A 1,153,433-nucleotide genomic window follows, 5' to 3' on the forward strand; every position below is an offset into this window, starting at 1 on the left:
CACGTCGGGACTGAAAACGTGCTATGGTGACCACAAAGTACACATTCTCCCATGAGTTTTGCTGTGTCTGGGCCTCCAGAGAAGTTTCTGAAGCATCAGGGCAGCTTCCTTATCCTCTGCATGATGCTGTTACGTCTGTGTCATAACCATTTGGGCGCATCTCCTCCTGGACACAAGAGCCCTGCAGGTGCCAGGCATTCAGTGAATATTTGCAGAATTAGGGAATCACTAATAGTTCCCAACATCTGTTTCCTAGATACCAGCCCTGAACTAAGCTTTAACTCTAAGAGGTTAACTCTTTTTTTTTGTTTGTTTGTTAACTATTGCTTGAATTGAATCTCAGGTTCCCCGACAACAACAAAAAGCCAGAGGAAAGAACTCTTGTAGCCAGGATGGAATATTCTAGAATTCTATTGTGCATTCTGACTCTGATTTCTTGATAACCCTGTGAGGTGGGTCCTACTATTATTCTTGGTTGAATAATAGGAAAACAGAGGCTCTGAAAAGTTAAGGACTTGTCTAGAGTCACAGAGTTTGTAAGTGGTGAAGCTCACACTTGAACCCAGGGAGCTGGATTCTACCCTCCGCAGGCCTACCCATCAGGCCGCACTGCCCAAGGCAAACTGACCCCTGCAGCCAGATTCCTACATCATTGAGTTGATTTCCTCCACTTCCAGATGAAGGGCAGAGAAGTAAAAGTGGCAGCACCAGGACCAGCGCTCCGCGCTCCCGGCTCCCAGCCCACAGACCCCTTCTCCTGTTTACCTCTCAAAATGAGGCCTCGCTGGGGACCTTGCGTGCCCTGCCTGGGCCTCTAGGTGCTATTTACTCAGCTAGGTGTGGACTCTGCCTGGATCCCAGTCTGCTGTTTGCACAGTAAATGTCACCTAGTCTATACCCCCAACGATGGAGGGGAACAGGGACCGAAAGGAATATTCTTTTGCTGGTTTCAGACACCTTGACTTGGGTTTTCAGTTTCTTAGATACAATGCAAATCACTGAAGGTAGGGGTTGCCTCAGAAGCATCTTGTCCTAAAAGCAATAGGCCAGGCCTGGGTTCTTTCCATGCCTGTGCAACCTCCAGGAAACCGGACAATCTCCGAAGTCACAGGGATCTAAGTTTGAATCCCAGTTCTACCACGTGACCTTGGGCTTAACTCCTTCCTCTTCTGAGAAAATGAGCCAAATCCTACCTTGCAGAAATTAAAGAGTAGATGCCAAGGGCTCTGCACAGTTCCTGGCTCACGTCCTGTACTCATTAGCTAATGTTCCTAATACTGACTTATTTCACACATCCTCATGTTGGTTCCTTTGAAAATAAAGGGAGTAAGGAGGCTACAAACAAGGCTTACTGTTCTTTATTTTCCCGATGTCCCATTACCTGGCTTCTTCCTGGAAAAGCGTTCCAAGAACTTTCAGAAGTAGAGAGTAAACAAACAAGGGAGGTTTTAATCTGTGAAAGAAACATGCAGATTCTGCCTTTCTCAGGAAGGCCACTGCCTGAAGCTTGAAGCAGATCCACTAATTCAGTAACTTTACTCCCTGATTGATTTCCAACCAGCGGTTCCGGCTTTTGAACCAGGATGTGCAAACAAGAACACTTACTCTAAGGGAGGTTTCGAGGCCTCTGGATTTCGTCAGCTGCCCACTCTCCCAGGAGAGCAGGTGGGACCAGTCAAGCCAGCGGCCAAGGCCAGAAAGTAAGCTGAACGTTTCAAGGTCTACGAGGCCTCTTCCTTTTGAGTTTTTAATTTCAGTGGGATACACGTAAGAAATGCCAAGGAGGAAACAGGTTGATTCATGGTTGCCAAACCAAGTGGGGTGCAGAGAAAAAAGAACAAGATGAAATGGAAAAGGTCAGCTACCTCATTGTACAAAGTGAGGAGAGCTGCAGGGGATGGGGGGCACAGCCTCTGGTCCTAGGACCCCGGGTTCCCACCGGGTTCCTGACCCCGAGAGATAACCCGTCCCTGGGGCTCGGGAGAGTGACAGCACTGCCTGAGCTCAGACACCCAGAAGTCCCTTCTGACTCCTTTAAGGAGAGAAGCACAGCAAGGAACCAGGGAGAGAGTGACTGGGCAGAATTTAAAGCCAAACAAGGGAAGGGTGGGGAGGATGGGAGGGAATCCTCTCTCTCTCTCTCTCTCTCTCACTCCTGCCTCCATTTTTAAAGAAAAGGTCTTGGTTAAAACAAAAATACCAAGGAAGTCTTGAAGGAGACTAAGGATGAGAGTAGGAAAGGGACAAAGGATGTCCCAGGAGAGTTGAAATAAGTATACAGAAATCCGGAAGGATCTTCTTATCCACTTAGTCTCAGGAATAGTAGCAGGTGTCAAAGGTTGAATACATGTATGTTGTGTTAGTTTCAGGTCTTTTTTAGCCCCTGGTGAACTATTACTGCTTTCTTGAGATTCTAGCTCAGGGTCCAGGTGGCATCTAGCTCTAGCAGAGAGAAGTGGCAAGGGAAAAAGTAAAGCTAAATCCTATGCAAACTCCTACTCATCCTTCAAGGCTCTCACGAATATTGCCTCCTCTATGAGGCCTTCCCGGATGGCCCTACAGAGTTAGGTCCTCGCTCCTCGGTACCACTCCTAAGGGCTGGTTACAGTTATACTACCTTAGAATTACTTATTATCTTTCTCCTCTTCTAGATTCTGCTCCCCGAGGGAAGATAAAGGTGGCACAGCTTTCGGGATGAATGAATGACCCCAAATCAAGGTTTTCTGGCTGTGGTTCTGATCATGACGTTGGAAATATCAGTTTATTGCACGTGGACACATAAATTTTAAAAAATCCTTGAATGCAAATGTTTGAGCACAGGCAAAGGGTGGAAATTTTCAGGAGAACCTCAAGTCAGTACAAACTGCTCTCTCTTGTCCTGGTTCCTGGAGGGGTGGGGGACATTTGCTGATCAAGTGTAGGGGAGTCCCTTTAGAAAACTGTTTTCAATTCCCCCCCACCAAATTTTTAAAGTGACACTTAGACAATCCATTTCCTGCAAGCCTGAACAAATTTGATTTTTCAAGACACTGATGAAACACCTCAATTGAGAAATGTTTATTCCCATTCAAAGCTGTACCCAGGGCCGCTATCTTCTCACCCCCTTTCTCTGTTCCAGAAGGTAAGAAAAAGTCAGACTCACAGGCCCTTTGCGTTATAAAGTCACCCGGTCACCTGGAAAGTGACTCTAGAGAACTCCTGTCCACCAGTATGTATCTTTGGGATGTCGGAGAATCTGTGTTCGTTCCTTCAGTGGATGCACCTGTCCCTGGACAGTGCTGCCCTGGATGGGAGTCTAAGGCTGGCGGGTGGGCACTCTGGTCACCTGCACTTTGTTCCTGGGCACCAAAGAGGCCATTTGTGGGCAGGGGGAGTTCAAACAGGGGGTTGTCTCTGCTGCTGTCATCCTCCTTCAGATACCAAGTCAGGGCCTCCCAAGTGAAGTGAAGAGGCTCAGGCTGGGATGGCTGCCTTTGTTCCAGGATGGGAGCCTGGAACTAAATGCAAGAAACTCCTTCCTGTGTTGCAGGCACTCTGCTAGGTTGCTTTCATGTACACTCCTGTCTTTTATAGTAAAACAAACAACAATGGGAAAAAAAAAAACAACTCTTTTTTTTTAACATCTTTATAGGAGTATAATTGCTTTACAATGTTGTGTTAGTTTCTGTTGTATAACAAAGTAAATCAGCTATATGTATACATATATCCCCATATCTCCTCTCCCTTGCGTCTCCCTCTCACCCTCCCTATCCTACCCCTCTAGGCAGTCACAAAGCACCGAGCTGATCTCCCTGTGCTATGCGGCTGCTTCCCATTAGCTAGCTATTTTACATTTGGTAGTGTATATATGTCCATGCCACTCTCTCACTTCGTCCCAGCTTACACTTCCCCCTCCCTGTGTCCTCAAGTCCATTCTTTACGTCTGCGTCTTTATTCCTGTCCTGCCCCTAGGCTCTTCAGAACCACTCAAAAAAAAAAAAACTCTTGAAGAGGTTCATGGTTTATTCCAGGTCACCCAGCAGAGTCAAGCACTAACCTCCACCGTCCTGTTCAAGTTTAGTGGTCGGTCCCCCACCTCTGGCACAGACCATGACAAAGGGCTTTTGGGAGCACGTTGTGGGTGCTAAGGACTATAATAAACTCTGTAATTCTGGAACTCTAGGCTGGAAATTACGACTCATTTCCAAACAGAAAATGATTGTGTTCAGTAGGAAACAACATTTCCTTTTTTAAATTGGAGATCCAACCTCTTCTTTCCCAGATCCTGCAGGCTGGCTCACCTGTTCTGTGAAGAGCAGCTCAAGTCCCCCACCCCCAGGGATGGCGTCATCCAGACCCTGCCCCGGAATCTCACCAGAGGTCAGGGGTCTGTGTACCCAGGAAATGTTTGCTGCCCTCTGCTGGGAATGGTGTCCTAGGTCACACTGACAGAGCCGGTCATCAGCAGCCCATGGCCAGGTCCAGTCCACCCAGGGATCAAGTGGGCATTTTGTTCTCTTGTTGGGGGAGGGAGCAGCTGGCGAAAACTCACCTGGTGTCCATTGCTATGACACATCTCCTGCTTCATGGACCCTGTCCCTGCTTGTGACCAGTGATCAAATTTTATACTCAGACATATTTTAAAGATTTGGACCCACCATTGTTCTACTTAAACTTCTGGGACCTGTCAAACTTCCTGGCTGCCAAATATCAAAAGACAGAAGAAAGGATGAGATTAATGGGAAACTAGGAAGATTGTGGGAATGGTACTCGGCATTAAGGTGGATGGCCCCCGGTAACAATAATTCTTAACATGCATGGTGTGCTTTCTCTGTGTCATGAACTGTGTTTAATATATTATCTTGGTCAACTCTTGATTTTCATTTTTCTGACAGGGAAACTGAGGCTCAGAGGGGTTAAGTAACTTATCCAAGGTTCCCTAACTAGTGCATGTTAGAGCCAAAAACCTGCCTGATGTCCATCCATCTGTGTCACAAGCCCAGGCTCCCAGCACCCAGGTTATAAGGACTGTTCTTATAGTGTCTGGAAATGGAAGATGGATGGTCTCTGTCCCAGTATTCTCAGAGGCAATCATAATTCTACTCCTCCGCTCCCAAAGCTTTTCTCTTCTCGTATCTCCTTTATTCAACACACCGGAGTTTCATCTATATTTTACCCAGCTGACTCTTGGAATCACATAAATCCTGGATGTTGTCATGAAAAAAAAAAAGTTTATGAGACAACAGAATATGTACAGCTTGCTGTCTTTCCCCACAGGAATATCAGATGTACAAAGTCAGTATAAATAAAAGAGAGGATTTTTTTTTTTTTTTTTAATGTTGAGAGACCCTGGGCCATTCTCAGGAAATCTAGTCTCCTACAAGCCAGGTCATGAAAAACCTCACAGCATCACCTAAAGGCAAGGCCACCTCACCAGTGGGGGAGGGATTCAGTTGCTGTTATTTTGGAATTAGAGCCTCAGGGTACGTATGTGTCTGGGAAGGTTGCACTTGAGTAAATCCAGCACTTCAAACAAATATCATTTACTGAAATTAGTCATGAAACATTTTGCAAAAATAGATGTTCCATACAGAAGCTAAGTAATCAAAACCAAGGCAGGATCCTGGAACAGAAAACAGACTTTAAGAGGGAAACTGTTGAAATCCAAATAAAGTCTAGAGTTTAGTTAATAGCACTGTGTCAGTGTTGGTTTCTGAGTTTTGACAAATGTACCGATGGTAGTGTAGGCTGATAACGTTAGGGGAAACTAGAACCAGGTTGGGGGTTGGTAGCATATGGGAATTCTCTGTACCGGCCTTGCAACTTTTCTGTCAATATAGAATTACACCAAAAAAAAAAAAAAGTTTATTAAAAAAAGTTCAAAGCCGGTGAACTGATGTTTATTCTCTTAGTACTAATGGGGCCTACAGCACTTAAACTTCTTTCAAGTAAGATAAAACTTGCTTCTCTTGCCACCTTTGAACCTTGGTGTCAATAAAGGTACCGACAATGGAGAGTTTGTGCTTTCTTTAAGGAGACAAAACCAAATGTTGAGCCATTTACTGCCCTGGGTCAATGCCAAGTGCAAAAGAGAGCGTGCAATATCTTTTCACTTTTCAAACGAACCTTTTCCTTTTGTTGTTGTGCCCTTTTAGGCTCTGTTTAATTTACCGAGCAAGTGAACTACAGCGTTTTGTGGAAGCCAAAGGAGTACTGAATTTCTTAGAACCCTAATACACACAAATGAACTATAAGAAGTGTTGCAACTCTTCTCCAGAAAGGGGTGGGCAGCCGCAGGATTGAAGGAAACATCCGCCAACACCACCAGGAGGATTTCCTGCCCACGCATTTGGCGTCTCAACGTTACTTAAACGGTTCAAAAACGTCCGCCTTTGAAAACAGTCATGAAATTAAAAGCACTAGAATCATTAGTCCTAGCAAACCAAAAGACTTCATCCATCTCTCGAGGGTACTGAATCCCTGTGCATCCAGGTCGGTTTCTTAGTTGTGACAAATGTACCATGGTCGTGTAAAAGGACAACATCAGGGGAAATCGGAACTGGGTGAGGGGTGTACGTAGCACTTTTTGCAAGATTCAGATGCAACTTTGATTCCATTAAGGAAACAAAAATAGTATATATAGACCTTTGCTCTTTCCCCTATCGTTTAAGGGTTTTTCATTTCTCCTTGTGAGAGTATGAAAAGTTGTCTTACAATTTTTAAAAAAAAAAAAAATTTATTTATTTATCTGTGATGGGTCTTCATTTCTGTGCGAGGGCTTTCTCTAGTTGCAGCGAGCGGGGGCCAATCTTCATCGCGGTGCGCGGGCCTCTCACTGTCACGGCCTCTCTTGTTGGAGAGCACAGGCTCCAGACGCACAGGCTCAGTAGCTGTGGCTCACGGGCCCAGTTGCTCCGCAGCATGTGGGATCTTCCCAGACCAGGGCTCGAACCTGGTCCCCTGCATTGGCAGATTCTCAACCACTGCGCCACCAGGGAAGCACCTGTCTTACAATTTTTGCTTTCCATTTCCATTTAACTTGTGTTTAGAACAATGAGCAACGTAGCGCTTTCCTGCTAGAATCTTGACTATAGCGTGGAAGCCTGTAAAATATGACACCAAGCAAAGGCGTGGGACACCGGAGTCTTTAAGAGTGAGTGTCAAAATCATGGCATCAAGGAGCCAGGATTCCTGAAATCTGTTCCCATTCTTCTCCTGGACCATTTAAAAATCTATTTAGTAGATGGGCAGGGGGATTACAAAGATGAGCCAGATGCAGTCCCTGCCTTCAGGGAGCTCACAGTCTAATGTGGAGATCAAGACAGGTGGATTGTACTGCCAAGTATCACAGGTGTGTTGCTGGAAGTCTGTGCAGGTGCACAGAAGGGTGATGTTTGACACAGTTTAGAGCAGTGGATCTCAGCTGGGGGAGGTCTTGGCTCTCAGGGATATTTGACAATGTCCAGAGACAGTTTTGGTTGTCATAACTGGGAAGAGTGGGTGGTGCTCCTGGCATCTTGTGAGTAGGACCTGGGGTGCTAGTAAAATTTACAATGCACAGGACAGCCCTCACCCCACAACAAAGAATTGTCCAGCCCCAAATGTCAGTAATGCTGAGGTTGAGAAACTATGGTGTAAACAGAGAGAGGAAAAGGGCATTCCAGGAAAACGGTAGGACTGAAGTATGGGACAGATAGATAAGCTGGAAAAGTAATCTACAGCCTTAAGATGATTATTTTGTTCCTTTGGACCTCAATTTTTCTGGCCACAAAATAGTGATGCTCATGCTAAGTGACTCATCTCTTTTCCTGGTGTCAGAAGAAAGTGCCACTGATAAAAATTATGTCCTTGGGATCCACCTACTTCCTGATGCCATACTTAAGCATACTAGTTCCTCAGCCATACTAGTAGCCTGTTCATGAGAAAAACAAAGATGGTATTTGGAGAATCTAACTTAGGGCAGTATGGTAAGTGCCTGTAAAAGTGAGGATTGTGTTGTATGGCATGTAATAGAAACCCAGCCACCATGATATTTCTAGTTGTCACGTAACTTGGGATCTGGAAGTGGGCAGTCTAGAGCTAGGTCAGAGCTAGATGGTCACTCCATGATGCCATCAGGAACCCAGACTCCTCTGTCTTTCCCCTCTGACATCCTTAGCTTGTGGCTTCCTTCCTCATGCTTGCAAGATGGCTGCTGAACTGTCTCAACCTTTTGAACTTTCATCAGCATTCCAGGCAAGAAGAAGCATTGCCTGGGGGAAAGGGGCAACAGGAAAAAGGTGAAAGGCATCCCAGTAGAGTCTTCTCCATTTAACAAGCTTTCCTGGAATTCTCTCTGCCTAGAACTTCCACTTATACATTGGCCTGAACTTTATTCCACAGCTACTCATAATTTCAAGGGAATCCGGAAGCTGAGTGTTTTCAGCTAGGCACCCTGAACAAACATTATTATTATTATTATTAATAAGAAAGTAGAATAGACACCATGTAAGTAACTAGAAATATTGCCTTAGTGCCTTAAAATGAGCACATTCCAGGCTTTAGTAATAAGTCCAAGATAGACCAACCTTGTGTTGAATTCTGCTTTCAAGAAAATGGTATTATGTAGCAGTCTGCCAGAGTAATTTAAAAGATGTTCTGTCTTTTAAAGCATATTGCAGACAACCTAACAGTTTAATAATTATTTAAAAATATATTTATTGAATGTCTAATGTGTACTCAGCACTATACTAAACACAAAGAAGTATAACGCATGCTTCTGTTTCTAATGAGCTTTTCAAAATCCAGTTGGAAAAAACCATAGCAACATAAACAAATGAAAAGTTGGGTAATAATGAAAGAGTTAAATAACAATCTGTTATAGTAGTCTAAGAATGCCTTGCGTTGCTGGTGGAAATGTCGAATGATAAAACCACTTTGGGAAGCTGGCAGTTTCTAAAAATGTTGAACATACACCTACCTCGTGATCCCGCAGTTTCCCCAATGGGTATAGAATATTTACCCAAGAGAAACGAAAATACAAAGATTTTTTTCACACAAAGATTTGTACACAAGTGCTCACAGCAGCTGTATTCATAAAAGCTAAAACTTGGAAACAATTCCATTTCTAAACCCTGAAGCACAAAGATCAATCTCACTCTGCAAGAGTAAAATGACATCAAATGTTGTACATGTTCCTGGTGGAGAGGAAAGTTCTCTGTGAGATCATATTTGTTAATTGTGCTATTCACATCTTTCCTGTCTGCTCTATTGGTTGATTCTGAGTGAGGTGTATTCGTCTCCCACTGTGACTGTGGATCTGTCAATTTCACTATTTATTTTCAGTTTTTGTTTTATACATTTCAAAATTATGCTACTATGTTTGTAAAATGCATGACTCATAACTTGTGCCTTTAATCAACATGAAACACCCTTCTTTGTGCTTTTTAAATGCTTTTGTTTTAAATTCTATTTTGTCTGATACAAATGTTGCTCCATATGCTTGTTTTCTATATACATTTGCCTGGTGAGCCATTTTCCATTCTTATGCTGTTTAGTTTTATGTGTATTTCCTATAAACAGCATATAGCTGGAATTTGGATTTTTCACTTAAACCAGAGTCTCCTTCTTTTACGAAGGGAATATAATCCATTCATATTTATTTTTGATTATTTATATATTTGGACGTATTCCTACCATGTTATTTCATGTTTTCTCCTTACCATGTTTCTTGTGTTTTCCTCTTTTCTTATATGTTTTGGAATGATTGTTGTTCTCTGTCTCTCACTGGCTCACTTTTGTCCTCTGTTTCTCTCTCCGAATGGTTTGGTTCTATTCTTCTGCTACAATGGTCTTAAAACTTTTTTGTTCACATGGTCCCTAAAATAATTTAGTAAAACTAGATACCACATTTTAAATACACCCCACATTTTAAACATCTAAAATTTCTCATGATAAGCTTAAATATTCGTTGCAATGGATGTCATTTCTAATGCAACTGGGAGTATTGACATTTTAAAGTAAAACTTTTGTATCACTCTATTAGCTGTGTTCAATGGAATCGAAATACCAGTTATTTGCCATCCATCATCACACATTTGGAAATATGAGTCAAGGATTTGGCCAAGAATAGCTGGCTGGGGTGAGGAGGTTTGCATATTCTGGGGCCAAGGATTCAACCAGCCATTGCCAATAGATTAATTACATACATTTGTATACATGAGAATTTAATAGGCATCTGTTTCCTTATTGTCAGAGAACAGAGTTAAAATCATGAAAAGAGGGAAGGCTAGAACAAACCCTTTGGTGTTGAATTAGAGCTGGAGTTATTGGTGTGCACTCATGAGTTTTTAATATATAAGATAGATCGATATAAAAATAGGTATAGACATACAAACATCTATATATTTCTATATCTTTTTATGTGGGTATGTATACACATATATATACAAATATTATTTCCTAGTTCTATCCACTGAGACAACCTAGAAGCAATGACACCCCAGTGTCAAAATAGGTATTATTAATAAGTACAAAAGCTACTAATTAACTTTAGGAGACAGCATCTTAACCAATTGGTAAAAGTTAATATCACTGGTTATGGGACAAATTGACATCTCCTGCCTCCTGATATGATGCACCGAGAAGAAAACAGCATCACTATGTGGTATTCCTGCCCAAAACACATAAATCATGAGGTCACATCAGACAAACCCACACTTAGGGTCATTCTACAAAATAATTGACCCATACATTTCAAAAATGTCAACATCAGAAAAGACATGAGGCAGGCTTCCCTGGTGGCGTAATGGTTAAGAATCCACCTGCCAATGCAGGGGACACATGTTCAAGCCCTGGTCCAGGAAGGTCCCACAGGCCACACAGCAACTAAGCCCGGACGCCACAACTACTGAGCCCACATGCCACGACTACTGAAGCCTGTGTGCCTAGAGCCCATGCTCTGCAACGAGAGAAGCCACCTCAATGAGAAGCCCACGCACTGCAATGATGAGTAGCCCCTGCTCACCGCAACTAGAGAAAGCCCACGTGCAGCAATGAAGACCCAACACAGCCAAAAAAAAAAAAAAAAAAAGTTTGGGTGAAGAGTCTGCCAGAACTCTTTGTACAATTCTTGCATCTTTTCTGTAAGTTTGAAATTATATCAAAATCAAAAGTTAAAAAAAATCAACAAGCTCTTTATTAAGAACCAGAAAACTTCCCTTATTTCTCTTTCTTAAGTTATATTTCCATTCTACTTTCCTTACAGACTTTTATCTCAATGTAATATAGTTTTATGTTTAAAAGTCTACTATTGATTACCCAATAGGCTACCTTGCATAAAAATATACACATTTAAATATTTTAAAGCTTTCTTCAAACCATAAAAAATTATTCTACATGGAGCTACCATAACAATTAAAATCAGTACAAATTTTATCAAAACAACAAATATTCCAAATTTTGATAATTATTAAACATAGAGAGTAAAATATTGGAAATGTATCTTTGCACCATGTATCAGTGGATTAACAATACTTATTGCTATAGTGAGGCAGGATTCAGCATTAATTTTATTCCTTTTTTTAATTAAAAAAAGTGCCCCAAAACATTGTTCGTATAGCTAAATGGATGGGGAAGGAAGGCATTTTGTTATAACGATGTCCTTCAATTGTTTGAACATCTTTTAAGTTAGAAGCCAAGTCACATAATGACCTATTATTAAAAATTACTGTATTCCAGTCCCAGCTGACAACTCAATCTTATCTTCCATCAATTTTGTTGAAAACAAGGAATTAGAACCAATGGAGTTGGAAAGGGATTGATACTCAGTGATGAGGGTCATTTCCTTTTTCAATCTCATCACCAATAGCTTGACTGGTCTATTTGTTCGAAGCCCCAGAGATTTTTCTATCTCAGGGCAGTGCACCTTGGGAAGATTAAGCATGAGTGATGTGAGTGAAGAGTGCTAGAATGGAGACTGTGAAAAAGACAGGTGGGAAAAAGAATCAATTGCCACCTGTGGTCAGTGGCTACCATATTAGAGATCAGTTCTTGAATTTTAGTTTCAGATTGCTACTGGGTTTGGTGTAGTTCTTTTACTTATTTAGACTTAATGTTTTACTGTTTCTTGCATTTCACAAAGACTAAGAACTTTGTATTTTATACATTTTATAGCTCTTATCACAAGTGCCTAGTAACTGTTTTAAAATATTACTGGCATCTGATGCAAGAATTATCAGAGTAGTGTTACAGAGAGGATATAAAACTGTTTAAAGGTTTGGACACGAGTGTTCACGATTCCACAGACAGCAATCTGCACTGGGTCCAATTACTGTTTTTGAGTATGATTTAACATGTTTATCAAAAAGATGAAAGCCTTGAAAACAAAGCTGGGGGAGTCGATTTCAACATTCCATTTCTACCCAATTAACCAAGACTAAAATGCAATCCACTGGCTTTTTCTCCTCTGCCCCAGCATCTTGTACCTTCTCCTTATGGTTACTCATTTACACCATGATGGACTAATAGAGGCCTCATGCATTTTCTTTTTATGTCTAAATGATTTAAATTTCTTCTAGTTTCCCTGAGATTTCTTACACAGTGCCAGACATTCTTTTGGCATTCACAAATATTAACTTAAAGACTGCATGACAATTACATGACTTTTCTCAGAACCTCTTACAGCTTTCCAAGGTCCTTTAACAGGAACGAGTAGGTCTCAACCAGAAGGTATTCTGAAGAATTCTCCCCAAAGGTCCCAGGGCCAGTAGTGAGTCTCCCACCCCTGCAGGCACTTTAGGACCCAGCTAGCTCAAGGCTGATGGGAGTTAAAAAGGAGGCAGGCTGTTTTGTCCTGGTCTCTGATTAGTCCCCATCTCTTTCCCAGTCCACAGAAGCAGCCTGTGTTCAGGATGGCCTGAGCTGGGCCAGCTCAGTTTAAACAAAGTCATTGATTTACTCTGCCAATTTGGAGAAGAAAATACTAGGAGGCTCACGGTCCAGTCCTGGGAATGACGGAAACTATGCCCTTGAAAGGGCCTATATATCGAAAGACTGAATTGCTTTCATTCATTCCTTCTTCCCATACTGTTTTTTTCCCACCAAAATATAACTGAAGAGCTAACCTGACTTAGTAACACCGAAGAATTACCTGGAAGGGTTCTATCTTTTCACTTTTTGCATATCTTCCAACCACCAGCTAGGAGATTTACTCATCTCTGCATCCCTAGAACCTAGAACAGTGCTGGGCATTGAGGAAGCAGTAACTACTTATTAAAGAACGTATTGCTTTGTAATTCTAGGGAACTTAACATTTTGTAATTTGCTTCAAAAAAGTGAAAATGCCCGTGTGGGGTGTTTCCTCGGGTTTCTCCATTTTAATATTCCTGTGTCTAAACTGGTCCCTAGCTACCGTTCGGAGGCCCCTCTTTCACAAGTCTCCCTCCCCCCCCCCCCGCCCCTTTGCGCCGCAACACGCGGGCAAGAGCCCTGAACCTCCCCTCATGTCTTATACATGCCATTTTTTCATTTCATAATAATAATAATGTACGCTCATAGCAGAAAGTTTAGAGATGCAAAGAAAAATGAAATTACACGTATTCCTGCCACTCTGAGAGAACACCACGTAAGGTTTATTAAGCCTTCACTATGAGTTAAACCTAGTTTTAAAACGCGCTATCTCATTCCCTAAAGACTTATTTCGCGGAATTTCTTTGCAGGCTTTTTTCTAACCCAAGCCCCGATTCGCGCTGGTCTTTCGATTTTCTGCTCAGCTCCGGGCCCTAAGTGGCGCACAAGATACAATTCTGTCAGGAGCGGGTAAAAATCTGTTAGTCTCCGTAAAAACTGGTCTGGAAATCTCTCGGTTTGGAATTAAACTCTGCGTCAGCCTAAAGGGGAAATTCCATTTATTGAGAAAACTCCGCCTGGCTCCGGACCCTTCCTCACAAGCACGGGGCTTCCCTAGACCCGGCCCTCCGGTGCCCCACACCCTCCCAGCGCCGAGTTACGCCTACCCGTCACCCCGGCGAAAAATGCCCGACACCGTGGCCGCCACGCTGGACGCCCTGGCCCCACCCCCTCCGGATTGGCCAGACCAATGGGAGCCAAGATAGGCCTGCGTCACTCGGCGCTGGCCAATCGCGGAGGGCCACGATCGTTGAAAGGCTGGGCGCGGTGGGACCGGCCAGCTGGGCGGCGGAGACGCGTACTCGCGTAGACACGCTCCGGCTATGGTGGTGGTGGCAGCCGCGCAGAGCCCGGCCGCCGGGGCACCCAAAGTTCTGCTTCTGTCCGGCCAGCCCGCCGCCGCCTCCGCCGCCGCCGGAGCCCCGGTCGGCCGGGCTCTGCCGGTCATGGTGCCGGGCCAGCGAGGGGCCAGCCCGGAGGCGGCGAGCGGGGGGCCGCCCCAGGCGCGCAAACGACAGCGCCTCACGCACCTGAGCCCCGAGGAGAAGGCGCTGCGGAGGTGGGCGAGGGTCGAGGCGCGGAGCCGGAGGGCGAGGGCCTGGGGTCTGGGACCGAATTCGAAGGCGAGACAGGGACCTGGGGCCGCGCTGACCGTTCGCAGCGCTCAGGCGTTGGTGGCCGGGCCATTCCGGTGCCAGCGTGACGCGGGGCGGGGCAGGAAGTCTGGACTAGCAGATCCACCGCGCTGGGTGGAGTCCAGAGCTGCGCAGGCCTTTTTTATTTACTTCTTTTCTATCTGATTAGAGGTAACCAGAGCTGGGTATCAGGGTACCTGGGTTCCAGGCCCTCTAGCTGTGACCACAAACCCGTGGTCAGCTTTTCTGAACTTGGGCTGTGACATGAAGCCAATTGGTTAACCTACTTTTTTTGGAGGCGCACGGAACTGAAATGTCAGCTGTTGAAGGGGGCTGGGAGCGCTGTAAGGCTCACTAGTCAAACTCAGCCTCTGCATCCTTAAAATGGTATCTACTTCAGGCTGCTGGGGAGATTGAGAAATGCCTAGTACTTAGTTCTCCGTAAATGTTAGTTCTCTTATGATCATTGTGCTTTGTGTGATTTATGAAGTGCCTCCTGGAGTAGACACGGGCCTAGGCTTTCAGCACCAGGGCGAAAGTCGCATCAGCCTCTCCCTCTTTTGAGTTGGGTTTAGGGAGGGAGGGTTTATGTTCTAGCGCGATTGCAGCCTTTACTAGATTTAATCAGTCCAGGTTGGATCCTGTTTGAGGGGATTGGAGTCAGGAAGCAACGGGGGAGTAGAAAGGGGAGGAGGAAATATCTTATGATGCAAGGTGAATAATATTTGTGTCCAGCCTTTGTGCTGTGGCCAGGGATGAGACGGAGGTGGATGACTCAGTATGGGGGAGAGTAAAGTAGGTCTTCAAGCTAGATCCACAGAAGGCTGATTTTTTTTTTTTTTTTTTGGTTTTGTTTTCTTGAGGGGAGGAGCCTGAAGTGTATTTTACCATTAGTCTACCTTATACTGTAAATTAAAATGAAAGCACCAGGTGGCCAAGTTTTCAAATAAAGATATAAATAAGGTTTGAGATGACTCAGTGTGGTATATCTCTTTCTGTTCTCAGGAAACTGAAAAACAGAGTAGCAGCTCAGACTGCCAGAGACCGAAAGAAAGCTCGAATGAGTGAGCTGGAGCAACAAGTGGTAGATTTGGAAGAAGAGGTAAAAATACTTAAGGCCTAACTCGTATCTTTTATCCATTGAATATCTTTCCCTTGGTTAATGGTTGCTTCATCTCCTTTAGAAGACAATTGGACATATAATTAAAAGTTAAACTTTTAGTTAATCTAAGTTAGGGTAGATAGGTAGTTGGTTAAGTGGTGAAGCTTGATGAGAGCAGAAATGATTGACCCTCTTGGCATTTGGTGCTAGCTCTATCTCAAAGCTGGTGAATTACAACATTACAACAATGTTTTATCAGTTAGTACTAAAAAATTAGTAAAAGCAGATAGGAAATCATTGCTTAAAGTTGAGACCTTTTCTGGCTTATCCAAAAGTCCACTAACGGTTCCCTTCCCCTTCTAGGGTCTACTTGTTACCTAAACTTAAATTGTTGCCAGTTACACATCTTGAATACATAAGCATATTTGTGGTGTTCTTTTTTTTTAACATGTTGATTTTACAGCCCACCACTACCACTTTTATTATTACCCACCAGTTCAAGATAGGATTTTTTTAAATGTCATATTTAAAATTAAAAGCCACAAGTCACTAAATTAAAGCCACAAGTCACTCTTTGTTGAAGTCTCTATTAGTAGTTGGGGGCATTGTGTTATATGTGACCCCGTGAGATGGCACTTCCTAAATAGCTTTTTTTTTGTAATTATAACCTTGCCTTCTAATACCCACTGTGAACAACTTCATAAGCATAGAGTTTTCCAAAAGACCCGGGAGAAGGAAAGGAAACCTACTGTAGTGAAACGCTGTCAGGTGGATTCTTAAGTGAAGGAATTAGATGTCTTAATAGCCTCTTCTGAACTTTCTTCCAGAACCAAAAACTTTTGCTAGAAAATCAGCTTTTACGAGAGAAAACTCATGGCCTCATAGTTGAGAACCAGGAATTGAGACAGCGCTTGGGGATGGATGCCCTAGTGACTGAAGAGGAGGCAGAGACCAAAGTAAGTCATGTCCTTTATTTGGTGCCGTATGTGAGAACTGGTTTTAAGTGACATGACCTCTTTCTTTAATGATACTTATTCATTTTTCAAGAGTGTAGCGAATAGTACTAAGTCCTAATAATTAAAATAAGTTACATGACTCTCCAAGAGCAAGTACTAACAAATGCCAGTAGTCGACAAGATATATCTACCATGCCAGCATTAAGGAGAACCAGGATAAGAGAGCCAGTCAAACCTGACTTTGAATGCTACTGAAATTATAGTGGTTCTTTGATGAATATGATTGAGAAGAGAAGGGATTCATTGTGATAGTGACACCTTTCTGATAGAAGAGTGATGTATGGGTTTTAATTTACGAATCATGGCAAGTTCAGTGATAATACTTAAGTGGTCTAAGGTTGACAGTAGGGCAGTTCTACTCAGAAGATAATGTTTAGGACAAACTTTTAAAAAAATTACTATCCAAAAAGATTCTGGGCTGAAATTCACTATAGAACTTTATTACTAGGAACGTTATTGAGAATATAAGTAAGATATTATTTAAGAATATTGGTCCTGCCTGAATCTTTGCTTGGGGAAGAAAAATGTTTCATTGTACAGAAAATCACAATGAAGTTAGTCTTACCTTCCTTTTCTTATCTCTTCTTGAGGAGGGCTCGAGAAAATGGAAATAACAAAGGTTTAAGGGAAAGGTTTCGGCTCTAAAGAATAGTTTTCTAGCTTTCTTGAAAGTCAAGAATCACAGCTTCCTGGCAAGTATTTCCCTCGGGACTCTCAGCTGTTGGAGCTGTTCATTCACTATGGTCTTTCCTCCCAGGGGAATGGAGCGAGGCCGGTGGCCGGGTCTGCTGAGTCCGCAGCACTCAGACTACGTGCACCTCTGCAGCAGGTGCAGGCCCAGTTGTCACCCCTCCAGAACATCTCCCCATGGATTCTGACGGTGTTGACTCTTCAGACTCTGAGGTAGGGCTTATTCAGGTTTACTAAAGAGGTGTATAACTATTTAATTCCATTTGTTTGATGCCTGACATCCCTAACCAGACATATGAGGGCAGAGAAGGTAGTTTCGGTTGAGTTGGAGGTGAACATTAACTACCTTCCTATTTCCAGGTGGTTTAGGACATGGAGTGGAATATAGATAAATGGGTCTGGTGGGTCCTGGAGGTCATCCTATAGCCTAATGATTAATTTACATTTTGGAACCTAGCACTAAGGTAGATTCTCAGTGCATTCTAATAGTTGAACTCCATTTAATTTTTCCTTTTACAGTCTGATATCCTGTTGGGCATTTTGTTCAACTTGGACCCAGTTATGTTCTTCAGATGTCCCTCTCCAGAGTCTACCAGCCTGGAGCAGCTCCCAGAAGTCGACCCAGAAGGACCCAGTTCCTTACCCATACCCCCCTCTCCATCCCTGGGGACGTCATCAGCCAAGCTGGAAGCCATTAATGAACTGATTCGTTTTGACCACATATATACAAAGCCCCTAGTCTTAGAGATACCCTCTGAGACAGAGAGCCAAGCTAATGTGGTAGTGAAAATTGAGGAAGCACCTTCCAGTCCCTCAGAGAAAGATCACCCTGAATTCACTGTCTCAGTGAAGGAAGAACTTGTAGAAGATGACTTCATTCCAGAGCTGGGTATCTCAGATCTGCTTTCAACCAGCCACTGCCTGAAGCCATCTTCCTACCTACTGGATGCTTATAGTGACTGTAGCTATGAGGGTTCCCCTTCTCCCTTGAGTGACATGTCCTCTCTGCTTGGTGTAGACCATTCCTGGGAGGACACTTTTGCCAGTGAACTCTTTCCCCAGCTGATTAGTGTCTAAGGAGTGATCCAATACTGATGCCCTTTTCTTGACTATTACACTGCTGGAGGATATAGCACAGAAGCCTGTGCTTCATTCAGAAAGCCAAAGTAGAGGGTGTATGGTCCTAGAGAATTCCTCTAAAGTATTTGTTCAAACCTCATAGGTCACCCCAAGTATTGTCTTTTGACATTCAGCAGTCCAGGGTACACAGATACATTACTATAATCCAGAATTAGAGATTCTGAGGTTGTACCTTTATCTTAAGGGCAGTCGTTTGCCCTAAAGTATTTACGTAAGCATCACTAGAAAAGTGTCTTAGACATGGAATTAACGAATGGCCCTTTATCATTTCTCTTTACCCATCTTGGCATCCCAGGCTTGCCTCTGATCTTAGGTCCTTTAGTTTGCTTCTGCAAGCAGAGAGGACACCTACCTGAGGGGGCTCCTTTTCCCTCATCATGTACAGTTCAAGTAAAGATCAAGAATCTTCTGTAAAATAGAAATTTACTATGTAAATGCTTGATGGAATCTTTCCCTGCTAGTGTAACTTTTGGAAGGTGCTTTCTCCATTTATTTAAAACTACCTGTTCAGTTAAAAAGTACAATGCAGTGTCTTTGTTCTTTGATTCCTTCTTGAACCTCAAGTCTTATTGTTGTTATTCTCTCTCGGTTTTCACTGTCTGCCATGGTAGTGATTTATCCCACTTCAGTGAGCGTGCCACTTTTTAAAGTGACTGAAGGCTTTCCCCCCTTAATACTGCCTGCTTCAATTCCTGGCTGCCTGAAGTAAACACTGAGCAGTTACTATATTTGAGACAGTTTCTTCAGCCTAATTGACCAGTATTACAGCTAGTAAATGGCAGAGCTAGAACACTTAACAACTTTTGCTATTAACATGTTAGACAAGGACATGCCATTAAATATCAATACTTTTGCTATTATTATAGAGATTAAGAGGATTTTCTAGACTCCAACTCCCTGGGTTCAACTCTGCCACCAGTTCAGCTGGGTAACCCTGGGCATAAATTACCACTTATTTCCTCATCTGTAAAGGGGTATAATAGTATCTCTAAAGGCTGCTAGAGGATTCAAAGAGACGATGCATTATAAACACTTAGTATATGCCAGGCACCGTCCCAAGCACTCAAAAGTTAACTGTTATCTCCTAATCCACTTTGGAAGGGTTTTAATCTCTTACAGAATTATATACACTCTAGGATATGTTTCACAAAAGAATGAACCTGTTACAACCCCCAAACTACAGACTTGATAACCTCATCATCCAAGGTGCATCTTTTCCTTGGGAATCCACTTACAAGATATTAAAGGAGTCCCCTAATTTATAGAAATTATTTTACCCATGCCAGCATTCTATGCCAGTGTTTACTGACTACCTCTGGGGAGGTCAGAGTGAGTGAGCAGACCAAACGAGATGGGATTCGAAGAATCCCCAGCAGCAAGGCAAAGCAGGCTATGGTTACAGCCAAGTACAAGGGAATGCCTTTGGTGTGATTGGGGGCGTGTCCACAAGCATACTAGTAGGCAAGAGAGCCTAAGGTCCCTGGTTGCTGAAACCAGAGCCCAATCCTAGTACTTGGCAATGCAAACTTGCTTAATCTCTGAGTTTCTGTTTTGTAAGTGTAAGAACAATCCACCAGCTGCCCCACAATTAAAAACCTGATCACCAGATTTTCTAGAACTGAAAACAAGCGCTGAGAATCTATTTAGGGATTGTGTAGGCAGATGTAATTACAGATACATTTTAGCTTTCAACATTATAGAACAAGCATCTGAAGACTGGGGCTCAACTAATTTACATTCAATGACATCACGTGAAAGAAACAGCTGTACAACAGGAATAACACACAGGACACAACCTGTGTAGATTGAGTTTTCATTTCCTGCACAGATGGGTGAAAATTACTAAACACTCAGGATATCCTATCTTCATACTGAAACACTAAATGGAATGGTTAGAAATAAAAACATCTTTCTCTGCAAAACCAAAGCAAGATTTCTGTTAAATGCAGAAGGTTGTCCATAACTCAAAGCAGCAGGTGACAGATACCTGTACACCATTTCCCTGGGCCTTGTAACACCAATGTGTGCTTCTCTGCTTTTCTGCTAGGTGTGTTACTGGAGCAGGCAAAGTAGGGACAGAACTGTAGGCAGAGGTAATTAATACCTCCTACTCCAAGAATATTTTATGGCATCAAATTCTAATCTTCTAAGATTAAATCTTTACCCTCTAACTAACTTCTAAAGTTAATTAGGGACAGGAAGACTGGCTTGTTTACCCACTAACCAGTCGCTGAAAGACAACATTCCTGTCTTGCTGGAGCTATATAGTCTAACACCACATAACTGCATGTAGCTCATCTCTCAAATGCCACTAGTAGAATATCTGAACCAAACTGATACATACAAAACTATATTCCCTCAAGGAGTTTAAAGTTACACTGCCTGAACCATACTTTATTGTAGATTATTTCAGTGAAACCTAAACATGTTAGGTATTGCTGTAAAAAGACCACTGGTCAAGTAGGAACCCTGGACCTGGTGAATTGGATTATTATACTAAATTGTCACTATCTACTTAGGCTTAGTTTACAAATCTATAAAAAGATAACTTTTAGCTATGATTTCCAAATTTTGGTAAAGAAAACAATATCCTGAGTTTTCTGTAGCCGCAACTCAAACTCTGCCTGCCCACAAATCAGGGATCCACATTTATCAACTAATGGTTGTAAATATGCACGCAATACCGCCACCCAGTGACCTGTCAACTCAAGAAAGGAATGACCATGTAACTGGACATCTAGAGGAACTTTCCTACTCCCTATTTTTAAAGGTCCCAAACTTGATTTCATTTACTTAAGTGCAGGAACACAATATCTCAGATAGTCCAAAACACTTAAGTTTTATTGAAAACAAAATACAAAAACACCAGATTCTCATTTTAAAGTAAAATTAACAGCATCTTCCACAACTTTCCAAGTACTCCACCATCCTTATCACTATTAAAAAACAAAACCAAGTTCCAGATACAAAATAATTAATGAACCCACTGGTGAACATTTTTCTCATGGTTCTAGTTTCCACTCATTTTTAAAATTTTACATTTGCACCTTTTCAAGAATGAGTAGCAATTTTTATTTGATTAATATCTGTGAGAACCGCACTTAACTTTCTTCATATGAAATAAAAAAAACAAAACCACACACACCCTAATCAAACTCAGAGAAAATACACATTTGTTCATTAAAGCTCACCTGCTTTAGATAATTTTTTCTCTTCACACATTAGCATAGTAAGCCAATGTTTGATCCATGCTGCAAAAGCTGTACAAAATGAAGACCTGTTAATTCCCTAGGGAAACCTTAAGGCAAAAGCAAAAGCCTTACTCTACAAAAGAAAAACAAAGCAGAGGCATGGGGACTGTGGAGACGGCTCAGATGAGTAAGCACCACATGGATGAAGACGACAATTTTTGTACAAACATATGCAGGATAAAGTTTAAAAAGGAGCATTGAACATCCATGTTTCCTGCAGAAATAATGATCATGTCAGGTAAAATGACTTCTGAAACAAGTTCTGCTTGGATCTTAACAGAATCTTATTAGTTCTCTCCTACATATACCCGTGGTATCTGAGCCTTGTTTCAGAGCTCTTCTTTCCTCCTGTTCACTGTACAGACCTGGATCCCAGGCCTGCCCAACAATCCCTATAGAAGACAGTGTTAGTGTGCTTGGGTCCTTCTTTGGAAAGCTGTCACCTCTCCTTCACCTGAACACTGGGACTAACTCCAAATTCCAGGCAGTCACTTCATGTTTTTGAGCTGTAGCAGAACAAATGCATGGAGGTTTAAGGCTACAAACTTTACAAGTTGGTCCCATTAACAATTACCTAGAGGCAGGAGTTTTTTAAACGGCATGAATCAAACACTTGCACGTTTCAACAGAATACAGTTTACATTCATCTCTAAATCTGAGATTAAGAAACTATTAGCTGGTTTCCAACTGTTTCAATACTGGTTTGAAGTTTGAATAATTTTATTGTGTAGACATTAAATATTTTGTTTAAATATTAAACATTAAATCTTTTCCTGACTATCCAGACAGAAATAGAGAAAGCAGGAACAACAGGCAGGAGAAGAAACAGTCCAGTTAACAGACTTGTGACTTCTATGCCATCTGTAAAAAGGGGAGGGACTTCGGCATGGGTTTCAAAATTGCCTGGGAGCTGCCTCCTAAAGTCACCTCTACTTGGCATAAACCATGTTTTCTACACAAGGTATCTGATTCCAACAAAGGCAAAAGAAACCCAGAAAACAAAACAGAAAGAACTGGGGTGGTCTCCCATTGTCTGATAAAAGAGCTAGTATTACACTCAATAAGTTATAGTGGATATTCTGTAGCACTAAAGAAATTGTCATTTTACTTCGTACTACTGAGTCCTTGCCACGCAGAAGAGCTCTTCCTGAGAAATAAAAAACTTCAAACCTGGTTACCCTCAGAGGACGCCTTGAGCCTGGTTAAGGTCCTCAAGATGAAGATTTCCTGCTAGCAGGAAGCTATTCTCTAACTTTTAGGCTTACTGCACCATAGTTGAAACAATAGGCAAACTGGCTATTTCAGTAAATCTCAATGTCACTTGCCCATATGTGCTCAGCTAATTATTCAGTCACTGTTTTCTAAATTAACATTAAAAAACTCAACTTGCTTATACAGGCACAACTTTTTTTTTAACTACAGAAGTTATATGCTGGGCTTAGCTGATACAGCACTACCCCAGTATTACCTGAGGGATGCTTCTCCCAGAGCCAATTCGCACATGGTTTACCTCACAACCTTTTAAACTATCACTCAAAGTTAATTAAGCTGTAAACATTACTGAATAGCTGGGCTTATCGATTATGCAAGGGAAACCAAGGAGCAACAGTAGCACAAGGCAAAAGAGCCTCAAAGGAAAAACCTTTTCTTTGTATTTTTCATTCCATTTTCAGAGGGAAAGAGGGGAGCCACAACGCTACTGGCTAATCAATATAGCTACAATGAATTGACAACTAATATACAGGTTTCAGAGCCTCTGTTAATTTCCCCAGCATAGGCTTAAGCTACTGCCTCCTTTCTCCTTCTCCCCAATCATATATAGTCACCACTGTAAACAGAGCTCATAACTACAGATGAAGTTGTGGCTCGACTGTGGAAGTACACATAGTAGGAGAGCATCCTACTTTCTTAATGCATCTTTTTCAACTCAAGTATCTGAATGATATAAACAATGTGACAGATGACTTAAAAGTCATGCTTACACATATAGCTTCTATACTTGACTTTGCAGAATGTACTCCTTATTCCTTTAATAAGACCCCTAGAAAACTGCTTTTCTCTTGAGACAAGTTTCCTTGGCAAAAGTTGAATTCAAGAAATGGCTACCCAAAATGAGAGTCCCACCCCAAATCACAGGTGGAGCTATTACACCCGTTTCAAAACTTTCAAGTCCCTATACTGTACAAGCAGGCTCATGACTGAACACATAAGCCTTCTAAAATTTGACAACTTTAGTATAGAAACTGGTGTCTAAAGTTCCATCTCTTCTTCTGTGCAAGCAGCTGTCTCCAAACTAGTGTAAACAGGCAACCCTGTTTGCCGAGGTTCCAAGAACAGTTCAGTTCTTTGAGGGTAGGCAGTGCCAGCAGCTGCATGCTTAGTTTGGCTCTCTCCTGTGTAGTTCTTAGCATTAGATGACAGCTTTGGCTTATCAGAAAGGAGTTCAGGGAGAGGTTTCCAGAGCACAAGCTCCATGGAAGGACGGCTCCTAAGACATAAAATACAGATTTTTATCAATAATTTTATAACATGAAAATAAAAGATATACATTGAAAAACTAATGTTTGCTACCTAACATCTAAAAACGGATGGGATTATATAGGAGATTTATGACAATCCAAATTGATCTTTACAAAGGCCACTCAAGTACATTAAATTTTACAGTTCTGCATGCATTTTTAAGCAAACCAACTGGTTGTACTGATGCTGTGATTAGAATATAAACATTCAACATGTAAAACAGAGGCCCTTGATTTATTATAGTGTTTTCTTAAACTGTGGTTAATATTAGCAGATGTGAGCTACTATCTTGTACTAAACCATTATAAATGAAAAAGAAACATTGGCCAAACACACTAAAAATATCTCAGTATGCCTTTTGCTTAGTACAGCTATGAAACATAATGCTTTTTGCAGTAAGCCACTGTTTGTGCCTACCCCACCCCCTCGCTGCCCTCTCCATCTAGTGATGGTTTGATGGTTTCTGGGACCCAAGGGCAAGTAAGGAAAAATAAAACACAAACAATGAAGAACACACCCCCCCCACACACACACACAAGGCTAGCTTCTGGAAAACTACCAAGAGCAGAAAGTGCTATGTTTTAGGCTGGAGGGCAATGTGACCTGCTTACTCTTGGCTAAACTATCTACCCACCCTAAGGGCTGGGTAGTCAGAATTATAAGATCAAGCTAGGAGGCTAATGCAAAACGCTTGTGTGCTAACATCGAGCAGCAGTGGAACCCACTGTGTCTAAAGACAATACTGCCTCATCTACCTGGCATCAGTGGGACTGTATCCTAAGAGAATTTTTCAGATATCTGACACTTACCCTCACTGAGTACCAAGTCTATCTGAAGTCTTTTCTAGGCAACATCTAAATGGCACTTTATAACTTGCCTACTACAGTTGGCCCTCTGTATCTGTGGGTTTTTGATTCAGACCATTTTATTTTTTTAATTAATTTATTTACTTATTCTTGGCTGTGTTGGGTCTTCATTGCTACGTGGTTTTCTCTAGTTGTGGCGAGTGGGGGCTACTCTTCGTTGCAGTGTGTGGGCTCCCCATTGTGGTGGCTTCTCTTGTTGCAGAGCACAGGCTCTAGGCGTGCGGGCCTCAGAAGCTATGGCACGCGGGCTCAGTAGTTGTGACTCATGGGCTCTAGCGCGCAGGCTCAGTAGTTGTGGCACAAGGGCTTAGTTGCTCCGTGGCATGTGGGATCTTCCCAGACCAGGGCTCGAACCTGTGTCCCCTGCATTGGCAGGTGGATTCCTAAACACTGCGCCACCAGGGAAGCCCTCAGACCATTTTATATAAGGGAACTGAGCATCCTTGGATTTTAGTATCCGCAGGGGGTCTTGGAACCAATCCCCCCCATGGATATTAAGAGACAACTGTACTTTACAGAGTCGGTAATGACCACTTGAAATCATCTAAGCTCAAGGACTACAAGAATTACAGGGCTATCATTAGTTCTTATGTAAATGGGCTCCAGGCTGCTTTGCTTTTCAGGTTCTTATGTTTGCTTTCCAGTTGCCTATCCTGTTCTCACACTGTACTGTCACTATTGACTACTATGAGTTTGTCTGTTCTGCTGTTTTTGTGTTTCTACTCTGATGACTGAGGAAACCAGATAACTGAGCTGATCAAACTGGGTCTAAACTAAGTGCAAAATGGCTCTTAGAGCTAAAGGCCTGAGGGGCTACACACTATGAGGTAAGAATATGAGCTGTGGATTGTGGCCTTTGTGATAACTTTTTTGACTGCTGGGAGACTTTTGTTTCCTAGGTCCTAATAGTGGTCCTAGATAACTGAGAGAGCCAGGTAAAAGGTACTTTTGAAATGTGGTTCCTACACCCTATCATAGGTATTTGAGAGAATGGGTTTTTTTTTTTTTTTTAACTTCTTTATTGGAGTATAATTGCTCTACAATGATGTGTTAGTTTCTGCTGTATAACAAAGTGAATCAGCTACACATATACATATGAGAATGGGTTCTTTCTTGCCAATCCTCCCATTTCCAAATATTAGACTATTAGTGCATTTTGGGACTTCAAAACAACCCAGGGTTGAGTACACAAGGCAGCCAACTCCTGCTTGCGTAGCGTTTTGCTCACCCCAATGAACTAAGAAAAGGTCTCCGACTTGGGCTAAATACAAACGTACTATGCTTTCACTTGGTTGGCGATCAGGAAATGTCTAGAGACTGTGTTTTCCCTCCAAGATCATAACTGAATGGAAACCAGAAACCAAAACTTACATGGACTCAATCATTTTCTTTGTAAAGACTTCATCAAATTCCCTCTTCAAACCTGTTTTCATGGTATCAGAAAGGACAAGGCTGGGAAGATGGTTAATATTTCTGTCAGCTTCAACTTCTTCATCTTCGTCAATTATTCTAAATAAAGACAGAAGCGAAGGAAGAAAGAAAAATTATTTAGTTAAGCTATTATACATTTATTAATTGGAAAAAATTTAAAAAATAAAAACAAGGATAAACGCAACAGGTGCTACAGCAAAATATCAAGTAAAATATGAGACTATACCTGAGAGAAAAAAGTATACACAAAAGAGCTGTTCAACATTTAACCAAAATGTTTTACATTAGAGGCAATCAAATTTGAAGAATGTGTCCCTAAAAACCCTCATACCAAAAAGTAATATTCAGAGATAGTAAGTGAAAATATTTAGTACAGTTCTATGAGAAGAACTTACTTTAACATTTAAAGTGTATACTTTGAGCTTTCTGATTTTTATAGTCTGATATATTGAGGATCAAGGAATCACCAAATGATGAATTAGACTAACTTGAAAGAGTAGAGATGTTACATAGGAACAATAATAAGCAGCTAGATATATGCTGCCCATTTACCTGTCCTCAATTTCCTGAAGCCTCCTTCGGGCAACTTCACATTGTGGTTCTCCTGTTGTCTGATCCATCTCTTCACAAATAACATCTAACATGCCAGGTGCAGAAAGGCCACTAGTGCACGGATTTACTCCATGACCCTCTATATCCTGATGTGCACAAAGAATCCAGTCATTAGGACCAGCACAGAGCCCTGCTTCAGTTAGCCTTTTCTTTCTTACTGGACAACTGAAAAAAAAAAAAAAATCAATGAAAATCCTGGCTAATATAAATGAAATGTGTATCATCCCCCATCTCTAATCAAATTCTTCTACGAAAAACCTCTAATTTTTGACAGTGTGTGATTGCAAGATGAAAAATCACACATTTTCTTTTCTGTCATTCTCACAGCCTCCCTGAGATGTTTCCCTTCCCGACATTTGTCAAATTAGGTTGCAACTGCAAGATTTTTGCTTTTCCAGATTAGAAGTGTTCGCTGTGGGAATTTAAAGTCGTTCTTACTTATTCAGCTCTGGAAAGGTCAAGTGGGAAGTAAAGAATACAAAAATCACAAAGTAGCAATTCAGTGCCAGCCATATTTTTTCAAATTGCTGCTGCTCCACTACACTGGGCATATGAGGAGGTAATCTGCAGGCATCCTATATTCCCTTAGGGCAAAAATATTCGCTTCATCAGGTCTGCAGCAAGTACTACAGATGCAAATGATATTGCTGATTTCTTGGTTCTCTCCAAAAATGGCAGAGGCTGTCATTTGCCCTATGGGTCCCTAATAATGGGGTGCACTTTTCTGCTGCCTTGCAACATAAACTATCCTCACTTCCTAGAAATTTTGTATTTCCTTGAGACCTTAGAGTTCATCAAATCCAATTTCTTTGTTTTGCACATGTGGAAACTAGGACCTCGAAAACTAAAGTGCTCCCTCCAAAGTGTCATGTAAGGTGAGTTGTATTGATATTTTGGGTACCAGACCCCAGAGACAGACCCTGAATCCTACCTCTTTGCCACTTTCACTAAAACCTCCTGCCTTGTTAGGGAAATTCAACTGTTCAAGCTCTTACCACGAACTAGTATCTGCAAGCACTATGACCTGCCTGGTGTTTAGCTGAGACCTGTCCTGAAGCAAGTTAAATAGACAACCTGCCCTGCTCTATTTGAGTATTTAGACCAAAAGTACATTATTGCCTGGGCATCACCAAGCACAATCTCAAGACCAGAACACAGCTCTGCAACCAAAAAATTCATTAATGGCTACCACAGCTTCTGATTCTAAACTAAGAGTCAAAGGAAGAAGCATGTATTTTAGAAAGAAATTTCTATTTCATGTCAAGACTATGAAAATCAACATTCAAGTCTCTGGCAATATAAAATCTGACAAATAATAATGCTCTCTTGAACCTAGATTTTTGACTGGAATCAATTATTAAATGAGATGTTTCGTGTATAATTATTTTTAATTCATAAAGTATTAAGAATGTCTATCCATAAATCAAACATTTCTGTAGTATTTGGATAAAGTATGTGACGTTTTCGAAAGCAGAAGAAAAAGTTATAGACGTAAGAAGTCATGTTGGACTTCCCTGGTGGCTCAGTGCTTAAGAATCCGCCTACCAATGCAGGGGACATGGGTTTGAGCCCGGTCCGGGAAGATCCCACATGTCGCAGAGCAACTAAGCCCGTGTGCCACAACTACTGAGCCTGTGCTCTAGAGCCCATGAGCCGCAACTACTGAGCCCGCGTGCCACAACTACTAAGCCCGCACGCCTAGAGCCTGTGCTCCACAACGAGAAGCCACTGCACCACAACAAAGAGTAGCCCCCACTCGCTGCAACCAGAGAAAGCCCGCGTGCAGCAACGAAGACTGAACACAGCCAAAAAAAAAAAAAAAAAGTCATGTAAGAAAAAGCAGAATTGGGCTTCCCTGGTGGCGCAGTGGTTGAGAGTCCGCCTGCTGATGCAGGGGACGAGGGTTCGTGCCCCCGTCCAGGAGGATCCTGCATGCCGCGGAGCAGCTGGGCCCCGTGAGCCATGGCCGCTGAGCCTGCACGTCCGGAGCCTGTGCTCTGCGATGGGGGAGGCCACAACAGTGAGAGGCCCGCGTACCGCAAAAAAAAAAAAAAAAAAGAAAGAAAAAGCAGAATGAATCTAGAATATCTAACAATTCAACTATTAAATACAGCTGAGGGACTTCCCTGCTGGCCCGGTGGGTAAGACTCCATGCTCCCAGTGCAGGGGACCTGGGTTCCATCCCTGGTGGGGGAACTAGATCCCGCATGCATGCCGCAACTAAGAGTTCAAATGCCGCAACTAAAAAATCCTGTATGCTGCAATGAAGGCCTGGAGCAGCCTAATAAATATATATATATATTTAAAAAGATCTTTAAATGCAACTGAGTATCAGAGCTGGGTTCTGATCTCTGATCTCCAACATAATTTGGGCTAAATTATTTCATGCCTCTAGGTCCACTTTGCAAATACTTAGAGATCAATGATGATTAAGTCCCAAAGAAAATGGGATATAAAAGACTTTAAAGTTCTGATAAGAGCTATGGAAGTGGCAGGCGGGCAGCACACTTCTAGGTATGTGACATCCAACTGTCCAGTCTCAGGGCCTCAATCTCTCCACGTGTATATCAAAGATGGTTAACTTTTTTTTTTAACATCTTTATTGGAGTATAATTGCTTTACAATGGTATGTTAGTTTCAGCTTCACAAAAAAATGAATCAGTTATATAAAAGATGGTTAACTTTTAAAGCCAACTGTTTGTACACTTCAAACTTTTTATTTATGACACTGGAACCCTTTATTCAATAATCTCCTATAAGGAACCCCAAAAGATAAAAGCAAAGAGGTCCCTGTGTATCTACAGTAATCCCAAGGCTATAAAGAACATAAATATTGTCTGGTCCAGAGGTTTTTTATTATTTATTAAAAAAAAAATTTTTGGCCATACGCCACAGCATTCAGGATTTTTAGTTCCCCAACCAGGGATCAAACCCATGCCCCCTGCATTGGAAGCGGAGAGTCTTAACCATTGGACTGCCAGGGAAGTCCCAGAAGTGGTTTTTTTTTTTTTTTTCCAGAAGTGTTTTTAAACTGAGACAACATTCAAATCTACTGTCTCATTAGTCTATGTATCAACCAGATGAGAAAATTCAAAGTTTCTGCTGGCAAAAAAAGAAAAAAAAAAGAACATACACAAAGTTGAAAGACAACAAATCTGGAGAAAACAAAACATATATAATATACTGGCTTCCTTAATAAAATTTCTTATAGATTAACAAGAAAAAGACCAATAAGCCAATAAAAAATTTGCAGAAACATGAACAATTCACACAAAATGAAACACAGATGGCTTAAAAGATGTTCAACACCGCCTATAATTTACAAAATACAAATTAAACAGTGATCTAATTTCTTTAATTATAAAATGCCTACACTTATAAAAGTACATACAATAATTATGAAACAAAAATCCAGGGGCTTCCCTGGTGGTACAGTGGTTGACAGTCCGCCTGCCGATGCAGGGGACATGGGTTCGTGCCCTGGTCCGTGTACCAGGGGAAAAAAAAAAAAAAAAATCCATGAAAATAATATACAAGGTATAGACTGCTGTCAGAATCCCAAAATGGTACTCTACTCCCTCCTCTCTGTAGGTAAATACTATTTTTATGGTAATCACTTCATTTTTTAAAAAATACATTATCAAGTATGTAGATATGCAATCTTCAAGGTTTTAGTTTTGCCTGGTTTTGAACCTTATATAGAAGGAATTATACTGTATACATATACATTCTTGTGATGTTTCTTTTGCTCATACTGTAAGACACATCTAGGTTGATAGATGTGGGGTTTTTTTGTTTTTTTTTTGCTGAATTGAACTCAGCAAAAAATTTACTTTATCCATTGTACTGTTCAGGGACATTCCAATTTTGAGCTATCATGAACAAGGATGCTATGAACTTTCTTGTACATGTCTCCTGATGAGCACATGTACATACTCAAGAGGAGAACTGCTGGGTAAATGGGTATGTGCATCTTCAACTCATGCGATAATGCAAAACTGTTTCCCAAAGTGTTGTAGCAATTTACATACTCATCCATAGTGTTTGAGAGTTCCTGGTGCTACAGAACCCTCCAGTATCTGGTGGTGGAGTATCTTATTGTGTCTTTAATATGCATTTCCCTAAAGACCAATGAGGTCAAACATCTTTTCATTTAATTGGTCATTTGGATATCCCCTTTGGGGAAATCTTTTACTCATTTTTTTTTTAAGACTGTCTGCCTATGAGATGTAATTTTTTACCTATCAGTTAAGTGGTGATCAAAAAATCTCCATCTGAGAAGACGGAGAAACAGGCATTCCCACTGTCAAAGGAGTATAAATTGGCAACAACTTTTTCCAAAATTCAAAATGTATATACTTTAAGATCCAGCAATTTCCCATCTAGGAATCCATTTACCTACTTGCAAATATATACAAAGAACTTAAAAAGAATGGTGGTCCAATGTTCACTGCAGCACTATTTACAATAGCCAGGACATGGAAGCAACCTAATTGTCCATCGACAGATAAATGAATAAAGATGTGGTACATATATACAATGGAATATTACTCAGCCACAGAAAGGAACAAAATTGAGTTATTTGTAGTGAGGTGGATGGACCTAGAATCTTTCATACAGAGTGAAGTAAGTCAGAAAGAGAAAAACAAATACCGTATGCTAACACATATATATGGAATCTAAAAAAAAAAAAAAGGTTCTGAAGAACCTAGGGACAGGACAGGAATAAAGATGCAGACGCAGACGTAGAGAATGGACTTGAGGAGGTGGGGAGGGGGAAGGGTAAGCTGGGATGAAGTGAGAGAGTGGCATGGCCATATATACACTACCAAATGTAAAATAGCTAGCTAGTGGGAAGCAGCTGCATAGCACAGGGAGATCAGCTCCATGCTTTGTGACCACCTAGAGGGGTGGGATAGGGAGGGTGGGAGGGAGACGCAAGAGGGAGGGGATATGGGGATATATGTATACATATAGCTGATTCACTTTGTTATACAGCAAAAACTAACACAATATTGTAAAGCAATTAGACTCAATTTCCATCCACCTCACTACAAATAACTCAATTTCGTTTCTTTTTATGACTGAGTAATACTCCATTGTGTATATGTGCCACATCTTCTTTATCCATTCATCTGTCGATGGACACTTAGGTTGCTTCCATGTCCAAGCTATACAATTGTTCACAGAGTGACAAGTTTCTCTCTGACCTGCCCAGCTCCGTTCTCTAAAACGTAACCCATGTTATCAGTTCCTTGGACCTCCTTTCAGACACCTGATGTTTCACACTTTCACTTAAAAACAAATAGTCATGGATATAAAATAGGTTAAATTAAGTGACCGTTAAGTGAATAAAAGGCACCTGAAACTTACTCATCCTCCTCCTCCTCTCGCTTGTGTTTCTTTCTATGGTGAACTGAAACACTGTTGAAACAAACCAGAAAATCAGTCAGTTGAGAAATTTATTGAGCGGGTGCGTTCAGCATCCACTTTCTGGCTCCGATAATCTTGCCCACCCCATTCCCACCAGCGGTCCCCTTCCTTGCCGAGTGGGATGGATATACAGGTCACAAGGTCAGTCAGGTATAGAGACTGAAATCTAAACTTCTCATTTGGTCAAGACCGGGGGAGATAAATTGAGGGGGACCACCGTAGGGAAAACGTATCGGGGCAGGCACCGGGCTAAGCACTTTATTTTACGATCCCACTAGGAGGACCCACTTCTGTCCCAAGTTGCGGATGAGAAAACTCAATGTCCGAGAGGCGCTGAAAGTTAACAGCAGCAGCGGCTCCGCCGCGGTCTGGAGGGAGCGAGGCGAGTGCGCGCCCACGGCAGCTCCAGGCCCGGCTCGACCCGGCTCCCTTCCTCGCACGCCCTGGGCGAGCTCGGACCGTTTCCTCACTTCCCGGGACGCAGGGGGGGCCAGGGTCCGAACCGGACCCCCGCGCTTTGCTACCTCAGGCGACTAACGGTAACCGACTGTGGGGCTCAGTATCCTCATCAGCAACCTGGGGCTGAGAAGCCCCCGCCGAAGGTCGCGGGGAGGGTCAAATAGCCCGCGCCCGCCCGCCCGCCGGCCGAGATCCTCACCGTCCGCGCGCCGCGCTCCCGCCCGGGCTGCTCGGGGCGGCGCGGGGTTCCCACCGCGGGGCCAGCTCGGTGCCGTCCGCCCCCGGCGGGAAGGCCCGGCCGGGGAAAGCCGGTGGCGGCTGTAGGAAGTCCGAGCCGCCTCTCAGCGGGAGGCCGCTGAAAGGCCGGCCAAGCGCGGCCATGGCCGGAGAGGTGAGGAGGCTGCGCCCGCGGCCCCGGCTGCCCGCGGCCCCAGACCCGGCAGCGGCTGCCACAGCGACTGCCAAGAGGCGCCCGCTTCTGAGCCCGCTCCCGACCCCACGTCACGCCTTCTAGAACCCTCCACCCCAAGCTGCCCGGGGCACGCCGGGATTTGTTGTGTGTGGAGAACTGCTGACGCAAGGTCTGCCGGGAGTTGAAGTCCTTGAGGACTACAAACAAGATGGCTGCGTGTCCGAGTCTCCGGGGCTGGAGGATGGCCCTGGCCAACCTAGAATATGATATAGGTTCGAATCCTCACTCAGCAAGTTCTGGAACCTCTGTACCTCAGTTTTCTCAGTAGTAAAACCTGAAAACAGTAGTACCTATGTTCATAAGACCGATGGGAGAATTAAATGGATTAAAACATCTAGAGCCCTTAGGACACTTCTTGGCACATAGTACACGTTAAAAATCAGCTAGTAATTCCTTCTGTGTTTTAATGTAAATGAAGTTGATGATGCCTTAGAGGGAACAGCATGGAGGATGAGGGAAAACCTTAGAGCTCTTGTGAGAGGGACTGGCAAGACTTCCAGGCTCTATCTGGGACATCCAGAGACAAAGTCTTGCTAAAGGGCTAGCAGAATTTGTCACCATAACCACTGATCACGATCATTTTCCCCATCTCAGGAAATGGCACCATCATCTAGTCTGAGTTACTTATACCAAAGTCAATGCCCTTCAGCCAAAGACCACCAAGAACACACCTGTAATTGACCAAAGATGGATTTATTGACTTACTGCAGTCAGGGAGTGTCTCAGTAAGAGGGTGTTAGAAAAGGCTTCCTATAGGATTTCTGTGTGTCACAGGGGGATTTGGGGGCAGGTCCAAGAATCAGGGCTTTGCTCTGGACTTAATACTGTCAGAAAGCAGAGATAATTCTATGGTTATCTTAGCTAATCTTTCCTAGAAGGTGGGGGGAATGAAGGGAGGCTAAACCTACAGTTGGTAAAGAAGCAACAGTCCTTGCATTGGCCAGGATGGGAGATGTTTGGTCATTTTGTGCTTTGGACAATGTTTAGGATTGGGTTACAGACAGGATTACCAAGGGGTCTTGCTTTTATCTTGATCCATAGAAGTCACATCTCTGTCCCTGTTTGATGTTGATGTTCTGTGAAATTGTTTAACAGGGAACACCAGGGTCCACCTGATAGTACCAGGCCAGTTTCAGCTGTTAGAAGATGCTTTTCTCTTTCTAACCAAAACCCTAAGCATCATCATTGATGCCTCTTTTTTGTTCACCAACCCCCCCCATATTTAATCAGTTAGCAAGTCCTATGGGCTCGTGAAAGGCCTCCAGATTTCTCTTCGTTTTTCTCCATTTCCATTGCCTTCATGGTAGTCTGGGAAAAAGTAAATGGACCCCTTTGTCTAATGTAATATGATTGATTCAGTTTAAGTTTTCTTACTGACATTTAAAATGCAGTTTTGCCTCCTTAAGGTAACACCCTACTTACCTCAACTGGATATAAAAGATATTCTCCTGGGTCACTTCTACAAATGGTCAACTCATTCCTCACCTGAAAAAAAAAATCCATCCAGATGATGTTATATACACATAGACATACAAATATACATTTATAAAAGGGAGTCCTACTTTATATATTATTCTGAAACTTCTTTTCCACCTAATTATATTTCTTAAATGTCTATCCAAATTCATTCTTTTATCCTTTAATTCACAATTCTATACTAAGTTGCATGCCCCTTATCAAGCAATGTATTAGAATTAATAATTTATTAGGTACTTCCTATTTGCAGGTGCTCTTTACCCAGATACAGTCAAATATTCCTCATAATAATGCTAAATTGGATGCTTTTATGCCCCCATTTTACAGATAAGGAAATTGAGGCAGGTTATGGTTCCCAATTCCCTCAGCTATAAGTGATGGAGCCAATGTTCAGCCCCAGGTCTGAGACCCTAGATCCTGCCTTAAACTTCTAGGCTTTGCTCCATCTCATTGAATTCCCTGGAAAAAGTGCTTTGGGGGAATCAGTGAAAGCCTCAGTATTATGTGTGTGAGAGAGACTACATGGAGCTTCGGACCCCTGGAAGAAAAAAACAGAATCATTGTGCACTGTCTCCCACACTAACTTGGGGAGAATGGCTATGGAACTCAACAGTGGCCACTGAGAGCATCTCTTCTTTTCCGTGACAATCCAGGCCTGCCTCCTAGAGGTGACTTCTGGCTCACCTCTCATAGGATTGGTGGGTCAGAGACATACAGACACTTAGACAATCCCTTCCTGACTCCTTTTTCCTGGTGGCTAATCTTATTTATCTTTTTATTAAAAAAAAAAGTTTTCTGGTTTTAAAACTAACACAGGGGCTTCCCTGGTGGCGCAGTGGTTGAGAGTCCGCCTGCCGATGCAGGGGATGAGGGTTCGTGCCCCGGTGCGGGAAGATCCCACATGCCGCGGAGAGGCTGGGCCCGTGAGCCAGGCCGCTGAGCCTGCGCATGCGGAAGAAAACACAGGTTCTTAGTAAAAAATTAGTTGAAGTGGTGATAAAAGGTTAGAGAAGCAAATAAAAATCACCTTAATAGCATCCCATTAGAAGCATGATTGTTATGAATATCCTTCCAGTCTTTTTTTCTTATTTGTGTGTATGTGCACACTCACGTACCTGTGTGCTAGTGTCCAATACACACATAAGAGCTGTGCACTATCGCAACTAGACCACAGATACTCATATGACTCTATATAAAGACAGCAAAACCAAACTTAGAGAGGGTGAGTAATTTGTCTACATAATTAATAGTCATTAGTTATTAGAGCTTAGCAAGAAACAACCTCGTCAGGATGTTAATACAAAAATATTAGGCTTCATCCCCTCTGAAAGAAAAGACACCAAACCAAAATGTTGATGGCAATACTAGAACTTACACTTTCTGGGTATAAGTTTTTATTCTTTTCCAATGAATATGTACTATTTATTAGGCCATAAAGGATAAATGTTTTTGAAATAAACAATTGATGAGGTACAATGGACTGAATGTTTGTGTCCCCCCAAATTCATGTGTTGAAATCCTGACCCCCAATATGATAGTATTAGGATAGTATTAGGCCTCTGGAAGGTGATTAGGTCATGAGGGTGGAACCCTCACAAATGCCCTTATAAAGACCCTACGAAGCTCCCCTGCCCCTTCTACCATGTGAGGACAGCAGAAAGATGGCCATCTATGAACTAGGAATGTGTTGTCACCAGACACTGAATCTGCTGGTGACTCCATCTCAGACTTCCCAGCCTCCAGAACTGTGAGCATAAATTTCTGTTGTTTATATAACACCCAGTCTATGATATTTGTTATATCAGCCCGGATGGACTAGGACATGAGGTTAAAAACAAGAGGCTGAAAGAAGCAAACACCACCAGCAGCATGCATTTATTGAACACTTACTATGTACCAGGCACTGTGCTGAGGGCACTATTTCATGTTGGCTCCACAACAACTCTGTACTACGGTGTTAATATCACCACTTTGCAGAATTAGAGGCTAAGATTCAGTGAGGTGAAGGACAAATCTCAAGGTCTCACAGTTAGTAATGATGGTTCTGGAAAGATTTGACTGATTCCAAAACCAGGAATATCATTACCGCTTTCCACAAGCAAATAGAAACTTTTTTTTTTTTTTTCCTGCTGAGGATCCTCAAATGCATATTCGAGGGAAGATCCTTGCATTAGTTAGGGTTCTGCAGAGAAACAGAAACTATAGGATATACAGGGATATATCCTGGGATATATATATATAAGAGGAGACCTATTACAGGAATTGACTTACTTGGTTATGGAAGCCAGGAAGTCCCACCATCTGCCATCTGCAACTAGAAAACCAGAAAGCCAGTGATGTAATTCAGCCTGAGTCTGAAGGCTTGCCAATCAGGGGGTTGATGGTGTAAGTCTCTGAGTGCGAAAGCCTGAGTATCAGGAGAACCGACATCCAAGGGCAGCAGATGGATGTCTCAGCTCAAGCAGAAAGAGAGAGCCAATTTGCCCTTCCTCCTCCTCTTTCTTCTATTAGAGCCCCCAGTGGATTGGTGGGTGCCCACCCACATCGAAGGGCCATCTGCAATACTCAGTTCCCCAATTCAAATTCTAATCTCTTCCAGAAACATCCTCAGAAGCACACCCAGAAATGATGTTTTACCAGCTATTGGGACATCCCTTAGGCTAATCAAGTTAATACATAAAATTAACCATCACAATCCCTAAGAAATTAATGCTCCTGCTTAAAAAAGGAGAACGAAAAAAAAAAAAACAAAAAAAAGGAGAACGACCTTGGCTGTCAAGGACAGAGTGAAACTTGTACATTCACGTGTTGCCAATGACATTCCAAATAGAGGAGCCCCTTCTCAAACGCAGCATTTGTTCTTGGATCATAAAAGAATTGGCGTATTATGGCTACAGGCCTGGAAAAAATGTGTGCGTATGAGGATAAAAAAGGATGTAATATGTAAATAGGAAATACTGTGTTAGGGCACGGGAATTTTTCATGATTATTTTAAAGCAAATCCCAGACTTGTATTTTATCTGTAAATGCTTTAACATTTATCTCTAACAAATATTTAAAACAAAACAAAACATAACCACAATGCTTTTATCACACCTAAACAGAATTAATAATTCTTTAAAATCATCTCATCTGTATTCACATTTTTCCAAGTGTCCCCACATCTTTTTTCTGTTGGTTTGATGGCATCACAGTTCAACCTCGTATTAGGTTTGCCTGTCTCTTTTTTCTTTTAATTCTTTTTTTCATTTCTAATATCCTACTGGTCTTTTTAAAAATTTATTTATTTATTTACTTAATTAATTTTTTTGGCTGTGTTGGGTCTTCATCGCTGTGCGTGGGCTTTCTCTAGTTGTGGCAAGCGGGGGCTATTCTTTGTTGCAGTGCGCAGGCTTCTCATTGCGGTGGCTTCTCAGTGCAGAGTGTGGGCTCTAGGCATGTGGGTTTCAGTAGTTGTGGCACACGGGCTCAGTAGTTGTGGCTCGCAGGCTCTAGAGCGCAGCCTCAGTAGTTGTGGCACACAGGTTATTTGCTCCGCGGCATGTGGGATCTTCCCGGACCAGGGCTTGAACCCGTGTCCCCTGCATTGGCAGGCGGATCCTTAACGACTGTGCCACCAGGGAAGCCCTTGCCTGTCTCTTGAGTCTCCGTTAGTCTAGACCTCCCGTCTGCTTTTTCCCTTGGTCATCATTTGTTGACTAATGGGTCATTTGGTTGTTGGCGTTGTCCTGGTGAGCACTGATGGCAGTGATGAGGTATCTTCACATGGCTTCTCGGGTTGACATCAACAAGGGAGCCTGGAGCAGAAGAGGAAGGAAATGGCAGATACTCCCACCTGCCGGGTAAGCACAGTCCCAGAGGGTGGCAGCTTCCTCGTGCAGGCAATTAGGATTTTGCAGAAGAACTGGGATATCGGTATCGCCATGACTCCAGAGGCTCTGTTATTTTTTTGTTTTTTTGGCGGTATGCGGGCTTCTCACTGTTGTGGCCTCTCCCATTGCGGAGCACAGGCTCCGGACGTGCAGGCTCAGTGGCCAATGGCTCACGGGCCCAGCTGCTCTGCGGCATGTGGGATATTCCCAGACCAGGGCATGAACCTGTGTGCCCTGCATCGGCAGGCGGACTCTCAACCACTGCGCCACCAGGGAATCCCCAGAAGCTCTGTTTTTCTCTTCCCTACTGGAGCCTCCTAGCTGGTCTCCCTGCTCCACTCTTGCCCTCCAGCCCGTGAGCCAGAGATATTTGTCCACCATGCAATCCTGATGTGCTCCTCCCCTCCTCTAAACCCTTCTATGACTCTCTATTACTCTTAAGAGGGCCCAACCTCCTTACTAGACTCCACATTCCTTCAGGTTCCCTACCCTTCCCACCTCCCAAGCTTTATCTCTATCCCCACCTGATGTCTGCATCCAGCAGTTTGGATTTTCTTCAATTTTCTATTGACTTCCTCTTGCTTCTTCTCTCTCACCTCCAGACTTTTGCATACATTTTTCCATCTCTCTGGTGACAACTTCCTTCTTTTGCATCCAAACCGACCTATCCAGCATATCAGATGTTTGTGATGCTTTTGGAGGCATAAGAGGGGAGGTACTATAGATTGCAGGGAATGACAAGTGGGCCTACTTGAAGCTCTTGGAGTACTCTGGAGAATGTATTCTGCCAGGGGTAGGCTTGAAAATAGGAAATGAAGGATTTTCACACGGCTCTTTGGGGTTAGCATCAATGAGAATGCCCAGGACCTTGGCTGGTTTCCTTGGTGCCCATGACTCAGGCAGAATAAATGGGCAATAGGTCTGGGCATTGAAGCAACAGCCTTGTTTCCACATTGTCCCGAGGAACAATGGAGGAGCTCCCATACTCATTATTAGCTATTCATTATGTGTTGTTCTCACAGCTCTGATATGTATTTAAAAAAATAAAACTGAGTTTATTTATAAAGTTTTATCTAGAGATATTTTCCCATGCATTACACTGTGATGTGACCTACAATTTTCTTTCTATTATTTCTCCACAGACTGTGTGATGGAATGTTTGTGTTGACATTGGTCCACCCCAAGGCGGGTGGACCTCCCTAACCACAATACACACTCCTGGGTGGCAAGGAGATTCAATTAAAGGCAACTCTTACAAGTGCTTCAGCTGTCTTTCCCTTTTCTGAACTCTAGAATTTCTGCTCATTAACATTATCAATGTTGAAATCAGTTTTTCATTGATAAGATGAGTGGTGTTTAAGACATGGACTAATTGGAATTACTTTGGGGGTGTCTTCATCCTGGCATTAATAAGGTATAAAAATCTAGTGAGCCCTTCACCCTCTTGTACTCAAGATAGCATTCTCGGTTTGATTCTTAACTAGTCCTGTGCTCCATACTGGTGGGGAGGGTTCTTGGTCATACCCTGCCACTGGAATACTTTTTCATTTGCCTCAGATAAACATTTTGTGTAATGAATTTTGGAGAAACAAAGAGGAACAGAGCTGGGACTTGGAGATTCTAGAATAAGTCGTATCACTATTTTGTGCCTGCTTGCTAAATGTCCTTACTGAAGGAAGAAGTTTTTGTGAAACTTGCTTTCATTAAAACCTAGTAGAGGGCTTCCCTGGTGGCGCAGTACGGGGAACAAGGGTTCAAGTCCTGGTCTGGGAAGATCCCACATGCCGTAGAGCAACTAAGCCCGTGTGCCACAACTACTGAGCTTGTGCTCTAGAGCCTGCGAGCCACAACTACTGAAGCCTTTGCACCACAACTACTGAAGCCTGCGTGCCCTAGAGCCTGTGCTCCGCAACAAGCGAAGCCCCACTCACTGCAACAAGAGAAGCCCCACTTGCTGCAACTAGAGAAAGCCCACACGTAGCAACGAAGACCCAACACAGCCAAAAATAATAAATAAAATAAATTTATTTTAAAAACCTAGTAGAAAAAGAAAACAAAACCCAAAACCCCTAGTAGAACCAAAGGGTGAAAAAGAAATCCAAGGGGAAACTGGGAAATGCTTTGAGATGAATGAAAACAAAAATACAATATACCAAGACTTATGGGATTCAGTAAAAGCAATGCCTAGAGGGAAATTTAGCTATAAACACTTCCACCTTAAGAAACTAGAAAAAGGAAGAGTAAACTAAATACAAAGCAAGCAGAAGGGAGGAAATAATAAAGATTAGAGCAGAAATAAATGAAATAAAGAGTAGAAAAAAATAGAGAGAAATCAAGGAAACTAAAAGTTGATTCTTTGAAAAGACTAACACAACTGACAAACTGACAAACCTTTAGCTAGATGGATCAAGACACAGAAAGCAAAGACTCAAATTAATAAAATTAGGAATGAAAGAGGGAATTATAAGGGAAAATCATAAACAAATGTATGCCAACAAATTAGATAATTTATATGAAATGGATAAATTCATAGAAAGACAAATTAAAACTGATTTGAGAAGAAATAGAAAATTTGAACAGACCTATAATAAGAGACTGAATTAGTAATTAACAATCTTCCTACAAAGAAAAGACCAGGTCCACATGGCTTCACCAGTGAAATCTACTGAATATTTAAAGAAAAATTAACAGCAATACTTTACAAACTCTTCCAGCAAATAGAAGAGGAGGGAAATTTTCCCAATCCATTATAAGAGGCCAGTGTTACCTTGATGCCTAAATCAAATACTAACTAAAGAATGTCACTCACCATCCGGCTTTATAAGGATTAGGTCATTAGCCACTGCAATAGCTGACTTTCAACACACTCTGAAGGGAGTTCAGGGCAGAGATCAGGAATGAGGCATTCTGCTCTGGGAAATCTGGCAGGTGTGCAGGTAGATAGTTTTTTTTTTTTTAATTTATTTTATTTTTGGCTGAGTTGGGTCTTCATTGCTGCATGCGGGCTTTTCTCCGGTTGCAGCGAGCGGGGGCTACTCTTTGTTGTGGTGCGCGGGATGCTTACTGCAGTGGCTTCTCTTGTTGCAGAGCACAGGCTCTAGGCACGCGGGCTCAGTAATTGTGGCTCTCGGGCTGTAGAGCACAGGCTCAATAGTTGTGGCAAACAGGCTTTGTTGGTCCACGGCATGTGGGATCTTCCCGGACCAGGGCTCGAACCCGTGTCCCCTGCAGTGGCAGGTGGATTTGTAACCACTGCGCCACCAGGGAAATCCCTGTTTGTAGATTTTTTGATGATGGCTATTCTGACCGGTGTGAGGTGATACCTCATTGTAGTTTTGATTTGCATTTCTCTAATAATTAGTGATGTTGAGCATCTTTTCATGTGCCTCTTGGCCATCTGTATGTCTTCTTTGGAGAAACGTTTATTTAGGTCTTCAGCATAGTTAATATTTTGATCTTGTCCCTTTCATTAATTTCTTAAGTGCAACCATCTTCACATAATTGAAATCATATTTTCTGCACAGGTTTGTATTTTGGTTTGTTTCTTTTTTTCTAAACTTATTTATTTATTTTTGGCTGTGTTGGATCTTCGTTGCTGTGCATGGGCTTTCTCTAGTTGTGGTGAGCAGGGGCTACTCTTCGTTGTGGTGCACAGGCTTCTCATTGCAGTCGCTTCTCTTGTTGCAGAGCTGGGCTCTAGGTGCGCGGGCTTCAGCAGTTGTGGTAAGCAGGCTCAGTAGTTGTGGTTCATGGGCTCTAGAATGCAGGCTCAGTAGTTGTGGCTCGTGGGCTCTAGAACACAGGCTCAGTAGTTGTGGTGCTCAGTAGTTGCTCCACGGCATGTGGGATCTTCCTGGACCAGGGCTCAAATCCGTGTCCCCTGTATTAGCAGGCAGATTTTATTTTTAATTAATTACTTAATTAATTTTTTTAATGGCTGCATTAGGTCTTTGTTGCTGCGTGGGCTTTCTCTAGTTGTGGCAAGCAGGGGCTTCTCATTGCATCATTGTGGTTCACGGGCTTATTGCAGTGGCTTCTCTTGTTGCGGAGCATGGGCTCTAGGCACGTGGGCTTCAGTAGCTGTGGCTCACGGGCTCTAAAGCACAGGCTCAGTACTTGTGGTGCATGGGCTTAGTTGCTCCATGGCATGTGGGATCTTCATGGACTAGGGATTGAACCCGTGTCCCCTGCCTTGGCAGGGGGATTCTTAACCACTGTGGCAGGCAGATTCTTAACCACTACGCCACCAGGGAAGTCCCTTTTGGTTTTTTTCTTAGTATAACTTTAAATTGCCAAGGAAAAGCCTGAGTACGTTTTTGCAATTATTCATTCATTCTCTCAATCAAAATATACATGTATAAATATGTATGTTTATAACTATATGTACATATGTGAACACACATACATATATAGTGATACATTTGTATTTAAGGTACTATGTTGGCTGCTTCTTGGAAAGTTTATTGTCTTTCACAGCACAAAAGTTAACTATAATATAAAGCAAGGCTTCCCTGGTGGCGCAATGGTTGGGAGTCCACCTGCTAATGCAGGGGACGTGGGTTCGTGCCCCGGTCTGGGAAGATCCCACATGCCACGGAGCGGCTGGGCCCGTGAGCCATGGCCGCTGAGCCTGTGCCTCCGGAGCCTGTGCTCCGCAATGGGAGAGGCCACAACAGTGAGGGGCCCGCGTACCCCCCCCCCCAAAAAAAAAATATATATATATATGAAGCAGACTATGAAGAATGTCCATGATCTCTTGTAATTCAGATAAGGAACCTCTCTGGATTATCTAAACTTTGTCTCACTAAGTTTCTTTGTTTGTAGATTCCTCTCTTTGGTGCTAAGACTATTGGCCGGAGAAGTCCTGATGTACTAGTGCTGAGCAAAGCTGAATTTGTTGAGAAAGTTCATCAGAGTAATCAGGCCTGTCATGATGGAGATTTCCACACAGCTGTTGTTCTGTACAATGAAGCCCTAGCTGTTGACCCTCAGAACTGCATCTTATACAGCAATAGATCTGCAGCCTATATGAAAATCCAGCAGTATGACAAGGCACTGGACGATGCAATCAAAGCCCGACTTCTCAATCCCAAATGGCCAAAGGTAGAAATTTCGTTTACTTTCACAGAATCTTTTGTGCTGATTTCTTATTTTAATGTAAACTTTATCGACTGAGTGCAGTTATTAATTTTTTAATAGTCTGTACTTCGGGGCTTCCCTGGTGGCGCAGTGGTTGGGGGTCCGCCTGCCAATGCAGGGGATGCAGGTTCGCGCCCCGGTTCGGGGGGATCCCGCGTGCCGCGGAGCGGCTGGGCCCCTAAGCCATGGCCCCTGAGCCATGGCCGCTGGGCCTGCGCGTCCGGAGCCTGTGCTCCGCAGCGGGAGAGGCCACAACAGTGAGAGGTCCGCGTACCGCAAAAAAAAAAAAAAAAAAAAAAAAAAAAAGTCTGTACTTCAGCAAGATGTGGAATGGCTTCACTGAGCTGGTACAGTAGTGAATAGCTTCTTTTTTTTATGCTTTGGAAATATGCTTTCCATGTCTAAGTTTAACTCTTTTCCTGTATGTTTGAGATATAATTTTTTTTTCACTCAGTTTATTGATAGGATGCGTTCTAGTTATTTCTATAGGTTTTGGACATCTCTTTTTTGCACAGATATTTTAGATGGAGTATTATGATCAGCCACATACAATTACTTAACATAGTTCCAACCCTGTTATAAATTTTGACTATTCAGATAATATAGAAAAATACTTAGGACTTCCCTGGTGGCGCAGTGGTTAAGAATCCGCCTGCCAGTGCAGGTGACATGGGTTTGAGCACTGGTCCAGGAAGATCTCACATGCTGCAGAGCAACTAAGCCCGTGCACCACAACTACTGAGCCTGCGCTCTAGAGCATGAAAGCCACAGCTATGGAGCCCGTGTGCCACAACGACTGAAGCCCACACACCTAGAGCCTGTGCTCCGCAACAGAGAAACCACCACAATGAGAAGCCTGCACACTGCAACGAAGAGTAGCCCCCACTCGCCGCAACTAGAGAAAGCCCATGTGCAGTAACAAAGACCCAACACAGCCAAAAGTAAATTAATTAATTAAAAAAAAGAATTTGGTCTTTGGTTCCTGGAGGGAGATTCTAAACCCTTGGAATTTCTTGAGTGATAGGTGTGTGTGTTATTCATGAGCTCCTCAGATCACTACTGAGTTTATGCTAATGAATGAGGTGACTCCAGATGGGGGCTGGTCACCAAACAGACTACCCACGTGATTAGAGGATTGTGGCTTTGAGCCAGCCCAGCCCCCAGGGAGAGGAGGGAGACTGAAGATTGAATCCAACCACACGGCCAATGATTCAATCAATAATATTTGCACAATAAAACCCCAATAAAAACTCTGGACACCAAAGCTCATTGGAGCTTTCTGATTGGTGAACACATTGATATACTGGGAGGGTGAAACACCCTGAATCCATGGGGAGAGGGCATGGAAACTCTGCACTCAGGACCCTACCATACCTTGTACTATGTGTCACTTCATTTGTATGCTTTACAATGCAACTGTCATCATAAACATAACTTTTTCCTCAGTTCTGTGAATCATTCTAGTGAATTATTGAACCTAAGAGGAACCTCCTGTCATATCCTCCTGTCACGGGAACCTCCTGGATTTGTAGCTGGTCTGTCATAAGTATAGGTGGCCTGAGGACCCCACGTGATGCTGGCATCTGAAATAAGGGAAATCTTGTTTGACCTAATCCTGTGCCCTTAAACTTGTGGAGTCTGATGCTAACTGTAGGTGGTTAGTGTCAGAATTACACTGCAGTATTGCACTGGTGTCAGAATAGCAAGGGACCCAGAAAGCCAAACGATCTTAAAAAAGAAGAACAAAGTTGGTGCATTCAACCTCTCTTCTGTGATGAGAAAAACACACAGAGTTCTGAGCTGCTGCCCAGGCATTTTACAATGTGATAACCTTGCTCACATCCAGAGTCTGAACATCTAGATAAGAACTTGAGTTTAGCATCCCCACTGTTAAGTTCCCACTTTGCTTTCCCCAGGGCACCTCTTAAAGTAACCACTTGAGAGTTAAGCCTGGAAAAAGTTAATCACCTCCGCCCCAACTACCTAATAAGTAATAGGTGCTTACTACCCTGCTCTCTATCTCCTGCTTACTTCTGACCTGGGATGGAGGACTGCCCTTCCCCCAGCTCATTGTAAACCAACTCCCTTTCTGGGATCTGTAAGTAAAAATTCTTGTGACTTTACTTCCTTTGTGTGGGTATATTGAAACTTTGCCTTTAATCAAAATCACCCCGTGGGTTTCACTTCCCCAAAGTGGGAGCTCGGATGCTGAGGGAACTACCTGGGGATCCCAAGTGGGTGGTTTGTGCCCCCTTATTCAGCAGGTCATAATCTGCATATATTTAATTCAATACACCGGCTCCAGCTTCTCAACACACTTTCCAATTTCAAAACAGTGGGGGACTGGTATAAGGATAGACATATGGATCTACAGAATAGAATTCAGAATGCAGAAATGTACTACATTTATGATCAGTTAATTTTAAACAAGGGTGCCAAGACAATTCAATGTGGGGGGGATGGACTGTTCAACAATGATTTGGGGACAATTGGATAGTCACTTGCAAGAGCGAGGTTGGACCCCTGCTTCACATCATACATAAAAATTAACTCAAAATGGAGGAGAATACTTAGAAGTAAATATTTGTGACCTTGGGTTAGGTAATGGCTTCTTAGATATGACACCAAAAGGATAAGAAAAGATTTATAAGTTGTGCTTCATCAAAATTAAAAAAAAATGTGGTTCAAAGGATATCATCAAGAAAGTGAAAAGATGGTTCACAAAATGGGAGAAAATATTTGCAAGTCATATATCCAATAAGGGACTTGTATCCAGAAAACATAAAAAAAATTCTTACAACTCAGCAATAAAAAGACAACCCAGGGACTTCCCTGATAGCCCAGCAGTTAAGAATCCACCTTAAAATGCAGGGGACGCCAGTTCGACCCCTAGTTGGGGAACTAACATGCCACGGGGCAACTAAGCCCGAGCACCACAATTAGAGAGAAGCCCGTGCACCACAATGAAGAGTCTGTGTGTCACAATTAAGACCTGATGCAGCCAATAAATAAATAAAAAGATAACCCAGTTTTAAAATGGGCAAAGGATGTGAATTGACATTTCTTCAAAAAAGATTTACAAATGGCTAGTAGGTACATGAAAATATGTTCAACAACATTAGTCAGGAATGCAAATCAAGACAACGAGATACCACTTTATACCTACCAGGATGGCTAAAATTAAAAAGACAATAACAAGAGTTTACAAGAGTGTGGAGAAATTGGAACCTTCATACACTGCTGGTGAGATTGTAAAGGGTACAACCACTTTGGAAAACAGTTTGGCAATTCCTCAACAGACTAAACACAGGGTTACCATATAAAATTCTACTCCTAGGCACATGCCCAAGAAAAATAAAATATATGCCCACAGAAAAACGTGTACATTTATGCTAAGTGAAAGAAGTCAGTCACAAATGACCATTTATCCATTATGTGAAATGTCCAGACTAGGCAAATCTACAGATTATTATTTGCCTAGGGCAGGCGGTGGGGAGGGGAAGGGGAGGTGGGTTGGAAAAGGTACAAATTCCTTTTTGAGATGACAAAAATGTTTCATAATTAGATCCTGGACTTCCCTGGTGGCACAGTGGTTAAGAATCTGCCTGCCAATGCAGGGGACATGGGTTCGAGCCCTGGTCTGGGGAGATCCAACATTCCGAGGAGCAACTAAGCCTGTGCACCACAACTACTGAGACCACATGCCACAACTACTGAAGCCCTCATACCTAGAGCCCGTGCTCCACAACAAGAGAAGCCACTGCAATGAGAAGCCAGCGCACCTCAGCGAAGAGTAACCCCCGCCTGCTGCAACTAGAGAAAGCCCACGCATAGCAACAAAGACCCAGTGTAGGCAAAAATAAATAAATAAATAAATAAATTAAAAAAAAGAAAATTAGATCCTGGTGATGGTTGCACAGCTCCATAGGCTAAAAACCATTGAATTTTACACTTTGCATGGGTGAGCTTCAGGGTATATATATCTAAATGCAACTTTTAAAAAAAACAAACCCAGTAGAAAGGTAGTGGGGGAATAGCCAACCTCACCTATCTCATAGTCTTGGTGGTTTCTGACACTTACTGAAAGGAACCCTATAGTTATGCATGACCGAGTTGGCTTAGGTCAGTGTGTGTTACAAACTACCTTGCTTGTTACTGGTATGTGCTATTTTTTTCTAATATATATATGTATACCTAATATATACCAAATTTCCTAGGGAATTTGGTAACTCTTGTGACTAAGAGATCCATAGGTATTATAGTGAGGTTTCCTCTCCTCTGAGAATTTGAAACTAAGGAAGCCAGACAAAATAGAAAATATTATCATAGGGATGAAAGCAAACATTATAAAAACAGCACAGAGGGAAATGATGGCTCCTCAGCCAACACTTGCAATATAATTGGTGGTCAGGACCACTTTTCCTTCTTTCTTTTTTTTTTTTTATTGTGGTAAAATATATAACATAAAATTTACCATTTTGACCCTTTTTAAGTGTACAATTTTAAGTGCACAATTCAGTGGCATTAAGCACATTCGTGTTGTGCAACCGTCACCACCATCCACCTTCAGAACTTTTTCATCTTCCCAAACCTACACTGTGTACCAGCTGCCCATTTTCTGAAGTTAGCAACCCGAGTTTGACTTTCCCCCAAACTATTACTATGTGAACTTGGAAGAGCTACTCTGCTCTTCAAAGCCTTAGTTTCTCCATCAATGAAATGGGGATGATAGTTCTTGCCTGAAAGGGCCCATTTGAGGATTCAGTGAGAAGCGCAGTGTAACGTGCTTATTAAATGCCCACCCACCAGATGTGTCTCCTGCCCAGACAGTCTTCCTCAGCTGTAAGCCATCCTCCAGGTGCCTATCGAACATCTATAGGAAGTTCCAAGGTCACAAATACAACCTGCCCAAGTGGAGCTCAGCGCCCCCCCACCGCAAGCTGCAGCCCCTCTTCCTGGGTCAAGGCCTCTCCATCCCCCCAGTGCTCACACCAGACACTTGAGTCCCCTTGACTCAGCCCTCATCAGAGCCCTATTAGCTGCCGAGTCCTAATGGTCCCATCTCCTAGAATGCTGTTGAATCTGTCCCCTTACTGTCCCCTTACCATAATGCTGCCTTCGTTAAGGAACCATCAGCTCTCAACTCTACCGAAGTCCCCAGATGGGTCTCCTTTACTCCAATGTCTGCACTGCTTCTCCTGATCTGGCTGCCTCCTTCTCAACAGCATCTCTACCCCTTCCCACTCCCACCCTCACCCTGTTGCAGTAAGATTCTTCTTTACTTGCATGCATGCCATTTCTCCTGCTAACCTACTTGAAAATGCAAATGCCTCTAATCCTTCAAGATTTAGCTCACTGGTCAAGGTTAGGGACCCCTCCTCTCTGCCCCCATCTCATTCTATGCTTCCCACTAATATTTGCTGAGTGTACTGCCAGGCCTTGTGCTGAGCACTTTGTGTGCATTATTTTATATTCTCTTCCCTCCTGATGTCAGATCTGTACTTCGTCATGATTGAGGTTGGTGCTATGGTTATCCTTGTCTTACAGATGAGAAAAATGAAACCTAGAGAACTTAACTGCTCAAGGTCATACAGTGAGTAAGAGGAACTACCAGATACAAAAACCAATTCTGTCTGATTCTCTGAAATCTGCAGTATCACAAATATAATTTGTAACCTAACTTCTTCCTTCCTTGGTTCACTGGGTGAACTGTCTCATTTTTTACCCTACTGCTCTCATATCACTTCCTCTGCAGCCCTTTCTCACCTCTCTCCTTTCCCCAGCTGACTTAGCTCTTTCTTGGTGTTTCCACAGGCAGCCCCAGGGAAATTTCCTGTTAAAATCCCAGTTCCAGCTTCTCTTGAAACAATCCAGAGATTGTCAACACCACGTCTGAATCTCGCCATGGCAGCAATTACCAGGGTTGAGTAGCATCTTCCGCCTCCTCCCCAGCTTTGAGATGGGGCGTGTGCTCGCAATTCTTTTTTTTTTTTTTTTGATGTTGGGGGTAGGAGTTTATTAATTAATTAATTAATTTTTGCTGTGTTGCGTCTTCGATTCTGTGCAAGGGCTTTCTCTAGTTGTGGCAGCTCGCAATTCTTCAAAGATCTCACCCCTCTCTGATAGCAGCCACTTCCGCCACCATCACCTGTGTGTGTTTCCTCCCTGGAGCCCTCACCCCTCTGAACTCTGCTGAGACTCTCTTGCCTCCCAACAGTGATACCTAGAAAGGAAAAGATGGTGTCTTCTCTTTATTTTTTCATCTGGCCACATCTGATATATCCAACATGTTATCAAAAGTGACAGGACCAAAGGAATTCTTTGTCAAAGCAAAGCTTTAGGTCTGGGTCTGCTGCAGCTATTTGTCAATTGCTGCTGAACACACTACGTGGCATGACTGCTTTGTCCACTCAGCAGCATCTTTCTCTTTGCCTGGTGGAGGCCACGGAGACAGGAAAAAGCCCTTTTGCAACGGAGGTGCTTTCCTCTGTGATTATAGATTCCTTGTTATATAATTCCCTCAACTGTGACAGGACCGCCCCTTGACTTCTGTGCAGAAAAGAGTAAACCCAGTACCCCCAAGATTGCACATCCTTATAAAGTCCTGCTTACAAGGTTGGCCCTTGGCTGGTGTCTGAGAACTTGGATTTGGGGAGGGTTTCCCTATTTCCAGAACTGATAAGAGTGGCTCACTCTGCCTAAATTGTACAAACAATGTAATTTATGCTGAATACCTGTTTTCTTTCTTGGAGTCTGGAATTTTGGCACATGCTAGACAAAGAGTGCTTATGTGACCAGCACCAAAGAAAAACTCTGGGTACTGAGTTTCTAACAAGCTTCCCTTGCAGACAGCATTTTCTCACGTGTTGTCACAACTTGTTGCCGGGGAATTAAGTGTGTTCTCTGTGATTCCACTAGGGAAAGGAGCCTTGGAAGCTTGTGCCTGGTTTCCGTCAGACTTCACCCCATGTGCCTTTTCTCTTGGTTGATTTAACTTTGTGTCCTTTTGTTGTAATAAATCATAGCCATGAGTAGGACTATGTACCCTGTCCTGTGGGCTCTCCCCTTGAGTCGTTGAAACTGGGGGTGGTCTTGGGGACACCTGACAGGCTCTCTCTGCTTGTCTGGATGCCACTTCCCCTCTTCCCTGAAGACTTCTTCCCCGGTTACCACATCTGGGAGTGATGTTTCCCTGTGCCCAGTGAAGCTGTATGTGCAAACTTTGGAAACAGAGACTTGGATCAAATCCTGCTTTGGCTTGGCATGGAGCAGGCCCTGGTAAATGGCCCCTCTTGTAAAGATTGTTTAGTCCCCTTGGCTGGTACTTAATCTTGGCCGGTTCAGCCTCCCTAAGAGCAGAGGCTTTGCAGACAAGGCCTGGGTTTGAATCCCTGCTCTTGACTCTCTTACCTTCTGGGAGCTTGCTTCTTCATCTGTAAAATGAAGAATTGGGTTTACTTTGGTGGAATTGGGTTTACTTTGATGGAATCATGCAAAGTACTGCCCATAGTGCCTGGCATACAGTTAGTGCACAGCAAATGGGAACTTTTATCATTGTTTTGGTTATTGGTGTAAAAGTCTTCTCCCCAAATAGACAGGAAGCATTTCACTGTTCTGTGTTACTCTCTCAGGTTAGAGCATTCTCTTACACAAAGTAGGTGCTTGAAACTTTGTTGAAAGGGGAATATTTACTCTGCAGTAAAAGGCATGACTTTGTTGCCAAAATAAAAACAAAAGTAGTCATTACCATTTAAAAAATCACATTTGAGTGCTTATGTGCCATGCACTGGGCTAAACAATTTGCATAATTTATTCCATTTAATCTTCACAATGACCCTGTGAGCGTGTTACTCTTATCACCATTTTAAAGATGAGGAAATGAAGCTTAGCACAATCATGGACTTATAGCAGATTAGTGGCAGAGCTGTAATTCAAAACCAGGTGTAGGGGCTTCCCTGGTGGCACAGTGGTTAAGAATCCGCCTGCCAACGCAGGGGACACAGGTTTGAGCCCTGGTCCATGAATATCCCACATGCCGCGGAGCAACTAAGCCCGTGTGCCACAACTATGGAGCCTGCATGCCACAACTACTGAAGCCCACACACCTAGAGCCCGTGCTCCGCAACAAGAGAAGCCATCACAATGAGAAGCCCGCGCACTGCAATGAGGAATAGCCCCCGCTCACTGCAACCAGAGAAAAGCCCGTGTGCAGCAATGAAGACCCAACGCAGTCAAAAATAAAATAAATAAAATAAACAAACAAATAAACAAAAAACTCCAGGTATAGTAGTCTGCTCAGGCTGCCGTAACAAAATACCACAGATTGGGTGGCTTAAACAACATAAATTAATTTTCTCACAGTCTGGAGGCTGGAAGTCCAAGATCAAGGTGCTGTCAGGGTCAGTTTCACTATCCGTTGAGGAGTCTCTTCCTGGTTTGTAGATGGTACGTGTCTCCCTGGCTTTCTCAAAGGGCCTTTCCCTGGTGCATGAGTGTGGGAAGACTGAGCAAGGGTGTCTTTTCTTATAAGGACACTAATCTATAATACCAGGGCTTCACGTTTACAACCTCATTTATCCTTAATTACTTCCCTAGAGGCACCATCTCCAAATACAGCCACACTGGAGGTTAGGGATTCAACATATGAATTTTGAGGGGGACACATTCAGTCCCTACACCAGGCCTATTTGACACTGGAGCAGTCACAAATTAGTCAAAACTTCCGACTTGTTCTGATGCCATATTAAGAACGATGTGGGGTTAGGAGGTAGGTGCTTAATTTCCTTAACTCAGTCAGAAACTTTAACCCAAATAGGGCTGCTAACCTTTCAGAGGTCTAGAAGCATCCCTCCCGTAGGGCTTTGTCAGGGAACACTTGAAAGGGCTCCTGGATTTAGAAGTCCAGCTAACCTTGGAGTTTAGACTAAAAGGGAAAGAATTTGGAAGAGAGGGGAAAAATAAGTAATTCCACTGACTCAGAAGCCATGTCTCAGAAATAAAGTCTTTTAAATTTATTCCCCCAATCAGAAATGTTTGCTCAGGACTTCCTTGGCGGTCCAGTGGTTAAGACTCCATGCTTCCAATGCAGGGGGCATGGGTTCGATCCCTGGTCTAGCAACTAAGATCCCACATGCCGCGCTGTGCGGCCAAAAAGAAAAAGAAAAATAAAAGAAATGGTTTGCTGGGAGGTCCAGTGGCCTTTCCAGCTGATGGCAACAGGTAAGGGAAAGTTTCTTTGAAGTTCCTCCAAAGATGTTGTTTGAAGCAAATTTGTTTATCTGATTTCTTTTTGTGGTCAGATTGTTTCGGTTTTGATCTTTGTTCCGAAGGATGGAAGAATGTCTACAGGCATATTTCAAACACTACTTTCATTTTCTCCTTCTTTTCAGAAGCACCCAAAGTAATCAGGACATTTGCTTGCTTTGTAATTATTTACTTAAAGGACTCCCTGTGTGTGTTCAGACAAGTAACTCGCTCTTCTTGTAAACTGTGAGGGGGCTGGAGATTGTACTGATATTCCCCAGTACCATTAAGCCAGACAGCTGCTGTGGTTCATCTGCCTTCAGAAGATCCATAAATCCTGAAATGTTAACTGAGTATAACTGGATCAGGATTCACAAGATATAAATTCTTAGACAATGACAAGGGACGATGCAAAGCTCTAGGAGTAGTATTTAAAGCTTGGTTCAGAACCCTGAATTTTTTCACTTATAAACAAGCAATTCTCTCTAAGAATTTGAATGCTGTTTCTCAGAATTTTTAATAGGAATTTTCTATTTTAATCTTCCTTGATCCAGAGACTTAAAAAAAATTTTTTTTTCTTCTGGAATTGAATCAAGAACTTCCAACTGAATTTCCAAAGATCCAAAAAGGGAAGGGAAGCTGCTTCCGGTGACAGGAGAGCAGTTGTTCAGAAATAAATTAAAAATGCTCCACTCCACCAAGGTGGAGCTGAACATGTGGTTAGTGTTTAATACCAGACTAATTCATTTTTTTTTAAAACAGTTACTAACTTTTTAAAACTAACTTTTATTTTTGGCTGTATTGGGTCTTAGTTACAGGCACACGGGATCTTTCGTTGTGGCATGCAGACTTAGTTGCCCCGCGGCTTGTGGGATCTTAGTTCCCCGATCAGGGATCGAACCCGTGTCCCCTGCATTGGTGGGTGGATTCTTAACCACTGGACCACCAGGGAAGTTCCCAGACTAATTCTTGATAATATTATCTATATTTCATGTAGATAAAATGCATTTATGTATTTAAGTGTAGACCAAAGAGACCCTCAGGCAGCTTTGCATGGTTGCCAAACAGAATTCCTTGAAGGACACACTAACAAGACTTTTATTTGTGAACGTCATGCCATTGGAAGGAAGATGTGGTTCTACAGCAGAGGGTGGCAAACCCATGTCAAATCTAGCCTACTGCCTGTTTAGTAAATAACGTGCTACAAGGGCAGAGTTTATTTGCAACAGAGGCGGTATGGCCCACAAAGCCTAAAATATTTACTACTGGCCCTTTGCAGAAAAACTCCCCTCCCCTCGAGGGCCTTGAGTTGGCCTTATTTCCACCTCCTTATCCACAGGCCTAGATGAGGAACATGGTATATCAAGTATCCCATGAAGAACCGATCACTCAAACCCTGGCTGGGCTGTGCTTCTGCTGACATGACAAGCTTTGCAGTCCACTAATGCTTGAGCCACAGGTTTAACTAATATGGTCAAAGCGGGCTTCCCTGGTGGCGCAGTGGTTAACAATCTGCCTGCCAATGCAAGGGACACGGGTTCAAGCCCTGGCCTGGGAAGATATCGCATGCCGCGGAGCAACTAAGCCTGTGTGCCACAACTACTGAGCCTGAGCTCTAGAGCCCGTAAGCCACAACTACTGAGCCAGTGTGCCTAGAGCCCGTGCTCAGCAACAAGAGAAGCCATGACAATGAGAAGCCCGCGCACCGCCAACGAAGAGTAGACCCTGCTCACTGCAACTAGAGAAAAGCCCGCGCACAGCAACGAAGACCCAACATAGCCAAAAAAAAAGAAAGAAAGAAAAGAAAGATGGTCAAAGCGGTTGAAACACCTCTACTCTGAATCAGCAGAGTCCAGAAAAGAAATAGATAAGAACTTTATTTTTAAAACTTTAAAATTAGCAACCATTAGAGGGGAATCTTCTTTAACTTAATCTTTTCTTCAATGTTTGAAAAGTATCTCATCTTTGTTAAAAGTTCCTTGGCTTTTTCAAAATCATCTGAAATAAAGAGAGACATTAATGCGAGGCTTCATTTCAAGCAAGAATAAAATCACTCTATTATCCAAGGCAGCTGGTTCAAAGCTGAGCCCTGGGCTCTGGAAGGCTGATCAATTACTCAGTAGATTTGAGAAAGAGAAAACATCTGGATTGTTCAGGGGATAAAGGGCTTAACCAAAGGGAGCAAAAGCATGCTTCTTCACAGGATTCAGACTTTAAATGAGAAGCTGCTCTTCTTCTTCAGGACAATACCCAATAACTAAGTTGTGTTTTAAGAGTTTTCCCCTATCATACACAGTGGTCTAACCCTGACGAGGATGTGGAAGCACCTGGTGCTTCCTCTGTGCCAGGTGCTGTGATACAGAGCTGCCCCCAGGAGGCTGGCAGGTTCTGGAAAGATGCCCTTAGACCCGTGGTTCTTGATTGTGGGTGATTTCTCGCCTGTGGGGATGTTTGGCAATGTCTGGAGACGTTTTTGGTTGTCACCCTGGGGAGGTGGCACTGACATCTAGTGGGCAGAGGCCAGAGGTGCTGCCAAACAGCCTACAGTGTACAGGACAGCCCCCCATGACAAAGAATTATCTGGCCCAAAATGTTGGTAGTACCAAGGTTGAGAAACCCTTAGATTTATGTGTAATAACATAATACACCGTTATATTCATATATGGTTAAAACTACCAAGAAAAGCAAGGGAATGGTTAGTACAAAAATTCAGGAGAATAGTTGCTACCAGGGAAGGGGAATGCAATTACAAAGGGCCTACCAGGGGCTTGAAGGCAGTGGTCGTTTTTTTTTTGTTTGTTTTTTGGCTGTATGTGGGCCTCTCACTATCGTGGCCTCTCCTGTTGCGGAGCACAGGCACCGGACGCGCAGGCTCAGCGGCCATGGCTCACGGGCCCAGCCGCTCCACAGCATGTGGGATCTTCCCGGACCGGGGCACGAACCCGTGTCCCCTGCAACGGCAGGCAGCCTCTCAACCACTGCGCCACCAGGGAAGCCCCAGCTCCTCGTTTTGAGTGGGGATTGACTCCCGGGCTGGACATTTTCTTTTTCCTGGCTCCTTGAGAGGCCTCTATGTTCTATTTGACCCTGCTCCTCCCATGGGAACTTGTCAGTCCTCCTCCTTCTTGAACTTCTACTGACTGCGTGTCACCATGGTGCTTGATCTACCTCTTTTCTTGCTGCTGTGACTTTATAGGCAGATCTTGTTTTATCACGCTTTGCAGATACTGCGTTTTTTACAAATTGAAGGTTTGTGGCAACCCTGCGTTGAGCAAGTCTATGTATAACATTTCCCCAACAGCATTTGCTCACTTCGTGTCCCTGTGTCAGACTTTGGTAATTCTCCCAATTTTTCAAACTTTCATTATTATTATATTTGTTCTGGTGATCTGTCATCAGTGATCTTTGATGTTGCTATGGTTAAAAGATTATGACTCACTGAGGGCTCAGAGCATGGTTAGCAATTTTTAGCAATAAAGTATTTTTTAATTAATTGGTTTTATTAGACATAATGCTACTGCACACTTAATAGACTACAATTAGTGTAAACAAACTTTGACATGCAGGGAAAAAAAAAATTCATGTGACTTGCTTTATTGCAATATTTACTTTCTTGTGGTGGTCTGGAACCAAACCCGCAGTACCTCTGTGGTCTACCTGTACATAGGAAAAATTGGAATTTCTCTGGCTTCTTTGAGAGACTTAAGATTCCCCACACTGGCTCCTTTAAGACCTCTCGCCTCCTCCTCCCTCCTCTCACCACCTTCCATATTCCCTTCTCTCGCATCCTTTGATATGCCCCCCTCAAGCCCCTACCTCCTCAGTCCCTCTGTCCATCCTACCAGACCTTTCCCTTCCCACTGCCGCCCCCCAACTCCCTACAAGCACTGGACTTTTGGGCCTCCTGTCCCCATCAGGGGCTTGCAGGGGACTCAGGTACCTCCAAAAGCAACCACCTGAAGCTGAAAAGAAAAAAAAAAGCTAACTGGAAACAGATATTTAGTCCACAGACTCCACTAAGATTATATATCAGGGCAAAAAAACCCCACCCCAAAACAAAAAAACAAACAACCAAACCAAAAAAACCTTTAAAAAACCTCTACAACTCACGTTGAGCAGGCAACTTTTAAAACTTGCTCCATCTGCCAGAAACTCAATTCAGATAAATATATAAAATAGAGCAAAAATGAGAACTACCCATATAAACTAGAGAGTTTAAATTTTTTTCTTTAATTTCCCAGTTTTACTGAGATATCATTGACATAAAGTCATATTAGTTTTAGGTGTATAACATGATTTGATATATGTACATATTGCAAAATGATTACCACAAAAAGTTTAGTTAACATCCATCACCTCACATAAAGTGAATTTTATATTATCTTATTTGTGCCTGACTCATGGCAGAATTTTTTAATGAAACCTGTAATCTATTTGCATCTGTCTGTATATTTATATATCTATACATATACATAAACATATATTTCCCTACCTTAAGATGGTATTATGAAATTAATTGATAAAATCCTCTGAAGGAACTGTATCCTAATTTGCTTAGAGAGAAATGAGTACTTACATAAATTAAATCTTCCTAAAACTTCCAGAAATATAAGAACCAACTCAAATGTTTTCAATTCCATGTAATTTGGGTAAATCTTTGGTAAATAAAACTAGTGTGATGTTCTTGGTTTAATAAAATGGATATGTCTTCAGAGTTGTTAACATTAAATATAACGCAAGCATACTTTTTTTTTTTTTTGCGGTACGCGGGCCTCTCACTGCTGTGGCCTCTCCCGTTGCGGAGCACAGGCTCCGAACGTGCAGGCTCAGCGGCCATGGCTCACGGGCCTAGCTGCTCTGCGGCGTGTGGGATCTTCCTGGACCGGGGCACAAACCCGTGTCCCCTGCATCGGCAGGCGGACTCTCAACCACTGCACTACCAGGGAAGCCCAATAAAGTCTTCTTGATTTTGAACTGACTTTGAAGTTTCTGAGAGGTCCCCTGGAAAACCTCAAAGGATTTGTTCTCTCACCTTGTAAAAAGAGAAATGTTAAACTGAGTAGGTTTATTTGATATATTAAATTACAATGGAAGCAGTGTCAAAGAAAAGATACTTAACCTTCCCTAGGTTATTTTTATATGGGTTAAATGTTATTATTTCAGAAATTGTACAAAGTTCTTAGAATTTGTCAATGCCCTCATTATCCATGATATATCCTGGTAAGATGTTATCGCCCAGGGCTTCCCTGGTGGCGCAGTGGTTGAGAGTCTGCCTGCTGATGCAGGGGACATGGGTTCGTGTCCCGGTCCGGGAAGATCCCACATGCCGCAGAGCGGCTGGGCCTGTGAGCCATGGCCGCCGAGCCTGCACATCCGGAGCCTGTGCTCCGCAACGGGAGAGGCCACAACAGTGAGAGGCCCGTGTACCGCAAAAAACAAAACAAAACAAAAAACTGGGGGCTTTTTCCTCTCTCTCTCTCTCCCCCTCTCTCTCTCTTTTTCTCTCTTACTCCTCTTCCTCTTTCTCTTTCTGTGCTATGTGAGGACACAACAAGAAAGCAACCATCTGCAAGCCAAGAAGAGAGCTCTCACCAGAGCCCAACCACGCTGGCACCTTGACCCCAGACTTCCAGCCTCTAGAACTGTAAGAAAATAAATTTCTTCTGTTTAAAAAAAAAAAGATGTTATCGCCCAGTTATTATTTTAAAATGTGATATGTCACAGAAACAACTAGATTTCCTTTTCAGTTGTGTTATTTTTATAATAACCTCTCATCAGATCTTTAACTATGGCCATTTTAAGTCTTTTGCTATCCATGGATGGTTGTTACCTTACTCTGATGCTTTCCTAAAAGCTCTTACAACCAGCTATAAGCCAGAGTACTTGTGATCAATAAACAGGTACTGTACCAGGTACTCTGTGGTACAGGCTTCTGATGGCATTGCTTACATTACTGAGTTCAAATCAGTCGACCAAGTCAGAATTTCCAAAATGCTAATGAAAAAGCTGATGGGTTCATGAAACTGCTAACCCAAGATCAAGCAGAACAAAATTAACTACATAGGATTGAGTAAACTGATAAGTTGATTATAATTTTTTATTCGAACTATTGCTGGCTTTTAAATGTTCTATTTTCTAATATGAGGAAATCCCCTTTCCTTTTCTCTTAAGCTATCTATGACTCATTAACAATCTAGTAAATTATAAACTTTTGTAAACAAAATTAAAACATCTTCTTCTCCCTGCCTGATCCCTCAAAAAGTTAGAAACTATTGTTGAGTATTCTTGTTTTCACGGCAATATAGTTATTTGCATAGCTTCAGTAAGAATCTGTCCTCTTTGTGATAGGACATAATTAAAAATAAGGCTTTGACGGGAATGTCATATTTGAAAATGATGCATAAAGTCATCAATTTTAAGGAAATAAGGTTGATTTTATAGAGATAATGCTTTCAAAGCCCTATTGCAAAAACTGGCCTGGTATCTGGTTTACAGGGTTCCCAGCCTTACAGGTGATTAAGGGCACTCGGCAGGCCCATGAATCTTAGAATATTTGGGGGACGTTGGGAAGACAGGAATTCACCTTAAACTATAGGTAATGCAGGTGAAGAATTCTGATGGAGAAATCTTGGCTTGACTTCCTAGCAGAGAGGTTTTTCAAGTCTAATCTGAGATTCCAGGCAGATTCTAATCTGAGATACAGGCAGACCTCAGAGATACTGGGGGCTGGGTTCCAGACCACTGCAACAAAGTGAATGTTGAAATAAAGCAAGTCACACAAATTTTTTGGTTTCCCAGTGCATGTAAGTATTGATACTGTACTATAGTCTATTAAGTGCACAATAGCATTATGTCTAAAGAAACAATGTACATACCTTAATTAAAAATATTTTATTGCAGAAAAATGCTAACCATCATCTGACACCACAGGAGTGCTACAAACCTTCAATTCGTAAAAAATGCAGTATCTGCAAAGTGCAATAAAACCAGTTACGCCTGTAAAAAGTTCCATTAGGAAAACTTAAAAAAGCCTTTATGGTCAGTTACCATTCTTGCTGCACTTAATAAATAATCAGGCCAAATTTCATGAAACTAAATTTATTTTGTAAACAAGAACAATGTTACTTTATCTTTGATTAAAAAGAGGGGGTGATTGTGGAGAGAAATTTTATGTTTCAGTGGAAAAGAATAACACAACCTTGCGAGTGATCAGAATCCTGTCCTGTTCATTGTCTTTGAGGTTTTATTATCTACTTGTAAACTGAACTGGATCCTTACACATTTTGTCGGCCCTCAGCAAATCCTCAATTCTTCTAGTTTCTTTCAACATCTGGCTACAACTTTCCAAACCAATGTTTCCAATGTTCCTCCCTCCCTCCTGACTTACTGTCACTAAGAACTAAAACCTGACTGCCCAGATCCTCAGTGGGACTCAGGTTGTCTTATAGCTGCCCCTTTCCTCCAGGATCTGGTAAAGTCCTGCAAGCTGAAGCTGGAGGACTTGATAGAAACTTCAAAGAACTCATCACAACGAATCACGGGCAACCTTTGTGCCTGGAGCTGCTGGTACACGGGCCACTCAGAAAGCGCACACCTTCCATACTGTGCTCTGGGGAATAACCATGACTGGGATGCTGATGTCTCTGCCATCACCACAAACATTCAAACTATAAGCCAGGAGATGCGTCAGACTGCCTCTGCTGTCCTCATGCCACCACCTAAAGACGCTTAAGCGGTCAGTGTCTTCTCAGGTGGCTGTCCTCTGGACTCAGAAACTGGGGTTATAGTCGGCTCCAGACATTGACCTTTGTTTTCCTTTTCGTTTCCATAGAGATGCTCCTCATTAAATGCACATTTGCTCATGTCATCCCCCAAATATCCTCTACTATCAGGCCTCAACAGATGGCTCAGCTAGTCCTTCATAAACAAAAGACTGAGTGAGAAATGGACTTATGTCGCTCAGAGGAAAGAAGGTCTCTTCTGTCTCTTTCTTGCTGTTTGTTCCAGTCAACACATGATGATAGGGCCCCTGTCTCCAGGCTCTGTGGGAGGGTGGGAGCCTAACTTCCATAAGGGCCAATTAACAAACCCAGATGGGTTTCATAGGACCAACTCCTTCTTCCCGCTTTTTGTAGTATTTCACTTCCCCAATTCTACTGAGCCCCTGTGCACCCCTGCCCTACTCCCTCATTCTCCCTTTAAAATGCCCAGTTATCTCTGTACAAATCGAAATTGAGTTCAGTTCACGCTGGACTCTTTTCCCTATCACCATAGTTATTACTGATTCAAATCTGTCCATACCACGTTAACTAGTATCTGGCTTTGTTTATCTGTGACAGTGCATCTCTCTGAGTTCCTGCTGTCAATTCTTTAGGTGTGCACCCAGAAGTGGAATTGCTGGATTGCACCGTAATTCTATTTTTAATTTTTTGAGGAACTGCCATACTGTTTTCCACAGTGGGTGCACTATTTTACATTCCCACCAGCAGTACACCAAGGTCCCAACTTCTCCACATCCTTGCCCACATTTGCTATTTTCTCTTTTTTTTTAATAGCATCCATCTTTATAGGTGTGAGGTGGTATCTCACTGTGGTTTTGATTTTCATTTCCCTAATGATTAGTGATGTTGAGCACCTTTTTTCTATTTCTTAATCTGGGTGGTGGGGACATGGGTGTTTCTTCTGTTGTTATTCTTCCATTGTACTTATGTACTATTCATTCTTTAAGAAATTGTATTTTATAATTAAAAAAATAAAAGCCCACAAAGGTATAACAGGAACTTGGTGGAACATAATCTGACCATCTTAACCAGTAGGCTGGGGACATGGATTTCAGGCAGATACATTGGGCCAGCTTCCTGTCATTTCTGCTATTAATCTATATTCCTACCCATCTTTTTAGAGACACCCCTCCCTCCCCGCCACCTTCTGCCTGCTTCTCAGAATAAACTCCTACAGTCCCTACAAAGTAGGCAGTACACTGTGCAAGCTTATCTCCTTGGCCCTCAGTGATCGGACTGGAGTGGACATCTGACTCAAACTGGGGCAATCAAATTCCCCCTCCCAGGAATCTAGATTGGATCTAGAAGACTCTAGTCAGATGGTAAAAGGCCTTGTTCTTATGAGGTAATAGACCAAGGGGGACTGAGGAGTCATCCAGGGCCAGTTTGGAGCACTGTACACCAATAAGGAAGCAGACGGAACTGGTGTATAGCGGTGGGGAGAAGGATGGAGTGGTCAGCTAGGCCACCAAGTTCAGGACCACAGTCTTGGTTCCAGACTGCTTTCTGGTTCCCAGGTCTTGTTCTAGAAAAGCTCTTATCACACAATATTATACTCATCTCAGGGACTTTGGATTCTGAGAGATAGACCTGATTCCTTAGAGTAACCTCCTTTTATCTGGGCTAGTATGAGTTGCGTTCTCCTTTCTGTAGTCAAACGATCCCTAAGCCAAAGGGCTATTAAGCTCTTATTTAAGGAGTGGCACAAGTCAGGATGGAGAGGAAGGCTGTTCTTGCTTAAAAATAGCTAGAAATAGATCTAGTCTCTTTAGCCTGAGAGCCAGGAGCAGTGGGGACAAGGATGAACACGCCCTATTTGCAATCTGGGCACTGCTCGGCCATGGGATTCTCCTCCTGGGCTTTGCAGAAGAAAGGGGTGTGCGGGCTTTGCCAAATGTTGACTGTGCAGCCTTGCCCTCAGAGCCTGCCTGTGTTGTCTTCAGCCCACATCCCTCACCTTATCTTCTCCTACTTGCTAAAGGGGAATGGGAGCACTTTCTCTCATCTAATCTTCAATGGGCGTATCACTGGTTTGGGCACACCCCTTGTTTCTCTAGCAAGACTGTGAATCCTTGAAGGCAGAAATGTAGACTCATCTATATTTTATAGCTCCCATGTACCTGTCATAGGATGGGCATATAATAGCTACTTATTGAATGGATGGTTATACCTCAGTGCTTACAATTTCTTTCCATATTTAAGAAAGTCAAGAAATGAAGGAAGTACCTCTTTCAAAAGCTCTGCTCACATTGTCAGTCAATTCTTTCTGTTTAGCTGAAAAAGAAAAACATTATCTTAATTTTTCTACTTAAATAGACTCATAATATGAAGACAACGCTTTGTCATCTTGTTGTTGTGAACACAACAGAGCAGGGAGTTTGGATTCAAGGGTAAGGCCTCATAACCTGTCTCTACAGTTCCACGATGGCAGCTCCTGTTTAGTGCAGCTCTGGCTGATCTTAGTTACACTGTTTTTCTATCCACAAAAGGTCTGAGGGGCAATCACCAAAGCTCATAAAATGGCTATAGAAGCATTAAAAAAAAAAAAAAAAAAGACAAAGAAGTGCCTTAGATTATCTCCACAAGGCACTCTGAGTCTTCCAGATTTCAGCTAGGAGAAAATTAACAAGCGGGACTTGCCTATCAGCAGGGCATTAGAGTGTGTCAGGCAACTACTAGCAAATTATACAGCCTCTCAGGAAAATGAAACATTTCGATCATATTGTACCTTAAGTGAGAAGATGCCAGATGAAGTAAAGGACAGCTACCTCACATTTTTATTGTCTCCTCATTGGAAAATTGTATGATAAGTGCCTTTTTCAGATACAAACAGTATCAATCATTTATATGGTGCCTGCTTTCAAAGCACTTTCAAATACATTATATCCCCATGGTAAGCAATGACAGGTACTGGGAGAACATATATGGTCACATGGTTGGTGAGTGGAGGAGCTAAGAGCAGACCCCAAGTCAACTGACTTCTGGTCCAGTGGTTGCAAACTCGCTTCTCAGGTAGCAACGTGGTGTTGACAAAAGAACACTGGATTAGGAGTCTGGAGGCTCTGAAGTCCTGACCCCAAAACTATCTAGCTCATGCGCTTGAACGTTCACATTACCTGGGCCTTAGCAGGTAAAAGGAAATTTAGGAATTACTCTAAATGAAGGTCAGTGACCTGCTCAAAACGAGATGTTAACTATAGAGCTAGAAATAACCCCCACCATTTATTGGGAACTTACCACGGGCCAGACACGGTGTCAAGTGTTTTACATGCTTTAACTTAATTGTTGCAACAACCAGTACTAATATTATCTCCATTTTACAGATGAGGAAACTGAAGCTCAGAGGAGTGAAGTCACTTCACTGAAGGTCACACAAAAAGTCAGTGGCAGTGTTGGGACTGAACCCAAGTCCACCTCACCCAGAGCTTCATGAACCTCTGCCTTCCAAAGCCGTGCAGCTGGGCCTTCTGACTAAAAATCCCGAGTTTCTCTTTCCCCAACACCACCCAGCCCTAATGTTGCTGGTACAACCCTAGCTGACAGCTCCCCCACCACAACTTCTATTTTACTACTTTTAACTTCTTTGTTTGTTATTTATTCACTCACTTGACAAATATTTACTGAGTCCCTATTATACTCCAAGTACTACTGCATGTGCTAAGGATGTGAGGGAAGCAAAAAGAAGACACAATTTCTGCCTCTGTAGAACTTCTGGTCTAGTAGAAGAGGCTGATATTGGTCCAGTAATCTCACATAGACCAGTGATTAATCCTACAAAGGAGGGGTACCCACGACCAAAAGGTATAGACAGAGAGGTCGTCTGCAGATTCTCTGAGGAAGTGAGGATTGCCCCCAGATCTGAAGGAGGAAGAGTTAAATAGATGGGGTAGAGGAGAAGAGGGTTTCGGGCAGAAGCAACAGCATGTGCAAATGCCCTGGGTAGGGAGGTACAAGGTACAGATGAAGAACTAGAAGCAATCTGTGTGGCTGGAGTGGAAGGAGCAAATGGGAGGAAGCAGAGGCCAAGCCATGCAGGTTTCTTTAACCTGAGGCAGGGGGCGGGGAGCCACTTAAAGTTTTTAAGCAAGGCCAAGGGTGATATGATTAGATTTGGGTTTCAAAAAGATCACACAAGTGACAGGGTAGGAATATATCAGATTGAAGGTAGAGACGGACCAGTGTGGAGTTACTCCAGTTGTCTGGGTGAGAGAGAATGGTAGCTTGGGACAGGGTGGTGGCAGTGAAAATGTATAGATGGATCTGAGACACATTTAGAAGGTCAGCTTTTCAAGACTCGGTGATGGACTGTCTATGGGGGTAAGGGAGAATAAGTTGTGAAGGACACCTCCTCGGTGTTTTGGACTTGTACAACCGCAGAGCGTCATTCACTTAGAAAGCAAACATCAGCAGAGGAGCAGAAGAGAGATGCTCATGACTTCCATTTGGGACACACTGAGTTGGAATATATAAACTCCAAGAAGGCCCAGGCCATGTCTTTCTTGTTCACTGCTGTATCCGCGGTGTCCTGCACAGTGCCTGATACAGTAGGCATGCCATAACATTTGTGAAAGTTCATATCTGCATAATTTGAATGAGAACCCTGGAGCCTTTTCTATATGGCATGGTTAATTTTATGTGCCAGCTTGTTTAGGCTGTGGTGCCCAATTGTTTGATCAAACACTAGTCTAGATGTTGCTGTGAAGGTATTCTGTAGATGTGATTAACATTTACCGTCAGTTGACTTTAAGGAGATTATCTTCCATAACATAGGTGGGCCTCATCCAATCAGTTGAAGGTAGTAAGCAAAAACTGAGGTTTCCCAAGGAAGGAATTCTGCCTCATGACTAACATAGAAGTCCTGCCTGAGCTTCCAGCCTGCTAGTCTATCTACATATTTTGAACTTGCTAGCTCTCATAATCACATGAGCCATTCCTTAAAATAAATTTCTCTCTCTCCACATACACATACACTACTGATTCTGTTTCTCTGGAGAACCCTGACTGATACACTATGGAATAAAGTGGAAAGTAAAGCAATATGGGATCATAAGATCAAGGTTTCAAACTTTGCTCTGCTATATCTGCTGTGTGACCTTGGGCATTCCCATGAACTTCTGAGGCCTATTTTTCTTGTCAGAGATATCCAAAGGATGTCATGGGTGGGAAGGAGCACAGCAATCTGCAAAATACTATTACATTCTTGGTTTAAGTCCGCCTTCCAGAGAATTAGGAATTTTGCAAGCCTAACCTCTAAACAAAATGGGTTTCAGCGTAATCAAGAAAAAAAAAATTCCCTGAATCATTATGAAGGCCAATATGTAGTCTTTATATCCATTTTTCACTTAACCCCTACATGTACTCAAAATAGCAATAAAATGCAGTCGGTGGTATTTTATCTTTTACCTCTGACAATAGATTCCATCTCTTTCATGGCAGTTTCACCTTGAGCTTCTGCAAGTTTTTCATTGATTTCCATTATTTCCATGAGGAATTGACTGTCCATTTCATAATCTGTCCCTTCGGGAATCTCTACTCCACAGAGCTTTAGCTATTGGGGCATAAAGCAGGGAAAATAAGTTTAATTCAAGAAACTATGGCCAGAGTCATAAATCCTCCTCACCATAAATCCTCCTCACCATTCAGAACAGAATGCCACTCACAGGGAAAACTTGAACTGTCTCAATAGTGAAAGTGTGAGGGTAGGGTACTGGAAAGTTAGACTGAGATAGGAGTGCTGGGATGGGATCACTCCCTGCTACCTGGCACTATGTGACCTTGGGGGAGTCATTCTTCCACTTGGGAAAAAAGTGGAAGGAGGTTGAATTAGATATTTGTAAAAATTCTATTAAATCCTAAAATTCTAAGGTGCTCACTTCTCCCCCACAAAAAAACAAAAATTACTCTTCCCTAAAAGCCAGCACTATCTAATCCTTGAAATTTATAGAAAATGGTAAAAAAAAAAAAAAAAAAAGGCAATTGGGCAAGTAAGATTTACAGACATACTCAGAGAAAACTATACTCATGTAATAGTATCTTTGAGGTTAATTATCATTGGGTCCCTAGATTAGCTCGGGTCTCAAGCACTCTTCTGTTGAACACAGGGGAGCAGCTGTCCTACAGAGCAATGGGACCAGGCTGTCATGATAGAAGGGTGGGAAAATCACCTTACAAGGTATAGTCCCCTGCTCAGGGGGGCCAGAAGAGTCTTATAGGCATCATTAACAAGGGTCGAATGCTTCTCTGAGAAATCCTTTTCAGTCTGTAAGTGGAAATGAAGATAGTCATATTACCATGCAAATAGGCCATCTTACATTCACAAACTGTTTCATAAAATACTGATGGGCAAGCACATAAGGAAGTGACCAAAGGAGAACCAGTATGGGATAAGCTGTTTTTATTTTCAGGTGATGGGTTCTAATTCTGCTGGGAAATCAGGTAAAAGCTCTGAGTGTAAGACAGGTCCAGCATCTGGATAGCTGGGGTCAGGCTACCTCAGGGCGAAGCTGGCTGTCCAGCTCTGTCCTTGATAACCATAAGGACACTGCCACCCACCCAGGGTACACACGTGTTTGGGTGTGATTATGGGTGGCCAATAGGCTACCTGAGACCTCTGGCTGAAGAAATCTGGGTGGATAAGACGCTGTAGTTGCTGGTACCTATGCTGGAGCTTTGCAGTGTCAACTCTGAAGGAGCGGTTGCTGGAAGGAAATCAGGAGATGAAATTCATGCATCAAATGTTTATAGATTTGTATAGTATGGGCCTGGTTCCTGTTCTCATGGGGGATGACGCAATAAACATATAGACAGAGCTATTTCAAAAAGTGGTAGGTACTGCAAAGGAAAACAGAATAGGATAAGAGAATGGTAGATGTGGTGGACAAAGAGATGACATTTGAGCTGAGACCTGAATGATGATGAGGAGTAACTGAAGATCACAGGAAAGAGTCATTCAGGCACAGGGAACATGCAAAGGCCTTGAAGTGGGAACAAGATTGGTATGATTGAACAACGTAAAGAGCAGTGTTACTGCAACCCTTCATAAATGCTCAGTGACTGGTGGGGCCAGAGCCCAGAGTTAAAGGGAAGAGGCATTCCTGAATCCCACTCTATTTTTCTAAGGCCCAGGTTCCTTCATCTCTACCTCTCACTTTATTTTAATCGAATCCTCTTCGCTTTCTATTCCCAGAGCGTGCCCTATCTCATTAGTTTAGCTTCGCCCCAACTTCACCACCTCTCCAAGCTCCTCAACCTTCGGAGGTAAACAGAAAAAACATCTATTTCTCAGACCTTCCAATTCTCACTTTTCCCTTAGACTCTGCCCATAGCATTAAGTTTTTCTTTGCTCTTACTCTCTCATTTTGGATAACACCTCATTATTTCTTTCTTAAAAGTCTCAACCCAACTTTAAACCTTCTGAACCTATTCCTCAAGACTCCATCCGCCAAGGGCCGCGCAAGCACCCTTCCCTCAGGCCCCACCTCTGAACTTCCTTCTCTCAGATCCCGCCCCTCAAGTCTCCCTCCACTGCAGGCTCCAAACCTCAATTTCGCCTAATCACACTCCTCGCCCCACCAGTCCGCGCTCCACTCTCGTCGTCATCCCACAAACCTTGGCCGCTCAGTCCGGCCCCTCGGTTTCCTCTCCCGACACATCCCACCCACCTTCTCCCAGGCCCCACCCCCGGCCCCTGTTCTCTAGGGCTCCGCCCACCCATGTAACTGGTCCCGCCTTCTCCTCCCTTCCTGACCAGCCCTCCATCTCGCACGCCCAGACGCATTTCCCGAAACCGCCTCCCTTACCAGTCCATGAGGCTGAAGTAGTCTCGCGTGGGGTCAGGTGGCTGCAGCGCGCGGCACTGAGGGCAGAAGAACCGGTCCCCCCGCAAGGGGCCCCCTAGGCCGCCGCAGTTCCAACACCGGGGGGAGTTGCTTCCCGCCAGTGACGCAGCACTGCAGTTTAGCGGTCTCCTCCCGAGCACCCCTGTCGGCCATAACCCCGACACCCGGAGCAAGGCCCTGGTTCTTCCGCACCACATCTGGCTGGCGGCCGGCCTCCCCGCGGTCACCTGTTGGGGAGAGAAAGTGGTCGACCAGACTGGTGCTGCTGATTGGCCGGGAAGCTGAGGGGGCGGGACTACCCGGGGGAAACCTGGATTTTGAGTCCCGCTCTGCGTTTTAAACTACAACTCCCAGAAAGCATTGAGGCTATGTGGGCCGCCACATCCGCTGTTTGTCATTGGTCCGGCGGGGGCGGAGGGGTGTTTTGATTGGCTGAGGGTGGAGTTTGTATCAGCGGGTTTAGCGCCACTCCGCTGGCTACGGCTGCTCAGAGTGTGCGGTGCTAGGTGGGCTCGCGGTGAGTCGTAGTGGGAACTTCTCTTGGGTACTGAGGGGTTCGAATCCTGTCCTCAGGGTCTTTTTGCGAGCTGAATTTCCTAAGCTTCCGTTTTGTACTGTGTTTGAGCTTGGGAAGGGGGAGAGGAATGCGTGGACGACTCTCTTCCTTCTTTGTAGATAAATTTCGAGGTGAAGGTCACTTCCCTTGTAACTTTAAAGCTGAAACTGGCCCAGACGTAAAGGATAAGAAAGAACAAAGTTGTCCCCTTCAAAATGAGAGCGAAGTTGCTCTGTAGAGAGTTTTATAGGTGTTAGTAATTATTTCCATATTTAGGTTCAATCTGGAAAATGCTTACTAAGAACCCATTCTTAGCTGCAAGGCGCTGCAGGAACTGGAAACACACCGACTTCTGTAGGAAGATGCTCTGCGAGTGTCCCTAAGGAAGTGTGGGGGATGGGGTGGCGAGGGTAGGGTAGGAGGGCACCAGTCTTCCTTGGGACTCAGTTTCTCTATTGGAAAAAAACAACTGTGTTGCACTTGTAAGGCCTTTTCCTGCTTTCAGATTCTTTGGGCCTGGAATTCCCAATTATCAAGCATTACCGAGGGGTGGGGGGAGGAACGTTGATGCATCATCTCATTTGATTCGCAAGCTCTATCTACTTTTCTGGGTTCAGAGAGGTTGCGATCTACGTAAAGGTCGTGCAAAGAGTTGACTTAGACATCTGACTCGACTCCAGATCTGTTTGCTTATAACCTCTCCACTATGCTTTTTCCTCATGGCAGAGGCCAATGTAGTCCTGGCCTGGTGGACCCTTCCTATCATGAACGATGATAGCAGCTACCTTTTGACACACTGTCTTTTGCCAGTTTTCAGGGCAGAGAAGTCTTGCTCAAGAAGCTGCAGGAGGACACAGCTCGGCTGAGGTGGTATTAGAGCAGCAGGTCCTGAAGTGGCGGACCTAGCTCTGGCAACACCTACCTCCCTGGTGTGCTTTCAGGAAAACTCATCAGGACCTTTGCATCTGGAAAGCTGTGTAAATGCAATAATCAGTGTGAGTCATGTTTACTATATTATCCTTGAGGGGTAGCCTGAGTGTGGGATTCAGGAGAGAAAGCACTTTTTTTTTTTTTTTAATCAGATTAGGGATTTAAAGTTAAGGATTGAAAGTTACTTTGACTTTACTGTAGGTTCTGTTATTGGAGTTTAACTGTCTATCAAATTAATTATAAAGCTGGGGTGGGAACCTCTGTTATGGTCTTCTGTGTCTCATCTTGGTTTTCTTCAGGCTTCTGTTGGGCTGGGAGGCCATTTAGGATGCTGAAAAGGTGAGCCCCATAGTTAATTAGCATCACAAAGGGCTAGGTGGAGTTGTTTAGAGCAGTCTTTGTGTTTCGCCTCTTTAAGTGGCCCAGCTCTTAGTTTGGAGTCAAAGGAATCTAGAATGAACTTGGGTCCTACCCTCCAGGAGCTGGTTTGGGGAAGAGGGGGCAACAGTGACATTTTATGTATAAAATAGCCACCCCTGGGGTGATGCAGCGAATTTCTGTAGAGTTTCTCTTAGTCTATGCCAAACCACCTGACTCTTCCCTTTCTTTCTTTTTCAAAAATACATATGAAGTTTAAGTGTAGTGTTGATTGTATTAACGAATACATTTTAGGTTCCATTTTTAATTTTAAAAAATTGGATGAGTGTAAGCTGTTATGAGTCTCTCGCCCTCCCCAATTCAGTTTCATTGCTTTTTACTTGTTTACAGCCTTCAAATAATTTGTTTTTGTCCTCTGTGGTTGTGGCTGTCACACAAAAACTTATCAGGTGAAAATGATGTGATGAAAAGCTCAGCCCAGAAGAATGATAGGTCTAAACTCTTAGAATTTTAATTTTTTTTTTTTGCGGTACGTGGGCCTCTCACTGTTATGGCCTCTCCCGCCGCGGAGCACAGGCTCCGGACGCGCAGGCTCAGCGGCCATGGCTCACAGGCCCAGCTGCTTCGCGGCATGTGGGATCCTCGCGGACCGGGGCACGAACCCGTGTCCCCTGCATCGGCAGGCGGACTCCTAACCACTGCGCCACCAGGGAAGCCCTAGAATTTTAATTTTTGCAGAGCATGCGTATCCTGGATCTTTTTTTTTTTTGGCTGTTGTAATATACCCATCCTTTACTCTTGACCTTTACGATGTCTTGTTCCTTGAAATTCACCTTACTGTTGGACACTTATTTTTGAGGTGGTGATGTCCCGGGAGACGGATGTGGAGTGTCATCAGCCCCATGGCAGTGCCTCCCCACAGTCCCAAGGTGGCTTCTCGCAGTCCCACGGTCCCTCCTCACAGCCACATGGCTCCTCTTCACAGTCCCAGGGCACGTCCAGCTCCTCCACCAGCACGGTGCCCACGTCCAGCCAGTCCTCTCACTCCAGCTCGGGTACGCTGAGCTCCTTAGACACAGTGTCTACGCAGGAACTCTATTCTATTCCCGAGGACCAAGAACCCGAGGAGCCTGTCCCTGCCCCTTGGGCTCGATTATGGGCCCTTCAGGATGGATTCTCTAATCTCGGTAAGACCCTTTGTAATATTTTGTTCAGAAAAACAGTTTTAGAAAGTTGTTGCAACAGACAGCTCAAGACACTCCTGGAATGATTCTGGAGTTTGAAGGTGATGAAAGATGGAACCAAGGAAGCAGTTTTGGGTTGTGCACGGGCTCTTACTTGCTGTAGAGCCCCTTCATTTGTACTTTCGACAAACATTAATTGGGCGTCTGCCATGTGTTGTCCATCTGAAGAGGGTTGTGGATCCTTTCCCTAGAAAAACGCTGATTCATGCAAGCTTGCAAACATTTGTCAGCTAATCACAGAAACTTCACCACTTAACTCCTGCTGGTGGTGCAGCAGTTTCAGAGAATCAGTTTTACAGTTTCAGAATGGGGAAGGTTACTTGTTGACTCCCTGTTACTTATTTTTATCTCAAAATAGCCAACCTTGCTGTTTAAATATACTCATCCTCTCTGACACCTGGTTCCAACAGTAAGGCTTTGCTCTCGGTATGTTTTAAGTAGCATTTTTCCTCTGTTTTGAATTAAAATGACCTCTTTATTACAAAAAAAAAAAAAAAAGAACTTGACATTAATGGAATAGAAAATAATAATGTAAAGAAATGAATGGCTAATGTACCATTTTGTATCTTGTCACCCTTCCCTTTTATGTCACGTGCAACTTTGATAACTTGGAAAAAACAGTAAAAAATGGAGAAATAATATAGCAATATTCATACATACAACTTTAAATTTAGAAGTAAGCATTTGAAGCTAATTTTTACTCATTTAAGCTATATATTTAAGCTAGGCTTAGGGCTGATGTATGGTGAGTGGGACACAGAAATGGTGAGTTAGGGTGAAGTTGGGTGTATCTCCTTTAAACTTAAGATTACATTCACAAAGAGCTTGTTAGGGAGACCAGCATAAAGTAATTGCTCAATAAAGAGAAGCTATAATATTTTATTGTTATTATTTGTTATTGATTCACACCTATCTTTTCTTCTAAATAATTTACAGTTTTAGCTCTTATCCCTTTTGAGTTGATTTTTGTACATGATATGAGGTATTGTCCAAATTCATCCTTTGGCATGGGAATGTACAGTTGTCCGAGCACTATTTCTTTCTTTTTTCTTTTTTATAAATTTATTTATTTTTGGCTGTGTTGGGTCTTTGTTGCTGCACGTGGGCTTTCTCTAGTTGTGGTGAGTGGTGGCTACTCCTCGTTGTGGTGCATGGGCTTCTCATCACCGTGGCTTCTCTTGTTGTGGAGCATGGGCTCTAGGCATGAGGGCTTCAGTAGTTGTAGCACGTGGGCTCTAGAGTGCGGGCTCAGTAGTTGTGGCTCGCAGGCTGTAGAGCGCAGGCTCAGTAGTTGTGGTGCACGGGCTTAGCTGCTCCGCGGCATATGGGATCTTCCCGGGCTATGGTTTGAACCCGTGTCCCCTGCATTGGCAGGTGGATTCTTAACCATTGCGCCACCAGGGAAGCCCCCCGAGCACTATTTCTTGAAGAGACTACTCTTTCCCCCTTGAATGGTCTTGACACCCTCATTAAAGATCATTTGACCATAAATGTGGGGTTTAATTCTGGATTTTCAGTTCTGTTCCATGGATCTATGTGTCTGTCCTTATGCTAGTACCACAAAATCTTGATTACTGTAGCTTTGTAGTAAATTTTGAAATCCAGAGTGAGTCCTGATTTGTTCTTTTTCAAGATTATTTTGACTACTATGGTTCTTTACTTTTCCATAGGAATTTTAAGATAAGCTTGTCACTTCCTGCAAAGAAGGCAGCTGGAATTAAATCTGTAGATCAATATGGGTAATATTCCCATCTTAACTGTATTAAGTCTTAACTGTATTAAGTCTTAACTGTATTAATCTGTGAACATGGGGTAGCTTTCATTTATTTAGGTCTTCTTTAATTTCTTTCAACAGTGTTTTGTAGTTTTCAGGGTACAAGTCTTGCACTTTAAAAACTTTATTCCTTAGTATTTTTTAATGTTTACTTCTTTTCATTGTGATAAAATATATATAACATAAAATTTTGTCATTTTAACCATTAAGTATGCAGTCCATTGGCATTAGTACTTTCACAATGTTGTGCAACCATCACCATTATCTATTTCCAAAATTTTTTCCTCTGGTAATTTCTTTTCCCCCCTAGCTTTATTGAGACATATATAAGTGACATATATAACATTGTGTAAGTTTAAGGTGTACAGTTTGATACACTTATATATTGCAAAATGATCTCCACCATAGCCTTAGCTAACACCTCCTTCACATCACATAATTACCATTTGCTTTCTTCTAGTTTTACGGTTTCACTTCTTCTGTTTTAAGTCCTTAATCGATTTCAAATTAATTTTTGTGAGTGATGTAAGATAGGGGTCCAATTTCATTCTTCTGCATGTGGTTATTCAGTTTTCCCAGTACCATTTATTGAAGAGATTATCCTTTCCCCATTGAGTTCTTTTGGTAATTTCTAACCTATTTTCTCTGTCTTTGAATTTACCTATTCTAGATATTTTGTTTAAGTGAAATCATAATATTTGTCCTTTTGTATCTGGCTTCTTTCATGTAGCATAATATTTTCAAAGTTCATTCATGTTGTATCATGTATCAGAACTTTGTTTCTTTTTATGTCTGAATAATATATCTGAATAATAATATTGTATAAATATATCACATTTTCTTTATCCCTTCTGTTGATGGACATTTGGACCTTTTGGCCATTTTGAAAAATGCTGCTATGAATATTTGTGACAAGTATCTGTTTGAGTCTCTGTTTTCAATTTTTTGGGGGGTATTTAGTGCCTAGGAGTGGAATTGCTGGATAACATGTTTAAGTTTTTAAGAAACCACCAAACTGTTTTCCACAGCAGCTGCACTATTCCATATTCCCACTACTAATGTATGAGGGTTCTAATTTCTCCACATTTCGCCACCACTTAATATCTGTCTTTTGATTTTCATCATCGTAGTAGGTGTGAAGTGGTATCTCATTGTGATTTTGTTTTACATTTCCCTGATGGCTCTAATGATGTTAAACATCTTTTCATGTGCTTATTGGTCATTTTTATGTATTTGGAGAAATGTCTGTTCATATCCTTTGCTCATTTTTATTTTACTTCTTTAAAAATCTTTATTGGAGTACAATTGCTTTACAGTGGTGTGTTAGTTTCTGCTTTATAACAAAGTGAATCAGCTATACATAAACATATATCCCCATCTTTGCTCATTTTAAAATTGGATTGTTTGTCTTATTATTGAGTTGTAAGTGTCCTTTTTTATATGGTAGATATAAATCCCTTACTAGATATGTGTTTTGCAAATATTTTCCCCCATTCACTTCTTTTCACTTTCTTGATGATGTTCTTTGATTCACACACATTTTAAATTTTAATTATGTCCAATTTTTATATTTTTTCTTTCGTTTCTTGTGCTTTGGGGTCATATCTAGACAGAATTGCTTAACCCAAGGTTACAAAGCCTTATCACCATTTTTTCTTCTTATAGTTTTAGTTCCTGCAATTAATCTTTGATTCTCTTTTAGTTGCTTTTTGCATATGGTGTGAGGTAAGTTCCAACTAGATTATTTTACATGTAGATATCCACTTGTCCTAGCACCATTTGAAAAGACTATTTTTTCCCCAATGAATTGTGTTGGCACCTTGTTGAAAATCAGTTGACTGTAAATGTGATTTATTTTCTGTCTCTTAATTTTTTTCCATTGATCTGTATGCCTAACCTTTCACTAGTACCACACTGTCTTTTTTTTTTAATCTTTTTTTTTTTTTAGATGTTGAGGGTAGGAGTTTATTAATTAATTAATTTATTTTTGCTGTGTTGGGTCTTCGTTTCTATGAGAGGGCTTTCTCTAGTTGTGGCAAGCGGGGTCCACTCTTCATTGCGGTGCGCAGGCCTCTCACTCTCGCAGCCTCTCTTGTTGCGGAGCACAAGCTCCAGACGCGCAGGCTCAGTAGTTGTGGCTCATGGGCCTAGTTGCTCCGCAGCATGTGGGATCCTCCCACACCAGGGCTCAAACCCGTGTCCCCTGCATTAGCAGGCAGATTCTCAACCACTGCGCCATCAGGGAAGCCCCCACACTGTCTTGATTATGATAGCTTTGTAGTAAGTTTTTAAATTTTTATTTATTTATTTAGTTTTGGCTGCATTGGGTCTTTGTTGCTGCGCGTGGGCTTTCTCTAGTTGCAGTGAGTGGGGGCTACTCTTCATTGCTACTCTTCATCGCGTGCTTCTCATTGTGGTAGCTTCTCTTGTTGCAGAGCACAGGCTCTAGGCACGTGGGCTTCAGTAACTGTGGCACACGGGCTCAGTAGTTGTGGCTCGTGGGCTCTAGAGTGCAGGCTCAGTAGTTGTGGCTCGTGGGCTCTAGAGTGCAGGCTCAGTAGTTGTGGCACATGGGCTTAGTGCTTCACAGCATGTGGGATCTTCCTGGATCAGGGCTTGAACCTGTGTCCACTGCATTGGCAGGTGGATTCTTGACCACTGTGCCACCAGGGAAGTCCTGTAGTAAGTTTTGAAACTGCAAAATATAAGTAAGCCCTTTGTACTTCATTTTCAAGATTGTTTTGCTATTCCGGGTCCTTGCTTTTTTATAGGAATTTTAGTTTGAGCTTGTTAATTTCTGCAAAGAAGGCAGCTGGGATTTTGATAGGAATTGTGTATAGTATGGGAGTTTTGCCATCTTAACAACATTAAGTCTTCCAATCCATGCACATTTACATAGGTCTTTCAAATTTTTTCCAACAATGTTTTGTAGCTTTTAGAGTATAAGATTCGCTCTTCTTTTGTTAAATTTATTCCCAAGTATTTTATTCTTTTTATGCTATTGTAAATGGAATTATTTTCTTAATTTCATTTTAGGTTGTCCATTGCTAGTGTGTAGAAATACAAGTGGTTTTTGAATATTGATCTTGTATCCTGTAATGTTGCTGAACTTGTTTATTTGGGCTAATCTTTTTTAGTGGGTTCCTTAGGATTTTCTACATATAAGATTATGTCGTTTGTGAATAGGATTAGATAGATTTGCTTCTTCCTTTCCAATATGGATGCCTTGGCTTTTCATCTCCCTCTCCCTCCCTCTGTTAACTGTCCTGGCTTGAATCTCTTACATGGAATAGAAGTGTTTTTTTTTTTTTTTTTGTGGTATGCGGGCCTCTCACTGTTGTGGCCTCTCCCGTTGCGGAGCACAGGCTCCGGACGCGCAGGCTCAGCGGCCATGGCTCACGGGCCCAGCCGCTCCGCGGCATGTGGGATCTTCCCAGACTGGGGCACGAACCCGTGTCCCCTGCATCGGCAGGCGGACTCTCAATCACTGCGCCACTAGGGAAGCCCCAGAATAGAAGTTTTAAGAGCAGACATCCTTGTCTTGTTTGTGATGTTCCTCTCTCCTGTCACCATCTCAACTGTGCCCCATTCTTCACTACTAGGAGAAGGGGCCCATCTTCCTGGGGTTCTTACTCCTAATTGCCTCACTGAGAGTTTTGGTCCCTTTGCCTCCTGCCTTGCTGTCCCTGCCCTCCTCCACACATCTTTCCTGAGGGCTCCTCTAATGAGCCAAGGTCAGAGCAGGCTCTTCCATGGGCAGCCTCCCCTTCCACTCTCTGTCCATCCTCCCTGGACTGTTGGTGTCCTGATAAAATCTCCATGCCTTTCCTTCTCAACTGTCCCAGAAGCTCCTGGTTTCTAGTAGAAATACCATGGTTCATTTATACCTTTCCCTGTTAATAGATGCTTAGGTTGTTGCCAGTGTTTATTCCTGCAAGCAAGACTGCAATGAATGTCCTTGTCTCCTTGGTCATTTGGACAAATGTCTCTCTAGGGTAGAGCCTGTGTTGAGTTGCTGGATCATAGAATGGGCATGGCTTTACCTTGTAATGGGTACTGCCATGTTGCCTTCCAAAGGGCTGTTCAATCTATCCTTCCTGTCTTGCCTCATGAAGCCTTTTTGATAGTCCCAGGCAGAGTTGCCACAGCCTTGCATCTGTGCTTTCCCTCGAGAGTCTACCTGCTGTATTGTTGTTGCTTCCCTGTTTGTCTCCCAACCAGACTGCAAACTCTTTAAGCGATTAATTTAACTTTTTGAAGAGGTTATATTTGCATTAGGTGCAAAATTGAAAACAGGTGCAAGGCCTTCATCCAATTTCTGTCTTTCCCCCAACTACCTCCCAGGATTGCTGATTTCTTATGTAGCCTTCCAGAAATATTTGGTGCACATATAAGCAACTAAGTATCTATGTGTTCTTTTTCCCCCCTTTATTATTTATACCAACTGTAATTTACCACACACTGGTTGTAACCTGTTGTTTATGTTTAACAATGTATCTTAGACATTCTTCTATCGGAATGTAAAGATCCCCATTTCTTTTGTAGATATATAAATTTATTGAACTAGCCCTTTACTAATGGACATTAAAGTTGTTGCTATAAGAGTAATGCTATAGGTCTCCCCTGGTGGCACAGTGGTTAAGAATCTGCCTGCCAATGCAGGGGACATGGGTTCAATCCCTGGTCCGGGAAGATCCCACATGCTGCGGAGCAACTAAGCCTGTGCTCTAGAGCCCAGGAGCCACAACTACTGAAGCCCGGATGCCTAGAGCCCATACTCCACAACAAGAGAAGCCACCACAGTGGGAAACCCACACACCGCAACGAAGAGTAGCCCCCCGCTCACCGCATCTAGAGAAAGCCCGTTCGCAGCAATGAAGACCCAATGCAGCCAAAAATAAATAAATAGATAAATAAATTTATAAAAAAAAGGAATAATGCTATAGTGAATAACCTTGTACATATGTCCTTATGTCCTTTCGTAGTACATATGATTCTGTCTGTAGGATAAATTCCTAGAAGTGGGATTTCTGGACCAATGGGTGTGTGCACATATAACTAAGGAATTGAGGTGAAATTCACATAACATAAAATTAACCATTTAAAAAACTTATTTATTTATTTATTTATGGCTGCATTGGGTCTTTGTTGCTGTGTGTGGGCTTTCTCTAGTTGCGACGAGTGGGGGCTACTTTTTGCTGCGGTGTGCGGGCTTCTCATTGCAGTGGCGTCTCTTGTTGCAGAGCACAGGCTCTAGGCGCGCAGGCCTCAGTAGTTGTGACACGCAGGCTCAGTAGTTGAGGCTTGTGGGCTCTAGAGCACAGGCTCAGTAGTTATGGTGCATGGGCTTGGTTGCTCCATGGCATGTGGGATCTTCCCAGACCAGGGATCGAACCCATGTCCCCTGCATTGGCGGGCAGATTCCTAACCATTGCACCACCAGGGAAGTCCCTAAAATTAACGATTTTAATGTGAACAGTTCAGTGACCTTTAGTACATTCACAACATTGTGCAACCACCACTTCTGTCCAGTTCTGAAATATTTCCTTTACTCCAAAATGAAACCCTATATCCATTAAGCAGTTACTCCCCATCCCTTCCTCCTCTGCCCCTGGCAACCACCAATCTGCATTTCATATCTATGGATTTAACTATTCTGGATATTTCATATAAATACAGTCATACAGTCTGTGGCATTTTGTGTCTGGCTTCTTTCACTTAGCATAATGTTTTCAAGGTTCGTCCATGTTGTAGATGTATGAGTTTTAGCTTTATTCCTTTTTATGGGTGAAAAATAGTCCATTGTATGTAAATATCACAATTTGTGATATCACAATTTGTTTATCCAGTCATCCATTGTAGGACATTTGGTTTGTTTCCATCAACTTTACAGATATTAGGGAAATAGTCCTTTGATTGTGGCATGAGTTGGTAATATTTTCCCTAGTCTGTCTTTCCGTGAACATTTTGCTTGCCTACCATATGCATTGTCCTAGGTGCTGGAGCTGTATTCGTAAACAAGAGACTCAAGGCTGCCCTTCTGGAATTTGTTCTAATAGGGGGATGCCAGGAGACAATATACAAATAATCAAGATAATTTTCAGTTATAGAGGGAAGCAGAACAGGCTCTTGTGATTATGGTGAGTGGGTGGTGAGCTGGGAGTGTGCTTATACAGAAAGCTGAGTGGAAGATGATAATTTGCAGACACAAAAGGCAAGATGGCCATTCAAATCACTGGGAATGAAGAACTCAAAGGCCACAAGGGAGGTTGAACCCAGCATATTTGGGGCAGTGGAAGGAGGCCAGTGGAGCTGAGTGTAGTGATCAAGGGGAGAGGTACAAGGTGAAGTTGGGAGGGGGGCAGGGGCCAGATCCTGAGCATCTAGCCTGCCATGTGGAGTGTAGATTTCATACTAAGTATGATGGGAAGCCTCAGGAGAGTAATAAGTAGGAAGTTATTATTATATCATAAGTATTTTTCCAAGTCATTAAAAATTATTTGAGAATTTTAATGACTGCTTACATTTCATGGCTATGTATAAACCATAATTTGTTAAACTCGTTGGAAATATTTGGTTTTTTTCTCCCCACTGATTTTGAATCTTATAAAATCTTGATGGACAAATCTATAATTTTGATTGCCTTCTTAGGCTATTTTCCTACAAGCAGATTTTATGAACAGTTTTTAAAGGTGTTTGATACATGAAATTTAACAGCCCTCTGGGGTGTGCTTTTGTGTTACAGAGTGTGTTAACGACAGCTACTGGTTTGGGAGAGATAGAAACTGTGAATACTGCTTTGATGAACCCCTGCTGAAAAGAACTGATAAATACCGGACTTACAGCAAGAAGCACTTTCGGATCTTCAGAGTAGGTGGCAAATATCCATACATTTGGGAGAACTGGTCATCTAGACATCACTCTTAGTTGTCTCCCCACTGAAACACTCCACCAGTAAAACTTTGAAATAAAATGTTTTCTGTTTTAGGAAATGGGTCCTAAAAACTCTTACATCGCCTACATAGAAGATCACAGTGGGAATGGAACCTTTGTAAATAAAGATCTTGTAGGGAAAGGAAGACGCCTTCCTTTGAATAACAATTCTGAAATTGCACTTTCAGTATGGAGTAATAAAGGTAATATTATTGTCTTCTGGTTACTGGAATTTTTTCTTCCTGTATAAAAGGAAAAATGACATTGTGTCCTTTTCAGAGTATGGTTAGGTACATAAAGTAAGTAGGTTAGTATTCAAGATTCACCTCAATCCTAGTTGCATTTTTTTTTTTTTTTTTTCCCAATACACGGGCTTCTCACTGCTGTGGCCTCTCCCGTTGCGGAGCACAGTCTCCAGATGTGCAGGCTCTGGACGCGCAGGCTCAGCAGCCATGGCTCACGGGCCCAGTCACTCCACGGCATGTGGGATCTTCCCGGACTGGGGCATGAACCCGTGTCCCCTGCATCGGCAGGCGGACTCTCAACCACTGTGCCACCAGGGAAGCCCCCTAGTTGCATTTTTTAACAATCAAAAGTTCTATCAAGACAGATTTTCTAAGGTTTAATTGGTTTGATTAGTTTTATTTAAAGCCATATGCTTTAAATTATCATTTTGCTTAGTTATCATTCATTAATTGATTCACTTTTATCACATCTGTCTTAGCTATCTATGAGTTGTTATTTTAGGCCATTAGTTCATCCCTTCCCCCTCTTTTTCTCTTCCTTCCTTATTCTTCCCTTTATTTATTCCTTTCGGTCATTAATTTCTGCATATATTTATTGAACTATTATATATAACCCGGCATTAGGCTATGGGTTTTTCTGTAACAATCTCAATTTAGACCTTCCACCTTCTTAAATATGACGTGGTTATCCTTTGAAAGTGGAGATGTTTATCATCATTATCAGGTAGTATTTTATAAGCATTTATTCCTAAAACTTCATGAATATCACATCTAAAATGAACAGTTGTCATTTGGTGTGAATAAAAACAACCTACAGAATTAAATATAGCTCACAGTGATTTTGAAATCTTGGACACGAGGAATACTCTCGTTTCTTTAATTTGAAAAAAAACTCACAACTTCCCAAAACTATCTGAGAGTTGAGCGGCTTGGAATGGTATGTGTTTGTGTGGATAACACCTTAAAAATATAGATTCCCAGAGGCACTGTCCCATAAATCCTGATCCACTAGTTCCAGGGATTTAAAAAATCCTGCCCAGGTGATTCTCATGCAACCAGTCTTCAGACTGGCATCTCAGAATTATGGCTATTCTGGACATCCTGTAGTACATTTTATGATTGCCTTAGTTTCTCCTGTTTTCTAACTTTTATTTCCTGTCTGATAATTATAGTCAGGACAGCTGCACAGGCTTTTGCTGTTTGTGAGCACCTGGTTGAGGTGGGCAACTGGTTGCTGAAATGTGGCCTGTCCTCTACTTGACAAGTGGTGTGCCATCTTTTTCTAATTGTTCTATCTGAAGGGCACCTTTTCTTATTTGAACAAAAGTGTTATGTGATCTGAAGCTGGCCGTGATGGAAATCGATCAAACTGGTACTCTGGGGCTTCCCTGGTGGCACAGTGGTTGAGAGTCCGCCTGCCGATGCAGGGGACATGGGTTCGTGCCCCAGTCCGGGAAGATCCCACATGCCGTGGAGCGGCTGGGCCCGTGAGCCATGGCCGCTGAGCCTGCGTGTCCGGAGCCTGTGCTCCACAATGGGAGAGGCCACAACAGTGAGAGGCCTGTGTACCACAAAAACAAAACAAAACAAAACAAAACTGGTACTCTGCAGACTGATTCAGCCTATTGACATTCTTTTAGGCCTTTGCTGATGTTTTGTGCTTTAATATGAAAATCCAGTTTTCTTTGAGAAGATGGAATATCTGGCCATACTTGAGCATATTATCCCTAATTTGAGGATTTGCAGGTGCTAAGTAGAGACTTCCTCCTTTAGATGGATGATGTTTTCCTGTTCAAGTCTCCACTGCTCCATATCTTACACTCACTCCAGCCTTACCTGTGTGTATGACCTTCCTGGCTTGTGTAGGCAACTGAGTTTACAGCCCCTGAAGTAGACCTCGACACTTGGGAAAATACATCTCCAGAGCCCCTCAAATTCCCTGATTCTCAAGTGTCACTGTAACATCTGGGTTCATCAGTATCAATAAGCAGGGAGGAACGGTTGTATCCTAGGTAGCCAGCAGGTCTCATTCATTAGGCAGCTGTCTGCCTTTGGGGACCAGCCTGGATTGAAGCATGCTGAGCTGGTTCAGATTTAAATGCCAGAGACTGGATCTCTAGGTTACTCCAGGGAGGTCAAGACCCATCACCTGAAATCTGAGAAACTCAAGGGTCTTAACAAATTTCACTCTTTCCAGATATTATAGGCAGTAGAAAATTTACCACTTTGTAGAACTGGAATGTTTGATAACTGATTGCAGGTTTGGCCCAATGGATGGTTAAATTATGAAATGAGCAGTTTTTTGGTTTTCTTTTTCTGAGTTACAGGCCGAATAATGAAGAAATAAAGGGGATTTTTTTGGAAAGTGTTTTTTAGTGAATTTTACAAGTAAGTTCAAGGTGGCTTGCACTATAAAATACCAGCTAGGTAAAGGTAGCAATGGTTGAGAGAAGATAATACTAGTATGTGACCTCTGGCTTGATTCTTTTGGGATATTTACTTGCCTAGAACATATTTTCTAGATTCAAACTAATTGCCTTTTGCTTCTGGGCCTGAGCAATTGATAACTGTTCTGAGGTCAAAGAATAAGAATAGCATTTATGTATGAGTTTCCTGCATTATAGTGAGAATGATGCTGTGTGTTTCCATTGTGGAATGAAGCTTGTCTGTCATCATTTTTCAAGGGTTTCACGACATGCATTAGCCTAGCTAAATGATTTCTTTGGTGTTAGATGTTAAATGGAATTAAGAACGATTGTCTTATATTCCATATGTTTACTAAGTTATAGGACCATTTATCTTTTCTTTATCAAATGGATTAATGAGACCTATTTCTGCCATTTTTTCCTTAGTTTTTGTATTTTTTGATCTGACTGTAGATGATCAGTCAGTTTATCCCAAGGAATTAAGAGACGAATACATCATGTCCAAAACTCTTGGAAGGTAATTTTTTTTTTCTTATGGAACTTGCACTTAATTTCTTTCTAAACTTTTGTCATTGGTTAGTTTTTTGTTCCTGGTTTTATGGCATTCATTATGTATTCATAACATTTGTAGGGTACTTATTTGTGATAGATATGTTATTGACTTATAATGATCAGTTGAGTAGTTTTTCTTTATAAATTTTATTGGTGATAACTTTTTAAAAGCAGTTTTATTGAGATATAACTTGCATACCATACAATTCACCCATTAAAAAATATACAGTTCAGTGGTTTTTAGTATATTCACAGAGCTGTGAAGCCTTTACCACAATCAATTTTAGAACATTTTCATTACCTTCCATAAAGAAACATTTACTGCATTTCTTTTTTTTTTTTTTTTAATTTTATCTTATCTTTGTCTGCGTTGGGTCTTTGTTGCTGCACACAGGCTTTCTCTAGTTGCGGCAAGGGGGTGCTGCTCTTCATTGCGGTGTGTGGGCTTCTCATTGAGGTGGCTTCTCTTATTGAGGAGCACGGGCTCTAGGTGTGAGGGCTTCAGTAGTTGTGGCATGTGGGCTCAGTAGTTGTGGCTCACGGGCTCTAGAACGCAGCCTCAGTAGTTGTGGCGCATGGGCTTAGTTGCTCTGCAGCATGTGGGATCTTCCCAGGCCAGGGCTCCAAACCATGTCCCCTGCATTGGCAGGCGGATTCTTAACCACTGCACCACCAGGGACGTCCCAGCAGTGGTTTCTTAAACGGCACCGAAAGCGCAAGCAACGAAAGAAAAAAATAGAAAAATTAGACTTCGTCAAATTTTAAAACTTTTGCCTCAAAAGACACTATCAAGAGAGTGAAACGCAAGCCATAAAATGAGAGAAAATACTGCAAATGATATATCTGATAAGAATCTAGTATTTAGAATAAAGAACTTTTACAACTCAACAACAAAAAGGTAACCCAATTTAAAAATGGGCAAAGGACATTTCTCCAAAGAAGATATAGAAATGGCCAAAAACCACTTGAGAAGATACTCAGCATCATTAGTCATTAGGGAAGTGCAAATCAAAACCACAATGAGATGCTGCTTCACACCCATTAGGATGGCCATAATAAAGAGATGGAAAGTGACATGTGTTTGTGAGGATGCGGAGAAATTGGCACCCTTATGCACTGCTGTTGGGAATGTAAAATGGTGCAGCCACTGTGGGAAATAGTTTGATGTTTTCTCAAAAAGTTAAACAATTACCATATGATGCAGTAATTCCCCTTGTTAGGTATATACCCCCCAGATTGAAAACAGATGTTCAACAAAAACTTGTGCACGGACAGTTCACTGCAGCTCTATTCACAGTAGCGAAAAGGTGGGAACAACCTAAGTGTCCATCAACAAAAGAATGGATACACAAAATGTGATATATCCATAAAATGGGCTATTATTTAGCTATAAAAAGGAATGGAATACTGATACATGCTACCGCATGGGTGAACCTTCAAAACATTCCAAGTGAAAGAAGTCAGACACAAAAGACCACATAGTGTATGATTCCACTGATGCGAGATATTCTGAGCAGGCAAATCCATAGAGAGAGAAAGCAGATTAGAGGTTGCCAGGGGCTGGGGGCAGGGAAAAAGGAGAGTGAACACTTAATGGGTTTGGGGTTTCCATTTGTGCTGATGAAAAATTTCCAGAACTGGATAGAGGTGGTGGCTGCACAACATTGTGGATGTACTTAATGCCACTGAATTGTACACTTTAAAATGATTATAATGGCATGTAAAGCAACTATACACCAATAAAAAAAAAAAAAGAATCTTTAAGATAAAGCAAAAAAAAAACCCCACAAAACAAAAACAAAAAAAAATAAAATGCGATTTTTGTTCATGTTAATAGGATTGACAAAAAAGAATGATCACAGTGGCAAATTTTGTTATGTATATACACAATACATAGTAAAAAAGATGTCTTGGCCACCCCCTCACCCCATCCCCCAACCCACAGTGGTTAGAAAAGTCTACTTGCGGCAGGTAATGGGTGACTGATGCTTGATTAACTGTACTGGGTGTCATCCTGGGTAGCAGTCCTCCATTTTAGCATCCCAATTAATTGCAAATCTTCAGGAGCTTGCTGCAAGCAGATTCATGGTGCACTTTTGGTTTCTTATGTATTGTGGTTTTATTTTGGGTGCAATTCATGGCATCAACTGCTTACGCACTTCCTTTGAAGACAGGATAAGAAAGAAGAGAAATGGATCAGTGAAAGTAATTCATTTGCAGTTGCTGTTTACTATTACTTGTTTCAGGCACTCATTTTTAACTTGGACTTGGTTGTATTTGGTCTTTCTCTGGCCCCTGGGATAAATCATTTCTCTCTGATTTGTTCTTAGTGTCTTTCTGAGAGTTTCACAGTCTGGGGTGACAGCAAGACCTAAGTCTATATGACTCAGCTCAAAAAGTGGCATTTGGAGCTGACTCAGTGTTGCTGGATGGTCCCTATTCACTTATGCCTTTGACATTTTACACTGGTGAGGTTTCTGAAAACAGAGACAATGAGCTGTCTTTAACTCGAAATGGTTGAGGCCAGTTCAGGAGTGGTGGGTCTCAGGATTAAAAACATTTTGACAGTCACGTCACTTGCTGTGTTTTTCCCTGTAGTGGCGCCTGTGGTGAGGTGAAGCTAGCTTTCGAGAGGAAGACGTGTAAGAAAGTAGCCATAAAGATCATCAGCAAAAGGAAGTTTGCTATTGGCTCCGAGAGAGAGGCAGTAAGTACCCTTGTTTGTGGCTGTTTGGTCATTCTTAACACTTCTTACCTTCCCCAAATAATTTTAGAGTGGTGATTTTCAATGTCAGGAAGGATTTATTGCTCAGAATTTTTATCAAAGAACATTGAAAATTTTTGAGTATATTCAACTAATCTAAACACTTACTTATGGATAATTTGGTTCCAAAAATATTTGGTTATACATTATAATACACATAGCAGGAACTTGTTTTTGCTTTTTTTTCCCCTTCCAAGTTGTTACAAAACTGTTTTTACAATAAATGAAAGGAAATTAGGAAAAAAAAAAAAATCCAGCCATATCCCCACCACTGTAACCCCACAGCTGTTTTCAGTTTTCTCCTTCCTTCTAGTCTTTGTTCCTATGAATTTCTATTTCTAGATGGTTGAGATCATATTGTGTATACAATTTTGCTTTTTCACATAAACATTAATATATATACTTTTCCCTAATATATCCTTTTTGATGATCGAGTCTCTGTTTCACCAATTTTATCATAATTTATTCAACCATTTCTCTGGTTGATCATTTAGATAAATTAGGTCATTTAGGTAATTTCTAATTCTTTGCTCTTCCTGATAACGTGGCAATGAATACCTTCATGTTTATAGATTTTTAAAAATCTTAATTAAATTATTTTAATAGTCTCTTTATATGGTAACCATTCATTTTATTACATTTTCTGTAATACACGCTTATGCGTTGCTGAAGTGGCCAAGTGTATTTGTCTTTCAACACATGACCCAACAAAGTAATGTAAAACATAGCCTCTAATCACGTTTTCCTTTGTGGCCAGCTGTTTCTGGCTATTATACTCTAACATTCTTTAAAGATCAATTTCTTTTTTTTTTTCTCCCTAGACAATGCCATTCTCACACAGCAAGAGGAATTTCCTTTCAGTGTTCACATTGTTATAGATCTTTCCCCTGTGATTCTGGATTTGTTTCCCATTTTGGGGGGAAGAAAATAACCTACCAGATTCTTAATGACTTGGAGCACAATTTTACTTCTTAATTTCATCTTTCAAATCCTATCAGACTCTTTAGACCTCTCCATCATCAGAGTACACCCGGATTTGGTAATAAGTTTACTGGCTTACAGGAAGAGGCAGGTTTTTAAAATTAAACATCTGGGTTTCTTCGCTGAAGTCCATTTTACATAAATATGTAATTCTATATCCTCTTTGCTTGTGGAGGGTGTAGCCCGTGAGGTTGAGTAACTCGAGTCATCCTTTTGGAATTGTAACAGAGAGCAACTTCGCTACCCTGAAGCCTCCTCTCCTTAGAGTCTCAGTAAATATCTCAGCTTGCACTTGAAATTGGAACCTGGGTCTGCTCTATTATTAGAACTGTGACTTGACGTTTTCTTTACACATTTTAATTGAATACCTTCTTGTCTATGGTTTTTGTTTGTTGTATCATTTTTATGAATGTAAGCAATTCCTCAGTTGATGAGACAAGAAGAGCTTACCAGGTCAGTGTGAGAACAGTGGAAACACACTTTGTTTCTGGTTGTGGGAACTGCAGCAAGTGGCTTCCTTTCTCTGAGCCTCAGTTGTTCCATCTGTGAAACTGGGATACCTTTAGAACCCAGTTCACTTGGATTATGAGGCTTACGTGAGATGACCCATTTAAATAAAGAGCTTGGCATAGAGCCTGGTCTTATTGAATGCTTACTATTTGCCAAGCATTTTGTAGGGTGATTTTAGGTGAGTTGTGTAATTCATCCACCTCTGTGCCTTGATTTCTCTGTATGAATAGTGGTGACTTTGGAACTCAGGCAGCCTTTTTTTTTTTTTTAAATCAATTAATTAATTAATTTAGTTTTGGCTACGTTGGGTCTTCGTTGCTGCGCGAGGGCTTTTTCTAGTTGTGGCGAGCAGGGGTTACTCTTAATTGTGGTGCGTGGGCTTCTCATTGCGGTGGCTTCTCCTGTTGAGGAGCATGGGCTCTAGGCAGGCGGGCTTCAGTAGTTGTGGCGTGAAGGCTCAGTAGTTGTGGCTCGCGGGCTCTAGAGCACAGGCTCAGTAGTTGTGGCGCACGGGCTTAGTTGCTCCGCGGCATGTGGGATCTTCCCGGACCAGGGCTCAAACCCATGTACCCCGCATTGGCAGGCAGATTCTTTTTTTTTTTGCGGTACACGGGCCTCTCACTGTTGTGGCCTCTCCCATTGCGGAGCACAGGCTCCGGACGCACAGGCTCAGCGGCCATGGTTCACGGGCCCAGCCGCTCTGCGGCATGTGGGATCTTCCTGGACCGGGGCACGAACCCGTGTCTCCTGCCTCGGCAGGCAGACTCTCAACCACTGCGCCACCAGGGAAGCCCTCTTTTTTTTTTTTTTTTAATAAATTTATTTATTTATTTGTTTTTATTTTTGGCTCTATTGGGTCTTTGTTGCTGTGCGCAGGCTTTCTCTAGTTGTGGTGAGTGGGGGCTATGTTCGTTGCGGTGCGCGGGCTTCTCATTGTGGTGGCTTCTCTTGTTGCAGAGCACGGGCTCTAGGCATGAGGGCTTCAGTAGTTGTGGCTCTCGGGCTCTAGGGCGCAGGTTCAGTAGTTGTGGCGCACAGGCTTAGTTGCTCCGCGGCATGTGAGATCTTCCTGGACCAGGGCTCGAAGCCGTGTCCCCTTCATTGGCAGGTGGATTCTTAACCACTGCGCCACCAGGGAAGCCCCGGCAGGCAGATTCTTAACCACTGCGCCACCAGGGAAGTCCAGGAAGCCTTTACTCAGCTAAATTGAACTGTAAATATTTTCTGAATATTGGTTATCATTATTACTAATAAACTCTAATGTTATTTTTTTTTCAAAGGATCCAGCACTCAATGTTGAAACAGAAATAGAAATTTTGAAAAAACTAAATCATGTAAGTACTGCCATAAAAAATGACCCATACTTAAATTCATTTATGTCAAAATATGGGGAGAGTGCAAAGCACTTCAGTATAATAAAGCTAGTATTAACCTGGGTTCCTTAATTGTGTGTGTGTACGTGTGTGTTTGTGTGTGTATGCATGCATGCGTTTAGCTATCATTTAGCTGGGAAGAGCTTTACCCTGAAATTTTGAAAGGACAATACTTTTTTTTTTTAACATCTTTATTAGAGTATAATTGTTTTCCAATGTTCTGTTAGTTTCTGCTGTATAACAAAGTGAATCAGCTATACATATACATATATCCCCATATCCCCTCCCTGTTGCGTCTCCCTCCCACCCTCCCTATCCCAGCCCTCTAGGTGGTCACAAAGCACTGAGCTGATCTCCCTGTGCTATGCGGCTGCTTCCCACTAGCTATCTGTTTTACATTTGGTAGTGTATATATTGTCTATGCCACTCTCTTACTTTGTCCCAGCTTACCCTTCCCCCTCCCCGTGAAAGGACAATACTTTATAAAGATTTTTATGATTAAACAATTATGTGATATTTCCACTGAGTTAGTTCTGGACCAAAAGACACAGTAAGTCTCCTAAATATAATGTCTTACGGGTGCTTGATCAACTGATTATGTTTGTGGAGACAATGCTCATTTGATACATTTTGTTTAATTATACCTGAAATTTTCACAACTCTAAATACCTCTTGATGGTGCCGATTTCCATTCACCTCAGTTGGAATAAATCAAATGAATCCAGGGATATCCAATAAGTACGACAACATCCTGGATGATTAAACGGTGCCTGTGGCCTCATTGAGTATAAATAGTTCTTGTCTTTTTTGTGCAGTGATGACCTTGTCTCAATGGAAAGAACCTAAAGATGTGAGAAGAGAAAGTTGTACTAGTGGGACTGATCCCATCTTCCTTTTTATTCTTTCTGTTTTGTCATTAATTCATGGGCCCCCATGCAGTCCTGAGCTAGGTAGGCACTGGAGTTAAACTTGAAATGAAACCTTCAGTCTGTCCAGCTAAGGATTGTCTGATTCTGGTTCTTAACCTCCAAACAACAAAAGGTTTCTTCTCCCTTCTCTGACCTGCTCAGACCGTCCTAACAGCAAATAGAAACTAAGAACAACATCACAGGGACACAGTAATTCAATAGCTTCCTTTAGAACTCGTGATGGATCCGAAAACCCATAAGAATGTGAGTGGCTGACCTTCCTGGTTGACTTTCTTCTAATGCCCTTGCAACTTCTTCCTCTTCCCTGCATTCACCTCCTTTTTCCATGGGATCTGGAATCTTGTTAAAGAGAGGAGCCCTCTAATTTTCTGGGGTGGTGTTGCTTCAAACATCCCCCAAAGGTAAACACTTAGAATCCTCAGAGAATTTTCTCTGATGTCAGAAGATCCCCAAACGTAACATTTATGCAAATCCAATGTCCGCTTCAGAGGAGAGGAATTTAAAACCCTAAAAGAGATCTTTGGAGGTATTTGTTGGCAATTTACAGGGGCACTTGAAAGCCCTTGGGAATTAAAGATGGGCTCATGAGTGCATTTTGATGTTTGGGGACATCTTTGGGGACAAAGATGGGCTCATGAGTATGTTTTGATGTTTGGGGACAATGAGTAGAGCCTAGCAGAGTCCAATAGACCCTGGCCTTTGGAGTCCGGTGTTGATTTATCAATTGTCAAATGTTTGTTGTGCCAGCCTGTTTTCTAGGCTCCGGGCAGTGAGCACAGATGGACTTGGTCATCCCTCCTCTTATGTGGCTTCAGTGTAGTGGGAAGACAGACCTGGGTTCCCATCCTTGCTCTAAGCATGTCATTTCACTTTGCAGAGCCTCTATTCCCTCATCTGTACAGTGGAGACAGTAGGATACTTACCTCAAAGGTCAGTGTGAGACTTGAATGAGATGTGTTCATAAAGGTTCAGCACAGGGAACACACTAGGGGAATGACAGTGATCAGTAATTCCCTACCCTTTGCCCTGTAGGACCTAAGTGGAGGGTCTGGGTTGGTGGCTTCTGGTTTCTGAGAGACACTTTCAGCTATGACAGCTGCAGCCCATGGCCCTGGAGATAGTGGGGACTGGAGACAGCCCATGATGGCTCCATCTAGTGGGGGCCTGTTCTTGCTCTGTCAGCTCCCAGCCCCACCCATTCCCAGAAGGGCACTGCCAGTGATGAAGCCAAGCAGACCAAGCAGTTTCCATTCCTTCCTCTCATCTCCTATTCCTTTTCCATGTGTGTGTCTTTTCTTCTGCTTTTCATTTTATCAAAATATCACATGCATCTCCCTCCCTGCATTTTAAAACTCTTGCAGCATTTTTTTTTTTTAGCGGTACGCGGGCCTGTCACTGTTATGGCCTCTCCCGTTGCGGAGCACAGACCCCAGACACGCAGGCTTAGCGGCCATGGCTCACGGACCCAGCTGCTCCGTGGCATGTGGGATCCTCCCAGACCGGGCCACGAACCTGTGTCCCCCGCATCGGCAGGCGGACTCTCAACCACTGAGCCACCAGGGAAGCCCTCAGCTTTTTTTTTTTTAAGAATTTTTTAAAAATTAATTTTTTTTGGAGTATAGTTGCTTTACAATGTTATGTTAGTTTCTGCTGTGCAGCAAAGTGAATCAGTTATACGTATATATATCCACTCTTTTTTAGATTTCCTTTCCGTTTAGGTCACCACAGAGCATTAAGTAGAGTTCCCTGTGCTCTACAGTAGGTTCTCATTAGTTATGTCATACATAATAGTGTATGTATGTCAGTCCCAATTCATCCCATCCTCCCCGTCCCGCCTTGCTAACCATAAGTTTGTTCTCTACATCTGTGAGTCTATTTCTGCTTTGCAAATAAGTTCACCTGTACCATTTCTCTAGATTTCACATATAAGCAATATTATACGATATTTATTTTTCTCTTTCTGACTTTCTTCACTCTGTATGACAGTCTCTAGGTCCATCCACATCTCTGCAAATGGCACTATTTCATTCCTTTTTATGGCTGGGTAATATTCCATTGTATATATATGTACCACATCTTCTTTATCCATTCCTCTGTTGGTGGACATTTAGGTTGCTTCCATGTCCTGGGTATTGTAAATAGTGCTGCATTGAACATCGGGGTGATTTTTAAATAATTTACCTCTGTATTTCTACATAATACACATAAACTGCTCTCTCTTGGTTTATTAATGATAATAGCTCATTGCCTTCCTGTTATATGAGAATTTCAGCTCTCCTTTCCTTTCTGTTCCTCTTAATGTAATACTACAGTGCATATTCAGTGTTTCCATTATTGTGACAATAACAAATGGTCATGCAGAGCCAAGTATACTATGATATGATCATAGGTAAGGAGAGGTGGAAATGGTTTGCTCTCAGCCTGACCCCATGGCTGTTTATTCCATGACCAAAACGTGGCTGGCAGGGCTCACGCTCAGTGGGTGGTGTGTCTGTTATTGATGTTGATGGTATTAATCTGGGCAGCATATGGGTGTCTCCTGTGTGCCAGCTGCTCTGCTGAGTGTTGGTCTCAGAAAGGTAAGTAAGACTTGACTCAGCCCATGCAGTGAAAGGAGACTTGTGGTGGGTGTCAGTTTCCTCGTGGGGCAACACGGATTAGAGCCACTGCAGGAAGTGTGGATCTCAATTCCAAGGGGGACATTTGAGATGGGGCTTGATGCCTGAGGCCAAGTGTTCCAGAAGGCTGGGTCACCAGGCCTAGAGGGTAGTGTGAGCAAAAGTGTGACACAGGGAGAGAATCTGAGGTGGGCCGGGAGTTTTGTGGCCTGGAAAGGAGGATTTCTGGGACAGGTCGCAGGAGATGAGGCTGGGGTGGTGGGTGGGGACAGGACGAGGCTGGGTCTTGAAGGGCTTGCTAATCCCTGCTGAGAAGTTGGAATTTAGCCTCTAGGCAGCAAGGTGCTAAAGGATTTCTTTTTTCTTGTCTTCCTCCCTTCCTTTCCTCCTCCTCACTCTTCTCTCTTTCTTCCTTTAAGTAAGTTAAAATTATATAATATTTGACATGTGTAAAATAAGTGTAAATTATAAAGCAAACCAATAAAGTGAACACCTTTGAACTCACCATTAATTTAACAACAAAAACTTTGCCCATACAATTAAATTTACCTCATACTCTTTGATGTCTGTCGAGACTTGCCTTTTCCACTCGGCATTGTATTTCCAAGATCCATTGTGCTGGGGAGGCTGTGGGGCATTCATTCACCACTGTCTAACAGTTCATCATGGGGAGATACCACTTGGAGGATTTTTTTCTTTAAGATTTATTTATTATTTATTTATTTAGTTTATGTTTGGCTGCATCAGGTCTTAGTTGTGGCACGTGGGATCTTTGCTGAGGTGTGCGGGATGTTTCATTCCGGCGCATGGGCTCTAGTTTGCGGCACACAGGCTCTCTCGTTGAGGTGCTTGAGCTCAGTAGTTGGGACGTGCGGGCTTAGTTGCCCCACAGTATGTGGGATCTTAGTTCCCCTACCAGGGATCGAACCTGTGTCCCCTGCCATTGTAAGGTAGATTCTTTACCACTGGACCACCAGGGAAGTCCCTACTTGGAGGATTTTAATCAGCGATGGAAGTGATGAAATTTGCTTTGTAGCAAGATCACTCTGGCAGGTTTTGCTATTCTTTTTAATCTAAAATCTAAAAATCTTATGGGACTTGCCTGGCGGTCCAGTGGTTAAGACTCTGTGCTGCCAATGCAGGGGGCACGGGTTTGATCCCTGGTTGGGGAACTAAGATCCCACATGCTGTAGGTTGTGACCAAAAATAAATAAATAAATAAGTAAAAATCTTACAGCTCTCTTCTCTTTAATTCTTTTTTTTTTTATAAATTTATTTATTTACTTTTGGCCATGTTGGGTCTTTGTTGCTGCGCGTGGGCTTTCTCTAGTTGTGGCGAGTGGGGGCTACTCTTTGTTGCGGTGCGCGGGCTTCTCATTGCGGTGGCTTCTTTTGTTGCGGAGCATGGGCTCTAGGCACATGGGCTTCAGGAGTCGTGGCACGTGGGCTCTAGAGCGCAGTCTCAGCAGTTGTGGCACACGGGCTTAGTTGCTCCACGGCATGTGGGATCTTCCCGGACCAGGGCTTGAATCCATGTCCCCTGCATGAGAAGGTGGATTCTTAACTATTGCGCCACCAGGGAAGCCCTTCCCTTTAATTCAGACATAACCACAACCCTCTTCTCTGCTGGGTGGGAGTGTATGTCCCTAATAGATACTCACCACATCATTTTTCTACCCCGACCACTAGCTTTACTGTCAGTCATTTGTACTATGAAAACAATAGGTGTGCTTTCCAAGTATAAAATCATTCTATTAAATATGCATTTTAAACTGTACAATACTAGTCTCTGTTGTTCTTCAGCAAATGCACCCAGCATTGATCAGAGGTCACAAACTATGAGCTAAAGATGTGTGTGTGTGTCTCTCTCCTCCACCCCACAGATGCGCTGTAGAGTTCGAATGAAACTGGAATTTCCCTCTTCTCTTGGAAAATGGAGGATCTTTTCACATGGGGTGCCCTGTGGTGCCAGTTGCTTGGAGCTGTATAGCCCTGCTGTCTGGCAGGATGGCTGGGCTCCCCACCTGGCCTGCTCCCTTTATTCATGCTACCTGCTAGGCTCCCAGGTTCCTTAGGTGTCCTCGAGTCCTTGTGCTTGGGGGTCAGTGAGGAGGAAGGCTGGGAGGAGACTGGCCTCCCTTCCTTGGCACCAGCCTTGTATACAAAGCGTGAACTGCTCTCTTACCAGCTTGGTGGGGTGGAGAGTTTCTTGTATTTTCTCACTCAGGAGCCAGCTGTGCTGTGTTCTGCCTTCCCCTGTGCGTGGAATTCAAAGTGTACCGAGGCAGGGGGCCAGAGGCCTGGTCTGGGCCTCCTTGACCCCTTGGGTGGATGTCCTGAGTTCTGCTCTTGGGGTTTTCCTCTTGGGGAGCTTCTCACTACTTTTCCTCTTTTTTCCCCTTTTAGCCTTGTATCATCAAGATTAAAGACTTTTTTGATGCCGAAGATTATTATATTGTTTTGGAATTGTGAGTAGTAAACTTTTTTTTGTTTCCATTTAAACGTTTATAAGCCACCAAAGAGCCTAATGGTGGCTTGCATTTATCCATCCTGGGGACCCTCAGTGTATGTATGTGGTGGGGGGTTAGTATCGATTCTGAAATCCCTCTAGTGTGTCCAAAGGCATGTGGATCTGAGGCTTGTGTTTGAATCTTACTCTGCTGGTGACTGATTGTCTACCCATGGGTTAGTTTACTTCACCTCTCTGAGTCTCATATTCCCTGTGTTAAATTGGGGTAATAATGATAACCCCAGGCACAGATGCATAAGGTTCAAATGCTGTGAGGGCTGGAAATCCCCCAGCAGAGCACCTGGCACACTAGGTGCTCGAACACAGGTACATATTATTACTCTGAAATAACTGGCCTGGGTGGCCCTTGCTGCTTGGGATCATAGTACCAGGTTGCATGGTGACACCTGAGTATCTTTCAGGTGCTGGTTTTCTTGCAGGTTTATTTGGTGTGATTAAAATAATTTCCTGTCTCATTCCTGGAGAGACCTGTTTTGATGTTCGTTCTGCATAAATGTGCAGTGTTTCTGGGAGTGGCTGTCATGGCAGAGAGACAAGGCTTTACTCCTGAGCGGGAAACAGTGGCTATGCTGGCTGACCATTAAGATTATAGAGTAAATAGCAGCCCCAGTCATAGCACTAGGACAGACTGGACAGCCCTTGTACTTAAGGGAATATCTGTTGCTATGAAATAGGAGATTGTTATTTGACTGGATCTAGTTAAAACATTTTAATAATAATAGTAATAGTAATACAATAACAGTAACTGATACTAATTAAGCACTTAATATGAGCCAAGTCCTGCTCTAAGCACGTCACAGGGATTGACTCATTTAACTTTCCTGTCATCCAGATTACTTACAAGTTATTGGTGAGTTACTGTTTTTGGGTCCACTTTACAGAAATGAGAACTGAATTGCAGAGGGATTGAATAATCTTGCCAAGCATCTCCACTGTGCCAGGTGCTTTACCTACATCAGTTATCTCTTAATTTTTACAACAGCCATCAAGGTAGGTGGGATTTTATCCCCATTTTTTGAGGAGATAGAAACAAGCTCAGAGAGGTTGTGTAACTTGCCCAAAGTCCCACAGCTGGGAAGTGGTAGAGCTGGGCTTCAGACCCCAGTTGATTGTAGGTTCCTGCTTTCTCCTCTACACCAATCTCAGAACCACCTGGGGTGCACAATAAAAATGCAGACTCCTGGGTCCCACCTCTGATCTACTGCATCAGATTTTTTAAAAGCTCCCCAAGCGTCTGCAATTCCCACCGTGGTCTTCCTCCATCTTTCCTTGTTCCTTAGTTTCCAATGGGCACATCTTTGTTGTGGACGAGGCTTATTACCTTACTGCTTTTACAAATGGGAGTCGAGTGAATGAACACTTTGCTTGTATTAATGAGTTTGCTTTGTTTGTGTTATTCTCTTCCTTCCAAGTGAGTTTCCCTCCAGGAATGAACCCCCTGCTTTGCCTGTGTGTTTCAGGATGGAAGGAGGAGAGCTGTTTGATAGGGTGGTGGGAAATAAGCGCCTGAAAGAAGCTACATGCAAACTCTATTTTTACCAGATGCTCCTGGCTGTGCAGGTAAGAGAAGCCCTTGCTGCTTTTGAGAGTGTACTTTCTTTTAAGTGTTACTCTCCCAGTTAGGCAGAAGATGCGGGACCAGGGATAAAAACCCAGAGAACAGAGTGTGTGTGTGGGTTGTTCCATTCTTGGCAAAAACATCCCACCCCTTTGACTCAGATGAGAAAGCTCTTGCTGTGAGGCTTAAGAGAGTAAAAAAAAAAACGAAGTTAAAGAAATAAACATATTCCCACATGGCCTCTCTTTAGCTTGGAGGTATTCCTGGAGGGGAAGGGATCTCTACTGCTGCCTGATCCCTGCAAAAATCCCCCTTACCTCAAGGGGGGAGCTGGGCAGGTATGAGGACAGATCACACCCCATGGCACAGTGCTAGGGGTTTCTTACACATGTAGTATCTTGTTAACTGTAGCAGGCACGCGGGCAGGGCATGCTCTGCCTTCTCTTCAATATTCGGGGCAAGTGTTGGGTGGAGGAACAGCTGATGGCACCCTGCATGCTTCAGAGAACATCACCCTTTCTCAACCCAGATTTGGTTGTGGCGATTCCCTGCCAAGGCCTCTTCCCTTGAGAACATACTGTATGCAAGAGATGCAGTGATTGGGAGCAGCTCTTGCATTGGGTGAGGATTGAGGGAGATTTTCCAGGGGCTGGTCTACCTGGGTGCCCACCCTGGGGGCTTCACCAGATGAGTGGAGGTGTCTTGGAGGATTTTTCCTCTAGGCCAGAGGGATATCCAGAGAAAATTGAAGCGCATAAATACCTAACCAGTGCTTTACTCTCTTAATGGTTTGTTCCCAACCTTATATTATACCAAGAATATTAAGATGAATTGAGTACAGATCAGTGGATGTGGGAAACTTGTTTTTCCTAAAGAAATATGACTTAGTATATACAAATGAATACACAAAGAAATATCACCATTCTATTTCAGCCATAGTTTTCAAAGACTAATCTTTGCATCAAGGAATATGTTAACTCTGGGTGTTCAAACAGATAATCTACACATGTGTACTTTACACAGTCCCTTTAAAAATATTCTCAGGGATGGAATAACCAAATGTACTATTTTGGTGGAATTTTTATAGTTTAAGATGGTCTCATAATATTTTATATCATCCATTTACATTTTTTATTGAAATTGACATCTTCTGTTTCTGCCAATATGAAGGGATAGTTATTATTTTGAAGAGTGAAGTAAAATGTCTACTGTCATAAGTTGCCTTTTTCATTTTTCTACTTTTTTTTTTTGCGGTACGCGGGCCTTTCACTGTTGTGGCCTCTCCCGTTGCGGAGCACAGGCTCCGGATGCGCAGGCTCAGCGGCCATGGCTCACGGGCCTAGCCGCTCTGCAGCATGTGGGATCTTCCCATACCGGGGCACGAACCCGCGCCCCCTGCATCTGCAGGCGGATTCTCAACCACTGCGCCACCAGGGAAGCCCCATTTTTCTACTTTTTTAAAGAGTTTCTTACAAACAAATTTGTAAACACTAATCCATTTATCCAGTGGTTTTCTATGATTTGGGGGAATATGGTTGTGAGTAACATGGCTTACAGTTTCATCCAGCTGTAAAGTGTGTGTGTGTGTGTGTCTCTCTCTCTCTCTCTCTCTACTCACATACTACTCGATATATCTAAGGGTCATGCCTGTCTTTCTATGCAGTACCTTCACGAAAATGGCATTATACATCGGGACTTAAAGCCAGAGAATGTTCTACTCTCATCTCAAAAAGAGGACTGCCTTATAAAGGTAAGAAATGTATGTTTTATATGTGGCCAGTAGATTTCTGTTCAGAAACTGTTTTTAAATTCATCAAGTAAAAAGTAGGACCATAAAAAGGTAGAGAACTTGACCTTCCCACTTTTAGCAATTCTTTTAGAGATCAGATGGTATTGCTCCAATCCAGATGTAATGAGCATTTATTGAGCTCCATTGTGTATAAGCCACTTTCATCTTCAGAGGGAGGAAGTAGGGGTCTAGATGGGAGAAACACATCCCCTGTCTTCCTCTGTTTAAAACAGCACTTCCCAATCCTGGCTTCATTTTAGATTCCTCTGTTGATTTAAAAAAAAAAACAAACAGGGCTTCCCTGGTGGCGCAGTGGTTGAGAGTCCGCCTGCCAATGCAGGGGACATGGGTTCGTGCCCCGGTCCAGGAAGATCCCACATGCCGCGGAGCGGCTGGGCCCGTGAGCCATGACCGCTGAGCCTGCGCGTCTGGAGCCTGTGCTCCGCAACGGGAGAGGCCACAACAGTGAGAGGCCCACGTACTGCAAAAAAAAAACCCAAAAAAACCACCCAAACAAACCGTGACACCAAGCCTACGCCTCAGAATCACTGTAGATGGCACCCAGGTGTAAATATTTTCCTCAGGCTCCTCGGGTATTCCAGTTTGCAGCCAAGGTTGAGAAACCGGGGTCTAAGGAGAACCAGGAATAACTAATTAGAATTCTAGAGTGTCTGTTTACGGTTATAAGCCTTTCGTAAGGTTACAGAAAACCCAGATCTAAGTTGAGAAAACCTGGGCCTTTAAGTTCCTTGGCTCAGGAATTTTCATTTAAGCAAAATTAAATAACTTGCAGAGTTTAAAATTACCTTACCAAAACATCAATGTGTAGATTCCAGATTAATGGCAGCATGAACCATAGGATAGGAACTGTTCTAATCTGCATGTCTTTTGGGACTGGCAGACTATGTTACTCTTTATTTTATGATGTCATTAAAAGTGATTCCCTTTTGTCCTTGCTTTAGATTACTGATTTTGGGCAGTCCAAGATTTTGGGGGAGACCTCTCTGATGAGAACCTTATGTGGTACCCCCACTTACCTGGCTCCTGAGGTTCTTAATTCTTTTGGGACTGCTGGATATAACCGTGCTGTGGACTGCTGGAGTTTAGGAGTTATTCTTTTCATTTGGTAAGAAAAAGTTTTCATCTCTTCAGACTCTGGTTGGAGGTATTTAGGTGAAATCAGCAATGTGTCCAGGTCGAGAGCTTGTGTTTAATTTAGGTCACTTATTTTGACCATCAATTTAAAGCAACACCTAATTTTTCATGATGCTGAAAAAGAAATCGATGTATCCATGAATGCCACTGAGAATGCCACTTGATTTCTTTTCCTTTCTCTCTCTACCAACATTAAGCCTTAGTGGGTATCCACCTTTCTCTGAGCATAAGACTCACGTGTCACTGAAGGATCAGATCACCAGTGGAAAATGCAACTTCATTCCTGAAGTCTGGTCAGAGGTCTCAGAGAAGGGTATGGATACGAAAGGGTTAAGAATTTGTGGTTTGCTAGAATGTGTGTGTGCCGTGGTGGGAATTTCTTTTCAAATTCTGTGATGTTTTCTCCTGTCAATCCTGTTCTTATTTTCTGTTGTTAGTTTTGCACCATTTGAGAGGCAAAGGAAATTATTAGGAACTTGGGCTCCAGAGCCAGGCTGATGTAGGCTCGTGTCCCGGGTCAGCTACTTCCTAGCTCTGTGACCTTAGGCAAGTTATTTAACATCTCTGGGTCTCCATTTCATTTATTTGTAAAAGGGGCACAATAAACCCCTACCTTAAGGGGTTTTGTGAGGGTTAAGTGTAATATGCTCACTGTGCCTGGTATCTATTTAAGTGTGCAAAATAATGGGTAACTTTTTAGTTACAAGGTCTCCTTTGAATTAGTAAGCACAGCAAGAGCTAAATGTAATTACTTTGTATTTTAGAATTTAAAAGGGTAACTTTGTAATTCTCAAAAGAAAAAGTAGAAAACTAAAACAATGTACCACAGATGATTGTGCTAAGTGTCACAGTGTCTAAGGAATAATATTGCAATATACAACCAGCCTCCACTTGTTGCTGGCCGTCAAGTTTTGTTTCTGCTCCTTTGTTTCAAGGAGCGAGCTCTCGCTGGCCGAGGAGCTCTCACCATCACTCTGTGGGTCTTGGAGAGAGTTGGCTGAACATCCTGAGTTTTAGAACTGGGGGAAGTTCATCTTTAATTAGTTTGAACTTGAGTCCAGCAAGGAGAGTAGGGATGGAGAGCTAAGAGGTTGTGATGTCTGAGCAGGGAGTGTTGGGGAGCATCATTGTCGTTCCTGGTGTTCTAGAGCACGTGGACAAATACAGAGTGGGGAGGATTAGGGGGCCATGCCTACTGATCACAATGACCTCAGCCCCTCTCTCCTCTTTCTGGATGTTGGCCTGTGATTCTGGCATACTCTAATTTTGTTGATTTAATGCCTTTATCCTTCTCACTGTGATTTGCCAAATTATCTTACTGCTTTAGCTCTGGACCTCGTCAAGAAGTTGTTGATAGTGGATCCAAAGGCACGTTTTACGACAGAAGAAGCTTTAAGACACCCGTGGCTTCAGGTGTGTATGGGGCAGTGCCTGCCAGCCTAAAATACCCGGGCAGCCCTGAACGGTGCCTGAGAGATGGGGAAGAGGATGAAAACATACGTTTGCTTTGTTGGGTCTGTTTAATGCAATTTTTAAAGACTGAGGTTTAGGTGTGTCGGTATGTGTATGTTTGTCTGTGGGTCTGAGCGTGGGTGTGTCTCGTGTTTGTGTGCAACCTTTACAACTTGACCTGGATAGACAAGCTCACTTTATGGCCTGTCCTGGTTCCACTTGGCTTCCCTGTGTCTGCGGTTCAGTTGTGTTCCATTGTGCTCCTTTGAGAGATTGTTCTAGCTCCAAATTTCCACCCTAGCTATGTCCTTCTCTTCTCTCAAACACCGTACCCCAGACGGGCGGGATGGGCTGCGTTCCAGCCATCTTCAACCTTAGATCAGGGAAGCAGGGGTGGCAGGAGGGGAGCAGCCTCGCTGGGGTAGAATCTGGCTATTTCTGAAGCCCAAGTGATTGGGCATGAGGGGTCCCACTTCTCGTTCATGGTGAGTCAGCATGCCGTTAGCAGATTGTCACCTGTGCCTTTCAAGTCTGCATTTCCTCTGTGTCCCTGCTGGGGGTTGTGGCTGCCATTAGATTATGTACTGATCTCATTCGAGCTGCCAGGGTTGGAAGTCCTTAGTGGCTTTGGTGGGCTAGTCTTTGGTGTTAGAATTCACTATGGCCTCGGGCAGGCTTTTTGATGGATGCCAGGTCTTCTGTTAAGTGGAGTTCCTTTCAGCACAGCCATATGCCTTTCTGTTAACTTTCATTTGGTCTCTGTTTCCTGTGGGGATGGGGGACTTAACCAGGTTGTTTGAGCTGGAGGCTCACATACTGTGGGAATTTCTAGTCCAGGAACTCCTTGGGCCATCTAGTCTCAGCACTGTGCTTCTGGAGCTCTGGGAAGAGTGTCCTCGTTCTTTCTCTCTTCCAGCCCTCCACACCGAACAGTTCTGCTCAGGCCAGCTCAGGTTGAGAACGAGAAATCCTTACAAGAAACAAAAAGTAGATATATGTGTTTGGGATGTTGCCCTGGAAACAGCAGTCCCTCCAGAAAAAAATCTGTCAGATGATTTAGCACTTAATAGACCACACAGATTTGAAACTGCAGGACCCTAGAGAAAAGGAATTTGGAAATAAAGGGTGCCTTTGCATGTGGGGACTTAATTTTGATGAAAAAGAAAACATTCCTCTTGGCTCTTTTCATGGGCCTTAATAGGGAAACTCTTGGGGGCCAGATATGGAGGTAGAGGAGCTGTGTTAATCTTGAAGAAAACAGAGCTTGCCAGTTAGGCCTGGGAACAGGGTTTACATCTGCCCAAAATGTACAAACAAGCATAGCCTATTTTTCTTGTACTTTTTGTCTCAAAATTGTTAACAACTAAGGAAAAGGTGAAATTCAACCCTGCCACAGGGGTCTCACTTGAATACTCTTTTGTCCACATTTTATTTTTGCAGCAGAAGGCGGAGTGAACATTCAGTGAGGACGAGGATGCCAAGTGCCCACAAAAATCACCTGCTGGTGACAGTTTAGGTTTCATTTTGGGAAAATTCAGTGTTTTTGAGGAAACTAAATGGTTTTACGGGTCTGGCACTGGACTGAGTGTTTGGAATGTGAATTCTGATCTCTTTTTTGTTATTAACAGTGTCCAATTTTGGGCGCATCCCTTATACCCACCTTTGACCTCATGTTCACTTCTTTTTTTTTTTTAAAATTAATTAATTTATTTATTTTTGGCTGCGTTGAGTCTTTGTTGCTGTGCGTGGGTTTTCTCTAGCTGCGGCGAGAGGGGGCTACTCTTCATTGCGGTGCGAGGGCTTCTCATTGCAGTGGCTTCTCTTGTTGCGGAGCCCGGGCTCTAGGCACGCGGGCTTCAGTAGTTGTGGCATGCGGGCTCAGTAGTTGTGGCTCGCGGGCTCTAGAGTGCAGGCTTAGTAGCTGTGGTGCACGGGCTTAGTTGCTCCGCGGCATGTGGGATCTTCCCGGACAAGGGCATGCACCCATGTCCCCTGCACTGGCAGGCGGATTCCTAACCACTCTGCCACCGTGGAAGTCCATGTTTACTTCTTGAAATAGAGGATTTTTTCCTGCTTAACTTGGAGGCATATTACAATGTCACATTTTTGAATAGATTGTAGACATCTCAAAGGAAGGGTATTTACAGATACACATTCTATCTGTGGTATGTAATGATCTCCTTTTTCAGATTACTGCTTACCGATGACTCTTTTTATTTTCATTTCTGGCTGTGCCATGGCTTGTGGGAACTTAGTTCTCCAACCAGGTACTGAATGCGGGCCCCAGCAGTGAAAGCACTGAGTCCTAACCACTTGACTGCCAGGGAATTCCCAACTGATGACTTCTTTTAAATACAGGCTTAAATAGGCTTGTGGTCATTTCTGTTTGGCTGCATGGTTTCATCTCTTCACGCATTCATTCATGCTTTCAGAGGACAGGTAAGGAGCTCATGTGTCAAGCACTGTTAGGCACTGTGGATACACAGTCCAGGTGGCGGCCAACCCTGACTACAGAGCAGTGAGCTACATGTGGTAATAGGGGTAGGCACAGAGTATGGAGGATCCCCAGGATGAGGACTGCCCACAGGGCTTCTGGTACCCACAAGTTCACACGGTGTGGAGACTGTCTAAGGGCAGGGTGGCCTGGGGATGACATAGCAGTATTACTTTGCTCAGGCTGCCATAACAGAGTACCACTGACTGGGTGGTTTAAACAATAGAAATTTATTTTCTCACAATTCTGGAGGCTGGAAGTCCAATTTCAAAGTGCCAGCAGGTTTGGTTTCTCCTGAGGCCTCTTTCATTGCCCTTCAGGTGGCTGCCTTCTCTGTGTGTCTTCACTTGGTCTTTTCTCTGTGTGCTTACATCCCTGGTGTCTTCTTCTTTTCTTATGAGAACATCAGCTATAATGGATTAAGGCCCCACCCTAAGAGCCCAATTTAAACAAAAAATTTATTATATTTAAGTATGGTTGCTTTACAATGTTGTGTTGGGCTTCCCTGGTGGCACAGTGGTTAAGAATCCACCTGCCAATGCAGGGGACATGGGTTTGAGCCCTGGTCCGGGAAGATCCCACATGCCACGGAGCAACTAAGCCTGTGCACCACAACTACTGAGCCTGCGCTCTAGAGCCTGTGAGCCACAACTACTGAGCCCGTGAGCCACAACTGCTGAAGCCCGTGCGCCTAGAGCCTGTGCTCCGTCAGAAGCCACCGCAATGAGAAGCCCACCCACCACAACGAAGAGTAGCTCCTGGTCGCTGCAACTAGAGAAAGCCCGTGCACAGCAACAAAGACCCAATGCAGCCAAAAGTAAATAAATAAATAAATTTATATTTTAAAAAAATGTGTTCATTTCTGCTGTACAGCAAAGTGATTCAGTTATATATATGTATACATTCTTTTTCATATTATTTTCCATTATGGTTTATCACAGGATATTGAGTATGGTTCCCTGTGCTATACAGTAGAACCTTGTTGTTTATCCATTCTCGATATAATAGTTTGCATCTGCTAATCCCAAATTCCCAGTCCATCCCTCTCCCACCCCTACTCCCCCTTGGCAACCACGAGTCTGTTCTTCATGTCTGTGAGTCTGTTTCTGTTTCATAGATAAGTTGATTTGTGTTATATTTTAGATTCCACATATAAGTGATATCATATTATAATCTCTAGGTCCATCCATGTTGCTGCAAATGGCATTATTTCATTCTTTTTTATGGCTGAGTAGTATTCCATTGTATGTATGCACCACATCTTTATCCATTCATCTGTCGATGGACATTTAGGTTGTTTGGCTATTGTAAATAGTGCTGCTATGAATATACGGGTGCATGTGTCTTTTTGAATTATAGTTTTTTTTTTTTTTTGCTGTACTTGGGCCTCTCACTGTTGTGGCCTCTCCCGTTGCGGAGCACAAGCTCCGGACGCGCAGGCTCAGCAGCCATGGCTCACGGGCCCAGCCGCTCCGCGGCATGTGGGACCTTCCTGGACCGGGGCACAAACCCATGTCCCCTGCATCGGCAGGCGGACTCTCAACCACTGCACCACCAGGGAAGCCCCTGAATTATAGTTTTGTCCAGATATATGCCCAGGAGTGGGATTGCTGGATCATATGGCAACTATTTTTAGTTTTTTGAGGAACCTGCATACTGTTTTTCCATAGTGGCTGCACCAATTTACATTCCTACCAACAGTGTAGGAGGGTTCCCTTTTCTCCAAATCCTCTCCAGCATTTTTAATTTGTAGACTTTTTAACGATGGCCATTTTGACCAGTGTGAAGTGGCACCTCATTGTAATTTTGATTTGCATCCCTCTAGTAATTAGCGATGTTGAGCATCTTTTCAGGTGCCTGTTGGCCATCTGTATGTCTTCTTTGGAGAAATGTCTGTTTAGGTCTTCTGCCCATTTTTTGATTGGGTTGTTTGATTTTTTTTGTTATTGAGCTGTATGAGCTGTTTATGTATTTTGGAAATTAAGCCCTTGTTGCTCGAATCATTTGCAAATATTTTCTCCCAATCTGTAGGCTGTCCTTTGGTTTTGTTTGTAACTACAAACAAAACCTTTGCTGTACAAAAGCTTGTAAGTTTGATAAGGTCCCATTTGTTTACTTTTGCTTTTATTTCTATTGCCTTGGGAGGCTGACCTAAGAAAACAATGGTACGATTTATGTCAGAATGTTTTGCCTATATTCTCTTCTAGGAGTTTTATGGTGTCATGTCTTATATTTAAGCTAAGAGCCTCATTTTAACTTAATTATCTGTTTGAAGGCCCTGTCTCCAAATACAGTCACAATTCTGGGGGTTGGGCTTCAACATATAAATGGGGTCTGGGGGGGGCACAATTCAGTCATAACTCACACAGTTCAGCCATGACAATCACAATTCAGTTGCCACAGCGACGGGGGAATAGCATTTTCAACATTGGTTGGGTCCCTCTGATATGGAGGCCCCTGTGCTTATTACAGTGCCTGGCATCTAAGCGGTCTCAACTGTTCACTGAATGAATGAGGGAGGTGGGTGGGCAGGGAGGCACAGAGGGCATTTCTGGCGGAGGCTGTAAGCAGGTGTAGGAGGAAATAAGGAATGGACCTTTGAGAGTGGCCTTGCTGAGAAGTGAGATCCTAGAGGACAGTGTGGAGTGGAATCCAGATGAACTTGGCACTTGGGCAGTGGGGAGCTACACTGAATGATGCAATAAACAGTGATGGAAGCAGGTGATTCTAGCTACTAGATGTAGAACAGGTGAATTCATCCTCGAGCACTAATTTTTCTATATCCATCAAATTGCTGAATATTGAAGGCCTTCACTCCTAGGTCCTTTCTCCGCACCCACCATGGTGCACTTGGCGTAGTGGGAGGAGTGGAGCGGGGGTTGGATGGAAAAGTACATGAGGATTTGGAAGTGGGCTGCTCTGGGTCTGTATTCTGCACATGCTACTTGTGAGTGGCTGAGCTCAGCTTTCAGCTGGCCCCAAAGCCCAAGTCCTAGTCCTGGGTGTTTCACCTTTCTGAAGGTAGGGAGGGCTGTCACCTCTCAGGGCTCCCAGATGCAGAAGTGAGTCCTGCAGAAGTGATTATTCATGGAGGTGGGCAGGAGTTTTCTGTGTACCCTGCCCCACCCCTCATTTCCCTCTCCAGCAGCAAGAAACACCTGTTCACTTTTTTTTCTCATTAGCTCTGGGATATTGTGGGCTTGAAGTCCTTCTGGCAACTTGTGCAGTGCTTGCTGCGTGAATTTTCCTCGGGTGCAGGGTTGCTTTGTTAGGGTGGCCCTGGTAACTGGTCTCATTGTTGGCAGTGGGAGGGGGGACCTCCTGGAAAGATCTGGGGAGCAGCATGGAGCCAACCCCAGCCTTTGACCTCCTGATCGCCATCTCTCAGGATCTGGGATGCTGGCTCTGAAAGATTGACTGCTAAGGTCTATGGTTCTCTCTGACCCACCTGGAGTTCTGTTTGTTTTGTTTTGTTTTTTGCAAAATAAAATTTATTTGCTAATGAAATTAAAATATAGTGAAAACCAAGAAAATGCTCTTTCAGAAGATTTTATCATATTTCAGCTATATTCTATTGATAATAATTACTTCTATTTTTATTATTTGTATATCACCTTTCGGTTTACCAAGTCCTTAATAATTCTCTCCTACCTTAACACTAGTCAAAACACTTGAAACCATTTGAAATAGTTTGATGGGGCTTTGCGACATAGTGTAATGCATTTTCTACCACAGATTTTCAAGGATCATATAATGAAAATAAATTTATATGACAGGTTTGGATAAGCAGCTATTTCTTTGCTCCCTTGTTTTCACAGATGAAATTATGTAATTCCGTAAGTATATTTTAGTCAACCAATCCTTTTGTTACATAGTTATATAATGGAAAGGTGACAGTTGCTCATTATGTTTTAGTCAGTCTACTAGTAGTAGACATTCACCCGGAGCTCTTAAGCGTATGGGTTTGGTTCAGCCAGTGTTGACTGAGCACCGACTGCTGATTAGACTTTTCCCTTTTCTCCACATTCATCTCCATCTTAGCCTACTTCCCTGGTTCCAGGGGCATCCTAGCCCTGCCTTTCAGGAGCTTTCTTTCCCTCATTCACAGCCTACTTATATTTTTCATTTCTTCACAGGATGAGGACATGAAGAGAAAATTTAAGAATTTGCTTTTTGAAGAAGAAAAGTCGATGACTCTGCCCCAGGTTCCCGCCCAGGTATTCTGGATCATGGTCATTAAATGTAGGCTAAGTTTGAAGAGTCAAATGAGTGGAGGATAAGGAGTTTGAATAGTCTCTTTAGCAGTGATTGCTTAACATTTTTTTGGTAAGGAATAATGTAGTAGATACTTTGTTTCAGCTTGATCTGCTCTGGCACCTTTAGAAGATTTAATAATGAAGACCATGTTTAATGCATTAGAGAAACACAGCTAGGGGTTATTTAGGAAGTCTCCTGTAAGGCAAGATTGGAAGACTTATTAGAGGCTCAGATTTAAATTTGCTGAAAAATTTAAAATTTGGGGGAGTGGTTGATGATTTCTGATTATAATCTTATTCCTCTAAAGTTCTTTGTAGGTATCAGTTAATATCTGTTCATTCCTGTCCTGCCTTCTTTTGGTAACACTCCTCTTCCTACTGCTCCCTTGCAATTTTATAAATGGGGAAACAAAGACACAAAAAAGATTGTCTTCCCACAAAAGAGCAAGACTTGAGGCTCCCTGGGAGAGGTATTGTGGTCCCTTTACATTTCCTAATTTAGAAGACAACCAAGAGGAGGCTGGTTATGCTTCTTACTTTGAATAGACATCATTGAGTGGTTGGAAGCCCCAAGGGAGAGAAATGTCAGTCCGATAAGGGTGTCTGAGTTTGGGAGGGGTGTGGTGGGGATTCAGAGTCAATGAGGACAACCAGTATTCTTGGTCCTAGGAGTTTCACATGAAAGGCTCCAAGTTTACTGGAAGTATATAGGGAAACTTTGGTAAATTGTAACCAAGCCAGAGGTTTTCTTTGAACATCTCTCTCTTTTCCTTTACTTTCAGCCTTCTACAAGTCAAAAGCGGCTTCTTGAAGGGGAAGCAGAGGATGCCGACCCCACAAAGCGCCTGGCTGTTTGTGCTGCTGTCTCGTGAACACCGGTTGACCATGAAAGAAATGTACTTTCTTGAACCCACCTGCCATGTTCTTTAAATCTGTATTGCATAGCTTGTATTTTCATTGTGGGAACAGTTGCTTTTCCACAATCATTGATACACAATTCAAAATGTAATGGAACCTGAGCTTTGTGCTTTTGCTTGTTGATCAGCTCTTAATTACACGCCTTTAGTGTGTGCATATTTGAAGTTGTGTGCCTTTCCTCTGGTGCCTCTTCCTTGGCTGTAACCAGGCAGGTTTCTTGGGATGTATCCCTGGGTGAGTGGCATACAAATTCTAAAGTTGCAGGGGATGGGGCACAGTGAGTCAGGGTGGGGTTTGTCGAGACTGGCCAGAGTCCTTACAAGACGGTCGGTACCTTGGTGCATCTACTATGGGCCAGTTTTTTTTTTTTTACTTTAATTTTTTAAAATTTTGTTTTTCATTTTTATTTTTTTGGCCATGCGGCTTTCGGGATCTCAGTTCCCTGACTAGGGATCGAACCCATACCCCCTGCAGTGGAAGTGTGGAGTCCTAACCACTGGACTGCAAGGGAATTCCCCCACGGGCCAGTTTAGAGTCCCATTCTCACCCTCATCATCCCTGAAACCACAGAGCCAGATAAGTTGTGAAATTCAAAAATTTCCTGATTTTAGGAAGAGGACCAGGCACATCAACTGTGTTTATATGTAATACCCCACTGAATCCTATAACCAAACACTTTAATATTTCTGCAGCAAATATTCACAGTAAGAGGAATAGAGAAAACTGTAAATAGCTTCATGTCACTTCAGGTCCATCTTTTCTGCCACGAGAGTTATGGAGGACTCCCCAGTTTCAGAGCTGTTTGGATTTTGGAAATGTGACTAAGGCATGTGGGCATGTCATGTTGACCCAATGATGACCAAGGAGACCCTGTGTAAAGCGCCTCCCTAGGTTGTTCTTGTCTGGTGATTCTATGGGCTAGGTCCTCTGATCACCTTTACGTTATAGGTGAGGAACCCAGGCTGAAGGAGTAAGGTGACTTACCCAGTGTCACACAGCTAGGAAGTGGCGGAGCTGGGACCCAACCCAGGGCTTTCTGACTCAAATTCATGTTCCTCATCTCCTCCGTCCCTTATTCATTCAGACTCAGGGATGTTGACTCACACTGACAAAACTCACATGAGACTGATTTCTAAATCTTGAATGCCAGTATGTTCAGTCATGATGAATGGGTACAACGCCATGATCTGTGGAAGCTGGGACATCTTGGTGACAAGGAACAGAGGCCCATTCAAATTACTTCATGGAAAAGGGGATCTGTTTCAACCTTACAGAGGGCTGGGCCTGGGAGCCATCAGGAGCCCAGGCAGTTCTAATGGCTGGCTCTTCTTGTCTCTTTCTGACCCACTGATTTTGCTTCTTTTGTAACTTTGGCTGACTGATGCTAGGCCACACTGTAGCTTGCTGACTATGCCATGAGTTGAGTGTCTTGGTTCAGATGCCACTGGTGAGCCAGCCAGGGGAGGGTGAGGGGCACACAGATGTTGCCTCAGGCAATGAGGGTGGTGGTTGGCAATGGAAATTAGAAGGGTGTGCAAGCATTCTGAGGCTTGGCTGGCCTGTTGCTGAGGGCTAGATGGGGATTTAGGTGGTTTGCCTATTTAAAGGAATGAGGCTGAGATTGCCAAGTTAGATGGGTTTTAGCTCATTTGAATATTTAATGTGAAGGCTGCGGTTTCTTAGGGCATCTTTCCCTCTTGGGGTAGCCAGCGAGCCCTTCTCTGTTTCCAGAGCACTTTGTATTAGCTCTCTGATTATACCTACCATGGTAGGATGAATGATGGCCTCCAAAGATGTTCTTATCCTAATCCCCAAAATTTATGAATACGTGACTTTACATAGCAAAAGAGACTTTGCAGGTGTGGTTAAGTGAAGGATCTTGAGATGGGAAGACCATCCTGTTTTATCAAGGTGGGCCCAGTGTTATCACAATGTTCCTTTTAAGAGGGACACAGGAAGAGTCAGAGTCAGAAGAGATGGAGTGGTGCTCTTTCAAAACAGAGGAAGAGGCCACAAGCCACTACAGGCAGCCACTAGAAGCTGACAGACAAAAAGCAAGGAAATGGATTCTTCCATCAGAGCCTCCTGAAGGAACCAGTCCTTTTACTTTACACCTTGACTTTAGCCAGGTGAAACTGATTTCAGACTTCTGCCCTACAAAAGTTAAGAGAATAAATGTGTGTTATTTTAAGCCACCCAATTTGTGGTAATTTGTTACAGCAGCCAGAGGAAGCTAATACACTCATTACTAATGGGGAGACATCAGCTGCCAATATGGGGACACCCAGCATCCACTTCCTCTTCTTAACCTTATACTCCGGTTTTCTTTTTGGGGAATTCTTTCTCCCTATCCCTTGAAGTCATAGAGGGAAGGGGAGATGGTACCTAGGTGTCTGCCTCCCCCCCACACCCCGCACGCTATAGAAGACAAAGGGGTCCCTAGAGGCTCCTCTGGTAGAGCTCCTCTCACTGCCCACCCAGCTGGAGGTGGGCACAGGATTTTGAAATGTGAGCAAATGGAGCTGGGATGGCAACATCATTAGTGGGAGCAATATTGTGCTAATCTGAGCTCTCTGAACTTCCTGACCTTTGGCTTTGGACAAGTTACTTCTAATTGCTGAGCTTTTATTTCCTTATCTGTAAACTGGGTACAATAAGAGGACCATCTTAATACGGCATTTCTGAGGATTCAGTGGTGGAAGTTTCATTTAAAGTGCCTGGTAGGGGATCTGTCAGCGTTGGCTTCTATCATTAAAGGTGGGAGGGTCACATACATAGCCAGAGGGAGCCATAGAAAGTTCTTGAGCAAGGAAGTAACATCACCTGTTTACCTTTTTTGGGTTCACACAAGATGGGTGGATAACTGAGATGCCTTTGACAAAACAGATTTGGGAAATGCCAGGTCTGGGGTGGGTGGTGGGAGCAGAGGTGGAGGGGTACCACCCAGTGACTGAAGTAACTGCCAGTCCCTTTTGAAGAACAGGCATGTTGCTTGGTGGTGGACCTCCGGTGCCTTGATGATGGTGCAGTAGACAGCTGTACTTTGTGTCTGTCCTGAACCTGATGCCCCTTATGGTAATTGCAACCCTATTTTTTCTGGGGGAGGGGAATCCCTCTTCCCACTTGCCCCAACCCCAGGTCCTTCTGGCAGGGTTAACCCCATCCCCTTCCTAGAGGGGCTCCATATAGTCAGATCTGGCCAATCTTGCTGTGATTGGCTCAGGCAGGTCACGTGACCCAAATGGGTCCAGTGAAAGAAAATCCAAGACTTTGGCTGGAACTACTGGGAAACAGCTCCTGCTATGAATATGTAAAGTTACATATTCATAAATTCTGGGGAATTAGGATGAGAACATCTTTGGAAGCCATTATTCACCCTACCATGATGGTAGGTGTGAGTTAGGAGCTGCCCAGGACACTATGTGGAGAGAACTGCATGAGAATGAAGTCATCACAGAGGGAAGCGGAGCTGAGAGATTGTAGAAACACTGAGGTTATCGTTTGAGCACCTGGATCCAGCTATGCCTTAAGTGAGGTACCACCCAAGACTTTTCAATTATTCCCTTAATTGTTTTACTCCAGGTTGAGTTTTTTAAATTAAAAAAAAATTTTTTTGTTTTAAAAATTTTTGGTCACTTGTGTCTGGAAAAGCCCAGACTAATAAATTCAACCACTTACAAACTCCAGGAGACCCTCAGGCACTCTTCCTTTTTTTTTTTTTACAAGTGAAAACATTCTCTGCTGTTGTTTTTGTGCCAACTTTAGGGTTTCCAGAGAGGTTTGGGGCAGAGAATGGAAAGTGAAGATGTGGGAACTAAGTCCCTCCAGCCCCAAGGTTGAGCGAACCCCCTCCCAGCTAATTATACCACAGGGTTTGGGATCAGAGCCCCCATCACTAAACTTTAGGAGTCCTGGAAGATAGAACTGGAATTATACCACTGAAACTTGGATAGCTTGGTGTGTGCCAGGCATTGTGCTCAGAAAGGTGTGTGCCTCATCGGAAAGCTCACCTCAACCCTGTGCTGCTCCTCCCTTTGCAGATTTAGAGATCAAGGCTCTCTGCAAGAACCGGAGGCAAGACTTGAACCGAAATTTCCCTTTTCAAGGGCCCTTGGTTCTTGACCATAAAACAAAATTACTTAAGAGGTCTTGTCACCGGATTACCATTTGGTGAGCACTAGGTGCGGTGTTGACATTTTATCTGGATTATTTCAAGTCCTCCTAACTTGCTGGACGTTCCCGATTAAGGAGAAACAGGCTCCTGGAGACCTGACCTTAATCAGGAAAAGGTGAGTGGAGATGCGGGACTCTAACTCGGATTCTCCATTGAGTCCGGCTTTCCAGGGACATGGACATCAACTGTGCTACTTAGGCTCGCTCACGTGCTCACACACCTTCGCGATGGGGCTCTCATCACCTTAGTGGCGTCTTCCCCCCGGACTTCTTGGGATAATTCCCTCTTGGCTTGGACCATCTCCTCAAGCCCAAGTAGGTGAAGCAAAAGGGGCAGTGCCGAAGGGTCTGGTCCGGCGTCGTCCGCAGTGCGGCAGGTGGCGGCGCCCAGCCCAGAACCGCGAGCTCTCTGGCCCGGCCGGACGGCTGCAGAGGGGGTGGGCGCAACGCTGGGAACAGCGGCCGGCTCCGGAGGGCGCGGGGAGGGGCGCGGCGAGTGCGCGCTTGCGCGGTCGGGGGGACCCGCGGAGGCGCGCGGGGAGCGTGCGCGGCGATGCGCGCGTGCGCGGTGTTGGGTGTGGGGGTGTGTGGGGGTCGCCGCGGAGGCGCGCGGCACGGCGGGAACATGGCGCGCGGGGCCGGCGCGCGCGCCTAGCTGGCGGGACCGTTAGCTCGAGGCGGACGCGGCCCGGGCCCCGCGGAGATGGAGCAGTCGCCGCCGCCGGCGCTCGAGCCCACCCCGGGGTCGACCCCGGCACGGAGCCGTAGGCGGCGGGAGCCCGAGTCACCGCCGGCGCCGCCTCCGGTGAGTGCGTGAGGGGCGCGGGCCGGGAGACTTTCTTTGTGAAACTCCGTCGGTGCGAGCCGGGCCGGGCCTCGGCGGCTGACGAGCGCCCGCGAGGCGGAACCCGCCCCGTCGTCCGGGTTCGAGCCCTGCCTCGCGCCACTCGGCAGCGGGACCCGGGCTGTTGCCTGCCCGCCTCAGTTTCCGCGGGAGTGTGTGTGCGCGCACGGGGGGCCGTATACAGTCGGCGCCTAATGCGCGCGGTGCCAATCCCTTGCCTCCGTCCCCGCTGGGCGGTGGCTGCCTGTGACCCGGGCCCACGGGAGAGGTAGACCGCAGCCGCTAGGAGACAGGTGTCGGCCAGCCTCGGGAGGCTCAGGTGCAGACAGCCCCAGGTGGAGTCTAAGGCAGTGAGCTGTCCGTTCCCGGAAGGAAGCAAGTCTGTCGGTGTCTCAGCACAGAGTGATTTTGGAATGCTTTACATCCATCTCAGCGTGGTGGTGTGTTTGGGGTATTTATCGGTCAGGGTGAAGGAAGTTGAGTGAAATGGACTTCGGAGGTGTGGCTCCGGCTGGATGGGATGGGATGCCCCCGAGCATTGGGCTCTCCAAACAGCCAGGGCATAGGAATAATCTGGAGCGCTTGATAAATATACAGGCGTCACAACTCACCCCAGGCCCAAGGACTCAGACTCTCCAAAGCAGAGGAGCAGATTTTGAATTTTTAACAAGCTCCTGAGTGATTATATCAGGCACATTTGACAAGCACTGTTTTAGTGTAAGCCTCCTGCGAGCAGGGACCTGATCTGTTCATTGCTCACCATGGCATCCTGGTATCAGGCGCAGTGCTTAGCACATGGTAGATGGTCAGTACATATTTGTAGAAAGACTAAATGACTTAGGGAGTTTCCAAAATAGGAGTTCTTGTACTTTCAGGAGCTTTTTGAAGTTATTATCTCTGTCACATTTACTGTATGATGTGATTTTTCTCAGTCCCAACTTAACTTTTGTAACTGTTTATAAATGCCTTCTTTTCAGTATATTTTAGGCAAAAGCAAGGTATACCTTGCTTAGTATAAACCATCAACTATGTATAATCCTAGCTAGGTTAAAATTAATTCTGAAACTAAATTCTGAATAAAAAAATTGCACTTTTCTTTCTTTTCATCATTTGGGAACACTAGACTTATAGGATTTTGTTCTTTTCAGTCAGGTGAATATTTACATTTTCATCAAAGCAAATCTGAATTACTGTTTATTCAGAAAAGTTGGCAATTTGCTTAAACCTCTGAGTATTTGTAATTTTTATGTGGTATTTTGAAATTGAGATTTATGTTTAGTTCAGAGTCAATGCTAAAGTAGAATTGTTTGAAAGTTATTTGATATTTCAGGAGCTGTTTTTTTCATGTTTTTTGAATTTCAGTACTTGATTTAATTTCAGTAGTTTGTTGTTCATGGACAAAATATGAATGTATAGGAAGACAAAATTTTAGGAATATGCATATGAAGAAGAAAAATTGAAAATTAGGTGCTTTTTTTCTCTCAGCGTTTCATTTTTGTAGTTCATGCACATGTCTTTTTAAAAATTCCTTATTTTAATTGAGGTATCAATATAATTGACATGTAACATATTAGTTTCAGGTGTACAACATAATGATTTGATATTTATATATATTGCAAAGTGATCATCACAGTAAGTCCAGTTAACATCCATTACCATACATAGTTACAGTTTTTTTTTCTTGTGATGAGAGCTTTTAAGTTCTACTCTTTTAGCAACAATCAAATATACCATACAGTGTTATAGTTCTATAGTCACCATGCTGTGCATCCCCATGACTTTTTTTTTTTAAAGTGTCTTAAAAAACCCCAGCTTTGTTGAGATATAATTAATCTTACAATATGTGGTCTTTTTGTGACTGGCTTCTTTCACTTATCACAGTGTTTTTGAGGTTTATCCATGTTTTACCTGTATCATTTATTTATTGCTGAATAATACTTAATTGAACAGATATACCACATTATATCTTTTCATGCATTGATAGACATAGGTTTTCCCCCCCACTTTTTGGTTATAATGAATGATGCTGCTATGAACATTTGTGTACAAGCTTTAGTGTGGACATATGTTTTCATTTCTCTTGGGCATATCCCAATTGCTGGGTTATATGGTAACTCTATTTTAACCTTTTGAAAAGTTGAAAAACTGTTTCCTAAGTCATTGCATAATTTTGCATTCCCACCAGCAGTGTATGAGAGTTTTACATTCTTGTCAGTACTTGTTATTGGTTTGTCTTTTTTTTTAAATTAATTTTATTTATTTTTGACTGTGTTGGGTCATCATTGTTGCCCACTAGCTTCCTCTAGTTGTGGCGAGCGGAGGCTACTCTTCGTTGTGGTGTGCAGGCTTCTCATTGCAGTGTCTTCTCTTGTTGTGGAGCACCGGCTCTAGGCGTACGGGCTTCAGTAGTCGTGGCACACGGGGTCAGTAGTTGTGGCTCGCAGGCTTAGTTGCTCTGTGGCATGTGGGATCTTCCTGGACTAGGAATCGAACCCATGTCCCCTGCACTGGCAGGCAGATTCTTAACCACTGCGCCACTAAGGAAGTCCCACGGTTTGTCTTTTTAACTTAGCCATCCTAGTAGGTGTTAAGTGGTATCTTATTGCAATTTTGATTTGCATTTCCTTGATGACTAATGATGTTGGGCATATTTTTTTGTGTGTGCTTATCGGCCATTTGTATATCTTTGGAGAAATTTCTGTTCAAATCCTTTGTCCATTTTGGGGGGGTCCAATTTTTAATTGGGTTATTTGTCTTTTTATTATTGAGTTGTAGGAGTTTTAAAAATATTTTGGATACTAAATTAGGTATATGATTTGCAAATGTTTTCTCCCATTCTGTAGGTTGTGTTTTAACTTCTTTGACAGTGTCCTTTGTTGCAAAAAACGTTTTAATTGTGATGAAGTTCTTTTGTTACTCATGCTTTTGGTGTCATATCTAAGAATCCATTGCCAAATTCAAGGTCATGAAGGTTTACCCCTATGATTTCTTCTAAGAATTTTATGTTTTTAGTCCTTATATTTAGGTCATCAATCCATTTTGAGTTAATTTTTGCATATGGTGTAAGGCAGTGGTCCAAATTCATTCTTTTGCATATTGTGATCCAGTTGTCCCAGCACTATATATTGAAAAGACTGTTCTTATCCCATTGGGTGGTGTTTGCACCCTTATTGAAAAATCAGCTGAATATGTGTTAGGTTTTTTTCTGGATTCTCAATCTTATTCTATTGCCTATCCTTATGCCAGTACAACACTAGTTGGTTACAGTAGCTTTGTAATAGGTTTTGAAATTAAGTGTAAGTCCTATAACTTTGTTCTTTTTCAAGACTGCTTTGACTTTTCTGGGTCCCTTACATATGGATTTTAGGATCAGCTTATCAATTTCTGCCCAAGAGTAGCTGGGATTTTTATAGAGATTGTGTTTAATCTGTCCTTTCAATGATGTTTTATAGTTTTCAGGCCCAAGTCTTACACTTCTTCCAAAAATTTATCTGTAAGTATTTATTTTATTCTATTAGATGCTGTTGTACATGGTACTGTTTTTAACATTTCATTTCACATCATTGTTCATCACTAGCTCATTGCTAGTGTATAGAAAAAATACAGTTGAGTTTTGGATATATCTTTTAGCTTCATCGTTTAGTGGTAGTCTGTTCCAATTTTCTGTTTCAGATCTTTCCTCGAAAATAGTGAGGAAGAATGGTCTTTGAAAACTCAAGCATGGATGCAAATCCAGGTTCATATCTCTAAGTTTTGGCTCTGCTACTTACTAGTTGAGTTTTTGACAAATCTTAATGTTATATATCCAGTGTTCTCATATGTATAATGGGACAGTAATATCCATCTCAAAGAATTAAGTAAAAGAGAATGTATGTAGGTAGATATTTAGAGCAATGCCTTGCGTGTGGTAGGGATTTGGTACTTTGTTGTTCTTTTGCTAATTAACTCTATTTAAAAGCAAGCCCCAAAGCAAACAAAACTGCCAAACCAAAAAAAAAACCCAAAAAACCCTCCCCCCCAAAAATAAACAAACCTAAAACCTCAGACCAAAAAAAAAAAAACAAACACCAAAAAAACCCCCCCACAAAACAAAATCCTCAAACCTCTTCCTGTCCCCGTCACTTTTCTGTGACCCAGGAAATCCCTGTGAGTGTTTGAGGAACAGTGAAGGAGTCTTTCACACCACACAGTTGTATTGTAAAAGGCTGCTAAATCTAGGCTGCTCTATATGATATTTGACAACGTATTTGTATGTATTATTAAAAATAATAAAAGTATAACTGAAAGCTGTTTGCTCTTACCCCATAGTTCTTATTAATGTCCTGTTCTTTTACTACTTATTTCTACTAAAAGCAGAAGCAGTATTTTTTCATTAAGTTTGTTGATTACAATTCTTATTTCTTTTGAATGATTGCTATTTTTTTTAACATCTTTATAGGAGTATAATTGCTTTACAATGTTGTGTTAGTTTCTGCTGTACAACAAAGTGAATCAGCTATATGTATACATATATCCCCATATCCCCTCCCTCTTGCATCTCCCTCCCACCCTCTCTATCCCACCCCTCTAGGTGGTCACACAGCACTGAGCTGATCTCCCTGTGTGATGAAGCTGCTTCCGACTAGCTATCTATTTTACATTTGGTAGTGTATGTATATCACTGTTACTCTCTTACTTCTTCCCAGCTTACCCTTCCCCCTCACCGTGTCCTCAAGTCCATTCTCTACATCTGCGTGTTTTTTTTTTTTTTTTGCGGTACGCGGGCCTCTCACTGTTGTGGCCTCTCCCATTGCGGAGCACAGGCTCCGGACGCGCAGGCTCAGCCGCCATGGCTCACGGGCCTAGCCGCTCCGCGGCATGTGGGATCTTCCCGGACCGGGGCACGAACCCGTGTCCCCTGCATCGGCAGGCGGACTCTCAACCACTGCGCCACCAGGGAAGCCCCTACATCTGCGTTTTTATTCCTGTACTGCCCCTAGGTTCCTCAGAACCATTTTTTTTTTAGATTCCATATATATGTGTTAGCATACAGTATTTGTTTTTCCCTTTCTGACTTACTTCACTCTGTATGACAGACTCTAGGTCCATCCACCTTCACTGCAGTACTATTTACAATAGCCAGGACATGGAAGCAACCTAAGTGTCCATCGACAGATGAATGGATAAAGAAGATGTGGCACATATATACAATGGAATATTATTCAGCCATAAAATGATTGCTGTTTTTAAAAAACTTAGAGACAAAGCCTGATGTTTGAATTGAAATTTAATAGTATTATTTTTATTTTGGTGCTTCTTCAGTAGCTGGAGTAGATTACTATTTTGTGCAGGAGGAAACCAGAGACAACAATATAATACAGATATGATGCTTGTAACATATGTTCATTGAATGTGTATTCACTACGAACCAAAGAAAATAATTGTTTATACTGTAAATATTATTTAAACAATATAAACTTACCTTCAGAATCACAATTATAATTAAATTTATAACCCACAGATCCACAGATTGATCTCACAGACATTTCTATAAGAATATTTTATTTATTTATTTATTTTCAAATTTATTTATTTATTTATGGCTGTGTTGGGTCTTCGTTGCTGCCCACAGGCTTTTTCTCTAGTTGTGGTGGGTGGGGGGCTACTCTTCGTTGTGGTGCGTGGGCTTCTCATTGCAGTGGCTTCTCTTGTTGTGGAGCACGGGCTTCTCATTGTGGTGGCTTCTCTTTGTGGTGGCTTCTCGTTGCGGATACGGGCTCTAGGTGCGTGGGCTTCAGTAGTGTGGCACGCGGGCTCAGTAGCTGGGGCTTGCAGGCTCTAGAGCGCAGGCTCAGTAGTTGTGGCGCACAGGCTTAGTTGCTCCGAGACGTGTGGGATCTTCCCGGACCAGGGCTCGAACCTGTGTCCCCTGCACTGGCAGGCGGATTCTTAACCGTTGTGTCACCAGTCAAGTCCCTGTAAGAAAATTTTATTTTATTTATTTATTTATTTATTTTTGCAGGACGCGGGCCTCTCACTGTTGAGACCTCTCCCGTTGCGGAGCACAGGCTCCGGACGCGCAGGCTCAGCAGCCATGGCTTACGGGCCTAGGCCGCTCCGCGGCACGTGGTATCTTTCCGGACCAGGGCACGAAGCTGCGTCCCCTGCATCGGCAGGCAGACTCTCAACCACTGTGCCACCAGGGAAGCCCAAGAAAATTTTAAATCAAAGTGTCTGTATTAAAAAAACCCAAAAAACCACAGCCTTTTATTATTAATCATTAGAGAAATGCAAATCAGAACTACAATGAGATCATCTCACACCAGTCAGAATGGCCATCATCAAAAAATCTAGAAACAATAAATGCTGGAGAGGGTGTGGAGAAAAGGGAACACTTTTGTACTGATGGTGGGAATGTGAATTGGTACAGCCACTATGGAGAACAGTATGGAGGTTCCTTAAGGAACTAAAAATAGAACTACCATATGACCCAGCAATCCCACTACTGGCCATATACCCTGAGAAAACCATAATTCAAAGAGTCATATACCAAAATGTTCATTGCAGCTCTATTTACAATAGCCAGGACATGGAAACAACCTAAGTGTCCATCATTGGATGAATGGATAAAGAAGATGTGGCAAATATATACAATGGAATATTAGTCAGCCATAAAACGAAACGAAATTGAGCTGTTTGTAATGAGGTGGATGGACCTAGAGTCTATCATACAGAGTGAAGTAAGTCAGAAAGAGAAAGACAAATACCGTATGCTAACACATATATATGGAATTTAAGAAAAAAAAATGTCATGAAGAACCTAGGGGTAAGATGGGAATAAAGACACAGACCTACTAGAGAATGGACCTGAGTATATGGGGAGGGGGAAGGGTAAGCTGTTACAAAGCGAGAGAGTGGTATGGACATGTATACACTACCAAACGTAAAATAGATAGCTAGTGGGAAGCAGCCGCATAGCACAGGGAGATAAGCTCGGTGCTTTGTGACCACCTAGTTGGGTGGGATAGGGAGGGTGGGAGGGAGGGAGATGCAAGAGGGAAGAGATATGGGAACATATGTATATGTATAACTGATTCACTTTGTTATAAAGCAGAAACTAACACACCATTGTAAAGCAATTATACTCCAATTAAGATTTAAAATAAATAAATTAAAATAAATAAATAAATAAAACAAACAAAAACACAGCCTTTTATTATTCCAAAAACTGCATGTGTGCATGGTATATAATTAGAAAACATAAGACGAGCAAAAATCCCCCCCCCCGGTAACATTACTAATATAGTGATTACTACTCTTAATACCTTAATACATGACTTTCTGGAACTTCTTCTGTACATCTTTCTATATAACAATATTTGCACACATACAGACAAATGTATATAGGTATTTTAAATAAGACTGTATAAAATATCTTTAATTATATTTAAAATCATCTTTATTTAGGTATAATTTATAAAAAAATAAAATTTATCAACTTAAAGTGTATAGTTGTATGAGTTCTGACAAATATGTATAGTTGTATAATCACCATTACAGTAAAAGTTGTAGAAGACTTTTCTTTTTTATTACTGAGTACTGCTCCAATGTATGTGTCCTGCAATTTGCTATCCAGTTACTAGTCAGTGAACATTTGGGTTTTTTTCTGGTTTTTAGTGATTGTGAATAGAGCTACTATGAACATTCACATACAAGTCTTTGTGTGTTTCATAAGACATACAGACAGACACATATATATATATATTTCGTAAGTGTTTAGGAGTGGGATTGCTGGATTGTATGGTGAACATTATATAGATACTGTTTTGAAACCTTTTTTTTCAGGCAGTGACCCCCCTCCCCACCAACTTTCCATTTAAATAAATTTTCCTCTTAATAAATTCTCAGACAGTATTAAAAATTTTGCCTATGGGGCTTCCCTGGTGGTGCAGTGCTTAAGAATCCGCCTGCCAGTACAGGGGACACGGCTTCGAGCCCTGGTCCAGGAAGATCCCACATGCCGCAGAGCAACTAAGCCTGTGTGCCACAACTACTGAGCCTGTGCTCTAGAGCCTGCATGCCACAGCTACTGAGCCCACGTGCCACAACTACTGCAGCCTGCGCGCCCAGAGCCTGTGCTCCACAACAAGAGAAGCCACCGCAATGAGCCGGTGCACCACAATGAAGAGTAGCCCTGGCTTGACGCAACTAAAGAAAGCCCGTGCTCAGCAATGAAGACCCAACACAGCCAAAAATAAATAAATTTATTTAAAAAAAAAATTTTAACTATCTAAGAATGTTCTTTGAAGCTGTTATGTCAAAATCAGTATCTAATCCAGGATCATGCCTTAATTAATGTCACTGAAGTTTCTTTTAATGTAGCATGGTCCCTTTTTTCATGACTCTGAGTCACTGGGAAGACCAAACCAGTTGTCGTGCAGTTATCTTCTGGATTTGTCTGGTAGCTTCCATGTGGTGCCATTTACCTTGTTTCTTTATTTCCTGTAAACTAGAAGCTGTATAAAAAGACTTGATGGATCCAAGTTAAATATTTTGGCTAGATTATACCACTGGTAATGTCTACTTATTGTTGCGATAAAAGGCTTGTTTTATCATTAATATTTTCTTGCTGTTGAGAAACAGAAAGCAGTTATAATATCCTTCTATTCTTTAACTAGAGATCAGAGACTAGTCCGTTTTACTAGAGATCAAAAGTAGTATTGGGAGATTGAACAAGCAGTAACAGTAACTAGAGAGTAGAACAGTAAAAGGGGGGAAGCAGGTGTCATAGTATGGCTCTAACTGCCCTTACTGTGACCACTACCAAAAAACCCCTTTTTATCTCATGGCTGTATTACCTCTAGGAGAGGAAATTTCAGTCTGGAGAACGTGCATTATTTAATAATTAATAGTGTAAAGTTAAATTGCAGTAATCTGAAATGTGAGTTGTTGAGATTCTAGCTGACAAATAACTGTAATGAGGATGTGGTACTATGTTGTGGATAAAGAACAGGTTGCTAAGAAATAGCACGTGGTCAAAGTAAAACAGCAAACCTGACTCTGTTGTAGCTTTGCAAGAGTGAAAAAAAAGTTTAGCTGTGACTGTTAAATATGGAAGGCATCTTATTGTATATGGTTTTCCTTTTCATGATTATATATCTGGCATTTCCAGGCTGTGACTGGCTAAGTTTGCCATAGTAGAAGTTCAAAAATTGCCATAGTAGTGTTTCAACATACTGTGGACTTAGTTCAGAAAATGGTAGGAAAATTTTCTTATCAGTATTCTCTGCACTTCCAGAATTGCATAAAGAACATCACTTTGATGAAGATGAAGCTTACTTTGATTATTATTTCCCTCTGTCAGTCATCATAAAAGGAAAGTCAAACCTTGATACTTACATTTTGCCAAATCATGCATATAGAAAGCCATCGGTGCCCATTTTTAGATTATAGATGCAAGAAAAAATAATTTTTGAAGATGAGGAGGGGAAAGTAAGAATAGGTTAAAAGAAAAGACATATTGGAAAAGAATCATCCAAATAAATAGAAAGTAGGAGCAAGTGGAGATGAGAGAAGAGGGTAATTATTAGATTTAAAGGACAAACATTCTAAAAATTATTATTGGGATCTCTTGTGTGACCTTTCTTTCTTTTGTGATTGAACTCTGCAGCATCAAGTAAAGCTGGAATGGATTCAGTTCTTTGGGGCTGAAGGTATTTTTCTTGGTTGTTTTATTTTAGCAGTTGGACTGGGCAGTTTAAGGAATGTAGTTTTAAAATAATAAGTCTAATCTTGACATCCTATGTTCATGGACCAGAAGACTTAACCGTGTTAATATCGCAGTACTCCCCCACATGATGTACAGGTTAAGTGAAATTCCTATCAAAATCCCATCTGCCTTTTTTGCAGAGATTGACAAGCTGATCCTAAAATCCACATGGAAAGGCAGGGTACCCAGAATAGCCAAGGCAATCTTGAAAAAGAACAAACTTGGAGGTCTCACACTTCCCAATTTCAAAATCTACTATAAAGCAACAGTAATCAAGACAGTGTGGTACTAGCTTAAGAATAACACAGGTCAATGAAATTGAGAGTCCAGAAATAAATCCTCACATTTACAGCCAACTGATTCTCAACAATGGTGTGAAGACAATTAAATGGGGGAAAGAATGGTCTTTTCAGTGAATGTTGCTGGACAACAAACAACTGGATATCCACCTGCAAAATGATGAATTTGGACCCTTACCTCACACCATACACAAAAATTAACTCAAAATAAATCGAAGACCTAAATGTAAGAGCAAAAACAATGAAAATCTTATCAGAAAACACAGGTCTGTAAGTGACAACATTTTTATAAATTTATTTATTTATTTTTGGCTGCGTTGGTTCTTCATTGCTGTGTGTGACTTTCTCTAGTTGCGGTGAGCGGGGGCCACTGTTCCCTGTGGTGCATGGGCCTCTCATCACGGTGGCCTCTCCCGTTGTAGAGCACGGGCTCCAGGCATGTGGGCCCCAGCAGTTGTGGTATGTGGGCTCAGCAGTTGTGGCTCGGTTCCAGAGTACAGGCTCAGTAGTTGTGGCGCACGGGCCCAGCTGCTCCGCGGCATGTGGCATCCTTCCGGACCAGGGCCTGAACCTGTGTCCCCCGCATTGGCAGGCGGATTCTCAACCACTGCGTCACCAGCTTCGCTGGTGACAACATTTTTAATGCAAGCATGTTAACCTCCAAGTGCTTATGAGATATTATGCCAAATTGTAGAGCAGAGGAAGTCATCAATTCCATAAGACTTAACCCTGTGACCGTCTTTTACTAAGAGCTTAGTTTCCTGAAATTTTGTTAGTACAGTTTGATACTGAAAAGTATATATTTAATAAGGGCAAACACTTAGGTTGAAACAGTACCTTTTATTTTGGAGTTAATTGGTCATTCCCATTTCCCTCTCAGGAGTTTGCATGCTACTAATATTATTTTGGAATTCAGGCACCTTTGTTGGACATTTGGTCCTGTGTATAGTTTCTTGTCCTTGGGAAAAGTATCTGACAGGGGATTGCACAATTTCCTGAGAGGATACTAAAAAAGTACTAAAAACACTGCCACAAATGCTTTTGTTCTGTATGTAATGTCTTTGTGTAGAGTGCTGTCTTGGATCCTTATGGTTTTAGCTTATGTAGAAACAGCATTTTTAAAAGTTGCTCCACTGTCAAATAATGCTCTTCTTAAATTCATTGCTTCTTTCTTTATTTTATTTTTGGCTGCTTTGGGTCTTTGTTGCTGCGCGCGGGCTCTCTCTAGTTGCGGAGAGCAGGGGCCACTCTGTTGCGGTGTGTGGGCCTCTCATTGTGGTGGCTTCTCTTGTTGCAGAGCACGGGCTCCAGGTGTGCGGGCCTCTGTTGTTGCAGCACGCAGGCTCAGTAGTTGTGGTGCATGGGCTTAGCTGCTCTGCCGGCTGTGGGATCTTCCCAGACCAGGGCTTGAACCCGTGTCGCCTACATTGGCAGACAGATTCTTAACCACTGTGCCACCAGGGAAGTCCCAAATTCATTGCTTCTTAATCTCCACAAAGATTTATGAAAACCATTTATAGAAGTTGTTCAGGAAATTGGTCATAAATTCCAAATATATTTCATAAAAAAATAAAATTTTTGTTAGGTATATTTGGAAGAACCATGTAAATTATAGAGTACTGTGTGTTCCTTCCATAAGTATAAGGTCTGTTGGTTTCAGATTATTATCACTAACATGTGCTTACTATGTGTTAAGCACTGTTCTAAGTCCTTTACATAAATTAACTCATTTAATCCTCACAACTATCTTATAAGGTAGTTATTATTGTTATCACTGTTTTACACATGAGGAAACTGAGATACAGCAAGGTTACTAAGTAGTAACTTACTCAAGCTCCACAGTTAGGAAGCTGAGTTGCCCTGGATTCTAATTTAGTAGTTTGGCTCTGGAGTCTACGTTCTTAACCACTGCCCTAGACTATCTTTGATTTGAACGATCATTAAGGAAATAGTCATCAATTAGAACTTTTGCTACTGAATGTTAGACTTGTTGCAGAATAGCAGTATAGGAATTCCCCTGGATATTTTGTTAAAATCTAGTTTTCATTGTGGGGTTTAAGGTTATGTTGGCACAGTATTCTGGAATTTGAGTCCCTATAATGATGATAGAGCCAAAGAATGAGTACTTGATACTAAGTTTATTCTTTCATTTTATTATCTTTCAACTTTTCATCAATCAAAAGATAAAATTAACTACAATGTAAGCAGTTTATTTTTAAGTATTTAAAGTTATAAAGCTGTTATTAAACTAATGCTTAATGGAGTACCTGACATAAAGGATTCTTGAATGAATAATGGGAATTAAACCAGATAATGAAGAAAAGTATTAAATGAAATGAGTCTATATAAAAATAATAGTTTTTAAGATAGTAAAGAAGTGATTCTAATTTCATATGCATCTCTGAAATAAAAGGAATTATAAAATAAAATCATAGCTTGTATCTTCCTTATTTATTGATGAAGGGAATCAGTCTTTATAATGCAAATTAAAAGTTGTTAACTAAAAACAAAGCAAAATTAATACTATAAGTTATTTATTGATTCAGAATTTTAGCCCAAGTTCAGGTTTGTGAAATTAACATATAATTTTAGTTTCCTGAAAGAAGTTTTTGATTGTTTAAAAAAAAAATGGATTCCAGAAATATATTCTTCATTTGAACTTCCTGAGAGAGTTAAATGTAAGTATTTACTTAATAAATATCAATTTTTGAGCTTTTCCTTATTCTTGAAGGAAAGAGTTGAAATAATTGAATGTCTAGAGACAGTTTTACACCGCTTTTTGTTTGTTTGTTTTTGCTGCACTGCACAGCTTGTGGGATCTCAGTTCCCCACCCAGGGATTGAACCTAGGTCCTGGCAGTGAAAGTGCTGCATCCTAACCACTGGACCACCAGGGAATTCCCTATACTGCTTTTTTTTTTTTTTGCGGTACGCGGGCCTCTCACTGTTGTGGCCTCTCCCGTTGCTGAGCACAGGCTCCGGACGCGCAGGCTCAGCGGCCATGGCTCACGGGCCCAGCCGCTCCGCGGCACGTGGGATCCTCCCGGACCGGGGCACGAACCCGCGTCCCCTGCATCGGCAGGCGGACTCTCAACCACTGCGCCACCAGGGAAGCCCCTGCTTTGTTTTAAGTCATGTCTATTTGTGAACTCAAAGCTATTTAGAGAAGGATTTAAAATTTTTATCCTTTGTGAGATGGGTTGTAAACAAATTGGCAGATATTAGAAATACAATTACTCTTCTACTTTAGAGTACATATTTCTAGTTGAAGTTGGAAGACAGAGAATTAGTCGATGTGTTTGCTAGTTAATTTTTTTTTCAAAATGTGGTTGGTTTCCCACCATTGTCATAGCATTTTGATTGATTTTATAGAGGGAGTTGTGAAAGTGAATTTGTGTCAATTTGGCTCAAATATTTTTAAAAAGTTTTGTTTCTTGTGTATTTTATCACTTTTTTTCATAATGAGTTTAGATACACCAGTATTTTAACATTGGCTTTTAAAAATCATGACACTGAAAACACATATTATGTTTAACAATACTGCAGAAAATAAAAGTTACTTTTATTAAATTTCCACTTATACAAAGTTTGTATGTAAGACATGTATTTACAATTAAGGATAACGAACTCTTAAATTTTATATTCTCAGCCCAAGATATTTTTGAGCTTCAGTAAATAGAAACCATAATTTATAAAATAGATTGTGTATACCTACCATGAATTACCTTACTTTTGATTTCTGAATGGGACAATAGTGAAGGTAGTAGTTTTATTTTGCAGTGTGGAAGATGATTTCATTGCCTGATTTTCTACCCATTTTGTCCTGTGTGTGTTGTCAGGTCAGATGTTCTCAACCAAGAGTCTTAAAAAATCACTCCATATGTGAGAAAATTATTTCCCTTATAGCTGCAAGTCCAGATATGAACTTTAAAAAGCATGTAAGCAAGTTGTGCTTAAGTGTTGCATTTCAAAGGCTGCCTTAAATTTAGAGGGTTGTGTATCATGGCATTGTAGCATATGTAGTGTCAAAAGCATGAGGTCTGTACCTTATTGTCCTATCCATAAAGTGAGAATGCTACCGTTGCTTATTTTACAGGGTTGTTGTCAGGATTAAATGAATTAATATGTATATGTTATTTAAAACACTTCCAGGCACATAGTAAGTGTTAAATAAATGCTAGGGGTGTGTGTGTGTGTGTGTGTGTGTGTTGTGTTTTGTTGTTGTTATTACTATTGTTGACCTAAAACAAATAGACTGCCAGATATTTCTCCAGCAAAGATGAGTTTATTTGGGATCAGTAGAGAATTGCAGTTTGGGGTGGGCATCCATGGTGAGCACGCATGGCAAGGAAAGGAGAACACTTCTATAGAGAGGAAGTTGGGAGGACAGTAGTAAAGGAGTCCATGGCTTTTCAGTGGTTGTGTCCTTGCCAGGAAAGAAGAGGAACCTTTCTTCTTCCTGTTGGGCTCTGCTATCGTTACAGGGTATGGGAGCTCCCCTTTCTGGTCTCCCAACTCCATTTAACTGAGGTTTCTTTCCTGGGTGTAGTATCTCATGTTGGAGGGAAAGTGCACATATTGGAAAGTTAATTATGTCGTATTTGAGTAACAAGGAGGGCTAGGAGGGAAAACTCTCAGGTACTTTTTATCTAAAATCCATATGTCGTAAAGATCACAGACACTGGAGATCATCTGAAGTGCTATGTTATCATCAAAGGTTTGGTGGCAAACTTTCAACAGGCTTGGTCCAGATATCTTGGGAAAGCTGTCTCATCAGATGTCATCTGCTTCAATTCCAGGAAATCTTTACTTTCAGATCACCAGATGATGGTGCAGGTCCATTCAGGGTTTGGTGCTTTCTTTAGGTGTGTCGCATGAATCCAAGAGTCTGTTCCTTGAAATTTGGTGATATAAGGGTTGGTTAGCAGTACCTGATAGGGGGCTCTGCAGTGAGGTTGAAGAGAGCTCTTCTGGAGGTGTCTTTTCCAGTAGATGAAATCTTCAGGTTTCAAGGTGTGGTGCTTAAGTATTTTGTCTCCGGAGAGTGCACTATGAAAAGATTGCTCTACCAAAGCACGGTTATTTTTATTTATTTACTTATTTATTTAATGACATGCTACTTTAAAAAAAATAAATTTATTATTTATTTATTTATTTTTGGCTGCATTGGATCTTCGTTGCTGCACATGGGCAGAAAGTTGCTGTGAGCGGGGGCTACTCTTCGTTGTGGTGCACGGGCTTCCCATTGCGGTGGCTTCTCTTGGTGCAGAGCATGGGCTCTAGGCACGTGGGCTTCAGTAGTTGTGGCACGCAGACTCAGTAATTGTGGCCTACGGGCTCTAGAGCGCAGGCTCTGTAGTTGTGGCGCATGGACTTAGTTGCTCCGTGGCATGTGGCATCTTCCTGGACCAGGGATCAAACCCATGTCCCCTGCATTGGCAGGTGGATTCTCAACCACTGCGCCACCAGGGAAGCCCAGAATGGTTATTTTTAATACAAGCGATTATACCTTTGCAATATTGGAGTATCTCTTCTTTTATCAGTTGTGCATCAAAAGAATCAGGAGCCAAGTGCATTAGGCATCCTGTGACTATCTCAAAGGTTAAGAGTTTATGAATTCCAAAAGGGGTGGATTCCAAAAGGGGTGGATCTAAGATTTAAAAGAACCAATGGCAATGCTTTTGACCAAGGTATTTGGAGAGCCTCTACAGATTTTTCCAGTTGAGTCTTAATAAAGCCCTTAGTGCATTTGACTAAAGCAGAGGATTGAGGGTGGTAAGCACAGTGGAAGTATTATACAACTGGCCAAACTGCACAAACTTGTCCAAGTACCTGGCCATTAAATGGGTTCCTGGATCACTATGAAGTTTGAGAGGCGTTCTCTAGGTAGGGATAATTTTTTCCAAAAGGACTTTTTAGCCATAAAGGAGGCAGTAGCCTGTCTGCCAGGGAAGCCTTCAGTCCAGTGTGATAACATACAGACCATAACTAAAACATATTTATATCCATGAGACAGAGGAAGTTGTATGAAATCCATTTGCCAGACCTCAAATGGTCCATTAGGCAGTTTAAAATGTCTGAGAGCAGTACGAACAGGCTTCCCTGGGTTGTACTTCAGATAAATGGGACAAGTGAGGTAGGCACTTTTGGTGGCCTTATTAATGATTTCTTACCAATATTGATTCACAAAGGCTATCATTTTGTCAGTAGACCAATGGTTTATTGCGTGTACAATGGTGAGGACTGGGAATTTTAGAGCCTCTGGTAGGACTTGGTTATTATTTGGTCCAAACCAGAGCTTTCTGTTTTTATCAAGTCAACAGTTGTTGAGTTTCCAGTCTTGTTTTTCTTTTTCTGAGGCCAATTGTTGGGCTTCTCTAGCCAGTTTTTCTAAGTTATCATTTGGAGAAATATCCCTTTCGACCATGACACAGGTTTGGCTATTGTTGGTTCCTTTAAAGGCAGCTTTCCTTGCGGAAATATCAGTAAGGTGATTTCCCTTAAATTTCAGAGAGTCAAGTTTAGAATGCCCTGGAATCTTAATAATAGCTAAAGTGGTAGGTAAAAGTATTGCATCCAGTAATTCCTGAACATAGGAGCCATTTTAAATTTTATTTCCACTGGAAGTAAGAAAGCCATGTTGCTTCCACTACATTTCAAAATCATGAGTTATTTAAGCACATCTACTCTTAATATAAACATTGGCAGTTTTGTCATTGGCTAAAGTATGGGCATACCTCATTTTACTGTGCTTCACTTTATTGCACTTTGCAGATATTGCATTTTTTACAAATTGAAGGTTTGTGGCGATTCTGCATTGAGCAAGTCTGCCGGCGACATTTTTTCCCAACAGCATTTGCTCACTTCATATCTCTGTGTCACATTTTGGCAACTCTCACAATATTTCAAAATTTTTCATTAATTTTATATTTGTTATGGTGATCTGTGATCTTTGATGTTAGTATTGTGATTGTTTGGGGGCACCACGAATTGCGCCCACATAGGATGTTGAACTTAATTGATAAATGTTGTGTGTATCCTGACTGCTCCACTCACTGGCCGTTCTTCTGTCTATCTCTGTCTCCTTGGGCCTCCCTATTTCCTGAGACACAATAGTATTGAAATTAGGCCAATGAATAAACCCTTCGTTTGCCTCTAAGTGGTCAAATCAAAGGAAGAGTTGCAAATCTTTCACTTTAAATCGAAAGCTAGAAATGATTAAGCTTAGTGAGGAAGGCATGTCTAAAGCTGAGATAGGCTAAAAACTAGGCCTCTTGTGCCAGTTACCCAAGTTGTGAATGCAAAGGAAAAGTTCTTGAAGGAAATTAAAAGTGCTGCTCCAGTGAATACACAAACGATAAGTAAGCGGAACAGCCTTATTGCTGTTATGAAGAAAGTTTTAATGGTCTGGATAGAAGATCAAGCTAGCCACAGCATTCCCTTAAGCCAAAGCCTAATCCAGAGCAAGGCCCTAACTCTCTTTGCTTCTGTGAAGGCTGAGAGAGGTGAGGAAGCTGCAGAAGAACAGTCTGAGCAAGTAGAGGTTGGCTCATGAGACTTAAGGAAAGAAGCTGTCTCCATAACATAAAAGTGCAAGGTGAAGCAGCAGGTGCTGATGTAGAAGCTTCAGCAAGTTATCCAGATCTAGCTAAGATAATTAATGAATGTGGCTACACTAAATAGTAGATTTTTGATGTAGATGAAACAGCCTTCTATTGGAAGAAGATGCCATCTAGGACTTTCATAGCTAGAGAGAAGTCAGTGCCTGACTTTAAAGCTTCAAAGGACAGGCTGACTCTTATTAGGGACTAATGCAGCTCGTGACTTTAAGTTGAAGCCAATGCTATTTACTATTCAAGAAATCCTAGGGCCCTTAGGAATTATGCTAAATCTACTCTGCCTGGATGACAGCACATCTGTTGACAACATGGTTTACTGAATATTTTAAGCCCACTGTTGAGACCTACTGCTCAGAAAAAAAGATTCCTTTCAAAATATTACTGCTCATTGACAATGCACCTGTTCACCCAAGCACCCTGATGGAGATATACAATGAGATTAGTGTTGTTTTCATGCCTGCTAACAAAACATCATTTTGCAGCCCATGGATCAAGGACTAATTTTGACTTTTAGGTCTTATTATTTAAGAAATACGTTTTGTAAGGCTGTAGTCACCATAGATGGTGATTCTAATGATGGATCTGGGCAAAGTAAATTGAAAAACATTCTGGAAAGGATTCACCATTCTGGATGCCATTAAGAACATTCATGATTCGTGGGAAGAGGTCAAAATATCAACATTAAAAGAAGTTTAGAAGAAGTTGCTTCCAACCCACATGGGTGACTTTGAGGGGTTCAAGACTTCAGTGGAGGAAGTAACTGCAGATGTGGTAGAAACAGCAAGAGAACTAGAATGAGAAGTAGACCCTGAAGATGTGACTGGATTGTAGCAATCTCATGATAAAACTTTAACAGATGAGGAGTGTTTCTTATAAATGAGTAAAGAAAGTGGTTTCTTGAGAATCTACTCCTGGTGAAGAAGCTGTGAAGGTTGTTGAAAGTGACAAAGGATTTAGAATATTACATGAACTTAGCTGATAGAGCAACAGCAGGAATTGAGAGTATTGACTCCAATTTTGACAGCTCTACTGTGGGTAAAACGCTATCAAACAGCACTGTGTGCTACAGAGAAATGGTTCGTGAAAGGAAGAGTCAATTGATGAGGCAACCTTCACTGTGGTCTTATTTTCAGAAACTGTCATGGCCACCCCAGCCTTCAGCAACCACCACCCTGATCAGTCAGTAGCCGTCAACACTGAGGCAAGACCCTCCACCAGCAAAAAGATTACCACTCACTGAAGGCTCAGACAATGGTTACCATTTTTAGCAATAAAGTATTTTTAAATTAAGGTATATATAGATATATTTTTGGACATAATCCTATTACACACTTTATAGACTACAGTTTAGTGTAAACATGACTTCTAAACGCACTAGGAAACCAGAAAATTCATGAAAAATGCACTAAACGCACTAGAAAACCAGAAAATTCATGTGACTCGCTTTGTTGTGATATTTGATTTATTGCAGGGGTTCTGGAACTGAACCGGCAATGTTACCAAAGTATGCTTGTATAAGCCCACCACATTTTGAAAGATGTCTGGCAAAAACAATAGAGTAGTTGCTATCAAGACATTATTTCTGATAACAGATAGCAGAATTGGTTAACCATAACCTTTTATTCTCTGTAGCAAGGAAACCTTGATCACTGCTTCCTACTGTTTTGTGGATTCTAAGGGAGGTCATGGTTCAATTCATATGTAGACCATCTGTAGACTGAGTAAATAAAATAACTTGTTTACCCATGCCTCTGTTTTTTTTCAAATATGTATAGATACTGTATTTTTTTTTACTTTTTAATTTAAAAATTTTATTTATTTTATTTAATTTTTTGCTGCATTGGGTCTTCGTTGCTGCGTGTGGACTTTCTCTAGTTGCGGTGAGCGGGAGCTACTCTTCTTTCTGGTGTGGTGGGCTTCTCATTGCGGTGGCTTCTCTTGTTGCGGAGCATAGGCTCTAGGTGTGCAGGCTTCAGCAGTTGTGGCACGCGGGCTCAGTAGTTGTGGCGTAAGGGCTCAGTTGCTCTGCGGCATGTGGCATCTTCCCGGACCAGGGCTCGAACCCGTGTTCCCTGCATTGGCAGGCAGATTCTTAACCACTGCGCCACCACGGAAGCCCCTTATTGCCATTAAATACATGTATATTTTGTGAATCAAAACAGTATCTAGGGCTTCCGTGGTGGCACAGTGGTTAAGAATCTGCCTGCCAATGCAGGGAACACGGGTTCGAGCCCTGGTCCGGGAAGATGCCACATGCCGCAGAGCAACTGAGCCCTTACGCCACAACTACTGAGCCTGCTCTCTGTAGACCGTGAGCCACAGCTACTGAAGCCTGTGCGTCTAGAGCCTGTGCTCCGCAACAAGAGAAGCCACTGCAATGGGGAGCCCGCACACCGCAAAGAAGAGTAGTCTCCGATCACCGCAACTAGAGAAAGCCCATGCACAGCAATGAAGACCCAATGCAGCCAAAAAATTTAAAAAATAAAATAAATAAAGGCAATAAGAGTAGCCTTTGCTATTTCTTTGTATTTTCTCAATTAGCTGTCTTAAAATGGACAGTTAAGAGATCAGAAAAAGGTTTTGATGCTTAAAGGGGGTCAAGAAAGTATTGTCGATGATTGATTTAGATCAGAGGTTGGCAAACTTTTCCTATAAAGCTCTAGGTAGTACATATTTCAGGCTTTATAGGCTACACAAGTCTCTGTTGCAACTACTAAACTGCCACTGTAGTATAAAAGCAGCCATAGACAATATATAAACAATAGGGTTTGGCTGTGTTCCAATAAAACTGTATTTCCAAAAATGGGTAGTGGGTTGATTTGGATCACATGCCGAAGTTTCCTAAGCCCTGATTTAGATCTTCTAAAAGTTCTTTCAAATTCTAAGAATTAACTTTAAAAAGAAGGAGGTGAGGGCTTCCCTGGTGGCACAGTGGTTGAGAGTCCGCCTGCCGATGCAGGGGACTCGGGTTCATGCCCCGGTCCGGGGGGATCCCACGTGCCGCGGAGCGGCTGGGCCCGTGGGCCATGGCCGCTGGGCCTGCGCGTCCGGAGCCTGTGCTCCGCAGCGGGAGAGCCCGCGGCAGTGAGAGGCCCGGGTACCGCAAAAAAAACAAAAAACAAAAACAAAAAAAGAAAAACTAGAAAAAAAAAAAAAGGAGGTGAGAGAAGGAGTCAGATTACAATCTTGTTTACACCTCAGAGAACACTTGTCAGTTGATAAGGATCATTCCTGCCAATCTCAACTCTTACACTAGATTACAGTGTAGGTTTTGTGAGTATTGGTGACTGTAAAGTTCAGAATCCTGTACTTCTGTACATTGACCTAGGTTTCACTCTCCCTTGAATGGTGCTGAGTACACAGAGAATTATATTTTCATTTTCATGCATTTCTAGGTTCCTGCTGGGTTGAGTGTGTTTATTTGTAGAACCTCTTCCTTCTAATTATTTCATGGCAGGCTGCTTTTGATCATATTTTGCATATATTTATAAAAGATAGTTCCTTTTCCCTGATTCTAGTGTACTTCACTTTGAGACTGTCAGGAAAAAATGGGAAAGGACTTGAAATGGACTTGGAAAAAGATCACTGCCTATCTTCAGTGGAAAACTAGGTTATTAGGAATGCAGTGTGCTCTTGTAGGTTGTCTGATTCTATGAAATTTGCACCTTTCATTGTCTTTGAACTGCTCTGTAGCTCTATACATTGTAGATAAGTGATAGCAATGCAAATTATTCTCTCCAGATGGAGGGATGATTGATTTCACTTTCCTCCTCCTTGAAGGGCAGTTTGCATTGTTGACGAAATAATTAATCAATAGTCTTAGAAAGAAATGGAAAATTTTATTGGAGCCAACCTGAGGATTATAACATGCAGACAGTCTTTCACAAAACAACTCTGAGGACTGTTTTGCCTGTTGGAGGTCAAAGCACAGTTATATAAGTTTTTGGGACAAAGGGTTATATGTCAAATGATGTATTAACAGTTCACACAGTCCAGATCTGCACTTACAAAGTAAATAGTGCGTTGTGGGTCACCCATGGCAGTCCCAAAGTGAAGTACACTAGAATCAGGGAAAGATAACTATTTTTTATTGAAATAAATATGATCAAAAGAAGCCTACCATGAAATAATTAGAAGGAAGGGGTGCTACAAATAAACAGACTCAAAGTGAGTAGTGGGTCATGGGTCATTGAGACTCCTTATAAGATTAAGAAGGAAGGTTATCTCCTAAGGAGGTCTGGGTAGTGCAGATGCACAATAACCACTAAAGGGGAGGGAGGAGGCCCAAAGAAGCAGAGAAAAATTTTACATTTAAACTTGTCTTGACTTGCCATAAAATATGAATTTTATTTAATCAACATCTATTTAGAAATTCAATTCAGCATTTCTAATTGCCTATACATTTAATTCAGTTTAATTGGTTGTAATGTTTTACTGGTTTACTCATTAGTTAATGAGTTAAATAAAGTCTTTGATGTGTGTCATTTTTTATTTGTATGAGAGTCATGATTTTACCTTTACAAAAATGGGTATTTTAACAGGAATAAGATCATTTAGTGGTTTCTATTCACTGGCTCACTTCTCACAAAATGCCGATCAATTATGGTCATAGAATTAATATTTTCATAACTTACCTGATTCTGCTAGAACCTTGGAACTTAAAGTGTGGTGAATAGGCTAGCAATGCCAGTATCATCAGGAGCTTGTTAGAAAGGCAAAATTTCAGGCCTCATTCTAAACCTAGTGGATCAGTATTTTAACAAGATGTTTTGGTTGATTTATATGTACATCAAGATTTGAGAAATGCTTTTTTAGAGAACTTTATTTATTTATTTATATTTTTAAAATTAATTTTTACCTTAGAGAATTTTAACTCCACTTATTATTTCCTATATCTTTATCTACACCTACATATATCTTTTATCTGTAGGTATATTTTGTGTTATATATATCTTTTTTTTTGGTATTAAATTTTTTTTTACTTAAAATGTAAATGCCAAAATAGGGCTGTACAGAAAAGAGTTAACATAGGAGGACTGACACTACTATTCCTAAAAGGTCTGCTTATAAGATTGGTTCTTTTTTTTTTAATTTTTAAATTTTATTTTATTTTTTTTATATAGCAGGTTCTTATTAGTCATCAGTTTTTTTGTTTCTTTGTTTTTTTTTTTTTTTTTTGTGGTACGCGGGCCTCTCACTGTTGTGGCCTCTCCCGTTGCGGAGCACAGGCTCCGGACATGCAGGCTCAGCGGCCATGGCTCACGGGGCCATCCGCTCCGCGGCATGTGGGATCTTCCCGGACCGGGGCACGAACCCGGGTCCCCTGCATCGGCAAGCGGACTCTCAACCACTGCGCCACCAAGGAAGCCCTAGTCATCAGTTTTATACACATCAGTGTATACATGTCAATCCCAATCACCCAATTCATCACCCTCCCCCCGCCCCCCTGTGGCTTCCCCCACTTGGTGTCCGAACGTTTGTTCTCTACATCTGTGTCTCAATATCTGCCCTGCAAACCAGTTCATCTGTATCATTTTTCTAGGTTCCACATGTATGCGTTAATATACGATATTTATTTTTCTCTTTCTGAACTACTTCACTCTGTATGACAGTCTCTAGATCCATCCACAACTCAACAAATGACCCAATTTCGTTCCTTTTTGTGGCTGAGTAATATTCCGTTGTATATAGGTACCACATCTTCTTTATCCATTCGTCTGTCGATGGGCAGTTAGGTTGCTTCCATGACCTGGCTATTGTAAATAGTGCTGCAGTGAACATTGGGGTGCATGTGTCTTTTTGAATTGTGGTTTTCTCTCGGTATATGCCCAGTAGTGGGATTACTGGATCACATGGTAATTCTGTTTTTAGTTTTTTAAGGAACCTCCATACTGTTCTCCATAGTGGCTGTATCGGTTTACATTCCTACCAACAGTGCAAGAGGGTTCCCTTTTCTCCACACCGTTTCCAGCATTTGTTCTTTGTAGATTTTCTGATGAAGCCCATTCTTACTGGTGTGAGGTGATACCTCATTGTAGTTTTGATTTGCATTTCTCTAATAATTAGTGATGTTGAGCAGCTTTTCATGCGCTTCTTGGCCATCTGTATGTCTTCTTAGGAGAAATGTCTATTTAGGTCTTTGGCCCATTTTTGGATTGGGTTTTTTTAATATTGAGCTGCATGAGCTGTTTATATATTTTGGAGGTTAATCCTTTGTCCGTTGATTTGTTTGCAATATTTTCTCCCATTGTGAGGGTTGTCTTTTCGTCTTGTTTATGGTTTCCTTTGCTGTGCAAAAGTTTTAGGTTTCATTGGGTCCAATTTGTTTATTTTTGTTTTTATTTGCATTACTCTAGGAGGTGGATTGAAAAAGATCTTGCTGTAATTTATGTCAAAGAGTGTTCTTCCTATGTTTTCCTCTAAGAGTTTTATAGTGTGCAGTCTTACATTTAGGTCTCTAATCCATTTTGAGTTTATTTTTGTGTATGGTGTTAGGGAGTGTTCTAATTTCAGTCTTTTACATGTAACTGTTCAGTTTTCCCAGCACCACTTGTTGCAGAGACTGTCTTTTCTCGATTGTATATCCTTGCTTCCTTCTTCATAGGTTAGTTGACCAGAGGTGCATGGGTTTACCTCTGGGCTTTCTATCTTGTTGCATTGATCTATCTTTCTGTTTTTGTGCCAGTACCATACTGTCTTGATTACTGTAGCTTTGTAGTATAGTCTGAAGTCAGGGAGCCTGATTTCTCCAGCTCCGTTTTTCGTTCTCAAGATTGCTTTGGCTATTCGGGGTCTTTTGTGTTTCCATACAAATTGTGAAAATTTTTGTTCTAGTTCTGTGAAAAATGCCAGTGGTAGTTTGATAGGGATTGCATTGAATCTGTAGATTGCTTTGGGTAGTAGAGTCATTTTCACAATGTTGATCCTTCCAATCCAAGAACATGGTATATCTCTCCATCTATTTGTGCCATCTTTAATTTCTTTCATCAGTGTCTTATAATTTTCTGCATACAGGTCTTTTGTCTCCTTAGGTAGGTTTATTCCTAGATATTTTATTCTTTTTGTTGCAGTGGTAAATGGGAGTATTTTCTTAATTTCACTTTCAGATTTTTCATCATTAGTGTATAGGAATGCCAGAGATTTCTGTGCATTAATTTTGTATCCTGCTACTTTACCAAATTCATTGATTGGTTTCAGTTTTTCACCATTGAGGACGATGTTGGCTGTGGGTTTGTCATATATGGCCCTTATTATGTTGAGGAAAGTTCCCTCTATGCCTACTTTCTGCAGGGTATTTATCATAAATGGGTGTTGAATTTTGTCAAAAGCTTTCTCTGCATCTATTGAGATGATCATATGGTTTTTCTCCTTCAGTTTGTTAATATGGTGTATCACGTTGATTGATTTGCATATATTGAAGAATCCTTGCATTCCTGGAATAAACCCCACTTCATCATGGTGTATGATCCTTTTAATGTGCTGTTGGATTCTGTTTGCTAGTATTTTGTTGAGGATTTTTGCATCTATGTTCATCAGTGATATTGGCCTGTATTCTTTCTTTGTGACATCCTTGTCTGGTTTTGGTATCAGGGTGAGGTGATGGTGGTCTCATAGAATGAGTTTGGGACTGTTCCTCCCTCTGCTGTAGTTTGGAAGAGTTTGAGAAGGATAGGTGTTAGCTCTTCTCTAAATGTTTGATAGAATTTGCCTGCGAAGCCATCTGGTCCTGGGCTTTTGTTTGTTGGAAGATTTTTAATCACAGTTTAAATTTCAGTGCTTGTGATTGGTCTGTTCATATTTTCTATTTCTTCCTGATACAGTCTTGGCAGGTTGTGCATTTCTAAGAATTTGTCCATTTCTTCCAGGTTGTCCATTTTATTGGCATAGAGTTGCTTGTAGTAATCTCTCATGATCTTTTGTATTTGTGCAGTGTCAGTTGTTACTTCTCCTTTTTCATTTCTAATTCTATTGATTTGAGTCTTCTCCCTTTTTTTCTTGTTGAGTCTGGCTAATGGTTTATCAATTTTGTTTATCTTCTCAAAGAACCAGCTTTTAGTTTTATTGATCTTTGCTATCATTTCCTTCATTTCTTTTTCATTTATTTCTGGTCTGATGTTTATCATTTCTTTCCTTCTGCTAACTTTGGGGTTTTTTTGTTCTTCTTTCTCGAATTGCTTTAGGTGCAAGGTTAGGTTGTTTATTCGAAATGTTTACTGTTTCTTAAGGTAGGATTGTATTGCTGTAAGCTTCTCTCTTCGAACTGCTTTTGCTGCATCCCATAGGTTTTGAGTCGTCGTGTCTCCATTGTCATTTGTTTCTAGGTATTTTTTGATTTCCTCTTTGATTTCTTCAGTGATCACTTCGTTATTAAGTAGTGTATTATTTAGCCTCCATGTGTTTGTATTTTTTTACAGATCTTTTCCTGTAATTGATATCTAGTCTCATAGCGTTGTGGTCGGAAAGGATACTTGATACAATTTCAGGTTTCTTAAATTTATCAAGGCTTGATTTGTGACCCAAGATACGATCTATCCTGGAGAATGTTCCATGAGCACTTGAGAAAAATGTGTATTCTGTTGTTTTTGGATGGAATGTCCTATAAATATCAATTAAGTGCATCTTGTTTAATATATCATTTAAAGCTTGTGTTTCCTTATTTATTTTCATTTTGGATGATCTGTCCATTGGTGAAAGTGGGGTGTTAAAGTCCCCTACTATGAATGTGTTACTGTCGATTTCCCCTTTTATGGCTGTTATTATTTGCCTTATGTATTGAGGTGCTCCTATGTTGGGTGCATAAATATTTACAATTATTATCTCTTCTTCTTGGATTGATCCCTTGATCATTATGTAGTGTCGTTCTTGTCTCTTGTAATAGTCTTTATTTTAAAGTCTATTTTGTCTGATATGAGTATTGTTACTCTAGCTTTCTTTTGATTTCCTCTTGCATTGAATATCTTTTTCCATCCCCTCACTTTCAGTCTGTAGGTGTCCCTAGATCTGAAATGGGTCTCTTGAAGACAGCATATATATGGGTCTTGTTTTTGTATTCATTCAGCAAGCCTGTGTCTTTTGGTTGGAGCATTTAATCCATTCATGTTTAAGGTAATTATTGATATGTATGTTCCTATGACCATTTTCTTTTTTTTTTTTTTTTGTGGTACGCGGACCTCTCACTGCTGTGGCCTCTCACATCATGGAGCACAGGCTCCAGATGCGCAGGTGCAGCTGCCATGGCTCACAGGCCCAGCCGCTCCACGGCATGTGGAATCCTCCCGGACCGGGGCACGAACCCGTGTCCCCTGCATCGGCAGGCGGACCCCCAAGCACTGCGCCACCAGGGAAGCCCTGACCATCTTCTCAATTGTTTTGGGTTTTTTTGGGGGGAGTTTGTTTTTGTAGGTCCTTTTCTTCTCTTGTGTTCCCTGCCTAGAGAAGTTCCTTTAGCCTTTGTTATAGAGCTGGTTTGGTGGTGCTGAATTCTCTTAGCTTTTGCTTGTCTGTAAAGCTTTTGATTTCTCCATCGAATCTCAGTGAGATCCTTGCTGGGTAGAGTAATCTTGGTTGTAGGTCATTCCCTTTCATCACTTTAAGTATTTATCATGCCACTCCCTTCTGAGTTGTAGAGTTTCTGCTGAGAAATCAACTGTTAACCTTATGAGAGTTCCCTTGTATGTTATTTGTCGTTTTTGTCTTGCTGCTTTCAACAATTTTTCTTTGTCTTTAATTTTCGCCTATTTGATTACTGTGTGTCTTGTTGTGTTTCTCCTTGGGTTTATTCTGTATGGGACCCACTGTGCTTCCTCGACTTGGGGGGCTATTTCCTTTCCCATGTTAGGGAAGTTTTCAACTATAATCTCTTGAAATATTTTCTCTGGTCCTTTCTCTCTCTCTCCTCCTTCTGGGACCCCTAAAATGCGAATGTTGTTGCATTTAATGTTGTCCCAGAGGTCTCTTAGGCTGTCTTCATTTCTTTTCATTCTTTTTTCTTTATTCTGTTTCCTGGCAATGAATTCCACCCTTCTGTCTTCCAGGTCACTTATCCATTCTTCTGCTTCAGTTATTCTGCTATTGATTCCTTCTAGTGTAGTTTTCATTTCAGTTATTGTATTGTTCATCTCTGTTTGTTTGTTCTTTAATTCGTCTAGGTCTTTGTTAAACATTTCTTGCATCTTCCCAATCTTTGCCTCCATTCTTTTTCTGAGGTCCTGGATCATCTTCACTATCATTATTCTGAATTCTTTTACTGGAAGGTTGCCTATCTCCACTTCATTTAGTTGTTTTTCTGGGGTTTTATCTTGTTCCTTCATCTGGTACATAGCCCTCTGCCTTTTCATCTTGTCTGTCTTTCTGTGAATGTGGTTTTTGTTCCACAGGCTGCAGGATTGTAGTTCTTCTTGCTTCTGTTGTCTGCCCTCTGGTGGATGAAGCTGTCTAAGAGGCTTGTGCAGGTTTCCTGATGGGAGGGACTGGTGGTGGGTCGAGCTGACTGTTGGTCTGGTGGGCAGAGCTCAGTAAAACTTTAATCCATTTGACTGCTGATGGGTGGGGCTGGGTTCCCTCCCTGTTGGTTGTTTGGCCTGAGGCAACCCAGCACTGGAGCCTACCTGGGCTCTTTGGTGGGGCTAATGGCAGACTCTGGGAGGGCTCACGCCAAGGAGTACTTCCCAGAACTTCGGCTGCCAGTGTCCTTGTCCCCATGGTGAGCCACAGCCACCCCCCACCTCTGCAGGAGATCCTCCAACACTAGCAGTAGGTCTGGTTCTGTCTCCCTTGGGGTGACTCCTCCTTTCCCTGGGTCCCACTGTGCACACTACTTTGTGTGTGTCCTCCAAGAGTGGAGTCTCTGTTTCCCCCAGTCCTGTCGAAGTCCTGCAGTCAAATCCCAGTAGCCTTCAAAGTCTGATTCTCTAGGAGTTCCTCCTCCCATTGCCAGACCCACAGGTTGGGAAGCCTGACATGGGGCTCAGAACCTTCACTCCAGTGGGTGGACTTCTGTGGTGTAAGTGTTCTCCAGTCTGTGAGTCACCCACCCAGCAGTTATGGGATTAGATTTTGCTGTGATTGCGCCTCTCCTACCGTCTCATTGTGGCTTCTCCTTTGTCTTTGGATGTGGGTTATCTTTTTTGGTGAGTTCCAGTGTCTTCCTGTCGATGATTGTCCAGCAGCTACTTGTGATTCTGGTGTTCTCACAAGAAGGAGTGAGAGCATGTCCTTCTACTCCGCCATCTTGGTTCAGGCTCTGTCTTATATATATCTTAAACTTCACATTACAGTTACTATTTTGTATAGCTGATGTTCATTTGTATTTACTCATATATTTGCCTTTACCAGTATTATTCCTTCTTTTCTACATTTCCATATTTCTCTCTAAGATCGTTTTCCTGCAGTATTTCTTTTAGTATTTCTTTTAGTGTGGGCCTGATGTTGATGAATTCCCTCAGTGTTTGTTTGTTTGAACAAGTATTTATTTTACATTTTAAAAATTAACACACCATAAAATTCACCATTTAAAATTGTACAATTTAGTGGATTTTAGTATGTTCACAACCATCACCACTGTCTAATCCGGAAAATTTCCTTCACCCCAAAAAGAATTCCAGTACTTGTTAGGTGTTACATTTCCCCCATCTCTGGCCCTTGACAACCACTAATTTGCTTTCTGCCTCTATGGATTTGCCTACTGTGGACATTTAATATAAATGGAGTCTTACAAATGTGGCCATTTGTTTCTGGCTTCTTTCACTTAACATAGTGTTTTAAAGGTTCATCCATATTCTCATGTGTATTAGTGTTTTGTTCCTTTTTTTGGTTCCATTGTGTGGCTATGCCACATTTTGTTTATTTACTCATCATTTGATGGATATTTGTGTTGTTATACTTTTTGGCCATTATGAATAATGCTGCTATGAACATTTGTGTACATGTTGTTGCGGGGATATACATTTTCAATTCGTTTGGGTAGATACCCAGGAGTGGAATTTCTGGGTCATATGGTAACTCTATGTTTAACTTTTTGAAGACCTGCCAACTGTTTTCCACAATGGCTGAACCATTTTAATTTCCACCAGTAATGTAGGATCAATCCTATTTCCACTTCATTTTTTTGTTTGTTTGTTTTTTGCTGTACACGGGCCTCTCACTGTTGTGGCCTCTCCCGTTGCAGAGCACAGGCTCCGGACGCTCAGGCTCAGCAGCCATGGCTCACGGGCCCAGCTGCTCGGCGGCATGCGGGATCCTCCTGGACCAGGGCACGAACCCGCGTCCCCTGCATCGGCAGGCGGACTCCCAACCACTGCGCCACCAGGGAAGCCCCCCACTTCATTTTTGAATAATATTTTCTCTGGGTGTAGAATTGTAGGCTAGCTGCTAGTTCAGCTTCCATCATTCCTGTTGAGTTCGCAGCTTGTAGGCCCTTTGAAGATAATGTGTCTTTTTTTCTCCTTTGTTTGCTTTAACATTTTCTTTGTTTTTGGTTTTTAGTGGTTTGCCTGTGATGTGTGTTGGTCTAGTTTTCTTTGTGATAGCTTGAGGTTGGATGAAGTTCAGTGGGTTCAGTATTCTGAGTTGATGTCTTTCATCAGTTTTAGAAAATTCTTGGTCATGACGTATTCAAATATTGCATCGAATCCCTTTTCTTTCCTTCTGTGATCCCAATTATATGTGTGTTAGACCTCTTTGGCGTGTTCCTCTTGTCTCTTATGCACCTATCATTTTTCCCTGTTTCCTTTTTCTATTTGAGTATATTTCATTTTGGGTATTTTCTATGGCCTTTTCTTTCAGCTTCTTCTGTCATTTGTGGGTCAAATCTTGCGAACCCATCCACAAAGTTCTTAACTTCATGTATTATATAGTTTATATATAATACATATATTATATATCATGTAATATATATTATATATTCTACATATATTTTGGAATGTACACTGAGTTCTTTTATTATATGGTCAATTCTCCAGTGAATTGTCTTATCATCTATTTAAAAAATACATAATTAATATATAGCAGCTTATCCATATTTGGCCTTTGTGTGAATTCAAGAAAGATCTTACTCCCTAGCCATAAGAATAGCTTGGTGAGTAGAGAGTGACTTTGTAAGAAAGTGCTACCTCCATTCTAGGCTTATGTAGCTCTGGGCCAGGGTGCAAAGGCTGGTTTTTAATTCCCTTTCATCTTAGCCAGATACCCTTAGAAAGTGAACATATTTTGCAACCATATATGGATACCTTGATATATAAAAGTAAGCTATGCTCTGTTTTCAGAATGATTTTTTTCATGTTTTAAAAAAGTAGGTAATATATGCATATAGTAAAATATCAGACAGTACAAAATTGAAAAGTTGGTCTCCCTACTACCTCTACTTTCCAGTCCTCAAACAACTCTCTTTTGAGACAGTTACTCTACTGGTTTTTATATTGTTTCTGGCATAATTAATCCATAATGTATTTAAGTATGCAAGTGTATGTATATGTATATGCATTATTCCTCCCACTTATTTCATAGAAGATAACATATCCTACCTCTCTGTTCTGCATCTTGATTTTTTCTAACTTTACATATCTGTATATAAAATCTACCTCATTCTTTTGGCTGGCTTTATAGTATCAATTATATGGATCTATTAAAACTAATTTATCTATTTTCCTGTTGTCCAACATTGTGGTTATTTCTAACCTCATGCTAATACCAATGATGCTGTTATGAATATCCTGGTGTATGTAACTTTGTTTACATAGGTTAATGTATCTGCAGGCTAATTTACCAGAAGTAGGAAAAATTTCTAGAATTCCAAGGGTATGTATCTTTTACATTTTTATAAATATTCCTAAATTGTTCTATAATTACCTCAGCTTACACTTCCACCAACAATGTATGGGTGGAACTTTTTCTTTGTTCCCTTATTAAAGTGTACTGATAATTTTTTTCCATTAGTATGAGAGATGAAATATGATATTTTGAGGTTTGATTTTCTTTTAAAATAAAAGAAACCACACATTAAAAAATATGATTAAAAGCCATATAGATTTCCTTTCTTATGATCTGTCTGTGCATATTTTTTGTTCATTTATTCCACTAGATTTTATTTTTAAAAATTTTATTTGTTTATTTATTTATTTATTTATGGCTGTGTTGGGTCTTTGTTGCTGCGCGCGGGGTTTCTCTAGTTGTGGTGAGTGGGGGCTACTCTTCGTCATGGTGCACAGGCTTCTCATTGCGGGGCTTCTCTTGTTGTGGAGCACAGGCTCTAGGTGTGTGGGCTTCAGTAGTTGTGGCATGCAGGCTCAGTAGTTGTGGCTCGCGGGCTCTAGAACTTAGGCTCAGTAGTTGTGGCACATGAGCTTAGTTGCTCCGTGGCATGTGGGATCTTCCCAGACCAGGGGTCCAACCAGCATCCTGTGCATTGGCAGGTGGATTCTTAACCACTGTGCCACCAGGGAAGTCCTCCACTAGATTTTTTTTCTGATTTATTTGTAGGAGATTTTTATATAGTAAGCAAATTAGCTTTTTATCATGTGTTACAAATAGTTTTTTTTATTACTGATTTGTGACTTATCTTTTTGCTTAATTAAAAATTATTTTTTCTATGCAGATATTTAAAACTTTTATGTTGTCAGATTTATCAGTGTTTTCTATTATGCTTTTAGGTTTTGTGTTGTACTTAGAAATGCCTTCCTCAGTTTACATGGTAAAAAATTCTGTGTTTCCTTTTAGTACTTTTATAATTTTATCTTATCTCAAACAGTTAATTCTTTGATTCCCCTATAGTTTTTTTTTTTTGTTTTTGTTTTTTTTTTTTTTTTGTGGTACGCGGGCCTCTCACTGTCGTGGTCTCTCCCGTTGCAGAGCACAGGCTCTGGACACGCAGGCTCAGTGGCCATGGCTCACGGGCCCAGCTGCTCCGTGGCATGTGGGATCTTTCCAGACCGGGGCCCAAACCCGCGTCCCCTGCATCGGTAGGCGGACTCTCAACCACTGCGCCACCAGGGAAGCCCCTATAGTTTTTTAATATAAAGGACGATAAGTATTTTTCTTTTTTAAAAATAATTTATTGTTTTAAATTTATTTATTTATTTTTGGCTGCATTGGGTCTTCGCTGCTGTGTGCGGGCTTTCTCTAGTTGTGGCGAGCAGAGGCTACTCTTCGTTGTGGTACGTGGGCTTCTCATTGCGATGGTTTCTCTTGTTGCGGAGCACGGGGTCTAGGCACGTGGGCTTCAGTAGTTCTGGTGTGCGGGCTTTAGTAGTTGTGGCTCACCGACTCTAGAGCGCAAGCTCAGTAGTTGTGGCGCATGGGCTTAGTTGCTCCACGGCATGTGGGATCTTCCCAGACCAGGGCTTGAACTCGTGTGCCCTGCATTGGCAGGTGGATTCTATTTTTTTTTTTTTTTTTGCGGTACGCAGGCCTCTCACCGCTGGGGCCTCTCCTGTTGCAGAGCACAGGCTCCGGACGCACAGGCCCAGCGGCCACGGCTCACGGGCCCAGCCGCTCCGCGTCATGTGGGATCCTTCCAGACCGGAGCACGAACCTGCGCCCCCTGCAACGGCAGGCGGATTCTCAACCACTGCGCTACCAGGGAAGCCCGGGAGGTGGATTCTTAACCACTGTGCCACCATGGAAGCCCTGGTCCATATGTTATTGACACTCCTTCTACTCTTTTAAGATGAGTTTTTCAGAAGGTCAGAAGAAAATATCAACAATGTTAATATATGTTGACATCCATAAACTATACCTATATGAAATATATGCGGAAAGGAAGAATATCAGAGGAATTAAATGAGTATTTCAGAATTTTATTTTTCTTTGTCTCCTTAAGTAGTACTGTATATTCACCCTAGTAGTCTATGAATTTAATATGGCTGCTTGTTCCAAGTACTATATATATATAATGTGAGAAATATATGCAAGTCTTTTTTTTAATCTCTCTGTATTGCCAAGTTTATCAATTGCCGAGATGATAGAGAAGGACTAGGCAAATTATATACCTTTTAAAAAACCATACACAAAAATGGCTATTTCTTAGCCTCCTAAGGACCACATTGTAACCCGCTGAGTAGATACAGGCATATTTTGACAAATTAGATACTTCTATGGACCCTTAACTAGAGTGCATTTTCTCTTAAATTTGTGAGTACTTGGTGCTGATGATGGTGTTGGAGTTCTTCTCTGGTATTTATAATCTTTCTGCACTAGCATTGACTTTTCCATGGCGTTTTTCTTTGCTCTCAGAGGCCTTATATTTAATAGTTTATATCAGTGTTTCAAGCATTTTCTGGTCCAGCTAGGTACTCCACCAAAAAGATACTTTGATCTTATAATGTATGGTATCTCTTCTCTCAGATTCACGGTGTGCAAAATAGAAGCTCTTAGAGGTCTTCCACTAAAGAAGAAACTTAATTTAACTTTGTTTATCCTAGTCTCCTGAGGACCTAGGGTTCCTTGGAACGTGTTTTGGAAAATGTTACTTTATGTTACTGTATATGGAGGTAATAGAATGCGGACTCTTTCTTAATTTGATTCTTATCTATTTTGGCATTGAACCAAATTACCCTGGGAAGCAGGGAATACTGTAATAGTAGGATCATGTCTTTTTCACTTTTAGGCTACGTGTGAACCTAACGATTTTACTTTTAAAGGCTGCTATTGCTATTTTTATGTTGTACCTCTGAATTTTCAAATGTAGAATTTGTTTCTATGACTTATGGCTAGTATTGCCTTTAAGTAGAGTCATGATGACTGTATTTTCCAAAATGAAATCAGTCTTATACATTGTCACTGTCTTACGTATTAATTTGATGATGCAGATGAAATAAATAAACATCAAGGTTGTTTAGGAAAATCCTGGTTGTTTGGTAAATGTTCCATAGTCCATTCACTTTCAAGCAATATGTTTCATGATCATAATGAAAAATAAAAAACAAAAAACAAAACCCTAACTAGAGTACATTATTGGTCACTTCTGATATGAGGTAGTTGAAGGATATAACTTGGGCACTGATATTTGAAACTTCTAGGATATTTTAAATTGTCCTGGAAATCTAGGATATGATATCCCTATAAGCAGAGGAAAAAATCTGGTTGCCTGTGTGAGAGATTAGCTCTGCCTTCTTCCTGCTCTCTGTGAAGTCTGCTCTTTTTAATGCAAATACCTCTGTGAGGGATATATTACTTTTGTGCCTGTTGATGTGTCACATATTAGATCTATCCACTTTTTGCAGTGGTTAAGAATCCGCCTGCCAATGCAGGAGACACGGGTTTGAGCCCTGGTCCGGGAAGATCCCACATGCCGCAGAGCAGCTAAGCCTGTGCACCACAACTACTGAGCCTGTGCTCTAGAGCCCACGAGCCATAACTACTGAGCCTGCGTGCCACAACTACTGAAGCCCGCACACCTAGAGCCCATGCTGCACAACAAGAGAAGCCACCGCAATGAGAAGCCTGTGCACCACAACAAAGAGTAGCCCCCGCTCACTGCACCTAGAAAAAGACCGAGCGCAGCAACAAAGACCCAATGCAGCCAAAAAAAAAAAAATAAAATAAAAAATAAAAATATTATGCACTTTTGAATAGAGGGACTGGACTGAGTCTTAAAGGAAGACACCGGGAAGGAAATCACACTTCTTGTTGTAATTTCACTTAGGGCAAACCTGCTTGAAATTGCAAGTTGTCTCTCTTGATACTGCTGTCTTAAGCTTCTATCCTCGGGACTCTAATGCAGTTTATAATTTTCCTGTTTTAAAAATGAATAATATTTGACTCATTCACTCCCTTTCATTTTAAAGTCACTGCTATAAAGTCATAGAAAACTTAGTGATTTGGAAAAATCAACGTCAAAGACAGGTCTTAAATTGCCAAGATACAGTTTATATCAGATTATTTTTTTCTTTTTGGTGATCTCCAAAAACTGATGTTTGTCTTTGAAATTCCATGGTAGTAGCAAAATTATAGTTACCAAATTTGCCAGTCTAAAAAGATTCATTGGTACATGAAAATTTATTTTTAAAAAGTTTTATTTTTTTAAAATTTAAAACTTATATATGCTTATTGCCCAACATTTGGGTAAGAGAAAATTTTAAGAAAATAACTCACAGTCTTATATCCAAAGATAACTTAGCATAGTTTATATATATATATATATATATATTTTAATTGGCATATATTTGTTTTACAGTGTTGTGTTAGTTTCTACTGTACAGCGAAGTGAATCAGCCATATGTATACATATATCCCCTCTTTTCTGGATTTCCTTCCCATTTAGGTCACCATAGAGCACTAAGCAGAGCTCCCTGTGCTATATAGCAGGTTCTCATTAATTATCTATTTTATACCTATTAGTGTATACATGTCAATCCCAATCTCCCAGTTCATCCCACCCCCCATTTCCCGCCTGGGTGTCCATATGTTTGTTCTCTATGTCTTTGTCTCTATTTCTGCCTTGCAAACAGGTTCATCTGTACCATTTTTCTAGATTCCACAAATATGCGTTAATATACGATATTTGTTTTTCTCTTTCTGAACTACTTCACTCTGTATGACAGTCTCTGGGTCCACGTCTCTACAAATGACCCAATTTCATTCCTTTTTATGCCTGAGTAATATTCCATTGTATATATGTACCACATCTTTTTTATCCATTCATCTGTCAATGGGCATTTAGGTTGCTTCCATGACCTGGCTATTGTAAATAGTGCTTCCGTGAAGATTGGGGTGTATGTGTCTTTTTGAATTATGGTTTTCTCTGGGTATATGCCCAGAAGCGGGATTGCTGGGTCATATGGTAATTCTATTTTTAGTTTTTTAAGGAACCTCCATACTGTTCTCCATAGTGGCTGTATCAATTTACATTCCCACCAACAGTGCAAGAGGGTTCCCTTTTCTCCACACCCTCTCCAGCATTTATTGTTTGTAGATTTTTAAAAAATCAACTAATTTATTTTACTTTTTTCTGCGTTGGGTCTTTGTTGCCGCGCACGGGCCTTCTCCAGTTGCGGCGAGCGGGGGCTACTCTTCGTTGTGGTGCGAGGGCTTCTCATTGCGGTGGCTTCTCTTGTTGCGGAGCGTGGGCTCTAGGCGCGTGGGCTTTACTGGTTGTGGCATGCGGGCTCAGTAGTTGTGGCTCATGGACTCTAGAGCACAGGCTCAGTACTTGTGGCACATGGGCTTAGTTGCTCCGTAGCATGTGGGATCTTCCCGGACCAGGGATTGAACCTGTGTCCCCTGCCTTGGTAGGGGGATTCTTAACCACTGTGGCAAGCAGATTCTTAACCACTATGCCACCAGGGAAGTCCCTTTTGTTTTTTTTCTTAGTATAACTTTAAATTGCCAAGGAAAAGCCTGAGTACGTTTTTGCATATTCATTCATTCTCTTAATCAAAAATATATACATGTATAAATATGTATGTTTATAACTATATGTATATATATGAACACACATACATATATAGTGATACGTTTGTATTTAAGGTACTATGTTGGCTGCTTCTTGGGAAGTTTATTGTCTTTCACGGTACAAAAGTTAACTATAATATAAAGCAGACTATGAAGAATGTCCATGTTCTCTTGAAATTCAGACAAGGAACCTCTCTGGATTATCTAAACTTTGTCTCACAAAGTTTCTTTGTTTGTAGATTCCTCTCTTTGGTGCTAAGACTATTGGCCGGAGAAGTCCTGATGGACCAGTGCTGAGCAAAGCTGAATTTGTTGAGAAAGTTCGTCAGAGTAATCAGGCCTGTCATGATGGAGATTTCCACACAGCTATTGTTCTGTACAATGAAGCCCTAGCTGTTGACCCTCAGAACTGCATCTTATACAGCAATAGATCTGCAGCCTATATGAAAATCCAGCAGTATGACAAGGCACTGGACGATGCAATCAAAGCCCGACTTCTCAATCCCAAATGGCCAAAGGTAGAAATTTCATTTACTTTCACAGAATCTTTTGTGCTGATTTCTTATTTTAATGTAACACTTTATTGACTGAGTGCAGTTATAAATTTTTTAAGAGTCTGTACTTCAGCAAGATATGGAATGGCTTCATTGAGCTGGTACACTAGTGAATAGCTTCCTTTTTTTATGCTTTGGAAGTACACTTTACATGTCTAAGTTTAATTCTTTTCCTGTATGTTTGAGATATAAATTTTTTTTTCACTCAGTTTCTTGAGAGGATGTGTTTAGTTATTTCTCTAGGTTTTGGACATCTCTTTTTTGCACAGATGTTTTAGATGGAGTATTATGATTGTGTTTCTTTCCTTCAATTTAAAATAATTTTATTCCCTGTCAATGACTGCTTATTTTCAGAATGTTATTTAATCAGAGAAACTTTTTTTCCTAATAAATCATTGTAATTATCTATATTCCCTTTAATAGTTTGTCTTGAGTTGTTATCTTTGTTTTGTATATACTTTATTTTCATTGTGCCTCTTCACCTCCTAACCCCCAGTTTATTTTAGAAATGATTTCTTAAGATGTGACTTGGAGTGTTGAGATTTTTTTTTATTGAACCACAAAACCATTTCGTCCTAATTTTGGCTTTCTGTTTGGTTAACAAAGGTTAATAGAAATTTCCTAGAAGTTTAAAAAAGATTCTTACTGTCTTAATAATATGTCATAGTCATAGCTTTCTACCTTAATTCTGGTAGGTATTGTTGGCCTCATTCAGTGGAATTTCTAGTATTGCTGCTACCTTATGAGTTGTTTAGTATTCTGTAATTCCCTAAAGGATTTCTTTTATAAGTATAATCATTGTAAATGAAACAAAATCTGTTTTAAAAAATTGTTGTATGCCAACATTTGGGGGTTAGATTGCTGTTTTCAAAGGACAGACCTAGGTTCAAATTCCTTCTCTTCTATTAATGACAATATGGTTTTGGATAAATCTCTTAACCTCTCTGGGGTTATGATAAATGGGATGATAATACCTATCTTGTAAGGTTATTTAAGGGTAGAGATAATATGTTACTTGTACATACTTGGTGTTTGGTGTATAATAGCTATGATTGTGCATTTTTATTAAATGTTCAAATTAGTAAATTATTCTAGCAAGGCTTGACCTGTGTCTTCTCTTCTTCTTTCTTTCTTTCTTTTTTTTTTTTTAAGACTGTGATTGATGTAATGAGCCTGATAAATATAGAGAAGTTAAATTTCAGATCACGTATCTTCATTCCTTTTTTATTGTGGTCCACTTAACTTGTGTCCTTCTTAATATTTGTGAATAGCTATAAACTTTTACCTTTTTCCTTTTTCTATGTCATTTCTACTTTCTCTTGTCAACCTCTTGTGATTTTTACACAGAAAATGGCTGAAAAGTTGCACTTTTATGACTATAGATGAAAAATCAACTTTTTTGGATAATGTCAAGTTTTAGTCTCTGATTTTTTCCCCTTATGATAAGTAAATTTATTGTATATTTATAATTTGCATTAATATTTCAACTCCATATTTGGCTTTAAGCAATCTAACTTAGGAACATTTAGAATTATATGAAATATAAATTAGGGTTTGTTATTGAAATCATGAAGGGTCTTTCTGTATAATGATTCATAATAAAATTAATTTATAAAGAAATTACTACTGCATAAAAAGTTGCATTTTATAAAAACTTGCTTTTATACTTACTTTTCTGGGAATATACTCATTATGTAAAAGAAAGTTCATTTATACTCTCTGTCATGAAGATATGCCTGGTAAATTTTTATCAATTCCTTTTTCTTTTAATTTTGACTTTTCTAACTGACTTTTTCATTATGATCCTTTCTGAAATCTTTCTCTGAAATGTCATTGTTGTCTAGTTTGATGTGGTAAAACATACCTTCCAATTTCTCTCTCTCTCTGTAAAAGTTAATTTTTTATATTAAGATGCAAGGACTTCAGAGGTTGGTTGGAGAGTTTTTTATTCACATTTATTTTATCTGAATGAAAGAATGATTTTGACGTTATATGGGCTGCAAAAGAAGTATGAGCAAAAGCACTATGAGAGCCCCCCGACCTGCAGAAAAGAATAAGCCCAGTCCCATTATGATACCTTATCTCCAACTGCCTCTTAGCTGTTGTCTGTATATGTTCATTCTTTCTGTGTCCTGTTTAAGAAATATTTGTCTCACTCAAAGTTATAAAGTTTTTCTTACCTTTTCTTCTAGGATTTTTATACTTTTTGCCTTTAAGTCTGTGATTCATTTCGAGTTAGTTTTGGGGTATTGTATGAAGTAAGGGTCAAGGTTTATTTATTTTCCATATAGATAACCATGTTCCAGCAACATTTGTTGAAAAGACTATCCTTTCCCCATTGAATTATCTTTGGTACCTTTGTCACAAATCATTTGATCATAAAAGTATTGGGGTATTTACTGGACTCTCTATTTTGTTCCTTTGATTTATTATCTATCTTTATCAAAACCATACTATTTTGATTACTGTAGTTTTAAGTTTCAGCATCAGATACTGTGAGTGTTCTAGCTTTATTCTTCTTTTTCTAGGTTGTTTTTGCTCTTCTGTCTTTGCATTTTTATATAAATGTAAAATCAACTTATCAATTTCTTCAAAAAACCTACTAGGAAACTAGTGGAATTGCATTGAATTTTTAATTTGGAGAGAATTGCTATCTCAACATTCCAGTCCATAAATATGGTATATCTCTCCATTTATTTAGTTTTTCTTTTATTTCCCTTTACAAATTTTTGTAGCTTTCAGGTCCTTACACATCTTTTATTAAATTTATTCCTAAGTATTTTGTTTTTTGATGCTATTATAAATGGATTTAAAATTTTTCATTTTCTAATTTTTAATTGCTAGTCTGTAGAAAAAATGTATTTTTTTACTTTGTGTCATGTGACCCTGTTGAGTTTTCTTTTAAGTTCTAGTAGGACTTTTTACAGATCCCTTAGGATCTTTTCTGTACATGATCATCTTTTCTGTACATGATCATGTCATCTGCATTTCTACTACTTCCTTTTTTTTTTTTTTTTTTTTGCATAAGCCTTTTATTTCTTTTTCTTGCTTCATTGTACTGGTTAGGATATCCATTACGATTATGCGTAGAAATGGTGAGAGCAAACTTCCTTTACTCATTCCTTATCTTAGTGCAAAAGTAGTGAGCTTTTTATTGTTGATGATGATGCCCTTAATCAGATGGAGGATATTCCCTTCAATTCCTATCACAATTGAGTGTTGAATTTTGTCAAAATTTTTCTTCATCTATTGAAATTATAATACATATTTTTTCTCATTTAGTGTGTTAATGTGGTAAATGAAATTGATTTTGTTTTGGGATGTTAAGTCAACCTTGCATTCATGGGATAGATACCACTTAGTCATTATGTATTATCACTTTTATATATTGTCAAATTTGATTTGCTATAATTTTGTTAAGAATTTTTGCATCTGTGTTTATGAGGGATATTGATCTATGTTTTCTTTTCTCATGATGTCTTTGCTGGTTTTGGTATCAAAGTAATACTGGCCTCATACAATGAGCTGTGAAGTGTTCCCTCTTCTTGTGTTTTCTGAAAAAAATTTATGTAGGATTGGCACTGTTTTGTCCTTAAGTATTTGATAGAATTGACCAGTCAAGTCATCTTTACTTGGACTTTTCTTTGTGGGAAGATTTTAATTATGAATTCAATTTCTTTGATTGATATGAGGCCATTCAAGTTTTCTAATTGTTAGATTAGTTTTGGTATTTTGTTTCAGTTAATTTTTACATTTAATCTAGGTTGCAAATTTATTGGCATGAAGTTGTTAATAACATTCCTTTATTATACTTTTCATTTCTGTAGGAACTATAATGATGTCCTTTCTTTCATTCTTGCTATTGTTAATTTGTATCTTCTCTCTTTTATCTCATTAGTCTGCCCAGATGTTTATCAATTTTATTTCTAGACAACCAGTTGTTGGGTTTTTTGATTTTCAGTGTTGTACATTTCCTCTTTAATCAATTTCTGCTCTTTATTATTTTCTTCTAATTATTTTACATTTAGTTTGCTCTCCTTTTCATTTCCTGAGATGGGAGGTTAGGCCATTGATTTTAAATATTTCTTCTTTTTTAATGTAATCATTTAAAGCTAAAATGTTCTCTCCAATCACTGCTTTTGCTGTATCCCACAAATTTTGACATGTTATGTTTTCACTATCATTCAGTTAAGAATATTTTCTAATTTTCCTTATGATTACTTCTTTCATCCATGAGTTATTAAAGTTCATTACTTAATTTCCTAATATTTGTTTTTTTTTAAAGTTATCTTATTATTGATCTCTAACCTAGTTCCATTGTGGTTAAAGAACATACTTGGTATGATGTTACTGCTTTTCAATTTACTGAGGCTTGTTTCATGGCCAGCATATGATTTATCTTGGTGAACCTACTATGAGCAATTGAAAAGAATGGGTATTTTGCAGTTGTGAGGTATAATTCTATGGATATCAACTTGGTCAAGGTGGTTGATAGTGTTGTTCATATCTTCTTTGACTTTGCTGACTTATATTTGTTTAGTTATTCCATCAGTTGCTGAAATAAAGATAGTTTCACTTTATTCATAAAATAGTTTCTTTCTTATTTTGTTGTAATAAGCTTTTATTGTAACAGTTTTCTCATCAAAAACTTTCTGTTGTTCCATATTGCCAATTGGCCTGATATTCAAGACTCTGCACAAGTGGCCACATTTCCCCGTTTTTTTCTTGCTACTCTGCTGATAAACCTGCTCTTGTTGGTCCAGTCTTTTCCTTTTTCTTCTTAATTCTTGTTTATGCCAAACTCTGTGCCTGGAGTTTTCTTCCCTGCTCCCAGTATTATTGGGCTTCATAGGATAGGTCCAGGTCAACTCTTACTTTTGTTTTTTTTTTTCTTTGAATTTAAGTATAGTTAATTTACAATGCTGTGTTAGTTTCAAGTGTACAGAAAAGTGATTCAGTTATATTTATATACACACATATGTATATGTAGATTTCATATATTCTTTTTCAGATTCTTTTCCATTATAGGTCACTACAAGATATTGAGTATAGTTCCCTGTGCTATACAGTAAATCCTTGTTGTTTACCTCTTTTATATATAGTAGTATGTATATGTTAATCCCAAACTCCTAATTTATCCCCCATTCCCCCTGCTGTCCCCTTTGGTAACCATTAGTTTGTTTTCCATGTCTGTGAGTCTGTTTCTGTTTTGTAAGTTCATTTATGTCATTTTTTTAGATTCCACATGTAAGTGATATATGATATTTGTCTTTCCTTGTCTGACTTACTTCACTTAACATGATAATCTCTAGGTCCAGCCTTGGTTGCTGTCATTCTTTTTTATGGCTGTCAACTCTTACTTTTTCCTGGAAGCTACATTGAGCTTCTGTGAATATCATTCATTGTCTGTTGCTAAGTTCACTTAATTAGTTATTTATATTGTTATATGAACATGTCACTTGAATGTCTGAGTCTTAAACTAGCTTGAGAATCCCTTGAAAGTTTGTTGTTTATTTATTTTATAGTCCTGATATTGCTGTGTACTTTTTTTTAAACCTCAGTATTTAAATCAATGAGAAAATCAGGAGACATAATTGTGCGTTTTTTTCTTGAAGACGTCTAAGGATGCAGATGTCACAGACCATAAACTTACCACCTTGATGTTTATTTATTTATTTTAAATTAATTAATTAATTAGTTTTTGGCGGTGTTGGGTTTTTGTTGCTGCAAGTGGGCTTTCTCTAGTTGCAGCAAGCGGGGGCTACTCTTCATGTGGTGCATGGGCTTCTCATTGTGGTGGCTTCTCTTGTTGTGGAGCACAGGCTCTAGGCACGCGGGCTTCAGTAGTTGTGGCACATGGGCTCATAGTTGTGGCACATGGGCTTAGTTGCTTCACAGCATGGGGGATCTTCCCGGACCAGGGATCGAACCCGTGTCCCCTGCATTGGCAGGCGGATTCTTAACCATTGTGCCACCAGGGAAGTCCCCACCTTGATGTTTAGAAGTTCTTTTTTATTGTTAGCTGAAGACCTCAATAGTTTTAGTCTACTTTTTAATCAGTTCTGGAAGCAATCTAACATTTCTTTCAAATCTCCCACATTGAAACCTTTTGTATGTTTAGCAAGATAGCATAGTATAATGGAAACAGCATATACAGGCACTCCTTGCTTTTCATGGTAGCACAGTACCACAGAAACAACTGTGCAAGCTAAAAAATCTTGTAGTGTGATCCTTGTAGTAATTTTGATTGTTCTGTGACCTTTACCGGGTTTTGTCAAAATATTAAAAACTTTCTTATTGTAGATTATAAGTGTATAAGGAATGGAAAATATTAAAATTGTATTTATTTTTTATTTTTCTATAAAAAGCTTATCCAGAGTTATTTGAACAGTGCTTACTACCTTCTTCTCATCATGTAATTCGCAATACAGAGTGAGCAAATGCCAATGACAATATGCCATGGCAAACTCTCATATGGCTTTCTAATTTGGATCAGCTTCTAATGTTTTAATCTTTGTACTTTCAGTTTTGTGAAATATCTCTGAGAATTCCTATAATTCCAGTAATTTTACCAGATCACTTTCTCTGGAACATTTTCAGCTTTTTTGTCAGAACTGCTTTCTTCATTTATGTCCTTAAGTTCACTGTCACTAAGTTCTTCTGACTGAATCCCTTGAACAGTGAGTGTGTCAGCATTCCCACAGTCAGCTCTTTCTCCTATAGCTCCCCTTATATTTGATTTGAATTTTACCTTCAGTGTTGTCACTTTTTATTTCTTTGCTACACTCATCTTTGTTGGTCAGTTCTCTCTTTCAAAAATTCATTTTTATAAAATGTCCACATGAGTTTATCACTGGGAGATAAGGAGGCAACACAACTACCTCTTTGCTGCTTGTGTATGGGCTGAATAACAGATGTACAGTGACCAATCGCTGACAGACTTTGAAACAAATGATGTTTGGTCACTAATCATGATGCACATACCCTCATGTACCCTCATTCCTAAAATATCGTATCACTTTTTAGTTGTATATACTTTAGTTTGATTTCTTACCCTTTATCTTTCTGTTTTGGAATTTTCTTGAATCACATTTTTTCAGACAAGTTAGTTGTGAAGTAGTTACTGTTATTTTAGTGTGAATTATGAGTTACAGAAACAGTTATATTCTTCAAAGTTACCATAGGAAGAGAAACTCAGAGGAATGATAGTCTTCATGTGGTATAACACTATATAAGGAAAAGTTTCACAGTGGGACTTACCCATTAATTTTAAAGCATACCGTAAATACCTCCTCGTTCTGTACAGCTCTTCTCATATTCTCATTCATTGATTATACCTGATGGCAGAATCCTATCAGGTATAATACTTGATGACAGAGTATTATACCTTATTTGTCAGGTATTATACCTGATGACAGAGTTATATGTAATAAAAAATATTAAGAAATATCATGGCCTCATGTTTCCTTTTAGTTTACCTAAATTATAATAGTAAAAAAATATAGCTCTTATCGAATGCTTATTTGCCAAAGTGTTGTCTGAATTCTTTTACTTGTGATATCAATTTTATACCACATTAAGCTCATGAAGTACATATTATTATCCTAACTTTGCAAAAGCAAATGTTTATACTCAGTGAGAGGTTAAATAACTTGTCCAGGACATCCAGTTAGTAACTAGAAGAGTTAGACTTTAACCCAGGTCTGTCTGATTCTAAAGAATTTTTCCTTAATCAGTATACTATACTACTTTCCTGGACAAAGGAGTTAATTAATTAAGGAATCTTAAGAGTTCAGAATTCTCTTTCAAGTTTTAACATGATATGTCCAAATAATGTTGAGCAGACTGTTCAATTTCAGATTCCTGTGGTATAAACCAGAGTCTGAGATTGCAATTTATTTGCCTTTTACTTGTCATTACAAGTAAAAGAAAGTGTTTTAAATGCCTTGGAGCTTAATAACAGAAATGCACAAAATAATGCTGCATTTTTATAGATGATAGTATGCATTTGTTATGCACTTTTGGGGTATGTGTCCTTTTTATAATTTCAGCAAGAAATAAAATTGTTTATTGAGCATTTCTATGTGCTAGGCACTATTCTAAACCTCAGTGATTCAGCCAAGAACAGGGCTGTTACAGCTAACATTCTAGTGGGGAGAAGAAGAAAATAGAGTAATAAATACATATGAAAATGATTGAAAGTGACAAGTGCTCAGAAGACTTAAAAAAGACTAGACTAAAGGGAAAGAGTACTGAGAAAAGAGAATGACAGAATTATGGGAGAGTTTATGGGAGGAGATGAGATTCAGATGAGACCTGAAAGAACTAAATGTGAAGATCTGGGCAAAGTGCATTCTGGGCAGAGTAAACAGCTAATTTGAACTTGGCTAATTGAAGAAAATAGCATGAAGATCAGTGGAGCACAATGAATGAGTGAGTGAAGAGGAGATAGTAGGAGATGAGGTTGTTGATGTGGCCAGGAGCAAGGTCACGTAGGGCCTTGGTCTTTTAAGCCATTTGTAGGGCTGTAATGTTTTATTCAAAGAATGATGGGATGTGATCAGAAGATTTTAACTAGATGGATAACATATTTAATTTATGGTCAGTGTAGTTAAAGGTTATGAGTGTCTTTAATTTCTACATATTTGTGACTTTCCAAAATTTCTTCTGTTATTTATTTCAAATTTCATCCCATTGTGGTTGGAGAACATACTTTGTGTCATATCAGTCATTTTAAATTTATTGAGGCTTGCTTTATGGCTTAGCATATCTTTCCTCAAGAATGTTCCATCTGCACTTGAGAAAAATGTGTATTCTGCTATGTTGAGTGGGGTGTTTTTTAGATGTGCATTAGGTCTAATTAGTTTATAGTGTTGTTCGAGTCTTCTTTTTTCTTGTTAATATGATGATGGTCCTATTCATTATTGGAAGTGGAATATGTATTGAAGTTGAATTGTTGAATTGTCTATTTCTCCCTTCACTTCTGTCAGTTCTTCGTCATGTATTTTGGGAGCTCTGTTGTTTGGTGCTAATATTTTTATGATTTTATGTCTTCCTGAAAGATTGTTCCTTTTATCATTACAAAATATTCTTTGTCTGTGGTGACAATTTTTGCCTTTAAAGCTATTTTGTCTGATATTAACATAGCCACACCATTTCTATTTTTGTTACTGCCTATATGGTATATCTTTTTTCTTACTTTTCCTTTCAACCTATTTGTGTTTTTGAAACTAAAGTGAGTGTCTTGTAGACAGCATATAGTTACATCATGGTTTTGTTTAAAAAAAAAAAAGTATTCTGCCAGTCCCTCTCCTTTGATTGTAGTGTCTAATCCATTTATATTTAATGTAACTGCTCATAAGGTAGGATTTACACCTGCCTCTTTGTTATACGTTTTCTATATGACTTTTTTGGTGTCTTTCATACGTTTTCTATATATCTTTTTCTCTCCCTGCACTACTTCCTTTTTTTTTATGTTAAATATTTTCTAGTATACCATTTACATTCCCCTGTTATTGTTGTTGTTGTTGTTTTTACTGTATATATTTTTAGTTATTTTCTTGGTTCCTAGGCATTATAATTAACATTTTTGTTTAAAATAATATAGTTTGAATTTATATCAACTTTAGTTTCAAAAGTATACAAAACTTTGCTGTGATATAGCTTCATTCCTTTCTCTTTCCTTTGTGCTATTATTGTCATACAAATTACATCTTTATACATTATAAGCCCTTCAGCATGATCTTATAATTATTGCTTTATGCCATTGTCTTTTTCTTTTTAATACATTTATTTATTTTTGTCTGCATTGGGTCTTCATTGCTGCTTGCGGGCTGTCTCTAGTTGCGGTGAGCGGGGGCCACTCCTTGCCATGGCGTGTGGGGCTTCTCACTGTGGCGGCCTCTCCCATTGTGGAGCATGGGCTCCAGGTGCGCGGGCCTCAGAAGTTGTGGTTCGTGGGCTCCAGGCACAGGCTCAGCAGTTGTGGTGCACGGGCCCAGCCGCTCCGCAGCATATGGGATCTTCCCGGACCAGGGATCAAACCTGTGTCCCCTGCATTGGCAGGCGGACTCTCAACCACTGCACCACCAAGGAAGCCCTATGCCATTTTCTTTTAAAACAAACAATTTCTACCTCTTTATTGATATTCTCTATTTGCTGAGACATTGTACTCAGGCTTTTTTTTTTTTTTTTTTTTTTAAATTCCTTAGACGTGGTTTTCTTTAGTACTTTGAACATGTTTATAATAGGTGACTTAAAATCTTTGTCTTCTAAGTCCAACATCTGGGTTTCCTCAGATTCTCTTGCCTGCTTTTTTTTGCAGTGTATGGGCCATACTTACCTGTTTCTTTGGGTATCTCATAATTTTTTGTTGAAAAATGGACATTTTAAGTAACATATTGTAGCAACTTTGAAAAAAATCAGTTCCCTTGTTGTCCCCCCTCCCTGGGTTTATTGTTGCTGTTTGTTGTTGTTCCTGCCTTTTGTGAATTAGTGGCTTTCCTGGACTAATTTTTTAAAGTCTATATTCTTTGTCATGTGTAGCCACTGAAGTTTCTGCTTGGTTAGCTTAGTGGTCAGCTGTTGATTGGACAGAGATTCCTTAAATGCCTTGAACCAGTAATTCTCCCAGGCTTTGTTGAAGAGTTCTCTGTGTTGGGGCATACTTTCAACATTCTGGCAACTTGCAACTGTGTCTTAGCCTTCACTTCCTGCTTGTGTAAAACCTCACATTCAGCCAGCGGTGAGAGATTAGTACATTCTTAGTTCTTTCTTGAGCATGCACAGAGCTGTGCACATTCCTAGATTCCCAAGAATATTTTGGAGTTTTTCAAAGCCTCCTATGAACATCTGATTCTCCAGATTTTTCTTCTAAGTTTTTTCTTTGGCCTCTTGTTTACCCAACTTGTATTGCAGCTTCAGGCAGCTGTGATGTTAAGCAATTGCCACTGCTTTTGTTTGACACATGCCCTGAGAGGAGGGCTGTTTGCACTGAGCCATCTCTGAGTCAGGTCAAATAAAGTCCTATGACTGGAGCTTTCTTAAGAAGCTGCCAGACAGGTCAGATAGTGGTGTTTTTCTGGGGATAGGGTGCTTTGGAAAGCTCCAAACCATTGGCTCCTAAGCTTCTGGTTTTCACAAGTATTTTGCTTGGGAGGCTGCTTGGTTTTCACATTTACCACAGAGCTGGAAGAAGGGGATAAAAATAGTATAGGGTAAAACCCCACAAACTTGTTGTTCTTTGAGATTCAGCTGTTTCTTTTGAAGAAACACTTCTTGGGCTGCTGCAAGTCATTGGTTAATTTCCAGAATTCTGAGAAAGTTGATTTTGAAAAGTTTTGCTAATGTTCTCACTGCTTTTATGGAAAAGCAGATTTTTGGAGGTCCTTACTCTGCTATTTTGGAAGTGCTTCTTCATAATTTTCTTTATGGAAAAATATAAAAAACCACTGTGAGAGAAATGGAAAGTAGAAGGGTGAAAGCAGAAGCAGGCAGACCAGTGATGATGCTAACTTGGACTAGAGTTCTGGTGGGGAATGGAAAGAAATTGAAGGACGTGGGATAAGCTTTGTAAAAACTCACTGAATGTCATAACTGTAAGGCTATCACTGATTCTCATAACAATCATCATAGGTGGCGCTGTCTTTATTTCATAGGTAAGGTGAGGTTCAGAGAGATTTAAGCAGTTTGTCCACAGTCAGAGAGTAAGAAAAAAAATCAGAATTAGAAACTCTATTTATCTAACTCCAGTTTTCTTAACATCTGTGCATTCTGTCTCATGACATTAAAATCAAAGTTACGAGTCAAATATTAAATTCACAATAAATATTTACAATAAAGTTGACCATCTTCCTTACATAATTTCCTTGCATAATTCTGGCTTTTAAGGAGGTGAGACTTTATTCAGAAGTTTTTGGTAGACAGTTGGAATGATAATCAGGAAATGGGATTTTTCATATGCAAGAATATAACACTTGCTTTAAATTTAAGTGGACTCTATATTTTACCATAAGTGAAATCCATCACAGTCAGCTGTTTCTTCTTTTAATGTTATTGATTACCAAAACAAATGTTATTACCAGTTTATCTTTGGGAATAAATGGTTTCTTGTTATTAATATAGGCCAGTATTTCATATGTCTTTTTTTTCTTCCTGTGTGCAAGATGTTTATTAAAGAGTGGCCCAGGAGAGACCCTATGGAAGGGAGGGGAGGAGGCAGGGTGGGCAGACAGAAGGTGAGCTGTGCTGCAGGCCTAAACTCGTATGTCTTAAAACACATGATTTTATGACAGGTTTATTATTTGTATGCATTTGAAGCTATGTTTCAGCTGTTTTGGATTAATCTATAAATTGTACATTCACACACACAATTTTTTTATAATTACAAAAGTAACTCAAAATTACTTTTGGAAAAATCTCAGACAATAAAAATTATATTCCTCTCATTCCATTCCTCATACCCCATTCCAGTCCTAGAGTTAACTGTTTTTATTCAATTTAAATATTTTTTGAGATATTTTGTGATATATGTACAACTCTACATGCACATACACATACATATGCTCACACACATATACCTACATACTTTTTAAATGTTAGATTTGTAATGTGTTTATTTTTCTCAATTTATACACCTAATTATTTTAACAGCTATATAATATTCCACATTACGAATATGCCAATTTAATATTTTTAATTTTTTATTTAAGAAGAAGATAAAAATCTGTAGTAAGAGATGAGGTAAAAGTGGTTGAGGGTTTCTTTATTTTCTTGGGTGCATCTAAGAGGGCACAATGTAGTCTTTGTTTCTTTGTTATTCCAGAAAAGACTACAAAGATGACGAACAAAAGTATATTTCCTAGTTGCCACCATTTGATTGGTAGCTTTTTATATTTGTTGATGAAGTGAGTTTTAAGCTCATTGGTCATTGTTTACTTATTTATACATTAAGTTTTAATTTTATATGAAAATCACAATGTTTAATGAGAGGAATTTTTCTCATAAATGTGAGCCTGAAGTAATGCAGAGTCCACAGCATCTCCTTGGAAACCAGCCTTTTGTGGGATAGAACCAAGTAATTTAAGATGGGTGCTTTATCCTTAGAAAATGATTCAGGAAGTGTGGCAAGAAGGGAAGTCTTGCTGTAAACGAAATTCAGGAAATAGGAGCTCAGTTATTAAAGTCTCAGGTTTGTTTGTCATAATTCATTTCAAGAATGTTCTAATGACCAAGGTATAAACACATGATAAGTAACAAGTTTCACTTCCAGCTCCCAGATGGTACGAATTTATCACTAAGGAATGTGAATGCATTGTTTTAAATGAAGTGAAAGCGTTGTCATTTATACTTGACAGTTGATTAAGCTGTAGTTGTATGCTTTGTGGGTGATATTGTTCAAAATGTATTAGGTCATTCAACTTCTAAAGATTTGTGTTTGTCCTGTTCTGTAATAAAATGATGGTAGCATTTTTTATGTTAATGAAAAGAGAAAACTCTCCTAGGGGTTTCCACAGTCATTTCATTAAAGTATTTTCCAATAGTCTCAAAGGAACGTTTCAGATTAGAAGTTATGAAAGCAACTCCAGAAACAATGGCAAAGAAGTGTTTTTCCAAAAAATTTTTTTAAATGATAAGATTGGTAGATGGCCAGTATGTGTAAAAAATGAATCTTTTTTTTTGGAAGTTGAAGTATTACTACTACCAGAATTGGAATTCTTTTTATATTTGTATTACTATAGCAACACTGGAAGTCATTGAGTAAAGCTAGTCATTGATTAAATTTAGTGATTTTTTTTCACTTATAGGAGATGAAACTGTTTCAGTTTTGAAGAAGGCTACTAAAAACATTATTTTTATATTTATTTACTTATTATATTTTAAAAGGTTAAAAAATATTTTACCTGCAGGTTGCTTTCTAGAATGTGTACATTATTACCTTCATTTGAATTCTCTGGAAGGAACACAGTCTCATTAATTTGAGGAAAATATTTTTTCATGTTAATTGAAGTCCAGTGAGGCTTTTAGGAATTGAGGTTAGAATTGCTCCATGTGTTTATCAGTGTAGATGCTTTTTGAGATGTAATATACTCTATTGTCAAAGCATTTCATTTCTTTTGTTTTTTTACTTTTTATTTAAAAATAATTTCATGAGTTTATTACTTCAGATTTTTTTTTTTTCCCCTTTGGCTGTTCCGTGTTCCATGTGGGATCCTAGTTTCCTGGTCAGGGATTGAACCTGTGTCCCCCGCACTGGAAGCACGGAGTCTTAACCACTGGACTGTCAGGGAAGTCGCCCAGATATTTCTTTCTTTCTTTTTTTTTTAACATCTTTATTGGAGTATAATTGCTTTACAATGGTGTGTTAGTTTCTGCTTTATAACAAAGTGAATCAGTTATACATATACATATGTTCCCATATCTCTTCCCTCTTGCATCTCCCTCCCTCCCACCCTCCCTATCCCACCCAACTAGGTGGTCACAAAGCACCGAGCTGATCTCCCTGTGCTATGCGGCTACTTCCAACTAGCTATCAATTTTACGTTTGGTAGTGTATATATGTCCATACCACTCTCTCGCTTTGTCACAGCTTACCCTTCCCCCTCCCCTTATCCTCAACTCCATTCTCTAGTAGGTCTGTGTCTTTATTCCCATCTTACCCCTAGGTTCTTCATGACATTTTTTTTTCTTAGATTCCATATATATGTGTTAGCATACGGTGTTTGTCTTTCTCTTTCTGACTTACTTCACTCTGTATGACAGACTCTAGATCCATCCACCTCACTACAAATAACTCAATTTTGTTTCGTTTTATGGCTGAGTAATATTGCATTGTATATATGTACCACATCTTCTTTATCCATTCATCCGATGATGGACACTTAGGTTGCTTCCATCTCCTGGCTATTGTAAATAGAGCCGCAATGAACATTTTGGTACATGACTCTCTTTGAATTATGGTTTTCTCAGGGTATATGGCCAGTAGTGGGATTGCTGGGTCATATGGTAGTTCTGTTTTTAGTTTTTTAAGGAACCTCCATACTTTTCTCCAAAGTGGCTGTAGCAATTCACATTCCCACCAGCAGTGCAAGAGTGTTCCCTTTTCTCCACACCCTCTACAGCATTTATTGTTTCTAGATTTTTTGATGATGGCCATTCTGACTGGTGTGAGATGATATCTCATTGTAGTTTTGATTTGCATTTCTCTAATGATTAATGATGTTGAGCATTCTTTCATGTGTTTTTGGCAATCTGTATATCATCTTTGGAGAAATGTCTATTTAGGTCTTCTGCCCATTTTTGGATTGGGTTGTTTGTTTTTTTGTTATTGAGCTGCATGAGCTGCTTGTAAAATTTGAAGATTAATCCTTTGTCAGTTGCTTCATTTTTAAATATTTTCTCCCATTCTGAGGGTTGTCTTTTGGTCTTGTTTATAGTTTCCTTTGCTGTGCAAAAGCTTTGAAGTTTTATTAGGTCCCATTTGTTTATTTTAGTTTTTATTTCCATTTCCCTAGGAGGTGGGTCAAAAAGAATCTTGCTGTGATTTATGTCATAGAGTGTTCTGCCTATGTTTTCCTCTAAGAGTTTGATAGTTTCTGGCCTTACATTTAGGTCTTCAATACATTTTGAGCTTATTTTTGTGTATGGTGTTAGGGAGTGTTCTAATCTCATACTTTTACATGTACCTGTCCAGTTTTCCCAGCACCACTTATTGAATAGGCTGTCCTTTCTCCACTGTACATTCCTGCCTCCTTTATCAAGATAAGGTGACCATATGTGTGTGGGTTTATCTGGGCTTTCTATCCTGTTCCATTGATCTATATTTCTGTTTTTGTGCCAGTACCATAATGTCTTGATTACTGTAGCTTTGTAGTATAGTCTGAAGTCAGGGAGCCTGATTCCTCCAGCTCCGTTTTTCTTTCTCAAGGTTGTTTTGGCTATTCGGGGTCTTTTGTGTTTCCATACAAATTGTGCATTTTTTTGTGCAAATTTCTTTTAAAATATGCTACATTCCATTATCAAAGCATCTATAAATTTTATTTACTTATATAGTTTCATATTTTTAATTTTGAAATAATGTGAAACATGCAGAAAAGTTGTGATATTAGTTCAAAGGGCTCCTATATGTCCTTCATCTAGATCCCCCAATTGTTAACATTTTACCATATTTGGCTTATAATTATTTCTTTATCTATAGTTATTATTGTATTTTCTGAACCATTTGAGAGTGAATCATGGACATGATGTCCCATTACCCCTAAATCCTTCAGTATGTATTGAGAACACCCTGCTATATAACCACAGTATAACACTTAAAATCAAGATATTAACATTGATGCAATACTGCTATCCAATCTACAGACTGTATTCAAATTTCAGTGAGGCTCCAGTAATATATATATATATTTTTTGCAGTACGCGGGCCTCTCACTGTTGTGGCCTCTCCCATTGTGGAGCACAGGCTCCGGACGCGCAGGCTCAGTGTCCCTGGCTCATGGGCCCAGCTGCTCCGCGGTATGTGCGATCTTCCCAGACCGGGGCATGAACCCAAGTCCCCTGCATCGGCAGGCGGACTCTCAACCACTGCGCCACCAGTGAAGCCCCAGTAATATTTTTTATAGATGCCCTTTCCTTTCTGGTCCAGGATCAAGTACCTGGCAAGAAGTATATTAAGAGTCTAGTTCAGATAGATAAACTGCAGTGTCAGGTCTGTACCACCTGCTTGGATTACAAGTAACTTATTTAATTGACTGGATTCTGACCAGTCTTAGGTTCCTGATTGTTATTTCCTTGATTTGTGCCCTGACTTTTGATCGCTGAAGTAATCCTTATCCTTTGTTCTGGATTGTCAGCCTTTGCCCATACTACCTAATGTGTATCTCACTGCTCCTGGTCTGGGCTTTTTGCCTGACTCTCTTGATCCTAGCAGCCAGTTCATCTCTCTTTTTTGTTTCCTTCACATAGTAATGTGTATGGGATAAGTAAATACTCAGCTGCGTCTTCTGTGTAGGACGTAGGCAACATACGAAACTACTGACATTCAGAATAATTTCATGTGTCACAGCCTGCATTAGGACTATATAAAGCTGAATAGAGTTACATACCTAGAACTGTATGTGTGTGTGTGTGTGTGTGTGTGTGTGTGTGTGTATAGAGTATATTCTGCTGTGAATCTTAGTGTAGGCTGAATGTGCTCTGCAGTTATTTTGGATTATGCTCCTGCCTATAGGCTCTGTAATCTTAGTCTGATTGCTTTACATACAGAAGCTTCTCAGATGGTAGCTTATTATTTTATGAGGGAGTGAACTAATGAAATCATAGTCTATTTGGGAGCGACTTGCAATGAATTTTGGAATGAATGTTATAGACAGAATATTAACTACTCGAGAATTAAATAGCTGGTATTAGTATGACATAAATTTGCATCAGTTTCCAAAAGTTGTAGGCCTGTTTCCTATAACTAAGTTTATTATGATTCTAATCATTAAATGGAGAGGCTTTAAGTTATTTGAAAATAGGCATTTTAAGAGTTGGCTAGCTTCTAAATAGTAGGGTTTCCAAGGAGAAGTTAGATTAAAAGGTGACATACACTTCTGATTAAAAGTCATACTTTTTCTTTTATTTATTTAAAATTTTTATTTATTTAAAAAATGTACTTAATTTTGGCTGCATTGGGTCTTCGTTGCTGCGCGCGGACTTTCTCTAGTTGCGGCGAGCAGGGGCTACTCTTTGTTGAGGTGCACGGGCTTCTCATTGCGGTGGCTTCTCTTGTTGCAGAGCATGGGCTCCAAGCATGTGGGCTTCAGTAGCTGGGGCACATGGGCTCAGTAGTTGTGGCTTGCGGGCTCTAGAGCGCAGCCTCAGTAGTTGTGGCACATGGGCTTAGTTGCTCTGCGGCATGTGGGATCTTCCCAGATCAGGGCTCGAACCCATGTACCCTGCCTTGGCAGGGGAATTCTTAACCACTGCGCCACCAGGGAAGTCCCTGGCAGGCAGTTGTTAACCACTGCACCACCAGAGAAGTCCCCATACTTTTTCTTAATGATAAAATACTAAAATGTAAGTTTAAAATCTATTTGGATAAGGAATTTGTGTTACAAAGAGAAGCAGTGATTTGATTTCTGGAGAGTATATTGAGAAAGGGAAATATTTTCATTGCAATTGGCCTCTAGTATGTACACGAAGACTCCTTTGTAAATCCATGTGCCTGTTTAGATGGTTGAGCAAATGTTACTTGCCTTTGGTTTTATGAATTTCCCAGACTTGTGCGCCCTCTTGTGTTTATTTATAGTTAAGACTGTTCTGACTTTCAGTAGTTTGATGGGTTGAGTTGGTATATGTGCATTTTTTGAAGAGATTAAAATTTTTCAAGTATAATGATAACTATTCAATGCATATTACCTAATCTCATTATTAGAAGAGGAAAGAATGTTAAGTGTCTCCCTGGTTCTGTTCCCTACGTTTACTTTCACATACTCCATGTCAAATTTTATTATATCTAGTTAATGCATTTATGAAGTATATGGTTCTGAACATAAATTATTTTTTAAAAGGCTAAGAAGGGGCTTTCTTGATGGTACAGTGGTTAAGAATCCGCCTCCCAATGCAGGGGACACGGGTCGAGCCCTGGTCTGGGAAGATCCCACATGCCACGGAGCAACTAAGCCTGTGAGCTACAACTACTGAGCCTGCGCTCTAGAGTCCGCGTGCCACAACTACTGGAGCCGGCACGCCTAGAGCTCGTGCTCTGCAACAAGAGAAGCCACTGCAATGAGAAGCCCACACACCACAACGAAGAGCAGCCCCTGCTCGCCGCAACTAGAGAAAGCCCGCGCCCAGCAACAAAGACCCAACTCAGACAAAAAAAGAAAAAAGGCTAAGAAGATTTAATTATACCATTATTTTTATATGAAGGTTCTATGGCTGTTGTAGGCTCTATTGGGTGATCAAGATAGTAAGTGCTTGGCACATTGTAGGCCTTCAATAAATATTTGTTGAAGAATGGAAGTATCATAACTGATGATACTTATTGACCAAAAGATTTGAAATTAGTTGGATAATTGCCACCTTGCTGTATTCTGAAGGACAGCTTGTTGCTCTGGTTCCAAAGGCACCTGGAGAATAAGTGACTTTTGATCTTTGGGTCAGTATTTAATTGAAGCAGGACCTTTATACCCCATGGTACTTATAATCATGTTAAAATCTCACACTATAGCCTTTTTCTAATTGACATGGAACCCGGCCTCCCCCCCCTCCCGCTTTATCTGGACTCGTCATGGACAGAATTACTGTGATTGATTTTGTTGATCCATTAGAATCAGATCAACTTCAGTGCAGGTTTATGAGCCACTGTGCCAACTGATTGTAGCTTAGCAAATAGTGTCATAAACAAAGCATTCCTTTCAAAAGGGGGAGGAATTTAAAAGGTGGTTGTAAAGGGTTCGCTACCAGAGGTTCAGAATTTGAGAATGCCTTTCCTGCCTACTAGATGATAATAAAACCCTCTTACATTTTATTTGTATAGGCAATTATAGGCTAACTCATACAATTCAGAGCTGGAAATAAATGACTTTATATGGCTTTCTTGATTATGTTCTCAAATTTAATACAAGTTACCTTTTAAGGAATGAGATATAGAATTCTTCATGTAAATTCCACATAGTTTTGTAACTATATAATGTCACAGAGAAGTATTTGTGTTCTTGATTTTAGTGTTAATTTGTCCTGTACAGAATCTTGCCTCCAGTTGTGCCTTTGTAATTTTCATCAAACAAGCATTCCACTGATAGTTGTTCAATTTACCAAATCACCAATTCATAACAAAAGTACTTTTGGAAAAAGTTACACATAGTATATTTTTCTAAAGGCTCACTGTTCTGTATCATGAATAACCACACCTATAATCCTGCCCCTTTTGTTCTTATTATATGCAGTCTCTAGATTTGTATTTTGATTTTCTTTTAACTTTGACCTCATCATTAGCAGATTTAAGGCAGTTCATTTTCTTTGCACCAAATGGATAGAGGAAATTTTGCTGTCTCTTCATATTCAGGACACTCTATAAATTATTTGACAAATATTTCGTAAATATTAATTGCATACATAGCACTGTGTTAACTATTTCTTGGTTACAAGTGATACATTTTTTGATTTATCTTTAGACAATTTATATATGTGAAGTGTTTACAACTTTCAAATTGTGTTTATATTTATTATTTCATTCTTTTCCTTGTTTCAACCTTATGAGGTCAGTATGGTAGGCATTTTTATCTCTTTTACAGAAGAAGAAAACATCTGGAGGGATTGTGACTTAACTAAATGAATTGTTGTATGTGGAAGTTGCTGATAAAATATAAAAATAAAAGAAAAGTTGTTTATTGTTTATTAGGCTATTCTCAAACTTAAGTCTTTTTATTTTAAGTCCAGTGTTCATTCTTCCTATGTACTATATGTATTTTTCCATATAAATACATTGTATAGTGGCCAGTAACCTTACTTCTCTATAATAATTTTGTTAATATTCATGGTGGATTGGAAATAGTGTAGTGTGTATTACAGTGTAATTCCTGGTCACTTCTGTGTTCTTGCCTACATATTGGAGGCAATTCTTAGCCCTCTACTATCCACATTTTGGTTTAGGAAACAGGGATGAAATTGTGTTTAAACAAAAGCAAACCAACTAAAATACCAACTCAAAAGCTTGTATACATAGTTGCTTTTGTAGGAGCTTGTGTAGTATTACAATGTAATATTATAAGTAAAAAACACCAGGAAGTGATATAGAAACACAGAGTTGAATGGTGGTTGCCAGGGGTTATGGGGAGGGGGAAACAGGCAGTTGTTCAGTGGGTATAGAATGTCAGTTTCGCAAAATGAAAAAGTTCTGGAGATCCGTTGTACAGCAATGTGAATATATTTAACAATACTGAACTGTACACTTAAAAATAGCTAAGATGGTAATTTTATGTTACATTTTTTTACCATAAAAATAAAAACACATTAAAAAGGTAGAAAATACATAAAGTATAATATATCAAATGTGCTGGAACCTGCTACCTAGAATGTGCAAATGATAATATTTTCTCTGCATTGACTATTTGTGAGGTTAAATTTAACTGAATCTTGGTGGTGTAGCTTGGAATTAGCCTTGAGGCTTCCACAGCACCTATATCATCTCAGGTGAAATTTAAACCTGCACTTAATTTTTAGGCTATTGCTGTATTTTGTTCAGTTAACATGGTGAGAAGTGTTCTCTCTTCTAAATGGATATTACTTTTTTCATTCTGGTTTCTCTGGTAAGAGGAAGAGATTTATTATGTTTAATGACACTTCCATACTTTCACTCCGAACCTCCTCTCCAGATGTCTGTCTGGCACTCATCATGAGCTATTTGGAGATCTTAGGCTTTGCAAAATTAATAAGTGATTAGCATAAGATCCTAGTATAGTCATCTATAATGTACAGTGGTTTATGCAGGAGCTCTTCAATTTCTTCCAATAATGATTGTCAAAATCTCATTATTCTAACTTCTATTAACATGTTAGTAGACACTGCTGTTTTATCCTTTAGTCTGAAGATTTAATTATAAAATAACTTTTCACTAAAAAGTAATTTATTAAAACAGAAAGACTCCCTAACCAATAGCATAGTAATTTTCCTTTCTCAGAACTACTTTTCCTTTAGTGCTACAACTACACAAATGCAACAATTCAAATTGGCAAATGCATATTATGGAGCCTTAAAGAATTTTCTGTTTCACTCAGAATAAAATTCTTATCATGGCCCAAGAAAGCCGTGATCTGGCCCCTGCCCACCTCTCTGATTTCATATTTTATCACTCACTCATTGGCCCACTGCTGTAACCATGATCTTTTTTTTTTTTCCTGTTCCTTGAATATTTCCATTTCTTGCCCACTTTGGCATTTGCCACCTGGAATTGTCTTTTCCTCATATAGTTATGGCTGGTTATTTTTTATATTCAGATACCAGCTTAAATATCACTGCCTAATCTATTGTAACTACATAGCCAACTGTAGTCACATTGCCCTATTTTTATTTTCTCTATAGCTCTTCTTACTACCTGATAGTTTTTTGTTTTTGTTTTTGTTTTTTTTGGTCATCTGCCTTTGCCTCCTAGAATGCATGTTCCATGAGAGTAGGGAGCTTGGCTTTCTTTTTCACTGCTGAATCCCCTGTGTCCAGAACAGCCCCTGACTTTAATATCTGGAAAATGCCAGAATGGTTCATTGCTGTGTCTTGCTATGTGCTAGACACTGTGCAAAGTCCTGTGGAGGTACGGAGTTTAGTTACAGAGACTGCCAATTCAATAACCATAATACAAAAGTGTTAAGTCTTATAATAGAGGGATCTATAAAATGTTATGGGGCCACAGTTAAAAGAGTAATTTCTCCTAGAGATAGGTCATGGGGTATTAGAGTTGAATTAATGTATTAATGCTTCATATTTTACATTAAACCATTCTGTGGCACTTTGCTGATTAGAGAACTGACTAGCTCTTCAATTTCTGATACTTCACTTAACCTTGTTGTTTACTTTTCTGTAAAAAGATGGTGGTGATATTGACCTCAAGAATGGTCTAAAGATTAATCATTTAATGTTGGCTAAGTGGTTTAAAAATGCAAAATGCTGTATAAGTCCTGATGTTCTTAATCATATCAACAACCACTTTCTATAATTAAGTTTTGTTAGGTACTTTGTTCCCAATTATTCAGATAGAAATAAATATGATAGTTAAAAATAGAGATTATTTAGGAAAGGCCTACTTGTTATTTGACATGAACCTTTTATATTATGTTTTTAGTAGAAAATAATATTTGTGTTTTCTGTTTATGCCAGTTTTCTCAGAAAAGTAGTAATATACTGTAACCCCCAGGAGGCAGTAGTATACCAAGAAGATTGTGTGCTTAGGCAAGCTAAATAGCAGTGTAAGTCTGTTAGTGATTAGTGACTTGATTTACCATGTAGAGACTTCCCTTCTTATTGATCAGATAGTGAAGGCTGCAACAAATATTTTGACTTTCATTTTCCCATAGTATTGTGTTATCTTGTGTTTAAGAGTTCTTCCTTCCTAAAGAGAGGATCCTATCTCTTTCAGTAGTTGAAGTGTAATGATATCTAGGGATTGTTATACACACAGGGGTACCTCACTTTATACTGTATTATACTGTCCTATGCTATATTATAGATTTTCTCTAAAAGTTATGAATCGATTGAAATTCTAAATTTAAATTGAATCTTACTTTAAATTTATTTAGGCAGTGAATTTCAACCTTTGTCTCTAGCCTAAAGTACTAAGGGATAAGATATATTTAAACCTCTAACAGTGGTTTGCTGCATCAGTGATTCTCAACTTATGGCAATTTTTTTTCCAGATCTTAGAGGGCTTCATGTTTCATTATATAATTAAAGAGTCCTACTTCAGAGAATTAGGGTCATTCATCTTCACAAAATAAGGGATGGCAGTCATCAAAAAGAATATTATTTTAAATGCTTTACCCCTACATCCCACTTATCCTTAAGGGTTTTTTATATTAAACACCAGCAACAGTGTTTTATAAGGTATGGAAAATTAAAAGATTCTTAACTGTGGAGCATTTGGGCATTTATAGATTCTTCTTGGGGGTCCCTATGTGTGTTCCCATAATACTCTATCCTTATCCCTACCCTAAGTATTGACTGATAACACTGTATTATAACGGACTGTTAGCCTTCTCTGTATCCCTAGACTGTGAATTTCTTGAGGGTGGGAACTTTGTCTTGTTCACGTATGTGTTCCAGGTCCATAGTGCCTGGTACGTAGTAAGTGCTCAACAAATGTTGTAAATGAATACTGGATTTGTGTAAACTTGAAATATTTTAAATAAAGATACTTTTACAGAAACAGAAAGATGCCATTTACAGAGGTCTTCTGCTGTAGAGGGTGTTTGGGAGTTGTTTTACACAATGCATTGTATCAGTGAAATTTTAGGAAATCCTGCTGGGAATACTAGTTTCAGAGCTCTCTGAAAGCACCAATGGACACTTAAAACTGGTTTTACTCCTCTGTGACAAAGATATGGGTGCTGAAAGGCTAGGTAATATTTTCTGAAGGTGGTTTGGCACATTGTTTCATTGATTATGAATTTTTGGAAATTACATGGAGTTGATGAGAAATAGCATTTAAAAAGAAATATTTATTTATTTATTTATTTTTGGCTGTGTTGGGTCTTCATTGCTGTATGCGGGCTTTCTCTAGTTGCGGTGAGTGGGGGCTACTCTTCGTTGTGGTGCACAGGCTTCTCATTGTGGTGACTTCTCTTGTTGTGGAACACAGGCTGTAGGCGCATGGGCTTCAGTAGCTGTGGCTCACGGGTTCTAGAGTGCGGGCTCAGTAGTTGTGGCACATGGGCTTAGTTGCTCTGTGGCATGTGGGATCTTCCCAGACCAAGGCTAGACCTGTGTCCCCTGCATTGGCAGGCAGATTCTTAGCCACTGCGCCACCAGGGAAGTCCCGCATTTTAACTTAATTTCAAAATAGGTATGAGGCTTTATTTTAATGTTTAGTATTAACTTTATTTATTTAATTAATTTATTTTTGGCTGCGTTGGGTCTTTGTTGCTGCATGCGGGCTTTCTCCAGTTGTGGCGAGTGGAGGCTACTCTTCGTTGTGGTGTGCGGGCTTCTCATTGCGGTGGCTTCTGTTGTTGCAGAGCACGGGCTCTAGGTGTACTGGCTTCAGTAGTTGTGGCACGCAGGCTCAGTAGTTGTGGCTGGTGGGCTCTAGAGAGCAGGGTCAGTAGCTGTGGCGCACGGGCTTAGTTGCTCCGCGGCATGTGGGATCTTCCCGGACCAAGGCTCGAACCCGTGGCCCCTGCATTGGCAGGTGGATTCTTAACCAACCACTGTGCCACCAGGGAAGCCCAGTATTAACTTTAAAATGTGGAATGCCTGTGTAAAAGGCATTCTACATTCTCTATGGAGATATGAAGTTGTGAAACCCCTACTCTTCCTCCTGTGGTAGTCTACCCTTACACCAATACATGTAGAGTCAGCACATGAATAGTTTAGGCCATGCTGTCAACTCGGGTAGCTTAAATAGATCAGTGATATAAGGTACTGTTCTGTTGTTTAGTTCTAGAAATACAGTCTTTGACTAAAGCTTGATTGTCTGAACTTTTATCTGCTTACAGTTATGATAATTACACCCTCATTACTATCATCTGTACTAAAAACTGCACAGCTTTATGTTGCTTAGGTTGCTTTTTGTTCTCTTCATTTTCTGAAATCCAGAACTTGAGAAAATCCTTTTAAAAATACTTGAAACTCTAGAATAAGAATTCTCTTTAGAATGATTAGTTGTTTGGGGCTCATTGACAGGTAAGTGTAAGGAACATTTTTCCCCCATTGTGATTTACAAGAATTGAAAAAGAAAACCCCTGTTCTCTTCTAAAAGCCACATAGAAACCCTGAATTCTCTGGGAGAGAGATACTACCAGTTGGTAATGACTTTGGTACTGGAAGTTAGGGAAAATATTCTAATGCTTCATCCTAGATTCCCCAGAATGTGTATTTTAGGTTAAAAGATCTAGTAAACTGTGGTAATTTATGTAATCCCTGATTAAAATCTTCACTTTATTGAAATTCCCAAATTATACTTCTGACTAGTCTGCTACTTTCAGGGTTTATTAAATGTTGGAATTATCTCACAATAAGGTCAAAAAAGGTATAATTTGGGACTTCCCTGGTGGTCCAGTGGTTACGAATCTGCCTTCCAGTGCAGGGGACATGAGTTCGATCCCTGGTCGGGGAACTAAGATCCCACATGCCGTGGGGCAACTAAGCCCACGCTGCAACTACTGAGCACATGAGCCACAACTCGAGAGAAGCCCCCAGGCTGCAATGAAGAACCTGCTCACCTCAGTGAAAGATCCTGCATGTTGCCACAAAGATCCTGTGTGCTGCAACTAAGACCCAACGCAGCCAAAAATAAAATAAATAAATAAATATTTTTTTAAAAAGCTATAATTCTCCTTGGGGATGAGAGATGAGATTAGCTATTAATAATTAAACAATAATGCTGGAGACTAAATGGTCTCTAAAACTCATATTGTCTTTAAAGTTTTAGGTACAGCGTAGATGTCTCTCATCACAATTTCCAGCACTTTATCTGTGCCTTAATTATAGCACTGGGGACTTCTTGTTTTTATCTTTGTATCTTTCAAGGGTGGTTGTTAAATATACCAGTGAATGAATGAGAAAATTTCTTGTTGTTTTATATCCTTCCCAGGTATTTCATAGATATATACATCTCTCCTTTTATATTTATATCTACATATAAATATACATGCAACAAAAAGTAAAATTTTATATATCTATATATCTATTTACACATAGATAGATATATAAATATATCTGTATATCTATACCTAATCTATTTCTTTATGGTTGTTAACAGTTTGGAATTGATAAGGCAAATATCTTAGGAATATTTAAGAGGTATTAATAATATTAAATAATAAATTATATAAATAATATTAAAGATATTTAATATCTTTAGGAAAATAAAGGTATTTATCTTAGGAATAAGAGTTTAAATCTGGGAATTAGGGCTTACATGAATATTGGAAGAGCTGAGGGCAGGGTTCTCAAAAGCTGATTAGGACATTGCTGCAATCATCAAGTATCTTTTTTTTTTCTCTCTCTTTTTTTTGCGGTACGCGGGCCTCTCACTGTCGTGGCCTCTCCCGTTGCGGAGCACAGGCTCCGGGCGTGCAGGCCTCCCAGACCTGGGCACGAACCCGTGTCCCCTGCATTGGCAGGCGGACTCTCAACCACTGCGCCACCAGGGGAGCCCATCAAGTATCTTTGAGAATGCTTCTGTCATGTGTCTTGGGCTGCAGCAATAAAGCAGGTGATTCTCAAGCACTTGCCTCAAAGCTACTATGAATCTAACATCTGCCTCCAGCCACTCCAAAAAGTAATGTAATGGCGTCTATTCTTTCCATATCTCACATGCATTCCTTTCACTAGTACAGTCTAACCCAGATCGATACAGGGAAGGGGTTTCTGAGAAATATAGAGGAGTCTTGGAAGAGTGGATGGTTTGTGCTAAGTTACCCAGACAATGGCCAATGAGATTTTTGACCTGCGAAAACTGCTGTGTCCCAGATGGGACTGTAATTCTGACTTGTACTCTACGAAAGGGGTCTGAGGTTTTTGATAAAAGGCAATAGATTAGAGACAACAAAAAAAGACAACAAAAAAGGAGAGTCAAGGGAGTGCAGTGTCCTAAAAGCCAATGATGGAGTAAGTTTCCATAAATTCTTATGTAAACAATACTGTCATGAGGATGATAAGGAGGAGGAAAAAGAAATCTACCAGGTTTGAAATTGAAGGATGGTCATTAGTGAGATTCAAGAGGAGTTTTTGTGGATTAGCCAGAGCAGAGATGTCTTTATAATTGGTCTATAGCATCATAATAACAAATCACATAAATGAAGAAAAGTTTATCAAATCAACTTTGCCCTCCTTTACCATTAATCATATCTTCAAATCCCTTTCTGTTGTAATGTTTATGTTATTAAGTATAAATACCCAAAATGGAATGTAATACTCCTATAATTATCAGAACAAAATAGTATATACCTAGGAATTACCTCTTAGCTTATTTATGTAAATTATTTTCATTTGAGTTAAAAAAAATCTTTGAATCATATCATTTGTGATCCATTATCATTCCCAAATACTATATTAAAAAGTACATTCATGGATTTGATATCATATAATACTTATATAAGATGTAACCATTGGAGGGAACCTGGTTAAGGGCTCATGAGTCCTCTGTACTATTTTTGCAACTTCCTGTGAATCTGTGATTATTTCAGAATTTAAAAAAAGATATATGGACCTGGAATTGAATCTAGGAATCTACTTATTAGCTAAGTCTCCTTGGGAAATTCTTTTCACTTCTGTTAGCTTCAGTTACCCATCAATGAAATGGGGTTGGTGATGATACATCTCTCAGGATCGATGTAAGGATCAAATAAGGTTTTTTTCTGAAAACAGTTTGTAGACAGTGGAGCTCTATGTGAATCTTACTTAAAATTGTATACTTTTTATTATTAAGAATATTTTTACCTGTTAAGGGTCATCTTGGTTTGTTGTTTGGTTGGTTTTTTGGCCACGCCACGTGGCTTGCGGAATCTTAGTTCCCCAACCAGGGATCGAACCTGGGCAGTGAGAGCGCTGAGTCCTAACCACTGGACTGCCAGGGAATTCCCTGTTTTTTGTTTTTGTTTGTTTGTTTTGTTTTTGTTTTTTTTATGGACCATTTCACAAATTCAAAGTCACTTTGAAGCTTTGAACTTTAATTCTATTTTCTAAAGTAGAATTAAATTTATAATTCTTCTAAACTTGGTTTTACCTGCAAACAATGAGTTTACTCTCAATACTACATATAGACCAAAAATCTGCAATGGGATAAGGTCCCTTTTGGATTAAATTCATGTTTTTATGGTCTTAGGAACAACGTGAAGCCATAATTTGCAAGACTTGTCATTATTTGCAGGGCCAGTAGGTTTATAATCTATTTGTTAGGCTAGATTGAACAGAAAGAATAGGGCCTCATGGCTCTTAGTAGCTGTGGTCTTTTATCATTCCTTAGTCACTAACAGGCCACTGGCTTATGAGTTTTGTTTCTTTCATTCAACAGATATTAATTGGGTATCTATTTTATGCTGGATAATGTTGTAGAAACTTGGGATACATCTGTGAACCAAGAGAAAAAATTGTCATCAACTGAGATGGAGATTTCTAATGGGACAGGAGAGAAATAAACAATAATAAAAGTCAATATATGGTACATTAGAAAGTAATAAGTTCTGTAGGGGAAAGAAAGCAAAGTAAAGGTAGTGCTGGTGAGAGGGTGAGAGTGAGTGTAGGTTTTATGCAAAACATAATATTTGAGCAAAGAGTTTAAAGGAAGTGAGGAAGTTAACCATGAAGTTATCTGGAGAAAGAGTACTCTAAGCAGAGGGAACATCTAAAGCAAAGCCCCTTAGGCAGGAGGTACCTGGTGCATTTAAAGAAGGAATTTCATATGGCTGGAGAGGAGCAAGCAGAGAGGAAATTAATGGGACATTAGGGGGACCAGATCATGTAGGTTATTGTAGGCTATTGTAAGAACTCTAGCTTTTCTAAACAAAATGTGAGCAGAGAAGTAATAATCTAACTTACTATTTAAGAGGATTACTCTGGCTACTGTGTTGAGACTGGACTGTGGGGTATAGGAATAAGAGACCTGTTAGGAAGCCATTGAAGCAATCTATGCGAGAAATAAGGGTGGAAGTGTGGAGGTAGTGAGAAGTAGTCAGATTCTGGATTTATTTTGAAGTAGTGCCAACAGTATTTTCTAACAATTTGGAGGAAGTCAAGGATGATTCCAAGGCATTTTGCCTGAGTAACCGGAAGGATAGATTTGCTATCACCTGAGATGCAGAAGGTTATGGTTGGAGTTGGATTGGGAAGATCAGGAGCTCAGTTTTGGACATGTTGAGTCTGAGATACCTGAAGGATATCCATGTGAAAAGTTGAGTAGGCAGTTAAATATATGAGCCTGGGATTTTAGAGAGAGATATGAACTGGAGATACAAATTTGTATTTAAATCCATGATACTGGATGGAATAACCGAGGGGAGATAGAAAAGAGATGTCTAAGACTGAGTCTGGAGGTATTCTACCATTTAGAGGTCAGGGAGAAGGCAAACAACAAGCAAAAAGGAGATTGAGGAGGAGTGATGAGCAATGAAGAAATAGACAAAAGAGTGTGGCATCTTGCAGGCGGTAATATAACTCATTATTGGGTCAACTGTCATTGAGCATGATCAAGATACAGGAAATGTATTCAATATATTATATCAGAAGATGCTTTGTGAATATCATTTCTGGAAGTAGTGGGCTTAGTTTAAGGGGGTGTGGAAGTTGCTGATAGCATTCTATAAATGTCCTTTAATTGAAAAATTAAAAAAAAAATCACAATTTCTATAATTGTTTTGCAAAGGTTCATCAATCCTGCTCATTCATTGCATAAGCAGATATTTTGCATCATTGTTGGAGATTTTGGTAGTTCTTGCAAATTTGTTCTAAATTTTCCATGGAGAAGATTACTGAGGCCTCCCAGAAGACTTAGAAATTGGATGATGCTCATGAAATCAAATAGGAAGTTATAGGAATCTTTTCAAGATCTTTGTTATTTTTGTAATTCAGATTGTGAGAATTGTGGGAAGTTACTGAAAGCCCCATAGATTTCATAAAACTGGATTTAAGTACAACAGTCCCTTTCAGGGAAAGTGTCACTAAGAATGTACAGCAAGGTTATTTAGATAAACTAGAGGATAAACTAGAGGATTTAGGAATGCCTGAGGTAAGAATTGGAGGGACTCATTTCAGAGTATCTCAGTGCCACTTTATTTTCCTAAAGTGGTAAAAGAGAAATGAGAGCTAAGAAGCCTTGAGCCTAGTATATATGGAAGTTAAGGGTGAAGCTCAGTGAAAGATGCATAGTTTTTTCTCTAGGATCTGAAAACATGAACTAGATTATATAAATATATCTCATAAATTATTTTTGAGATGTTACTTTAAAAAATCATTTATTTAGGGATTCTAGTCTTTGGAGGAGAATAACTAACCAAAAGGCAGTTTCAAAATATGAATGAACAGGTTTTCAAGAGCCCCACGAGCAGCATACATACCCTGGGTTTAGGCATTCCTAGTCAATTTGTAAAGGAGTAAAGGTACAAAAGTCCATCCAAAACGGAAGCTTTTTCTATAGCCCTGGTATAGAATGGAGTTTGATCTATAGTGCCTTGTCTGCTACTGGTGGTTGAGGGTCTTCAAGTTCAAGAAGGTATTTCATTTTTTTGTACTATTGTGCTAATGTCAGATCTGCTGGTATTTGTAATTGATGCTAGGGAAGCAAAGAGAAATGAACTTAGCTCTTTCCTTGAAGGAACTAAGAATCAAGTTGGGGAGATAGACATAAAGCTATGCCTTTTCCATTTCAACTATTGTCATTTTGAAAAAGGTCCCTTCCAGTAGTTAATCACAGTAGTTTTAAATTCCCTATGTGTTAGTTTAATATCTGGGTGGATTCTGTTGATTGCATTGTCTCTTGACAGTGTATTATCTTTTCTTGGTTCTCTGTGAGTCTTACATGTTTTGTTTGAAAGCAGACATGTTGTGTAGAACAGCAGACACTGGAGTCAATAGTATTTATGCCTGGAAAGGGTCATGCCTCTTCTTTTGCTTGGCCTTTGTTGTAGGAGTTGTGTCAGGTTAGTCAGAAGCTCAGCTGAGTTTTGGTTTTGTCGTTGCTGTTATTATCCTCAGTCTACCACAGGCTTCAAATTCCTTTAGTGTTACCTTGTGCTTAGCTGGGGGGCTGGTTTACCAGACTTTTTTCTCAAAGTCTGATCTACCCTCAGCTTCCCTTTGTACCTGCATGTCAGAGAGGGTCCTTTTCATGTTCTTGCCTTTCCCCCAGCAGTAGATCTGCCACTATTTGTTACTCAGTACCTCTTAACTTGGTATTGGGGGCCAGGGAAGGGGTGTTTTCTCCTGTCCTGGTTCAGCTTCAGCCTTTGGCAGTTACTGTGTTGGGGCCTTCTTGGTGTTCATGACGCAAGTCCCCTCAGAGGTGGGAAATGGTCTGGACCTAGAACATTTTGCTGTCTTTTCCCCACCTCACGTCTTCTGATTCCCTCTCCCAGCTTCAGTCACCTTATGGCTTTTGTTCTGTAGGGGAGAAGGATTTGGATGGGGCTTCATGCTTTTCTTGGAGCAGCTGCTGCTTCCCTCCCCTGGGCCTGCACCACAAGGGAGGCCTTCTCTGGTTTCTCACATTGTCCCTGCTCCCCATTTCTTCCCCAGCACCAGGTAAGGCCTCTAGAGAAGAACTTGTGAGTGAGTGCAAATTCTCCTTTTTCTGTGGCTCCCATGGGTTCTACACTCCTAGCCCACACACTGAGCTATTAGCAATTTTTAAACAATTTTAGCCGATTTTTTTCTACCAGGTGTGTAGTTACCTGATATCTGCTCCAGGTAAGCAAATTCTCACCTCCTATTTCTCCTTGGAGGCATCTGTCTTTCCTTAGATTTCAGGGTAGTTGGTTATCCTACAACCTTAGCTCTCTAACGGTTTCCAGAAAAGTTATATTTGTTTAGCTTATCCATTTTTTCCTTGTTGTAAGAGTGGGAGCAACTCTTCAGCATTCTACATCCTAAATGGAAGCCAGGAATTATTTATGATGTTTTAAAATTTTAAACTTTGTTTCTGTCATAGCCAAGCTTAAATTTTGGTTGTGCCGCGCAGCTTGTGGGATCTCAGTTCCCCAACCAGGGATTGAGCCGGGCCACGGCATTGAAATCTGCGAATCCTAGCCACTAGACTACCAGGGAACTCCCAAACTTAACTGACATTTAATGATAAATTAGTTCTAGTCATTAATGACAGAAAGTGTAATGCTTTATTATTGAAGTTTACAGCTTTATACGTACTTTAAATTATACTTTACTCTTAATAAATCATATAACATCATATACATATAAGTATATTTTTTCTACTTTAGGGAGAATCAGTCATAGTTAGAAATTTAAAAAGTATTTATCTTTAAATGTTTGTTTAAATTACGAGGATTCTTTTACAGTTCAGAATTTAAGATAAATGATCTGAAAGGTCTTTATAAAAAATTCAAATTATGGAGCAAATGCATGGTTTTAGCATTAATTGAAAAATTATCAAACACATTTAGTTTCCCCTAATTTGTGACAAGTTCAGTGAAAGGTGATGCCTCATACTTTTCTATTATTTTTGAAAAAATATAGCTATTTTAAATTTTATGTTAAATTATTTTACTACAATAAAAATTTGGAAAAAATATAGCTGAAAATTATGTGTCAAAAGAATTTTGATTGCACGTAAGAAAACATTAGTTCAAGAACTTTCTACATATGCTTTTAATGTGTCAGCTACCCAATATTAGCTAAACATCAAGATCAAAGGACTGATATGATATCACTTATGTATGGAATCTAAAAAAAAAAGCAAATGAACTTATGTATAAAAGAAACAGACTCACAGACATAGAAAACAAACTTATGTTTACCAAAGGGGAAAGAGGAGGGGGGAGGGATAAATTAAGAGTATGGGATTAACAGATACACACTACTATATATAAAATAAACAACAAGGATTTACAGCATAGGGAACTATATTCAATATCTTATAATAACCTATAATGGAAAAGAATCAGAAAAAAATATGTATAACTGAATCACTTTGATGTACACCTGAAACTAACACAATATTGTATATGAACTATACTTCAATAAAAAAAAAAAGATCAAAGGACTGATGATAAAAGAGAAGTACCTTTTCTGGTCTCACATCCATTCCTCTGTTTCTTCCCATCACGGCTAGATTAAACCATCATCTTTAAACTTTTATTCTCATCTCCTCACAGAAGGTCTTGCCTTCTGCTTCACAGGGAAAATAGAGATCATCAGGTTTTATTTTCATCTGTTTTTGTCATTCCTAAGCCCCTTGTACTATAAACATATACACATTCACACTCATTTGATTTCTATCTTTCCATCTCAGAGGAGGTGATTTTCCTCTTCTCATCCAAGGTTAATATCTCTTGCCTAGACTGAGTTCCATTTCTGCCTATCTCCTACAGAGCCTTGCTCCATCAATTACTCTATCACTCTCATCCTTAATGTTTCCACCGATCCTGCTTCAATCCTGCATTTCTCTTGTCAGTTCTGTATTGACCTTTAAGAGAATGAATTTTGGCCTGAAAAAGACCCTAGTTTTATAATCCTAGCCACACCAGTGTGTCCCTAGGCAAGATACTTAGCCCCTTTGAGGCTTTTTATAAATGGAGATGAGGTTTACTACAAATTTGTTTTGAGAATTAAGTAAAGTTAAATGGAGTAATCAATGTGAAGTTCCTTCTTTCAAATTCTAGCACATGATGGGTTCTTCATGATGTTTTTTCCCCACTTCCTTTCTTCTTTCAGAGCCAGATTTCTTGAAGAATGGTTTGTATTTGCAGGCTCTCTCTCCAGTGAGGTTTACAGCTCTGCTACTCTACCGTAACTTCTCAGTCTAAAATTAGCAGTGATCTCCTAGTTGCCAGATCGAATGAGCACCTTTCAGACCTTCAGCATTTACTTTCTGTTCTCAATCCCTAAAATCATACTCCCTTAAAGCAGCCAGAAAAAGCTTTCTAAAATGTAAATTCAGTCTTTTAATAGCTCTCCATCATTTGCATGGTAAAGTAAGTCATTTCTGGTAGGGAAAAAGGCACTCTTGTTCTAGATCTGTACTGTCTAATATGGTAGATTACTAGTCATATGTGACTATTTAAAATTAAAATCAATTTAATTAGGTCCGGATCAAGATAGCAGAGTAGGAGGATCCTGAGCTCACTTCGTCCCATGGATACCCCAAAACTACAACTACATATAGAACAACTGTTCCTGCAGAACAGATTTTCTACAACCAAATATATAAAGATATAAAGAAAAGGCCACGTTGAGATGGGTAAGAAGGGTAGAGACATGGTCTAGTCAGAACCCACACCACTGGTGTGGTGACCCATAAGCAGGAGAAATATCATAACCATGGAGGTGCCCTCTGTGGAGCAAGGGGTCTGAGCCCCATATCGGGCTCCCTAGCCTAGGGATCCTGCACTGGGAGGACAAGTCCCCATAACATCTGGCTTTGAAAACCAGTGGAGCTTTCATCCAAGAGAACTCTAAGGCTGTGGGAAACCGAGACTTCATTTTTGAAGGGCTTGCGGATAAACCCACTTGCTCTGAGTTCCAGCACAGAGGCAGCAGCTTGTAAAGTGCCTGGATCCTATGAGGAGACTCATTGACTAATTTAGAGTGTACGCTAGAGAGGCAGGAATCTGGTGGAACTTTCTCTGGGGATTGAAAATGATATGTTGATTACAACATAATTTATAATAACCAAGATACGGAAGCAACTCAGTGTCCATCGATTGATGAATGGTTAAAGAAGATGTGGTATATATATGCAATGGAATATTAGTCATAAAAGAATGAAATATTGCCATGTGGGACAACATGGATGGACCTTGAGAATATTATGCTAAGTGAAATAAGTTAGAGAAAGACAAATACTGTATAATTTCACTTAAATGTGGAATCTAAAAACCAAAACAAATGAACAAAGAAAACCAAACAGAAACAGGCTCACAGATACAGAGAACAAACTGGTGGTCACCAGAGGGGAGGGGCCTGTGGTGTTGGGCAAAAGGATCAAGAGGTACAAACTTCCAGTTATAAAATAAATGTCATGGGGGTGTAATGTACAACATAGGGAATATAGTCAGTAATATTGCAGTAACTTTGTGTGGTGACAGATGGTAACTAGACTTACTGTGGTGATCAATTTGTAATGTATATAAATGTCAAATCACTATGTTGTACACCTGAGACTAATATAATATTGTATGTCAGCTATACCTTGATAAAAAAATTCAAGTTAAATACAGTTGAATAAAATATAAAAAGTTAATTCCTCTGTTACACTAGCTACATTTCAAGTATTAAATAGCCACATGTGACTAATAGCTACCATATTACTGATACATTCTCATTATTGCATAAAGTTCTATTGGACAGTGCTGATCTAGATTCAAGACATTTTAAAAAAGGGAAACAGACTGGCATTGTACCAGACCTAGCTGGGTTGAGCAAAGGAAGCAGAGGTGATGATGCTAGAGAGCTCATATTGTTAAGTGGAAGAGTTAAGGCTCCTGGAGAGAAGCTGGAGCTGCCTTGAAATGAGGAATGCTTTATTTATTTAAATTTTTATTGAGGTATAGTTGATTTACAATGTTGTGTTAGTGTCAGGTGTACAGCAAAGTGAATCAGTTATACATATACATATATCCACTCTTTTTTTTTTAGATTCTTTTCCCATATAACCCATTGCAGAGTACTGAGTAGAGTTCCCTGTGCTATACAGCAGGTTCTTATTAGTTATCTATTTTATATATGGTAGTGTGTATATGTCAATCCCAATCTCCCAATTTATCCTTCCCCTCCAGCCCCTTATCCCCTGGTAACCATAAGTTTGTTTCTACATCCATGATGCTACTTGTGTTTTGTAAGTAAGTTCATTTGTACCCTTTTCCTAAAAAATAAATTTATTTGTTTATTTATTTTTGGCTGAGTTGGGTCCTTGTTGCTGTGTGCGGGTTTTCTGTAGTTGTGGCAAGTAGGGGCTACTCTTCATTGTGGTGCGTGGGCTTCTCGTTGTGGTGGCTTCTCTTGTTGAGGGGCACGGGCTCTAGGAGTGCCGGCTTCAATACTTGTGGCACACAGGCTGTAGAGCGCAGGCTCAGTAGTTGTGGTGCATGGGCTTAGTTGCTCCGTGGCATGTGGGATCTTCCTGGACCAGGGCTCGAACCCGTGTCCCCTGCATTGGGAGGTGGATTCTTAACCACTGCACCACCAGGGAAGCCCTGTACCCTTTTTTAAGATTCCATATATAAGTGATATCATATGATGTTTGTCTTTTCTGTGTCTGACTTACTTCACTTAGTATGACAATCTCTAGGTCCATCCATGTTGCTGCAAATGGCGTTATTTTGTTCTTTTTTATGGCTGAGAAATATTTCATTGTATATATGTACCGCATCTTCTTTATCCATTTCTCTATTGATGGACATTTAGGTTGCTTCCATGTCCTGGCTATTGTAAATAGTGCTGCAGTGAACATTGGGGTGCATGTATCTTTTCGAATTATGGTTTTCTCTGGGTATATGCCCAGTAGTGAGATTGCTGGGTCATATGATAGTTCTATTTTTAGTTTTTTAAGGAACCTCCATACTGTTCTCCATAGTAGCTGTATCAACTTACATTCCCACCAACAGTGTAGGAGGGTTCCTTTTCTCCACACCCTCTCCAGCATTTGTTTGTAAATTTTTTGATGATGGCCATTTTGACAGGTGTGAGATGATACCTCATTGTAGTTTTGATTTGCATTTGAACTGAGGAATACTTCGAAAGATCACCAGGAGTGATCACTAGGAAAGGTAGGAGCTACTTCTGTCATTATGTTGGACTATGGATGAGGAGTAAAAGCAATCTCATTGATTGAGAGAAAGAAATGGAATATTGCTGGAAATTATCCTTTTTGCATCATGTTAAGCATTTATCTCAGAAGAAAAAAGTGGTGTTTTCTTTTATTATTAAGAGAAAAGAATAAGTGATTGGGAAACGTTTTCTTGGGATTTTAACCTTTTGGTAAATACCTCAAACCTGCTATTAACCCATCTGCTTTTTTGGCTTAAACGAATTTCTCAAGTATAAATGAACTTGCCGAGTCAGAAGAGATATATTTATCCTTATATTCTGTAAATAGTTATCTCCAGTCTTTAGATTTATTTTCTGTTTGGCTATAGTCAAGGATGCTGTGACTGTTTTATTCCCATCTGAATAAGTTATTATTGCTGTGATTTTTAAACTTCTGGGTATTAATGTTTTAAGTTCCTGAACTTCCACGAGACAGGGTCCATACTGAAGGAGGCAGCTGTAAAATGCAGGTGCTGACAAGCAGAAAAACAAAGAGATTTTCACAGGGAATTGTGGGTATTTAATGTAACTCTTTAGTTCACAGTTCAATAAAACCGTGTTGTTTCCATATTACTACATTCTGCATTAACGTTCTGCTGTATTGCAAAGTTAATTTTGAGGAAAGATGTGTTACATTTGTTACTTGCTTCCTCTCCAGCATTTTAACTTTCAGTCCTCAGAAGACAGGAATTCTACTGTACCAGCACAATTTAATCTATTTAAAGTATTTTTGTACACATATTGATAAGGAAAGTTTAGTTTGTATTTTATCATGCTTGTGAAAGTGAAATATGCTAAGTGAAAGTGAAAATGAATCACAAATTATAAGTGAAACTGACTTTTTATTTATACTTGCTCTGTTTTCTCATTATGTCCTTTTAAATAATGATTTTGTAAAATGAGAATACTGAAATGCTATAGAGGAAGAAAGGGAGGAGGAGTGGTTGCATTGTGAGTGTGGATAAGGAAGCAGGCACTGAAATCACTAGGCAACAGGCTGTGAGAAATGTAGCATTTCTCATTTGTGTCGTCATGTAACTATGGGAGAACCACCAGAACCTAACCTGGTATTTCTTTTTAATCAAGTCCAGCTGTTGGTCATGTGAACACACTCTTTCCTCCAAGTATTAAGGGTGTGTTTTCTCCTTTCCTATGGTATCTTAAATGGCTACTTACATATCACCTAGAATGTACTCACATGCTCTAGGAGCCCCTGTTATACTGGTCATTTTTCTTTATGAATCACAAGTAGAATGCTCACCCCTAGTTGCATAAAAACTTTAGAACAAAGAATGTGACTTGACCACATAAGATTTTTTTTTCTAATTTTTTTTTTTTTTATGAATAGAGCTCTTGTTTTTAATTTGATGAGCAGGGAACTTTCCAACTGTAACCCTCCCTTTACAATCTGTCTTTAATTTGTGAAAAAGTTGCATTCCAATTTTTCAGACGTAAAACTTTTTAATGCATTTTTTTGGATTCACTGGTTCTCCAGTCATGATGGGTTATCCTGAAATTCGGCATATACCATTTCATGGGTTTCAATCTCCTTTTCTTATTTGCACATTTACATTTACTACTTTGATATTAAAAAGTGATTAGATGGCATCTCACCTTAGTCCTCCTTAAGTAATACACAGTTGCAGCTATTAGACTGTTTTTATAGTGTTGTTACCAACCTGGTCTTCCTTGAAAGAAGTATGAAAGCATTTTCAACATCTTGGATCATTTAGTTCAGTTTACTTATCCTCTGTGAGGCATAATCTATGTGAATTTTGAAGGCTGCTCTGTGCTTAAGCATGAAACTTTTAAATTCTACTGTATCTTCGTGGTAGCACTAAGAAACAGTTATTTTTTTCCTCTGTTTTCTGGGATCTTCGCATTGCCCCTTATTGTTGTAGCAAATATTTAAGGCATTTTAAGTCCCAACACTGGGACAGAGCTTGGTCAGGTAATCATCCTGATATATTCAGATAAAATAAATCTAAAAATCTGTATAGTAACCATCTATTCTTAGCTAAGAAAAATGGGTAGTAATTATAGATATGAACATTTGCTTTGTAGGCCACAAAATTATTTCAATAATATTGCTTTGTTTAAAAAAAAGACACCACTTAATACTGAATATTACTTTGAGATAAAAACATTGTGCTTGTCAAAGCATTCTAAATAATGCATCCTTTCAAAAATTTATAAAGCCCATAACTCTGTTTTAGGCCTTATATCAGTTACTTGAGATGCCACATACACCAGTGGGTTGTTTATGATGTACGGACTACTAATAAGATGATGGCAAGTAACATAGATACCTAGGAAGGTAGCCATGTGACAAAAGGAAGAATGTTCTTACAGTGATATTCGTAGATAAAAATCATATAATTTTATTTGTGAGTGGTATCCTGCTCCTGCCTGTTGAAATTACAGATTGTATGTATGTGTTTGATAATTGTTCATGGTTATTAGTTTCCTTAAATACTTTGAATAGTTATTAGACTTTTCTTCACTAAATCATAACATGTTATATATTTATTCCTTGGAGTTTACTGCTGTTTCTTAAGTCACTACCATAGTCCTATTTTGTGACATTCTAGGGTATGTTAGTTATCTCAAGGGATGATATAAATTCTTTAAAGTAAAATTTGTTTCATATAAATATAGTTTTCTTAATTATTTTTGAGGAAGAGCACTGTTGCAAAATCAGACAATGATAGAATGAGAAAATTTATTTGAAGAAATGCGAATTTTCATTTATTCCAAGAGAATATAGTTTGAAGCCTCTGGGACTTAAGACAATCTTTGCAGTGTTTTTAGAGTAAGTTAGATAACTGAAACCTAAAGACCCAAAATGTCATGTTTTATAAATTACTTTAGGAATGAATAGCAGATTTGTCAAAGAAGAGTAGTAGAGTCAGGTGAAAATAGTTACAATTCTATATTCAGTAGGAAGAATTTTTAATTCTAGATTTTATACAGTGTTCAGTACATTACTGGTATTTGGTAAATATTATTTTTATAATGTCTCTAGTAAATGCTTTATTAAACATAGCTATGTTTGAAATTTGTATAAAAATGGGGACTCCTGACAAAATAAATTGAATACAGTGTAAAGGAAATCTCTGTAGAGAGGTAAAGAGATAGTGCAAGATGACATGGTACCTTAAACAGAGAACAGATTGGTGGTTACCAGAGGTGAGGGTCTGGGGGTGGGTAAATGAGTGAAGGTGGTCAAAATGTACAGACTTCCAGTTGTAACATAAATAAGTTCTGCAAATTTAGTGAACAGCATGGTGACTATTGTTAACAGTACTGTATTGTATATTTGAAAGTTGTTAAGAGTAGATCTTCAAAGTTCTCATCACAAGAAAAAAAACTGTAGCTATGTGAGGTGATGGATGTCAACTAAACATATTGTGGTAATCATTTTGCAATATATACACATATAAAATCATTATGTTGTATACCTTAAACTTATACAATGTTGTATGTCAATTATATCTCAATAAAACTGGAAAAAAGTGAAAATATTCACTGAGGAAAAAATAAAAAGGTGGCGTGGTAGCTTAAGATTTGCAGAAGAATCATACTAAAAGTAACAGCACTGTAAGAAAAAAATAGGAAGGTGTGGTTATCCTTTCAGCCTATATCATTACTTATTATTTGGTAGAGAAGAAATAATAAGTCAAAAACTATCTCCAGTTTGGACAGAGTGCCCCTTCTCTGTGTTTCCTTGTTACTCTATATGTATCCTTATCACTGTCTTTATCACACAATACATTGAAATTATTTGCCTATTTATATATATGTTTTTTAAAAGAAAGAATATAAAGTACAGGCAAAGTTTTTTTTTCAAAAAAGATGTCTATCACAGCATTATTTAAAAATAATGAAAAACTAAAAACACCCAAAAGTCCTATATTAGGTAGGTGGTCTATAAATTTCAGTTCATCCACATGAGGGAATGTGCTGTGTTGCAAGTTGCCCACAACAGTTCCAGACAACAGCCTCCAGAGGGTGAAGAGGAACTCTCTTTTCCTATCACTCCTTTAGCAGTATGAAAATCTTTCCTGGAAGTTCCCAGCCTTATTTCTCACAGCCTAGAATTGGGTTTCAGGCCCAGGCATTGGCAAGGGTGATAAGGATCTATGATGAAAAGGATTCAATTACAGTGACTGCTACAACAGTATATACAAAATGTTAAGAGTGGTTACATTTTTGTAGTGGGAATAATAGATGTATTTTATTACCTCATTTTTACTTTCCTAGAGTTTAGAAGGTTTAAATACTGAGAATATGTTGCTTTAATCATCAGGGAAAAATAGATATTAATTAAAATATTTATCTGTTTGTATGTCTGTGTCCCCATGCCATTTGAGGGCAGTGCAGTGGACTGAGACTTCTCTGTTCTGGTACTGCCAGTGCTTAATCCATGCCTGGTGCGTAATAGGTTCTTAGTAGTTGTTGAACTGAATCAAGTATTTAAAGTTAAAAAGAAGTAATAGGGACTTCCCTCGTGGTGCAGTGGTTAAGAATCTGCCTGCCAATGTGGGGGACACGGGTTTGATCCTTAGTCCAGGAAGATCCCACATGCTGTGGAGCAACTAAGCCCCTGCGCCACAACTACTGAGCCGGCACTTTAGAGCCTGCGAGCCACAACTACTGAGCCCGTGTGCTGCAACTAGTGAAGCCCGCATGCTCTAGGGCCCGTGCTCTGCAACAAGAGTAGCCACCCCAATGAGAAGCCCGTGCACCACGACGAAGAGTAGCCCCCGCTTGCCATAACTAGAGAAAGCCCACGTGCAGCAAAGAAGACCCAATGCAGCAAAAAAAAAAAAAAAAAAAAAAGAAGTAATAAAGGAATGTAAACTTCTGTTACTTTTAGGTACAGTTCACATTATGAACCACACTGTTAAGTGCTAGTAGGTAAAATGAATTAATGAAAAAGTTATTTACAATAGGTTCACATTAATTGCAATACACTTAGCTCTTCCTGATGTTTTAATGTCTTTCTCTTTATAGAATTAATTTTTCTTTACTTTTTGTGAAATACTGTATAACTATACATAAAAATATATAACTTTACATAAAATATGTTTAACTTTAAAGATTAATTATAAAGTGAACAGTTCTCTAACCACCCCAAAAAGAAATAGAACATTACCAGTACTTTAGATGCCACGTGTGTGCTCTTCTCTGTACATCTCACTCTCCTAATAATATAAACACTTTTGGTTTTTATAATAAATCATTGTCTTACTTTTCTTTACAGTTTTGCCATCTATCTATATGTAGATTCCTAAACAATATATTACCTAGTTTTGCTTGTTTTTGAAATTTTCATATGTGGAGTGATCTTGTAATTATTCTTCTGTGACTTCCTTCTTTAGGTCAGTGTGATATTTTAATATTTATCCATTTTGATGAATGTAGCCATAGTTTGTTCATTTTCACTTCTTTATAAAATTCCATTACTACAAGCATACTACAATCTATTTATGTAATTTCTATATTTGTTTTTACAGGTTTTAACTATTATGAACAATGCTGCCATAAACATTCTGAATATTGCTGTGAACAATTCTTTATGAAAGAATTTCTGTTGGAGTTAAATTGCTGGTTGCAGAGGACATACGTCTTCACCATTACTATATAATGCAAAATTGCTTTTCAAAGTTTTGTTCCAATGTATCCTGCCACCAGCAGGATGAATTTTGATAGTACATTTTGCTCCACATTTTTGCCAATACTGGCTATCACAATCTAAATTATTTGCCATGGTTAAGTTGCAGTGCATTTTTAACTACTTAAACAACTATGGCTGAGTCTTGATTTGAAAACACAGGAAATTAATCCTTATTTTATTTTTTTTTGCAGTACGTGGGCCTCTCACTGTTGTGGCCTCTCCCATTGCGGAGCACAGGCTCCGGACATGCAGGCTCAGCGGCCATGGCTCACGGGCTCAGCTGCTCCGCGGCATGTGGGATCTTCCCGGACCGGGGCACGAACCCATGTCCCCTGCATCGGCAGGCGGACTCTCAACCACTGTGCCACCAGGGAAGCCCAATCCTTAATTTTTAAACATGTTTAAAAAGAATGTCTTTTCTGAATTATTATAAACTTTGATTTTGCGGTATCTAAATTGCTAAGGGAGAATTTACATAATTTCATGTTAAATTCACTTATCTAGATTGTTTCTCTCAATTAGAATAGATATCCAGGGCTTCAGTTATGATATAGAAATTTCAGATAGGTGGAAGAGATGGTGCTAGAGATTTACTCTGCACAATTTTATTTTGCTTAATTTGGCTACTGCCCCAAATTACATGTAGCCTCATGCAACTTTGCTTTGAGTAATAGGCATAAACATATTCTTGTGAGCATAGACCTATTCAGGACATATGCTTTCCTCACATGTTCACGCATATCATTTTGTATGTTGTACTTTAAGAGCAAATGAAAAGAGTAGTTTTGGACTTCCTGGTGGCGCAGTGGTTAAGAATCTGCCTGCCAATGCAGGGGACACGGGTTCGAGCCCTGGTCCGGGAAGATCCCACATGCCACGGAGCAACTAAGCCCGTGCGCCACAACTACTGAGCCTGCGCTCTAGAGCCCGCGAGCCACAGCTACTGAGCCCACGTGCCACAACTACTGAAGCCCGCACACCCAGAGCCCGTGCTCTGAAACAAAGAGAAACCACCACAGTGAGAAGCCTGCACACCACAACAAAGAGTAGCCCCTGCTCGTTGAAACTAGAGAAAGCCTGCGCGCAGCAACGAAGACCCAGTGCAGCCAAAAATAAATAAATAAATTTATTAAAAAAAAAAAAGAGTAGTCTAAATCTTATCCATACAGACAGAAAAAAATATGCATGCTTTAAAATTTTCTGATTACTTTTTAAAATTTAGCTTTCATTTTCATCACAGTTATCCATATAACTCTTTTAAAGACTCAAGGGATTCCTATACTCCCCTGCAGTGCCTTGCCTCTCCTTACCCTCCCTTAACCATCTAGCTTCCCATGCTCTTTTTTTTAAAAAAATAAATTTATTTATTTATTTTTGGCTGCAGTGGGTCTTCGTTGCTGCTCATGGGCTTCTTATCGTGGGGGCTTCTCTTGTTGCAGAGCATGAGCTCTAGGTGCACAGGCTTCAGTAGTTGTGGCTCACTGGCTTCAGTACTTGTGGCATGCAGGCTCTAGAGCTCAGGCTTGGTAGTTGTGGAGCGTGGCTTAGTTGCTTCGTGGCATGTGGGATCTTCCAGAGATTGAACCTGTGTCCCCTGCATTGGCAGGCGGATTCTTAACCACTGTGCCACCAGAGAAGCCCTTCTTGTGCTTTTAGAGGCAACAAAGTACTTCTCTTAGCAATTTGTTTTGTAATTTACTTCCCATATGCTTTTGTTTCTACCTTTTTTCCTTTTTATTGTGGTAAATATACATAACATAAAATTTACCATTTTAGCCAATTTTAAGGGTACAGTTCAGTGGCATTAAATACACTCACACTGTTGCACAACCATCACCACTTTTGCTGTTTCTTAATTTTAAAGTATTATCTATTGTCTTCCCGAAATGAAAGATGAGGATTTAACTCTTTTGTCCCTTTCTGGCACAAATGCACACTTCTTGTACTCCTATTCTCCCAATATAATTACATCATAAATTTGTGTAGGTTAGAGTTGATTATGTTAGTGTTACTCTGAAAAGGCCATTCACAGCTGAATCATTTGGTATACTGTGATTACATTTCCTTTCTTGTTTCCTTTCCATTCCCAAATAGCCCCTAGTTCTCTAAATCTCCTCTCATTGCACACTGAATGTTCAGTCACCTTCTTTTTTTTTCTTTTTAACATCTTTATTGGAGTATAATTGCTTTACAATGTTGTGTTAGTTTCTGCTTTATAACAAAGTGAATCAGCTATACATATATCCCCATATCTCCTCCCTCTTGCGTCTCCCTCTCACCCTCCCTATCCCACCCCTGTAGGTGATCACAAAGCATGGAGCTGATCTCCCTGTGCTATGTCAGTCACCTTCTTAATGACATTTGTTCATCTTCTGGAGGACATCTCTTCTGACTGGTTTCAGTTAGGACTTGTTGCTCTTCCCCCACGTACACAGTTGTCATCTGGAGTCTCACTTCCTCATCAGTCTGAAAATTCCCTTTGCCTGTAGCTTGTGTTGAATCCTGGTTCCCAGTCACAAGTATCTTCTTCATTCTGCATTTATTTCCTTGTTTTGGTTGTGTACTTTCTTTAGTAGCTTCCTAAGAAAGAGTGGATAGGAGGTAAATTATTTGAGACAGTGTAAGTCTGAAAAATACCTTTTTCTTCTGCCTTACACTTGATATTTTGACTGGTTGTAGAATACTACGTTAGAATAATTTTCTGTTAGATTTTGATGGTCTTCTGCCTGGATTGCCCTTCTATCAGGCTTTCTTAATCAGAAGACATTCTGAATCCTTATCCTTGTGTGAAACCTGTTTTTCCATATGGAAGTTTTAAAGCATTTTCTTTTTATTCATAGTTTTATGAAATTTCTTGGTGATGTATTTTAAGAATACTGTATTGGGTCTTTGATGATCTCTTTCAGTGTGGAAACTCATGTCATCAATTCTCTTTTCTTTATTGTTGATTTAGACCCATTTAATGTTTTAAAAAAATTCTCTTTCTGACACTTCTTTTTTACAGATATCAGATTTCCTAGATTGACTCTCTAGTTTTCTTGTCTTTTTTATTTCTATGATTTTGTCTTTTTGCTCTGCTTTGTAGGATATTTTCTGTTTTATCTTCCCGTCCTTTTATTGAGCCTTTTGTTTTTGCTAACCTATTTTTAAGTTCTGAGAACTTCCCTCCCTTTTTTTTAAACTACCCTGTCTTGTTTCATGGATGTAGTGTCTTACCTGAGGATATTTATGATAGAGTTTTGAATCTTGATTTGTTTTTATGAAATGGAAACAAAGGAAAATCAAATGAAAAAAAGAGAAAAAACTAAATTAATAAGCATTGTTAGTGTAGCTGGATTGAAAATATCTCATCCTACATTCAGATGCTCAAAGAAAATACAGCTTCTTTATTTTTTGTGATAGCTCTAATCTTTCTTATAAGCATCTTACCCAGTCAGGTAGTGATAGGCAAGGAGAGGGCAGAGTATTAGTTTAAACTTGACAGTTAACATCTGTTTCATTAGGTAATTCAGCTTCTCTTAGGTATATACTCAGTCTTTCAGATAGTCTCTCCCCCTATCCTTTTATGCTTGCTGTGCCTCAACATGCTGTTTAAGTGCTATGGGGTGTGGTCCTTAGTTGATTTTGTGATAGTGGTAGAGAATATCTTGGAATTCTGTACCAGTCTTCACTGGTATCTGCTGGGGGTAGTTTCTCCAGTCTTGTCCTGGACTAATTTGACTGCTGAGATGGTTTTTTTTTCCTTTGGGAGTGATGTTTCTAGAGCTTATGGAACTTCTGGATCCTCTCTCTATATGTAGGCCATGGGGAGTCAGGATTATTGCCTCAAGCTCCTTTACTTGCTACTTTCCTCTGTTAAGCCTCTGCTGTTCCTTCTACCAGACTGTATTGCCCCAGGACCATCCTGCATGATGGTCTTCTCTTAGGGTTTAATGTGGAGAGCTAGGCAAAAACCTCCCACTGCTTTTGATTTTTCTCTTGTTTACATACTAGGAGAGGAAGGGGTAGACTTTCTTTTTCTTCCTAATGTTTGGAAGAACATTATTTCATAGCCCTTTCTTTTCCAAAGTAGTATTTGTCCAACCCTCTTGACTGGAGCCATAATGGTGTACAGAGGGAGAAATTTACCATTAAGGGAAAATCCAAAAATATTATTGCAATTATATTAACTAATCATTTCATTATATAGCAGGAGAAATTTTGTCATCTTCTAAAATTATTTAAGCACTTCTGAATTTTTTCCATCTTTAATAGTAAATATACTTTTCCAACTCTGAATCAGTCGTTCTCAGTCATGATTTGTGAGATGTAATCTCAAAACAAAATTTGAAATTAGAAAGCAGTTAGTAAAGAGCGATTTTTATATTCTTATGGCATTTCCAGAAGTTGGCTGGGATGTGCAGATTCCATTATAGCTGCCTTTCATTTGGGAACTCTTGGATCAGATCCAGTTCTTTGAAAGATGGATTATGTGAATATTTAAGTATGTTTTAAGAGTGTATCAAATGTGTAATCAAAGAATCCCTTTTGATAGTGTTCAAGTACTTTTAGGACTTACTACTCCAAGCACACTATCTTATTAATTCTTTAATATTCCTGCCAGGTATCATAAAGTGCCTTCTTTGGTACATTTTGGAGACATTTAATTTTGTATGGAAACTTTGGTAGATTAAAATTGTTCTTAATTTTCTTTTGCTGGAGACAGAGCATAGCCAAGTATTACCCAGGTATATGATTTCTCTTGTCTTTCCAGCTGAAGTAATAGTTGTTCTCTGCTGTGGATTATTAAGTACTGTTCTGTATATGGATGAGCCTCATTGAATATAGCAAAGATCCTCATCTTTGATTGGGGGGGGTATATTCTTCTTTGAGAGTCTGATGAAGGCTATTTATCACTTCCCTCCTGGTACCTTCACCCCCAAATAGTACCTAAACACACTTGTTTCTACTTTAGTTTTTTGCATTGGAATATATATAATTTGTAGAGCAGTGGTTCTCAAGATTGGTAGCACAGTTGGGGCAAGGTGAGGTGTGTATGGGGAGAGAGGGATCAGAATGATATGGGATATTTTGAAATTTGTACATGTTCTCTTATTTGAGGTATTCTCATATTCCCTGTTAGGTAGATATGACTAGCTAGTTGAGAATCTCTGTTGCAGTGAATCACTATTCTTTATGCATTGTGTACTGTTATTCAGATGTTCAGAGTGTTGGGGTGGAAAAAGTGTGGAAAACTATCTCAGACAAGAATATAACAAGTGCCTATAAAGCATTATGTTAATGTCATTTGAATGTAAACACTAATAAATTAATCATTACTTCCTTTATTCAAGTAAAACCAAATTGTCAGATATAATGATTAAGTCTGAATAGACCATTAAATTTGTGGAGTACTCTTTGAATTGGCATTTTGTAGTTTCTTCGACATTAATTTGAGTTCAACCTTAGGTTGTTTTTTTTTTTTTTTTTTTTTTTTTTTTTTTTTTTTGCGGTACGTAGGCCTCTCACTGTTGTGGCCTCTTCCGTTGCGGAGCACAGGCTCTGGACGCGCAGGCTCAGTGGCCATGGCTCACGGGCCCAGCCGCTCCGCGGCATGTGGGATCTTCCCGGACCGGGGCATGAACCCGTGTCCCCTGCATCGGCAGGCGGACTCTCAACCACTGTGCCACCAGGGAAGCCCCAACCTTAGGTTTTGTTAAAAAATTGGGATAGGGAGGGTGGGAGGGAGGGTGACGCAAGCGGGAAGAGATATGGGAACATATGTATATATATAACTGATTCATTTTGTTGTGAAGCTGAAACTAACATACCATTGTAAAGCAATTATGCTCCAATAAAGATGTTTAAAAAAAAAATTATTTATTTCAAATATTTTGCACTTAAAGATGGAGGTGAAATTAACACTATATAAAATTAACAATTTTAAAGTGAACAGTTCAGTGGGATTTAGTGCATTTTAAATATTATGCAGCCATCACCTCTATCTTATTGTTCCAAGACATTTTCACCTCAAAAGAAAACCCTATACCTATTTGTAAAAAATTTTATTTATTTATTTATTTTTGGCTGCGTTGGGTCTTCATTGCTGCATGTGGGCTTTCTCTAGTTGTGGCGAGTGGGGGCTACTCTTCCTTGCGGTGCGCGGGCTTCTCATTGTGGTGGCTTCTCTTGTTCTGGAGCATGGGCTCTAGGCGCATGGGCTCAGTAGTTGTGGCTCCCAGGCTCTAGAGCACAGGCTCAGTAGTTGTGGTGCATGGGCTTAGTTGCTCCGCGACATGTGGGATCTTCCTGGACCAGGGATCAAACCCGTGTCCCCTGCATTGGCAGGTGGATTCTTAACCACTGAGCCACCAGGGAAGTCCCCCCCTCTCATTACTCCTTTTTTCAAATATCTTTCCAGTTTTACTTGCATGTTTGTGTTTTGTTAAAGATCAAGGTGTCTAATTTAAATTTTTTGTTGATAATTTTAGGGAATTACATTTATAAAACAATAAAATTGTATATCAAAGAATTGATGTCTTTATAGCATTGCCTTCCTATCCAAGATAGGATAGGTCATTACATTTAGTCAGTGTTTCTCAGTAGTTTTAAAGATTTTATCATGTAGCTTTTGTACTTTTGTTGATAACTTGATTATTAGGTCAGTCATCTTTTTTTTTTTTTTTGCGGTACGCGGGCCTCTCACTGTTGTGGCCTCTCCGGTTGCGGAGCACAGGCTCCGGATGCACGGGTTCAGCGACCATGGCTCACGGGCCTAGCCGCTCTGCGGCATGTGGGATCTTCCCAGACCGGGGCATGAACCCGTGTCCCCTGCATTGGCAGGCAGACTCTCAACCACTGCGCCACCAGGGAAGCCCAGTCATCTTTTTTTTGTTGTTCCTTTAAATGGAATAATTTCTTCCTTTATAAGAAATAGTTGTTGCTTTTTTATTTGAAGATCAGTTTTAATATTTTGTTGCCTTTAAAAAAGTTTTTCTAGGAATGCAACCATATTATTTGCAAATATAACTTTAACTTCCCAATTTTTAAAGTTTCATTCTCTTAGCTAACTACATGAAGTGTTTTAGAACAATGCTAAGTAATCATGGTGATAGTGAATATGTTTTTGGCTTTTTCCTGACTTTGGTGGGAATACTTCTAAAGTTTCCTCATTAAATATGATGCTGGTTTTTAGGTTGAGATCTCTATAAATACATATATCTATTTTATTATGTTAAGGAAATAGCTATGTTCTTTTAATTTACTGAGATTTAAAAAAAATTCAAGTTTCTACCATTTTGTGTTGATTTCATGTTCCTGGTATTTTTATTTATGTGTTTCCTTATTTATTTATTTCAGTTTAATTTCCATGCATACTTTAGACAAGTGTTCAAACTATTCTCTTTAAAGCAGTCTGTTTGAAAAATGAAAAAAAAATCAAAGCATGCTTGGTATTATAGAGATTGGAAAGCAAATTAAATTTATTTCCACTGGAAATAGACTGATAGATTTGCAAAATCACTGGTATAATGTGAATCAAAATATTTCTGCATCGTGTTAAATATTACAGAATTATGATATATCAACTTTAAATATTTCAGTTCCTTCATTGACTTTTTTAGCTAACTTCTTTGCAGTTTTTAATATGCTACTCTAGGAATTATAATATGCATCCTTGAGATCTACTGGTACCAATTCACGTAAAATATAAGAACCTTGCAACAGTGTAGTTCTGTTTATCACCTCCCTTTCCTTGGTGATATTGTTGTCATATATATAGAACCATACACTATCAACCCCGTAATACAGTGCTTTAATTTTTGCTTTAAACAGTCATGTACTGATTGGAGGAGATTAAGGAAGCATTACAATTATATGCAAATTAGAGTCCTATATTGAATCCTGGAACAGAAAATGGTCTATCATTTACTTAATAGTATTGCATGAATGATAATTTCCTGATTTTGATAATTATACTATAGTTATATAAAACGTTTTGGGGGGCCTGAATAGAGAATACACAGGAAATCTCAGTACTATTTTTGCAACATTTCTTTAAGTCTAAAATTATTTCAAAATAAAAATTTAAACATTAAAAAAAACAAAAGCTATTGTAAACAGTCATGTGTCCTTTAAGAAATTAAGAGAAGATTTTTTTTGCATTTACTCACAAATGTATCACTTCCTGTGCTTTTCATTCTTTCCCCAAAATGTGTTTCATCTGGTATTAATTCCCTTCAGTTTGAAAACCTCTTTTAGAATTTTCGGAGGGAAGGCTTGTAGATGATAAATTCTCTCAGTTTTAATTTTTCTGAAAATAAGTTCATCTTGTCTTAATTTTTGAAGAATGATTTCACTGGATATAGAATTCTAGATGTGTAGTTTTTTCTTTCAACATTTAAAGATATTCCATTGTCTTCTGGCCTCACTGTTTCTTACGTGAAACTTTCCTATTTCAAGTTTCAGTATCCCATTCTTAATCAGTGTCCTAAATTTCACTTGAGAAATTTGGTGAGACTATGAATTCAGTAAACCATACAATTATATTTTGTGTTTGATTTTTAGCAAGATCTTCCCTGTGTCTACATGGAATAAAAGATTCTTTTAGGGCTGTTATGGAAGCTCTGTGAATCTCAGACCATGACTTGGGCTGAGAGTCAACAGACTTGAATTTGTCCTTTTTCTCTTTGTTAGCACTGAAATGTAATCAAAAGAATTCATCCCATAATACAGTCCTTATAGTTGTCATTGTCATAATTTGTGAAGTACATCAGCCACTTGAGTTACCTAGGCACTTGCTTTATTTATTTTATTTATTTATTTATTTAATTAATTTTTTTAACATCTTTATTGGAATCTAATTGCTTTACAATGTTGTGTTAGTTTCTGCTGTATAACACAGTGAATCAGATATACATATACATATATTCCCATATCTCCTCCCTCTTGCATCTCCTACCCACCCTCCCTGTTCCATCTCTGTAGGTGGTCACAAAGCACCGAGCTGATCTCCCTGTGCTACGCAACTGCTTCCACTAGCTATCTATTTTACTTTTGGTAGTGTATATATGTCAATGCTACTCTCTCACTTCGTCCCAGTGTACCCTTCCCCCTCCCTGTGTCCTCAAGTCCATTCTCTACATCTGCATCTTTATTCCTGTCCTGGGTTCATCAGAACCATTTCTTTTTTTTTTTTAGATTCCATATATATGTGTTAGCATACAGTATTTGTTTTACTCTTTCTGACTTACTTCACTCTGTATGACAGATTCTAGGTCCATCGACTTGACTACAAATAACTCAATTTTGTTTCTTTTTATGGCTGAGTAATATTCCATTGTATATATGTGCCACAACTTCTTTATCCATTCATCTGTTGATGGACACTTAGGTTGCTTCCGTGTCCTGGCTATTGTAAATAGTGCTGTAATTAACATTGCGGTACATGTCTCTTTCGAATTATGGTTTTCTCAGGGTATATGCCCAGTAGTGGGATTGCTGGGTCATATGGTAGTTCTATTTTTAGTTTTTTGAGGAACCTCCATACTGTTCTCCATAGTGGCTGTATCAATTTACATTCCCACCAACAGTGCAAGAGGGTTCCCTTTTCTCCACACCCTCGCCAGCATTTATTGTTTGTAGATTTTTTGATGATGGCCATTCTGACTGGTGTGAGGTGATACCTCATTGTGGTTTTGATTTGCATTTCTCTAATGATTAGTGATTTTGAGCATCCTTTCATGTGTTTGCTGGCAATCTGTATATCTTCTTTGGAGAAATGTATAATTAGGTCTTCTACCCATTTTTGGATTGGGTTGTTTGTTTTTTTTGATATTAAGCTGCATGAGCAGCTTGTATATTTTGGAGATTAGTCCTTATCTCTTGATTCGCTTGCAAATATTTTCTCCCATTCTGAGGGTTGTCTTTTCATCTTGTTTATGGTTTCCTTTGCTGTGCAAAAGCTTTTAAGTTTCATTAGGCCCCACTTGTTTGTTTTTATTTCCATTTCTCTAGGAGGTGGGTCACAAAGGATCTTGCTGTGATTTGTGTCATAGAGTGTTCTGCCTGTGTTTTCCTTTAAGGGTTTTACAGTGTCTGGCCTTACATTTTGGTCTTTAATCCATTTTGAGTTTATTTTTGTGTATGGTGTTAGGGAGTGTTCTAGTTTCATTCTTTTACATGTAGCTGTCCAGTTTTCCCAGCACCACTTATTGAAGAGGCTGTCGTTTCTCCACTGTATATTCTTGCCTCCTTTATCAAACATAAGGTAACCGTATGTGCATGGGTTTCTCTCTGGGCTTCCTATCCTGTTCCTTTGATCTGTATTTCTGTTTTTGTGCCAGTACCATATTGCCTTGATTACTGTAGCTTTGTAGTATAGTCTGAAGTCAGGGAGACTGATTCCTCTAGCTCTGTTTTTCTTTCTCAAGATTGCTTTGGCTGTTAAGGTCTTTTGTGTTACCATATAAATTGTAAAATTTTTTGTTCTAGTTCTGTGAAAAATGCCATTGGTAGTTTGATAGGGATTGCACTGAATCTGTAGATTGCTTTGGGTAGTATAGTCATTTTCACAATGTGGATTTTTCCAATCCAAGAACATGGTATATCTCTACATCTGTTTGTATCATCTTTAATTTCTTTCATCAGTGTCTTATAGTTTTCTGAGTATAGGTCTTTTCTCTCCTTAGGTAGGTTTATTCCGAGCTATTATATTCTTTTTGTTGCAATGTTAGATGGGAGTGTTTCCTTAATTTCTCTTTCAGATTTTTTGTTGTTAGTGTACAGGAATGCAAGAGGTTTCTGTGCATTAATTTTGTATCCTGCTACTTTACCAAATTCTTTGTTTAGCTCTAGTAGTTTTCTGGTAGCGTCTTTAGGATTCTCTATTTATAGTATCATGTCATCTGCAAACAGTGACAGTTTTACTTCTTCTTTTCCAATTTGGATACCTTTTATTTCTTTTTCTCTGATTGCCGTGGCTAAAACTTCCAAAACTATGTTAAATAATAGTGGTGAGAGTGGGCAACCTTGTCTTGTTCCTGATCTTAGAGGAAATAGTTTCAGTTTCTCACCATTGAGAACGATGTTGGCTGTGGGTTTGTCATATATGGCCTTTATTATGTTGAGGTAGGTTCCCTCTATGCCTACTTTCTGGAGAGTTTTTTTAAATCATAAATAGGTGTTGAATTTTGTTGAAAGCTTTTCATGTATCTATTGAGATGATCATATGGTTTCTATCCTTCAATTTGTTAATATGGTGTATCACATTGATTGGTTTGCGTATATTGAAAATCCTTGCATTCCTGGGATAAACCCCACTTGATCATGGTATATGATCCTTTTAATGTGCTGTTGGATTCTGTTTGCAAGTATTTTGTTGAGGATTTTTGCATCTATGTTCATCAGTGCTATTGGCCTGCAGTTTTCTTTTCTTCTGTGATATCTTTGTCTGGTTTTGGTTGCAGGGTGATGGTGGTCTCGTAGAATGAGTTTGGGAGTATTCCTCCCTCTGCTATATTTTGGAAGAGTTTGAGAAGGATGGGTGTTAGCTCGTCTCTAAATGTTTGATAGAATTCACCTGTGAAGCCATCTAGTCCTGGGCTTTTGTTTGTTGGAAGATTTTTAATCACAGTTTCAATTTCAGTGCTTGTGGTTGGTCTGTTCATATTTTCTGTTTCTTCCTGGTTCAGTTTTGGGAGGTTGTACTTTTCTAAGAATTTGTCCATTTCTTCCAGGTTGTCCATTTTATTGGCATATAGTTGCTTGTAGTAATCTCTCATGATCATTTGTATTTCTGCAGTGTCAGTTTTTACTTCCCTTTTTTCATTTCTAATTCTGTTGATTTCATTCTTCTCCCTTTTTTTCTTGATGAGTCTGGCTAATGGTTTATCAATTTTGTTTATCTTCTCAAAGAACCAGCTTTTATTTTTATTGATCTTTGCTATTGTTTCCTTCATTTCTTTTTCATTTATTTCTGATCTGATCTTTATGATTTCTTTCCTTCTGCTAACTTTGGGGTTTTTTTTGTTCTTCCTTCTCTAATTGCTTTGGGTGTAAGGTTAGGTTGTTTATTTGAGATTTTTTGGTTTCTTGAGGTAGGATTGTATTGCTATAAACTTCCCTCTTAGAACTGCTTTTGCTGTATCCCATAGGTTTTGGATCATCGTGTTTTCATTGTCATTTGTTTCTAGGTATTTTTTTATTTCCTGTTTGATTTATTCTGCGATCTCTTGGTTATTTAGTAGCGTATTGTTTAGCCTCCATGTGTTTGTATTTTTTTACAGTTTTCTTCCTGTAATTGATATCTAGTCTCATAGCGTTGTGGTCGGAAAAGATACTTGGTACGTTTTCAATTTTCTTAAATTTACCGAAGCTTGATTTGTGACCCAAGATATGATTTTTCCTGGAAATGTGGAGAATGTTCCATGAGCACTTGAGAAGAAAGTGTAGTCTGTTGTTTTTGGATGGAATATCCTATAAATATCAATTAAGTCCATCTGGTCTGATGTGTCATTTAAAACTTCTGTTTCCTTATTTATTTTCATTTTGCATGATCTGTCCATTGGTGAAAGTGGGGTGTTAAAAGTCCCCTTCTATGAATGTGTTACTGTCGATTTCCCCTTTTTTGGCTGTTAGCATTTGCCTTATGTATTGAGGTGCTCCTATGTTGGGTGCATAAATATTTACAATTGTTATATCTTCTTCTTGGATTGATCCCTTGAGCATTATGTAGTGTCCTTCTTTGTCTCTTGTAATAGTCTTTATTTTAAAGTCTATTTTGTCTGATATGAGAATTGCTACTCCGGCTTTCTTTTGATTTCCATTTGCATGGAATATCTTTTTCTATCCCCTCCCTTTCAGTCTGTAAGTGTTCCTAGGTCTGAAATGGGTCTCTTGTAGACAGCATATATATGGGTCTTGTTTTTTTTGTATCCATTCAGCTAGTCTGTGTCTTTTGGTTGGAGCATTTAATCCATATACATTTAAGGTAATTATCGACATGTATGTTCCTGTTACCATTTTATTAATTGTTTTGGGTTTGTTTATGTGGATCTTTTCTGTCTCTTATGTTTCCTGCCTAGAGAAGTTCCTTTAGCATTTGTTGTAAAGCTGGTTTGGTGGTACTGAATTCTGTTAACTTTTCCTTGTCTGTAAAGGTTTTAATTTCTCCATCGAATTTGAATGAGATCCTTGCTGGGTAGAGTAATCTTGGTTGTAGGTTTTTCCCTTTCATCACTTTAAGTATGTCTTGCCACTCCCTTCTGGCTTGCAGAGTTTATGCTGAAAGATCAGCTGTTAACCTTATGGGGATTCCCTTGTATGTTATTTGTTGCTTTTCCTTTGCTGCTTTTAATATTTTTTCTTTGTATTTAATTTTTGATAGTTTGATTAATATGTGTCTTGGTGTGTTTCTCCTTGGATTTATCCTGTATGGGAGTCTCTGTGCTTCCTGGACTTGATTGACTATTTTCTTCCCCATGTTAGGGAAAGAAATCCTGTGTGGATTTCAACTATAGTATTATAGGATTCAGCTATAATCTCTTCACATATTTTCTCAGACCCTTTCTTTTTCTCTTTTTCTTCTGGGATCCCTGTTATTCAAATGTTGGTGCATTTAATGTTGTCCCAGAGGTCTCTGAGACTGTCCTCAATTCTTTTCATTCTTTTTTCTTTATTCTGCTCTGTGGCAGTTATTTCCACTATTTTATCTTCCAGGTCACTTATCTGTTCTTCTGCCTCAGTTATTCTGCTATTGATTCCTTCTGGAGAATATTTAATTTCATTTATTGTGTTGTTTATCATTGTTTGTTTGCTCTTTAGTTCTTCTAGGTCCTTGTTAAACGTTTCTTGTACTTTCTCCATTCTATTTCCAAGATTTTGCATCATCTTTACTATCATTACTCTGAATTCTTTTTTCAGGTAGACTGCCTATTTACTCTTCATTTGTTTGGTCTGGTGGGTTTTTGCCTTGCTCTTTCATCTGCTGCATATTTCTCTGTCTTCTCATTTTGTTTAACTTACTTTGTTTGGGTTCCCCTTTTCTCTGGCTGCAGGTTCGTAGTTCCCATTGTTTTTGGTGTCTGCCCCCAGTGGGTGAGGTTGGTTCAGTGGCTTGTGTAGGCTTCCTGATGGAGGGAACTGGTGCCTGTGTCTGGTGGGTGGGGCTCGATCTTGTCCTTCTGGTGGGCAGGGCTGTGTCCAGTGGTGTGTTTTGGGGTGTCTGTGAACTTAGTGTGACTTTAGGCAGCCTGTCTGCTAATGGGTGGGGTTGTGTTCCTGTCTTTCTAGTTGTTTGGCATTGGGTGTCCAGCACTGGAGCTTGCTGGCCATTGGGTGGAGCTGGGTCTTAGTGTTGAGACGGGGATCTCTGCGAGAGCTCTCGCTGATTGTTATTACGTGGGGCCAGGTGGTCTCTGGTGGTCCAATGTCCTGGACTCAGCTCTCCCACCTCGGAGGCTGAGGCCTGACACCTGGCCAGAGCACCAGGACCCTGCGAGCCACACAGCTCGGAAGAAAAAAAAGGATTAAAAAAAGAAAAAAGAACAGCTAGAACCCCAAACCAAATGGTAAAAGCAACCTAAACAGACAAAATCACACAAAGAAACATACACATGCACACTCAGAAAAAGAGAAAAAAGAAAAAATATATATTTATAAAAAAGGAAATAAATTAAAAAAAGAAAAAGACGAGAGCAACCCAACCAATAAACCAATCCTTCAATGATAACAAGCATTAAAAACTAAACTAAGATAAACATAAAAACCAGAAAGAAATCATATGCAGAAAGCAAAACCCAAGTCTCCAGTTTTTCCCAAAGTCCACTGCCTCAATTTTGGGACCATTTTTTGTCTGTTCCACAGATGCAGGGTTCATCAAGTTGATTGTGGGGATTTAATCCGGTGCTCCTGAGGTTGCATGGAGAAATTTCCCTTTCTTTGTTTGCACAGCTCCTGGGGTTCAAGCTTTGGTTTTGGCCCTGCCTCTGCGTGTAGGCTGCCCTCAGGCATCTGTTCCCCACCAGACAGGAGGGGGTTAAAGCAGCTGCTGATTAGGGTTCTCTTGCTCACTCAGGCTGGGGAGAAGGAGGGGTACAGTAGTCATCATTGGAATGTGGGCCGAGCCTGCAGCGGCAGAGGCCAGCGTGACATTGCAACAGCCTGAGGCGAGCCGTGTGTTCTCCCGGAGAAGTTGTCCCTGGATCCAGGGGCCCTGGCAGTGGCGTGCTGCACAGGTTCCCAGGAGGGTGTGGGTAGTGACCTGAGCTTGCACACAGGATTCTTGGTGGCACCGTTGGCAACGTTAGCGTTTCATACCCGTCTCTGGGGTCCGAGCTGACAGCCACAGATTGCGCCCATCTCTGGAGCTTGCTTAGGCGGTGCTCTGCCTTCTGTGGGCACTTGGAGCAGGAATCCCCTCTCATCACGCACCCTGATACAATGGTCTCTTGCCTCTTCAGCAGGTCCAGACTTTTTCCCTGACTCCCTCCTGGCCAGTTGTGGCTCACTAGCCCCCTTCAGGCTGTCTTCACGTGGCCAACTCCAGTCCTCTCCCTGGGGTCTGACCTCCGAAGCCCGAGCCTCTCAGCTCCTGGCCCCCACCTGTCCCAGCTGGTGAGCCGACAAGCGTCTCAGGCTGGTGAGTGCTTGTCTGCACCGATCCTCTGTGCGGGAATCTCTCTGCTTTGCCCTCTGCACTCCTGTTGCTGCACTCTCCTCTGTGGCTCCAAAGCTTGCCCCCAGCCCACCCCCTGTCTGTGCCAGTGAAGGGGCTTCCTAGTGTGTGGAAACTTTTCCTCCTTCACAGCTCCCTCCCAGAGGTGCAGGTACTGTCCCTATTCTTTTGTCTCTGTTTTTCTTTTTTCTTTTACCCTACCCAGGTACTTGGAGAATTTCTTGCCTTTCGGGAAGTCTGAGGTCTTCTGCCAGTGTTCAGTAGGTGTTCTGTAGGAGATGTTCCACATGTAGCTGTATTTTTGATGTATTTGTGGGGAAGAAGGTGATCTCCATGTCTTACTCTTCCGCCATCTTGAAGGTCTTGACACTTGCTTTAGTTGGCACTTTATTACAGACAACCACAGGTGATGTTTTGATTAGCTGTGACACCACTGTATACTCTGGGTTATTAACATCCCATTTTTCTATTGGCAAGGAGCTCATACTTCCCTCAAACCTGAGGGCCCAAACAGACCAATCCCAGAATCTCATCTTTAGGAGTCTATTTTCTGGGGCCACACCCTGTAATAATTCTGTATCATTCTGGTTCCAGTCAGGAGACAGTAATTTAAACAGGGAAGTTTAGTATAAAGAATTATTAAGCTATGATAAAAGTGTGTCTGTGAGATTTAAAAGGACTCTCTAGAGTATCCTAAAGTTTAGGGAGAATATCCAAGAAAGGACAAACTTGGAAGGGTGTCCCTTCCCCAAAGCTGGAGACCTTATTAGAGAAGGTGTAGCTATAGCCCATTGGATGGCAGCAGAGTTTCCAGTTTGCCTGGACCAGAACTGGTCTGTAGTTTCTAGGCAAGCAGGAAGCAACTCTTGGGCACAGGCAAGCCTTACACTGGTCACCTCACTCTGGTGACCAGTAGGATGGGAATCCAGAGGAAGTGGGGACACCAGTGCATGCAGGAGACCTAGAGTACGTGGTGTCTACATAGGTAGACATGTAGCATTGAGATGGTTGTAGGAAGCAAACCTCCAGGGGAAGGAGCAAGCAGAGGGAGTTGAGGCACCACTGTGGGCAGGAGACATGGGGCATGCTGTATGTGTGTTGAGAGGGCTGCAGGAAGGTAATCACCAGCCTGAGCTGAGGACTGTGAATTTGCTAAGGGACTGCACGTTCTTAGCACTTGGCTGGGGGCAGAATGCTGCCAGATGTCCTCATACTGACACCACTCTTCCCCTGTGCCCCAACCAGGAAAAAATCAGAGCTCCTTCCTCTTGTAGTGGTCCTCTAGTGCCCTCTACTGAGAAAGCTCTATATGTTGACTGTAAAGGAGGATTCCATTCATTATTGCGGAACAGGTATTGAAGGGTGAATTAGGAGCCGAGAGACAATTTCATCCTCTAACCCTTCGGGCCAGTAAGACTGACTTTCTCTTTGAGTTCTAGCTGCCCTGTGCTGTGTGGACTGGGCGTGCTCTCAGATGAAAAGCCATATATTAACAATTCTTTTCAGCTGCAGTTCTCTTACTTCAAGGGTTGACTCCTTTCCATCTTCTGTCTGATTTCAGTTGTTATCTTCCTTTTAATAGTTATTTTGTATAGTTTGTTCACAGTTTATGATGTTTATTTTGAGAGGGTCCATATAGGTTACTCTGCCATTACTGGAAGTAGAATCTGCATTTTTATTGTGGAAAGAAAAACTTAAAGCTCTGAAAGGTATTGTTAGAATAATTATATCTAACATACATTGAACATTTACCATATATCAAATGTAATGTGTTATTTTATTTCAACCTTAAAGCTAGGTAGTTATTATCTCTAGTAGTTTTTCATATCAAGGATATTGAATCTTAGGTTCTCATTTTACTGAGATCATATGGCAGAGCTAGTATTTGAATGCATGTGTTCCACTCCACAGTGCATGTCCCACACTTAAAGATGTAAGCATGAACACAACTTTGTTCATAGTGTTAGTATAGGAAGCCAAAAATATGTTCTATAATTAGTGTTTTGACTTGTCCATTGTAATTCTAGTCTCTTAAGTGCAAAAATGGTATGCTGTCTCATTTTTGTGATGAATTCTTATAGGACATGGAGCATAGTAGGTTGTCAGTAGGTTTTTAATAAATTGGATTTATTTCAATCTAAAAAGCTATACAAATATTTGTAAGTATTTTGTTATGAAATTATTAAATAAAAATACTTTTAGGTTTTTAATAGGTCAGTTTATTCTTCTTAAATATGTATTTTGTTGGTTTTCAGATTTATCTTCATGTTCCCTTGAGGCTTTAATAAATACTCAGGATACGAGAATGAATCCTTTGTTATATTCCTGGCACCTGCACAGATTCCATTTGTAGTATTTATGTCCTCTTTATTGGAAACCTCATGGAATATAGATAATCAGACTATTTAAACAAATAAAATTATTTATAAAAGAAAAAATGAATTCTCTTGTCTAAGCTTAAATATTTTTCCCCATTCCCCAGAGTGATCCTAATTTTAGTCATCCATTAAAAAAGATGTGAATGTGTTTCTGCCTGAAAAATCTGTACTAGAGAATAACTAATAAAAACAAAACTTCGGATTAAAAGATTTTTAAAAATACATCACATTTTAGTTGTAGATCATTTTAAAGATACATTACAAATAATTTAACCCCCAGGAGTAAGTCCAATAAACATTTTTTCCATCTGGTGTGTCCTGAGCACTTTTTCATGGCTATAGAAACTTTTGGAAAATGTGACTTAGAATAATTAAATACTGTTTCATTATATACAGATATTATAATTTTATTATGATTTATTTGGGGACATCAAGATTGTTTCCAATTTTTCCACATTAAAATAATACATGCATGAATCTTTGCCTATGATTATTCCTTAGTATAAATTCCCAGAATTAGAATTACACGGTTCAAGAGTGTTATGATTTTTGTGGCCAACAATATGTAATTCCAAATTGTCCTCCAAAAAAGGTTATACTAATTTATATTTTCATCAGCAGCATATGAGAGTGCTTATTTCACCATGCCTTTGCCAATGCTGGAGGTTATAATTAAAAAAAAAAAACTTCATATTTTTGTGAGGTAAAGAATGGTTTCTTTTCAATTTGCATTTCTTTGATTTCTAGTAAGGGTAACATTTTGCATATATTTACTGGCTACTATTAATTTTTTGAGGGTAAATTACTTACTCATGTTCATTCATCACCCTTGGAAAGTGATTTTAAAAATTCAATGAGATTCTATTAAAAATAATTTTAAATAAGGGTAAATATTGATGAAATTGTGAATTATTCAGAATCTGTTTTTTCATATTCTTCCTCCTTCCAGGTTTTCCTACTAAGTACTATTTTGCCTTTATGTAATATTTTAAGAAGGCAGAGGAAAAGGGAAAAAGAAGGAAAAGGAGGGACAACATAAGATAATGTAAAGTTGTTTGGAATTTATTAAGCACTTTACAAAAATCATTAGTATTGCCACTGCTATTATTGTTATTACCATAAAAACACTTGTTTTCTGTTGAATTTCTTTAGGTCCTACTTTTTAAGATTTTAGCTCTTTGGGTCCTAGAGTCAAGCAGATCTAGCTTCAGTTTGCTGCTTTACTATTTATAGATGTGACTTTGAACAAATAACCTAATCTCTCTGAGCCTCAGTTTTCACCTCTCTAAAATGGAAATAACGTTTATCTCATAGGTTTCTTATGAGGGTTAAATTTGAAAATAATATTTAGCTCAGTGCTAGCACATAGTAAGTGATCAATGTTTGTATTTGAAAAGTTATTCTTGATCTTTATAAGGTCTCACCAATTATATGTTTTCTTAGTAAAATGGTCTTTCTGAAAATCATGCTTGCATTAAGAAGTAACTTCACTGGTGGTGTGGGATTTCAGACAGTGTGGCAGGTGGTAGGGGAAAGCTTTTTGAGTAAAGGAGCATGTTTTGGTGGTGAGGAGGAAGCCTAAGGGAAGTAATTATATTTTTGAAAAGGAAGAAGAAAATTCACTAATACAGAGAAAAATTTTGTATGAAAGGTCAGCTATTCACAGGGAGATCAGCTCGATGCTTTGTGACAACCTAGAGGGGTGGGATAGGGAAGGTGGGAGGGAGACGCAAGAGGGAGGGGATATGGGGATATATGTATACATATAGCTGATTCACTTTGTTGTACAGCAGAAACTAACACAACATTATGAAGCAATTATACTCCAATAAAGATGTAAAAAAAAAAAGGTCAACTATTAAGCTTGAAGCTCTCACCTTCATAGCTGCCACTGTTGTGGTGCATTCTGAATGGTGAAAATGTGTGCTCAACAATGACTGCATAGATTGATAAGAGTGGACAAAAAACTATTAAATAATGGCATCATTAGCTTTTTACTTTCCTAAAGCAGATCCTTTAGGGAAGTGACTTACTAATGAAGCTAGAAAGGTTGATTTATCTTAATCTAGGTCTTGATATAATAAGTTATGATTAGTCTCCATAGTTCCCTGCCACATAGTATTGCAGGCTTAAAAGTTTTTATTGATAGTGGTTTACAAAAGGCACAGGGAGACTGCCATATAAATAATGTTTGGCTAGTTAGTTCTCTTTCTCCTGAAACTCAACAGACCTCGGGCTTTGGTAAATTATAAGGAACTGAAAAAAATGAAAAATGGAGGGGCAAGATCATCATTATCTCATTCCTTGTTAAATAATTATTAATATGATCTTCTATATAATTTGTGTTTAGTTGCATTCACTTAAAGGCAACTTGTCCAGTTCTTTGTGATTTTGTTTGGCTTAAAAACTTATACTTTTATCTTGTTCCTTAGATGTCTAATTTGCTCTGTTTATCAGCTAGCCTTTTAAATTTTCTTTTTTTTTTGATGAGAAAATAATAAAAAATTAAAAACCATAGTTCTTTTTCCCTCACTTTACCTAAATTGTCTTAAGGTAGGATAAATTGCCTAAATGCTTCTTAAATTTTTCTATGAAAGTATCCCTAAAGACAGAGTTTATTACTTCTTGGGAGGTTTGGTCAGAGCTGGCTGCTGTGACTGGGTGAATTCTTTTTTAAACCTAATGATTCATGTGAATTTTGTATTTTACTTCATAACATATTGGTATTTGTTTTAATAACAGACGATTCTGGTTACTATACAGTGAGCAAAATTGATACTACAGGAAGATGCACCATTTTTTTTTAATGGTTTGAGCTTCCTCGCCATCATTGCCTCTTTGCCAAGAAGTTTCCATATCAGTTTGGAAAGTACTGCCTTAGAGAGTGTTGTTTCTGCCTTTTGGATAAAGCCTAAATTAGATGGAGGGCCTGCTGGAAGTTTATAGATGATCCATTGCAAAGGCTTCATGCAGGACTTGCCTTGGATCATATTCAGGCTGGTTGCCCTTTTTTCTTGCTTCCTTTAGGTTTTCTGGAAAGAATGTGGTCATTTTAGCAATATGCTTGTCAACCTAAATGCCCATTGATAGACTAATGGATGAAGAAGATGTGGTACATATATACAATGGAATATTACTCAGCCATAAAAAGGAACGAAATTGGGTCATTTGTAGAGACATGGATGAATCTAGAGACTGTCATACAGAGTGAAGTAAGTCAGAAAGAGAAAAACAAATATCATATATTAACGCATATGTGTGGAACCTAGAAAAATGGTACAGATGAACCAGTTTGCAGGGCAGAAATTGAGACACAGATGTAGAGAACAGACGTATGGACACCAAGGGGTGAAAGTGGCGGAGGGTGGTGGTGGTGCTGTGATGAATTGGGAGATTGGGATTGACATATATACACTAATATGTATAAAATGGATAACTAATAAGAACCTGCTGTATAAAAAAATAAATAAAATTGAAAAAAACAAAACAAAACAATAGGCTTGGCATTGAACCGTGGCTCTACTATTTTCTCTGCTAGCTGTGTGACCATGAATATAGCCCCCAATCTTTCTGAGGGTCTGTGTCCTTGTTTATAAAATGGGTGTAATGATACAGCTGACTGATTGTGCCATTTCAAGGCTAAATGAGACAACATACGTGAAGTGCCGAGCACATAGAAGCCTCTCAGATACTGACTTTCCTTCCTCGTCCCCACCACCCCTGACTTCCCTTTGAGAGCCTGAGAGAGCAGAACTAGAGCAAGTTTGTCCTCACTGAGGTGCCCGAAGGGTAGATCCCTGTGACTGCCCAGGCTGAGCATTGGTGATTTCAGTACTACCTGGAAGAGTGTCCTCAGAGCTCAGGCCAATCCTGTCCCAGTGATGGTGGCAGCTGTTTCAGGCTCTGCAGGTTTTCTTTTTAAACAGGCTCACACCCTTTTTACTGAAAACTTTCTATTAGTAACAGTAAGCACACAGATAACTTAGCTTTTAATAGCATGGAGTTGGAAGGGAGCAAACACACCAAGCTTCAACAATGAGGTCTCCTGGCAAACAGAGTGGGAAGACCCCAGTGTTTCTGAATTTGGATTTTAGAATTGTCAATCCTCATTAGTGCTATAGTGAGAAAAGATCTGTGTAAATCAGCCATGAGCTTAAACCGAATTATTTATTTTAAAATTAATATACTAAATACCTGAGAACAGGGATCTTTGGGCCCCTTTTATTTATTCTTTTATTATTTAAAAATTTTAATAAAATATAGTTGATTTACAATGTGTTAGTTTCAGGTATAGAGCAAAGTGATTCAGTTATACATATACACATATATATATATATGCATACATATACATATATATATTCTTTTTTTACATTCTCTTCCATTATAGGTTTTTACAAGATATTGAGTATAGTTCCCTGTGCTCTGTAGTAGGTCTTTGTTGGTTATCTATTTTATATATAGTAGTGTGTATATTTTAATACCAAACTCCTAATTTATCCCTCCATCCCGCCCCCGTGGTAACCACAGGTTTGTTTTCTATGTCTGTGAGTCTATTTCTGTTTTGTAAATAAGTTCATTTGTATCTTTTTTTTATTTTTAGATTCCACATATAAGCGATATCATATGATATTTGTCTTTCTCTGGCTTATTTCACTTAGTATGATAATCTCTAGGTCTATCCATGTTGCTGCAAATGACATTATTTCATTCCTTTTATGGCTGAGTAATATTCCATTGTGTATATATACCATATCTTCTTTATCCATTCATCTGTCGATGGACACTTAGGTTGCTTCCATGCCTTGTGTATTTTAAATAGTGCTGCTATGAACATTGGGGTGCATGTATCTTTTCGAATTATGTTTTTCTCTGGATATATGCCCAGGAATGGGATTGCAGGATCATATGGTAGCTCTATTTTTAATTTTTTTGAGGCACCTCCATACTCTTCTCCATAGTGGCTGTACCAATTTACATTCCCATCAACAGTGTAGGAGGGTTCATTTTTCTTCACACCTTCTCCAGCATTTATTATTTGTAGACTTTTTGATGTTGGCCATTCTGACAGGTGTGAGGTAATACCTCATTGTAGTTTTGATTTGCATTTCTCTAGTAATTAGTGATGTTGAGCATCTTTTCATGTGCCTTTTGGCCATCTGTATATCTTTGGAGAAATGTCTTTTTAGATCTGCCCATTTTTTGATTGGGTTGTTTGTTTTTTTGATATTGAGCCATATGAACTGTTTGTATATTTTGGAGATTAATCCCTTGTCAGTTGCATCATTTGCAAATACTTACTCCCATTCTGTCTTTTTGTTGTGTTTATGGTTTCCTTTGCTGTGCAAAAGCTTTTAAGTTTAATTAGGTCCCATTTGTTTATTTTTGGTTTTGCTTCCATTACTCTAGGAGACAGATCCAAAAAGATGTTGCTGAGATTTATGTCTAAGAGTGTTCTGCCTATGTTTTCCTGCAGGAGTTTTATAGTATCTGGTATCGCATTTAGGTCTTTAATTCATTTTGAGTTTATTTTTGTGTATGGTGTTAGAGAATGTTCTGATTTCATTCTTTTACATGTAGCTGTCCAGTTTTCCCAGCACCACTTATTGAAGAGGCTCTCTTTGCTCCATTGTATATTTTTGCCTCCTTTGTTGACTAATTGACCGTATGTGTGTGGGTTTATTTCTGGGCTTTCTATCCTGTTCCATTGATCTATATTTCTGTTTTTGTACCAGTACCATACTGTTTTGAGTAATGTAGCTTTGTAGTATAGTCTGAAGTCAGGGAGCCTGATTCCTTCAGCTCTGTTTTTCTTTCTTAATATTGCTTTGGCTATTTGGGGTTTTTTGTGTTTCCATACAAATTAAAATTTTTTTTTGTTCTATTTCTGTGAAAAATGCCATTGTTAATTTGATAGGATTTGCACTGAGTCTGTAGATTGCCTTGGGTAGTATAGTCATTTTGACAATATTGAGTCTTCTGATCCAGGAACACAGTATATCTTTTCATTTGTTTGTGTCATCTTCGATTTCTTTCATCAGGGTCTTATAGTTTTTGGAGTACAGGTCTTTTGCCTCCTTTGGTAGGTTTATTCCTAGGTATTTTATTCTTTTTGATGCATTGGTAACTGGGATTGTGTCTTTGGGCCCGTTTTAATGGCACTTAGCAGCTTCACGTTGTACCTGCTTTATTTTTGACATTCTTTTATGCACTGGTGATGCAACAGTGAAAAAATAGGTACAGAATCTGTGATTACAGACTTTTCATATTTATGTACTAGTTGAGAAGATAGATAATAAATAAAATAAGTTGTGATAAATGCTAAGAGGTAAATACATGGAGTATTAGAGAAAAACAGGAGAGACCTAATATAGATAGGGCATTTAGGAAAGACATTTCTGAGAAGATGACTTTTAACATGAGGCCTGGAAGCTAAGAAGCATCCAGCTTTGTGAAGAACCTGGAGCACAAATGCTTTGAGGTAAGAAAAATTCTATTTGTTCTCTGCAGTAACAGAGGGACTCCATGATGCAGTGTAGCGCTTGGGGGCAGCATGGTAGGAGTTGAAATTGGGCAGGTAGGCAGGGTCAGACCATATAGAAGCTTTATTTTAAGAGCAGTAGGAAGCCATTTGATGGTTTTAATTAGGAAAGTGGCATTACCTGATTTGCATTTTTAAAAAGTCATTCTGGAAGCTGGGAGGAGAATAGCTTATAAAGGGGCCAGAATTGGAAATGAGGACATAAAAGACTACTGTGGTGTCTAAGTGAAATGTGATGATAGCTTGGACTTTGGTAGTATAGCATTGAAGATGGAAAGAAGTGTAGATGTAGGAGATAAATTTTGGAGGTGGCATTGACCTGACTTGCTAATGAAATGTGGTATAAAGAAAAGAAGGCAAAAATGTCTTTGAGGTTTCTGTCCTTGTTAACTGTTGGGAAGGAACAGACTCAGGAAGGAGAGGGATGAAATCAAGTGTTCTGTTTAGGACATGTTAAATTTGAGATATTTCTAATAAACTCAAGGGAAATATCAAATAGACAGTCAGATATGTGAATCTGGAGCTCAGAGAAGAGGTCAGGGCTGGAGATAGGAATCATATAAATTGTATTTAAAGCCATGGGATAGGATGAGACTATTATGGATTATGTGTAGTTTCAGTAGGAGAATAGGGCTTGGTACTGAATCCTGTATAACACCTGCATTTAAAGACTGAGCTGAAGAGCCAGCAAAGGAGACTGAGAGGAAGCTGCCAGTGCAATAGGAGCAAAAGCAGGAGAGTGTAGTGTCATCGGAACTGAGAAAGACCATCGTTTCAATGAAGGGTGACAGTCAGATGTGTCAAAGGCAAGTGAGAGGTTGAATAAGATGATTTCAGAGAAGTGACCATTGCATTTAGCAATAGAGAAATATTGTTGGCTTTGGTAAGTGGTTTCAGTGGAATGGTGCTGCTAGATACTATATTCACATGAGAGGAAGAGTGAAGGGGGAGAGAGGGTTTGAGAAAGTTGGGGGTTAACCAAGTTGGGGGGACAATATTTTGGGGGAAGTATAGCTTTGAAGGGAAGCAGAAAAATGAGGTGATACTTAGTATTTTACATGCCTAAGCATTGTACATGACTTTATCCCAAACCTGTGAAGGAGGCATTGAAGGTCACATTTTTTTAAAGCTGAACTTCAATCTAAAAGTCAACTATACATAGGACTTGTACTTCAGTTTTAGCCTTGTTGATCAGAATATGACAGGTAATACCTTCTGCTGCAATCTTTTCTGTTAAAATGATTACAATTTTATTATTAACCAAGGAGATGTTATACCAATTTGTTATAATAAACCTAGCTGGATATTCAGTTCCTCTGTGTTTTTGTAGATTTTCTGTCTGCTTGCTCTATCAGCCATTAAAAGAGGTGTATGGGGCTTCCCTGGTGGTGCATGGTTGAGAATCTGCCTGCTAATGCAGGGGACATGGTCTGGGAGGATCCCACATGCCGTGGAGCAACTAGGCCTGTGAGCCACAACTACTGAGCCTGCGCGTCTGGAGCCTGTGCTCCGCAACAAGAGAGGCCGTGACAGTGAGAGGCCCGCGCACCGCGATGAAGAGTGGCCCCCGCTTGCCACAACTAGAGAAAGCCCTCACAAGGAAACCAAGACCCAACACAGCAAAAATAAATAAATAACTTAATAAACTCCTACCCCCAACATCTAAAAAAAAAAAAAGGTGTATGAAGTTTTACACTGTAATTGTGGATTTGTCTGCTTTCCCCTTTTAGTTTTGTCAATTTTTTGCATTATATATTTTGATATAGTATTGTGTTATGTTAGTTGACTTTTGCTGCATAACAAACAACCTCAGGAATCTCTGTGGCATATAACAATAAACATCTATTTTTTGCTCATGGGTCTGTGTTTGACTGGGTAGTTTGTTTCAGGCTGCAGACTGAATTTATTTCTACTTCATGTGGCATTGTTTTGTAGCTCCTGCTAATGGGGTAAGGCTATCTGGGTCATTCTCTTCTTATAGTAGATCAGTGAGCACGAGACTCAGTCCAAATTGTGCAGATACATTTAAGGCCTCTGCTCATGTCATGCGCACTGATAGTCCATTGGCTGTTGCAAGTAACCTGGCCAAGCCTCACATTAAAGAGAGTGGAGAGACTACCTTCAGTGAGATGAAGAGGGATATATATATTTGCTGAATAATAACCCAGTTTATCATATGGATATATATAGATTTAGAATTGTGATATCTTCTTGATGGATTAACTTTTAAAATTATTACTATGGGGACTTCCCTGGTGGCGCAGTGGATAAGAATCTGCCTGCCAGTGCAGGGGACATGGGTTCAAGCCCTGCTCCAGGAAGATCCACGTGCTGCAGAGCAACTAAGCCCATGCACCACAACTACTGAGCCTGCGTGCCACAGCTACTGAGCTCACCTGCCGCAACTACTGAAGCCTATGCGCCTAGAGCCCGTGCTCTGCAACAAGAGAAGCCACCGCAATGAGAAGCCCATGCATGGCAACGAAGAGTAGCTCCCGCTTGCCACAACTAGAGAAAGCCCGCACACAGCAATAAAGACTCAACGTAGGCAAAAAAAAAAAAAAAATCTTAAAAAAAAATGATTACTATGAAATGTCTCTCTTTATCTTGAATGATATTACTTTTGTTAAAGTCTGATATTCAGGTAGTTATATCAGCCTTTTGGTTTGTGTTTACATGTTGCAATTTTTTTCTATCCTTGTACTCTTGATCTTTCTGTATTTTTTATTCAGAGTGTGTCCCTTGTAAGTCATATATTGAGCTTTGTTCCATTTTTTTCAATAACAGCTTTCTTGAGATATAATTCACATGCCATTATATCCTTTTTAAAATCAGTAATTTTTAGTATATTTGTATAGTTATGCATGGATCACCACTATCTAAATCCAGAACATTTTTATCATTCCAAAAAGAAATCCTATACCCACTAGCAGTCACTCTGTATTTTCCCTACCCGCCTCAACCTCCCAGGTTCTGGCAGCTACTCATCTACTTTCTGTCTCTGTGGTTTTGCCTATTCTGGACATTTCATGTAAATAGAATCATACAGTATCTGGTCTTTTGTGCCTGGCTTCTTTCTCTTAGATTGTTTTTTAGGCTCATCTGTATCATAGCATGTATTAGTACTTCATTCTTTATTTAGTATTTTTTTTTCTTGCTCTGTTTCAATTTCTTTTCTTTAAATTTAATTTTATTATTATTTGGCTGCATCGGGTCTTAGTTGCGGCACATGGGATCTTCGTTGGGCATGCGGGATCTTTTGTTGCAGTGCGTGGGCTTCTCTAGTTGCAGTGTGCGGGCTCTCTAAGTTATGGCGCACAGGTTTAGCTGCCCCGCGGCATGTGGGATCTTAGTTCCCCTACTAGAGATCGAACCCGTATCCCTTGCATTGGAAGGTGGATTCTTAAGCACTGGACCACCAGGGAAGTCCCTGTTTCAATTAATTTTCTGTTGGCTGGCTTTCTAGTTCATCAGTAATCTACTGTTAAACTCATCTATTAAATTCTAATTTTAGTAGTTTTTCAGTTCTACTCTTTCTGTTTTATATTTTTAATATTTTAAATCTCTGCTGAAATTCTCAATCTTTTTCTCAATATTTTCCATCTGTTTCTTCATTTTTTTAAACATGTTAATTATGGTACTTTAAAAATTCTTATTTTTTAACCCTATTTTCTCAGTTGCCTGTGATTCTCTTGGTTGTCTGCCTTTCTTGGCATATCTGGTAAATTTTGATAGAAAGGTGGCCATTGTATATAAAAATTGGTGAGTCTTCAGATAATGTTTTCTTTTGGAGAGGTTCTTTCTTTCCTCAGGTAGGCACATAAAGTGGGGCTGATCATCTTAATCCAATGAGATATTGAGTTGAGGCTCGCCTTCTACAACTTTCTGTGAGGAGCTCTGTGTGTTCATCAGGGCTTCTTTCCATGGGTTCTGAGCTCTAATTCTTGTCTCCTCAGCATTCTGAGACTGCTGAAAACTTTTTCCTGCTTTTTGAAGGCTCTCTGCTTAGGCTGTTGTCCTGCACTATTTAGCAGATGTCTTAAGGAGAAAGCTGGCTCTGTGTCAGGCTTAGTTCTCTACCTCCCTCTTCTCTCTCGGATCTTGGCCCCTCAAGTTTCTAATTTTGTTTTACTAGTCCAAGGAGACAAGCAAAAGCTCTGCATGTTTCTGTGTTTTCCAGAAGCAACCTTTCCTCTGGAGAGGAAAGCCTGGATGGATTCTCAGCCTCTTGACCTTTGTCCAGAATTAGCAATACCCGCAGGGAAAGAGAGGCAGCAGAATATCAGCTCACCTCAGTTCCTTTCTCCTCTCTGAAATCTTGGCTGCTCTAATGCTGGTTCCTTTATCAGCTCTCTCTGATGCCTTTAAACAGTTTAAAAATATATATTATTTAGATATTTTAGAGTATTTTTGATGGGAGAGTTGGTCTGCCACTCCATCATACCTTAAATCAGTAATTTGACCTAACTAGGTAATCTCTCTGCTTTTGTTTATGAGTGGGTCAAAGCAGTGTTGGTCAGAGAAACACTAATTCTTATTTTATTTTATACTGACTTTTATAGTTTATTCATATCTATGCAGTTGATCTCCAGTTATTCTCTGTAAGAAGGTAAAGTTTTGATGTGAATTACTCCAAACCTTGGAGATGGAGATTTGTAAGATGTGTATGTGAGACACTAGTTTGTGAAAGGCTTTTATGTAATTGTGAAACACTTTCAAAGATTTCAATTCATTTGATCCTTTCAATTTTGTGAGGATAAGTATTATTATTATCTTCTTCATTTTCCAATTAAGAGTTGAGCTTGAAAAGACTATGACTTGTCTTTTGTCTTTCATGTGCTGCTTTTGGGTAGAATTAGGTCTCAAACCCAGAATATATGACCCCAGATCTGGTGTTTTTTCTCACATACATCCGTTTGGAACTCTAGAAACTGGTTCTTGTGTAAATAAACATGTCTTATTGCCTAATAGGGTTATTATAACTGTAAAGTAGTGTCTAACTTACAGATATACTCAAAGGACACACTTTCTTTTTAATTTTTTCTAAGTAGAACATAAGCTCACAAGTAGTTTTGTGTCTTTAATTGTCAGCACTTGAAAGTGATAAATTTTATTTCTGTCTTGTCTGTTTTTCTTCATCATCTAGTTCAGTAAAATGACCAAAGCAAAATTGAAGTGCCATAATAGAAATAAGACCCTTGAATAGTCTATAGCTAGAACAGCTGTTTTCTTCTATTCCTAACAGACTCAGATTATTGTGAGGGTTCCTGGGTCTGATTGTTAAAATACTTCAGTCACCTCCTCCTTTGTCAGCTGCCAGTTATGCCATTATCAATGGTTTGCTTCTTGTTATACCTTCCTCTTCTCTCTGTAATTGACTATTTTTGATCTGCTATTGCTCAGAAAACTAGATAACCAAGGGTCTTGAAAATGTCTTTAAAAATAAGAATACCATCTTAGGACTTTAGAGGGTAGCTGAAGTAGCTTTTCTTTCTTTTTTTTTAAAAAAATTTTTATTTTTTTGCGGTATGCGGGCCTCTCACTGTTGTGGCCTCTCCTGTTGCGGAGCACAGGCTCCGGACGTGCAGGCTCAGCGGCCATGGCTCACGGGCCTAGCCGCTCCGCGGCATGTGGGATCTTCCCGGACCGGGGCACAAACCTGTGTCCCCTGCATCAGCAGGCGGACTCTCAACCACTGCGCCACCAGGGAAGCCTCTTTTCTTTATTTTATACATAATGAACTTGAGGTCCAGAGAAATTAAGTGCTTTGGCCCAGATGCACAGCCAGTTAGTTAACACAGTTAGGAAAAGAAGAACTAAATATTCTTTTCTATGGACTATAGTATGGTCTTCAATTTTTCCACCATTTTTATTTTTTAGGGCCTGAATGAGGGCCTAGAAGACTCTAATGGATAAAGCACATCATTCTTGAATATTTAGAGATCTTCCTTCCTTCCTAATTGATAGATGAATTCTGCCAGACACGCTGCTTCAACATGAGTTTGGTTTGTTTGTGTTTATACTTATTTAATCACATATACTAATTCTTAAAAACTGAACTTTGTCATCTGTGATCTTAGAACAGGTATCTGTTATTAAAAATAAACCAGTTAACATCTCAGTTTGCTGAAGCCCATGCAACTGAAACCCTATGGCAGTCTTCATTTTCATGAATCTGAAATCTCCATGCTGAAGCCAGAAAAAGCCAATGACAGAAATATTTGAAGATATCTTCTAAAAATTGCTGAGCATAATATATCTAATATTTGTAGTAGATATGTCATAGATTCTTAATAAATGTTTGAAAAAATGCTCTTTCCGAAGAACTTCAGAAAAGGGAAAAATTGCTCAACAGTCACTTTGTATGAATTCACATTTAATACATTAGTAAGCTTTGAAGCAACGTTGAGGAAGTAAAGAGTTGAAAGCAGTCCTAATTAGAATAGTCAGAATGTTGCTCTAATAAGTATTCAACAAGTATTTTTAAGAAATTTAAATGACCTTATGAAATGTTTCCAGTCAGGATGAATTGTGGGACTTTAGGTTAACCTGGCTGTTGGGAAGTCTGATGATTGAGACATTCTGTAGCTTAGGAGCTTAAAAGAGTTTCCTTACCACAAAGATAACCTTGCCATTGGCTTGTGTGCTGGACCCAGCTGGAAGTTCACTGGCTATGATTCTGTCTCCTCTAGGCTCTGCCTCGAGTTCTCTGTCTGTATTCCTTTTTGAGGTGGAGGGGAGGGGAGGTACTTGAGTATCTTTTGTGGAAATCTTCTTTTTCACTTTAGATTGCTAATTTTCTTGGGTGTACCACGTCTTTAATGATGCTCTGTTTTATGTTGGGCAAAAACTCATTGAAAGAAACTCTTTTAGCCACTTATTTACACTAGATTGTCTTAATATTTAGGACCCATCAATTTTTACTTTTGGGAAGGCGGTTTTATCTCTTGGTTTTAGGGGACTGTTTTCCTCAAACACTGGATAACAAATAGAATGGCAGAATTTTAGCAGTGGAATGTATCAAGGAGTCCAGTAAATATTGGGGGTTAGGGAGCAGTTTGCTTAGTGTTTTGAATTACATATATTTTAATCAAATAGTTAGAATGTGTCTTTGATCTTAGTTAATAGATTTATCATTACTTTTGGCTGTCAAAGAATGCTGGAAAATTCTGCTTTTATCCTGTTTACTTTCATATTATGGAAACTATAGTTCCAGTCCCAGTCTTCTCTGCTAACTAGTCCTTAGAGAATTTGAGCTTTATACTTTTATAGTAAGTCTCTTTAAATGTGGTCAGTTTCATATAGAGGAAAGCTGGGAAGCTTTAGAGTCAGTAACACTTGGTTTGAAAACCTAGCTCGGCTTCTTACTAACTCTGCAACCCTGGGCAAGATATTTATTGTCTCTGAGCCCAGGTTCCTCAACTATAAAATAGGTTGTAGTGAGTATTATCTACTTGATATTGAGTAGTGAGTTGTAGTAAGTGTTACTGATAACATATGAAACCTATTCTATTATCCTGGAGCATGGCATGGCGTGGATTTTACACTTTAATCATTGATTTTTCAGAATCATCTTTGGGTCATACATTTCTAAATAGATTTTGGTTTTGAAATGCTTACACAATTCTTAAGAAGTATCATAATATCTAGTAGGAATGCTCATGCCTCTGAAAATTCATAGCATCGCCATATTAGTTTATTATTTACATTAAAACAAATAATGTAAATAATTTGTTACATCTCTTTTGCAAATCACATGATTTCACTGAAATTTTTTGTAAATGGAAATGTAGCTATCCATTTTTATAAAAAGATATAATACGTTTGTTATGTAATACCTGGCTTATTTTGTAATTTATGATATTTCAGACCCCATGTATAGTGGTTAGCCTGTAACCCAGCCTTATGTGAGAAATGCTAGCTAAACAAAGAGATGCTGAGGCCTTTCAAAAAAGAGTGCTCTACTCGGTTGCATTGCCCAGAGATTAGGTTTCTTGACATTTGCCTTAAAACCCTGAACAGTTTGTGTTAAACTACCTCAGGTAACCAGCATGCTGTGAAGCAAGACCCCACCTGAAATCTTTCAGCAATATCTTTTTCACTTTAGTTTTCCTATACTGTACTTACATGTGGTTATGTCATAGACCACTGGAAAAAATTTTATGTGAGTAATGTTGCTTTTTCCTCTAATTTTTTCACTGGTTTGAAAAGTAATTAAGCAGGGCCTTTAATACCTCTTTGAAAAGTATTATTGAGGTTTTTAACTATGTTGAAAGATCATGAATCCATTATATAATCTTTAAAATTTTTTTTAAATGGGATGTTTAAATTAGAAAAGTCAATATTATTGAAAGCTTTTCTTTCATAAAAAAGCTGCTTTGATTTTTATTTCATAATCATTAATAAAAATATCAGTTACATGAATTATGATTTACAACTTGCATAGTAATTTTCATCTATCTTCATAATAAAAATTCACTCTGTAATCTCTTGCATAAAAAGACAGTAAACAACACCTGCCAGAGTACTGTAGCAGTAAGAGCCATCAAGTGTGTATTCACTATGCAAAACAACAGTGAAAGAGTTAATAAAAGATGAATACATTACAAGATTACAAAGGTTTTTATTTATTAGGGGATAGGGAGGGTATGGAATATATGGGATGAAACATTAATAACCTCTCCATTCTGCAGGACCGACCTGTTGCTTTGGAACTACTCGCTTAGCCCCACAGGGACTGTGAAGCTGTATTTTGGTGGTCTATAGGAGAGGTTCTACTTGGCAAATGTATTCGTGAATGATGTCATTGAATGCATACCATATGTATTGAGAGTCACTGAATACTATTCTCACTGCCGTGCACAGGCATATGTAAGTGTTGGAATGGAAAAATCATTTTTATGAAAATACAGAAAAGTAAAACAAGAATGTTCTGTCCCGAGCCTGATCAAATCACCAGTAGCTGCCAAGTACGAATACTCCCTATAAGGTTTTCTCTTCTTAATTCTCCAGCTTCCGGCCTTTTGTTGGCTCTCAAAACAGTCCATTCGGAAGGCTTTATTCAGCATGTTCTTTTTATTGATATGATATGAACACCAAATGAAAGTTCCATTTTCTCCATTAAGTAAAGCTGGGAGAGTATTTTAGTGTGCATGGTTTGTAGCAGATGGAAATGATTAATTGATTTAGCTAACTTGCCAAATTGTTCTCTTTTTCCCGGTAGAAGAGGGTTATCTGAGAGATTCGTACTGCTGATCATTGTTCCACTTATTAATATATCAGAAAGGATATATTTGTTGTGCTTTAATTATTCTCATTACTGTTATTTAAGACATTATGCTCTAACAGTATATGGATATGTCAGTAATGGATATGTCAAATAAATAAGGCAATTGATTTCTATTGGGAATTTACAACCTGTAAGATAGAAGAATACACGGAGATGCAAAAAATGTGAAGTACCCAGTTATTTTATTCAGAGTGTCCTTAGTAAAAGTCCAGTGTTGTTTTTCTTAAGCTTGAATATATGCTATCTTAAAATCTTAAAACTGTTTTGTATTATATACAAAGACCACCTCAAAAACGGTATGATTTTAAAATCATATAAAAATAAAAGAAGGGTGGAGGGTGTGGGGGAATTGGATGAAGGTAGTCAGAAGGTACAAACTTCCAGTTTTAAATAAGTACTAGGGATGTAATGTACAACATAATAAATACAGTTAACACTGCTGTATGTTCCATATGAAAGTTAAGAGAGTAAATCCTGAGTTCTCATTACAAGGAAAAAACATATTTTTTTCTGTTTCTTTAATTTTGTATCTATATGAGATGATGGATGTACACTAAACTTATTGTGGTAATCATTTCATGTTCTATATAAGTCAGATTGTTGCAGGAATGGAGACCCCTTCCAGGGCCCGAGAGTGGGCGCTTGTCTAACATTTGGAAATGTCCGAGGAGACACACATGCTGACAAAGCAAGAGACTTTATTGGGAAGGGGTACCCGGGAGAGCAGCAACATAAGGGAACCAGGAGAACTGCTCCGCCACTTGGCTTGCAGTCTTCGGTTTTATGGTGATGGGGTTAGTTTCCGGGTTGTTTCTGGCCAATCATTCTGACTCAAGGTCCTTCCTGGTGGCGCGTGCATCGCTCAGCCAAGATGGATTCCAGCGAGAAGGATTCTGGGAGGGTGGTAGGACATACGGACTGGCATCTCCTCTGTCCTTTTGACCTTTCCCGAATTCTTCCGGTTGGTGGTAGCTTGTTAGTTCCGCGTTCCATACGAGGGCGTCCTGTTGTAAACTAACTCATGCAAGTGGTTACTATCAGGCCTGGCCAGGGCAGGTGGTTTTGGTCAGTGGTTCCCCTAACAAAATCATTATGCTGTACACCTTAAACATATATAGTGCTGTATGTCAGTTACATCTCAATAAAACTGAAAGAAAAAAGCAATATTTGCCCATTATAGGGCATTAGAACATATAGTAAATAATAAAATAAAAACTATTATGTATATTTTATATATATAACAGAATTCTGTTAATATTTGATATATTTCTTTCTAGATTTTTTCCTGTGTATGTATACATACATAAATACATGAGCATATGTGTGTGTGTATATAGATATGGATGTATATTTTTATTTTTATAAAATTTGGTAACCCTTTGAAATTAACATTTTATTGACTATTTTTACTTTAATAGCATGAGATTTTCTCATGTCATTAAAATGTTTTTAGAAATCTCATTTTTAATGAGAATTGAGTTTTTGTTTTTAAAAGGAAATGCTTACTTTTGGAATAGAAAAAGTCAGTATACCATTTCAAATAATTTTTTTTTTTTTTTGGTGTTTTTTTTTTTCCAGAAAGCTTGTCCCAGCTTATCCGGGCTCTCTCTCAGCTCCTAAAATTTTAACCAAAGAAGCAGTGGGTAGGATTAAATAGTAAGGTAGCTGAAGCTATCACTTGACACATTAACTGTCATGTTGGGTCTTTTCATTCTGTATCAGCATGACTGCTGTAGGTAAAAAGTAAGAACTAATATCTTCCTGACTTTACATCAGAAATTCAAAGTGTGGGCTGGTTAATAACCACTACTTAACTGTGTTGTCCTGAGTATGATTATTAAAGAAAAAATTTTCAGGGGAAAATATTCAAAGAAGCATGATATGTAAAATTCATATGGAAAATTACTTTTTTTCAGTTAAAAAGGTTTCATAATGGAAATTTTCAAACATATACAAAAGTAGAGAGAATAGTATAATGAACCAATATCAAAAATTCATAAATTATCAGCTCATAGACAATTTTATTTCACCTTTATATCATGCTTCCCCCTTCCACTGGATTTTCTTGAAGGAAACAAGACATTGTATCGGGAAAGCATTTTTTATTAAGAGCATGTCTTCCTTCAGAGCTGGGAATGGACAACCCCCGAGGCTGACTGTGAATCAGGTGTCAGAAAAATATTATGATGGAGAGAAGGTGTAAAATCCATTTAGCAAACATTCACTGAATGTTTATTATGTTGAAACATTGTACTAGGTGCTGAGGATAATAGAGATTGAAAAGACATTGACCATGCCTTCAAAGAGGTCACTTTCTAGGAGAGGATACAGATAAATACTACATAATTATAATACAGTAGAGCAAGGGTTAACATTATATATATGTGTGTGTGTGTGTATTGTACTTTATAATGTATGTATGTTGATGTGAGGTGAATATACATACTTATATGTACACATATACACACATGTATACATATATATTTACACACACATATAGGATACTATAGGAATACCTAGGAGAAGCATATAACCCAAGATGTAAAATTACATATGATTAGTTTGTTTGTTTTGTTCGTTTGTTTTTTTGCGGTATATGGGCCTCTCACTGTTGTGGCCTCTCCCGTTGCAGAGCACAGGCTCCGGACGCGCAGGCTCAGCGGCCATGGCTCACGGGCCCAGCCGCTCTGCGGCATGTGGTATCTTCCCGGACCGGGGCCTGAACCCGTTTCCCCTGCATCGGCAGGCGGACTCTCAACCACTGCGCCACCAGGGAAGCCCTACATATGGTTAATAATTGCGCTTTGTGTATCTAGCTTTTAGTTGTTTACGTATATTTTTTAAAAGTCTTTTCATGAAGACAGTTACCAGAGATACCTGAAAGAGGTTAATGGACAATTTGATTTGTATTTATTACTCAAATGAGAGGGAAAATAGTTTTTTTCCCTTACCATATTCATTGTAGAACACAGGAAAAGAAATGTGTGTTGTTTTATTGCCAGGTTTATATTAAAGAGCAAGTCTGTAAATGTAGCAAAAATAACAAATTATTGATTTACATGAGTCTATTGACTCAAGCATAGTTGTGAGTGAATTGGAAAAGCTCATCTTTCCACTATTGATCCACACTTTAACTGGTGTATTTGTTCGTCTGAGGCTGACTCCATAGGAAATGCTTCTTTCTGAGGCATGAATTACAGTGGGCCTGCCAGCTTTCATGTGAGATGGAAAGTTATTATGAAACTGGCAATCGTTAGATCAGTGCTTGGAATCTGTCATAGGATGCTACTGACTGGAACTAATGACCACTTATTAATTTTTGTCAGTTCCATTATTTATTAGCATCTTGATAATCTGTACGATTTTTTGAAGACCTTAGCTTAGATTATTAAGATATAGCTAAAGACAACATTAGCTATAATATGATGTGGAATATCCTTGTTGAGAATAATAATAAATTAACATTTTTTTTTTTTTGCGGTACGCGGGCCTCTCACTGTTGTGACCTCTCCCGTTGCGGAGCACAGGCTCCGGATGTGCAGGCTCAGCGTCCATGGCTCACGGGCCCAGCCGCTCCGCGGCATGTGGGATCTTCCCGGACCGGGGCACGAACCCGTGTCCCCTGCATCGGCAGGCGAACTCTCAACCACTGCGCCACCAGGGAAGCCCTATACAACATTTTAAAGTTTAGAGTTCACCGTAAATCCCAACAACTCAGTAAGGTAGCCTTTTCATTATCATTGTTTCATAAATATAATAACTGAAGCTTAATGATATTGTGACCTTTTCAAATTTACCTAGTAAGTTGTACAGCTAGGATTCAAACTCGTTTATTTATCAACAAAAACTCATTTTGATTCTGCTTGTTAAAGGCCCTGGGGTTAAAGTTGTGAAAACTCATGGCACTTACATCTCCAGGGAGAGCCAGATATTAAACTAATCAATCACAGGATAATTATTTAATTACAATTGTGATTAATGGTGTGGAGTACAATGTAAAATGAGAGCAAACAACAGGAAGACCTGACCTAGTCCAGAATTCCCTGGAGACACTTCATCTGAATTCTGAAGAAAGCGGAGGAGGTGGGAGGAGCAGCAGAAGAATCCAAAATTATAGGTGTGTTTGGAGCACAAAGAATGTGTGAAAAAGAAGCCTGGTGAGGTAGTTAGGGGTCAGGGTCCAAATCTCATGCTTTTTAGCAGAAAAACTCAACAAACTGTTTAGTACCTACTACCTTCCATGAGGCAATGTGTGAAGCCATATGAAAAAATACAAGTGGCCAATCTAAATTAAAAAATGCAAAAATAAAAATGCTGCCCAAAGCTGGCCATGGACTTTTATGGGTATTGTGGTATTATGTGATCAATTTTTTTTAACAATATATATAACCCAAGCTAGGATATGCTTGCTTTTATTCTTGGTTTGAAGGATCAATCCCTTTTCTCTGACATTTATAAAAATTGGAGAAGATCTGCATTATCCAGGATTTCTGCATCAACAGCTTAATTGTCAGAATCTTGTGGAAAGCTCTGTAGAAGGACTTTTGGGTGCTACCTGTACATTTTCCTTTATGATTAGAAAGGGGTTTGCACAATTCTTAATGTGTTGCCAGTCACTGAGTGATATTTAGTGATATTGATGTCAGTAGATAAACATTTTCCAAGCTGCAACTCTCTCAGATGCAGGGATAACAGGGGTTTGGCCATATTAGACAGATATTGGTGCTCCAGTGTAGAAACAGCAATTATCTTTCTTTTTTTATTGGTGTATAGTTATTTTACAGTGTTGTGTTAGTTTCTACTGTACAGTGAAGTGGAGTTCCCTGTGCTATACAGCAGATTCTTATTAGTTGTCTATTTTATACATATTAGTGTTTATATGTCAATCCCAATCTCCCAATTCATCCCACCCCCCGCTTTCCACCCTTTGTGTCCATACATTTGTTCTCTACATCTGTGTCTCTATTTCTGCCTTGCAAACCAGTTCATGTGTACCATTTTTCTAGATTCCACAAATATGTGTTAATACACGATATTTGTTTTTCTCTTTTTGACTTACTTCACTCTGTATGACAGTCTCTAGGTCCATCTACATCTCTACAAGTGACCCAATTTCGTTCCTTTTTATGGCTGAGTAATATTCCATTGTATATATGTACCACATCTTCTTTATCCATTCGTCTGTTGATGGACATTTAAGTTGCTTCCATGACCTGGCTATTGTAAATAGTGCTGCAGTGAACCTTGGGGTGCATGTGTCTTTTTGAATTATAGTTTTCTCTGGGTATATATGCCCAGTAGTGGGATTGCTGGGTCATATGGTAATTCTATTTTTCGTTTTTTAAAATAGAAAAAGGAACCTCCATACTGTTCTCCACAGTGGCTGTATCAATTTACATTCCCACCAACAGTGCAAGAGTGTTCCCTTTTCTCCACACTCTCTCCAGCATTTATTGTTTGTAGATTTTCTGATGATGCCCATTCTAACCAGTGTGAGGTGATACCTCATTGTAGTTTTGATTTGCATTTCTCTAATAATTAGTGATGTTGGGCATCTTTTCATGTGCTTCTTGGCCATCTGTATGTCTTCTTTAGAGAAATGTCTATTTAGGTCTTCTGCCCATTTTTTGATTGAGTTGTTTGTGTTTTTTTGATGTTGAGCTGCATGAGCTGTTTATATATTTTGGAGATTAATCCTTTGTCTGTTGATTCATTTGCAAATATTTTCTCCCATTCTAGCAATTCTCTCTTAACTGGTTGTTATCAGATAATTTTCAAGGCTTCAGTTATAGACCATCACCAAAAATAGTAATGCTATTCTGTTCCATTTGGGAAACATGTATGAGAATACTGTATTAATTGTGTAAGTCTTAAAAGATTTGGTGAAAAAACATAATGCTTTTATAGATACTAGAGAATGCTTCTAGTACCAATCACCTCTTTAACTTAAAGCATCAGAACATACTGTAAAACCAAAAACTTAATGGCAGTTAAAAAATTCATTGCATCAAAAGAGAATAGTTATAAAAAAATGAATAGGTAAGTGATGATTTTTAAAAAGTATATTTTCCAACATTGCATAAATTATGTAAAAAAGCAAAAAGAGTAGCATAAAAAAAAGCCTCCTGGCTCATCTATTTGCATTATTGTGAAAATATGAAGTTTCAAAATTTACTTGGGAAAGAACTGCTCAGTAAGGTTCTAATTCATTTTTTAAAAATCTGGATCAACAAATAGGATTTCTTCAAATGTATGTAAAAGTTGTTCTTGGAGGAGATCTTGTTAAGATGTAGAATAGGAATAAATATCATATATTTCAAACTGACTTTTATCAGATCTGCAGTACAGACATTCTGAGATTCAAAATGTGAAGCTTCTTTCTACATAGGAGTGTGAAATATAAGCTATTTGTGTTTTGAAGTAATGTCTTGCTTCTATATTTATTTTGTATCCCTTATTACATCAGATACAGCATTTGCAAGTAAAAAAATTCCATCTTCTGCTGTCCATTCTCACCACCACTTCTCTTGTTCTGAACCACATTAACATGAAAAAACTCCATTTTGTTTCCATATAATATACATACAGAAAAGTGTAAAATCATGAGTGTGAATCAAGAGTGAACATACTCATATAACCACCACTCAGATTGAAGAAATGGAATATTACCAACATTTTAGAAGCACATCGTTTTGCTCTCCCAGTCCTTACCCACCTCATTCTTCTCTAAATGTAACCACTATTCTGATATCTAGCAGAATAGATATTGACCTTTCTTTAAATGGAATCCAACAATATGTATTGTTTCGTAGCTTTTGGTGTGTTTTGACTCTTTTAGCTTCACTGTATGTTTGCGAGATTGACTTATGTTACATGTAACAGTAGTTTGTTCACTTTTATTGCTGAATATACAGCAATTTACTTTTACACCCTGTTAGATATTTGGATTGTTTCTAGGTCTTAGTTATTATGAATAATGATACTATGATCATTCTTGGGTAATTCTTTCTTTTGTTCACATATGTGACACACTTCCTCCCATGCATACTATTAGGTTTTGTTTTTTTTGGCTGCTTTGGGTCTTCGTTGCTGAGCGTGGGCTTTCTCTAGTTGTGGTGAGTGGGGGCTACTCTTTGTTGCGGTGCGCGGGCTTTTCATTGCAGTGGCTTCTCTTGTTGCAGAGCACGGGCTCTAGGTGCGTGGGCTTCAGTAGTTGTGGTGTGTGAGCTTTGGTAGTTGTGGCTCGCAAGCTCTAGAGCGCAGGCTCAGTAGTTGTGGCACACGGACTTAGTTGCTCTGCAGCATGTGGGATCTCCCCGGACCAGGGCTCAAACCCGTGTCCCCTGCATTGCCAGGCAGATTCTTAACCACTGTGCCACCAGGGAAGCCCTTTAATCCATTCTGAGTTATTTTTGTATATGGTGTAAGATAAGTGTTCAGCTTCATTCTTTTGCATGTGGATATACAGTTTTTCCACCACCGTTTGTTGAAGAGACTGTCTTTTCCCACTTTTGTGGTCTTGACACCTCTGTCAAAGATCATTTGGTTATATTCATGAGGGTTTATTCCTGGTCTCTCTGTTTTGTTTCATTTGTCTATGTGTTTGTTTTTATGCTTTACTTCACTGTTTTGATTACTATAGCTTTGCAATATGTTTTGAAATCAGGAAATGTGGGGCCTCTTTTTTTTTTTTCAAGATTATTTTGGCAATTAGTAGCCCCTTAAGATTCTATTGGAATTTTAGGATTTTTTTTTTTCTATTTCTGCAAAGGATGCTATTGGGATTTTGATAGAAATTGCATGGAATCTGTAGATTCCTTTGGTAGTATGGACATTTAAACAATATTAGGTCTTCCAGTCCATGAACACAGGATGTCTCTCCATTTATTTGTGCCATGTTACATTCCTTTCAGCAATGTTTTGTAGTTTTCATTATATAGATCTTTTGCCTTCTTGGTTAAATTTACCTAGTTAAATGGGCTTGTTTTCTTAAGTTCATTTGCAGATTCTTCATTGTTAGTTGATTTTTATATGTTGATTTTGCATCCTGCAACTTTGCCGAATTCATCTATTAGTTCTAAAATTTGTTTGTTTATGGAATCTTTAGGGTTTTCTACGTGTAAGATTATATCATCTATGAACAGAGATAATTTTACTTCTTCCTTTCCAATTTGAATGCCTTTTATTTCTTTTTCTTGCCTCATTGCTCTGGCTAGGACCTAAAGTTCCATGTTGAATAGAAGTGGTAAGAGTGGGCGACCTTGCCTTGTTTTTGATCTTAAGGGAAAACTTTTAATTTTTCACCACTGAATATGATGTTAGTTGTGGGCTTTTCATATATAGACTTCATTATGTTGAGGTAGTTTCCTTCTGTTCCTAATTTGTTGAGTGTTTTTATCATGAAAAGGTGTTGAATTTTGTCAAATGCTTTTTCTGCATCACTTGAGATGATCATGTGGTTTTTGTCCTACATTCTGTTAATGTGTTTTATTACATTGAATAATTTTATATGATGAACCATGCTTGCATTCCAGGGTCATGGTGTATAATTCTTTTAATGTGCTGTTGAATTTAGTTTGCAAGTAATTTGTTGAGTATTTTTGCATCAGTTGGTGTGTAGTTTTATTTTCTTCTAGTATCTTTGTCTGGCTTTGGTATGGGGGTAATGCTGGCCTCATAAAATGAGTTTGGAAGTGTTCTCTTCAATTTTTGAGAAGAGTTGGAGGAGGACTGCTGTTAGATCTTATTTAAATGTTTGTTAGAATTCTTTAGTGAAGTTTTTGTTTGTTGGGAGGTTTTTGATTGCCAGTTCAATCTCCTTACTAGTTATAGTTCTGTTCAGATTTTTTATTTCTTTGTGATTCAGTATTAGTAGGTTGTATGTTTCTAGGAATGTATCCATTTTTCTAGGTTATCCAATTTGTTGACATATAACTGTTTGTAGTAGTCTCTTATAATCTTTTTATTTCTGTTGCATCAGGTGTAGTGTCTCCTGTTTCATTTCTGATTTTTGTTATTTGAGTCTTCTTTTTTTCTTAGTCTATGTAAAGGTTTTTCAGTTTTGTTGATATTTTCAAAAATCCAGCTCTTAGTTCTGTTGAATTTTTCTGTTGTTTTTCTTTTCTCTGTTTCATTTATTTCTGATCTAATCTTTATTATTTCCTTCCTTCTTTGGGTTTAATTTGTTCATCTTTTTCTAGTTCCTTGAGATGTAAATTAGGGGTTTTTTTGTGTGTGTGGTATGCGGACCTCTCACTGCTGTGGCCTCTCCCGTTGTGGAGCACAGGCTCCGGACGTGCAGGCTCAGTGGCCATGGCTCACGGGCCCAGCTGCTCTGCGGCATGTGGGATCTTCCCAGACCGGGGCACAAACCCATGTCCCCTGCATTGGCAGGCGGACTCTCAACCACTGAGCCACCAGGGAAGCCCTTAAATTAGGTTTTTATCTGAAATATTTCTTCTTTTTAAATTTATTTATTACTACAAACTTCCCTCTTAGCATTGCTTTCACTACATCCCATGAGTTTTGGTATGTTGTATTTTCATTTTTGTTTGTCTTAAGATATTTTCTAATCTTCCTTGTGATTTGTCCTTTGACCCATTGCCATTCTTTTTAATTGTATCTATTCTTTTGAATGTGTAATGGTATCTTATTGTGTTTTTTTGTTTGTTTGTTTGTTTTTTTGTGGTACGTGGGCCTCTCACTGTTGTGGCCTCTCCTGTTGCGGAGCACAGATTCCGGACGCGCAGGCTCAGCGGCCATGGCTCACGGGCCCAGCCGCTCCGCGGCATGTGGGATCTTCCCAGATTGGGGCACGAACCCGTGTCCCCTGCATCGGCAGGCGGACTCTCAACTACTGCGCCACCAGGGAAGCCCCTCTTACTGTGTTTTTAAACTTCCATTTCCCTGATGAATTTGTAGTGTTATATATCTTTTTCTGTGGTTATTGGCCATTAGTATATCTATTTTTGTAAAATATCTGTTCAGATTTTTTGCCCAATTTTTAATTGGGTTGCTTCCTTATTATTATTGAGATTTAAAAAATTCATGCTAGATACAAGTCCTTCATCAGGCATATGCATGAGAATGTTTTCTCCTAGTCTGTAGCTTGCCTTTTGATTTTTTGATGGCATCTTTCAAAGAACAAGTTTTAAATTTGGTAAAGTCAGGTTTATCATGTATTTCTTTTATGATTCATGCTTTTTGTGTTATGTCTAGGAAATCTTTGTGTACTCAAAGACTGTGAATATTTTCTGCTAGATGTTTTATAGTTCTAGATTTTACATCTGGTCCATGATCAACTTTGGGTTAACTTTTATGTATGGTGTGAGCTAAGGTTTAAGGTGCATTTTTTCCTTGTTTTTGGTATATCTAGTGCCTAATACAATGCTTGGCATGTAGTAGGTGCTGTACAAATATTTAGTGAGTTTTTGCAAAAGCTCTAGAAATAGATGGAAGAATATTTTCCAAAATGTTCAAATTTCATGCTAGTAAGAAATATTCCTCTGGCCTCTGAAATTTAGTCAAATAAGATACCCAATTTTTCATGTTGCAAGCAAATGAAAGGCAAGTATAACAGAGTATTATATGTCTTTTTTATTCCAACCACAGAGTGTAGTGCCTCAAGTGATCTGTTCTAGCCTCTCTTCCTCCTGTCTCATTTTGTGAAGTTGTTAACTAAATCTTTATTCTTCGTACAGCTTTATGAAACTCACGTTATCAGGAATAATGCAGAAGATTGTTAATGCTAACAAATAGACATTTTTACTGCTAATGAAAGTTATGGGATTACTGTGATAAGGAATTGTCTATTGTAAATGTTGAGGTTTCTGCATATTGTAGACTTTAATGTAATTAGCTGTGTCCTAGCAAGATTTTATATTATTCAAAAAGATAAAACTAATCTGAATATTAAGGATAAATTGGACCTACATTAGACTACTTCTGTTGTTACCATTTGGTAATTATTTTCTCTTTGTAATAATGGATCCTTCTATAAGAAAAATAGTTTTGAAAGGTTATTACATGTATCTGACATCACCTTTGAATTCTTCCTACTTTGTGAGCAAGCTTGATAAAGCCATATGGACATAATGATTAAAATAAATGACCTTAAACGCACTGACAGTGGAATTCTAACAGCAGAACATGTGAATGGATGATATTAGACACATGTTGTAGATGCCAGACAGCTCATGGCAGTCTTTTAGGTTTAGGTGGTGATGGTTCCTTCCTGGAGACTTCTCTCACTTTTGCAGGCTCTCCAAAGGGTTAGCACATCAATTGAACAAATATTTATTCAATACATCCTATTTGTATTGTTTGGAAAGGTGTTAGAAGTAAGATATATTATTATTTTTCAGCTTTATCAAGATACTGAAAAATAAATTTCTAAGATATTTAAAGTACATGGTGGTGATTTGACATATGTATACATTGTGAAAGGATTCTCCCCACCTAGTTAATTAACATATCCATCACCTCACATATTTATTTATTTAGTTTTGGTGAGAACACTTAAGTTCTACTCTCTTAGCAAATTTTAATTATATAATACAGTGTTATTGACTGTAGTCAGTATGTTTTACATGAGCTCCTCAGACCTTATTCATCTTATAGCTGAAAATTTGCATGCATTGCTGAAAATGTCTTTATTTTACTCTCACAGGAGATGAATAGTTTGACTGGTTATGGTATTCTAGGTTGGGAATTATTTTCCCCTCTGAATTTTGAAGAAATTGATTTAGCCATTGTCCTCTTCTCTTTCTGATGTTGAGAATCCTGATGCAATTTAAAACCTTTATCGTTTATATGGAAACTTTCTTAGGAAGTGTATAGAATCTTAATTGTTGTCTAGGAAGAATTGGTTTTCATCAACTGTGCAGGACACTTGATGGATAACTCCCAATCTAAAAACCCATGTACTTTAATTCCGGCAAATTTCCTTGAATGATTTTGTTAATGATTTCATTTTTATGGTTTTCTCTGTTTTCTTTTTTTAACTACTTTTATTCAGATATCAAATCTCATTAGCTAATCTTCTGATATTTGTCTCTCTCATTTTCCATCTCTCTTGTTCCTTAATCTGTTTTCTGCAGTATTTCTTCAATTTTATCATCCAACCCTTCTGTTTAGTTTTTTCATTTCTATCTTATTTTTTATAAGACCTTTGTTCTCTGGTTAGTCTCTCTTTTCTTTTTAGCATCCATTCTTGTTTTTTAAATGTAATATTTTCTCATCTCTCAAAGGGTAGTTTTGAAACTTTCTCCCTCAGTTTGTTTCTTCCAAGTCATCACCACAGATTGAGTGACTGGGCTGTTTCCCTGGGAGGAACTCATGATGTCAGTGTCTTTAGGTCTCTTATGTTGGGCTTGTGAGGTTCTATAGTGAAGACTATTTCAATTTCTGGCCCAAAGGGTATTTTTCTGCCTTCCAGTGCTTTTGAAGTCAAGTAGGAGAAGGAGGTTAGAGAAGAATCTCAACATTCACCAAGTAAACTTTCAAGTAATTCTTATTTCATGCAGTATCCTACACCTAACTGTTCCTGGTGTCCTTTATATCAGAGACCCAAGTGTTTTAACCTCTCCAGAGGATAAATCTGTGCTATCTTCTGCTGGTATAGGGGGAGGAGTTATGACATAGTTTGAAAATAGGTATCTGGGTAGGGGAGTATCTAACTGCTTTTTAAAGTTTTCACTGTGAATATTTCAAGCATATACAAGAAGAGAGAGAACAGTTTGCATGTATAGTTACTAACTCATGTCCAATCATTTTTTATCTGTTATTTTGAAGCAGTCCTAGACATCATTATTTAATTCATAAATATTTCTATATATATCTCTAAAGGAAAAAGGCATTTTTAAAAACAAGGAGCATAATTACAATATCATCATCACACATAAATAATAAACAGTCATTTCTCTTTACAGATAGTTTAATCAGTGTTCAGATTTCCCTCATTGTTTCAGTAATGGTCCTATTTCCACCGCATAGCATGTTTGTTTGACTCATGATGTAAATTAATATCCATATATTGCTCTTAAGTCTCTTAATTTCTCTCTCTCTCACTTTCACTCTCTCTTTTTCTCTTGTATGTGCCCTTGCTCTCAATCACTCTGGCTCTCTTGCTCTCTTGTTTTCCCTTCCCCTGGCAAATACTTGTTGAAGAAACAGAGTCAATTGTCATATAGTTTTTCATTCTGGACTTTGCTGATTGTATCCCTGTGGTTATGGTGTCTCTTCTGTCTCCTAAAAACTGAGAGTTGGGGCTTCCCTGGTGGCGCAGTGGTTGAGAGTCAGCCTGCCAATGCAGGGGATGTGGGTTCGTGCCCTGGTCCGGGAGGATCCCACATGCCGCGGAGCGGCTGGGCCCATGGGCCATGACCGCTTAGCCTGCGCGTCAGGAGCCTGTGCTCTGCAACGGGAGAGGCCACAGCAGTGAGAGGCCCGCCTACTGCAAACAACAACAACAACAACAACAAAAACAAAAAAAAACCCCTGAGAGTTGGATTTAGATGCTTTGTCAGACTCTTTATTGCAATTTGGGGGGTGGGGAGACTACCTCAGAAGTGTTGTTGCATAAGTCTATCATGAGGCACTAATGCCTTGTTTTCTCTTTTTGTGTTAGCAGCCACTGATGATCATTGCCTAGATCCTTAAATGAATTTGGGGTTGCAGAATGAAGATACTCTAAATAATTTTATTCCATCTGCGTTTATTAGCTAGAAAACTTCTATAAAGCAGTCTTCCACTTATCAGTTATTTGGTTACCTGTGATGTGGTTCCTATAGAAAAGCAGGATGAATGTTTCTTTCTCTTTTTTTCCTATTTTCACAGTTATGAATTGGTTCCTTCATGTCCTCCAAAGGAGACTAGTGAATTTTTTTTCTTTTTTCAAGTATTATCATGGACCCTTGTACTTAAGTGGACTCAATGTGTGTCAGTCTGTTACCATTATTATCCTTGTCAGTGACCAATCTTTGGGCCTTGAAGCCTCTTCAAGTTGGCTTCTGAGTCCTTTGACATGACTCCAATGATCTTTGAAAGCTATCTTGTATTTTGGAATGACAAGATGTTTTGGGCACATTTTGTACATTTTCTGTCTCAGACCTGGAATCAGCCATTTCGCTAGGGAATTCTGTTCCTTTTTGGGGACATGATATTTAGAGACCACAGTCTATATTCCAGAGCTTCTTACACAGATTTTCAGCCAGTCCTTCCTTTTCCTTTTTTTTTTTTTTCTTTTTTGGCCATGCTGCGCAGCTTGTGGGATCTTAGTTCCCCGGGCCCTTGGCAGTGAAAGCACGGAGTCCTAACCACTGGACCGCCAGGGAATTCCCCAGTCCTATTTTTAAACCAACTGCCACATCTTTTTTTTCAGAAGTACCTGGTGCTATTGCTTCCCAACCCTTTGGGAGATTCATTGTTGTAAATTGGTTATTTCTTAGCTTTCTCTACTGTTGGCTTAACTTTCTTGGATATGCTTAGTCTGTTACAACTAGTTCTTTGACTTTACAGCTTCCAAGTTATTGTTGCTCTGTTTTTCTTTCTGTTCCAGGTTGGTTCTTTTTTTTTTTTCCTTGTGGATTTATGACAAACTCTCTCATTTTAGTTTTACAGTCTTTTTTTTTTTGCACTGACTACTTATATTTAATCTGTTATCTTTAACTAGAAGCCACCCATTAACTTCACTTTTTTTTTACAGCTTTATTGGAGTATAATTGCTTTACAATGGTGTGTTAGTTTCTGCTTTATAACAAAGTGAATTCATATGGGAACATATGAATACATATACATATGTTCCCATATCTCTTCCCTCTTGTGTCTCCCTCCCTCCCACCCTCCCTATCCCACCCCTCTAGGTGGTCACAAAGCACCGAGCTGATCTCCCTGTGCTTTGCGGCTGCTTCCCACTAACTATCTGTTTTACGTTTGGTAGTGTATATATGTCCATGCCACTCTCTCTTTTTGTCACAGCTTACCCTTCCCCTTCCCCATGTCCTCAAGTCCATTCTCTAGTAGGTCTGTGTCTTTATTCCTGTCTTACCCCTAGGTTCTTCATGACATTTTTTCCCCTTATATTCCATATATATGTGTTAGCATACAGTATTTGTTTTTCTCTTTCTGACTTACTTCACTCTGTATGACAGACTTTAGATCCATCCACCTCATTACAAATAGCTCAATTTCGTTTCTTTTTATGGCTGAGTAATATTCCATTGTATATATGTGCCACATCTTCTTTATCCATTCATTCGATGATGGACACTTAGATTGTTTCCATCTCCTGGCTATTGTAAATTGAGCTTCAATGAACATTTTGGTACATGACTCTTTTTGAATTATGGTTTTCTCAGGGTATATGCCCAGTAGTGGGATTGCTGGGTCATATGGTAGTTCTATTTGTAGTTTTTTAAGGAACCTCCATACTGTTTTCCATAGTGGCTGTGTCAATTTACATTCCCACCAACAGTGCAAGAGTGTTCCCTTTTCTCCACACCCTCTACAGCATTTATTGTTTCTAGATTTTTTGATCATGGCCATTCTGACTGGTATGAGATGATATCTCATTGTCGTTTTGATTTGCATTTCTCTAACGATTAATGATGTTGAACATTCTTTCATGTGTTTGTTGGCAGTCTGTATATCTTCTTTGGAGAAATGTCTATTTAGGTCTTCTACCCAGTTTTGGATTGGGTTGTTTGTTTTTTTGTTATTGAGCTGCATGAGCTGCTTGTAAAATTTGGAGATTAATCATTTGTCAGTTGCTTCATTTTCAAATATTTTCTCCCATTCTGAGGGTTGTCTTTTGGTCTTGTTTATGGTTTCCTTTGCTGTGCAGAAGCTTTGAAGTTTCATTAGGTCCCATTTGTTTATTTTAGTTTTTATTTCCATTTCTCTAGGAGGTGGGTCAAAAAGAATCTTGCTGTGATTTATGTCATAGTGTGTTCTGCCTATGTTTTCCTCTAAGAGTTTGATAGTTTCTGGCCTTACATTTAGGTCTTTAATCCGTTTTGAGCTTATTTTTGTGTATGGTGTTAGGGAGTGTTCTAATCTCATACTTTTACATGTACCTGTCAGTCTTCCCAGCACCACTTATTGAAGAGGCTGTCCTTTCTCCACTGTACATTCCTACCTCCTTTATCAAAGATAAGGTGACCATATATGCGTGGGTTTATCTCTGGGCTTTCTATCCTGTTCCATTGATCTATATTTCTGTTTTTGCCAGTACCATACTGTCTTGATTACTGTAGCTTTGTAGTATAGTCTGAAGTCAGGGAGCCTGATTCCTCCAGCTCCGTTTTTCGTTCTCAAGATTGCTTTGGCTATTCGGGGTCTTTTGTGTTTCCATACAAATTGTGAAAATTTTTGTTCTAGTTCTGTGAAAAATGCCAGTGGTAGTTTGATAGGGATTGCATTGAATCTGTAGATTGCTTTGGGTAGTAGAGTCATTTTCACAATGTTGATTCTTCCAGTCCAAGAACATGGTATATCTCTGCATCTATTTGTACCATGTTTAATTTCTTTCATCAGTGTCTTATAATTTTCTGCATAGAGGTCTTTTGTCTCCTTAGGTAGGTTTATTCCTAGATATTTTATTCTTTTTGTTGCAGTGGTAAATGGGAGTGTTTTCTTCATTTCACTTTGAGATTTTTCATCATTAGTGTATAGGAATGCCAGAGATTTCTGTGCATTAATTTTGCATCCTGCTACTTAACCAAATTCATTGATTAGCTCTAGTAGTTATCTGGTAGCATCTTTAGGATTCTCTATGTGTATAGTATCATGTCATCTGCAGACAGTGACAGCTTTACTTCTTCTTTTCTGATTTGGATTCCTTTTATTTCCTTTTCTTCTCTGATTGCTGTGGCTAAAACTTCCAAAACTATGTTGAATAAGAGTGGTGAGAGTGGGCAACCTTGTCTTGTTCCTGATCGTAGTGGAAATGCTTTCAGTTTTTCACCTTTGAGGACGATGTTGGCTGTGGGTTTGTCATATATGGCCTTTATTATGTTGAGGAAAGTTCTCTCTATACCTACTTTCTGCAGGGTTTTTATCATAAATGGGTGTTGCATTTTGTCGAAAGCTTTCTCTGCATCTATTGAGATGACCATATGGTTTCTATCCTTCAATTTGTTAATATGGTGTATCACGTTGATTGATTTGCGTATATTGAAGAATCCTTGCATTCCAGGAATAAACCCCACTTGATCATTGTGTATGATCCTTTTAATGTGCTGTTGGATTCTGTTTGCTAGTATTTTGTTGAGGATTTTTGCATCTATGTTCATCAGTGATATTGGCCTGTAGTTTTCTTTCTTTGTGACATCCTTGTCTGGTTTTGGTATCAGGGTGATGGTGGTCTCGCAGAATGAGTTTGGGAGTGTTCCTCCGTCTGCTATATTCTGGAAGAGTTTGAGAAGGATAGGTGTTAGCTCTTCTCTAAATGTTTGATAGAATTCGCCTGTGAAGCCATCTGGTCCTGGGCTTTTGTTTGTTGGAAGATTTTTAATCACAGTTTCAATTTCAGTGCTTGTGATTGGTCTGTTCATATTTTCTATTTTTTCCTGATTCAGTCTTGGCAGGTTGTGCCTTTCTAAGAATTTGTCCATTTCTTCCAGGTTGTCCATTTTATTGGCATAGAGTTGCTTGTAGTAATCTCTCATGATCTTTTGTATTTCTGCAGTGTCAGTTGTTACTTCTCCTTTTTCACTTCTAATTCTATTGATTTGAGTCTTCTCCCTTTTTTTCTTGATGAGTCTGGCTAATGGTTTATCAATTTTGTTTATCTTCTCAAAGAACCAGCTTTTAGTTTTATTGATCTTTGCTATCGTTTCCTTCATTTCTTTTTCATTTATTTCTGATCTGATCTTTATGATTTCTTTCCTTCTGCTAACTTTGGGATTTTTTTGTTCTTCTTTCTTGAATTCCTTTAGGTACAAGGTTAGGTTGTTTATTCGAGATGTTTCCTGTTTCTTAAGGTAGGATTGTATTGCTATAAACTTCCCTCTTAGAACTGCTTTTGCTGCATCCCATAGGTTTTGGGTCGTCGTGTCTCCATTGTCATTTGTTTCTAGGTATTTTTTGATTTCCTCTTTGATTTCTTGAGTGATCACTTCGTTATTAAGTAGTGTATTGTTTAGCCTCCATGTGTTTGTATTTTTTACAGATCTTTTCCTGTAATTGATATCTAGTCTCATAGCGTTGTGGTCAGAAAAGATACTTGATACGATTTCAATTTTCTTAAATTTACCAAGGCTTGATTTGTGACCCAGGATATGATCTATCATGGAGAATGTTCCATGAGCACTTGAGAAAAATGTGTATTCTGTTGTTTTTGGATGGAATGTCCTAAAAATATCAATTAAGTCCATCTTGTTTAATGTATCATTTAAAGCTTGTGTTTCCTTATTTATTTTCATTTTGGATGATCTGTCCATTGGTGAAAGTGGGGTGTTAAAGTCCCCTACTATGAATGTGTTACTGTCAATTTCCCTTTTTATGGCTGTTAGTATTTGCCTTACGTATTGAGGTGCTCCTGTGTTGGGTGCATAAATATTTACAATTGTTATATCTTCTTCTTGGATCGATCTCTTGATCATTATGTAGTGTCCTTCTTTGTCTCTTCTAATAGTCTTTAAAGTCTATTTTGTCTGATATGAGAATTGCTACTCCAGCTTTCTTTTGGTTTCCATTTGCATGGAATATCTTTTTCCATCCCATTACTTTCAGTCTGTATGTGTCTCTAGGTCTGAAGTGGGTCTCTTGTAGACAGCATATATATGGGTCTTGTTTTTGTATCCATTCAGGCAGTCTATGTCTTTTGGTGGGAGCATTTAATCTATTTACATTTAAGGTAATTATCGATATGTATGTTCCTATTCCCATTTTCTTAATTGTTTTGGGTTTGTTATTGTAGGTCTTTTCCTTCTCTTGTGTTTCTTGCCTGGAGAAGATCCTTTAGCATTTGTTGTGAAGCTAGTTTGGTGGTGCTGAACTCTCTCAGCTTTTGCTTGTCTGTAAAGGTTTTAATTTCTCCATCAAATCTGAATGAGATCCTTGCTGGGTAGGGTAATCTTGGTTGTAAGTTTTTCTCCTTCATCACTTTAAATATGTCCTGCCAGTCCCTTCTGGCTTGCAGAGTTTCTGCTGAAAGATCAGCTGTTAACCTTATGGGGATTCCCTTGTGTGTTATTTGTTGTTTTTCCCTTGCTGCTTTTAATATGTTTTCTTTGTATTTAATTTTTGACAGTTTGATTAATATGTGTCTTGGCATATTTCTCCTTGGATTTATCCTGTATGGGACTCTCTGTGCTTCCTGGACTTGATTAACTATTTCCTTTCCCATATTAGGGAAGTTTTCAACTATAATCTCTTCAAATATTTTCTCAGCCCCTTTCTTTTTCTCTTCTTCTTCTGGAACCTATATAATTCGAATATTAGTGCATTTAATGTTGTCCCAGAGGTCTCTGAGACTGTCCTCAGTTCTTTTCATTCTTTTTTCTTTATTCTGCTCTGCAGTAGTTATTTCCACTATTTTATCTTCCAGGTCACTTATCCGTTCTTCTGCCTCAGTTATTCTGCTATTGATCCCATCTGGAGTATTTTTAATTTCATTTATTGTGTTGTTCATCATTGCTTGTTTCATCTTTAGTTATTCTAGGTCCTTGTTAAATGTTTCTTGCATTTTGTCTATTCTGTTTCCAAGATTTTGGATAATCTTTACTATCATTATTCTGAATTATTTTTCAGGTAGACTGCCTATTTCCTCTTCATTTGTTAGGTCTGGTGGTTTTTTATCTTGCTTCTTCATCTGCTGTGTGTTTTTCTGTCTTCTCATTTTGCTTATCTTACTGTGTTTGCGGTCTCCTTTTTGCAGCTTGCAGGTTCGTAGTTCCCGTTGTTTTTGGTGTTTGTCCCCAGTGGCTAAAGTTGGTTCAATGGGTTGTGTAGGCTTCCTGGTGGAGGGGACTAGTGCCTGTGTTCTGGTGGATGAGGCTGGATCTTGTCTTTCTGGTGGGCAGGTCCACGTCTGGTGGTGTGTTTTGGGGTGTCTGTGGACTTACTATTATTTTAGGCAGCCTCTCTGCTAATGGGTGTGGTTGTGTTCCTGTCTTGTTAGTTGTTTGGCATAGGGTGTCCAGCACTGTAGCTTGCTGGTCATTGAGTGAAGCTGGGTGGTGTTGTTGAGATGGAGATCTCTGGGAGATTTTCGCCATTTGATATTATGTGGAGCTGGGAGGTCTCTTGTGGACCAGTGTCCTGAAGTTGGCTCTCTCACCTCAGAGGCACAGCACTGACTCCTGGCTGCAGCACCAAGAGCCTTTCATCCACACGGCTCAGAATAAAAGGGAGATAAAGTAAAAAGCAAGAAAGAGGATAAAAGAAAATAAAATAAAGTAAGGTAAAATAAAATAAAGTTATTAAAGTAAAAAAAAATTAAGAAAAAAAATTTTTTTAATTAAAAATAAACAAAAACGGACGGATAGAACCCTAGGAGAAATGGTGAAAGCAAAGCTATACAGACAAAATCTCACACAGAAGCATACACATACACACTCACAAAAATAGGAAAAGGGGAAAAAATAATAAATCTTGCTCTCAAAGTCCACCTCCTCAATTTGGGATGATTCGTTGTCTATTCAGGTATTCCACAGATGCAGGGTTCATCAAGTTGATTGTGGAGATTTAATCCGATGCTCCTGAGGCTGCTGGGAGAGATTTCCCCTTCTCTTCTTTGTTCGCACAGCTCGTGGGGTTCAGCTTTGGATTTGGCCCCGCCGCTGCGTGTAGGTCGCTGGAGGGCGTCTGTTCTTTGCTCAGACAGGACGCGGTTAAAGGAGCCACGGATTTGGGGGCTCCGGCTCACTTAGGCTGGGGGGGAGGGAGGGGTACGGAGTGCAGGGCGAGCCTGCGGCGGCAGAGGCTGGCGTGACGTTGCACCAGCCTGAGGCGCGCAGTGCGTTCTCCCGGGGAAGTTGTCCCTGGATTCCGGGACCCTGGCAGTGGCGGGCTGCACAGGCTCCCCGGAAGAGAGGTGTGGAGAGTGTGACCTATGCTCCCACACAGGCTTCTTGGTGGCGGCAGCAGCAGCCTTAGCGTCTCATGCCCGTCTCTGGGGTCCGCGCTGTTAGCCGTGGCTCGCGCCCATCTGTGGAGCTCCTTTAAGCAGCGCTCTTAATCCCCTCTCCTAGAGTACCAGGAAACAAAGAGGGAAAAAAAAGTCTCTTGCCTCTTCGGCAGGTCCCGACTTTTTCCCGGACTCCCTCCTGGCTAGCCGTGGTGCACTAACTCCTTTAGGCTGTGTTCACACCGCCAGCCCTCTCCTTGCGCTCCAACCGAAGCCCAGGCCTCATCTCCCAGCCCCGCCCGCCCCGGCGGGTGAGCAGACAAGCCTCTCGGGCTGGTGAGTGCTGGTCAGCACCGATCCTCTGTGCGGGAATCTCTCCGCTTTGCCCCCGGCACCACTGTTGCTGTGCTCTCCTCCGCGGCTTCGAAGCTCCCCCTCTCCGCCACACGCAGTCTCCGCCCGCGAAGGGGCTTCTAGTGTGTGGAAAGTTTTCCTCCTTCACAGCTCCCTCCCAGACGTGCAGGTTCCGTCCCTATTCTTTTGTCTCTGTTTATTCTTTTGTCCTACCCAGGTACATGGGGAGTTTCTTGCCTTTTGGGAGGTCCGAGGTCTTCTGCCAGCGTTCAGTAGGTGTTCTGTAGGAGTTGTTCCACATGTAGATGTATTTCTGATGTATCTGTGGGGAGGAAGGTGATCTCCGTGTCTTACTTTTCCGCCATCTTCCCCTAGATCCCATTAACTTCTTATGAGCAACAGTTTGGCTATCTTGACTTTACCCTCTTCAAACCATCTACATATTAGGATATTTTCTTAAACCAAGACAGTGCTCTCCTTAAGAGAAACTCTTAAAAATATCTTTTATCATTTACCTTCAATGAGGAGAAAAAGAGAGACAAAGAGATAGGAGGGAAAGAAGCAAGGGGGCAGGAAGAAATGACAAGGCTGAGGATTTCAAAGATCATTCCTAAAGTTTAAAAACTTGACAGTTTTATTGCCCATGTCTTTAAAAAAACCTTCTAGACTAAAAGGGGCTTAAACTACTATATGATTGACTTTTATGTTTTAGGCAAAAAGGCATTGCTAGTGATATCAGAGGAATTTCTTTTAAGTACACAGTATATAATGGTGATTTTTATTTGACTTCTGTCTATTGTGGTATGTCAACCATTTTCTTCTCTGATTAGAGAAACATTAAGTAAGAAGGGTAAATTACTTGGAAGAGTAGAGCCCCGGATAACTGCTGCATTTACTCAATTGATAAGGGAGCCTAGTGTCTTGAAACAGTGAACGCCTGAGGCTGTTGTCAAGCCCACACTTCTCTGAGACCACCTTGTAGTTCTCCACGGAAACCTAGCAGTGGAATTATTACATAAACTTTCAACTGCATTCAGTTCAGCATTTCTTTGTTTATATTGCTAATGGAGGTGAGTTGAAATAACTGTATGTGGTGTCCCTTAGTGCTGTTCAGTATTTCTGGTTCTCCTCATTCTAGGCACGTGGTAGGCTACCCCTTGAATTTAGGCATGGTCATATGACTTGCTCTGACCAAGTAAATGTCAAGGGATAGGCTCACAATTTGCCATGTGCCATGTTCTCTTCTATCTTGTGATCTGTCTTGTTCTACACGACAGAAGCTCTTGCAGCCTGTATTCCTGTGTGAGGACTAAAGAGCAGAGCAGTGGACCTGCAGGGAGGGCAGGAAAAAAACCTTCTTACTTAAAGCCTCAGTGATTTGGAGGTTGTGTTGCTGTGGTGTAACTTAGCCTTTCTTTACTAACCATACTGTAACGTAGACTTAATTACTCAAAAAAAAAAAAAAAAAGGGCTATTGTTTCCCTTGATCCCTGCTTAGACAGTTAAGAACAAAAAGATAGAGATGAATGTTTTTGTTTGTTTGTTTGTTTTTAATTTCATGGCTATTTTAAAAATCAAGCTTCAATTTATGAAGGATGAAATTTCAGGGTGAGATTTCAGTGCTTTCAAGGTGAGATTTTGGAGGAATATGTTCTTCAGATCCTTGATAGTTATGGTTGTGTCATAGGACACAAATAAAACATTTGAATTCTGACCTTGTGGAAAGGTAAATATCTTTTAATGTAGTGATAAAATATAGCTTTCTTTTATAAAAAACAATAATACACTGAAAGTTTAAATCTGTCATATTGTTTTTACTCTCACTCATGGTGGCTTATTTCCTTGAGTGGTTTAGTGATTTTTAAAAACAAATTCTTAGTGCATATTTGAACTTAATCTGTGAGAATCCTTAGGGCCTAAATTGGGGATTGTTTATTTCAGGGAGAATTTGCATTTATTTCTGTCTGAAGCTAAGGATTCTATAGATCTGGGACCATATAGATCTTTAGCAGCATTCAAGAGTCTGGGCTGAATTTTGAGGCAGGAGATTCTCATTCTGTTCATCCAAGTTTAGTTCCTCTGTGCCCCCTATTCTATTTCAGCTCCTTCTTCCTTTCTCCCCCTTAGAACTTTCCCTTACTTGCTTGCAAACCCAGAAATATATTAAAATGTATTTTTTATAACATATCCTGATCTATTTTTAGAATAGAGGAAGAGTCTTGTTTGCCATGGAAAAAAAAAGTCCTAGAAAATTAATTCCTACAAATATCAAGAGACAGCATATATACTTGAAATGTTCTTTCAGAACCTACTATGTTCGACTGATAGTAATGATATGTTACATTCATATAATCCAGGTTTACCAAGAGTTTTCACCTCCCATTGCATTTAATCTCCATAGCAACAAAGTACAAAACCTTAAAAAATAAAGCTAGGTATGTTTGTTATTAAAACGATCATTTCCAAGAATGAGGAATTGGCTTTATAAATCACAATCAGGAAGGATACTTTGATATTAGTTCTTATGACAAAGTATCTCATTTGCTGTATTCTACTTAAGTTTTTTCATGTAGCAACATAGAACATGCTTACAATGGATAAAGAAAGAATATAAAATTGTGTCTTTTATGATTATAATTATGTCAGTTTCATATTTATATGGACAAGCATTAGAAATGGAAGTGGCAAAAATAGAAACATTTAAGGTGTTGGGATTGTGGAAGTTTTATTTATTTCAGTGTTTTTCTTATGATTTTGTACAGTTAATAAAAGACACCCAGGGAATTCCCTGGCAGTCCAGTGGTTAGGACTCCGAGCTTCCACTGCACGGGACCTGGGTTCCATCCCTGGTTGGGGAACTAAGATCTCACAAGCTGTGCAGTATGGCCAGAAAAAAAAAAAAAAAGACATCCAAAACCTATTCAAAGGGTATTACTGTCTTAGTTTTTATTAAAACCTATATATACATTTATACAGAGAAAGAAGTCTAAGATGGGGGTATGTGTGTATGTTTAGAAGTCATAATCTTAATCACTATTATCTCTAGGTGAAAGGATTTCAAATGATCTCAAAAATTTATTCTTTCTGATATTTTTGTAATATCCAGTTTTTAAAAATCAGGATAATTTAGTAATTTTATAATGATAAAAATGATAAAGCTATTTTCATTTTGGAAAAAATGCCCCGTGTACTGTTAAATCTAGGCTTTGATTTAAAACTTTATCTTTTAGTGGGGCTGAGGAAAAAAAAGTTATGTCTAAAGGAAAAAGAAATTTACAACAAATCTTTCCATAAGTTTATACCTCTGTATGAAAGTATCAATACATAAAAATTGAAGACTAAATTTCTCAACTAAATGTCGCGTGAAAGTCATTTGGCTTCAGAAGATCACACAGTATACTCAAAACTTTGATCATTTAAAAGTATATCCCAATGTTTAAATAAATATTTGCCTGACTTGTGTACTTTATTGGAGGAATTGACATTTACTAAGGAAAGAGCTAGGTACTTTATGTATATGATATTTAAATCACAGCCATCTTTAATCTCACAGCATTCCTGCAGAACTGATGTATCCTTCATTTTGTACATTTGTGGAAATTGAGACTTGAGAGATTAAACAAATGACATAGTCGTTTAATTAGGAAGTGGAAGAGTCAGAATTTAAACCCAGTTCTAAGGGATTTGAAAGGCTTTGCTCTGTCCAGTTTGGCCTCCCATGAAGAGTATACCCTTCCTGCTGTTTATCTTATTTGGTTTTGCTCTGTTTTTATACCATTTCCATTTGGTACATGGTTATTTCAACAAAGGAAGATACTGAAAATTACACGTAAAAAAGTTGATTAGTCGTAATTCTCATGAGATTTGAAGGATTCTCCCTACCCCACTTTGGCAGTCTTCAAATGGTTAAACTTGATGAAGAATTACAGAGTTATTTGTTTGACTTTGCCACTTGGGACACTTGGCAAAATGAGACAATTCATCTCAGTGTGCAGCTAGTCTCATTTCTTAAAGAAAATGAATTAATGCAGTTTGTCTTCCTCCCATATCTCTGATTATAGTCCTTTTATTACACCTTCACTTTCCTGCTTTACTTTTCTTCCCTGGAAATATCTGTTTTTCCAAGGCTTCCTTGTTTCTTTCAACCTGATAAGTAAAAGCAATTTTCCTCAGTATGAGAGTGTATTTGTAATTTTAGTACACTTTAGACAAGACAAAGACATTTGTACAATATCCCATAGGAAGAAAATTCCATACTAAAGAATTTTGAAAGCATCAACCCCTCTTTTAAAGTGATTTAATCAATTTTCTTTTATACTTGTTTTTATTACTCTGTGTCTTTTTTTGGCAAGATGGGTTAGTATTGTGTATATCTTACCACAGTTGTCTTCCAGCATAACAGCTCACTACTTAAATTTATTAATAACATGATTTTGCTCTTAAAACCTTTACATTTTAAAACTAATAATACTTATGATTTTGGAGCCATATTTTAGTGCTTTTTGAAGAACAGGGAGTTGTTTTCTATAATTTTGATAGTTATAATCACAAATGTAATTTCTTTGCAGGAAATGGCTAGAGCAGTTTGTTACTCAGTCTCTTTGTATTTTTCTTTATTTTCACAGTGTGGACTTCTCATTTTAAAGATAAATGACTACATGCTCATTTTCTTTCTCTTTTGATATTCATCTGAAAAAGTAGGATTTCAGAAAAACTAGCTTTTAAATCACTTTTAACATTTTTACCACCCCACAGACCCAGCAAGGAATCAGTCTGAAAAAAATAAGATTGTTATCAATCATTTCCCATACCAATGTTGTATAAAAAATTTTTAATCATGCTGGTGAGACATGGAGAATTGGCATGAGTATATTTAAAGCTAACCAAACGAGAAAAGATATGGGAAAGAATGGATGGAAATGAAGTTAATTAGGAATTAAGCAGATACGTCATGTTAAGATAGCAGTTTGTATTTTAATATTAAAATTAAATAAAGGCAATATAAAAGTCCCTTGTATAGATTATTTTGGTTTTCAGATTATTTTATAATATATGTAGTATATTGACTTCCATATAACTAAAAATGAAATATAACAAAATGGCTTGATTCAGTCATGATACGATACTAGTTTAACAATGGAAGGATTTTATTTTTCCTAAGATTTGGTAGTCTTTTCTAAATTTCTCATCAGACTGGGTTTTAGAATTGTTTGATCATTTCATTCACTCACAACCTTTAAAAAAATGTTGACTCTATGTAGATTACAGAAATACTACTCCATTATTTGCTCCTGTGATAGCTGATATCTGGCAGTTGAAGGAATGGTAACCTTTAAAATGAAATAACCCTGTCATAATATCATGGCAGAAAACTGACAGGGTAGTAAAAATATACTGGACTTTGAGGAGCATTCTAGGGGGAGCAGTTTACAGATATTTTTATTAAGGAGATTTACAGATGTGATGCTATTCGGTGTACTTAGTGTCAAGCTGAGGAGACAGATCAGACACATAAATCATGTTTGAGGATTCTGAGATAACCCAGAAGAGTATTCAGATTTCTGAGAATAGTTGTGAGGTTTATCTGCTATTCTTTTCTCTTTACCTTTTGCTTACTTACTCTTCTTACTATATACTTTCATTGAACTATTTCGGTACAAATCTATATAATTTTGTCATTCGAGGTTCTTTTGGGCTTAGACTTATGGAGGGTTTTCCTCTCTGGCCCCAGTCTATCATGAGTTTAATATCCATAGGGTAGATCTTTGGTAGAGGACCTGGGGAGCCGGGGAAGAGAATAATCGTAGAGTCAGACATGAGGCATGTGTATAGGGAACATTGCTGAGGTTGTCTACCCCTTAGGCTTCCAGGGAAGGATCGGAGGAGCTCCAGATATTAAAAATGACCAACTACGGGGTTTGCCTGTTTTTATGAAAAAGTTTGATATTCTCAAGTGCTAGAATCATAAAACTTTCAATAAAATTTTGGGGGTGATGCATAATGACTATAGCAGCTTTGGAAGAGCAAGGACAAAAGGATATTGCTTATCAGTCTTCACAAAGTTGAATTATATATTATGAAAAAACATAACCTTATACTAACTCATACTAACCTCATAACCTTCACAATTCCTGTTGTGAAGTAGTATATTTCATATCACTTTTTTATATTAGCCAAACATTTAAGAATTTTTTACACTTCTTCAGTACGCTGTTGAATTTCATACTGGATCATGTACTTAATAGTAAGCTATAAACCCAATTTCTTCCTCCAGTGATTATGAATTAAGTTTATGCTGTAGAGTTCTTTCATTGCTCAAAGATTCTTCTGGCATTGCTCTGGACCTCATAGCAGAGAAAACTATTCTGGAAGGTTACTCTGTTCTAATATCAAGTAATGATTATGTCACAACTATGACCTAAATAAACTTTTGGCTTACTTAAGTTTAGTAGAACCTCAAATTCTCTGAAGAGTCATGAGTTCAAACAGATAAAATGGCAAGCTTTTTCTGAGAATCCTCAATTAGCTGATACTAATATTTGTCTTGGGGAGGAATGTCTAGGTTCAGATTTCAGCTCTGCTACTTAGTAGTTGTGTCACATTGGGCAAGTTACTTAAGCTCTTTTTGTTTAGATCCTACATCTGTAAAATGTGAATAATGGTATTTCTTATCTCACAGAGTTGTTAGGCATATCAAATCAAATGTGAATAATGGTATTTCTTATCTCACAGAGTTGGTAGGCGTTCATAAATCATTTAGAACAAGGCCTGGTATGTACTAAATGCTCAATAAATATCAATATAAGTATATATAATTAAGTATGAGTATATAATTAAGTATATTTAAACACTTTAGAACAAAGTTTCCTTCATTAATTTTAATCTTTTTTTTGAGAACCTACAATAATACAAGGTGCTGTATAAGTTCTCTGGAAATGGAAAGATGAATTAGACATAGATTCTACCTTCAGGTTGATAGGGTAGTATAGCAATAATTTTGACTTGTAAAAAGTATTGATACTATGTCTGTTGTGTCAATATTGTTCATTTATTCATTTGTTTATTAAATATTTATCAAGTGCATGCTATGCAATAGGGATTTTTTGTTTTTGAGGTACTTGGGATACAACAATAAGCAGAACAAACCAGATTTCTGCTCTCAAAGAACTTACAATTTTGTGGGAGGAAGCTAGATAAATACACTAGAAAAATAATCCTAGATAGTGATAATGCTCTAAAGAAATAAATTATTTGATGAGGTAGTGATTTGGTCTCACTGTGGAGGTAACATTTAAACTGAGACCTGAATAACAAGATGGAGTTAGCTTCATAAAGATTTGGGGACAAAGTTTCCTGATAGGGGAAAACCACAAATACAAAGACCCTGAGACAGAAATGAACTTGGTGTACTGGAGGTACAGAAAGAGCAGCATGCTGGAGCACAGAGACTGAAGAGTTACGATGGGAAATGATGTAAGGGAGTGTGGTAAGAGACCAGGTCATGAGGTTTTGTAGTAGGACATGGCAAGACATTTGGGTTTTACTGAAGTGCAGTAGAAAGCCATTGAAGAGTTTTAAGCCTGGCAGTGCCATCATCTGATCAGTGATTTGGAAAGATCACTGTGGCTACTGTGCGGATTATAGGGGGTCAGAAAGGGAGAACAGGTAGGAGGTGATTCTTGTTGCATAGTTTGAGTGAGTGATGGTGGTGAGTGATGGTGGTGACTTGTTGCGTAGTTTGAGTGAGTGATGGTGGTGAGCAGTAGAGAAGAAGAGACAAGGACAGGTTCTACGGACTTCCCTGGTGGTCCAGTGGTTAAGATTCTGCGCTTCCACTGCAGGGGGCGTGGATTTGGTCCCTGGTCAGGGAACTAAGATCCCACATGACACGCAGTATGGCCAAAAAAAAAAATTAATAAAAAAGAGTGGATATATGTATATGTATAACAGATTCACTTCGCTATACACCTGAAATTAACACAACGTTGTAAATCATTTATACCCCAATAAAAATTTTTTTAAAAACCTTAAAAAGTGCTGATTAGTAAAAAAAAAAAAAAAAAAAAAATAGAGGACAGATTCTAAATATATTTTGGTGGTAGAGCTGATAGGGCTAGGTGATAGGATGGATATGGGGAGGAGGGAAAGTTAAGAATCAAGGATGAATCCTAAGTTTTAGCCTTGAGTGATCGGTTGGATAGAGGTGCTATTTATTGCAATAGGAAGATTAGAAAACGAACAGATATGGCAAGGAAAAGATAAAATTATGTCTTGTCTTTATTCAAGTTGAGATGCTCTGAAACATCTAACTGGAAACATTTTGGAGGCCATTGGATATGAGAGTCTGCACCTCAATGGAGAGGTTAAGGCTCAACATATAATTTGGGAGTCATAGCATGTAGATGATAGGACTGAATGAAATCACCTGGGGAGAGAGTGTAGGTAGAAAATATGTTATGGAGAATTTTGTTCTAAAAGATATGTTGTCTGTGAAAAAAAGAAAAGTCAATTAAGTAGTTGAAAGATAGTTTTGAATTTAGAATGTAGGAATAATGGAAGCAACTTTTAGATAAAGAAACTTAAGAAAGTTGATTTGATTTTAGCTAGGATTTTGGGTTTTGTTTACATCCTAGGTTTATTAATATAAATAAAATATTAAGAACTTAAGTGAAGAATGGTATCTTCAGTCATATTGTTAAGATCTTTCACTGTGATAGCGCACTTTGAGTCATTCAGTCCTGTCTGGATCAGAATCCCACTTTTTTTTTACTACGTCTGTCTGTGTGATCGTTAACATTTACTTGATCTAAGTCTTAGTTTCTCATGTGTAAAATGGGAGTGAGGATGCTTATGCATATTAGATATGTATTTCTATATATGTTCATATACATGTGTATGATGATATATATTATATATATTTTGCCTAACTATACCAGGCATGTACTAGGCATTCAGAAGACAGCTTTATGATAGTCTGTGCTGAATATAATTCTTTCTGTATAGTACTATACAGAAGCTTATAATTCTTTCTGTATATTACTTATAATTCTTTCTGTATATTACTACCCTTCAGTATATATTATGTTGATCCTAGAATTCCTTAGCAATTTGGACGGTGATCCTTGTTTTGGGCTGTAAACTTCTGATTTCTCAATTCATCTGTTTAAACTGGGGCTATTCTCTAGGTCCGATATGGATGGATAGCCATTTTTTCACTCAACTAAATTGACTAAAGACAGCCAAGGCACAGCTGTGTTTGCGATCCTTTAGCTCCCTCTTAGAGGCTTCCAGATATACTACTCAAATGTATTTCTTAAACTTTAGACTGGAAGGGACCTTAGACATCATCTCTTGTTCCCCCACTCCCACTGCACTTTTTGAAAATTGAGATACAGAGGAGGTAACTGACTTAGCCAAGGTAGTAAAGCAGGAAGTAGAACTGGGGTTCCTAACCCTTAGCGAAGTGTATTTTCCCCACATTTTGGATTTAGTACTTTATCTGAGTTATTCATAATTTGCTAGTTACATCCTTTTGGGAAATTAATGGTTTGAAATTACTATAGAGTTCTGACATTCCACAGCATTTTATTTGGTGATTACCTCTAACTGTGATGATATCAGAAATGTAGGTTTGTCACCGTAGGGCATACTGGTGATCAACAAAATTCACCAGGTGGGTTTTATTTTGTGTTGTACGAAATAAATAGCAAGAATCTTTACATAAATATACTAGTCTGAAGTAACATTCAGAAAAAATTCACAAAGGGAAGGAACGTTATTCAAGCCAAAAAGAGGAAAGTATTACTTTGGAAAAATGTAATATAAGAAATAATGTTTCTTAAAAAATAAATAATGTTTCACTGACTATTGAGATATTCTAAAAATGCTTAATGATCTCATTTCATGTTGTTTACATCAGAGAGGCTTTTCCTGACCATCCTATATAAAACAGTACCCTCCCACAACTCTCCGTACCCTACTCTGCTTAATTTTTTCATATCACTTACCACCATCTGACATGACACTTATATGTATATATATTTACCTATATAATAAAATTAGTGATTAACTTGTTTATTTATTTTTTTCTTACTAGAATGTAAACTTCATGAGATCAGGGACTTTAATGCACAGTTGGTGCTCAGAAATGCTTGCTTGGCTGTGGGAAACAGTTTGGCAGTTTTTCAAAAAGTTAAACATAGAATTACCGTATGATCTTGCAATTTAATTCCTAGGTATATACCCAAAAGAATTTAAAACAAGCACTCAAATAAATACAGGTACACACATATTCATAGCACTATTCATATTAGCCAATAGGTGGAAGTGTCTGTCAATGAGTGAATGGAGAAACACATTGTGGTATATATGTACAATAAAATATTATTCAATCATAAAAAGAAATGAATATGTGATACATACTGCAACATGGATGAACCTTAAAAGCATATGCTAAGTGAAAAAAGCTAGACACAAATGTCATATATTGCATGATTCCACTTAGTGAAACGTCCAGAACAGATAAATCCATAGAGACAGAATACAGATGGATGGTTTCCAGGGGCTGAAGGAGAGGGGGAAATAGGGAGAAACTGCTTAATGGGGATGGAGTTTTACTATGGAGTGATGGAAGTGTTTTGGAGCAGTGGTGGGGTTGCACAGCATTGTGAACGTACTAAATGCCACTGAATTATTCACTTTAAATGGTTAATTTTATGTTATGTGAATTTCACCTCAGTAGATTAATTTTAAAAATGCTTGCTTGCTTGCTGAATAATGAAAGTGGTCAGTTTGTTTTGAGTGCCTGCTGTGTAGGGTATTGTGAATAAGACTGCCAATCACTAGCCCTGTGACGTGAGCAAAATGGGAGAGTGGGAACAAGCAACGATTAGGCTAAAAATCTACAGAAGTTTTTGGTTCATATGGGAGAAGGCAAATCCTTGGTTGACATGGAGCACACCTAGAAATAGTTCCTAAAACCTGATGTAATATAAGGGACAGAGCAGAATACTATTGCTGGTGCATATAGAGTCTCTGTGACTGTGACGTTCACTTGTCAAGTTCAGAAATGCTAATTCTTTGGCTCTTTCCTTCCCATGAGACTGACTGCCTGTGTGAAAGAGCTCATTTTACCTACTCTTCCTTACTTTACCGTTGTTGTGGATCCTATATTACAGCTGAAATCTTTCCAGCTTGGAGGTGCAACCCAAACCCATTCTTTAATTGGCTGGAAGTATCACTGTTGAGTGACATGATCTTTCGTCCTAGGGGAATGAAGGAGAACAGCACCAAGAAATTAATCCAAATTCTGTCTCAACATTTGAATTCAGTCATTTTACCCCAGCAGTTAGAAAATCTTGCCCTTCTTCAAAATAGAACAAATTTCCTATTCACATCTTTTCACCTGGTTTCATTCTGTAGCTTTGTTGGGCTCCACAATGATTGTCACATGTACATGTCTGCATTTTGCTAATCAGAATCTAGATTAATTTGGATTATTGTAAATTATAACCAAGTGTCCAGACTTGGTGTTTTCCATACTAAAGTATAGCCTTTTATGTATGTTCTATAATCATAAAGTGCTGTTTTTTCTTAATTTACTTGTGTTCTCTTTTTTGTTTCGTATTTCCATGTTTAATTATTAGCAATAGTTTCTCTATTATAGGCATCTCTCAAAATGGGGGACTATCCTAGCAATAAGCCCAGGATTATTATTAAATGTAGATTATAACTGCATTTCTATGGAAATTAATAATGAACAACCAAAATTTCTGTGCATGTCACCTGTCATATAAGTGACAGAAATAAAATTAGAAACATTTCATTCTTGCAAAAGTACGTGTCTTGATATAGCTAGATTTTTATGTTGAGTAAATTTTACAGATGTAATGCAATATATAACAAAGAATAAAATAAGAGTAGCATAGTGGTTAAGGGTATAGGATTTTAGAATCAGACCTGAACGTGCATCCCTCCTCTGCTATTTGCTGACTGTGTGACCTTGGAGAAACCATTTAACCTTAATAATACTCATTTTATCCATTTATAGAATGAGGATGATCAACCTATCTCTTTGGTATGTAAATCCCTTAAAAAAATAGGATCTGACATGTGGTCAGGGGTGATTATTCTTTTAAATTAGTGATTTTGAAAATACAATAAGAAAATTTGCAAGGTAACTTCTCTTTTTTGCAGCTGTGAACACTTGACTGCACTTTCTTGTTCTTGGTTTGCTTTCTTACTGTTGTCTGATTCGATAGGAAACAGTCTTAAAAGCATAAAAAAGCATTAAAGGATGCTAATCTATAAATGAAATGCCCTTTCCTCATCTAGAACCTCAGCTTTTGACTTGGCTCTTACGTATGTATGCAAATGCAACACTGAAGAACTGTAGAAAGGACCTAAATAAAACATTGGTTTACCAATCATCAGATTGTTAGTATTGTAGAGAAATGTGCCAGACTGCTTTTGACAGAACCAGAATGAAAGGCTTTTTAAACGGCATGCCAAATACTAATTAATTTTCTGAACATATCAAGATTCCTACTGAGTGTATATTTCTGTCTTTCTGTAGAGTCTGTGACCTGATATTATTGCCAGAAAGTTGATGGTGAGGTCACAAGTGTAAAACTAGTTTTATGGCAAGATTGCTGGCATAAAACTTTAGGATCTATGTATAGTTTAGTTACAAGAGAGACAAGTATCTGAAAAACAAGAGAAAGAAAATTGTTGGATATGTTTGCAAAAATTTCCCCAACTCATTAAACAAATGCTTTTAGAATGAATGCTTATAGCAGCACTCTTGTTTCTCATATATAGCTTTTGTGAGATTGCTGTGGTAATCATTGTGACTGACAATTCACATCTGGAGACTTGTAAAATCTGCATATTGATAACCCCCATTTGGCTTTGCCTCATCTTCTGTAATGTGAGCTTGATGTTTGCCTTTTTCTCTCCCTCAGGAAGGAGATGCTCAGTCTGATAGGTAAAAATGATATCTTTTTATAGTTTTTTCATTTCTTATATATTATTTAATAAATATTTTAAAAATGTGAATGAATTCATTTTAATGGAAGCTTGGAGGGGAAGGGAAGAAAGAGGGGCTAAGAAAGGGATTGAAATGGGTGTGGAGGAAAAAAGAAAGGGAATGAAAGAGATAAATTGAGAATGGATGGCAGAATGGCAAAGATGAAGAGACTGGGGTGTTGGATGTAGGGGTGGGGAGAATGGGGAGAGAGAACAAAGATGATTATTTTGTGGTTGGTGTCTGAGAATTTACACACTTCTCATTTTAAGCTTTGAGGTTCTGATTATCATCTGTTACCTATTGTCCTTTGAAAATGTTTATTTAATTATGATTAATCAGCTCTAATACTTAAGTCATTAGAGGTTTTATTCCAAATGGGTAAATCAGAGCAGCCCACTAGAATAGAAATTGTCTTAGGTGCAACAGCAGTGACTAGTGTAAGATCATATTAAGGTCAGATTTTTCATTGTCTTGTGATTAGATAAGTCTTTATGGTCCCAAAGAAAAATACTTATTACCTTTTGAATGAGAATTTATTTTGAGGATATATGTGCATACCACTGAAAGTTACTGTAATGGGGTTGTACTCACACCTGATGCAAACAGTGGAAATGCAAGGGTTGTTATGGAGAAACCAGCCTGCTAGTAGTTAACAACCTAAGCCAAAGTGGCTCTCCTCATTCTGACTATACCGTTCGTGTATTTTCAGGACAGACAGTTTGATTGGGTCAGCTTGCCACTCTGCATTGAGTACCCCTTTTGGTTGTAGTTCTGTGAGGATATCTGAGAGGTGTTTCTTCTCCCTTGTACTTAGTCTATATTCATTGCCTTAACTTGTGCATTTGAAACTTGGTTCAGTCAGCTGTGGTTTGATTTCTTTCTTTAAGCACCTACAGTGAGCCAGCTGTGTTCTAGTGGCTGGGAAATCAGAACTGAGCAAGATAGGCCTTCCCATCCCACCTCACCTTCATATTATTTTGACATATTATTTTATCTAAGAATATTTCAGTGTGTGTATAAAATATAAGGACTCTTTTAAACAATATGGCCAGAATATTATTATCATAACTAGAAAAAAATTAACAGTGGTTCCTTAATATCATCAAATACCTAGTCAGTGTTGAACTTCCAGTTGTCTGAACATGCTTTATCAGTTTTCTCTTGTCACAATTATGCAGTATTCCAAACAACCACAAAACCTCAGAAGTTACAAGAGCAAACATGGAGTCTGTGGAACAGCTGGGTGTTTCTGTTGTGCTAAGCTGGGCGTGGAGGGACTCACTCATGTACCTGTGGTTAGCTGTGGGTGATGTAGTTGATTTTGTTGATCTTGGTTGGGCTTTTTCACATATTTAGGGCCTGGACTGGACCATCTTGATTCTGCTCCACATGTTTTTTCCTCCAGTAAGCAATCTTGGGCATGTTTTCATGGTGAAAGCAGAGAAGTAAGAGCAAACCCCAATTGTGCAAGAGAGCAGGTGAGAATGAGTGAGTGCTTTTCAAGCTTCTGCTTGCCTCACCTTTGCTACCATTCCATTGGTCAAAGCAAGTCAGAGTGGGAGGGGACTACAAAGATTCAGGACAAAGTGGAGTGAATTCAGGAAAGCCATTCATCGAGTTTATTGATGCAATCAATCTAACGCAAATGCTGTAAATGATTTTCTCTTGCATTTTGTTTGAATTAGAATCCAAATAAAGTTCACACATTATGATTATTACTGTTTCTAGATTCTTCTTCCTTTACTTTTTTACCTTGTATTTTATTTTTTTAAAGAAATTTGGGAATTTCTAATAAATATTGAGAAGGCCAATGTGACTGGAATGTAGTAATGAGGGATTGAATGATAGGCAAGGTTTGGAGGGTATAGGCTAATTCATTCAGTGTCTTGGGCAGCCATGTTGGGTTTGGAGCTGGGGAATGACATGATCGATTTATGTTTTATTTTGTTTTTGGTAAGTCCAAGGTACATTTACATGCAGTAAAATACACAGATGAGTTTTGAAAAATGTGTACACTCATATAACCACTACCCCAATCAAGGTATCAAACATTTCCATTACTGCAACAAGTGCCCTCTTGCAGCTTTGCTGTCGATCTCTTTTCCATTCTAGCGACCACTGATCTGATTTCTAGTATCATAGATTAGTTGTACCTGTTCCAGAACTTCGTATCAATGGAATCATACTAATATCATATCTGTATTTGTATCTGTCTCCTTTCAGTCAGCGTAATGTCTGTACTGTGCAATCATCTATGTTGTTTCAGGCATTAGCAAATTCATTTATTTTTATTGCTATGTGATATGTAATGGTTTGACTATACCACAGTTTATTTATTTACCAGTTGATGGACATTTGGGTTGTTTCCAGCTTTCTGATTATTATGAATAAAGTTGCTATGAACATTTGTATACGAACAAGTCTTTTTGTGAACATGTTTTCATTTTTCTTGAACAAATACTTAAAAGTGGAATTGCTGAATCATATGGTTTAGTATATTTCAATTTTAAAAGAAACTGTCAAACTGCTTTTCAACATTGTACCACCTCATTACAATCAAGGAAATGCAAATTAGGACCACAGTGAGATACTATGTTCACCTACTAGATTTATAGAAGTGCCATTTAACACAGTTTTGCAGGGGATGATTATCATGAGGAACTGTTATAACTTGCTAGTGGGAATATTAACTGGTATAACTGATTTTTAAAACCATTTGGCAATATTTTGAAAGTTTAAACTTTATACTCTACAGCTCCTAGGTAGAGAAACTCTTATACAAGTGTACTAGGAGCTGTGCATTAGAATTTTGTGAGTAACACTGTTTACAATAGCAGAGAGACAGGAAACTACCCAAGTGTCCATTGACAGGATAAAGGATAAATTGTGCATAGTCACACATTACAGTATTATACATTAGGGAAAATGAATGAACTACAATTATATGCATCATTGGTAAAGTTAATAAACAAGCAAAACTAAATAATATTTTGTTCAGGCATGATGTGATAAAACTGTGTCAAAAAAGGCAAGGAAATGATAAATACAGCAGTAAGATATTTCCTCAGGCAGGAGGGAGGTGGACGGAGGTAGATGGAATGGTGGAGGTAGGTGCAAATTATTGGCAATGTTCTGGTCTTGGATTGCTTTATAACTAAAATATAGCTCTTGGTATATCAAACATTTAAGTGATCATACAAATTAAACAAGTACTCTGGCTTTTGTGTAGAAGAATAGATTATAATGAGGCAAAGGAAGAACTGATTTCATTCAAATCAGAATTTGTTGCCAACTATTGCAGGAAAAAAACTAGTTCATACCTTTTACTTGGAAGGGGATACTGTATTTGACAGGAGTAGACAGGCTTGGCAACCAATCCTGAACACTATGGTTCTTGGGTTAGTGATTCCCCATTCATACTTCAGTGTGTAGGTCCAAATTTCCATTAAATCGGCATTTAGAAATGTGGAAACAGTTTATTTAAAATACATTTATAGCATTAATTCATAATTTATTAATTCATTTAGTGTCTGAGTGGCATCTCCTTAATTACAGCATTTATGTTATCACTTGGAATATAAATAAGAATAAACCTTTATTGATGGATTGATTAACTAAGCCTGATTCTACACATGTATAAGAGCTAACCCCCCAAAATAGTATTTTACTTTGCAATTTAAGCCCTTGTCTCCTGCTCTCTCCTCCCTTTCTTATTTTATCTCTGCTGCATAGCTGTTGTCAGAGGATTTCCGTTTATCATCATTTGGGGAATCTATTTGCTTCTTACCTTTTTGGATCTTCTTTTCCCTGGATCCCATCATCTTTTTTGGTTTATTCTCTCATTTTGGTAGAGAATGCTCTTCAGTACCTTCCTAAGAAAGAGAGCACAAGAGATATTTTACTCTCACAATTAATTTAGTTCTAGTTTAGAAATTATTTTCCCTCAGAATTCTTAAGGCATTGATTCTTTGCTATCTAGTTGTTGCAACTGCAAAGTCCAGTACTATTCTGATTGCTGATTCTTTGTTTGAAAGCTTTTTTTTTTTCCCCTCTCTCCTTAGAAGCTTGTAAGATCTTTTCTTTATCCCCAGCATTCTGCGATTTTACAACAAAATGCCTTAATGTGGATCTGTTTTCATTCTCTGTGTTCAGGTAAATTTTTACAGAACTTACAGACATATAGTTTGACAGTTTACCTCTTTCTAGTTTTTTCTATTCTCTCTTCCTAGAATTTCTGTTACTGGGATTTTGAAACCTCATGAGCCTGCCATTTAATTTTCTTACTTTTTTTTCCCTAGTAATTTCATTATTTTTTCATTTTGCTGTACTTTCTAGGACATCTCCTCTACCTTACCTTTCAAATCTTATATTGAGTATTTCATTTCTGTTATCATATTTTTAATTTCAAAAATTCGTTTTTAAAAAATTGAGATATAATTCACATACCATAAAATCCACCATTTAAAAAAATGTATAATGCAGTGGTTTTTAGTTTACTCACTAGGTTGTGCAACCATTGTCACTTTCTAATTTCAGAACATTTTCATTATTCCAAAAGAATCCCCTACCCATGAGTCAGTCTCTATTCCCCTTACTCCCCAGCCCCTGGCAACCACTAATCTGCTTTCTGCTTCTATGGATTTGCCTATTCTGGACATTATCATGTAAGTGGAATCATATAACATGTGAATTTTTATTTCCCGTATTTTTCACTTAGCATAATCTTTTCAGGGTCAGTTCATGTTGTAGTGGGTATATATGTCCTTTTTCTCCTGAATGTTCTTTTTTTAGTACATCCTATTCTTGTTTCATTCAAGCAATATTTTCTCTTATTATCTTTAAAGGTATTAATGGTAACTTTTTGGAAATTTTATCTATGTGCATATTCTTTAATTTCTCCAAGTTACTTTCTGTTTGTTTTGGTGTCTGCTTTTTATATGAGATGATTTTCTCAAAAATGTCTACCATCCTTATTTTTCTGCTTAGATTTAAGCCCGAGGTACAATAAAACTTAATGGAAGCTCTCAAAGCAAGGGTGAGACTGACTGTGCTTTTCATCACATGGTGATCTGACTAGATAGAATTCCTTTGGGTCTTTTTCCCCCTTCTTGCGTGTAGTCAGATTCTCCAGCACTGGCTCTTCCATTTTTCTGTCTGAGGATTTATGTTTGACTGCCTGTCAGTGTTCTGAGAGCCAAACATATAAGCCTATAATTCAGCCATATATTTTTAGTATGGAACCCTCCAACCATGCCTGTTATCTCTCAGCCCAGAGATCTCTGTTTTCCTTTATCCAGGCTTCTGCCAGAAGAGAGAGGAACAGTCATCTGGAAATGTAACTGCTTCTTAAATAGACTTTCAACCTATCTTTCACTTTCTAGCTTGTCTTCATCTCAGCTTCCAGAGGTACATGGTTCTGCTACTTCCTGAGCCTGATAGAGATTCTGCAGTATAAATTGGCTTTTCTCAGTGGCTTAAGTTTCGGTTCTCTCCAGTCAGTTACCACTTGTCCATCTGCTTTCTAGCTTTTAAAACTTTGCTGTTTTTGCCTCATCTTCTGATCTTTTATTTCCATTGTGAGTTTATGCCATTTATAAAATCCTTTTAATGTCATTTTAGTGGAATTTTAGGAGAGAGGAGACCTAAATGCTTATGTTTAATCCACCATGTTTAACTAGTAGTAATTATTTTAGCAGAGTATTAGGAGTATTAGCTAGCTAGGGCTGCCATAACAAAGTATCATAGACTGAATGGCTTAAACAACAGAAATTTATTTTCTCGCTGTTCTGGAGGTAGAAATCCAAGATCAAGGTGTCAGTAGGATTGATTTCTTCTGAGACCTCTCTCCTTGTCTTGTAAATGGCAGTCTTCTCCTTCTATCTTCACATGGCTTTTACTCTGTGGGTATCTGGTATCTGTGTTCTAATCTACTCTTATAAGAACACTAGTCATGGACTTCCCTGGTGTCAGTGGTTAAGAATCCACCTGCCAATGCAGGGGACGTGGGTTCGAGCCCTGGTCCGGGAAGATCCCACATGCCGTGGAGCAACTAAGCCTGTGTGCCACAACTACTGAGCCTGCGCTGTAGAGCCCGCAAGCCGCAACTACTGAATCCTGTGTGCCTAGAGCCCATGCTCTGCAACAGGAGAAGCCACTGCAGTGAAAACCTTGCGCACTGGTCACTGCAGCTAGGGAAAGCCCGCATGCAGCAATGCAGACCCAACGCAGGCAAAAAATAAATAAATAAATTAATTAAAAAAAAGAACACTAGTCATTGGATTAGGGCCTACCCATATGACCTCATTTTACCTTAATTACCTCTTTAAAGATTCTGTCTCCAAATACAGTCACATTCTGAAACGTTGGGAGTTAGGACTTCAATATATGAATTCAGTCCATAGTAAGAATATATATATATATATTTTTTAGTAAGAATATTTTTGACATTTATTAAGTGAATTGATTTTAGTACTTTCAGCCTGTATTCCTTTTCATTAAAAAAAATTTTTATTTATTTGTTTGGCTGTGCCGGGTCTTAGTTGCAGCATACGCCCTTAGTTGTGGCATGTGGGGTCTGGTTCCCTGATCAGGGATCGAACCTGGACCCCCTACATTGGGAGCACGGAGTCTTAGCCACTGGACCACCAGGGAAGTCCCACCTTTTCATTTTTATTTCATTATAATGTAAAGAAATGTTTTATGTTTATAGGAATAATTATGGGTCACTTTCTCTTTTTATTTTTTGATTATGCTTTCCCCAAGCACAATGAGATTAGTAATGTTTTAGCTAAGGCTCTTTTGCCATTCTTTTGCAGGGATTAGACACTCACTTAAGCTAGCTTAAATAGGGTGTTTCTGTTGAGAAGTCTAAAGCCATTCTGATTCTAAATCCTTTCTTCTTGACTCTTTAATATCTTCCTTTCTCTCAAAGCTTATAAGATATTGAGTGTTCTGAAATTTCTGATGTGATGCCTTGATGTGAGTGTATTTTCATCCATTGCATTGGGTATTTGGTGGGCTTTGACAATCTCCAAATGAATATCCTTTGTAATTTTCTTGAATCATTTCTTTGATGATTTCCTCCCCCTGTTTTCTTTACTCTCCTTTGCTGGAATGTTTGTTATGCAGATATTGGCACTTCTGGACTGGTAATTTTTTCCCTTATCTTTTCTCTCCTGCTTTCAAATTTTTTTCCTTTTCATTATACTTGTGGAGAGACTTTCCTAGGTTTTATCATATTACTGTCCTAGTGAGTCCTTAATTTTTATTATATATTTAATTTCTAAGAGTTCTTTTTGATCCTCTGTAGTGTGTGTGTGTCTTTTAAGTAACCTGTTCTTATTTCGTGGTTGCAGTTTCTCTTTTTATATATTTGGGGATACACACACACACATTTTCTTTTCGTTAAAATGTGGTAGTCTACAAACACAAAGTGTACAAAACAAGATGTATAATTTATCACCAAGCAAACACCTGTGAAACAACCACCCAAGATAAGTAATAGAATGCAGTTTTTCTATCCTCTTCTTTTGACCTCCTATCCCCTGTAAGAATTATTTCTTCACTGCTTGAGGCTCATAACCCCCACTGATAAAAGAATAAACTATACAAGTCAGTCTTTACCATTATTCTATATAAAGGGAATAGTAACCATTTAACCTAAGAAATGTCATTGCACTAAAAAAAAAAAAGAGTGATAGGGACATCAGGAAGGAAATAATCCAGGGTAGAGAATTGGAACATGAATTGTAGATATGATGTTGATATAAATTAATAAAGGAATGATAGATATAAATGTTTCTTAGTTCGTTAGAGTATGGTATTGTATTTGGGGCTTTAATTATGTATATAGGAAAAGCAGAATCTTTGAAGAAAGGTTTTAGATATTAACTTGTGTCATTCATTTATCAAACATATCAATTATTAAGCACTGAAGACTCAAAGATGCTTTGAGCACAGTCACTGCCCTCCAGAGGCTCAAAGAGGCTCTCTGACTTCAAATGGACCTTTCTTTAAAAGGTAGATCCTAATAGAAATCAGAACACGAAGCATTAAGTTTTTACCCTAGCAAAAGAGTTGTATCTGAGACTAGCCTGGCAAGAGATTGGAATATTATGTTAATGTTCCCGGTGTGCTTTCTCAGAACACAGAAATCACACTTCACTGATTTCTAAGGTTCAGTGGATTAGAGGAAAATCTTAAACCCAGGAAGATTAATTCAAATCCTGTATTAACCTATTTGATCATTTCACAGTATTACTAGGTAATTTGTAATTAGTGACAAGCATTTAGAGTTCATGAATAATCCTGTTTGGGTGATTGCTCCCCTGTTCTGACCTTCCATGCTCCCTGTTGTTTCCAAGAGATAAATGAGCACGTTAGTTATCTGTTGTTCAGGAATTCTGCTTTTTCTTCACTAAATGATACAATATCTTCCAAATTTATGTTAAGCATGTATTTTCTCCCCCAGGTCTTTTCTTTTGTCAGCGACTCCTTTCTAGGTAAGTATATCTTTATTTCCCATGATTTTTAGCTGTAGCATTTCAACCTAGATTAGGTTTCTGTTATGTTAGGATTTTGTTTTTATGCATCAGTAATCAAACAGTTTCTAATGACATCTTTCTTTTCATGTGAATTGAAGATTTAATACTAGGAATTTCAGCACTACAAAGACCTATCCCATAAAGGTACTGCAAGGAAAGATAACACTTTTAGGAGAAAGAGCTATTCACACATACCATTAAAAAGGTAAATAACAGACTGATAGACTAATAATTATTCACAGAAGTACAACTTTCCAAGCTTTGAAAAATGAAAGGATTGTTTCTCATTGTTGAAAATGGAAAACTGCTTCTCTCATTCTACTGAAATGTAGTGATTCATGTTGCGATAGTATAATTTCTGTACTGAGCTTTTAAAATAGGTTTCATTTTTGAAGCACATTTTGGTTTCTCTGTTGATCTTCTAAATCTGTAGGCCTTAGGCTGAAATGTGGGGAAAATCTGCTCATATCGTCTCCAGGCTTTGCGTCTAACCTTCTCTAGGTACCCACTTCTCTTACACTGTTCTCTACTTGCTAAAACCTTTGTCATTGCTAGTGTGTAAGTTTTTCCGACACCAACAACCAGTTCTCTGATTATCCAGACACCAACTGAGGCTCCAACAATTCATTTCATTTCTGAACTAACTGCCTGGAGTTAGTGTAGACCCCACAAGGTTAAGGGCTCAGTTTCACAAAAGTCACCTCAGACACCACTTGCAAGTCCTGGTTTGCCGCCTGTACTTCTGACCAACTGACTATAAATAAGGGATTCCATGACCCTTCCTCAAGTTTGATAATTTGCTATAAAGCTCACACAACTTGGGCAAGATATGGTGGGAGGGGCACAGTGCTTCCCAGGGGCACTCTCTGGGTGTGCCACCCTTACAGTACCTCAGTGTATTCACCAACCCAGAAGCTCTCAGAAGCTTACCATTTAGGGTTTTTATGGAGGTTTCATTATGTAGGCATGATTGATTAAATCATCTGCCCCTCGTGATTAACTCAACCTCCAGTGCTTTTCCCCTCCCTAGAGGTCAGAGGGTGGGGCTGAAAGTTCTAACCCTCTAATCACACCTTGGTCTTTCTGAAGACCAGGGCCCAGCGAACAGTCATCTCATTAGCATACAAAAGACACTCTTTGGGAGGCATTGCAGGTTCATTGGTAGAATTTTTGCCTCCCAAAGACACTCTCACCACTGCAGAGATACCAAGGGTTTTAGGCACTTTGTGCCAGGGACCAAAGACAAAGACCAAATAAATATTTCTTATTGTATCACAGCCACCTTACTAAATTTTGCCTTTTTAGATGCTGTTTTATTTTCCAGCCTCTTACAAGTTCCTTCTTGCAAACGTAACTTTTCTTTGTCCTATTTCTTTACGGCCAAATATAAACTTCGTTACATTATTTTGTTGACAGATCCATGTTGATGTGTTCCGTTGATGCAATTATATTGGGGAATTCCACTTTCAGGTAAAAAGAGAGTTTCATTTTAAAGCAAGGCCTTTTGGAGATAGAGCTACAAGAGTGACTACTGGGGTGGAGATTTGGGACACTGTTTTCCACCTTGTGGCAAATACATTTTTATCTGGAAACCATGCATTATGGTTCTTTTCAAATTATACTGCATAGCTCCTTATACTTTATTGGCCCTCTTTACATCTTAACTAAGCCTCTGGTTGGCTTTAGCAAAATGTTGTTTCATTGTAGTGAAACACTGGTTTCATTGTAGTGGAACACTGGTGTTTTGTGGAACCTAATGGCAAGATGTGCCAGCTAGGCCACTTGAAGGAATAAAATAGGAAGCAGTTAGAACTCAGGCATCCATTTTCCCAGACTCTCTGTCTAGGGCCACATGGTCTCTGTATTAATTTCCTGTGGCTGCTGTAACAAATTACCACACACTTAGTGGCTTAAGCAATAAATTTATTCTCTTAAGAGTGTGGGAGCTCAAAGGGAACCCTCTTGCACTGTTGGTGGGAATGTAAAATGATACAGCCACTATGGAGAAAAGTATGGAGGTTCCTTAAAAAACTAAAAATAGAACTACCATATGACCCAGCGATCCCACTACTGGGCAGATACCCAGAGAAAACCATAATTCAGAAAGATACATGCACCCCAGTGTTCATTGCAGCACTATTTACAATAACCAGGTCATGGAAGCAACCTAAATGCCCATCGACAGACGAATGGATAAAGAAGATGTGGTACATATATACAATGGAATATTACTCAGCCATAAAAAGGAACGAAATTGGGTCATTTGTAGAGACGTAGATGGACCTAGAGACTGTCATACAGAGTGAAGTAAGTCAGAAAGAGGAAAACAAATATCATATATTAACGCATATTTGTGGAATCTAGAAAAATGGTACAGATGAACCAGTTTGCAAGGAGAAATAGAGACACAGATGTAGAGAACAAACATATGGACAACAAGGGGGGAAAGAGGGGGTGGGATGAATTGGGAGATTGGGATTTACATATATACACTAATATGTATAAAATAGATAACTAATAAGAACCTGCTGTAGGGCTTCCCTGGTGGTGCAGTGGTTGAGAGTCCGCCTGCTGATGCAGGGGACACGGGTTCGTGCCCCAGTCTGGGAAGATCCCACATGCCGCGGAGAGGCTGGGCCCGTGAGCCATGGCCGCTGAGCTTGCGCATCCGGAGCCTGTGCTCCACAACAGTGAGAGGCCTGCCTACAGCAAAAAAAAAAAAAAAAAAAAAAAAAGAACCTGCTGTATAGCACAGGGAATGCTACTTCACTTCACTGTACAGTAGAAACTAACACAACATTGTAAACAACTATACCCAAACTAAAAAAAAAAAAAGTGTGGAGGCTCAGAAGTCCAAAAACACTTTCACTGGGCTCAAATCAAGGTGTTGTCAGGGCCGTGTTCCCTCTGGAGGCTTAGGGGAGAATCTGTTTCCTTGCCTTTTCCATCTTCTAGAGCTATATTCCTTTTTTTTTTTTTTTTTTTTTTTTTGCGGTGCGCGGGCCTCTCACTGTTGTGGCCTCTCCCGTTGCGGAGCACAGGCTCCAGAAGCGCAGGCCCAGCAGCCATGGCCCACGGGTGCAGCCGCTCCGCGGCATGTGGGATCCTCCCAGACTGCGGCACGAACCTGCGTCTCCTGCATCGGCAGGCGGACTCTCAACCACTGTGCCACCAGGGAAGCCCTAGAGCTATATTTCTTGTATTCCTGGCTCACATCCCTTTCCTCCATCTTCAAAACAGCATGACATCTTTCTTCAGTTGTCACATGGCCTTCTTCTTCTGTAGAAAAATCTCCCTCTGCCTCTGTCTTATAAGGGCACTTGTAATTATATTTAGGGCCTACCTGGATAAACCAGGGTACTCTCTCCCGCTCAAGATCCTTAACTTGATCACATCTGCAAAGTGCTTTTTGCCATATAACATAATTTTCACAAGTTCCATGGATTAGGCCCTGGATATCTTTGGGAGCTATTATTTAGTTTACCAGTCTCTAATCACTCCTGCTCTATCTGCAGCTGTTCATGCTGCTCTGTTTTTTCTGAAGACCACCTTTCTCTGTTTTGGCCTGCCAGATACCAAGCATATGTAACCCACAATGGCAGCCTTAGGTCCTGAGTTCACAGGAGAATCGTCCAGACTAATAGGATAGTAGGTAGTAGAATTGAGTATTGATTCCAGATTCCTACAAGGTAGTTTGAAGCCCTAACTTGGTGAGATGTCCAACACTGGTCCAGCTTCCTATGGCCAGAGGGTGCAGAACAAACACAGCTTCAGACTCTCAATCCTATTGATAAGGTGCAGTTCTCAGAGAAAGAAGGATAAGTAGGGTACCTAAACTGAGGTTGTTAATTTAGTTATAACTAAAGACAGAATAATTGCATGTTCTTGAAAATCATAATTGGAGGGCTTTGTACCAAGAAGGATGAATTCTAACAAGAAATAATAGATTTCTTAGTGAGTTTTATCCCTTTGCTCTCAAAACCAAATGAGAGACAATCCTGCAATTGTGACCCTCAACATAGCATGAGAGGTAAACTCTTATATGTATAAAAGAGGTAGAGGAAGAAAGAAATGATAATCCAAAGTTGGAGGAGAGATAGGACCCACAGACAGAGATTTAGATAGTTGTGTGTCTTTACTATTTATATTTCTGTGAGATTGCTGATTTCAAATAGCTTTTCCCATTACTCAAATAGGTAGATCCTGTGGGTCTTGAGATTGCACCCTGGGCCTCTCCTTGTTTCATTGTGAACCTGAAGATACTCCCCTTAACTGCTCCCACCATTTGTAGAGCAGCTGCAGATTTGCCATGGGGATTCAGCTTCTTCTCTGAGAGGATTATGTCTGTTGCCCCCCACCCTGCCCCACCCCCCGATCATACTCACATCTTTGAGGATATTTTCCTTTTGGACACACCATCATATTTTCCTAACATTCTTACTTTGTACCTTATTTCTTTAAAATAAACAGGTCTTTTCTGAGCTCTTTCAGATTTCTTTCATTTTGGGATATAACGAAAATTCTAAGCTTGTGAATGCTTAAGGCGCATCTTTATTTTATATCCGCTTGTCATGTATAGTTCCTAACAGGACAGTTCCATACTGAAAACTAATTGAGGATCCATTAATTGCTGGCACTTGAGGTATAAGAAAATGACCATATTCAACAGTATATTGTTAGTCTAGAAACAAATTGCTACCACAGCTGCCTTACTGAATAGGCTCACATGATGTGTCTGGTTGGAACTAGATGCCAACAGATCAATAAGTATAGAGTTATTATAATACTTGAAAATCAGTACTAGAATTTAACAAATAAAAGCCTTGGTTTTATCATTTTTATTGAATTTTTGACAATATCAGATATTAGTGTGGATTTTTCTTTAAAAGATGGAATAGGATTTATACTAGTAAAATATGTAACTCTCATTTTTGGTAGGGGGTGTTAATTTTTCAGAAACAGAATAAAATGCCCATTTTCAAAATTGTCTTCCTAATGTGTTCTAAGTTAAAGTAATAGTTGCCTCTTCACATCCTCCTAATATGTTACTTAGCAAGGTTACAGCAGATGTTGGCATAGGTGGACATTGGATGTGAGAATGCTGATTATGGGAAGTGGGGAAAAATAAGCATAAAGGGGTTATGCTAGGAAACTAATGAAGGGTGAGGGGTGGGTCCTGCCAAAGCCTGGGCACCTGTAAAGTACAGAAGATGTGGGTGCTGACCCACGAGTATATGCAGAGTGCTAGTCTCTAAAACCATCTGGCTTAATGCATTTATATGAGCAAATTAGAGATGTAAATGTGGCCATGCAGGATTAATCACACACTGTGCTGCTCTTTGCTAGTCTTAGTGCCAAATCACATTTCACATTCTTGGTACTCTGTATGATTTCTTTAGATTTTTTACTTTTGTTTGGTGTGCCATCTTTTATATACCATTGATGCTTTACAGTGGAATTTTTTGATGTCTGTACCTGCAACATGGCGGAAAGATCTCAAGGGGAAAGAAGAAACAGAGAGCATCAAATCAGCATTGTTTTATTTCCTTCCATTGCTCAAATGCTATTTAAAGTCCTTGGGAAATTTACTGCTGTGTCTAAGTTAAGAATCTCTTGGCATTCTCAATATAACCCTGTACATTCTGGTATTTTTATTTCTTTTTTCCCCCCAGCTTTATTGAGGTATAATTGACATATAACATTGTGTAAACACATATACTGCAAAATGATTACCACCATAGGTCACATGATTACCGTTCTTTTTTCTTGTGATGAGAACATTTAAGATTTACTCTCTTAGCAACCTTCAATTATATAATACAGTATTATTAACTATAATCACCATGATGTACATTAGATCCCAGAACTTACTCATATTATAACTGAAAGTTTGTATGCTTTATATTTTTCTAGTTGATATTCTTCATGCCAAGAGTTGGGAGACTTTTTTTTTTTTTTTTTTTTTTTTGTGGTACGCGGGCCTCTCACTGTTGTGGCCTCTCCCGCTGCGGAGCACATGCTCCGGACGCGCAGGCTCAGCGGCCATGGCTCACGGGCCCAGCCGCTCTGCGGCATGTGGGATCTTCCTGGACCAGGGCACGAACCCATGTCCCCTGCACTGGCAGGCGGACTCTCAACCACTGCGCCACCAGGGAAGCCCGTTGGGAGACTTTTGATTGAGAAAATGAAATTGACTTGCCTGAGGTCTTAAGTCCTGGTGCTCGGAAACAACAAAATGTGATCATCACTGAGGCAGAAATTGCTAGCTCTTCCCCAGTATTCACTTCCTTTTTTTTTTTTTTCCGTTATTAAATGGAATAAACTCTGCCGTTATTAACTGGACCTTTGGCCACCCAGAATAAAGACTACTCAACCTCATAGCTAGTGTGTATTCATGAAACTAAATTCTGGCCAGTGGGATGTAATCAGAAGTGTCTAGTACAATTGCTAGGAAATCTTTATAGGGAGACATGTGCTTTTCTTGCTTTCTCCTTCCTGATGGCTGGGATGTAGATATGATGGCTGGTGCTTAAGCAGCTATTTGAACTGTAGTGAAAGCCATGTATTAAAGATTGGGGGAGGCAATATAGGGGAATGGATTCTTGATGATAGTGGACATAATATATCAGCCTTGAACTTCTGATCTCTGGACTTTGTTTATATAGGAGAAGATTAAACTTCTCTCTTAGGTAAGCCACTGTTATTTTGAGTTATCTACTACCTGGAGCTAAATCTAACCCTGGCTAACATAATCATCCCAAGAGAACACTTATTTTGTGCCTATTATAAACTTGGATAATTGACCATTTCTAGAATTTAGATATATATTTTTGAAAATTAAAAGTTAGCTTCTGGTTTTCTTCTCATTATTTATCTCTGACCTGTTGTATTCCTGTAATTTTCCTACATGTAGAGTTCACCCTAATGATTGTGTTTCAGTAAGACAGCTGAAGAAAAATTTTTCTCCCAAATGAGAGAAACCAAAGTTTGTAAACCTAAGTGAGTAACCAGAAATGTAAATCTATGATGTTTTATGGTTCTGCTGATAATATATGATCATTGGACACAGAGGCACAGAGTAACAGTAAGAAATTTGGGGGAGTCTATAAAATGGAAAGCATCTGGTGTGAAGTCTATAAAATACTACAATATCAGGTCATTTCAAATTCTTTTGTGAGTTGAAATTTGGCTTAATATAAATGGCTTCCAAGTGGTATTGCTTCGTTCTGTTCTGGAAGAGGATATTAAAGCAGTGAAGAATGCTGTAGTTCAGTTACGTAGATGTAAAAATCCTGGGAGGGATCACCAGGTAAGTATCATCTCTTCCAGTGTTGAATATGAAGTGATAACAGGAGGAACTTAGAGATAGTAGAAAAAGTAGAGATAAAGAATAAGTCCTGATACTGAAAGAGAAAGAGGATGTTTCATCTTAAATTTTGTTCTAAGGAGTATACAAGCCTGAGGATTTTTTTCCCTTTTGAAGTGAGCAAATGAAGACCAATAAAATCTTATCATACACAAATTTAGTCTTTTTTCATAGATAGGAAAAATCTTTCCTAAAGAAAATTGAAAGGTAAGCATCATCAACAGATTATGAAAGATATGCACATAATCAGGAAAATAAAGGTGCTGATATGGTAAATTAGCATCTGGCTTATCGGGCTACAACCATGACATGGCTTTATTTTCCTATAATCACTTCCTTCATCCACGTCCTGTCAAATCCCCCTTTCTGGGCACATTCCCAGTTCCATAACTTTCTGTGTACTTTGGGGTATTTAAAAAATTTCAATTTAAAACTCCAGTAGTATTTCCAGTTTAAAGTTCTTCCCTTCCCCTTTCTCCAGAGCCAGTGGCCCATCATGAAATTTTTTTCCCCATCTCTTCTGGATATCTAGCTCTTCCAGTGTATTAGAAGGAAGGAAATGGAAAGAGTTTAATGTCTCTCACTTTACTGGTGCACTTGTAGCTCACTCACTGTTGATTGTTGCAGTTTCTCTGGTCACCATTGGCAGGTGTACAAATGCTAGTTCTCTTATGGAAGCACATGTATGAGTATTTTGAAGGACACTTTAGGAACTTCTCCATCGCAGTATCTTAATATGAGAGACTAAGTTCCAGTTCTGTCTCTTCCAACCTCTCTCAATGTCTATCTCTAGAGATATAATCTAAAGCCTCCTGCTACCGGAATCCCCTCGCCTCCAGGCAGTCCTCTTGGGTAGGGTATCCCAAGATACCTAGGATATCTTGGCAAGATATCCCAAGCCACCTTCTCTGATACCTAATTTTGGAAGTTCTTGCATCTTTGCCATGCCAAACAATGGAAGTTTAAGCTTTATATTTTTCTAGTTGATATTCTTCATGCCAAGAGTTGGGAGACTTTTTTTTTTTTTTTTTTTGTGGTACACGGGCCTCTCACTGTTGTGGCCTCTCCCGCTGCGGAGCACAGGCTCTGGACGCGCAGGCTCAGTGGCCATGGCTCACGGGCCCAGCCGCTCCGTGGCATGTGGGATCCTCCCGGACCGGGGCACGAACCCATGTCCCCTGCATCGGCAGGGGGACTCTCAACCACTGCGCCACCAGGGAAGCCCAGCCATTTTTCTTTGGATAAGTCAATGGTCATTCATTCATTCATTCAACAAAGTAAGTATTTAATATTACTGTGTACTAGGCACCATTACAGGTACTGGAGGTATAAAGTTGAAATGATAGAGATCCTATCTTTAACAAAGTTTTAGGCAGTTGGAAGGTAACTGTAGAAAATGAAATAATGACAATAGGCAAGGAGGCCACAATGAAGAACAAGCACGGTAGTGTGCCAGATACTCCTGGAAAGGCAGACCATAGATAAACATATCCTACCAATGGGTCAATTAAATTATTGTATTTTGAATATGATGTAGCCATTTTATTTTATTTATTTTTTTGGCCATGCCACATGGTATGTGGGATCTTAGTTCCCTGACCAGGGATTGAACCTGCACCCCCTGCACTGGAAGCACAGAGCCTTAACCACTGGACCGCCAGGGAAGTCCCTAATTGTAGCTATTTTAAATTAGTGGAGGTAGCTCATGAGATGTCATAGATATTCTTTTGGGTGGAAAAGCAAGCTGTAGGTCCATATGTAAAGTATTATCTCGTGTGAGTTGGAAAAAATGTTTGTATATGCATACAAGAGTTCAGGGATGGGGAGGACGAGTTAAAATTTTTATTTTATACTCTTCTATCTGTTCACATTTTACCATAATATATTTTAACTTTATAACTACAACTAGTTAAACAAAAAAGTATCTCACCATAATCAACCTTTACCCATGACTTTATCTCTGGACTCAAACATCCTAATCCTAAAACCTTCATGTTGGGCTTCCCTGGTGGCGCAGTGGTTGAGAGTCCGCCTGCCGATGCAGGGGACACGGGTTCGTGCCCCAGTCTGGGAGGATCCCACATGCCGCGGAGCGGCTGGGCCCTTGGGCCATGGCCGCTGAACCTGCGCAACGGGAGAGGCCACAACAGTGAGAGGCCCGCGTACCGCAAAAAAATAAATAAATAAAATAAAACCTTCATGTTAACATACTTCAGCTCTGACCTGGCTTCTTTCATTTATTCAACTTCTATCCTGATAATCCTAGTTGTATCTCCTTTTAGGGTCTCATCAAAGAGCTACTCTTTTCCTATATATTCTGAGGTTCACTTCTGTTATTTGTTTTGTTTTATTTTCGATTTTTTTTATTGTGGTAAAACATATGTAACATAAAATTTGTTGGTATTTAACCCTTTTTCTCAATGAACGTATTCTTCCACCTCCCTATACTTCCTCCACAGGACAAGAAACATTTCCTGAAAGGACAGCCTTGAAACTGATAGTTACAACCAAGTCTGGGCTATTTGAGAGCAGAGGACAATCCAAAATAGTAGATACATACAAAAGATCAGAGTCAGATAGTATATAAGTCAGGTATCAAGTTGTTCGTGAGGGCAAGAGCCAGGCTTTGGTTCAGGTTTCTGGGTATTTGGAGACAAGGAAGAAAAAACTTGGATAAGGAATAGGTACCAAGGCATCAGTTTAGGAGATTGAACACAAGATAATTGCCTCGTTAATATGGAACAACAGCAGTAACAAGAAAAAGAGCTTGCTAATATATACTTTTTTTGCAAAAAGCAGAAGCTGATCTTGGAGTATGGGTGGACCGACCTGACCTGGAAGAGGGAAGCAGGTGGCACTTTGAGAGAAAGGTTGGAGGGCAAGGCAGTTTGTGTCAGGTTCCACTCACCTTCTTTAGCATTTCTATTAGAAATAAAAGAATAAGGTCTTCCGAGTAGGAATATAAAAACTCCCAAGCCACTCCTAGCTCATGCGCGCACACACACACACACCACACACACACACACACACACACACACACAGACACACGCTTACAGGTAGGAGATCTTTTTTACTGGAATGCATGATATGCTAATGATCTGGTAAAACAAGACTACACTTATTATTAGGGTAAATATTTCAATACTACCTTTCAGAAACTGACTTTTAAAAAAAGATTAAGCCTCTTGTTTAGGAACATATCTTTTGAAGTTTCTGTCTTTACCAAATCCTGGTTTGTATTAGAACTTATATTTTTGGGGAGATTATTGAGAAAGTTATTGAAAACCAGGCTTAGACACATCTGGAATTTTTCAAATTGTCTCACCCATTTCAGAGTGGTTTTTAGATATAAGTTTGAATGAAGTCCATACTACCTTCAAACTAAACTCTACTAGGTTTTGTATTTCTTTCTGGATGAATTTGTTACCTTTCTTCCCTCCCTCCCTCCCTCTCTTCCTTCCTTTCATCCTTCCTCTCTCTTTCTGTGTCTCAATCCTCAGACCCAGGTTCTTTATCCATTTAAATGCATTTTATTATTATTTTGAGTTGTACTCTAAGCTTTTTGAGGTAAAACGTTTAAACAGGGTTTCATATAAAATTAAGACAAAAATACTTACAGGAAACATATTTTATACCTAGAAAGTCCAAATAAGTTGACTAAGATACAGAAAAAATGAGGGTTTAATAAAATAAATAGCATTACACTTAGCAGGTATGAAAATTGTGACTGTTACTTGTCATTACGATCTGACTGCTTCAGGAAGCAGAGGTTTTTGTTTTTGTTTTTTTTAAGATTTCTTTTTCTTAAGTTGGAACTGATTCTGACACAGAATAGTCACTGTGTTTTAGGATTGAAATTTAAAAATTTTATGTTTGAAATGGTGGTGCTAAAGTTGGTGAGAATTATAAGAAACAACCTTTCCACCTACTTTTTGGGGGCAGTTGAGAAAGGTTTGTGCAGTTTTTTTTTTCTTTTTTAAGAGTTTGTAGTCATAGATGAACCATATTAGGCTAGAATATGTTGTTATAAAGATACAGATTAGGGCTTTCCTGGTGGCGCAGTGGTTGAGAGTCCGCCTGCTGATGCAGGGGACATGGGTTTGTGCCCCGGTCCAGGAAGATCCCACATGCCGCAGAGCGGCTGGGCCCGTGAGCCATGGCCGCTGAACCTGCGCGTCCGGAGCCTGTGCTCTGCAGCGGGAGAGGCCACAACAGTGAGAGGCCCGCGTACCGCAAAAAAAAAAAAAAAAAAAGATACAGATTAGTTTCATCTTTATTTGGCCTTACTAGCTTTGTTCTGTTTCATTGGTTCTAATGTGTCTAAACCAGACACCATATAGAGCTATGGTGTTCTTAGTGGAATGCTATAAAATATTGACATTTTATTATATCTTTCAAATGCTCTATAGATGATAATTACAGAAAATGGTTTTGTGGTACATACTTAAAATAAATTAATATCATCAGCACATGTCCATGAATAAAATAACCCATTTAACCAAGAATGTTGTTGATCTGTTTTCTCAACTTTTCATACTGACATTAGTTTGCTAATTTTTAATTTTTGTTGTCTGGTGCTAGAAGGTGAGTGATAGCTCATGCCAAAGATTTAAAAATTTATGAGAGAAAAAGTTTTAAGTAGAGAGAATTATGTATTAACTTAATTTTTCTGTGAATTGGGGAAAGCTGATCACCTTTTAAAAAAATAACAGCTTTATTGTGATATTTTTCACATATAAAATTTACCCTGTTAAAGTGTCAATTCAGTGGTTTTTCATTTATTCACTAAATTGTGCAACCACTATCTAATTCCAAATCATTTTAATCTCTCGCCAAAGAAACCCTGTACCCATTAGCAGCCACTCTTCCTTTCTCCTACTGCCCAGACCCTGGCAACCACTCACTAATCGACTTTCTGTCTCTAATCGACTTTTTGCCGGTTCTGACATTTCATATAAATGGAATCATACAGTATGTGTCACTTTCTTTTTTAGCAGCAGAACATCTGAATCCAAGTCTGGAAACACCAGCATTCTTTTTTTTTTTAAACGTTATTTTATTTATTTATACAGCAGGTTCTTACTAGTTATCCATTTTATACATATTAGTGTATATATGTCAATCCCAATCTCCCAGTTCATCCCACCACCACTCCCCCCACTCCCCGCCACTTTGAAACACCAACATTCTTAACAAAGCAAATTTGAGCAAAACTTCAGTAATATTGCTAGACTGGATTCCTCATCCCAGCAGGTGGGATGATACACGAAAGTGTTGATTTGATGATAGATTCATCACCCCAGTAAACAGAACATTTCAAGGAGATGCTCTTTTGTTTAGAATTATTAGTGTTGCAAGAGGGAGGAATACCTAGTGGAAATGTGAACATGAAAATCCTTTAAGATACTAAATCAAAAAGGAAAATAATTTAAAATAGTATTTGTATATTTTGGTTAAAATAGTATTCGTATATTTTGGTAGTTATTTGCTATTCAACTTTTGTAATTTACAGTATATAGCTAACCCCAGCTACTAACATGGAAAGTCATCCTTTGCACCGTATTCTACGTGCAGAAGACTGCCAATAATTGTGTTAGATGGTATAATTTTTTTTTAAAAGTGTCCACTGAACTTCAGATTTATTGAGTGTGAAGGATTGGCAATGTATCATTTTTATTTATTTATTTATTTTTTTGCAATACGTGGGCCTCTCACAGCTGTGGCCTCTCCCATTGCGGAGCACAGGCTCCGGACGCGCAGGCTCAGCGGCCGTGGCTCACGGGCCCAGCCGCTCCGTGGCATGTGGGATCTTCCCAGACCGGGGCACGAACCCGTGTCCCCTGCATCGGCAGGCGGACTCTCAACCAGTGCGCCACCAGGGAAGCCCTAGATGGTATAATTGATAAAGAGTGTTTCTGTGGGGGTTGGATCTTCTGAATTACCTTCCATGCAAGTTAGTTTTTGTCTTATATGTGCATTCAGAATAAACAGAAAATTCTTTATGATCTTAATTGCTATTGCTTAATTTGTAATCAGAGTGTCCACTATATGACCCATTCATATACTTTTGAAATAGGAAGAAAAAGCCCTCTCTTGTTTTTATATGGATGGCCAGATAGACAGCACTTTAAAAATTAGCATATGAATGTTTTGACTATCTCACTTAAGACAGCCTGTCAGTTTGGCAGCTCTGAGCCTGTTATTTCTGTGTCTTCTCTTTTCTCATTTTCATGTTTTGACAAATGAGATTGTACTTTTGACAAGTGATTTGTACTTCATCTAAGGTTTTCAAAGTGTTTTTAATTTATTTATTAAACTATCTTAAAGATCATTTTATCTACCCATTTTTGGGTTAATGTAAGAGTCTCTTTAATACAAATGAAAATAGAAAGTGATAGCACTGGAGTTCTTAAATAAAAAACATTATTGGGCAATAATTATTTTTCAGAATAATTATTGCTTATTTTTCAGAAGGTTATATTTTTTTCTATTAAGCATGTTCAGACTTAGGCCAGGGTGTAATACTGATTTAACGGGAAAAGCCCCTTCTGGCGTTACCTGGGAGAGTGTATCTTTTAGAACTGAATGTATTTACAAGTATCCTTTGGTAAATGAATAAATACCATGCTGAAAATTTTATTGCAAAAGGAAATTCTATGTATTCTTATCATATAACCAACATTAATTTCACTGATTCATTGAATGAATATTTAATGAGTACTTAATATGTGCTGGGACCTGTTCTAAATACTGGACTTACAGTGGTGAACAATACAGATACCACTCCCTAGACCTTACATTCTGTTGGGTGACATAGTGATCAAATGAGTAAATAATGCAATTTCAAATTGTAATATGTGGCTTGAAGAAAACAAAGCGAAGTAAGAGAGATGTAGTCAATTTGGGGAGGGTAGTTGATTTTGTTCAGGAGGATTTCCCTGAGGACTTATTATTTGAAAAGAGACTTGAATACTGAGAAGGAATATCTATTCTGGAAGAATAGATTTCCAGGCAGACATAACTGCAACTACCAAGGTCATAAAGGAAACATAAGAAGGCAGGTCTAGCCACAGCACAGTTAAGGAAAAGTATTGGGGGGGGGGGTGGAAGGGGAAGCTGGGACAAAGTGAGAGAATAGCATTGACATGTATACACTACCAAATGTAAAACAGATAGCTAGTGGGAAGCAGCTGCATAGCACAGGGAGATCAGCTCAGTGCTTTGTGACCACCTAGCGGGGTGGAATAGGGAGGGTGGGAGGGAGGCTTAAGAGGGAGGGGATATGGGGATATATGTATACATATAGCTGCTTCACTTTGTTATACAGCAGAAATTAACACAACACAACATTGTAAAGCAATTATACTCCAATAAAGATGTAAAAAAAAAAAAGTATGGTAAGAGATGAGGGTGAAAGGTAGAGGCTAGATGATGTAGGGAGGGCCTTGTGGGACGTGGTAAAGGCTTTGTTTTTCTATTCTTTGTGCAAAGGGAAGCCTTAAGCAGGTTTCAGACAGGGAACTGCATGATCTGATTCCCATTATTGAAAGATCATCCTGGCTACACAGAGAGACTGGATCACAGGAAGCAAATTGAAGCTACTGTAGTAGTCCAGTTGATATTAATGACAACTGTGGCTAAAGAAGAAGGGGTAGAGGTGATGTGAAGTTGTAGGATATGAATTAGAATTTGTAGGTAGAGAGCTGAGGACTTGGTATTGGATTAGATGTTGAGGGCGAGGAAAGGAGCGGAATCAGAGGTAACTGTTTAAAGTTTTTGGCCTGAGCTGCTGGAGGAATAGAGATGCCATTAATTGAGATAAAATAAGACTGAAGAATGACCAGATTCTTGGGGGAAAATCAAGAATTTTGTTGAGATGTCTTAGTGAAGATGTTGAATAGGCAGTTATTTATACAAGTCTGGAGCTCAGAGAGGTAGGAATTTGAGGTATAAATATGGGTGTCATCAATTAAGAGATGGTATTTAGACGCTTGGGACTAGCTGAGATCTGAGGGAGTAATTATAGGCAGAAAAGAGAGCAGAAGACTGTGCCTTGGAGCTCTCCAGCGTACATACATATCTGTTCATGCGTATATATTCATGCAAGAAGAACTTGTGTCCCAATATAAACAAAATCAAATGTGTCTGTGTGAGTCAGCCACGGTTCTTAGTTGCAAGTAACAGAAAACAACTGTGACTTCTAATCAAAAGGTACCTGGATTTCAGCCATAATGGGCCCACAGTAACTGCTGTATCCTGGTTGCCAGAGCTGGAACCACCACTGCGGCTGGATGTTGTATATGGTGATGAGCTCCATGGCACTGATGACCGTAGCAACCGGATGTTTCTGTGGGTCCTGCTAGAGTAAATTCTCTCTGTCATTATTCTTTGAGTCACTTGCTTCACTTTCAAACTTCTGGCAAAAAACTTTGCCAGAGGTATTATGTTTTTATCCCAGCTATCGGGTGGTGGATATCAAGTAATTATCTGACCTCTTTGGTTACTGTCATGAGAGATATTTCCTACATTCCACCAAGACTCGGATAATGGGGAATTCCCCCAAAACAGAGGATGAGAGTTAAGATACCAGGCAGTTCAACAACCATAAACAGGTGTCTATTTGGTGAGTGTGATCCATTTGGTTGCTTATAAATTCATAGCAACAAGTCAGTATAGTGCCTCCAAATGGACCTCAAGAATAATATTTTTTTTCTACTGACTCTTTTCTCAACGCCTGTTTCCTGCCATAGGATTGAAAAGAGATCTACTTTCCCTGTGTTCCTTTTAAGCATAGCCAGAGAAATATAGCCTCTTTTGGTTAAAAACACACAAGTAAATAAGCCCCCAGTTCAACCATCTTTATTAAGTAAACCTTAATGTATTAAAACACACATGTAATTACTACCCTTGCACATTCAGGATTCCTTTAAGAAGGTTCATAAACCCAAAGCTGTATATTCTGCCCCAAATATCTGACCACTGAATTTACTCCAGATAAATTCTCTAAATTTTAACTAAAGATAACATATGCTGAAGTTTCTCCCAGATTGATAAATTATATAACAGAAAAATTACACATGCCCTATAGCTATGGCTACCTGGTAGAGAGAAGTAACAAGATTGTAGCCCAGAATATTATAGTCCATTGATCTGATCTATATGAGAAAATTGTAACACAGTCATAGTATTCTTAAGATGGAAGATTAGGACTTCCCTGGTGGTGCAGTGGTTAAGAATCTGCCTGCCAATGCAGGGGGCACGGGTTCGAGCCCTGGTCCGGGAAGATACCATATGCCACGGAGCAACTAAGCCTGTTTGCCACAACTACTGAGCCTGTGCTCTAGAGCCTGTGAGCCACAACTGCTGAGCCCATATGCTTAGAGCCTGAGCTCTGCAACAAGAGGAGCCACCGCAATGAGAAGCCTGCGCACTGCAACGAAGAGTAGCCCCTGCTCGCTGCAACTAGAGAAAGCCCACACGCAGCAATGAAGACGCAACACAGCCAAAATAAATAAATAAATACATAAAATAAAATTTAAGAAAAAAGATTAATTGCTTACCAAAGAGATAACAAAGTATTTCCAGGCTAGTGCCCATGTCCTTTAATAAGCTTCATTGGAAAATGACTGAATGCTGGACTTCTTCAATGAGTGCTAGATTTTGTTGTCTTCCTTCAAAGAGTATTGAACTTTGTTCTGCCAGATAGTTAAGTTACTTGTAGATTAAATGTGCTTTTTTCAAGATTTGTTTTTAAGCTTTGTTAGGGTGAGTTTACAGTATATTTTAGTTAACCTCTTCTGTTAAGAAATGACTTTTCTGAGGTCTCTACTGAATGTCCCAGGTATTCCCTCCACTCTGGCTATTGGAACTTGAAAGACTTGCAGCCCTAGAGAGTTCTGATAGTTGTTGTGCTTACAGCTTCCCTTCACTTAGCCTTGTGGAGTTTTGCCCTACATTGGGCAACGTTGTGTGCAACCAGAACTCAAGAAGCCCCTGTGTTGATCTCTGGAGCACCTGTCCACGTAGCCCCCTTAGAGTTCATTTTCTCTGTTTCTCTACCCGGAATGTTCCAGCTTCGTTGGCTTCCTCAAACTGAACTCTGTCTCCTCACGACCATTGTGCTCTGCTTGGGATCCCCTTCCTGCTCTGTGGTCCGGAAAGTGCCTCCAGGCAGAAATCCAGGGTGATCATAGGGGTTACCTCATTTGTTTTGCTTCTCTCAAGGTTCATAGTACTGTGTGCATGTTGTTGTCTGAAACAGTACGAAAACAGTGTTTTTCCTGTATTTTATCCAGTTTTCTAGTTACGCCAGGAGAGTAAGCCTGGTCCCAGTTGCTCTGTTATGAACAGAAATCCCATTAGAAAAATGATTTTACCACTGAAACACATAAAGATTAGTTCTGGCAGCTTGTGGCCCTTAATATATAATCAACACAAAATCCATGGTATGATGAAGAAAGAGAAAAATATTAGGGTTAGCCTAGTAAAACAACCACAATAACAACAATGCTAAACATATAGCATTATATACAGGTTATATTATATATGTGTATAATTACATATATAGTTTCATACTCCCAACAACCATACTTAGATAGTTGCTATTATTATCTCCATTTTACAGAGTTGGAAATTGAGGTACAGAAAAATGAATTAATCCAGGGTCACACAGCTAGTATATGGTGGATCTAAGGTTTGAACCAGGCATTATTAGCCAAATAAAAATTGCTGCCTCAGGAAACTGGGTAGGTCTCCCACCCATCCCAACTGAGCAGTGAATTATGTTGTATTTTTTTCTTTTTACACCAAAGCTTTATACATGTCACCATTATGTGAATGACCCACAAATCTCTTTATAGCTATAGCTGTAGACATAGATATATATCCTTACCTCCAGACAATCCTTCCACCTACCTACTTTACATTCCTGTGTATCTCTTACCACTACCTCGGACCTATAAGTCTCAAACTAAATTTAGTACCTACCTGTTCTTTCCGTGATCCATATTTTAGTTAGTAGGGTATCTCTTTTTCTAAAAGATGACGAAAAATTTGGGGATCATCTTTAAATACTTCCTTCTCTGTCTCTTTCACGTAACAAGTTCTTAGGACCTGTTCTACTTGTGAAATGTCTCTCAAGAAGGGCCTTTTTCCGCTTATGCTGCCCTAATTCAAGACCTCTTCATCCCTTATTGATCTTTTGTAATAGAAACTTATTTGGCCTTCCTGTCTTTATTGTTCTCATATTCTTCCTGTCCTTCACAGTACTTCCAGAGTTAGCATAAAACTCAAATAGATTTGCTAATGCCTTGATTAAAACCCTGTGCTGCTCATCATTGTATTCTAAGTCAGGGATTAATAACAAGGCTTTGGAGTTTGACTCCAATTTCCTTTCTTCTAGCCATGATTCTTTGGGAATTTACTTAACCCTTTAGCCTTAATTTCCTCTCCTGTAAAATGGGCATAATGATAGTTCCTCCTCATAAAGGTGTTAGGAAGAATCAATGAATAAAAAAAATATATAAAAGACTTCAATGCTTAGCACATACTCAACAGATGATAGTTATTATTATTATTGTTAAGGTAATAGCATTCACAGTCCTCTAACCTTAAGTCCACTATGCCTTCCTTGCCTTGTGTTATATGTGTCAGATCTGTGAGATGACTTGCTAATGTGGCCCATTTTTTCATACGTCCATGTTTTGGCTCATGCTCTTTTCCTTCAGTCTGGCACATTCCTCCCCAAACATTGTCTCAGCTTGTTGAAAGGATACTATGCCACCTCTTCTGTAAAACCTGTCTCTGTTACCACAGTCAGAATTAATTACTCTTTAGGGCTCCCATAGTCTTTTTTTTTTTTTTGCGGTACGCGGGCCTCTCACTGTTGTGGCCTCTCCTGTTGCGGAGCACAGGCTCCGGACGCGCAGGCTCAGCGGCCATGGCTCACGGGCCCAGCCGCTCCGCGGCATGTGAGATCTTCCCGGACCGGGGCTCAAACCCGTGTCCCTTGCATCGGCAGGCGGACTCTCAACCACTGCGCCACCAGGGAAGCCCAATTATTTCATTCTTTTAGCACTTAGCTTGTGCTAAGAACTTGGGTTCTCAAAGTCAGATGAATGGCAAGATCAGTAGGGTTAGCTGCTATTGTTATTGTTATTTTTATTAGTTGTGTACCTGTCTTCTCCTTCAACCTCACAAGACTGCTCTGTCCTTAAGGGCAAAAATCATCTGATTTATTTTTGTCTCCTTTCACAGTACCTAGTAGAGTCCCTTGTATAGAATGAGTACTCAGTCAATATGTGTTGAATTTACAGGATTGGGCTTCAGCCTGTCTGACACTGTCTGATAGAGTGGAGGGAAGTGAGGTGGATAAAGTTAGAGGTGATTTTTCCTGGATGTTTTAGAACAGTTTACTTCCCAAGGAATGGGAGCATGGTTCTACATCTACTTTGCTGTGTGGCAGAATTCTTATGCAACAGGTTATTTTAGTTTTCTTTTTTTAGCAAAGCAAGACCTTTAATATTCTGAAAGCACCCAGTTGTGTGAAATATCACTAATGAGGCCAAATTTTTTGGTCTCAAATATGCTTCCACTTTTGTCCCTTTATTTCCTAATATCTCTTTAAATACTTGAAAATAATTTAGAGGTCTTTGGGAAAATTAATGTATTTTCCAAATACTGTTTTACATTGAGTTTAATATTCTAAAACCCAATAAATGTAAATAACTATGAAACTAGCTTTTCTGGGCATTTACCCTGTGATCAATGTCAGACATATCACTCCTTAGGAAATCTTGAAGAAATTCACAACAATGAAAAAAGGTGTGTTTTCTCCATTCATTTCCTCTTTCTTGCTTTTGTTCAGATTTGAATAGACAAGAAGTTATTGAGGAAAATACTGCTTTAATAGACTGTTTTACAGTATCTCCCTTTAGGGAAGTGATTTGCAAAGTGCTATGTTTAAAAATGGAGTGGTACAAACGCCTTTTAGTAGCTGCATATCTGAGAAACTGTGTTCTTACTGTTGACATTGTATCTTTGAAACAATAAGCTAAATTACAGCATTTTGAGCTGTGTTAGCTTGGTGCCTCTATATAAATAATTTCTAAGGGAGAAAGTATACTGGTATAATAGTAATTCTATAAACATTTCAGATATAATTACCAAGTCAGTTTGGCATAAGCAAAATAAATAAACAAAGGCACAAAGAAAAAAGCAAGATGATTTAATATAGTATTCATATTTACAGGCTTCTAGGTAATGGTCTTCTTTCAAGTGGTACCTACTAAATGAAAGCTGAAACACTCACCAGTCAGCAGGGAAAGAAATGCCATATAAATAAGTGACCCAAAGGAAATATACCTAAAAAATTGAAAACCAGTTTAAAACTTCACTTTGAAGTCTTAGATTATGTCGAAACATAAATATATTTCCTCTGTTTCCTTTGTTACAGTCCACTGTTCTCAGAATCCCTCTCCCCCAATTTAAGTAACTTTGTCTTTTATTAAGTCCAACAACATCTGAGCATGGGAGGTTGCTCTTCAGTCCACAGACCATGCGTGGTATGCATATGGATTCACAGATGCCCTCAAAAAACCACCCCATAGATTAGGAACCATGTAGGTCTCTTAATTTACATATGGGAAAGTGAAGCCTTGAGTGGTTAAATCAACAGTCACAAATTATGACTTGCAGATGGAATTTAGACCTACAGGCATGTTTTGTTTGGCCTGTTAGGATGCTTTAAAACTTTTGAGCAAACAATTAAAATCAGGAAAATTTTAGCTTCTCATGAAAATTTAGAGGATCTGGCACCGTTGGACTGATATTCCTGTATGACATCAATTGACTAGCATTATGTAGCATGTAGCAATTCCCTCTTTTACATGATTTATCTTTCTCCAGATTTACAATCCTTACAATTCCCTTTTATCTTACACCTGACTCTGTTTCATTTATTCATGTCATCTGCCTTGCCCTTCTGATAATTTTTGTTGTATAGCAAGTTAGAGGCAGAGTAAAAAATAGAAACTTTTATCTTGACCTCTAAGCAATTGTAGGTTCCTGCCCCCATCACTCAGGCGTTGGTTTTTAAGCCTTGGGTTCTAGTCCTTCCATTACCATTGACTTGCTGGGTGGCATTGAAGGGGTCAGTTAACTCCTGTGAATTTCACTTTTGATATCTATCGTATCTGTCAAATTGTCATTATAAGCATTTTAATTATGCACATAATTTAAAAATCCAAAGGTTTATATACAAAACAGCCTCATAAAATCATGGTTAATATTTTGTTATATTAGATTGCTTAAAAATGCTGCTTCAGTCATGCCTCTTGACTACTCTTAGTACCTTTAATGCCCTGCATCCTACAGGATAAAGTCCAAATTTCTTTGCCTTACAGTGTTCCCTACCATTTGGTTCCAACATACCTTGCCAAAGTATCTTTTACTTTATATGGAATGGAATGGAATGGAATTTCCCTCATTCATCATTCAATCTCTACCCTCCCTTCATTCTTTTATCCCATAAATATTGAACACGTCTGCTGTGCCAGGCACTATGCTGGGCACTGAGGATTACAAAGCTGAACAAGACAGAGTTTCTGCCTCTAATGTTCTCATTCTTAAGCCTTATATTTTAGGCAGGTCAATATATTTTGTATCTTGAATACATCTTGTATGGGCTTGCCTCCTTTGCTCACACTATTCTCCCTTTTCTTTTTCTTTCATTATTTCACTCAACAAATATTTAATGATTGCTTATTGTATCAGGCACTGTTCACTGGGTGTTGATATTATACAGAGTAAAGTCCCTGCTCCCTTGGAATTTATATTCTTGGGGATATAAGACATTTAATAAATAAAATATATGTCATAAAGGCTATGAAGTAAATGTAGCAGGGTAAGGAAGATAGAAGGTAACAGTCATAGTGCTATTATTTTAGAAGGAATGATGAGAGACAGCCTTTCTAATATGATATTTGAACTGAAGGAACTAAGGGAGGGATCCAAGAGGGTATCTGGAGGAAGGGTGATTCAGGCAGAGGGTGCAACACATATATGCTTGATATATTTAAGGGACAGTGAGGTGGCCAGTATGGCAGGGGCTGAGAAAGGGAGTGGAAGAGGGGTAAGAGATGAGTTCTGAGAGGTAGACGGGTCCAGATCCTGAAGAACGTTACTGCCTGTGGTAAGGACCTTGGCTTTTGGCTCTAGAATGAGTTGTATCTCCTCTGTATAGCTCAGTGGTAGAGCATTTGACTGAATTTCTACTTCAGATTCCTTTGTGACACCTTCCTTGACCATCCCTGTTTACAATGGTTTCTCCTTCCATCTCCTGGAATGCTACTTACCACGTAATTCATTTGTTCAACTGACCAACGCAACGTCTGATTGTCCTCTTATAGGTCTTCAGCTCTGTCCTAACTTCTTTGTAACTTCCTCTAGCGTAGGGACTTAGTTTTATACCTTTCTATCCTACATGATGTTTTGCACCTAGTTGGGACTTAATATATGTTTGTTTTGTGAGGCTCCAGCCTCAGATAGCAGCAGTAAGAATTTGAAAGCAATGTTTAAGAAAGAAGTGAAAGGACTTCGTGATAGATTAGACATAGGAATGATGTTAATTAAGGTTTTAGTTTGTGATCCTGGAAGAATGACAGTGCTATGGACAGATATAGGAAAGCTGGGAAGAGAAACTGATTTGGGGGTAGATTGATGAATTTAGTTTGGAATTTATTGAACTTCCATGTTAGTAGGATATCCAAGTTAAGCTGTGCAGAATGATTTGGATATGTTAGGACATATACAGAGTATTGGTGTTATTTGTGACTGCTGCCTGCAGTATGTAATTTCAAGAGCAGGGATAGCCTCTTACTCATATTTCTAGCATCTGGAACAGGGGCTGGCAAATAATAGGTGCTTGAATCATAGGCACTTAATAGTTTTATTGAGCAGAGAGGTAAGGTTGGTGTGTAGCTATTATGCATATCATGGCTTAACTATATTTGTTAATATTATTATTTTTTAAAAGATAATGATTTCACCATTGAATTTCAGATTCTCAGTCTTAGAAAAAAGTCTCAAAAGTAATTTGTTTTAGTTAACTGTTTTGGGTATTTTAATGACATTTACAATATATCTGATATAGTTAGTGTCCAATCTGCTTATAATCATCCACATCAGCCAGTCCTGCCAATGCATTATAGAACTCTGACATTAATAAGTTAAATATTGTTGAAACAATGGAGTGATGGTACATCAGTTGCTATTATTATGTTCATCAGTTAGTATTCTAGTAGCTTACACTACCCATCAATTCCCAGCTATCAAAGTAGCCTCATGGTGAGAGAAGAATTACTAAACATGTTGGATGACAAATAATAGAATTACATTGTATTTGGAGATGTGTCTCCTTAAATAGGATGGAATCATTTTTATAGAAGCTGAATGAAATTCAATCTTGATAGCAATATTTTTATAATAATAAAATTAGTGCTAAATTTAGAGAAGCAGAGTCTATTCTTGATTAAAATTTTTATTTTGTCAGATATCTTAAATCTTTTTCCTTCAAGTCACACTTTTAGATTATATAGCTTTTTGTCTAGAAACCTTTTCTATTCCTTTTTTCTCTCGATATAACTCACAAATCTAGATCTTTTGGACTGGTTTCCTTATTCCGTAGGTCTATTCTGGCTCTGATTCCTTGGGAGCTGTTAGGTGCCTCTGAAACTGTGTGCTTACTTTTTGCTTTGGAACAGATGTCGTGGCACTAAGACCCAGAAACCATTTGCTCTGTGTGGCTGGAGCTGGGCAGGCTGTGCTCACACTGAAGGGAAGGAAGTCATTAGTGCAGACTGAGCTGTGGAGTTGGGTTCTTGCAGGATTTCCTTCCAGCCTTTCCCCACTAAGGTTCTTGGGAATTAAAAAAAAAAAAAAAAAAATCTAAACACACAAACCAAGTTTTCCTATTTACGGTGTTCAGGGAAGGTAGGCATTTCGGGAAGGGCAGATCCTTTCCCCAAGCTATCCAAGAAAGAAGAGAAAACAGCGTAAAGAAGCTCTGATTACAGATCTTTGGAATTTTCTTTGCTAAATTTTACAAACGAGAAATACACCCAGAATTTTGGGAATTGCTCCAGGCTGCGCGTGAGGGTTTGATTGCTTGTCTAATCTTTTTTTGAGAAGAGGAGAATTCGCCAAAAGGGGTTTGGATGGCAGGAGCCCGGCTGGGTTCGTGCAGCAGCTTGCGTTCTCCCTCTTTTCTCTGAGGGAGGGTCTTTGCAGCCGGCTTGGAGACCCCCTGCCGCAGGCTCTTTTTGCTGGCGCTGGCCTGAGGGGAAAATGCTCCGCTCTGGCAGGAGTACGCTGGTTGCTGCTGGGACTTCCTAGCCCCGTGGGAAGTGTGTTCGTGGTTTGGGGATACTTTTCATTGAACTGAAGGCGAAAAGACTGGACTCTCCTGGGCTCTTTCCCTTCGCAGTGAATATGGGAAAGAATTAGGGGGTGGGAGGGAGGCAGCATGACTTGCAGTCGCCGCTGCCCTGCATCTGTCCCCAGCCCCCAGCCAGCATCTTGATGTTCCACGTATCGGCTGTACAAATATGATGAAATGGCAGCCCCGGAAGAAGGTAAGTGTCCCGGAGTGGGGACGGGGCCCTGATGCCCGACCCAGGGAGGGGTGACAGGGGGCGGTTGCCCTCGGGTCCCTCCACTCCTTCCGTAGTTTGCTGGACGGGCAGGTCCAAGTAGCTCTGTCCCTGTAGGGACTTACACCAGTCCCTTAGGGACGGGTTACCAAGTCTGATCTGCGTCCATTGCCCTCTTAAGTTTTTCCTTCTTGGTATGCCCAGACTCTTCAGGGGTGACAGCTCAGAAACATCCCTTTGCCTTAGAAGCCCGGTGGAGCCAGCCACACGATTAGCTTTGCAGGAGCCAGCCAAGAGCTGCCAGGGTCTAAGGACTCGGTGGCGCCTCGTCTACGGGGAGCCATTTGGGGTTGTATTCCCGACACATTCCAGTGTCCCCGCAGGTGGGTGTTGTAGCACCTACTTCCCCAAGGGGTTAATAGGCTCTGAGCCGCTGGCAGCCGCTTCCCCAGGGCCCCGCTGGGGGGCGAGCATCCCTAGCACAACCGCCCAGCAGCTGGTTCCTGGGCAGCGGGGGCCGCGGGGCCTCCAGCCTGAGCTCCTGGGGCCGGGCCGGCCGGGCCTTCTGCCCGCGGGGCTCCCGGGCGGCTGCGTGGGCCCGCGCGAGTGCACGCGCCGGCCATTGTCACGGGTGTGTGTCTGTGCGTGGCAGCGTGCACGGGCGTGTGTGCATCGATCGTGGGGAAGAGGGGGAGGGGGCACTTTGCTTTTTGCGAGATTATTTCCTAATATGGCTCCTTTGTTGAGAACTCAAGAAAAAAAAAATCCAGTGGTTCTATCAAAATAAATTGCTATTGGTCCCAGAAATAACGTTTCTAAATGTGGGACTGGTCGCTACCCCAGGACGTTCAGGGAGAAAGACAGCTTTCTTCAAGTTGTTGGCGGCTGTAGCTTTGGCTAGGGCTCCCTTTTGCTAACTTGTCTGACTGGCGCTGTTAGGTGAACCCAGTGGTTCACTGCGTGGCAGGACTTTTCCCCCCACTTCAAATACCTCATTTGGCCGTGTTTTTTATTGACATTCTTTTGAAGGAAAACAGCGAACTGAACGTGCTGTGCCTCTCCCCAGCCATGACCTGTCTCTGTTAGCAGCTGCCTGGTGTTTTACTTGAACTAGCTAAACTGACTCTTTCTTTGTGGCATGATGTGTGATACCATGTTTTACATCAGAGCTGAAATAGAAATCATGTGTGAAATGCATGAGAAGATATTGTGCATTTGTTTTATTGCTAGAAAATCTAACAAACCCTGCTTCAGTACAGCCTGGTGAATTGAAAGGTTTTCTTTGATATCTAATTTGCTATTTGAAACGAAGTCATTTCTGCTGCATTCTGAAGTCAGAATCTCTCATATATTAGTTCTCATAGAGCTTCTTTCAGTGATATTGGTTTCATGTGTTTTAGTTAAGAGATCCATGCGTCTCTCCCTACCACCCATAAAAATCAGAGTTAGGATGAGGAAAACCCATAGAAGAAACCATATAATTAAGAAATTTAAACAGATTCTGTGTATTCCTAGAGCCCTCCCCCCAATTTCTTCTATATTTGTAAATTGCATATTTGTGAGTACTTTTAAGATGTCTGCAAACTATACATTCATAAATGTCTGTTTTTTCTATTTTACCCAATATGCAGTAACTCATGTGGTTATGTCTGTGGAAACCCCTCTGGGTACTGGTATTGCTTGAACCACGGAAGTATTATTCTTGGCAGTCAGGTGGATTTCTGGACTCTGGAAGATTCTATTTCAAGTGTTAGGATTCACTCTGCAGTATTTACTCACTCTGTGATGCTTAAATTGCTATACCAGAAGGTTGTGTTTATTCACTGCATTCATAATCCCAAATCATCATGTTATCAGATATAATTCTGCAAAGTTCATAGAAGATTAAAAATTAAGCTGAGCCATTAAGTACTGTGTGATTATTTGGTGGTGGCTTGAGAACAATTCTTCCTTCTACATTGGAAACGGAAGCTTCCTTGGAAGAATATTCAACTCCTGTAGGGCACCAATAAGTGTTTACAAAGATTAGGTTTATTTTTTTACTCTTGCAAGAATACTCACATGATCAGATCATTGCTGTGGTTTCTGGCTGGGTCTGCTAACACATTTGTAGTGGTATAGTCACATGCTATGTGTTTTGTCAAACTGTTTCATAAAAACCATTTATACCACAGATGAAAAGTGATACTACATTGATGTGATTTTAACAAAGCTAAGAAGATCATCCATAGAATGCTGCCCCAAGCAGCATTTGCTATAACTGGGCTTCATGGCTAGGATTGATGGTAACTTGCTATCATGGTGCCCTGTCAGCCACTACCAGTGCTGGCTTTTGTAAATTCTGGGCTCACTATGAGAGAATGACCATAGGTTCTAGGTTTCTTTGTTTCTAACTGAGCATGCAGCTGGGGTACATGATTGAAGGGGAGTCCTTTACTCTTCTTTCCTCTGCTTATTTGCTGGGTTTAACTAAATACTAAAATTCAAGATGTGGGCTCTGGAGTATTCAATTAGGGTCTGCTACCTTTTTCACAAAGAAACCACCAGAACACGATTAATCATGTTCCACTCTTAGGACCAGTGAGGAGCTTAGTTAGCCATAGCTTTGCTCCCTCATTTCTGGATACTACCACCAAGATGCTCTTCTTCTTTCCCCTTCCTGAAGAAACAGTGATTTTTATCTACCTCTGAATTCCTGGAGCATTTAGAATCTATGCCCTTTTAGGCTGATTGTCCTTTACTGATAGTAAACTCTTTTAATCTTAGCCTCTCAATTATTCTTCAAGCTCCTTAAGTTTAGGAACCACGTTTCACACCTCTTTTTTTGGTGGCAGGGATAATATAGTTACTCAGTAAATATTTATTTGATGTAAAAGTAAATAAGAACTATTGCTTTGTAAAACTTGTATTTATTTTTAGGGTGGTATGATCTTTAAATGTAAAAAGGTTCAGAATGTTTCAGTTGACTCATAGGTATTAGACTGTAGTGGATTATTAAAGAAAACCAGAATATTTTGGCACTCACTTCTAATCTTTTGTAGACAACTTCAGGGAGGGGACAGCTACACTTTCCACACAGGCTCCTGTGGCAGTCATTGTTAAGACACACTATCAGTCTCCGGATCCAGTATCATGATCCTTTTATTAACATAACCTTATTGGCCTGGCAAAATATACTTTCCCATGTTCTCACGTTAATAGGCTATCATGCAGCACGTTATTTTTATCTTGTATTTGCAGAAATGATAGTAATTAAAATGGTCATCTCATAGGAACATGTTTGTTTACAATTCTGAAGTGATTTTTGCTCTTTAAAATCCACGGATTAGTATCAGATAACACTGTGTAAATAAGACTGTAGTCAAAACCTTCAGGAAAACTGCTGCTGATTGGATTTTTTCATTCCTTATCTAATGTTATTTTACTGTTCACACATAATAAAAGATCATTAATAGGAATATGTCATATAAGCTACATTAATTATGTCATTTGAGAATCATACGATGTATTTATCTTGTTCTACTTGTCACATTAATATAATGTGAATCTGGCTTCTTAAATGACTTCTCTGATAGAGCTTCATTTATTTCAAAGCTCACTAATAAGGATTGTGTCCTGTAAATTTGTGTCTCAGAATAGCTTACTGCTTTTACAAAAGAGTGTATTCAAATCCTTGAACTTTTTCTATGATAAAGCATTTTGTTTCTGGATTAGAAAGCTAAGTCTCAAATTTTAATACAGCTATACCAAATTACTTAGTTACCTGCCTAAATGCTGTGCTAGTTGATATTATTATATTATTCATTTTGGACCACAGTTTGTTTATAGTATAAAATTAGACTTAAAAATAAGCATTGTGGACAAAAGAAGTTTTAAAGAGAAGTCTTAGAAATTTCATGATAAAGGTCTTTCTGCAGATCCGTCTATATACCATTCCCAGATCAGTGCAATCTAGAGACCCAGGTTTTGGTTCTGGCAGTTCCCATGACTTGTGTCCTTGGGCATGTCATTTAATCTTTCATATCTGACTCCCCACTGTTATAGTTTAGCGCCTCATTGTCATTTGCTGGATCTATTGCAAATGGCATCCTAATGATTTTTCTTTTTCTTGTCTCTTTTTTCCTCTAATTTTCCCTTCTTATTCCTTCTAGAGTAATTGTTTAAAGAAACACATGTATTTATTCACCTTCTTAAAACTCTGCCATGTCTCTCCATTGTCTAGTAGATGTCTCCAAAGTGGGGTGAACACACCTTGGGCTAGGGAGTGTGCAAGAAAATGACTGGGTTATGGGGAAATACGAGGACTTCTGTTTTTGTGGTTTTTTTTTTTTTTGCAGTACGCGAGCCTCTCAGTGTTGTGGCCTCTCCTGTTGCAGAGCACAGGCTCCGGACGCGCAGGCTTACGGGCCTAGCCGCTCCGTGGCATGTGGGATCTTCCCGGACCGGGGCACAAACCCATGTCCCCTGCATCGACAGGCGGACTCTCAACCACTGCGCCACCAGGGAAGCCCATATTTTTGTGTATTTTTTAATCTAAAAGAATAAGAAATAAATTAAGCTGTACTCTCAATACAGTTTGCCACTCTTCCCTTGTTTGTTTGGGAGCCACAAGGGGTTCTTAGTGGTGCCCTCTCATTGTTCATGCCAGTCATTCGTTCACCTTCAGTGTGCTGTGGTGTACTTAGTTTCTATCATAAAAGATCTTGCCTTAAGTGATTAATTTTATTAAAGAGGAGAAGAAAACAGAAGAATGTAGTGTAGGTTATATAGTATAGTGATGAAGAGGATGGGCTCTGAAGCTAGACTGCCTGGGTTTGAATTCCAGTACAGCCTCTTAGTAGCTGCATAGCCAAGTTATTTAGCCTCTCTGTACTTCAGATGTCTCATCTATTTAATACGAGTGGCCACCTAGCTCTTGGTGTGACTTTGAAGATATAATGTAAAATGCTTACAAGGAGTGTCTGGCACATAAAATGTGCTTACTACACTTTTCCTGTTAGTATGATGGTACCCTGTAATCTAGCTGGACACAGCTTACCGGGCTTCTGTGCATTTGTACATACTTCTTCCTTTGCATAGAATGTCTTCTTATACTCTTCTTAACTTGCTTCTTTTTGTCACTGGTCATACCTTAAGAACTAATTCAATCTTCTCCTCCTTAGTGAATCTTTCTACGTAATGGCTGGGTATAGTTGGCCACATCCTCCTTTGACCATACTTGTATGAGCCATAGTCATAGCTCTGTACTGTAACTGTCAGTATGTCTGCCTCTATCAGTGTAAGGTTGAGGGCACAGGCACAGAGTAGGAACTGAAAGAGTGAATATTTGAAAAAATGCAACATTTATGGAATATGATGGTCAGTGATCTTCAACCAGCTGGCAAGATTCTCTGACTTGCCAGTTATTGGAAATGCCTAACTTGCAAGTTTATCTCTTTTTCTTACCCTCTCAGAACACCATATTGACTATGAGTCAGGGTGATTCATTAAAGGGATAATCTTAACTCCTTACCTATTAAAAATAAAGTCCCAGTTATGAGGTGATGGCTGCACAACATTGTGTGTGTGCTGAATGCAACTGAATTGTACACTTCAAAATGGTTAATTTTATGTTGTATGAACTTTACCTCAAATGAAAAAAAGGGGGGAAAAGTTACAGTTATTTGTGATACATCTCAGAGCTGGATCACAAGATACAAGTGCAGCAATACCATGGTTGTAAACCACTGGAGTAAATCTTTATTCCCTTCAGCCCGAAATATTTTGGATCTTGTAAAACTGGTAGGGAATGGTCATCTATAGAAAACTACTTCCAGGGACATTTGAGAAGCTGGGAATAGTTGATAGACTTGATACGAAGTGAAAGAAGTCAATGATGAGGAAATCTGATTTGGCACGTTTACTGTTCAGGAGCTAGCCAGTAAACATTGCCATTGTGAGAGGCTACAGAGTTGAACTGGCCCAACTTCAAGAAAAGGCGCCAGCAGCCACCTTCATTTTGCTGGTCAGTCACAGTGGTGACATGCTGTGGAAAACACAGCGGAAGCAAGAGAAAACCTGAAATCCCAGCTGGCCTTGTCAGCTTTAACTTCCACAGCGAATTCATTATATCATTAATAACAATGTATGTCTCAGCTTTAAGACTTTGCTTTTTATTGATGTGCTAAAACCATGCAGTTTCATTGAAAGCTATAAAAATTATATCATTCAACTGACATTTTTAGGATATATATGACGCTTTTGTCCTGTACTTTCTTGTTAGTGCCCCCTTTTAGATTTTTGTAGCTAAGAGGCGTATTCTCACATGATTGAGCCCTTTAACTATATTCCTTTTTTCAGCACACTTTGTTATTTATTCTGTTAGAGCGTTTTGTCTTCGTTATTTTGAGTATTCTATTCTTTTACCATATATCGTAAGGAAAAACATAAAATTGTATCCTTTGGCTTACACCTTCTGTGTAATAAACTTAACATTTCTGGAAAAAGTACCTGAAATAAACTTGATGTCAGCTGTCAAAGCTGCACATAAGCTTTCTGCTGGTAGACGTCTCTCAGTTTGGACTATCAAAGGACTGAAATTTCTATAGCTTACGTCTGGTTATGTAAGCCAGTGTCCATTCATGAATGCACTTATATTTCCAGCATTATTTACTTTGTGGGAGGTAATATTTTGGATTTACATCAAGTTGGAAGACAGGCTCGTGGAAACACAGATTTTTGAGGTAGTTCTGAGTTAGAGAGCAGTTACCATTTGGAATAGGGACAAAGTGGAGTTGGGAGCCAGGAGCTTACTGCAGGAACTCATTGTGTTTGGATATATACTCTCCTAAACACACAATATTCGTAGACTTGAACCTAGAAAGATAATAGTGGGAGTAGAGAAGGAAGAAACCTTCAAGGAAACTTTGTTGTACATCCTGGGATAACTTACGTCCTATATTGACAAAACAACATTTATTATCAATAGATAAGAAATTGGGATTTTAAAATTGATAAATGATTCCTTATTTTGACATGTCCAATGTAGGCGTTCCTTGTTTTAAGGAAGATCAAAATACAATATTTGAATCTGAAAACAAACTGAATGCCAACTTGTTTTATATAACTAAAAACTTTGAATGTCCATTATATTTATCTGGTTCATTACGTAATTGCTCTGACAATTAATTGTTAAGCGTATTTTATATTTTAAATATTTATAAATGAACATAATGGAAATGCACACACTCATTTTCAGGATTATGTTAAATTGTGGTTATCTGTGAAAAGCTGAAATGCTTAAGCCCAGATCTGTCAGATATTTTTGGAAACGTGTTTGCAGAGTTGAGATTCTCAGGCATAAATAAATAAGATTATTATGTTTCTGAGAAGTAGAAAGAAAATGTCATAGTGAGTGATGGTGGACCCATGATCATTTTGGTGGACTTTGGGTCTTTATTACTTAATAATTAGTTTTTTCCAACAGAGGGTGGGCTAGAGAAATAAAAGATAAATGCAAACTACTTTATTGTTAATAATTTTGGTAAATATATTAGGTTGAACCATGTGAAACTGCTGATGTTTCACCATCTTTTACCTACAAAACTAGAAATTTACTTTGGTTCAATTAGTATTGGGGGGTTAGGAATGGTGGTGATAAATATTGAAATTAAGACTAAAATGTATTTGAGGGATTAGTTATGAATTTTAATATTCTGTAGTCACCATGGTTTTTATGGAAAATCACTATGCTAATATTTATCTGTGGTGTTCTTGTGAATTTCTTGTTAACTCAAACTTAATTCATTAACTGCCAGCCCTTGTTAAATTTCAACCATTTTTTAATGTGAAATTTTCTAAAATATATAACACATTTTCTATCTTCTTAAACAGAAGGCACTAAGCTTCTCCTGATTACTCAGGATTATTATCACAAACATGAATTACTCTACTTTGGCATAATGCAGCACTACTATAGGAGCTTTTAAGGAACGTAGAATTATTTGTTCCTATACTGACTGACCCCAGATTGTTCTTTTGTGTCTTTTAAAATATTTTTGGGACTTCCCTGGTGGTGCAGTGGTTAAGAATCCACCTGCCAGTGCAGGGGACATGGGTTTGATCCCTGGTCTGGGAAGATCCCACATGCCGCGGGGCAACTAAGCCCATGCGCCACAACTAAGCCCGTGCTCTAGAGCCTGCGAGCCACAACTACTGAGCCCGCACGCCTATTGGAGCCTGCGTGCCTAGGGCCCGTGCTCTGCAGTAAGAGAAGCCACCGCAATGAGAAGCCCGCACACTGCAATAAAGAGTAACCCCCGCTCACCGCAACTAGAGAAAGCCTGCGCACAGCAACAAAGAACCAATGCAGCCAAAAATAAATAAATAAATAATTTTATTTAAAAAGAAATACTTTTATGATGTCTTTGTGTGGTTTTTACCTTTCTTTCCATGTTGCCCAAAGTAATGCTGCTGTCATGTGCCTACTTCTTGCAATTCTGTTTTATGTATTTGTTTCCTATCTGTGGTGGGTGAGAAGTTCAGCTAACTGAGCCTTAGCTTGTGACTGAGATGAAAGTAAGTAGACTCTGAATGAATGAGGGTTTCTCTTATGAGTGTATGAACTTTAGAGTATGAACTGTGACTTTCTATTTTGACTACTTAAAGGGTTTTTTTTTTTTAATACTTTCTGGTTTTAGGCTATGTTTTAGATGTTTAAGATGGTTAATAAGTGACTTTAAAAAAATTATTTTGGAGGGCAGACAGCAGAAGCAAGAAGAACTACAATCCTGCAGCCTGTGGAACAAAAACCACATTCACAGGAAGACAAGACGAAAAGGCAGAGGGCTATGTACCAAATGAAGGAACAAGATAAAACCCCAGAAAAACAACTAAATGAAGTGGAATAGGCAACCTTCCAGAAAAAGAATTCAGAATAATGATAGTGAAGATGATCTGGGACCTCGGAGAAACAATGGAGGCAAAGATCGAGAAGATGAAAGAAATGTTTAACAAAGACCTAGAATAATTAAAGAACAAACAGCAATGAACAATACAATAACTGAAATGAAAACTACACTAGAAGGAATCAATAGCAGAATAACTGAGGCAGAAGAACGGATAAGTGACCTGGAAGACAGAGTGGTAGAATTCACTGCTGCAGAACAGAAAAAAGAAAAAAGAATGAAAAGAAATTAAGACAGCCTAAGAGACCTCTGGGACAACATTAAATGCAACAGCATTCGCATTGTAGGGGTCCCAGAAGGAGAGGAGAGAGAGAAAGGACCAGAGAAAATATTAGAAGAGATTATAGTCAAAAACTTCCCTAACATGGGAAAGGAAATAGCCACCCAGGTCCACGAAGCGCAGTGACTCCCATACAGGATAAACCCAAGGAGAAACACGCTGAGACACATAGTAATCAAATTGGCAAAAATTAAAGACAAAGAAAAATTATTGAAAGCAGCAAGGGAAAAACAACAAATAACATATAAGGGAACACCCATAAGGTTAACAGCTGATTTCTCAGCAGAAACTCTACAAGCCATAAGGGAGTGGCATGATATACTTAAAGTGATGAAAGGAAAGAACCTACAACCAAGATTACTCTACCCGGCAAGGATCTCATTCAGATTTGACAGAGAAATAAAAAGCTTTACAGACAAGCAAAAGGTAAGAGAATTTAGCACCACCAAACCAGCTCTACAACAAATGCTAAAGGAACTTCTCTAAGTGGGAAATGCAAGAGAAGAAAAGGACCTACAAAAACAAATGCAAAACAATTAAGAAAATGGTCATAGGAACATACATATCGATAATTACCTTAAACGTGAATGGATTAAATGCTCCAACGAAAAGACACAGGCTTGCTGAATGGATACAAAAACAAGACCCATGGGCTTCCCTGGTGGCACAGTGGTTGAGAGTCCGCCTGCTGATGCAGGGGACATGGGTTCGTGCCCCAGTCCGGGAAGATCTCACATGCTGCGGAGCGGCTGGGCCTGTGAGCCATGGCCGCTGAGCCTGAACGTCTGGAGCCTGTGCTTCGCAACGAGAGAAGCCACAACAGTAAGAGGCCTGCGTACTTCCAAAACAAAAAAAACAAAAATAAACCAAGACCCATATATATGCTGCCTACAAGAGACCTACTTCAGACCTAGGGACACATACAGACTGAAAGTGAGGGGATGGATAAAGATATTACATGCAAATGGAAATCAAAAGAAAGCTGGAGTAGCAATACTCATATCAGATAAAATAGACTTTAAAATAAAAATGTTACAAGAGATAAGGAAGGACACTACATAATGATCACGGGATCAATCCAAGAAGAAGATATAACAATTATAAATATATTTGCACCCAACATAGGAGCACCTGAATACATAAGGCAACTGCTAACAGCTATAAAAGAGGAAATTGACAGTAACACAATAATAGTGGGGGACTTTAACACCTCACTTACACCAATGGACAGATCATCCAAACAGAAAATTAGTAAGGAAACAGAAGCTTTAAATGACACAATAGACCAGATAGATTTAATTGATATTTGTAGGACATCCCATTCAAAAACAGCAGATAACACTTTCTTCTCAAGTGCGCATGGAACATTCTCCAGGATAGATCACATCTTGGGTCACAAATCAAGCCTCAGTAAATTTAAGAAAATTGAAATCATATCAAGCATCTTTTCTGACCACAATGCTATGAGATTAGAAATGAATTACAGGGAAAAGAACGTAAAAAACACAAACACATGAGGGCTAAGCAGTACGTTAGTAAATAACAAAGAGATCAGTGAAGAAATCAAAGAGGAAATCAAGAAACACCTAGAGGCAAATGACAACAAAAACACGAGAATCCAAAACCTATGGGATGCAGCAAAAGCAGTTGTAAGACGGAAGTTTATAGCTATACAAGCCAACCTTAAGAAACAAGAAAAATCTCAAATAAACAATCTAACCTTACACCTAAAGGAACTAGAGAAGGAAGAACACACAAAACCCAAAGTTAGCAGAAGGAAAGAAACCATAATGATCAGAGCAGAAATAAATGAAATAGAAACAAAGAAAACAACAGCAAAGAATAATAAAACTAACAGCTGGTTCTCGGAGAAGATAAACAAAATTGATAAACCATTAGCCAGACTCATCAAGAAAAAGAGGGAGAAGACTCAAATCAATAAAATTAGAAATGAAAAAGGAGAAGTTACAACAGACACCGCAGAAATATAAAGCATCCTAAGAGACTACTACCAGCAACTCTATGCCAATAAAGTGGACAACCTGGAAGAAACAGACAAATTCTTAGAAAGGTATAACCTTCCAAGACTGAACCAGGAAGAAATAGAAAATATGAACAGACCAGTCAGAAGTAATGAAATTGAAATTGTGATTAAAAATCCTCCAACAAACGAAAGTCCAGGACCAGATGGCTTCACAGGTGAATTCTATCAAACATTTAGAGAAGAACTAACACCCATCCTTTTCAAACTCTTCCAAAAAATTGCAGAGGAAGGAACACTCCCAAACTCATTTTATGAGGCCACCATCACCCTTATACCAAAACCAGACAAAGATACTACAAAAAAAGAAAATTACAGACCAATATCACTGATGAATATAGATGCAAAAATCCTCAACAAAATACTAGCAAACAGAATCCAACAACACATTAAAAGGATCATACACCATGATGAAGTGGGATTTATCCCAGGGATGCAAGGATTCTTCAATATACGCAAATCAATCAATGTGTTACACCATATTAACAAATTGAAAAAGAAAAACCATATGATCATCTCAATAGATGCAGAAAATGCTTTTGACAAAATTCAACACCCATTTATGATAAAAGCTCCGGAAATTGGGCATAGAGGGAACCTACCTCAACATAATAAAGGCCATTTACGAGAAACCCACAGCAAAGATCATTCTCAATGGTGAAAAACTGAACGCATTTCCTGTAAGATCAGGAACAAGACAAGAATGTCCACTCTCACCACTATTATTCAACATAGTTTTGGAAGTCCTAGCCACGGCAATCAGAGAAGAAAAAGAAATTAAAGGAATACAAATTGGAAAAGAAGAAGTAAAACTGTCACTGTTTGCAGATGACATGATACTATACATAGAGAATCCTAAAAATGCCACCAGAAAACTACTAGAGCTAATCAATGAATTTGGTAAAGTTGCAGGATACTAAATTAATGCACAGAAATCTCTTGCATTCCTATACACTAATGATGAAAAATCTGAAAGAGAAATTAAGGAAACACTCCCATTTACCATTGCAACAAAAAGAATAAAATACCTAGGAATAAACCTACCTAGGGAGACAAAAGACCTGTATGCAGAAAACTATAAGACACTGATGAAAGAAATTAAAGATGATACCAACAGATGGAGGGATATACCATGTTCTTGGATTGGAAGAATCAATACTGTGAAAATGACTATACTACCCAAAGCAATCTACAGATTGAATGCAATCCCTATCAAATTACCAATGGCATTTTTTACAGAACTAGAACAAAAAATCTTAAAATTTGTTTGGAGACACAAAAGACCCCGAATAGCCAAAGCAGTCTTGAGGGAAAAAAATGGAGCTGGAGGAATCAGACTCCCTGGCTTCAGACTATACTACAAAGCTATAGTAATGAAGACAATATGGTACTGGCACAAAAACAGAAACATAGATCAATGGAACAAGATAGAAAACTCAGAGATAAACCCACACACCTGTGGTCAACTAATCTATGACAAAGGAAGCAAGGATATACAATGGAGAAAAGACAGTCTCTTCAGTAAGTGGTGCTGGGAAAACTGGACAACGACATGTAAAAGAATGAAATTAGAACACTCCCTAACACCATACACAAAGATAAACTCAAAATAAATTAGAGACCTAAATGTAAGACCACACACTATAAAACTCTTAGAGGAAAACATAGGAAGAACACTCTTTGATATAAATCACAGCAAGATCTTTTTTGATCCACCTCCTAGAGTAATGGAAATAAATACAAAAATAAACAAATGGGACCTAATGAAACTTTAAAGCTTTTGCACAGCACAGGAAACCATAAACAAGACGAAAAGACAACCCTCAGAATGGGAGAAAATATTTGCAAACGAATCAACGGAGAAAGGATTAATCTCCAAAATATATAAACAGCTCATGCAGCTCAATATTAAAAAAGCAAACAACCCAATCCAAAAATGGGCCGAAGACCTAAATAGACATTTCTCCAAAGAAGACATACAGATGGCCAAGAAGCACATGAAAAGCTGCTCAACATCACTAATTATTAGAGAAATGCAGATCAAAACTACAATGAGGTATCACCTCACACCAGTCAGAATGGGCTTCATGAAAAAATCTACAAAGAACAAATGCTGGAGAGGGTGTGGAGAAAAGGGAACCCTCTTGCACTGTTGGTACGAATGTAAACCGATACAGCCACTATGGAGAACAGTATGGAGGTTCCTTAAAAAACTAAAAACAGAATTACCATGTGATCCAGTAATCCCACTACTGGGCATATACCGAGAGAAAACCACAATTCAAAAAGACACATGCACCCCAATGTTCATTGCAGCACTGTTTACAATAGCCAGGTCATGGAAGCAACCTAAATGCCCATCGACAGACGAATGGATAAAGAAGATGTGGTACATATATACAATGGAGTATTACTCAGCCATAAAAAGAATAAAATTGGGTCATTTGTTGGGCCGTGGATGGATCTAGAGACTGTCATACAGAGTGAAGTAGTTCAGAAAGAGAAAAACAAATATCGTATATTAACGCATACATGTGGAACGTAGAAAAATGGTACAGATGAACTGGTTTGCAGGGCAGAAATTGAGACACAGTTATAGAGAACAAATGTATGGACACCAAGGGGGGAAAGCAGCGGTGGGGTGGGGTGGTGGTGTGATGAATTGGGCGATTGGGATTGACATGTATACACTGATGTGTATAAAATTGATGACTAATAAGAACCTGCTGTATTAAAAAAATTATTTTATTTATTGATTTTTGGGTGCATTTGGTCTTCATTTCTGGGTGCAGGCTTTCTCTAGTTGTGGGGAGTGGGGGCTACTCTTCGTTGCAGTGCATGGGCTTCTAATTTCGGTGGCTTCTCTTTATGCAGAGTATGGGCTCTAGGCATGTGGGCTTCAGTAGTTGTGGCACCCGGGCTCAGTAGTTATGGCTAGTGGGTTCTAGAGTGCCGGCTCAGTAGTTGTGGCGCTTGGGCTCAGTTGCTCTGCGGCACGTGGGATCTTCCCGGACCAGGGCTTGAACGTGTGTCCCCTGCACTGGCAGGTGGATTCTTAAGCACTGCGCCACCAGAGAAGCCCAATAAATGACCTTTTGATAAGTGAGATATTTATTATGCTATTGATTACTGAATGTTAGTTACATTTGAGGGTGCTTGGTCACAGGGACTGAAAACGTTCTGAATGATTTGATAAATACCACTCCGGTTTTTCCTTTTCTGACTTTGCTTTAGTATGTGACTTGGCATTTTTTTTCAATAACTTGTTCAAATATATACACATAATAATCAACTATTGTAGAGGGAACTAGTATTAGTAGTTTATGTGAAGGGTAGATTTGTATATCTTAGGGATTATAGCTGATTGCCTATGAGAAGAAATGACCAAGGAATGTGGGGTTTATTTAAATATTAATTAGTTATATATTGATTAACTAAAACATTATCTCTTCAGCTACATAAATATTAATTTTAAACAACCCTTTTTGTTTTAGCATAGGCTCTTGCTAGTCAACATTTATAATACTGAGACTAAAACATTTTTTAGAAATGAGAGGAACTTTAAGGAGCATTTAATTTTACAGATTAGGAAGTGGAGTACCAGTAGGGTAAGCTGGCTCCCTCAGAATCATGTAGCTATTCAGAGGCTGGTGATAGACCTGGGTACTCTAAGGAGAGGGCCATATCCACTGGGCTGTACTGCTTCTATCTTTTCTCTAGGAATTCAGAATCTAGGGTGGGGCTTGTTTTGTAAAAAAAAAAAAAAAAAAAAAAAAAAAAGACAGTTATATAGATGATATATTCTGAAGACACAAGAAATCTATTTACTTTCAGACACCTTTTCTGTGACTTATTTTCCTAAAATTCTTTCGTGCCAATGCTTTAAAAATCTGTAGTAAAATGCAAATATGACAGTAGCATTTGTTTGCTGTCTGTTAGCTTTGCTGCTCTGTCACCCAGCAAGACATTCAGAAACAGGATCCTTATAACCTCCTGATATAGCTGGTAGGGAGGGATTCATGAAACATCAGGTCCCTGGTCACTGAGAGGCCTAGTTTGAAGTGGAGGATGGGGTCACTTTGATGGGGACCCTGAGTAGAAAAGAAGTAACATTAATGGGTAGCATTTGGGGGGACAGGAGAAAAAGATAGCTGAGAATAGAAATAGAGGACATTGACCACAAACTCCATGTACTTTGTAATTTTAAGGTAAGACCAGCTCTAGGTGGGAGTAGGTGACACAAAAGGACCAAGAGTAAGGGAAGAAAAATTAATGATCACTATCAATAAAGACAGAATAACTTATCTGAAAAGCAAACAGTTTACGTAGGTTAACACAAATTTGATAATAAATTCATCAGAATATACTTGTCACGGTTCTAATTATTTCTGATGATTGCTATGGTTCTCAGGAAATTTTAATGAACCATATAAATGCTATCCCATTTATAGTGTTCATGAAACAAACAATTTAGAAGAACTGGGCTATTATGGAACCAGTGTTTCTAGTATAACTATAACTGTGGGTAAATTGTATTAATTTGAACAGAACTCTCTGACTTAATTTTTAAAAGTGAATTCATAATATATTGTTGCCATCCATCATTCTGGATTAAGAATGAATGAGAATGTAAAATCCCTAAAGCTAATTTTTAAATTATTATAAGACTACAGAATATACTGCTGACATTTAGAAGTTGATTAAAATAGGATAAAATGTGGAGAAAGTGAGTTGATTTCTTTATCTTTTTGTTTAAAATTTAAATTAAAAATTCTAACTTTAAGAGATACCAGCTAAAGGAAGGATCTTAAATGATAAGTTATTGATAGGGGCAAGACGCAGACCTACTAGAGAATGGACTTGAGGATATGGGGAGGGGGAAGGGTAGGCTGGGACAAAGTGAGAGAGTGGCATGGACATATATACACTACCAAACGTAAAATAGATAGCTAGTGGGAAGCAGCTGCATAGCACAGGGAGATCAGCTCAGTGCTTTGTGACCACCTAGAGGGGTGGGATAGGGAGGGAGATGCAAGAGGGAAGAGATATGGGGACGTATGTATATGTATAATGGATTCACTTTGTTATAAAGCAGAAACTGACACACCATTGTAAAGCAATTATACTCTAATAAAGGTGTTAAAAAATTATAGGTTATTGACTATATGTAATTACATATGCAAATATAATTAACATTTATACTGACCAAATAAACTAGGGAAGATTCATAGGCACAGAGGTTATAATATCACCATGGATGAGTTTTAAACACTAATATAAAAATGTATGATTTTTTATTAAATAGAACCAGATATTCAGAGTTTAAAAAATATATGATTTCTTAATAGACACTGTGGCCCTTTTAGAGGCTATTTCAATAATAATATTAAAAATCAAATTTCTTTTAAATGATAAAATTAATAAGCATTTATTAAAGCTGTTGGAGATGTAAATATGAATAAAATACATTTCCTCTAGAAGGGAGGTTAAGACAAGTGCACAAATGTCTGAAATGTGAGGTGGCATATGTTAAGTATCACCAGAGAGAGTGACTAAAAGGAGAGGACACAGCTGAGTTGGTGGAAGAAAGGGAGGGTTTTGGGGTTTGGGGTAGGAATTAGTCGACCAAGAGAGTTTGCATGGTGGGGTGGCATTTCAGCTAGACTTGGTGGGCTTACTAGAGGGAGACGAGGAGACCATTCTAGGCAGTGAGAATAATGGAGGGAAAGGCAAGCTCTGAGCATGTTTTTACAACATGGTAAGGAATCCCAGTTTGGCTGGAGAATAAACTTCAAATGCCAGCTGAAATCCAGACAGTAATTGGCCCCAAAGATGGTGAATTAGGTTTTCACATGCTTATTCTGCCTCCTAATGCTTGGTGACTAACTGGTCTTTCTCACAATTTCTTATTAAAGAGAAGTGAAGAACTGAGTAGGTTGTAAATGATGGGATTTTATTTGGCTCTGCAAGGACTTTTATAAATACTACAGCAGCTGTTTACATGTTTTTCATGATTGCCCTATGCATATCAGAATGATTCTCCTCATTGTTTCATGCATAAGTCACATTTGACTCAAGTTTATATCTGAATGTTTGCCATTCTCATGTTTGTAATCCTTTGGGTAGTGTTAGTTACCTGATGATAGGAATATCATAAATTTGGAATTTCAAGCCTTTCCAACTACAGAATGTCATCTCTTTACTACACATATTATGTAGAACTGTTAAACAATCATTTTGAGGTCTGTAGCACAATTCACAATGCAACAATCTCTCCTGTATTTCCAAATAAAGTATTTGAAAGGAATGATATTTGCAGAATGTGCTATAGTGGTAAATTTAGAGAGTACAAGATAATTACTTGTAATTATGGCAATTTCTGTAAGGGAAATCATCTTAATTTGTTCCTACCAAGGAATAAAATTGCTCTACTCATAGCATTTGAATCTTTTTAGGAGATTAATGCTGTGTGCCTTCGTTACTTTGAATGGACATTACAGCTTTTCACTACATCTGAAATTACCCCTTTAATTCACATTTCTGTTTGAATTTCTGTTAAATGCAGTCTTTACTTTTAAAAAATCACATTCCAGAGCCCTTGTTGGAGAGAACTTATATGTCCATCCTAAGCAAGTTGTGAAAGAATAGTACATCTCTACTAGGAGAATAAACTTCCGAAGAAGTCATAGTCTGTATGGTGAAAAGAGTCTTTAACTCATCCTTGGAGCATTCTCCTGTCATGCTTCTCCCTGAAGATTTTAAAATTTAGATGGCCTTTAGGCTGATGGGTAATTGCTGTAGCTTAAAAGAAATGCTGTATCTTTGGACATTTTTGTGAAGACAGAATTCTGACTACTTTTTTATTTTTAAGTATTTAATTATACCATCTGGGAAAGATAACGTGTATGTAGTTAAGACAGGGAGAATATTGGAGTGGGAAGAATGGGTTTACACTAGAATATAATTAATTGGAAAGAATATTGAAAAAGAAGTGACGGACATATGTCTACATAGGTGACAAAGGTGCTAAGTATGGGAAATTAACTCATTGTTAGGCTGTGATTGTCCACAAAAAAAGTGATTTCGGTCTTCAGAGCTGTTGGGGTGGCTTTAAAAATTCTGAGTTTTTCAATTAGCACCTATTTCTTTACCTTGTATAGAAATTTCTTTTGGCTGCAGGGAGTTGAGAATGGTGCCTTAGTGCTGAAATTTCTCTCTCCTATTGCCAGGTGCAGTACTCAGCAGCAGTCAGAAGCCAGGCTTGAGTATAGCAGCTTTTAGGAAGGATCAGGTAGAGCTAGTTCTGAGATGCAAAACTCATGAGCGATTAAAGAGTTGTTCTTAGATTTTGAACTATCCTGCCCCTCTACTAAGACCTAAACTTGTGGTCAAACTTGGGTTAATTGATTGAATGATTATTTCAATATGCATTTATTAAGGGCCTACTATGTGCCAGATGCTGGCTATTTATATCATGAGGAGGAAAAATGAGTAATGCTTAATGGTGACTCCATTATACCAACATTTTGGATATTCAGTTAGTCCTTATGAATGTTTGCTAAGTAAGTTAGTAATTACTGAATTTGAGAGAACCAATTAAGTTACTAACTATGAGCACTCTAATAATTTATGAAGTGTTAGATTCAGGTATAATATCCCCATTCTCAAGGAGCTTACAGTCTAGACAGGAAGTCAGATGAGAAAATTATTTCAATACAATATGTTAACAGTAGTACCACTTATAGGGTGTTATGGCAACATTGAAAAGCAGGAGAAAGAAGGAAGGTGAGGTGATGTGAGCTAAGCATTGAACTATGTGTGGAAGTTGTCTAGGTTAATAACCACCATGTATTTTCTGTAGTATAGATTGTCTCACCACTTATCCTGTCATTTTTATTACACTGATTTTTAAAAGTAACTAAAGTAAACTAATTTTAAAGGAGTTCCGCATTCCTATTTCATTTATTACTTCCATGATGTAATATTGTTGTTCATAGCTTGATTTCCTCTTAAATACTTTTGGAAGATTGGGCTTCCCTGGTGGCGCAGTGGTTGAGAGTCCGCCTGCCAATGCAGGGGACGCGGGTTCGTGCCCCGGTCCGGGAAGATCCCACATGCCGCGGAGCGGCTGCGCCTGTGAGCCATGGCCGCTGAGCCTGCGCGTCCGGAGCCTGTGCTCCGCGACGGGAGAGGCCACAGAGGTGAGAGGCCCGCGTACCAAAAAAAAAAAAAAAAAAAACTTTTGGAAGATTAATGCATTTCCTACATATTCACCTGTAATCAGATTAGTTTTCACAGTTGGATCTTAATAAAATGAGTGCTACCTGTAGTCACCACCCCACCTTTTTTTATTGCCTTGTGGCATAATGTCCTCTTTTTTCCCCAAAACTTTAATATACACACCTTTTGAATGTATTATACCCATATTAAATTTTTTCCTTAATTTTTTTTTAATTTAGGAAAACTGTTCTTAAAGTACATTCTACTGGATTCACTGAGGATGAAAAAATTCTATGGTTAAATAAATTTAGAAGAGGTGTACATAGTATCTCCTTTGGTATATTGTGAGGGTTCTGAGTAGTCCTATAATTAAAAAAATAAGAATGGGGCTTCCCTGGTGGCGCAGTGGTTGAGAGTCTGCCTGCCGATGCAGGGGACACGGGTTCGTGCCCCGGTCTGGGAAGATCCCACATGCCACGGAGCGGCTGGGCCCGTGAGCCATGCCACTGACCCTGCGCGTCCGGAGCCTGTGCACCGCAACAGGAGAGGCCACAGCAGTGAGAGGCCCGCATACCGGAAAAAAAAAAAAAGAAAAGAATGGAGGGGAGAAGAGAGACTTCTTTACCTTTATTCAACCAAATATTTCCCAAATATGGCCTCTTTTTTAATAACATGAAAATATATGTGCTGGGAACTGCTTTCTTAACATATCTTTGTTTTGGATTAGGTATAAGAATTCATACACATAGTCAATATGGAAATATTCTTTTCTTCTTATGGCTGAAATTAATTAGAAGGAAATAGAAGAAAAGGCAAGAGAAGGAAATAAAATGAGACGACTATAGGGATAGAGATGTGAGAAAAATACTCGTAGCAGCAGGAAGGTAAAAAGAAAACTTATCTTGTAAAAGTTAGAAAGTGTCATTAAAATGTGTTGTAGTAAAATCCACTTATCAAGTTCTTGGATTTAACATTTCCCCAGAGATAATGAACATATTGCAAAGTGCCAAACTATTTTTCTTACATTTAATTTTTTACAGTGCTTAAAACATTTCCCTACTTTTTTCTTGAAAAACATTATGAGGGTTTCACTTTATTATTAAAGGACTAAAAATTTTAACAATATAAAGTTAGATAAGAGGGTGTAGTTCCCTTGGTGAATTTAACAACTGGGAAAAAACATTTTCCCTTCCTGACTTTTTAAGGGCCAATAAGTTTGAGGTGGTAGGAAAAGAATCTCTGTGATGCTGCCTGTGATAGTGTGAACTGTAGTAGACTGTCTTTAAGTCATGAATGAAGGTATGAATTGTTCAATTGTTTGGTTACTTTTTTTGATGGAGTGCTATCATTCTTTTGGAGCTCTAATGGGATGAAAGGCCATTCCTGAACTTGGTTAAGGGGAGGTCAGGGAGAGTCATTGAGTCTGTTCACCTTAGTCTTCCCAGATAGCTTAGATAAGAACAGGAGTCTAGTGGGAGGAGTGTGCCCTAAGCCTTGTCAAAATATTCCAGTTAGCTCCTGCATGGTGCATCACCAAGTGGTCCCTTTACATGAAAGCAACCTTAGGAAGTAGGAAGTAAGAAACTTAGAAAGTTGCAGGGAACCTTTGGGGTTAGAATGTAGCTATTTTAGGAGTTAGAATGACCTGATCCAACTCCTGGGGCAAACCACCTAACTATATGAAGATAGATTTGGAAAGCTGACTGTGTAAGTCAGACTTCTTATTTAATTGAATTAGTTAAATAATTAATTAATGATATTCTCTGCTTAGTTTTTTTAACCTTGGCATTTTGAGTCTTTTTGAAAATGTCATCAGCTGTAACTGAAGAGAATCAAAGGAAGGTTTTATTATTGTTTTTCTCTACTTCCACTAGTTGGGTCTTTCACTGAACAAATGTTTGCCAAGTGCCTGTTGAAGTTTGATGAGGGAAGCAACACATCTCTTGGTGTCAGTAAGATGGTGACAGCCACTATCAAAGTGAATGGACCCCAGGGGAAAGCGAGACGGAGATATTGTTAGGCTCTGTTGTTTTAGTGAGGAAGAGTTACCCTTACTCTGTCCCCAGAGTACCCCACCTCATCTCAACTTGCCCAAATGGAACTCATTCTTCAAAACCTAATTCAAGCCTTCCTCTCCATGAGGCTCTCTGAGACCCACTAAGTTGGAATTAGTCCCTTTTTCTTTTCTTTCTTTCTTTCTTTTTTTTTTTTTACTGTTTTACCCTTATTAGAGCAGTTATTCCAGTTTGATTGATTGATTAGTTTATTTGTTCAACATGTGTTTGTTGCACACCATATATCAGCCTTACAGCATATCAGGAAGGGACTGATGAGCTATCTTCAGTCATATCTTCAGTGAGCTAATTGTTCATTGCTATTAATAGCTTGTTTATATTGGTTTGTCCCACTAGATCATAAACCCCTAAAGAGCAGTGATGGCTCTTACTCATCCTCTCCCATGTGCCCAGCATAGTGCTTGACTATACAAGGTATTCAGCAAGTGCCTTTGAGTATATTGAATTTGTTTTTGTTTCTGACACAGAACTGAAGATTCATGGGTATTGCTTCGTTATAGATGAACTGTGTATAATAGACTTATATTGGAGGAAACCAGCATTCTGACAGCTTATTTTTTTATATAAATTTATTTTTATTTTTTAAATTATTTTTGGCTGTGTTGGGTCTTCATTGCTGCATGTGGGCTTTCTCTAGTTGCGGCGAGCGGGGGGCTACTCTTCGTTGTGGTGCGCCAGCTTCTCAATGCGGTGACTTCTCTTGTTGCGGATCATGGGCTCTAGGCGTTTGGGCTTCAGTAGTTGTGCTTCAGTAGTTCAGTAGTTGAGGCTCTAGAGCACAGGCTCAGTAGTTGTGGCGCATGGGCTTAGTTGCTCCGCAGCATGTGGGATCTTCCTTGGACCAGGGCTTGAACCCATGTCCCCTGCATGGGCAGGCGTATTCTTAAGCACTGCGCCACCAGGGAAGCCCTGACAGCTTAGATTATGACGCATCCAGCTGTATGTAGTCAGTCAGTAACACATGAATTCATATTCTGATACTTTTTATGTTAGTTTGCAAGCCACTGAACTATCGTGCCTTACTTTAGCTTATTTTAAATAAACCAAATAACTGAAGGAACTGTGTTTTAGAAATATAAATGGTAGTAGCAACAAAGGGTTGAATCTTTGTTTATATGCACAATGATTTAGTAAGCAATAGAGTCAGATGTCAAAAGGCTTTTAGGTCACTGGTTGAGTAGCATTGTGGTTTATTATTTACCTTTTGCCTACCACAAATGTTCTTCTAATCCAAGAACCCAGAGTAAATGTTTGCTAAGAGTCTTTGCAATGCCTAAACAATGAAATATTCACATGCTTTAGTGGTAGCAAAATTGAACGGCATACGGCTGCCAGCAGCCATTCCTTACTGATCTAATCCAGGAGGTTTGTGAAAGGGGAACATGTGGATAGGGGCTAACTGGAAATTAGCAAAGGTATAAATGTTTGACTAAATGTGGTTATAGTTTGGTATGGTAAAGGCCAGAGGTGAGAAATCACCTCCTATCAAAGCCAAGTGGTAAGAAAGAACTTTACTAGAAACAGCTAAGACACAAACACAGAATTGGGTATGAGATGCTTTTACCTCGGACTATAATAAAAGGAAATTGCTATCAGACTTATACTATGGCTTGGGTAAAGCAATTATACTTCAAAACAGCCTAAAAAAGGCATGATCCTTGCCAGGGTGTAGTTAATATTCAATTATAATACATTGTTCTGAGTATTGTAATGGAAGTATGTACTACGGATCATGAGTTCACTGAGAAAGGAGTGTGAGGGAAATAGAGAAGGTTCCCCACACTTGAGGGAGGTGAGAGGGTTTTGTTTCAGGCAGGCCATCACCACAGGCAAAGGCAGGAAGATGTTGAACAGTAGGACACGTTTATTTATTTACTTATTTGTTTATTGTGGGAATGTAAAGTGTGAGGTGCAAGTAATTACTTAGAGCCTAGTTTTCTTGTGAAAGGACAACCTTTCATTGCATCTTTTTATGTGCAGTTATTTTATTAGGTATTTTTTCAAGTTATTTCATAAGGTTAATTACACATAAGTATGCCAAAGCACCTGGCATTTCCAGATGTATTAAGATTTAAGATTTAAATTGTTCTAGTTATCCCAGAGTAGAAATTTGTGATCTTGATAAAGCACACAGTGGCCCACGTGCCACCTGTGAGTTGCTTAGCTAGTGAGTGAGCATAGCTGGCTACCCAGCAACCTTGTATTCAGGCACTTTATAAATATACCCACGTTTGGATTACTGCTAGTATAAACTGACTTCTCCCTGCTATACAGCATCCACTGCCATCCTTCTCTTTATCATGACGGCCTGTGTGCTATATAGTGGTACAGTAGCCATCATCAGCACTTGGAAGCACTACTCTGGTTTTGTACAGACAGGTAAGGTTAATGTAGCTACTGTAATGATGTAACTTAATGGACTTTAGTTTATTTGCATGGCAGAATTTATTTTAATGGTATCACAAATTACTTTAGTCCATTATTTATAGAACCATCAAGGGTCTGAAAAGGATCACCTAAAAATTTCAGTCATATTTTAGTGAATTTTGTGGGGGAAGGTATATGCTGTAGTATCTTTTGCAAATTTGGGGTGTTAGAATGATCCAGAGATCTTTAGGAATGTCAGGGACCTATAGTAGTTTTTAAGTTTTTGTGTGTGTGTGTGGTGCACGGGCCTCTCATTGTTGTGGCCTCTCCCGTTGCGGAGCACAGGCTCTGGACGCGCAGGCTCAGCATCCATGGCTCACGGGCCCAGCCGCTCTGCGGCACATGGGATCTTCCCGGACCGGGGCACGAACCCAAGTCCCCTGCATTAGCAGGCGGACTCTCAACCACTGCGCCACCAGGGAAGCCCAGTTTTTAAGTTCTTGACTATTAATCTGGAATCTTTTTCTTATCAGATACATGGTTTGTAATATCTGTATTTCTTCATGAAAAATACTGAACTATGCTTTCAGTATTTTGAGTGAAGAAGTAGGTGACTGGAAATAAGAAAATGGCAATTTGTATTCTCCATTGATAGGAATTGTTAATAATGTTATCAATACATTTAAAAAATATATAATTGATTTTTAAAATGAAAATTTGACTTTTAGTGTTTATGAAATAAGGGCTTTCTCTCTGACTTTTAAAATGCTTCTTACTGAGACCTGAATAAAATATAACTTATTTAATATTATTGAATAGCAAAAGGTGCAGACTACATAGAATTTAGGTATATTTAAGGTTTTAAATCACAAGTGAAAAGATGTGAGGATCAGTGGTTGTAGTGTGAGTTATGTGACTCCAAAAAAGGCTTTTGACCACTAACCTCTGAAACCCATCCATACGTTTGCCCTTTTATATATAGAACCCCTTATTGCTCATCAAAGTCATTTAGCAGGGACATCATTCAGGTATAAAGTGAGAGGTAGACAGCTTGCTCTTCATGTTTTTGAGCATTGCATTATTACTATTGCAGTGTTGAGTATAACATTTTCTGTTTTGCTCACTTAAGAGATACTTATATTCATTTACTCCCTTCCTCTTAAAAATAATCATTGGAATTTTTAAGGAGAAATACAACTGAAGACCATAAAATCCCCATCAAATCTGTTTAAAGCTTATATTAGACAACACTTCTTGCTCTTTTTTTCCTTGACTAGGCATTTATTATAAATCATCTTGATTTGAAATAGTAACTGTAGGCATTTTGATAAATGCGTTAAACTATTATATAGTTTCATCATTTCTTGTGTGTTATTTCTTCTTTAAGTAGATAATCAGCCATAAATTAATAATAATTGCTAATATAGATGGACAAAAACCATTCCTACCTCATTAGTCAATAGAGAAATATGATACAGGGTTATTATTATTTTTTTGCTCCTGTTTCTTTTGATGTTATGCTTATTTGTAATTTTCTTCAAAAAGTCAGTAAATTACCATGTAAAGTAGAATCAAAACAATTCTTTTTAAAGATCTCAGTCTACTACTTATATTTTCCTAGATTGAGACAAATTAGTTTTCTAGGGTTGAAGTTTTATTTGTTTAATTTTGAAAGACAATGTATGTTAAGCATGCTTTTGGATGTGTGCATATAAGGATGGAACAGGATAGGATATGCCAATTCCTTTTCTATAGTTAGTGGATATGGGACAAAAGGAAGGAAGAAAGTAAAAAGAAATACTTTGAAAATACATGGGAGCACAATTTGAGGCCATAGAACATCTTTATAGATTGCTTTGTCAGGTAAACCAGAAATGTTGTGGGTCTTTCTTGAACATCTGGTTATTGGTTAGCAAAGCACTAGCCTCTACAGGTAACGTGCATCTCAGTAGCAGAGTAAGGTCTCTGTACTTATACCATTTTAGTGGTAAAGAATTTTTTTATTAGGTCAGTCACAAATATGATACATAGTTTTTGGATAAAATGTGGCATTATAGATTTGAATATATATCAATTAATATAAAATATAGCAAAAAGAAGGAAGACATCTACTTTCTTTTCCAGGCGTATCTCAGCTAAAATTGTGTTTAAAATGTTGACTTTCTTGGTTTTGTGATTGTAGAAACAGAATTAAAGTTGCTTTCTTTCAGGTGCTTAGGGAGAAAAAAAGAAGTTCAGAGAGTTAAGGCATGTGCACGCTCTCCCTCTCAATCTTTCTATATTTTTACGTGTAATTTTGAGAATTATTGTAACTGCAGAGAAGAGAAACTACCAGGAAAGTACTTAACTTTCACCTGGTTGTTTCTATTTAGTAATTTCTAATTGGTATCAAAGTTAGAAGAAGAAACCTGTTTTTTCAAAGAGATACGCTTGAACTTTTATATCCTTGCTTTTTTTTTTTTTTTTTTTTTTTTTTACTGCAGCCCTACTGGATTAGTTAATAGTGAATTAAAAATAGATATTTAATATGGAGGGAGAGAAATAGGCAAGTTTATTACTCAAGATGAGCAGTTAGTCATCTGGCCAAAAGCTTTCATCTGTCTTCTTTTACAATTAAAACAAAATCTATTAGTCCTGTCAATCAGCAGTCATCTGGGGTGATGACAAGCGCTGTACAAACACCAGTAGCAGCTGCCAAAGAATCAAAGATGTAACTTTTTACAATCAAACTTGCCTAATACAAAATAAATCAGCCTTTCATGATAAGATTGGTAACTTGGTTACTTTACTTCTTATAAATCTTAAATTAATATCCTATAATTGGGATTTGGGGGTATTTCCTTTTACTTATAATCATCTGTAGCCCTTTTTTCTTGAAAATACACTGAGTCTTAGTCTCATTTAGAGCTGCAATTGGGAAAATAGCATTCTAAGCTGTCTGGATATTTCTAATACTTGAAAGAAGTGAAACAGAGAAAAGCTGTACAACCTTACATTTAGAGTATAACTTTGAGATTTTATTTAAAGTGAAATAAACAATTTCTTTGTCATGGTCAGTTTGCCTTTTAATTGAGTGCTCTGGTTTAACCAGAATGCTGACATACCATGCCTAGAAGGTGGTGGTTTTCTTATTTAGACTGTTGATTTGCTGTTTAACATCATGTTTTCAACAAGAGTCCTGAATCAGCAGTGTTTCTTAATAATGCCCCCAGACAGAAAGAAAAGACAAGTTCTCTTCTAGTTTATAAGTTTAGTTCAATTAAACAAATATGTATGGAACATGCACTGAGCAAGGAATTAGATGCTGGAATAGATACAGAGATTCAGTAGGTGAGGTTCCATCTGTTAAAGATATTAACTTCTTGTTAGGGTGACCAATGTAAGCAACATATTGTAATGCAGGCAGAATATAAGAAACATATTGTAGGACTTCCCTGGTGGCGCAGTGGTTAAGAATCCGCCTGCCAATGCACGGGACACAGGTTTGAGCCCTGGTCCAGGAAGATCCCACATGCCGTGGAGCAGCTAAGCCTGTGCGCCACAACTGCTGAGCCTGCGCTCTAGAGCCCGTGAGCCACAACTACTGAGCCCATGTGCCACAACTAATGAAGCCCGCACATCTGGAGTCCGTGCTCAGCAACAAGAGAAGCCACCGCAGTGAGAAGCCCGATGACCCTAATGAACAGTAGCACCTGCTTGCCGCAACTAGAGAAAGCCACGTGCAGCAACAAAGACCCAGTGCAGCCAAAAATAAATAAATAAATTTATATTAAAAAAGAAACATATTATAAAGTGCTGTGAAACACAGGGGAGGGAACAATTCCTGCTGAGGGATCAGAGAAGAGTTATTGGAAGAAATTGCATTTTAATTTGTCATGAATAATCTGTAGAATTTCAACAAGTAGGTATGGGAAAGTATTTTTAAAAAATATTTATTTTGTTTATTTAGGCTGCGCTGGGTCTTAGTTGTGGCGCATGGGATCTTTGTTGCAGCATGTGGAACCTTTTTTTCAGTTGTGGCATGCGGACTCTTAGTTGCGGCCTGCACACTCACTTGTGGCATGCACATTCTTAGTTGGAGCATGCAGACTCTTAGTTGTGGCATGCATGTGGGATCTAGTTCTCCAACCAGGGATCGAACCCGGGCCCCCTACATTGGGAGCATGGAGTCTTACCCACTGGACCTCCAGGGAAGTCCCAGGAAAGTATTTTATCTATCTATCTATCTATCTATCTATTTGTTTATTTATTTATTTATGGCCGCGTTGGGTCTTTGTTGCTGCATGCAGGCTTTCTCTAGTTGCTGCGAGCAGAGGCTACTCTTCGTTGTGGTGTGTGGGCTTCTTATTGTGCTGGCTTCCCTTGTTGCAGAGCACGGACTCCAGACATGTGGGCTTCAGTAGCTGTGGCATGTGCACTCACTAGTTGTGGCTCAAGGGCTAGAGCACAGGCTCAGTAGTTGTGGCGCACGGGCTTAGTTGCTCCGTGGCATGTGGGATCTTCCCGGACCAGGGCTCGAACCCGTGTCCCCTCCATTGGCAGGCGGATTTTTAACCACTGCACCAGCAGGGAAGTCCCCAGGAAAGTATTTTAAAACAGTGATATTCTTTTTTTGTCAAGTAGTGAGTTTGAAAGAAGGAGATGGTGATACAATGAGAAATTATGGCTTCAGATAGTTCTATAGGATTCTTGGCTAGGATTCGTGTTTAATAGGGGTTATTTAGATTCTTAAGAGAGACACAGTATTCACTGGTGATTTCTAAACCTGGCCAATCATCATAATTATCTAGGCCTAGGAGTCTTAAAAACTATATGTTTCTGGACTGTGCTTCTAGAGTCTGTCTCAGTAGATGTTGGGTAGGGTTCAAAATTCTGATTTTAAGTTCTCTGTGATTCTGCCCTGCCAGGTTTGGAAGATAAGCTTCTTTATGAGCTTTCATTGCTCACAGAACATACAGCCTTCCTCCTCTCATTCCTGTGTTCCCAAATCAAAATAAAATAAATGGGCATGTTTCAGTCTATGCTTAGTTATTTGATCCTTGAAATTTCAATGTTCAAGTGGAGTTGAAGTTTATTGTTAGCTATAGGCACTTTGGTGTTCAATAAATATTTGTTGAATATTTGTTGAATAGATGAATGTACTAAAAAATCTTAATGGAGAGTACTCCCAATAAATTCAAAAGACTCACCTTTTTTTTTTGGTCTGTTCTGTGTTTGACCACAGTGTATCATGCTCTTAGATTTTTGGAAAAGCCCTACAGGTTCCTTGTGGCCCATGTTTTGAGCACCACTGATAGCTGTGTTCCTGTAACATTATGAAGGACAGCTAGATAAAGTGAGTCATATTGCTGAGGATTTCTATAATTTTAAGCCTCTTTTGTAGCATGTATTTTTGCTTCTTAATCAAAAATCTGTTTTCTGGAGATTCTGAACAGGGAATGTATGCTGATGAGTATTTTGAAGTTCTAAGCAGTTCAACTGCTGTCATTGGGGGTTGAACTGTGCAGTATATTTGATTTGTTATAGCTTCTTTATTCTACTCGCTCAGCATTTTCCTGGCAGTTAATTACACAGTGGCTTTAGGGTGCATTCCATAAGATGCTGAAGACACAGCTTTGCTGAAGTCTGACACAGTTTCCTCCTTGGTTACATAGCTAATGGCCACTCTGGGATAATTAGTGAGAAGAGACTCCAATGGCCCAATTACTGTCTTCTCAAGGTTTTCCCTTTTAATTCTACTTTGCTCAAGTCTTGAGAGATTGCCTCCACTGTAGATTATGCTTGTGTGCTGTTTAAAACTGAGTTTTCTTAGTCACAGTCAGACAAAATGTCTGTGTAAAGATCTATCTGTATTTTAGTGTGTTGGGAGTACTGTAAGAAGTTGATCGTATTTTAGAGAAACCATGGCGTAGTACCACTCAGAGCAAGAGATAGCTAATATTTTCAAAGCCACAGTAATTCCTGGCTTAAGACTCATACCAACTGTCCACATCTATGTAGTGAGAGGGCTTGAGGTTTCAGGCTCAGAGCTACTAGGGTTTTCATAGCTTGGCCTGATATGTAGACTAGTAATCAAATGTAGTGCCATTTTTCTGTCAGGAAGCTTGACTTGGGGTATTGTAATTTACTAATGTAATGAAAATGCATGTGCATATGCCTCGGTAATAAAACTATGTGAACATGTCTACCACAGTGTTTGGTAGGTAGACAGAATCTACATCTTGTAAACTCCTGAGTCATCTAAGTCGGCCATATGTTGTCTGCCTTTTTAGAATTTCTTTCCAACATAGAACACAGTGATTTCATTCTTTTTCCTAAGGTCCATGTCAACATAAGGCAGTCCTTATTGGAACTGCACAAGTGTCTTTTTCTGAATTTTTTCCAAACTGGGGAAAAAAATGACTATGTTAAAAGAAACTCCTTTGAAAAGTTGCTTTATGGAAAGTTATTAATATTATGCCTGTGCTATGGATGTGCCATTTTCTATGAATGTGTTCTTTATATAGAGAGAAGGTACTCAGTGAATATTTGTTGATTGAATGAATGTAATGAAGTTTTATCATAGGAGTTCTAAATCTTTCCTTTCACTGCAGTCTTCCTGTTTGGTTGAAGTGTCCCCAGCTCCTTTGCAGAGCATGTTACTATCTCTTTTGTTTCAGTGTTGTGTGCTGTGCTTTCCCAAATGGCTCGTGAGCAATGGTAGGGGTAACTTAAAACCTTGGAGTGATGAAACTTGAGCCAAGCCATTCTGGAGCTCACCCTAACTTGTCATGTTTATTGAAGCAGTAAGATTGACGGACATAAGAAAAGAATATTCTAGGAATATTACAACAACAACAGCAACAAGTTCCTTTTTACAGCCTGACAAATCTTCCTCTGGTTTGTCTCCAGCAAAGTAAAAGTTCTTTGGGTGTGGAGGTTGGGGGGAATTGTATTCAGTATGTAATGAACACATGATGTTCAAGTAATTTCCATCACTTCAGATTGATACCTGGAGGGGCAGCGCCTGTGAGACTGTTCAGAATTCTATACGGAATTGTGACTGCACCAGTAGGATATTTTCCTCTAGTATCCTCTCAATAAATATTTTTGCTAAGAGGAAATCTTTCAAAGTGCAGAGAAAAAACAACTAATCAATCCATAGAATATTGTGATCTAATACACTGAAATCAATGGAACCAGAGATGGAGAATATATTCTCTATAACCATTGATATTGGCTTCTCCAGTGTATTTTTTTGAGTTCTGTATACTTGCATAAAGAAAAATCAGGCAATTTTTATAGTCTTCTTTCATAGATAGGTAGATATTTAGGAAAATTTAAATTTTAATCTTGAATGTTGGAACTCTTTAACATTCTTAAACTTTTTTGAAGGTTGCAAAATATAGAAAATATATGCATTTGGTGTTTAAATATTTTTTAAAAATTATTTTGGCCCTTTTAATAAGTTACATCATTATTTGGATTTTGCCCAGTTTAGAGGCTGAAGTGCCTGATAAAGCACTGAAGGAAGATTTACGACTATAGTAGCATAAGCTTTTCTTCCAGTGATGTGATCCCTTTCCTTTCATTGGAATAGAAGTCAGCAAATTGAGGTTTGCTGGCATTTCTTCTGTGTCCTAGCTGTATGATCATAGGCACATTTCATACCCATTCAGAGCCTCAGGCTGCTTATCTGTAAAATTGGATAAGGAACCTTGCCTGTCTCAGAGGGCTGTTATGAGGATCTCACAGCATAATATATGTGAAAGCATTTGGGAAACTGTAAAGCAATACATTATTATCATTTCTATAAAAGGGAGTTTCAAATCTTATTTACTTTTTGGTTGATATGGTCTATTATAAGAAAATCTTTATTTAAACTTCTTTTTATTAATTTCCAAATGTGATTTCACCATAGTTCTAGAGTCACATTGAACATATGTTTCAATTCTGATTCAGTAAAATGATAGATTTTTTCCCTTAATCTGTACCATATATTATTTTTTTCTAATAAAAATTATAATTGCTTATCTGCATGCCTCCAAAGAATAGCCTCCACTTTTCTGTAATTGTTTCTTCAATTAAAATTTCTCTTATTTACCTCAAGGGAATTTCATTTATCTGATATTATCTTATTTTTCTCTTGTCATTTAAGGAATGTGTTAATTAAACTCAGACCCAGTACTAACCCTGGCACATGCAGCAGACCCTCCTCCCATTTGACATATTTTCCTTTATCATTTTTCTCCATCTCACAGCCACTTTTCAATCCATCTGGTAGTGCTCATATTAGGCCAATTTTAATTAAGCTTGTGAATTAGACTCTGAGACCCTGTCTCCGATATTTTACTAGAATGCAGTTTTAGATCATTGGTTTTGCCATAATTCAACAAATTACGCAATTAAAATATTAAAAGTAAATTGGTCAAGTCTGTCCAACCTGATTACATGTTTTTTAAAAGTTGTAAGTATTGTATTGATTATTGCTTTTTACTCCATTTATTTCAAAGGAAAATGTTTCTTGAAGTTTCTATACAGAATTGGAAATTGAACTATACAGACTGTGAATTTACTGGACAATTAGCAGAATTTTGCTCCAGTTTTGGTGCTTAGATCATTGCATATTCACTTTCCCTCCCTCAGGGACTGACTTACATCCCCGTCCTGCCCATCCTTCTCTCTCTAATTCTTCCCCCTTCCCACCCACTAATATAAATATTTGGACAGACAATCTTCACTTTTGAGACACTTGTTCCTGTTCCATCCTGATTGTCTACATTGCCCTTGCATCTCTGAAGCACATGCCTCTGGGTGGTTTGTCTTCAGGGAGAATGCTTTTCCCACCATAGGCCAACTCTGCTGCAGTTTTCAACTCGGAACCGACTTCTCAATATCTTCAGATATCTTAGTCTGATAAGAGCCAGCTCCTAAGAACATAACGCATTGGGCTCTCCTCACATTCTCCATCACCTTACATTATTTTAGAGGGTTGCGCTTAGTATCCCAGATGTTTCAAATGTTCCTTCCTGCAGGCACTCCCCAGTGACAGTCTGATCAACTTCAGATTTACTGCTGCTCTCTAGAGAGCTATGCTGCATCTGTGCAGGGTGTTTGTTTCTGAAAGGTCATTTCCTGGTGTGAATTCTAACCACAGGAGATCAAGCCAGAGTACAGCCTTTTTTCTCTTGTGTACTTATTTTACGTGGAAGAGAAATTAAGGTTCCATTCAGATGTGCTGCACAGCAAACAAAATTAGAGGATGTGACATATTAATGATTGACAGACAGAAATAGGTAAAAATAAGAATATTTAAGATCATCTAAGCTTTGACATGTTTCTAGGTTTCATAGTGGGTTAGAGAATTGTTTCTGAGTTTGAATTAGTCAGCAGTTTATCTTTTTCCTCATTGTTTATAATATCCCCTTCAAAGCTTAAAGATAACATAGCTTTCCACCTCTCTGTTGGTTTTTATGTCATTTGGCTGTCATTGTACTTTGCTTTTGAACAACCCAAATCAAATAGTCCTCCTCCTTTTATTATGCTGTCAGTATTATCGTAAGAGATATAGACCACAGCTCATGGGAATGGTGGGGAGAAGTTGCCCAGTTTTTTTTGAACCCTCAATCTTAATTGAAAATTTCTAAAAACGTAGATTTGTTTCTTTAGGATTCTAAATAATTTTGACAAGGTATTTTGAAGTATAACGCACTCCTCCTGCCTTATCCATTTAAAATAAGTTTTCCTATAACAAAATTGATTCTTTTAACCCCTGTGGCTGCCTTCCAGCCTGCTTCTGGTATCAGTATAAGTACCAGAGTTCATTGTAGCATTTAAGCTTTTATCTTTCAGTATTTCATGAAAATAAAATCCAATTCACATTGTTTTTCAGTAATACATCAGATGCCTAGAAATAGTCTGATCTTAAAGGAGTTGTTAAGCATGTTGGTTCCCAAATTCTTTATAGAAACCTACCTGAATGTGCTCCCAGGCGTTAGTGATCTAAATAATGCAGCAAGTGAGATGATTTTTTTAAAAGCTGACAACCAAGGGTTTAGATAAATATTTTAAATGGAGAAAGTTTGCCTGCAACTATTTTGCATTCCTGTCTGCTTGCAGCCCACCTGCCCTATTCCCTGCCCATTCTGTCACCAAGCATCACCATTCCCAAATACAGAGAAAGTGTTATAGAGAAACACGGTACGTGCTAAAACTGAAATGAACAGAAGAGCAGTAGAGTAAGAAACTTTAACTCTGAGAGCAGAGTTGGCACTAAAAATGGAGTAAAATTTTGTCAGGTGGCAGAAGGATGGGGGAAGGGTATTCTGGCACAGAATTGTGAAAACACCTGGCAAACCTGGTAGGTGGAGAAGATCACTGTGGCTGGTTCTTCATGAGTTTGGTGGAAAGTTATAAGGAAGCAAGGCAGGAAAGAGAGACTGGGTCATATTGTAAAGGCTTTGTATGCCAAGATGAGGAGCTTTGGTTTTGTTTAGGAGCCAGTGAAAATACAAGAAATATTTTCCAAACTTTAGAGAACCATGATCACCTTTTCTCTCTCTGTCTCCTTATGGCTGCGTGGTAGAAGATGAACTGGAAAGAAGCAGCTGTGGAGAAGGGGTAGCAGGAAGACCTGCTAACTACTGAGGCACTAATATTTCTAATCAAGGGGTAACAAAGCTGGACTAAGATGTTGAATCTGACCATCTGGCACAGCCTTCATTCATCTTCTACGTGACAGATCTTCAGATGTCTGAAAGACAGATCTTGTGTCCTTTATCAAGGCATGTATTTGGGGAAACTTTTGAAGTCCTAGCTTCCCTCTCCAGCTCTCCAGCTGGAACAGGGTATAAGGGTCAGTGACTTGTCAACCTGCTTGTAGAACTTGGCTTTACTACCCTCTTCTCATAATTTGTGTGATTGTACTATTCTTATTGCTTTGAAATTACAGTGCTTCAAAATATTTGATTATTTTGAAATAACATTGATGTGGGGTCTTTATTTTAGGAAACTCCAGCAGGGTCTAGAACTTTTGGAGAGCAGAATTCTGGAGACTTGTGTGTTATGATTCTGTTTGCCAGATCTCAGACCGGAAACTTTGGTTTTGGTTGTTTCTCATATCTCTTGTGAGGAAAACAAATGATTCAGGTGTTACATGTGTTTCTACTTGTATACTGCTACCTAGCTCTAGTTGTAGTAGTTGTAGTTCCTACAGTGCTTAGAACTATTCCATTTTTAAAGCACTACTTTCACTGCCTTTGGAACTGAGGAGATCATCAGTAGTGAAGGCCATTAAACTGACATTGTAACTGTTCTTGTGAAAGTAGTATTTTCTTGCAGGCATCACTTAATCCTGTGCTTTTTGGAGAGGTTGTAGTTCTCATTTAGTTGTCAAGGTACATGGTGCTATCTTATAGCACTGCTTTCTGATGAACTCTTGCAGGAAGGACACTGTATTTATTTTTTTTGCAGAACCACTTAAATTTTTTTTAATAATATATTTTATTTAATATTATCAAATATTATCATTTTAATATGTAATCAGTACAAAATTTATTAACGTGATGTTTTTCCTTTTTTTTATATTGAGTTCAAAATCTGATGTGTATTTCACACTTAGAGCACATCTCAATTTCTGCCCCAGAACCACTTTTTGAGGTTCTCCAGATGGATAAGAATGATCTTTTGAACCAAAAATCTTTTCCAAGACTATGTTTTTGTAATGGACTCTTGGAAGAAGCTTGCTTTTAGATGACTAAATATGATAAACATGGCTGAAATGTGGTGGAGGTGCCTTCTGTTAAGAGTTGAATAACTCTGCAGTTGCTTTTCCTGGCTCCACATAGCTAGGATCTGCAAGTGTGGCTGTCATTGACCCTGCAGCTGGACTTGAGAGAAATTTTTAAGGGTGACAAAACATCATAAAAATATAATACTTTTATCTAAAATCAGCTAGAAGGGTTTGAGCTGGAGTTTTGCTGAATCTGTTAAAAAAAAAAACCCAATGTATTCTGAACAGGTTTTCATTAGAGTTTTAAAAAATTTACCTGTAGACAAGAGAATTTAGTTCATCACTTTTTAAAATAACAAACTTGAAAATAAAGGAATTGAGTAAAAATGAAGTCTTATCCATAGCATACCCAAATTACTGTTTTAGAAACAGTTGTTTGGGTTGTCTTTGTGTTTTCTTTTAATTCCATCCAAGGTAAGGAAAACTGTTAATGAAAAAGTTGTATATTGAAGTTACATCATTAAAAATAGAATTATTTTCTTTTGAAAAGACTGAAAAACAAAGAATTCTACCCTATATATTCACTTTATTTGCTAGTTCACTAAATTACCATTTTTCTCTCTTTCTAGGCATCTTATCTTTTTATCTTCACAAATGTATCCTAAACTCTTCAGTTATGCTTTCTTGTTTGTATCTCAGTAAATACCAGTTGTGTTATCCTCATTCTGCTTTAGCCTCTTGTGGGCTCCTCCCAACCTACTAGACTACTCTCTTTTTCAGTGAACTCTTTCTTTCTGGATCCCAGACCTCATCTATTACTTACTAAGGTCTGGGCTTAGAAGTCACAATTGCCTCTTCTCTCACAGCAATACAATCAATCCATGTTCCTTCTCACAATGTTTTCTAGAGTTCTGTAATTTATTTTTATTCATTATTTAGCGTGTTTATGATAAAGCAGATGTAATTTAAGATGAAGATAAACTGTAATATGCTCAGTTTAGCCACCACAGACGAGACTGGATGACATTGTGGCTTTTCAGCGATTTCAGATGAGGAATGGTAGAAGGAAATGGATATCTTTAGTAGTAGGAAGGGGCATATAATATTGTCCTCAAGTATTTGAAGGATTATCATGTGGAAGAGGAATTAGCCATGTTCCACATTAGCCATGTTCCACATTCTCAGCTCTTTAATAATATAGGAGTCAGTAGACAATAGGCATGATTATGAGAGTGACCTCTTCTTTAGTTTTAAGTTTAGAACCATATTTTCTAACAATTGTTATTTTTCTTCCCATGATTATCACCAATTTTTCACAGCAGGAGAAGGGTGGAGTGAAACTCCCACATCTTGAAGGCGGATATTGTATAACATTGCAAGGAGGACAAGGAAGCAAGGATAAGAGTCATAAATTGCAGCTGGAAGCTTGGAACTGATTCCTTTACCCTGCGGTAGCTCAGAAAGGATTCGGCTCCAAGTTTAATGAGTAATGAAACATTATCTGAAGAAATTCTATGCAAGAAATACTCTGTTGCTTGGTTCTTAAGTGACTAGTAACTGTATGTTCTGCTCTACATGAGCAGCAGTTCTCTTGTTCACCTTCTCTTTCAAGAGTTTGAGGTGATAGTTCAGGAGTCTCTTGCAAAGCTTATTTTAATTGCAGGTTAATTTCCAACACATGTTGGTGGCCTATGGTCATTGCCGGGCAGATGTAGAAAAGTACTGGCTTTAAAACTGAGCTTTTAAAATAAAAGTTGGGACTTTTTCCTCATAGTGTTTGATGATTGTATTCTGAAATGAAACATTATTTTGAGAGTCATGGAATCTTCTAGGTGGAAGGGACCTTAGAAGACACCTGATCCAATCTCCTTGTTCTTCCTGAGGAGCTAAAACAATTCAGTGGAACTGGAAAGTTGTGTGTTTGCCACATGCAATGGTGACATTTTAGAAACTTCCTTTATTTATTATTATTTTCTTCCATTCTTTCAACTTTTATTAAGTCTGCTTCCTAGTATCTTATTAAGTCTATCCTATAAAAATGTGTTTACAAAACAGGGAAAACAGAAACTATAGCTTAGTTTACAGTAATTCTTCCATAATGTAACCAAATTATAAGATAAATTATTAAAATATAAGTGAGATTACTAAGAATTCACAAACATCTTTTCTAGAATACTATTACTAAACAGAATCAGCTGTACCTCTACTTGTCATTTTAAGAGTTAATTGACACCCTATGGCCTTAACTTCTCTATCCAACTCACATCCCTTAGAGAGGATGTTGACTCTGTAGCATTCATTTCCTTGTGTACTTGGCAATGTGCCAGAGTCAAAAGACTGGCCCTTTGGTCATTAAGCACCAATGGAAGTGATTGGCTGTGTGAGAACTAGAAAAATAGAGGAGATAAGACATTTGTCACCAGGGTGATTCAGCCCTTGTATTCATTATATGTGCAAATCACAATGCATATTATACCACAAAAATACCTAGACTAAAAATGTTATTGTTCCTGGTAACAACTGTGAGTTTTTTCTTTCTTGTAAAATAAGATGAGAGCTCTGAAAAACTTAATCAGTGAAGCAGTTAAATGGATTATAAGCCACACCTACCTTGACCCTCAGCCTTATAATCAAAAGACCTTCTGTCTTGTCCAAATAGCAAAACCTTGTATAAAACACTGTGTGTGTGTGTGTGTGTGTGTGTGTGAGAGAGAGAGAGAGAGAGAGAGAGAGAGAACACACATAGCAATTCTTCCATATTCCCAGACCTTGTAGCCCAGGGAGCCTGGGCATGCCAGACAGAAAAACCTTCGTTCATCACACCCTTGGAGAAATACAAGGTACAGAGTACCATAAACCTTGGAAATAAGCATTATTATGCTTGTGTTTGCTTTCCTCCCTCTTGCTTTCTCCAGATGTATCTTTGTCCCAGGTCTAGAAAAAGACTAGACTGGCTGGAAGAGAACTCTATTACTTTTCTTCCTACTTAGACCAGAAAATAAGTTAAAGGAATTTAATATGCCATTTTTTGGTGTATTTGCTTTCAGTAGAAAGGCAGAGACTCGCCTATGAAGAACCACAAAGGATAGTACTTATCCAGCTGCTAAAGCATAAAATATATTCCTTTTTAGTTGTTGCTTTCTAACACATTTCCATCTTGCTTTAGGCAGGCCACATACATACCTCTTTAACATAGAATTTCTAGGGCATGTACCTCCTCAGAGGGCCCTGTATATATTTCTGTAAATTTTGCTAACAGCCTTTTCCAAGGTTTAAAGCATTTCCATGAATTAACAGTAAACTGAAAAGAACCTCATTTCCAACAGAATGTGAAGCATAGAATAGAACTCCATTACGAGTCCTGTTTCTTGTCTGAGGGAAGGGTCTAGTAGAGGTAGAGAGCACACTCATCCAGGTTAACCAGAAGGCTGGGCTTAGACCTTGGACTCCTGATGTTCTTATTAGGTGTTCTGAGACTGAAATTTAGAGACTTATTTCTGAGATGAAGCATTTCTTCATTATTAGACGTTTGCTAGTACCAGTTTTGAACTTTTAATGTAGCAGATGTTACCAAAGTTTCTGATTGTCTTTCTGCGTGTCTCTAGGCTTGTTTTGCTGAATCCCAGTGGAAAATGCATTTCTAGGCCCACAAGGATGTTCCTCTGCTACACAGCAGGGACAGGCTCTTCCCCATCTGTCTCAATCATAGATTTCCTCCTGAAATTCAGGAAAACGTTTGCCGTGTTAAGTCATTAACAACTGTTTCAAAACAGTCTGATTTATAACAGTTGGTGCATGTGGAGATAACTAATTAAAATAATTCCAGTGTCGTTAATAAGATAAGTGTGTTCTCTAGTTGCTATGGGATTATTGCTAACAAATACAAAGGGCATGAGGCTTAGCCGAGTGAATTGTGTTTGTATTCCAGTCCCTTTACCAGTTTCATTGTAATTTAAGAGTTTAAATCCTTATCTTTTTCTCTTATATTTTCATTTCAATGAATGGAAGAGGTGACTTGGAGAAATGTTATAGATAGGAATACTAACAACAGACGTAATACCAAATCTTGGAGATTTTGCTACCCAGAGAAGTTCACAGAAATTGACATGCTAATATATGGTGAAAGAGCCTCTGTCTGAACTGTCCCACTACGACTGTCTTTTCCATGAGTCCGTTAACTGAAATTGATCACTTCCTTCTCTGAACTCCCGGAGTGCTTTATCTATATTCTTATGGTACTCAACCACTGCACCACCAGGGAAGCCCGGGTGTTTTTATTTTTAAATCTCAAAAACACTAATCAAAATAATTAAGAGGGGCTTCCCTGGTGGCGCAGTGGTCCGCCTGCCGATGCAGGGGACACGGGTTCGTGCCCCGGTCCGGGAAGATCCCACATGCCGCGGAGCGGCTGGGCCTGTGAGCCATGGCCGCTGAGCCTGCGCGTCCAGAGCCTGTGCTCCGCAACGGGAGAGGCCACAGCAGTGAGAGGCCCGCGTACCGCAAAAAAACAAAAAACAAACAAACAAAAAAAGTCAAGGCACAGTCACATGAAGATGGAAGCTTATTACTTCAGGTTTTGGGGCAGATGCTTCTTTACTTAAAAAAAATTTGTCTATCTCCCCAGCTCTGGTGGACCTCCTCAGACTTACAGTGTGAATGGCTGCAGAAATGGTTTTCATGACAAAATGGGACCCATCACTCTTTTGAACCACACAAAGCTGTTTACCTCTGATGGCAAGAAGCCAGCCAAAACCTGTCTAAGGCTCTCCTATAGCCTCTCACAACCTTGTTATATGTGAAGCAGAAGAAATGGGGCCTTTGTGAGATAGGATGCTATTTAGAGTCAAGAGACAGCTTTGATGGGCTTTGATTTAATGCTTCTCCTGAAGCACTTGGGTATGGTAGCTGGAGGAAAGGCAAAATGGGCCTTCATGGAGCTTGCTGACTTGGGATAGTATCTGTACAAAGCGCCTAAAACAGGAGGTAACGTGAACAAATGTTAGTCAGGCTTTGACTTTAGACCCCAAGTCATATTTAACAGGGATCAGGGCAGTTGTCCACTTAATGAGTTGAATTGTGGAATCCATCTGCCCATTCACTTCCATGTCCCCTTTTAGACCTTAGTATCTCTAATATTATAGAGAGGTAACAGTTTTGTTCATAACCTAATAGCCTGTGGCTAAAACAAAATGTTTTGGGCCAGTTTTCTTCCATGTGTCAGCCTAGTAGTAGTCGTGTTGGGGATCTAATCCCAGTAGCAATCAATAGGTGACTGCCGGTAGCAAAGAGCAGTGATTGTATTTCCGTGTTGGGTTCCATAAGTTTGTCAAGAGCCTGTTGGTAAACTTCTGTGTATGTCTCTTGGTTTACTTAACGAACAGATTGATGTACAGTTAAAAGATATAAAAGCACAATATCTGTAACATTTGAGCTTGACTACTTCCATAGGTTAAATTGCCTTATGGAGACTGGGAGATTGTATAGATTATATAGACTCTTACTAGTCTGTGAACACAGAATAATTAGACTTACAGTAAAAAGAAAATCTGAAAATCTTGGTTGTAAGAGCATGATGGAGGTAAAACTTTTGAAATTCTTTTCCAGTTTCGCAGATGGAGGTAAAGCAGAGGCATAGACAAACAGAAGAAAAGTTGTCAACGCTAATGCTAATAATAGCTACTATTTACTTCGAGCCTCCTGTGTGTTCGGCACTGTGCTGACATCATTGCCTCCTTCACATCCTAGCAATACTGCAGGAGGGTTTTAGAATGACTGTTTTACAGGGAAGGAGACTGAGTCTAAAACTGGGTCAGTAATTTGCTGACGACCACGAAATTAGTAAGTAGTGATCTGGGATTTGAACCTGGATCTGTCTGACACAGGTGTGGTGCACAATTCCTGTAGTTGGGTGCTTTAAGATGAAAAAAAAATTACAGACAGGCCTATGAAGAAGTAGTGCCAAAACTTCTAAGGCATTGAAGCCCAGAAAGCAGAGCTTTCAACATGTTTTCAAAGATCACAAGCTAACAACATGTGATGATCAGAATGAATTAGAGAGTGAGTTACTTAACTAACACTCTGTGGTAATTTCAGGTAAAGGAAAGTATTAACAGCTCTTATTTTTGCATGTGCCACCACAGGATTTTTAAGGAACTGATTTTCTATGCTTTAAATATGACAATGTGGGGCTTCCCTGATGGAGCAGTGATTAGGAATCTGCCTGCCAATGCAGGGGACACAGGTTCTATCCCTGGTCTGGGAAGATCCCACATGCTGCAAAGTAACTAAGCCCGAGTGCCACAAGTACTGAGCCTGCGCTCTAGAGCCCGCAAGCCACAACTACTGAGCCTGTGTGCCACAACTACTGAAGCCCGCACGCCTAGAGCCCATGCTCTGTAACAAGAGAAGCCACCACAATGAGAGGCCCACACACTGCAACGAAGAGTAGCCCCCGCTCGCCACAACTAGAGAAAGCCTGAGCGCAGCCACAAAGACCCAATGCAGCCAAAAATTAAAAAAAAAAAAAAAAAAAAAAGACAATACTTGTGAGCCCTGTGTGTCCTGTCACTGCGTTAGGCATTATTCAATGCAGACACCAGGAACTTATTTTTCTCCTTCATCCGTCTACTGCTGCCACTGGAAACAGATGTTCCCCTAAGCCTGCCATGCCAGTGCTTCCTCTGACAAGCTTGCATAAAGTGGTGGTATTGTGTTTGCTGTTCTTACCATTTCAAGGGTTAGAAGACTTCAGTCTCCAGTGTACCAGCATTTATAGATAGATGTACTCTTTGGGAACCCATATATAAGTGTAATTAGTACTGAAATTAGACTTTAAATTTGGACTAAGGGTAGGGGAACTTAACCAGTAAGCAGATGGGTGGGAGATCCTGGCTTTTATCTAAAAAAAAGGGTCAATTAAAAAAATCCTGTGTCTGGAACATAGCAGCTGTGAGTTAAATGCACAGATCTTCTCCATCAAGTTGATATTTAGGTTTGGCATCATGGATCTCTAAATTAGTTGATTATGTCTATGTTCTGTTGTGAGTCTAATGGTTTAATTTGATAATGGATGACTTTGATCTTCATTAGGAGACTTTAGCCCATTGAGAATATTATTTGAGCTGGATAAAGTGATAAGTTGTTGTCGGTGGTGGTTTGTCATCCTCTTCTTCCTGTTCTTCCTTTTGCTCCTCTTCCTTCTCCCCATCCCTCCACTCTCTCCCCCTCCCCACTCCTTTTCTTGTTCTTCTTCCTCTTAAGTACATTTTACGATTTAAAAATCCTATTGATATGCTGGTATAGAGACAACATTAATTTGAGAATAATTATCTTGACATTAGGGATGTGTGACATGTGCATGCTTATTGCTCAGCATAGTGCTTTCAACAAACAGTTGGGAATGAATGAGGAGTACCCATGTATTTCTGAATCTGACTTCTCTGAATTTCTTTTAAGCACATTTAAAAGCTTTGGTTTTTATTTTTATTTTGGTCTTGGATAATCACTTAGTGAGCAGTAACCCTGTTACTGCTAAACTAAGGAGATACCTGTAATGGAAAGGCCAGTTCAGCCATTGTATATTTGCTTCTCTCTCATTGGTTCCCTGACTGGCTATAATATGCCTTTGAATTTTCCCTTTGTTTCCCTTTCTTTCTGGCCCTCTAGCAATGTTTCTTTCTGCTTCATTTTTAGACTGTAAAGTATCCTGTGTTATCTTCTTATCATACCTCCCTGATCCCCCCCTTTTCCTGCCCTTACTACTCCTATCTTCTTTCTCAACCCAAATATAAATGAGAATTAAAGAAGCTGAAACATTAATTTGAAATAAGAATTAAAACTTATGCCTTTTCAATGTTTGATGAGTATGTGTATTTTTAAAAATGTTTCAGAGTCTGAGTTGAAGAAACTAAATTGGATCTTGTTGGATTTCTTACGTACACATACTTGTTTAGAATATAGAAGGCTGAAAGAGTAATACTAGAAATATATTAATAAGTGGCCTGAGGAGTTGGCACTACTGCTGTTACCATCTGGTCTGTCCTAAGTATTTTAGCCAATATTTATGTATTAAGTCACAAATTCGTTTAGATCTTCTTGATCAGTCTGGGTAATATGGTCTCTAACTGGAAGGTTCTGTTTTTTCTAGGTTGAGGATGAGCTGCTTACTAACTCAAAAGTTTTGCTTTGCATTAAGCTTTTTATGTGTATGATAAGGAAATGTTTCCAGGTGAAAGGTGGTGATATTGTTTCTACTGCTGCTGCTGCTACTATTACTACTATATACAACTATACATGTAATGGGGCTTAGAGGAGGAGCACGTTTTGAGATATTGAACAGAAGGACTTGAGCTGTGCAGATTTGCAAAGGGAAGAAGGCAGGTCATACCAGGCTTGGAAGAGATAGCTTAGAGTAAAAATTTGTTGAAGATGATTCTAGATTTGATACTAATTGAGACAAACCAGCTGGGGTCATCTGGGATATTTGAATTTGGTTTGGATATTAGATAAGATGAAAACTTATTGAAATGGAAAGGCAAAGGCTTTAAAAAGCAGGATGCAGAAGAATGTGTAGAATATAATGTTATTTTGATGAAAACATATACGAATATGTGTGTATGGGGCAAGGGGAAAGACCTAACAGGGTTTAGCTCAAGATGTTAAAAGGGCTGATCTCTGAATGATGGAAATGTGAAATGTTTATTTAGAAAATTTTTGCTCATCTTTATTTTCTAATTTCTGCAATGCATGTGCTTCTACTGTTATAATAGAAGATTGTCTTCAAAAGTGGCTATTGATGAGGAATATCTTATAACATCTCATTTTGGTAGTGGATGAAGATGACTATTGGTGTGGGCCCAGGCAAGGCAAGGCAAGGGTTTAAATCTAGTGACTTTGATAATACAAAACATCAGAATAACAAACTTATCTTTTAACTGATAGTATTTAAGATAAATTTATCAACTTGTGCGATTATGAGAAATTTACCTTCCTCATTATGTTTCACAGTGATAATAAAATTAGTTTCTATTCTCAGATTGTACACAGATTGTAGTGGAAAGAGCTCAGAAATGAGCTGGGTGGCTGGGGAAGCCAGCCTGGGATTTAAATTTTACAGAGATAATGCAGAGTTCATGGTATTAAGAGTTTGGCAGAAATCCCCAGGAGTTAAGAAATTTCAAACAAAGACTGACAGGAAACAGTTGGCTGGAAAATGAAAAAGTCTGGTAGAGTTGAAGTGCATCATATATTAGGATCATCAGCAATGCAATGAATTTTCATTGCCAAATCACTAAACTTAGAAATAATAAAAACTCTTTTGTTTTCTTTAGTCCATATTTAAGCTTAAAAGAATCACATTCTATTTGAACCAGTTATTGTAGTTCTATTTTTCTAGTTTGGAGTAGGAAGAAGGATATAGAAATAATAAACTGGAAATTAGAAGAAGGAATAATGGCAAGAAGCTGGGGATACGCAGGGGTAGGGAAGTCATGTTTGCCCTGAGAAAAATATTATGAAGCTACCTACCTACACCTTACTTGGGCAGCAGGTTCCAAGGTCAGTACCTAAAGTGAAAAATGGAATAATCAAAATTACCTTGAAAAATCTCTTTAAAAATTCCATGTTAGAAATTAGTAAGTTTAATACAGCAGATTTTTCCTCCAGTGTTAGAACAAAGCAACATTTCTTTGGTTGAGCTCCAACTCAGCTTGCGTTTATGGGCCATGATGTTTAGGGAGAAGTAATGCTCTACACACTAGAACCACCCTCAGCGTGGCCAAGGGTTCACACTATGAGAGGCTGACTGAAGGGGGAGCACATTTGTAACGTCCATCCCACACTTAAAGTTCTTGTCACCACATTTTCCTTCCCCCTCCCCCATATTTTCTCTCTCTTTGCCTCCTCTCACCATCTCTTCTGAGCACTCATGTGGGGCCAGTGTAACCACTGAACTCCACAGTCCTCAGGGTGACCCTTTTAGGGACTTACCAGATCCTCTTTGGTTTGGAATGGGTTGGGGGCTATTGTTCTGGCCTGACAAGGTTTACACTGCACCTGACAATACCCATGTTTCTGGAACCATTTAGTCTTGGGGCAGCTGGGTCTAAACTGGGCTCTCAGGGTGTCCAGTCTGGTCTAGGTGCCTTTAAGATGTTAAGGCCTGATATATCTGGACAAACCTATAATTAAAAATGTTACATGCATCCCTATGTTCATAGCAACGCTATTCACAATAGCCAAGACAGGGAAACAACCTTAATGTCCATCGACAGATGAATGGATAAAGATGTGGTACATATATACAGTGGAATACTACTCAGCCATAAGAAAGAATGAAATAATGCCATTTGCAGCAACATGGATGCAACTAGAGATTATCATACTAAGTGAAACAAGTCAGAGAAGAACAAATACCATATGAGATCACTTATATATGGAATCTAAAATATGGCGCAAGTGAACCTATCTACAAAACAGAAACAGACTCATAGACATAGAGAACAGACTGGTGGTTGCCAGGGGGGAAGGGGAGGCGGGGAGGGATGGACTGGAAGTTTGGGGTTGGTAGATGCAAACTATTACATTTAGAGTAGATAAACAGCAAGCTTCTACTATATAGCACGGGGAACTATATCCAGTCTCCTGGGATAAACCATAATGGAAAAGAATATAAAAAAGCATGTATATATGTATAACTGAGTCACTTTGCTGTACAGCAGAAATTAACACAACATTGTAAATCAACTGTACTGCAATTTTAAAAAAGATGTTAAGGCCTGGTTTACAAATTCTGAGGATGTGTGGGATCCTAGAGGTGAATTGTGAGGCTGAGACTTGGGATGTATGCAGGGATCCTGGACTGAAAGCCTTCTGGATTATTAAAGGAGTCTTTTCCAAGGGGAAATTTGTGTGACCTGGACTTCCTTGGTACTGTCTGAAAATAGTGAAAAGAGCACTGAATGAGAGATCAAAAACTTGATGGTATAAAGTGTATAAACCACCACTTATCCCCTCTGTGTTCTTCGATCAATGTTCCTCAGCTTTTTAAATTTGTGCAACATTTTAAAAAAATTTATATATTTGTGGCATATTTTTAAATGGCATTTTGTGATATAATTGAAGGGAATAAAATCTCAAAACAGCACTAAACAAATCAGTAGCAGTTCAGTAGAGTTAGAATTAGAGTACCACGTGGTCCTGGCACCTGTAAAAGCATCCTTGGTTGGTATACTACTTACGTCATCACTCTTTCAGTGCTGTTTTGCTGTTGGAGCTGTTCACTGCCAGCTCTCTCATATAATCATGATGCAACAGTATTTGCGGTTTCATTAAATATACTTTCTTTGGCACTAGCCTTGTGGTGTGTTATTCCTCTTGCCTTTTATTCATAGCAATTTTGTACTCTGAATTTGTGCTTTCATCTGTTAAGAGGAGTAGTTAGGACAGTCTTACGTACCTCAGGACTGTTGTAGGGATCAGTGAGCTATAAAGGATGCAAAAGTTTTATACAAACTTTTGTAAAGTTATGAAGGGTTATAGAACTGTAAGGGATTTTTTTGTTAGATTTTTGTTTGCTCACTTGTCTCTTTGCCTTACTAGACAGTAAGATTATTGGAACCAGGGACGGGATATTTTTCCTTTACTTTGTTCCCAGCATATAACTCAATGTTTCGGATATTAAAGATAGTCAATAAATATTCATTAAACTGAAATTTAAAATTATTTTTATTCTTAATATTGGATTGGTTTGCTGCACAGCCAATATCCTTTGTGCAGAGTGGTATCAATAATGCAGAGACCCAGCTGCGTACTGGTAGATCTCATCCTGTGTACAGGAACAAGGTGAGTGTTTGGTGCTTCTGGTGGGTATGGATAGGGAGCAGGGACAAAAAGGCAATCAGATTTAGGTGCTTTCTTTTGAGAAGTATTCTACCTAAACATAGTCAGCTGGATTATCTCATGGCTGCTGTGTGCAAGTAGAATGCAGCATTTTTAGTCCGGTTTGAGATGTTCTAAGTGGTTTTTATTATGATAGTATGTCTATTGGAGGCTCTTCCACAGCCTTATAGATTTCATTTTCTTTAATTGGGATGGGGAGGGAGAGAGAGAACAGCATTTACTTGGCGTTCTTGCCTTTTAGAGCTGTGGGTTATTGATTCAGGGGCCTAGAATAGTAATGCTTGGAAGTAAAGTTTCCCTTGGGAGCACTGATGTTAAAGGGCAAAGGGAAAATGATTAGAATTTAAATCTCCAGACTCCACTGAATTTGTGGCTTCATTAAAAAAGGGGGGGAGGAGGAAATGATCTGGGCGGCTGCTGTAGGCTTTGTTTAACACTTGCATCCTCAAACTGATAACTCAGAATTACAGCCCTACAAGTTGAGCTACGTGGCCAAGTGGGAACAGCCAGACAGTGGACTGCTTTTACTGTCGGGCCTCAGTTTGGGCCATGTTCAGTTAGGGACAATCAATACTAGCAAAATATCTCTCATTTTCTAAGGGAGAATGTAACCTTTGGCTTTCTTTGAACTAGTGAAATCTCTTCTGCCTGTTTGTGGAACATGTAATCACCAAATTACACACATACTTTTTCTTTGATGTGTAACTCTTTAGAAATTCTACTTCCCCAAAGTCAGATTTTCCTTTTAGACTATTTATCTGATACCTAGTATTGCTACTTTAAATAGTACATTCTCTAGCTTGTGTATTAGCATAGGAGGGCAATGAGGAATAATATTAGACTGTAATGACAAATAGGTTCTACCACCAAACAGCTGTGTGACCTTAGACAAATCACTTAACCTCTCTGAGTATCAGTTTCTTTGTGTTTAAAGTGAAAGAAATTTTATCATTCTATGAAATAATACAGTCTAGTTAATCTTTCAACTTTCAGCTAATCAAAAAAAAAATCTGTTTTCTTTTGAAATGTATGATTTCCTTTTAGAGAGGCCCTGTAAGTATAGTGGTTAAGAGCATGGGCTCAGAAGCTAGAACATCTGTTCTGCAGTTTACTAGTTGATAGTCAATCCTGGCTATTTTATCTCTGTGCTTCAGTTTCTTCATCTATAAAATGGTGATATTAGTAATGCCCACCTCCTAGGGCCGGTAAGGCTAAATTAGGTAATAAATGTAAAGCACTTATTATAGTGCCTGACACTTAAGTGCTTACTAAGTGTTACTATTAATTTGTTGTTTTCCCAATGAATTTGCCTCACTAGTGATTCTACTTCAATAAATATTTAATGTAGCATATATTTTCTGAGCACATCCCAACAGATGGAAAAGGCTGCTAAAATTGTTTGAAGTTGCAGGGGAATGTCATATTGGTGCTAACAGATATGGAACAATTTATAAGAAGAAAATAGAGAGTTAACCAAGTACATTTGCTGAATTAGCATATATATTTCAGAAGCTTGCCAAAGGTTTCTATCAATAATATTTTACCAGTGCTTCAGTTTATTTCAAAATCTGTTTTAAAACCATTGTTTTCTGTGAGAAGAGGCATTATGGCACTCAAGAATCAGTGGACCTGGGATTCTAGCCTTTTGACTTTATACTGGTCACTTCCTCACTATGAGATTTAATTTTCTCACGTGAAAATGAAGTGGTTGGAATATCTGATCTTTAAAGTACCTTCAAGTTGATATTTTAGAATTCCAGGATTTAGGGCCTAAAAGCGTAACTTGAAAGTGGTTTCTTGTTTGTCTGTATTAGCCATAGTTGTGAATATTTTTCAGATTCTGAGAAATATGAAATTTATTAGTGCCTTTCCTGATTTTGCCTGCTTTGATGAAAGATAAGCCACAGTTCATATCCAAATGGTGGTTAGACCTTGGTTGCATGGTGTTTAAAAATGTTGCTTTTGTTTGAATATATTTTGTAATGTAAATAATATGGTTGAGCAGCATATGTCAGGGATGAAATAGCCCTACAAGGACATGGGGGTTGTTTACACAGTGTTTATATAAATACACAATAACAGTGAACATTGGGATTGTTGCTGTTTTATAAAGGAAAATGTTTTCTGGCACCACACCCGCCTCCCTCAAGAAGAAGAAGGAAAGGAGTGAAGGAAGGAAGGAAGGAAGGAGGGAAGATTGATTTCCTCTCTCTCGCTCTCTCTCTCTCTCTAAATTATGTATGGCAGATATTTGTGTGTGTTAAAAACAAATCATGTTACTGTATCCTTGAAGATATGCACATATATGTGCACATCTCTAAATTGGGTTAAAGGAGCGTCCTCAGGCCTGATTGGGAATATAGTACAATATACTTCTGATCTCCAAGTTTTTTAATTGAAACTCAAGTCTTAAAGATCAAAGTGTGGAGGCTTTCACTTAAAATGATATGTTGATTATTCATCTTGTTGACAATAAGTAGGTCATTTAAGCTGGTTCAGTAGGAGTCATAGTTACTGTTACAGCTCCAATGTGTTTCTGACTATTCTGAGGAGGAGAGAGACAAAAAAATCAAGCAAGTGGGGACAATATAATATCCTGAAGGCTGCACTATTGAAATGCTGTGTGTTCTACATGCTCTCAGTTTTATAAAAACAAAGCAAGAGACCACCCTCATTATGGAGATTGGACAGTAGCCCAAGCAGCTGTGAAAGTGAATAGAAAACTGAGCCTGTTTGTCTCCGCTTTTCCATTCATTGTGTCCAGAAGTTTAGCATCACCAAGCAGAGAGGTCACATTGCTTATTGGGGTTTGAGAGTCATACTGATGGTGTTACAGGTTAGATCTTTTTATAACAATAAGTTGAATCTTATATTAACAGAAGTGGTTTAATTTCAGTAGTGATTTTCGTGTGATGAATAGATACCTTAGCAGGGAAGGACTCCTTGTTGGGACTGGGGGTTTAGGAATCACAGAAAATGGATTTTAGATTTAAGATCATGTGAACAATGGCAAAATACAGTGTTTTTACTAGTTGTTTTCAGAATTAACTGCAATAACCTTTAAGTGTTATATTCAAGGTAATTGTGCTAATGACTTGGGATAATCATGCATTTTACTATAACATGATATATATGCAGTGTGTTTGTGTATATATATAAAAATAATAGGGATTATGAGAAAAATAGGGCTAGATGTAGACTACTCAAAATGTATGCAACTTTGAACCATGGAACCAAAAAAACAGTAGCTTGGACAGCCCAGGCAGGTAGCTCAGCATGGGTGGAAGTTGCCATAGATATTAAAAATGCACTAAAAAAATGCTGACTTCCAGAAATGTGAGATAATGCATTTCAAAGTGGAGCCTTGAGCCAATGGGGTTGCCATTAAGGAGCACAGAAGGAAGTAAGACTTGCCCTGAGATGAGAACCAGAAATTATGCCTCTCTTAGCCTGCATACAGGCATTCACTTTTCATTTTCCTTAAGTAGAGCAAAGGGCCTTGTCTGTGTAGCAGACTCTCTGAAGCCATTTTACTTTTCCTTCTGAAGGTTATAATTCTATTCTACTATTCCACCTCTTCTTGCCTAAGAAAAAAATCGCATATGAACCAATACGACTTCCATGCTCTATTGACATGAGCTAAGTGGTGTTGTGGAAATGTGTTGTAGCAGAACAGACTCTAAAAGTGCAAGATATGAACTTTACCTCCATGGAATTGATCATCTAGTTGAGAATATGAGAAATAAAGTTAAATGATGAAAGATTTAAAGATGGCTCAAGGAAATACTGCAATAGTAACAAAATGCAGGATATGATTATCAGATGATTAATGTGAATATAATTGCTCTAGGAACTTAGAGATGGGAAAAGAGCTCTTCAGAGAGAGATGTTAAGGGACAGTTTATGACAAATTGATTTTAGTTTCTTATTCTAACTAACTTTCTGGCTGAAGCTAAATAGAAGCATTTAACTTCATGCTACTGAGGAGTTATACAATTCTTAAGATTCTATAGCTCTTAGATATTTAGTGTTCTCCTTCCTCGTACTTCTTCCCTTCTTCCTTTTTATTCCAAGGCATTTTAAAAAAAAGTTCTCAAAGTAGAATACTTCATGGAGTCATAGTATAGAAAGAATACTTATACGTGACTCAGTACTCATTCAAAGATAAATATTCTAGGGATGGATCTTTAGTTTTCTCCTCTGATGTTGAGTAACTTGTGATTTTGTAGTCAATATGTTCAATTGAATTCAACAGAGTTTTTCTGAATGCCAAGTATTGCACAGCACTGTGCTAATTGCTGAATAAAATGTGGTCCCTGCTTATCAAGAGAGAGTAGGAAAAGAGGCCTAAACAAAATAACATGAAAGTATAGGAGAAAGAGAAATAAATGCCAACTGGTAAAACTGTGGATGTCTTCTTATAAAAAATGGGATTTGAGCTGAGCTTAGAAGGATCTCAGGTTTTGGCAGACATACTGGAGGAGAAAAAAGTATTTTTGGCAGAGATGGGGCAAAGAACAGATGTAGGAAAATGCTGAATGTGATCAGAAGTAGCGAGTAGAGTTGTGGGTGGAGTAAAATTTGCGTGGGGGGCTAGTGGATGGTGGTGTTTAGCAAAAGATAAAGCTGGAAAACTAGGTTGGAGCCAAGTTGTGGAAGTCTTTGGATACCAGACTGAAGAATTTGATTTATCTGTATATAGTGGTAAGCCAGTTAAAGTTTTGAGCCAGGGAATACATGATCAGAGTTTGGAAAGGAAAAAAAACCGTCGTAATAGTTGAGTGCCTGCTATGTACATTGCTGCTAACATTGCATGCTTTATATTCTTATTTTATTTACTCCTCATAATAGTTCTGAAAAGTAGGTATTATGTATGGAGGGAGTATGTGGGAACTCTCTGTACCTTCTGCTCAATGTTGGTGTGAACCTAGCATTGTTTAAAAAAATAAAGTCTGTAAAATTTTTTTAAAGTAGATTTTATTATCTCCATTTACAAATAAGCAAACTGAAACCCTGAAAATTTCAAATGTTTTGTTCAAGGCCACATTGCTGGTAATTGACTGCTCAAGGAAAGTCTATACCTGTCTAATTTTTAAAGTCCGTAATCTTTCCACTTATGAAGTGCATTAGACAAGAGATTGGATGCAGAAAGAGCACTGGTAAGCCTGTTGCAGAAGATAGATGAAGGGGGCTGAACTAGTGTTGGTAGTGGAAATGGAGGGATGTGAAGAAGTGTAATGGACACAGATTTGAAAGAACTTAAAGACTAATGGGATGAGGGTAATAAGGGAGAGAAAGTATTGAAGATACCCATTTAACTGAGAGAATATATTCATATGGTCACCAAATATTTAATGCACATCTACCATATGCCTGATACTGATTTAGGCAGTGGGGATTCAGTACTGAACAAAACAAAGACCCTGCTTTCACAGAGTTTATATTCTAGAGGGAAACAATGCATAAATACGTGGGGATGGGATGCAGTTTTATCTTGAGTGGAATAGAAAGGCATTTCTTAAGAAGTGATGTATGAGCAAAGACTTGGAAGAAGTAAGGGGAAAAGCCATGTGGTTTCTGGGAATAAAAAAAGAGTAGTCCAAGCAGGGGGACCATCAAGGGTAAAGACCCACAGTAGGAAATGTGCTTGCTGTACTCACAGAATGGGAAGGAGAACAATTTGGCTGGAGGGAATGAATAGCATAATGGTAGAAGATGAGGTCAAAGAGGTTGTTGAGGGGAAAGCAGATCATGTAAGATTTGAAGGCCATGGTAAGGAGTCAGGATTTTATTCTAATGGGAGGAAATCAGAGGGTTTTGAGCAAAGTAATGACATGTTCAGACTAATGCTCAAAAGGGTTTTCCTAGGTGCTATGTGGAGAATAGGCTATGTGGGCTTAAGGGCCATGAGACCAATTGCGAGGTCTGGCCCAAGGTGGTAGTGGTAGAGTGGTACATAGTGGTCAGGTTCTGGATCTGTTTTGAAAGTAGAACTAACTGGACTTCCTGAAGGATTGGATCAGGCGTATGAGAGAAAGAATGGAGCAAAGTTATTTGGCTAGAGCCATTTACTGAGAAAGGGGAAGAATATAGATAAAGGAGGTTTGAGGGGAAGGGAGGTTGGAATTAAGATTTCAGTTTTTGACTCCTATTAGACATCTAAGTGGAGATTTGAGTACACGTTTGGAATTCAGTACAGTTATAAATTTGAGAGTTGTAGGTTTTAACTATGGTCAGTTACCCTAAAATCACAAACTGTAAATGGAGGTAGGTAAGGGGATGTGGACAGTTTAGGATAAACACATCACCAATGTGGGCAAAGGAAAGTGTCTCAAACTCAACAATGTCATTTTCATCAAAGAAAGTGCGTAAGTAAAGCAATAGACATAATAGAGAAGGAGGCAAAACCAAGTGCATATTGGGGACTAGAATATTTAGAAAAGAAGATAGAGTCAGAAACCAGGAAAGGAAACCATGAAGAAGTGGCCAATGGATGAATGATTACAGCTGCTCTTTCTGCATCCAATCTCTTGTCTAATGCATTTCCTAACTGGAAAGATGGTAGATTTTAGAAGAATGGAGAGAGAATGGAGCCCTTGTGTTCAAAACAGAAAAATGTTTCAAGGGTGAGGAAGTGGTAGGTTAAGTAAGATAAAATGAGAATTGATCAATGGATTTGACAGCATGGAGATCACTGATCTTGCTTAGAGAAGTTTTGGTGGAGAGGATTCAAGAAAGTGGAAGATGAACTAGTGACAGAAAGAATAGATAGTTTCCTGTGTTTTGAAGTTCTGTTAATTAGGTGCATACACATTTATGATGATACAGTAATGTCTTTCTGCTGAATTTGCCCTTTTGTAATTATGAAATGTACTCTTTATCTCTTTGTTTTGAAGTCTGCTTTATCTGATATTAATGTAGCCATTTGCTATAGCCACTTGTATATCTATTTGGTGTTGTTTAATTCTCATATTACTTTGATTAAGGAATTAAGACTTTAAGTTGGAGGTATTTGCACAGTGATATGAGTTTGGTCTAATGTCATTTATTCTAGCTCTCCTGTTCATTTGCTCATTTACTTGTGTTGGATAGCTGATGAACTTAGGAACAGTTACCAAAGGTCAGGTCCATAGATAATCCTGTCAAAGAATCAAATCTACTCTGTTATCTATACTTTGAAGATGACACAAGGTGAATATCATTTGCTGCGCATCATTTATGTCAGAAACAGCCTTGGGGTTCAGGGAATGCTCAACTGATGATTAAAGCAGCTCAGAGCTCTTGCCAAGTCTAGTAGAGAGTAATAAAATGCCTTGGTGTAGTTGTCATAATTGCTACTCTGATACTGTGGATTAGGATATTCATATTTGTATCTTGAGGGAAATTGCAGAGAATTTACTTTAATCTGACATTTGGTTGATTTGGATGATGGTTTACTTTATTCCTTTTGATAGCTTGGATCGTACCAGCAATCATGTTGCTTCATGACTACTGTGCCCATCCCTTAATAAGGCTCATGTTGCTAGTTACAATAGAATAATTAAGTTCTTGTTGGGTCTGGGCTGCTTCTACAATGCTTACCTTTTGGCTGTAAATCTGAATGTCAGGCTGGCTATCTACTGGTGTCCATTTTATTCTTTAGCCAAATAACAAATAGACCCTTTCTCTTCCAGTGCCTCCTGCCAGTACATATCAAATATATCTTAGAGTAGCATGGAGATCGAAGGGATACTTAGTTTTTAATCTAATCTGTTAAGGTATCAGAGAGGTGTATGTTTTGAAATATAAATATAATTTTTTAAAGGGAAAAGTAGTCCTTAAATCTTGCAGTTTTCTTTGGCAGAAGAACAGTATTAACATCTGTTACCAAACTGTGGTACCCTTAAGAAAATTGGAGGTGGTCCAATTTCCAATAAAATATTGGATTAAGTGACTTCACTTGAGTTTTTATTATTTTTAAGTACATTTTTAAACCTCTGTTCTCTCTGTAATTTGCAGTTTGCATTTACTTGCAAGCAGTGATTTTAGTTTACATGATGAATCACACTCTATACCAACATTTGTAGGATACCACAAAAAAATATCATCACAGTGAAAATGCCAGGTTACTAAAATGCAGCAGACAGGAAGGCACCATCTACTAATAAGGCAGCTCCATCCTTGAATCCTTGTGTTGGAAGGGGGGGAACTGATATCATTGGGCACTGATCTTGTACCAGGAGCTTTACATATTTTATCTCTTTTAGGTTTACAATAAGCCTCTAAGGTAGGCTCATTTATTCCTCATAGCAATATGCTGAATCAGAAAGGTCAAATATTATAGTTTCTATTGCATTGGTTTGGAATCTTAGATAGAGAGAGGTTTGTGAGTTGCCTAAGACCACATAGCCAATCAGTGGTGGAGTTGGGACCAGATCCCAAATTCCTCATCCCGAGTCTATTCCTTCCTCGGATGCTTTTTCTTTGAAGAATGTGATGGCAGAGCTGTAGGAAACTCTAGTGGTTCATTTTTCTAGTTAGTTCAGTCTTCTCACCTAACATTCTTTCTTTCAGCAACTGCAAATCTTGTGCACGTATATGCCTAATACCAAGGTGAATACTGTCCCACCTTGTAGGAATTCAGAGTAGGAGAGGTAAGGCAGGCATGAAACAAATGCTAGCGGCGACATTTAACGGGTGTTGATCTCTGAGGGCCAAGAGAAGTTGTGATTCAAGGTAAACTTTCCCAGTGACATAGTAGAAAAGCCAGGGCTGGAGCACTTATCTGTAAAAATGGGGATAATAGTACATTTTTCTCAGGCTTGTTGTGAGGATTAAATGGCTTATCAGGTAATCCATGTGTGAAGTATTTAGAACAGTACCTGGTACAGAGTAGCTGATCAATAAATACTAGTTTCAGTTTCATGCTGTTTCTACTCCGTAAAACTGCCTCTCCAGATTGAAGTGGGTAAGAAGGTTGAGAATTGATACGTGGATCTCATGGACAGGAACAGTTGGGGGAAGACATCTGTCTTCTTATGGAAATTTAACCAATAAATTATTATTCTTTAGCATAAGGGATTGATTATAAGTGATTGGATTTCATACAGCACACAGAATTACGCAAACCAATCCTAAAAGCCTCTTCCTTTCTCTTGGCTCCTCCTACATTTCTTATGAACCTAGATCCCCACATTTGTTGGGTTAATTTTGGAATTTGTTTTACTGTCACAGGTATCACAACTTTGGTAAGGATGCATTTTTTATTGTTATATATAGACCATGATTTTTATGCTGTTCCAACAGTGTTCGTTGACCTTATTCTCCCCTATACTCCTGTTTAAAAATAAACAGACAAAACAAAATTGCCTGTCTCTCCTCTAAGTTGATCTAAAATGTGCTCACTTTGGACTTTATTCACCTATATTAACAGGGGAACTTTTAACTCTTGTTGAAGATGGTATGCTAAGCATGTTTTCTTCTTCTTTTTAAAAAGTTTTTTATTTTAAAATAATTTTAGACTTACAGAAAAGTTGCAAAAACAGAAGAGAGAGTTCCTATATATACCCTTCCCATAGCTTTCTTTAATGTTAACATTTTGAATAAGCATAGCATAATTATCAAAACTAATAAATTAACATCGGTACAATACTATTGACTAAACTACAGCCCATACAGATTTTACCAGTTTTTCCCTAATGCCCTTGTTCTGCTCTAGGATATTATCCAGGATCCCACATTGCACTTAACTGTCGTATCTCCGTTAAGTGGCCTCTGATATGTGACTTGTCTTCCTTGTCTTTATCAGTCTTTCCTTTAGCATTTTTTTTTTTTTTTTGGTAGTACAGGTCAGCTGCTGATGAATTTTTTCAGCTTAAAAAAACTTTTTATTTTATTATTTTTTATTGTGGTAAAAATACACATAACATAAAATTTACCATCTTAACCATTTTTAACTACAGTTCTGTAGTGTTAAGTGCATTCACATTGTCATGCAACCAATCACCAGCACTCTTTTCATCTTGCAAAAACTGAAACTCTATAGCCATTAAACAACTCTTCATTCCTGCTTTCCCCCCATTCCTTGCCAACTACTATCCTACTTTCTGTCTCTATAATTTGACTACTCTAGGTACCTCATATAAGTAGAATCATACTATATTTATCTTTTTGTGACAGGTTTATTTCACTTAGCAGAATGTCCTCAAGGTTTAACTTTTGTTGTAGCATGAACCTGTGTATTTGTGTATCAGAGTTTCTTCTTAAGGCAAATAATATTCCATTGTTTATATATATCATATTTTGTTTATCTATTCATCTCTTGGTAGAAACTTGGGTTGTTTATACCTTTTGACTATTGTGAATAATGCTGCTATGAACACTGATGTACAAATATCTATTTGAGTCCCTGTTTCAGTTTTTTTGGGTATATACCTAGAAGTGGAATTGCTAGATGCCATGGTAATTCTATTTTTAATTTTTTGAGGAACCACCATACTGTTTTCCATTTCAGCTTTTATATGTCTGAAAATGTTTGATTTTTGCTATGCTATTTGAAAGATATTTTTACTAAGTCTAGAGATTTCTTTCATAGATGTAAAGATGTTGCTTCACTTGTCTCTCCTGTACGATTTCCTGTGAGAAGTCCACTGTCATTCTTAGCTTTGTTCTTGTATAAAATCTTTATTTTCTCTGGATGCTTATAAGGTTTTTTTTCTTTATTAATATGCTTAAGAACATTGATTATGATGTGCCTTGTTGTAGTTTTTATTAAATAGTTTTTTTAAAAAAAATAATGGTTTTTAATTAAACCTGGACATATTTTAGTTCTTATTTCCTTAAATAAGGAGATTTTTTCCCTGCCCTTTCCTCTTTCTCTTCTCCTTTAGAGACTCCCATTACACATACATTAGGCTGCTTGAAGTTGTACACAGCTCACTTATGTTCTGTTGAAACACTGTTTCATTTTTAGTTATTTCAGTTGGTATATCTTCAAATTTACTAATCTTTTCTTTAATTTCTAATTTGATGTTAGTCACACTCTCTGCATTTTTAAGTTTGAAACACTATGGTCTTATCTCTATACCTCTGATACATATCTTAAAAAATATATCTTCCAGGTCTCTACTTAACATGACCATGTTTTCCTCTGTTTTCTTGAACATATAGAACATTGTTATAATAACTCTTTTAATATCCTTGTCTACTTATCTGTGTCATTTCTGGTTTGGTTTCTATTGAATTATTCTCCTCATTTTGGATTGTATTTTCCTGCTTATTTGTTTGCCTGATAATTTTTGATTGGATGTCAGACATGGTGAATTTTACTTTGTTGAATGCTAGGCACTCTTGTATTTACAGAATATTTTTGAACTTTGTTGTGGAGCTTTGTTGCTATCAAATTATTTTGGAAATGGTTTGATCTTTCTGAGGCTCTCTTTTAACATTTGTTAAGTGGGACAGAGCAGCCTTATCTAGGCAAATTTTGCCCCACTATTGAGGCAGTGCCCTTTAGAATACTTCATGTCCTGTGTATTGTGAAGCTTTTTCACTCTGGCTCATGAGAAGGCTATTCCTGGCCCTGTGTGAGTTCTAAGAGTGTTCTACCTGCTTCTTTTCTGGTGATTCTTCCCCCAGCCTTGGATAGTTTTCTCACATAGCTGCACTACCCAGTTCTCAGGTGAAGGCTTGGTGTGGGGGCCCCTCTTTTCTCTCTGTGTAGCTCTCTCCTCTCTAATATCCTGCCCTATGAATTCTACCCATCATAGCCTCCTTGAACTTCCCACTCTGTTGACTCAACTAAGGGAGACTTCTATGCTTTTCTTGGGTTCCCCTTCCCAGAGCTGCAGCTTAAAACTCTCCATGCAGTGAGCTTGGGCACTCATAGGGTTTACCTCTTTTTTAGACCTTTTTCAGGGATCATTGTCCTTTGCTGCCTCTTGTCCAATGTCTGAAAACTGTTATTTCTTGTATATTTCTCCCCAGTTTTTTAGTTGTTTAAGTAATTAGATAAATAAGTCTTGTCCCTGTTACTCCATCTTGCCTCGAGGCCAAGTTATTCAGTCTCCTTATGTTCTAGTTTACTCATCTATAAAATGTAGATAATATTTATAGATTTGTGTGGATTGAATAGATAATACACATAAAGCTCTTAGAACAGTTCCTGGCACATAGTAAATGCTCAGTAAATGTTAGTTGTTGTTATTATTGGCACCAAAAAAGGGAGAGAATGGCTTGTGCTAGTCTGGGAAACAAAGATTGCGAGCCAGTCCTTTTTATTCTGACTCACTTTCTCTGACATACAAGTCAGAGTGTTAAAAAGCAAAAGCTGGGACTTCCCTGGTGGCACAGTGGTTAAGAATCCACCTGCCACTACCATACTACCCAGCAATCCCAGTACTGGGCATATACCCTGAGAAAACCATAATTCAAAAAGAGTCATGTACCACAATGTTCATCACAGATCTATTTACAGTAGCCAGGACATGGAAGCAACCTAAGTGTCCATCGACAGATGAATGGATAAAGAAGATGTGGCACATATATACAATGGAATATTGCTCAGCCATAAAAAAAAACAAAATTGAGTTATTTGTAGTGAGGTGGATGGACCTAGAGTCTGTCATGCAGAGTGAAGTAAGTCAGAGAAAAACAAATACCAAATGCTAACACATACATATGGAATCTAAAAAAAAAAAAAAAAGGTTCTGAAGAACCTAAAGACAGGACAGGAATAAAGACACAGACGTAGAGACTGGACTTGAGGACACGGGGAGGGGGAAGGGTAAGCTGGGACTAAGTGAGAGAGTGGCATAGACTTATATATACTACCAAATGTAAAATAGATAGCTAGTGGGAAGCAGCCGCATAGCACAGAGAGATCAGCTCGGTGCTTTGTGACCACCTAGAGGGGTGGGGTAGGGAGGGTGGGAGGGAGACGCAAGAGGGAGGACATATGGGGATATACGTATAGCTGATTTACTTTGTTATGAAGCAGAAACTAACACACGATTGTAAAGCAATTATACTCCAATAAAGATGTTAAAAAAACAAAACAAAACAAAGAATCTGCCTGCAAATGCAGGGGACATGGGTTTGAGCCCTGGTCCCCGAAGATCCCACATGCTGCAGAGCAACTAAGCCCGTGAGCCACAACTACTGAGCCTGCGCTCTAGAGCCTGTGAGCCACAACTACTGAAGCCTGTGTGCCTAGAGCCCGTGCTCCACAGCAGGAGAAGCCACTGCAATGAGAAGCCCGTGCACTGCAACGAAGAGTAGCCCCTGCTCGCTGCAGCTAGAGAAAGCCTGTGTGCAGCAACGAAGACCCAACGCAGCCAAAAATAAATAAATAAATAAATAATGTTAAAGAAAAAAAGAAAGCAAGAGCTATAGTAAAAGTGGTTTTCTCCCTCCTCTTCCCCTGCCCTCCCCTCCTGTTCCCTCCTGTATTTATTTATTTTTACCAGGCCTAAAATATCATTCTTAATACTCTAATCATTATAGAAAGTAGTAACTTTCTCTGAAACCATTTTTTTTTTCAAAGTCAGAATAGTATAGTGATTAGGAGCATAGTCTATAGCGTCAGACTTGAATTGAAATCCTTGCTTCTCTTTTTACTAATCTGCAGCAAAGTTATTCTGCCTGCCTGATCCTCAGTTGCCTCATTTGTAAAATGGGGCAATATCACATATTTCATATGGTTATTGGAAGAATTAAATAAGTTAATGTATATAAAGCCCTTTAGCACAGTGCCTGTCACAGAGTTAGGACTTAATAAATGGTGACTATAAACTTTACTAGTAGTGAAGTTCACACCAAAGATCTAAAACTGAAAAAACCCACCTAACTCCAACTTTCTAGGCCATGATTTATTTTTAGTGGCCTACTCTTTTTAATATACAGCTTACTTAATAATATTTGTATATCACCTTATAGTTAATAGAATGTATTCATGTACATTATCTTATTTGATGCTTGAATCTTTGTCTCTGTTTTCCAAGGAAGAACCTGAGACTCAGAGAAGATAAGCAGTGAACTTAAGGCCAAACATCTAGTAAATTAGAGAACCACGACTATATCAGTGATGGGAGAACAACTGTTTAAGTATTTTTTGCACTATTCATGTCGCTTCCTAGGGAAACATTTTACTTGTGTCTAGATTTACATACTGTCTCATCAACAATGGAGTTTATATTCTTTCAGGGCAAGGATCCTGAGGAGTCTTACTCTTTTTATTTTGCTTAGTGACAGCTTTCAATCTATAGATATTATTTGCATGATATCTATGAAAAGGAAAACATAATTTTTTTACCCATTACTTCCTCAATATGAGAGTGACTATTGAGTAATTAATCCATATTTGTGACACTGTTAAATGGTAATTCTTTCTTTAAAATGTAGATGTGTAACTGTACTCTTGAAAGATTTTAATTTTGAAGGCAGATATCGTCTATGTAGGTAAATTTATTGCATTTTCTTTTCAGAATCACATCAAATGGAGCTGCTATTTGCCAATTTCATGGAAGTTATGATAATTCCTTTAGTAGATTCCATTTATAGATCAAATGTCTATGACTAAATATAATTACTTACAGCTAAATCTGATCAAAGCAATAAGCTCAAAATAACCTACATGGAATTTAAAACAAAGAATGGAGGCAGGATGTTTCAAATGATGGACATTTCCAAGTGTTTCTTTTGAAAAATAGTCCTTATTTTGAAAAATGTCTGTGTTCCTTCATGTTTGCTTTCAGAAACAAAACAAAACAAAACAAAAAGCACCTTTAACATTTATTTCATGGTTTTTGCCGATACTTTAGTATTCTTACAGGGAGACAGTTAAAATGACCTTGAATAAATAGAGTTAACTGTCGTAGCGCCTGAATTACCTGGGATAGTCTTAAAAATACAGATTCTGATTTAGTGGATCCTGGGACAAGACCTGAGTTCCTGCCTTCTAACCAATTCTCAGGCGGTGCTAAATCTTCTGTGCCAAGGACAGCATTGTCTAACAAGGGTTTATAGTGTGGCTTCATTTTCTCACTCTCCTCCTTTTCTCTGTCCTTCTTGATCTGCATGTCTCTGCATCTCTGTCTCTCTCTCTCTGCTTCTGTTTCTCACTGTTTCTGTTTTACCTTCTCTGTGTATCTCTGCCTTTCTGTCTCTTTCTCTGCTTCTCTCTGCTTTCTCCTCTGCTTTCCCCTTTTTTATCTCCTCTCTGTGATAGCCTGCTTCTCTGCTTATCTTCTCTTTTAACCTACCCTTTCTCTCACTCTCTTTCTATTTCTCTCTCTGTCACACACACACACACACACACACACACAGGCACACACACAGGCACACATACCACTCAGAGAGTTATAATTTAGGGAACAGAGATTCTCAGTGAAGAACGTTGACCAGTATTTAATGATGTTGATGATGTATTTCCCACTTTGAGTCTAGGCCAAACCTTTCTCCCTGTTCTCAGAGATAAGGAACAATGCCAAGGGTGCATGGGGAATCTGAATTTTTATTCAGCATCAAGACTCTGGACTCTGAGACATCCTTCTACGGGTGATCATCGTTCGCTTAAAAGTATTAGAAAATCACATAAATTCCCCAAGCTGGCTTGATCATTACAGAAAGCTTACACTGGTAATTCAGAATCCAGCAATCTTAGCTGATAAGCGGAATTTCTCCCCCTAATTTAAGCACTCCCCTTCAAGGAGTCATACTTCTTATAGCCATATATCTTCTTGCCCCCAAGTTCAAGTCCTGATAGGGTTCAGACCAACTAGTAATTTTGAACTAGTTACTTAAACCTTGGGCATTAAGTTCCTCATCTGTAAAATAAGAGTTTAACTGATGGTCTCCAGGCCTCCTTTTAGCTATTACATTCTGTGATTTTTAAAATCATTAGGTAAAGAACATTTCAAATATTGGCTGTTAGTTTGTTTAAATTCTTGATTGGATCACCTCCACATCATAATATAAATTTCTTTTTCTGTAGAATGGGGCTAGACTTGATATGTTCTGGGTTTAATTTGAAGATTAATCAATATATTGCATTCATCTCTCAATTATCTCTACTAATGTAGGTAAAGGGTAATATAAACCAAAAATCATTTTTATTTATTTTAGAACATATTATCTAATTACAATGGAAACCTACAAACAGTAGGTTTGCCTGGGCTAACATATTGGGTATAGTTTGTATTTTGGAGGTAGCTGGAGCTATCAGTATACAGATATAAAATTTAACACTAGTTAATCTAAAGCCAAAAAAGCCCAGCTGAATGCCTTTTACTTTTCAGTGCTCTGGATACTCTGTACTTATTGTCACTGGGCAGAAGTAGAATTAATAACTATCTTAGAAGATACCATGGATCTTGGAAAGACCCATTGTATTTTCTTTTGGTTTTGATGGAGAAGAAATGATGATGTAAAGTAGAATGAGTAGGTCCCTGAAAAGCTGAGTTCCTTATGTATCTGAGCTTTTCTTCTATAAACAGTCTGTATACTTATTAGACGCAGCACTCATATACTAGCACTAGTTTGAATATTCCTCGGATTCAACATCTTAAAGTTTCACAGATGATATGTTTTCTGTTAAATTATTTAATTACCAAGAAACCATAGATGATTATTTTCTGAGATAAGATATTTGATTTTTTCCCAGGAAACCTTTGGATAAATATATAATTATAAATGTGATAATGCAGACTGGTGTGTGCAGTCACTTGTATCACAATGAAGGTTCAGATAGGTGGGGAATATAAGATTGGCCAAGATGTAGCATAGTCTTTATGTAAAATGTTCATTTATCCCTCAAAACAGGACTGTCTTGCTTTAAAGACATGCAGTATGTAGAAAGTCAGGGGTTCACTGAAGAGAATTTAATGAGGACACTATTTACATAGGTTTGGGGAGGGTTAAGGAAACTGGCAAATGATAGTGAGATATCTGGGATTAGCACCCCTGGGAAGCTGTCACCACCTCCCCTAGTCCAGAAGTAGAAAAGGAAGGAACAGTGTTATTAAAGCCTGATGAGAGCTGCTATTGTTGAAGAAGAGCTATGAGGTAGAAGCTGTAGCTGCAGAGGGATGAAGCCACTGAAAACAACTGCACTGAGGCAGAGTGAGAAAGCTGAGGGGTTTGGGGAGAGGGGTCAGGAATAAATACTCTGATACCTCTCTTCTCTTGCGTTCTGATTTCTTGCCAGTGCCTCCCACTGGCTGAGCCCAACCCGAAGCCAAGGGGAGAGGGAGCCATAGTTTTCCGTAGAGGTTGGCCTCCTGGGGCAGAGGGACCAGACAAGGGCAGGTATGGTTAAGTGGTGGGGGTAGGAAGACAAACAGAATAATCAGCGCAGAAAGGATACATTTTGATTTACAGATAGAAGCGAGCTTTAATGTAAAATGAAGCACATCTATGACTTCTTTTCATGCTTACTGTATATTCCTGTTAATCTTAGGTATATATATATATATATATATATATATTAGCATCTATCCTTTAAACTTTTTACAAATAATAATTTTCACTATGCCTTATAAATACTTTAGGAAGAGGGAGTTCTATATAAATCCTAAAAGCCAAAATCAGCTTGTTCTGTAGATTTTGTTTATTTCCGCAAATCTTTATTACACTCAAGAAAAGGATATGTGCTAGTTGGTCAGGCTGACATTTTTTTTAAAGCTGATGAAAGATACTTTAAATTAAGCATGAATCTTTGAAGAGCCTGTATATGGACTGTATGAAGAAAGGATTCTATTTTAGTATTCAGTCTTTTGAGTGGTTTGTTGCTAATCTAATTATAGTACTTGTTACAACTGATCACACAGTGGATAACCTTTTTCACATATTTCTGTAGTTGACATACCTTCATGATACACCTTGGATCTTCCTATAACCTATCTTTCTAGAGGTTTACAAGCCCAGTTTTATTTGTGACCCGTCAGAGTCCCATACGGTGCTTTGAGACCTTATCCCTCGAATGAGACAGTTTTGTGGTAAAAACAAAACAACAACAACAAAATCCAACAACTGTTTAATACATTTATAAGCAAGAGCTTCAGTCTGCTGCCCTTATTTGTAGCCCTTTCGTGTTCACAATATGAGAGTTCCCTAGCCTGGTGAGTCTCTCTTGCACTGTCCACTCAGAGAAAGCTACCCCTGAGAACTAATACCCCGGCCCTGATAATGGGGCCGGATATCTTGCCAGTCACCTTGGTTCATTTCTAGTCCCTGATCATCACACTCTATTTAGAGTATAGTACTACTCTCTTATTAGCTTTTCATATCTAAACTTTTAAGAAAAGAGCTGATGTTTTTTGTTTTTGTTTGTCTCAAAAGTGGTTTAAGACAGACAAAAAGCAGTGGATACTCTAACTAGTGACTCTTTGAAAAGCCAGACATCCTTTTAAGTCCTTGATTCAGATCTAAAGTACATTGGCTTACCATACTATTGTAGTTTGAGAAAGTAACTTCAAGTGTATGTACCTTAGCCAGGATATGACCTCATTCTGGACTGCTAGATTTCTTTCCCTTCTAGAATTGTTTAATGGTTATCTTTTTAAGAACTTTTTTTTTTAGGGCACGTAGAGGAAAAAGCCAAAGTATTGAAGGGTATTTATTTTGTTGGTATATTTTTATAAACTCTTGAAATAGATTTTAAAAATGTTTGTCTTCCCATTTTTTAAAATGTTTTTGCACGTTCTTTCAGTACCTACCACTGTTTTATCAGTTTAAACACTCAACTTACTAGACAGAACATTTACATGTTTTAGTATACACATTCAAATGTGATTTCACAGTAATATTGAAGCCTCCTATTACCATGCCGGGTTGGAAACATTCTTTGTAGTTTTTCATCATTATAGTCAAAAAATTAAAAAATAAGACTATTGTGTATCACTAATTTTTTGCAGTCATGGGAAAAATAAGGAACTAAATAAATTGTTTGGGTAGTTTAAGGGACACAAAATAAGGAAAAGCAGCTACTTTATAGATACCAGACTTCTTATGGAGGTGCCTAAAAAGTTTGGTCTCTACCAACTTACGTATTCTATCCGTGTCTACTTTATTCACTTTATCATATGTAACTTTGTCACAAATATGGAAAACTACCAGAAAACGCAAACCTTAGGTAGTGCCTTTGTTGTACTGTCTCACATATTCAGTTCTCTTGCAAAGAAAGTATGAAAGCAGGGTAGAAATGAAATGATTGTTAATGTTTGAATATACTCAATACTTTTTAAAAACAGCTTTACTGAGATATTGACATTCAATAAACTACACATATATAAAGTGTACAATTTGATAGGGTTGACATGTGTATATGTCCATGAAACCATCATCACAATCAAGATAGTGAGCATATTCACCATGTTTGAAAGTTTCCTTCTGTGTGCCCTTTGTAGTTCCTCCTAGCAATGTCTTCCCCAGGCAACAACCAGTATCCTTTCTATAAATTACTTTTCATTTTCTAGATTTTTATATAAATGCAGTCATATAGTGTGTACTCTTTTGTGTCTAGCTTCTGTCACTCAGCATAAGTATTCATAATTATTTTGAATTTTATCCATGTTGTTGCTATATCAGTAGTTCATTACTTTTTATTGTGGAGTGGTATTCCATTGTACGGATATACCACAATGTATTTATTTATTCACATGTTAATGTGAATTTGGATTGTTTCCAGTTTCTGGCTGTTATACATAAGATTGCTATAAGAATTTGTATATAAATCTTTGTATGGATATATATTTTATTTCCTCTTGGGTAAATATCTAGGAGTGGAGTGGCTGAATCATATGGTAGGTGTATGTTTAACTTTTTAAGAAACTGGCAAACTGTTTTAAAAAATAGTTGTATCATTTTACATTCCCACTGTCAGTTTACGAGAATTCTAGTTTCTCCGCATCCTTGCCAATACTTGGTATGTATGGTCAATCTTTTTAATTTAGTCATTTTAATAGGTGTGTAGTGGTATCTCATTATGGTTTTAATGTGAATTTCTGTAATGACTAATGATATTGAACATCTTTTCATGTGCTTATTTGCCATTCATATATCTTCTTTGGTCCGGTGTCTAAATCTTTTAGCATTTTTTCCCCATTGGGTCGTTTGTTTTCTTATTGTTGAATTTTGAGAGCTCTTCTTGCCCTGAACATAAGTCCTTTATCACATATATGCTTTGCAAAGATTTCCTCTCAGTCTCTGACTTACCTTTTTACTCTCCTAATTGTCTTTTGAGGAGCAGCAGTTTTTAATTTTGATGAAGTGCACTTTTTTATTTCTTAAATTTTATTTTTTATTTTTGGTTGCATTGGGTCTTCGTTGCTGCACACGGGCTTTCTCTAGTTGTGGTGAGTGGGGGCTACTCTTTGTTGCAGTGCACAGGCTTCTCATTGTGGTGGCTTCTCTTGTGGAGCACGGGCTCTAGGCATGCAGGCTCAGCAGTTGTGGCACCCAGGCTTACTTAGTTGCTCCGCAGCATGTGGGATCTTCCCAGACCAGGCCTCGAACCCGTGTCTCCTGCATTGGCAGGTGGATTCTTAACCACTGCGCCACCAGGGAAGCCCTGAAATGCATTTTTAATTTTTTTTATTTTATAGATTATGTATTTGGTGTCATATATAAGAAATCTTTAGGAGTACCCAAGTCATAAAGATTTCTCCTATGTTTTCTTCTAGATGTTTTTTAGTTTTAGATGTTATATTTTGGGCTATGATTGATTTTTAATTGATTGTTGTATACAGTGTGAGGTATGGATCCACATTCTTTTTTTTTTGCACATGTATATACAGTTGTTCTAGCACCCTCTTTTCTCTACTGCATTGCTTTTGTGCCTTTGTCTAAATCAGTGGATTGTTCCCTTCCGCTTTTCTGCTGTGTTGTTTAGCGCTATGAAAACAAAAGAACAGATAAAGACAAAACTCTTTGGAAAATAAACGAGACTTTTAATAATCATGCCCAATTTATGCTTGTTCATCTCCTGCCATAACTGGTGTCTTCCCATCTACCCCTGTTTTACTGTGTGAAATTGCTCCTTGACTGTGTCATTGGCTTTCTGGTCTCTGTGCTTTTTCACAAGCTCTTCCCTCTGCCTGAGTTATCCTTTCTCTAGTGAAGTATCAACTCCTTTGTTAAATCCATCCAAATGCCACCTCTGAGAAACCTCTTATTTCCTAAGTTAACTGCTCCTTCCTTTGTATCACCAAAGCAATGTAGATAGAGACCTCTACTGAGCAGTTATTACTTTCTATTGTGATTGTCTGCATGCATTTGTCTCTCCTAACAGACTGTGAGCTCCTAAGGAGACAGGGACCAGGATCATGACTAATTCACCTTTGTATCCCAGTGGGTAGAACTCACAAAGTAAGAAAATGTTAAAAAAATGGGTGAGGGCTTCCCTGGTGGCGCAGTGATTGAGAGTCCGCCTGCCGATGCAGGGGACACGGGTTCGTGCCCCGGTCCGGGAGGATCCCACATGCCGCGGAGCGGCTGGGCCCGTGAGCCATGGCCGCTGAGCCTGCGCGTTCGGAGCCTGTGCTCCGCAACGGGAGAGGCCACAACCGTGAGAGGCCCGCATACCGAAAAGAAAAAAAAAAAGAATGGGTGATTGAGCAAGGAGAGAGGAAATTAGGAGTAAATATTTTAAGAGAAAAATTCATTGAGAAGAAAATACATAGTGTTTAGATTTCATTTGCCTTTGTGGGCAGAATGTCAGGTGGGCTATAGGAAATCTTAGAACTGCATATTTTTCATGGGTTTCTTTATTAACAGATAGTTTCTTTATAAAGTTAAACGCAGTTAGTAAGTGACAGAAGAAAATAACAGAAGATAAAAATCAGGAAAGGTATGTTGAGAATGGTATTTTCCACATATATATACATAAAGGGAGAGGAAAGAGTTGTTGAATCAGGAGCTCCTTGATTTGGGGCACATGCCTTTCCTTTTGGGTTCAGTTTTATATATTATTTAGCACTTAACCATGTGCAAATTGGTGTTTAATAAACATGATTGATATGTGCCGTGTTTTGTATTATTGCTTTACAGTCACTTGTGGTGAATGACTTTCAATACTACTACTTTTTACACAGTTTTTTAAAATTCTTAATCCTGATGAAAGGGATTTAATTAAAAATGTCCGTGGGATCTAATTTTGGTACTAATTTTACATTATATTACTCAGTAATGTTTGGCAGGATTTCTAATGACTAATAAATTCAAGTTAAAGGGAAAAATGATCAGAAGTAATACACAGACAAATATGCATGTGTACATATGTCAATTTCAACACATAGATTTCATTTTTTTCTTGTTTATGAGAATGGACTTCACCAGAGAGAACAAGATTTGTGTTCTAGCATCTGTAGAAAGAGCCTCTAAACAGAGGCCCTGAGCCCATTAGCACTAATGAAAAGTCACCCAAGGGAATAAGATGGATGTTTTGTGTTTGCACATGGTAATCTCATGTATGTCTTATGCTGAAGTTTCCCAAAGCTTGCTTCTGTGTTGTCAGGTTCATGTGCCTTTTCCCTGGTAGCTTTTAGGAATGACACTTATGTTTCATTACTGTCAATCATCTCATGTCTTTATTTCCTAATTTTAAATATCACCTAAGTAAATCTATCACATCAGATGGTTGTTCGTGTGTGCTGATGGTATTGAAAGAAAATTAATGTTTCTCAGTTTCAGATTTAATGTCGATGTCTTAAAAAAAAAAAAACCCAAACGCAAGAAAATAACTGCCACTCCAATGTATTTCAGTGTTTCAGAAAATATTAATTTTATGTAAAAATAACACAATCCTAATTAGTGTTTGAAACTAGCTTTATTGCAAGTTACTAAGGAAGAAGTTTGCCTGATCTCAGGCACATTATTCACAGGGTTCTGCCCAGGATCCCAGAGGAGGCTGCAGGCTCATTTAAGCAAGTAGGATTCTAGCACATACACTCTGTCTCCCTTCTCTGTCTGAATCTAACCAGGCCCTTTTTAATCTGTTTTGTACATTGGACTTCTGATTAAGATTTTGTTTGAAGATATTGGCTGCTTCAAGATGATGATGATAGGGAGAGGAAGGAGGAAGAGAGGAAAAGAGAGTGAGAGAGGGAGGAGGAGAAGGGGAGTGAGAGAGGGAGGAGGAGAAGGGAGGGAAGAAGAGAAAAGTTTTGGTCTAGGCATCAGATGTTTTAGAATCAGACCTTACTCTGTTATCTCTGTGTCATCTTGGGCAAATGACTTCTGGGCCTTACTTTTCATTTCTGTAAATGGAGGGAGAGAGGGTTTAAAATAGATGATCTCCAGGTATACCATATAATATTCTGTGTATTGCTCAGAATAGGGGCAGCCTGAGCACACACAGATCAGAGCTCTTTGCCCTGGCCTTGTCAGTCTCATACCCCCAGGCTAAATGATTTCATAAAGAGACATTGAAGCCTAACATTAGTAAGAGGGCACTCCAGTGTCTCAGAATTTCCCTCTGTGCTGAATGGTGCCCAGTAGGCTAGCCTATCCTGATCCATGAACAGAGCTTCTCTGATTACCAACGTGCATCTGCTTGACAGTTGGTAGGTGGCACATGGGCCTACCGTGAACCAGGTTCTGTTTCTTGGGATCTGCCCATACCTGTTACTTGACAGACAGGTGAATGCCACTGGGTCCAGAAAGGATTTCCCTCCCAAAAGTCTTAGCCACTACGAAAAACTGTAGCATACACAGAAGCACTTATTCTCTAACTCCAATAAAATGTGTCTCATATGAGGTAAAATGGATTATTGGATTTTGGCTGGGTAGCTCTTTTACTACACCCAATCACTAAACCAGATTTGCCTCATCAATTCAAAATCTGATTTGAGAGCTACACAAAAGTTGTTTATTTTATTTAAAATTATTTATTTATTTATTTTTAATTCTTATTTATTTTTTGGCTGCATTGTGTCGTCATTGCTGTACGCGGGCTTTCTCTAGTTGTGGCGAGCGGGGGCTACTCTTGCTTGCGGCGCATGGGCTTCTCATGGTGGTGGCTTCTTTTGTGGCTCACGGGCTCTAGGCGTGTGGGCTTCAGTAGTTGTGGCACACAGGCTTAGCGGCTCCGCAGGGCATGTGGGATCTTCCCAGACCAGGGCTTGAACCCGTGTCCCCTGCACTGACAGACAGATTCTTAACCACTATGCCACCAGGGAAGTCCATAAAGGTTGTTTAAATGGGTGAGGTACATGACTACAGTCAAACATTTTTTTTCCTGATATTATCCTGATATAACACCTAAGATAGCTACTAGGGATAATGGGAAAGATTTTAAGAAGTCTTTTAGATATATTTCCTTTACTTACTATTTAATTTTAGTCATTCCAATCCATGTTCTAGAATTCAGTCCATAGGCTCAAACCTATTAGTAGTTAAAATTATGCCAAAGTGTTTTTACCCTTGAAGCGGGGTGTTCTTATTTATGAAATAATCTGATTGTTAGAGTTATCATTATTCCTCTCTTTGGAATTGATTTTGTTATATAGTTCAGTAGTTTTTCTAAAAGTTTAGAGGAAACAGGGTAATTCTTGGGTAAGATCCCATCCCATTTTACTTAGAGAGCTGAAGACAGGAGATGTGAAGGCCACATAGAAAAGGGCACAGCAGAATAGTAAAAAGGAGGGAGTTAAGAATAAGAACCCACTGGGAACTGAAAAGAAGCCACAAGTGAGAGGAGGGTCAGGAATCACAGTGGTCCTTACTTCCTGCAGCTCCTCCATTATAGGCCCATGGGAACATGTGTACATCAGGCTGGAGGCAGACAATTACTTCAAGATAATAAGTTCCTTGGGATGAAATGTTTCATCTATTGAGTAGTAGAATGAATTTTGTGATACATGAGGATATTATTGGCTTAGGACAAGGCTTTCTTTCCTAATTGGAGGTGCTTTGTGGGCTCACTATTAGCATACCAGCTGATCCCTCTTGTGTTGCACTGCAGATTGCTGATTAACTGCTTTTATGTATGCAGAACTGACAAGTTGCCTCATTTAGAAACAAACAGTAGTGCTCTAAGGAACTAGTCAGAAGTTCAAACTGACATTTAGAAATTGTAAACCCACAGACTTCATGACAAGTAATGCTGTCAGTTTAAATTATAGCTTTTCTACCTAGAGATAGGATAAAAAGAGCTAGTAATATAGCCTGTGACCAGTGTATTAGAGAGAGATTCTGCTCTGGTGAGCTGAGAGATTGTGCTATTTGTATCTAACATTCAGTTGCACTTGTTTTTCCTTGGAGATTTTCTGGGTGATCAGCCAGTGTGAAGGGTCCGACAGTGCAAATGGTTGTAACAAGTGCATATTAGTTCAACCACAAAAAATGCTCTCTTCTTGTTTTCAGGGGAGAATTTTGAGTAACTGAATTAGGAAATTGAGAGTTCAAGTCTCAAAATAAAGTATTATCCTTTACATTAACATGAGGAAGTTTAGCAACAATTTCACTATCTGGAAAGATTGAATTATATAAAGTATGTGGAATGTGGGTAAGGAAGAGTCAGGTTGAAGAAACTAGCTCCCTCCTTGATATTGGTATCTCCTAGCTACATGCTTCCCCATTATCTCTGTTGTCACTGTCTGGCATTTTGATGAACTTTCTCCCAATGAAATCAAGGAATCAGCTCTCCTATAGTGAAAGTGTATTGTATCTCAGAGTGACGTGGTCTCAAGGTGCATATTGGATGGGGTACAAGCTAACTTTACACCTGTTGCTTTTACTTTTTTTTTTCTTTTTTAGACTAGATATTTATATAAAGCCATTGAACTCTATAGAGTAAAAGATCAAGTTTTTAAAAATCTGACTGGAATTGACAGAAGTTTGGCAGAAATACTTTCCACCTAATGACTAAACCAGTGGCTCATGCACAGAAATGGTCAGTGTTCTAGTCCCTTCCCATCTGCCCTTTGCTTAGGAAGCACGTTACACTAGAAAGAATCCTGGACTTGGAGTTAGGAGGCCGGTTTAACACCTGCTCTTCCGTGCCTTGGGCAGTGCATTTCACCTTTCTGAGTCATTTTTTCATCTGTCAAATGAGATACTTATCCATTTCTATTTATAGGTTTATTGTGGGGTTAAAATTAAATTGAAACTATTTGTGGACTATGATGTTTTATGCAGATGTAAGGTGGTATTATTATGATTATTATGTGGTGTAGCCAGGATCTGGGTTTGCAATCATTGTAGTTACCTAAAATATCATGTTCAGAAGGGGGTCCTGTGCTTGGAATTTAATGCTGTGTGGTCATCATATTGACATTCTGCCTAGCTGTATCTTTGAAACTGTATTTTGTGAGTGAAGTCAGATGGGACAATGGCACCTATGCTGGGGGCATGGAGCTTCTACAATCTAGCGTTTCGTACTTCTTAATCACTTCCCTACTTTCTAGCGTTTCGTACTTCTTAATCACTTCCCTGGGACGAATTCTCAGCTGCCCACTTCCCCTCCCCTGCCCAGAGACTGATGCCACTCTCCACCCTTGGCAGGGCCTTGGGTATGGGCATAGGAGGAGTGGGATTTGGTGTGTACCCTACACACCAAGTTGTGGGTGTTGCCTGGGTGCCTATGAGAATCTGCATTGTCGTACAAACATCCTCATGCCCTAGGGAATACACTATTAAGTAGCAAATAAACATCATAACTTGTATATACAGAGACCACAGGGGGGAAAAAAAGGAAAAAGCTCTTTTTCCTGCTTTTAAACAAGGGGTCCCGCATTTTCACTTTGTACTGGCCGCCACAAATTATGTAGCCTCCGTACAAAATGTGTAACCAGACCCAAGTATAGTAGTTTTCAAACTCTGCCCTTCAGAGTCCTTAGGGATTTCTCTGGGCACCTTCCAATCCCCATGGTGTAGGTAAGAGTGACTTTGACAGGAGCAGTTTAGTAGCTGTGGAGTAGGGAGTAGCCAGATAGGAGTGTATGGAGGAGTGAGTCAAAGGTGAGGGTGTTGATAGCAGTTGAAACAGAAACAAAGTTGTCCGAAAGACTGGCTTTGAAGAATAGGGAAGAGAGTGGTAGCTGAGGTGGGAGATAAAATAGAGGGAAGTGTTCTTTGTTTGTTTTCTGTTTTTTAAAGAGAACTGAGAATATTTAAGTGTTAATAAGATGAAATTAGTCCAGAGGGTAAAGTTAAATATAATCATTTCTAAAATATTTACTAAAAATTTATTGTATAGTTTTTGCTATATATATATATATATATATATATATATATTTTTTTTTTTTTTTTTTTTTTTTTTGCGGTACGCAGGCCTCTCACTGTTGTGGCCTCTCCCGTTGCAGAGCACAGGCTCCGGACGTGCAGGCTCAGTGGCCATGGCTCACAGGTCCAGCCGCTCTGCGGCATGTGGGATCCTCCTGGACTGGGGCATGAACCCGTGTCCCCTGCATCGGCAGGTGGACTCTCAACCACTGTGCCACCAGGGAAGCCCCTGCTATACATTTTTGACGTTCAAAACTTTTCATGTTCCAAAGCAACAGAAGGTGCCTTAGATTCTATTCTTTCTACCCAAGTAGGAGAGAGCAGTGTGAGCCCCCTTAATGTGGCTCAGCGTCATCCATATTTGGCTGTCTTTTCTGCTGTTGGGCTGGTGCTGGAGCACAAGGCCACACAATCCGTTTTTCTTGACTCAGTAGTACGATAGGGTGATCTTCTGCCCTTGCACACTGTGTTTGGGTGTGAGATCTGTTGGGCTTTTGAATACTCAGTCATGCAGCATGCTAGGGGCAGCTGTCATATTGGCTCCTTCAGGTATCTGGGATAGCTTTTGGCAGTGACCACTATTCTTTGACTTCCTAGGGAACTGGAATTAATTGGCTTCTACTTGAATAAAATATTTATCAGAATTTGAAAGTAGTGAATAGAAGTATTTTGGATTACTATATTTTTGTTTCCTTACCTGTAAAATGGGAATAATAATGCCTACATCACAAGTTGTTGAGAAGATTAAATGAGATAAGATATGCTTAGTACATTGTCTGGCACATGATTTGATGCTTGACAAATATTAGTTTCCTTCCTCATCCCTCTTCATCTCACTGGGACGAAGTGAGAGAGTGACATTGACATATATACACTACCAAATGTAAAATAGATAGCTAGTGGGAAGCAGCCACATAGCACAGGGAGATCAGCTCGGTGCTTTGTGACTGCCTAGAGGGGTAGGATAGGGAGGGTGAGAGGGAGACGCAAGGGAGAGGAGATATGGGGATATATGTATACATATAGCTGATTTACTTTGTTATACAACAGAAACTAACACAACATTGTAAAGCAATTATACTCCTATAAAGATGTTAAAAAATTATTGGTAAAATGTGCATTTTACCAATAATAAATAAATAAATAAAATATAGTAACACCTATATTTTAAAAGAAAATTTAAATAAGAAGAAAATTACTGGTTAAAAAAAGATAAGTGTTGTGTGGCTATACCTTTCTTGATGCAGTAGAGATGGTTGCATAAATTATGTGCAAAATAATTAAGAATTTTTAGTTAAGTTGGATGAAATTTATGTTAAAAGAAGGCTTTCAGTGATAATTCCTTTTCCAAAGAGGGGGAAGTACTTTTGTAAAGAAAATAACTCCAGTTTATTTTTGAAAATATTTTTCTGTGTAATGGCAAATAGATTTTAGCCTCTGTGGCTCCCCCTTTTCTTATCTGTAAAGTCAGAATAATAATATACAATGTGATATATTATATATGTTGTTATGAAGTTCTTGCAAGAATGGTGGCTAGCACATTGTAAGTGCTCAATAAATATGAGCAATAATTATTATTTTCTTCAACTGCATATTATTTTGAGATTTGGAGATCCAGTATTTTTAAATACTTATACCCATATTTGTGATAGTAAAGGAGTATTCTTTATTCTTAAAGATGTTTATGATATGTTAGTATATATCAGTAACATTAGGAGGAGGCATACTGTGAGTCACATGCCATTTCTCTTTATTTTTTTGTTGTGGTAAAATATACATGTCATAAAACTTATCATTTTGACCATTTTTAAGTATACAATTCAGTGGCATTAAGAACATTCACAGTTGTACAAACAGCACCACTCTCCAGTTCCAGAACTTTTCATCACCCCAAACAGAAACTTAGTACCTGACTTAGTATGAAATACTAACCCCCCCATTCCTCTTAGGTTACCCCAGTCCCCAGTAACCTCTATGCTATTTTCTGTCTTTATGAATTTGCCTATTCCAGGTACATAATATAAGTGAAGTAAGTAAATAAAGTAATAAATTATTCTTTTGCATCTGGCTTATTTCATTCAGCATATTTTCATGGTTCAGCTATGATGTAGCATATATCAGAATTTTGTTCCTCTATGTGACTGAATAATATTCCATTGTATGTATATGCCACATTTTGTTTCTCCATTCATCTGTCGATGGATACTTGGTTATTTCTACCTGTTGAATATTGTGAATAATGCTGTTATGAACATTGACATAAAAGTATCTGTCTGAGTCCCTGCTTTCCAGTTTTTTTGGGTATATACTTAGAAGTGGAATTGGTTGATCATATGGGAATTCTACATTTAACTTTTTGAGGAACTGTGAAACTTCTTTCCACAGTGGCTGCACCATTTTATATTCCCACTTGCAATGCACCAGAGTTCCAATTTCTCCACATCTTTGCCAACATCTATTTTTTTTCTTTCCATTTTTTTAAAATAGCCTTCCTAATGGATATGAAGTGATATCTCATTGAAGTTTTGAGATAGCTCATTGAAGCATCTTCCCACATGCTTGTCGGTCACGTACATATTTTCTTTGAGGAAATGTCTATTCAAGTCCTTGGCCCATTTTTAATATATATTTTTAAATATATTTGTTGTTGCTATATATATATATATATATATATATATTTGTTGTTGAATTATAGGACTTCTTTATATATTCTGGATATTAATCCCTTATCAGATATATGAATTGCAAATATTTTCTCCCATTCTGTGGGTTGTCTTTTCACTCTCTTGATAGTGTCCTTTGTTACATAAAAGTGTTTGGTTTCGATGAAGTCCCATTTGTCTATTTTTTTTCTTTTGTTGCCTGTGTTTTTAGTGTCATATCCAAGAAAACATTGTCAGATCCAGTGTCCTGAATCTCTTCCCTTACGTTTTCTTTTAAGAATTTTATACTTTAAAAAAACAATAAAGAAATTTATACTTTTAGCTCTTACGTTTAGGTCTTTGATCCTGTTTGAGTTAATTTTTGTATATTGTATAAGATAAGGATCCAGCTTCATTCTTTTGAATGTGGATATCCAGTTTTCCCAGCACAATTTGTTGAAAAGACTGTCCTTTTCTTATTGAATGATTTTGGCACCCTTGTTGAAAATTAATTGACCATGTATGTGAAGCTTTATTTCTGGGCTTTTGTATTGTATTCCACTGGTCTGTGTTTGTCTTTATGCCAGTATGACGCTGTTTTGATTACTGTAGCTTTGTAGTAAGTTTTGAAATCAGGTATGGGTCTTAGAACTTTGTTCTTTTTCAAAATTGTTTTGATTATTTGGGCTTCCTTGAGATTTTCTTATGAATTTTAGGATAGGTTTGTTTTTTAAAAATTAATAAAGTTATTTTAGTTTTGGCTGCATTGGGTCTTTGCTGTGCATGGGCTGTCTTTAGTTGCAGCGAGTGGGGGCTAATCTTCGTTGCGGTGCATGGGCTTCTCGTTGCCGTGGCTTCTCTTGTTGCAGAGCACAGGCTCTAGGTGCACAGGCTTCAGTAGTTGTGGTGTGCGGGCTTTGGTAGTTGTGGCACGCAGGCTCAGTGGCCGTGGCTCGCAGGCTCTAGAGCGCAAGCTCAGTAGTTGTGGTGCACAGGCTTAGTTGCTCTGCGGCATGTGGGATCTTCCTGGACTAGGGCTTGAACCCATGTACCCTGCCTTGGCAGGCGGATTCTTAACCACTGAGCCACCAGGGAAGCCCTAGGATAGGTTTTTGTTCTATCTGCTTTTAATATAGTCATTAATTTAAATGTTAAAAACTACAGATTGAAATAGTTTGTGAGTATTCCAAAAAATAAAATCCTTAAGGCTTCCCATAGTTGTCAACATATAAGGCAATACACAATATATTCAATTGATTCATAGTACAGTCGTCCCTTGGTATCTGGGGGGATTGGTTCTGGGACCCCTCACAGATTACCAGAATCTGAGGATGCTCAAGTCCTTTATATGAAATGGTATAGTATTTGCATATAACTTACACACATCCTCCCATATACTTTAAATCATCTCTAGATTACTTATAATCCTAAATACAATGGAAACGCTATATAAATAGTAGCCAGTGCATGACAAATTCAAATTTTGCTTTTTGGAACTTTCTGGAATTTAAAAAAATATATATTTTCCCCTTGTAGTTGGTTGAATTTGTAGATAACAAAACCCATGGATATACAGGGCTGATTTTTTAAAGATCATACTCCAAGGGTACAGTGAGACCATGATGTAATTAAATTGATATTTGAATGTAAATTTTAGGGATGCCTTATTATTTTAAAGCTATATCACTATAGAAGCATTGTTATATGGTGATTAAGAGTATGCCTTTTGGGTATATGCACCCCAGTGTTCATAACAGCACTATTTACAGTAGCCAAGACATGGAAGCAACCTAAATGTCCATCAACAGATGAATGGATAAAGAAGATGTGGTATCTATATACAATGGAATATTACTTAGCCATAAAAAAGAATGAAATAATGCCCTTTGCAGCAACATAGATGGACCTAGAGATTATATGTCAGACAGAGAAAGACAAATATCATATGATATCACTTATATGTGGAATCTAAAATATACAAACAGAAACAGACTCACAGACATAGAAAACAAATTTATGGTTACCAAAGGGGAAAGGGTGTGGGGGAGGGATAAATTAGGAGTTTGGGATTAGCAGATACAAAATACTATATATATAAAATAGATAAACAACAAGGTCCTACGGTATAGCACAGGGTGCTATATGTTCAATATCCTGTGATAAACCATAATGGAAAAGAATATGAAAAATAATTTATGTGTATATAAAAATATACACACACACACACACACACGCATACACACATATATGTAACTGAATCACTGCTCTGTATACCAGAAACTAACCAACATTATAAATCAACTATACTTCAATTTTTTAAAAAAGTATACTTTTTGGAATCAGACACGCATTTATTTGAATCCTGGGTCTGCCATTCACCACCTGTATGATTTGGGGCAAGTTACTCCTCTTTGAGCCTCAGTTTTCTTATCTGTAAAATGAAAATAATAATAGGGTTGTTTTGAAAAACAGTTGTAGTAACATAGAAGGATTTTAGCACTGTGATATGCTTAAATACTCAAATAGTTTAATAACTAAAAGAAATTTCAGGCTGATGTATTTTTTTTTAAATGGGGTTCTCTATTTAGAAAGATGTTTGATAACGAAAGAGTGATCAGCTAGTGATCTGTGGGCTGCCAGCTTTTCTTCTAACATGCTGTATGATTGAAGACAATTCTGGGCTGTGATTTTCTCATTGCAAAATAAGGTCTGTTCTAGATACTGTTTTTCAATTATGTCTTTCATTTTTCTCTCTATTCTCTTCTGGGTTCCTTCTTAGATGTATTTTGAACTATCTTATTCTATCTTCTTTGTCTCAACCTCTTTTTCCTGTATTTATCTCCTTGTCTGTCCTGAATTTTAGGTTATTTCCTTGAGTTAATATTCCTAGTCTCTAATTATCAGCTGTGTACTGTTCAGACCACCTGTTGAGGTCCTACACCCCCTAAATCAGGTCTACCTCCTCTTTTATTTCTAGAGTTTCTATTTGATTCTTTTTCAGATCTGCCTGATCATTTTCTATACTGTCCTTTTTTAAAAAAAAACAAAAACCTTATTACTTCTCTTCCTGTCTTTATCTCTTTTAACATTTTAAAAATAATTGTTTAAAAATTTTTTAGTCTGTTGAATTATGCCTAACTCTTGTGGTGCAGATGGTCCCATCTACATCACCATTCTGGGTGGTAGGTAGAGTTTTTTCCTAGTCTCTATTTCATGCATAGACCTTGGCGATTCTTGATTTTATTCAGGTAGTTCGTGTCCACCAAGCAGCATGCGTGAAGTTGCAGCCTGGGCACCTCTCACTGAGGTGGCATCAGGGTGCCCCTCCAGTGGCTGATTCTATTACTTTTCCTGGGAGCTTTATTGGCTTCACCTCCTGCTCATTATTCTGTCTTTATTTCCTCTTTTCTTCTAGCAGTTGAGGGATTTCCTTTCCTTGGATATGAGCTCAGGCATGTAGCCTAAAACTGTTTTAATATATTCTACCCATTGTGTGTTTTCAGATCAAGAGCTGTCTCTTTCTGCAGAGGCCTAGTACACCATTTTCACAATATTGACCGGAAGCCTCTGCAGATATCTAGACATGTACATGTATATTCCCCTGTTTAATAAATCTTTAGAATATTTGGTTAAACATCTCATCTTTTTTTAGTCCTGGCATAATACTTTGTACAGAGATAGTTCTCAGTAACTAGGTATTGAATGAGTGAATGAATGAAATCTAAGGCATTGGTTTCCAGTTTTGAAGTTTAATAGCCCATTGGTGAAACTTTAAACTTCCCTGTTGCTTAATTTTTCAATTTTCTTCTGCCTTATTCTCTTTTTAAAAAAAGTGAACAGAATTAGAGGTGAGCCATAGAGGGGAGAATACCCAGAAACTAAAACACAGTAGAGAGTTCAAAATTGCATCAAGAATTAGTGATCCAAAGAGGAAGGTAAATATCAATAAGCCACTAAAACAGAATCAGTGAAAAGTCCCCAGGGACCCTTTTGAAAGGAGAGAGCGGTGTTATCAGCTCCCCCTGTTTCAACCATTTGTGTTTTTTCATGAAATTCAGCTCCTTATCTTTCTAAGCAGACTTTGATAAAAGATTGCCAACTAAGTAGTGTGTTTTTTCTTGACTTCCAAAGCTGCTTTAATTTTCTCATAAATACCAAGATAATCTCACTTAAACTAAGTGCCTCCTTCCATCTCAGAGCCTGTTTTCCTGCTTTTTCAGCTTGAGGAGGGTTAATATTGGCTCTGAATGAACATCTGCTGGCCCCATATTGACACAGGAATAAATTATTCAGCATGTAGTATTTGGGAATTTAAAAGCTCCATGATGAATTCTACAAAACTATATTATGTCTCTGACGTTCTAGGGTTTCATTATTTTGTCTTCAATTATTCACAAAGGCTTTTCACCTCTCAAAGCATATATGGAATTCTTCAGATCAAGTGAGCCCAAGGCTGAAACGATGGAAGACTATATTAAGACATGATGTTCTCCTTTCTGTTTTGGTAGTATTTTTCTTTTTAAGTGGACTAAACAATCCTTTCTCTACACATATAAAATGGAATCTGTTTGTTGTGAGAGTGAGCTCTTTTGTTTGCAGAACACAGGTTGTTAGGAGACACTCTCTTTGTGCAGTGTTGCCAGTCCTTTCCTGACACTTCTGGAGAAATATTTCTTGAGGATTTTAACAGTAATTCTCAACCTTTATGGACTATACAGAATTATCCGTTTCCTATATGTGGATAGAGTGGTGCATTAAGATTTAAAATTGAGCAAGGGGGTCTCCTAAATACTCCTTGAATCATTTTCTGTTTCTCCACTATCAGTGCATTAACTCCAGCCCTCTTTGTTTCTGACAGCATTGCTTTGATGGCTTCCCCCTAACTCAGAGATGTGTGTGTGTGTGTGCGTGTGTGTGTGCTTTGATGGCTTCCCCCTAACTCAGAGATGTGTGTGTGTGTGTGTGTGTGTGTGTGTTGGATTGCCTTAGCATTCTGGTGGAGCCTGTGATAACAAGAAAGAATGATTGTAGAAATACAGTTCCATCCATGGAGTCCTGTACAGCTCAAAGTGTGAAGTATCTTCTAGTTTAACCTAATCCAGACCTCAAACAATATCCCATCAAAGCTAAAACTTTCCATTCTTGTGATTAACTCCAAAGAAAATTTTTGGAGAGTTTGAGCAAAACACATTAAGCATGGAAAAAAAAAACCTCTTTTTTTTGATGAACAGATAACTAAAAACTATTAGTACTTTAAAAAGACTAGAAACTGAAATAAAGATTTCCTTACCAGCATTAATCATACACACAATACATTTGAGTCCTAAAATTGCTAGTAAATCTGCTAGATACACAAAATGTATAATAGAAAAATAAGTTGATATAGTTTTGAGAAAATTGTACTTTATCTGGAATGCAGATAATGTTTAAACTTGCCACTTTAGTACTGCTCTTATAGTCTTCTTTAGTTGCTATTTTATATACAATGTGTGTAGGAAGGGACCAAGAAAGGTGAGAGATAATGGATCTGTTTTTCTCCAGTGCTTAATGTCAGTCTCTGCTAATGAATTAGATATGAAAAGCAATATATTTATTTACTCTTTCCCCTCCTAGGTACATACTAGACAGGTATGTCTGTGTTTTGTACATGAAGACTATTGTCCCATCTTCATTGTAACGTAATGTTGAGTTAATTTTTTTTAGAAGTGTTGAGCACTCTAAGGGGTTAATAGTAATGCACTGAGAATGTGTCATTCATCCACTTTTTTTTTTTTTTAAACCAACTGGTTAGTGGAAAGTTAATTCAGATCTTTTCTGGGCTACAGTAAGTAATGATTTGTTTTCATATTTTGCCCCAAATACATAATGGCATAAGTTATAATGATTGTTTACATTTGTATCTAACTGTTTACAGAACATTTTTACTTATTTGATCTTATTTTATCCTCACAGTAACTTGTGACGTGAGTATGTCAGGGATTATTTTTCTCTGTTTCACAGACAAGGAAACTGAGGCCCAGGGAGGTTGTGACTGTGGCAGAGCTGAGACTGAACTCGGGCCTCTTGGCTCCTTTCCAGCGCTCTTTTCTGTAACTCCAGTCAGAGAGGGTTTGTTCTTTGGTTTCTCTGTAGTATCTTTTTGTACTACTCAGGCAGATGGATGGGCTTTTGTTCAGTCATGGTAATGGACATGGCTTATGTCCCCACCTGCTTGGTATACAATCAGAGACTATATAGAGCAGTGTCCATTTAAAATATTAAATTGCATCAAAACTTATGACATTTAAAGTACATTTACAATTCAGTTAAGATAACAATTTCATCTGTTTCTATGTAATTACAGAGCTTTTCAGTCACTTTAATTTAGCAGGCTGGAAAAATATGACCTCTGGCTACATGGCCTTTTCATTTTATGTGCGCACACGTGCGTGTTTGTGTGTGTGTAACTGATGAACTTGGGGAGGTTTCATTACTTTCTGCTCTGCTTTTCCAAGGGCTCTAATTGTCTCTACTGCAATCCCCAAGCCTCCTCCTGTCTGCTGACAGCAGTCAGGATTTCCATGTGACATAGAGCAGCAGATTATTGATTTTGTTTTTTGTGTCAGTGCACTGTGTGTGTCACCTGAGGTGGTTGTGTGGGCATTTAGTTCATCAGTGATTATGCACAGGCCCCACTTTAGCTTGAGCGAGGAAGGAAATGTCAAACAGGAAAGGACTGGGACGATTCTTTTAAGAGTGAACACCAGGGAATTTATACTAGAAACACTGAGCTGTCACTTCTCCTTCAGCGTTTCACTTTGATTTCCAGTTGGCATGTTTAAAGAGGCTGACATTTCGTTTCTCCATGTTCACTTGAGCAGGGAGTATGGGATCAGAAGCCATTGATTGGTTAGAAGTAGTCTATAACTCTTAAGTAGCATTCGATCGTGAATGAAAGCTCCACATGTTTGGAAGTCAGCTCCCAAACAGCTGGGTATATCTACCGCCTGTGGAGGTCTGTCTGTTCTGATTCAAACATGGAGAAGTTGTTCTAGTTCTTCTAGGCTTCAGGGAAGGCTTACTTCCTCTCAGGTGAGAGCTAATTCCAAGGATTTTAGGAAATCTCTGTGCTCTATCTTGGGCTCAGGTAACCTCTGGAGGCCTGTGAGGCTAGGCCCACACCTGGTACCCTCTGGGAGCCCCAGGGAGTGCTGAATATCATCTCTTTCCCTTGACCCTTCAGCTAGATTCCACCTTTCAAGGACAAGAGGCAGATGGGAGGATTTGAGGCCACTGTGCATGTGGGGAAGCGCTAGAGTTTTATCTACTGGTTTCACATTTCTTTTGACAACCTGAGACCACATCTTTCTACAGTTGTTTCTAGTATCTAAGAGTGTAATGGTTATTTTCTTCTATAGATTTTACCCAAGGGTGAATCTTCTCCTATCACAGCCCTCAAGCACTAGGTGGACTGTCTGAAATCAAGGTACAGGTTCTATCTAGACTGACTTGGAATCGTGGAAAGGCATGTGTTTGGCTCTTTCCTGCTTGCTTCAGACTCAAGTGGCAAGCCTGCTTTTGGTTTTGATTGGTTGATGCCAATCTGATAGTTCTGAAGGGAGATGTCAAAACCCCATTGCTTTAAGTCTCTCTCTCTCACAATGTGTGAGATTGCATAGGTGCTGTTCTTCCCACTGCCCTTCCTAGTGGGCCTCACCTGCTCCAAAGAGGTTAGGAGTAAATTTGATGATCTGGGGCATTAGGTGTTCTATGCATGTATATTGTCGCTGAGTAATGTATTGATGATTGCTTCTCAAGCTGCCTGTGGTGAGACTCTATTACGAAACTCTAGGGATGAAATACGAAATCGAATGGAGTGCATGTAAATGAAGAAGAGTGGTAAGAAGAAGGAGCATGTACTGAGGAGAAAAGTGATTTTCAAGAGCTTTTCCTTTAAAATCTTTAGTTTGTTTCTACCCTGATCACGTCACTGAATGTTTTTTGAATTTTTTGCTTGCTTGTTTTTTGACTTTTAATTTTTTTGTTTTTATTTTTGTGTTTTTTTCCTTTTGATTTAAGTTGATTTCTTTCTTTCTGTGCTATGCAGTATGCTTGTCCAGTGCTCTCCCGCAGCTCCTACCCCATCCCCTGGAACAAGGGGATGGGCACTTATTTTTACCCTATTCTCTCCCTGCTCCCCTTCCTCTATATTATCTGCATTGTTTGTATGTAAAAAGTCCTGTATGTTACAGAGATTGTCGATCTGTGGAGTGTATACCAAGGATGGCTTTTAAGCAGTTTTCATGGATATTTATTTCAACGAGTCCCACTCCTTGTCACTCGCAAGGGCTACTGTCGGCCACCTGCCCTAGCAGGTGGTAGCTTTTGGATCTTTCCCCCATAGTCTGTGGCCCATTTTCAGCCAGCTTGGATCTCTTGTTCTCAAATTCTGTTGAGAGTTTGGAGTTGGTGTGGCCCTCCTGGCTTTTAGAAGTTTCCAATTATCATAAAGTGGACCCAGTGTTTCAAATAAGAGCTGTTGGCCAGCACATGTCTTCATCCCCAGCTATTCAAGTTGCTGTCCGTGATCCAGTCTGACACATTAGAGTGAAAGCAATGCACAACCACTTTGATGAGGTTGGTAATCTCTGGCATAAAGGATGATCAACTATGAACTGACAGGGGGATAGTTAGTTAGGCAAACCTGAGGTAATGTCCCAAATCTGCCACCTATTACCTTCTGGCCTTGGACATTTTATTTACCCTTCTGAACTTTAATATCTGCTAGTAAAATGAGCTAATAGTACCTATTTCACAGATTGTTGTGGAGATGAAATGATACCATATATGAAAGGTAGCCAGGGTAGTGCCTGACATTTAATGTTTGTTTTCCTTTCTTTCACACAAGCCATCCTTACCACCCACTCCCACCCCGAAGATTTAATAAGAACTCAGAAGTTTATAAGGGAAAATGAGTGTTTCACATTAGTTATATGAAATAATTTGCTTGTGAATGCTGACTTTTTTTCTGAGAGAAGGTTTTAACATTGAATAAATTCCCTGTTATTTAAAATGCTTCAATAAATTTTGTTTGAAGTAAAGATGATGGTCTGTGTAACTACTTAAGATCCCTTCAAGCCCTGTAATTTTATAATTCATTGTTATCTTTGAAAAACCAATATAATATGCCTTTCTGGGTTTTAAGTTCTAATATTTATGCAGTAAAAGTTTTTGAAAAAAAGAAGAGTGAGCTTCATAAGAAATTTTTCTTGTTTATGTACCTGGAGCATTAATGTTTTTGTGATGATGTTTTCTCTTAAAAATAAAAACAACTAAAATTTAGAGTTTCTTGCCTTGGGCTCTGTGAGCAAACTCAGGCAGGCAGATCCATAAAAGGTCATTGCAGGCACCTCAGCTAATTCAGTGACCGTAGCTCTCTGAGATGAGTGAGGCTGAGGGAAATGGGAGGGAAGGAGGGCTGGGAAAGGAGATGGTTCAGGACTTGAGGACTCAGTAGTCCCACGTGCTGTGTAAGGATCTTCAGAGGGTGATTATTAGCATTTTGGCAGCAGTTATTTTTTTTCCCTACCTGTGAGTTTTTTTTTTCAGGGGTCTAGCTTTGGAAGTTCTGTTAAACCAGCACTTTATTGGCTATAATATGACATATCCCTTTGTGGTTCCAAATATTTGTGGTTGTTGTGTTTGTTTGTTTTAATTTCTGTGATATTAAGACCAGCTGATTAAAGTTATTTATTTCAATAGAGAAAGGTATTATGACTAAACTGTGCTGAATAAAACTTCAGTCAGGGCAGCAGCATACTTCCATGGAAAGAGCAGGGCCTTTGAAGTTAGATCTGAGTTTGAATCCCAACTGAATTGCTTGAGTGCGTGTGACATGGGTAGCTGCTCAGCCTCTCAGAGGCTCCTCTCCCTCACTAGAAAAATGAATTGGTAATTCTTATGGGTTTAGGGTGGTTGAGAGCATTGATTTATGTCAAGTGTCCTATATGTAAGGGTATCCCCGTGTTCTTCTACTTCCCCTTCCACTCCTTATTCATAAAAGAATTCAACCTCTGGTTTCTCGTGGGGCCAGGGCCTTTCCAGCTCTTTTGGAGATGAAAGGAGAGAAAAAACCCTCCCTTTCTCCTCCTAATTAAGGTCAGAGAGACTCATTTTCTCACCCCTTTGGGAAACTTCCCTATCCCAATGGGCTATATCTTATTTCATGCAGATTATAGAATTAGGATGATTATAAAATAACTTTGAGAATAGGGCATAAGTGGAGTGCCTGTGTGGTTGTTAATTGTAATAATTCTCATCGCTAATAATACCAATCGGAAGAATGGATTTATTATTTTCAGTTATGTTTTCTTTAAACATTCCAAATCTTTAAACATGTTAGAGACTCAGTCCTACAATTTCCTTAATGCTTTCAGATTCTTTAGTTTGACAGGTGGTATCATGATTTAATACTAGCAACAAGGTATTTGTTGTATGTTAATTCTTAAGCCTATTTCAAAAAGACCTTAATATCTGATTATTTTAATCAGAAAGGAAAGCTGAAGAAATTTTGAGTTGAGATTATTTTAAAGGAAGCATGGTTGAATTTGCTGTTCTTTTCTTGGTAATGTTGCTTCAGGTAGTGAATGTTTCATTATTCTCTCTGGTCAGTGGCTGTTCTTTAAGACTCAGCTTGAAGGCACTTGTTTTAAATGTAGTCTAATTTCTGACTTGTGTTGCAAGACACCACACTAAATTTCTGGACCTGTGATGACAGGATTGGTGATGGTTAGCACACTTTTTCGTAGACATAGAGCAGAAGCCAAATGACTAGTAGAATGACTAAGGCTGTTTTAAAATAGTAAATGCTATTTGTTTGTATTGAATTTTATAATACTGCTAAAGGGTAATTGGGGATATATACATATGTGGTTATGTTCATGTATAAGCAATAGCATATACTTAATGTTGAAATAAAGAATTCTTTTCTTTGTCCTTTCTGTATGCTCCCAAGGAAATTAAAAATACCAGAACACTGGGTTAATCCACGTTCATGTTCTGTAATTACTGTTCATGTAATTTTTTAAATAGGTAGAAGCTAGTTTTATATCGGCATTTGAAAGCTATAGAGCAGCTGTACTGGTGTGCAGAATACATAACTCAGTGAAAATGTTGCTGCATACATACTCCAATAGATGTTTATAGATGGTTGCACATGTTCCAAATTAAATTATATTCATCTCCAGTGCCACGTTCTACAAGTCTCACAAAAAGGACTTACCTGTGCTCGATAAAAGTAATCCTTTGGAATTCTTGAATTAGGTTTAGGACAGTGTTACTCCTCTGTATCACAAACTTTTAAAGACGCATGTGACTTTCCCCATCCAGGATTTTCTGTCTAATCTCTATTGTATTTTAATCTATATTTAAACAACTTTGTGGATTATACATTTTGGAGATGGTTCTTACTATTAAGTAAATCTGTAATTTAATATGCATCATTCATAAGGTGTTGTACTTTTTCATTATGTTTACATGTGTATGTATGTTCCCTTTGCCACCAATTAGAAGTTGTCACAGTGAAAATATTTCTTTTGCTTAACTTTCTTTTTTTTGGTGAGAATTAGCCTGGTTCTCTAGTAGCAGAGGCTGATGTGAATTAAAAGGTTTTTGGAATTTCCTCTCATGGGTCTAATAAAATTTGTAGTTTAGGTCTGAGTTTGTATATGTTAATTTCTCACATTCATTTGAAAAATACTTTATACTTTAAGCTATTCTAGTTTCTCTTATCTGGCTAGTTTCCATTATATAGTTATAATACGATCAACAGTTTGTTCTACAAATTAGACATGCTGCATGGATACATTTATCTGATAAAACTGTGGTATGCCTTCAGCTCTGATATACAAATTTGATTGGATCTGTATGAAAGATATGTTTTTAACACATGCTTTTACACATATATGCATGTACATATAATTTTACACATACTTTTTTGCATGTGTCATACATATATAAAATCTAAGTGTCTTATAAATTAATTTCATCTTGCTTTGTCCGCTTTTATCTGTGACGTTTATATAACCAAATGACTATTTTAAATCAATTTAAACCAACATAAAAAATTAGAGAAATTCCAAATTTTGTAAAATAATATATGTTTGAATAGAAAAATATTGGCAGTATATAAGCTAAAATGAAAGTGATGATCTCTGGGTAATGAGATTAAAGGATGAGCTAAATTTTTGTTATGCTTTTTATTTTTCCTAAATTTTCTGGAATGAACATATATTCTTTAATTAGAATAATATAAATCATTTAAAAAATAATATTTATCTTTTTATTTTTGGCTGCATTGGGTCTTTGTAGCTGCACACGGGCTTTCTCTAGTTGTGGTAAGTGGGGACTACTCTGTTACGGTGGCTTCTCTTGTTGCGGAGCTCAGGCTCTGGGTGTGTGGGCTTCATTAGTTGTGGCACGTGGGCTCAGTAGTTGTGGCTCACGGACTCTAGAGCACAGGCTCAGTAGTTGTGGTACACAGGCTTAGTTGCTCCACGGCATGTGGGATCTTCACGGACCAGGGCTCGAACCCGTATCCCCTGCATTGGCAGGCGGATTCTTAACCACTGCGCCACCAGGGAAGTCCCTAAATCTTTAAAATAAGATAAATGTAGGGAATTCCCTGGCAGTCCAATGGTTAGGACTCTGCACATTCACTGCCAAGTGCGCAGGTTCAACCCCTGGTTGAGGAACTAAGATCCCACAAGCCCCCCGATAAGGCCAAAAAAACCAACCAAACAAACAAACAAATAAGATAAATGTAGTTTAAATTTTTTTGAAAGAAACATTTGAAATTTATTCTACCTTTTAGTTGAGAAATGTGTTTTTACTTGATTACTAATGTGATAAATATATTAGCATAAAAATTTTGAGTTTAAATTATGAAATTAACTGTAAAATAATATTTTAGTAATATTAAGTTTTTATTGCACCATCACATTAGCATGTTAATTATGCTCTGAGAACATAGTTCTCTAACCTAGTCCATATGTAGCAATTAGGGAATTTAACACAAGAAACAATTTTAACTTTTATAAAACAAAGATCAATAACTTTTTTTTTTTGGCTGCACCACGCGGCTTGCGGAATCTTAATTCCCCAACCAGGGATCGAACCCGTGTCCACTGCAGTGGAAGCACAGAGTCCTAACCACTGGACCACCAGGGAATTCCTCGGATCAGTAACTTTTTATTACAGAGTTTTGAAGTATGTTCAGAGTACAAATACATACCAAAATTGACTAACATTAAAACGAGTTTATGATATAATCTGAGCTAGTTCAAAATTGCAAACACCCCTAAGGAAAGAATTAGGAAGTCTGACAAATTCCAAAAGAAACATGAAATGTACTCATGTTGTTACGACTTTGCAATTAATTGAGCAGCTTTTTTTTCTTCCTCTATTGTTTTGATGTATTGGTCTCCAAATGCCCACAATTTTTGTTTGCATTTATCTTCAATTCATCTTAATTAGGGAGCTGAACAAAGGCAGTACTCTTTTGACCTTAGAGTTAGATGCTTCTTGGGATCCTCTGGGCATTAGTCATCATTAGGATTGTTTTAGCCTCTTGAAGATGCTACAGGTTGTACTCTTTGGAGATTTTAAAGTATTTTCTCTTCCTAGTCATCAGTTTAATTCAATATTTCAGGCTATATTTAACGCTGGGAAACGACATCTGGACAATAAAAAAAATGTGATATTTTCAGAGCATTCATTAAACCTGTAAAATGTTATTTTCTCTACTCTGGTCACTTTATAGAGGACCTTAATTGTAGACCCTATTTATTAGAGACTCTTGAATGCATAAATCAATTTTGTCATTTTCTTTGGTCTAATGATAATGTGACTTGTTAATAATTACTCTAATAACTTCCAATTAATGAGAATTGTGACTTCATATTAGATTCCTTCTAATTAGTACTTTGTCATTTTACATCATCAGAAAGCGGTGTTTACTGGTCTGGAAGTAAGGAAAGAGTTCCATTTGGCAGTAGGTGGTTCATTAACACATGGAAAGAAATAGACTGGCTCACACCCTTCTTGCCAATTGCAAGTGTTTTTGTTAAAAGGGAAAGCTTGCCCTGCCTTGGGGGAAGGATGGTGGTGGCAGATATCTTATCCAGGACTCTTATGTTAGGTTTTCTTTTTGGAAAAAAATGTTTGAAAAAGAGACATTGAAATGAAACCAAGTATGATAATCACAAGATTCCAAATGATAGTGAATGTGGAAGTATTAAGGAGAAATTTAGGACGCCTCAGCAGTTAACCACTCTATAAATAATTAAAGAAGAATACATTTCATAGAACAGGATTTTAGGATGTTACACAGTTCTAAAGACCCTTAAGAGATCATTTAACCCAACCCCTCACTTTAGAAATGATGGAATTGAGGCTGGGAGAGGGAAAGTAATTGAAATTCATATAACTGGTCATTTACAAGGCTAGTACCAGCCCAAGGTTTCTTTACTACCTGTCTAGTGTTCTAGTTCACTACCATATATTATCACTGTCTTAATTAGTGTGCGATCAGGAAGATTAGGCTAAATGTGATTATGATTGAACTAGAGGCTAGAAAATACAGTGATTTGTTTTCTTTAGGTTTGTCAGAAGTTTGGTATAAAATTAGGCCAAAGAACTTTAACTTCTTTCACCATAATTGACAAAGTAAGTGATGAATAAGTATAAGGATTTTTAAAAATTTGGCATGTAAATGCTTTTTAAGTTAAATGTCATAGGAATAAGGAGCCCAATTGTGTAATTTAAGAGATTTTCCTGTTAGGCATAAGTGTAGCTACTATAGAAGTGTGGATAGAGGCACAAAATGATCAGGTCAGAATTGAATGCTAGCAGAACAGTGAACATAACCTAGTTCATTTTCATATGGAAGACACCCCCTGGTATAGGACAGAGGGACATTCTTACTTCATCGCTTGAAATGCTTTCTCTGCTGTTGCAGTGTGAGACAAACAGCTGAAAAGATCAGGTTTTGAGTGGATACTAATGTCTCCAAACTATTTTATTTCAAGTATACTGATATCTGTATACTCTTATATCTATTTATGTTGAAATCTAGAAGCCTTCACTCTCAGGGGAGGATGAGTGAGACAGCAGGAAGAGATCAACTTTCTAAGCCTCCCTTTTTGTTTTTATTACAAGGTGTTTGTACAGTTGTTACTTTTGTCCAGTTTAAAAAAAATTATTCAGATTGTTTGAAATAAACAAAAGAAAATTTGAATGATTTTCAAATAGACTAAATTGACGTCTTGTAATTTAAAATCGTTTTATTTTTGTTTGCATTGGCTCTACTTATTGCACTTAAATATTTCTTCTGGAAGGACCTCTTCTGATCTGTGGTCTCACTGGCAAATGAAATCAGTGTAAGCACTTGAATTTCAAATGCATGTCTTTTACATTTAAATTGCTGTTCTCTGCTGTAGGAAGAGCTCATGAAAACCATCTATAGTTCATAAGACTGGACTCTTGCAGTGAAATTAGAGGCCATTAGAACTATTGGTCTTATTTCCGACTGAATTAGTTAACTGCCTGTTAAGGTTCAGAGCTTATTGACCAATAGGCATTTATTACCCTGGCCATAACAACACAATGATTTCTATTAAATTCCAGAGTTTATGGGAATAAAAAAGAGGTCTTGCAAAGAAAGTGGTTAGTGACTGCATTTAATTATTAGGATTAATTAGGCATTTAAATGTGGATATAAAGTATGTTTTAAAAACACGTATTTCTGTTTCATTGCTCTGAGCCAATTGCTGAAGGGAATGAAGATTTTGTTGTTCTTTCTTGAAAGTACTTCTGGTTCTCTTGTTTCACAGTGTATATACTGAAATTGCTGAGCCGTGTCATCAGAGAGAACTTATCAATAGTACAGGATATTTGGTAGTTTAACATTTGCCATTAATAATATTCAGGATAACTTTGAAAATAATCAACATGGTTGGTATAGGATATTAAGTGTACTCTCTGGGAGCTTAAGAAAATGATTTGTCTTTTTTTTCAAGGACTTTTAACATGAGAACTTCAGAACCTTTATTTCTATCACTTCTATATTTTTATTTAATTATAGTCACAATTGTATAATTAATAAGGATTCTTTACATAAGATACCAATTAAATTAGGGGCTTTGTACATCATTTTTGAACTTGTAGTGGTTAAAAATGTATCTTAGAAGCTAGTTAAAATAACTTCTTAAAAAATTAATGTATCCTGAAAGAAGGTAGAGAGAATGACAGATTATGAAGTGGAACCTAGTTTTTAAGCCTTTGGGATTCTATCCATTTCATTAAATGTTGATGTGGGATCTGAATATTCATCTCTAAGACTATATGAAATGAAAAGCTGAGGAATCAGAGTTACTTCTCTGTAGAAGACTCATTTGCAAGTGTCAGCCAAGATTCCTTTCAAACAACTTGAAATGGGTTTCTTAATTTGCTTAAGAAGTGTACTTTCAGGAACTTGATGCAACTAAGTTCATTTGCATTTCCTCTGGACAAAATAAATCCACTTCATTGATACTGGTTTGGGTAATTTCTCCCCAAGGGGCTGTGCATCTTTTTCAAACTCCGAGGTCCAAGAGCATTATGGGTAAAGCTTACTAGGTTAAATTTATATCTGTCCTGGCTAGGGAGCTTGCTGAGCCCGTAAGAGATGTAAATATAGATTTAGTCTTCTGGATTTCAATGTCTAAGGAAAGGAAGGAGGAGAGAACTGAGATTTTGAAAGACATTGAGTTCAAGGAATGAATTTGGAAGCAGTCAGGATTACAAATTTAGGAAAAGCAGAATGAGAGGTGTGCTAGCAGGATGGAATTCTTTACTAATATATTTATTGATGGGTAGATTATATGTCTATGGTAGGCTATATGTATTTAGATATGAATAAAAAAAAACCCTGCTTTTGAAGAACTCATTTTCTGTTAATTTGTTATTTGTTTGTTTGTTCACTCATTCATTCAGTAATCATTGGGTAACTACTCTGTGTGAAACACCACATTGGAGATACAAAGATGAAAAGTCATTGTTTCTGCATTTCAGGAGCTTTCGGGTTGTGAAATGTATTTCTGACATTCCCATTTGGAACACGGAAAAAGTGTTCCCTTATAAATGCTGTTTTAAAGGGAAGCTGCATGTTGTAGGAATGGAGTCCTGGCTTCAGAGCCAGGCAGTTCTGGGTTTGAATCTGTTCTGTCATTTACAAGCTCTTCCCTTGGGCAAGTTATTTAACCTTTATCAGCCTCAGGGTCCTTATCTTTAAAGGAAGACATAATAATCTACCTTGCAGGATTATTCAGACTAAATAGGATTACTTGTGTGGAAGTGCTTGTCACATACTAATGAATATCAGTTCCATTTCTTTTCCTTTCTGTAATATTGCTAGTCTTGTAATCCAGTGGCATTTTCTATGAAGTAGGTCATTGTGAACTGGCTGGATAATATAACTACCCTTTACAGGATAATTTTTTTTTAATGGAAAGATGCTTAAAACATTCTGAACAACTGACTTGAAAATGAACTTTTAGAAAACAATTCCTCTGTAAATTGGGGAGGATCCATATTCAATTTTATATGCACTTGTTCATATGTTACTTTGAAACAATTCTTTAATTATTTAATGTGCAGCTTTTACATATGTTCCCAAGTTGATTATATGCTTTCTGAAAGCTGAGATTAATTATCTCTTCTTATATATCTCTGTAGCACTGAATACGTGATACATGGTAGTTAGAGAATATGTTACTGATGAAAGGTTAAAGTTACAGAAAAATGCCAAAGATGAATTTAATTAAAAATATGAAATCATTTTGATTCTGCAGTTTAAAACTTGTCAACAAATAATACTAGAAAATAATGTTTCAATTTAAAAGTTTTATAGAAAGAGAGCTTAAAGGATAGAGGGTACGATGTTAGCAATTTGTGATCTTTGGAAGAGGTGCGAATCACACCATTGCTGCACCAAAGGTACCTGTCACATAGCACACCAGAATTATGTGCAAGAAGAATCTAACAGGTCAAAGAACAACATTAATCTGGAACTGTTTAGCCAGTCGAGGCATCAGTTGTCTGTGAATGTTATTCTTTGTGCATAATTACCAAGACATAGATTTATTAGTAGAGTTATGCAGTTGTATTCAGTTGTTGTGCTTGTTTTCACATGATTTTGTAAAATACAGATAATACCACTGAACAGGTAATTTTTTGCACATTGATACTACACCTCAATAAAATTTCTGAATATTTCTCAATCAAAATAATTTATTAAGTTTTCTAGTTATGTAAGAACTGCTGTGCTATTCTGATGGCTCTTTTGAAAGATAATTCATTAACCCTATTTCTGCTGTTTCTGGTTTGGAATTGCTGCCATAATTTTATAGGAATGCCTCACCAATAGGACTGTTACACAGATGAATGAAAGCATCCTGTGCTTGTTGGCAGGCACTAAGTAGGCTCTAAGCAAACTGAAATTCGTTGAATCTTAGCAGGGCTATTAAGAAAATAAGTACAAATTGTCAGGAGAAGAGAAATTTTTTCCTTAACATCATCACTTGACTCTTGGGTAAGAAATGTTAGGCAAGAAAGAGACTGTTTCAATTTGTCATCCTCCTGAGACCTCAAGATGTTATCTGCAGTGCTGAAATAAACCATTCCTTTCTATAAGCAGAGAAAATAGAAAATGGTTTATGCCCAGATTGGTCCATTTAGTTAGGAGGACAGTCACATAAATAACTACCTAAGAAAACAAAAACAAAGAAGGAAAATGGGAAACCTGAATCCCTGGCATAGACCCTTTCAGGATTAAATCTCTGTAAATACTATGTGCAAAACAGAACTGCCGGTTTAGGGTAACGGTGATGTGCTAAGAGGAAGACATTGTGAACTTTAACCTTTCTTTACCTTAGTTTTTCTATCTATAAAAATAAAAGCCATTTTCTTTTCATGTCTCATAGGGGAAAGCTGGATTAGTTCATGATTGAGAGAAAGCACTGGCATCAAGGGGTTACAGAGATGTAATGAGGATAATAACATAATTACTGAACATGTGTCAGCAGTAGGATGTGACTATTTAGAAGTGCATAAGGTCCCAGGATGTACACAGACAGAGAAAGAGCATATATCAACTGTACTTGTTGACATCAAGTCCTATTTATTACATTTCTGTGACTTAGTTATTTTTCTTTAAGGTATATAAATATATCTACCTTAGTGAGACAGGAGAATCTTTGGGGGTGAGTCATAGGATAGCAGGAAGAAAGTGGGAGGCAGCATGATGTAAGTGAAAGAGTATGGATTTTGGCATCAATCCATCCTGATTGAATTTTTGCCCACGAGCTGTGCAACTTGAGCAAGTTTCTTTACTTCTCTGAACTCTTCAAGTTTTTCATTTTAAAAATAGAGTTGATAATGCTTACTTTCCAAAGTCATTATGGGAACTAAATGAGTCATCTCATGCCATTCTTTCCCACTGAGGTGGGGTTCTTTGAATTCCATGAGCATACTACACTCTTTCTAGTCTCAGGCCTTTGCACCCCTTCCTGCAGTGCTCTTTCCTTGGTTGGCTTCTTACCATTCTTAACTCTCAGCTTAAATGGTACCTTTTATGGGTATGTTTTAAAATAACGTATGTCTCCCCCACCAGTTATTCTTTATTACTCTACATGTTTTGTTTCTTTATTGTACTTTCACAACTTATTTTATTTTTTCACTGTGTATTTGTTTCCTCTTGCACTAGATATGAGCTTTAGAAGTGCAGAGACACTGTCTATCTTCTCTCCTTTGGGTTTCATTGGCACAGGACGTGGCATGGAGCTAATCATGCAAATATTTGTTTAAAGAATGAGTGAATGAATGTAAAGCACCTGGAAGAGTGTTGGTAAATTAGGAGGCACTTAATGAGTAGTAGCTATTATGGTTATTGTTAGTAATTGTACCACTACGCATAGGTGTATAGGTATCCATTCTTTCTCTGCTTCCTGCCCTAGAGCTCCAGGAGAGAGCAGAAAACAGTAGAGCTCTTACACATTTGCCACTTCGCTGGGTGTCACAGCCAAGGGGAAAATGGTTTCCTTTCCTCGAATTAAAATTAACAATCAGTTCTGGTTATTCAAGGTGGTTATTATGTTCTGTTAGTTGAGCAAATACTGAGTGAGCAAATACTGAACCATTGCTCCTATGGGAAATACAGGGTTAGGTTCCTGCAAGTCTCTGGTCACAACATTTTTGTCAACTGATCAACATAAAACTTTGTTTTATGTGTGCTTCTGTTTAAATATACCTGAGTTAATATATATTGTTGATTCATTAACATTGAACTCATGGCCAGGAGCATTGTAAATCATTCCTGAGCAAAGCTTATCTAACACATGTGTTTTCTCTCTAAGGAACATAACAGGTTTGTACTTTGGAACACTCTAGCACTACACTTGGGGACCATTTAAAACTGAAAACACGGGCTTCTCTGGTGGCGCAGTGGTTGGGAGTCTGCCTGCCGATGCAGGGGACACGGGTTTGTGCCCCGGTCCGGGAGGATCCCACATGCCGCGGAGCGCCTGGGCCCGTGAGCCATGGCCGCTGAGCCTGCGCGTCCGGAGCCTGTGCTCCACAACGGGAGAGGCCACAACAGTGAGAGGCCCTCGTACCGCAAAAACAAAAAACAAAAACCAAAAACTGAAAACACCAGTGAAAAGGATACTTGTTTACTTATGACAGCTGAAGTAAGAAGACAAAGTGTCAGCTTGTTTTAGGAATATGTGGATTGGGTGACTCAGATTTTTTCTGCTCTGCACTTGTCCTTGAATGAACATGAAAGCACCAGGAGTATTGATTTTAGGGTTACAAATAAGTTTTAGTAAGTAGTTGAATTCACAAATATAGAATCTGTGAATAATGAGATTAACTATACATATTACTATCCATTTTTTATATTTAATCTCATAACTTCATATTTTCGGCTTTACTTTAAATAATAATTTATATAAATATAATGTTTATATAAATAACTCTACTTCCATGGTAGTTTTGTTGTTTGTTTTATACAAAGTGCATTTCATTTTTAAGTATTCTTTTTGTTTCATTATAGGATTTGCAATGTGTATTGTCTGTGTGTGTTTGTGCATGCTTCTCATTGAGATGCCCAAAGCATCATTTTACTTTTCAAAACACCTTTAAAATTTTTAAATCATTCACATGACTCACAACCCTGAATTGATCTTAATAGATTTATCCCTTGACTTTATTTGGGTTGTACTTTGACCCTGTCTGGAGTAGTTGGCAAATGGGCGAAATACTAGTAATAAAAATCAGACCTGAAAAATAAAAGAGTTATCTGTTCATCCGTTTGAAGGATATTTGGATTGTTCCCGGTTTGGGGAAATTATGAATAGAGCAGTGGTAAGCATTCATGTATAGGTTTTGTGTGAATGTCTGTTATTTCTCTAGGATAAACACCTAGAAGTATGATTGCTGGATTATATAGTAAATCTGTATTTTACTTTATAAGAAACCAAAAAACTATTTTCCAGACATTTGCATTATACCAACAGTGTATGAGAATTCTAGTTGCTCTGTATCTTCACCAGCACTTGGTATTGTCTTTATTTTGTTTGTCTGCTGTTCAAATAGGTATATAGTGGTTTACTTTGCATTTTCTTGACTAATGTTGGCTGATGGCTAATGATGTTGAACATCTTTTTCTTGTGCTTATTTGCTATCTGAATATCCTCTCTGCTGAAGTGTTTGTTCAAATCTGTTGCCCATTTTTTATTGGGTTCTTTGTTTTTTATTTTTAAAATTTATTTGTTTTATTTATTTTTGGCTGCATTGGATCTTCGTTACTGTGCACGGGCTTCTCATTGCAGTAGTTTGTCTTGTTGCAGAGCATTGGCTCTAGAACACGGGCTTCAGTGGTTGTGGCACGTGGGCTCAGCCTGGGCTCTATCAGCAGGCTCGGTAGTTGTGGTGCACGGGCTTAGTTGCTCCGCGGCATGTGGAATCTTCGTGGACCAGAGATTGAACCCGGGTCCCCTGCATTGGCAGGTGGATTCTTAACCACTGTGCCACCAGAGAAGCCCCTTTGTTTTTTAACTCTTAAGTTTTCATAGTTCTTTGTATTTCAGCATCATTCTTTTTTTTTTTTTTTTTTTGCGGTACGCAGGCCTCTCACTGCTGTGGCCTCTCCCGTTGCGGAGCACAGGCTCCGGACGCGCAGGCTCAGCGGCCACGGCTCACGGGCCCAGCCGCTCCGCAGCATGTGGGATCTTCCTGGACCGGGGCACGAACCCATGTCCCCTGCATCAGCAGGCAGACTCTCAACCACTGCGCCACCAGGGAAGCCCTCAGCATCATTCTTGAAGGATGTTTTCCTGAAGTATAGAATTCCAGGTTTACATTTCTTTTCTTTCAGCCCTTTAAAAAATGTCTTTCCGCTGCTGTTTCTGATGAGGAGTCTGCAGTCATTTGAAATGTTATTTCCCTGCAAATAATATGGTATTTTTCTCGGACTGCTTTCAAGATGTTTCTCTTTGTTTTTAGTTTTCAGTATTTTGATTATGATGCTTCTAGGCATGGATTTCTTTGGGTTAATCCTATTTGGGGTTTGCCGACTTTGAATCTGAAGGTTTGTGTCTCACATATTGTGGGAAATTTAAAATAATTTCTTCAAGTTTTTTTTTTTCCTGTTCCACATTTCTTATTGTCTCCTACTGGGATACCAATGACATGAATATTAAAGCTTTTGTTATTGCCCAACATATTCCTGAGGCTCTGAATATGTTTGGTTTTCAATTATTTTTCTCTCTGTTGTTCAGATTGGGTAATTTCTTTTGGTCTATCTTTAAATTCACTGATTCTTTTCTCTGTAATCAAAGTTGTGCTATTGAGCCCATTCCTAAATATTTCACTTTAGTTATTGTATTTTTACGTTTAAAAATTTTTATTTGGTTTTTCTTTATATCTTTTATTTCTTTGCTGGGAATGTCTGTCTTTCCATTTTTCACAAGACTACTTGCCCTTCTTGCAGCATGGATATAATAGTTGCCTGATTATTTTAATTTCTGTGTCATTTCAGAGTTGGCATCTGTTTATTGCCTTATTTCCTTGTGAGTAGAGATTTTTTTGGTTCTTCATAGACCAAGTAATTTTGCTTATATCCTGAATGCTTTGGTATTATTCATGGCATCTTGTTTATATTTTAAGAAGAATATAGTTTGTTTTAATAGACAATTTACCTGGTTAGGTTCAGGCTGTAAGTCTCAGCCCATATTTTGTGGACTTTGGTTCCAAAGTCTGTTAAGTTTTCAGAGTTTTTGTAGTTCTACTGGGACCTTTCTTTTGTATGCACCACCCAATGGCCAGTTTGAGAATCAGGTGGTAGTCTGTTCTGTAGTTTAGTTCTCAAAGCCTTGGTATGCTATTTAAGGTCAGATCCAAACACCTCTTTATGGGATCTCTCATAAGCTCCCTCCTATGTCTTTTCAAAAATTCCCCAACACTTTCCAGCTCTCTGGCTGCCCTCCTCCCTTCCCATCCTCTAGCCAAAACTAGGGGTTTAGTTTCCCTGCTCTGCCATGCATGTCCTATAACCATGTCTTTATGAGGCATCAAGTAGTGAGAGGGCAGAGAGAGAGAGAGAAAAAAAAGCATTAGGACTCATCCTGAGCTCTGGGGACCACAGCTCCTGTGATGAGGGTCCTCTTCCTCAGAATTTTATATGCCTGCCCAGCAGCCACTGCTGTTACTGTCCTTGGCACTGTTGGTTTGCCTGGGGTGTGGACTGGGAAAGAATGGAAAGAGGATTTTAAAAATGGGATTTCTCCACTCTTTCTGACCCTTGGGAGTTCTCTTTCTTGCTTCTCTGACCAGAAGAAGAGGACTTTACTTGGAGAGCTTTCTGTTTGCACCAATGAGTACTTCCTCATTTTAAGCTGCTTTTGAATCCAAGATGGGTGATACCAGATGGGAAGAATAAACAGACCAACAGAAAACCCATTGCTGATCTGGTACTGCTTTGAATTCTGGTCTCCTTCCTCAATTAATCTGCTGCCATTTACAGAGAACTCTTCCATGAAGTCTTTCCAGGATGTGGTTGTATTCAGTGGGAGAGATCGGATGCTTACTCTATCTTGCCTAGAAATGGAACCCCTTCTCTTTTGAAAAGATATAAAGTGTATTGTTATGTTTTTGTGCTGGTAGGTATTGAGGGGCAGACATTTTCCTTTTTCTTGTTTTTCATTTTGATGTGTGGCACCTTAACACATGTGCCAGTGTAGGAAGATTACCTAATATAGGACGGGGAAAGAGGTAGACTGTGAAGTTTATTGTTTAGAAAAGCATGTGTGAAATATTTGTGTAAGTTTTTTGGGGCATATATTCTTGCCTTTCAGCCCTGCTCTTACCACTTGCTCATGTCACCCTGTCATGTCCCTCTCCCCAATACATATTCTTTTCTGGAGACTCTTTGTGTGAGCTAGCAATTGACAAAGGTAAAGGCTATCAGTGGTTTAGGCAGCACTTCTGAAACTTTGCTTTCCCAAATACCTAAAAAGTCAGAAGAGAGGTACTATTCCAAGGATTGGGGCTATAGATGGAACGGAGATGGGTATTTATTTATGTTTTTAAAAATTATGTGAACTCTTTTATTTTCTTCTATAATTTTCATATAAAAATAATTCTCCATTGATTATAAGAAAGTACCACTGTGGTGCAGGAAGTTATGCATGTGTCAGAACAGTGGTTATATGGGAGTTCTCTGTACTTTTCACTCAGTTTTGTGGTGAATGTAGAACTGCTCTAAAAACAAAGTTTATTAATTAAAAAGATTCTCTCCCAGAAACTTCAAGTAGATTTGACGTTTCAGGAGATATGTTATGTTATTGTATGACTTTGACCTTCTGCATGGTTTGGGTAGAGTTACCTTATGGTAGGTGAGATACCAAGTGTTTTTTTCAATAGTTAGTGAATCCTTTAATTCCCACATTGTTGGCGTCAGTGTTTTTCGTAATTCTCTCTGCCCACCATTATTTTTTTTTCCATTTTGCTTCTGGTTTTAGCACTTTCCCCAGGACCAGTCTATATGTGTGAAGGCACACATGCTCTGTGTTCTGGGGTAGAGGAAGGGTTGGTAGGGCATGGGCACAGAACTCATACTGAAGCCAGGTGATTTCTTGGCGATTGTTCAGAAAATTCCCTGGTTTTCTTCTTGGCATGACTTTACACTCCTCCTATGCCACACCCATAGAGTGAAGGCACAAGATATGGGCAGTTCAGAACCATTACTCTAGGGGACTTCAAACTTCTTTCATTGTTTACTTTTAAAGTTTAAAAGGGAAACTCCAGATGATGGTAGACACATCTTATAATTTGACATAAACTTTAACACTGGGAATTCCTCCAGTGCTAGAAATTGACACCTACTTAGTTATTTAACTCCTGGTTGTCATTTCTTCTTTAACTGCTTATCAGATTTCTGGTTTCTTTTCAAAATATGATTTTCCCATAAACTTGTTACTTTAACACTTTTGATATAATTAGTTTAAAACGAATTTTGGAGAAAAAAAGTTGATATGATATGAAACAATTATGATTGAGAGCAGATTTCTTTTAGAAATTGATATTCAGTGTACCAAAGGCATGTTGAAGAGAAAAACAATTCACAGCTGCAGATTTGGTTAGAACATTACGTTTAGGCCATTTGAGCCTCTGACTCTGGGTTGCAAACTAAATAATGGTGTTTTCTAAAATAGCCTTCAATCTCTTGCATGTACTTTCAGCATACGATAAGACAGACTAGTAAAAAATAGAAGTATAGTTTTCTGGAGAGATAGGAAGGATTACTCCCAGCTGATCAGGTAAAACATTGCTACATGAAGAATGTGTTCTTTGCTGATTCTCAAGGTTTTATTTATTTTTATTTTTAATATAAAGTGTCAGCAAATAGAAGCAAAAGAAAATCCACTTGAAAATGTCAGAAAATAAAAGAAGCATAGCAAATTGTATTGCAGGTAAAAATCCATTTTAACCAGCAAACAAACAAGTGTTGGCTGAGAAGCTTGCTGATGGCTCCTTTTGTTTCTTTTTGATTTAAAGCCTCATGCTTGTAATCTAATTAACATCGAACTGAGTTGCAAGTACAGTGGTCTGTTTAGTTCAATAATAATACATTTATATGAAAGGTTAGAGAAATGAATTTTCCTTCCATTCAATTCATTAAAAATTGTTCTACAATCAACGGTTGCTAATGGAATAGAGATTAAATATTCATGTTCATAAATTTTCTGTGTCATTTCTGATTTTCCTTCATTTCTGCCTCCATAGGTTGGATTTTGCAAGTATAAGAATTCCCAAACAAAAAGCTTGATTTAGAGGTTAATTGCACACCATTAATTCTTTTATCAAAGAGGTAGTGTGGGATAGTGGAAAGAGTTTTTGGCAGCAGGGGCAAGTTTCATAACCACCTCTTTTGTGTAATAGTTGTCATAAGAACTTCTTGCAGAATATTGTGAGCGTTAGTGATAAACTATGGAAAACAGTTAGTGATAAACTATGGAAAACAGTGATAAACTATGGAAAACAGTGATAAACTATGGAAAACAGCTAACAGAGTAGAGGTTCAACAAATGATAGCTAGAAAGGGTTTTGGAAAATAAAACATCTGTGCACTAAAAGTTATGATAATTTATAGTGGCAAGACTGATATGATAAGACTGGGCTCTTGTTAATTCTAAAATAGGTGTCAGGCTTGGGCCTCAGAACACCTTGTAGTAATTCTAATAATCAGTGATCAGGGTAAAGTCGCTGAGAGGAAGGACTTTTTCATGTTTCTACAGATAGATTTTTGGGCATCTATTTTTGCCGCCTCTTTCTTCTTTTCCACCTAGGCCAAAGGACTTTATTTAACCTGCATATGATGTTTTTCCCAAATAACAAATTTACTAGATAATTGAAGCCTACCAATCAGCTGCCAAAAGTGTAAACATTTTTTTTAAAGATTTTTTTTGATGTGGACCATTATTTAAAGTCTTTATTGTATTTGTTACAATATTGCTTCTGTTTTATGTTTTGGTTTTGTTGGCCCTGAGGCATGTGGGATCTTAGCTCCATGACCAGGGATCGAACCCGCACCCCCTGCATTGGAAGGTGAAGTCTTAACCACTGGACTGCCAGGGAAGCCCTCAGAAGTGTAAACATTTTTAAAAGCAATTTTGATGTAAAATTTCCCTTAAACGTATTACCTACTTTATAGGCTTTTGAAGTGGAAGTTGCCAAACATAAGTTAACTATTTCCTTAATGACTGAAGGTTATCATTAAAATCATTAATTTTTGTTTTATACCTAATTTTTGTCAGCCCCTCACCCACTTTACCAAAAGTAATTTCTATTCTGCAAGCTGGTAAAGCAGATGAGCCACCTGATTAAATAGCAAATGCCAAACTGAGAGTGAATAGTGAGAAATTCACTTCAATTTTTAAAAATGTACCCACTCTTCATATATCATATGTGATATCAGTTAGCAATCATTGTTACAACCCTTTGAGGTCATCCTTATCATCCTCTCTGTAAGTGGAAATGGCACATGAATTTGGGTGAAGTTAAGTGCCTTGGCTAAAGGCACACAGCTAAAAAACAGCTGGGATAGGATTCTAATGTCAGCCTTATGAGTACTTTCTCTTCTGCAACAGCTGCCTTGGGAGTAAGTCACATAGCTTCAGTTCAAAGCTTTTGTAGTAGTTATTTTTATTTGTTTAGTGTATACCCTTTCACTTTGTGTTTGGAAGTTTGTTAAAGGAATACCAAACTCTAGAGCTGCACTGTCCAATACAGTAGCTACTAGCCAGTTTGGCTATTTAAATTTAATTAATTAAAATGAAAGGAAATTTAAAATTTAGTTTCTTAGTCACACTAGCCATATTTCAAGTGCTCAATGGCCACATGTGGCTGGCCAGAGGCTAATGTTATTAGTACAGAGAACAGCTCCATCATTGTAGAAAGTTCTATTAATTTCTCCCTTGTTCTAAATGAACATATATAACAAAATATATTGCAAAAATAATTTGTGCTTATGTATCCATATAGGTGCCTATTTCATGCGAAACAGTGGAAACCTACTGAGGACATGGGTTCTGTCCCTTCATTTTTATATGTCATATTTTAATGTGACATAATATATAATTTGTAATATGTTATAAATTTTATAGTGGGTAATATGTGTTTATTTACATTTTACTTGTACGATGGATATGTTTTAAGTAATACAAGCAGTCTTATTTTCCTGTATAATGCATTCCTGAAAAAGTATATGAAAGTCAAATATGTGGAATATCAAATATACAAATCTTAAACAAGAGATTGACATGTTCAGTGAGTGGGGAGCGTTAATTCCTAGAGAACTGAAAAATAAAATCTCAAATCATGTCTTTCCTTTTAAGAATCATTTTTTAATATATATGTTCTCTAATTTTATCTTTTCCATAAAAAATGAGCATAGTTAGCTGTTCTTTGTTCATCCAGTGATGTTAAAGCTTTTCTGCTTTTGGCACCTTGTAATCATTTTCATTTTTGACCCAGTTGTGGTTAAATTATAGATTAATGCTGCTGCTTTTTAAAAACTAGAATCAGCATTTCTATTTTCCCAATCTCTACTCATTTTTAAATAAAATAATAAAGGAAAAGTCAGTAAAATAGTTATGTAATTTACAAACATGGTTGACAAAGATGGTGATGATGTGGTAGCAGGTGGTATGATTGGATTGGCTAGCAGGTTATAGTTAGAGATATTTATTCTTCAGAAGATGTAAAAAATTTCAAATTCAAACAGTGAAAGACAGGTTAGGAACATTAAAGTATAACATTTAAAAGTACAGATTAAATCAAAGGCAGAATATTTGGGAGCACTTGAACTAAGTAATAGATTGTATTGTACATATAAGTAAACAATTTTTTGAAAAATTAATTAATTTATTTTTGGCTGCTTTGGGTCTTTGTTGCTGTGCATGAGCTTTCTCTAGTTGTGGCGAGCGGGGGCTACTCTTTGTTGGGGTGCGCAGGCTTCTCATTGCGGTGGCTTCTCTTGTTGCGGAGCACGGGCTCTAGGCATGCAGGCTTCAGTAGTTGTGGCACGCAGGCTCAGTAGTTGTGGCGCACAGGCTTAGTTGCTCCACGGCATGTGGGATCTTCCTGGACCAGGGCTGGAACCCGTGTCCCCTGCATTGACAGACGGATTCTTAACCTCTGTGCCACCAAGGAAGTCTTTAATTTTATATATCATTACATATTATATACATTTGTTCTATATTTTATGTTATAAACATACATGTGTACCTATGAGCATAGGAATTTACCTCATTACTCATTTGAGCCATGGGAGAGTAGGAAGTTTAGGTTATTATTGGGTTCAGTGATGATTTAGAATTGTGAACCCAGTAATAAAATGTTGAAAGAAAAGACTTAAAGGTCCTTCATTGCTTCCAGGGGTACTTGAAGGGTGGATGGCTTACTGTTTCCCATGTTTAGTCTTTGAGTGTTTTTACTTTAACCGTGTCGTAGTCTGTTTGGACTGCAATAACAAAATACCATAGACTGGGTGGCTTAAATAACATTTATTTTTCACAGTTCTGGAGGCTGGGAAGTCCAAGATCAAGGTGATGGCAGACTTGGTGTCTGGTGAGGGCCCATTTCCTGGTTAATAGATGGCTGTCTTCTTGCTGTGCCTGTTCTCATGTGGTAGAAGGGAAGAGGGAGCTCTCTGGGGTCACTTTTATAAGGGCACTAATCCCACTCATGAGGGCTCCACTCTCATTACCTAATCATTTCCCAAAAGCCCTACCTCCAAATACCATCACACTGGGAATTAGGTTTCAACATATTAATTTTGTAGGGACACAGACATTTAGACTATAGCAAACTCTCTGAGATGAGAAGAATGTCCACTTATTAAAGACGAAATACTAACAGTTTTAACAAAAGGGCATAAATACTTTGGTGATTAGTTACATTTTTATTCCTGCTAAAATGTTACAAACCCTATTAGTAAACAGTTACTGTAGGTAGCAGTCAAGACATTTATAGCTTTTTATATTCTTCCCCTCTAGACTGTGAGCACTTGAGGGTACAAGCCCTGTGGTACACATCACAGTGACAGGTGCTGTAGATTTTTAGAGAATGTTAATTGAAGGCAGGATGGAAGGAATGAAAACTTATACTTGTAACCTACTTGTATTTCTGTTATTTGTGAGATTAAGTAGCATGTGTAGAATAATCACTGGAAGTTCTTTGTGGTGAACAACAAAAAATATATGAATGATTCTGCAACACTTTAAAATCTAGGCATTCCCCCTTTAGTCCAGTGTATTAACTAGCTCCTCATAAGTCTTTTTTTTTCCTTTGGCTGCCCTGCATGGCATGTGGCATCTTAGTTGCGTGGCCTGTGGAATCTTAGTTCCCCAACCAGGGATCGAACCCGTGCCCCTTGCATTGGAAGCGCAGAGTCTTAACCCTAAGTCTTTCTTCTTGGCTAAAGCTTCAGGTTAAAACCATTGTTCTCAGGGTTTAGGTGCTCTCAATAGTCAGTCCATATTGCCTTCCCTTCTCCATCTGCTACATAACCAGTGACCAGAATGTGGGTATATGCGTGGGGAGTGCTGAGGCAGGGGGTATGTTATCTGAGGTTGGCTGGGCACCAAGTGTTCAACGTTTCTTCATAGGCCCCACTTTTCCTTGGTGTGCTGCACATATACTGCCTCTCCTCAGTCCTAAGTGACCCAAATTTGCCCCTTTCTCAGATGACGCTGCTTCCTATGAAACCTGTGATAGTAAGAGAAAAATTAGGTCACATCAATCTTCTTGAAGTTATAGTAAACAGCTGTGAAACTCAGCACTTCTTGACCTTTGCTTTGGAAGAGGCTGGTGGAGAATCCTCTGGGTGGCTGCTACATCTCCCACGACCTGTTAGTACCAATTTCTTTTAGTCAGGTGGTTCAGATTTTGTCTGGGAGCCTTACAGCTGTGAATTTCCCAGTTGCCAGCAGTCTTATATGGAGCAAGGGGGAGGAGTGAATAAAGCAGTGATAGGAATTGGATAATATTATATTGAATAATGAAATATTTTCAATATTTATTAGACTCTCCTTATATTCTCTTAGTCTATAATTATGTTTTCTTGTTATGATTATTTTCTCATTAACTAATAATCAAAATAGCTCACTTTATTAAGTATTTACTCTATGTCAGGCACTGTGCTGATTTATTCTATCACAGTAACCCATAATCTAGGTTTTATCATCATCAGCTTGAGCTCCATAGTGGCATATCTCTCACAGAAGTATAGATAACTAATTTTTATTCAACAGCTATTCATACATGCAATTAATATTGCATGAGAGTAAGTTGGGAGAGCCCCTCTTTGTAAATTAGGTACAGGGATATGTCAGAGCTTGACTCATTATGCTATCTTGACAAGAATGCAACTCTAAGCTTTTAACTGAGAAAATCTTATAAAGTTGGGCTGGGGATTCTGGAAGGACATAAGGGAGGATCAAGGGAGACCTTGGAGCCTTCTCACCTATATCTCTTTTCAAAATCTTCTGGAGAAAGGAAGCCGAGACTATGAGCAGCATGATCCAGTCATACCTTTTTTCATCTAATTTATGAGTGTCCTAAGAAAACAAAACCTGCATGCCCTTCTTTAACTCCTTTGTGTATTTGACACCATAACTTGCCATTAACGCTGAACTTTGCCTACCTACTAGGGAGTGGATACATGCATGGGGAGTGGATGTCATACTTTTCGGTGATTTCATTTGGCAGATAGGAAAATCAGTTATTTTCTCAGTGAGGTAATGAACAATAATGCTTTGCTTTAAACATGCAAGAAATTATCAAAATTCATTGAGACTAATGTAAATTTTTGTGTTTTTTCTAGTTTTATTGAGATTTAATTGACTTACAGCACTGTATTAGTTTCAGGTGTACAGCATAATGATTTGACTTACATACACTGTGAAATGATTAACACAGTAGATTTTTGTGTTTCTTAAAATATATACCTGAAATCATTACTACAGACACATTTTGTTCCTCTCCATAAATAATAGAGTTTACAGTTTACAGAGTATACACACACACACACACACACACATATATAAATACATTTTTTAAGTTTAGCTTTAATATAGAATTATGTAAACTATAGTTAATTTTAGTTGGAATGTGGTACATATTGCCTCTTGGATTATAGAAATCACCTAAAATGTGAAATGAAAAGGGTGGTAAAAAATGTGTATAAAGACATTAAAGATTAAAAAATGGCTGAGTCCAGTGAAAGGAAGTGATCTTATCAATTAGTAATGAAAGTGCATTTACAGGTTATTGTCTTACTGGAGTCTGAGTTTTAACAGCTGCTAGTAGTTTAAACTAATAGAAATCTGAATAGCTCATAATAATTTGAGTATTCATTCTGTTTATGGATTGTTTCTTAATAGAAGTACTGAATAGTATTGCCTATCTTACGTTACCTCAAAGTTTAGATACAAAAATGAAATAAGTAAATATGTTTTATAAACATAAAAGGTGCTCTCTTTCACTGTATGTGTGCGTAATATAAAATTATAAAATTATATATTAAATTAATTGAGTAGTTGTTTTAGGAGTTTTTTGAAACTTCATTTATATTCCATGAATACAATTTGTTAATTGCAAAGTATACTGGACTGAAAAAGTTACATTTGTGTTACAAACATAGAGTATTGTAAAAGTATTTAAGCTAAATAGGTGGCCAAGTATTTTAGAAGCAGGTGTTGTATAAGCATGAATGCATTAATAATATGTCAGTTTTATGTGTTATTTAATCGGGTACAAGGTCCTTTGCTGGTTAAATACTGGTAACACATTGATCATTTACTTGTTTTTACTCTGTGTTCAAAAACAAACTACACATTCTTAAGATCATTCTGAAGTTTAAATATTTTATTAATTTTCTGACCCTTTCTGCAATTAGCTGGAAGGAGGGTTGTTTCCTTATATTCACAGTTGATAATACTAGTTTTTTTAACCAATCCAATTAAACAATACAAAGGACAGCAATCTTATTCTGTTTCTAAGCAAAGCACATGTATTTTTAATAACAGTTTTAAAATATTATGTCTGAAACACCACATAAAATGTAACCATGTTGTGTTACTCATTACAGTTATCTTAATACTAATCACATATTGATTTATCCCTTTAATTAATGAGGAGAAGTATAAAATAAGTGGAATTTGAATATCTCTCATTTGTCTTGCGCTATACCAGATACTTTGGTGACATGTAAAGAAATCTCCAAACCCCTGTCCTTGAGGAGCTTATGCTATTAAAGTTGGGATAAAAGATTTTAAAGATCATCAAAAAAAAAAAAGTAAAAGTACTATGTGAATAAATACCAAAGAATGTGATAAAATCAATGTGTTCTAGAAGGGAAAAGAATGAAAGTTTTAAACGTAATTTGTCTGAAAGAAGTATGCTTACATTTTATGATGTTCAGAGAAGTCAGATTTGATTATAAACACTTCACTAGGTTTTTGAACCGGGACCACCTCAAGTTTAGTTCTGCCGACCTGTTGTTCTAATCAAGAATCCTCATCAGCCTTGGTGGAGCATTGTGTATAAGTAAAACATGCATTATCTTTTCTTTATTTCCAGGCATACTTCCGACAGGGTGTTGCCCTCCAGTACCTTGGACGTCATGCCGATGCCCTGGCAGCCTTTGCATCTGGGCTGGCTCAGGACCCCAAGAGTCTCCAGCTTCTGGTGGGGATGGTAGAAGCAGCCATGAAATCTCCCATGAGAGGTAAATATGATGAAAGTATTTGGTCCAACACTAATTTACATTAGAACATTTCTAGCCTTTGAAGACTTTAGACTCAGGCATTGAGAATGGATAGGTTATGAAATTAGCTAAGATTGGATATTTTAGACCAAGAAAGACAAGGAATCACTGTCAATAGGTGACATTAATGAAGAACAGTGGGATGGTGGTAAGGCCACTGGAAGTTTGTGGACCTAGATTATATTTTGAATTTTTTGTTAACTAACTGTATGACTGGGTAAATGAATCAAATTCTCTGGATTTTAGGGTTACATTAGGAATCCCTATGTTTTTTGTAGTTCTAAGATTTTGTACCTCTAAACCAAAACACCTCTACTAGTAAGTTGATCTGCTCAGTTGGACCAATATGCCATCTAGAAATAAACAGATAAGAGAAGACATTAAACATTTCATGAGAGGAAATATGGATCTAACTGTAGGCTATGTCTAACATTTTTCAGAGGAGCATTAAGAGATTATGTTGACTTGAAAGAGAGAGAAACATGGTAGATACATGGTTTTCTCCTATACTACTTCTGTAGTATACCAATTGGTATTCTGGGACAACAGTAGATTGAAAATAGTACTGTGGAGGTTGGAGGAGTTCTAAGGCTCAAATCAGATTGGCTTCCCTTTGAGAAACATTGATTTTTGAGGAAGGAGTTCTTGGGAAGATTGGGTTGAAAGTGTACACCAGTTGTCATCTTTGCAGAGTGATGGAGACACTAAGGCAGGTTGATGGCAAATAGTAGACAGCTAATGACATTCCACACTAATTAGGTACATCAAGCAGAACTCTATTTTTGTTTCTGAAATGGTACATTTTTGAATTAACCTAAAAATTTTGGTGGCAGTATCATTAGGTAATTTATTTAGTTTTGAAAATGTTTGCAGCATTAGATAATTTTAATATACAGGCTAGTATGGTACTTGGCTCAAAATATGTGCTAAGTAAAAGTTTGATTAACTAAATGGTACTCGTATGGCCTCTGAGCAATTCATAGCTATAAAAAAATACTTTCCTGGGCTTCCCTGGTGGCGCAGTGGTTAGGAGTCCGCCTGCTGATGCAGGGGACGCGGGTTCGTGCCCCGGTCCGGGAGGATCCCACATGCCGCGGAGCGGCTGGACCCGTGAGCAATGGCCGCTGGGCCTGCACGTCCGGAGCCTGTGCTCCGCAACGGGAGAGGCCACAACGGTGAGAGGCCTGCGTACCGAAAAAGAAAAAAAAAAAAAAGAAAAAAAACTTTCCTGAAGGCGAAGATTTCATGTTCTAGAAAAAATGTGGAAAGGAAGCCTCTCTTCATGCGATTTTATAACCCCATACAAAGCTGAGTCTTTGCTGCAGGAACCTAATGGCTTTTCCCACTGGGGGACCTGCTGTTAATAAACTCTGACTTAAAGCAGATGTACTTTGGAGCTCCATGACTTGGGGGTGGGGGGGGGGAATGGACAACAAAAAAGATCAATCTGTCTCTCCTTTCCATTTTTCTAGTATTTTCTCATTCTCTCCCTATATCCCTCTGCAAGTAATTTACATGGAACATTTTTTATTTAGTTCGTGAAGATATCCCTTCTTTATTCTGAGGTGTTTCTGCCGCTGCCTTAGTATACTGGAGTGAATGTGTTGAGATCAGCAGAATCATACTTACCGTTTTGCCTTTGAAGCAATTTGTTTAGATAAATATAAGAAAATCTTCTCTACACTGCAAGAAAAAGCTCAGTGCTTCTTTCAGCCTTAGGGTTTTCTGTGCCATGTTCTTTCCCATCTTATACTGAGTGACCTAAGGGCGACCCTGGAAAAAGCTGCATCTTACAGGTGCCTGGAGTGCTTTAATATTTTCTTCTCTTTCCTTAAAGCAATTTAACTTACTTATTTTTGGTATTGCCTTTACCACTGTAGCTATTCCAGGTGGGCTTTTCTCATCAACATTTTATAGAAAGACTGTTGCTTTGCACAGCGTTGTTCTGTGCATCATTTAACATCTTAATGACCTCTCTTTTTGTCATATGGTTATAATTCACAAAATCTGTCATCATTTGCTGCCCATTTTTTACCCACTGTTTATTTTAGCCTCCTGCAGCGTTCTCAGTTTCTGCCATTGTTGCGTAACTCTGCAGTCCAGGACACTTTACATGTAGGTCTGATCTGTTGTGTCAGTTGTTTTTGTTTTGCAATTCTGAGACGCAATAGGGAAGCTCCCTCGTGTAGTGCTTCTGTAAGCAAACAAAGCTCCCACGATGTGCACAGCGTTCCTGTGGTTTGGCCTTTTGGGGACGTTTCAAGATTTTTTTAAAGATAGGGCTAATCTATAGTAATATACTCTTGTTCCCAAATAAATATATTAATCCACTTTGGAACTTACTTGATTTTTAAAATTTTGTTGTTGCCTATATTGCTAACTGCATTAAGTCTTTTTTACTTTACTTTTGTGGTTTCATTCATGCTCAACAACCAGATATCAGATAATCTACTTTTCCTGTAGATATATTTACATCACTATATGTAATGTATTTCCCTTAAATCATTTATGTAAATGTCCAAATAAGTATTAATATAAAATGAGACTCTTTAATGACCCTCAAATTATCCTTTTACTATTTTCCATTTCTCCTTTTTAGATAGTCTTTCAGCAATTTCAGTTCATTGTATCTATAAATGTTTATGTAAATTTGGATGTTGTAGCATAGTACTACTGCCAACGGCAGATTTAATAATGTAATTACAAAGTGAGACTGTGTTTACCTTTATTTGTTCCTCTAAAGACGCTAGGGCTGCTTCTTGCTGAGGGTTCTCTTGTGTATATTTTCTATCCTCTTGTTAATTTGGTAATCTAAAGACTATTACATTTATAGGCTATCACCTGTCGTGGTGTTTCTACCAGCTTCAGAAGATCCAGGAAGCTGATTTTATGAAGTACTGGTAGAAAATGGCTCAAATATATAAGCTTTTCTCTCAGAGTCAAATTGGGGCTCACGTTTTATTTACCTGATAGTCCACCCTTGGTAACTCTTTCCCTCTGATTCTCTTTTAAGTGGCAGTCACTTTGCACAGAGGGCCTGTTTCTGAAATGTTATGTTAAAAAAAACCTGACTTTTCCCCCAAAGGTTGGGCTCTAATTCCAGTACTGCCATTTGCTATCCCCTTGACTGAGCAAGGTTGCTTCCTTTCTCTGCACCTCAGTTCTTACCTGTAAAAGGGGTGTGATAATAAGTACCTCCTAATATTGTTTTTTAAAAATATTTATTTATTTATTTGGCTGCATTGGGTCTTAGTTGTGGCACACGGGATATTCATTGTGGCATGCAGGCTCTTCATTGCAGCATGCAGGCTTCTCTAGTTGCGGCGCGTGGGATTCTCTCTAGTTGTGGTACACGGTCTCCAGAGTGCCCAGGCTCAGTAGTTGTGGCGCATGGGCTTAGTTGCCCTGTGGCATGCGGGGATCTTAGTTCTCCAACCAGGGATTGGACCTGCGTCCCCTGCATTGGAAGGCGGATTCTTAACCACTGGACCACCAGGGAAGTCCCCTAATAATTGTTTTGAGAATCAAGCCTTGGCATGTAAAGGCAGGCCCCTTTAGGACAGTTCCCCTGTGCAGTGTGATGCCCTTCTTCTCTCTGTGGAAAGAAGTAGCAGCAGTGGTAAGCTTGCTCTTGTATTTGTGTTGTGGGTGTGGAACAAACACTGCACAGCACACATGGTCCTTTTGCTGAGCACTTGGTGCCTGGAAAAACTGCGTTTCTCCTGAGCATTGGTGTATTTTTATCTAAAAGGTTTGGGAATTATCTGAAGTGATCCTTTATTTTGCTTTGTCCTCTGTGAAGCGTTAGAGCTTAGTGTCCTGTCCACCTTTAGGAAGTGTGCCAGGGCTTGTAGTCTCTAAGCTGAGTTTTCCTTACTTTATTTTCCACTCACTCTGACTTCTGTGTTTTCCACCTTATTTCTATAGAAGGCCTTTGAATCCTTTTGTAATGAAGTAGGATATAAATAAATTCACAAATGAACCCAGAAAAATATGAAGTGGCTTAGACAAAGAGCTAAACATGTCAGTTTTTATTTTCTTTTTTTGGGGGGAGGGTTAAGTTTTCCTTTTAGTGTGAACCAAAAGTTTTTTGTTTTTTTTTTCCAGTTAAGGTAAAATGTACATAACATTTTTAGTTATGCAATTCAGTGGTATTAAGTGTATTTACAGCGTTGTGCACCCATCACTGCCATCTGTCTCCAGAACTTTTTCATCTTCCCAAATTGACACTTTGTACACATGAAACAATAATTCCTCGTCTTCCCCTACCGCCCCAGCTCCTGGCAACTACCAGGGTACCTCATATAAGTGGAGTCATACAATATTTGTCCTTTTGTGACAAGCCCAGTGGTTTTTAATTTAGTTTCCCCTCTAAGGAATTAGCCTAAGAAAAGGTAAAAATTAAAAATAATTAGATATTACGAACCTTACCTCTAAATTTTGGTTTTTGGGCTATACTTTACTCTCATTATACTTTGGTTACCTTCTTACCTTGTCAGTGGTTGCTGTTCTCTCTTTGGATCCCTGTTTTGGAGATTCATTCCAGAATTGTTTCTTCCAGTCTTCTGAGTTTGCAGTACAGTATTATATTATATCCAGTAATAATTGGTAGTGGTATCACCAGGTTTTTAGGAAAGTTGAAGCTTTTTAGTCACGTATGCTAATTAAATATTATAAGGATAACTTGGAAGGCTGCAGAATGTCTTCATAGTACCTGAGACAGATTGAAGTCTGTAAAAAATTTAGTTACCTTGAAGGTGATTCATAGGAGACAGTCAGTAGAGTATCATTACTTTGGAATAAGGCATTGTGCCTGTTAATGCATTTATTCCTCAAATTCTGTAAATTTTAAAATTCTAAATATGTCTGAAATTTATCCCTTGCTGTCCATCTGTTTTGTCATTGCAAATACAGGACTTTTTCTCTAACTGGTTTTCCTGGCTATTATCTCTTCCAAACCAGTCCATGCTTTGCTTCCCTTCCAGAATGAACTTTCTAAAGTGTAAGTTTGATCTGTCATTCTCTTATTCATAATTCTGAATTTTCCCCATTGTCTACAAGATAAAGGCCAGCTACCTTAGTATAAAAGATCTTACTTCTCTTTTATTCTCATTACCAAGATATTCCCAGCTAAAACTACCTGCAGTTCCTGGAAAACACTAGTTTCTCATAGCTCCGATTTCTATTGAGATGTCATTACCTCTGGAAAGCATTCCTAGACCTACCTGAGTAGGGCTAGCACCTTTCTCCTCTGTGGTCCCATAGCACATCCTACCAATGCTGAGAAATCTGGATTGAAAGTTGTGTCATTATTTTATATATTACTAAGAAAAAATAAAATGCTGATAAGTAAATTTCTTTCTTATCACTTAACTTTTTATTTTATATAAACTGAAAGGATTCTTTTAGCCCCATTTAGACATAGAAATAACCAACCATTGTGAGGCACCATTGGGTTCATGGACATTAAATCTCAAATTCAGAAATGTTAAAATGTGAATGAATATGCAGAACTGATGAAATAAATATAGTATATCTTTTAGTTGAGTGTGATTATTTGTTTATTATTAGCTTCTACTACATTCTTACAAGGTTTTCAAGTGTCAGGAAATGTGACTTTGTTTATCTTAAATTCTTAAAGCCTTTACATTTTGAAAGCACATAACTGGTGTTCAATGATTGTTGCAAAGTGCCTTTACATTCTTATGAAGTTGTTTTGACATTGGATATTTTATATATTATGCATGATTTCTATAAAGGAAAACATCTTTACATCTACAGGCTGCCAAAACTCTGTTCCATCTAGCCTGAGAAAATCACACAATTAGTCCTTTTGCTAACAGCCTAAGTTTACTGTAGAATAGGAATTAGAATCATAGAATAGTATAGTTGGGAAGAATCTTATAGATCACCTAATCCAGCCTATACAGTTTTTTTTCTTTTTTTTTGAATTTTATTTTATTTATTTTTTATACAGCACAGTCTTATTAGTTATCCATTTTATACATATTAGTGTATACATGTCAATCCCAATCTCCCAATTCATCACACCACCACCACCCCGCCCCTGCCACTCTCCCTTCTCGGTGTCCGTACATTTGTGCTCAACATCTGTGTCTCTATTTCTGCCCTGCAAACTGGTTCATCTGTACCATTTTTCTAGGTTCCACATATATGCGTTAACATACGATATTTGTTTTTCTTTTTCTGACTTACTTCACTCTGCAGCCTATACAGTTTTTATACATTAAAAAAAAACTTATCTTACCACTTTTATTTATCAAATGAGTGTACAACTGCTAACCAGACCTTCTGATTAGTGAGTATGGACAAATGAGACGTAATTACAGCCCAAAGCAGAGAAGTTTGACATTAAAATTTTTTTAATTTACATCAAGTGAAATGGACTTTTTGTGTATATATCTTTACACATGCATAGATGCAAACATAGATACATTTACATGTATATACACATATGTATTTAATATTGACATATACTTATCTATAACGTGTATAGATTTATGTAACCATCACCACAATCATAATTGTGATACATTTGACAAAGTGAGGAAAGTAAGGTTATGTGGCTTTGAAATCCAGGTCTCTTTATCCTTAGCTCAGTATTTTCTGTGTTATTCCACATCAGCTTCCTTCCCCATAAATATTCTCTGGGCCATTCAAGCTGCCCTGTTCATCATTCCTTTTCATTCCATGTACCTATCTTTCATTCCATGCACCTTTGTTTAGGACAAACCTGCCTAAAATACCCTCTACTCACAGAAGAAAGTACAAAGACTTGTCTAAGTCCTACCCTTTCTTTAAGAAATCAGGTTCTGTTTTTATGAAGTTTTCTGATTACCCTTGATAATCATTCCCTTTTCCAAACTCTTATAACATATACTGTATTTGGGCTTGCATTATAATTTATCTTTTTATATATGTATAGTCTCTTTCCTATATACCACAAGTGGAAATTTGATCTTTTACCTCTTAATCCTTCCGTTTCATTTTTATTTAGTAAAAATTTGTACAAATGAAGATTTCCTTTTCTTTTGAAAATCTTCCAAGTATTTCCCTTGGTCCTCTAACTGTGGCAATGTTCTCTCTTCTTTCTACGATTGTGTAGTTTTAGAGGCTCTATTGGATGGCTCTTTTTTTGAACTTAGCCATGGTTGCAATGGTTAAAATAATCACCAGCTGAAAAGTAGAATCTTTGCTGGCCATCAGTCATTTCGTGCCATCTGTGTCTGAACACTCTTCCTGTGTTTTGGGAACTCCCTGTCTTTTACTTCTGCCTCCTTGCCTTCCACTATAAAAGTTGAAAACATCAGATCCTAATTTTCGCATCCTCCTTTGCACCTGGGACTCCACCTTTGAATTAGGAGCTAAAGGCTAAAAGAAGAAAGGATATACAGAATTTGTTCCAGTGGTGGCAGGTGGCAATAGTGACATCCGTTTTCCAAGGGCGGCATTTAGTAGTGGTGGAGGCAGAATTACAAGCTGCAATGTCCTGTGTTTACTTGCAGTGGTGATGTTGCCTTCACCAGGAACTTTTGTTCACAAAAGTTGACTGTGGGTCTGGAGGCCTGGTTTTCCACCCTTCCCAGTAGCCACTCAGTGCATTTCTTCCCTGCTTAAAATCAGCTGGAATTGACTTCTTGTGTGAACAAGAATTTTGCCCGGTATAGTATCAGAGAGCCTGGACTTAGAGCCCTGCAATAGGTTCTTGCCTTGGCTTTGTCCCAAGCTATCTGACCTTGCGTGAATACTCAATACTTAAATACTCAGATTCTTCATTTCTAAAATAATGGTGTTGGGCTTCCCTGGTGGCGCAGTGGTTAAGAATACGCCTGCCAATGCAGGGGACACGGGTTCGAACCCTGGTCCGGGAAGATCCCACATGCTGCGGAGCAACTAAGCCCATGCGCTACAACTACTGAGCCTGTGCTCTAGAGCCCGTGAGCCACAACTACTGAGCCCACGCACCACAACTACTGAAGCCTGCATGCCTAGAGCCTGTGCTCCGCAACAAGAGAAGCCACCACAGTGAGAAACCCTCACACCACAACAAAGAGTAGCCCCTACTCGCCACAACTAGAGAAAGCCCATGCACAGCAACGAAGACCCAACACAGCCAAAAAAATAAATAAAAATAAATTTAGGGCTTCCCTGGTGGCGCAGTGGTTGAGAGTCCGCCTGCCGATGCAGGGGACACGGGATCGTGCCCTGGTCTGGGAAGATCCCATATGCCGCGGAGCGGCTAGGCCCGTGAGCCATGGCCGCTGAGCCTACGCTCCGCAATGGGAGAGGCCACAACAGTGAGAGGCCCATGTACTGCAAAAATAAATAAATAAATAAATTTAATAAATAAAATAAGGGTGTTTTCAAGGTCTTTTCAGCTCTAAAATTCTGTTATTTTTGCTTCTGCTAATTGGCCATTGGGATGCTAATGTGTGATCATCACTGGCTGCCAAATCCATCAGTGGATACCACCAAAGTTCTGCTCACAGTTATTTCAGTGTGGCATTGTTCTTTTCCTGTTCTAGCAATTCCTGGGCTCTTGTGCCTGTATTTAACCCTATTGGTTAGCAAACGTTTACTGGTACTGTGTACTGCTTGCATCTTGATAGGTGTAAAAATGTTCTTTGTTCTCTGTTTAGTGATCTGATTGAAGGGAAAAATGCTTTAGGCACCAGTAGGTTTCGAGGTTTCCGTGGTAATGTTGATTCGGATGAGAGCTCCTTAGTGGCAAGTGGAGATTTGAAGTCATAAATTGTAAAAATTACATTTTAATGCAGTACTGTTGGCTGAGAGATTCACAGTTTAAAGAGACCAACCTTTCAATAGTTTTTTTTTTTTTTTTTTCACATAGGCACAGTGGAACAACTAATGTGAAACAGTTTTTCAGGAAAGCTAACAACAAAAGTGTTACAAGTGCTACCTCACTGTAAGGTTATAGTCATTAGCTCTGCAACAGTCTTTTTAAAAAAAAAATAGGGCTTCCCTGGTGGCGCAGTGGTTGAGAGTCCACCTGCCGATGCAGGGGACAAGGGTTCGTGCCCCGGTCCGGGAAGATCCCACATGCCACGGAGCGGCTGGGCCCGTGAGCCATGGCCGCTGAGCCTGCGCGTCCGGAGCCTGTGCTCCGCAACGGGAGAGGCCACAACAGTGAGAGGCCCGCGTACCACAAAAAAAAAAAAAAATAAAAAAATAAGAGGAGGAAGAAGGAGCTTAGAGGTCATCCACTTTGAAACCTAGCTTCAAATGGAAAGAATCTCCCTGTGGCTTCCTGACCCCTAATCTGTGTCCTTTCCACAACATGAAAATAAAATGAGATAAACATTAATTTTGTCTTTCATCTTACCTTAGTAAACTCAGACGATTTCTTTTTTCTTCTTGATATGCACAGAAACCAAAAATTTCATGTGATTTGCTTTATTGTGATATTTCCTCTGTTGCAGTGGTCTGGAAGTAGACCCACAGCATCTCTGAGGTCTGCCTGTATATAGTAGGGGTGGGACTTGAGTGATGTGCCTGTGATATTTTGAGAGGGCAGGAGGTCAGAGAAGGGAGAACCATTCAGGGAAAGTGGTGGGTCCTGATCAAAGAAAGACCGGAAGAGAGGACAAGTGTGGTGTATGCATGTGAAAGTGATGTAAGGAAATTACTGGAAAGACATTGGTGTTACCCAGTCGTATGAATGAGTGGACAGTAAGGGTGGTGCTAGATTGAAAGGTTGAAGAGTTTGTACCTGAAACAGGCCATAAAAAGGTATGATAAACATTTGTTTCTAGAGCGTATTGGAAAAGATTGTTTTGTGTATAAGCCTATATTCTCTTATTTTCTTTTGTTTTTCTTCAGACTCCCTCGAGCCCACTTATCAACAGCTTCAGAAAATGAAACTGGACAAGAGTCCCTTTGTGGTCGTGTCTGTGGTTGGGCAAGAACTCCTGACAGCTGGCCATCATGGGGCCTCTGTGGTTGTCTTAGAAGCCGCTCTGAAGATTGGCACCTGCAGCCTCAAACTGAGAGGTTCCGTTTTCTCTGCGCTGAGCAGTGCTTACTGGTCTCTCGGAAACACAGAGAAGAGCACTGGATACATGCAGCAGGACTTGGATGTAGCCAAGACCTTAGGTAGAGTTATGCTTTTCTCCTTTATTTCAGTACAGAAAGGAAATGAAGAAAGCTGATTAACCTGATGTGAATGGGAGTAGTATGTGCCATGAAAAGTGATTGTACCTCGGGAACATTCTCTGTTTTAGAGTACTTAGGTCTTTAGGGCTTTTCATTTAACAAGGTATCAAGCTCCCAAAAGGCCAAAAGATATGGATTAATATATTCATTGCCTCCTCAGAGATATGGGCTCACAGATTTAATATCTCAGATGATAGATTTGTGGGTGAATCTCTGACCTTAATTTTCATTTTTGCCTACAATAGAATGCACCATCATTTTGTTGGACGAAATAGTGCAGTGCAGTGGTTAAGACTGTGGACTATGGAGCCAGACTGCTGAGTTTAGAATCCTGGCTCTGCCACTTAACTAGCTGTGTGACCTTCGGCAAGTTGCCTAATCTCTGTGCTGCTGTTTCCTCATTTTAAAAAAAAATGTGGTTTATGATAATCATCACAGTGATTATTCAAGGACTTGGAGGATTGCAGTAAGAGAAGAGATATGGTGGGTCAGCATACTTGTAAAGAAGCATACTTGTAAAGAAGCAACATATTATGGTAGGTGTGGAGTAAAGTGACTGAACCAACAAGCTGATGGTTGTTCAGAAACAAAGCAATGACCTCTCATTTCCAGAACACTTATGTCCCTGACTGCAGTTGTATGTTATAACATCAATAACAGTTGTCCAGAGATTTAACTTCTAGGACCATAACTTCCTACATAGAGTCTTTTAGAAGAAGAAAAGAAGGCAAGTGAAATCTTAGCTAGTAAATCTGTGGCTGTTGTATTAGGATGGCCATTATATATTATAAATAATGCTGTAACTTAGATAAATTTTATCTTTTTTTTTTTTAAACCCAATTCAGGTGACCAGACAGGAGAATGCCGAGCTCATGGGAATCTGGGCTCTGCATTCTTCTCCAAAGGAAATTACCGGGAGGCTCTCACTAACCACAGGCATCAGTTGGTGCTTGCCATGAAACTCAAGGATCGAGAGGTAGGAAGTTTACCTGCAGACCAAAACCAGTTTTTTTGAAACATGGGGTCTTTTTTGGCTGCTCAAAATGTTTTAGGTATCTTAAAATATTACTTTCAGAAGTTGATAATCATTGCTTCTAACTTTCATCAACAACGAGGTGTTGAACATCTATCACATACAGGACTTGGGGATATAGAGGTAAATGAGACATGGTCTCTGACCTCAGGATCTAGCAGCTTGGTCAGATACATTGTTCTTATTCTCTTCAAATGTGCTATGGATATATGTAAAATTAGCAAAAAGCTATATCATTATGATATATTTATTAAATTAAATAAGCACACATTATGCTTTATCTGAGATGGAGTATTATTGCTGTGAATCCTTCACATTGTTTCTTTGGTGGATTTTTAACTCTGGTGGTAGAAACATGTTAAGTCTCACTGAGAGACCTGAATCGTAATGATAGAGAAATATCATCCTAGTCTTTTCTAGATAAATGAAATGAAATATCCTCAGAAACTTGATATCCAGTAGATGCAACATGATGGTGCCTGCAGAGTGGAAAGAGGGTGGGGTTTGGTAGGAGACAGACCCAGATTTGAATCCCTGCTTCAGTTATCCTGGCTCGGGGATCTTGGGGAAGTTATTATTTAACTTCTTTTTGCCTCTTATTTCTTATTCAGAAAATGATGATTCTGTTTATTCTATACACAGTTGTGATAGGATTATAAATAATACATGTAAAGTACCTAGCATGGTACCTGGAATTCCATAAATGGTAGTAATAATATAATATTATAAATAAGAATGAAGTTAATAGCAGAGGCAACAATAAATTTATGAATTAATCTATGTGTTGGGAAATATGTTTAGTTACATTTACATCTCAGAATGTCACTGTAGGACGTTATGGAGATTAACTATATTATTTAAATGACCCAGCATCTTCATGTCTCTAGAACACAGTCAGGCACTAGAAAGGAATTGGGAAAGAAAAAAACCTTTACTTCAGTGGCATGCTGGAATCTCCCCTTGGGAAAGCTGGACTCCTAGAAAGTCTCTCTCATCCATAGGTATCAGAAAAAAAGCCTTTGAAAGCTCCAAGGGCAGTGAATTTTTGGCAATTTTATTCTCAAGAGAGTTGCCTAAACACTTTTCTCTTTACCTATTTACTCTTAGTTTACAAACATTTCTTATAAGCCAGATTATCTGATTTCTTGATGTTAAGAGAATGAAAAGAAGTTCAGATTTCTAGAGGCAGATATACTGATGGCATTAATAAGTGAGAGCCAGGTTTAAGAACTAAAACAGCATCAGTATCTAGATAGAGCCATTTAGTGCAGGGACAGATAGCTGAATTTATACCCCATTTTCCTAACCTTTGAGGTGTATATATTAGCTCGATTACTGGATAAGCTAGAAAGACTTTTAATTAGGGACATAGGGTTGTGATAGGTATTAAAAAGGAGAACACTCAATTGCTGCCAAGATTCTGGAATTCCAGAGGAAACAGAGACTGATATAGACCTGAGGAAGTTTGTGAAACAGGTAGAAATCAAGCTGGCCCCCAAGTGAGATGTAGAAATTGCCATATGAGGTTCTAAAACCTGGTCAGCAGGTAAGTCACGTTTTGCTGAGTGATAAGATAGTTTATTCCTTTAGCAAAGAACAGATATTTTCCACCATCCTATTATATATATTATATATATAGTCACAGATTCTTGGTTTTTTTTTAAATTGAGTTTTGAACTTTATTTATTTATTTTTGCTGCATTGGGTCTTCGTTGCTGCACGCAGGCTTTCTGTAGCTGCGGCAAGTGGGAACTACTCTTCATTGCGGTGCTCAGGCTTCTCATTGCGGTGACTTCTCTTGTTGTGGAGCATGGGCTCTAGGAGCACAGGCTTCAGCATTTGTGGCACGTGGGCTCAGTAGTTGTGGTGCATGGGCCCAGTTGCCCTGCGGCATGTGGGATCTTCCGGGTCCAGGGCTCGAACCCGCGTCACCTGCATTGGCAGGCGGATTCTTAACCACTGCGCCACCAGGGAAGTCCCTATCGTTTTTTTAAAAGGTGATATTTATTAGTTTTATCTAATTACATAAGAAATACATGAAAATAACCAACTGTAAGCTTACCATCCTATTAATATTATTTTGGGTATAATCTTTTGATCATATATGCAGTTATAATTGTTCATATGTATTCACACAAGAATTGAAATCCTATTATATACTGTTTTAACTTGTTTTTTCATTAATATTTTCCACTTTTTTTTTAACATCTTTATTGGAGTATAATTGCTTTACAGTGTTGTGTTAGTTTCTGCTGTATAAGAAAGTGAATCAGCTATATGCATATGTATATCCCCATATCCCCTCCCTCTTGCATCTTCCTCCCACCCTCCTTATCCCACCCTTCTAGGTGGTCACAAAGCACCAAGCTGATCTCCCTGTGCCATGCAGCTGCTTCCCACTAGCTATCTATTTTACATTTGGTAGTGTATGTATGTCAGTGCTACTCTCTCACTTCGTCGCAGCTTACCCTTCCCCCTCCCCGTGTCCTCAAGTCCATTCTCTACGTCTGTGTCTTTATTCCTGTCCTGCCCCTAGGTTCACCTTTTTTTTTTTTTTTTTAGATTCCATATATATGTGTTAGCATATAGTATTTGTTTATCTCTTTCTGATTTACTTCACTCTGTATGACAGACTCTAGGTCCATCCACCGCACTAAAAATAACTCAATTTCGTTTCTTTTTATGGCTGAGTAATATTGCATTGTATATATGTGCCACATCTTCTTTATCCATTCATCTGTCGATGGACACTTAGGTTGCTTCCATGTCCTGGCTATTGTGAATAGTGTTGCAGTGAACATTGTGGGACATGACTCTTTTTGAATTATGGTTTTCTCAGGGCATATGCCCAGTAGTGGGATTGCTGGGTCATGTGGTAGTTCTATTTCTAGGTTTTTAAGGAACCTCCACACTATTCTCCATAGTGACTGTATCAATTTACATTCCCACCAACAGTGCAAGAGGGTTCCCTTTTCTCCACACCTTCTCCAGCATTTATTGTTTGTAGATTTTTTGATGATGGCCATTCTGACTGGTGTGAGATGATATCTCATTGTAGTTTTGATTTGTATTTCTCTAATGATTAATGATGTTGAGCATTCTTTCATGTGTTTGTTGGCAATCTGTATATCTTCTTTGGAGAAATGTCTATTTCGGTCATCTGCCCATTTTTGGACTGGGCTGTTTTTTTGATATTGAGCTGCATGAGTTGCTTGTATATTTGGAGATTAATCCTTTGTCAGTTGCTTCATTTGCAAATATTTTCTCCCATTCTGAGGGTTGTCTTTTGGTCTTCTTTATGGTTTCCTTTGCTGTACATAAGCTTTGAAGTTTCATTAGGTCCCATTTGTTTATTTTTGTTTTTGTTTCCATTTCTCTAGGAGGTGGGTCAAAAAGTATCTTGCTGTGATTTATGTCATAGAGTGTTCTGCCTATGTTTTCCTCTAAGAGTTTTATAGTGTATGGCCTTACATTTAGGTCTTTAATCCATTTTGAGTTTATTTTTGTGTATGGTGTTAGGGAGTGTTCTAATTTCATTCTTTTACATGTAGCTGTCCAGTTTTCCCAGCACCACTTATTGAAGAGGCTGTCTTTTCTCCATTGTATATTCTTGCCTCCTTTATCAAAGATAAGGTAACTATGTGTGCGTGGGTTTATCTCTGGGCTTTCTATCCTGTTCTCTTGATCTATATTTCTGTTTTTGTGCCAGTACCATACCATCTTGATTGTTGTAGCTTTGTAGTATAGTCTGAAGTCCGGGAGCCTGATTCCTCCAGCTCCATTTTTCTTTCTCAAGATTGTTTTCGCTATTCAGGGTCTCTTGTGTTTCCATACAAATTGTGCAATTTTTTGTTCTAGTTCTGTGAAAAATGCCAGTGGTAGTTTGATAGGGATTGCATTGAATCTGTAGATTGCTTTGGGTAGTATAGTCATTTTCACACTGTTGATTCTTGCAACCCAAGAACATAGTATATCTCTACATCTGTTTGTATCATCTTTAATTTCTTTCATCAGTGTCTTACACTTTTCTGCATACAGATCTTTTGTCTCCTTAGGTAGGTTTATTCCTAGATATTTTATTCATTTTGTTGCAGTGGTAAATGGGAGTGTTTCCTTAATTTCTCTTTCAGATTTTTCATCATTAGTGTATAGGAATGCAAGAGATTTCTCTGCTTTAATTTTATATCTTGCTACTTTACCAAATTCATTAATTAGCTCTAGTAGTTTCCTGGTAGTATCTTTAGCATTCTGTATGTATAGTATCATGTCATCTGTAACAGTGACAGTTTTACTCCTTTTCTGATTTGTATTCCTTTTATTTCTTTTTCTTCTCTGATTTCTGCGGCTAAAACTTCCAAAACTATGTTGAATAATAGTGGTGAGAGTGGGCAACCTTGTCTTGTTCCTGCTCTTAGAGGAAATGGTTTCAGTTTTTCACCATTGAGAATGATGTTGGCTGTGGGTTTGTCATATATGGCCTTTATTATGTTAAGGTAAGTTCCCTTTATGCCTACTTTATGGAGAGTTTTTATCATAAATGGGTGTTGAATTTTGTCGAAAGCTTTTTTTGCATCTATTGAGATTATCATATGGTTTTTATCTTTCACTTTGTTAATATGGTGTTTCATATTGATTGGTTTGCATATATTGAAGAATCCTTGCATTCCTGGGATAAATCCCACTTGATCATGGTGTATGATCTTTTTAATGTGCTGTTGGATTCTGTTTGCTAGTATTTTGTTGAGGATTTTTGCATCTATGTTCATCAGTGATATTGGCCTGTAGTTTTGTTTTTTTGTCACATCTTTATCTTCTTTTGGTATCAGAATGATGGTGGCCTTGTAGAATGATTTTGGGAGTGTTCCTCCCTCTGCTATAGTTTGGAAGAGTTTGAGAAGGATAGGTGTTAGCTCTTCTCTAAATGTTTGATAGAATTCGCCTGTGAAGCCATCTGGTCCTGGGCTTTTGTTTGTTGGAAGATTTTTAATCACAGTTTCAATTTCAGTGCTTGTAATTGGTCTGTTTATATTTTCTATTTCTTCCTGGTTCAGTGTTGGAAGGTTGTGCTTTTCTAAGAATTTGTCCATTTCTTCCAGATTGTCCATTTTATTGGCATGTATTTGCTTATAGTAATCTCTCATGATCCTTTGTATTGCTGCAGTGTCAGTTGTTACTTCTTTTTCATTTCTAATTCTATTGATTTGAATCTTCTCCCTTTTTTTCTTGACGTGTGGGGCTAATGGTCTGTCAATTTTGTTTATCTTCTCAAAGAACCAACTTTTAGTTTTATTGTTCTTTGCTATTGTTTCCTTCATTTCTTTTTCATTTATTTCTGATCTGATCTTTATGATTTCTTTCCTTCTGCTAACTTTGGGGTTTTTTTGTTCTTCTTTCTCTAATTGCTTTAGGTGTAAGGTTAGGTAGTTTATTTGAGATTTTTCTTGTTTCTTGAGGTAGGATTGTGTTGCTATAAACTTCCCTCTTAGAACTGCTTTTGCTGCATCCCATAGGTTTTGGGCCGTCATGTTTTCATTGTTGTTTGTTTCTAGGTATTTTTTGATTTCCTCAGTGATCTCTTCGTTATTTAGTAGTGTATTGTTTAGCGTCCATGTGTTTGTATTTTTTACAGATTTTTTCCTGTAATTGATATTTAGTCTGATAGCATTGTGGTCAGAAAAGATCCCTGATATGATTTCAGTTTTCTAAAATTCACTAAGGCTTGATTTGTGACCCAAGATATGATCTATCCTGGAGAACGTTCCATGAGTACTGGAGAAGAAAGTGTATTCTGTTGTTTTTGGATGGAATGTCCTATAAATATCAATTAAATCCATCTTGTGGGCTTCCCTGGTGGCGCAGTGGTTGGGAGTCCACCTGCCAATGCAGGGGACACGGGTTCGTGCCCTGGTCCGGGAGGATCCCACATGCCGCAGAGCGGCTGGGCCTGTGGGCCATGGCCGCTAGGCCTGCGCGTCGGGAGCCTGTGCTCCGCAAGTGGAGAGACCACGATGGTGAGAGGACCAAGTACTGAAAAAAAAAAATCCATCTTGTCTAATGTGTCATTTAAAGCTTGTGTTTCCTTATTTATTTTCATTTTGCATGATCTGTCCATTGGTGAAAGTGGGGTGTTAAAATCCCCTACTATTGTGTTACTGTCGATTTCCTCTTTTATGGCTGGTAGCATTTACCTTATGTATTGAGGTGCTCCTCTGTGGGGTGCATAAATATTTACAATTGTTTTATCTTCTTCTTGGATTGATCCCTTGATTATTATGTAGTATCCTTCTTTATCTCTTGTAATAGTCTTTATTTTAAAGTCTATTTTGTCTGATATGAGAATTGCTACTCCAGCTTTCTTCTGGTTTCCATTTGCATGGAATATCTTTTTCCATCCCCTCCCTTTCAGTCTGTATGTGCCCCTAGGTCTGAAGTGTGTCCCTTGTAAATAGCATATATATGAGTCTTGTTTTTGTATCCCTTCAGCCAGTTTGTGTCTTTTGGTTGGAGCATTTAATCCATTTACATTTAAGGTAATTATCGATATGTATGTTCCTATTACCATTTTCTTAATTGTTTTGGGTTTGTTTTTGTAGGTCTTTTCCTTCTGTTGTGTTTCCTGAGTAGAAAAGTTCTTTTAGCATTTGTTGTAAAGCTGGTTTGGTGGTGCTGAATTCTCTTAACTTTTGCTTATCTGTAAAAGTTTTAATTTCTCCATTGAATCTGAATGAGATCCTTGCTGGGTAGAGTAATCTTGCTTGTAGGTTTTTCCCTTTCATCACTTTAAATATGTCCTGCCACTCCCTTCTGGCTTGCAGAGTTTCTGCTGAAAGATCAGCTGTTAACCTTATGGGGATTCCATTGTATGCTATTTGTTGCTTTTCCCTTGCTGCTTTTAATATTTTTTCTTTGTATTTAATTTTTGATAGTTTGATTAATATGTGTCTTGGCATGTTTCTCCTTGTATTTATCCTGTATGGGACTCTCTGTGCTTTCTGGACTTGATTGACTAGTTCCTTTCCCATATTGGGGAAGTTTTCAACTATAGTTTCTTCAGATATTTTCTCAGTCCCTTTCTTTTTCTCTTCTTCTTCTGGGACCCCTATAATTCGAATGTTGGTGCGTTTAGTGTTGTCCCAGAGGTCTCTGAGAGTCTCCTCAATTCTTTTCATTCTTTTTTCTTTATGCTGCTCCCTGGCAGTTATTTCCACCATTTTGTCTTCCAGCTCGCTTATCTGTTCTTCTGCCTCAGTTATTCCATTATTGATTCCTTCTAGAGTATTTTTAGTTTCAGTAATTGTGTTGTTCATCACAGTTGGTTTGCTCTTTAGTTCCTCTAGATCCTTGTTAAATGTTTCTTATATTTTCTCCATTCTGTTCCCGAGATTTTGGATCGTCTTTACTGTAATTAGTCTGAATTCCTTTTCAGGTAGGTTGCCTATTTCATCTTCATTTATTTGATCTTGTAGGTTTTTACCTTGCTCCTTCTTCTGTAACATATTTTTTTGTCATTTCTTTTCTTTTCTTTTTGATGGGTGGTGCTGTATTCCTGTCTTACTGGTTGTTTGGCCTGAGACATCCATCACTGGAATTTGCAGGCAGTTGGATAGAGCTGGGTCTTGGTGCTGAGATGAGGACCTCCAAGAGGCCTCACTCTGATTGATACTCCCTGTGGTCTGAGGTTCTCTGTTAGTCCAGGGTTTTGGACTTGGAGCTCCCACTACAGGAGCTCAGGCCCGACCTCCAGCCTGGGAACCAAGATCCTGCAAGCTTTGTGGCACGGTAAAAAAAAAAAAAAAAAAAAAGGAAGAAAGAAAGAAAAAAGGAGCAGTACAATATCAAAGAATAGAAAACAAAATAAAATTAGAAAGATAAAAAATACGTTAGGTAAAATAAAACTATAATTGAAACAATTGCAACAAGGTAAAAGAAAACCACAACAAAAAAAAGAAAAAAGGGTAGGGGTGGGGGAAACAAGCCAGAAGGAGAGATCACTAACAAAGTATAAAGAATAAAATAAAATCAATCTAAAAGAGGAAAAAGAAAAAAATCTAAAAGAGGAAAAAAGAAAAAAAGCCTTGGCTATGGGGGTGGAGGTTAGGTGAGGGGTGGAACTTAGGCAGGGGTGGGGTTTAGGGTGGGACTGGGCCTAGGTGATGTTCAAGTGTGGGCAGGGCCTCTGCTTAGGACCTGCGCAGAAGGGGAGAGGCAGCATGTGGAAGGGAGGGCTTCTGGAGTGTGGAGTTCAGGAGTTTGGAAGTTGGTCCCTGAGTGAGGGTGTGTGGGTGGGATTTAGGCCCAGCTCATTGGAGGGCGTCTCCGAGTATGGAGGCGCGGGGACCTGGGTGGGGGTGTAGGTGCGGGGCTTGAGTTCTTTGAGGCAGGAGGGATGCTCCGAGGGCAGAGGATTAGGCCCAGGTGCTTCCCGGTGCCTAAGTGAACAGGGAAAGCACTGGCCCGTTCCCTTATGTTCTTTCTCACCCCTCCCTCACCGTCTCCCCCATCACCACTGAACCCCTAACCGTGGGTGGGTCCTGCTGGGTGTAGGGACTTCTTCCCTACCCCAGCCACCCCTCAGTCATGCCAGTCCTGGTCCAGCCTTTACTTTTGCTCCCCCTTCCCTCCTTCCCACTCCCTCAGGACACATGCGGGCTGGAGGGGGCCTCAGTGGGCAGAGGATCAGGCCCGGGAACTCAGCAGGTTCCTAGGGGTCTAAGTGGGCAGGGGAAACCTGGTCATGGCTCCCTGTTGATCCTCTGCCCTCCCAATGGTTCCCAGTTTCCCCCTTCGGGGGTGGGATCCCTTCCCCTCCCCCAGCTGCCCCTCAGGGGCGCCAGTCCCTTCCCCTCTCCACTTCTCCTCCCGATTCACTCCCCCCACACCCCATGTCCTACCCAGTTGCTGGGGATTCCTCCCATCCCCTTAGGTGTCCGTGGTCCCCCACCAGTGCCCTAGTTGTGAGGAGACGCGAATTCCACGTCTTGACAGTATGCCATCTTGGCCTGTCTTCCAGTTATTTTTAAACATTTCTTCATTTTATTAAATGTTCCACTGAAGGTCTTTTGGCTTTATCATAATTTATTTAATCTTTCCCCCTACTGTTATACATTTAGTTTGTTACAAAATTTTTGGTATTATAAAATCTGGAAAAACATCTTTATGGATAAATCTTTGAACATATCTCTCATCATTTCTTTTGGTTAATGTATTAGAAGTGGGCTTGCTTAGAAAAAAACACATTAAGGCTTCTGATATTTATTGCTAAATTGCTCTCAGAAGGGCTGTATCTGTTTTTAGTTCTACGAGCAGTGTGTAAAAGCTTTCATTTCCTTGCACTAGCTAACACTAGGCATTACTGTTAAAACTAAAAAGTCAGTTTGATATTTAAAAAAATGATATCTTGGGCTTCCCTGGTGGCGCAGTGGTTGAGAGTCCACCTGCCAATGCAGGGGATGCGGGTTCGTGCCCCGGTCTGGGAAGATCCCACATGCCACGGAGTGGCTGGGCCTGTGAGCCATGGCCGCTGAGCCTGCACGTCTGGAGCCTGTGCACCACAACGGGAGAGGCCACGATAGTGAGAGGCCCGTGTACAGCAAAAAAAATAAGAAAAAAAGATATCTTCTTGTTTTAATTTGCATTTCTTTGGTCACTACTGGGTTTACTATTTTTAAAAATTTCTTTTATAAAGATCTTGAATACTCAAAATATGTTTTTCTATTGCAATATTGGTTATTTTATATTGATCTGATTCTGGGCATTGCTGTATCATTCTACTGAGCAGTTGGGCAATTTGTGTTCTAATGCATAGTTTTAATTATTGTTGCTCTATAATATATTTTACATCTGCTACAAGTCCCATATCATTATTATTATTTTTAATGTCTAGGATATCCTTGTCTCTCTGTCCCCCATCAAATGAATTTTTAAATCATTTTGCCCAATTTTGGAGACTCTCCCGTTGTGGTATTTACTGGAAGTGTATTAAATTTACTTGTTAATTATGGATAAATTGATGTCGTTTCAATAGTTGATCTTCTATTTAAGAGGCTTGTCTGTTCTTTCATTTACTCTTTATTCCCCTCGCTGATCTACACTTTTGGGGAGGTTTTTCCCTAGATATTTAATATATATTGTTGGAAATGGGATATTTTTTCCATTGTGTCTTTTCTGAAAATTAGTTATTGATGCCAAAGAGGGAAGGTGTTTACTTTGCACGTTCTGTAATTGACTATGTGAAAATTGTCATTATAGCTCAGTATTTTTTATTGATTCCCTTGGATTTTCTTGTAATGCAGACTTTCTGCAAATAATGATAATTTTGTGCATTTCTTTCCTTATGTTATACCCCTACTTTTTTTCTCTTAATTATTGCACTGGTTAGAACTTTGAGAACTCTCCCCCAAAGCAATCATACCCTTTGAGTATAAAAAGTTCAGAGGATGTACTTTTTAATGATTATTCTACTCTTACATTGTATCTGTGACCTCAAATTTTATCTTGGTTTTCCTTTTGCATTATTTTGATATTGAAATAAAATATAGGAAGCTGCCTTTTGAAGCAAAAATTAACCACTATGAATGCTATGATTGGTGAGAAAACCAAGCTGCATCTTTCTGCCTCTTACATCTTTGCTATAATACATTTTAAGATTTTCCCAAGTAGCAAGATAGCAGCCTGAAACCACTTTGGCCACTTACCTTAAAAAGCAAAATGTTTTTCTTTTGTACGATTATTCTCAGATACTTAATAGCAGAGGTGATACCTTCGCCACAGGATTTTTCATTCTAACTAATCTTCTGTCTGCTTTAACAGTTTCAAAATTAATTTCAGATGGCCACAGAGACCTTCCTGTGAGCTAATATTAATTGTCAGAAGAATATACTAATTATATTGTTTTAGAGATTTTATTCTCTATTCAGGGAATCTGATATGCACATATGCTGATGAATCTGAAGGTTTTTTTATCAGTCTGATTTCTCTCCTGAGCTTCATATTTCTTTATCCAGATGCCTCCTGGGCACCCGTCTTCAATTTAGTATGCCTGACTTAGCCCTCAATCTCTGCCTACTTCTGCATTCACCATTTGTCCTGTTGCCCAAGCCACCTCACTAGCATGTTTGATTTGTTACTGGGTTCTCTTCTTTCTATAAAAGAAATCCCTTTTCTGCCTCCTTCCTTCTGCCATATCATCTTTTGTCTGGACTTTTGCAGTAGCCTCCTCTCAGAACTTTCTATACTTTTTAACACTCTCCTGGATCTATGAGCATAGCCTGAAGCCACTGCCATAGGAATATAAATAATTTCTTTCAGGTGTAGGGTAGTGGCTGAGAGTGTGAATTTAGATATTAGGCAGCCTTGGGCTTGCACTCTGGCTTGGCCATTTATTACTCTGACCCTGAAAATTACATAACTTTTCTAAGTGTGATGGATATGTGAGTTGTTTCTGATTTTTGGCTGTTATGAAAAAGCTGCTATAAACATATATATCTTTTGGTAAACATCAGCACTTATATCTGTTAAATGTTTGGTCATATATATGTTTAGATTCATTAGATTTTTACCAGTTTTCCAAAGTAGTTGTACCAAGTTTTATCATCAGCAATATTGTTAAGCCTTAATTAAAAAATAAATAAAAAGTAAAAAGGTATATAGAAATTCAAAATGTCTGAGTAAATAACTATATTGTAGTTAGATAGAAGTTACTCTAATAGTACCTTCTTGCTTATTGTTGTGAGAATTAAGTGAGTTAGTTTATATAAAGGGCTTGCTTTAAAGAATGCCTGAGACATAAAGATTCAAAAAAGCATTATTATTGGCATTATCATTGTCGTCATCATTTAAATGATGAATGTTGCATATGCCTGTATAACATCAGTGCTTATTGTAGTGTAAAATTGTTTTCCCCCAGATATTCAAGTAAACTGGATACGCTTTGAAAAAGAGCTGTTTGTTAGGAGCTTTGCATACCTCTTGTCACGCTGGAGTATGTAAATATTCTAATTTGTGAAATCTGTCTTAACTCTGCCCTGATTCTAGTTTCTTATGTATCCAGTCCGTCAACTACAGAGCTTTTTGAGTTACCCTTCTAAACTTTAGTCCTGATCGTGTAATTTTCCTGCTTAAAAGCCTTTGACAAATTTTTGTTTCCTTTAAGATAAAGTCCAAACCCCTTCATAACCTTTTCCTATTACTTTTCTTCAGCTGCTTTGCGTGTCAAACACCTTATAATCTGTTCATACAAGTCTACTTGCCATACTTTGTTAAACGTGCCGTATACTTTATCCTCTGTATCTTTATTTATTATGGTCCCTCTGCATAGAAGACCTTATCTTAGACTCCTCAGCAGTGTTTTTCTTATCCAGGTTTGTTTGAATTGTCTCTGCTCACTAAAGCTCTCTTTCTAACGGACTTGAGGACATGGGGAGGGGTAAGGGTAAGCTGGGACGAAGTGGCATGGACATATATACACTACCAAATGTAAAATAGATAGCTAGTGGGAAGCAGCCACATAGCACAGGGAGATCAGCTGGGTGCTTTGTGACCACCTAGACGGGTGGGGTAGGGAGGATGGGAGGGAGAAGCAAGTGGGAGGAGATTTAGGGATATATGTATATGTATAGCTGATTCACTTTGTTATAAAGCAGAAACTAACACACCATTGTAAGGCAATTATACTCCAATAAGGATGTTAAAAAAAAAAAAAAAGCTCTCTTTCTCAATTTCTATCTTTTCTACCCAATATCATACCAATGTTGGTGAAGGCCGGTTTACCATTCCTTTCTTTAATGGTTAGTGCCTTTCGTGTCCTGTTTAAGAAAATGTTTATGTATCCCAAGGTCATGAAGATATTTTCCTATGAGGCTCTATTGTTTACCTTTTGCATTTAACTCTGCTGCCACCTGGAATTTACTTTTGTGTTTGGTTTGGGGCAGGTATCAAAGTTCAGTTTTTCCCTCATGTGAATACCCTGTTGACCCAGCACCATATATTCACAAGATTGCACTGTGTGCCACTTTTGTCAGAAACAAGGTGATGTGTGCTGTTGATCTGTTTGTCTATCTTTATGACAATAGCATATTGCTTAATTACTGTAGCTTTTTAATGACTCTAGAAATTATTGTAGCTTTGTTCTTCTTCAAAATTGTTTTGGCTATTCCAGGTTCTTTACATTCATGTATATGCAAGTATATATTTATATAAATATATAAAACATATATTGTCTTAGAATTAGCTTATAGTCCCCCCTCCCTTCACTCAGACATCCTGCTGGAATTTTGATTGGGATAGCTTTGAATCTATAAATATATTTGAATTTCATAGTCCATGAACATGGTATATTTCTCCACTTATTAGGCCTTGTAAACTCTCTTCCAGCAATGTTTTATAGTTTTCAATGTAGAACTATTGCATATCTTCCTTTAGTTTTATCCTTAGGTTTTTTGTGTGTGTGTGTTTGTGTGTGTGTGTGTACATGTGTGCATGCGCACACATGGGTGTGTTATTGTGAATGATATTGTTAAATTTTATTTTTCCCTGGTCCCCCCTACTCTACCTAGATATTCAGTAACTCTTGGAATAGGTATATTTGCTCAGCCATCTATATTCCCATACTGCTTGGTTTTTTAGTGTTGTGTTTTTACCATTATGTAAGTAATACATGAGTTAGTTATTGATGTAAAAGATTAAACACAATCCTTTCCAGAAGTGACCACTGTTACCAGTTTGAAGTGTATCCTTCTAGACCTACACTGTCCACTTTGGTAGCCACTGCTACATGTGGCTGTTGAGCATTTAAAACGTGTGTAGTTTTAATTGAGATGTGCCATAAATGTAAAATCCACACTGGACTTTGAAGACTTAGAATGAAAAAAAGCATGTAAAGTATTTCATTACTTAGTTTGCATATTGATGACAACATAGTGATAATATTTTGGATACATTGAGTTAAATAAAATATGTTAATTTCACTTTTCTTTTACATTACTAGAAAGTTTAAATTATTATGTTTGTATTAGACAGCATGGCTCTAGCCCATTTTCTTTCTTTTTTTAAATAAATTTATTTATTTTATTTATTTATTATTTTTGGCTGTGTTGGGTCTTTGTTGCTGCACGTGGGCTTCCTCTAGTTGCGGCAAGTGGGGCCTACTCTTCCTTGTGGTGCATGGGCTTCTCACTGCAGTGGCTTCTCTTGTTGCGGAGCATGGGCTCTAGGCGCGTGGGCTTCAGTAGTTGTGGTGTGTGAGCTTCAGTAGTTGTGGCTTGCGTGCTCTTGAGCGCAGGCTCAGTAGTTGTGACGTGTGGGCTTGGTTGATCCACGGCATGTGGGATCTTCCCAGACCAATGCTTGAACCCGTGTCCCCTGCATTGGCAGGTGGATTCTTAACCACTGCACCACCAGGGAAGCCCCCAGCCCATTTTCTATTATGGTTTTGTTTTTCATAGGTGGGAATATGGTACGTTTACCAAATGTTTTTTCACTTAATAGTGTTGAACCTCTTTTCATGTTAGCACGTACAGATCAACCATGTTCTTTTGAACTTCTGTGTAGTGATATGCATTATGGATGTACCCTTTGTCTGCTGATGGAATGTTCAGGGAGGTTTTTTTTTTTTCCTTTTACAAACATGGTTGCAGGAAAAAAGACCTTTTACAAGTCTGTGTGTATACATTTAGGACGAGTGTAGTGTGTAACAAGTGGAATTGCTGGGTCAACAGGTGTTATACATGTTTTAAATTAAAAGTTTTTCCCAAATTGCTCACCACAAAGGCTGTTCTAAAGCCAGAAGCACTTCTTATTAATCTTTAGATTTTTTTCCAATTGTTTGGCAAATCACAGCCCTTAGGGATACCTCAGTTATGGTGCTTATTGATTATTTGTTTGTAATGGTGGTCTTCTCATTTTTAACTGGCAGCTTCTGGAGGGAAAGGAGAATAGCTTATTTATATTGATAATCTCATTCATTCATTCAACACATGCTTACTGGGCACTTACTTTGTGTCAGGTGCTATAATGCCTTTGGGTATACAGCTAAATATGCCATTGTTCATGCCCTCAAGGAGCTCAAATCTGGCAGGTCTCCTGCGGTGTGCCAGCCCAGTGTTGGTGAGTGCTTGTTGCCTGGAGGAAAAGCACTGAGGGTGTATAATAGGTAAAGAGTGATCTCTCCTTGGCTGTTGTGAAGGGTGGTCTTTGTTTTACTCAGATCTGGAGAGGAAGCGTTTTGAAGTCCAGTAGTAAATACCAACTAAGTTTACTCATTTTTTCTTTTCTTTGCTGTCAGTAACTAAAATCTGAAATTCACATTTAATAAGGATACTTTTTGTATTTTCATAATGCCTCCCACATTAAAGATCTTTTACAATGAAATTTCACTCTTTGTAATTTTGAAGATTTAAGGTAAATAATAATCATTATCAATTTACTACCTGTGGGTTCACAGGAACAGTTAGTGTCCCCCCAGAAAGACTACTCGACTGTGAGAAAATTGAGCCTTCTGGATTTCCTTCAGGATGTGGTACAGGAAATTGATTAGTTGACTTTTTATGACATCATCCTGACCACGGCACTTTCTCCAAAAACAATGCTGTTTATCTTGGACCTTTTTGCAGACGTTTTTCTACACCATGTATATTAGTATATTAGTAGTGCTAGTATGAAGTCAACACAAAGGTTTGTGGGGTGTGTGTGTGTGAAAGACAGAGACAGAGACAGAGAGAAAGAATGTAGTGAGGTAATTATTTTACTTCCAGTAGTATAGGAGAGTGGTTAAAAGGTAAAACGCATTCCATTTTAGCAGAGAGCCGTATCCTCATAGGGAGTATTAAGTTCAGGAGGGGAATGCTTGGCAACCTTTCCAGTGGTGTGTGTCTTACAGGCTTTTGAGAAACAAATAAGTGTTAAGCTGTAACTCTTCAAGTCACTGAAGACTGTAGGACTTGGAAAGTGGACACTTGGTGAACAATGGAGGTAGGACATCAACTTCTTGATTGTGCTCTTTGTACTTTGTATAAATTGAGTCAGACCTTTTGGGCCTGTAATGAGTTATAAATGGCTCTTTTTCTCCTACTAACAAAACAGTTATTACCTTAAAAGAAATGAGCACACCCAGTGAATATGTGTGTATGTATGTGTAATGTATGATATGTTTGCAAATCATTCTGCTCTCAGCTGTTCCATTTTTTCCAGCTATATTTTTTCAAAGTTCTAATTTATCATCACTCACCTATTATATTTTCGGTTGTCCTGTTCCAGCCATAGTATTTTGCATTCTCTTCCTCTACAGAGTAGCAGGAGCTTCAGACTAGGAATTGGGAGATCTAAATTGGAATCCTGGTTTTGCCACTAGCAGCCATGTATCATGGGCAGGCCACTTCTGGAAACTCTTAGTTGCTGTTTCATCATCTGTAAACAGAAAGATCACATCAGATGATCTTTAGAGTCATATTGCCCAATGCAGTAGCCATTAGCCTCATGTGGTTATTTTAAATTAATTAGAATTAAATAAAGTAAAAAAAAAATCAGTTCCCCAAACACAATAACCACATTTTAAGTGCCCAGTAGTCTGTGTGCCAAGTGGTTACCATATTGGATAACACAGAAAAAAATCTATTGTCTCAGTAAGTTCTACTGAATAGTGTTATTAGAGTCTCTTGTGGCTCCAGTCTTTAATCAGAAGACAAAAAGTACATCAGTGTGAATCATAGAACACCTTTTTTCCATAGTACTTGCTAATTATAGTAGAATCACCTGTATTCTTTGTAGATACACAGGGAAAGAAGGAAGTTTCAGTTTCTAATAATGGCAAAGTAGCTTATATCAGTTCAGCTACACATAACAATTATGAAGTCTAAGCAAACTGTAAAACAAACAATTATGTGAAGGTACTGGAGAGTGACCAAAAGTGGCAGAAATTGGAGAATATTAGAGATGACAGAGAAAGAGGCATGAGCTTGTAGACAGGTCAATAGAAATTATATAACCTGAAAATCAGAGAAAATAGGTTGAAAAGAATTAACTGAGCCTTAGTGTCTTGTGGGACATTATGTATAATTGTGTTGCAGAAAGACAAGATAAAGAAAATAATGGAAAAAAAGAATGTTTGTAGAAATAGTGGCTAAAATCTCCCTAAATTTAGTAAAAATAAATAAATAAATTTTCAGATTCTAAAAATCCAGCTAAGCTCAAGGAAATAAATACAAAGGAAACCATACCTATGCACTTTATAGTCAAACTGCTGTAAACCAATTATAAAGGGAAAATCTTGAAAGTAACTGGGATAACTGACATATTAGAAAGAGAAGGAGCAACAGTATAAATGATGGCTGATTTCTTATGAGAAGTAATGGAATGGAGAAGACAGTGGAACATAATTTTCAAAATGCTGAAAAAAAAAAAAACCTAAAACTGAAAACACTGTCTACCGGGGCTTCCCTGGTGGTGCAGTGGTTAAGAATCCGCCTGCCAATGCAGGGGACATGGGTTCGAGCCCTGGTCCGGGAAGATCCCACATGCCACGGAGCAAGTAAGCCTGTGCGTCCCAACTACTGAGCCTGCATTCTAGAGCCCACGAGCCACAACTACTGAGCCTGTGTGCTACAACTACTGAAGCCCATGCGCCTAGAGCCTGTGCTCCACAACAAGAGAAGCCCCCCGCAATGAGAAGCCCACGCACTGCAACGAAGAGTAGCGCCTGCTCACCTCAACTAGAGAAAGCCCGCGTGCAGCAACGAAGAGCCAGTGCAGCCAAAAATAAATAAATAAATAAAATTAAAAAAAAAAAAACACTATCTACCCAGAATTCCATAACCAGCAAAAATATGTTTTAAGAATGAAACTAAAATACATTTTCAGATAAGTGAAAACTGAGAAAATTATCAACAGATCTGTACTATAAGAAATCCTTTGGGAAGATTTTCAGGCTGATGGAAAAATGATATCCAGTGGGAACTCAGATCTTCAGGAAAAGAGGAACAGCACCAGAAATAATACGTATGTTGAGAAGTATAAAAGACTACTTTTAAGTTTTTTCCTCATATGGTTGGCCCTCCTTATCTGTGTGGGTTCTGCATCTGCAGGTTCAACCATCCTGGATTGATTTATGTTTTATATAAGGGACTTGAGCATTGCAGATTTTGGTATCCACAGGCATCCTGGAACCAATCCCTTGCAGATACCAAGGGATGACTCTATTTCTTTTCTATGTATATATCTATTTAAAGCAAAATTATAACGTTAAATTGTAGGATGCATGCATACATGGATGTATATGTTTGATTCTCACATGTTGTTGGAAGTGTGAAACAGTACAACCACTTTAGAAAAATGTCTTGCAGTTTCTTTAGAATGGAAACATACACTGGCCCTGTGGTCCAGCAAGTCCACTCCTAGGAATTTACCTCAGAGAATTGAAAACATAAGTCCACAAAATGATGTGTGTAAGCATGTTTATAGCAGTTTTATTCATAATAGAAAAATCTTGAGAATAGCCCAGGTGTTCTTTCAGTGGAAGAATGGATATATAAACTGCTGTATAGTTGTAAAATACATACAACAAAATGAACGAATCTCAAAAACATAAGATTGTGTGAAAAAAGTCAAACACAGAAGGTATTGATATTTTATGATTCCATTAGCAACAAGCTTTAGGACAGCAAAACTAATCTGTGGTGAAAACAGATCAATGGTTGCCTTTGGGAGGATTGACTGGAAAGGGCTATGAACGGACTTTCTAGGATGATGGGAATGTTTTCTCTCTTAATGTATGTTTGGGTTACCTAGATGTACGCATTTGTCAGACTCATCAGATGGTAACACTTAAAAATGATGCATTTCACTATGTGTAAATTTTTTTTTCTTTTTTTAAGAGTAGCTGACCGTTGAAATTGGAACTCTTTTTTAATTTTTATTTATTTATGGCTGTGTTGGGTCTTCTTTTTTGTGCGAGGGCTTTCTCTAGCTGTGGCAAGCGGGGGCCACTCTTCATCGCGGTGCACGGGCCTCTCACTATCGCGGCCTCTCTTGTTGCGGAGCACAGGCTCCAAATGCGCAGGCTCAGTAGTTGTGGCTCACGGGCCCAGTTGCTCCGCGGCATGTGGGATCTTCCCAGACCAGGGCTTGAACCTGTGTCCCCTGCATTAGCAGGCAGATTCTCAACCACTGCGCCACCAGGGAAGCCCACTATGTGTAAATTTTTAATAGAAAAGTAAATATTGAACTATAGTTAGTGACATACATGCTGTGGTATTGGGGGAAAGTATACTAATATTTGAAACTTACTTTAGATTGTATCCAAAAATGGATTGATGAAAAGATGTATAGATACGTGATAAAGCACATTTAGCAAAGTCATATTTAATAAAATATTAGTAATTGCAGAATCCTAATGTGAATATGTAGCTATTCATTGTGTAATTCTTTCAAGTTTTCTGTGTCTTTGTAATTTTTTACCATAAAAATGTTAGAAAAAACAGGGGATTTGGTGATGAAAGAGGGATGAGCAGTAATTCCAGTGATCAGACCTCTTGGTAGGAGTTGACCCATGTGGAATAAATTTCACTGGATGCCCCTGTCTCTACCCACCCTACCCCCAACGCCAAGAAAAAAAGAATCACACCACACCTCCCCTTTCCTTCCTGGCTATACATGCACAGTGTGTCCTGGAATACCATCACAGCAAAATATTCATATATGAGTGAAACCAGTTTCAACTAAATGTCAGAAACCAATGAATTGCACATTAGCCTTCTAGGGCACTTTGGATGGTCTAAGCGGAAGGAGGGAGTGGCAATCTCATCATCTCTGCCTCAGTGAAGGTGGGAGTGCTCACCTTGATTGCATGGCCAGTGGCCTTTTCTTATAACACTGTCTGTGAGGAGCCACCTCTTCCTTGCAAAAAGCTGATAGGTTGGGGCAGGGAGTAAGATGTAGGTCCCATGGAAAAAGTACTTTATGCAATTTAATAAAAATCACCGGATCTAGCCCTCTCTTTTTATCCTAAGGAATAAGAAGCTTATAGAAATGAAGTGACTTGCCCCAAGATCAACAGTGAGTTCCTTAAAGTTGTTATATTTAGGAATAGTTTTTTTTTCTTGTCATTATGTGGCACTTTATTTCTAAAGATCCTAAATTTGTCAAGTATCTTCTCTATAATGATGCAATTTGTAGAATGTTAACAGAGTCCTAGTCATTTGAAATCATGATTATCAGTGATAACTAATTAATTATTATATGTATGTGGTTAATGTTTACCATTTACAAATACATTTCTTATTTTCTTATACATTACTTCATTGTCACAAAACCCCAGAGCATTTTTTTGGATTTCAAGAATGGATTTTTGTATCGTTTGATATAATTCAGTAATTTCCCAGAGAGACAGGCTCCCTAGGCTATACAAAAAGCCTTTTGCTTGATTATGCATGTGCTCCCCATGTGAGGGACTGCGAACTGAACCAAGAGTTGAGAGATACGAGCATAAAGAGTCAAAATTAAAAGACTCAGAGACAGGTAGAATGTGACATGTTGGAGACTGCAGCATCATCCAAGGACGGAGAGGAGTGTGAGTGCTACTGTTCCTGAAGGTACTGATGACCATGTGTAAATGCTAAGACGCTGTCATTCCAGTATGATGGTGGTGAGCTGTCCTGACAGAATAGCTGCTGGATTATCTTGCACTTCCTTGATTTTTAACTTTGGATTTATCTATTCTAGGGACCATGGAAACTTCAGAAACTGAAGCAAATTAGTGATATTATTTCTGTTTTTTAGATGAGAAAATGAAGGCTTAAAGAGTATGGGTGCTTTTTCTTTAGGCCACACAGCTGGTAAGAGATAGAATCATGGCTTTGGAAGACAATATGAAATATGTTCTGCTAGCTATTTGGAATAAAATTTTGGTACAAATCATTAATCCTTGCTGAAATGAAATTTATCCTGTGTGTCCAGTTTTTAAAAAGATAATTTCCAAAACAAAAACAACAACAAAACCCATAATTTCCTACAGTCCATTTTAATTTTGTAAGGACATCAGTGAGATTTGTTTAATTTTATGTTATGGTGAGTTAGAACAATTAAAATCTGATGAAAGTAGATTGTAAGTACAATGCCCTTCCCATCCATTGCTACAGATGATCCAAATTAGGAATCCTTTCTTATTTTTCAATTTTAGTTCACTGTTGGGGAAAAAAAAAGTTGGTTTTCAAAGCAGTAATCAGAATCTTTTATTCCCCCTGAATAAAAGCACTTTTCTTTAATTACCATAAAACACATATGAATCTCAAAGTTCTCCTTTTCTACAGAGAAATCACATGCCAAAGAAATCACCGTTGAATTGCTTATTGCTTGTATTCCTCAATCCACATTTTTCTGCAGACTAGCCAGGTGTCCACTGGTTTCTGGAGGTGTGTTACAGCACATCTTTGGGCCTTTCCTGGAAGATAGAGGTTGAGAGTGCTAAGAATCCTTTAAATTTTTTACCATTTTAGTCTCTGATAACACTTCACTAATTAGTTAAACTGTTTCTATTTAGAATTTGTAATTGGTTAAGCCTAAATTTTTACTTTTAACTATCTTTTAAGAGGTTTTCTAGGCAAACCAAGAGGTTAAAATATTACAGGATGAATAAATCTTGAAGATCAATAAGCATTCCCAAATTATCCAGAAATGTTAGGCATATAAGGAATTGATTATGCTGATTGGAATTTATGAGCAGAATGTGATTAAGATCAAATAGACTTTGGTTGAGTTCTCACTGACACTTATCTGGTTATGTCACCTTGAGTAAGTAACTTACATTTCTTTAAGCCTCAATCTCCTCATCCCTAAAATAGGGATAATAGGCAATAAAATGTTTAGCACAGTGTTCAGCATAAAGTGTGTGGTCAATTGGTAAGCCGCAGGAGTCGCTGCAACCATCCTCATCATCTTCATCTTCCTCCTCTAGCCGTGAAAGCTATTAGAGAAGTTCTAGTTACTATGTATACTTGACAGTATCATAACTCTACCTATTTATCTAATCAAATCTTATAGCTGGGACTTCCCTGGTGGTGCAGTGGTTAAGAATCCATCTGCCAATCCAGGGGACGTGGATTCGAGCCCTGGTCTGGGAAGATCCCACATGCCACGGAGCAACAAAGCCCGTGCACCACAGCTACTGAGCCTGCAGTCTAGAGCCCCCGAGCCACAACTACTGAGCCCATGTGCCACAACTACTGAAGCCTGCGCGCTCTGGGGCCCATGTACTGGAGCTACTGAGCCTGCATGCTGCAACTACTGAAGCCTGTGCACCTAGAGCCCGTGCTCCGCAACAAGAGAAGCCACCGCAATGAGAAGCCCGCACACCGCAACGAAGAGCAGCCCCTGCTCACTGCAACTAGAGAAAGCCTGCGCGCAGCAACAAAGACCCAACACAGCCAAAGAAAAAAAAAAAGAACGACTTGGCCAGCATCTCTAAACCAAACCTACCAGCTCCCCGCTTATACTCCGTCTACTGATTTGATGTTTTCACCATCTCAGCATCATAAGAGAGTGGAGCGGTAGACAAGTTTGAAAAAAAATTTTTTTAAGCTTCCTCTTCTCCCACAATAGGTTAAAAACCTATTACTTTGCTCTACTGCAGAATACCTTTACTCCAGAAAAGCAGCTGGAGTGCTTTCTTTCATAAAAGAGAGGAAGAAAAGAGAATTTCCATGTAAGAACAATTACAAGGTCATGTATGAATATTTCTATCAGTGACCGTTTCCCAAGGTTTAGCAGAGTCTGATAAAGAGTTTCCTTTCTAAATTACTGGAGTGGAAGAATATTCAATACCTGTAAAAAAAAAAAAACCCCTGTACTGGGTTTCTGGTTCCTAACATTGTTCAGTTATAAAGCCACTTTTACTGCATATGAGATCCTGTAAGAAAATGACTAGAAAAAAAGAACTGCCAAATCAATAAGATTGCTTTATTAACAGTCTGTCTCACAAAACACATAATGATTTTATTGTTTTAGGCAAACTCATGGTGGTGGCAGGAATTTACTTTAAGGGCCCTCTCTTTGTTCCAAGTGAAATATGCATGAGGTGGGGAAGGGCTTTGCTAAAGCGTTTATACCAGATTGATGGATTTTCTGAAAGTTCCTCTAGAAATGTAGAATTTCTTATAAAACTTACGTAATGCAACCTAAATAGTCTATCCTGTTTTAAAGTTCTTGTTCTTCTAGTGATTGATAAATGTTCAAATCTATCACAAATGGACCCCTTACTGTGAAGTTTGTTTCTGTATTTATTTTATTGAACCACCTTATCATATTACTCATTTCCTAATGCTCCTTACTAGAATCTTTTCCTGCAATCCATTCCCTCTCTCTTTTTCTCTGTCTCTTTTGTTACTCTTAATAAACAATTCTTTTCCTCTTCTCTTAAATTCTTTTTGTTTGGCTTATCTTTAAAATTGGTTCCTCATAGAAACAGATGTCTTTTGCAATCAAGTTCCCAGCCTGGCCATTAATACCTTAATCAGTTCATAATCTCTAGATGGATTATAAGCTGAAGCTCCTATTTTTAAGACTGTCTCATTCCTGAACCCAAAGAATGGGGTAGTTTGAAGATACATTAAGCAGTGAGTAAAAAGGAGAAAAGGAGGAAAGAAGTTGTATATGAATCATTTGTGAAAAGAATTTGCAATTCAAGGACTGCTGTTATACATTAATGTGTGTATTGTTTAAATAAACTTGTATTGAAGTATAGCATGCACACAGAAAAGTACACAAATCATTTTTTAAATGAATTTTCACAAAGTGAACATACCTATCTAACCTCTACCCAGATGAGGAACTAGAATGTTACCAGCAACCCAGTAGTCTGGTTCTTGTCTCCCACTCCAAAGGATAAGCACTATTCTGACTTATAATAGTGTGGGTTAGTTTTTCTTGTTTTTGAACTTTATACAAATGGATTCATAAAATATATCCTTTGTACTTGGCTTCTGCTGCTGAATATAATGTTTGTTAGATTCATTATTGTTCATACCTGTAGCAGTACTATTATGTATTCTCATTTTTATAGAGTATTCTATTATATGAATATATACACTTCATTTTGGTTATTTCCATTTTTTGTATTGAAAAGTCTGTCTCAGCATTACTGTTGATCCTTTGAAGATGTCTATTTTTCTCCCTCTTCTTACTTTTTCTTTTTGTCTTTGGTTTGTATCACTTTTACTATGAAGTTGCCTAGATGTGGTTTGCTTTGTATTTATCCTGTATGAAGTTTGCAGACCTTCTTAAATTTGTGGCTTGTTGCTTTTATCAGTGTTGAATCATTCTCAGCTATCATCTCTTCAAGTATTGCTTCCACCCCATTTTTTTCTGTCCTCCTGCTAGGAGTCCAATTGCATGTAACTTATACCTTTTCATAATGTTCCATTTGTCTCTTATGCTTTATACTGTATTTTCCATCTTTGGGAAGTTTTTATCTCTGTGTGTTTCAGCCTAGATATTTTCTACTATGCTATATTCATAATATAGAGAAAATAAATATTTTCTCTTTAGCTATATCTGACTTGCTGTTAAGCCTGTATATTACATTTGTAATTTCAGTTATTTTTCTAGAATATCAATTTGATTATTTTTTATAGATTCCAGTTCTCTTGAAATTCTTCATCTTATCTTTTTCTTGAACATATAAAGCACAATCATTTTAAATTCCATGTCTAATCATTTGTGGGTTTGTTTCTCTTTTTCTGTTTTTTCTCTTGGTCCTATTTATACTGTGCCTGGCTCAGCTTTTTACTGACTGCTCACCATTGTGTATGAAAATATTGAGATCTCAATGTTGTTATGTTCCTCTAGGTAGAATTTTTCTTAATATCTTGTTGGCATCTAGAGCAGGAGTAGATCATTTTAATCTAGGCAAGAATGAGATATTTCCGAGCTGAGGTTTAATCAGATCAATTTCTGGTTCAATTTTCCTCCCAGGCTTTCGTCCTTCCACTGTCCCAACTTTCAGCCTGAGGTACTTACCAGGGCCCAGCTGTTGTGGGCTCCAAACTTCTATTTTTATCTTACCAGTACCATGGGAATGCCATTAACATGGTTTATTGCAATTACTTTTTACTTCTCTTGCTTTGGGGTGTGTGGTAGTTATAAAATAGTGACTATCTTAAGGATAAAGATGGCTCAGACTCTTGGGCTCGCTTTTCTGTAATATTGGCCATATCCTGACTTCCTTGGTAAGTCCTTAACTTTAGGTTTTATCTCCCTAGTCCCATGTGATTGCTGAAAGCTCTGCTACTTTTTTGTGCTTCATAGTGACCACTTTATGCTTGACCTCTCAACTTTCTGCCCATGACTCTTTCAAATTGGAAATTTTCTCCAGAGAATGTCATGTTCACTTCAGTGAGTCTCCTTTTGCCCTGGATTTTGGTCTCAAATCTTGAGTGCCTTGATACCACTCTAGTGCCCTTAAATGGATTTTTTTTTAAATCCATTTTTTTCCTAATTTTTCTGGGCAAAAGAATTCTTCTGCTACAAACTAGTCTGTCATGACTAGGAGTAGTTTATTATTTGCTTTTTACTAATGAATGTTTAGATTCCTGATGGTTATTTATTTAGAATCACAACTTTTGGATCAAACAAGAATCTTTTTTTTAAACATTTTTATTAGAGTATAATTGCTTTACAATGTGTGTTAGTTTCTGCTTTATAACAAAGTGAATCAGTTATACATATACATATATCCCCATATCTCTTCCCTCTTGCGTCTCCCTCCCTGCCACCCTCCCTATCCCACCCCTCTAGGTGGTCACAAAGCACCAAGCTAATCTCCCTGTGCTATGCGACTGCTTCCCACTAGCTATCATATGTCCATATATACACTACCACTCTCTCACTTTGTCCCAGCTTACCATTCCCCCTCCCCGTGTCCTCAAGTCCATTCTCTAGTAGGTCTGCATCTTTATTCCTATCTTGCCCCCAGGTTCTTCATGACCTTTTTTTTTTTTTTTAGATTCCATATATATGTGTTAGCATACGGTATTTGTTTTTCTCTTTCTGACTTACTTCACTCTGTATGACAGACTCTAGGTCCATCCACCTCACTACAGATAACGCGATTTCGCTTCTTTTTATGGCTGAGTAATATTCTATTGTATATATTTGCCACATCTTCTTTATCCATTCATCTGTCGATGGACACTTAGGTTGCTTCCATGTCCTGGCTATTGTAAATAGAGCTGCAGTGAACATTGTGGTACATGACTCTTTTGGAATTATGGTTTTCTCAGGGTGTATGCCCAGTAGTGGCATTGCTGAGTTGTATGGTAGTTCTATTTTTAGTTTCTTAAGGAACCTCCATACTGTTCTCCATAGTGGCTGTGTCAATTTACATTCCCACCAACAGTGTATGAGGGTTCCCTTTTCTCCACACCCTCTCCAGCATTTATTGTTTCTAGATTTTTTTGATGATGGCCATTCTGACTGGTGTGAGATGATATCTCATTGTAGTTTTGATTTGCATTTCTCTAATAATTAATGATGTTGAGCATTCTTTCATGTGTTTGTTGGCAATCTGTATATCTTCTTTGGAGAAATGTATATGTAGGTCTTCTGCCCATTTTTGGACAGGGTTGTTTGTTTTTTTGATATTGAGCTGTATGAGCTGCTTGTATATTTTGGAGATTAATCCTTTGTCAGTTGCTTCATTTGCAAATATTTTCTCCTATTCTGAGGGTTGTCTTTTTGTCTTGTTTATAGTTTCCCTTGCTGTGCAAAAGCTTTTAAGTTTCATTAGGTCTCATTTGTTTATTTTTGTTCTTATTTCCATTTCTCTAGGAGGTGGGTCACAAAGGATCTTGCTGTGATTTATGTCATAGAGTGTTCTGCCTATGTTTTCCTCTAAGAGTTTGATAGTTTCTGGCCTTACATTTAGGTCTTTAATCCATTTTGAGCTTATTTTTGTGTATGGTGTTAGGGAGTGTTCTAATTTCATTCTTTTACATGTAGCTGTCCAGTTTTCCCAGCATCAATTATTGAAGAGGCTGTCTTTTCTCCATTGTATATTCTTGCCTCCTTTATCAAAGATAAGGTGACTATGTGTGCGTGGGTTTATCGCTGGGCTTTCTATCCTGTTCCATTGATCTATCTTTCTGTTTTTGTGCCAGTACCATACTGTCTTGATTACTGTAGCTTTGTAGTATAGTCTGAAGTCCGGGAGGCTGATTCCTCCAGCTCCGTTTTTCTTTCTCAAGATTGTTTTGGCTTATCGGGGTCTTTTGTGTTTCCATACAAATTGTGCAATTTTTTGTTCTAGTTCTGTGAAAAATGCCATTGGTAGTTTGATAGGGATTGTACTGAATCTATAGATTGTTGAATAAGAGTGGTGAGAGTGGGCAGCCTTGTCTTGTTCCTGATCTTAGTGGAAATGGTTTCAGTTTTTCACCATTGAGGACAATGTTGGCTATGGGTTTGTCATATATGGCCTTTATTACGTTGAGGTAAGTTCCCTCTATGCCTACTTTCTGGAGGGTTTTTATCATAAATGGGTGTTGAATTTTGTCGAAAGCTTTCTCTGCATCTATTGAGATGATCCAAACAAGAATCTTAAAGAGTAACTTGTCCTCATTTTATAGCTGAGATGGTGAGGGCCCTGAGTCAGAGAGACCTAAGGACACACAGCCCATTAGTAGCTGTTCTCATTTCAAGGACTCCCAACTTCTAGTCCATTGAGTTTTACACTGCATCAGTGGTAATATAGTATTTGTGTCTTGTACTCACTTACTGAGGTCATAAACCATGTCTAACCAGCATTCTGTAAAATCAACTCAACCTTGATCTGGTTGAGTGATGATAGTGCTCTGATGGACTTCATATTATGAGAAAAGAGCTTACATTTTGAAGTTGTGATAACATTGTCAAACTGCAGGCACATCCATGAAGCCCATCTGGGCTATTTAATACACTCACATTTAAGACTCTAAAGTTGTCTTTTCCCCTTTTGTTAGACTCTACATGTAAAATGAATTGTTTTCCAATCTAGAATGGATAATTCATAAAGAACATTACCAGATTATGCCCATCTATCATGCTATAGAGGAGTATTTATTAACTACAGTAGCTCAGCTCAGAGGTTATGCCAGAGAAGAATAAGGTATATATGACTATGGAATCACATAGAGTCAAAGGGTGCTAAACCAAAGAATATTGTTTTGGACTTTTGCAGTTTGCTTTTAGAATGTTTGAATAATCTTAATCTTATTTATCAGTCAAGTTGCTAGCTTCTCTTACAAAGGATAAACTTGTAAGTTCGGAGGATACACTGTAGAATGAATGGAGTTGACTCTGGCTAGAGTTTGATCTAGTTTATGGATCCCACAGAGGAGCCATTGACAGTGGCTGTATGGCAACATAGCTTGATCACCCACTTTCTCATACTGTACAAGGATATATAAGGTAGCATCTGGGTTGCATATCTGTTTGCCTTTTAGTTTTTATGTTAGAGAAAGTGAAACACAGGTAATGGAAATAGGTAAATAGAAAAGGACATTATGGGGAATAAATTCTGCTTAGCGTTTGACCTCTGTACATATAAAAGCTACTTTAAAGTGTTTTGTTTTTAATGACAGAATGTAATCTGTACTTGATGACAGTCTGAAAAAGAATTCTAGTGTTGCTTTGGGCTTTAAGCTTCTCCATATAAAGTACATTTGTTAGGCAATGTCTGATCCAGAGATTATTACTATTTAATAATATTGCCAGAGCCATACTTCTGTGTGCTTATGAGTTTTCTCATCTCTCTTTATTTTGTTTTGGAATAAATGTAACCCTGAAGAGTAACATTTCTAATATTTGCTCTTTTTTTAATGTAGTTTTATGATTCAGATGCTTCCTTAATGTGTCTCTTTTTGTCTTTTGCCTCTTGGTTTTTTTCACAAGAATTAAAGGAATAATGAAGATAGTTCAGGTAAGCAACAGGAAGTAAACCAGTGATTCATTTGTATCTAGGCCTGGGAGGGACCTGTTAGAATTCTAGATACATGGAAATTTAGAGGTGGAAAGGACTTAGGGAGATAATCTGTAGCACTCTTCTCATTTTATAGATGAGAACCAAGGTGCATGGGTTGTCTATGGGTCTGATTAGAAGTAGATTTGGAACTAGTCTACAGCCCCTCTGACTCCCAACTCAGTGTTCTTATCATCGATCAGTCCCTGCTCTTCCACCTGTGTTTTCTTTCAACTGAAAGTCAGGGTGCTTTGGTATTTATAAACGTGCAGCTTGGGTTATATCTTGGGCTTTTTTTGATTAAAGAAATTGATTGGGATGATGCAGTTTGGGTTCAGGGCATTTGATAGTCAATTTCCTATGTGAGAGCTCTGCTTATCTCAGTTATTAAAAGTATGTCTCTAAGAAAAACACATGGTTCTCCCCCCACCACTGTTTCATAAATATCTTCCTTTTTCCCAGTAAACCATCCTTGAAAACCACTCTGCTTCTTCAAACTTTTTTTCTGATTAGCATAAATTCAGAGCCAGTCTTCCTGAAAGCTCGCATCCCAAAGTTACATGTAGAATGACATGAAGTAAATTTGGTATTTCTTCATGTAAGGTCTTGTTTACGTCATATGTTGTTTTGTTGTGTTACAGAAATCACTATTGGTACATTATGCAAAATGTCAAAAACTCATCCCTCAAGACACTGTTGTTAAAAGTAGCTAAATAGGTCTGGCTAGAATGAGCAATGTACAAAAATAACTTTAAAGAACAAAACTGGGAAGAGTGTTGAGAGACCACAAGGACTTGAAAGCAGAAATTAAAAGGAAAATGCAGAGAGCAAAGCAATGTGTTTCTCGTTGGGCAGAGTTCCCATGAGGGACCCTGTGTTCAAATACTCTTTGACATTGCATTTGAATCCTTAGCTTCCAAAGGCCACTGATACCACAGAGGCCTGTGTGTAATGGTTCCTTCATCTCTTGGGCCTCTAGCCGCCTCCTATTACAGCCCCACGTTTAAAAATAGCAGGGAAATGAGGGAAAATCATAAACTAGCTATAATAAAATTAGTGCTTGCGTGAAAGACTATTGCCAGAGAACAGCTTTTAGAAGGCCGAGCGCTGCCAGAAGGCTGCTGGGTGTTGGCAGTTTTCAAGCATTCACTGGCCAGCACGCTGAGACCTGTATTAGGCGTTTTATTAAAGATAGCGTGTCTTTTCTTCATGATCATAAGTGTAAAAGGTTTTTTTCTGTAAGTAATAGAAAATGGATCAGAAAAAAATAGATTGTCATAATAAATGTGTTACTCTTTTTTGCCAAAATAGAGAAGTAGAAATTAAATAACTTTGACTGAAGAAGTAATATTACTGCTTTTCTCAAAAAGACTGATTCAGTGAAGGGTATCTAAGAGCTAACATCTAAGAAACTAGATGTCTAGTTAAGGAACACCACCACCAACAACAAAAAACTAGCTCTTCATTAATTTGTAAAGGGGAAAAAAAGTAATCTGTAAAGGGGAATTAGACATAAAGGTATGGTGAGGATCATTGCATTTCCCATTAAATGCATATTTGTAGAAGATCTGGAATTCTCATTACCACTTGAAAGGAAAACTGAGTCTCTCTTAGAATCACATATTTTCAAACTAGTTATGTCACAGAGCCTGCTCTGGTTCAATGGTTCTTGCTACTAAATGTGCATTACCGTGGCAATTGGCTTTCGTTCCCACATATATCATTAACACAGATGAGTCTTGAAGTAAATTTGCCTTCAGAGATGTGTTTCAGTGACCTGGATGAAAAGATTTTCCCCTAACCTCATGAATCATTGTTTTAAAAGGATTTCTGTTGGCATATGCCCCACCCTGTCTCTGCTGTTGAACTTGTAGCACTCCTTTTCTGTACCCACTGCAGGCAGTAATCTGGGTCAGGTTTTTCTGCAATGTTCTTGTTTCTAGCAGCCTTGGAAAGAATAAGCTGGAGGATTTCAGTACTAATACTATTATGGGGGCCATTCGAGTGAGAACCTTTGTTAAATGTAAAAAGTTGGTTCTGCATCCAAAGCTTTCATCTTAAGTAAACTCTCCCCTAGGGCTGCAGGGACCAGACCATTAATCTGGTTCGTATACTCCATTTGCTTTTAAAGATTTTTTTCTTTTTTTATGTGGACCATTTTTTTTTAAGTCTTTATTAAATTTGTTACAGTGTTGCTTCTGTTTTATGTTTTGGTTTTTGGGCCTTGAGGCATGTGGGATCTTAGCTCCCTTACCAGGGATCGAACCCGTAGCCCCTGCATTGGAAGGCGAAGGCTTAACCACTGGACCTCCATGGAAGTCCCTCCATTTGCTTTTAATCTCTTGAGTGTATAGAGTATGCATCTCCAGTCTGAATGACCAAAAAAGAACCCGTTAGCTCATTCTTGATGGCACACTAGGCTTTGACATGCCCTTTAGGTTTAAATAGGATAAAATATCTGTTATTAAACTTTGAAAATGTCTGTAAAAGGATTTCACTGCAGCTGACCAGCTCTAGTCTCAAAGGACTTGATCTCTGTCCTGTACTATTACTTAGAAATGCGGGAAATGAATCATTTTAGAGAGATTCGAAAAACAGTTACTGAAATCTTGAGCAAAGACATTTGAATTTAGAAAAATTAATTCGTGTTATTGGTTTTATTATGTCAGAAGAATGCCCACTTCTGGTTAAGTTCTGCAGGTTTAACTCCTGTGTGGTCATCGAACAATAGGATTAATAGTACTAGGTTAATTACTATGATGATCTTCTCTGAAGAACTCAAAATATTTTATTTGTCTTAGCACATTCAGTATTATGACTCTCAGACATTCATGTTTTCTTCTTGTTCTACTTTATTTCTCTTGGTTACAGAAGGAATTGGACATAGGTGAAGGATCACAAGAAAGCAATGACTTGGGTCCTTCTCCTACCAAATTTTAGAAACAGATATTTTGGCTTGCTTTATTCCCGTTTACTAAGTGTGATTTGCCCTGGCACCTGGCTGTTTTAGTGTCCTGTGTGGCTATTAAAAGCAATGGATTTCCCAGCTTATAAAGTTTCTTCTAGATTGATATGCGAAGATAAGGCTCTTGAATACTGGAGGAGACTTTCCAGGAAATAGGAATAGAAATCCAGCTGCTTTTTCTTCCCACTAGCAACTAATGTTTCTGTATAGTTAGGCAACTGGGTTCTATCAAGGTATAAAATGAGAAATCACAGAAATTGGAAATAGGAAAGATACTGTAAGCATTTAGCCCAGGGTTTAGTACAGTAACCTGCTACTCCCCTACATGCACCTAGGAAGTCAACTATTAAACAAGATTTTTTCAAAAGGATATAATCTTAGCAACTCAGTATCATTGAAGCCTTCTGATTTTGAGTTTAAAAGTAGTATAATAGGAAAGGTCCCATGTTTGATGAAACTCTGTTAAAATCTAACGGTTTACAAACACCTGAAGAAAAGTGATTTCCCAGACCCTTGTTCAAACACACACAACACATGTCAGTTGAGATGCTGTTATGTAGTCATTCTGGTGGAGTCTGGGCTTTTATAGAGTTAGTGAGTAAACAATTTTCACATGATTAATAATCATGTATATCAGTTTTCTGTTGCTACAGAAATGCCTTATGACAAAACAACCACAAAACCTCAGTGGTTTAAAGCAATACACATTTATTTTTGCTTATATATCTCTGATCAGAGCTGGGCTCAGCAGGGCTAACTTATATGTCTGCAATCAGCTGAAATCAGCAGGACGCTGGCAGGCAGCTTACCTGACCTTGCCCTGCCTTTCTCACATATCTGAGACATCCCCTGGGACCACCATATAGGGCAGGCTCTGTTCCATGTGTCTCATTCTCCAGAGGGTCACCCTGGGCATGCTCTTATGATAAAGACAGAGCAGCAAGTTCTTGTCAAGCTTCTGCTTGAATAACATTTGCACATTTTATTGGCCTAAGCAAGCGAACTTGACTGAGCCTTGAGTGGTTACCACGACCTCAATGAGAGGAGTGAAGAATTGGGACTATCAGTGTAATCACTCTACCACAGTGTGGTGGCTTAATTATCTGAAAATGATATACCCAGGTTACAAATTCCTTAATATGTATTGTTTTCAATATGATTCCCGTTAACTTACTGTCCATGTCTTAAGAACAGGACAAAAGGTGAATAGAATCAGTTTATCCGGAACTTTCATATTTTTTTCCATTTAATCTGTACAAAAACCTACAAGAAGAACCCTTTTAATAACTCTAATAATTATTGCTATCCCTGAAATACTTGGGCTTTCTCACTCCTATCCGGGTGCTGTTGAAGGAGTGTTGATGAGATAACTTTTAAAGGCCGTTTTCTACTCTAAGATATTTATGATTCAGTGGTTACTGCATGGTTTTTCTGAGTCTTTGTGTCATTTACTATGTTATCTTGGCCAAATGACTTTCAATTTTTCAACATTACTCTCTCTAATATTTGTCTTGTCCCAAGAATTTTAAGTGTATAGGTAAGTTGGTATAGGTCACTCATCAGCAATCTGGCATAGGAGATGATTTTTGAGTAGTACTGCTGGTCATTTCGCAAATCTGTGACATAGTAACAACAGCTACCATTTACTAAGCCTTTCTTATGTCCCGTGGGCTACATGCAGTATCTCTTCTAATCCTTACAATAAGCCACAAAATTACAGAATATTATCTTTGCTTTACATATGTGGAAACTGAGGTGCCTTATTTGAGGAAATATTTCAGCAGGTGATCTGGTACCCACCTCTTCTCATTTCTTCCTTCCACAAAGACAGATTGGGAGGGAGTAAATTAGTGAGCACTGATAAGCCATTCGAAAGCTATGCATAGTTACTAGTTCTTCACATCAGCAGAAAAATCACAGGATGGATAACATGGTATGCATGACCCTACAAAACACATTTGCTTGAAATTACAGTTGAGCAATCCATCAGTCTTACAGTTCCATTAATTATGTTTTGTGCAAGTTGCTAATAATAATAATTTCTCAGAGTCACACTTAAACAAACAATGGGCACAGGATACATAGATGTATGTTAATTGCTTTATTTCTTCCAGACTATTTGTGAAACATCTATTACAGATTCTATTTTACAAATACTGTATATTCACATGTTGTCATATTTCCAAAGAGCTCATGGATGAAGTAGATTATCTTATTGAAATTGCCATTTTAGTAGATCAAAAAGAATACTGATAGTTTCATATGATTTAACCTAATATTCAGTACTGTCATCTGTGAAGGAAAATGAGGAATCACTCAGAAATCACTAGAATCACATCTTCATCCTAGACCTTGCTCTTAAGCTTCAAATCCATATTTCAGGCTTCATTCCATATAACTCTACCAGCGTGCGTTACAGACACCTTCAGCGCATCGGGTCTCAACCTAAGCTCTTCAGCTTCTCTCCCTCCCACGTGGTCTCTCTGATTCTCCTGGCTCCCCTGATGTCCAGTGCAGGAACCCGGCAGTCATACTAGCCTCTCATATTCTCCACAGCCAAGACAGTCCTCAGGCCCTGTCTAAGCTCACACACACATGCCTGTGCGCACGCACGCGCACACGTGTTCATATGTATCATATGTGATAAATGAGATATATATGTATCTCTTTTAAATATCTTTTCTTCTCCTTTCCAGGAAACCATCATGCAGACTCCCATTATCTTTCCCTTAATTTATGTTCCGTGTTGTTCCACAAATGATGGAAAGGACAACAATCTCTGAGTTGGTCTTTCTCTCTCCCTTCTCCCTCCTTTTGACCCATCCTCCCAAAGACTTCAGAGCAGAATTTCAAAGTGCAAATCTAAACATAGCATTTCCTTGTATCAAATCCACCAGTGACTCACCATAGGCCACAAATCAAAGTTTAAACTCCTTAACTCTGGCCCTTCCTGGTCCAGCTCCTACTTGCCTTTCCACTGTAATTTACTGCTACTCTGTGTGTAGCCTATCCTCTAGCCTGACTAGTCTCCTACTCTCTTTGTACTGGGATCAAGGCTCATCCTCTCTGGTTAGCCTTCCCTAAATGCTGCGTCAATGTCATCTCTTGCCAGATAGACTCTGAGGAAGGTTTCATGAAAGAACATTATGCATCCCAGCTTCACTGATCTGTCAACAACACCCCATTAAGAATACACAGCACTACATCCTTTTGTCTGTTTTGCTTCACATGTATATCCAAATTGACATAGGAACCTATTAAATAGTGTAGATATAGGAAAGTAGAATGATTATATGAAATAAAAGGCAGACAGCATCTGTATGTTGTGAAATTGTCCCAGTTCAGAACTGAATGTTTATTATTAAAGAAAAAATAATGTACATATTGCTGATTTTTTTGGTTGCTATTCATTTTTGTGTCACTAGGCATGACATCCTTATTTTGGACTATTGTATATAATGTAATTGCAAAGCACAAATGTAATAGAGTTTTATAATTTAAAAAAATTTTATTGAGGTATAATTGACATATTAGTTTCAGGTGTGCAACATGATGATTTGCTAATTCTGTATATTGAGAAATGATCACCACAATAAGTCTAGTCACCATACATAGTTACAAATTTTTTTCCTGTGATGATAACTTTTAAGACATTCTTTCAGCAATGTTCAAATATTCAATATGGTGTTATTAACTATAATTGCTATGCTGTGCATTACATCCCCATGACTTATTTATTGTATAACTGGAAGTTTGTACCATTTGCCCATCCGCCTGCCACCATCCCTGGCAACCACCAATCTGTTCTCTGTATCTATGAGCTTGGGTTTTTGTTTGTTTGTTTTGGTTTGGCTTTTATTTATTTATTTTTGGTTCCACATATAAGTGAGATAAAACGGTATATGCTTTTCGTTTTTCTGACTTATTTCACGTAGCATAATGCCCTCAAGGTCTATCCATGTTGCAAATAGCAAGATTTCATTCCTTTTTTTTTTAATCTTTATTGGAGTATAATTGCTTTACAATGGTGTGTTAGTTTCTGCTTTATAACAAAGTGAATCAGTTATACATATACATATGTTCCCATATCTCTTCCCTCTTGTGTCTCCCTCCCTCCCACCCTCCCTATCCCACCCCTCTAGGTGTTCACAAAGCACCGAGCTGATCTCCCTGTGCTATGCGGCTGCTTCCCACTAGCTATCTACCTTACGTTTGGTAGTGTATATATGTCCATGCCACTCTCTCGCTTTGTCACAGCTTACCATTCCCCCTCCCCATATCCTCAAGTCCATTCTCTAGTAGGTCTGTGTCTTTATTCCTGTCTTACCCCTAGGTTCTTCATGACATTTTTTTTTCTTAAATTCCATATATATGTGTTAGCATATGGTATTTGTCTTTCTCTTTCTGACTTACTTCACTCTGTATGACAGACTCTAGGTCCATCCACCTCACTTACAATAGCTCAATTTCGTTTCCTTTTATGGCTGAGTAATATTCCATTGTATATATGTGCCACATCTTCTTTATCCATTCATCTATCGATGGACACTTAGGTTGCTTCCATCTCCGGGCTGTTGTAAATAGAGCTGCAATGAACATTGTGGTACATGACTCTTTTTGAATTATGGTTTTCTCAGGGTATATGCCCAGTAGTGGGATTCTGGGTCATATGGTAGTTCTACTTGTAGTTTTTTAAGGAACCTCCATACTGTTCTCCATAGTGGTTGTACCACTTCACATTCCCACCAGCAGTGCAAGAGTGTTCCCTTTTCTCCACACCTCCTCCAGCATTTATTGTTTGTAGATTTTTTGATGATGGCCATTCTGACCGGTGTGAGATGATATCTCATTGTAGTTTTGATTTGCATTTCTCTAATGATTAATGATGTTGAGCATTCTTTCATGTGTTTGTTGGCAATCTGTATATCTTCTTTGGAGAAAGGTCTATTTAGGTCTTCTGCACATTTTTGGATTGGGTTGTTTGTTTTTTTGTTATTGAGCTGCATAAGCTGCTTATAACTTTTGGAGATTAATCCTTTGTCAGTTGCTTCATTTGCGAATATTTTCTCCCATTCTGAGGATTGTCTTTTGGTCTTGTTTATGGTTTCCTTTGCTGTGCAAAAGCTTTGAAGTTTCATTAGGTCCATTTGTTTATTTTTGTTTTTATTTCCATTTCTCTAGGAGGTGGGTCAAAAAGTATCTTGCTGTGATTTATGTCATAGAGTGTTCTGCCTATGTTTTCCTCTAAGAGTTTGATAGTTTCTGGTCTTACATTTAGGTCTTTAATCCATTTTGACCTTATTTTTGTGTATGGTGTTAGGGAGTGATCTAATCTCATACTTTTACATGTACCTGTCCAGTTTTCCCAGCACCACTTATTGAAGAGGCTGTCCTTTCTCCACTGTACATTCCTGCCTCCTTTATCAAAGATAAGGTGACCATATGTGCGTGGGTTTATCGCTGGGATTTCTCTCCTGTTCCATTGATCTATCTTTCTGTTTTTGTGCCAGTACCATACTGTCTTGATTACTGTAGCTTCGTAGTATAGTCTGAAGTCAGGGAGCCTGATTCCTCCAGCTCCGTTTTTCTTTCTCAAGATTGCTTTGGCTATTTGGGGTCTTTTGTATTTCCATATAAATTGTGAAATTTTTTGTTCTAGTTCTGTGAAAAATGCCAGTGGTAGTTTGATAGGGATTGCATTGAATCTGTAGATTGCTTTGGGTAGTAGAGTCATTTTCACAATGTTGATTCTTCCAATCCAAGAACATGGTATATCTCTCCATCTATTTGTACCATCTTTAATTTCTTTCATCAGTGTCTTATAATTTTCTGCATACAGGTGTTTTGTCTCCTTAGGTAGGTTTATTCCTAGATATTTTATTCTTTTTGTTGCAATGGTAAATGGGAGTGTTTTCTTGATTTCACTTTGAGATTTTTCATCGTTAGTGTATAGGAATGCCAGAGATTTCTGTGCATTAATTTTGTATCCTGCTACTTTACCAAATTCATTGATTTGCTCTAGTAGTTTTCCGGTAGCATCTTTAGGATTCTCTATGTATAGTATCATGTCATCTGCAAACAGTGACAGCTTTACTTCTTCTTTTCCGATTTGGATTCCTTTTCTTCTCTGATTGCTGTGGCTAAAACTTCCAAAACTATGTTGAATAAGAGTGGTGAGAGTGGGCAACCTTGTCTTGTTCCTGATCTTAGTGGAAATGGTTTCAGTTTTTCACCATTGAGGACGATGTTGGCTGTGGGTTTGTCATATATGGCCTTTATTATGTTGAGGAAAGTTCCCTCTATACCTACTTTCTGCAGGGTTTTTATCATAAATGGGTGTTGAATTTTGTCGAAAGCTTTCTCTGCATCTATTGAGATGATCATATGGTTTTCTCCTTCAATTTGTTAATATGGTGTATCACGTTGATTGATTTGTGTATATTGAAGAATCCTTACATTCCTGGAATAGCCCCACTTGATCATGGTGTATGATCCGTTTAATGTGCTGTTGGATTCTGTTTGCTAGTATTTTGTTGAGGATTTTTGCATCTGTGTTCATCAGTGATATTGGCCTGTAGTTTTCTTTCTTTGTGACATCCTTGTCTGGTTTTGGTATCAGGGTGATGGTTGCCTCGTAGAATGAGTTTGGGAGTATTCCTCCCTCTGCTATATTTTGGAGGAGTTTGGGAAGGATAGGTATTAGCTCTTCTCTAAATGTTTGATAGAATTCGCCTGTGAAGCCTTCTGGTCCTGGGCTTTTGTTTGTTGGAAGATTTTTAATCACAGTTTCAAATTCAGTGCTTGTGATTGGTCTGTTCATATTTTCTATTTCTTCCTGATTCAGTCTTGGCAGGTTGTGCATTTCTAAGAATTTGTCCATTTCTTTCAGGTTGTCCATTTTATTGGCATAGAGTTGCTTGTAGTAACCTCTCATGATCTTTTGTATTTCTGCAGTGTCAGTTGTTACTTCTCCTTTTTCATTTCTAATTCTATTGATTTGAGTCTTCTCCCTTTTTTTCTTGATGAGTCTGGCTAATGGTTTATCAATTTTGTTTATCTTCTCAAAGAACCAGCTTTTAGTTTTATTGATCTTTGCTATCGTTTCCTTCATTTCTTTTTCATTTATTTCTGATCTGATCTTTATGATTTCTTTCCTTCTGCTAACTTTGGGTTTTTTTTAATTCTTCTTTCTCGAATGCTTTAGGTGCAAGGTTAGGTTGTTTATTCGAGATGTTTCCTGTTTCTTAAGGTAGGATTGTATTGCTATAAACTTCCCTCTTAGAACTGCTTTTGCTGCATCCCGTAGGTTTTGGGTCGTCGTGTCTCCATTGTCATTTGTTTCTAGGTATTTTTTGATTTCCTCTTTGATTTCTTCAGTGATCACTTCATTATTAAGTAGTGTATTGTTTAGCCTCCATGTGTTTGTATTTTTTACAGATCTTTTCTTGTAATTGATATCTAGTCTCATAGCGTTGTGGTCGGAAAAGATACTTGATACAATTTCAATTTTCTTAAATTTACCAAGGCTTGATTTGTGACCCAAGATATGATCTATCCTGGAGAATATTCCATGAGCACTTGAGAAGAATGTGTATTCTGTTGTTTTTGCATGGAATATCCTATAAATATCAATTAAGTCCATCTTGTTTAATGTATCATTTAAAGCTTGTGTTTCCTTATTTATTTTCATTTTGGATGATCTGTCCATTGGTGAAAGTGGGGTGTTAAAGTCCCCTACTATGAATGTGTTACTGTCAATTTCCCCTTTTATGGCTGTTAGTATTTGCCTTATGTATTGAGGTGCTCCTATGTTGGGTGCATAAATATTTACAATTGTTATATCTTCTTCTTAGATCGATCCCTTGATCATTATGTAGTGTCCTTCTTTGTCTCTTCTAATAGTCTTTATTTTAAAGTCTATTTTGTCTGATATGAGAATTGCTACTCCAGCTTTCTTTTGGTTTCCATTTGCATGGAATATCTTTTTCCATCCCATTACTTTCAGTCTGTATGTGTCTCTAGGTCTGAAGTGGGTCTCTTGTAGACAGCATATATATGGGTCTTGTTTTTGTATCCATTCAGCCAATCTGTGTCTTTTGGTGGGAGCATTTAGTCCATTTATATTTAAGGTAATTATCGATATGTATGTTACTATTCCCATTTTCTTAATTGTTTTGGGTTCGTTATTGTAGGTCTTTTCCTTCTCTTGTGTTTCTTGCCTAGAGAAGTTCCTTTAGCATTTGTTGTAAAGCTGGTTTGGTGGTGCTGAACTCTCTCAGCTTTTGCTTGTCTGTAAAGGTTTTAATTTCTCCATCAAATCTGAATGAGATCCTTGCTGGGTAAAGTAATCTTGGTTGCAGGTTTTTCTCCTTCATCACTTTAAATATGTCCTGCCAGTCCCTTCTGGTTTGCAGAGTTTCTGCTGAAAGATCAGCTGTTAACCTTATGGGGATTCCCTTGTGTGTTATTTGTTGTTTTTCCCTTGCTGCTTTTAATATGTTTTCTTTGTATTTAATTTTTGACAGTTTGATTAATATGTGCCTTGGCGTATTTCTCCTTGGATTTATCCTGTATGGGACTCTCTGTGCTTCCTGGACTTGATTAACTATTTCCTTTCCCATATTAGGGAAGTTTTCAACTATAATCCCTTCAAATATTTTCTCAGTCCCTTTCTTTTTCTCTTCTTCTGGAACCCCTATAATTCGAATGTTAGTGCATTTAATGTTGTCCTAGAGGTCTCTGAGACTGTCCTCAGTTCTTTTCTCTTTATTTTATTCTGCTCTGCAGTAGTTATTTCCACTATTTTATCTTCCAGGTCACTTATCCGTTCTTCTGCCTCAGTTATTCTGCTATTGATCCCATCTAGAGTATTTTTAATTTCATTTATTGTGTTGTTCATCGTTGCTTGTTTCATCTTTAGTTCTTCTAGGTCCTTGTTAAATGTTTCTTGCATTTTGTCTATTCTGTTTCCAAGATTTTGGATAGTCTTTACTATCATTATTCTGAATTATTTTTCAGGTAGACTGCCTATTTCCTCTTCATTTGTTAGGTCTGGTGGGTTTTTATCTTGCTTCTTCATCTGCTGTGTGTTTTTCTGTCTTCTCATTTTGCTTATCTTACTTTGTTTGGGGTCTCCTTTTTGCAGCCTGCAGGTTCGTAGTTAGCGTCATTTTTGGTGTCTGTCTCCAGTGGCTAAAGTTGGTTCAGTGGGTTGTTTAGGCTTCCTGGTGGAGGGGACTAGTGCCTGTGTTCTGGTGGTTGAGGCTGGATCTTGTCTTTTTGGTGGGCAGGTCCACGTCTGGTGGTGTGTTTTGGGGTGTCTGTGGACCTATCATGATTTTAGGCAGCCTCTCTACTAGTGGGTGTGGTTGTGTTCCTGTTTTGCTAGTTGTTTGGCATAGGGTGTCCAGCACTGTAGCTTGCTGGTCATTGAGTGAAGCTGGGTGCTGGTGTTGAGATGGATATCTCTGGGAGATTTTCGCCTTTTGATATTATGTGGAGCTGGGAGGTCTCTTGTTGACCAGCATCCTGAAGTTGGCTCTCCCACCTCAGAGGCACAGCACTGACTCCTGGCTGCAGCACCAAGAGCCTTTCATCCACACGGCTCAGAATAAAAGGGAGATAAAGTAGAAAGAAAGAAAGAGGATAAAAGAAAAGAAAAGAAAGCAAGGTAAAATAAAATAAAGTTATTAAAATAAAAAAATAATTATTAAGAAAAAAAAATTTTTTTTAAGTAAAAATAAAACGGACCGATAGAACCCTAGAACAAATGGTGAAAGGAAAGCTATGCAGACAAAATCTCACACAGAAGCATACACATACACACTCACGAAAAGAGGAAAAGGAGAAAAAATAATAAATCTTGCTCTCAAAGTCCACCTCCTCAATTTGGGATGATTCGTTGTCTATTCAGGTATTCCACAGATGCAGGGTTCATCAAGTTGACTGTGGAGAGTTAATTCACTGCTCCTGAGGCTGCTGGGAGAGATTTCCCCTTCTCTTCTTTGTTCGCATAGCTCCTGGGGTTCAGCTTTGGATTTGGCCTCGCCGCTGCATGTAGGTCGCTGGAGGGCATCTGTTCTTCGCTCAGACAGGATGGGGTTAAAGGAGCCGCTGATTCGGGGGCTCCGGCTCACTCAGGCCGGGTGGAGGGAGGGGTTCGGAGTGCAGGGCGAGCCAGAGGCGGCAGAGGCTGGCGTGGCGTTGCACCAGCCTGAGGTGCGCTGTGCGTTCTCCCGGGGAAATTGTTCCTGGATCCCGCTACCCTGGCAGTGGCGGGCTGCACAGGCTCCCCGGAAGGGAGGTGTGGAGAGTGTGACCTATGCTCCCACACAGGCTTCTTGGTGGCGGCAGCAGCAGCCTTAGCATCTCATGCCCGTCTCTGGGGTCTGCGCTGTTAGCCACAGCTCGCGCCCATCTGTGGAGCTCCCTTATCAGCGCTCTTAATCCCCTCTCCTAGCGCACCAGGAAACAAAGAGGGAAGAAAAAGTCTCTTGCCTCTTTGGCAGGTCCAGACTTTTTCCTGGACTCCCTCCCGGCTAGCCGTGGTGCACTAACCCCTTGAGGCTGTGTTCACGCTGCCGCGAGTCTTGTCCCTGCGCTCCAACCGAAGCCTGAGCCTCAGCTCCCAGCGGGTAAGGAGACAAGCCTCTCGGGCTGGTGAGTGCCAGTTGGCATCGATGCTCTGTGCGGGAATCTCCCCGCTTTGCCCTCTGCACCCTGTGGCTGCGCTCTCCTCCACGGCTCCGAAGCTTCCCCACTCCGCCACCCGCAGTCTCCGCCTGCGAAGGGGCTTCCTAGTGTGTGGAAACCTTTCCTCCTTCACAGCTCCCTCCCACTGGTGCAGGTCCCGTCCCTATCCTTTTGTCTCTGTTTATTCTTTTTTCTTTTGCCCTACCCAGGTACGTGTGGACTTTCTTCCCTTTTAGGAGGTCTGAGGTCTTCTGCCAGCATTCAGTAGGTATTCTGTAGGAGTTGTTCCACGTGTAGATGTATTTCTGATGTATCTGTGGGGAGGAAGTTGATCTCCGTGTCTTACTCTTCTGCCATCTTCCTTAATTCCTTTTTAATGGCAGAATAATATTCTGGTGTGTGTGTGTATCACATATTCTTCATCCATTCATCTATTGATGACACTCAGGTTGCTTCCATGTCTTGACTATTGTAATTAATGCTGCAGTAAACATGAATTAGTGTTTTCATTTTCTTTGGATAAATATCCAGCAGTGGAATTGCTGGATCATAAGATCTATTTTTAATTTTTTGAGGAACTTCCATGCTGTTTTCCATAGTGACTGTACCAACTTACATTCCCACCAGTAGTGCACAAGGGTTCCCTTTTCTCCACATCCTCGCCAACACCTGTTGTTTCTTGTCTTTTAGATAACAGGTATTCTAACAGGTGTGAGGTGATATATCATTGAGGTTTCGACTTGTATTTACCTGATGATTAGAGACGTTGAGCATCTTTTCATGTACCTGTTGGCCATCTGTATGTCTTCTTTGGAAAAATGTCTATCTGCATAGACATTTCTGCACATTTTTGAATTAGATTGTTTGGTTTTCTTTGCTATTAAGTTGTATGAGTAGAGCCTTATTATCTTTAAAAAATTCGAGTTAGCTGCTCAACCACTCTCTAAACCTTTGTTTACTCATCTGTAGAATGGGGATAAAAACAGTAAATACTTCATGGGGCTATTAAAGAGATTAAATGCACATAACACATTAACGTCATGCATAGTACATAGTAAGGATGTAATAGATGTTAGCCATTATTATTGTTGTTTATCTCTTGATGCCAGAAACTGTCTGATTTATCTCTTATTCATCTTATTCAACACCCAACATAAAGCTTCGCCATGAAAACCTATCCTGCGGCTTCCTTAGAAACCACTTTGCATATCTTAACCCTTATTCTGGAATTCTTCCAGACCACCTTCTCTGCTTGTCTGCCCTCCTCTTCCTTGTCTTTGCCAGTCCTAATTCCTGACCCATCCTTGCCTCTCACTCCTTATTTAGGTTTTGTAACTTGGCTTGCATCCTGCATCTAATATGCTCACTTGTCAACCATATTGCACCTCTCTTGATCTCATGAGGGGCTGACTTCTGGTAGTCATTCTCAGGTCTTATGAACTACCCTTCACCATGAGAAAAGCCCTGGTTCTTCATTGCCACTGGGGCTTGTGGGATAACATACTTGTCATCTTTGCTTGCCCTTAGGAGAGAAAGGTTAGACCCCTTAGGCTAATATTTGGCTCTCTGCCTTAGAGCTTAACTGAGTTATCTGTGTATAATACGTTACTCCTTGGGATCCTTAGCAAGTAGAAGTCTTATGCCTAGATCTGTCAGTCTAGGTCCCTTCATTAAGACTGATTTTATATATATATAAAGCTCATAGTTAATTGTGTCAGATATGAAGCTATAGAGATAGGCTGTTAGTTTATATTAAGTTTTAGTGACTAAGTGATATTGTAGATATATGAGACGTTTGAGATACTATGATGTGAATAAGAGAAGATCAGAGAAATAAATTGCAAAATGAATGTATTGCTTTGAAAAATGTAACTTTAATTTAGCCTTGCTGCAGTGTGGAAAACTCTGTTTTTCTAGTTTAGTGGCTCAGAACTATTGTTTGCATAAAGTCTAATTTACAAAGTCAGTAGTTGAGATAAACATTTGTGTCAGATATAAATGGCTTCAGGGTTGTGTTAGTTGTTAATAGTTCAAGCTGTAAAACTACGCTTATGTGACAGACGAGAGCCACTGAGGGGGTCTCTGCTTGAACTGATGACTTTAACTTTGATTTTGCCTGGTATCACAGTATGTTGAGGGAGATTTTAGCCCTGATTTTGCTTCCGAGTATTCATGATTCCCTTCTCTTTGTTATTATTTCACTGTAGCAAGAGAGAGAGAAGAATAGACATCTAAAGCCCCAAGTTATTCCATCTGTTTTTCATAACCAATTTTCTTGACCCTGTGTAATATCAATTTAGTTCGGACACTTCTATTAAAATATTTCTGATTAAAAAATCTTAGAATATTAGATCTCAAAGGACCTTAAAGATGATCTACCCCAGTATTTCCTGTATTCTTCACTGTATTCTGTAAGATATTTGAATAATCAAAGAATTGTATGGGCATAGTAGGTGTGTGATATCCAAGGTTAAAAAGTAAGCTTAGTAGGAGTCTTTCTGTAGGAGCTCTCAGACCTTTAAATGTGCTAACGTACTTTGTTAATCATAAAGGGATTAATTAGAGAGGGTTTATTAAGGGAGCGTGACTCAAATTTATTTGAATTCTTTTTAGTGGAACACCTACTAACAGACAGAGTTTATCTCTTTGATGCTCAAAACCATTGAAATAGGTTCCCATCTCACATGGAATTAAAGCCAGGATTCTTAGAGTGGCCTCCAAGACTCTTCAAGGCCTGATCTTCTGTTATTCTCGAACCTCCTCTCTTGGCTCTCCCTGACCTGCTCCAGGCATGCTGAACCTCCTCAGGGAGGCCTGCTCAGGTCATCCGGTCCAACGCAGGTATTCCCTACCCACCCTTCCTTCTCTGTTTTTCTCCATAGCACATAATGTCTTCTACTATACTAACTACATCATTGCCTTATTTATTTTTTTATTATGTTTCCTTCTACTAGAACGTTGTTCTACAATGACAGAATTTTTTGTGTATTTTGTTCTCTGTGGTATCCCCAACATCTAAAATACTGCTTCACACAAGGTAGATACTCAATAATTATTTGTTGAATAATTATTTGTTGAAAAATAATTATTTGTTGAATGAGCTAATTGTCCTTGGAAGAAATTGAGCATCTAAATTAGGATGGTATTCCTGAGGCTAGGAAGAAATGTACAGATTTTTACCACCTCCATCCCAAGTGGGCTGAGCAGAGGCACAAGTGGAGCAGAAGGACCCCCTCTACAAAGTCCCTGTATAAGGAAATGAGTCATATTATGATGTTGTACCGTGAATGTGGTGACCATATCCTTCTCAGCACCAAGGATGAGAAGGGGAATAGGAGGAAATAGGAATGATGCTCCTGAAATAAGAGTGATGGTGCTCATCTTAGTATGCTAGGCTCTCCTGTAATTACAGCCAGTGTCACATGAAAGGACAGGCAGCCCTCTCGCGCAGCTTGACAGTGAGCCCTGAGTCTAGAGTGGTCCTGAGTCTGGAAAACACTGGCCTGTCATTCTTTTTTTTTTTTTTTTTTTTTTTGCGGTACACGGGCCTCTCACTGTTGTGGCCTCTCCCGTTGCGGAGCACAGGCTCCGGACGCGCAGGCTCAGCGGCCATGGCTCATGGGCCCAGCCGCTCCACGGCATGTGGGATCTTCCCAGACCGGGGCACGAACCCGCGTCCCCTGCATCGGCAGGCGGACTCTCAACCACTGCGCCACCAGGGAAGCCCTGGCCTGTCATTCTTTAAGTACATATTTACAGGATGCCAAATCATGCCAAACAAGTTATAGAAAGAACAGATTCATTTGGGGGATACTGTTTTTCCAGTGACTGATTTTGTTGTTGTTGTTTTTGCAAAGCTTGTTCATTTGGTTTCTGGATTTTGATAATTTCACCTTTTTTCCCCAAATTCATAATAAAAATGAATTCCTTTTTGGTCTTTCAAAAAATAATAGAAGGCTAAATTGGGGATTTAGGACTATAATCATAATTCTAGTTCTTGCCCCCAAGAAATAGAACTTTTATTTTTTAGCTGTTGGGATTCCTTTCTGCTATCATATATTTATCAAAGAGATACAAATGAAAAACTTTTAACCTCACTCTTTTCCAGATGGGTAAAATATACCACTTCTGTTTCATTAGCTAAAAAGAATGAATACAATAGTGTCCTCGGGAGTTAGTTTAAAATTTGTCCCCTTTAATGCAACATGTTGTAGTACAAAATCACAACTACTAGTTTTCCAGTTCTTCCACTCCTGCTTCATAAAAGGAGAATTATTTAGAAGTATGTTTATGTCTCATGAGATTATGCTTTGGGACATGTGATTGCCCTGAACAAAGCACAAGCTCTGCTAATTCCTAATAAATTATTACGTCTTCCACATCTGTTCCTGTCTTTTCTCTGAAGCATTCATCCAAGAGAACACAGCATTACCTGAAAATACCAGAATTGTGGGAAGACATTTTTCTAATAAATGCATTGACAGTTGATTTGTTGTGATTGGAAGAAAACCTCAGGAGTAGAGGGTTTGGGGCTGAAAACTGACTTTCTGCCTCTACTACCAGACAGTTGTCTCCTTGTGCCCTTTTCCCCTCTCCTCATGATTTCTTCTGAGAGAAATCATGTGACCCTGTCACCACAGTTTTTGATGCCAAATATCTAAATGTCTTTAAAATGCAGCATAACCCTTTTAAAGGCAAATAGTGAAGTAGTTTCATCTGACATTTCCATTATAGCTGCTCTTAGTAGATTCTAGACATCATACTTAAAGGTGGCTAGCTGATTCTTTTTTTAAAAAAATCATGATGCAAACCCATTGAGCTGTCTTTTTATATTTGATGCTCCATCCATTGAACATGCAACACATTTTTTCTTAGAAATATGACTTGATCTGAGGATATCTGAAACAGCCTGGACTAGATTTTTCTAGCATTTGTCTTATATCCTAGAGATAGGGCCATTTCTCATAGTTTTGTGACATACCTAAGTATTTTTGAACTAACATCAATTACTTTGTTATCTGTGGTACTCTGAGTCCAAACTGGAAAAAAAAAAAACAACCCCAAATGTTAAATCACCACCATTATTGCAGTTACTGTCACATTGTTGTTTTATGTAGAAGTGAAAATTGTATTCTGAGACATTGTATACACTGTTTGTTTTTGCATCTTAAAAGTTTTATTAAATCCATTTTTATTCATTCATTAAATATTTAATGAACACCTATTATAGGCTAGGAACAGTGTATGATGACTTCAATACAAAGATGAACAAAATTCAGTCCCTGCCTTTGAAGAGCTCATAGTCCAGAGAAAAAGACAGATAGCTAAACAGAAAAATTACAATTACAGCAGTAATAAATTGCTTCTAAAGAGCTATTGCCTATCTGTGATATGTGCACATCCACCACATTTTACCAATTGAGCCTCCCATAATGGACACCAGAATGTCTTCAGCTACCCACCACCACAGCAGTACTTTGAAGATCACCTTTGGATTTGTTCCCTTCTGGACCTGACGAGAATTTCTTTGGAATATATACTCAGTGGTGAAAGTGTGAGGTAGTAGAATATACATATACTAGATTTAACCAAAAACTGCCAGATTCTTCCCTGGAATGGCTGTATCAGTATTTATCTCCACATATGTATTCCTGTGTCCTACATCTCCATTAGCACTTGGCATTCTTCAACATTCTAATTTTTGTTGGTCTAAAAACTGTAACATGCTTCTTCATTGTTTTAATTTGCATTTCTTTCATTATTAGCCGATTTGAGCATCTGCTTACATTCTTGTTTGCCTTTAAGTTCCCTCTTCTGTAAGTTGTTAGACATTTTGCTGTCGACGGTGGCGGTGTTGGGGTTGCTGCCCTGCTGTGCTCTAGAGCTCAGGTCACTTGCCAGTTTTAGACATTGCAAATGCTTTCTCCTATTGCCATCTTTGTTGTGCATGAGTTCGTGTAATTATTTGTGTATTTTATTGCATATTGCCCTTATTTTATAAAAATTAGTGGGAAATTTAAATATAAAAGTGCTAATATTAACAAAAAGATATGTAGGTCTCATAAACTAATACAGTTGCGATAAAGATGGAAAACTATTGGCCCTGCTCAAAATAGTATATCTTTATCCTCAGTTTGACTTTCTTTGACGTGTCCTGGTAAAGGAAGGAAAAGATTAAGACTAAAGAACATATATAAAATGCTGAAAATATAACTGTGAAGATCCTATCTAATAGGTTGGGTGTAATCGTAGAACCAGAACTTCCCTTATAACATCAAATTCCATTGTTTGACCTGTGCACAGTAAACCTTTGTTCATATTTTCAGCCTTTGTTCACATTTGGTGCAAATTATGCACCAAAAGTCGTGAGTTCTGTCTGAGAGACCGGTTACAAGGGCATTGCTAAGTAAAGTCCACCGCTTTAGGGCACTGACTAATTCCAACTATAGTGTGTTAATTTATAGTATGTTGGTTTCTGCTAAAGAAGGTAGAAAATGGGAGGACTAAAATAAGAGTATAGAGGGCAATTATTTTATTCTATGGGGAAAATTTGGGGGCTGTCTTCTTCAAAGGAAGAAAAAGTATAAAGAAAGGATGTAGGATTTAATTAGTATAAAGAAAGGAAGTAGGATTTCTGTAAGGACAACGGTGGTAAAAATCAGCTAAGAGTTCCTGTAAGATTTGCTTAAAGAGCTTAGGTGAGGTGAATAAACGATATATAGTTCTTCCTTTCTGTCTTTATCCCTTTTGTTAACCTCTTTCTCTTCACCATTAGCCCTATGAATATCTTCAGGTCTCTCCTATCTTAGGAAAAAAATTCCCTTGACCTTGTGTTCTTTTTTAGCTACTATGCTATTTTTTTTACCACCAAGGTGAGCCACATTTCTCAAAAACATAATCTACACTTGGTACCAACGCTTCCTGACTTTAGTCATTCTTCCTTTTTTATGCAACCCTCTTTGATCATGTTAAATTATTTATTTTATTAGCTTTTCTAAATTATTTTCATTTCAGACAGTACAGGCTAGGTTATCCTACAATAACAACCAACCAAAAACTCTCAGTGGTTTACAACAACTCAGGTGCATGTTTTGTTTATGCTGTATGTTCTTTGCAGGTCATTAGAGAGTCTCTGTTCATTATAGTCACTCAGAGACCCAGACTGAGAGATCAGCCACCATCTTGAGCATCTCCAGTTGTCATATCAGAGTGGAAAGAGGGTCTCACACTGGAAGTGACACGTTACTTGCAGGTTGGCCAAGAGGTGCAATCTTATATGTCCTGGAGGCAAAGGGCTGGAAATATTTGGTATCAGCACTAATGACAACCACAGTTATGTTATGTCACTTTTCAGGGGTGCTAATTCTCAGTTTACTGTGTCTTGTGACTCCCTCTTGGTAAATGGCTTTCTTGTGTGATCCGTGCTTTTCTCAAATTGCAAGATCATCTTTATTGGGAGTGATTGCGGAAGTGTTCCTACAGATTGGCTTTACATTTGCTTCTGCTGAAGAAACTCTGGGGTTTCCCTGGTCTACGACTTGTTCTCAGTGTTGATTTCTTCTTTTGAGATTCTATACAATTTATGAGATTTAAATTCATACTCCACAGTTGTGTATACCATGGGTCTGGGGTTTTAATTTCTTAGGTTGATACAGTGTTTCTGTATAGAAGACAGATGACTAGGTTCCTTATGTCTTCCAAGGATAGTTTTTTAGTCCCCTTTTCATCGAAGGGAGAAGGCCTTTTCAGAGTCCTTGCTTTATACAAGAGTGTCAGTTCTGGTTCTCTGCCTTCTGTGAACCGAAGACCAGGTTTCTCCAGCCCATTCGGTATCATTCCTCATCAGGTGGACCCTGGGCCACCACTGTATTTGCTCCTATACTTGATATTTTGGTTTTGCATTTCCTCTGTTTCTTGCACCTGGGGGACTTTAACATGTTATTATATCTGACATTTCTATGTGCTCTAATGGAAGGAGGGCTACACTAGGCTTCAGTCACTCTTCAACTATTCCAGTACATCTTTTCTTTCCCTTATATACTCAACCTTTTTTCAGTGGCTACCGATTGACTTCCATTTTATCAAATCTCAGGTTACTTTTCAGCCTCTTGTCTTACCAGACTTTTTCTGCACATTCAGTATTCCTGAGTAAGCAGTCTTTTTGAAATGTTATTCTTCCTTGACTTTTCTGATTCTTTAAGTACTTGTTGGTATTTCTTCACTTTCCTGGGCTTTTCCCACTCACCAAATGTTGATGTTCTTCAAGTTTATTTTTCACTGTGTTCTTCTCCACATTCTCACTTTGTATGATCCCATATATCTTTATGATAATAACTATTACCAAACTATATTTCCAACCTTACCCTATCCTTCCGTTGTATATTTAGAGGCTCACTGACATGTATTTAGGTGCCCCAAACTAAGCTTATCTAAACCTGGACTCATTACTTACCTCGCAGAACTCATTTTCTCCATGAATTCCTGATGTCACTTACTGACGTCCCCTTTTTCCTGGTCATTCAAACAGGAAATCAGGCCTCCTCTCCTTCAACCACTGTCTAGTTAGATACTAGGAATTGCTCTTATTGTTCCTAAATATTTTAAAAATCAGTATTCTCTCTATCCCTACTACCATACGTGGTTAAGGTCCTCATTATTCATTCATTTGTTCATACAACAAGTATGTATTGGATACTTACTATGTGCCCAGTACTGTGTGCTACGTACTGAAGTCACACTTGTGACTAAGACAGCAAAGTCCTTGTCCCATGGAGTTTTTATTCACATGTGAGAGATAGTGGACAAATAAATATATAACATATAATATGATGTTAGAGAGCAATAAGTCGCTGCATTGCAATGACATTCTCTTGTTACTTATTGGTGATTTAGGTAATTTGCAGATTTAGTTTTTTGGAATGTGAATAAAATCTCTCTTGAAGATTCAATCCATAATGAAAATAAGTGCCAGAAAATGCCATACTCTAACTATTTCTCTGAGTTTTAGATATGCAAAACATATATTTACCTAAAATTGTTTGGAAGTCTAAACAGTTGTTTCCTTTACATCATTGAAATGTATTCCTTTAAATAATCATTTGATTATATAGGTATGTTATTTTATGTGGTGGCCTTTGCTTTATATTTAGAAAATTTCCCAGAAATATATACTCTCTCTCAAGAGTACTTATAATTTTCTTGTAGTATTTTGTTTTTCAGTCCATTTTCTGAAATATGTAAACTTTTTGTAGGTGTCTTTAAAGTGGTGTGACTTTTTCAGAAAACAACAAACTATAGCCGTTGAGTGAGTGAGCACTGGAGTACTCAAATCCTGTCTCAGCATTTAACAAGAAGGGTGTATATTTGGGTATCTTTATGCCCACATTATGCTGTTCTTTGGCTTGCTACAGCTGGTAATGAATCAGTCAACGTGTTTCTAAAACCAGTAGCTGAACCATGTAACTAATAACTCCTGTTGGGGTAGGAGCAGAGGGGCAGAACATTGATCTAGGCTTGCCGGGTGGGTTAACTACCGTCACACCTGTCCCCACAGTCAGTCAGGTTCTGCCAGAGGATGGTGCCAGGTATTTTGTGACCTTTGAACACAAACCTGAGTCTTTCCGCTAATGTCCACACCTTTAAAGACTTCAGCAGTGCCAATGACAATGAACCTGGCAGTTTGAAATGAGAAAAAAAAGATCTGAGCATCCAGCTTATTGCAAATGAATAGTTTCTCTCTGGTTTCAGTTGTTTCAATTAGATAAATGCTGCTAGGAAGATGAGACAACATCATTTGCATTTATGGGCTTAGTCATGGCAGTTAGAGCTTAACTATCTGGCTTCAGTTTTGTAGAAATATATACCATCATCTGCCTCCACCCCTCCTTTTTTTGATCTTGCAGCCATTCTCAACTCAGTACATTTCAATAGTTGAACTACAGAATAGCAGGTGTGGCAGGTTAAAAATGATGATTGGGAGTCTTCATTTCATTTTTCACAGTGAATTCTGCAGTTCTGTTTTTGTAGGGAGTTGTAGCTGATGTTAGCCAATGACTGTCACTACTCCTGGATAATGGGACAGGAGTTGTTGAAAATCTGTTGGAATTGCCTGTCAAATGAGTTGGAGCAAAATACAGAAATGAAATTACTCCATACTGGCCCAGGGCTGTTCTGGAAAGAGAGATGTAGCATGTTACCATGTAGCCCTCTCATGTGCACAAATTATGATACTGAATCATTCTGTGGCTATTTCGGAATTGTGTCCTCACTGCATATAATCCAATTTAATTTCCTCTTCTGAAAAAAGATTAGTAACTAGGTGAAGAACAGCTAGCTGACATGGCTAATAACCAGTTGTGTTGGGGGTCTAGGATAAATGCTCGTGGTCTTGGTGTGTGTTTGTTTTGCTTTTAATCACATGGAATATGGAATACTGAGAGAAAGAAAGAGGGGAGAAATTAATTGATTCAGACTCAGGATACTTTTTTTTCCATCTAAAAATTTATTTTAAAAACTTTCAATACTAAGGAAAATATACATTATTAAATACACAAAAAAGAAAAGTCAGTTGAACTCAGCTTTAAGTACTTTTCAAGAAGCTAAGCATTTCTTTTTTTTAATTTTATTTTTTCATTAATTTTTATTGGAGTATAGTTGCTTTACAATATTGTGTCAGTTTCTGCTGTACAGCAAAGTGAATCAGCTGTACATATACATATATCCCCTCTCAAGATACTTTTTTAATGGATAGTGGAATGGGACTACCCTATTTCATAGCCCTTTTAGTGTTTCAAAGTCTGTATTTTCTCATGTTTTCTTATCATGGATTAGAGTAAATATTACTATTCCTTACATTAGGCTATGAAACACAGCTAAAAACAGGTTAAATAAATTGGTTAAGACTGCTCAATTAATTACTAATTATATGCCACCATATATTTGTGAATCACTTACATTTTATTAGTAATTCATACATATTGTACTTTTGTTTCTCCCAACAGTGTCAGAATTAGGTATGGAGTCCAGCTCTCTCATTTCCAGTTCTGTGGCTATTCCTCTAAACCTGGTGTTGGCAAACTTTTTTGGTAAAGGGCCAAATGGTAAATACTTCAGTTTTTGTTTTGTTTTGTTTTTTTCTCTTGGCCAGACCATTGCAATGCTACTGTGGCATGAAGACAGCCATAGAGAGTAAATAAATGGGTATGGCTATGTTCTGGTAAAACTTTAGTTACAAAATTATGTGATGGGCAGGATTTTGCCAACCTTTTTTCTAAACCAGTAGCTGCCAAACTTCTCCTTACTAAAGGGTCTGATATGTTTTCCATCTGTGACTCCTTCTAGTCCCCCATATTTTATTTATTTATTTATTTTGCAGTACGCAGGCCTCTCACTGCTGTGGCCTCTCCCGTTGTGGAGCACAGGCTCCAGACGCGCAGGCCCAGCGGCCATGGCTCACGGGCCCAGCCGCTCCGCGGCACGTGGGATCTTCCCGGACCGGGGCACAAACCCGTGTCCCCTGCATCGGCAGGCGGACTCTCAACCACTGCGCCACCAGGGAAGCCCTAGTCCCCCATATTTTAAAAGTTGGACTTTCAAACAAACTCAATATTAAATAATAATGAGTTCACTCTCTCATTTTAAAATTAATGCCAATCAAAACCTGTCATGGCCATGTTTCTTAAAAGCTGTGACCATTGAGTCACATGTTGTCTTGTGATACCCAGAGTCCATTTTCCTGTCAAGGGCACAGCCACCTAGATGATGACTTGAAAATTAGATAATGATATAACTCAAGCCCTGAGCCCCCAGGGTAGATGACTGCCTCCCTCTTTAGCTTCTGTAACCTGTTATGTGCCAACTGCAAAAAGGGGCCCACCTTCCCATCAGGTTCTGAGAATAATTCCCTGATATCTGTGTCTGTAAACTTGCATCCCAGCCAGTCTCTCAGTTGCCATGCAGCCTTACCTAGCTAACTTAACACCTGAAATTGCTTCCAAAGATAACTCAATTTTGTTTGTGATGGCATAATCATTTCCTTAGGTGTAAGCATCTTTTCAGAATTATATATTGAAATATAGAGGTGATTCAAACCCAAGTATTAATATTTTTGTGTTAGGCAATATGTACTTTAAAGTTTAAGAGAATTTGGCCTATTAGATCAATGGGTGAGCCTTGTGTTCTTAATATATTTAAGTAATTGATTAGACTTATGATCTTGAGTTAGAACTCTGTTTATAAACTATATTGGAATATTTTAGAGAGCCCAAGAATTATCATATTTGAACATTTATTTATAAGAATTACCTATACTCTTTGAAAGGGCTTGTTTGTCAGTCAGGTAACTAGAGAACTTAAGAGAACTGAATACATTAAATTTATAAATGTAGTTTAATGCATTTAAGTGAGTATAAGCTAGCATTATAAAAGTCTCTCTTTAAAAGTGATGTTATAGAAAACAAAAAAAAATTTTTAAGTGTTGATATAGAGAGAATAATAAGAAAAGTAAACTTGAAATCTTAAGAGTGAAGTAGAGTTTTGAATTTTGAAATATAGCAAAAGGATAAATAAACCAAAGGATGCCTGGAAGTGGTTTTCTGTTTATGTCCTCTAGGGCATTAAAAGGAAAAACCTCACACTGAAGTGATCAGTATGAGTAATATTGTGACTATACCGATGGTATTCCAGGCACAGCGAGGAAACATGACATTTTAGATTACAGTTTACAGTTTCCTAGAGGCTTTTGAAATATTGAAAATGGTTTATGAATTTGCACAACTGTCTTCCAGGACCTCGATTTGTCAGTTACTTACATTAGACACCTCTCTTATGTGTAGAATTAACTTCTTAGTTGAGTATTAATTGAAATGTTATATTTAAGTGGCTGAGAGTCTTTATTTTAATCACAACAAGAGGAGTGAAACCTCAGAGATGCTGCTCGGAGGCACAGTGAATTGGTCTCAACATGAAATAGCAAGTGAGTGGCTGGTCTTCAGGCCTGACCTCTGAGGTAATGTCTCAGAACTGAGTTTTCAATAAAATAGATAAAGAATTTTTATTAAGTTTCCTGAGCTGGAAACACATCCATCCTCTCATTTTGCTGGACAATGTGTTTACCATTAAGGGCCTGCCCGTCTCAGTGAGAGCTCAAGGCGGCCATGGAGGGCATGTAGCCCTGCCACAGGGGACGTGAAGCTTGGCTGAGTCCCAGTGACATTACAAGTCCTGGTGGAGGTGCTGCCCTTTACCCTTGTCCTTGGGAAATTCGTCAGTTCCTAGAGCTACTAGAGATTGCAAGACATTATCTCATTCATCCCTCTGACTCCAAGTAGGAATTCACTTAAATTATCTCTGGCAAAGGAGAATGTCTTCATGTACTACTTACATAATTCAAAATTAATTTTAAAGCTGTACTTTAAAAAAAATTACCTGTGGGAGATTTTGTTCTACCTGCTCCTAAGATCTGCAGGGGTGCTGAGTCACCTTGCTACCCTTTGAGAAGTAACGATGATAAAGATAATTAGAGCTTACATACATTGAGCATTTTCTGTGTGCCAGATATTGAAGTAAAAACGTTCTATACATTCACTTATTTAATCCTCACAGCTACCCAGTGGGGCAGGTACTGTTCTTGTCCTCATTTTACAAATGAGAAAACTCAGGGTTAGAACTCCCAAGTGGCAGACTTGGGATTTGAAACCTGGGTTTGTCTCACTTCAAAAACTGTACTCTCAACCTCTGTGTTATTCTGCCTTCACCAGTTATGGTACTTAGTTTGTCTTCTTACTGTGGTTTTTTTTTCTGGGAATAAATTATCAGGCTATATAAAGAATTATGTAACAGTGCAAATTGATGAATTTGGGGGATTAAAGAATTAATGTTATTTCTATGAGTCCTACCTATTATTAATTAACATGTTCATTATGGTTGGAAGGACATATTTACTCACATGGTAAAGCTGGAATAAAAGGAAAAATTTTCGTAGTTCTGCATTTTCTCCCTTTGCTGAATGCCCCATACTGCTTTAAGTTTTAGTTTGTCTTATTATATGGAAAAGTTAGAAAAGCTAAACGAGTGAATAATTAAATTAAGCCCTCATGGAAACAGAAAACAAACCTGCAAGAAAATTTTGATTTGAAATCAGAGTGTGGACCTTTAATTCTTGGCGCCATGGAAGGCCCCTATAGGTTTATAGGGCACTTCAGGTAGCATCCTTTCAATCTTCCCAAGTAAACATCAGTGGAGAGCTAACTCTGGTGTGGCTTCAGTGGGTGTCTACTATGAAGGACAGAGCTGCAACCAGAAAAGTGGGATCATATTCCAAGTCTTTCCTCCTTTTTACTAACTATTGAACTAAAAACAACCCTCTTTATTTGGGTAGTGCATACAGTAGGGTATGTATTGGTTACCTTCACAATATTTTGATGGTTGAGTGTTGAGAACTGTGATCTGTCTTAAATTCTAATGTTCTCCTTAATTAAAGAGCACCTCTGGAATTAACTCTCATTTTTCCATGGCAAATAAGAACCTGAGAAAGTTGAAGAGATTAAAGTAAATTCCACCCCCAGCCTGGCCCCTGGTTTCCAGGCTGGCTACAATGAGAACTGTCAGGGAGATAGATGGGGGCTCTAAGGTTTCCTGGAGTTTTCAGCCATGTGTGGGCACCACATGTGGTGTGTTCAGTGAATACAAATACAAGAACACATGCTGTTTCCATTAGGGACACTTCAGACCCCTCTCTGTCCCCAGCCTTACTGCAGAGTTGAATGGGTCATTTATCATAGGCCACTTACTGATACTGACTGGCACTCAGGCCCTGCTACAAGTAAGCAACAAACAGTGTGACCTAGTTCTTTTAGAATGTTTATCATACAACGATATTATTTCTTAACAATTCACAGATTCATTTGTAAAGAAGCAGCGTTTTACTAGCTGCTTCTTGAGGAGAAGGTATTTAAAATACAAATCTGATTATGTGTCTACCTTGCTTAAATCTTCAGTGACTCATGATAGTCAAAGTCATTCAAGACTGGGCTCTGCCTTCTCTGCAGCCTCGTCCTCTTCCATTACCTCTAGGAGGCAGAATTCTGTTAGCTCTCCACATATATCATACAATTTTTGGCCTTCCCTTGACCTCTGCTTCTTTGTTCCTTTTGTTGAAAAAGTATTTCTCTGCCTTCTTTGTCAACATGAAGCATTCTCATTTTATAAGACTTAGGTCAGATATCACCTCCCCCAGCAAGCCTTCCCTATTTCTCTTCCCCCAGTCTGGGTTTGCACCTGCTCTGTGTGCTCAGAGAATGGTGAGATGCCATCTGTCATGGGTAGCTCTTATCTCACGGTATTGAAATAACGTTTTTGTCTCTGTCTCATGGTGTGGGCAGCCTGAAGTCTGGCTGGTGTTTGTTCTCTTGCCTGCCCGCAGGTGCCCAGTCTGGTGCCTTGAGCAGTGCAGAAGCAGCCACTAGTGATTCTTGAACTGACTTGAACTGCCTGGTAAGCGGCTCTGAGCTTCACTCAGGCAGTCACATATGATTCTCATTATGCTCCTTATCCCAGGGCCTTACACACCCACACGATGAGAAAGTTCACATTGAAGAACTGGCCGGCAGTGTGACTCCCTCAATTTTCCATGATTGAGGAGCCCAGATATACAAACGGTACAATCTTTTTCCTTCGTGGGTATTGTCACTAGAGACACTATTTACTGGGTGTTGTCTCTGGCGGTCCTAGCAGGCACCTAGCAGCCGCATCACCTTGTTTACACTTAGGAGGAAAGTAGTATCTTAAAAAGAGTGCCTGGTATCCTGATGCGCGTGTTTCCCCATCGTATTTGGCATGGCTGCCCAGGTTGGAACAGATCTTGTCCTCAGCCAGGGGTCTAGTCGCGTTTCTCACTGCTTCCGTGTGTGCTTGCATGCTGTTTACTTTCAAGAAGTGCATCTTCTTCCTAGCCAGGTGCTGGCAGGTATGCACAACAGTTTAAAAATGGTTTTCACTGAAGGATAGTGCATCCCCACCTTTATTTGTCTTATATTTTTACTAGTTTGCTATATTTGGTCTTCCTTCTACTTGTCATTTTTTCAAGAGGCCACATAGCACAATGGGAATAACAGGAGTTTCAAAGTCCAAGACCTGGGGTGAAAGCAGAACTCCACCACTTACTAGATTGTGATTGGCCTGTGGCTTAACTTTTGTGAGCCTTAGTTTTCTCATTTGAAAGTGGAGATAGTTCCTATGTCATCGGGTTAGTGTGAGGATTCAGTGAGATAATGTATACACATAAAACGCCAAGTACTCGTTCACTGTGATCATTACCATATGCAGCTATGCTAGGGTCTGTGTGGGATATGAAATACTGTCACATGAAACAAGTAGCAATATAATGTATTATATATGAAGAGTGGCAAGATTAGCTCCTCACAGAATATTAAAGACTGGAAGAGAGCCTTAGAGACTGTCTAGTCTAATTGCCCTCTAAAAACCAGAGTTTAAGTTTTGACTTTTTTACATTTATTAACTGTCACCTCAGATTCAGCTTCCTTATCTACAAAACAGGGAAAATCATTAATTGTACCCCTTTACTTAGCAAAAGTGGACTAAGGGTGAAATGGAGTCATTACCGTGTGCTAGCAAAAAATCGTATTGGTATTGCTGTTAATAATAGGAGCTACATAATCTTTCTACTGCATTTTGGTTTTGTATTAAATATAGCTGGAAGTCTATGATTTTTTTCCCATCATGAAGCATGGAAAACTGTTAAAATAGTTATTCAGTTCTCATGCTTCTGTTAAAGAAAATTTCTGCTTCTAAATGTTATCAAAACCCCCAAGGGAAGCTACTGTTCCCTGTCATTTGTGAATATAAGCATGACTTCTAAAAAACAGCTTTCCACAATATAAAAATGAAAGGTCTGGCTTGCCTCCTCTCTCTACGTTCTGTTCTAGTGAGCTCTAAGGGCATCTGAATGATAACTGCTTTCTCTCTTAATACATAATGTCTCCACTTGAACTTATCTTGCTTGTAGGCATGACACAAGCAACATCAAGGCTGGGTACTCTCAGTAGACCTCCTCCTAGGTGTATGTGGATGGCCAGCTAGATCACTTTCACTTCACTGAGCTGTGAAATTGACACCAAATTGTGCCATTAGCTTCTTTCTGAAGGGTATGTTGTGCTGGATGTTCTCTTCTTGCTTGCACGGTACATGAAAAAAGATGACAAGATAAAAATGTCCCATAAATGAACATGAGCGAGGAAATTTAGACATAATTTGTCATGAATTAAAAACATTGAATAATGTATCAAGAGCCCCTGGAAGCAGAGGTGTTGAGAATTCAGAGCATGTATTTAGTACTTGGGGAAAAGAAAATGTGGAGCTTTAGGTTTCTCTTTTGAAGCTTTCTCAGATTTTCATTTGCCTTCTTTATACCCTACTAGTAAGAGGACAATCTTGCAATCAGTTAAGTCATTCAGTAGCACTTATCTGTCTGTTCACTGATTTAGGTGTAGTGGTGTGTTTACATGAGCTTTATTCCTCTCTATAGCAAAATCATTCTTTGCCTACCTTTTGATTCGAAAATCAAGGTAAGCTGTTTCTCAGTAAAATCTTTCCCCAGTACTTGAAAGGAGGCAAAGGGTAACTGTAGACCCAGTGGTTGGAAGAGGTTTATTTGAGTGGAACCCACATGGTCCCTGTGAAAGCATTCTGCCTGGTAAAGCTGGTCTCCATCTCGCCTCTGTGCTTTCCCTTTGCTCTTCTCCCAGGTACCCACTTAGCTCGCTCTTTCACCTCCTCCAGGTTTTTACTCAAACCTATCCCAATCCTGCCTATCTACTTGCCCTGCTTTATTTTCCCCTCAGAACTTAGCGCTATCTAACTTATTGCCATGTTTATTGCTTATATATTATATTTCACACTTTAACATCTCTGAAATCTCACCTCTAGAATATAAGCTCCATGAGGGCAAAGATTTCTGTTTATGTTGTACATTCTATATCTCCAGCACCTCTAGAAGTGCTTGTCACGTAATAGGTGCTCAATAAATATTTGTTGAATGAATTGAATAGTTCAAGGGATTTTGGGGAAAAGCTATTCTGCATTTACTCCTCTATCCTTGTCTCACCACCCACCTCCTTACTCCTGTTCACCTTTATCTTAGCTTGCTTGTCTTTTCTGTGCCAGAGGACACTCATTTTATCTGGCCCCCTCCCACCCCACAGAGCTTGTGAAGTCACTAAAGCAGTGAGCTGGGTGTACAGTGGATATCTGTTCCCCATTCCCTGTAACTTAAGCCTGAAACTCTTAAGAATTTCCCTGCTGGCTCAGATCTTTCCTTATCTAGCTCTGTAGTCTGCAGTCATGATAGGAGCAAAAAAGCTTACACTGTATTAGGGCAGTACTTTTCAAACTCTCTGTGGGTAAGGATTAGTCTTAAATTTCTAACTTATCACAAATTGACACATTTGTAAAATACAACCCTCCTAAAAAAAAAAAACAGAAAAATATGAAATAAAATTTTTGTAAAAGATACAAGCCCCGATTTTTAAATTATTAGATTAAATAGGCATAATATTACTCTGTCAAACTGATAAAAATATTTCTAAATACTTACTCTCAATTTCTGTACATGTGTCAGTGCACACCAGTAACAAACAGTTTGCAGATCAGGACTGATGTATAAACCACAGTTTGAGAAGCACTGTGTTAGGGCATGGTTGCTCAATCTGATGTTCGTTCAATTTTAGCATGTTATCTAAAATGAATCTGCTTATTATTACTTCTACCTTTTACAGGCTATTTGTCATACATGGTAAATAAAGTTGAAACTTATTTAACTCAGTCAGTACCAGTAATTGATTGATTAATGTAAAAAGTCATTTAGAATAGAAATCATAACAAGGATACATATATATCCAGACATATTATTTCAACTAACAAACTTAAAAAGAAGTCTCAAAATAAATTGATCTGGGGCTTCCCTGGTGGCGCAGTGGTTGAGAGTCCGCCTGCTGGTGCAGGGGACGCAGGTTCGTGCCCCAGTCTGGGAAGATCCCACATGCCGCCGAGCGGCTGGGCCTGTGAGCCATGACCGCTGGGCCTGCGTGCCCAGAGCCTGTGCTCTGCAATGGGAGAGGCCACAACAGTGAGAGGCCCGCATACCGGGAAAAAAAAAAAAATTGATCTGCAAATAAGTGATGCAGATGATGGAATTAACAGACTTTAAAACAGGTGTTGTAAATATTTTCAAGGATTTAAAAGAAAACTTTTGATATAATGAAGAGAGAAATAAAGACATCAGAAAGAACCAAATGAAACTTCTAAATTGGAAAAATACAATACTGAGAATGAAGAATTACTGGATGGGCTTAATAACAGATTAGACACAGCTGAAGAAAAGATTAAAAAAAAAAACTCTAAAGATGGAGCAGTAGAATCCATCCAAACTGAAGAAAAGGAAAAAAGTCTAAGGAAAATGAATAGAGCCTCAGTGGTGTATTGGACATGTCAAGTGGTCTATCATATGTGTAATTGAATTCCCAGAATAAGGCATACAAATATTGAAGAAATAAAGACTAAGGAATTTCCTAATAGTGTGAAAATTATACCAAGAAGCTCAATGAATCCCATCCATACAGGCTAAACACAAAGTAAACCACACCAAGGCATACCATAATCAGACTGTTGAAAACAGATGATAAAGAGAGTGACTGAAGAGCAGCCAGAGAAAAAAGACATTACACACAGAGGAACAAAGATAAGAATGATTGCTGACTTTTCGTCAGAAACAATACAAGCCAAAAAAGCAATAGAATGACATCTCTGAAGTGTTAAAAGAAAAAAACAGTATGTAGCAATAATACACTTCAAAAATGAAGATGAAATAAAGACATCTTCAGACAAACAAAAGCTGAGAAAAATTGTTTCCAGTAGACTTGTACTAGAGGAGTGTTAAAGGAAGTTTTTCAGGTGGAAAGAAAATGATACCAGAGAGAAACTCAAATCTACACAAAGGAAAGAAGAGAGCTTAACATGCAAATATGCAGATAAATAGAAATGACTTTTCCCCATCATTTTTTCATTTACTTAAAAGATAATTGTGTAAAGCAGAAATAGTAGGAGTGTATTGTGGGGCTTATAACATGTTGAAGTAAAATGTATTATAATAATAGCTCAAAGGACAAGAAGGGGGAAATGAAAGTGTACTCTTGTAGAGTTCTCACATTATTCATGAAGCAGTGTAATATTTAAAGGTGGACCCTGATAAGTTAAAGATGTATAGTGTAGACCCAGCAGCCTTTCTCAACTGGAGTTCCTTGTCTCAACATCAGAACACAGAAAATTATTTGAGTGACTGTTACCTCAATTCTCCTAAGGATGAAATGTAGTTAGTACCATTCTACGATGCATAGGAGAAGAGTAAAATCATGACATACAGTGGATGCCTTAGGGCATCTGGGCTTAAATCTGCCGTAGAATCCCAGTCAAAGAGGGCTGTGAGAGCAGCCACTGAGAGAGAGAGAGAGAGAGAGAGACAGGGAGAAAGGTGGGCGGGGAAGGGAAGGGAAGGGAAGAGGAGAGGAGGGGAGAAGAGGAGAAGGGAGGAGGAAAAAAGAAAGAGAGAAAGTAATAAGCCAATAGAAGAGATTAAATAAAATTCTAAAAACTGCTCACTTGACCCAGAAGAAGGCAAGATAAAAAGGGAAAAAAGGAACAAATGAGAGATGAAAATTTCAGGATTTAGTCTCAATCACATCCAAATTGCTAGACCCACTCCCAGTTGCTTGAGCTCAGTGAACTTCCATGAATAAATTTGTCCTGCGTTATATTCCTTTCATCTTAACACCCTTAAGATCATTTCTTACATGTAGTCCTCAGGTTTCTGTTGATAGGAATTGTAAAATCGTATAATTCTACTGGTGTTTGCTACCTCCACATGTCACACTTTTGTACCTGACCCCCTGGAGCTGCCAGGACTTGAGACGAGTTATTGGCATAGAACAGTTGTTCTCAACTGGAAGCAGTTTTGGCCATGTCTGGAGACATTTTTGGTTGTCACAGCTGGGAGTGCGGGCTACTGGAATCTAGTGGATAGAAGCCAGGCATGCTGCTAAGCATCCCACAGTGCATAGGACATTCCTACCCAACAAATGTCAATAGTGCCACAACTGAGAAACCCTAGTCTAGAAGCAATGAGAGGTGATGGTGCTGGGGTCTGGTCTCAAGATTAGCATCTTCTTCAAGGCAATTGCTTCAGGGGAGGATGTTCACTATAGGTTATCAGGCAAAGGAAGACTAACCCTTGCAATTTGAGGTCCTCAGTTTCATCAGAATTTGCCTATATGTCTTCATTCTGTTTTTCAGGGTCGCATTCCTTCTCAGTCTATGTTGTAATTAGTTTTCAGCAATCTTAAACCTGGCTTTAGAAAATAAGGACTTCTTTCAGGACAGTCATAGAAGCTTTCTGGATCCTTCCCCTGACTTTGGGCTGGAAATTTAAAGTGCTGAGCTCATAATTTTCTTCCTTCAAGTTCTCTACCATCCTTAGGAGCAACCAAACCTACAGTCTTTATACTCTTATTTCCACTAATATCTACCATGGCAGCAGCTTCTTGGTCACCCAAAGTCTTCCCCTTTATCGGCACTTGACATCAGGTGATTCCAGGTAATACTTTTATAATCTATTTTGCCTCTATATGCCATACACTCAGTATCCCATTCAAAACTGGCAAAAAGGTCCCTAATGCCTTTGAGTATAGTTAGATCAGAGAACTAATTCTAGATTCCCTTTCATTCTATTACCTTGGAATTCTACTTCTAAGACTGGTAGTTATATCATGCAAGCAAATCCACAGTGAGTGTTAGGGGATAAGGGAGTTAATACAGGAATTAGAACTATACAAATGTGGGAGTAGCTAAGGAAATGAAGGTCAAGAAGGGGGTTTGGAGGTTGAGTGGAAAAGTCACACTCTGTCCTCCTGAAGCACTGGCACAGGTGGACTAGTTGGAGCTTGTGGAAGAATCTAAGAAGCTGAGCGTGTCTGGCTACTGACGTTGGACTGTGAAGGGGGAGTTCATGGAAGGGTCTGTGGGGAAGCTGTTGCCTCTGTCTACTGCCAGGCCTCTGGGGAAGGACCTGGGACTGCTGTTGGTCAGCAAGACCAGCAGTTAGGAAGAAAATCTGGGTATGGAGCAGAGGAGGAAGACAAGCTTGAACACACTAGGCGCCTCTCTGTTCACCGTCATGTCAGATCATGAAGACTCTCAGAGAGTAGTAGCTACTGCTCACTTTCACCCCCCCCCCAAATTTCCCATAAGTTCCTCTTTTGGCCTCCTCTAACCTGAAACCACATAAGGAACAGGAATCTAGGAAATGTAGTTCCAGACCTAACCAAGGTAACAACAGAACAATCACATGGTTGCAGTTTTTATATTATTTTTATCTATGATCCATTTTGAGTTTATTTTTGTCTGTGGTCAGAGGTATGGATCTCATTTTATCATTTTCCCAAGGCTATTCAGTTTTCCCCATCAACATTTATTAAAAGTCCATCTCTGTCTCACTGTCTTGAGATGCTACCATTATCCTGTTTCCTTATGTACTGCATTGGTTCTGGACTTTGTACTCTGTTCCATTGTTCATTCTGTTCGTTCAGGTACCAATACCACATTGTTTTATCCTAGAGACTTTTAGTATGTTTTCATATCTGATAGGGCTAGTCTTCCTTTATAAGTTTGAAAGCCCATATTTGAACACTACTCTTATCTTACTTTAGTTAAACTCTCACTTAGATCAGTGTTTCACCTTGAATATTAGGACTTGTTAATGGAAAGGAGAAATTTGAGATTTAGAGACTGATTAACTTTGCCAGTGATTACTGTGGAGTTTCAGCTGGGGTGAAGCTTCTTTCCTATTCGGAGTTGAGCGAAGACCAGACGTCAAATGCTAGGCCAAATGTTACTTCCTTCCCTGGTCTCTTGGTCTTGCCTATTTTAGAACAGGGAAAAAAACCCCACACAATCAAAAAACGAATGAGGATCTAATGAGAGTAACTGGAGAAGCAGTAAAGTCTGGATGAAGAGAAAGTAATATGGGGACTGGGAGTAGCTTTGACTCTGGGAAAGTTGTTTCATCTCTTTGGGCTTTGATTTCCCATCTGCTATATGAGTGGGCTAGATTAAACACTTCAAACAGTCTTTCCTTTTCTAATATTATATGACTAAACCTTATAATACTGTGTATCAAAAAAGCCTTAGAGAGGAAGCACTTGTAATACATAAGAGCACCTTCCTTGGAGATAATGTAAAAGATCACGACTCAAGTTGGGAGGTAATCATTGGCTGATTGTCTATCAGTGATTATATTTTAAGGACTTATTACCTGTAAGTTCACAACCCCACAGGAAAAATTCAGCATTGCAGTTCTAATTTAGAAGTAAATTATGTATTTTTGGTGTTTTCTTAGCATGTCTCTTAGAGTTCAAGGGTTTTATTCACCCCCTTGTTTCACTGTGTATGGATAGACACTTCAAGGGGTCTCAGCCTCTAATTCTATATAGTCTGTAGGTTAGAAGATGAGGCTAGCATAATAGAAAATGGAGTTTGAGATCCTAGTGAATTCCCTTTCCTTAACAATTTTAGCAAATTCTTCCATTGTCATTTAGCTAGTGATGTATGAGGCTGTAGAATGCACATTAGTTATGGCTCCTTGTGCTCTTGTAACAAATAACACACATGGCTTTGAGTGGTGTGATGTATTGCTGGTGAATTTTTAATGTCTGAAGGATACTTGGAATATATACGTTCAACAAGGGAATTAACCCCTGGGTTGTTTTTTGTTATTTTATTTTCCACTATTTTACTAGTTGTATAATGGACAAATATTCATGTATTAAATAATATGGTAATATTTTCGAAGAGTGTATAAATAATGCGTTAATAAAATGTGCATTTTGTGAGGTGTAGAGAAATCTTATAATGAAGGTAAATTAATTGAAATCTGAGCGTAACTATGTGATATATATGTTGTAATTTAAAAGTCATAAAGTATGAGAAAAATTGTCTAAAATTCAAATATAAATTGATGAGGAGCACTTGCAACTGTTCTTTCTACCAGTGTACTTAATTTTCTCCAAAATTATCACTGAAAAAATCCAGAATTTAAATGCTCAAATAATATTGTATTAAATAAATATAAAGCAATAAAAGGAAATACAAATCAAAATGGAAATTTTAAGAAACTAAACAATGTAATGTCATGAAAGGAACCCTAAGTAAAAGAAAGAAAAAACAGCCATAAATTTGCAAAAGATATTAGTCAAATTATTTTATCTGTTTATGCTACTTTTCTGTCCTGAGCCACATACAGGAATCAATCCTAGCTCTACCACTTAACCAATAATTTAATTACATTAAGTCTCAGTTTCTTCATTTGTAAAATGAAAACTGCACTCGGATTTTTTTTGTTTCAAGACGCAGAAATCTGTGAAAAAACACATTAAGTGAAAGGGGATTTATTATGAGGATATATTTACCCTGGAATGGACACTCCAGTTAGGACCACCAGCTTTCTCTATCTGATGGGTCAATTAATGTCTTCTGTGTTCTCTCTAGATCTTTGCTGCTCTTTGAGAATCTGTCATCATTTGGCCTTGCCATGAGCACCCATGCCCCCAAGGCTGCCTCATGAGGCTTCTCTTTTTATGCATTCTGTCAGTTTTAGTTTCACTTTTAACTGCCTAATTCTCTTAATATTTATTAGTTTAATTTCCTGAAAGTGGATTGATCTGATTGGTTGGTGCTCTTTTTTTCATTCCAGACCACAAAACAGGTCATTGGTCATCCAACTGATTGGCTGTCTTTCAGTCAGATTCCCACACCTGATTCAATCAGCTATGAGGAGTGGTTGAAATACTCTTGTACTCAACATGGCCAGCTATGGCTCTCAGCAGGGGCTGGGATGAAGAAGCAGTTTACCTTAGAAAGGACTTGTGGGCTGGCATGCCCGGTCATTGTCTTGTCTGATATAAAAAAACCAATATCTGACCTACATGGTTATAGGTTAATACTTTAAAAAATAATCCATGGCCCCTAATTCTCTGCTGGATACTTCCTCAGACATTATGCACCACAGTAGCCCCTAGGTGTGTAAGTCCGGAATAAGTATTTAAGCCTTATATCCAATCAGAAAGAAAATGTCCCTTAAGTTTTCAAGCCATTGATTGATACTTTAAGTTTCATATAAACAAACCATTTTCCATTGCCTCTTTGCTATTATCAAGGCTGGAATTAATGTATGATTAGAGGGGTAAATGACCTGATGTTTGACTTCTCTGAATCCTTGGAATAACAAATATCTTCCTTCCAGACATTTATTTTCATGGACTTTTCTCATGGCCAGGCCTGGTCTGTTAGAGCTGAGTTCCTGATGGCTCTTGCACAGCCTCTCCCCATCAGACATGTGTAAACTGCTAACATTCCATGACCCCCCATAGGACTTGTAAAACAAACAGAACCCGGAGCTCTTCCCAGCTGTGATCTGCAGACACCAGCCCCTCTTGTACTGGGTTTATCTTGTGATTCTAGGAGGAGTTAGAAGAGTTAGATACAAGCTGTGCATTTTGACTTCTGCAGGGATTTAGAATTAAAATTTAGAGATAGGACTCTAGGCTCATTCTCCTGTCTCCTGTTCAAAACCCAGGCTCAGGTGTTATGATCTTCTCTTTGAGTTTCCTTAGCTCCTGTATTAAAGTGCTTATCATATTATATAGCCATTTGTTTTATTGGGTTGGCCAAAAAGTTCATTTGGGTTTTCCATAAGATTTTAGGAAAACCCGAACAAACTTTTTGGCCAACCCAATATATATCTCCTTCTGTACTGTTGGTTCCTCAAGTGCAAAGACCAGGTTTAATTCATCTGCTCGTTCTCCTCCCTGCCCCTCACCCTCCTGCGTCTGTCTGTAGTGCAGTAATATATGTGCTAGGTCTGTAGACAGCATTTGTGGCATGAATAGGTTGTTGAAAGGAAAGCTAGAGATATTAACTTTAGAATATACCTAAATACATGCAAATAGAAGGATCACCAATGTTAATATTTATTATAATTCATACCTGTAAAATACTTGATACATTTGTACCAGTACACACTTCCCATGTAGGCACACATGTCTCTCTTACTTAAACATTTTTGCCTAAAACTCACACAAAGAATTGCATAATTCCACTTAGACTTCTCATTAGGTCATTCCTCTTGGCTAAGGAGGAGTAGAATCCTAGGATTGGAATGAATGAGAGCTCAGTAGTTTACAGTTATGGGAAGCTTCTCCTCCCATAAAGAAAAAAATTTTGTTCAACTCACACTTGACTTAATTTTCAGGCCCTTCCCAGCTGGCACACTATAGGGTATACTTCCAAGGGAGAATATCCTGTTTTCTCTGAACCCCTCCAAGCCTCTCTCTGTAATACAGTAAAAGCTTCCGGATGAATCTGTCATGGCATGTGAAGGAAATGCTGTGGAAGAATCTCCTTTGAAGAATCTCCTGTGGTGTCCAGGTATCACTTGAGAATAAGAGGGTTGTTTTCTTTTCTGGACAATGAAAAGACAAAAAACTTCCCCCTACTGTGAAGGTGCAGTCTTATGTTGCAGTCACCTGTGAATGGATAGTAATAAGTCTTGTCTGGATCTCTTGAGTTAGATTTAATAACCTGCAGAACACTTCAGCAGGATCAATAAGCCTTTTACAGCCAACAGAGCTCTATGAGTACTGCTGCCTATCCACATGAAATTTTGTCTCAGCTTAGCTAGAAGGGGCCTTTCCATGGCTACAGATACTTGCTTTCACTCTTTGACTCTTGTACATCATACTGCCACTTGGGCTGCTGTGGCCATTGCAAGCAGAAAAAGAGCCTGCGTTTTTCTTTGTCAAGTTCTTTTACCTTTCACAGTAGAAGTGATGCCAGTCAGAATCTGCTGTTGCAGGATGCAGGCTACTGCCACAATGGCTTTTTCCATTCTTTCCTTTCCAACTGGTGTCTGTCAGCTGGTGACCAGGCTGGAGAGCAGGTTCCCACTATTTGAATATTCCGTCTGGAGCCCAGACACATTGTATGTGTGCATCCTTTTTATTACCATATCATGAGGCAGTCATTAGGAATAGAATTTTTCCTTTAGATTTTTCTTCAAGAAGAATTTAAGCATTTCAAAATGTTTTATGGAACTGTAATTTTCAAAATCCTCTCATTGAGCAGGGAAAACACTGTCATCTATATCTGGTAGAAGAGGACATTTTTGAGATGTTATGCTGTGTCTAACCCAGAGAACTCAGAATGAGGCTTCAGAGTTATTTCTGTCCACCCTGGATGATCAGTCTTAACTCCTGATTCATATGGTTGTAGAATTGAAGGGATTGGTGGCGAATAAACTTTTATGACTAGCAGCCCTTAGGAACCTGCTTATTGCCTAACCACCCTGCTAACATATAACATTTTTCTGAGGACTGCTTGACTTTAATTATACAATCACAAATAAATGATTAGGGGAAAATGAAAATAGTGAAATTAGTTGAATCTGGAGTATTTAAATAAGCTAGTTGGTTCCATATTTTATATGTCTATATTAGAATAGGGCTACCAGGTTGAATTTAATAGTTTTGGAGTTGGCTTTTGCTGGGAACAGTTGATAGTAGTTCTTTATGATAGCTGTTAAAAGTTAATTATCTTCTTGATCCACATGGTCCCTCCTTTATTTTAGTTAGCCTGACTTAATTTTTTTGGTTTGTATTTTAAAGCCAAATGGAGAACTTATTTGTTCTTTGTGTGATTTTTAAAGGCAGTAGATATTCTATTCAAGAGATACAAGATTAGCTATCTTTTCCTTTGAAACTAACTTTATTATCTTATTGGGGGTTGTTTTTATTTTTAAACCATCTGGGAAATATTTATATTCCATTTATTGATTTAAATAAAAATTTTAAAATGTCTCCTACCAGTAGAGGGGATCTTCACTGTCTTAGAGTGACTCTCCTCAAATCTGGGGTGTAGTCTGAGCATGTGTACTTTTTAAAATTTATTTTTTATTGTGGTAAAGCATAACATAAAATTGACCAGTTTAACCATTTTTAAGTGTACAGTTCAGTGGCATTAAGTTTCTTCTCATTGTTGTGCAATGCAACCATCACCACCATCCATCTCCAGAACTTTTTCATCTTCTGAACTTAAACTCTGTGCCCTTAAAACACTAACTCCCCATTCCCTTCTCCATCACTCCTCCAGCCCCTGGTGACCATTATTATACTTTCTTTCTCTATGAATTTGGCTCCTCTAGATATCTATTTATAAGGGGATCGTATAATATGTGTCTTTTTGTGTCTAGCTTATTTCACACAGCATACTGTCATCAAGATTCATCCGTGTAGTAGCATGTATCAGAATTTCTGTCCTTTTTAAGTCTGAATAATTTTTCATTGTATGTGTATATATTACATTTTGTTTATCCATTCATCTGTGAGGAACACTTGGGTTGCTTCTGCCTTTTGGCTGTTGTAAATAATGCTGCTATGAACATGGCACAAATATCTGTTCAAGTCCCTGCTTTCAGTTCTTTTGGGTATATACCTAGAAGTGGAATTGCTGGATCATATGGTAATTCTGTGTTTACTTTTTGAAGAACTGCCAGACTGGTTTCCACAGCTGCTGCACTACTACATTCCCACCAGCAGTACACAAGGGTCCTAATTTCTTTACATCTTCACCAACACTTATTTCCTTCTCTCCTTCCTTCCTCCCTCCCTCCCTCCCTCCCTCCCTCCCTTTCTTACATGTAATAACATCCTAAAGAGTATGAAGTGGTATCTCATCATGATTTTGATTTGCACTTCCCTAATGGCTAGTGATGTTGAGCATCTTTCCACGTGCTTGTTGACCATTTGTATATTTTCTTTGAAGAAACGTCTGTTCAAGTCCTTTAGCTATTTTTGAATTGGGTTCTTTATTTTTTGTTGTTGAGTTAGTTATAGGAGTTCTTTATATCTTCTGATATCAATCCCTCATCAGGTATATGACTTGCAAATATTTTCTCCCATTCTGGGAATTGTCTTTTCACTCTCGTTTTTTTTTGCTGTACGCGGGCCTCTCACTGTTGTGGCCTCTCCCATTGTGGGGCACAGGCTCCGGACGTGCAGGCCTAGCGGCCATGGCTCACGAGCCTAGCCTCTCCGCGGCATGTGGGATCTTCCCGGACCGGGGCACGAACCCGTGTCCCCTGCATCGGCAGGCGGACCCTCAACCACTGCGCCACCAGGGAAGCCCTTTTCACTCTCTTGATAGTGTTCTTTGCACAAAAGTTTTAAATTTTGATGAAGTTCAGTTTCTCTATTTTTTTCTTTTATTGCTTGTGCTTTTGGTGTTATACTTAAGAAACAACCGCCAAATCCAGGGTCATGAAGATTTCCCCCTATGTTTTCTTCTAAGAATTTTATAGTTTTAGTTCTTACATTTAGGTCTTTGATCCGTTTTGAGTGAATTTTTATATATGGTGTAACGTAAGGGTCCAAGTCATTCTTTTGCATGTAGATATCCAGTTTCCCAGCACTATTTGTTGAAAAGACTGTCATTTCTCCCATTGAATGGCACTGTGATGGAAAATCAGTTGACCACATATGTGAGGATTTATTCTGGGGCTCTCTGTTGTATCCTATTGGTCTATATATCTGTCTTTATGCCAGCACCACAATATTTTGATTATTGTATCTTTCTAGTAAGTTTTGAAATTAGGAAGCGTTCATTCTCCAACTTTGTTTTTCTTTTCCAAGATTATTTGGCTATTTAGGGTCCCTTGAGATTCCATATGAATTCTAGGATGAATTTTTCCCTTTCTGCAAAAATGTGCCATTGACGTTTTGATAGGAATTGCATTGAATCTGCAGATCATTTTGGGTGGTATTATCATCTTAACAATATTATGTCTTCCAACCCATGAACATGGGATGTCATTCCATTTATTTATGTCTTCTTTAATTTCCTTCAGTAATATTTTAACGTTTTCAATGTTTGTGTCTTTTGTCTCTTGGTTAAATTTATTTATTCAATTTATATTTACTATTTTAAAAGTTATTTTTATTCTTTTGATGTTATTGTAAATGGAATTATTTTCTTGATTTCCTTTTTGTATTGTTCATTATTAATACATAGAAATGCAACTGGTTTGAGCATGTGTATTTTTGAAAAGCTTTAGGGAGTTCTAATGCATGTCTTTGGTTAGGTACCGTCCTCCTTGGCCTTTCCAAACTTCCCAGTAGTACTTGGGGCTAGAAAATGTTTAAATCTCACCTCCACCACTTATCCATTTACCAGTTTATGACCTGGGACATTTCTTCAGAATTAAGATTGAAATTCTACTATTGATCATGCAGGGTTGTTGTAAGGATTGAATATGTATATTATCTGGAATTTAGTACCCCTCAACAAATATTAGCATTCATTCTGTTTATTTGTTTATTTTTAAAATTTTTATTTCACTGTTATTCCTAGATAGGTAGTGATTGAAGTGAGTTTGGAAGCCGGTTAGAAATTAGGTAAAGGAAGAGTGTTACGGCAGAAATAGCCCACGTATGAAGATATGGAGGCATGAAAAGGTTTGCCATGTTGGGTAACTACATAGTGATTAAGGACATGGGCTTTGGAATTCGGTAGGTTTGGATTCAAATTCCAGCTGCTCTGCTTCTTCACTCCATGTCCCTGGGTCAGTCATTTATCCTTTCAGACACATGAATCATAAAAAAACCAAAAAGAATTCAAAATGGAAATTACCAAGCTTTTTGAACTGAATGAAAACACAACATATCAAAGTTTGTAGGATGCTACTAAAGCAGCACTTTTGCGGGACATTCATGACATTAGTGGCTATATTATTAAAAGGAGGGGGTCTCAAATCAATGACTTTAGCTTTCACCTTAAGAAACTAGAAAAAGAAGAGCAAATTAAACTGAAAGTAAGCAGAAGAAAGGAAATAATAAAGATCAGAAATCAATGAAATAGAAAAAAGAAAAAAACCCCAGAAAATCAATAAACCTCAAGGCTGGTACTTCGAGAAAATCAGTAAAATTGATACTCTAGCCAGACTAATTAGAGGGGAAAAAAGACACAAATAACTAGTATCAGAAATGAAAGAGTAGATATCACTACAAATATTAAAAAGTTAATAAGGGGATATTATGATTTATGCCAATTTATCCCAATAATTCTGACAACTTAGATGGAATGGACAAATTTCTTGAAAGATAAAGACTACCAAAGCTCACTTAATAAATAGATGACCTGGATAGCCCTGTATTTACTAAAGAAATAGAATCTATAAATTGGACTTCATCAAAATAAAAACTTCTGCTCTTTGAAAGACACTGTTGAGAGAATAAAAAGAAACAAACAGCAATTTAAAAATTGGCAAGAGTTGAACAGACACTTGATCAAATAATGGCAACAAATAGCAAAAACAACATAAAAAGATGTTCAACATTAGTAGTTTTTAGGGAAATGCACATTAAAACCCTCCATACCTATTAGAATGGCTAAAATTAAAAAGTCTGACTATGCCAAGTTTTGATGAGGATGTGGAAGAACTGGAACTTGTATATGCTGCTGCTGAGAATTTAAAATTGTACCACCTCTTTCAAAAGCAGTTTGGCAGTTTCCTAAAAAGTTAAACACATACCTACCATACGACCCAACCATATAACTCTGAGGTATTTCCTCTAGAGAAAAGAAAAGCACATGTTCACACAAAGTCTTATACATGAATATTCATAGCAGCTTTATCTGTAATAGCCAAAAGAACTGGAAACAACCAAGTGTCCATTAACACGTGAATGGATAAACAAATTGTGGTTATATCCAAACAATGGAATGCTTCTTGCTAATAAAAAGCATGCAATAAAAAGCAATGCAACAACATGGATGAGTCTCAATAAGTATGTTGAATGAAAGAACCTCCCCCTATATGATTTCACCTGTATAAAACTCTGGAAATCTTTAGGCATAGAAAACAAATCAGTAGTTGCCTAGGAATAGGGGCAAGTGCGGAGGGGCAAAAGAATAGGGATTACCAAGGGGCAGGAGGAGACTTTTGGGGATGATGGGATAAGTTCACTATATTGTCTGTGGTGATGGTTTCACAGGTGTTGATATCAAAGCTTATCAAGTTCTACTTCAAATATATGCTATTTATTTTGTCAATTACCTAAGTAAATAAATTGCATGTTATTTTGAATTATCTGTGCAATTCTACCCTTCCTCAGATCATTGTTATACTTTTCCTTCATATTCGTGTTATTGCCTGTCCATGGCAGAAAAGTTAGTTTATCTCAATTTGAAAAGTCAATTGGAGACATTCCTCCAGGTGGAAGCAAGAAGGAGTAACTTGGAATCATGGAATGAACATTTGAGTCACTCTTGTTTTGCTGTGAGATGTGGCATAGTTTCGCATTTTATTATGGGATCATTAAAGGGCAGACTGTGTAGTTTAAGGAGCTGGGGGTTTGGAGGCAAAGAACTTATGCTTTGCCATTTACTGGTTCTTACTAACACTGGGTAAGTTTGTTAACCTCTGAGCTATAGTTAACACTACAGCATTGAGGACAGTCATTGTGAACACACTTTAGTCAGGAATCAATTGTTTTAAGTGAAGACACCTCTTTAAATTAGTTTAAGCAAAAAAAAGGAATATAATCACAGGATGTAGAGGTATCTAATGAATTCTGGGACAGGAAGTTCAGCTGGAGCCTCAAGAGGGACTGGAACCAGGGTGAGGTCACTCATATTTGCCTCTCATCAGGCATTCCTTCACTGCCACCCTCCCTTCTTCTTCCTCTCCTGCCTTCCCTCCCGAGTTCAGAACCTTCTGTTTCTCTGTGCACATGGACCAGACACAAAGCCATCCTGAAAACTAGCTCTTCCTTAGTGTCTGGCTCCCAGAATTGATTGCTAGCTCCTAGCTTTCAGCAGAAACTCTCTAGAGTCCCCGAGGCCTGATAACAAATTCCTAGGTCATCTGATTGCTCAGCTGGGTTCTGGGGTCCATTGAGGTATAAGAACCACGGCTGGAAGGCTGGAGTCATGTAGCCCACTCACTATGGGCTTTGAGAGCAGGTTCTTGAGAGGGCTGCATAGGATAGGCACACTGAATGCTACATGTGATCGACAGAACCTTGATACTCCTTTGATCAGCCATCAGCATCACCTGGGAGCAGAGAGAAATGCAGAATCTCAGGGCCTGCTGTAGACACTGCATTTTGACATGACCTCAAGTGATACATGTGCACTTTAAAGCTCAGCACTGCTTAGAGCAGGATTTCTCCATCTCTGCATTGACATATGGGGCTGGACCATTATCTGCGGTGGGGGGCTTTCCTGTGCCTTGTAGGATGTTTATCAGCACCCTTGACCTCTGCCCACCCCTACTCCAGTTGTGACAACCAAACATGTTTCCAGACATTGCCAGATGTGCCCTGGGGTTGGGGGGAGCATCACCCTGGTTAAGAACCATTGCAATAGAGGCTTAAAAGAAATAACAGGTAAAGTGTTTTATAAACTATAAATATCTGCATAAACATTAGTTGGTCTGATGGGATTTGCCCTCCAAAAGCCAAAGGCCATGTAAAAGGGTAGGTTTAATATCAGGATTTGGGTGAATTTTTATTTCTTCATAATGTTAACCTTTGTGACATTCTTGTACACTTTACTGCATTAATTTAGAAAGCCATTTCTTTTCATTTTTCTGGTATAGTGGTAAAATGTTTATTCACTTAGATATCATGTGCACATAAAATCTTGAACTTAGCCACTTGTTTAATTGTATTTGTTTTCTGTAAAATACCTCTTGTCATTTAACAGTGAGATCTTTTCAGAGAAATCTCTTTGGGAAGTTCAAGCTCTAATCATTCCGGAAGTTCCACTGCTGTGGCCAACTGTGGAGATGTAAAAACAGATCAAATCCAGTTCAAATAATTAAGTTCTAATGCACAGATATTTGAAGCTCATGGAAATGGATTATAAAAGCCAGAATCATTTTAATAGCTTTCCTTAAACTTTTAACAATGAACAGTGGAAGTGAATATTTTTCCAATTTCGATTTCTTTTTTTGGAGAAGTAAGCCAAGTATGCTTTCCAAAGGGACTTTGTCACCTTCACCTTATGTGGTTTAAAACTTCCTTTATTACGTCTTTAATTTCTTACTTATGCTACTATATAAATTCTATTCTTGGAGGAAGGAATCTATCGTAGTAATAGCATTGAGTAAGCTTTCAATGAATATTTGTGGAATGGAAGGAAGGACTGAAGAGCAAGCAGACAAGCCACAGTGGTACATGAGATGCTGGCTCTAGCTGACACCCTGCATAGGATTCACCTACTGTGTTCAGTGTTATGCTGAGGGTATCTTGACAGAAGGGCCGTCCAGTTCCTGGACACATTCTCTCCACAAGGCCAACTCTAAGGACATATTAAGCAAATTAGTTCTTTTTTTCTCTGCATATCTAATGCTTGTCCCTCATTATGAATGAAGTTCTTTCATTGTCATAGGCCAAAGGGCCATTTTAAAACATGGATCTGTGCATATTTTAAAATAAAATGATCAGATGTGTGCATAATTTGTTCCCATTTCCAGGGTTTAATGTCTGTATTAAGAGGCCTAAAAGGCATCATGCAAATTAGCTGAGGCCTTGTTTCCAGCCACGCCCTGTTGGGGTCATCTTGAGCATTAACAATCAGATTTGAAAGATTCATTTCAACTTAAAATCTTTCAGCACAGAAAAGAATTGACTGATACTGTTCTGCATGTCTGATGATGATGAATAACCCTTTTCTCTGTTGCCTGGTAGAAGGCAGACAGCTTCTGAACATTATTTAGTGCCGAACTCAATAGCCAGCCTTAGAAATAGTCATGGCTCTGTCTGTGATCCAGCTTTGTGCTTGTACATTAGGTTTAGTCATTAAAGTCTCACATGCAAGGGCAGAAGGAAGCCATTCTCACATGCAGAATGAATTTTGAAGAGGAAATACTTTTACTGAGCTTCAGACACTAAAGATACCAAGTGCCAAGACTTATGTTTTTCTTGTCAGCAGAGGGAGAGGGACTTAGAATCACCTTCAGGTCATGTGGACTTTCTGGGTTGCCCACAGTGGCAGCCGTGAACTACACTTGGGATTTACTCTCTTTTGAAAACATGTGGGTGTTGTGTTCTGCTTTACCTCTCACATCTGGTGATCAGAGCTCAGGGTCAACAAGGGAAATGTCTGACTGTGCATGCAGATTTGCAGTTTGTCCATAAAAGATTTAGTGCTGTTTTTTCAGCCCTCTCTGTCAGGCTTCAACTGCATTAATGCTCATTAAAGAGCAGCAGTTATGTGAACCCAGACATACACAGAGCTCCCGTCAATACTGCAAGAAGTGGGTGTGTAGCAAAGGGATGAGAAGGGTGTCAATGAGGGTGGGGGAACAAAATTAGGCTCCTAAGGCAAGATCAATAAAGAGTGATTTAATTGCTTCCTGGATTTGTTGTTTCAATAATTTTTATTGAGTAACCATGCAAGCCCCACTACTATTCCAGGTGGGAAGGATACAAAGTTGAATGGTTAGATGTAACCTTTTCCCTCTCATACCCATAGCCTTGTAGGGTAAAGACACACTGAGTAAAGAATCAAACTGGGTAAGTGCTGCAAGAGTGGCCTGGACAGTGGTCACATTTTACAGAGAAAGTAACATTTGAACTAGGTCCTGAAAGGCAAGTAGGAATTTTCCAGATGGAGATGGAGGGGATAGGGCATTCCAGGCGGGGTAAACAGAGGATGAGTCTCAGAGGCATGCAGGTTCATGCCAGGTTCACAGCATGGCAGGCCAGTCCAGTAGTTTCAATCTAAGGAGTGTCAACATAGATGGGCAGACTGAGGCTGGATTATGGCGGTGTTCATACTATACTGTGGATTCAGACCCCACCCAGTGTCGTAAGTGATGGAGAACCATCAAAGCCAGTTCCTGTCTTCTCTTGCTAAGCTCCCAACACCAATACCTTAAACTTCAGCCTCCCTAGTCAGTCCCTAAGTCAGTCTCTGGAGCTAAGGTAGCTTTGGGTTATTAGCCAGTGGGATCTACAATTAGTCTTGCTTCCCTAAACTGTGGTGTGTCCAGATGCTCTCTAGCTCCCTAGCTCCCTGAGCTCTGTAACTGGAACCACACTGTATTCTTGTTCACCAGGTCCTTGTGACTGGGCTTTTGTTTGGTTTCTTACTCAGCTCTCTGACTCCCAGAGCTAGAGCTTGCTTCACAAGCCTTTGCCTCCTCAACTAGAGCCCAGACACTGCATCTGTCTTAGCAGTCATCCTTCTCAAGCCTAGATTCTTCTTTCCATATTCCCAGATTTCCAACTGACACTTTCCCAGAGCCACACCATTGTCACTTGCTTATTGTGAGCACCTGTTACTCTTACAGTGGTATCCAACTCACCAACTCAGACCTTCTTGTATATTAGTATTATCTCAGCTCTTGTCTGGATTTGTTGCGTCTCTATGGACATAAATTTATATTGGTAATAAGCCTGTACCCCTCCTTTTCCATAACTGTCAAGCTCGTTAAACTCATTGGTTCTTCTCACCCTAATCTTGGCTCTTCCCAACTTCTTATTCCCCTCTAGCCACATAGTATGCTGCAATATGTCTATGGTAAAAACATTCTTAAGGTGGTCCCCATGATCCCCCGACCCCTGCTTCCTGATATTCATGCCCTTGTAAGATCTCCACCCCTTGAATGTGGGCGGGGCCTGTGACTTCCTTCTAACCAATAGAATATTTCAACGGTGCCAGAATATACATGATCATGTGTACATGGTTATGTTATACAAGATTGTAGCATCTGTCATGCTGGAGTCTCTTCCTTGCTGGCTATGTGGAAGCAAATAGCCATGTTGGAGAACTCCATGTGGTAAAGAACTGCAGGTGGCTTGAGGAGCTGAAGGCAGTCTGCACTCCCTACAACCACATGAGGAGAGGGGAAGCAGATTCTTCCCTACCTGAGCCTCCAAATGAGAACCCAGGCCTGGTTGACACCCTTGCAGAAGACCCAGCTAAGCAGTGCCTGGGACTCCTGACTCAAAGAACCATGAAATAATAAATGTGTGTTATTTTTAAGCTACTAAGTCTGTGGTAATTTTGTTACACAGCAATAGATAACTAATACAATGTCTCAGTGGAGCAAAACAAGATACAGCCAATAGAATGTCTGTTCTAGTTAAATACTTGATATCTGGTAATTAGATGTGTAATTGTGCTTTATTAAACATTTTTCTCTCTCCTACTAACGTTCCTAAGGAAATGGGAAATTTTTATTTTCTGCAAGGAAATGGTTCATCACCTTAATTGTCTTATTCCTGAAGCAGGTGTCCTAGATAAAGGACACCAGATGGGATCCAGCAGCTGGGGTAGGAAAACTATAAAATCATGGAGATTATATTGAGTGTAACCTTGTGTGTAGCAGAGAACAAAGAAAAAACTGAATTCTTAAAAGATTTTCTTGAGAGTGTTGGGGAAGGTGTCAGTAGTGTCTGAAGCAGTAATAAGTGGTTCAGGGTGAGTACCGTCGCTTGAAATTGAGGCAGTTCACAAATGCTTACTAATAGAAAATATAAACATTTGTCCAAGGCATTTAAAAATCAGTTTCATAACAGTAATAGATTGATCTGTTATTTATGCATCATTCTCATAGTAATTTTTCCATTTATTTTAGTTCTTCTGATCTTCAATCATTTAACCTCCTGGCTTTTGAATATATTTGAAAATAGGCTAATCTCCATTTCATGTAGGGGAAAGAGAATTAAAAAAGAATATTTTGTAGACACCTACTGAGTACTTTGCTACTTGTTTCACATCTCATATGATCTTCACAGCAGGTCTATAAAATGAGGGTTTTTTTCTTTTTTCTTTTCAATCTTCATTTTGTTAAGTAAGCAAACTAAGGCCAGATACGTTATGTGCCCAAGAGCACACAGCTAATAAGTCTGAGAGACAGAACTTTAATCCTCGTGCCTTCAGAGCTGTCTTTCCTATACACCAGCAGTTTTCAAAGTTTGGTACATGGACTCCTGGGGTCCCTGAAATATTTTCAGGGACTTCATGAGGTCAAAATTAGTTTCATATTAATACTAAAATGTTATTTTTGAGTTGTTTTATTTTTAAACCATTCTGATGTTTTTTGCACCAGTGGTACAAAAGCAATGGTGGAAAAACTGCTGGCATCTTAGCATGAATCTGGGCAGTAGCACCAAACTACTAGATGTCATTATATTCTTCACTGCCATAAATTTGCAGTTAAAAGGAAAAAAAGCCAGTTTCACTTAAGAATATCCTCAGTGAAGCAATAAAAAACATTAATTTTATTGAGTCTCAACCCTTGAGTACATGTCTTTTTAATATTCTGTGTGACCAAATAGGTGGTATTTTTAAATCAACTCTGCTGCATACCAACCAAAATACTGTGGCTGTCTCAAAGAAAAGTACGTGTGCAGTTGTTTGATTTGTGGGCTGAGTGGCTGTTTGTTTTCATGGAGCACATTTTTTACTTAAAAGAATAAGTGACAAAAAAACTGTGGTCACCCAGACTTGAATATATGGAGAGGTTTTATCAAAAATGAATGAGTGGAAAAAAAAAAACTGAATGAGCCTATTGCCTCAAGGAAAACAGTATTTATTTTCAATTCAAGGCTTCAAGGAAAAGTTAGAATTTTGGAAAACTTATATTCACCACTGTAACTGTGAGCTTGACAATTTCCCAATACCTAAAGATTTTTCTGATGAGATTGGTGGTGAGTGTTCAATATTGTATAATGAAATGTGTCAACATTTGGAAGATCTGAAGACTGAATGAACAATATTTGCAAATAACCAATGCATGATGGTACAAAGTCATGAGTAGGTGAAAGGTCCATTCAAAGTGCAAGATACACCAATGTATTTTAACAGAACAGAGTACAAAAACTTTGTTGATATAGTCTCAGATTCCACATTGTAGCTAACGTTTAAAAAATATCACTTGTCAAGTTTTGGTACTTTGTCAAGTTTTGGTATTAAAGAGTAATATCTGCAATTATCCCTTTTCCAATTACATATGTGTGTGAGGCTGGATTTTATTCAAATATTTCAATCCAAACAACATATTGCCACAGATTAAATACAGAAACAAATATGAAAATCCAGCTGTCTTCCATTAAGCATGTATTAAAGATTTTTAAAAACATACAGTGATGCCACTCTTTTCATTATTTTGTTGTTGTTTTAGAGGATCTAGTTAGTTTTCATAAAAATGTGTTATTTATATTAAACCTGTAATGGGTTTATACTTACAGTTAGTAAATATTTAAAATTTTTCATAGTTTTAATTTCTCATATAATAAATATTGAAATGTTAAATCCACACACACAAAAGCTCTTTAGTGTTGTACTTGTCAAGAGTACAAAGGGGTCCTGAGACCAAAACGTGTGTTTTAGAACTGATGCTTTATACTCTGTTTCCTGTACCTACATGTCTATTCTGAAACTAAAGTGAAATGTTATAGGCACTTTAAAGATGCATAGTCTTGGGCTTCCCTGGTGGCGCAGTGGTTGAGAGTCCGCCTGCCGATGCAGGGGACACGGGTTCGTGCCCCGGTCCGGGAAGATCCCACATGCCGCGGAGCGGCTGTGCCCGTGAGCCATAGCCGCTGAGCCTGCGCGTCCAGAGCCTGTGCTCCGCAACGGGAGAGGCCACAACAGTGAGAGGCCCGTGTACTGGAAAAAAAACAACAAAAAAAAGGTGCATAATCCTGTCACTAATGATGTTGAACCTGTTTCACCTTTATTCAAACTATTCACCTTGATAGATTATATACAATTACCACTTTCCTCCATCACCACAATTCCTTTTAATTGAATGGAATTCATAAATTAGACATGACTTGGCTGAACTGATATAAATAGGTATGTGGTAAAACTCGTTTTATACTCGTGTGAATTTATTGTTAGGTCATTTGTAGATTTTTCTGGCAAGTTACACTCAATTTTAATGGTGCAAAACTGTAGACTGTTTTACTGACCAGTTTATGTAGTTGCATATCAAACTTGCCGTTGAAATAATTCCTTAGCCTTGCAATCTTGAAAGCAATATAAATTGGGGTTGTTAATTCCTCCCCTTCCATCTTTCCTGTATCGTAGAGTGATTCTTGGGACCACAGCTTCAGGATGATGTATATCTTGTGTAGTCATTAACATTCAGCTATTAGGAGCAATGAGTTCTCCTACCTGGACCATTTAATGACACCTAATGAATATGCTAGAACTGACTACAGCAAATCTCTTGCCTGTATCTGAGGGTATTTAATATTTTCTCCAAACTTGAGTTTTCATCACATGAAGTTTATTCTTGAAAATAATATTTGCTGTCATTAACATCTTTAGTGGACCTCAGGATCAGTAACAACTGTGGTCTTGCTGGACCTTGGTAGAAGCTGCCAATATCTTTTCTTCCTCGGTAACTACCTCTTGCCTTGTTTTTTTTAACTTGTAAACGAGACCATGTAAGGCATATAAATTTAGCACCGTAGGATTACACATAGCAAAGATGATATAAACACATCTATTCCTTACTGTACCCCACTTCACAACACACAACTTACGTGTTACCACATGTCTCACTCCAAACACCTTGTGGTTAAAGGACAGTTACACTTACGAGTGAGTTTGTACACTGAACGCTCAGTCCAAGCTCGCCTCCTCTCCTGAGGCTTTTCTGACTTTCTCTCTACCCCACCCCCACTCAGTGAACCCAGTCCAGCTTGACTGATCACTCCCGCCTTCATGCCCGGACGATGTGAACTTCTCTCTCATCAGCTATGATAATTACTGCTCTTGTTATGTGCCCGGTGTCCAGACTGCACTCTCATCTCTTCAGCAGCTCCTTCACTCTGCCAACGTCGAGTGCCTCTCTCTGTCTCCGTTGCTGTGCTGGGTGCTGAGGATGCAGCAGTGACCCATGCGTGTGGTTCTCAGCCCACAGGGTCTGCTGTATAGTAAGGGCTAAACAAAGATTGTCTATTATATGATGCTTTTCATTCACAGTGTTCTCTGGTATTTAACTTTGTAGCCAGTTACAATTTAACAAGCCTGTACTCTGTGCAAGTCTGGCTTTTTTCTCTCTGATTTCAAGGTACCTGTTGTGTGTAAGAGTAAGAAAAGTTGATAAAAACATGCCTCATGCTTGCACTATGCCTAACAAATCTTTTTCTGTACTTCTTTCATTTGATTCTTATAGTATCGCTAAGATAAGTGGAGAAGATGGTTTCATCCTCCTTTTGCACATGATCACTAGCGTCCTAGTCTTCTGACCCAACCCTAACATACCCACACCCACAGACCTATCCTCACACAGGTGTGCATGCTTCAAAATCACTTTAGAGATTTGTCAGCTTGAGATGGCCTTGCTTTTATTTCCTTAGAGGTAAATTCCAGAGTGAGGCCACTATTGTGGGGAAGAAAATTAACTGCCAAATTAGGAGACAAGGAACAAAAAGGGCAGGGGAGGCATTATTTTTCACAGTAAAGCCCAATTACTGTGATCCGTCACTGGACCCTCTACCTTCCTTTTGTAGTGTGGAAAATGGTAGCACAGCGGTGGCCCTCATGAGTGAACCAAGTACTGGATTGCAGTGTTAGAAGGCACCACATGACTATCTGATCCAGTCTCCTTTTTTATAGCTAAGACTGAAGTACAGAGAAGTCTCATCTCTAGATCACTTGGTGTGAAAATATGAAACTGTGAGAGCCGTGGTCTCTTGGTGTATATGCTAAGCCTGCTTTACAAGGCTGTGTGTCTGAGAAACCTTTTAATTCAACTGATCTGTTTTGAGTCAGTGGCTACAAAGCACGTAATTTTCCTTGGCAGGTCCCAGATGATTCTAATGAGCAATTGCTCTTCTGAATGATTGGAGATTGACCCTCTAGTATGTAGAGGATAAGTATCTTCAGTCTCAAATCTGAGCACACAATTTTCCAACAGACCTTTTCTCAGAGGCTGAAATTGCTTTCAGGTCTGTCAGTTCTTTGAGTTAGTTCCAGGTGTTGACTACAGCTTTTTTGCATCTTGCAAAGTTTGAAATGTATATATTTGGTTAGAGGTCAAAATACCATATTTTAGAAGACCATGGATTGTTGTAACTTGAATTCATAGGATATTAGTTTATGTAGAAAAAGACAAGTTACCTTTGTGTAAGTGTGGACAATAACTGTGCCTGGTAAACTAGGGGAGGTCATAAAGGTCATATGTGGGTGTGTGGCTATTTTTATTCATAGCTTTCCAGAATCTTTGAATTCCGTTTTTTCTGGCTGTGGCACAAAAGCGTTAGAAACTGTTCTGATTAAGCTGAGACTTGAAATTGGTTCTTCTGATTCCTCTAATGTGGTGCCCTTTTCACTGACCCACCCTGGAAGTGTATGGCAATTCCAGCATCTCTGCCATTTCTTTGTTTTAGTCACATTATTATGTGGATGAAGAACCAAATGTAGTATGGAGTTTTGTGGCCAGGGCTGGTGAAGGAGAATACTTCGAACCACAGAAAAGCACCATTAGGCTTGACTAATGCTAAGTTACTTGGCCTTCACTTACTAAGAAGTTAGGATTCGTGGATATCAGTGGGCGCTTCTTGGGAAGTCCATGTGTCCTTTATTTATTTAAGCACTTGCAGCATTTTAGGCAGGTTACAGAATGAAGGGAAGAGACTCCACATACACACAGCCACATACCTACTGCAAATTCTAGATTTATTGTGTCATGTGTATAGGACTCGTGGGAGCAAGTAGCTATGCAGAGTAGTCATAGGTGCATCGTAGGGTTCTTGTTGCCCATTGGTTGCCTACAGGGCATACAGCTTCCTAAGACAATCCCTGTGCAAGTCAAGTTCTGCCAGGTTGAGTACCTCCTACTCTACAATCTTTTTTTTTTTTTTTTTTTTGCGGTATGTGGGCCTCTCACTGTTGTGGCCTCACCCGTTGCGGAGCACAGGCTCCAGACGCGCAGGCCTGGCGGCCATGGCTCACGGGACCAGATGCTCCGTGCGGTATGTGGGATCTTCCCAGACCAGGGCACGAACCTGTGTCCCCTGCATCGGCAGGCGGACTCTCAACCACTGCGCCACCAGGGAAGCCCCTACAATCTTTTTTTTGAAATATCATATTTTATGTATTTATTTTAAACCACTTTATTAAGGCATGATTGACATACACAAAACTCTACATATTTAATGTATACAACTTGATGACTCACATCTTTTTATTTTGAGGGTTTCATCACTGTTCCAGAAGAGCTTACATGTAGAGTATATGTACTTTAAGTACATATTTACAGAGGTAGTGTTCTCCTGGATCCTCCATCAGGCTTAGTGTAAGCAAGGCCAACTCATTCTTGACGGAGAGAAAATAGAGAACATTCCTATGCGTCCCTGAATCATGTCTCTGCGTTCAGCTTTCCAGTGTCTCTGAAGCCCATACTTTGATGTCGATATTTATGGTTCTAATGCTGAGCTTAGAAAAATCTTTCTCTTCTGGACACCTACTGTGTTCTAGGTGCTCTGCTAGGAGTTTACATTGTCAAGAATCTACAAGGGCAGGTATTATTGACCTTATAGCCTGAATAAACTGAGATCCAGAGGTATAAATAATTTACTGAAGGTCATACATATAAGTAGTAGAGTCTAGATTCATTTCCACATCTCTCTGATTGCAAAGGTGTGGCCTTTTGCCCTTTTCAGTGTACCATGTAGTCAAGGATAGTGTTTCAGGGTCAGTGTTTTTGTGTTCCTCTAGTGGAATGCTACCGTGATTTTCAGGATGAATTAACCCATAGTGATTGTACTATGTCACAGCAGTAAACAGTTACTTATTGAAGGCCCATATACTGTGCCCCTTTTACAGCTACTTGGCCTCCACAAAATCAAGTGGCATCCTCTTCAAACGGCTTAGTGACTTGTTATTTGCACTCAGAATTTTCCTCCTAAGGGTACTATATTCAACTTGTAGATAACGTACAGTAATAGATAATCCCAACTCCCCGCCCCCCAGAGTGGAGACTTTCCCCCATTATCTGTAACAACGCGAGTCGGTTGCACTTAAATTACTTTTGAGTGCCTGTTTCTTGCAATAGTGCTGAGTAAAGTACTAATGAGGATGGCAACTAGAATGTAGTGTGGCTCCCAGGGTAGAAATGTGTCAGTTTTCTTTTTTCTGGCTTCCCTGTAGCCAGCATTCAATGATTTTTCAAACCCCTGGTAAGAGGACCCATCTCTTTTGTTTATGAAGCCCTAGTGCTATTTAAGGCAAAATGCAGCTCTCAGGTCTTAAATGATTTAACAGAGAAAATACTAATCAGAGCTTATCTACTGCAAGGGACATGTTAACCAGATTTGTGCTTCAGCAGAGTCGGCTAAATTTTCCCTTTTGGCCTAACCTCTGAGCAATGATAGAATAGGTTGTCTTTACTAGCTCTGGACACTTAACTGCTGCTTGGGCTAGCACAAACACTGTAATTAGCATCTAATGTTATTAACGTTGAAAGATGATTAGAAAATGGACACATTTTGTTAATTCTCCAAAGAATTAAACAACAAAAGATCTGGAGGTGCTGTATGACTATAACTTGAGTCAGAGCCCACAGTGAGCCAATATTTTATACAAAGAAACGCGAGGGGGCTAGAGCATTTATTAACCAAAATCTTCTTAGGTTTCTCCCATCTTTTGTAAATGCGTGCATTTACCGTCACTTACCAGTCCGTGATCATGGGCTTTTGTATTTTAATTAGCAGTTACTGCAGAGTATTCACAGCTGACCCAATGCATAATTAGAAAAATCGGGGGTAGATTTTGCAAGCTGGCTTCCAAGGGACTTAGGTGGAATTTTAAATGTTTTGCTTCAGATCCTTGGACTCTAACCTCTCCCTTTCCCAATTTCTAGTAATGTTCCCCTCTTTTTTGACATCCCATGGCTATTTAGAGGTTTGTGCAGACAGTCTATAGTAACCCTCTTCTACTCATCAGATACTTAAACCTCAGCATGCATCAGTGTGTTGTGGGGTGGGAGGTGGGGTGGAAATAAATCAGTGTTATTTCATGAAAATCAAGGTGCTCCTTCTTCCAAGGGGTTATGTCCATTTAAGCCTGATCTCTAATGGTGAAATAAATGATTTTGTGGCTTGTTAAAGGAATTCGTGCATGGGGAAAGGAAGAAGATTTGGGCTTATGTGGGCTCCTTCCCTGATATAGGAAATCATACCTTCATTTCAGATGTTCTCAAATGTTTAATTTGAATATATTTATCCCACCAAATGTTTTATTCTGTTAGTCATTTAACATCTTCATCATTGAAAATTCTCATTTAATTCATATCAGTCAAATAGGTGAATCATTCATCTGTCTGATATTTTCCTATGTTAATCTCATTTCCCTCAGTCCTTAGAAAACCACTAGATGGAAGTTTCATTTTATTAAAATTTAATATCAACTTGACCCTGAAGTGTGGGGCAGCTGGGCAGAATTATCATCAGGTGTAAATTCTAGTCTGGGTTTCAAGGTGCACATGATCTTTTTTGGTCTTGTCACATGTTTTAATTACTGTGCTATACCACCTTGAACAGAAGTTCTGAGAAAAAAATGAGTCTTGAAATTTGAGGATATTTATAAGGAAAAAATATCCAGATCTACCATGGAGAAATAAATTAGGTTGAATAGAGTCTTTTCTCTCTCTCTCTCTGTCTCTGTGTGTGTGTGTGGGGGGGGTGATTCTGGCATTAACGTAAAAAAGCATCTTTTCATCTTCACTGTATTCATATAAAAGGTTTAAGCCCTTCTTTTCCCTGTTTCAGTCTAAGAAGGAGCAAAGAAACATGAAAACACTGTAGGTAGTATTTTACAAGGACCCTTATGATGGAGATAAGGCTGATAGTTGGTGGTACGCTCTCCACTAAGATCGTATTTTACTGGAACACATTTTATTTTTTGGCCTTTCATCTGAAATCCAAGAGAATAAATAATATACAGTTTTAAGAGAAGGGTAGGGAAAATGCAAGTAATAAAGTAGTGTTTACTGCTACCAGGAGTCCTCATCATTTAGACACTTAATTTTCTTCAAATAAGAGTGACGATATATAGCAGTGTTTTTCTAGTGGTCCCTGTAGTGTCTAGCATTTATGACTATTTAATAATTTTTTATCATAATTAATATCTTGAATGGATATTGGGATTTTCTCTGGGGGATGGAAGGACCAGAGGCTTAGGAATCTTGGGAAAGATTGTGTTTTTTATGAATTACTGTTTGGCTGTGTCTGAGGGCTGACTTATTCATTGTGTTCCTTGCCTCAAGCTCAGTTACGTGTGGCAGGGTAGCCGGTTTGCAGAGCCATGAGAGTCAGACTAGTGTTTATAATGTTGGACACTCGAAGTGGGAAGAACATGGGCTTCAGAGTTAGACAGACCTGGATTTCAATTATAGTTCACTGCAGTCTGGAAAATGGGGACAATTCCACTTCTCTTACAGGATTAATATAAGAATAGAATTGATGGGCTTCCCTGGTGGCGCAGTGGTTGAGAGTCCGCCTGCTGATGCAGGGCACATGGGTTCGTGCCCCGGTCCGGGAAGATCCCACATGCCGCGGAGGGGCAGGGCCCGTGAGCCATGGCCGCTGAGCCTGCGCGTCCAGAGCCTGTGCTCCGCAACGGGAGAGGCCACAACAGTGAGAGGCCCGCGTACCGCAAAAAAAAAAAAAAAGAAGAATAGAATTGATGCATATAAAGGACCAGGCATGGCAGAGGTTCCTGATTTTAGCTATTACTAATAACCTTTAGGCAGAGAGATTGAATCCATGTGGACATCAGAATCAGCGGGTTGGCCTGCACTCAGTGGTGGTTATCGTTTGCATATTGGCTGCTGTCCCACCACAGTGTACCAAGTCCTAATAGTTATTGAGTTCCAGTCAGTACCTTCTTAACAAGCTCTTCTAACTCCTGTGAGAGAAGTAGGATGTCTTTCCCTGGAGAAGCTTGCAGTTTAATCAGTGCTGCATAGGGCTAAGTACGTGCTGAGCTCTGTGCAACAGGCGCAGGCTCTGGATTCAGAAGAGAGAGAGAGAGATTACCCCTTTGGGGCAGATGGGGAGTCAGGATGGATTTTGTGAAGGAGTTGGTAGTTGAGAGGAATCATGAAGAATGGGTGAAGTTTTGACCAGCAGAGATTAAGCATAAGTCAGACTGAGATATTAAAAATAAGGCAATGAATAAATGTATTTTTCTTTTTTCTTTAAAAATGGAGCAATAACATAATCAGAAGAGCTCTTGAAGGCACAATATCAATCTCCTTGTGACAGGTGAAGCCGAGATTATATAAGCACCACCATGCTTCTGCTGATGTCAGTTCTGAGCCCATGTTTAGCATCTTTATTGAAAACACAGATGAATGCTCATTAAATTTATGGATAACACAGAATTGTAGTGGGATGGGTTTGTCCACGGGAGAGGTGAAGGGGCTGGGGCTGGGGGGCAGGATTAGGCTTTAAAAGACTTTTGCAAGTTATACACAGTCATATGGAATGGCATTTGGTAGAGATCAAAGAATTAGCAGTTTAATTCTACCATTAAAATAAACAAGCCAAGCCCAGCTGGCTAGGGGACTATGTAAAAATTCACAGAGACTTGACCTGGAAATTATCACACCTCCTGTTACACGAGCACAGTCAGACACTGGGGACCTTGGGGCCATTCAAGACTTAGGATTCTCGAGCAAATATAGAGAACTTCTACAGGTTACAATAAAAATAGCTCCTATTTATTGAGTGTATACTATTTTATTGTGGCAAATAATGGCTAACATTTATTGAATATCTGCTTAGTGCCAGGCCTAAAGATAGGTATTATCTTATACCTCCCAATAGCCTTGCAAGGTAGCTCTTTATCTCTGTTTTACAAATCACGAAGCTGGAGCTCTGGAAGGTTCAGTAACTTCCCTGAGGGCTTAAGTGAAAAAGCCATAGTGTCTAGCTAGCTCTCCCAGAGTCCGTGCTTGCCTCACTTTACCATGTTGACTTCTACCAAAAAATACAAATAATGCAAATACATGTAGATAATAAAATCTACAGAATGATGTATGCAGTATGTTACCATTTCTATAAAATTTGAAAACATACAAAAATGCTAACAATTGTTGTGGATTCATAGTACACAGTAATAGTATCAAATATGCATGGGAGTGGTAAACACCAGACTCAGGATAATGGTTACTCTGGAAAGGGAAGAAAGGGGTAAACTGCATCTGTAATATTTATTTTCCATAAAAAAGAAAAGAAAAAAACCTGAGGCAAATATGGGAGACCATTAAGATTTATTAAAGTTGAATCATAGGTATTCATTATGTTACTTTTCTCTGTTTGAAAATTTCAAAAAACTAAAAACAGAAAGAAAACCAGTCCTAAATTACGACACAAAGCTTTGGTGGCCCTTGCATTGGAAGGACAGAAGAGCTAGACAATGCAGGCACCTTGGAAGCCCCTCTAGGACAGCTATAAAACTCTATAGTCCTCTGATGACAAAGGTCCCTGCTAGTTTGACATGTTTATAGCTTCATAAATCTAAGGTACAGAATGATGATGCAAAGAAATTTCTTTTTCCTATCCTTGTTTCTTTTGTTTTTAAACTATTGAATGAAAGCAGAAGTTTAAAGTTTCTGAATCTATTCAGATGCAGTATGGTATTTTGTAGAGCTGGGGCTTTATGAAGTCAGACTGACTAAGGTCTGAATCCCAGCCCTGCCACTTGTCAACCATGAGACTGAGGACAAGTTATGAAATCTGTCTGAGCCCCTGCCTCTTCTGTGAAGTGAGGAAAACACTACCTCATAGGATTGTCATGGGCTAGAGAGGACATGTTTGAAGAGTTGAGCACATAATGTGCACTCAGAGAAGGTTATTTCATTTGGCCTCTGAAGCTCTATACAAATACTAATTCCGTTAAGTTCTATGTTCTGAGTGTTCCTCATGTCTGCTCACTTCTCTAATCCCAGGGCCATCACCCCTGTTCTGACTACATTCATCTCTCATCTGGACTCTATGAACAGCCACTTAACTGATAATTCTATGCCCATGCTGGCTCCCTTCCAAGTTTTTGCTTCCTTATAGTCACATCTTTCAGAAACCCAAATTGGGCCTTGCTTACTTTAGCCTGTTGGGTGCTCCCGGCTGTCCCTGTCATCCTCTCTCATCTTCTTTCTCACAACTCTCAGTCGCACTGCATGACTCAACCATACTGAGTTTTCTTCAGTAACTTGAAAGCTTCATGCTCTCTTTTTGCCTCTTGCTTGTTGTCCTTCTCCCTCTGCACCTTGCCCCACCTCATCTTTCTAATTCTCACACGTCTTTCAGGCTTCTTTTTTTTCTTCCCTTTTAAAAATCAAGGTATAATTGACATATATAACAAATACATGAATTTCACGTGTACAACATGATGATTTGATATTTTTATACAGTGTGAAATGATCATCACAATAAGTCTAGTTCCGATCTGTCACCATACATAGAAAAATTTTTTTCTAGTGATGCGAACTTTTAAGATCAGTCTTAGCAAACTTCCAAATATGCAATACAGTATTATTAACTACAGTCACCATGCTGTACATTACATCCCTATGACTTATTCATATTATAACTAGAAGTTTGTACCTTTTGACCCCCCCCTTCACTGTTTTTGTCCCCATCCCTACGCCTACCCCTGCTTCTGGCAACTGCCAGTCTGTTCTCTGTATCTGTGAGCTTGGTTGTGTTTTGTTTTTGTTTTTGTTTTGTTTTAGATTCCATGTGTAACTGAGATCACTTATTTCACTTAGCATAATGCCCCTCAAGGTCCATCCATGTTGTTCCAGATGGCAAGGTTTCATTCTTGTTTATGGCTGAGATATATATGAGTATCTATGTCTATTTCTATATCTATTTCTATATCTATCTTCTTTATTCAGTCATCCATCAGTGGACACTTAGATTGCTTCCATGTCTTGGCCATGTGCTGCAGTGAACATGGCGGGTGTGTATCTTTTCGAGTTAGTGTTTTAATTTTCTTCAGATAAATACTCAGAAGTAGAATTGCTGGATCACATGGTAGTTCTCTTTTTAATTTTTTGAGAAATCTCTACATTGTTTTCCATAGTGGCTGCACCAAATTACATTTCTACCAACAATGCACCAGGTTTCCCTTTTCTCTACATCCTTGACAACACTTGTTGTTTCTTGTCATTTTGATAAAAGCCATTCTAGCAGGTGTGGGTGATATTTCACTGTGGTTTTGAATTATGTTTCCCTAATGATTAGTGATGTTGAGTACTTTTTCATATACCTGTTGGCCCAGGCTTCATTTTAAATCTGCTTCTCTGGGAGGCCTCCGCTGATCACTGCCCGAGGTTGAGTTCTGCTGTTTCACCTCATCTCCTACACTTCCCCAGTCTTCGTCAAACACTGTGTTGTAATTTCTTGTGTGAAGTCTGTGCTGTACACTAGCCTCGCACTCTTCATGAAAGCAGAGTTTATCACAGTCATTGTTGTATCCCCGGCCTAGCTAGCAGGTAATAGGTGCTCAAAAATATTGCTTTGGTTGTTTGAATGAATTAATTTTGAGATTGATCAAGTGCTGCTCCTGTACTTTACTCACTGTGTGTTCTTGGTTAAATGACCTGACTGATCCTAAATTTTCCAACCTTTGAAGTGAGATAACACCATCCAACCCTAGTGTGTTGAGTTTCAAGTAAGCCAACATGTGTCAGCTGCCTGGCACATAGTGGATGCTGAGTGAGTACCATTTTTTATTCATAAATAGATAAGCCAGAAGATAGAGATTTTCCAAGAAATATAATTGTGCTTTTTTAAAAATAAAAACAACCAAAAATTATTTGCATAGTAACATACAATATGACTTTATACTTGTAAATCAAGTAGAACAAGTCTCTGAGAACCTATTATCAGCCGCTTATCTCAGCAGAGTTTGCAGTCTTTTTCCTACCAGGCCATTTCCAGCCTTCTAACTAGTCTCTGTTTATATTGCTCCTTAGTTGCTAGCTGGAGATGGCATGTTCGAGACTGCATCACACCTGTTTGTTTGTTCCCCATTCAGGGCCCTAAATGCCTTCCCATTGTTCTTAAGCTCTCAGAGGAGCTATCTTCCCAGCCTTGCAGTTCTAAACCGAGTTCTAAACAGTTCTTTCCCAACCCTGGTGTCTGATCTTGGAGGCCAGGATTTTGAACTGCCTTGTAAAGAGGAGCCATATACCACACTATCTTTGACCCCATTTGGTCCTAATTTATTCTTTTGGTTTTTTTTTTTTTTTTTTTTTGCGGTACCCGGGCCTCTCACTGTTGTGGCCTCTCCCGTTGCGGAGCACAGGCTCTGGACATGCAGGCTCAGCGGCCATGGCTCACGGGCCCAGCCGCTCTGCGGCATATGGAATCTTTCCGGACCGGGGCACAAACCCGTGTCCCCTGCATCGGCAGGCGGACTCTCAACCACTGCGCCACCAGGGAAGCCCTAATTTATTCTTTTGGTACTGTTCTTTTTAACTCAGAGCTAATAAGACTAGGATTTTTATTTTATTTATTTATTTATTTTTTGACTCATTTCTTTATTAATGTAGAAAAGGAGCCCAAGGCAGCTGAACCAGTACTACAAAGAACCAGGAGTTAATACTATTCTGGTGAAACGGTTGGCTTTACAAAAGTGAAGGAGTAGGCAAGAGCTGCCCTGGTTCTGGGGCCAGGCCCAGCCTACTAAACAGAACCTCAGAGCGGCACTCTCTCCCCCTGGGAGAAAGTGACAGGTAGGGCAGGGACAGATGAGCTGGAGGTGGCAGGGATGGAGGTCCAGGCAGTGAGAACCATCCTGTGGCTGATGAGGACAGCGAACTGCTGGCTGGAGGCTCCCCTCTGGACCCTGGGCACAGAGGCTCACATGAGCCTCAGCTCAGGGGGCAGGTAGAAAAATTCTGCAGACGGTAGAGAGGATGGGGATCCAGATGTGGCTCGGGATTGAAGGGGCCTTTCCCTTCACTCCACCAGGGGCCATCTTTCTCAATATTATGGGTGGGGCTTCAGGGCCCAAGGAACAAAGGGAGGCCCAGAGGCCTCCCAGTGGGAGGAAGAGGGGAAAGGAAGGAAGCACTTGAGTGTCCCGGGCTTAGGCAGCCAGGATTGAGACACACGGCAGGAAAACAGCACCCCCATACAATGAGGCTGGAATATGGGGCTGGGTTGGGCTTATCCTCTGCCAGGACCAGCCCCATGGCAATGGGGACTGCCTCAAACCTTAGCAAACAGAGTCTGCCATGAGCACTGGCTCTCAGCAGACCTGGATGCTAGCCTTAGCTCTCCTGGAACAGAGCTAAGACTAGGATTTTTAAAAAGCAAAACTGTTTTGAATTGTAAATTAGTGCATGCTGTGGCAGAAAATTTAGAAAGCAGTGGTCAAAAAGGCAAACAAAAATGGCATGTCATCTCTTTTCCCATCTGAAAGCACTATTAACATTTTTATATCTTTTTCAGTCTTTGTTCTTTTCTTCAAAAATACGGTTAAGGTTATTTAAAAAATTTTTCAATCAGTATTTTTAGATAAATTATACAGAAACAACAAATGTCATCCAGTTTCATGACTCAAAGATAATTACTGTTAATATGTTTGTATATTTTATTTCTGAAATTAAAAAAAAAAGTATATAAATGTACATGGGTAAAAGACGCAGAATAGCAAAAGCAGTCTTGAGGGAAAAAAACGGAGCTGGAGGAATCAGACTCCCTGACTTCAGACTATACTACGAAGCTACAGTAATCAAGACAATATGGTACTGGCACAAAAACAGAAATATAGATCAATGGAACAAGATAGAAAGCCCAGATAAACCCACACACCTATGGTCAACTAATCTATGACAAAGGAGGCAAGGATATACAATGGAGAAAAGACAGTCTCTTCAATAAGTGGTGCTGGGAAAACTGGACAGCTGCATGTAAAAGAAAGAAATTAGAACACTCCCTAACACCATACACAAAAATAAGCTCAAAATGGATTAGAGACCTAAATGTAAGACCGCACACTATAAAACTCTTACAGGAAAACATAGGAGGAACACTCTTTGACATAAACCACAGCAAGATCTTTTTTGATCCACCTCCTAGAGTAATGGAAATAAAAACAAAAAAAACCAAATGGGACCTAATGAAACTTCAAAGCTTTTGCACAGCAGAGGAAGCCATAAACAAGACAAAAAGACAACCCTCAGAATGGGAGAAAATATTTGCAAACGAATCAATAGACAGAGGATTAATCTCCAAAATATATAAACAGCTCATGCAACTCAATATTAAAAAAACAAACAACCCAATCCAAAAATGGGCAGAAGACCTAGATAGACATTTCTTCAGAGAAGACACACAGGTGGCCAAGAAGCACATGAAAAGCTGCTCAGCATCCTAGTTATTAGAGAAATGCAAATCAAAACTACAATGAGGTATCACCTCACACCAGTTAGAATGGGCGTCATCAGAAAATCTACAAACAACAAATGCTGGAGAGGGTGTGGAGAAAAGGGAACCCTCTTGCACTGTTGGTGGGAATGTAAACTGATAACAGCCATTATGGAGAACAGTATGGAGGTTCCTTAAAAAACTAAAAATAGAATCACCATATGACCCAGCAATCCCACTACTGGGCATATATCCAGAGAAAACCGTAATTCAAAAAGACACATGCACCCCAATGTTCATTGCAGCACTATTTACAATAGCCAGGTCATGGAAGCAACCTAAATGCCCATCAACAGACGAATGGATAAAGAAGATGTGGTACATATATACAATGGAATATTACTCAGCCATAAAAAGGAACGAAATTCGGTCATTTGTAGAGATGTGGATGGATCTAGAGAATGTTATACAGAGTGAAGTTAAGTCAGAAAGAGAAAAACAAATATCATATATTAACACATATGTGTGGAACCTAGAAAAATGGTACAGATGAACTGGTTTGCAGGGCAGAAATTGAGACACAGGTGTAGAGAACAAACGTATGGACACCAAGCGGGGAAAGCGGCAGTGGGGGTAGTGGTGGTGGTGGTGTGATGAATTGGGCGATTGGGATTGACATGTATACACTGATGTGTATAAAATTGATGACTAATAAGAACCTGCTGTATAAAAAAATAAGAAAATTAAAAAATTTTAAAAAGCAAGTAGACACAAAAAATATACATGGGTAGATTCTCATAGTAAATTTAAAAAATATTACAGGTAAAATGAATGTACTTTTTATTCCTCCCCCTTTTTCTTCTAAAGTAATACTTTTGTCCAATTGCTGTGTATCCTTCCTAAAGAGTGGAGTGAGAGAGAGTTGTTACGAGTTATCTAACGGGTGGAGGTCCCGGATGCTGCTAAACATCCTCCAGTGCACAGGACAGACCCCCACAGCAAAGAATTATGCAGCCCCAAATATCAATAGTGCCAAAGTTGAAAATTCCTGGTCTTGAGTCTGGACGAAAAATTATTGTGTCAAAGAACATTTTTAGGGCTTTTGATTTGTTCTGTCAGGTTGCTTTTCAGAAAGGCTTCACCAGTTTATATTCCTACAACAGTGCCCTAAAGTACCCGCCTCACTCCATTTTCACCAATACAGTGAGTTTTTTTAAATTATGTTTTTAACTCTTTGCTTTTTGAAAATTGAATTTTTTCTTTTGTGTTCCCTTAATTACTAATGAAGATGAATTTTTCATGTTTGATTTTTTTTCCACATTCTTTTGGTAAATTGTATGTTCTTTCATCCCTTATTTGTGACATATTTTTTTTAGGATTTTTTTGCCATTTTATTTCCTTTATGATGTTTGTGACATAAATAAATTTTAAATTTTTATTCAGTCATATCTTTTGATTTTATTCTTTGGGATTTCTATTGTTTCTAGGCTTAAAAAGCCCTTCCCATTCAGAGATTAAGTAATCTCCTATATCTTCTAGTTTTTTGTGTTTTATTTTTTATGTTTAACCTTTTTTAATCTATCTGATTTTAAAAAATTGTATATTTTTAACCAATTGTTCCATCTCCATTTACTTGATAATCCTTTATTTCTCCATTGATCTTATAAACCAGGAGTTTTACAGAAGCCTCTAGCATAATTTGAAAAAATAAACTTGCACTTAAATATTTCTTATCATTAAAAATTTAACACAAATATGGACCATGGGCTAGAAGCAGGAAATGAGGTGGATGTTTAGAGAGCAACAAATATGCCAGGAGGTCTGGATTGTTAGGAGGGAGATAATAGTAAAAAAGAAGGTTGGCATCATAATTGTGAAAATCATTACTTGCCAACCCTAGGGGTTGGATTAGTAGGCATTGGGAAGTCATCAAAGGTTTTTAAGCAAAGGATGGCATAATCAGAGCTACACTTTAGGGAAATTAATGGAGTAGTAGATGGAGGGGGTAGAGGCTGGATGACCTGTAAAGAGGCTGTTAAAGCAATACAGGTGTGAGATAAAGAGGCCCAGGGTGCAAAAGGTCTGACGTAAGAACAGGGGTCTCAAAAGGCAGATGCCCAAGGGAGCCAGGCAGTACTGCAAATGAATGCAGTGTGTTTGATGTGGGGAGTGGTGGAATCTATGGAGAACTTGAAAACGCATCCATACAGTATTTGACAGGGACAGCCATTATTCAGTTAGGTGGTTTTTCCTGTGTGAGAGAGAATATGAGTTGGTGTCAGATCTGGGTTTGTTTTTTTTTTTCCCTAGGGAAGTTGAAAACCTGGATTTTTGTATGAGATTTCCTAATTAAAAGAGAAACAAAAAAACACTGCGTGAACCAAATAAAGCATGTTTGCTGGCCACCAGGCCACCATGTGCTGCATTAGACATACATACCTCAGTAAGATTTGCCCATCGTTGCCCATTTCTGGATCTAGGGAAAGAAGGAGATTTAGAGGAATCAAGGTAACTTCAGAGGTGATATGGTCCAATGGTACAGGAGGCAGCACCCTATAGTGCAGCTCATTCTTAATAAGCTGGAGTGACTGGGCTTGAATCCTAGCACTTACGAATTAGATGGCCTTTGGCAGATCACTTTATCTCTCACCTGTGAAATGGGGATGATACTAGTATCTATCTCATAAGATTGTTCTGAAGATTAAATGTGTTAACACATGTAAAATATTTAGCCCAGTGCCTGACACAGAGTACTCAGGAGGTGATAATTATTATATTAAGTAGTTATTAGAATGAAGCCTGCAGTTAATTATTATATTAAGTAGTTATTAGAATGAACCCTGCAGTTAAGAGACTAGATTGTGGGGGACAGCTGGCTTGGGTTTGAATCCTTTGACACTTTTCAGCTGGGTGACCATGGGTGCATTACTTCACCTCTCCAGGCCTTATTAGTAAAATGGGGAATAACAATACCTACCTAATCCTGTTGCTTATGAAGGGCCAGCACAGTGGTCTAGCAGTAGCTAGATTTGTTGAGTCCTCCTGAAACTACTTAGGCATCTTAATGAGAAAAGCAATGCTTAGTATTCCACCCAGTTAATTAACTGATTATGATGATGCTTCCTTTTTTTTTTTCCTTTTAAAATTCTCTTTTTGCCTTAGCTGTTCATCAGCAAGACTGTGTGGTTAAGGTTACAGATTGAACTTGCATCAGAAGTTACCCTCCTAGCTCTCCATTCCCTTAAATTGGCCTCACCTTTATCCCTACTACTGTTGCTCTGGTTCAAGCCCTGTAACTTCTTCCACACTTTGTCACTCAACTCCTAACCTATCTCCCCTGCCTCCAGTCCTGCCCCTGCCACAGTCCATTCTTCACACTGCCCAGTGATCTTTCCCTATTGCAAAATCAGAATTAATTACTACTTTAGTTTTTGTTGTTGCTGTGGTTTTGCTTGCTTTTCTGTGTGCCAGTCACTAACATAAGACTTTCCAACTAAACTAGAAAACGCCTTTCTAGAGTGCCAAACGTATCAGATAATCTAAACCTTTTATTTTTTCTGGAGAAATCCTTCTTGCAGGCCTTTCTGTACTGCTCCAAACTTAACCCGTTGCTCTGTAGGCCCCTGCACAGCTGCCCTCCCCTGTGATTCTGAGAATTCCCTTTTCCTCTTTCCTGTCTTGTAGCCTTTGTTTTCTAGATTGCATCTTCTTTTTCGGTTTATACCCATATGTTACCGGAGCACACCCTCATTAGTTCCCTGAGAAAAGATGCATGATAGGTAAAGTTTTTGAGAATTTAAATGTCTGAAAATTCTTTAATTCTGCTCTCAACCTTGACTGATAGTTTGGCTAGGAATAGAATTCTAGATTAGAATGATATTCTCCCAGAATTTTGACAGTATTTGATCCATTGTCTTTTAGCTTTTAATTGCTGTTGAGAAGCCCAGTGCTACTCTGATTCCTAATTATTTGTTTATTAGCAGATTTTTTTCTCTGGAATATTTCCTGTTCATAGTGGGCTTTTTTCTTTCCTTTTCATTGTCTAGGTCTCGTGTAAAATTTCTGGGAAATTTTCTTTCTTTCTTTCTTTTTTAATATTTATTTGTTTGGTTGCACTGGGTCTTAGTTGTGGCAGGAGGGCTCCTTAGTTGCGGCTCATGGGCTCCTTAGTTGCAGCATGCGTGTGGGGTCTAGTTCTTACCCACTGCACCACCAGGGAAGTCCCCTGGGAAATTTTCTTAAAAATTTTGTTTTGACTGTTTATTCCTGTCCTTTTTCTTTGTTCTCCATGGCTAGAGCTTTATTAGTCAGATGTTAGGCTTCTTGGGTTGATTCTCTAATTGGATTATCTCTCCTTCTCCCTCTTTTCTGTTTCTTTGTTATTGTTTCAAATTCTACTTCCTGTGATGTAATATTCTTCTGCAGTTTGTTCTAATTCATACACTTATTTTCTGCTGTCATTTAAAATTTTGAAGCCTTCTCTCTGAATGTTCCTCTGTGTGGTACTTCGTGTTCATGGCTGCAGTATGTTATGTCCCTGAAGATATTATTTTGAAAGGTTTTTTTTTTTTCATCCTCTAATTGTATCTCTTCACTCTTAATTTGTTTCTTTGTTTTGGTTGTTGTCTTTCATGTCAGAGATTTCCTCAAGTGTCTGGTAATCTTTGGCCAGCTGCGCACATTAGGAGTGAGGCACTAAGAACTGATGAGAGCCTCCGTATGGTTGGGTGGGTCTTCAATGCAAGTTGAAAAGACAGAGAATTTTTTTTTTTAATTTGGGGAATCCCCTCATGTTAGTATGTGCACATCTTTTCTTTGGACCAATTTCCCCAGAAACTTCTAGTCCGCTGCCAGAAGATATACATGTAGCTGCCAGCGTAGCAGAAACTGAGCAGAGCAAAGGGACTTGTAATGTGGAGAGGGGTGCTGGGTGAGGAGAATCTCTCCATTCAGAATGCAGATCTTTACTGATCTCCCCGTTTTTTTAGTATAGCGTTTCACTTCTATCTTCATCTCTAAACATCTGCAGAAAGTAGGCTTCCATCTTTTGCCAGATTGGGAGAGCAGATTTAGGCTCTCATTGCTTCTTATATAAATTTATATCCCATCCTCTGTTTCAACCCTGCATCCCTTCCCCTGAACTTCAGAAGCCTCTGTGTGCAACTCCTGCTTCTTTCCAGCCTTCTGCAGCTGGACTTGGCGCTCCTCCTTGTAGGCAGTTTAGTTTCCGTTTTCCCTGTCCTACTAAATCAGTTACCACTCATCCATCTGCTTTCCATCCTCCAGAATTTGGTGGATATCTGTCTTCTGCTGGCATCTTTCTCAATTTTTTTGTTTTTATGGGTTTGCAGGGTTTTTTATTCTTTCACTCTTGTTTTACTGAGATTTCTGACAGAAACTGAGAAACTTGGGGATTTCTATGTGTCCTAGTCACCCAGAGGTCTATTGCATCTACTTTTTCCAGTCTGTTTCCCAGACTGGGAGTGACTTTGCAGCAGATGCCTTGTCTCATTTGTCTTTATCTTTCCAGGGCCTAGGACATAGTAGACTCTCAAATGTTTGTTGAATGAATGAGTGAATAAATAAATTTTAACTCTTCTTTGTTAATTTTTCAAAACATTCATTTTTTTGATGTCTCTGGAAGCAAAGTGCCTACAATGCCATTCTAGATTCTGCCGTTGGATGAGGCCAGTCTCCTTTGAATGCAGCTGGTATTCACAGTATGCTCAAGTTACTTAGAATTCCTAGCAGGCATTGTTATATGGAGGATTTTATTAAGTATCTAATGATGAATATATCTCCCAGACTCTTATTACCAACCCCCTGAAGCACATCCTTGATGCCCCCAGCTGACTTAATCACCACATTGCTCTCAAGTACCCAACACATGTTTAAAGCACTATTCTGTTTTTTGCCTCTGATAGCACCCATGAGAAGTGTGAAGACCACTATTTATCTTGTTAGAAGATGTTAGAGGAAGCATCCCGGGGGAAATGTAACTCACTTGGGCACATCTGGATGCTGCTGTAAAAGACGGGTAAATCCCTGACTGGAGCCTAGAGTGGTTGTGGATAGTGGCCTTTGCCTTTTATCACCGGTTCAGCAAGTTTAATTTTGTTACACTAAAAATTAGGTTAAAAAAATCCAAGTTCTGTCTTTTTGACAACTCATTGAATGCAAATCAAGGCTTTGTGTTTCTTTTAAATTAAATTCAAGTTGTCGCACTTTCACATTTATGAAAAACTATTTCTGGTAGATTAATGTTTTAGTACTGGCATTTTCCCACTTCTTTCCAATCTTTATTTGCATCCCTTCTATGCACAAGAGGTTACTCTTAACCCTTACTCTCACTTAACGACTCCCTCTATTCCACATTTCTATCTAGTTTTCTTAGATTCCAGGCACATAAGTAAGCACGGAATGAAGTGACTACCAGTAGAGTAACCTTAGAACCTGGAAAGCAAAACTTTATTTATCCTCCTGTTTTCTCCTTCATTTCCTCTTCTTCTGAACTATAAAAATTAGGTAAAATAAGCTTTACGTGTAATAAAATATGATACAACATGTGCTTTATTTTGGGGAAAATGTGCTGCTACTTTCTTGGGCAGAAGCCAGAGCAGGAAAAGGCTGTATTCCACCCCCGTCTGGAAGGGGGCATCGACAGAAGTGTCATCACTCACCACTTCATCTTCTCCTTCCCACTGCTTTTTCTCTTTAACGGTGACCGAATCATCACCTCCCCTTTCACCATTTACTATGAGCAAGGTAAACCAATCCATTCTAATCCCAGATTTTTTCAGAAAGAGGCTTCTGAGGTTTCCATAAAACTATACAACTTACGGCGGTTTCTATTTAATACCATAATACTTTGAATGGAACCTTCTGGAAATAGACCCTGCCATTCGAAAAGTTGGGCTAATTCTTTTTTCCTGTTCTTTCTTTCTCCCAGCACACATACATTATTACTAAGGCACATTTAAACGGTCCTGCCTGAACTCATAGCCCAATATCACTGTTGAAAACCATCTCTGTCCCTAAATGGAATAAACTTAAACCTGAATCATAACACATCTTTCGAATGCCTGTAATTGCAGACATTTGGGAGCAGCTTTCTGGGATTTTTCAGGCATGCCAGACACATTAACCAGTCCTAGACTTGGCACATTCCTAAACTTTTCATTTCGTATCTCAGCATTTATATATAATCCTGAGGATAATATTAATCAAATAAAATACATCTCTTTTGAGACTCAAAGGTTGGTTGGCAAACTTGAAGCCATCCAGAGGTAGTTTTTATATCTAGGAGGTAGAGAGCAAAACATTATTTTACTCAGAAAACAACAATGTAGGGTAATTGTTGCAGGTTATTTTTTCCTTTGGTTCTGGAAAAATTCTGAGTCTGTATCCAGTTGTGATAGAATTTGACAATAGCCATTTTTATTAAATATTGCAAATTAGAAACACCTGCCTGCTAAGCTGTTCTAAGCACCTAATTGTGAACAGCAATAATAACTAGTCCCTTTCAGAACAAGTGCTCTTGCTGTTTTCCTCATTTATTGTCTGAGATTTCTGGAGGAGGAGGTGCCGTATGATGGAAATATTCAGATTTGCAGTCAGGTAGGCCTACGTTTAAAACCCAACCTTGTCATTTTATTAGTTACCTTGACTTTGGAGCAATTGCTTAATGTGGTCTGTTTCCTCATCTGCAAAATAAAGGTAAAAATTCCTACCTCTGAGAGGTCTTGTGGGGATTTGGGATGATGTAAATAAGGCACCTGATATATCATAATTTATTGACTCTGAAATACACATTTTTTCGTGTTTTAGTATCTCTGAAATCAGGATGATTTAAAAAAATTTTTCTTAAATTTTATTGTGGTATGGTTGATTTACGTTGTTAATTTCTGCTGTATAGCAAAGTGACTCAGTTATACGTATACATATTCTTTTTCGTATTCTTTTCCATTATGGTTTATCATAGGATATTGAATATAGTTCCCTGTGCTATACAGTAGGACCTTGTTGTTTATTCATCCTATATATAATAGTTTGCATCTGCTAATCCCAAACTCCCAATCCTTCCCTTCCCCACTCTCCTTGGCAACCACAAGTCTGTTCTCTATCTGTGAGTCTGTTTCTGTTCTGTAGATATGTTCATTTGTGTTGTATTTTAGATTCCATATATAAGTGATGTCATGTGGTATTTTTCTTTCTCTTTCTGACTTACTTCGCTTAGTATGATAATCTCTAGGATGATTTTACAATCAATAAGAAAGCGTTCTCTCATTGTTTAATTGTAACGTTTTGGTCCCTTTATTTGTGGTACATATTGTAAAGTGCTTCTTAAATTGATGGCAACTTTGATTTGATGAAATGTGGGATGGCTGGCTCTCAATGAATAATAATCATACTTATTATTGTGATATATTTTTTCTAAGAAATATTTCAATGGCTTCCAGATTAAATTCCTAGACTCCAATTGGGGGTACCATTATAATCATTCTTAGGAAAAATAGTATTATAATAAAAATAATAGTTGCTCCTGTTTAATCATTTCATGTCTCATGTGAACAATTTAAAGGTAAAAGGGAGAAGATTTCATAAGACTTAGCATGAATGTGACTGATTAGATGAGCAGCAGCAGGTAGAAGAACAAGGACAGAGATGAAGGACTGTGAGTTCTAGGTATACAGACACCAAAGTGGCAGCTGAGAAACACCTGTGTCTATGGACCTCCTATTCTTAGAGCTGTAGGAAAGTTTTAGTGCATCAGAATTTTGCTTAAATAGAACTAGAGGTTAAGGTATTGGTACCACACATTCATTCTGGCATTCTTACCTTGGAGGATGGAGTTTTCTTCTTTTATATCCTTGTGCATACTGAAAGTCCCATGACTATCAGTTTGGTTTGTTCTTCAAGTGTTTGCTGTGTGTCTGCTATGTGCCAGGCATTATGATAGACTCTGAAGTTTCAGAGATGAATAAGACAACTCCTGGCTTCAAGAAGGCCCAGTCTGACCTATTGCATGCTGTGTTCCTCTTCCCTTCACCCATATCCTGCATCTTTTCTTATTGCTTTAAATAGAAAATATATGAATCATGTCTTTTTGCTTTAGAACATAGTTCCTTTAACACTTTAGTACATTTTCTGATATTCACTTTTATCCAAACAAGCATACCACTGAAAAACAAATTTAATAACTAATAGGATGAAGAATTTGGTCACAGTTGTAATTAAAAATTTTATCTATCAGTGTAACCTGTATTTAATCCAAACCTATCAGTTTGGATATTTTTATAATAAGCTAATATTTTAAAATGTAATTTAGGATCTTAATTAAAATTTTAGTTTTTCTTCAGTGAACTTATTGTGTTCCTTTTTTAGATCTTGGTGTGATGTCTTCTTTCTTTGGGGATTCCCAAAAAGGAATGTTTATGTGCTTGCATGCCCAAATAATTTCTGTGCCAAAGGAACAGTGACAAATGTCACACAAGGGAAATGACATTTTCAGGTTTTTAAATTAATATAATGAGAGAGAGGAAGGCAGGCACTAATTTAGTACATTTAAATTTTAAATAAATGTGCAAAACAGGTTAAATTAATGTAAATATATGACTTTAAAATTAATTTACTCAATTTTATTGGTATTTAGCATCTATAATAACAGCTAGCAGTAATTAAATACTTGTAATGTGCCAGGCACAATTCTAAGCTCTTTAAGTATATGCTTAAAACCATCCCAAGAGATAGATATCATTACCTCTACTTTATAGATAAGGAAACAAGGACAAAGAGTCAGGAAGATGTCCAGCAGAGACAGAATTTAAACCTAGACAGTTCTAGTCGCTGTGTTACCCTGGAATTACTAAGTTCATTATTATTCAGGAGACAGAATCAGTAGCTGTTAGAAAAGTTACTAAAGTTTTACTGAAGTTATTAAAGTTTGCCACTGAATTTGTCACTAAATAGCTGGCTTGGATTTTAGAGGGAAGAGCAGTATGTATTTAAAATATATTACAAACCTCATCTGTTAACATCGTCACATAACTTTAAAGATAATATTTATTATTTAAAATAACACTGTCAGAAATTAATTCTAAGTGGTTCTCTTATATAAATAATTGGCATTAAAGTGAAGATTATTAAATAAAAACTAGTAAAATTATAATTTCACAAGTCTAATAAAGCTGGTCTTGGGTGGCTGCTGAATATGAGGGCCAAAAGGAAGGAAAAAGTCAGTGCTAACACTGAGCTTTTAACTAGTTGTTGGAAGAAATAGTGATAACGTTCACTTCTTTCATTAATCATGGAAATCACAAGGCAGACTTAGGAAAGGCAGTGAGGGCTTGAGTTTGAGGTGACTGTGAGATGGTGTGATGGAATGCAGGCAAAGCACAGTGAGGAGGGTAACAGCTGGGGGCCTGAAGATTTGGGCTCTAGTCCTGCCTTTGCTGGTCATTAGCAGGTTGACCTGCTGCCAAGGTACTTGACATCTCTTGGTCTTAGTTTCTATATCTAAAGACATTGGGAAGTAACATTGGTAAGTGGTTTTCAAACCTGCAGGGTGCCATAGATTCTCCCAAGGGTGCTGGGGAGAAAAGTGCATCCTAGTCTAAGTAACCTAAACAACAACACTTTTAATCACGTAAATCACATGTATTTTTAATATATTTTTAAAAATAAATTAATTTTTAAAATTTTTGGCTGTGTTGGGTCTTTGTTGCTGCCCGCAGGCTTTTCTCTAGTTGCCTTGAGTGGAGGCTGCTCTTCGTTGCGGTGCGCGGGCTTCTCATTGGGTGGCTTCTCTTGTGGCAGAGCATGGGCTCTAGGCGCGTGGGCTTCAGTGGTTATGGCGCACGGGCTTAGTTGCTCCTCGGCATGTGGGATCTTCCTGGACCAGGGCTCGAACCCGTGTCCCCTGCATTGGCAGGTGGATTCTTAACCACTGCGCCACCAGGGAAGCCCTGTATTTTTAATTTGATTTAAACAAAGTTTGAAAACCAATGAAATTAGGTGATCTATAAGGCCTCTTCCAGCTCTAAAATCCTCTGTCTCTTATTCTGAAATCTGAGTTTGGAATCATCCAACAGGGATAGAAGTTGAATCTGCCAGGCTGAGGGAAAGTACAGAGAGCTGAGATTGTGGACCATTTATTCCTGAACAGTTAGAAGCCGTGAATTTCAGAAGCCCTCAGCCTGCATTAGGGCCTGTTCTTTAAAGTGGGAGGGCCATAATGATATTCCTTCATGGATGGTAGCAGAAGTTCTCAGTTGTTTCTTAATTTGCTAACATCTTTCCAGGATCCTTGAGGACTCCTTTCCATCCAATTAAAAGATTTCTTGTTTAAATTGTTATCTGCTTGTCCTAGCAAATAAGCTGTCCTTTTCTTGGGTTTTCTTCCTTCCAAGAAATGTCTCTTCTGCCTCTTGTATTTGTATTTGAACACATATGTGTTTTCCATCTTTCTTTCTCTCCACATTTCTCCATTATATCCTGCTCAGCCAAAGCCAGATTTTATGATTCGATCTTCAAAGGGTGATTGACTACATTCCAACTCCCTACAAAATGATGTTTTATAGTCTACTAAAATTCAGGTTGGCTGGCAAGTGTGGAATGGAATAGTTTTGACTGGACTAAAACAGCACTATGGTAGAATGTCTCTTAACCCAGGTCAAATTATTACATAAGAAACTTGAGTGAGTTATGTCGTAAAAAACTAATTTGAAACTAAGTTATCTGCCTGTCACTCCCCCAAATAAAACTGAAGATGTAGGTGAAACTGAGAGTGGGAAATAACTTTCCAAAAATCATCTTAATTGATTATTTCAAGTGAGTGAGAGAATTTATCCCCAATCACACTCAGCTCCCTAATAGGACTACCAAGACTCTAAGATTATTACTTGGTCATCATCTTGTGGCCAAAGAGCTATGTAGAATGGAATTCTTTATAAAAATCTCTCTAAAGGGATAGCATATGGCTGCAGTGGAAGGTGTTAAGTTGTAAAGGAGGGAGGAGAATCCTTAAGTAACCTGGAAGAGATGTTAGGGAGGAACATCTTCTTTCCTCTGTCGTTCAGCATCAACCTCATCATTTGCAGTCCTTCATGAGGAAGTAGCACACACTCTTGCATTGGCTGCAACTTGGCAGTTACAGCACATAGCACAGATGCCTGTTGTATTGAATCAAGTTTACATGGAGCATCAAGTTAAAAAAAATGAATTCATTATAAATTCTGGCAGTTTTTATGGTATAATTAAAATGTCTAACAGGATACCTTTGGGAAACTAAATGCAGTTTTACTATTTATAGAGCCAGCAGAGGTAGTGTTTCTTGCCAACTTTCATATCTTATGACCTATAAATTGCTCTTAATAGCTAATCTGTCATCCCAGCTTCTCAAACAAGAAAGCTTGTTTCCTTATTAATCTGTTAATTTGCATCTGCAAAGGACATTTACAAATAATTGGTTTGAAAACTTTGCTATATTAATGCTGGGCATTATAAGTAATTTATCACCTGTGATAGCAACTCTTAGGTCTAGGTAATAGATCTTTCTGACATTGTATTATTCTTCCAACCCTAATATAGTTCTGATAAAAATAATTATTGTGAAAGCTCCTCTGGCCCCACAGTATTAGGAAAAGCTGACAGGTTACCTATGGAGAAGCTATAACTGTCACTAACTTCTCTCTAAGCTCATAGTAATAGATTCATACCAACTATTCCAACTATGGTACAGTAATATGGTAGAAAGAATTCAGATGTACACAAATCACTGTCTTACTTTTTAGTAACAACTGCAGAATATTCCTCCAACGCTAAGTTTAGGAATTGGGACAAACTGGTTGGACTGATTATCATAAACCCAACAGCAGTTATTGAGCATGTACAGCATGAAATGATTGAAGACTACTAAAGGCCATGTAATTAAAAATTTCCCTGTTTGTGTGGTATTTAAATCTCTTCTTCAGGCTGTGGCTGTGAGTTCACAATTCTTAGAGATCCCATTTCAGGAGCTTTCTCCCTACCAAGAGCCTTAACATTTAACTGTTTTTTGTTTTTGTTTTGCTGATTTGTTTTTTCTCTATTGTAATCCAAGAAGGATTTGTGGGAGCAGGAAACAAAACAGCAAAGAGAAGAAATCAGAGTAATGAGAGGATTAGGATCATATCATATGCTGAAGCCAGGGTAGAGTTTGAACATATTATGGGATTCTATCTGGCTGTTAAAAGGAGGCTCTGTATTAAATCATAAGCTTCCTGGTGACTCAAACAAAAAGGTAAACATGACCGCTTATATGATTCACATTTTTCTTAAGATAAAACCATAGCAGCTGCATTGAAATCTGAAAGAAATTTTTCCACTGGTCCTTATAAAGATGACATCAGGTGGAATCATGGACAACATCCTCAACATTATAGATTATACATTTTTTGATTATTTTTGTACAGTTGTTTTTGTGTGGCTATTGAGTAAGCAACTCTAGACATTCATGGCTGTCATTTAACTTTTTATACAGAATTACTTTATCAACTCAGTTGCTGACTAAGGGTAGATTTTTCAGGCTATAGTACACTCATTAGATAGGGAATGAATGTTATTTAAGACTGTAGGAAGTGTATAGACCGCACAGAACATGATTCAGTCTTCTGTTTCTACAGGTTTGTGTTTGGGTGGCTATTGATTCCCGCTAAATAGATCTGCAATGTGGGTAAATTACTACCAGGTAGACCCTTGTATCTGGGTTAATACAGATTTTTAAAGATTAGCTAAGTTTCTGGTTTTAGTACCTAACTCTCCTCAAATTTAGTTTTTCTATAAAAATGACTAAAATTTCATCACCCGGAAACCTATGGTAATTCAAATAATTGAACCACTAGATAGTGTTAACTATAACTATAGTGACTGGAACATGAAAATTATTAATTTATGCTCAGTATTGTACTGGTCAGGCTAGGCCAGGTTATGCTGCAATAATAGTAAATTCCCAAATCTTAGTGGCTTATTTCTTGTGCCCGCTGTGTATTCATTACAGGTCAGCCAGGGCCCACATTGCTGATTGTCACTTAAATTTCAATTTTGATGGAGCAGTGTGTAGCAAAGAGAAGAGAACATGTGGTGAAGTATGCACTGGTTCTTAAAGCTTTACATGGATGTGATCACATTTATTGGCCAAAGAAGGTCACGTAGCCACTCACACCTGACTTCATGCAGTCAGTGATGTGCAGTCTTACCTGCTTCGAAACAGAGATGCCAGCATATTTGTGAATATCCCTAAAGCCTACCCTAATATCATTAGTGCTTAACATTGATCTTACTGTATTCTAATTAGTTGTTATTTCAGTTAAGCATTTTGTTGTTGTCGTTACTACCAATCTCCCTCCTTTTCAGCTACTTCATGGATATACATGAAAGTATAAATCAGATCTTGTCAGTCCCCTGCTTAAACCTGTGGCTGTTATTGCTCCCTGGGTGGATTGTAAATTCTTCAATAGAGGATAAACTGTATGTAGTTAAATGAGCACGAGAGCTAGAATCTGATGTCTGTGGACCTGAACCCTGGCTTTGCTATCAGTGCTATCAATTGTGTATTCTTAGGCATGTCATTTTATCTCTTTGAGTCTAACGTTATCTCACAAATGGCTTTAATAATAACACACAATTAAAAGGATTGTTATTAATGATTAAATGAAACAACATACATGGAAAATGCATTAGATTTTACAAATTGATGGACAGACAGAATTCATCCAAACCCACCTTTCCAGACTCCCCTCCAACCACTATCCCCATTCCCAGGTCTAACCAGCTTCTTGGTCTCTAATCATTACACACTCTGTCATACTTCATGCCTTTGCTTGTGCTGTTTCCATTTCCTAGAATTACCCACTCCCGCAATGAGGAAAACTCCAATTTATTTATTAATTTTTAACTAACAGACTTCATTTTTAGAGCAGTTTTAGATTTACAGAAAATTGAGCAGCTAGTACAGAGTTCCCACATTCCCTTTCTCTTCCCCATTCAGTTTCCCCTCTTAGTAACATCTTGTATCAGTGTGGTACATTTGTTACAATTGAGAAACCAATATTGATATAATATTGTTAACTAAAGTTCATAGTTTACACTAGGGTTTACTGTTCGTGTTGTACAGCCTATGGGTTTTGACAAATGTATGATGCCCTATATCCATGATTATAGTGTCATGCAGAATAGTTTCACTGCCCTAAAAATCCCCTGTGATCCATCCTTTTCGCCTGCTGAAACCACTGATCTTTTTGCTTTCTCTATAGTTTTGCCTTTTCCAGAGTGTCATGTAGTTGAGATCATACAGTGTGTAGTCTTTTTTTTTTTTTTTTTTTTTGTGGTCTCTTCCATTGCGGAGCACAGGCTCTGGATGCACAGGCTCAGCGGCCATGGCTCACGGGCCCAGCCGCTCCGTGGCACGTGGGATCTTCCCAGACCGGGGCACGAACCTGTGTCCCTTGCATCGGCAGGCGGACTCTCAACCACTGCGCCACCAGGGAAGCCCTTAAGACTGGATTCTTTCATTAAAGAATATACATTTAAGGTTTCCTTCATATCTCTTTGAGCCTTGGTAGATCATTTCCTTTTAGTGCTGAATAATATTCTATTGTAAGGATGTATCAAATTTTATTTATCCATTCACCTATTGAAAGACATCTTGGTTGCTTCCAGTTTTTAACAATTGTGAATAAAGGTGTTACAAACATTCACGTGCAGGTTTTTGTGTGGATGTAAGTGTTCATTTCATTAAGGTAAATAATGCAGGAGCATGATTGCTGGATCATATGGTTTGAGTAGGTTTGTAGGAAACTACCCAACCATCTTCCAAAGTGGCTGTCCCATTTTGCATTCCCATTAGCAATGAATGAGAGTTCCTATTGCTCCACATCTTCACCAGGATTTGATATTGTCAGTTGTCTTAGATTTTCACCATTCTGATAGATGTGTAGTGGTATCTCATTGTTGTTTTAACTTGCAATTCCCTGATGACATATCATGTGGAGCATCTTTTCATATGCTTCTTTGCCACCTATATACAGTCGGCCCCCCATATTTATGGGTTCTGCATCCACAGATTCAACAAACCACATATCAAAAATATTTGAAAAAATTCCAGAAAGTTCCAAAAAGCAAAATTTGAATTTGCCATATACCAACAACTACTTACATTGTATTTACATTGCATTAGGCATTATAAGTCATCTAGAGATGATTTAAAGAATATGGGATGATGTGCATAGGTTATATGCAAATACCATGCCATTTTACATAAGGGACTTGAGCATTTGCAGATTTTGGTATCCATGGGGGTTCCTGGAACCAATACCTTGCAGATACTGAGGGAAAACTGTATCTTCTTTGGTGAGGTATCTGTTCAGGTCTTTTGTCCATTTTAAAGTTGGGTTGTTTTCTTGTTGAGTTTTAATTTTTTTTGTTTTTTGTTTTTGTATATTTTGGATACAAGTCCTTTGTCAGATAGGTATTTTGCAAATATCGGCTCCCAGTCTGTAGCTTGTCTTTTCATTCTGTTCATGGTATCTCTTACAGGGCACAGTTTTTAATTTTAATGAAGTCCAACGTAGCAATTCTTTCTTTCATGGGTCATGCCTTTGGTGTTTTATCTAAAAATTCATTTCCAAACCCTAGGTCCCCTAGAATTTCTCTTATCTTCTAGGAGTTTTATAGTTTTGCATTTTACATTTAGGTCTATGATCCATTTTGAGTCAATTTGTATGAAAAGTGTAAAGTCTGTGTCTAGATTCACTTTCTTTGCATGTGGATGTCCAGTTGTTCTAGCACCATTTTTTGAAAAGCCTGTCCTTTCTCCACTGAATTACCTTTGTTCCTTTGTCAAAAATTAGTTGACTCTGTTTGTGTCTAGAGAATTTTCTTGAGTACATGAATGAATGAACAAATGAACCAACCAACAGACCCCAAAACACTCCAATATCCGTGTAAGCTTTGACCACTTAAAGTGCTTTTACCAACACTAAGTGTTGGATATACCAATGATTCCAAAATGCCCCGGATTAAAGGGTGAATTTTCTTATGTCTACACTTGCAGAAGAGTAATACGAGTAATATGCTTTAGCGTATGAAAATAATGACCCTTCCTGCCATCAGTGGGGCACACTTCTTGTGTCGTGTTTTTAGTTGTGGTGACATATAACATCATGTTCTATTTTCTGGTCATCTTCTACCACATCTTTGAAATGAATAAAGCTAAGTTAGGGTAGGAAGAGAAATGAAAATCTAAAATTTTTGAGCATCTTCTGTGAGCCTTGAAATGGGCTCTTTACAAGTTCTATCTTATTTAGTACTCATCAGAGCACTGTGAGATGTTAATATTTCCATTTACAGATGAGGAAACTGAGGCTCAGAGATGTTGCAGAAGTTGTGTAGTATCACACAGTTTGTCCTTTGGACCCATGCATGCCTGATTCCAGAGTCTGCCCCTATTCTTCTATATCCCTCTGCCTCTTGGGTTGCAGGTGGTTAACCCAGTACCTTGGGTTCGTGGGCACTGAACTGGCAAGGAATACAAGGTGCATGTGGATTTGGACAGTGAAGATGAAAAACTGTATTTCTGGTACTAGCTGTGGGTGCATTTCCCCTTTTCTTAAAACTACATGCAATTAGTCAATCAGCAGGTATATGAGGTATTCTCTATATGTGCATTTAGTCATCCCACAAAATATAACTCTTATAAAATACATACAATAAAGGGAAAAACATGCTAGTTGTGAGGAACACGTTTAATTTTGCAAAATAATGTTTAATGGTAGTATCATCAATGTGGTTTTTTGGGTAGTTTAAACTTTCTCTATTTCATGTCTCAAACTGAAAGTCCTTAAAGGTGGTTTGAAAAAATATGAGCAAATTTCCTTCTCTAGCTCCATGTCCCACGAAACTGACTCATCAGGTGCAGTTCTTCCACAAATATTTGGGGCACAGAGCAAGGGGTAATGACTCCTGTGTGCTAAGTCTGCAGCTGGAAATCATGCTTTGGCAAGAACATAAGTAATTTATATCTTGTAAAAAGAGAAAAGTATTGTCTTATTCCAACCAGAGAGTTTGTTAGCATAACTGTTTGTGTGCATTTTGGTATTCAAATACAGATGTTCCAAAATGTTTCCACTGTGGGAAGCAGCTGCTGCTATTCTAGCACAAAAATCTCAAAGAGATTAATATACAAAGGCAGTGTGAACCTTAGTGGCAAGTGCAGCATCTGCTTGAGGTGGGGCCTGTGTTTCCCTGTAGATAGTGGGTCTTCAGATTCTCCTTAACAGCCTGAAACCATGTTTCAGATCTAAGCTTATTCCACAGGAACAGGAACAAAGACAAATGATTAATTTGTAATTCACTTAGCTGATAAATATGATCACGTTATTTGCCCAGCAGCTGTAAAACACTGGACTTCATGTCCTGTGGCAACTGATATAGGAATATAGATGTTTGGTTGTAATGACTGATGTTTTTGGTGCCGTTACTAGCTTCTGCTTGGTAACAGAGCTCAGCCCAGACGGCCTGCAGTCATAAAACATCATCCACACCTTAGTGATGCATTTACAGAGAACTTTACAGTTTACTCAGGACACTCACTTGCACTGCTTCATATGATCCCATCCTACCCTTGGAAAGTACATATGCTGTCATTATCAGAATGGTTTACATATAAAGAAAGTACAGGTGAAGAAGTGACATGACTTCTCAGGGTTACACAGCCAGGGCCTCTGACTCTAAATTCTATTCCATTCTTATACTACATCAAGCTGCCTTTCTAATTTCAGAGGCTATGATATGTGCTTCATAAACTATATTGACCTTTCTAGAGTTGCCGGTTTCCAGGACACCTGCGTGAAGAGTCCCAGCCTGATAGCGCTGCCTGTAACAGGAAGGTGCCAGGGAAGAGCTAATGCAGTAGTCCTTCCCTCTTTCCTCACAGCCCTAAAGGGGAAATGCCCCAATACTCTCTTTCCTTATGTTTGGGAGAGCTTCAGCAAATGAGCTCCTATGTCTCCCTGGCATTTACAGAAATGAAGAACCAGAAGCAGAAGATCCCTGGGCTGTCATTTGGAGTTGCCACATACCACAAGTTTCTAAGAACAGTGATGCCTGGGGCGCTGTGCCTGCCCCAGGCCTTATTAATCTATTCCCTACAGTGTTCAAGGGCTCATTGCCTCCAACCAGATCTACTATTTGGAATTATCTAGTGAATTATTTATGGTTTACACATTTGACAGAGGCTCATGGCTAAGTTTGAAAACACTCAGTTCCTGGGACCTAGAAACCTCTGTCTGGAAAACCAAGGCTCAGAGAAGTTAAGTTTCTGAAGGTCCCAGGGCTAGTAAACATCAGTGCAGTTTTGAACCAAGGGTGTCTGATTGTAAGTCACACTGGCTCCATAGTGAAAGAGCCATGTGTTCTACTTTGAGGGCAGCAAAGATTTGCAGGTGGGAGGGTTTGTGGACTGTGTCCTGCTCTCTAGCCTGGCTTGGGCACAGAAGGACCTCAGAGAGTAAGGAGGGGAGGGCCAATTACAGAAGGAAAGGAAAGAGACTGAGTCCCCCGTCCTGTAGCAAAGGAGGAAAGGAGATTGTCGGGTGTGGGGAGGGGAGTTGTGAGCAGTAGAAAGGCCTGTGTGCACTGTGCCAACAAGAAGTCTTAACTTATGATCCTGAAGAGGTTCCCGAAGTAGGAACCTGAGGCCAGTACACATCCAAGTGGCATGCTCTTGGGTGACATCATTGCTGCATCTGCCAGAATCACATTGCTACAGGATTGTGATTTTCATGGAATTGTTTCTGCTCTCCAACACTCAGAAAAAAAAGACAAACCCCAAAAGTACATTTCTAAGTGTTTATTTCCTCTCTATTTTCCCCAAGCTTTTTGTTAGAACATCTGTGAAATGATAAAAGCAACTTAAAACTATATGGAACCTTTTGCAGATACACAGTTTGCAAGCATTGTAAAGATGGTCAGTCTCAGTCATTTTGATCAAAACTGCTATTTCGCAGGCAAAGAAATAAGGTAGCAAATCACTCAACTATGAAATATTAATAAAAGTGTTCTGAAGTGTATATAGAACACATCTGATAAAGAAATACCCTTACTCCAGGTGGGATGGCCTTCCCTTGTTGTTATTCCCTAGCCTGGAGGCCCTGGTGAAGATCACTTGCCTACTTGTGACAGAGTTTACCCTTTGTTCTGCCAGGATCACATATTCATGGTACGAAGAGGGAGCATCATGAAGAAAGGGGGCTACGTGACTCTAGCTGTAGGCACTGTGTGAAGGAAGGGAAGGATAGGCAAGTTGTTGAATGAAAAGAAGCGCAGGAGAGCTCGGTGTAACTTCCCTTTTATGTCTCTGCAAAGGAGTTAGAAACTAAAGACGAGAATCTAAGACTATCTGCACTTGGTAAAATTCTAGAACCCGTGTAACATCTCCTTTGTTATTTTTGTTTCCCTTTGGTTCACTATGCCAATATAGAGTCATTTTCATTAAAACCTTTAAGACAAAAAGGGCTCATGTTCTTTTCTTTAGACAAGAACTATTTGAGTGGCGAGCAGTGTGAGGGGACTAGGAAGATAGCATCTTTCTGCACAGAGGCTGGGGTCAGAAGAGAGAGCCTCTAGGCAAGAAAAGCAAAGCTCGAAGAGCAATGTGAGCCTAAAAAGGGGTGGTGAGGCCCCGTGGGGACTACCACATTCAGAGATGTAGTTGTAACTCCCGTTATTTTCCTCTGCGGCTCATCTAATCTAAGCCTTCCACAGTAACCAGCACTGATGAAGTCACATTGAGTTAACAAAGATAAGAGAACAGGACCCTCCATTGGTCCTGGGTCACAAAATTATCAATCATCAATCTAAAGATCTCCCTTGCCGTTAATGTATCCATTTGCTTTGGGAGAAGACAAGAATTGAGAAATGCAATTTGAGTGCACTCTTTGAGTGCAAAGAGCCTAGCATGGATTTCTCCTATGAATTTCCTATGCTATATTACATGTAATAATTAATTTTGATTTTCTTCAACATTTTCTTATGCTGCAGAGGTTAATAGCTATTAACAGAGATATAATATCACAATATTAGAAATGACAAGTCTTTAAACTAAGATGAACGTTATATGGCACACAACCTGTTTCTATGAGATTCGGTATTGAATGTTACTGATTAAATTGCCGTTGTCTTTTATTAGGAACTTGCTGTTTGGATGTGTTCTTTTTCAGTTCTGCATAGGTCTGCAGACCAGTGATAGAAACACCATTAGAAATAGGTTTGGATGGTTATGGGCAAACTCTCTAACATTTTATCAGCTGAAACAAACCAAAGCCATTTTCTGATGTGCTTTCTTTTCTCTGCCTTATCCTTTCTCTCCAGGCAGCTTCATCAGCCCTGAGCAGTCTGGGCCACGTGTACACAGCCATTGGAGACTACCCCAATGCACTGGCCAGTCACAAACAGTGTGTTCTTCTCGCCAAGCAATCCAAAGATGAGCTTTCTGAAGCCCGAGAACTCGGTAACATGGGAGCTGTGTATATTGCCATGGGTGATTTTGAGAATGCTGTGCAGTGCCATGAGCAGCATCTGAAGATAGCCAAGGACCTGGGCAACAAGCGAGAAGAGGCCCGCGCCTACAGCAATCTGGGCAGTGCCTACCACTACAGGAGGAACTTTGACAAGGCCATGTCTTACCACAACTACGTGCTGGAGCTGGCTCAGGAGTTGATGGAGAAGGCCATTGAGATGCGGGCCTATGCTGGCCTGGGCCATGCTGCCAGGTGCATGCAGGATTTGGAGAGAGCTAAACAGTACCATGAGCAGCAGCTGGGCATCGCTGAGGATCTCAAGGACCGGGCTGCAGAGGGGCGAGCATCCTCCAATCTGGGTAAGGACAGGATTGCTTGCGGGACCCAGGGTCAGGGCCAAGGGCTAGAAATAGCTGGAGTAACCCACTATCTTTTACAGGAATCTGTGTGTTTATATTCAAAAGTATCTCCTCATTGTGTGTGTTTTATATTTCCTTCAGATATATGTCCTTGGAGCCTGCCTGCTCTAAATCACAGGATCTTTTCTGTCATCACAGTGCTCTGAGGATTAGAACTCTGAAATACTGGAAAAACAAAACACCCCAACCTTTTAATCTGTCTAGAGAGAAGAACGACCAGATTTATCTAATTAGAGAGAAGGGGGATGAAGTGAAGAGACAAAGCTATGTTTGGTTTAAATGAAAGGGAAGCTTGCTAGGAAGTCATCAATGGAAGGGAATTTGAGAGGATTTTTGTTTAGAGGGAGTTCTTTACTTGGTGACTTTAACCCCAAAGGGAATGTATTATTTCCCCTCAATGTATGTGTATTCACAAATGATGTTGATAGTTATAGTGTAAATGTAAAATTATTTTTTGAAAAATTTAAATAAGATAGATTTGCAGTCTGTGGTTTGATAGGACTTGGTTACAGTTAAGATATTTATAGATTTGGGGGAATTTATATGGAATGGTAAGAGGTGATAAGTATTAGTAACTGGCTACTTTTTAGAAGATATTGTTATCTTTTCTTGGTACCCAAACAGATGTTGGTACATAATGAATGAAAGGAACAGATGTGTTCAGAAGTATAAGCGGAACTCATCCTTGTGCCTGGAGCCCATGGTTTGTTATGTCCACAGGGACTCAGGGTGGGGAGAGGACAAGAAGACGGTGACCTTATTCGTATTAGTGTATGCTTAGCGGATATTAGTGGCAATGCACTGTAAAAGTCAGTCCCCTTTTCTTTTGTGACCTACAAAACCCTATTTCTCTTTATATAATTTTAGCACTACTTCTCCCTCCCCTCCACCTCCGCTTATTGTAACCATATGTTTCGTGAATATGGTTGTTTGAAAAAGTCTGGCAAATCCCTAGAGGTGATGCTGAAGATGGTATTGAGATCAGAATGAGAATCTAGAGAGCCTGATAAAAACCATAGAAATAAGTTCTTGGTATGATATATTCATTCAACAGATTTCAAGTATTTATTGAATCATACTATGTGCTGAATCCTGGAATAATTGCCTTACATGGTAGAGAAGTTTGAAAAAAAAATCCTTGCCCTCAAAGAGCTTATAATTTAGTTGGGAAAATAAGATTAATACATAGGACAACGGTGTTAATGATGTTGTGTAGCCATGAAATTCCCAGAAGGGAGGCCCTGAGGGCTGGGAATAGTCTGGAAAGCTTCTTGGAGGAGATGACGCCCAGGTGGACCTTGAAGAATAGCTGAGATTTGGTCAGAAATGGGATGGCATTGATGGCAAGGAGTATGTGAAAGAAGAATTTGATGCAATAGGTTGGCATATCTGAGGGATAGTGGCATGATTAGCCTTCAGGAATGTGCTAGAGGATGGTAGAAGATTATTATGAAAACTAGGCAAGTAATTGTTAGTGAACAGGAACTCCTGAAGGTTTTGAAATGTAGAAGTGAGAACATTGACTAGATATTTAAGGAAGACAAGTCTAGCAGTGGCACATAGGATAGGTTGGAGGGCTTGAAACCTGGAGTGTAGAAGGCTGTGCATATTGGACAATTCATATTTCTCTATCATCTTGTGTCAGAAATCTATCATTTTGATTAGTTGTATTTATTTTCCAAAGACTTTGTTCATTTCATCTAAATTGTTGAATTTATTGGCATAAAGTTGTTTATAATACTTACTTATTTTCCTTTTAATGCTTGTAAGATATATAGTGATATGTCCTCTTTTCATTTCTGTTATTGGTAGTTTGTGTTTTGTACCTGTACTAACCCCCTCCCCCTTTTCTGGGTCATTCTAGCTAGAGATTTATCAATTTTCTTGCTTTTGCTTTTGTTAAGTTTTTTCTATTGCTTATCTATTTTTTAATTTCATTTTTCTGGTCTCATTTTTATCATTTTCTTCCTGCCGCTTTCTTTGGGTCCTCTTTCTAGCCTCTCAAGGTTGAAACTTAGGTCATTGATTTTAGACTTTTTAAATTTCTAATACAAGCATTAAAAATATAAAATTTCCTCTAAACACTGCTTTAGCTGCATCTAATCATTTTTGATGTATTATGTTTTTACCTTCGTTGGGTTTAAAATATTTTCTAAAATTGTTTGTGATTTCCCTTTAACCCCCGTGTTGTTTAGAAGTGCTGTTTAATTTAAAACATTTGGGATTTTCCTAGAAACTTTATTGTTATCAAATTCTAGTTTACTTCTATTGCAGTCAGAGAACATACTTTGTAGGATTGCAATAGGTGTCTCTACAGATGTTGTTTACGTCTAGGTAGTTGATAGTGGTGTTCAGATCATCTTTGTCTTTTTTGATTTCTTTGTCTATATGTTTTGTCAGTTGCTAAGAAGGAGGTTGTTAAAATCTACAACTGTTAGTGTGGACTTGTCTGTTTTTCCATTTAATTCTGTGAAACATGGCTTCATGTACTTTGAAGCTTTCTCTTTGGGCAAATATTCATTTATGATCGTTTTTGTCTTTCTGACAGATTGGCCCTTTTATCATTATGAAATGTCCCTTTTTATCATTGGTCATGTCTTTTTTTCTTGAACTACTTGATCTGATACAAATATATCCACTCCTACCTTCTTATGCTTACTTTTTGTGTTTTCCATTTTTTTTCTGTCTTTACTTTCTATTTCTTGGTGTCTTTAGTTTGTTAACTGCAGATAACATCTAGCTAGGTCTTGCTTCTTTATTGATTTTCACAATTATGGCCTTTTAATTAGAGAATTTCATCATTTAACAGTTAATGTAATTATTGGTTTTGTTAGATTTAGGTCTGTTATTTTACTGTTGGTTTTCTGCTTGTCCCATTTATATTTTGTTCTCCGTTCTTCCTTTCCTGCTGTCTATGGGTAAATTTAATCATATAGACTTTATTTTAACTTGTCTATTTGCTTTTTAGCTCTGTCTTTGCATAATTTTTTAATGGTTGCTCTAAGGATGGCATCATATATCCTTAACTTTTCATGGTTTACTTTGAGCTACCATTGTACCACTTCCTGTAAAATATAAGTACATTATGACCTTGTAGGTCCACTTACTCCACACTCCCTGTACTTTATGCTGTAGTTCTCACATTTATTACTACACCTATATTCTTTTTAAACTCCACAGTACAATGTTAGTTGTTCTATTTTATATTATCATTTTAAATGATTGAGAGGAAAAATAATATTTTCTGTTTATCCACTTATTTATCATTTCTTGTACTTGCATTCACTCTTGAAGATATGAGTTTCCATCTGGTATTATTTCCCTTCAGCCTAAAGAACTTCATGTAGCATTTCTTGTAATGCAGGTCTGCTAGTGATGAATTCTCTTCATTTTGTTTACTTTAAAATGTGTTTATTTCACCTCATTCTTGAAGGATATTTTTTGCTAGATACAGAATTCTAGGTTGGTAGATTTTCTTTTTTATCTTTCAGTGGGTTAAAGTAGTCTTTCCAGTGTCTTTTGGCCCCCATTATTTCTGATAAGAAGTCAGTGGAATTAATAATCTGTATGGTGTATGCTAATTTTTTCTTGACAGTTCACAAGATTTCTTCTAAATTTGGTTTTCAGCAGTTTATGATATGCCTAAATGTGGCTTTCTTTGTATTTTTTTCCTTCCTATGGTTCTTTGAGCTTTTGAATCAGCACATATATATTTTTGCCTGAATTTAGGGAATTTTTACCTATTATTTTTAAAATATTTCTTTTTGTTCACTCCCTCTCTTCTCTATTTATCTCTCTGCATTACTTTGGGCCTTTTGATTTTGTCCTATATATTGCTGAGGCTCTGTTCATGTTTTTAATTTTTTTTCTCTGTATTCTTCAGATTTGAAAATTTCTGTTAATCTTTCTTCAAGTTCACTAACTCTTCTGTCATCTCCAATCTTCTGATAAACCTATCTGGTGATGCAGAGTTTGGGATTCCCCAAGACTACTCTCACTTCTGACATCAACAGCAAGCAAGGGTCACCCTCAGGTTCAGTAACTAGGAGGACTCACAGAATTCACTGAAAGTTATTGTTATACTCATGGTTATGGTTTATTACAGTGAAAGCATACAGATTTAAATCAGCCAAGGGAAGAGGCACATGGGTTAGAGTTCAGGAGAATTGTAAGCACAAAGCTTCCAGTTGTGTCATGGATGGTGCTAACTCTTCCAAGCAGCAATATGTGACAGTATGCACAGAGACTCCCTTGAGCTTTCTTTTCCAAAGTTTTTATTGGATCTTGGTCACAGAGATATGGTTGACCACCTGCATGAGTGACCTTAGTTTCCTGCCCCTCTGGAGGTTGAGCTGAGAGCCCCCACTGTAAATCATACTGTTACCATCGACTCTCTGGCATGGTCAACACCCTCAAAGACTCTTAGGTTGGGCATTCTGAGGGCTTCGAAATTATTTCCCAGAGCCAGGGGCAAAGGCTGGACCTCTCTGGGCAAGGTTAATTCTTTACTGCATTGGTGCATTTTAAAATTTAGATATATATTATATTTTTAGCTCTAGAATTTCCATTTTGTTCTTTTAATTAACATTTCAGCTTTCCTGCTAAGATTTATGTGTTTATTCATTACATGTATATTTTCTTTCACATAACGGCCCTAGTTATTACAAAAGCTTATAAAACCTTGTCTGCTAATTCCATGTGGGTCATCTCAGAGTTAGACCCTATTGATTGCCTGTTGTTGATGTTGTTATTTTTTTAACAGCTTGATTGAGATATAATTCACATAGTATACTATTTATACATTTAAGGTGTGTAATTCAGTGGTTTGTAGTATAGTCACAGAGTTGTGCATTGATTGCCTTTTGTTTTGAGTTGTTAGTCACATTTTAATGTACTCTTTGAAAAGGGATTATATCCAACATTGTCAGTGATACTTTATAGAGACTCTGGATTCTGATATATTTCTCTTAATAGTATTGATTTTTGTTGTAGTTGTTTTACCAGTTAACTTGACTTAATTCAAGCTCCAAATTCTGTCTTCCCTGTGTTGGGTAGCAGCTAAAATCTCTGTTCAGGTCTTTCAGCTTGCTTCGATTTGGCCTTGCACATGGCATATTTCATGAGTTAAACAGAGATCTGTGTAGAATTACAAATCCAAGGCTCTCCTCTATGGCTCTCTCTGGGATTTTTCCTTTGGTTCTTCAAGCCAGAAAGACAGTGTGTTTCTACCTGAGTTTTAGCCTCACCACACGGCACTAATGGGCTTTGCCCTCTGGTCCCTGCCCCTGCAAAATGTCATCTGGCATTTCAAAAATGGGAAACTTACCCAATGCCTTTCCCTTCTGCAAAGAGTCAACTCCAACCTCCCTACAGTTTCTCACTGCTTTTGGTTGCACTCCAGTGTTTTTAGATAAATTCCTCCCCCTGCTTCCTCCATGCTGGCCTCCTGCCCCCTCCATGCCAGCCCTCCTGCCCTGCCCCCTGTCAGACTTTATAGTTGTTATCTATAGGAGGGTGGCTCTGAAAGGAGGTACTCCTCCATTACTGGAAGTAGAACTTCTCCTATCCATGTTTAACCCATTGCAATTTGATTTGCACCTTTTGTCCCCTGAAAAAGATCAGCAGTGATCTCCAGATGGCTCAGTTGAGAGATCTCTTGACAGTTCTAAATTTCCTTAATCAGTATGCAACATTTGGCAGCCTTTACTAAGTTTTCCTTGAAATTCTCTCCTCCTCTAGTTTCTGTGAAGCACCACTGTCCTGATTTTCTTCTTGGCTGCTCTTTCTGTACCATCTTCATTGGCTTTTCTTATCCTTCTTTTTTAAAAATGAACAATTTTAAAAGTTACAAAAACAGTACTTACTTTGGTAAAAAATTCTTATGGTATGAAAGTGTATAAAGTAGAAAAAGGAGTTCCACCCTGGTCCACCCCCTTGCCTACCTTCCCATGTCCCACTTTTCAGAGTTAAGTACTGTTAACAACTTGGTTAGACTCTTTCCAGACCTTTTTACTATGCACATAAACACATGGTAGTATAATCATATATGTAAATATACACATGTGTGTACAGATTGTTCCTTTTTTAAAAACTTGGATCATAACATATGTGCTTTTCTGCCACCTGCTTTTTTTATTCCGCCTTCCCTCTTAGGCAAAGCCTCTGTGTCATTATTCAGTTTCCCTACATTATTTTTAATGGCTCTTTTCCATTGTATTGCCACTTGTTAAATGTGGGAGTTCTTGTATTTTGTTCCTTGATTCTTTCCCGTTCTTTCTTTGTATCTCTCTATCATTTTTTTTTTTTTTTTTTTTTTTGGTGGTACGTGGGCCTCTCACTGTATTGGCCTCTCCCGTTGCGGAGCACAGGCTCCGGATGCGCAGGCACAGTGGCCATGGCTCACGGGCCCAGCCGTTCCGCGGCATGTGGGATCTTCCCAGACTGGGGCACGAACCCGTGTCCCCTGCATCGGCAGGCGGACTCTCAACCACTGCGCCACCAGGGAAGCCCCTCTTTATCATTTTTACCACCAAATCTTCAACTACTGCTTCAATGTCCATTGTTTCTAAATCTATATTCACCAGCTCTGACCTCCTGCCTGAGATCATTTTCACATGCCTAGTAGATGCTTCTTCTGATTTTCATGCTGATCAGTCCAAGTTTGTGAGTTCAAATGTGAAATATCTTTTTCCTAAATTAACTGCTTCTCCTAGCTTTCCTTATTCTGTTGATGACAGGCCCATTCTTGTAGTTATCTCTATTAATTCACTGTTGCTGCTGTAACAAATTGCCATGAACTTAGTGGCTTCAAATAACACAAATGTTTTCTCTTACAGTTCTGGAGATCAGGAGTCTGAAATCAATTTCACCAGGCTAAGGTCAATGTCAACAAGCCTGGTTTCTTGGCTCTAGGGGAGAATCAGCTTCTAATGGCTGCGTGTATTCCTTGGCTTGTGGCCTCTTCCTCCAATTCCAGAGTGCATCACTCCAATCTCTGCTTCTGAGTCATCACATTGCCTTCTCTTCTGTCCTAACTCCTCTTGTATCCCTCTTTAAAAAAAAAAAAAAAGACTGTTGTGATTACATCAAGCCCACTTGAGTAATCCAGAATAATCTTCCCAAGATCCACAGTTTAATCACACCTCCAAAATCCCTTTTGTCGTGTAAAGTAACATTCACAGGTTCCTGGGATTAGAATGCAGAGACTGGGGACCGGGGAGCGGGAGGATCATTCAGCCCATTATACAGTCCTGACTTAGAAATCTTAAGTCATCATTGATTTCTTACCCCATCCCCCTTTTTTTCAGTTGACACTCAATCTAACAGTTGTCAAGTAAGTATTCTCATTAAGGTTTTTTCTTTCCCTTGCTCCTTCCTTGTTGCCCAGTCTGTTGCAATAACCAACTAGTTGGGTTTTCCTTGCTACCATTCCCTCCTTCCCATGTCTCCTCCATCCCACACACCAATAGTAGACTGACCTTCCTAAACTGTACCTTAAAATGGGGACTATCACGATTTCCATTCTTTAATTCTACTACTCCTCTGTACATACTCTTTACCTAAAACTGTGTTTTTCCATCTTCCCTAATTTAGCCACACTGGCTATACTTCTTGCTTTAATGTATTTTCTCAAGCTATTTCTTCTACTTAGAAGAACTTCTCTGTCCCTATCTTGCTTATCTAAAGTTTACCCATCTTTTTAGGATTATCCCAAGTACCATTCACTTCTTTTTTTTTTTTTTTTAACTATTCACTTCTTGAAGCCTCTCTTGATAACAAGTTCTTTACCTTGTTTGAGTCCTGTGTCCACTTTTTAAATTTCTCTTATTCTATTTCTATTCAATCATAAAATACGGTTATTGGTGTACTTGTATAGTTACCTCCACTGGATTAAAACTCAGTAGAAGTATAAACACTATTCTACTCCACAGTCTCTGTATCTCTGAGTATAACCCCTTAGACACAGTGAGTACTCAGTGTTTATATGATTAGATTGAATGAGTCAAAGCTTATGCCAAGATGTTGTGCCCCAGTGATTGGAAGAACAGTGGTGCCTTTGGAAAGAAACAGGAAAGCTGAGAGGAGGAACTTCCCCAAAGTAGTTCTTTATCAAACATGGTAAGTTTGTTTTGTACATGCCCAGTATGTATTTCTCTCAATGTAACATGAGCAAATAGAATTGGAAACAAGTATTAAGATGGCATCATCCTAATGAGATAAGGGAGGAAAGCCAGTCAGGGAGACTGAGTCAGGATCACAGAGGGTGGAGGTGACCCAGGTAGAGTTCAGGGAGAAGAGAGCTTCAGGATGTGGAGGGCTTAGAGAAGCCAGGGAGAATGAGATTTGAGTCACTAAGAAGGTTTTTTGACATTAGAAGCTTTCTGTGCACATCTGAGGGGTAGTGGATAGAACTTATGGAGATGGAGAAAAAGAGAAGGTAGAGATGATGAGAAATCTTTATCCTTTGGTGGTCAGCATATACTAATATTTACTATCCACCTTTTAGATGCTTTAAAATAAAACAAGTAGAAATGATTTAGACTCTTTAGATTTCTTATGAACAACAAAGAATAGCCTAGACGTTTTCTAAGTATGTCTTACTTGTGAAAATAATGCTAATGTAAATTTTGGCTTGGAAAATGTCCATCTTTTCTTTTATGCTCAAAACAACTGTAGTTGCATGACAGTGTTTCTGTAGCCTCTGTTTTTTTGGTAGCCTTCTTTATGGTTCTAATTTAGGCAGTTTGGAGTCAAATCTCAGTTAGGCTGCAAAGTAGGTCACTAGAGTAAAGCCTCAGTTAAAGTGCTCTCGCTCTGATCATACCAGATCTTCTCATTCACTGGGGAGGCAGGCAGAAATGCTTCTCATTTTACTTTGAGATAAACTGCAATTAGGAAAATGAGACGGGAGATAATTAGAAGGATAGCGGCTTCCTTCCTTCCTCCCTCCTTCCCTTCCTTCCTCCCTTCCTTCCCCGCTTCCTTCCCTCCCTCTCTCCCTCCTTCTTTCTTTCCTACTTGCTCTCTTGCACTCTCTCTCACTTTCTTTCTCCCTTTCTTTCCCTTTCTTCCTCCCTCCCTCCTTCCCTTCCTTTTCTTTCTTTCTCTTTCTGGATGATGGTGACCACTTAGCTTGCCACCATGCCCCTAGAATACATACAAAACTGAACACATTGTAGGAGCCACTTCCCATGTACAGCAGTGTAAGAGCTGTTCTGTTTCTAGTATTGGGTCAAACATGAGAGATGGAAAGTGCTTCCCACCAAGGCCTAGGGTGAAATATCTAATAATCTATCTATGGAAAATAATTCACAATTTTAAAATATCTGTACCTTTTTAGTCAAAAAGACATTTGCTGTCTACAAAGTAGCTTTTTTGGGAAAGAAAGGGAAATGGGACTAGTGTTTTTTCAAATTATTTTATTTTATATTGGAGTATAGTTGATTAACAATGTTGTGTTAGTTTCAGGTGTACAGCAAAGAGATTCAGTTATACATATTCGTGTATCTATTCTTTTTCAAGTTCTTTTCCCATTTAGGTTATTACAAAATATTTAGCAGAGTTCCCTGTTCTATACAGTAGGTCCTTGTTGGTTATGTATTTTAAATATATCAGTGTGGGACTAGTGTTCATTAATTCATTTGTTCACTTAATCATTCATTTGCTCAACAAATATTTATTGAACATTAGTTATGTGATAGGCACTGTGCTATATTTTATGAATAAAACTGACATAGTTCCCATCCCCATGGAGCTTATGGTTTTTCATTTAACAAGCATATATTGAGACCTGCTCTGTGTCACATATTTATATTCATTTTCATATTTAATCATCTCCACAAACCTATGAGGTCAAGAGTATTAATTAATTTTAAATATGAGAAAATCACAGCCCAGGTAGGTTAAAAAAAATCTTGACCCATTTAATTTCAAGAGACCTGTAGCATAAAAGATGTATTAAGATCTCATAAAATGATGCTTGGCTTTTTCTTTTCCATGTTTTCAAACCAACCTGGTAGTCATGTGCTGAAGTAAACGTTCGGTAGCAACTCTGGTGGGTTTACATCATTCCTCTTATTTATAGTGCAGCAAAATGATAGTCACCAGAAATGGTGACTCTCAGCTGTTCTAATTCTAGGATTTAAGAAATATCACCTAAGTAACTTTTATAAAAATTATATTTAAAAATTAAACTCTGGCAATCTAAATCAGAAAAATTTGAATTCCCAAGGAAAGCTGGAACAATATTACATGTTGTATACATAACAAACACACATTGCACCTTAATTATATAGTATTCCTGATTACATTTTATGAATTAAATATTCAATAAATACTGTGAACACATGTAAAACACAGTATCCTGAAAAAATCTTATAATAAATTTCTTTTGTAAGAGAAAAATATTCTATAATATGGCAGTCACTCTCTTTTACCTGCTTTTCACATTTCAGTTTTTATATGTTGGGTTTTCTTTAGGTGGAGAAGAGGTCTAGCTTTACGAGTAAAATGTTAATAATAATTGTAGGTAGTATTTAATTTACACTAATTAGGTGTTTTTCTTTGAAAATCCACAGTATGATTATGGAACCATGTTCAGAATAACCATTCAAGATGTTGAAGAGTCCATGAGGCCTCACATAGAAATTCTTGCTTCAGCAATGCAGTTCCATTATATTTGTGTCTTACAGTACTTGTTTGCCTTTCTTAATAGCAAACAAGTATGCTATGAGTTAAATTATTATTATTCCTTTTCACTGATGAGGATCCAGAGATTAATGAATGTCTGTAACTCACCCAGGGTTGTAGAGGCAGAGTTGAGGCTAGACTTCAGGTCTCTGATTCCATGTCCACAGATCCTGCCATGAGGAAACATTTCCACTAGAATGGTAGATTCCAGTGGGAGCCGTGCTGAGATCACTCAGCCTAGGGCTAAAAGCCAAAGATGTTTCTTCTGCACCCACCCCCACCCTCCATATACAGGAAAGATGAGAAAGAAGAAACACCACTGGAAGGGCTCTAGGCCACCTTGCAACAGCAGTCCCTGCTTGTGCCCATGTACAAGACAGCCAGTGCTCCCAGAAAAGTACAGGCCCTGTCACCTTGGAACAGCCCTTTCTCTTCTTCTCCTAGAGAATCTATTTTCTGTTGATTACTTGCACTGAGCTAGATACTGTGCATACATTATTTCATTTCATCCCCATTACAAACCTATGTGGTAGGCACAGAAGTAAAGGTACTGGCCCAGAATCTTACAGTTTATAAGCAGCGGAGGCAAGATCCAAACCCTGGTCTGTGTGCTGTCTTCTACGACAGCCCACAGGCCCCCTCTGAACCCCACACATTTATTGAACTGTTAGTTCTTCTGCTTGAGAAGCATAGACGAGACTACACAGATTGTCAAAGTCTAATAATGTCCACAATACAGAAAGCCAAACCACACACCTCTGCTTTTCTTTCAAAGCAGTTCCTGTTCGGGTCATGAAAAGGGGAAAAATGTGTCCCAGAGCTTGAAACAGATTTTTCTAGACATCTAAAAGAAAGTAACAAGAATGTACTTTCCCTGTTTGAAAGGAGAAATGAAAAATGGAGAGCATCAACAAAAGCAGGAGATTTTTCTGATCAAGCACTAGAGGACTCACAGAAAATGATTCAGACCCTCATTACGGTTGTGACATGCACATCCTGTGCTGTGCCCCACACCTATCAGTACCTAATAAATATTAATAATATTTATTCTCTCCTTTAGGTCAAGATTTGTCACCCTGCTTGTCTAGACATTGCTATTTAAAAGGAGCTGTGATTTGCTTACAGATACAGCACGTCTGTAAACATGTGAGCAGCGGCAGACGGAGCAGTAAATCTTGGTCAGAGCTGCACTTTGGATGGTTGCAGGAGAGGCTGCAAAACTGTTGTTGGAATAATGAAGTGGATGCTTACTGCCAGGTCCCAGAGTTCTGTCTCCAGCAGGCAGAGTCTAGCAGTAAATTAGCTTATGTTTCAGCTTGGCAGTTGGCACTTGGTTCATTTGTAGATGCTAATTGTAATCTGATGTTATCAGCAGCAGGTAATTGAAATGGGCTTGATGAATTACTTAATTTCTTTTAATAGCTGAGTCTTCAAGAACTGAATAAAGAAGATAAGGTGATCAGGAGGAAAATACAACAGCTCTGTCTTTCTAATTAGTGCTTGGAGGTTTTTTCTTCTTTACACAAATGATTATGAACATGTGAGGCTGAATAGGTGTATGAGTCAAAAGGCCCCCATGGGGGCATTTCCCATTAGGCAGCCCAGTCCTGAGCATTGATAACACTTCTGTTAGGACTTCAGAAGGGAACATTTGAGGGATCACTTTGGAGAATGTTGATTTCTGAACACCATTCTGTTTTCCCAGACTTAGGTGGGCCTTCTGGGGGTATTGCCACTTTGGCATTCACTCTACCTTCAGCCCTTCTTGTGTGGCTGTTTCTTGTGAGCAGTGCTGCCTGGCACCATGCAGTGAGCAGGGGAGCCTCGCAATGATGTTAGTCTTTGGCTCCTGCCACCCATACCTGGCACTGGCACTTCCCACACCTGCCCGTCCCTAAGTCTTTCCATCTGTAGCAGCTCCTGTGTAGCCATTTGCTTTGCCAACAATGGTGGGTGCAGATGTGACCCTGGGTCCTGCCATCTGTGTTGGACACTTCATATTGGACCTATGCCACGTGACTGCAGTGAGCTTTGGGGGGGTCTTTCTTCTGGAATCATTTGGCTGTGCTTTTAGTCTCATGTTCATTCTTTAAGGAAACCATCTGTTTTGAGGTGACTCTGGAGGAATTTACTTTTGACTAATTTTTTGAGAAAATCAAATAACAGTGGAAAAAGTAGAACATTAGAACCAGGTCTCTTAGACATTCAGATCACCTCTGTCGTTCTTCTTCATGGTGAGTTCTGTTTAAAGACAGCTTATTGTTACAGGTGATGATTCCAGGTTTCTAAGCCACCAATACAGTATTGGCAGTAAATGCCTCTGATGGTAAATTCATTGCAGGGATTCTGATAATGTTCTACTTCTTGATCTGGGTGGTAGTTACATGGCTGTGCTCACTTTTGAAAATTTGTTGAATTGTATGCTTAAAATTTTATACCTTTCTGACTATATATTATACTTTAATTAAAGATTTACTTTTTTTTTTTTTTTTTGCGGTATGCGGGCCTCTCCCATTGCGGAGCACAGGCTCCGGACGCGCAGGCTCAGTGGCCGTGGCTCACGGGCCCAGCCGCTCCGCAGCATGTGGGATTTTCCCAGACCGGGGCACGAACCCGTGTCCCCTGCATCGGCAGGCACTCTCAACCACTGCGCCACCAGGGAAGCCCCTAAAGGTTTACTTTTAAAAACACATTGCATCCTGGGGGCGGAGTAGAATTGGAATGGTATGCCTTTCTTGATCCTATCCATGCCCATGGCTTTCACCACCATACACCAATTCCCCAAACCCAGACCTTACTTCCGTCTCTGATGTCTTTCTATTCCTGCTTCCTAGACAGCTCCATCTGCTCCAAATAGGCCTCTCTCTAAGTCTGTGATTTCATGTTGTGTATTCCCTATTTCTGAGAATGGCAGCACAAACTCAGTGCCCCACCTAGAAATCTCAAAGTTAGCCTGGGACCCCTGCCTCCTTCCCTCGTAGCCCAGACCTAGTTGGTCAAAAGTCCTGAGAATTCTGCCTCTCCAAACAAGTTCTGTTGTATCTGCCCAGCTGTGTTTTCAGCCTTCCATCAACTCTTGCCTGGATCATTGCAACAGATCCCGCCAAGCTGGTCTCCCAGCTTCTCCTTCAGTTCATTTTCCACATGGCTTCCAAGGTAACCTTCTCAAAACCCCAAGTGCCCAATCTTATCTATACTCAATCATTTATATGCTTAAAACCCTGCATTGGTTCCCCATTACCTTCAGGATGAAGTCCAAAATCCTTGGCCTGGTGTGAGACAATAGAAAATATGTATGTTGGTCTCTGCCCCCAGTTCCTGGCACAGAGCGCCTAAAACCCTTGTAATTTCCTAAGGGATAAGAGCACTAAGAGCATCTTTTGTTCTAATGAGGCAACTCTCTGTGGGCTCCTATGTGGGAGCAGAAAGACCAAGCCATGATTAGAAGCTTGGAATTTTCAGTCCTGCCCTCCCCATCCTCCAGAGATAGGAGAGGGGCTGGAAATGGAGTTAATAATTGATCATGCCTCCATGAAGAAGCCTATAAAATCCCAATAGTAGGGAGTTCAAAGAACTTTCAGGTTGGGGAACACATCCACACCAGAAGCGTGATGCACCCCAATGCCACAGAGACTCCTATGGAAAAGCTCCTGCACTCAGGATCCTCCCAAGCCTCTCCCTATGTATCTCTTCATCTGGCTGTTCATCTATATCCTTTATCATGTCCTTTAATACACTGGTATTTGTAAGTAACTGTTTCCCTGAGTTCTGTGAGCTGCTCTAGCAAGTTAATCAAACCTGAGGAGGAGATTGTGGGAACCTCCAATCTATGGCCAGTTGGTCAGAAGCACAGAGCTTGGGACTGGCATCTGAAGTAGGGGTGGGGGGCTGGTCTTATGAGACTGAGCCCGTACCTGTGGGATCTGATGCCAGCTCTGGGTAGACAGGGTCAGAATTGAGTCGAATTGTAGGACGTCTAGCTGGTGTCTGAGACTCTCTTGTTGTTGTGGGGAAACCCCCTCTCCCATCATACTTGGTAACCAGAAGTGTTGGAAGTGAAGTGTTCTGTGTGAGTAGTAAAGGAGTCTCAGAGGGGGGGACACAGTAGGGAGGAACTGGGTTTTTTCCCTACACAGGATGGAAAAAACTGAGGTTTTCCATTTACACCTGGCATATATATTTTTCATCAACGATGAACATTCAAAAAGTATTTATTGAGCGCTTACTATGTGCCAAAAACTATTGCCAGTGGCTGTGTGGAAGACAAATTTAAGTGCTTAAAGGAGAAGAAGTACTTAGTGATTTCAGAAATTATTACATTGGGTGTAATTTTAATTGAGGTGGGGGTGTCAGAAAACTTCTCTAAGGAACTGGTCCCAATTTATGTTACTAACGCCGTTTTCTGCCCCCTCACCCCTCACTCTCACTGTTCTCCAAACCTTTGCGCTCTGTCACTCCTCCGTGCCTTTCCTCATGCCATTTCTTCTGCTCTGAGTAATCTTTCTCCTTCTGTGAAGACTTTGAAGCCTTGCTTATTTGTCCATACTTCAGTCAAATGTCACATTACTCTTAAGCTTCTCAGGCTCTTCTAGGAAACTTAGTGTTCATCTGTGTCCCCTAACATTTTGTGTATGGCACTTATTAAGTATCATAATTGTTTACCAACTAGATCATAAATGCCAAGAATGGACAGGGTATATTTCTTTGCTTTTTTGTGGCCTTATTTCCTAGTGGCTGATAAGTGGCCACGCCATACATGTATCTTGAATAGACGAAGGGCGACAAGAGCCAAGCCCTGTGGGAAATGCCAGGAACTAACAACTGGAGTTTCATGGAAAAACGATGTATATGGAAGCTGGAATGTGAGTCCTAAAGGCTTTTAAATGAATCAGAAATGTAATCAGCTTGAGAAATAGTTAAACCAGCAGGTGGTGATTAGGTATTATGACACCATTTTAATTTTACTCCTTACAGCTAGTAGGGATACTGAATTGAGCAGATAGTTCTCTTTCTTTTACATAGTTCTTTGCCCTATAGCTAAATGAGGCAGTCTGAGTAGCAGGCAAACTAAATAATATATTAACCTTTTTGGATCTTTATCTAAGAAGTTTACAAAGCGTGGCTAAAATGGGGCCTTTTGTGCAGGTTTGAAGAACCGTAATATTTATTATTTCTGGACAAGAAAATCACTAAGATATCACACTCTCTTCTTTTAAGTGCATAAACTTAGCAGTTTATTGTCCTCTGCATTTATCATCTAGTCTTAGGAAACTGATACTAGTTTCACTTTTTACGTATTCAAATTACAGTTTCCCTAGAGAATATTGAAAGGCCTTTGTGATCTCTCCAACACACCTTTGAAGTGGCATAAAAGTCATGATAATAATAAAAGTCATTTCACTTTTTGGAATGCCTCCAGTGTGCTAACACTGTACTTGGGGTAGCTTCCTCTGCAGTTTCATTGTTTCATTTAAAAATTCAGAAAGATTGAGCTTATTATTCCCATTTAGAAATAACCTAAAGAACAGAGAGGCTAACTTGTCAAAGGTCCCACAGCAAGTGTGTGGGGTTTGAGCCCAGAGCTCTCTGGATCTAAAGTCTGTGTTCTTATACTATGTCATGCTGCCTGCCTCTCTAAAGAGAGTGGCTACAATTATTTAGGAAAGAGCTGAAGCTCTTGCATTTTGAAGTGGCTAGGACAGTTTGACATTGTAACTGGAAAAAAACTGGAAATGAGCATTTTTTACAGCTTCTTTTTTTAAATTAATTTATTTATGGCTGCATTGGGTCTTCATTGCTGTACGCAGGCCTTCTCTAGTTGTGGCGAGCAGGGGCTACTCTTTGTTGCGGGGTGCAGGCTTCTCGTTGCGGTGCGCAGGCTTCTTGTTGCGGTGGCTTCTCTTGTTGTGGAGCATGGGCTCTAGGCGCACGGGCTTCAGTAGTTGTGGTGCACGGGCTCCTTAGTTGTGGCTCGTGGGCTCTAGAGCGCAGGCTCAGTAGTTGTGGCGCACAGGCTTAGTTGCTCCACGGCATGTGGGATCTTCCTGGACCAGGGCTCGAACTTGTGTCCCCTGCATTGGCAGGCGGATTCTTAACTACTGCGCCACCAGGAAAGTCCACTCACAGCTTCATTTCATACTCATTCACTCATCCCCACTTCATGCTGGGCACACACAGGCACACCTTCAGACCGATGCCAGGCAGACATGTGGCTTCTCATAGACCACAACCTGAACTCACCCCTCTTTCCCAGCATGAAATACACAAGAGGCTCAAATGTTTAAGACTCTCTTCAGCATAATTAGTAATTTCATGGTGCCTTCAAAAAGTAGCTTTCATCGAGAACAATTTTCAGCATGTTGTTCCAGAAATTCTTCTTAAGGCTGTCTCTGACACAGCAGAAAATGCATTTGTTGAATTGGATTAAAGCCGAAATGCGACTTTTTAGTTGGTATTGCTGACTCAGCCTGTCCCCACTTGACTTTCAAACAGCTTTGTTAGCTCCTGAGTACAGACAGGCTCTCAGTTTTCAAGGGATTTCAAAAAGTGGTCTTTTCTGCCCTCCTTTGAAGAGTTAAGTTACTCTGGGAAGCAAACACTTTCATTTTCAAGTAAAAATTGCATTGGTGCCATTTAGAATGTTTCCAAGAGCAATTAAAAAGTGAAGTAAATGCTTTGTTGTTATGTGTCCAAGCCCTCATCAGAACAGCCCCAGTGGCAAAAAAGTAACAGATTTGTGTTCTTGAGCCAGAATGTCAGAGTTGGCCACTTATTTGAAACAACAGCAATTCTGTAATTGAGTTTCCCTGATTCAAAAGGAAGGTCCTATCAAATCTGTTATTTAATATCGAATAAGACAAAGACAGCTTATAACATGGCCCAGCTGTTGGAGTGCTCTGGAGGGAGATATAATGTGCTCTGTGACTCAGTAAGCAGAAGGTAATGGACTAAAAGTTATCAAGCCCTTCACAACAAGGAGATCTGGAGTTTAACCAGAAATTTCAGACTGTCAACCTTAACAAAACAGATGGTATTTTCCAGTTTGTGGCACCATCCGGTGAGCTGGCATGTCTGCCTTGACAACTCCTGGTACTTCTTAAATGCCTGATGGAGAAAGACATTCTCTTTGTCAGCAGTGAAGAACTCATACTACTTTGTGTGTGACAAAGTGAATAAGAAGCACCTATGCACTAAATCTTTCGGTGAACACTTTTATGATCTTTCTCCTCTACTCCCCTTCTGTCCTTCAGGGCTATGGCGTTCTGCATAAGAATCCTGTTGAACTGTTCTTTTTCTTTATCCTGGTGACATATAAACCACTCAGCTCATAAGCTGATTTCTCTCCATTTTGATCACTAAGAAGCCCCACTCACAAATGGCTCCCCTTCACTGCCAGTGTTATGGCTTTTACAGTGTTGTATAGCTAGGGTGACTATAGAATTTATCACTGGGACAGTCCCAAGCACCAGCAGGATATAGGATATAGAGTCACCCTATATTTGGTGTACTTGTAAAGAGCCTTACTGCTGAAATCAGATGGCCTGGCTTGAGATGCCAGCTATGCCACTTACTGGCTTTGTGACCTTGGACGAGGTGTTTAGTTGCTCTCTGCCTCAGTTTCTTCATCTGTGAAATGGGCATAATTATAGCACCAGTCTCCCAAGATGACTGTGAGGATTGAGTGAGTTAATATGTGTAAAGCCCTTAGAACAATGACTGACACATAATAAACACTCAAAAATGTTTTCATCTTTTTCATCATCATAGTTTATATCATGTGTGGGAAGATGCTAAGAGAAAGGTGAAAATGCTACTGAAATATGTAGCATTTCTTACCCTTCAGAATATTCTCATCTATTGAAAGTTGAAGGTGGTTATCTGGGGCCAGCAATACATGTTGTTATTTGATCTCTTCATCTCTTTTTTCCCCCAGCTTTATTGAGATATAACTGATATTTAACATTGTGTAGGTTTAAGATGTACAGTGTGATTATTTGATACACATATATATTGCAAAATGTTTTACCCCAGTAAGATTAGTTAACACACCTTCCACCTCACGTAATCACTGTTTTGTTGTTGTTGTAATGAGATCATTAAAGCCCTACTCTCATAGCAATTTTCAAGTATACAATACAGTATTTAACTTTAGTCATCATGCTATGCATTAGATCCCCTGAACTTATTCATCTTATAACTTAAAGTTATGTATGCTTTGACCAACCTCTCCCCATGGCCCCCACTCTTCTGCCACTGGTAGCCATCAGTATGCTGTTTCTGTGAGTCTCAAGTGTTTAGACTGTACCTGTTAGTGAGATTATATAGTATTTGTCTTTTTCTGTACGACATTTCACTTGGCATAATGCCCTCCTGGTCCATCCATGTTGTCACAATGGCAGGATTTCCTTCTTTTTTTAATAGCTGAGTAACATTCCATTGTATGTATGTAAAACACATTTTAAAAATCCATTTATCCACTGGTGGACACTTAGGTTGTTTTCATGTCTTGGCTATTGTAATGCTGCAATGAACATGGGAGCAGATACCTCTCTGAGATAGTGATTTCATCTTCAGATAAATACCCAGAAGTGGGATTGCTGCATTATATGGTAGTTCTACTTCTAATTTTTGAGGAACCTCCATATGTTTTCCATAGTACCTGCACCAATTTGCCTTCCTACCACAGTGCACCAGGGTTCACTTTTCTCCTCATCCTCACCAACACTTGTTATCTCTCTTTTTTTTTTTTTTTTTTTGGCGGTACGCAGGCCTCTCACTGTTGTGGCCTCTCCCATTGCAGAGCACAGGCTCCGGACGCGCAGGCTCAGTGGCCATGGCTCATGGGCCCAGCCGCTCCGTGGCATGTGGGATCTTCCTGGACCAGGGCACGAACCCGTGTCCCCTGCATCGGCAGGCGGACTCTCAACCACTGCGCCACCAGGGAAGCCCCTCATTGTGGTTTTGATTTGCATTTACCTGATGATTAGTGATGTTGAACACCTTTTCATGTACTTGTTGCCCATTTAATTGTCATCTTTGGAAAAATGTCCATTCAGACCCTCTTGATGATTATTATTTTTTTATAAGTTTATTTTATTTATTTTTGGCTGTGTTGGGTGTTCGTTGCTGCTCATGGGCCCTCTCCAGCTGCGGTGAGCGGGGGCCACTCCTTGCCGCGGTGTGTGGGCCTCTCACCACATTGGCCTCCCCTGTTGCGGAGCACCAGTGCCAGGCGTGCAGGCTTCAGCAATTGTAGCATGTGGGCTCAGCAGCTGCGGCTCATGGGCTCCAGAGTGCAGGCTCAGCAGCCGTGGTGCACAGGCCCAGCTGCTCGTGGCATGTGGGATCCTCCCGGACCAAGGCTTGAACCCGTGACCCCTGCATTGGCAGGCGGGCCCTCAACCACTGCGCCACCAGGGAAGCCCTCTTGATTATTTTTTAATCAGATTGTTTCTTTGCTATTGAATTATATGAGTTACTTATACATTGTGGATATTAACCTCTTGTCAGATATCTGGTTTGCAGATATTTTCTCTCATTCCTTAGGTTGCCTTTTCATTTTGTTGATTATTTCATTTGCTGTGTATAAGCTTTTCAGGTTGAGGTAGTACCACTTGTTGGCTTTTGCTTTTCTTGTTTATGCTTTTGGTGTCATATCCAAGAAATCATTGCCAAGACTGATGTCAAGGAGCTTTTTCTCTATGTTTTCTTCTAGGAGTTTTATGGTTTTAGCTCTTATGTTTAAATCCTTAATCCATTTCCACTTAATTTGTTGTGAATAGTGTAAGATAGCAGTCCAATTTTATTCTTCTATGTGCAGATATCCAGTTTTCCCAGCACCATTTATTGAAGAGACTGTCATTATTTCCCCATTGAGTTTTCTTGGTTTCCTTGTCAAATATTAGTTGACCATATATGTGTGGATTTAATTTGTGGCTCTTGATTTTGTTCTGTTGGTGTATATGTCTGCTTTTTATGCCAGTACCATACTGTTTTGATTACTATAGCTTTGTAATATAGTTTGCACTCAGACCATGTGGTGCCTCCAGCTTTGTTCTTTCTCAAAATTTCTTTGCTATTTGGGTTTTTTGGTGTGTGTGTGGTTCCATATGAATTTTAGTGTTGTTTTTTCTATTTCTGTGAAGAATGCCATTTGAATTTTGATAGGGATTACATTGACTCTATAGATGGCTTTGGGTAGTATGGACATTTTAACAATATTAATTCTTCCAACCCATGAGCATGTGATATCTTTCCATTTATTTGTGTTTTCTTCAATTTATTTCATCAGTGTCTCATGGTATTTGTTCATAGTAACTGCTTAAAGTCCTTTGTATTTCTGTCATATCAGTTAGGATGTCTCCTTTTTATTTACAGTTTTATTTATCTGGATCTGCTTCCTTTTTTTTTCCTTGATAAATCTAGCTAAAAGTTTGTCAATTTTCTTTATATTTTTAGAAAACCAACTATTAGTTTCACTGATCTTTTCTGTTGTTTTTCTGTTGTCTATTTATTTTTACTCTGATCTTTGCTATCTCCTTCCTTCTTCATGTTGAGCTTAATTTGTTCTTGTTGTTCTAGTTCCTTAAGGTGTAAAGTTAGCTTGTTTATTTGAGATCTTCCTTTTTTCTTAATGTGGGTGCTTATCACTATAAAGTGATAAGCTATCACTATCACTTCCCTCTTAGAACTGCTTTTGCCGTGTTCTATAGGTTTTGGTATATTGTGTTTGCATTTTCATTTGTTTCAATATATTTTTTGATTTCCCTTTTAGTTTCCTCTTTGACCAATTGGTTGGTCAGGAGTGTGTTTTTTAATTTCTACATATTTGTGTATTTTCTAGTTTTCCTCCTGTTATTGATTTCTAGTTTCTTACTGTTGTGGTCAGAAAAGGTTCTTGGTATAATTTCAGTCTTTTAAAATTTGCTGAGACTTTTTTTTGTGACCTAACACATGATCTATTGTGAAGAATGTTCCATGTGTGCTTGAAAAGAGTGTGTTTTCTGCTGCTATTGGGTGGAATGTTCTATATATGTCTGTTAAGTTCATTTGATCTAAAGTGTTATTTAAGTCCAGTGTTTCCTTATTGATTTCTAGTCTAGATGACCTATCCATTGTTGACAGTGGGGTATTAAGTCTATTACTTTTATTGTATTGTCTTCAGATCTGTTAGTATGTGCTAAATATATTTAGGTGTTCCTATGTTCAGTGCATATATATTTACAATTGTTACATCCTCTTGATGAAGTGACCCCTTTATCATTAAATAATGATCTTCTTTGTCTCTTGTTACAGTTTTTCATGTAAAGTCTGTTTTGTCTGATATAAGCTACCATTTCTCTCTTTTGGTTTCCATTTGCATGGAATATCTTTTTGATTCCTTCACTTTAAGCCTATATGTGTCCTTAAAGCTAAAGTGAGTCTCTTGCAGGCAGCATAGAGTTGGTCTTGTTTTCTCACCCATTCAACCAGTCTGTGCCTTTTGATTGGAAACTTTAATCCATTTACAATTTGGCATGTTCTCTCATGGCTGCACAGTCCTCCCTCTGGTTGTGTGCACAACAGTAGAGGCCGGGGCTGAGGGTTGGGTTGGGGCTGTGCAGATGGATGGCTGGAGGGGCTAGCCCTGAGCATGTGCACGGTGGTGGGTGTCAGCTTCAGGGGTCTAGGCTGGCTTCTTGCACTAGCACAGCTGCAGAGGCTGGGGCTGGCTTCCTGTGCAGTTCCCGGGCTCTGATGAAGAAGTAGAGAGGCACTCAGGTGGCTGGCATCAGCAAACACGAATACCTGTGGGATGACATCCAGTGAAATCCACAGGTGGTTCATGGCAGCTGCGCTGGTCATTGGTCTCTTCAGTGGTAAAAGTGCTGGGGTTGTCTACAGAGCAGGTCACTAGGAAGCGCAGATGCTCCTGCTGCATGGTGGATACTGGTAGCCCCTGCTCTTCTTCCTTGTTCCTAGTCTTCTCTGTACATCGAAGCTTTTGCTGGTCTCTGGGTGGAGTGAAATGGAAACAGATCCTTCATGTGGTGCTGGGGAAGCTAGATGCTCACTCCACTCTTCCTTTCTCAACAAAAGGAACTCTTGCTAGCTGGAGGGTTCCCTTTTGGTACTGAGCAATGCTGGCTTCGGGAATGGGATGATGCAGGCAAGTTGAAGCTGTTCTTCCTTCACTTTTTGTGTGATTATTCTGAAATTTTTTTGTTCCAGTATGTTGCTGAAATTTCTTAAGTGGACTCCAGAGCTCCCCCAGAGCTGTTTCTGTTCATGGATAGCTCTCTATTGATCTTTGTGAGGGACAGAGGCTGGGGTTTCCTACTCTGCCATCTTGGTGACATCACTCCTACTTCTGATCTTTTCATCTCTTGCTGACAAACTCTCCGATATCCCTGCCTGACGTTTTTCTGATAAGAAACATTTCAAATGAAAGAGACCCATTAAAAAAACATCCAAACCAAAACATTGACTACAGAGACCTGACCCCAGATTCTAAATCTGCCACACTGTTCATTGATCTTTGGAGTAAGGCAAGCAGTTTGAGATACCAAGAAAGGAAAAACTCAAGCAGGTATGATAAGCTAAGGTTCTGTGGATTGGAGATTTGCTGGACTGGGAGCTAGACATTCAAGGGCCCCAGACTGAGCTCTGAACCTTAACTTGTGCAAGTTGCTTCCCCTTCCTGGGCCTCAGTTTTCTCACATGCAAAGAAGAGCACCATATAATATCTTTGTTCTTTACAAGATGGTTATTAGGCTCAAAATGTAAATGTGAACATGAAAATGCTTTGATGACTGTTAGGTACTAAATAAGAGTCATGTCAATATGACTCTACTGAGAACCTAGAAGTTAGTGTAGGTTTTTGTTTAGTGTTTGCCCTGTAAGACAAAGGTAATCCTGTGACAGAAGCTTTAAGGAGCATATTTTCCTGCGAGGCCACAGCAAGTGATGCGAAGAGCAAGGCTCTGAAGTGAGGTGAACCTGAGCACAGACCACCTCAGAGCTGTGCCCCTTTGCATTACTTAAACTTTCTGACCCTCAGGTTCCATCCTGAGGTGTTGTGAGGAGACCCTGCCTCTAAGGAGGCTTCCAGGATCCATATGGGTGCTCTTTGGCACCCTTGCAGTGCTCCGTGCCTGACAAGCAGGGGGCGCACTTCTCTGCGTGGTTGGCTTCCTGCAAGCTGCGGGCCCCTGGAGAAGCTGCAGGCTCCCCCTCTGATGCATTTGTATTCCTAGGGCTTAGTGCTCTACTTGTTAGTCTTTGATGCTGCATGAATTGATGAGCAATGCTTAGCACATAGCAAGCACTCAGTAAATGATTCTGCTGTTTTTATGCTCCAAAGAGATTTGTCTCTTTTAAAATCAGCTTACAGATGTCTCCACTCATCTCAATTAGCTGGATGTTAAAATACAGACTTGGGTAAGGAATGACCATAGCACAGCAATTTTTGGCTTTCCAGAAGGTTTTTACCAAAGAAAGACAACAACTGCCAGTTGTTTTGTAATGGTAAACCCGGATTTTTGAAACTCTGACCAGCAATCTCAGATCATAGTCTTGAAAGAACTTGAAGGTGTACCTGGTAGATTTCCAAACCATGTATTAAGCCTGGTAAAGCCATGGCTTTCTGGGATTCTCAGAGGGGAGGGAGACTGTGGCAGCCAGGAGACAGAAAAACCTGAGCCTTGGTGTCAGACCGGACTGGGTTTGAATCATAGCTCTGCCATTTATGAACTGTGTGGCTTTGGGAAAGTTATATAAGCTCTTCAGACTTCAATTTCTTCATCTGAAACATGGAGTTAAGAGTAGATTCTCCAGGGTGGGGGTGGGGTAGAGTTCTTGTGAAGATTAAATGAGACGATGTATGTGAGCGCTTTGTACTGTGCCTGGCACACAGTACAGGCTCAGAAATCGTGTCTGGTATTGCGCTGAGACTTCCCACGCCTCAGGGCACTAATGGCACCACTAGACTGTTTTCCTTCTTTCTTCTGTACTCCTTTTCCCTCCTCCTCTGAGTGATGTTAAGGCTCTGGGGAAATTTAAAGCAGTTCTTCTTTGTAGAAAACTTGACGATTCCTAACCTAGACAGATGATTGGAGCTAGTTTCTTTTGTGCTCTGGGATTTGCTAGAAGAAAAATTTCCTCCTATCCTGGTGAAAAAACAACTTTCTTCCCTTATATGGTTTTAACTTGTACTGAGCCCCCTTTTCCTGTTTTAACATTTTAGACCTTCTATCTTGAAAAGCATTTTGTTTTCTTCTAAATATGTTTGTAATAATTGCAGAAGCAGTACTGTGCTCAAAAAGTACATGCCTGACTTTTCATCCATCTGTGCTGGGACCTTTCCCCCTTCACCTACTCTGTTCTCCCTCGTTTATGGTGCACCTTGAAGAAGGGAGTCATACTAAATATTGCCCAATAATAGCAGTCCTGCTTAAGAAACGTGTTTGCCTATGTTTGTTCTCATGCTCATTACTCCTTTTGGAGTATACACACATATACATACATATGTATGCATACATACATATGTCAGTGCTCTCAAGTTATACTTGAAAAGAAAGATTTCTTGGAGTCACATTGTGAACGGTTGCTAAGCATGATCCAACTGGCTTTTCAGTTCTTTATTTTATTTCTAAAGTATTTCAACGGTATGTTCTCTTTGACATTGACCCATAGAGGATGGTTTTTTATTTCATTCTTTCGTCCATTTACCCATCTATTCACCCATTCTTTCATCCACCTGCCCGTCAAATAATTTTTGAACACCTACCATGCTTAAGGCATCATTCTGCAATATGAAACTCAGTGGGTTGGGAGTCAAGAGATGGGGTTTTAGTTCTGGCTCTGCCATTACCTCAGTTTCCACAGAGAGGAGAAATGACCTGGCAATTCAGAGCTCTTTCCCTCTGACATTTTATAATATATCTCAACAGAAAATTCGACCATTGCCTGGGTGCTGTGATTGAAGGACATTTCACACCTCTTGAGAATCATGAAAAATGTACAGATGGCTCTGTTGTACGTTTAAGCACTTTAATTTATGTCAATATTCAAGCTTTCTTCACAAAGCTCACTTTATTCTGGGGAATCTCATAGTGGTGGTGGTGTTTATAAATGACAGTATGCCCATCATATCATTTTTGGCTTGTCTGATGGTTTCCCGAATGTTACATTTTCATTTTGTGAAAGCATTAACAATGGCGGACAAGAAATGTCAGAAAAGTCCAACCCTGATTTTTCTTCTTTGCCTTTCTTTTGTTCTGTTTTTATGGCTCCAGTAACAGGAATTTTATTACAGCAGTTTGTGTCCTCAGCTCTTTTGCTGAGGCTCTGCATAATTTATGATCTAGATTCCAAAATGTTAGTGAATTGCTCCACCAGAAATAATGGAATGTGACAGCAATGGATTCCACATTCTTGGCCCAAATATTTGTGTCTGTGGTTTACAAGTCATTTCAGAGCACGATTGCTACATTGCTCAAGCTGTTACTGAGAATGAATTTTGACAAAAGAAGAGAATTTGGGTAATTATAAAAACACCAAATGGGTCTGCTCAGCAGTGTTCTGCTTACAGGTATCAGGAAGAAGAGCATATCTCCCTCCCCCCATGGTTCACCCCTTGATTCTAGGCCACATTGCTGAATATTGGGTATGTGATTTAGATCTCAGGGTATCTCTTATGTGAAAGGTATACATGATTGGTGAATCAACATTTACTGGACACTCATTTTGCCTGAATAAAGTAGGTATGTGCCCTAATGATGTTCCCTTGGAAGCATCACTTCCTTTTTAAAGTCTTACCTTCCCAGGGTGATGACCCAAGAGCTCCATAATCTGCTTAATTCCTTTTTGTTGAAATGTATTTTTATTAGGCATATCTTCCAACTATTTCAAAAAGATCTAGAAATAGAGCCTACATTAAATGCAAAATTATTTAAATGACCAAAAATTGCAGTTACTTCAGAAGTTCTGAAGAGACTGTTTTGGTGTAGTAAATGAATCCCTTGCTCCCATGTTGATGTGGCTTTTGTTGGTGAGTCAGAATAAGTTTAGTGGTTGTGGAATTAACTGTATGAAGGATCTGGGAGGTGTGTTTGGTGTTAAATTGTTCTTCGTATGGAAAAATAAGATAAAAATCATCTTACCAAATTTTTGGACTCTTCATGAAAAGAGTACTGTATATTAATTCTTGTAACAAAGGACATAAATGTAGTGTGGGCAAGAACGTGCTGCTACAGATGTAAGGGTGTCCTCCAACTTCTAGGACATAGCTGCTCTTTTCTCTTGGTGAAAAGATTGATGAGTTTTCTCCACAACCAATTTGAACCTTTACTCTGTGACCATACCACCCAGATCATGGACAGAATTATGAAGTAGAATGTATATGTATGTATGTATGTACATGTCTGCTTTCTTACTATACCCTCCAGTGAGATGTGATGAAAAACACATGCACTTAGGATACTTTATTCTTTTGTTTATTTAATATTTAGTGAGCACCATGTCTCCAGCACTGTTCTAGGCACTGGAGATAAAGCAGTGAATACAACAAAAAAATCCCTGCTTAGCTTACGTTCCAGTACAGGAGACATATTTTACATAAGTACTGTGCAGGAAAATAAAGCTGGGGAAGGAGGACAGAAAAGGACAGCGAATGGATGGAGAGGAAGGAGGGAGTCAGGGTGCCCGCTGGGATATTTTAGGTGGTGAATGAAGCAGAGTGAACTTGAATGAATGAAGCAGAGTGAGCCAAACTTGGGTTTGAATTCCATTATTATAACTTACTCACTGTCGGACCTCTCTGAGTTAGTTTCATCTTCTTGCTTGCATGAATGTATTTGGTGTTTGTTGATATTCTTTATCCTCCTCCTCCTTCTCCTCTTCTTTTGTAGTTAAAAATTGAATACAGCTTTATATTCTCTGACCATGCAGGTTAACCCAGAGCTTACAATATCTACAGTAATCATATTTTCCAAGTAAAAATTCAAGACTCAAGAATCTGATCTGAAAAAATATTTAAATCTGATTTATGAATTTATTTATATGAATAAATATCCAAAGGAGTTAGAAAAATTAATTATACTTAGTTATACATGTAGTTAATCTTTGCCTTTATTGAGAAGAAGATTGCATGAAATTGGCCATTTCTGGAAAGTCCAGGCCCATGGGTACTTTAACTACATTAAATGTGCACAGTCCCAGAAAACTCATCTGGGGGAATCCAGAAGTCAGTTTTAACAGGATAGAGATCTTAACTTCTTAGAACTCTACATGGTACAGTGGGTGGCATGAATGTTGACCCAAGTGGGAAGTGACAGAAAAGTTCTATAGTTAGAGTTCTAATGTGGTATGTTCTGGAGACTATGATAATGGGATTGATGTGGACAGCATTACTGTCAGTTCACAGTAACATTAAAAGCTTCTTTAGAGAAAGAATCCGCTGGGACCTTATTAGTTCTAGAGCCACTAGCTGCTCTGGGGAGAGATTCAGAGGCACATCAGCCTCAAGGCTGTGTCTGTTTTCCATCAGGTTTCCTCTCAGGGAGCAATAAAGCACACAGTTCTGTCCTGGCAAGACTTCCGGCTGGAGGAGCCCCTGAATTCAGAGCATTCAGTCATCATGGTCATCATTGCTTTATGAATCACTTCATTTTGTCCCCATTAACAACCCCCATTAACAGCCCTGCAGAGAGTCAGGGCAGACCCTCTTGCCCTGGTGGGTGGGGAATTCACACGTCCAAGATCACCCAGAAGCAAGGACTACACCCAGATTCAAGCTTATGAGAAAGCTTCCCCTGGGTCACTGTGCAGGGAAGGACGACCCTCCTTAGCATGGGAGCTGCTGCCATGCGGCAGATCCTTCTAAGATTACGGCTGGTGGGAGGTTACGGCTGGTGCTATGATCCTGGTCGTGTGTGGGAGGTAAGTCAGGAGAGGAGAGAAAGGAGGTTCGGCTCAAGGCCTGAAGCCAGTGAGAACCTTGCAGGGGAGATGGCACCTGAGAGGGGAAAGAGGCTTTCCTTGGAACACTAGGATCCCAGATTTTAGAGCTAGAGAGGGGCTGTAGTGATTGTATAGTCCAATCCCCTTAATGTTAGGAAAGCAAAACAAAACCACAGCTCAGAGGAGTTGAGGGATTTACATCACAGAGCTGGTTTGAGGCCAAGCAGTGTGAGTCTGGTGCTTTTAATGCCTGGGCAAACAGGTTTCTGTAGTATTTTCCTTCCTCATACCAGGCTTACTTGCCTTAATTTCCTTCCTGCAACAGAAAGCCCTTTAATTTTTGACAGTTTCATATTTTAAAATTGTTCATCTGGTGCTCATGGTTCCTAAAAGAAGTCCTGATTAAAATGTCTCTAATTGGAACAAGAGCACTGATTAAGGGCATCCTATCCTTGTTATTGTGGGTTTATTCTCCTTACCATCTCCTCGATTTGTGAATGTACCACAGAAACGGAGCTGGCTGGGGCCTGGAGGCAGTTGCTCATTTCACAGAACCATGTTTTGTTTTCTGGTGTTTCTTGTATTACGGCGTGGTGTTCTTATTTCTTTCCATGTCTGTCCTCCCATGTAGGCTATGAACTCCTTGAAGGCCTGGCACCAGGCCTTTTGAGCCTGTAGATTGTATATATGTGACCCTCAGAAGGCATTCATTAAATGTGCTTGTTTTATTTTTATTTTATTTTATTTTTAACATCTTTATTGGAGTATAATTGCTTTACAATGGTGTGTTAATTTCTGCTTTATAACAAAGTGAATCAGTTATACATATACATATGTTCCCATATCTCTTCCCTCTTGCGTCTCCCACCTTCCCACCCTTCCTATCCCACCCCTCTAGGTGGTCACAAACCACCTAGCTGATCTCCCTGTGCTATGTGGCTACTTCCCATTAGCTATCTGTTTTACGTTTGGTAGTGTATATATGTCCATGCCACTCTCTCACTTTGTGACAGCTTACCCTTCCTCCGCTATTTACAATAGCCAGGACATGGAAGCAACCTAAGTGTCCATCAACAGATGAATGGATAAAGAAGATGTGGCACATATATGTGATGGAATATTACTCAGCCATAAAAAGAAACGAAACTGAGTTATTTTTAGTGAGGTGGATAGACCTAGAGTCTGTCATACAGAGTGAAGTTAAGTCAGAAAGAGAAAAACAGATACCGTATGCTAACACATATATATGGAATCTAAGAAAAAAATAAAAATGTGCTTGTTTTAGTAGCAGGTTAACATTGCATCTCCCTCAGTGCCCTCAACTCCACCCCATCCCCTTTGCACCCCACCCCACCCCCCAAACTCAGGACGAAAGCAGTTGTTCTATAGTCCTAATAGTTAACAGACAGGAAACATCGCAGCCTCATGATTCATGCTCATGTTTGTCTTTTTAAGTATCTGTATTTTGAGAAGTAGTGGTCATTGTTATTCTTTGTTCATTTGAACTATCCTCTATTTTTGTTCGTATCTTTGAGTTCAGTTCAACGATATTGATTTCCTTTTAATGGAATAGAAGCCAGCTCAGATCTTTCCTGAATATTGAGTTATGTTTTGGTGTTTAGGAGAGACAATGCCGCCTAGTGATTAAGAGTTCAGGCTGTAGAGTCAGAGGGCCATAGGGTTGCTCATATCCTGTTTGTGGGGTTATCTCTGGGCAAGTTGTTAGGCCTTGATAAGCCTCAGGATTTATCCAAACTATTAAAGCCAGAACTGCTTTGACAAAATCAGTGTCATTACAGTTCTAAATAGCAATGTGTTCCTGGGTTGTTTTCTTCTTTGATCACCCATGCAGATGGAGAGATGGGCTTCTGCCGGAGTAGGCATCTTGATGGTGGTACTAGATAGGAAAGATACAGAATATCATACCTTCAACTCTTTTATTAGTTATTAAAGCTTCCCTTGTGCAAATACTTTATAAACATTTGTTCAGTGTTTTTAAAAATTTGTGCAGAAAGAGATTTATTGGAGCATTTGAAGTTTTGGATCTCATTTCCTAAGAGTCTAGCAGTACATCCCTCTCCACCTTATTTATAAAAGCAAAGAGTTCTAACAGCTTTTGACAGTATCTTGAGATTGTAATGATTTCTGTGTCAGACATTTGTTTGATTCAGACTCTGGCTGGTTTATACTATAGTTCATTCCACAGACTGAGTTGGAAAGTTTTTAAGGAGAGTTGTGGTTTAAAATATGTCCACAAATTCATTAACACTTCTACATTCAAAAAGTAGAGCCTAATTTGCCTTCCCTTGAATGTGGGCCAGACTTAATAACTCCCTTCTAAATAATAGAATATGACAGAAGTGATGCTATAGGACTTCTGAGGCAAAGTTATAAAAAGGATACAACTTCTGCTTGACTCTGTCCCTCTTGGACCACTCACTCTGGGGGAAGTCAGCTGCCATATTGTGAGGATGCTCAAACGTAACCTCCCAGTGGACAGTATTTACCCTCCAAACCAAGAAGGGGCCTCCAAGAAAACTACTCACAGTGCTTGAGGTACATGCAGAAATGGGAGTCACATTCTGCAGACACATGTCTGACTACATAATGAACTTGCTGGTCTGCTCTCTGTACCTTACTGAAAGGGAGAGGAGAAAGATGAAGAGAGGGGCCAGTAGCGGAGAACTGCATTCCCATGTTTGGCAGGTCAAGCACACACTAGTTTCCCATGGACCAAGGAGTAAAGAAGTTGGTTTGAGACAGTTCTCCAGAATCCCTCCCAAGAGGGCTACCTCTGGATGAGCAGACCCTAGCAGCACAAAGCTCTGGAGTGTAACTCTGTGGATGGGATCCAAAAGAGGGTTCCCACATCAGGGAATTGCGCAGTGGGTAGATCTCCCCACAGAGCTCCAGAGAACTTGCACAAGACCCTTACAAATGAGGGCAGCATTTCGATGCCTTCATAAAGGCAGCATCAGTAGCTAGTCTTGGGCAAAAAGCCAGCATAATCAAGAGAATACTGGTTAAGTAAGAGTCACCGTCCCTTTCCAAATCTCTTTGCCCAGTACATTGGAGGAATGAGAGGAGGAGAGAAGTAGTTCTCCACCAGTTGATTTACAGTAGAACTTCAACAGACCTTCCTCTGTGTTGCTTATGGTTAAAGCGGTGTGCTGAAGTTTCCCAGCTTCCTTGACATACGGGTGTTACTACTTCTAGCCAATAAAATGTGAGGCTGTGGAAAGCACACATGGAGTTCTTCAGTGTCTGTTTTTCTGCCGCAGCCACTGGGGTGGTGGGTGTGCAGAATAGAGCCTCCTGCTGACTCACCTTGGATATGCAGAGTGAGCAAGAAACACATGTGGTAAACCTCTGAGACCAGAATGTTCTTTGTGACAGCATAGCCTAGCCTACCCTGATTAATACAAGCAGGGGCACAGAAATGGAATGCCCTCATGTTAGACATTTCCCTGGACATCTGGAGCTTGGCTGAGATGTCAGGTTTTGAATTTGAGGTCTGTGAAGCCTGAGTCCAGCTTTAGAGAGCAGCACTGCTGTAAGCTGAGCCAGTGCCAGTCCGTGAACTATCTATTCCCTGTCCACAAGAAGATAAGGAAAGAAAGCAAGGGTAAGCGTTTTGAAACCTTTATAGCAATTGGACATTGCTGTGATATTTTGTTGCATTTTATAATAGTATTAGTTTGCAATAGATTGTAAAAAGCAAAGAATCCCCAAACTGGCCCTTCACCAAGATAGTTTTAGAATAAGTACTACTTAATAGTCTATTCAGATCAGTCTTTGATATAGTTAAAAGAGTAATCAATTTTGGAATTATTTCTTCTTTGTATTTGTTCCATATGTCCATTCTGTTTTAAGTCTTCTTGATCTTTCTTTGGAAATGACTCTAATATAGTAACAATTACAGTAGTGATATCAGGATGTAAATGTCCGTAGTTCCTCCCCTTCACTTTCAGACTTGGCTTCATCTCTTTATTCCTCTTCCTCTCGGGTTCTTCTTCCTCAACTCCCACTTACTTCTCAACACCCTAAATCTGGCTTCTTCCCCTACCACTGTTTTAAATTTCTTTTGCTAAAGTCTCAGTGATCTTCTAAATGTCAGATCTGTCCACCTTGCCTTGTACTTTGTTTACTTGAGCTCCCCTCCCTGTCTGCACCCCTGACACCCTTTCCCAGATTGCGCTTTCACTTGGCTTCCAGAGCTCGTCTTAGCCCTGGGGTTTTACTTCTCAACAACTCGGCTTAGCAAAAACTGGACATAAACCATTGGGAGGGTAAAATTTTTTGAAATTTAGTTCATTAATGGATTTAATAAACCACTCTGCTTATTTCATAAAGAGTACTTTTATAATGTGAATAAGCATTGTCTTAGTTTTAAATGGTAAGTTTTTTAAAAATTATAGGTTTCTTTTGTTTGGAAATCAAACACACACACATGACCTGATTCACTCTTAGTTTCTCTTCACTCCAAAGCATGAATGAAACTGTGTCTTCATTTTAAGACATTTCAATTTCATTTGAATTACTTTAATCATCGTTTACTGAGTCCTTTCCATTGGTTAAGCACTGGCACATTAATTCCTTATTAGCGAGGTGAAATGACTCACTCAAGATTGCATCACCAACTTCTGCTTTTAAGGGAATGGAGTAGACATACTTTCCCTATTTCTCCTTCTATGTACAACTAAAAACTCTAAACATTATATATAAAACAAACATAAGACTCAGAAAGGTAGAGAGAAAAAAGCAGATGAGCTAGGGAACCTCAGGACGCAAGAAACAACATAATGGTGAGTTCCCTGTCTCATGTTTTGCTTCATATACCCCAGACTGGACATTGGAGAAGCCAGCAACCTGGAACTGCCATGAGTGCATTAAAAAATAAGCCCCAAGAAAAGCTTCTCTAGCTGAAGGATCAGTCTACCAAGATAGAAAACTTTTAGACAATCTGCTCTACTCCAGTAAAACACCATAGAAAGAATTGAGGCTCCTCCCCCACCAGGAAAGGCTGACTGGAGAGCCTAAATTTTCACCCTTGCCAGGCTGTAACAAGGCATCTCAACGCATCTGCTGGGGTAGTGCCAGAGAAGGCCAAGTGAGGAGCCAGAACTTTCATCCCTGCCAGGTGAAACTTTAATCTCCCCCACCTCCCAGCTCTGTAGCAGGAGAAACCATGTGGGGAGCCTAGACCTCCACCTCCACCTGGTAGTAACAATGCACTCCTCCCTCTCCTTCTTGAGGTGGGGTCTGAGGAGACATAGTGGAGAGTCAAGATTTTCATCATCAATCAGTAGTAATAAGGCCACTAACCCCCCACTCCTACTCCATGTCAGTGAGGAACACATGATGAGCCTGGGCTTCTACCAGCAGTAATGAGGTACCTCTCTCATCTCCTCTGTGAAGGCTTATTGGAGAGTCAGGACTTTCACCATCTCTCAGTAGTAACAAGGCCACCCCCTCCATGGTGTCAGTGGGAGGCCATGTGGGGAGCAATAATGAGATGACCCTACCCCTCCCAGCCAGGGTGATATAGGTAGAGGCCTGAACTTTCATCCCATCCTGCAAACAAGAAATGCCTCCTCCATCCCCTCAAGTACAACTAAAAAATCCTGAACCTTATATGTAAAACAAACATAAGAACGCTCAGAAAGGTAGAGAGAAGGTAGACCAGCTAGGGACCTCAGGGTGCAAAGAATGACAAGGTAATAAGTTACCTGGTAGTGAGTTCCCTCAGAAGGCTAAGTGGAGAAAACTGGACTTCTTCCCCCACCTCGTAGTGATAAGGTGGTACCGCCCCCTTCACCCACCAGAGTGATGTCAGAGCGCTAAAACACAAGATTAAAATAAGGTCCAGAATCTTATAATATCTAAAAATACCAGGTTTCAGTTGGAACTCACTCATCATATCAAGAACCAGGAAGATCTCAAACTTAATGAGAAAGGATAATAGACAGTAACATCATGATGGCACAGATGTTAGAATTATCTAACAAAGATTTTTAAAGCAAACATCACAAAAGTGCTTCAGTGAGCAATTATGAACAGTTCTGAAACAGATGGAAAAAATGAAAAGCCTCAGCAAGGAAATAGAAGGTATAAAGAAGAACCAAATAGAAATTTAGAACTGAAAAATACAGTAACTGAAATAAAAATCTCAACAGATGGGCTCAGTAGCAGAATGGAGAGGACAAAGGAAAAAATCAATGAACTTGAAGAGAGAACAATAGAAATGATCCAATCTGAGCAACAGAGAGAAAAGAGACTGGAAAAAAAAAATGAACAGAACCTTGGAGACATGTGGAACTGTAACAAAAGATCCAACATTTATGTCATTTGAGTCCTGGAAAGAGGGGAGAGGGGCTAAAATTGAATATGAAGAAATAATGGCTGAAAATTTCTTGAAACTGACAAGAAATATAAACCTCAGAAGCTGAGCAAACTCTATAGGAAAAACCCAAAGAAATCTACATCAAGACACATCCTAGTCGAACTTTGGAAAACGAAAGACCAAGAAAAAAATCTTGAAAGCAACCAGACCATATGTATCCTGGGCCATAAAACAAACCTCAGCAAATGTAAAACAGTTGATATCACAGTATATTCTCTGACCATAATAGAATCAAACTAGAAATCAATAACAGAAAGATAGGTAGAAGATCTTCAAGCACTTGGAAACTAAACACACTTTTAAATGATAAATGGGTTAAAGAGAAAGTCTTAAGGAAAATGAAAAAGTACATTAAACTGAATGAAAACGAAAATGCAACATATAATTTGTTGGAATCAACTAAAGTAGTGCTGAGAGGGAAATTTATAGCACTAAATATTTATGTTAGACAAGAGGAAAAATCTCAAATCAATAATCTAAGCTCCCCCCTGAAGAAACTGGAAAAAGAAAGGCAAAATAAACCTAAAGCAAGCCAAAGGAAGGAAATAATAAATGTAAGAGCAGAAATCAGTGAAATTGAAAACAGAAAAAACAATAGAGAAATCAATAAAACTAAGCTGGTTCTTTGAAAAGATCAGTAAAATTGGAAAACCTGTAGCAACACTGACAGAGAAAAATAGAAGACACAGATTACTATTATTGGGCATAAAACAGGGAATATCATAATAGATCCTGCAAATATCAAAAGGATAAGGAAATACTATGAGCAACTCCACACCCATAATTTGACAACTTACATAAAATGGACTAATTCCTTCAAAAGTACAAACCAGCACAGCTTACCCAATGTGTACTAGATAATTTGAATAGTCTAACTACTAAGTCCTAACTACTAAGGAAATTGAATTCTTCATTGAAAACCTCCTCTCAAAGAAATCTCCAAGCCTAGATGGTTTCACTGGAGAACTCTACCAAAAATTTAAAGAAGCATTAACATGAATTCTGCAATCTCTTCCAGAAAATGGAAGAGGAGGAAACACTTCCTAACTCATTCTGTGAAGCCAGTATTATCCTGATACCAAAACCAGGCAAAGACATTTAAAAGAATTATATACATATATACATACATGTATAGGTAATTAATACAGTTGAAAAATTCTTAACAAAATATCAGCCATTAGAATTCAGCAACATACTAAAAGAATTATATACCATGACAAGAGGAGTTTACACGGAGAATGCAAAACTTGCTCAATAGTTGAAAATCAGTCAGTGTAAGCCATCACATTAACAGGCTCAAGAAGAAAAACCACATGATTATATCAATCAATGGAGAATGGGGAAAGTGTAATTATTTCAAAGTAAAAGCTATTAAAAAAAAAAGATCACAGAGTCATTTAAGGTTAGAGCCAGGATTGAGAACAAAGTCTTTTTGCTCTTCTCAAAAGCTTGATTATCGAGAAATTTAACTGAGTTTTGCTTCTGCAATTTCAAAATGCCGAGTCTGGATGCCAGAACTGGTGAACTCTTCTAGTTCTTCAGCCTCCTTGACTTCCAGAAGCACTTGGAGCCATTTTCAAGAGCCACTGGTATATTCTATAGTCTATTGCACTTGTATTTGCTGAAGAGTTTGAGGCATCCTTTGCCCTTGGTGCACTTGGCTTGTGACCCGAATAAAGCTGTCAGTGGGGTGCTGCCAAACATTGTCAGAGTAATGTTAGAAAATCAGAATATTGGTGTATCCTACCATTAAAAGCATCTTAGAACTATGGGATTTTAGAACTGGAAAGGCTTTTTATAAAATATTATTCAGTCTAATTCCTTCACTTTATAAGAAAGTGAATATTTTTCACTGATAAGAGGACTTATGTTTGGGGAGATTTATTGACTAACCTGAGATCACACAACAGATTCATGGCTAAGCCAAGAGAAAACAAGCAAAAAACAAAACCCCAATACCCAGAATCCATAGGGCTGGAGGAACCACTGTAGAGGTGATCACTAATTGAGGTGATTTAATCCACTTATGTGAAAAAATCGAAATCCAGATTTTCCAAAAGACAAAGTAGACTTTCAAGGGTGGTTTTCAGAATTATCTTTCATAGAAACCTTAAATAGCCAGCTACTTTTCTACATCTAAAATATGGTTTGATTCACCTAGAAGTTTCTCATGCTCAATTTTTTGAGGACATATTTATATGTAAAGCTGGATACATATGTATAGAACAAAAATTCCATTATCATTCAGATAGAGCACATGCAGGACTAAGATTATTATGCTCAAATGAAACTGTTGACATTGTGAAATACCACCATCATTATGATAAAGCTAGAGAAGTTTCTGAAACATCAAAGAGTTTATTGTTATTTTACCAAAGTGGTAGAAGAAGCCCAAAGCACCTTGGAGGTTGTAATGAATATTCTGACGCTTCAGGAGCAAGCAAAGGAAGAAATAGGAGGGTAAGTATGTTTTTCACACTTGTGATTCAAATGTGTGTTTATTAAGTTCATCAGATGGTGACTAATGGAGGGAATAGAACCATAAGGTGAAAAACAATGAGCTTAAACCTTCAAGTTTTTCATATAGGATCTCTAAGTATACTGGTTCCTTTATAGGCATTAAACTTGCTATAAAGTCTCTCAAAATAAAAACATTTGAAGATTGAAGAGAGTAGGTAATATAGTGATACTTCCCAAAGGTAAGTTAAGGAAGTACTATTAGCGCTCTACTTCAGTGAAGAGCTTTACCATTTATAGTCCAGGTACTCAAACTGTGGCCCATGAATGAGTAGCGTCTCATCTCCTGGGACTTATTAGAAATGAGGACTCTCAGCCCCACCTCAGACATAGGAAATAAGCTTCTGTATGGTAACAAGGTCCCCAGTGATTCTTATGCACATTAAGGTTTGAGAAACCTTGGTCTGCAAAGTACTTTTATGTGCATCATCTCCCCTGCCAGCGTAGCATGAACACAGGAGAAAGTGATACTGACCTGACCACACACAGGAATCATTTCCCTTGAGGTGAGGGAATAATGACAGTGATCGCAACTGTGGTTCCTTAAGCCCCCAGTGCACACCAGTCACTCTGCACAGGTGATCATGTTCATTTCATCCTCATCACACCCACGAGGGAGGTATTATTAGCTCCATTTGACAGCTGAAGAAAATGAAGCTCCTGAGGGTAAGTAAATAACTCTCCCAAGATCACACAGCCAGGGCTTCCCTGGTGGCGCAGTGGTTAGGAATCTGCCTGCCAATTCAGGGGATATGGGTTTGAGCCCTGGTCTGGGAAGATCCCACATGCCGTGGAGGAACTAAGCCCATGCACCACAACTACTGAGGCTGTGCTGTAGAGCCCATGAGCCACAACTACTGAGCCCATGCACCACAATTACTGAGGCCCGTGTGCCTAGAGCCTGTGCTCTGCAACAAGAGAAGCCACTGCAGTAAGCCTGCACAACACAAGGAAGAGTAGCCCCCCTCCCCGTTCGCTGCAACTAGAGAAAGCCCACGCAGCAATGAAGACCCAATGCAGCCAAAAATAATAAACAAATAAAATAAATAAATAAGTAAAAATAAAACTTAAAAACAAAGAAAGAAAAAAAATCACACAGCCAGGAAATGGTAGAGCCCCCTGATCTCAGAGCCTCTGCCTTTTCCTCATTTAAGAACATGCTAGAATGAGAAAGAGATTATCACAGTGGACTTCAGCCTTGGCTGGTTTTAGAATTGCCCGGGGAGCATCACAAAGTGCTGATGCCCACTGTCTTAGTGTGTTCGGGCTGGTGTAACAAAATACCACAGACTGCATGGCTTATAGACAGCACAAATTTATTGCTCACAGTTCTGGAGTCGGGAAGTCTGAGGTGAGGGTGCCAGCATGCTTGGGTGAGGTTGGGTGACCCTCTTCTGGGTCATGGCAGAAGAGGTTAGGAATCCCTCTGGAGCTTCTTTTAAAAGGGCACTAATCTCATTCATGAGGGTTTCACTTGCATGACCTAATCACCTCCCAAAGGCTCCACCTACCAGTACCATCACCTTTGGGAGTTAGGATTTCAACATAGGAACTTTGTGGGGTTAGAAACATGCAGACCATAGCAACCCCACCTTAGAGATTCTGATTTAATTGGTCTGGGGTCTGGGCTTGACATTGGGATTTTTAAAAGCTCCCTCTAAGAGTCTAACGTGTTCCCCAAAGTTGAGACCCACTAGTTTACAGACTGGCTAAATGTCTCTCTATGTGGCACTGTTGACAGGACCTCCACTGGGAATAGCTCACCTGCCTTGGTTCACTTGTTGCCTGGGTAGACTTTTAGATTGCCAGCACCAAGAATACTGGAGTGGTGGTATAAATACCTAAAGCATTTGATGCATTGTCACGTGCAATAACCTCATTGTGTTCAGGGAGAGAGAGGTTGATTAGGGCCATCTAGATCTTGCTAAATGTCTAAAGGCAGAGTAAGCATCTTTTCCAATCTTTGTGATGATTGCAAAGTTCCCCTTTCTTACTCCTCACACAGCGTGGCCCTCATCTCCGACCACCACTTACTTAAAATCGTGTTTAGGTCTGCAAGTGGATCTCATTATTAGCCACAGAAGTGTTAAATATAGATACCAGAATTCGAATCCAGCTCCATGGTTTGGCAACAGAGGTTGGCTGTTTGCCTTACATAAGTATTTCATTGAATCCTCACCTTACCCTGTTTCTCAGGTGAGCAAACTGAGGTTCAGAGAAAGTAAGCTATTTGCTGGAGCTGCAATTCGAGTTAGTTCAACAAAGACTTTTGGAGTCTCTGATGTGAGCCAAACATTGAGCTAAGTCCCAGGGCTCCAGAAATGAAGAAGGTAGAGTCATTTGCTTCACGGAGCTCACTGTCTTAAAGGGTAGACAAATGGGTCAGGGCAGCACTGTCCACTAGAAAGATAATGTGAGCCACATATGTAATTTAAATTTTTCTAGTGGCCACATTTTAAAAGGTAAAAAAGGTGAAAATAAATTTATTAACATATTTTGCTTAACTCACTACATAAAACATACTATTGTTTAACATATAATCAATATGAAAATTAATGACATTAATCAATATGAAAATTGAAATCCTGGGTGTGTTTTACATTACAGCACATCTCAATTTGGACTAGCCACGTTTCAAGTGCTCAGTAGCCACATGTGGCCACTGTATTGGACAGTGTGCAACTAGAGAAACGTCGAGGAAACATCTTTGTTGTTTTGGGGGGAGCAGGGGTTGGGGAAGTTGGTGGTTTATTGCTACCATTTTCCTACTTTAAAAGGTACCTAAAAGCCCCACCTTGGGCTAATAAGTATAATGCTGTATTCCTTATGCTGTATCTTTGCATGCAGTGAAATAATGCAGTATGCATTAGAGACCCTCAGTTGTAAATGCTCTCATATATCAAAATTTTAGCAAAATGCTGATTTCAACCCTTGACAGAGAGTGTTTCCCAAGCTAGCCTAGAGAAGAGTTACCTGTGTCTCCCAGGCCTGGTGACCCACTGGTTCCTCCTGTTGGTAACTAATGTTTTTAATCGGGCTTAACTTTGTAATGATTACAGTTTTATCAAACCTTTTAAGAATCAATCTAAGCAATAGTGTTTCACTTTATTAGAATATTTTAAAAATTGGCAAGATCACAAACTGTTCTATAGAACCTCTCTTCCAGGAGATGTAGATAAGGCTGTCTTTCTGTAATCAAATAATTTGGGATACTAGATCTCTCTCCAGGAAATGTATCCTGCATGTTAGCATATGAAAAGCTTTGAGAAGTCCTGTATGTTTCACACTCACTTGACCACAGAAGACACATGAGTCTCACGACATCTTTTAGTGTCTCATGGGACACAGCTGTTCCCAAAGCAAGGTTCAGAAAACACAAAATTACTCTTGATTACTTTTGTTACTTTGCCATGACCCTATATTTACATAATGGCAGCCTTTCCCACTAGAAGGGTAAGACATAGAACCTTTCCTTTTTCAGTCTAAATTTACACAGTGTAGACTAGTGAGTGACTCTTGAGGCCAACAGACCTACTTAGTCAATCTGATTGCTGGAGTCACCTGTTTAGGTGAACTGCTGTAGAGTCTGGGACTTGAAGAGGAATGTGGGACATGGATTGACCTCAAATGCCATGAGAGACTGGAAGTACTGCCCAAAATGGGCTAGAAACAGTGGAAACCCATAGTTCTCCATGTTCAAGCCCAACTATGGTTACATTTGTGATTTTGATGAATCTGAATGGTATGTCCAGGGTCCAGCCCAATAATTAAACAATATCATGATTAGATTGTTTCATTATATTAAAGAAATGCCAGTTCTCTTTTTGGGGAGCCATGCTTGTCCTTCACTGGCAGCCTCTGGCACTATGTAGTTAGGAACTGTTATCAGGATGGGATGTTCATTACTTCAGACTGAACGGAGGAACCGCTCCGTGCTGCACTCAGTCATTCCACACCTGCTCGGACAGGGAGCCAAACTCATTCTCTCTCTCCACTCCTCTCCAATCCTCTCTAGGACCAAAGTATTCTCTCTTGTTTGGTCTGTTGCTTTTTACCTCTGGGGTACAATGTCTTTCAGTGATAAAGAATATAGTGACTTTGCTGCTTTCTAATTTCCATTTCCTCAGTTCCTCTAAGGATTGTAGATGGGTATGTGCAGTCTCTAAGCTCCCAGTGTGGCTTTTTTTTTTCACCTAATTTATGCAGATGCCTCATAATAGAAAACTTATCCTTTTGTCTCTTACCCAGTTTTTTGTAATGAGCTGTGCAACATTTTTGTAATTTAATGGATGGGTATGTTTAAAGCATGTGTGAATTAATTATGTACATATTTTTATGCTGAATAAATTTAATTAATCATTTTTTAAAGTCATTGTTAAGCAAATTAACCTGTTTTATTAATGATTGGTGATAATCCTTTTTTTCAAACAGACCTTTAGGAACTATTACAGATAAACACATCATAAAAAGAAATATGAGTCCTCTTGCTGTAAAGCCTACACAGTATTGATCTGTACTGTTTTCTGTTACCAGAGTTCAAGGTGTAAAAGCATTCTTTATTCTCTTTTTCCCCCATGTAGCAGAGCCTTTGGCGGCATCGGTGGTCGTTCGAGCGAGCACCTAGTGGCTAGGGGGCTTTGTGTGTTGTTTGCGGTGCCTCCGTTCCTACACCTGTTACCCCATATTGTGATCGTGCCTCCCCCACCAGGTCCTGAGCAGGAACCCATGATCATTGTCTCTCATCCCCAATGCCCACTATGGCATTGCGGTAAATGTTTGCTGAACGAGTGATAATGGCATTTTAGCAAATTATGTCCCAGCCAACAGAGATGAATAAATTATTTTTTACTCTGGAGGCCTCACAGGACCTCATCCTAAGGAGATGAGATAGGAACCAGGTTCATACTAACAGTAACCAGCTGTCTGACTTTGGGTAGGTTGCTCCCCTTTGTATTTCAATTTCTCCATCTGGAAAATGAATGATTAATAACTTTGCATCCCCCCACCCCGAGTAATGCTATAAAGATAAAGGGGAGAGAGAGATGAGAGCACGGTGAGCTTTTTGGAGGCGATATCTGTGTGACACTCAGTCACCGTAATTGCCACTGTTATTATTTCTCTCGGGTGTGCAGTGTATTCAGTTTACTCCTTTGCAGAGCACAGAAGAGAGCTAGCTGGAGTGGAGGGTTCAGACTGGTGAGACATGGAAGATGAGGTTGGTTAAGCAGTTTAGAATTCACCCAGTTTAGAATCCATTTTTTCAATACTGGAGAACCTATGGGACGTTGTCCTAAAGAGTTACCCCCCCCACACACTTCCATCCCAAGGTGATGAAGTGAAAGCCTCAGGTAAGTGATCTAGAGATGATTTAGAAGTCACCAGGCATAGATAGTACCTCCCCAAATCCCACCTTCTCTACCTGTATCTTGCTCACAGAAGCCTTGGTTTATTGCCCAGATGCCATTAAATGCTATCAAATATACTGGCTAAGAGCTTGAACTCCAGAATCAGGCTGCCTGGGTTCAAATCCCAGGTTGCTACTTTCTAGTCATATGACCTTGGGCAAGTTCCTTAGCCTCTCTGTGACTCGTCTGGAACGTGAGGATAATTATAGTACTTAAATCATATGCTCTTGTGAGAATCACACTGACACATGTAAAATGTCTAAAATAGTGCCTGGCACATAGTAAGTCCTCAATAATTTTCACTATTAAAATGGATATTATTATACACTGGGAAATGAGCGAGGCATTATGTACATCATCATTCTGTCATCTAATGATAGATCTGGGACCGGGATTTGGCTAGAGCCCAAGCACATGGAGGATGAGGCCAAATCCCACTGGAGCACAAACTCTGTACTTTATTTATGAGTAAGCATTAGATACAGCTTGCTTCGTTTGAAGGTTAAACAGGAAAAAATAGAGATAAATGAAAAATTGCTACAAAATAAGGGAGAGGCAACAGTCATTCTCAGAAGGTAAGCGGACATTTAAATATTGTTTACCATAGGAACTAGGAGAAAAGTTTACATGAGTTTGGCATCCTTGGTAGATGCAAAAAGACATGAGACGGGAGTAGAAAACTAGAAGAAAGCAGGTTAATATGGAAAAAAGGATCAGGTGAAAAAGAAGATGGGTGATAGAAGGAAGAAGCGCAGGGAACCTAAAAATGTAAAATCTGCAAATAAAAGTAGAACTGTGTGGTGGGAAGCTGAATCAGTGAAGTAGAGCGTGAGCTCTATCAGGATATAGAAGAGAAGAACCAAGAAACAAAGACAAGAATTAGGAAGTGTTAGTGTAGGGCTCTGAGGGGTCTTTTTCTCATCTTGCTCCCACATTTCAGTTGACTGGTGTATTGTGAGGTGGCTTCTGTTGCCAAGAGAAGTTTGAACTTGCCATGTACCTGCCAACTGCCCTTTGGCTCCTGACCAACACCAGAAAATTTGTTTCTTTTGCCACATCCTTTACCCACCATTTCAAATGAAACCTCTTGTCCAGTGTGATACCCCCGAAAGCTATAAGTGATGTAGTTCTGTCCCAGCACTTCCTAAAAATGGCTTATTTTTGCATTGTTAAAACACTATCAGAAGAGTTACTGAACTTAAGAACAGTTTTTATTCTACAAAGCAGAGCTGTAGAGAGCAACATAATAACTATTTTCATTACCAAGAAACTTGAGAAATGGCTGTCTTACATCCTTTAAACCCATATTAAATGACCTAATTTAGAGCATAGACCTAATGGCAGATATCATCATCAAAATTCTTTTATTATTATTTTCCTTTAAGAAGCTGGTTTAGTTTTAATTATGTTTAAAAATCAGTATATATAGTATGATCTCAATAATATAAATGAAACAATCTATACCAACACAAAAACAGATTATCAGAAACTATACTAAAATGTTAGCAATGATTATCTCAGACAGTCATGAAGTGAGATAGATAGGTAGGTAGATAGATACATACATAAATAAATAGTTTTTCTGTTTCATATTTTCTACATTGAATATAGTAACAATAATCCATTGGCTAAAAAAGAGGAAATATGATTTACAGTGGCTTAAACAAATGAGGACTTATTCTTCTCATAAAACAGCAAGTGTGAGGCACCTGATGTTGGTGCAGAGGCTAAGGGTAACAGGGACTGTTACTCTGCAATTCTCACACTAGTCTCTTATGCCTCATGGTTACACGGTGGCTACTAAAGCTCCAAGCATCATGACCTGTTCAAATCAGGAGAAGCAAAGGATGCCGAGCCAGCTGCTTCTGTACCCGTTTATCAGAAAAGCAAAAACTTCCTCTAAAATGCCAGCAGACTTCTGCTTTTGTCTACTGACCACAGTAGTGTCACTTAACCAACCCTGACTGCAAAGAAGGCTGGGAAAGTGAATATTTAGCTTTCCAGCTCCATATTCAGAGGTAGCAAGGGAGGAGGAAGAAGTGAAAATGAATGTTGGGTGAGCCAAACTTTGTGGTCTGCTAGAAACATTTTTTAAATATGTATTATTTTTATAATTGAAAAATATTTTTGAGATTATTATGTTCAATTTTGATTATAGAATCTAAATAATGTAAAAATATGCCAAAAGGACAAAAAGAAAGCCATAAAAGCATTAAAGTTGTCTGCTCTGGGTCTCGACGGCAGTAGTATTCTGCATTAGTGTTTCTGTGTGTGATAGAGGGGGAGAGATTGAGTGGTTCCTCTATTTATATGTACATGGAAGAAGTGTTTGGCTGGAGATAGGAGTGTAGACGGACAGGGGACTGGTCTGGCAGGATAGACAGACAAGGACCCACCCCTTCCTGATGTAGCAGGGTTGAGGTGTGTCAAGAACGAACAGATGTTTTGGGAAGCCCAAGTTTAGGTGATTTCTACAGATTTCTCTGATCCTGTGAGTTTACACCTTGAATAAAGGAGGTAAATGGGGTTTCCCATTTAAAGCGGTTCACAAGAGGAATACACGTTTAAATCTTCTGTGATGTGCATGAGTGAGCCAGCCTCAGGAGCCTCTAATTTCCTAAGTAAATTCCTCTCAATTAAACAGAAAGAGGAAAAAAACTGAAAGCAGTAAACGGATTCACAATTTCAATCCCATTCCATGTTTTTGAAATTGCCCTAACCAAAAGCCCATATTCTAATAGAAAAATGAGCAGAATATATGAATCACTTGTTTTGATAGCATTATGCTTAATCTAGCTAGAACACTTCACACAATCATAGAGTTTGAGTTTTCTATCCAGTGTGAATTTTTTTTTTTTTTAAACATCTTTATTGGAGCATAATTGCTTTACAATGGTATGTTAGTTTCAGCTTCACAACAAAATGAATCAGTTATATATATACATATGTTCCCATATCTCTTCCCGCTTGCGTCACCCTCCCTCCCACCCTCCCTATCCCACCCCTCCAGGCGGTCACACAGCACCGAGCTGATCTCCCTGTGCTATGCGGCTGCTTCCCACTAGCTATCTGCCTTACGTTTGGTAGTGTATACATGTCCATGCCTCTTTATTGCTTTGTCACCATTTACCCTTCCCCCTCCCCATAGCCTCAAGTCCATTCTCTAGTAAGTCTGTGTCTTTATTCCTGTTTCACCCCTAGGTTTTTCATGACATTTTTTTTTTCTTAAATTCCATATATATGTGTTAGCATACGGTATTTGTCTCTCTCTTTCTGACTTACTTCACTCTGTATGACAGACTCTAGGTCTATCCACCTCATTACAAATAGCTCAATTTCGTCTCTTTTTATGGCTGAGTAATACTCCATTGTATATATGTGCCACATCTTCTTTATCCATTCATCCGATGATGGACACTTAGGTTGTTTCCATCTCTGGGCTATTGTAAATAGAGCTGCAATGAACATTTTGGTACATGACTCTTTTTGAATTATGGTTTTCTCAGGGTATATGCCCAGTAGTGGGATTGCTGGGTCATATGGTAGTTCTATTTGTAGCTTTTTAAGGAACCTCCATACTGTTCTCCACAGTGGCTGTATCAATTTACATTCCCACCAACAGTGTAAGAGGGTTCCCTTTTCTCCACACCCTCTCCAGCATTTATTGTTTCTGGATTTTTTGATGATGGCCATTCTGACTGGTGTGAGATGATATCTCATTGTAGTTTTGATTTGCATTTCTCTAATGATTAGTGATGTTGAGCATTCTTTCATGTGTTTGTTGGCACTCTGTATATCTTCTTTGGAGAAATGTCTATTTAGGTCTTCTGCCCATTTTTGGATTGGGTTGTTTGTTCTTTTGTTATTAAGCTGCATGAGCTGCTTATAAATTTTGGAGATTAATCCTTTGTCAGTTGCTTCATTTGCAAATATTTTCTCCCATTCTGAGGGTTGTCTTTTGGTCTTCTTTATGGTTTCCTTTGCTGCGCAAAAGCTTTTAAGTTTCATTAGGTCCCATTTGTTTACTTTTGTTTTTATTTCCATTTCTCTAGGAGGTGGGTCAAAAAGGATCTTGCTGTGATTTATGTCATAGAGTGTTCTGCCTATGTTTTCCTCTAAGAGTTTGATAGTTTCTGGCCTTACATTTAGGTCTTTAATCCATTTTGAGCTTATTTTTATGTATGGTGTTAGGGAGTGATCTAATCTCATACTTTTACATGTAGCTGTCCAGTTTTCCCAGCACCACTTATTGAATAGGCTGTCCTTTCTCCACTGTACATTTCTGCCTCCTTTGTCAAAGATAAGGTGACCATATGTGCGTGGGTTTATCTCTGGGCTTTCTATCCTGTTCCATTGATCTATATTTCTGTTTTTGTGCCAGTACCATACTGTCTTGATTACTGTAGCTTTGTAGTATAGTCTGAAGTCAGGAAGCCTGATTCCTCCAGCTCCATTTTTCGTTCTCAAAATTGCTTTGGCTATTCGGGGTCTTTTGTGTTTCCATACAAATTGTGAGATTTTTTGTTCTAGTTCTGTGAAAAATGCCAGTGGTAGTTTCATAGGGATTGCATTGAATCTGTAGATTGCTTTGGGTAGTAGAGTCATTTTCACAATGTTGATTCTTCCAATCCAAGAACATGGTATATCTCTCCATCTATTTGTATCATTTTTAATTTCTTTCATCAGTGTCTTATAATTTTCTGCATACAGGTCTTTTGTCTCCTTAGGTAGGTTTATTCCTAGGTATTTTATTCTTTTTGTTGCAATGGTAAATGGGAGTGTTTTCTTGATTTCACTTTCAGATTTTTCATCCTTAGTGTATAGGAATGCCAGAGATTTCTGTGCATTAATTTTGTATCCTGCTACTTTACCAAATTCATTGATTAGCTCTAGTAGTTTTCTGGTAGCATCTTTAGGGTTCTGTATGTATAGTATCATGTCATCTGCAAACAGTGACAGCTTTACTTCTTCTTTTCCGATTTGGATTCCTTTTATTTCCTTTTCTTCTCTGATTGCTGTGGCTAAAACTTCCAAAACTATGTTGAATAAGAGTGGTGAGAGTGGGCAACCTTGTCTTGTTCCTGATCTTAGTGGAAATGCTTTCAGTTTTTCACCATTGAGGATGATGTTGGCTGTGGGTTTGTCATATATGGCCCTTATTATGTTGAGGAAAGTTCCCTCTATGCCTACTTTCTGCAGGGTTTTTATCATAAATGGGTGTTGAATTTTGTCAAAAGCTTTCTCTGCATCTATTGAGATGATCATATGGTTTTTCTCCTTCAATTTGTTAATATGGTGTATCACGTTGATTGATTTGCGTATATTGAAGAATCCTTGCATTCCTGGAATAAACCCCACTTGATCATGGTGTATGATCCGTTTAATGTGCTGTTGGATTCTGTTTGCTAGTATTTTGTTGAGGATCTTTGCATCTATGTTCATCAGTGATATTGGCCTGTAGTTTTCTTTCTTTGTGACATCCTTGTCTGGTTTTGGTATCAGGGTGATGGTGGCCTCGTAGAATGAGTTGGGGAGTGTTCCTCCCTCTGCTATATTTTGGAAGAGTCTGAGAAGGATAGGTGATAGCTCTTCTCTAAATGTTTGATAGAATTCGCCTGTGAAGCCATCTGGTCCTGGGCTTTTGCTTGTTGGAAGATTTTTAATCACAGTTTCAATTTCAGTGCTTGTGATTGGTCTGTTCATATTTTCTATTTCTTCCTGATTCAGTCTTGGCAGGTTGTGCCTTTCTAAGAATTTGTCCATTTCTTCCAGGTTGTCCATTTTATTGGCATAGAGTTGCTTGTAGTAACCTCTCATGATCTTTTGTATTTCTGCAGTGTCAGTTGTTACTTCTCCTTTTTCATTTCTAATTCTATTGATTTGAGTCTTCTCCCTTTTTTTCTTGATGAGTCTGGCTAATGGTTTATCAATTTTGTTTATCCTTTCAAAGAACCAGCTTTTAGTTTTATTGATCTTTGCTATCGTTTCCTTCATTTCTTTTTCATTTATTTCTGATCTGATTTTTATGATTTCTTTCCTCCTGCTAACTTTGGGGTTTTTTTGTTCTTCTTTCTCTAATTGCTTTAGGTGCAAGGTTAGGTTGTTTATTCGAGATGTTTCCTGTTTCTTAAGGTAAGATTGTATTGCTATAAACTTCCCTCTTAGAACTGCTTTTGCTGCATCCCATAGATTTTGAGTCGTCGTATCTCCATTGTCATTTGTTTCTAGGTATTTTTTGATTTCCCCTTTGATTTCTTCAGTGATCACTTCGTTATTAAGTAGTGTATTGTTTAGCCTCCATGTGTTTGTATTTTTTACAGATCTTCTCCTGTGATTGATATTGAGTCTCATAGCGTTGTGGTCGGAAAAGATACTTGATACAATTTCAATTTTCTTAAATTTACCAAGGCTTGATTTGTGACCCAAGATATGATCTATCCTGGAGAATGTTCCATGAGCACTTGAGAAAAATGTGTATTCTGTTGTTTTTGGATGGAATGTCCTATAAATATCAACTAACTCCATCTCATTTAATGTATCATTTAAAGCTTGTGTTTCCTTATTTATTTTCATTTTGGATGATCTGTCCATTGGTGAAAGTGGGGTGTTAAAGTCCCCTACTATGAATGTGTTACTGTCGATTTCCCCTTTTATGGTTGTCAGTATTTGCCTTATGTATTGAGGTGCACCTATGTTGGGTGCATAAATATTTACAATTGTTATATCTTCCTCTTGGATCGATCCCTTGATCATTATGTAGTGTCCTTCGTTGTCTCTTCTAATAGTCTTTGTTTTAAAGTCTATTTTGTCTGATATGAGAATTGCTACTCCAGCTTTCTTTTGGTTTCCATTTGCATGAAATACCTTTTTCCATCCCCTTACTTTCAGTCTGTATGTGTCTCTAGGTCTGAAGTGGGTCTCTTGTAGACAGCAAATATATGGGTCTTGTTTTTGTATCCATTCAGCCAATCTGTGTCTTTTGGTGGGAGCATTTAGTCCATTTACATTTAAGGTAATTATCGATATGTGTGTTCCCATTCCCATTTTCTTAATTGTTTTGGGTTTGTTATTGTAGGTCTTTTCCTTCTTTTGTGTTTCTTGCCTAGAGAAGTTCCTTTAGCAGTTGTTGTAGAGCTGGTTTGGTGGTGCTGAACTCTCTCAGCTTTTGCTTGTCTCTAAAGGTTTTAATTTCTCCATCAAATCTGAATGAGATCCTTGCTGGGTAGAGTAATCTTGGTTGCAGGTTTTTCTCCTTCAACACTTTCAATATGTCCTGCCACTCCCTTCTGGCTTGCAGAGTTTCTGCTGAAAGATCAGCTGTTAACCTTATGGGGATTCCCTTGTGTGTTATTTGTTGTTTTTCCCTTGCTGCTTTTAATATGTTTTCTTTGTATTTAATTTTTGACAGTTTGATTAATATGTGTCTTGGCGTATTTCTCCTTGGATTTATCCTGTATGGGACTCTCTGTGCTTCCTGGACTTGATTAACTATTTCCTTTCCCATATTAGGGAAGTTTTCAACTATAATCTCTTCAAATATTTTCTCAGTCCCTTTCTTTTTCTCTTCTTCTTCTGGAACCCCTATAATTCGAATGTTGGTACGTTTAATGTTGTCCCAGAGGTCTCTGAGACTGTCCTCAGTTCTTTTCATTCTTTTTTCTTTATTCTGCTCTGCAGTAGTTATTTCCACTATTTTATCTTCCAGGTCACTTATCCGTTCTTCTGCCTCAGTTATTCTGCTATTGATCCCATCTAGAGTACTTTTAATTTCATTTATTGTGTTGTTCATCGTTGCTTGTTTCATCTTTAGTTCTTCTAGGTCCTTGTTAACTGATTCTTGCATTTTGTCCATTCTATTGTCCATTCTATCTCCAAGATTTCGGATCAACCTTACTATCATTATTCTGAATTCTTTTTCAGGTAGACTGCCTATTTCCTCTTCATTTGTTAGGTCTGATGCGTTTTTATCTTGCTCCTTCATCTGCGGTGTGTTTTTCTGTCTTTTCATTTTGCTTATCTTACTGTGTTTGGGGTCTCCTTTTTTGCAGGCTGAAGGTTCGTAGTTCCTGTTGTTTTTTGTGTCTGTCCCCAGTGGCTAAGGTTGGTTCAGTGGGTTGTGTAGGCTTCCTGGTGGAGGGTACTAGTGCCTGTGTTCTGGTGGATGAGGCTAGATCTTGTCTTTCTGGTGGGCAGGTCCACATCTGGTGGTGTGTTTTGGGGTGTCTGTAGACTTATTATGATTTTGGGCCGCCTCTCTGCTAATGGGTGGGGTTGTGTTCCTGTCTTGCTAGTTGTTTGGCATAGGATGTCCAGCACTGTAGCTTGCTGGTCGTTGAGTGAAGCTGGGTGCTGGCGTTGAGATGGAGATCTCTCGGAAATTTTTGCTGTTTAATATTATGTGCAGCTGGGAGGTCTCTTGTGGATCAGTGTCCTGAAGTTGGCTCTCCCACCTCAGAGGCACAGCACTGACTCCTGGCTGCAGCACCAAGAGCCTTTCATCCACAGGGCTCCTTAATTTGGGATGATTGGTTGTCTATTCAGGTATTCCACAGATGCAGGGTACATCAAGTTGATTGTGGAGCTTTAATCCGCTGCTCCTGAGGCTGCTGGGAGAGATTTCCCTTTCTCTTCTTTGTTCTCACAGCTCCCAGGGGCTCAGCTTTGGATTTAGCCCCGCCTGTGCGTGTAGGTCGCCGGAGGGCGTCTGTTCTTTGCTCAGACAGGACGGGGTTAAAGGAGCCGCTGATTCGGAGGCTCTGGCTCACTCAGGCCCGGGGGTAGGGAGGGGCACGGAGTGTGGGGCGGGCCTGAGGCGGCAGAGGCCGGCGAGACATTGCAGCCTGAGGCGCGCCTGTGCGTTCTCCCGGGGGAGTTGTCCCTGGATCCCGGGACCCTGGCAGTGGCGGGCTGCACAGGCTCCCCGGAAGGGCGTGTGGCCAGTGACCTGTGTTCGCACACAGGCCTCCCGGTGGCGGCAGCAGCGGCCCTAGCGTCTCATGTATGTCTCTGGGCTCCGCACTTTTAGCCGCGGCTCGCGCCCGTCCCTGGAGCTCTCTCAAGCAGCGTTCTTAATCCCCTCTCCTCGTGCACCAGGAAACAAAGAGGGACGTAAAAGTCTCTTGCCTCTTCGGCAGGTCCAGACTTCTCCCCGGACTCTCTCCCGGCCAGCCGCGGTGCACTAACGCCCTGCAGGCTGTGTTCACGCCGCCAACCTCAGTCCTCTCCCGGCGCTCCGACCTCCAGTGTGAATTTTTAAAATGAAGCTTTTCAGACCCGATTGCCTTGGGAAAGCAGATTTCATAATTTGCTCTCCAGCCTTGCTGGAAAATCCATCTGTCTTTGCAATTGAATTTGCAAAGTGAAGTCATTTTGAAGAGCTGTTCTTTTGGCCAGCTCTTCTGCTCCTCCTCCCTTTCCCTGTTCGTTTCCAGGGCTTCCTGTTGGTCTGGGCAGACCATGCCATCCTCTCGTCCTCTCTGGGCTGACAGAATGATGTGGCCTCAGGAGAAGGGCTTTGTCCTCACTGCAGACTGTACAGTTGAATTCTGTAGCAGTTGCTGCCTCAGACTTTCAGAGGAACGAAGTAATCCAGGGGAAAAGTGCTGGGTTGGGAGGCTGTGGGCCTGAGCTCAGGTCCTAGCTGTATAACTTAGTGACCACGTGGCCTTTGTGAGTGTCTTCAAAAGCAGGCCCAGCTACCCTGCCTTTGTCCTGGAGTCAAATAAGATAATGGAGGCCTGAAGACTTTGCAAACTGACAAGTGCCATAAAATGTTAGATTTAATTCTGTCCAATAATTCAGTGAACATTTTTGGAAACAGTGAGTTTTAGGGTATCTGAAGTATATCCATTAGGCAGTTAGATTTATGAGACTAACGTTTAGGAGAGAACTCTAAGCTGGAAGTGCATATTTGGGAGTCACGTAATCGGTTCTTGTTGTCATAGTTTTGAATGAGATCACCAAGGAGAATTTTGTATATTATTGTCATTATTACTGCTACTACTATTTTCATTATTTAGGGAAAGGTTCCCCTCTTCCTTGTTAATTATCATAATGAAATTGGGAGGAAGCCCATATATGGTGTCTTTTGATTTATATTCTCAGTGAATTATATTTCACAGGTAAGAAACTGGTAGAGGGAATCAGTCAGTACACCAGATTTTTTTTTTTTTTTTTTTGCGGTACGCGGGCCTCTCACTGTTGTGGGCTCTCCCGTTGCGGAGCACAGGCTCCGGACGCGCAGGCTCAGCGGCCATGGCTCACGGGCCCAGCCGCTCTGCGGCATGTGGGATCTTCCCGGACCGGGGCACGAACCTGTGTCCCCTGCATCGGCAGGCAGATTCTCAACCACTGTGCCACCAGGGAAGCCCAGTACACCAGATTTTAAAATTAGGGTTTCCAGTTTCTTAGTCTTTTGCTTAGATTATTGGATACCAGCCAAAAGACTTCCTAATTTATTATTTTGCTGATTTATTTTAACAGCTTCAACTATATGACAGTACAGAAGTGAAGTTGTTTTTTTTCAGATTATTAATGAGTGCCAGGGTATGAAATCACCTCAGCATCCAGTGTTTCTCAATGTAGTCTCTTGGCATTTGGGGATGCAGTGGTTCTTCATTGTGCAGGACTTACCCACATGGTGCAGGCTGTTTGGTACCCCTGGCCTCACCCACAGCCTGCCATGGTGGGCCCCCAGATATTCTGACAACCCAAATTGCCCCTCTACATTTCTAGATGCCCTTGGGGGGCCTCCTCTCCCACATGCACACACTGAGACCCTTAAGGAAATGGGCTCCATTTCTCTCATCACATGCAGAGCTTGGCTCTGATATTCTCAGAGCCCTTGATTTTGCACTCTCCTTAGATGGTATGACCTGGTGTCAAGTTCCCTTTGGTGTACTCGCTTTGGAAATATGACGGCATCTTAAGGTAAAGTGAATTATATTCTGTAGCAAAATAATTTTAGAGGGAGTGGCATATTTTGATTTTGTTATTTATAATATGAAGCGCTATGGTAATTGAGCTGTTTGGGATAATACTGATACCCTAGAAAATGGAGTATCACACCTTGGTATTCACTGGTTTATTTGATCTTCATAATAGCCATCTGAGATAGGTGAAAACTTGAGGCCAGGAGAAGTAGTAACTTTCCTAAGAGCATGAAACAGTGAAGTGGTAGAACCAAGAATAGGGAACTTCTAATTCTGGTCGCAGTGTCTTTCCATCATCAAGTACTGTCTCTAAGTAACTGGCATTTCTGGGTTATTAAAGCTGGTAGAACAAGACCAATGAAACAAATTGCAGCAAAGTCAAGAAGTGACAGGCTAGGGGGGTAGGCAGATTACTGAGGTAAAGTCAGCTGAGCATACAGCAGATGTGGAAGGGGTTTTTGATTGCTTCCTTGTTTATAACTTGTTTCATTCCATAAAGGATTTTACTTAACTTATCAAATGATGATACACTAGAAATAGAAAATCAAGAAAATACAAATAAAAGTAGGAAACCAAGATTAAAGAAAAGAGCCTAAACATGCAGCCCATAAAGGCTAAAATATTTAGTTGTTAAACAGTTTCATATTCAAGTCAGAGCTTCCTGGTGACCAAAAGCAAAAACAGAAACACATAATTCTCCTTACCCAAAAGATAGGAGCATAGAATTCCTCAGAGGAAGGAAAACAGAATTCTGAAAGAAATTTCTCAAGAGAGGTTTTATATAAGGGAATTTGGTAACAAAATTTATACCTGTCAAAAAATTTTAACAGCAAAGGTTATAATAGATTTCAGTATGCTTTTTCTACTGTCAAACTTGAATCAAAAACAAATCAACTAATTAGGGCATTAAGATTAAACCTCAATTCACTTAAGCCTATTCTGTGTGAGTCGAAGGTAATTTGGTTCAAGTTTATAGATTTTAGTGGTCTCACTTGATCCAGGGCTAGAATTTAGAACATCCAGAGGTGTGGATGACCCCAAAACCACTCATGAAATAAATGTCTATTAATAGGTATCTCTCTTCTGACACAGAGTTTTTAGGACAGTTTGAAATTGTATGGTTTGACAAGGCTTGGAGTATTGATATTGGAAGGCACATCCATCAGGATGTGTTAGGGTCTGGTGCAGTAACAACAGCCCACAAGTCTTAGTGGCCCAGAACAACAAAGTGTGTTCATGCACAGCCTACCACAGGTTCGTGTAGCCCTTTCGGGCAACTCAGTAATCCAGGCCTGCCGTGGCTCCGTCTCCCTACAGCAGTGCCATCTGGAACACACAGCTTCCACAGTCAGTGGGGCAGGGGAGGAGAGTGTGGAATATTGTATTCCAGCCCTTCAATGCTCTGTCTGGAAGTAACATATCACTTCTGCTCACATTTCATGGGGCAAAGCAAGACACTTGGCCATGCCTAACTTCTAATGAGTGGGAAAATAGATACCTGGATGTAGAAGAGAACCAGAGAACAGTGATCATTAGTAAAGTCCATCTCAGAATGGGGAGAAAGGCAGGCCAAGCCAAGTGAGTGGGACGAGAAAGTCAGGCATCCAAGGCAGCGTGGGAGTGAGCAACAGGGCAAGGGGGCTGCTTCGTGGCTGGCACAGCGCAGGGAGCACGGGGCAGGGATGGCTGGGCTGGACCTGGATCTGGAAAGCTCGTAAATGCTGTTTTAATTGGCTTGTTCTCTACACTACAGGCCAGAGGAACCCTCAGAAGGTGCTCCAGGGAGGTGGGACCTGTTCAGTGTCTAGAGGCTCAGCTCAAGGGAGGAGCAGAAGCAGCTATCTCTGCATTTCAGTGATTCTACCCCAGGGCTTGAAACAAAAGAAATGTTTGTTTCATATTGAAACTAACTCTCTGTAACATTCTCAGCATTGTTAACTTATGAGGGTGCCTCCCACCTCTTATTGTGAACCAGAATGAAAACCAGGCATACTTTGCCTTTTCCAAACAGTGACTAATGGCCAGGCTTGGCCAGGCAGGCCCAGCATATTTTTCACTCTGCTCTGGGCTTCGCACCAAGTTCCCTCACAGTGGCCTGGTCACAGCCGTTAAGGATGACTGTGCCTAGCACTTCCTACCTCATCATCCATCTCCAGAGCCCCCTCTGCAGCCACCTTCTTTTTAATGGGTTTAATTATTACTTCCCCTACTTCATGGCACAATTAATCTTCCCCACTGCCTCAGGATTTACAGCCGTACAGGCCCAGGGAATCACTGAGCTGTTCACCTGCAGTCTTGGTTTTTAACTATCCGAGGGAAGGTAGGAAGTGGGGCCATGTATGAAGGCAGTGAAGTATTTGTGAGCTCCAGTGGCTCCAGGCTGGCTTCTTGTCGCCTTCACTCAGCCCAGGCCTTTGGGGCGGTGGCAGGAGGGGACTACAGAGGAGCTGCCTCTGTCTCTGTTCACCCTAAGGGAAGCCTTGAGGGCTGGGGATGGAGTAGCTAGTGCCTCTCTTTCTCTTTCGACTGCATTTTATTAAGTTTGGTTGTAAGATGAATAAGTTCTAGGGATCGAATGTACAGCATGGTGACTATTGTTAATAATGTTGTATTGTAAGAGAGTAGATCTTAAGCATTCTCACCACAAAAAGGTGATGGATGTGTTAATTGACTTGATTGTGGTAATCATTTCACAGTGTATATGCATATCAAGTCACATTGTACACATTAAATATATATAATTTTATTTGTCAATTATACCTCAGTAAAGCTGGGGGGTGGTAGGACAGGTAGTTTCCAGTGAAATGTGTTTGTGGGAGGGAGAGGTGGCACGTGCAAGGATTTCCTCGGCTTTATTATAGCCACCTCCTCAGGATTGAGACAGAAGGGAAGGGCAGTTGGGATCTGGGACAGAAGTGCCACTGTACTCTCAATGTCACTGAAGACATCCTAAATTGCTGTTGAAGCAAAAGAAGATTACAGGCTCTTAACTTCACTTACCCTTTGGAGGAACAGGAAGAGCCTGGTGGGTTTGGTAGAAAAAGTAGACAGATGTAATTAAGATAAATGAGGACAGAAGAGGCAGATGATGGCCCAAGAGTTCTCTGGAGGTGATGCCCACACCGGCAGTTACATCTGCTTCCTCCCCCTACATTCCAGTCTCTTAGGGTTTTCTGGTCTCTAATGTATACCTCTCTGCTCTAGAAAAAAATTTAGCCAGCCCATCGGTCTGTTTTTACATAGCTGCCAGAGGGTTGGTTTGCCATGACAGTATACTAATGTTAATAAAGAAGAAGTGGGTTTAAAATCATGACCACCTTTCACTAGGAGGCATGCCAGCTTCATTACAGAAGGGGAGGAAGTGAAATAGCATGGACTCCTGAGTCAGAAGAACCAGGCTCCTGTATCAGTCCTGCCACTTTGAGCCATATGGGCCTGATTTTTGATATATAGGGTTCTTGAACCCTATATTGACCTCGCAAGATTGTTTTGAGGAGTGAATGAGATCATCAAGTAGAGAGCCAGGCACAGGTTCTCCGGAAAAGCTTACCTACCAGGAAAATGCTTGTAGCTGAAATCATATGATAAGCAATTTTGGAATGATCTGACATTTTAAAATATCTATACCTTTGCTGTCTTCCACTGGCAAAAATAATGGAGACTCGTCTCCGGGAACATAAATAGTCACCTGAAAATGAGTTAGTTAAGACATCCGGTTGGTTGTATTTATAACAGAGCACTATGCTCTTGTGCCTTTGTAGACATTTGTTTACTAACCAGATCTGTCCCCTCCTCCTCACCCCAAGCTTTGAGATATTTTAAGTACACTGTAGAGAACTCTTATGTGGAAACTTGAGAGGGAGAGAGAGGGTCCAGGGAACCTAGAGATGTCCGGACTTGGAATAATGGGTCCCCAGGAGAAACTGGGGCCCCTTCTGGGGAGGGGGAGGATTGGGAGAAGCAGCTGAGAATATGCAGTGCTGCAGAATATTCTGTGGAGCAGGTTTTCTCAGCTGTTTTTACCATCCCTTCCCACTCTGCCTCTTTGATAGACAAAGTATCACCCTATCTTTTTTTTTTTTGGGGGGGTACGTGGACCTCTCACTGTTGTGGCCTCTCCCGTTGCGGAGCACAGGCTCCGGACGCACAGGCTCAGCGGCCATGGCTCACGGGCCCAGCCGCTGCACGGCATGTGGGATCTTCCCGGACCGGGGCACGAATCCGTGTCCCCTGCATCGGCAGGTGGACTCTCAACCACTGCGCCACCAGGGAAGCCCAATATCACCCTATCTTTAAGATGATTTGAAATTAAAGACAAAACTAAATATCATGACAATAAACAAATCAGGGCAAAGGGACAAAGCGCTGTGTTGTTCTGTCTACACATGTCCTCCTCCCAGCCTGGGGAAGGATACGTATGGAGTCTGGTATAGCTGTAGAGGCTGATGACCAGCTGGTTTCTTTTTTTCTACTAAGGTCCCGAAGACGAAAAGTAAACTTAAACGTCCATTTTGGGACTTACTTATGAGGGAGTTTCCTGATCCATAAGGAGCTACAGACCTCTCTGCCTATCTCAATTATTTGATTTAACTTTTTATTATGGAAATTTTCAGACACGTACATATACAAACAGAGAAAATAGTATAATGAATCCCCATATGACAACAATCCCCAATTATCAACATTTTGCTAAAATCATTTCATCTATTTTCGTAAACACAAACATATACTTACTTTTCCCCTCTGCTGGAGTACTTTTAAAGCAAATAGTAGACACTGTGTTGTTTCATCTGTAAGTAATTCCATAAGTATTCCTAGCAGATGAGAAGTTTTTAAAGTATAGCTACTGTCCTGTGTCACACCTAGTGAGACTAAATACAGTTCCTTTATGTCTTCTGCTTATCTTGAAAGCAGGTGGGCTGGTACAGCTGAAGGTCTATGGGTCGAGAGTCCTTCTCTCTGCTCTGTCGCTAACTCACTTCCTCTCACTGGGCCAGAGTCATGTCATTTACAAAGTTAGGAGGACTCTTCCAGTTCCCAAAACTTGATATTTCCTTTGAGAATAGCTAGTGATTTGGCTAGAATGTAGCCAAACTCAACCAGTTTAAAAGCAGTGGGAAAGAATAGGTGAGCTCTTAAAGCCCCATTTGGATTGTGTACTATTAATAATCAAAATAATAATATTTTAAGTAAATGAGAAGAATGCACGCATCCTTTGTAGAAGTACAATGAGGCCCTACTTTTAGAAAATTTGCAAGAGAAAAGGCTGCCAGAATTCACTGCTAAGATGCTAACTATTCTAGTTTCAGTAGAGTTCTGTTAGGCTTGTCCTGTTCACACCTCCCTTGATCTTTGCTGGTAATGGTTAACAATAGAGGCAAAATGTACTGAGCACTTACTATGTCCCAGGCACTTGTGCTAGCCTCCCATAAGCATGACTCCTTGGCCCTCACAACAGGTCTTTGCAGTAGCTCTTATTGTTCCTATGGCAGTGACCATTCCTGATGCATAGGTGGAGGTTTACTGTGGGGATGGATGTATAAATCCATAAGCATGTGTCATTTCTCTACATGCCCTGTGAGAACTGGGCTTTGTGAGGATCTTCTGCCCCACTAATCTTCATTTAATTCCCCTCCCTCCAGCACGTTGTCACCTAGCATGCCCTCTGACAGGCCCTCTGTAAGTCTTCATCTGAGTGACAGCCCTGGAAAATCAAGCTGTGGTCTCGAAAGGGAAGGAGGATCTGCAGATTATCTCCTCAGCATGTGCAGTCACTCTCCTGGCAGCTCTCAGGGCTGCTTTTATGTTGCTTCAACAAAGAGAAGAGCTGCCAAGAGTGTGTAATGTTCCGTTCAGAATTCTCCAGGCTGGCAGCGGCTGGGACAGAGCGGACACAAGGGCAGAAGAAAAAATTCCCACCTCAGCCGGCCCATCTCCTCTACCCTTGCCTGTGTCTGGAAGTCTTTGTTTTGAGAATCTTCCTATGCTTTAGAGACCCTTGGAAGTGTCAGCTGAGGGGGAAGGCGGGGGCGAAAGGGAGTGTGTGGGCAAACTGGCTGGGGGTCAGATCATTTTGCTGTAACCAGCAGGCAGTTTCTTTCACAAATCATTGAACCCTGGGTAGCCATTATCATCCCAACTGCTCCCTATTAACTAGCCAGACTCTTGAGGCCCTGAGAGCAAGAGAAATGGAATTACTTTTCCTCTGAACGCTCACTCTTTGAATACCGTTCATACTGTGTTTAGGAAGCATGCGATAGTTAGCAAAGCCTATTGATATACACTACTGTGTTTCTCATACCATTTCTTTGAGATGATTATAACCTGGCCTTATTAATAAGAAAACCAAAAACACCAAAAAGTTTTCAATTAAAAAAGAAAAGAAAACAAAGGCTCTGAGACAGAAACTTAGGGTCTCAAAGATACTCAGCTGAATGAGGTGGGAGCCAGGCTTGTAAATGGGACTTCTGACTTAAAGTTCTGTGCCTTTTCCATTATAGTGTGCCTTCCAGATACTTAGCCAGCTTCCTATAGGATGGGGTACAAGTGGGGAGGATGGGGTGCTAGCCAGGTGACCTGTTTCTTTAGCAGTAGGGTGCATACAAAAAACCTGAGCTTCCTCAGTTTCCTTCTCTGAAGGTCCCACACTGCTTGCTTCCTCTTAACACCACCTTAGCAACCAATCAGTGATCATATTGGCTTAAAAATCATTGCAGTGGGGGCTTCCCTGGTGGCACAGTGGTTGAGAGTCCGCCTGCCGATGCAGGGGACACGAGTTCGTGCCCCGGTCCGGGAAGATGCCACATGCCGTGGAGCAGCTGGGCCCGTGAGCCACGGCCGCTGAGCCTGCGTGTCCGGAGCCTGTGCTCCGCAACAGGAGAGACCACAACAGTGAGAGGCCCGCGTACAGCAAAAAAAAAAAAAAAAAAAAAATCATTGCAGTGAAATCCGAAAGCTGTGGGAAAAAAAATCAATGTAAAGGCATTGCTAGGGGGGAAAGTGCTCAGAGGGATGTGTGGGCACTCATGCTGCCCTCCCCAGCTCTGGCTCTGTTCATGACTCTGCACTCATGGCGGGTCAGGTATTTTGCCCCTTATTTCTCCTTATGCAGAAGCTGAGGAGAGAGGGAATAAATGATTCATTTCCTCTAAGGATACTTGGAACTTTGAAACCTACAAGTTTTTTCTTTAGATAAAAGCCATTTAGAGATACAGGCTGCATTCAGGTCTTCAGAACTGAAATGTTTCTGTCACTAAGAGGGCTTCCTTCAGGTGATGCTAAGGTAGTGCCTTTTGGCAGCTTAGAGTTTCTAACCTTGAGACAGGCTCTGAAAACCTGACCTTTCCAGCTAGGACGCCAGTGACATCTCCAGTCCTCAGGAATGTTGCTCTAATTAGAGCAGAGTTTCAAAAATTTGAGTAATATTTAACCAGGTGTTTCATCATAGAAAAACCATTTAAAACACAGATAAGCAAAATTTCACCACTCAAAGATCACTACTGTTACCTTTGTAAAAAATGTATGCTGTATGTATAAGTATAAACATGTATGTAAATACATACATCCTATTAATGTTTTTATTAAGTGTACTGTTTGTGCCCATATAACCCCTTAATATATTATCATTTTTCCCATGTCAGTATATAAACTTCTAGTTCATCTTTTTTTTTTACTTCACCATTTTTAATGGCGCCATGTTATTCCGTAATATAGAGTACCATGATTTGCTTATTTTAAACTATGAAATATTTTACTCATAAAAGAAAATACACAGAAGAATTACCATAGTTTGTTTAATCTCTACCACCTCGAGAATTCCCTCCCCTAGAAGCATATAGTAATTTCAGTAACTAATATTTGAATTTCACCTTATAGTTTACAATGCACTTGCACATACATTATTTCATTTGATCCTCATTACTATCCTCTAAGGTTGGTATCAAGATTATTATTTTCCTCAATTTATAGATGAACTAAAAAAAGCTCAAAGAGGCTAAATGATTTATCCAGTGCCCTAAATCCAGTTAATGTCATACAGATGGCTGGACCCAGAGCTCAGCACGACTCCTGGGGCAGGGCAGACCTCCACTGCAGGCAGGGGAGGAAGTCAGGACCGGAGGAGTGGCCCTGGCATGCTCCTCTCTCTCCCACGCCCCCGCTCACTTCAGCTTTTATTATGTGTATTGACATTATTTGTTTCATGACCGTCTCCCTTATGACCCTGTGTGCTTTCTGAGGGCAGACACGTGTCTTCATTTCTCTCCCTGTGTGCTGCCCTCCACAAGGCTTAGTACACAATAAATATTCAGTTAATATTTGTTGGGTCAGTGTGTAAGTAAATGAAGGAAGGAAGGAAGGAAGGAAAGGTGTAGAGATAAGCAAATTGCAGAGGCTGGATTTCGATAGCTTGCTTTCTCAGTGCCTCTATTTTCAGTTCAGACATGTTAGCAACCCATCTTGGTGTTTTTGAGTTCTTATACTTCTGCAGGTTTTGGTCACCAGTGCAAAGTTCACACGTTGATGCACAGAAAAGCATGTTCAAAACCAAGGGCGAAGAGAAACCTGTTTGCATACTAGATCCCTCCGCCTTTTCTGTGCCTCCCCATCCCAGCCCCAACTGAAATGAACCAGGCTGTCCTTAAAGGCGCTTCCCAAGTTGCTTTTATTATATCCCTCGTTTGGAACTACTTTATATTTATGATATTTATGATATATCTCATTTTGAACTGCTTGTAAAAACAACAGCTTAGCTTAGCAGCTATAGCATAGTTTATGAGGGCTGTTTGAAGTGCTGTTATTATTGACTGTAAAAGCTAGATAGCAGAATTACAAGAAATTCTGGAACAAAAACCATTCAAATCCTATCACCTAACAAGGCAACTGTTTTTATTTTTGCATAATACCCTCGAGGTCTTGTCCATGTGCACAGATTCATTTTCCTAGTCATTGTGAGGGAGCGGGCAGCATTGTTTTCTGCTTTTTCCACTTAACATTATTGCAAGAACTCTTTTTTCCCCATTTTTCTGCATAGACTTCGTAATTATCTTTTTAATGACTGCATAATCCCCTGATGAGTTGATATACCAAAATGTACTTATAAAATCCCCAAGTTGTTTGCCATTGAAGATGTTTCTGATTTTCCACTAATCTATAATGGTGCAGTGAAGATTGTTATGCATACAGCTTTTGCATTTGTTGTATGCTTGCCTTAGAAGACATTCCCCTGAGCAGGATTGCAGGGTCTGAGCAGCACCGTGTGTGGTTCTTGCCATGCTGCTCCTCCAAAGGCTGTTCCCGTTTGTGTCCAGCAGTTGATGTGTTTACCAGCTTCAGGGCCACCTCGTCAGTATAGGGTATTGTTGAAATTTTTTGTTTGCTAATTTAGTAGAAGTAAAATGGTACTTCAGGGTTGCTTTATTTTGCATTTCTTTGATTATTAAAAGAAATTAACATTTTCCCCTGTGGTTACTCTGTATTTCCTTGGATGTGAGTTGTCTGCTCACTTTTACTATTTTTGCCTATTTCAGTAAATTGGGGTCTTGATTTTTTTTTTAATGAAACAAATGAAATCTTTATACACGATAGCTATTGAATTTTTTTGTATAATTCATATATTTTCCAGTATTGTGTTTGCCTTTTAATTTTAGATATATATTTATAGTATAAAACTTATTATTTTTGTAACCAAATCTGTCAGTTTTTTTTTTTTATTCCTGTTGCTTTGAAGCTTAGAAAGCTATCCCCCCTCTGGAGAGCTGATAAATATTTAATTCTACCTTCTGTTATTTTAAATTCTTTAATTCATCTGGATTGTATTTGAGTATAAATCGAGTTGCAAATTACATTTTTCTATATTGCTAATCAGTCATTTCAACCCTTTTCTATTGTTTTATTCTCTTTCTCAGGAATCATACACCAGATGAAAGGTGATTATGATACTGCACTGAAACTCCACAAGACCCACCTGTGCATCGCCCAGGAGCTGAGTGATTACGCCGCCCAGGGCCGTGCCTACGGGAATATGGGCAATGCCTACAATGCTCTGGGCATGTACGACCAGGCTGTCAAGTACCACCGGCAGGAGCTGCAGATCTCCATGGAAGTGAATGACCGTGCCTCACAGGCATCCACACACGGGAACCTTGCCGTGGCCTACCAGGCCCTGGGTGCCCACGACCGGGCCCTGCAGCACTATCAGAACCACCTGAACATCGCTCGGGAGCTGCGTGACATCCAGAGCGAGGCCCGGGCCCTCAGCAACCTGGGCAACTTCCACTGCTCTCGAGGGGAGTACGTCCAGGCCGCCCCCTATTACGAACAGTACCTCCGGCTTGCTCCCGAGCTTCAAGACATGGAAGGAGAAGGGAAGGTCTGCCACAATCTTGGCTACGCCCATTACTGCCTTGGAAATTACCAGGAGGCGGTGAAGTACTATGAGCAGGATCTGGCCCTGGCCAAAGACCTTCATGACAAATTGAGCCAAGCAAAAGCCTACTGCAACTTGGGCTTAGCATTCAAGGCTCTGCTGAATTTTAACAAAGCCGAAGAGTGTCAGAAGTACTTACTGTCCCTAGCCCAGTCCCTGAATAACTCCCAGGCTAAATTTCGAGCCCTGGGGAACCTGGGCGATATATTCATCTGTAAAAAAGATATCAGTGGTGCAATAAAATTCTATGAGCAGCAGCTGGGCTTGGCTCACCATGTAAAGGACAGAAGACTGGAGGCCAGTGCATATGCAGCCCTGGGCACCGCATACCGAATGATCCAGAAACACGACAAGGCCTTGGGTTATCACACACAGGAACTGGAGGTATATCAGGAGCTGAGCGACTTGCCGGGAGAGTGCAGAGCTCATGGGCACCTGGCAGCCGTCTACATGGCCCTTGGGAAATACACGATGGCATTCAAGTGTTATGAAGAGCAGCTGGATCTAGGGCAGAAGCTGAAAGATCCGAGTCTAGAAGCTCAGGTCTATGGCAACATGGGCATCACAAAGATGAACATGAATGTGATGGAAGAAGCCATCGGCTACTTCGAGCAGCAGCTGGCCATGCTGCAGCAGCTGAGTGGAAATGAGTCTGTGCTCGACAGGGGCCGGGCCTATGGCAACCTGGGGGATTGCTACGAGGCCCTGGGTGACTATGAGGAAGCTATAAAGTACTATGAACAATATTTATCTGTTGCCCAGAGTCTAAATCGCATGCAAGACCAAGCCAAGGCTTACCGGGGCCTGGGAAATGGACACAGGTAAAAATGAGAGGACAAATGTGGTTGATAAACCTGCACAAAGAGCAGTTGTGAAAGTAATGGCCACTTAATGTCTGCATGGCAGCTTATTGACTACAAATCATTTCCATGCATACCTCATTTCGTTCCTCCAATAATTCTGTGAAATTAGCAGGGTATATTTTTACCCTTATGTTATATAGGAAGAAACTAAGGCCCAGAGTTTATGTCCAAGATTACACAGCTTAAAAGGGACAGCTGAGGTTAAACCCAGGGCTCTCTGACTCCAAATGCACTACCTTTTTGACTACATCATAATGAGCAGAATGAAAGAGATAATAGGAATGGGAAAGATGAATGAATTGATCTAACTTATATTTTCTGAATGCCCCTCACATTATATGGATGTGTTCATTAATATAACACCTATACCCACCAATTACCTGGACCCCATTTTGTTGCTTTTAGGGAAAGCCACCTCATAATAGTGGGAGTGAATAAACATATACTGTCATGCTAGCCACCTTGCATAGATATCTTGCTTAATATTTATAGCAATCCCGTATTAGTCTACATTTATTATCATCTGCTATGGGATGTGGGATTTATTAGCATCCAGAAACTGAAGCTCAGGAAAAGGAATTCATGTGTCCTACACACCTGGTTTGGTCTGCCGCCAGAATCCATGCTCTTCTCACTCTTATCGTGTCATCTCTTAGCAGCACAAAAAGATACACTGTTGGCCAAGGTGGTGCTTTCCTTCTGAACGTGGGCAACCCAAGAAGGTGTCTGTGTCTGCAGAATATACGGCCTCTCCAGATAGGCAGGGGATTAGGGCTCCTGGAGTGGAGGAAGGGCAAGGGTCAGACTAAATCATCACCCACAGAGTGCTCTGAGAAGCTAAGGGTGAAAGATTTATAGCCATTGTAAAGTGATTTCAAAAACATAGTCTAAGCAGTAGTGGAAATTGGGAGGCCCAAAGAACCAAACAGTTCACTTGCTATCATTGTGCCTATTAATATATTTTATGTTTCCTCTGGGGTATATATCCCATTGAATCTCAAGCTCTTGGGAAGGTCACTAAGGGATGACTTTTGAATTGCTTTCCAGATTATGAAATTCCCCTGCATCTCACTCTAAGGGCACATGATAGATTTTAGCTAGAAGAGAAGTTAAGAGCTTCTATAGTAAGTGACAGTGACAAATGCTTTTCATTTTCTCAGGGGCTTTAGCATGTCTGCACCTGCACAAAATAATATCATTGCTTTTCTGTCTACATCCCCCACAGGGCAATGGGGAGCTTGCAGCAAGCCCTTGTGTGCTTTGAAAAGAGGCTCGTGGTTGCCCATGAGCTCGGGGAGGCCTTTAATAAAGCCCAGGCCTATGGAGAGCTGGGAAGTCTGCACAGCCAATTAGGGAATTACGAACAAGCCATTTCCTGCCTTGAGCGCCAGCTGAACATTGCTAGAGAGATGAAAGACCGAGCTCTGGAAAGTGATGCTGCCTGTGGCCTGGGGGGCGTTTACCAGCAGATGGGGGAATACGATACAGCCCTGCAGTACCACCAGCTGGATCTGCAGATAGCAGAGGAAACCAACAACCCCACGTGCCAGGGACGGGCCTATGGGAACCTGGGCCTGACCTACGAGTCCCTGGGCACCTTTGAGAGGGCCGTGGTCTATCAAGAACAGCACTTGAGCATCGCTGCCCAGATGAACGACTTGGTGGCCAAGACGGTGTCTTATAGTAGCCTTGGAAGGACCCATCATGCTTTGCAGAACTATTCCCAGGCAGTCATGTACTTGCAGGAAGGTAAGTGAAAAGGTCTGTCACGGCTTCTCGGTCTACCCTGAGACTGAGCTCACAGTCTGCTCAGAAGGAGGTGTGCACGGTGTGAGTGGCCACCTCTGCATGGAGTGAGGATCTCAGAGACCACATCATCAGTTCAACTCCAAAACCGTGGTGTCCCCCACTGGGTGTTCCTTAGTAGTACAAAGGCTTTCCACTGTCCAGGATGCATTACCCAGCTTGTCTCGCTCTGCTTGCCAGCTGTCCAAGGAGCTGACACCCTCCTTGCTTTTCAGAGCCCTCTACTGAGTAAAAAACGCATTCTACACAAGGTCAAGTTAGATCTAATAGTGTACAAGTTAAGGGCCTGAATCAGAGGAAAAATGCGCAGCTGTTCCGGGCCCATTGTCCCTTTAGAAAATAAGCTGTATCAAAGCTGTGTAGAAGTCCATTTCAATGTGGCAGCCGGGGTCTAATCCAGAAGCACCTGTCTGAGGGTCTCTCAAGCCATCAGCCAGGTTTCCTGGTGCTGGTTACCCACCGTGCTGGGCTGGTGCCACGGTAGGCTTATTTCAGGCAGGCCCAGAAAGTGACTGCTTCCCTCCCTCCCCGCTTTTTCACCCCCTCCCCCCACCCCCTCTCCTCTCCGGCAGGCTCCATGCAGTTACCTGCGCACAGTCAGGCCTTGGATGCTTCCTTCCTCACCAAGCAGGAGCCCCACAGCAGTGTGTTTGCCCTCCACCCCTTTGGAACCCTCCTCTGGAAAGCACTTCCTCTCACACGGGCACATGGCATCCTGTCATCCTGGGAGGGAAAAACAGCAGATACGGTGTTCTTGGCTCACTAGTAAAAGGAAATGGTTGCTGATTTCAAGCAAAAACTGTCATTTATAGTTTCCAAAATTTTTTGGCATACATAGTTTATCTAATTGGATTTCATTCTCATAGTAACCATGAGAGTTGTATCTTTTTATTCCCATTGGCAGCTAAGTGACCTGAGGCTCAGAGACTATAGTGGCTTGATCCTGACCATGCGGTCAGTCAGTGGTGGCATGGGGCTCAGCCCAGGTTTCCTGACCTCAGGAACCACACAAGACCTTGTATGCAGTTCTTTCAACCTCCCAAGAACAGAGCAGGGCTGGGGCAGTCATGTCCACGATTACTTCTGATCCCCAGCTGGAAGCTGGGAGAGAGGGAAGCAGCACATGAAGTGGAGAATGGGCCAGGGGCTGATGGTCGCTGTGGTCCTCTGCACAGACCAGGCTTGCTCTGGCCTGCAGGCTGAGAGATTACTGAGAGGCTAGAAGCCACTTCCCAGACATGATTTGGCTCCCACTCAGTGGGAGCTCTGCCTCAGTGCATTAAATATGAGAGGTGGCTTTTGGTTTCCTGAAACTAGACTGGTAAAATTCTAACAGACTGGGGGCGATTTTCAATTGAATATGTGAAAACTATTAAATTCAGACCCAGTGTATGACAACCTTTCAACTGTGTTCTTTGGTACTTCCTGAAATGTTATTTTCATGAAGCAGCTGCTTTGCCTGAGATATTGTAACATAATTCTATACTTATGGAAAACTCTATTTTTATTGTTGTAATTTTAAGTCTTGCAGAGATCTAAATTCTTATCGCGCCATCTCCACAGTGTCTTTTTCGTGGATGTGCTCTACCAGAGAGTCTGGTGTACCTCGTGGACCTGACCAGATGCCTCTTCGCATAAGTTGTTTCAGGTGCAGGACACCTGGGAGGCCCTTTCTGAGTGCTCTGAGTTGGGTCTGCAGCCTCTTGAAGTGAGGGGACAGTTCAGTTGGAAACCACTTCGGTACTCTGTCTCCCTCCTGGCTTTCAGACAGGCCTGTGTACTAGCATCCCCCTGCCCACATGCAGTAGAATCTCACAGGCAGGCCTGGTCAGAGCCTTTGGAACAAGCTCTCTACGTGATTTGTATGGTTACCTGTGATAAAAACCACTGGCCTCATCCAGCTTCTTTTCTTTTTGCAACTGAAGAAAGGGAGGCTGGAGCAATTTAGTGACTTACCTGGAGTCATGTAACTAGTTTCTGGCAAACTAGGCTCCAGGAGGGCTGGATAGGTGGGTCAGATTCCTAAGAGGCAGAAGCAGGTAGAAACTGGGGAAGGACAGATACCATGTCTGTCCAGTGGGCTTTTAGCTCTTCATTGTTGAACTTTTGATTATGGGCCAGTGAGTGTCCTACACGCTGGGGATCTAGCAGGGAGCAAAGTCAAGTCCCGCCTTGCACAGAACATAACCTTCTGGAGGAGCTGCCTCAATGACTTTGACTTCCAACTCAGAGGCCCAGGCCTAGCAGGGAGAGCTATATTGCTGAATGAATATGGTTAGCTTGTTGAAGGTTAAAACAACTGGTCTCCTCCTGGTTTTCACCCAAGAACCATTTCTTTTATTTCTGTTCCTACTCTATGAAGTATTTTAAAATGTGAATAATTTGTAAATACATATTGTTTTTGTTACCCTGTGACATGATTTAGATTTAAACTGCTGTTTCTAAGTTTTCTGAGTTATGTGCATTTTGAGATGCATGATATTTTATGAGTTTGAACCCGAGTATCACTTTTATTAGCCTCTCAACTGACTCAGTTCCTTTTCGAAAGTCTGAAATTGTGTGGGCCCAGCATGCTCAGAGACAGGCTCCCATGCACCCTGAATTAGATTAGAAAGAAGAAGTCCTTCCTTGGTGTGTGCAGTTGTAGTGTGGGAGCTTTCCTGCTGTCTCTGCACAAGCTAACTCCTATGTACAGAGAGCAGGATAATGAGGGCAAAGTGATGCCGAGAACTGCTTAGTGACCAATACAATAAATGGTTGCCTTCAGATTTGACTCCCACAAAGCTCTGGAGGTTGCTGATGTCCTGAAATCCAGAAGCTTCCTGTGAGTAAGTGACCCAAACTGCAGGTGCCTATCTGAAGGCCATTAGAATGAGAACAATCTCATTTAAAGTTTTCAACTCATAATAGCTCTTGCTCTGCAACCCCGCTGAGGCACATCAAAGGCTCAGCCTTAAAGGAAAGGCAGATTGGATGCGAAATGCCTCAGCGGCCTCAGTAACAGAAGGCAGGGTCAGGCGGTGTGAGCATTCTGCTTCCAGGAGGACATCTGATGTGTCTCTCGTCAACACTGATTGGATGCTGTGCACGTGTGATAGGAAAGAGTAGTAGCTGGGCTTCTGTACTTGACTATGGAACTTTCAAGAAAGACTTTTGCCAGCCAGAGAATTGGGTTAGGTAAACTTATAGGCCAGGAGTTTTCATTTGCAAAGCTAGGGATTTCACAGCTGGGAGGGCTGCCAGTTAGGTTCCATTTGTTTCAGTGTTTCTGCCTGCCCTGCAAACCTGTCTTCTGCTGATAGCCATCACCTGAGCTCTTGCTGGGGCAACTTGGAGTGACCTGGAAAGGTCACTACCAACACAGAATTTGAAAAAAATGCTTACTCTGCCCTGGCTGATTCTGCTTTTGTCCTGCATTTTAACTAGCTGCGTTGCTAACACTCTTCATATACACCTGAGCCAGAGTTATGCTCCAGAACTCCTTGGCAGGATGGAATTATCTTTTATGTGTCCTCAAAATTTCTCTATCTGAATTCAGGTTTAAGGTTAGCAGAGCAGCTGGGCCGAAGAGAAGATGAAGCCAAAATTCGCCATGGTCTTGGCCTCTCCCTTTGGGCAAGTGGGAACCTGGAGGAAGCCCAACATCAGGTGAGCAGGAGAACCCTGTCCCGAGTGGATTTTGTTTCTAGAAGCATGGAAGACCTTGGGATTACTATCCTAGTAGTGATGACGTTTGCTAGAGGGTGTTGACCTGTGCTCTTGGGTTTGACATACAAGATTTCCAGCCTGTATCAGCCCAGAAGTGTTGAACCATAGTAAAGACTCTTACTCACTTGTATGATAGATTTCTCAATAATTTCTTTGGAATTCTTGTATTATGTGCTATTGTTCCTCATTAAACCCTAATATGAAATTATATACATTTTATGACAGAAGTAAATAATCCAAGAATTCATAATTATTGGATTTACTGTCTTTGTGGGTTTCTAGTTATATCACTAGATGCTTCTCTCCCCTCTTCCTCTCCCTCCCTTCCCTCTCTCTCTCTCTCTCTCTCTCTCTCTCTCTCTCTCACACACACACACACACACACACACAAAGTTCATGTTTCTGCGTGCACACAAATAGTTGAAGAGAAACCTGCTCTGTGCCGGCTCTGCAAATTAGAAAGATCCCTGGAATTATGGGTTCCTCTGTCAGGTTGGAGGAATTGTGAGATGGCATCTAAAATCACACTCTCAGCTGCTTAGGCAGCGCTTGCTGTGGAGGGTGCTGTGCTAGCAAAGGGGGCCAGGGATTGGTGAGCCCAGGCTCCCGTCGTAGGTGCTCACAGGGAGTGAGGACATGATATGCTTGAACTTGTGCCACAGCATCCTGGGATGTTACGACGTTTTACAATTTAAAGAATTAATTCTCTAGTTTTCTGGTTTCAAAAATTAAAGTTTGTACTGATATAGTGCTTTATAGTTTTCAAAGTACTTTCACTGACTGGATTTATTCCTTAATAACCCTGTGAGGTAGAGTGATAACCATCCCTTTACAGAGAAAAAACTGAGGTTCCGAATCTTACCAAAAGTCACCCAGCAAATTAGTGGCAGGGTTGGGAATACATTCCTCTCTCCTAGTCTAAGTCCCTTAGCCTTAGAATTCTATTCTTTAAATTTGCATGAATTAAAAATTTGATACTGTTTCCACATATAAATATCAGAGAAAGGCCTTGTCCCATTGACCTTGTGGTCCCCTTAGAGCAGCAGGACAGTGTCTCCTTAGGAGTGTCGTGTGTCTGGTCCCAGGGTGTGCCTGTGAGTGGATGTGGCTCCCTGGAGCACTGCTGTGCAGAGCAGCATCTGGTTCAGCTGAACTGCCTGCAAGAAGCCTTCCTCCTGAGAGCGCGGCTGCCGTCAGGGTTTCCCCCCAGCCTCAGGCGTCTCCTGCCTGGCTCCCCCTCACCTGCTCCAGTTCCAGCCCTTCTGTACTGTGAGGCGTTGGGGTGGTGAATTACTTGATGACAAGAGGAGAGGCTTTTCGTTTGTTTTAATCAAAATCAGCACTTGATCGCGTTCATAGCTGATTTTTTTCCACAAGTTTCAGACTATGAGTCTATAACCCCTGTCTTTTAGATCCCCTTGTCTGTCAAAAATTGATTACACAAACTATAATTTACTGAGTAGGATCTAATTGGTGCCTTTTCAGGTCCACAAAGACCTACCTGGAAAAAAAGATTCATCCTTTCAAATCTCTTTTTTTTTTTTTTTTTTCTTTTTTCAAATCTCTTAAAACAATTTTTCTGTTGTGTACCAAGATGTGAGCAAAAATTGTCCCTAGTCGGTGAACAGCTAGACAGTGGTTTCTGGAAAACAGATAACGTTCTTTTCCCCTCCTTGCAGCTCTATAGAGCATCAGCCTTGTTTGAAACGATCCGACACGAAGTGCAGCTGAGCACGGACTACAAGCTCTCCCTCTTTGACCTGCAGACATCCTCCTACCAGGCCTTGCAGCGAGTGCTCGTCAGCCTCGGTGAGAGCAGCGGGGGTTCCCACCTTGTGTGCATGCACCCCTGTGTCTGAGTCGTTTCGTGAGTGCTGTGATGAAATATGATTTGTTGTCACAGCAGACTGAAGCCACAACCACAGCGCAGCCATTGAACATTCGTTCGTTCAAGCAATGAATATTTGTGTGTGCCTAGTGCCAGTCAAGAAGTCCCAGTTCCTGACCTCTAGAAGCTCTTAGCCTATCAGGAGACAGAAGTCGGGAGCCCAGGAGGGTGTGATTGGCACTAGAGTAAAAGGGACTCGGGTGCTGTGGGAACGAAGTGGCTTGGCACACAGACCCAGGAGCCAGAGAAGGTGTCCTGGAGACAGGGATGCTTGAAGCAGGTGCTCCCACCAGGTTCCCTCTGCCCATTAGTACCTGGGGGCAGGTACCTGAGAAGACACTGGTCTCTTCCTGTTTTACTGCCACACATCTTTTAATGTTGCTGTCTAATAAATGTTTGTACTGTCTGCCCCCAAGGCTGTGACATAGTCAGTGACAACGCTCCCAGGCCTGTGGGCTGCATTGCACTGGGACAGTATCCACCTTCCCTTACCCGGGCCTTAACTGTTTCAGCCACCCTATTCCAGCAACCCCGTCCTCTCCCTCTCCTCAGGGCTGTCCATCTCTGCAGACCATTTTCCCCAACCCAGAACTTGGGTTAAGGAGGTATTCATTGGAATTAACAGTGTCTTTGAAGTTGGATGTTGAGGCCTTATCAATAACCTGTCCTTTGCTTTATGGGTATGAATACTCAAATTTCCCCTTGAAAAATGTATCTATTAACTGTGCTCATTGCCTGCGATTACAGTTTATTATCTACTATAATCACAGTGTTAAGTCTGTCTAGCACTTTGGGGCCAATTTTCCAATGTGTACAGAAATCGTCCCTGCTGTTCCAGTTAATAACTTAATAGGGTAAAAGAAGACATTTGCATACACACATACAAATCCCCGCTTTCTACTGATACTCAGACTGTAGGAAGCAGGGCATCCTTGAAGGGCTTTGGGGCTGCAGCATCTGGTCTCCTGCCTCTGCCTGCCCTCTCTTTGGACCCTAGTTCTAGCAACTCTTCCATTTGTATATTTATGATGTAAGCAGATCCTTTGCATTGTGTTCCTTCTAATAATCCTAACTTGAAAGGATGTTGCTTTATCTTTTGTGCTCTCATATTTGAGCATTAGCTTTTAAACTAGATTACAGACTAGTTTCTTAGATGAAATGGGATTAGAGGTTGGATCCAAAGACTGAGGAAAAGCTTGAAAGAGAGAAGCAGTTTCATAGGATTAGAGACCTCAGAGGTTTGAACCCTTTGCCCATGGGAATGAGAAGAGACGAGAAGCAAGTGTGTGGGAGCCCAGAATGGAATGAGGTATCAGCTCTAGTGATTATAATGTCACTTGTTATATATACTGTGCTTTGAATAATGCCTACCACCCACCTCCACATATAGGGCCTCGTTTAGTCTTTGAGATAGGCAAGACAGCTATTGGGATTCCTTGTTTTCAGTAAACAGGGGAAAGGCACACTGAGCAGATGGACCAGCATGTGTGAGGGCACAGAGGTATAATTTGGTGGAAAATGTGGAAACAGGGCTGGGCAATGTGATGCACAGAGGGGCTGCATCGAGGAGAGATAGAAAGGTGGTCAAGAGCCATGTCCTAGAGGGCTCATCTGCCAAGGCCAAATCAGAATCCAAGCTGAGCAAGGAAGTGAGAGGGTAACCAGAGCACAGAACATCAGGTCCAAAGAGCCAAGTGAATGGGGTCAGAAGCCAGGAGGCCGGGGAGTAACTCAGGATGTGGGGGGAGAGTGGGCAGGGCTGAGGATGGCTGCTCTGAACAGTCAGCTTTCCTGTGGTGTGGCTGCCAGACAGGGAAGCCTGGTGGCTTACGGTGGGGTGGAATCTGAAAATGTGGGGTTTGAGTAGAGTGGTCACTGCACCTGTCATCTGAGGCAGGGGGTTGAATTTGAAACAGTCTCATTGAGAGTCTGCCACACGTTGGCGTGGAGAGGCAGTGGGGTTTCTGCCTGCCCGGGGTCTCTGTACCTGATAACCCTCTCTGATAATCATACTCCCCGTGGACTCCCAGCCTATCCCTTTGTCTCCTAGGCCATCATGACGAAGCCCTGGCCGTGGCAGAAAGAGGACGGACAAGGGCGTTTGCAGATCTCCTGGTAGAACGGCAGACAGGACAGCAGGACTCCGACCCCTACTCCCCAGTCACTATTGATCAGATCTTAGAGATGGTTAATGGCCAGAGGGGACTAGTGCTTTACTATTCCCTGGCTGCGGGCTACCTGTACAGCTGGCTGCTTGCTCCTGGGGCAGGTAAGATCTCTTCTTGTGGGAACAGGGCAATTAAGACACTAGGTTGTGAAAGTCTAGTGAATAGAGGTGGGAGAGGTGCATTACCATAGATCAGATCAAGGAGCTAATGTCGGCTTTCAGCAAATCTTCCGCCACGGTGGTAGTCCGTGGTGGGGCATTCAATTAATAAGACAGCCCAGCTTTCTCATTCCCCCAAGAAATCACGGCTCCTCGCTGGTGAATGTGGAAGCATTTATCAAGGACGACTAAGAGCAGGAGGATTAATTTCACCAGCAGCCCTATTTTTAGGCAGCTGTTGTTCATTAGCTAATAAAGTAATAAGTCCGAATGAGTTCTTTCTAGATATGATTTAATAATTGTGACCCTTTGTCATGGTACAGTTAAAGAGACTAAAATGATAATGGCAACTCTGTCACAGTATATAAATGAAGTCTTATGCTTGAAATTTCTGAGTTTAGCAAAACCCATTTTTAACCAGTTCATTTGTAAATCTATTTCAGAAGTAAAAATCCCCTTTGATTAAATCAGGATTAAATGTTCAGGCTTTAACAGTTTCACTAAATACAGAACCACTAATTAGCTGTTAGGGCCATATTTTTTGCATAACAAAATGCTGATGGTTTTACCATGCTGGAGACACACCAGATCCAATTAGAGTTTATTGACTGGGGAAGTGGATCTTATAATTGGGAATCTTGAAGAATGGGCTTCTTGAATATCTGTAAGCCAATTTCAAAAAGTTCAACTGCCAAGGAGAACTGACAAGATTTTCTTGATTACGTTTCTGTCCCTTTGATTTAAAAAGAAAATGATGGCTGGATGACAGATCTGAGATGCTTCCTGGGTTCTGATTACATTCTGAGAATGCCTGTATGTTCTGTGCTTCAGCCTCACTTTTTTTTTTTTTTTTTTTCGCGGTACGTGGGCCTCTCACTGCTGTGGCCTCTCCCGTCGCGGAGCACAGGCTCCGGACGCACAGGCTCAGCGGCCATGGCTCACGGGCCCAGCCACTCCGCGGCATGTGGGATCTTCCCGGACCGGGGCACGAACCCGTGTCCCCTGCATCGGCAGGCGGACTCTCAACCACTGTGCCACCAGGGAAGCCCCAGCCTCACTTTTTATAATTTTACCCTTAATTCCATGTTTTTTATGGGCTTTCCGTAAAGAACATTCTTGCCTCTGACCTTTTTATGCTAAAGGTTTTAAGTTGTGGTGTTCATGATGACTTGGTGGGCGTCGTGCACTGTGGGATGAGTCCCCGTGTATCCCAGCCCCCGGAGGGCCCTGACGCTCAGGAGGACACAGCTGATGATGGAGGCATTGAGCTCTTTCTCTCGGTGGTGGTTATGTTTTGGGAACACGATTTGACAGGTGGTATATCCAAATCCCTGTAACAATGAGCCATGTATAATGAGGTTTCTATTGTTTCTCTTTCCATTTCTCTTTGCTCTTAATGAGACTCTGAAGCTTTCACCAGGGCTTTAATCCAATCAGAGAGGACGAGCGTTTTCCAGGGCTGACATACCTCCTCACCATTTGAGAATATGTCCTGTGTTTATTGCTAGAAAACCACTACGGATTGCCTCAGTTTCATACAGCTATCATTTTTTGCTCCTTTAATCCATTAATGACCATTGACCAGTTGGTCTTATTTAAAGATGGTTTAAAATTTTTTTATCTGGCCTTTACACTACATATTTATTTTGATTTGCTTTTGTGAAACGAAAGGTCTTTGAGTAACACAGTTTCCTTTTGGCTAGCTATATTTTTTGTCAGGAGTTCAGTTTCTGAGGAGAATGCACCATGGCATGCTCGTGCACTATTCCTGAAAGGAAACTCTCCCTGTTTGGTGCTTCTGAGAAGCATCTATTTTGAAATACGTGAACTGATGTGAACTAATCATCATTCCAGGAGCTTCTGAATATATGTCGTCAAAATCAAAAGCCCTGTCTTGAATTCCCTGTTTTCAAGCACCAAACCTTCTGGTGAAAGCTGTAAAAAGCGTAGTGACCAGGCTTCTGAAAGCCCTCTTGACACCTTGGATTTCAGGATTTCTTCACATGGTTTGGAGGACAGCATGCTTGTCAAAGAGGTCACATAGCATCGACCTTGCTGCCCACTGTCCTCCGCCTTCCCTTCCCCAACCCCAATCATGTATAACGTTGGCTGTGCCTGTGCCTGTCTTGTTTCAGGGATTCTGAAGTTTCACGAACACTACCTGGGAGACAACACGGTGGAAAACTCCAGTGACTTCCAGGCTGGCAGCAGCACAGCCCTTCCAACAGCCACCAGCTCGGCCCTAGAGCAGCACATCGCCAGCGTCCGGGAGGCCCTGGGTGTGGAATCTTACTACTCAAGGCAAGTAGTGCGGTGCTTCCAATCCCACCTTCAGATATAATCTCAGGGGTTTTCGTTTGTTTTCTCTTTTGTAAACGTCCTACTTGAGCTAATGGAAGAAATCTTCTAGAATTCACACATTGTGCTCAGTCTATTCACAGTTGCTGCAGCAGAAACAAATACATGTCTCTGGAGTGCAAACCCCTCAGCAGGATGTCTGTATTATTTTTGGTAATTTCCTTTCAGACAAGGAAGGGCCTTATCAGACATGCCCATTTTCTAAGATGGGTTTGTAGAATGTTTAAACATAAACACGACTTCGAATTTAACATATTAGCTAATTAAAACTGAGATGCTTTTTTGGTTATAAACAGATTCATGATGAGTTTGTTTCTACTATAGCTGAACGCCTGTTTGAGAATGTATTACCAGTGACAGGATCTGTGCGTTGAGGGGCTGAGGTGAAGGAAGTTGAACTCCCAATATCGAGGATGGGGAGGAAAATTGCTTTTTTGCAAATATTTTAAAAGTTATATACTCATGGAAATGTCTTATCGTGATTGGCTATTTTATATATAGAAAATAATTTACACAAGGACCCTGCTTCTGGGAAAATGGAAAGAAGAGAGTCCCTTAGAGCTGGGTCATAGCCAGATTTCCCAGGCATCTCAGTCCCCCATCCTGTGATTAACAAATGTTGAGAAGATCCGTGTCAGAAAATCTGCTGTGTGAACTGGTGTCAGGTCCCAAGGACATCTGCTTTTCTCTTGAATGATTTCTTTTGTAATCATGAAAATCCTAAGATATCGCTGTGATTTCTTTAGAGATGCTTAACTCAGACTCCCCGAGTGTGTGGTAGTCATTGCCAGCAGCTGGATTGATCTTTGGGTGTTTATGAAGTCTAAGATAAGCTCTTAGATGAAAAGTAACCATTCGATAATGGAATGTCAAGGCAGGAAGGGGCTCTGGTGGTCATCTAGGCCAGCTCCTTATTCGGCACCGAAATGGGACTTGCCGACAGTGAGTGTCAGAGCTGGGATCAAAACAATCTAGATCTCACCCAGACTCCCGGGCCGGTGCTTGTTCTGCTTTTAATTATCAAAATTAATATCATACTTGAGACAATAGCCAAAGCATGTAAGAATGTCATCTCTAGCTTCTGTTTTTATGAAGCATGAACAGGCGTCAGCCACATGCACACACTGTTGTCCTATTTCTCCCACGGCTGCCGTGCGTCCTGGAGCATCCCTATCCTTAACACTGGGTAATGGTGTGGTGTTCACAGGGGCTTCACAGTGTGGGAACCCCACGAACTTGGAAAGTAAGGCTACTCCCTGAGATTTAATTATAAATGACCATAAAATAGGTTAGGCCAGGGGTACACAGAACTGCTTCAGCAGACAGAAAGGCGCTTAGGCTAGGCTGACTAATCTGTAACCTGATCAAAGGTATTGCATATCCAAAGCGAGTGTTAGAGGGGAGGGGATGGCCAGCAGTAGAAACACAAAAAAAGGGAGCAAAAGCAGGGCAGACTGTAGCAGTGCCCATTTCTGACACTGTGAAAAGGGGGAGAGAATCTTGGCTAAGGGACTCCAAGTCCCATTGGAAGGCTGTTCTTGTGGTGGACTTTGCTGTCATTATGCTCTCATCCTTCCTGCCTTCCCTTCCTTCTACAAATATTTGAGTGTCTGCTATATGCTGTGTCTACTAGAGATGGGGGAAAGAGTGATGAATGAGGCAGGAATAGCTCCTGCTCTCAGGGAACTGAAAGAAAGTAGACACAGAGCATATACAGTCTTGTAATGAAAATCATTGTAAGTATTTAAATGAAAATTCAGGGCGTAGTGAAAATGTATAAGCAGGGGTGGGGAAACCTATACTGGAAGTTGGGGAGGCTTCCTTGAGGAGGGGGTTTTTGAGCTGAGCTCAGAAGGATGATGAGAAGTAAAGTAAATGACGGCCACCCCAGGCAGGATGTGCAAGGTCTGCAGGAGGAGACCTCTCAGGCTATCCCCGTCCCTTCCCTTGTTCAGGCCTCTGCTTTCTGGTTATCATTTGGTTTCTCATGACATATACTTGCAGATATAAAATGTACCTAACAAACTGGCATTCTGGTTTGTACCACTCTATGACCTTGGTTAATGAAAATGAGCTCCCAAGAGGCAAAGCCTCTTTGAGCACATTAACAACAGCAGGTTTTCAAGCTTGTAAGGCCACAGTCCAGAGCTTGAACTGAGATGAAATTGTGAAGGGACCCGGGTGTGCGATACCTGCCATCTGAAACCCTGCCCGTGTAGAGGTGCGCTTCTCTCTTACTTCAGCGTGGTGGCCACAGCCAGGGCATTGCAGTCCACACAAACCACTGAGAGGGCTCAGTCTGTGTGAAAATACAGATTTCTCTTGATCCCAATTTTCATGTACCTAGGTTAAAATTCATCATGAGAAGGAAGGGGGTTACCCTTTGACTCTTCCCAGCACCCCTCCTGTTGGACACCATGGTTTAACTCCAAACCATGGTGCCTCAGCAGTTCTTTTTTTTTTGTGTGTGTGGTATGCGGGCCTCTCACTGTCGCAGCCTCCCCCATTGCGGAGCACAGGCTCCGGACGCACAGGCTCAATGACCATGGCTCACGGGCCCAGCCGCTCCGCGGCATGTGGGATCTTCCCGGACCGGGGCACGAACCCGTGTCCCCTGCATCGGCAGGCGGACTCTCAACCACTGGGCCATCAGGGAAGCCCTCAGCAGTTCTTTTATATGATACTGGAGGTTGACTAAGTTTGCTTCCTGGTGCCTTCTGAATTAAAAAAATGACTTTTGGGTTATAGTTCAGCTCTTCTTCAATGGCAGGGAGAGAGGAAGCACTGTAACTTGCTTCTGTTTTATCTTTTCCCTTAATCTTTTCCTCTCTACCTTGTACAGAAAGCTCACAAGTTGGGATGAGTCCTCAGAGGTCTCTAGGATGTTGAGTGGCTTGACGCTCAGGATGAATTTGGAGGGCTGCCCTCAGTAGCTTCGATCCCCAGTTTGAAAGGCAGAAGTGAGGTCTTTTCTGTTGCTTTGGACTAGTCTTATTAGAAATTGGTTCATCTTTTGTGAACTTAAACTCAAGTTCTTGATTATGATATTAAAACTGAATACTTTAGTGGCATGGTTTGAATTCACTAAAGTGGAGTTTTTTGTGAGACTGGCTTCTGCCTCAGTTTCAAGAAAACATTTCAATGACAGCTAAATTATTTTTCATCTGTAAAATTAGTAAATATTTTTAAAGTGTGGATGCAGTGAACAGTCTCATACTCTAGGGATATAAATTGGTTTAGCCTTTCTAAAAATAATTTGCCAATAGTATGAGAAATCTTAAAAATGGGCCTTTCGACCCCAAAATTCTCATTTTAGAAATGGAGTAAAGATGTATACATAGGAATATTTATAATAGTTCTATATATTATAGAAGAAAACAACTGAAATATCCATAATTATTGAATGTTAAATTATTTTATATCAATGTAATATTATTTATATCAATATAATATTATGTTGCAATTAAAAACATGTTTACAGAGAATTTTTAAGCACATAGTCAAATATTTGTGACAAAATAGTAAGTGAAAAAATAAGATTAGAATTATTGTATATAGTATAATTCAAATTTTGTAATATATACAAAATACTGATATGAAAAGTAAGAAAAAGTCCTTGGAAGGAAATAGCCCATAGTGTTAGGGGCAATTACAGGTGGATGATGGAATTATAGATGCTTGGTATTTTATTCTTTGTACTTTTCCTTATTTTCAGTTTTTTAACAATGAACATGTATTATTTTTAAAGTCAAAAATAAATAGCCATGTATAAACAACTCTGCAGTTCAAAGAGAAAAAAAGAAGCCTTTCTGTAATTTCAACTTACAGAGAATAAAATCCAGGTTTTGGAGCCTGACACCACAATCTAGTTGCAGGAGGGCAATCTGGGTTTCTTTTCTGTTCTTGCCTCTTCGTGAGCGCCATGCTCCAGCTACCACACCTTCCTCTCTGTTCTCTAAATGTACCCTGTGACTCCCCCCTCCACTCTAGCTCAGGCATGTTTAACCTCTGGATCTGTAGCTGCAGCTGCCCACTAACCAAAGCTGTCTCGGTATTTTCCAGGTATCTCTAGTCTAATATATCTAAAGGCCAACTATTTCTCCCCCAAATCAGTCACTCTAATGCACCACATTAGCAGATCTTGAGTTCTCCTTAGACAGTTTGGACCATGTGTCTTTCTCAAATGCAAACCTCCTGCCCCTGGCTGTGGGGTGACACCACCCTCCATGGCCATACAGCATCTGGCCCCTTCGAAACTCTCCAGCCTGTTTCTAGGGGTTTTTGGGTCAAAGTTCTCCCTGAACCACTGCTGCTACCTCCCCTCTGCCCTTTCTGCTCCCTCTCACGGCCTTCCAGTCCCCTTCAGTCAGAGTGACCTTTCATAGATGTATTGGGACTGTGTTTCCTTTTTTTCCCACCCATCCCAGAGCTCCCCCATCACACTTTATCCCTTCAAAGGTTCTGATGGTCTTCAGACTCCAGCTCACATTCCTCACACTGGCCTGTAAGCCCATGTGATCTGGCTTCTGTCTGTCCCTTGAATGACACCTCTAGTTCTTCAGTTTGGCATCTCCCTGTGGCTGCCCCAGCCTCCATTCACTGCCTAGGGTAAATCAAGGGCTTTCCCATCTTAAAGTTTTGTACATGCCCTTCCTTCTCTCTGTAAAGTTCTGTCCACGGCTCTTGGCATGACTGGTTCCTTCTCATCCTTCAAGTTCCTACTTAAATGATAGCTCCTCAAAAAGGACTTTCAGAAGCTTCACTGTCAGGTTTATTCACCTCTTCATACCCAGGCCCTCAGGCAGTCCTGCAACATAGTAGATGTTTATTAAAAGTTTGTGTGAACAGCCAACTGATTCTGTGAATGAAGTACTTCTCCCTTCTCCCAGAACTGTCCTTCTACTTTTCCTGCAGACAGTCTAATCTCCCTTTAGATCCCTGTTCAAATCTCACACTCTTTCTATCAGGACCACCCAATCCCTGTAAGTCTAAATCAGTCTTTGCTGTTCTCTGTGGTCGCTACCAATAGCAATTATTTCATTCTTCCTTGTTTCATAATCACCTGATTTGTGTGTCTTCCCAAGCAGATGGTGATGCCATGGAGAGCAGGTGCAGTGTCCTTCTCTCTGAATTCTCACTGTCTAACACAGTGCCTGGCCCACAGTGAGACATCAGTGAATTTGAAATTTAGTCACCAGAAGGTGTGCTGTGAGCAGACTCTGTGCTTATGCTGGGCTGGCTCACTGATTCTCTTTTTCTTGTGGATGTAAAGTACACAGTGTGCCCCTAGAAATTGAGTCTTGGTGCCTGGGGGAACACCTTCATTCAATTACCCACAGTCTGGCCATATCCTTGTTATTCTGCAGACCATTTTTGCTGTCCTTAACGGCATCTTGCTGCTAAAAGGAAGTACAGTGCTACAAAGGAGTTTCTGAAAATGGATTTAAAATAAAAGAACTGCTTTTATTAAGTGTTTAATAAGAACCTCCAGTCCCTTCTTCCCTGATCAAAAGAAGCATAGATTGAAGCCACCGTATAGAATACGAAACTCCCATAAGAGAGATGTTATGAATTTCAGAGCACATCTTCAACTTTTAATTCTGATATTTAGCCAGAGTCTTGCTGCTTCCTGGGCACCTGGGATGGCGCAGTGGCACTTTGGGGAAGCTAAGCTGACTGGTTAGAACACTAGCAGGGCCGTGTTCAGTGGTAGGTCTGGTCTGAAAGGTGTGCTTCCTCGGGGGTTCTAAATAAATTGCAATTGTAGACTGCCCTGATAATAGGGTAAATATTCCTTCATTGTAAATGAATATGAAACCTTGATAAACTATAGCTGTTAACGATTTTTTTCTTTTGGTGCTTTTCTATATTGCTAAATTTTCTACAGTGAAAGTTATTTTTATAATCAAATGTATTTTCTTATTTCAAAACACGTATTAATTTAGATTGCACCAATTCATAAATGCTGATGACTGCAGTTGGTTCTAGCCTGATAACACAGGGCAACTGTTAACAAGTCTGACAATCCCAAGTGTTGGAGGAGATGTGGGTCCACAGGGTATATTATATGTGGCTGGGAAGAAAGTAAATGGGCATGATGCATTGGAAGATGGTTTGGCATCACCTTCTGAGCTGCGTATTTGCATACCCTTTGACCCAGGTACACACCTTAGGTGTGATATCCAAGAGAGGATCTTGTACGTGAGCAAGAATTTTCAGAGCTTCACTGTAAACGATAGCAAAGTCCTGGAAACCCCCACATGCCATCAGTGAGAGAATGGATGAGCAGTTAGTCCCCAAATGGAATATTAGGCAGCAGACAAAAGAGATGAGTCATAGTGAACCCCAAAATGTGCCTAAATCTTAGAAGTATAATGTTAAGTGAAAAAGTAGGTCCCAAAATACTACCTATAGGATGACATCCTTTTGATAGAGTTAAATCAAATAAAAAAATACTTTTAGGAATATAGCTAGATGCAATAAAACTTGTGTGGAAAGGACAGGTAGGGAATGATGGCCATGGGATTTGGGATGGCAGTAGCCTTAGTCTGGGAAGGGGAGGATGGGTTCTGGGGGAGGCAACAAATGATTAGATGTCAGTTATTCTCTGTTTTTTGTTTTGGCTGGTGGGTTTGTGAGTACTTATTACATTATTAAAAATTACTCAACAAATACATGAAAACAGGCTGTTCATTGATCAATGATGAACCAAAGATTATGATTAATTCAGTTCCAAAGAGATTTCCCACCCTCCATCTCCACTAAAAGAGGAAAAAAAAAAACTGTTTTTTTTTAAACAAATGAATTGCAAAAGCAAGATTGCAACTAGGACACATTTAGTGGGTATAAATGGATACTTGATAAACTGACTTAAATTATTTGTATCTGTTCTTTTAAGCAAGTACCCAAGCACTGGTCATTGCTACATCGTTGGTTTATTTTAAATAACAGTGCGCCTTTGAAAGTTTAAAACTATATTTACGGGACTTCCCTGGTGGCGCAGTGGTTAAGAATCCGCCTGCCAATGCAGGGGACACAGGTTTGAGCCCTGGTCCGGGAAAATCCCACATGCCGTGGAGCAACTAAGTTTGTGCACCACAACTACTGAGCCTGCGCTTTAGAGCCTGTGAACCAGAACTACTGAAGCCTGCACGTGCTAGAGCCCGTGCTCCGCAACAAGAGAAGCCACTGCAATGAGAAGAAGCCTGTGCACCGCAACAAAGAGTAGCCCCTGCTCGCCGCAACTAGAGAAAGCTCATGTGCAGCAACGAAGACCCAATGCAGCAAAAATAAATTCATTAAAAAAAACCCCACTATATTTACAATATTTTCTAATTCTGGCAAATTGCTAATCAAGGCTGACCTCCCAATTAATCCAAACTAGTAAGGTTTTATTTTACAAATCAAATATTTTTACCCCAAATTTTTTTTCAGAATTCTGTGGAATAAAAGTGGATATAATATTTTGGGGCATTTATTTTGTCCTTCAAAACAAAGAGTTTCCGATTGCATTCTAAATTAGGGTAGTGCCATTTTGAAAATATATTATGAGCATGTAGTCAGTCTGTGCCAGAGCTGGTCCTGAGCCTGGAAATATATGCATGAATAATGGCAGGAATTCTTGGCCTTACAGTAGCTCACAGTGTGGAACATGCAACAGATGTGTAAATTATCAATCCACCATGTGCAAAATGCTATGATAAAGGTCTAAAAAAGTAGGCCATGCCTTGATCTGCCTACTTGGGGGCAAGGCAGTAGTTTAAGAGGTTTCCTGGGAGGTGACATTTGAGCTGGGCCCTGAAGAGTGAGAGGAGCCATCACAGGCAGAGGCAGTTCCTCACCCAGCAAGGGCACGGAGGAAGGAAAGGGCCAAGGCGTTCAGGTGATGAGTGGTTGTTGCAAGAGGAGGGCTCCCATCATTTGCTGCAGGAATTGTAGTCTCTACGTCACAGCTGCTCAGCTGCTGCCTCCAGAGGCCCACCTTTTTCTTGTAAGATACCAAGTCCGGCTCCCTTTCTGATAGGGTGGGTTTGCCTGGCTGAATCTCTTATGTCCTGTCTTCTTGTGACACGGCTCAGTTCCAAAGGGCAGGCCTTATCTCTGAGGTGACTCGCTCAGGCTCAGCTGTATCTGTTTGAGGGGAAAAAAAAGATGATGCCAGGTTAGGGATTAGAGCACTTGAAGAGACACAGCTGCAGAAATGAGTGGAATGCTCTGTAGACTCTGGTCTTATGCCCCTGATTCCTGAATTTGGATTCCTTCCAAAGAGCTGAGTACAAAATGAGTACAGAAGGCTCTGGTAAGCTTCTTAGTGTAATTCAGCAGCTTAGCGAGAAGGATAAGTGTAGCTGGTCTTTCTGTATGACCTCTGAAATAGCCTAAGTTGAATCCCCTTTTGTATTTCTCATGCACTTTTTAAAAGCAGAGTTCTTGAAATTGCTAGATATGAGTTTTCCCATTATTCATGGGAGGGATAATCTGGTGAATGGTAGAATCAGCCTGAAGACAAAAAGCAGACAGTGGTGATACAGGGAAAACCGTTTGTGCCTGTCATTGAGCAAGTCTGGGGCCCCCGGGCCTGGAACTGTGAATGGCTTGGGCTTCCCTGGGCCAGGGGCTGACACTTCGGCAACCTGGGCCACAGGGCAGGGGCCCCTCTGGTGGGTGTCATGGAGCCCTGGCAAGGGCACTATTGGACACCAGACACTTTTATGTCTTGCCCCAGATCCTTTGTTCATGGTCCCAAAGCTTGGAACAACATTTCTGTTGGAACAAGGGCTGGGGGAGAAGGGGTGGGGTGAATCCACTGACCAATCCAGTCACTGCTTCCCCTCAGGTCCACATCAACCTTGGCTGGCTGTTGCCGTAACCAATTTTATAAAAATTCTTTGAACTAATCAAATCTCAATATCTCTGACTTTGTACATCCTGCCCTTTGCCCCAGTGAAATTCCCTGGCCTTTTCTTTCTGATTGATTCTGTGTAGCTTTATCTAACAATCAATATTTAAGACATTTAATATATAACTCTTGACTTATCTTGCTTTGGGAAAATAGCCTCAGTATAGCCACCACGTTCCTCTTTGAACTGGCTAAAATAGGTATTGTTTTCATCCCTTTGTACTTTTATCATTTGAGCACAGTGGTAAGGAGGCCCTGGAGAGGTGCCGTCCTTAAAGGAGCACATTTTACCGTGTCAGACCCACAACTCACACTGTGCTGGTGAGGTTTTCCTCTAGTAATGCCATGTAGCACCTCAAAATTTCAGAGACTTATACCACAAACATGTATTCCTTGCTCTGGGTCTGCAGGTCAGCTGGGGTGGTTCTGCTTTAGGCAGGCTGTTGGGCTTAGGTCCCTGTGTCTCGTCTTTCTGTGACTGGTGGTGACCAGACAACACTCAGAGCAGAAGTCAGGATCACAAGAGACCAAGCAAAACAATCAGGCACATTTAAAGCCCTGCTCACCGCTCACTCCTGTTCCATTGGCTAAAGCAAGTCACGTACCAAGCGGGACAGCGATGGATGGGAGTCTCTCCCGAAGTGACTGTGTGCTGAACAGTGGCCCAGCCCCCCACTCCTACCACCCCTGGAGACTGGGGAGAGACGGGGATGATGTTCTCTCAGGCTTCATGCTCCTGTTCCCTGCAGCTTCTGATGTGGACCACTTTCTGCTTCTCTCTCTCCCTTCTGAACACAGCGCACACCCAGGTGTGCAAGTGCTCCTCCGTCTCCTCTGATGGCTTCTCATCTTCCTCTTGCTCTGACACTGTGGGCATTTCCCCTCGCTCACACTTGGTTACTGGGCTTTCCCTTGGAAATGTAGTCTTCCTCACGGACACAGATGTGCATGCCTGGCCCAGTGTCTCACTTGATTTCTAGGCTTGACCTTCCCCCTGTATACAAGCAGGTCCCCTGGAAATCACCTCAGGCTCAGCACATCCAAAGTCATACCTTTTCTCAGGTAGCACCCCAATCTACTTCACCTTTATTTCCAGTTTTTCCTATTTATTTTAAAGTCTCCATCTTTTCCCCCCAAATTCCTTAATTTTGAGGCCTTTGAATCATGTGTCCTTAAATTTCCCTCCCCTTCATTGCTGTTTATGTAATCTGTCACTAGCTCTGATCTTACCCATTTGCTTCTAGAATCCCCCTTTCTTCTCTTCTGCTCTGGGCCAGGCTCTTATAAGAACATGTCCACGCTACCAGCCTGGCTGTCTGCCTCCTGCCTCCGCCTCCTCCTCCTTCAGTTCTCCTGGCCCTCTGCTGATTGAGAAGTTTTCCAAAAGCTCCACTGTCATCTGACTGCTCCTGCACACATCATAGCCTACAGGGAATGCTGGTGGCCAAGGAGTCCCTGAGATGAATTGGTCATCAGGCCCCATTGTTCCATACGGCTCATCCCACTCCAGCTCCTGGAGTCAACCCTCTGTTCCCACAGGGGCCAGTTTGTCCCCCACCACCTCCACACCATGCACATTCCCCTGAATTTGCAATTACTGTCTTCTTCTGCCATTGTGGGATCCCCTGGAGTTCTGTCTCCCGGGGCATCGCTTTTCCTGGAGGTCTTAAGCACACATTAAAGGCAGGATTTGCTTGCACAGGTGGGTAGAAGCCAAAGTGGGGGAAAGTATTAAGGGAGAGGACAAGGTAGGGGATACGTGCTGGGGCTTTCCCCTTGTCTCTACTCTCAACCAGGATTTAGAAAAGTCTGGGCACATAGTACATAGAACTCTGATGTATGCTAGTTGGGTAACTAGAATTAAATAGGACAAATTGGTTCAGTCCCAATGGTGATGTCCCTGAATAGTGATCGTGTCTAGTGATCGTGTCTTATCTCTACACTCCAGCTCTTAACAGTGCCTGGTACCTAAGAGGCCCTCAATGAATGTTCCCTGGATGAGTGAATGAGTAAAGGAGGGAGAGAACAAACTGCTGGGGGCTGGGAGGACTGCTTCCCCTGAGCACATGGTCAGTATAGCATCCTTAATGTAAGGTCAGTGTGGCATCATCAATGTAGCAAAGCATGACACAAGTGAGAGCATGTTTCATAGTTACTTCTCATGTTGCTGTAGCCCTTTTCTTCCCACTTCTACCCCTGTGAAAGCACAATATTACCCTCAACACTCAAAGAGGTGGACTTACCCAGATCAGATAATTAGTGCAGACTTTGAACTAACATCCACATTACAAAACTTGGCCCCTAGGCCAGCACATGAAACTCATGTGAGTCTCAGTAACACATTAAACTAGTTAAGGCTTCAAAAGTAATGAGATGTTCTTTGCTGGCTTTTGATAGACTTATGCTAATGCAGTGAGGAGTCACCGTTAATAAACAGGGAGTGGCAGAATTGATTTAAGGACCTGCCACTTCCAAAAACATACTGTCTGATGGAGACAAATTTATCATCGTAAACTAGTCTTTTCCTTTATTCCTGTGTGTGCTGCTCATCCCCCTGCTAATTAGAGACATCAGGAAATAACACTTCATTTTCTGGCAGCCCTCATAGAAGCTTCCTGCTTTTCAGAGGGACTGGGTCCCTTCTCATCTCCGGAGTCGGCCCGTAGCTGTCCTGCCCTCGTCCCCTCCCTGCCTCCGCTCCAGGGCCTCCTGCGAGCCTGTCACTGATATGGGCTTCAGTTCATTTTCTGTGTCCTCATCTCCAGCCTCACAGGTGGATCAAGCAACAGTGGATGCTTCCACCTAAAACTAGAAGTTGGATTGACACATCCCATCCAAGAAATGATAGAGCCATGGAATAACTTTAAGATCTCACTATAAGTTAATATATACATTTACTAATTTAGACTGATGAGGTTGACACTGTGTGTGTCTTGTATTGATTATCACCTCAAGGTTGGAGACGGCCTTTCTTGAGAAGATTAAATGGAAAGACCGAGTGATATACAACATTGATTTCCTAGCCATTGATTTAGCTAGCCACTCCAGACTTGGGTGCCACATCCCTGTAGAGAACTAAGACAGCTTTTTGGGGTTTCCAAAAAAGCTATTTGTTAGGTCTGTGTAGTTTTAGTGTTGTGGGTTTCTACTGTTTCCTTCTATCTCAGCACCTTGTAGGTTTCATTCTTGGCTGCCCTAATCACAGTATTATTTATTGTATGGAGTTCATTTTGTAATGTCTCTCTCTCTCACCAGACTAGAAGTCCATTGAGTGGAGGGATTGGGTTGTCTGATCCACCATCAGTACAGTACCTGGAACGTGGTCAGCTCTCAGGAAATAGTCATTGAATGACTAAATGAAATGGACCTACCTTTTTTTTCTCCCATATAAACACTGTCAATTCATAGTTATGTTAATGCTGAAGTTAGGAAAGTTTCCCATCAATGCTGGAATTGATCTGGCTACACACGAGAAAAAAAAATTTCCAAAGAAGGACACAGATTGAGCAAACTGGACTTAATACTAGAGTGAAATGAGAAAAAAAAAAAAAGGCAGGGGGGGACTGTATGTGTGTGTGTGTGTGTATACAACCTTTCTTTCAATCAAGCATAAGGGAATGCTTTATTATTATTTTTCTTCTTGTCTGCTTCCTCCTCCTTTAGTCCAATGTTGACTTTTAAGTCCTGGAGAGAAAAACTCTACAGAGTTTATAGTGAGTAAGGACTTTGGATTACAGTGTTTTTGAATGTTGGAAATGGCTAAGTTTAGAAGGATAGAGAATTATAGTTGGAAGACATTTACAAGGAGAAAAAAGCTGTTTGTCTAACTTATCTTTGAAAATTAGTCAAATAGGCAAGAGAATCCAGGTTCTGTAAAATACGAATTGTTTCAGTTTCCCATGGCAGGTAGGATTTTCCAGTACGTGCATGCAACTTTGATTTCATCTTACACTGCTAAATAATATTGACAAGCCAGGATGCATACAACGCCTTGCTGAGTGCTCTGTTATGCCAAGTTAATGCTCATGTTTTAACTCTGACTCCCTGTTAGAACCACTCAGCTTGCTTCTTTTGGGAAAGAAGAGAGAAATGGCCTCTGTGGCTGATAGCAGCCATGTGCCAGACACAGGCATACATACTTTGCTAGATGTTTGCGACATCCTCTGAGGTGGTGATTGTGGTCCCATTTTACATAGCAGAAAGCCTAAAGAAACTCAGAGCCATTCAAGGAATTGTCGGGGGTTCACAGCTAGTTAAATGGTAGAACTGGAACTCAGATGTGGGCCTTAGAAAGGGTTTCTCAGAATCAGAGTGCTATACCTCCTGGGGCTCTAGAATTGCGTTTTCAAATGATTTTGTTTGAGGATGAGAAAAAGACAGACAGAAAATGACCCATTCACTGCCTTTCCAGACTTTTGCTGTCCCTTTGGAGATTTTGGTACACTTGTCTCCTCCCCTTTTGGAAACTTCCATTGAGTCTCCAAGTACTGGGTATTCTCCAGTCTCATTGGTCTCAGCAGTAAAATGGAGCAGAGGGAAATGTAGAAAAATATACAAGATGAAAAAGTAGAGAAATATTCTGTCACAGTGCAATCCAACACAGCATTTAAACAATCTTACTAAGGTGAATTTGAAAGCAAGGAGAATGGTTTCTCACTGAGAAATAAAAGTCCTTTGGCTTAAAGAATATTTTCAAAAAATAAATCCTTCATTACCCAAGGTATTTCTTAAAATGAAAAGAGTGCATATCAAGCCGTATCATGAAAGAAGTAATTCAGCAGTCCTTGAGAATTTACCTAGTTTCCATTCAAACATTAAAGTGATTGTTTAATCTTACATACAGTTCCCTGAACTCTCCCTAAATAATTGCTTTGGTGATTTTAGCTCAACCTTGAAACAGACTTGCATCTGTTGTATATTTGACTTCATTTGAAAGAAAGAAACAGCTATAAGGAAATAGAGACTTCAGAGGTTTAAACCCTTTGTCCACAGGGACTAGAGGAGAGGAGAGAAGTAAGTGTGTACAAGCCCAGAATGGAATGAGGTATCAGCTCTAACAATAATAATACCACCTGTTCTGTAGGTGGACTTTATATAACATCTACCAGGCATCTTCACATATATTCTTCAGATAATCTTTACAGTAGCCCTTGGAGATAGGAAGGACAGCTATTAGGATACCTCTTTTTGGGACAGGGAAGTTGAGCCTCAAAGACTGACTTATCCAAGGTCACAAAGCTAAAGGATAAAGTCGGAACTTGAACCCAGGCCTCCAGGTTCCAGTCTATTGCTCTTTCCAACAGAGCCATTTGTCTCTCTCAAGAGGCAAGTATTTACCGTGGATAAGCTTTTGTTAGATTTGCCAAGGTTCATGCAAAGTCTCTGATTGTAATAGAAGTTTTCCTATGTTTGAGACAGATGGGCATTGCCTGGGATTTGTAACAGTATTTATAGAGATGGAATTTGAGCTGTAATACTGAAGTTCTGAATTATTTTCTGTGTAACACTAAGCTTTCAGATGAGCTAAATTTAAGTCAATAGTATATGAATAAACTGATCTACTTAACTTCTACATGGCTTGGGCATGTGGGTTCCAGGATAAATCTGAAGCCGCATAAATCAAAGTGGGATAAGAGGGACTTCCCTGGCAGTCCAGTGGTTAAGACTCTGTGCTTCCAATGCAGGGGGCGTGGGTTCGTTCCCTGGTTAGGGAACTAAGATCCCACATGCCGTGAGGTGTGGCCAAAACAACAACAACAACAAAAACCAAACAAACAGAAAACAAAGTGGGATAAGAAACAGGCAGCAGGGAATTCCCCGGCTGTCCAGTGGTTAGGACTCTGTGCTTCCACTGCCGGGGACATGGGTTTGATGCCTGGTCAGAGAACTAAGATACTGCAATCCGCGTGGCATGGCCGGGAGGAAGGGAGGGAGGGAGGGAGGGAGGAAGGAAGGAAGGAAGGAAGGAAGGAGATGTCACTTAGTGTGATGCAACTCTAGTTAAAAGAACAGCTCTGAAGGGTTTGCAATTAATATAGTGTGGACAGTTTTAGAAGCATTTTTTCTGAGTAATTTAGCCTTTCAAATAGAGTTTGAAATTTTTTATCCGTTTATTTGTTCAACAGCTATTTGCTTAGTATCCCCATAATGCCAGTTACTGTATCAGGCCCCAAGAATTCAGAGAAAAGACACGTTTCCTGTCCTTAGGAGTTCACAGGCCAGTAGGTTTGTGGGTGTCATGAATAGAGACACTCAAAAGCACAGATGAAAGTTTCACAAAGGTCATTCATCTTCTGGTGGACACCAAGTTTACCTGCCCCCCAATTTTCAAGTCTTTTATTTTCTTGAAGTTGGAATTTTCAGTATTTCATATTACAAGAGATAATGCAGTCACTCTAATTTGTGAGAAATCCAATTATTGAGACATTCATTCATTCAGCAAACATTTGTCCAATGTATACTATGTGTCTGGTTGTCTGCTGTGTATTGGGGTTGCAGAGATGAAACCAATAGATTTCCTGCAGTAAGGAGCTCTCAATCTAAAAGGAGAGAGATGATAAACAAATATGCCCTGTTTGGATTCTGCCACTTATAGTTGCATGATCTTTGGCAAGCAATTTAATCTCATGGACTTTTTGTAACAATAAAATGATAATGCCTGAAAAACAGCAGGAGAGAGCTGGGCACATAAGAAGCCTTCATGTAGTTGCCACTGTCACTTATGAGAGAAGTGGGAGAGGCACACAGAGGTCACAGGAGCCACTTGTGCCTCCAGGAGGGCTTAGTCAGGAGAGGCTTCCTGGAGGAGGTGCTGCTTGAGCTGCATTGGCGATGCAGTGAGTTTTTGCCAGGCCGGCAAGGCAGTGTGAAACCCAGGTGGAGTGTGCAGCACAAGCTGAGGTTTGGGATTTGGGACAGCTGCCACATGCAGGAAGAAGCAAGGAGGGCAGCACAGTTGGAATATCAAGTACAGGGAGAACTTTGACCCAAACACCCCTAGAAACAGGCTGGAGAGGTGTGAAGGGGCCAGATGCTGTGTGGCCATGGAGGGTGGTGTCACTCCAAAGCCAGGGCAGGAGGTTCGCGTTTGAGAAAGGCACATGGTCCAAATTGTCCAAGGAGAACTCAAGATCATTTTGCCCTGTTCTCTCTGAGGCTCTTGGGTTAAATATTCTACATGGTCTGTTATTTTAGGGGAAAAGAGAACCATTTGAAAACCTCCTGGACAGTTAAAAGTCATGTTGAGCATCTGCCTTCAACCTAGAAATATTGTACATACAAGGGAGAAGCCCCACTTTCTAGTTCTAGAGAAAACCAGAAAATTAATATTCTGATTTGGTCCAGCAAATGCCGTAAGAGTAAGTCAAGTATAAAATATGTACATTTCCTGGTAATGTCTTTGATTGTGTTGGCAGAAAATAGCCTATCTTGGGTAAATGTTCAGGGGACAAGCAAGGTTTTAGCTGTGCATAGTCCAAACCAAAATCCCTTCTCTTTAAACCCAGGGCCAGGGCCTGACTCCGTGACAGCCTGCAATATGAAATGGTATCAAATGCTCTTTTTACCCTATTCGCTATTAGAATTAAAGTTGAATACTTTTGCCATGGTGTCAGTAAAAATAAAAAAAGAAGACAGTAGGAAGAAATGGTCTCCGTTTTCTGAAGGGCAGATGAGGCTGTGAGGCTTGAGCTGTCTTTAAACACTGCAGCAGCACAGCTGTCAAAGGAGCTCATTCGTCCTCAGTTTAACCATAGAAAACATGTTTTCTTAAATTATTTTGGCCTTATAGGGTGTTTCTTAAATGAAAAATGATCACAGTTAGCATGCCTGACCCTTGTTGGCCCGATAATTTTATGAAGAATAATAATGTTATATGGCAGAGCAGTCTGGAAAGAATGTCAGCTCGCCTCGGTCACAGATTCTCAGTGACCTCGGAGCATATGCTAAGTCAGTGGAGGGCTAAGTATGTAGACTGTGTACTGCGACAGAGGAACCAGTACTTTCTTCGGCATCCACGGGTTTTCACTTCCTTCTTTGGAAGAATCTCATCTTGGTGGGAAGTATAATTACCCTTGCATATGCCACTTTGGGAAGAGAACGTGTGTCCATAATCACTGAAAGGAAATACCCAGTGTGGTCAGAGTCCGTCCTGGCTGGCCTCGTGAGGTTTAGCAGCTGCTGCCAAGACGCCGTGCAAGGGGGGTGGCCTGGTTGGAATACCAGAGGCGTTGTTGGTTTCTGGATGCGATAGGGAAGGCCACACATTCTTGTGTGTAATGTATCAAAATGATGCACTGATGCATTGATAGCTCTCTTAAATGTATCCCCTATTCACATTTTTATTTTAGTTTTTGAATAACTAGTACTTGGTACAAAATTCTAGGGTTCAAAAGAGAAAATGGTGAACAGTCTCCCTCCCATCTCTTTTTCTCACGACCTAAGTCTCCTCCTCAGAGTTGCCAGTGTTCCAGTTTCCCGGGTACCTTCCCAGAGAAAATCTCACCCATTTACTTTTGATAGGTCTGTCTCTTGCTGTTTCTTTTTTTTTCTTTAAGCATGAATTAGTTTTATTTATTTATTTATTTTAAATATTCATTTATTTATTTGGCTGCGCCAGGTCTTAGTTGTGGCATGCAGACTCTTAGTTGTGGCATGCATGTGGGATCTAGTTTCCTGACCAGGGATCGAACCCGGGCCCCTGCATTGGGAACGTTGAGTCTTAACCACTGGACCACAAGGGAAGTCCCTGTCTCTTGCTTCTTGAGGGCAGTGATAGTGTTTGACCATAGGTGTGGTAAAACTACTTTGCCACCTTCATTCTGAACATATAGCTGATATTGAAAGTATATGAAGCTATTTGGGGGAGGGGTGTAATTAGGCCTGTTTAACAATAAAATATTAATTTTACATGACATTTTATAGCAGTGAAATATTTTTATTCCATGTCTCATTTTACCCTTATTACAATCTAGAAAACAGATAAGAGCAGGTATTATTATTCCCATTTTACAGTTCACAAAACTTCGGTGAAGAGAAAGTAAGTGCTTGTCATTGTGTCTTATAGCTGATCGGTGGCAGAATTAGATTAGAGATGATTCCCCTTGTGTTCATACTTCTGTCCAGTGTTGCAAGCCTGATTTTAGGGGCATGGATTCTCCATTACTGTATATTTTGAGTTGTAATGGAATCTGCTGTGATTTTAGAAATACTTTGTCTCTTGCTTTCAATAAAATATTCGAACAAGCAATATTGTGAAGGGTTATTAAAGACCTATACTAAGAAAACTATTTCATTGTAACTAGTCTCTGAGCCCTCCTCTCTTTTAGCGTTATGCTGGGTGCCTTATGTATGCCATTTATTGCCATATATTTAATGCCTGGTATTCACCCATTTTACAGTTGAGGAAACTGAGACACAGAGAGATGAAGTAAACTGCCAGTGGTTATACAACTTGAAAGTGGTAGAACTGGAATTCAAATCCAGTTTGTGTCTATTTCTGCCATGAAGTGCTGCATCCCCAGATTGGGTGGCCAGAGCAGAAATGATTATTATCTCCATAATACAGATTTTTATTTATTTTTTTTTTAATTTTTAATTTATTTTATTTTTGGCTGCATTGGGTCTTTGTTGCTGCACGTGGGCTTTCTCTAGTTGCGGCGAGTGGGGGTTACTCTTCGTTGCGGTGCGCAGGCTCTAGGCGTGCGGGCTTCAGTAGTTGTGGTGCGTGGGCTTCAATAGTTGTGGCTCGCGGGCTCTAGAGCACAGGCTCAGTAGTTGTGGCACATGGGCTTAGTTGCTCTGGGACATGTGGGATCTTCCTGGACCAGAGCTCCAACCCGTGTCCCCTGAATTGGCAGTCAGATTCTTAACCACTGTACTGCCAGGGAAGCCCCAGATATTTTATTTATTTAAAGATCCAGCAAATGAACATGGGTCTTGATTATTAGCAGTTATTAAAAGATGATAAAAATTCAAGTGTCAAGCTCTAGTTTAAAATACCATAGAATATTAAAGAAGTAAAAGCTTGCTTCCTGCTTTCAGGATGTTACCATCAAGTTGAAGGCATAGAAGTAACACAAATGAGCTTCAGAACATAACATGATCATAAAACCACACTCGGAAACATGGAATCAGAGAGGTTTGAAGTTAGAGGGGCCCGGGAGGTTATTTAGAGACTCCATCCAAGACTGAAGTCATCCCTTTCCCTCTGATTTGTGTGTCAGTGATACCATGAGCCTCCCAAGACACCAAACCCGCAGACATGGAGTTCTAGTACATTCCTTCCACTCCTTCATCTCCAGTCTTCTGAGAAGCAGCCTTGCAAACTAAATTTAAAGCGGCCGTCACTACTATACCCCTCCCTTGTCCACAGGAAAAGTAATAAGCCCATGTCTGTCCTTTCACCTCCATGTCCAACCCTGCCAACCATGCTTCTCCTGGTTCACATCCTGTCAAATGTGTGCGGAAAAAAGGACACCAAAAAATTGCACCCAGTCTCTGTGCAATCCGAGACAACAAACTCTCTGTGGGCACAAGAGCCCTCCTGAACCATGGCTATCCTGCTGCTCCCCTGGTGGAGGCTGCAGAGACCCATTCTTGCATGGGTCCCCACTCCAGCTCTTACTCAGCCTCCTCTCAGCTGTGCTATTCTTGTCTCTTCCTCCTCACGTACCAGATTCACATCCAGGATGTGAAGGTATCTCCGTCCAGATGCCTTCCCACCACAGAGACATATGGGAGAAAGGGCCCTGGACTGTGTCGTTTGTGTTGATGGGGAGTTGGAGTCAGCCTGAGCATCCATCACTGTAGAGGGTTGGGCAAGTGCAGTGGGAGTGCGCCGTGGCATTGAGCGCAGCAGTGGATACTGCAGTTGCAGTGGTTCCACTTCCAGTATGGTAAAATAAGCTCCTCCCACAAACAGCAACCAAAATTGTGGGGAAGGAAAATACCAAGTACCTGAAGGTACTGAGAGTGAACAGAGGCATACGGATTCCGGAGAGGAGTCATAACTTGGAAGAAAGGGATGGCACAGAGGCCCATGTGTATGGCTTTTAGCATAAGGTCAGACCACAGTCAGCAGCCACATTTGGCATTTAGAACTCCAGTGAAACATGACACCCTTCTGGTCTGAAGAACTGGATGACAGTACCCAGGGCAACTACAGCCTGTTTATAAACTCTGCCCCATCTCTGGCTGACCCCTGAACTGCAAATGCACAGGACAGATTTTGTCTAAAGATAGAAGAACTGAACTGAGATTTGAACTGCCACTCAGGAGACAGAATTTTTAATTTGAATCCAATCAAGTGAATTGCCTGCTTTAAAAAAAAATAAAATCAACACTCTTTAGAGGAATGTAACAGAATTCACAACATAGCTTTCACAATACCCTGGATACACTGAAAACAATTTTGACATACAAAGAACCAGGAAAATATAACTCAGTTTTAAGAGAAAAGAGAGTCAACTGATGTCAACCCTGAGCTGACTCAGATGTTGGAATTAGCAAAGTTTTCAAAGCATTTATAATGTTAAATAAACTATGCTTACAGTGAATGAAAATATAAGAATAATATTATATTTAAGTATATAAAATATATAAAAATATATTATCGAGTATATTTCAAATATACATATAAAGCAAAATATATAAAACAAAATATAGAAATATAATTTAGCAGAGTGAGAAACTTTTTAAAAGAATACAATGGAAATTCTAAAACTGAAAAATATAATATCTAAACTTTAAAACTCACTGGATGGGCTTAACAGATTGGAGTTGACAAAGGAAAGATTGAACTTGGAGATAGATCAATAGAAAGTATCTAATCCTAAGAAAAGAGAGATAAAATAGATTGGAGAAAAAAAAGAATAGAGCCTCACAGATCTGTGGAATAATACCAAAAGATCTAACATGCCTGTAATTAGGGTCCAAGAAAAAAAGGAGAGAGAGAGAATGAGGTAGAAAAAATATTTGAAGAAAAACATTCCCAAATTTGGTGAAAGACATACATTTAAAAATTCAAGAATCTCAGAGAACCCCAAGCAAAATAAATAAGATATTTACTTTTGTAAATAAGATAGAGAAAATTCTGAAAGTAGCTAGAGCAAGTCAACACACTGCATGGAAGGGAACAGTGATTTGAGTGATGTGGATTTCTCATCCAAAAGGATGGAGGGCAGAAGACATTGGAATGACATCTTTAAAATGCTGAAGGAAGAAATCATTGATCCAGAATGTTAGGAACAGCAAAAGAAATATTTCAAGAATTAAGGCAAAATAAATATGTTTTCAGATTTTTTTTTAAAGTTGAATATTGATAATCAGAAGACCTGTACTATAGGAAGTACTAAAAGAAGCTCTTCCAGTTGAAAGGTTAGTGTTGGGTGGAAACTTGAATCTTCAGGAAGAAAGAAGAACGTCAAAAATGGAAAATAAATGGGTAAAAACAAGACCTAGTTTTCCCTTATTTTTAAAAAAGTGCATAAGACTATATATAAAATAAACAAAAAAATCATATTGTCCTATGGTATGCATAATGAATATAGCTGCTATACATATCACAATTATACAGTGAAAGTGGGAGATGGTGTTCAATGGACCAGTTGTGTGATACTTTGAAAAGTTAAGGATACATGTTCTAATCCCCACACAACCACTGTACACGACAAATGATGTCAGAGTAAAAAGCCAATATAGATTAAAATGGAATTCTAGAAAACATTCAGGTAATCCTAAAGGAGGTAGGAAAGGAGGAAAGGCAGAAAAAAACCCACAGGGAACAAACAGAAAATAATAAAATGCTAGGTTTAAATCCAACATATTAGTACTTTCATTAAATATTAAGGAATTAAATGCATCAATTAAAGGACAGACATTGTCAAATAGCTTTTTAAAAAAGCAGAACTGAAATATCTGCTATTTATAAATAGATTGAAAGTAAATGCATGGAAAAAGATATACCATGCAAAAAGTAAGCGTAAAGAAGGATGAAGTGCCTTCAGTCAGGTAAAATAGACTTCAGGACAGAGTAGGACCAAAGATAAAGAGGGATATTTCTTAATTATAAAAGGATCAATTGACCCAAAACACATAAAGATCATAAATGTAATCATAATGACAAAGTTTCAAATTACATGAAGCAAAATTTAACAGAATTAAAGGGAGAAACAGACATTTCTGCAATTGTATTTGGCAATTTTAACACCCCTTTTTATTGCTAGAACAATTAGAAAAAAACAAAAACCAAAAAAACCATAGGTGATACAAAAACACCAATCATCTTGACTTAATTATATGTGTAGAACACTACATCCCCAAACTGAAGAATATAGGCAAGCCTTATTTTATTGCATTTTGCTTTATTGCACTTCACAGATATTGTATTTTTTACAAACTGAAGGTTTGTGGCAACCCTGCGTTGAGCACGTCATTTTTCCAACAGCATTTGCTCACTTTGTGTCTCTATGTCACATTTTGGTAATTCTCAGCAATATTTCACACTTTTTCATTACTGTTTGTTGTGGTAATCTGTGATCAGTGATCTTTGATGTCACTATTATAATTGTTTTGAAGCATTGTCTTATTTTAAGTAGTTGCCACGGCCATCCCAACTTTCAATAACCACCACCCTGATCAGTCAGCAGCCATCAATGTCGAGGCAAGACCCTCCACCAGCAAAAAGATTACCACTCACTGAAGCCTCAGACAATGGTTGGTATTTTTTAGCAATAAAGTATTTTTTAACTAAGGTATGGACATTGTTTAGATATAATGCTATTGCACACTTAATAGACTACAGTGTAGTGTAAACATAACTTTTATATGCACTGGGAAACCAAAACATTTATGTGAGTCACTTTATTGAGATATTTCCTTTATTGCGGTGGTCTGGAACTGAACCTGCAATATCTCCAAGGTCTGCCTGTACATATTCTTTTCAAGTGCCTATGGCACATTCAACGAGGTAGACCATAAAACAAATCTCAGCAAATTAAAAGATGATTGAAATATTATATAGAGTATGTGTTCTGACCTCAGATATTTGGAAATTAAACATATTTCTGAATAATTTATAGGTCAGAGAAGAAAACAAAAAGGAAATTTAAAAATATTTCTAATAAATAATAATGAAAATAAATATATCAAAATTTACAATACGTAGCTAAACATACATGGAGGGAAATTTATAGCTTTAAATGTTTATATTAGAAAAAGAGAAATGTAAAATCAGTGACCTATGTTTACACCTAAAGAAGCTAGAAAAAGAAGAGCACAGTAGAAAGAAGGAAATAACAAGGATAAAAGCAGAATCAGTGAAAGCAGAAAGCATAAAAATGATATAGAAAGGTTCACAAAACTAAAACTTGCTTCTTTGAGAAGAGCAAACAGTGCAGAAACCTCTGGTGAGACTGGCTAAGAAGAGAGAGAACATGGATTATGGATGTAAGAGCTGAAAGAAGCATTGTTGCTGCAGATCTTATGGACAATAAAAGGATAAAAGAAGATTAGGAACAACTTCATACCAATTAATTCTGCAACTAAGATGAAATGGAAGAATTCATTGAAAAATGCATTTTATGGAAACCAACAGTAGGTGAAACAAAATATGAATAGACCTACATCTATTAGTGAAATTTAATTCAATAAAAAACCGTTTAACGACAACAACAAACTCACTTAAAGCTTGGATGGTTTCACTGATTAATTCTATTAAATACTTAAGAAAAACCCTACAATTTTACACACAAAAAGTTATATGAATGGCAGTGTGCACATCAAAAAAAATTTTTTTTAACATCATTAGTTTTTGAGGAAATGTAGTTTAAATCACAAGAGGATACCACTACATTCCCACCAAAATGGATAAAATTTAAAAGACTGACAACACAAATGTTGGTGAGGATATAGAGCAACAGGAACACTCAAGTATTATTGGAGCTACTGTAACTATATAATCACTCTGGAAAAAGTTCTAACAGTTTTTACGAAACTAAACATATACCTACCCTATGAGCCAGCAATTTCACTCCTAGATATTTACCCAAGAGAAATGAAAATATATGTTCACAAAGAGAATTCTTCGTGAATATTATCAGCAGCTTTATTTATAATATCTCCAAACTAGAAACAGTTTCAGTGTCTGTCAATAGGAGAACGATTAAGCAAACTGTGCTGTAGTCATACAATGGAATGGTACCCAGCAATAAAAAGTAACAAACTGCAAGTACAAATAACAGCATGGATGAATCTCAGAAATACTCTAAGTGAAAGGAGCCTTATACAGAAGAGTGTATATATATATATAATCTCGATATATATTATTCTATTTATATGAAGTTGTAGAACAGGTTTAATTAAACTATGGTGGAAAAAAATCAGAACAGCAGCTGCCTCTGGGGTGGGGAGGGCAAAGATTGACTAGGAAGAATCATGAGGGAAATTTCTGGGGTGAAAGTAATGTTCTGTATCTTGATCGGGTTTTTGAACACAAGTGCATGCCTTTGTCAGAACTCACTGAATCCATAATGAAGATCTGTGTAGTTCATTTCATGTAATTGTTTTTATTCCTTTACTACATATAAATTTCACATTAAAAACTGTAAACAAATAATTGTACTCTAGCTAATAATATGCCTTCTGAAGTATTGAGGGGAACTTTAATTGAAGTCTGTAAATTTATTTTGAATTGCATCCAAAATACAAAATGAATTGATGAATGGAAAGAGAGAAAAATCATTGAATAGATATGTGATCAAGAAATTTTACTAAAATGTTAATGATAAAATCATCTAGGCAGTAAGTATTTAGGTATTCACTATAAAATTCTTTCAACTTTTCTATATGTTTAATTCTTTCATGATGAAATTTTGGGAAAATGTAGAAGTGAAGCATGGACATATGGATCTTAAAAATAGAGTGGAAAAATGAGAAAGAGGAGGAAGTATATAATACAATATTATTAACATGATTAAAATACCTACATCCAGATTTGGGGGAAGAAATTCAGGCAAAATGATATACAACAAACACATTAGAACAGTTGCCAATGGGAAAAAGAATGTGAGTGGGGTCTAGGGATGACCGGATAAGTGACAGACGGGTGTTGGATAGGCAGGATTTGCATGGGTAAATAGTGATGATGGGGAAAGAGGGAGAGAGGGTGGATGGGGAGATGGAAAAGCATTAAACTTAGTCAAATCTTGGCCTCACTGCTTACTAACTATGCCATTTTAGACAAGTTGTTTAACATTCTTTAGACTCACTTTTCACATCTGTAAAATGGGGATTATGATCTCTACTTCACAGAGTTGTTGTGAGCCTTAAAATGAGAGTGTCCAGGAAGTTCCTAGCACAGCCCCTAATCTATGGTAGACACGCAACAAAGGTCTATCATCCTTTGCTTTTCTTTCCTCTCATCTAAATCCTCGGTGTCCTTCAAGGGGCTTACCTTCTCTAAGTCTACAGCACCATGCCTCTTTTTCCTGTTTTCCAAAGACCACTGGCACTTGCAGACCATTTCTTTCAATCCCATTTTGTCTCACACGTGTAGAGTTGCTCTCTGTATATCTATCTTATCTCTTCACTAATCATTCCATAGCTTCTTGAGGACTCAGAGTGTAGTTTTGAGTGTCCCTCTGTGCAGTTGTTACCCAGGACTGTTGTTGTGTAGTCACTTATGTGTCTCTCCCTGACTAGAAAGGCAGGGACAGTGTCTGTATTAACTCCCTATTTTGTCTCCACATGGAAGGGGCTCAGCAAATGTTTGTTGAATGTATGAAAGAATAGACATTACCTTTTTTTCACTGCTCTTTTAACTCAGCACTGTCTGGTAAGCACATTGATTTATCATTGCTTTTATGCACCGTCAGACTTGCTGAACGTCTCCAAACACACTGATGCAATTGTATGAGCCCAGCCCAGATCTGCTGCAGGATAGCACTCCAGAAACCCCACTGGACTCAAAGACAGGGACCCTCTCTTTACTATGGTAAAAGAGCACTATGGCTGTTTTTTCAGCTATTCTGTTAAACTATGGATAACATTTTAGAGCTGCAAGTGATCTTAGATTTTATGTAATCAAACCCTTGAATACTAAATTTAGATGAAAGGGTCTAAAGCCAATTGGGATTAGTCAGTGGGAGTGCCTTCATGGAGGAGGTAAATATTAAGCAGAGTTTGTCGGTGGGGAGAGATGTAAGTTGTCCAAAGAGAGGGAGGAACATTCCAAGGATGTAGAGTGACCTGAGCTGGGGATTGGTGCTGGCAGCAGATGTGTGCTGGAGGGGAGCCCACAGTGGGGTGCCGGCTGCTCACCAGGATTATCCCATGACTTAAAAGGGTCAAGACGGCTAGTGGACTGGTTGGAAGCCATTACCCTCTCTGCTCTGTCCTTTGTAACAGCCTTATTGCATCCTTGATCTGGTTCTGACCTCCTCCTCCTTTTATTTGGGCCAAAGACAGGCTCAAACCCTGATTTTTAAATGAAATCCAAATAACCCATTTGGAACCCTATATTTCAGCCTGGAAGTATTGGTTTTGCATTGTGTTTGGTATAGATGGAAGCCAGCTGAAATGGCCCAAAACCCAGGAGGGACCTTTAACACAGCCTCAGCCTGATGTTTCCTTGTCTTCAAATCAATCCAAGCTACTCATTAGGAGGCCTTGTTTCAGCAAGTGCTCTGCGTGTGGGCCCATCCTGGGATCACCAGAGCCTTCACTTTGGTCCATCTCATCATTCCTTCTCCATTCCTGCCTTTGCCACGTTTCTGGATCCTGGAAGACAGCTGAGGAAACTAGCCTCCTTACTTTCTCTCTGGGAGGGCCAGATACCCAGCATATGTGCCCCCTTCTTCTCCTAAAGGGGTCCATATGCTATTTTCCTAACTCAGATCATCCCCTTTAACTGGGGTTTCTATAAGCCTTCCTCTGGCTAACAAGCATCAGATTATATTTACATTTAAAAGAATTGTTTAATGTATTCTAAAAACCTTAAAAGCAAAACTGTCCACCAAGAGGCATTACTTTTTTCTCCAAAAGGTACCAATGAGGACTTTCTTCAGGTAAAAACTGTCTCTCCAGAAGAGCTTGCCTCTTTTTGTCCTAGGGATTTTTTTGCCTATCCTTCCTTTTCTTTTCTCATCACTAAAAAATAAAAAAGAAACGTAGCTACCCCAGTAACTGCTTTCCTGGATTCCAGGGCCCCTTGGAGTATGTACAGTTGAGAGCAGGTGATCTGTGAAACACTTCAGGGTTAAGCAGGGAGAGACCATAGTTCACGGTCTTAGGGATTCTGCTCAGTGGGCAACAGCATTTCTCCATTTAGCATTGCTTCACAATTTATGCAATAAAAATAGCTCTGGAGAAATCTAAGCTGTTATTATCCTTGGTCTTTGAATTTGGAGTTTCCAGTATTCCACCCTCAGTCTTAATGATGGAGATTATTGCAGTTCATCACTTTTCATGATACACGTAGTAAATCCTGGATTCAGAGGTGGCAGTTCTCAACCCTATCCTATCTTGAATGGAAACGACTTTTCTTATTTGGTTTCTCAGCAGCCACTATCGAGTTATGCTTCTTTAAGTTAAAAAAAAAAAAGAAGAAAAGCAGACCACCAGCAGAATAATTTGGATCCATGTAGATTCTGCGCAGATGCCCCATGGGAGAAGATAGGCTACCCTCATCCAGAGGGGCGGTGGATAAAGCCTCTGCCTCCCACGGCTCACTAAGGCCTGCCTCTCATGCCTGACACAGCAGAAGCCGTTTCATTCTTTGCGTTTCTTTGTGACCAACATGCCTATACATCCACCAAGCTCTGTAGATAGTCTCTCTAGCACCACCAGCTTTTACTCCTGCTCCTACCCTGTTGTAAACCTGGAAACAAATATTTAGCTAGCTGTGGAGTGCCATCTACATGAGTGCTCTCCCTCTGGGGGTCTGCCGCACACACAGCGTGCCTGCCTGGTCCTTTCACGTCGCACAGGACATATAATATATTTACGTCTCGTGTAACCATAGAAACCTGTTGTGTCAGAGAAGACTATGATTTCGCTGCTCTCCGGAAAGAGAAGAATAAAACCACAGGGCAGCATGCCACCTCTTGTTTAGTTACTTTGTAATCGTTTAGCAATTAAGACTGCAGAACATATTTACTATAATTTTCACATCTGTAGACAGTTTATAGAGTATTGAATATACATAATGAAATAAAACCACTTGAGACCTTATTTTAGAAGCCCCATAGCCAACTCAGTTCTTTTTTTTTTTTCATATTACTTATACAGTTTGTACTTCATTAATTCTAAAAATGGCTGGTCCTTTTTTTCTTTTTCTGTGATAGGTTTTCCTTTAGAGAATTCCTGGCATGAGGAATTCATACATTTTGTTATGGTGGCTATACAAGAGGGCTGTAGAAAGAAGACCAGTTTGGGAGTTGGGAAGAGTTGGATGTAAAGCCCAGTTTGAATCTGGGCTCTTCTACTTACTGGCTGGACTTCCTGGGGCAAGTGACCGAATCTCACAGAGCTTTCAGGGGCTTTTGACAAAAGCCTATGAAATGGCCATAATAATAATATCTTCCTTGATAGATCATCATGACGAAAGCAATAACAGGGAAAATACCTGGCACGTGATAAAGGGTCACTATATGGCACTGTTATCATTTCTCTTATTCTTAACTTTTGTGTCTTTTGATCTAATATGGAATGTACCACAGGTATATTCTCATGCTCACAAAAGCTTGTTTTGTTTAGCTCATATATGGTACTTCATATTTGTCAAAGGCTTTACAAATATTTATTAATTACAAAACCCCCCAAGGTTGCTAAGGAATACAAATTTCATCTCTTTTCCAATTAATTCTGCACCTTTCCATTTGGCAAATACATGTGTTTCAGGGCTTTTAATAGAGCGAGGAACCCCCTTGGCTCTTTTGTCTATGCTTTGGATTGTTTAAAGGAATTATCCACGGTGTCACAGAAGCTTGAGTTAGCTGTTAAATGGCTTGGGCGACCCCTGCTGGCTGGCTGCAAAATCAGGAGCGTCCAGCCAGCCAAAGTTGCACCCTCACCCCCAGGCCCTTTGTGAATTAGCCATGGACTGTGGGTGGTAGGGTATAATCATGGCTGCGAAGGCATGGAGTTTACTCTTATTGTTATTATTTATTTATTATTGTTATTTAAATGGAGGTATTAGAATGCAGGAGACGTTTCCCACCAGCTAATAACCATTTAAGTTGCATTTGGGGGCTTTCACGACTTGACAACAGCTTTTCAAAATCTCGAGCTGTTAAACCCCCTACCGGGTTAATGTGGCAGAAAAAGACAAGAACACCACCAGCCAGTGGCTTTTTGTACAGTGCTGTACTGCAAGCATCTGGAATAGAGGAGGGGAAACGGATCCTTTTAGAAAATCCAATTAGAGAGAGAAGGAAATATGCTTTGCTGAGAGAGAGAGAGCACGGGAACAAGTTCTCCCCCCACCCCCAGGCCAAAGACTTTGATATTAACAAAGGAAAATCCTTAACAAAGGAAAATTCTGTATCACTTTGACTTGTTTCAGAAAACCAGTGTTTCTCCTCAGGAAACAAACACTGCAAGTGAACAGGGAACTGTTTCCACCCAAAGTTCAGTTAAGCAATAACAAACGTAACTATGACTATTCAGAAATCATCACAGAAGTCTGGGAAATCAGAGACCTTTCACCATTCCTCCTAGAAGCATAGGAGTCACATTCCCCCTCAACTCGTTTCTCTGTTTTAATTAAACATCTTAACAAAAGATCTCAGGAATAGGGAGTGATTTTAGAAGTGATTCTAGAAGCTTTAAGGGACTGTGCCCCACATGAAAAAGAACTCCCCTCCCACGGACTTTGCCCAGTGCTTAGCCACGCCTTGACCTTCTCTGTCCACTGGTCTCTTTACCCAGACCTATTAAACAGACTCGGTTTGGTAGTTCTTGGTGACATAATTTGTATATAAATTTCAAATGCATGCAATTTACCTAGATTTAGAGGATTATAAATAAAACTACCATGCAGCCCCTCCTGTTTTCCTCATTAAGGAGACTGTGTTGCATTGGAATATGCATTTCCATTATGACATATTAGGGCTGGTTGCATTCGTCACAACTCTGAGGGGCTTTCTTACAGCATCACATGCAGGTCTAGCTGCAGGGCTCCCATTACAAGCAGACACAGTAGGAGCTTTGCTATAATATTCTCATTATCCTAAACCCTCATCTCTTTTTCATTTGTTAAAGGGCTCATTTGGCTTTTTAATATAATTTGTATTAGTGCAGTTGTAGGAGACAAAAATCTTTAAAGACCAACTTGGGCAGGTCTCTCATTAACAGCTGGTAAAGGAACACCCACACTCCACACTTCAGCTTCCGGCCGTCAGTCCCTCCACGTATACATGATCCTAGATAATATGTAGGGTGTTTGTCATGGATGCAAATGTTCCTCCCACAGACCTTCTTGGCTCTTAGTGGACAAGGGAAATGGACCTCATGGTAATCTTCGAAAACCGTTTTCAGTTATAATAGTCTGTGTTTTCCGCAAGAACATAGGATCAAATGAAATTAAAAGGCACGCAGGGCATATGGGAAGGGCTGGTGCTGAGAGGGCTGAGGTAATGGAACCACCTCTGTGGACTTTGGGCTCCACAGTCCCCAGTTGCCTTGGATGTTCCTTGGGTCAGTCAGCTTCCAAGCCCGTGGAGGCAGGGATGGTGGCATGGGAAGACATAGGCCTGAATTCGCACCCCCCTGGCTCCTGGGTCCAGTGCTGCTGCTTATTCCTGATGGGGCCTAGGACAGGTGCCTGCACTCCTCTGAGTCTCCCTCTCAACATCAGGGCCCTAGGGCTCAGTTACTGCCTTCTGCTGTTACTAAGAACATGTCCTAGCTCTGTTGCCCTTTGGACTGGGAATTGGGAGGCTCTATGGATGAGAATGGGTACCTTATTTCAGATGCCTGGGGAAGGGCCTAGAGCCACTCCCCTGATAGAATGCTTTGTCTGCACACACCCTCACCTACCCTCACAACACACACCCCTCACACGTACAGCTATCACATGACACGCTCACTTCTCACAGTGACACACACACTCATCTCGTGCCCTCACCACCACACGCTGTGGACACCCTCACATGCTCCGTGACGAAGTGAAGCAGGGCCATCGTGAGCCCTTAGTCTCCAACCAGGGTGGGAAAAGAATAGCCACGCCCTGTTATAGAAAGTGCCGGGGATTTGGGACCAGCCTCCAAGGGCACAGGGTCCTCTGGCGCTCCAGAATTCTGGCCCCAAACCCAACCATGCTTTAAAAACAATCCTTTCTGTAGCAATTCCGCCTTTCTTTGGTCACCTCACATAAAGAAAGTTCAAGATTCAAGGAAGGAAGTGGAAGAAAGGCACTTTACAGTTGCTGTAGGCACTGTTTACTTAAAGGTGCACGTTTTGCTTTTCCAGTGACTGGTGCGGTTCTCTTGGGAGGGGACTGAGGCTAACCTGTGGGTGGCTTTTGCAGTGAAGCATTTCTCCGCGGTGTTGGAGGTGCAGTGCTGGTGCTGAGATGTGTCTCCCAGGAGCTGAGCTCTGCCCTGTGCTAGGCCTTGTGAGGGCCGGAGACATGTGAGAAAGGGCCGCACCTCCACCCCTGTCTGTCCAGCGCGGGGTGAAGATGAGCCGGCTGCAAGGCTCCTTTGTCTGGACCTTAGGAGTTGTCCACCTAGAAATATGCAGGGGATGGAGAGGTGTTCAGGGAAGCTTTCTAGAGGAGAAGGCCTCTGAGCTGGCTCTGAGAGAAAGGTGTGGTCTCCACGTGTGGAGGCAGGGTGGGGTTGATGTGGAGGGGGGTCCAGGCTGAGGGCACGGCTGCAGCAAAGCCGAGAGGTGGCATGCTGCTCGGTGTGGGCGTGACTGGAGCGCTCCCTGGTCTGGATGGAGCAGGCTTGTCTCAGGCGGTGGTGGGAGGAGAGACCTGAAAGGCGGACATGCGCCAGATGACAGTGACCTTGAACAGCCTGCGTCTTCACCCTGTCTCCTGGGACAGCATCTGTGGCACTCACACACTTAATGCTGAATCAGGGTGCTGGTTTTAGGAAGATTAGTCTGACAATAGTTATGCATTTTTCCTTAATGCCATTTTTATCCTTTTACTTTAGCTGTGTCCTCCCCGCCAGATACTCCACTCTGTCATCCCCACCTGCCCCAGCTCTGGACCTTTCCTCCGTGCGTCTCAAGTGCCGCTACCTCTGAGGGGACGGAAAGGATCTTCCTTGACTACTCCCCCGCCCTGCAGCCCCTAGTCCCCCTGCCCTGGAGACTTCGCAGCTCCTGGCTTGTGGTAGAGTCAAGTCTGTCTGCGTTTCGGCTCCCCGCCCCCAGGCTGGGGGGTCCTGAGGCCACAGACTCTTACACTTTGTGGGGATCTTTTGGCATCTTGCACCGTGCAGGCCTTCAGAATATCTGGGAGAATGAGCGCACCCTGTCCGGGACTATGTGTTTTTGACACTTTAGCTCCCTTACTTCACTGCTCAGAGAGCAGGAACCCATTCGTTTGTGGATTTTCCTGGCAGAAAACATCTCCCGCCTAGATAGAGTGGCTGCCGCCCCGAGGCTTGTTGCACAGGATGGGCTCTGAGTGCCCGGCCCCACCGTGATGAGTGGGAAGGAGCAGGGCAGTTCTCTCCTCAATTTTGAGCAAAAGCTTGACTTTAGGAAAGAATCCAGGGAGAGGATAAGGATGCTTTCCTTACTCCATGGCTAAGGGCAAGATGGTTTCCTGGGCCAGAAGAGAAGAAAGCCCAGGATACACTCTTGTTATCAGGTAAATTAGGAGCCCGTTTAAATTCCACTGGCCACTAACCTGAATGCGGTCATCTGTAGCAGCCAGGGTTGGTCCCACTGTGGCCTAGGAGACACTCGCCTGGGGCCTGCCTTGGGCTGGAAGGCTGCTGAGGGTGAGGGACAGGCCTCCATCCACAGTTACTGCTGTCGCAAGGGGTGGTGGGAGGGCAGGTAAGGAGACTGTTCCTGCTCGGTAAGAGGCTTTGGGAGTGTTGCGTTTGACGCGTGGTTAAAGTGGAATATTGCTCTTTGTGGGCCCTTTGAAGGCTCTTTGGAGTTGCCCTGCAGCTTGCTGGACCCATGTGGATGTATCTCTAGTCCTCCGTCTTTCTCATGCACGCTCCCTAAGATACCTTCTCAGCCCTTGGCAGCCGGTGTTGCACTTCCTCGGGTCTCTCCAGGTGGCCTTGTTGGACAGAAGCTAAGATGAGTCATGTCCGCTGTCCCCTCCCTGTGGACCACAGGTGGGCCCAACCCCAGCAAACTCTAGCAGTGCCGGCTGGTCCCTCCCCAGCCGGGCAGGGGCAAGACTGGGACAGTGAGACCCTCCCTCCCCCAGCAAGAGTTGGGCTCCTGTCCCTCCAGTCTCTTTCCCAGCTTCAAGGTGCACATTTCCAGGCTCTGTGAGTGGTACCCCCTGAAAACACCCCCACCAGGCTCGAGGTGGGAGAGGCACCCTTCACTCCTTGCCCAAGAGGGTGTGATGGGGACTCACTGTGTTGGGGGAGCTCTCACCAAAGAATCTGTTCACGAGTCTCCTTACCCCCTACTCTCTGGGCTCTCTTTGACCCTTGATCTTGCTGGATACCCAAGAGACCTAGAGTCCTAGGACAGGTTCTCAGAGCCATTTCCTGTGGGCATCCGCACATGGGGAGCTGAGGCAGAGCGCCTGCCCCTCAGTGGTGATGTTAACTAGCACCTCAGTTAAAAAGGTCTCTTTCTGACCTTCTGTTCCCTACACACACACACGCACGCACATGCGCGCGCGGCTTTCCTACAGGCTTCTCTGCCCACACGATGGGAGCAGTGTTCACTTGGTGGGGGCACAGAGGGGCTTTTTCATCCTCACTTGGTTTCCTTTTAAACCAATTTAAATATTTACCTCAAGTATGTTTTACTTCTAGAGTTAAAAGAAAGTAAACAAGATTGCCACAATACTATTTTTTCCCTAGCTTTTGGCGTTTTCAACAAGGAAAGCACATACTGATGTGGCTGAAAATCCTATTAAGTGCTTGTAGTACAACACAGTGATAACTTTTAACTGTACAGTCTGCCTTTTACAAAGGGCTTCACCTATGCTCTCTTTTGGTGCTCAAAGCAATTCTGTGTGGTCAGGATGACTTTCTTTCCTGGATGTCCCTGGGCTTGTGAATGTGTGTCTCCTTCTCATGCAGTGCACACATGTATTGGCAGAATTGGAAGGAGAAAAGCGTCCATTGCCTGCTGGTTCCATCATTTCAGCAGTCCCATCATTATCCCCACTTTAGAAGAGAGGCTTGCTTACCCTGAGTTACAGGTGGTGACCAGGAGAGGGGGAGTCAAGCCTGGGTCTCCCCAGTGCTGGGCCTTGGCTCTTTCCACTACAGCACACGGTGTCTTTGTTGGCTGAAAGGGTCTTTACTGATGTGATGAAGCCAAATTGACAGTGGAGAGGGTTCTGGAGTTGCATTGTTAGGAGATCTCTCTATTGCCAACACTTTCTCAGCAGAGATTTCAAAAATGAGAGACCAAGTAATGGGACCTTCCGATTGATTACAGTCTTTCCATCCTGCTGCACAGAGGCTATTGAGCTAGTAGTGGAAGGTAAACCTTCTCATTTGTTTGATCACTGTGTTTACTGAAGGAAGAAAAGCTAGGAAAAAAACCCATGTTCCTCCTCTTAAGTGCAGACTAGGTAATTCCAGGCCGTGATATACTCAGGGTATTCACAAAGTGCTTCTGAGTTAGAACTGTTCTGGATCCCAAAGGCAGGAGGCTTTTTTGTTTTTAATTCAAATGATCACTTTAAGAAGGCATTTCGGAAGAGGACTTTTAATATCACTTTAACAACCATAGCACATATCAGAACTTACTGATTGTGTGTGTGTGTGTGTGTGTGTGTGTGTGTGTGTGTGTGTAGATTCCTGGAAGGTGAATATAATCATTTGTCTTCAGACCAACAGAAGGTTTGTTCTGTAAATACTAGCTGTTAGATAATACTGTGGATTACCATCTTGAGACGACGCAAAGAAAAGTAATTTCTAGAGTCAAGTAGAGGAGCAAGGAACTATACCTAGTTTCATCCTAATATAAGTATTTCCAGCAAGATGAGTAGGTGACAGTGACTTTGACTTTCTGATAAGAAACAGCAATACCCCTGGGCAGTGCTGACAGTGAATGCTGTGGTGGGGTGGGGGGAGGCGGGGGGGGGCGGGGGACACCAGTAGTGTGGACTTGAACCAGTGGATTTAACCTCAGAGTCTGCTCTTGCTGTACGAAATCCCTCTGGTTGTGAAGTCTGGTACATGATATGAGTGGCCTCACTGGGAAGGGTTTTCTGAGAATAGCCTTCACCTTGCTCCTGCCCTCCCGGGTGATTCTGGCACATCTTTCTCTGGTATGCAGCTCACACTCTTCCTACCCACTGAACTCTTGCTGGCCTATCTTCTGTGTACCCCACAATGTGGAATGATGCCAGGGCAACTTGGGCAGCTGTGGCACCGGCTTTCTGCAGTAAGGCCACAGAGGTCTCCAAGGACACCTCTCAATCCTCCTCTTCCTGTCCCCCAATAACAATCCTCTCAAAAGTTTGCTTAAACCAAAAAGGGGGATTTATAATAAGGTTATGGGGACGAGGAGTCCCGTGAAACCCAAGGGCAAGCTTAGGATAGGAAAGGAAAGCTGTGGGGAGCCCTGGGCTGCACGGGGCAGCCTGGTTCCCATCACTGCTCAACCACTTCCTTGTGCACCCCCTGCTGCAGACCCTCCGGTTTGCTCCTTGCTTCTAGTCCCAGAGTGGGAAAAGGGCCACCCTAAGCAGCTGCTGTGCTCACAGCCACAGGAGGTCACCCTCAGCTTTCCCTGAATTCCAACACATGAATTCTCGGGAAAGGAATCTGATTGGCTCGCTTAGAGCAAGTGTCCATCTCTGGTCCAGTCAGCAGTGGGCATCATCAGGTATAAACTTGGTGCTAGGAACTCTCCTCTGTGGCCCTATGGATCAGGGAGGCAATTTCTAGAAGTAGAATCGTTATGACCAGGGCAGATGCCCCAAAGTTGTCTACTATGCCACCACCTCCTCCCATTCTGAAGTTATAGCCTGTTCTCCTGCTTTAAAGCCTCACATCCGCATCTCTGTTTCTTTGGTTCTTCTATATGAGACACCACGGAGGAGAACGCGCCTTCTCCAGCTCCTCCTTTCCTTGCTGTCCCTAAAAGTAAGCCCCAGGCTCTTTTCATCTTAAGTTTCACTTATAGTCACTACGAAAAAACAGACAGGGAGTAGCAAGTAATTCACATGGGAAAATTTCAAAGGTCGCAGAAATCTTGAGTTCCCAAAGTCGCATGTCTTTAGTTTCTGAGACTCTTGCTAAGTGGCTTCTGGGATTTTCAGCTTCTGGTCTTTTCAGCTGTTGGCTGACTGGCTGTGCAAAGCCCAGTAAATGCCCATGGTACCTGTCTTCTGTGCATCTTTTCATATCTCCAAGACGTTCTCTGCCACCTAGCTCTGGACTCCTGTAACGCAGGGTGCTGGCACAGTCAGACCTGGCCTCGTTATCAGGAAGCCCAAAATGATTATACACAGTGGCAGCAAATGAACTAATTCTTGCCTCCTCAAGTTTTTTCAGTTATAAAGAGGTCTTTGTTTTGAAAGAAGGGGCATTTCCTTCCCTTGAGCTGCTTCCATTAGACATAGGACTAGTGACACAGGAGCTGCCTCACTGACCTGTGCACCCGAAACTGAAGATGGGACTTCTCACCCATTGTTCTAGCTTCAGGGTTACAAGTGGTTGGTCTTTGGCAAGTAACTGGTTACCAGTGCAAAAGAAGCCTAGAGACAGGGTGGGAGGGCGAAGAAGGAATGAGTTAGCAAAGGGTTGTTGAAACATAAATTAAAGTGTACTTGTGTAGAGCTTCAGTCACAGCTGTCAGAGGGATGACAGAGAGCGTGTACTTGGAGAGATCAAGAGGCCGTGCTTACAAATGAAAATCCTCTCTGGAGCCTCTAGCCAAGCCCTGTCCCCGAGAACAGGACAGCTCTGGCATGGCTCTGTGGCAGCATGATTTATATTCCCCAGAGCAGGGGGCGCTGGTCTTCTCACAGGGTCCCAGGAGCAGATGCTGGCAGGGCAGGTGGGCACCATGGAGAAGCCACTGCCCACCTGCTGTACTCTCCAGCTCCCTTCTCAGCCCCTCACCAGGACCCGTGCCACCGTCCTGCACCTAGGACAGCTTGTCCTGACTTTAACCTTTGCCCTCACTGTTCTCCATGACCAAAATGATCTAAACGTCAACCTCCCGCCCGTCCCTATGCAGGGAGCTGGGGCGAGGTCCAGCCAGGACTCTGGCTGCTGGGCAAATGTTAAGTCAGGGGCCTGGAGCAAGAACAGAGAACTCTACCTCGGTCGAGCATCCAGGAAAGGGCCAGGGAGGCAAGTCTGAGCCAGAATCCTTTGGCCTAGGGAGCCACAGAGGTGGGGAGATAGTATCAGGCCCAGGGAGCAGGACAGGCAGGCAGGCCAAGGGTCCAGAGCTGGGCCAACAGGACTGGAATGTGGGCAGAACAGGGAGAAAGGCGTTCAGTGCAGCCCCAACTTCCCAGTGCTGTGCAGCCTCCCATCTCCTCTTCTCCCACCTTGCCACCCAGCCCACATCTTTTCTCTCCTTCCAGACCTCTGGTCTCCCTTTTGCTGAACTGTGACCACCAGTTTTGTCTGCAAAGCCGGTGCTTCTCTGCCTTTCCTTCTGTTTCAGATCATGGCCATCAGAAGGGTGACCAAAACCAGGCCATGTGTCCAAGTGCTCCAGGGACTCTCTCTGCACAACCACTGGCTGCTTATCCGTTCATATTCTCATATTTGGCCCCTCTCTCTTTCTCTCTCTCTCTCTCTCTCTCTCTCTCATCCCCTGCTGATACTTCATTTAATCTATCTCTATACACATACACGGTACTATGTAATAATTTATTTTTTGTGTTGCAGAGATTAGTTTGTCAAGGTTAGAGGCTGTCTTCATTTGGAGTGATCCCAGCCCCAGCTAAGGGCCTGGCACACACTGGTTGCACAATGAATGGTTTTGAGGGTTGGTTGACCTGATGGCCAGATGGATGAATGAGTGGCACCAAAGTTTATCTTGCTTTTCTGAATTCCTCTCAGAATTTAGTAATAGCAGGATTTAGTATATGTTTTTTAATTAACATATGGTATGTATCAGTCAGGATCAAAGTAAGAACAAGAAACCACCCAGTAATTTGAACATGGATAGATAGATACTCTAACAGAGATTAGAATGAAAAGGGATTGGATAGTAAAAGTATTCTAAAGAATACAGGAATAGCAGGTGTCAGGAGCAGTCACTACCCCTGAGATTGAGTACCCGCGGAGGAAAGCCCCAGCCCAACCCACCCCCATCAAGGGCTGAGGACCTTGTTGGAGAGGCACTGCCATGGTTCACTCAGTGGCAGAGAAGTTGCTGTGGTGCCACACCAGTGGAACTTGCTGGAAACCCACCCTCAGAATTTGCTGGAAATATGCTGTCTAGGGTGCTATGGGAAGCTGTTCACAGGGAGGTGTCTCAGTCCACTACAGAACCGCCCTAGGGGTAGTCACCAGGGCAAGTTGATGGCCACTGGAGGCTGCCGGACACTGGAGAAGGCACCTGCCCAGCAGGAGCCCGCCGAACAAGCACAGCAGAAGCAGGAGGGCAGAACCCCTTCCTCCTGCCTGTCTCTCCAGAGCTGCCTACCGACAATGCTCAGAACTCTGCCCGCTGGCAGAGGAAAAAATATTTAAAGAGCTGTGGTCCATTATCTCAGAGCAGGCAACGCAGGGTGAATTTGGAGCACAGAGGCAATAAATGGATAATTGGCACACAGTAAATTTTATTCTTCTGGTGTCAGTTCTATGAGTTTTAATACATGTATAGATTTTTGTGACCACCACCACGATCAGGATACAGAAAAGTTCCATAACCCAAATAACTCTGTCTTTTTATAGTCTTTTTATAGTTATATCCTATACCTCCCTCTACCCCTAACCCCTGGCAACCATTTTATGGAGGTACCACAGTTTGCTTATCCATTCACTTGCTGAAGGAACTTTGGGTTGGTTCTAGTTTGGGGTAGTTATGACTAGAACTGCTATAAATATTCATTGACAGGTTTTTATGTAACATAAGTTTCCATTTCTTTAGGGTAAATAGGGTAAATAAATTCATTTCTTCAGGAGTGGAATTGCTGGGTCATATGGTAAATATGTATTTCATTTTATAAGAAACTGAAAAGTATTTTTGAGAATGACTATACCATTTTGCATCCCCACCAGCAGTATATGAGGGTTCCAGTTGATCTGTCTCACGAGCACCTGATATTGTCAGCATTTTAAAATATGAGCCATTCAAATAGATGTGTAGTGACATCTTTTAATTTGCATTTCTCTAATGGCAAAATAATATTGAACATTTCTTCATGTGCTTGTTTGCCATCCTTATATTTTCTTTGGCAAAGTGACTGTTCAAGTCTTTTGCCCATTTTTCAAATTGAGCTGTATGTTTTCTTGTTGAGTTTAAAAGTTCTTTATATATTCTAGATATTTTATATATTCTAGATATAAGTCCTCTGACAGATATGTGGTTTACAAATATTTTCTCTCAGTCCATAGCTTGTCTTTTTCTTCTCTTAACAGTGTATTTCACAGAGCGAAAGTTCTTAATTTTTATGACATCAGTTTTATCAATTTTTTTCTTTCTGGATCATGCTTTTGGTGAAATGAATCTAAGAAATATGTCACTAACCCCAGGTCACAAAAATTTTCTCCTATATTTTCTTCTAAGAGTTTTATGGTTTTACATTGTTATATTTAGATCTGTGATTCATTTTGACTTAGTTTTTGTATAGTGTGTAAGATTTAGTCTGAGGTTCATTTTTAGAAGGTTCATTTTTTTGTATGTGGATGTCCAGTTGTTCCCAAACCATTTATTGAAAGGACTTCCTCTGCTAAGCTGTCTTTGCACCTTTGTCTAAAGTTAATTGTCCATATTCAGATGGGTCTATTTTTGGACGCTATTCTGTTTCATTGATCTATATTTCTATCCTTTTACCAATACCACACTATCTTTGTTACTGTAGCTTTATAGCAAGTCTTAAAATCTGGCAGTGTCATCCCTCCAACTTTATTCTACTTCTTCAAAATTGCTTTCCCTGCTCTAGTTCATTTGCCTTTTCATATAAATTTTCAAATCAGCTTCTCTACAGCAACATAAATGGCTTGATATTTTGACTGGAGTTACGTTAAACTTATAGATCAATTTGGGAAAAATTGCTGTCATTATTATGTTGAGTCTTAAAATCCATGAACATGGTATGTCTCTTCATTTATTTAAATCTTTTTTTGATTTCTTTCATCACATTTTGTAGTTTTCAGCATACATACCATACATGTTTTGTTAGATTTACACCTAAGTATTTTATTTTTGGAGCTATTATAAATGGAACCATTTAAAATTTTCATTTTGTAATTGTTTGTTGCTAGTATATAGAAATGCTGAGTTTTTTGTGTTGATATTGTATCCCACGACCTTGTGAAACTCAGTGGTTTTAGGAGTCTTTTTGCATAGAGTCTTTTCTACATAGACAGTAATGTCTTCTGTAAGTAGATTATTTTCTTCCTTTCCAATCTGTTTACTCTTTTATTTCCTTCTGTTGCCTTTTTGCACTGGCTAAGACTGCCAGGACTGTGTTGAATATGAATGGTGTGAGCTGACATCCTTACCTTGTTCCCAAGGTAAGCATTCAGTCTTTCATCATAAAGGATGGTATCAGCTGTAGGCTTGTTGTAGCTGCTCTGTATCAGGTTGATGAAGTTCTCTTTTATTCTTAGTTTGTAAGTTTTCATTATGAATTGGTGTTAGATTTTGTCAAATGCTTTTCTGCGTCAAATGATTTAAACATGTATTTTTTTCTTTAGTCTGTTAATATGGTGGATTATATGGATTGATTTTTCAAATATTGAACAAACTTTACATTCCTGGAATAACCATACTCCCCTTTGACTGTGGTGTATAATACTTTTTGTTTGTTATGTCTGTTTGCATTTGATCTGTGGAATATTGGTCTGCAGGGGTTTTTTCCCCATATTATCTTTGTCTGCCTTTGGTATCAGGGTAATATAAGCCTCATAAAATGAGTTGGGAAGTGTTCTTTCTTCAGGTTCCTGGAAGAGATTGTGTAGAATTGGCATTATTTCTTCTTTAAATGTTTGGTAGAATTTGCCATTGAAACCACCTGGACCTGGAGATTTCTAGTTTGGATGGTTTTCAACTATGAATATAATTCTTTAGTAGTTATAGGACTATTCAGGTTATCTATTTCATTTTGGATGCATTTTAGTACTTTGTGGTTTGTGAGTAATTGATCCATTTCATCTAAGTTGTTGAATCCATATGTGTAGAGTTGTTTGTAGTATTGCTTTTTTATCCCTTTAATTTCTGTGGGGTCAATAGTTACATTTCCTCTTTCATTCCCAGTATTGATAAATTTTGCCTTTTCTCTTCTTGGTCTGCCTGGATAGAGATTTTATTGATTTTTTAAATTTTTTTCATGGAACCAACTTCTTGCTTTATCATTTTTTATAAAAGATATTGTTTTAATTTCATTGATCTTTTCAATTTCGTTGATCCCTGCTCTATTATTTTACTGCCTCTGTTTATTTTGGTTTATTTTGCTTTATTTTTTCTAGCTTATTAAAGTGGAAGCTTAGTTATTAATATCAGCCCTTTTTTTCTTTTTTTTAAATTGAAGTATTGTTGATTTACAATGTTGTGTTAGTTTCAAGTGTATAGCAAAGTGGTTCATTTATATGTATATCCTTCTGCAGATTCTTTTCCATTATAGTTATTGCAAGATATTGAATATAGTTTCCTGTGCTATACAGTAGGTCCTCGCTGTTCATTTTATATACAGTAGTGTGTATCTTTTAATCCCATCTCCTAATTTATCCCTTCCCCCTTTCCCCTTTGGTAACCATAAGTTTGTTTTCTATGTCTGTGAGACTGTTTCTGTTTTGTAAATAAGTCCATTTATATCATTTTTTTAGATGCCATATACAAGTGATATCATATGATATTTGTCTTTCTCTGTCTGACTTAATTCACTTAGTATGATAATGTCTAGGTCCATCCATGTTGCTGCAAATGGCATTATTTCATTCTTATTTATGGCTGAGTAATATTCCTTTGTGTGTGTGTATATATATGTGTTTGTATGTATATATATACACATATGTATACACACACACACACACACACACACACACATCCCACATCTTCTTTATTCATCCCTCTGTCAATGGACATTTAGGTACTTCCATGTCTTGGCTATTGTAAATAGTGCTGCTATGAATATTGAGATGCATGTTTCTTTTTGAATTAGAGTTTTTGTCTTTTCTGGATATATGCCCAGGAGTGGGATTGTTGGATCATATGGTAACTCTATTTTTAATTTTTTAAGGAACTTCCATACCAATCTCCATAGTGGCTACACCAATTTACATTCCCACCAACAGTGTAGGAGTGTTCCCTTTTCTCCAAATCCTTTCCAGGATTTTTTTTAAAAAATTAATTTATTGATTTATTTATTTTTGGCTGCGTTGGGTCTTTGTTGCTGCATGCGGGCTTTCTTTTTTCTAGTTGTGGTGAACGGGGGCTACTCTTCCTTGCAGTGCACAGGCCTCTCATTGCAGTGGCTTCTCTTGTTGCGGAGCACGGACTCTAGGCACACGGGCTTCATTAGTTGTGGCATGTGGGTTCAGTAGTTGTGGCTCGCGGACTCTAGAGCGCAGGCTCAGTAGTTGTGGTGCACGGGCTTAGTTGCTCTGCGGCATGTGGGATCTTCCCGGACCAGGGCTCAAACCCGTGTCCCCTGCATTGGCAGGCGGATTCTTAACCACTGCACCACCAGGGAAGCCCCAGAATTTATTCTTTGTAGACTTTTTTTTTTTTTTTTGCCGTACGTGGGCCTCTCACTGTTGTGGCGTCTCCCGTTGTGGAGCACAGGCTCCGGACGTGCAGGCTCAGCGGCCATGGCCCACAGGCCCAGCCGCTCCGCGGCATGTGGGATCCTCCCGGACCGGGGCACGAACCCATGTCCCCTGCATCGGCAGGCACACTCTCAACCAATGTGCCACCAGGGAAGCCCTCTTTGTAGACTTTTTGATGAAGGTTGTGCTGACCAGTGTAAGGTGATTCCTCATTGTAGTTGTGGTTTGCATTTCTCTAATAATTAGTGATGTTGAGTGTCTTTTCTTGTGCCTCTTGGCCATCTGTATGTCTTCTTTGCAGAAATGTCTGTTTAGGTCTTCTGCTCATTTTTTGATTGGTTGTTTTTTTGTTTTGATGTTGAGCTGTATGAGCTGTTTATATATTTTGGAAATTAAGCCCTTGTTGGTCACATCGATTGCAAATATTTTCTCCCAGTTCGTAGATTGTCTTTTCCTTTTGTTTGTGGTTTCCTTTTCTGTGCAAAAGCTTATAAGTTTTATTAGGTCCCATTTGTTTATTTTTATTTCTTTTGCCTTGGGAGACTGACCTAAGAAAACATTACTACAATTTATGTCAGAGAAGGTTTTGCTTATGTTCTCTTCTAGGAGTTTTATGATGTCATGTCTTTAAGTCTTTAAGCCATTTTGAGTTTATTTTTGTGTATGGTGTGAGGGAGAGTTCTAACTTCATTGATTTACATGCAGCTGTCCAGCTTTCCCAACACCACTTGCTAAAGAAACTATCTTTTCTCCATTGTATATGTTTACCTTCTTTGTTGAAGATCAACTGACCATGTGTGGTCTATTCTCTTCCATTGATCTATATGTCTGTTTTTGTGCCAATACCACACTGTTTTGATTACTGTATCTTTGTAGTAGTATTGTCTGAAGTCTGGGAGGGTTATGCCTCCAGCTTTGTTCTTTTTCCTCAGAATTGCTTTGGCAATTCTGGGTCTTTAGTTGTTCCATATAAATTTTAGGATTGTTTGTTCTAGTTCTGTGAAAAATTCCATGGGATAATTTGATAGGGATCACATTAAATCTTAAATTGCTTTGGGTAGTATGGCCATTTTAACAATATTAATTCTTCCACTTCAAGATTGTGGGATGTCTTTGCATTTCTTTGAATCATCTTCAGTTTCCTTTATCAATGTTTTATAGTTCTCAGCATATAAATCTTTTACCTCCTTGGTCAGGTTTATTCCCAGGTTTTTTTTTTTTTTTTTTTTTTTTGCGGTACGCAGGCCTCTCACTGTTGTGGCCTCTCCCGTTGTGGAGCACAGGCTCCAGATGCGCAGGCTCAGCAGCCATGGCTCACGGGCCCAGCCGCTCCGTGGCATGTGGGATCTTTCCGGACCAGGGCACGAACCCGTGTCCCCTGCATCGGCAGGCGGACTCTCAACCATTGCGCCACCAGGGAAGCCCTCCCAGGTATTTTTTTAACGGGATTTTAAAAGGGATTTTTTTTTTACTTTCTATTTCTGATATTTCATTGTTAGTGTAGAGAAATGCAATAGATTTCTGTATGTTAATCTGGTATCCTTCTACCTTGCTGAATTCATTTATCAGTTTTAATAGTTTTTGTGTGGAGCCTTTAGGGTTTTCTATCTAGAGTATCATGTCATCTGCATATAATGACAATTTTACCTCTTCCCTTCCAATTTGGATGCCTTTTATTTCTTTTTCTTGTCTGATTGCTGTAGCTAGGACTTCCAAAATACTATGTTGAATAGAAGTGGTGATAGTGGGCATCCTTGTCTTGTTCCAGATTTTAGTGGGAAGACTTTCAGCTTTTCACCATTGAGTGTTATGTTGGCTCTGGGTTTGTCATAAATAGCTTTTATTATATTGAGATAAGCTCCCTCTATACCCACTTTGGTGAGAGTTTTTATCATGAATGGATGAAGCATTTTATAAAATGCTTTTTCTGCATCTATTGAGATAATCATGTGGTTTTTGTCTTTTGCTATTGTGGTGTATCACATTCATTTGCATATGTTGAACCTTCCTTGTGACCTTGGAATGAATCCACCTTGATCATGGTTATGATCCTTTTTGTGTGTTGTTGGATTTGGTTTGCTAATATTTTATTGTGGATTTTTGCATCTATACATCAAAGATACTGGCCTATAACTTTCTTTTTTGGTAGTGTCTTTGTCTGGTTTTTGGTATCAGGGTGATTGTTGGCTTCATAGAATGACTTTGGGAATGTTCCCTCCTCTTCAGTCTTTTGGAAGAGTTTGTGAAGGATTGGTATAAGTTCTTTGTATGTTTGGCAGAATTCCCCAGTGAAGCCATCTGGTCCTGAACTTTTGTTTGCAGGGAAGTTTTGTTTTTTTTTTTTTTTTTACAGATTCTATTTCACTTCTAGTGATTGGTCAGTTCAAAGTATCTATTTCTTCTTGATTCACTTTTGGTGGGCTGTATGTTTCTAGAAACTTGTCCATTTCTTATAGATTGTCCAAATTGTTGGCATATAATTGTTCATATAATTGTTTTTATGCTTCTTTGTATTTCTGTGGTATTGGTTATTTATCCTTTTTCATTTCTTATTTTGTTTATTTGGGTCCTCTCTCTTTTCTTCTTGGTGAGCCTGGCCAGAGGTTTGTCAATTTTGTCTATCCTTTCAAAAAACCAGATCTTGGTTTTATTGATTTTTCTATTGTTATTTTAATCTCTATTTTATTTATTTCCTCTCTTTATTATTTCTTTCCTTCTGCTGACGTTAGGTTTTGTTTCTTCTTTTTTTAATTCTTTTAGGTGGTAGGTTAGGTTATTTGAGATTTTTATCTTTTTTTGAGGAAGGCCTGTATCGCTATGGACGTCCCTCTAGGACATTTTTGCTGCATCCCATAGATTTTGTATGGTTGTGTGTTTATTGTCTTGAGGCATTTTTTAAATTTCCTCTTTGATTTCATCCTTCACCCATCGGTTTTTTAGTAGCATGTTTTTTAGTCTCCATGTAATCGTTTTTTTCTTGTTTTTCTCTCTGTGGTTGATCTCTGGTTTCATGCCGTTGTGGTCACAAAAGATGCTTGAAATAATTTCTATCCTCTTAAATTTGTTGAGGCTTGTTTTGTGTTCTAGTATGTGGTGTACCCTAGAGAATGTTCCATGTACGCTTGAAAAGAATGTATATTCTGTGCCTTTGGTTGTAATGTCCTGAAAATATTAATTAAGTCTAACTGTTCTATTGTGTCATTTAGGATCTCTGTTGCCATATTGATTTTCTGTCTGAAAGATCTGTCCATTGATGTCAGTGGGGTGTTGAAGTCTCCTACTGTTATTGTATTCCCATCAGCTTCTCCCTTTTTGTCTGTTAGTATTCATTTTATGTATTTTAGGTGCTCCTATATTGGGTGCTTTTATGTTAATGAGTGTAATATCCCTTCTTGTATTGATCCTTTTGTCATTATATAGTGTCTTTCTTTATCTTTCTTTATGGCTTTTGTTTTAAAGTCTGTTTTGTCTGATATGAGTATTGCTACCCCCACCTTCTTGTCATTTCAGCCCTTTCTTTTTTAATATAAGCATTTAATGCTATTTACTTATCTCTAAGGCTTTATCTATGTCCCACAAATTTATGTTGTATTTTCAGTTTTGTTCAGTTCAAAATATTTTCCTAGTTTCTCTTAAGGCTTCTTCTTTGACAGTTATTTAGAAGTGTGTTGTTTAGTTTCCAAGTGTTGGGAGATTTTCCTGTTAACTTTCGTTTTTTTGCTTTCAAATCTAATTCCATGGTGAGCAGAGGGCATATTTTGCATTATTTAAAATTTGTTAAGGTTGTTTTATGACCCAAGGTATGGTCTATTCTAAGGAATATTCTCCATGCATTTGACAAGAATATGTGTTGTACTTTTGTTGGGTAGAGTTTTCTCTAAATTTCAATTATATTCAGTTGGTTGATGGTATTGTTCAGTTCTTCTGTATCTTGTTGATTTTCTGTCTACCAGTTCTGTCAACTACTAAGAAAGGAGTATTAAAATCCCTGTCAATTTATCCACCTCTCTTTTCAGTTCTGTCAGTTTTTATATCATGTATTTTGAAGCTCTGCTGATAGGTGAATACACATTGAGAACCATTTTATGTTCCTGGTGAATTGGCCCTTTTATCATTGTGTAATGTCCCTCTTTATCCCTGGTAATTTTCTTTGCTTTGAAGTCTACTTTGATATTAACGTAACCACTCCAGCTTTGTTTTGAATACTATTTGCATGATAAATCTTTTTGTATCCTTTTACTTTAAACCTTCCTGTATCATATTTGAAGAGAATTTCTTGTAAAAGCATTTAATTAGATTATGTTTTTAATTCCATTCTGTCAGTCTCTGTATTTAGACCATTTACTTTTAATATAATTATTGATATGTGTGGATTTATGTATGTCATATTAATATTAGTTTTTCGTTTGAGTCTCTGTTTTTCATTCCTCTGTTTTCCCTTTCTTGCCTTATTTTGGGTTATTTGAACTTTTTTTTTGAAGTCCCTTAATTTATCTCATGTGTCTTTGACTATGTTTCATTTTGTAGCTTTTAAAATAGTTGTTCTAGAGATTATAATATATATATACTTTTTATATTCTGCAGTTTACTTACTATTGATACTTTATTAATTCAAGAGAAATATAAAAGTCTTATCACCATATGGGAACCTTTACCAGCACCCCTCCCCATCTTGTATTTGTCTTACATACTACATCTACCTACATTAAAACTCCAGGGATTTCCCTGGTGGCGCAGTGGTTAAGAATCTGCCTGCCAATGCGGGGGACATAGGTTTGATCCCTGGTCCAGGAAGACCCCACATGCCACGGAGCAGCTAAGTCCGTGTGCCACAACTACTGAGCCTACACTCTAGAGCCTGCAAGCCACAACTACTGAAGCCCACGTGCCACAACTACTGAAGCCCATGCGCCTAGAGCCCATGCTCCACAACAAGAGAAAACACCGCAATGAAAAGCCCATGCACCGCAATGAAGAGCAGTCCCTGCTCACCACAACTAGAGAGAGCCCGTGCACGGCAATGAAGACCCAACACAGCCAAAAATAAATAAATAAAAAATAAAACTAAATTTATAAAAAATATAAATAAAAATAAATAAATAAAACTCCAGCAGACAGTGTTAGGAGAAGAATAGTCTATTATATCTACTTAGACATTTGATGTTTCTGTTACTCTCCCTTCTTTCCTGATGTTCCTAGTTCTTTCTAGTGTCATTTCCCTTCTATCTGAATGACTTCCATTAGCAATTATTTTAGAGTAGGTCAACTGACAGGATTTGTTTGTGGCCTGGAACATGAGAACAGAAATGAAAGAATAAGAAAAATGGGAGATTTTCTGTAGTGTCTCTGAGCCAGAAACAGAGGGCGTCTCCTGGAGGTCTCTGTTCACACTGATTCCTGCTTCTACATCTGGGGGTTTCAGAGAGACCTGTCTGATGGATTTCACAGGGACAAAGAGTGTGAAACTCAGTACTGATCTGGTGGCACTTTGAATTCTGGGCTTCCTCCCTCATTTGCCTGTTATTGTTTACTTTTCACATTCCTCAGATACCCTGTTCTGTGCAGCCCATCAAGAATTTATAGTTGTATTCAGTCGGAAAGGTGGGGTGGAATGTGTTTTTACTCCATTTTACCTAGAACCAGAACGTGGTATAGCAGGATATTTATAACAAATTCTTAATAACATTTATTAAGTGAATAAATGAATGGGATATCAAACAGTTGGTCCCAACCTCTCTCTTCAGCACCAGACTTGGATTTCTAATAGTCTCCAGCCCTTCTGGAAGGAAGACCATCTAAATAATTGAATCAGTATCTACATACTTGGCATCACCAACTCAGTGTCCTGTCTGCACGTTCAGCATGTCCAAACTGAACCCCTTCCTCTTCCACTAAGACTAGCTTCTACTTTCAGTTTCTCTGTCTGCCATAAATTAACTGCTAGTTGTCTTTTACCCTTTCCCTTCAATGAGTTTCAGGAAGATAAGTTCTCTGTTTGGTAATGTTTCTCCTGTTAGTTCTCACTTCCTCACTCTCAGCCTTGCCACCCTAGTTCACAGGTCCAGACTAATGAGATAGCCGGCCCAACCACAGGACAAGCAGAACCATTGTTGGTGATAATAGAGAGCAAAGAATGAGGAGGAACCAGGAAGGTGGGTTTACAGCCAGCCTTGTCCATTGGTAGGGAGACAGGGTATGGGAGCTCGGGGCAGAGGAGGGAGCCACTACCCAGATCTCAGAGCCCGAGGGCTTGTGGAAAGCTTGCCTCACCTGGCGTGTTGAGACCCAGGGTACATTAATGTATTAACACAATAGTAACTCCTGAGAATGGGGTTTCTAGTAGGTGTGAGGGGCAAACAGCCCCCACTGGGCTCGACCCTGGGCCTTCAGGGCTGCTTCTGAGTAGGTGCTGGTAATAGCCACCTGACTTTCTCCTTCCCGTGTAATTGGCATTCGCCAGTCTGGGCCAGTTGACTGTCTCTCAGACAGCAGCCCTGAGCCCACTACGCCCTGCTTAGAGGCCTGGACTGACAGCTCTCTACTGCCTTCCAAGTTCAAGGCCTTCCACCACTCTCTCCTTCCTCTCTGCCACTCTTTCCCTCTCCTCCAGCTCACCTAGGCTATTCCCTGGGCCCCAGAGAGTCCCCACACTGTCTTATCTCCACACCTCCTCATGCTGTTCCATCCCTCCACTCCCAGCCACCATCCCAGCCTCTACCTGTCAAAGTTGTATCCTTCAGATGCCGCTCAGATGCAGCTAATTCCAGGAAAGCTCTTTGCCCTCCCTCTCTTGGCTATAGGCTGATACCCTCCTGCCTCCTTCTTAACCCACCTTAGCCAGTAGTCACTAGTCATACAGGTTGGTATGTGCCTTGAAGGCAGGCGTAGTGAGACTCTCTTGTTTGGCCTTTGTGGTTCTTGCACGTAGGTCCCGCTCAGTAATCCTTGCTGGATCAAAGTGAATGGCATCAGACTAGCTGATATGCCATCTCTAGAAAGTCTCTCAGAGAAATGAGGGGCCTGTGATTGTGATATGGTGACCGTTGATGGCAAGACACTCGGGATCCCTGCTGTATAGATGAGTCTTGTTTTGTAAATGGGAGATTCCCTTATCTTTGACATCGCCTGTTTGTTTTTCCCTTCAGTGTTAATACTCTGAAGGGTCAGGAAATAGGAAACAACCCCATTAAGTATGAGATTCTGAGGGCTCAGTCCGCAGCTGACAGCACGAGCGGAGCTGCAAGATAATGGAGGCCGATACGGGTTCCAGCCAATTCTTCTCGCCTTTGCAAAGCACCGAATGACAGGCAGATTTCTCAGCTCCAAGCAGGCCGTCGCGTTCAGATGATAAATGTGTCCCTGGACAGAAGAGCTTGTTGAGTGATATTTACCAGTCTCTGTGAAGGGCCCTCAGCTCCCAAGGGAGCATTTTAAGCCTTCAGCTGCTCACCCTGTCGACTGACGCCCGTGGGGTGGCAAGAGGAATAAAACCTTGCTCCTGCTCTCCAACAGGTTGGAAGCCATGGTGATTTGTTTAGGTGCTCGGAAGTTTCCTGTATTCAATCCCTTCCTTCCCCTAGTCAAACCCCACACTCAGAGCCTTAGAGGGGGAGGGGCGGGGAGGTCAGGTCTGGCTCTACCACTTAGTGCTCCTTGGCCAAGTTCCTCAGCTTTTCCAGACCTCAGTCTCCTCAGAAATAAAGTGGAGATGACGAGAACTGCCTCACAGGCTTGTTGGACAGATAGGATTAAATCTGTGTAAAAATACTTTGCAAGTTGTCAAATGCTCTCCAGTATAGGCATTCGTTCAGCAGTTCCTCTTTGCGTACCTGCTGTATGCTGGGCACTGTGCTGGGTTTGAAGGGTCATGTCCGGATTGTGTGGCTGGGAAGAAAGGCAGTCTAATGCCTTTACCAGCCACCGGTGTGGTTCTGGGACGAAGGACAGCAGCTGGCTCCGAAATCATACCTCTCTGCCGCCCTTGAAGACTGCCCCAGTCCTGACACTTCTCTGGGGCTCCGGCTCCTGAGATCCTCTCCCAGTGATGGGACGTTTGTGTGACCTTCTGCAAGGAGCACAGCTGAGTCGGAATCTGGTGCCTGATGCCAGGTTCTCCAGAGGAACAGATAGGGCACGTGCGTGCACACACACACAGACACATGCATGGAAGTTTATTGTGAGGAATTGGCTCACACCGTTATGAGGTCTGAGAAGTCCCAGATCTGTCGTGGGCGAGCTGGACACGCAGGAGAGCCGGTGATGTAAGTTCCAACCTGTCCACATCTGAAGGGGAAGGAGACCCGTGTCCCAGCTCGAAGGCAGGTAGGCAGGCAGGGAGTGCTCTCTTACTCCTCCTTTTTGTTCTGTTCAGGCCCTCAGTGGATTGAATGGGGCCCACCCACAGGGGGAGGGCAGTTTGCTTTCCTCAGTCTACTGGTTCCAATGTTAATCTCTCAGAAACACCCTCACAGCCACACCTAGGATAATGTTTCATCAAATGTCTGGGCACCGCAGGGCCCAGTCAAGTTGGCACATAAAATGGACATCTCACCAGGGTTGACGTTCACTTAGAGCCTGCAGGTTTACTGAGCAGCTTCACACGCTGCGTCTCATTTGTCTCTGTGACGACCCAGTGAGGGGGTCATTCCCCTTCTCTGTCCTGTAATCCTGATGCCACGGGCTCACCAGCCTAGCCATTTGAAGCAGGCCATGCTCACCTGGGCCAAACCCAAATCTCAAGGCGCCAAGCCTTTTCCCCCTGGGCAGCAGGAAGTCTGTTCCTTTCCAGATCCCACTTCTCCAGCATGTGCGTGGCTTACGTGGCTGGTCTGTGCGTCTGTCCTCTGCCTCCAGTGCCTGGCACTCTCCACTCTTCCCCTCTGCTCCTTAGGCAGCAGGAGACTTTAAACAAAGTTGCCACGTGGGTTGGGTGTCGTCTGTGGGCCAGACATCACTCAGCATTTCCACAAAGTCTGCGTGTAATCAGGATGCTGAAGGAAGACGGGGCTCCACGTAGAGGTCTGCCCTCGCTGAGCCTCAGCCTCGGTGGACTGGGACACGGTGAGGACCGGCGGAGGCCGGCGCCCCCTCGGACACCTTTGTGACCATGTCATCATGTCTGTCTTGGCCTCGCAGGGCCACAGGGCACAGCTTTTACGTTTAATATACCCTTTGTTATTTTAATCACACTGATGAATCAGGGCACTTCTGGGTACTTCTGTTTATTTAAAATCCATTGTGAGATGTTCTTTTACAGTCTGTCACGGGGGAAATATGAATTTATTAATTCAAAAATTATAACACCCTCATGCTGAGCTTGGAAATGGGCTCCAGTCAGCAACGTTTCTCAAGCCTACATTCAAAGTCCCCCTCTGCCTGGCACTGCAGCCACTCGTGTGCATGTTTGTCTCCTCGTCTGGAAGAATGCCTTTGGGGGCTGTGTGTGCCCCCACCTGGCATGGTGCCTGGCACAGGTAGGTGCTTAATTACTGGTTCTGGGCTGGAATGGACTGGGGCTCCTGCCACTCAGCACACTCACCCAAGCTCTGCACTGGCGGAGCTCCCGGCTGGTAGTCAGGACACAACAAATGATGGCTGAGCACCCGGTCTGTGTCGGGCACACGCTGGATGCATGGAGTGCAGCCTGGGTGCCGGCCCAGCCCATTCCTGCAGCGGGTTCACAGGGGATGCAGCCAGCGGAGTGCGACACGAGTGGGCAGGGCGTAGGCTGAGGGGAGCAGGAAGGGACTCAGGAGGTGCCGTGCGGGGCCGCGCTGGGTGCTGAACTGACGGGGCCTCGGAGCAGGCTTGCATCAGTGCTCAGCGCCCTTTCTCTGCCGTTTCCCCACAGGGCCTGTGCCAGCAGTGAGACAGAGAGTGAAGCCGGAGACATCATGGACCAGCAGTTTGAGGAGATGAACAACAGGCTCAACTCGGTCACCGACCCCACTGGCTTTCTTCGGATGGTTCGCCGCAACAACCTCTTTAACAGGTATGTGTGGCCCTGCCTCCTGGGCTGGTGCCAGGCAGGGCGGCCCGGCAGTGTGAATAGCGTGCTTTCGTGGGATGCTCCTTCTGGCTGCTTGGGCTTCTGGCTGGGATGTGAGTCTGCAGGAGCGAGCGTGGTACTCCCGGGCCCCTGCTCCCCGGGGCCTGGGCGTCACAGCAGCCCCTCCGGGTGAGGGGAGGAAGCGGTAGCAGGCTTGATGTGACAGTCCGCCTTGGCTGGGACGGGAGGCCCAGGGGACAGTCGGCCGCTTCTTCCTGTGACCTCGGAGCTGATTTCCCAGACACCAGGCAGAAGCCACACAGAGTGGCTTCACATACTTCTTTGCCAGCTTTTGCCAGTAACTCACGGCCAGGCCCCTGTGTTGACCTTCCTGGCCTGAGACTGAGGGAGGCCCGGAAGAGTGGATGCCAGCATTGCTGGAGGGAGAGCCCGTCCAGACCCAGGCCCCATCTCCCCGTTACTTGACCAGATAGACCTCAGCGGCTCCGAGATGGGTCAGGGTTGAAATTGCCACCCAGCACACCCCTGCGCCTTTTCACCAGGGGTGACAGCCGAGCTGCATCCAGATAAACAGGGGCAGGTGGTTGGGGTTGAGGGGCACCTGTCCCGCTGTCATTTGGTTGCCTGGCAACAACCTGGGAGTCACATTTGGAGAGACCTTTCTAGAAAGACATCCCAGACTCTCTGAGGTCCTTGCCTTTGAAGGGCAGCAGGTTGAGCCGGGCACCCAGGAGGGAGTGACTGTGCTCTGGGTGGAGGTGGCCTCTGCCGGGCTGCCCTGTGTGGGGGGCATTGTGTGTCCCGTCTGCTCCTACTCCAGGCCCTGGTTTCCTCTCATTATTGTGCTGTCACGGTGACAAACGTGTGTTTACTTCCCAGGGGCGATCCGAATGGGACAGGAGCCAGGAGCTGGGGCTGTAGGAAGTGGCAACTTGGTTGAAAGGATGCCAGAACCTCAGTCTGGTTCACCCCCAGCTTCCTCTTCGGCCCTGCCCCCTTTGCAGGTGTCCCTTGTGGCTTTAATTTTGTGGAGGGACAGGACCAGGTGCGGGGAGGTGGGTCGGGCCTGGTTCCGCCCTCTGCCGCTGCTCCTCGACCTCTGAGGCAGGTGATTCTCGACTCTGCCTGGTGCTGTGATCCATGGTTGTGAACTAGGGCGCGAAGAGCTTGGGGCTCAGGTCTGGCCTTGCCGCGTGCCAGCTGTGGGACCCTAGGCAGGTGACTTCACCACTGTCAGCCTGTTTCCTCGTTGCTGAAGTGGGAACAAGCTTCCTACTTTTCAGGGTTCCCTTAACATGGGAATTGAGGAGTTAATGTATGAACAACACATGACAGGCTTCCTAACGCACATGTACTCATGCTGACTTTCTCCTGTTTTAGGTGTGAAGGACAGTGCTAAACTTGGATTCTTATGATAATGTGGGTGGATAAACTTTAGAAGGGATGAAATTTGTATGTACCTGTGGAACAGGTGTTGACCACCGTGGGTTGCAGCCTCACCCGCCCTTTCTTTTCCTGTCCCACCTCATGTCCCTTGCTCGCAAGAGAGAGAGAGCCAGCGGCAGGCCGTCAGGCATCCATGGCCAGCCTGATCACAGGCGTGCCTGCGGCCAGGAGCCCCTCCTCCAGGGCCTTGGGTGCTAAGGCAAGAAAGGGGTCAAACCAGGTGTACCCGGGATCCTAGCTTATCACCCCTGGATGGTAGGTGGTGTGAATTTTGGATCATGGAGTTGCTTGCTTTGGGAAAATGTTTGTTGTCTTTCTGAGCAGCTCTGGGGTAGGTCCAGTGAGCACAATACCATGGATTAGTTCATTGGTTCATTTAAACAATGCGGTCTGTGCCCAGGGCCAGGCTGAGGACTGGGCCAGCCCTGAGGCTGGGAGGGGGCAGCAAGGCCTGCAGCACGGGAGCCTGGGCCTCGCTGCCTGGCTGCTCTGTGCCCAGCTCCCTCATCAGGGCCTGACCTGCTCGAAGCCTCAGGCCTGCCCTCAGGAAAACAAAGGGGTTAGAAGTGGTCTCTGCACACCTTTCCAATCCTGACCTTCTAGAGACTTCTGAGGGCAGATCAGATGAGGGGAAACAGACTGCATTCTTTCAGCTTCAGTGCAGGGAGCCAAAGGCCTAGGACAGTTGCCATGCTGTGTGCTCTCTGCTGTTTCCCGACAAGCCCAGGAAGAGAGGTCTCTGGCCTCCATCCTTCCAAGTGACCCACATAGGCCCGGGTATCCTTGTCAGTTAGGATGGTGTGGGCCATTGCAAACTTCCAGCCCATCCTCGAGTCTCGCAGCTGAGGGGCACGCACAGGCTGGGTGGGTGGAGACCTGCCCCCGCAGCAGGTGAAAAGCTGTGTTTCAGGTCCCACCTCCCAGCTGCCCTGCCAGCCTGTGTGCTGCCCTGCCCTGCATGGGGTCCCAGGCAGGCCTTTCTTGCTGCCCCTTCGTGACCAGGAGGTGGGCTGGTTTGTCACTGGCTGGGACGGCAGAGCGCTTGTCCCTGGAGCCCACAGAGGTGAAGTGGAAGCAGCCGTGTGCGTAGCAGCACCAGCTCCCCTCTGCAGGGCCCTCCAGCCCCATGATTCATGGGCTGCTTGGCTCTTTTGTTCCAGGCAGTTTGCTGGACTGGTTTGGCAATGAGGCTGCTGCAGCAGAGGCAAGTCAAGTGAGACTTGGCCTTAGAATTCTCTTTCTCCCCCTCTTCCTCTCTCTTTCTCTCCCCACACTGCACAGCTAGCTTGGTCTTTGTTCTTGAGGTCTCCACAGCCACTATTTTTCTTCTTGCCTGTGCACTTTGGCAGAAAACACAGTTGCATGTCGAGCCCAGGGCAGGCACTGCTAGTGAGGAAATGAGCAGTCTTCTCTCGTTTAGCACCTGACCCTGGGGGCCCCCACTGGGCAAAGCAGCAGCCCCCAGAGAGGGCTCTAGCCCTCATCCTGCAGAATGCTTGGGAAGTTATGCTGAGGGCTGGAAGGCCAGTGCGTGCGTGCGTGTGTGCGTGCGTGCGTGCGTGTGTGTGTGTGTATCTGAACCTGGGGGCAGTCAGCAGATCACATTTGCTGCAGAAAAGAGGAAGAGGAGCAGGACAGGCTTTCAGCTGCACCTGGATTCTGGGTCCTAGGGCTGTGCCTTGGCATTGCAGGTGCGCCCAGCCAGGATCAATTAGGACCAGAATCCCAGAGAAATGTTCTGACTTCTGTTGCTACCACTGGTGCAACATGCGTGCTAGGTCTTTACTTTTTCACTTTATGGCAGTATGTGTGATATGGTGCAGACAGGGGCTTTCCTGTTGCCCAGACATCAGTGGCTACAGCCAAAGCGGAGGGCAACGAAGTGTCAGGGCTCCCCATTCTAGAGAGGGGGCCAGAGCCCTCCCTCAGCTTTGCAGCTTCCAGCTAGCACCCCAGCCACACACACCCCCGAAAGAAGACTAGGTGGGCAAATCGGCAAGTGAGCCTCCTTGGCCTGGTCAGGGTCCTCCAAGAGAGTCAGTGACCAAGACTGGGGGTCCTGCAGGAAGAGAAGGAGGCACCACCATCCTGTGGGACCAAAGAGAGGGGCCGCCATGGTGTGGTCTGGGTGCCCACGCCTAGTGTGGCACAGAGGCGTGCCTTCCCAATGGGCGAGTCACATGGGCTCAGCGACAGAGCGAGCATTAGGATCTGTGTCTGGCCATGTCCCAAGACAGTGCTCTAGCTTCCAGATCCCCACCCATCTAATGCTCCTGCCAGGCGATCACTCAGCCTTTGCTTGCACTCCTCCAGTGAGAGGGAGCTCACCACCTCCCGAGGCGGTGCGTTCTGTCTTTGGACGACACTGACTAATACAGCTCTGGGGTTCTTGATAAACGAGTGAGACTCCACAGGTTTGTGGGGGGACATGCTTGGACCCACAAATCACCCATGGGTGCAAGGCCCTTTGGAAAGGGGGTTTCTGTGTTAGCATCAGCTGGGCAGGCCACCACACACAGGGTCCTCTTCTCTCCATCCCTGAGCACATAATAAGCCCCTCCCCCCATGACTGCCCAGCTTGGGCCCTGAATGGGGTCAGCAGGCAAAGCCTGTGCAAGGCTGGCCTGGGCATCAGGCTTTTCCAAGGCAACCGTCCCCAGGCTTGGCCATGGAGCCTCATGCACATTGCAGCAAAGAGCAGAGTGGGCAGCGGCTGTGGTTTCTGCAGGAGGGCAGTCCCAGGCCCCTTGGTGGTACGTGTGTCACAGCCCTTGACCACCATTCCCAGGAGAGCCCAAGAGCAAGAGAAGAGAAGCCTCGTGCAGCCCAGATTCGTCCCTGGGCTTGAGAGGAGTTGGCGTCACTGGAAGAGCAGGGGTCTCTGCCTGAGCCCACCTCCCGAGGAGGGACCAGAGCAGCGAACCAGGTGCTTGGTGATTAGGTAGGTGAGCAAGCAGAAAGCACCGACAGCTTATTGAATAAGTACTTAAAATGCAGTACTTAACAGCCTTCATCTCCCCGAGGAGACAACCCTTCATGTTAGGATGTTCATGGCAGAGAGTCACTGAATGCTATCAGAGTCCTTTTTTTTTAATTGAATCGAGGCATCTCTGGCTGCTTGAATATAATGGACTTGCCAATTAATCTTTCCACTGGTACCTTAAAACCCAGGTACTTGTTCAAATCTCAGGCCGGCCAGCCCCTGTGCCCTCAGAAGATGCAGTTCAGAGCCCCGGAGGGGGTTTTGGAGCATCCAGGTCAGGGCTGGGGGTGGGAAGGAAGGAACCCAATGGTTTCACAGGCAGCAGGTGCCCATGGAACAGGAGCTCGGCTCTGTCTGCCAGGGCCGCTCCCAGCTCCTTGGCTGTGAGGCAGGAGGCCCCCCTGAGAAAGGTGGGGGGCTCTCGAGGTGTGGAGGCAGGATCCCCCCCAGGCCCGGGACCCTGCTGCTGTGAGCACAGAGAGGAAGCCTCCTGAGCTGGCCACTGGAAAGTGAAAACATGTGATAAAGGCCTCAGAGAAGGTGAGGAGCCAGGTGCCTGGGCAAAGCGGCCGCACTTAGAACGAGCTCAGCGCTGTGGCGGGAGGCCTCCTCTTTCTCCTGGCCCTGCGCAGCCTGACCTGTGTGCCCCGCGCGCAGACGGCCTGGAGTAAAGCGCTCAGTGCAGCGTCTGCCATCTTGGGTGATGGGGCACTCCAGACGAGGGTTCAGGGCCTGAGGCTGTGGCAGCACTGGGCCTTGGACTCCCCAGCCCCCTGCTGCCTGACTGCATTGCCAGCAGGGCCCTGCCCATGACCTGGGTCTTAGGTGAGATGCTTAACCTAGAGTCTCTGTTTACTGAGCTGTGACAGTGGAGGTGTGGGGGGTGCGGGTGAGACCTGCCTGGTGGGAGGATTCCAGTGATGGCCACGGGTCAGCCTGGCCTGGCCCACCCCAGAAGAGGCCCCCTGTCCCATGGTTCTCTCCTGTCCTCTCCCTCCAGTTGCCCTAAAGATGCCAGACGTGCCCCGGTGAGTGCTCCTGGCTCAGCTCACTCTGCAGCCCTGTCAGATGGGAAGGACCCCAGTGCCTGGCAGGGAACTGAGCACAGAGGGGAGGACATGGGAAAGGTGGGAAAGGAGAAGACCCTCCAAGGCACAGGAGGGAAACCTGCGAGGCAGGCATCCCCGCTTCGCAGCACCTGGAAGAGCAAAGCGGGCTCCTCGGTCAGCTCGCCTGTCATGCTTTCATGAAACGCCCCTTTCCTCTCTGCTCCCCTGTATTCTGCCTGGTCGCTGCCCCTCCTCAGACAAGGGAGGCCTGTTCGCAGTCCTGCCTCTGGGTGGAAGTGTGTGCGGAGCCCTGGGAAGTCCTTGCGAATCTCTGGGATGCACCAAGCTTAGGTTTGGGCTCCTCCCTCTGTGCCGAGAGACAGGCGGGACGGGCGGGATCTCTGGGCCAGGCTGGCTGCCACCATCCCTGGGGTCTTCAGCCTGGGTGGGGCCCCTCCCTTAGTCTCACCTGAGGGGGTGCTGAGCCCCTGCTCCCCCATGTCCGCTGCTCTCCTCGCTCTCCATCTTTGACTGTGAAAGCTGAGAAACCATTGTGTGTGTTGGGGTGGGTCCCCCCCCCATACACTGACTCTGCACGTGACCTCACTCCCCTCCTCAGCAGACAGGGCAACCAGCTTGTGCTGAGTGCGGCAGTTCGGGCTGAGACTTCCAAGCGCACATCCCCCAGGTGTCCCACGGCCTCCCCGGACGCCCGGTAGGCACACGCCTGCCCCAGACAGGGACCTCGGCGTGGGGCGCATCAGCGTGTGAGCCCGAGCGAGTCCCAGCGCACGGGGTCTTCTGCAGGCTCAGGCAGTTATAAATCCCCCTGCCTGGGGAATAGATCTCTTCATCCCTGCAGGGAGATTCATGAGCCGAAAGTGCTACCCAGACCACCTGGCTTTTGTCATCATTCCGGAGACATAAACTACCCCGATGCCTCTGCCCTGCCCGGGAGCGCTCCACATATCACCTCGTAGCTCTGCGTCCTGCTGGTGCAGACACCAGGCGGCTCCCCCCTTGCCTGCCTGCCTCCGGTCTCCCTGGATGCGTGCTTAGTCCCTCCGTTTCCCATTACCACACAGATGGCCGAGCCGCAGAGAAAACGAATATTTCTCCAGAAGTAGATTAATAAACATCATCTGAGGAATGAGCTGGTAAAGACCACGATGTGGTGTGAGAAAATCCTCTCTGCTGAGAGCTGGACTGTCAATTAGCCCGATGGGATCCCTGGCAATAAATGGAGGCCTCAAGGAAAGCGAGCCAGCGGCCCCTGCTGGAGCCGCGTGGCGGAGCAGCTGGGAGTCCCGGGAGCCCGGCCCTCCTTCCTGCTCCCACGAAATCTGGGAGAGGCCGCCCGCTGTCAACGTCACCTTTGTGGACCCAGCAGCAGGGAGGGCAGGGATCGGAGGCAAGTGCAGGTTGCTCAGTGTGTCCTGAATGCTGGGAGGACACAATAAAACCCCTCCCTCCCCGGCAGGTGGGAGGCTTGACCCTGCCCTGGCCAGCAACCTCGTCCAGGCTCTTGGCCTCTCTGATCTGTAGAAGAGGAACCTCCCCACCTCCTAGGGTCCTGAGAGCGATATGTGGGTGTGGCAGGCTTGGCAGGAGCCTGAGTAGGGGCGCAGCCCCTCCTGCGGCTCACCCTCTTGCCACAGGGAAACGTTTCCACCCTGTCAAAGCACCATCCTCTCATCTGCGTCCAGATTGCCCAGGCAGAGAGAAGTCAGCCAGGCTGAAAGGGTCCGCAGAAGTCAGAGCAGTGCCATCGCCGAGGCCCCACCCCGTGGCCGTGCTTCCGCAGTGTGACGGATGCACTGGGCCGTGGCGACAATGCCATGAAGGAGGACAGCAGGGAGCGGACCATCCCACACATCCGCTCACACCTGTCAACCACTCGGGCCCGGGGTTCAGAGCCCAGGGGGCCGTGGCCGCTTGGCTGTGACTCTGAATCCCGACCACGGGGACGTGCATTGGCGACGCCGACTTTCCAGACAGATCGCTGTGCTCACGCCCTGCCGCCGACACGGGCAAGCTCAGGGAGGGCTCTAGTGCTGTGGCCAGCAGAGCAGTTAAAAGAGCCACCGCAGTTTTGATGGCTTCCTAGAGTGAGTAGATTTTTAATTTTTTAGAACTAGAAGAGACCTGCAAGGCATTTAGTGTACCCCTTTCGTTTTACAAGCAAGGAAAAGTGGGGAGCATGGAAGTGACATGCCTTGGCAGAGTCACACGGCGGCAGCTGTGTTGTCCGGGAACGGCCCCCCGGCTCAGGGAAGGAGCTTAACCGCTCGGCTCCTCTGAAGTATGGCACACCTTTGTGCAGATCTCCGGGCAGGCGCACCCCTATGAGAGCCGCTGTAGGTCACTGTGAATGTTGTAGCAAAAGCAGAAGCAACGCACACAGGGAGCTTGTTGATTGCAGTCTGTCCAAGGCAGCTCTGTGGAGGTGAGGAAACCACTGCTCGCTACTGTGACCCTGGTGGGTCCTAGCCTGAGACCCAGCCCACCCCCCAGCCCCCGGAAGCGTACAGATGCCCAGAGAGAGTGTCCCTGGAAACTTCCACCAAGCAACACGTGCAGCGACCGGCCGTGTGTTTACCAGCCCTGACCAAGGACATCGACTGGCTTCCCACCTGAACTGGCCGGGGGTGAGGGCACTGAGTCCCAGCCTGGTCCCAGCCGTGGAGACCAGCAGGAGGCCTTCCTCTGATTGGCCCTGCAAGGAATCGGCCTGGGGGAGGAGCTTCCTGTTCAGGCAGGCCTGGTGCTGAAGGGGGTGGGCCAGCCGCCCTGCCGCCTCACCTCCCCAGCTCTCCAGCCCGCAGCCCCACCCTCCATACATTTGCCCCCAACACTCTGCCCCAAGCACCCCAGTGCTCCATTCCCAACACTGGTGCCTCCCTCTGCGCTGTTCCCTGGGCTTGGAACAGCCTTCCCCCTCCTTGTCCACAGGCAGTCTAACTCCAGATCGTCCCCTGTGCCCACAGCAAATGGTCCTCTCCCAGAAAGCCCTCCCTCGGCTCTGCCTGACCAGCAGCTAGTCAGGGTCTTATGCCCCGGACCTCTGCTGGCGCTCTTCCCTTCCCTACGTACAGCCGAGTGCCGGGACCCATGGGTCAGCCCCTCTGTGGACCCCCGTGCGGGGTAGTGATGCGTGTGGAGTGGGTTAGCATTGTTGGGCCCCTTTAGATGCCTCTGGCACTTCGTGGGTTCAATAAAAAGGCACCCCAGCCCACTCCCACCCTCCTGCCCAGGGCTTCTCACTCATCGTCCCATCAGCTGAGACTCCCAACACCTTTCAAGTTCTGGATGCTTTGCAGCCATCCTCCCCTATCTGACACTCTCTGCAGCGTTCTCCCTTTTTGCAGATGCAAAAAGTAAGGCCCAGAGGGCGAGAGACTTGCCCCAGGCTGGGACCCGTGCCCACAGGTCTGTCCATCACACAGCTCCCCACCCCCTCCTGCCTTCCCTGTGCAGCTTGGTCATGCTGGTCTCCTTGTACTACCAGGGGAGCTCGGGATGTGGAGCTGGGTCTCTGTCTCCAGTAGGAGCTATTTTGTTTAGGGCCTTGGGGTTTGTGAAGCGCCCCATCGGTCACTGTTAGGACTTGTGGCCACACCGTTGTCTGGGAACATGGCACTCCCTGGATGTCTGTGGCCAGATTAATCAGACTCAGGTGCCTCAAGTGGGGTAACAAGCCCACAGTCCAGGAGACACATGTCTGAGGAGTGAAGTGAGGGGTGTGTGGGGCAGGGTGCTGCAGTCCTGCCACGCCCCCCCGTGCTGTTCTGGTGGCAGCCCGGGCTCCCCAGGCTGCAAGCACACACAGGCCGTGTGTAGGAGCACGCGGTGCCATGACAGACACTGCGCGTCACTCCAGCACATCTCTGGAGGGCCGTTTGGTGCTCTCTCCTTCAGGGGAGCAATGCTCTTTGCCGTGTATTCCAGGGAATTAAGTGAGCCTCTGAGTGTCACTGCAGGGTTATCTGTGCTTCACTGGCTCTGATGGCAAAGACATGCCGCAGCCCCAGTCGCTTGTAATTACATGCTTTCTGAGTGAGGGTGATGTAGGAGCGGCCATGAGCGGGCTCGCAGGCCCTCCGAGCCCCCTCCTCTTTCTTCTCTTGCAGGAGCAGGGTAGGGGCTGAGGGTGCTCACAGCCTGGCTTGGCACGACCCTAGGATTTAGAAGTGGGACATTGCTGAGAACACCGCAAAGGGCGGGGGAAGGCCAGGGACAGAAGCCATGCCTCAAAAACGCAAACGCATCTTTCAGATCATTTCTCTAGATGGTCATGGATCCTGGCCTGGCCCAGGAGGGAAAGCCGCGTTCTGCTTTTCCTTAGGTAACAACCACAGAGCTGCCACTGCCCAGAGTACTTACTTGGCCATGTGTCTGGTGTGAGACCTGGTCTCTGCCTTAAGGTCCTTGAGTGCATAGCAGAAACTCCAGAACTGTGCACAGTGTCTGGATCAAGCTTGAGAGACCACTGACTATCCGATAGTCATGTGGAGACCATCACCAGAGGCTGTGCTGAGGCCACGCTAGCCACGCCGAAGGGCTGGTTCAGAAAGACTCGTGGGGGCAGCCTGGTCCTTGCAGTGGAGATGGGTTTGTTTCCCAACCTGCCATGTCTTCTGCTCACCTGTGCCGCTTGTCCTCTGTGGGTCCCCAGGGCCTGCGTCAGTGCCTGGCAGGTAGCCAGCGCTCAGGAAACATTTGCTCAGTGCATCAGTGACTCAGTGGATGTTGTTGGCCTGTGTTGGGAGTGTGAAACTTGGGGTCCTTGGGGTTGAAAATACCACCTGTACTAATAAAATTTTGCTTGGAAACTTTGGAACATAAATTAAAAAGGAAAACAAAACGCTGCAGCTGCTCCTGAGCTGACCACCCCCCCATGCGGGGCCTCGGGCTGTGCTGGGGCTCCGGTGGGGGCCGGAGGCTGACCTGAGCCCAGGTTGGGGCCAACGCCCTGGACGTTAGTTGGTCTTGGGGCACCGTCTTCCGAGCAGTTTGGTGGCTGCCCCGATTCTCATGGTCCTCATGTCTGCCTGCCCAGTCGCTCCATGCAAGGATGTAATTAAATCCTTTGAAGAGCACTTCAGGACATTTGATTATGCAGAAAAACTCCACAGCCATGTAAGCTGCTGTGTGCAGCTGGTCCGCCCTGTGGTGTCTGTCAGTGCTCACTGTGCTGTGAACAGTACCTGAGGGTGAGGGGGCGAGGCCAGAGGGAGGGAGGCCCGCACGTCCTGCTGGGTGGCCTCCCAGCTCCCTTCTCCAGGGACAGGAATGGAGCCTGTGCCCGACGTCACCCCTGTCCTTCTCTCCCCAGGAGCTGCCAGAGCATGACCAGCCTGGTCGGCAACGCCACGTCGCCCGTCAAGGACGGGACCTCCTCTCTTCCCAGGAGGCAGAGCTCGTTCGCCAGGCCGCCGCTCCGCGCTCTGTACGACCTGCTCGTGGCACCCATGGAAGGGGTAAGTGCCTGGCCCAGGGCTCCTTGGCGTCAGGACGCATCACTTCCCGCTCAGCACCCCCACACCCCCCAGAGAAAAAACAGGCTCCTGAGACAGAAGAGGTTTTCCAGACATGGGGCTTCTCTGTCCAACTTCTCGCTCAGCGTCCAGAAGCCCAAGTGGACGTGTGTTCTGGGTTGGCTGCTGGTTAGTGGATGGGCCCTGAGCTCCAAGTGGGCAGGCAGATCCGGGTTCAGGTCCCAGCCCGGCTCCTTACTGGCCGGCCGGTCAGTTTGGCCTCTGTGACCTCAGGTGCAAATGAGATGCTGCTTCTTCCCACCTTGCTCGTCAGACTTGGGGAGGCCTGGTGGCGCAGGGCTGCCCGCATCTCCCCCATCTCCTCAGCAGTCAGCGCTCCCCCACCCACTGCTCATCTGAGGGTCTCGCCTGAGCAGCTTCAAGCCCAGGGCCGCTTCCTGTTGAGAACAGACCCTTGGCCTCTGCCCTTGTCAGGACTCACTCCACCACAGGGTCCAGTGGCAGAGACACCCTTGCACTTGTGATTTCTCGAGAAGGTTGAGCGCAGCTACTGACAGGTTTCTGTGGCCCTAGTCTTTGCACATGACTTTTCAATCCAGACGTGGCTCTGTAACTGGCGGGAGGATGTTGGGGGAGGGCTGCCAAAGGGCTCAGGGATCTTGTGAATCTGAATGGTGAGCCCATCAGATGCTTTTGTATGCGACTGGGTATTAGTCAGCTCTGGCTGCTGTAACAAAATGCTGCCGACTGGGGCTTAAACAACCAACATTTATTTCTCACAGTTCTGGAGGCTGGAAATCCCAGATTCTTGGTGGGAGACCTCTTCCTGGCTTGAAAACAGCTACTTTCGCACGTGTCCTCACGTGATGGAGAGAAAGACAGAGACAGAGAGACAGGGAGAGTGAGCACACTCAGGTCTCTTCCTCTTCTTCTAAGGACACTAATCCCATCATGGAGGTCCTGCCCTCATGACCTCATCTAAACCGAATTATCTCCCCAAGGTCCTACCTCCAAATACCATCACACTGGGGGCCTAGGGCATGAACATATAAATTTGGGGGGGACACAAGCATCCAGTTCATAACAGGCCCCTGCAGCAAGTGGAGGCTGTGCTCCTGGGGGGCCCATCTCTCAGCTGGGAAGGGTGGGGATTGATGGGCCCTCAGGGAGCCAGCCTGTGTGTCCCTCCTAGCAGCTCCCCACAGCCAGGTGGGAGATTCGTCTCACAGGTGTTGGAGTGGCCCATCAGCAGCTCTCTTGCACTTTAGCCGACTGACAGGGGTGCATCCTCAAGGTGTCCTCACCTTGACAGTGATCCCTTCACCCTCAGGAAATGCCAGTGCATCTCCTGGCCTGGCCTTCCCAGGATGTGTGTCAACTTGCCTAATATTTTTCAGGAGGCTGCACTGCCTGGTGGCGCCCTCTGGACTTCCCTCGCTCAGGGACGCGGGGGTGGAGGGAAGCATAGAGCCTCTAGGAGCTGGAAGCCTGGACTCATGTCTAGCACTGCCTTTTCCTGGCTAGGTGACCTTGGCCAAGCTGGTACCCCTCCTTGAGTACCTGTGTCCTCATTAGAAATTGAGGACGATGCCACTGAGCAGAGCCATCTCTGTGTCCTTAGCAGCTGTTACGGGGCCTGGTGCATGTTGGCACTCAGTAAAATTTATAGATGGTACGTGGTCCAAAGCTGCATTTGTTTTTTGGGTCTAGTCTGGATACAAAACAGAAGACCCAAGGCAGAAGTCAGCTAATGGGTTTTCTGTGGCCGCTCTTTTGCGGCAGCTGGGAGCTTTCCAAGAGGTTATCAAGCAGAAGGAAGGGGCTGGGCCTGCCCTGGAGGCGCTTTGAGTCTGTGAGCCCCCGATGCTGTCAACCAGCCGGGTGCTGGTTCCGGCTTACTTCTGGGTAGGTCCCAAGTCCAGCGAAGTGCCTGCAGGGGACCCACACCTGAGCGTTGTTTGTTTCGCTGGTTGACACCCGCCCCTTTTGGCCAGGGAAGGGGCTCTTCCCTTGTATCAAAGACAGAAATCCTCGGGGTGGAGAGCAGCTGGAAGAGGCTGGGGGCGGAGAGAGGCAACCCCTCCCTCCCTCCATTGCAGCGTTTCCACCCAGGAGAGAGGCTGCTACAGCCACGAGTCATCCTTGAAGGGGTCCCATGAGTTCATAAACTCTGTCCTGTGTTTCTTAGACAGTTTTTCTCTCTGAGGACTTTCCCCTATGACTTAAAGAACATAAACATGCCCGTGGGATTAGTGATTGCTTGTGTCTGGACATCTGTGCTCCTCCAGGGGTGCTGGGAGGGGGAAGATTTATGGACTCGAGCCCCAAACGAGTTAGAACTGTGATCGAAGTCATGTCTTTATACAGTTGACTAAGGAAGGAAACCCCGGCCCCCCGACGTGCGTGCCGGCGTCCTGAGGCTGCGGCGGGCCCTCTGTGCTTGGGAACTGCATGTGTGAACGGGTGTGACCCTCAGGGGTACGTCTCGTCTTGAAGTGAGGCATTTAGTTTGAAAGCATTTAGTTCCTGATATTTAGTCCTTTTGTGACTGAGGAGTTTGAACACAGTGAAGGAGTTAGGCTGCCTCACGAGAGATGTGGAGTAAAACCTTTCAGAGGTCGTTAAAGTAAATGATCAGGGCAAGAGCTTTCCCTTGGCTGACTAATGGGACTCACTGCGGTTCAGTAAAACCACTTCACCGAAGAGCTGGGATCTAATCAGGAGTTCCTTCCCCATTCACGTGTTTATTGACACGTGCCAGGCACAGCCGGGCGCACACCGGGCACAGTGGGGGCGGGGGCGGTTTGCCGGGTATGATGCTCATGGACTGTGCTCCCGCTCAGCGCACTGCCTGGCGGAGGACTACCACTGCTGCTTCCCGCCCTGCTCCGGAGGCCACTAGAGGGCGACACGGCACCGTCCGCCACTCGCGCCGCTGTCAGCTGCCAGACAGAGCCAGGCCTTCTTCACATTTTCAGTGAAAATACAAATCAAAACCAAAAGTCCAAGATTATGAATTAATGACACTTCAAGACTAAAACGATTAGCCTCTTCACATGGGACGTATAATTATTTGAACAACTGCCTTTGTTTAGCCTCAGTCCTGTTGCTAAGGGACTAGGTCAGACGGTATGAAAAGTGGAACAGAATAATATTTTACCGCAGGCTTGCACCAGGACTTGATTTAATTTAGCTGAAGGGAAACACTGCCTTGGCTCTTTCATTGAAGCACGCTGTCCTTTGCTGTCAGGACGGGTGAGCACGTCCAGTTATCATTGAGGAGGCCCCGTTCCATCTGCCATGAGCCATCATCAAACATTAAGTCAAATCCTGTCTCAGACCCAAAGGAGAAAATGTCACCAAAGTGGCACGTGCTAGTGTGAGAGGGACCGGGACCCGGTTTGTGTCCGTGGCATTCGTTCTTCGTCACCGTGGAGTGAAGGGTAGTAACTCGTGCCCAAGCCTGGACTCGCCACAGGGACACGCAGAACCACGCGCCCCCAGGGCTGCTCCACGTGAAGCGCAGGCCCCGAATTACCCCTCAGTGTGCAGACGGGGCCTCATCCAAAGCCAGAAGCTGCTAGCATTAAGGACCCAGGTGTAGAGTCTAAGATTCCCTAGGATTTGGTCAAATCACTCTTTAAATGTGAATTAACAAGTCCCTGGGCTTGTTCTAGTTATAGTCTCTGTCATCCTTATAATTGTTTCCATTTATTTAAATTCCCTGTTTGCTAAGTTTACAGTCGTCAAAGCCAAGATGATAGGACAGGTAGGAGGAGTGAACGACTCTGGTCAGAAGGAACAGTCCCCCTCGTCCACCTCTGCTCTTGACTAAAGAAGCCTCCAGGCTAAGCGGAGTTATTTGGTTCAGGACCCCAGAAACTGACTTAAAACTTGCCGTTCACATCGGTTAGGTTGGTAAACTGCCTTCCTAGACACCAGATCTCCAGGATGGCCCAGGACCTCTCCTCTGAAAACTCGAGGTAGGGCTCTGGCTTTGCCAGGGGCTTGACCAGGAGGAGAGCTTGGCTTTGGCAGGTCGTGACTGTGATGTCTGCTCTGGGGGAAAGGGACTCTTGTAAAGCGGTGTGATAACCTAGCTTATCCTTACCCGGTAGATGAGACCAACTGGTCAGGTGCCTGGTTTGTAAGTAGACTGGAGGCTTTGGAGGTCATCTTCGAAGGCTCGTCACACAACAGTCCGACCTTGACTCCAGAGTGTGGAGGGGGGACAAGGCCCGCGAGATGGGCACCTCCAGGCTGTCTGATTTCTGTTTGGGACTTTGTGGTAACATTCACATGGATAGGACAGACGTCACCCAAGGACCACAAGTGTCACCACAGCTGATTAGGAGAAGGAAAAACGGAGGCAACGACTCACAAGCTGTCTGGACTGCTGAAGCAGTGGTGAGAGCACCAGACCAATCAGCGAGCTCCTGCCAGGCAAGCAGTGTTCTCACCTGGGTCAGGGCCCCTTGGGTCCATTCGAGCTGATGTTCAACTGCCCCCGTCTCAGCCTGACCCCTGTAGGTTCTGGGGGAGCCAAGGCACGCCTTCCACTGAGGGTGTGTGGGCTCGTTTTCACCATTTCGGTTACAGAGAGGCCTCTTTGAGACTGGACGCTGGGTGGCCGGTAGGCCCCTCCGGCTCTGGTTGGCCACTGGTCATGCATCTCCCGTAGCCAGATTCCTCTGGTTTGCCCCTTCTCAGAATCTCCAGGCAAACCAGTGGTTTGTTTTTTGTTGTTCAGAGAGGACAGTTGAGTGGGTCGAATTTGGACCCTGCGTTTCTGGTTGGAATACAGTGTCTACAATCCTGGTAGCTTTTAGTCATGGTTTCAGGGTTTTTTTCTGAACAGCTTTGATATTTACTGAGACTGATACAACCATCCATGACACCAATATTTCTCAGAAGCGTCACATAAAAGGTTTCTCTACCTTAAAAAGTTCTGTTTGATCAATTCACTCAATCAAAAATATAAGTCAGGAAAAAAATCCTAAGCCCTGTACAGGGTTCTGGGGTATCCAGATTCCCAGCAGTCAGCTCTTTGCTTCTGGAATCCTTGTTGTACATAGTGAAGTCCATTTCATCCCAGATCTAAACTGCTGGAAAGTTCATGGACCCAGGAGTTTTCTTGCCCTCCCCCGTGGTGACCAGGGGTGTTCATTCTCTGGCCTGTGATGCTGCAAGGCTCTGAGAGGCCTCCTGTCCTTCCGTGAAAACGGAACTCCCCGCATATGGGGGCTGCAGGCTGCTCCTCTGGACCCTGGTGCTGTGCACAGAGCACGTAGTGCTTAAGCCAAAGTTGGGACACATGCAACATCATGTTTGATAATGGTGCTTTCCAAACGGTTCAGCACCCCCCAGGTCACCATGAGTGTATACGGGAGATCCCATTGACCAAAATGGTGATTGAATCAGAGTTCACCACCCAGCAAACACTTGGGACCCGTGGGGGTTGCCTGGGGGAACTGCCGACTCGGAAATTGGACGTCAGGGTAACTGCTCGGCGGTGGGTTTCACAGGTGTCAGGTGTGGTGGATACTCAGTGAAGAGCTGTGGATGATGGTGGTGGAGACGTGCAGGTGAGGAGGACCGTGGTGATGGCGGTATCCCTGAGTCCCTGGGTTCCATGTGGAGCTGGATGCTCCAAAGAGGCCATTTACGTGTTTTGGCCATGTTTACAAACACAGGAGGGAAAGGGAATGAGTTGTACTAGAAAAATGATCGAGACCCAGCAGGAAAGAATAGTATGAATAATAGGACCTGTGTTCCTCTTACTTAAAGCACCTGGAGGCAGTTGAGAATTCATGTTTGACGTGTATGTGCTGAGGGCCCGCCTAGAGCCCCACACGCTGCCTGTGAGGTCGCGGCGTCAGTGCTGTCCCGTGGGTTCGGGAACTGAGGGGCAGGGAGGTGAGAGTCTTGTCGATGTTCTCAGAACCCCCTCCACCTCTCCCCTAACCACACACCCCATCATCTAGCAGTTCCGGGTCCCCCAGAGCTCCCGACCCAGCACACGGGCCCAGACCCCGTGGCGAAGGCCTCTCCCGGAATGTGCCTTCCCTTCCTGGTCACTGGGCAAGGCTTTCCAACCTTCCAAACCCCGCTCAACAGAGGGCCTGGGTCTGGTCCGGAGCTAGAAAGCACAGGTAGGTTAACTAGGGGAGATCAGTATCAAGACTGTTCCCTGTGGTGAAGGGGTAACTGTGAGATACGGGAGACTGTGTGGTTCTCCTGGGCTGAGGGAGCGAAACCCAGGAAGGACGGACACTGATGAGGTGTGGTTCCCCCTCCACCCACTCCCCGGGAGCGGGCTGTTCCCTGGTCAGCCGGGCCACCCCCGAGTGCGGCTGGGAGGAGGCCAGGAGCCACAGATGGCAGGGCCACGGCGGGGCTGCGGTTTAGTACGCGTGCGCACGCCTGCGTGCGCACGCACGCACACGCACGCACGCACGCCTCAGGGCAGCACGTGTCGCTCGCTCGGGAGAACCGGCTGCAGGAAGCAGCGTGTGAAGAGCAGGTGAGGACAGGGCGTTGGGAGCTGAGGTGGGAGCTGATAACAGCCGCCTGGAGCCCCCTGTGGAGAGGAGCCCTCTCTCTGCAAAGCCTGGGCTTCGCCCGTTTTCGTCCTCTCGCTGCCCGCCTCCCCTCCAGCCCGGCCGGCCTGGCGCCGCGAGCGCTCCAGCCGTGTTTGCTGCGAGAGGCAGGGTCACGCTTCCTGGGGGAATAAACAGATTTTAGGGCACTTGGCCCGGTGTTTTCTATTTCAGAAGACACCTTTCTGGAAACTGTAGGGGTCAGAGAGTCGGGGTCCTTGCTGGCATTTGTTGGACTGTACTCGTGGCGGGTGTGGGGGCGATGCGGAGCCCTTTTGTCCTTCAAACCCAGGGCTTCAGAAGCCACCGAGCCCTTCCCAGACTGGCAGACGGAGGCGCAGAATAGCGCTTCCTTGAATTCTCTCTTCTCCGTCTAACAGACGAGGTGTAGCTTGCATAGACATGACTGTGCTCTCTGTGTTTAAGTTCACGTTGGATTATGGCTGATCCTTCCGTGCCAGGGTGACGCTCGTGTGTCCTGGAGGCAGGATGCAGAGGACAGCTTTCAGGGCCCCTGTTCCAACACGTTCGGTCAGTGTTCCCGCTGCCTTTAACCAGAGATGCCCGTCTGCCATGCAGCCTGTCTGCCACCACCCACTTCCTTCCCCTCTGCTGGATAAGGGTCCCGTTTGGAGCCCTCACCCAGGGCTGTGCGTGCCAGGCCAGAACCTGCGGCGAGGTGCTGTCCTGGGAGGATCTGGACCTATGAATTCGGGTACACGGTTCAGAGACAGGCTCGCAAGCTCCCAGGCTAGAGTTTCAGAGGCGTTTCCCTCTCCTCGCTGCTAAGGCTACTCTTCACCAAGTCCTGGCAAGTCCTGTCCCCTTTTCTCCGCTGCGTTTCCTCGCCTGAATTACCGCGAGCAGCCCGTCTCGTTGGTGCAGGCTGCCTTTCAAGGCTTCATCAGAGGTTCCGCAGCAGAGGATGCAGGTCCCCACAGCCTGCGAGAGCCACACTCCCGCTCAGCCTCAGGCCTCCACCATCTGGCTCCCGAGTCCCTCTCCAGCCTTGCCCTCCGTGTACCCCATGGGCCTCGTCTGCCCAGGTGGGGCCTCCCCACCCTCACGTGCAGAGCAGCAGCTGGGGCGGGGGGGCGGGCCCAGCATCGTGTCCCACCCTCTGGGGCTGGCGTTTTACACTTCCGTGGTCTCACTCAGTAGTGGTTTCTTGTGCACGTTTTATTTTCTGAGACATTGCATCATCGTGAGCTCTCGAGCAGGGACTGAGTCCTGAACTGACGTGGCTCCCCATCGCCTAGTCCCCCACCTTAGACACTAGTGGCTGATGGAGAGATCAGAAATCAGTCGTCGCAGAAGACACCTGAGCTCTTCCCAGGACGTGACATCACCCTCTTAAGGCTTGTGCCTCAGACAAGACAGTCTTGTGGGCGGAGTTAGCAGAGTCCCTTCAAAGGCACGCTGCCTGTGGACCTTTTCTCTAAGCGGCGTCCAGCCTCTTACCTGGCCCAGCACCCCTCAACTACCTTCACTTCATGTGACAGGTGCTGTCGTGACTGGGGACTTGTCTGAGAGTGCTGTGTCCCCGTGAAGCCCGTGACCTCTGGAATGACACCTGACAGAGACTTATCAGGGTTGGCGCCCTGGCAGGTGGAGTCCAGGGAAGGTCTGCAGGGGTAGGGCTGCCACCCCGTCCAGTGATGCCTGGTGACCCCGGATCAGGCGAGGATGGGTCTGGTTCTGCCCATGGCAGGTGGCCTGAGCCCCCCCCATTGCCCACGTGCCGAGCAGCAGTGCTCTGGCTGGGCAGCGAGCAGTTGTCACTGTCACAGCTGCTGACCCATCCCTGAGGTCAGGGTACCATCAGCCCAGCTGCTCCGGCCCGGCCCCCAGGGCCTCTAGGTGCACTGCAGCAGCCAGCAGTCTGCCCTCCAGAGGGCCTTCCAGAGCCTCCTCCCTGTGCCAGGCCAGGCAGGGGCCTCGGTGCGGCCCACGGTGGGGACACGGAGCCCAGGAGTTGACCCCTGGAGTGGTCACTGTGCACACCCTACTTCTTCCTTCCTGGGTTGTACAGCGATACTTTTACCTTTTCTTGGAAAGTAGCTCTTAAAGAAAAAAAGAAACAGTTGGCCCAGTAATTTTTACTTCTGCTTTCTTTAGATGCATCTAGAATTTTAAAAAAAGAAAGAAAGCCACAGGGGGTTTGTACAGACAGAATGTCCCACCAGGCGCGTGTCCCTTTGGGTTAGCTGAATGCCCTCTGCACCCTCAGCCCAGTGCCCACAGCAGCGCGGCCGTGGACACGCGCTCCTCCAGAGCGCAGTGGCTTGGGCAACAGAGGGATGTTGGGGGGGGACCCGGCTGTGACCCTCCCCCGAGCCAGCACCCCAGGGCTCAGGGCTGCCCAGCACCTGGCACCTGGTGCCCGCGGTCTGTGGGCCCTGCACATTCTCCCCGCAGGCTCCTGTGGCCGCTTCATCTCTTTATTCACACTTAGCCTATGTCTAGTCTGGTTTTCACAGTCATTGCCACTTGCGTTATCCGGATTCATCCGGCCTTAGTCTCCATGAGCAATTCTGTTGGAGCGTGAGGGCTGTCTGTCTGCTCTGGGTCCGCATGCACTCACCCTTCCCTCAGGTCCCCGCCTGGGCCTTTCAGGAGTGATGGGGGTCCCATCAGTGTCAGATTCCCTGTCAGCACCGGGGGAGCGAGTGGGGACAGCCCCTGCAGAGCCTGGGGCCATGGGGCCATCCTGTCCTCGGGGGAGGGACACAGAGGCCTGAGGTGACTTGAGGTCCTGGAATCCGGAACCCTTCTCCTCCGGGGATGTCATCCTGGTTCCCAAAGCTTCTGTCTGCACGCCAGTTCTCTCGCCTCCTGTCCACTGAAATGGACAGCACATCCCACTTTGGTTGAGACCTCACTGCCTGTGTGACAGGGTCATTCCTACACTGCCCGTAGGGTCCCTGTGCCAACGCAGCATATCCTGCCCTGGTCCATCGGGTGCACCATGACTCAGTGCTTTCTGGGACAGCTGCCCTTTGCATGAATCCCCTGCCATCTGTAGAAACATCTGGATGACCCGGGCTGATCCTTGTCTTTGTGGGACACCCTTTGCGACGGGTGACAGCAGTCTCCCTCCTGGCCCTGCTCCTCTACCCTCCTCCTCGGGTGGCGCCTGTGAGGCAGGTGGGAGGGAGCCCCGCCCATCGCCCCCACTCCCTGAGCGGCCCCCCTGGGGGCGGGGGTGCCTGGTCCTCCCCAGGCGTCCCCCCCGCTGGGTGTGTCAGCCGCTCCACTCACCCCGCAGGGCCTGATGCACTCCAGCGGCCCTGTGGGCCGGCACCGGCAACTGGTCCTGGTTCTTGAGGGGGAGCTCTACCTCATCCCGTTCGCCCTCCTGAAGGGAAGCTCCTCCAATGAGTACCTGTACGAGCGCTTCGCCCTCATCGCCGTCCCTTCCATCCGCTCCCTCGGTCCTCAGGCCAAGGTAAGTCAGGCCCGCCTGGGTGTTTGGGGCGCCGTCCCTCTGGCTGGACTGGCATCCGCAGGAGGAGGTGTGGACTCCCTAGTTTGCGGCTGGTGGGGTGACTTTGGAGCAGATCCGTCCGAAGGCAGGGGGACAGCCTCCCGAACCCTTTGCCACCCCAGGAGGCCACCATGTGTGTCATTTCTCTCTGCGTTGCTTTGCTGTGACACCAGGGTTGGGAGCGACTCCCAGCACTGAGTCAGGCTGGAGGCCATGCCGCCTGTCTGAGGAAGCGGGTCACGCCCTGGGGGCCGCGCTCACCCGCCAAGCTGACCGCTGAGTGGGCGCCGAGTGTGCCCAGCAGAGGGGCCGCAGGCACGGAGGGCAGACAGATGGGATTAGCGTCAAGTGGGCAGGGGCCCCACAGGCCGACAAAGAACCGAAAACAAATGGGTGGCTTTCAGGACTTGGGTCTCATTCAGCAAAAATCAGTGTGGGATGAACTCTGTGGACTCAAGGGGGTGACAGTGGCCCGCCGCAGGTCAGGGCTTAGCCCACAGCCACCCCTGGCGCTGCCCACCTACCTAGAGGGCCTTCAGAGCCAGCCCTGAGCCCTCCCTTCTCTAAACTCGCCCAGATACCCTGAGACCCGGGCTCCCTCCTGCCCCGACACTCCTGCCCCAGACCTGGGCGTGGGCGGCCCCCACGGGACCTGCCTTGGCCTCCGTTGACCTTGGTCATTGGCATGGTTCCAGCCAGGTCAGTTTCTGCCTCACGGGTTTTGGAGATCTTAGTTATGACTGTTTTTGTTGCTGAATTGTACTTCTCATGGGACAGAATCAGTTCAAGGTGAAAGAAATGATTTTCTCCAAGTTTTCCTCATGTCCATGGTTGACTGTGAATCCCATCCATGAGCCTGCTGTGTGCCGTCCGGCACGGAGGGTCGACTCACCTCTCCTGCTGCCAGGGCACCCTGGGAGGCACAGATGAACCAGAGAGTGGAAGAGTCCCGCCTCCCGACAGGCACCCGAGAGGCATTTCTCTTTCCCAGTTTAAGGCATCACCAGGTGGAAACACCAAAAAATTATTTTGAAATAATTTGATACGTGATGTTTTCCCCAAAAAACATCAGAAGGCATCGTAGGGGAAAATCAGAACTTTGTTGGGCTTCTTTATGCTGATGTTATAATTCAGTGATGTTATTCATCTTTCCAGTTGTAGTGCCTCTAAAGGACTTAATTTGGCCCTGTCTCCCCTGCGACTTGCTTTTTGCAAGTTTAAACAAAATCACCCCTCAGAGCCCCTGTTGCATCAGGAGTGGATTCCCCCTGATTGAGGGGCTCACAGGGGAGCCTGTGGGAGGGAGATGTAGGGCAGGTGATCCTGCCCTGCACACCCTCACCTCCTACATGCCCTGTCCCACCCTCCTCCAGCTTGACAAACGTCAAGGGGTCTTCCTGCCATCTATCTGGTCTCATTGTTTTCAAGAGCTTGTCACCAGCAGGTGTGATTCTCAGTCGGACATGCACCTGTGTCAGAAAGGTCTTGAAAAGTAGAGTGAACAGAGTTATCAGGAGATCGGGTGGAGCCACGCTAGGTGCAGCCCTGCTGGAGAGCTGGCGTCTGCCTGCCCCAGAGAAGCCCTAATGGGTGGTCTGCTGTCTTCCCTCCCCTCCAGTCTCACCTGCGGAAGAACCCTCCCGCCTACTCCAGCTCCACGTCCATGGCGGCTGTAGTCGGCAACCCCAAGCTCCCATCGGCGGTGATGGACAGGTGGCTGTGGGGCCCGATGCCGTCAGCCGAGGAGGAGGCCTACATGGTGTCCGAGCTGCTGGGCTGCCAGCCGCTGGTGGGCAGCGTGGCCACCAAAGAGCGGGTCATGAGCGCCCTGACCCAGGCCGAGTGCGTCCACTTTGCCACCCACATCTCTTGGAAACTGTCGGCCTTGGTCCTCACGCCCAGTGTGGAAGGCACCCCCGCTGGCAGCAAGAGCTCCTTCGGCCACCCCTACACCATCCCTGAGTCCCTGCGGGTGCAGGATGACACCAGCGATGGCGAGAGCATCTCGGACTGCCCGCCGCTGCAGGAGCTGCTGCTCACAGCCGCCGACGTCCTGGACCTGCGGCTGCCTGTGAAGCTAGTGGTTCTCGGCTCCTCCCAGGAGTCCAACAGCAAGGTCACAGCCGACGGGGTCATCGCGCTGACGCGGGCCTTCCTGGCGGCCGGCGCACAGTGTGTCCTCGTGTCTCTGTGGCCTGTGCCCGTGGCTGCTTCCAAGATGTTCCTGCACGCCTTGTACTCGTCCCTGCTGAATGGCCTGAAGGCCAGCGCGGCCCTGGGTGAGGCCATGAAGGTGGTGCAGAGCAGCAAGCCCTTCTCACACCCCTCCAACTGGGCAGGTAGGGGCTCGGGCACCTGTCAGAGGGCCTGGGGGCGCAGTCAGGGGCGGTGGGGTGTGAGGATGGGGGCGGGGGGGGTGCTGGGGAAAGACAGTGCGGAGAGGCTCAGGGAGGGGGCCTCGCTGGCGGAGCCAAGTCAGCCTCTCCTCACTATGGCATTAAAGTGGCCTTGGGAGCAGGAGCATCAGAAGAGTTTGCCATCAGAGCACATGTCAGGCCCCTCCTGATGTCGTGTATACTGGGTGACCCATTTTACGGCCCTCATATGAAATCCCAGACTGTAGGAAAGAGCAGTCAGTGTGTTCAGAAAGACCTGAGATTTGGTCATTGGAGGACTTGGGTTTGGTCCAGCTCCACATCAGGCTGTGTGGCCTGAGACAGGTTCCTTACCCTCCCTGAAGCTCAGTGTCCTCAGTGGTACCAAGGGGATGACGGTGGTGGTGCTGGCATCTCCCTGTCCACATTTGAGACAGTCTGAGGAGTGGGTTGAACGTCTTGTGATGCATGAGGGGCCGGCGGCGTGTGTGCCCGGTGGTCCCACCGCAGGGCCCTGTGAGGGGCATGAGGGCCTGGGGGTGGAGGGAGCATGTTCCCTGTGACACCTGGTCTGCCGCTCAGCTCTGTGCGATGACCTGCGACCCGCTGTGGACCCTCCCATGTGGGAGACCCTCCCCGACAGGCTGAGACCCAGGCCTCTCCTGCGGCAGGGCCGCTTTGCTGACACACTTCATGATCCTTCAGTTTGTGGTGGTCTCTCTGAATTGGCCCCTACACCTCCCCAGGACCTCCAGAGCAGAAGACAATCCCACCAATGCCACAATAAGTGTCTTAAACCTTGAGAAGCAGAGGAACACCAAAAATACTATTTTCAAACATTTACATTTTATTGTTTTAATGGCAAAAAAATATACCATTCATTTATATGTTTAAAAGTTGGGAACAAAATGACTTTCACTTTACTCTTCCCCTCAAAGTAAATCCAGTTGACGTGAGCTGAGGTTGCTGGTGTCGTTCCCCAAAGGCAGGTGAACCCTGAAGCGGGGCCGTGGCGTCCCGGGCCCAGTGGCCAGCAAACAGGAGCCCGCAGGGGCCACCCTGGGCGTGGCGCTGAAGTTGCCCACGGCCAAGGGCTGGTGCCGGGTGGGTGAGCCATGTTGTTGAGGAGTGGAACGTGTTTACTTCACAAACACCTCATAGCTGTGGTCTTGTTCAAAAAGGTATTCAAAATTCAAAGCAGAATCTATGCTGTTTCCTCACGTGGCTGAAGAGAAACATTCAGTTGGTCCAGCAGGCCTCCTCTCTGGCAGCCCTCAGCTCAGAACTGGGCCCTCCATCTGCGAGGCACGGGGCAGGCAGGCCCTGCGGGTTTGGGCCTGGCCATGTTGCCAGACTTCTTCTGCCAGGAGATGTGGAAATCAGAGGCGATCACGCCCGTGGTTTCCATGATTGTTCTCAGCACATGGTGTCTGTTTATATCTGTTCTCAGCAGTCAGAAGGGGCTCTGAGCACCATGTGGTCCCGCAGAATGTGCTGCAGGGTTTGTGGGGACCCAGCCCCTGTGCTTGGCCATTTATTCTTGACAGGGCCTCCCAACCCCACCCCGCATCTTCCCATCTTCCCATCTTACGGACGTGGTATTTTTGTCATTGTTTAGTTTCAGTGACAGACAATAGATAGAAAAGTCAACTCTGTTCTGTGGGAAATGGTGTTTAATGATGCTGCCCTGTTACCCTTAAAAACAGGCTTGGCACATTCATTCTCAGAAAACCCTTCCCCTCCATTACTTGGGGAAGGTTGCTCCTAAAGTTGCTGGGGGAGGCTGCTCCGCTGTGTACCTCCCCCAGGCCCTGCTTATGGAAGTGGGTGCTGGGGAAGAGGAAGGGGGACAGGATCCAGGCAGACGTGTGGCTCCTTCCTCCCCAGCCTAGGCTCCGTTTGCTCGTCTTACAACTGGGAAATACCTCCTCCTGTCCCCTCGTCTGGTGGCCCCGAGGAGTCAGGCACACCCACCCCTCCATCCCCGGGCACATTCCAGACCGACACAGATTAATTTCAGGGAAAACAAGGCAGATCATTTCTCGGGATGGTGGCCAAGCCAGGGAGGCCCCTGGGGGCCACACAGCCTTCTCCTGCCTTGCTCACTGCGCAGTTACCTCAGCAGCTTTCCTGAGCAGCTCACCCAGCAAAAGAGTATCAAACTGCCCCAGTGAGTTAGCCGTCCCGGTCCAGCCTGTGGAGCAGCTGTCCTTGGCACGCCTCTCTCTCTCTGTGGCACAAATGAGCTGTAGAGACCAGCTGGGTTGGGTGAGGGCGACTCTGAGGTGCTTTCTGGGCTCCCCACAGGGTTCTTGCTCATCGGGAGCGATGTGAAGCTCAACAGTCCCTCCTCGCTCATCGGCCAGGCCCTCACCGAGATCCTCCAGCACCCAGAGCGGGCGCGGGATGCCCTGCGAGTGCTGCTGCACCTGGTAAGGGGCGCAGGGCCCTTGCGGGAGGCGGCCAGATACGCACAAGGAGCAGGGCAAAGCTGGAGGGATCCCACAGCACCGGGGGGCGTGAGCAGGTGGAGGGGACGTTGTCCCCAGATGTCTGTGTGGTGGGCACAGTGTGCAGTGTCACACCGATGGCTGCAGCCATCCTCGCCCAGACCCTGTGGGGGGTGGCCAAGGGGGGCCCTGGAGCAGGGCCTGACCACGGGTGCTTCCACCCCATGGCTTTGGGCAAGTGACCTTGCTCTCCGAGCCTCAACTTCCTCGAGTAGAAGGGGGGATAAAACTTTACCTTTTCAAGGTTCTCGTGAGGGTTAGAGAAAAGGTGAGTAGCTGGCACACAATAGGGTCCCAGTAACTGAGAACTGGTATTTTATAATCAAAGGACACTGGCCTTTCCCTAAATTCAGTTGGAAGAGTCCAAGCCCAGCCCTACTCTTGGTGGGGCCCTGGTGAGAACACAGAGGCCCCATGCCATTTTCTACAGAATTGAAAGGTTATAAATAAATCAGGCCAGGAAACAGTGCCATAAAGCTTGTTCCACCCTTCCACCTTGATAACCTGGAAGGCAGTTTCAGATAATTTAGAATTCTTAGCTTCCTTGGAGTTCTGTGCCAGAAAGACCAGTGCAGCCCCAGCCCAGACCCCGTGAGGCAGGGGGAGATAAGGGACAGCCCACGCCACAGCCGAGCTCTTTCCAAACCCAAGGCAAACAGCCACCCCATAGCTTAGAGGTGCACACACGGCTCTGCCTGTGCTCAGGAGGGAAGGGCCCAGTGAAGGCTTCTCCACAGGTCCTGGCAGTGGGCTAGGGCCGGCTTCTGGGTGGGCATGTTCCCTTGGCCAGGGGAACGCTGCGGCCCATGAGGCTGGGCATCAGCTCTGTGTGGACTCCAGTGAGGGATCAGTCACGGACATTTCTTAAGCTCGGGTCTGCCTGAAGGAGGTTTTTTCAGGCCTGACAGAAATCAGTGTGTGAACAAGAATGCTGGAGGCTGAAACCTCTGACAGCTCTTGGGCCAGACGCAAGGCACCCACGCTGCCTGCCACTGGGTGGATGTGCTCTTGTGCTTTGAGAATTTTGGGGGAAGACTTTCTCAACTGATTTTAACCTGTGCCTGGAAGCTGCACGGAGCCTTTATGTTGCTCAGCACTAGGACCCTTGTCAGGGCCCTCTCTCCCCGAGAGGTGCCCTTCTTCCTTGCTGTAGCCCATTTGCTTTCTCCCAGGCCAGGCCGTGGAGCAAGAGACAGGCCTCTTCGCTCCCATTCGGCCTTGAGGCCCCTCGAGTACATCTAAGGGTTTTCTCTTTCTTCTTGGCTTCATCTTCTGGGGTGAGTGTAGGGGCCATGGGTCAAGTTCACCAGTCTTTTCCTCCTTCTAACTATCCACTGGACAGTGTCTCTAGCGCCCTTCTAGCCCAGGGGACAGCCAGCTGGCTGCCTGTCTGTCCTGCCCGGGAACGTGCGTTTCCTCCAGCCTCTGATGTCAGCCCCCAGCACCCCAGGGTTTTACTCTAAGAAAAGTCTCAAGTGACATCCTGGACAACTCTCCTTCCCCTCCAGTGACGGCACATGTGCCCCAGAGCAGGTGACATCTCAGAGGGACTGAGATTTCCCTTAGAAAAACCGCCGAGGGAAGGCCTGCGGCTGTTGCAGGTGCTGTGGACGCTCCCTGGGAGAGTTAGGGTGGCAGTTACCTGGCAGCACTGATTTAGGCCCTGGAAGGTGGAAGGGGCCCGTGTGCAGGTGGACACAGGACACAGAGGTCAGCGCTACAGGAGGAGTCGGAGGCCTGGGGGACGAAGGCCCCACGGTGGGCACTACTTGGTGTGTGTGAGGTGCACGAGCAGTGAGGGGGTCCTGAAGGCCTGAGGCGCAGCCATTGCAGTGACGAGGCGCAGCCATTGCAGGGTTTGGGGCAGGTCCCTGGCCGGAGACTGGTTTTCAGACAAGTCACTTCAGTGTCTGTGGAAGACAGCCTGGAGCTGGGTTAAGGAAGGGACAGGACTCTTCTGAGCCTCCAGCCCTCGGCTCTGATGGTAGCAGCCCCTCCCTTGCAAGACACTGGCTGCTGCTGCAGAGTGTGGTCCTCAGGCCTGGGTGCCTGGTGGCAGCTGCCAGCCCTGCAGAGCTTCCCACACGGGCTTTGTGTTCCCCCAAAGCCACTTGGAGAGAAAAGTGGGTACCCCCCCCCGCCCACCCCGTGCAGAGTGGTACCTCACTCCCCCCTTCCCTGCAGGTGGAGAAGTCCCTGCAGCGCATTCAGAACGGGCAGCGCAACGCCATGTACACATCCCAGCAGAGCGTGGAGAACAAAGTGGGCGGCATCCCTGGCTGGCAGGCCCTCCTCACCGCTGTGGGCTTCCGGCTGGACCCCCCGGCCAGTGGCCTGCCAGCAGCTGTCTTCTTCCCAACCTCCGACCCGGGCGACCGGCTCCAGCAGTGCAGCAGCACCATCCAGTCCCTGCTGGGTGAGCCTTGGCTGACAGCTTGAGCAGGGCAGTGGGTGGCCGCGGTCCCTGCTGGGTCTCAGGTGGGGAGGAGCGAGGGTCTCTTGAGAAGTGCTGAGGAGTCCCAGACACAGACTCCTCCTGATCTGGGGGAAAGGAGTGCTCCTGACCTAGTGTTTCCATCTGATGGCAACATATCCTCTGCCCCTTCCTGGGGTGACGTGAGGTCTTGCTGGGCAAACAGTAGCTGCTATTAACATTTATTCAGCAGCTTCGGATCTGACAGAGCTGTGTGGCTGACCCCAGGGTGACGCGGGGCACAGATGCTCAGGGCTGCCCTTTGTGTTTCACTCGAAGCGGGTGATGCTGCCTAAGCGACTAGTTGGGGTCCTGGCATGTGACCATATACCTGGAGGACACAGCAGGGTCAGGACTGGCCCTGCCTCCATCTGCCCTTCTCAGAGACAAGCCAGACACGGATACACACGTCTGGCTGTCCCGAGCTTCTGAAAATGCCACCAAAGCTGAGCGTTTGGGGTGCATTCCCCTCGGAAGGTGCAGGACCGTGGGTGCAGAGGCCCCTCCGGATAACGCCTGCCTCCTCCTTGCTTTAGGTCTGCCCAACCCTGCCCTCCAAGCCCTCTGCAAGCTCATCACTGCCTCGGAGACGGGCGAGCAGCTCATCAGCCGGGTGAGTTGAGCCAGGACAGCTGAGCCCAGGTCTGAGGACTGTGCTGGGTTGGAAAGACAGTGATTTGGCCCCAAATAGGAACCTGCACGTGATGCCTCACTGCTTTTTTTCAGCTTTTGTAATGAGAAGGAAAAGGCAAGGGCTGGGAGTAGAACTGCCCTCTCCAGCAGGTGCAGGCACAGAGGAGCAAGTTCTCCCAGTGTCCTCCCTGGGCACTGAGTCCCAAGGGCCTCAGAGGATGCTTAAGGGGCCCCAGTCACCTGTAATCTCAGGGCATTTCCTGAACTCTCCATTCAGTGGTCTCCTGCACCTTATCATCCCTAACCACCAACTGTTTCTGCTGATTGACAAGTGTGGCAGCCACCTTACCCAAGCCAGCAGGTGTAGGGCCATCCCGTCAGGGTGGCTACAGGTGCTCCAATACTTATTCTTAGATCAAAGTATGACCCCCTGCCTGAAACAAAACCACCACTGAGGCACAGCGGTGAACACAAAGTCAAGTCTCATGAAAGATACTGCTTAGCAGCTTTTCAAAAAGTGCTTTCTTTTAGGAGAATGTAGATCTAATTCAGAGAATTGGAGGATTCTAACCCTTAGCATCATGTAGGCCCTTCCCAACTTGGCCTAAGAGCTTCTGATCTTCCTACTGGCCAGTGAGGGTCTGGAACAAGCACTGGGGTGACAGTGTAGCAACCCCTAAAGAGCACAGAGCAGTTTTCTCTGGTCACCTTACAGTGTAATAATTTGAAAAATACACATTATTAGATATCAGCAGATTTCATTTGAGCGGAACTGTTTCTATGTGGAAATAGAGCTGCTCCATCTAGGGTTAACCTCTGCAAATCTGATTGGTTCCTGGAGCCTCCCCCTACCTGGGGTGGTTTCCAGCTTGGATTTGGAACATAGCTCACTCATCTGGCCCCTTCACTGAGTTTCTGCTACTTTGTAGTAAGTGTGTTAGACCTGCTTGTTGAATAGAATCAGGAAGACACTTAAACATCCTGAACCCAGGAGGGCTACAAGCCTGTGCTCTACAAAAAGAGAAAGCTAGAGTTACATTTACAGGGCCAGGCTGAGCATCCAAACAGCCAATAGCTTAATTTCTAGCTTTTGGTGGCAGCACAGGGACCTCCACAGGGAAGCGTCCTGGGCCGCCCCCAGTGGCTGGGGGATGGTAGGCATTTCCGAGTCACTCTGGAACCAGAGTGGACTTTGCTCTACAGAGTGGCCTATCCGCGCCCACTGTGCCCCTCCCCCTCTCCTGGCGAGGAAGGGCAGGGCCTGGCCGACCCTGGCCCCACCCCCACCCCCAGCGCATGTCTGGCCTGGGCGTGGCTGTGCGTTCTCCTGTGTGTCCCTGCTGACTCTCACTCCTCTCCCCTCCGGGTCAGAGCCGCGGGCCCGGTGTGGTGCTTCCTACAGCAGTGATCAGCTTGTGTTGCGTAACTACCTGTGCTTAAGTCTAAATTCTCTTCTTTCTCTCTTTTTCTTTCTTCTTCTTATAATCTGCTGGCCGAAGGCTGTTAAAAATATGGTTGGAATGGTGAGTACCACTCTGAGTAGCACTGTTGTCAGGTGAGCCCCTCAACCCGCCCACCCCGAGGTCCCCCTGGCACTGCTGTCTCGCCAACACGCGCTCAGGCTGGGGGGGCAGTGCCGCTGGCTCAGGTGGTCTGCCCCGTCTCCGCTCTGGCTCCCCTTTCCTGCTCCACCCTTCTTGTGCTCTTGATTTGACCTTTCAAGTTCCCTCAGAACAGCAGGGGCAGGAGCAACACACTGTGAACCCACACGAGGCCCCGGGTGGAGTTCACACATTCAGCAGGTTGTGTCTGGGAGACCCCACCCCTCCTCTAGGCCCCGAGTCCCCTCCTGCACTCATAGCCCCGTGGCCAGTGTGCGAGGGAAGAGGCTGGAAGCAGAAACCCTGCCTGGGGCCTGGGCCTCGAGCTCCCACAGAGAGGACAGCAGGACAGTAGGCATGGAGGCACCGTAAAGAGAATTTCAGATGCTACCCACGTGTAAGGTCATTAGTGATGATAATGACAGGTGACACAAGAGAAACTTGGGGACAAACCCCTGGGGGCCAGATGTAGCGGACGCTGACGCTCTCCCCGCTCAGCTCCACCAGGTGCTGGTCCAGCTGCAGGCCGGCGAGAAGGAGCAGGACTTCGCATCAGCCCCCATTCAGGTCTCCATCAGCGTCCAGCTGTGGCGGCTCCCGGGATGTCACGAATTCCTGGCGGCTCTAGGTAGGATGGAGCATCCTTGACTTCATTGGCTTCTTTCATTCTATTTTTTAAAAAACTTATTTTTCTCATTTTTATTGGGTTGATAGACTCAAGGGTCTTAGTGTTTTCTTAGTTTATTACTTAAAAATAGCTAATGCAGACTCTAGTGCTTTAGCACAATTTCCAAATGGCCTTCCAGCTTTGTCCCACTCTCCCTACATTATGATTTTCTCTCTCCCATTTGTAGTCATTGCGTTAAGATGAATCTGTTAGATTCAAGTATTGTTAGGAGTCAGGCCATGATTAAAGAAAATAGTCAAGTCATAAAATAATGATTTCAATATTGGTCCCTATCACTGGCTACTGGAACTTGGCAGAAAAAAATACAATTGAAACCACCTTTGACTGACCACGGGGACCTAGAACTGCTTATTTCAGGATCCTCTTTCAATCCAGAACACTCTTCCTTTTTCAGCATTGTAACCCAACTGAGGCACCTCCCAATATCACTCTTTTCTTACCACAGGTGCGTTTGTTGATAAAACATCTTAAGAGGCTAAGCTGCTCTCCTCCTGCCCCACTTAAGTGCCTGTGAGACTTGCCGGAGAGCCATTCACTCCACACATTTTTTGTTTTTGTTTTTCAACACCTGTTCTATGTTGGGCAATGTTCTAGGCACTGGGGATCAGCAGTGAGCAAAGGACAAAAAGCCCTGCCCTCTTACCAGTGTTTTCATGCTAGAGGGGGAGACAGACAGACATAGACCTAATCTAAGGGGAGCACCTCAGGTGAGGAAGCACCATGACAGACAAAAGCATCGGGGTCACAGTGATGTGCTGGAGGGGTGGAGGCAGGGAGGCTGGCAGGCCCAGAGCCTGTGGATGAAATATCCAGGCCGAGGGAAGAGTGTCTGTGAGCTTGGGCAAGGTGCAGGGGACACGGGGGCAAATGAGAGAGGATGGGGTAGATCCTGGGGCTGTGAGGCCAGTGGAAGTCCCTTGGTTTTTAACCTGATGGAGTGGGGCGTCTTTGGAGGTTGACATGGCCTGGATTCACTGGTACAGGGACCAGCCGTCAAACATGGCAGGGCAGATTCCTTTTTAAGGAACTTCTCTTCTGCTTGGGAGGCCTGGATATTCAGTATTGGGCCATCTTTGCTAGTCCATTTGTAGATGACCTTTCCCAGCCCAACTCAGCTTAGGGCAGGCTCCATTTGTTTTTGAAGGTAAAGGGGGAAAGCCACACAGCCCCGCAGGGGCTCCAAATCCCCTGTGAGTAGATGCTTTGATGTCCTTTATGATTTGTACTATTTGCTTGTTTTCTGTGGACTTAAAACAGAGGCTTCTTGGTGTAAACATAGTAAATTTATATCTGAATAGGTAAGTCAGGAGCAGATGGAGCAAGGGTGAGAAAGATCAGGTCCACGCCCAGGTTGGGTCTCTTCACCTTTGTGATGGGCTGCAGGGTGAGGCAAGAACGAAGCCAAGGCCCTTCTGTATAAAAGAAAAGCTCTTGTCCTCAAGCAGGGCCTCAGCCCCCCTTCGAGTGCAGGTGTGACAGAGCCAGCCCTTCTCCCCTGTGGACAGGCTGTTTCTGATGCCCCTTTGCCAGGTGTGTCACTGGCTCTCTCTGGTGTTGGGATCCTAGGTGACTTTTGTTGATGCTCCTCTACGTCTCTGTACTTTGCAAATCCCAGTGATACTCAAGGGGTGAGCTGGGTGTACATACTTCTGATTTTTAAGTCCTCTGGACTGAGACTGGGGAGAAGCGCCCCCTCCAGCCCTCGGCACCATCACACCCATCACAGAGCTGTGGTTTATTTAGACGACTCAGTTCTATTAGAGCAACCAGTTCAAATTACTTTGATAGAGTTTTCTAACTAAAAATGTTACATTTATATTATTAGATATTTGTTTTCAAAGTGCTGAGTTCCCTGAGACCTTCCTGTTGTTTTCAGGGACTGTTTATTTTTGAGTTCAGAGAGGAAAATGTCCCATAGCAACCCGAATGCTGAGTGGCTACTCTACTGAATCTAATTCCCAAAGGAATGATAGTGTCAGAACCAATATCAGAGTTACAAGAATAAAAAAGGCAGAGACAGATTTCTCCTTTGGCGGATGCTCTCCGTCATCCATCAAGTGTCATGGGTCCCTATTGTGGGAAGACTGTGAGGTCAGAGGGGAAGGGCCTGGGATCACAGGGCCTGCCCCCTGGCTGCCGGCACCGAGCATCTGCACTGTTTCAGGCAGAGCTCAGTGATCCGCTGAGGAGGTGAGTGAAGACGTTCCATGCTGAGGCTCCCAGGCCCTAACTCCTTGCTCGTGGCACCGCCTATGGACGCAGCACTGGCTGTGGTGTCTGTTTGGCTTCTTCCTCCTACATTCTTCCCGGGAGACGTGCTGGCTGCCTCTGTAATGGCCCCTGATGAGTCTAAGTGCTGTGGCAACAGCTCGTTAGGCAGCCTCCTGCTCAGGAGGCTCCTGCCCTTGGCTGTGCCAGCTCCGTGTCTCATTAGGACTGTTAGGCTCAGGAGCAGCCCCTTAGGCTCTGGCAGAGAGGAGCGGGTGCCTGCAGGGCAGTTCAGCCTACAGCAGATTCTGCAGCATCAGAGAGAGCTCATCTCAGAGCCCTTGTGGCAGACACTGACCACACATGGAGACACTGTCCTTGCCCTTGAGAAGCTTCCACCTTCCCCTGCACTAGCTTTAAATATTGGACCTAATGCCGAACGGAGTGGCCATTGTCCTGGACAGTATTCTTTAAGTGGACTGTTCTTCTGCAAAAGAATGGAGACAAGTGTTAATGAGCCTTACTAATTCCCACCCTCTCCTCTGGAGAATGCAGTTCAGCGCTCTACAAAGGGACAGAGGTGCACACACAGCAAGGGGGAGCCACGCTGAGCAGGTGTGATGGTCGCAGAGCTGGCCCCCATTGGTTCACGTGACTTGACGTTCACATGATTGACGTGCAGGTGGGGGGCCCAGGCGGGGCTTTCTGGGGGGTCTGCAGGGGTTCCCCTGGGACTGTATGAGAGGAGCCCTAATCCTTTTTAGGACATGGAATCTTCCCTAAGGAAGCAGGTGTTTATATTCTTTGTTTCTATAGGTTTTGATCTCTGTGAGGTTGGTCAGGAGGAAGTAATCCTGAAAACCGGGAAACAAGCCAATCGACGGACCATGCACTTTGCGCTCCAAGCCCTGCTCGCACTCTTCGGTAAGAGCTCCACGTGGCGCCACCCCAAGTGGCCCCCAGGAGCCACGGGCATGACCCTGATTATGGTTTGGGAAGAGGAAGAATTAAGTGAACGAACCTTTTTGTGTGTTACGGAATGTTCAAGTAAACAAACTCCCTGCTTTCGTGGAACTCAACTTACGATGAGCATATATGTAGTATATGTTAGATGAGGTGCCACCATGTGCTCTGCAGAAAACGTGCAGATTAAGGGACTAAGGAAGTGAGGGTGGCATCGCAGCAGAGATGATGAGGGAGCAGTGGTGCCCAGAGCCGGGCCTGCGAGGCACTTTTCAGACCCTGGGGCAAGCCTGCCTGCCATTCTCAAGAGGCCAAGTGAGGCTAAATGCTGGCTCGGATGGTGGCCAAGGCTTGAAGGCGACCAGCAGGGCCTGCTGATAAATGTGCTCAGAGAGAGAGGGCCAAAGGTGATATCCTGTTCTTTGGAACAGCTGCCAGAATGGGGCTGCCTTTGCTGAGACCTTGAAAGTGGCAGAAGGAATGGGAGGGGTCTGAGTTTCCTCTTGGACACCTTCATAGGCAGCTGGTTAGACGAGTCCAGTGTGGAGACATAAATGTGCACATAGGTCCAAGGGGAAGAGGACTGTGTCCTGTGGGCGCTCCTGGGGTCAGAGGTCACAGAGATAAGGAGGGGCCCGGGAAGGATCAGTCCATGAGGGCCAGGTGTGATTGACTGTGCAGAATACCAGATTTGGTGGCCACTGTTAACCTTTACATGAACTGGGGAGGACGAAAGCCTGACTGGAGTGGGTTAAGAGCAGCTGGGAGGAGAGGCCGTGTGGAGAGGAGGTTGCTGGGGTGTGGAGCGATGGGGCCGGAGCTGGAAGGGATGGCGCATGAGGGTTTAGGACAGGGGGCATCACAGATCGCCCCATTCAGAGCAGGAGGCTGCCATGGGGTCCCGTGAGATAGGGAGCAGAGTGGAGATGGGCACATGGCGGGGTCTGCAGCGCACGGGGCTGTGGGCAATCTCGGGGTGTTTTTGTCCCCAGTGTAAGCTTTACTTTTTCCAACAGGACTGTGTGTTTCAGGCTTATAAGATGAATTCAAGTTGTGTATAAGTAACACTTGCATAATGCTTTACTAGCTTCTATGCATATAAAGATGCTTGTGAAAGAAAAATAAGAACCATACAGAATTCTAACTGTCCTCTGGGCGCCTATGTTTTGTCTTAGATTCCACTGAGCTGCCCAAGCGCCTCAGCCTTGACAGCTCGTCCTCCCTGGAGTCTCTGGCCTCAGCCCAGTCTGTCTCCAATGCTCTGCCCTTGGGCTACCAGCACCCTCCTTTCTCTCCCACCGGTGCAGAGAGCATAGCCTCAGATGCCATCTCTGTGTACAGTCTGAGCTCCATCGCCTCCTCAATGAGCTTTGTCTCCAAGCCTGAGGGTGGGTCAGAGGGCGGAGGTCCTCGAGGAAGGCAGGACTACGACCGGTCCAAGAACGCCTTCCCACAGCGATCCACCCTGCCTCGGAGCCAGCTGTCCCCCCCGACCCGCCCTGCAGACAGCAAAGACGAAGAAGAATACGAAGGGTTTTCCATCATCAGCACTGAGCCTTTGGCGGCCTACCAAGAAAACAGACAGACTCGCTTCTCACCAGATCACAAACAGTCCCGCGTCGGGACAGCTGGCGGTGTGAAAGTTTCGGTAAGCTCCAAGGGGAGCATAAGCACTCCAAACTCTCCAGTTAAGATGACTCTGATTCCCAGCCCAAACTCACCCTTCCAGAAGGTTGGAAAACTAGCAAGTTCAGATACGGGAGAATCAGACCAGTCTAGTACAGAAACAGACAGTACCGTGAAATCCCAAGAAGAGAGCAACCCAAAGCTCGATCCACAAGAGTTGGCCCAGAAGATTCTAGAGGAGACACAAAGCCATCTCATTGCGGTGGAACGTCTTCAGAGGGGTAGTGGTCAAGGTAAGGGCACTAATCCTGAAGATGGCATTTCCGTGCCCAACAGCGCTGCTGTCTTCAGAGCGTCAGAAACAAGTGCGTTCAGCAGGCCTGCCCTCTCCCACCAGAAGAGCCAGCCGTCGCCAGTTACTATCAAACCAAAGCCCCCAGCCAGAAGCTCTTCACTACCCAAGGTGAGTTCAGGATACAGCAGCCCCACCGCCTCAGAGGCGTCCATCAAAGACAGCCCGAGCCAGCACAGTGGCCGGCCGTCGCCCGGCTCTGACTCCCAGACCTCCCTGACCGACCAGCCTCTCTTTAAGCTGAAGTATCCCAGCTCTCCTTACAGTGCTCACATTTCCAAATCACCAAGGAACATGTCCCCGAGCTCAGGCCACCAGTCTCCTGCTGGAAGTGCACCGTCCCCAGCTCTCTCCTACTCCTCAGCTGGCTCCGCTCGCTCGAGTCCAGCTGACGCTCCCGACATAGACAAGCTGAAGATGGCAGCCATCGACGAGAAGGTGCAGGCTGTACACAACCTGAAGATGTTTTGGCAGAGCACACCCCAGCATTCCACGGGACCAATGAAAATATTCCGGGGAACCCCTGGAACGATGACTTCCAAGAGAGATGTCCTCAGTCTATTAAACTTGTCACCTCGGCACAGCAAGAAGGAGGAAGGAGCAGACAAGCTGGAACTTAAGGAGCTGTCTTTGCAGCAATGTGGGGAAACGCCCCCAAAAGCCCCTCCCAACGGACACTGGCATACGGAGACCACCTCGCTGAGCACGCTGCCGCTGCCTGCCGGCCCTCCTGCCGCAGTGCCCACGCGCCCTTTGAGACTTCCTTCTGGAAACGGCTACAAGTTTCTGTCCCCAGGAAGATTTTTTCCTTCCTCTAAATGCTAAAACATCTTTTATACCCACCAACACCGGCTTGGAGCACAGCGGCCCACAGCCCAGCTCTCCGCACTCACTTGGCCTGCTCCTGAACGTGGCCGCCCCAGCATGGGTGCTCTCGGGGCGCGGGCGCCACCACTCCCAGACGCCACACACACACACTGGTAGCCCCTCTGGGACTCTGGGCCAGATTCACCAAAAGCCAGGACTTCTGTGGGGTTGGTGCAGGAGGCTCATGGAATTTTCTACACATCACCAAATGTCTACCTTGGAACTCCCTGCTTCTCATCTTTGATGCGATTCTTCAACAGGATTTTTGTACAAAAATGGTCATGGTTCTGGGGTGGGGAGAGAAAGGGAGCACATATTTTGCTAAGAGGTATATATGCAGTACCTTTTATACATAGAAATACAAACAGAGCTTTTTTAAGGCTTTCAGGTGCTGGTTGGGGGTAGGGTATATAAAACTCTCTCTAAGTTGAGTTCTTACATGAAAGTGTTATAGTAGCCAAAAAACAGGATACTAGTTTTAAAAATGCCAATGATTTATAATTAAATTGTAGCAGTTTTGGTCTCATGATATTGTAACATCAGAGTAACAAGGCAATAATTCACTTCCTGAACTCTGCTCTTTGAGGGCTACAAATGTCCCTGGGGCCCCACTGTCAACCAAACTTGAATTTTCTTAAAAAAATTTATGTAACTCTTACCCAGGCATTTTAGAACTATGCAATTGTGATTTAAAAATGCAACTTTGTGCTTTTAAAACATTACTGACCTTTTTTGTACGTGGATAAACAACTTGGTTTTATTATCAACAGTACTTTGCATTTATAGCTATTATTTTTAAAAGCTCAAAAAGTTTTTTAAAATGTCAAATTTTGAATAGTCTTCAATAAGCAATTATCAAGTTTGGAGGGGGGAGTTTGAAATTATTCAGTTTCCTTATAAGCAAAAAAAAAAAAAAAAAACCAAAAAACAAACAAACAAAAAAACAAAAGAAAAATCCCATGGCTAACTAGATTTAACCAGAATCTAGCCTTCCAGCTCTTATTCCCTTTATTACCTGCTTAATTTTATTATCTTTTCCCAAAGCCAGGTTTCTAAAACCCCTTCTGTCTAAATCTGTCACCAGGTTCCCAAAATCCCAGCACCTCACATCTGTGAGCTGCATTTGGACCCTCATCTTAGTGTGACCAGTGCCCCTTGCTCCTGTGGTCCGAAGGACAAATCCCCTCCCCCTCACACAGAAGACTTTAATGTCCACAGCCTCAGAAGCAGGGGACCTTCTGCTGGGATATACATCTGAATTACTGCTGAACAGGGAAAGAGATATACCTAAAAGTGTTGTCATAGAAAAAAAAAAAAAGAGGGACTTTTCCTATAGCTATGTCAGTTCACTGATACTGTTGCCAGTTGGGACAAGACAAAAGAACAGTCTAGGTGGGGGTAACCATTAACATATTTAAATAAAGAAAAGAAGTGCTGAAAACCATGTTAGTCCTAAGTTTAGTTAGAGAATTTACATAAGCCTCTTTTAGGTAATTCTAAAATTGAAATCCTACCATCCTCACTTTGAGGGCCCATCATACAACGGTGGGCAGCCTCTTGTCCCAGGACACAAGCCACACAGGGAGTGGACAGGAGGGGCCTGGCAGGAGGGACACTAACATCAAGACCTCCAGGGAGTTTTTAACCCTGGATAGGATCTCACTTTATAAACATACACTGACCAGTTAGTTGCCCTGTTCCTCACTGTATTCTGAAAAGAGGAAGAGATAATATTTATTCAATTTGTCTTACTCTCCTGAGCTATGTCATAGAAGCTTTTTGTGTTTAACCCAACAGCCATGTTGACAAAAGCAAAAGTATGTCCCATTCTAACCCTGATCCCAACACTGGAAGAAAAATACTTTATAAAGAAGCAAGCAACTATGAGGTTGTCTTTATGTCTTTCATAAATGGTAATAAAAACCAGTGTAGCAAATAAAAGCCAAGTTTATAGCACTGTGCATTTAGATAGAAAAATCAGGTCGTCAACAACAAGAAATAAACCTCAAAGTAAATTTCTGAATCCACATATAGATAGTTGGGCTGTTCCTTTCTCAGCAACTCTCAGCCTCTTTCCCAAGTGCCAAGTAGCCCTGGAGGAAAGGCCGGGTCTCTGCTCCATCCCTGAGGACGAGGGCACAACCCTGTAGGCCTCCCTCTAGCGCACATCCTCCACCACCCAGACGGCTTCCCCGTGGTTACCAAGCCAGCGAGGAGGACTCGTGGACCCTAACCTGGTTTTAGTCCTAAATACATTTGTTGTTGTAGGTTTCATGTTGAAAAGCCAAATGGAATATATGATTTTTTTTTGGTCCTAGATATAAGTTTCAAGGAAGAAAAGCAAAGATGATGAAATAATAGGACCAATCTAAAAATCACTGTAGAGTCGCCGCTTCTTTATGTTTACTGTCAGTCTTGGTGTTTTCTATACAAGTGAAATGGATGTAAAATCAAGGTGAATTTTTCAGGCTACCTTGAAAACAATATGCACTTAAAAATTATGTGAGATTGTATAATTTGCAAATTCTTTGTACAGATCAGAGGTTGGCAAATGACCCACAGGCTAAATCTGGTCAGAGGCCCAGATTTTTACAGCCATGAGCTAGGAATGGATTTTACATTTTAAAATATTTATATAAATAAATACCTACATAATATTTTTGATTTTTACCTCTTGGTCCACAAAAACTAAGATATCTAGCCTTTTAAGAAAAAGTTTGCTGACTCCTGGTATAGATGACAGAAAACACAATTAGCATAATGTTTTGTTTCTACAATCTAGGGAAAGTGAGTGTCAGGCTGTGGATAAAACTGATAGGAATGCGTGGGAACCTGAGCCATGTGGATGGAAGCGAATGACCCCTGCATAGTCCTCGGCTCTTTGCCCCACTTGGAAGGAGTCGATGGGTGTGGGTGAAATTTACAAAAATATTTTTCCTCACTGTATGCAGACAGCATTGGATATTATTTCTTTTTCAGCTCAGGAAACTGGAACCCCTGCCCCTACTCTACTCCATCAGATGCAAATACACCAAATACAAGCAATAAAATCTCCCTCTCCTAGAAACCTTGGTATGACCACAAAGCAAGGTAGTCGAATCTGTCTTACTTCTCACCAGTGAACCATGCAACTACTTCAGTGATCTTTAACTAAGTCAATATACCAAGACGAAATTAGCTACTCAAGCTTACATTTTGATGCGTTTTGGTATTGGTGTGTAGTAAAATGAAGAAGTTCTCACCTCCATCCACTTGAAACGGTCCCTGGTCCACGCGCTGCTGCACACGCTGTCCTCGCTGTGCTTGTCTGTCCCGGTGAATCCCGGTAGGCGGTCACCTTGGCAAGTCCCCAGCTCAGTGCCTGTCCTGCCACCACCCCCACCACAAGGAGAACAGTCACTTCGTTAGTTTCAGTTCAGGCTGGAAAAAATGCCACACAATAATTTGGTTTGCATTTAGTAAGTAGGCAGAATGTGAAAAATGTATAATTTTCATCACATATTTTGTTGTTTTACCTAAAAGAACTGTCCATGTGCTTTGTGAACTGGGCCCTTGTCTGTGCCAGACCCTTCAAAGATGTTCCATGTAAGGACACACGTGGTCACATCTCCCTTCCTCAGACGCCTTCCCCACTTGGCACTCATGCCCCTTGTATGCAGTGTTAGCCATCTTTGGCCTATGTGGACTTTTTTTTTGTAAATTACAGTTTTCCAGATGGCATTAAACTTTTTATATTATGAAATTTACCCTGTAAAAAGAACTTCATATTTTTATTGAGATTGCTAAGGCACTTGGCCTTCCTTTGTGATTTCAGTGTCTATTAAAGCATGAGTTCCTTTGGTTTTAAGTACTGTATCTGAATCACTTTCTATGCATTTTCCACACTTCCTAGGTTTCTTTGCAGTACACAAAGTGGTCATGTGTCATTAATGAGCATGTATTTCTGTCTGGAGTTTATCCTTATAAACACACTGTAGCCTCACGTTTGCCAGGAGCAGAGCCAGAGAAAGCACACAGCAGAGCGGACCTGCACGCAGCTCATCTGGCCCCGAGGACTGGGTACCGGTTGGTGGTAGTGGTTTAGATGGCTAAATGCTTCTGATCTTCTGTGTTGCAGGACAGAAAATTCTATGGTTGCAGACAAACAGAGTTCATTACCACTAGATCCCTGTATCTAAAAGAAACTTCCAAAGGAAGTACAGCTGACCCTCAAACAACAAGGTTTTAAGTGCGCAGGTCCACGTATATGTGGAATTTTTTCAGTAGTAAATACTACAATATTAAACGATCCACTGTTGGCTGAATGTGCAGATGTGGAGCCACGGATATGGAGGAGCCGTGAGGAACCACATATAAGAAGCACGGACTACGTGTTATATGCAGATTTTTACTGTGCAAAGGTTTGGTGCCCCAGCCCAGACGTTGTTCAAAGGACAACTGTATTTCAGAAAGGAAAACAGTCCTACCTGTGAAAGTCTGAGATGCATGAAGAAATAATGAACACCGAATTAGGTGAATGTGAAAAAAAATCAAAACAAGTATTGATTATATAAAAAGAGTAATGTCTCATTTGGGTAGCAATAAAAAATTAAAACAAGGAAGTTAAAGTGTTATTTGTTTGGGAAGAGAAAAGTAGATTTTTAGAGACAGTATGTTAAGTGTGCATAACCACACACAAAAAATAGAAATAGAGGATTATACCAAACTAATTAGTGGAGGAGAAATAAATTTTAAAAAACTTAGTTGACTTAAAAAAGAGGGAACAACAACAAAAACTATTTTAAAAGGAGGAGAAAAGAAAGATGAAATAAATTTTAAAAATCAGTGATAATCAGTAATCATTAAAAATGTAAGTGAACTAAACTTAATTAAAAAGGAGCCTGACAGATGATGGCAACATGCCACATGTTCTTTAAAAAAAAAAATGCTGTTCGAAAAGAAAAAACCCAACTACCAAAGCACAAGGGCCCCAAATGACAGTAAAGAATCAGTAAAATAGATGTTAAAGTAAAAGGCATTAATAAAACAAAGATCCATTTGCTAATGTTAAAAAAAAACTTAGTCGAAAGGCAAAATTCTAAATTTGTATGCAGCTAACACTATAGCCTTAAAATTCATAAAGTAAAAATTGGCAGAACTACAAGTTTGGAAAACTACACTACTATAATGGGAGATATTACTCTTTACTCTCAGTACCTGATGGGTTAATTAGACAAATATTTAGAAAGTATATATGGTGGGTTTAAACAATCAGCAAACAGGCTTATGACTTGGAGAGAACCTAGTTTCTGATAGTGAATCAACATTTTTCATAAGCACACACAAAATATTTCATGAAAAATAGACCATGTTCTGGCCTCTAGCAATCAATATCATTGCCACCAACCTAATGAGAATACAATTCAGTTAAGGCATCAATAACAAGAAGATAATCGAAAAGTTGCCAACCACTTAGATATTTTAAAATGCACTAAATAACATATGAACCATAGAGGAATTCATAATAGAAATGAGAAACTATTACGTATCTAAACAGATAGATGCCTCCAGTGCCACCTTGGGAGTTTCTGGGGTTTACTTTTACTAATGACAGAGGTATTTCTTATTTGTTCTACTCAAGACCAGAAGTTTGCACAATAGACTACAAACAATCTCATTTTCACCTGATAAAGTAAAATATATATACTTATTTTTATTTCTGCTTACATGCCACTTTCAGGAAATATATAAATAATAGCTTAAGAATAAAATTAACTTAAAATTTCATAAAAATTAGTGGGATGCAGTTAACGTGGCATTTTAAAGAAAAAAATTATAGTCCTAAATGTTTATTTTCAAGGTTAATTTTAAACATGTAACTGTTTAAGCCCCAACCAATGAGGAGGGATGCCATCCTAAATAGCCAGTGCTGTGGTACAAGTGCATAAAGAATGATGCCACTGAGCTAGGTGACTGATCCAAGAAGTTAGCAAAGGAATAACAAGAGAAACCCAAGGAGAAGGAAAAACCCAGAGAGAAAAGAAGGGAGGGAATAACAAGAGTCAGAAATTAATTTAAAAAAAGATAGTACAGAAGATCAAGAAGGGTAAAGTCTGCCAAAAAGAAAAAATACACCAATTCCTGGGAAGGCTGACTACACGTGTGCATGCATGCACACGTGTGTGTATTTGAGACAGAGCAAAGGAGAAACGGTTACAGCTAAAAATGCAGCAAAAATTAATAAGAAAATACTATGAATACATTTATGCCAATACACGTGAAAATGTGAAATAATACCTAGTATGTTTTAGGCATAGATATGTAGTTGAGGAATCCAAAAATGCAGGGAACGATGGACCTCAGATGCAGGAGTGGTGTCACCTTTGGGGAGGGAAGCAATGGAACTAGAATCAGGAGTGATAAGCAAGTGACTTCAACTGCAAAGAACTGTAGCATACATCTCCTTGTTCACACATACAAACTATTTCATAAGGAATTTAAGAATGAGTGAAAAATGTTATTAGCAACTATACAACAATAAATTATATAAACTTTTAGAAAAACTATTAAAAGCTCTAGTGCAAGAAGGAAAAGAAAACTTAAAAAAAAGAGCCCATAAAATTAAAATGGTAATCCTAACTCCTTGTCCTTTATCCAACTCTCCAAAATATACAGGCCCAGATGGTTTTACATGTACTTCACCAAACTTTCAGGGACCAGTGATACTCTGTATTTTCAAATTGTTTAAGAAAATATAAAAATAAAAGATATTAAAATCACTCCATGATGGTATTCTTAATTCTAAGATCAATAGATAGTATAAGCAAAGGATAGGCCCGTTTCATTTATGAATCTAGACATAAAAATCCGAAATAAAATACTGGCCATTAAATCCTTGTGTTTTTAAAACTAGGAAAACATAGATTGAAAGCGGATCTATTAGTCACTGGTGCTTATCTTTACTGATGAACACGCACATGGTATTCTTAAGGGCCAGAGCTCCGGCCCTAGGGAGCATCTATAAACACATTCATATAAGTAAAACCAATCAGCATGAAACTACAGAGCACATTACCACCCTGAGAACTGGAGTGCTGAATTCTACAGTTTACATTGTAATTAGACAAGAAGCAAATCTATTACACTCCTAGTATAAGAACAATGAAATATGTATGCAAATGTAAGGGAAATTCCAAGCAGTTCTATCATTTCTTAAGAAACAACGTGAGAACTATACCCTATTAATGTTAAAGTAGAAATTGACTTTAGTACAATAATCTGTAGCGTAGATCTAAGGACGCAAGTTTAACACAGCACCATGCAAAGATTTTTTAGCACAATCGTGTGGTGTTTATTACCTTAGGAAATATAATTTATATTATCTGTTATTGTTCGAGAATTTGCATGTTCAGTTATGGAATACATGCTTTGTTAGATGCTTCCCTGAAGGAGAGACTGGCCCTTAGTGAAGATCTAGTTATGTGCTGGGGACCTTGACTGACAGCTAATATGAAAGACAGGTACTACCAAGACTGTTCTTAGCTACTGTGGTGCTTTTTTTTTTTTTTTGCGGTACGCGGGCCTCTCACAGCCGTGGCCTCTCCCGCCGCGGAGCACAGGCTCCGGACGCGCAGGCCCAGCGGCCATGGCCCACGGGCCCAGCCGCTCTGCGGCACGTGGGATCCTCCTGGACTGGGGCACAAACCCGCGTCCCCTGCATCGGCAGGGAGACTCCCAACCACTGCGCCACCAGGGAAGCCCTGTGGTGCTTTTTAATATTAGTATTCTAATGCTTTATTTATAGTCACTTTGTTTTGTTGTTTTTAACCTCAGGATGTCTGGACAAAGACCACAGCTTGGTACCTTTTTCAACTTAAAGCCTTTCTTCAACTTTCCCAATCAGTATGCATGCTTAACAGCCTCTAATACTAAATAATGGCAAACAGGGAACTGACAGTCTAATGCTGCATCCACTCCAGCAAATAAGGCCGAAACATCTGGATCCAAATACATTAAAGGGACATGTTGGCATCGAGGAAACATTTTGCCTCCCAAATGAATTTGCATCCAATCTCAAGATATTTATTAGATTTGTAGCAATTGTGCATTTGGGCTTAAGGGAACAAATGTTCTTAAATATATAAATATTCTCAATATATTTATATTAAATAAGAAGTTCTAAAATTCTAAAATAACTTTAAGTCCCAATAGTAGGGCTCAAAGTCTGCCCTTTTAGTTAATTCGGACAGGTAAATGAGTTTGAATTCTGATCTGTCTGGCAGCATTCTGCCAAAAGTCTGACCTTTTTTCCATATACAGAGCTTTCTTTTTCTTTTTTTAAAATAAATTTATTTTATTTATTTATCTTTGGCTGCGTTGGGTCTTCGTTGCTGTGCGCGGGCCTTCTCTGGTTGCGTCGAGCAGGGGCTACTCTTTGTTGCGGTGCGCGGGCTTCTCATTGCGGTGGCTTCTCTTGTTACAGAGCACGGGTTCTAGGTGCGCAGCCTTCAGTAGTTGTGGCATGCGGGCTCAGTTGTGGCTTGTGGGCTGTAGAGCAGAGACTCAGTAGTTGTGGCGCACGGGCTTAGTTGCTCCGTGGCATGTGGGATCTTCTGGGACCAGGGCTCAAACCCATGTCCGCTGCACTGCCAGGCAGATTCTAAACCACTGCGCCACCAGGGAAGTCCCCAGATCTTTCTGAAGTTGTAGCCATTTTCTTTTTGAACCAAAAATGCAAATATAAAATAAAATTGCAATGTAATTAAGAAAAAAGAGGCAGTTCTTACCTAACATTTCGAAAGTCATTCATTCTACAAATATTTGCTGAGGGTTTGTTGTGATAAATAGGATGTAGCCAATAAAAAATAAACAAGCAGAAAGTTAAAATAGATGTTAAAAAGTCCATAAAATAAACTTTGTACACTTCACTTAATTAGATTCTGTTCTCTCCTGTATTACAAATAGTCCAAACAGCTTGATGAATGAAAATGCCAATCACTGTGCCTCCCCACCCAGTGCCCCGGCTAAGAAGTGCCTTGACTCAGCCTGAGGGATGAGACAGCATATGGAGGCAGAGGTGTTCTATGTGGAAGGACTCTACTCTCCTGCTGCAGCTGATGAGTCCTGAGCAGGGCCACCAATGCTGTGGGAGGTCAGAACCTTAGGAAAAACCCCTGCGACCAGATTCCTTTTCTCATGATTTCAGTCCAGGTCTAGATCAGGTCTCTGCAGCTGAAGCCAAAGTCAAAGGTAGGGATGTAAACTGAGGTCAGTGGCCAGCACGGCCATGTGCAGGCCAGAGGTGCAAAGGTGCAAAAACTGAGTGAGCAGAGGAAGCCAGCAGTGGAGAAAGGAGAAAAGAGCAGATGCAAAGGCACCTTGAGGGAGACAAAGTCCCTGAAGTAGCTAAGTTCCAGGCTGCTCTCCACTTCAATGTTCAGTTACTTCCCACTTGGGTTAACTTAAATGGGACTTTTTTTTCCTTTCGATTTAATGGCCTGAGCTGTGGATGTTTGAACATATGGTATAAAAGGAGCAAGTCAGAAGTAGAGCAGGAAGGAAGGCTGTAGAGGAGGCAAACTGAAGACGGAAACGACAGCAAAGGAATAAGAAACACACGTGAAATGGAAGAACACATTAAGTCTAAGGCCATCCAGTGAGGGGCCTCTATGATCTTGGATGCTTGGATGTAAAAAAAAAAAAGCAATAGAATCAATCAGAAGAGAAGCCCCACGTCCCTTCCTGTGGCTTACGCTCAGCCTGCCCCTCCATCACTGTAGGTGGAGACATCTGGGCCCCTCTCCAGGGCCTACACCTCCACTTGCTTAGACCCGCTCTTGGTTGCCCGCTGAAGGACAGCGTGTCAATAATCCTCCCTCTCTCTCCCGCACTGATTTTTCCTCTCAGGTGAATCATTCCTATCAGCATATTAACGTGCTGTGATCTCTCCCGTGTGGCCCCATATCCCCGTCCTGCAAACATGCCATTTCTCCGCTTCTTTCAGAACAAAGCGACTGCTCTATACTCAGTGTCACCACTTCCACTCTTCCTCTTCTCTCTTAAACCACCCCCTCAAATCACGCTTTTGTCCCCAACACAAGATCAGAAGCTACATCCAAAATGTTGCAAAAGCTAGTGGTCAATTCTTAGTTCTCTGTAATGCAGTACAAACCACATAGCATCACATATGAGGTAGACCTGAAATAAAAGTGTAATCTGCATTTAATTAAGCTTTTAAATATAGGTATGTAACTTTCAATTTACTGTAAATACAGAGATTGTCAGAACGGGTTATACAATACCATGAGTAAACAGTGAGGTAACTCCCAAGGTGGGGCCACCCCATCACTCCACACAGTGCTTTTGGATACAACTTTCTGCAATGATGAAGAGCTGGGCTGTCCAATCCAGCAGCCACTAGGCACATGTGGCTACTGAGCAGCCACAACACAGTCAGTGTGACCAAGGATATGAATTTTTATTCTAATTTATTTGTACATATAGTGGTCTGGACTGGTCTCTTAAGCCAATAATATAGAGAAAAAGGAGGCTATGAACTCTTCAAGAATAAAGAATTTTAAGTGACATCACAACCAAATGTAAATACAATTGTATTTCTATATACTAGCAACAAACACTAGAAAACAAAATTAAAACCCATTCTGTTTACCATTAGGTCAATAAACATAAATTGATTAAAACACATTGATCTCTACAGTCAAGATGGTTACAGTTCATAATATGTAGACTACACCTCAATAAAGTTGATAAAAAATACTTAGGGATAAATTTAACAAAGGGCAAGTAAGATTTCTGTATTAAAAATGAGAAAACACTGCTGACAAAAATTAAAGAAGCCATAAGCTGAGATAGATGTTGATGAATGGAACACTGAATATTGTTAAGATGTCAATTCTCCCAAGACTTATCTATAGAGGTAACACAATTGCAATGAAAATATTAACAGGAAAAAGTCTTAGCAGACTTTTTATTAGAAACTGACAAGTTAAACTTAAAATTTATTTGGAAATGCAAAGAATCTAGGAGAGTCAAAACAAACTTGAAAAAGAAGTTGCCTTCAAAATTTACTTTGAAGTTATAGTAAATAAGATTATGTAGTTTTGGCATATAAACAAATAGTAGACAGAGAAGAGTCCAGAAATATATATAGAGAGAAAAGGGCCCAGATGTAGATGGCTAACTGATTTTCAATAAAGGGTTCCAAGGTAATTTAGTAGGGGAAAGAACAGTATTTTCAACATATGGCATTAAAACTACATTTCATTTAGAAAAATAAAACCTCAGTGACTACCTCAAACCATACTCAAAAAGTAATTCAAAATGGATCATAAACCTAGACATAAAAGGTGAAGTTATAAAGCTTCATTCATAGGAAAATACCTCTTTGACCCTAAGTCAGGCAAAGATTTCTTACGACACAAAAAGCACCAACTAACTACAAAAGAAAACTTAATTGTAATCTATCAAAATTAAAACCTTTTGCTCTTCATAAGATATCACTAAGAAAATGAAAAGGCAAGCAGAGCCTAGAAGAAAATATTCATGATAATTTTTCATGGTAACTTTACCTGACAGAAGACCTGTATCTGGAATGAATATCTATATCACCGGCAACCAACAATAAAACATCAAACAATAAAGATGAAAGATTTGAACAGAAACTTCATGAAGGAAGATATACAAATGATCAATAAGCACATGAAAATGTGCTCAGAATCATTAGTCATCTGGGAATGCAAATTAAAATCACAATGAAAAAAATACTTCCCACCTTTAGAATGGCTAGAGACTGACCACACCAAGTGTTGGTGCATATACAGAACCACTAGAACTCTCATACCTTGTTAGTAGGAGTGTAAAATGATACAACCATTTTGGAAAACTGTTCAGCAATTTCTCATAAAATTTAATATACAGCCACCCAATCCTATGTCTCAGTATTTGCCTGTGAGAAATGAAAACAGATGCCCACAAAGAGACTCATACAAGAATGTTCATGGTTGCTTTATTCATAGGAGCCCCCAAATGGGGAAGCCCAAATGGCTGTCAGCAGGTGGCTGGATAAGGAACTGTGGTATCGTCATACAGTGGGCACTGTGCTACAGTAAGAAGGAATGAAGGATACAGGCAGCAACGGGAGCCAATATCAGAAACAATGAGTTGAGCAAAAGACGTCAAACACAAAAGAATTCAGACTTTATGATCCCATTTATATAAAGTCCGAGAACAATCAAAATGAATTTATGGTGATAGAAATCAAGAGAGGTTGCCTCTGGGAAGAAAAGGGGATTTACTGGAAAGAAACATGATGGAACTTCCTAGGGTGATGGAACTGGTCCTATATCTTGACTGGTGTTGATTATGTGAGTGTATACATTTGACAAAACTCATCGAATTGTACCCTTAAAATTTACACATTTTATTATGTGTAAACTACATAAAAGCTTCAGAAGGGTTTTTTGAAGGGGGGTGGGTAGAAATAAGCTGATTCTAAATTTTATATGGAAATGCAAAGGAGCCAAGAATATCCAAGGGAGTCTAGAAAAAGAACAAAGTTTGAGAAGTTCCACTGCCAGAAATTAAGCTCTATTATAAAGCTACAATAAAGACAGAATGGGATTGGTGCAAGGTTAGACAAACAGATGAATCAAACACAATAGAAAGTCTAGAAACACACACACACCTGATTTATGACAAAGATGACACTACAGTACAGTGGAGAAAGAATAAATTTCAATAAATGGAGCTGGTTCGATTGGATATACATATTTTAAAAAATCAGTCTTGACCTCCACACACCATACACAAAAATCAAGTTTTGGTGGACTATACAAAACTAAAAGGCAGAAAATCTAGGGAAAATATTTAGAATAAAACACAAGACTTTACCTCCATAACCTTAAGGTAGGCAAATGTTTCTTACACAGGATATAAAAAGTTGACAAACTGGACTATAGAACGAATAAATTGATGATGGTGTATCAGACAATGGAAAACTCTATGGCAACCATGTGTTAACAGCATGAATATTTCAAATAGAAGGCTGAGCAAAATAAGCCAGACAGAATATATACCATATGTTTCCATTTATATAAAGTTCAAAAACTAGCAAAACGAATTGATGCTGTTAAAAGTTAGGATATTGTTTACTCTGTGGTGGAAGACTGGGACTTGCTTACCTGGATGGGTTCACTTGGTAAAAACCCATCATGCTCTACAAGTACAATCTGTGTACTCTTCTGTGCGTTATACATCAATATCTATAAAGTTAAAAAACCACCAACCTAATTTTTCTCCCCAGTCTTCTTCCCTCTGAAGTCTTTCACATCTCAGTAGAATGGCAATTCTATCCAGCTGTTCAGGACAATACCAGGGAAGCCATGCTCACCTTCCTCCTTTCTCTCAAGCATCTCATATAATCCATCGCAAACTTGTTGGCTCTCTCACCTCTGCCACCTGCTGACTGGCCCGTCAGGTCTCCTCCCTGGTCTCTCCTGCTCCCACCCTTCTTCCCTTCAGTCTGTTCTCCATATGGCAGCCACAGCAACCATTTTATAACATACATCGGCTCACCTTACGTGTATGCACCAAAGCCTTCAAAGCTAAAGCTCTTCTAATGCCCGTGAAGCCCTCTGTAATCTGACCCCACCACTGTGCTCCCTGCTCACTCCAGCCACAGAGGCCTTCTTGTTGCTTCTTGGATGTGCCAAACATGCTCGTGCCTCAGGCTTTGACACATGCTGCTCTCTCTGATACCGTTCTTCATTAAAAGGAACCAGGGCTCTTTGGAAAATGCCTGATTCCAGGGCTGGAACATTTTGTGCATCTGAAAGTTAAAAAGCTCTCAAAAAATGTTTGGTACATGTCAAAAGCACACAGATGACAACCTGAATGGGCTCCCACTGGCCAAGTCAGGTTCAACTTGAATATCAAAATAAATAGTACTAGTAACAATGTATAATCCATTGAATAAAATAGGAAACCAAGAGTCCAAACTGATATAAATGAATTGAAAATTTGATGAGACATGAGATAGTTTCCATCCGTAGATTTTTTTTTTTTTTTTTAAAGATTTTCCACGTCACTCTGCATCATGCTCTCCTCTACCTTCTGGGATATATGATGTACACTTGTAAGTGCTGTTTTAAATGTCCATGTTTCTTTAATTCCACCACCGGCGCCATTTCTTGTCAGTTTTTGAATGCATTTTCTCCTCATTAAGGGTCATATTTTCCTACTTTGCATCCCCTAATTATTGGTTCGATGCTGAAACATTTACATTGTTGGGTGCTGGATTTTTTTGGTGGGGGGGTGGTATTCCTTTAAAATGTTTTACACTTTGTTCTGGGACATGGTTAAGTTACTTGGAAACAGTTTGATCCTTTGGGGCTTGCTTTTGAGCTTCATTAGGTTAGGACCAGAGCAGCCTGTAGTCCAAGGCTAATTCAAATTCAGTTCCATCACCGAGGTGATCACCTTCTGAGAACAATCCAATGCCATGTATTATGAGATTTCTCCATCCTGGCTGTTGGGAACATGAACTCCAGTAGTCCTCCCTTATCTGAGGGGGATACATTCCAAGACCCCCAGTGGATGCCTGAAACCAAGGAAAGTACCGAACCCTACATACACTATGTTTTTTCCTAGGTCTCCTGTCAATAATTTCTTTAAAGGTCAATAGGGCCATTACTAAGTAAAATAGGGGTTACCTGAACACAAGCACTGCAATACTGCGATAGTCGATCTAATAACCAAGAGGGGCTACTAAGTGACTAATAGGCAGGTAGCATATACAGTGTGGATATGCCAAAGGGATGATTCACGTCCTGGGCAGGATGGAGTGAGATTCATCACGCTACTCAGAAGAGCAAGGCAATTTAAAACTTATTATTTCTAGAATTTCCATTTCATATTTTCAGACTACAGTTAACTGTGGGTAAATGAAATCACAGAAAGCAAAACCGCGGATAAGGGGGGACTACTGTATTCCCAACCCTGTGAGCTCCACAAACTGTCCTTTCTGTTCATTATGGTGGTTCTATCCCCAGCCTCACAAAGGTGCTGAAGACTCGAGTAGAATCCTTTGCAGATCTCCAGAGCTCTCTCCCTGCTGCTCTCTGCTCTCTGACACTCTGTCCTGTGAATTCCAGCCATGTCGACCTCCCCAAATCCTCAGCCTCACTTAACGAGACCTCTGAGCTTATATAAATTCCCCTTCCCTGTGATAAGGCCTGGAAACTCTCTCCGGGCACCAAGCTGAGGCAGTCATGGGGCTCACCTCATCTGAGAGATCAACATCCACATGGCCTAGGATCCAAGGTCAAGAAACTACTGTTTCCCATATTCTGTCAGATTTTTTGTTATTAAGCTGTAGTGGTAAGTCTGGATGCAGTTATTCCATCATGGCTTGAGGTGGATGTGGAGAACGGAATGTTTTACATTGTTTCAAAATACTTTTCCATAAAATATTTACCATTTACAAAGAGAAAAAGAATGACTTTACATAAAGAAGCTTAGCAGACATCATTTTAATGGAGTGAACAAAATAAACATCATCAGAAATGGGACAATTTGGAATCATGTGCCATTTTATAAAGGTCCTCATTGGATGTACAGCATTACTTCTGTGATACTCCTGCCAAAGATGTACAGCCTGAATCTAATCATGAGGAAACATCAGGGAAATTCAAACTGAAAGACATTCTACAACTGGCTTGTAAATTGCATAAACATTTTAGAAAGTAACTTGATAACTATGAAAGGTATTTCTACTCTATGACTCAGTAGTTGAACTCCTAAATATCTATTCTAGAGAAACTCATACATGTGTACAAGAATAGACCTATGGGAAGGTCCATCAGGGTGTTATTATAGTAAAATGTTAAAAGCAACTTAAATACCCACCAAGAAGAAAATGATGAAGTAGAGCAATGAAAAAGAATGAACTAGGACTTCCCTGATGGCACAGTGGTTAAGAATCTGCCGGCCAATGCAGGGGACACAGGTTTGAGCCCTGGTCCAGGAAGATCCGACACGCTGCGGGGCAACAAGCCCGTGCGCCACAACTACTGAGCCTGCACTCTAGAGCCTGCGACCCACAACTACTGAGCCCGTGTGCCACAACTACTGAAGTCCACGCGCCTAGAGCCTATGCTCTCTAACAAGAGAAGCCACCTCAAGGAGCCTGCACAATGCAATGAAGAGTAGCCCCGGCTCTCCACAACTAGAGAAAAGCCCGCACGGTAATGGAGACCCAACGCAGCCAAAAAAAAAAAAATATATATATATATATATATATATGTGTATATATATATATAAAGAATGAACTAGGGCTACACACACCAACACAGATAAAACCCATCAACAATAATGAGTAAAATTAATCTATTACAGATATGCATGGGAATTATAACGGAGACAATATAATCTGGGAGGAATATACCAGCAGTTTCAATTTTATTTATAATGTTTTATTTCCTAGGATAGATGGTAGGCACATGGGTTTTCATTGTTATTCTATTTACCATTCTTTAAACCTGAAACTTTTATATTAAAAAATTTACTAATTTAAGTAGAAAAATTTTCATCCAAAGCTGTTAAAATAAAAACCAAAATATGTTTTATTTTAGCATACCACCAGTTATCTGAAAAACGTACTCATAAAGAAGTTCTGTGCAGGTGATATCAGATGATAATTTAGCTATTCTGACAGTGTAGCAAGGTCATCAACTTCATCTAGAACCTGACCAAGTTGTTAATTAGTCCAGATTTGAGTAACTGATAAAGCTCTAATACATCTTGAAAGACTGAGTGGGATGGTCATCCAGAACTGACTAGTAAGACAGCTGTATATATCCAACTTCATAAAAAAAATTAGCCTACCAACCAAGAATTGTATTTTTACTCAGGAGTCATGCACACACATCAGATGAGTATAAAAGATAAGAGAACATTTTGGCATCTAAAGTTTTCTATCAGAGGTTACAGGGTAGAGCTGTTTTTTTCCTAGTCTTTAGGTAAAAACAACTGCTGGAGAAGTGAAAAATTCCTTTAGGTTGGCTATGGAGGCCAAAGAATGGTTACTTTGATTTTATTTTTTTTTTAAATCAGTAAAAGTGGTTCTGTGTACAGGATTCTAAAGATGCCAGTGACTTCACAACTGACTGAGTAGATGCCAGATTGCTTTCTGCGATCATCCCAATTCCCAGCTCTCTGTCCCCTATTCTTACCCAGATCCTGACATATACAGAATTGTGTATGTGACTTTTCAAACTTTTAGAATTCACAGAAGGATGCTGAGGTTTCTACAGAAGGATATGTTTTTGATACATCTTCCTGGCCACAAAAGAGCATCTGGCATTTAGAATATTCTTTTTGAAGAATAAGTTGCAAACAATGACATTTTTTCTTTGAAAATCTGTAATCAAAGAATTCTTTTGAAAGAAAACCCACATGCAATATAATTTGCATAATGCTTTCCATAAATCATGAAGAACCTGTTTTTATGTATATCAGTTTGTATATTTTTATTACAACAATGTGTTAAGAAATACATACATATTCTTCAACTTCCAAAAAGGTTTTGAGAAGCTCAAAATAAAAGCACAGAATCCATAAAAGCAAAAATAAGTGTCAAGTAATGAGGAGGTCAGAGGAAGGAAATAAGTGAATTACACACACACGAGGGTTTTGTTGTCTGTGATCATTCACACAGCCTCCTCCCAAGGTTTCCTCCAAGCAGGGATGGTACAGAGCAGCAAGCATTGCATGGCACTTTTTTTTTTTTTAATTGAAGCGTAGTTGATTTACAATGTTGTGTTAATTTCTGTTGTGCAGCAAAGTGATTCAGTTACACACATATTTTTTCATATTCTTTTCCATTAATGGTTTATCACAGGATATTGACTATGGTTCCCTGTGCTATACAGTAGGACCTTGTTTTTTATCCATTCTCTATATACTAGTTTGCATCTGCTAATCCCAAACTCCCAATCTAACCCTCCCCCACACCCTCTCCCCCTTGGCAACCACAATTCTGTTCTCTGTGAGTCTGTTTCATAGATATGTTCATTTGTGTCGTATTTTAGATTCCACATATAAATGATATCATATAGTATTTGCCTTTCTCCTTCTGACTTACTCGCTTAGTATGATAATCTCTAGGTCCATCCATGTTGCTGCAATGGCACTCTTCTCTTTGAATCTATGTTAGCAACAAGTGGCATCCAATCTCTGTGCTCAGAGACTGGGCCTGAGTCCCACACTGTGTTCCTTCTTGAGGCTTCCACTAGCTGCCCAGGCACCTAGGAACGATCAAGTGACTCCTTCCACACAAAGGGCCAAAGCCCTTAATGATGCTGTTGCTTGCTTTCGTCTTTTTTTTTTTGAATGACTAAAAAGGCTTTGAGACGCCTTCCAGAAAACATATCTGGGGAATCCCTGAATCTTTAAGACCACAGATGAGTTACTAAGCCACTGAGAAGGAGTCTCACCACAGCCAAATTCTGCTGGTCCCAGCAGTGCACTAAAGCACTGGACATCTTGTCATGAGCTTGAGGATCAGAAGGTTACTGAACATTTCCTACTTACTACTTTCTGGATTTTCTGTTTTGGCTTTTTCCTCTTTCCCTTGCTGTGCTCTGAACTCTAGGCAGAGGATTTTATGTTTATTGTAGAATTAACTGATAAAGGGAAATGGTGGAACTGACAGGGCTTTCTGTTAACGTGACTCATAAACTTTAACGGTTTATTTCCCTGAAAGACATCCAATTACCACAGCTCTAATATCTTGCTAATCTTGTATTAAAAAGTTTTTTTAAAGGGCAAAATGTCAGTGAATAGTATCTCCACTTCTCATTTTCTGAAAATTAAGCTGAACCTTTAAACAATATCATGAAAGTAAACATTTTAATTAATCAGGCTTATAATATGGTTAACAGATAAACATTTCCCGACTTTTATTTTCCAAATAAGCTTAGAATTCTCTTCTCAGAGCATTATATCATAGAATAATTTGCCAACAAGAACATTCAGTATGACTTATGGAAACATCCTGGATATTCTAAATTTCTTAACTTGCGAAGCACTCTGGATTCACTGGCCTAGTTTCCATAGTTCACATGAAGCAGCAAAGTGGCTGCACCATTTTACATTCCCAGCAGCAGTATATAAGCTTTCCAATTTCTCCACATCTTCACCACCACTTGCTATTATCTATCACTTTGATTATGGCCATCCTAGTGGGTATGAAGTGGGTGTGGCTTTGATCTGCATTTCGCCGATGGCTGATGATGTGGAGCATATTTTCATATGCTTATTGACATTTGTGTATCCCTTGGAAAAATGTCTATTGGGATCCTCTGCCCATTTTTTATGTGGGTTGTCTTTTTATTACTGAGTTGTAGGAATGCTTTATATATTCTAGATAGAAACTTGTTTTCAAATATAATTTACAAATACAGGTATACCTTGGAGATATTGCAGGTTCAGGTCCAGACCACCAAAGTAAAGCAAACATTGCAAGAAAGCAAGTCACACAAATGTTTTGGTTTCCCGGGGCAGATGAAAGTTATGTTTACTGTAGTCTGTTAAGTGTGCTATAGCATTATGTCTTTAAAAACAATGTTCATACCCTAGTTAAAAAATACTTCATTGATAAAAAATGCCAACCATCATCTGAGCCTTCAGTGTGTAATAATCTTTTGGCAATAGTAACATCAAACATCACAGATCGTCATAACAAATATAATGATGAAGTCTGAAATATTTCAAGAATTACAAAATGTGACACAGAGAACTGAAGTGAGCAAATGCTATTGGCAAAATGGTGCCAAGAGACTTGCTTGACAGGGTTGCAACAAACCCTCAATTTTAAAAAATGCAGTACCTGTGAAGCTCAATAAAGCAACGTGCAATGAAATGAGGTCTGCCTGTAGTTTCTCCAATTCTGTAGGTTGCTGTTCACTTTCTTGACAGTGTCTTTGGAAGCACCTGCTGTATTCGTTTTTTCTTTTGTTACCTGTGCTTCTGGTACCATATCTTAAGAAACTATTGCTTAATCCAAGGTCACAATGATTTTATGCCTATGTTTTCTTCTAAGAGTTTTATAGTTTTAGCTAATATTTAGGTCTTTAATCCATTTTCAGTTAATTTTTGTATATAATAGGGGGTCCAAATCTATTCTTTTGCATCCTTGTTTTCGCAACCTTGTCAAAAAACAGTTGACCACATATGTGTGAGTTTATTTCCGGACTCTCAATCATATTCCATTGGTTTATATAGTGGAAAATCTCAGTTTTTTCCTTCCTGTGTAGGGAAAAACTCAGCTCTTCCCTACTGTGTTTCTCTCCTGTGAGTCTCCTTTACTATTCACACAGAACACTTCACTTCTGATACTTCTGGTCACCAAAAGTGTGGGGTTTTTTCTCCACAACAACAAGCAAATCTCCAACGCCAGCTGGGTATTCCACAAATTAATTCAGTTCTGACACTATCTACCCATAGACAGCATCAGATCCCACAGGTAAGGGCTCCAGGCTGCACCTCCCACCCCAACTTCAGACACCAGTCTCAAGCTCAGGTTATCACCTGGATGGGAGGTTCCAACAATCCCCTCCTCAGGTTCGATTAATTCATTAGACTGGCTCACAGAATTCAGGGAAACACTTACTCATGTTTACCAGTTCATTAAACAACATGGTAAAGAGTACAGATGATATGGATGAACAGCCAGATGAAGAGATACACAGGGCCAGGTATGAGAGGGTCCCGAGTGTAGGAGCTTCTGTCTCTGTGGAGTTGGGGTGCATCACCCTTCTGGATGGTTGTGTTCCACAACCTGGAAGCTCTCGGAACCCCATACTATTGGGATTTTATGGGAGCTTCGTCATGTAGGCATTAAATCCATTTTTAGCCTTTCTCCCTTCTCAAGAGAATGGTGGATGGAGCTGAAAATTCCAAGCTTCTAATCATGGCTTGGTCTCTCTGGCAACCAGCTCTCATCCAGGAGCGCACCCAGAGTTGCCTCATTAGAACAAAAGACACTCCTATCAACCAAGAGTTTCAGGAGCCCTTTGTCAGGAACTGGGGTCAAAGACCAAATATTAGAACAAGAGATGTTCCTAGGCTCTTATAAAGAAAATTACAAGGATTTTAGGAGCTCTGTGCCAGGAACTGGGGGCAGGAACCAATATATATATACATCTCACAGTCAACATGCCTACCCTTTTGCCAGTAATACACACACTGCTTGATTACTATAGCTTTGCAGTAAGTTTCGAAGTCAGGATACAAGTCTCCTCAACACTGTTCTTTTTCAAGATTGTTTTGGCTATTTTGGGTCCCTTGTACTTCCATATGAATTTTGGACCAGTCTGTCAATCTTTGTGTAGAAGCCAGTTGAGATTTTGATAAGGATTGACTGAATTTGTACATCAATTTACGTAGTATTACCATCTCAAAAATACTAAGTCTTCTGACCCATGAACATGGAATGTCTTTCCATATATCTAAGTCTTTCTTAACTTCTATGTTTTGTACTTTCAGAGTGTTAAGTGTTATGGGTTGAATTGTGTCCCCTGCAAAGGATGTTGAAATCCTACCCTCCAGTACCTGGAAATACGATCTTATTTGGAAACGGAGATGAGTTAAGATGAGATCATTAGGGTGGACACTAATTCAGTATGACTGGTATCTTTATAAAAAAAGAAAATTTGTACACAGAGACAGAACACACTCACAGGGAGAACACCATGAGATCAGGGTGCTGCAGCAGAAGTCAGGAAGGCCAAAGGTTACTAGCAAACCACCACAAGTTAGGAGAGTGGCATGGAATACATTCTCCATCACAGCCCTGAGAAGGAACCAACCCTGCTGAAACCCTGATTTTGGACTTCTAGCCACCAGAACTATAAGACAATAAATTTTGTTTTTTAATCCACCCAGTTTGTGGTACTTTGTTACACTACTCCTAGCAGGTTAATACAATATAATTTGCACTTTTTTGGTTAAATTTATTCCTAGCTGCGGAGCAACTAAGCCCGTGCACCACAACTACTGAGCCTGTACTGTAGAGCCTGTGAGCTACAACTACTGAAGCCCACGCGCCACAACTACTAAAGCCTGCGCGCCTAGTCTGTGCTGTGCAACAAGAAGCCACTGCAATGAGAAGCCTGCTCGCCGCAACTAGAGAAAGCCCACACGCGGCAACAAAGACCCAACGCAGCCAAAAATAAATAAAATAAAAAAAAATTATTCCTTAGTATTTTACTCTTTTCAATGCTACTATAAATGGAATTATGTTCTTAACTTCATTTTTGGTTTGTTCATTGCAAGTGAATAGAAATACAAATGATTTCTGAATACTGGTCTTGTATCCTGTAGTCTTGTTGAACTTGATTATTAAGTTCTAATAGTTTTTTAGTATATTCCTTAGGATTTTCTATATTCAAGACCATGACATCTGCAAATAGAGATGGTTTTCTCCTTCGTGTCCAGTCTGGATGTCTTTTATTTCCTTCTCTTGCTAACTGTCCTGGCTACAACCTCCAGTACAGTATTGAACAGAAGTGGGGAGAACAGACATTCTTGTCTTGCTCATGATCTTAGGGAGAAATCATTCAGTCTCTCTCTCATTAAGTATGATGATAGTTTTTCTAAAATGTCCTTTACCACAGAGGAAGTTCCCTTCTATTCCTAGTTTGTTGGAGTGATTTTTTATCATCGAGTTATGCTGACTTTTGTCAAATGCCTTTTCTGCATCTACTGAAGTGATCATGTGTTATTGTCCTGTATTCTATTAATATGGAGCACTATAAGAATTGATTTTGGGATGTTAAAACCAACCTTGCATTCCTGCAAAAAATCTCACTTGTTTTTGGTGTTTAATACTTTATATATATTGCAGGCTTTGGTTTGCTAGCATTTTGTTGAGGATTTTTGCATTTGTATTTGAGATGTTGGTCTATAGTTTTCTTTTTCGGTAATGTATGTCTGTTTTTGGTATTAGGGTAGCAATGGCCTCAAAGAATAAATTGTGAAGTGTCCCCTTCTAGTTTTGGGGAAAAGTTTGTGAAGAATTGGTATTAATTCTTCTCTAAGTGTTTGGTAGAATTCATCAGTAATGTCATCTGAACTGGAGCTTTTCTTTGCTGAAAGATATTTAAGTACTAATTCAATTTCTTAAATATATATATTTTCAGAGTTACTATTTCTTCTTAGTTATGGTAATTTGTGTTTTCCTAAGAATTTGTCTATTTCATCTAAGTTGTCTTTTCTGATATCTGAGTTATCTAATGTCTATTATGAACTTAAAGAAGTTCATAACATTCCAATTCTTTTAATTTATGTGGGTTTATAATCATGTCCCCTTTTCAGTCTCAATTTTGGTAATTTGTATCTTCTTTTTTCTTGGTTAGTATAGCAAAAGACAATATTTAGAATCTTTTCAGAGAACTATTATTTGGTTTCATTGATTTGCTTTTATTTTTTAAAAATATTTATTTTTTGGCTGCATCGGGTCTTAGTTGCAGCACACAGGATCTTTCATTGTGGCACATGGGCTCTTCACTTCATCGTGGTGCATGTGCAGGCTTCTCTCTAGTTGTGGCGCATGGGCTCCAGAGCACGTGGACTCTGTAGTTGCGGCACATGGGCTCTCTGGTTGTGCACACGGGCTTAGTTGCCCCACGGCATGTGGGATCTTAGTTCCCAGACAAGGGATGGAACTGGCGCCCCCTGCATTGCAAGGTGGATTCTTAACCACTGGACCACCAGGGAAATCCCTTCTTTTGATTCTGTTTTGTTTCACTGACTTTTGTTCTGAATTATTTCCTTCCTTACATGAGCTTTATTTAATCCTCTGTTCCTAACTTCAGGTGGAAGCTTAGGTTATTACTTTTGGATCTTTCTTTTTTACCAAGGTATTTAAAGCGGTAACTTTCTAAGCACTATTTTTGCTGCATCCATACATTTTTAATGTTGTATATTCATTTTAACTCAGTTCAAGTAATCTATAACATTCCTTGTTATTTCTTCTTTGACTCATGGATCACTTAAAAGTATATTGAGGGCTTCCCTGGTGGCGCAGTGGTTGAGAATCTGCCTGCCCATGCAGGGGACACGGGTTCGAGCCCTGGTCTGGGAAGATCCCGCATGCCGTGGAACAACTGGGCCCGTGACCCACAACTACTGAGCCTGCGCGTCTGGAGCCTGTGCTCCGCAACAAGAGTGGCCACGATAGTGAGAGGCCCGCGCACGGCGATGAAGAGTGGCCCCCGCTTGCCGCAACTGAAGAAAGCCCTCACACAGAAACGAAGACCCAACACAGCCAAAACTAAATAAATAAATAAATAATTAAAAATGAATATCTGCTAACAAAAAAAGTATATTGATATTCAAGTATTAAGGGATTCCCCAAGTTTCCTTCTACTGTTAATTCTGTTGTGATCGAAAATAATAATTTGTTGATTTCAAATATAATTCTCTTGCACTAAAGTACATAATTTGAGTAATTTCAATCCTGAAAAATTTGTTAATAGTGCTCCATATACACTATATGTGTATTCTACCATTGTTGGGTAGAGATCTATTTCAGTTAGATCAAGTTAGTTGATAATGCTGCTCAAGTTTTCTGCATCCTTGATGACACTGTCTAGTTTCCCTACCAATTACTAAGAGTATTTTTTTTTTACATCTTTATTGGAGTATAATTGCTTTACAATGGTGTGTTGGTTTCTGCTTTATAACAAAGTGAATCAGTTATACATATACATATGTTCCCATATCTCTTCCCTCTTGCGTCTCCCTCCCTCCCACCCTCCCTATCCCACCCCTCCAGGCGGACACAAAGCACGGAGCTGATCTCCCTGTGCTATGTGGCTGCTTCCCACTAGCTATCTACCTTACGTTTGGTAGTGTATATATGTCCATGCCACTCTCTTGCTTTGTCACAGCTTACCCTTCCCCCTCCCCATATCCTCAAGTCCATTCTCTAGTAGGTCTGTGTCTTTATTCCTGTCTTACCCCAAGGTTCATGACATTTTTTTTCTTAGATTCCATATATATGTGTTAGCATACAGTATTTGTCTTTCTCTGACTTACTTCACTCTGTATGACAGACTCTATGTCCATCCACCTCATTACAAATAGCTCAATTTCGTTTCTTTTTATGGCTGAGTAATATTCCATTGTATACATGTGCCACATCTTCTTTATCTATTCATCCGATGATGGACACTTAGGTTGCTTCCATCTCCTGGCTATTGTAAATAGAGCTGCAATGAACATTGTGGTACATGACTCTTTTTGAATTATGGTTTTCTCAGGGTATATGCCCAGTAGTGGGATTGCTGGGTCATATGGTAGTTCTATTTGTAGTTTTTTAAGGAACCTCCATACTGTTCTCCATAGTGGCTGTACCAATTCACATTCCCACCAGCAGTGCAAGAGTGTTCCCTTTTCTCCACACCCTCTTCAGCATTTATTCTTTCTGGATTTTTTGATGATGGCCATTCTGACTGGTGTGAGATGATATCTCATTGTAGCTTTGATTTGCATTTCTCTAATGATTAATGATGTTGAGCATTCTTTCATGTGTTTGTTGGCAGTCTGTATATCTTCTTTGGAGAAATGTCTATTTAGGTCTTCTGCCCATTTTTGGATTGGGTTGCTTTTTTGTTATTGAGCTGTATGAGCTGCTTATAAATTTTGAAGATTAATCCTTTGTCAGTTGCTTCATTTGCAAATATTTTCTCCCATTCTGAGGGTTGTCTTTTGGTCTTGTTTATGGTTTCCTTTGCTGTGCAAAAGCTTTGAAGTTTCATTAGGTCCCATTTGTTTTTTTTTGTTTTTATTTCCATTTCTAAGAGAAGAGTATTGAACGCTACAACTCTGTTGAATTATCTCTTTTTCCTTTGAATTTTATGTTTTTGCTTCATATATTTCAGGACTCTGTTGTTAGGTGTATTTATACTTTTTAAATCTTTCTGAATTTTTGGCTCTTCTATCATTATGAAATGTTACTCTTTTGTTTCTAGTAGTATTTTAAAAAGTCCATTTTGCTTGATATTAATACAATTCCTCCAGCTCTTTTACAGTTGTTTGCATTGTGTATCCTTTCTATCCTGTTGTATTCAACATATTTGTGTTTTTGAATTTAAAGCCTCTCGTAGATAGCATATATTTTGCATCTTGCAGTTTAACAAACCTTGTCTGAGGTTGGAATATTTACTCCATTCACATTTATTTATTTTTTTAAAAGTTTTGGCCATGCCACACAGCAAGTGGGATCTTAGTTCCCCAACCACGGATCAAACCTGCACCCCCTGCACTGGAAGCGCAGGGTATTAACCACTGGACCACCAGGGAAGTCCCTCCATTCATATTTAATGTAATTACACATGGCTGGATTTACATCTGCCAATTTTCTGTTTTTTTTCTATGACTCACCGTTATCATTATTAATGGATTCATAGACACTACAGTATACATTACCATAATTAACTTTATCAGTTCCCTATTTTATATTTGGATTTCCAATTTTCACTCATAACTAGTGCTTAGAAAACCTAGTATATCTGTTTCTTTGAAATAAATTTAAGTGAGATTACTAGGTCAAAGGTTTTATATATTTTATATGTAGATATATGTAACCAAACTGCTATTCAAAGAAGCTGAATTCATTCATACTCTTACAAACAACACTTGAGGCTGCTTGGTTCCCCATCTTGTGATCAGATTGGGTTTTGTCGATGTTTTGAATCTTAACCTTTGGCAATCTGATTGCATTTTATTAACTTCCATTTTTTTATTAATATAGCTTGTTTTTTCCTTTAAAATTTTAAATTTTATGATATGCTTACAAGGGTAGACCCAATTCCAAAATTATAAACGTGCAAGCCACATTTTCTTGAACTCTGGTTAATAATATACAGTTGACCCTTGAACAACACAGGTTTGAAGTGTGCAGGTCCACTTACATGTGGATTTCTCACAATGATAAATACAGTACTACACAATCCATGGTTGGTTGAATCTGCAGATAAGGAACCAAGGAGGGCAGGCTATAAAAGTTATATGTGGACTTTGGACCACCTGGAGGGTCTGCACCCTTAACCCTCAAGTTGTTCAAGGGTCAACTGTACATGTTGAAATATTTAGGTGGAATACTGATATCTGAAGTTTACTTTGAAATGAATAAAAAAATTAGATTGATTGAGGGATGAATAGATGGATATGTATGTGACACAGCAAAAACACTAAAAATCTAAGTGCTGAGTATATAAGTGTTTGCTTTAAAAATCTTCCAACTTTTCTGAATTTTGAAATTTTTCATAATAAAATGGTTGGAAAAACCCCCCATTTGCTTCTGGTACTTTAGTGGTTTCTTCTTTTTTAAAAAATCCAATCTGTTTCTGCCAGATATTCGCACTATTTAAAGTACTGCAGCTCTATAGTGCATTCTAATATTTACAGAGAAAATCTTTCTCATGCTTCTTCAAAATTTTCCATGCTCTCTTCTTCTAGATGAACTTTAAAATAAACTTATTAAAGTAAAAAATCCTGTTTTATTCTTAAAATAAACTCTTCAACTTCCAAATGATTCTGTTGTCATTTTTGTTGGAATTGCATTAAGTATAAATATTATTTAGGAAAGTGTTACAATACTGTTTTCCCATTCAAGTATGTTTTTCCATCTATTCAAATGTTTTTCATTTTCTTTATTAAAATTTTACAATTTTCTTCAAATAGATCTCTGCATATTTCTTGTTAAACTTATTAATCTTAGATAGTTTATAGTTCTGTTGCTACTGCAAATGAGGTCTTTCTCCCATTATAGTTTCTAAACTGTTAGTTCTGATATAACATACAGAAAAAACTACTAAGTTTTAAAAATTTTGCTTATATCTGGCTATGTTTCTGTGTTTTTTTGAGTTGACTCTTTTGGATTTTCAAAATACCTATAAACTGTGTTTTAATGGACGCAGTTTGATCTAAGTAAGTGGTATGATAAGGGATAGAGGAACACAATAGGAATAGGAGATTAAAAGTTGTTATCATAGCATCAAGCCAATACTTAAGGATGTTTATGACAAGAAACTTTGCTTCATGAGAACACATGCAGGCTACTCAGAGAAGTAAACAGTTATACTCAAGGAGGGAGACATTGCTAATTGCTAAAAGCAACTTAGTGAATATAATTGTGAATGCTTTTATAGATGCTGTGAGACACTACTATGATACAGTAGCAATTTATTATAGCTACTGCTGCTTTATTTAATGTTATTTTGAGTATTTTAATCCTTCAAATGTAAAGCCAAAAATTCCAGTATTCAAAGTGTATGGTATGCTATGTGTTGTTTAGGAAGAAAATATATCTAAAAAAATAAGCTTCTGGGGCTTCCCTGGTGGCGCAGTGGTTGGGAGTCCGCCTGCCGATGCAGGGGGCGCGGGTTCGTGCCCCGGTCCGGGGGGATCCCGCGTGCCGCGGAGCGGCTGGGCCCGTGGGCCATGGCTGCTGGGCCTGCGCGTCTGGAGCCTGTGCTCCGCAACGGGAGAGGCCGCGGTGGTGAGAGGCCCGCGTACCGCAAAAAAAAAAAAAAAAAAAAAAATAAGCTTTTGGTTAGTACTGAGTTTTGTTTTGGAGAGCTCTGTTGCTGTTCAACTAGATAGGATGACTTTAAAGTTCATTTGGAAATATAAAAGGTAGTAAAACTCTGAGGGGGGAAAAATGTGTGTGTGTGTATATATATATATATATATAATTTTTTAAAAAACAAATAAGTGAATAACAGGACAAGCCATATAAAATAGTAAAAGCCTCAAGAAGTGTGGTTCTAGCATGTAACAGGAAGGCCAATGAAGCAAAATAGAAAGAACAGAAATAGACTAATACTTGAAAAGCGAATACGTGGTAAAGGTGATATCTCAAATCACTAGGAGGAAAATAGGTTGTTCAATAAACTGTTAATATAACTCACTATTTAAAAAAACAAGAACACTATACACCAGAATATATTCCATATGAATCAAATAGTAAAATGTAAAGTTATTTAATAACTTTAGACTGAGAAGGGCCTTTTTAACTGAACTCAAAATCCACAAACTGACAAAAATAAATGGAAAGATATCCTGTGTTCATGGATTGGAAGAATTAATATTCTTAAATGTCCATACTACCCAAAGCTGTCTAGATTCAATCCAATCACTATCAAGATTGCAATGGCATTTTTTAAAGTAGAAAAAGCAATCCTAAAATCTATATGAAACCACAAAAGACCCCCAAAGAGCCAAAGCAATCCTGAGAAAGAAGAAAAAAGCAGGAGGCATCACAATTCCTGATTTTAAGCTATGTTATAAAGCTATAGTAGTCAAAACGGTACACTACTGACATAAAAACAGACATATAGACCAGTGGAGCAGAATCGAGAGACTAGAAAGAAACCCATGCATATACAGCCAGCTAACATTAGACAAGGGAGCCAAGACAACTCAATGGAGAAAAGAGTGTCTCTTCACTAAATAGGGCTGGGAAAAATGGACATTTACATGTAAAAGAATGAAACTAAACCCCTATCTGACACCACTCACAAAAATAATTCAAAATGGATGAAAGACTTAATTAAATGTGAGACCTGAAACCATAAAACTCCTAGAAGAAATCATAGGAAAAAAGCTCCTTGATGTGCGTCTGAGCAACAATATTTTAGATATGATACCTAAAGCACAAGGAACAAAATAAAAAATAAATACGTGGGACTAAAAAGCTTCTGCACAGCAAAAGAAATGATGAACAAAATGAAGACAACCTACGGAATGGGAGAAAATATTTGCAAACCATGTATCTGATAAGGGGTTAATATCCAAAATATATAAAGAATTTATACAACTTAATAACAGAAAAACAAATAATCTGATTTTTTAAATGGGCAAATGATTTTTCTGGCCATGCTGCATGGCTTGTGGGATCTTAGTTCCCTGACCAGGGATCGAACCCAGGCCCTGGCAGTTAGTCCTAACCACTGGACCGCCAGGGAATCCCCAGGGGCAAAGGACTTGAATAGACATTTTCCCAAAGATGATGTTCAAATGTCCAACAGGTATATGAAAAGGTGCTCAACATCACTAATCATTAGGGAAATACAAGTCAAAACCACAATGAGGTTTCACAGCTGTTAGAACGACTATCATCAAAAAGATGAGAGATAACAAGTCCTGGTGAGAATATAGGAAAAAGGAACCCTTGTGTACTGCTGGTGGGAATGTAAATTGGTGCAGCCACTACGGAAAACAGTATAGAGATTCCTCAAAAAATTAAAACTAGAACTGCCACATGATCCAGCAATTCCACTTCTGGGTATATATCCAAAGGAAATGAAATCACTATGTTGAAGAGATGTCTGCACCTCCATGTTTACTGCAGCATTATTTACAATAGCCAAGACATGGAAACAAACTAAGCATCTCCATCTACAGATGAATGGATAAAGAAAATGTGGTACAGACATATACAATGAATTATTTTTCAGCCATAAAAATAGGGAAATCCTGCCAATTTTGACAACATGGATGGACCTCAAGGGCATTAAGCTAAGTGAAACAAGTCAGAGAAAGACAAACACTGTATGATCTCACTTATGTATAGAACCTAAAAAACAAAACAAACTCCCAAAAACCCAGAACAAAAAAGCCAAACCCATAGAAAAAGAGATCAGATTTGTGGTTACCAGAAGTGAAGGGTAGGAGTAGCGGTAGGGGTACTGGATGAAGGTGGTCAAAAGGTACAAACTTCCAGTTATAAGATAACTAACTACTGGGGATGTAAAGTATTACATGATGATATAATTAACATTGCCATATGATGTATTTGCAAGTTACTAAAAGAGAAGATCCTAAAAGTTTGCATTACAAGAAAAAAAATTTTTTTTCTTCTATTTTTGGTATCTATACAAGATGATGGAAGTTAGCTAAACTTACTGTGGTCATCACTTTACAATATATGTAAGTCATTATGCTGTAAAGTTATACAGTACTGTATGTCAATTATAACTCAATAAAACCAAAAGGAAAAAATAAATCAAACTAGAAATAAATTTAATTACCCAATTTCCCCTCCTTAAAAAATAAAAAAAGCATGTGGCCTCAAAAAAAATAAAAAATCCACAAACTATGAAAGAAATTTAACGTCATAAAAATAAGAAACTTCTATATATGTAAAAAAAAAAGCCCACCAAAAGCAAAGTCAAAGCACAACTGACAAAGTGGGGAAAATATCTGTAACTCATATCACAAAAGATTTAATCTCTCTAATGTATAAGGTTGGCAACTTAATAGAAAACCAACCAAAGGGTAAAACTAAAATACGATAAATCCAAAGACTTGGGAGCAAACTCTGCTGGCATGGCTGAGGGGAAATAGTCATTCTCATACATCAGCGGTAACAGTGAAAATTGGTATGATCCCTACTGATGGCAATTTGTTAATACTCTTCAAAATTAAACATGTACCTTTCATTTTACCTAGCAATTCTAATTCTTGGAATTTATCCTACAAATATATTGCAAACATGTGAAATGGTTTTGCCTTGCAGCATTGTAATATCAAGACAGTATTAAAAAAAAAAAAAGACACCTCGGAGGCTTCCCTGGTGGCGCAGTGGTTGAGAATCCGCCTGCCAATGCAGGGGACACGGGTTCGTGCCCCGGTCCGGGAAGATCCCACATGCCGCGGCGCGGCTGGGCCCGTGAGCCATGGCCGCTGAGCCTGCGCGTCCGGAGCCTGTGCTCCGCAACGGGAGAGGCCACAACAGTGAGAGGCCTGGGTACTGCAAAAAAAAAAAAAAAAAAAAAGACACCTTAATGCCCATCAGAAGAAGAGTAGTTACATAATAAATTACATACCCAATGGAATATATTCTGAAGCTGTTAATACTTTTTTGAAAACAAAACTCCCAAACCCTACAAATAGGCTCCCCTTTATGTACTAATATATAAAGATCTCTGAGATATCTTAAGTGAAGAAAATAAAGTATGGAACAGTGTGTAAATGAGGCAGAAATCTGTGTGAAAGGGGGAAAATGTTAATGTCTACTTGCATATATATGCATTAAATAAAATCTCCATAGCATACACAAGCAACTAACAACAGCAGTCTCTTATCGTTTGATGAGATAGGACCTATGCAGCAAGAAAGTAGACTCCTGGAAATGGAACCGCCAGGCCAATGGATAAATGCACATGTGATTTTGTTAGATGTTACCAACTCCCCTACATAAAGGTGGTACCATTTTGCACTACCACCAGCTAGGCATGAGAATGTTTCTCCACAGCATCTCCAACCGTAAAACTTTTAGATTTTTTTAATAAACTGGTAAGAAATGATACCATAGTGTGTTTTTTATTTGATTGTTTTTAAATTCAGGTATAACTTACACAAAATAACACCCACCTTTTTTGGGTTACAGTCTGATGAGTTTTGATGAACATATATTCGTGTAACACTACAGCCAAAGTATAAGACATTTTCATCACTCTGAACTGTTCCCTCATGTCCCATTCCACCACCCCTACCCCCCTGACCACTACATATCTCATTTCTGTCCCTACAGTTTTGCCTTTTCCAGAATGTCATATAAATGAAATCACTGTATGAAGCCTCTGTGTCTGGCATCTTTCACATAGCATAATTTTGGTATCAACAGTTTGTTCCTTTTTATTGCTGAGTAGTACTTCACTGTATCACATCGTAGTGATTTTAATTTGAACTTCACTTATTATGAGTGGGTTTGAGCATCTTTAAATATGTTCAAATGCCATCAGACATTCTTTCCTATGAACTGGAATGTTCAAGTTTCTGCCTAGTGTTGTATTGGGTTTCTGATCTCTCATTTTTTGAGAGTTCCTAGTATATTGAGATTAGCCCCTTGTGACAGAGTCTGCAAATACTATTTCTCAGTTTGCCATTGATTTGATAGTATTTTTGGTATGCAAATGCTATTTTTATGTAGTCATCAAGTCAGAGTTTGAAAGGCTTTTGACACTACCAAGTTATAAAGGAATTCATCCATTTTTTTCTTCTAGCTCTTGTATGGTTTCATTTCTTACATTACAGTTGACCCTTGAACATGGCGCGGGGGGTGGGGGGCAGTGAGGACGGGGTTAAGGGTGCCGACCCTCTCTGCAGTCGAAAACCTGCATGTAACTTTACAAATGGCCTTCCCTATTGGCAGTTCCCCATCTATGGATTCAACCAACTGCAATTCAAACCAATGCTGTTCAAGGGTCAACTGTTTTATCTCTGACCCACCTGAATGTATTTTGGTGTGCAGTATGAGGTTTAGATCCAATATTATTTTTTTCCAAAGTGCTATCCAATGATCGCAACACTACTTATTAAAAAGTTCATCTTTTCCATAGTGATTTGAGATGGTGATATCCATACACCAAATCTCCTTAAGTATGAAAGTTTAGTTTGGAGTTTCTATCCTGTTCCATTGATTTGTCTATGGTATTACCACACCACTGTCTTCTAATTTTAGAGGCTTTATAGTTATAGTATGTTTCAATATTTGGTGGGGCTAGCTACACGCAACTTATTGCTCTTCTCTTTCAGGGATTTCCTGACTATGCCTGTTTGTTTATTTTTCCATATAGATTTTATAATTAATCTTTCTGTGTCCTGACGAAAACAACTTGAGTTTTTTATTGGAATTGTGTTTATTTTTTAACATGGGGAGAAAGTGACAACTTTGTGATACTGAAACATCCTTTTCAATAATACAGAATATCTTTCAATTTGTTCAAGTCCACATTTGTATATGTTAGGACTATCTTAAAGTTATCTTCATATAGCTTTTAAACCTTTGCATTAACTTCATTCTTAAGTGTTTCTTTTTGTTGCTACTGAAAATGAGAATTTCTATTCCAGTGTATCTTCTAGGTGGTTACTGTACATACATAAAGGTTACAGATTTTTGTGTATTAACCTGAAGAAAACACTTTCAACTGTACAACGTAGTAATTTGATTTCAAACTAGATCAAAAATTGTTGGATTCAAAAGCATGTTACATTTGAGTTCAAAGTAGGTTTAGAGTCTTGGTCTTGTTCTCTGTAGCAAGTATTCACATCACAAAATTCATCCACACTAACAGCACATTCTATTGATAATCCTAGAAAGAAGTAAAGGACAAAATAAACCTAAAAGATAAAACTAGACATCTTTTCTTCAAGATGGTCTTTTTAGGTTAAAATTAATGCAAACAGAGGAGAATGCTCATATCAGTATCTGTTTGAACTTCAGAAGTGAGCATGTTACTATGGTCACTTTTTAAAAACATGAAATGTACTTAAAATGAGTGGAGAGAAAGAAGCACTCTCTGTTTCGCCTATATGACAGAGATGCTAATAAAGACATCTGAATTAAGATCTGTCTTCAGGTAACCTGATACAGGAATGCTTGAGGGTTATACTACCGTTTAATCTAAAAACATTTTCATCTATTAAACTATACTCATGATAGACCAGTAACAGAAGTGAAGACTTAGAATTCCAATGGAAAAAATCATAACACGTGAAACAAAGACATGTCATACACGAAGTTCACTGTTCATATACACGACAGCAACAACTTTACTATGTACCCATTTTTATAAGGTAGAACATGTTTCCATTGTCCATGATTGTATTACTATCAACAATAAAAAGACTATATAGATTTTTTTCCTTTCTTTTCTTCTTCCCCCCACCCTGTTTTGTTTTGAACTTTATAGGTGTGCTATCAAGGTACTCTAGTACTTCAATACAGACTCAATGATTATTTACTGATTGCTTCCTAACCACTTTAATTCAATAACAAATTTTTTAAAATTTGACACTTTCAAAATAGTATATATTCTGGAATCTCTCCCCTGACACCAGCTAAACCTTATGAGAAGTGAATTGTAAGAAAAATTAGAGAAAACAGAAAACTTTATTTATTACAAATGGCAAGGAAAGGAGAACTCCAAAGTCACTGTACTACTTGGGCTTAACAGAATATTCCCTCTATCACCAAGTCTTATCTCTAACAGATAACATCTGAGAAGATTCCACATGAGTGAAAACAGAAAATGCAATTACATTTTATTGTTAAGAAATCTGGGAAAGTATTTTTAACAAAGTTAGTTATTCAAAAAGTGTTACCTTAGGCTGTCTCTTAATAGCTCCTTTTCACAAGTGTGAAATTTAATGAAGGCAACAGCATTTACAAGCAAGACCAAAATGGTATCTTAATTACTAGCTGCATTTTCTTAGGCAACAAGAGGTTAAATGGAAAGAGAAATTAGTTTTACAAATGGCATCATACATCTTTATGTTACACTCCCCCTCCATCAAGCCACAGATGGTTATGTTTCTTGAACTTACTAATATTGTAGGTAATTTTCTTTTCCTTGGGCACACTCCAATCCATCACAATTCTATATTATATATTATTTTTGGATCATTTATAAGGACTGAAGCTGTTTATCAGAGTGATTTAACAGTTACTGACCAGATGAAATGGGCTTTTGCCTTACTGCACTCTATATGAATATGAAATTGGACGCTTGTTGAAACTACTTGCCCTATAAGTTTGCAGTGCTCTCAATACATACAGTTTGGAGGAATACTTTGACCTGACCTAACAACCTGATCTAACTAACTCTAATAAAGGGTTCCTGGTTCAGTTACTACTGCCAAATCTAACAGCCAAACTCTGGAGTAAAGTCACGGCTAATGTTATGTCTGCCTGTCATGTAACTCATCTCTTAAAATAGGTACTCATGAAGGCCTACTGCTCTCCTCACATGAGCATCTATAAAGCTCATGCATTACAAAGAGCCCAGAGATTTTGCTTCTAATCATGACTAAGTAACTCTTATTGGAATAATAATTCTACATATAACAACTATAAGATCTGGACAGAAACAAAACAAAACACCAACAACTCCCTAAAAGCACTGGAGAGCAATCAGAAGCAGAAAGATTCTGTAGTGGAGGTTGAGCTTTCCATTTTCTAGCTGGGCAGGACCCAATCCATGTCATGCCAAGAGGCTCAGATAAAAAACTTGACAGTCTTACTTTCTTGTCTCAGAGGAAAGATTTCAGGGCAAATGGAAAATGCCGTTTCCTAAGGAGGAAAATGCTACAAAGGAGGGAGCAAAAAATAAGTATCCCCAAAGTGTTTATAAACAGTGCCCAAATCTCTAGCTAATCCCTGAAGCACATATATGAAAAGCAGACTCCAAGTGGCCCTAAAAGGTTAAAAGAACTAAAGAAAAATTTCACCTGCTGCCCACTGTGGAGGAGATGAGTTTCCAGTTTCAGTTCAGCCAACCTAATGGTCTGGTTTTTTAAAAAGAAAAAATCAGTACTCTTAGGAACATAACAGAATCCAAAGTCGTTACAATATATCATTCACAATGTCTAGGATGCAATCCAAATGTACTCCACATAAACAGAAACAGGAAAATGTGAACCATATTCAGAGACATTCAATGGAGACTGACCCTGAGAGGACCCCATACGTTGAACTTTACATACAAGGAATTTAAAGCAGCTATGACAGCTATGTTCAAGGACATCAAGGGGAATATGCTTGTAAGGAATGGAAAGATAAAAACTCAGCAGAGGGGCTTCCCTGGTGGCGCAGTGGTTGGGGGTCTGCCTGCCGATGCAGGGGGCGCGAGTTCGTGCCCTGGTCCGTGGGGCGGGGGGGGGGGGGTTCCGCGTGCGGCGGAGCGGCTGGGCCCGTGGGCCGTGGCTGCTGGGCCTGCGTGTCCGGAGCCTGTGCTCGGCGATGGGAGGGGCCGCAGCAGTGAGGGGCCCGCATACCGCAAAGGAAAAAAAAAAAAAAAAACTCAGCAGAGTAGAAACTATATAAAAGGAATAAATTAGACATTTTAGATTTGAAAATTACAATATCTGAACAGAAAACTTCACTGGATGAGCTAACAGCAGATGAAGATAACAGGAGGATATATGAAACTTGAAGAGACATCAACAGAGATCAGACAATATTTAGAGAGAAAAAATATTTTAAAAAACCCAGAGCCTCACGGACCTACGGGACAACATGAAAAAGTATAACATGTATGTAACTGGATTCCTAGAAGGAGAGAAAATACAAAAGAAAAAATACCTGAAGGAATGAATAATGGCCAAAAACTGACTAAATATGCAAGATATAAACTTGCAAGCTCAGCAAACCCCAACAAACACAAAGAAAAATATGCCTAGGCACAGCCATAATCAAAATGATGAGAATCAAAATTAACGAGAATAATCTTGAAGCAGCCAAACGAAAAAAACACATTACATGCAAGGAATAATGAATGATTCAAAATGTCTGCTTACTTCTCATCAGAAACAATAAAGCCCAGAAGAAACAATGGATCAACATCTTTAAAGTTCCAAAAGAATAAAAAATAATAAATCCAGAATTCTATATCCAGTAAAAATATCTCAAGGTGAGGGACTTCCCTGGTGGCGCAGTGGTTAAGAATCCGCCTGCCAATGCAGGGGACATGGGTTCAAGCGCTGGTCCGGGAAGATCCCACATGCCGTGAAGCAACTACCGTAAGCCACAACTACTGAGCCCATGCACCTAGAGACCCTGCTCCGCAACAAAGAAAAGCCATCGTAATGAGAAGCCCGTGCACCGCAATGAAGAGCAGCCCCCACTCGCCACAACTAGAGAAAGTCCGCGCGCAGCAAAGACCCAAGGCAACCAAAAAAAACAGTTAAGGTGAAATAGAGAATTTTAGATAAAAGAAAACTAAGAAAATTCATTGTCAGCAGATCTGCATTATAAGAAATGCTAAAGGAAGTCATTAGGCAGAAGGTAAAGGATACCAGATGGAAACAGACCTTTACAAAGAAATGGATTAAATGAACCTATCTGGCTGATTCTTATATTTTATATGCTGTGGTACATAAATTTTAACTCTAAGTAAATTATAAAAAAAAGTTTATATATTTTAATTCCTAGAGTAACCACTTTTAAAAATACAAAGGGGAATAGTTAAAAAGCAGAAACAGAAGAACAAAAAATAAAGGAAATAAACAACGATATCAAAAATTACATTAATTTTTAGTGGATTAAACATTCCAAAAGGCAGAGGTTGTCAAAATGGATAAAAAAGACTCAGCTAGATGCTGTCTGTGAGGGATACACTTTAAATAAAAGACACAAATATGCAGAATGTAAATCAAAGAAAAGACATACCATTAAAAAATTAAAGTGTGGGGTTTCCCTGGTGGCACAGTGGTTGAGAGTCTGCCTGCCGATGCAGGGGACACGGGTTCGTGCCCCGGTCCGGGAAGATCCCACATGCCGCGGAGTGGCTGGGCCCGTGAGCCATGGCCGCTGAGCCTGCGCATCCGGAGCCTGTGCTCCGCAACGGGAGAGGCCACAACAGTGACAAGCCCACGTATCGAAAAAAAAAAAAAAAAAATGATGAATGTAAACTCTTACTCAACCGTTACTTCACACCACAGACAAAAATTTATTTGAAAAGGATGGAAGACCAAACCTTCTAAGAAGAAAATGTAAGAGAAAAATCTTTGCAACTTTGGGGTAGGAAAAGACTTAAGATAGGACTCTAAAAGCATGAACTCTAACATTTAAAAACTGATAAACTGAATTTAAAACTTAAAATTTTGCTCCTTAAAAAGACCCCACCATTTAGTAAACAATACATTAAGTAAATTATCCATATATCAAAGAACCCATATCCAGGATATATTTTTAAAAAACAACTCTCAATTCAAGACAAAAATAATCCCATTTAAAAAATGGGTAAAATAATGGATTAAAACTTGAACATAAGACCTGAAACCTTAAAACTCCTGGAAGAAAAACACAGGCAGTAAGCTCCTTGACATGAGTCTTGGCAATGATTTTTTTTGGATTTGACACCAAAAGCAAAGGCATCAAGAACAAAAATAAACAAGGGGGACTACATCAAACTTAATAGCTTCTGCACAGCAATGGAAACCATGAACAAATTGAAAAGGCAATGTACTAAATGGGAGAAAATATTTGCAAATCATACATCTGATAAGGGGTTAATATCCAAAATATATGAAGAACTCATGTAACTCAACAGCAAAAAAACATAAGCAATCCAGTTAAAAAATGGGCAGAGGATCTGAATAGACATTTTTCCAAAGAAGATATACAGATGGCCAACATACCATGAAAAGGTGCTCAATATCACTAGTCATCAGGGAAATGCAAATCAAAAGCACAATGAGAGATCACCTCACACCTGTTAGAATGGCTGCCATCAAAAAGACAAGAAATAACAAGTGTTGGCAAGGATGTGAAGAAAAGGGAACTCTTGTGCACTGTTGATGGGAATATAAATTGGTGCAGCCGCTGTAGAAAACAGTATAGAAGTCCCTCAAAAAATTAAAAATAGAATTACCATATCATCCAGCCATTCCACTTCTGGGTACTTGTCTGAAGAAAATGAAAACACTAATTTGAAAAGATATATACACCCGCATGTTCACTGCAGCATTGTTTAGACTAACAGCCAAGACACGGAAGCAACCTAAGTGTCCATCAATGGATGAATGGATAAAGAAAATGCCATACACATATTTAAATTTTTAAAAATGGAATAACATTCAGCCATAAAAAGAAATCTGGCCACGTGGGACAACATGGATGGACCTTGAGGGCATTATGCTAAGTAAAATAAGTCAGAGAAAGCCAAATACAGCATAATCTCACTTATATGTAGAATCTTAAATAAACAAACAAACAGAGCTCATAAATACAGAGAAGAGTTTGGTGATCGCCAGAGGCAGGGGTTGGGGGGTAGGGGGTGTTAGGGTTGCACAAGATGGGTGAAGGGGGTCAAAAGGTACAAACTTCCAGTTATAAAATAAATAAGTCCTGGGGATATAATGTACAGCATGGGGACCATAGTTGATAATACTATATTGCATATTTGGAAGTTGCTAAGAGAGTAAATCTTAAAAGTTCTCATCACAAGAAAAAAATTTGTAACTACGGTGATGGATGTTAGCTAGACTTATTGTGGTGATCATTTTGCAATATATACATATATCGAGTCATTATTTTACACCCAAAACTAATTTAATGTTATATGTCAATTACATCTCAATTAAAAACTGGGTAAAAGATTTGAACAGATATTTCACAAATGAAGATATATAAATGGCCAAGAAGCACATTAGTCATCAAAGAAATTCAAATTAAAGCCACAAGATTGAGAACACCAAAGCTGATGAGTTTATGGCACAATCAGAACCTTTATATATTTCTGGTGGGAGCATAAAATGACATAACCACTTTTGAAAACTATTAGGCAGTTTCCTACTACAAGCAATTTCACATCTAAGTATATAGACAATAGAAGTTAGTATAAATGTCACTAAAAGATTAGTGTCACTATTCATAACAGTCAACAACTGGAAACAGCTCAAATGACTAGTAACAGTAACATGGAATATTCTATGAGAATGAACCAAACTGTTGTGGAAGAATTTCACATAGTGCTGAGCAAAAGCAGCCAGACACAAAAGAAAGCCTATTATTCCATTTATGTAAAAGTTCAAAATAAGAAAAAACTAACCTATCATGATATAAGGTGAGACAGTGATCATTTTTAGATAGTAAATACTGGAACGGGCTACAAAGGGAGACCTCTGTGGTTTTGGTAATGCTATCTTTATATTTCTGCGTGTGGTTTTGTGAGTGTTTTTATTATTGAAAATCCACCAAGCAATATATTTATGATTTTTTCACTTTTCTGTATGTATGTTATATTTCAATAAACCTTTTCTTAAAAAGCTAGAAAGGAAAGATGTATCACCTACAAAGGACCAGGAATTAGATGACTAATTTCTTTACTTCAACAATGAAAGCTAGAAGACAGGGCAACAGTATCTCAAATATGCCAAGAAAAAACATATCTCAGCCAAGAATTCTCTATCAAAGTGTTTTTTACGAATGAAGACAAAATATAGACATTTTCAGACAAAGAAAATATCATTTGCCACTGATAGACCCTTATTAAGGTAAATTTTAGAAGACAAATTTCAGGCAAAAGTAAAATTATCTAAGATGGAAGGGCTGAGATGTGAAAGGGAATGATGAGCAGATATACTGATTAAAATATGGGCAAATCTAAATAAAATACTGATTGTATAAAATGGTACAAAAAAATGTTTGATTTGTAAGAGAAAAACAGAATGGGACCAATATAAAATCCAGTGTATTGTTCAAACTTGTATTCAAAGTTAGACTATTCTAAACTCCTTGTATTATTAATGAGAGTAAAAATACTGCTTATTTTTATACTTTACATGTATGTTATAAAAGCTAGAATAATAACTGAAATAGACAAAAGCATGTAAGTTCCCCAAAAATAGACGAACAAAATGGAGAAAAGGGGGGCTTCCTTGGTGGCGCAGTGGTTGAGGGTCCGCCTGCCGATGCAGGGGACACGGGTTCGTGCCCCGGTCCGGGAACATCCCACGTGCCGCGGAGCGGCTGGGCCCGTGAGCCGTGGCCGCTGAGCCTGCGCGTCCAGAGCCTGTGCTCCGCAATGGGAGAGGCCACAACAGTGAGAGGCCTGCATACCGCAAAAAAAAAAAATTCCCTCCAAAGAAATAAACTGGGGAGGGAGAGTAGATGAAACAGGAACGCCAAATTGATAATTGTTGAAGACAGGTGATGGACACACAGGAATTCATTACATGCTTCCAACTTTGCATATGATATAATTGCTTTTGTAATAATAAACAAGTTTAAAAAGACAAAACGATATCCCAGGAGAGTACTAACCCAAAGTAACTTGGTATAGCTAAATGAATATCAGATAAAAGGTAAAAGCACTGCTAGAAGGACATTACATATGAGTATCAATTCACCTGAAAGAAAAAAATAAAGAACTTCTCAATCTACTGTTTTAAGTATCATTTGCCCCTCTTTGTAAAGTACTATCTGAATCTCATGATACTACTAGTTATCTTGTTAAGCCACATTCTGCTATAAAGTGTGAAATGGGGGAAATCAAACATCCATTTCAACAATCACAAATACTTCTTTCAGTAAATGATGCTAAGATTGTTAACCACGTGAGAAAAAAAAAGAAAAAAGATGTGAAAACTTGACAAAGAAAATCCTAGTTAGAAGGTAGAGGAAGTGGGAGTAGTTAACATCTCTTCAGATATGGAACCTAGGAAAATGAGCAGAAAACCAGTCTTTGTACAGTGCCTATTATGTATGCTTTAAAAAAAACTTCAACTTAATCTTATGAAATGCTTTAAATCATATATTATTACTGTATCACAAATAGGATTCAGATACCATAAATGGTGAGCCAGAGTTTTTCTGGCTCCAAAGCCAATATTCTTTCCATGGTAACATGCTGGCATTAACAGAAGTGATCCAGAGGGGAAGGTAACACACGTGCATATATGCAGGTGATCATCAAATAGCTTTTAAAAGATGTTTGCACACAACAAAAATTATACGGTCTTTAAATACAGCAGGGTCACTGCCTCACCTGACAGAACCAAAAATTCACAGGATTATGGAAGTTATTCAACCCAGCACAGTTGTGCAGAAATAAAAATAAAAACTTCTCAAACTACTGTTTTAAGTATCATTTGCCCCTCTTTGTAAAGTACTATCTGAATCTCATGATACTACTGGCTACCTTGTTAAGCCACATTCTGCTATAAAGTACGAAATGGGGAAAATCAAACATCCACTTCAACAATAACAAACATTTCTTTCAATAAATGATTCTAAGATTATTTGTTATCCATGTGGCGGGGGGGAACAGGATCTCAACACCTCACACCATACACAAAAACTAAGCCCGGGTAGATTAAAGCCTCAAATGTAAAATGTGAAACTTTAAAACTTTAGAATATCTTTATCACCTCTAGGACTTTCATAGCTTGAGAGCAGAAGTCAATGCCTGACTTTAAAGCTTCAAAAGACAGGCTGACTCCCTTGTTATGGGCTAACACGACTGGTGACTTGACGTTGAAGGCAATGCTCATTTATCCTTCCATAAATCCTAGGACCCTTAAAAATTATGCTAAATCAACTCTGCCTGTGCTCTATAAACTGAGCAACAAAGTCTGGATGACAGCACATGTTACAACATGGTTTACTGAGACCTACTGCTCAGAAAAAGATTCCTTTCAAAATATTACTGACATTGACAATGCACCTGGTCACCCAGGAGCTCTGATGGAGATATACAATGAGATTAACGTTGCGATCATGCCTGCTAACACAACATCCACTCTGCAGCCCATGGATCAAGGAGTCATTTCAATTTTCAAGTCTTACTATCTAAGAAATACATTTCTTAAGGCTATACCTGCCATAGATAGTGATTCTTCTGATAGATCTGGGCAAAGTCAACTGAAAACCTCTGGAAAAGATTCAGCATTCTAGATGCCACTACGAATATTTGTGATTCGGAGGAAGAGGTCAATATATCAGTATTAACAGGGGTTTGGAAGAAGTTGATTCTAAACTTCATGGATGATTTTTGAGGGGTTCAAGACTTCACTGGAGGAAGTAATTACAGATGTGGTAGAAATAGCAAGAGAAATAGAAGTGGAGCCTGAAGATGTGACTGAATTGCTGCAATCTCATGACACAACTTTAATGAATGAGGAGCTGCTTCTTATGGATGAGCAAAGAAAGTGGTTTCTTGAGCCAGAATCTACACCTGGCAAAGATGCTATGAAGATTATTGAAATGACAGCAAAGGATTTAGTGTGAACTTAGTTGATAAAGCAGCAGCAGGGTTTGAGACGATGACTGCAATTTTAAAAGAAGTTCTAACGTGGGTAAAATGCTACCAAACAGCATTGCCTGCTACAGACAAATCATTTGTGAAAGGAAGAGTCAATTGTTGCACCAAACTTCACTGTCGTTTTATTTTAAGAAATCGCCACTGCCAGCCCAGCCTTCAGCAACCCTTCAGCACCCTCATCAGTCAGCAGCCGTCAACATCGAGGCAAGACCCTCCACCAGCAAAAAGATTAAAACTCAAGGTTCAGGTGATGGTTAGCATTTTTTATCAATAAAGTATTTTTAAATTAAGGTGTGTACATGTTTTTAGGCATAATGTTATTGTACACTTAATAGACCATAGTATAGTGTATAACTTTTAAATCCACTGGGAAACCAAAAAATTCATTTGGCTTGATTTATTGTGATATTCGCTTTATACTGCAGTGGCTGGGAACCAAACCTGCATTATCTCAGAGGTATGCCTGTATTCTCAATAGCCAAAAGGTGAAAGCAACCCACATGTCCATCAATGAATGAATAAGGAAAACGTGTACGTACATATAATGGAATATCATTCAGCCTTAAAACGGAAGAAAATTCTGACACATGCTACAATATGAACCTTCAGGATATTATGCTAAGTGAAATAAGAAGCCAGTTACAAAAAGATAAGACTTAAAGAGTCCACTTATATAATATTTACAGCAGTCAAAATCATATAGACAGAAAGTAGAATGGTGGTTGCCACGGGCTGGGGAGAGGGGGAATGGAGAGTTATTGTTTAATGGGCAGAGAGTTTCAGTTTTACAAGGTGAAAGGAGCTATGAAGATGGATTCACAACATTATGAAATTAAAAATTAAAGATGGTTAAGATGATAAATTATGTATATTTTACAATTAAAAAAAAAGAGGAAAAGAAACTTATTTGAAATAGAATGCAGACCTAAATGTAAAAGGTAAAACTTTAAAACTTCTAGAAGAAAACATTATAAAATAAGATTTTTGTGACTTTGAGGTAGGCAGAGATTTCTTAGGTAGGACACAAAAAGCATGAATCATAAAAGAAAAAATAACTTAGACTTCCTAGAATTTAAAACTTCTGATATTTGAAATATACCATCAAGAAAGTGAAAAGGTAAGCTGCTGAGAGAGAATATTCACAACAGATACCTCTGAGAAAGAACTTATATCTAGAATATATAAAGAACTGTTATGACTCATTAAAAAGAAAACCAATTTTAAAACGGTCAAAAGATTTGAACAGACACTTCACAAATGATGCACAAATGACCAATAAGCAAATGAAAAAGTGCTTAACATCATTAGTCTTCAGGAGAATGCAAATTAAACTGCAGTGAGATATTACAACATATCCACTAGAATGGCTAAAATGTTTTGAAGGGGATGTGAAGCAACTGGACTCTCATACATTGCTGGTGGGAATGTAAAATGGCACAACCACTTTGGAAATCTACTTGGCAGTTTCTCCTAGAGTTAAATGTCTACTTCCCTCATAATTCAACAGAAATTTTCCCAAGAGAAATGAAAACATATCTACAGAAAGACTTCCACACAAACATTCATAGTAGCTTTACTTATACTGGCCAAATGCTGGGAAGAACTCAAAAGTCTATCACCAAGTAAACGGATAAACAAAATCTGATATATCCATACAAAGGAGAATCACTCACCAACAAAAAGGACTGAACTACACACAACATTAATGAATCTCAAAAACACGCTGAGTGTAAGAAGCCAGAAACAAAAAAGGACATGGTACAGTCATTTCTCAGTAACCACGGGGAACTGGTTCCAGGACTGGCTGCGAATAACAAAATCTGAGGCTGCTCAAGTCCCACAGTTGGCATATCTGAATTTCCGCATCTGTGTATTCAACCAATCAGGATCATACCATATTTACTATTGAAAGAAATCTGTGTATAAATGGCCCCGCGCAGATCAAACTTGCATTGTTCAAGGGTCAATTGTATATCATTCAATGATATGAAACTCTAGAAAAGGCAAGTCTAATTTAGAGTCATGGAAAGCAGTTATGCGCATGCCTGGGGCTGGGAGTGCGGGGGAACCGAATGGAAAGGGGCACAAGGAAACCTTTTATTTTATCTTAATTTTTAATTTTTTGCTGCGTCGGGTCTTAGTTTTGGCACACAGGATCTTTTGTTACGGCCCACAGGCTCTTCATTGTAGTGCATGAGCTTCTCTCTAGTTGTGGTGTGCAGGTTTTCTCTCTCTAGTTGAGGCACGCGAGCTCAGTAGTTGTGGCGTGCGGGCTTAGTTGCCCCACGGCATGTGGGATCTTACTTCCCTGACCAGGGATCAAACCCAAGTCCCCTGCATTGGATGGCGGATTCTTTACCACTGGACCACCAGGGAAGTCCCTAAGGAAACCTTTCAGAACAATGGAAATGTCACATATCTTGTTTTTGGTAAGGATCACCGGAAGTATAAATATTTGACAAAACACTTCAAGCTGTACACTTAAAATGGATACATTTTATTGTCTGTAAATTATAGCTCAGTAAAGTTGATTAACATCTCCTCTACATTAGAAGACATAAGCAAGATTTCTCCTTTGTAAAACAGGGATAATAATAGTACCTATTTTCTATGTGCTGTGATTAGTAAATGGGCTAAGGTTAGCATTAGGTCATATGAAATACTTAGGACTTGCCGTATAATATAAACCCAAAAAATGTTAGTGGAATAAAGTTTTCTTAAAGATAAATAACTCTGCACAAGAGTCACTATAAACCAGTGGTTCTCAACCAGGGGCAATTTTGCTCCCAGGGACAATGGGCAATGTCTGGAGACATTTTGGATCATCATGACTGGAGTGGTGCTACTGGCATCTAGTGGATAGAGGTCAGGGATGCTGCTGAACATTCTACAATGTACACAACAATCTTCACAACCAAGAATTATCTGACCCAAAATGTCAATACTGCAGAGGTTGAGAAATCTTGCTGTAAACAAAGTGACACAACAATCCACATATGGAAAGAAAATATATAAAGTGCACATAATCAACATGAAATTTCGAGTCCAAAGTGACTATAGTATATATCTTCTACAAATCAAAAAGAAAAATCAAAACCAACAGGAAAATGAGCAAAGATTAAGAACATGGCCAGTAAACATGAAAAGATCCTCTCCCTGTAGAAAAATACAAAGTGAGTGAGACAGCATTTTTAAACCAATTAAGTGGTAAAAACGAAAAACTGTGACAATACCAAATGTTGGTGCAATAGAGAAGAACAGAAATCTACACTATACACTGCAGGTGAAAGAGTAAATTACAGCCATATATCAATACATATATGAATGTATGTACATATATCAATATATACATTCCTATTCATACATTAGTTACCCCTAGGGATGGAGAGGGGAGGAACTTAATTATATCTTAATTTAAATTACAGTTCTGCTCTCTGAAAGCTGTAAGTTTTAAAATGACACCCATTCACCGAACACCTAATACATATCAGGTAATGTGTAAGAGACACTTCATACTTTTATTCCTCACAACAAATCTATGTTGTAGATATTAGTAGCTCTTTAGGTACAGAGCCAGCTAGTGGCAGAGCCAGGATTCAGGCCAAGGGCTTTCCACTGCAAGGTCCAATCCTGTCTCTCCCACAGCAGTACAATATTATGACCTATGCCCTAATGTTTGACAATATTAATGCATTCTTGTTAATATTTCTGGTTTTCATCAAAGTATCTCAATCAAGATATTTCTGGAATGGGGAGAAGATAAAGAAAACAGGATGGCAAACTGCAGAGTAAGCAAGGCAAATAAAAGCTATAGACATCTCCCCTAGAAAAATGTGCATAGATATGAAATTATGTATATAATTTCAGTGGTTCACAAATTCCCTGGGAACACACACAAAAAGGCCTTTGGATCCAGGTTAAGAACGTCTCCTTAGGGGGGAAAAAACAGGCCATATTCACTTATAGTATTTGAAGGACCATCCAAATTTCTTTGACCAGAGTTGTACTTTATCAACTAGTGCATAAATGTTCCAAACATTGCTTGTGTTCAATGGTTTGCCTCAGTAAAATCTACCATCATACTTACTGTAACGAGCTCTGTTCCAAATTGTATACGAGAAGTAATGAGACTGGTGGTTCTATGAGGCTTGTAGAATTAAATTCAATTAGACATCTTGTGTGTAAAGGTTACCTTTGCTGAAGGATGAAAGTTAGAACAAGGGACAACAGGTATCAGGCTTAAAAAAGAGGGTGGATCTTTTCCACATCCGGAAACAATTACTAATAAGTTATATCCCATCGTATGTCCATATTTGCAAAAATGCGTAAGATTCAACATCTTTAGTTTTAAAACAAGAAAATGCCACACAATCCATTAGCTTATTTTTTTTCATGTGTCATAATCTTTTGCTTTATATTTCCTTCTTTGTCATTTTGGGGTGATGGTTCGTCTTTCCTACTCTCTAGTCTTCTTCAATATTCCCTCATTCTGCCTTATCTCTTAAGCAGATGTACAGGTATTTAGGTATACAGATTTCATATTTTCTATCAACCTAGTTAATTCTGAATTAGTATCTTTTGTTGCCCACAAATACATACACCTAAACTGGCTAATTTATCTTTTTTTTTTTAAATTAATTTATTTATTTTGGGCTGCACCGGGTCTTTGTTGCTGCGCATGGGCTTTCTCTAGTTGCGGCGAGTGGAGGCTACTCTTCGCTGCAGTGCCTGGGCTTCACATTGCAGTGGCTTCTCTTGTTGTGGAGCACATGCTCTAGGCGTGCGCTTCAGTAGTTGTGGCTCGTGGGCTCTAGAGCACAGGCTCAGTAGCTGCGGTGCTCGGGCTTAGCTGCTCCGCGGCATGTGGGATCTTCCTGGACCAGTGCTCGAACCCCTGTCCCTTGCATCGGCAGGCGGATTCTTAACCACTGCACCACCGAGGAAGTCTGTATCTTGTGGTTTTCAATTGACTGTTTTACTATGCATCTTTACATGGGGAATGGAGACAATGTCCATGCTGTACACTAGTTCAGACTTATGCTCCACCCAGCACACTGTCTCTTCATTTACTTTACAAACATGAGTGTTACTATGAGCAGCACCTGTACTATGCAGAGAATGGAATTAGTGAACACTTGTGGGAAGACTTCATTAAGTTACAGAAATGTTCTGCAACGTTCTAATTTTTCTTAATGACTAATTAAGCACATCAACCACAACTTTATTCACGTTTTTAAAGCTATTTATATCTTCAGCCTGCATAACATCTGGGGAGAAACTACTAAAATGACTACTTAACTAATATTACCTCCTTGGACCTTAAAAAAAATCTACCAGTGCTCATATTCATTGGTATAGTATTCAAATCTGTAGATTGTCTATTCTTACCTTTAAGTATCTTCTATGTTTTGACCATAACCTCCTTCTTCCCATAACTGAGAACAATTATTTGTCCTAAATATTGTCTACATGCCTCAACTTTTTATCTACTTTTATCTAGAAAAAAGTCAGTAAGCATACTGACAGAAGGCATACAACAGATTCCCAATCAACAGAAGCTGCTCCTAGTTTCTAAGCTCCCTGAAAGTAAGAGCATGTGTTTCCTTGAATAATAACAATATTATAACAATAATATATAAATATAAAATAAAACAATTATATATAAATATAAAATAAAACAATGACCATCACAATAACTAGCATAGTGCTTCACACATCAAAGAAACTCAGTGGATCCCAGCGACTGCCTTAGGAGAAGTTTCCAGCTTTAGGCAAATATTTCACTACTATTACTTTTTCTGGAGGCAGCCCTAACTCCCCTGGGTGTATTCCATATAAATTTATGTAGAAGTCTTTTAATGATTTTTAAAATTCCTTTAATAACCTTTCAACAACTTCTCATGGTTCTTAGCATACAACGCAAACTCTTTACTATGGCCTAGTTGCTTAGTCCCTGCTTATTCCCCCCCTGCCCCACACACTTAAGACGTCCTAGCCACACCTGGCCTCCACCTGCTCCTCAACTACTACTCTAAGCGTATTTCAGCCTCCCGGTCTATTTTCCTCTAATTGGGATGCCTCCCCCATCTTCACAGGCTGGGCTAACATCAGGCTCAACCGTGGCCTCCGGAGAGTCCTTCCCTTGATTGCTCTGCCTTCGCCTCTACCCTGTTACCGTACTCATGGAAGAGCACTTACCACTACGCCAAATTCTCTCTTATCTGTTTCCAAGTGAGGGCACGGACAGTGTCTATTTTGCTTCCAGGTGTATCCCAGGGCCTAGACCTGAGACTAGCACAGAGCAAGCGAGTGACCCTGTGCTACAACTCCTCCTAAGGCCACCTCCTGGCTTTCAGGCTGGCGCCCGAGTCGTGTGGGGCCTTCACTGGGACCCGCTAGCGTCTCCCCACAACAGGCCCCCTTTCCGGGACCTAAGGGCGCGCACCCCCTTTCCCCCCGGGGGGCTGGTCGGGAGGGTCGGACGCCCCTGCGGTCGGGTCACAGCCACGGCGGGATTCTGGATTCGGGGGCAGGGGGTGTGGGCGTTGGGAACTCGTGCAGCCACAGCTGTACGCGGCTTGGTTCTGGGCTCGTGGAACCGGCGCGCGAGCCGCCCACCCGTCCAACCCCTCTCCGACCCGTCTCGAGTCTTTAACACGGACTTCTGAAGTGAGGGGTCTGTGAAGAAGGCGGGCCTCCTTCTCAAGAGCAGTGAGAGAAAGTTTAGCTCTGGTCACCAGAAAACGACTTCGAGGGAACCGACTGGAAAACTCACCAGAGAGCGTAGGCTGCACAGCCACCTCGAGACAACTTGACTGAAGGTCGGAATCGCCGACGCGAGACAACCGACCGCGCGCTTAGCGCGCGCTGAGCCGCACAGCCGCAGTAGAAACCTCGCGCGCCCAGGGCGGGGCGCGGAACTGGGGCGGGGCCGAGCAGCTCCTCTCGCGCGCTGACGTGACGGATCGTGGCGGAAGGGTGTGGACGCGCAGGCGCCGCAGCGGCCCGGGAGGCAGGGGGCGGGGCCGCGCAGGCGCCGTGAGAGGCGGTAGCGGCGGTGGCGGCGGTGGTAGAGGTAGTGGCGGCAGCTGTGAAGGGGTTCCGGGAAGATGGTGCTGATTAAAGAATTGTGAGTAGGATCGGTGGGCGTGAGCGAGGTTCCGGGACGGCTGTGGTGGGAGAATCATTGATTGAGAAGTGGCGGAATATTCCTAAGAAGGAGCGAGCCTCGGGCCGGCCGCTCCCTGCGCGCACCCCCTCCCCCGGCCCGCGCCCCCGGCCCGCTCTAGGCCCCTCCGCGGCGCGCCCCCAGCCCCCCCTGGCGTTGTCGTGGTAACAGTGCTGCCCTCTCCCCACCCAGGGGCGGAGGCGGCAGGGTCTCAGCTGCAGCGCGTGGCTCAGGAAGGCGCGGCCGGGAGTTTCCGCTGGGACCCGCCTTCTCTCCCTAACCCCCTCACCCTAGTCTGAACCTGGGCCCATCCCCAGGCTCTCGGGTGGGACCCAGCCGAAGCCCAAGGGTGGGGGAGACGCGATGGGTCTGTGGGTTTTCGTCCGGGGTGGAGCCTGTCTGTAACTCGCGGGAGGTGGGCTTGCCAGGTAAAGGTAGCCCTGGTGTCGGGGCTGGAGGTGGGACGTAGGTGCCCTGAAGTTCATGCTGGAGTCGGGAGTCCGGAAAACATGCTCTTCACTGGGCAGTGAAGCTCTCCCTTCACGGGAGAGCCATCTTTCTGCTCTGAGTCTCAGTTTCTACATCTTTAAGATGGGGTGACACTCTGGGCTCCGTGTACTTCCCGGGGTTTAGATGAGGCGTTAACATGTGGTTGGTCAGATAAAAGGGTTTCCAGGTGCATCAGACCGGCGAAGTGGTTTTGTTGAAAAGTTATGGCATTTCCTACCGGCAGGGATTGTGAATATCACAGGAAATCTGGTTGGTAGGGAATGTTCAGCTGTCACAGCTGGTTCGTGTTCTCAGCATCCCTTGGGCAACTAAGGATTTCGAGTGTGGCCCGTTCTTGGGTTTTTCAAATGCTCTTTTGATTTTAAACTCTTAAAATTCTTGGCTTAATTTAGCTAACTCCGGACAGCTTATTTTTAGTGTTAGTTCTCAAACTTCTTTTAAAAAGTCACTCCTGTCGCTTCTTTGCTTAAAATCCTTCAGACTCCTTATCTCACTGAGAATAAAAGCCAATGCCTTTACTATAGCCTAGGAGGTCTTAACACTGTTTTGTGCTGTGATTTCAGTTACGTCCCTTCCCTTGTCCCTTCCAAGCTCACAAGTTTTCTTGCTGTTCCTCCACTACTGCAGGAAAAGTTCACTTCGGGGCCTTTCTGCTTGCTGTTCCCTCTGCATGAAGAGCTCTTCCCTCATCTCACTAACTCACCTCCTTTCAGGTCTTTGCTTAAATATCACCTTAGGGAATCCCTCTCTGAAGATCTAATTGCACCTCCCCCCCCCATTTGGTGTTTGCCTTCCCTGCTTTATTGTTCTCCATAGCAGTTATCACCACTAACATGCAGCACAATGATTATTTTTTTTATTTTACTAGATGTGTTCTCTCACTGCATGTAAACTCCACGAATCTGTCTGTTTTGCTCACTCTCACATCCTCAGCTCATAGAATAGTCTCCAGCACATAGTAAGTGTTCAATAAATATTTGTTAAATAAATTAATGAAAAATTATAACTTTATTCAGTGACAGGGATCCTGAGAAAAGACACATTTTCAGTTAAAGCTTATTTATAGTATTGAACTTTGGATTTATAAAAATTTTTCTTCCAAGTCGTTTGTACAATGTATCATGCAAGTGTTATCTCATTTATTACTCTGAAATTTTTGTAACTGATAAGTGGCAGATATTAAGACTTCTGGAGGATATAAGACAGGAGGAAATTGACTTGGCCCAAGTCACATAGCAAGTGCATTGCAGAACTGATTTTAGGTCATAGATCTAGTCATTTTTCTTAGTTATTTCCTCTCTCCTAAAATGTGAATTAAGTGTTCAGTAGATCCCTTTGACAGTTATGTGAGTAGTATCAGGCTAAATCATGGAAAGAAATTCTCATTGGGAATTTGCATGCTGTGCTTTTTGTGAATCATTACTTTCTTTATAAAAATTTTAATGTGCCGAGGTAACAAGTGTTGAAATGTGTTCAAGGTGTAATACTTTTTCTGGAGGAGTTATACAATTACATTTCTTAATGTTCACTCCTCATGTATGTCTCCCCTAGACTTTTTTTTTCCTCCTAGAGTTTTTTTTTTTTTTTGGCTGAGGCGTGGCTTGTGGGATCTTAGTTCCCCAACCAGGAATTGAACCTGGTCCCTTGGCAGTAAAAGCATGGAGTCCTAACCACTGGGCCGCTAGGGAATTCCCATTTTCCTCCTAGACTTTTTGAGGTCAGAGGCTGTTTCTTATTTTATTTAAGTATTCCCGGTACCGCACAGCATCTAGTCTAGCACACTGTAAGAACTCAGTGTTTTTTAACAAAAAAAATGATTCTTCCTACTCACACGTCAACTTTCTAAAATTGTTTTTGGTCAGGAGCAATGAATAGGTCATTCCTATGTGAAGATGTTGGTAAACTGTAATATACTTTGGCAAATGTTTGCTGTCTTAAAAAATGCCATCTATTTTTGACATGAATTAAAAGGTTAGAAATAACTTTCTCAGGTTGGGGAGTTCCCTTCAGGTTGTTGCTTAAGCAATAGATGAAATTGCCATTAGTGTAAAAGTCCTGGTTTTAAAGAACTATTTGTAGTTCGATCTGGAAAATTATTTTAGAAGGATTTTCAGAGAAGTTTGAAAAATTTCAAATTGCTCTAAAAGTTGAATACTGCTTTTAGAATAATAATACAAAATCAAAGCCTGTTTCTTTTCTCTTTTACTTTTTCTTAAGCAAATCTTGAAGAAGTTACTTGACTCATCATTCATTCATAATGTCTTTATCAGTCATTTTCATTTTGTGAAGTAAGTTTCCCTGAAAGTGTTAGTATATAAAAATAGGGATCTTCCTACTAGTGAGTAGTTGTTAAAATTACTCAGCAGTGATTCTTTGGTTTTGTGAAACTTTAGGGAAGTCTTTAACTGTTTCCTTTCTGTTCTTTCCTTCCATTTCCTCTGCATCCCAGCATCCTCATTTGGACCTTTGTACATCCTTGCCCTGCCTCCCAAAAGATGGCTTTTTCTCACCTTCCTGCTTCTCAATGTTTTTAACCACCTACAGATGACGCCTTCAGGTTAGCTGTAGTTATGTCACTTACCTTTTGGAACAACCTTCCAAGATTCCTTGTTGTCTAATAAATTTAATAGATTTCTTACCATTGTATTCCAGACCCTGATAATATGCTCCCAAACTGTATCTTTGTCTGTATCTCCCAAAATATGCTCCCAGCCTGTATCATAGTCTTCCCCCTGCCTCCGCCCTAGTTCATTTTCTGTTACTGAGACAGTGAGCAAGTTAGTGTGTACCCTGAGGAGACAGCTAAAATGATTAGGTTTGGAAGGATTTTGTATAACAAGTTTATTCTTGATGAGAATAAAAATTAGTAACCATTGTGACTTTGAGAATGTTCGTTGTCTTTAGATGACCATTATCAGAAAGACAGAGTGATGAGTGACCCCCCAGTAGTCAAGGAGGAGGGAGTAACAGGAGACGTGTTTTACACGTGTTGGAGATTAAGGTGATGTGGGCTTTCAAGCATCGTTGTTTGAGGAGACTAAGGAGAGAGAAACAGGTGAAAAGTGAGCTGAAGAGAAGTTGGAATGAGGAAAACTACTGGGAATTTTCTGTAAAATGAAAATTGAGGTGAATGCCATGATATTTTTTTTTCTCTCCTCATAGTAGAAAGAGTTAAATAAGATTTTAAATGGCACTGCTATGGTAGCTTGATGGTTAGGAGGGAAAAGTCTAAGAATGACCAGGCCAAAAAAGAAAAAGTTGCTATCTTGGACACCAGCTATTATCATGAGACATTTGATATTCAGGGATGGCCTTGGTTTTCAGAGCTTATTGTGGAAATAAGTGTGAGGGTACTTCCCTATAAAAATCTGGAGATAAAATGCAATATCCTGATATATAAAATAATACATCATAGAATTCTTTTTTCGAATTCATCTTTAGGAGCATTATGCCTCTATACTGGTCCTTTTGTATGTACAGTAACAAACTCTTGGACAAGATCAAACACAGAAACCTTATATTGAAAAGGGGTTATATTTATAAAGTTCAATGTATTTTCCATGGTAAAGTTTTTTCTTACTAAGTCTAAAGGACCTTTTACTTGTTTTTCTAATAAAATTGAGGAATAATTGGGTAGTGGGGAACAATTTTTGGAGGCATTCATTTGTGAGATTCAAGACATGTATTCTGGGAGAAAGTATCATAAAAACAAAATGCATAATACATAGATGGAGAATGAAACCATACTTAAAGTTTCACAAGGACAACCTGACCAGGCAGTCTACAAATAATATATCCTGTACCCTGCAATGTTCAGTGATGAGTTTTCTCTTGTTCCTTTACTCCTCACAAGAATTTCTACAACTGCGTTTTTGGGCTCCTGGTATAATGAGGATGCTAAATGCAAGTGATTGTTGAGAGCCAGGAATGGGTAGTTTTATTTCCCCCATTTAAAAACTCTTATTTAGAGCTGTAGTCATTGCAAAGACCCTCTTCCATAAACAACATCTTGTACTAAGCTATCATTGGATTTAAAACGAAACCTCTTTAATCGTGGAGATCTGTGTTTTAAAGCCAACTATTTCATGTTTAACATATTTGTTATTCTTTTGTCTTTTTAGCCGTGTGGTTTTGCCATGTTCGGTTCAGGAGGTAAGTCTTGCTTACATAGTTTATTTTGATACGCTAATCTAAAGACATATTTTCATTGTATTCATTTACCTTTACTTTGCAGTTTATGTGACAGAGTGAATTATGATGTGTTAGAGATAATTAATTGTAAATGAATTTCTGTTAACACTGCCTTGTTTTGGAAGGATCTCAGAATGTAGATTAACTTCCTGTCTGGTGCAGGAGTTCTATCTACAGTATCCCAGAGAAAGAAGGTTCCAGCCTCAACTTAGGCACTTTAGGGTTAAGTCACTTGCTGCTTGGAGAAGCAGCCTACTTTACTGTTAAATATTTTAAACATTTGTCATTACTTTAAACCAAAATCTGCTTTCCTATAAAGTTTGCCTGTTGTTTACAGTTCCTTCCACTTGAGCAAAGAGAAGTAAGCCTGTTCTGTCTTGCACATGGTGACCTTTCAGGGTATTTTTTGGACAATTCTCTCTCCTCCTCCTGGCCCTTTTGTTCCATCTTTTCTGCGTGAGGTCACAAGGTTAAACATTCCCAGCACATTCATTTGGCCTAATATAATGTGATCTCCAGACTTACTCACAAGCTCGTCTCACCGCTCACTGCACGTGCTGTAGTTGTTGCTCCCAACTGAAAAAGTGTTCCCAACACAGTCTGACCACAGAACCGTGAGAGATCATTGTCTCCCTTGATCCGCACGGTACAGAAATGCATCACCTATTCAGAACTTGCATGTCCTGCAGTTGTAGCTCTCTGTAGTATAGCCAGGAATGAGGATAAAAGCAGAGACAGCTTCTGAGAAATCAAGATACGTGTAGGAAAACCCATAAAGGCCTTTGGGTCCTTCTGTAACTTGCGCACAGCTTGCACTCTTAGGTTATCTGGTTTTCCTAGAGCTGACACTCGATTAGAAGCAGTGAATTGGAAGTGGGACAAAACAAACTGATAACCTAAGACGTGACAGCTGACAGAAGGCAGACAGAAAAAAAATAAAATGCAGGAACTTAAAAGGAGTAGCTGTGTGTCACTGTTTCATGTAGACTTGAACATAGCCGCATGTACCTCAGTAGTGCCTGAGGTTTCTGTATTAAAGTGAATTAGAACACTCGAGACAAGCCAGGCACCCCTGTTCTTTACTTGTACAATTGTTTGAACTTGAATGTGGAAATTGACATTTGTTTCTGTTAAATTTTTCTTTTGGTTTCAGCTAGTTTCTGAGTCTTAGTATTGTCACCCAGAATAATCTCAGCTTTTTGTTATATTTGGACTTAATAAAACATGCCTCTTGTCTTTAAGTTATCCTTAAAAATGAGAATGAGAGCCTAGTAGCATGTGGCAAAATATCAGTCCATTAATAGCATATTTTTGGATACTGTTGTCCTTCCTGTGTAAGTTTTTGTTACTCTGTTCCTGACCAAGATCAAATTTACCCTCTGGCTTAGAGACATTTTAATCATGTTTTCAAAATATCACAGTGTTGAGAAGTATATTTTGAAGGACGTAAGGATTGTAGCATTACTGGACTAACCCTGGTGTTGTATCATGAAAACCAAAAGAAAAAAGCCCTTTCTGCAGTCTAAAATCTCTACAAAAACTTTTTTGATGCGTTTAAGAAATCTTTCCAAATTGAGTGTGTGTGTGTGTGTGTGTGTGTGTGTGTGTGTCTGTGTGTATGTGTGTATGTGTGTATGTGTAAATTAACCTGCAAGATAGCATCATACTCCCATGGGCTTTTTAGATATGAATATTTACTAAGCTTACAACCACCCCTGTTTTTTTATTCCTCAAATAAAATGTTAGTTTTGAATTATTACTTTTGAGAGGTAGCTTTTCTTTGAAAATATGCTTAAAAAAGAAAAAAACCTTTCTTCAAGGCTGTCTTCATTGGAAGGAAGAAATTTAGCCAAATTTGTAGAGACTGGAGATAATGCCATGATTGAGTCACTAGAACAAATTAGAACACAAGAACTTTGCTTTTTATCATTTGTTGGAACTGTTAGAAACTCCAGATTGGCATAGAACAATACTGCCCACCTACAGGTATGGGTGAAGTCCACTGAGAATTCTCATTCACTTTAAAATGAAATAGAAACCACTATCAGCAATTTCTTGCCTTTTATGGTAATACTTGGATATTTATAAATACTTTAAAAACAGTTTCTGTTTACTAGAGAACTTCACAATTAACTGTTCTGACCCTGGATACCCAGTACTGTTTGTGTTTAGGTGGGCAAGGGCCAAATCAGCCATGTCATATACATAAGCATGGAAAAGAACACCCCAGAGGTGTACTAAAATTTAGACTGTAATGGTTCTTTGTACTTGCAGGCTTTTATTGTTACACTGTATATTCCTCATTATTGAGAACGGTATTCTGATTGCTCTGCTTTCTTATTTGGCGAAGTAACAATTATGTTCCTTCCATACCTTCTTTAGAAGTTTGTGAAACTAAATGAGGTATAATAGATATGAAAATGCTTTGGAAAATACAAATGTATATTTATTATTCAAAAAACTGAAACAAGTGTCAAGATCTCTTGATAAGTGGATAGTATATGTTAAAGCACCAGAATATTTGTAACCAACAGTTTTCTTAAATAATGGAAATCTTGTAAAATATTATAGTTTCTTGAAGCTGTATGATCATCTGGTGTTTGTCTCTCTAAACATATTGATTTCTGATTTGAGTCATGTTTTCATATAGAACACATGTGCTAAATGGTTTGGATGTGCTTTTCTATATCTACAATAAGATTTTAGCACAGGAAGTTCCTGCATTTATGCTGACTTATTGAAATTCTGTACTCTTTGATATTTCAGTATCAGGTTGGGCAGCTTTACTCTGTTGCAGAAGCCAGTAAGAATGAGACTGGTGGTGGAGAAGGAATTGAAGTCTTAAAGAATGAACCTTATGAAAAGGATGGAGAAAAGGGACAGTATACACACAAAATTTATCACCTGAAGAGGTAAGCAGGGTGTTAACATTTGGTGCTTAGTCATCATATTAAACAATCACGCTTTGACTACCCAGCCTACTTATTCAGTATGTAACTACCTAACTCACTAGTAGATGTGCTGAGGTGCTTTAAAAAATTGTAATGTGACCCCCCCCCAAAGAATTTTTTTTTCATTGTGCTAATATGTTGCATTTTAATTTTTTGAGAGTGTTTCTCCCCCTTTATTAGTTTTTTTTTTTGCGGTACGCGGGCCTCTCACTGTTGTGGCCTCTCTCGTTGCGGAGCACAGGCTTCGGACGCGCAGGCTCAGCGGCCATGGCTCACGGGCCTAGCCACTCCACGGCATGTGGGATCTTCCTGGACTGGGGCACGAACCCGTGTCCCCTGCATCGGCAGGCGGACTCTCAACCACTGTGCCACCAGGGAAGCCCTTTATTAGTTATTTTTAAATTATACAGTGATCTGTCTGCTTATTAAACAATTCAAACAGAAGATTATAAATTAAAAACTTAGTCCCCATCTCACATCATCACACACCCATAACTCCAGAGAGAAACTAGAAACAGCCTAGAGTTTATCCTTACAGATCATTTTCTATACGTATTCAAATAAGTTTTTAAAAAACATAGAGGGCTTCCCTGGTGGCGCAGTGGTTGAGAATCTGCCTGCCAATGCAGGGGACACGGGTTCAAGCCCTGGTCTGGGAAGATCCCACAGGCTGTGGAGCAACTAGGCCCGTGAGCCACAACTACTGAGCCTGTGCGTCTGGAGCCTGTGCTCTGCAACAAGAGAGGCCGTGATAGTGAGAGGCCCGCGCACCGCAATGAAGAGTGGCCCCCGCTTGCCACAACTAGAGAAAGCCCTCGCACAGAAACGAAGACCCAACACAGCCAAAAATAAATAAATTAATTAATAAAAAACATAGAAATATGTCACTTGTATCATTTATTGTTTCCCACAGCAAATGAGATCATACCATACATATGGTTATGCACTTTGCATTAATTTTCATGCAGTGATATATCATGAGCATCCTTTCATGTTGTTATTATTTAATGCCCTTTCCATTCTTTTTAAAGCTGAGTAAAATTTTTTGGTGTGGACATAAGCATAGTTTACTTAACCATTCTCTGAATGGTAGGTTGATTTAGGTGTTTTAGGTATTTTTCTTTTTGTCTGTTACAGGTAGTATTTCTTTAAGTCTTTATGCCTTAGGTTACTATTTCTCTAGGAGAAATTCATTACAGTAGGATTGCTGGAAGTCCATGCTCCTTTAAAATTTTGATATTATTGCCAGATTGCCTTCCAAGAGTTTGAGAACATTTGTTTTCCCATATTTTTCTATCTTTTTAATTTTTGCCAATTTGATACACAAAAAAATAGCCCCTTGTTTAAATTTGCATTTCTTTATTAGTGAAGTTGAATGTCTTTTCATATTAATTTGGCCTTTTGAATTTCCTGTGTGACTTGACCCTTCAAATCCTTTGTTCATTGTTTTTATCTCTTTGGTTTGCAGAGGTTCTTTTGCACATTCTCCTAAATTTGGCAGTCTAATCTCTGTCTTTGGCATAAATATTTTAAAATAGAAAATGCATAGCAATATTTATCCAAGGGTGAAAGATCAGTAATGGTTTTTAAGCGTCTTTTTTTGTCAGTAGTGTCCCCAGTTTATCAAAGGAAGAGGGAATCTGCTCTGCTCTTGGCTTTCTTCTCTTCATGTTGATTAATGCCAGGGTTTTATAGAGGTTTTTAAAATTGCAGATAAGTTGTGATTATTAGTATTTTTCATATTTTCTCTGTTTGAGGCTATTGCTTCATTTATAATGACACATGAATATAAAGTGGGTCATCATTTTGTAGAACCTTAAATTTTACTTTTATTTTCGCTTAGAACACAGCATTTCTTTGTTTCTGATGCAGGTTTGAATGAAGGCAATAACTTTGATTAATCAGTTATCCATAGAGACTGTGTTATTCATGGTTTCTGTTAATTTGTTAGCACCTTAAGCATATCTAAAAATGTGCCATTTGAGAGAATTTTAGCATTCTAGATGGTATAACCTATAATATTTATAGCATTGAATTTACTTATGTTTACTCAGCTTACTCAGCTTACTTTTCTAGCATTTTATATTTACTCATTAATTGAATTTTACCAATATATAAAAACTCCCTTTATTATAAACATTCAACTCTCTGGAGCATCTAAAATAAACCAAAAAGTTTGATATGTAAAATTTTCTGTTGGTCTGTGATGTCCATATACACTTGAAATAGATTCAAAATATCCTTCGTTTGAAAACTAAGAGTTGGAATATTGAGAAAATGTTTGATATATTATTACATGGAAAAGACCAGTTGCTAAATTTGTACATAAATAATATGTTGTATATAATTTTAAAAGTTAATCAGAATAATGCCTAGAAAGAGATTCATTAAAATGTTAAGAATGTTTTTCCCTTGGTGGTGGAGTTATGGGTGATTTAAATTTATTTTACTCTTCTGTATTTTTGTTTAATGAGAAAGTAAAGAATGATAAATATTAATTTTGAAATATCCGATTTAGGTGACACTCCAGCCATACATAATGTATCTGTTAAGTTCAAGAGGGCTGTATAAATATGGTTAGTGCAAGAGATATTATTATTATGGAGGGATTATTGGGATGAGGTTCGGAATTCCTTTCAGGCAATTAAATAAAGGAAAACCTTGGCTGTGGAGGCCACCCTCCCAGCACAGTCTAGCTTCTGGAGCTGCTTCTTCATTCCTAGAAGGAGCTGAAATCATTCCACAGTACCCTTTGGTTTCACCCTTTCATGCACTCCTTTAATCCTCATTGCAGTCCTGAGACATGGGCAGTATACACATTATACATAAGAAGGCACTAAGTTTCATATTTACTCGAAGTCACACAGGTAGTAAGTGGTGGGATGGAGACTGAGCCTGGATTCTGTGATTTCTAATCCCATGCTCTTTTGGTCACAAGTCACAGTCTCAAGGGCCTGCACTGATGAGCACAGGTGTCCCATGAGAAGGGCGAGATGGGGTCTGATCGGATGGTGAGGACTATTTGATGCTCATAGAAGGCTGACCTTGTCACACTGAGATGGCAGTTCTGGATGGAAGCGTGGAGAGGCATGAGACAGGAAAGGGAAGAAGGAAAGAAGGTGGCAGTAATGGATCTCAGGCAGTGTGGCAGATAATAGCCACTCTGGTGGTAATGAAAAACAATAAAAAAGCTGTCTGTTAATAAAGACAAAACAGGGACCCACTGTCGCTGTGGTCCCGTAGGGGAGGTCATGGAGCAAGGGCAATCAGATGTCCACGCTCAAAGTCATCAGTGTCATACTGAAGGCACAGTAGCCCCAGGATAACTGTTATGGAAGGGTAAAGAATCGTTTAGCAGCAAGTGCTCAGGCCTTCCTGTGGAGGAAAGACCACAGGCATGGCCCAGGGATGGCAGTACAGCCCCATCAGACTTCAGTGTCCTGCAAGGGCATCCATTCAGCATGCTGAAGACATACCCACAGTCCCTAGAGAGTTTTAGAGCTCTCTCTCCCTGAGGAAGTTAAATTTGTGTCCAGAAATATATGTTCCCTTTTCCAGGACTTATTCCATTGGGAAACCTATAGTGCTCTGTGCACTGTCACTGTATAGCATTGATAGACAGGCTTGCAGACTTGGCAAACCTTGCTGGGTAAGTTGGTTGGCTGAGGCTGCCAGCACCTTACTTTACATTTGGGACACTTGAATTCTGAGGTCTGCTTTACCAAGTGCTATCGAGGTCTCTGAATTCCCTGGTCAGTATGCTTTCCCATTTCAGCAAAAAACACTTCATGGTAAGATATACACACTTAATCTCAGCCAGAAGATTGAGAAACAATCTTGGTGAAGTATTAAAAAATTCAAAATTTAATACATCCATAACATGCTACGTTAAAGAAGGAGTTCTCAGGGCTACCAGCCTTACAGTAGAGGTTGAGTAGTATATTTTTCCTACATAAAAATAAAATAAATACAAAATTTAGTGATCATCGCAAGGGACATTTCAAATGTCTGGTTTCCCTGAGTCTCAGGTAATAGTCCTCTTATGGGATGATATTCTTTCCATTTCCTTTGATAACTTATAGTGAGTGTTCACCCATTGTGATTCTAAGCAGAGGATCTAGTACTTCCTGTGTACTGGTCACTGTAAGTGCTCTAGGTGGGAGCTCATTCATTCCCCATGTCAACCTTTGCTAGTGAGGAAACTAGGTCCAGTAACTAAGATTTCAGTAGCTGGCTGATATGTCACTGCTGTTTGGTAGCAGAGATAGCCCAGGAACCCAGGAGGCGTTGTGGCTCCTCTTTATCGCTCTCTTTACTGCTGAGCCCTGTGGGAGGAAATTTTCCATTTCCTAAAGTGAAGTCCAAAAGAGTTTACAGAGAAATTTCTTCCAAGACCATGGATTTCACCACATCCCATTTTCTCCTAAGTCTTTAAAGTCGCCAGTCTTTATCCAAAATAAAGTTGAACTTAACAAGGTACTTACTCAAGATTACCCATGTATCTCCAATTGTTATAACTCTGTCCAAAGTAAAAACCCTTGGCTCTAAGCAAGCCCATCTCTTTATTGTCCTCGAGAAGTGACCTGTTCCACCCCTGTCAGGTTGCTCATAACCTGCTTGGTTTCCTGAGCACAGCTCAGATCTGTCCCGTGCATTCCTTGACTACTTTCATTCATATTGATCCTTCTTCCTTAAACACCATCACTTTTTGTCACTTCTCCATTTGACACCTAATCAGGTATTTCTGTATGCATACATATTTGTCTTGTTGTATACCCCATTTGCCAAAAAAGTTTGAGGACGTTTCCTAAGGTTGTTTAATATACACTTAATAGTGGATGGTGGGGAGGTGAGACAGAATTTATTGGTTGAAGAATTTTGAAGCTGGTCAAGGAAATGTGGTGCAGCTTTTAAGATGGTATTTCAGAGAAAAACTTGCAGCTGTCCTGAGACCTCATACAGACACACTGACCAATCCTTTTGCTATTGTTTTCTCTTCCTTCTTGGGGAAAATCAGCATTACTGTTTTTTATTCCCTATAAGCATTATAATCTAGTCAACTTCATTCAGTCCTGGATGATGGAGAATTCATAAAGCTTTATCAGCTCCAAAATGGCCTCATTCCTCAAAGGTCGAAGCAGAGGTTTTATTGAAAATCATTGTTTAAAAGTTTCATGTGGTTCAAGTTAAGAGCTCATTTTTGTAAGCAACAAGAGTCATTTGCCAGGAACTTAAGTTATGTTCGTGTTTAAAAATGAGAAGTTTAAATCATCTGAGAATGCAAAGGTTGATTACATATGTTGTTTCACAGAGATATGAGCATCACTGAGTAAGTATAGTAAGTAAGAAATTAATAAATATCAGCCAAGTAGAGTAATTCGTTCTTTAGTCGAGAATTAGCTGTCAACATATAATTTTTTTCTCTGTATATAGGCCTGAGTCTTAAGATTTGAATAGTTCAAAGTTTTCTACATCAGGAGTGATCCTATTTCAGAAGAATGTCAGACATTTTCCAATGTAGTTTCTTCTTTATGGTATATTTCATTTCTCATTCCTACTTTCCTTTTGTTCTGTGAAAAATACTTCTTTCTCCTTTTGTTTTTTATAATTCTCTTGAATTTTAGAGTCTTGTTATACCTTCCAGAAGTTATTCAGTTTGTGTCTGGCGATTTTATTCCTTTCCCACAAATTGGGGAATTTTAAGTCAGTTTTTAATTTTTTTCCCCTTATATCTCTCCCTTTCTTCCATCTCTAGCACCACTGCGTTAATGCAAGCTCCATGTCTCTCAGACTTCTCCGGTTGCCTCCCTGCATTCATCTCTTGCTGTTCATTCTTTTGACTGTTATAAATAATGCTGCTATAAACATTTGTGTACAAGTTTCTCTGTGAACATATGTTTTCATTTCTCTTGGGTATGTACATACACATGTACACGTACCTACAATTGGAATTGCATACGGTAACTCCTCACTTTTTGAAGAAGTGCCAGACTTTTCCGAAGTGATTGTACCATCTTACATTCCCAACAACAGTGTATGAAGGCTCCATTTTCTCCACATCACTGCCAACACTTGTTATTTTTGGAATTTTTTTTTTTAATGGCAGCCATAGTAATGGGTGTGAGGTAGTATCTCATTGTAGTTTTGATTTGCATTTCCCTGCTGATTAATGATGTTGAGAATCTTCTCATATGCTTATTGATCATTTGTAGATCTTTGGAGAAATATCTGTTCAAATCTTTTACCCATTTTTAAACTGGGTTGGCTTTTTATTGTAAGAGTTCTTCATATATTCCGGATACTAGTCTCCTATCAGATACATGATTTGCAGTATTTTTCCCCCATTTGTGAGTTGTCTTTTTCATTTTCTTATATCCTTTGAGGCTTAAAAAACTTCTAATTTTGACATTCAATTTATGTTTTTTTCTAAGAATTTTATACGTTCAGCTCTTTCATTTAGCTCTTTAATCCATTTTTAGTTAACTTTTGCTGCCGTCCATTCTTGCCCACTCCATTTAATTTTCCACACAAAGCCAGAATGATATTAAAACTTAAATCACATTGTGTCATTCCCCTCCTTCGAGCCTTCAGTAGCTTCCCATCATACAAAGAATAAAATCCAAACTCTTAGGCCTGTGAGAGGAGCCCCATGTGATCTGTCTGCACCCTGCCCACCTCATCATCCTTGTCTTGTATTCCTCTGTTCTTTGTTCACTACAGTCTCACCATGCTGGAGGCCTCCCGAGCGGCCCAAGCAGACCAGATCTTTTGCTATCTTAGGACCTTTGGTCATGCTGGTCCCTCTGCCTGCTCTGGTGTTCGCTGTCTTCATATAGCTGGCCCTCTGCACCCTCCAGTCGCCACTGTAGTGTCACTTCCTCAGGGAGGCCTTTCTGAGTACCCTTGCCGCAGGTACTCACTTGCCCACTGCTATGTTCCTTAAAACTCATAGCCTTCAGGAAAGGTAATTTTCATTGTCATTTGTTGTTTGCTGGCCTGTTTTCTCTTTCCCTCCCTGGAAGGTGAGCTCTGGGTAAGAATTGTCCCTGTTTGTACACCATTATGTACATGGTGCCTGGCAAAATGGACAGGCAGTAAATACTTTAGTGGATGAATGAATGAGGTCTCCAGTGTCTTTAAGGTATATTTTAGTTGATTATAAAATGAAAGATTATTTATGACGAATTAATGTAGTCTTCAAATTCTTCCCCATGTTTTTCTACATTTTGATGTTTATCCACAGTAGGATGGAGAAGGATGGAAAAATGGAACTTTGAATGGTTTTGTTTGTTTTGTCTACAAGAAGATGTAAACATTTCATTGGAAAAAGTGCAGTTTGAAATGATTTGCCAAGGTATTATTTATCTCAGGAACAAGATTTTTTTAAAAAGCTCCTACATCAGAAGTTCAGTTTACACAATGGTCATTTATTATGTATCTTTTAAATCATATAAGCCCTTTGTTTTCTTCTGCAACTATGACGAAGTTGTCTTACTGCACAACAGATAGGTTCACAACCATTGGTATATTGAGGTTAGATCTTAATATTGATAACACAACTGATAAAACACTTCAGTTGAATTTTACCCTGAAGTTAAGTATTCTTATTTTGTATTCAGAGATGGGGTAGGGGAAGGGCTGTGTATTGGCAAAGTACCTTTGTGCATCTGGACATTATACTGTGGCTGACTCTTAAACTCTGAAATCGAGATGTGTTTACTTTGAGGTAAGCACTGTCATGCATGTTGGTTTATCATGAGGACAACATTTTGTGACTAGTTTGGGGGAATAAGAGGAGGAATGTCCTTTTTAATTTGTTTGTTTTTGAAGGTCTAGCTCTATTTTGTTAATTTGGTTAATATTTGTCCCTTTTCTGAGACTCTAAGCTTCCAAAACAGAGTTTCCTACATGTTAACTAAAGTGACTTCCTAAGTGATACTGAGGTGGAAAACAAGGTACGTGCTTTCAGTTGTGTACGAATGGCACACTTGACCTGCCTTGTTAGGAATATATTAAAGTTGCCATTAATGAAAATTCCTCTCCTTTAAAGTAGAAGTGAAATTCAGTTTTATTTTCTCCATTTATACATTTTCCCTAAATTTAGTCAGATTCATTGAGGAGAGATGTATGTTAATGTTCTCATGTTAAACGTAAAAAACCAGTAAATTTGAAACAAAACTAGCTCAAAGGTTTGGTCGTTTTTAACTAAGTCAAAACATAAAATGAATTGGAATTCGCATGGTAGAAAAAGCATGCTGGAAATAAGACAATAGGCATTTGGAAGCAAGACGATGAAACACTAAAACTTCCTTACAGATTTGGCTCATGCTGGCCGTCAGTAACTGACTGCCAATTTTCTTGTTTGTGTCAGCAAATTTTAAAACTTGATGAATATTAAGGTTTTTAGAATATTGGGCACTATAGGAATAAATAGAATAGTTCAGAGTATATTTCTGAGCTGGTACACAGCTACTTTTCTCCTGCCTTTTTCTAAGTTGACCAAGTGAACCACTGATATAATCTGTTCGTCATTCTCTCAGATGACAGGTAATCTTGTAGCTAGTATTATAAAACATTCCCCATATGTATTATGTTATACCCTGATTAGACCTCTCCTACATTTAAAGGAGTTTTGGTTCCAGTTTTTTAGCAATGGAAGAAATAATTTGGACTGCTTAGAGATTCCTTGACTTTTAATGTGATATTATTTTCATGTATCCTGTCTTTTTTTGTTTTTTGTTTTGGTTGGAATACATTTATTTCATCTGTCTGTAAACAAGGCATTTAAGAGTTACGGCATTTTTTAAAATACATATTAAATCAGGTGAGTTAAACTGTAGGGAATTCCTAAACTGTACCGTTCTTGGTACTGCAGAGGCAAGGAAAGGACTGTCCACACTACTGTAGCTGTGCAGCTCTCTGGCTGGTGTGGAGTTCATTCCATCTACCTTGCTTAGTCTCCAAAATTCAACATAGGAATATCTTTGTTCAACTGCTCAATCTTACTATGGGGCTAGCAGTCCTCTCTGGGTCTCACGTATCTTTAGTTTGTTCTTTCTCTTAGTTTAGGAAATTAAGTTGTGCTTGAAAGTTGTCAGAAAGCAGCTCTGATGGAAAAAATATACGCAGGGCTTCAAGTTGGAGGATATCATTTTGACATACAGTTATTCAGCCACTTAAGTGCTGGTTACATGAAATAATGAATTAGTGCTTAACTCATAGTGTTATTGAGGGATTAAAGTGAAGAAAGGCACATGAAAGCACCCAGCTGCATGTCAAATTATAATTAAAAAGCAGTAACCACTGTTTAGTGGGCTCTCACTGCACTGCACCATTGCTAAACACATTACAGATTCTGTCTGATGGAATCCTCTCAATAACCCTGCGGAGTAGATAGTATGAAGTCCGTTCAACACAGGAGGAAGTTAAGAGCGCCAAGTAATATGCCCTAGGTCACACAGCTTCTAAGCGGTGACGTTGGGATTTGAATCCAACCTGTGGAAAGCCTGTGCATGTAAAACTGCTTTCTGTACTGTAGGTACCGATCAGTAAAATGGTCATTTCATTTGTACTGCTTTGAAGACTGATAAAACTGATTTTCCATGTTTGTTAACCAGTTGTGTTTTCTGTTTGTGGTGTGTCTGTGGATGTCCTTTGCCCATTTATCTGTTGGAATCTTTCCTGATTATCTCATGAATTTGCAGAAACTCATCATGTATTAATTACATATTTAACCCATCTACTCTGACCATACTTGAGGCAGCAATTAACATTCATTTTCCAAGTCTACAAAATGTTATACTTGAACATATTTGAATATCTTACTCTGTACATGGATCCTTCACATTATCATTTTTCTTTAAGTTTATTCTGTAAAATGTATTAAAGGACTTTTATTCAGAGTCGTTATCTTATTTTGGCAACTATATACTGCATTAAGAAACAATGTGGTGTAGTCTAAACTGCAGGAGAGAACTTCTGTGTTGTATTATGTGCAGGTTGAATAGCTTCAGTTAACCCTTAGATCTCATATTAGGGGAGTAGGTCAAAAGCCATAAGAAAGAATTGCTTCTATTTTAAAAAACAATAATTTTATATTTGAGTACTCTTTGAAGCAGTCTGATAGCAGCCAACGAAGAATTAATGGTGCTGTTGAAAATATATCCAGTATTTCTCTCCTCAAAGCAAAGTCCCTGCATTCGTGAGGATGATTGCTCCCGAGGGCTCCTTGGTGTTTCACGAGAAAGCCTGGAATGCATACCCCTACTGTAGAACAAGTAAGTCTGGTTCCCAGAAACCGTTTCACCCTTCTACCCTGCGGCTAATGAGGAAAGGGACTGCGGTGCCCGCGCCTTAGAGAAAGGTAACACGAAGCAAGGCCTTCTTTGGGTTGTCGGGGAGTCACTGCACGCACTGGCAGAGAGGCAGCTGGGCTGGGTCCCGCCCCCAGGCCCTAGTGAGGGACACGTGTTCATTCCCAGATGACAGGCACCTTGAGGTCCTCCGTTGACCAAGCAGGCTCCACGGGGAGCAAATACAAGGAATACAGAAACCTTAAAGGTCATTCTCATGCACAAGTGTCATTTGATGTAGTTTCAACAGTATTTTACTTGTATTGCCACATAGTAGAGGAAGAATATGACGGACAGACTCCTCAAACAGTTTCCTGTTGTTTGCTAAGTTAGCCTTATAAACGATGTTTTGCTTTTGTGACATTATTCTTTTACCATTGTTTTAAAATTAGATTATTGATTCCACAATCTAAAGTATCCTATAGTGTCACTGTTTAGAAGTTGTGTTTTGCAGATATAAACCAAATGTTCTGTGTTGGCAGGTAGTTTAATCTTTGTGACATTAAATATTGTGACAATTTTGGCTCCAATTAATATTCTGACATTTTTCCCCTTTTGTCGCCTACCTGTTCGTTATGCCTCAGTTGTAACGGTGAGTAAAACTCTTTTTGTGTCACATACTCTTCATCTATAAACTTTGCTTTATATAGTAATATTTTCAACTATTTCTTGCTCTTTTCTTAAAACTGCCCACTGCTGCATGGCTGCTCCTCGGTGCTCCTGGCAGCAGCTCGCGCTCCACCTCGTGCTCCATTGTTAAGGGGCTCTTTCCAGCCTTGCCTCAAAACTCTCCCTATTCACTTTATTTTGCTTCTGCTACTTCCTTTGAATGCCAGATTCACTCGCCAAACCTCACAGCTTCTTTACTATTAGCCCTGTGTGCTGTATGACAAGCAGGGTTGTTTACGTTATTTAAAAGCATGCAGCAATTGGTTGGCCTGACAAGTCTGTAAAAGTAGGCAGCTAATGGTTCTTTGTCACTTGAGGACCAGTGTTCCTATGTCAGTCTTCCTATAGAGTCAAAGCATGGATACTTGTGCTGGGGAAAGCTCCTGCAGACATGAGCCCCAAGAACCAGTGGAAGATCACTATCATTTTACTGTTGTGTTTTCTGCAGAATGAATATATGAAAGATGATTTCTTCATTAAAATTGAAACATGGCACAAACCAGACTTGGGAACATTAGAAAATGTAAGTTTTGACTCCGGGCTTTCAGTGTAGAAGGCCCTGGAAATGGGAATACTGTAGTCATTTTGTCATCACCAAAGTGATGCCACCTGCCTTAGATGAGCACCTGGCCACACCGGGGTGTGTGTCAGATTGCTGTGAGGCAAGCACACAGCCAGAAACAAACGGGCCTTCCTTGTCAGTCCCTTGCCCTGGTGTGTGAGTGGACTTTGGTGAGGTTGCTGTTTTTATCATCACTTCTCTTTTCCTGGGACAGGGAGAGCATAGATAAAAATTCACAGATAATTTTTTTCATCTTTTCATCTGTGTATTTGCCAGAGCTGCTCTGCATAGCAAAATTGATTGCTTTAATTTTCACCTCCATTCCATTTTGCTGGAATATGGGTTGATTTCAGAGAAATGGCCAAAAGGCAGGAGGGAGAAGGTACTTTGACTGATTTACAGAAATGTTGACAAGCTCCTGCCTTTTACAAATTGGTGCACATTTATCCCTAAAGTAAATTACCAAAAACTCAGTTAAGACTCAGTGTAGTCATTAACTTGTAAGGTTTGGCAGGGAACTTGGGAGGGCATCTGGTATAGGTTGATGCCCTGGCCCAGTGGTTCTCAAAGGTGTGATCTCTGGACCAGCAGCAGCATCTGGGAACTTGTTAGAAATGCAGACGGCTCAGGCCTCACTGTATACCCACTGAATCAGAATCTCTGGAAATGGGGTCCAGCAGTCTATTTTCTGGTGGGCATTCCAGTTTGAGAACTACTGTTCTAACCTTATGATATGCTGTTATGGGAAAGTAAGTTTATGGTAATTGTTGTAGATTCTTTTCTCCCTGTGGTTTAATGTTATTGGTGCCAATCAGTAGAACTTTAATGATAATTTGTAGTATTTGACTTGAGTTTTTCTTCGAGATGATCATTTGACTTTTCACTTTTTTTTTTTTACAGTAGCTCTAAAATTTAGTCGAAATGAGATATTTTGGTATGCTTTAGTCTGTATGATTTAATTTGCCATTTTTAGTTTTCAAATGGGCGTATCTTTGGCAGTTTTTAAACAGTTCTTTATGGGTTCATAGATGGAGTTTCAGAAATAAATGATTGAACAACATGAGGTATAGAGGAATTGACATCCTACTGAAACTGAATAGCTTTAGGATAATCAAATACAGGAGAGGATTTAGACCATACAGTGCAGCCTCTTAAAATGTAATTATAATGTCACCTTCTGTTTGTCTAGGACTTAGAGGTTACAAGGACTTTGTCATGTACCATTTGGGTTAAACATAGGTCAGGTACATTTTTTGTATAAATCATCTCTAAGGGCTACCAGAAAATAATGGTGACAGATTTCTGTTAATTTGGCATTATCCCCTTCCCTCTCCCCCTCCCCCACCCCCACTTATTATTTGGGGTTACAGGGGTAAAAGATTTTGAGATCCCTCCAGCCTTCAGACAACTAATTTAATGAAATAGCAACTTGGATTTTTTTATTCCTCATAATGTACTCCGAGAGTCTAAAGATAAAAGATTATGTATGTAAGTGTAGTAGTTTTGCCTAACAGTTTGCTTTGTTTCCTTTCTCTTTGTCATATATAGGTACACGGTTTAGATCCGAACACCTGGAAAACTGTTGAAGTTGTCCACATAGATATTGCAGATCGAAGTCAAGTTGAACCAGCAGTAAGTATGATGTACAACTTGATGACATTTTAACCTGTTGCCTTTTACATCTAAAAATTGTTTTATTTTTTTTTCTGGTATGACCTACCTTTCTACACTGAAATAAGCCTGGAACTTAGGTCTGGGTCCAAAAAGAGATCAGAGCAGCAAAAGAGATCAGAGAATAAGAGAAAAGGTGATTTGTTTTTTCGTGTGGATTTCACCTTTGTACAAGTGATCCCTCTGAGAAATCCCAGTATACCCAGGATATACATAGGAGTTTGTTTTCATTGGGGGGGAAAAAATAACATTATTTTACAAAAGAATTTTCTCTTGAGCTTCTTTAAATACTATGGGTCCCTTGTACATTTAAAGTCTGATTAAGAAAGCAAAAATTTAATTTACATACAAATTTTCAGTAATTCAGGGCTAAAGTTGTCATTTGTGGGAAATGGTTGATGGTAGAATATCCCAGTCTAACAGTTGTGTAGCTTTCTCTTTTGAGTCTTACTAGATGTAATTATTTGTACTCTAGACTTTTGACTTAATTAAAAAAAAATTTTTTTCCCAAAAAGTAAGGACCCTTAGTCCTCACCCCAACCCCAGCAATTAAGACCCTTGTTATTACTTTGCCCCAGTTTATAAATGTGAACTCAGTTCTTGTAGTGTGTGGGGTACAGTTGTGGATTTTTTACGTGCTAAAATAACCGGTGGCCCTCTTCCTGCTAGTCTGGAGAACTAAAACTTTGCAATAAGAGTGGCAGCCCTTGGTTTGTCATGGCAAAGCATGGCACATTCGGTTAGGATCCCTTTCCATTTCATTTTTGTGCTTATTCCCTGAACTTGAGCAGTGTTGTAAGCTGAACAGAAATAACCCAGATAGTAAATGTCTGGTTTTGCCATTGAAATTGAAAGGTAAGCTTTCAAAAACAAAGGTTCGACCTTTTCTCAGAAATCACTGGGGTTGGGACTGCCAGCAGTGACCCTCTGCTAGGCCAGGTCCTGTTCTGTTTAGGGCTCCCTCCCCGATAAGAAGTGTGAGCACGGATAAGGGACTCTTGTCATAGAAATTCTTAAATTTTAGTCATGCTGTGATTTGAAGTTATTCTGTTTTAGTGATATTTCCACCTCTGAAGTTATATTGGACTTTTTTATCCTTAGAAATGAATGTATGTTCTGTTTTAAAAACAACATTCAGGTGTCTGTTTGGCCCCTTTATCTCTCTTTATCTCTCTTGGTATCTCTTCCAGCCATGAGTTCGTGTGTGTTAAAGAGTGTGGTGATAGGGTGAAAGATCACTGGGAGTGGGTCACTGATGGCTAGGTCAGGGTAGCTCAGATGCCTGGAGCAGCAGTGCTGCCCACCGGGATTGGGTGAAGGCACTCGGATCGTATTGCGGGTGTTTGACTAAGTTGTGCTGGCCAAGCAAAACGGTCCAGTCTTGTGGCTCAGAGGTTTGCATTCCACCTTGTTCTCCAGCAGAGCACAAGGCACCTTTCATTTTGCCGGGGGCACAAGAGTAGTTCTTTGTTCCTGTCCTCAGGCTAAAATGGGCTCCCAAACAATGTTTGCAGGCAACAGTGCAAGGGGAAAGAACAGTTCAGGCTGATTGTGCAAGAGCCCTGGAGGCCCTCATTCCCTTCCTTCCACCGCAGCCTCACCTCCAGAGAGGAGGGAAGGCACTGCTGGCCCGGGATGCACGATAGCAGCATTGCCACAGGGGCTCTGGCTGGAAGGCACCACAGTGCAGAGGCTCAGCAGGTGGCTCTCTTTTTGGAAGGATGTGTGTGTGGGGTGGAGGGGGATAGATAGTGACAGAGAATGGATTGGGCCCAGATGAGAGGGGTCTGCATTGTTGAGTCCATGGTGCTGTCACTGAGAACATACACTCTGAAACTAGATGGGCTTCAGATTCAAATTCTGAGGGCTTGCTACCTACTGGCTATTTAGTTACTTAACCTCTCTTCCTGATTTATGTTGTGAAAAATGGGGCTGATTATCTCACAGGATTACATTTGAGCACTTAGAGCAGTGCCTGCTTTAATAAATGTTCGCCATTATTGTCATTATTCTTAGCAGGAGTTCTTAGAATCTGTACACCAAGCATTGTTTGGGGAGTGAATAAGTGTTCACATATGTATGTGTGGTTTTGTTTTTCACCGTTCATAGCTCCTGTTTTCCAAGTTACACCTTAAAGATTAGTTTAAAGTTTACTGAATTCACAGTACCTTTTTTTATTGTAATAAAATACACGTTAGATTTACCACTTCAAACATTTTAAACGTGCAGCTCAGTGGCGTTTAATACATTCACAGTGTTGTACAACCATCATCACCATCTAGTTCTAGAACATTCTCACCTCCCCGAAAGGACACCCTCTACCCATCACTCCTCACTGCTCCCTCCCCCCAACCTTTGGCTACCACTAAGTGTTTTCTGCCCCTATGGTTTTACCTGTTTGGGATATTTTATATAGATGGAATCATAGCAATATCTGGCATTCTGTTTGTGGCTTCTTTTACTTTGGTATAATGTTTTCAAGGTTCATCCACCTTGTAGCATGTGTCATTTTGTCATTCTTTTTCATGCATGAAGAATAGTCCAGTGTATGAATACCATGTTCTGTTTATGCATTATTCTGTTGGTGGACATTAGGGTTGTTTCCACCTTTTGGCGATTGTAAATAGTGCTACTGTGAACATGTGTGGCACAGTAGCTTTTTGTTTGTGTGTTTTCTCAGTTGTGGAAACTACAAGTACAAATGATATCGTGTAGGGATTCTCAAAACCTTTTGGCATTAAAAAAAAGAAAGAAAGAACCTTAACATGCATATTTTCTGCTATAAAAGGAGAGAGGGGAACTCTGTGTGGTGGGAGGTGAGGGTGCCCTTGCAAGTTTGGGGCTTGGGGTGAGGGGCAGAGCACTGAGCTGCCTGGGGGCATGTGAAGGCTGAGGTGGGTGGAGCACGGGGAGTCATGGGGCTCGGGCTCTGCCTCTGCCTTCTGCACAGCCTCCTCCTTCCCCTCTGCTGGCACAGATGGTTGCCCCACTCTCTCCCTTCAGGTTCCACCCCCATCTGCTTGGCCTCCACTAGTTAATGTTTGCATTAGGATTAGCTCCTATTGCAAACACCTGGACCACCTGGCTCTCCTTACTTCTTGCCAGATCCAGTTTGGTTTTCTGTTGAATTAATTTGTTCCTTTGATTCTGCACTTTCATGTTCCTTGGAAATTATAGCCCACTGTGTCAAAGGAAGCTTTAAGAATGCACTTGCATTTCTGAAATGGCCATGTTGTCATAGCAGTCAACTCATATCGTGGGGCTCAGTCTGTGCTGCTGGCATAGCCCCCGGTAGCTCCTCAAGATGGTACAGTACCCTCAAGAGGCTTACACTCTGGGTGAGACAAACCCCGTACAGTGAAATAGTTAACAAATGGTGGGGGTGTGTGCTTGGTCCAGAGTGCATCAGGATTTCAGAGAAAAGAAATGATCTGTGAGGACAGAGGTCTGAAAAGACTGAGGAAGAGTCATAATATGATGACAAGTAGCGTTTTGATGGGTGGAGCGGTCCACCCCCACTCTCACTGCAGTTTTCCCTCTTACCCGCGTTGCTCTGATGTATGTTTGTTTGTTTTTTTCTCTCCCTTCTAAATAGAAATTGAACCCCAGAGGGAAGAATCTTTGTACTGTTAACCCTTGCTTCCCCAGCTCCTAGAACAGTGCCTGGGCTGTAATAGGTACTCAGTGAATGTATGTTGAATGAATGAGTGAATTGCAGGCAAGCAGAATATAAGCAGAGGTACAGGTGCGTTATCCAACGCTGAGGGAGAGGTTGGAATAATAGAGTTGAAGGGGGAACCTTAGCTACCTAGGCCTCAGTGCTTTCAAACTGTGCTTTGCAGAACCCTAAGTTTCTTGGAAACCACTCTGGTTGTTAGGACGAGTGCCTAGAGCATGGGGCTGGGAAGTTCCCTCTGCCCCTCTCCCAGCACAGTTCTGCATGTCTTACACTAGTCTTCACCATATGATTTACTTTGAACACAGTTCTGCAGCTACACATAGTTTGGTTTCAGGGCTAAACAGGGAGGTCCTGTTGTACAAGTAAGGAAACTAAGGCCAGATAAACTGCGTTTCTCTCAAGGTCGTTGAGCTGATGCCTGAAGTGGAAATTTTAACTCAGTCCAGTATTCTTTCCACTGACTTGACTCCTTCCGAGCAGAGGCCCTGTCTGCTTTGTCTCTTTTCAAGCTGCCACTTGAGCACTGTCTTCCTCTCCTCAAGCTGGTCTGCCACTGGCCACGTCACACTTCTTGTTCTGGCCTCCCTTCTGGGAACCTTCCTCTCTGTCCAAAGCCTGTGTGTCCTGCAGGATCTGCCTCCGGGGGATTTCACTTTCGTTGGCATCAGTTTTCCCCTGTGCTGAGTTTCAGCTCTTGTTCATTTCTTTGCTGTGTCTTGTTCTGTGTTCAGGAACCCATCCCCTCTTCACAGAGTGGTGACTTGTGAATAGGTGTCAGATGAACCTGATGAGCTTGAGGGCAATGAAGAAACTAACCTGTAACACCTGGGTTGGCCGGGGGTGAGGAATCAGGCACTCACATACATTCCCTGTGGGCGTGTAAGTCGCACAACCTCTGTCGCAGAATTGCAAATGCACGTGCCTTTTGCCCCAGCAAAATTCCACTTCTAGGAATTGGTCCTACTCAATGTGAAGTACCAAATGTATAAGCATAAGATTTTTATAAGGAAACAGTCTCAAGTCTTAAATGTTTCTCCATCGATGGGGAGCTGATGAAAAACGTGGTTCCACCCGTATGGTGGAGTTCAGTGTAGTCACCAGAAGGGAGTGAATCTTTTGTACTGATAGGTTATCCTTTCCAATATAATGTGGAGGGAAAAAGATAATATCTATATGCATGTATTTGCTTGCTTACGTATAGAGGTCAAGAAGTGTGTATAAGATGGTGGTGACAGTGATTCTTCAGCAAACGGGAGCAGCTAGATTAGATGGCAGGGGGATGGGGTAGAAGAGTCAGGGTCTGGCAGAGACATGCCCAGTGGACTGGGGGGGGGGATGTTCTCACTCAGTGTTCAGTTTTCTGTTGCTACGTGACAGATCACCACAAACTGAGTTGCCGTGTAATGTAACCTAATCAAAGAAATGACAGCCCATCACCTTTGCCATAGTCTCTTGGTTAGAAGCAAGTCACAGCTTCCACCTGTTCTCAGGGGAGGAGATTACACAAGATTGTGACTCACTGGGGGAAAAGGGTCATCTTAGGATACGTCTGCCATACCAGTGGCCAATTTTTAGTACCTAAAGTTTGCTCTTTAAGGATTAAAGTGATGCTAGAATTGGGAGCTTGGTTAACTGTGCATGGGCCAACGAGGTGGATTTTCAGTAGGGAGACCTGAAGGTGTAGTCACCTCTCCATGCTCAGCCTGGCACCTTAACTCCTGGAGGTTTTAGTCTCAGTCTAATTCCTTGGTTTTTATTTTGTTTTTAATGAACTCTGGTTTTACTTGAATGAGCTAAATTTTCTTAAAACGTCTGAAATGGTTGAATTTCTGTCCTGCATATTACTTGCTTTAAAAGAAGTAAAAACAGTCGAAGAAGAAGTAAAAACAGTAAAAGAAGTAAAACAGTAAAAGAAGTAAAAACAGTAAAAGAAGTAAAAACAGTATTTTGAGAGGATAAGTAGTCAACTCTCCCAAATCAGGACAAATGTGAAATGGTTGGGAGTTAAGAAACCAGGAAGTTGGAAGTGAAGCTTGAATCTTTTTACTCCACCTGGTGGCGGGTTTCTGTCACTGCAGCTGGATTTAATACAAACACAGCCCTGAATGTTATTCTAGTTGAGAGTAACTGTTGACTGCTTTTAGCGTTTAACTCTCTCTGCGGTGTTGCTCTCCTTGTAGACTTGCTGGGTTTTGGTCATGCTTATGCACTGTACTTCACCATGCATAGAAGGGATGTGATTAGACCCACAGAGTAACTGAATACTTGGGTGGGTGCTTTGACATATTTACATAATCGAAGGATGACATTGTCTAACTCTAGGAACAAGGAGTTGTAAAAACTGTCACTGTGATGCAGAGTCACAGAGTAATTTGCTACAGAAATCATATATACATTTAAATTTATGGGTTATTTGGTTTTTTCCTTGATGACTTATGGGAAGTCTGCATAGGACTGTTACTATAGCCACCATTCTCTGGTATTTTCTAGAAGATAACAGCACTGCCTAATGAAACAAGCTGAGCAGTCTGAGATTTCTGCTTAAATGTCCCCACCCAATTTCTTTTGGCTACCATGCAAAACGGATTTCTTGTTTTAGTGGAAAGAGGCATTGGAGTGAAGTATTAAGATGTTATATCCTTTTAGAGGGAAGGCTCCTTCTGCTTGTAATTGCAGCAGCCACTGAGCACAATCACGTTCCATCAGAACACACCCCCTGCCCCCACATCTCCTCCATCCCCTCAGCTTCTTGCCCCTCCCCCATTTCAAATATAACCCAGCTATCACTCTTGAAAAGCCTTCCTCAGTAAATTGGGTGCCCCTTGGGGGCCTGGACTGTACTGATCATGTCTGTGTTTCTAGGACCTAACAAGATGCTCAACGCCTGACATGCAGAGAGCTCTTCAGTAAAGGTTTGATCAGTCAAAGAGAATTTGCAGATTTTTTCCTCTGTGGTGTGAAAAAAAAAGCAGGGCAATGGGGAGACAGTTTGGAGGAAATGAAGTTTTTATTGTTCAAATATTAAATGGACAAATGCTACTTTAGCTCCTTCTGTACTAATTCTGGATCATGAAGTATATGTGATGTGCCTTCAGTTCTAAAAACTGTGTCCTTTCTGAATGAGCAGATGCCTTTCTGTCAGATTAAAAAGTGTTTCAGTTAGATCAGGTTGTAAGGAGGAGTCGAGGTGTCCAGCGTAAAACACCAGAATACAAGTTTTAAAGTATTTTTAATTTCTAAAGTCGCTGTTGATACATAACCACAATAAAAAGTTGAGAATTCTTTAAATGTCCTGATGAAATGCACATGCATATCTTCAACTCATTTCCAAAATATACACAAATGAGTCAGTTGACATCTGCTTCTGCTTTTTTTTAAGGTATGAATTTGAATCTGGCCCCTTTTAATCATCTCCAGCACTTTGTCTAAGTAGCTTTCCATGATTTGTATACAAAAGTCACTTCCCAGGAGAGGAAGAGTCTTTAAAGTGTAAGCCGAAGTGTACACATGATTAACATCAGAGAGACCTTCGTTTTTGGAAGTAATTTGAAAGAAAATGAGCACAATTTAAAAAAAAGAAAAGAAAAGAAAAAGAAATTGGAACCACATTTTAGGTATTTATGTGTAACCGGGAAAGGATTGTATCAGCCTTCCTCTGTAGTCTATGCTTCCTCTGAAGTACATGCTATGGGACTTTATTTTTATAATTTATAATTTTTTTTCGTGGAAATAAATGTTCAATTCAAATTTTTAAGGCTCACAGGTCTAAAATTGATAAAGCTGAACATCTGCTTTTTAGATGTCAGTAATAAGCAAATATTAATGGCATAAAAGTTTGGGAGATATAGTTGAAAAATATAGATCTATGCCAAATTAAAATGCATCAGGTTTAAAGAGAGAATAATTTTTTTTTCCCTTTTTCATCATCTTAGGGTGTATTAATTAAAGGTGAAAGATTTTTCCCAAATGAGGCATTTCAAAGCCAAGAGTTGCCCAGTTTTTAACCTTAGTGTTGTTTCACTGAAGATGGTATTCCTAAAAGGAAGAGACACACAAGCTAGAAACTCACATGCCATATTGTTTCTGGGTCACAGAAAGGATGTGCAAGGTGTGGTCTGATTGATCAGATCCTTAGTGGAGACTCCTCAAAGAGCTCAGAGGGGCACTTTCATTGTGAGTGACCCAGGAAGCTCGTGCTCTTAAGATAAATCTCAGATTTCATACGTATCTCTTCCTTCTTCTGTCCTTTTTAACCCCCCTCTGCCCCATTTGTTACTTTCAGGTCCTTATCCTTACATGCTCATGAGTATAATTGCCTTGGTTGCCGTGTTGTATTTACCCCAAGTCCTTTTTTTTTCCTCCACATTTGCGATTGTCCCCGCCCCGGGAAGTGGTGGAGAGGAGGTATCTCACACTCTGGACTCAGAGCTCTATGCCTTCAGCCCTGATGCCTTCCCCCAGTAGCCAAACCTCCCTCCCTGGGCTGTGCTCCTTGGGTCGCCACTGTTGGACTCCAGACGGCTCTGTGCCATCTCCTTCCAGTAGAAAACTTCTCCTGAGCAGCTTTTTCAACAGGAGCTCCTGGAGCAAAGTGTGGCTCCCCTCACTAGTCCCGCTTCTTTCCTTGCTACCTCAAGGGACACGGGAACTCCCAGGTGAGAGGCCAGGGCTGCTCATAAAGTTCACTCCCTCGCGGGGCCTGGAACCCCTCTGCTCCGTTCCAGCCTATGTAGTTTCCCCACTTGTTTGGGCTCCTTTGGAGAACACCCCCACCACGGCCACAAGGCCGTACATGTGTGGATCTCAGTTGTGGCTGGATCTGCCCACTGGTCCAGTTCTCTGAACGTTCTTTAGAGGTTACAAGCTTCTTTTTAGGGCCCCTGAGGCCCTCTGGGGAACGTTGTGGCTAAGTCCTAAGCTAGGACTTTGGCCAAAACGCTTTCCTTTTAAGCAAGGTCTGCCCGTGGGCAGCTTGTTAGAGATGAAAATTCTCCTCCTCCCAGGTCAGAGCCTTCCAGGCCCTGGGCTGTCTCTGTCCAGCTCTTTAGGTGATTTCTGCTCACTCTTGGGAAGTGCTCTAGTATGCTGTTACTGGTCAACATTGTAGAGGGGGCACTCTCCTTCTAGGATTTTGGAAGCAGAAGGAACCTCAACTGGAGGCCATGGTCCCAAAACATTCACACCAGTCGCTAATTTTACTGTTCAGGAGTTTCAGCTCAGGGAAGTGCTGTAACTTTCCCGCAAGCCACGTTACCAATGGACTCAAAAGCAGGGCTGCTGACTTATTTTTCTAGAACATCTCACTGTATGCTGTTCCTTCCTTTGCATTATGTTGATTAAGAGCATTCTCAATTTATTTAAAACAAGCAAGTGCTGGCTCTTCCATCCATCTTCTCTTGCCCCCCGAAATAGCAGCTTTCGTCGTGGCCTTTGTTACCTCCATCCATAACTGCTAAACTCGGGCATATTTGGAAATTTGCATACATACAACAGAATAGAAGGATTGGAGACCCTAAGATGTCTTTTGGTATGCGTACTTACAGTGAGCACCACTCATATATTTTCATGTTCATTTAGCAAACATTTATTGGAACTTGCTATTTGCTCTGTGTTGGCGTGGTAAATATTTTTCCAGATAAACTAATAATTGTATCTGTCTGAAGAGCCTGCAAGATTCTTAATCAGTGAACATGTTAAAAGTGTTTCTAAGTGACTTGGAGTTCGTTTTTTCTGATTGTGTAGTCTGGTGGTGTCGAGTGCCCTCCACCAAAGAGCTTTTTTTCTCACAACTGATAGAGACCAGTGCTGGGCTCCAGGGTGCCTGCAAAGTCCGGGTTCAAAGGCTGACAAGATGGTAGATTTGGAGTGTAGTACTTTACTAAATGAAGAGCCCCCACCGTTTAATTGCGTATCCAAAGGCAGTAATGGGATTGCTGGGCTCATCCAATCCACTTGTAGGAGTCCCGTGGTGATGGTGGTCTCCAGGAAAATGAATTGGCTTTTAAAGTTTGTGCTTTTTGCTTGTTCTTTCCAGCACTGACCATTTGTTCTCCGGTTATGATCCATTTGTTTGGCGAATGTGTTTTGGTGGGCCCGTTTTAGTTGAGAGCAGAAGTACGCTAAGCTGTATCTGATTTTCTGAAATCTTGGTTGCCTTTGGAAATGAACATGTAAGACTTGCCTTTTCCACCCACTTAGCTGTTGTCACTTTGAACACCATTCCATTATTTGAGTATTGAACAATCTGGCACTTCATAATTGTTTTAAACCATGAGTATGTATTGTTTTAAAGTTACTGCTCGTTTTAAACATACTTTTTTCCTAAATGTCAGCCATGGAAAGCTGATGAAACTTGGTTTCATTTATTTAGGCATGTAAGTTTTGGTCACACTTTTAAGCAGTGCTTGTTTCTTGCGCTCTAGGAAGGATTCGGGCATATCTTTTCTTTTGATCAGACATTCTGTGAGACAGTACCCAGATGTTACACATTTGAGTAGATAGTCTTGGCAACATATGCTTTATTGCACTGCCTTTAAAAAAAAACTTCATAATTTTAAAGAAATGTAAGAATCACAAAATATGCTTTCTAAATAATCTTTATAAGATTAAAATTTTTTCTCTTTAAAATCAGAAACATGAAATTCGACTGGAAAAAGTTAAATATTTGATCAGACCATATGAAATTGTTAATATTTGTCAGCTTTTGAGCCACAAAAGTGACACTTTTGGGGTCAATCTAATAGACTTCAGAATTAACCATTGGTAGCTGATAACCCTAAATGGTCAGCGCTGACCGTCACTCCATTGTTGCCCACAGCTTTCACAGAGCGCCTGCATCTTAGATGTTACTTTTGTTCCAGCTGTTGCCTCTCACTTCCTAAGAAGGGCTTTCTGCCTCCCAGAGCTGTGGCTGCCCCATTCTTCAGCCGTGAAGAGAGCCTTTGTTTATTGGAAGTCTGTGGCCGGGCTCCAGCAAGTGCGAGGAGCCTGTGGTTGCCAGATGCTTCAGGTCTCCTTGGCATGAGCAGACACTCAACCCAGTAGAGTACCTCTCCCTTCTGCCACTAGAATGAACCTAGACACTCATTTCTATCTTGAAAGGGTGTAACTTATCCCCGGTATATGTGCAAGAGCTCCAAAAGCTCTTTATTAAAGTGTGTGCATCATAAAGAGGTGAGAGCTGTGATCCAGCTCCTGACTTGTAGTAGTAGCCTCCTTGACCTCTGGAAACTAAAACAGAACAACTCAAGTACAGGTTTTGAGGTAGTGGTGGTTTTGCTTTTGCTTAAGAAACTTCACTTGTGAAAGGCTTATCTCGTCTCCCTTCGCTGTGCTGTGAAGCAAATCATTGTCAAGATCCTTTTCGTAGTGAGTTACAGAGGGTGGTTTCTTTTCTCCATTCTCAAAGAAGATATAAATAAGTGTAAGCATGGTTCTTATTAAAAAGAAATGTGAAAATGTTTCCCACTTTATTCTGCTGCCTTACATGGTCAAGTACTCTGGAACACTTAGATTTGCATCCAGTGGTGGATTTAGAGAATGTCCTGTGTATTTGAAGGCATAGTTGGATGGCAGTGCCCTCTTGTGGGAAAAGAGCACATTGCTTATTTCATGCTTGCTTAAATCTTAGCAAGAATTTTAAAATTTCTCTGAAAACTCTGTGTGTACAAGCTTATGTTGCGGAAAATACTTTTTCCACTAGAACCTGTTATTGGTATTTACTTCTAATCTCTTCCATGATTTCAAAGTAAAAAAAGGGAGGGTGGTGGAGGTGGTCAGGTGTGAAGTAGTTCCTAGGGGGGAGAAATTGTCTGGTAAGAGTTAGAAAATGGGTTTTTTTGAGCAGCTAACGGCAGATATTTTTAAAGAAATTAGCATAAACAGCTCCAAATCAAGTTTTTAAAGTCTGTTCCTTATAAAAGCCCTTTTCAGCAGTGTAAAGCCCTCAAGGAGAGGTTCTCTAGACCGAGTGGGAGTAAACATCCCTTAGGGTACTTGAGTCTTATCAAGTGATGAAGTGTAATCACATCACATTTTTGCAGTAAAGTTTCCTGGTGCCTGGGTGTCCACAGAGCAGCATCTGAGTCCCGGCTCTGCTCAGCCACCGTGAACTTGGGCAAGGAACTTCACTTCCTCACCCCCAGTGGCAATGTTAGTAACTTTGTTCCAAGGTTGTGAGGGTTAACTAGGAGGAAGTGTGTGCCTGGAACATAAGTAAGTTTTCCTAAAATGGTAGCAAGAATGATGCTGCTTATCAGATTTTGCTCTTGCTGTTAAAAAAAAAAAAAAAGTTAAAATTTTTTCTGCAATTATTTCCCATTTAGTGTTTGTTAAATTGGTGCTAATGGAATTAAGGGGGTCCTGGGATTTAGATGCAGCTGTGCCTGAAGCCCAAATCATGAACCAAAATGGACATTTTACTGGAGAGGGCTCACCCTGTGAATTTTCAAAAGGACATTCCCATTTTAGTGTAAGGAATTTGATGTAATATGTTCTGTGATCTACTGTCATTTAAGGAAATAAATGCATTTATGTTAAGCAAAACTTTCCTAAACATATTGTTTATGTTTTAGGCATACGCAGTTTAATTTTAAAATATATATTTAACCATCATCTTTAATAAAACTGACTTGTTGGTATGTTGAAACTTATTTCATTGGTTTTAAGAGTTTAAAATGTCTTCATTTTTAAATGCTATACTATATAAACATATAATAATAAATATAATGTAACAGTAACAAATATATTGTATATTTGTGTATGAAACACAGGCTTATCCAAACCAGTAGCCTACTGACCCCTGAGAGGAGGGCTGGGGAGTACCCTCCAGCCCTGGGCTCTCCAGGAACCCAGCCTCTGGAGCCCAACTATTTAGTTTCCCTGCCAGGTTGTAGGAGATGGAGACTGTCACATCAGGCTTTTGGTTGTAACTTCTTTTCGTAACCGAAATTCTGAGTTTTTTTCTCTTTCTCTATCAATTTGCAACCTTCCAAAGGCTTTGGGGGTCTGCCTTCATAAACATGACAGTGTTGGCAGGCTCTGGCTGTGATTCGGACAAGATGAGAAGGAATGGAGGAGGTGATTACTCTAGCTGTGCTCTAGCCCAGCAGTGCTCTAGGCTGTGGCCACCTTTCAGCACAGAGCTCTGCTGACAGCATCTGTCCTCCTCCCCTGTCCGCCAAGCTCGCCCACCCCAGGTCTCTGTGCAGCATCTCTATGAGATTGAAAAGATTACAAGAAAGTGTTCTGTTTGGGTGTGTAGGTTTGACTGCATTTCTCAGTTCTCAGGGCAGTTGTTTAAAAATTCAGCTTTAAAGATTCATTGGTGGAAAGCCAATAAGGATTAATGAGAGTGTTGAATTAGAGAATATTTTTTAATGCAGTTTTGTTCCTCTGAGGTACATTCAGTAACAGAAACTAGGCCAACAAGTTATTGACAATTAGTGGTCCTTTGGGAATCTGCTTTAATGAATAGATAAGAATGATTTGTAATTAGCATAATAATTATATGCAAATGAATGCTTCTGAATTGCTCTAAAACACTTCTGAACTGTTTAAACAGCCCTCCTGAGATCTTGTTACTCTATTAATTTGTGTAGCAAATCTTTTTTTCATAGATCATACAAAGATAAACTTCAGTCTAGCCCCTGTCCGAATTATTATGAATTCCAAGGTGGTAGGACCTGAATTAATGAGATTTACTTATACTACATTAATGGTACTCTATGGGAACCTGAAAGGGTGAGGAGTCACTGGGGAGATGTGATTAAAAATAGGAAAGAAAATTGCTTATTTGAAAATAACTGTTGAAATGAGTTTCTTAAACAAGTTAGTAAATGTTTTCTCTTTACACCTCTGTTACTTGCAAAATTTAATGCAAACTTTTTTTTTTTTTTTTAAATGGACTTCCCTTTTAGAGTCTGGCTTGAGTTTTCTCAGCTCCAGTTAGCTATGCACTGGGTCAGTGGTGATAGAATCTGGGAACTCCTTTTTTCTAAGTGCCACAGTACTGGAAAATACAGGGCAGTGCTAATAAATGATGATGTTTGTTTATCTACATGTTTAATTCAGCTCTTTCCCCCATCCTGGTCTTTACTTTTAGGATGTGATTAGAAGAAATGAGCTTTGCTAAGTTGAGCAGCAATACCTGTGCATTTTAAACTTAATGATTATCTTTGAGCTATTTGAATAGACACCTAATTAATCATCTGTGCTAAAGGAAGGCATTTTACAGCAGGCTGCAGGATCCTAATATCTCTCTCAAGTTTTTGTTTACCCTGTAGAATTGTTTCTCTTTGGGGAGAGCAGGTGTCAAGGAGTTGCTAGTGCATGTGGATTGGGCACTCTTTTCCTTTCCTTAGTTTACTGTAACCTCACCTGTGGTAACCAGGCATGGTTCTTTAAGCAGTTTCTGGTATCTGGAGCTCATCTCAATTTTTCCACAAGCTGTTAAGAAGCTCTTACCAGCCTACCCCCATCACCTCCTCACTCCCCCATTTATAATCATGAGTTCAGTCTGGCTCTAGGACATTGGGTTGGCTCAGCACAGATTTTTTACTTGCATTTTGGGGGACAGCCACTATGCTAAAAGATTCATAAAACTAATTTTTTTTTTTTTTTTTTTTTTTTGCGGTACGCGGGCCTCTCACTGTTGTGGCCTCTCCCGTCGCGGAGCACAGGCTCCAGACGCGCAGGCTCAGCGGCCATGGCTCACGGGGCCCAGCCGCTCCGCGGCATGTGGGCTCTTCCCGGACCGGGGCACAAACCTGTGTCCCCTGCATTGGCAGGCGGACTCTCAACCACTGAGCCACCAGGGAAGCCCCGTAAAACTAATATTCTTTGTCTTCAAAATGAATCTGGTTTCTGTTGAGAGTTTCTATTGAGAACTGTAGTGAGTAACAGATGTACACCCAAGAGGTAGCCCAACTTTTGTATTCCAGTGACAGAAAACAGTTATTTATAAGAATTTAATTAATGTATTCTGTGGCTCTGGCATGGAGTCTCAGTAACCCATTTATTTACCATATTTTATTTTATTTGTTCTCCAAAGGGTGTCTTGACTTGCCTTTTTTACTTAAATAAGAGTTTTCAATTAAATAGAGCTGTATTAACACTTATCTGAATCTACCTTATGCTGATACCATTGTGTTTTTCTGTTGTTCAGGCGCTAGCACTGGTGGAGCAAGCAGTGTCTGGGGACATTACACCTAACTTGATAATGATGGTTTTACTAAACCCTTCCTTATCCTGGCCAGGCCTCTGGGCATTATACAGACAATTAAAATTTGATCATAAAAATTTTTAAACACAGTGCACCTTAGCAATAAGATTTTTCTACTTTTAAACATGATTTTAAAACTCATTTTAAAAATACATTTCCTTGGCCTAGTGAATTTGCTTTCTTTTTTTTCCCAAGGATTACAGAAAGTGCATAGCAAATTCAGCCTTCAGAATACCCAGGAGCTGAAGACTCAAGTAGGCTACAGCTGTCTTCACCCACAGTATTCTAAAAGAACTAATGAGATGAGAAGTCTGCAGCTGGTGGCAAGCACAATAAACCATGAGCCAAGGGCTTCTCTTCATCAGAGCCTCCCCTTTCCCCACGGGATCCCAAAGGAGACAGAATACTAACAAAGCCAGCAGGCTGTCTCATTCCACACTATTGCTCATTTGCAGCTATAATTGGTAGCGGAGGTTGCATTCTGTATGCTGAAACTGTCATACATGAAGGAATATATTTGTTCATTGTGATACGGATATAAATCGGCCAGTTTTCATATACAGAAAGACCAAACTAGCTACCCAACAATAAAATTGTAGCAAAAAAGATACTGTTCAAAAAATTAAATGTTTGTTATAGAGATACAAAACTGAGGTTGTTAAAACCACACCTGCTTCCTGCTTTTTAATATCTTGCTACTTAATTCAACTGATTAAACATTTACGTATTCAAACTAACATTAAAAAGCACAAAAAAATTCCTAGGTTTTGACAAGATGCATTATCCTCATCTGTCAAGGTTAAGGTGCTATTGTTAATAATTGGGTTTTGTTGCATTTTCAGTATATCCTTAATGTTTGCTGCTTTGTATTCAAGAGAAAAAAGTGGAGAGGGAAGACTTAGCTTTGGAGATATATGTATATATGTGTATGTGTGATATTTTATATGCACACACTCATGCCTTATAGGAAAATCCACTTTGGTATCTCTGGTGCTGCTGCTTCTTGGTGTTCTTGAAATGTGTTTTGCTTATCTGGCTTTTGTGGACACCTTTCTGCTGTCCTCCTGTGTGCTGGACTAGAATGAGCCCAGGACAGAGGGTAAGAAGGCTTGTGTTCAAGTCCTCAGGTAGGTGAGCCATTGCCACCTTCTTGTTGGACTGTGGTTTCCTCATTTGTGAATTGAAGCGACTTGGGTGGTCTTCAAGGTGCAGTTCACCTCTATAATTTTGTGAATCCGTAGTTCAGAAAAGTTATCCAGTGAACAGCACTAATGATGAAGGCTCGGAAATAAACTTTCAGGATCAGTATATTAGGTCCAGAGTGGAGAACTTTCAAAGTGTTACTCCATGTTCTTCAGTTAATGAATCTATGTCAGATAGGCATTGAAAATCCCTTAAGGTGTCGCCGTGGTATGGAGCTGGGTGGGGTTAGGAAGGAGAAAGGAGTGTTGTCCAAAAGTCCATCTAATCCAACGGCTTACGTTTTCACATTTGCTGGTGCTGTAATCATGCTTAGACCCAGCTCCTGGGGTGAGTCACCCCTTAATTAGTTTACCTCTACATGAAAATAATTTATGCTGGTACAATTTTTAGACCAAGCTCGCTTTTCTTAAATTAGTTCTGCCTTGGTTTACGTACTACCCTTATTGTATACTGTCAGCCCTACTGATACGTGTGTACACTTTGTTTTGTGGATTTTGCTTTTTCTTTCTCTTGGAGCTGGTGAGTTTAGCATCCTCAGAGATAGTTCTGCAGTCTCTATTTCGTCAGATTTGTCTTCCAGTTGTGGCATGTTTTATTGGCTTAGTGTTTTCCTTCTTAATGGTACATAAAATAATGGAGCATCCTGTAACTGGCAGCCTCTTAGATTCAGGAAATGTGGTGTTTACTATTCAACTCATGCCAGGCTCCATAATATCTTCGATTTTGTAAAAAACAAAAACTTGAGCATCATGCCCCCAGTAAGGTCACACCCCAGTTAGGAAAAAAGGAAGTATTTTTCCTTCAAATGGGATGAACTGTTAAATGTTAAACACTGGTCAGACCTCTGGGCATTATACAGATAATTAAAATTTTATCTTCAAAAAATTTAACACAGTGTTCTTTAGCAGTAAGATTTTTCTACTTTTAAACATGATGTTAAAACTCATTTTAAAAATACATTTCCTTGGCTGGTGTCAGTTGGTTTCAATTCTTTCTATAACTCTCCTCTCTATTCTCTGTTGGCAGTCAACATGTAGCCCCTGGGGTTTCGATTACCGTTTCTTTGTCTCTCTTGCTTTGCTCCCAGCTAGACTGATTTTCTAGGAGCCAGAACCAGGTGTTGGCTCTCCTTGTGTCCTTAGATCCCTTAGACTGCCTCTTAGCTTAGCATCCTGTGCACTGCATGGTGCATATGTAATGCACCATTTCTGTGATGGCTGTTCAATAAATAGACCTTGAATCGAGGGAGAGGATGTCAAAAGTGATTATTTGATACAATGTTAAATATTTTCAGTTTTGGAGGAAACTGAGCTTATCTCTGGGTTTCCAAGCCTCTGACCTAGAAGAAAAAGGGGTTACAAGTATTTGTTAGTAGGACAGCTGATTTCTCACTGTGAATCCAGGTCTTGAGACCACCTGTACAGTTGATTCTTTTCTCGGTCAGCAGTGAAGTTGTTAATTTTTAGGGTGCGGTTCTAAATTGGAATTTAAGAATTCATGTTAGCTGACAGTAATTGAACTTTCTGCTGATGTGCCCAGACACACCAGCTAACTCCAGTTGTCTGACTCCTTGCAGTTGGCTCATCCCAGTTTGTCATTCCTGGACAGTGCTGACTGACCTCGTGCCTGTAGCTGCGCCATGTTGCGTATTTTAGCAGTAAGGCTCAGCATGGCCAGCCGAGTTTGCCTGCGTAATCGTCTTAACCCTCTGGGGGACCTTTTTGTAGCTTCTTAGAAGACAGCAGTTAGGAGTTCAAGGTCACACATTTGCCCAGTTATCTTTCTTTAAAGTTTTGTTGTCTACCCGAACCTCACTCTTCTCCTTCCTCATGTAATTTATTTATAACTTTCTCTTTAGGAATTATTAACATGTCATATGCATTTACTGAATAACTGTTGAGTCTTGATTGGCTGCTTCTCAGCATGTTTTCTTTGATTTTGAAAGTTTGTATTATGCCTTGGCATGTGTTCAGTGCTTGCACTGCCCCTATCTCTAAAACAATGATTTTTTTTCATATTGACTTGTCTGGACATTTTTCTCAAAGTATGTGGTCCCTACATAAATGCTGTGAAGGACCCCTGGTTTAAAAATTCTGCTCAAGAAGAAAGGGGCTCTCCTTTTGTACTATTTTCAACTGACCTCTGTTCACTGTTACTGTTACAACTCATTTCTTTTTTAAAATCTGGATGGTAGCTCTTCAAAAGTAGTTTTTTAATTTCTGTCTGTAGATTGTGTGTATGTATGTGTGTAATGACCAAAGAACTTTTGTAAAGCAGATAGGATTAAAAAGGTTTACTCCTTTCATGTTTTCCATTCTATCAGAAAGAGGATATTAAGGGAAAGAGTATTTACACACCAAAACCTCCTATAAAACCTAGATTTTAGGGCTGTTCCCTATGGCATGATATAACTGAGTCCCACATGGAGTCGTAAAGCCCTCGCTCACCTCACTTGGCATTGCAGGGCTGACATGAGTGTAGTCCCTGAGGTTTGCCTGTGTACCCATGGCTCTCCACGAACAAGGCTTTGGAGTGGCTGGCCTCCTAACTGAGGCATCCGCCACAGACCCAGCCGTGGCAGAGCTCAAGGGATGCCACAGCATCCGTGGTTCTGATCGGTGTTCGCAGTCATGGGGGTTGCTCTCCAGCAGGCATTAGAGGCCAGTGTCTTCATCTAGGGGTGTTGTGAAAACTGGTATGGGTCGGCTTTATTTCTTGAGTGTGATTATATGTATATCAAAGTACTGAATATATAATATATCAAAGTACTGAAACTGTTGAAAAGTTTTGGAAGATTTCTTAGAGATAGCTATCCAGCAACCAGTCATGGTGGACTGTTAGTCAGGACTTTTATTACTTTTTATTATGTAGTTGTTTTGCTACAAGGTAAAAGCTTAAAGCAAAGAGAACCAAACTGAGAACTTAATATCGTATAGAAACATTTTCCTGCGTTTATGCAAAGCACAGTAAGCCCCGTCAGTTTCTGTCATGTGTTTAGTAGCTGCAGAGGGCTGTTCTGGCAAGGTTAAAGAATTTTCTCTGGTTTTCTTCTCTGCTTCTGACTTTGTTTTGCTTTGCAGGACTACAAAGCTGATGAAGACCCAGCGTTATTCCAGTCAGTCAAAACCAAGAGAGGCCCTTTGGGACCCAACTGGAAGGTACTGGATGCTGACCTTTCTGACAGGCAGAGTCTTGGCAACAGAACACTTGACAGGTCCTGAGTCTGGAAGAGCTGGTGACGTTTAAGTGAAAAACAGAAATGGCACAAAAATAGTTTTATTTGTGATAAGGACTCACAGCCAGTTGCAGTTGGCCAGCAAGTCTGTGCTGCATTAACAAACAGAACAGAGCCAGGCTGTCACTTTCAGCATAATGCTATTCTGATAACTCTTAAAAGAGACAAGTGATTTAGTCTTTGGGGATTGTAATGTTCTCTTTTGAGACTTGAAGCAGTACAAAAATCCATGTTAAGTGAAGGTTGATAGTTTAAATTTAGTCTTGGTAAAAACTGAACAAGTTCCCCTTCCCCGGTCTCATGTTCCTGGCCTTTTAATAGTTACATTTCGGAAAGCAGGGCACCAGAGAACAATTTTGATGGCAAGTAGTTGTTTTCTAATAAAAAGCACATCCTTACTTTATTCATGGAAGTAAGAAAAGCAATGTTAGGGTAATAATTTAAATTGCTATAGAAATATAATGGATTTTAAAGACATCCGCTAAACTAAATGACAGCCCCTTAGAGAAGGCTTAATGTGTTGATGGCAAGTTATTACAGCTAATTTGACAGGAGAAGAGGAGCATAAAAACCTAAACATGCCCAGAGCAGATTTTCCGCCAACAGCGTTTTACTTGGTAACCAATCTGTTTATGCTGAAGCCAGTCACAGGTCATCGATAAATGATGTCTAGGATTACTGTTACAGTAGTCCCCTATCTGCAAGCAACAACTAAATACTGTTAGTCGTTGCTTGCAGATAGGGGATTACTGTAACAGCCCCACAAGAAGAACCCAGTGAATGGTTCTCCATGGGTGTTGGACTATTTTGGACAGTCTTGCACATCAATTAAAATGAAGAACGAGTCTGACTTTCTTCTATAAGAAATGATTCATAATTATTTTCACATTTGTTCTCTGGATAGAGTTTGGTTCAAGATTCTTTCAGTTTAATGGACATGACTAGAGACTTTTAATACCCAGAAAGTGATATATGTCACTTAAAAAAAAAAATTAAGGAACAAGTTCAGTATGCATGTTCTAAATTTACTCTCATGGATTTAAAAAAAAAAATTCCCCACCCCTTTTCAAGATTTCTCACTGTGAACTTTAGAACTCACCCTGAGTCAGAGGAGAAGCCTTTCTCTGAGATTTAACACGGGCCTTAAAAGAGAGTGCTGTGCTAGAGCAGACAGGTGTCTGCTTCTAAGGTTGCCATATCTTCTCAGAGGTCTTCTGGCCCCAATAAGTACCAGCTCTTTAGCTGATGATAGTTTTCAGGGAATAGAGGGCCATGAAATTGAGAGTTGGAGGTGGATTAAATGTTGAATTTTTTTCAAATTGTCAATTTTTCAGGTATAAACTTGGAAAGGTGATGCTATATTATGTGGTGGGCTATTGTGTCTGGGTGCACATCTTTCCTGTAGGACCTCCTAACCAGTTTTATAACAGGCAGCAAGGGTAGTTTGACACTATGACTTTTACCTGATTTCCAACCTTTAGGAACTTGGAATATGAGTTTTACTGCTTTTTTATTTATGATTTTTACCTTTTTAACTAACATTGCTTTGTCTTTTATTATCTATTAATGGTTACTTAAAATTCTAGAATAGGTTTCGTTTTTAGAAATTGTGAAATTTTGCATTTTTTCAGGTTGCAGTATAGCAAATTATTGCCCCCATTTTGTGTGTGTGTGTGTGTGGTGAGGGGGTTAAACAATAGCTTATTTCTCAGGGAGAGCGCTGGCTGGTAGTGATACCATTCTACCTATTTGCCTGTCGGTTGTTGACTTGAGCCAAAAGATGGTAGGTGCAGCTACTCTCATAAGTTGGGTTACTGTTTAACTGAATTTCAGTGAGTTACTGTGATCTCAGAAATAACTCAGGGAGTCAAGAGTAAGTCAGAGGAGAAGTCTTTCTCTGAGATTTAACACTGGCCTTAAAAGCATCACTTACTGCTGAGATAGAAACTAAGGAGTAAGAAGGATTGACTAGCTGATGATACAACATACAGAAAAACAGGAACCTGTGGACTGACTTGCTCTTGTCAGCATCTCCTGCAGCTGTTCAGCAGGCCCTATTTGCCTGGCACCAAAGGGAGCACCAGGGAAGGATAATAGTTGAAGGTTTCTATACTTCTGAAATATGAGAATAGGGAAGAAATACATGGTACTTAAGGCAAAAAGGAAGAAGAAACCCTGTTCTGGTCCCACTCACCCAGGATCGTATAGAAGAATGCTCCAGTGCAAGTGCTGCCTGGTGGTTCCTCTGCCGCTCCAGAGGCCCTCCATACCCCTCAGCGGAGACTCACCTTACCAGCACACATTCCAAAGGGTAGTCACAGCTAAGTGCACACCCGTGATCGCTTTGAAACTTTCCCTTACTTATCCCACAGTGATATTTTCCTTCTGAATCATTGCAATATTTAATGCTTGTCTGCACCAGACTGGATGAGGGAAAAGAAGCTTTTTTTTGGTGCCAGGCATTAGACAAGGTTGTATTCAATCTTCACAACCTTCCTGTGGGGTAAATACAGCTGCTTCACTTTATAGATTAGAAACTTGGCCAGAGAAATAGGGATAATAGTTACAGGAGAAGCGTCTGCCATTTCTGTAGCACCTGATTCAGTGCTAGTCACAGAGATGTGTAAGGCATGGAGACATAGCAGATTCTGGCTCTTAATCCAGAGATCCCGGCTCACCAGTCTGCACTGTTTTGCCCTCCTGCATCATGGCAGTTGTGTGGCTCTCTTATTCATGGTATTTTCCAGAATTTGATTCTTCTCTTAATACCTGTCATACGTTTCCAGTGGTCAGGGAATCTGTTAGGTGACAGTGGCACTAAGGGAGATCCATTAAAAACCCATCGTGAATCTATCACAAGTTGTGACTTAAATAACTTAACCCTAACTCTGAACCTCGGTTTCCACACCTCTAAAATGGGAATGATATTAGTAACTGCCTCAGAAGGTTTGTGTGAGGACTAAATAATGAATGTTATAATCCCAGCAGAGAGGAAGTGCACAATAAATGGTAGCTTTTATCATTGTTGTCATGCTTTTGTCTTTGGAAATAAAAATCCTCTATCATCTCCTGGGGTTAATGCGGTCAGTGAATATGCTACCCTATTTACGACACAGTTATTCCTTTTCTTTGTCTAGTGTCCAGGGTTCCCTTGGTTCTGGTGTCTGGGGATTGCCGAACACGTCCTGGTTCACCTGTCCTTACCCCTCGTGGTTATGAGTGCTTCATGAGTGCTTGACTCGGGTCAGCCATAAAGCAGAGGCCACACGGTTTAGAGAGCCTTTGCTAGCAGGGGATCACGGGATTGCCAGGGAATAGATTTTCATATTACCTGTATGTGTTAGGAGTACAGACTTTTTTTTAGTTTATGGTATGATACATTATTTTTTTAAAACTACAAACCCAGAGGTGCAGACCTTAGTTGTATACGTATTCATTTTCCCTCTAAAAAAAGAATTTTTAAAATCTGAGCATGTGAATTACATTTTGTTATTTAGGGTTCAACACTTGATTAAGTGACTCTGCATAGTAATAGGAGAGTGATTTATGACCTATAAAGATTTTTGCTTCAAGGCAAAAGTGTGCATTTCTCATGGATGTAAACGTCTTCTGTGTAGCACCACACATGCACGTGTGTGTGTGTGTGTGTGCGCGCGCACGTGTCCATGTTTTGGTTCATTTTATGTTTCAGGGGTTGTGATGTTGGTATGACTACCAGTACCAATGGTTTACCCATGTGCATGTGGATTCCTTTAGCTCTCCAGTTTGCCTTCTCTGATGAGGTGAGGAGTTGTCATTTTAACCAACTGAAACAACACTTTTGAAGATTATGGCAAGGTCTCATTTTTTTCATCATTTAATCCAGATGCCTCATGAAGACTTCAGCCTCTATGTCTACATACATATGATAGTTAATAATTGGGCCTATAAAGGTCTTTGTAAGAGGCTTTGCCGAAGCATCTGCAGAGCCCTTACAGTGCTTGACATGTGTCTGAACATTGGGGTATTAGGGGATCAGGTCGAGTAAAGAAGTTGATGCAGAAATTGTGGTGGCTTTTGTATTATCTTTTTATATATCTTTATATAAATATTCTCTTTCTAATCATAAAGACACGTGCAGTTTGTCTTCTATGTCAGTTAATTCAATTTTATGTAAAAGCTCTGGCAGTTGGAGCTTGGCCTTGCAGAGCAGTTTGTTGTACAGTTCACCTGCACGGTCACGCTTTAGATTCCTTTTGGACTTATGGCGGAGGCCGTTCTGGATTCTCCAAGCCGGTGGAGGGCAGCCATCTCTGGGTTATGGGGATGCTGATTTGCTTCCTGCTGTGCTGCCAAGACTCCTTTCTCTTCTCCCCCCACACCTGTGAAAAGAAGGCAGTTTTGGTTGTCTGTGGCCTAAAGTAGAGATACCACAAGGTTCTGTTGGCTGGGGATGGGAAGAATGGAAGTAGGGGATGAGGGAGAATTTGAAACCCCTCAGTGGAAATCTCTCTGAGGTAGAGACCGGCAGGAAGGCAGCCCAGATCATCCATCCTCGTCCTCTAGAGGCTAACGAGCACTGTCTCTTACTGAGCCGCCCGAGGAGGAGGAGGGCTGAGGGCGCTCTCCTGTGTCTTCATCTAGACCTGGGTCTGAGTCCAGGAGGGATGTGAAGGCATTTTAAACGTGCTCCCTCCCTGTAATCTCACGTTTGAAACCCCATAGTGGGTGGTATAAAGAGGCTTAATAATGAGTTTCTAGTTGACCACACTGTGGCTTATGTATGCTAAAGCAGACCTTAGAACATGGCTCATTGTTTTTGAGTACTTGGTTTGGCAACTAGGTTTTTAATTCAGTATAAAAAATAGGCATTTTGCCCTTAGTGTGTATCAATTATGCAACTCCTAAGAGGACACCAAAAAAGCCGTTCTGTGTCTTCCAGAAGCTAAGTGCCCCAGGAGCGGTACATGATTAGTTCTAGCTTTATCTCGGGTACCGAATGCCTCTGTTCTCAGGCAGAGCCGAAGGACTAGGCGTGGACGGATGGGATGTCTCACTCAGGTTCAAGGAGTGATTTGACAGGATGGGCCTCTTGCGGAGTGTCTTCCTGACAGTCAGGGCCATAAAGTTTTCATGAGTTTCACTTGAAGCGTGAATTTGTGATTTCACTTGTATTTGGTGTCACTCCTGGAGTAATTGGACACAAGCATGAAGCACATGCTTAGTAAAGTTCTGATTAGTAAAATGGGTGCGAGCTACAAAAATACTAAGTTTGGAGGCATGGAAAATGTGACTGGTCATTCTCTCACAGGCAGTAAGCTTTACTGTCTATTTCTGTGAAATTAGTTTAACCTACGATTAGTTTAATCTTTTGAACTTTATCCCACGTTTACTTCTTCCATTTAACAGTTAGCACTTGCCCAACCAGTTAGGAATCTCCTGCCCTGAACCCTTCCGAGTCCTTTGTTGATGACCTGCTCATGGAACTTGGTGTGTCTTGCGTCAGGGTGGCGGTTCACGGGTTCATACTCCCTTCCTTCCCCCACCTCCTCGTCCCCCCGTCACTCTCTGAACTCTCAACCGTAGGCTCTGTGTCTGGCTCACTTGGTATGTGCAGTGCTGAGCACGGGGTTTGCTCATAGTAGATACTTACAGATACTTAGTAAGTATTTGCTGAATTCAAGTTAACTATCTTAAACCAAATAAAAATCAGTGTTGGACTTGCCATGTACTTACAGAGAATATAATGTCCAGTGTTGGTCTGTCCAAATGGCTACCAAAATCTAAACCAAATTGAGGGAATGGCTGTGAATTGTAGCATCAGGCTTTGCTTGAAATTTCGGTACGCATATTCCACATACATTCTGTAATCGTGTGTTGATATTTACTGATGGGGGCGCTGGCAACAGCCACAGCAGTGCATTTATTTTTAACTTTCTTAGTGAACTCTGGGTTGGAAACTTAACATTACGAAATCAGCAGCTGAAATTGAGCGTTCAGATTGCCTAAAATTGAAAATTTGAAATATGAAGGGAGCATGAGCCTTATAAAAACTGCTGTGTCCTTGCAAAATATTAACGCTGGTTAGATGTAACTTATACCTATTCTGTCTTTATCCCAACACATTTTAAATAGGAAAAAGTGTATGTGCAGTTGACATGTAGGATGAAGCTGTGAGAGGCCTACATTTTTCGGAAATGAGTTTGCAGAATGCCTTTGGGTGGTTTTTTTCCCCCTCTTTTGCATTTGTGTGTATTTGTTTGTCACAGATACGAGGAAGTAGTTCTTGTGGAGAGCATGGGCTGATTGCTCACCGTTCCAATTAAACACCCTGCGTTTTGTTTAGTTACGTTGTGTGGCTTCAGTATACATTACTCTCCCTTAGGCCTCATCCACATACCTCAGAGTAACCTAATATGTGTCGTTAAATTAAAAACATGATTTGAGCTTAGGGGTTTCATTTATAGTTAGAAAAGTGAAATGTAAGGAATTCAGTGAATACACAAACTATTTAAATACAATTTTGGAAACATTTCACAGCGAGCTAGTATTACAGATGAAATTTAAAATCGTGTAGAGATGGGTGATCATTTTGGGTTCTTATGTTAGCCCATGACTTTATTTTTTATAGAACTTCTGATTCTTACCTTTGGTGACCAACCATTCTTTACCTTTTATTTTCGATCGTTTTTTTAAATTTTCATGCTATAATCTGTATAAAACTTGTATTTTCATTAGCAGAATAATTTTATTTACTGCTACATTAGGTTAGGAAGTGTTAGGTTTGGGCTGGATTGGAATTAGGTGTGAATGATCTGAATTCAGATTTTGCCTTTATTTGCTTTGGAGTTATTTTTTCAAATGATGGAGGAGGAAAGAATCAGAAAACATTTGTATTGTTTAAGGCCAAAGAGGAAACTTTGCTTTGCGCCAGCAGCAAGCTCCCTGAAGGCTGAAACTCCTTTGGGTTCTCTGGATTCTAAAACACTGCTCTGAATGTGGGGTCGCAAATACTTGTCCCATTGAGATTTTTCACATTTTTTTAAAGGTTACACATTTTTTCACAAGAATACTTCTGATAACTCTGAAGCTGATAATACTTTACATGTATACCTTGTTTTTGCTTTAGAAGTTTAAGATGAGGAAAAATTAAATGTGGGCTGAGCTAAAGTTACGTATTAAAGATCTTAATTCAGCTTTTAGCTTGATTTTATTTAGCTTTGATTTATGAAACATCAAAAAGAAAAGAAGCAGGAAAATATTTAGATTGTTTATAGTCAAAGATGAATGAAGATTTAAAATAGTACCCAGATAATTTAGGGTGAAGTAAATCTTTGTCCTAAAATACTCAGCTGAAGGCAAAAACTTTTTTAGAGTCTGTTTTTCAAGCGTGTTAATTTTTTTTTTCTGATTATAAAATAATACATATTTATGAAGTTTTGAAAATAAAAGTCAGTTGTAGTCTCAGCATTTAATTACCGCTATTTGTTATATTTCTTAATTCACATAGTTTATTTTGCTGTAGATGTTTATATTATACATAGATACCTATTTATAGTGGTATTATGATTTTTTTTTCTTCACATTCTTTGAAAAGATGGTTTTTAATGGCTGTATGCATAGTAGCCGATTGCTTGGAAGAACTATGAGGTATTTCACCAACTCTCTTTCAGTGGGTGTTTAGTAAGTCCAAGGTTTCGCTGTTCTGAAAAAATCTACAGTGTTATTTTCTTACCTGATGAATTGGGATGCATTTCTGAAAGTGGAATTATCAAGTTAAAGGGTATATGGTATATATAGGATACGAGCAGCTTTAAAACTTTTTAACTACGTAGTGTCAGACCCCACCCCAGAAAGATTATGCCAAAAGGATTCTTTTACCTTTTATTTACCACATGTAGTCAAGTTTACTATTTTCTGTGTCATCATTAAAGAGACTTTTATTTATTTGTTTGTCTGTTTATTTATTTATTTATGGCTGTGTCGGGTCTTCGTTGATGTGCCCGGGCTTTCTCCAGTTGTGGCGAGTGGGGGCTACTCTTTGTTGCGGTGCGTGGGCTTCTCAATGCAGTGGCTTTTCCTGTTGCGGAGCATGGGCTCTAGGCGCACAGGCTCAGTAGTTGTGGCTCGTGGGCCCTAGAGCGCAGGCCTAGTAGTTGTGGCGCATGGGCTCAGTTGCTCTGCGGCATGTGGGATCCTCCTGGACCAGGGATCGAACCGGCGTCTCCTGCTTTGGCAGGCTGACTCTCAACCACTGCACCACCAGGGAAGTCCCAAAAGAGACTTTTAAAGCTATTTTCTTAATTTAATCACTAGTTTTAAGACCACAGCACAGATTAAGAGGTGAATTGCATAAGTCATTTTTAGAATTGGGGTGAGACCTTAAATATCACATACATATTAATAATGATAGCTGATGAAAATATATAGCTTCTATGTTCTCATCTTTCTCCCGGGGATCTTTGAGATTGTGTTTCTGTTAGTCACCTTCTGTACCTCACACTAGAGTATTGATACTGTGGAGAATTAGGCCAAGAAATAAAGGCAGCAGGCTGTTTGTTCACTGGTTTATTTTTTTAATTGGTTTACATATTCTTCGCTGCAGTTTTTTTTTTAATAATTGTAAATTGGATGGAAAAGAAAAATCAAATTGAGACAATGTACATTTTAGATCCATGGAAGATAGCTCAGAGAACTGGTTCTTGTTGTCCCATCACTTACAGTTTTTAAACTAAATGCTATAGACCAGTGTTACTTTGTAAATTACCAGTAGTACTTTAATTAGTTTGAGCAGCCTGCCAAAGTCACTAGAAAGAATGTGAGAAACAAACTTGGGTAATTATTGAAGTCACGCGTGTGTGCTTTGTTCTTGGAGCCCCAGTTTGGTATAGGCATGTGTGTATTAAATTTAGCTTACTCTTTAATTAGAGCCATGCTTCATCCTGCTGTTTTTATAAAATGGTGGGGAAATTCTGAAGAGTTGGTGTTTTAGAAACACCCAGGGTTTTCATTTAGCACAAGGTGTCCAATGATTTGGAGTTTGAGAACGAAGCTCTCAGTAGCCCGTAATTAATAGGACCTTGGAATGTTCCATCTGGAAGGTATCTTAGGACTAATCAGTAGTGCATCAGAGGTTCTCAGTCAAGAGGAAATTTCAGCCTGAGTAGGTGGGCAGGAGGATATTTTGTTAAGCCTAAGCATATTACAGAATAAAATGCAAAATTATAGGAAGTTGTAAGACAAGCCATTGAATGTCAGGGACATGAGCTTACCCACTGCAGCCCTGGGCCAACCCCAACCCTCACACCCAACTCCTTCACCCCTGCTTTTAGTGGCACGTCAGTGGAAGATGAAAAGCTCTAGTGGAGCCCAGCCTTTGCTTTTACTGACAGAGAAGTTAAGGCCTGGGGAGGTAAAGGATCCTGCCCACGTTACATGGGAAGTTACTTTGCATAATGGGAACTGCAACCCAAGTCCCCTTACTCCGAGTCTAGCACTACCGTTTGGCAGGTGTACCTCACAGTTTTAAGTGCCTTATTCTACATACACCCAAATTGTATTTCATGTGAAATTTTCATGTCAGTGACACTTATTGGATTAGAGAGTACCTCCACTCTGGCTCACTGCTTATTGAAAAAATGATCTGTAAAAGGCCAACCTTGTCATTATTTCAACAAGGCTGGGTACTGAGAAGCTCGCTACATCCTGGGGAAGGCTGTGGACTGCTCTTAGAGACACCAGAGCCCAGCTTAAGAGCTGGGTCTGCAGGTCAGGGACGGGATGGGGAGTTACAAATATGTGATTTTAGTCTGGGGTCACAGTGTCCACAACAGAGGTGTGTCCCTTCTGATAGGGATTGTTCGTACAAGGATAGTGGTTTCATCATTATTTTTATACATAGTCACTCTCCTCTCTACCAGCCACATGTGTGTCCTCTAATACCACCTAGCACAAATGGGATTGTAAATGGTGCCCACTTAATACTTGCTGAATTAAACTTGTTCATAAAGTATGGGTATGTGTGTGTGCACGCATGTGCACACGTACACATCCATGCTGAATTTTCACATTGGTACTCTGTTTAACGGGAAGGAAACTGGAAAACTAGAGCTGAGCTAGCCAAGTCCTTCTGTTGACATAGAACTCACCTACAGAAGGACTGTCTGCTGTATGTAATGTTTGTATTTAAATGCTTGTGATGTTGCCTCATTGATTTAATCCATGTACCAGGTCATTATTCAGAAGATGAAATGTTATTACAGAAGACATTTTCTGAGAAAAGTTGATCAGTCATGCAGGACTCTACAGGCTTTGAGTCCTATTAATAATACCAAAATAGAATTTTTTCATATATTGTATCATAGAATTCACTTGACACTGGAACATTATTGAGAGTTTCGGGGGGAAATGTGGTCTGGTTGCTATGATTGTGTAAATGAAGAATAATCTTGAGGTTTTAGAATAAGACCTAGAAGTTCATCATTTTAAAATTTTATGTACGTGTGGCTGAATGGAAGTAATATTTGTTCACACACAACGAACTTACTGAAAGTGGGGGGTGTGTATGAGTGCAAGCTGACAAGAAGTGATAGTGGCACACAGTGTGACTGACGCCAGCTCTGCAATTTGAGTGCTGTGTGAAGCTAAGAACAGTGGTGAAAAAGGGAAGAACGCTTGTAAAAGGCTGCTTAATCTTTTCACTCTAATTTAGTTTTTATAAAAAGGGTCCCCGTAACTTTCTACTCTTTTGAGAAACTTTATTTTAAAATTGTTTTGCAAATTCAAGGTGGTAGGTACAACTCTGTGAAAGAATAAGGGAGGGAGAACTAATCTGTTTTAAGCTCCGAGTCCCACCAACTAAGCACGGAGCATACTCTGCCTTATTTAGTCTTTATAACAGTCCTGAGACATAGCTTTCTTCTTGGAATTACACCAGAACTGGGGCTGAGAGTTTACTGGATGGCCCTTCCCCTAGACCATACCTGCAGTCCGCCTCTGCCACCTGGGATTCTTTGAACCATACCTGCCTTCCATGCTAGACTGGGAGCTCCAGAGGCAGGTTGGTGGCTGCCTTTGCTCTGGGCCCGTCCCAGGCTCTCTCCTTGGTCAGCTCGGGAGCGGATCGGTCTCCCACGTATACCACCTTGGGAGAACAGTGGTGCTAAGTGGGTCCATGGTGAAGACACTGATGTGTGCGGTGAGTTCCTGGTTCACCCCTCCCCCACCACTCACCCCTCTCCCCCAAGTAAACATGCTAGTATATTGTGCTTACTAGGACAGTAGCCTGCACTAAGTTTCACAGAAATCATCAGCAATGCTATAGCTTGCAATCCCCCCCCCACCCAGTTTTTATAATGAAAATTTTCAGAAGCAGCCATAAAAACCGAAAGAATAGAACAGTAAACACCTCCATCTAGACTGGACAGTTGTTAGCACTTTGCCGTATTTGTTTTTTCCCTCCTCTTCTCCCTTTTCTGCCTCCTCTCTCTCCTTCTCTCTACCTGTTTATTTACTTATTTATTTATGCTGAACCTAAAAATCCAGAGTAAGTTCTTATACTCTGGGCCTAGGGTGACATGTTTTAAGGATCCAAATTCTAATTGCTTTTTCATGTTTTCTTATGAAAGTAAATTGCGAACATTTTATTTTGTTTTTTTCTGTCCACATAGTCCCCCCTCTCTCTCCCTTGCTCTTTTTTTTAATATTTTTCCTTTTTTACCCTAACTCTTGATTTGATTCCCTACTACATTTTAACTAAGAGTTGTAATGATTTATGGAAGTTAAAGTCTGGATGTATGGGATTTGCCTTCAAATACTTGATAATTATAGATCCACTTTTGCTGCTACATCCCTTTAAATGTCCCCGCTTTCGGTTGAAAAATACCTCAGTTAATAAACAGTGCCCCAGACTTCCCTGGTGGTGCAGTGGTTAAGAATCTGCCTGCCAATGCAGGGGACACGGGTTCGAGCCCTGGTCCGGGAAGATCCCACATGCTACGGAGCAACTAAGCCTGTGCACCAGAACTACTGAGCCTGCGCGCCTGCGCTCTAGAGCCCGTGAGCCACAACTACTGAAGCCCACGCACCTAGAGCCCGTGCTCTGCAACAAGAGAAGCCACCGCAATGAGAAGCCTGTGCACCGCAATGAAGAGTAGCCCCTGCTCACTGCAACTAGAGAAGGCCCGCAGCAATGATGACCCAACACAGCCAAAAATAAAAATAAATAAATTTTTAAAAAAACACAAAAAACAGTGCCCCTCCACTTGCCAGTGTTTGAAGACAAGAAGACGACTAATCTTCCTCGTGGTTTTTTTATTGAGGCTCAATAAAATGGATGAGACCTCACCACATCCACGGTGGGAGTGCGATAATGGTGTTATGAGAACCTTTACGTATTAAGGGCTCACTATTGATATGATGTGAATTGAATTTGGTGTTTAATCTGAAATATGAATAGTGTAATTTGAGGCGGAGCACTGTGCCTATTAAATTGTAGAGCCAGGAAGTAACTTGGTCTGTGGAAGGAGGGTTTGCAGCAGGGGAATACTGCTGCTTTTGCTAAAATGATTTCAAATTTCCAAATACCTGAATTAAACACATATGAGATTGTAATTTTCTTCATGTACGTCTGTGATGTTGTTACACGACAGTCAATTTTAAGTCACGATTGCCCATTTTCAATTTTCCTCATGCAGAAGGAGCTGGCAAGCAACCCTGACTGTCCTCAGATGTGTGCCTATAAGCTGGTGACCATCAAATTCAAGTGGTGGGGACTGCAAAGCAAAGTAGAAAACTTCATTCAGAAGGTAAAGTCTGTTCAGAGGATGGTGACTTAAATTTAGGTTAAGAGTTGAAGTAGCTATTAATGGTATATTTTCTCTTTTGCCACTTTTTCCTTCTCGTTTACATGAAATTATTGCCCCTCTGTGTAATTCCTCTCTGCCCTCCTTTTTCTGCCTACAAACAGCAAAAACAGATCCCAGCAGAGGTTTTAAGGGGCTTTCTTTGGAGAAAAGCATAGCGGTTTTTGGTGCAAAGTGCTTTTCTGATGGTTTGCCCAGCTCTTCTGTAGAGCGCCCTTTCCACGTCCAGCATGTCTCCAAGGGTACCCAGGGTCCTGGCACTGGCTGGAGGGAGAGGCCATGCCTTGATGTTGAGGCTCCTCTGTCCCAGCTCGGCTGATAGCCCCTGCACACAGGTCTCTCCTGACACACACTTTCTGTGCCCTGTGCACTTTCCACCTTCTGGTGGGATGTCTTCTTCAGAGATCCTCACTGAGAATAGTTACGCTGAACCTAGGGTGACATAATCTGAGGATCCAGATTCTAATTACCTCTTTTTTATGTCTTCTTTATTCAACTGAAAGTAACACAAGTATTTTGACTAGAAAGAGGGGAGAATTGCAGTTGCATAGAAACACATGGTTGTAAACGTGTGAGGAACATGGAAAGTTTCTTTGGTATTTAATTTTCCTATAGGGTGAATAGTTCATTCCATTATCATTATATAGAGGCCCCTGTTATATCTCTGAACTTCCCACAACTAGTTGCATCTGAGTTTCACTGTAACTTTTCTACTTTTAAACTGTAACTGCTCTAACTTTTTTTTTAAAAAAGGATGTTACACATATAGCTGATTCACTTTGTTATACAGCAGAAACTAACACAACATTGTAAAGCAATTATACTCCAATAAAGATGTTTAAAAAAAAAAAGGATCTTAAAGTGCTGGAAACTTTCATTATTCTTGGGCCTGCTTGCTGTTGGCCACAGTAGGCACTCTGTAAATACTGGCTTCTTTTCTTCCTCTTGGATCACAATAATAGATTAACAATCCAGTTCTGATAAATAGAAGGTACACATGTAATTGATAAAGTCCATCCTGTTCATGGAAAAAAAAATTTAAGTCGATTGTCCAAACGTACTAAAGTATTCACTATTTATTGCACTTTTCTCGCTTCTTGGGAAAGTGTAGTAAAACTTAAATAATCCAGCAATTAAAGCCACTAATTATATATGTTAAAGCCACTAAATATATGTGTGTGTGTGTGTGTGTGTGTGTGTGTGTGTGTGTATGTACCTAGTAACAATAAAGCAGAAAAATTAATGGAGAGTATATAAGAATTCTTAATTTAAGAAAACATTTTATTCTAAAGAACCCAGAACTCTCTTCTTTAAGTACATGTTGTATTCTACATCACAATATTTCTTTGAATTGCAGAGAAGTTAAGAATGACAGTGTATGATTTTATAGCAGAAGAAATCAAGTTGACCTTTAGTCACTGACATTAGAAAAAGGTAAAACTAAGTCGGGTCTAGCAGGAGTTCCTGTTGGATCAGAATGCCCACCACATTTGTTTTCAGTTTCTGGTAAATCTTTCTGCTTTTGCAAGGAGGACTGTTTCACATTTCAAAGGGAGATTTTTCTTTTTATTTTGTTTTACAAAATGTTAATAGGACGGAATTAAGATTTTCACTAATTGAAATAGTGGTCTTTTCAAACCAAGAATATGTAGATTTCATGGGTTAATTGGGGCACATAAAGTTAATATGTTATGTTAGAGTTTTGCCGTCTTGTAATCATTTTCTTCTTTGTTTTAAAAGCAAGAAAAAAGGATATTTACAAACTTCCATCGCCAGCTTTTTTGTTGGATTGACAAGTGGATTGATCTGACAATGGAAGATATTAGGAGAATGGAAGATGAAACTCAGAAAGAACTAGAAACAGTAAGACTTCCCATTCTGGGGAAATTCTCTACTTTCCCCTTTCTAAAACTGTGTGCTTAATAAGTATAGACTTAAAATTAGGAAAAGTGTTATTGAAAGCCATTTCTTAATCTCTATATCCTCAAAACCCAGTTTCTTAGACACTAATATCCTTTTATTCTGATTTCTCTTTTGTTGAGCATCTTTCGTGAAAGTAAATTAGAACTTTGTTGATCCAGAATTCGTTACGTGTAAAATGTTCAGTGGTCTTGTATTCTTTTTCATGCATTGGTTGTCCATGCTGGTGCCTGGTTCGCAGTCCTTTTAGGCATTCACTTTATCAGGCCAAGTTGCCTTTGTCATTTTGTTATCGCAGTAAGTTATTAATGCTAGCACAGTAAGTCCTAGTTCGCTATTCTGTAGATAAGATAAGGCTAGTAGTATTGTCATTGATCGCAGAAGTGCCTCCTCCCATCCCACAACTAGCAGTGTCTCCTTATTTCTTACAAGCTTTAGGCAGAAATTCAGGTGATCCTTGGGCTGGAGGTCTGCATGCCGTTTCTCAAAGTTAAGCCCACCCCAGCTCCTCCCGCACCAGAGCGCCGGCCCTGCAGCTCAAGAGCACCCCCTTTCTCCCAGAGTGGTTTCTTCCCCGACTTACTCTTGCATGCGTCTGGTTTTGCTTTTGCTCTGGGCTGCGCTTCTTTTCTGTTGGAAGTAAGGCCCCATGGGGGAAGTAAACCCGAGGAATGTCCAGGGTAGGCTGTGGTTTCCATGCAGGCATCCAGAGTCCTGCCAGCAGTCCCAGTTTGGGAAGCCCCGTGGGCGGGTGGGAGTGTTTGACGAACGCCTGTGTGTGAGGCAGGAACTCCATTTAATCACAGGAGAATGGCAACAAATCAGGTTCTTTGGCACAGAAGGAAATCTATTTGTCTGGCACATAGCACTGTAAAGAATCTGTGTTTAAAATTGCTTACTTTTGGTGATTACAGCAGATCTGCTTCTAATTAGCTTTATACAAACCTTCTGAGAGGACCAGGACATATTTTCTTTATAAGGCAATAAAATGTTTTAACCTTATCTTATACATAAAGTAAACTTTAAGCAGCCTCCAGCTTATGAATGGATTTTGTTCCAAACGTTTTTAAGTTCAGTTTTTGAGATTTGGAACATGTTTTCCCATAGTGACAACATTATAAATTGGGGTTTGGTTTGCAGGGCAGACAATAGAGGCCTCTCTGACCTCAATTTCTCATACTAATAGTATGGCTCTGAGTTCTAGATCTTGGGAGTAAGGTGATAGGATGGCAAGCATGGAAGACCATCCCTTACACCCTTATTTTTAGGCTGGCCCCAGGCAAAATATTTAAACAGACAAGAGTAAGTCGTGGGTACTTGCTACCTTCCTTCCAATGCCTCTCTCCCACTTTTGTCTTCCCTTTCTCAAGAGTCAGGTTCCCTTCTCTGAGCAGCACCCCTCACCACCACCCAGTCTTAGTCCCTTTCCTCCTGCCTTGCCTGGTTTTGCTCCTTCCAGGTGCTCCAGGCTCCAGTAATAGCTGCCACCTCTGCCTCCAACCCCTCCAAGCAGCCGGTGTCAGCTGAACATCAAGAAGAAAGCAGCAGGATTACACACTCATTCCCACTAAGCTTATGGTACAGCCTTGGCATCTCCAAAAAACGATTTGCCAGCACCAAGAAGAAACAGAAAATGGACTTACATTTATTGATTCAAACTCTCAGGAAGGAGGTTTTCATTTGGTTTTGATTTCTATGCTGAAGGCCCGTCCATAGCATGAGGAAGAGTGGTGATGGCTGAAGGGGTAACGAGTGGAGCCCTCCCTGGTTTGGGCTCTGGACCCCTTGGACGGAACTTGGCCGAGGCCTTGTCTTCCCCCAGGGGAGTGCTTACTTCCCTCACAAGTTTTTAGTCTCAAGGTGCCTGAACACAGCGCCAATGGGAGAGCCCTGACAGGAGGTGGTGACTGTGGCTGCCACCTGTGGCAGAGGGCCTGCAGGCTCAGCTGCTTCTCCATGCACACCTGTTACTTGTGAGTTGGGAATCGCACTCGAAAAGAAGGTGTAAGAAGTGTTACACAGAAGCCCAGTTTATTAGAAAGCATCATTATTGTATCCACATGGCTTAAACTGACAAATTCCCTCATGAAGTTGGTAGAAATCTGTCATTGGTTCAGGGCTGGGAATCCATGGCAGTATCTTTGTTAAATATTTCAAAAATACTTCACGTCAGATTGTAGGGTTAAATGCTGATCATCTTAATGTTAAAGCCCATTTATTTTGTTCTAGGTCACTGGGGAGTGCTTTATTCCACAGCCCATTGCTGCTGCTCTGAGTCCTAACAGTTGGTTAGTGAGCATCTCAGTCTGGGCAGCATCATGCCCACAGGCCAAAATGCCTACCCAGAAAACACCTGCCTCCTGAAGAGGCGTAACATTTTCAAGTCCTCTTCACCACGGAGGAATTTCCCCTTTTCTTGAGGTCCTGTTTCCCTGACACCTGATGATAGAATGTGATGTGTTATAATTCTCAACTCACAAATATCTGAAGAATTGGATTTCTTTCAAATGGGTTTTGGCCCTGGAGAGAAGGCGTAGCACCTCAAGAGGTTAGGCATGAGAGGAATGCCCCTGCCTGTAATCCTGAAGAGGAAATACTGGGGTTAGGCCCAGCAACTGAAGGAGTACTTAGGGCAACGTTATGCCTGTTCTCAACTGGACCTTCAGGAGGGATCGGGAGAGGGGGGAAGGGTTGAGCTTCAGAAATGTGTTTATTACATGTGTTCCATTTCTGTCCATTCTTTTCTAATTTTCTCATTGAATTGTCTCTAGGCCATTGTTGTGAATGCCTGTCTTTTCTGATGCCTGTCCTTGTGTCCATTGTTTCTCATACACTGTTCCTGTGTTCGCTTGTTCTTCCTTTTGTCCTCCCTCTTTTTAATAAACTTCCTGTAAAGAACTCCTTTGAGGGACACTGGTCTCAGAAGCCAGAGGTGGCCACACCTCATGGCTTCCTGTCTGGTCCAGGGACTATGAAAAGGTGAACCAGACCATCGGGGCATTTTCTCACACTGTATTAGTGAACAGTTCATTTACCCTGGCTATCTTTGATAATTTCACATCATCAGTCTGCAGGCTTTTGTTTCCTAGATTAGAGAATAGATACATTTTTTGTGCTGTGGTAAGAAAAGCCTTTTGCAAGATTTACTTTAGATCAAGGTAACTACAGAAGGGCCTCGGAACTTTTTTTTTTTGCGGTACGCAGGCCTCTCAATGTTGTGGCCTCTCCCGTTGCGGAGCACAGGCTCCGGACGCGCAGGCACGGGCCTAGCCGCTCCGCGGCATGTGGGATCTTCCCGGACCGGGGCACGAACCCATGTCCCCTGCATCGGCAGGTGGACTCTCAATCACTGCACCACCAGGGAAGCCCTGGAACTTCATTTTTAATGTGGATATGCTTGTAAATAGGCAGCGGTCACTTCACAATCTCTTCTAGATCTTTTTTCTCCCCTTGCTTACTAACCCAATTTAGAGTCTGTGATTTCAGCAGCTCATGATTTTATTTTACGTTTAGATGCGTAAGAAGGGTTCCGTCCGAGGCACGTCGGCTGCTGATGTCTAGATGAGTCCCCTGTAGGGTCAGAGACAATATCAAACTGTGTAAGTGAAGACCTGGGTAAAAAGAATGTTTAAAAACCAATACCTTTTTGGTAATGGGTAGTTAACTTGCTGAGTGGAGACAACATATTAAGTATGGTTTAATTTTTAGAATGTAAGAGGTATATATTTCAGACATCGACAGTGAACACCTGAGTTATTCTGTAAGAATTTTATCTGTGGAAGAGGTTGAATTTAGTAATCCTAAGTTAGTTCTTAGTGTTATGGCTTAGAATCCAGCTGCCAAGTACGCTTACTCATCATGCAGCACTGTCCTAGAAACCAGCTGAGTTTTCATCCATAGCCAGTTAATTGACCTATTTCTCACTTAGGACCATTTGTGGTTAGTAAGGAAATATGTAAAAGCATTTAAAGTTAAAGATCCTTCATCCCATGCCATAAGGGCCAATCTCAATCATTCATTTTAGTTGACAATTTTTGAATATCAGGAAGTCTTCATGTTGACTGTTCAGTCTTTATATTTAGCTTTAATATGTGTAAATGCACTGTTTTTTGTTTACAGTGTAAAATATTTCTATGGTCTTATTTCTTTCACACAGATTTACATGCCTAGATAAGAGATTTTCCTAGAGGGGAAAAAAAGAGCCTCAAAATCTACCCCACATGTTGAAACCAGGATGAAAAACAAAAATCGGCAGTACACTGTCGTCATTTGTTAATATTGAGCTATGATGTTTATTGAGACAAATGACAAGACAGAACACACTTCTTACCCCACTGTTTCTTGGCTGCCCCCTGACGTGTGCTACCTGCTCTTTAATTATTGAACACCGGAGAAACGAAATGTTCAGTCCTGAAGAAAAATACCAAATAAGAATGGATGAACTCTGCCAGGATTCCTCCAAAGCCCTTTTCTTAAAATTTAGTGTTCATTTACAATTTTTTAAAAAATTTATTATTACTTTCACTAAGGTGTTCTGAGTTTCTATGATTTATTTCTGCTTCTAATTTATTTTCCCTCTGATGAAACAAAATATTATGCCCTTAGTAAGACCAGAATCAAGAGATTAAACGTTAAAAATGCAGTAGTTGGGGTGCATTGTCTGCCAGAAGTTTTGTTACACTGAGGATTTTTTTCCAAGAGAATGTTTGTGACAAGCTGCGGTCTAACATTTTTTGCGTCTCTCTGTATTTTAACACATTGCACTGTCTCGCTTTCCTTACAGTTACGTAATCAAGGTCAAGTAAGGGGAACAAGTGCAGCCAGTGATGAGTGAAGAAGAATCTTACCATGTCTCGCAGTGTTGACGTTTCCCAGACGTGTGCTTGTGGTTATGTGCCCACAGGCACAGGTCCCAACCACGTGTGTATATATGTGTGTCTATCTGTAGCTGTATATAAAACGCATGTAGAGCTGCAGATCAAAATACACACACTAGTGTATATATGTACATACATACTGAAGGGATTAGTACAATTTCTCCAAAGTACTGTACCTATCTTCAGCAAGAATGCAAAAGAAAATATTTTCAATATATATACCTGGAACAGATTTTAATAATTATCAGAGTAATACCGTTAATGGACAAATTGACTGCAGTGTAATACTAGCTGGTATGTTTCATAAATGGCAAGTTGTGGACCAATATATATATATGTAGCCTTTTATTACTTTTCTGTTCTTTTAAATCAGTCTCTTATAAATTTTAATTTTAGTGCCATAATCAACAGACTCCCACAGAAAAATTTATTAGAAATCTTTTGGTATTCCAAGGAATTTGGAATGTAACTCTGAATGTATTTATAATCATTTATTTCTGGATTTTCATTATCATACAGCCAAACTGGATAATATCTATTAGTAAGTAGTAGAGTTACAGACCAATTTTTACTTGTTTGCCCCAAGGAAAGATCCTTTTAAAAAAATTCCATTTTTTATTGGATTTTTGTATGTTGAATTTCAAGTATTTTTCTACATCAAGTCTAGCAAAAATGGAAATGACAGTCTGTGATTTATAACAAACACTGTACAATTTGCAGGCTTCTGTTAGGCAAAGAAAGAAATTGATAAAGAAATTAATAGGATTGTAGGCTGTTTAGAAAAATTGGACGTACAGCACTTCCATGGAGTCTTGTTTCTGAAATGACTGCTTTCTGAAATTACAGCTTGGAAACTATGCAAAGGATCTAGATTCCTCACAGCTTACACGGTAGAATATAGATAGTGATGACATTTTGCTCTTTTCATGTTGAAATATACTTTAAGGGGGAGATGCTGCCTTTGAGATAAGAAGAGGTTCAGAGGCAGCATGAGGCTTGTCTGCACATGGTTAGGAGGCCCTGCCAGGGGCCAGCGCAGTTCCACCCGTTGGGATGTGCTCTCAAGTAGGGTGTCATTAGAACATATCCTGAAAAAGCATCATGAAAATGACGGTTAGAAGCTGCTGCCCCTTTTTTCTTTCTTTTTTCCTTTTTTTTTAAAGAAAGGAACAATAGCTAGGTAAGATTTTTATTATCTTTCTCTGTCCAAATCCAGTTTTTCTCCTGTCAGTCCTGGGAGCTTGAATAGAGTGGTATTGTTGAAGCCTTCAAGTCACAAACCATCTTCTTTAACCTCCCGTCCCTCCTACAGCACACAAGCCCCTACGTGGTCATATCACATTAGTAATCTGATTTGCTGACAGTCCTGCCCTCCCTGCTCCTTGTTTTCCCACGACCTGTGTCCCCACTGAAGTGATCACAGTGACTTAGACAAGGATGTTTAGGATCACTCCTGCGCTGTGATACCCTTTATCCTCAGCTGCAGACCCCACGTCGCACATGTCCTCTGTGTACTCAGGATCAAGACTGATGTTTACTCTCTGGGCACCGTTGTAGGATAGGTTTTGTCAAAGCATAATCATTGTCTGCAAAGTGATGCCAGGAAGATTATTGCTAATTTTGTGAAATAAAGAGTCTAGCCTTCTCCTTTTAATGAACTTAACTCTCGCTGGCGTCTGTAGCATCATTGGGAGCTTAGACGCACACGGAAATGAGAGCCCAGCGCATGGATTTTAATGTTTTTCTAACAACTGTGGAGATTTGAGGGAATGTGTGGTGAATGTAAAATATCTAGTTTACTTGGCAGTCTCTTGTGTAAATTACAGTAAAACAAAGTAAATGAAATTTAAACAAAAAATAAATTTGATCACAAAATGCCACTTGTGTGCCTGAGTGGTTGTTTCCCTGATGCCACGTCTGGTTTAGAACACTGTGGACGACTTCTCTGCTGTTTTTTCAAGAATTCTCTAATTTGCAGCACTACCACTCTGGAAAAAAAATTTTTTTTAATTTGTCCTTAAAATCTGAGCAGTAAAGAAGGATTATATATTAGTCTCAGGGGGTTTTAAAAACTATTCTTAAAGGGGAAAAATAAGGAAAATCCACAGTATTTTTTAAAGTACTCAGTAAGCATTTTGCTGTTAGATTCTGCTAATTTCAAGATCGTGGCTTTTTGGTTTGGGGCCATGTTTTACATCTCCTCTTTTAGGACTTGGTCACTTCAAATCTTCCAGTTTTGGACACGTAACAACTATTTTCTTGTGGTGCCAACTTACATTCTAGAGCGGTTCAACCTTCAGAGAGGTGGCCAGGTATCTGGATAGATTTAATAAAATGTTTTATTTCCAGGGTGTTCTTGTGTTTGCTTTCTGAAGTGATTTTCTTAGTGTTTTATTTCAGAGGGTGTTTGCATTCACGTGGACCGTCATTCGTGTGTTCAGCAGTGTGAGCTGAGCTCTTCCACGCCCAGTACTCGGGTCCCCTGGAGGTGCCAGAGTGAGCAGCAGTGCAGAGTCCAGGGTGGGAGACAGGCGTGTTAAGAGGTAGATGACAGCTCAGTCTGATTAAGTAGTCGTTTGACAGTAGAGAATTGGTGGAGAGAGATCTTAAGATGTCATCCACATCGTACAGATGAGAAAGCAAAAGTCCAGGCCAAAGGCAGCTTGGCAGTGGGGACCCTTGGAGCCCCCCTCCTCGCCCCTCGCCGAGTCTTGGACTCCTTTTCTGTCACTGGGGCCCTGGTACCCTGTAGTGTTCAGGGTCGGCTGAGGCACTGTATCCTCTAGCATGTGTAGTGTCCTCTTCAGTGTGATTTCTCCCCTCCTGTTCTATCCATTTACCAAACTGCCTCCTGGTTGATCTAAAAATCACTGTGGACCTAACACCTGGCTTTTAAATAGCTCACTTTTCTCTCCCCTTTTCAACTCGCTAAGCTGTAAAGTTTCACAGCCCCACCTCCCCCTCAGATCTTGTCTCTGAGGAAGTAAGAGACATTTATTAACAGTTGTTTTGTCCATTTCCCCTCAGCAGTCGAGTTGACAAGAGGTCGGCATAGAATTCCCTGTTCCTGACGATTTGGAAGGAGAATGTTCTGACTGTTGTTAGACCCTCACACCTGATACCATTGAGAGCCACTGAATGTTAGGAGGTAGAGTTCAGTGAGTCCAAAATTCGATTTTTTTCAATGCTGCCCTCACTGTCAGCTTTAGAGTTTGGGACCTCACGTGACTGGAGGGAGGGAGGGAAGGTGCTGGGGGATAGGTTAAAGGTCGTCCTACTGACCCTGGAGCATCTACAGGGTGTGCTTCCTAGGAACCCTGCCAGCATCACTTGGGGTTATGTCTTCTGACTTGGAAATATTAAACAACAGCGATCCCTTCAAAACCAGTTCTTAAACCAGATTGGATTAGGGAAAGTAGAAAATTTTGAGTGTTCTGTTATGCTAGGGCTACTGGTTCAAAAAAAATTCAGCATGTGTCAATCAGAGGTTCTCAACATTGGCTCCACTTAGAATCATGGGGGGAGCCTTTAAAAATACCGTTGCCCACCAGTTGCCTTTCTATGGCTTGGGTTCAGTGTGCCCCGTTTTCAAAGGCCAGGGAGAGAGCTTAGAGAATTCCTGCTCCTGGAAGATCATCGAGAAGACCTTCTCTCCAAGTAATCAGACTCCTGCCCATTCTTCAAAGCCCAGGGCAGCCTTTCTTAACCTGGAGTGACCTCTAGCAGTCTACACCCCTCCCTTGGCTCTTAACAGACTGCCGCCTTGGTTAATACATCTGTATGTTTTGCTTCCCAAGTGAGCTCAGGAACTCCTCATGGGCAGGAGTCACAGTTGTACCCCAGAATCACCTCTCCCGATGGAAAGTTTGACTCTGAAACTGATCCTTTTGTCCACAACAGATTCCTGCCTATGCTGTGCAAGGCCCCCTTTGAGTCCTGGGGTTAGAGTGGAGGGGAGTATGATGAAAAATTCAGTAAGATCAGATTTCTGCCCTCAGAGAATCAAATCCTGACAGCCAGCTGCAGCAGGAGGTAGCAGTTCTGGTAGCTCAGGGTACTACTAAGTACGTTGAGAGAACAGACGAGGGAGCTCCAGGTCCGCATTCCCTCCTCACTTTTCCAGACATTAACAGGAGCTTTGGTAGACTCTTCAAACTGAAGAAGTCTAAGACCAAACTCTTAAGTCTTTCCTCTTTCCCCTAACTGTACTTCTTTCTCCCATCAGTTAACTGTGTCACTGGCTGTGCTGCCCAAGCTAGAAATCCTAGCTGGCCACCGAGTCTTAAAAGGGCCCCCAAACGCTTGTGAAATCCTGCTCCTCTTGAATATCCTGGTCCAAGCCATGCTCCGATGGGTTGTCCTCTTACCTAGGGCAGGGGTCCGCAAACACAGTAAATATGTTAGGCTTTACAGACCACATGGTCTGTCACAGCTGTTCAACTCTGCCCTTGCAATGCAAAAACGGCTGTAGACAATATGTAAAGTAAGTGTGTCTGTTCCGATAAAACTTTATTTACACAAACAGGCAGTGGGCCAGATTTGGCTGGTGAGGCCGTAGCTGCCAAGACCTGGTCTAGAGCATGGAAAGCCTTAATCAGTCTCTGCCAGAGGTGACTTTCTGGAACGCCCCTGATGGTGCTACACCCCTGCTTGAACACCTGCATGGCTCCGTGAGGCCCAAGAGACCAGTGCAGTCAAGGCCAGTGACCAGCGAGAGCCTCACTCTGCTGTCTGTAAAGTGGAGCCAGTGACGTTCATCCACCTCATGGCCGTTGGATGGGTGAAAGGGACTGAGCAGATTTCCGCTGCCCCGGCATGGATGCTGTCCCTAGAAAGGCTCCAAGCTGAGGAAGACAGTTGCTGCTGTTTGCCATCTGATTCCCAGCCACTACCCAACCGGAAGTTGAAGGGTAGAGCTGTGGTGTGCTAACAAAAGCTGTTGATGTATAAAATACAATGAAGATAATGCTGGTTAGCTAAACTCTTCTCGATTGGCATATTTTATATCGCTGTATGTCTGCTGTCCAGAAAATACCATCTGTGGCTGTTAAACTAAAATGCTATTCTCACGGGAAAGCTCACAGATGCCCTATACATTTTCCACAGTTAAAATCTGGCTCCTTAGATACCACTGCCAACGTGTTAACCTGAGCTCGGCTCCGTGGCTCCTGACTGGGCATGGTAAGGTTAGGCCTTTGCCTAGAAAAGCAGCCCGGAGTTTCCCTGAGTCAGTGACACTCAACTTTGGGTCGGATCTGTTTACTCCTTGGATTTCTGAGAAGCAGTAAAGCACTGACATGTCTCCGCCTCGTTGATCCCTTATATATTCTGACACCACCTGCTAATCAGCCGATAGCAGAATTGCCTTGCACTCCAGACTGAGGGAGCTTCATGAAGTGGAACGGAGGAGTGGCTTACGGTGTTTATTAATGTATGTGCTAAACAAAAGCCTCGCCTCTGGGCATCCCGTTGCACGCCGGCTCCCTGCAGCCTGGAATACTGATGGCATGTTCTCTCAGAGCCGCCTCGACTTTCCCATGGCCCTGGAAGGCCTGAAACGACTCAGCTTGCCAAGAGGTGCTGTGAGTGCTTCCCATCCAGGGTGTTCCGTAGCCGTCACTCCAGAAATGTTCCCAGAGAGACACTGTGTAGGCTGAGACTTCTCTCAAGTAAGTCTGGAGGGAGGCTTAGGACCAAGCCCAGAACAGCCATTCGTTCATTTAGATCAGAGGGTGGCAAACTTTTTCTATAAAGGGCCATGTAGTAAATATTTGGGGCTTTGTGGGCCATACAGTTTCTGTTGCAGCTACTCAACTCTGCCTTTGTAGCTTAAAAGCAGCCTCAGATGTTGTGTAAATGAATGGGTGGGGCTGTGTTCCAATAAGACTTCATTTACACCAACAGGTGGTGGGCTGGGTTTAGCCCCAGGGCCCTAGTTTTCCGAGCTCTACTTTAGATTCTTTCCGGCCAAAGCGGCCAACACTTAGTAGTGTATGTCAGGCATCGTTCTAATAAGCACAACACGTAAATGGCCTCCTTTAATCTTCACTACCACGCTATGAAGTAGGTGCTGTTATCACCCCTTTTTACAGATGAGGAAACTGAGACCCAGGTAAGTGTAGTTTTGCTAGGTATTATTACAGAAAGCAGGGGAGCCAGGGATATAATCCAGGGACCTTTCCGGAGTCACGCACAACCACTGCCCATCGTCCCGTCTCCCTGTGTCTGACAGCTGCAAGTTTCCATGCCTGTGGCATATACTAAGGCCAACATAAGGAGCAGCCATCACGATAAAAATTCTACTGAGGACACTCTGTGTTCTTAACCACCACTTAGGAGCAAAATTCCATGACCGATTCTTCCCAGAGCTCAGAGCCAAGAAAACTTCCTCAACAGTGTTGAATTTCCCCCTCAGTCTTGGTGTCAGGAAACTCCCATGTTGCATTTTATGTGCAACTGAGGCAACCTCTTTAGGCAGGCTTCCTGGCATCACTCCACCCCCACCCACCCAGTCCCCCTTGCCACCCCTCATACTTGAATTCTGTGACGGTGCTGTGAAATTTGAGGGTTTGTGGTTCTCCTGTGTCCACGACTGCTAGGTAAGTTCCCTCAAACCCCTTGCGGGGAAAGGTTTAGTGATGATTCTGATGTATGTAGAAACACAACGTCTGTTCCATTGAGGTGAGAAATCAGAAGAACTGCAATCACTCTTCAGCTGCAGGAAATCTCGAGGCCTGTGACTACCTGGAGGGGAGCCGCCAGGGTTGTTTTGTTAGCTTTGCGGGCTTGTGGGTAGTTTTTTCCTCCAAGAATTGTCCCCAGTATTTCACTTTACAAGAGACTCTTCCTTGAAACTATTTTTGTAACGCACGAGACCTTGAGAGCACTTCCCCATATGTGAATGCCCAGTCGTGCCTTGTATCACTGGGGATAAGAATTTTCAGTTCAGCATCTGGTGGCCCATGAGCTCACTGCTCTTCCCAGGTGCGTGCCAGAAAGCCGTCGGGGGGGATTTCACGATTCCTCCTGGCACCTCCCAACCCAACAGGCTCAGATTTTCCACTTGTGTGACTGAGGTCAGTGCCTGCATTCTGGCTGGCAAGCTCCCCACATATGCTAGTGCCAGGCCTTAGGCAGGAGCTTCTCTCATTTGCCCTGGAATTCACTCCCCTAGTTGGCCCTCTCCACCCTGCTTGCCACCCATGGGGTGGGGAGGCTCCATCGGAGACTGGGGACAGCCTGACCCAGCTCTGGCTCTGGGCCACCAGGCTGAGATGCAGCCCCTGTGTTTGCTCAGGCCTGAGAGTGAGTACGGAAGAGTCCTCTAGCCAGGAGAACAGTGGGATTACTGTTGCTTGCAAAGAGCTCCATCCCTTCCTTGTCAACCCACGAGAGAATGTGGAGGTCGGCAACCATGACCACTGCCATGGGGTTTACTAATGGTCACTGCCGCTGACTCTCCCGGAGAGGCCCCGCTGGACATGGGGGCTTTGCCATCCGCCGCCTGCATTCCAAGCCTGCCACGTCCACTTACTGAGCAACGGGCCAGCAAATAAGTCTTGGCCCCTCTGAGCCTCACTGTCCTGCCAGTGAAGGTTGGGGTAACAATAGCAACATGGAACGTGGCCAGGAGACACAAATGTGTAAGTAGTGTGTGAAAATCTCTCCAGCACTGGATTTGCCCCTGAGTTGGTCTACTAATCAGCTAGGGTGACCAGCCATCCTGGTTCGCCCAGGATGGAACTTTGGGTGCTACAACCAAAACAGTCCTGGGCAAATTAAGACCATTGGTCACCTTATTTTTAGCCCCAAATGTCAAGATTCTTGAAGCCAACAGCTTTCACTTAAAAACAAATAAATAAACTGAACCCAAATTGTATAGGAAACAGACTTGTTTTGTAGCCTGATGTGCCCCAAACTAACTAACTGCCTCTCTCTCTCCAGCCCGAGGAGGTGCTGGCCAGGAGGGCCTGGAAGTGCTTTCCTCAGGTGGGGTGACTCATCAAGGACGGAGCAAATCCCTTCTCCACCCAGGCCTCCTCTGCTCCAGCTCACAGGTTCACCCTGACACCATCCTGGGGAACAGGAAGTTCTCACACTTCCCATAGGTCAAGAAGCTGTCCTCGGCTAAAAAGAGGCTGCACTTCCTGCAGTCAAGGCCTCTCTCCCAAAGCAGGTGGGTCAGGTCATTCCATCTTTGCTTCCAGGACAGAGACCAACCTCCTTGCTGTGTGTTGGCCCGGAACCCTCTCCATCCTCACCCTCACCTCCAGGCTTCAGCCACATGTGCCTCATTCCAGGTTCTGAGACCAAAGCCCATGGTGCCCTCTAGGCCTGGAGCCCCCTTCCCTCCCCTGTTCATCCTTCAACCTCAGCCCAGGGGCCCCATCCTCCAAGATGCCTCCCCTGACCTCTCGAATAGACCAGCATCCCTACTGGGTGCTGCCATCTCAGCCAAGCCGGGAGCGCCATAAAGGCAGGTACCAGGAGCACTAGCGGCACCCGCCAGCGTAGGCTCAGGGCCTGCCTCGGAGTCATCCACACTCCACAGATCTGTTTTGAATGAATGGAGCCGAGAAGCCCCAAATTTAACCCCTCTCCTCCCACGCCTTTCCCACCGAGCAGCAGGCAGTCTCTCTCCATCATTACCTGTTAACCATTTCCCTGACCCTGCCTGCAGCCCAACCGAGGCCACATCCCAGTAACAGCCACCCCACTTCGCTCCCCTCCCATCATTTGCGAGGAAATATTTCTGTTTTATGACTAAACTCTGCTCCTCATTTCTCTCGCGTTATCTTAATGAATTAACTGGGTCCCATCGTTCCCGCAGCCCCCTGCGGTTTATGAGCTGTACAGCGATATCTGCGATCTTAGTCAACCCACACAGTTGTTGTGCTGGTTCCTATTACAGTAATTGGCATAAACTTTATTCTTTTGCAGAGAGATTTTTTGGCCCGCTGAGACTGCATAACCATCTGCCATAAATTGAGACTAGTACGGCTTATTTTGGTGAATGCAAAATTGGATCCCATTCTTTACTCTGTGGCTTGATTCAACTTCCAGATGGTTAATCCACATGAAGTAATAGGAATGCACCACAGCTCTGCTTAGCTGAAGATGGAGACGTAATATTTATTTGCTGATGTGGAAGCCTCCAAACGCTGCCCCGTCGGGATGTCAGTATATAACGCAGCAGCACAAAAAATGTTGGCTTGTCCACAGGAGCGACAGTGTTCCTCTGAGTTTTCATGGGGGACCCCTGATGTCATTTTTTTTTTTTTTCCTGGTCTGCCCGTGACCTAATCTCAAGAGATTTTGTTCTCTCCTGGGCTGTTTCTTATCAGCTATGTCTGCCCATGTAGCCGGCTTCACATCTGCTTTGACTTTCGTGCCTGTGACATTTTCATTAATACTTCTTCAAGGTTGAGCCTTGATTCCAAATATCCTGCCGCTCACGGAAGCCGTAGCTCAGCTGTGCCCAGCTGGGGGCTGCTGGGAAGTTTGGCCCAGTGGTATCAACAAGCTTGGACATCTCCACCCGGTTGGGTTAATCAATCCGTTTTTACTTTTATTTCTGCCCACACTGGCCCGCCACGCCGGGGGATGGGATGCTCTGAAAGAGATCTAGGTCAGCAGATTCGGGGGCTTAAGTCTCAATTGTGTTTCCACTCCCGGGAGTCTTGACTGCCTGATCTGCCGAGATTACGCACCCCCGCCAGCCACCTTGCCCTTGCAAACTCACCCTGGACTTCCCAGCCCAGCCATGTTTCCCCATCTACCCTGGGGAAGACTGGGACTCAGGGCCTCCTCTCTGTACCCGCCCAGGTCCCTGGGAACCACCTACATTTGAATTACCAGAGGATGTTAAAAATGCACACGCCTGGGTTGAGGGAGAGAAACTGTCCCAGTTTGCTCAGTACTATCCTAGTTTTAGCACTGAGAGTCCTGTGTCCTGGAAAACCCCACCAGATCTGGGCAAACCAGGACGGTTGGTCACCCTACTTGGGCCCTACCCCAGACCCCAGAATGAGAACCTCTGAGGGCTCAGGCCTAGGGATCTAGTTTTGATCAGTTCCCATGGGTGATTCTGAGAAGCTTGGAACCACAGGTACCCTCAGGGCCCGTGTTCTCTCACTTTGCATGAATGTAGCACACGATACCCTCATCACTTTCTTTGGTAGAGTGTTTGATTCCCTCACTGTGAGATCCTCAAGGGAAGGGATCAGCCCAGTTCGCTTTTGCCTTCAGTTCCCAGCTCTGTGTCTGGCCCACAGTCGACACTCAGAACAGACCGACGGAAGAAATAATTGGATACAAGCAAATATCCATGCCGGGGAAAGTGACCCAGACCTGTTTCCCACGTACTTTTCCAAAGTTCTAGGGTGGACTCAATTAGAAATTAGATCAAGGAAATTCTAGTAGAGCAGGAATTGGATCTAGGATATTTTTTTAAGGGAGTGAAAACCTTGAACGTTCCAAGATGGAACAAATAAGCAATTAGATCTAAGAAATTCTAAAATGGAATGGACTGGAACCGTGAACGTCCTAAGACAGAATTGTTTTCTTCCTTAATCGTCATGGGAGCTTCTGCAGGCAGAGAGAACAAGAGGCCATATGCCATGTACCTGATTATCAAAGCCTAGCATCCCTTAGTGCTTTCAAATGTTTAAAGTCTGCAGCTCCTCAAATAATCACAGCTGTGCACGAAGACGGACTCAAGTGTGAGGTCTCCAGGCTGAGCAGTGGGGATCAGGGAGCCCAGAAAACATGCTAAGCTGAGGGGAAGGAGTAGGAGCCAGTGTCTGGCCCTGGCAGGATCCCAGCATCACAATCCTTCACCCCTCAGCCTGGACAGGGCTCAGCCAGGTGATGGCGGTCTCCCCATCACCGGAGTGCAACCTCCAGCTTAACTGAGTTGCCTCAGGCAGCAGATCCTGCTGCTTCCTAATGTAGTTTCCTTGTCTTTTCAATAAAGATGGAAAGACTCTTCGCTGGTTATGGCTTTAAAGTGGGTGCAACATAAAGGATTATTTGTATGGGTTTTACGTGTCTGTGAAAACACTGAGGTTGACCCAGGGTCCTAGTCCCAAACCCTGTTCATGATAATCCCGTTGGTAAGAGGGAGTGCACACGAGGAGTAGAGTCTGCGAAGGTAAAAGGGAGCCCAGGGATCACCTTAACAGGGGTCACGCCCGCTGGCTTGAACCCACTGGGCTTGGTGGCTGTCAGCATGCTTGTTCAAGTGGATAAAGCAAAGCCCAGTGACAGGCTGCAGTGGAGGGAGCCCGGGGCACAGCTGAGCAGATGTGCCTCCACACCCCCCTCCATCTCCCCCCTCCCAGCCCCCCACGTCCCCGCCGACTGGGTCAAGTGCGCCTCTCCCACCCCACATCCCTGCATTGGTTCCTATGGGCTCCACCTTGAACGCGCATCCAGACTCCGACCCTTCTCACCACACCCACAACGACCGTAACCCAGCCCAGCCACCATCTTCTCTCCCTGGACTGTTGCTCAAGACCTTCCTAACTGGCCCCTTCTCTTCCCATAGAGAAGCCAGAGTGGTTCTTTTAAGTATCAAACAAGTTGTGCCCCCCTCTGCTCAGAGTGCCCCTGCGTAGCTGACAGTGACCCACTAGACGCCTCTCTGTCCCTACCAGCCCCTGCTCCTCCTCTCCCTCGCTCCACTCCAGCCACACTGGCCTCCTGCGGGCCAGTTCTCCAAAACAACAGGCGAGTCCCCTCCAGGGCCTTTGCACTGGCTGCTCCCACTGTCTGGAACACTTCCACCAGAGCCCCTCCCAGTTCCCTCTCCTGCCTCACTCAGATGCTCTAATGTCCAGGAGGGCCTTCCCAGGCCACCTTATACAAAACAGGCCTCCCCGCATCTGTCATAGCTCTTTATCCTTCATAGCACTTATCACTACCTGCATGGTATGTGTTGTGTGTGTGTGTTGCTTGTCTCTTCCCACTGGACTAGAAGTTCCATGAGAGCCAATTTCGCGCTGCCCTCCATGCCTGGAACCCTGTGTGATCTGTACTAGGTGCTCAGTAAGCATTTGCAAATGAGTAACTCTGGCGTTTCTCCCATGTGAGAGGAGGCTGGTGACTCTCAGTGAACCACATGGTAGACACAAAGATCACAGTATAACCGAACAGGGCTGTCCAAATGTAATGATGGCCATTAGCGTCTCTCCACCCCAGAGCAGCGATTCTGGAGGAACCTGTGTAATTGGAGTACAATTAAGCATATGGCAGTGTTTCCACCAGCCCATAGATCTGATTCTGAGCTTCCCCGAAGTGGGCTCTGGTTTCTTTCTTTTTCCCCGTAACAACAACCTGGATGCACCATCGGGTGGGCCCCATGGTCTGGATCACAGGGGAATACTGGGGAATGAGATTCATGCTAACAAGATTTAATCCTGAGACACTGGGCTATATATCCAGTGGCGATTTCCTGGATTTTGCAGCCAACATAAATAACAGCGAGAGGATTCCTGCTGCGTGACGTGAGGTGCGTCCTGCTGGTCTGGGGCAGGAAGCTGCCCAGCTCGGGCTGCTATTGATGGACGAGACTGGGCCCCCTTACGGAATCAGTGGAGCTGCACCCCTCCCCCTCCCCCGCCACCCCCATCCCGCATGCCAGATCACTCACTGGCCTCACTCAGGAGTGCCAGGCCGCTCTGCAAAGCATCCGCAGGGGGAGAGGGGCCAAAAACAGAGACGAAAATTAAGACATGTATTTGGCGCCCAGTTCAGCCAAGTAGTGAAATCCCTCGTTTGTACAAATCGTGACTTTTCCAACCAGACTGTGAGCTTCCTGGGGGTGAGTTCTGCATTTTAGGCAGCCAGCTTGTGGAAACCTGGAAGTCATCTGTGGCACCTCATTTTCATAAAAGGAAATGAGGTGTCTGGTAGGGTAGGGTTAGAAATAACTTACATTGTGGGGGAACGGACAGATAAAATAAGGGCTGTTCATAAAATGGAGTATTATATAGTAGCTAAAAGGAGTGGGCAAGGATGAACCTTGAAAATTTATACTGACAAAGAAAAGAAAATTGCAAATGAACCACAGAGGACGTTATCACTTACATTCATTTTAAAACCACCTGCCCAAGGCAATGTCCGTAAAGGGGTGGCAAGCATCCTGGAAGTTTGAAATTACATTAAATACGTTATGCCCATGTCTATGGTAGCAAGGAGGGAACAGACTGGGGGGGAGGGTCTGTCTAGACTGATGATGATACTGAGCTGCTCACAGATGAGTGTCCTTGAGGGAATCAGTTCATCCCTGTGCATCTGCCAATTAATAGTAAGTAAATCAGGCTCCCAGCATCTCCCAGCCTATGGTGGCACAGCCTGGGCCTGGGTCCCTGGAGCCTCAGTCTACCTTCTCAGTGGGTCTTTAATAAATATCTGTTCAATTCATGGGACTCCTGCATTCATAAAACCGATATACTAGGAGCATTTTCTCAGCCAACAAAAGATCCTTTATTGAACCCTAAACGTGAAAATCCACCACTTAGTGCATTCTCCTCTCTCCCTGTGAGATTCTATTGATCCCCTGATTTGCATGGAACATTGGTATGTCTGCTTGTTCTTGCTGTTGTATCCATTTTGTTTTGCTGTCTGCTTATTCTCACTACAGGAGTTTGATTCAGCCATAGCATCCCCTTCCTTGGCGGCCTTGTTTTCTCTTCCATAACCAAAGTTCTTTGGTTCTTTTTCCTTTCTTCTCTTTTATTCAACCCACTTGTCTTAAAGAGCTTCTCTGTGCCATAAACTCGGCTGGGTGGGATTCAGATGTCAAAGCAAGATAGTTCCTTTTCTCATGGGACTTCAAATTCAATACCTCTCCTTCCCCAGGCAGGTCAACAAGCACAGGGCAAGGCCAGGGGTAGAGAGAGAAACAGGGATGCCCAAAGAAAGAGATTCTCTGTTCCAAGCAGGAACTTTCAAAAATGTCATCAACAACAGGGCATGCGTGCAGAGGAGGGCGGGCAGTGGGAACTGGGTTTATGAGGAATGGTGGAAGGGCCTGAAAGTCCAAAGTCCATTTCAGAGAGAGGGGCTCTCTCCACCTGCCTGCAGCCCTCCAGGATCCAGTAATACTTGTTTGGGGGAAGGAGGGCCTCAGCTGGGAGTCCACACAGGTTGATACAATTAGCAGGATAATTTGGGCTGAGTCATCTTGGCAGAGGCCGGGAGGAGGGTGTTGGGTGGGTGGGGCCGCCATCAGCATAATTGCTCCCGAATTCTGCTTCTCTTTGACACGCAATAAAATAAATTAATCCATGGCTCAAAAAGGGCTGAATCTCCTCTTGCAACATGGCATTAACAGCAAAGTCTGACTGAACCTGACACCAGAATGACCTGGTGAAGACCCTGTCCGGGGGCAAGAAGCAGGGAACATAGGGGGAAAAACAGGCAAATTATATCCCTGCCCCAAGCCTCCACGCCTCAATCTGGGCAACAGGAATTATGCTGTATTCCATCAATTCTAAAAAGTTATGTTTTTCTCTCTCGCATTTTAATATCTCTAAAATTGGGATGTGGTGTCGTAGATTTGTGACATATGGTGATAAGAAGAGAAAAATACAAGAATCACTACCGTCTATAGAATGCTTACTCCATGCCAGGTACCATTTCTAAGAACTTCGCAGTTTAATCCTCTCAACAACTTTCTGAAACGAATACTGATGTCACGCCCATTTTGTGGATGGAAAGACCGAGGTTTCAAGGGTGATTCCCATGCCCTAGGTTCCACAGCCAGTGAGTAGGAGGATGCAAAGTCTGGTGACATGGTTTTTAAAAAGACTATGGATTTAAGTTTTCAGCTGATGCACAGTAGGTGCTCATTTGTTCTACCCTTCCAGGCTGTCTCTGTTCAGAGCTTAGCACCCCCAGGCACCTGGGGCCTCAAGAAAGGTTTGCTGCCTGCCAGACTGCATGGATGGACAAACTTCCTGTAATCGATGCCCCAGCCATGTCTCCCGGCCCACCCTGGAGGTCACCTGCAGACAGCCTCTGTGCTCTCTGGCCAGATGAGTGGGCAGGCTGGCTAGAAGCCCTGGAGAGTAAACACCCACCCCAGAAACAGCCTTTAGCCATAGCAGGATGGGCTTTGGGGGATAAATACCCCAACTCCCTCACCCCTCAGGTGGGTGGGGCAACTTAGGTGGGTGGGGGCAACGCATTCTCCCAGAGGTCCCAACAGGAATTTGCCCACAGTGGAAACCCACTCCTGAATGCATCCTCAATGGCTCTCCCCCGTCTCACTTCCTCGCTCCCCATTCTACTTCCTGTATCACCTTCTAATCAAAGTGCTTGCCTCCAAGTCCTTTCCTTGGGGCCTGCTTTTAGGGGAACCCAGAATGAGTGTGCCTAGATGCCTGCTAAGGTTGGGGGGGTAGTGTCGAAGGAATCAAGTGATAATGTGAGGGGGGGGCCAGGCCCTGAGACACCAACAGCGAGATGGCACTGGCCACCGAGAGAGCACCTAGTTCATCAGCTGGAGGTTGCTCAGCCCATGGATCTGCAGAAGCTGTAAAGCCGCAGCAGCAAAGAGACGTGGAGCCAAACACGAATCCCTCACCCATGTCTGTGCACAGGGACGGGGCTGGCTTCAGCCAACAAACATTTTGAAGCTGGTGCAACTTTGATACTGTAGAAACCGCCCTGGACTTGGAGCCAAGCCCACCGGGATTCAGACCCCAGCTCTGCAGCTTCCAAGCTCTGTGACCTTGGAGGGGTCACACGCCCTGCCTGAGCCTCACTTTTGGTCATCTCTACGATGGGTGTAATAAAGGTCCCTGTTTCACAGATCACAGACTCACTGAAATGATGTGTGCAAAGTGCTTCACACAGAGCCAGGCACAGTGTGACACCCCCTCAGTCAACTACCATTTTAAGGAAATACCCTCACCGTGGAAGCACTGGATTTAGAGATTTTGTGCAAGAAGCTCAGAGTCAGCATGTGTTGGCCACAGGGCAAATGTTAGCTGGAATCACTTGCGTCAGGAGTTTATCAACATTTATCTTATTCCCCGGACACATCTGTGCTCCTGTCACATTGACCTTTTTGGGTCTCACCACAGGGCCTTTGCACATGCTGTTTCTGCTGCATGGACTACTGTTCCCTCCCCCCCCACACTTCTTTGCTTTGTTACCTGCCTTCAGCTCTTAGCCCGTGTGGCACTTCCTTGGAGAAGCCCTTCATGGCCCCCACATTCTCATGGTATCGTGTACCCCTCCTTTCATTGTTCAGACTGTATAGCTGCCTGCGCTGTTGAATGTAGCCTCTCTCTTTCGTCTATAAGCTCCATGAGGGCAGGCGCTGTGTCTTTTTTGCTCATGACACCTTCCCTTCCTCCAGGCACAGATTCTGGCATATAGTCAATGCTCAATAAATGTTTGTTGAGTGAATGTCTGAAAACGGGGCTTGTGTCTAAAGAAAACTCCTGAAGGAGTGACTCAGAAGCAAAGAATCTGGGGCTGGGGTAGGGGAGGGAAGACAGTTGTATTTGCTTGCCTGGGCTGGAGGACAGGGGCATATTCAGAGCCAGACAAGCATCCTTCATGCTTCTTATCTGTGAAACAGGGAGGAAGACGTGTACCTTAATGAGATCTCAGGAAGAGTAAATAAGTTAACATGAGAGCCTGGCCTAGCACAGCCAGCTCTGTCTGTAGACACAAGTTACTTCTTCCACTTGCCTTAAAAGAAGGGGCTTTTCACCCAGCGTGTGACGCTCTAGAATTCTCTGCAGAGCCTGGAGCCTGAAGCCTGGGGATGCATGCGCTGTGGTTATTGAGGCCGTCGCCTACTGGGAAGTCATAATTGCTGGGTCAGATTTAATTGCGCTCTAAAGAGCAGATGGCCACGCCGGGCGGCTGTGACACATCGCTCTGTTTGCCCGACTGGCAGTGCCGCTCCGGTGGGCACAGGGGCCTTTGTTCCGAGACTCACACAAAAGTCAGGCCGTGGCCATGTGGATGTTTTTCAGGCAATTCTTATCTGTCGTGCGGGCTTCTCCGGCCATTGCTCCCTCTTGGTCTGCGATGGGGGACTTGAGGCCAAGTCTTAGCAGGGACAGTGAGGGTGCAGGAACAGTCTAGGAGGAGGAGAGAAGGCCCTGGAGGCAAGAGTTTTGTCTTCAGGTCCCAGGAGGGCTGCGGAAGTTGCAGGCCAGGTGGAGACAGCGGATAGGATCACAAGGGGGCTCAGAGCCAACTGCCTGGTTCGTCCCAGCAGCCACCACATGCAAATGGTTTCACCTCCCTGAGCCTCAGTTTCCTCATCCCTAAAATGGGAATAATAGTATCTGTAGGATGAGGGAATAAAACTGGAAAGAAACTTTAAAAACAACCCAAGGTGCTGGCATTCTGACCCCACAGCTATCTCCTTCCTTGCAAGTTCCCACTCCATCCTGTCTGCACACACTTGGCTTATGTGGCTGCAGGCGTGGCATGCATTTTGCTTTTCCTAACCTTCTGTTAGATCACAATTCCCCACATTTCTACATGGTTCTTACGGTTTGCATTTTTAATGGTTGCTTAATTGTCCATTATAGTTGACTCAGGAGTAACTAAAGCACAAACACTCACATATACACATCCACACAATGTATACACAAATATACACATACATACAACCTTTGCCACCTGTGAGGTGTTCAGACTGCTCCTAGATTTCCACCATGGTAGACAACACTAGAATGAACATCTTCATATGGATAATTTGTTTTTGCCACTTTTAAATTCTCTGAGGATGAATTTCAAATTGGGAGATCCCTGGGTCTTGCTCTGTCATTTTGCCTTTTGGAGGGGGGTGGTATTAAGGACAGCATTTCCAGCAGGGCTGTTCAACAAAGGGACAGACCATCTTGGTGGCAGTGAGCCTCCAGTGCCTGGGGGTGTGCAAGACAACTGAGGCAGCCATTCATTGATCTAACAACTATTTGTCAGGCCTCACAGTGTGCTAGGCCTGTGTTAGGTGCTGAGGACACAGGCAACATGACCCCCGCCTTCCTGGAACTCACAGCCTGGGAAGGAGACAGAGAGGTAAAGGACAGAGACCTCGCAGCGTGTGCTGTGCTGTGTTGCTCGGGGCTATTTATTCCCCTGCTCACACGGCGAAGCCCCCGCTCCAGACAGACACAGCTCTGCATGTCGGAATGAATTGTGCCCTGGCGACGGTTCACTGTGGTATCACATGCTTCATGGACCCCAGCTCCATGACCTGCAGCCCTTTCTTCATGCCTCACACAGGAAGTGATTTGTCCTGGGGGCTTCCAGTACCCGTTCAATCCTGACTCTAGACCAGAGATTTCTTGAGGCTCCCGCCCTTTTAACATATGCCTGCAGAATGATTGGATATTGAGACTGGGTGTGCAGGAGGGCAGCTTTTAGAGAAACTTCTTAAACTTCTGAGAGTCCATGGGCAGCTTCTCTAGGCTGTTTTCAAGGATTGTGCATAACTCTTACCCTGCAGGGCCCACAAGGTGGACTGCAGGCCTTAACGGTTGTCTGAACAAAGTCTGGAGACCTTGGGTTGCTGTGTGACCTTTCATCAGTCACTTCACCTCTCTGTTTCCACTTCAGGCAAAGGGGAATGATAATCTGGTGGGTTCCAGCCCAAGGCTGGGCTACTTCGTTCCTTCCCTTCATGGTCTATTCTTGGTTCTGAACACCAGATCAGGCAAACTTGGTCACAAGAGTTGTAAAATTATGGGGATATGTGGGAAGGCCCAAAAACAAGCATTCACAGAGCCATTAGAATGCAAACTGGATGAACACACTCCATTCCTCCCTATCCGTCCCCGAATGCCCTATACCCCTGCTAGGAAGGGATATGTTACATAAACAGGGAGTTGCCGTCCACCTATTGGGAGGCAAACTGGAGACTGGCGTCCCCTAGACAGTGGGCAGAGATGACAACGTTAATAGCTGAGGACAAACCTCCCCGGACAGGGCAAGTCGACCTCCCTGGAGTAAATCCCGAAGGCTGGGCTCAGGGACCGGTGGGACGAATTGCAGGAGCCAGTCCTGTTGATAGTCCGTCTAAAACCGGAACGTACACAGCCAATAGAAAACAGTACCTTCTCTGTCAGGAGGCCTTCTTGGGCATTGCCCCGTCATACAGGGCTTAACTGACCTTATTAGACCTTAATAGACCAGGGCCTTATTAGACCAGGAGAATCAGCCTTTACTCCCATTCTCCCCGTAAAGAAACCCAGTGGGGGGACTTCCCTTGCAGGCCGGTGGTTAAGACTCATGCTTCCACTGCAGGGGGCGTGGGTTTGATCCCTGGTCGGTGAACTAAGTCCCGCATGACATGCAGTGCGACCAAAAGAAAAAAAAAAAATCCAGTGGGGAATACTGGATGGCACAGGACCTCAGGGCAGCCAATGAAGCCATCAATGATATACATCTGGTGCTCTCTAATCCCTACACCTTGCCAGTCACTCTACCATCCACCAGGACCTGATGTTCTGTGTTAGATTTAAAAGATGCCTTCTTCTGTAATCTGTTAGCCCCTGAGTCACAAGACATTTTTGCTTTTGAGTGGCAGGACCCAAACACACAACACAAACAACAATACTGCTGGACAGCCTTGCCCCAATGGCTCAAAAACTTCCCCACTATCTTTGGGGAAACTTCAGCTAAAGACCTAAAAGATCTACAGCTGGAGGAGGGAACCCTCCTCCAACACGTAGACAACATTCTGATCACCAGTCCCACCAAGGAGGCCTCTGATAAAATACTGCAACCACCCTGGGCCACCTGGCTGATAAAGGATATAAGGTGTCCAAGCGCAAGGCTCAAGTGTCACAAACTAGGGTGATCTACCTCGGTTTCCTTCTCACAGAAGGTCAGAGAAGCCTAGCCCAGGAGAGAAGTAATTTGCAGCTTAGGGGGCTCCTGGGGATGGCTGGGTTTTGCCACGTCTGGATCCCTAACTATGATCTAATACCTAGGCCTCCAAATGAAACGTTGAAAGGAAAGGATGATGACCCTTTTGAATGAATTCAGAATGCAAAGGGACCTTTCAAGAGTCAAAAAAGCAATTACTGTACTTCAGGCCCACCCTGACCCTTCCAGATTTAGCTAAACCCCTTGACCTTTACATTCAAGAGAGAAGGGGAAGGATGCACAGACGGAGATAAGGGAAAAGGCTGGTGGGACACGCAGTGACCGCCCACACCCAAGTCACAGAGGCATGAAGCCTCCCCCAGGGACTTCTGCCCAAAAAGGCTGAGCTGGCAGCCCTCCCCCCAGCTCAGGACACGGAAGATCATAAATGTTTACACAGACTCCCGGGATGCACTTGCCACCCCACAGGCCCCAAACTGGGGCTCATGTCTTTCAGTAACACTCTAGCCACCTTGGGTTGCTGAGGGATGCGGACAGTCAGGGCCGAGGACGGGTGAACACCAAACACATCTAAAGGCGGCCAGAGAAGCAGTTCTGCTCCTCCACCCGGTCACCACGAGGCCCGCGCTCGGCAGGAAGCAGTCACAGAAGACAGAACTGCACCCTCAGCGCCCCTGGAAAATAAGTAGCAGGAAAAAGGCAGCGGAGGCGTTAGTCACCGGCAAAGCCCCCTAATAGTTCCTGGGAAATAAAAATAGAATCCGGGTATAATAAAGTCTAACCTTTTTTCTCCTTTTCCTCTGTGGTCAGTCTAGTTTCGCGCGCTCATAGGGGACTGCGTGCAGAGGCCTCGCACCAGGCACTTCAGACCAGAATTCCTGTTGCAAAACGGCTGCGCAGACACGTCAGCTCGGCGGGCAGCGTGCCGAAGCGCTGCACGCGACACTCAATTCAAGATGGCGGCGGCCGGCTGTGCTCAGAGACGCTGCACCCAGCACGGCGATCTGGAGCCGTGAGCAGCACAGCTGCGCAGAACTCCGCCCCCTCGCCGCTGACCCTATAAAGCAGCCCCGCCCACTGGGGCGGGGAGCCTGCTGGGGAGACCCTGGAGTGTAGGGCTCAAGCTCGCATCTCTCCATTCTTTGATCGGAGAATAAAGCTTTCCTTTGCTTCTGAACCGAACTACGTCACATTCTATTGGCTCAAACGACACTGGGCAGAAAGACCCTTGTTGGGGACCCACTTGGGAGGGTGGGTTACAAAAGTACAAATTTGACCTTGTCATTACTCTTTAAACCCTCCCACAGCTCCCCAGTTGCCCTCAGGATGCATTAAAAGTTCCTTAGCCTGGTGTTCAAGCCCTCCAGACCTGGCTTTGTCAACAGCAGCCTCCTCTTCTGCTCTGTCCCTCGAGGGGATTATATTCAGCTGCACACTCACCAGCCTCCACCAGCTCTGTGCCCGTCCTCATGCTATTCCCCCAGCTCAAATGCCTGTCCCCACTGAACTTGCCTTTCCACGCTCAGTTCCGAGGCCATTCCCAGCAGAGCTTGGTTGAGTTTTGCACATTGAAATTACTTGCTCATAGAATCACTGGGAGTGTGTGTTATAAGTGCAGGTCCCCAACTACCGAGTTGGGGCCCCCAGTGGTCCTCTGCTCCCCTGCTGTTTGACTTCCCCCTCTGAGTCCCAGTTGCCTGGTCTGTAGAATGAGCATAATCGACATGAAAATGTAGCTGGGGAAATGAAATGTGACAGTATTTATATAAACCCTAGTATGACAAGGGACACTTAGCAGATGCTCTATAATGGTTACGATGGTTGTCATTATTACTCTATTTTGTAGAGTGACCAACTGCCCCCATCTACCCTGGACTGAGGGGTTTCCTTGAATGTGAGGCTTTTAGTTTTAAAACCGCGAAGGTTTTGGGCAAATCTGGAGGATTTGGGCGCCCTGCATCTCTTGCTTTCTTCTCCCCAGATCAAATATCTTGCTTGCCTGCATTGGTCCCACTGGCCAGTAGGAATCATTGAATCTGGGGCCCCAATGAAAGGGCTGGAAACTAGTGAACAAAAGCACAGTTTTTGAAAATATTAAGAATTGGTGTTTTCCTTCCAGGAGTGATGTGGTCTGCATGTTGCCCTTTATCCCCCTGAGGGGGTCACATTATAACCTCCCCCCGACCCCTCATTCCCTTGGCCTCTGAGCCTCACCCACGTGCGTGATGGGGCTGAGAAAGTCACGTTGGCCAAACTCTGGCTTGATTTTTCTGAGTTCTATACATCTAAATATTCCCTCCATTAGAGTCTTGGGGATTTTTTTTTCTGCGTTGAGTTCCTGGACTTATCTTGAGCCAAACGTCTCCTCACCCAAACTCCTCTGCCTCCTTTTAAAACCCAAGGCCACGTCCAACCTCGCAGGCCCAAACCGCGCTTACATAACCACCAGTGACAGTAAGTGTTTGTGAGGCCAGTGGAGAGGGGCCTGGGCTGCCCGCTCTGGAGCACAGGGGGTATTTTGTCCTGCAAAATGATGCTGTTTGGTGTGTGTGTGTGTGTGTGTGTGTGTGTGTTTCCCCTCTGAAATACAAAAACAACTCCTTTTGCTCAAGCTGTCAAAAGGAGAAGAGAAGAAGAAGAAGAAAAAAAGGGCTGCAATAATTTCAGTGTTGGTCCCAGATCAAGAACTGCAAACGCTAAGAGAATATTTTCCAAAGTTAGGAGTTGAGTAGGAGTCTCCAAGTTACAGGAAATCAGAGACCAACCTTGTGTAATTTCCAGGGGCCCTGTCTCCTGGCCAGTTCCTCAACGGTGATGGGTTTTTTCTCTGACCATTGTACTCACAATGATCTGGTCCTTACTGTGTGCCCCGTGCTTCCTTATCTTATTTATTCCACACACACAGGTCCTCTTCTTATCCCCATCTTGCTGGAGAAAAATCAAGTTCAGATAAGTGGAAGGGACTTATCCAAGGTCAGTATATTGATTACTGGAGAGCAGTGATTTGAATCCAGTTCTACCTGACTCCAAAGTCCAGACTTTCACCACTGCCTGATCCTGGATGGAAGCACCTACTGTGTGCAAATAGATACGTTCTCATCTTTCATGTTGCTTTCTTGCTGAATATCCAACCAAGACAGCTCCAGGTTTCTAGCCAGTCCTCCCAAGGTGGCATGTGGTGTTTCCGTAGGAGGAAGCTGTGTTAGGGAAGGTGACACCTGTAGCCACACTGTGCGGCTTGGACAGCTGGGCCTATGAAGAATGCTCCTATAACCTACATCTTTGATGGAGAAATCTGAGGCCTGGAATCAACCCCAAAGGGTTGCTTAACTCAGAATCTGCCTCCATGAAATAGGTCAAAGAGATAAAAGAACTGCTGTTCGGTTGAACACCTACTATGTGCATTATGGACTTTGTCTGGCTTAATTCTTGCAAGAACCTCTGAAGCCAGGTGCTGCTGAATATACCCACTTTAGAGCTGGTGACACTGGGCTCAGAGGAGGAAAGGGATTGCCCATGGTCACGTGGCCAGAAGCAGTGGAGTTGGGATGGAACCCAAGTTCACCCATTCAACCAATGTTTCCCGAGTGTTCACTATGAGCTAGATGGGGGCCCTGATGAGATGCAGGTGAATGAAACACGCTCCCTGGCCTTAAGGAACCTAGTTGAGGAGAGGGGCCAGTATCTTTACAAGATGATGCTATTGAGATGGGGGTGACACAGGGGGCCAGGAGAGCCCAAAGGAGAAGTTGGGACAGTCAGGGAAGGCTTCTTGGAGGCGGTGATTGTCTATGCTGAGACCTGCTAGTCTAAGAGATCCATGACAGCAGAGGTTGCATTTGTCCTAGTCACTGCTGTTTCCCCAGCACGGTGCCTGGGACATTGTAGGCACACAAAATGTATGCATTGAATCACTGAATAAGTAGGAGTTAGTTAAGGTAAGAGGAGGTGCTTGTGGCAGACAGAATAACAGCCTCCCAAGAAGCCCACATCCTAATCCCTATACCCCGGGACTACATTTCCTTGCATGGCAAAATGGTCTTTGCAGATGGGATTAAGATTCGGGATCTGTAGATGGGGGCAATTATCCTGGATTATCTGGGGCAATGTAATTGTATGAGCCCTTCAAAAAGGGGAATCCTTCTGGACTCTGTTCAGAGGGAGATGTTACTATGGAAGAATGCTTGGAGAGGTACAATCCTGCTGGCTTTGAAGATGGAAGAAGAAGGCCGTGAGCCAAGGAATGCAGCAGCTTCTAGAAGCTCAAAGAGGCAGTAAACTGGAATCTCTCCTAGAGCCTCCAGAAGGATACGCCTTAACTTTAGCCCAGGGAGACCCTAACCTCCAGAACTGGAAAGACTTCTAACCACCAGAACTGAAATAATAAATTTGTATTCGTTTAAGCCATTAAGTTTGTAGTAATTCATTACAGCAGCAACAGGAAACTAATACTGTGGAAGAGAGCTCCAGGCAGAGGCAACAGCATATGCAAAGTCCTGGGGGTGGGAAAGAACATGCAGAGCCATCAGGGGGCCTGAGGCTGGTGTGCCTGCTGCTACTTCGTGCCCTTACTTGCCAAGACATATTGCCAGTGAGATGGGTGGGCAGCTACCAGCACAGACAGGCATCTGAAGGCCCCCCTCAGTACACCCATGGGGTGTGCTCTGGAAAGCTGGCCAGGGTGGATGCGCTGGTAGGTTGTGCTTGGAGAACACCCCTCAGCCCTGGCCTGCCTTCTTTCCAGGGATTTTGTGAGAACAAAGTGAAGTAGGGCCCTTTGGAAAAAGGAGGGAAGCTTGAGCAATGTTAGCGTGGAGCCCAAGGTTCTGTTCCTGTTTGCTCTCATCGTCATGATATGAATTTTTTGAACAATATGGTCTCCTGCATGAGCTTGCCCTGAGCCTGTGAGATCTGCAGGGCCAAGGGCAACAGGCCTGATGCACAGAGGAGAACAAAGATGCTCAGAGAGGTGCACTGACTTGCCCAAGGACGCCCAGCATGTTGGACAGAGCTTAGCTGGGACCTATGTCTTCTGATGCTCTTTTCCTTGTTCTCTCAGGTCACCTCTTTCCTGAAAGGGGACTGACATACAGGTGTGTGTGTGTGTGTGTGAATGGTAAAATACACATAACATAAAATAATCATTTTAAAGTGAATGATTCATTGGCATTAATTACATTTACAATGTTATGCAACCATCACCTCTAACTAGTTCTAGAACATTTTCACATCAAAAGGAAATCCTATACCCACTAACAGCCACTCCCTATTCCCCTTCTCCCAGCTCCTGGCAACCACTAATCTATTTCTGTTTCTATAGATTTGCCTCTTCTGGACTTTTCATATAAATGGAGTCATACAATATGTGGTCTTTGTGACTGACTTCTTTCAATAGCATGATTTCAAGCTCATCCTTGTAGCATGCATGTATTAGTATTCCATTCCTTTCATGGCTGAATAATATGCCACTGGATGGATAGACCATGTTTTGTTTATGCATTCATCTGTTGATGGACATTGGTAGTTTCCACTTTTGGCGATTGTGAATAATGCTGCTATGAACATTCATGTACACATTTTTGTTGGAACACCTGTTTTCAATTCTTTTGGGTATATTCCTAGGCATGGAATTGCTGGGTCCTATGGGTAACTATGTTAAACTTATCAAGAAACCTACAGGTTCAAGTTGAGCCACCAGAGGTTCGGTGCACCCCTGAAGGTCAATAAATGTTTGCAGACGTCTGTTAAATTCCAGCCACTGCGGTTGGGGCTGAGGCTGCAGCAGCTCCCTAGGCAGATGGATCCTTCATCCTCATGGACCATCTGGGAAGCACGTGAATATGATGCGTACCCTGAGGAAGCACTAAGCTGTGTGATATTGGGCCTTCAACTAGGAGGTGGCATCCAGGTGAGCTGGGACGGGTGAGGGAAGAGGAATGGCAGGAGAATTCAGCTGGGGAAGAGGAATGGCAGGAGAATTCCAGGCAGAGAGGACAGCATTGCAATGACCTGTAAGCTGGAGAGAGCTTTCTGTCACCCAAACTCACCCCCTTTTATAAAGAGGGAGAGACCGAAGCTCTGAGAAGGGAAGGGACTGGTCCAAAGCTTATCATGGGTAAAGTTTAAATTATGGCCTGTGTCCACACCAGCTACTGATCGTAGTCTGAGTGAGAGGATCCTGGCCAGTTTTAAGAGAATGAGAGGGGCCTCCATGTGTTGTCCCCTGGGTCCTCCTGGTGAGCGTGCATGTGTGTGTGCACACACGTGCGTGTGCATGCACCTGTGTGTGTGAAGTGCTTGGTGCACACACTTCCTCTGCAGGCATGTTCCCTGGCCCTTGCTCCTACAAATGACCTCCTATTAAACCTATCACATCCCCCCACCACTCTCCGCTCCTGCTGGACCCCAGCTGATACAGGCACAGAGTAATCTCTCAGTACATAAACGTGGAGAATCTTCTCACATGCTTGCGAAGCACAGAGCCCTGATTCGATGAGAAAAGTCAGAAGCAAGGGCCAGACTGGGCACAGGGTCTCAAGTCCTGGTTTGACTTTGCGCTGAAAAGATCAGTCAGTGGTAACGTACCCAACGAAGAGTGGGGAGTTGATGGCATCTTTTAATCGGAACGTCCTCTTTTCCAGAGACGTAACCATGACAGGGTGGACACTGCTGAGGTCCAGACAGAGCAGCGTTCGGGGTCTGCCACACCTCACCCCTGAGTACTAGCTCCCTGCTCTACAAAGGGAACCAAAGAGCAGTTCTGAGAATTAAAGTAAAATAAAAGAGCTGCTGCCACTCGCTTGGTGTCAAGTTCTTTAAATATGTGATCTTCCTGGATCCTCACGATAGTGTGTGAAAGTAAGGGAAACAGGCACAGAGACAGTAAGTAAATTTTTAAGAAATAGTAAAATTCACATATCATAAAATTCACCATTTAAACTGTTTTAAAGTGAATGATTCAGTGGCATGTAGAACATTCACAATGGTGTACAAACACCACCTCTATTTATTTCCAAAATGTCTTCATCACCCCAAAAGGGAACCCCGTACCCATGAGCAATTCCTCCCTATCCCCCTCTCCTCCTAGCACGAGCCCATCATTAATCTGTTTTCTGTTTCTATGGATTTGCCTGTTCTGAACATTTCATATGGATGGAATCATATAATTTGTGATGTTTTGTGTCTGGCTTTTTCACTTAGCATTATGTTTTCAAAGTTCATCTATACTGTAGCTTGTATCAGTATTTCATTCTTTTTTATTGCTGGATAATATTCCATTATATGAATGGACCACATTTTGCTTATCCATTCTTCTATTGATGGGCATTACATTGTTTCTACCTTTTGGCTATTATGAATAATGCTGCTGTGAACATTCATGTCCAAGTTTTGTTGAAACACTTGTTTTCAATTCTCTTGGGTGTCTACCTAAGAGTGGAATTGCTGGGTCATAAGGTGATTCTAAGTTTAACTATAGAGGAACTGAATTCACTCTTAATTTGCCCCCAGTCACACAGCTTGTGAAAATCTAGGTAGAGCTGGTGTTTCTGATCCAGGTCCAAGTACTTCACCCAAGTGCTCTCCCGATGCTGAGGGGTATGGAAACGTCTGCATGCTTTAGCCTCCACACAGCCCTGAAGAACTGTCACTGTCATTTCTTAAAAACTCAAGGGTAGGCAAGGTCTGGAACCAGGGGAGTTGCTTCAGAGGAGGTGAGACCAGCTGGCAGGAGAGGTTTGAGGGAGGTACTCTTGTGTGAACTTGAAGGAATAAGGTGCGTATGGGGTCAAGTGGCCATCATCTGTCCTCCTGGGTGACCAGTGAGACAAAGCTCAGAGGTGGGGATGTACTTTACGTCTGTGACCATCAACAGCATGAAGAAAGAACACGGGAAGCAGTTTAGAAGATCCAACAGACCCAGTTCAAGCCTGGCTCTGTCACTTGGGCCAAGACTTCCCTAAACCTCAGTTTTCCCATCCACAGAATGGTAGCATAAGTCTAAATCTGAAGATTGGAAGTAACTGAGGAACTTCTGAGGATTGGAAGTAACAAGCATAGGCGGGCTGGCACCTGTCCAGGGCTCTGTAAATCACAACTGGCTTTGTTGTTATGATGGCTGTTAGGATTATTTCGCCACTGAGATTTCCCAGCCCAGGTCCAAGGGCCAAGTCTGCCCTGAGCTAATCTTGTTCCTGATAAGAAAGCACAGGGCAGATTCCATTTAAACAATCACCCCCAAATTTGAAACATGTTCCTTAAACAATTTCTGAACCAGCTTGCAGTGTGAGCTCCCCAGCACTGCTAATATCTTTAGGGATTTAAAAAATATATATTTGCAACAAAGAGACCTTTGTCTGCTGGGCTGGGCAGGCTGGCGGGGATATTACTCGAAACCTGATCGGCAGATGCTGGCCACAAACCTGCTGCATTGTGCCCCAGCTGCCACAGCAGTGATGGCGGCTGGATTAAATTGGGCCTTTTGTCGGGATAAGAAGGGCAACCAGCCACGTGACACAGCAAGGCCTTAAACTTGCCGGGCTTGACAACCCCCTTCCCTGGTGTGTCCCGGCCTTGGTGATCCATCAGTAGCCTGGGAAAGGAGCACTAGCTTCATCCCTGCTTTCTAGATGAGGAGCTGGCGAAGGACTTGGCCAAGGTCACCCAACATGTGAATGGCACAGCTGGAATTTGTGTTTAGTTCTGAACACAAAGCTCTGAGTGCCTCTGTGGGACCAGGCATTGGGTTTCAGATCCAATCATTTAGCAATTGTATGTTGAGTACCTACTACACGTAGCCCGGGTTCCAGGCACTGGCGATCCAGTAATGAACAAGACAAAGACATTGGTTCATCCATCCATCCATTCATTCACTCATTCATTCAACTAATATTTATTGAGCTCCTACTTTGTGCCAGGAGCTGGAGAACCAAAAGAGGAACTGCCCAGCAGGTAATCCACTTTATAATTCACACACTTCATCCCATGCTGTGTTGCAAAGAGCTCAAGGGCGCAGATATGTTTCCAGCTTATTCCCTGTTGCTTTTCCAGAGCCCAGTACCATGCCTGGCACGTAGTAGATTGCTTCAAAAAGCAGCAACATTACGTACATTTGTGTTCATAGCAGCACCCTTCACAATAATCAAAAGGCAGAAATAATCCAAGTGTCCGTCAGTGGAGGAATGGCTATACAAAAGTGGTCTATCTGTGCAATGGACTACTATTCAGCCATGAAAAGGAAAGAAGTACTGACCCAGGCTACAACATGGATGACCCTCAAAAACATTATACGAAGGGAAAGAAGCCTGGCACAAAGGTCATATATTGAATGATTCCATTTACAAGAAACGCCCAGAATAGGCAAATTCAGAGAGATAGAATGAAGACTAGTGGTTGCCAGAGGCTGGGGAAGTGTGGGGGGAGAAGGAATGAGGAGTAATACGGATACAGGATTTCCTTTTGAGGTGATAGAAACATTTGGAACTTGATAGAGGTGGTGGCTGTACAACATTGTGAATGTACTAATTGCTACTGAATTGTTTTCTTTAAAATGGTTAATTTCATGTTATGGGAATTTCACCCCCATTTTTAAAAATGTGACTCTCACAGTGACTCTGGAAGGATAGGATTTCTGCAGCTCCATTTTACAGGTGAGAAAGTAGAGGTCCTGGGAGGATTCCAGGCTTGCTGGATGTACAGGGGCTGGCCTGTGGTTTTCTGGCAGTCCTGGCCTGTCTTCCACATGCCCCCTACAGTGGCCTTGGAAAGGGGTTTGCATTGTGTCCCCTCCCCACCCCCCGGGCTTGTGTCAAGCCCTCTACATGCTTCCCCCGATGGTGCAAGGTCAGGGTGAGCGTGGGGTCCTGTCAGGAACCTGTCTTAACAACGAGGACCCCAGAGAGGTCTGGAGGGAGCCCATCAAACCAAGGTGAAGGGTCTGCTGTTACTGAAATATATTTCCATGGGGCAAGGTGAACCAACTCATCAGCTGCCTTCACTATGCCTCAGGCCGCCAGGAGATACCCAAACGTCTGTGCCTGGGGAATTCATGTTTCTCCAGATGTCCAGGGTGCAGTGGAGACACGTCTGCAGTGAGATGTGCAAGGGAGAGCAGCCCCTTCTGACTCTTCCAACCCTGGCTTCTCCACGTGTGTGCAGAACTAATCCCCGAGCTCTGGTCACCTCCAGGTCAAAATTAGATTCTGCAGGACTTCAAGTACTTCTTGGGCGGTTGTCTTTGGTTGGAGGAGTTGTGTTGACGTTTCTCCTTCTGGGGGTTGCAGGAAGGGGGTTCTCATTTTCTGGGTCTAAAGAATTTCACAATCAGGGGTCAGGAGATCTGGTTCTTGCCCAGGTGGGGATTGGTTTCTGAGTTGCTGGTGATCCCTGGAAGTCCTGCATCTTTCTCACTGTGCCATGTCTTGGCCCAAGCATGAGAAGGATCCAGAAAGGTGAGTGGGTCTCAGCCAGCTCTTTTAGCCCATGCCACGTGCTATAGAAATATTATTGTCACCACTCAGACCCAGCCCTCGTCCTCTCCAGGTCAAAGTATTGCACACAGATGTTTTTTTAAGTTTTAATATTTGTCTCGTTTTCTGTGACTGTAAAGCTCTAAGAGTTACAGTACTTTTTTCTGTCTTGAGTTATCATTGTAGTTATTTTAGTAATTATTAGCATACAATTGATCAAAATAACAAATGGATTATACATATTATAGTAAATATTATAAAACATTTCCTATAATACTATAAGATTATAAGTATAAAACAACTATTTATGAAATAGTTTGTAACTATATATTTTGCGAACTGTATCCCATAACGAGGTGAATCACGATCAGACTTTTCCTCTGCCTTGAGTGAATGATAATGTGTAGGCTGCTCAAAAGTAACCAGTCTGCAGTTAGATTTAAAAAAAAAAATTTTGTTAATTGGGGGTGAAACCTATTAAATGTTGTATGAGGTGAAATGCGGATCGACTGTGACTGAAATGAAATGCTTTGTGATGCTACTCGACAAAAGATATTTTAATACCTAATTGAATAACACATGCTGAATCTGGACACAATTGCATGAAATTTTTATCCGTGAGTTTTTTCCAGTGTGTATCAGAAAAGAAGCTGGTGTCGCTGGAAAACGTTCTAGTTGATTTAAAAGAACCAGAGTGTCCTGATTTGAATAGTGTACCCCCCAAATTCATGTCCACCCAGAGCCTGTGAATGTGACCTTATTTGGAAACAGGGTCTTTGCAGATGTCATCAAGTTAAAATGTAGTCATACTAGAATAGGCTGGGCCCTGCAGCCAATATGAGTGACGTCCTTATAAGGAGAGGGAAATTTGAATACAGAGACACGCAAGGAGAATGCCACATGAAGATAGAGGCAGAGACTGAAGTGCTGTGTCTACAAGTCCAGGAATGTCAAGGGTTTCTGGGAGCCACCAGAAGCTGGACAAGGGAGGGAAGGGGCCTCCCCTAGAACCTTTGGAGAGAGCATGGCCCTGCCAACACCTTGATTTTGGACTGCTTTCCTCTAGAACTGTGAGAGAATAACTTTCTGCTGTTTGAAGCCACTTGGTTTGTGGTACTCTGTTATGGCAGGTCTAGGACACTAACACATGGGGTAACCACCCATCTTGTTCAGCTGCTTAAAGATGATTTTTCTCCAGCTGGTGATATGACATAAGAACATTGAGATTGGTGGGAAAGGATGGCTTAAGTTAAGAAAAGGGAAGGAAGGAAGGAGGGAAGGAAGGAAGGAAGGAATGGAGGGAGGGAGGAAGGAGGGAGAGAAAAGCAAGGAAGGGAAGGAAGGAGGGAAAGAAAGGCTTATGTGATATCACAGATCTGGTCTCGAGAGGGTCAGCTCTGTGAGTGTTGGGTCCTCGTCAATTTTATTCAGCATTGTATCTCCAGAGCCTAGAACTGAGCTGAGCAAAGAGCGGTCCACAGAAGATGCTGAATGCATATTGATTTGTTGAATGAATGAATGAATAAATGAATAGGTATCACTGCCCCTTAATCTTCAAAGGCTGCCTTTGGTCAACGAGTCCTGCAGGCCTGGACCCTGTCATCGTCTCTGGCCCCTCTGATCATTTCTTGAACTTTGCATGCTGCTTCCTGCCTCAGGACCTTTGTGTATGCCATTTTCTCTGCCAGGAGCACTGTTTCCCTTTCTCTTTCTGTCTCTGTCTCTCTCTAACCTGGTTAACTCTTATTTGTTCACCCTGTGCCCTAGGTTTAGTCAGTGTCTTTTGCTGTGGGCTCTTATTGTCCAGTTTCTCTCCAGAGCCTTCAGGGCTCTGACCTCTCTGTAATGCTCTGCTGTTCTTCTCATTGTCACATTAATACCTGTTTCCGTCTGGACCGTGGGCCCCTTGAAGGCTGGAACCATGCCTGTTTGAATCCATCATATTCCTTGTGCCCGGCACATAGTAGGTATTCAATTAAAGTCCGCTGAAGTGAACTGCCTCTTGTAGGAGTCCTAACCTTGTCTCCCAAGGGAAAGAAGCCGTGGCTATGGAAGGGATCTCTCCTGCTCTTTCATTCAGCCAGGGGGTGTCTTGAATGAAGATTCTGGGTTCCCTGGGGCCAGGCAGGGCTGGTGCCTTCCTGCCTCCCCTCCAGCTGAGTTCCCTCCACTCCTCCACTCTGCCGCCATCCCTCCCCTTACCTCTTCTCTGCTTCTTCCTGCCTCCCCACCAGCCAGTGCATCCAGGACACACACACACACACACACACATATACACACTCACACATACACACACACACACACACACACACACACGCAAATTAGAGCGAGGACCAGCTTTGCCATCCAGCCCTCCAAGCAGGAAACAGGGAACTATCTGGGGCTCCTCCCAGTTGGCTTGCTGTTCCACTGCCTGGAATGCCCTTCCTGCTTCTACAGCACTCTGCTTGGGTGTCACCTCCTCCAGGGGGCTTGCCCTGACCCCCTTTCCCCTCCAGGGTCTCCTCCGTGCTCCTGCAGGCCCAGAGCTTCCCCCATAAAGGCATCAGTGATCGTTCATGTGTTTATCTCTCCAGCCAGTGCAGGGCTGGTCTGACACACAGTAGGGCTCATGAAGCCTTTGTGGGACGAGGAAGAAATTGATTCTTCTCTAGTCCTGGGGCTGAGACCACATGACCCTCGTAGGGAGATGGAGGCAGCAAAGAGGCCGGGCTCAGAGTCAGACAAAAATTCCTGGCCTCAGTTTTCTTGTCTGTATAATGGATGCTGGGAGGATTTGCTAAGATAAAGTTCCATAAAGATAAAGATCCAAGACCTGCTTGTCTTGCTCACCTTTTAATCTCCAGGGCTGCCTGTAGTAGATGCTCGAGCATCTGTTGAATGAATGAGTCAATGTTTATAAAACACTTAGCCTTGCATATAGTAAGTGCTCAATAAAATATAGTAGGTAATATTATTATTATTAATGGGAAATGGAGGCCCAGAGAGGTGAAGCGACTCGTCTGAGCTCACACAGCATATCAGTGGCAGAGCTGGGACTTGGCATCACAGTGAATCCGAAGCTGGGACTGCTGTACTCACCTACACCCTGATCATTTCTAAAAAATGCTGAGTACCTACTACGTGCCAGGCACTGAACTTGGTATCTCGAGGGCACAGAGAGGAATAAGACATAGTCCTTGGCCCTGATGAGCTTGTGGTCCAGTTCTTGTGACCAACAGATAAACGTGAGATTAGACCACAAGGGGAAGCTTGCTGAGAGCTGAGAGCCAGCACAAAGGGGACTGGGAACAGACGGGGCAGAACGTCACTCTGCCCGAGGTCAGGGCAGGCTTCTGAGGATCCGTGACCCCTGAGTGCAATGTTTTTCAAAATTATTTGACCTTGACCCTACGTTGGAAATATATTTTACACAAACACACACATGAAACAAAAGTTTCACCAGATAATTCTTACTTGTGTACTTACTTGGCTAGCTTAATGGGTTTTTTTTTATTGTGGTAAAATATATATAACATAAAATTTACTACTTTAACCATTTTCAAGCGTGCAGTTCAGTGGCATTAAGTACATTCACGATGTTGTGCAGCTATCACCACTGTCCATTTCTAGAACTTTTTCATTATTCCAAACAGAAACTCTGTCCCCATTAAACAATAACTCTCCATTGCCCCCTTCCTCCAGCCCCTGGTAATCTCTGTTCTGCTTTCTGTCTACAAGTTTGCTGATTCTAATTACCTCATGTAAGCAGAATCACACAATATTTGTCCTTTTGTGTCTGGCTTATTTCACTTAGCATAATGTTTTCAAGGTATTTCCATGTTGTAGCATGTACCAGAATTTCACTTCTATTTTTTTTTTTTTTTTTTTTTTTTTGCGGTACGCGGGCCTCTCACCGCTGTGGCCTCTCCCATTGCGGAGCACAGGCTCCGGTTGCGCAGGCTCAGCGGCCATGGCTCACGGGCCCAGCCGCTCCACGGCATGTGGGATCTTCCCGGACCGGGGCACGAACCCGTGTCCCCTGCATCAGCACGCGGACTCTTAACCACTGCGCCACCAGGGAAGCCCCCAGAATTTCACTTCTTTCTATGGTTAATATTCCATTGTATGTATATACCACACTCCCTAATGATTTTTAATCTACGGACTGTTCACAGCCTGCACTTTGACAAGCACGGAGTGGACCCTTGCAGGGTGAATAGGAGTTTATTGGGCCTGGAAGGGAAAGTAACAGTGAGACCAGAGAAAAAGGCCACAGCGGGGATGGGGCTGAACAGGGAAAACTGGAATGTAAGGGCCCTTCTTGGCTGGCAAATCTGTTGGGTTTGACCTAATAAGTCTTAGATATGCTGCTCTGGACCTAACCTTGTCACTTTCTCTGTCTGACCCAGAGAAAGTGTCTCATTTCATTCATTCATTCATTCAGCAAATGCCTCTGTAGTACCTATATGGTACCAGCAAACAGCAGGGACCCAGAAACAGGCAGAGTCCCTGCCCACCGGGCGCCGGCTACTGAGTGGGGTGGACAGAGATTCATTAAAGGATCCCAAGCGGTAATGCTACTTACTGGATGTCACACTCCCTGCTCCTCAGGCTGGGAGAGCATCCCGAAGTCGGCTGATTGGCAGAAGTGGCTGGGAAGATTTCCCGAAGGATGTGGCAGCTAAGCAGAGGGATGGCTGTGCCTTCTTACCTGGGCAAAGGGGGTGTGGGCAGGAAGGAGCTCTCCAGCCTTGGGCACAGCACCTGCAAAGTCCTGTGAAGGGGGAAAGAAAGAAGGACAGAGTAAGAGCCAGTGTGACTCCACTGGGGAGACTGGGGTGGGCACAGTGAGGTCTCCAGGGCTGGGCAGACTGTGGCAAGGAATTTGATCTTTATTCCCAAACGATGGGATCCATTGGCTGTTTTAACGATGTAGGTGGAGCCGGAGGAGGGACAGGTGTGACTGGATTTGATCAGATTTAGATCCTGGCTCTTGTCCAGGTGGGGAGGGATAGGATTAGTGTGCCCATGCACGTGCATGTGTGTGTGTGTTTGTGTGTGTATGTGCAGGTCCACACACCCCCGGTGAGTGTCCACGTTGGACAAGCACCTCCAGGCCCTCGTCCCTCCACCTGAGACTCCTCCGAAGGAGGGGCGGCCGTGACCAATGGTGGGAGGAGGTCTGGTGCCCGGTAACAGTCTCTCCCTCACGGACCCACATTTGGAGCATCGCGGCTCCTCCTGCCCCTGCACTCTCCCGGCTCCCTGTGATTTAAGAGGCATTTTCCTTTGGGGTGATATAGATTCCATAATGCCGCATTCATCTCCCGGGCCTGGTGAAGCCAGCCTGTCTGAGTTATAGCAGATTGCTTTCTGCGTGTTCGAGGGGGGTGGAGGGCAGAGTTTTGCTCTTTTGCTCGCTGGGCCTGGAACATTTGAGCAAACATTCCTGGCTGCTTTGGAAGTTACCAAACCCAGATGAGCTCATCCGAGCCAGAGATCGGGGTGGGGGGGGGCAGCTGGCGCCTGGAACCCACCCGGAGCTTACCAGGTGGCCCGGTGGCAAATGTCAGAGGCTGCTGGGCCTCAGCTGGGGAGGCGGCAGCCAGGGGAGGGTGGGCCTCGCACAGCTGCGGCCTAGCCTGGAGAACCCAGGGTGGAGTCACCGGAGCGCCGCCCCTCCTCGGAGCTGGCAGCGTGTTGGCATTGCGAGGCCTCTGGATGCAAGCTGGGAGCCTTGGGACCGCACAGCCAGGGTCTGAGAGGGAGCAAAAGTGTGACACCGGCACCTCATCAATCCATCTCAGGGCCGCCCTGTGGGAGCCGGCCCGCCCGGCAGGGGCCTCGCTCCGTGCAGTAGCACTGTTGTTTATTGAGTGTTAACTGTGTGCTAAGTGCTCTCTCTGCTGGATCCCCTCTCCCTGACAACCCTAGGAGCTATCATTCTCCCCATTGGACAAATGGGGAAACTGAGGCTCTGAGAGGGAAAGCCACTATAAGCCACTATAAGCGGCCGAGCTTGAGGTTGACCCCATTCACTCCTAGGCGGTACTGTCCTCCTGGTTACACGCAAAACAACGTTCAGAAGAAGATCTGTTCATACTGTCACGGACCAAACAGTGAGAATTTGTGAACTTTTCCAAGGATCTGACTCAAATAAGCACATTACTTATTCTCTCTGGACTCTATTTCCTCGTCAGAGTGGGAAGGGCATTCAAAGCCCACTGGTCCCGGGTCCGCTTCACAGCCTCAGTGCCAGGGTTGGGGACTGGGTGGGTGGGGGGAGTCTGAGGCTTCCCTGGGGCGTTCTGTTTGATTCCTGCTGGGGCCCTTTGGGTGACAGGTGTGGGCTTTGTTTTCGGAGGAACTCTCCCCACGCTCCTTCCCAAAGCGGTGTGCATTCCTCTACATTCCCTTCTGCAAAATGGGCACACACAAAGGACCCTGTTGTAAGGTTGCTGTGGGAATTAGAAATAACCTTATGGCAAGGACTCAGCATGGAACTCAGCACACCGTCAAGACTGGAGACCACTTCCCTCTTACTGTGAGTCATTGGAGGAGGGGGTGCATTTCCTACACGGGGGTTCACACTTCCAGGAAGCCCTATAGAGGACACCTCCGTGTCCTTATAACCCCTCCACTTACCTCCTAGGAGAAATGCGAGACTGTGACACTTAATCTATCCTCACAAGTGCCCTTTGATAACTGCTTTTCCAGATGAGGAAACTGAGGCACAGGGAAGAGAATGACCTGTTTAAGGTCACAGACCTCAGATCTGTGTGATGCTGTGAGCCACACCAGCCTGCCCCTTGGTGACGGAAAGCAAAGAGGGATGGGACAGTGCTGAGCAAATAGGGACCTACCTGGCCACCGGCAGCTGCGGCGGCTGCTGCTGCTGCTACACAGAGCGGGTCCCTTCTGGGAGACAAGTCCTTGGCCCTGGGCACTGCGGGACCAAGTCTGGGTGACCTTCCCCTTGCCTTGGGGGTGATTCTCCCAGCCCCCGTCCCAGCCCCATGAAGATACCGCGTGCAGCAGCCTTCCCCAGCAGAGGAGGGGTGGGGATGGGGGAGCAACAGAGACGTGACTTGAAAAGCTTTGGCTAATGACTGGCTGGTCCAAAGTTTTCCCATCATGTATGCTTGTTTGGTTCCGTTTATGAAGCTGGTTTGCCAGCTAGATTCTCGGTAGTAATGAGCCCACATTGCTGATTGCTGCAGGGAGAGAAAACGTAGGGGTGGGGGGATCGAGCTAAATAGGTTTGTTGGATAATTATGAACCCTTCCGAACTTCCCATTTTCTGACTAATTGTGTGGTGCGTGATACTTTATGTACGATGCCTGTTTGTTTTTTTTTTTTTTTTTTGCTGAATGGGAACTTTTTCAAGGGGAGGCTGGACTGGGCTCTGGAGTCGCCAGGGGCCTCAGTTCCAGCTCGTGGGGCTGGTTTGAGTTATTTTGGGACCAGGGCCTGGGTTCAGTGCACTCCGCTTAGAGAATGGAAAATAGAAGCTCATAGCTGGATGCCATCTGGGGAAGAGAAATCCTCATAGATGGGGAGGTCCGCTGAATCGCCTCAGGATCCTATGGGCTGGGCTTGAGACTGGGCCCTGCCATGGACAAGCCTCGTGGCCTCCAGAAAGTTCCCAAGGATAACAGAGATTCTGTCCTCCTGGAAGTGCTTTCAAGATTAAACGATGTCTGGGAGAGCTTCTGTGCTCAGATAAGGGGCAGCTCTTATCAAGGTTGCTATTCATACTTCCAGGCAGTGGCCCTGTTTCTGATCCTCCAGGTCACAGCTAGGCATGTTGCCCTGCAGTTTGGATGTCCATGCTGGCTCTGAGCTAGATCCTGGAAAGGGAGTGTGTCTGAGGGAAGGCTAGGTTGTCAGGGAGGGTTTGATGCTGGAAGCAGGCCCCTGTGTGTCTGGTTCCCTGGGAAGTCGAAATGCCTTATGGTGGCCAGAGCTCTCGTCCTGTGCAGGTGGCCCTACTCGGCCAGGCGAGCTGGGAAACAGCCACTTCTTGTCCAGCTATTTGTTCAAGGGGAAGGTCAGTGGCTCCCTTGTATTGAAACTCTGTGTCAGGCCCCAGGGGCCTCTGGGAAGCAGGGAGGTACAGGAAGAAGCAGAGGAGGGGTATCCCTCCCCAGGCTGGGCACTCCTGGGGCAGAGGAGGGGGCGTTTCTTAGGCCCTTCCCATGCCCCTCCCTAGCCCCAAACTCTGGGACTCAGACCTGGGCCCAGGTTGTTTAGACTGTGGACTGGTTTGCAGGCTGATGGTGGGGTCACACTGGGGCTGGTGTGAGTCCCACTCTGCCTTTCACTTGCTGGATGACCTGGGCCAAATCCCTTCACCTCTCTGTGCTTCAGCTTCCTCCTTTGTAAAATGGGAAAACTAACAAACCCCACCTCACAGGGTAGCTATATAATATAATAATAGAATATATAATACACTGTGAGAATATCTATTGTATATGGTACATATACAGAGTGTAGGCTGGGTGCTTTCCCACACTTTTAGCCTTCCGGACACCCTGGGACACAGGTATTACTATAGATCCAGAAAATGGAGCTCCAGTCCAGGGCTTGCCCAGGGTCATGTGGTCAGAACTGTGTGTGTGGCGGAACTGGGCTTTGAACCTAGAATGTCTCTCCTGGAAATGCCCCTTGGCCTCCCCCAGCTGAGGGTGGGAAGTCCTACTCAGCAGGAAGCAGCATCTGTCATCCCTGAGGCAGGAGGGGACCCTTGTCTGTGCAAGCAGCCCTGGGGTGGGAGAGCCAGCAGGTATTGCCTTGATCTGTGCTGGCTGCTTGGGGACAAACTTGGGACTTTCCCTCTCCCAGGCCTTGTTTTCTGGGAAACCAGTGAAGATGGCTTCTGGGGTTACCTTGAAGGCAAAGAAAAGGGAGATCCTGAGGTCCTTTTGAAACTCGCCTCTGATTATGTCACTTGGCTTTGCTTAAAACCCTTTCATGGCTGGCTCCCCAGAACCATGTCCAAAATGTCCCATCTGCCTTTGTGGTCCTCCTGATCTTGGTTCCTGTTGACCTCTTGGGCTTCAGACCCTGCCCCTCCCTTGTCCTACTCTAAACGAAGTGCTGCCTAAAACTTCCCACACTCCCTCTAATCTGATTCCCCTGCTTGGGAAGTCTTTTGACCCTGGTTGGGTTGTTAAACTCCTATTCTACCTTCAAAACCCACCTCTGGGAACACTTCTCAATTATCCATCTCTCCTAAGACAGTTATTTTATCCCTTATAGTGTGTAATGTAGTCTCTTTTGCATAGAATACGAGGTTTCCTTTGATCTGGCTGGGACTGGATCTTCTACTTTTTCCCCAAGTTCCTAGGCTGAACCCTGACATTCAGTAGGCATTCAATATGTATTTATTCAATGGAGAAGAGACCCCAAAAGATATCAGGCATCATGCATAGAGAGAGGGAGGGGATACTGTTGCCTAGCAACTGGCAGCCTGTGGCTACATGAAGGTCTCATGCCTTCTAACCTCTAGCCAGCTACCATATCCTCTATCCTGGCCATAGCTGGACCTTCCCCAAAGGCTCCAGCCCTGGCTGCTCCCTGAACAGATGCTGAGCCTGCACCCGCTTACGCCAGCACAGTCGGGGGTGAGAGAGTTTGAGGTGACCACCTAAGAGAGTCATTCTTTCTCTCAAAGACTGGCTGGTGAGGCAAGGCTGATTTGTTAAATAAACCCAGTTTCTCTGGCATCCTTGTTCTGCTTTTCACCTCCCTGGATCCAAACACAGAAGAAATAATAATGATACTAATGGTAATAAGAGGCTACCATCTAATGAATGCCCGCCATCTGCCATGCTCTGTGCCCCTTTTAAAACCTTGTCTCCTTATGAGCCAATCCTTATGCTCCATATGAACTGGCTATGAGTCCCCTTCGCAGCAGGGGAAACTGAGGCTCAGAAGAGGAAAGTATTTTGTCCAAGGTCACACAGATGAGAAGTGGTGAAGCCAAGATCTGAATCTGGGTGTGCAATGCCAAAGCTCACATGCTTTCCACCGCTGACTCAGGAGAGAGAGGTGTCAGTGGAAGCAGGTTCCCCTCCAGGCCTCCTGGGGACTTTGCCTGCAAGAGAGACTAGGTCTGCTGTGATTCCTGTGAGCTTCCAAGCTCTAAAGGGGATGGGGGTTAGTGGGGAGCGGGCTGAGAACAAAAGTGTGTGTGTGTGTGCGTGCGCTTGCACACACGTGCACGTGCACTAATTTCTCACACTGGTGTGGTAGAGAGACACCCAGAGAATAGTGCTAATCATCATCACAATAATATTAATGATGATCATAATGGCAGTAGGGATAAAAGCAGCCAACATTTCTTGGCACTTACCACGTTCCCCGTACTGTGCTAATCGCTTTACCTGAACTAGTACATTCAGGTAGAACAGGTGGTGGTTAAGAGCCAGGGGTCAGGGTCTGGCAGATTGGTTTGGAATCCCAGCTCTGCCACTCTTTGACTTTGGGAAAGCCATTTGCCCAGTCTGAGGTTCTATGTCCTCATCTGTAAAACAGGTTCAGAGTCCCAACCTTGAAGGGTTGCTACAAGGATGAAATGGGACCCTGGATGTAAAGCAGGGAGGCTTCAATAGCCAGCAGCCAGTGTGCTGATCTGTCCACTATGGAGGTATGTGTGAGTGTGTCTGTGAGTGCGTGTGCCTGCATTGGTTTTGGGGGCCTGATGGGCAAGGGTGAAGGCTGTGTGCCTACTGAGGAAAGGGTGTTGAGTGTGGGTTGTTTTGTGCTTTTTTGTGGAGTGGGGGGCTCACTACTTGCAGTCCCCTTTGGGACTGGGGCTCCTGGGGCCATTCGGGGCAGCTCCCCACTTGTCACCAGCTGGGAGCATCCCTCTTCAGCTCTGGGGCCCCAGTCCAGCTGTGTCTCCTCCTTTCCTTGCCCGGGAGACCCCTTCTGACTGGTGCCAGCACACTCAGCACCCCTCGAGGGAAAGGCCGAAGGAAGGGGAAGAGGAGGGAAAGGCCCCGGGGTTGGAACCCCTGCTGCTCCTGTTGCTCCAGGCTCTGCACCGGCGGGCGGGAACTTTGAATGTGTCTGAGCACTAGGGGGCAATGTGTCTGTTTCAAAGAAGCTGCGGGCCGGTGCAGGCAGAATGCACACACAGGCACACGCAGGGGCGCCCACACCGTGGAGGCGCACACGCCAGCACGTCCACCGGCACAGATGGGCACAGGCAGGGGCACGGCCTCTCACACTCGCAGAGAAAACAGACACACGTGAGCAGAGATGCAGGCACGCAAGGTGTGAGGCAGCCACACACACAGAGGTACAAACACAGAGGCATCCACAGAGAGGAGCATGGGTCTGGGGGGCAGACAGGGACGCTCACGGAGACACCCAGAGACACAGGAACGTGGGCACACACAGGCATGGACACAAACGTGCGCAGGTGCCCTGCACCGGCACACACGGGCCAAGACACAAATGCAGGCACAAGCCACACACCCGCACAACATTCTTTAGTGTTAAGGAAAGGTGACCCAGACACACATTCTGAACAGAAACACAGCCGGGCCCAAACACAATCTGCTTTCAGACACTCACACACCTTGTAGACTTAACTCTTGGAAACAGTCCCAGAAAAATACTCCCACACCACCCCTCCCTGGAACGCACAGAATTATTCCACAGGAAACCTGCCCAGGTGTTCAGGGGACCCTCTCCCAGCCCCGTGTGAAGTCATGCCTCAGCCAACAGCACACCCCAACCGGGGTCTCCCCAGACCTGCAGGTCTGCGGGTCATTTTTCCCACCACCCTGGCCCACCCAGGGCTCCAGACAGGCCCCAACTGTCCCTGTTCTCTCCAGACACACAGAGACATAAAGCCCTTAAACGGTGCCTCCTGAGGCACCCAGAACCCAGAACCCACCACTCTGGACCAGGTATGTGACCAGATGTCATGGGTTTTGCATAGGTCTTTGCCCATGCAGGGTCCTCCTTCTGGCAGCCATTCCTTCTACTGGTCTCCTTCCTGCCCAGGAGGCTCTGGGTCTCCCCGGCTCTGGCCTGGGGCCCCAGGGTGGGGGTGGGGAGGTCACTGGAGGCTTACCCACGCCCTTTATTTCTTTGTGCCGAAATCAGCCAAGCCTCAGTCTTTTCTTCGGCTCTCACTTCCCTGTCACTTTGCTAAGTAATAATTTCCATGTCCAATTCCATTTCTTTTCTAGTTCTGAAACCTCTAAGCTATCAGCAAGAGGATAGTTCACATGAAAACTAATTACACAAAATCAATATTTAATCACAGACCAACAACCTGATCCTGCAGAAAAATCCTTTTAAAACTCCACCTCCCTGTACAAATACTTCTTCCCGGATGCTTATTTATGGACTTAATTTTTGGTGGGGGTAATTTTCATTTTTAATTTCAAAAAGGAAAAAAATATCTGTAGACATCCACAACAGGGAGGTCCCACGAAGGGCCTTGGATCTGAGCTTGCTTCTGCTCTCTGAGTTTTAAAGTTGCAGGTTTTTATTGTTTGCTTTTATTTTTATTCTTATCGAAGGGGGGGTGTTATTTTCTCCCGGAGTCCCTGAAGACCCTGCTTCTTCCTCCCCTCCCTCTAAATTGAGCCCATTTTCCTGGCATTTTCGGTTCTGGAACACCTAGCGTCTGCCTTCCCAGCAGTAACTCTGGGGAGCGATGAATCCGCACGCTTGTCCTGGTAACTTTTTAACTCCCCGCCCCGCGACGGTGAAGTGCAATCTGAGGTTTTAAAATAAAAAGGGCTCAGGGGGTGGTTTTATTATAACGTTTATTTCATTTCAGATTTCATGCGCAATTTAGCAAACGCTAGACAGTCTTGGGCGATAAACACTTTCTTTTGTTGGGGGGAAAAGGCATTTTTATACACCATGCTTAATTTTATTTAGATTTAATAGCGATATCAGGGGCACTTCAAAGAAAGTTCCCTTTTCTCCCCTTCTCCTAAGAATGCTGGTCTGCTAGCAAAATCGCCTCGTGCTATTTTATGGCAAGGAAAATTAAAAGCCTGCTCCCCCTTCCTCCCGTACAGACGCTTTAGGGAGGAAAATACACACATGCAGGCACAGAGAATAAATACTTCCTCTACCCTCCATCACCTCTAACTCCCAACTTCTAATTGCAAGATAGATTGCAGACTCAGTGGGGATCAGGAAGATCTAAACATTTTAACTAAGATTATTGGGATAAATATTTCATAAAGAGCAGGGCAGATATTAAATTACTCCTATTGATTTTAGTATCACAACCCAATTCCGTTCTTTGGGCTCTTCAGTTTAATTGATCTCTTAAGGAGGCCAACCTCGCGCCCCAAGAGGGCCTGGGCCTTGACCGGGGTGCCTGAACTAGGGTGCTCCGGCCGGCCAGTGTGGCCCTCTGCGCGCTGGTCTTCTCGGGGCTCCTAACTGCCTGGCCGCTCTGGCGCTGGGCTGCTCCGATATGCCCCCCATAAAGTGGCCCAGTGGTTATGGTTCCTCCGGGCGGAAGCCGGCCATTGAGAACCGGGAACCCTAGACAGTGGGGATAGGAAACAATTGTGCGCGCCCTAGTGAGGGAGGCGATCCCTAACTTCGGGGTTCCCCGTCTGCTTTCACCTCCAGGGAAATCCGAGGTCCGGCTAACTTGGGTGCGACAAGTAATCAGACAGCGGTGGAGAGCCGAGGGTTCGCTCCAGCTGAAGCGCAGTCGACACTTAGCGACTTTCCGCGGTGAGTCCAGGATCTTTGCCTGGCGACCCCATTGTCTGAGCGCCCCGCACCGCTTACCGCCCACCTCCCCGCCCCTTACTCACACCGCAGGTCTCACTTCAGTTGGGGGTGGGGAGTTGGGAACTGTGGTGAATGGGAAGGGGGGTGAACAAAGCCAAGCTCCCGCCATTCTCTGCCTGCGCCCTCTCCAGACCGATGCGCGAGGAGGCCAGGGTGCGCCCGCAGCGCACTGGCACCGGACCCCGAGGCTGACCGGCGCTGGGGACCCCCGAGCTGGCGAAGTGCGGGTTCGTGGTGGGGGCCTCAGCAGTCAGCACCCAGGACCACCTTAAAAGCGGGCCCCGCCCCGGACCCGGAGCTCGGGCTGCGCTGATTGGTGCAAATGTAATGGCTGAAATTGATTGCTGAAATGCAAAACTTGTTGCTGCTTCTCCGGGCTCTGGGCGAGAGGCAGACACAGAGAGGGGAGCCGAGACCCTCGGAACGCCCCACGCAGAGCCCCCCCGCCAGCCAGGAGAGGGGTGCGCGGACCCCCCAGAGCTGCCCCCGCCTCCCTCCCATTCCGGGCTCCGAGAGCGCAGCCGGAAAGCCTTAGCCTGCTAGCCCAGCGTGGCCCCCAACCAGCGTACGCCCCCCTCCTGGGTCCGAGGGCGACTTGCGAAGCACCTTGGCGGGGAGGCAGGGAACCCTAGCCTTGGAGCGACCCAACCCCTCGTTTTGCTGCCCGCCCGCGCCTGGAACGGGGCGCGGAGATCCCTGCGAACTCAGAGACCTAACAGCGGAGGACAGAAGCGTCAGGCGGCGGACGTGGCCGCGAAGCGGCGCGCCGGGGTGCAGGGCACCCGCCGCTGAACAGGGGAGCCGCGCCTTCCACCAACCCTCGGTTTCAACCCCGGGCACCCGCCTCCTCCTCAGCCCCGCTGAGCTCTCGGCTCTGGGACCGGCACCGGTGATGCAGAGCGGAGCCTCCAGTCCTCCGACTCCCTGAAGAAGCAGTAGCCGCTTGCTCGGGCCGACGGGGACTGTGCGAGCGGATCCTGCTTGGCTGAGGCTCGGGCTGCGGAGCGCGGGGACTCCGGGGGGAGGGGGGAGGGACCGCTCGGTCTTTGCCCCGGCGCCAGCCACGGCTTTGAAGGGTCTCTCTGCTTGGCCCCTTAGCAACTCCGCCACGGACTCCGGGAGGCTTCAGGCAGCGTCCAGGGGCTCCCCACCCAAACCGATCGGACTTAAGAAGGTGATTGCTCTGCTTTCCCTCCCTCCTTCCCGACTCCTTCCCCCCACTTAACTTTTTGTCTTCAGTCACCCGCAGCTCCGTCCCCTCCCCGCAAACCCACCCGCGGCCGTGCTAACGTCCCAGGGCATGGGCCCCCCAACACGGCTCCTGGAGGCCCCGCGGCGCCGCAAGATGTGAGAGGCCCGCGTCGGGCAGAGCGAGAGCTTCGGGAGAGGAGCTGATAACCCCCAGCCTTCACAAGCCGGGCGAGGTGGCGGTGCGCGCTGCGTCCCTGCGCTGCTGAGCGTCCCGGAGCGCCCAACCCAGGGCCGGAACGAGTAGCTGGCCGGAGGCGCGCCGCGGAGATCAGGCTGTCATGCCCTATTGATCTCCCCGCCCCCCGCCAAGTATGTTTGGGCTGGACCAATTCGAGCCCCAGATCAACAGCAGGAACGCTGGCCAGGGCGAGAGGAACTTTAACGAGGCCGGACTAAGCATGAACGCCCACTTTAAGGCCCCGGCTTTCCACGCGGGGGGACCCCCTGGCCCCGTGGACCCTGCCATGAGCGGGCTGGGCGAATCCCCGATCTTGGGCATGAACATGGAGCCTTATGGCTTTCACGCGCGCGGCCACTCGGAGTTGCACGCGGGGGGGCTGCAGGCGCAGCCGGTGCACGGATTCTTTGGAGGCCAACAGCCGCACCACGGCCACCCGGGAGGCCACCACCCCCACCAGCATCACCCCCACTTCGGGGGCAACTTCGGCGGGTCGGATCCTGGGGCCTCGTGCCTGCACGGGGGTCGTCTGCTCGGCTACGGCGGCGCGGCCGGCGGCCTGGGCAGCCAGCCGCCCTTCGCCGAGGGTTATGATCACCTGGCGGAGAGCCAGGGGCCGGAGAGCTTCGGCCCGCAGCGACCTGGGAACCTCCCGGACTTCCACAGTTCGGGCGCCTCAGGCCACGCCGTGCCTGCCCCATGCTTGCCGCTGGACCAGAGCCCTAACCGAGCCGCCTCCTTCCATGGCCTGCCCTCCTCCAGTGGCTCCGATTCCCACAGTCTGGAGCCCCGGAGGGTGGCGAACCAAGGAGCCGTCGACTCGCTGGAATACAATTACCCGGGCGAGCCGCCCTCGGGACATTTCGACATGTTTTCCCCCTCTGATTCTGAGGGGCAGCTGCCTCATTATGCAGCGGGTCGTCAGGTTCCCGGGAGCTCTTTCCCGGGTGCCTCGGCCATGCCTAGAGCTGCAGGCATGGTGGGCTTGTCCAAAATGCACGCCCAGCAGCAGCAACAGCAGCAGCAGCAGCACGGAGTGTTCTTCGAGAGGTTCGGCGGGACCCGCAAGATGCCCGTGGGTCTGGAGCCTGCAGTAGGCTCCAGGCACCCGTTAATGCAGCCTCCCCAGCAGGCCCCGCCGCCGCCTCCGCAGCAGCCCCCGCAGCAGCCGCCGCCGCCGCCGCCTCCGCAGCAGCAACAGCCGCCGCCGCCGCCGCCGCCTGGGCTTCTGGTCCGGCAAAATTCGTGTCCGCCTGCGCTCCCGCGTCCCCAGCAGGGCGAGGCGGGCACGCCCAGCGGCGGCCTGCAGGACGGGGGCCCCATGCTGCCCAGCCAACACGCGCAGTTCGAGTACCCCATCCACCGGCTGGAGAACCGGAGCATGCACCCTTATTCTGAGCCTGTATTCAACATGCAGCACCCTCCTCCGCAGCAGACGCCCAACCAGCGGCTGCAGCATTTCGACGCACCCCCCTACATGAATGTGGCCAAGAGGCCGCGCTTTGACTTCCCGGGCAGCGCGGGAGTGGATCGCTGCGCTTCGTGGAACGGCAGCATGCACAACGGCGCTCTGGACAACCACCTCTCGCCCTCAGCCTATTCCGGCCTACCCGGCGAGTTCACGCCGCCTGTGCCCGACAGCTTCCCCTCGGGGCCACCCCTGCAGCATCCGGCCCCGGACCACCAGTCCCTGCAGCAGCAGCAGCAGCAGCAACAGCAGCAGCAGCAGCAGCAGCAGCAACAGCAGCAGCAACGCCAAAACGCGGCCCTCATGATCAAGCAGATGGCGTCGCGGAATCAGCAGCAGCGGCTGCGCCAGCCCAACCTGGCCCAGCTAGGCCACCCCGGGGACGTGGGCCAGGGCGGCCTGGTGCACAGCGGCCCAGTGGGCGGCTTGGCCCAGCCGAACTTTGAGCGCGAAAGCGGCGGCGCGGGCGCCGGGCGCCTGGGCACGTTCGAGCAGCAGGCTCAGCACTTGGCGCAGGAGAGTGCATGGTTCCCAGGTCCGCACCCGCCGCCGGGTGACTTGCTGCCCCGCAGGATGGGAGGTTCAGGCCTGCCCGCTGACTGCGGCCCGCACGACCCCGGACTGGCGCCGCCCCCTCCGCCCGGTGGCTCGGGGGTGCTGTTCCGGGGCTCTCTGCAGGAGCCGCTGAGGATGCCCGGAGAGGGCCACGTGCCCGCGCTGCCCTCCCCTGGCCTGCAGTTCGGGGGCAGCCTGGCCAGCCTGGGGCAGCTGCAGTCGCCCGGGGCTGGGGTGGGGCTGCCCAGCGCTCCCTCCGAGCGCCGGCCCCAGCCGCCCGATTTCACAGCGCCAGCGCTCGGGGGCCAGCCTGGCTTCCCGTTCGGCGCAGCGAACCGGCAGGCCACGCCGCACAGCGGCCCAGGCGTGAACTCGCCCCCGAGCGCGGGCGGGGGCGGCGGCAGCACGGGCGGCGGCGGCGGCGGGGGCGCATACCCGCAGCAGCCTGATTTCCAGCCCAGCCAGCGCACCTCGGCCAGTAAGCTGGGCGCGCTCTCGCTGGGCTCCTTCAACAAGCCCAGCTCCAAGGACAACCTGTTCGGCCAGAGTTGCCTGGCTGCACTCTCCACAGCCTGCCAGAACATGATCGCCAGCCTTGGAGCCCCCAACCTCAACGTTACCTTCAACAAGAAGAACCCGCCCGAGGGCAAGAGGAAACTGAGCCAGAACGAGACCGACGGCGCGGCCATGGCCAGCAACCCGGGCTCGGATTACTTCCCGGGAGGGACTGCTCCTGGGGCCGCAGGGCCCGGAGGCCAGTCGGGGACCAGTAGCAGCGGCTCCAAAGCCTCTGGGCCGCCCAATCCGCCCGCCCAGGGAGATGGCACCAGCCTCTCCCCCAACTACACCCTGGAATCAACGTCGGGGAACGACGGCAAGCCGGTTCCCGGGGGCGGCGGCCGGGGACGGGGTCGCAGAAAAAGGGACAGTGGTCACGTGAGCCCCGGGACCTTCTTCGACAAGTACTCGGCAGCGCCGGACAGCGGGGGCGCGCCTGGAGTGAGCCCAGGGCAACAGCAGGCGCCAGGCGCAGCCGTCGGGGGAAGCTCCACAGGCGAGGCGCGCGGGGCGCCTACGCCTCATGAGAAGGCGCTCACGTCGCCTTCGTGGGGGAAGGGGGCCGAGTTGCTCCTGGGGGACCAGCCGGACCTCATGGCGTCCCTGGACGGTGGGGCAAAGTCGGACGGTAGTTCCCCGCACGCGGGCGAGTTCGCCTCGGACGAGGTGAGCACGAGCTACGCCAACGAGGACGAGGTGTCATCCAGCTCCGACAACCCCCCAGCCCTGGCCAAAGCGAGTAGGAGCCCTCTGGTGACAGGCTCGCCCAAACTCCCTCCCCGCGGGTTGGGCGCCGGGGAACATGGACCGAAGGCGCCCCCAGCCCCGCTTGGCCTGGGCATCTTGTCTACCTCTACCTCCACCCCCGACAGCTACGGCGGCGGGGGCACGGGCCATCCCGGCACGCCGGGCCTGGAGCAGGTCCGGACCCCAACGAGCAGCAGCGGCGCACCGCCGCCTGACGAGATCCACCCCCTGGAGATCCTCCAGGCACAGATCCAGCTGCAGAGGCAGCAGTTCAGCATCTCTGAGGACCAGCCCCTGGGGCTCAAAGGTGGCAAGAAGGGTGAGTGTGCTGTGGGGGCTTCTGGTGCGCAGAATGGTGACAGCGAGCTGGGCAGCTGCTGCTCCGAGGCCGTCAAGAGCGCCATGAGCACCATCGATCTGGACTCGCTGATGGCAGAGCACAGCGCCACCTGGTACCTGCCGGCCGACAAGGCTTTGGTGGACGGCGCAGACGAGGACAAGACGCTGGCACCCTGGGAGAAGGCCAAACCCCAGAACCCCAACAGCAAAGAAGGTATATGCACTCATTCCCTGTTCCCTTCTCACCTGGTGGATACCCGCCCCACCCCCATTGCAGGCCTTAGCTTCTGCCTTGAAGGCTCCATGAAAGGGTGGTGTCCCTTGGGGTCAGGAGGGCGCAGGGCCTTCCTAATGCCCAGTTCAGAGCTGGGTGCCCTTCCTTTGGTTACACCTAGGGCTCTGTGGGCAGACCCCTTCCCTCCCCCCAGGTGCTGCCAGGTAGATTCTGGTTCCAGAGGGTGGTAACAACTTAGGCGGAAGCCCTTTGGCGATTATTGTAGAGCCCCACCCCCTCAAGTTTTAGCTGAGTTACTGGGTGCCCAGAGCACTAGGCCCCTTCCCTTTCACACTCAGACCCCCTCCTCACCTTCAACATTGAGGCTCGTTCCACTTTTCAGGAGTTGTTTGCCACCCCCCCCCCCACCCGCTTCCTGGCAGGACACCTGGGAAGCTGTGTTAATGCCTCCCCACCTTTTCCTAGTCAGCCAACCTTCAGCTTGAGTTCCCTTCCGTGTGCCAGCATCTTTGGGAAAAAAAAGTGACCAGTTCTGGTGTCTGCAGCATCATTCAGAGGCAACGCCTAATTTGACCTTTGTTCCTAATGAATAACTGTTTTGTCTCTTCTTAACTATTAGAGTTTCATTGAAAAACTGGAGACCTGTCGGGATGGTAGGAGGCAGGCAGTCTTCAGAGTGCACCTCCCTGACATTTGATGGGGGGGCCTGGGCTGGAGTGGGGTCCGCTTTGGCAGAGACCAGACCAATCGGCCAGGGCTTCGTTTGTGTATGGGGATATGGATATATATTCTTAAGACACAAAGGACCCGCGTTTGTCAATATCTCGCCTGGCTTTGGTGACAGATGTCCGGTCCCGGTTCTCCTTTGCATTCTAAGCACTCTTTCCCCACCAGGCCTGGAGGCCTTTAAGGTGGGTGGGGTGGGGGTCAGTAAATGGACCACCATTGCCGATAAAATAATAATAGTGTTTTTTTTTTAACCCAAACACGACTGGGCTGCGGTAGCTATCCATTTTATTTTTTAATGGGGACTTTTTACGTAACATCATTTCCTACCTCACCCCCCCACCCCCACCCCCACAATGCCTACCTTTTTCTTTTAAATACTCACTGGATTTCCTTGGTTTCACCAGGCTGAATGTTACCATGGAGTCAGTAGCTGGCGATTTAACCGTGTCTTAAAAAAATACATCCCCCATCCTCGCCTTCTCTTAAGGTTCTTTTCCTCTGCCTTAGTTTTCCTAGTCCACATCCTGCATCTTGCCATCTCTTGACCCAGGGTTTAAGGTGATGGTAGGTTTTAGGAGAAGGGGATGGGGGCGGGAGGAGGGGGAGGGGAAGTGCGGCAGGAGTTGGGTGGCTCAGAACTCCAGGCTTTCACGCCCGCCTGTCCCGGGTAGCTTTCCCGCTTGCGTTTTCTAATTCATGAATGCGGCCTTGCTGCTTTTCTCTTTGTTCGCCTACTGCCCAGCCCGGGACGCCGCTCTCTCATTTGAAGCTGGGTGTTTAGCATGCACAGCAGACGCTGCGGCCAGCATCAGCATTCTCCAGGCTTCTCCCAGGCAAGGCCATAAATTGGTTAGTTTGGGACCCTCCGCTGCCTCTCCCTTTTTCCCCCCTCCCTCCTTTTTAAAATGGAGTTGGACACAGCATCCTGTTTGCTCTGCCCCGCTTCTCTTTTATTTTCTTGTACACAACATCTCGGGCCTGCCGATCAATAACTGGTTAGCACAAATCCCAGCCCCTGTCACTTCTACCTGGCTTGGTCTGGCTGCCCCTCCCCCTCCCCCTTCTCCCACTCCCCCCCGCCCCCCGCCCCCACAGTAATTAAGACCACATTGGCCAAAATGGGGCGAGAAGAGTTAAAAAGAAAAAAAACCCCACGATTTAGAGAATTAATAAAGAAAAAACAGTAATGCTTTGCTTGCAAGTCGTTTGAAGGGCCTTAGGTGCAGAGGAATTGGGTGGTTTTAACGAGATTTTTTTTAAGGTGTTGCACTGTTCCCTTCCCAGTCTGACTAATGTCCTTTGCAGAAAAAAATGCAGACTGTGAATGAAGAAATGTCATTAAAGAAATGTTTTGTTTTGTTTGTTTCATTATCACAGTCAGACGAAGGAAAATATTTTTTTGGAAACAGATGCTAGTCACTTTGGGGTTGATTTCCCCTGTATACTAAACTCAGCCCTCCCCTGCATACGGGAGACGGAAACTTCCTCCAGGGACCCGCTTCAGGGCTGGCCGCCTTAGAAGCCTCGGCAGGGACACCCACTTGACCTCCTTTGTTTTCCACTCTGTGATGTGGGAAGGACAGTTTCCTAGATAAAGCCCCGAATTGAGGTCACTCGCAGCTTCTACAGCCTTGGGGCTGCTAGTTACGGCTTTATAAGGTATCTGCATATGATTCCTGCTCCCTTACTGGTAGTAAATAAGGATGATTAAACTTTTCATTATGATAACACCCTGCAGCTCCATCTGCATATGTTGTATAAATAGGTACACAGAGCCTTCAACGGGCCCCCGAGTGCCCTGGCTGAAAATCAGAGTGAAGTGCACCACTTTGAAATAGAGTTGAGAAAAAAAAGAATTGAAAGGAAAGCGTCCTGCTTTTCCGTAAACACATGCCCAGGGTCCCATCAGCCATGAAGCAGCTTTGAATATACCTTTTCCAGGTTCCAGCCCCAGCGAGCACTTTCTTTGACCGCCTGCCCCCCGCCTTTCAGGCAAAGCCCAATTTTGTAATGATATTTTATTTTGTCACGCCATAAAACACGCCAGTACTAATGTGATTAAATATTAACACTGTTTCTGAAATTCTTCGCTCCAATGACAAAATACTAGTCGGTCTTTAACAAAATGATCGTGCTCAGGTTGGAGAGAACGAATAAGTCTTTAGAACTGCACGAGCTGTGTAGCCACTGGGACGTGCCCAGATTGTCTTATGGGGTTTAGATGTCCTTTGGAGGGGAGGGAACTCTACTGGCAAGTAACACTTCTCACAAAGTCTAGGCCAGAATCACATGTGATGATGATTTTTTTTTTTAACCAGGAAAGTAATCCTCTCCAAATTATGCTTCCTCTGACTTCCTAACCCGCCAAACAACTCTTATATCATAAAACTCTACGTCTCATCATGAGATTCTGTTTGCACAAAGTTGGGGTGGGGGAAGGGTGAGGTTGTGCAAAGGGAAAAACAACAACAACCAAAAAAACCAGCCTGAGTTTGGGCCTATTCAGACATCTATTAAATCAGTGAGGATCACATAAATTTGAAATTAGTTTGCAAAATCATCCACCTATCTTTGTAATAGCTGTGTGGCTATGGAGGAATTTCAAAACAGGGAAGGAGAAATAATGATAGTTTGTAGATAAAGGATATTAAGCCTTAAAAAGTATGTCCCCCGCCCCCCCCCCAGCCCCTTACAATTTTCAAAACTTGAATTAACTGTATTCCCGTAATAAGTTTACCATTGCCAAACTTCTAGTCCGTTGGTTGTTCTCTATCTTGAAATCCGGAGATGTCTAGAAACGCTCTTTCACACACCGTGAAACGGGAGAGGTCTCTGTATACACTTCTGCATGCAATTCTGCCCTTTTTGGAGGTATGATATTTTTACAGTGATGCGGGAGAAATTTTTGGAATTTCATGCTTCTCTCAGTGTTCCAGTCGGAACACAGTAAGCAGTGCTAAGAAATACTAGTCAGGCAGGATTTGAACATTGAATTTCCTTAGACATGGGGCAGGCTTGGGGTAAGAGCCGGAGGGCTCCTAGTGCTCTTGTTCTGAGTCCTTTCCCTCACTCCTTACACCGTGGAGAGAATTTTTAAGGCTCCCTCCAAGTGGTTTTGGGAAGTCATGGAGCCTCGCACTCCTGTTTCCCCCAAAAATCACCCAGCACGGGTTGCATGCCTTCATGTGACTTTTGCAGCATCCGGAAGATGTAACCCAAAACTTCGCAGGTGTTAATCAGGGGTAATGTAAACAGATAGCCCCCTTTGTGCAGCTGACGGTCTGGGTCTGCCTGCTCCCTGGCTAGTCTGGGACATACTACTACTCTTCTTTGGTGCTTGTTCAATATTTCATGGTTGTAATAAACCAGTCTTCTTTGCCCGCATCCTGACATAAAATCCCCACCTAGCACGCATCTGCAATTATACATTTCTACTAAATATTAATAAAGGACAAGGATTTCTAAGGGCCTGAAGCTTATTGGTGTTGAACTTACGGTTCCTGCCACTGGATTTTTCTGGCTGTTTTGATTTTAAATAGCCTCTGCCTTCTAATATGTAATATATACTTATATATTCTCCTATATATATATATCTATACAATATTTATAGATTGAAGGCATTTTCTCAGGATTGCTTTCTTTAGCTTTCTTAATTTAAATCTAAATTCAATTAGATTTCTTGTGAGGCCCCTTCAGACCGGAAGTAAGAGACTGTTGCAATGTACTTCTATTTTATTGAGATTTCTAGGAAAGGAGTGAGGGTTGGTTAATCTAATTTCTCTTTCTAGAAATGAAATTCTGTGATTCCTTATATGATTTTGTTTGCCTGACAGAGGTATTTAAATTTCCAAAGAAAATCTTAATAGGTCCTGAAAATATGGCTGCCCTTGCCAGGAAGTTCCTTGCTACTCTCTGCTGATATAAAATATACATCTTTAATAAACAGTCCAGGAGGACCAGGTGAAATTAGAGGAGGGAAATTCTTCCCACTCTGGAAGGGCAAACTTGAGTGCATCCTTGGGATTTCACAGGATCTCCTGAACTCACTCCATGCTGGAAGCTTTAGCAAAATCACCTTTCTGTCCACTTGAGTGACAATAACCTTGGGTCGTGTTCTTTGCCCAGGGAGTGATATGCTTTGCCGAAAGCATTTAGGAGGTAAATATTTCTAGTTAGGAATACTGTATTTGCCTCGGTTTGGTTCATTTTAGAGATTAAAAGTCGATAGCTTTATGTAACAGGATCAAATGTGCGGGGAGTGTGTAAGGGCAAGTAGGCCTCCCAAGCACACTGCAATATAAAAACCCCAAACCTCTTGTGCCAGAGGGGACCTGGATCTATTGGGGGGGGGTCCCCTGTAACTAGTGGGTGCACCTTGTATTCTTCCCTCGATGCCCTTCTGCTTGTTCCACCCAAGTCTTCCGTCTGGAAGGGCAGGAATAACCCAGCTTCATCGTTTTGACTCAAGTCAGATTTTGACTTGCCCAGCGATGTGTTTGTTTTAGGATGATGTCTATTTTTAGGCGTGTCTTGGGTGGACAGATTTGAGTGTGGGTTTTGATTGCTAGTGGCGGACATGTTGATACATACATGAGTGCCTGATTGAGAAGAGAGACATTTGGGGAACAATTTTCAAGTTTCCTTGCCTTCTGGTACACCCTGGGGCCCAGCAAAGTGGTCTGGGGGCTGGCTTGAAAGGGTGTGGCTGAGGTGCCACGTCCGGTCTGGGTCTATCTGCAGCCCACAGGAGGAGAGCAGGGCCCATGCAATTCAGCGTGGGAAGGAGCCCCCCACCCCCAAACCCCTCACCCCACCCCAGCGTACGCACATATACATATGTATGGCCAAGTGTATTTCCATCAAATCATCCAGCTACTCCTTTAGTTTACCGTTAATCTGCTTTCCAAAAGCAGAGTTGGGGGGCGCGCGGTGGCAGGGAGAGAAACTAAACCTTCAGTCTCTTTGGCCTTAGCTGACAGGTTCTGATTCTGTAAAGGACTGAATGAGCGCAAGTCCTAAAAATAGAGGAGGATTTTGAAGATCCTAATTATGAAATCTCGGCCTCCCGGGCCTCCTGGGCTGGGGGTGACTTTGATCTGGAGTATTTCGGTAGCAGACGTACGTCGCCCCTTGCTGAGTTTTGCGCGTGGAGGTGTCTCTCTGTCTGAGTTCAGCTAACACCACTCTCCAACCGCGAGAGGAATCTTTGAATCGGTGCCCACCCACCCCTCCCCCACACCCCCTCCCAGTTGTGGGAAGCGGGCGCTGCTTCTCATTTATGGAAATTCCTCTCCTTTATTGTAATCTTTTGGTACCAACGACTTGGCGGAGAGGACGGTGGGCTTTTGAATTAGTCACAGCTTTGCTTTCAGGGACCCTCTGTGTCCTGGTGCACAACAGCTCAGCCAATGGTCTCCTCAACTCATGAATGGGACCGGAAGGAAGAGATGGTTCTGGGACCCTCGCACATCACGTTTTGCTGGACGGGTCGCCCAGTGCCGAGGCGGCCCTGATCATTTTCTGCCATCTTCCAGTGACAGGGCAACACACATCCGCACGCAGCCTCACGGGGCCATCAGTGACTTTAGGGTGTGGGTAAGAAGCTACCCCACGGATGTGCACTTCAGGGGCCCAGAACCCCCAACTTATTTTGTGACCGGGATGGAAAAGCAGAGTTAAGTTTGATATACTTGAACGAGGAGGGGCGTTTGAGAGCCATCATTCTCACGGGGGGTAATTATTGCGGGACTCCGAGGCTTTGTTTGCTGGCTTGCATTTTAATCAGTGACCTCTGAGGTTTGGGAAGCAAGTGGAGGGTCTGCTCCCAACATGATGTTTGCCCAGAAAGGACATGGGGTGCGGAGTGGCGGAGAGGCTTCCCAGCATCATGAAATCCAAGGGGCTCTTTGTGGGCCCTGATAGCTTCAAGTTTTGGCCCCGCAAGGCCACTTCGACCTGGCATCCCTGATACCTACTGCTGGGGGGTCCATCGTAGCCCCAGCATCCCCAATTCTCCTTTTCCTTCTTGGCTGAGAAAGCTGGTAGGTTTTCATCACCTCTGCATCCTCGCCAAGCAGGATCGGAGGGAGAACTTTATAGTGGTCGTGTGCTGATCCTTTCACAATTTATGCATCATCGTAAGGACCCAGATGCCCTTTAAACATAGCGGCAATTGAATTTAACAGTTTGGAGGGCTTAGCACATTCATGATAACAAACTGGCTCTCTGAATGTCCCAGATGGAGCATCTTATGTGGGATAGACTTTTCCCCCAAGAGGGGGAACCTCCAATAAACATCCCAACACAAACTCACATGGTAGGGGGAAAGCAGGTTTTTACGTTCTGATCATTAAAGCTCAGGGGTCCAGCGAACTCAGCTCGCCCCACTTCCTCTGTAGCTGGTAGGATGGATTGTGTGACCCAAAGGCTCTGTCTTCTTCCTGTCTTTGACATCTCTGTGGAAGATCTTGGCTTCTTCATGGAACAATTGGCCCTGGGATTCCGATTCTTAGGAGAGATCTCTGATTTTCTGGGTCTCAGTATGACTTACCTCTGCTAGTGTTCAGTTTAAGTGAATCAGGTGTGTTGGAAAATGATTTAGGAAAACAAGGAGACCCTTCTGTGAAGGCATCTTTGGGGCCCACTGACGCGGATGGTCTTTGGAAAGTTGGAGGGAACCGGCTCTTGTTTTTATCCTGCACGTGTCAAAACCCCGCTCCAGGGAGACTCAGAAATAGACGACATTGTCATGCCTTCAGAGGAGATGCGGACTAACCTGGGTGCTGAGACCCTTCTGGGCCTTACCCCACCCTGCTCCCTCTTCCAGCAGACCATCTTGTGAGAACTAAGTGGCCCGGAGATGCAATCTGAGGACTTAAAATAAGTTTTCCCTTCTAACTGCTGATGATAATTTAAAGAGTGTTTGGGCACGAAGGTTTCATTTGCTCTCAGAGCTTGGGTCAACACTTTCACTGGAATGGGGTGGGCTTGGGCCTTTCTGACCCAGCTGGCTTTGCCTGGTACGACTGGAGGACTCTGTCTGTCCCCAGTTTGAGAGACCCATTGGTGGTGCCCCTGGTCATATTTGGGAGCTCCTGCAATGAGAGGAGACACACACACACGCACACGCACACGCACTTGTACACAACACACACACACACACACACACACACACACACACACACACCCTGCCCCCTGTTCGTCCAATCATCCAGGGCAGGGTGAGATGCGGAAAAGATATGACCCTTTAAAGTTACCATGAAGCAGTGTTTTTCAGATGCCCTTGGATCTGGGAACACAAATATTGTCGAGTGATTGGCAACGACCACCAGGAATGAAATACTTCTGAGGGACCATCTTATGATCAGAGAAGGGCTGGGGAAGTCGGCAGAAAACATAGCCTGCTTTGAAATCCCCAGAGCTCAGCCTTCCAGAGAAAGCCAGGCTTGGTTGAGTGTTCACTGGAAGTAAGCGGGTTCTACCCTGACCGCATGGGCTGTTGGAAAAGTCCTTGAAATTCAAGGGCCTGAGTCCTGATGTGGACACTCTGTCCTTTCCTCTGAGCCGGAAGGCAGAGAGAGAAACAGCCCCAGTTAGGAAGACTGGATGGAGATGGGGGTGCAGTTTATTTTCTCCGGGGGCGGGGGCAGGTGATCAAGGGATGGATGGAGAGGGGAGAAGTGTGTCCCTATGAGTCGAAATATTTACCGACACAGGGTTTAGGAGTGGAAAATAATTTGTAAGTGTGGAAGTCATTTATAGTAACACCTCCCGGGCGAGGCTGGGAGTGAGGGAATTGCTTGGGGGCTGGTGTTGGCCATCATAAAGGACAGAAAGTTCTTGGCCCAGCTCTCCCTGCTGGGCCTGGGGCTTCCACGTGACCGCAGATGTATGGGGGAAATAGATGTGGGGAACCCAGCCTGGGGCGGATGACCACGTCATGGGTCTCTTAGCAGTCAGAGCCCCTTTCTGTGTAGTTAGTGGCCAAGCTAGCCATGCGGTGCCGGGGCGTGGGGCGTGGGGATGAAGACCCAGATGGGCCCTGGGTGGATCGAGCCTCATAATGTGGCTGTGGCTAACTTTTCCTGCAGAGAAGCTGGTCCCACGAGACCTGCTGCAGAAGCATAGAGTTTCACAGATGCACCCAGATCTTTCCATAAAAGAGGGACGATGGGGGTGGGAAAAAGGAGTGACCTTTTCCCTGATGACCCCGTAAAGTGACCACTGATGCTTCTCTCCCAGCACTGAGCCTCTTTAGGGATAACCTTGCCTATTACAGACCTTGCAGGCAGGTCCCACTGTCTTAAAACGCAAGCAGTGCCCTCCCACACAATACATACATTTTTTTCCATTTTCTGAATAGTAGGCAAAAAGGGAAGGCAAGTAGATGACAAATTCAGCAAGAGGAAGATTTCCCTGACTCGAGATAAGCCGAGTGTGGAAAGGAGCTGGATGAATTAGAGGTTCACTTTCCTCCCCTTCAGGGGACCCACGGTCCAGCCATCAGCAGGCCTAATTGGCTCAAAGCAAATTGACCATTTTCATCTCCTGCGATGTAACTTTTGGTGGTTGTTTAGTATTTGAGGGAAGGGAGGCTGTGGACCAAAATTTGGCTTTTTTAAACAGGAGCAATTTCACGATCCTTATGCCGTGACTATTTCTAAATTGTCTGGGCATAAAGCTCTGGATGCCTTTTGCTGGTTTCTGCTTGTGCACGCAGGCATGCGCACCCCTACTCGAGTATACACATGAGTGCACACACACACACATGAACACACACAGGCCTGAGAAGTCTTAATAAGAAACGAAAAAATAAATTAATTTTTTCCCCAAGAAGCAGCTCATGCAAAGTTTTGGCCCTGTTCAATTTTAAGTAGAAGCTTATTGATCTCCGTGTGGTCAATTTTTGCCGAATTTGTAATCCTGTTAGGCCTCCAGGAGAGGCGTGATTAATTTACTTGTACGTTTCACCATTTGGGGTCAGTTTAGTTAATAAGCATTTATTTTGTGCTCAGTGTGTGTGAAGCATTTTGCCGGGATTAGAAGTGTGTGTGTGTATGTGTGTGTGTGTGACTGTGTGCACTAATGGGCCCCCTTGGCCGTCACGGAATAAAGGCCCCCAGTTGAGGTTCCCACCACTTCCTCAGGACAGGAAGGGAGGGCGAGGCCCCTCCAAGCATCACTTGTCTGGGAGGAGGGAGGAAAAGCCCAATCCAACAAACTCAGCCCCCCAGAGCCTTGGACACGGCCAAAGAACATCCATCGGCTTCCTTCTGGTGTCTTGGTCCCCGGAAAGTTTTCAAGCATTAATTCTTAATTGACTGGGAGCTGAGCACAGACGTGGAGAAGAGTAAAGAATCTTAAACCTCTCTGGGGCACCTTCCATGCTGCTCCTTGACAAACGGTGGTGCTGGGTGTTTGTGCGTGCGTGCGTGCGTGCATGTGTGTGTGTGTGTGTGTGTGTGTAACTTTTAAGGAAACGCGTGGTTTGACTTCCAAAGAAGGAAGAAAAAGTATGCGTAAGTCTCGAAAGCTGGGAAAAAGAAAACCAGAGCAAAACAGCCTGCAGCTTTGGCCTTTCCGAACACCGAGTCTCAGAAGGGGAGAGTGTGTCATTCTTGATGGCGGGCTGTTTAGCCAGGCATCGCTGGGTACACCCCCTCCCTTTCTTCCTGGGCTCCCTCCAGCCTTCCTGTCTCTCTATCTCTGGATGATGGGTTAAAATTCCACTTTTATTATTATTTTTTAAACGACAGATTTTGGCTTAACAGTTGTAGAGCAAATGGGTGTCCTGAGCCACCCTCCCCTCCCCAGTTGCTTAATTCCTTGAACGTCAGTTTCTACTGAGTCCTTGCCTTTGCAGAGCGAGGGCTGGACAGGAGTATTTTCGGCGCTGGGCCAGCCTGAAATGAGCTTGAGGCGCTGGGAAAACAGGCATTTGGAGAGATGAGGATACAATTTCTTTTTTTATGTGGGCCCGTTAAAGTCTAATGGACATCGGTCTGGCCTTAAATTTGGAGAGGGTCTTTATCTAACCCTTAAAACCAGAATCGTTTCCGGTAATTACGACACCCCTGACTAGACCACTAAATCTTCCAGCAGCTTGTCTGGAAGGCGGTGGCAGAGGTGGGAGGAACAGAGGGGCACACCTGTTACCTGTATCAGCTATAATTATGACATTTCTGGGCTCCTGGTTTGAAAGGGAGAATTTATGGACTGAGCTTTGCCGGAAGAGAGCAGCCCAAGACGTTCTGGCTCATGGCAGCGAAATCACAGGGGGCCCCACGCTCCGTGTCCATCACAGCCCTTGCATTTCCTTAATGAATTAATTTAGCTCCCCGACATTTGGTATTAAGTAAGTAGTTATTTTGGAAATCCAAGAGAGAAAGAGCTCGAAGACTTTTTTTAAAAAAACAAAAAGCAAAAAACAACTTTTTGGAAAAAAGAAAAAGTATTGCATTTTGAAGTTGGAGACCACTGGGCATTCAGGCATGTTGGGGGAACCCGTTTGGTGGGACGTGGCAGGACGTGGCAAAACCGACCGGCCCCGTCCCCGCCTGTGTTTTTGCTTCTCTACGGAGGGGATTTTTCCATTGTTAAAGCCGTCGGAGGCCGCAACACCCAAGCTCCCTGCAGTTTGTTTCGAAGTATTGTTTAGATTATTCTCACTTTTCAAATTGAGAGAAACTTAGTTTAATGGGAAAATAGCAGTATTGCTATCTTGGTGTGTTTGCTTTAGTGTTTAAAAATAGTTTGTTTTCGTATCCTGAATTTCATCCTTTCCTTGTTTGCTTGTTTGATGGAAACCGGTGAGTGTGTGTGTGTGTGTGTGTGTGTGTGTGTGTGTGTGTGTGTTCGGGGTGGATACACACGCAGGCAGTCAAATGGTTGCAATCATGCAGCCAAAAATCGGTTGCAATTTTAAAGCTGGCTAAAGGGACCCAGAGCGCTTGCTTTTAACTTAAACCATCTTGTCCCTTCCTCTCCCATCAGCACACCACTCCCAACCCCCTCAGCAATATTTATTTCTTCCTGAAAAAAAGGAATGCTGGGCCTGTTTGCTGAGGTCCCTGTTGGAATAGATTTTCAGGGGTTATGTATTAAATGTGTTTGAGGGCGATTTCAGTCCTCAGCCTGGTCGTCCCACTACTAATGGTAGCAGGGCCTAGTATAGAGAGGCAAAGAATATTGTAAATGGCTTATGCAGAAAAACCATTTAGATAAAAATGCAATTTTCCTTTCTGCATAGAGTGCTAAGAATTAATAGCATATTCTTTCTAAATGGGTATTTTTATATTATATTTTCCTCCTAATGAAATTCTTTTCCCAAACAGGAACATGTTTCATTTTAAACTTTAGAGTAAAATTGATCTGTTTTTAAGCCTGCAAAAACTGGTGTCCCAGTTTTCAGTAGGCCCCTTGCCTCCCTACTCTGTGCGCAAGATTTTTGAAGTTAGATCCTGCAGAGGATGGAATGGTGATTCTGTCCCTTCCCTGTCCACGTTCAGGCTGAGAACAGGGAGAGGGGCTGGGTTCACCCACATTTTGGGTTTTTTTGTCCTTCTTCCTGGGGTGCGTTTGGGAGGGTTTGATGGTTTCCACAGATAGAGAAACTGGTCTTGAAACTTGAACTGTCTGTGTTTGGTGCCCCTCAACCCCTCACCTTCCCTGGGTAGGAGGCTCACCTCTCTTGCCCCAGGGAATTCCCCATCATCCTCTTGGTGCGTCCCTTTCTCCCCTGCTTTTTCAATGCTTCAGAGGAAGCCTGGGTGCTCACTGCCTGCTCCCCTTTATGTGACAGCTGTGAAAGAGGATGCTTTTAGCCCCAGAGCACCCACCAAGGGGCGGTTCTGTGGGTCAGCTCTCTGCCAGGGCCTCTGTGGCCATTTTGGGAGGAGTGGAAGTTCAGAACTTCTTAGAAGGCCTACTTTGTCCATTCCAGCAGATCTTTGCGGCAGCATTGCTGTGGAAAGTGTTTGAGAGCTTATTTTGCCGGCTGCCATGGGCCACTGTCTGCTGACCCAATTTTTCCTGCCAGGGTGTGCGTATGTGGAGATACTGGGTAGATTTGTGTTGGCAACTGAGATGTCCAGACGTGACGGAGGGTGAAGCTGCAGTGTCATGGTAGATGGATATCCTGGAAAATATGCTTGTAATTTTCACTCTTGAAATAGCACGAAGGTGAACGTTTAGGCAAAATTATAGAATGGGAAAAAAACTTTTCTCATTTTTGTGCCCCTTCTCCACAACGTTTTCCAACCGAGAGATCCAAGGCCCAGAGAGGGCAAGCAACTCAGCCAAGGGCACACAGCACAGCTGCACAGCAAGGATTTCACTATAGCTGAACTTCAGCCTTGACCTTGCCTTACTGCCTCTTGACCCCTCACCTGGGAGCTAGGATCTGATTTTGCTGAGCCTGTGCAAACCAGAGTCCAGGTCTTCTTAAACCAGAAGTTTCCAAACCTTTTGTAGGAAGCACCAATGGAGGACACACATTCCTGATGACAGCAGCACTGTTCCCCTTCCTCTTTCAGAGCTACAGGAGGTATAGGCTGTATAGGAGATGATTCTTGACCTTGGGGAAGCCACAGTAGCACCAGATCCTGCCAGATGGGTGGCCTAGATTTCAGGCCTGGCTCTTTGACTCTTCTGAGCTATGTGACTATCACCTCTTCAGTGCTTCCAGCTTGGTTTCCTCATAAAATTGAAAAAAGGAAAAAAAAAAATAGTGCATATCTCATGGAAGTATTATGAAGACTACATGGGATGACTTTAGCTAAATAATAGGATGATTATAATGATGTGGTTAAGAGCACAGGCTCTGGCAGATTACTTGGGTTCAAACCCAAGCAACTCCACTTCCCAGCTGTGTGACCTTGGGTAGGCTACTGAACTTCTCTGTGCCTCCATTTCCTCATCAGGGAAAGAGGATAATAGTTCATACCTCATGGGTGGGGCGGGGGTGGGGGAGGATTCGGTGAGTTAATATATGCCTGAGTAGATGCTCAGAAGACTGCCCAACAATGAGGAAGTGCTGTGCCAGCACCAGCTTTTATTAACCTCCTGCTGTATGCCCGGTGTTTCATTTGTAGTGTCATAAGACCCTTCAAAGTGCAAGATGGTGTTGCTGCTAGCGTTTGTCCTGTCTTAAGGGCGAGGAAATGAATAGCAGAGAGGCCATGTGACCTGTCCTGGGCTATGGAGTCATGCCGGCTGGAGGGGAGCCACGCCAGTCTGTACATCAGGCCCTTAGCACGGGGCCCGGCGCCTGGGGCCATGCTCAGTACATGTCACATGGCCTAGGGCAGGGCTGGGCTGGAACCTGCTGCTTCTGCAGCAGCTGTCTGAGGCCTCACCGTCAGACCCCGTCCTTGTGGGGGGCAGTCAGACCGCGTGTGGACCTTGGTGAGCTGGCCCCAGCCTGGTGTGGGCAGCCATGGTGAGGCCCAGGTCCCTGGTGGTGGGATGGCAATGCTCTGGTATTTTTCTTTCACTTGACAGCTCTCCTAGGCTCTGAAGGAACAGTTTTCTGATTCACATGAGGAAGGGTCAGCCTTCTCGTGGAAGGAATCTGTGAAATGAGCTGACCCACGGCCCCCGAGCACTTTGATAGGAGCCTGTGCCAGCCATAAACAGTCTGGGAGCTGGCAATAAAGAAGTTAGACCCCCATGTCTGGCACCTCGGGTGGGGCCTCAGGAACCTGGCAGGCTCGGGCTAAACAGGAAGAGAGCAAGCATGAGAGAAAGAGAGGGAGAGAGAGAGAGAGAGAATGTGCCAGGGAGTGAGTAAGCGAGGTCCCTGCTCCAGGTGAGGGTGGGAGGGCTTAGCTGTCACAGAGGCCTGGGTTCGAATCCCAGCTCTGCTACTTGGGTGCTGTGTGACCTTGGGCAGGTGAATCACAGGTTACAGGACCCACAACACAGGTGTAATCCCTGTGCCCCTCTCAGAGGTTTGCTGAGCCCTGTGCCCTAGGGGCAGCAAGCAGCAGGGTAGGTTGGTGAGAGTGAGGGCTTTGGAATCAGCTGGAGGGGAGTCGTTCTTTGTTCCCACAGGGGACCCTTGGCCACGTCCCAGCACCTCTCCCAGCCTCAGTGTCTTCGGTGGCAAACTGGGGAGAGTAACACTGCTCCCTGAGGGCCCTGGCCGTGGTCCTTACCCTGGGGTGATGTACCCTCCCAGAGGATGCTTGCCAGTGTCTAGAGACATTTTTGGTTGCCACAGCTGCAGGGAAGGAGGGCACTACTGGCATTAGGGTAGAGTCCAGGGGTGCTGCTAAACGTCCTACAGCACACAGTGGCTGTCCTCACTCCACCTCCTCCCCGACAAAGAATTATCCAGCCCCAAATGCCAAAAGTGCCAAGGTTGAGAATCCCTGAACTACAGTGAGGGATTGAGGTGATGTTCAAAATAATACTGAAAGCATGGTAGTAAAGTCTGAATGCAAAATGCCCAGCATATTTATTCATTCAACAAACGCGTATCAAGCACTTACCATGCGGCAATGCTGTTCTAGGTGCCGAGATGCAGTGGGCAACCAGATAGGCAAAAGCTCCTGCCCTCACGGAGCTTGCATTCTAGGGGAGGGGACAGACCGACAGACAAACAACAAACAAGAAGAATGTCACAGGGTGAGCAGGGCTGCAAACAGAGAATCAGAAGGGGATGGGCATGAGAGGTTTTAGACGGGGCCACCAGGGAGGCCTCTGTGAGGTGGTGATGGTTAAGCTGAGCCCTGAATCATGAGGAGTCAGTCAGTGGTGTGCTGCTAGCCGTTCAACAACTGGCTCTCCAGGGAGGGGGAAAGTTCGGCTTAGAGCATTTGCCGATTCCCGTGGTGTAAATACTCCCACCATGGCCCATGTCAAGCTGTAATGTCAGCTGTCAGCCGGTTTGCAGAATTCCTGAATATTTAATAGGTTCCCACACCCTGGAGCCAGTCTGGTCCAGCTCTGCAGGAAGGGTGTTCCAGACAAGGGGAGAGCAGGAGCCCTGAGGCAGGACTGAGCTGGCAAGTTCCAGAAACAGGAAGGGGTTGTGTGGGAGGAGAGCCTGTCCAAGCAGGAGGGGCCGGACCACTCAGGGCTTGTCATCACACTCAAGTCAGGAGGGTGGGTTTGATGGGGGGCAGGGGAGGGCCTTGGGCACAAGAGGGATGGGACCTCACGGCACACAGTAGATGTGTGATTAATGGTGACTAATGGTGGTTGCATCTGAGCCCAGAGTAGCTGAGAAATGTGTTTCCCTTCTCTTCCTGCCTGGCCCCTTCTGAGGAGGCAGAAACTCTCTTCCAATAGTTTGGCAGCACCCGGGCCGGGCCACAGGTTAGGGTAGGGCGTGTCCGCACCCTCCCCAAGGACAGGGGACTCAGGCCCCAGGGGAGCACTCAGTCTGCCACAGGTGGGGGTCTTGCGGGATGTCTGTCCTCCCCCTGATCTGGGCAGGGCATGGTTCACATCCGAGCCCAGGGAGACTGTTTCCTTCTTTTCCTAGGCATTGTTCTCCAGGCCCGACAGAGGTCACCGGACAGGAAGGCACAGGACCAGCCGGACTGAGCCTCCGGGTGACCCTGGCCTGGTGTCCACCTTCTGGAGGGTTTTCTTTTGCTTTCCTCCCTGACTCTGAGTTGCAAAGGAATCCTAACAGGCTGCAGTCACTGAGTGCCAATCACACCAAGCCCCATTTTATAGTTGAGAAAACTGAGGCTCAGAGAGGGAAGGTGACCTTCCTGAGGTCACCCAACTGGGAAGTGGGGAGCAGAGGGCGGATTCACACCTGGGCCTGTCTGACTTGGGAGCCCGTGCTCAGAACCACTAAGGATGAGCTGAGAAGCTGATTTCTCACCGACAGAAGCTTGAAAACATCACTTTGCTCTACACCCGAAACTAACGCAATATTGCAAATCAACTGTACTTCAATAAAAAAAAAAAATAAAAACAGAGACTGGCCAAAAAAACCAAACACCAAAACCAAACCAAAGACCAGCTCCCAGTCCTGCACACTGTCCTCCTGACAGCTGTCAGTCATGTCACTGATTATCCAGATCTTCACCATCTGTTCCCTATGGGTGAAGGGGCAGCAGTCAGAGCCCCAGGCCTGGGGGCCAGGAGGTGGCTTGGTGTGATTGGGGCAAGGCTGTGCTACCTTGCTGAGCCTCAGTGTGCCTGTCAAGCGGGTCAATTCTGGAATCCCCAGCAGTTAGAGCCCCGTGAGCAGGGAGCGTCTGCCTGTGTATCGGTCACGTTCTTTCTCTGCACCCTGCACCGTGCTGGAATCGGTGCTGTGAACAAAACAGACGCCACGCCTGTTGAGAGAGGGAATTACCCAGTAAATATATAGCGAAAAAGGACAGTTGCATTAATGAACCACAGGAAATTGGTCAGTGTAAGGAGAGAGGGTCTGGGGTGGGCCCATTAGCCAGGAGAGCAGGGGGCTCTGATGTGTGAGTGGAAAATGAAGACGAAGCAGCATTTTTCCCCCAGGACCTGGCGTTGGCTCCATGGCCAGTAGATGCCCAGTGATTGGATGAATGAAGGAAGGGGCTTTGTCAGCGGTTGGAGTGCATTCTTATGTGGTCCCAGGGCTGGGAGTCAGTGCCCCCCGAATTCTCCTGAGACCTAGCAGGGATGTTGGGGGTTTCCTCCAGAGGAGCTGGTCCAGGGTCAAGGTCCTAGCCCCCGTCTCTGCAGGGGTGAGGAGGAAAGGGAGGGAGCCATGGGCATCGGAATTCCTCAGCCCCACTTCACTTGCCCCCTCTCTCCATCCCCAACACTGGTCCTCACCATCCCCTCCCTTCCATGGGCTCTGCTTGCCCGAGACCCAGGGGCCCAGGATACAGCCCCTGTCCCAGCCAAGGCTTGTTAGAGACATCAGGGCCTGACTGACCCTGGTGGGCTGTGAGAGGAGGCTGGAATGTCCTCCGTTAGTCACCTGACCACTGGCCATTGGAACAGGCTTTTGCATCCCAGGCCTTGGGGAGGAGGACAGCGCAGGAAGTCAGTGCTGCCGCTGTAGCAGCCCGGCCTCTCCCTGCATCTATCCCTTCACCGCCTGCCCTGGGCCTCAGTCTCCTCATCTGTTTTTTGGGTTAAACAGGGTCTTGGTGAGGATCAGGGGAAACAGTGAGGAGCACTCAGCCCAGTGTCTGGCACATCACAGAGGTCACTAAACCCTGGTGTAAGTAAGATGCAAGAGGAATTGAGAACCTGCAAGGGGAAGAGGTGGCACACTGCAGAAAGTAGGGGAGTGGGGGCCCCTTGACAGCATCACTCCTTTCCTGTGAACGCTGGGAAATCTGCCTGCAGAGTTTTGGAGGGTGATCTTGGGTGCCGTGGATGGTAGCGATGGTGGCCACTGCAGCTGGCAGAAATTCCCCAGACAGCAGGCTAGATGTTTTAGAATGCAAGTCAGTGAGAAACAGCTCTGAGATAAAAGTCGTGCATTGTCTGAAGCCCCTTAGGGTTTTCGATACCCTGGCCCCGCATACCCACTTCTTAGCATCTCTGTTTGTGTAAGGTTTGGAAAATCAGTCCCTTGCTAATGTTAGGAAACTTCGAAAAATCACAGTAGCAATGCTAATAACATGTAAAGCATATTAATCGCACTGTATGTGGATGGTGACGTGTAAGAGACAAACCATGAGTCGCCCTTCAAAACTGTGCCTGGCTGGGAGGAAGCACCCATGACTCTGACCTGCTACTTTGTCATCGGCCTGGGTCAACGGCTTGGGACAGAAGTGACCCATACCCTGTAGGACTTTGCTGCTTGCTTGTGTTTCTCCCCAGATCCATGTGACAATGAGCAAGTCTGTTTGCTGGAGACTTTTTCCTAGATTTTGCTCTTGGAAAGAAATCTCTTCTGATTCTCTGCCTCAAGCATTAATTTATAGTTTAATCAAACAAAGCTGGGTGGGGTGGGGGGCCGTGAAAAGGGTACATATAAAGAGCAAAATCCTACCTGCCCAGAGTGGGGTACATCCACATCCCCCTTGTGTTTTAAAGACTGGTGCAAAAACTTTGCAGGCCATTCCCCGAGGGACAGAAAAACATCTCCAGCTGTGGTTCCCCAGGTGTTTGCCCCATTTCCCTCTCTGCCGTCTCCCCCCTCCTCCTTCTTTTTCCTTCTCTGCCTTTCATTCCTGGAACAATTGTCCGGGCCAGTTCCTTTGGGCTCCTCCACATTCCCTGCCAGAAACAAAAACCATTCTTAACCCCAGATGACCAAGGCCTGTAGTCATTTTGTCTGGTATGTGGCGTCCGCCTGGGGTTGGGGTTAGATGCATGCTTCCAATTTATATTCGGCTTGCCAGCTTCAAGGGGAGCAGGGGCTGGGGGAGAAAAGGCTTCAAGGAGCAGAGAGCCCAGAACTACCAGATTGCAAGAGAGGAGAGAGAAGGACCACAAGCTCAGGGTCTGAGGCCAGCCCCGGGGGCACAAGCCAGCGCATTCTGGGTCAGGCCAGTCCCCGGCCCTTCATACCCCCTGCCCCCCTCTACTTGTTAGCCACATTGTGGACTTCAGATTTTCCTCTGTATTCTATTTGGTTATTATTAATTTTTAATGAGGTCAGACTGAAAATCCATCTGCCTGGGCCTGCCTGCCTAGGTTTGAAGGCAATTAAACTGGAGACTAACCTCTTAATTAGGGTTTCCCTGTGTAAATCTCATTTGATAAATTCCTTATCATCCTTGGCTTTAACTGCAGCGTGGCCTGGAGAGGGGATTGAGCTCCCCCGGGACCTCTAAGTGAATCCCCCCCAGAGAGGCTGTCCCGCTCTGAAAACGGGGCTCTGCCAGCCAGAACCTCCCCCAGGAAGGGCTGGGAGAGAGGCCCCTTTCAGGGTTAATTAATCAGAAAATGTAGTGGTACCCAGTGATTCCAGAGAACTTGTCTGCCACCTTTTCTTTCTTCTGTTCCCCCTTCTGCCTCCCTTCTAGGTCTTTCTTTAAAAAAATGTTTTTGGGGGTGAACTGAACTCAGTTAAAGGAAATCTGCAGCATCCCCCCTCCTTCCTTGCCTACCCAAACTGTTTGTCTGTGCGGATGGTTAAATTTTTTTCCTTCCCTTTTTTAAATACAAGTGCGGCTGGGAGTGGAAATGTCAGGGGTCAGGCTTCATGCAGCGGGGAGCAGGGGGGCAGCCTCAGCTGCTGTCTTTGCCATTCGGGAGAAATCAGAGCTGAGCTTAACCCTTTGGAGCCCAGCCCCTGCCTGTGGGTTCTGGGAGCTTCCTCCTACTCTTTTTCACTAGAGTCAGGGGACTTTGTCACCGAGACTTCTTTTTTAGGGTTTTGGGCTGAAAACTACTCCCATGGTGTTGGGGGAAAGGGGAGTCACAGTGTGACTCCCAAATTCACTGCTTTAACCCCGTCAGCGTCCCAGGTGGCATCCTACTTCACAGATGGGAAAACTGAGGCCCAGGACGCGTGGTTGACACACTGAGTCTCCCAGCTGATAACAGGTGGGGCTGGGATTGGGGCCCAGCTCTTTTTGTTCTGAACCTTTGATTCCTATTTACTGGAGTTCCCCCCCCAAACCTCTAGGGTCCAGTAAAAGGAGAAGGCTGACTCAGGGATGGCGTTTGGATTCCTTAATCACTCTGCAGCCATTGAAAGGGCAGGGGGGGCAGTTTGAGAGCCGAGCTTGTGCCAGTGCCTCCTGTGAGCCACCCATGGCATCCTCACCCCACCATGAAGCAGCTACTTCTGTTGACCCATTTTACAGACGAGAAGGGTGAGGTGCAGAGAGGAAAAGGACCTGCTTGTGGGTGTGGCCGGCAGGTGGTGTAGCCAGATCTGCCCCCACCCCAACACCCATCTTTCTGCCCATTGGGCCAGGCTGCCCCTAAGCATGGGGACACTGACAGTCCATGGAAACAGGAAAAACAGTACAGAGCTCGTGCCTCGAGACCACTTGGTCTCCATCACCCATGGAGTTGCCCAAGGGCAATGGCGAGACCATATGGTGTTGATCCCCGAGCCTCGGTTCTTCATCTGTGAAGTGAGGATGATGGCAGTGTCGACCTCGTGGGGTTCTGTAGGGGGGGCTATACCCATTCATACGCATTAAGTCTTATGATCAGTGATTTGTACCTGGTAAGCTTCAATACATGTTACTTGTTGTTATTATCATTATTTATTCCTAATCACAGAGGAAAAAAAATGTAGACACTGATGAAATCCCAAAGGGAAGAAGCCCCATGTTATGCTCAGCACCTCTTCGGATAGCCAGGAGCCAGTGAGAGTTGGGAGTGGGGGGCTCTGACCCAGCCCAGTTCTAGGAGTTGACCTTGGAACCCAGCTCTGTGGCGCTGGGCAAGTCACCTCACCTCTCTGTGCTCCCGTGGTGAGGAGGGAGTGCCAACTTCCTTGGTGGGCAGTGGGATGAATCTGGACCTTGAGTCTGCAGGGGGAGCATAGGAGGGTTGCTTCATCACTTTGCCTTTAATTGGGCAGCGGCTTTGTGATCCACCCTGCTGGCTGGGCCTCAGTTTCCCCGTCTGGAATGGGGAAGCTGCTATGAAGCTTCGAGGACGTGGTATACCCAGATGTGTTTGGCAGCCGCCAAGAAAGCTGCTCAGATGTCAGGGATTATTAGAATAATAGGAGGTGGGATCGTTCTCTGCAGAGCGGCGGGAAACCTGAGCACAGGGGAGGCACAGCACCCGGCAGCTCCACATCTGTTCAGGGGTCCGTTTGCTTGGTATGTGCCCCTGAGAGGGTACCTTGAGGGTGGTGAATGGTAGTTATGTAGATAAAAGGATCAAGATGATGTTTTGGGGCCTGAGTTTGAATCTCGGTGCCCTCTTTTGTTGTGTGGCCTTGAGTGAGTCATTTTGCTACCCTGTGCCTCAGTTTTCTCATCTGTGAAGTGGGCATAGTAGAGCTCCTATTTCCTAGGGTGGTTGTGAGGCCTAAGTGAAGTGAGGAATTCAAGGTGTCAGCCTGGCCTCCCACATGATGCCCTGCACTTGGTCCCCAGGCACCGGTCAGCGTGACGACTCAGGCTGAGCCGAGCCTGGAAAGGTCTTTGGAGCCGCCTGAAGCGGACTTGAATTCTCTCCTTGCCGGCCTGTGGCCTCCCTTCCTCCCTCCCTCTGAAGCCAAAGCCCAGCATCTGTTTCCCCAGGAGCTGTTTAATATTCCACCGCGGTAAAATGAACTCATTGGAGCCACCCGAAAACAGCTGAATGAACCCCCGGCGCCCGGCGCCCTTTCAGAGCAGCTCCAGACCCCCCTCGGGCCTTGGGGAGGCTGGCAACGATAGCAGCTGTGGGAGAGGGGGCCCCCTTTTCTTCTTGGTGCCCAGGGGAGCCTGTGCCCCCAAATGGGGGCTCCTGGAGGGCCAGGTTGGGGGCTGGAGCCTGGGGAGGGGCGGCCTGGGTTTCCCAGCCTGTTCGGGGCCTCATTTGTACTTCTTGGCTCAGAGGTTCTGTGTGTGAGGCCTCCGTGGGGAGGCCGAGAAAGCTAGGCTTTCTTCAGATTCTTCTCCTGATCCTCCCCCAACCCAGCCTCAAATAGGGGCCCGTGGAGTCAGGAGGCCCCAGCCTGCCTGCAGCGCTGCTGGGTGATGACGATGATGAACGTGCCAGCAGCATCCTTTGAGCATCTGCTGAGCGCCCCTTGTGTTAAGTGTGTCGTCTGCACTATCTTATTGACTCTCCAAAACCACTGGGGCAGTTTACTGTCCTTATTCCCATTTGACAGATGAGGAAACTGAGGCCCAAGCTGGCTTGTCCAAGATCATACCGCTAGGAAGTAGCCAGGCAGGGCTTCAACCAGGCTCTCTCCTTGATGGCGCTTAGATGTCTGCTCCTATTACTTTGGGATCCAGTGGCCTCTTCTGTAAATGGAGGGCACGGGGGGTGTGTTCTAACATGCCCACCTACAGGAGTGTCCTGAGTTAAAGTGACATCATACGAGGAGCATTTCACACAAGCATACAGTTGGCATTCACTGAAGTGCTAGCCGTTATCTTCACTCGATTACTTTGTGATGCCTGTTGCTTGTTCAGTCCCAATCTCAGCAGCCTCTCCCTTCTCCCCTCCCGTGGTTGCTCCTGGGGGGGCCTCAGTACTCACCCCAGCTCCCTCGGAAAGCAAATGATAACAAAGTGCTTCCAGGTAAAGCTGAATTAATTTCATGTAATTATCCTTGATAAAATTAAATATTACTTACAGTTCGTCTTGGATGCAATTTCTATACCAAGAGGTGGTGAAGCATTGGGGTGAGAACAGGCTGAGCTGGTGCCTGCTGGGCCAGGTGCTGGGCTTGTTGGTGGCTGGGTGTGAGCTGCCCCCGAAGGTGCTCGGCACCAGGACTTAAACCCGCAGTGGTGATTTCTCCCCAAGGTAGAGTGCTGGGGAGGCCTGAGCAGGAGGACACAAGCAGCCCCTTTCCCCATATTTTATATCTGAGGAGCCTCAGCAAGCAGTACCGGGCTTGGTTTTTCCAGACGCATTTTTCCACGCGTCCTGTCCTGCAAACCTCTCTGGAAGATCCCAATAGTTGACCTCCAGAAACGGGATCCAAGGTTTAGTGTTTTCTCCCCAGGGTTCAAAGCCCAGCAACACCACTTCCCAGCTCTAGGACTTTGGCCAAAACACCTTCTTTCTCTGAACCTCAGTTTTTCTCATCTGTAAAATGGGGGCAATTTTGATCATTCCATGAATTAATGTGGGGGATTGTGGGATCCGTCTGCTGTGCTGGCCAGAGAGGACTTGGGGGAGTGTCTTGTAAGATGAGACCAGTGATTGTCTTGGGTTGGAGTGAGGACTATGGAGCTGTGCACGATCAGTGCTGAGTGCTCTGAATGCCAGGTGTCAATATCAGATTGTGATTGTCACTTAGTGATGATGTGACCTTGGGTGGGTCCCTGTGGGTCTTCCAGTCTCCCTTTACTCATCATCTGGAAAACGGGAATAATGATGTGTACATTATAGGTCGTCATGAGAATAATGGAAGGTGCTGGTGAGAAGTGAGGCTTGGGGTCAGCCGCAGAGCAGGTGATCAAGAACCTGGCATCGTCACTATTATTGCTAATATTACCATCACTCTTCTTAGTCTTTAGTCACTGCATTTCCTGGCCTCTTTTTTGAGGACTGTGAACTTGGACTATCCAGAGCTTTCATGGGGGAGATGTGATGGAGAGAACAGGAAGCAGGAGGTGTGAGTTGTTTTTTTTTTTTTTTGCAGTACGCGGGCCTCTCACTGTTGTGGCCTCTCCCGTTGCGGAGCACAGGCTCCGGATGCGCAGGCTCAGCGGCAATGGCTCATGGGCCCAGCCGCTCCGTGCCATGTGGGATCTTCCCGGACCGGGGCACGAACCCGTGTCCCCTGCATCGGCAGGCGGACTCTCAACCACTGTGCCACCAGGGAAGCCCAGGAGGTGTGAGTTTTAATCCTAGCCTGACCTTGACCCATTGTCTGACCTCAGGGAAGTCCGTTTATTTCACTGGGTCTCACTTTCTTCCCCTCTGTGATTGGACTAGGTCAGATTTACAGATTCAGTGTCAAGTGCTAATCTGGATGGATTGGTTCTGGCTGCCTAGAGCATTGTGTTGAGAAAGACTCTGAGGCTGTATCTGGGTTCCATGGGAGGGAGTGCCAAGGCTGATGAGCAATGTCTGCCGTGAGCTCAAGAGGAAATAAGTTTCGGTGTGAGTCCCAGGTGGTTGATGATCCTGGAAAACATGACCCTTGTGGCTCCTTCCGGCCCAAAATTTACCTCAATCTATGGAAGCTTCCTATCTGAAAGACGTTAGGGCTTTCCTTTTGTAAGAAAACTAGTAGTCGTGGCAGCCGCTGACGCAGATTGGGAGAGACTTTGTAGATTATAATTCTGGACCAGCGCTGTCCAATAGAACCTTCTGCAGTGATGGAGACGTCCTATATCTGCACTGTCCAGTACGGTAACCGCTAGCCACAGACAGCTGTCAAACACTTGAAATGTGGTTAGTTGTGAATGAGGAATTGATGTTTAAGTATTATTTAAATTTAAAACAATTCATGTGGCTAGTGGCTACCATATTGGACAGCCTACTTCTTGACTCCTAGAGCCCCTGAATTCGTAGCGGCCCCCAAGATCATCAGCTTGTTATACCCCAAGCGTGCCATGAACTCTGGATAAGTCGTTGGGTGAAAGCCCGTTGCTTAGCAGCAGCCACCTGCCCCCAGGCAGCTGGAAACCACCTCTGCAAGAGCTTTGCTCAGGTGGGTGAGCTCTGCACAGGACGATAAATGCTTTTCCCTTCTGCTCCGCTCGCCTCCCCAGGGGGCCTGGTTCCCCAGGACTCAGACCCTGCAGTGGACAAGGCCTGGTCTGGATCAGATCCCCCCGTCAGGTCATGACATGGAGGCCAGCATCTCCTCATCCTGTGGTACCCCAGGAAACAGGCAGGTGTTTCCAGACACAGAGTGGACGGGCCAAGAGGGAAGGCCAGGTGATGGCCTTTAGGAGAATGAGAGTCATTGTTTACTCTTTCCTTCCCTTCTCTCTTCCTCCCTCCCTCTCCCTCTCTTTCTGGCGTGGGGCAAAAGGAGAAAGTCTTTGGAAACTGACTTGGCTTCACTCTGCCTTGGTCACTCCCTAGCTGTGTGATGTTGGGCAAGTCACCCTGCCTCTCTGAACCTGTTTCTACATCCTTTAAAAGGAATAACATGTGTGCACACAACGAGCCAAACAAAACCCAAGGGCAAACACTGAAAAAAAAAAAAAAGGAATAACAGCTCCGCCCTCCAAAGTTTAACAAGAGGACCCAATGCAGTGATATGCAAGAAACGTGTAGAATGGTGTCCGGGGCGTGGCTCCTTTCCCTGGAGGGTAATTTAACTGACTCCCATGCCTGGTGTCAACTTAAAGCTCATCTCAGAGGTTATCCCAGCAGGGTCAGGCTCAGGGTCTGTAGGCAGGAAGGGTGGCCGAGCGAGGGTGGTGGCCGGGACTCCCTGTGTCATCGTCCTCCAGCAGGAGGAAATTGCTGGCATTTGTCAGCCGACCCTTCGCGTTTTCCTCTCCATTAAAGGCACCTGCTTCTTGTGCCGTCCCCGCACACCAGTGGGGTCTAAAATGGGAGAATTCTAACCTCCGGACTGTGAAGGAAATCTGTTGGCTGGGTTGGGGATCTGGAGAGTAAGTGGGGGCAGTTCCTCCATTTCGGGATAGTCTGGAGGGGGTGGCCCTCCTCGGTAGATTTTGGGGAGGGGCAGTGGGCAAACCTCCTAATGAGGTCTTGCTTCATTGGCACCCAGGAAGCCTTGAAAAGTTCCTATTTAGGTCTGTCTGGAGGCCCAGGTGATGTGGTTTGAATCTTCCTTATTTTAATGATTCTTTAGGGTTTGTTCCTGCCCCCAGGAATTGGTACAGTCAGCACATATCGGTCGAGAGCTTTCTATGTGCCAGGTGCCAGGGCCACAGTGGTGAATAGGAGAGACAAGGCTCCTGATTTCATGGAACTCACCTTCTAGAGGCAGTAGCGCAGAACAGGACAATTATGAGAAGTTGGCGTTAGCACCAGATGTTACAGCCTGGTGGGCATTGGAGCCCACTGAGAGGCTTGGAGAGACCTACCTGAGTAAGGGGAAAGTGGAATTGTTAGTTAGGTGAAGGGAGAAGTGACAGTAGTGGTCCAGGAAGAGGAGAGAGCTGGCAAGAGTAGCGTTGCCACCACTTGGTGACAGCGTACTTCAAACTCCACTGTGAAACCTTCTGAATGAGGAGACAACTGAGTGCTGGCTTCGGCAGGCAGGCCAGAATCCTCTGATTTGGTCACACTTCTTCCCCCAACTTAACCTTCTCTGGCCTCAGTTTCCCCAGTGTGTAGCACCAGCCAGCCCAGTCTTCCTAGAATCCAGTTCCGCTTTCCTCAGATCACAGGGACAGAGGTCTGTGACCTCTGCCGTGGGAGGAGAGGCACTGAGTCTTAATCCTGCTTCTCCATACCTGAGACACAGGCCAAATCTCGAAAATCCTTCCAAGAGGTGGGGTACAGGTGTTGCAAAATGTGTCTGGGCCTGGGAAAATGTGACAGAAGGCGAGACTGGGGTCGGCTTAGTCACCTAACCCCCACCCTTGTGCCTGCCTCTTCCCACACTCCCTGTCTGGAAGGAATGCAGCGGCCCCCGCCTTCCCAGGTTGACCTCAGAGACACACTGTGTGCGTTGCACGCCCAGCAGGAACACACAGGGCCGAGCCTGTCCCCTCCGCCATTCCAAGGTAGAGGTTAGCTAGCATTTCCCATCAGTCTAGAGTATAATTTAGGGTGGGGAGCACCTAGTTGGGTGGCTTTTTTTTTTAATTAATTAATTAATCTCTGGCTGCGTTGGGTCTTCATTGCTGTGCGTGGGCTTTCTCTAGTTGCAGTGAGCGGGGGCTACTCTGTGTTGTGGTGCGCGTGCTTCTCATTGCGGTGGCTTCTCTTGTTGTGGAGCACGAGCTCTAGGCGCACGAGCTTCAGTAGTTGTGACACGGGGGCTCAGTAGTTGTGGCGCACGGGCTTCGTTGCTCTGCGGCATGTGGGATCTTCCCAGACCAGGGCTCGAACCTGTGTCCCCTGAATTGGCAGGCAGATTCTTAACCACTGCGCCACCAGGGAAGTCCCTTGGGTGGCTTCTTTAGGTCATAGAGTTACAGGCCTGGCAGCCGGGACTCCTGACACTTACAGTGGCAGCCCAGAGAGGGCAAGCGACGCACCTGAAGTCACACAGCTAGCTGCAGGTAGGGCTGGTGCTTGTCTTCCTGGAGTAGGGGAGGAAAGCCCAGTGTGGAGGGAAAGCAGGTTGGGGTTTGTTTTTGGCAGACACACCTCTAACCCAGAAAGCCCAAGTCCGGACCTATTGGAACCCCTGGGTGGGTGTGCCAGGCCGGGCGCCCCAGGAACTTTGGTCCCTGTTGTTTGGATGGGAGTGACCAACCAGCTTCTTCCAAGCCCAGACCAGCTTCTACTGCTCCACCCGTCTCCCTTCCCAGGCCAAGCAGATGCCACGGGGTGGTTAAAAGAATACAGACTCTGGACTCACACAGACCTGGGTTTAGATTCCAGCTCTCCACTTTCTAGATATGTGACCTTGGTCCTCATGGGGCTGTTGAGGTGATAGATGAGATCAGCCAGGGAGAAGGTCCTGGCCCAGCCCCGGGGTGGATGCTCTGCCTGCCTGGCCTCTCACCGTCCGCTTTGCGCATCGCTCTGTCCTTCCCTGAGTCGAGGCTGAGCTGAGAGGGTGTACTCAGGGGCTGAGTGCTGGGTGGCTGCCCATCTCCTCCCGCCTGATGTGGGCGACTCACATTTCCGCAGAGAGCTGACCTTTCTCCTCTTTCATTGCATTTATGGATGTGCTTTTGAATGATTAAAAAAAAATTTTCTTTTTTTTTACAACAACCCCTCTCCTCTACAAGCAGCCTTTTACTGTTTTATTAATTTTTAAGCAGGAAGGCAGGACGGTTTCCACTATAGCCAGAGAAGGAAGACCAGGGCCACATGAATGGGGAGGACATTTCTGATTCCCGAAGGGTCACCATGCAAGTCCTCACAGATCAGAGTTGTTTACATACAAACACCTTTCTCAGGAGCATGTATTGAGCACCTACTGGGTGCCTGGCTGCTCCTTCCTACTTGTGTGAACTTGGACAAGTGATATCACCTCTCTAAGCCTCAGGTTCAGGGGTTGGCAAACTTTCTCTGTAAAGGGCCTGATAGTAAATATTTAAGGTTTGTAGGTTATACAACCTCTGTCACAATGACTCAGCTCTGCCACTGTAGCATAAAAGCAGCCATAGACAAAATGTAAACATTTGAGCATAGCTGTGTTCCAATAAAACTTTATTTATAAAGACAGACGGGGGGCTGGACATACCCTGTGGGCTGTAGTGTGCTGACCCTGGCTGGCTCTTCATGAAACGGGGCTAAGAGAATAGAAGCTGCCCTCCAGAGTTATGGTGAGGAAGGAGTGAGTTTAAAAGAACAAACACGTGATAGGTGCTAATTAGTTCTTGTCTGTTGGTTAATTCTATCAAATGCCAATCTCCCAGCAGCACTGCCCAGTTGGTGTATGGTCTTATTTCACAGGTAGGGAAACTGAGAAGCAGAGGGATCAAGTGACTTGCCCTCAACCCTTCTACTCATTAATAGATGACCTGGGATGCAATCTTGCCCCCTTTGTGCCCCAATTTCCCCACTTGTATCCTCAGAGAGGATTCACTGATGTAAAAACACAGGGCATGATGATCTCATCCATTGTGCGGAGGGAACGTGGAGGCACAGAGAGGTGGAGTCTTTTGGGCCACCAGCTGAGACGTGGCAGGGCTGGGATTAGGACCCAACCTGGATTTCTTGGAGACGTGGGTTACAGGCGTCTGACTCAGAAGCTGCCAGGGAGGAATGGCAGGTCCTGCTGGACCAGAGCTCTGTCAGAGTACCATTCTCATGGGGCTGCGATCAAATCCTCCCACTTGCTTAGAGTTGGGGAGCAAGGGACCTTGTCCCCAATAAGGGGGTGTATTTGTACGTCGGGTGTCCTATGCCAGGGCCGGAATGGATGAGGTGCAAGCCTCTTGTTAATTCTGACAGATTCCTGATGCCCCTCCCCTGCTTGAAAACCTTTTTGTCTCCTCTTTGCAGGAACAAAGCCCAACGCTCCCAGTCCTCCATGACTGACTCCATTTGAGCTTTGCTGCCTCCTCTTCCTCTGGGTCCCCCAGGCCCTAAATCGGGGTCCCTGGGCAGGCCTCTGGCTCTTCTGAAACAGTCACAGCAGAGCTTGGAGCGCCCCCTCTCGCTTCTCTTGGTGCAGAGCTTTATCCTCATCCTTAAGTCCCCCTAGTGTGTCCTCTCCTCTACAAAGTTTTCCCGGATCCCCACCCGTCCCCTGGGTCCACTTTGCTCCGACAGGGATTGTCTCTGTTCTGCAGTTCCGTGTTTATCAGAACATCTGTCCACCAGGCTGGGGGCTCCCTGAGCCCAGCGCCCAGCACACAGCTGGGAGCACATGTTTGCTTGTGGTGCTTTAGCTATTATCACCATCTCGAGGATTCCCTCTTACAGGCTGCCCCAGGCCCGAGTTCGGGGAAATGATTATGGTAACTGGATATCGAGCATCCCCTGGGCACCAGGCATCTCATCCGCCTCTCCGCAAAGCAGCAATGACCAAAATCACTTTTTAGGTGAAGGAATGGAGACCCGGGGAGTCAAAAGCAGCTGATCGTGGGTCAGATAGCCCGGCAGCGACAGGGTTTGCATTTGAGCCTAAGCTTCTGTCTCCTAAGTGCATGACTGTCCCATGACTGACCCCCACGCAGAGCCCTTCCTCGAGACGCAGTGGCGCTATGGGAAGTTACCTGGGCCTACGGGCCACTTGCCTCCCTGCCGACCTGCCATGGAAAGAGCACAAAGCTTCCACAGCCCAGTGGATGGGTGACCAGGGCAGATGCCCCCAAGAACCTCCACCCAAAGCATCAGTGCTTCGAAAACGTACTTTTTAAAATTCAGACTTGTCACTGAATCTGTTTTTTTTTTTTCCCAATGGGCTAAAAGGAATGCGGTTCTAATCCTATAGAAATACATGTGTATATTTGTCTTGTTTTATAAAGATAATGGTTGAATGGCTTACCGCACAGCCGGCAGAGTGGGGAGCTCGGTGAGGTGTTGGCCCTTCTGTAAAGTTGCCCCCAGTGTACGGGTGGGATACTGGGGCTCAGAGAGGGACAGTGTCCTGCCCAGGGCCACACAGCACTGGGCCCAATGTCATGGGGGTGAACTGTGGGTGAGAAGGCAAGAAAACAGAGTGGGAAGGGCTCTGCTGGAGACAGGGCTGGAGAGAATCTCCAATATAATAATCATACTAGAAATACTAAGAGCAGCTACTATTTCTTGGGCAGCCTTGCTGCCTGGCAGTGTGTTAAGCGCTTTGCTTGCATTATCCCTGGACCCTTCCCAACAGCCCTATGAGAATAATACCGTCTGCAGCCCTATTTCATGGGTGAGAAAACTGAGGCTGGGAGGAGTTAACATCCCCAAAGCCAGTCCTGAAGCCTGGTGCTCTGGACGCGCGGTGCAGAGCTCCCCCTGCACGAGCACCCTTGATGCACCCCTGTGGACGCTGTCAGAAGGAAGGTGCAGGCTGAGGGGTCGGCTCACGGCCCCCCAGCTTGTCACGTCTCGGCAGCAGGCAGGCGGGGAGTGGCCCGGGGGGTGCACAGGGCTGCATCTGTCACAGGTCATTGGCCACGTGGCCGCAGGCGCCAGGAGAAGGAGCCTGCTGGAGGCGCTCAGGCCAGGGAGAGGGGCCTGGGCTCTGGTCCTCAAACACCACCCCAGTGCCTCCTCCTTTGGGGCTGGGGAGGATCCCTGGAATTCAGCCCCCCGCCCCAGTCCCGGTCCGGCCCCCAGCTCTCAGCAGCCTGGTCCCGGTGATGCCCTTGCTGCTTCGCCTCAGCGGAGCCCTCAGCCAGTTCTCAATCTAAGTGACAGCTGCCCTCAGCCAAGTCAACTCCAATTAATTTCCGAAGGTTTTCGGGGGCGGCTGAGCCTCTCCCCAGGCTGAGCTACCCCAGCGGCTGCAGCGAGGCCCCTTCCTCACCCTCAGGGGGCCTCCCGATGGTTGTGGGGGCCCTACCAGTCCCTCAGGAGCCCCCATGTGTGCCGTGTGCTGCCCCCATCTGATGGGGCCAATGTGGAAACGCTCGGGCAGCGTCTATGGAGAAAGCACTGAACAGGGCCTCGGGGTTTGTCCTTGGCTGCTGTGTCACCCGGGGTCCTTCTCATCCCATCTGTGTGCTTTAGGGCCCTTTCCCCAAAAGCAGGAGTGTTGATCCAGAGAGAGAGGGTGGGAGGGAGGGCGGGGGAGGGGGAGGAAGAGAGAAAAAGATAAAGAGGGAGGGAGAGAACAAGAGAAAGAGAGGCTGAGCGAGAAGGCGAGGGGGGTGGGAACGGGAGAGCTGGAGAGGAGGAGGGACTGGGTGTACCTGCCATTTGGCTGCGACATTTTACTTTTTCCTGTGACTTTGGCATCAGACAGACCTGGGAGTTACCCTGGCTCTGCCACAGGCCGGCTGTGTGACTGTGAGCCAGTGACGTCCCCTCTCTGAACCTCGGTTTCCTCCCCTGTGAAATGCCCTCTCTGCCTGGGTGTTGTGTTGGTCCAATGAGATCGGCCAAGGCCCGGCCCCCTAGGGAGCCTGAGGTCAGTGTATCTTACGGTCCCTTGTTTTGGGAGGGCACCTGCCTTAGCCTCCTGCCTTCTTTGAATGTAAAATCCGGTCACCCCAAAGGGATAGAAGGATTCAGGGGGCTTGTACATTTACTCACCACCATTCATTTCTGAGAGGACCCGATAGGCCTGGAGAGGGGGAGTGACTTACCCAAGGTCACACGGCAAGCAGGTGGAGAGCTGGGATGAGAATGTGCGTCTTCATCCACATATTTCACAAATCCTTATCAGGTGCCTACCGCATGCCAGGGCCGGAGAGACCTCGGAGAGCCCCATGGGCGTGTCTGCTCTCAGCGTCTCCATCCAGGCCAGGCTTGTGTGATCTCTACTGGTGGGAATGTTATCCGCTTCTACAGGTGGGGAAACTGAGGCTCAGCAAGCTGAGCTTGCCCAAGGTCATGGAGCTGGTGAAGCGCAGAGTTGAGACTCAGAGGGAGGAGGGAGGATTTGAGTCCAGGTTTCTGAATATGCCAAAGCTGCCGGGTATGGGGAAGGAGAGGGGTGGGAATTTGGGTGTGCCGTCTTCCTGCACGGTTGGTGGTGTTATAGACCATCTTTGTGCCATCTGACATCTGGCTTAGAGTCGCTGTTCCTGCCTCTGAGGCTAGAGCCGGTGAGTCCCCCAGACCCCGTCTAGCTCTCTGAAGGAGGGGACACGACCCAGGGACTGAACATGGACGGGCAGCCAAGGCGGGGTCCTCCTTGGGGTTGTGAGGCTCTTCAGAAGAGTTCCAGTTGGGGTGTGGGGACCAGTTCCACTGGGGTTGGGTCCCCCACATCCCCAGGGGCGGGTTCTAGGAGATGGGCCTTTGTGTTGCCTTAAAAAAGCCTTGGACTTTGTTAACCACCGACAAGAGTCTCTACTCCTGCTCTGATTGCTTGTGGCCTTTACCTGATAGAACCTGACGGAACTCGGTGAGGACCCAGGTGCTGACCTTATCCTATTTCGTAGGGAAAGAAGCTGAGTCTCAAGGAGGAAAAGTGACTTGCCCAAATTCGCCCTGCTGGGAAAAGTGCCAGGGACCAAGTTACAGGCTTCGGTCATCTGACTCCAAAGTCTCCCCATGATGTCTTCCATCTTTGGTGGCCTGTTGCTAAGGGGTTCGGAACTCAGGATTCCCCCTCTGCCCGGGGAGATGTGTCAGCACTTCCCTGTAGCCAGTGAGGCCGTCGCTGGTGGCATCATTACTATTATGGTGGCTGGTGGTGGGGTGCCATTTGCAAGCGGGGGGTGTTGGAGAAACATCACCATGAGGCTGACAGCCAGGTAGATAGATGGTAGGAGTCAGCAGAGGTGAGGAGTGTGTTCTAGGCGGAAGAAACATCAGGAGGTGGGAAGGATCTCGATATACTTTGAGAGACGGTATAGCTGAGAGGTGAGGCTGGAGGCCCAAGATGGAAGCAGGCCACGTCATGGGAAGCTGGAGACTTTATCTTGGGGGCACTGGGGAGCCATGGAAGTTTTAAGCAGGAGAGGGGCCTGCTCTGGTTGGTGCTTCAGAGTTTCTCACCCGGCTCACAGTGGAAGATGGGCGTGTGGGTCAGCGTAGCAGCAGAGAGAGCAGCAAGGTTGTTGCTGCAGGCGGGAGTGGGGGCCTGGACCAGGGTAGGGGCAACGGGGCGGGAGAGCAGTGGATGAATTTTGGAGGCAGGCTCTCCCCTCCCTGGTGCTCGACTCTAGGCTTGGGGAAGCGTGATGCCCAGAGCCAGCCTGGGTGTGATGGCCCGGCCTTTCCTGGAGATGGAGGCTAGGAGCTAGGAGCTTCTGGGGGGACATGGATGTGTCTGGGGGCCCTAAGGGACTCCCGGGCTGCAGGACAGAGGTGCCGAGAACAGGTGGCTCAGCCCTGTGGTTTCCAGGCCGGCCGGCCTGCCTCTGCTTCCAGGCCCAGTGGCCCAGCCCCCAGCTGAGTGGCAGCTGTCACAGACACCAGCGTCTTCCCCCCCACACCCCCTGCCAGGTCCAAATAAAGGAAAAACCAAAATACATTTCCCTTTGTCGGAATCTGGCGAGGGTGAGCCTGTGAGAGTCATTCGCTATTGTGTTCTGGGGCCCACACTGCTCCTTACATAAGCTTCAGGTTAAAAATACTCAGGGAATTCTAATTCCTCTCTGCCTGGGATCGCACCCCGGGGGGCCTCCCAGCCTCGGAGGGCAGGGGGTGGGGCAGGCCCCTGGCACCCAAGGAAATGAAGAAACTGCCCCACGCACAAGGCGGATGTGTGGCAGTATTAGCTCTGTCTGCCTCCAAAGCCCTGGGCTGTTGAAGTATAGTAACTATAAGAATCCTGAGAGCGGCTAACCTCTTCTGAAGGCTCATCGTGTGCTGAAGTTTTCACCCATGTGATCTCACTTCATCGTCCTCCAAGCCCATGAAGTAGGTTCCCATTTTACAGCCCAGGTTAACACCTTGCTTAGGTTATACCCTGGATTAGCACCCAGGGAGCCCCTGACCTGGGTGCAACTTGGAGCCCACATTTGACCCCCATAATCTGGCCTTCCCTCTGGGGGGCAGAGGGACAGGAGGTGGCCCGGCAGAAGTCCCCTTTCTGAGGGTTTGGGGACAGAGTGGTGGCTGTGCGTACCACCAAGGCAGCACTTCAGCTGCTGGAGTGGGGGGCGGCAGCTACCCCAACCCCCTCCCCCCCTGGAGCTGACGATGCCTGAGCATGTGGCCCACCCAAACTGGAACCCATTCCCGGGGATACTGAGTGCAGGGCAAGGCAGTGACAAGGCCTGTTTTGCTGACTTTAAAAAAAACTCAGCCCCCTCCATGGGCGGCACCTCCAGAAATGAAATTAACAATGAGATGTCCCCAGGTAAAGACATGCACATCTTTTCCCTTCTCCCTTTACCTCAGCCGTGGCCAGCCAAAGGGTCAATCAGCCGTCCCAGTTAGCACTCCAGCCAGCCGTCCCAGCCCCGCTGGTCCCTGCAGGCTGGTCGACACCGCACAAGGCAGTCCCAGCCCCGCTGGTCCCTGCAGGCTGGTCGACAACCACACAAGGCAGTCCTCTTGGTGCTGGTGGGAGTGCACTGTGTGCTAAGCACTTTACATGGATCATTTCACTTAATCCTCGTAACTGCCTCCATGACGGCCAGTCCTATTATTTCCCCCATTTCCTAGGACTGAGGTTCTGAGAGCTGAAGTGATGCACGGGAGTCCGTGCTCCCCAGACGGTAGGCATGATCATTGTGGAACCCGTAGGAGGGGTGGAATTCCATCCGTTATCCACGCGGTCACTTTTTGGGCACTGGCTCAAGGTTCTTTCCTTTCCTTTGTGGAATTTACTATCCCCTTTGTGGATAGGGAAGCGCTGAAGACAAAATCTGATGTGGTCTCATGTTGGTGGCAGGGTGAGCCCAAAGCAGCCGGTACCTGGATAGCGTGATACCAAGTCTGCAGCGTTCAGCGAGGGGGTTCTGGGAAGGGGCTGGATGGGTCAGCCAGGGCTTGTGCACGTGGAGAAAGGGCGGGGAGGGACTCTGTGGGGAGTGAGAGCGAGGTATCCCAGCTCCAGGCCCTGCCCCTGTGCGTGGGGACTCAGGTGGTCTGTTCTGGCCAGTAGGGGGATGACCTTAAAAACAGTCCCATGGTCCTTGCTTGCTGGGCAGGCATGCCAGGAAGCCTCTCATCTCAGCTCCTGTGCTGCCCGGGGTGAGGCACCTCATGGTTATACATTTTGAGTCAATGTCACCCCTGCCTCAGGAACTGACCACCCACAGGCAGGGCGTCATCGGCTCTTTCTCTTGTATGGTCTCCCCCAGCTGCCTTGAGCCAGGCCCATGGGAATCGCCATCCCCAAGTTACAGATGAGGAAATGGGGGCCAGCTGCCGAGGTTGGGGGACCCGGGATTCCACCTCGGCCTGACCTGCGAGGAATCCTGGGCTAACAGGAGAGGGCCGGTCCCAAAGCTGGTGACCTGGCCTCGGGTGACCCTTGGGCAGCTCCCTGTCCCTTGGGGTCTCAGTCTTCCCATCTGTCAAATAGGGCTGAGCAGCCCTTCACAGTCAATGCACAGGCCCCAGCTGAGCTGAACAGGTCAAATCTGCCCCTCCCCCACACAGCCACAGTCTGATAGGGGAGGCTGACAGCCAACAGTGGAAAACAGGACAACACCCTTCAGGTTCTGTGGTGTCTGCCAGTTCCGGGCGCTGAGTACCTCCAGGGTCTCCCCAGCCCTGGGAGCTGGGCGAGGGGGCGGTTTTATCTCTGGGTCCTGGTGTGGGGGCCGGCATGCCTGCTGCCCTGAGCAGTGGGGATGGAGGGCCTCTCCTGGGCCAGGTCGGGGCAGGCGCTGACTTGAGGCGGCTCCCGTGGGACTGATTTATCGGCAGCCACTCGGCAGCCCAGGGGAGCCGCAGTCCTAGGGTGTGTTGGGTTCCCCCAGCTGGAATGAATCCTGCGGGAGGATAAGTTTGGTCATGCTTGGGTTGTCAAGAACTGAAGAGTCATATTCTCTCCTAAAAACATTCCCCATGGATACCAGACTCGCTTGTTTGTTCCAGGCAGAGGCTGGGGAATCCTGTGCCCATGCTCTGTGATGTGGGGCAAGGCCCTCACCCTCTCTGAGCCCCAGGTGCCCTCTCTAAAGTGGGGAGAAGGGTCACCCAGCTGCCGGGCTTGCTGGGGGATGGAAATAGGTAATACACGGAAGTGTCCAACTGTGTGCCTGCGATGCCCTCATTAAATCCACCCCAAGTAAGAAGAGCAGCTGTCTGTGGTTTTGGCGCGCGGCATGCGTTTGAGTCGTCTGTAACTTGGGAATAAAACATCTTTAGGAAATGTGGCCATTTGGAGCAGTCTGGAGCCGCTGCTGAGCAAACCCAGCTCCCATGAGTGTCTTAGTCCTCCAGTGTCTACCTTCCTGGTGCTTCAGCCACAGAGCAAGGGAGCCGGGTGTCAGGAGCTCACGTGTGGGTCTTGTCTTTGTTTAGCTCTTGCAAACTTTGGCAAGGGCCCTCGGTTTCCTACCTGTAAAATGGGCACAAGCGTTGTTGCGTTGGCTCCTTGAAATAATGTGTGTAAAGTGAAATAAGGAACTCCTTTCAGAATCTCTCTCTCTCTCTCTGACAGATGCTACTCCTTCCCCCAATCTAGATCTCGCAATGTTCAGAACAAAATTCCTTTTGCAGGTGTTAAGCAGCAGGGTGTCACTGGGAGCAAGGCAAGCGTGGGCTCAGGAGCAGAGGTGTGAGGGCTGTACATCAGCATGGCTGGAGTCCAGGGCCCACTGTGGGTGAGGGGACCCTGAGTCTGGTATCTCTAGCTAGCTGGGGTCACAGCATCCCAGCTCCACCACCTCTAACCAGCTTGGGAACCTCAGGCTCAGAACCTCAGCTTCCCCATCCATGAAATGGGTACAAAGACTCCAGCTTTATGGGCAGGAACATGCCCAGCTGGCCAGTCTCAAGGAAGGGACAAGGCTTGGAGGCTTCTAGATGGTTGCAAGGACCCCTCACCTCCTGACTCCCCTCCCCTACCTCAGACATGAATGACAGTCCCAGCAGCCCTGTCTGGGGTTGTCTCTGTATGCCAGGACATCTGTTACAAGACCCCAAGGGATTCAGCATCACCCCCACTTTGCCAGTGAATAGAACTGAGGCTCAGAGAGGGAGATTGTTGGATCCCATCCACCCAGTGGTGGGGCTTGGATTCAAGCCGCAGTCTGTGACTCTAAGATGACTGTGCTACGATACTGTCTCCCAGCTTCACCGTCAGATGCAGGAGGAGGAGGAAGACTGTGCCTTGTTTCCTGCTGGAATCTGCAGGCTTACACCACGCCTGGCACACAGTAGGGACTCAGCTTATTAATTGAATGAAGGAAGGAAGAGGCAAAGGAGAGAATCTTCCCTCCCAGCCCCAGCTCCTCCCAAGAATGCAGGTCCCAAAGCTGGGTGTCTCTGGGGCTCCAGGGTGGGGACCCCAAACCCAGTTAGTCACACCTGGCCTTGGTTGCCTGGGCCCATCCCTCTGAGAGGATTTTCTCTGCAGGCCATGGCTCAGCTCTTGGGGGAAGCCTCAAGGCGGATCCCAGAGGGCGGGATGGGCGGGGTGACTCCTGCTTGGCACCAGGCCCTGGCTGGGCCTGCACAGTGTGCTGAGGAGGGCGGGCCAGTCATGGAGGTCAGTATCTGGGTGTGCTCCCTCGGCCGGAGCTGAGCCCCCACCGCCAATTCCAGCTTTTCTCATTTCTGCTGAGTCAGAAGTTCACCATCAGCCCATCTTCAAACCCAGCTCTGTCCCATCCTGGCTGTGTGACCTTGGGCAGGTCACCTTGCCTCTCTGAGAGTCAGGCCCCGAAAAAGGAATAATGAGAATAATCATGATTCAGTAGGCCTCAGAACAGAACTATTGGTCACTGGGCAGCAGTAAATTAGAAGTCCTCTGAAATGACTGCTCCATTCCTTCCCTGCCTCAGGACTCCCGATTCCTTGTTCTCTTCTAATATAATTCGTGCTAAGGTGTGAATGGTTGTCAAATTTCTTTTCTGTCAAGTGAGTCTAATCCAAACATTATTATGGTCTGTGCTGTTTCTGGTGCTGTGTGACTGAATGAGAAGGAAATTTAGGGGATTTTCATTGAGGGTGTAGGAGAGGAATAGACTCCCTCACCCTTATCACCTAAATTCCTTTCATGCAGCAGCTGGGGAGGGGCAAAGGGCACTGGTGTGGTTGGGGAGTCCACACTCTTAGTCTCTGTGGCTCTGAGCAGTTTGGCACTGTGTAAGGAAGTTACCAGCACGTAGCAGGCCCTTAGCAAATGTCTGTCTGGAGGATGACAAGAGAATGGGCTGTATTCGAGACCTGGACAATCCTCCCCTCCTCCGTTTCACTGCATCTGATGAACTCCTACACATCCTTCAGTGCCCAGTTTGGATGTGTCTCTTCCAGGAAGCCTTCCCAACTAACTTCAGGTCCAGTTAATCTTTTGGGAACTCTAGTCCATCAGAGATGGGCAAACCCTGAGTTTATCCGGCCTAACTCTCCTATTTCCCAAGGGGGAGGGGAAAAACAAACCCAACAGGAGGTCTTCCCTTAGCTAAGGTCTCACAGCCCAAGTCAGAGGTGACAGCAGGAGGATTCGAACCAAACATCTTTAGATCTCCTTAGACCATCTTTAGGCATGAAAAGAGGGCCTGGACATGGCCTCTCTTCTGCTTCTGCCACTTTACCCCCATTAGGGCCTCCTGCAGAGTCAAGCACACAGCTAACGTCCTCTCTTCCTCCTTTCTCTGCAGCCCACGACCTCCCTCCGAACAAGGCCTCGGCAACCCAGCCCGGCAGCCACTTGCAGTGCCTGTCTGTCCACTGCACAGACGACGTGGGCGATGCCAAGGCCCGAGCCTCCGTGCCCACCTGGCGGTCCCTGCACTCCGACATTTCCAACAGATTCGGGACATTCGTGGCCGCCCTAACTTGAATTGACAAGAAATACCCCCTCCCCAACCAGGCCCTTCCCTCCCCCTTTTCTCCCCTCTCCCCCCTCCACCTGACCCCACCCCTACCCGCCCTGTTAATTTGAAAGGGCCACTATTGCTGAGTGGATGATTTTTTTTCTAGGTTGGTACCTGCTTAGTGGCATATGGACCGGAAAGGGTTAATTTAAAGGGAAAAAAAAAAAAACCTCAAAAAATTTTTTTAAAAAAGAAATTTGTCTGCCACGGTATGTTACCAGTGTTAACCCTTCTGCAGTTAGCAAACTTTTGCTGAAGCCTTTTTCCTGCTAGATAATTCCCATTTTTCTGTAATCTTGGCATACGTTTTTTAGATGACCTCTTTCCTTGTTTTATTTTCGTGCTGCTGTATGTCCAAGTATTGTTATTTCATAATAAGACAAGAGTTGCTTTCCTTTTTTATTCTCTTTTAGTCTTGTTCCTCCCCACCTCCCTCCCCACTGCCTGTTTTTTTTTTTTTTTTTCCTTTTTGCTTTGTTCACTGCTTATTAAAATGGAAATCCTGGAGACTAGTAGTTCTGGAATATTGCCGGGTGAGAGTCAAATTGTCATCACAATATTATATATTGACACCCAACTGTCATCAGTCAGGCTGGAGCCAAACAATTAATGCCCCCCTTAGGTATTCCGCCTGGGATTTTGTTTTGTCTGTTCCCTAAGAAAATAGAGAGATATATTTTCGTTCCCACAAACACACCCTCAGCCTTCAGCTCCGTTCTCTCTTCTGCTGGAAGCTGCCTTTCACTGCCATGGAGGTGATGACGTATCCAGTCCGCTCTGTGGGAAGGAGCTGGAATGTTCAACAGTGGTGTTTTCTCTCCTTTTCTGGGCCTCTGTACAAACGCCCAGGCTCTGAATTTTCACGCTGTGCCGAGCAGCCCTCGTCCGCGTGGGGATGGTGCCTGTCCAGCTTGCAGAGCCCCTAGAGGCTGCAGGCTCCCGGCTCTGCTACGGCCAGGTCAGCTGGGTCTTGGGTGCTGGAGTTGAGGATCAATTCTTAGCCCTGACCTTTCCTGACATCTGTTCCCAGCCAGGCATTGGGGGAAGAAGGAACAGGACTGGGTTATCTCCCCCACTTCTTCCGTTCCATCTCCAACCTGGGCGGCCCCCCATCCCTGGGAAGGACCAGGCTTTCGCCGGCACTTTTCGAGGGGCTTGTTGAGTGAAGGAGCCCCCAGGCTCTGCCTACCAAGCCCCCCTCCTCCAAGCCTGTGTGTATTCTCTGCAGGGGTTTGCAGACTCCTGAGGGCTAGAGGAGGGAGAAAGGAACCGGAACTAGTGACTTTGATTCTTGGGCCTTTTTTTAAACCCAGGAATCCTCCCTTCCCCTTTTTATTTAATCTCAGCCTGTTGCAAAACCAGGGCCACGTCCTGTGCATCTCATGAAGGAATAACTTCTTTGAGCGGAGGTGTGGGAGCAGCTGGGTGAGCAGGGCAGCAGAAAGCAGGGCTCCTGGATCCATCTGAGGCCTGTCACCTGGTCCTCCCAGGGCGGTGGTCAGTGGAGGCCCAGTGTTGGGGGGGGGGCACCTTTGGGTGCTGTTGATGACTCCCAAGGGCTTGTGTGACTCATGGGGGTGGTGGGAGGCACCCAGATTCCAGGGTGGGCCAGACAAGAAGTGACTGATATCACTTCACCCAAATCAGTAACTCTTGTAGTCGATTTCAGTTTCTGTGAACAAGCATCTTGCTAAATGTGGCATTTTGAGCCTTGCGCCCCCTCCATCCTCCCCCCGCCCCACGTCCCCAGAGTTTGCAGACCCGGCTTTTTTTAGCAAGTGACCTGAAGGCTTTGGGCTCACCGTACAACACTCACATTGTTTATTTCAAAGAACTTTTCAGCAAAGGGAGAAGAGCGTACAGAAAAATCTGCCTCTTTCCATTCCCCGCTCCTGTCTTTCCTTGGGCTGGCTTTTTCGGCTCGGGTCTGAGTCTGGACGGTCCGAGGTTCTTACACCGGCAGTCTGACCAGGGTTGACCCCGGCCCCCACAGAGGGCAGGCAGAAACAGGTGATGTGAACTGATCAGTGAGAAGAAAGTGGGAGCTGACTCAGCCCCGGGTTCTGCCACCAAAGGAGAGAAAAGGTGAGGAAAAGCACCCCCCCACCCCGCCGCCACGGGCTGCAGGAGAGCCAGCCATAGTCTGAGCGAAACTCCACGACCCCTCTGATTCCACGACGTACAGCTGTTGGAGAGCTTCATCCTTTTATTTCTTAAACAGGCATGATTTCTCCTTAATTGCTTAAGGCCGGGGAGCCAAGTGTCTTGACTTCTGTCTTTGACTTGCCCTGTGTTGAGTCCATCAGCACATGGCCATCGTCTCATGGTCCTAGCAACGGAAACCCCTGAAGTTTTAAACTTTCTCGCTCCCCACGACCCCAGAATTGAACAGCTTTAAAAATAGCCTTAAGCAAAAGGATGTTATTTCATTAAATTTGGTTTAATGGAAAGAATAAAAGCAGATTAAAAACACACCCAACCCACGAGACTCCACAAACACTGGTAATCGGTACTGCATAGCAAAACTCTTCGGGAAAGAATATGAAAACGTTATTGCACATGTAAAATATGAAAACTTAACTCTGCTGTGTGTTAGGCAATCCTGTAATCTTTTTGACTCTTAAAAGAAATTCATTTCTGAAATGCTTGGTTGGAAGACTGTGACAATAGCTCATGAAATTGAGTGTTATTTTTTTCTTTCTTTTTTAAAAAAAATATGTAAAGTGCAGTCTTCTGTATTCATGCATATTGTATATACCTGTATATGTTTTCCTGAGCAGCTAAATAACAATAAATATGACGTTAATGGTGACTGTGGTACATTTGTGGGCGGGGCTTGCTTCATTTTTTTCTCCACCCCCTCCCCTTCTTCCATGGGTCTCTTCAAATTCCATGGGGGTCTGGATGATGTAGTGTGTGTGTGTGTGTGTGTGTGTGTGTGTGCGCGCGCGCACGCACGTGTGTGTTGATGCTGTTCTAAATTGGGTCATCTCAGAATTTCTCTAGTTTGCACTATTGATCTTTGGGCTGCATAAGTCTTTGTAGTGGGGGAGGGGCCGCTGCCTTGTGCACTGCAGGATGTTTAGCAGCATCCCTGGTCTCTACCCACTAGATGCCAGTAACATCTCTTCTCCTCCCCCTTCCCTGGGACAACCCCAAATGTCTCCAAACATTGCCCGATGTCCTGTGCAGGACATGACCCCTGGGGCTGAGAACCACTGGTGCAGGAGGGAGGGGAGGGGCAAGGGGGGGAAGCCATCCAGATGGCTGTGCTGTGTGATGGTTATTCTTTTGGGTCCCAGCGTTCAGATCCCAGTAAGCCTTGTTACCTCTTGCAAGTTTCGTAGGCTCTCAGCTCCTGCTTTTCCTCATCTGTGAAATGAGTAACTCATGGAGTCGTTATAGGAGACGGTTTGTGTGGACGCAGCCCGTGGGAGGGCTCTATATGCATAAACTGTTAACGGCATGCCATGATCAGCTCACGGCGCAGCTGACAGTGTTTTGGAGGTGGGCTGTTCTGTGTTGGATGCTGCTTCCTCGGCTTACAGCTGTGGGCTGTGGGCAAGTGGTTTAACCCACCTCCATTTTCTTGTCTACAATGGAGCAAATCACATCTAGCTTGAAGGTTACTATGAGCACTAGCTCACAGGCCCTATAAAAGCTCTGGCTGTCCTATGGGCCACTCTTTGGGCAGCAACTTCACTCTGGCAACTGTAGACTCAGACTTAGGTCATTGCAGAGCCTTAGTCTGCGGGGGGGGGGGGGAACTGTGGTAGGGAGGAGATAAACAAGACGAGTAAATTGACAGGTAACTGTGAGGGGGATATGCCCAATAACCCATGGTGGTACAAGGGATGAATGTCACTCTGAGAGATCCATGAACCCCATGTAAGAGGCATAGGTAAGGCTTCCTCCAGCAGGTCATGCCCAGGTAGGATTTTGAAGGATGAAAAAGAGTTCACCTTATTCATCCGAACATACAATGGACCCTAATTTGGCAGAAATTTTGTTGAATTTCTTCCCTTCAGTTTCTAAAGTTTTCTTTTTCTAAAATATTATTTATTTATTTTGGCTTCACTGGATCTTAGTTGTGGCACATGGGTTCTTAGTTGCACCATGTGAACTCTTAGATGCAGCATGTGGGATCTAGTTCCCTGACCAGGGATTGAACCCGGGCCCCCTGCATTGGGAGTGCAGAGCCTTAGGCACTGGACCACCAGGGAAGTCCCTAAAGTTTTCTTTATACAGTTGACCCATGAACAATGTGAGTTTGATGTGTGTGGGTCCACTTATATGCAGATTTTTTTCAATAGTAAACACTACAGAGCTACACGATCAGAACTGGTAGAATCCATGGATGCAGAGCCGCAGATATGGAGGAAACACATATAAAGAAAACCGACTGTAAATTATATGCGGATTTTCGGCTGAGGACAGGTCAGCATCCCAAAACCCCTCATTGTTCAAGGGTCAACAGCTTATTTGTTAGAATATAAAGTTTTAAGGACCACGGACTGGTGTATTGTTGGCGAGGGGGGAATCATGTGACACGGATGGGGCTGCAACACTGGGGTGTGTGTTGGCCCTGGGGAGGGCAGGGTGGGACTCCAGCTTCAGGCTGGTGTGTCTTGCCGGTTGGAGGAATGGTTGTCTCCTCCACCAAGCCGTGACAATTCCAGAGGGCTGAGGGTCTGTCTCACAGGGGACGATGAAGGAGCAGTCAGGTGGAAGGTGGCCCTCAGCCCTTCCAGAGCTGGGAGGTGGTACAGAAAAGGTACCCCATCCCACTTTCTTTTTAAAAAGATTGGAAAAGGATCCCAAGACCAGAGTAAAACATGATTTCCCTAACTGACGAGGGAATTAGCAGGAAGGACCCCACTTGGGGCACCACAACTGCACTGTAAAGGAGATAGAAGGTGTGAGAGATGCCAAGCTTTTGTCACCAGACTGGGCTGACCTGACCCGGAAGTGATTGGGAGCGAATACCCAATTCTGCATGTATAACAAAGTATCATAGGATGGGGATAAGACCCTAACATGGCAATTATAATATAGTCTGATGAGGTATCCCAGGAACCTTGGAAAAGATTTTTTGTTGAGATAAAAATTTGTATAACACAAAACTCACCATTTTAATGATTTTAACCTGTATAATTCAGTAGCTTTTAGTATATTCACAATGTCATGCAACCATCATTGCTGTCCAATTCTAGAACATTCTTATCACCCCAAAGAGAAGCCTCATACCCATTTGCAGTCAATCCCAATGACCCTAGGTAACCCCTGGCAACCACTAATGTACTTTCTGTCTCTGTGGCTTTGCCTATTCTGGACATTTCATATAAGTGGAATCATATAATATGTGGCCTTTTTGTCAGACTGCTTTTACTTAGCACAATATTTTAAAGGTTCACGGCTTTCTGTGGCTAAATAACATTCCATTGTATGACTATACCGCATTTTGTTTATCCATTCACCAGTTGAAGGTAATTAGGGCTGTCTTTACTTTTTGGCTATTGTAGGAAGCGCTGCCATGGACATTCACATACACGTTTTTGTGTGGATGTACTTTTTCAATTCTCTTGGGTATCTCCCTAGGAGCAGAACTACCTGGTCATAGAAACTCTGTGTTTACCTGTCACACTGTTGGCTGCAGCAGCTACAGCATTTTACAGCTTGGAAGGAGGTTTCGGTTTGTTTTCTTAACCAGGGTTCCCCACTCGCCCTTTTTCACAGTTAAAAAAATTGAGGGATAATTTATGTACAAAGAAATGCACAGATCCTCAGTGTGTAATCTGATGTGTTCTCACGTGTCTACACCTGTGTAACCCAAAGCTCTATCAATATTATACACTATGACACACTTCCCAGAAAGTTCCCTCCTGTTCCTTTCCAGTCACTAACCCACCCCTAAAGTAACAAGGGATCGGATTTCTATCACCATTGCTTTGTTTTGCCTGTTCTTTAATCTTGAATATCCTGTAAACAGAATCAAACAGCCTGTACTCTTAGGGGTCTGATTTCTTTCACTCTGTATAATGCTTTTGAGGTTGCATGAGTCAGTAGTTTATTCCTTTTTATTGCTGTGTAGTAGTTAATTGTATGGATATAACACTGTTTATTCATTCACCTGTTGATATGCATGTCAGTGGTTTCAGTTTGGGGTTACTAGGAATAAAACTACTATGAAGACTTGTGTACAACTTTTTGGCTGAGTCATATAGGAGGTGCATGTTTTCCTTCTTAAGAAACTGTCAAACCATTTTTCAAAGTGGTTGTGCCACTTTGCATTCCCATTGGCAGCATCTGAGAGCTCCAGCTCCTTGTAACATCCTTGCCAACACTCGCTACTATCTATCTTTTTAACTTAGCCAGTCTAGTGTGTGTGTGTGTGTGTGTGTGTGTGTGTGTGTGTGTGTAGTGATATCTCATTGTGGTTGTAATTTTTATTTCCCTAATGATGTTTCATGTACTTTCATGTGTTTATTTGCTCTCTGTATATCTTTTTTGGTGAAATGTCTGTTCAAATCCTTTGTCCAATTATTTATTCGGTTGCTTGTCTTTTTGTTATTGAATTCTAAAAGTTCTTTATATATTCTGGATACAAACCCCTTCTCTGTGTGTTGCAAATATTTTCTCCCAGTCTGTGGTTTTTCTCCTAGTGTCTTCTGAAGCGCCAATGTTTTAAAATTTCACAAGTTCCACAAAGTCCATTTTATCAAGTTTCTTTTATGGTGAGAGCCATTTGTGTCTTCCCTGGGGTCCTGCTTTCTTCTAGTAGCTTTATGGTTTTACATTTAGCTTTCACGTTGAGTTTTCTATGATACATTTTAAAAAATTTATTTATTTATTCGGCTGCGCCGGGTCTTAGTTGCGGCATGCAGGATCTTTGCTGCTGGGTGCGGGATATTTTTAGTCGCGGCATACCGGCTTCTCAGGTGCTGCATGCGAACTCCTAGTTGCGGCATGTGGGATCTAGTTCCCCGACCAGAGATTGAACCCAAGCCCCCTGCATTGGCAGCGAGGAGCCCCAGCCACTGGACCACTAGGGAAGTCATTTTGATTGAGGTTTGCATATGGCATGAGGCAAAGGTAAGAGTTCTGTATTTCCAGAATATCCGATTGTCCCAGCATCATTGGTTGAAGAGATTTTCCATTCCTCCATTAGACTGTTTCGGCACCCTTGCTGAAAATCATTTGACTGTATATGTGGGGGGTTATTTCTGGACCCTCTGTTCTATTGATTTAGTTGCCCCTCTTTTGCCACATGGATACATGTTAAGCTGGGGGTCACACGGGAGTTTTGGTATGCTTTCTCTGAAGAATGGACAAGAGAGGGAGTCTAGAAGAAAGGGATCAGTGTGTCCTACCATAATTCTAAAATAAACACTTTGAAAACATGACAATGTCACTGTTGCCCCTGGCCTGAGAACTTTTTTTTTTTTTTTTTGAAAATGAGGTCAACTCATCTGAGAAAGATGTTGGAGACTGAAAGATGTTGAGACTCCTTGCACCAATGGAAAGGCTTGGAGAGAGTTGAGAAAGGAGTGACTTCATCATTGTGAGGCTGGGGATTGCTCAAGGCTGCATTTGGGCACCTCATGTGCCATCCTGCCCCAGGCTTCCCAGAAACATTGCTCAGTCTCTCCATTTTTTTTTTTTTTTTTTTTTTTAGCGGTACGTGGGCCTCTCACTGCTGTGGCCTTTCCCATTGCAGAGCACAGGCTCCGGACACACAGGCCCAGCGGCCATGGCTCACGGGCCCAGCTGCTCCGCGGCATGTGGGATCTTCCCGGACCGGGGCACGAACCCGTGTCCCCTGCATCGGCAGGCGGACTCTCAACCGCTGCGCCACCAGGGAAGCCCAGTCTCTCTATTTTATACGCAAAGAAACGGAGGCTCAGAATGTCCAGTTCAAGGTCATGCAGCAGGTCAGCAACAGAGCCAGAACCAAATACCCTGCCTCCCTGCCTCCTGCCACTAACTGTCCCTTGTCCCAAGACCTGGGCCCAAGCTAACTGGAGGGCAGGGCAGCTCCACACAGGAGGAAGTTTGTTTTGTTCACCTCAGTACCTGCAGCAGCCAGCACAGGGCCTGGCACGCAGTGGAACCGCACTAGATATGGGTCGAATGAAAGGCGCTGTTGGTGGTTCCCTCTTTTTTGCTCGAAGGCCTCCTCGCCTTTGGCTGCTGTTGGGTTAATAGGTGGAGAATGGGGCTTGTGTCTGGGGGTGGGAGCTGATTGTTCAGACTCTGACTCTGGCTGATGTACACTCCCGGGGCCACTCACGGCTGTGCTCACAAAACCCACAACAGGTGATAAATGAATCCTGTTATGAGACGGAAGATAGAGGAAGGAGAAGGAGATAGAGGGTGACAAGGGATTGCTTAGGAATGCCTCCCTGAAGAAGGTCAGGGGAAGAGACAAAGAAAGTCAGGGAGCGAGCCAAGCAGATATCAGGACAGCGGGAACAGCACGTGCAAAGGCCCTGTGGTGGGAGTATCTCTGGCACATTGGAGGAAGAGTGAGGTGGCCAGGATGATAATGTTCTGATGGGCCGAGAGTTTGTAGAGAGGCAGAACAACAAGGGGCTTTCAGAAACTCGTCCCCGTCCTCTGAATCTCTTCCTCTGGTACATTAAAAGACAAGAACTGAAATAAACGTCCTCTTTTTCTCACCGTTCTCTCCTGGGATTCCAGAGTTTTGCTTCTGACCCCACTTGCTACCTTATTACCTGGGCCTGACCTGTGTCCCAGGGTCTCTGAGTCTATGGCTCCACTCAAACGTCACTGGTTATCAGCCATTCAACCCACTTTATTTTGCCAATGGAAGTGATACAAAGATCTGTGTGTGCAGAGGTTGCCAGGCCCCAGGGGACAGCACCAGGGTCTGGGGATGCAGGGAAGGGGAGGTTCCAGGGAATGGCTGTGATGCTCCTTGACTTGAGCTGGGAGCTCAATTTTAGATATTGATGGTTTGGGGTTTCAGTACAATTTCTGGCTTGCAGGGACGGGGAGGGAATTGCGAATAATGCTGCTGTTGCTGCTGATACTGACTGCCGTTCACTGAGCACACGCCTGGGGACTCCCCAAGCATCAACCGTAAGCCCAGGCTTCTTGTCCCCATTTTCTGGGATTCTAACCCAGGCCTGCCTGACTCCCCATCCACGATTCTGCCTGCTGCTCTGCAACCACCAGAAGGCCCTGGTCCAGCAGGGTGCACGAGGTGTGCTTTGAACAGATGGTGCGAGGAAGCCTGTGCTGAATTCCCCCCTAACCAGCCAAGGTTCCCCTCTCCAGGCCTTAGTTTCCCCATCTGAAAAATAGGCTTAAGCAAGTACCTGCCTCAGAACCTCCCAAAGCAAGGCTTCCCTGAGAGCAAAAGAGAAAGGGGGAAAGGTGAAAATGGGGAACTCCAGTGGGAGTTGGGGGAACACCCTTGTCCGTTATCAGAACCTGACCAGCGAAGGGTTATTGATCGCCCGCGGTATTCCAAGTGCTGCCTAGGTGCTCGCCCAGCACATTCAATGCTCAGGTAGACCTGAGAGGCAGTCTTGGAATCCTTCCTAGTTTACAAATGGGGAGAGTGAAGTTTAGGGACCTGCAGTCTGCAGGCTGAGATCACCCAGGACGTGAGTGGCTGGCTGGGCGCACATCTGGGAAGCTCAGAGCTCCGAGCTTGGGGCTGGCTGTGGGGGTGATGGGGCTCTTCTTCTATTTGTACTTTTTATAGGGATTTGAGCAAGCAGGAATAACCTTCCCCTTCCTGCAAGGTCCTATGACTACCTTGTTTTTCTAGGGAGGATTTTTCTAGGGGACCCAGGAGGAACTGGAACCCAGGTCTGGCATTGTCCCCTTTGTTGTTCAGATAGGGGTGTTAGCCTCATTCTATGATGTGGGAGGTAACGGGGAGAAGGGAGGGGCTGGGTGGCAGACAGCCCATCAGCTCTAAATCTTGCTCCCTGGCTGACGGCTGCTCTCTGAGCCTCAGTTTCCTCATCTGCAAAATGGGGCTGATTTTAGCACCTACTGCATAGAGATGCAAGGATTAAATGCAGTAAGAGGGTTTTGCACAGGGCTGCTCTGAGCAAGCATCCGGTACATGTCAGCTGCTCTTGGTGGTAGAATTAAACATTATGTGCCTTGGTTTCTCCCTTTGCAAAATGGAGGTAGTGATAATGAACAATAATAGGAAACACTCATGTGATGCTATGTGCAAGGGCTTGATCGAAGCATTTTACTTCCACTGATGCGTTATAATAACAGCTTAGGAGGCCAGCTCTATTATGAGCCCCATTTTCCAGAGAAGGAAGCTGAGACACAGAGAGGTGAAGCCACTTGGCCGAGGTCACCTGGGCCAAGCTCCCCATCCTGGGGCCTAGTCATGCTCAGCGTAGGGCCAGGATTGGCCAGCCCCTAATGGATGATAACAATGAAGCTCAGAGAGGTGTAGCCACTTACCTGAGGGCACACAGCCTGCCAGTGACAGAGCACAGGCCCAATTTGGGTCTTTCAGGTTTAAGGTGTCAGGTCGTTTTTGCTCTGCCTGCCCTGCTCTGTGCCCTGCATGCAGTAATCACTGGACCAGTGCTCTCTCTGTTCCCTGCCCAGGCCAGGTCCTGGTCAAATCTCCCATCCTTTTGACTGCTGTTGGCTCAGGAGGTGAGGAGAAGAGGCTTGGGCGGAGGAGCCTCCTGATTTTCATGCCTCCCCTTGCTCTGGCTCTGGCTGTGGCAGCCTCCCCTCCTGCCTTCCTGTGGGAGGTGGGAACTCCCTCCTCTTGGGGCTGGAGCCTGGCAGATCTGGCCAGTGGGATGGGGGCTGGAGTGGGGGGCTGGGGTGCCGCAGGGACTGCGGATCAATGTCACCAAGCACTGTGGCTGCAGCCTTGGTCCCATCATTATAGCCCCTCCTTCCGTGTTGGGGGAGCCTGACCGCACGGGAATCTCACCCGTGGGAGCACATTCTTACTGGCTGTGCCTCCGGAGCCCCACCAGCCACTCCAAGCAGGCTTTGTCCCGGGGAGGAAGCCTCAAGAGTTCTGAGCCCCTCGGAGGACAAGGGGCTCACTGAGGCTCCCAGGCCAGGCAGAGGGGGAGGGGAGGGGGAGGGCAGAGCCACTGACAAGGGCTGACAAGGCTGCTTGTGCCACGCAAACTCCGCAGGACCTTGAAGACCTTGTCTCTGGGAGCATCGATTTACCCATCTGTGAGATGGGGTGACTGGGAGGTGCCGAGAGTCCACAGTGGCTGCTTGTTACCTGTAGCTGTTACATTCCTAATGTAAGGGGTTGAATATTGTTGATATAGATACTGAGCCTACCATCTTGTGTGGAACTCCTGGCACCAGCTATGTTTCCAAATCTAGAATTTGGAAGAACTTAGAAAATTTGGGTAAAGTAGGACCTATATCACATGCTCAGTGACACGCCTGGGGGGCTGCAGTCAAATGTTAGAAACCATTGGAACAGTCTCATTAGTGGGATTAGTGGGACCTCCAGGCATGAGAATTTGACAAGAACTTTCTGTTTTTAGAGCCCTTTTAGATTTCAGGATTGCATATAACAGAATGTGATCGTTTATTGCTATAATTCATTCACTCATTCATTTATTCATTCATTCTGCAAATATTTGAGCATCTGCTGTGCGCCAGACACCACTTCAAGTCTGGAGGACCCAGGAGGGAACAGAGCAAACCCCTGCCCCATGGAGCTCACACTGGGGTCTGGGGGAGTGATGGCTATGCCTGCATCTACAGGTACCTGCAGGTTTGTGGGGTCATCACACTTTGTTTACGGATGAGGAAGCCAGTGTTAGGCACACCGAACACTCACATTTTCTTAGAATCTTTTCCCTGTATCATGTTAAAGGTGGACATGGGGATGGGATAGTGATGGGCTTCTGAAGTGGACCCCATGGTCATGGTCAGCTTGAAGATGAGGGAACAGGCCTGCCATGAAGTCACTTCATGGCAGGCAAGGCAGGGCCTGAGTGGTCTGCGGCCCCCAGAGTCCGGCCCCACTTGGGGCTGGAGGAGTGCTGTGTGGGTGTTGGGGTGTTGGATGGGCTTGGGTTTGAGTCCTGTTGGACCTCCTGCTGGCTGTGTGACCTTAGGCAGGAGAGGCTGCCTCTGGGGCCTCAGTTTTCTCACCTGTAAAATGGGCTAAATGATTCCTTTGAAGGGCTTCCGGAAAACTGAATTACTGAGCTGGATGCTTTAGGCCTGTAGCAGCTCAAACTCTGAAACAAAGTGGCTTTTGTCTCTGGGGTTTGGAACAGGGTCTCCCCCTTCAGTGAGCAGCTGTACCACTTGGAGCAAGGGCAGAGGGACATATAAGAGGCTACAGAGGCCCAGGTCCCCGTCCAGATGCTCTGACCTGATCCTCTGGTTGTGGGGTCTGAAATGCTGACTTGTGGGCCATGTGGTGAACCTCAGGTTGAGAGCACCTCCCACCCCCAGCTCGGTCAGCTCGGTCCTGGTGACAGCTGACCCTTTGTAGTGGGGAGAAGAGTGGGTGGCTAGGCCAGCTTGGGATGGGGATAGAGGACCAAGGGCTGTGGACCATGAGCTCAGACACAGCTGGGCTGGCTTCTTGACCATTCAGGATAGGTTGGCTACATAATTTGGGGGGCCCAGTGCAGAATAAAAACATGGACCCCTTTTTCAAAAGGCAGGAAAAAACACACACAAAAAGGCACTAACATACAGAGCTTCTCCCTTTCTTCCATGGTGACTCCCTCAACTTCCGGTGTTTTTTATTTGTTATTTAACGTGGGTCTAAGTTAAGAAAAATTAAACTTTTGAATTATTAGCATGAATTTCACCACTCATCTTTATATTGTGCAATGCCAGTTCAAAGAACAAATATAAGAGCATTTAGTTCATGTGTGGAATCATCGAAATTACACAATTTGTATTTGTACTTGGTACATGCATGTGTACTCTGTTGCAACCAGAACTGTGGAAATGCTGCTGAAAACGAACTCAACTGTCTTTTTTTTTTTCTTGGAACTCAACTGTTTTTATTTCACTTCTTGATACACGCACATTCTACCAAGACTCTCCCTTTGGAGAGAAGCTTACTGAAATGAAGAGGAATTGTGGGTTACTCTCTCCTTCCTTTGCCATCATTTTCGGCATCAGTAAACACAAATTGGAAAGGATGCCATTGTGTTCCTTGGCTGTCTGTGTTTCTTAGTGCCTTCTGTATTTGAAGTAAGTTTGGTGGAAAGGGACGTTTCTCCGGGCTGGCAGCACCTGCACTTACTCAATCTCAGATGCAAACTGCTTACCTTGTACTTGATTTGTCTCTCACTGAATTCCCATTATGTAGGGGTGTCTGCCCAAGTTCTGTGCTCACAGAGCATCGTGAAAGCTACACGGGTACCGGGCAACAAGAAACAGCAGCGGACATGCGTTATATATATCTCATCTGCTTGCACACATCCTCCTTTGTCCCATGGGACTTCACTTAACAAAACACGTTTGCAGATAAAACTATGAAGAATTTTAAGACGGCGACAGCAAAACATTAAACCAAGCGTGGGGCCCTGGTGAGCGTGGGGTGTGTAGGCTGTACACGTCACATGCTTGTGAAGCTGGCCCTGTTCCAGGGACACTGCTTCCCTTGCAGATGGGGAAACTGAGGCCCTGAGAGGGGAAGGGACCCAGATGAGGTCATAGATGGCCAAACTAGGACCTCTCTGTACCTCAGCATCCTCATGGCTGGATTGGATTTGCCTCATGGGGACGAGTGCTGGTGAGGAACAGAAGTGGACTGAGTTTACAGAGGACAATAATCTTCCTGCCTGCTGCACTTCAAACCCTTGCTTATTTCTTCATTATGTTGGCTGACTATTTACTATGTGCTGATCCTAGCCCTGAGGAACTTCCCATCTGGGGACAGGGCCCTTCTTCCAAGCCTGGAGACACTGTGTAGTCCAGACCCTGTCCAGACCCTGAAACCAGAGGCCACAACTCTGATCACCCCTTGATAAGTGGCCAGAGGGTGGGACATTAATGCCAGCATCTGACTGAGGTGTCATTGGGGACAGGCTGCGAATTTGCTGAGCGTTTCAACAGCTAAAGAAAGGGCATTTCAGTAAGAGGGCATGGCCCGGGCAAAGGCTGAGGGGTTAGCAAGGGTTTCAGGGGAAAACTTTCAAAGCCTAGAACCTTGAGGAGGAGAGGTGTAGGCAAAGAAGGAGGTTTGAGCCAGAGACCCCAAAGGAGAGCCTCAGGGGTCACGTGACTCTAAATCCCATCCCCCACCCAGACAATTCTTGGGCCAGGCCTCCAGCCAAGATTTCTCCTTGGAACTTGGCTCTTTGTACAGAGCTGAAGGATCCCTGACAACCCTGGCTCATGGCCTAGATGTGCCAGATCTATCTTTTTTTCCCTTTCTTTCTTCCTTTCTTTCTTTCTTCCTTCCTTTCTTTCTTTCTCTTTCTTTCTTTCTTTCTTTCTTTCTTTCTTTCTTTCTTTCTTTCTTTCTTTCTTTCTTTCTTTCTTTCTTTCTTTCTTTCTTTCTTTCTTTCCTTTCTTTCTTTCCTCTTTCTCTCTCTTTCTCTATTCTCTCTTTCTTTTCTTTATTCCTTCCTTCCCTCTTCCCTCCCTCCCTCCCTTTCTTCCTTTCTTCCTTCCTTCCTTCCCAGGCCTGGGGCCTAGAAGTTCCTCCACTGAGTCCCTGCACGAAAATACCAGTGACTTTGCTTATCCAGCTGACAGTGTGTTAAGCGCTGGGCCAAGCCTGTGTGTCTTCTCCCCAGATCCTGTGAACCCCATCATCTTAAAGGTGAGAAGTCTGAGCTCAGAGAGCTGAAGTGACTCCCCCAAAGTCATTGTGAATGGGGGAACTGGGTTTAAGCCCAGGGCACTTGGTGCTCCCCTGTGGGCCTGGAACCACTAGGCCACACTGTCACAGGCCTGCATGCTCCCATCTCCCTGCCCTTTTTGCCTCCTTACCTCTTTTCCCTCCACCTATTGAACTCCTACTCATTCTTCAGAACCCTGCTCAAAGGGCCTTTTCTTTGTGTCTTTAAGCCCCCAAGCAGGGACCATTCCACTTCTCCCTCCTGCAAATATTTGAGTTCCTCTATGTTCCAGGCATGGTGCCGGGTCCTAGGGAAACATTGATGAATAAACTTACCTGGTTCTGCCAAGTAAGTAGGAAGTAAGCACAAACCAATACATTGTTACTAGTTGTGAAAACAGGTATGAAGGACATGAACTGTGCACTTTAATAAAGAATGATAGGTTGGGATTACTCTAGGTGATCAGAGAAGTTCTTTTGAAGGGGTGAGATTTGAAAGTGCCTTTCAGGCCTAGTAACTGGCAGGTGCAAAGGCCCTGAGGCAGGAAGTGCTTGATGTGTGCGAGAACAGCAAGGAGGCCAGGGCAGTTAGACTGGAAGGAGAGAAGAAAGGGTGGTTGGAGATGAGACCATGAGATGGGCAAGCCTCACATAGAGTCGTCCCCTGAGGCACTGAGGTTTTGGGGTCTCTGCTTCCCTCCTGGAGCAGAGGGATCAGATTAAATCCTCCTGGTGTCTCCAGAGCAGGGCCTGACACTAGGAGGTGGTCAGCAGGTAGGTGACAGGCAGCTCTGCCCCCTCCCTCCTCTCTTCTGCTCAGGAAGGCAGCTGGGCCCTCCCCACTTGGCTGCCCCCTCAGGGCACCTCCTGAGGGGCACAGTGGGTCAGCTGGATGGGGGGGGCATGAGGGGTGCTGATGTAGGACCCGAGAGAGGGCCAGGGAGGCACTCTTTTGGGAGGCAGGCGCCATCTGCAGCTCATTTTCCTGTGTCATTTGCATTTTCTCTGAAATCATTTAGTTTTTACGGCTCCAGCCAAATGCTCTGTCACGAAGGCCACAGCTTTAAAGGAGCATCAGGGGAGCTAGTGGGCATCGGGTGTGGCCCCTCTGGGCGTCTAGCCTTACTGGGCTCCCTCTCCAATCCCTTCTCCTGCCCAAGGCAGCTGCACTCTTGGAGCAGAGGGGATAAGAGCCATGAGTCATGCACAGCTAGTGTTTGTGGAGGCTCCCCCGTGCCAGGCTCCTTGTTCAAAAAGCACTGTTCAGTCTCCACGAGAGCTGGGCACAGGGTGGAGGCCGCTGTCCACACAGGTCAAAGTGTGCCGCGTCCAGCAAACTGGCAGGGAAACTCCTATTCTCATGTTAAGGGTGGGCAACTCTGCCAGGTAGGTCTGCCAGCTTCACACCCTGCATCTCCCTGTTCAGGACAGGAAGGGTTCCCTGAGGTCCTTTGCTACAACCAACCCCTGTATAGTTGAGGAGACTAGGTCCTTCAAATAGACGGGAAAGGGCGGAGTCGGGATTGAAACTAGGAATGTCTGCTTCGGAGAAGGGTAAATGATGTAACTTCAGCCGTAAATAAGGCGAAACTTCTAAAAGTGTGGGACTGGCTCTGCTCAGAGGATGTTGGGGAGATAGAGTCCTGCATGAAGCATCTGTGGGGCACGTCACAGCTGCCACTGTGTCTTGAAGGGTGGGGTGCAGTCCCCTCAGTGGGACATGTGATGAAGCATTTTGAATTCCCTAGTGAGACAGCTATTTCTTCCCAGTTCCATGACATCAGGGAAGGACTCCTGCGGGTGCGAATGTGTCTTTAACATCTCTCTCCACCACTTACTCATCTCCCTTTTTAACAAAGAAGCCCAGAGCCTTCTGCAGGCAGTGCTGTCTGGCTAGAATCTAGTGACAGTTTGGTTAAGAAGGAACCATCTGAGCTGATCCCAGAAAGGTCACTGGGAGTTTGCCAGGGAACAGGGAGAAGCATTCTGAGTGGAGGGAACACCTGGGGTATAGACCTGGCCGCCTGGGGGGGGGGGTGGCGTATTTGGGAGAGAGGGGTACTATTTGATGTGACTAGGACTGTAGGGTGTGGGTGACAAAAGTGGGAAGGGTCTCGAGGGGGAAGGGTCCCAGTACCATATACAAAAGGGCTTGGGATTTGTTCTGTCTGATGGGAGTTGGGGAAGGGCTTTGAGCAGAAGCAGGGGTTTTGGGCAGAGTGAGACTGGAGGTAGGTAGGCAGTCTAACGATGATATTGACTTGGAGGAGGATGGTGGCTTTGGGGAAGAAGATATCAGAGCTGGCCTGACAAGTAAGCTTTGCCTAATGGTAATGGTGATGAAGATAGTGTTGGTGATGGTAATGATATGGTGACAATAATGGTCATGATGAGACGGTGATGATAATGTGGTGCTGGTGGTGCTGGTGGTGCCGGTGATTATGATGATTATGATGGTGATGATGGTGATTATGGTAATGATGTTGATGGTGGTAATGATGGTGTTGGCTATGGTGGTGGTGATTGTGGGGGTAATAGCATAAACACTACTGTCAACTGACATTGACTTTTATATTCCTCACTTCATTGATATTATTAAACCACTATTGTATGGGATTGACATCATTTTTATCCCCATTTTTCAGATGAGGAAACTGAGGCTTGCCCATGGCCAGCTAGCTAAAGAATGGCAGAGTTGGGGTGGGGTGCCAGGCTGGCCTAACAACTGAGCACTGAGCTCTGGACTCCATGCCTCCTGCTTCCAGGCAGTAGGTCGGAGAGGCTGTGCCCTAGCCTTCCCCCAGCCCAGGGCACCGAGATAACAGGTTTCCCTCATCTGTGGCCTTTGTCCTTCTCTGACCACATGAGTTTAGACTTTGAAGGCATTGACTGCACCTTTGGCTGGGAGCTTGTCATCCTCTTGGCTTTGGAGCCTGTTCTCTGGTCCCCAGGGAAGGAGAAGAAGCCTTTCCATAGTCCTTAGTTCTTTTGTGCCAAAACCTTGCCCATGTGAGATGAGTGTAGAGGCTTTGGAGCCTGTTCTCTGGTCCCCAGGGAAGGAGAAGAAGCCTTTCCATAGTCCTTAGTTCTTTTGTGCCAAAACCTTGCCCATGTGAGATGAGTGTAGAGGAATTTGGTCCATGTGGATCCAATTTTTCTTGGAATATACAGCAAATGATGCTGGACAAAGGCAGGCGGCCTTGGCTGGACCTAAAATATGTGGGCAATCGCTTCTGAGATGTTTGACAACTCCAAGACTCAGCAGAATGGCCGGCAGCACTGGGCTGTGGCAACCGGTCCAGACATGAGGAACCAAATGCCACGGCTCATCCTGTGAATGTGCCAGGGACACGTGGACAGGGACCAAGACGCAGGGGAATTCAGCCAGGCTGGGTGAGGTGCTGAGCAGGGCTGCTCAGACACGAGAGACTCTTCCCTCTGGGAAACACAGTATCACATTGTGTCGGGAGTGAGGGTTTTTTTTTCCAGTGTGTGACCTGTGTCCCTTGACCTTGTTTAAACTTAAGGGACTCTCTCTGTGAAATGGGGCAGGCAGAACTGGGGAGTATCAAGCACAGCCAAAGCAAGTATTCTGGTTTTCTCCAACTTCCTTTTCCTTCCAGGCATCTGTTCCTCCTCTTCTTAACACGTGCTTTTGATGGGGGCTGCCAATCATAATATCCCACCCTCTGACTGCAGTGACTGGGCTAAAGATGGGCATGTGACCTACACTGGGCCAATCAGAGCCTTCCCTGGGATTTCTGCTCTTGGGCTGGGTGAAGGTAACTCCTTTTCCTCCATAGAGGGAGCTGTTCCCTGCTCTGTGGAGAGTTTGGTCTGAAAGAAAGAAGGTGACCAGTAAGGAGAGAAGCAGATGAAGACAAAGGAAATGTCCAGGTGAGGTTGGCATCCTGGAGGTCTGCCTCACACCTGTCCTCACAGAATTTTTGGTGACAAGAGCCAAGAACATCTTTTGCTTTGCTTAAGCTAATTGGACTTGTGTTTCTGCCCCATAAAACTAAAACAGAGTTGATAAATGCAAGCTTTTCCTGGCTTCCAAGGTGTCTCCACGGTTCATTACCCTCATTGTTCCTCAGAGCCGCTCTCTGAGGTAAGTATTAACATTCCTATTTACAGATATTAATGATCATAATCACTCCTATTTCCCAAGAACTCAGTGCTGTATCAGCCACTGAACTAAGCCTCTAGCTGGAATATTTTATTGCATTATACCCTGCCCTTGGAGGTAGTATTTATTAACAACTCCACTTTACAGATAAGGAAATAGAGATGCACAGGGGTTAAGGGACTCACCCAAGTTTACACAGCTGGCAAGTGGCAGAGCCAGAATTCAAACTCAGGTCAAGTTTTCAACCCTCTTATTACTGGTCTGTGTGGGTGGTGGTGATGATGGTGAGCAGAGAGTTACTGAGCACATACTCTGTGGCCGTCACTTCAAATACAACGTCTTTTAGTTCTCATGATGACCTCATGAGGTAGATCCCATTTTTATCCCCATTTTGCAGATGAGGAAAAGAGGCTTAGCGAGGCTGGCAACTTACCAAATGTCGCATGGTGTGAAAATGGCAGACTCGGGATGCCTGTGCTATTCCAAGATGGTGCACGTAAATTCTATACCGGGGTGGGTGGTGCTGTTAGATTGATTGAAAAAGACCTCAGTTCTTTATCCAGGCCCCTTCCTCTATCAATGCCTCTTTCTGATGTGGCTTTGCATCTTCTTCCATCAAGAGGCGGAGTCTCTTCCCATCCCTTGAATCTGGGTTTGGCCGTGTGACTTGTGTTAGCCAACAGAATGTGTTAAAAATGGGCCTATGCCAGTTCCAAGCTGGGTTTAAAGAGGGTTTGTCGGTTTTACTCTTTCTCAGACCCCTGCCCAGCTGCCATGAGAATAAGCCTGGGCTAGCCTTCTGGAGCATGAAAGTCACGTGGAACAGAACTGAGTCACCGAGGCCAGACTAGATCAGCCAACAGCCAGCTGAGCTCCAGACCAGAGAGGAAACCCAGCCAAGCATTGGATGCCACTGAGGTTGTCCTTCTTTTGTCACATGGATTTATTGGGACCAAGAGAACAAGAAGTAACAGTGGGGGAGAAGGGGAGAATATCTTTCTTAGGCCAACTCTGGCTGTGCCTTCTTTGCGGGCACCATAATGAAGGATCACGAGACACCGTCTTCATCCCCCGTCACACACCCACCCTTTCAACAGCTGAGAAGGTATGACACAGGTTTCTAGAGCTGTGCTTAAGTGCCTTAATTAATAGCAGGTTTGACTCAGAAGGCCTGTCCTGACTGTCCATCCCACTCAGAGTGGAGTTTGCAGGAGTTGAGTAATTGTATTGTTTATTTCACTAAATGGAACGTTAATCAAGCAGCATGAAGGCGCTCAGGCTGTCCGCATGGGTCATGCTCTTTGCCGAGTATCTTGATGGGAAGTAGGGTCTCGTCGGACCCGCGTGATCGATGTGGGGAATTCCAGTTCCAACCTTCTAGGTGCCTCCACCTCCCCTTCCCCCCTCTGCCAATGCCTCTCTGGTCTCCTTGTGTTATGGGACCCATTTTACAGATGTGAAAACCAAGGCCCCGAGAGGTCAAATCACTCGTGCAAGATCACCTAGCAAGGAAGGGAGAGGGAGAGGACTTGAACCCAGGTGCGCTGGTGTTCAGAGCCAGGCTATGAGTGCCACCCCCAACCCCCCAGGCTCCCCTGGATACCAGCTGGCCCCTTGATGACCGCAGGCATTTCTTTGCAGCCTCGCTGAGTCCTGAGAGGAGGGAGAAAGAAGCTGGCAGGCGTCGTATCACTGATCCCCAGGATGACTTGCCTAAAGCAGCAGGAAGATTCCCGAGCTCAGGGCTTCAGTAAATCTCCGCAAAGTTGCCTCGATGCAGCTCTGGGTGGTGAGGAGGGGGCGGCAGTGACGGGCACAGCTCTGCCACGTGATGGTGACTTTCCACCTCACTCCTGTGGGTGGGGAGGGGGTGTCTCTCTTCCCTACACCTCGTGACAAGGTGGCTATTTTTAAACCCCTCTTTTTATAGTTAAAACATGTTCACGTCAAAGCCACCATGTAAGGAGCACCCCAGGCATCCTGGGAAGTGATGATCGGGCGGACAGAGGCCTCAGGCTGACGTCAGAGCAGCCCGGCTGGCAGCCTGGAGTGGGGCTCTGATGAGTCATCTGCTCTTCCTCACATCTCTTCTATCCATGGGGCTGTCTTGTTGGAGTTTCCTAAGGACAAGGGACCCTCCACTCCATCCTCTAACCGGAGTCCTGGCCTCCACTGAGCACCAAGGGCTGATGGTGCTGTCCTTTTCAGCCCCAGGATGACCAAACCCCCTCCAGTCCAGCCACACTCTCTCCCCAAATCCATCACCCATACCATGGCCAGAGGACTCCTCCTAAAGACCAAATGTGATCACAGCTCTCCCCTCACTGCCTCCCTCCTCCCCCTTTCACAGATCTTTCCCCAGAAGATTTTATTAGAAAGAAACATTTTGCAGCTAAAGAGAAAAATAAAATGATTGAAAACCTAAGTTTTCAAGTCAGGCTGCATATGTTCAAATCTTTGCTAGCTCACTTAGCTGTGTGACTTTGGGCAAATTACTTAACTTCTCTGAACCTCATTTTTCCTCATCTGTAAAATGGGAATAAGAATCCTACCTACCTCACAACTGTTTTGAAGGACGTGACAGACCATATTTTCCAGAGATGATCCTAACATTATTTCCCATCTCTCATGCCCTTGGAGAACCTCACCAGTCCCTCAGCAAGAGGTGGAGTCTAAGTCCCCTGCCCCTGACCTGGATGGGCATTTGTGATTGCCTCAGCCAATAGAGTACAGTGGAAGTGATGGTATGATTTCCAAGGCTAGGCCATCGAAATGTCATTTATCGATACTTGTGCCTGGTTTTTTTGGGATGTTTATCCTTAGAACCCATCTACCATGTTGTGAGGAAGCCCAAGCAGCCTGGAGAGAGGAATGGAGACCTCCCAGCTGAGCTTCCAGCCAACAGCTAGAACCAACCTGCCAGCCATGTGAGTGAACCCTTTTGGAAGTTGATCCTCCGCCCCATAGTTGAGTTGTCTCAGCTGATGCTGTGTGGAGCAGAGGTGAACTATACCTGTTGAGTCCTGCACAAATTACAGGTTCATGAGCAAACAAAATGATTGTTATTGCTTTAAGGCACTGAGTTTTGGGGTGATCTGTTATGTAGCAGTAGATTACTGGAACAGGAATAGGTGACATAATAATGCACATAGGGGGCTTAACCCAGGACTATGTGCGTGGGAAACACTTTTTACCCAGGAGAAATTGAGCACAGAGACAGTGGTGGACTGGCCCAAGGTCACACAGCTATTGTGCATGTTTTCCATCTACTTCTGCTTCTTCTCTACAAGTAGAAGGCATGACTGTTGGGTTCTGAGCCCATCCCAGAGATGGGGCTCTAACCCCTCTCCCCAAAGATTTAACTTGCTCCCATTGCTCAGAGCAGGGTTTATCAACCAGGCATGGGCACCTCTAGACAGATTTGCTGCAAACCATCTCCTCCCTGACCCTCGATGGCTGCCCCTGGGAGATGGGGCCAAGTGGTCCAGCTGGGCATTGGCAAGTGAAGGGCCCCAGAGGCAGGGAGGGGAGCATCTCTTGGCATCAGCCCCTGTTTCCTGTCTGCCTGCAGCTCGTACTCACAGGCATGAGTTGCTATGAGAAAGGAGCTGGGTGACTCTTTCCTCTTGGCATTAATAATACTGTTAATTAAGCGGCCAAGAGAAGAACACGGCTGGAGCCAATGAGGGGACAATGGTTTGAAAAGGGAACAGAGAGACACATCAACAGCTTCCCATGCAGGGCTTTCAAAAGAGCAGCTGTGGGGAGCAGGCAACAGAAAACAGAAGGGACGTCGCCAGAGCGGCGATCACAGCGTGGACGTGCAGGGCAGTGCTGCAAGGAGCCCACGCCAGCTGCCCAGCTGTGCTCCTCTCTGGCATCCCTGCCTGTCCAGCCAGACAAGGGCTTCTCTGGAGCTTCTGGAGAGGCTGGGTGAATCAGGCAGCCAAAGGGCACCAGCTGGTCCATATGGACTTCTCACGGGACTTTCTTTTGTTTCTATTTCCTCATCTGCAAGATAGATAGGTTCAACTAAATCTCATTTCTTCTTCTGTGTCGATATTGATTGGAGGTGGCTACCTGGGGTGTTGACTTGAGAATATAGAAACCAAATCAATGCTCCATGGCAAAGCATGCTGGGATTGATTAGTGATGTCTGCCACGGGCATGGGATTGGCAGTTTTGTGCCTGAGTGATATCCATGGATTGGATGTCCAAGGCCCATTCATTCGGCCAATAAGTTGATTTTAAAAACACCCCCTTTTCTGTTCTCGTTTCTCCAGGGGGAAGTTTGTTCTTTGCCTCTGGGCTATGGAGATAAAGAAAGTGGGAAGAACTTTCTTTAAGTAGGAAGAGTTAAAAAAGTGGATACACAGTCTCGTCACTCCATACATCTCTCTTTTGAAACACTCCACGAACATCATCTCTCCCAGTAGTCTGTGAGCTCCTGGTTGGGCCCCACACTCACACGCACACATATCACACACATTCCCACGCTCAGCCTGGTCTGCACACCTACAAGCACCCACACTCACAGTGACATCTAGTCCTCAAACACAAACACATACACTCACGCCCTCAAAGATCCCTCCAGTCACGCCCCTGCACACACTTGCACGCGTGAACCTGCAGTCACGTATCCTGCACACACACATCTCACATGCACACTCTAATGCTCACACACAGTAGATCACACAGAAATCAGGACATTTGCTCCTTCTCAAGTGACATGGTCTCACGGCCTCCTGCTCTCTGGGTCTGAGTGTCCAGCTCTGGCCAGCTTGACCCTGCTGTCGCCACACCCCAAAGGCATGCTGTTGGGTCTGATTGAAGCCTTGCTCGGAGCCCCCCCCAGGAGTCTTGATACCTCCATAATTGGCAGTGTTGGGCGGATCAATCAGCCTCTGTGTACACTGGCCGTGGGAAACATAATTAACAGTGTTTGGGATCTGTTAATCGCACTGGTTAGGAATTCCAAACAACCTAATTTGGGACTTCACTTCTGAGTGCATCTGCCTCGATCAAGCGCAAGAGACTGGAACTAGCTGCAGAGGGCGATTTACGTGGGTCAGGAGACAGCAAACCCAGGCCCAGGCCCCATCTGGGCAGACAGAAGGCCTATCTGTTGTCATAGGAGGGAGTGGAGGTCACTGAGGTAGGGGAGGAGAGGCTTCCCTCCTCCAAGAAGTCCTCCTAGATTGCCACAGCCCCCTCCATCAGCCTCTGGAATCTCCCCACATCCCAGTTCAGCTTGTGGCCTCCTGCCTCAGTGGTCTGAGGTTGTTTCATGAGGATCTGAGTAATCTCTCTTGTGGTCAGAGATCTTGTCCACAACACCCCTTCAAGGAGACTGTAGCCTGTGTTATCATTATTGCTGTTATTTACCTATTATTATTTATGTATTATTTACCTCTGTCCTCAATCTAGTCAGTGCCACAGGGCAGTGGCTTTTGTATATTTATCTTCTTCGTGAAATAGGATTTCATTTATCCTAAGCTTTTTATAAGCTCAGGTCTGAGGAAATAAAAAGTCAAATCAGTGTGGCAGTCTTAATGGCACTGAGAAAGGTTATCACCGAAAATGTTTTGAGCTTCTTAACCTCTAAGACATGAATCTCTAATTTAAAAATAAAGAAGAAAGAAAAACTGCAAGAAGTTTTGGAGTCACCTAGTGCATGTATTTGAACCTTAGCTCTCGTGCCCGTTCCTGTCCCTGTCTTGTCCTGGAGTCTGAATAGCTGAGAAACAACTAAAGATCTGACCCCAAGGCTTAATTACTTCTCCTTTCCCAAGCATTTCTTAGGTTGAAAGGTCAGGGAAGGTGTTGTGGATGAGGAGACCTTTGCCAGCATGGGTTTTGCAGGATGAGTAGGAGTTTGACAACTCTAGAAAGGGGTTGGGAGAGGGCTTCTCAAGCAGAAGGAACAGCACATACAAGGTGTGCTCTGTGGAAGGTGGAAACAGCATGGCAGATGCAACTGAATACAAGACCAGGCCAGAACTTGAGGGGTCTGGAAAGTTTGGTCTTTAGTCTGAGGGCACTGGGCAACAAAGGCAGAGCTTATGCAGAGGGTGATATGATCAGTTCTGCATATTAGGAATTTCCCTGCCTCTGCGACGGAGGTGAGTGGGTCTGGAGGGAGTAAGACTGGAGTCCAGCAAAGAGCTCAGGAGGGGCTGCTGCTGGGGTCCAAGGGAGAGGCGGGGGTGACGTGGCAGAGGGTGGAGAGGATGGGAGGGCTCGAGTCTTATTTGGGAGGCTGACTCCCATCAGGGCATGGCACACACCCCGCACCTTTGCCTGCAATGAGCCATCTACTTATGCCTCCAGGCCTTCGCTCCTGCTGTTCCCTCTGCCAGGAATGCTCTTCCTCACTTTGTCTGCCAAGGACATTCCTACTTATTCATTGAGATCCGGCTCTGGTGTCTTTTTCTGGAAAGTCTCTCTGGTCCACGTTCTCCCCACAGGCGGGGTTGATTACCCCCTCCCCCTCCCCTCCTTCTCCCCTCCCCTCCTCTTCTCTTCCTTCCCCCTCCCTTTCCCCTCCCCCCATCACTATGCATGTCCACCTGATATTGCATCAATCAGACACATAGGGACCATGAGTGAGGCCAGGGACTCCTTCCTCATCTCCACATTCAGTTCCGCACAGGGCACCCGGTGTGTGCCTGGCATCTGGTCATTGGCTAGTACACATTTGCTGAAGGAACAAATGCACGTGAATGAAGCTTCAGACCGTCTTCCTCGGTTGCCTGAAATTCCACCATCAGGGAGACGTTTGGGCGTGGGGCACGGGTTGTGCACAGGTGCATGTGTGTGTGTTGTGCGTGGGCAGCCTGGAGTGCACATGGGTGGGCGTGTGTGCACCAGGTGGGGAGCAGAGTGTGGTGTGTCTCTGTGTGCAGGGGAGGCCACACGCGTGTGGCCGGGGCTATGAGCTGGGTGGGGGCCGGGGGGGGGCCGTGGGGGTGTCTGGATTCTTGGGCGCTTTGCGCTTGTGTGGGTTGTGCTCTGACCTGTGCTTTCTCCTGGTGCTTCTCCAACATGACTGTGCTCACACGGGCCTGCCGTCAGGGTGGGGTCCTGAGTTCCTACATCTCTAACCATCTCCGAGACGCTGCCGCTGCTTCTCCATGCAACGCCCCCCCACCACGTGGTGCCACCAGGCCACTGGCACCCAGGATGGGCACAGGGCCCACCACAGCTCACCCAGCTAGGCAGCACTGGGAGGAAACCCAGGCCTCTGTCCCCAGCTCCAGAGGCTGCTGCAGTCCTGGGGGCTCAGTGGCTCCCCCGAGGGCCCCCATTCTCTGCCACCCCCTGTTCTACAGGCTCTGTAAGGGTGGCTCTGGCATCAAGGGGCATCAGCGGGTGGGTTTAATGTGCCTGGGTGATTGTCAGAGCTCAGGTGCTGGTAGCCAGAATTTTCCCACCAAATTATGGCCACAAATTTCCTCAAAGAGGTGGGTCCCCAGGCAGGTGGGTGGGTTGACGCTGGTATCATTGAGCAGAGTTCAGTCTTCTGTCCTAATTAAACAGGAACATGGGCCTGTGCAGGGCCAGGCTGACCTGAGAGCTGGGCCCCGCTGCTCCCGGAGCCCCCTGTCCCTGGGCATGAGGGTGGAGGGACAGGCAGCCCGTGATGGCATGGGCAGGGGAGGGAGGCTCTGGGGTATGTGTGTGTGTGTGTGTGTGTGTGTGTGTGTGTGTGTGTGTGTGTGTGTGTGTAGTGGAGGGAACCAGGAGGCTTCCTTCTAGGCCTCAATCCTGATCCCACTTATAGTGGATCGAATGGCAGTCCCCCCAGAAGATGCCCTTGGAACCAATGAATGGCACTATTTAGAAAAAGAGTCTTCGTAGACGTAATTATGTTAAGCATTTCCAGATGTGATCAACTTGGATCCAGGTGGGCCCTAAATCCAATGACAAGTGTCCTCAGAAGAAGAAGAAATAGCACAGAGGAGGAGGCCGCAGGAAGACGGAAGCAGAGATTGGGGTGATGCAGCCACAAGCCAAGGAGCCCTGGAGCCACCAGAAACGGGACGAGGCAAGAAACAGTTTCTCCCTAGAGCCTGTGGGCCTGCTGATACCTCGATTTCAGACTTCCGGCTTCCAGAAGTGTGCGGGGATTGAGGTCTGCTGTCTCCAGCCACCAAGTGTGTGGTCACTTGTTAGAGCAGCCACAGGACACTAATACATGGCAGTATGACTTTGGGCCAGTCCTTCGGCCTCTCTGAGCCTCAGTTTCCTCCTCTGGCAGGTGGGGTTCATGTGCTCCCCCACTCCCAGGCTAGGAGTAAGGCACAGTTCAATGATGGCGGCAAGATGCCCATCACAGCCTGTGATTGACAGCTGGGTGCTTACAGGACGTGGCTGTGGACGAGGGCCTATAAAGTGGGGTCACTAGGCATGGGTGGCATCAACCACAGCCATGCTTGGGCTTCTGTAAGCTGTCACGCGAGGGCTTGCTCATGACTAGCTGGCCAGGTAGCGGCCGCCCCCATGTGCCCCAAACAGAGCCCCTGGACCGGGGTCTCCCCCACATCCACACTCATCTGCCACTTTGCTAGTCTCCCCGATTTCACATCCACCAATGCTCCCATTTATTCAATGCTTTTCTTTATGTCAATTCATTCTTTCAACTCAAAGGAGTGTATTTACAAAAGACATTTTATACTGCTGTAGTAAACGGGAAGTGCGTTTCACTTGCCCTAAATAGAGGGCACCCTTAAACCAAAATACAATGAAAACAGAGCAGAGCGAATTCTCTGAGAATCCAGCCAGGCGTTGCAGTCTGCAGAGGACTCTCAGCCCTGCTGAGTTTTTGTTAAAAAGAGAGATAGCCAAAGGGGAGGTGTTAAAGACACATTAGCACCAAACTGAAACTTTCTTCTTGTTAGAAATCCGGGAAGTGATCAGAAAGGAGACAGTGTTTTCATTAGGTAATTCTTAATGCTGGGTCCACATGTCTCCCTAAAATCATCTCTCAGGGCACACCATGGGAAACCACACTCTCGTCCAACCCCCTCCCCTGTTTCTACTCCTGGAATACTGAGGCCAGGATAGGTGGTGGGATAGACTCAGCTGAGATCAGAGTTGATAGAAAAACTGCCACTAGAACCTGGTTCTTTTAATTCCTAATCCAAGGCTCTTTCTACTGTACTAGACTCCCTTGCTGCTATGCCAAGGAGGCTTTCAGGCAAGACGTTGCTTTATACCAAATGGGTGAGACTAATGGTGGGATTTTAGGCATTGGGTGGCAGACAAGTCATGCTTCCTGTGCAACACTATCGGAACAGGGCCAACCCTGATGATTATCCTTTAGGGGTGAGGACCAATGTGTTTGGGGCTGGGGCTGTGCCTTCACCTCTTGGAGCCTTAGTTTGTCTACCTGTTAAATGGGCAGAGTCACCCCATCTGGGAAGGATTATTGAGAGGCTCAGCAGTGACAAATGGGCAGTTCCCGCCTGGGGCACTGGACCAAGCATGGGCAGGGCGCCCGCCATCAACGTGGCTCACAGAACTCAAGGCCATTGTTGTGATGGGTGAGGGCCTGGGCTGAGGCTGGGCTCTCTGTGTCAGCAAGTGTCGTTTAACAATGAGGAGTGCTGGTTTGGTGGATTTGCAAATTTCTGAGGTTAGCACGGAAGTAGGAAGCCCCTGCCTGTCCAGGTGGGCTCAAGGGGGCTGGGTCCCAAGATGTGGACAGTGATTGGAGCCAAAATGTCCTGGTGGTTTTTGTGGCCACAGGAGAAGCAGCACCGGGCAGGGGCAGGGGCAGCTTCAGTGTCTGCTCTGCTCCAGACTCACTGGGGTCCTGGGCCCATCGTTCCTACTCTTGGGCCTTGCTTTGCTCATCTGTGAAATGGGGATGACCCATCACCAGACATCCCAATTGTCCCTCAGTCACTCATTCAGGCAACACTGACTGGGCCCCTCCTCCGTGCAGGGTCGGGTGCCAGAACAGATGCAGAATAGCAACCCTACGTCCAAATCCTCACCTTAGGTGATAGGAGCGAGAATTGCTGGGTGCCCGGAGGTGGATGGTGACCCGGTCCTGCTGCCAGGATGGTGGGGGGGGGGGTGGGAGGTCTAAGAGATCCTGGGCCTGGAATCTGGGGACCCCAGGCAGGTCAGCGGTCAGTGCTCATCTGATGGCAAGCTTAGGAGTAGTCCTAAATTCTCCTCCACGGGGAGGAGGGAAGGGACAAATGATTTCGGGGGATTGAGAGTGAACGTTGATACTCTTCCAGACTGCACCCCACAAGCCACACCTTGGGGTTCTTACTCTGTCATATGAATGATGGCTGTTCTCTCCACTTTCTGTAAAATGTGTCTCATGTTACTGATCTGAAACACGGTGGGCTGGCGACGCACCTGGGGATTCCAGACGGGTCTCCAGCCCCTCCCACCCCCAGGCCCACCTGGGTGCCACCCGAGCTGTGAAACCCCCCTTGGGTGGCACACCGGGTTCAACCACAGATGTTTTCCGAGGGAGAAGGTGGTTGTGCCTGAAATCCTCTTTCAGACCCTCTGTCTACACTGAGGAGAACGTCTCCACGAGATGCCCATGTGTGGAGGCGCCTCTCTAGCTCTGGCTGACCCCCACTTACCTCAGAGAGAGAGCAGGCAGGTCCCCGGCTCAGCGTGTGAAGCAAAAAGCAGTACTAGTTGCCTGGGACTTAGCGACATCCTTTTGTTTCATTGGATTTATCTTTATTTCCTCTTCACAGTCTGTTATTCTGCTTTTCCAGTTTCCTCTAATGATGATATAAAGTTTTCTTGCAAAATAGATTTATGTAAGGGAATCAATTTGAAGAAAAAATAATGTCCAGACACTGTTCCTTCAGGTGCCCCGTGGATGAAGCAGGACTCAGGAAGGCGGGACTGGAGTTTGGGGACCGTTGTCCTGGGCGGTGGGAGCTACTGCAGCTCTGGGAGCAGGGGAGGGGCTGCCCATGACTGTCTCCCTGGAGATGCCAGGGACCTGTAGTCAGGCCCAGGCTTATCCGGGGTCCATGAGGCCCCAGGTGCTGAACTTCCATGGTGATGGAGAAATATAGAGAGACAATAAGGCAGTGAACCATGGCAGAGGGTTTATGACGTGGCCATGCTCGAATGGCTGAAAGTTAGGGAAAATGTATTTATTACAACACTTTTTATGGGCAAGTTATCATTTTGTCAAACTTTATTAGAGGGACTAATTAATGGGTTGTAAAAAGTACTAGTGCGTGGCCAGAGAAAGAGCTGGTCCCAGGGACATTGGCAGCCCCAGGATTTATAACCCTTTGGTTCCCCATTTATTAATGCAGAGAAGGCGCGTGGAGTGGGTTATATATGGGCTGGTGCAGAACCGCCTCCCCTCCCGGGAGGCTGGTGGGCTTGGGAGGGGTGTGGGCAAGGGTCCTCCAGCCACTGCCCTCTGGAGAAGGTGGAGAGGCAGGTGGAGAGGGGTAGGGGCTTGGACCAGGAGGGGGACACCTGGCTGTGTGACCTTGGCTGACATTTTCCTCTCTGAGCATCAGTTTCCTCATCTATGCTCCTCAGGGCAGATGTGAGGAGCTAAAAAGTTCCTGAGTAGGAACGTACCTTGTAAACTATGAAGGGCTTTGCAATATGAGACCAGCAGCTGAAGGATGGTATGGTCACATAGTGAAGAGCCAGGCAGACACCAAGATTGACACTGATGGAGCAGGGGCTGGGCAAATCCTTCTTTCACTCTATTCCTCTCACCCATGCTCCTCCCCCAGACCTTTGTATGGCAGCTCCTTCTCATTTCTGAGCTCTCAACTTGGGAGCCTCCTCCTCCAGGCAGCCCTCCCTGACTTCCCCATGGGCTGTGCTCTCTACACGGTGCCCAGGTCACTTCTCCCATGCCTCACCCAACATTTACTTATTTAGCGATTGGTTCGCTTACCTGTGTATTGTCTGCCTCCTCTATGTGATGATTGAGCAAGGACTGTGTCCATCTTCTGCCCTGTTCTGTCCTAATGGATGTGACGCTGAGAGGATGAGGGAGGATGTGCGAGTGCAAAGTCTGGGAGGTGGGATCATGAAAGGGACATGCAAGGAAGTGACAGAAAGCCACGCCCTGGGCGGCGAACGCAGTAGGTACTCAATAAATGCAGGTCATGGGTGGGAGGGTAGATTTGGGCCTCATCCTGACCCTCCCCAGGCAGCAGCTGGGTCAACTGGGGCTCAACCTCTGGCACAAGTCCCCTCCATTTGTGAACTACAGGGGCAGCTCAGCTGGGGTCCTGAGAGGAGGAGCCCTTGGACCTTGGTGGAGACAGACGTTCCCCAGGGGCCTTGAGTGAGAACCCACATCTTTATCTGCCATTCCTCCCAGGCCTCCTGGCTGTACACACAGAACAAAAGTGCGAACTTGGGGGTGGGGGAGGGTGTTCCCTGGCTGAACACACCACCAGCAGAAATCGCCAAGTTTAGGAAGCATGGAGGGTCGGGATGTCCTACAGACACGGGCTCACATTCTGACTCCCCCACTTGCTATCAGTGAAAGCTTAGGCACATCACTCGACACTCAGCCTTGGTTTCCCCATCTGTAGAGTGGGGATGCTAAGGGTACACACCTCACTGGGCCGGCGTTTGGGAAGCTCGTGGCTCCAGGAGGCCCTCAAGAACTGGGGGTGCCCTGCCTGCTTCTGTCTCGGTCTTGGCCAGGCCTCAGGCAGGAGGCAGGAGCCTCAGTGACTCTTGGGCTCAGTTTTCACCTGTGCCCAGCCTTGTGACGTCTGTGAGGACAGCTGGCCCCGGGTTGGGGACAAGTTCTCCTTTTGGTCTCTTGCCCGGTGTGGTATGAGGCCAGCGAGTGTTAACCTGGCAGGGACGGCTCGGCAGGGTCACGGGGAGGACGGAAGAGTAAGGTGGCCCGGAGGAGTGAATGGTCTGCACTTGTACTTGCTGCCTTTTTTCCCAGCAGGAGTCTGATGCACACAGGTGTCACCTTCACCCCTACCCCAGGTGGGGTCTAGCCCTGCTCGGCCTCCCAGGCTGCGGGGAGGGGTGGCCAGTGGCTTCTCCTGACCTGTGCATCTTCCATGGGGGGTTTCACGTGCCTCGTTCATTTCCTTCTCCCCACGGTGCTGAGAGGTTTGCGTGATGATCCCATTCTCCAGTTGAGGAAACCGAGGCTCAGGACTTTAAAGTGTGAGGCTCCAAAGGACTTCCCGGTACTGGGTGCCGGCCGACCATGAGGGTGTCAGACACAGTCCCCACCCTCAAGAACCTCCCAGGCCAATGAGAGAGGTGGACCCAGAATGACAGGCTGGAACCAGAGACAGACTCAGGACAGAGGGACTGCCTGGAGGAGGAGACATTTTAGCTGAGTATTGAGCATAAATTTTCCAGGGTCAGAAAGAGAGGAATGATGTTGCAGGCAGAGGGATCAGTATGTGCAAAGGTGCAGAGGATAAAGGGGAACTGCTGACTGGTCTGGTGAAGCTGGAATGAGGAGGGGAAGTTGGGACAAGGAAGTCGAGGCAAGCAAGCCCAGCAGGTGCAAAGCCATGAAAAGCCCTGGGGGGCAGGCCAGGGAGTTTGGCTGAGAGGAGAGACCTTTCTGGGAGCCCCTCATCAGGAGCTGGTGACCCTGCCCGGGCAGCTTAGTACTACCCACAGAGGTCAGGAAGCCTGGTCTGTACTAGCAGGTACTAGTTGCAGGGGGCACATTTAATCCAGTTAGGAGAACAAACTCCCTGGAGTATTTTGGCATCTCCGTTATTTGCATGCAAATGGAGGCCGCTAATTGTAGCAGGAACTTGGGCTCCATTAAAGCGGCCCCCAAGGACTAGTTAGGAGGCTGCTGGCAGTGTGAGTGCCTTGTGGTTTCCGGAGGATGCTCCGCTTTATCTAAAAAGCTGATTTATTTTCAGCCACTCGACAAACATTTATCCAGGGTGCCCAGCACACCAGGCCCTGTGCCAGGCTCCAGTGACACATGGTAAAGGAGAGGGGCACAGCCTTGCCTCCATGGGGCTGACATTCCCAGCCGGAAGACACGGGATTACAGTTGTGTTAGGCGCTGGGAGGGCAGAGGAGGGGGTGATGAGAGAGAAAATGGGTCAGGAAGGGACTTGGTTTGGTTTGGGCAAGTGATTTATTTGAGAGATGATTTTAGAGAGCACATAAAGAGGAATGAGGCAGTGAGACAGGGAGGGGAAGACAGCTCATAGAAGGTGGGTGAGTTGAGCCAGTTACCATATGGGCAAGTGAAGTTCCAGCATGGGAGGACCCATGGGGGGGGCATGTAGAGCATGCCCCTCAGAGATGTGCCCCCTTCAGGGAGAGGGAGTTGGGGTGTTTATATACCAGCTCCCAGACACGTTAGTTTCCCAGCACTTCCGCTGTGCCTTCTGCAGGTCTGGAAAACCCTCAGATAAGTGATGCTGGGACTGGCAGCTGGACGTTCCTGGAGAATACGGCGAGGGTCAGGTCTGAGGAATACAGGGGGGCACTGTATTTGTTTCCTGTTGCTGCTGTAACAAATTATCATGAACTTAGTGGCTTGAAGTAACACTCATTTATCCCCTTATAGTTCTGGAGGTCAGAGGTTCTAAAATCAAGATGTCAGCAGTGTTAAGGAACAAAATTCAACTGAGTAAAATTGTAAATATCTTACTGGCTTTATTCAGTGATTCATGAATCGGGCAGCTTCTGGTGTAGCAGTAGAGAGGAGCTTTGAAGAGCTGTGAATAGAAGATGTTTACAGGTAGGAAGGAGCAGGAACAAAGAAGTTGTCCTGGACAAAAACGCAAGTTGGTTATTGCAAGCTTACCTTCCTTTAGGGCATGGAGTCTATCAGGCAGATAACCTAACTAGTGCTGATCAGGTGATTCCTGATTGACTGGTTTAAGATTCCATTTCTGGTAGAGCTGAAACTGTAATTACGTTAATCTAGGTTTGGTGATACGGGGCTTAGCATCAGAGATTTCATTTGGGGTCTGGTGTCTTGTTTTTAACAGTAGAGATGGTTTCTGCTGGAAGCTCCAGGGAGAGAATCCATGTCTTTGCCTTTTCTACTTTAGAAGCTACATGCATTCCTTGGCTCATGGCCCCATCCTCCATCTGTCATCACATCACCTTTTTTGATTCTGACCCTCCTGTCTTCCTCTAATAAGAACCCACGTGATGACATTGAACCACTCAGTGAATCCAGGATTATCTTCCCATCTCAAGACCTTTATCTTAATCACATCTGCAAAGAACGTATTGCTAGGGCTTCCCTGGTGGCGCAGTGGTTTAGAATCCACCTGCCAATGCAGGGGACACGGGTTCAAGCCCTGGTCCCGGAAGAGCCCCCATGCCGCAGAGCAACTAAGCCCGTGTGCCACAACTACTGAGCATGTGCTCTAGAGCCTGCGAGCCACAACTACTGAAGCCTGTGTGCCTAGAGCCCGTGCTCTGCAACAAGAGAAGCCACTGCAATGAGAAGCCCGTGCACTACAATGAAGAGTAGCCCCCGCTCGCTGCAACTAGAGAAAGCCTGCGTGCAGCAATGAAGATGCAATGCAGCCAAAAATAAATAAATTAAATTAAAAAAAAAAGAACCTATTGCCAGGTAAGGTCACATATTCCCAGTCTCTGGGGATTAGGACACAGACATCTCTGGGGGCCGTTTTATTCTATTTATCACAGGTATCCATAGCACCTGTAGGTGGGTGCAGGGAAGCCTTCCAAGGGCAAGGGCATTTAGGCTGAATCTAAAAGATGAAAAGGAGATTCCTTATAGGGAAAGGTGACTGGGCAGTGAACGTGCCTCTGTTCATGTGGCCTGAGCTGATGTCATCGTAGACCTGACACGAGGCCAGCGTGAACGGAGCAGGGTGAGTGGAGGTGGGTAGAAGGGGCAAAGTAGGTGATGACATAGGACTGGCCAGTGGGGACCAGGTCACCCAGGGACTTGTAGTTTATTCTGAGCATGAGGGAAACCGATGGAACAATTCAAGCAGTGGGTAATCTGATTTGTATCTTGGGAAGATCACTCGGGCTGCTGGTTGGAGGGTGGGCTAGTGGGGTCAGCCGAAGAGCTGGGAGAACAGTGTTCTCAGCAAGGCCTGAGATGGTTTCTGGACAGAGGAGGGATTGGGGAAGGAGAAAGGTGGTGGGGCTTGAGGAATATTTCAGAGGTAGAAAGAAGGAGCTTGGTGATGGATGGATGCCAGCAGAGGAGTTAAAGAGGGCTTCCCTTCTGTTGGAGGCAATCTGGGGGCATGGACCCCAAGTATGGATTTTAGATAAAGTGGTTGATCACTGTGTATGAAAACATCATTGGCAAATAGGAAGGTTCCCGGCCCTATCCTATGAAGCGTCACTAAAACCAGAGGTTACAGCCACAGTTGGCAAGGGTAGAGTCGGGGAGCGGTCTTGTAGGGGGGATGGGGGCACAAAAAGCTAGCTGCTCTCCCTCCCTGTTTCCCCATCACTCTCCTGCATTCCTTCCTTTTTTTTCTTTTCAACTCAGGTATCTCTTATTTTAAAATGGAAAGAGGAAAGCAGTATAAACTCATTACTTTAAGAGACTCAACCTGCCTTAGATGTGTATTAAGTGAAAAGCCACAGCCTGGCTCCACTTTAATGGTTCATTACTGCTCTTCAAAGGCAACAGCTACCGTCAGTTCCTCCTGTGTCTTGCCAGGCGTTTGTGTGGTGGTTTGCTTTCTCATACGGTTTATAATTTGGGATTGTGAGCTCATCTTTGGCATGGCTGTATCTGTGGAAATCCTGCGTGCTGTGGCTGAGGGTGTGTCTGGTACTCTCTGGGGAGGTTTAGCATTTGATTCTGCCTGGTTTGCCACGATATCATCACCCCCGATCTGTGGATGGTAACAGTTCCTCCATCATAGGATTCTTGAAAAGGTTAAGTGAAGCAATACATGTGGTATATTAAGCCCTTGATGCTGGGAATGATAACAAATGTCCTTTTGTTTTTACCCAAGTGGGAACATAGGAAGTTTATTGTTCTGCATCTTGCTTTTTCTGCAGATCGTCCCATATCAGCCCAAAGCCCTCCAGGTCATTCTTTTTAATAGCTGCATAGGACTCCCTTGCATGGACGCACCAGAGTTTATTTAATCCATGTCCTGTCAGTGGGCATTTCAGATGTTTTCAGTTTTTCGTTATGACCAACACTCCTGTGACCAGAAGCCATGTAAGTCCATCTTCACCATTCACTCATTCTAGTTTACCTCCAGATCAAGTCCAGGAAGTCGCATTGCTGGGGGAAAGCAAAGCCTCTTTCAGTGACAGTTTCCCTCCATCTTCTTTTCTTTACCTGCTTCCCTGACCGAGATCCAGGGGATGTGATGGCTTAGGGGAAATGCACAATGAAGGACCCGAAAGTTGCGTGCACGAACATTTCCCCTTCTCATCTGTCTTATTTTCTTTTCTACAATGAAAGATATCTTCATTAGGCAGTAATTAGGAATGTTTTGGACAGCACGAGGCACTAACAGCCTCTCAGGTGCTTAATAAGTGCCAAGGCTGCCAAGAGAAAAATTTATTTAGCATCATAACAGGCTCTATGGTTGCCAAGTTTGCCTTCAGCCATGGCACGGTAATGCTGGTGAGTGAAAATGGGGTCAGGGCTTAAATGCCCGCTGGAGAGGGCAACCGAGGCAGCAGTGTGGGTAAGGCAAGCACACTAGGTTGGCAGCCAGACAACCCTGGGTTCTAAGCCAGTCACTGCTCCTTACTAGTTCTGTGACCATGGCCAAGTTATGGACCTCCTGTGAGACTTGGCGTCCTCACCTGTAAATCAGGGCTTGTAATAGCTACCTTATTGGGTTCTCTGGCGGTGGGGTTGTGGGGGGGGGGGGACGAGGAGTGTAGCAACCAAGAATGTAAACTTTGGGTTCTAATCCAGATATTTCTATTTATTAGCTGATGACCCTGGCAGGCTTCTGAATGTTTTTGAGTCTCAGTTTCCTCATCTATAAAGTGGGAATAATAATAATCCTGTGAGTCCACCTTATAGAATTGTGGTTAAGACAAAGAAGAAAATATGTGCAAAGGACTTAGCCCAGATTGTTCCAGACTTGGCACAAATTAAGTTTAAAAGTTTGCTGAGTATTAAAGCAGACAATGCATATACAGCTGAAAAAATATACGTGTAATGTATACGTAATAGTTAAGGCAATGCTGGCTGCATTAAGGGATAAAATCGGTGCCTCCGTAGTTTAACACAATAAAAGTTGATTTCTTGCTAATGTCACAGCCCACTGCTGTGGGTGGCCCTCAGCATGCAGTGATTCAGGCATCCAGGCTCTTTCTATCTTGTGGCTCTACCATCTTCAACATGTGGCTTGGAGTCCACCCCATTCAGCTGGCAGATGGGGAAGAAAGGTTGGGGAGACACACTCACTTGTTAACTACATCAGTCCTGAAGTGATGCACACCACTTCCTCTTGCCGTCTATTGGCCAGAGCTAGTCACATGACCCTACCTATATGCCAGGGGTGCTGGGAAATGTAGTCCCAGCCTGATCAGCCACTTCCCAGCAACAACTCTATGATATGGAAAGAGAGCAAGACTCCTCGGTGGTCACCTCCACTTAATCCTGCACCCTCATTTCCAGAGGGTGACCTGGAAATGGCCTGAGAGTGGGATAGTCCTGCCCAAAGTCATCCAGTGGGCTGGAACTGGGGGCTGTGTAGGGGTATGTCTCCCCTCCTTGAGCCGGGATGATGTTGGAGCTGGAATCACCATCATCCCCTAGACAGACAGTAATGAGACCATTGATTCCCACTGGAGCCTGCAGGACACCGAGCACAACTACCCCCTAAATAGCCCCAACGGAGCATTTTTATTAGTACCATCACCTATGCCACAGATGAGAAAACTGGGGCACAGCATGGCTACATGCCTTGCCCAAGGTATCACAGAGGGACAGGGGAAGACCCAGGACTTGAACTCAGATCTCGAGTTGAATCCGGTCATCTTGGAGGCCAGGGTCACGCAGAGGGTCCCATACTTGGGGCTGGGGAAGGGGACCCTCCACCACCCCCCAGCAGGTTTCAGACACCAAGGCTTGATGGACAAGGCCTGGCTCCTACGAGGCTGAACAAACAAACCAGCAGATGAACAAAGAAAAAAGCTTGTTCATTCCGGAACCTCTAGTTTGTTTTTTGAGCAGGTTAAACATGACCCCGCAACCTCGCGGACCCTCTTCATCGGCTCTGCAAACCCCTGGGTGGCTGTCGTGGGCATTTTTGTCCATCCAGCACTTAACCCGGAGCCAGACACACACCAAGAGGCTCGACATCTATTTGCTGAATTAAAGAAAAGAAAGCCTCGAGGGAAAATTTATCCAAATGACAACGGCGTTCATGTCTGTGTGCGTTGCTATGGGCTGTGGAGGTTGACAGAGCCCCTCCTAGGTGCTAGACCCCTGAATCCTCATTTAGTTCTGGGGGGTAGGCTCCGTTGACGGCGCCACTTAGCAGACAGGGAAACTGAGGCACTCCCCTCCTGCCGGGCTCCTTGTCCCTTGCCCTGTCAGCTGCCTGGTGCTGCCTCTTGTGGTCCAGGTCCTGCAGAGCTGGGAACAAATGGGAGTGGGCCAGCCTGTGAGAAGAGACCATGTGACCGGAGGGAGAACCTCCCTTGGGTGGGTGGCCCAAGCTTCCTCGGCCCTGGTCCTGACTCACAAGGGGCTGAAAAGTGACCTCTGGGCATCTATAATTAGGCCTTGCCTGGTGTCAGGGGTGACGGATTTTCTGTCTTGGCTCATGTTGACTGAGCCCTCACTCTGCGGCAGGCACTGTGCTAAGCCCTTCTCCACCCTCAGTCTGACACTCACTATAAGCCCCTGGCAGCTGCAGGAGCCTCTCCATTTTCCACTGAGGAAACTGTGTCTTGGCCCGGGAGGGGCCTTGTCTGAGATCACTCAGCTAGGAGGTGATTGAAGCAGGATTTGAACCCAGATCCCTGCAGCTGTAGCCTTCAGAGGGTAACCACCAGGCTCTGTCTATGAATGGTAGCTAGTAGCTCATTTGCAGATCAAAACAGAGTTTCAGCTGAGCAGGCAGGAAAGAGGCGTGCTGAGGGCCCTGACTGTTCTCATGTGCTCTTCCTTCTGCCTGGCATGCTCCTCACATAGATCTGCATGTCTGGCTCCTTCCCCTCCATTGGGTGTCTGTGTCATTATCACCTCCTCCAGGAAGCCTTCCCTGACCACATCCATTCCCAATCTGCCCAGATTATTTTCTTCTCTGAACTGATCTCCAGGTGAAATGATCTCTACTTGTTTATTTCTTGTCTCCCCCACTAGATGCGAACTCCATGAGGGCAGACTGTGTTTCTCTTCTTCCCTGTGGCCTTGGGGAGCCAAATTGGCACATAGTAGGTGTTCTATAAATAGTTGTTCAGTGAGTGACTGACTGAGGGTGAGGGATCCTCAGGGGCAAGAAGCCACCAGGATGGACGGGCAGGTGAATGTCTGCGGGAACAGAGCCTCAGGCCACCTGCGTGCCCTGGAGTGGGGCCTCCTCCAGCTGTGAGGGAACGGGGAGCAGGATCAAGTCCTGGGAGAGGGAGTAGGGCAGGTGCAGGGATGCTGAAGGCAGCCAGGTCCAGGTCAGGGACAGGGTGACCTCTACTTTCTCCAGCTCAGCCAGGGGACATAAGACATTGGCAGCTCCCGGAGCAGGGCCGGTTGAGCGTCCTGCTGAGGGCTCAGTGTCCCGCTGAGCTGCTGATCTTTGTCGGGACTGGCTCCAGGGACCTGTGTGGTGGGGCAGCTGGAAGGTGAGAAGTGGGTGGGACCTGGGAGTAAGGAGAGAGGAGTGTTTGTTACGACTTGCCCAGGACTCCCCTTTCTCAAGGCCTGGCATCTCCATGAGTAAAGATTGTTAAGGGAATCTTTGAGGAATGAGGAGGTGGTCCTAGACAGACTCCAACATCCTTTTCCTTTAGCAAACTTGAGATGCTTGGCACAGTTCAAAGTGCTGTTCAAACATGAATGCATTTTATTCTTGTAGCAACATGCAATTCGGGTCCTATCATTAAACCCATTTTACAGAGGAGGAAATTGAGGCACAGAGAGGGGAAGTGACTGCCCCAAAGTCACACAGCTGGAGCTGGGATTCAAACCTTTCTTCTGGCTCCAGAGTCTGTGCTTTTAGCCCTCTACTCGGCTGCTTGTTTTGAGCTAAAATACTCTGACTCCAAGACCAAAAGGCAGAAGTTACCAAACTCTTGAAAAGCAGCTGGACCTTCCACAGCCACATTCTTACTCAGAAACCCAATATGCAAATACAGAAGATGGGAGTCGCTCTGGCCAAAGTGAGACTTGGGGTACCAGAGACCTCCGTGCCCAGCCCCATACCCGCCACAAACCTATCCCCAGGGATTCTGGCTCCAAGTCCTGCCTCGTATCCCCAAGGCATGCTATCTTCCTAAGACAGCCTAACATTCTAAGGAATTTTTAAAAGTGAGAGACAATTTGTGCACAATAAAATGCACAAAGATTACGTTTCCCCTGTATAACCACCGCCTGAATCAAGATAAGAAATATTTCCAGCCCCTGACAGCTCCTACATGCCCCTTTCTAGTGTTCTAAATTTTTCTAACTTTCTGAGATCCTTAAGTTTTCTGAAAAAGCCGCTAAAGCAGGAATCAGCAAAGTCTGGCCTGTGGGCCGACTCCGGACTCGGGGCCCACTGCCTGTTTTGGTAAATAAAGTTTTATTGAGATGCGGCACAACCATCTGTTTACATATTGTCCGTGGCTGCTTTTGTGCTGCAACGGCAGAGGTGAGTGGCTACAACAGAGGCTGTATGGTCCACAAAGTCAAAAATATCTGATTCTGTAGAGAAAAAAATGTGTTGAAACCCGTTTTAAGCAGAACTTTCTAGGAATATTCTAGGCCCATGCTATCTGATATGGTAGCCACGAGCCACACGTGGCTTTTGAGCTCTTGAGATGTAGGTCATTTGACTGAGAAACTGTATTTTTAATCTAATGCAAATTAATTTACAGTGAAATCACCTCTTGTAGCTCCAGGGCTAAAGGGTCCAACCCAGGGAATCTAAAGATTCCAACATCCACACATCCTCAGAGAGACTAACATTCTGAGAAGGGACACAAATGAAGGGACACCCCAGAGTTGGGTGTCCCGGAAGTGGCCCCACCATCTCAGGCCAGAATCTTTGGGGTTAATGGAGAAGCAGCCTGGGACTGCTGGTATTTTCTCCAAAGATATTGTTTGTATTGATAGATTTTTGGATGATGCTCTAGGATTAAAAGAGAGAGAGAGAGAGAGAGAGAGAGAGAGAGAGAAAGGAAAAAAAAAAGAAAAAAAAAAAAATCAATGCTCGGCTGATTGTACCAGGAAGGGCAGTCGATTGGTGAAAAAGCTGCAGCCGCATATTGGGAAATAGATTTTTCTGCCCTCCAGACATTAGCTTGAAATTCTTTGAAATGAGGGACCACAATCTGTGTCAGAAATGAAAGATTAAGGAGGTTAATATGCTGGGCCTCCCCTCCCCCTTTTTAATTTCCACGTCCCGGGTGCCCTTGGCCTCCCGAGGAAGACGCACAGGCTCCTTATAGACTCCACCCCTTCCCTCGTTCCTCTGGGGGCTCATGGAGGGACACATGCCCCCGGCACCTGCTCCTGGGGCTGGATGCAGACAGCAGGTAGAGGCTGGCTGGCCTGTGTTCCTGGGGGTGGACTCAGGGCCTCCAGATCCGGTGGTCTTCTCCCTGAGGAGACTTTTCTGGGGGCTGGGGGCTGGGCCCTGGTCCCAATTCCAGCTCCTCCCAGACCTCCAGGGTCCCTGGGCTTTTGGCAGCACTGTGCAAGCCCTGGGGGAGGCCCTGTGCTGAGGACACAGCTCCCTCCAACACCCCTATTTTATGTTACAGATGTGTGTGCATGATATGAAATGCAAATGTGTGAAAATTGAGCAATAAGCTCGTATGTTAGAAAAAGTGAGGATTTCACTCCCAGAGAGCTAAACTGTATTATTAAACCCCTGAGGAGACCATGTTTAGGCAAAGTCACTGATAGCCTTCTTTCCAGAATGTTATGGAAAAATTCCATTAGTTCTATCTCCTAACAGTTGAGCACGCAGCCAGACGACTTTCAATGAGGCAAGCAGCTGATGGAGGTGAGAGATTTGCCACTTTTGGCCTATTCCATGGGGTTTCCTTCGGGGGTCTCAAAAATGCCAGGTTTACGAGATCTCCCCTTCTCAGCCCTCGGATCAACCCTTCCAGATGCCTGCCCCTCATTCATTCTAAGGCCTTTACAAAATCAAGGTTAATGTGATAGTCAACCAATCGTGCAGAAAGGTCCACAGAGCACCAGCGACTAGTGAGAGAGAGGTTTTAGGGAACCCAGGGCCCCAACTAATGGAGACAGCCACACGGTTTGCACACAGAGGTACACAGGAAGAAATTCAGCTACTGGGGTGCACAGCAAGACACACACAGGGGTCGGGACGCTTCCTCAGGTGGCCCGGGGACTGGGCAATTCCATCTTGGGCTACAGGTCCAGGAAGCGCCAAGACCAGCCTTGCTTTCTACTCTGCCCGCTGACCTGCGGCCACTGGACCCCTCTGGGGTGACTTCTCCCAGTTCAGCAAGTCCCCCCCCACTGCAGGGTGGCTGCAGCAGCCCCGGGGAGGGGAGGACCAGCCCGTGGGCGCTGGAATAGGCTGGAACTGCCAGCTTCAGTCTGCTTCTGGATACTCACCAGGATGAAGGGTTCGTCTAGGGGAACCTCTGCCCTGAAAGTGCACCCCAGAGCAGACTGAAAAATCAGAGAGAAAGAGGCAGAGGGTGTTTTCCGGACTCTGCCCCTCCACAGGCCAGGTCAAGCCCCCGGGCTCTCTCTAGTAGCTCTGGCACCTTGTACGTAGCACATACGACTTGGCATTATTTCTTCTGTTGGTGTCTTTCCTGGGTGACGTCGGTCTCCCTCCAGACTGGAAGCTCCGCCCGGCAAGGTTGATGTCTGTTGTAACTCTCCATGTGGCTCTCTCTTGTTCATTATCGTGCAGGGCAGTGGCATGTAATAGATGTTAGGCGGATGAGCAGATGCAGGGAGTCACCGTGAAGGGTGACAAAGGTGACAAAGGTAATGCCAGCAAACATTTATTTAACGCTTACTGTGTACCAGGCACTCCTCCAAACACTTCCCTGGACTGACTCCTGCAGAAAGTAACTAGCACAGGGAAGGCTTTCAAATGCTTCCTGATGCCTTTGGGGCTAAACTCCTTGGGGGCCCTGGAGGGACCCCCAGGGCTGCCGCCCAAACCCCCAGGCCGTCTGGATTCCAGGTGGAGCCTAGTCTGGGGTCACCCCCAGCAAATAGATTCAGTTCTCCCTTGCTCTGCAGGGGTGAGAGCTGCTCCTTGTAAGCACCTCTTGGGAAAGCCCAGATCTTTGGGGTTGCCTTGACCTAGGGCCAGGAGGTCCCAGAAGCTCTGTCTGTCTGTTCCTTGGGCTGCATATTTCAGCCCGGAGCCCCGGCCTTCTGTCATTCTGGCAGTGTGGAGGAAACAGAACAGACAGATTTCCTGGACCAGCAGGACTTGGAATCTTATGAGAGATCTTGAACTGGAAGATACGTGAAAGATCACTTCCTTCCTTCCTTCCATCCTTCCTTCCTTCCTTCATTCATTCGGCTGTCCAATTCTCCTGCTCAGACTCTAGGTAACCTACTGACCATCTGATACTTGAATCCTCTCTCAAGTGTCCCTGCCAGGCTGCCTTTGCTTGTCTGTCTCCAGTGACAGGGAGCTCACCCTTTAAGGAGGCAGGCCACTGCATCTCTGCAGTTATGATGGTTCAAAGTCTTTCCTCAAGTTGCTTCCGGGGGACTATCACTTTCACTCAGTGGCTCTGGGAGTAAATAAGGAAGTCACTCCCTCTGTCTTATGGGAGCAGGGTGGCTACTGGGTTCCAGGTGTCAGGGACACGAAGGAGAATAACCAGGCCCTTGCTGGCAAGTAGCTCAGGGTCTTTAGGAGAAGTGAGATATATTCAGATTTCATATGACATATTATTATCATGCTATAACACTGAATGGTAAACGCCAGGTTGCTTAAAGCATGGAGAAGGAAGGAAATAGAGGAATCACTCTCACTTGGGCAAACCAAGGAGGGCGTCGTGGAGGAAAAGGTATTTCCACCGACTGGAGGGCAGAGAGAGAGAGGCCCAGGTGAGCTGCGTTGGGGTGGGGTCTCCTCCCTGAGAGGAGACTGTGGTCAGGCAGTTTGGCTCAGAGCGAGCCCCAGCTCCGTGTGGGAACTGTGCTGAGCGGGTCAGGGTGACGCTTCAATACATTAACGAATGTCTCCTTTGCTCCCACCCATCCTTCCTCCACTTCAGGCAGCCACAGGACATTTTCTGGCCTGGGATGGATGTTAACAACAAAGAAGAATAAAAAAGAGTTAAGTTTGTGGCGTTTTGATTTCAAAAGTCTGTCTTAAGTTGCTAGACTCTGGCTTCAGAGCTTCAGTAGTCTAAGTCTTAAAGGACCCAGGGCACAAAATTCTGACTATAATAGACCACGTAGAAGACTGTCCAGGCAAAGGTGATTATTGTCATCCCAGAAGAAAGGGCAGCAACTGGGCTGGGGGCAGAGGGAGATGAGACAGTACCCCATGGAGGGCAATGGGAACCTCACCTAGTAAGCAGAAGGCATGGGCCTGTAGATGAGCACATTTTCTTTGGAGAGGAGGCAAAGATTGACTAGGGTGAAAAAGCAGTGGTGAATATCTCACAAATATCCTGTTACATGAGTCTGGGCATTTGTTCCCACCTCCTAATATCCTCGTTGCTAATCAGAATTTTCTCATGTCATTCCAGGGTCTACTGGAGAGATCTCTCTTCTGCTGGGTTTGCTTAGCTACCCCAAGGGGAGCCTGCCTGAGAACAAAGTGAATCAGGAGGAAAGTTGACTTGAAAGAGACAGGCAGCAACTTACACAATGTTATATGTCAATTATATCTCAATAAACTTGGAAAATAAAGAAAAAAGAAATGAAAAAAGAGAGACAGGAAATTTCTTGTGGGCATTGTTGATACCCTGGATCCAGCCATACCTGAAGTAGTAGTTTCGGGAATTTTTCAGATACGTGTGAAAAAATAAATTATTCTTCTTATTTGCGTTTTTCTTAAGCTACAATGAGTTGTGTTTCTGTTACTTGCAACCAGGAGTCCTGGTAATGCCATCTAGCAGTAAGTAGTGCAGGGGAGGTGTTGCCATGTACTGAGCCAGGCAGGACACTTTCTCATTCAAGTTTCCCCTCAACCCTGTGAACTTGGGGGGCATTCTCATTTTGTAGATAGGATGGCTGAAACTCAGAGAAGGCATGACACAAGCCCAGGATTCATGGCACAGCAGTGGCGTGGCCAAGGTTTGAACATGCTCTGTTTTATAATTCAGATCCACTCCATGCCCTGATGAGCTCCTCCTGTGGTCTGCCCTGCTGCTGATAGCGCAGAGAGAAGATGGGAGAACGGCGTGTCTGGGGTATGCATGGCGTCTCAGAAGCAAGCCACTCTGCTGTAAGCATCTGGATTGGGGAGCAAAGCAGATGGCCCATCTGACTCCACCACATCGTGTAACTTTATGGCGTCGGCAGGTTCTCCTCCCCGCTGCGTTTATAGGGATGTCTTCAGGATTTCCTTTTTGATATACGAAAGAGGCTCGTCAGCTGCACTCCCCCCGCCCCCATCAGAGCATAATCTGTGAGTAAATCACAGCAGACCAGCAGCAAGTGTTTGCACGGGGCCTGCGCCCTGTGCGTGCTTTGGGATAAATCTTCTGAGTAACGTGCTTACACGTGTGACCCTGGGGACCAAGCAGCATGAAAAGGTCAAGTACAAGGGGCAAAAGGGAACTTGTCCTTTGCTCCTGCTCTGGACCAGAAGACAGAGCAGGAAGAAGATGGTTTCCCAAGGCTGCTGTAACAAAGTACCATAAAACAACAGAAATTTATTCTCTTATAGTTCTGCAGGCTAGAAGTTTGAAATCAAGGTGCTCACCGGGCTGTGCTCCCTCTGAAGGCTCTAGTGGAGAATGCTTCCTTGTTTTTTCTAGCTTCCGGTGGTTGCCTCAGCCTTGCTATTCCTTGGCTTATAGACCCATCACTCCAATCGCTGCTTCCTTCTTCGCCAGGCGTTCTCCTGGTGTGTCTCTGCCTCTGTATCCAAATGTTCCCCCCCTTTCTCTTCTCAGGACGCTGATCACCGAACAAGAGCTTCATCTTAACGTGGTGATGCAAAGACCCTATGTCCGAATAGAGCTGCATTCTGAGGTTCTGGGTGGACATGAATTTTGAGAAGGGGGGCATTATTCAATGGAATACAGAGGGTGATGGGGCAGGTCTTGCATGAGGAGGGCCTTGTCTGGAGGTGGGAGGGGCTTCAGAATGTGTACATGCCCCTCTGGGGGATTTCCTTAAGATAAATCTCATAGCAGCTTCTGTTCATCCTGACAAATAGTTATGTAGGCTGAGTGAAAGCATTCTCGATAACCCAGCAACTCCACCCCCTAAGAAAATCCCCAATAGAAATGAATCTCATTGTCATCAGAAGACATGCACTAAAATGTTCACAACAGAATTATTTATCTTGGCTGAAAACTGGAAATTACCAAATGCCCATCTCGGTAGATTGCAAAACAGCTCCAGTTCTCTACAGTCCATCTCATTAAGAGGCAGAGTCTATTTCTTCTCCCCTTGAATCTATTGTTGTGGCCAATAGAATGTGGCAGAAATGATGTGTGCTTCTTCCAAGGCCAGACTTCCAGAGCCCTTACACACTTCTCCTTGCTCTGTGGTCACCATGTGAAAAGTCCAGACTAGCCAGCTGGAGGATGAGAGACGGGTGGAGCAGAGATAAGCTTTCCCAGTTGTCATCATCCTAGACCCTCCAGCCCCAGCTGCAGATGGAAGACACATGAGAAAGCCCAGCTGCGATCAGCCCAGCCCAGCCCAGCCCAGAAGAACCACCCAGCCGAGCCCCGTCCACATCAACTAGCAGAAGCATGTGCTAAATAAATGGCCGTTGTTTTAAGGCTTTAAGCATTGGGATGCTTTGTTACACAGCAATAGCTCATTGATCGTCAAGAGTAAAATGGATACATTGTGGGACAGTTGCACAATGGAATTGCGTACAGCATAGAGAATGAATGAACTGCTGCTCTGCAGGACATGGTTGGATCTCAGATACCTTGCAGAGCAAAAGAAGCTCAACAAAGGAGAGTGTGTACTGTATGATTCCACTTATACAAAAAGTGCAGAAATAGGGGAAAGTAATCTATGATGAGGTAAGTCAGGATAGTGCTTACGCTTGAGGGATAGTGACTAGGAGGGGATGTGGGGGGACTTCCAGGGGCTGGTTATCTGGGTATGTCCACTTGGTGAACCTTTGTTGAGCTGTACACTTATGACGTGTGCATTTCTATGCATATAGGCTATCCCTGGGTAGAGATAAAAAAATGCCGCTTCTCTTGTTTCTTTTCTAATTGCCAGTAAGTCAATGGGATCACATCTCATGGGGAGGACAAGCGTGTAAGGGGAAATTCACGTACAGTCAACTGCCACGTCCCAATAAATCCAGTGTAACCAGTGTTTCCTTCCATGTTGAGACAGATTACGATTTCTCCTGTCAGACTCCAGACGAAGTAGAAGTTTGTGACTGTCACAGGAGCTAGAGCTGTCGGTGCTCACACCCAGAGGGACGTGTGGGATGGGAGGTGAGGTCTTGGCTTGGGGAAGACACACCTCAAAGCCGGGGGTGTGAGGAATCCCTCATCCTATAAACCTCCCCCCTTGGGAGGGGGGTAGCCAATGTGTTTAGTTAGGTTCACCTTAACCAAATTGAACTTAATTCAATTTAACAATTAAATTTAACAATTTACGTATGATTCAAGGCCAAGCATATGAAGGATTTAACTCTTGATTAACCGACTCTTCTTCACCGCTAACTCCAATGCCCGCTACACCATCCAGAGCATCAGGGTTGTGTCAAAAAACCTGAATTGTGGTCTTAATGTGATCCCAGGCGAGTCACATCTTTCTGGGTCTCGTGTCCTCATCTGTAAACGGCGGGAGGCACGGACTTGAATAAAATGGGTGCCCTCTGCCACTTTGAGAGTCTGGGGTTCTAAGCTGCCCTCTGCGAGACAAAACCACCCACGACCCAGGTTGTAAGGGCTGCCATAGACTTTTTGGGTGGTTCTGGACCAATGTTCCCTTCCCCACCCATCTCCCCATCTGTGCAGTGGGTGGCTTGGTCCCGTGGGTTTCTTTTTGTGGCGCTGGACAGGGGTGGGTTCCAGGGCTGCAGAAGAGGACGGTGATGGGAGGAAGGATTGCCTGGAATGAAGACAGAGGCCACGCTTCTGCAAGATGGAAGCCTGGGTTCAGGCAATGTGCTTACGGCTTCAGGGTTGGGGCAGGGAGGGGGCAGCTTCTCCAGCACACAGGTTTTCTCCTCAGCCCCAGCATTCCTTTCTGACCCCATAGAGCAACCCAAACCCGGCCGGAGATGGGGTGCTCCCAACTACTGCTGGTGGACCCAGGGGTTCCCAAGCGTGGCTGCTCGCCAGAAGTGTCTGGGAGACCCTCAAAGAAACTACAGAGTCCTAGGCTGCAACTCGGGCAATTTGGCAGTAGGGCTGTGGTCCAGGGCCTGGGAATCTGTATTTCAGCAGCCTCGGCCTCTGGGGCTAAGCGGCCATGGGAGCCCAGGTGGTGGACGCGTGTCCCCGGGGGGCCTCCCCGGGGGCTTCTGCTGCTGTCACAGCCACACACGTCCTTTAGCAAACACACATGGCCCATGATTGATTCTCTGCCGTTTCCCTCACAGCCCAGCGGGTCTGACTGAATGGCCGACGTGCTGCCCAAACACCCCACTGGAACCGCTTCCCTGCCCTCTGCTCCAGAAGTCGTTTGTTTGTTTTTAGACACAGCCTTTATGTCCAGCAAAAAGGCCACCGGCTTCCCTGGAGCCACCCATCCAAGCTGGAGCCGGGCTGAAGACTGTCCCGGGGCTGGGGGTTACTGATTGGGGGACCTTGACCCCAAGGCTGGGGCTGGCTGGGCGTGGTGGCCCAGGTGGGGCTGCTCGCACTGAAAGGTGGTCACTCTGGGAGCCCAGGGAGGACGCCCCGTGCTCCTGCATCGAGGCAGCCCTGGACTTGTCCTGTGTGAGGTCCTTCCCTCCACCCTCCACTGGGAGCAGTACTTGGGCAGCCTTCTCTCCCTCCCTTCTTCCTCCCTGCTTTTAACCACGTGTATTAAGCACCTACTATGAGCCAGGTGCTTGCAGCGCCAGTGCCTTTGTTTTCTGTGTGAAATAATCCACGGGCAACCTTTGGTTGTTAAAAGACCAGACTCTGAAACTCAGCAGACTTGGGCTTGAATCCCAGTCCCACCCCTCCCGCAGCGCCTCAGCTTCCTTGTCTACTAAATGCGGATGATAAAGCCAGTCTCCAAGCGTGACTGTTTGGTGGGGGTGGGGGCTGTCCCAACACCCTGGATGGGAGAGAAATGCCTGACACCAGCCTGGCACGCAGTAGGAGCTCAGAATTTCTTCTCCTCTCGTCCCGCTCCATCTCCATCTCTCTTGGTCTCTATTACCCAGCCTCTCTCCCCACCTGGACCTGTGCTGTAGAGAGAGGAGCACCGGGCCAGGAGTCTAGAACCTTGGGTCCTCATTCTCACTTTGCAGTACCTGCTGTGTGACCTTGGGTGAATATTTGTGCCTCTCTGGTCTGGTTGGATCATCTCAAAGGCTTGTTCTCAAAGACCCACCCAGGTTGTGAGTTCCTGGGGGACCTGGACTCCGTTCTATCTTTCTATCTTGCCTGATACGTAGAAGGTGCTCCAAGAAGGAATGTGGAGATGAGGTGAGTGGGTCATGTCTGGGTCCCAAATTGTACAGATCTGGTTGGAAGGCTCTGGCTGGCAGAATGGAGCTCATTCTCCCGGTAGAGCTGCACCAGGGTAGGGGGTGGAATGGGAGAGGTTGCTGCACTTCTTATTTTCATGGAAACACTGCAGCCTCAGCCTCTGCTACTGGCAGGGCAAAATGGAGATGGGGTGGGATTAAGGGGCCAGCTCTGGCTTCAGAGAACCATCCCCCCCAAAACTGCCACAGTCCTCTGGTGGGCTGGAGAGAGAACCATCCCTGCCCTTCCTTCCCACCCAGGGTCCTCACCCCACTAGTTTACTTCCTTCCTTCCGTCCAGAAAATAGGGTCCTGCACATTCACCTGTTACTTCACCCACACATCCATCCACGCACCCATCCGTCCGTCCACTCAACTAGGCATCCATCCACTCATCCACCCATTCACTCATCTACCTATTCATCCATCCATCCATCCATCCACCCATCCATCCACCACACACACCCATCTACCTCACAAGCACTGGCAGGGCTAAGCCAGGCCCATGCCAGGCTCTGGGGGATACAGCAGGGAGCAAAACAGCTGTGGTTTTGCCCTTAAGGGACTCTGAGCTTGGTGGGGGGTGACAGTACGTCCGTAGACAAGATAATTTAGGGCGTTGGGGGCTGTGATGGGGACACACAGGGCATGCGGAAGCCCATAGGAGGCCCCTAAATCAGCTGCGGGTGGTGGCTGTCAGGGCAGGCTGCCTGGAGGAGGGGGTGTTTAGGGAAACACCTGTGGGAGTTAAGCAGGGGAGGAGTAGAAGGGAACGGCATGTGCAAAGCTCTGAGAGTGGACGGAAACCAGTTCAGAAATGGCTGCAGATGGGAAACAAGTAATAACAACAATAATCACCTTCCCTGTATGCATTATCTCACTGAGCCCTCCCAGACATCCACCCCCATTTTACAGACCAGGAAACAGAGGCCCAGAGAGGAGGAGACTTGTGGAGGGACCCAGGCCTCAGCTGCACGAGCCCACCTCCTCACCAGGATGAACAGCCCAGCCCCAGTGGGGGCAGGCAAGGCCCCAGGCCCGGACAGACTTCCTCCCAGACCTCCCCTGGGCGGGGCTGGAGGCCCCGGGGAGGCCCTGCGGGTGGGGGCAGGGCGTGGGAAGGCTGCAAACTGGTTTGGGGCGGTAGGGCTTTCCTGCCACTGCCGGTGGCCCCCGCCTTTGTCCTCATGTGTCACTGAGGAATGCAGCTACGGGCTGGATAAAGGCAGCTTTGTTTGGAGGCCTCAGGAGGGGGGAGGGGGAGGATGGGGGGAGGGAGGAGCATGGCCAGGAAAGGGTTACTGTCCCTCCCTTCTGGCTGGCCCTGGCCTCAGCTCTGGGCAGGAAGCACCTATGCCCTGTGGACACCCACATCCTCTGCTGCGCCCTTAATGTACTTCCTGACCTTGGGCAAGTAGCTTCCTTTTCTCGGAGCCTCAGTTTCCACATCTGGATAATGGGAATCACCCACCAACCTCTACGGATTGTTTTGAGGCTCCACCCAGATGAGCCACGTGGTTGATGGCATCTGTAACGCCTGCTGATGAAGGCGAAAAGGGCAGCCCAGAGAGGCAGAGTGACTTGCCTAAGGTCACACAGCTTGACGTTGAAAGGGGGAAGAAGTCAGGTGCTTGCCATGGGTGGTTGGGCAGGGAGATGGGCACCTGTCTGTCTCCATCTGCAAGGGGCTGGGTCTGAGGCAGGCCCTTTGCCTGGACGAGGAAGAGTGACAGGTGTCACTTGCACTGAGTGCACTGGCTCCTAGGAGCCTCATGAGGGTGGTGGGCGCTGTGTCTGCCCTGGGTCACCACTGCCCCCAGTGCCTGCACAAGGTGGGCAGGAAAGCCCAGTGGTTCCAGCCACAGCCTCTGTCTGACCTCCGGCTGGTCCCAACCCCTCAGCATGTCTCAGTTTCCCCCTCTGTGACATGGATCCAATATGAGGACACACGTCCTAGGCTTGTGGGGAAGGTTCAAGGAGATAATGTGAACAGAGTCCTGGCACCAGGTAGCAGGATTAGCGGGACAATGGATATCTGCTTGCTGGCCGCACAGAGGATTTTCTCAAGGTCATGGCCAAGGGGGAGCTGGGATCAGCCCAGGGCTCCTCCTGGCTCTTCCTGCCCAGGAAGGAAGGATGTGAGCCTTGGAGGGGCTGCAGTCATGCAGTAGGACAGTGGAACGGAGAAGCAGGCAGGGTGAGCCACCCAGCTCTACCCTCTTGGGAGGAGGTGTCATGTGGGGCTGGAGCTCAGGGACATGGCCCTCCACCCCCTCCCCATAGTGACGGACGTGGACAGACAGATGGGGCAGGGCTGAGCGCGCTTAGTCATGGCCCAGATATAACCTTGGCCCCAGGGGCAGCTACCTCTGTGTAGCTTCCTCCCAGCAGCTGTGGCCAATCCCAGTGAATCTGAAGCTTCAGTTTTGCTCAGTGAGTGGGTCTGAGCTCACCCTCTTTGGATGTGAGAGGAAATCGAAGCCCAGAGACGAGCAGTGACTTACCCAAAGCCACACAGCAAGAAAGGGGCAAAATCACTTACTCACTCACCAATTTGGCAGATACGTGGGGGCAGGTTAAGCCTTTCAGGAAGGGCATTCCTGGAGGAAGCCTTGGCTTATACTAAGGTACAGGGGAGAAGTCCTATGATGGTTAAGGGTGTGGGTGTTGGAGCTGCTCTGTGGGGTCAAATCCTGGCTCTGCCACTTGCTGTGTGACCTGAAGCAAGTGGATGAACTGCTCTGTGCCTCCGTTTCCTCACCCGTAATTTGAAGATATTCCTGGTGCTTATATCATGGGATGACAATGAGATAATCCACGTAAGCTGCTTAGATAATCCATGAGACCTGGTACACGGTAGATGCTCAATAAATACGAGTTGTTAAGGGGGTGTGGGGAATACAAGACTTGGGAACTTGGGAAGTGCCAGCCAGTGGTCGGTGGGGAACGTCTGGAGCCCAGAGTGGGAGGTGGTGGTCCAGTCGGGAAGCCTGGGGAACCAGGGAAGGGGTCCTGTGGTTTGACTCGCCCCTGGCAGGCGAGTGTGTGGGGTTGGGGGAGGTCAGGTGGAAACAATCCAGGGGGGGCGATACTGGGGGACTGGGCTGGCGCAGAGGCAGCGGCAGGGAAGGGAAGGAGGAGGAAGGGAAGGACTTGGTGCTTCTTTGGATGTGGCAGGAGGAAGAGGGGGCATCTCCCAGGATGCCTCCCCCAGGTCCCAGTGGAGGTGGGAGCCGAGCGGGGAAGGGGGATCTGGAGCAGGGAGCTTTGTAGGTGCCAGGCGAAGCCAGGGAGGGGTCGTCTTGCCCAGGGCTGGCTACGTAATTTGCGGGGCCCCATGGAAAATAAAAATGCAGGGCTCCCTATTCAAGAAGCAGGAGTCGTCCCCGTAAAGGTACTAAAATATAAAACCTTCCCTTTTTTCTGCCTATGTCCTCTGTTCACCCTCCATTATCCCACCAGACTTCATTTACAAAACACAGGTTCAAAGATAAAATTATTACAAATATCGAGAAGACAACAGCAAAATGTGAAAGCCGGTGTGGAGCCCTTCTGACCGCAGAGACCACATGTCCATAAAGCGAAATCTGGTCGAGCCCATTTCACAAATGAGAAAAAGTGAGGCTCCGGGGAGTGACATGGCGGGGACTATAGCCCTTGTATTCTCACCCGTTCCAGAGCACCCTATATTTTTCCCCACCTGTGTCCACTCAGCTGATTTCCACCCGCCAAACTCCAAAAAAGGGTCTGAGGCAGTTTACTGTAAAACACAGGGACTGTTAACACAGACGCAGACCTGGCCTAGGAGCTGTGTGACCTTGGACAGGATACACGAACTCTCTGTGCCCACAGTCTATCGGCAGAGACAGACTTAGAGCCCAGAACTCCTGCCCGCCACCCCCCACCAGCAAGGCCTGTATTCCCTTCAGTGTTTGAGGCTTGACGCCATCATAAAAAATTAAACCACAGTCCCCCAATGTTCTTGCCGGCTTCTCAGGTCTTATTTTTTTTGGCCACTAAGGAGACTAATAAATGGCTTGCCACTTGACGTAATCATTAAGGGCTCCACTGAGCTGTGGGCAGCATTTCCTCCCCTCCTTGGCTGGGCCTGGGGCGCCCAGCCACCGAGGGTGACAGTGATGGATGGTGTCATCACGGGGCTTGCCCAGCGGGGAGTGCGGCCGGGGGTTGGGCACAGCTCTCTCTCCTGCAGGCTCCTGGGTTATTCATTATGGGAAGGAGGAGTTGATGTGTGGGGTTGACGGCCAGCTTCCAGAAGGGGCACGAGCAGGACTTCCAAGGGGACTGTGGTCAGGGCGGATGTAAAGACTAGTGTTTGGGTGCAAGGAATCAAGTGACAAATGGCCAATAAGCAGATGTGAGGAAAAAGGGTGATCTCAGTAATAGGTGATCCAAAAATACACATTAAAACAAATTTTTTTTAAGTTACAAAACTGGTAAAAATTTAAAACAATTTAAATGATTAAAAAAATATATGATAAATTGGTCACAAAAATGTTCTCAATTCTCTGGCCCTCCCTGTTTCTATTCCCTTTGCAATGAGGTTTGCAGTTCTTCCCATCAAGAGATAGAGTCTATTTCCCACTCTTGGTATCAGGCTCAGTCATGTGACTTGTTTTGGTCAATGGAATGTAGCAGATGTGATGCTGTGCCTGTTCTGAGCCCTGGTCTCAAGAGGCCTTGCAGCTTCTGCTTGCTCTCTTGGAATCCTGCTGACACCCTGTGAGCAAGCCTGGGCTAGGATGCTGGAGGAGGAGGGACCATGTGGTGCAGAGCCAAGCTCCAGACACATGAGAATGCCCCTTCAAAGCAAATAAAGCCAACCAGTGGTGCAGAAGCGAGCCTGGTAGAACTGCCTAACTGACCTGTAGACACAGAAGCAATAAGAAATGCTTATGGGTCTTCCCTGGTGGCGCAGTGGTTGAGAGTCCGCCTGCCGATGCAGGGGACACGGGTTCGTGCCCCGGTCCGGGAAGATCCCACATGCCGCAGAGTGGCTAGGCCCGTGAGCCATGGCCGCTGAGCCTGCACATCCGGAGCCTGTGCTCCACAATGGGAGAGGCCACAACAGTGAGCGGCCCATGTATGGGAAAAAAAAAAAAAAAAAAAAAAAGAAATGCTTATGTTTTGAGCCATTGAGTTTTGTGGTGGTTTGTTACGCAGAAATAGCTAACTGACACAAATTGTAATACCCAGTGTTGGCGATGGGTAACCGTGGGGGTAAATAGGCTTAATCACATGTAACTGGCAGGGGAGCAGTTAGCTAATATTTTGCATATCCATTAAAGTAACTAAACATGAAAAGGCTTTACAAGTGCAAGGTGATATTATAATTTTGGGGCCTCAGTTTCCTAATCTGGAAAATAAGGGGAAGAGTACCCATCTCACAGGTTATTGTGGAGACTCAGTGACTGGTCAAACGCACAGTATAACACTTGCCACTCAAGAAATGCCCCTAAAGTGTTGGTCGGCTTCTCTATTAGCATATCATGGGGACAACAACACTCAGGGAAGCTTATTTATGGTCTTAGCTTTGGGGATTCGTTTCTTTGGAGATCCTAAAACATTTCTTTTTTGTGGACAAAGATTTATCAGCAAGAATGCCCACTGCAGCATTGTTTATATTGAACAAGTAGAAACAAACTAAAAGACCAACACAAAAATAAACCATGGTTGCTTATTTGCTGTTTATTTACTATTTCTTATTGTTCACTAATTTTTACTAATATTGCTTGAATATGTTAGGATATGGCTATATGCTGAAATACAGTTCAGCCATGGAAATCAGGTTTCAAAGAGAATTTGACGTTACAATGTCCAGGCTATTAAATGAAAGAATCAGATTACAAAATAGAACTATCACATGATCCCATTGTAAAACTTCATTGTATATCTCTAGCTCTATAAACGTGTGCAGAGAAAACATATCTGGAAGGAACTAAACCAAAATGTCTGGGTTTGTCCCTGATGGTGAAGCTATATGTCTCTTTTTCATCTTCTTCATATTAGCATGTGTATTTTGAGTTTCTTCAGTGCCAGGTACCTGGCATCCATCTGGAGACTCCTTTAGTTCTCACAATGAACCATAGAGATGGGTTCTAGGACTATACCCATTTCTCAGATGGCAACATTAAGGTCAGGAGGAGCTCAGTGCATGTGAGTTAAGGGAGAAAATGAGTGAATGAATGAATGAATGAAATCAGAAGCCTGCGGCCAAGATGAGGGGAGGGTTCTGCGGACCTTGAATGAGAAATAATAAAGGAACACATATTGGTGTCTGCCCCACCAGGCTGCTGTACTCCCTGAAATTTCCCCATCTGCGCTTCATCTGTTTCAAAAAAGACCAGGGTCCTTCCCGCCTTCTTTCGTTCAAGCTCCTCACTGCCTTTTCTAGACCTGGAGGAACCCTGAGAAATTATCTAGCCCTGCATTCTCAGATGATTTTTAGAGTTTTTTCTTTAAGTAATCTTTTATCTCTGATGAATAAAGAACTATTCATTGTGGAAAATTTGAAAATTGATCAAAATATGAAGGAGAAGAACCCACCCCCCTATATTTCTACCATCAGAATAATCAAGGTTGGCATTTGGGTGTGTTTGGCACCCCTCATATTTCTCTTTACACAGCTGGCCTCATCCTGGATGTGCAATCTGGTACCCTGCTGGTTTTATGTCATGTTGATAGAAGTCCATGTGGATATAAACACAACACTGGGATGTTCCAAGTGTGGGGATCCCTGATGGAAGATGACCAGTCCCTGGCGTCCGAGGAGCCCCACAGTTTTGCATGGAAGGATGGCAAAGGAGGGACTGGGCACCTGGGGTCCCAGACCCTCCCCTCTGAGCAACTGTGTCTGGGCTGCTTTAGATATTGCAGGGCCACCCCAAATTTTGATCATAAAGGAGAATTCCTCTGCTTCAAAAAGGCCAGGCCTGTCATCTAGAAAGGAGGTGTGACTTGTTCAATGTCTCCCAACAAATCAGGAGCAGCCCCGGGGCTAGAACCCAGGCTGCCTGCCTCGCATGTTCATTGGATAATCATTAGTGGGCACCATCTGTATGCCGGGAACTGGGCTCGGTCCTGCGGGATCAGCACTGAACCATACTCAGTCTCTGCTGTCCTGAAACTTCTGTTCCACGAGGGCAGTTGCAAAGTCCTGGTTATCAGGCAAAGGATTGAACGGTTGCAGTTTGCGGTTAGAGGGATGGGAGCTGAAGACAGAGTGAGGTGGAGAAGACGGAGTGGAGGGAGAGACGGTCTCTCTGGGAGGTGACCTCTGAGCTGGGGCAGAAGGGATGGGAGGAGTGAGAAGGCCGGGGGGACCAGCAAGGGAGACGGCCTGGAGGATGGCTTGGCTGAGCGAGGAGACGGGGTCAGATTTCCGGGCAGGACCAGGACACACAGGCCACCGTTAGAGGTGAGCAGAGGGTTTAAGCAGGGGAGGGATGTGACTGGATCCACGTTCTGAAAGGTCACTGACTGCTGTGGGGCCATGGCTGGCAGTCTGCCATGGCCCTGTACGTCTAGCCTCCCGGGGAAGGGACGCTCCCCTACTCCCACACCTCTGACATCCCTGGCGTGGGAGGAGTGCACAGTGGGTGGGTCCATCAGCTGGGCCACAGGCCAAGGGTGCTTTGCACCTGTGGGAGTGGGGGACTGCCTGCCCCCACGGCAGGGGGATGGGAACAGCAAATCCCTTCCCCCACCTGGCCAAAGGTCTGCCTGCTTTGCAAGGCCCCGGTGTCACCCCCGCTTCCGGGCATCACCCAGAGCTGGGCTGGCTGTACCCTGCTTTGCTCAGCCTCCCAGTCACCCTCTGACCTCGGTGTCATGGCAGGAGGAGTCCGCCTGATGACCACTGCTCACTGGGCACCCAGGGGCCAGAGCCTGGACCAAGTGCCTTCCTCTCCCTTGCCCCACACGCTCAGACTCAACAGATCTGCGGGGCTACGAAGTCACTTGCCCAGGATCACACAGCCCAGCAGGGGCGCAGCTGGCCTGCTTGACGGGTCTCCACAGACCCCACGTGCCCCACCCTAGGCTCTGCTTCTCAGCCCCCAGGGGGATGACACCACTGGTCAGAGGAAGGGAGATGGGGAATGGTGTTCCCACCAATGGGAACAGCGTATGCCAAGGCCTAGATAGGACAGGATATAAATATGTGGGTGTTTTTATTGTAACGTCTTTGTTGAGATATGATTCACATATGTACAGTTCACCCATTTGAAGTGCTCAATTCAGTTGTTTTTAGTATATTCAAGATCTGTACAATTATTACCACAATGAATTTTAGAACATTTTCATCACCTCAAAAAGAAGCCCTGTACCCCTAGCTCTCCCCACCCCCTCCATTCCTTCATCCCCCAGCCCCTGGCAACCACTAATCTACTTTGTCTCTATAGATTTGCCTATTCTGGACATTTCATATAAACGAAACCATACAACACGATCTTCTGTGACTGGTTTCTTTTACTCGGCATAAGGTTTTCCTGGTTCATCTAAATCGTAGCATGCATCAGGACGTCATTCCTCTTCGTGGCTGAATAATATTCCATTGTATGAATACACACCGCGTTTCGTTTACTATTCATTTGTTGATGGACATTTGGATTGTTTCCACCTTTTGACTATTATGAGTAATGCTGCCGTGAACATTTATGTACATTTTTCTGTGTTCATGTGTTTTCATTTCTCTTGGATAGATGCCCAGGAGAGGAATTGCTGGGTCATATGGTAAATCTAGGTTTAACTTTTTGAGGAACCACCAGATTGTTTTCTGAACTTTGTTTTGAATGGTAGCAAATGTGTGTGTGTGTGTGTGTGTGTGTGTGTGTGTGTGTGTGAATATGTGTGCATGGACATTTGCATTTGTACATGCGTGTTAGGTATATAAACACATTTGTATATGTGCCTGAGAGATGAATTGGCCTCAAATAGTAGGTATTGTGATAGTTTCTGTCCTATTGATTGAGGTATGTGGGTGAAGCATTCCTGGCAGGGGGATGATATGGGTAAAAGCTGGGAGGTGGGAGTGAGAGAAGTGAATTCTCTCTTTGGAAAGTGCTGGAAAATGACTGAGTCCACAGCACAGTCCCCCACATTTGAGCCCACGTCTTCCTATCACCCTCTCAGCCAGGACCACCAAACCCACTGTAGCTTATGCAAATCATATGCAAATCTCTCCCCTCCCATCCACCCTGCGGCACCCAGAGGAGTGGGAGATATTCTCGTTTGGGTCCTTCCCTTCATTAATTTCTGAGCCGTAGTACATTACTCATGGATAATTAAGAGTGAGCTATTAATACAACATTTTAATATTCAAGTGCAGCGAAGAGGAGAGAACTGTAAGTCACAGAATCCTGTTCGATGAGACATTGCATTTTAGCGATGAGATATTTTTTTCGCCTTCCGGAGGCTCAGGACTGCTTGCATCGAAATGTGGGCCTGAGAACTTCATTTATTGATAGAATAGGAACAAGATCTTAAATCACTGGGAAATCCATTTGAAGAACCCAGTGGAGACGGCTGGGCAGTAATTACACCTAGAAGTATAACTGTCTTCACCGGGCACATCCAGAGACAGGAGGTGGCTGGGCTGTCCCATGGCTGGCAGGGGGATTGATGGCATACAGGTTGGGCAGAGACGGAGACAAAGGAAGAAACGTGTGTCCATCCACCCCTGGGAAGGGGAGGAGGTGAGATTGGAGCAGCTGGATTCTGGCTGCCTACACACCTTGTTCATCCTGGCTGGAGGCTAAGGCAGCCTGGACTGTCCCTACTCCCCCCATATGTGACCTTGAAAATAAGGCTCCTCCCGTGTTTCAGCTTTCCTGATCCCCAGCGCCTGACACAGAAACAGAGCTCACCAAATGTCTGAGCACCTGGAGGCCTCGGTTCCCAATGCCAGAAAATGGGGTCTCAGTGGAACTTTCTTTAAGGGCCAGTTCCCATCTTCCTCTGCATGATGCGGAGGGTCACTTAAACGTCAACAGCTGTCAGTCACGGAGGCCACGTGGCGTGTGTGGGTGGCAGGCCTGGGTCATATCGCCAGGTGTGTGGAGAGTCCTGTGGGCCCGGCTGGCATTCTCCGTCCCCCTCAGTAAGGTGGGGATTGGTTGTCCCGAGGCCATCCCAGGTTAATGTGAGGTGAGGGCTGCACACATTGTGAGTGTTCGGTAGATAAGAGGTACCTGCTGCTGGGAGAATGGGGTTCTGTTGTTTTGGCAGCGGCTTTCGTTGTGGGCTGATGGAGTGGTCCAGGGAGTGGGGGCTGGGATGGTGGGCAGAGGGAGGTGGGCCTGTGGGCAGAGATGAGGAACCGGAGGGAAAGCCAGCTCTTTGCCAAGTGTGAACGGGGGGGTTCCGTGTGAATTACCTAACTCTCGCACCCAAACTGCAACGCACAACGAGTTCTTCTATTTTACGAATGAGGCAGAGGAGACCCAGACATGCTGAGGAACCTCCCCAAAGCCACCCAGCAGAGCCCAGTTCTGGGACTCCTGGATCTCTGTCTCCAAGGTCTGTGCTATATGCTCTGCTTGGGACCCAGTGGGGTGCTTGGTAGATGGGCGGGGATGTGCTGGTAACCAGCTGGGACTCAGAGTCAGGCTGACCCAAGTTCGAATTCCAGCTTTGCCCTGTGTGATCCTGGGCACGTTATTTCCTGTCTCACCACTCAGGCCTCTTGTGTTGAAGTGGGAATAACCAAGTGGGGACCAGCCTCCTTGGGTTGTTCTGAAAGGCAAATGAAGCAGTGTTCTCCAGGCTGCTGCTGGGCCTGTGGGAATGTCTCAACACATCTCACCATTGGGAATGATCTCTATACCCATTTCGCAGATGAGAAAACTGAGGCTCACAGGGGCAAAGAGGGCCTCAAGGTCATTAAATAGCAGGACTGTGTTTGAACCCAGAGCTGTCTGAATCCAAAGTGAGCCTTACTACATCTTGGCCATGATTACATTAGCTAATATAATAACAACAGTGATATTATTATTGATTTCTTCACCTGCTGACCACTAGGCAGGCTCTCTGTCCCCACCACCTTGGTGGTGCGTGTCTGGGATTTCTCAGGGTGGGGATCCTGGTGAGGCCAAATCTTGAGGGGCAGAAACACAGGTGGGCAGAACAGGCTTCTCTCCAGCCCCATTCTGTTCCTGCCCTCCCCCGGCCTGAGGCAGTAAGAGAGATCTGCCACTGGGCCTCCTTTCTCTGCCCACTGCAGGCCTAACTAATGATCTGTCACCTGTTTCCTCACCTGTGTGCCTCCTGGGCCTTTGCAGCCTTACTACCTGCCTCAACCATTGGAGGAGGGCCAGGGTGCAGCTTGGCCCCTGGGGGTCTGGGGGTGCTGAGGGGGTCTGAGAGCTCCAGGAGGTTCACCAGAAACTGCCCTTCTCTCTGCTTCAACTCCTGAGAAACGGTTTTGGATGAAACAAGAATTTAGCAGAGAGGATGGAAATTTAGGCCCCAGAGTCTTACACTCTTGGAATTAAGATTGGCATCTCCGAGTCAGAGATGAGACACTGCTCAGCTTAGGGGCTTCTAACCCCACCCCCAGTTCGTCTCTGGAACTTGCTTGATGTTGCCTCAGTGGATCTTCAGAAGTTCTGTAGCCCTTGAACCGATGATGAAAATGAACCCCAGGGCCTAGTGTGATGTGCCCGGGCTGCACAGCTGGGGTTAGACAGAGCACTGGAGCACGGGGTGGGGATCACGTGTAGCCCTGCCACAGAGCTGGGCCTGTCTCTCGGGGTGCCTGACTCCCTGTCCGGCGCTCCCTTGCTCTCTTGGATGGGTCACCTTGCAGAAAGTTGGGAAAGATTGATTTTCAAATGGGTTACCAGAGGCCTGGCACTGTGACAGCCAGGATGCCCTGCCTATGGTGCTGGCAGGGTGTTTGCGTTCGCATTTTGTGAAGCATTGTGAGCAGGCTGTGAGCTCAGGAGTACTCACTGGAGGTGTGAGGAGGGAGCGAGGACCTCTGAGCTGACTACAAGGACCCTCAGATGATGATGATGGTAGTCTCAGTGATGATGGCCGTGTTTGATAATGACTGCCACGATGGTGGCCAGATTTGGTGTTGGCTGACAGCTGTGACATAAGCATGGTACTATGCTCCTGGGCTACATCAAATAGTGGGCTAATAAAATTTCTAGATTTTCTGCTGAGTTCCCCAGTGGTAAAGGGAGCATGGCAAGAGGAAGAGAGATCTAGGGAGCTGGAAGGACCCAGACATGGTCCAGCTCCTCACTTAATAGAGGAGGAAACAGAAGCCCAGAGAGGGACTGTGTCCAGGACCACACGGTGGGTCTGTCTGCAGTGGCGACCAGACACGGGGATGAAGTGTGACCTTCCTGAATTGGTGGCTCCGTAATATACGCTTTCCTCTGAACACTGTGAACCACAAGGTGTCCTAGCCCAAGGTCACTCAGCCAGGAACGGTGACAGCCTCAAGGCAGGTCAGATCCTGAAGCCTGGCCCTTCTCTGCTAGGCCCTCTGCTGAGGGAGAGTCCAGCTATTCTGTGAGATTTGTGAAGGTGGGGACCATGCCTGCCTCCTTCTCCTTTATAACCCCAGTACCCAGACTGACCCTCAGTGCAGACGCTTCAGGAGGGCTTGCTGGATAAATGGAGGAATAAGGGAAGATGTTAAGCTTCCCCATCCACCACTCCATCCACCCATCTACCTGTGGACTGAATGTTTGTATCCTCCTAAATCCATACATTGAAGATCTAAGCCCCAGTACGGCTGTGTTTGGAGATGGGGTCTCTAAGGAAGGTTAAATGAGATCCTAAGGATGGAGCCCTGATTCAATACGATTGGTGTCCTTAAAAGATGAGACCCCAGAGAGCTCTCTCTCTCTCTCTGTCCAGGTATGCACAGAGGAAAGGTCCTGTGAAGCCACAGTGCAGAGGCAGGTATCTACAAGCCAGGAAGGAAGGGCTCACCAGAAACTGAACCGGTTAGAACCTTGATCTTAGACTTCTAGATTCCAGAACGGTGAGGAAATACATTTCTGTTGTTTAAGCCTCCCAGTCTATAGTATTTTGTCATGGCAGCCCAAGCTGACTAGTACACCTTCCATTCCCCTTTCCCCTTCCTTCTTTCCTCTTTTCCTTCTTTCCTTCCACCCACCCATCCTTCCATCATTTCATTCTTCCATCCACCTATCCATCCACCCATCCATCCATCCATCCATTATCCATCCATACATCTATTATCCTCCCTCCCTTCCTCCTTTCTACTTTTCCTTTCCTTCTTCCCTCCACCTATCCACCCATCCTTCTGCCCCATCCTGCCTTCTACCCACCTCTCCTCCATCCATCCCACCCTGGCACTGCTGGGGAGGGTTTTTGCAGCCCTGCCTGACACCCTCACCCTGCATCACAGCATTAAAAAGCCTGCTCTTGGGACTCAGCCCAGGGCTCTGATGGGACACCTTGACATCTTTCATCCACGGCACCTTACCATGGTGCTCTCGCTCAACTCAGCTGCCACACAGGAATATCTTGTTAAGTCATCCCAAACTTACACTCCAAATTTGATTAAAAAAAAAAAATCCAACTAGCCGAGGGTTGCACCATAAGATAACAGACAGAAAATTAATTTTATTTACACAAATAGAAATGATTAAACCCCAACAGCTGTCCAGGTATCTGGTGCTGCAGAGGCCGGGGCAGTGAGGGAAAACTTCCCTGGGGGAGGCTGACCTGGAGAAGCCTGGTACCTGGGGGAAGGACCCCCAGGAGGGCTTCCCAGCAGCCTCTCCCACCTGCTCCACCTTGGTCCCGCCCAGGCTGCTTCCATGCAAAACACCCAGGAACCTCATTTGCATACCCATCAGCTCATTTCCATATCCCCCAGCTCTGGGTGGCGCAGACGCCGCAGGGCTGGCTGACAGCAGCCACTTTTGTTTTCACATGCCATCCAGGGAGTTGTTCCTTCATCCTTCGAACTGGGGGGGGAGGGGGGAGAAAGAAAGCTGAGAAAAAAGAAAAGGGAGAAAACCCCTCAAGACAAGGAGATGGGCACCATCTGGGTAGCGGAAGAGAATGGCACCGTCTGGAGCTGGAACCCAGGGGGAAGCAAGCAATGGGGCACAGGGCCTGGGGGCTGGCTGGAGCAGGAGATGCTAGACTCGCCAGCCTCCTTGTTTACTCGATCCTGGCATCCTGTGCAGGTGACTGTGAGGCGCGTGCTTCTGTTTCCCCATCCGAGAAATGGCAGCCTCACGCCAGCGTGTGGATCCTGCCGGCATGTAACAGCCCCCCAGCTCCTGCTTCCGCGTTTATTCCTGCTGCAGAGCCCAGGAAGTGAAGGGGCTGAGGGGGCTCTGCGGTCGGGCTGGCTGCTGCCCCCTCCCCTCTGCCTTGCCCCTTCCCCTCTCTGCACCTTGGGTTTCTCCCCACAAGGGCTGGCTCCCTTTAGGTCAAGAGGCAAGGTATATAGTGATGACGATTATGGTACTGAATATTAATAGTGTGTATAGGTGAGAACTTAGCACTGGGCCAAGCCTTGTACCAGTGTTTGCTCACTTTATCCTCCTAAGCATGGTGAGGTCCGTATTTTATTACGATCTCCAGCTTACAGACAAGGTCGTGGAGGTCCAAACCAAGGCCTCAGCCTGTGTTTTCTGCAGACACACCTCTCATCTCCTCGAGGACTTTTACCATTTTCCCTCCCATTCCCCTCCTCACAAGCAAGGACTCCAGCCACCTCCCTGCCCACAGAGCAGCCACTAGACCCCCCTGCAGTGCATTACTGGGACTGGGTTGTACCCTGGCAGTGCCAAGGGACAGGGGGTTGGGGTTGCCCTCTCTCAGCAAGGGGGGCCTTGCCCAGAGGAGCCTTTGTTTAGGCAGGGTGGGCCTGGGGCTCGGTGGGCAAGAAGATGGAGTGCCTTGTGGGTGGGGGAAGGTCACAAATGTTTGTCCCTGACCTTGTGATTCCCCCAAGCCCTGATCCTGACCCTGCCTCTAAAACTGTCTGCCCCTCATTTCTCACTACACCCCTAAATTTCCTTCCTCCTTCAGGTTCTTGGATGAGTGAATGTGGTGCAAAGGCCCTGTGGTCCGCACACCTTACGGCCTTTCTCCGTCCTGTTCTCACACATTTGATTTCAGTGTGTGTGTGTGTGTGTGTGTGTGTGTGTGTGTGTGTGTGTCTGCCTGTCTGTCTATCCCACGAGCTGAAGAAACATGCTCAGTGCATGTCTGTGTGTGTTGATGTATGTGCAAGGGCCCTTGTACCTCCATGGTGGTTACAAACATGGATTCTGCTGCCAGCTTGCCTGGGTTCAAATCTCAACTCTGCTAGTCACCAGATGTGTGACTTCTAGCAAACCACTTACCTTCTCTGAGCCTCACTTGTGTCCTCTGTAAAATGGGGATGATAATAGTGCTTAACCTTGTGAGAATAGAATAAGTGACATATATACAACCATGGAGAATGGTATTTGGCTCACAGTTAGCTCTCTACATGAGTCACTTATGGTGGTGATGGAGCGTGTGTGCATGTGTGCATGTGTGCAGCGAATTGGGTCCAGCATTTTATGCGAGCACATGTATTGTGCTCATTGCACTCGCATGTTCACACATGCCATGTGGGCGAGTGTTATACACACATGTGCAGACACACATGCCCATATTTTATGTACTTGCGCGCATCCATGTGAAATGCACATTCACGATGAGTAGTTCAAACCTAGTAGACAAGAGACATTTGTAAGGTATGGATTTGTGCTCGCTCCAAACATTTCATATCAGTATTCATGAACTTAATAGCTTCATTTGTGTGGAGGTGTTTGTAGGGAAAAATAACTTGCTCCTTCTGCAAAAAGTATTAGTATTTGCCTCAAGGGCCAGTATGGAGGGTCTTTCTCTCTCTCTCCTTCCATATTGGAATCAGGAACAATGCCCTCCAGGCAGGAACCAGAGAGCAGAGAGCATCTCACGCAACCAGGGCAGGCTTGCAAAGTGGGCTGGTAACTCTCCTGCTATCTGCAAGGCTGGCTTTGGGAGCCTCTCTCTGGGTCCACCTGGGAACTACCTCCCTCTGCCGTACTCAGAGGGCCTGGCGAGGTGTCTGAAGCTCTCCATTAGGCCCCAGTTTTTCCCCCAAGTGTTTTTACTCTGTCCCGAGGTTCACATTGCAGTTTTAAATTTAGCAACAGGCAAAGCCTTGTGTAACTCTGACAGATTCATCTTTCCAACCTGGCTCCCGTGTGGGATCTGGGGACCTCTCAGAACCTTTTTGGAAGGGATAGGATTGGAATGGTCAGGAGGGGGCTCAGAGGAGCAAGAGACCCTCAAGTCCCTGTCAGACACCTCCTGGAACACATCCCATTTCTTAGTCATTCCTCTCTGTCCAAGAGCCTCCAGGCCACGTGGCCACTTGCCTCTCTTTTGGTCAGATAAAGCTGATGCCAAGACATGGGCACTTCGCTAGAAGTCGTAAGATGCTGGCATGATACCTATGCAACTTGGGAAGGACATTTCAGCTCCATGGACCTCAACTTCCCCACGTCTCCCTGGTTGTCCTGAGGGTGGTGTGCAAAGTGAGGGTGTCTGTGATCTGTGATGAACTACAGCTTCTCTTGAGTTTCTCCAGAAGCCCTAGCTCTAGAAATCTCCATTGATTAATCTGTTGCTGGGTAGGGTTTTGGTGGGGGACCAAAAAAAGGGGTCTTTTTTGTTCCCACAGAGCTTGGCACACAGAAGGTGCCGTGTGAATGGGGGTCAACAGATGACGCGTTCTAGGGGTGATAATTTCTGGAATGTGGCCCGCCCAAGGTCACACAGCTGGTAGCTCTTGTCTCCACTATGAGGGCACAGACCCCGGGGGTGACTTGGGCCACCATTGTGTAAGTCCCCTGTGTGCCTGTCCAGGAGGAGGGGGAGGGATTAGCACCCAGGGGCACTGGCCACTCGAGGAGCCCGCCTGCCCCCTGGGAGGCCCAGTGCCATGGACATTGGGCCAGCTGGTCTCGGGGGGAGGAGGGGGAGAATCTGACACCCCTGGACACTTGGCCCTGTCACTCCCAGGGGATTTGGTGAGCTGGTGGGAACCTGGTTGGGTACATGCTGTGCTGGGTGGCTGGGAGGTGGGGAAGTTGGTACATTCCTTGGGAGTCCAGTGCATGGCCAGGCACATAGTAGGCGCTCCGTGAGCGTGTCTCTATGGATGGATGAATGGGAGAGCACTTGACATGCCACCTAAAATCCCAGACAGGCTTCTCCAGTGCAATCTGTGTTCCCACCATGATCTCAGAGCTGAAATCCAGAAGCCTGAGCGTCCTCACCCTTGCTGCCGGCACTGGCCCGCTCTCCACAGGCCACCCATCTCCAAGACCTGACAATTCCGCCTCCAGATGTGCCCGAGCCCACTCTCTGCCCACGCCCCCCCGCCTCACCACCCTCTCTCGCCTGCTCCGTCTCTCACTCCCATCCCTGCCCCTTCTCCCCTGGGAGAAACGGTGAGCCAGGCACCGTGTCAGTGGTCTGGTCAGGTCATTCCTCTGTCCGAAACCCATGGCTTCAAACCCAGTGCAAACTCCACCCATGATGGCTTCTTCTTCTCCTTACTTGCAAGGCCTCAGCCCCACGGCCCTCAGTTCTGCTCCTTAAATACGCCCAGTTCCACTAGGTTCCCACTTCAGGCCTTTCCTTAGTTCGTTCTTCTTTATGTTCTCAGGGCTGGTCTCCTCTTGTCTGGCAGGTCTCACCAGTATTTGAAGCTTTGTTCTTATTTCCTTACAGTTCTTCCTTGCAGTCATTATCTTGATATTACGTTATAGGGATGTGTCTTGGACAGGATCGGGATGAAGAAGGTGGTAGATGACTGGAAGATTCTGGAAAAGGGCAGAGGCACCCTTCATGAGGATGCGCTGTTTGTCCTGTAGTCATCCGTTAAACAATCCTCTCTCTCTCCTTCCCTTCCCTCCGTCCACCCACTCACTCATCCATCTACCCATCCTTCTATCCATCCATCCACCCATCTACCTGTCCATCCATCCAATCATCCTTCCATTATCCATCCACCCATCTACCTGTCCATCCATCCATCCATCCATCCACCCACTCATCCATGCGTCCAATCTTTAGTAAGCTCTGTTTACTGACCTGACCAAGATGTAGAATCTTGTTGCACCTCAGTTCTCTTTTCTTTAGAATGGAACCGACATACCTACCTTTCGGGGCTGCTGTGAGGATCACAGGAGCTGATGCCTGCGTGGTGCCTAAGGCATGCCTGGCTCAGAGGAAGGGCTTAGGCAGCATCCCTCTCAGAAGCGCTGGCAGTAGCACCTGCATTTGGAAAACAGGAACATCCCCCTTCCCCAGTCCGCATGCTTGTTGGGGTTCCACCGCCTCTTCCTTCAGCAAGCTCATTCCTAGAGGGCAAGGCCACACATCACCACTCCTGTGGGAGGAGAGCCAGGACCCACAGCTGGCAGGGAGGGGTGGGCTAGGTCAGCCTGTCCCCTCCCTCTGGGGAAGGGCAGGAAGGGCGGGTTCATGAGGGGCCAGGTGTGTGTGGAGGTGGGGGCTTCTCTCTCTTTCTCCGGATCTCCCCACCTCTCTTTCTCTCCTTTCTGTCTTCCCCTCACTCCATTCTCTCTTCTCTCTCTCTCTTCCGTCAATTCTCTGCTCTCCGTCTTTCCAACTCCCATCCTTTGTCTTTCTGTCTCTCTGCTTTTTCCTCTTCCTCTTTCTCTCTGAGTGTCTGCCCCCTCCTCTTCCACCCCCCCCTCGCTCTCAGCATCACCAGAGGACCTGCTTCTGCAGCCTTGGTCCTGGCTGCCTCATAGCAAGCATCACACGATTACAGCCACGTTCTTAGGGTCTTAGAGCGACCGCGTACACATCTGAGCCGCAGGGGGCCTTAGGAACGGAGAACGATGGCATTGGAGAACCACAGAGCCCAGATCCTGGGTTCCCAGAACCCTAGGACTCCAGAATCAGGGTCTGTTGAAACTTGGACAACAAAAGAATATCTGGATTGGAGGATTTTACAATCGCAGAGAAAGGGGCTGGCTCCACAAGTTTTCCATACCCCACTCCTGTATCTCCACCGTCTTCATTTTGCATATATTTATTGAGCACCTACTATGTGCCAAGCACTGTTCTAGGCCACTTGGGATAAATCCATGAACTAAGCAGGCAAAAATTCCCGCCTTCTGCCTCAGGGCAGAGGCAATGACATCACACTGACATATGATAGAAGAAGAGGTAATATCTGTGGATTTGGGGGATGACTCATTACCACCTGTATTATTTACCTAATATTTTCTTTAAGTCACTCACTTCAAGCACCCAAAGAGATTTTTAAAAGGAAGCTTTATATTGCTGAACATAACAGGAAATCAGTATCAGTGGCCGTCAACAGAAGGTGTCTTCAAAAATAAACACAATGGAAAGAAAACGCTGCTATGAGAAACCTGCCTTGACGGTGTTCCCTGCCTCTTTGAGATCTCATGAGGTCTGCACTCCCTTTGCTGTGAAGGGGGGTGGGCATGTGTTGGAGCTGCCAAAGACAGGAAGTTGTAAGGATATAAAGAGGGTGAAAAAGAAAAAGCTATTATTTAAAGATCCCCTCCCCATACCACTGAAATCCTCAAGGCTGGTCTCAGTCTGCCTCTTCTGCTTAGTTAGCTGTGTGACACGGGGCACGCCATCGGACCTCTCTGAGCCTCAGTTTCCCCATCTGGAAACAGGGGCATGATGAACGCACTTTCCTCCTGGGGCTGTTGTAGGGATTAATTCAAGTAGGTGCTTCAGGGGGGCTGAAGGCTTAAAAGAGTTAGTAATGCTCACTTTACTTGGCGGGGGAATTACAGGTCGGGGTGGATGAGTGCTCGGAATAGGCGATAAACTTCCTCCATCTTTATTCTCTGCAAGAAGGGGCTGTGGGCTGTGCAGACCCCTGGAGGCATTGAGTTCAGACGGCTTTGAATACCTGTGTCTGGACCTTCCAAAGGATCCTGGGACTTAAATCCAGATGTGATGGGTGTGGTTTTTTCATTCATTCATTCCTTCAACAGGTATGTAACCAGTCCCCGCCCTGGGCCCAGCACTGCGGTTACAGTTATGAACAGAACATGGTTCCTGCCCCCCTGCAGCTCACACTTCCAAGCGCAACAGGCTTTGTCTCAGGAAACCCAGGGTGCTGGGAGAGCCCCCAGGAGAAACTTGACCTAGCCTGGGAAGTCTAGGAAGCCTTCCTGGCGGTGGTGGTGGTGTGGGGACTTACATATAAGCTGAGTTATTGAAGGACAAGGAGGAACCATCCAGGGTTGGTGGCTGGGGGTTTTGAAGGGGGAGGGAGAGGGGAAAAGGAGTGAAGGTAACAGTGTGTGCAAAGAGGGAGGGGACCTCTGAGGAAGCAACTGCAGCAGCGTGGGGCGGTGGGGACTGGAGGGGTGACTCTGGGAAGCAGGAGGCAGGGCCTCTGGCTGTGGCACAGACCGCAGCCCCAGGGTCATGGGGGCCGTGGAGGCAAGGCCAGGAGAGGGGCCTCGTCAGCTGTAGGAGAGGGTTGGGAGTGGTCAGAGTGGTCCTAGGGGGATGAGCCCTGAGGCTGCTGCAGGGTCCGGGAGAGACGGGGACTAGGGATGAGAAAAGTGCCTGGGAAAATTGTGGGAGGGGGGAACCCAGAGGATCTGGGCTTGCGGGCAGAGGGTGTCTGGCTTGGTGGGTCTATGTCGGGTGGGTGACCTTGACCTCAGGCCATCGGAGGAGACCATGATGGTAAAGAACACAGTTGTTCTGGGCCCAGTGTCACTGCCTTTGTACTTCTTGGGCTACCCTGACTCAGAGATGACGAACCTCTTTCATACCAGGCAGGCGGACTCCCCGTGGCCTCATGGACCCCGTGTCCTGCCTTCTTGCCCAATAGGTGGGAGCAAGGGCTGCCCTCGTACCACAGGGCCCGTCCCAGCTCCAGGGAGGGTGTCAGGTGCGTGGGGATCCCTGAGTCATGAGGTGGGGCAGCGGGGACCCTCGGGGCAGAAGTGATAGAGGGGGTGGTCTTTCTCCATCTTCTCAAGCCACCCTCTGGTTTCACCTGGGGTTCTGGTGTTTTCTTTTGTATAAGGAAGGCCTTGTGTTTCTCTCTGCAATGCTAATTTATTCCCTTTCAAGCATCTTTTCTTTCCTCCCTCCCTCCCTCTTCCCCTCCTTCCCTCCTTCCCATTCAGTACGTATTTACCGAGAGCCTACTCTATTCCAGGCACCATTCTAGGCTCTGGGGACACAGCACAGACCTAATCAGGACAAGATCCCTAACCTCATGGAGCTTACATTCCTGTAAGGAACACTAATGATAAACAAAAAAGGTTAAAATACATATGTCAGATAATAATAAGACTAAAGCGGAGGAAACAGAAAGGGAGCCTTGGGGTGGCCAGTCCCCCCAGGAGAACCACTCTGAGCTGGTTTCTATCACTGCCTCCACCCGGTCTTCATTTCCACCACCTACGTGTGTATCCACACATGGTCTGTGGCACGGCTTGGCATGTTTTAAAACTTTCTATGCATGTGAGCATCCCATATGTGTTTTCCATGATTGCTTTTTTGGCTCGACATCCTCGTTTGAGACTGATCCTTGTTGATACGTGACGCTCCAGTTGACACACTGTCACTGCGATAGACTCGTGCACAGTATGAATATGTCATGACTCATTGAGTCATCCTCTTGCTGATGGACGTTTAGGTTGTTTCCAATTTTTTTTTTCTCTTACCACCCAAGCTGTAGGAACTATCTTGTACCCATCGACACCCCTGGCCTCCAGTGTTCTCTAAAAGATAAGCACCTGGTGACAGAAAGCCAATAATATCTGTCAAAGTACTCAGTGTGCTGCACAATGGCGAGGATGACGATGATACAAAATAGCTTCCAGGTCCTGAGTGCTTAGTTCATTCAGGGCTCTTCCAAGCACTTTAGCCCATCGCCTCCTTTTCCTCCTCGTACTCCATGAGGCAGATCCCAGCATGGAGCTTGTGTAACAGACACAGCTGTGGAGACCAGAGAGGTCAGGCAGTTTCCCCAAGGCCACCCAGCAAACCCAGACCCTCGAAACTGCCTGGTCCCCCTCCCTCCATCTCTCCCCTCCATCCAGAGTAGCCTCCATCATATCCCTCAAACACTGCCCATCTTGGTCCTAACTCTGAGCATTTGCACCAGCTGTTCCTTCGGCCCAGAATGCTCTTCCAGCCTTATCTCCCACCCTGCCTCTCAGTACCCTTTCCTGGACGCTTTACTCTTTTTCCTTCCCAGCATTCACGACACAATAATTAACTAGTCACGTGGTTGATGGTCTGTGTCTGTAAGTTCCACGCCAGGCCCTGCGCTGAGTGCTTTACGGCTGTGATCTCATTTCAGCCTCACAGTTATCTCTTGAAGTGAGGGGATAGTCTTCATTTTACAGGAGAGAAGGAGAAGTGGCTTATAGGCATTGAGTAACCTGCCTGGGGTCACACATCAAGGGCAAGCAGAGGCGAGATCTGAAACCAGGCCGCCTGGCTCACGTCACCCTTGCCTGTACTTGTCTCCCCGGACACTTGAGCATCACAGAATGCAGACACTGGAGCTGGGATGTAACACCTTCATTTCACAAAAGGGGAAACCGAGGCCCAGAGAGGCACCAGGACTTGCCCAGGGTCACACAGAAGGTTGGCAGCAAGCAAGGCCAAGCTCTGGTCATCTCCTGGACACCCAGACCCCTGGCCACACTGCCCCAGGCTCCACGGCCCCATCAGAATGTCACATCTCTCTCTCCACATTGGGGGCCAGTGGCCAGGGCTGTGGCCGAGAAAGTAACCCTCAGTGGCAGAGTGTGAGAGGCCTGGGTCAGAGAGGTGTCTGTCACTGTGGCTGGATGCTCAAGGCAGCTCCATTATTCAGGTCAGCAGGCTGCAGCCGCCAGGCGGGGGAGGGAGGGCCCGCTGTAGCCGGGATGGTCAGCTGGCTGGGCTGCAGGGGGCCGCAGGGCCCCGGGAGCTGTCACCGCTGACTGATGGATGGGGACAGCTTCCAGTTGCCGGCCATCCCCGCCACGAGCCCCGTGGCCATCTCTGCGGCCGCCCACGCTGGCCTCCCGCCCGGTGCCTTGCTTTGAACGTCCACAAGGCCTTTTGTTCTCACAGCAGGGGCTGGGCAGGCAGCGTTGAGGGGCCCCTTTCTGAGGAAGGAGCTGCCTGCTGGGGCTTCCCCCTGCCCTCGACCCCCACTGAGTTCCTCTAATTACCTGTGGGCAGGAGGGGCCCGCTGAGAGGTCCAGCTGAGCTGTTAGGAATCCGCTCGGAGGTGGGGGGTGGTGGCTGTCTGGAGGAGACTCGAATTCCAGCCCCCGGATCGCAGATGGGAAACTGAGGCCTAGGGAGGGCAACAGCCCTGCTCAAGGTCACATAGCGAGTTAGAGGTAGGGCTTGGGCTGGACGCAGGTTCGTTTAGTCTCCCCAAGGCAAGGAACAGGAAGGAACCGGCACTTAATATGTTCTGAACATCACTTATGTGCCGGGCACTTGACACCCACCTTCTTCTTGAGTTGGAAGGTAACCTGTTTCAGGTTCCCTCGCTTCCCTGCTCTGTGTCCTCAGGGGGGTTAATTTCCTCCTCTGAGCCCCATTTCTTCATCTATGAAATACACTTATTTATTGAGCACCTCCTGTATTCAGGACCACGAGGAGACATACATTAGACACGGTCTCCAGCCTCGAGGAGCTCCCCACCAAGTAGGGGGACAGGTGAGTCAGTAGAAAGCCCAGTGCACGAGGTAAGTGCTGTGGTGGGTGGACAGAGCAGCAGTGGGACCTTGGGGGGACCCCTACCCAGCCTGGAGTCAGGAGCACTCCATGGAGGGCACCATGCCTGAGAATTTTATCCAGAGAGCGATGGGGAGCCATGTATGGCTCAGCCTTGGGGCCCGAGAGTTTGGAGATGATCTCCCCAGGCTGGAGGAGCTGAGGCAGAGGTGGGGCGGCAAGGAGTCTCCCGGGAAGGTTGGTCCCTACACGGTCCCTGCATCTTCTCACGGGCTGGGCTCCGGGCCAGGGGGCCACAGGTTCCTGGTGCAGTCGCAGTTTGGCGGGTCCTCAAAAAAGCTAACATAGAGTCACCCTGTGACCCAACAATTCCACTCCTAGGTACTCACTCAACCAAAGGACTTGGAAACAGGGACTCCAGCAGATACTTGCTCACCCATGTTCACAGCAGCATTACCCATAGCAGCCAAAAGGTGGAAACAGCCCAAGTGCCCATAGCAGATGAAAATAGCAAAATGTGATCTATCCATCCAATGGAGTATTATTTAGCCTTAAAAAGGAATGAAAGGGCTTCCCTGGTGGCACAGTGGTTGAGAGTCCGCCTGCCGATGCAGGGGACACGGGTTCGTGCCCCGGTCCGGGAGGATCCCACATGCCGCGGAGTGGCTGAGCCCGTGAGCCATGGCCGCTGAGCCTGCGCATCCGGAGCCTGTGCTCCACAATGGGAGAGGCCACAACAGTGAGAGGCCCGCGTACCGCAAAAAAAAAAAAAAAAAATGAAATACTGACACATGCTACAATGTGGATGAATTTTGAAAACCCAAAGTGAAAGAAGCCAGACACAAAAGGACAAATATTGTGTGATTCCACTTATATAGGCACATTCATAGAGACAGAAAGTAGAAAAGAGGTTAACAGGGGCTGCGGGGATGAGGGAATGGGGGGGCGGTCATTGCTTGATGGGTACAGTTTCTGTTTGGGGTGATGAAAAAGTTTTGAAAATAGTGGTGATGGTTGCACAAGATTATGACGTTATGAATGTACTTAATTGTCCACTTAAAATTGTTTAAAATGGCAAGCTTTATGTTATATATATTTTACCACAATTTAAAAAGTTTAATTATATAATATACCAAAACCCTTTGAGTTTACACTTCAAATGGGTAAATTGTGTCACATGCAAATTAAAAACAAAACAAAACAGGTGGGAGCCACTCTGGGGGTCCTCGGGCTCCGAGTGAAATGAGTAGAAGGGGAAGCTGCTCTTGGGGAGACAAAGGCCACTCCGTGTCCAGTCTGGCAAATGGTGGCCACCCGCCTCTGACCCCTCCCTGTGGAGATATCATTTCCCCAGAGCCTTCTGAGAGATTCCAGTCCTGGTCCTATGCTGACTCGCTGTGTGCCCTTTGGCAAGTCACACAACCTCTCTGGGCCTCAGTTGCCTCATCTATATATCAACTCCGTTTGCTGAGGCTGACTGTGTGCTGGACACAGGGTCAGGTACGGCTGTGAGCTGTCTCTCTTAGTCCTCACCATATCTGAGAGGGGGACCTGGAGGCCCAGAGAGGGTGGGAGCCTGGCCCGGGTCTCCCAGCCTTGGAACCTGGCCTGGCACCAGCCAGAGCTTGCCTCGGCCCCTCTCCCATTGACCGCAGTGCTCCCCAGCCAGTCCCCCCTTCCCTCCCCACTGCGTCCATTTGGAGCTGGTCGTGGATTTTGTTCCTTCTGCAAATGATCTCCATGTGTCAGGGATTGGGTTTCCCCTCGTCTGGCCCTGTCCCTCTGGGAACCGAGGCCCCCCATGGCCCGATGCTGCTGGGGCGAGTCCTCGCCAGCCGCTCCATCGCTCCTTCTGACCTGCGATGGGGCCCAGGCGGGGTGGGGCCTGGGCATCTGGTTTAACGATCAGAGCAGGGGCTTGTTTCAGTTTCAGTGACCCATGGAGCCCCCGTGAGAGGGAGAGAGAGCGGACTGGCAAACGGGGAGCAAGGAGGCAGCAGGGGGCTCGGGAGAGCCGGAACTGAGCAAACAAATACCGGGCACGTTAACGGGGGATCCATGGCAGAAAAAACACGCTCACGCTCACGTGCGCACACACACATGCACGGATGAAAAGCCACCTTCCACACACCTATTTGCAGACCTTCACTCATCCTGAGCTCCAGCCACCCAGATGCCTTGCTGTTCTCCACGCATGCTCCCTGCTGTCCAGCCTCCGGGCCTTTGCCTTGCCTGTATCCTCCACCCAGAGTGCCCTTCTGGGCTATTCCTGCAAATGCCAATCCTGCAATTTCCAATGCCCAGGCTCCTGGGGGCCCTTCCCTGATCCCCATGCTCCCTGACCCTCCCTCCTCAGACCCGTGGGCTGGGTAGGGGCATCGGGAACTCACTGTGATCTCGGGCAAGTCCCTTCACTCCACCAGAGTTTCTGGTGCCTCCCCTGTAAAAAGGCAACTCCACACCCCTTGCCTCACTGGGTGCTCGTGACAAGCCTGCTATGATTGTCCGCATTTCCAGGAGGAGAAAGGAGAGTTCAGAAAGCTTTAGTGATGAGTCCAGGGTCACCCAGCTGGTTAGCAGGAGCCTGGATTCAACTCCAGCCCCTGTGCTTCCCCCGCTTCTGTTGTTGAGAACAGCCAGCCCGTGGGTCAGAAAAGCTCTCGCCTGCTGCCTCTTGGCACTGCTAACTTGCCCCCACTGGTCCTTGGCTCCCCCTTAATGGTCACTCTGACAGTGGTGTATGATTCGTAAGGGCCCATTTGCTCCCTGCCCAGCTGGGGGGCCTCGGGCATCTCCCAGCCCCTCCTGGTAGGCAGGGAAGCATTTTCCTGCTCACTTGACCCAATGCTCCATGCTGGGAGGTAGACTGGGTGGGAAGACATGTTCCCACTTCTCAGAAGGGGAAGCTGAGGCTCAGAAAGGCCGGAGACCTTTCTAAGGAACCACAGCTAGGCTAGGGCAGAGCTGGAATTTGAACCCAGGCTTCCGGCTTTGCCTATCAACCCTAGACTGCCGGCTTCCACCTGGCAGGTATAACCAAGCCTAGAGGATGCTGTGCCTCTTGTATCTTGTTAACCCCCTTGCTGGCCTCTGCCTCAGGGGCCCGTCAGAGCAGGAATTAGGGCTGGCAGGATCTGGGGAGGTGGTCTGGGGAGGGAAAGGGTCACTGGGAGCTCAGGGCTCCACAGACCCTCCGCCTGACTCCCAAGTTGGGTAGTGGCTTTATTTCAGCTATCAAATGGGGACCCTATTAGTACCTGCTTTGTAGGTGGTCATGAGGATGAACATGAGGTAGTAATAAAATGTATTCAGTGCTTAGTACAAGGCCGTGTAAGTGCTGCCTGTCACAAGTATTATTAATCACCAGCTTGGCGTGGTGTTAGACACTGAGGCTGCCTTTTAAGCAAAAGTCTAGTTCATTGTCACAAGGACTTGGTGTTGAGTTGGTCTATGACACTGACCTTGGCCTCTCCAAGCCTCAGTGTCTGCACCTGTGCAAAGGGGACGATGCCACCTGCCTGGCCATCCTTTTGCGACCATGGAGTCGCAAGCTATTTGGAACCACCAGGTGACAGGTCTGACACAGCCCACGTGGGCTTCTCTGGCCCATCTCTCAATGCAAAGCCCCCAGCCCAGGGCCCAGGGGGACCAGCTTCTCCAGGGTGGGTGAAGGGCGGTGGGTCATACTCTATTTCAGCACCTGGCTTCTTCTCTTGCAGGGCCGGCCGGCTAGGGCCAACCTGACCCTCCATTGGGACTGAAAATACCCGTGCAAATCCCCCTTATAAAATACTCAGTCTCCTCCCATCGGGCCTCCCGGGGACACACCAGAGGCTAAAATAAGACCTGAAGTCAGCAGGAGCCAGTCCTGGCTGCCACCTGATCAGCCCAGACACTCAGGGACTCAGTGCTCCTGGCACAGCCGGATTCTGAAATGACAGTCGGCAGGCTGGTGCCAGGCTGAGCACTCTCCAGCCAGTGTGGGTTTTTAGGATCCAGATTCCCTGCCCTGATCCCAAGAGGCAGTCAGCGGCTTGAGGCCGGGCCTGGAAGCCTTTCTGTTTCAAGGCTCCCAAGTGATTCTTCTGCCAGCTAGTATTGGGTGTCCACCTTCTATCACCCTTGACACCGATTTGCATTTGTTTATTCTCGCCTGTCTCCCTCCCAGCAGCACTGGGGGACTCTGAGCACAGAGCTGGGTCTGAGTTTTCTTTGCCTGTCATTCTGCTTGGGACAATGAATGAAGGAGTGAATATCCAGCTTACCAGAGAATTCTGGACTTTCCTTGCCCTTGACAGCAGGGAGAACTTTGGGACCGATATTGCCCTTGACACCTGAGCTCAGTTTAGAGGCGCGAGGAGGCATTTTCTAGATTGCTTGGGGCCCCCTCCTCCGGGCAGTCTTCCCTGATGCCTTCCCCACTGGCTGTACCCGTGACCTCTGGACTTCCCTCACCTGTCTCATGTGATCCCTTGTTTGTCTCCCTCTCCCCAGCTCCCAACAAGGCCTGGCAGGGAGTAGGTAAGCAGTAACTGCTGGATGACCAAGAAGGTGAATGAATGAAGGACCCACGTGACTGAATCCTTCCCTGGCTTTGCCCTCTAATGTGGGAAATTTTGGAATGCTGCCCTCTCTTGCCACCTTCCCCTTCTTTCGATTTGCTCCAGTCCTACTGCACTGAGTTCTTGGCACTTTCTCCAGCCCCCAAGCCTTTGTATGTGCCGTTCCTCCTACCTGAGACCCCCTTCCCCTATAGCTAGTTCCCCTTTTCCCTCCTCCTCCTTCACATCACGGCTTCAGTGCCTCTGCTGTGAGTGTCCCTGTCTGTCCCTGCAGAGCCCCCTGCTCCAATTGAAGCCACTATCCTACTGCTTGAAGTGTGAGCTCCTTGAGGCAGAGGACATGTTGCCTCTATCTCAGCTGGAATATTTGCTGAATGAAAATATGACCTTGTTGAAAAACCTCAACTGTGGCTTCTTTTTATGTTGGTTTGAAACCCTGGTGTGGCTGAGGGACCTGGGCTGGGGCCCCAGGGAGGTGGGTGAGTCATGACGGAAGCAGGTGTGGCTCTGGGGCAGGGAATTTGATAGGTCCGGTCAGGTCTGGGAATGCCGGCCACCAGCCCAGGACCTCAGGCCATTTGTCCACTGAGCAGTGGTTCCTTGACTTGGGGCTGCACTGACACCCCCAGAAGCCGAGCTGACCCCTCCCAGAGCTCAGAGAGGGACCAAACTGGACAGAAGTCACACAACAAGGGGTGGAGAAGCAGTGGGCGAGTTTGCTGAGTACGGCCTCAAAGCCATGCTGGAGAGAATTCTGGGCTTCCATGTCCCCTCAGAACCAGGAGGAGGAAGTGGGACAGCAACAGGGTAAGCTCTTGGTAGCTTTACAAACCTGTGTGAATGTCAGGGGTTAATGTCATCGTCAAGATGAGCGGCCCCCACTATCAGGAACGGCCTGACCCATCTTCCTGAGTGATGTCGGTGACGCTGCTGCTGCTGCTGCTGAGGGTGGTGATGATGATGATGATGATGATGATAGTGATGATGGTGGTATATTGATTGATTAGAACCCACGAGTGCCCGGCCCAGTGCTGAGAGCTTGGGAGGAGGAGAAAAAGAATATTACAGAGACAATACTCCTGGGCGTCTGCAATGTGCCAGACACTCTCTAATTGCACTACGTGTATTAACTCATTTAATCCTCTGGATAACCCATTTTACAGATGAGGCAACTGAGGCCCAGAGAGGCTAAGGGAGTCTCTTGAGGTCAGAGAGCTGGTAGGGGGTAGAGGCAGGGTCTGACTCAGGGCCTCTCTGTCCCTGACAAAAACACAGGCATCTGGGTCAGCCACGGTTCCTGCATTGAGGGGGCTGGGCCCACAGACGCTAAATTCAAGCTCCATCCCTGCTCTGGCCGACCTGCTCCCCCCCAGTTGCTGATGCCCGATGACATCCACATCTCGAATCCGGCCTCATCCTCTTCTCCCAAACCCCAGCCTGGCTGGAGATCAGCAGGCCTCCTGGCCAGTGGGGGTTGGTGAGGGGGCAGTTATCTGGCTCGGAGCAGGTGGAGGGCCGGTGTGCAGGGCCTGCCGGCCGCCTGGTTTGTATTTTTAACACCCGGCTCTCTGGCGGTGACAAGGTGTCTGCTAAGTGAGGTAATAGGCAATTGAGTGGGTTCCGCTTTGCCGAGGACCCTCATAAATCATGTCTGTCAGGGGCCTGTGTCATGGTCCAGGGCAGCGGCCGCGCGTCGGCAATTAGCCAGCCTGTGCCCGGTGGATGGACTGTAACCCACTCACCCGGCACCGTGTCCCTGACTGGGGAGTGGGGCTTCGGCCCCCACCCCCTCTCTCTGGCCTCCCAGCCCATACCTGCTCAGTCTCAGACAGGCAAGGAAAGACGGACACGGTGCAGGACCAGCCCCTAGAGGGGCGGCAGCCCTGCTGCTCAGGATGCCAAGGGGTGACCTGGGCCAGTAGCTTTCTCCCTCTGGCCTCAATTTCCTCATCTGTCGAGTGGGTGAGACCATTCCTGCTTGAGGACTAGGAAGTGGAAGTGGCGAGGAGGAGGATGCACCTGGACACGGGGAAGGGTTCTATGAGTGATAATAGTAATGAGCACTTCGACGGCACTCGCTCTGTGCCCGGCACTATTCATCCCCGCACCCTCCTTCTTCGGTTCCAACGCTTCCTTTTTTGGGGGCGTGGGTGCAGGAAGGATGCACAGCATTTCATGTAGCATGAAAGGCAGCTACTGAGGCAGAGTGGATCTCTTGTAATCACCTAAAGTCCTGTGAATTAAATATCCCCATCTTACAGATGGGAAAACTGAGGCACTGCTAGGTTAGTAAGGCACAGCTACTATGACGTGAGGCAAATCTAGAACCCAGGCAGTCTGGATTCTGAGTCCCTATGCCCTTCCTGTGTGGCTCAACTGGGCAACAGGGCAACCTGGTGCTTGTGGAGGGTGTGAGCTCCCCATCTGGGGAGGAGTGTAAGCAACAGCTGGGCAGATCTCTCATTGTTTATTAGGGGAAAGGGGGTGAGTCCTGTATCAGGAAGGAGAATGGAATGGATCCTCCCTGAGATCTAAGCTTTTGGAAGAAGGGGTGCTGAGGGGAAACAGACCAGAGAGGGTGAGGAACTTGCCCAAGGTCACACAGCCAGTTGGTGGCAGGTGTGAGACTTAAAGCCTGCTAGAGTTTCTTGGGTTGGGTTCAATTCAATTCCACAAACATCGTTGCGCTGGGCATGTGACTTAAAAAATTCAGCCCCAAAGGGAAACCTAAGTTCCTTTCTGTCTGCAGGGCAGCGTTCTCCTCAATGCCTGCTTTTATCTGGTCTCGGCAGCCCCACTTGGCACCTCAGCCCTGACCCCTGGCTTCTCCCAGCCTCACGCTGCTCATCTGTAAAATGCGCTCTTGTCAGTAACTGCCCCATAGGGCTGTGAGGTGAGCACTTCCACTCAGGCACGTTTCTAAGTGGTGTCACTAGAGGTGATTTTTATTTTATTCTTTTTATATCACTTTGTCTTTCCAAATTTGTATTTCACCCGCTCTTGGGCAGGGAAGCTCCCGCAGCAGGCGGCTGGGGTGTTCCAGGGCCTGGAGTCTCCCAGGCAGGAAGCAAAGCCCTCAGGTCTTTTCTTAGATACACAGGCTCACCCAGAGGAAGAAAACAATGCCACATGGACAGGCAAATACACACATACAAAAACAATCGCATATTCTCTCAGGTTCCAAAGCTTCCGCCCCTCCCTCCTGGGGCGACGGGAGTTGGGTGGGGACTCAGGCAGCATCTATGGTGGCAACCGAGGCAGAGGCCCCCCCCGCCCGCACCCCAGGCCTCCTCATGGTCCCCAGATGGGAGTCCGGTGGCCACCGCCGGCCCCTCCCCCGTGCCCCCTGCCAGTCTGACCAATCTTTGTGATGGGAAGGGAGCCGGGGAATCCCCGGGAGTGGATTCTTCAAAGAAAGCTCCCGTCTGCCTCTGCCCGGCTGCATTCAGAACCTCTGCCGTGGCTCCCCTCGGGGGGCCGGGCCTGGTCAGAATAGGGGCCACAGGGGGCATCCGGGGGCTTGGAGGGATGAAAGATGCTCCAGTTGGGGGGGATACTTGGACCCCAGCAGGACAGTATTTCCGGAATATTTCTGATTCTTTTGGGGGATCAAACACCAAAGTCCAGCCTCCCAGGCTCATCTGGGGTCCACCAGGAGCAGTGGCCTGTCTATCCATCCACCAGCCAGCCCTGGGTCGGGCTGAGGACAGAGGACCCTGGAGACCGCCATCTGCGGGGCTGTCTTGGCTGCCTTGCCTCCCTGGAGGTCACCAGGGGCTGGGATCAATGCAGGGCCCAGCTGCCCAGCGGTGCCCCATTATGCGCTCGGCCTGGCCTGGCTCTAATTGATTACACCAGGGCGTCTGCAAGGGCCCAGGTGGCAGGGCCTGGGCACCTCTGGCTCCCTCAAGGCACGGCCTGGCTGGGGACAGGGGAGTGGGAAAAGAAAGAAGGCAAGGGGCAAGGGCATCTGTGAGCCCCAATTAAGCCAGGAGTGGCGCAGCCCAGGCTGCTCCTAATTTGGTTGGGGATAATGAGCTGGGGAAATTGGCTCCTGTCTGACTGGAGTTTAAGCCCCATCTGGGCTGGGCCCTGGGAATAACCTCTTCTCCCTGCCCAGTGGATTGGTTGCGGGGGGGCGGGGGGGGCACTAGTGGTAGAGCAGGCTCCTCGGGTGGGCACAGCTCTCTGCAGTGTGCAAACACTCTCTCCTTTGTGCTATCCATGCCATCTGTTTGTGGGGGGGTGTGTGTTGGGGGGGGTACCATTACATCCCCACTTTACAGATGGACAAACTGAGGCTCAGAGAAGGGAAATGAAGGAGTCCCTGGCTGGAACTAAGACTTAGACCCAGATCTTCCCATACGTGTGCTTCTTTTCTTCCTGAGATAGTTTTTGGCTTTTAGGGTTGTCAGATTTAGTAAATAAAAACACACTGGATGCCCAGTGAAATTTGAATTTCAGATAAACAAGAAATAAAATGTAGTATAAGTATATCCCATACAATGTTGGGGATATACTTATAGTACAAAATGTATTAATTTTGTATTTTATCTGACAGTACTGTCTACCATTCTTAAGGGACTTGTGGAGTCTGGGAGGAGCGGAAACAAACTTTGGAGCCAGTCAGGCTTGGGTTCAAACTGGTTTGGGTATTTTCTTCCTGTGTGGCTGTGGAAGGCAGAATAGTGCACCACCCCCCGCCCCAGACATCCATGTCTTAATCCCTGGAAACTGTAACTTGCTACCTTATATGGCAAAAGAGACCATGAAGTTAAGGATCTTGAGACGGGAGATTATCCTGGATTATCTGGGTGGACCCAATGTCATCATGAGGGTCCTTACCAGAGGAAGGGGGGAGGGTCAGACAGAGAAGGGGATATCATGAGAGCAGCAGAGGTCAGAGTGATGAGCTTTGCAGATGCAGGAAGGAGCCATGAGCCAAGGAATACAGGAGACCTGTAGAAGCTGGACAAGGTAAGGACACCAGTCCTCTCCTAAAATGCCCAGGAAGAACGTAGCCCTGCTGACACCTTGATTTTAGCATCATGAAACTCATTTGGGGATGCTGACCTCTAGAACGGTAAGACAATACACTTGTGTTTTTCTCAGCCTAAATGTGTGGTGATATGCTACAGCAGCAACAGGAAACAATACAGCGGCCTTGGGTGAATTGCTTAAAATCTCTGGGCCTCTGTTTTCTCATCTGTGGAATGGAGATGGCCCTCCTTTCCACACGGGGTTGATGTGAGGTTTATCCAGGGCAGAGCGGCCAGATGTCTCCTTGGGTTGTTTTATTGTAAAACCTCAGTGGGTTCTGAGGACCCAGCCACAACCTCCTTCCCCAGCACCTTGCTCAGCCCCAGCTGGAAGCATCTTCAGATGCTGGGAGGGAGCAAGGTAGCAGACCTGCCTCGCTGGGGAATGAGCTGGGCCCTAACTCAGAGCACCTCCAAAAAGCATGGGTACTGGGGTCTTGAGGGACCCCTAACTCTGCCATTTCCTGGCTGTGTGACCTTGAGTAACTGAGTCACCTTCTGTGGGACACATCTACCTCCCAGGGCCCTTCTGAGGATAAAATCGAATGCAATCACAGGATCAAAGGTGGGAGGCATCCAGTAGGCAATCGACCCTGGGCTGTTCCCATTTCACGGATGAGGAAACTGAGCTCCGAGAGGATTTGCTGAAGGTGGCACAGTGTGAGGTTGCCAGGCCCTGGACTGTACCCTGGGTCTCCTGACCAGCCTCATCTGTTCTCGTAGACCCAATGCTCCCTTTTGTTGTTGGTCGGGGGCGGGAGGGGAGAGCTCAGAGGGTATGCGAAACCGCTAGGGTGCAAGGTTGTCAGGATCAAAAAAGAAGAGGACCTCTTATATTAGACCGAAGGACACAGCTCTGGGATGTACCTAATGGCCTGTATGTGGGCATCAGGTGACTATGGACCCTGCCAGCTGGTCCCAGGGGTGGGGCTCTCACTCTGATGAGGGGCAGCTGTGCTCATCTCATGCCCAGTGTTCCTCTTTGAGAGCCAATCAGAGCCAGAAAACAAGCCAGCCATGCTCTAGTCCTGCAGCCCTAGACCCCCTCCTTCCAGGATGGCCTCTCTCTCCCCTCCCTGATGGGTTTGACGAGAGCCCTCCCTCCCTAACCCTCTCAGGGCTGCAGAGCCCAGAGGCCTTCCACCCACCATGCACCCATGGCAGGTGTTATCCTGGTTCCCAGACTGAAAAACTAAGGCTAGGAGCAGGAAAGGGACTTGCTCAGGGCCACTCAGCTAGAAGGTGTTGGGGAGGGAATGGGACCCAGGACTTCTGGATGGGCCCCAAACCCCCTGCTCCCCACTCACCAGGAAGGAAGAATGATCTAGTGATCATAAGTGAGGTCTCTGACACCACACTGCCTGGGTGGGTTCAAATCTCATTCTTGCTCTGCACACACTGTGTGACCTCAGGCAAGTCATCTAATCTCTCTGAGCCTCAGTTTTGTCATCTGCAAAATGGGAAATTAAATAAGCTAATAGAAGTGAAGTGCTTGGAACAGGGCAGGACATAGAAGAAACTCCCCTTGAAGCACTGATATCCTCACATAAGCTTACCTTGGAGATATCGCGGGTTCAGTTCTAGACCATCACAAAAAAGCAAATATTGCAATAGAGCACGTCACATGAAATTTTTGGTTTCCCAGAGCATATAAAAGTTATGTTTACACTATACTATTGTCTATTAAGTGTGTAATAGCATTATGTCTAAAAAATGTACATACCTTAATTAAAAAAATACTTTATTTTTAAAAAATGCTAACCATCACCTGAGACTTCAGTGAGTCGTAATCCTTTTGCGACAGTCACAGCAAAGATCACCAATCACGTAACAAATATAATGATCATGAAAAAGTTTGAAATATTGTGGAAGCTACCAGAATGTGACACAGAGACACAACGTGAACAAATACTGTTGGAGAAACGGCGTCACTCGACCCAGGGTTGCCACAAGCCTTCAGTTTGCAAAAAAAATTAAAAATTAACCACCCCCCCACCCCCGCCCACCCAAAAAACCACCATTGTCTGCAAAGCGCAGTAAAACGAGGTCTGCCTGTATTTATTTCACAGCGAGGGACGCATGCTGCCGGTGAGACAAGGGTTGCTGTTAAATGGCACATTGGACACGGCAATGAGGAGCATCAAACCCCAGTGAGAAATGTATTCCCTTTGTAAATTCCTGTTTGGTCCTGACTTGCTGTGGAAGCAAGCATCGAATTGGGTGCCGTGGTAGCTTTCACACCTCCCTGACACTTGCTTATCTTCCTTTTGAACCAAGAGGGACCAGGCGGCAGTCCAGAGAGGTGGCAGGCAGAGGCAGCTGGCTGGAACTTAGTCACACGTTGCTACTGCACTCATTTTTATGATTACTTTTATTTTGTGACAACCGATACCAATTTCCCATGTATGAGGCTCCTACCAAACGTACTTTGAAATCACATTGCCATGAAGAAAACAGCATCACGGGGGAAGGAAGCACTCCCTGGCATTTTCCCCAGGACCTGTCCCTGTCCCGCGATGGGTGGGCCTCTGGGTCCGCATCCCATGTAATACAGGTCAGGAAGTCAGAGAGGGAACTGTCAAAGACGTTTCAAAAATTGGGATGAAAAATCTCTTTTCGCATAATTTATCTTTCTGAGACTTGGTATCCCTGACTATATATGACGTGGAAGAGATATATATATAGATATCCTTCTGGGCTGAGCACATCTTGGAGAGCATGGTGTTGTGTTCTGGAAACACACAAGTGACTTTGGATCTCCAAAGACGTCTGCGAGAAAGGAAGTGTCCCTGTTGCACTGACGGGGTTTCCTCATCCTTCACTTCTCTTCCTGCCTCCTGTCTCATAGAAAACGGCCTTTAACTCATGCTTTCAACGTCTTGGGAACAATCACATACTTTTGCTTCTTAAGACTAAGAAATTCCTTAACTTTCTCCTCCCAGTCCTACCATGTCCCCTCCTCCTTTGTTCGGGAAAGTCCACATTGATACAATTTATTTTGGAGGGCAATTTGGAAGTAGACATCCAAAGCATTGTCTATAAATATCTATTTATGTCTCTGCTCAGCCCTTCCACTTTTAGGGCTCCATCTTTAAGAAATTAATGATCACAGTGTCTCATAAAGATTCAGCTATAAAAGCATGTTCATCTCAGCAAACGTTGAGAAGAAGTAACCTAACTGCTCAACCACAGGGGATTTGTTAAATGAATATGCTACATCCCCACAATGGAATATCATACAACCAGCCCATTGGTTAACAGGATGTAACAGAAGAACGTCAGCTCCATGGGGGAAAGGATTTAGTTCATCCATTCGTTTTTAAGCTGTTATATTTCCAGGATCTAGGACAGTGCCTGATATACAGTAGATGCTCAATAATTTGTCCGAGGAGAGTGCATGAATGAATGCTTAACAACATGGAAAGATCATTTTACTGTTGTCAAATTATCCATGTTATCCCATTTTGTGTAAAGATGCCTAATGTGTGTATGGAGAAAAAATTTAAAGGTAATAAAATGATTAGCTTGGTGATTTCCAGACTTGCTGATTTTAGGTGGTTTTCCTTCTTGACTTTACAGTTATAAGTATTTTCTAAAATTTATTCAATAAATGTATTATATCTGATACAAGAAATAACACATGTTATTTCTTGGTGAAACTATGAAATCACATATAGGATGATGACCAGGCAGCCCTCCAACCCTTTTGATGAAAGGTCTCTACTGTCTAGATTCAAAGTTCTCCAATTTGAAGAGTTCACATCTTCCAAAACTCAGAGATCACAACTCCTTGAGAACATGTGGTTTCAAGTGCCAGGAGCCCCAGGTTCTTACTATCCAGCTCTGGGTTATGCTTTAACCATCAATTCAAAGCTCCATGACTAAGATGTCAAATCTGGAATTTTAATCCATGACATAGCAGGAGATTTTCTCCTGTTTCACTGTGGAAATAAATTCTGGACTCTGAGTATTAAGGAGCCCGGCCACCCCCATCTGGATGGAGCATTCAGGATCCACGTGGTCCTGGCCTGCACAGCCTCTCTCTGCCGCCAAACCCTGCTTCCCCAAAGGCTGGGATTGGGGCAAAGTCCCCTGATGCCCTCAGGGGCCCCCCAGGACCCATAGGAGAAGATGCTCAGGGGTTAGGAGGGATGGGGAGTGGGGTGGGGCTGGGGGGGGTATTAGACCTGATAATGACCTAAGGAGCTTTGTAAACAAACAAACAATATTGGTTAAAGGATTTTCAGACATCAGGGCACAAAGGGGAGGGGAGGGGGAAGTCTTTGTAGGCAGGGCGGGGGGGGGGGGGCGGGTAGGGGTGAAGGAGAGAGGGAAGTATACCCCGACCCCATCCCAGGTGAAGGAGGTTTTCTCCATTTGCAGATAAAATCAACTACACCAGACACACTAGAAATTGTTAAGAAGTAGGAAAAATCCCTGTCATTGCCTGTTTATTCTTTTCTTTTTCTGTACGCTTCTCTCCCATCGTGGGATCTGAATACACTAAGGTCGAAATTGCAGTGGTGTCTTGTCAAGCTCAGGTTTCACTGGACTGCCTGTGGGTCCCATCACCGGGCCTTCGTAGGAAATCCTCGACAGCCACTTGGACACTTCACAACAATGTTAGAAACCAGCACCTGTTTCTAAAGGGCCGGGGCCCTGGAAAACCTCCCAGGCCTTCCAGTGCTCATACCGTGGCTTCATGACGACCCTCAGTGAGCCTGTGGGTCCTCGGTGACAGGGTCACAGAGGGCGACATCATTTATTATTACAGTGTGACAATTTGAGGTGAGGCCCGAGTGCGGGGGTGGAACGGGAAGAGTGTGATTTGGGGCTGGGGATGCACTCGAGGAAGCCTGAAGGTCACCTCTGTGTGTGTGGCCGGGCCCAGAATGCCAGGCTGCCCTCAGGAAGAACCCCGGATAGATGTGCCCACGTAGCCAGAGCCTGCGGGAGGGATACCTGGGTACCCCGCAGGCATCGCCCAGCAGTCCCCGGAATTCTGGGCCCGCAGTGGGGCCATAGGTCCCGGGCTCAGCCAGTGTGCTCCAGGTGGTGCCCACCCCTCCAGCCAGCGTTCAAGTGGCCCCCTTTACCCTTCCCTCCCAGCGCTGGGCCCCCTTCTGACCCCTGGGGATGGGGAAGGAGGCAGCCCCCCAACTTGCTTGTCAAGTTTCCGCAGTGCCAGAGCCTGTATTCTTGGGGTGACGCCTGTATGATGGAAGAAAACAACTACTGATTTCCCTTCAGGAACCGGAAAATTCATCCTTGACGCATTGAAACGCCAGCTGTGACTGCACTGCGTTTCCTTGGAGAAACACTGATCTCCTTTCCTGCTCTCCCCTCTCCTTCTATTCTGCCTGGCTTGGTTGTTATTCTGATATTTTCTATTTAGCAGTGATACTGTGGTTCAAGCAAAATCTTCCAGGATCTCAGAGATCAGAGAAGCAGGGCTGCCGTGTCCGGGGAGGGGAGGGAGCCTGGAAACCCTCTCTGCTTCCTCCCATCCACACACCCCAGGGGCGCTGGAGGGGCTCCAGGGGACCCCCAGTGTCTGAGGGGAGTCTCATAGGGGAGGATTTACTCTCTCAACCTTGACAAAGACCGCCCTCACCCCCTAAGGACGGGGTGCTTAGGAGGAGACCAAGCTCCTCGTCTGAACCCAGATCACATGCAGGAGGGTTGAAAAGCCCTTCAAAGGTCATCTAGCTCATCCCTTTCACCCTCTTTGAGCAGATGAGGAAACTGAGACCCTGAGCAACAAAGTGACTCGCCCAAAGCCACGTGGCGATTCCGTGGCCGCGTGGGGACCTAGCTCACATAACGATGCTGTCGCCTCTTATCCAGGAGACCCGCGGGTCGGGGGCCCCAGAGGCATCCGACAGCAGTGAGCCGTGGCGGATTTCTGTCACGTTACATAATGGCGGGCAGGTAATAACCACTCAGTCTCTGGCGTCTCGGCGCATAATGGGCAGGAAAATGAATTCAAATGTCATTCGTTACAATAAAAGAAAGTATTCTTAGTGCTCGCAGCGTTCAGCGGGGCCGAGGAGAGGGCGAAGTGCATTCTCAATGAATCACCTGGTAAAGCAGGAGCGAGGGGATCTCAATTATTCCCTGGCAACGTCAGCCCGATGAAGTGTAATCACCGAGGCTATTTTTATAAGCGAAGCTGATGAATTTGTGCGTGTGTGCGCGTGTGCAAACGTGATCGGGGCCAGGCGTGTGCATGCGGGTGCCTGAGGCGTGTGTATGTGTGTGTGCACGTGGGCCCGGGAGAGGGCGAGAGTGAGCTTGTATAGGTGTGTGCAGGTGCGTGCGTGTGGCACTCACAGATGTGGGTGTATCTGTGACGTGGGCCCCCCCTGGACAGTCAGCCCCACGAGGACGGGATTCCTTCTCAGTGTCATTCAGTGTTTCCCTGGTGCCCAGCCTGGGGTCTGGCACATAGTAGGTGCTTCATACATATCTGTTAACGGCACACAAATCACCCGGTCCCGCTGCTCCTTCTTCCAGTATAACCCTCAGATCTGACCCCTTTCCTGTACCTGCTTTCACCAGCCCAGTTGAAGCCCCCTCATCCTGACCTCCCGTCCTCCATGGTGACCGTTTCCGTCCACCGTCCAAACAGTGGCTGGAGGTGGGGGTGTCTGCTTAAAATTCAAACTGGAGCAAGTCACTCTCCTGATTAAGAAAAACAAAACAAAATAAAAACAACCCAGTGGCTCCCCATTGTACCCAGAACAAAACCCCACATCTTCCCCAGAACCTTCAAGGTCTGCCTAACCTCATCTCCCACTGCCCCACCCCTTTCCATCTTCAATTCTTCCAAGGGGCAGGGATGGCCTTTTCCTGCCTCAGGGCCTTTGCACCTGCTGTTCCCTTTGCTCTCAATGAAGCCTGCACCTTCTCGTCCCTTGGGTCCCGCTTAAGTGTTTAAGTATGCAAGCCTTCCTGTCCATCCCCCCATCCATCCCCCACCCATCCTTTGATTTCTCTAGCACAACTTTGGGTCCTCAGGACATTCATTACCATCCATGAGGATCTGATGTACTGGTTTCCCTGCTGGACCATGAGCTCCAGGGGGCAGGGCCATATCTGTATCACAAACCACCAGCCCAGCACCGGGCACGTGGCGGGTACCTACTAAATGTTAGCTGAAGGCTGGTGAACGGCCTGTGTGGGCGCCCTCCTGGGGGAAGGGGAGGCCCAAAAGCTACCCATCTATTGAGCTGAGAAAAAACACGCTTCCCAGCTGCCATCCCTCCTTCCCAATATTGCCCTTCTCTGCACCTCATCTGGACTCTTTCTCACTTACTATGTATTTAAAGGGATATCCTTTTCATTTCAATTCAAAACTTTCGATCACTATTTTGAATTGACAATTTGCCATAAAGGAAAACTAACTACTGACTTAGAAATGCAAGTGCATTTCATGCTAGCTGGCAGTGGTGGCTTGTTCTGAGGGCCCAGGTTGACAACTCCCTCTGTTAGATGTTTAAGACTCAGCAGCCCCCAGCTGGGGCTTTCCGTGCCATATCAGGAGACTTGGAAGAGAACCACGAGGCTTGTGGCATCCCGACGTTCAATGGCGTTTGTCTCGATGTCTGTGAACAGCCGCCAGCCCACTCTGTGGCATCTGCTTTCCTGCCCACAACCTTCTGGTCTCCAGGAAGGAGCTAAGCACGTTTCTGGTCCCTTCTGGTCACTCCTGTGACCCCCTCGGCATCCTTACATCACACTCTAGGGGGCAATTCTGGGTCTAGGGGGCCAGACTGGCTCCTCAGAGTCTCAGTTTTCCCTTCTGGCAAATGGGGTACCTACCTGTGACCTCTGCCTGCCTCTCGACCAGCTGTGAGGATGAACTGGGATCCCGGAGGACCAGCCCTCATGCCCTGGGGGAGGAGTCTCGGCTAGGGTCTTTCCTGAACCTCTAGCTGCCTCCTGGGACAGTTTGGAATTTTTATTTTTCAGTCTTCGTCTGCAAGGGAGAAGTGTGGGCCTCTTTACGTGATTTTCATTCCACGAGGCCAGAAAGGGGGTCTGCACAGGTGCTTTCAAGAGGACGGAGGGGGAGCTGGGAACCCCGGAGCGGCTGTCATTGGCAGGAGGCCAGATGTGCCTGTTTTTCAACACAGAGGGAAGGGAGCATGGCAGCATGACTGAGCACCTACTGTCTACTCATCTGTGCACTAGCTGCCACACAATCCTTAACACCTTCAAAAACCACAGGCAAGGGCTGCTGCAACCCATTTTACAGATGCAGAAACTGAGACTCAGAGAAGGAAGGAACTTGCTTAAGGTCACACAGCTGGGAAGCAGCAGAGCCAGGATTTGAACCCAGGTCTCTGTGGCTCCAAATTTGTGACCTTAACTACTGTACTGTCCTTTCAGTCTTTTTTTTTTTTTTTTCCACACGACTAACAGGAATAATAATACCCCTTCCATTTGAAGAGCTCTCAGGTCCAGTCCCCTGCTGCATGTTGTAGGTGATCTGAGCCTGAGGATCAGAGAGATTAAGCGTCATGCCCCGGGTCACACAGCAGGTTGCTGGGGGGTGGAGCGGGGGGGGGGGGGGCGGTCTGGCTTGAGCCTGGCGGGCCTCTGGGGCAGGGAGGGGCTGGGTCTGAGCCAGCTGAGATTCCTCTGGGCGGCCCCCTGTCCACCCTCCGTTCTTGGACACATCCAGGGGGCACGGCGCCCGTGACATTGGCTGGAGCATCCAGGCCCGTATTTCAGCCGCCACGCCGAGGCTGCGCGCAGTTAATTAGCGGGGCTCGGAAAGTTCATCAATAATAGATCTGGCGGCAGCGGCTGATTGCCGGCGCGCGGCGGGCGGGGAGCGCCAGTAAATCAGCCTGACGGCTGCTGACCATTCCGGCCTCGCGCCACCAGAGCGCCACCCTCGGAAGCCAACGGGGCGCTGGGCGGCGGGGCAGGCCCGGGGCGGGGCCGCCCTTCAGCCCGGCCTGCCGCCCTCCCAGGCTCTCTTAGTTCGCTGGTCCTTCTCTCTCCCCGTCTCCCCACCCGACTGTCAGCCTGGTCCCCGTGGGTCCCTCCACTCCCTGCTTGCTCGAGGTGCATCCTCCGCGCTTGCAGTGCCTGGGGTGGGGGTGGGGGGGTTGGAGCCCCTGCAGGACTCGCCCCTCGCCAGCCCAGCTTTGGATGGGGATTCTTATAGCCCCTCTAGGGTCAGGGTTCAAATTCCCCAGCGAGATCTTGGATGCCTAGGTTTCTGCCTCTATGAAATGTAGATAATACAAGTACCTGCCTGCCCACCCCCATGTTGGGCTAATGGGCTAATGCACAAACAGGCTATGCAGTGCTGGGGACCTGTCAACCCCCAGAAATGGAAGATCTGCCCCTTTTCCCATCCCACCTGCGGCCATACCCAGCCCTTGCAACACATGTATGCATCGCCACCACCCCAGCCCCAGGCCCCCGGATTTTCCTGTACAAGAGACGTGCCCACATGTGTGCCATGGACACAGGCTTCAGGAACCCACTCATTCACGTATGCGTCATGCACACGTGGCTACATGTGCCAGCTTTACATGTGCATCCTGGCTAACTATGCAAATCATTGTTTGGGGAGAAGGTTCCTCCCCGCCCCCCAGAGGAAACAGCATGTGCAAAGGCCCTGTGGTGGGAGGGAAAAGACGTGTTTGAGGACTACAAGAGACAATTGCAGCTGCTGTGGCCACATTCCTGTTTTCCCCAAAGGGACCTTAGATAACAGGCAGTTTGTAACCTCATGTAGAGCGTGATGTCTTTTGCACAATCTTGCCAAGTAAATGCTTCTCAGATCCAGGTCTTTCAGCTCGCATCCACCCTGCCTTTAACCACAATGTTTTAACCTCTCTTAATTCAGCCCCTCTTCCCCTGCCCCACTGAAGGGCTCAGGTCTCTGTGGGACCTGAGTTTTGGTGAGAGTTGGGCTGAGGAAGGGCAGGCTAGGAGGGAGGAGGCCAGCCATAAATTTCCAGCGAACTGCTGCTGGCAGCTCTCTGCCTGCTCTCAGAGGCCATAAAATTTTACTAGAGCAAGAGCTTCTGCCCATCAGGGCAGCCACGGGGTATTAGAGCTCACCAGGGTGTCAGCCCTCAATGCCTCCATCACCTGCCAGGCTGCCCCACCTCAGGGCTCATCCTCTCTGCCTGCCACCCTAAGAGACTCAGGATTGGCCACCACCTGCCCACGGCAGAGCACTTTACAGTTTAGGAGGTAATTTCCACCAGCCTCATGAGAAATCTTCCAGACCTCCCAGGGAACTGTCAGGGCAGAGTCACCAGTCTCATTTGACAAATGAGGAAACAGGCTCAGAGAGGATGACCTCACTGACTAAGGCTACACAGCAGACGAAGTCGAGGTGGCACATGTGAACCTAGGACTCCTGAGTCCTACAGCCAAAAAGTATTTTTTCACCCTTGGTTTCTTTTTATTTATCCACTCATCCATTCACTCATCCACCCATTCTTCTTTCCAACTACCTATCCATCTACTCTCCTATCCATCCATCCATCCATCCATCCATCCATCCATCCTTCCATTCACCATCCATTCAATAAATATTTGTGAATATTTGCATATATGCAAGGCACAAAGGTAAATAAAACACAGCCCTGCCCTCAAGGAAACAAACAAATGGTGACAAGGTAAAAGGTCAGCACACACCCCTAAGGCACCCTCTGTTCACAGAACAGCTTGCTGAGTGCTGAGGATGGGACGGTAAATACAGCAATGGGGCCATCGTCATCCACAATTGCTCTAATACTCCTTTTTGTCTGAGGCTTGCTGTGTGCCAGAAAATGTGAGAAGCATCTTACAGTCAAAGCCACTGATTTGAAGCATGAACCTACCACGTGCCTGGCCTTACTTGGTTGATCTAATTTATTGATCATCTCAGCCTTGTGAGGTCTGGGTATTCTGACCCTTGTTTAGGCACTAGGGACCTGAGGCTGGTGGGATGGGGTTGTTGAGGGGTGCAGTGGGAGCCAGGTGGGGTGTCCGGGGCTAGTTCCAAGGTGGCCAAAAAGCAGAGGCTTCTGGGAAGAGCTTGCGGTGGGCACCGGACGGGTTCAGCCTGGCTGCAGCCAGCACAGGAAACATCTTTGTCTGGCAAACAGGATGGTCGTTTGCCGTCTGAGCCCGGGTGCATGGGTGCGGGGGGGAGAGGGCCCCAGAATAGTTCCTGCCTTCCCTCTGTCCCTGCCAGCCGTTCTCACCCCCGTTCCCCCAGTGCCCACGGCTGGGAAACTTCACCAGCGAGGCTGTGTCCTCTGAGCCTCCTATAGTGGTCCTGAGCCCACAGAAGGGAAACAGGCTGACAGAGAGGAAGTGGCTGGCCCTGGGAGGCCCTGCTTCCAGCTCCAGGCCCAGGGCTCTTTCAGGGTCTGGGGTCGGGGGAGAAGGCCCTGCATTTGGGGGTCTTCCCTTCTTCTGGCAGAGCTGCCATCTGAGCAGATCTAGGTCCCCCTCCTCTTGGGGGTCCCAGCCCTGGTCTCTGCACCCCACCCCCCAGGCACTGCTCCCAGCAAGCTCTCACCATGGGGATAATGGTGCCCACCTTGCTCCCTTCCCCGCCTGCAGGGGGAGAGGTGGTGTCACTGTGGGTGATTCTCTTCTGCAGGAAAGTTGGCCCTGTGAAACACTGCCACCAGGGCTACTATTTTGGTGGGGAGACCAGGCATCAATTGGGAATGGGACAGTCCGGAGAGCCCAGCGAGGGGCCTGAGGGCCCAGGAGGCACCTTGGCGACCCCAGCCAAGCCTCAAAGGCCCATGTGGCTGTGAACCGCGGAGCTTCCATGCTGCAGATGCCTCGAAGCCGGGCGTGAAATCTGGGCGCACGCGGCGCAGTGAAGCAAGGGCTGGGCTGACGCGGACCGTTCTTTGATGTGCTTTTGGGCTGTGTAATTAACTGTAACTGAAATATTATTTGATCTTTTATGTGGAAAATCAAATTGTGTTGTGTCAGACATGAATAAATACACACCGGTCTGTTTCTGAGACGGCCGCAGCTCCTCCCCAGGCCCGGCTCCTCCGCTTCCCCCGCCCCACCCCCTTCGCCTTAGTGGAAACGAAATTCTCGCCTTTTAAACTTTTTCCCTTTGTCTGGTTGTGAAAGGCTCTATTGTCCTGGGGGAAGGGAGGGGGCTGGGGCCCGAGCTGAGGAACTGGGGAAGGGGTGTCCTGCCCATGACCAGGGCTGGGGCTCAGGGGCCTAGCCTTGGAGCTGCATGTCTCTGTCCCCCCGGCACTGGCTGACCTTGGGCAAAGCCTTCAGTGGACTGAGCCTCAGTTTTCCCACCTGGAGAGCACTAGGCCACTGGACCCCTTGGGCAGGGGGCGTCCTATTTTGTAGGCAACGGGCCTCATGGCTCTGATGGTGGCATTTGAGGACCTGGCAGTTACATTTACACAGAGGTAATGGCCTCTCTGGAGATCCCAAAACCAATCCCAGTAGGTGATGTGGGTTCTGACCTTTTCCTCCAGCGAGGCCAGCGGAGGGTGGGGATGTTGGAAGGATGGAGGCTGTTGGGGGGAGGGGAATAGCATAGCCTAGTGGTTACAAACCAGCCTTGGAAACAGGCAGCCCTGGGTTCAAGTGACGCCTCTGCCAATTACCAGCTATATGACCTCTTTGAGCCTCAGTTTCCTCACCTGGAGAATGGGGATGACCTCCCTCATTGGGCCGGAAAGCACCTTAATATTCGCACATTCTGTTGCACTTGCCTAGGGTGCCCTTCCCTCCCTCTCCTCCTAGTTGACAGCTATGCATGTGTCCATGATGTTTAAACATCACTTACTTTTAGTGGAGACCTTTGCTGACTCATCTGAACTTGTCTTCTTAGGAATTTCCTCCCCTCCTCCCCCCTTTCCCTGGCCGGCCCTCATGGTCCCCACCCCCACCCCATGTGCTTTCCTTGTTCTGTATCTGCCTTACCCTCTGCCCCTTGAGCGAGCAGAGGAAGCTCCCCAGAGATGCCTCTGATCTTTGCAGCAGAGTCCCAGGGCCTGGAACAGCATCAGGCACAGAGTGGGTGCTCACGAAGCAGTCACCGTGGTTACACTCTGCAAACTCCATCAGGAGTTTTGCCGGGGCCCACACCGTGCCTGCCAGCCCCCTGGAAGACGTTTGGCCCATCCCTACAGGGAACTCTGGTGCTGGGAGAGGGAATCAGACATGGCCAAGTGAAAACACAGGGAGCCAGGTCCCGGCCAAGTCAAATATCCGGGAATTAAAAAAATAAACAACAAAAAAGAGGAGCCACAATTATTGTCTGAAACTGTAATATTTACTTGACTAGGGGACGAGATGATTCTGAAGAGTGGGCCGTCCCGCTGCTGCCAGCTGGTCTGTCTCCCGGGGGTGGGGCTTCTTGCTTCCCCAGGCAGAAAGGCAGAGAGTGAGCCGCAAGAGGATGCCTGACTCCGGGACCCTCACTGAACAGCTGGGGAAACTGAGGCCAGCCAGGGGACAGCTTCCAAAGGTCACACAGAAGGGGACAGAGCCCAGAACAGTTCCCGCATCCTGTCTTCTAAACCAGTGCTCATCCCTCTAAGAACCACACCGACGCGAGAAGAACAATAAAAGGGTTTGTTGGATACATGCCAGGTGCCAGGTCTCGGGCCAAAGGCTTTTCACGCAGGTGCTTTTTTTCTTCCCCTTTCTACAGAGGCCACATTATGGCTTTTGTGGGCCTCTTTCTCCATTAAAAAATGTTAAACATTATATTTTATGACAGTTGGTATAAAGATGAAAATATTAATTTTAGACATTAAAACATGATCTTGAGAAAGATTTTTTGTTCCCTTGGGATTTTTTTTTTTTTTTTTTGCGGTACGCGGGCGTCTCACCGCTGCGGTCTTTCCCGTTGCGGAGCACAGGCTCCGGACGTGCAGGCTCAGCGGCCATGGCTCACGGGCCCAGCCGCTCCGCGGCATGTGGGATCTTCCCTGACTGGGGCACGAACCCGTGTCCCCTGCATCGGCAGGCGGACTCTCAACCACTGCGCCACCAGGGAAGCCCTTCCCTTGGGATTTTAAAAGAAATGAAAACATTTTCAAAGCCCCTAAAACTGTCGTGAGCCCTAGATTCTGTGACTACCATGCCTGGTGGATAAGTTGGTTCTGTACAGAAGGGAAATGGAGGGGGAAAACCTGAGGCTCAAACAAGGCTAAGGGACATACAACCTGTTAACAAAGGAGCTAGAAAAACCAAGGCCCAGTGTGTGCCTGTGTGGAGGGTGAGGGATGGGTGGTGCTTGCCAGGCTCCCGCAGCAAAGGATGCGGCAGCCCCACTGGGTCCCAGAGGCTTGCCCCTCCCCCAAACCTCCGCTGCCCACATGTTCTGGGGACATGCTGGCTGGTGGACAGTGCCTCTGAGGCCTATGGCGGTCCATAGGGTGACACATTGCCACAGTCCCCAAAAAGCCATCCTTGATTTCTGCAGTTTGGGGACCTCCTGCCCCTGCAGGAGGGGCTTGGTGGGGGGCTTGGACAAAAAGCCATTATCGGGACCCCTTAGGTAACCTTCTCCCTGCCTGGGTCACTGTAGGTCAGGACCTCAGAGCTTCCTGAGGGCTGGACCACCTGCCCGGGGCCAGGAGGGATGCAGCTGCTTCCCAAACCAGCGGTGAGAAGGTGGCTCCCTTCAACCTTCCGGCAATACCAGGGATCATCTCTCCTGGGTGCTAATGTGTCTTTGACGCTTCTTTCTAAGGTTTGCTAATTGAAAAGACTTGGGGGGCCGGGAGGGCAGCAGTGTTTGTCTCTAAGTGGTGGCATTGTTTTTCTTCATTTTTAGGGTTGCTTTTCATTTATGGCATCTAATGTTGATTTCCCGTTTAAGGTGGTGACTGAAAGTTTCTTTAAAAATAAGTTTATTTCAGCAAAAGAAGGAGGTCAATTTAGAGAAAAATACTAAGTAGATCACCACAGAGAGGAAGGACGGAGAGGTCAGAAATCATGCTGGAGGCACACAAACCAGTGGAGTTTGGAAAAGCTGCTGGAGGCCACAAATACATGCTCGTTGATTTGACATTGACTGCTCAGAGAGGGGCAGTGACTTGCCTGAGGTCACACAGTGAGTGTGTGTCACTTAGAAGGGACTCAAGCTCAGGTCTTTGTGATTCCAAAACCTTTATTTCGTGAGTTGTTCACATTTGGGGGTGGGGCGGGGTGGAGGTCAGGAACCCCTTGGTGGACTGTTCCTTCAGAAGAGCTTGTGACCATGGGGGCATGCTTTTGCTACAATTTCAGGGGTGTGGTGGTTGAGGCTCAGGACCCCTCTTCTGCATACACTCCTGCCCCGTGTCCTCCACCCCGTGTGATCCCTTCCTGAACACGCTCATAGGGTCCCAGTGGTCTTTTTCTCTAGGGACCACCATGGATGTGGCTGGAGCTAGAGGTGGTCAGGGGGACCCATGTCCCTATCTTGTGTTCCCAAGTCCCCAGAAGGCAGTGCAGGGAGGCAGGCCTTCCTCAGTGGAAGGAAGCTCGTCCTCACAGCCTGTCCCAGCAGGGCTGCCTGGCTAGGGAGTGATCTCTCCATCTCTGGAAGTATGCAAGCAGAGGCTGGGGGCCTTGTGGTTGGAATTTGCATTCTGGGAGTGAGATTGTTTGTAAGGCTCCTCCTTCCTTAGCAGACACGTCCCCAGCATGTCCATGGGGTTGGTGGACACATCTTGGCCCCTGGGACCAGGTGGGGCTGGGTGGAAGGCCCATCTCTGCCATGCTTCACCTCCCCCTGCTCCTCACATAGACTCTCCTTTTCTCCTCACCTGGCTTGATTTTTCTTTCTAGCATTCATCATTACCCCTCACCCCTTATTATTTCATAGGCCGTTCTAGCTATCTGTAGCTGTGTAACAAACTACCCCATAACTTAGTAGTTTAAAACAGCGGCAATCATTTATTTGACTCAGGAGTCTGTCAATTGGGAAGGACTCGGCAGAAACGACTCCTCTCTGCTCTATGTGGTGTCGGCTACAACAGTTGGTTTGGAGACTGGGAAATTCACGTCCAAGGTTGCTCACTCCCATGGCTGACCAGATGGCCGTTGTCTGGGGACTTCTCTTCCCCTCCATGTGGGTGCCTCCACGAACTGCTTGGGCTTCCTTATAGCATGGAGGCTGGGCTCCATGATGAGTCTCCCCAAAGAGCTCGGTGGAAGTGCATGAGGTTGCTACGACCCAGCCTTGGGAGTAACAGAGCAACACTTCAGCCCTGCTCTGTTGGTCAGGCTGTCACAAAGGCCTGCCCAGTTTCAAGGAGAAGGGGACAATGGCTCCACCTCTTGAGTAGACAGGAGAGATTGTGGGGCCACCTTTGGAAAATATAATCTACTGCATATATATATTTGCTTCCTTGCTTACTACCTGTCTCAAGAGCACAGGGACCTTGACTCACTGTGATATCCTCAGCTTCTGGAAAGTGTCTGGCAAATAGTAGGTGCTCAATGTGTATTTGAACACACAAGTGGAGTGATGAATGAAAAAAGAGGCAGAGATGGAGACATAAAAGGCAAAGATGGAGAGAGACAGATAGATTTGGCAAGACATGGTCAGCGCCTGGCAGAGGGGCAGCTGAGGCCCACTGGCCTGAAGGCGGAGGATTCTGGGGGCTTTCTCTGGGCTTACTGTGGGGAGATGGGAGTAGGACAGATTCCGGGCTCTAGGGCTCTCCAGCCAGGTAGGGGGTGCCAGCCTGGGAAGGGTCCCAGTCACGGTAAAGAAGGCCATGTCCAGCAGAGGCAGGCCTGCCAGCTGGGGCCAGATCCAGCCATGACAGTGGGTGCAGGCACCCTCCCTCTGCTAGCAATTTCCCGGCGGCCAGGGCCTCGGCAACCAAGAGTAATGAAACAGAGGAATGCCGGTGACATTTTCTAAAGAGGAAAAATGTGAGGTTTCGAGTCAAACTGAAAGACTTATTGGGTTCGCAGCGAGGCTAGAGCTCCGTTTTGAGGACAAACTACCAGATAAGGAGCACGATTGAGTCCCCGGTAACGTTCACTCCGGCCGGCTTGACGCCGGCCGACACTGTTTTGACTACACTGTTCGCACAGATTTTCCTCCAATTCCTCAGAAACGGAGGCTCGGGCATCTCTGGGGAGCGTCGTCTTCGGGGAGGCTGGAGAAGGCTCTTCGTGGAGCAGAGCCAAGGATGCTTGGGCCCGGGGGGCGGTGGGGCTGCAGCCCCAGCTGGGTGGGCACAGGCCTGGCACCTGGGGGGTCATTGATAAAACTGATGAGAATACCAAGCATTTTCCATGATCCCCCTGAGAAAGTTCCCTTTCTTTTCCCTCTCACACACACACCGTTTTATTTCTGATCCTCATAGCAACCCCAGGAGGCTCAGAGAGCTAAAAGGACTTGCTCAAGGTGACACAATCAGCCCAACGCAGGCCCAGGTCTCCTGGTTCCCAGGCCCCTGTGCCCAGAACGTGGTCTTCTGTTTAGCAGAGGTCTCTGGTTGAGAGGGCATCCTGGCCAGTCTTGGGGGTTCAGAGGCACCGGATTCCAGAATCTGCCTGTAACCCTGTTCCACTTTCCTGCTGCACACGCCCGTCCTGCGGGCCTTCGTGTACTGAGTCATCCGATCAACTGATTGTCAGCTGCTTCGTGTTTGCTCTGGAGCATGTGATGTGTTTAGCCGTAGACAGTTGATGTCTTGAATTCAACACGTTCCATACTGAACCCACTGTGCCCTCCCCTTCTCTCCTCCACCTCCTCTGTGGTCGCCGTTTGTCTCATGAATAGAGGGTCCTGGAGGCCCCCTGGACTCCTTCCTTCCCTTCCCCGCCAGACTCTAACAGCTATCCCCGAGGCCTGGAGCAGCCACCTTCCGAGTATCTCGAATCCAACTGCGTCTCCACACCCCATGGCCACCAGCCCCTCGAGGCCCCCCTCTTCTCTCTCTGTGACGGCTGCATCGGCCTCCGCGGTCCGTCTTCCACACGGCAGCCTGAGGTCTCTCTCCGAAATGCAGCTCACTCCCTGTTTCACATCCTTCCGCAGGTTTCTCAGGAGCTCTGGGGTGTGGGCCTCGCTCACCCACTGGCCCCGCCTCTCTTCCACAGCCCCCGCCACTCACTTGAGTCCCAGCCTCATGACCAAACCGCCTTCAGTCTCCCACTCTTCTTTCTTGTACCTCTACCTGTCAACGCTGCCCTTTCTCCCTGGAAGCCATGATATATTGGAAAGATCTGCTTTCCTGTCCTCCCGCCCCAGGCTGGGAGCTCCTTGGAGACTAGGCTGGGCTCTACCCGATTTTGCACCCCTGGTACCTACCACACACCTTAGCCCAACACTCGGACTGGGTGCGTGTTCACTGAAGGATGGAATGACTCCAGCTGCTGGTCCACCAAATCCTCAGAAAAGGTGGTCTCAGGCACGGGGGGCGGGGGGCTTGCCCAGGCACGTGGTAGTTCCCAGGGGTCTGGAGATCCAGGCTGGGGTGTGGCGGGACCCACCTGTGCAAAGACGGTCTTAGGGGCCAGGGGTAAAGTGGGGCTCACCATCTGGGAGTGTATGGTTGTTCAGGGGAGATTCTCAGGCAAAGATGGGCATAATCTTGTTTGGGGGACAGGGCAGGGAACCTTGCCTGGGGAAGGCATTCTTTGGAAGGTGTGGCAGCCTGTGCAAAGGCATGGGGGCCTGCAAAGGAAATTGCTCCAAGCCGGGAGGAGGGAGGTATACAACACTGAGAGTCTGAAGCCAAGACCAGTGCAGTATCAGAAAGGCAGACTCAGAGACGGGAGGACCTGCCGTGGTCTTACGGCAGAGCTGGGTAGAGAGCCGGACTCCCGACACTGAGTCCAGCTCCTTTCATTTGGGACCGGCCTTGCCATACATTCTGAGTAGGGAAACGGGACGTTCTTGGCTGTCAAAGAAGCATCTGGGGCCAGGGAGGGAAACGCCAATTTGCAGACCTGTTCAGATCACCTCAATTTTACTTGAAGGGTGGGGGTCACAGATGCACAGACAGCAATTTCCTCAGAGGAAAACAGCTGCTGTGTACGGGGAAAAATGTCTGGGGCCAAACACTTGGAAACTGGATGGGTAGGAAGGGGACACAAAGGGAGGTGAACCTTGGAAATATCTAGGTCACATCTCCTGCCAGCAGCCGCCCCGCCCTCTGTCCACAGACAGGTTGCGAAAGCGCTTTCTTTCTCATCCCCTTCTAGCCCTGTCCCGAAGGGTGGAGGGGGGGCTGGTGTCTGGTCCTTTCATCAGCTGAGGCCCTGATGTAATAATAGTAACAATAAATAATAAAAGCTACCATCGATGGAACAGTTCCTCCAGGCCCTGCATTCATTCCACGTTGCCTGTTTCACTTCATTGAATCCTCAGGAGTTAGGAACCTGTGATTCTCCCCAATTCACAGATGAGGAAACTGAGATTCAGTTGTTGTCTGGATTCACACCCAGGCAGGTCTGCTGGTTTCAAAGCTCTGTGGTATGAAACTGAGTGTAATGGAGAGTTCCAGGCCCTGGGTTCAGTGTTGCACCTGAGGGTTCATGTTAGAAGCTGGCCGGCCCCAGCTTCTACTGGAGTGTGTCTGGGCTTCTGGGTTCTGTGGTCTAAGAATGTTGACGAGGCACAGTATGTGCCCTCAGGTGCTTGGTCTAGTGGGGAGGCAAGGTGGCCCTGTAATATAACTTACAGAACACCCCCCCAAGGATGCCTTTGGCCCTGCGCACCAGGGCAGGGAGCTGTACCCCACCCCCCCACCCTGGCTCTGGCCTACAGTGATCTGCAGGCATTTGCTTGATGTCTGCCCCTCCCATCAGATTTGAAATTCAGGAAAGCTGAGATTGCATCCTTAGCACAATGCCTGGGCCTCATGGGTCCTCCATCAATGCTTATTTAATATTGCAGAATAAACACACATACACACAACACACGCACCCCCCAAAGTAAGCCAGGATATGTAATGAAATAAGCCAGGATAATTCATAAGTGGATCACAAGCCACAAAAGTGCTATGAAAGGGTTATTATTTTATACATTTTACACAAGTAAGCCATGTTCATTATAGAAATACTAGAAAATCACAACAAAGATTAAATATCTCCCCTCCCCAATAGCCACTATTACCATTTTGGTAAATAACCTGTCATATTTTTTAAGCTATATGCAGGGATGTGGCATTGCCCAACTCCAGCGGGCAACATTAATATTGTGTTCTGAGTGACTGTAGTTGTCCAGTGTACAATCTGGGCAACTGTGTATGGCAACCCTTGATATGTATATGTCTGTTGGTGTTCATTCTTTATAGAAATGACACCAAACGATATATGCTGTTTGAAAAGCTGCATTTCTCACTACAAACATACTGTGATTATCTTTAGTGTTAACAAATATCTCATTTTAAATGTTTTTAAAGTAATTATTTAAATTATGAGTTTTTTTCAATTTTATTCCATTTAAAACAATACCATGGTGAGCATGCTTTTGGGGCATTTGTCTAAGTTCTTGGGATAAATTCTAGGAATTTCAAGCAAGAGCTTATTTGATGTTTGAACCTTTTGAAACACCAACTGCCAAACTGTTCTCTAGGAAAGTTCCACCAATAATGCAGGAAAAAAAAGGGTTAGTATAAATTTGATAAAATTGTGGGAGGAGGAAAAGGAGAGGGGATGGTGGGATATTTGATCCACTAGTGGTCTATAGGGAGAGCTTTCTCTTTAGGAGGTTGAAAGAGGAGCAGTTTGTCAGCGAGGGCTCAGCCGCCTGACCTATAGCAATAAAGCCACAGCATCCCAGCTTGTATCTTAGACTCTACCTGAATCTCTATTTGACTTTGACCAAGTCATTTCCCTCTCTGCAGCCTAGTTTCTCTCCCTGTAAACTCTTGAGATTGGACTAAATTAAGATCATCTTGTGATTGATTGGTAATGCCTGCCTTGGAGTGCTGTGTTGAGATTCCCAGCTGTCTAGACTTGGCAGGAAAGAGTGCTGTGATCAATGAATAATGTCTGCCAGGGGTGTGGGAAGTGAGGTGATGGTACCTTTGCCATGTATTAGCTATTCCAGGACTGGACACTCTTAGAGATTATTAATGCTCTGAAAAAGCGGGGACTTTTCCTGATATGTTGTTCCTCATAGATGTCTAGATTATGAGGAATGCTTCATCGATTTAGCCAGATGGTCCCACTCTGGCCTGTCTCATTCTGGGTATGTTGTAATGGAGCTAAGAGGCAAATGACATTCAATTTCTGTCTCTCGACCCTAATCTGCATCTCGTGACATCATCTTCAGCCTGCAGAGGGAGGATTGGGGATTTCCTGCAATTTCAGTATTCCATTCAGTTTTTATCATTTTAAGGTTCATGCGTTTCTAATTGTTATGAATACCATGGCAAAATTAATAGTTCTATGGTTGGTTTATTACATTTAGTAAAATTATGTGCATGCAGTGTTTGCCAAGAGAAGACGCGGCAGGCTCCTTAATCATGTAAAGATGATAATTTAGTTGTTACACTTGTTGAAACGATGGGATTAATTTTTTAAAAGTTTGCAAACTGGAGGAGAAATGTAAAGCATTAATTTAGTTAGACAAGCAAGCCGACAACTGACAAATCCTTTCAGCCAAACTTGGTAATGGAGATGCTACAGACCCAGTGGGGAAGAGACTCATCAAGGAGGCATAGGCACATTCAAGGAATTGGGAATATGATGATGGAGAGTGCTGTGTGACTTTTGGGGAGCCACTTTCCCTCTCTGGGCCTTCAATTTTTTTTTTCTGTAAAATGGTATTAGATACGTGGTTTTCAAATCATGTCCTGCAGAAGCCCTAGGGCTTCAGAACATGTCTTGGGGGCTATAAAGAAGGCAGATGGATGAGAATGGGTGCTGTTTCAGTGGAGTGGGTATCATTTGGGGAGAGCCTGTCCATATTCCTTTTGAGGATGCTAGCACCCTGATTTTACCTTGGACAATCTCTCTTCCCTCTTTGTCATCAGTTCATATAGTTCTGAAGAGGTTAACCAGCCCCTGGCTTGAGAGGGCAGCCAGTGACCCAGGATTGGCCAGTGAGAGCAGCATACTGACCTGGCTACCGTGATCGGTTTGGAGCAACCACATGGCTCAAATCTCGCCAGTCATAGCCAATGAAGCTTTTTCCTGGTACGTTTGCTGGAACTTCAGAATGAGACTCTTTTTCCTTTGGGGTGGCTGAGCCAGGGGGATGGGAGACTAGAGCTTTGGGGGCCATTTGTTCATGATTTGGGGAAAAGCCTGTCTGAGAATGAAGCCAATGCAAAGGAAAATAGAACCAAAATACAAAACAGATTCCCAATGTAATCCTTTCAACTCCTGGATCCAGCCAAACCTGATGTCCTGGGACTTTTCAGTTATGTGAGCGTATACATTTCTTGTTTTTGCTTCAGCAGTTTTGAGTTGAGTTTCTGTAACTTACTACCCAAAGAGTCCCAACTAATGTGGTCTCTCATCCCACTTCGACTGGGGCCGAGCTATGTTTATTCATTTTATACTTTGGAATTCCATTGAAAAATTCTGTTTGAATGAAGGATTCTGCTGCTAAAAAGAAGAACTAGGACTAGCTGACTCCTAAGGGCCCTTTTAGCTGCGACATCCTGTGTCTCCATGGGTGATACCATAGGTGTGTGTCCAGAGGTGAACGAATTAGGGGAGGGCACATGCAGAGGAAGGAGGCTGACCCTGCTTCAATTTCACTGAGAAGGCACCATTTGGAGTGGATCTTGAAGGATTAGTAAGAGTTCTCCAGAGGGTAGGGGGAAGAATGGGATTCTAGGCAGAGGGAACAGCCCATGCAGGTGGCCTGGAGGTGTAGAGACTGGAAGGCATTTGGGAAAGACTGGAGAATCTGCTGTGGCTAAAGTAGGAGATTTGTGGGTGGTGAGAGGGAGGAGGCTTGAGGGAATGAGGTGGAAAAGCAAAGGGAAGCCCCCTGGGCAGGGCCTCGAATGTCAGCATGAAGAGTTGGACTGTGGTCGGCAGGCAGTGGGCAGCCATGGTGCGTTCTTGAGCAGGAGAGAAGCAGGGCCCACTGGGGGCTGGGGGCTGGGAATGGGACAGACTATGGAAGGGAAATTGGTCTTCCCGGGTGCCTGTGCCCCAGGCTTCTTGTCCTTCTGTCTGAAGCAGGAGGCGAGGAGGGGTCCCAGGTCCCCACTTCCTGCATTCCAGAGCTGGCTGGGCCTCACCATTCCCAGCGCTGGAATCTGGGCTCTATTTTGAAGAGGGAGGCCTGGGAGGCTGCTTGGTGGAAATTGAGAAGGAATTCCCAACTCCCCTGGCTCCTTTTAGCCAGGGGTGATTTACAGAGATGTGGCCCGGCTTCCCAGGAGAAACCAATCTTTCCCCATCACACTGCGGACTTTGATAATTCTTACAAGTTTTGAGGGGCCTAAATGGTCTCTTCCCCCAAATCCACCACATGAGCCATGTTATGTTACCTTTCAGGGTTTCTACCCTCACTGCTCCATCTTCCCAGGTCACCCTTCCCAGCTTCTTCTTGCTTAAGGGTAATAGTAATAATAATACTTGCCTGAGGGTAATAGTAATAATAATAGTGACAATAATAAAGGCAGGAGAGCCAGCAGTCACAACCACAGCCGTAAATATGTATAGCACATCTGCTGTGTGCAGGCACACTTTCTCTTGAAATTCTCTCAACCATTGGAAAAGGTAGAGACTTTTAATATCCTGAGTTTAGAGAGAAGGAGGCCCAGAGAGATGAAGTCATTTGCCTACGTAAGGTCTATCCCTGGGAAGAGGAGTAGGTGGGATTCGAACCCAGGGCTGTCTGGGATGGGCCAGGCCTTGCATTTGGGGAGGCCTGGCTGGGAATCTGGGAGAGGGGAAGAGTGAGGGGGAGGGAGCGATGACACGCAGAGGTGAGGAGAGAGGAAGAGGAGGAGAGAGAAACGGAGTCGTGGCATGGCAACCCCAGTTGAGAGAGTTCGAGAAGCAGCAGCAAAACCGTTTGCAAAACGGCCTTGAGGCTCCAGGTCCAAAGCAAAAGGGAAAGATAGAGGCTGGAGAGGGAACATACGGGGGCTCTGTGTTAGGAGAAAGGGGAGTGGGGAGCCCACCGCGGGTGAGAGATGGGGAGCAGTGAGCTGCAGCCCCCTGAGGACCCCAGCCTGGGAGGAGGCGGAGGGCATGGGGCTCGACAAGAAGAGATGGAGGCCCGGTCCCGGCTGCCTTGGCCATTTGAGCTTCCTGGTCTGTATTATCAACCAGAGGGGGCTGCAGAGTCACAGCGGCCAGGTGCCTTTCACATGTTCACCTTCACCAAAGTGCAGCTCCTAATGCAGAGAGGCTGTGAGGTAGGGAGATGGGGTTGTCGGGGAAAAATTACCTCATTAAAAAAAAAAAAAGAACTTGCAGGGCACCATGGGCAGTGTAGTCTGGGTACCAGGCAAAGCCAAACACATTCTGCCTTTAGTTCTGGCCACATGTCTCCATGACGGAGCTCCAAGCTCACCAGGAGGCACTGTCCAAATCTCCAAGTCGGCCTTTGAGGCCCTGTGGGCTTGGGAAGTGGGGTGTGTGTGGCAGATGGTCAATAGACCACCCCTACCCCAATGGTCACAAACACGCAAGGCGACTCACAACCAGTGCTGTGACTGAGTACTAGCGCCAGCCCCATTTTACAGATGAGGAAACTGAGGCTCAGAGAGGGCAGGTTGGAATCTGAATGTAGGGCTGCCCTCTTGCTTCTTCCAGGGTCTGAGAGCTCCAGCTCCCGGTTTCCCATGGTGATGGGTGTTGTTTGGTTGGTTCAGAAGGAACCCCCTTCCCACTGCCCCCGCCAACCCCTCTCCCTTGTGGGTCCCCACTCCAAGTGCAGCTTGAGGTCTGAGAGTTTGAATGTCACTGTGGCCAGTGCCTCCAAGGAACCTCAGTCAACATTTGCTCCCAGACCCTGCGTCTTGCCTAGTGGGGCCCCAGAAGCTGCAAGCCACCAATAAGATGGGGAGAGAGGGGGAGACAGAGGGAAGAGGGGAAAAGGGTGGGAAAGGCTGGCACTACATTCACAGGAAGAGCAAATGGAATTACATCCATAAGCAACAGATATGATGATGATGATGTTGATGATGATGGTAATAATAGCAGCTGGACATTCTCTGAGCACTGTGCGCGCGGCAAGCGCTTTTCATGGGTGATCTTACTGAATCCAGACAAAAGCCTTAGGAGGCAGTACTTTTATGAAGCTGTGGCTTCCAGGGATGCAGTGTTGGTTCAGACAAAGTGAGCTGGGCCAGGCAGGTGCCCTCTCCAGGGTGGGGTTCCCCCCCAGATCTGAGCTGGTTTCCAGAGCAACAAGAACAGGGAACGTGGGCTGCGCTACTACTCTGTGCCCTGTGCAGAGCTAGGCCCTTGCTGCGTGATCTCATCTAATCTCATTAACGTCCCAGTGAAGTGAGACCAGTATCCCCATAGATTAAGGCTCAGAGAGGTCAAACGACCTGCCCAAAGACACACAGCAGGGAGCAGCAGGGCTGGGGCGTGAGTCTCTCCCTCCCTCAGTCTCTGCCTTCCTCGGGCCTCTGGTCATCTGTTGACCCCCGCTTCACTAGCCCCCCAGCACATGCCCCTCAGGGACCTGCCGAGCAGGACTCCTGCCCCAGGCCTGACATGGGCAGTGATGAGAGTGACCAGCTTGGGCTGCTCTTACATAACCTGCCCTCACCCAGCCTGGACCAAATCAAATGCGTGTGATTGATGCCAAAACAAGCCACTGTGTGTGTTTAATCCTGAGGCTGTGATGACCTTGGCTTCGGCCTGATGGATGAGGCTGTCGTTTTTTTATATGAAAATCACTACCTGAACATATTCCAGTCCTCCTAGTATTGATGGAGCCCGGCCCTTTGCTTGAGAGGTGTTGAAAGGAAAGGGGAGGCCCAGTGTTTTGGCCTCTGGGGATTGCGGCCGAGGCTGCCCCGGGATGGCGATGCGCACAGGGGCACGTCCCCTCCACAGCACTCATTCATGACTGCACACACGTGCACACACCTCAGGCATGCCCGCATGTGGACACACGTGGAGGGATGCACTGTCGCATACACGTGAGCTCACGCTCATACCCAGCTATGGTGCACACACACATGCGCCCGTCACGGTCATGCCTACGTGCACACACAAGCCCACACACATACACAGGGATGCACCCAGTCATCCATTTATGACTGTGCACCACCAGCCTTAGTCCACATGACGTTTGTACAAACACCCGCAAGTGTACACAGCAGGCGCACTGACATGTACATGCACATGCACCAGGACCCCTCACACACATGTGTCCACATTGCAGGCTGCTCACACACACACTCATGGGGGCACATGCATATATGTGCATACACACACGCTCCTCTACTACGTGTACACACTCATACACCTGCACAATTTGATGCCACATACACTGCCCCAGCCCAGGCCTGCAGGTGCAGAGGAGGCTGAATGAGAAAATACAGGGAACTGTGTTCGAATCCTGACTCTTTCCCGTTCTAGCTATGTGGCTTTGGGTAGATATGGAACCCTCTGGGCCTCAGTGTTCCCATCTGTCTGAAGGGTGACATTAGAGCCAGCTCTCAGAGTGGTGGAGGAAGGTAGCATCGATAAAGACCCTGGCACATGATAGGGCATGTTTGCCCCCTGAGCAGGGACCAGGCAGGTGTCACCCCAGTGCCCAACCCTCCAGCTGCTGGAGAGGGATCGTCCACAGTGAGTTAAGACCCTCTTGGCCATGGCCTGCAGCCTCCCTATCTGCAAAGAGAGGGAAGCAGGTCAGCGGGAGCCTCTTGCCTGTGACATTGGCCCATAATTCATATGGGGAGGGCGTCAGGGGTGTATTTTGACTACAGTCACAAGCTCCAGGATTTGGGTCTGTGAGTGCTGTCCTGACAGATAAATTGGTTGAAATTCAATTGTCTGTGACAAGAGGACCGATTTCCCAGACGGCTTTCCAGCTGGGACTGCGTCGCTCAGGGGAGGGAGACTTGGGAGGCCTGGGCTTGTGTTATCTGGCTTCTGGCCGGCTGCCGGCCAGGGTGCCTCCCCATCTCCCAGTGCAAGGCTGGTGCAGGCTGTCCTGATGTGTGCGCAGAAGATGGGAGAGCGAGCGGACAGATGGGGCTGTGTTGAGAGACTCTGATACCTGGCGACTTGGCTGCTGCCTTGCTGTGTGATCTGGGGCAAATCTCTTTCCCTCTCTGGGCTTCAGCCTATTTTAAAATATGAGGGTTCATTCTCTCTCTTTTTTCTCCCCTCCCTTCCCCTCCTTCCCTCTCTCTTTTCTGCTTTCTCTACAGACCCTCATGGAATTCCTATGCGTCATACGCTGTACAGTAAGACTTACAAGGGTCCTAGTCCTCGAGGCAATATATTCATACATTCATTCATGCAACAAATATTTATTCAGGGCCGACGGTGCCTGGAGCTGGCAAACAGCAGGGCATGGGGCAGACAGGCCTCTTACCCTCCTGGAGCTCCTGGTTCTGGGGGAGACATTAATCAGATCAACCCACCAGTGCAATCCCGATTCCAAATTGTGCTGGATGGCGATAAAGTGAAAACATAAAGAGAAAGGCTGGGACGAAAGAGAAAATCGGGGCGTCCCACCTGGAGGGGGTGGTCAGGGGAGCTTGCAGAGCAGGGGCGTTTAGGTTGAGCGGCCATGGGTGAGTTTGGGGTGAGGAGCACCCCAGGAGGAGGGGCAGCCCGTGCCGAGGCTGGGACTGCAAGACTCCAAAGGGGTGACATGGCTGTTCCATGAATTCTGTGCCCCTGTCATATCTCGGAATATGACAAACGTCTCAGGAAGCAAAACAGATAGCACAGGAAGCAAAAGGTAGGCATCAGGCATGGTGCAAGGAGGAGAAACAGCCTGGGGAAGACCCCATGGGGCTGTGGGGGGTTGGGGAGGAGGCTGGGAGGCGGGGCCTGCCTGTGGATGGGTGATCTGCCCACCAAGCCCTCAGTTTCTGTATCTGTAAAATGGGAGCTGGGCTGATGGGGTGGCTGCTTTCACCTCCAATTATCCATGGTTACTGAGTAGATCTAAAAGCCTCCTGGCATGCTTGACTTCTAGAAGCAGCCGAGGGATGGGCTTTGAGCCTACCCTTGGATTCACACAAGCCCTAATCTGAATCCTGGCTCTGCCTCTCCTGGGCCAGTTAACCAAGCCCTTGTTTACCTCCAAGCCTCAGTTTGCCTCATCTGTGAAACGGGCAGTCTACCAACCACAAAGTATCATTGTGAAGATTAAACAAAAGGACGCAGCGTTTGCCAGAGGGTGGTCTGCCTTTCACCAGCAAGCAGGACAGGAGATGAGTGAAGTTTCTATTTTTCATATTTATGTATTCGTTTTCATTTATATTGGACACAAATCTAATGAGCACATCTTACCAGTGGTTTCATGGATATTGTTGCTTCAGATGAGGCTGAAGTTGAAAAAAACAAGGTAATTTTTTTTTTTTTTTGGCGGTACGCGGGCCTCTTACTGTTGTGGCCTCTCCCGTTGCAGAGCACAGGCTCCGAACGCGCAGGCTCAGCGGCCATGGCTCACGGGCCCAGCCGCTCCATGGCATGTGGGATCCTCCCGGACCGGGGCACGAACCTGTGTCCTCTGCATCGGCAGGTGGACTCTCAACCACTGTGCCACCAGGGAAGCCCCAAACAAGATAATTTTTAAAAAAGATGAATAAAATAAATAGTTAGGAGGGGTACTTGGGGGAGGCAGAAATGGGGAGATGGCCCAAGTGTGTTAGGTTCTAAGGAAGCTCGTGTAAAAGCATCATGTGGGAGCTTAGCAAGGGCCCCAGGATGGTCTGTGGCTGTGATGATGGTGATGATGATGATGATGGTGGTGATGATTTTTGTTTTTGAGGTGGCCATCCCCTGTGTTACTGGGGAATTGCTTTGGTCAGATTGCTGTGTGGCCTCAGGCAAGGCTCTCCCCCTCTCTGGGCTGGGACTCACCCACTTGGAGATCTTGGTGGACCACGATGTCCTACAATGGCTTATAGCCCCTGAGCCTGCCCGTTTTGCCGAGGTTCCTAACGATAAGCCTTTGCTGAGGCAACCTCTATCCCCAAGCTCTCGGGAAACTTCTGGTGTCAATAACCAGGCAGAGTCCAAGCACAGGAGCATATGATTGAAACCTGGCAGGGCCTGCCCTCTGCCTCCCAGCCAGAGGTGACAGGGACACAGTAGTGTTCCTGCCAAACCCGGGTGATTTATGGACCTGCCCTGAAGGCGACGACGTTTGTACTTTTTCAGCTTGGGAGGCAGGGAGGCCAGGAAGGTGCTGGAAAGAGGGTGTTTAATGAGGCAGGTAAATATTAGGTGAGTGGGTGATGGCCACAGGCTGGGGGCGGGGGGAGGGCATCTCCTGGCTGGGAAGCACGAGGGAGGGGTCCCGACCATGTCTGGGGCCTCTGATGGCTGCTTCAACCCCCAGCCCCGAACTCCAGAGCATGTGTCTGAGCAAGGAACCACCTGAGATAGGCAACACCAACCCTCATACGACTTTGCCTAAACCAAACTCACAACTTGTCCTCTTTCTCCAAGGAGAGGCCAGAGCGGCTCCCCAGGAAGGAGGCCGGGCCTAAGGGTCAGGGTCTTGGATTCAAATCCTGCCTCCCCATCCGTGTGATCCTGGGCATATTATCCTGCCTCTCTGAACCTCAGTTTCCTCCTCGGTAAAATGGTATGAATCAAACGCGGCTGAGGGTCTAGAAGGGGAGTCAGACTTGGATGGAGGTGACGACACTTGGCGAGAACAACGCTCAGTGGAGCAGAGCAGAGCAGAGCCGGGGCCGTGTGGGGACGAAGCCCGCAAGTCCCCTCTCAAAGCCCACCCTACGGCTGGTCAACCACAGGCGCTCACTAGCGTGGCCTTGACAAGGCTCGAGAAGCATCTCTTGAGGATCCTCAAAAAGAGGCCACGTTGTGATGTAGCTGCAGGAAAGGGCGTCCCGGGCAGAGAGAACAGCATGAGGAAGGTCTGGATTGCGGCAGAATCTGGGCGCGGTCAGGAATCCATCACGCTGCGGGCGGTGAGGAGGCCGGAGGAGGGGGGCTCCAATAGATTAGCGTTTTCTGTCTGTTCAATCTTTGTGTTTAATTCCTTTATACGTTACCCACGTGTGTAATTTTATATACCTGCGTGAACGTCCTGTCGTGTAGGCGTTTCTTTAGCGCTGACAGTTTTATTTCCTTTTTTCTTTTTCTTTGGCTTCCCCCCTCCTCCTCCCAACCAGGTCACCCAAGTTAACAACCTAGTCTTAATCCCTCCCCCTCAACGGTCATACGTGTCCCCAGTGCTCCCGCCGTTATAATCGGACACGTGCAAACACACACGTCAGGCTTTGTGATCAATTTCCTTTTACAGCAACAGGATCGTATTGCAAACACTTTTCTCCACCTCGCTTCGCTCGCTCAAAAAGTCTCCTGGTCACCTCTGGAGCTGGCTTTGCTCCCTCTTGTCGAGGGCTGTGTAATATTCTGTGGCACAGACGCACCCTCGTGCCCTCACCATTCCCTGACTGAAGGGCATTTGTTTGGTTTTGCCTCTCTGATTTTTTGCCACCGCAAACTGTCCTGCAGGAGACATTCTCAAGCACACGGCCTTAAGTGCTGTGCATGTGTTTCCGTGGGACAGACTCCCAGGAGGGGGATTTGCTGGGCCCTAAGGTAGTTTTTACATTTTCAGGAATGTAGCACGATTGCTTTTCTAAAAGGCTGTAACACTTTACATTTTTGGCAGTGATGACTGAGAAGGTATTTTCTCCCCAGTCTAGTGGAGGGGGGGCAGGGATTTGGGTTTTCCCAGGCTCTCTCTGGATTCAGAGGGGGGAATGGGTTAGAGGCGAGATACACTGATTCAATTGATTATTTGATTGATATCTGCCAGATTGTGAACTCCATGAAGGTAGAGCCTGGTCTGTCTTGTTCAGCTGCGGATCTTTCAGTAGTGGGACACACAGAGGAGGGCTCAATGAACACTGGGTAAGAAAGGAGGGGTGGGTGGATGGTGGGTAGATGGGGAGGTGGATGGGTGGGTGGGTGAAAGGGTGAGAGATAAGTGGATGGGGGGTGAATGGAAAGGTGAGTAGATGGGAGGGTGGGTGGAATGATGGATAGACGGATGGATGGATAGATGGATAGATGGATGGATGGATGGATGGATGGATAGATGGATAGATGGATAGATGGACAGATGGATAGACGGATGGATGGATAGATGGATAGATGGATGGAGGGATGGATGGATGGATGGATGGATGGATGAGAGCAAGCCATGATTTCTGGGGCTTCCATCTTTCTTCAGCCCTGAGTGTGAACAAATTTAAAAAATTAGTAAATTATCAGCTCGTCTCCTCACACTGAGGAAATGGCAGCAGGACAGGCTGTTGGCAGGGAGCTGGGAAAATGTGTCCCTGAGAAGAGAATTGGTGAGCAGTCATAGCGGTTATGGCCAGAGGGATTTGGTTCACCTTGCCCTGCTGGTGCTGGCTTGAGATTCACTGGACCCCTGTGCCCATGGCAGAGGGAGGGCTGTTGAGGGTCAGAGATGAGGCTCCTGGTGGAGGACCCAGCTGCAGAATGAGAGGCTGGAGAGATGCCTCTTCTCAAGATGTGAGAACCTACATTTATTTATTGAGCACTTACTGTGTGCAAGCACTTACACATATCTCATCACATCCACAACAACCCCACGGGCAGCTACTCATTACTGCTGTGTCACAGATGAGGAGATGGGGGCTCAGAGAGGTTGGGTCACTGCTCTGAGGTCACACAGTGAGGAAGTGAGGAGCTGAGCAAGCCTCAGCCACTGCTTTTCTCCACTGCTCTTTGCTACCTTCCTAAGACCTGCCCCCAGTGGAGTCCCGCCTCTGCAGGAGCAAGTTCGGACTCCTATCCTTCACATTCTGGCTCAGCCCACCTATTTAGCAGTCCCGAGAGATGGTCCCCAAAGGGCCAGGCAGCTCCAGCCTCTTCCTATCTCCTCTGCCCTCTAGAGGTATGTAATGGGGGAAGGGTGGCCGTGGAATGAGAAGACCCACATTCTACTTTTGCCTCGGATACTTCCTAGCCTCAGTGTCCCCATCTGCAAACTGGGTTTGTATCTGCCCTTGCAAGGATGCTGTGGGGGACTGCGAAATATTGTCATCCCTGACCTAACCCACGGAGGGCCATTGTCACCCACCCTGCAGGGTTTCGAATCTGGCTCTGTGAAGCCCTCAGGGTCACCCCTACTAAGGTCCTACAGGACATAACAATGAGACCATGACTCCCCACTCTACTCCCTGCCTTTCTCCTGGGCCATGCACTAACCCATCCTTACCTCTACCTGCTCCCATCATTCTGACCCTTGACCTTATCTCTTGCTTTTGTGCTTTTCTCCTGGTCTTACCTTGGTCTTGACACCCAAGCATTGCTTCTCTGACTGCTATTGGCTGCCCTGTGTAAATACTCTTTCCTGAACCGGCCCAGCGTGGGAACTTGGACTTACACACTGAGGCGGGAACGCTCTCCTGTATGTCACCTCAGCTCCATTCAAGATGGAACCTGAGGGTGTCCCTGGTGGCGCAGTGGTTAAGAATCTGCCTGCCAGTGCAGGGGACACAGGTTCAAGCCCTGGTCCGGGAAGATCCCACATGCCATGGAGCAACTGAGCCCATGAGCCACAACTACTGAGCCTGCACTCTAGAGCCTGCGAGCCACAACTACTGAGCCCACGAGCCACAACTACTGAGCCTGCGTGCCACAACTCCTGAAGACCGTGCACCTAGAGCCCATGCTCCACAACAAGAGAAGCCACCGCAATGAGAAGCTCATGCACCATAACAAAGAGTAGCCCCCGCTCGCTGCAACTAGAGAAAAGCCTGCGCACAGCAACAAAGACCCAACGCAGCCAAAAATAAATAAATAAAATAAATACATTTATTTTTAGAAAAAAGGGGGACCTGAGCATTTTTTAGCCTTTGATCAGGGTGGTCGAAGGGATGGATGGATGGAGCTGATGAAGCTCAATATTCAACAGATTTGTCTGTACCTGAAATGGGGAGTGAGGTCCCTGTCATTGGAGGCATGCAAGCAGATTCTAGACAAAGCATTGACATGGCTCCTGGCACCAGTGAAAGGGTTTGACCAAGGGACTTTTAAGGCCCCTCCCAGCTCTGGGTGTCTGGCACTGCTGACTGGACCCTGGCCAGGATCCCCTCCCACGGAATTGCCCCAAGCCTGATGGCTCTGAGCCCACTTGTGTTCAGGCTTCCTCACTCCCAGCGTCACACTGGCTTCTGGCTCCTCAAACTTGTCAGGTTCTGCCAGACCCCCCCCCCCCGCAGCAGGGCCCCCTCCCGGCCTGCTTCCTCCTGGGCCTGTCCTGTTTATGAGGCCATTGTCTGGGGTTGCTGGGGCAACGCTGGATATGGGCCCCACTCTGAGCCCACCGACTTTTGGACTTTTGGCCCTTTCCACGCTCTTTGGACCCAGCAGCTGCTTCTGTCTGCTGTCTGGGCGGGTCCCTTGGGTGGAAACCCATTAACGTGGGTGTTTGCAAGAACGCTGAGCCCACCAGAGCTCTGGGGTTTTCCCTCTAGTACCAGCCGGAGATCTTCCTCCTGGTTGTGTAGGGTGGAGTGAAAACCCAGGCTCTCCCCATCGGCTGTGCCTCAATCCTCCCCGTGGAGATGCTCCGCCCCAGCGTGTCTGGACCCTCTCTGCGTCAACCTGAATATGACAAAGCTTTTGCCTCTCTGAGGGAAACTGAACTGGCCTGGGTGATGAGGAAGTCCCCTCTGATGAGGGGACAGAGCCCACCGTGCCTGCCCTGACACTCCCACCCTAGAGGTTTCCTTTTTGATTCCTGGCAGAAGGCTGGGCATCTATAGTGACTGATGGGTACACTTATTCCCTGAGATCCCTCAGCGCCCCTGTCATTCCTCTCCCGTCCATCACATTACCCTGTGTCTGAAGTGGGGCTGGCCTCCCAGAGGCCTTGTCCTTCTAAAGCCCCTCTTCCTCCTGGACCCTGCATCCCCTCCCCCACCTTCAGTGAGACAGAGAGATTTACGAGGCCCGAAAACCTCCCCATTTTACTAAAAATTCACTGTTTAGCTTTAGATAGGTCATATCCCTTCTCCGGGCCTCGGTTTCCCACCAGATCAGTGATTTTAGGGAAGATGAAATATCAGGTGGGCAGCATGAACCGGAGTGGGGCAGACTGGACACAGGCGGGGATCTAGAAAATTCTTCCATGAAGGCAAAGGCAGGGGTCGGGGCTGGCTAGGAAAGAGGCTGAGCAGGCAGGATTCAGAATCATCTCTCCAGGCCCCCATCCTATCAGAACTTGCCTCTCCCTGGTCCCCTTTCCTCGGGCTCCTGTCCTCTGCTTAGAGCCACAGGAGTAATTGTTTCTACGCAGGTGAATGGCTTCGCAAGCTCAGAGGGGCAGGTGCTCAGCAGGCGGAGTCATGAGTGAGCCCCTTCCCAGCAGCGAGCAGCGCGTTCTGTTTACGCTGGGAGGGTTTCTGACTTCACAAGGTGGGTCTTTTGGGAGAGACTGCCTCTCCTACATCTGGATCCGGGTGTTGCTGAGCAACCAGCTGTTGCTCCCGTCTCTGTGTCGGTGCTGTGGTCACGAGTGGGGATGGCCCGCCATACGCCGGGTGGGGGCTGGAGAGGGGGAAGTTCTCTCCCTGGACCTCCCCTCATCTCCTTGGAAGACTCTGGCCTGGGCAGTAGGACCCTGGGGGCTCAGACCCCAGGGCCTAGTTTTGGATCCTGACTCCCACTTGCAAACTGTGGGTGCCTGGGGGCACGGCTTCCCCTAGGGAGCCCTGGGTTCTCCTCTGTAAGTTGGGGATGACTCGTGGGACCCACCTGGGAGGGAGCAGGGAAGGGAAAATGAGTCCGGGCACCAGGATATGGGGGCCCAGTCATGGTGGGTGCCTTTCTACCCCTGCACCTGGGGGTTCTGCACACAGCTCCCTGATGGAACCAGGGAACCTGCACAGGGTGGAGGCAAGGAGGCACCTCCCGGACTCCGGCCAGTGGATTTAGTTCCATGGCACCTTTCCCTGATACACACACTCACTCTCTCAGATACACGGGCTAACTCTGGGTCGAGATGGACACAGGACATAGACACCAGCACAGGAGCACACAATCTGCCCTAAACACACACACACACACACACACACACACACACACACTTCTCAATCCAGTTCAGCCCAGTGACTGTATTTTGAGCAGGTCATGCTATGCGCTTCTTCTCATCTCTGAGAAAGGCAGATGAGAGCCTCCTGGAACGTCCAGTCTAAGGTGGAGAGGCAAACTCTTCAAAGAATCTAAAACAAAGCACACAGAACAAAATCGTTCATATGGGGGAAGGGCCATGGTGGACATAACCAGGGGTGTGGTGGTGAAGGTCTGTGGTAGTGTGGGGGGTTATCATTAGCTAGGGAGTAGGTCAGGGAGACACCCTCCCCCCAATACAAGGTCTTACTGAAATCATGAAGGATGAGAAGGAGCTGGTCATGGGAAGATTGGGGGGTGGGGGACAGAATGTTCCTGTAGAGAGGACCTCAAGGACACAGGTCGTGAGGAGAGGGGAGATGGTAGGACAGAGTGGGTCCTGCGGCTCAGGTGTGGAGTTCAGATTTTCTTCTACATGTGATGGGAGCTCTCGGGGGTGGTGAGCATGAAACCTTATCAGAGATTGTCCACACCCACCCAAGTAACCCCCACTGTTCACACATGTGCACGGTACACGTTCAGGCACACACACACTGTCCACCCTGGGGCCCACTCGTGTGCGGTACCCGCAGCAGCACACAGGCATGTGAGCTCTTGGGCACACACCCAGTACACATGGGGGCACACCCACACCTGTTGCCCACTGGGGCCCACACTGTGCGGCAAACCGAGGCTCAGAGGCACTGTGATTTGCTCCTGGATTTGAAGCTGGGAAAGGAAGAAGCCAGGATTTGAACTGAACTCCTCTTCGGACTATCTGGGGAGTGTGACCCCAACCTTGGTCCTTCCTGGATCACCCTGATGTTTTTTTGCTCCACTGTTTATCCAATGTCATGTTTCAAATCAACTTCACATTAAGTCACTTAAAAAAGATGTTAGTCTCAGCCTTAGCAGCAAGTTCCATGACTTCCCAGGACAAAAGTGGTGATAGTTTTAAGACATATTAAAACAAATATTTGAGAATGACCAAAAAATAAAAAGAAAAGATTTTTTTGTTTTGTTTTTATTTTTATTTTTTGCCTGCGTGTCACCTATCACCATGTCTTGGCCACTGCAATGTTTAAAGCTCTTTTTGGGACTTGCTGATCCAGTTCAACTATCTTATTTCATGGAGAGAGGCACAGAGAAGGTCAGTGATTTGCCCAAAGCCACACAGCCAGCACAGCTCAGGCCTCCTGCCTCCCAGGTCTGGGGGCATCCCCTGCTGCTCAAACAGGTGTGCATCAGGAGAGGCAAAGCTCCCCCAGGGATGGGCCCTGCCTAACTCTGAAATGAGAGCAGGCCAAGCTTCACAGACACTATCTCTGTTTATCCTCGGAGGCAGGCCTTCTTGGTCCCATTTAAAAAATTTTTAAATTTTATATTGGACTATAGTTGATTTACAATGCTGTGTTAGTTTCAAGTGTACAGCAAAGAGATTCAGTTATACAAATACATGTATCTATTCTTTTTCAAATTCTTTTCCCATTTAGGTTATTACAGAATATTGAGCAGAGTTCCCTGTGCTATACAGTAGGTCATTGTTGATTATCTATTGGTCCCATTTTAAAGTTAAGGGAGGGACTTCCCTGGCAGTCCAGTGGTTAGGACTCCACGCTTTCACTGCCGAGGGCACAGGTTCGATCCCTGGTTGGGGAACTAAGATCCTGCAAGCCATGTGGTACAGCCAAAAAAGAAGAGCTTTAAACAAACAATAATAATAAATTTAAGGGAACTGGAGCTCAGAGAGGTAAAGCAACTCTTCAGAGGACACACAGCAAGGAAGGAGTGGAGCTGGGATTTGAACCCCAGATATGGGTGTTGTGCTGCAGAGAGAGTGGCTGAGGATACGTAGACCCAGTAGAAGGGATGCTGCTTCCTGGAGTATCGATACTGTGGACACAGGCCATCTGGGGGTTTGGAGCCAACCCACCTCCTTTGCTTCTCAGGCTGAAGCGTAGGTGCTGCTGTACCTTGCTGCTTTCCGGAATGGATTTAGTTCACAGAGGCCTGTGCCTCGGCTGACGTGCTGCATATTTTTAACTCGGAGAAGAATGTCCCGACCTTTCGGAGCCTCCCGCCAGCCTAGCCGTACCTCCTTGGGACCAGGAATGTGGCTTGTTTCCTGCCTTCGGTAGCCTTGCGTTTTCTCCCTGGCCCCAGCAGCCCCGTCTTCTCAAGTCCAGACGGCAAAAGGTCTTGGGAATTTTCGTAAAACTCTGAAACCTGGCCGCGAGCCAAAGGGAAACTGCTCTGAAAAGGCTGATGCTGTCTGGGAGATGATAGAAATACGGCATTCCTGTGGCAGGCGGTTCCTGAATTTACAGAGGGGCGGCAGGCAGGCCCACGAGCAACAGGGAGACACAGCAGGCAGGAAAAAAAGAGGAATAATCGTGGCCAGTTAGGCGGCTTTTGCAGTGGGCTGGTGTTGGTCAGTCTCGGTGCACTAACTCAACAAATGTCACGAGCTGGAGGAGGTAGTTGTTTCCATCGGCTGCCCACCATCTCAGATGTAGAGGCTCAGAGAAGTGTAGCAACTGGCCTGGGGTCACACAGCCAGGAAATGGTGGAGCCGGTTTTTGAGCCCAGTCTTTACGTCTAAGTCGCCATTATGCACACCTGGACACACACGCACCCACTTGTACACACACAAAATCACACGGACACGGTACATGCACGTACACAGACACATGCACACATGTGCACACGTGTTCACACTTGCACTAACTCATACACACATTCCGAGACCTGAAACCAAAGTGCTCACCTGGCTCACTGGATCAGGGCCAGGACTCTGTCCCTCAGACCCTGGGAGCGTCAGCTTCCTTCCGCCCCTTCCTCCTTCTCTCCCCCAGATGTTTGCTGCGGCTCCCTCCAGCCAACCAGATGTGCACGATGCCCCAGGATATCTCAGAGACCCAGAGGCTGAGGGGGCTGCCAGGTGACCCCCAGATGTCTCTGTGACACCACATGCAGCCCCAGGTTTAGAGGACCCAGGCACCCACAAGGGACCCATTGCCCTGCAAGGTCACCAGGCTCTCACCATGCAGGGACCAAAGACCAGGGGACTAAGCTTTGTTCTCCAGGTAGGATCCCTAAGGCTGAGTCCAGCTTGAAGCCACTGTGTGACTTGGGGCTGACCCTCTGCTTTCTCTGAGCCTCAGTTTCCATATTCGTGCAATGCGGACAGCACGGCCAGCTTGGCCGCACAAGGGTATTATGGGGACTGTTGACACTTAGAAAAGAAAGGAATCCCAAAGATCTCCTAGTTCCCAATTTGCAGATGGCGACAGTGAGGCCCGTGATCATGCTGCCAGGCAAGTGGCAAGATTGGGCTCAGAAACTGGGTCCTGCAAATCTCGGCTGGATAACTTTTTATATTTAAAGTAACCAGCTCCTTCAGCGGCAACATGTAATAGAACACAGGAATGAAAAGATTGTTCTGTCTTCTCACTAGCAGGCTTCTTCTGACATTTCCTTTCTGCCCTAAGATATTTTTCTCAGGGATTACTTACAAGCAAGATGGAATTTCTCCCAGAAACGTTCAATTGGCCCCAATGTTAACACCCTTGATATAACATTTGCTTCTCCCCATTTCACCCTAGGCTCTCCCATCCAGTGTGGGGATTTCAAGGGCAAGGACACAAAGGCCACAGAGCTGCGTACAGACAGGACTGTGTGTCGCATGCGAGACTGGCCTCCTCCTCACAAGGAGTCACCTGGGAGGCAGAATGTCACAGTCTCAGGACTGTGGGCTCCTGAGTAAGGCAGAGGTGAGCCCAAATTCCCGTCAAGCCTCTCACCGGCTGGGTGACCTGGGGGCACATCACCTGACCTCTCTGAGCCTTGGTTTTCTCATCTGTAAGATGGGGTTGACCACATTTCACAAGACTTAATAGAAATAACAGATGCGTGGTGCTCAGAGACTCTGGTACAGGAAACTCTTGGCCCTTGGATGTTAAGGCCATTTTCCAGAGAGACAAAGGGGTGCACCAAGGTAGCCCAGCTTCATTGAGAGGCAAGCGACCAGGTCAGAGCCTGGGGCGGGCTGCCCCACGACTTGGCTCTGACTGAAGGCCAGCCCACTGGGTGATGTGTGATGCTGTCCTCCAGGCCTTCCCTCTACAACAGGCCTCAGGTCCTCCGCAGACACCGCACTTGCCTTTCCTAATATCTCTTCTCAGACAAGGATCCCGGTAGTTGTTCCCTGTACAACTCACGCAGGCTCAGGCAGACCTATAAAAAGCTGACCGGGCTGTTATTTTAAGGGCTGTCACTGTGTTTCCCTCAGAGGGTCCCTGCTGGAATTGGACTCTGGTTCCCATGGTTAGTGACAGCTCAGACCCGGTTTTCAAGGACGAGGGAGAGACAGACAGTGGCAGCTGCGGCCAGGGTTGGGGCAGTGGGGCAGGGGTAAACTTACACTCTGAGGAGGGTGGTCCCCTGGCCCTTCCTCTTCTCCCTCCCTCCTCCTTCAGCAGCCTGCACACCTACTGTGTATACCCTGGGCCTCCCTGATAATCCTTTCACACACGAGGAAGCCACAGCTCAGAGAGGGACAGCACTTTTCCCAAGGCCACACAGCACAAGAGTGAACAGTTCTTCTAGACTCCCAGCTCTGCACCCCCTGCCCCACTGCCTCTTCTCCTCTTACCTAACTTTCTCCTCTTCCCCTTCCTGCATTTTTTTTCCTTTCTCCTCTTCCCTATCCTTTCCCTTTCCCCTTTCCTCCTCTCTTCCTGTTCTTTCTCTGGAAGTCTCCTGACCCCACCTGTTCTTCCTGTCGTGATTGTTATCATAACATGGAAAACACAGCAGAAGAGTGAAAACACTTAGCAGCACTTTCAGGCTTTCCTTATATCCCAGGTCGTGAGCTAAGTCCACCCTGTGTGTAACGTCTTTCAACACCATAGGAGGTGGGCACGTTATTGCCTCATTTTACAGGTAAGGACGGGGGACCAGAGGAGGAAGCTGGGGCTAGGGCTAGGGTCTGAGTTTCCGTCTAGCTGACAGCAGAGAGCACACACTTCATCTTCGTGTTGTGTGAGATGTGCGTGCCCCCCTGCCCCCCACAAACACGTTTTAAAAATTAAGGTTTAACTTACAAACTATCAAATGCGCAAAGTTTAAGCAAGAGCTTGATGCATTTTTACATCCATACGCTGCCCGCGACAAAACATAGCACGTCACCAACACCCTGGAAAGTTCCCTTGTGCCCCCTCACAGCCGACACCCAGAGTCCACAGTCTTAACCCCGAACTGTGGCCCTGGCCATGCCTGGGCTGGAATCCCTATCGCGTCACTTTGAGCAAGCTGCTTCACCTGTCTGAGCCTCAGTTTCCTGATCTGTACAATGGAGCTACAGTCTCCTCCCTCATAGGCAGGGACAGAGTAACCTTGTCCTAGAGAAACACACGCAGAGGAAAGGGGGCTTATTGTCAATATTATTAATATGCCAGAGCCTTGGCTGCCCCCCATCACTTCCTGCAGTCCTGGAGGCTGATGTCGCCCCCCCAGGCCCCCAGCCTGAGAAGACCCCCGGAGCCAGGCCTGCTTCTCCAGGGAAATGAGGCACGGTGGCCCCTGACCCCAGCCGTGGCCCGACCCCCAGACCACAGCCTGCAAGAGGCTAACCCAACACCCCCCCCGCCCAGGGGCCCCCCTCGGTTGTCGAGGCTGCCCCTGCCCGCACCCATTCATGTATTTTGTATTATAAAATGACTGCCGTCACCATGGCAACATAAAAGGAGCCGATCTCATTACTGGGGCCCGGACACATTATTTTCTCCAAGGAATTTCTTCTTTTCATTATTTCCCTCCAAAGGTCAGTTATCCTCCCAGGCGGGGCGGGGGGCGGCAGGGGGGTCCACGAAAGGTGAGCCGGATGCATGGCAGAATTCCCCTGGCGGAATTTACAATCATTTTGCCTTTTTCCCCTGCTCTAACACCATTGGAGAGATTTTCTTGCAGCCGAGCGGTTCTCCTTAACCCCTGCAGCCCTGGCAGGCCGTGCAGGCAGCAGACTGGGCTGTCCCTACCGGGGGGCGGGGGTATGAAGGGGCCCTGGGACTCTCCACCCATCTCTGTGCCTCCTCCAAACAGCCACCTGAGGCCACCTGACTTTATGTCCCGAGGACAGGGGAGTCTGGGATTTGTCCCATTTGCCATGGAGGACTGCGTGGGGGGGCTCAAAGATAATTTGTTTTTTCTCTTAGTTTCCCAATGGGGAAAAAACACCTCTTTAAAAGTCAATAATAGTGATCATAACGACAATTCATATTGCTCTCTGGAATGTGAGAAGATGATGAAGAATTTGATTCAGAATTTTGTTCTCGAGTCAGAAAGGCCTGGGTTCCAACCCTGGCTCTGCCACTTTCAGGCTGTGTGATCTTGGGCAAGCCGTTCTTGTCTCTAAAACAAGCTTCATGCTGGAGTCTACCTCACAGGTGTGGGGTGAGGCTGGAACGAGATATGTAAATGTATGTAAATTACTGAACAGCATGTCTGGCGTACAGGAAGCAATAAGTATTGGCAATATTTATCTTTACGTATATCCATAATATATGCATGCCAGCTACTGTGTGTATCAGTTGCCTATTGCTGTGTAATAAATCACCCCCAAGATTCAGTAGCTTAAAACCATAATAATTATTTATTATCTTTCATAGTTTCCGTGGATCAGGAATGTGGGAGCTGCTGAGTTAGGTGTTTCTGGCTCAGGATCTCTCTTGCTGTTTCAGTCAGACGTTTGAGGCTGTCATCTCTCAGGTCTTGACTGGGACTGGAAAGTCTAACTCCAAGGTGGCTCACTCGTGGCTGGCTGGTGGGCAGGGGCTTCAGTACCTCTGGTCTCCACATGGGTCTATCCTCAGGGCCGCTTGAGCATCCTTGCAATATGGTGGTTGGCTTCCCCCAGAAGGAGTGATGCAAGAAGCTCTGATGGCTTTTATGACCTAGCCTCAGAAGTCACACATCATCGTGCCCACCATGTTCTCTTGCTCACACTGGCTAGCTCGATTCCATGTGGGAAGGAACTACAAAAAGGCATGGTGGCAGAAGCCAAGGATTATTGGGGGCCTTCTTGGAGGCTGGCTACCTCACAGCACTACCTCCTTTACATAAATGATCTCATTTAATCTTCACAGTGAATGTTGGGGGCTGATTCCCATTTTACAGAGGAGGAAATTGAGGCTTAGAGAAGGAAAGTGACTCATGCAAGGCTTGGAGATGATCCGGTACGATTCCGGGCCTGGTTTCCTGATCCCACCCATTTCTCATGGACCCACTACCTAGGTTGGTCAGATTCTGCTGGTCGGAAGGGATGGAGATTTTCTGGGAAAAGAAAACTTGGGGCAGCCTGATTCTGTCTTGCATCTGGTCGGGGCAGAATAGTGCACAGACGCTCAACAAGCGAAGCCAGTCAAAACACTCCCCCCAGTGAAGCCAGTGGAATAAGTGTGTTTGTAAAACTGACGGCGTTTTTGTTGACAGGCAAATGTCTATATCGCATGGCAACAAATGGCTGGAAGACGCAAAAATGCAGTCAATCATCATAGACTTTTTCCCCCCTCTTTCAAAAGAAAAGCTCTCCCGCCACCAAACAAGATGAGTGATGTTTGCATCGTGTTTGCAGATCTTTCTCCCTGATCTAGCAAGTTCCTGAGGCTCAGCGTGGAGACCTGGGAGCAGCCCAAGTCTGTTTGAACCAGACAGGGCGGGGTTGTCAGGGTGTCCTCAGAAAGTGGGGAGTTACTGACCTGAGGGAGGAAGGGCTGTCCTGAGATGCACTGATGCTCAAGGGTAGAGAGACCTGGGAGCGAGAGATGCCGGAGCACCAGGTTGTTGGAAGCGACTTGCTTCTTGGCTCAGTTTGGTTCTGAATTTCTGGCTGACTTTGAGACATGTAGCATTCCACAAACTCTGATGGGCTCAGAATCTCCTATAATAGCTGGTGAGAATACAGATGCCTAGGCCCCAGCCCCAGAGATTCTGATTCTGCCTGCTGGGAGGGTGGCCCAGGTATCTGTATTTTTAATACATTTCCACTTCCCAGACATACCGATGCGGGTGTTTTCGGGGCCACTCTGAAAAACACATGGTGTGGAGAAAAGACTCCGTGCCTGCTATTCCCTAGACCCAGCACACTCCTGGTCTCCAGGACGCCATCTCTCACTCTCTCGTAGGCTAGATCACCCTTGTAACGATACTGTGTCTACCCCCCCTCATCTTTTCTGGCTCAGTCTTTTAGAGCCACACAAGGGATGTCTGATGTTTGATTCCTCTGCCTGATACTAGTCTTTCAAGTTTGGAAGCCATTGTTTCACTCATCCATGCATTCATTTGAAAAGTCTTATTGAGCGCCTGCTGTATGATGGTGGCTGGGGGTATAGCACGTGGCTGAGACAGAGGTTATACCTGCTCCCACGGAATCCACAGTCCAGTGGGGGAGACGGATCAGACAAGCCAGGAGACAAGTGAGTAAAATACCTGCTAGTTATAAGTGTCCCTGAGGGAAAAAACAAGGGGCTGAGATGGAAAGTGAGGGGACAGCTACTTTATGTTGGAGGCTGGTCAGGACTTTCAGTCTAGGATCCAAAGAAGAGAGAAGGCTGGTTACATGAAAAGTGGAGAAAAGCCACTCCAAGCAGGGAGAACAGCACGTGCAAAAGTCCTGGGCCAGACAAGATCTAAGAGTATTCAAGGCATGGGCAGAAGGTCACTGTGGCTGGAGTGGAGTGGGTGAAGGGCAGAGAGCATGGGATGGTCAGGGGCCTGACCACACACAGGCTACAGAGTTTGGATTGTATTTTGAGTCTGATGGGGAGCTTCTGGAGGGCGTTACGGTTAGAGGTTAAAGAGCTCAATTATCCTTTGGCTCAAATATCTTCACAGGTAAAGTAATATCATTTTACCCATTTCCTGGGAAACTTCCAGTAACTGTGGCCATTACTATTGAATACGACTGGACCTTAGATGCCACCTCTTCCAGGATGCCTTCCTTGCTTTTGCTCCAGCAGCTTCTTCATAGGCATCTCCACCAAAGCATCTGTGATGGATACATGAATATACCACAATACACCAACATTTGTGGAATTGTAGCCAATGTCCATTTAGCTGGATGGCAGACTCCGTGGGGGCTGAACTTTGTCTTACATCTATGTCTCCTCAGAAGGCTCCTTAAGCCCCTGTGCCTCTTTTTCCCCTAATGGGTGGTAAGGAAGAGCAGCCTTTGCCAGCGTGGGTTGCTGTGGTGCCTGGGTAAGTGGATGCCCACAGACTGCTCACCAAGTGCTTGGTACACGATGATGCTACTAGGCTGGCTGCACTTCTTATATACTCAGAGGCTATTATTATTTTTTTTTTTTTAAAGAAGATGTTAGGGGTAGGAGTTTATTAATTAATTAATTTATTTTTGCTTTGTTGGGTCTTCGTTTCTGTGCAAGGGCTTTCTCTAGTTGCGGTGAGCGGGGGCCACTCTTCATCGCGGTGCGCGAGCCTCTCACTATCGCGGCCTCTCTTGTTGCGGATCACAGGCTCCAGATGCGCAGGCTCAGTAGTTGTGGCTCACGGGCCTAGTTGCTCCGCGGCGTGTGGGATCCTCCTGGACCAGGGCTCGAACCCGTGCTCCCTGCATTAGCAGGCAGGTTCTCAACCACTGCACCACCAGGGAAGCCCAGAGGCTATTTATTGAATGAAGGTTTTTGGGGGGCGGCCCCCACTGCACCTACCACCACCCCACCCCTGACAGGAGTTTGGCTGATCAAACTCTCCAGGACTGCCTAGGGATGCGTTTAGATTTGCTATCTGGCTGTTCTTTTAATTTCTCAGATTTAATGCTAGCAGGATACACCCATACATACACTCATACACTTTGGGGATCCACGTGGGGATTTATGGCATCCTGCTACCTTTATGGTCAAAGATCCAGAAGGAGCAGGGAGAGGGTCTGGGGCTGGGGAGCAATGACTCCTGGCTCTTGATTCCCTGGTTGAAAGAGCAGGATGATGTTTCCCCTGGGAGGGGACAGGGCTGCAGAATATTTAGTCCCTGACCTGATGTCCAGAGCTTGGTACTCTCTATATCCATCTGTCCGTCATCTATCTATCCATTAGACAAATATTCACTGAGCACTATTGTCTCTGGCACTGAGGACCCAACAGTGAACAATGCAGATGCTATCCCTGACCTCACAGAGCTGACTTTCCACCCAGGATGGAAAAGGAGCCAATATTTTGTGAGCACCTATGATGTGTTGGGAATTCTTTTCTTTTAAATTTAATTAATTAATTAATTAATTTTTATACAGCAGGTTCTTATTAGTTATCTATTTTATACATATTAGTGTATACATGTCAATCCCAATTTCTCAGTTCATCCCAACACTCCCCTCCCTCCTGCCTTGCTTTCCCCCCTTGGTGTCCATATATTTGTTCTCTACATCTGTGTCTCTATTTCTGCCTTGCAAACTGGTTCTAGATTCCACATATATGTGTTAATATATGATATTTGTTTTTCTCTTTCTGACTTACTTCACTCTGTATGACAGACTCTAGGTCCATCTACGTCTCTACAAATGACCCAATTTCGTTCCTTTTTACGGCTGAGTAATACTCCATTGCATATACATACCACATCTTCTCTATCCATTTGTCTGTCAATGGGCATTTAGGTTGCTTCCATGACCTGGCTATTGTAAATAGTGCTGCAATGAACGTTGGGATGCATGTGTCTTTTTGAATTATGTTTTTCTCTGGGTATATGCCCAGTAGTGGGATTGCTGGGTTGGGGGGAATTCTTGACACAGTTTTCATGCTTGTAACCACACAGGGTTGGTTTTATTGTCCCACTTTCTAAATACCAACGTGAGAGGTTCGGAGAAGTATAAAGTCTGTTGCCCAAGGTCACCGACTTGATCACACTGGAATTTGCACCAGGCTTGTTGGATTCTCCTGCCCACCCCCCTTTCATAGAAGGGATCATCTAAATTGGAGGTTTGTATTCTCCTCCCTCTGTAGTGACCTCAGTCCTGACCTGGACCTCCTTGAAGACAGAACCTCTGTCTTCTCCATCCTGGTTTCCTACAGATCCCACATATTTCCTAGTTGGTAGCAAAGGCATCTCATAAGGCTGTCAAACAGAATCCACTCCGCCATCTTTCCCCTTTTGTGCACTGGTTAACCCACCTCTCCCAGGAAGCCTTCCTTGATCGCCCCAATCACAGGGACCTCTCTCTGACTCCAAAGAGCCCAGATCCTTTGTAGCATCATTTGTATCACCATCCTTCTCTTTTCCTTCCCTCCCCCTCCTCTAAGTGGCAAATGTGAATTAAGCATCTACTGGGGTAAAATGTACAATGGTTAAGGGTATAATCTCTGGGTTAGGAGCACCTGAGCTTGAACCCTAGCTCTGCTACTAGGTATGTGGCCCTGGACAAGTCCCTTTTCTGCCCTGAGCCTCACTTTTTCCATCTGAGTATTCCATAAGATAGAATATAAAAATTTCTTTCATTTCAACTACTAATGGGCTGAATCTGGGAGACTTAAGAGGCCAGGAGGAAACTTGCTCTCCCTAGCAGAGCTCCTGATGACTTGCTAAGAGCAGGTGAAGAGCTGTGAACAGTGACTCTTGTTTAGGCATCAGAGGAACTTTGCAAGGACGCCTATCACCTATTTAGTACTGAGAAGCGATCAAGGCACGTGAACAGACAATTTCGCGAGGTGTGCGTCTGAGCCTTCTCTCCTGAGCCCAAGCTCCTCCCCTGTGGAGTCCATGACATTCTTGGGCCACAAACCTCAGGTTCCTAAGAACTTTTGTTGGATGGATCTCGTTGACCACCCTCTGCACCTTAGTATTCCTGCCAGGCCCATCTGGCTGAGAAGCCCCATTCATCAGGCAGTTGTATCAATAATCCAGATACTTCTTTCAGGTGTTTTTTTGGTTTTTAATGGATGTTGAGAATTTGTTCTCATTAAAGCCCTGGGAAACGTGAGCTTCCGTGCTGGAGCAGTTGGTTTACGGAAAACACCGTGAGCGCTAAAATTTGCTTCTTTTTGATTTAGTCTCTAGCTAGCTTGAAGGACTGGATTTTATAACAGGTCAATTTCAGACCATTTGATATTGATATATGAAGATCCTTAGGGATTATTGAATGCATTTTTCATCCAGCTGAGATAGTATCATATAAGGAAAATGGGATTGACTGTTAAGTACAAATTGAAAAAGACATGGTCATTTAAGATAACTCCTTCTCTGTATACAAGGAAATAGTAACGGGGAAATAGACCACCAGTTGACAGAAATAAATTTCACCTCGGGTTCCTCCTCCATATGCCTCCTTCACTGCTGTTCACACTCGTCGGGATTATTCAATTACTCTGAGAGCCTTTTCCAGGGCCCCTGTTAGAGGATGCATCTGTGGGGAGAAGAGAATCTTCTGTTGCTTTATTCTGGAAGGAAGGGTTGGATAGGAGGAGCTGGGACCATTCATAGGGCAACCTTTGGGGAGTTTGGAATGGGGCAGCTTCAGCCTGGAATGTGGCAGTCTCTCTAGCAGAGCCCCTGACAGCATGCCAAGAGCAGGCGAAGAGCTGAGAAAAATGATTCCATGCCTTTCTTTTCATCTACCCGGCTCACTCACATGACCACTAGCGTGGTCTTATCCAAGCAGCGCCCCTCTCTAGGCGATACCCAGCCCTGGAAAATTTCCTAAATTTGACCCAAGCAGAGTGGGTTTGAAAATTGCTTGGAAAATTCCCCAGATTCCCAAATATCCCCTTCACTGTGGTGGGGGTGGCTGGGGGCTTGTGCCTGGTCCCCTAGAGGTCAGTGCCTGGATGTATTTCTGCTCCTGCAGTTTCCCTTCTCTAATTCCTGGAGTGGAGGATGGAGGAAGAGGGCTGCACCTTCTCTTTCTTCCTTGGGTCCCATCTGCGGGGATGTCCACTAGTAGATGTGTGCTGGGCTGGGACCCTCCAGGCCTTTGGACTCCCGAGAAGGACAAGACTTGGGGCAGGTGTCTGCCTTACCCTCTGGTGAGCAGGGGCCGTGCTCTAGCCTGGCTTCCCTCACCCCCCGGTGGGAGTCAACATCAGAAATTCCCCCGAGTCCACTGAGGAAAGTGCTTTCAGAGCCCCAAAGAGAGCCAGGGGCTCTTAGGCCTAAAAGTGAACCCTCCTTCCCAAAGCTTCCTGAGGACCTACTATGTGTCAGATGAGCCACCTCCAGGAGACTCTGAGCACGGCGTGACGAATACTGGACCAGTCCCTTTATATGCCTGATTTTCTTAGGACTCACAGCAAACTAGGCATCACCACCCCCAGGTTACAGCTGAGGAAACTGAGGCTCAAAGACAGAAAGTAACTTGAGCAAATCACACAGATAAGTTCGTGGAGTTCTGAGTTTGGCTCTGAAAGAATCCATCCATCCATCCCCTTATCTATTCATTCATTTATCCACCTACTTGTCCGCCCTTCCTTCTTCCCTTCCTCCATCCCTCCCTCTCTCCTTCCCATCCAACCATCCATCCTTCTATTCTCCCAATGTTAATTAACGCACGTGGCAGGCAATAGCCATCCTATTCATTAGGAGTGATGCCCCGGGGAACAGAAGGGAACTTAGGGCTGTTCCCAGGCCCACAGCATCCCAGGTCTGACCATCAGTCGCCACGACTGGACCACACTGGGGGCTCTAGTCTAAGCTTGCCAGCAAGAGACAGGAGGCAAGGGGGTGTCTCCCACCCATCATGGGGCCCGGGGCTGGGCAGCAGAGGCTCCGTCTGGAAGACGGGGTGTGTGAGGAGTGGGGTGGGGAGAGGCTGGCAGAAGTTCGCTTCAACCCCAGAAACGAACAGGCAAACTCTTCACCAGCCTGTAGTTCCATTCTACGTGTCAACACGCGTGGGACGTGGAGCCAGTTCCTCCCGAGGCCCAGGAATCACAGCACTTGACTTTCTAGTACTAATAATATGCAGCTTGTCTCAGAGATGACCTGGGGTTGTAGTCGTAGTTCCAGTCTGTATGGTGCAGAGCATGGCTGGGACGTGCAGGGGGATGGCAGAGGTAGCACTACCGGCAGCTGGCAGCATGTCAGGAGACTCTGAGCCCTCCATGGGGGAGGGACCCCAAATCCAGAAAGATGAGCCCTAACTCTACTCAGAGGCTGGGCCGTGACCACTGGGGATACCCCGAGGGGCTTCTGTCATGACTGTCCTCAGGACACCTGGAGAGCCCAGGCCATTGGCATCAGCTGGGCTGAACCAACGGGCTGGCAAGTCTGAGCTGGTCAGGGTCTGGTGAGAGGTCGTGTGTGTTAACAACACCTCACGTGCTCATGGGATCTGCTCAACCTGGCCTGGGACGTCCCATCCTGTCCATGCCTTCTTAGAGTCTTTGCACCGCAGACAGTGATCCTTTCAAAGCATTCATGAGCTCAGCCCCTCCAATGCCTACCCCCTGCCCTGAGAAGGAAAACTGGATTCCTCCCCACCCTTGGCCCACAGACCCCTCAGGTCCTGCAGTGCTGCCCTCACCTCCACCATCCCAGAGACACTTTCCTTGTCTCTGTTCCGGAAACATGCAGAGCTTGCATGGATCTCAGGGCCTTTGCATGTGCTCTCCTGGCCCCTGGAAAGTCCTTACCCTGGACCTTCCTATGATTGTCTCCTGCTCAAACCTCCCCTCCACAGAGAACACCCGCCCCTGACCCCCCCACTGACAATCACTCCCTCTACCTCCATCACCTTGTTTTATTGTGAGATTTCCTCCTTTATTTGTTTATTGGTTTAACACCCAACTTCTCCACTGAAGAGTGAGCTGAGCCTGTCATGTTCATGGGGCCCTTCCGGCACCTGGAACAGCGCCCCACACAGAAGCAGTGCTCAGTAAACACTGGTGATGGGACTTAGTGTGTTCTCAGGTAGAGACGATGATGCAGGAGGCCCAAGAGAAGGGACGCACCCTTATCCAGCCGTGCAGTGAGCCAGGGGAGGAGATAGGCGCCGACTCCCAGCGCGGTGGGCACTCCTCCTGCCCCTGTTCTGGGAGGTCCCACACTCTGCCAGGCTCAGCACAGCCCCCTCGTGAGGTGGGTGGTGGGGGAGTGGCAGGGAGCCCAGCCACACAGGAGGGCGGGGACAGAGCCCAGCGCTCCAGGACTGTGCTGTGACCCCTGCCTGGGCCTCGCATGTCTTGTCCACTCCCTTCCAGCCTGGAACCCTCGCAGGGCCCAGAAGGTGAGTCGCCACACCAGCCAAAGGGACAAGGGGCTTCCGGAGCTCAAACTGGTGAGGTATAGGAACCCGAGGCTGGCATGCCCATCAATGACACCTCCTATGACCTGCGGATTCCAGAGCTGGGGATGCCCTGGGGGGTCCTACAGCTGATGGGTTTTCAAGCTGTGGATGCCCTGGAAGACAGAAGGGGGCTGCAGGCCAGGACGTCGATTCAACCAGAGCATCTCCACGTCCACCTGACATACATCTTGGTCTGCAGAACATTCTATTTGTAAAATGGGTTCTGTGATTTTTAATCTTTATTTTTTAATTAAACTTTTTATTTGGAGGTCACTGAAGATTCGCATGTAGTTGTATGAAATAATGCAGAGAGATACCATGTCCCCTTTACCCATTTTCCCCCGATGGTGACATCCTGCAAAGCTCTAGGGCGACATCACAACTCAGATACTGACATGGACAGTCAGGATACAGAACATTTCCGTCACCCTGAGGATACTACCTGTCGCCCCTTTATGGCCACGCCCACTTCCCTCCCACCCCCACCTCCTCCTTAGCCCCTGGCAGCCACTCATCTCTTCTCCATTTCTTTAATTTTAGCAGCTTAACCATGGCATCTGAAAGGAATCCTACAGGATGTAACTTTTCGGGATTTGCTTCTTTTTTTTTAAAAATTGCTGTGTATTTAATTTTTTTTAATTAATTTTTTTATGGCTGCATTGGGTCTTCGTTGTGGCATGCAGGATCTTCACTGCGGCATGCAGGCTCCTCTCTAGTTGAGACACATGAGATCAGTAGTTGTGGCGCGCAGGGTTAGTTGCCCCGTGGCATGTGGGATCTTAGTTCCCCAACCATGGATTGAACCCGCGTCCCCTGCGTTGGAAGGCGGATTCTTTACCACTGCACCACCAGGGAAGTGCTGGGGATTTGCTTTTTTGACTTGACAGACACCCCTAGAGATTCATCCAGGTTGTGTGTCACCATAGTTCTTTCCTTATCACTGCTGTGTAGTATTCCATGGTGTGGACGTACCACAATTTGTTGATTCTTTCACCTGTAGAAGGACATCTGGGTTGTTTCCAGTTTGAGGCTATCAGGAATGAAGCTGCTATAAACATTCCTGTAGGTTGTTTGTGAGAATAGAGTCTTCATTTCTCTGGAATCAATGCCCAGGGGAGCTACTGCTGGGTTGTATGGCGAAGTCTTTACTTTTGGAAGAAACTGCCAGTCTGTTTTCCCCATTTGACTTTTCCACCAGCAGTGTACGAGCGATCCAGTTTCTCCTCATCCTCACTGGCATTTGGTGGTGTTGCTGTTTTTTATTTTAGCCATTCAGAGAGGTGAGTGGTGATATCTCATTGTGGTTTGAATTTGCATTTTCCTAATGGCTAATGATCTCTTGCTCTGGGGTTTAAAAAAACGTTTTGAGCCTCTATTGGGTCCCACTGGCCCATTTCACAGATGAGAAAAACGGAGTCCCAGGGATGGAAACAGACTTGCCCAGCTGCAGCTGGACCTCTCAGGCTTCATCCTGACTCCTGGTCACGTCCTCTTAAAGAAGTTCTTTAAAAGGATGCTTACTTTTACTGGGAGGTGTGGAAGGCACTATTGTGATATTCTAACTGATGGTGTGTGCTTTCAGTGATATATTCTGTCTGTATTTTTACCTATTTGGAGAGCTGAGGTCAAGGTGTCTAAAGGGATGAGTGTCATAGCAGAACTTTGCTGGATGGCCATCGTATCACAGCACGTGACTCACAATCTTTACAGCCCTGGAGCCCTTGTAAGCTGCTCTGAGTACGATGGTGGGGTCTGGCCAGCAGTGGGGCTGCTGGACATTGACTCCCCAGAGGAACAGAGGACTAAGGGCGAGTCACTAATCTCCACCCTGAGAGAGAAAGGTGGCCACCAGTGAGGTCTGAGGCCAGAGCTGGCCGGGCCGAGCCCCAGATCAGCATTGAAGTCCCCAACGGTACCCTCCTCCCTCCGCCTGGCCCCTTGTCCTCTGTTCCCCACCTGCACACTAGCCGCTCCCCACAAAACGTCTTCTCCTATCCTTGGTCTCCCAGATCCGCTGTGTGTCTTATTTTATCTTATTTCATTTTTGGAGAAAGTAGCATGCAGAAGACCTGGGAAGCGGGGAAACACAGCATCTGTGAAGGAAAGGCGGCTGCAAAGAGAACACAAAATTTTTTTTAAAGCGTGGTAATAAATGCTATTCAAAAAAAAAAGAAAGAAAAAAGAAAAAAAGAGAAAAACCCACCCCACAATCTCTGAAAAACACAGACCATTGAAATGACAAGCCGAAAATCATTTGCTAAGCGCCGAAACCGGTCCCTTTGTCACCCAAATCCTTCTGTTGACAGTTACCTTTCAATCCTGCAATTGTGCGGAAAAGGCTGATTTTTATTCAATGTTCTATTCACCCTGCGTATTAATGAAAAGGGAGAAGGAAAAAAAAACTTGTAAGAATGGTGTTTAATAGGCTGATGGACAAGCCGTCTGGATTCGGCCGCCGAGCCCCTCTTATCAGTGGCTCACAGTGGGGTTGATGCGGGCAGCCTGTCCCGGCACAACTTGGCTCACCTGCCGGGTCTCTCGGCCCCTGCTACTGAAACCCTGGGATAGATGGATGGATTTTTATTATTTTTTGTAAAAAAGTGGAAGCTTGATGATCTTTTCTCCTTGCTAGGGAGGAGGCAACAGACCAGGTCATGACTTGACCCTGGGATCCAGACATGCACCGAAACATTAATTGAGCATCTGCTGTGTGCCGAGGGCAGTGATGGGTGCTGGAATCTGGCATGGACAAGGCAAACGACGTGCCCAGGCAGGGAGATTCCAGCTGGAAGAGAGACCGGCAAACCAGGGATTTTGCCTGAGCTGGGTCAGGTGTCAGAAAAGGTCAGGGTGGCCCCTGCTGACTCTGGGGAGACCGTTTGCCCCAAATTGTTTTTTCCAGGTGCTCCCAAGGCAGAGGAGCCTGAGAACCATCCAGCCCCATCTTCACACCAATGGACTGGGTTTTGCCATCATTGTGCCTGCTGGGATGCAGGAAGCCAGACAGAGGAATTCCCCTAGTCAGTTCTGTTCAGAGGCCATGTGGGATGCTAAGACTGGGGTAAAGGTGGGGCCTCGACCTGGGTTTGAATCTTGATTCTCCCATGCACTTCCTGCAGGCTCTGGGCAAGTCTGTTCAGTTCTCTGAGCCACTGTCACCTAGACTGTCCCTTGGAGGTGGTGACGTTGTAGCGGAGTTGCTGGCAGGATGTTAGAGATTGAATGTTCATGTCCCCCACCCCTTCCAAATTCATATGCTGAAGTCTTAAGCTCCAGTGTGGTGGTATTTGGGGCCTTTGAGAGGTGATTAAGTCAGGAGGGCAGGGCTGTGGTCTGATGGGATTAGTGCCCTTAAAAGAGGCCCCAGAAAGCTCTCTTCCCCCACTCCCTCACCACTACCCGTTCCTCCACCACGCAAGGACACAGTGAGAAGGTGGCCGTGTGCAAACCAGGAAGAGAGCCCTCACCAGAGCCCGACCATACTGGCACCCTGATCTCGGACTTCCAGCCTCCAGAACTGGAAGAAAATAAAATCCTGTTGTTTAAACCTCCTGGTCTATGGAGACCAGTGTTCGGTTTGCACAAGTACTTTCAGACACATTTTATGCAAATGTAAGAAAATACTTAAAAAGATTATCTACCTGCTGCCTTTCCCACAAAATCTGCTATACTCAGTGAGTCTTTCTTCACTCCCCATAACTTGGAGATCTTCCATGTTAGTTAACAAAGAGTGCCTGTGTTCATTTTACACAGCTGCATAGTATTCCACAGTGTGACTGCATCATCATCTATGTATGTAGTCCCCTACTGATGGGCATCTAGGTTGTTTCCACTATTTTGCTGTTACTTAAATACTTCATTGAATAGCCTTATACATCTATGTGTGCATATGGGAGAAATTGTCTAGCATAAATTCTTAGATCTGAAAGTGCCAGTTTATGATATTCATAGATTTTATCTAATTATAGCCCATAGAGGATACCAATGGACACTCTCCCCAGCAGAATATGAAAATAGTCTGGCTGACCCCTCATCATATTTAAGACTATGAACAGCTGTCACCTCCTCCAGGAAGCCTTCCCAGACCTTCCACCTGGCTCATTAGCCTCAACTGGGCCCCAGCCTCAGTGCCAAGTTTGTGGCACCCTGTATTGCAATGGTCTATTTCCTTTTCTGTCCCCATCATCAGACTGGGAGCTCTCTGAAACCAACCTTTGCTTATCAAGAAGTCCTCAGGCTTACTCAGGCCTCAACCCAGGGCTCAGGGCTGAGTAAATACCAGTTTCCTTTCTGCATGCCCCAGGGGCTGGGGTCCCCAGGGCGGGCTGCTTCTGCTTGCATCTTGCCTCTGGTGCCCCAGGGAAAGAGCTTCAGCCTCTGCCCCTGACACCTGCAGGCCACCCGGTGTGCTGGCAATGAGCCCCTTCCCCCAGTCGCTGGGGCCTCCGCCCTCTCCCTTGAACAAATAATAATTGTTAGAAAAAGGCCAGTGGATAAATTATTATCGTGACCCTCATTCCAGTGCAAAAAACTTTTGCTAGCTGCCAAGTGAAAAGTCAAAATTTGCATTTAAATAGAAAACGTTAGGCCAGCTGAACAGGGAGGCGATGCCCCCAGGAGGCCCCTCCTGTCTGGACGGGGAGCTTGATCGCCGCATCCCTCCCCAGGAGCTCAGCTAGGGGCAGGGGAAACCTTCAGGGCCTGAGTTGAACTGATTTTTTTCTGTGGTTCATGGCCCCTTGGGGTCTACGATTTCCAGTTCCTGCCATGGTTCTGCAAAGGCCCTGTGGTCCAGCCAGAGAGACCTCTTAGATGCCTTCCATTCAACCCACCTTGAACCTGAGTCTCCCTTCCCGCACACCACAGTAAGCAGGTAACCACAAACATTAAGGGCAGGTAGAGACTTCGTGGGTCACGTTACACGGAATGTTTAGAACATGGTTTTAGAGCTGGACAGGCAGGGCTGGGAGCTCGGCAATTTGCTAAGACACTCGGCCTCTCTGAGCCTCAGTTTCCCTGTTTGCCAATGATAGATAATAATGCCTTCTTGGCTAGTTGTTATGTAATCAATATAATTTATTATAATTAATAAATGTAGTTGTTTCTGTTAGTTCAATTCATATTGCTGGAATTCCACTCTGCAGTCCTCAACAAGTGCTTGGATACCTCTCATGACAGGGTACTCACTTCCACACAGACCAGTCTGTTCTATTTGAACTCACTTCCATCCCACATGCTTGGTCTCCTTTTCCAGGATGGTCCCTGTAATTGTAGGGAGACCTAGGTGTTGCTTTGTCATAGTCTCTGATTCACTTTTCTGGCAAAAACTCCAAATCCTCTTCACCCAAGAATCCACCCAATCACCTAGGAGTTTCACTCCCCTGGGCAGCCAGGAAGTTGATAGCAACTTCCCAAAACAGAAAGTAAAATCTAGAGAAAGAAAAGAGTCACAACTGACGTGCAGGGAGGAACCTAGACTCAGAGTGACTTGACTTTGTGTCTCATTTCTACCTGGGTCACCTCGGATAATTCAGCTTCTTGAACCTCGGTTTCCTCCCTGTAAAATGGGGAGGCGGGTACCTATCTCATGGATCATACATGTCCAGGGCCCATGCACCAGTTGGCTCTCAATGAAAACCCATGAGCAGTTCATGTGGATATAATCTACACAAGGTAGAAATAGGACTTTCTATTCAATTCAGCAACTGTATCCCGAGCTCCCACTCTGTGCCCGGTGCTAGCACATGACCTTCTTTCATAGATGTGATTGAAGGCATCTTTTTTTTTTTTTTTTTTTTTTTGCGGTGCGCAGGCCTCTCACTGTTGTGGCCTCTCCCGTTGCGGAGCACAGGCTCCGGACGCGCAGGCTCAGCGGCCATGGTTCACGTGCCCAGCCGCTCCACGGCATGTGGGATCTTCCCGGACCGGGGCACAAACCCGTGTCCCCTGCATCGGCAGGCGGACTCTCAACCACTGCGCCACCAGGGAAGCCCTGAAGGCATCTTTGAGAGAGCAGGAACCTTGTCTGCACTGCAACAATTGCAACCATGCTGCCCGGCACATAGTAGGTGCTTAATAAATGTTTGTGTCTGAATGAATGAATAAATGACTGCTTTGTCCCCAGCCCTCAGGAGAGAAACAGGCACATAGTAGGTGCGCAATAAACACTTGGCTGGCCGAAGAGGGAATGCAGACATAGAAAAAAGAATGCAGACATAGAAAAAAGAAGTGGCCAGAGTTCTGAACGGCTATATCAGAAGAGGCATTTGGCCCCACGTGGACCCCACATGGGACGTTCATCCTCTGGCTGCTGCCCTACTGTGTGCTTACTCTGTTGAAGGGACCTGAGTAGGAGGGAATAGTAGAGGTCTCTGTATTTAAGGACTTATGATGCTGGGGCAAAACCAGATCTGGATGGGACAACTTGCATCTGACAAGGGTGGTCGACGCCCTCGCTGGAGGGTCCTCAAGGCTGTGGAGGCGGAAGAAGTCTGGGGATCATGGACGTCTTCCTGGAGGAGGGGCCCTCTGAACTGGGCTTGGGCAAGCTCAGGACAAGGTCAAAGGCAGACATTTGTCAAGTGAATTGGGGTCTGGGGAGGAGAACTTTCTGCCGTCCTCTCCTCTCTGGTACTTTGAGAGCATAGGGAAAGGGAATTGTCATTTTCAGGCCTTCAATGTGCCAGACACGGAGCTCCTAGTTTTCTAAGGGGTGAGTGCAGGAAGCAGGCCCCATGACTCATCTGGGATCTGAGACGTGAATGTGAACTACTGCTGCAGTTTATCATACGCTCCTGGAGTGCCAGGTTTACACGATCATCCTGTTTTAAATCCCAGCCACCGAACCAGATAGGCGTTCTTCTCCCCATTTTACAGCTGAGGAAACTGAGGCTCAGAGAGCTCAAGAAACCAGCCCAGGATCACACAGCGAGGAAGCATTGGAGTGGGGCATCGAACACAATGTTTGTTGGACTGTAAAGCCTCTCCTTAAAAAGAAAAATAAAGGTATATATAATATTTTTATACAGCTAAAATTGAAATAGCAAGACGCGTAGTATACACAGTATTCAGAAATACTGAGTTAAGAAACAGCAAAAAATGTTGAGAGTAGCTGCCTGCAGGGAGCAGTGTGGAGAGTGAGCAGATCCAGGGCAGGGATCACTGTTTTGGCTAAAAAGCCTTTTAGTGCCATTGGATTTTTTAAACCTATGTGCCTGAATCCCTTTTGCAGAAAATAAAAGATTAATATTCAAAAGGACAGCTGCCTACACTATTCAAATCGTCTTCAAGGTCTTTAGGTAGAAGCAGGCCCAAGTCAGCCCAGCATCCCACAGCGGCCCACAGGGGTTCGCCTTTTGGTTTTAACGCTCACATGGCCTCCACCATCACTGCAGCATTTTGACTCCCAGAGCGAATCCACTGCTAGCAGACACGGCGCGGGTTGCTTCCACACGTTTTCAGGAAGCAGCCAGGTTGGGATCCGCACGCAAAGTAGACTTCCAGCCACGATGCTCCCTGGTGCCAACTGTGGGCTCATTCGACACCACATGCGATGGGAGTCCCTGAGCTCACAGGCTGGAGCTCCCTGGCTCTCTGCTCCGGTGCCCAGCCCCTGGCCGGGCGCAGTGACCTTCCTCCAAGGCAGGTTGACCAGGCAGACCTTTGCCTGCCCTCCAGGGGCCCCTAGCTGAATTCAGAGAGACAGAGGTACCCAGATCAACTTCCCTAATTACGGATGGTGACAAGCCCCTGCAGGGGATTCCTGGCACTGAGTCAGTGGCAGGGACAGCTTTCCCAGGGAAGTGGTGTTTGAGCTGCAGTCTGAGGGATGGAGGGCCATCAGGCTGGCAGAGGTGCCGGGAACAGATTTCTAAGCCAAGTGAACAACATGGGTGAGGTTACAAGAAGGGAGAGAAGCTGACTGTTCAAGGAACAGCCTGGACCCTGGAGGAGCTGGTCAGATGGCAGGAGGCGGAGCAGCGAGGAGGGGCAGAGGGAGGAGGGTGGGGCCAGGTCAGGAAGGCCTGTGGGACTTCACCTCAGGAGGACGAGATCGGAACCCAGGAGGCCGTGGTCCTGGGGCGCCCTATGCAGGAGGGGAGCTGGGAGCTCTGGAGTCCCCTTTATGGCCAAGGAGAAATGCACCCCAGGGGCGGGATGGACCTTGTGAGAGACACACAAACGAGCTGAGTCCCAAGGAAAGGTTAACGAGGCCCCTGCTGTCCCTCACTGAAGTCGCTTCACACATTTACAATGTACCAGTCAAACCAATTAGCTGTGAAAGTGTTGTAGGGCCTACATTTTACTGGATTCTGGTCAACTCGGAATTGGTTAAATAATGTCTGCTAAGAAACATAAAAGAGCCACGCATGAGGTGGGATGGGTAGTTCTGGGTGGTCCCAAGAGGCCTGCAATGCCTCTCGGGGGATGTGGGGCTGGACTCGGGGAGCACTCTGCCCAGGAAAGGGGGAGTTTCACGCTCTTTTAGCCCTACCTGCTGGTCTCAAACCTACCCGATCATTAGAATCACCCTGGGAACTTGAAAAAATACAGCCCAGGTGCCCAGGGCCACCCCAAATCAGCTGCATTCCTTGGAGGAGGGAAGCAAGGCATCATTCCCTGCCCAAGTCCCCCAGATATTCTGAGATGCAGCCAGGGTGGAGAACAGACCCTGCTCTACTGCAGTGGTCTTAACTGGGGGGATGTCGACCCCCACCCAAGGGACATTTGGTGATGTCTGGAGACATTTGCGGTCGTTGCCGCTGGCATCTCGTGGGTAGAGGCCTGGGACGCTGCTAAACATTCTGTGTTGCACAGGTTGGCCTCACCACAAAGAAAGATCCAGCCCCAATGGTCCATAGTGCTGAGGTTAAGAAATCCTCCTCTAGTCGAATCCACCCATTAGACAGGTAAGGAGACTGAGGCCCAGACTGGCTGATAAGGTGTGTCTGGAGTCATACGGGGAATATATGCAGGGTCGGGCAAGCAGGACGATGAACTTCTGTCCCTGGATGGTGTGCCTGGTACTGTGCTAAGGGCTGTGGGTTTCAAGATCATTCTGTCAGATTCGGTAGGGCCAAGTTGATCAAGCTGAATTCTGGGGACATAGCCTCACCCAGACTTGGTTTTGTCTGAGGGCCTGGGGACTGTACAACTTCTAGAAGTTGCTCATCTGCCCCCGTGCAAACCCCAGTCAGAGCCCATCTCTTTAGCAGGCTTGACTCCAAAAGACGGATCCAGAGAAAGAAAGTGGCCTGTTTTGATGTCACTGTTGATATGGGTCTGAGAAGGTCTCAGCTCCACGCTGCCGGTCTTGGACCACTGAGGGTCTGTCCGTTTGTCCATTCATCCATCCTGTGGCGGTAATCTGAGCCATGTGCAGGGCCGGGGGACCAGGCTAATTGCAGGCTCGGGGAAGGCCAAGCAGAGATTAGCCCACAGTGAGGAGCGACGGCGGGTGTCTGGGGCCAGGATGGTACCTGATTAGTTAAATTGTCAGCACCTGCTTGCTTTTATCGCAAACATAAACACGGCCGCGCAGACGATCGCCGGTGATCCTAATGCTTTCCTCGTTTGCCACATCTGCAAGGTTCGGGGTCAGGCAGCAGGCAGGCTCAGGCCTGGACAAAACAGGGAGGCAGAGGGGTTTGGGTGAAAAGACGCTGGATTAGGGATCGGGGGAGGGAATTTACACTTGGTGAGGCCTCCTCTGCGGCAGGCACTGTGTGAGGCCTTTATATCCCCATGCAAAGCCATCTGACCCTCAAAACTTTCCTGTGAAATATTATGACTTTTCTTATTGAGACTCAGAGCAGTTAAGCAACGCCCTCCAACCAGGAGGCAGCCAATATGGAATCTGAACCCAGATCTTTCTGTCCCCAAAGTCCTCACTCTTTCTGCTCACTGGGTGTAGGGAGCCCTGGGGGGTTCTCGCTGCAGTTTATTGATCTTTGCATCTGCAGTGCCAGGCCACCAGCTTGCGATGGCATGCGTGCTCAGGAAAGGAAAACAGTTTCCGGGCCTCCAGACAATTTTCTAGGTGAGCACAGGCTCCTGTTTCCTCTTTCTGTGCCTCAGTTTCTACATCTGTAAAGTGGTCATCTAGTTGCCCCCCCTTCTGCTGTTGAACCCCAGGGAAAAGAAGTTAGAGTGTGGGCGCTGAGGTCAAGTCCAGCACCAGCTGAGATCATCCGCTTGGGCTCCTCAGAGCTTCATTACACAGCATCATGCTATCTCGACCCGGGGACATGAATCCTGCAGGACCCCACCAGGCACAGGCAGTATTGACTCTAGCCATTGCCCAGCAATTGGCCGACAAGACAAACGGTGAGGAAACCATTTCAAATTAACTCCGTCTCCATTACAGGCGCTTTTATTAAGATAGACTATTTGGGGGATGTTTACAGGAGAGAGCCTTTCGGTGCCGGCAGAAGGTCAGAGGGACAGTTGGAGGGAACTGCACAAGTGTCATTCGAAAGCTTGGGGCACGTCTCCCACATTCAAATGTGCGCCTCTTCCCCTCAGTGACAGAGGCATCAAGCCCGTGACATACTTTGTCAGAATTTCATTTGTCCGAGCAGCTTCGGCCTTATTCTTGGCAGATGTGGGCGATAGGGGAGAGTGTGAGTTTAAATTCCCTTCTGCGGTCCTTGAAAATGAAGTGGAAATACTTCTCCGCCATGAGCACCGAGTTTCACCCAAAGAGGAAAAAGCAAAACGTGCCTTACAGCCTGGGAGAAGGGCAAATGTATATTCATCATCCACGCATCCAACCAATCATACATCCCCCTGTCTATTAATTCATTGGTTTATTAAATGATTCACAGCATCCTATTCATTTACATTATCACTTTGGGTGTTTTTGGTTTATAACTACGTTTCTTTATTGAAGTGTAGTTGATGTACAATATTATATAAGTTACAGGTGTACAGTATAGTGATTCACAATTTTTAAAGCTTCTACTCTAGTTATTGTGGAAACTAAAAAATACAAACTACTGAATATAGCAAAAAAGAAGCAGACTCACAAATATAGCGAACAAACCAGTGGTTACCAGTGGGGAGAGGGGAGGGGGGAGGGGCGGTATAGGGGTAGGGGAGTAAGAGGTACAAACTGTTGTATAAAATAAGCTACACTTTGTGTTTTTTGTTGGAATCCTGACTTCTCGTGTGTCCTTATGTACACCAGAGCCTCAGTTTCGGCATCTGGGAAATGGGACGATGATAGCCCAGGATTGCACTAGAGCTAAATGGGTTACTTTGAGTTAGACACCTGGTTTGCAGGATGGGGTTGGTGCTGTGATGGTGGTGGTGGAAACGTACTCCGTCCCACAGAAGTTAGGTTGCTGCTCACAGCCACACGGTGGGCGAGTGTGTCAAGCAGGTGGGGTTGAGCCCAGGGGATCTGGTTCTGGAGCCCACGTTCCTTCCTTTTGCCCTGCTCTTCTGCTAAATCTTAGTGCACGTGTTGCCTGGTCCTGCAGACCCAGCCCTGGGCCATCGGCCCCGTGCTTGAGTGCTGTTTGCCAAGCACAAATCCAAACTCAGATTCTTTGTGTCTCCTCTTGGACTCGTCCGGGGTGGGCTGCCTTCTCTGGGAGCCCCAGTATCCAGTACCGGCCACCAGTGGTGCTCATCGCCATTTTTCCCAAAAGCAACATTAGGCAAAGACCCTCCTGGGTCCGAAGGACCACCCTGTTCTCCAGCCTTGGGCAAGCCCTTCTCTTCTCTCTGGGCCTCAGCTTTCTCCTCTGCACAATGGGCACCCAGGTGGTCTCAGAGCACACTTCAGACTCTGAAACTCTGATTTTTTTGAGTAGAGAGGATAGATGTCACTACAACCATGGATCTCCTCTTTGGATTGCCCTGGGGGTCCTGGCCGCACACAGCTGACCCTGACCGGTGCTTGGAACCCCCTTCCCCACCTTTCTGTCCCCAGGGATCTTTCCCTCCGTGGAACGCTGGGTGCCTGGGGGCACCTCCCCCCACCTCTGAGTTGCTCTCAGAATCTGGAGATTCTCTCACCCTAGATCCCCATCCAAAGAAGTCACCTGCAAACATCAAAGACATTTCCTTCCCCTGGAATTCTCCAAGGATGGCAAACACCTTTGTTTCTTCTATGTCAAATTCCTTCCCTCCGTCTGGGAAGCCCTGTCAAGCCAGAAATGCCCCTTTGCTGTGGGCGACGTGTCACTCATGCATGGGCACAGGGAGGGGTAAGGGCGGGGGAGTATATTAGTGCATCATGATGGGCTCCCGCACATGCAAAATGCACTGGGGGTCTGGGGAGTGGGATGTGACCGGCAGGCAGAGGGGGTAGATTTTCCTGGTTGAGCTGAAGGTGGGTTTCCCTTGGCTTTGCCAGAGCATGGCTGTTCACTTAGAGAGAAGTGGAGAATTCATAGGGTGGTCTCAGAAAATGACCAAGTCAATGGCAAAGGAAAGAAAAGAACTTTCCAATATCTATATTTAGGAGGTTGAAGAAGGGAAGGAGGGGGGGATCAAGTTAGATTCTAAGAGTTCGCAGCCTAAGCAGGTCTCCGAGGCCCCCGGAGAGGTTGTGGGATCCAGATGTGGACGGGGAAGGCGGAGGGGGGAGGGGAGGCAGGACAGGGGGGTGGGGGAGGTCTGTTCACAATTAGCCTTGATTTTGTGTGATGACATTGAAATTGTGGGCAAACATGAAAGCGGAGTTGGGAGGACATGTCTGTCCGAGCAGCCCGGGGATTAATCCGACGTGAAGGACACAGGCCGAGGGCTGGCATCACATGGAAGCATTTTGTGTGGGTTTTGATGTCCCGCCAGCTGAAGGGGGCTTTGCCGCTCAGGTTAAACGGACCCTCCACCAGCAGCCCAGTGCCCTGAAGGCTGGCCGACTCTGGCCGAGAGGTTAAGTCGAGAGCATCAGAAGGTTCTGCCTCCTGCAGGGCCCGCCCAGAACTGAAACCATCATGGCGGCCCTGAATGTCTGCACAAAGCCGGGTGTTGGGGGTACCCTGCCAGCCCCAAGGTCACTGACCTTGGGGCTGGCAGGGGGAGAGTCTGCAAGTTAGTCTCCATATTTCTGATGTTATAAGGGCTGGGCTGACCCATATGCCGGGGGTTTGGCAGGCAAGAGCTTCGTAACAGGGCTCTGCTGGGATGAACCTTGACTGGGAATCTTGGAGTTTTATGAACGCACCAGGGGCCGGGAGGGCAGGTGGGAGTCCCTGGGTCACCCACCACAGGCTCCAGCTCTGGGGGTGCCTTCTTGTTGAGCTAAATCCAGGAAGAAACATCATTTTGACATCACGCTGCGGTGAATGTTCGGAATAGAGAGAAAGATGTAGCCCCAGGTACGATGCCAGGCACCACCCTGTACCGTGTGGGTATCCTCGGAGGAGGGAGCCCATCTCTTCTGAGCCTCAGTTTCCTCATCCATAAAATGGGGTGAGTGATCCACCCTCCTTCAATAGGACAGCTGTGAGAATTGGATACCCACATGTTTGTAAAATGTTAGCATCTAATAAACACCCAATAAACAGTTGCCATGGTTTTCAGCTTTCCTGGACATAGTGGGCAGGCGTGTAGAGCGGGTACGCTGATCGGCGTTATTATCGGTATCCTGTTTGTTAAGATTCCGAAACAGTTTTCTCGTGATGCAGAGTGTGTCTGTTGCTGCAATGAAGACAAGGATTCCCTTCTGTCCATTCAGGCAGCGGCTCAGCGTCAGGCCTCAGCCCCGCTGCTTGTGACCTAGGGCCCCATCACGTACCGGGCGGGCAGACTGCCAGGCATCTAAAGCCGTCTGGAAGCTCAGAGCCCCGCGGATGGGAGCAGAGGAGCGTATTTCACTCAGTCCCTGTGACCCCTGGAGGTCCTTGGGGAAGCAGGAAGGAAGGGGCTATGTTTTGGTGGGGGAGGGGTCTCTCTGGGGGGGAAAAGGAGTTGATGAAATTTCAGGATGTACCGAGGTCAGCTTCCAGCCGGCTCGTCTAGGTTAGAGAAAAGTGCTCGCCACCCCAAACACGCTTCTTAATGAAGCACAGCCTGTGCATACAAGCCTTTCCTTTCCGGCCTTTTCCCTCTAGGAGGAAATTCTAAATCCTGAACACAAATGACCACAGAATTATATTTACATGTATTTACATTTTCTATTCACACATATTTAGAGAGCCGAAAGCAGGAGGGGGAAAAGAGATGGAGGATTATTCTAAATGGAAGTAATGTTTCATAACTGAGCCTCTGACCATGTGGTAAGAGCAGGTGAAGAGAGGTGAATAGTGGTCGAGCTTGCCTTAGCTGGTGTTTGGGCTTTCAGTCAACACAGAACCAAGTCTGCCCTTCTGAGGAGTAGAATTCAATTGTACAATGCAATAAATATGACAAGATGTTTAAAGGAGAGATGGATGGGAAGAGGGAGATTGGAAGGTGAATTTCATATGGCTGTTAGTGAGGTTAGATCCAGCTAGGCTGGGGCACAGGATCTGCGTGTAGGGTCTAAGGGGCTCATTGGCCGACCAAGTCAAATGCTGAAGGTGGCCTTGCACTAGTTTGCTGTGAAGGAGGAAGACACACGAGAGAAAGCTGACAAGGTCTGCATCTACGTGGGTAAATTAGAGAAGAGAGAGAAAACAAGGCAGCTTGGCTGTTTCCATGCAATACGAGACCCCGACCCTTCCATGAGGAAGGGAAATAGAGAAGAGGGTCCCAGCGACCCTGCCCACTAGCAATCCTGGCTCAGCCTCTGCTCCAAGTCTAAGCAACTCAGGGTGCCTCCTCCTGGGTGGAAGAGACAAGCTGGCGAAGGGTGGTATTGAGAGAGCATGCACGTCCCCTCTCCCAGCATAAAACTTCAGAGACACGGGTGAGGTCATCACAGGGCCATGTAATTGGATGAAATGGTCACCGCAGGCCTTGCCCAGTCCCCATGGAAAAGAGAGGCCCAGACACCGGGAGCACCAGGAGGGCATTTCCGCAGGAAAGGCACCCAGGGTTATCTGTCTTTCTGCCCGTCAGGCTCCACGTGGAAGACCCCTTGGAGACCTGGGGATTTGGAATCGAATTGGAGTTGCCGGAGCTGTGCTTGAGTGGCCATTTGATGCCTTGCTACGCTCCGGGGCCGCGCTAAGCCAGCACACGCGTATCTGATTTTAAGCTTCCCTGGAACACTGTGGGGTTTCAGGAGGCTCCAGGAGGTGAAGTGACTTGGCCAAGGTCACTTTGGGTTGCTGAGGCTCAAAGCTAGCACTGGACCCAGGCCTTCCTGACCCCAATGATCAAACTCTTTTTAAAAAATTTATTTTTACCGAGATATTTTAATGCGCATAAAACGTATAACGTCGGCCTACGACAATATAAAGCAAAACAAACAGCCTCCTCACCCCTGAGCTTGAGAAATGGAATGTTACCCGTGCTGCCAGGGCCTGCGGACCCGTCCCCATTCACGTCCCCTACCTGCTGTCCAGGTGAATCCCTCTTCTGCATTCAGGTGTGGCTCTTTGCTTAGCTAGTGACTTACAACACGTGGAAGATTCTGGAATCGTACTGAGTGCTTGCTTCTTTCCTCATTCTGTTTTTGAGAGTCCTTCATGCCGTTGCCTGTGCTGTGATTCATTCATTAATTATTTTAAGGTTTTATTTCGAAATAGTTGAACACTCACAAGAAGTAGGAAAAATAATACAGAGAGTCCCCGTGTACCCTTCCTCCAGCTTCCCCCAGTGGTCAGTTCCTATTCAGTACAATGATCAAAACCAGGAAACCGACGTTGCTACGATACTCCTAACTCAGGGACAGGCCTTATCCCCAGGTCGCCAGTTTTTATAAGCACTTTTAAAATTTTTTCCCCTCTTGTGTATGGTTCTGTGAAGTTTTGTGTAGATCTGAATGATCACCATAACGATCAGGGGTATAAGACTGTTTTGTCGCCACCAAAGAACTCTGCGGCATTACCCCTTCATAATGTGATGCACTCCGTTTTAGCGCTGGGTGCAGTCTCTCCCTCCACTATCTCACGATTGGTTCGTCTGTTCTCCTGTCCATGGGCGTCCAAGTCGGGGTGGTTTCTGACTTCAAGGTCTCTTTTTTTAAAAAAAATAATTTATGATATCGCTTATATGTGGAATCTAAAAAATGGTACGCATGAATTTATTTACAAAACAGAAAAAGAGAAAAAAAACCAGAAATAGGGTAACAGATGTAGAAAACAAACTTACGGCTACCAGAGCGGGGAAGAGGGGAGGGAGATTGGGATTAACATATACACACTACTGTATATAAAATAGATAACTAATAAGGACCTACTGTATAGCACAGGGAACTCTACTCAATACTCTGTTATGACGTATATGGGAAAAGAATCTAAAAAAGAGTAGATATATGTGTAATTGATTCACTTTGCTGTACCCCTGAAACTAACACAACATTGTAAATCAACTATATTCCAATAAAAATTTTAAAAAAGAAAATTTTATTCAAATTTTTTTTCATTTTTGATTGAGAAATTGCTGACACCCATCACTGTACACGTTTAAGGTGCACGGCAGGACGGTCTGATTTACAACTATTGGGGATGATCACCACAAGAGGTTCTGTTAACACCCATCATCTCATATAAATACAATAAAAAGAAAAAATAATTCTTCTTAAAATGAGAACTCTTAGGAGCCACTTACTCTCTTAACTTTCCTACTTATCACACAGCAGTGGTAACTCTAGCCATCCTGTTGTACATTACATCCCTGGTCCTTATTTATCTTACAACCGGAAGTTTACACCTTCCTCTGATTCCTCCTCCCCTCACGCCCGCTTCTGGTAACCACATCCCTGATTTCTTTTTCTGAGTTGGGTGTTGGGAGCTCTCTTGACCAGCGTTGCTCTGAGCATGTGTGTGTGCATCTTCTGCAGCACAAGGGCCAGGATACTTTTCGGGCGTATTTCTAGGAGTGGAATTGCTGGGTCAGAGGGTATGTGCATCTTTCCCTTGCTACCATATCACCAAATTGTTTTCCAAATGGTGAAGACAGTTCACACCCTCACCAGCAGCATATGACACTGTTTCTGAAGAAGCCCCAAGTCGGGGTCACAATAACAGCGTCTGTGCAGAGCTGCTTCCAAAACCCCCGTTCACATTCCCCACCCTGGCTAACCCTTGCAGTCCCCTGAACATAGGCATAAGCTGTTCCCCACATTTGAGTACAGATAAGGAATACAGGGCTGAAGCGACCCACCCGACTTCACTCGAGATGCGAAGTCCAGGCTGCAGGTTCCAGACCTGTGACCTTCCCAATCACGATACAGTCCATGCTTGTTTAGTCCTTACTATGGATTGGGGACCGTCTGAAGGGCCTCCTGTGTGTTAACTCAGTTAAATTCTCATAATCCTACGAGGTAGGTACTCATTATTTTACTCATTTGATAGATGAAGAAACAGAGGTATGGATGGAGAGGATAAGCCACTTGCCCAAGACCACCCAGCCAGGAACGACAGTGCTGGGATTTGAACCCAGGTGGCCCCCTTGATATCTTGTCTGTCCAATCTTCTGCTCAAAGATGCACCCCTGTCCTTCTGGCGCATGACTGACAAGGGACCCTGCACTGGGCTTCGCAATTAGGAAGGCAGCCTTGGGTGTAGCAATTAAGAGGAAGGACTCTGGACTTGGTTCAGATCCCTCTCTCGGGCCCTTCTCATCTGGGAACTCTGAACAAGTGACGACCCCTCTCTGAGCCTTCATGCAGCCCCAGTCAGGTAGCTGGCAGCATCTTGCAGCGCTGAGAGCACAGCTTGGCTGCGCAGGGGAGACACAAGACCTTGCTGGGCCTGGGTTGGTGCCTGGTGGGCACTGGAAGCTATGGAGCTCAGTGCCTGCCCCGAGCATCCCACGGGGATGTGGGGAGCACACAGAAGCCTCAATCCTGTTACGCCATTAGCTTGGGTGTTCTGGGGCTGCGTTCTGCGCTGACTTGATGAAACCCAGCCCCCAAGTGGAACCCTGATCTCTTTAACCAGGCGGAATTGAGCTTGTAGTCAAGTGGCCTCTCTGTTGTGACTGGCTTAGTGCTGCTGAAGCGTCAACAGCAATAAATGAGACACCAATTTTCTCTCTGAATGTTCTTATTTGCAGCACGCCATGCAGAAAAAATATTAACAAAAACCAAACTCCTCACTCTTAACAGGTTGACGAGGGCCTCCTTAGAGTGGTGATGTTTGCCTCCATCTCCTCTCCCCTTTTCGTTCTTTCTAAAGAAGAAAGTTATCACTGGAGTTAAGCAGCCGCTGGTACCATTCTCCTGGGGCACCGAGCTAAGAGAGGCGCACAGCTCGGGAGAAGAGGGGCCCGCGAGGAGGACAATGGAATGAAGAATCGCCCCAGGGAACTAGAGGCAGAGGAAGTCGGGAGGCCTGTCAGCTGAATGGGAAGAGCCTGGGACCCAGAGAACTGTCTTCAGGAGTGAAGGGGGACCCAGGGGTCCCGGGTACCAGGAAAGCTCCTCCCACTTTCTGGGGCTCAGCTTCCACATCTGTAAAATGGGTTGCTTTAATGCCCTTTTCCAGCTCCAACACTCTGTATTTGCCAACATGTTTTGTATTCTTTCCGATCCTCTGGGTCCTGATCTAGCAAGGATCTGAGGGCACGGGGACTGTTCTGTACTTACGGCATCACCAAGATTCTTGCGACTCCAGAATTCAGTTGTTTCGTTGTTCCCTGACTTGAAGTTTCCAGGCACATAGGAGCAGGAAATTGTAATAAGAGTAATGGCAGCTAACGTCACCTGTGTAGCCAGGGCCAGCTTCGTGGGCATGTGACTTGTGCTATCACAGAGCGCCCTGTGTTCAGTTTAATGCTCTACTGTCACTGACTTGAAATTCACAGATTTTGAACAAGGGCCCCTGCCTTTTCACTTGGCACTGGGCCCCACAAATTAGGTAGCCAGTCTCCTGGGTGCAGCATTTCAGAGAAAAGACTCTGGAGGCAAGAGGCCTTGGTTCCAATCCTGGCTCGGCCCCTTTCCAGCTGTGAGACACTGGGCGAGTCACAGCTCCTCTGTGTGTTTTATGGTTCCCATGAGTCAGGAGTCCCGACATGGCTTAGTTGAGTCCCTGGCTAAGGGTCTCAGAAAGCTGCCACCGAAGTGTCCGACTTTGGCTGTGGTCTCATCTGAGGATCAACTGGGGAGAGATCAACTCCAAGATCACTCAGGCTGGCGGCAGAATTCATTTCCTCCTGGCTGTTGGACGGAGGGTTTCAGCTTTCTGTTGTTGGTCAAAGGTCACCTTCAGCTCCTAGACACCATCCACAGTCCCTTGCCGTGTGGGCCTCCCGACATAGGTAGCCTACACCACGGCAGCTTACTCATCCAAAGCCAGTCTGTGACCTGGAGATTCCGGCAAGACAGGTGCTGTATTTTACGTAGGTTAATCCTATACATCCCATCAACTTTGCTGTATTTTATGGGTGAGAAGTAAATTATGGGTCCCACTCTCACTCCAGGGGAGGGGACTACGCAGGAGCATAAATATCAAAAGGTGAGGCTCTTGGGGGGACACCCTAGAGTCTGTTGCCACAGTGGCTCATTCATTCATTCATTTATTCATTCATTCAACTAGTTCCTACTGATAGCTTGCACTCTACCAGGCATGGAGGCTAAAACATTGAGCAAGACGGATCAAGTCCCTGACCTTGGAAAAGTATGGAGAGAGGGAAGGATGGGCCAGTGGGTGACTCAGAATCCCGGGGGTGGGGTTGGGGGAGGGCAGACTCAGCTCTGACCCTGCTGTGGGTGTTCTGACTTGACCTCAACCCTCCTGGGCTTCCCTTGGCCCCTCTGTCCCCTCTGTCCAGTGGAATGCTTGCCATAGAGCCCTCCCTAACTCAGAGGTGACACGAGCCTGGTCATCACTGTGAGCATCTATTTAGCGGATGTGATCTGCCCATGTTAGCTGTGGTGTCCCAACTTACCTTCGCCACAGCCAGCGTCCAGGAACTGTGAGCCTGCTCTCAGCTGCAACCCCATTCTGCCACCCACGAGAATATGTTTGCCAATGGGCTCTGGAAAGAGTCGAAGGAGTGACTTTTGGGTGCCCTGGGTGCATAGAGAAGAGCTGGGCCGAGAAGGAGTTAGGAAGAGAGGTGATTGTGGTAGAGCCCGCTCTAGGGCCAGACTCCAGCTCTTTGAGACCTTGATCTTGGACACAAATGTCTCCACGTACCGATGTATTCATACCTGTAGAACCACATGAGGCCGCACGTGCAGGAGGGCCTTACGCGTCGTTTAAGGCACCACTGTTGCTATCTCGCTATTCTTGATCATTTTTGAACGCAGGGCCTCGCATTTCATTGTGCACTGAGTCCCCCAGTCATGTAGCTGGTCCTGTGAGACCTTGGACAAGCCATTTAACCCCCTGGGACTAACTCCTGATTTGGATCATCCTAAACTCAAAGCATCACTGCAACAACAATAACCTCATGTACACAAATAATTACTATAAGTTGCGTATACGGAGCACGGGCTTGTTCCTGGCTCTGTGCTAAGTGCTTGAGGGATTTCACTAACTGTCCTTGTTATCCCACCACAAAGGAACTATTATCATGTCCATTTTACAGATGAGGAAACCGAGGCCCAGAGTGGCAGAGTCACCCGCGGGAAGTTCACGGTGGAGCTGTGAATGCAACACGATTGGGATCCCCTCTGACCCCCAGCTCCCGCCGCTGCTGCCCACAGACTCCGCAGGGCGCAGGAGGTGCGCGTCCTGCCGCACCACCTCCTTCTGGGGACGCAGATGTCCAAGAGTAACGTTTCCGCTGTCTCCCCTCTTTCCTTTCTGAGCCCGAAGCATGAAAGCCTCACATTTTCAACAAGCCATTGGGAGAACAAACTGTCTCTAAGGAGGAAGGCTTTGTTTCTCCCCAGCCCCTTCCCCAGCGCCGCCCCCACTTCCAGCCTCCCCAGCAGACCCAAGCCAAGACCTGAAAGATTTCAGCTGCTTTGGCAAGAGCAGCAGTGAGATCACAGGCGGGTCTGGAGAGTGTGGCCTGGGGATGGGGGCGGGGCCTGAGGTGGAGGGCGGGGCTTATGGAGCCGGGCAGCCTCCTGGGGCAGGTGGTGGTGGGGGGCGAGAGGGGCGCCCTCCTTTGCTGTGCCCTGAGACTGGGGGTGCTGCTAGCTGCTCCCTGCCCACCTCACCAGCTGGAAGGAATGGAGTAAGATGACCCGCCCCAGAGTCCAACCTCTGCCAATCAGTTGCTGAGTGACATCACGGCAAGGCCCCCCCCTCTTTGGGCCTCAGTCTCCTCTTTATAAAAAGGGGGCATATCTTTCTGCTCCTTCATGCTGTTGATGTGAAAAGCAAAGAGGAAAACGAAGAAACCGCGCTATCAATAAATCAATAGCTTCCCCTCGCTGCCTTCTGCCTGCTGGCCTGTGCACTGGCCCTGCCCTCAGCCTGGAACGCTCTCCCCCAGGTAATCAAAAGGCTAGTTCCCACACCTGCCTCATGTCTTTGCTGGAATGTCACCTTACCCTGGAGACCTCTCCACCACCCCCATTTAAAGTCGCAGCCTGCACCACCCACGCTGGCACTCGCTATCCCTTAGCTCTTTGTTTTTAAAATATGTCACCTATCAGTTCCTAACCTCTAATGTATATTTTTCAAACTTATTGGAGTGTAATTGCCATGCGCATTTAGAAAAGTGCCCCCACCGTCAACGTTGCTTGGCACACTTTGGCAAACCAAACACATCCCTGTAACCATCCTCAGATGCCCCTTCATGCCCCCTTCCTGCCAAACTCTGATATTTTATTTATCATTTGTATTGTTTGCACTCCCCCCGCCCCCCACTAGAACGGCACCTGTTCATGCACTGTTTTATGAGGTAAGTACTATGATTGCCCCCATTTTATAGAAGAGGAAAACTGAGGCCAAGAGAGGTGAGGTCATGAGTGATGTGCAAATTGTAAGGTTCTGTGCCTGTGTAAGGATGTGCTCAGAAGTGGGACCCTTCCTGCAAGCGCATTCTAGAACAACTCAGGAAGGCTGGTTTCTGGGAAGTGATGCAATGGGGCCATAAAAGGGCTTCATGACCCACAGAGGTGGGGACCACTATCACTTCTTAGCAGAGAGGCCCTAATTTGGATAGTCGCGTGGGAGCAGGGCAGCCTTGGGAAGTGGGGTGCCCAGGGTCGCCCCAACCTGACTCAGCCCTGCAATTTCAGGAGAGTCTCCGGGTGGCCCGTGATGTGTGCTCCTGCCAACCCAACCCCCAAGAGAAGAAGGAATTTAGGGGTGGGGAATTGAGAGATCAGCCAGAATGCAGTGTGGATTTAGCTGGGGAGCCAGTGAGGTCAGATTTGGGGGGAACCTAAGACTGGAGGTTTGAACCAGAAGAGGGTGGTTGAAATGAGACCCTTTGGGTAAGGTTGACATGACACGTCCTGTCCAGCAGAGATGACTGTTTTTCCAAGACGCCTTTGTTAACCTTTTTTTTCCAAGGTTAACCTTCCCAGGCTCTGGCGCACTGGCTCTGTTTTAACAGCCATCACTCATTTTCATCAATTCATAATTATTGATATACAGGCAGTATCCAATGGACTGGATTTTCTAGGATCCTGAACTGTGTCCTCTTCATCTTTGCATTCCTCACTTTGGGGACTGTGCTGGGCATGTAGGAAGGGCCCCATAAATGTGTATGAAGCTGAGGTGACTGAATTTCCAAGACTGAGAGTGTGCTTACTGAGGTGACCAGCTGGAAACGCCATCACCCTGGGCTATCAGCTCCCCGAAGGCAGGGACCATGCCTGGGCTTGCTCACTGCTGTCTTCCTGGCTTCTAGCATGGAGCCTGGTATATAGTTAGTATTCAGTGAATGTTTGTGAAATGAATGACTCAAAGACCGTCTAGGTAGGACAGTGAGAACTTTGGCCGAGAGAGAAATAGCCTGGGAGTCAAGGAACATGGTTTTGAATCCTGACTCTGCCTCCAATTCTCACCCTTTGACCTTGGGCAAGTCCATTTCCCCCCTGGGCCTCAGTGTCCCCACCTGTAGAATGGGAGCATTGGAGATTGAGGCAATCCCCAGCTCTTTCATGCCTGAGATGGCCATCATCAGCCTGAGAAACTTGCCTTGGAAGGGGACACAGGGCAGCCCTTTCCTGTCTGTCCCAGGAGAGGTCATCAAGGCGTTCTCAATTTTCATTTGTGAAATTGCTAGGGACGTCTGAGCATGCAGGGAATGCACATTGTCCCTGGAGACTGACCTCTGGCCTCTGATTGATCGGGAGGTATTTTCAATGCACATTTCATGGTGGAGTAGCTCAGAGCACACTGCACTGGTCCCAGCCCCACAGCTGCTCCGTGCAGGGCTCTCTAAATACATGCTCTGCCTCCTTCTGACCCAGGCCTGGAGTGGCCTGTGCATGTTGGTCCAGTTGGTCAAGAAGACCTAAGAAAAGAGAGTCTGGGGGCTCTGGGAAGACAGGCGCCAGGGGTCTGGGCTCTGGTGTGTGGAACCCACCTTGGCCTGCCGTCTCTCAGGCTATGGGCCTCTGTCCCTAGACTGACTGTACGCTGCTGAACCGACCACTAATCATGAGACTGGGCTGTCCTTTGCCTATACCTCTTGCTACAGAAGTCCTACCACTGTTATGGATAATAATAACAAACATGGATTGAACTCCTGCTATGTGCTAAGTATTTTATACACCTGAACTTAGAAGTTGGGGGTAAGAGCATGGAGCTTTGGTTTTAGAAAGACCCAGGGTCCAAGTTCCATCTGAAGGCTGTTATAAATCTTTTAGTCCCCGTAGTGTTTAAGTCTCCAGAACTGAGCACAACTGCATTCAAACCTCAACCTGCCACTTAGCTCCTTGCTTGACCTCGAGCACAAGACTTCAGCCCTCTGAGCCCCAGTTTCCTCATCTGTGAAACGGGTATAAAAACATTTGAGGATTCAATGCACAGAGAGTGCTTGCCATGTTGCCTGGCTGCAGGGAACACTCAAAACCACTCCATCTGTGAGAATTATTCTCCCTTTCTAGTCGCTCCCCGCCTCCAGCAGGTGTAACCGGTATCTTGTCTTCGAAGGTTCCTTGTTCTTGGACTTCACTGGAGCGGAGTCGTGCGTGTTCTTTATGCCTTGGTTTCTTTTGCTCACCCTGCATCTTTGAGATTCACCCCTGTGGTTGTGGTTATTGGTAGTTTGTTCATTTCACGGCTGGGGAGTTTTCCATTCTGCGAATCTTCCAGAGTCTGTGCTCCATCCATTACTGATGGGCGTCTGGGTAGTTTCTGGTTTGGGGTTATTAAGAAGAGCCCGCTGCCAGCAACCTCCTGTGGGTCTCTGGGGCCCACGTGCCGCTTTCTGTCCAGCTTCATTAGATCCCGCCGAGCAGCCCCCCAAGGGGTGCACCAAGGATCCCCTTTCACGTTCAATTTTTTTTTTAAGTTGACGTGAAATTTACATAACGTAAAACTCACCATGTTAAAGTGAACACTTTGGTGGCCTTTAGTACATTCACAGTGTTGTACGACCACCACCTCTATCTAGTTCCAAAACATTGTTATCACCCTAAAAATAAACCCTGCCCCCGTGAAGCGGTCTGGAGATTAAACTCCTCATTCTGTCTCCCCGCCCAGCCCCTGGCAGCCACCAGTCTGCTTTCTGTCTCTATGCATTTACCTACTTTTGTTATTTCATATCAGTGGAATCATACAATGTGTGGCCTTTTGCTTCTGGTCTGTTTCACTCAGCATCATGTTTCGGAGGTTTATCCACGTTGCAGCCTGTGTCAGCACTTTGCTCCTTTTTATGGCTGAATAATGTTCCACTGAATGAATGCATGGTATTCCATTTATCCATTCATCGGTTAATGGACAATATTTTAACAATTTAACATAAAGGTCCAGAACATATGTATCGTTAGAAAAATTCAAGCTGTTGGGAGAGTTTAGTGCCAAAAACAAAAATCACCCTCTCTCCCACCCCTTCCCCAGATAACCATGGTCAATGGACTGTCGTCATGAACCTACACACACATCAGACACATGCACACATGGCCTGGTGACACAAAGGAGGTGCTGCTGGGTGTCTTGTCTTGTAGCTGGCTTTTGTCCCCTCCCTTCACAGTTCCTGGAAAGAAGGTGGCATCTCTATACATCCTCCCCTGGAAATCTGAGATGAGGTGGCTTCGTTCAAGGCCCCAGCCCATACATAGCCTGGAACATTCTCCCTGTCACCTGAATCTGGGCTGCAAAGGTGTCTCCTGGTGGGGGGGGAGGAGGCCTGGTGGCAGCTGGGTACCAGGTGGGGGCCAGGAAGGTAGTGGGGAGGGTCTCCTCTCCTGGGAGGCCTTTGCTCCTTTGCTCCCTCCCCCCACGACCTTGAATGATGCCAACCCAGACTGTGCCATGCTGAGGATTTCAGGAAAGCATCACTCAACCCTCATTTCTTTCTATAAAAACCACTCCTTTCTTCAGTGATTCCTCAAGGCTACATCTCCTTGGTCAGTGATTTTTAAAATAATTTTCTCCCCTTTTTTGCCCAGCTGCCCCCCCACCCCCACCCCCACCCCCCCAGCCCCCCCACCCCGGGCTCACAAAGCTTTCTAAAATGCTTAAGAATAAGATGCAGACTTGGGGGAGGGCGGGAGGGGAGGGGCCTGTGGGGCCCATGGGAGCCGGGGCGGGACAGGCCAAATTCTTCAGGGGTTGGATTTCCTCCAGGTCGGCTTCCCGCGGGGTGTCTCTCCACCTAAAGAAAACAAACTGAAATCCAGTCCAGGCGGCTACCTTGGGCTCTTTTCACCTGGTGGATGGATGGTGCGGCCTGCTCCCTGGGAAGGCAGCTGCGGCCAGGATCTGGGGGGCATCTTGTGACCCCCATTGTGTCTCCAGACTCTCAGCTGGGGACTCAGTATAGGGTGCAGCCAGGAGACCTGGGGACAGGCCAGTCCATGGCATTGGACCTCTGCTCTTACCCAGAATCCCATGCTCCGAAGGGCCCCACACTTTGTTTCACGCTCTGCTGTTGCTGTCTTGAAATTCTTAATACATTTGCAAACAAGGAGTCCTGCATTTGCATTTTGCACTGAGCCCAGCTATCAGGCAGCCATGTTTTCCTGGGGGCCTAGTCATAGCCTCAGCCATGTCGCCTTGGGCCTGGCACGCTCATTCCCTCTCTGAACCTCAGTTTTTCCAGCTGCAGAATGGGAGGACCTATTTGCAACTGGCTAGGTGGAATAACTTATGTGGAATGATTTTGGGTGTACCACCATTCCTACCCCAAATCTCTCCTTTCGAACTCCTCAAAATGCCTGACAGGCTGTCATTCCAGTCACTTACTCTCAGAGCAGGGTCCCCGGGACAGCAACATCAGCTTCACCTGGGAACTTGTTAGAAATGCAATTTCTTGGGTCCACTTAGACCTTCTGACCCAGAAACTCTGAGGGCGGCCCCAGCAGTCTGTGTTGTAACGAGCCTTTGCAGGGGATATAGATGTTGACAGTCTCTGCTGAATTATGGGATCCCAGCCTGGGAGTCAGGGAACTGAGAGCTCCTTCTGGGTTCAGATAACCACCTTGCGACTTCAAGCAAGTTCCTCCCCTGATCTAGGTCTCAGCTTCCTCATCTGTAAAATGGGCAGGTCGAATCTACCTTGCCAGTGGCTGTGAGGGTGACACGCTGCCTTGTGCGCAGTCTAAAGCATCCCAGCCCAGATCAGTTTTAAAACACTTTTTTTTTTTTGCGGTACGCGGGCCTCTCACTGTTGTGGCCTCTCCCGTTGCGGAGCACAGGCTCCGGATGCGCAGGCTCAGCGGCCATGGCTCACGGGCCCAGCCGCTCCGCGGCATGTGGGATCCTCCCGGGCCGGGGCACGAACCCGTGTCCCCTGCATCGGCAGGCGGACTCTCAACCACTGCGCCACCAGGGAAGCCCTAAAACACTTTTATGAATAAGGAAATGAATGACTCTGACCCCCCTGGTTACCTGTGTGGGCTGTCAGCACTGACCTCGGTACCTGCAGGCCACCCTCTCCTTGGTGCACACTGGAAGCTTCTCTAGCCCCTAGAAAAGGATTTGGTTGGTTTGTTTTTGGCAACTAATAAATGACGAGGGTGGTAGAGAGCAAGCTGGACTTCTGAGTCCTCTTTCTCTTCTTCAAAGAGAAATGCAATTGGACACATTTATAAACTTCTCCGAACCTCAGCTTCCTCATCTGTAAAACAGGGAGAGTATTACCCGCCTTTCAGAGTTGTCGTGTAGATAAATAAAATGATTAGGGAGGGCTCAGCCAGGAACTGGAGTGCAAGTGTGGATCAATAAAATATTCATATGATCACTGTTACTAAAAGATCATCATCAGTACCTTGTTTTAGAGGGGCAGGGATGCTAAGAGCTAGAGTCTCCCTCTTGGAGAGTGTCATCTGAGCAAAAAACCTTGAAAGTAGAGACACCAAGATGCTAAGACCACTGCAGTCCGTCCCTGCCCACCCCAGGTCTCCCTCCATCCTCACAGAGGCCCCGAGGAAGGCCGGGCATTCAAGACTCCACTTTCCAGGAGGACCGCAGTCCCAGGAAGGGGCTGCACTTGCCCAGTCAGGAGGTGCAGACCCCGTCTCAGCTGCTGTCAGCCCAGCTCTTGCCAGATTCCCCCTGGGCAGGGGAGGGTGGGGTACATGGATAGTTCGATGTGTGCATTTTAAGGCACCTCCACTCTCAGAGTCAACGGAGGCTGCAAAGATGACCACAGAGAGAGATGCTCCTACAGCAGAGCGATGGAGCAGTCTATGGATGGGTGCTCCCCCCGCGGGTGGGGGCCGGGGCCTGGGGAGGCTGAGAGTGTCCAGGAAGCACAGAGAGCAGGTCAGCTGGTGGCCCTGGTACCTCCACCCTCAGTGGTAACAGATTGGGGATGACAAGGTTGGGAGGAGGGAAGGGGGAACAGAGGAGGCGGAGTCCCTAGGACTTGGTGGCCAGGGGCAAGGGTGAAGGGGCAGGGGAAGGGAAGCTACACAAAGGCAGCTTTGGGGGAGGGGAGGGAGGGAGGAGGGGCGTGGGGTCCCCATGTGTTTTGAGTTCTGGGCTGTTTGCTTTGGAAGGGCCTCCAGTTAACTCCTTCCTGCCTAGGGGGGCGCCCGAGGCTGGATGGAGATGGAGAGTGCTGGCTGCTGGCAGGTGGTGGCCAGGCCGGGAGGCTCCGGCTCATTTTTCATACCTGGTAATCCAAGGGGTGTTGGTGTGATGGCAACGAGGACCCCCGCCAGGGCTGAGACTAGGCGCCTCCTTAAAACTCGTGCCCTGGGCACCTGACTGGCCTCACCCCAGTCCTGCTCTGGCCCTCAACCCTGCTCAGATCTTCACACCCGCTCAGCTCTCTGCCCGTGCTGTGCACACTCACCGACACATAGTCACACTCATTTTCTCCCCTAGCCTGCACCACGCCCTCCACGGGATGGGGAAACTGAGGCTTGGAGAGTGGCAGGGACTTGCCCTCGGTCACTCCGTTAAGTGGCTGAGCCAGAATTCAAGTTCATGTCTCTTGGGCATCAGGGGCTGGTTTAAAAAATCCACCCCCTTCTCCAGTCCGGGGTGTGGCCGTGGGTCCAGCTGGAGGCCCAGAGGGTCCTCACCCCCATCTCCCGTCTCCCTTCTGTTGGGGTTGAGCCACTCCCAAGTGTCTTTTGTCCACACTTGGCCGGAGTTCAGCCTCTGCAGTGGATCTTTTGAGCTAGAAAAATTGCAACACAGACTCTAAGGGCTTGGAGGAGCGCAGGAAGGGGGGACCCTCCACCCCTGGACACCCTCGGAGAGAGGGCGACCCCAGCTCTCAGATATCTTCCTTGGGAGACCCTTCAAAAGCTGTCATTTTGTTTCTATCCACATCTTAAATTTTTTTTTTTTTATTACTAGACCGAAAGGAGGTGACCGAGGCCCCAGGGCTATAATGACAAGAGCTAATATTTACCGAGTGCCTGTTACGTGCTAGGTCCTGTCATCCGCATTTCACGGATGAGCAAACAGAGGCCCAGAAAGTTGCTGCCGTTCAGCCCCACTATCTGTGGCCAAGCCACGGGTTTGAGCCTGGGATGGGCTAGATGGTTAGTAACTCCTACAGCTGCATCACCCATTTTGGGTTCTTCCTGGTGCCCCTAGGACCTCTTAGCAGCTCTTCACGGGGTTGGGTGGAGTCAAAGTTTGTTGACTGAGTCATCACGCACAAGGGCCTCTGGCTGAAGGGCAACTCCAGATTTCTTTTCTTCTTCAGTTTGGGTGATTCTCAAGGTCACCACTGGTAGTTATCGAAGCTCAAGAGAGACTGGATTTCAGAGTCAAGTTCTTCCCACCTCCTGATCTCAAAAATCATAACGTTTCCCTTGCCTCTGAAAACAGCTCTGATGGCTTTGCTGCTGGAGAGAGCCAAGGGCTTTCTTAATCCAAAAGAAATGACGTGGTCTGGGGGAAAGGATCCTTTCTCGGGAGTCAGGCGCCCTGGACTCCTGTTCTGTGCCCCTCACCTATGGCTTTGGGCAAGGCCATCAAGATCTCTGGACTTGGGGGTTCCCCACCAGGAAGTGGGGGACGACTCTCAATCCAAGGAAACAGAATACGTCTTGAAGAGCCTGCTGCAACTTGGAATAGAATCTAATATGCTCGCTTAGGAACGTGTCAAGGAACCTTGGGGCAGGACAGCAAAGCGAGACTTCCTGGGTCTCTTTGGCTTCACTTTCCTTCTCTGAAAATCGGGGCGACAGTACCCACCCCACCAGAGCTGGTGAGCTAATGGATGGAGGGACCTTGGCGCAGACCTGGTACCCAGCAGGTGTGCAGGGACTCAGAGCAATCAGCTAAATGCTGTTCCTCCAGCCGACAGTCCAGTTATTAGGGCAGGAAGGTCCTTAGAGAACCTTGGTTTACTTTGTGATTGGGGAAACTGGGGCTCAGCATGGAGGGGATTTTCTAGGGCTCAGAGGAATGAGTGACACAGCAGGGGCCAACCTGCATGTCTCCTAAATCTCAGGCCCGAAGTCTTACTCCCTAGGAGGCTGGGCCCCATCAAGGGAAGATGAGGAAGATGCTCATTGGCCTTTACACAGTGGTATTCATACCACTGCACGCTTAGCTCTCGCACGTGAAATTTCTTCTAATTCTGACAACACCCTATGAGGCAGGTGCTATGATTACTGTCGTTTTATAGGCGTGGGACCTGAGGCTTGGAGGCCTTGAGTGGCGGGACATTTGGGTTGTGGGGCACCTGTAATTCTTGCAGTGGGTCAGTGGCAACTCTCTGCCTTTCTCTCCCACTGGAACAAATCCACTGGAAGGCCAGGGAGGGAGGATGATGTCATTAGATTCCACACTCAATGAAAAGAAACAGGAACGAATCAGTCTTCGGTGTCAGCACTTGGACTGCTATTGGCAACAAGTGGTTCAGGACATAGTTCACAGCCAAGGGTACCAGGGTGGGCCCTAGTCATCACGTGCTAAAAATCAGAAGTGACGCTGACATCTGCAGGGCCCCAGAGCCACGCAAGGGACCAAGGTTAGGTAAACGTGGGGGGCTTTGTGGAAAGATCTGGGGTGTATAGACAGCAATGCAAGGTGGGCTTCTCTGTGACCTCAGGTGAGTCACTTGGCTTCCGCAGATCTTGGTCTCCTCATTTGTGAAATGAAAGGGTTTGGATCAAACAATACCTAAGTTCCCATCTGACTCCAGTGCCCAGGACAGGGTACCTTATAGGTGGGTTAAGAGGGTGGGCATCGGAATCTAGCAGTCCAGATGAAAACCCCATCCTCTAAGAGGCTCGAGCAAAACAAACCAAAACAAATTTTAAAAATTAAAAACACAAAAGAACAGGGGGAGTAGGGAATAAAAAAATACTGGCTACAGTCATTGGCATAAGCTTCAGGAATGGCTTGATCCAGATGTTCAAATAGGGTCACAAGGGCTCCATTTCTCTGCCTCTCCAGGCTTCTGCTGTTTTGGCATCAATCAATATGAATGAACACAGAGTAAAATTGGGACCATCATGCCCCAGCCCATTAATTCCAATTCTATTCCCCTCTCAAGAGATCAATTCATTCAATACCTTGATATGTCCTTCCAGATCTTTTTTTTTTTTTTAAGTAGAAAAGAATAGCTTTATTGCTTTGCCAGGCAAAGGGGGACACAGCGGGCTCCTGCCCTGAAAAACTATGTGTCCCCAGATCTTTCTTAAAAGTGTTTTCATCTATCGCCCACACTCCCCAGCATGGTTTAGCTTTTCCACATACATGAGACTGTACTTTACGTGTAATCATTATATTTGACAGAGCCTTTAATGTTCACCTAATATCTACGTACTCCCCCAATTTCCTTGCAATTAGGCAGAGCATGTGACCTGCAGCCAATGGGCGATGTGTGCTAGAGGGGTTGTGAACCCTTTATGCCCATTCCTGCTGTAGTGAACATGGGGCCAATATTGAGAGAGTAGAGCCCCTCGGTGGACTCACCCTGGATCCCTGAGTCACTGCATGGAGGGTGGCTACCCTGGAGAAGGACTGAACTTACATCAGACTTTGTATGAGTAAGAAATGAACCTTTTTTGTATTAAGCCCCTGAAGTTCTGGGGCATATTTGTTATTGCAGCATAGCCTGACCTATGCCAACTAATGTATCATGTAGCTTTGTTTGTTTTATGGACATCTTTCCCTGCCCTGACTCATACATAGAGCTCACTCTTTTTAAAATCTGCATAATATTCCACAACTTCCGCAGCATGGCTACACCTTGGCTTATTTGACCATTCCTCATTAAATAATTTGTAGACTGTTTCCAATTTTTTTACTATTACAAACAATGGTGCTTAAACAATGCTATCGTAGCCTTGTACATCCTTATACTTCTTTGTGCACATTGCTTGCTGGGTCAGTGGGTGTGTGCATTTAACATTTCTGTAGATATTGCCAAATTACCCACCAAAAAAATAATACCGGTTTTTACTCTCATCAAGAGTTTTTGAGAGTGCTTGTTTGCTGTGCCCTTACTATAATATCCTGAATGAAGGACATTGTTGATCTTTTAATTTTTGTCAGTGTGGTAGAGGGGGTCTCATCTAATTTGTGTCTCATAGCAAGTTTTTTTATAAGGTTGGATTTTCCAGCTGTCCTGGCAGCTCACCCCTACTTGTTTGGGAGAGAGAGATTCTGACTCCCAAAGATAGATTCTGGGGGTGCACACACAGACACACACACACACACACACACACTCGGACAGGGAAGTGAGACAGACATGATGGAGGTAATGAGAGAGGCTGAGACACAGGTATAAAGGTAGATTCTGAGACTCTTACATGGCGGAGCTGGATACACCCAAGAGAAGAGAGGGAGAGAGAGAGAGAGAGAGAGAGCGAGAGCAATGCACCCGTCTCCTGCTTCTCCTCAGGTTCCCACACAAGCTCCCCCATCAGTCTCACTCAAGAAGCAGGGCTCAGATCCCAAATCTGGACCCCCATCACCTCTGCAGCCAATAGCTGGGGGACCAGCCAGCATTTGGATCAGGGCTGGGGCTGGGGAGAGCTTCTGGCTCTGTTCCTGTTGGCCTGGAGTCATGAGCCTGGCTTGTTTGTATCGTTCTTCATGCTTCTTCCCCATATCTTGGTGGTTTTGGCTCTGAACTAACCCCCTCCCAGCCAGGGAGGAGATAACTACACTCGATCTGGGCCTCTGGGGCACTGGGAAGGACGGCAGGAAATAGCCAGAGCATTACACGCCTCCCTGCCCTCCGCCGTCCGATCTCATTTTCATAAAGTGTGGAAAAAGAATGGGGTTGTTCAGGGAGGCTTGAACATTCGGAGTTGCTTCCTGTTTTCTCTCAAATTAATCCTTTTCCGCAAGACACCGTCTCTGGGCCTGTCAAACCCTGTCTTCTGCTGGGTGTGTGTCCTGCGTGTCTACACAGGCCCGTGCAGATGTGCACACACTTGTGGGCTCTGCATTCAATGAGCCAGTTGACAAACAGACCTCAGGAACACTCGAGGTGGACCCCTTTTCTCTTTAGATTCTTGCAACCTCCCAAGAAAGAAAGGAGTCAGCCAGACGCCTCTTCTTCCACGCACCTATCCTGTGGAGCGCAGGACCCAATAGTATATAGTAGGAATGAATGATTGAACTCGGGCTACCCTTCTATTATAGAACTGGGAACAACTGTGGTCCGCAGAGGACAAGGGACTTCCCAGAAGTTATGCAGAGTGTCCGTGGCTGGGTGAGAAGGTGGAACCCAGTCTTACTGGATCCCTCGTACAAAGTTTATCTTAGGATATTCAAAGAAACCAACAATTACTGAGCAATGACTTCACATGTTTATTTCTTAGGAGCAATCTATAAAAAGGAGCCATGATTTCTCCGACATTATTGACGGAGAAACTGAGGTTCAAGGAGGTTAGAGCTGACTCAGGGTCATTCTGTGGATGATCCAGGATTTGAGAGTCGAGGGGGCTGTTTCCAAAAACTGATTATTTTGTTCAGTAGGGCAGGCCAGTAGCTGGCGACGGCAGAGCTGCCAGGCCAGGGTGCCCAGGCAGCACACAGCATTTCCGGTTGAGCCCAGTTGACCCCGTTGTTGGAAAACAGAGGAAACGTGTAGAGGTTCCCAGAGGGGTGGGGTGCCCACTGCAGCAGCATTGCGGGCCACACCTTCTCTGAATCCCCAGTCCTCCCTGTGTCCTCCCCCCGGCTGACACTCACATCCTTGTGCACACCCCCACTCTCACACACGCTCACATGCAAATGGGCACCCCTAGGCTGGAGGACTTTGGAACCCAGACCTCGTCTTTATCTCTGGGGTCACCTGGTGACCTCTCCAAACGCAATTACTTTCATCTGTAAAAGGGGGTGAAATTCCTAGGGATGAGTTAAGGATGCAGTGCGACATGTCCCACTGGTCCGTAACATCAGCCGAAGTCATTGCACACTGCCCGTCCCTCTCTCACCTCAGTAGGGTCTATTGCATCCTTTCCTCTTAGGAAGCTTGCTCAGTGCACATTCTCCTAGGAGACACCTGAATGGTCCAGTTCATCCTTCCCAGCCAGACCCCATAAGTCCCTGACCAGCCAATGAGTGGCTCACTCTAGGGTGGATGCCATCGATTTATCCAATCAGTGTGGCCAAGGGCAGGTGACATGACCCAAACAAAGGCTACTTAGGGAGTAGAATAGGGTTGGTAGGTGGGGATCCTCCTAGAAATGGGTGAGGGTGATCTGGCTCCCTGAAACCAGCAAGGAGCAGACAGGGAGAAGCAGAGGCTCAAGCCCTGCTCTGTCCTCTGGGGGCCTTTGAACAAGTCCCTGGAATGAAGCTCTGTGGTGTCATTTGCCAGGTGGCATAATAATAAGGATAGTGCTGTTTCCCAGCACCACTGTGTATATCAGCTGCAAAATTCAAGCCAGACTGTTGGCACAGACTTGGCGACAAGTAGATTTTCATTCAGTACATGTGGATTCCCTTCGACTCCAGAGTTCAGACACTGAGGGGTTTGGACTACCTCCTCTCAATCCTTTATTGAAGACAACTTGCCCGATGCTGACAGCAGTTTGAACCCAGAGGCTTCATCTAATTTTAAGTCCCAGTGTGCCACTGATTTATTTTGGTCCATGAACTGTTGCTCGGCACCTGTTGGCATGCAGGTTGGAATGCAAAGTCCTTCTAATTTTAAGCGCCCACAGGGCAGGTCTAATTTTAGATGGCTCCTGTGCTGGGGGCTCCCAAGGGGATGCAGGCTCTGTCATTTGGAGCACCTGGGGCGAGGCGGGTACAGATTGGGGTGGTGATGTGTTTCAGAGGGACTCACGCAGCTTGTACCCAAACATTAATTGCTATTCCTTCAGAACTTTTCTTTCAGCAGGTTTTATACCAAGCCAAGTGCTTTTCATGTAGCATGAGATTTGCTTTTCCCTTGAAGTTCAGATCGGCCAACACTTACTGAGTGTTTACTGTGTGCTCATTGCTGGGGATGCCGACATGAATCTGACCCAGCCCCGCCTACAGAGAACTCACGGTCTAGTGCTCAGAGGCAAGTCTAGAAGGGTTATAGTGCAGTGTGATCAGAGGCCCGAGCAGTGCCTGGTACCCAGATGCATTTGAAGAAACATCTAGCAAATGAATGAAAGCAATGCTCGTGGTAGAAAGACAAAGTTGCTGCAAGAAGGCACATTCCAGTTCTCCTTGGGTATTTGGAGAAGGTTTCCCAGAGGAAGTTGTACTCTGAGCTGGGTCTTGAAATAGATAAAGCATTTCTCCACGTGGAGCAGGAAGGAGTGTGTGACTTGTGCTGTTGGGGCCCCACCTGTATCCCTTGGCACTAAGTGTTTCTGGGCACACCAGCCACATCCAATGCCCAGCACCAAAAGCTCTTTGTCTGGCCACCAGAGTTTGCTCTGCCCTCTCAAGGGACAGGCAAGAAGGGGCTGGTAATTAATAACCCCCCTCCCTGGGAAGCCCTCAACCTCTAACAGATAGGAGCTGGTGTATCAATACCCCAGCTCCCTCCTTTTTTAGGTGAGATACTTCTGAGGTGTGTGTCTGTAGAATCTTCAATTCTCCCCAGTGGGTTGGAGCCCATGGCGGTGCCTGCCTGTGATAACACATCCTTTACAGCTGTCTTCTTCTCTCACTCATTCTTCTGCTCTTTAGCAAGGGTTACCGTGCGTGTACCAGGTAAACTACTCATCTCGAGGCCTGCCTCTGGGAGAATCCAAAGACAATGGAATAGTTAGTTAAATTTTTCTTTTAGGGATTTCCCTGGTGGTCCAGTGGTTAGAACTCTGCGCTTTCACTGCGGTGGCCCAGGTTCAATCCCTGGTCGGGGAACTAAGATCCCTCAAGCTGCGTGATGTGGCCAAAAAAAAATTTTCTTTTAAAGGAGAACAGAGATCGCTAACAAGCCACATTCCTGAAATGCGACAAGGGACCCACATCAAATATTAGGGTTGGAATCTGTCATTGTTGGTCATCCCCATTCTGGTCTGGTTTGGATCAACCCAATGGGGGAATGTCGTCATTCTCATGTTGCAGACAAAGACTCTACTGCTTAGAGGAGTGAAGTGAGTGACTTGCCCAGAAACACACAGCCAGTGGGCTGTGGCGTGCAGACTGGAGGCCAGGAGGCCGTGATCCACACCCATCTGGCTGGATGTCTTTCAGGCCCCGTGACTTGGTTTCTCCACATGTTACTTTATGGTGCTGGGGAGTGGCCTGCAACCCCTGTGGGCTGTCCCTCAGCCACACACCACCTCCTTCCGTCAGGGCAGGCCCCACAGTCCCCTGGAATGAGGCGGGGGACAGTCAGGAGGGTGTGTGTGTGTGTGTGTGTGTGTGTATGTGTAAGGGCGTCCATGTCAGTGCAAACAGCTCAGCCCTGCTGGGTGGGGCCTGGATGCTTGCAGAGTCCTCCCTGATCCTCTCTGACAGTGATGTCTCCACTGAGGAGATCAGATCTGCAGGAAGACATTTCTTGGGCTGATCACCTGGCAAGGACCAAATTCAGCTTTCCCCTGCATCCTTCTCCCACTGCACCTGTTCCAGGGTCTGACAGGGCGGGGAACAACCTTCCTTCTCCCTGGAGGAGATCTGTTCTTCTGCAGCTTCAACCCTTTGGTAGAAAGAGCCCCAGAGGTCAGGGAGCCAGAAGGACCTGGGTTCAAGTCCTGGCTCCAGTGTTGATGTGAAGAAAAGGCTGAAAAAACCCTGTGTGTGTGTAGGGCTGGGAGGCAAGAAGGCTAGGGCTCCAGACGCTGTCCCCTGGAGGACTGATCACCTTCCTGCAGCAGGTGGGTTCCAGGAATGCTGGGGAGGCCCCTCTGTGAGGGTGGGAGGGAGTGGCCATGCCCCGAGTGTGGGGAGATCCAGGGAAGGGCTTCCCTTCACCCGGCACCTCTGGGTTAGCAGGGGTTTTCCTCACTTAACCCTGACTACAGATCACAAGGTTAGCATCCTTACCTGCGTTTTACAGAAGAGAAAACTGAGGCTCAGAAATTCTCATCCATTAGCCTGGGGCTGCACACAGGGACCTGGGGAGTGTGGAAGCCTAGCTCCAGTGTCCCCACTGTCCCTGTTTTCAGGGTCATATGGGGCAAGCCAAGCCCCCTTCTCTAGAAACTTGACAGCCCAGAGGCAAAAAGGAAGGGTGGGAGTGAACTAGTCAGTGGTCCTCAAACGGGCGTGTGTCGGAATCCTCTGGAGAGCTTGTTAAAACACAGACTGCTGGATCAGCCCCCAGCAATGAGCTGCTGCTTCATCAGGTCAGGGATGAAGCTCGACAGCGTGCATGTAGAGGCGGAGGCTTCTGGTCCGGGGACCACACTTTGAGAACTAGGCCAGGTGCACTCACATCCTTGTGAGCAGTGACACTGAATGCTGTCTTCGATGTCCTGCTGTACCCTCTCGCTACCCCCAAGACTCCGAGGGTTTTTGGAGAGGCTGGCAAGCCCAGAAGAGGGGCCCAGAACATTGCACTGAGTTGGCTTTGAGCAAATTCACACGCAGCACAGGTGAGAGGACATAGAAATTCTGGGATCAATATTCCCATGAAGAACCGGAGAGCAGGGCTGGGGGTCAGTGGGGGTCGAGGTGACAGCTCCCCAGAAGCCTCTGGCCCTCCCACCAGGTCTCAGGATTCGCGCTGCCTCGGCCAGGCTGCTCTGATATATCAGCTCTCCCCCGGGAGCCTCCCAACTTGCAGTTGGTAAACAAAGGCTTTATTTCCCCGGGCCGGTAGGGGAAAATTTCAGGCCTTTATAATTAAGTGTCCTGGTGAAGGGCAGCTGCCGAATTCTGGCGCTGGGTGCCCGTCAGGAGGTGATGGATGGTAACAACACATCATCCCAGCGGCAGCCCAGCTGTGAGCTATGGGGGTCATATATCACAGCAGGGCCGTCTGATCTTCACTGTACACGGGTGCAGGAAGCTTGGGCTCTGGCTGGGGTGGGGCTGGCTGGCGGGCTCCCCTGACCTCTCCTGGTGCAGACGAGGAAGCCAGGGGCCAGAGCAGGCTGGGGTGGGCCCCCGTGACTAGCCTTTCCTGTCTCCCACAGTCTACCCCATCGCTGTGGGAGAAATTCAGCAGCCAAACTTGATTCTACCCTTTTCCTTACTCCTTATATCCAATCCATCAGCAACATTCCCATTGATCCTGCCCTTAAATGGCTCTGGACTTCATCTACTTTTCTCCGTCTCGTGGTGGTCACCATCCTCACTATTAGTGGGATGTCATTCCCCCCCCTCCCCCACAAAGGTGGCCGTGAAAGGTGACTTGCTTTGGTCAATAGAATGAAGCAGAAGTAACAGCACGTCAGTTCCAAGTCCAAGCCCCAAGAAGCGTTGCAGCTGCCACTTGTTCTCTTATGCTCCCGCCATCACTGTGAGAAGGTCATAGCCAGGCTACCCCTCCAGGTCTAAGGAGGAGGATGAGGGGCATAAGGAGCAAGGCTTTTCCAGCTCAAGTGACTCAGCCAAGTTCAATGTAGAGCAGAGCACCTCCCGTCCCCAGCTGACCCCCAGAGTGTGAGCTATAATAATAGATGGTACTTCTTATACAGCACCAAGTTAGGGGCTTGTTTGTTATGCAGCTATAGCTAGCTGATACAGCCCACAGCCACTACAGGATTTGAGCCCTTCTGACCTCCCAATCTCATCTTATGCCATTTTTCTCTGTGATTATTGCTCTGCTCTGCCCTGCCTCAGAGGATTTGCCCAGGCAGTGCCCTCCACCTGGAAAACTTTCTTGAGGTTCTCTTGTTCCCACCCTTTAAGTCTCAGTATGAATACCAACTCCTTAGAGAGACTTCCCTTGACCACCCCATCAAATTAGGTTTCCCAGCTCGTTACATTCTCTCTTTCAGTCTCTTGTTTATATCTTTTGTGAAACTTGAAACATTTTCTTGGAATTATTGTATTTTTTCCCTCCCCACTGTCTCCCCATCTTCCTTTGTTTTTTCTTCTCCTTCTCTGTACTTCAGGCCTTATGATGGCAGGGGCCAAGAGCTTACAGATGAGCTCTTATTTGCAGCTGTGCCCTTGGCACTGAGCTCACTGCCTGGACTTAGTAGGTGCTCAGTCAGTACTGTTGATTAAATGTTGTCCAGATGTATCATAGTGTGTCCACAGCAGCCCTAGGCTAGAACCAGGTCTTGATGGTTTTTCCATCAGCCCCTGCTTTTGGCTGACAAAGGCTTTATATGTGCATGAATGGGAAGGCTGGAGTTGCTGGCAGGAGCCAACCTGGACAAAGGGACCATTAGGTGTGGGCTCATGAGGCAGGGCAGGGACACATGCCTATGACGTCACCATTGTGTCCCTGGAGGTCACACCACGCCTGGCCCAGAACAGTCTCCATGACTATTGTTGGTCCAGCCGATGAAAGAAGAAGTTTCCTAACTCCGGGCTCAGATGGACCCCAGGGGCCCATGAACCTTTGAAATGGTGAGCACACTGCAGAAGTCCCAGCTCTAGGAGGGGCTATGTCTCAGGACAGGCCCTGTGGAGCATTAATGCTCTCCTGGGCCTCACAAAGTTAATCAGGTCTATTTCCTGCAGACCTTTTCAGAGCCTTTAATATGCTAATGCATATTGGGACTCCCAGAGGGGATTAAGAATGACTTGTTGCCCAGCAATATTGACCAGGGGACCAGGGAACCCTTTAATCAGGGATCATTTTGTGGATTCCTGGTCTGCAGGAAACACTAGCTTGGAATAGGGTCATGAACTATGGCCTTTCTGGCCATATCCAGCTCTCAGATATTTTTCATTTGGCTCATGTAGGGTTTGGAAGGTCAGCAGCTCTTACTTTAAAAAAAAAAAAATCTGCAGTTTCAGCTTCTCTCAAAGAACTAAGAAGAAGTGGGCATCCCTGCATGGCAATAGCTCCCTACAGGCAGGGCTGGTGCTCTACAGGTGACCGTAGTCACCACTACTCCCTGCTGTCTCGCATTCTGTTCTTTTTATGCATTTCCCTTCCTTGTTTGGCCCTAAGCTTTCTGAGTTTGTTACCTGTGGCTCAGGATGTCACGTGCAGCCAGCAAGCTGGTCTTCACCCTGGAGTGGAGTATGAATGTCTGAATCTCCTAACTGGTTGGCGCATTTCCTAGGGAAAGGAGGGATGGGCTCTGAGCCTGTCTGGGGATAGAAGATGGCTCCAATGACAGCCCCACCCTGGGCAGGACAAAGGGAAAGAGAGATAAAAAGGATTTCTTTTCAGAGGTCTTTGGGCTGTGGGGTGGTAGGGGGTTGAGGGCAGGCGGGTGGGAGGGGATGGGGCCTGAGACCAGCTCACACCTCCCCAGCAGCTAATTGTCTTACCTCCTTCTTGCCTGAGAGGTCAGAGCTGAAGCGATAGCAGGCCAGGTCGGAGGAGTCCTGGGAAGGTCAGGGGCTGCCCCTGCTGACCTGGGGGCCTCGGCCTGGGCACAAGGGTTTGGGCCAAATTCCAGGGTCTGCATGGCCAGAAGTTCTAACTGAAAGAGGACAATTATTACTATTATTATTTTTTAGTAGCATGACCAGAGCTATAATTTGGAGAGAAATGTACAGTGTCTTCAGCATTATGTCTGGCCTTTACATGCATTAAGACCAGTGGTTTTCAAAGTGTGGGTCCTGGACCAGCAACATCAGTATCACTGAACAACCCTCCGGGGTTGGGGCCCAGTGGTCTATAGGCTGAGGAGACCTGTAGGCCAGTTCTGGTCCAGTTCATTTAACCCACAACACAACCTGGTGGGACAGATGCTGCAATGGCCTTGATCTTACAGATGAGAAAACTCTCAGCACAGAGAGGCAAAACTACTTGCTGTGAAGACTTGAACCCAGGCTGGTTCCAACCCAGAGCCCCAGTTTGGGCCTCAGTAATAATAGAAATTCATTTATTGGCAAAGCAACTTCTGATTTCCCATCCCAGTCTTATCAGTGAGGATGATAAGGGGCAAGGGAACAATCCCATTTCAGAGATGAGAAACTGAGGGCCAGAGAGGCCTCAGACGTGGCTCCATGGGGCAGGACAAGAGCCCGGTCTCCTAACCCCCACTCGGTGCCAGGATGGAGACCCAGAATTTCACAGGAGGGAGGCCTGAGCGTTCGTGAGGGCTTACTGTGAGTCAGGAACAGTCCATCTTTTCTGCAACCTGCTGATTGTGCCCATTTTACAGATGCAGAAACCGAGGCAAGGCTGACTGGCTTGCCTGAGGTCTCACGGACGGCGAGGGGGTAGCAGAGGATCACCTCCAGCAGGCCTGACCCCAAGTCTGCTGCTCAGACCCCAGTGCCCTGCAGGAAAACTCCTCCCCCTACCCCACCTCTCTCCCACTCAAAAAAAGTGATGCCCCAGGTAAGGCCTCCCATGGCCATGCCTTTGTGCACGTGGTTCCCTCCACCTGGAGGACCTTCCTCTTTGCCTGATGGATCAGCTCCTCTCTGTCCTTCAACAGCCAGGTCACATGTCCCTCTGGCTCTGCAGCCACCCGTGATGCTCCCCAAAGCTGGATAAGCTCCCGAATGGGCTCAGCCTCCTGCCCCCCACCCCGGCGCCCTCAGTGAAGCCCCCTTTCCAGGGGCTCAGGTGAGGGAGAGGCAGTTCTCCCTGCTCCTAACTCACCCTGTTTCTCACACCCCCCATGACAGCACACTTCCTCCCAGCTCTGGGGGGCACCGGCGGGGTTTGCCCTGCTCCTCACCCTCATCAGGTGTCCTCCAAGCCCGGCACCCATGCCTCTGAGTGCACAGGGCTGCATCTGAGCTGGGGTGGGGGTGGCTCCATAAATGGCCACCGTGTCTGGGCTGCCTGCGGCTGCGCCCCTCGCCCCGGGCCATGCGATCATGTCCTGTGTGGGGCTTAGGTAATGGGGCGGCGGGTGGCGGAGCAGGGACCCCAGCGAGGAGGCTGGCCTGGCCCGGCTGCGGGATGAGCCGACTTTTCCAGGTCCTGCCGAGCGTCGGTTGCTCTCACAGTCTGGCCCAGCTGTCGATGCAAACACGGGGGCTCTGGCAGTTGAAACTGGGGTCTGGAGGCGGCACTTCTGGGGCTCCCTTCACCTGGCCTGTGGGCGGTTAACCTCTTGCACCCCGTCCTGGCCTTGGGACCAGGACGCCACCGAGAGGCAGTTGAGGCCAGTGACTCAGTTTCCCCCAGAGCTCCACAAAGTGTCTGGGACCCTGGTGAGGTTGTATTGCAAGGACTGGGCTCTGTGCTTCTCCAGGAGTTCCTTGTCCCAACTCCTCACCTAGCAGGTGGAGAAACCAAGGCCCAGAAAAGAAGACGTGGGCTTCTGTGGGCTTCTGTGAACTCTGCTTTCTGTGAACTGTGCTTTGGGTGTGGAAGCAGGAACACAGACACACAGAGCTGCTAGAGACCATCAAGGATCATTGTGAGGCCCAGAGAGGAAAGGGGACTTACCCGAGGTCCCATTGCTGGTTGGCTGGGGGGCTGGGCTGGTGATGATGATTTGATGAAGATAGGAACTAGTAGTCCTGTTTTCCATGTGCTAGACCCTAAGTGCTTTATGTTTATTGACTCATTTAATCCTTACGATATGGCAGGAGGTAGGAACTTATTATCCCCATTTGACAGATGAGGAAACCGAGGCACAGAGAGATTAAGCCACTTGCTGAATGTCCCACAGCTAATCTGTAGCAGATCCAGGATTTGCTCCCCTGAGTCAGGGCCTCCACCAGCTGCCTCTGCCTCCTGCCCAACGCCCTTCTCAGCTGAGTCCTGGTCCTCTCTGACCTCAGGATCCTCCTATGTTGAGAGCGGAGAAGAATCGCTGTCTTCCCTGCCTTGGGAGGCTGCTTGGTAGAGCCAGGGAGCTCTCATGAAGGAAGGGAAAGCATGCTGCAAACCATGAAGGGCTGTGGATCAGGCTACGATGGGCTCTGCCGCTCATTTGCACGTGCATGAGACTGTTTTCAGGGTATTACCTCCACACTCCCCGGGGCGCTCTGCCAGCATTAGAATGTCCTGGGGACCCTTTCCACAGTGCAGATCCCCAGAGCCACCCAGGAGCAGGGTCCACTTAACAGCCCCGGGATCTTCCCACCAGCCCACTATGTGGAACTGTGATGGTCCCCACTGATAGAGTCCCAGAAGAGGCTGGTGGGGAAACTGTCAAGGAAGGAGCAGTCCAGAGCACTGGGAAAGCAGCAACTCCCGGTGGGAGGAGCTCCAGGTGGGATGGTGGACACACAGGTAGGAACTGAGGCTGTTGCACTGGTCCAGGAGTAGGTGGGTTGGCTTGACCAGGAACACAAGTTTGTTGGGGGGTGGGGAGGAGCAGTGAGTCCAAGGAGCCTGAGGGGTGGCTGGTGGTGCAGGTTTCCCCTAAAAGCACTGGAAGGGGGCGACCCACGGTTAGTGAGCCGGGCCAGGCCCCAGGCGCTGTGCAGGGGCAGAGATAACACACGTGCCATGATACGAGGAAGGAGCCACAGGCCAGGGCTGACCTCTGCGGGTCTTTCCATCATTTCCAACCTTGAGAATTTCGCTGGAGGAAATAAGATGGTGCGTTTGTCCTGTGGGGTCTCAAGTCCTGGGAGGAGCCACTATCCTGTTTTCCCCTCAGGTACATGAGCTTGCTTCTTGAGTATTTGTCAGTAGAGATGAGTTTCAAACATCTAATTGTTGGAGGAAGTCCTGCGTCACCTGGTTCTATGTGAGGCAGGAAGCAGGAGGAGACCTGGACACGGGTCTGAGTGCACATACCTGTACTCAGGTGTCTCCCAAACAAGGGGGGAGAGGATTGTAGCTGCTTTTGCCAGGTCAGCGCTGTTCCCAGGGGATGTGGCACTATCAGTAGACCCCTGGGACAGGCTGATGGGGAAAATGGCTCATCAAGATGAGAGTGGCCTCCATCACAGAGTGTTTGAGAGCCTGGGTCTGGAAGGCACAGCATCAACAGCCTGCCTGGAGGGTTATTAGGATGATGAAATTGCCCTAAGCAGGTAGACGACCCAACACGCAGGAAGTGCCTCTCACATCCTCTCCCCAGTGTTCTGTCCCCTTGTCTCCCTGCACCCCCGGGGGTCGCTTGTCGGGATTGGCTGCCTATGGAGGACGAGGACCTGAGGCTTCGCTGGCCGCCCCCACCTGGCGTGACCCTACAGCTGCACCCCTGCGAATTCGCCTTGCATCGTGGGCTACCATCTTCTGCGATACTTCCCACGCATCCCACTAGCCCCAGCTGAGGCCAGAACACAAGGGCTGTGAATGCTTACCCTCTGTAGAGAGAAAGGCAACCTTTCTATCCCCATTTCTTAACTTTTTAGGCACCCCCCCCCACTCCTTTCTTCTGTAGTGGAAGGATTTAAAGGGCTGGAACAAGGCATGTGGTCAAAGTGTCACCTGGACAAGGTGAGTCCAGAACACCACGGGTTGGGTATAAGGTGATGCCAAGGGTTCATTCACCGACGTGCCATGTGTGCCCCAGGCCTCAGTTTCCCCTCTGGAAAGGGTATTTCAACAAACCGCTCTCTGAGTTTCTTTCCATTTGAGCCATTCCATGGCACAAGGTTAACCCTTCCTTCCGGGTCTGGGTGCTTCCCTGCCTCCACTGTGGCCTCATCTGCCCACCCCTGGCCCCTCGGTCGCTCCATCTCCACCTTCACCATTTCAGAGCACCTGCGCTGTGTGTGCCAGTCACCACACATGTGGCCTCACCTTTTGTCACCATCTTAGTGGATGGTCCAAACGCAGGGACCGGATCTGAGTTGACACTGAGGAAATAGGCCCAGAGAGGTATAGACAGCTGTCCAAGATCACCCAGCCCTCGATGGCCAAGCCTGGACTCATACCAAGACCTCCCAGTCCACGTCCGCTCCCCTGTTGCAAATGGCAAGAAAAATTTCCAGCTTTTACCCTGGTTCATCACTTCTCCTCCCAGTTGAAAATCTGGGGGCAAAACTCAACTCACTAAACCAACCATTAAGAAAAAAAAAAAGTCCCATGGCTAAACCTCCCTGCTCTGCTCCTTCCAGACCTGGGGATTCTTTTTTGGCATATCTGCAGGAGGTGGGGGGCCAGCAAGGGAGGAGGGATCACCCTTCGACTCTTTGTGGCCCACTCGGGGGAACGTTTCTGAGGCCCCTGAGCCCTCCCCTCACCCCCACAGCAGCCCCCTCCCCTTCCTCAGGTCTCTGGGCAGGGCCGAGGGGGGCCTAGGCCCTTGTCAATGCATCTTAGCAATCGGAATGTGCCCTCTGACCCCGGCTTCGCCTCCCCGTGAGTTTCAGAGAAGGTTCTTTTTTCCAAACCACTGCCCCTCGGCCTTCTGGAAACAAATGGAGCTTGATTCAGTCTGTGTGTGGCTCGAAAAGCCACTGTTTGGGGGGTTACTTTTAAAAAAAAAGTCTTCGGAACCCCTGCAACGTTTGAAGGACTTTTCTTTTCGCTGGGAGGATCCAACTGGTGCTCGGAATGCGCTGTCTGGGAGAGGGAAAGGGATCTGGCCCATCTGGGGGAGAGAGAGGCCCTCCCTTGGCCGAGCTGCCCACCTGATAGCCCAGATTGGGTTTCTCATCGACTTTTCATTGTCTGCCGAGTTGGCGCTCCCTTGGGGGCTGGAGGGGCCTGGTGACTTAGAAGGTCAGGGGCTACATTTTCTAGAATGTGCGGAAGCCTTGGAGCTGGAGAGGAAGGAACAGGGTGGGAGAGTTGCCTGAAACCAGCTGGATTGAAAAGTCAGAGCAGCCGAGATGGCTGGGCTTTTCCCCTTGACTAGGAGAGACGTTTCTTCAACAGGAAAGGAGTCTTCATCGGCTGCCCTTGCCTTCCCACCAGTTCACACCTGTCCTGGGCCCACATCTCAGCACTGTTTCTTGGGGTAAATAGGTAAGGGGCTGAGTCATGAGGCCTCTGCTCTTATCTCTGCTCTGCCACTGAATGGCCTCAGCAAAGGGGATCCCCTCCTTTAGGCATCATTCTCCTAATTTCAATAATGAGAAGCCAGGATCCAACCATCCTTAACTCCAGATCAGGGCTCAGCAAACTTTCATCTGTAATGCTAGGTTTCGCAGTCTCTATACTACTCAACTCTGCCACTACAACACAGAAGGAGTCACAGACAATATGTAATGGAATGAGGGTGGCTGTGTTCCAATAAAACTTTATTTTCAAAAACTGGTGGCGGGCTGTTTTTGGCCCATGGTGGGCTGTGGTGTGCCAACCCCTGGTGTAGATTCTTGGGTCAAGGTCCTTGGAGTGGCTACGTGATGAGTCCAGAATGAGAGTATGATTGTGTCAAAGATGGTAGAAGGCCAGGGTGAGTAGTTGAAAGTTGGGCTGTGGGATCAGGCAAGCCTGGGTTCTAGTTCTATCTCTGAGGCATGACTGCTGTGTGACCTTGGGCAGTCACTTTCCCTATCTGAACCCTAGTTCCCTCCTTTATAAAATGCAGACAATAAGAGTACCCACTCTATAGGATTGGCTGTTGGGATGACAACTTAGCAATGCCTGGTGCATGGCGAGACCTAAACAAAGACTAGGTTATTGTTTTTATCTGTAATAGAAAGGCAGCTGTCCCATCCAGCCCCTTGGGTCCATGGGGAGCAACAGGAGTTAGATAAAATGTTTCCTGTTTCTTAACCAAGATTCGAATTCCAAATCTGAGACCAAATTGCTGGGTGACTGTGAGTAAAACACTTCACCTCTCTGAACCTCAGACTCTTTCATCTCTAAAATGGGGCTCATCATCCCTAACTCTCAGCATCATTGCACGTAGAAGGAGCTAACAGAAGGAGCTCCCTCCCCTTCTACATGCAGCCCTGTTTGTTAGGTTGGATGGCCAGGTAGCCTCCTGGCAGCTCAGTGTCAGCAGAGCCCAAGCAGAACTGCTGGCTCTCTTCCCTGCCATTAGTCTTCTTCTCCCTCAATCTTCCTTATCTTGATTAATGGCACTACCGTCTTCCCAGCAGCTCAGCCGAACTCCTAGGAGTTGTCCTGAGTTCTCCCATCCATCCACATCCCATCTTGCTAGTCTTTGGCACATAGGGCCGCCACAGTTTCCTCCCTGCCTGTCCATGCATGCTGTTCCTCCCATTAGTAGGTGGGATCTGTTTCCCTGCCCTGGATGTTGGGTTCAGCCCTGTGACTCCCTTTGGCCAATAGAATGTGGTGGAAGTGACTCTGTGTGGGTTCTGGCTTGGGCCTCAAGAGGCCTAGCAGTTTCCACTTTCATTCTTGTGCTGCCCTGAGCTGCCATGGAAGGTAGCCCAAGCTATCCTGCTGGAGAGACATACCACTTAGTGGGGACCAAGATGCTCCAGCCAACAACCAACCCCAAAGCCTCAGGCATGTGGGTGGAATTTTGGGGGACCGACCTTCCAGCCCAGCCCAGCTCCCAGCTGAATGCAGCTGTACAAGTGGACCCCTGAGACACCATGTGGAGCAGAGACGAGCTGTCGCCGCTGAGCCTGCCTGGACTTCTGACCCACAGTCATGAACAGTAAAAGGGTTGCTGTTTTAAGGCCCTAAGGTTTGGGTGGTTTGTTATACATGGTAGGCAAGTGGACCACCACCCACCAGCACGTCCTATCCCAGGTCCCTCCATGAAGTCTCTGGAATCTGCTCTTCCCCCAACTTCCAGACACCTTCATTTGTCACCTTCATTATGGCATCAGCCTTCTCACTGGTCTCCCAGCTTCCACTCTGCTACCTTCCAAACCATTAGGACCAAAGAGCTTTTAAGATAGATCTCAGGCTGCCTAATCTCTCCAATAACCCCCCTTGACTTGGAACAGAACCCACCCTACGCCAGCCTGTAAGGCCCTCATGACCCAGCCTCTGGATGACTCTCTAACCTCAGTCCTCACCGGTCCTGTCCACTGTGCTGCAGCCACACTGGCCTTCCTTCTAGTCCTTGGAAACACCCAGGTCCTTCTCACCTTGGGGCCTTTGACCCAGCTGTTCTCTCTGCTGGATCATGCTGCCCTTAGGCAGGCTCCTTCTCAACACTCAGATCTCAGTTCGAGGCTTTCCTGACACCCCAGCTACAGTTCCTCCTGTCCTCACTGCCCGAGTCACTCCGATCTCCCTCTTATTTTCCTCATAGTACTTGACATCCTTTTTATAAACTCCTACATTACCCTCCTGAGCCCCTTCTGATATGTCCATTCCCATCATAGCCCAGAATGTCTAACTGTCCACAGAGCTGGGTGAAGACAGGTGGTAAAGAGCTTTGCCTTTTCATTAAAACAGATCAACAACCTGCCTCTTACTTGTCCCTTGGCATACGCTGGGCCTCTGACTGAGCACATGTCCATCTAGGGCCTCATTCACTCTTCCCGGTGACATAGAAAGGGAGGTCCAACACTGACCCCGCTTCACAGATGAGGAAACCAAGCTCAGAGAGAGAAGTGGCTTGCCTGAGGCCACACAGCAAGTAAGGAGCAGAGCTGGGATGTCTGGGTTTGTGGTAACATTGCATGGTTTCCTTGCTGCCTCCCCTGACCACTGTGTGGCCAGTCCAGTGCAGAGGATGAATCAGGGCTTTGGGCGCATTTTGGGGTGAGGTCAACCTGGTCTCCTCTCTCTTTCCTTGAGCTGCATACCTGCCTCTACTAGACCTTCCCCATGCTGCTTTTTTGCTGGGGAGAGCTGTTTTCCCCTCTCCTCTCTCCAAAGCCAATTCAAGTTTCCCGTTTTTCTGTAGACTGTATTACACACAGGTTACCACTGCTTATAGCAAAAGCCAAGATCTAGATATTTATTTCAAAATGGATTTTTTTTTTTAAAGGAATTCCTTTATTTTTATATATTTATTTTTGGCTGTGTTGGGTCTTCGTTTCTGTGCGAGGGCTTTCTCTATTTGCGGCAAGTGGGGGCCACTCTTCATCGCGGTGCGCGGGCCTCTCACTATCACGGCCTCTCTTGTTGCAGAGCACAGGCTCTAGAGTGCAGGCTCAGTAGTTGTGGCACACAGGCTTAGTTGCCCCACGGCATGTGGGATCTTCCCAGACCAGGGCTCGAACCTGTGTCCCCTGCATTGGCAGGCAGATTCTCAACCACTGCGCCACCAGGGAAGCCCAAAATGGATGTTTTTTGAACAGGGCAAGTACACTCATTCCCCACCCCCCTGCACCATCTACTGCCCCTCAGAAGTGGGGAATGGACGTCTGTGGTTTCCAGGGGACCTACCGCCAACCAGGCCCCAAGGAAGCCCGTCTCGTTCTCCATGCTGCTGCTTGAGCCCATTCTCTGCAGCGAGACCAGACCTCCTCTGAGTCCCCGCCCAGCGCTTGCTGGATCTGACTCAGTGTCCGCTCGCCAGCTGAGTGACCTGTGTCGGGGTGCGTGACCACTGTTCAGCTGAGTGGCTGCTCGTGCGTACTTTCCTTCTCTGAGCCTCAGTCTCTCATCTGTAAAAAGGGGACACAGAGCATCAGTTACAGGAGAGGATGTGGTGAGAGCTGAACATGGCACTGGGTGTTCGATAAATCCCAGCGATGACCCAGGCTCGTGCAGCCAGCCGCTACGCCAGGCTCTGACACAAACGCAAGTCTCTCTTGAGCCTAGCGAATGAGCGTGAGAAGTCGAGGGGTGAGTGTGGTTATTCTCATTTTATAGGTGGCAAACCAGTCCAGAAGGGAGGTGACCTGTCCCAGGCCAAGAGCAACTGAGGACGAAAATAGGGTTTTGAAGCCAGGTCTCTGAGCCCACCCTTTCCGATGTGTCAGGACCCTCTCGTGCTCCCGTCTCCTTTTGGACACTTAATGAGCATCTACTATGTGCGTGCGATGTGCCAACGATGGGCGCATGGGCCTCACTCATAGAGCTGCAGGATGACTTTTGTGGGCCCTGGGGGCTTTGCCTTCATGGCCCCCTTCCCCAATAACAAGCAGAAAAAAAGTATACTTTCCGACTGTATTGTTTCCCAGGCTGGATTATCTTCATATTTTTCTTCTGATTTTAAAAGAGAGAATATTTATGGGTCTGTAAATGTAGTTGTGGCCCCAGGCACTGTGCCTCCTGCACCTGATGGAGACGTCAGCCCACCTGCCAGACACAAAGCAAAGAATCCCACGAGTGAAGCTAAAATTACAACCATGATGAGTCTACAGGGGAGAAGTTCTGGGTCTTATAAGGACTTGCAGCTGGAGTTTGGCCCAACATGGAGGAGCATCTCCAAGGAAGCTGCATCTGAGCAGAGAGGAGATCAGGCAGGAATCTGTGACAAGTGGGGGAGGGAGAGTCCCAGGCTGAGGAAATAGCCTGTGCAAAGGCCCTGTGGAAGCAGCGGAGGGCACAAGGGGGCACAGGAGGCCAGGGCAGCGTGGGGAGGCCTCTGGGGTTGAAGCAGGAGGATCTCATGGTCTCTCCTAGTCTCAGGCATGATTGATGTAGAGTGTCTATAGTGGGTTGAAGAATCCCCCAAAAGATATGTCCACACCCTAACCTACGGAACCTGTGAACATGCCCTTATTTGGAAAAGGAGTCTTTGCAGATGCAATTAAATTAAGGATCTTGAGATGAGATCATCCTGGATTACCCGGCTTGTCCCTAAATCCAATGACAAATGTCCTTATAAAGGACACTGGAGGAGAGACCGAGAAGAGGAGGCCACCTGGAGACGGAAGCAGAGGTTGGAGAGGGAGGTGGCCACAAGCCAAGGAATGCCTGGAGCCACCAGAAGCTGGAAGAGGCCAGGAGGCATGGTCCCCTGGAGGCTGTGAGGGGATCGCTGCCCTGACAACCCCTTGATTTCAGATTTCCGGCCTCCAGAACTGTGAGGGAATAAGTTCTTATTATTGTAAGCCACGCAGTTTGTTTGTTACAGCAGCTACAAGACACGAATACAGGGCCCCGCCCGGCAGGAGAGGGTCATCCTAGCCACACCGATGTGGATGGGTCAGGCCGTCTGGGGAGCTGGAAACATCCCCACCTGGAGAAGATGTGGGATCTGAGCGGGAAGTTCCTCCAGAACTTCCTGAGATGAAAACTGAGGCCAGAGAGGGATGTGCTCATCCCAGGCGCCCAGCCCATGGTGGCACATGGCTGACTAGGACCTGGGGCTCCCCAGCCAGTGATTCCTCCTGCATTCACAGCCTTGTAGCAGCAGCGTCACATGGCTACTCGCTCGTTTATTTATTTGGACACCTCCTTGTCCTGGCCCTTGACCTCCATCAGGATGGCTCGTGGATGAAGGTGAGGTGGGCGGGACCACTCAGTGCCAAAGCCGCCCCTGGACAGCCCAGGATCCCAGACAGGGTCATCGGTCTTCCCGCTGTCCTTTATGTCAGCCAGGACCTCACTTGGAGAGTAGACAGGCCCGAGGGGCTGATGCTGGGCAGTGGGTTCAAGTTTCAGCCTAGTTAGCATGACCTTGGACGGCCACGGTGGGCAGCAGGAATCATATATGTAAGGCTGCCTGCAAGATGCCTGGCCTGGGGTCAGGCCTCAATAAATGGAAGCTGCTACTGTGGTCACTACTCCGATCATCACCACTTCCTCTAGTTCCTCTCTCATGCTGCCGTCACTATGACTCACCTATCTTTGTTTTGCTGAATGCCTGTTGTTCTAGGGAAGATCATTAAGAACCTGACTATCAGGACACCTGGGTATTAACTCTAGCTTCTTTCTCAATTTGCTGTGTGGCCCTGGGCACATCCATGACCTCTCTGAACTTTTTCTTAAAACTCTTAATTTTGAAATGAGAAGTTGTGAAAATAATACAGAGAGTCCTGTGGGCCCTTCCCCCAGCTTCCCCCAGTGGGGACATCTTACAGAGCTGGAGCACGAAATCAAAATCAGGAAATTGACCTTGGTACAAGCTTTTAACTAGACCGCAGGACCTTACTGTGTTTTCATCAGTTTGTACGTGAACCTGTGTGTGGAGTTCTATGCAACTTGCTGTCACGTATGGATACCCAGCCCCGCCCCCACCCCCATGGTCAAGATGCAGCCCTGCTCCACCCGTGGGGAAGCTCCTTTGTGTGACCTCTTTAGGGTTGGGCCCATCCTGACCTTCTCCCCGTCCCCAGGCAACCACTCATCTGTCCTCCAACGCTGTAGTTTCGTCATTTTAAGAATGCCATATAAATTGTTCTCTCTGAACTTTTGATTTCCATTCCCAAATATTCCCCTTTGAAAGTGCCTCAGTCCTCCATGGGGCTGCAGGGTGCCGTAAACTGTGCTTGCATCCCTGTCCACAGAACAGAATGGCAATGAAACAGATGGGGAAACTGAGGACCATCAGGGGAAACCTACTGGCCTCAAGCCACACAGCCAGCAGGCCTACGAGCCGGGCTCACTCCCTCTCTGGCCCCAAGGATTCCATCAGCCCAGTGAAAACACAGCCTGACCAGGTGACAGGTCTTCAAACAGCCCCATCGACCTCCCGCCCACCTGTTTCTTCAGGTGGCACTGATTTTGGGGCTCTCCCTCCTGGGCAGGGGTTGTGGGTCATTCCTTGCTCATGACAGTTTTCTCAGATGCTTACTCCCTGGGACCCCGGATGCTTAGTCCTGGTAGAAAAACTGAGACCCTGGTGTCACTATGGAGAGAGCTGACAGGTAGGCCTGTCCCTGTCCAGGTGAGCTGGGGCCACCAGCCCTGCCACAGACAGGCCCCTCGGTCTCGGGGCGCTGGGCAAAGGAGCAGACTTGAACGTCAATAAACGCCGCTGTCGGAGAGCTGACCCACGCCCTCCCTGGAATTAAGAGCTTATTCATAACTCTCTCCCACCACCAAAACATACTTTGGAGAGGGCTAAAGTAAATAGTGCCGCTTAACCTGACCTCCTTGGGGTACGTGGCCCTGCCCAGGTCCTGCCACTCAGAGGGGAAATTTGACACTTCTCCCTCCAGACCCCTTGGACCACCCCCAAAATCTCCCCCTTAGAGAAATAATCAGATCATCTCCATAGTTCGGCGGGGGTGGGGTGAGAGGGGATGGGGGGGCAGGTGGTGATGGATGGGGTCGGAGAGGAGGTGACAGCCCACTATTGATTGAGGGCATGTTGAGGAATCTGGATCCCATTCCAAGAGCAGTGGGAAGCTCTGGAAAGGATTTTAAGTGGGGAGATGATGTGAGATGATTTATGTTTTTGAAAATATTGCTCTGACCGCCGTGTGGAGAATTGACTGAAGAGGGCAGGCGTGGAAGCTGAGAGGCTACTGAAGGCACTCACGTGGGAGGTGACAGTGGCTCGGGCAGGGTGGCAGCTGGGAAGATGGAGGGAGGTGGTCGGACCCAGGATGAGGTGACCGCGGGAAGGGATGGAGGACCGACCTCTTGCTAGAGGCAGATGAGGGATGGGGGCCTTTTGTGGGGGGCGGTGGAATCAATATGTCTTTTTCTTTTTTTTTGGCTGCACTGCGAGGCATGTGGGATCTTTGTTCCACGACCAGGGATAGAACCCGTGCCCCCTGCAGTGGAAGCTCTGGGTCTTAACCACTGGACCACCAGGGAAGTCGGGAGTGGTGGAATCAAGCCCCAATCCTGGGCGGTATGTTGTCTGACATGGCCACGAATCTGCCAGGTGGAGTTTAACAGGCCACTGGCTACACAGACGTGGAGTTCTGGGAAGCACCAGCCTGGGACTGAGCCCCTTAGCACGAAGATGGCATTTAATTCCACGAGCAGATGAGATTACTGAGAGAGTGAACAAAGGGTGAATGACTCCAGGACCCCCGTGTCAGGTAGGAGGGACAGCTGGCATAGGAGACCCATGACAAGGCACCTTAAGCCTAGGAAGAATGACTCAAGAGGGGAAGAAATGTCCATGGTACCCAACACCTCTGAGGGGTCTAGTGGGGTGAGGTCTGGAAAGACCCAGTAAAATTCAACAACATTGGTGACCCCAAACTAGAGCATATTCAGAGGGATGGTAGGAGCAGGAAACCCACTAAAAAACCAACAATAATAAAAGAGACCAGAAACGGACTTCTGCGCCTATGGAAATTTCATCCGTGATGGAGAAAGCATTACTGGTCAGTGGAGAAGAGGTTGGGCCATCTACGAAAGAATACTGGTGGATATTATCCAGCACTAAAAAGAAATGAGCTATCAAACCACGAAAAGACATGGAGGAACCTTAAATGCATATGACTAAGTGAAAGAAGCCAATCTGAAAAGCGACATACTGTAAGATTCCAACTATATGACATTCTGGAAAACGCAAAACTATGGAGACAGTAAAAAGATCAGTGGTTGCCAGGAATTGGAGGAGGGAGGGATGAACAGGCAGAGCACAGAGGATTTTCAGGGCAGTGGAAGTACTCTGTATGATACCATAATGATGGATACATGTCATTACACATTTGTCCAAACAAATAGAATGTACAACACCAAGAGTGAGTTAGAGTGTAAACTGTGGACCTTGTAGATAATGATGTGTCAATGTAGTTTCATCAATTGTAACAAATGTCCCACTCTGGTGGGGGAATGTTGATAATGGGGGAGGCTATGCATGTGGGGGGGATATTTATGAGAAATCTCTGTACTTTCCTCTAAGTTTTGCTTGAAACTAAATTGCTCTAAAGATATAAAGTCTTTAAAAAAGAATACTGGAAAATGATGGTCAATATGCAAAATATGCAAACAGTCTTTCAGGTGGTGCCTTGATCCCACCTCCTGACTTTCAGGGCTTTGTGCATCCCGCTCCTCTTGAGTGTGGGCAGGACCAGCAACCAATAGAATATGGCAAAGGGGATGGGATATCATTCTCTTGATCACCTTACATTATATAAGACTGTCTTGCTGGCAGTCCCTCTCTCTCTCTCCTAAACTTTCTCTCTCTCTCCCACCCTCTCTCTTTCTTTCCATTGCTGGCTTTGAAGAAATAAGCTGCCATGAATCCTACAGCTGCAAAGAAATGAACTCTGTCAATAATCCAAGGAGTTTGAAAGTGGATTCTTCCCCAGTTAAGCCTCTGATGAGAACTCAGCCCCAGTCGACTCCTTGACTATAGCATTGGGACAGACTCTAAGGAGAAGCTAAGCTGTGCTCAGACTGCTGACCCACAGAAACTGTGAGATAGTAAATGTGTGGTTTTTTAAACGATCAATTTTGTATGTAACTTTATTATGCAGTGTAGACAACTAATATACACAGTATTACTTTGGATTCCAAACTACATAACACACATACACACAAACAAATGAATTCAAGATGCAGTAAAGATCTAAATACAAAAAGGAAAAAAATTTAAATTCCAGATGGAAATACAAACCGTCTGTATAACCCTGGGGTAAGGGGAGGTTTCTTAATCATAGCACAAAAAACTTAAACCCCAAACAAAGAGATGGATACATTTGACTATCTTAAAATTAAAAACTTCTTTTCAATCAGAGTCTTCATAAATAAGTTAACAGAGAAGACAAAAACTAGAAAAAGGTATCTGAGCACATATAACTGAGAGAGGATTGAATCCATAATATGTAAAGAGCTCTTGCAAATCAACAAGAATGACACCAACCACCCAGTAGAAAAATAGGCAATGGGTACAACCAGACAGTTCTCAAATGAGAAAACCCAAATGACTGAGTCATGAAAGATGTTTAACCTCACCAGTAATCAGGAAATACAAATGGAAAGAACCACAAGATACCACCCATCTGCTTAACAGAAATTTTAAAAGTTGAGAATGCCAAGTGTCAATGAGCCTGCAGGGAAGCAGGGCCTCTCCTCTGCTGCTGGTGGGAGTGTGAGTTGGCACAAGCAGGTTGGAGGGCTATCTGGGAGTATCTAGTCAAGTTAAATCTTTGTAACTTGACCGAACTATTGTTTCTTGGTGAATATTCTCTAGAAACATTAGCCTGTGGCCCAAAGGGATATGTCCCAAAATGTTCATTACAGTGTTGTTAGTAACATGCTCCTTAAGATGAGAACTAAACAGCAGGATGCTTGTACAGTGGGATACTATACATTGGTGAAAATGAACCAGTGCTGTGCCGATTTGGAAAACAAAACAAGCAAGTTGCAGAATGATGCATAGAATAGGTTACCGTGTATATAAAGTATTAAAACGTGAAAACTATTGCAATGTAGTGGATCCATATATAGTAAAAGCATAAAGACATGAATGGGAAGGATAAATACTGAGACATAAATATTCAAGACAGTTGACTAACTCACTAGAGAAAAGGGGGAAACAAATCCATAACATCTAATTACTTTAAAAAAATCGGAAGCAGATATGACCAAATGTAGACATTTGACAAAGCTGATGGGCGATGGGTATGCAGCTTTCATTACATGACTTTCTAGAGCTGAGTGGTTCCATGCGGTTGCCTCTCACCAAATATGGGGACTTCAATGTAAATATAAGTTTATTAAAAGTAAATAAAATTTGAAATTTCATCTTAAATAAATTGCTGAGTCGCACTAGCCACATTTCAAGTGCGCGTTAGCCAGATGTGGCTAGTGGCTCCCATATGGACGGTGCAGATAGACAACATTTTTATTACTGCAGAAAGTTCTTTCAGACGGTGCTGTTCTAGAAAGTTCTGTATGCTTTTCATATTTCAGAATGAGTTTTTTTAAAGCAGGGACTGGAAAGTTAATAAAGGAAGTAGGGAGGGTGAAGTGTTCTTTGGAAGTGTTTGGCTTTGGAGAGAAGGAGGAAGATGGCAAAAGAGTTGCGGGGGGAGGTCAGAGGAGCTGGTGGAGAAGGGGTTCCAGGGTCTTTGCTTGTTACAGTGAGAGATGCCCTTGAATGCTGATGGGAATGGTCAGTAGACCAGGAAGTTCAAGGCGGGGTTGGGGGGGTGGGGGCAGGGGACAATGGAAGGGGTGAGGCCCGAGCAGGGAAGGAGAGGTGGACATTGTCCTCAGCGCCCCCCCCCCCCGAGGCCCCTACCTGGTGCCCCTCTCTGAGGACTCCCACCCTGCACCCTTTCAGGCTCAGCCAGTAGAGATAAATAACGCCTGCCACGCCTGTCGCAGATGTTTGAAAAACATATTAATCACTTTAACAAATATTAGCTCAGTACAGCAATAAACAGCCTCTAGGATCTCCTCTTTGCGGCTGTATTACAATGAAAAATATGCTAATATGGGTGCCTAATTGATTGTGTTTGAATAACTTTCTTTATGACAATAAGACTTGGAGGTGGCATCACTCAGAGTCATAAGTGGTGTCTCCCCAACCCTGGAACGCCTCCCTCTGTTCCCACAGAGTCACCCTCTGGGGTAAAGTTCTTCAAATCAACAAACTAGGAAAACTCCTGGCTGCCGATCTAGAGAGATTTTTCAGAAGCCCACAAAGGGGCTGACATTTGGCCCGTGGTTCCTATTGGTGGGCATCTCACACGCAAACATCTCCCTTCATCTTCGAGGTACTTCTACAAGGTCAAGATTATGGTCCCATTTAACAGAAGGGAATACTGAGGCTGTGAGGGATGAAGAGACTCACCCAAGGTTCCTGAGTCATGCAGCCAGAAGTCTCCTGCAGGCTTTTGAGTCTGGAGCCTGTGTGCACCCTCTCCACCCCCAAGCCAGGAGAAACCTCTAGAAACATCCCATTGCCACTGTTCAATATTAACACAACAACTCTCTGTTCAATTGGATGGACAACTGGGCCAGGTGATTCTCAAATGTCCTGGGTGTTTCTCCTGTAGTGCCAAACACAAATAACCACCCTTGTCGGTCATGCGGGGTCTTCTCTCCCCTCATACACACCTCCTGCCATCAACAATATTGCTTCTTCTCCCTCAATTCCTTCCCTTGGTTATATGCATTCTGGACACTTGCACCATGCACAGGATCACATGATTCGTGGGGTGATGGAGGCTAGTAAGTGCTTCTCCCATATAGTTCCTGTATCTTCCTCTCCTCCCCACCTTCTGCCTGCACATCCCTCAGCCATCACGGCTGCTGGTGTAACCCCCAGACTTGTTCGAGTTCATTTTCTCTTCTCCATCCTTGCTGCTTTGCCCGAGTCCAGGCTGCAGCATCTCCTACCTGGGCAAAAAAGGGCTGTGAACTGGCTTTGGCTGAACTTTGTTCTTACCAATTTACTTTTCCTTAAAAAAAAAAAAAGGCCGTTTTTGTTTTTAAGTTTTCTGGATTATGCCTGGGGTGACACTGGCATGGCCAGTGTGGACGAAGCAGGTTGGATAGGGAAGGGGGATTTTAATGAGCAGAAAGGACTGACCAAGGATCAGGGTGATATTGAGAGGGGCATGATAAGCAGGCTTCCGGGGCTGGGAATGTTCTAGGTCTTGATCTGGGCATTGGTTATAAGGGGTGTTGACTTTGTGAAAATCCACTGAGCCAGACTCTGATGACGGGTGTGCTCTTTTATACGGAAAAAGTAAAGAAGAACAAAAGGGCTGATGCTGTCCTGTGCCGGCAGGATGCTGGGCACACAGGCGCTCCCACGCCACACTGGGGAGGATGTAATGGGGCCACCCCACGGGGGAGCAAAACAATGGCCCATCTCACAGGTGTACAGGACGTTCTCACACTTGTGTGCAAAGGTCCGTGTGCAAGACATTCAGGTCAGCTGGAGTAGCGGAAAGATTGGGAAAACTTAAATGCAGATTCACTGAATAAAGGATACTGCTTCTGTAGATGGAGTACCACAGCCACTGAGAAGAAGGAAGACGCTGTTCTTGGGGGGATGGAACGATCTCCCGGTGCAAAGTGCAGCAGAAAAACATGAGGTGGATATGAAAAATAACCCAGCATGTACACACACACGCACACACACGCATGTGATTTTGTCTACAAGCAAGGACAACTTTCTGGAAAGATACACAAGAGCTATGGACATGGCTGTGGGCTCAGGGTGGGAGGCCGAGTGTCCACGTCCTTGGGGCTATTTCATTTTCTGTGTTAGAGTGTGTCTGGGAACTTCACATCAAGGGCAGAAGACAACTGAAAAAAATCGGGGCGATGTTTTCCCATACACTGAGTATTTACTAATCCCCCAATATACCCAAGCCCCTAATGAATCTTTGGGCCCATCCCAGGGGGCCCCCTGGAGAACTCGAGACACCCCAGCTGCTCTGCAGACCCAGTGAGTCCCTTGGTGGTCCGAGGGGAGCAGCGAGGCCAGCTGGGAGTCTGAACAATGGGGCAGGACAAAGAACCCTTTGTGCTTTTCCACCTGCCCCAGCAGAGCCCCAAGACTGGCCTCTTCTGTTACAGCCCCCGAGGGCTTTCCCTCTTAGCTGGCTGAGCCCCAGGGTAAATGGCTCCAGGATCACCTGGCAGGCCTGAGGGAGGGTCCCCTCGGAGTTGGAATCTCCTCCACCCGCATTTCTCAAGTCAGCCTCCAAAACATTACTCCTTGGTGGCTTGGTTAGGGCCAGCCAGTTAGCTGGAATCCTGGACACAGGCTGGGTGACCTGGGAGCGAATCCACCTCTCCAAGCCTCAGTTTCCTCATCTGGAAGATGGGGTGAAAGTCCTGTCTACCTCCTCCACAGCTTGTGGCGGGGATTCAGCTTGTGGTGAGATGATTTGCGTGGGCCCCTGCCTCAAGAAATGGTACCTCTGAAAGTTTGGGGAATGAAAAAAAGGTGCAGCTGCTTAGGAAAAGAGTTCAGCAGTTCCTCAAACAATGACACCTGGAGTTACCATATGATCCAGCAATCCCATTCCTAGGCATCCACCCAAGAGAGATGAAAACATACGCCCACACGAAAAATTGCAAATGAATGCAGCATTATTCACAACAGCCAAAAGGTAGAAACAACCCCTATGCCCATCAGCAGAGAAATAGATAACCCAAATGGGGGTCCAGCCACACCAATGGAATATTATTCAGTCATGAAAAGGAACACAGCACTGACACATGCTACAACATGGATGAACCTTGAAAACATGATGCTAAGTGAAAGAAGTCAGACACAAAAGACCACGTATTCTATTATTCTCTTTATATGCAATGTCCAGAATAGGGAAATCTCTGCTCAACTTCCCTCCTCACCTGGCAAGTGGAACTAACTTTCGCGGCTTCAGTAAATGGTGGTGAAGTTTGAAACAGATGATGGATGTTGGAATGGTTGCACATAGTAGGTGCGTGTTAAATGTCAGGATGGGGGGAGAGGGGGGAGAGAGAGAGCGAGAGAGAGAGATTCATTGCTTTTATTTTGGCAGCATCAATTTTCTTTTACCCCAGATCCACCCAAAGTCTTTAGAAGGAACGGACGGAGCAGAAAAGAATAGGTCATGGGCTTGCCTCCAGGAAAACAGAGTGGTACCAGCGTCCAGGGGATAAGAGGAGGGAGACTTTTCCTTTTTTCAGTGGCTTTATTGAGATAGTACTCACTTCCCATACAATTCCCCTGACGTGTACGCGGGTTCTGCATCTGCTTGCAGGTTCAAGCAACCTAGGATGGAAAATATTCAGGAAAAAAATTCCAGCAAGTTCCAAAAAGCAAAACTTGAATTTGCCGTTCGAAGGCAACTATTCATGCAGCATTTACATTGTCTTTACAGCTATTTCCATAGCATTGACATGGTGTTAGGTATCATGAGAAATCTAGAGATGACTAGGATGCGCGTATGTTATAGGCAAATACTGCCGCCATTTTATATGAGGAACTCGAGCGTCTGTGGATTTTGGTACCCATGGGAGTCTGGAACCAATCAATGCCCTGCAAATGCTGAGGGATAACTGTACTGACAGACTCTTCAGTGTATATCCTTCTGTACCTTTTGAATTATGAACCATGATAGCGTATCGACTACTACAAAATAAATGAATGAACGAATACAACAAGAAAGAAGGAATGGTAGGGAAAAGGTGAGAATCGAGTAACCTGAATTCCTGGCTGTCACCCAACCTCCTTGGGCCTCAGTTTATCTCCCCGCACCAGCTTTTTTCCTCCTCTCCTCCTTCCCCATCGCTCCAGGATCTTGGTGGTTCGTTCCAGGCTCTGACCCTCCAGCCCGCCTTCCTGGACTTTGCTCCAGGCACATGACAGGTGTCTCCATCATACTCATATCAGGATCAGGTCACGGGTCAGCAGGGCATCCGGCCTCCCAGCAATGCCCTTGCCTCCACGTGGTGTCTGGCAGGGGAGGAATCCCATCCCTGGAAGATCCACTCATCCCAGGAAAAGTTCTGCAAGTGAAGGAACACCCCTTGTTGCAAAAAACCAAAGCAAAGCAAAACAACGCAACGCAAGCAAGCACAGCATCTAAGGTTAATCTGAACGCTCCTGCTGTGAGCGTGTGCTTTTTGGAACAATCTCTCAATGTGTTTTTCTTCGCTGGAACCACTTTCTGACTTAAGGATCCCTGCACACTCAGTGGGTCTCCTGTTGGTCTGCTGAGAAGCCTTCAGACTGGTTAGGAATTCAAAGTTCCTTGTTTTTTTGGGGTTTTTTTCTTCTTTATTTTAAAATAAATTTTTATTGGAGTATAGTTGCTTTACAATGTTGTGTTAGTTTCTACTGTACAGCGAAGTGAATCAGCTATGCCTATACCTATATCCCCTCTTTTTTGGATTTCGAGAGAGAGAAAAGGCACAGCCAGTGGGGAGATCCCTCTGACAATCAGACAATGGATAAATTGACCTAGGTGCCTGCCAGAGAACCTGGGGGCTGAGTGGGTGCATCTCCAAAAACAAGTCCTCCCCACCATCACTTATCTACATTTTTACCAGGCATGGGTTCATTGCCTGGGTCTGTTTGCTCTGCTGGACTCCGATTCTCTCATCAGGAGCTGGGTCTCAGAGCTCATCCTGGAGGGGGTTGTCTGCATATCTGATGATGGGAGAAACGCGTGGGACCCAAGCAAGTTAGTGACTATGGAGTCGAGGAGGGTGGAAGGGCCCGTGGGCCACAGTCACAGCCCTGAGGGGCAGGCAGGGGTGGGGGGCCCACAGGGGTGGTGCTTTGGGTCTTGGGACAGCCCAGGCAGGGTCAGCCGAGGGCCTGCAATGAGCTGGGCTCAGGCTCCCAAATGAAGGCTGTCTTTGAAGCCTCTTGACTTCCTGCCTCCCCAAGGACCCACCAAGCCCTGGAACTACAGCCCCTCTGCCCACCTGCCCACCCCCTACCCAGGCCGGGCTGCCATGTTTGCTCATCTCTGTTAAGAGGTGGTCCTCCTTGGTCAGCTCCGACCAGCATCCTTGTAGCAGTGGAGGGGGTTTAAAAACCTGATCCTGCCACCTCTAGCTTTCAGACCTCTACGCTGCTCCCACCCCAGCCTACCTCCAGACCCGGCGGCCTGGCCTTTGCTGTGAGCTCACTCCTCCCCAGCCCCCTCCACGCTTCCTGACCCTCCCTGGGCCTTCCCCAGCCTCCCGTGCAGCACGTGCAGCCTTCCAGGTGTTACTGAATTCTCTCTTTACCTGCCTGCCTCCCTCGCGGGCAGAGTCCCAGGCTGTCTTGTTCACAGGCAACAGCAGCGGGAGAACAACACAACCTCAGGGGCTCTGTAAGTGTTCGCTGAACTAACTGTGGCCTGGCCCACAGCCCCTGAGTGACTCGGCGGGAAGCAGATGAGGCCAAAAAGGGGCCCCAAGAGGAATGACTACCGAGCACCTACTGTGCGCTGGGTCCGGTCCACAGCCCTTCTGCACACGTTCCCTTGGGGGACCTTCACACTGGCTTTGTGAGGGGGGCTGATCTTGTCCCCATTTTGCAGATGATGAAACAGAGGTGAAGGGGAAGTGACTACAGCTCAGCACAGCATTGTGAAGCCAAGAGAGGTGGACCAGGGTTTGAACCCGGGGCCTGGGCCAACTCTGGAGCTGGTTCTCTTGGGGTTAGAAGCCAGATACCTGGATTTGTGGCCCCTTTTTGGCCTCTTATCAGTGATGCATTTCCCTGGTCCGGGCCTCAACTCCCTCATTTGTAACATGGCGGTGGTACCGATGTCTGCAGGTGATGCTAGGGAATTACAGGTGAGTACTGTGCAGATGCTAAAAGCTCTGTGCACAGGCCAGGGGCCATTCTTCTTGGTTGTGTGAGTGTAGCAGACACCGTGGTGCTCACCCATTACCCCTTGGCTCTCACCATCCCCATGCAGGCCCACCCCACGTTTTCCAAATGCCAGTCCTTCCCTGATGAAGTGACAGGGATTAATGTACCAGGGGAGTACCCTTTGGCCAATGGCAGGCCCTATGGGAGATGGAGGATAAATACCCCAGCTCCGTCCTTCCTTGGGCATAGTCCACAGGTCTCCCAGAGGTTCCCAGAGGGATGGAGCCACAGCTGCTCACAGCAGAATCTTGCTGGATAATGAACCTTTCCCTTCCTCGCTTCACTCCCGACCCTCTTACATCCTTTGCACTGCTGTGCTTGTCGGAGGTGTGTTTCTGGGGCAGCACACACTAGACAGGTAGGAAAGGGGGATGCTCCTTTGAAACAAGACCCAAAGCTTTTCCTCTAGCATTCCTGTAACCCCTCTCTTTCCCTGCATCAGGCCGTCGTGGTAGGGAAGCATTCTGTGTATATCACAGAATGATAACTTCAAAAGTCAGAACCTCAGATACAAGCAATTGGTTGGGAAGAACTGGTGACCCGTGACCTACGCCCCACCTCACCCCAAACTAGATAGAGGCTTCCCAGGTTGGGCAGCCAGAAAAGGAGTGAAGCCGGAGGCTGTGTGCCATGGTCACCCCATGGTGTGAGTAACACGGCAGGTGAGATCAGAACCAGCTAGTGTGGCTTCGGTCCTGCAAGTTCGATTACAGGAAACTAACATTTGTGTCCTGCATACTTGAGTTCAGGCCAAGAGATTCTTGATATTATTTGGAGAGAAGCTTGTTTGCCTGACTCACTTACAAAGAACTCTCTCCCCCAGAGCCTCCAGCCTCTTTCTCCCCGAGCTTCCCCCTACCTGGCTCTGAGTCACCTTGCTCCTTCAAGCCTGGAGGCTCCAGGATGTTTTCTGGGGCCCAGTCCATTGGGGGAAGGAGGCACCTGAGTGGAGCACCTGGCTTGGGGGCGGTGTCTTCTCCAGACAGGAAGAGGCATTGCGTGTTGGGATTGGCCTGGGGGGGAGAGGTGAGGGGGGAGAGGGCTGGGGGAAACAGGAGGCGGGATGTCGGGGAGCTGGAGGCTGGTTGCAGGAGTTGGGGGGCCGCTCTTGGCTGGAGCCTATTCAGCCAGGCTCTGCTGTGTGACCCTGGGGAGGTCACCGCCTCTCTCTGGGCTCTGTCTCTGCAGAGTAAAGGGCTTTAGACTGGTCTTCTTTCTCCCATTCTAGATACTCTTTGATTCTGGAGCAGCTGGGCTTTCAGTGTCATAAAGACACATGCGCTTTTCCTTTCTCCCTCCCCTCCTCCTTCCCTCCCTCTGTTCCTTCACTCACCCCCTCCCCCTCCATCCCTGGCCTCACACGGGATGCTGAGGGTGCAGTGACCATCCAGGCCAGCCCTGCCCTTAGGAGCCCAGTCTGGCAGCAGACAGATGTGTAACAGCCGGTTGCAAGAGAAGGCAGGATGGGCATGTTGGTAATGACCAGCCTCGCTGCCCGAGACCCTTCTTTGTGCCAGGCCCTGGACAACGCCTGACTTCCCTGAGATCTCAGAACCTTCCCAGGGTCAGGGTTCTTGGTCACCTCCATTTTCCAGGTGAAGAAACTGAGGGGTGGGAGATGAGGGTCCCACATCTAGGAAGGGAGGGTTGGGATCAGGCCAGGCCTGCCAGGCTCAAGGCCCATGCTCAGAATCACTTGTTTTACTCCATCTTAGAACAGGAGCTAGCAAGGGCCCTCCTAACCTGGCCCTGCTGGGGAGAACAGGCGTGAAGGGCACTGGTGTCCTCCGCCTGAGGATCCCAACCCTCTTAGTTCCCTCGCCTTTCCCATCCTCTAGAGAGGCTCAACTTGGAGAGTCAACTTTTGTCACAATTACATAACAGCAGTACTAGCTAATATTCCTTGATGAAGCGCCTCCTTAGTTCTGATTGGTGGGCTTGAGTCGAGGGCTTAATCCAGACCAATCCTTGTAGCCAGAGGAATGGACTCTGCTGATTGGCTAGTTATGGGGGATGTGCCCAAGTCCTTGCACTGGTGGGCGGGGCCAGTACCATCCAATCCACATTGAGAGTCAGGGAGGGTATTGCAAATCAAGGTGCTTTTAACAGAGAAGGTGAGAACAGAGACACCCCCTAATCTAGCATTTAGGTAAATCAGCTCATTACTCCCCATAGTGACCCTAAGTAACAGAGAGGCTAAGAGACTCACCCAAGGTCACACAGCTCGTAAGTGGCCGTGCTGAAGTTTGAACCCTAAAAGTCTGGCTCCAGAGTCTGTGTTTTTGATGGCAGTGCTATGGTGCCTCTCGGAATAAAGCTCAGAGCTTGAGTCAATAGATCCTGCTTGGAAATGGGGCGGGGAAGGGGGCGGGAGGTGGTGGTGCTTTAATGTTGCCAAACTCCTCCTCCCCCAGACCTGACTGTTGGCTCATAAATGATAAAGATGGCCAAACCTGGCTGGCACCTGCAGTTCAACCTGGGCTCCATGGTTACCGGCGGTGGGATCAGCACGGCATCTGAAGAAACAGATCACAGTCACACCCGTTCCAGCCCCAGCTGCTGCTTGTCAGCTCTGCCCGGAGACCCGCTTTGGGCAGTGTCTGCAGCAAGTTCAAGTGGCTTCTTGAGGACACATCTTAGAGAAGGACCTCAGGGTCAATAGCCCAGGCTTCTTGACTGTGCGTGTGTGTGTGCGCGCGGGGTTGGTGGGGGGATTGAGGGGGAGGGTCGTGGTTTAGAATACCAATCTGCCATCATTAGCATTCTGTGTCCTCCTGAAAAGATTTCTCTTGCTTTCATGTATCTAATTTTATTGTTGCTTAAATATCCAGTGAGATGTCCTTAAACTAGCACTTTTAAGCCCAAATGTCATTTTGGTGGCCTCGGCTAAGCACATGGTGGAAATAACTCCAGAACAAACTTTCCTTGTTTATTTCCCTTCTTTCGTCTCTCTTCCCCCTCCCTGTCCACCATCTGGCTTTGAATAAACCTATATTGTGCCTTTACTCTTTGTTAGGCCCCTGTGTTAACATCCCAGGGAGACACAGTGAACTTGCCCTTGGCTTAAAGGAGCTCCCAGTCTTTTCAGAGGAAACGGATGAGCAGTCACCGTGTAGTGGGGGCCCTTGAGGCCAGGAGGAAGGGAGTGACCCCTGCCGGGAGCGCTTTGCCAGGCACACCTAGAGGTTGGGTGTGGGAAGGGAAGGCGCCCTGGCCAGAGGGCACAGCACAGGCAAAGGCACAGAGGTGTGAAGAAGTCGAAGTTCATGAACATTAGGTGGTTTGGGGAGTCGCAGGGGTTGAGACTGGAGGCATGGCCAGGGCTCAGACAAACCACTGAGGGCTGTGTCATGGCAGAAGAGGGAGGACGTGTGGTCCAGGGCCAAGAGAGCCCTGGACTGGGAGTCCGGAGATGCAGTCCAGGCTCTCTATTTTGAGGCTGCCTTGGTGAGTCAGGGTTCCTCTCTGAACGTTGGTCTTTTCATTTGTAAAAGCAGATGCTTGTTCTGTTGGCCTTTAAAGCACTTTGTGACTCAAACATCTGATGTATTTCAGTGATGTTTCTTCCCTTGTCCTTCCTGGAATCCCTCCCCAGCTCAAGCATCCTGCAAAGGCCTTGACCCCAGGCCTTAGCTGGCTCAGAGAGCAACTGATCTTCCTCATCCTGGTAGGTCTATCCATTAAAGCTTTGAGGGGGTGCTCCTGGGGTGTCATTTCATACCACCTAATTGATTTTGATCTTATTTCCATGGTCGTGCGGTAATTATGAAAGCCTCCTGCAATTATCAAAACATAACTCCAAATATTTCATTATTAAAATACCCCTATGGCCTATTATTAATTCATTAGATAAATTTGGATTATATCACTCAATAATTAATGTGCAGGCATGGATCTGGGGAGCTTGGCCACTGGGAGTCACGTGACAACTGCTGGAAACAACGGGAGGCTGGGAGATTGAGGATGGAGGTAGGAGAGAATGGAATAAACAAGATGAAAAACAGGTGCTTACGGTGGGATGATGACCGGCCGCCCTCGGACATTCATTCAACCATCAATTCAATAAACATTTATTGCCGGCCTACTACGTGCTCAGAACTTTGAGTACATTACCATCCAAATATTAACTATTAAAAGATGGTTTCAGGGGTTTTCTTTCATCTGTCTGCACATTTGTCCACCCATCTATTCACCCTCCCACCCATCCAGCCACCCATCCACCCATCCACCATTCCATTCTTCCTTCCATCCATGCATCTATTCACTCACCCGTTATTCCATTCATCATACCATCCATCCATCCATCCATCCACTCATCCATCTGTCCACCATTCTATCCATCCATGCATCCACCCATCTACCCATCCATCATCTATCCATCTATTTACTGAGCACATTCTACGTTCCAAGCGTGGAAGGTACATTGAGGAACAAAATATGGCCTCTGCTCTCAGGAAGCTCACCTTCAATGTGGGGACAGGGGGCAGACATGCAGACCAGTGCTTATAATAATGTGACACATATTTTGATGGGGAAGGACAGGGGGTGGCAGGAGCCCAGGAGGAGCCTGACTTTGCTTTGAAGGGAAGAGGAACAGTTAGGGAAAGCTTCCAGAAGAAAAACTGTTCAGCTGCGGCAAAACGGAGAAACCAGGGTTGGGACAGCCAAGCCAGGAGGAATGGCTTATGAAGCCAGAGGCCTGAAGCGGCTGCGTGTGGCCTGGGGTGGCTGGGGTGTGGACACATGGCCTGTGACGTCAGCAGGGGCAGATATGGAAGCCTCTCAGCCCCGTTAGCTTTTCAGATTTCATTTTGAGAATGCTGGGTGTAAAGCAGAGAATGAAATGGTTCTATCTGTGTTTTAAAAATGTTTCTCCAGCTGGAGTTTGGAGAACTGACTGGAAGGGGCATGCCTGGAGGCAGAGAAATGGGGGGCAAGGGGGGGCAGGCATCTGTGTAAGCAATAATGGCGGCCCTTGCCGGAGGGCTGGCAGGGGACAGAGAGAAGGAGCTGGACTGGAGGGGCCTCGAGGAGTGAGCTTCCTGGCTCTGCGGGTGAAGAGCTCTGCGGGTGAAGCCATCCCTGGCTCTGGGAGTGTCAAGTATGAGGCCCTATATGGTCTGGGCTCTATCCTGATGGGCTCTACCTAGACAGGTCGCTTCAGTCCAGCAAAATTTTCTAGAGTGCCTGTGTGTCAGGTTCTGTGTAGGAAACCAGGGGTCCCTAACCTGATAATTCAGGAAGCAGCCTGATGTGTGCAGAGATCTAACTGCAGGCAATCTGGATGGCGGGAGCACGAGAGCTGCAGGGGACACTGAAGCTGTAGAGGTCAGCAGAGGTCATATCACTGAGGATCTCAATGGTCAGGCTAAGGAGGTTAGATGTTTCTTGAGATCCCTGGGACCATGGGAAGATTTGCAACCAAAAAGTGGCATGATGGAAGGTCAGGTTACGGGAGATGGATGGCTCTGGTTACTATCCTGAGGATGGGCTGGAAGGGGTAAGCCCAGGGCCCAGGACCCATTGAGGAAGTTGCTGCTGTCGTGTAAGGGAGAGATCCAATGGGCCTCATAGGAAAGCATGGCTTTTCCACTTGCTTGCTGTGTGATGTTGAGCACATTACCTAACCTCTCTGTGCCTCTGGAAAATGGGGATCATAATGGTTTCCATCTCACAGAGCTGTCACGAGGATTAGATGAGGTAACACAGGAAAAGTGCTTGGAATAGCGCCTAATGCATAACAGCTCACATTGGAACCTGGGGGGATGATGATGATCTTAGACCTCTGACCTCTTGGGACTCAGTTTCCTCATCTGTAAAACAGATATCACAGCAATGCCTGCTTTAAAGAGTTGTCCAGCATTAAATGATTTGATACACACAATGTACTAGAATAAAGACCGACTGGAATTGCTATGGAATCCAAGGGGCCAGTTGCAAAATGAAAATGCCGGGCCTCTTGTTCAAAAATACTTAAGAATTTCAAGACAGCCACAGCAGAGCATTACACCAAGCGCGGGCCCCTTCATGTCAACTTGACAGGTTGACAAAGGGGAAATTCCAGGCAAAAGGAACAGCTTGTACAAAGGCTCACAAGGAGCCTGGAACAGAAAATCTGAAGCTGGGATTGCTTCGGAAAATGCAAACCTGTGGCTGTCATCATCTCAGGACGTTTGCAGGATGCCTCAGACACAGGGTGCCACCCCGGGAGATCCTCCACCCCCGGTTTTGGGCGGGGGCCCAGCTTGACCAAATGTGCCCCTTGCCAGGCCAGAGACCTGCGCTGACTTTTCCAAGGACATACAGTCTGTTAGGGGCAGGGCCTGGGCTGTAGCCGGTGCTCAGGGCTCTTCACCAGAATCCCCGCCGACTCCAGGTGCTCTGCGGATGACCAAGAGTGGAAACAATTCAAAGACGTTTTTTAAAAGAAAAACCCAAGCTGGCCTGTCCTTTCTGTCAGTATCATGCTTCAGAAAGGATCTATTGGGGGCCATCGGAGAAGAATGGGTCTATAAAACGCAGCATTTCCCTGTTAGCTTTTAAAAGTTTTGCACAACATACTTTATGTGTTTATAGAGAAAAAAATCCCAGACCCAAATTGATTGAAAAAATGTGTTATTGAAAGGGCCGAGTTGAACTCTTTGCAGAGCGTGGTGCTCGACAAGACTTGGAAGGCGACGATTTCACATAAATAGTTGTGCCGAGTTGTTATGGCAACTGAAATTTGAAAAGTAAATAGGTTTGAGGGAAATATTTTCCCTTGTCTCTGGAGGAGTTTTCTGTCGGGGATCATTTGCAAAAGGACGAGTTAATTCAATGCCCGGTGGGCTTGGCGTCTGTGGTTCACGCCACAGGGTGTTCCCGTGCTGACGGTCTCCATGCCCATGGAGCAGGTTCTTTCCTTTCCTCGAATGGGGGTTGAGATGGATGCCATGGGCTAGGTCTTGCATGCTGTGTGACCTTGTGCCAATGACCTGCCCTCTCTGGGCCTCCGCTTTCCTGTCTGTAGAATAGTTTGGTTGCGACTAATAATCACACAGTTGAATACCTATTGTTTTGAGGATAGGCACCTACTTGTGGATTGAACCCTCACAGCAGCCTGCTGGAGTAGGCGTGCTCCTCTCCATTGGATGAGAATTGGGGAAACTGAGGCCCAGAGCAGAATGGAGTCTTGCCGGCCATAACACAGGAGCCAACGACAATGCTTGTGTTCCTGCCCCAGTCTCTTTTCTGCCACATTCCTGGGTGCCCTTGCTCATGTGTGCTGGCAGCCAGCCCATCGAGGTGAGGCCCCAATGAACAGCCATCCCAACTCTCCCTGAGAAGTCAAGGCCCTGGGGGCCCCTGGCCAATGACCATTCACCTGTGGGAGTCTGGCTGGGCCTTATGAGAGCTGGAGACCCTCATGGGTGGAAACAGGGTGGCTCCCAGCACACAGCACTCTCCCTCCAAGCAGAGACGGCCCCGGAGCTCCATGTGTCCTCTGCATCTCCCCTCTTCGCAGCGGGGACACCATGCTCCAGACGGGGAAGGACCTGCTGGCTGCAATGAAGAATAATTACTCTCTCTTACTTCCCCCGCCTCCTTGGGGAAGAGCTATACGTGCCGGATGGCGTTTAAGCCTCGTGGTGGCAGAGACCAGGTTGGTGGGGGGCACTGAGACCCCATTCATGTTTGTAAACTGAGACACAGAGCGATAAAGGGGCTCTCTTTAAGTCACGTGGCCAGCAAACAAGGATCCTTCCCATGTCATGAGCTGCCTGGCACTGGGGCGGGTGCCCAAGAATGTCATAAGCTCCCTACCCCCGGGGGCATTCAAGCTCACAGGCTGGACTCGGGAGAAGTTTCTGCAAGGAGGAGACTGAGCTGGATGACTCCAGAATCCTCCCAGAGACCCCACGTGGGGGCCTGAGGGGTTGAGGTTGGATCGGGGATTGAGATCTTGGGGACTGACCTCAGCTCTGAGCTCTCTGCTCTCTCCACCCTTGGCTGGGTCTCCAGTGTGAGGCCACAGAAAGGAGTGTCTGGAGACTGTCCCCTCCCCCATACGGGGTCGGAGAGACGGTGTCCCTGCTTGGAACATGGGGCCTGTGCCCACGCGTGCATTGCGAGCGTGTGTGTGCATGCACGTGTGTGCACGCTCGTGCCTATGTATGTGCGTGTGTCTGTGCATGCCCATGCTTCGTTGTGTCCACGTGCATGCGTCTGTGTGTGTACCTGTGGATTCGCGTGTGAAAACTCCTTCCCTTCTACCACTTGTGGATCACCTAGGCCTTTGCTGGAACCTGAGGTCACTATGGAGTTGAGGACCCAGCACCTCCATGAGATGGGGCTCGGATGGGGCCACGAGGGCACAATGAAGGACTGGAACTCTGGAGCCGCCCGGTTTGAATCCTGTCTTTGCCTCTTTCTGTCAGGGAGGCTTTGGTTCGAGCACAGTAGGCCCTAAACCCCAGTTCCCCACCAGCGAGATGGGACACAGTCAGGGCACATCTGCCGGGCCATGGCCAAGGTTCAGTGATGTCTGTCTGCAGGAACCACCCGCCCCTCTCCCCAGGCTGGAGTCCTCTCGACACATCTGCCTCTGCAGGCCCTGATGGCTGCAGGAAGGGCAGTGTGACACCAGGTGTTCAGGGCGGGCGTGGACAGGCTCCGCAAAGCCCAGAGACACCAAACTCCAGCTCCTTCCAGCAGAGCCCTGGCCCTGTGCCCAACTCCCTCTTTAACTCCGGCTCCCCCCGGAGGGGATCTGCAGACTTGCTGTTGGGGGGGAGGTTCCTATCTGGGGAGCCAGGAGGCAGGGGTGCCTGGGCTTATCGGGAGCATCTCGGTTGGGAAGGGGGGGCTTTGGTAAATTGAAGTTCTGAATTGTTTTTCAGGAAGGGAGGGGGAAAGGAGAAAGAGAGAGACAGGGACAGAGACGGGAAGAGACACAGGTATCTGTCTCTATGTATGTGTGTGTGTGTCTCTCTCTTTCCATCTCTGCCTCTCAGAGCCAAGACAGAAAGGCAATGAGCATATTCGCAACAGCTCAGGGAGAGCTTTGTTGGAAAGTGGTCAGAGGTTGGCCTCCAAGAATCCCAGGCCTAGCCCTGTCCGTGGCCAGCTGGGTGACCTTGGGGAGGCTCTCCCCTCCGACCCCGGGCTCTCTCACATTCTGCTTCACAACACGAGGATGCCTGCCATGCTGCAAACTGCCACCTGGATGGGCATGTCCCTTCTCACCAGGCCTGGGGCCCTCCAAAGGTAATCCTCCAGTAGGTGGGCTCCAGGCTGCCTTGAGAGGCCCCCCCCAATAACAAGGGCATGGAGAACTGGGGAGTGGGGACGTGCGGGGGCTGGAGAGAGGGCAGGACAGGTGTGGAGGTCACGGCGCCTGGCCAGAGAGTGCTGGGCCAGATGCCCCGGGCCTCCCCCACCCTGCCCCAGGTGGCCCTGCCTTCCAGGAAACCAGACCAGTGGACCACAGGCTCACTGGCCTCTCCAAGCAGAGAAGCTGCTGACAGATGGAGAGCAGACAAGCAGCGGGGTGGCTGCGCTGTCCCTCAGGCAGATGGGAGAAGCCACACCTGGGTCCCTTCTGTCCCTGGAGGTCAAGAGTGTGGGCTCTGAACTTGGGTGCAAATTCTGACTCTGCTGCCCTTAGCCCCTGTCCTTGGGCAACTGACCTCTCTTTGAACCTCAGTTTCCTCACCTGTCACAAGGCAATTGTGACGCAAATGCACAATTGGCAAATGCAAGAGAGCAAGTTATCCCTCTGTGCATGCAGACCAGTGCTCCCCAGACTTTGCCGGGGTGTTTATTAAATGCTCCCTTTGATGCAGCAGCTCTGGGATGGCGCCTGAGCTTCTGCATTTCTAACAAGGGGACGCCCAAGTTGCAGGTCCGGGGACGGCACTTTGAGTAGCGAGGCTTTAGCTTAGATCAGGGGTTGGCAGACTGTGGTCCAGCGGCCAAATCCCGCCCGCTGCCTGCTTTTGTAAAAAAAGATTTTTAGGGACACAGTCACATATTCATTTATGTATTGTCTATGGCCGCTACAAGGACGGGGTTGAGAGTGGTGATGGAGACCCTGTGGGTGGCAAAGCTGAAAGTATTTACTCTCGGACACTTCACAGCCCAGGTTTGCCGACACCCAGATGAGTTGTTGAAAGAAGGAGAGAGGAGGTGCGCTGGGGGCGTCCCCTCTGCATCCACCATGGAGATCGTTCTGGCTCCCGAGCTGGCCTCGTGGGCATCTCCTCGTGACTGACCCAGGAAGGTCCCCTTGGCTGAAACAGCAGGGAAGAGGGAGGCCAGGCCAGGCAGAATGGTATAGAGAGAGAAGGAGCCGGAAGAGAAAGTCACTCCAGAAAGCCCTTCCGCACAAGCCCCAGGGCCCCTCCAGCCCACCCCGCTTCCCCGCATCCCCCAGCCTCTGAGAGAGGCTCAGGGCTGCCCTTGCAGGCCTGGCTCCAAGAAGCTCATCAGGGGAGGAACTCTTGGGTTGCATCCAATTTCCCCGGGCTCCTCATCGAAATGAGAAATCTGAGGCCCGGGAAGCCATGGAGAGCTGATAACACTCTCCCAGGTGAACCTTCCCACTTATCGCTGCCGGGGTCACCTCTGTCTTGAAAGACTTGTTTTCTTTAAAAAAAATTAAAAATTGCCTGGGACGTGTGATGGGGTTGGCCATGATGGGGGGGGGGGGAAGGGAAGAAAAAAAAAGAAAGAGGCAGAGGCACACTTATTTTTCCAGACCTGGGGGAGGCGGGTGTTCTGCACCCTCTCCCGGCCTCCATCCCCCCTCCAACTGAGGGTGCCGAGTGCAGGATCCAGGGGAGGAGGGGGATGTGGGATATTTACATGGGGGTGTCTCTCTCTCCACATGGCAACAGTTGCCACAGGAAAGAAATGCAGCTGAGACTCCGCCCAGGTTTGTTTGACTAACCAAGTGGGTGTTTGTGCAGAAAGGAGCAGTGAGGGTGACAGCAGGGATGGAGTGTCCGCAAACCCCTACCCCACAGCCTCTTCTTGCCGTCTCCCCTCTTGCCCGGCGACCTGTGGATCCTCGCCTGCCTCTGAGTCACACTGGCTTCTCCCTGGTCTCTCTCGGTTTCGGGTCTCCGTCTCCCTGTTTTTCCATCCCTGGGTGTCCTTGTCTTCCTCCTTTGTCTCTGTGCCTTGGTGTCTCTGCCTCCCTCTTGCTGTCCTTTGTCCCACAGGATAGTGTCCCTCCCCAACCATCCCTCTCCATGCCGTTCCCTCTCTCCCACCTCTTCTGCCCTTTTTCCCTTATTTCTTTCTCTCCTCTCTCTCCCGTCTGCGGGTTTCTACCGGCATCTCTCCCTCTCTGTCCTTGCCTCTGTCTCTCTCTCTTTCCCTCAACACTTCTCTCTTCCCCTGTGTCTCTGTCTTCCTCACTATCTCTGTCTCTCTCCCCATGCTATGTCTGTCCCTGGGTATCTTTCCTTCCGTGTTTCTGTCTCCTCTCCCCTCCTGTCTCTGCATCAGCCTCCCCACTCATCTGGAAGAAACTTTCTCTGCTGCTGGCCTCTCTGCGTCCCTACACCGAGGGGATGGATCCTGCAGACCCCAGTGTGGACTCTCTCCGATGCTCTGGGTCCCCGCTGTGCCCTGCTGGGTCTGAGGAGAGTCTTAGACTGTCAGAACTGCCCATGTTCCAGGATGCCTCCACCCCAGAACTCTGCCTGATGAAGGGGCAAGTGTGACAAATGAGACCAGAGTCCCCAGGAGTGAGGGTGGACCCCTGGGATGGGAGGGGAGACTCAGGGCTTTTGGTGGCAGGAGAGTTGGGAGGCTCAGAGTTAAGTCAGACCAGCCTCATTCTCCATGAGGTCAGAGGCCCATGGAACACACCCAGGTACCAACTGCCTGGCAAGGTGGCAAGGACTGATTGCTTAGGGCTCAAATCCTGGCTGTGCCACTTACTAATTGGGTGACCGTGGGCAAGTCATTTCATCTTTTTGTGTCTCATTTCCTCACCTGCAAAGTGGAGATCACAATAATACCCACCTCATGAGTCAGTGTGAGGATGAGAATTATTTAAATTGTGTAATACTCTTAGAACAGCCCCTGACACATAGTAGGCATTCAACAAATATTAGCTTTTGTTATTTTTATAGTGTAATCACAAGACACGAGAGTTACTATATCCTATGTGAGGTCAGAGGGGAAAGGACAATTTAGTTGGGGTCTTGAGGGTTGAGTAGGAGTTTTCTGACCCTCCCTACCCACCCACCCACCTCCCAGGGCCCCATTATTTCTCTTTACACTCTTTCTATGCAGCAAGGAGTGCTCAGGTCATAAGAAATGCTTTTCCTTCTCCTCACTGCCTGGCCTATCTCCTCACCCCTGAGGTCTGCCCACACACCCTTTGTTCAAAGAGAGTCTGTGTCATTGAGAAAAAACACACTGCCTGGGTTTGAATCCTGGTTGCCCAGAGTCCTCACACCATATCCTCTCAGCTTAGCACCCAGTTCCCTTCTTCTATTGCTACATAACAAGCCACCCCAAAACCGAGTGTTAAAACAACGCCATTTATTTTGTTCACAAATCTGCAATCTGGGCAGAGCTCAGTGGGAAAGCTTGTCTCTGCTCCACTTGGCATAACCTATAGTGACTCAAAGGCGGGGGGGTGGAATCATCCGAAGTCTCCTTTGCTCACACATCTGACAGTTCATGCTGGCTCTTGGCTGGGAGCTCAGCTGGGGCTGGAACATCAAACATGTGGCCTCTCCATGTGGCTTGGGCTTCCTCACAACATGGTGGCTGGGTTCCAAGGATGAGTGTCCCGAGAGAGAGAGAGCCAGGTGGAAGCTATGTCACCTTTTGTAACCTTGCCTTAGAGGTCATGCAGCATCTTCCGCTATATTCTGTTCACTGCAACAGTCACAAAAGGCCATCCAAATCCAAGGGGAGGAGAACCAGAGTCCACCTTTTTTTGGGAGCAAGCAGTGTCAACGAATTTGCCACCATGTTTTAAAACCACCAAATAGCCTCTGCTCTGCGGTCACTGATTGCCCTTGTGGTCCCCTGTGTACTCCTTGGACCAGGCCTTCTTGTTGGGGGATGGGATGTTGTGATTGCCCAGGCTTGCGTCACACCCCTATTTCTGGGGCCAGTGAGCACATTGACTGCAGCCAGGCTGGAGGCACACACAACAAGAGACTCCAAATCTCTTTGGAGAGATTTCTTCAAAGAAGGGAGGGTGGGAAGAAAAAAACAACATGTGCCCTCTTCAGAGAGTAAACAAGTAAACAAACACTCAAGGACATAATTACTCAGGGTGATAAATGTTCTGTTGGCAAAAGACAGGATGCTCTAAAGAGATCATGCCGAGGCGGGCAGCGGGGATGGAGCCTTGGACGGTTGGTCAAGGATGGTCATCACAGGAGTGATTTACACTGAGGCTGGAAGCATGAGAGGGAGCCAGCTGGAGGAGGGCATTTCAGGCAGACGGTCTGGCCTGTGCAAAGGCCCTGTGGTGCAAAAGCTTGACATATTCAAGGACTTGAGTGACAATGTGGCTGGAGCAGAGTGAGTGAGATGGCGGTGTGTCAGAGGCAAGGCCTGATCACACCGTTCTCAAAGGCCATCCATGGTCAACAGTTTAGAAGGGAAGGCGCTGGTGAGATGCAGTTCAAGTTTACATGTATCATGCCCCGAATGGACGGCAGGGAGTCATCGATACACGGTACCTTTTTAAAGTCTGTCGGTTCCTTACCCCACTGCCTTTCAGCCGCTCACTGTGATTTCCCTCCAAAATCAGCCCCAGCATGGATGTGCCGTTTCCCGCACCCCGTTTTCCCCGTCATACTTCCTGTGACTCCCTCTTCCTCCAGGTTCCTGTCACCGCTCTGCCCACTAAATCTGCCATCAGTCACCGGGCCATGTCCCGCTCAACTCGAGACACATGACGTCAACAGGTGGTAGCAGGAAGGAGACATTTTCCTCCCCCAGCGGCCACCCACGCTGCGAAGGCCATCCATCGCTCCCTGGCGCACCCAATGCATCCAATTTAAATAAACAAATCCCCCAAACAGGGCCCAGTAATAGAAACGCTGACAGAGCCTTCTCTACAGCATCTTGGGGTGTGCACAGGTCCAAAATAATTTGGGCCTCACCGAGGCGGAGGAGTTATTGCGACTGTGTTGCACCTATGACAGTTTAATCAGATCTTGAAAATCAGGGACATTACATTGTGCACCTGCTCATGGGGACAAAAAGGGAAAAAAATGGCTAGTAGAGTTTTCTATCACGGGCCTTTTTTTTTAATACCCAGGTAGGACTCCCGTCACCCAAAGATACAATTCGTTGCACGTGTGTGCGGGAGGGTAGTGAGCGAGGGAAGTGGGAACTAGACTTGTCCTGAATGATGACTAGGCAAGAACGAGGGAGGGCGCCCACCCAGGGCCTTCTTTTGTCTACACTGGCTGTATCTGGGGATTACGCAGCTTGTCTGGGATATGAGGCAAGACACACCCAGGTTCAAGAACTGTATCCTTCTCTGCCTCTCTTCCTCTCTCCCTCTGTCCCTCCCTTTCTTCCCCCTTCCCTCTCCCTCTCTCTCCCTTTCTTCCCTCCAAGGTCATTTTTTGGCCAGGTGCTAGGCATGGGATGCTATAATGACCCCAAAGTGTCCAGGCTCTGCCTTCAAGGAACCAGCAAGTATGGCCAGGGAGAAAAAGCTGCTCATCAAATGTCTTAACTTGGTCCCCATGAAAGCAGGACTGAAGACACAGATTTAGGGACAAGGAGATGTATTTGGAGGTGATTGCAGGAAGCAGGAGTGAGGGAACACAGGGTGAGACAGAGGAGGAAAAAATTCCAGTGAAGGGTATATTACTCATCTGGGTACCACTGTGGGCAACAGGGGCGCAACACCAGTGGGGACCTTCTGAGAAACAGCGTAGACTGTGTCTCAGCTTCGAGAAAACCCTGAGGCAGGGAAGCAGGGTAGTGTCCACCCTGATGTGCTGAAATCAGTGGGTCAAGAGGGTGTGGCATTGCGCACCATGGACAGCTCCCACACTTGGATGACGGTGGGCTTCCTGGAAGAAGTGACATATGAGAAATCTGACAACTGAGAAGCAGTTACATAGTCACCAGGGTGGGGGTGGGGGGATGAGGAGGAAAGAGCATTCCAGGAAGGCAGAACAGCACGTGCAAACACCCAGAAGCAGGATGGAGCATGGTGCCTTGGAGGACTGAAGCCACGTGACTGATGCAGGAGAATGAGGGGAAGAGAAGCAGTACCCAGGACAGGAGGGGGCAGGACTCAGACCCTGTGGGCACTGTGGGTCTCACTGGAAGGCTGGGGATGAGGACATCAGAGACATCATCATGGCTTGCGTGGAGAGTGGATGCCCATGGTGGGTGGCTGTGGGGAGATGATGCAGGGAGAGCAGAGACGATGCTGCTGAGGTTGTCCGGGTGGGAGATGAGGGTGCGCTGGCCTGGACTGATCACCACTGACTCACCGTGATACCTGGACCAAGAGACTCTGGTGTCCTCACAGCCTCGTGGTCAAAACTCCTGAGAGCTGTCATGAGGAGTAAAGAAGGTCGTGTCCGTGGTGGCGGCTAGCACAGAACCCTACGCACAGTGGGCGCTCAGAGCTCTTCCTTCCCCCTTCCTTCCTTATTTCCTTCCTTCCTCCCTCCTTCCCTCCCTCCCTCCTTCCTTCTTTTCTTCCTCTTCCTCTCTTCCTGACTCTGGACCTCAGAGTGCATTTCTGGGAGGAAGGGGTCTCGCATGTGCCTTATCAGTGGCAAGAGAAAGAGGGCACCGCTGGCTTTGCCTTTGGGACAGTCCCCTCAACTGCAGGATGGGATGTGTCTGCCCAGCCATGCCATGCCAACTGTTGAGTGCTGTGCACAGGAGCATGAGCTGAGACGTCTGCGCCCAACACAGGACAGTAGACTCCTGACTCCATGGTGCTCTTTCTCTCCCTCCCAAGCCAGGCTATTATGCAAATGAGCTTTCCAGAACCCCCAGACCCCCTCCATCATGCCTCCCCCACTGAGATCTTGTCTCAAGTTCTTCCTTAATTAGGTTTCTCCGTCTGCAATCCCAGAGGTCTCAGAGAGACCCTGGGGTTCAGCAGCTTTCACTTTCAATAGACTACACGGTGGGAGTATTCAGTCATTCACACCTCGGTGTGAACTGGGTTGAAAGCCCTGAATGTGCTAAATGCTAGAGGCAAGTGGCCAAGTTCGTGGCCTGATCAGCGAGCGAGCTGGGCTGCACCCACTGCTAGGCTGGAGGGCAGAGGGACGCGGGAGGTGGGGGGATGGGAGAACCAGAGACCCCGCTCTCTTCCTCTCTCTGTGCCTCCCTTTACCACTTTGTATAATTGGCAAGTTGGGCTATGAAACCCTGACGACTTGGCACCTTGGCGCTCCAAACAGGATTTCTATGGTACCCAGCACCAAGCACAGTACCCGGCACGTAGCAAGCACCAAATAAGTATCAGACAAATGAATAGATGGACAGATGGACAAACGGTTGATTGAATGAGTAAGTCAGTGGTTGCATGAGCAGCTATACCAGGACATCATTGATCAGACTCTGGTGAGAATTTTTTGGGCTGGTGGTTTGCATCCCAGAACCCAGGGTCAGCCTGCTTGTGTTGGAAGCCTGTTTCCCAAGGGGGCTCCCAGATTCAGGTTCTGTAGAACACCCCATTTTGCCTCAGAGGTGCTTGGGAGAATCCTTTCTAGATGGTTCTCTATCCCAGGCCACTGGATTTTAAGTGGCTATGTCAGGTCCTCAGGCACAAGGAATATGGCAAGGGCTTCCTGTCCTGTTGGGCAGTGGGATGGGGGATGGGAACATGTAAAATACAGGTGGAAACCAGGCTTATTCATACTTCGGCCATCCGTGGGATGTCCCAGAGAGGTGCTAGGGCTCCAGAGACATCGTTTAGGTTGGTTTGGAGAGCAGATGAAAGGCTTCTCTCTCACTAGAAAATCCCTGGAGTTTTTATTCATTCACTTAGCTGTTCCTTTGATGTCCATTCTAAGCATTCACTCATTCACCTATTTATTTTTTTCATGCACCCATCATTTAGCCATCCAACTATGCATCTATCCACCCTCCTGACTATCCATCCACCCATTCATCCACTCACCTATCTTTCTATCCACTATCCGTCCATCTACTCATCTCATTGGTACATCCATCTATTCATCTCTCTAACTACCCACCTACACATCCACCCACCTACCTATCCACTCATCCATCCATCCATCCATCATCTCCAGGGCTCTCTTCTAGAAATATGAAATCAGGTTTGTGTCTACCTCTGAAGACATGTACCTGTGTGAATGTTTCCCAGAGTGGGCTCTGAGTACATGACATTGATGCCCTTGCTCTCTAGTCTATGCTCCTTGCAGACATGGCTAACTGATCACAGAACTATTTACACTGAGCTGGGCGTGGCCTCGAAACAGGGCGATCACATAATTTACTATGCAAACCATGACACTTTAGAGAGCAAAAGGGGACATGATTAAAAATTATTTCTGAACAACAGGTGTAAACTGGGACAGTCATGGGAAGACCAGAGAGTTTGGACATCCTCCTTCAAAAAGTAGCTCAGTTCAATGTTCCTGGCAGCCATAATCAATCGATTACCAAAAAGGGCATGTGAGACAAACCTTATTTGCTTTTCCAGGTCTGGACAGACAATCCAGAGTACCTGATCTTTCTGGAATGGCATTCGTCTGGATCTGGTCAGACACCTGGGCTAGTTTCAGACTCCTTCATCCCCTCCCATGCCTGGGTGGCCATGCCATCCTTCAAGGAGTGAGCTACCCCTTGCTCTGTATTTCTGAGCCTCCATGACAGGGGGCTTCTGCCTGGCAAGCTCCACCCCAAAACCATGTCTCATAGATGTCCTCAGAAAGGACCTGGGGGGGGGCATCTAACTCAAAAAATGGCTTTGGAAGTCCTTGCTGCCCCCTTGAAGGACTGAAGGGGTGGGTCCTTACCACAGTGGAGCCAAGAGTTAGGGAACAGTGGGACCAGCCCAGGGGAACTTGTGCAGGGTAACAGCCATCCTCGGTTCTAGTAAATTCTGACACTGTCTTATTTATGCTGGCTTCAAGGGGGCTGCAAAAGGCACCCCCAAACCCCTCGATGTCATTCATCTGAGGATTCCCAGTGGCTGGCCATTCCTGAATGCCTACGAACCACAGTGAAGGTTGCGGGGGTGCGGTCAAAGGACTTTCCTCTCCCATAGATGTGATCATGGTTAACCATCTTTACCTCCTCAATTCACAAACCCAGAAAGCTCAGGGGGGAGATGCACCCTGCTCAAGTTCGCTGAACAGATTCATGGTAGGACTGGGCTCCCCAGGCTGGAACTCCTGAGTCCCCGTCTGCTTTCCCCCCACCTTTGGTACCCTCTGAAACACCTGTGAAATAGGTACAGTTAAAACTGGATATCTGTGAGTAAAGCACATCTTTCCCTATCAAGTAAAACATGGTAAGTTGCTTTAATAAAGATAGAATACGTGACTCGAGCACGAAGTGCTGAAAGAGAGCATTTATCCAGCTCCTACTGTATACCGGCATGGTTCTCCCATTAAGTTAATGCAAGAATGTTCTGCAACCTTTCTGAGGTAGGGTTGCTCTGTGCATTTCACAGATGGGGAAAGAGACTCAGAGAGGTCAGTTGAGGTCACATAGCTGGGAGGGCCAGGGCTGGGATGTGAACCTGGGCCTGGCCAGGTCTGGAGACCAAACTCTTGTCATTTCTCCCCTTGGCCCCGAGCTGCTCAGCCTGGGGCTCCCCCAAACACCGCTGAGTCTTTGAATGACTCCTAAATCCACTTACCGTGGATAAATAGAGTGTTGTCAAGGGTTTGGAGACTGAAGCAGTGGTTCACGCGGCTGCTGATTCCGTAGTAAGGCCAACACCTCCTGTTTCCTGAGCACTTGTGTGTGCCCAGCATGATCCGAGCTACTGCACCCACCAATCCTGAGTGTGACCCTCGCTTTACGGATGAGGAAACTGAGACCGGGAGAGGGGAGGCCACGCAGCAAGGAGGAGGCAACGTCAGGATCTGAACCCACGCTCCGCCCCCCGTGTTCTTTCGGGCTAACCTCAGTGGGAACACGCCATCCCCAGGGCCATAACGAAAGGCCTCGTGTCTAATTCTTGCCTTCCTGGGATGCAGGAGACAGCTGGGATGTGATGCGGCTCCCAGACGGATGAGCAACATTATCGGATCTTCACGGCGCTAATAACCGTGCCAGCACGTGGAGCAGGCCCGGAAGATGGATGGTGTCTCCGGCATCCTCCGCCACGCCCAGCCCTGTCTCCGACCTTCCTCAGGGAATGTGGCCCTTGATGGGAGGCCGCCTCTGGCTCCCCTGCCATTTCCAAGGAGGGCATGCTGGGGCCGGGGCCCTTGACCTCGGCCAAAGCATTCTCCCCATCGTGCAGCGGACAAAACTGAGTCCAGGCTAAATCGGAAGGGCCTTACCTGAGGACAAGAACCAGCTCGGAGACACCATCATATCAGGTCCTAGGAGGACCAGCGGTCCGCCTAGGGCCTGGCATTTAAATGAAACAACGGTGATGCGAAAAACCTAGTGATGACGAAGACCTTGATCATGTACTCCGACAGTCAGTGCCTCGTGTGATCATCAGGCAACCTTGTGATTCTGGTGCTGTTCCCATTTTACAGATGTGAAAGCAGAGGCTCAGCCCCATGAGTAATTTGCCTGAGGACACAAGATTTCAAGAAGTGGGGACTGAATCTGAACTCATGCCCGGCTGAGCCCAGGCCCTTGTATTTTCATTTTCCACATGTGCTGCCTCTCTCCTAGTGGTTTGATCTCCAATGAACTCCTGGACCTTGAACTCTCTGTGTTAAAAGTGGAGCTCAGAGTGTGCACAGTGGGGTGAATACAGTCAGCCCTCTGTATTCACGAGTTCCACATCTGTGGATTCAACCCACCTTGGATCCTAAGTATTTGGGGAAAAAGAAATTTCAGACAGTTCCAAAAAGCAAAACTTGAATTTGCCATGTGCAGACAACTATTTGCATAGCATTTACCTCGTCTTTGCAGTGATTTTCACAGCATGTACAGTGGTATTAGGGATCATAAGTGGTCTAGAGATGATGATTCGGGAGGGTATATATAAGGGTCTTGAGCACCTGGAGATTCTGGTACCTGCCAGGGTTCCTGGAATCAGTGCCCCACGGATACCTAGGGATGACTGTATTTCTAGTTAAAAATAATGATATTGGGCTTCCCTGGTGGCACAGTGGTTGGGAGTCCGCCTGCCAGTGCAGGGGACACGGGTTCAAGCCCTGGTCTGGGACGTTCCCACGTGCCGCGGAGCAAAGAAGCCCGTGCGCCACAACTACTAAGCCTGCGCTCTAGACCCCGCGAACCACAACTACTGAAGCCTGCGCGCCTGGAGCCCGAGCTCCCCTACAGGAGGAGCCACCGCAATGAGAAACCCGTGCACCGCAACGAAGAGTAGCCCCCGCTCGCCGCAACTAGAGAAAGCCCGCGCACAGCAACAAAGACCCAACGCAGCCAAAAGTAAATAAAAATAAAAACGATATTGGCAGTGACCACTTACTGAGCACTTACCCTGAGCCTGGCAGTATCAGTGCCATCGCAGTCTGTGAGTGGAGTCTTCTTGTCCCCAGACTGCAGATGAGGGAACTGAGGCAGCCCACCCAACCTCGCAGAGAAGCAGGCTCGTGCTTCTCCCTGCGTTCGTTCCAATTTTGCTTCTTGCGTGTGTGGGCAGATCCAGGCTTGGGGCCTCCTGGGGGAGATCGGACGGAGGCGTTCTCAAGGGGCCTCTCTCCCCGTGGTCTGTCTGTGGTTCTGGAAGCCGGCAGCCAGATGTTTGGTGTCCACGGAGCAGGCCCCAGCTGTGGCCCTGGATGCCGAGGGCCTCCTTGGCTGACCTCATGGGGCTGGGAGGGGTGCTCTCTGAGCCTCGGGTTCAGCCCGAGGTCGGGAGTGGGCTGGGAACGCACTTGTGCAGGGGTGCGGGTTTGCAGGAAACTTCTGGATCCTTCTCCCAGGGCTGGGGAGATCCCAGGGACCCCCGCTCTTCAGTCCCCCAACACCCACGCATGTGGAGGTCACCCTGGGGCTGGCTTCCTTGGGCCAAGCAGGAGGTCCCAGCTGGCTGGCTGTGTGACCAGGGTAGGTCACTCACCCTCTCTGGGCCTCAGTCACCTCATGTGTAAAGAGGGGTCAGACCATCGGGATTATCTGTCTGCCACAACTTGTCCAGCTCGAGAGGCCTGAACCCCAGTGCAGGAGGTCAACTGGCCCTTTACTCAGCCTTCCCCAGACTCCCCCAGCCTGCAGCCCTGAGGAAGGCATTTCTTTCCCCTCCCTGTGCCCCAGTGTCTGCACCTGTAAAATGGGTTCACAAATTGTGCCTGCTTCAGGGGTATGTGAAGCAGGGACCTTGGCACAGGGTCCATGCTGAGTAAGCGGAAGTGCAGCCTGATAGGAAACCTGCCCGCTGAGGCTGGCTCTCTCCTCCTGGGAGAGAGATGGTGGGTGGCATCCGTTGACTCTGTTGTGATTTTTAGGTGATGGCGTTCATTGGTCAGTCCTCCAAATTGTGGGCTGGTGTCTGGGATTTTAAATAAGCCTCAATCAAACTTCACTGTGCCCAGGAATCACTTGGAGAGCAGGTTAAAATTCAGATTCTGATTCGGCAGACCTGGCTATCTGATTTGCAGGACCCAGTGTAAAATGACAATGCAGGATCCTTGTTCAACAATTGGTTAAAAGGATTTCAAGACGTCGATCTCAGAGCATGAAGTTAAACACACGAGCCAACGCAGGTCTGATACCCACAAAGCTGGCCTGAGAGTCTGCATTTCTAACAAACTTTAGGGGAGCCTGCTGCTGCTGGCCCCGGGTCACACTTAGAGGAGCTGGGTTTAGGGTTTCAGGTGCAGTCTCGGGAAGCATTAAATGCTCACCTGGTGTCGGTTCTGGTCCTCTGCCTTGTGGTGTGAATTTGGACAAGTCTGGCCTCTCTGGGCCTCAGTCTCCCCAACTGGAAGGTGACCGGGTCAGATGAGATGGCCAATAAGCTCCCCTCTGGCACCCTGTCCCCCCACGGAGCCCCCAACCTGGACCCCCAAGCCGCTGGCCTGGATCAAATTGCCACAGTCGCCTCGTCCATCCAGCCGGGCTGCGAGCGATTTTTAAACAAAGCCCACGTTCCTTCCCAGCTATCAATTTTCCGTGTTCCCAAGCCCACCACCACGCCTGCAATTTCCTCTCCAAGCCAACATCTTGGAATAAACAAATGGTAAAACCCTGGCAAGCAAATAAATAAGCAACTCCCCACCACACCCCACCATGTCCCATGTCACTCCGGCATCTTTCAGAACAAGTGTCCTGGTGACAGTGTTGAGACATCAGGGGCCCTGCCAGGGGAGGGGGTGGGGCTGGGGAGCTGGAGAGGACAGTTGGAATAAAACAGGTCAGAAGCCCAAGGAAGGTCAGTTGACTTTAATCCCATAATGGAAATCGGGGAGGATTTTGCCTTCGAAGACTTCCAGTGGACTTTTGCCCTGAAGATGACACGCACTGTACACGGAGAAAGTGGCTTTTAGAACTATTAGAAAGTGGGTGTGCTGGCGATGGGGAGGGGGTGCCCAGGATGGGAAAATTAAAATTCCACTCCTGCTGAAGGTTCCTGGGCTCCAGCTCGCCGCGCAAGCATCGATCTGTTCCAGCACTTGACTTTCAACCATGACAAAACTGTGGGCAAATTAATTGTTCTCCAGGATATTAGGCATCAGACTCCATTAATCCTTTCTGAGCGAGATGCTTGCTGAATACTAATCGGGAGGGTTCCAGGCTGCCACGGGGTGATTTTCCTGCTCCCTGAGGCCCCACCATGTACCACCTTTCTCTGTCTCCCCCGGGTGTGGGTACCAAGGACTGAGCTCCTGCCCCCTCCCCTAATTTCTCTTTGTGGCGAAGGACAGAGCGGGGATAGGAGGGCCCGACCTAAACCTCCCCTCCCCCGCCTAGGAGGCTTCTTCTCGGGAAGCAGTGGGACTGGTAGCAAGATTGTTTTATGCAAATTCCAATATCTGTATGCAGGCGTGGCCGTGAGGATGAACGCAAGGAATCATTGCCAAATTATGCACGTTGCGTTGGTTTTCCTGAATCCAGAGCCCTTTTTAAAAGAAAAAGCGAAAACACGGAGACGCGTGTGTATAAAACAGAAAAATAACCCGTGGCTCTGGTCACCCGAGGTGGGGTGGGCTGCTGCGGATTTGGAGGGGGATGGAGGGGAGGGTCCAGGGCCAGGAGTCAAGGTTCTGGGCTCTAGGCTGCCACCCAATGGCAAGGAGCCCTTGAGCAAGTCACTTCCCTTCCTGGGGCCTCAGTTTCCCCATCTGCAGAAGAGGAGGAAGGCAAGAGGCCTGACAGTGCTGGGGGGACCAACTGAGCTTCAAGTGAGGCTGACTCTCCTTGCACAGCATGGCTCTGTGGGGACAGGGAGGACGCCTGCGACCTCCCCTTTCCCTCTAGATTCCCCTGTCTCGTTGTCAATGGCAACATCCTTCTTATTCCAGTAAGGTTTCCTGCCATCAACTCATCTCAGGGTGGTTTGAAACTATCGCCCCATTTTTTTTTTTTTTTGGTACGCGGGCCTCTCACTGTTGTGGCCTCTCCCGTTGTGGAGCACAGGCTCCGGACGCGCAGGCTCAGCGGCCATGGCTCACGGGCCCAGCCGCTCTGCGGCATGTGGGATCTTCCTGGACCGGGGCACGAACCCGTGTCCCCTGCATCGGCAGGTGGACTCTCAACCACCGCGCCACCAGGGAAGCCCTATCGCCCCATTTTGATGACTGCAGCTCAGATCAGGAGAGGGACGAAGCCAAAATCATATCCTGTAGGAGACAGAAGGAGGATGAGATGGCATATCTGTACCCTCATCCTCGGACAATTCTACCCCCTTCCCACCCCGAGCTGCCTCTCCTGGTTAGCTGCTGCTGCCTCTCCTGGTTAGCTGCCTCTCCTGGTTAGCTGCTGCTGTTACTTGCTTCCCTCCCACGTGGAGAGCTCCGAACTGCACTGAGCAGGGTGCCGTTCTTGCTTCCTACAGTCTCAGCTCTGCCTGGTGCATCCTGAACCCCGAAGATTCACCGGGGGTCAGACCTCAATTTAGAGACTCCCAGATCTAATCACAAAAGGAGGCTAGAATCACCCCCACATATCGTGGAGCAGTTTGTGCTAAACACTTCCCATGTGTCACCCCTTCGACCACTCACAACCACTCCATTAGGGGGTCCTATCATGATCCTGTTTTCTGGATAAGGAAACTGAGGCTCAGAGAAGCCAAGCCACTTGCTCAAGGTCACACAGCAAGTCAGTGACAATGCTGGGTTCAAACCTGCATCGGACGGACTTCAGAGCCTACTAGCTATACTGTATAAGCAGCTTATCTTCAGTTCCTCTTTCCCCCCATCCTGGGGGATGGACAGGCTTTCCTTGCCCCCCACCCTCCCTGCTGACTCCACTACTCCCCACTTTCCCCAGGATGCCTTCTCTGACCTCAGTGGACACAGAGAAAAGCATGCCAGCCACTTGGTAACTGAGAGGATATTTATGCCTGTGCAAACACCACCCAAGGCTTCTGCATGATTTGGAGCTAAATGCAGTGTGACTTAATTAATGCACATGTAACATGCGAGAATATTACACCTATTAGAACTCACAGACAATTAAGACTCCCGGGCCAGTGCTGCCACCGTGTCCCATGATAAAGGCTCCGACATATCCCCTGTGCTGAATCAGTAGCTCACAGTTATGCCTCTCCCCACCTGTGCTCCAGTCCACTTTGCCTCTTTGCCTTGGATTTTCTCTCTTCCCCTTTTATTTATTTTGGTTTTACTTATTATTTTTTTTTCAGCTTTATTGAGATGTAATTGACATATAACTGTGTAAGTTTAAGGCGTACAATGTAATGATTTGATGTATGTATATACTGCAAAATGATTACCACCATAAATTTAGTTAACATATCCACCACCTCATATAGTTACAAATTCTTTCTTGTGTTCTCTTTCCCCTTTATTTTAAACTTTTCTATATTTAATCTCCCAGCTTAGGCAATTTGGAATCATTACATATTAAAAATTATTACATATAAAACTTTATATTATATGTTACATTACATATTTTAAAAATTCTGAGTTGGAAGTATTTTGTGCATAAAAGTTTCTAAGTGCCATGTTGCCAGGAGTAATGGGTCATCAAATATTTTTAATTTCCTGCTTTCCCAAACTTCAAGGGGCTACCTTTCTTTCTTGTTTGACTGTTTATAAGAGAGAAAAAAAAGTCACCTCTTCCAGGGAGCATCCCCTGATTGCTTTACTTCTTTTGGATACTTTTCTCCACTGATATCCTCCAGCACTTGATACTATAGGCTCCATGAGAGAAGGCTCCATCTGCCCTCCCCCACCCCCACCCCAGAGAGCCTCAGCTCTCACAGTTGTGAAATGAGGTCCAGAAGACTTTTCTACCTGTTCGTTGGGGCTGCAGGGAAGAAGAAGCAAGATGTGGGCATTATGCAAATCTACTGCTGAGTTTGATGCAGTGTCTTCTCTGTGCATTCATCTTTCCATCTGTCAAATGGGCATGCCAATACCTTCCAGGAAGCTTGGCCTGAGGGTTAAAGAATCTGTCGTCACATGTAAAAAGCCGAGCCTGGTGCCCAGTGCTGGGGTAAATGACCTCGTGCCTGGAGCATTGCACGAGTCAGGCATCCCCTATCCATTCTAAAAGCATTTGTTGTGCACCTACTTTGTGCAAGGGTTATATTGGAGATTAAGTTAGACACAACTCCCTGCTTCAGGAGGCTTCCAGTCCAGTTGGGGTTGATGGACAATAAACCCACAAACAGACAAACACATGGCTGATCCAGGCTCATGATACAGGTTAGGAAAGAACTATCTAATGACAAGGTCACAGTCTCTTTCTTGGGCTGGTCAGGGAGGGCTTCCTGGAGGAGATATCCATTGAAGAAAGAGGAGGAGTTGACAGGTGACAAGGAGGATGAACAGATTCATGAGGTCGGTGCCCGGCCATATCACCTCCTGAAAGCTGAAGGGATGGCTGCAGGCGCAAAGTATAGGGGAAGGACCGCCCCTCCCCTGGGGGAAGCAGCCCTCACCTGAAGGCAGATGGGTGCTGGGGTACAAATCCCCCACCTTCCTGGCCCCTTGGGGAGATGACCCTGAGATGCGTGTTCTACGCAGTTTCCCAGAGGCCCCGGCATACCTGAGCCCCAGGTGCCCACAGCGGAAACCTGCTCATTTATGCCACCTGAATTGGCTGCTGGCTTCTGCGGGTGCTTCTGGGGACCTGCTCCCAGATAAACTGGCCCTGGAGTGCTTATCGCAGGGTCTGTGGCTGACGCCTCCCACACAAAGACGCTTGGGGGTCAGGGGGTGGCAGATTGCTCTGGGCCCCCAGCTTGGGGTACCCCTAGAATCCTCCCAAGAGAGCCCTCCCCTCAGTGGTCCCCGGGCCCCACCTGCAAGGCAGGGGGATTAGGAGGGTCCCCAGAGCTGCCCGTCAGATCCCTCCCCAGACACTCTTTCCAAAAAGGATTAAATAAATATGTCCAGCAGGAGGGGGAGCCCCGGCTTTCACTGCCCGCTGGCGGGAAATTAAATAGTGCTCGTTTCTGCTGCTGTGAGCTGAGCGAGGCTGGCCAAGCCACAGGGCCGGGCCTGGAGGCGCTGCGATTGGCAGCTCGTGGCGAGCCCTAAATCAGAGGAGCCGATGAAATTTCTAATAACAGGAGCGCGACTGGCATCAGCGTATAAATAAAGTTCCCCTCTTGAAAGGCAGCTTATTCCAGCCTTGCCGCCAAGGATATTAAGCCCGGAGGACTGGCGGCTGCGGCCAGGCTGGACCAAGGCCAGAAGCCAGCTGGGCCCGGGAGGCGTGAGTTCTTCCCCGGCAGAGGCTCTGCTGCCCCTGAAACATTGCCTGGGGTGGAGCCCCTGGACGTGCCGAGCCCTGAGCTGGGTGGGTGCATGTTTGCAAGGAGGGTATTAATTTGCGGAGCAGATTTTATCCTTCCCATTGCCCAGATGAGCACACCAAGGCTCAGAGGAATTAGGTGTCCTGCCCAAGGTCATACAGCTGGTAATCGGTCCCTTTGTGTGGGTAGGGTGGGAGAGAGGGAGGGATTCAAAGCCAGGTCTGATTCCACAACTCCTCACAGCTGTAAAATGGCCCAAACCACCCTACCTGGGATCTGGGCCACTTCCCAGGCTGGCCTCGCCCTGCTTCTCTGTTCTGCATCCAGGCTGCTCCTTAGGGATGAGCCAGCCCCATGCCTGCTCCCAGGGACCCACAGTCCAGTGGGGGTGGGGCAGACATGTCTACGGAGAACCCTCATGATCTCTTCAAATTGGCCCCAGTCTAGCTGAGTGACTGAGCCCATGTGGTCTGGAGCCAGACTGCCAGGGACTGAATCCTGTCTCCACCACACTGGCCGTGTGGCCTTGGGCAAGTTACTTAACCTCTCTGGGCTTCCTCATCTGTAGAATGGGGATAACGGTTGATGTGAGAATCGAATAAGATGATTCATGTAGAGGGCTTGGCACAAGTGCCTCGTAAGCATATGCTTTCATTTCTTACCATCCATCCATCCATCCATCCACCCATCCATCCATCCATCCATCCATCTCTCCATCCATCCAACAACCCATCCATCCATCCAACCACCCACCCACCCATCCATCCATCCATCTATCCATCCATCCAACAACCCATCCATCCATCCAACCACCTATCCATTTGCTATTGTGGCCAAAGTGCCCGGCACATAATTGGTGCTTTGTACATATTCAATTTCTTATAATTAGACATGCCCCTGTGTTGCTGAGTACTGTGGGCACCGGCAGGGGAAATTTCTATTTCTTCATAGAAATAATTGCCATAAAGTGATTGTTTAAGGTTACGCTCATGAAATCTGAGGCCCCCGGTCCACTGAGGTTCAGAGAGGACTTCCCCTAGCAGGAGTCACCTCCCCTAGGGCCTGTGGGTGAGGGGAAGGGCCTTCCAGCCAGGGGGAGCTGCATGAGCAAAGGCCATGAAACAGGAAGGAACTGCAGGGAGGTGTCCTCTGAGCCCCTCTGCAGGCCAGGCTCTAGGGCAGGTCAGGAAACTAGGAGGATGTGAAAGGGCTCAGGATCCTGCCTGCCTGTTTTATAGATGGGCAAACTAAGGCCTGGGGAGAGATGAGAGCCAGAGTCAGGGCGGATCCTGGGTTTGCTACTTTCTAGCCCAGTGCTTTCCTCCTAGGAGGAAGAGCTCACTCCAGCTGGGAGATGTTCAGGCCACCACCTGAGCCGGGTGTATGTCTCAGCTCAAGCGAATTCTCTCAGCAGCCCCTGGAAGGAGGCACACGGGTCCACTTCACAGAGCAGGAAGCTGGGACTCGGCGGGTTCAGCACAGCTGTCAGTGAAGGAGCTGGGATTCAAAGCAGGAACAAATGCTGGAATCTGGGTTCACGCCCTTGGGCTCTCCTACCTGGGGAGGAGGTGGACAAGTAGAAGGGGGTGATGGTGGGGCGGGGTGGTACTGAAGGGATGGGCACACTTTTCCACTCCGTCCTTCTTGGGCCGAGAGTGTCTGCTTAGGCCCGGCCACCGCCTGGATAGATGCTCTGGCCCCTCTCCCCTTCTTTGTCCCTGCCCTATTGTCTCCAGATTCTGGTTCCATTTCAGAATCTGACTTCACAGGGCCTGGCCCTTTTGTGCAAACTGCAAAGCCCTTTTCTTTGTGATTATAATTTTTTTCTTTTTCTTTTTTTTTTTGGAATCCAAAATCTCTTGACAGGAAAATCGCTGCTTGAGGTTGGAGAAGCTTGTTTCCTCCTCCATGCGAAAGCCATTACGGGGCTGTCCAGGACGGAGCCCACGCATGTGTGCACACAGACGGTCCAACTCCCTTCCCTGCACCCTGGAAAACTGTGTCCAGCTGTCAGGCTGGAGCCGGCCCGGCCGGAGGTAATGCAAACCAGGCCGCCGGGGGAAGCACATTCTTTAATCAGGACTCATGTCCCCGCAGCCCCAGCCCCGCTTCCATCAGGTACCTGCTCTTTCACTCGGGGTGGTGGCTCCTTTGTGGCTACGGAACAGCCCGGGCTGTGGTCTGGTGGTCCCGGGGGAGGGAGGGGTGGAGCGGGGAAGCTTCCTGGCTGGTCCAGGCCCCTCCGTGGAGCTCGGGCTGGGGGACTGGGCAGAGCGGTGCTGATGCTGCTGGGGGTGGGGGTGGGGTACTCTCTGAAGGTGAGTATGGGGAGGGGGTGCAGGGGAGAGGAAACGGGGGTCTTGGGAGAAAAAGGGAGGACAGGGAGAGAATTGAGGAGGATGGAGCGAGAGTGGGATGGGAAAGGAAGTGGAGAAATGGAGAAAGTAAGACAGAGAGAGAGACAAGGGAGCCAAGGAGAGAGAGAAGAAAGAAAGAGACAGGAGGAGGGGCAAGTGGAGGATTAAATGAGGGAGTGAAAAAAAGTGGAGAGAGATAAACAGAGAGAGAGGAGCAATTGAGGGAAAGAAAAGGAGAAAAGAGCCCGAGGTTATTTTGCAGAAGTCTATGGGGAGGTGGCTGGAATCCGTGGGCTTGGCCTCAGAGAGGCCTGGGTTTGACTCCCTTCCAGGCCATGTGACCTTGACGAGTTCCTGCCCCCTCCCAGACCTCAGTCTCCAGATCTGTAAAATGAACCTACCAAGGCTGAGGCTTCTCCTGGGGACACAGAGGAGGGTGAAAACCGGGCGGCAAGAAGGAGGCTGTGGTTACTTTGTCATGGACTCGGCCTCTATCACAGCCCACAAGATGGGAGGATTTCTCGGCCCTGCAGTAACGGGCTGCCAGTCCTTTTGAGAGAAGTTTGATTTCTGTGTTTACTTTGGTGCTGATCCTGACTTCTAGCAGCTAGAGACTAGCTGCTTCCAAGGCCAAAAAGATTGCATGTGTGTGTGCACGCGTGTGTACATGTGTGTGTCAGTGAGTTCACATTCACCATAGTGACACCCCATCCCAAGACTCCACAGCACACCAGAGTCCCCCGTCATCCCGGGCGGCTGGATTCTGGCCCCGACTGGGGAGTCCATCTCAGGCTCTCAAGCCTACTGGTGATGCTGGTGGATGGCCAGGGCTTGCTGTGGCCCAGCCAAGCCTCTGCCCTCGATCATGGGGACCAACAAAGAGAATCCAGGTTGAGGACGGCCCTGAGGATGAGAAGGGCAGTGAGGTGATGGGAAAGGGAGCCTGAGGTCAGCTAGGGCCCAAGTCACCACCCCAGCTCTGAGCTCTGTGAAACTGGTGTAGTGTCACCCTGCGGTCTGTCTCTTAGAACTGCTGTCGAGACAAGTGCAGCAAAGGAGGTTCTCTGAGCCCCACCTTCCCGGTTCCCAGCCCTGCCCCTCCCACTGCACCGTCCTGCTTGTGCTTGTGTCTCCGCCTCTGGCTGTGAGCCGTGAAAGGGTGGGGACCACACCTGTCTGGCTCACCTGAGAATCCAATGCCCAGCGAACGGGAAATGCCTGCCAACATTAGTGCCTTCCTGCTGTGCCCTTCTCCCCGTTTCCAACTTTGTCCAATAATGTGTGTGTCCACCTTGACCTGGAGACCTCAGGCCCAGGGGTTTTAATCCCAGCCCCTCCCCCATCCCTCTGTGAGACTGAGGGTACAAATTCGGGACCTCAGTTTCTCCATCTGTGAAATGGGCCTAGGCGTGCCCACGTTGCCTCTCCAGGTTGCAGGGAGGATAAGGGAAAGGGGAGTTCTGCCTGAGGTTGGTGGGGTGGGGGGCTTGTTCTCGCCGTTTGCAGGAGTGGAGTCAGGAGTCTGGGGGGTCTGTGCTCAGAGTGGCAACTAAGAGTCAGTGGGATACGGGGCCTCAGGTTTCTCATCTGTGACTAGCCCATCCTGTGCTCTCTCCCCACTCCCAGGTCCCCATGGTCCCTGGTCCTGACTCTGGCCCCACCGCCCCAGCTGTCTTTTATGCTCTTATCTCCCCACTCTGTTCCGCAGCCTTGTCTCTGCCTCTTGCCCCCCAACCCCCGCCCCCATTCATCCCTTGTCAGAGGTCATGGGTTGGGGAGGGGCCTCCCCTGCCTGGCTGGTGGAGCTTTATCTGTAATCTAATGCTGGCCCCAGGGACAAGGGGTCAGGGGCACTGCTGGAATGAAAGAGGAGGCCAGCGAGGACTCCTCGAAGAGGGAGATGGGGGAAGGGAAGATGGTGGTGGGAGGGTCCGGCCGCTCTCTCTCTGCTCTCTGAATGCCCCTTGGTGGGCGAACCTCCAACTCCTTGGGCAAATGATTTATCCTGCCGAAGTCTCAGTTTCCTCCCCTGCACAGCAGGGTCAGAGCACGATCCAACGAGCCCTTGTGCCCCGTACGTGGCCTGACGGGTCCTTGCTTCTTACACTCCACCGGCCACTCCGGCGCCTGCTAAGAACACCGAGCCTCTGAAAGGGGGTCTGGGAGAGGGCGAGCCGGGATTTAAAACCAGCTCTGTGTGTCTCCAGGGCCATGCTTGTACTCCCCACAGCAGACTGGTGGAAGTCAAAGGTCAAAGTCCCGAATCAAGCTTTCCCGAAGTTCCAGGAGGAGAGTGAATTCTCTCCCACTCACAGATAAAGGCTCCTCTGGGGTGTTGCACGTCTCCCTTGTGGCAGCTTGCAATTTTCCGGAGAAGGTAGCACTTGCAGTGTTTACGAGGGAGTTTTATAGAAAGTAACCACGTGAAAGAGGCAGGGAAGGGCATCTTTGGCAGCAGGAACAGCACATGCAAAAGCACGGAGTCATGAAGCAGGATGGTGTTTGCAGAGAAGGTGGTGGTCGTTCTGTGTGCTGGGGTGAAGGATGCTCGTGGGAGTAAAGTAGGAGTACGCGTCTGGGGAGGCAAGCCAGGCTGGGGTGCGTTTCTGGCTATCGGTGGATAGTTTTAAGCAGAACTCCTTTTATAAAATTCTTCCTGTGGGCGGCGCTGGGCGGATACTCAATTGGCAGGGACAGGTCTAGATGCAGAAGACTAGATCAGAGGTAGGTGATTGGGGGAGTAAACCAAGCTTGAAAGCCAGATGTTCAGGTGAGATGAGTCCAAGTCCAAACACATTAGGGGTGAAGTTTGTGGCATAGCATCTATCAGTGGGAAGGGTGATGGAGCAGGAAAAGTTGAGGGTAATGCCCAAATCTCTGGCTTGGGCAGCTGGGGGGAAGGGGCGGGTGTTCCATGAGATGGGGCTGAGTGGGCAGCTTCGGGGCAAGGAAAATGAGTTTAGATGGACACATGTCACCTCTGAGGAGTTGGTGAGTGTATCAGTTATCTATGACCACAATAATGCTGCATAACAAACAGCCACTAAAACTCAGTGGAATTCAGTGATCAATAATTACTCAGCTTGTGTGTCCATGGAGTCCAGGTGATCTGAACTGGGCTGGGCTGATCTTACCTGAGACGGTGCAAAGTCCTGGAGGGGACGGGCTGCCAGCTGATCTAGGCTCAGCTTCACACATCCCATACTCCAGCATGCTAGCCTGAGCGTGTCCTCACGGCCTCGGCGGAGATGCAAAAAGCCCAGTCACGCAAGTACTTTCCAAGCCTCTGCTTGCATCATGTTTGCTAACTTCCCATTGGCCAAAGCAGGTGGCTGAGCCTAGAGTTGGGGTGGGGGGAGGGCTCTGCAAGTCACGTGGTCAAAGGCATGGATATAGAGGGGGGGAAGATGGCGGCCAAGACGGGGTGTCCAACCAGCCACGTGGAGAAACCAGAGGACTGTTGCGTATCCAGGACTGGAGATTTGAGTCTGTTGACCATGGACAGTCCCTGAGGCCATGGCAGGGAAGGGGTTGCCCAAGCCAGTGGTGTGGCTGAGAGCAGAGCTGGATCCCTGGGTGATCCTCTCCTTTCCTGCCACCTCCCAACCCTCTTCATCTCATGGAAGAGAAAACCTCACAGCTCAGATGGCCACAGAGGCCTCACCTGGCACGCATATAGTAGGTGCTCAACAAAACGCCAGCAGAAGGAACACAGCTAGGCAGGCTGGGCGATTAACCCCTTGTGGGTCAGCAGGTAAACACTGGTGCCGATGCACATTGTGGGAGGCTATGGAAGCAGGTATGACCCAGAGGCACCCCACCCCACAGGGGAAACGCCCACCCCAGGTCCTGCTTTGAACAAAACCGGTGGTCCATTTTCAGACCAGAACAGCATTTGACCTGAATGAGTTCACTCGTCTCCCAGGCTCTAGACCCTTCTGCTCTATCTCATTCCCTCCTCCCAACAGTCCCAGGAAGACGCAGACCTTGTACCCCTCACACACACACACACCCCTTTGCAGCTGGAGATCCTGGAGGAGCAGCAAAGCCCAAACTCACAGGGGCGGCTCAGTGGCAGAGCTTGGAGCCCAGTGCCACACGCCCAAACCTCAGCTCTCCCGACCACCGACCCCGGCCCCGCTCTGGGGGGCTTCGCCCTGTGTGCTGTGGCGCGGAATCCGTGGTTCAGCGGGGGAGTGTTTAATCAGGCAGCGTGCCTGGATGGTGACCTCCCACAGAGCCACCCAGCCCTCGCCCTCAGCCAAGACTGATTTCCTTGGAGGGATTTTTTTTTTTAAGGCAAAAAACAGCAGGAAAATCTCTCTCCCGCTGCTTCTTGTATTTCCTTTATAGTTTCCTTTGTTCTATATTTAATTTTTTGTTTTAAACCCAGTTGAAGAGGGATGGGCGAATCACCGAGGGTTATTGATTTATTATTTATGGCGACTCATACGTCGCTTTAATCGTGTCTTCTGTCCCTTTCCTATTCTGCATAGTTGAAGGACAACCCAAGGAAGTCGTTTGAGGCATCAGAGGCTCCTGTTTATTTCTGCCTTGCAACCTGTTGGAAGAAAACGAGGCTCATTTTGCGGGGTATGCTGGCTCTTAGCTTTTCTCACAGGGGCGGAGATGTGACCCTGGGCCTCAGCTCAGGCAGAGGAACGAGCCTGGGGTAACCTCTCTTTGGTGACTTGGGGAGGCTGCTTGTTAGTCCCCCAGCTAAATGGCCCCCAACGTCTGTGTTTTCGGGTTACTCTGGCTTCTTTCCCTCCAATTCCTACAGACACCCAGCTCCCTGCCACACCTCCAGCCGCACTCATGCGAAACAGCAGCCCTCTTCCAAAAGCCCAGTACAAATAATAACGATGAACAGTGCATAAGAACTGATATTATTGAGAGCTTTGCCATAGACAAATGCCAAGTGTCTTTTATATGAATCATCTTATTTGGACTCAGCCCCTTGAGCTGGGTTTTGTTTAGTCCCATTTTACAGGTGAAAACACTGAGACCACGAGGAGGTGAGGAACTTGCCCGAGGAAGCGGTGGAGCCGGACGGGAACCTGGTGCCACCTCTGAAGGCCGAGCTCTTATCTAGGAGCCCAACCACCTCCCTGGAGGACCCGAGCAGCCGGGCAGGGAGCCCGTGGCACATACAGAGGGAGGTCCATTCTGCGCGTGCCCAGAACCCAGGTGCTGGGCTCTGGGACCAGGAAGGCTTCCTCCTTGCTGCCCGGAGTGATGGTGCCTCCAGCACTTGGTCAGGGCCCTGGCTCCCGGTTCTCTATGGGTGCTGCTCTCTGCAGCCAGGGCTTCCTGTGCTGGGCACTGCATGACCAGGCAACCCGCAGCTTCTGACTTTAGAAAAGGATGCTTCTGGAAGCCACAGAACCATGTGTGAGTATGAACACTGGAGAGTGGAGTGTGTACGAGAGTGTGAACACGTGACTTATGGGTGGCTGGAGGTACATACAGGGACAGCAGTCAGCAAAGACCCACTGCAGTCCCCAAGGACACTCCTGATGCTGGCTTCTGCTCTGTGCTGCGGGGCTGAGGACCCAGTCTTGCCCCGGCCCATCCCTTTCGCCCTGGCATTCAAGGATCTCACCACACAGCTCCCTACTCCTCCCACTGACACCTTCCCACCATCTCCCTCCAAATGCCCATCTGCCTCTTCTCACATGCCACTTTTTATTTTCCCACCTCCACACATTTTCTGCTGCCCTTGCCCTTGAAGTTAGCTTTCCCACAATCTCCTTCTTTCCAAATGCTTTCCACTCCTCAAAATCCTGTTCAATTAGCACCTCCTCCATGAGATACATATGGAGAGATGCTCCCTTCGGGACTCTCAAGACACAATCTTTGTCCCAGAACGTGATCCTCACAAGGATGGGAGTTTGTCTGGCTCACCGCTGTGTCCCATGTCTGGGGCACCACCCGGCACAGGGGATGTGCCCAAGAGATACTGGATGAATCCGTGAGCAAATCCCTTCTTTCCCCTGCTGTGCCATCAGCTTCAGGAGGTCAGAAACTATTGGGAAAAGGATAAAGCGGGGCTGTTGGAGTCAACAGACTGGGTTGGAATCCTGGCTTCCCCGTCTATTAGTTGTGGGACCCTGATCAAAATATACTTCCAGGGCTTCCCTGGTGGCGCAGTGGTTGAGTGTCCACCTGCTGATGCAGGGGACACGGGTTCGTGCCCCGGTCTGGGAGGATCCCACATGCTGCGGAGCGGCTGGGCCCGTGAGCCATGGCCGCTGAGCCTGTGCGTCCGGAGCCTGCGCTCCGCAACGGGAGAGGCCGCAACAGTGAGAGGCCCGCGTACTGCAAAAAAAAAAAAAAAAAAAAAAAAAAAATATATATATATATATATATATATATATATACTCTCCAAACCGTTCTTTCTATATCTGTGAAATGGCAATAATTATACTTCCCTGGACAATTGCATGGCACATGGCCCACCCTGGCGCACCATTAGTGCGATTGACGGAAAAGAACCAGGGGCCAAGGGCACCTCACCTGGAACAATGGGAGAAGGTGTCTTAGAACCGACAGGACCACACCTCCGCCACCCCCACCCCGGCCCCGCCTTGTCAGGATTGGTTTGCACATGTGCTGAAGAAAACAGTGTTGGATATGGTGATTTCAGGCAGCCAGTCAATTAGCTGGTGTTCAGAAATCTGATCATAGCAGTCAATCGGTGATTGCCAATCTGCATATTTATTCAGTATCATTAATTATGCATCATGCAGCATTAATCCCCGTCATGTGCGTGTGTGCATTCTGTGGAACAAGGCTTCGGGTCCTGTCTGGAGGAAGCTGCTGGCATGGCGTGTGCTGGGGATGAGGGACACATACAAGAGGTGGCGGCCAATTGGCGCAGAAGCACATTGAGCGCTGTTTTGCATCGGCCACAGAAACTGGGCCTGGTCTGGCTCTTTATTTAAACCTGGTGTTGCAAACTGGTGGATGGCAGGGCTGAGCCAGGCTACAGATGTGTTTTATTTTGCCTGAACAGTAATGAAAAAAAAAATGGAAATAATGCATTTAGTGTGGGCATGCCAGTTTGCCAGCACCCCCACTCCCCCTTATTGCCTCATATACCACTTACTTTACTCCCTGAGTTTCCTGCTTGGCCCCTGGGGGCATTTGAATTGGTCACCTGTAGATCAGGGTGTCCTAAGTCTTTTAAAACTTATTATCCCCCTAAGGAACTGTTTTAGACATTTTCCCCGACTTTTCCCTTCTCCCTCTGGTGAAATTTTTTTAAGATGTTGGGGGTAGGAGTTTTATTAATTTATTTTTTTGCTGTGTTGGGTCTTTGTTTCTGTGCAAGGGTTTTCTCTAGTGGTGGCAAGCAGGGGCCACTCTTCATCGTGGTGCAGGGGCCTCTCACTATTGTGGCCTCTCTTGTTGCGGAGCACAGGCTCCAGACACGCAGGCTCAGTAGTTGTGGCTCACGGGCCTAGCTGCTCTGCGGCATGGGGGATCCTCCCAGACCAGGGCTCGAACCCGTGTCCCCTGCATTAGCAGGCAGATTCTCAACCACTGCGCCACCCCTCTGGTGAAATTTTAATACCACAGATATATTGGGTAACTGTTCGTATTCTGTATGTATATCTGTAAGATTTTTTGGTTCCCAAAGGGGCAAAGTTCACCCTTGCTGAGAATGCATCCTCTAGGTTGTAAGGTCTCTCTGCCTGTCTCTGGTTGCTCGCACGGTAGGGCAGGGATAGGAAGAGGGCTGGCAATGAGGGGTTGGATTTATATAAATCATTTCTCTTTCCTCTTCCGCTGGATGAACCCTCCATATGGGCTCCACGGCTCTCCTTACTTCCCCCTAAACTAGCTCTGGGAGGTCCATATTCTACTCATGTGGTGGTGCTGCCCTCCACCCCCACCCCCATCCAAATACTCAAGACACAGATCAGACGTCCTCTCCTCCAGAGTTTGGCCAGTTAAAACAATTAACAATTGTTAAAACAAAATAGTAAGAAAACCAAACAATTAAAACAACTGTACAGAGTATTTTAGTATCAGAGGAGGAAGTCTCCTTAGGAGTCACAATTTCTCAACTTGTACTTTGCAGATGAGTAAATGGAAGCTCAGAGAGGGCAAGGGATTTGCCCAAACCTGCACAGCAGATCAGGAAGTGGTAACGGCCATGACCAGATTTTAAAGCTAATACTTCCCATCCACCCCATTTACTCACTAAGGCAGGTTTGTTCACCCTTGCATCATCTGGGCCTGGCACAGGGAGAGTCACAGTGCACATCAACACGTGAATACATTAAAGGCTCTGACAAGTCCTGCAGAAAACAAGCAATTTTCGTTTTGCATAATGCAGCTTTCCTTGACCTTGTGTTTGATCACAGACTGTAAAACTTCTATATGCCATGTACTTGGGCACCAAAAGATAAAACCATAGTCTTAAAATAGCCCCAAACTGGAAACAACCCCAAATCCATCACTAGTAAAATAAAGAAACTCTTCTACATTCACACAATGGGGTATTATATGGCAGTGAAAAATGAATGAGCTATAGTTCCTGGCAACAGCATGAATGAATCTTACTGCACAATGTTGAAGGCAAGAAGCCAGACACAAAATAATACTGACATGATTACTACTATTATTCCATTTATATAAAATCCAGAAATAGGCAATACGAAACCATGTTGTTCTCAGGTCTAAAGAAAACTCGAGGAAGTGATCTTCATCAGAGTCAGGAACGTAATGAAATCTCACAGGGAGGGGGAGGGAGGGGCACGGAAGAGGGGCAAGCAGGTGCTTCCGAAATTTCATTTCTTGTCTGGTACATAGGTGTTTGCTGGGTAATTAATCATTAAATTGTGTTAAACTACATTTTCTGTGCTTTGCTGTATGTTAGTTATGTTTCACTATCGAGAGAATAAAAAAATGTTGTGCTGGCTTTGGCTCTAGGGGCAGGAGTAGAGGCTGGAAGGCCAGAGGGGAGGCTGCCGCAGCCACCGAGACATGAGACAATGGTGGCCTGGACTGTGTGTGTGAGAGTGGGGGTGGGGGGCATGGGCGAGTGGGACAGAGAGAAGCAGAGGGATTCCAAAGGGACTTAGCAGATAATTTGGCGACCCCCCACCACCACCACAGCGTGCTCACCGATGCATTTGGCTTCTGGCTTTTAACCACACCCTCAGGGACCTCTTCACCACAGTCCTTGGTCATCAGAACAGGGAGGCTAGACGGGGCGCCTGGCAGGGGGCAGGATGTGGAGAGCATTGGAGAACCCCACGGAAAGGTAGCCAGGAAAAGCGATGGGGAACTGAGTGCAAAGAGAGACTGGTGAAGAGGCCATTGCTCAGAACTGTCAGCATGTGGGCCCCAGGCACCCAGCGTTCCATTAGCTGTTTCTTGGGATCATTTTATTGGCCCATGGGCACAGGTGGGGTGGCGGGCTGGCCAGGATGACCCGTGCAGATGGGGCTGGAGAAGGGGGCGGTGATCAAGGATGGACCTAACCCCGGCCCACAGGCCCCTGCCCAATCCTTATTTTCTAGTGCCTTCTCTCCCGCCTCCTGGGGACAGCCACAGTGTTTTCTGTCTGGCCGGCCATGCCTGGCTGTGCTCGGGAACACAGGCCCCTTCAGAGGTGCCCCCCGAGTCGGCTGAGCTGTCCGAGCCCTGACAAACTCTTGAGGGAAGCGGGCGTCGCAGCCCCAGCTGTGTAAATGTTTTTGGTTTTCCTGCTGAGGCTGGGGGTTGAGTCAGCGCCAAGACAAGCCTCGCTTGAGTTTTCTTTGGCAAGGCGACCCGGCTCAGGAATGTCAGGCGAACTCTACAAATGGGATGGTTTGTCGGTGGGACCTCAGGCTGAAAGCTGAGCCCTGGGTACACTCTGGCATCATCTAATTGCTGCATCCCAATTAGAGTCGAGAAGCGGTGGCCCGGCCTGCTCAGATGGGAGCTATTTTCTCTGCTCACCCTCCTCCTGCCGGGAGGGGCTGGGGCCGTTTAGGAGGCTCTCTGTGGGCTCCTCAAGTGGGCCTGGGTGGGAGGGTGGTTTTCACCATCCACAGGGTGATGGAGTTTTCGGGGGGGTGGGAATGTGAACTCCATTCCGGGCCCCGGCTGTGAAGTTGTGAGAAAAGCCCACGGAATCACTGTGAGGTGTACGTTTTCCTTCTTGTTGTTGAACTCCACTTGGTTAATGATGACTTGGACCTTCCTTGGTTCATCTCACAGCAGAGAAAATCTAGAGCAGGGCTTCCAAATGCAAAATCCTCCAGGGGCGGGTGAATTACCTAAATGAGTGAAGCTGGCTGGGAGTGAGGCAATACGGAGGGGTGGGGACTGGGGCAGCCTGGCGAGCTCCTGCCGCATCCCCAGGGGTGGATGCATCTTGGCTTCAGCTGACCTTGGCTCTGGCTGAATGTGATTCTGTGGTGTGGCCCAAACTTCTGAAGTTCCAAGAGAGATCCAAAAAAAAAAAAAAAAAATCTATATTTTATGTGAAATCCCTCAATCTTGAAATGTTGGCAACTAATTCAATTAGAAAAAAAAATTGGACGAAGGGCCATGCCAGCCAAACCAAACACATCTGGGAGCCGGATGGGGCCTCCAGACCATGCATGCATGACCTCTGGGTTCTCATTTCCTGACCCGTGACTGCAAGCTGAGGGGACAGATGGAAACAGCGACCTCATCCACAACAATGACAAGAACAAAACCCTTTTGTCTGTGCTCTGGGCTGACCCAGGTGTGGTGCCAAGCACTTTATATGCTGCACTTCCTTTCATTCTCACACCAATCTGATGGGCAGGCATCACCATGCCCACTTTACAGATGGGAAGACTAAAGTCTCCAGGGAAGGATGTAGTTTGGCCAGGGTCACGCAGCTGATAAATGGCAGAGCAAGGATTTGATCCCGGGTCTGTCTGACTCCCAACACTGGGCTGAAGTCATTGAGATTTGCTTTCTTCTTGTTGTTGCTGAATTCATTCACTCATTCATCTTTTCCGTAAACCTTTATTGAACTCTTACTGTGCGCCAGGCACTGTGCTCAGTGCTTTGCAAGGATTAAATGAGGGAATATATGCAAAGGCCATAGAGCACGTAGTAAGTGTCCAGGTCGTTAGCTACCTCCATGGGGTGTGTCCTGCCCAGGCTATGGGGGCGGGAGGATGGAGTGTGGAGGAGGTTGAAAAATATGAGGAATGTGTAGCCTCTTCTTTTTTTTTAATTGAAGTCTAGTTGGTTTACAATAGTGTGTTAGTTTCAGGTTACAGCAAAGTGATTCAGTTTTTTATATATATATATATATATAAAAAATACGTATATAAGAATATATATAAAAATATATTCTTTTTCAGATTCTTTTCCATTATAGGTTATTACAAGATATTGAATATAGTTCCCTGTGCTATACAGTAAATCCTTGTTTATCTATTTTATATATAGCAGTGTGTATCTGTTAATTCCCATCTCCTAATTTATCCCTCCCCACCTTTCCCCTTTGGTAACCATAAGGTTTTTTTCTATGTCTGTGAGTCTGTTTCTTGTTTTGTAAATAAGTTCATTTGTATTATTTTCTTAGAGTCCACATGTAAGTGATGTCATATGGTATTTGTCTTTCTCTCTCTGACTTACTTCACTCAGAATGATCATCCCAGGTCCATCCACGTTGCCGCAAATGGCAATATTTCGTTCTTTTTAATTAGCCTCTTCTTTGGAAGGTGCCCAGCCTTGTGGGTCTCAGCTAGACGCTTCATTGACTCTATCCATGAATCCGGGATTGACTCACCTCTAATCTGTGAAATGGGTACAATATGGACCCAATCAGAGTCACTGGGCACAGAAGTTCAGCTCGGGGTGGCAAAGCTCTAGATGGTAAGTACTAGGAGGAGGCGTTGCTCATCTTGGTCCCCCCAGGGGCAACGGTGTTGCTTGTGAAGGTGACTAGCCAATTTGGGAAGCGGAAGCCAGCCAGCCCTGCAGTATTGAGGAGGCAAAGTCGGGGGTCAAAGATGGCACAAGCTGGGGCTCTGAGTCCTTCTCTGTGGGGTCAGGGGAGTCTGGACAAAGGTCCCCAGAGCAATCTGACATTTACAGTTTGCAAAGCACTTTACAGTTTGCAGGGCCAGACGGTGCAGCCAGCTCTCCCCCGCTCTCAAGCATTCGCTGGCTCCCCTTTGCCTCTTACGTTGCCCACAGTGAGCCTTGGATGAGTTTGAATGTGTGAGTGCACATGAACAAGACTGGGCCAGTCCTTAACCATCCACCTGGTCATGGCTTCAGCTCCACGTGGAGGCAGTTTGGATGGTGTTGGGTGGAGAGAGTCCAGAACCTGGCATTCTGGTAGAATTCCAGGGGGATCCAGGAGTTAGGGATGCCCTGTAGAGAGGAAGGTCAATCCAAGTGCTGACTTCTGGGTTTTATTTTGGTCCCATTTCACGACAAGGATTCCTGCTGGGAGAATACCTTCACAAGCTCGGGCTGCCGTGACAAAATTACCACAGACTGGGTGGCTTACAAACAGACATTTATTTCTCACAATTCTGGAGCCGGGAAGTCCAAGATCAGGGTGCCAGCATGGTCAGGTTCTGGGGAGAGCCTTCTTCTGGGTTGCAGACTACCCACATTTCGCTGTATCCTCACGTGGCAGACCCAGGAGAGGAAGCAAGCTCTCTGGTGACTCTTATAAAGCCAGTAATCCCGTCATGAGGATGCCACCCTCATGAACGCATAAATCCTAATTACCTTCCAAAGGCCCCACCTCCTAATACCATCCCATGAATTTGGTGGAGCGGGGGAGGGGAGACAAACATTTAGTCCATCACAGGGAGGGAGATCCCTCAGGCTAGGGGGTGAACACCAATCTTGACAAAGACACCCACCATATTTTATGTTTATTGAGTATTTATTATATAATGGGCACAATGGAACTTCACTTGCCTATCATACCCATTCTACAGAAGGGGAAACTGAGGCTCAGAATGATGTCATTTAACAGATGAGTGGTGAAGCCGTATCTTGAACCCAAGCCTGTTTTCATCCAGACACTGCTTTTAGGAGCACATCCTGTTTACCCACAGTCCTCGACAAAGCAGACGATACTGCCACACCCACTTCACGGGTTGGGGAGGAAGCCCATCTACGGGCCCACAGCAGTGCAGAGTGGACCCAGGACTCAGGTCCTCTTCCCAGCATCACCATCCCACAGCCCCAGCCCCCTGCCGTGGCCAGTTCAACCAGTGCCTCCCCTCCACCCACTGGATGAGGTTAAAGCCTCATGGGACATGAACTATCTAACTAGCAGGGTTTCTAAGGGCTCCCTGAAGCCCCCAGGCTGAGGGTGTGCAGGGTGGGCTTGCAGCCTCTCCCCAGGGGCTGTTCCAGAGCCCGGAGCGCAGCTAGCCTCCAGAGGTGGGTGATTTGGAATCAGAACACATGGCTCTTGCTGGTATGTAATGAGCAGGGAGTGAGCTGGTAGATATGCTAATTTCATTATTCATGTACATAATTATAATCTAGAAGTTGGCAGCTTTCTAGGTAATGACAGGAGGGAAAGGGAAATTTACCTAACTTTTGTAATATATGTGTAGTATTATTTAACTCTTAAATTAAGGGACTTAATTCATTGCACGAGGCCCACAGATGTGAGGCACCAATGCAGAACTTCGCCATGTCTCTCCACCCAGTAATCCTCCCTTCCTTCAACAATTATCCACCATGTGCCAGGCCTTGTGTCAGTTTGAGGGTTGCTAGGGTGATGGAAGCCCAGTCGGGTGCCCTCGGCATCTCATGGTCCAGGATGCGGATGAGTGAAGCAAGAATTTGACAGCCCGACGTGAGAGGGGCAAGATACAGGAAAAGCAGGGAGTCAGAGAGGGCTTCCTGGAGGAGGAGGCATCAGCACTGGTCTTGAAAGGTGATGAGTAAGAGTTGTCCATGCTGAGAAGAGAGGAAAGGCATTTGAGATGGGCGGTAGGTAGGGGGAATAGGCATTTCAGATGGGCGGTAGGTAGCTTGGGCCAAGGCCAAGAGGGGAGACCCTGCGACATTTTTGAGGATGCTGGGCTGGAAAAATGGGAGGGAGGGCTGGCGTATGGCTCTGAGAACAGGCCTCTCCAGATTCAAATCTTAAAAGCAGACGTGCTCAGCCTCACTGGACACCCCTGCGTGCCGGTTGCTGATGTGTCTGTGGCCCATCCTCTCTCCCCACCCCCCCCACTGATAAAGCCTGGGAAAGGGCGACGGCAGGGGGGCTCTTTGAGGCCCGTTTGGTGCCTGCTGGCCATTGGCGGAACACCCAGCTGGGGGAAGTGGGGCTCAGGCCTGGAACAGCCCTACAATGGGCGAGTTTGGAGCTCAGCCCTCTGAACTGGGCGGGGGCATGTCCCGGAGTGGGGCCCCTGCTGTCCCCAGCAGCCCGGCGAACAAAGCCAGCTTTGGGCTTTCACCCAGCTGGATGCAGGGTTTGCAGAGGGGCCTGGTCCCGATGGGGGTGTGAAATTCTTGATTAGGGCTGGCCATGGCCTGCCCCCTCCCCACATTCGGAGGAGAGGGAACAGCTGCACAAACACAGGCTCAGGCAGGGAGGCAGCCGGGCTGTGAGAAGCCGTCTGTCCGGCAGCCGCATGCCCCACGCCCCATGCTGGCGCTCACGGACGCTTTCCTGGGAGAACCTGCATGTGTGTGGCGCTTGGGCCTGCGTTCTGGTGGCCAGGAGGGTGGGAAGGTCACCGCTTGTCTGTGCGTGCACACGTGGGCAGAGGTGCACGCTGAGAACGTGGCTGAGTGTGTGGAACATATGTCAGATTATGGGTGTGTTGACCGTGGGTGCACACACGTGTGTAAATGCAAATGACTGGGAGCGTGCGTGAGTGTGGGTGTGTGCACTAAGCACACGTGTATATGCACGTGCACATGGGCAGTTGTGCAGACGCACACATGCAGGTGGGAGTGAGGTGTGGCATGTATGCACATGTGTGCTTACACTGGCACATGTGTACAAGAAGTGGATGTGGATGTGAGCACGTGTGTGATTGCTGTGGAGTGTGTGTGGGTAAGTTAGGCTGTGTGCATGTGCGTGCATGTGTGATTGTAATGGCCCGTGTGTGTGGAAGGCATCGGTGTGTGGGATCGTATTTTCTGTGTGCATGTGTACACATGTGTGAGATTGTGTTGGCCTGTGTCTATGTGTATATATAAGTTATAGTGTGTGTGTGTGTGTGTGTGTGTGTGTGTGTGTGTGAGATGCTTGCCCTGGAAGGAGAAGGGGCTTATTTGGCATGTCATGGCAGGTGAAGGTCTGAGTCAGGGTTCAGGGCCCATGTGCCAACCACATGGAATGTCACCACCTCCTGGAGTGCCTGTTCCCCCTGCTCGGCCGCTGGCATCTCCTCCAAGGCCCCAGTTCCTCCCTCTGGCTAGTCCTCTGTGGTTGCGTTCCTTGGAGGGAACGGTTTGTTTTCCCTTCCAGTCCATCCTTCTATAATTGTTTCCATGTATTTCCCTTGATTTGCAGTTTGCAATCCATCCCCGCCCTCCTCCACTCCCCTGCCCAGGACCTAGCTCCATTCTGGGACCGCAGATGGAGGGCCCGCAGCCGGGCAAGGAGACAACGGAGCTAGGTGAGGACCACGACGCACAAGGCACCTCTCCAGTCACGGAGCCCTCCCAAGTCTGCTGGAAAGCTAAGACTTTTACATGAAACAACAGGACCCTGGGATCTATTATGTCCATTGATTAGACAATCTGCCTGAGGCTCCTAGAAGGTGGGCAGCTGGCAGAGCCCCTGGGAGCCCCAGCTGGGATGGGAACTTAAACCCGATTTCCTAATCCATGCCCCATCATGCCTTTCCCACTGCCTCATGGACCCACCTCACTGCCCGCTTCCTGGCCACTCTTTCTCCACCAGACCTTCCTCTCCAGGAAAGGGGAAAGGATTCAGGATGAGTTTGCAGTTCTGCAGGTTAAAATGGAGACCAAGGAAAATTTATACGATTCCACTTTCTGCTTCTCTCTGGATCCCTCACTGAGCCCGTAATGTATTCCCCCTTCTTGCTAACACACTTTTTAAAATGTTAATAGACTGTAAATTACTTTTCTTTTTATACTTCTTAAAATAAGCGTTTCCTCTTGTGGATGGCAAGGCAATGCTGGAGTTACGGGCTTGGTTTTATTACTGTCGAGATGAGATGGACTGGAGAGAGCTCATACAGCTTTTATAGGAACTATTTTATTTATAAGAATTTTCCTAATGTCAGATGGATGTGACGTGCCTGGTTTCCTTCTGCCCAGCCTTGAGAGAAGAGGGGAATATAGCATGGCTGGGGCCTGGGTCAACATATCTTTGCCTTGGAAACTCCAGAACTGTGGATGGAATCTGTTCTTTAGCAGCCCTAATACAATCGTCTTCTAGTTTCTACTTGCACACTTCTGGTGATGGGGAACTCACTTCCTACCGAGACAGCCAGTCTCCAGTAAAAGGTGTAACTCCTTTCCTACATTAACATCACTTACTGATCCTAGCTCTGCTCTCTGGAACTAGAGAGGAAATACTAGTGTCCCCACAGAACACTTGGGAACCTCCCAGGGATTTGAAGGTGGCCACCATGGCCACCATGCCTTTTTCTGCACCTTCATTTCTCTGCATGAAATCGCTCCCCTGGTTCTTTAAATATTTCTCCCTCACTTCATCATCTCACTCACCCTCCAAAACATTCAGATGTTTTTCCTCCAAGGTCAGAAGGATTATTTTAGCTTCTCTTAATTACCAGGACCAGCATTTCCCATTACCACTCCTGGGAAATCCCAATTCTGGTCATGTTTGTAAAGATTACCTGCTCAAATGAATTTGGGGAATGCTGGGCTAAAGAAATAGAAACAGGTTCCTTTGCAGCAGGACTTATCAGAGCCTTTACACAATGAATTTTCATGGCGACTCTCCAAAGTGGGTGCAGTAGGCAGCATATTACAAACTCAAAGAGACTTGGAACTATGGATTTTTAAAAGACATCCCAGAGGGTATGTGTACCCAAAACTGTTCTGAAACGCTCTTCGGTGGTGAATTTCAAACAAAAAATAATGTCCGTTAGCTTATAGAAAACGAGCACGTTGGCTCTGGCGTAACAGTTCCCTATGGTGGTCTCTGCTTTATGCAAGGATGGCAGATTCTCAGCATGGCGGTGGGAACCTTGCCTCCCCCGTGCCAGGTTCAGTTTTCCTGTTACTAACCTTTCAAAGTCACCTCCAGGCTCTGTCCTGCTGGGAAGCTATGGTTTGGGGCAAGTGGGTTTGGATGGGACAAGTTGTATTAGAAAAGGAATCCAGCTCCGCCATGTATTACCTATGGGACCTTGGCAATGACGTCACCTCTCTGACATTCAGACTCCTCATCTATGATCTGGGATTCATCTCAGAGCCTTCTCTGTGGGGCAGACGGAGCCTGATGCCTGGCACAGAGGAAATGCTTGAGAAATGTCAGTGGCTTTCAAAAGACCTCATCTGGTGCCATCTCCTCCCAAGCGTCCTCACTCCAGCCAGGTTTACCTTCCTGCGTGGCCTCAAGTGTGCCAAGCCTGCCCCTACCTCAGGGCCTTTGCACACAGTACCCTTTCTGCTTAGAACGCACTTGCAGGCTGTATCCTCGTGGTGCGTGGGAGATGCTCAATAGACAATGGCTGAACTGCTGTGAGCTGATGGCCCTTACATATCTTCCCCTCTCCGAGGCCACCCAGCTCATGCCCACAGTCTGGCAAGGCCTGAACTCTGCCGTTGTCCTGCCTTGAGAGAGCAAGCAGGCCCTCGCACACATCCACCCCAAATGCCCATTTGAGCAGCTCTCCGGAACCCCTGGTGCAGGGAGGCTCTCGGTTGGGGGTTGGCAGCCACACACCCTGGCCACCCAACCCAGCCCATGGCCCCTGACAAATGCAGGTGATGTGATCAGGGCAGATTGCTGTCCCTTTCCCAGTTGCCCGTGCTGGCCACCAACTGAATCAATCTTGAACAATTGGCCACAGGCTTGTTTCCTTAAAAGTGATGTTACCTCTAATTATCTCCGACAGGATGTGATGCAGGTTCCTCATTTTCCCTTTTCAGCTCATCAGAGCAAGTGTGTGCACCACAGCTGAGATAATTGAATCTTCTTTAAACCAACAGGCTGGAAGGGGGGTGGTCTGGCCTCCCCCGGGCTGAGCTGGCCTCCTATCATGACCCCGTGAGGCCAGTCTGGGGCATCTGCTGAGAACAGGGCAGTGTCTACGACCCCAGAGGCTCTGCTCACCCAAACGTCACCCGCCATTGATCTATAACATACGCGATATTCCATTGTTTGTTGAGGGGGCGTTGGGGTTGAGAGCCCAGTGGTCTGGGTTCAAATCCCAGCTGGACCACTTTAGAGCTGAGTGATCCTGGGAAAGTTGCTTAACCTCTCTGTGCCTCAATTTTCTGGTTTCTTCATCTGTAAAATGGAGGCACTGGTCGTATCTCATGGTTGTATGTAGAAGAGTACCTGGCACATAGTAGGTGCTGTGTCAGTGTGGCCACTATTACTGTCAAGAGCCCCCTTTTTGGGGGGTGGGGTCGTGGGCAGAGTTGGGGGGGTGAGTTTATGGAGGCTCTATCTCCTTTGGGAATTATATTTTCAAGTTAACCTTTCGACCCTTTAGGCTGATGCTTCTGGGAAATGGGTGAATCCAATAATGGCTGCAGAGAAACAGAATTCAAGAGACAGAACTTGGGACCGGAAATGGTAAAGTAGCATGAGTCATTTGGACCAACCCTCTTGCTTTTCAAATGGGGAAACTGAGACCCACAGCAGAGTAAGGACTTGCCCAAAGTCACATGGGGAGATGGTGATAAACTCGGTAGGAACCTAAGACTTAATGAAAATTGTCAGGATAAAGAAGATGCATTTATTGAGCACTTATTCTGTGCAGAGCTGCTTGCGCTGTTTTAACCCTCTCCACAGCCCCATGAATGAAGTAAATCTGGGTGCTGTCCCCATTTCTCAGACGGGAAAACTGAGTCTCTGAGGTGGTTCTGAGCAGCATTCAGCTTGCAAGTGCGGAAGCGGGATTGGTGTCTCCAGTCCAGATCTAACATTCATATCCATTTGGAGGGGCTTGGAGGATGGAGTGAGGCTGGAACTCCTTCTGTAGTTACATAGTAGACCATCTGCTTCCCTCAGCTGAATAGATGGGGCTCCAGCTATGTGGAACCATGACTCCCAAGTGGAAACCTTACCCTTCAGCAAGGATTGGTCCCCTTCAGGAAGAGGAAGCCCTGGGGGTCTCTCCTGACAAGCAGATACTCTTGTGTGGGCTGGACCAGTGGGGGTTTCCTCCCCAAAGAGACAGTTAAGGCAAGGAAGATAATTTTCTCTTTCTTCCACAGCATCTCGATGTCTGTTGGGAAAGCCGGGACACAGCAGGCGGGAGCAGCATTGCCTGATGACGCCTTCCTGCCCACCGCACCCTCCTGTAGGGCCTTTGTCCACACCGGCCCTGCTCATCTGCCAGCCACGGATGCCCTCACGTGCGGGGCACACCGGCCCCCATGCAAATCTAGCCAGGCTGATCCCTGCCCCGGCAGCTGAAAGTCTCCTAATAAACAAGTGTTGGTTTGCCGAACAGGAGAGACCCTTGACGTCAGGGGTAGAACTTTCTGGGAGGAAAACACTTCATTTCCAGGGCAAGTGTTGCTCAGCTGCTCTGAGACTCAAACATGTTCTCAGCCTCACTGTCAGCAGGGCTGCAGGACACCAACCACAGGAGGAGGAGGCAGCATGGGTGTGTCCAGCTTCTGGGGCGGTGTGGGGTTGGGGGGCAGCTCAAAGAGCACTGGACCAGGAGTCCTGAGACCCAAATGAGAGCGCACTAACAACAACAATAATAATAACGATAACCAGATGCTTGTTTGTTTATTGAGGGCTTACTATGTACCGGGCACGGTCGGAACATCTGGTGCACCCGGCCCTTTGAAGAAATTTTCTACCGTTCCCAATTTGCAAAAGGGGAAATAAGGCTCAGGAGGTTGGAGATGATAGGAAGGCTTCCCTGCGGAAGTGGTGCTCTGCCTGGAGTCTGAAGGATGAATTAGATGTTAAGTAAGTGAGGAGGGGGAGGGAAAAACATTGTAGCCAGCAGGTACAGCATGTGCAAAGGGCCTGTGGTGGGCATAAATCTGGTGAGGCTGAACCCCGAGAGGAGCAAGTTCCACGTGTCTGGAGGGAGGGGTACTGTGGGTTACAGGGAGCTGACAGGGTCTTGTCCCTGTGGCTCCTGTGGGGTTTGGGCCTTCATTCTAAGACCTCAGAAGCCATGAAATCTTTAAAGAAAGATGTGACAGGCTCAGATCTGGGTTTTTGAAAGCTCCCTCTGGTGACCCCAGAGCTGGGTGGACAGTGGCCTCAGGATGGGAATGCATACAGCTGAGACTTCATGTCAACCAGTCTTGCCCAGGGCAGCCCCCGGGGGAGGCTGGGACCTGCATAGCCTGTTAGGAGGCAGGGGGCCAGGAGCCTCCCTTACCCCCAAGCTGGTGGGCTCATTTACATGATCCCAGCTTAATTCTCCCAGGGTATGCAAATGTGTTCAGACCACGATCCAGGAGAGGCAAAAATAGCAGGACGCGTTAGCACCCCACAGGAATATTGTGTTATGCAAAAGACGAGCTCGGGGCCTGCTGAGCGGGCGGCAATGGAAGATGCCAGGGAGTCCAACCTCCTGGCCTGTGCCCTCCAGGGTCCCGGCCAGGTCCCTGCTGCCAGGGAGGTTCCAGGGTCCAGGGGCAGGTGGTGGGCGGAGGGCCCTGGCTGCCCAGTGTCCAGGGCCCAGGTAGGGTCTCCAGGCTGGGAGGACCCCTGACCTCAGGGCCGCACTTACCCTGGCCTGGCCTCCACCCTCTGACGGTCTGGGGTCTTGTCTTCCTCCCTCCCATCTTCCCTGTCTGGTTTCTCCCCCGTCTGCTCTCTCAGCAATCTCAGCTTCCTCTTTGCTTCTCTCTGATCTTTTTTTTTTCTCTTCTCAGCTTCCTCCAGCCCTTCCTTTTCGGTGGCTTCTCTCTGCCCAACCTCCTGGTGCCTCTCCCCTGAGAATTCGCTCTGAGGTCCTTCTCTTGGTACTTGTCTCTCTCTGGGTCTCCAACTCCAGCACGACTCTCTCTGTCTCTGTGACTCCCTGTCCGTTTTTCCTTATCTGTCTCTGAGATTTCCTGTCTCCCCTTGTCTCTGTCTCTCCATCTCTCTCTGCTTCTGTCTGTCTGTCTGTCTTGATATGCATCTTTCCCTGCCTGCTGTCTTTCTGGCTCTGCTGGTCCCTCTCTGTTTTGTTTGAATTTGTTTCTCTCTGTCTTTCTGGCTCCCTTGTTCTCTTTCTGTTGCTGCCTCTATGCTGTCTCTGCTCTTTCTACTTCATGATCTTTCCGTGGCTTTTTCTCTGTAGTTCTCACCCCAGCATCCTCTTCCTTCAGGGCATCCTGGAGAGCATTCAGGGACGGGCAGCAGCATCCCTGAGCTCATGTCTGGTCCAGGACCCATGTGGAGAGGTGCAGGGACCCCTCCACACACCTCCAAGTTCCAGTGGGCACCAGACCCCTGACTGCAACCCAGTCCAGCCAGCTGTGGAGGCCAGTCTGGACAGCTCTGGGTTTTGGGAAGGGGCTGGGTCTTTCCAGATCCCTGGAAGCCTAGGTCTGGCTTAAGTCAGGTCATACTGGCTGGGAGTTGCCTGAGACTGGGGTACTGGGGAGAGAGGGCAGGAATCAGCCAGATCCTCTCTGGACAAGAGCAAGTTCTGGCAACAGACACTTCTCAGCTGTGCAACCTCTGTAAATGGCTTCCTCTTCCTGATCCTCAGTTTCCATCTCTTTAAAATGGGTTGATCCTGGTGTCCAAGCCTCAGCCTTGTTGTGGGACTGGCCAGCTGCATTGGCATCATTTGCGATGTGTAGCGACACTCAGTAAATACTCTCTACAACAGTTATTGTTATCATCCTCGCTCCTGTGGTTCCACTTAAGCTCTCTGTGCCTCAGCCTCCTCATCTGAAAAATGGGGAGAGTAGTTCTCACATCACTGGGCAGTTGTGAGAACTGGATGAGATAGTTGCAAACTTGGTACATAGTAGGTGTTCAATAAAAGGCCTATTTTCTTTTTCTTCCTTCTTGGACTAACTCTGTGATTTTGGCAAAGAGCCTGCCCTCTCTGGGTTTCAGTTTCCTCATCTGGAATGAGTGCAGCACAGAACACCCTTTCAGACTGGTTTTGCAACCTCTGAAGCCTTTTGGTCACACTATACTGGACTGGGGTTCCTGGGTTGGCTGCCAGTCGGCGGCGACTCCACAGTGCCACCAAGTGGTCACCCAGGTCAACACGGTGCAGGCTTTGGGGTCTGGGGCTGGGGGCAGGAGTGGGCCTGACCTCTGTGACCTTGACAGAGCCAACAGGCCCATTACACAGAGGGGAAGAAATCTGCCTAAGGGACCACTGGCTTGTGGTCCTGGAGCTGCCTCAGATTGCTGGGTGACCTTGGGTCAGTGCATTCCCCTCTCTGAGCCATGCTTTCTTCCCCATATCAGACCAGAACAGAAGCCCCTCCGGCAGCCATGTCTTCCATCCTCGTGGCCGGTCCAAGGCTACATTACCTTGATAGTTCACATTTTTATTAGGCCCCTACTCTGTGCTATGGACAGGGCAAACAACAACAACAATGACTATGATAATAATAGTAAGTCATCATCAGTTATGAGAGCTTATTCTAGGTCTGGCCTTATGCTAAGCATCTGATCTGCACCAGCTCATTTAATTATCATGAGGTAGAACTTTCTAAGAACTTTACAGAAATTAAGTCGTTTAATTCTCCCAGCAAAGTGAGGCTCGGGGAGGAGAATTGACTTTTTGTCATTAAATGCGTTCACTATGTT

General features: G+C 43.7%; 7 protein-coding genes, 3 long non-coding RNA genes and 1 other non-coding gene across 26 annotated transcripts; 8 read left to right on the forward strand and 3 right to left on the reverse strand.

Moving 5' to 3' along the window:
- The first annotated feature begins 14,171 nt into the window (after positions 1–14,171).
- On the forward strand, positions 14,172–18,973 carry XBP1 (X-box binding protein 1). Its single transcript, XM_067700368.1, is given in 6 exon segments — positions 14,172–14,425; positions 15,507–15,603; positions 16,431–16,559; positions 17,377–17,412; positions 17,415–17,522; positions 17,829–18,973. Coding segments are annotated over 6 exon segments (1,164 nt in total). The 5' UTR covers positions 14,172–14,189; the 3' UTR covers positions 18,387–18,973.
- Positions 18,974–21,268: 2,295 nt separating this feature from the next.
- Positions 21,269–33,540, reverse strand: CCDC117 (coiled-coil domain containing 117). The gene is made up of 5 exons (XM_067700369.1): positions 33,221–33,540; positions 32,503–32,553; positions 27,070–27,294; positions 26,458–26,595; positions 21,269–24,188 (listed from the first exon to the last, which is right to left on the reverse strand). Exons 1-5 carry the CDS (start codon positions 33,400–33,402, stop codon positions 23,951–23,953), a joined length of 834 nt encoding a protein of 277 aa, XP_067556470.1. The 5' UTR covers positions 33,403–33,540; the 3' UTR covers positions 21,269–23,950.
- Positions 33,541–34,194: 654 nt separating this feature from the next.
- Positions 34,195–69,126, reverse strand: HSCB (HscB mitochondrial iron-sulfur cluster cochaperone). Of its 6 annotated transcripts, XM_067700373.1 has the most exons (8): positions 68,804–69,126; positions 67,606–67,702; positions 67,174–67,263; positions 66,408–66,552; positions 63,231–63,278; positions 37,241–37,283; positions 34,916–34,978; positions 34,195–34,801 (listed from the first exon to the last, which is right to left on the reverse strand). In XM_067700373.1, the coding sequence occupies exons 1-7, from the start codon at positions 69,037–69,039 to the stop codon at positions 34,975–34,977; spliced, it is 663 nt and encodes a 220-aa protein (XP_067556474.1). In that variant the 5' UTR covers positions 69,040–69,126; the 3' UTR covers positions 34,195–34,801; positions 34,916–34,974. The 6 variants fall into 6 exon arrangements, with proteins under 6 accessions (XP_067556474.1, XP_067556476.1, XP_067556473.1 ...); XM_067700375.1 differs by lacking the exon at positions 37,241–37,283 and having other exon boundaries at positions 34,196–34,801; positions 68,804–69,125; XM_067700372.1 differs by lacking the exons at positions 34,195–34,801; positions 34,916–34,978; positions 37,241–37,283 and adding an exon at positions 37,307–42,721.
- A 119-nt stretch (positions 69,127–69,245) lies between these two features.
- Positions 69,246–109,363, forward strand: CHEK2 (checkpoint kinase 2). 3 transcript variants are annotated; one of them, XM_067700365.1, is made up of 16 exons: positions 69,246–69,359; positions 70,209–70,393; positions 71,566–71,893; positions 80,470–80,594; positions 80,713–80,860; positions 83,755–83,845; positions 86,479–86,587; positions 89,416–89,469; positions 95,462–95,523; positions 96,998–97,145; positions 98,807–98,893; positions 99,895–100,058; positions 100,285–100,400; positions 101,415–101,500; positions 108,170–108,250; positions 109,072–109,363. In XM_067700365.1, exons 3-16 carry the CDS (start codon positions 71,572–71,574, stop codon positions 109,159–109,161), a joined length of 1,683 nt encoding a protein of 560 aa, XP_067556466.1. In that variant the 5' UTR covers positions 69,246–69,359; positions 70,209–70,393; positions 71,566–71,571; the 3' UTR covers positions 109,162–109,363. The 3 variants fall into 3 exon arrangements, with proteins under 3 accessions (XP_067556466.1, XP_067556468.1, XP_067556467.1); XM_067700367.1 differs by having other exon boundaries at positions 97,046–97,145; XM_067700366.1 differs by having other exon boundaries at positions 69,264–69,359; positions 70,216–70,393.
- Positions 109,364–113,998: 4,635 nt separating this feature from the next.
- TTC28 (tetratricopeptide repeat domain 28) lies at positions 113,999–708,636 on the forward strand. Of its 4 annotated transcripts, none has more exons than XM_067700377.1 (23): positions 113,999–114,185; positions 151,515–151,793; positions 407,635–407,782; positions 417,683–417,955; positions 418,861–418,991; positions 536,617–537,124; positions 600,975–602,316; positions 603,584–604,107; positions 607,703–607,812; positions 609,552–609,681; positions 611,811–612,029; positions 614,222–614,387; positions 667,273–667,413; positions 678,245–678,389; positions 688,275–688,454; positions 690,112–690,832; positions 693,176–693,300; positions 695,563–695,794; positions 696,388–696,464; positions 697,984–698,007; positions 698,584–698,713; positions 701,798–701,905; positions 703,120–708,636. In XM_067700377.1, exons 1-23 carry the CDS (start codon positions 114,084–114,086, stop codon positions 704,745–704,747), a joined length of 7,443 nt encoding a protein of 2,480 aa, XP_067556478.1. In that variant the 5' UTR covers positions 113,999–114,083; the 3' UTR covers positions 704,748–708,636. The 4 variants fall into 4 exon arrangements, with proteins under 4 accessions (XP_067556478.1, XP_067556479.1, XP_067556481.1 ...); XM_067700380.1 differs by lacking the exons at positions 113,999–114,185; positions 151,515–151,793 and adding exons at positions 209,809–209,888; positions 210,117–210,292; XM_067700378.1 differs by lacking the exon at positions 697,984–698,007.
- Positions 461,429–535,436, forward strand: LOC137204160 (uncharacterized). The gene is made up of 3 exons (XR_010933445.1): positions 461,429–461,622; positions 461,890–461,944; positions 535,388–535,436. It is a non-coding gene; the product is annotated as an uncharacterized lncRNA (long non-coding RNA).
- Positions 698,448–755,533, reverse strand: LOC137203699 (uncharacterized). Of its 4 annotated transcripts, none has more exons than XR_010933246.1 (5): positions 755,400–755,533; positions 713,071–713,484; positions 711,066–711,149; positions 708,032–708,155; positions 698,448–698,709 (listed from the first exon to the last, which is right to left on the reverse strand). It is a non-coding gene; the product is annotated as an uncharacterized lncRNA (long non-coding RNA). The 4 variants fall into 4 exon arrangements; XR_010933247.1 differs by having other exon boundaries at positions 708,032–708,209; XR_010933245.1 differs by having other exon boundaries at positions 708,032–708,917.
- A 97-nt stretch (positions 755,534–755,630) lies between these two features.
- PITPNB (phosphatidylinositol transfer protein beta) lies at positions 755,631–817,555 on the forward strand. Of its 2 annotated transcripts, XM_067700383.1 has the most exons (12): positions 755,631–755,753; positions 760,424–760,454; positions 763,260–763,405; positions 773,630–773,721; positions 774,381–774,388; positions 774,914–774,988; positions 776,576–776,659; positions 795,882–795,959; positions 808,711–808,821; positions 810,619–810,741; positions 814,312–814,397; positions 815,582–817,555. In XM_067700383.1, the coding sequence occupies exons 1-11, from the start codon at positions 755,734–755,736 to the stop codon at positions 814,357–814,359; spliced, it is 816 nt and encodes a 271-aa protein (XP_067556484.1). In that variant the 5' UTR covers positions 755,631–755,733; the 3' UTR covers positions 814,360–814,397; positions 815,582–817,555. The 2 variants fall into 2 exon arrangements, with proteins under 2 accessions (XP_067556484.1, XP_067556483.1); XM_067700382.1 differs by lacking the exon at positions 814,312–814,397.
- LOC137204229 (small nucleolar RNA U109) lies at positions 767,282–767,400 on the forward strand. The gene has a single exon (XR_010933469.1). It is a non-coding gene; the product is annotated as a small nucleolar RNA U109 (small nucleolar RNA).
- A 42,568-nt stretch (positions 817,556–860,123) lies between the features above and the next one.
- Positions 860,124–907,309, forward strand: MN1 (MN1 proto-oncogene, transcriptional regulator). 2 transcript variants are annotated; one of them, XM_067700385.1, is made up of 2 exons: positions 860,124–865,093; positions 865,734–866,415. In XM_067700385.1, exons 1-2 carry the CDS (start codon positions 861,346–861,348, stop codon positions 865,742–865,744), a joined length of 3,759 nt encoding a protein of 1,252 aa, XP_067556486.1. In that variant the 5' UTR covers positions 860,124–861,345; the 3' UTR covers positions 865,745–866,415. The 2 variants fall into 2 exon arrangements, with proteins under 2 accessions (XP_067556486.1, XP_067556485.1); XM_067700384.1 differs by lacking the exon at positions 865,734–866,415 and adding an exon at positions 904,282–907,309 and having other exon boundaries at positions 860,127–865,093.
- A 229,086-nt stretch (positions 907,310–1,136,395) lies between these two features.
- On the forward strand, positions 1,136,396–1,150,280 carry LOC137204161 (uncharacterized). The gene is made up of 3 exons (XR_010933446.1): positions 1,136,396–1,136,501; positions 1,149,181–1,149,263; positions 1,149,908–1,150,280. It is a non-coding gene; the product is annotated as an uncharacterized lncRNA (long non-coding RNA).
- The last annotated feature ends 3,153 nt before the right edge of the window (positions 1,150,281–1,153,433 follow it).

The sequence above is a fragment of the Pseudorca crassidens genome, chromosome 12 (genome assembly GCF_039906515.1).
Source record: "Pseudorca crassidens isolate mPseCra1 chromosome 12, mPseCra1.hap1, whole genome shotgun sequence".
Classification (NCBI taxonomy): Eukaryota; Metazoa; Chordata; class Mammalia; order Artiodactyla; family Delphinidae; genus Pseudorca; species Pseudorca crassidens.

Bases quoted from the DNA above. Each gene is read 5' to 3' on its own strand.
- MN1 (XM_067700384.1), top strand. From the start codon at position 861,346: ATGTTTGGGCTGGACCAATTCGAGCCCCAGATCAACAGCAGGAACGCT. The intron at 865,094-904,281 runs GTATATGCACTC...CTTTCTCTGCAG, and splicing joins GAACCCCAACAGCAAAGAAG to CCCACGACCTCCCTCCGAAC.
- CHEK2 (XM_067700365.1), top strand. From the start codon at position 71,572: ATGTCCCGGGAGACGGATGTGGAGTGTCATCAGCCCCATGGCAGTGCC. The intron at 80,861-83,754 runs GTAATATTATTG...TTTTTTCCTTAG, and splicing joins TTCAGTATGGAGTAATAAAG to TTTTTGTATTTTTTGATCTG. The intron at 95,524-96,997 runs GTGAGTAGTAAA...CTTCCTTCCAAG, and splicing joins TATTATATTGTTTTGGAATT to TGAGTTTCCCTCCAGGAATG.
- TTC28 (XM_067700377.1), top strand. From the start codon at position 114,084: ATGGAGCAGTCGCCGCCGCCGGCGCTCGAGCCCACCCCGGGGTCGACC. The intron at 151,794-407,634 runs GTAGAAATTTCA...CTTTATTTCCAG, and splicing joins TCAATCCCAAATGGCCAAAG to GCATACTTCCGACAGGGTGT. The intron at 612,030-614,221 runs GTAAGATCTCTT...GTCTTGTTTCAG, and splicing joins GCTGCTTGCTCCTGGGGCAG to GGATTCTGAAGTTTCACGAA.
- CCDC117 (XM_067700369.1), bottom strand. From the start codon at position 33,402: ATGGCCGCGCTTGGCCGGCCTTTCAGCGGCCTCCCGCTGAGAGGCGGC. The intron at 32,554-33,220 runs GTGAGGATCTCG...TTGTTTCAACAG, and splicing joins GGGAGCGCGGCGCGCGGACG to TGTTTCAGTTCACCATAGAA. The intron at 27,295-32,502 runs GTAAGTTTCAGG...TTTTTTTTTCAG, and splicing joins CGAGAGGAGGAGGAGGATGA to TTGTCCAGTAAGAAAGAAAA.
- HSCB (XM_067700370.1), bottom strand. From the start codon at position 69,039: ATGTGGTGCGGAAGAACCAGGGCCTTGCTCCGGGTGTCGGGGTTATGG. The intron at 63,279-66,407 runs GTAAAAGATAAA...TTTCTTTTTCAG, and splicing joins GATGGAATCTATTGTCAGAG to CTAAACAGAAAGAATTGACT. The intron at 55,222-63,230 runs GTACTTCCTTCA...TCTTTATTTCAG, and splicing joins GAGCAGAGCTTTTGAAAGAG to ATGATTTTGAAAAAGCCAAG.
- PITPNB (XM_067700382.1), top strand. From the start codon at position 755,734: ATGGTGCTGATTAAAGAATT. The intron at 776,660-795,881 runs GTAAGTATGATG...TTTGCTTTGCAG, and splicing joins GAAGTCAAGTTGAACCAGCA to GACTACAAAGCTGATGAAGA. The intron at 795,960-808,710 runs GTACTGGATGCT...TTCCTCATGCAG, and splicing joins CTTTGGGACCCAACTGGAAG to AAGGAGCTGGCAAGCAACCC.